General features: G+C 29.8%; 12 protein-coding genes across 21 annotated transcripts; 8 read left to right on the forward strand and 4 right to left on the reverse strand.

The window, feature by feature from the left end:
- Positions 1 to 3,990: 3,990 nt before the first annotated feature.
- On the reverse strand, positions 3,991 to 107,597 carry LOC135958706 (uncharacterized). Its single transcript, XM_065509601.1, has 6 exons — positions 106,187 to 107,597; positions 57,493 to 57,708; positions 21,872 to 21,975; positions 18,982 to 19,119; positions 4,376 to 4,516; positions 3,991 to 4,221 (listed from the first exon to the last, which is right to left on the reverse strand). The coding sequence occupies exons 1-6, from the start codon at positions 107,511 to 107,513 to the stop codon at positions 4,114 to 4,116; spliced, it is 2,034 nt and encodes a 677-aa protein (XP_065365673.1). The 5' UTR covers positions 107,514 to 107,597; the 3' UTR covers positions 3,991 to 4,113.
- LOC135958695 (membrane metallo-endopeptidase-like 1) lies at positions 27,468 to 29,510 on the reverse strand. The gene has a single exon (XM_065509589.1). It carries the CDS (start codon positions 29,465 to 29,467, stop codon positions 27,575 to 27,577), a length of 1,893 nt encoding a protein of 630 aa, XP_065365661.1. The 5' UTR covers positions 29,468 to 29,510; the 3' UTR covers positions 27,468 to 27,574.
- LOC135964027 (neprilysin-4-like) lies at positions 34,294 to 36,682 on the forward strand. The gene has a single exon (XM_065516074.1). The coding sequence runs from the start codon at positions 34,308 to 34,310 to the stop codon at positions 36,360 to 36,362; it is 2,055 nt and encodes a 684-aa protein (XP_065372146.1). The 5' UTR covers positions 34,294 to 34,307; the 3' UTR covers positions 36,363 to 36,682.
- Positions 40,993 to 43,413, forward strand: LOC135964028 (neprilysin-4-like). The gene has a single exon (XM_065516075.1). The coding sequence runs from the start codon at positions 41,041 to 41,043 to the stop codon at positions 43,102 to 43,104; it is 2,064 nt and encodes a 687-aa protein (XP_065372147.1). The 5' UTR covers positions 40,993 to 41,040; the 3' UTR covers positions 43,105 to 43,413.
- Positions 65,773 to 68,111, forward strand: Nepl18 (Neprilysin-like 18). Its single transcript, XM_065516076.1, has one exon. The coding sequence runs from the start codon at positions 65,840 to 65,842 to the stop codon at positions 67,904 to 67,906; it is 2,067 nt and encodes a 688-aa protein (XP_065372148.1). The 5' UTR covers positions 65,773 to 65,839; the 3' UTR covers positions 67,907 to 68,111.
- On the reverse strand, positions 89,091 to 91,546 carry LOC135964031 (neprilysin-1-like). The gene has a single exon (XM_065516077.1). It carries the CDS (start codon positions 91,402 to 91,404, stop codon positions 89,206 to 89,208), a length of 2,199 nt encoding a protein of 732 aa, XP_065372149.1. The 5' UTR covers positions 91,405 to 91,546; the 3' UTR covers positions 89,091 to 89,205.
- On the forward strand, positions 98,175 to 100,438 carry Nepl21 (Neprilysin-like 21). Its single transcript, XM_065516078.1, has one exon. The coding sequence runs from the start codon at positions 98,250 to 98,252 to the stop codon at positions 100,335 to 100,337; it is 2,088 nt and encodes a 695-aa protein (XP_065372150.1). The 5' UTR covers positions 98,175 to 98,249; the 3' UTR covers positions 100,338 to 100,438.
- A 57,646-nt stretch (positions 107,598 to 165,243) lies between the features above and the next one.
- On the forward strand, positions 165,244 to 302,327 carry LOC135964035 (uncharacterized). 3 transcript variants are annotated; one of them, XM_065516088.1, is made up of 5 exons: positions 165,251 to 165,662; positions 171,871 to 171,989; positions 172,230 to 172,313; positions 199,710 to 199,757; positions 266,525 to 266,580. In XM_065516088.1, exons 1-5 carry the CDS (start codon positions 165,432 to 165,434, stop codon positions 266,526 to 266,528), a joined length of 486 nt encoding a protein of 161 aa, XP_065372160.1. In that variant the 5' UTR covers positions 165,251 to 165,431; the 3' UTR covers positions 266,529 to 266,580. The 3 variants fall into 3 exon arrangements, with proteins under 3 accessions (XP_065372161.1, XP_065372160.1, XP_065372159.1); XM_065516087.1 differs by lacking the exon at positions 266,525 to 266,580 and adding an exon at positions 302,060 to 302,327 and having other exon boundaries at positions 165,255 to 165,662; XM_065516089.1 differs by lacking the exons at positions 199,710 to 199,757; positions 266,525 to 266,580 and adding an exon at positions 302,060 to 302,327 and having other exon boundaries at positions 165,244 to 165,662.
- Positions 225,770 to 391,206, forward strand: Doa (Darkener of apricot). 7 transcript variants are annotated; one of them, XM_065516081.1, is made up of 12 exons: positions 225,770 to 225,967; positions 251,568 to 254,205; positions 332,471 to 332,663; positions 381,803 to 381,878; positions 382,762 to 382,828; positions 382,916 to 383,029; positions 383,912 to 384,002; positions 384,215 to 384,385; positions 384,455 to 384,624; positions 384,774 to 384,887; positions 384,961 to 385,169; positions 387,482 to 391,206. In XM_065516081.1, exons 2-12 carry the CDS (start codon positions 251,951 to 251,953, stop codon positions 387,613 to 387,615), a joined length of 3,594 nt encoding a protein of 1,197 aa, XP_065372153.1. In that variant the 5' UTR covers positions 225,770 to 225,967; positions 251,568 to 251,950; the 3' UTR covers positions 387,616 to 391,206. The 7 variants fall into 7 exon arrangements, with proteins under 7 accessions (XP_065372153.1, XP_065372155.1, XP_065372154.1 ...); XM_065516083.1 differs by having other exon boundaries at positions 225,771 to 225,967; positions 384,979 to 385,169; XM_065516082.1 differs by having other exon boundaries at positions 225,772 to 225,915.
- LOC135964034 (transcription factor SPT20 homolog) lies at positions 364,471 to 365,284 on the forward strand. The gene has a single exon (XM_065516086.1). The coding sequence runs from the start codon at positions 364,525 to 364,527 to the stop codon at positions 365,197 to 365,199; it is 675 nt and encodes a 224-aa protein (XP_065372158.1). The 5' UTR covers positions 364,471 to 364,524; the 3' UTR covers positions 365,200 to 365,284.
- Positions 391,207 to 396,416: 5,210 nt separating the features above from the next.
- Positions 396,417 to 875,569, reverse strand: sba (six-banded). 2 transcript variants are annotated; one of them, XM_065516094.1, is made up of 9 exons: positions 873,923 to 875,569; positions 862,133 to 863,354; positions 733,033 to 733,156; positions 546,128 to 546,518; positions 408,762 to 412,354; positions 408,597 to 408,687; positions 404,894 to 405,139; positions 398,374 to 398,899; positions 396,417 to 397,088 (listed from the first exon to the last, which is right to left on the reverse strand). In XM_065516094.1, the coding sequence occupies exons 2-9, from the start codon at positions 863,290 to 863,292 to the stop codon at positions 396,689 to 396,691; spliced, it is 6,531 nt and encodes a 2,176-aa protein (XP_065372166.1). In that variant the 5' UTR covers positions 863,293 to 863,354; positions 873,923 to 875,569; the 3' UTR covers positions 396,417 to 396,688. The 2 variants fall into 2 exon arrangements, with proteins under 2 accessions (XP_065372166.1, XP_065372165.1); XM_065516093.1 differs by having other exon boundaries at positions 408,597 to 408,693.
- On the forward strand, positions 462,507 to 463,540 carry LOC135958746 (uncharacterized). Its single transcript, XM_065509644.1, has one exon. The coding sequence runs from the start codon at positions 462,602 to 462,604 to the stop codon at positions 463,304 to 463,306; it is 705 nt and encodes a 234-aa protein (XP_065365716.1). The 5' UTR covers positions 462,507 to 462,601; the 3' UTR covers positions 463,307 to 463,540.
- Positions 875,570 to 880,683: the final 5,114 nt, after the last annotated feature.

Here is an 880,683-nt window from a genome sequence, read left to right on the forward strand (position 1 = left end):
TGCGAAGTTTTTAGATGGAATTTTGTAAACAATAAACCGTTGTTACGAACAAAATCCACTATTGTGAATGAAAAGTTCATGGGAATATCACAATAGCAGTTTTCACTTCGAGGGAAATGAAAATAAATTTCACATGTTAATGCCGATAGGGGTGAATAAGTATGATAAGGGGGACAATACAAAAATTATTATTTATTATTAGAAAACTATGTTTTTTTTTAAAGTAGAAATATATAGAAAAATATAATGAAATATTTTAAAATTTAAAAATTTAAATAATCCTAGCATGGAACTATCAAAAGCATTTATTAAGTTCAAGTTAAATAATAACAATAGCAGCTATCTTTGTAAGAAACATACGAATAACTTATTTTAATTTATTAATATTTTAGCATTATAAAGTCCCCAAATACTGAAATGATTTAATGATAATAAGTAAATTTAAAATTAAATAAATATATTACACAGACAGAAAGAAATGCGGAATCTTGCAAAGTATTTTGGATTATGTACAGAAGCAATTACTTGTAATAAAATAAATACTTTTTATTGTAATTTCCACAATATAATTTTCCGACCCTATAAAGTATATAAATTCTGGATCCTTATAGATAGCGGAGTCGATTAAGCCCTGTCCGTCTGGCTGTTGAAATCAATTTTCTGAAGACCCCAGATATCTTCGGGATCCAAATCTTCAATAATTCAGTCAGATAAGCTTTCGAGAAGTTTCCTATTTAAAATCTGCAAAATCGGTCCACAAATGGCTGAGATATGAGGAAAAAACCAGGACAACCCCGATTTTTGACCTATTTAAGATCTATATCTGGATTACTAAGTCATTAATATAGGCAATCTAATAATAGATATATCAAAGTCCTTTGCAACGATGTATATAAGACTATAGTAAGTTGGACCTACAATGGGTAAAAATCGGAAAAAATTTTTTTTAACCCGATATTTTTTTTCACCAAATTTTTTTTTTTAAATTATAAAAAAAAAATTAAATAACAATTCGAATTTTTTTTTCCAAAAATTTAAAAAAAAACACCTTTGGAAAAAAAATTTTTGTTTACCTAAAAATATTTAAAATTTTTATTTTGAAGTATAATTTGGTTGAAGGGTATATAAGATTCGGCACAGTCGAATACAGTTCTCTTACTTGTCGTTTTTTACCATGATCTTCGGTAATGGATAACCAAATATTTGTTTACAAACATTCTCTTATTTCTAAGTATATATGTATACATGTAGGATGACCAAGTCAATATGGCCTTCTTTTAAAGAAAATCGAACTATGCAACTGAGAACCCGTTATAGAATAGATATATCGAGGTAGCTGGCAGTATTAACGGCGCACTGGATGCTAGGCAAGCATGCAAGTCGCATTGGACTCACCTTTAACGACCATTGTCGTAGCTGCAAGGACAGGGAAAAGGAGGAAACGATTTTCCAACTAACCCACCTTGATGAGGTATCTGAGTCTGGTACCAGCAGTTAAGCAAGTAGTCAATGTATCCCTTAAAGACTGTAATTGTCACAAATGTCTTATCACTTGGCTGACACCATTTTATATATTTTGGTCATTTGACACGTGTGTGCACTTTGTAGTGCAGAGAGAAGACAATTGGTTTCTTTATGCATCCCAAGTAATCTAGCGTGAAGACAATTGTCACTTAAGTGTCTCTAAGTAATCTAGAGTGTAGTCACTTTAAACTTTTTGTGAGTAATTCGTACAAACTGTTTTTTACAAATTGTGTTAATATAATTCTCATACAGGTTATTTTTATTTTTGCTTAAGTATACTGATATCCCATGTAACATAGCATGAAGTCAATAGTCACTTTAGTGCCTCTTAGTAACCTATGGTGAAGTCACTTCAAACTTTTTTTTGTACTGCACTTTATTTTACCCACCAGAAGCGTTGACTACTTTCGATCAGCTATCCGATAGTCACATTGTAATCAAAAGGGTCAATTGACCCCCTGCTTAGGACATACACGTGTTAAAATAACTAGTCAAGTAGCTGATCAAGTAACCAGTTACAAAGCTAGCAAGGTAACTGACGCTATGTAACCAATTTGTGAATCCAATGCGTTGCCTACTTTGGACCAGCTATTAGACAGTCCCATTGTAATCAAAAAGAGACAATTGACCCTGTGCCTAGGACATGCCCGTGTTAAAATGACTAGTCATGTTAAAATGACTAGCTATTGAAGTAACTAGCTCCCACCCTAAATGATGGGTAAAATCACTAGTTCGGTACTGTCTCCTAGAACTGCTGGGGTACTTAATGACCTATTGTGATGTCTCACGAATACATATTGGGTCTACATCCGACGAGTCTACATCTACATATTGCGTCTACATCTGACGAGTACTTGACTGTTTGCGTACAGGAAACTATTTACTTACCACGAATATAAAAAGTCTATCAAAGTCATTTACAAGGTTTACTATCATGTCATATTGTCATAATGTCCTAATATTTCACAATGTTTTGAAAATGTTGTTATTGCCTTTCAAGCAAAAAATGTCCTAAAACTACTACAGAGCAGAGACCTGCACTCAAAGCCTAAGAGTTGGTTAAGCCGAGCCGCCGAGTCTTAAAATTTTAGGACATTATGACAATATGACATGATAACAGACCTTGTGAATTGACCAATAGAAACCTTGAAAGCTTGTCTTTGAAATGTGATTTCTAGTGAAAATAGTACAAATACATTTCTAACTGATTGTGTAATTTATTTAGGATAACAGATTTTAATACTTAATGTTTCAATAATTGAGAGTTTTTCTTTTAGCATGGAGAAATTTTATTTTAAAATTTCATACATTTTTCAATGAATTTATATTCGTTATGCTTTAGTTTACTATATAAATTTACTAAACTTTTGTTGTTGTTTATCATTATTATAATTAATTTAATATTGTTCTAAGGTTTCTTTATTATCGTTAAATTGATAAACTATTTATTTATTTAATTTTTTTTTTATTATTTTTTGACTAAAATGTTTCATTGTTATTGCAACTACTAGAACTAAATTAATTAATTAATTATTTTTATAATTTGTATTTATGTTTTTGTTGTTGTTGTTGTTTAAATCTATAAGACTAGTATTGATTTTCATTTGCTTTATAATTTGTTCATTGTTAAATTTTAATTTTTATATAATTTTTCTTTGCTTTGTTAAACTTTGTATCTTTTTAATTAATTAATTATTCATTTATTTATTTATTTATATAATTATTAGCTTAATATTTAGTACCACAGTCGTAGAGAATTTTATTTGTTTCTTGAAGTACTTTTGTTAAAATTTAATCGTTTATTTAATTAAGTGTGTGTTTTTTTTTGCTTTTGTTTTTTTGGAAATTTTATAACTGAAAGTGTAGTTTAGGAGAAACTATGTAGTATTTTTAAAGAGTTTACAATTTCATGTATGACAGTAATAAAATAATCATAAAAATGTTATTTTTAGATTTGAAAAGGGTTTCTAATTACTTTTTCAGGCAGCACATAAAGCTGTGTATAGCGCCCTAAAGTATGCCATTATTTCTTAAGTTACATACATATTGTACATTCCGTGTAGCATATTTATTTTATGACCATTAATTTAGTCATAAATGTAACTGTAAAATCTGTAATTTATTATTTAAAATGGTGCTTAATTAACTTAAATTATTTAAGAACTTTTCATTATTGTAATTCTTACTGTTGTTGATTACTTAAATAAATTGTTTAATTTTGTTTTATTTTTTTCATCTTTTTATTATTTTTTTTTCTTCGAAAAAAGTTGCTAAAATTTTTTAATTTCAAAAGACCAAAATAAAAGAAGGAAAATTATGCTGTTTAAGTTTTTAGAAGAAGAAAATAATTTTTGTTTGTATTTATTAGTTTTAGATAAAAACATTTGTTTTTTTTTTTATTGATGTTTTGGAATTTTTGCAATTTTTTTTGGTTGTTTTTTGTTTTAAATATTATTTGAAACAGAATTTTAGTTCTTAAGTTTTAAGTAGATTTATTTTATTTAGTGTCTAGAAATATTTTCAACTATTAAAACTTAATAGAAATAAAAAACGATTATAATAATTTAATAAGGTATTGAATTCAAATGGTCATAGTTCTATTTTCGTATTTAAGGTAGTTTCAAGTACTTTACTAGTGACATTTACAAAGGCATCACAATTTGTTGACTCCATCCATTCGAAATCTTTAACAGTTGCCTATAAAAATAGCGTTGTGTTTTAAATTTAATTTATTAGTGATAGATAATAAGATTTTATTTTGTAAAACAAAAGAACAAATTTTTATGAAAAATTTTCTGTTTTGTTTCATTAAATGAGACCTTAAAAATTGTTGTGTGTTTTTAAAACTTACCTTATGCATTGAATAGACAGCAACGACAACTAAGACATGCATTATATTGTGGGAATTTAAATAGAAATCAACCAAACCTGGAAACCATTTTTCTGGAATACGCATAGCGCCAATTGCACCGCCTAATATGGAAACAACATCCTAGAAAAATAAAGAAATTGAAGAATTTTTTTTTTTTTTTTTAAATAATGTTTTAAATGACTTAAACAAAACAAGTAGTATAAAAATTCAAAAATAACAAATATAGAACAAAATAGACCAAATAACTTAAACGAAAAAGTAATACAATTTTCAGTACAATTGGTAATAACTAGGGGGCGGATTTATATGCAAATGCGTGTTTTTTCTCGAACGTCCAAATACAATGTAGACTAATTATCTATCCGAATCGCACATTTTGCTGCAAAATTGCATCGATTTGTTAGTGCATATTTTTGCATATTTTATTGATAACGCATATTTTGTTATATTTTACTTCAAAATGCATATTATGCCAATTTTTAATAAAAATATAATTTTTTGTCGTTAATGGGCAATACATTGTTTCGACAAAAATTTTTTTGTCGAAACAATGTATCGAGAAACTGGCATTAAGTTTTTCATTTCTCTATCAGTAATTGAAAATTATCATTTCAGAACACTTTTATTCAAAAAAGTTTAGTTTTTTTAAGTATCAAAAATTCATTAAATGTGTCGAAAACATTCATATTTGTTTTCATTGCACATTCGATTTATAAGAGATTTCGTTATCGAAAGATTTTGTAACTTCACATATACAGTAACCGCTCCTGACAGTCATTTCCAAGCAGTTCTACGAGACTGTCGTAAACTAGTGATTTTGGATAACTTAGAGACAAATACATTACACAATTAACGTTTAAAGTCCTTACACTATAGATTACATAGGGACACTTAAGTGACAATTGTCTTTATGCTAGATTACATGGGATGTATAAATTAACCAATTGACGAGATAAATATTAAGGTTGGATGCTACTTTACAGCACGATCAAAATATTGATGATTCTAAAGGGAAAGTCACAATATAGAAGCTCTTGGCTTTAAAGTTTAAACAAGTATTTATACCAAGATATTACAATTAATATAAATATCCATCGTTTTTTAGAAGAAAAGTAATGTTAAAAATAGTTTTAGAACTTTAATTGTTTAATACCTGGTATAATTTAAAGAGTTCTAACTGCTGGCAACAGTGTTGTGTATTTTTAAGACATTTCGAAATCCATACTTAATTATTTTATGTTTCTGCACAAAAATATAAGTGCATATTTTTTAAATTTTTAGGTCATATTTTGATTTTTTTGAAGCATATTTTAGGCGCATATTTTCCAATAATAAATGCATGAAAATCCGCCCCCTAGTAATAACAAATTTGTTAACGGCCTAGGGGAAAGGAACACACATATAAATAGCCACATGTTTGGTTTCTTGAAAGGGACCTGTCACTTTAACACGATGTGGTGGGTCAATTATGGACCGATCCTCATAAAAGTTCGTAAAAGATTTAGGTTCAGTTGTTAGCCACGACCTTTTCCCAACTATCTGGCAGCATATGGAATCCGATCCAAAAGAACAGCTCATCCATTGGTGCCAAGAACGAATCAATCCAATTTCGGATATTCGGTTCTGAAGTGAAGCGTATCCCAGAGAGAGCGTTCTGCATCGATCGAAACATATAGTAGTCGGACGTGGCAAGGTCTGCATCTTAAGCTTCTGTTTATCGTAATGGGTCCATTTTTCATCGCAAGCAATGATTCGGTGCAAAAATGATTTCCTTTTATAGCGTTCAAACATAATTTTGGACATGCTATATCGTCTATCAAGGTTTCTCTGTTTCAATTCGTATGGTACCCAATTTACCAGCTTTTGGATGAAACCTGCTGCTCGCAAACGTTTGCAATTGTTACTTGAGTAGATTTTGCAAGCTCTTGTTGATTTTTACAACAATCTTCATTATTTGTCTTCAGTGTTAAAATCACCACTTCTGAACCGAACAAACCATGTCTCGCACGTTAAAACCGACGGAATATATTCACCATAAGCTTTGGTGAGCAATCGGTGTGCTTCAGGGGCTCTTTTTTATCATTTGCCCTTTTTTGTAAATTTTCTTAATCTTCTTTATATATAATTCTTCTGTGTGTGTGTGTTAGTAACTGAACTCCTCCTTAACGGCAGGGCCGATTTCGATGATATTTTTTGTGTGTGTTTGAGTGGGTCCCTGGATGGTTTAGATTCACAATTGACCTATATAGTGGGCGTGGCTCCTCCCATACGAAATAAATATTTATTATTGCATATCTGGAGTACTATTATAGTGGGAGTCTGCAAACTTTGTGTGAGCTATGGCAGAACAACGTTTGCCGGGTGAGCTAGTATTTTTATAAAGTTCTTTATCACTAGTCACAAATTGTTCTAAGGGAACAAAACTAGTAAATGCTCTAGCAAATAATGTAATCGAAAATTATTTTTATATCATTTATTTTGAAGGATTTATTTTTTATTACCAAAAAATAAGTGGTAATTTGGTGAACTTAAATATGGGCATTTCCTACGATTAGTCAACCAGAATCGAAAAATAAAATGTTGATAATCATCGTGTTTTATTGAAGATATTTCGATATAATTTGGTACACACAATGACGAAGCCTACTGAAACGGCCGAAATCGGTCCATTATTTCACCTAGCCCCCATACAAATGTCCTTCGAAATTGGACTTTATCGGTCATTAATGTTTAATTTATGTAGGTATCTAACCAAGTTTCGCTCCAAATAAGTTCTATATTTGCCGAATTCATGTCACCAAATTTTATTATGATCGGTCCATAATTAGTCATTAGTCACTCTTCCGTAAATCACTTTAACGATCATAAATCTCATAAAAATTTTGGTATATACATAAAATTCAACATAAATAATTTTCATATAGACATAAATAAACACGACCTAATTTCATGGTGATCGGTAAATAATTGGTCATAGCTCCCATAGAAGGCCCAATTCGAAAATCACTCTCGAATATAAATTATTAAATTTTTAAAAGAAAAATGTTACTTAGTGTAGGGTATTATATTGTCGGGCTTGATCGACGAAACTTTCTAACATATTTACTAAGGAAATTTGAATATATTTATGGGAAAATGCATGGTGATACTAATAAAAAAAAATGGAAAAATGTACGTTCGCGACCGGTACTTAAACAAAGTACCAATAGAGATATTTTGTTGCGTAAATACCGGATAGATACCTACATTAATACACTTTTAAAATAAATTAATCGCTTTTAAATATTCCGTTCCATTTCGCAGATTTTTACATTTCACTACTGCCAGCCAAAGTTTCTATTTTGCATACGTTCGTTACCAAATGTTTATAACTACATATCATTATGAAAACTTAAACTCGATGAAATCCATCTTTTGCACTAAACACAGAGCTACCAAAATTCTATCGAAACGCAAAAAAATGCTAGGACAATTTTTATTTTCTATATTCTTTGGACATCAAAGCTTACGAACGTACGTTCGATACCCCAAGAAATACCCATATGTGGACGAGTTTGTAATCAATCTCTGCTTTAAATATTATATAGACGTATTTTCTTCTATAAATTAAAAAAAATTGTTTAAATCAATTTTTAAGTACAATTTAAGTACTCATTTAAGATTAGTTCATTAATTTTAATACCATGCTCTAAAATATAACTATTTTCAAAAATGTATTACATTCTTCTTTATCTAAACTTGTGCCATAATCGTTGTTGGCCTTTTTGTTAAGTAAATGAATATAATTTTAAAAATGTTCGAAATAAATTCTCCCAGTTATTCTACATTTAAAATATGCTTGTTCATATATAGTTATACTAAAATATTAAGCAAATATTTTGGAAATAAATCATAGAAATGTAAATACATGCATGTACATTAGGATGTTACTATTTGTATGGATACAAATGGAATCGATGTTTCCAACTAAATAATAGCTAGACTTCCTTAAAAATAAAATTAAAAAAATCGGTTCAAGCCTTTGCGGCAGATTTTGCTGTAATTTTTTAATATAATTTAAAATCTTTTTAAAGACAGCATTTAAATTAATATAAAGACGTTGTATTTGCACCTTCCTAATGTATGTATGAATAATCCGAATGTATGCAGTTTGCAAATATATTTACAACGAAAAATAAAACAGCATTATTTTCTAAATAAGTGAGAATCCATTCCAAAACTGATATAAATTAGCTATTTTCGGATTTGTCATTTCCGATTTCAATCAAAATTTACAACATATTTATATTGGGGCTCAGGGTCAATTATGGACCGATCCTCACAAGAGTTGGCAGAAAGATTTATGTTTATATACAACTTGTTTATGTCCTAGTTTATTACGATATTAATTATAACTTATCAAATCAAATCTCAATTTTAATTGAGCTTCTCAGAATTTAAAGTAAAATTTAAAAAATAAGAATTTAATCCAACTGCTGTCTGCTTTCATATGGATCATCCTGTAACTAAAATTTTGCTCATACGGTTATTATACGTGCAATTATAATTGTATGCAGCGTTGGCAATCTAAAAAATCCTTTGAAAATCTAAGAAATTAACCTTTGAGATTCTAAATAAATGAACAACTAGTCCACATACTGCCCTCTTTTCAAGTTTTCAACAAGAAATTTTAAAAGAATTTTTCTTCTTTGCCTCGTATTTTTTAAGTATTTTCGTATATCCGTAACGTAATAAATCAGCCATAACACATACATCATTAGAGACCATATTGTGTTAACAACATACATATACTCAAAAATAAGTGCGCACCCCAGCGGGAAATATTGTTAGGGCTTCGATTTGCAGGCCTTCTAAAAGTCATATTTACACATTCTAAAATATGCGATTCTCATTCCACTGTGTCTTCTCGCAGTAGATGTTCAAGAAGGATTTTGCTTCTCCGAGTCAAAAAAATTAATAAATAAAACGTTGCATGACCCTTCCTTAAGTTATTATGCTGATTTCATTAAGAATATTTTCCATAATAGAACTCTTAAAATGCTTGCTTCAGCAGAGTTTAAATTTTTCCCAAATTAAAGAAGTAAAGCAACAACCATTTTCGAAGCAAAAAAAAAATTTTGTTATTGAGAATAAATGACACAGATATGTATCCTTTAAAATGATATATAAGTTATTAAAAACAAAATACACGTTCAAAAGATACGCCATCTATTGTAAATACACCCAATAGTTTAAATGATATTTTAGTTGAAATTTTGAATGGCTCTCAATGACATGGGTAGCCTTGTGTCTGCAAATATGGCCTTAATTAAGGCCTTACAATACCGCTGGCGCAATATTGCAAAAACCCCTTCACAAGCACACTCGAACGAACGTAAAACGAACTTTTGAAATAAGGTCATAAGGTTTTTATGCTCTTTCTCATTTTGTGTAGTTTCATGTCATTAACGGTTGCTTACAATCCACACAAAAAGGTAGAAAGCATGTTTGAACATGCTTCGTTTTTGCTCATTTGCATTTTTCAAAATCAAAAATATTCAAATTATATTTACCACTAGAGATGCTTTCAGTAAGGAAAAAATTAATTATTCTTTATGGTAATCGAATACATAATGTACAGTTATTTTGTTGTACACATTTGTCAAGTTTTATTTTCAGTTTTTTTTTTCTATTTCAAGGATAAATATTTATTTAGGAAAGTAAAGAAAATTAAAAACAAAACATGGATTATTAACTACTTTGGGCAGTGAAAGGGGTTAGAAAAATGTGTAAATTCTAGAAAATGTCAGATAATAATTTTTGTCATTAAATTTACAACTTTTCATGGGAATTGATGATGTGATTTAAAATAGTGCTGTTGGTTGACTTTGTATGAAAACAAAACAACATGATGGCGTATAATGTATATTTGAACACTAAACAAAAATATTGATATAAATCATACGTCCAAGTGTTTTTGTTTATTAAATAAATTCTACTAAACTGTATTTTGGAGAATTTTTTACTTATTCAAATAAAAACATTATTTTTATTATTGCAATTTATGTTTACTATCCAGTCTGCTACTATTAAAATACCATTTTCGTATTATTTTTTGTTTTTTTGCTCATTGTTTGTAAAGGGATTTTTTGTTATATATTTGGTGGCTAGACCTTGAATAAATCGTTAAACATGAACTCATCATTTATTTTCTAAAGTAAATGTACTTAAATACTTTGCCAGTCTATAGATTTTAATAGCCGGATTAAACATGATCTGTCTGTAGGCTCGCAATTTTGTCGCCAAATTTATTTGACTGATTAGAAAGGAATGCAAAAATTGTACTATTCAAATTTGCTAGTTAAAGTTGTTGATTAAATTAAAAACCTTATGTGATTGATTATAATTATGTTGATTGATATTTCATAATTGAGCAAAATTTTGATTATGCTTAATGTACAATAGGAGGTTCTCATTTGTTTGGAGTATAAAAGGTAGACTTAACGAAAATGAAAATATGAGTTTTTCAAAATAACGTATCTAATAATTATTGTTCTAGACAAAAATCATCGTAAGGCCGAAACTCTAAAGGAAAAACCAAGATTATAGTATATTAAAGGAGAAACATGTTTTGAATATAATGAATACTCGCAGCATAGAGAAAACTCATATTTCATTGTAAAATGCCTAATCATCCTGTAAAAACTGTTTCCTCAAAAAAACTTTTCAGTTCAACATATAAAAACAAGATTAAGGGAGTCCTCAATGTAAAGTGGGTGTTTCAGGGCACCTAAAATGCTTTAAAATTACAATAACTATTTTTTTCTAGGAAATTAATAGCATATTTGAAAAGTTTTGGTTTGTTTTGGCCGAATATTAGGACTCTTATAATTTAAAAATGCGGGATTTACAATAGATGGTGTATCATCATCATCATAATATTAATAGGCAAGTCGATTTCTTTAGACCCCTTTTACGCTCACATGTGAACCTTAAGCTAAAATGTAAACAAAGAAATGCGTGTTTGCCCAATTTCTTGTTGTAAATAAATAAGAGAAACAATTAAACAGTATTGATTTCGCTCTGTTTTAAGTGAGAGTTGTTATAGAAAACAAAGAAGAAGACTTTAGTAATTCAAAGTCAATTAATAAACTATATTTTGAAGGTGTTTATTTTTTTTTTCTAACTCCCATATGCATAAACAATTTATTTTTAAATTTATCAAAGGTTTATAAAACAAAATTTCGATTCAAAATTTGTTTTATAAACCTTTGACAAATTTAAAAACTGTTTATGAATATGGGGGTAAATACTTCATACGAATCAATTTCTTATCACGACATGAAGTTTAATAAAAAAATGGGACGGGTTGGAACAAATGGTAAGTCACCTCCCATACAAATTAAATAGTTATTTATAAATATTTTGTGAACTATAATTGCAAGATTCTCCAAACTTAGTCTAAATGGCTCATTTAAATTTTGCATAGTTTCGCTGAAATTGTTCGGGATTGGAATAGTGGGCGTGGCCTTATACAAAGTAAATAATTAATTTCGAATATCTTTAGAACTATAATTGTAAAAGTGTTTAAACTTTTTACGAATTAATTTCTTATTACTGTGCGGAGTTTATCTGAATATAGACGGAATTAGATTAGAGGGCGTAGCACCTCCCATACAGAGTAAATATTGATTTCGAATATCTGGGGTACCAAAATGGGAGGGGTCGGAAAAGGAGGTGCGTCACCTTCCATACAAAGTAATACTTGCAAGTTTATTGCAGTAGTTGTCGTGGCACAATGTAAATAATTAATTTTGAATATCTCGAGAACTATTATTCTAAAAATATTTAAACTCTGTATCAATCAATTTATTACCATTCTACGGAGGTTAGCTAAAAACGAATTTATTCCTGATCCCTGTACGAAGTTTAGCTAAGCGTGATCAGCGTAGTAAGAATGACCCCTCCCTTATAGAGGAAAGTTAAAGTAAAGCTTGATATGAGTTATTTTTTTACACAAAAGATTTAAAAATGGGTGGGATCAGTTAGTTATATTTTGCATGTGTTATTTTCGCACCATTGTACGTAGTTAGTTTGTATCAGAAATCATTCATATTTTTTTAATTTTACTTGGGTAGGGGAAGGGGTAGCAAAGTGCACCGGGTTATGCTAGTCTTTTGAACGCGGCTTTTGGTTTTAATAATTTATATGACATTTTGAGGGGTACATATTTGTCATCTGCTCTCACTTAGTTATTGGACATTATAGTGTCAACTACAAAGTTTTGTTATGCTTCGATGCCAACAAAGCGTCATATTTGTTTCTTTTGCATCTTTAATTTGGAATATAGTGACGCTAAAGTACAACTATTGCTTACCAAAGCTTATGGTGACTGTGTTCCATCGGTTTCAACTTGCGAGAAATGGTTTGTGCAGTTCAGAAGTAGTGATTTTGACACGAAAGACAAAGATCGCTATGATTGCTGTTGTCAAACTCAACAAGAGCTTGCAAAATCATTCAAAACGAGAGACCTTGAAAAACGATTTTGCATGTCCGAAATTATATTTGAACGCTATAAAAGAAAATCATTTTTACACCGAATCATTACATGCGATGAAAAATGGATCCATGACGATAATCCGAAACGTAAGAAACCCGGCCAACCAGCCGAATCAACACCAAAGCCAAATATCCAGGGCGCTAAGGTAATGCTCTGTATTTGGATGCAAAAGGATCTTCTCCATTATGAGCTGCTGAAAACTGACCAGACCATCACAGAGAACCTGTACCGAACGCAACTGATTCCTTTGAAGCGAGCATTGGCTGAAAAAGGCCCAAATTATGCGGACAGACATAAAACCGTAATATTCCATCAAGACAACGCCAGGCCTCATATTGCAATACCTGTTAAAAAGTATTTAGAATGAATTAGTTGGGAAATTTTTCTCACCCTTTTGTTTTGATCGATGCAGAACGCTCTCTCTTATTGGCTTGATTCGTTTTTGGCCTCAAAATATGTGCAGTTTTTTTTTTGGATCGGAATCCATATGTTGCCAGAAAGATGGTAAAATGTCACAGCTAACAATGGCCAAGACTTTGAATAAATTTATATTATAGAAATGCTTCAAAATAAAAGCTACAAATTTGAAAAAAAATCCCGCATTTCTAAGATGTATACCCAATAAAAACTGAGTGATTTTCATACAAAAATTGTTTTCCTATCGTGTTTCTGAATCAGGCCCTTTGTTTTTATATAAAAAAAATTCAAAAAATCTGAAATTATCAAAAGAGCCTCAATATATTGTTACGAAATTGTACTTGAATTCAAATATAACGATTTTAACGAGGTTGCCGTAGTTAGTGAGTGAGAGAGACGCTATTCGAATAAACATCAACTGAGTGCCTTAAAGTGTGCTGTATTTTTCAAGTGAATTCGTGTACATTTTAAAGTGTCTGTATTTCTGAGAATTTACAAACGTGTATAACAAAAACATTGAGTGACTATTTAATTCTGTTGTTGTTGTACATTTGAATAAATAATGAGTTGTTACCATTTTCAAACTACTAAACGGCTTTTATTTGCAATTAAAAGTATCCGGTTTATTTAAAGGAAATAAACTAACGTTTTGAAAAGGTTAAAACGTAACAATATGATCTCTAATCTTTTTGTCAAAAAATAAATATCGGTCCATATCCAACCATAGCGGTCCATAGCCTTTTGTGCTTGAATTTGCTTTAAACTGAGTTCTTGGATAGATGAGAAAAATATTTTCGATGAAGGTTTTGAAAAGTAGTTCCATTCTTGCTCATTGCTCTATCGAAATTTTTCATGAGCCCTTGTCCCTTCAACATGAGTAGTATGGGTATATATTAGTTTGTCATTCTCTTTGTAATTTCTACATTTTTCTTTTGCAATCGCATAAAGTATATATATAAATTCCGGATCGTTATAGAAAGCGGAGTCGATAGAGCGATGCCCGTCTGTATGCTGAAATCAACTTTCCGAAGCCCTTAAATAACGTATACACAATATTGATACATCAATACATCCGTTAGAAAATCTGCGACTACCTCGATTTTTCATCATTTTTTTTTCTACCAAAATTTGTTTCACCAAATTTTTTTTTTCACCAAAAATGTTGATAATTTGAAAGTAAATTTATTTTGGCTCAAGTTCATTATTAAAATTATTCTATAATAATTCAAAGAATTCCATTCTAAAGTAATTTAGACAATTGACAAGTTGGGATGCATTTTCTACCCTATCAATTTAAACATTTTATTGGATAGAAACTTTATGTTTTATCAGTGAAAATCTTTATAACATTTACCACTTATTTTTGCTACATAAACTGAAAATTTCCAGGGATTTCCACAAACAGAAATGGTAAAACCATTTGGATTCTCAGCACGTATGATGTAGAGAGATGGAAATGCCTTACGGTCATTAAAATGTAAAATAACGCACTTTTTTATTACAATTTAATCCACAGGTTGGCAGTAACAATGGAATGAATGGATGGATGGATAGAATGCTGAAGCATCTATCGAAACCATAAATAGGCACAAGGTTACGTTCAATAGACAGTAAATTTTGTGTTTTATACATATATTTTATTGTATTTTATTTTATATACTAGGTATAAAAGTATATATTGCAGAAACAATAAACCTACATTGTTTAATTTTTGTGTTTTATTTCTCTGTCGGAAAACCTTGTATTGTTAAGGAAAAGAAAATGAAATGAAAAGACCCTCACTCAGTAAATAACAAAAGAAAACAATTGCACACAAACATCAAGCCAAACAGCAAGCCACTTTAAATTATAACAATGAAAAGAATGAATAAAATGTATGAAATACTAAATAAAAAACAAGTCTGTGTTAATCTTTTATTAAATTAAAAAATCTACAAAATATAACTGAAATATATAGAAATAATTCCTAAATACAGTAGATTATTTTCTAACCGAAATAACAATTCTTAAAAACCCATTTATATTTGCTTTAAATCTCTACATTATTAAAGCATTAGTTTAATTAATAATTTAGTAAAGCTGTAGAGCAATTTAAATAATATTTAGTAAAAAAAATATTGCAGTTATTTTAATTTGTATTCACGTTTGCCAGATTAGACTAAATTCTTTACTAATTTGCAATTTCGGTTTTTTCTGAACCGGTTAATTTAAAATGTTGATTTTCGGTTAACATGTTTTAATCACTCGGTCAACCGGTTTCTAAAATTTTGCACTAAAACAATAAATTTCCTGTTTTGGGGCATATTTTTGGTTGTATTAATTTTTAAACACATTTGGGGGATTGAAACGGTCTGCTATTAGGTCGTATTGTCATAATGTCGTAAAATATTTTTTTAGTTTAAGCAAATTCTTGTTGTGCTGCAAACAAAAAAGTGTTATTTTATGACAAACCAATAAACATATGGTCAATTCATAAGGTCTCTTATCATGTCATATTGTCATAATGTCCTAATATTTCACAATGGTTTTTATTGTTTTTCAAGTAAAAAGTGTCCTAAAATAATAGTACTCTGTATGCTATGTTTATTGTGTTCTCGTAACCAACCAGTAGAGTCCTGCGCCGAATGCCTAAGTGTCGGTTAAGCCGAGCTGTCGAGTCGAGATATATTAAGACATTATGACAATATGACTGATAAGAGACCTTGTGAATTGACCAATAGTTAGAAAAGTCTTATTAGTTTATAACTTTTTTGTTTGAAACCCAACAAAAAATTATTTAAACTAAAAAAATATTTTATGACATTATGACAATACGACCTAATAGGAGACCGTTTGAATCCCCCAATTATATCAAACATTAAGTCTGCTTTAAAATCTAAACTGCTGTTATAGAATGATTTTTCGATAAAAATGTTCAGGCATTAGAATAATTGAAGGGTCTGCTGTAGTAATTCAATTTAAAAATTTATGAGTTTTAGGAAAGTACGCTTTACATTTTTAAGTCACGAAAATAAATATATTGGGTGTATGACATAAAAATGCAGGATTTACAATAGATGTCAATCTTTTGAACGATGTTTTTGTTTTTTTTTTAGCTTCGAAAATGTCGAATTGTTGTTACTATGTGAAAGTATTTAGATCATATTACAACATTTTAAAGACAAAAATAATAGTTTTTTTTTTTAATGTTTTAGGCTAAAATTGTGGCGAAAACTAGGCTCCAATTAGCTTGTATTATGAAATGAATTTGACTCTGATTGTTTTTTGCTATTGTCAAATTGTTTATTGAAAACGAATATATACAGCCCAATTATGAATAAAAAATTCCGCTGGAGTTTTTTTCCCATTGAATTTGAATAGGAAAAATGGGAAAAGGGAAAAAAACTTCCGGGGAATTTTTATTCATAATTGTGCTAATACATATTTTCTATTTATTTTTTTTTTAGTTTTTGTATACATATATTTACAGAATATATGTATATTGTTTTATTATAAAAGAAAAATCTGTCACGTACGGTATGTCACGTATATGACGGATTGTAAAGGCAAAATATTTGGTTTAGTATAATATATTAAAAGAAAACATAACACCTCTCACGTTTTGCAAATTTTCGCATATTTTTACATGTACTTCAAAATATTTTTTCTATAACTTTTTGTTTAATATTGTTACATTTTAACATTTTCAAAACGTTTGTTTATTTCCTTTAATAAACCGGGTACTTTTGATTGCAAATAAAAGCCGTTTAGTAGTTTGAAAATTGTAACAACTCTTTATTTATTTAAAATGTACAACAACCACAGAATTAAATAGTCACTCAATGTATTTTTATACACGTTTATAAATTCTCAGAAATACAGACACTTTATAATGTACACGAATTCACTTGAAAAATACAGCACACTTTAAGGCAATCAGTTGATGTTTATACGAATAGCGTCTCTGATAAACTCACTAACGACTGCAACATCTGCCACTATTTATAACATTGCCATCTGCACTCTAGATTTCTAGAAGTTTCTAATACATACGCTATCTGTGGTGTACTTTTTACAATGTTCTTTAACTGAATATTCGAATTCGAATATACGGTCGCAGCAAACAGCGTTGCCAACTTACGATCAATGGTCAACTGAAAGCTTTTATTCAATGTTAATAATGCCCACAGATATGTTACAGTTTTCTATTACAGCACTGCTATTTGAAAGCATTCTGCTACTTTTAAATCAGCCCTTAAAATCGTTACATTTGAATTCAAGTACAATTTCGTAACAATATTGTATTATTAGACGCTATCTTAAATAAATTAAGTTATATATATAAATCAAAATAATTCATATTTATTAAAGTGCAAAACCCTCTATCTCATTACATACATACACATTGAATATTTTTGAAAAGCAAAACCGTCTATCTATCATAAAGTCCACAATAATGCAACATTTTAAAAACCAATTATATGTGAGATTCAGTAGTTGTTTTAAAAAATATTGTAGAATACCGAATTTTAATAACTCAAGTAATACGCGAAAAAAAAACAGTTTTTTGGCTCTCCTGAAAAGTTGTGCTTTTCAAGATAGAGGGTTTTGAATATAGGCCCTCGATATGGACCAAATTATTTTTCAGGTACTCTTATATAGGCGTACAAATGTCACGTACATAACATGCAATTGCCTATATGTGTCTTATATATGGCAAATATTTACTAACTTTTTTTTGCACAAATTTGTTTGACGTTGTTTACTCTTACAAGTGTTTTGTAAGTTAAAACAGCATCAAATAAAATAAAACTAAATATTTGTTTTAAATTGTCCTAAGCAAAATACGTGTTTTAAATATGTAAATAAATGAATTCAAATATATTTTATTTTGGTGGTAACGATTTTTTCATGAGTTTAAATAAAATCGGACAACTAATTACAATATCTTTGAAGGTTTTTGATTATTCTTCGAAATATTAGAAAAAGTTTACTAAATGTATATTATCTCGAGATCTACTCATGGTACCACGCTGGATTTTGTATGTGTTGTTAACCACACAATGCCCTATAATTGAGGAAAACCTTTGGAAGATGTAATTTTTGAGATTTATTGGTACAATATCATTTTTGCAAAAGAAAAGGAATATATTGAAACTAGTCTATATTACCATTACTATGAGACCAATATTTTAAAAATTGGTTACATACAATTGAAATCGAAAGATGTTAAACCATTCTTATATAAGATTTGAACCTTGAACCTCGTTAAAAGACAGATCAAAGCGAATTTAAAACTTTTGAGCAACTTCAAATTTAGTATGACCTGGAAAGGGTAATTTTCGTTTCCTCCCCTAAAAAAAATCTGTGAAAAATTTAAATTTTAACATTTTAAATGATAAAATTTTTACTAAAAATATTGCAGCTATCATAAATTGTATGGCAACAAAAAAATAGAGAAGAGGAAATAAAACGAAAAATAAACTTTTAACTTGGCAACTTGCATGAATGTGTGAACTATATAGTGATATATAGTTGCAACTTATTGTTAACTGTCGCTTATGCCACATTAAAGTTTATTTATTTATAAATAAAAAAGGGGTGTTAATAAATTCAGTGAATATAAAGTTTTTTTTTTAGTTTTACATACCTGCAGGTAAACATGTTCCAATGCAACTCTATTGCCACCCACTAGACCCATGGTGCGGAAAAATGTTAAAATCGATCGCATGGTAAAGGGCAAGGCGAAACACAAACGTCGCTGCCAAGGTGAACTGGCTGTTAAGGCCTAAAGAAATGAAAAAAAAATAAAACAAAACAAACATTGTATAAATATTGCACAAATAATACACATGAATAAAGAGACATAGACGGAAATAAATGTAAATAAATAAAATTTTAAATGACAATTGTTGTAAATACTTTGTTTACATTTTATTTAGTACATGGTTAAAGGAAATCATTTGAAAACAAATTAAGTGCCTTAACGAAATTGTTATTTCAATATATCGTGCATATTACTTTTTTAAAGGTTAGAAAAATTCTATGTCAATCAATCAATCTGTTATAATTTTTGTAGCCACTATCAAAAAATATGTGGGTCATATTGATTTTGTTATTCCATTTGTAATACATCAGAATATTTTTCTCAGATCCAGAGTCAGATAAGAGTCTAAGACAATCTAGTCTGTCTGTCTCTCTGTCTGTTGCAAACACGATAGGTCCCAAACGAAAGGAACCAGCTGGCTAAATGTAGGGTATAAATATGTTTTGCACTAGGAGCCCTTTTTGACTGCCGAGTAGTGTAATAAATGCTTTTTAGTTTATTTTATATTTTCATATCCTACAAAAAATATATGAACAATTTGTCCTAAGCTCATATTTAAGGCAACCCAATTGTAAAGAACCCTGCAGTTAAGCAAGTACTCAATGTATCCCTAACAGACAGTAATTAATATCTGATCATTTGTCTGACTACAATTTATATATTTTGGGTCAGTTGGCATGTATGTCCTCCTTGTAGTGCAGAGATAAGTCAATTGGTAACTTTATAGATCCCATGTAACCTAGTGTGAAATCAATAGTCACTTAAGTGTCTCTAAGTAATCTAGGGTGTAGCCACTTTAAACATTTATTTTGTACACTACTTTTTGTTTTGATATAATTCTCATACAGCTTATTTTATTTTTGCTTAACTGACATCCCATTTAATCTAGTGTGAAGATAATTTTCACTTAAGTGTCTCTAAGTAATCTAGAGTATAGTCACTTTAAACGTTTCCACTAGAAGTAATATATAAGAGAGTTCTAGGAGTAAGGTTTGTTTACAAGCAGTCGGTTATTGGACTGTCTTTGAAATGAGTTTTTAACTGACTATTTGAGGTCAATTAGCAAGGCATATTTAACCAGGTGGGGCAGCGCACAGTGGTTGAATTGGGCGTAGCCAAGGAGTATTCGAGTTTATGTTATTAAAATGGGCCCTACAAATGCTCCAGGGGCGGCGCTATGGGGGCTCAAAGTAAGGTACCTTCAACATGTAAAATTTTTAAACACGTGCCATTTTTTTTGTTTCCCAGCCGATTACAAAGAATTTTATATTTTTGGAAAGCGCTCGGCTAGGTCTTGAAAAAATATGCTTACGTGTGCTAGTTAGACAACTAAATTACCAATAACATACAAAAGACTTCAGAGCAATATCGATTACTTATCCAAAAATAACCGATTTTCAATTCAAAAATTCAAAAAATTTTATATTTTTGCTATTTTTTGGACAAAAAGGTGACTTAACCCTTTTTTTTTATTAAAAAACAACTTTCTTTAAGCAAATATAACAATTTTATGATTTTCTATAATGTTTCTTTACGGAGAACATTTTGGTGTAAAAAACATGTCCTATTTTTCGAACATGTCGGCCCTACGCATTTTGGAAATTGACCTATTTTTTTTATCAAAATTTCAACTTTGGGCCACATGTTCTAAAATCCCAAAGCTGGGATCAGAAAACGGAAAGCAGTTTTGGAAACCCTGATGTGTTCCCTATTTATCCCTAAAGTATTTTCCCAGCCCCGAAGGAAATGTGGACCCTATAGGCAAAATTGTAAAAATACCATTTTTGGTATTTTCGCTCCAATTTTTAGGAATTGCGGGATTGCCTTTGACCTTTTGACAAGTTTTTTTTTCCACCATGTTATTTAGAATGAGAAACTTAAAAAACGCTGAAAATTTCATTGAGTTTCGCTAATAAATAAGGATTTTATTACTTATTACATATTCATTGAGTTTCTAAAACTAAAATTTATATCAAAATTTTAATAGGATTGCAAATATTAGGAACAATTTGATCCACATTTATTCCGAGCTATATTGTTGGGTTTAGATAAGTTAATTTTTGGTTTTACAAAAAAAATTTCAAGTCAATATCTCAATTAGATTCAAAAATATGCCACTTTAAAACTCTGTCCTTCAAAAATATTGCACTTTTTCATACTAAAGAATTTGTATAAATTTTCTTAATGTGACTGAGTCAGAACAAGTGACTTGTGTTGAATAAAATACTATTGTTCTTGTATTGTTGTAATTGTTGTAGTTACGCTGCTACCTTGTTAATACATCTTGTCAATTAGCACTTGTTCATATTAAAATAACTAATTACGTTGCTGATCAAGTAACCAGTTAGGAAGCTAGTAAGGTAACTGACTCTATGTAACCGGTATATGAATCTAAGGCGTTGACTACTTTGGACCAGCTATCAGACAATCTCATTATTATCAAAAAGGGTCAGTAAGTAGTTACGTAACTACTAATGTAACTAGTTGTCTCCCTAAGTGATATGTAAAATCACTAGTTGGAGACAGTCACTAAGAACTGCTGGGAACTTACTAAATATCACATGTGAATTTAAAATTACCAAAATATCTCATTGAAAAAATTAAATAAAAATTAATCATACGCCACATATGTTGTGTAATAAACACAGATAATGTTTATGTAATCGTGTGTAATTTTAAGTGAAATTTAATTAAATTAGCTATACATACGTACCTTATATAAGCCCCATAATGATAAAACACAATATGACATTATAATCAACCATTTCCATTTATTCGTAAAACAAAACGTGGTGGCCGTTACCAAAGGAAGAGCACCTAAAATATAGAAAGCAAAAATAATAACATTAACAAAACAAGCAACAGTATTTGAGATAAAAATATTATTATTATTTTTGTAAGTTCAGTACTATTTGTGTGTTTTGTGTATAAAACCTCGTAGTAAAGAAATTTGTAGAAAAATATTAACAATAAAAACAGTTTAAAAAAACACTACACGTTTAAACTTTGAAAATGGCATTTTCAAAGCCTTAACTTCCGCTCTAATTATTATATAAAATACATCCTTATATACGTACATAACTATATACATACATATAGTAAATATCGTCACCTAAAATGCAAAACAACGTATCATCAAAAAATTCGAAATTGATTTTATTATTGATTACGATTCACTACATCATCTATATATATAAAAGAGTAACGTTACTGACTGACTGACTGACTGAATGACTGACTGACTGATTCATCATCCCACAGCCCAAACGACTAAAGCTAGAATCATAAAATTTTAACTGTGGGTTCCTCCCTCCCTAAAACGATCCACTAAGAAGTGATTTTTGGAAATTCGAACGTTTAGGGGGTAAAAAGGGTAAAAACGGGTAAATCCGGTAATCTTATATCTTCAAAACTAATAAAGATACAAAAAAACTTGAAATTGCATGTTACTCCATTTAAAAAATAAGCTGACAGGTGTTTCATACTTTTTCGAAATTCGAACCTTTTAGGGGAGAAAACGGGTAAAAACTGTATTTTGGTACTTTTTTGGCACCCTATGTATCTTTTAAACCAATAAACATATAAATAAAATTTAAATTATCAAAAAATAAAAAATATAAGTTTGGTACTTTTTGGAAATTCGAACCCTTAAGGGATAAAAATTGTGTTTATTTTTGGTACTTTTTCATAAAATATGATTTTCTATAATTTGACATAGACATTCGAATATTTTACTATGAGCTCCCACCACGATACAGAAAATTATTTTAATTAATAAAAGGTACCAAAAAGGGGATAAAATCTGGAAAATACATTTTATTGCAAATTATTAAGCCGATTTTGATAATCTGTTTAACATTGGTTCCTGGTTTCATACAAAAATTAACTAACAGGTTGTTATTTGGAACTCGAGTGCCATGGTGTATTTCAGGCCAAATCGGGGTGAACAGTTTGGTACTTTTTTTAAAACATATTTATTATTGGGCACATAACTTGTTTATGTCTGTAGCATAAACAAGTTTTGCAAAATGGAATATTTTTAAATTTCAAACTTGAGGGGTGTTCAAGGAGGAAAAGGGAAATTGGTACTTTTAATGGTACCTTTTTAATATTTTAAATTATTTCACTTATCGACATTAAAGTTAGCTGATATGTATCTGAGTAAAGTTAGTGTTAGAAATAAGGGATTATATTTAGGTACCAAAATGTGAAAACTGAACTATAGGTACTTTTTCATTCTTCTAATGGTACTTTTTGAATTTTCTATTACAATGGGAATGTTAGAAAAGATAAACTCACTGTTTATTGTTGGAGTTTTGTTTAAGCTTTAATATTTTTACAAATAAAGCTTGAGTGTCTGTAATTCTCATTCACTCTATGGCTTGATTTGTATATCTTTAGTTTTTCTAAAGCTCATAGGAACTAGCTTATCCCCCAACAATAAATGTCAGTGAATTTATCAATAATTGGGAAATTTACAACAATTCTTACTATGATATTTTTATTTAAGTTTTTATTTTTTCATAAAAATTTATATTGATGATACGTTTTTTTGTTTCAGAAAATAAGAATTCAAAAAAACGTAAGCCACATATCTCAAAGTGTGCTTTGAAAAATATATTTTTTTTTTCATAAAATATATTTCTAGAGTCATTGTAATTCAAATTTGAAAATTTTGTTTCAATATCTCAAGTAGTTTTCATTTTATATCGTTTTTTGCTTCTCTTATAAACTTATGAAAGTGATGTTACGTTATTTTGCATTTTAGGTGACGATATGTAGATACAAAACCTACACACTCTCTAATACAAATTTGCACACTCACATACATATTTATGTATACTAGGGTGGTACATATTTTGCACTTTTTTAGGTCAAAATATCGAAATTTTAAAAAAATTTAAAAATAAAATTATGACAAAAAAAATCCAATAAACACAAGTAACAAAGTATAATCGGTCGAGTCCGACCATAAGATACCCTACACTAAGTAAATGAGCAAAAAAATGTTTCTCTTAAAATTGTGATTTCGGAAATGGCTCTTATATGGGTGCTACATTACGTACCGATCGTCAGCAAATTAGGTCGTGTAATTTATTTCATTAGGAAACATCTTTCTGTAAAATTTAATTTGCATGCACAAATTTTGAAGAGATTTCTGCTCTTTAAAGTGCTTTTCGGATGTGGGATCGCTTATTTGTGTTGTATTTTTAAGATTTTTATGCTCGTTAAAGTGATTTTCGGAAGTGGGCCTTACTTGGCGAATGACCTAGTAGATGTTGTAGGTCTAGCAGAATGTATTACAAAACCTGTTTTAAAAGTTCCAATACACCCCAAATTTTCGAGAAATAGGCAAAAGTATATTTTTTTGGACCCGCAAATTTAAACATTCTTAACTCAGTCATTATTTAATCGATTTTAAATTTTTAAACGACATTGAAAAGGTACGAACGAACGAAAGGTCTTTCCAACTATATGTACTTTCTATATTCTATTAATATAAATATGTGGAGATATTTCAAATAACATCACAATTTTTAACTTTTTTTCATTTAAAAATTGACAAAGTTATAATAAGATATGTTACTTAAGAAACTTATTAAAAAAAATTAATACTATTATATTGTGCAAACAAGATATAAAAAGGAGTAGTACTACTAATTATTTTAAAAAAGGAGTTGAAATACTACTTTTTTTAAAAGAGGAGTAGAAATACTACTTTTTTTCTTCAAAAAAAAGGGTTGAAATACTACATTTTTTAAAAAAGGAGTAGAAATACTACTTTTTTTTAAAAAAGGAGTAGAAATACTCCTTTCTTAAAAAAAGGAGTAGAAATACTACTTTTTTAAAAAAAAGTAGTAGAAATACTACTTTTTTAAAAAAAGGAGTAAAAATACTACTTTTTTTTAAAAAAGGAGTAGAAATACTACTTTCTTTTTAAAAAAAGTAGTAGAAATACAACATTTTTAAAAAAAGGAGTAGAAATACTACTTTTTTTTAAAAAACGAGTAGAAGTAGTATTTCTGCATTTTTAAAAATAATACTTTTCTTAAAAAAAGGAGTAGAAATACTTCTTTTTTTTAAAAAAAGTAGTAGAAATACTACTTTTTTAAAAAAGGAGTTGAAATACTTCATTTTTAAAAAAGGAGTAGAAATACTACTTTTTTAAAAGAGGAGTAGAAATACTACTTTTTTTAAAAGAGGAGTAGAAATACTACTTTTTTTCTTCCAAAAAATGGAGTTAAAATACTACATTTTTTAAAAAAAGGAGTAGAAATACTACTTTTTTAAAAAAAGGATTAGAAGTACTACTTTTTTAATAAAAGGAGTAGAAATACTACTTTTTTAAAACAGGAGTAGAAATACTTCATTTTTAAAAAAGGAGTAGAAATACTACTTTTTTAAAAGAGGAGTAGAAATACTCCTTTTTTTCTTCAAAAAAAAGGAGTTAAAATACTAATTTTTTAAAAAAAGGAGTAGAAATACTACTTTTTTAAAAAAAGGATTAGAAGTACTACTTTTTTAATAAAAGGAGTAGAAATACTACTTTTTTAAAACAGGAGTAGAAATACTACATTTTTTAAAAAAGGAGTAGAAATACTCCATTTTTTAAAAAAAAAACAGGAGTAGAAATACTACTTTTTTTAAAAAACAGGAGTAGAAATACTACATTTTTTTAAAAAGGAGTAGAAATATTACATTTTTTAAAAAAGGAGTAGAAATACTACTTATGAAAAAGAAGTAGAAGTATTACTTTTTTAAACATTTGCAGAAATACTATTTTTTAAAAAAGTAGTAGAAATACTACATCTTAAAAATATTTTTTATGTAGTACATTAAAAAGTCACATACTTTTTAGCGTAATAGCTAGTATTTTATATATGTAATTAGACTACTATTGGTAAATGAATTATAAAAACTATTTTTTTATTGGATTTTTTTTTTAATTTGTTTGCAAATAATGCAATATGTCATAAAACAAATAAAATGTGCAAACCTCTAAATGTTATCCAATTTTGCTAAAAATGTTCATCATATAATTTTAAGATGACGAAGAACAATTTTAGACGTTGGGAGCATTGAAAATCGCAAATTTCCAAAATAAGAGTCATCCTTATGTATACGAGTTTATGTATAAGTAGTTGTTAACGAATTATTTATATAAAAAAGTTTACGATGTCAAAGTTTATATTTGTTTGTTTTTTTTTGGAATATTTATTTTTTATTTATTTATATATTTTTTTTATTTTTTTGTATTTTATAGTTTTCTAGTCCTTTATGACCTTCATGAAAATACATACATACAGATAATATACTTACACACTCATTAATACAAATGTAATACTGAATATTTTATAAAGGTTAACACTGTGATGTAGAATTGTATAAAATTATTATAAATTTATGTATAATTTATTAGTTAATTTTATCTACATTGCTACATATATAAAGGCAGGCTGCAAATAGCTTAGGATCATTTGATTATAAATAAATTCGGTTATCACAACCTAAACTGTTTTCTCAGTATGACAAACATTTAAAATATAAATACTTTTGTAGTCGACTTCAAATCGCGATATTTTTGAAATGGAAAGGTTTTCCGATAAAAAAGTCATTGATTTGAGGAACAGTAATATGTGTGGAAAATTTCATTAAAATCGAAGATGTCAAATCCGAAAATAGCAGTTTTCTGTCCGTTTTGTTATGGATTCCCCCAATGTGAAAAATATAACTGCGATTATTCGATATTTTATTAAATGCAATCCCTACTAACCACCCCAAAGCTTTGTGAAAAATTAACCAAACGACAATGTAACCATTCCCTTATTTATTTAGGTAATTTTTCAAAATATAGAACTACTCAGATCTGTTGTGATTAAGGTTCCTAATAGGGACAATTTTCCAGGGAATATTTTTTTGGAATTTCCTGGAAAATGTATGTCGGGAAATTTCGGGAATTTCTTTATAAGTTTTTTTCTTAAAGTTACAGTATTATTTCTGGACAGTAATAAACATTGACGTCTAGCAAAGCTTTTTTGTATAGCCAACCTTCGGTCGAACAGGTTTACCTATTAAAGATTCCAGGGTTCCAAGGTTTAGTATGGTATAATTCGTCATCCGATTTTAACAAATGTGTTATTGTATGAAAGGATTAGTTAATTTTCTCTTTACAAGTATTTCATAATAATTAAACACGAATGTGATATCAATATTCATGGCTCATGATTCAGCCGAATTCAGCCCTCTTTGTTGAATTTTACTATATAAATATTAATTTATGGTGGGATTCTTTTAAAAACAAACAAGCATTTTTATTACCAAATAACCATTGATAAAGTTTTTTCAATATGCAATACATTTTATTACTGTACAGCTAATTTCTTTAGACTTAATTAAGCTAAAAAAAACGATTGTCTCAATAAATTTTACATTTCTTTGGTGGATTCATGTTACAGTTTTTCTTATTACACTTAAATATCCACGAAAACTCTCTGGAGTTTGATAATGGACCAATAACTCTGTACTTTCCGGGAGCATGTATGTCATCGTTGGCAAAGGAGCTACGGAACATTGGGTGTATGTCTTCACACCACAGCTGGGCAAAACTAATGAAAAACAATTCACGATTATTGTAAGGTAAGCGAGGCAGGGTATCATTTGTCTCCACATCGGTTTCAGTCAGTTTTCTCTTTTTCAACCAGCGAACATAGGCGTCGTAAGCAATATTTATGCCACCATTATCGGCAATATTTTCCGACTGCAGATCACTTTTGGGCAAACGTTTGCCATCATAGGTATAGTTGTGATACTGATCTACGAAACATTTGCGTCTCGATTCGAATTCATAGGTGGATTTCTCATCCCACCAGTTGAAGGCTTTGTCATTAACATCATAGTGGCTACTCTCATCATCGAAACCATGAATCATTTCGTGGGCTATGATATAACCCAAAGTGCCGTACTGTATGGCTTTGGGATAGAGAGGATCCCAGATGAAACGTGGCTGTAGCAGAGCAACTGGGATTTCAATTTGATTATCCAAAATATTATAGAAGGGGATATCGGTATTCTTCTCCAATTTGTTTTCTCTTAAAGACTCGGCATGTTCAAGTATATTTTGCACATTCAGCACATAATCGGAGAGATCTATGTCGATGTTTTTAAAGAGCTCAATAAAGTTTTCATTATCATAGGAGTTGATGGTTAAATGCATGTTGTTCAATTTCTTGATGGCTCCTTGACGTGTCGCATTTGACATCCAAGGATAGTAATTGGTCTGCAAGTTATCCCTAAATGTGCTTTTAATATCATCCCACAGTTCATATATCTCAGTCTCAGATTCATTGCTGCGGTACTGGTTGTACAGGGCATGATCAATAAATTTTCCAAAATATTTTTTCGTTATGCCTATGCACTCTTGTTTCATATCGCCGAAGGTGATGTCGATCAGAAATTCATCCAAAAATATCCATAGAATGTAGTCCTCCACAAATTCGATATCAGTGGTATTGAAAACATCATATAAACCCTGCAGATATGACTCGTCGTAGATATATATTTGGTCTGGCAGATCTTTTGAGCCCAATACGATTTCTAAATATTTTTTAACATCAAACAAATGCTGATATTTTTCAAACAAATCGGTGGTATTGTATAGGGTCAGAAGCTCTTCCACACTTTTGCCCTCACGCACATCTGTGGCGCCCTGTGATAAATTATTTTCGATTATCATCACATTTTGGGCCGTTATTGCGGCATCTTCTGGAGTCATTTTCAAGTACAATTGCAGAAATTTACTTATTCCATCTTGTTGTAGGATGTTCACCATATTTACTGCTCCCTGGGTCAGTTCAAATTCCGGGGGTCGAATATAGGCCATGGTTTTGGACTTATTTTTTGAATCGTCTAAAAAGTAAACCGAAAGTATAATAGACTTTCCATATTTATTTTGAATTTTAGCCACCGTCGACCACCATTCGAAAACGGTTTCTTTTAATTGCTCCTCTGTTTTGAAAGCCGAGAAATCACCAAATTCTTTATAGATTTTAGTCAATGATTCGCGATATTTTGCACTGTCCACTTTGGCATTCAGACAAGAGGTATAGAAATCTTTGACCTTATCGGCCACACCACCAGTACCACTTTTTTCCTTCAGTATAAACTCATTCAGTTTTTTTTCAATGCCCTTGGTGAACATCTGAAATTTGTCGGTGTTTATGTTGCCACTATATTGAGCTGGATTAATTGAATGCCAGGTGCCACAGGAATACGTATAGAAATCATCACAGGGATCTATCGTATTATTCATATATAATTTAATGTTGGCACTTGTTGATAACTTTAATATTTTGTTGGACCTTTCATTTTTCAAATCATATTCCGCATTACTGCCTCTTAAAGACCAACATATTAGAACAATGACACTACATATGCAGTGATTTGTTAATTTAAAATTCATTTTATGAATTAATAAATTTCAATTATTTTCAATTGTTCTTAAACCCCCACCACCGATTCAAGAGAGTATTTAGTTCAGACTAAAGTATTTTAGCTTTGCTTTTCTTAAAACTTATTTATTCAAGCAGAGTCTGTCTTATCGTTTATACTTATATATATGTAAGTGTGGTTTATTTGATATTATTTTATAGAAACAATTGGTGTCTTATCAGCGGTCTTTCGCTAAAACATAATTATTAACCATAACCTTCTATTATTTGCATGGCACATCATAAGTTTTTGAATTTGAATGAATGTCATATTTCAAACCTGAAACTTAGATTGCAGTAAATTTTTTTTTTATGAAACCAAAAACTCTGTGATTTTGTATAGGCAGTATTTTATATATTGTTACGTTTTAACCTTTTCAAAACGCTGGTTTATTTCCTTTAAATAAACCGGATACTTTTGATTGCAAATAAAAGCCGTTTAGTAGTTTAAAAATTGTAACAACTCTTTATTTATTTGAATGTACAACAACAACAACAGAATAAAATAGTAGGTAGAACCTTGGTTTCCTCGTGAAGGTGGTGTTCGGAGGTTATTTGAAGGCAGCTTGTGACGGTCCTTAAGGCTGCGTTTTGACAGCTTTGAATATTTCTCCACTGGGTATCACTCAACGAAGGCGACCACACTGGAGCAGCATAGTTAACCACTGACCGACCAATCGTCTTGTAGGTAGCAAGCAAGGTTTCTTTGTCCATACCCCAAGTACTGCCGGCTAGTGCTTTGAGGACCTTGTTCCTATTTCGCAGTTTATGCGTGATTGCAGTGGCGTGTGCTGAGGAGGTAAAAAGGCTATCAAAAGTGACACCCAAGATTTTCGGGTGGTTCACTGTACGCCGTCGACCATGATGCCTAAGTTCAATTTTACCTTCTTCGTCCAGGTGGTGAAAAGTGTTGGCGATGACTTCGTTGGTGATAACTGCAGGTTACGTGCAGTGAAGAAATTGTGGATTTCATTGAGATAACCATTTACCATACCGCAAAGCTCATCAACGTTGTGACCTGTTTCCAATATAGTGTAGTCGTCCGCATACGAGATTATCTCTACGCCCTGTGGGGGCACTGAAAGTTTAGAGAGGTAGAAGTTAAACAGGAGTGGCGACCGGACCCCGCCCTGAGGAACTCCTTGTTTGACTCTACGGGGTTTTGAGCGTTTGTCTCTAAACTCCACGAACGACTGCCTGCCACTCAGATAGTTCACTATCCATCTCTTTGTTGTTGGGCATTGTGGACTGCAGGATGTCCTGGAAGAGTGTGGCGTGACTGACAGTGTCGAAGGCTTTCGACAGGTCAAGTGCCACTAGGATAATCCGTTCACAAGGCCTCTGCTGGTTTAAGCCTTGTGAGATCTGAGTGACTATGGCGGATAATGCTGTGGTGGTACTGTGCATTTTACGGAATCCATGCTGGTGACGAGCAACTGGTAGTTGACGGGTCAGCTGGGGGAGGAGAAGAGCTTCGAGTGTCTTCGCTACAACCTACAACCTTAGCGTCATGAATCCGGCTGGTTGGCCGGGCCTCACGTACGATTGAATTATCGCAATGTATCCATTTTTCATCGCAAGTAATGATTCGGTGCAAAAATTATTTTCTTTTATAGCGTTCAAACATCATTACAGACATGCGAAATCGTCTTTCAAGGCATCTCGGCTTCAATTCGTACGCTACTAAAATTCCCTGATTTTGTATGAATACTGCTGCTTGTGTAGCTCCCAATGATTTTGCAAGTTCTTGTTGAGTTTAACAACAATCTTCATGGAGTAATGCCTCCAATTCGTCAGTGTCAAAATCACCACTTCTGAATCGCACAAACCATCTCTCTCACATAGAAACCGATGGAATACATTCCCCATATGTTTTCGTGATCAAGAAAACAAATAAATTAGTATTTTTGTATGGTATTCAATATAAAATAAGAAAGAAAATGTGCGTTCGCATTTAGTGGACCAGGCCCTTAATAAACCTAAAAACATGAATTTACACACGTGTTCATCAGAGTAATAGGAATTCATAATGGTGAAATACATGTTACTTTATTTCTTCTTATAATACTTTTTAATTGTTTATATTAATAAACATAATAAAAGCTTAATGACTTAATGATGCATTTTTTATTTCATCTGATGATACATTTTAATCAATAAGATTAATAGATCGGTGGTAGACACTCATAGCTGCCAGGAACCGTACATAATCGGTTATTTTACGTGTAAACAACACGACTGTCAACTATGCTTACCAATACTATTAAATAAGAAACCAAAGTCATAATTACAAAAGAGAATAAAGTGCACAACATGTTATTATTATCTACATATATTCCATGAACTCCGAATGCCGACCACTGACATAGATACATAAACTTAAGCACATTTCTATATTCCTGACTGAAGTAAAATAAGTATATACATTTCATATTTTATAGAGTGCGTGAAATAAGCTAAATCACATCTTTTGATGTAATCTGCTGCTATATTTAAATATAAAATTTTAATTTAAATATTAAACAGTTACATAAACCATGTAAATATACAGTTCTCGTACGTATAAATGTACGTTAAAAAATGTATATGTTAATTTGCGGTTTATTTATTACTCATATTACAAACTATGATCAAAGGTATTGGCATTTTACATCAACATACATATTGCTAATGTACTTGTATTTATAGATTAAAAAGAAAAAAAAAACGGAAATATTATTTAAGTTTTTCTTGTAACAACGTCAATTTGTTTACAATATTTTGCACATGTACATATTGATTTTATTTAATCAAATTATTTATGCAAATCCCCAAGCAAATATTGTTTCACTTTGCAAGAAACAAAAAAAAAAAACAAATAATATAAACTTTTACCAAAATACTTTTAAGAATTTTGCAAACAAGCCAATACTATTTGAAATTGCGTAAATTATTAATTGTTTTATATTTAAGTTTAAAGTTTAGGTTTTGATTATTATTTTTTTTAACAAACTCAAACTGCAGATACACCCAGAGTCTCTGACGGGAATCGAACCCGCAACCCTCAGAATAATAGTGCAGCACACTATCTTCTATCGAAAAAACTGCACTTTTCGGATTTCTCACGAAATTTTCCACAGTTATTTGTCCAATTCACAAGCAGTGTCGTAGAGTTGTATCGTTGTTTTTGCCATACAACTTACAATGCTACGACACCGATTGTGAATTGGACAATTATGTATTACAAATGTTTATCCAATCATAGACTTTTAGTCTCGAGACCTTTTCGGGTCCAAAAATATAACGTCTTGAAAATTAAGAAAATTTTAAATAATAAAGATGACAAATCCGAATGCTGCCCGCTTTGAAATGGATCATCCCTATTGAATATAATTTATTCTTTAAAATTGAAAATACGAAAATAAATGAATGTATCATTAACAAAGTAAATTTATACAGGTCTTTAACTTTTTATACCCTACACCACCATAGTGGGGAATATTAGTCTAACACCCACCTTAAAGTATACCGATCGACTTAGAATCACTTTCTGAGTCGATTAAACGATGTCCGTCCGTCCGTCTGGTCGGCTGTCTGGCTGGCTTGGCTGTCCATGTAAACCTTGTGCGCAGAGTACAGGTCGCAATTTTGAAGATATTTCGATCAAATTTGGTACATATTATTTTTTCGGCCCAAGGACCAAGCCTATTGAAAATGGCTGAAATCGGTCCATTATTTCACCTAGCCCCCATACAAATGTCCTTCCGAAATTGGACTTTATCGGTCATAAATGTTTAATTTATAAATGTATCTCCACAAATTCCGCTCCAAATAAGTTTTGTATATACAAAATTCATGTCACCAAATTTTGTTACGATCGGTCCATAATTAGTCATAGCTCCCATATAGACCCGCTTCCGAAAATCACTTTAACGTGCATAAATCGCTTAAAAATGTTTGTATACACACAAAATTCAACATAGTTAACTTTAATATATACATAAATCTCACGACCTAATTTCATGGTGATCGGTCCATAATTGGCCGTAGCCCCCATATAAGGCCCACTTCCGAAAATCACTTTAACGTGCTTAAATCATTTAAAAATGTTGGTATACTCACATAGTAAACTTTCATAGAGACATAAAGCACACGACCTAATTTCATGGTGATCGGTCCATAATTGGTCATAGCCCCCATATAAGGCCCACTTCCGAATATCACTCAAAAATATAAATTATTGAAATTTTAAAAGAAAAATGTTTTTGCTCTTTTACATAGTGTAGGATATTATATGGTCGGGCTTGACCCACCATACTTTCTTACTTGTTTTTATCTAAAGTTAGTCATCCTAACCTATATAAAAAATCATCTGCGTTGTTGTAGTCACCTGCAATAAATTGGACTTGGTCATTCACATTGACAATGACGTAATGAATTTTCGATCAACAACATTAATAAAACGTGTCTGTATTTGCATTTTCGAATAGCGAGAGAAGAACTCTCAAGTGATCTCCTCAATAACAAAAACAATAACGATAACCTTTAAAATGATCTAGACAAAATAAACAAACATACTTTTAGGAAGATAAAACAAATAATCTTTTGTAAACAAATACACAACAGTTTAGTTCAAATTTTAAAACAGACGCGTAAGGATCATTTGATCGCAGTGTTAACAAAATGAACAGTTCTTTAAATAAGCCAACAATTTGTATGTGTGCAATACTCTTTGTCTTAATTACATTACCAGCCATGGTGGTTAGTTATAATGGCACGAAATTCGATACAGCAGCAGGCCGTCAAATATTGCGTTTGTCCAAATCGGCAGAAATGCGGCTTTATATGAAACCAGAAGTGGATGCTTGCAAAAATTTTTATCAATATGCTTGCGGCAATTGGGCCAAAATTAATCCAGCCATTCGTGAACCCAAAACGGGTACATTTAATGTTCTATCCAAGGCCTACGATCGTAAAATATTAAAAATTTTAGATGGAGCTGAAATGTTCGGAGACACAGAAACTGCTTTAAAAGTAAAGTCTTTTTATGAGTCTTGTTTGCTGCACAGTAAATTGAAAGATAACAATCTTGAGCATATATTGAGCATAATGGAAGAATTTGGTGGTATGCCCGCTTTAAAAGGTGATGACTGGAAGGAGAGTGAATTTGATTGGCTGGAAACTATAGCCCTGATTTTGCGTAAATATGGTCAACAAATAATATTAGGTGTGGATATAAATGCAGATTTAAACAATAATGAAATAAATAGCTTGTATATTGGGCAATCGGATGAATTAATAACTGCTAAATCTAAAGAATATTACTTCAGTTTATATCTGGTGTGGCAAATGAAAATGGTGTCAGTTTTGGGTTTGTCTCATGAACAAGCCTATAATTTATCACGGGAAGTTAGCGACTTTGCACAGAATTTAGCTTCGGGTATGATAGATCCCATGGAGGGTTTAGATATAGAAAATAAAACCCGTTTAATGTCGCTGGAGGAAATGACGGAGAATTATGGTCCTGCCATTAATTTCACACAATTTGTTAAAACCTGGTTGGGTTATGACTATCAGCTGCCTGTCTATGAGTATGTGGAAAACTATATACGAAATTTACACAGTCTGGTGTTGAAAACACCACGCAAGGTCTTGGCCAACTATATAATGTGGGAGTTGATACAAGATTTTATATTAGAGGCTCAACAGACTAGGGACAAACAAAAGGAAAAATGTGTTGAAATTACCAAGAAACACTTTATTAAATATTTCGATCATCTCATCTATAAACAACTGCTTACTCAACAGCCAGATATTACTGAAGAGGTGGAGACTATGTGGCAGCAATTGAAATTATCCTTTGAGGACATATTACAGTCTTCCTGGATGCTTGAAACTACTAAACTCAAAGCTTTGGAGAAACTGTCAGCCATCACATATGAAATAAATGGTTATGTTAGTGAGGACTTTCAAAAGGACTATAGTTCTTTGAACATTTCTTCAGATGAGTTTTTTAAAAATCTCCAAAATGTTTTACTGCTGAGAGGACATAATTTCAGAATGAAATTGCAAGAGCCTCCCAAATTAGAGGATCACAAAAAGCTTAGTTTTACACCAACCTATGCGCCGGAATATAATCGAGTGACATTACCGGTGGCCTTTTTACAGCCACGTTATCTGTGGGATGATGTCTATCCCAAGGCTTTGAAATACGGCACCATGGGCTACATTATGGCCCATGAAATCGTTCATGGCTTTGATGACACCTTACGTAAATACGATGCCAAGGGAAATCTTAATAATTGGTGGGATCCTAATGCCAGTGCAGTGTTCGATACACGCAAAGAGTGTCTACGACAACAATATGGCCAGTACAGATTTGGTGGCATACTACTGCCAAAATCGCAGGCTCAGGCAGAAAATATTGCCGACAATGTTGGCATACGTATTGCCTATGACGCCTACGAGATGTGGCTAAGCAAACACCATCACACGCCAGAACATCTGCCACACATGGACTCAATTAATGCTCGCCAATTATTTTTCATTAGCTCGGCCCAAGTATGGTGCTCCGACCTCAATAGCTATTTTCATAATATTGTTATCAACACCGATGTTCATGCACCCGAAGAGGTTCGTGTACGTGCCATGTTTGCCAATTTCGATGCATTCGCCGAGGCATTTGAATGTCAGCTGGGCTCACAGATGAATCCGCATAAGAAATGTATTATTTATTGATCAAATAAATCATATATTTACAAATTTATTTATTGTATTTGCGGTATTTGTTAACTTTTATTTTACATATCCATAAATACTTGAATTTTTTAACCTTCATCTACATACATACATATGTAAATATAGGGATTTTTTTTGGATGAATAATATACATGGGTATTATTTAGGTTTGTCTTGTAACAACGTCAATTTGTTTACAAAATATTTTTGCACATGTACATATTGATTTTATTTAATCAAATTATTTATGTAAATCACTAAACAAATATTGTTCAGCTTCTTTGTAAACTTAAGCAAATAAAATACATATTTCCACAAAATACATTTGAACAAATTTGTAAATTTTAAGCATATTTGGCAATGAGTAAACAAATATTATATCTAATTGGCTAAATAATTAAATTCGTTATAATTTTGTTCGATGTTTATAGCAATTGATAAATTTACAGAAAAGTTAATGAACACTCACCAAACAACTTAAAGTCTGATGAAGATGATTATAAATATTTTGCTTATACATATGTTCGTTTTAAGTTGAAATTTACAGGTTTTTTATCAAAAACGTAATAATAATCGGTTCAATGGAATTGTCTAAAATTTAAAAGTATGACACCATCTATCAACCAAAAAACAAAAAATCTTACAGAAATACAAAACCTATAAAACTACAATAATGTATAAAAATGTGTGTCTAGGTTGGTGCAAAAGCTAATCAAATTGAAGATTGTGCATCAAAAGCACAATCAGAAAATTCGTTTTATGTGGTATTTTTTGTTTGTGCCGACCACTGATATAGAAAGATATTAAGACTAGAATTGAAGGGATTAGTGAAAAAACAAGATAAGCCACAAAATAATCAAATAAATCTACTTAAAATAAAATACCACAAAAATAAATTAATACACATATCGAGCCCTTAGCAACAAATTATTGTAAGCGACATTTTCAAAAAAAATTTTTTATTGCAAAAATTAAAATTTTATGGACCGACTGATGTTTTAGCGTTCTCAGAATATCAAAATTGTTAATAACTTCAAAATTATAGGGGGTAAGATTTTATCGTAAGTCAATGTTTACATTTCACAGTAAACGAATTTTATCTTAAAATCTGTAACTTCTAAATGGTTAGATTGGTTTGAATGAAATTTCACATGCGCAAAGAAGAAGTGTTGTGGAGTAAGTACTGAACGTGGACCTCATGGGACCACCAGGGGCGCGACCAAAGGTCCTCAATGTAGGACACCTCGGGTATGTTACATTTTTAAAAAGATCCTATTTCTTCGTTTGTGTTCCGATTTCAAAAAAATACACATATAAAATCTTTTCATCGAGCGCTATAAAAGACCGTAGCTATCAATTATCTCTTTTAGCTTAGGATCAAAAAAGTCCAGTTTTTTGATAACAGCGTATCCAAATATTTTACAATTTTCTCCAGTTTTCCTTCATTAGACTAACAACATATGTATGTGTCAAATAGAAAAAGAAGTGTTTAAAAATAATGACTAAGTCCAAAGTTATATGCATTTTAATTTAAAAAATTTAAAAAGCCTATTTTTCGCTAATTTTTTTGGGAAAAAATAAGTTTTTTTCTTTTTAAGTTATCGCAAAAAAATTCGAAAAGTATGTATAAGGAATTTATACTTTCTGAAAGCTAAGTTTTCATAAAAAATTTTAATTGAAAAAAACATTAAAAAATTTTCTTACCGATGGGACCAGGTCCATTCAAAAAACACCTATTTTTTATGTAAAATTAAAATTTAGGGCAAACATTCTCAAATCGCATATTCGATATCAAAATATAGTAACCGATTTTAGATGGCTCAATATGCTTTTAATTATTTTGAGAGTTCCGATAACTCAGACCCTAGTATGGATATTATAGCCAAAAAACTAAAAATTTCCATTTTTGGGATTTTTCAAAAATTTTTTGGGAATTGCGGGATTGCTGATAATAAATTTCAAAATTCGTTTTTATTTTTCCATTTTAAATAGAAAATTTTACATAACTGTGAAATTTCATTAAAAACTATTCATAAATAACAATTTTATTTCAATTCGAAAAATTTGTATCTATGCAAAAATTCAATAAAAAACATTTTTTGTCATATTTTTCAATAAAGTATTCCATGAATTTTTAATTGTCAAAAGTTATAAATATTTTTGAAAAATAGACAAATAGCTTGAACGAAATTATATTATATCGCTTCATAACATTTTTAATTTTATGTATAAATTTCAAAATAATCGAAAACTAAAATTTGTGTTTTGTCGCTTACGATAATTTGGCGCTAAGGGCTCGATATGATGCCTGTAAAAATGATATGGTCACTGGTACATTTCATACTGTTTAGATTAGAGGATTTTCGAACATCAATTCGAGAAATTGCACAAACATGATGTCGTTCTTTTTGTGTGGTGCAAAATTATGTAAAATATCGTGAAAATTACGATAAAAGTAAAATTTGTGGTCGGCCAAAGTTAGTGTTGAATGGCTCAAACACTGTACTGAGTCATTTAAAGCCCAGCATATAACAAATTACTACCATCAATTTCAGTATTTTTTCTTAAAAAAAGTAAAATTTTTATACCCACCATCAAACAAGATGGGGGGATTTCGTCATTCCGTTTGTTGCACATGAAAATATTTGTCTTAGATCGACATTAGTATATATATTCAGGGCCCTTATAAGATTCTAAACGATCTAGCTATGTCCGTCCGTCTGTCTGTCCATCAATCTGTCTGTTGATAGGCCCCAACCGATAGCAGCTAGCTTCCACAGATACTCTCTGTTGATATGGTTTGTTTGGTATTGAAAATGAGCAATATCGGTCCATGAATTCGCCTGGCTTCTATACAAATGTTTCCCCAAAAGACTATTTATGTAGTCATAAATATGTTGATTATGCGGCAATCCTCATAAAATTTTGCACAAATTAGTTCTAATGCCCGTAATTTCAACAAATAGATATCTACGGTGTAAATTACCCAGCAGATACTTGACATTAATTTTAAATCAATATCTACGGCTAAAAATTACCAAATATTTTTACTCCATAAGTAACTAAGCAATAATAGATATCTATTTATTGAAATTACGGGCATAAGTACTCTGAAATTATAGTTTAAAGTATGGCGAAAATCGGGCAACATTTGTCCCTAGTCTCCATACGAGGTCCACCTCAGAAAATGACTTGAACATTGAAATTGGACAGAAACAAGTTTTATATGAACCTAAATCTTTCTACTTTTGTGAGGATCGGTCCAAAATTTATCCTACCACCCATATAACCCCAGATCTCTCGAAAAGTCAATGTCAATGAGTCTTGTAAAAAAAAGTGTAGGCGTCATGATCACCCGAAAAAATTTCCTCCATCTCTATGTTCGACAAATCTGATAGATGTTAAGGGGTGGTACTTCGTCTGAGTACAGTAGAGGCCTTTTAGCAGACGATAAATAATTAAGGCCTTAATTGAGCTCAATTTATCATACAAGAACTTAATTAATAAATTACGCAATTAATATTTAATTGTATCACTAATTGCGTAAAATTCGAAATGCGACCCTTGTCGCAAGTATGTTTACTGAGAAGTATGTTCAGTGAGAAGAAAAAATACTGTACAATGGCAAGCCGAATGTAAAAGAGGTAAACAAACAAATGAAAAAGTAAAAAAATGTCTGGCGAAGCTGTTTTTAAGTTTTTTTAAGTTTATTTAATTTTCTAAACAAATTTAATAAATAGTTAAATAAAGTGAATTATATCTTTCTCAAATTGAAGAGGAAGATACTGGCGTAGAGTGAGGCCAGTGAATAATGTTTGCTTGACTTGTGGCTAAATGCTAATTGAGTACCTATGTGTGAACACTAAATTCAATTAAATTGAGACAATTAAGAATGCATGTCTGAACATAGTATTAGGCTGTTATAGGTTTTCTAAATTTTTTGAAACATTTAAGTCATTGCGAGAATTTTTCGCGATGAGGACATAATGTTATAAATCAATTTATTTATAGAAATGTTCATATGACATTATGATTTATGAATCGAACCAACAATAATAAAATAAGATCAAATGATTTTTATCTGAACAACGTTTGGGCGACAAAAAACTTTATATTTTTGCTTAAACGGAATAAAAACTATTTGTGACCTTATTATTTTGACAAGCATATTAAACAACAACAAAAAACTCAATGTTTTTACATGATAAGCCACTGCAAACTCTCGAATCTGTATTTCATTCTCTTCATTGCCTATTCAATCCGTTCTAGTCAATTTAAAACGATTAATCATGATCGTTCTGGATCCACTATCACTATTTTCTAATTTATTTCCTAAACTTCAAAATAAACAAATGAATGTAAAACGTCATTGGCATTGACAATGACGTATTCATTCGAATTGAAAGATTAAATTTCGAAAATATGTAGTAAAATACTACAATTGTATTTGAAATGACAGAAACAAACACATACACATAATTTTGTGTGTCTATTCCCCTGTTCCTAAGTAAGAAACCGATGATAACCTTAAAATGACCTGATATTTTGTGAACATAATACAAAAATACTCTTAGAAAGATGAAAACTTTCTTTCGAAAACAATACACAATAGTTTAGTTTGAATTTTAAAACAGGCGGGTTTGGTTGGATCAGTGCAAGCGAAGTGGCTAACAAAAAAATGAAAGGCTTTTTAAATAAACTTAGACTTGGTGTTTGTTCAATACTCTTTAGTTTATTAACAATACAAGCCTCCGCGGTCAACTTTAATGGCACGAAATTCGATACGGCAGCAGGTCGTCAAATAATGCGTTTGTCGAAATCGGCGGAAATGCGTAACTATATGAAACCAGAAGTGGATGCTTGTAAAGACTTCTATCAATATGCCTGCGGCAATTGGGCCAAAATTAATCCCGCCATTAATGAACCCAAAACGGGTATATTCAGTGTTTTGACCAAGGCCTACGATCGTAAATTATTTAAAATTTTGGATGGCGCTAAAACATCGGGGGACATAGAAACCGATACCAAAGTCAAGTACTTTTATGAGTCTTGTTTGCAGCGCCGTCAATCGAAACACAACTATCGTCAGAATTTATTGAGCATAATGGAAGAGTTTGGTGGTATGCCGGCTCTGAAAGGTTCTGCTTGGAAGGAGAGTGAATTTGATTGGCTAGAAACTATAGCCCAGATATTGCGTAAATATGGCCGCAAGATAATAATAGGTGTGGATATTAGTGCAGATTTAACCAATAATGAAATAAATCGTGTATATATAGGACAACTGGACGATTTAGTAACGGGTAAATCTAAGGAATATTACTTGCGTTTAGCCATGATGTGGCAAATTGAAATGGAGTCAGTTTTGGGTTTGACTGCTCCACAAGCTTTAATTGTATCACAAGAAGTTACTGATTTTGCTCATAAATTAGCTTCCGGTATGGTTGATCCCATGGAGGGTCTTGGCATGGAAGATAAAACGCGTTTAAGATTGCTGGATGAAATGACAGAGAACTATGGTCCCGCCATTAATTTCACACAATTTGTTAAGACCTGGCTGGGTTATGACTACCGTTTGCCTGTCTACGAGTATGTGGAAAACTATATAAGAAATTTACGCATTCTAATATTGGAAACACCACCTAATGTCTTGGCCAATTATATAATGTGGGAATTGATACAAGATTTTCGTCTGGATGCACAAAAAAACTTAGACAAACAAAAGGAAAAATGTGTTGAGATTACCAAAAAACACTTTATTAAATATTTGGATCATCTGATCTATAAACAACTGCTGACCCAACAGCCCGATGTAATTGAAGAGGTAAAATCCATGTGGCAACAATTAAAATTATCTTTTGAGGATATACTGCAGTCTTCCTCTTCCGGCTGGATGCTTGAAACCACTAGAGACAAGGCTTTGGAAAAACTTTCAGCCATGTCTTTCGAAATAAATGGTTATGTAGGTGTGGATTTTCAAAAGGAATTCAGTTCTTTGACCATTTCCTCAGGAGACTTTTTTCAAAATCTGCAAAATGTTTTGCTATTGAAGGGACAAAATTTCAGAATGAAAGTACAAGAGCCTCCCAAATTGGAGGAACATGAAATGCTTAGTTTTACACCAGCCTATGCAGCGGAATACAATCGAGTGATATTGCCAGTGGCTTTCTTACAACCTCGCTATATGTGGGATGACGTGTATCCCAAGGCTTTGAAATATGGTACTGTGGGCTATATCATAGCCCATGAAATGGCTCATGGCTTTGATGACACCATACGTAAATACGATGCCAAGGGAAATCTTAACAATTGGTGGGATCGTAATGCCAGTGCTGTGTTTGCCACACGCAAAGAATGTCTACGCCAACAGTATGGCCAGCACAGATTTGGTGGCAAATTGCTACCAAAATCCCAGGCTCAGGGAGAAAATATTGCCGACAATGTTGGCATACGTATTGCCTATGCCGCCTACGAGATGTGGCTAAGCAAACACCATCACACGCCAGAACATCTGCCCCACATGGACACAATAAATGCTCGCCAATTATTTTTCATTAGTTCGGCCCAAATATGGTGCACAGATATCAATAGAATTTGGCATCATATTGTTGCCACCACCGATGTGCATCCACCCGAAGAAGTTCGTGTACGTGCCATGTTTGCCAATTTCGATGCATTCGCCGAGGCATTCGAATGTCAGCTGGGCTCACAAATGCATCCGCATAGAAAATGTATTATTTATTGATCAAACCAAACAGATGATAATATACTATGATTGGTTGGGGGCAGATATTTTAAGTGGAGGCAGGAAGCAAGTCGATTTTTTCTAGTTCAACTGGATGGAATTGATGGTGATTGTTCTGCAATTTCAAGGTTGAGTGTTTTACTTTGTTGAGTGTCGTTAAGTAGTTAGTTCCTATTGTTGTTATTTAAGTGTAAAATTTTATGCATGAAATAAATACAAACTCATAGAAAACTGTATTGTTATTGTTGTAAAAAAAAACACAAAAAAAGGAAGAAAATAATTAAAGTATTTTATTAAGTGAAACGAAAATTTAAAGTGTTTGATTTGTGCAGAAAAGGAAAGGAGCCAATGTTTAGTTTATTATTCTTAGTTTTCGTAATCTGTATTAAAAACTAACTTTCTAAGTAATTTAAAGAAAATTGTTGCTTTAAAAACCTTTATATAAATAATACTTTAACAAAACATTTCTTCAACACATTTATATTTTAATCTCCTAATAATCCCCTAAGAGTATTTTTATGTGAAAAATCTTAAATCAAGTATAGTCTTATATATTACATATTTACAATTTCACATGTAATCTAAAATGCTTGAGACTAATAAACAAGAATTCTATTTAAGGTGTTCAACCCTAAAGCCAAAATTTCTAAATCTTTGTACTTATAAGTAGCTTCAGTTTGGGGCAATTCATGCAGTGTTTTTTTTTTTTTTAGTTGTTTTGTTGAAAAAAGGGTTTGATGTTAAAATTTATGTTTGATGTTAAAATAATATTCATGATATTCTATAGAAAATAATGTTATACACAAGATTTGCTATAGAAAATACTGTTGTCAACAAGTTTTACTATGAAAAATATTGTAATACACACGTTTTTCTATAGAAAATACTGTTATGCACACGATTTTATATGAAAAATACTGTTATACATAAGAAAGTACTGTTATACACAACACTTTCTCTAAAATATACTTTTATACAAAATATATTCTATAGAACATACTGGTGTATAGCACTGTATGCACTAGGGTGGCCCTTAATAAACGAAAGTTGGATTTTGGCCATTCTCACCCCCCAGTTTGGTGAACATTAGTAAAAAAATCATCCTGAAAAAATTTTAGGTAAATCGGTTGGGGTTAAGACGTGCCGCAAGCCCTCTGAAGTTTTGAGATGCATTTACAAGGGGAAAAAATTCATTTTTTTCAGTTTTTGTAAAAATTTTGCCATTAAAAAATTACTTTTGTAATTCAATTTAAAAGAATCGAAATGTGTACGTAATTGTCGTTCTAATGAGACATAAAAAACAGAAATCGGTTAAAAAATTTTAAAGTTATTAAAAATTCGCCAGGCCATTAACGTGTCTCAGGCCACTAGAACAAGAAATGTTGGAACAAAATTAACATATTTTGAGAAATATTAAAATAAAAGCTCATTTTTACTTAAAATATGTCCATATTTACTTGTATATGAGTTTTTGTCTTCGTAGGATACCGTTAACCTATTCTTAGGTATGAACAAAAAAAATTAATTTTTTTAACGGCAGTTTCAAAACTCCATTTTCAAATTTTTAAAAATTTTGTTAAACAAATTTCAGAATTTTTTGATCATCTCATTGGGATTTATTAAGAGTATAATAGGGAATAAAAATGTGAAAAAATTATGAAAATATCTCTTATAGTTTTTCCGTACCTGCGATTTAAATTTTGAAATTTTCGAGAAAAACCAATTATTTGGCAATTTTTAGGCCAATGAGCTCTATTTCCTTACTCTTATGAATTTTAATTTTTTAATGGCAAAATTTTTACAAAAACTGAAAAAAATTAATTTTTTCCCCTTGTAAATGCATCTCAAAACTTCAGAGGGCTTGCGGCACGTCTTAACCCCAACCGATTTACCTAAAATTGTTTCAGGATGATTTTTTTACTAATGTTCACCAAACTGGGGGGTGAGAATGGCCAAAATCCAACTTTCGTTTATTAAGGGCCACCCTAGTATGCACAGTATAGAAAATACTGTTGGACAAAATAAAAATCTGTTATACATAAGATTTTATATTAAAAATACAGTTATATACAAGAAAATACTGTTGTACACAAGTTTTTCCATACAACATAATGTTATACACAACATTTTCTGTCGAAAATACTGTTATACCCAAGATTTTCTATAGAAAATACTGTTGTACACAATACTTTCTAAAGAGTATAATCAATAAAAATACTGTATATTCTATAGCAAATACAGTTATACACAAGATTTTATATGAAAACAGGTAAGAAAGTATGGTGGGTCAAGCCCGACCATATAATACCCTACACTAAGTAAAAGAGCAAAAACATTTTTCTTTAAAAATTTCAATAATTTATATTTTTGAGTGATTTTCGGAAGTGGGCCTTATATGGGGGCTATGACCAATTATGGACCGAGTACCATGAAATTACGTCGCGTGATTTATGTCTATATGAAAGTTTACTATGTTGAATTTTGTGAGTATACCAACATTTTTAAGCGATTTATGCACGTTAAAGTGATTTTCGGAAGCGGGTCTATATGGGAGCTATGACTAATTATGGACCGATCGTAACACAATTTGGTGACATGAATTTTGTGTATATAAAACTTATTTGGAGCGCAATCTGTGGAGATACATTTATAAATTAAACATTTATGACCGATAAAGTCCAATTTCGGAAGGACATTTGTATGGGGGCTAGGTGAAATAATAGACTGATTTCAGCCAGTTTCAATAGGCTTGGTCCTTGGGCTGAAAAAATAATATGTACCAAATTTGATCGAAATATCTTCAAAATTGCGACCTGTACTCTGCGCACAAGGTTTACATGGACAGCCAGCCAGCCAGACGGACGGACGGACATCGTTTAATCGACTCAGAAAGTGATTCTAAGTCGATCGATATACTTTAACCCTTTAATACATAGTGTTGCCAATTGTCTACATTCCAGTTCCACTTAATTTTAAACGAATATAAGCTTGATATTAATTCAGATTCTAAATCAAACTAAAGCTAAAGGAAATATAATAAATAAAAATCAACTAAATATTTGATACTTTATAGTAAAATAAAAGTAAAAATCATGCATTTAAGGGTTAAGGTGGGTGTTAGACTAATATTTTTGGGCGTTACAAACATCTGCACAAACGCATAATACCCTCCCCACTATGGTGGTGTAGGGTATAAATACTGTTATACACAAAACTTTTTCTAGAAAATACTGTTATACACAATAAAAATACTGATATACAGTAGATTTTCTATAGAAAATACTGTTATACAGAAGATTTTCAATAGAAAATACAATATTCTCTATAAAAACTACTGTCATAGAGAGGACTCTACCCGTTCCAAATTTGTTTATACTTGGTAAGCAGTTTCTTTATGGTCATACTAAATATTAAGTTGTTCAAAAATGTTAAAATCTACTTTTTAAAAAACCAAAAAAAACAGTGCAAGCGATTTACGTTCGTAAATTATTTAAAATTTTGGATGGCTCTAAAACTTCCGTGGACATAGAAACCAATACCAAAGTCAAGAACTTTTATGAGTCCTCGCACGAATTTCTTGAGTATAATGGAAGGGTTTGGTGGTATACCGGCTCTGAAAGGTTCTTGTTGGAAGGAGAGTGAATTTGATTGGCTGGAAACTATCAGCCTAACCACACAAGCCTTAAAGTCTATTTTAAATTCATATAGTTGACCATTATTTTCATACCATAAAACAAATTTCAAATATAATTTAAATTGTGGTTTTATTATTTTAAAAAAAAGCTTTTTATTTGAACTTACATTTATTTTTTTTAATTTTTTTAATTTTCTTTTTTTATTTACATTCATTGAAAAATATTATCATTTATTTGAATGTATGAGTTGGAAAAAGTTTTGAAAGCTTTCTTTTAAAATATTTCTTATGGTACGAAAAAGCAATAGTTCTATTTTAAAATAAAGACTTTAACAAAAAATAACTTTAACATTTCTTTTTTAGTTAGGCTGTATAATAATAATGGTTGTGGATATTAGTGCAATAATCAATAACCAATAATTAAATACATAAATCGTATATATGTATGTACATATATAGGAAAATTGAATAATTTAGTAACGGGTAAATCTAAGGAATATTACATGCGTTTAGCCATCTTGTGGCAAATTGAAATGAAGTTGTGGGTTTGACTCCTTCACAAGCTTTAATTGTATCACAAGAAGTTGCTGATTTTGATCATAAATTTTTAAGCTATATAAAATCAAACTAATTCGAATTACAAAATTCTGTAGAACTTTAAATTTTGTATGTCCAAATATTATCGAATTCAGAAGACTAAATATTCAAAAATATTTTTTTTCCAACATTTTTCGTATAGTCCCTATATATTCTCTGTAAGGAATAGAGAAATTTGTCTTCACAATTGATTGAAAGTATCAAATAAGTCGCGGGCGTTTTACGTTTTGCAAATATTACAATCATATCAACATTTCCATCCCAGCTTGAAATGAATATTGAGAGAAAGTATTCTTTGACAAAACAAAAGATATTTTCTAGGGTGTATTTATTTGTTTTCATATTTGTTGCTTTATTCTAAATCAAAGGATATTTAAGTTGACTAATTCAAGTCACTTGAAATATTTATTAGCCATTTTGTATGCAACTGAATGAGATAATTTGACATTAAACAAAAAAAAAACAATTTGACAGTTGCAAGTTGACATTATACTCGTACATTATAAATAATGTTATTTTGTCAGATTCACGTAGTAAATGGTGCAAAAGTAATTTATTTGTAAACAAATTATCAGCATAAGTGTAAATAACGCATTATAATCTGACAAGAATGTGACAGTAAATGTCAAAAATGAAAAAAAACAATGTTCAAAATAATGTATGATATTTGCATAAATTTATGCAAGTAAAATGTTTCTTGTATGATAATGTGCGTTTATTTATACATATTAACATCAAAAACGTATATGTTAGCTTAGTGTATAAACATGCTAAGTCCTATTTTATAAAACATAAATGATTTATTGCGTACTTTGTTTAAAGTTAAATGAAACAAGTGGAAGTGTTATGTTCGTCTGTGCCGAATTTTATATACCCACCATGATATGACTTAAAAATGCGGGATTTACAATAGATCTTTTGAATGCAGTTTTTGTTTTTAATAACTTATATGTCGTTTTGAAGTTTTTTTATCTGTCATTTATTCTCACTTGGTTATTAAGCATTATAGTGTAAATAACAAAGTTGTTTGCTTTGAAAATGCCGAATTTTGTGTCAACTAAGCGTCATATGCGGGAAGTTTTGCTTTACTTCCTTAATTAAAAAAAGTGCTCAGCAAAGCTTATGGTGAATGTATTTCATTGCTTTCAACGTGCGAGAGACAGTTTGTGCTGTTCAGAAGTAGTGATTTTGATACGGAAAACAAAAATCGCCCTGGCAAGTCAAAAATGTTTAAAGACCAAGAATTGGAGGCATTATTCCATAAATATTGTTGTAAAACTCAACAAGAGCTTGCAAAATCACTGAGAGCTACACAATCAGCTATTTCAATACTTTTAAGAGCTACAGTATTCATCCAAAAGTAGGTAACTTGGGTACCATACAAATTGAAGCAGAGAGACCTTGAAAGACGATTTTGCACGTCCGAAATTATGCTTGAACGATATAAAATAAAATCATTTTTGCACCGAATCATTACTTGCAATAACCCGAAGCTCAACATATTCACTCTTATCGTGGTTGGCATAGACGTCTTACGACTACGACTGTTTTGTACTAGATTAAAGATAAAATGCAAACTGTTTCTTTAATCTAGTACGAAATTGTCGTAGGCGTATTACGTTTATGCCAACCACGATAAGGGTGATTGTATGTGAAGCCCGACCAACCAGCCGAATAGACACCAAAGCCAAATATTAATGGCGCTAATACCTGTTATAAAGTATTTAGAATGAAGTGATTCGGAAGTTTTGCATCAACCGCCTTATAGTCCAGACCATGCCCCGTCGAACTACTATTTGTTTCGATCGATGCAGAACGATGAGCAGTTCTTTTGGCTGGGAATATATATATTGCCAGAAAGATATGAAAAGGTCATAGCTAACAACCCCGAATCAAAATTTTTTTTGGAAATAAATCTGGCATTTCTAAACTACTGGTCCGATCGGAGTAAAATTTGACTTGAGCTGACATGTGTTATTCATCTCTTACATTTTTTACAGTGGGTACATATGACCACTGCCTATCGATTTCTTGCAAAAAGTGAAAATCGAAAAATTTTGAGTTGACGCTCTTTAGAGGAACCAGTGCGATATGTATAACATTGAACAAAAGCTTTGAGTTTAGCATTGTTTGTAAGTATGGCAACACTAAATGATTAATGATTAACATCAAAAGCTCTAGAATTCGAATATTCTAGTTTCAAGATCATTGTAGATCTGTAAATAGAGCTTTCTAGATGGTAATGCAGCGTATATAAATTGGCCGTGAGAACACTAAACGAATGAGTCTAATTTGAAGCATCGTTAAGTAAAGACATGAACTGCATTAGCAGTATATACTTGTAAAGTGTGTGTATTCTGTGTATTTCTGCGAATTTATAAACGTGTATAAAAACACTGAGTGACTATTTAAAACTGTTGTTGTATAAATTTAAATAAATAAAGAGTTGTTAAGGTAAATAAAATATATAGATTAATAAAATATAAATTATTAAATTATTTTAATTATAATCAGAAAAATTGTTCTTAGACTCATAGTTTAAAATCATGTGGCTTTTGTTTTAAATCAACATCATTTTGTTTATCTACCAACTCTGAAACTGTTCCCTTCAGAGTAAATAAATAAAAGCAAACATATGTATATAAAATACATACTAGTAATCTAAAATGTAACACATGCTGGCAATTGCCAAATGCAAACAATTTTACCTAGTTAATTATACATATAAAATAAGGATACTAAACAAAACTTAATTACCTGCAGGAATTATACTCAAAGGAAATACAACATTTTTTAGATGGTAGTATTTATAAAATAAACTTTATTACTATACAAATTTATAATTCGTTAAATTTGTTTTACAAAACTAAGTAGCAAAGCATAATTAACATTTTAATATTTATCATGTTTTTCATTATTTACAATTCTACACTTTTACTTTTACATTTCCTTTCATTTTGCATCCACTCTCACTATAACAGCTTTTTGTATCTAAATAAAATTGTTTCTAATTAATTTTTATTTTATTTTATTTTTTTGTTCATAATAATAAGTATTGCACTGCTGTGTCAAACATCAGCCATCATAGAAATAACAAATTATACCAGAGATTAAATATCGCAATGTTAAAGAGGAGAAAAAAAAATAAATTAAGAACTAGAGGCCACTAAATAATACTACTTTACGGCTGCCGTTTTGCAGTATTAAAAAAAATGTACTTAAGGTATTCATTAATTTATATAATCCTGGCATTTATCGATTTATGTCTGTCATTTTAATAAATGCCCCATCCAGCCAAAGTGTTGTTGTATGTACTAACAATAGATGGTATTTTGTTATACGAGTAAGAATATCTACTGTATTAAGGTTATAATGATTACAAGATACGTTGGCCAGCAGATAAATTGTGGGCTGTTTTGAGTTGTAATTTTAAGTAAAACCTATTGAGAATATTCTAGTCCAGATAATTCTAAATATACTCTGAAACTTTTACTAAAATCGGAAAACGATAACCCTTAAATCGTGAAGGTCAAAAGTAAAATTTTTCAATATTTGGAATTTCTTTTGGAAAGATTTCGAAATGTTCGAAATGTTGTTTATTTTTGGGCCGATTTTAATGAAATTTAACAAAAATATAACACAAAGCCTAGTATTTACAAAAACAGCAGAAATACAATACAATATTTCGAACATTTCGAAATCTTTCCAAGAGATATTCCAAATATTGAAAAATATGACCTTTGACCTTCACGATTTAAGGATTAACGTCTTCCGATTTTAGTAGAAGCTTCAGAGTATATTTAGAATTATCTGTTCTATAATATTCTGAATAAGTTTGGCCTAAAATTCATAAGAGTAAGGAAATAGAGCTCATTGGCCTAAAAATTGCCAAATAATTGGTTTTTCTCGAAAATTTCAAAATTTAAATCGCAGGTACGGAAAAACTATAAGAGATATTTTCATAATTTTTTCAAATTTTTATTCCCTATTATATTCTTAATAAATCCCAATGAGATGATCAAAAAATTCTGAAATTTGTTTAACAAAATTTGAAAATGGAGTTTTGAAACTGCCGTTAAAAAAATTTTATTTTTTTGTTCATACCTAAGAATAGGTTAACGGTATCCTACGAAGACAAAAACTCATATACAAGTAAATATGGACATATTTTAAGTAAAAATGAGCTTTTATTTCAATATTTCTCAAAATATGTTAATTTTGTTCCTACATTTCTTGTTCTAGTGGCCTGAGACATGTTAATGGCCTGGCGAATTTTTAATAACTTTAAAATTTTTTGACCAATTTCTGTTTTTTATGTCTCATTAGAACGACAATTACGTACACATTTCGATTCTTTTAAATTAAATTACAAAAGTAATTTTTTAATGGCAAAATTTTTACAAAAACTGAAAAAAATGCATTTTTTCCCCTTGTAAATGCATCTCAAAACTTCAGAGGGCTTGCGGCACCCCAACCTTAACCCCAACCGATTTACCTAAAATTTTTTCAGGATGATTTTTTTTACTAATGTTCACCAAACTGGGGGGTGAGAATGGCCAAAATCCAACTTTCGTTTATTAAGGGCCACCCTAATGGTGGATAGTTTAATACTTTTTATTTTGGAAGCTATATTTTTCCAGTTTACTGGAGAGGCAGGACCAGACAGACTCACCCAGACTCAAGTATTTAGCGTATATGGAGCAAATGTTGTATAGAAACTACGTTTTCTTTATAAAATACTGGTATAAACAAAATTTTCTATAGAAATTACAGTTATGCACAATATCTTCTATAGAAAATGATGTTATACACAACACTTTCTATAGGAAATACTGCTATACCGAAAATTTTCTATAAAAAATACTGTTATACACAAAATGTTCAATAGAAAATTATGTTATACACAACATTTTCTATAGAAAATACAGCTATACTACAAATTTTCTAAAAAGTCTGTTATAAACAACATTTTCTATAAAAAACACTGTGATACATAATATTTCTATAGAAAATACTGTTATACACAACATTTTCTATAGAAAATTATCTTGTATACAACATTTTCCATAGAAAAACAGTATTTTCTACACAAAATATTCTATAGAAAATACTGTTATAAACAACATTTTCTATAGAAAATGATGAGAACATTTGCTATAGTAAAAATTTTCTATAGAAAATTATGTTATACACATTACATTTTCTATAGAAAGTACTATTGTACACAAATGGAGAATATTCTTCACATTAAAGCTCAAAATAGACAGTATTAATATCATTTGCAACGCTCAAATGACTGTCTTTTATCAATATGGTGAAATTAAAAGAAAATAAGTTTAACATGACATGAAAGGACATGCTTACACCAAACATTATATCATTCGCATACCGGTTACATAGAGTTAGTTGCCGTACTTACTACGGATCTGGTTATTTGACTAGCTATTTAACTATGTAGTTATTTTAACTTGTATGTGTCATAGGTGAATGCTAATTCATCCCTAAAAGTCAGTGTAAAAAACTGTTCTTAGAACACAACTCAATCAGATGCAAGGCTACAAAGAGACCGTCTAATAGTCGGTTCTTAGTAGTATACCAGTTCACTGCCAGTGCCGTAAAGAGTTTTAAATCTCGGATTGAATTATCAGTTCTCAAACTAGACAAGAGAATGGTGGTCCCTAGTTCGAGAAATGTAAAATATTGCAAAACGTAATTTAAAATACTCTAGCAGAACATCTTAATATTGCGATCTGTTGTCTGATTACAAGAAAATGTTCACTAACTGCCAATTGACTCTCCAATACTACCTTCTAATGTATAGTCCAAAATAGAGATTAATATGACTACACTTTAGATTACTTTGATACAGTATAGTGACAATTAACTTCATGCTAGATTACCTGGTATATGTAAAGTAACCAATTGTCGTGACTTGCATTACAAAAAACACATACTAGTTAAATTATTCCAAAAATACATTAATTTGAGTCAAAACTTGCCAAATTACCAAGAAATTAGTGACAATTACTGTCCAAAACGAATACTTTTACTATCAGAAAAACTGCTGGAAAACTAAGATATGGTTACATTTCCTTTAAATAAACCGTATTATTTTATTTGCAAATAAAAGCCATTAGTAGTTTAAAAATTGTAACAACTTTTTATTTATTTAAATTAACACAACAATTTAAATAGTCACTTTCTTTTAATTTACCAGAGACCGAAAATAACGGGTTCGCTTTCATTTCAATGGTAAATTCTCATTCGCAGCCATTTAAAAGTAATTTTTTGTGATATATCACTGAGAGAGTGATTTATTCGAGAACATTTTAGGTTTGGGGTTGAGAGAAACAGAAAAGAAACAAACACAAATAATCTGGATGAGTGATTTAGAATTTATTTTTTCGTAAAGGACAGCTTGTGAACATGAAAAATAAATGGCAAAATGCATTTGATGCAAATCAACGCTTAAATATATAAAATTTATCAAAAGATTAATAACAAATTAAAAAAAATTCTCATTTCTGTTACTCAGACTTCATTGTATGTAAATAAAAGAGAAATTAACAGTTATTAAGAACAAGAATAATAGAATTGTTTATCTCACATCAAACCATTAAAAAACAAATAAAAGTCATACCAAACCATTTAAATAAAAATCATTTTATAACTGTTATTTTCAGTGATTTATTTTTATCACAAAAATATAAATCACTATTTGGGTTTTTTGGTATATGGACGAGTTATTTTCGATCTCTGTAATATACACACTTTAAACACTCACTTAATATTGTACAAGGATACACTGGTAATGCAGTGATAAACTACATCAACTCTGCAATTCGTTGTTACTATTTATATACACAGTGCCATCTTCTAGTAGTTTCATGCATTATCAAAGGGACACAACTAGAATGTTTTATTTCTTTAATGTTAACGTTAGCTGCTTTAACAGTTATTTTTGTCATACTTATAAACAATGTTAATAACAGCATGTTATCAACATTGTTGATAAGTAGAAGTTTCTACTCATGGAAATTTTTATAAACATGATGAATGTTGCAAACAGCCGTACTATTCATAGCTTAGAATTAAATTGATACTAAAGTAAAGCGGTAAAAGTTCAAAGGTCACAAACTCCATTATTATTACTATTCATTAGCTTTTCATGTATCCTCTATGTTTAGTAAAACCTTTGTCAACATGTCCTTTAATTTCCGGCACCACTTACGCTATCCTCATTATACAATACTTATGACAATGGGTGGCAAATAAATTGTAATGTAAGTGTTGGTCCGGCCACTTGTTTTCGCAAGGATGTCTCGTCACTGTGACAAATTCTAAGAACTGCAATAAATTTTCAATGTGAATCGTATTTTCTTTCACAAGTATCAAAGTGGTGTCCCGCTGAGTCTTCTAAATTAAATGTTGTTAACAATCCATAAAATATTCAAATAACTTAAATAGATGGTTGAGTCTAAGGATGTGCCTTGATTAGCATCACATACACTCGCACACACATAAATAATTTATTCTATTCTTATCATCCTGCTTAAATGACATTGAAAGACTTTGTGGTTTAACTACAAAATACTGGCATTTGATGAATATTTAAATCCCAACCATGATGGTCTTTTTTTGTTTTCGTTTTACTTTGAAGTTTCTTTTCTGTTTTTGTTCATTTTGAAATTTTCTTTTTATTGAATTATTTTCCATTTAATATTTATAGAAAAAAGAGAGCATCAATTGACCATAATCTATTTAAATGGCAGCAGTAAATCGTGTGGACACATGTGTTTCATGCTGCAGTATTTCAAGTTGAAAGATAAATTTGGTTTGAGGATTAAAGTATAACAGGAACAAAAAGTAAAGAAGATTTATGTATCTACTCTTACATAAATATAAATTTATGGTACTTGAATTATTAAATAAATTTTAATGTTGCACAAAAAAACAAAATATGAAGAAAACTTTTGGAGGTATTAAAAATTTTCTTTGAAGAGTTGTACAATTAAAAGTTGCAAGGAATTTTAAAACTTAAAGAATTCTGTTGAAATATTGAGTAGCTGGTAATGAGTATCTTAATGAGGATTTGAATTTTACTTAAAACCACGTGTCTGTCATTTGAGTTAATGAAGGTCAAAGGTTATAAACTTAAATAAAATATTTGTTGAGATTGAGGTCAAGTTTCAAAACTTTTGTAGTTATTTTTTCATATAATAATTGGAGTTTTATTAAGCTAAGTGCAACATTCTATTAACCCCAGTTGTCGCAGCAATAATTACATGCGTAGCAAGGATTAAGAATAATTTGTTCCAGTTTTACTGATAATGACACAATTTTATTATAAACCAACATTTTTCTTTGGATAATACTGTTCTTATACACAAACATTTCTTTGTAGAATATTCTTGACATTTTTTGAAATCATTTATAACGATCTAATGGATTCAGCTTTATTGCAACGAACGTTGAGTTAGCAATATGATGAAATTAAAAGAAAATAAGTTTAATACAGCATGTACGGACTTGCTTACACCGAACAGCAAATCATTCTCAAATTGTTTTCAATTTAGAGGTAACGGTATTGACGATTATATATGCGACGTTATTTTAGCGTAATTGCTGTTATTTCGGTAACAGTAGCTTAGCGTTATTGGCATTTGAGGTGAAAGGTTATTTTAGAGGTAACGGCTTTTAACAAAAGTTTCTGAAACTCTAAAAACAACAGAATTTTTACTTAAACATGATATATATGTGAAAATTTTGTGTAAATTCGTAAATTTTTGTTAGAGGTGAGTTTTAAAAAGAAACTCACCACGAGCGCATTTTACTAAATTGAACTATTTTAATGAAAACAATAAAACAAATAATCTTTGAATTTTCTTTAAATTCGTAATTTTGTTTAGTGGTGAATTTTTGTATTTAACTCACCACGATTTTAATTTGCTAAATATAACAATAAATTTTGAAAATCAAAATAATTCCAATGTTATTACTTAAAAATGCTAAAAAACATGAAAATTTGCATAAAATTAAAATTTTTTTTTAGTTGTGAGTTTTTAAATGAGGTGAATTTTCTAAATATAAAAATGTTTGTATAAAAATATGGAATACCAACAAATAACGCAACAATTCTTACTTATAAATGCTGAAATCTTGAAAAAGTTTGTGTAAATTCGTAAATTTTTAAACACAAACAAACTCACCACGAGCTTTTAAGGTCAGATTAAACTATTTTGAAGGAGAAAAATAATATTTACCACTTAATAAAATCCAAAGATTTCTTCATAAAACTCAATGATTTTTACATAAACATGCTAGCAACATAAATATTAATAGAAATCCATAATTTTGTGTTAGTGGTGAGTTTTTATATCAAACACAATTTCATTAAAATATTCTAAACGTTCAACAGCTATCGAATTATTTCCAAAATAAAATGTTTCTAATGCCGTAATGCTTATTGTTGGTGTTTGTCTAATCTATTCTAGTTTTACAAGTAAAGTTTGAGTGTAATTCTCATTCGTTTTATAGTTTTATTTGTATAATCAGCCCAATTATGAATAAAAAATTCCGCGGGAGTTTGTTCACCGGGAGTTTTTTCCCATTGAATTTGAATAGGAAAAATGAGAAAAGCGAGAAAACACCCGGGAAATTTTTATTCATAATTGGGCTGTATATCTTTTAAAACATATCACCCCTATCGGCAATAATATGTGAAATTTATATTCCCATGAAATATCCATTTCCCTCTAAGGGAAAATTGATATCGTGATATTCCCATGCACTTTTCATTCACAATAGTTAAATTTTGTTCGTAACAGCTGTTATTGTTTATAAAATTCCATCTAAAAATATCACAACATGGGGAATTTTTTCACGTGAACAAATTTGTTGAACGAGAAATGGGAAAATGGAACATATTTCATGTGAAATATTCATTCGCGATAGGTGTGATTTAAATAAAATTGTATATTCCCAAAAGTAACTTTTAATGATAATTAAGGTATTTATTTTGAATCATAATATTATTACTTTGGGTAATATTATGATTGACTAACTTGTTTTCAATAAGAATTCCAGCAGAAATGCTTATTGGTATGCAGATATTTATAAAACAGCATAAAATTCACAAAATTTTCAATTAAACTTACCAAAACTCTGACTGACCCATATTCCCACCATGTCCAATTTCAGCAATCTATAATACACATTTTCGCCACGTTCAATATTCATGAAGAGATGATAAACAAAGCTGCCACACCAGGGTGCCACCGAACCGAAAACATGGCAAAATGAAAGAAAACGATAACCACTATGCCAGGGCATAAGACCAGGTACAATGGCCAGTATATAAACTATAGGTATAGCTGCAAAGAGAAAGACAAATAAATCATGTACTTGTGATTATTAACAACATAAAAAGCTAAAAACTCAAATTTACCAAGGGCCATAAAATGATTAATATTTAATATTTTAATTTTAATATTCAACATACGCCCTGGTAGACACATCGTCAAGCTCATAAAACAAATAATTTCATGAATTTAAACTTTTTTGCTGTTGACTTTTGTTGTTTTTTTTTATTTTTTTTTTGACGTTTGTCGTTTATGTTGTATAATTTTAATGTTTTCTTTGTTCACATTCTTGTAAATATTCCAAGTAGACCTTTCTAAATGTTTATCTAAAGGTTAAGGTTATTTTCATATTTTACTCGTGCCACCCACCACATTTATTCCCTTTCATTATTTCTTTAATCCACTTCAGTGGTGCATATTTTTGTTTGTAAGTGTTTATATCTTTTTGTCTGCTTTTATTTTTTTTTATTTTGTTTGCAACATAAAGGAAGTGTAAATTGCCTAAATTTTCCATTTAAATACCTTTTTCTATTGACATTGTAAGTGTCTTATAAAATGACACTGAGTGTTGTTTCCATTTCCATTTGAATTTTTTTTTATTTTTTTTATTTTTTTATATATGACCACGTATTGTGGGGCCATATCAAAATAAAAATGCCAAAAGCTAAATAAATGTTTGCATAATATTGGTAACAAACAAACATATTTATGAACAAAAGAGAAGTAAGCCCTAAAGAATAAAACTGTGAACAATTATTTCTGTTGCAAAATTAAACATTTTTATGATTTTTATAATAAATTTTTTAGGTTAAACCTAAAGATACAGAAACAAATTTATATTTTAGAGTAAGACATACCAAGCACAAGTTCATTTCCAAGTAATGTGTAAAAATTATTCGAATAATCGAATAAAAATTATTCGAATAATCGAAGAAAAATTATTCGAATAATCGATAATTTTTTTCAGTTTAGATTAAAAACAGAAATCAATTATATAATCGAATACTCGAATAAATTAATTTTCAAGCTAAAATTTTTAAAAATTGTTTATATAAATAGAAATATTGATGGAAAAAATTTCAAATAAACAAAATCATTAATTTATAATGTTTAACAGAGATGCTCATCATCGGAAATTTCTACATTTATTAAGATCTCAAAATCACAACATTATCAAACTTAACTAAAACATGAAAGCTTTGAAAGCCTATTGAAATCGGTTCATTATTTCACCTCCACACATATTTACTTCCTATTAGAATTGCGCTTGAATTTGCCACAAATTTGTTGACTATATCTCATGATTATATTGTCAAATAGGGTTAGAGATGAGCAGTGCCGTGACTTTTTTGAACAAAATCGTTCTCAATGAACAGTGAATTGGTATGTAAGTTGGCTATTCGACACTGTCACCAAGTGGAAGATGCTATACGAGAAGGTTTTAAAGAGAATGACAATCCTGATAACAGGAGCCATAAGAACGACTGCAACCATACGGACACGCCAGTATAATCGGAAATATATAGAATATTCCAGATAACATTGATTATTGCATCTCCAGGCCCTTCTTATCGAGGAACTTCAGTTTCTCAATTGCGCACAACACGAAACTAATGGATCGACCTTTACATAACACCACGAGTCTCTCAGTCTATACGGACAGTTCTAGGAAGAGAAATCGAATTTGCGCAGGTGTCTATATTCAGGTATTCGGAATTAGGGAATCTTTTAGAATTCCAAATTAATGTGGCGTTATTCAAGCTGAAATATCGTCAATTAAAAAATATCAGGCGGGGACTGATAGTCAAGACGCAGTAAAATCTCTGACAGGTGTGTACACAACATCGAAGTTAGTCCAGGAATGCCGGGTATCCTTAAATGGGATGGCGAGAAGGTTCAACAGTCGTACTCATGTGGTTATGTGGACACGGAGATATTAGCGAAAAGAGGCTCCATGATGCCGGACGCGGACATATACTTCCTATGCGTGATTCTGTTATAATAATTGCAAGCTACAAATTAGTAACTTTTACAATGAGCTCGCTCAGACAAGGATGTGAACCCCGGAATGTAATGATATTGTCCGACTAAACAGAGGACGGAAAACATATATTTTTGGCCTGACACGATCACAATTAAGTATGTAGATAACCGGACACTGCATATTTGGTAACCATGCGAGGAGACTTAGACTGCCCTATAACGACTTCTGTAGAAGCTGTCAAAATGAAGAGGAGGATGAGACCATTTTTCATCTTCTTTGTCATTGTCCGGCATTAGGATTTCTACGCAACAGGTTTCTGAGACATCACTCCTTAAATAGTATTTCTGAGCTTCCGAACATGAAGTTAGTCTTTATTAGGAATAGCAATTGGCTAATCAAGTCGAACACGGGAATCTCCAAGGAGTGATCTAGTATCCTTCAATTGACTCGTGCATAATATTCTCCTCATCTCTCTTCTTCTGACCTCCTTCCTCTTTACTTTTTCTACTCCTTTATTCTATCTTTTCATTTCTACCTGGAATCTCTATTTTCAAGTAACACAAAGGGGCCTATTTTTTGGACCCAAGTAAGCTGCTATCTTTCCAGACTCTACCATGCAGCTGCCTGTTAACCCAAGCTAACCTAACTGTCTTCCCAGTTTGTCTATGTGAAGCAAAATAAAATAAATGTTAAGAAGAATAAGAAACGTATTGAAATAACAGAATTAGACAAAGACAAACCCATTTTAACTCTTTTTTTGTGTATAAGTTTAAAATCAAAACAATTGCATTTTTACTTTAATCAAGGTTAGTTTATTATAAAAAGTAAGAAAAAAAATTAATCGAAACATAAAAAATCAGCCCCATTCCAAGGTTTTTTTGTGGAGTGAAGTGGTTAGTTTACTAACCACCGTGGCGGTTGGGATTAAAAATAACTATGATATATGATCGAATATTTTTGACTAATTTTCTGACCAAACAACCGAACACTGAATTCGATGAACAAAACACACTCTGTGCTTTTTTTAATGAATGCGTGAAAGTCTCTTAAAAAAACTGATTTTTACAATATTGTTACGAAATTGTACTTGAATTCAAATATAACGATTTTAAGGGCTGATTTAAAAGTAGCATAATGCTTTCAAATAACAGTGCTGTAATAGCAAACTGTAACATATCTGTGGGCATTATTAAATAAAAGCTTTCAGTTGACCATTGATCGTAAGTTGGCAACGCTGTTTGAATTCGAATATTCAGTTAAAGAACATTGTAGAAAGTACACCACAGTTGGCGTATGATCTAGAATATTCGAACTTTGACAGTTAAAGAGCAATCTAGAGTGCAGATGGCAGTGTTATAAATAGTGGCAGAGGTTGCAGTCGTTAGTGAGTTTATCAGAGACGCTTTTCGAATAAACATCAACTGAGTGCCTTAAAGTGTTTGTGTTTTTTTCAAGTAAATTCGTGTACATTATAAATTGTGTCTGTATTTCTGAGAATTTATAAACGTGTATAAATAAAAACATTGAGTGACTATTTAATTCTGCTGTTGTACATTTTAAAATAAATAAAGAGTTGTTATAATTTTCAAACTACTGAACGGCTGTCATCTAAGACTATAGAAAATGTGGTTAGTAAACTGACCACCCAACCGCAAAAAATTAAGAGAACTCATATGTTACTTAACATTTCATTTTATACGCTGTGTAGGAGAGACAATCACATAACTATGTATTAACAGTATGTTCATAAATATGTGACATTAAAAGAACCTGCTACTTTCTCTAGTTGTTACCAGTGTTTTTTTGGAAACGTTACCAGTAAAACGGTGGTTTATTTCCTTAAAATAAAGCGTTAGTTTTAAAACTGTAACAACTCTTTATTCAATATTACACACAAATTAAATATAACAGCGCCTACGATACACTATTTACATACAAATCGCCAAATTCTAGAAGTCTCATGAATAATCTAACTGAAAAACAAGAATGTTCTATTTCAATAAATTGTTTTGTCAATACCATAACAATGAATACTCTTTAGTTTGTTTTGATTTTGGCGTATTTGTTAAACTTTTGAAAATATTACACTGTATATTATATATTATTCGAATAGTTCTAAGTAATGTACACAATATGTAGTAGTCATTGAAATGTATGTTATTATGGCATTGCAAGTAATTGCTCAGTTTTTACTGGATATATCTTTATACTTTCTTAGCAAGGATTTAAAATTCCCCCCAAAAAATGTGTTCAAAATCATTTTGTATATCTTAATCCATAAGAGCACAAATGTGCTCACAAAAATAATCTCATCTTCTTTTCTCATATTTTCAAGTTTTTTTTTTTTAAATATATCCTGAATTATAAATTTTGTGTGCATACTTCCCTTTTAAATGCTATAAAGCCGCCATAAAACAAATAAGTAATTTCATATTTAAATATAAGGTTATGCAGACAGTTTTATAGTTTTAAGTTTATATTTTTTTATTTGTTTCCTTCTGTCAAAACAAAATGAAATGTTTTCAAACACATGCCAAATTTATGTCAATTTATGAAGCAAATAAACTTGTATAGCGATTTACGTATGTAAATTGTTACAACAAATATGGGATAACAGAGGGAACAAGAATTGCAATTCAAATGCAAATAAACAAATTTGTATATATTTTTCAATGGTTCTTGAGAAAAACCTTTATTTCAAAAATGCCATCACTTGCAAAATTTTTTATGAAACACTTAGAAATGTTTGATCCTTATGATTAAAGAAACGGTTACACAAGTTAAGTCATCATATTTTATTCTTATCTATCGCTCAATGTTCCAACATAATTTTAGTACAATATTAATTTTTCGAATTCGATTTTATGGACGTCAGTTTTATGCCACCAAATTATTGGATAAATATGTATATCTTTCTAATCCCCATTAACATTAAAAACTATCAGCCCAATTATGAATAAAAATTCCCCGGGAGTTTTCTCCCTTTTCCCATTTTTCCTATGTAAATTCAATGGGAAAAAACTCCCGGGGAATTTTTTATTCATAATTGGGCTGTATAGGTCATAATTTAAAATTTTGTAATTTCTACATTTTTCATTTGCAACCCCAAAAAGTATATATATTCTGGATCGTTATAGATAGCGATGTCGATATAGTCATGTCAGTATTTCCTTCTGTATGTTGAAATCAACTTTCCGTAGATCCCAAATAACTTACAAACATGATTGATACATCAATATATCTGGAATTCTCCCGGCTACAAATGGCTGTGTTATCGGGACAACCTTGGTCTATATCTATATCTGGATTACAAAAAAAAAATGCGATTTTCTCATCAATAAATCTAGCAACCAAATATTATTTACATTAAAATAAGATACAAATTCTAGATCGTCTTAGAATCTCATGAGGACCGAGAATATATGTATATACTAATGTGGGTCTGTGTCAAATATTATGATGTGTTACAAACGGAAATACAAAATCAATATAAGCCCCATCTTTTTTGATGCTGGGTGTAAAAATTAATGTCGATTTAAAGAATTATTTTCCTTAAATTGAAACTGAACAAAACGTAAACTTTTTGCTTTAAAATATTCTGATTCAAAACTAAATTTAGATTTATTACTAAAAAAAAATTACATACTACCACAATAAAAACAAGTAATAGAGCTATATTCGGCTGTGTCGAATCTTATATACCCTTCACCAAATTATTCTTCAAAATACAAATTTTAAATATTTTTAGGTAAAAATTTTTTTTTTTTTCCAAAATTTTTTTTTTTTTACAAAATTTTTTTTCGAATTGTTATTTAAAATTTTTTTAAAATTAAATTTTTTTTTTAAATTTTAAATAGATTTTTTTTGTTTTTTAATTTTTTTTTTGGTGAAAAAAAAAAATTCGGGTAAAAAAATATATTTTTTCGATTTTGACCCATTGTAGGTCCAACTTAATATGGTCTTATATACGTCGTTGTAAAGGTCTTTGAAATATCTATCATTAGATATCCATATTGTCTATATTAATGACTTAGTAATCCAGATATAGGTCAAAAATAGGTAAAAAATTGAGGTTTTTTCCTCATATATCAGCCATTTGTGGACCGATTTTGCTGATTTTGCTTCTCGAAAGCATGTCTGACAGAATTATTGAAGATTTGGATGCCGGAGATATCTGTGGTCTTCAGAAAATTGATTTCAACAGACGGACAGACATGGCTTAATCGACTCCGCTATCTATAAGGATCCAGAATATTTTTTGTTTCTTCCTGGATCAGCACTCAGGGGATGACCCCTACTCATGTAAAGCATTGTGTTGGAACTAGGAAAATAGGTTATGGGAGGGAGGAAAAAGGGAGTAGTGTCTGTGAACATTAGATTAGAACTTTCCTATATTGAAAATGACAGGAAACACTAAAGAACACTAAAGAACGAATTCTATGTGTTCTTGATGAAAAACGTGTATTACGTAAAAATCTGCGGGTATCAGGAACAAGTTCCCTAATTTCATCAGAACACATTCCATTGTAGTATCGATAGAACAGTGAAACACATTGCGACGGTGCTCCAGCGAATCAGTAGAGTTGGATACCCTTCCGTCACCGATAATCACCTTCGCCCTCTCCTGTACGCGGTCGAGAAGCTCCAAAATAGACTTTGAAGTACCGGCCCATACATGGGAGTTGTATTCCATTTTCGGTCGGATATAGGTGGTGTAAATAGTGAGGAGATCAGATGGAGTGAAGTATTTCCTACACCGTTTCAGGAATCCGAGACACTTGAATGCTTCTTTCGACACTTGAAAAATGTGTTTAACCAGCGGACATCACATTGTATTCTCATGCCCAGAACATCAAGAGTGACTGATTCAAGAATATTTACATCACCCATAAATGCAGATGAAGCGACATGGTCTGTCGTTCGTTTGTGTGTCAACATGCAACACTGAGTCTTGCGAGCGTTGAAAGCGAACCTATTCGCACGACCCCATTCAGAGATTGTCAGAAGGTCCCGATAAAGGGAATCATTCATATTTTGCCTCATTGCCCCAATCTCCGACAGGCTTGGTCTGTAACTGAATGAATATGAATGGTAAATGTTGCTGTCATCTGCAAAAGAATAGATAAGGTTGGAAGTTTGACGTAGAAGGTCATTTAGAAAAATAAGAAATAGAGTAGGAGAAAGATCTGAGCCTTGCGGTACCCCTGAATTTATCTTGAACTCGTTTGATGAGATCCCATCTATAACAACTCGTATACTTTTACTTTTGCCAAAACGGTGTATGGAACGACACCATTTTTCCGATAGGAAGGCTAGCAAGCCTCCCGTAGAGCGTCCTCTACGAAAGCCATACTGCCGGTCGCTGAGTAAATTGTTGGACTCTAAATAATTCACAAGATGGTAGTTAATCATACTCTCCATAACTTTGGAAAGTGCAGAACAAATTGCTATTGGGCGATAATTTTTATTGTGGAAATTACAAAAGGTATGACAAACTTATATATACCCTTCTCACGAAGATGAAGGGTATAAAATCTAACCCATAATAGAACAGTTTATATTTGGAATGTGACGAAAGCTGAACGTCGCATTAGTACAGTGTTACCACTGGATATTCACAGAAGATTACGAGAAAAAAACGCATTGTATTAAATATTAGAAATATATATATATGATACTATACAAAATAGCAAACGGAGTTTTTGGTTTCATTTAAAAAAAACTACATTTTGAATGAAATCTGTTTCAGGCTTAAAATATGACATTCAATCACTTTAAATAAATCCATTTTTTTCAAGGGCTTATATAAAAACTCCAAAAACTATAATGTGCATTGTAAATAAGGAAAAATTCTAGCTAGCCCTTACAAGGTTAATGGTTAATAATTATTTCTAGTGAAAACATAATTAAAATACATGTTTGAGCGAAAGACCGCTGATAAGAAAGCATTTGTTTTTATAAAAATAAAATCATATAAACAGCACTCACATATAAGTATAAACGATAAGACAGATTCAGCTTGAAGAAATAATTATTAAAATAATAAAAAAAAAAAATAAAACAAAACTAAAATACTTTAGTCTGAACTAAATACTCTCTTGAAACGGTTGTGCTGGATTAAAAACGATTGAAAATAATTGAAATTTATTAATTCATAAAATGAATTTTAAATTAACAAATCACTGCATATGTAGTGTCATTGTTCTAATATGTTGGTCTTTAAGCGGGAGTGGTGCGGTAGATGATTTTAAAAGTGAAAGGGGCCAAAAACTAGTAAGGCTTTCAAAAACTGCTGACATTAAATCATTTATGAAAAACACAACAGATCCCTGTGATGATTTCTATACGTATTCCTGTGGCACCTGGCATTCAATTAATCCAGCTCAATATAGTGGCAACATAAACACCGACAAATTTCAGATGTTCACCAAGGGCATTGAAAAAAAATTGAATGAGTTGATACTGACGGAAAAAAGTGGAACTGGTGGTGTGGCCGATAAGGTCAAAGATTTCTATACCTCTTGTCTGAATGCCAAAGTGGACAGTGCAAAGTATCGCGAATCATTGACTAAAATCTATAAAGAATTTGGTGATTTCTCGGCTTTCAAAACAGAGGAGCAATTAAAAGAAACCGATTTCGAATGGTGGTCGACGGTGGCTAAAATTCAAAATAAATATGGAAAGCCTATTATACTTTCGCTTTACATTTTAGACGATTTAAAAGATAAGTCCAAAACCATGGCCTATATTGGACCGCCGGAATTTGAACTGACCCAGGGAGCGGTAAATATGGTGCATACCCTACAACAAGATAGAATACGTAAATTTCTGCAATTGTATTTGAAAATGGCACCAGAAGATGCCTCAATAACGGCCCAAAATGAGATGATATTCGAAAATAATTTATCACAGGGCGCCACAGATGTGCGTGAGGGCAAAAGTGTGGAAGAGCTTCTGACCCTGTACAATACCACCGATTTGTTTGATAAATATCAGCATTTATTTGATGTTAAAGAATATTTAGAAATCGTATTGGGCTCTAAAGATCTGCCAGACCAAGTTTATGTCTACGACGAGTCATATCTGGAGGGTTTATATGAAGTTTTCAATACCACCGAAATGGAACTTGTGGAGGACTACATTCTATGGATATTTTTGGATGAATTTCTGATCGACATCACCTTCGGCGATATGAAACAAGAGTGCATAGACAAAACGAAAAAATATTTTGGAAAATTTATTGATCATGCCATGTACAACCAGTACCGCAGCAATGAATCTGAGGCTGATATATATGAACTGTGGGATGATATTAAGAGCACATTTAGGTATAACTTGCAGACCAATTACTATCCTTGGATGTCAAATGCTACACGTCAAGAAGCCATCAAGAAATTGAATAACATGAATTTAACCATAAACTCCTATGACAATGACAACTTTATTGAGCTCTTTAAAAACCTCGACATAGATCTCTCCGACTATGTGCTGAATGTACAAAATATACTTGAACATGCCGAGTCTTTAAGAGAAAACAAATTGGAGAAGAAAACTGAAGAAGATGCTCAGGTTTTGTCCTTCACCCCCGTCTATAATATTTTGGATAATCAAATCAAAATACCAGTTGCACTGCTACAGCCACGTTTCATTTGGGATCCTATATATCCCAAAGCCATACAGTACGGCACTTTGGGTTATCTCATAGCCCACGAAATGATTCATGGTTTCGATGATGAGGGTCGCAACTATGATGCCAATGGCAAAGCCTTCAACTGGTGGGATGAAAAATCCGCTTACGAATTCGAATCGAGACGCAAATGTTTCGTGGATCAGTATCACAACTATACCTACGATGGCAAACTTTTGCCCAAAAGTGATCTGCAGTCGGAAAATATTGCCGATAATGGTGGCATAAATATTGCTTACGACGCCTATCTTCGCTGGTTGGAAAAGAGAAAACTGACTGAAACCGATGTGGAGAAAAATGATACACTGCCTCGCTTACCTTACAATAACCGTGAATTGTTTTTCATTAGTTTTGCCCAGCTGTGGTGTGAAGACATTCTCTCAATGTTCCGTAGCTCATTTGCCAACGGTGACATTCATGCTCCCGGAAAGTTTAGAGTTATTGGTCCATTATCAAACTCCAGAGAGTTTTCGTGGATATTCAAGTGTAATAAGACAAAATGTAACATGGATCCACCAAAGAAATGTAAAATTTATTGAGACAGTCGTTTTTTTATCTTAATTAAGTCTAAAGGAATTAGCTGTTGAGGAATAAAGTGTATAGCGTATTTGAAAAATGTTTAACAAATTGTAATAATTAGTTATTAGTAGTTATTTGTAACTGAAAGCGTATAAAATAATGTGTATATTTATGAATAAAAATGTATGTAAATAAATCTTTATATACAAAAATTCAACAAATCAATATCTATGTTGTATATTGGTAACACATGCGTGTTTCTAGGATATCTGAGGACTTTAGAAAGCCTTTTCCCTTTTTACAGATCATCGTACTAGAAAAATGAGTAAATATTAAAAATATTTGTAAAGAGAAACCTAACTAATTCTTAAAATGTGATGAAGAGTTTTTAAAGTTATTCCATACTAAACCTTGGTTATTTAAACAGGAAACGACATCTTCAACTTTAGTGGGCTATTAAACGTGAACCGTAGAAATTAAAACTGGAATGTTCTTTAAAAATAACACTTTTCTGTTGAAGATAAAGTTATAAGATGGAAGGATTCCACCACGAACATGATAATCTGGTAGGTTGTTCATTTCGTTAAGGACAAAATTAATTAATATGTTCATATATTACAGATACATATTTTACAGATTACATATATTTTATCGAGTGGATGAAATGTTTCCTCTATTTATGTCTGAAATCGTTAATAGGCAAAGCTGTTCGGTTGAAGGCTGGCTATACATAAAAGCCTCTTGTCATAAAATATCTTTGGGAAGTTTATACTCAACGCAACCAGCATCCGATAAACTTCGCAGTGCCTCTATTTTCGTGTAACCACACGGATCCTCCTTTTAACATAAACTTCGCACATCTGACAATAAGATGTATCTGACAATTATCTTACAATAATATGATAATGATAACATGTTCACACGATTGTCACATGTCTGACAATATTATTGTCTTACAATGTACTGACAATGCAAAATTGTAAATTCAAACACTTCACAGCAGGGGAACTGTCAAAAAAGTGGAAATAAATCTTTAACTTCAAAACGAATTTTAATAAAATTTCCCATGTCTATAGAAATGGTGTTGATAAGTTTAAGTTTTGTTGATATGTTTTTTGTAGATCTCATCTAGTAGATTCCATATACATATATAAAAATCTTTCAAATCGGATCGCAAACAAAAATTTGGCATCATTTTTAATTTTTGATATACTCGAGGCCCCTTAATGTTATATATGCTCAAATTCAAAACTTAAACTTATCAACGCCTTTCTATAGCCGTGGGAAATTTTATTAAAATCGGGCTATTCGTTTGGAAGTTAACGATTTTTTGCCAGTTCTCCCACAGAACAGTGGGACAAAATCAAAATTGTTTGGAAATAAATCTGACATTTCTAAACGGCTGGTCCAATCGGGATAAAATTTGACGTAGGCGTAGCCAAGGAGTATTCGAGTTTAAGATATTTAAATGGGCCATACAAATAATCCAGGGGCGGCGCTTTGGGAGCTCAATTTTTAAACACGTGCAATTTTTTTTTGCTTCTTATCAGATTTCAAAGATTTTATATTTTTGGAAAGCGCTCGGCTAGGTCTTGAAAAAACATGCTTGCGTGTACTATTTATGTTTATATTTTCCGAGTTATAGGCATTTTGCCATCCTTGGTCCGCTTTTTTAAAAATATGGGTCGTACTTTTGGACCAAATGGAATCGAATTTTTTTATTAGTGAGACAACTAAATTACGAATAACATACAAAATATTTCATAGCAATATCAATTATGGATCCAAAAATAAACGATTTTTAATTTAAATATTCAAAAAAATAGTTGATTTTTGCTGTTTTTTGGGCGAAAAGGTGACTTAACACTTTTTTAATTAAAAAAAAACTTTCTTTAAGAACATACAACAATTTTATGTTTTTCTGTAAGGTATCTCTACGGAGAACATTTTGATATAAAAAACATGTACTATTCTTCGAATTTGTCGCCCCTACGCCTTTCGGAATTTGAAAAATTCAACTTTGGGCCACATGTTCTAAAATCCCAAAGCTGGGATCAGAAAACAAACAGCAGCTTTGGAAACCTTGATATGTTCCCTATTTATGGCCAAAGTATTTTCAAAGCCCCGAAGGAAATGTGGACCCTATAGGCAAAATTGTAAAATATACCATTTTTGGGATTTTAGCTCCAGTTTTTAGGAATTGCGGTATTGCCTTTGACCTTTTGACAAGTTTTTTTCCACCATGTTATTTAGAATGACAAACTTAAAAAACGTTGAAGATTTCATTGAGGTTTGTTAATAAATAAAGATTTTATTACATATTCATTGAGTTTCTAAAACTAAAATTTATATAAAAATTTTAATAGGATTGCATACATATATTAGGAACAAATTGATCCACATTTATTCCGAGCTATATTTTTATACCCTACACCACCATAGTGGGGATATCTATGTATCTACACAAATTTCGCTCCAAATAAGTTTTATATATACAAAATTCATGTCACCAAATTTTGTTACGATCGGTCCATAATTAGTCATAGCTCCCATATAGACCCGCTTCCGAAAATCACTTTAACGTGCATAAATCGCATAAAAATGTTGATATACACACAAAATTCAAGATTGTTAACTTTAATATAGACATAAATCACACGACCTAATTTTATGGTGATCGGTCCATAATTGGTCATAGCTCCCATATAAGGCCCACTTCCGAAAATCACTCGAAAATATAAATTATTGATATTTTAAAAGAAAAATATTTTTACTCATTTACTTGGTGTAGGGTATTATATGGTCGGGCTTGACCGACCATACTTTCTTACTTGTTTTGTTTAGATAAGTTAATTTTTTGTCTTACAAAAAAAATTTCAAGTCAATATCTCAATTATATTCAAAATTCACTTTAAAACTCCGTCCTTCCAAAATATAGCACTTTTTCATACTAAAAAATTTGTATAAATTTTCTTAATATTTTATTCAACACAAGTCATTGGTTCTGACTTAGTCACACTAAGAAAATTTATAAAAAATTTTTAATATGAAAAAGTCCAAAATTTTGGTACTCCCAAAAGTATTAGTCTAACACCCATCTTACAGTATACCGATCGACAGAGAATCACTTTCTGAGTCGATTTAATGATGCCCGTCCGTCAGTCTAGCTTGTTGACTGGCTTTCCATGTAAACTGTTATGCAAAGTACAGGTCGCAATTTCGAAGATACATATTTCTATAGAATTTAGCTAATGTATTATCTTCTGCCCAAAGATGAAGTCTATAGAAACTGGTTCAAATCTATCCATTATTTCACTTTGCCACCACACAAATGTTCAGCCGAAATAGGTATAAGTATCTACACATATTTCGCTACAAATAAGTTTTATACGTACGGAAGTCATGTCACCTAATTTTATGATGATCGGTTCATAATTAATCATAGCTCTCATATAAGGTTCACTTCCGAAAATCAATTAAACTTTTTACTATCCACTTAGCATTCAACAGAAATATATTTCATATAGACATATGTAAATCACACGACCTAATGTCATGACGATCAGTCCATAATTGATCATAGCTTCATATAAGGCGCACTTCCAAATATAAATAATTGAAATTTTCAACGAAAAATGTTTTTGCTCATTTACTCAATGTAAGTATGGTCGTTCAAGTCCGACTTGTTATAAAATTTAATTTCATATGTATAGGAACATATTTTAACTTAAATTTATAATCAAAACTTGTGGCCTTCACAAGTTGTGAAAGACCCACTAAATTAGGTGTTTATTCATTAAGCATTTTAAGCTTTTTAACTGCATGAATTTTCTCTATCAATAAAGATGAATAATTTATAAACTAAATATAATCTGTGATCACTGCTGTTTTGAAAATAAATCATTCGAATACCCTGATGAATTTTGTAATAACCGTTTGAACATTATTACAATTGAATTTACATGAAACCAATTTTGGTTGTATTTACTTTCTCTTAGTTGTAGCAGATACTATGAAACACACAAATTTGTATTCACACACTTGTACAAATCTAATAAATAATGGACAAGCAACAACCTTGAACTTTATTTGTACACGATGAAACTGCAGTTTCGAGTTAAAATGTGCCATAAAATGTTGCTTGACTATCAAAAGACAAAAGGACAACAACAAAAAACAACAGCAGGAGCAACAACAAATAGAAATTAACTTTAAATCTGTGTCATCACAAACCATTTAGGGAAATGTATACAGTTACTCATACATATAAACACACTTACTCACACACTCATTCTTCATTCACTCTCTTTCTCTCTCACTCATACACATTAAATATGTAAAAGGAAACGGAAAGTAAAAGTAAAGTAAATGTTACATATTCTCGTATCCTCACATTTAAAACTGCTAAAGTTAAGGGCCACACGGAAATGACACAAACCCATACATATACACACACTTTTATATACTACATATATATATTTATATTTATATGTATTTATATGTACATTGTATGCAAACAAAATAAGCTGACGATGCACAGTGGGGGATCTGAAAAAAAGTGGAAATAAATCTGTAACTTCTAACGAATATCCCGATTTTAATAAAATTTTCCATGGCTATAGAGGAGGTGTTGTTTTATCATATTTTTGAAAAAAGTATTTTATAATTTTTTTAATTCTTAAAAATTTTGTACATTTTTGAAAAGAGATCAAAATTATGTAATATGTTTGTCTTTTCTTTTCCGCTAGTCAAATTAATGGCTTCCAAATACATAACTCGCAGTAATTAGCTTCATCTTGTAGTTGTCTCGCATGTGTGGTAATGCAGGTTATCGGCAATGCAGTGGACAAAAATATATTATAATATACAGCAAATCTCTATAAATTTTCAGTTTGTTTTTGATTTTAAATCTATAAATTTGACTAGCAGAACAGAAAAGATATACATATTATATATCAACGTGTAGGAAATTATGTTCTCTTTTAAAAAATGTACAAAATTTTTAAGAATTAAAAAAATTATAAAAGACTTTTTTCAAAAATATGCACCCAGAGAAAAAACAACTTAAAATCAATAAAAACCATATTGAATCAATAAGAAACATTAACGAAAGTCTAGTAATGTTGAAATTTTTTATTTCAATATGGAAAAATATTAATTTAAAGTTGAAAATTATTGATTTATCGTATTTCAACTTAATTTTTCTATTGAAATCTATTATAATGAACATTATTGAATTAATATGACGAGTTCTTATTTTTAAGTTGCCGGTTTTCCCTCAGTATGGGAATAAAAAATTATAGCTGATTTTTTTTTTGGAAAATTTTAATTTTTAAACTACAATAAACGTTTTGTTTATGAATCGTTTTTAATGAAATTTTACACTTATATAAAAACTTTCGATCCAAATACAAAAGTAAAAAAGATATTTGTGAATTGTTAATGACAATCCCACAATTCCCAAAAAAAAACTTTCCAAAAATCCCAAAATTGGGATTTTTTAGATTTTTTGATTTATTGAAGGCATCAAGCTCGGGGCTATGAAATCCCTTTGCACAATATTGAATAACGTATTGGGACATACAAAACAGGTCTTAACTTTTTGAAAGCAGCTATGCGATTTGATAAAATGTTGTCTAAATTTGAAATTTATATAAAAAAATTGGTCTAATTCGGAAGGCTCTGGACCACGCAATAATACGAATTTTGATATTATTTTGCTTTTATAATATTTCCCGAAATGTTGTCATTCAGAAAAATATAAATACACTATTTATCTTTTTCTTATTTTCTGTATAATTTTAAATTAATTTAAGTACTTCTTTCGAAAAAAACGACTTCTTTTTTTAAGTTTGAGTACATAACTTTTGACTCAGTAGAGGTTCAAAAATTCTTTCTTACATGTCTTGTTAATTCAAAAAATTACATTTCAAGAAAATCGGGAAAGAATTAGATCCATTATTAGCAAAAAACCAGACCAAGGTGGGTAAATAAAATAAAATTTTACTTTTCAAATGCGAATAACTCGTAAACTATAAGAGACAATATATAGCTAAAGCAATGGTTTTTGTAGATCTCGTCTAGTAGATTCTATATATATAAAAATCTTATAAATCGGATCGCAAACAAAAAAATTGGCATCATTTTTAATTTTTGATATACCCTAGGTTCCCCACTTTGGCATTGTGGCTTGGCGCCTCCTAGGTGTTATGAGCACAAAACTTAAACTTATCTACACCTCCTCTATAGCCGTGGGAATTTTTTATTAAAATCGGTCTATTCGTTTAGAAGTTCCAGATTGTGCTATTTTCCGAAAAAAACTGAAAGTTTAGTTTGTTTGAGGAGACAATTTCGCAAAAAGTTTGTGCTGGCTTGTGTAGGACATGAGTATCAAAGTTCTCGTGCAAGTTCAAAAATATTCAAATTTCTGTAATTTTTCGCAAAATTTTCAAGATTTTTTTTAATTTTGACATAGAATTATTTAAAGTAGTTAATTTATAACTAAATATAGTTCGAATTTTCTTTGTATTTTTTTAAACCTATTTTCTCTCCTATCTGATGTAAGATATATGTTAAAGACACTCACAATCATATATGTACACAATTTTAAACATCGACTTTTAACCAAGTTATAACCAAAATTCGAGTTAACGTAGATAACGCAGAACAATTTTATATCTTGTGGTCATGAAAACACCAAAAAGTGACAAATAAAGACCACCCTAATGTTGGTAAATATAAACAAAAAATAAAACAATTTTAGGTATTAAATTTTGAGGCCTAATCGTTACTTCAGGCATGAATTGCTTAAAAAATATTTTAAAATTCTCTTTTAGTTTTTATGAAGAAAAAAATAAAAAATAAGAAAACCAACAAAACAAACAAAAAAAAAAACAAAAAACTGAAACTCAGCAGTTTAAGATTTATAGCATGTTGCAATAGAAATATTAGAATAAATGTTTGAATTGTAAAACTGTAGGTGAACTAATATTTTGATAAATATCTATAAGCTGCAGCGAAAAAAATACGTGTTAAGCGATTTGTTTTTTATTTGTTAGTTAGACGTAGCTTAACACGCTGTGAAATTAAACATGAGCCATATTTAACCAAGCATTGCATTCCTCAAACATTTTCATATAAATAAATATGACAATACTTTAAATGGTACTATCGGTATTTAAAACCATTGATCCAATTTTGATTACATTTTAAACATTGTTTTCTCTAGTCATACAATAAATTAACAACTAACAGGATGTAATTTGAAACTCAATAGCACATGTGTAAACAGTTTGGTACTTTTTTAAACTAAACTTTCTTTAGCAAATGAATTCAATGTTGAAGGATATTCAAGGGGGGGAAGTTGCGGTTTTCTAATTCTTTAAAAACTGAATTTACAAAAATTAGCAGTTATTGCTCTAATAGCCTTATACCCTACACCACCATAGTGGGGAGGGTATTATGCGTTTGTGCAGATGTTTGTAACGCACAAAAATATTAGTCTAATACCCACTTTAAACTATACCGATCGACTTAGAATCACTTCCTGAGTCGACTAAACGATGTCCGTCCGTCCGTCCGTCTGGTTGGATGGCTGTCCATGTAAACCTTGTGCGCAAATTACAGATACAATTTTGAAGATATTTCGATCAAATTTGGTACATATTATTTTTTTGGCCCAAGGACCAAGCCCATTGAAACTGGCTGAAATTGGTCCATTATTTCACCTAGCCCCCATACAAATGTCCTTCCGAAATTGGACTTTATCGGTCATAAATGTTTAATTTATAAATGTATCTCCACAAGTTGCGCTCTAAATAAGTTTTACATATACAAAATTCATGTCACCAAATTTTGTTACGATCGGTCCATAATTAGTCATAGCTCCCATATAAACCCGCTTCCGAAAATCACTTTAACGTGCATAAATCGCTTAAAAATGTTGGTATACTCACAAAATTCAACATAGTAAACATATAGACATAAATCAAGCGACGTAATTTCATGGTACTCGGTCCATAATTGGTCATAGCCCCCATATAAGGCCCACTTCCGAAAATCACTCAAAAATATAAATTATTGAAATTTTAAAAGAAAAATGTTTTTGCTCTTTTACTTAGTGTAGGGTTTTATATGGTCGGGCTTGACCCACCATACTTTCTTACTTGTTTTTCATTCCGTTTGTAATTTCTACATTTTTCATTAGCGTCGCCATAAAGTATTCCGAATCGTTATATCTAGATAGTTGAGTCGATATAGAATATAAATAACTTACGATATAGAATGAAATAAATAACTTACAAACATGACTGAAACATTAGTATATCAGACGTGGTCCTTGTACGTTTGCTATTTAAAGAGATATAAGCCATTTGTGGACATAATATTTGTTCAACAAAAAAAATAAAATATTTTTTATAAGAACCGGTTCTTGTTTAAATATTTTCTATAATAACCCATTCTTGTTTAAATATTTGCTATAAGAACCAGTTCTTGTTTAAATATTTTCTATTATAACCGGTTCTTATTTCAATATTTATATAAGAACCGGTTCTTATTTCAATATTTTCTATAAGAACCGATTCTTGTTTAAATATTTTCTATAAGAACCAGTTCTTATTTCAACATTTTCATAAGAACCGGTTATTATTTCAATATTTTCTATAAGAACCAGTTCTTATTTCAATATTTTCTATAAGAACCAGTTCTTATTTCAATATTTTTATAAGAACCGGTTCTTATTTCAATATTTTTATAAGAACCGATTATTATTTTAATATTTTCTATAAGAACCGGTTCTTATTTCAATATTTTCTATCAAACCGGTTATTATTTCAATATTTTCTATAAGAATCGGTTCTTATTTAAATATTTTCTATCAAACCGGTTCTTATTTCAATATTTTCTATTATAACCGGTTCCTGTTTAAATATTTTCTATTAGAACCGGTTCTTATTTCTTGTTTAAATATTTGCTGTAAGAACCGGTCCTTATTTAAATATTTTCTATTAGAACCGGTTCTTGTTTCAATATTTTTATAAGAACCAGTTTTTAATTCAATATTTTTATAAGAAACGGTTCTTATTTCAATATTTTCTATAAGAAGAGATACTTGTTAAAATATTTTCTGCTAGAACCGGTTCTTGTTTAAATATTCTCTGTAAGAACCGGTTCTTTTTTAAATATTTTCTATAAGAACCAGTTCTTGTTTCAATATTTTCTATTAGAATCGATTCTTGTTTCAATATTTTTATAAGAACCGGTGCTTATTTCAATATTTTCTGTAAGAATCGGTTCTTGTTTAAATATTTTTTATAAGAACCGGATAATTTACCGGTACTTTTTCTTCTTATAAAAACCTATTCTTGTTTAAATATTTTCTATTAGAATCGGATCTTGTTTTAATATTTTTTTAAAGAACCGGTTCTTATTTCAGTATTTTCTATATTTTAATGTTTTATATATGAACCTGTTGGTATTTCATTGTGTTCTATAAGAATAACAGGTTCTTAGAGAAAAAAATATTTCAATATTTGCTATAAACAATTCTTATATCCATATTATCGGAAATAATTAGTACTAATTTCAATATTTTTTTAACAACCGGTTTTTATTTCGATATTTTCTGTAAGAATTGGTTATTATTTCAATATTTTCAATAAAATGGAATGAAATGTTGCTAATTTCAATATTTCCTATAAGATTTACTACTTGTTTCAATATTTGTTATGAGAAAAAATAAGACTCATATGATCCTGAATCAAGTGGGAACACACAAATAGGGATGCTAAGACGTATTAGTACTTTTACTCTCTTTTAATGATACTTTTAGAATTATCTATAATGAAACAAAAAACATATATGCTCTTGAATGAATAATGAATTACAAAAGGGGAATTAATGTTTTTTTTAGTTTTTAATGGTACATTTATTTACTTATTTTTTTTTTAAATAAGAACCTGTAAATATGAAAGTATCTACATGTGATGCTGAATGCGTGAAAATCCTCAAATGGGAATTCGATGGTACTTTTTCTTTATTCGAATGGTACTTTTTGATAAGCCACAAACAATTCGTTTAACAAATCTAGATACACAAAACGACAAAAGGGGACTTTTTGGTGTTTTTATTGTGGAATCCTTTAATTTTTTTTTTTTAAATATGAATCTTGAGACATGATGGATGAATATCATCTTCATAGTACTACTAGAAAATTGCTAAAATCGTGCTTTAGGAAAAATTATTTTAAATATTGACAGTTACGTAGATATTTTAACTATGCCGCTGATAAAGTAGCATATTAAAAGCTATAAAATCCACCATAAAATATTTTTAATTAAATATTCTATACAAAATTCAAAACTGCTACAATAAACACAAATGTATCAAACATTAATAATCGAGACGTAATTTTTTTTTGTTTGTATCGCAAAATGAATCATAAATGAGCTACTTAAAGCTTATTTTGGAAATTCCCACATAAAACCAGCTACATACAAACTCTTATTTGGTTGATACTTTTTTAAAAATTATAAAATAATAATAAAAAAAACATTGTTGTATGTTTTTTGGTTTAATGAATCCGGTAATAATAACCGCAATAACAATTCTGCCTCAGAATGCAGAAATATTTTGTTATTATATGAACGAGCTGTATTTTACTTACAAATTTATTATTAGTTTCTGGTTGGTTTCCTTTATGAGGATTCTTATTTTTAAAAGTTTTGTTTTTTCTAGCATAAAAGTTTTCTATTTGTTCTTTTATTTTCTCTTCAAAGTTGTTGAAATAGAGATGTAAATTATGAAATTAACACTTTAGGGGTGGTGCTTAGCATCTACATAGTAAATAGTAGCAATTACTGTATAACATAATTTTCCATGACTACTATATACCGACCACATTACTTAGAAGTAGTCGAATAATGTATTATTTACAACTGCTGCATTTACAAGTCGTTCGCTATATAGTTGTGTAATGTTTATTACTTTTTTATTATTTATTATATTATAATTTTTTGTTTTTCTTTTAGATGTCTTCACAAGATTACGCCAATTTCTTTTAAATTACACAAAGGTAAGTCAAATATATATATTTCCACAAATCAAATCAAACCTAATTTTTACCCCCCCCCCATGGGTTAATTTTCAAACGTGGCAAACATATAAAAACAGCACACAAATTATGAAAACAATTTTTATCTCAAAACGAACCAAAAAAAAAAACTTTTCAAACAATTCTTGAAAATAACAGATGCACATGCTTGAAGAAATATTTGCGCAGAAAAAAAACAAAACTTTTTGACAATTTCTTCCGAAATTTCTTAAAGTATGAAAAATAAAAAAAACACTCATAATATTTAAGTATGCAAATTATAATAAATGCAAATATGGATGTATGTATGTATGTATGTATGTATGTTTGTATTTTGTCTACTTTGTTAAACAAATAAATAATTTGTTTATTTGTTTTTGTTCTTGTCATATTTTGTAAATACTTTTCTAACATAAATTGTAATAACAATCAGAATTGTAAAAAAAACAAACGTTTAATAAAGAAAAAAGGTGGCCCAAAATATGAAAAAGGAAAACTCAACACACATTTCATTTCAGTAAAGGAGTCAACAATAAATTTTAGTTCAAGTCCTTGAAGGAATTATATTATGTATGACAGTGGCAAAACATATTTGTGTAGCTAATCTGATTAGAAAATTGGCAAAAAGAAATTTGAAACTGTGCCAAATGTTAGAAGGAAAATTGAAAAAAAGTAAAGCAATAAATAACATATTAAATAAAAAACAAACAAAAAAAATGTTGTTAATATTTATTATACTGACCAGACTACTACTCCAAAATTGTAAGGACAAAAACAACTTTAGCTACTGGCCATAACGATTTCAATACATGTTTCCTATACTAACTTTTTCTTCGTATTGCAAAAGCAGCTTTATTTCCGGATACTTTTTTGACATTATTTTAAATAGACGTCACGTTGGGCCAATACTGGTTGTTACTTTAACATTTCCTATGAAAACCAGTTAGTTAATTTTATTGTTTTTAAACGGTTGATATATAAAAATATTTTCTATAAAATTGATTCTTATTTCAATATTTTATTACACAATACTCCATAAAGATTGTTGTAAAACTCAACAAGAGCTTGCACAATCATTGGAAGCTACACAAACAGCAATTTCAAAACGTTTGCGAGCAGCAGGGAAATTGGCTACCATATGAATTGAAGCCGAGAGACCTTGAAAGACGATTTTGAATGTCCGAAATGATGCTAGAACGCTATAAAAGAAAATCATTTTTGCAGCGAATCATTACTTGCGATGAAAAATGGATCCATTACAATAACCCGAAGCGTAAGAAATCGTATGTGAAGACCGGCCAACCAGCCGAATCGACACCAAAGCTAAATATCCATGACGCTAAGGCAATTATCTGCATTTGGTGGTAGCAAAAGGGATCTATCTAATATGAGCTGCTGAAATCTGACCAGACTATCATAGGGAACCTGTGATAGAACGCAACTAATTCGTTTGAAGGGTGCATTGGCCGAAAAACGGCCAGATATGAAACCGTAATATTCCATCGTGACATTAATCGGCCACATGTTGCAATACCTATTAAAAAGTATTTAGAATGAAGTGGTTGAGAAGTTTTGCCTCACCCACTTTATAGTCCAGACCGTGCCGCGTCCGACCACTATTTATTTCGATCGATGCAGAACGATCCCTCTCTGGGATACTCTTCACTTTGGAACTGAGTATCCGATGTTGGCTTGATTCGTTCTTGGCCTCAAAAGATAAGCAGTTCTTTTGGCTCCGAAGCAATATGTTGCCAGAAAGATGGGAAAAGGTCATAGCTATCAATGTCCATTTATAATAAATTTATATTGTACAAATGTTCCAAAATAAAAGCTAAAAATTTAAAAACAATTTTGCATTTTTAAGTCATACACACTGCATTGTTTTCGATAAGAATCGTTTCTTATTTCAACATTTTCTATAAGAAGCTTTAAGAAATCGTTCTTATTACAAAATTAACTCTTTCCTTCTTTTCCAACAAGAACCGGTTCATAATATTTTCTGTAAGAAAATAGCAATATTTTATAAAGTAACCGATTTTTTTTTTATATTTCATATAAACCGGTTCTTATTTCAATATTTTCTATAATAACTGGTTCTTATTTTAACATTTTCTATAAGAACCGATTATATTAGCTATAAGAGCCGTTTTTTATTTATATTTTTTAACCAGTTATTTAAATATTTTCTATAAAAATCTTATTTTAATTTTTATACCCTTCACCATGAGTGGCAAGGGTATATATAAGTTTGTCATTCCGTTTGTAATTTCTACCTTTTTCATTTGCGACCCCACAAAGTATATATATTCTGAATCGTTATAGATAGCGGACTCGATATAGCCATGTCCGTCTGTGTGTTGAAATCAACTTTCTGAAGCCCCCAAATAACTTACATACACGAATGATACATCAATATCTCCGAAATTCTTCCGGCTCGGTTGCTGAGATATAAGGAAAAAACCAGGGCAATCACGATTTTTGACCTATTTTTGACCCATATCTGAATTACTAAATCATTATTATAAACAATATGGATATCTAATGATAGATATTTCAAAGACCTCTGCAAAGATGTATATAAGACCATAGTAAGTTGGACCTACAATGGGCCAAAATCGGAAAAAAAATTTTTAACCCAAATTTTTTTTTTCACCAAAATTTTTTTTCACTAAATATTAAAAAAAAAATTTAAAAACTAACAAAAGAAAATTTTTAAAATTAAAAAAAAACAACTGGAAAAAAAATTTAAATTTTGTTTACCTAAAAATATTTAAAATTTTTATTTTAAAGTATAATTTGGTGAAGGGTATATAAGATTCGGCACAGCCGAATATAGAGCTCTCTTACTTGTTTCTATTAAAACATATCACATATTCAAAACACCCCCAGTTTGGTGAACATTAGTATAAAAATCATCCTAAAAAAATTTTAGGTAAATCGGTTGGGGTTAAGACGTGCCGCAAGCCTTCTGAAGTTTTGAGATGCATTTACAAGGGGAAAAAATTAATTTTTTTCAGTTTTTGTAAAAATGTTGCCATTAAAAAATTGCTTTTGTAATTTAATTTAAAAGAATCGAAATGTGTACGTAATTGTCGTTCTAATGAGACATAAAAAACAGAAATTGGTCAAAAAATGTTAATGTTATTAAAAATTCGCCAGGCCATTAACGTGTCTCAGACCACTACAACAAGAAATGTAGGAACAAAAATAACATATTTTGAGAAATATTAAAATAAAAGCTCATTTTTACTTAAAATATGTCCATATTTACTTGTATATGAGTTTTTGTCTTCGTAGGATACCGTTAACCTATTCAAAACTCCATTTTCAAATTTTTAAAAATTTTGTTAAACAAATTTCAGAATTTTTTGGGATTTATTAAGAATATAATAGGAAATAAAAATGTGAAAAAATTATGAAAATATCTCTTATAGTTTTTCCGTTCCTGCGATTTAAATTTTGAAATTTTCGAGAAAAACTAATTATTTGGCAATTTTTAGGCCAATGAGCTCTATTTCCTTACTCTTATGAATTTTAAGTAAATCCTATTGAGAATATTATAGTCCAGATAATTCTAAATATACTCTGAAACTTTTACTAAAATCGGAAAACGTTGACCCTAAAATCGTGAAGGTCAAAGGTCAAATTTTTCAATATTTGGAATTTCTCTTGGAAAGATTTCGAAATGTTCGAAATGTTGTATATTTTTGGGCCGATTTTGATGAAACTTATCAAATTTCAAACTTATCTTATTTTAATATTTTCTATAAGAACCAATCCTTATTTCAATATTTTCTATAAGAACCGATAATATTTGCAATATTTTATTTTTTTAAACGGTTAAATTTCTTATATAATAACCGATTGTAGTTTCAATATTTTCTATAATAACCGGTTCTTATTGTAACATTTTCAATAAGAACCGATTATATGTTCTATATGAGCCGTTTTTTATTTAAATTTTTTAGCCAGTTATTTAATTTTTTTATAAAATAACCGATTCTTATTTCAATATTGTTTATAAGAACCGATTCTATTTTCTATAAGAGCCGTTATTTATTTATATTTTTTAACCAATTATTTTATTATAAAATAAGCGATTCTATTTTCAAAATTTTTTATAAGAACCGATTCTTATTTCAATATTATAATTTATTTTTAACGGTTGATATATTATTTTTGTCTATAGAACCGATTCTAATTTCAATATTTTCTACAAGAACCGTTCTTATTTCAATATTTTTTGTAAAAATAAATTTTTGCAATATTTTGTTTCTCAATAATTTCTATAATACCTGTTAATTTTTCAATATTTTCTATAAGAACCGATTATGATTTAAATTATTTCTATAAGAATCCTAATTTTTGGCTAATTTGTGGTATATAGCTTCATTGTGTTTTAAAAAGAAACACAATGCAATACATATTATTTTCCTACATTAAGTAAAAATATAAAACCAAATGTTTTATACGTATTTTAATAGATAATTTATTGGTTTTTGTACCTTCTACTAACTAATAATTAATAAATGATTTATATATTTGTTTCAATATGTAGTTCCTAAAACAAATAAAAGCTTAGGTTTCGTTAAAACAAATAAATAATATACAAAAATACATCTCATTTTAGCATAAAGTTGTATACATCTTTTGAACTTTTCAAGGACAAATAGAAAATATTTATTTATTGTAATTATCATCCTGTTTGATTTATAACCAACCACATGATCTGGGGTTTGATGTTCATGTAACAAATCATTTGTATTATTTTCATGATAAATTTTTTCAAAACATAAATTGACAGTTCAATTTTCTCATACTTTTTGCACGTTTGTGTGTATATGTGCTTTGGTTAACCACTTGTATAATATTGGTAGAAAGAACTAAAAAAGGAAAAAAAGATAATGATTGATAAAGAAGAGACAACTCAAGTATTGAAAATTATACATTTGCAAGAATGGGTAGATTGTATATCTACTCTTATTTCAAAAATTAAATGACGCACACTTCATCATAGGCATGATTTTTTTTTGTAAACATTTTAGTTTAGATTTCAATTTTAGACTAACATCTATATCCATATTTTTGTAAATTACTTGTAAGTTCCCACCACAATATTTAAAGAAAAGCAAAACAAACCAATTTGTGTGAAAGACTTTCACTTTTACAAATTCTGTCGCATGATTTTTATTGAAAATTATTTGACTCACTTTTCGTTCCACAGCGATGTATCGTAAAGTGAATTTTCATGAACACTTTTAATTATTAATTTCATTTTCCTTTTAAATATCCTTTTCCCAACAAAAAACATGTAAATTAAAAATTCCCTCTTTATAATTAATTATAATACGTGGTAACAGTTTTACTTTATATCCCAGCAAAAACAAATGAAAGTACTTTATCAAAAGTTTTCATTACTAAGTAATGAGTTAAAATGCTGAATAAATTAATTTTGATAAAATTATTAGGATTATAAAATTTTTACCGCGCCCTACTTTCAAAATTTGCCACAGTGGGCGTGGCTAAAATTAAAAATATCTTATTTGAGGTTATAAGCCTTTTTTCATATTGATCACAGGCTGAGATTTGCATAGTTTGTAAAAAAGTTATACAATTTAAAACAAAATTCAGCCCATCCATAATTATCAGCAAAATTTTCATTTCCCTACTCAAAGAATGTACCACAACTTTGGTAATTTTCAATCGATTTCAATGAATGATATCTAGTTCCTTCCGAATTAAGGCTTTTAAAATATTTATTCAAATAGTGGTAATTGTAAACATAACTTACAAATGCATAAGCCAAACAGAATTCTTTTTTTTTTTTTTTTGCTTAAATCTAAAAGTTTTAGGAATATTTGAAAAATGTCAAAAACAAAATGATGAAGTCCTTCACTCCTGCATACAAAGACTCATTACTTTGAAGTCACTTAAATAACTAGTTACATATAAGGAATGATGATAACGTTATTTGCGAACGACAAAATCGCAAATGCGCAAAATATTCTAAATTAAATGAGTTTTTTGTTTATTAAACCAAGCCTTACTAAACTACTTCTAAGTAAGTCATTCTTCACTTGCATTATTTATATGCACAACTAATTCTGATGTAATGAAAAGTAAGCAAAACAAGTAAGAGAGCTATATTCGGCTGTGCCGAATCTTATATACCCTTCACCAAATTATACTTCAAAATAAAATTTTTAAATATTTTTAGGTAAACAAAATTTATTTTTTTTTCAAAGTTGTTTTTTAATTTTTTGGAAAAAAATTTTTCGAATTGTTTTTTTAAATTTAAAATTTTGTTTTTTTGTTTTTTCAATTTTTTTTTTAATATTTTGCGGAAAAAACTTTTTGTTAAGAAAAATATTGTTAAAATATATTTTTTCCGATTTTGACCCATTGAAGTTCCAACTTACTATAGTTTTATAAACGACATTGCAAAGGTCTTTGAAATATCTATCATTAGATATCGATTGTCTATATTAATGACTTATTAATCCAGATATATGTAGGTCAAAAATCCAGGTTGTCCTGGTTTTTTCCTTATATCTCAGCCATTTGTGGCTGTATGAATCGTATATGTAAGTTATTTGGGAGCTTCGGAAAGTTGATTTCAACAGACGGACATGGCGTAATCGCCTCCGCTATCTATAAGGATCCAGAATATATATACTTTATAGGGTCGGAAATGAAAAATGTAGAAATTACAAACGGAATGACAAACTTATATACATATACCCTTCTCACGAAGGTGAAGGGTATAAAAAGAACAACATTGAATTCAGCATGGATTCACTAATGTTTACGCTATTTTTCATCACTTTCAAATTACAAATACAGCTTTTTTCGCTTCTTTGGAAATAACATTTTTTTTGCTGGGTTTTAACCGCATTTTATATTTGTTGCCAACCAAAGAGATGACAAAAATCTTTCTTTCTTTCATCATTAAGCGCAAAATGTTGCAAAATAAATACCAAACAGCAAAAGGCAATGACATTGATTGACATTTATTAAAAAAAAAACCGTACATACATATATTATTTCATATTTATTATAATTAAAAATTAAGAATTTTTTGATGGAATTTAAAAAGGCTGAAAATTAATTAAAACACAAAGGAGTTTTTTTCTCTCATTTTCAATATAGCAAGTGATTTTCTTATAAAGAGAATTAAGGGTTAAAAGAATTAACTGAAAGGAAATTTTGTCATTATAAAATTACTACTGTAATAGCAGTTTAATAAGATTATCATAAATTTGGCAACCGATTCAAAATTTTTAAAAGGTAACGATAAAACGTTAGTTTGGATTATTTCCATAACGGCACTTCGACTTATTGCAGTCATGGAATTTTAATTATAAAGACGAATTTAAATTATTAATAAAATGTTCAAAAATCAAAAATAAGAATTAATTTTGACTTTAGTAGATTGTTCGACTTTTTTCCGAACAAAAAGTCGAATTCCATTTTTTTTGTAAACTCAAATATGTGGATATCTTCATGAAATTTTACACAGTCAAAACAAGTAAGAAAGTATGGTCGGTCATATAATATCCTACACTAAGTAAAAGAGCAAAAACATTTTTCTTTCTTTTTAACATTTCAATAATTTATATTTTTGAGTGATTTTCGGAAGTGGGCCTTATATGGGGGCTATGACCAATTATGTACCGATCACAATGAAATTAGGTCGTGTGATTTATGTCTCTATGAAAGTTTACTATGTTGAATTTTGTGAGTATACAAACATTTTTAAGCGATTTGTGTACGTTAAAGTGATTTTCGGAAGCGGGTCTATATGGGAGCTATGACTAATTATGGACCGATCGTAACAAAATTTGGTGACATGAATTTTTTATATATAAAACTTATTTGGAGCGGAATTTGTGGAGATACATTTATAAATTAAACATTTTTGACCGATAAAGTCAAGTTTAGGAAGGACATTTGTATGGGGGCTAGGTGAAATAATAGACCGATTTCAGCCAGTTTCAATAGGCTTGGTCCTTGGGCCGAAAAAATAACATGTACCAAATGTGATCGAAATATCTTCAAAATTGCGACCTGTACTCTGCACACAAGGTTTACATGGACAGCCAGACGGACGGACGGACGGACATCGTTTAATCGACTCAGAAAGTGATTCTAAGTCGATCGGTATACTTTAAGATGAGTGTTAGACCAATATTTTTAGGCGTTACAAACATCTGCACAAACGCATAATACCCTCCCCACTATGGTGGTGTAGGGTATAATGAGATGTCAAGTGAGATGTTTCCAAGTATTTACGTGGGTTCGTATTTGGAATATGAAGTATTGTGTGGTCCGCTAAAGTTAGTCTACTCTGGTCTACAAAATTTTAAAGAAATTATTATTTATTTATTAAGTTATTTTATGTTTAACTAGAGCTTGAAAATATTTTTCCAAATCTCTCTTAGTTCAAGAGATATTTAGTTGAAAATTATTTTTTTATCTGATTTTTTTTTTTTTTTTATTTGACAGACATTTCTAGGGAAAATTTTTACAAATATTAGTTATGTTTTTGATAAGGTTTTAAATAAAAAGGGTCTTCATATCGTTATCATAGTTTGTACGAGGGTGGTCTTAACTGAAAGATCAACACTGCTCCTGCCAACAGGCATCTGTCAGTTGACTTCTGTCAAAATTTGAACAAGCTACGTCATTTAGTTTGTGTTTGGCATCCATTGCTAGCTGAGTACCGAGTGACTAGAGGAGACAATGGTTTAAAAAGTGAATTTCGTATGCTCATTATGCATTAGTTTTTGAGGAAACAAACGTTCTGGACGCTCAGTTGAAGTCTCTACACCCGATATCACGATATGGTGTTGGCCTATCTGAGATTGTGGAAGCCATAGGTATCTTATCATGGATCTATTTGCGTCAAATCTCCTTCCACGGAGACATTTCTTCAGATTTGGAATAAATAAATAGTCACTCGGTGCTAATTCCGTAGAAAAGGGGGAAGAGAGAGCATAATTAATAGTCACTCGGTGCTAAATCCGGAGAATAGGGAGTAAGAGGGAGCATTTCGTAGTATAATTCATTGATTTTTGCCAAATATTCCATGGCAAAATTTTTGCAAAAATCAATGAATTATACTACGAAATGCTCCCTTTTCGAGTGACTATTTATTTTTTCCAAATCAAAAAAAATACTTATTTTGTTGACCTCGACAAATCTCATTTTTTGGAAGGGATAAACAATTTGGAGAAACGTTGGACATTCGCCCTATTCAAACTTGAAAAATTTTCAAGAATAATTTTAGATTTATCTAAAAATTTCTGAAAAGGCAAATCTCCGATTTTAAAGGATATTAACCAAAAGTTAATAAAATATCACATTGTAAATAACTAAAAAATGGTATTTTTTTAGAAAAATTTAAATCTTTTAAACTGATTTTCCCCATTTTAGGAATTTCGGTATTTAAATAAAGACAATAGCAAATATTATCAACAAATTTATTAAAAGAACTATCCATACAAGTTCCAAATTTTATTAAGACATCTTCAGTTATTCTTCACAAAAAATCACTACATCATGAAAGTTAAATTTAAAGATTTTTTTTTAAAGTTATTGTGATAATTTACTAAAAACATTTTTTTAGAAATGTTAATCATCGACTTCTACAATTTTCAATAATACCAAATGCTTGTACAAAATGCTTATATCTATACTTCACGAGACTCACAAATCTTGTCCTCTTTTATAACTATAAGCATTTGTTAGTTTGAAGGAACTCTGAAGAAATTGTCCACAAAACTTTATTAAGTAAATATATTTTATTGTCATTAGATGTAGAGATATAAGAAGCCTATACAAATCATATATATTTTTTTAATTATTGAAGTACAATAGTTTTAAAGTTAACTAAGATTAAACATGGTTAGATTAATATTTCCAATAGTATTTTTTCCACAATGTCTGATCACCCATATTCTTAATGTTTATAGACGATAACTGTTCAATATCTGTTAATTTTTTCTTGATTCTTCTTATTTCGGTAATATCCCAAAAGATTTCTAACACATATTTTATCAAGTTTTTGAATATAAAACCTCGCATTAATAAATTTCACAAACACATAAATATTTCATTGTAAAAATTTTGATATATTTAATTTTATATTTAGTTAATATTATTATGCATAAAACTAACAATTAACCATTTACGAGTACATACAACTAATAAAATCTATTATAAAAATTAATAAATTTCACACTTCTTTCTGGGATTCAATGCAGAACCCGCAGGGCATTTGAAAATTTTCGAAAATTCCGGATAATTTGCCAAAGGACCTATCACTCTATACATGGCGGGTGCATGAACATCCAACAACGACACTTTATCCTTCAGCATGCTATCCATGTCCACACAGAAGAATTGAGCATAGCCCAGGAAAAACAGTTTTTTATTGTTGAGCTTAATGTGAGGCAATAGTTCTTCTAGATTTTCCAAAGCCTGCAGATTTAACCAGTGTATGTAGGATTTAAAGGCCAATTGTACGGCACCATTGTCAGCTATATTTTCGCTTTGCAAATCAGTGGCTGGTAAATATTTACTATTATAGCGATAGTGTGAGTATTGTGATTTGAAGCATGATTTTTTATGCTTAAAAGCTTTAGTGGATTGTTCATCCCACCAGCTCTCCAATTCAGTGCCATGCGAATCGTATTGTTTGCCCAAATCATCGAAACCGTGTATGAGTTCGTGAGCTAATAGGAAACCTAGAGTACCAAATTTCAAAGCTTCCGGATAGTAGTCGGACCATAAATAATTGGGTTGTAATAGTGATACGGGTATCAAGATAAGATTTTCCGAGTTTATAAAGGCTGGTGAATAGGACAGCATATGAGCAGGCAGTTCCAATTTACCGGGACTAAGAAGAATTTCCAAAAATTTCACCACTCTGCGATGATTGATTTTCTTGAGATTTTCTATATAATCAAAGCTAATGATTGTCAAATCCTGATACTCTTGTGTAAAGTTGCGATTATCATAGGAATTGATTTGTAATTGTATGCGTTCCAATTTCTCCAAAGCCAATTTCCGGGTCATGGGTGTTAACCACTCCATTTTGGGTGATTCCATTTGTAATTTAAAGGTATTCTTAATTTCCTGCCAGATTACTATAATATCATTTTGCATGGCTTGTGTATTAAAGGTTCTATAAATCATATTATCCAGTATATGGCTAAAGAATTTCTTGGTATGTTCCAAACACATGTCATCCATTTTTCCCAAGGCTACATCATAGCCTATAAAGAAAGGCTCCACCAATTGGTAGTATATATAATTGGCCAATTGATGTTTATTGGTGGTATTTATAACTTCCATTAAGTTTTCCTGATATTCGGGCGTGTATTCATAGTAAGTGGAATTCCATTCGAAACCTAGGGCCGTATTGACAAATTTAGCTAAATCCATGTCTTCGCCATAGACTTCTACAAAATCTTCTGGATTTCTTTTTATGGACTTTGATTTCAAAGTCTTATCTGATTTAAAGTCCAGCAAACCTTTGGCTAATTCAATTTCGAAATTCAAAATATCATTGGCTACAAGTTTGGCTTTTTCCTCTTGTAGGCCCAGAAAATCTTCTAGATTTTCTTGTATATGTCTTCGATAATCCTGACGATGATTCTCGGTAGCCTCACCCAAATACATGCTTTTGTTTTTTAGTTTTAAACTAGGCTGGCCCACGAACAAAGTATTAACCGTGGTATTTTCAAAATCAGCTCGCACACCTAATTGTAGTATAATATCAAAACCATATTTACTCTGTATTAAACCAATAGTTTTAAGCCAATCGAATGTTTGCTCCTCTTCTAACCAGTCCTCATTGGCTTGCACAAGTGCTGGCATTTTTCCAAATTCTTTAATGATTTCCCTTAATTCTTTCACCACATAGGAGCGCTTTTTCAAACCCATATTGCGGCAGGATTTAAAGAAATCTTTGACCTTTTTAACCGCTCCCAATTTAGGATCATTCAACAACTCTTCCTCACTTATGGCATCATCCTCGTTCTCATTCAGCATTTCCTCTTTTAATAAACGCAATTGCTTTTGTTTATAGGAATTATCTAGTAAAGTAAAAATAGAAGTTTTCCTTTTGCTAGAGCCCTCAGCTGGATGCAATTTTGGCCAGCTGCCACAGGCATATTCATAGAAATTATCACACGCATTTGCCTCCGGGTTCATATAGTTGCGCATTTCCGCTGACTTAGCTAAGCGCATTATCTGTGCCACATATTTCGAATCATTGTGCGATGATATGCGATTCTCAAAGACGTTCACTTGCACGCCAGCCGGTGAAGTGTAAACAAATTGTAGAGCATGAATCAACAACTGCAAACTAATTAAATTCATTACGATTGTTCTCTTCTCTTCACTTAAGCGCCAACGCATTTTTGCAAAATTAATTTTGTTGTTGTTGTGTTTCAATTTAATTTGTTTTGAGTTTTTTTTTTTAAATTTTGTTTTATTCGGTTTTGTTTCGTTCCATTCAATTCAGCCGCTAATTTACTTTACTTGTCCACTTGTTGTACGCACAAAGTTTAAACTAGAACTGTCTGCTTACACTCAATTTAAATTGAAATGATCATTATTATAGTATTGTATCATAGTGCTTGGTTTGGTTTAGTGTAATGTGTCTTAAATTTTTAGAATCTCGCTCTCTTATGAAATGTGATCACTGCTAAATACTAAATAATTGTAATTGTAAACAGCTGTAGATTGTGTATGCGAGTTCAAAATGTTATCAACTGTTTTTTTTTCTATATGAATTTGAGTTGTAAATACATAGTTTTAAATATTCCATCTAGTGTTCAATTGTTTGTATTGTTTTAGTTCGCCAGTACTGTGCTGTAAAAAAGTGGATGATCGAATTCTATAATTTGAATAAAGTTTTTATTTAAGTTCATCACTGGTTACAGAATTAGCTTTAGAATTAACTAGTCACATAGTTATGTCCAGGCGTAAGTAAATTGACCCTACATAGTTTACAAAGTGACTGTCTGATAGCTGGATTGCTGGACACTAAACTGACACCCAGCAATAAATACCACCCTACCTTAAGAGTGCTTCATTTGGCTGTGCCGAATAAATTTGGGTGAAAAAATCGAGGTTATCGCGTGGTTTTTTGTATATCAATAAGTCTGCTACTTTTTGAATTTTCCGGTTCTTATCTGAAAGGGCAACACTGTTCCTGTCAATAGGTATCTGTCAGTTGACACCTGTCAAAATTTTAACAAGCAGCTTCATTTCGTTTCTGTTTGACAGTCATTTTTAATCAGACTACCTCGTGACTTGTGGAGAAATTGGAAAAAAGTGAATTTCGTCTGCTCATTGAATGGAAAAAAAACTATCACTCAAATAAAGGCTAAGCTTGATAAAGACTATGCACCATCAATTTCAATGGTAAATAAATGGTTTACTGAATTTCGTTGTGGCTCAGTGGTTTCAATTTTGAAAGATCACTTGGGTATGAGAAAGCTTTCCGCAATATGGCATCCGCGTTTGCTCACAATCGGGTGACCTCGACAAATCTTGATTGTTTGGAAGGGATACATAAAATGGAGAAACTTTTGACAAAGTGCATAGCACTCAAAGGAGACTATGTAGAGAAATAAAAAAATTTTGTAGCGAAAAACCAACCAGATTTTTTTATAACCTACACCACCATAGTGGGGAGGGTATTATGCGTTTGTGCAGATGTTTGTAACGCCCAAAAATATTAGTCTAACACCCACCTTAAAGTATACCGATCGACTTAGAATCACTTTCTGAGTCGATTAAGCGATGTCCGTCCGTCCGTCCGGATATTTCGATGAAATTTGATACATATTATTTTTTCGGCTCAAGGACCAAGCCTATTGAAACTGGCTGAAATCGGTCCATTATTTCACCTAGCCCCCATACAAATGTCCTCCCGAAATTGGACTTTATTGGTCATAAATGTTTAATTTATATATGTATCTTCACAAATTCCGCTCCAAATAAGTTTTATATACACAAAATTCATGTCACCAAATTTTGTTACGATCGGTCCATAATTAGTCATAGCTCCCATATAGACCCGCTTCCGAAAATCACTTTAACGTGCATAAATCGCTTAAAAATGTTGGTAAACACACAAAATTCAACATAGTTAACTTTAATATACACATAAATCACACGACCTAATTTCATGGTGATCGTTCCATAATTGGTCATAGCCCCCATATAAGGCCCACTTCCGAAAATCACTCAAAAATATAAATTATTTAAATTTTAAAAGAAATTTTTTTTGCTCTTTTACTTAGTGTAGGTTATTATATGGTCGGGCTTGACCGACCATACTTTCTTACTTGTTTTAAACTTCTGTCAGACAGAGTCTACTGTTTAGGTTGTAATATCCGAACAATTTTCGAATCAATCGATTGGCAACAATTAACATTGAATCCTTTTTATTTGTGATGAAATAATACAGCAACTTAAAAAAAAATTAAAAGAAATTCTCGAAATTTTTCGACAAAAAATTCAAGGGAAATTCTTTAAAAAAAATATTCCCGAGAATTCCCCATAAAGTTTTTCCTTATAGGAATCCTAAATAAGACATTACTGAAAATGCCTGTCTAAAAAGGTTACACTGACTACTAGGGTGACCAGATCTCATATGGGGGAAACAAATTTCGGAATCTTGTTCGTCTGGACCCACAAAACGATTCCCTATTCCAGATATTTAGTTTTCAGATTTTAGTAAAAATTTCAGACCATATTTAGAATTACCTGGACTATAATAATCTGAATTGCTTTTACTAAAAAATCATAACAGTAAGAAAATTCGACTCATTCGCCAAAATATGGCCAAAAAATTAGTTTTTCTCGAAAATCGCAAAATTTAAATCGAAGGTATGGAACAACTATAGGAGGTTTTGTCATACTATTTTCATATTTTTATTCCCTATTATATTCTCAATAAATCCCAATGTTATGATAAAAAATTTCTGAAATTTGTTTAACAAAATTTTTAAAAATTTGAAATTGGAGTTTTGGAACTGCCGTTAAAAAATTTTATTTTTTTGGTCATATCTGCGAATAGGTTAACGGTATCCTACGAAGACAAAAACTCATATACAACTAAATATGGATATATTTTAAATAAAAATGAGCTTTTATTTTAATATTTATCAAAATATGTTAATTTTGTTCCTACATTTCTTGTTCTAGTTGCTGAGACACGGTAATGGCCTGGCGAATTTTTTAATAACTTTAACATTTTTTGACCAATTTATGTTTTTTTATGTCTCATTAGAATGACAATTACGTACACATTTCTATTCTTTTAAATTATATTGCACCAGTGGATTCAGCGTACTCAAATTAGTTTCACGCACCGGGTGCCACGATTGACAAAAAAAAAAAGTGTCAAATTCGAGCACAGTGTTATTAAAAATACAGATTTGTATTCAATATGGATTAGATTTCTAACAATTCAAAGGTTTTTAATTAATTTCAACAATGAATGGATTCTATTCAAAGAAAAGCTTTTGAGTGAAGCTAAAGCATTTTTTTGTTGTGGGAAATAGTTTTATAGAATCAATTACTGACACGATTTATTTCTGAATTAATAAATAAATTCGTACCTTTGCTTCCAACTAATGACAAAATGTAACAAGTGTTGAAAAACTTTTTAAGCTCACTGTATATGAAATATGCTTCTATCTACATGGAGGAGAGCAATTGAAGTAAAGAGTACAAGTATTAATAAGTACATACAAACGAGTAATTGACAACTAAGTATCTAACTGCTCTGTATGAGTACATAGAGACAGACTTATGAATGAAAGAACTTATTTGTATGATTTGTCGGTCGGTCGACCGACCGATTATTTATTTGTTTTTATTGTTCATTAGCAGGTTTATTTTTGGAACATGTTTGCTTTATCTATGTATGTATGCTTTATTAGTGATCTATAGTGTATGATGATGATCTTGTCTTAGGTTTAACAAGTTAATTTGTGTTCGTTTATCTATCTGTCGCTCAATTTGTTTGCAATTATTATTAGACTCTTAGCATGCAAACATTTAAAGTGTTATTCAAATATTTAGTTTTAATAATTTCTCGGCATTGATTTAAATTGCAACTAAGAAAGTTTTTGTGAGAATTTCATAAGCTTTTGCTTAAATCCTATTAATCATAAACTATTTAAGTAGAAAGAGATTTAAAAAAAAAGATTTTTTTTTAGCAAGAACTATTTACTACTTTATTATATGTATTTGTGTACAATTGTTGTGTACTTAGTCATCATACATTTTGTTTTTTTTTTGTTGTTATAATGTAAAAAAAATTACAATCATTTTCCATTGTATTTTTCTCTTTTCTTTATTGTACATATTTATTTTTATCCCATAAAAACTTTTGGTTTATGAATTCGCACGTGCTTAAAGTTTTTTGTTTGTTGCTGCTGCTTGTTGTCGTTTGTGTGTAAAAGTTTGAACAATAGTTGCATATTAAATGCATAAATATTCACTTAATTTTAAATTAAATGTGTGTGTGAATTTAAACGAAAATTTACAAGTAATTTTACAGTAATTTAAACGTATGTAACTATAATTAAAAACTAAAAAAAAAAATATTTTAAATGTGAAAATGTTTGCTAATTCAGTTACCAACTGAATATAACATTAAAATATATATTTTTACTTGTAGTCTTTGAATTTTCATAATATTTTTTCCTCGCACACTCTATGGAGCTTTCTGTTGATTTCAGTTTTCAATTCCACAAAATTACAAAAACTTGAGATTTTATTTCGCTTTTGAAAACTCTAAAAAAAACCAAACAATGTAACTTTAAATGACTATATCTCTAGAAATTCCTTAGGGATATAAATGATTTAAACAATAAAAAATGTGAATATATCCTAAGCTATGAGAGATAATTGATAACTACGATGTTTTTTATAGTGTTTCGAAAATGTTGAATTTTGTACCAACAAAGCGTCATATGCGGGAAGTTTTGCTTTATTTCTTTAATTTGAAAAAAGTGTCACTGAAGCACACCGATTGCTCTACAAAGCTTATGGTGAATCGGTTTCAACGTGCAAGAGGTTTGTGCGGTTCAGAAGTGGTGATTTTGACACGGAAGACAAAGATTGCCCAGGCCAGCCAAAAAAGTTTGAAGACCATGAACTGGAGGCATTACTCCCTGAAGAATATTGTAAAACTCAACAAGAGCTTGTAAAATAATTGAGAGCTAGTCAAGCTGCAATTTCAAAACGTTTGCAAGCAGCAGTATTCATCCAAAAGGAACTTAGTCCGACCAGTACATCCATTTTGATAAAATAATTTTTTTCATTTGAAAAATGACAGCCAATTCAACAGATGTAGCATCAACAATATGACTGGTATCAATGAACTGTCAAAGTTCGGAAATCCCTATTGGAAATTTTGTATATTTCAATAAACTCAATCATAGAGAAACATAGAGCGGAACTTGAAAAAAACTCAAACAAAAAAATTACTCAAAAATTACTTGTTTTTGTTATAACATAGTTTTTTCCACTAATACATTCTCACCACCTAGGTTTCTGACAACTGAGTTAGGTCTTTGACAGGAGAGTTTCCGCTCTATGTCTATTCTCTATGAACTCAATTATTGAAATCAAAAATTAGTATTTTTATAATTTAAACAAGTATGAAAGTAGGGTCGGTCAAGCCCGAACATGTAATACCCTACACTAAAAAATGAGCAAAAATATTTTTCTTTTAAAATTTCAATAATTTATTTTCGTGAATGATTTTCGGAGGAGGGCCTTATATGGTAGCTCTGACTAATTATGGACAAATCGCCATGAATTTGGGTGGTGTGATTTATGTCTATATGAAAGTTATTTGTGTTGGATTTCATGTGTATACAAACATTTTTAAGAAATTTAGAGAGCTATGACTAATTGTGGACCGATCATCATAAAATTAGGTGACATGAATTCCCTGTATGTATATAGAACTTATTTGGAGTGAAATTTGTGTAGCTACCTATATAAATTTAACATTTATGATCGATAAAGTCCAATTTCGTGAGGACATTTGCATGGGGGCTAGGTGAGAAAAACGTCCATGGGCTGAATCAAATGTATGTACCAAAATTTATCGAAATATCTTCAAAATTGCTACCTGTATTTTGCGCACAAGGACGAACATCGTAATTCTGAGTCGATCGGTGGGATTAAGGTGAGTGTTGGGACAATATTTTTGCACGTTACAAACATCTGCTCAAATCCCCACTATGGTATAGAGCCAAGTATAAATTGAAAGACTGGGATAACCGCAGTATTTATGTCGTGGGATCGATTCGAGTCTAGTCATTCGGTTCTGCCAATAGCTTCAACAAGTTTGAAGAAAACTGCTAGTCTTTGAAGAGCATGGACGGAAACATAAACTGTATTAACAAAACTAACAATATACCGAAAAAACACTTTAACACAACTGTTCCGATTTAGGAATAAACTTAAACTTGAGCTGCAGTCATTGCACTATTGTGAAGTTATGTACAAATTTGACCCATATGTGAATCAACCGGAGTTCCTAAATTAGTTCCCATACAAATTGAAATCGTTAATTTTGTCAATGGCTAAATATCTTCAATCACAACACGCTCAGTGCTCTTCAAATCTCAGCTACAAATGACTAAATGAAACATTCAATGGTCAACACCTACGGCTACAACTCTCTCAAGTAACTAAACAATTTTCTTCAAAATTTCTTTCAAAACAAGTACAATAATAAAAGTATTGTGTATTTGGAGAGTAAATACCACTTTCACTATTCAACATTACAAAATTGTAACCAGCATTGCCAACTTTACAGCTACATTAATTAGCAACAACAACCAAATGCTATTTATTCATCGATTACTAAATACTGTTGAGCACTTAAAGTCTAAGTAATTTTTTTGAATTTCTCTTCCACAGTATTTAACGACTCTTTCAGTTAAATTTGAAATCTTTGAGAGTTTTTGCGATAACCTCTATAACCCAGTTTTGGAGGTTTATGAACAACAGCAACAACAATACAAAAAAAAAAGAAAATAATATACAATATAAAATAATAAGAAAAAAACAAACAAAACAATTTATAAACAATAGCTAACAATGCAAAATTTCCAACATTTATACAAAACAGTTTGTAATTAAATCTCAAATAGAACAGTTGCGTTTTGTTTTCTTAAATAAATTAAGTTTAATTAACAGTGAATTAAGCTAAAGTGAAAATGACAATTTTCAAAATATTTCAAATAATAATCTTATCTTTTGTTGGCGCGTCATTGATAAATGGAACGCCCGTCCCTATTAACCAGACTAATCCAATGCATATTGAGCAAATTCGCTACGCCAAGGTAGCAGAAATGCACAATTATATAAATACGTCTGCAGATCCATGTGAGAATTTCTATGATTTCGCCTGTGGCAATTGGCAAAAAATTAATCCAGCCAACTCTCAAGAGCACATAACGACGGGTTTCTTTGAAACCATGATAAAGGCGTTGGATCGTAAAATCGCGATAATGCTTAGAAAAGCAGAGGAGTGGGACAATGACATTGATAAGAAAGTGAAGAATTTTTATGAGTCATGCACTCGCCTGGGAGTATTAAAAAATATGTACAAATCGAAAATTGAAGAAATTGCATCAGAATTTGGTCAAGTGCCCGCTTTGACTGGAGATCAGTGGCAAGAAGATGAATTTGATTGGATAGAGGTTATAGGTAAAATAGCCTACAAATACGGCAGTTCCATCATATTGGGCTATGACATTATGGGCGATTTTCGTAACAATTCAGTGAATAGAATATATGTGGGTCATCCCGATTTTCCTTTGGAATCAAAGTCCATGTATGTTAATGATGAGAATGCTGTTTATCGCCGTAGCTATCAGAATCATATATCGGGTGATTTGCAGCTATTTTGGGGCTTGAACAAGGAAAAGTCTGATGTGGTGGCCAAGCAAATTTTAGAAGTAGAAGTTGCTTTAGCCAGTGGCATAGCAGATGAAAAAATGGGTCTACAACTGGACGAATTGACCAGCTTAACCACTTTATCTGAGCTACAAACGAAATATAAATCCCAATTGGATTTTGTTAAATTATTAAATATCTCCCTGGGAACCCTACCATCTCTAACAGATCCTCTATACGAAATGTTCTCCGAGTATCAGTTGAATCTCATACAAATAATAGAAGACACCCCCAAAGAACATCTGGCCAATTATATTTACTACACCCTGCTCAAAGAGTTCATGTTGCGCATGCCCAAAAGGAAGGACGAATTGGAGTCAAAATGTATTTCAACCACCAAGAAATATTTTGCCAAAAATCTCGATAACATGGTCTATCGCAAATACAATACAAATCAAACTGAACAGGATGTCAAACTTATGTGGGATGAGATAAAGTTTAACTTTAAAAATTTACTGCAGTCCCAACAACTGGACTGGATTAGTGAGAAGACACGTAAATATGCCGAAGAAAAATTGGAGGCCATGAAACTGGAAATCAATTCTTATGCAAATGAGAATTTCACCGAAGAATTTGGTGAATTGGTAATGAATAAACATGACTATATAGAAAATCTTAAGAATATTTTAATGTTAAATGCTAAAAATGGACGAAAAGCCTTATATGAACCTCCTAAACCTTTGGAAGCAGGTGAATTACTGTCCTATACCCCGGCCAATATTATAGTCGAAAATCGCATTAAAGTTCCCGTGTCACTGCTGCAACCCTATTATCTATGGTCTACATTCTATCCACATGCTCTGAAATTCGGCACCTTGGGCACCCTGATATCACATGAACTAATCCATGGTTTCGATGACACCGGTCGAACATTCGATAAGGCAGGCAACAACATTGAATGGTGGGATGACAAATCAACGGAAGCCTTTAATGAGCGCAGCAAATGTTTTGTCAATCAATATAAACAATACATCTACGGTGGTAAACCTTTGCCCGAAATGGCCTCACAATCGGAAAATATTGCCGACAATGGTGGTTTGCACTTGGCCTACGAAGCCTATTTGTATTGGCACGAACATGCCGTGCGCAACAATCAACCCATGTTGTACGAAACTCTGCCACGCCTCAATTACACCAGCAAACAATTATTTTTCATTAGTTACGCTCAGCTTTGGTGCAGTGATGCTCATCCCGCTGTCCGCAGTCTACAGACAGCCATCGATTCCCATGTACCTGGTAAATTTAGAGTTATAGGACCGTTATCGAATTTCAAAGAATTCTCAAAAGAATTCAATTGTCCAAGTGGCAGTGGCATGAATCCCGTTGATAAATGTTTTATATATTAGGAAAAATTATTAATGTATATTTGTATTGTTGATCGATTTTAAAAGTGTTAATTGATTTATTTTTATAATTAATTTTTTATAAATAAATTTATTTAAAAATATTGCCAGTCTTTTTTTAATATTTAAATTTTTTAAATTTTTATTTATGCTATGCTGCACCAAAAATATTCGGGGGTTCTCATATAGCAATTATGTTTTATTGGAGTCCATAGAGTTCGGAAATACTTATAGTTGTTCTTGATCGCTTCTTTTAGTACTTTTTTATTAGTATATTTCGTAATATTTTGTTTTTTATTAAGTTGTAACCATATTCTTAAAGTTACAACTTCAAAAAATCATAAGTATGATGTTTTGAAATTGATTTCTAAATTGTTTCTATTATTTATAATATATGTATGTACAAGTTTTAACTTTCAAACAGAAGAGACTTTTTCAAAATCGGTTGGAAAATGGCTGTGTTATGAGTTTAGTTAAAAAAAACACACATTTTTTTAAAAAATAATGTTCATATTCTTCTTTTTTCCAAAAAAAAAATAAATTCTTTGTGCTTTAATTCTCAAAGCACGTAAGTAAATAAAAAATCAATTAAAAAATTATTGAACTACGTTAATTTTTGTTATAACATGTTTTGCGACTTTTTCGGTTTTTTTATACAAATAATTGCGTGTTCTTTTCTTTAAAAAAAAACAAATAAGAATGTTATATTCGGCTGTGCCGAATTTTGTATACCCACCATTAATATATTTTTCTGATATAGGGTTATATGTGTAATAGGGTCAATTATGGACCAACCCTCACAAAAGTTTGTAGAAAGATTTGTGTTCATATAAAACCTGTTTATGTCCAATTTCATCACAATATTAATTATTACGAAACAATTATGAATGTTCAAGTAAGTTTCTGATGGGGACCTTATATAAGGACTAGGGACAAATGTTGCCCAATTTTCGACATACAGTGCACTCGCGATAATATAAACTAATTAAAACCAGGTCAGTTCACTTTTGCAAGATTGTTCATATTTGTGAATGGCATCTAATTCCTAAAATGATTAAGCAGAATTAGAATATAGCCACTACCCCATTGATTTAGATTTAAACTCTGTGTAGATAGATAAAATATGTTAAAAAAACAAAAATAAGCTGTTCATATTTTAAAAGGCTTTAAATTAGTTCACTAAGTTCATATTTTAGAGTACCCTATGGAAGTATAAAGTGTTCATATTTTGGGGCGTTCATATTATCGCAAGTGCACTGTACTTTGAGAGTACAGTAAAATTTCAGAGTACTTAGAACTAATTTGTGCAATATTTTATCAGGATTGCCGCATAACCAACATATTTATGGCCGCTCAAACAGTATTCCGTGAGGACATTTGTATGGGGGCTAAGTGAAATCATGAACTGAAATTGCCCATTTTCAATATCAAACAAACCTTACCAACAAAGAGTTTTGAGTGTATCGTGTTTTCAACAGACGGACGGACATAGCTAGATCATCTCAGAATATTATGAGGACCCAGAATATACATATCGGACATGATCAACAAGAGGGTATTAAATCAAAATTTTAAAATTTTCAGTAGGGGATAAAAACTGTTTGTGGTTATATTTTAAGAGAATTTGATAATCTGAATACATCATTGTATATAAATTCCATTTAAAAAAATAATTACTTTGTTTTTCTTTTAAATTCTTCCAATTATTGCAAAAGAAATCTATTTTTGAGTTAATACCATTTTTCTGACAAAATGTAAAAAAATTTATTATTAAAAGGGTCACATTTCGAATTAAAATCATAAAATAAAACCAATTTTATCAACAAAACAGTATCAACTGAAAATACAACCAAATATAAATAAAAAACTTTGATTATTTTTAACTTGAATAAACCCTCAACTCAAAATAATATCTTTTTTATGAAAATATATGATGCATTTCTATTTCAACTTTTGTATTAACTTGAAATAATACCCTTTTGTTGTATAAAAGTAGTCACTATATTATCATGAAAATGGTCTCAAGTGTTGTTTTCGAGATGAAAGAGTAATCGGAATACGTTGAAATTTTTACAGTAGATAGATATCGATGTTGTTAGTTGATTTCTTGAAAAAAGTGAAATTTAAAAAATTTTGAGTTAATACCCTCTTGTTGATCAAGTGCGATATATACTTTTGTGGGTATGTGATGAATATTTCGATGTGTTACAAACAGAATGACATGATCCCCATCTCTTTGATGGTGGGTATAAAAATCAATTAATGAATTACGCTAATTTTTGTGATAACATGTTTTGCGTTTAAAAAAAAACAACAAAAAATAAGAGTATTATTAGGTTCTGCCGAATATTGTATATCCACCATCAATAAAATATTTTTCTGATAAAACTTATTTATGTCCAATTTCATCACGATATTAATTAAACTGTTATACACTCAATGCAAACATATATTTTTTGGACCCTCAAATTTAAACATTCTTAACTCAGTCATTATTTAACCTTCTTCTTTGTAAACAACAATAGTCTTTGCATATATCTCGGAAATTTGAGGGTGTATTGGAACTTTTGAAACCGGTTTTGTAATACACTCAGCTAGACCTACAACCTGCACTAGGTCATTCGCCAAGTTTTTGAAAAAATATTTTTTTTGTACCACAATTTTCCTTGTACTTTCAGAGTACTTAGAACTAAAGTGTGCAAAATTTTATCAGTAGAAGACTTCGGTGTTAAAAATGAATAAAGAACACGGTATGAGGACACCTAAACTCTCTACTATATTCGTACAAAAAAAAAATTCGGTAGAGACTCGATTAGTTCAGGAGTCATAAGGAAAAACGTTATTACAAGTGCGCTTTTTCATATAAAAATTTAAGCAAATAGAAAACAGAACACATTCGAACCAATTTAAATTTATATAGTAAAACACAGATGCTTAAATTTTTATATGAAAAAAACGTACTTTTAATAACGTTTTTCCTTATAACTCCTGAACTAATCGAGGAGTATTTTGGAAGTCGACATATCACTTTCGTAACTAGATAATTTTTCATATGTTTCTTGTTCGATAGTTCATAAATTGGAGTTCGTAGATAAATTGGAAATATAATTTGTAATTAAAATTTGTGTTTATTTTTTGTTTAAGGCCTTACAAACCTCCTTAAAGTTCTTATAAATAGCCCTGTGAAATATATTTCTGGAATTCGAAGACTTTTTAATAATTGGATAATTTAAAAATATGATTTCTCAATTTTCAGCCTAATACGAGCCCTTCACTAATAACACTGTGCTAGTAGAAAAAACTGTCAAGCGGGTGGTGCTAACCTTTTTTTTAGGTTTGCTCGTATTTTCGAGATATACCTTTATTTCGAAAATGGAGGAGGTTGCATTACATATATTCGCGTAACTCAGAAACGGTTTAGTTTATTGTAAAAAATTTAAAAAACGAAATTCCGTTTAACATGTTTTTAACCATCGCAGGTGTTTTAGAAATATAATTTTTTTTTTGTCAAAAAAAATAATTTTTTAGAAAAATTTCGAAATTTTTGGTTTTCAAAACGTCGTTAAAAATGGGAAAATTCATATACATACATACATATGCTCGTAATTTTTTTCACACATATAGAAAACGAAGTTCCAAACAAAACAAGCTCTAAATGATTAAAATCTGTTTACAACTTTACAATTTTATATACAAAAGATCAAGCAAATATCGCCTAATAAAATTTTAAAATTTTTTCCCACATTTTTACAAAACGTCTTCTATAAATTTTTTAATTCTTAAAAATTATATACATTTTTGAAACGAAGACAGTGTTTAAAAAGCTACGATATCTAACAAATATTTAACTGTTGCTACAACTACTGCTTCAAAAAAGTGTATGTAGCGGTAGCGGTAGCAGTAGCATTTGTCTTTTTTCGTTATCTTGTTTTTTTAAAACTACTGCTACCTTCAGAATATAAAACTCTTAACAGAGCAGTAGCAATAAAACATGAATTGTAAATGGAGTAGTAGCATAAAAATACAAATCATTGCTACTGCTCTATATCGAGTTTTAATTTTTAAGGTAGCAGTAAAGTAGCAGTTGATGCAGCAGTTAAGGTAGCAATAAAAGTAGTCAATAATGAAAATCTTCAGTCATAACACCAAAATTGACAGAATTAAACACTGTGTGTTGTTTTTGTTTTGAGAGAGTTTGAAAGAATTCGTCTCAGATGTTCGTGTTGCTAACAGAAAGATCGTGTTTTCTGTGTGTATAACAAAAAAGCCGAACTTTTGTTTACAACACGACCAACATACACAAATATACATTCACAACAACAACACATATAATTTTTTCGCTGAAGATTTTTATTTTTGACTTATTTTATTGCTACCTCATCTGCTACTTAGCTGCTACTTCAACTGCTACTTAACTGCTACTTCTTCTACTACCTCAACTACTACTTCTATTACTACTAAATTTTAAAAGTAGCAGAATTAATAAAAAACTAATGACTGCTACATCAAAACTTTTTCTTTTTTAAGGTAGCAATAGAAAATAAATTACTCTGCTACTTTTAAATTTTTCTTTTATTAGTACTACTACAACTACTGCTACCAAAGGTAGCAGTAGTAGTAGTAATTATTGACTCCGAGTTTTTATTAATTTTTTAACTAGACTACTTGTGTTTTTTCGTTGCTACTGCTACTTGTAGTCTAGTTTTTTAAACACTGAACGAAGACACAATTTCTTATACGGTGATATATAACATATATATGTATCTTATCTTTTCCACTAGTCAAATTTATGGATTCAAAATCAACAACAAACAGAAAATTTACAGAATCTTGCCCAAGGCGAATTCATACAAGGTGGTGTCAATTCTACAAAAACTTAATATATTGTAGATAATTCAATAGTGAGGGCTTTACTTATTTATGTAAACAATAAATATAGATATTTAGATATTTAAATATAAAAACAAGCTATGACAGTTGTTAGAACCAAAAAGCGAAACAAAAAATTATCAGCTGTTTGACTGACTCCACCTTGTATAAATTCGCCTTGATCTTGCCGTTTTGTAAAAAAGGCACTGCATTGCAAACTAATGCAGTATTAAACATAGAAAACAGTGTATCTTATCTTTTGTGAATAAAATTAAAAGTTGTGGACAGATTTTAATCATTTATTGCTTGTTTTATTTGGAACTTCGTTTTCTATATGTGTGAAATTTTTCTAAAAAAAGATTTTTTTTTGCCAAAAAAAAATTATATTTCTAAAACGACTGCGAAGATTAAAAAGGTGTTAACGTTACTTAAAGTTCATTTTATTGCGGAATTTCAGGTTTTTCAGTCTATTCAAGAAAGTAAACGGTTTTTGAATTACGCGAATATATGTTGTGCAACCTCATCCATTTTCGAAATAACGGTTTATCTCGAAAATACGAGCTAACCTAAAAAAACGGTTAGCACCATTGAATTCAGCGTACCGGAATTAGTTTAACCCATTGGGTGTCCTTCTTGACAGAAAAAAAGTGTCAATTTCGAGAACAGTGTAATTTTTGTAGTCAGTGCGTTACTCCTGCGTCGAAATTGTTGTAATTTATTTCGGTCATTATCTTCAACATCTAATTCTTTACTTATCATCAATTCTTCAATATCACCTGCACAAAAGTCATATAATTTAAGACATGGTAATCCGACTGCTGTCCGCTTGGATCCTCCCATGTTTTTCCTTTATACAAGTTTCGGTATTCGGTCAAAAATATTGTTATTAATCCGATTTTTGGCCTAATCCGAAATCGAATATAAATCCTAGAGATTTATATGCAATACAGGTTAGCTAAAATATATGTATATTCTTCACTTACCATGTGTTAAAATGTTAATAGTTTCGTTGTGCCAATAAAACAAACTTAACAGGCAGCCCTTGAATGTTTGCAATGGACGGTAACCCTTAAGAACATATGGATTGAATTGCAAATATTGTGGCATATCTTGCCACTGCAACAGTTCGGCTTCGACTAAACCGGAAATTGACATATCTTTAATTTTTGACTCCGGTGACGTTGGTGAAGGCGATGCGGACGAAGAGGAGCACGATGCCGATGAGGATGGCGGCGACGATGAGGATGATGACGAAGATGGTGTAGATAATAAGGCAGGTGTTGTTGTAGCAGATGCAGGTGTAGCAGATGTTGTAGATGCGGAAGATGAAGAGTTGGAGGATGACGACGATGGTGATGGTGTGGTTGTGGATGAAGATGCCGCAGCAGCGGGTGTAGTAATTGACAACGAGGTAGTGGATGAAGACATTGGTAATGAACTAGAAGACAATTCCTTTTTAATTATTGTTGTTATTGTTGAGGAAGTGTTTTCGAATGGAAGCATTTGATTTGTTAATAATTGCTTATTATTACATTCCCTAAATTGTTTGCACTCTTCGGCAGCTGCAACATCAATTTTAGCTACAGGTTTCTTAGCATTTTCCTCTCTGCCCCCACTATCTTCAGTTGCAATTGTGGCTGCCTGAATAACATGCTTTCGATTTGGTATATTGTCTTCATGTGTGTCTTCATCTCCGGCTCGATCCTCAGGTTCCTGGCCTTTGAAGATATTGCCATTACGCTTGAGTACTGGCGTAGCGATCACAGACGATGTCGTTGATGTAGAATTCGATGCAGTTTTTGATGACGATGATTCCGATGAGGTATTTGTTTTGTACGTATCCTGAAGGGGCGTGGGAATGAAGATCGTGGGCATAATACTGCCGTCAGCAGTAGCTACCAATTTTAATGGTTCGCCTTTAAGTTTTCTGCCCTTGGAGGGCGATGCATGGGTTGAGGATGATGGCGTTACGGACATACATTCCACATTACTGCCCGTGTATTCGGCTGCATCTATAAGATGTGATAAACCATTTTTGGTAGCAGTGATGGCACTGCTTGGAGTGCCATTATTGGTGTTTGTTGTATTAACACGGTGTCTTAAAATATTTGTGTTTTCCGTTTCCGGTGTTGGATGCATTAGAGAGTGCGGTTGGTGGTGAGGGTGGTGTTGCTGCTGCGGCTGCTGTTGGTGGTGTTGTGTCATCGTACCATTTGGGTTATTATCATGTTCGGTTGTTGTGGTAGTGATGGTGGTGCTGATTGTTGTTGTATTGCTGCTGCTGCCATTGCAATCGACAGCAGTTTGCATGTTTTATCACGTTTCTTTGTGTTCTTTTTCACTCTAAATATTCGTAGTGCAAAACAAGGCAACAATTGGGATTAATTTTTAAATTTGTTTATAGATAACGGAAGCTTCGTCAGTTTATAGCTGAAATAAAATGAAATTAAATTTATGTTGTTGTTAGTTAGATAATATTTTAAAAATATACATAGGTACACAAATAAATGTGTTTGATTTCGATATCCGTATTTTTTATTTGCCAATATATATATATATTTAAATGTTTTAGTTGTTATATAATGTGTCTATGCTGAGGTTTTAGCAATGTCACGTTTTAAATATTTAAACATCTAATTACCTATTTGCTGTATTTATTTAATGTGTTTGATTGTAAATAAGGAGTGAGATCGAAAAATTCTTAACATACATATATGTTTATAAAAAAGAAACCACTAAACTTACAGCTTTAATTTTTTTTTTATTTGATTGAAATTATTATTACAATTTACAAAAAAAATTATTTTTATAGTTTTAATCACTAGTGATGAAATTTTGAACCTTTTTCGGAAACCCTTCCATTAACGTTTTTATAGTGCTTTCTGTCACTTTGCTCGAACATGTAGTCCATCTCCGTTTAAAATCTACCACACTTTTGGACACCTTTTTTGTACTCTTCAATTCTCTTTTAACAAGAGCCCAATATCTCTCCACTGGCCTTAGCTCCGGGCAGTTTGGAGGATTTGCCTCTCTTGGTACAAATACCACATTATTGTTCTTGTACCACTCAAGGGCTTGTTTGCCATAGTGACAGGATGCCAAGTCAGGCCAAAAATAAGTGGACACATTATGAAGTCTTATGAATGGAAGCAGCCTTTTTTGTAAACATTCCTTGATGTAAATTTCGGTATTTATAGAGCCCGTTGTAACAAATGAGTGGCTTCTTTTGCCGCAACTGCATATTGCTTGCCATACCAAGAACTTTCTGGGAAATTTTGTCTGCTTTTGGGTCCTAAACTTTTCTTCAACATTCCCTCGAGCATCAGCAACATAAAATTTTTGACCTGGAAGTTGCGAAAAATCTGCCAGAACATACGTTTCGTCATCCATTATGCAGCAAGAATATTTTTTTATAAAACTTGACTTCAATTTCCGTGCTCTGGTTTTGGCCTCTAAATTTTTAGTAGCGTTCCTGTCAGGAACTTTTTGAGCCTTGTATGTTTTTAAACCTGCATTAGCTTTAACTTTTCGTACCAAATAGTCCGAGCACTGAGCTAACCGGGCTGCTTTCCTACCGGATGTGTTGGGAGCTCTTTTGAAAATGCGTTCTATTTTTTTGGCTTTAGAAACATCATGTGGACCATTCCTTCTACCTGAACCAGGTTTTCTATCAACTGACAAGTTCTCCCGGTACTGTTTAATAACATTGGAAACAGTTTGACGGCAGACCTTTGTATGCTTGGCCAACTTTTTGTAAGACCAAGTTGGGTTTTGTTGAAAATATTTAATAATTTCAGTACGCACTTTTTTCTGGTCACTCATTTTAATCAGATTAACAAAAAAATTAATATAATTGACATTACACATAATAACTGACATGTTTTTCAAAGGTAACTTGATCAAAAAAAAATTCAAATAATACTTGGGTTAAAAAATGTAATGAAAAACGTGTGTTAAGAATTTTTCGATCTCACTCCTTATTTGCTGTGTTTACTTAATTGGCAACATTTAATTTGATTATTTTTTATTATTTCACTCAGTATTTAACAATATTAAATTGTTCAGAAATACTGTCAAAAACGTGATCTACAACGAATTCTAAGAAGGTTTGCCGAAGGAACCTGAGATAGAGTTCTGCATCGATCGAAACCAATAATAGACCAGACATTAAACCGTAATATTCCTGTTAAATATTTTTTAACAGGCATATTCTGGGCGTTTTTCGACCAATGCTCATTTCAAACGAATCAGTTATGTTAGGTACAGGTTCGTTGTGATCGTCTGACCAGTTTTCAGCACGTCATAGGTCTCTTTTGGTCCCACCAAATACATAGCATTACCTTAGATATTTGGCTTTGCTGTCGATTCGGCTGATTGGGTGGGCTTCTGTGATAAAAACTACTGAGAATTAATTGTATAATCCCGCAAACATCCCTAAATATTAAATTAAAAAATCGTCTTTAATTAGCAGCCCAACCACCGTAAACAGTTTTTAACATATTCAATTAAATTCAATGTTCGTGAGATAAAACTTCTCAAAAATACTGTCGAACTCCTAGCACGTGAGGAGTAAAATAACTACTTCCTAAAGTAAAATAAGTTTATACTATTTACTATTTAGATTACTAAGAGACATTAAAGTGACAATTGCCACCACTACAGATTACCTGGGATGTGTAAAAAAATACATTAAATTCAGCTAAGTAACTAAACCATTTTTTATTGAAATTGAGAACATTATACATGATATTGAGAATATTCCAAATGAAATTGAGAATTTCCATTTGAAATTGAGAAAATACCAAATGAAATTGAGAAATTCCATTTCAAATTGAGAAAATTCCAAATGAAATTGGGAAAATTCTAATTGAAATTAAGAAAATTCCAAATGAAATTGAGAAAATTTTATTTTACTCTACATAAATATATAATTTAAAATAAATTAAACAAAAAACTTATGTACACAGTCTTATTGACCAACAGGCATATCTTGCAATTCCAAAGCGCTTTAGTGGAAAAATTTTGTATGTTGTATAGCTTTACTTCAATCTCCAGTACATAGTTATATAGGACTTGGAATCGTTAATTAATTCTTGAAGATATAAAATCCTCTGCTCTCCTACATTTGGAGGATTTACACCGTATACAATATTTTGTTGGAAAATTATTTACAAATTTTTACTATGAAATAAGAAATTAATATTTGAATACACTTTTGCAGAAGATTGAATGTTAATTTACGATTTATATACATTAGGGTGGCCCCAAAATTAAAGTTGCGGATGTTCCCACCTAAAATGAAAATTTGATTCATTCTAAGACTACGTTTTGAATTTTTTTCGTCCTGCGGTCAATATTTGGCGAGGATAAAAAGGTCCTTTTTTGACCTTTCTTCCAAAGGAAGTATATGTAAATTTGGTATCATATGAAAGGTCTTTGAGAGACGCATTCAATTGGTTAAAAGAAATTTAAAAAAAAAAAATTTTAATTAAAAAATTTTAAAAATGTTCGACAAAATTTTAGTTTTTTTTAAATTTTTTCATAGAATTTATTCAAATACATAGATGAAATTTCTTGATCATAAACATCATGTAATTTCACCGAAATGGTTTTTCTCGTTTTTTAAAATTAAGTCCAGTTCAATGTTTATTCAAATTTGTTTAAACCCAATTTCATCCCTATCTGACAATCTCTGTATACTCAATTCATAGTATATGTAATGGGCATCAAAATAACTCAAATTTTATAAGCTTTCCATCGATGTATAATTTCGTATACTTTTTTTTTGTTACACTACGAATATTTAAATTTAAGCTAAAACATTTACTATATATACATCGCGCTATAATGATTATTTTAATGTTATTCCTTTGGAATGTTGTTGTTAATTTTAAGTAACATGTGAAAAACTGCTTACTACATATATTTTTACATTGTTTAGTATATTGTTTGCTAAATGAGAAATTAATAAACAGTTAAAACTTAAAAATATAAATTCATAGAAAATATTCTATTAGCAATATAAGAAGGTCGATTTTTTTCGATTACTGATAGCATGGATTGACTGACAAAATGTACAAATCGTTCTGTATTTTGTGAATGATATAGAAAATCTGAAATTAGTAATATATTATTAAAATATCCCGATTTTATACATAATAGCCTGATATGCCCTTTGAATTTTTCTTTAATAAAATTAAAATAAATAAAATTGGTATTGTTGACAACAGTGTTCTAAAATGTGTTATGTTGCAATGTATTATTTCCAATCAAAATGTAAAATTTTATTTTTTTGGTTGTTATGCCCTTTTGATTTTAAGGTGACCATATATAAGATTTTTTGTAAAAATTAAAAAAAAAGAGAAAAAATTTTCTCTTAAAATTTTACTAGTTGTCAATGATTTTATACAAATTCTTCATTACTTTAAAAATAAACGACAAAAAACAACAACATTCAAAAGCAAATTATTATTATTATTATTATTATTATTATGGAATAATGTTTTAGCTTAAATTTAAATATTCGTAGTGTAACAAAAGAAAAGTATACGAATTTATACATCGATGGAAAGCTAATAAAATTTGAGTTATTTTGATGCCCATTACATATACTATGAATTGAGTACAGAGATTGTCAGATAGGGATGAAATTAGATTTAAACAAATTTGAATAAACATTGAACTGGATTGAATTTTAAAAAACGCGAAAAACCATTTCGGTGAAATTACATGATGTTTATGATCAAGAAATTTCATCTATGTATTTGAATAAATTCTATGAAAAAATTAAAAAAAAAACTAAAATTTTGTCGAAAATTTTTAAAATTTTTTAATTAAAATTTTTTTTTTTTAAATTTCTTTTAACCAATTGAATGCGTCTCTCAAAGACCTTTCATATGATACCAAATTTACATATACTTCCTTTGGAAGAAATATGGAAAAAATTTAAAAAACCTCAAAAAAGGACCTTTTTATCCTTTGATCCAGCTCGCCAAATATTGACCCCAGGACGAACAAATTTCAAAACGTAGTCTTAGAATGAATCAAATTTTCATTTTAGGCGGGAACATCGATACCTTATTTTTTCTCCATACAAACGGGGCCACCCTAATATACATACATCTTCTAAATAGAATTATGTTTTGGAAATTTAAGTAAGGCTGCTTTTTGATTGTTAAGAAGATTATTTGCTAATGTCCTTAAGGCAATTTTAGTTTGTATAAACTTTTGCAACTTTAAACAACTTAATAAACATGAATCGTTTAAGCTTCACAATATTTTTAATTATTTCAATAGGGTTAAGCATTGGTGAATAGGGACTCAATGGCAAAAGTGTTGCTGGAGTGTTGTCGAAAATTTCATATAAACGGCTGTGGCAAGGGGCATTGTCACATACCAAAACGAGTTCAGATAACTGATTACCCAACTCTTGCTATCAACACTTTTGACACATTCGTTTGCGCTTTCGGCAGTGAACGAACCTCTGCCACTATCCATTTGAATAATGCCTGCGGTACCAATTGCACCTATCAGGTGGATGTCGGGGCCACGGGAAGTGGTATCAAAAGAACTGTTCGGGATCCCACACAAGACCAACCATGTTTTCTACGACAATATAAGGTGAAATTGGTCGCTCTACCCAGACCACCACATCTTTAATTTTGTTCTTTTAGTTTAAAATAATTTATATAATGTTTCTCAATTTCATTTGGAATTTTCTAATTTTCTAAATTTCAATTTGAATTTCTCAATTTCATTTGGAATTTTCTCAATTTCAAATGGAAATTCTCAATTTCATTTGGAATTTTCTCAATCTGAAATGGAAATTCTCAATTTCATTTGGAATTTTCTCAATTTAAAATGGAAATTCTCAATTTCATTTGAAATTTTCTCAATTTCAATGAAAAATGGTGTAACATTACTGAAAAATAGTGTCTAAAATATACCCGTTTATATTTCAAGTCTTAATAACAAATAAATTAATCGAATAAAAGATAAGGTAAGTGTTACAACTTTATGTTATCTACGCAATAAAATAAAAATACATTAAGCCTGTGCTTAACTATGGCATAAATTAATAATTATGCAAAAGTTTTCGAGAAAAAAACCGAAACCTGTTAACACGAAAGTGATTGTTAAAATTATGTAAATTTTCAATAAACAAAAAAAGAAAAAACTTTAACAGAAATTCCTTTTTAATTAACGAACTAAAGCAAAAATAACTTACACCTACAAAAATTGATTTAGTAAATTCGCTATTATATTTCATAGAATCCTTCATTAAGACTAACACAACGGTTGTAGTTAAAATTTTGTAAAATAAATTAGTTGTTAAAATGGTAACCAGAATTGCGGAGGCCAGTGAAGAGGCCTTCCGAAAGGCCTTATTGTGCAGATACAATTTTATATGCGTCGTCATAGAATGTCAACATAGGTCCTTTTATTAAAAGGCCCGAAAATGAAAGCCTAATAGAAGGACTGCTGAAGCAAGCGTTGAAATTGAAACATATGACTTTGTTTGGCAGGGTCTATCAATAATTTTTATTTTCTTTGAGGCCTACATGAATGAGTTTAAACTACCAGGAATAGCCGGCATGAAATCTGGCAATCCGGTTGACCACATGTTAATCATGGAATATTTGATAGCGACAGGAATTTTGAGTAGGTGAGTGGGAGATTTAGAATTGTTTGTGACATCAGATAGTCTCGCTGTCAGACCGGGAGTCATGGAACGACTCTTAATGATTTCAGTATAAAACCTAAAGAATCGACTTTAAATAATCAAGTGTGTAGTTTTATATATGGGGGATTTCACGTCAAGTGAACCAACTTTTAAAATCGATGTCTTCCGATCGGTCAAGAACTCTCGGAGTTAGACATTTTGGCCAAACATGTGATTTTTCTCATCCATGTAACTTATTACCTATTGTTCTTAGCAAAATGTGTGCCAAATAGTTTACATAGCTACATATTTCTTCAATCTTTCGAAAAAAAATATTTAAAAAAAAATATAAAATTTTTAATATTTTTTTTAAGAAATCAAAAACTTTTTTGATTTTTTTTTTCAAAATGGGCACTTTTTTTATTAAAATAAAGCTTAGATATTTTCCTTGAGGACCTATTTGGTCGCTTAGTGGGATGCGAGTTCGATATCTATAAAAAAAATGTTTTGTAACTCAAAACATAAAATTTTTGACTTTTTTTTGCAAAATCAAAAACTTTGCTGACTTTTTTTTTCAAAATGGGCCCTCTTTTTATTTTTTTCTTTTTGCTGAACAGAAAGCTCAGATATTTTCCTTGAAGACCTATTTAGTCGCTTAGTGGGATGCGATCCCGATCGGAAGACATCGATTTTAAAAGTTGGTTCACTTGACGTGAAATCCCTCGTATATAAAAAAACTACTTCACGGGAACTTCACAAGACTACAGTTTTTAAAAGATGTTTTACCATCTTTTGGTTTCATTCAACGGTTTAAAATAAATATATAGGAATTATTGCTAAACTAATCTTGTTTGAATTTTGAATAATGGGGTATTGGACCTTATTTAGCAATGCAATTTTGAATGTGTATGAAGGAGATGCAGTTCTTCTAGAACATCTTCTATGAGAAGGCACTGTGTGTGCCTAAAAAGTGTGTAAACAATAGTAAATTTTTTTGAGAACCGAATCTATTATTCAGAAAGATTTTAGGATTTTCATTACCTTAAAAAAATCAAATAATTTGTGGGGTTTACTCACTTTTGAGGCTCTCTATATGACTTTTATAAGGCCTACAAAATGAAGCCCTAACATTTTTTCCCGCTGGATGATGATGATACACTTCTCGATACAATGTTGGAACACAATCTCTACGCAATGTGAGTGTTTGTATATTTATTTGCTTTGGTTAAATTTATGATTTGAGTGCCATAAGAAAGGAGCTGTTTAATCTTAACATCAACTTTTTAACTCATTAAAATATCCTGTAATATTTATACATCCTATAATATACATACATTAATATAAACTATCTAAGATCCGCTTACTCATTTATTCCCTCCATTCTAGTTTGATTTTGTTGATTTATGTTCAATAACGAGTTTCGTTGTATGTCTAATGTCTTCATCATAAATATAATTGCAATTAGAAAACATACTGACTACTGCTCATTAGAAATTTTGACGTAATTTAATACTAAAGCAATGGATGACTTACAATTTCCATTGAATGGTAATAGAAAATATTTTGTTGGAAAATTATTTACAAATGTTTACTATGAAATAAGAAATTAATATTTGAATACACTTTTGCAGAAGATTGAATGTTAATTTGGGATTTATATACATCTTCTAAATATAATTATGATTTGGAAATTTAAGTAAGGCTGCTTTTTGATTGTTAAGAAGATTATTTGCTAATGTCCTTAAAGCAATTTTAGTTTGTATAAACTTTTGTAACTTTAAACAACTTAATAAATATGAAACGTTTAAGCTAATAGTTTGATCTGTATGGTTCTGACTGAGACCTCAATAGACAAGAAGTTAAGCATTAATTATAAACACTACTTCGGCAATGAAATATATTTCGAAGCTTGTTGCTTTTATCAATTTAAAATACTTATAAAATGAGATGAAGGAAAAACATTTTGACAAAAAATATATTTTTAAGCAGAACTAGTCTGTTGGCTGGTGCAAGGTAGTCAATGTGTGATAATGCATTTACTGTTAACCTCGGAGCTATTAAAACACAGCTGAGCCGTTTCTTCCTGCAATTGAGCAACATTTGCCAAAACATATTGGTGGTATCTAGGGTCACCGGTACAGAGTCCCATAGATACTATAAGATAGCTCGAGCGATACAAATTTCTGAACCTGTATTACATTACTTACCTCTTTGGCAAAGGCATTCCAATTCGGTCCATGACATCCGACGTTATCTCATGTGAGAATAACGTATTAAGTACAGCCAGACTGTCTGACATCACACAAAATTTGCAATCTCCTCATATGGTATGAGGTTTTTAAAATCCCTGTCGTTATCAAAAATTCAATGAATTCGCGTGTGCCCAATCTGATCGCCATATTTCATGCCGGCTATACTCGTTATTATAAAAGCATTCTTGTAGGTCTCCTTTAGAGTACAAGTGAGGCCAGTTCTCATAGAAACAAATGCAGTAGTTATATAACAGATTATATGTAAGTCATTACCAAACAAATTGCTAACTAATGCGGATGGTCTTTAAAAATCAGGTTGTACAGTAATTGCAAGTCAATGCAAAATATTTAAATTACTTCAAATTACTCTAGAGTCTTTACATTAGATTATTGGGAAGTGTAAAGTATACAATTGAGTTTCTGATTTATTAAAATTGTTACAATACAATGTAATATTTCCCTGATTTTTAACATTTATAAATTTTTTATTTAATATTTCAATAAAATAAAATTTCTATTTCCTTAAGTGTTAATCCATAATCAAAGGTCACTGCACAAATTTCCAAAGTGTTGAACTAACAACTCCTATTTCCTTTAGGTAAATTTTAAACAAATTTGTTTTCCAACTATAGATTTCCCTCTTAAACAAACATTTCTTGGAATTATGCCTCCAATAGCAATTATGACTATTTCTCGTCGCTACAACTTGGCATTTCATTTAAAATAGTAAATACTTTTATATTGACATACATTTAGTTAAGAGAAAATCAAATGACACATGAAATACTTACTTTCCCCACTCTTGTATATGTAACTATTTGTAATAGACTGAGAGGAATATACATAAATAAAACAAACAGCAAAAAAAAAAGTCACCATTTTTTATTGCAAGCTATGTTTCCGGCGGAAAACATCAAAATGTAACTGTATTTTTTGACTTTATCAGTATTTATGGGAAATATTCAGAGCAACAACAAAAATGGAAAGAAAAATAATAATAAAATGAAATAAAAAAAAACATGCAAAATACACACATACAAAAATATAGAAAATATTTACAGAATATTTCATGTTTCTAGTTGTTGCTTTTCCTAGATTTATATTCGCATTGTGTTGTATGAATGAAGCAAGATTTGTATGAATAGATGGATGGATGGATGTAAGTGACTTTATAGTAGGGTGGTCCTATTTTCAATGAGCAAAATAAAGTTAACGATATCTATCTATATAAATAAAAAATAAATGTAATGTCATCACGTGAGAACGGCTGGAGCGATTTCGGCTAAAACCGGCTTTTTTGAGTCCAGTCAACTGTAATAAAAAAGCCCCCTAAAATATGCAGTACAAATTTAGATATTTTATTTGCAAATAAATAAGAACAGGCAGGTGTATGTGGGTTGGAGAAACTTGAAGAACTAACATTAGTAAGACCCCTTTCACACTAGGCAATTTGCAAAATGTTCCTCTCCTTAACCCGAAATTACCTCTGGCATCTACAAACACAAGAGACTTGCGCAACTAAAGTCTAGATAGCTATCAAGCGAAGCCGGGCGGTCAACTAGTTTGTACAAAATTTCAGGCCAAAAATCCAAATTGATTCCATATTAGTCGTATAAAATATCAAAGAACTTTTTTTAGAAGTTCTAGAACTATTATAACCAAAACCACTTCAAATTCTTTGATAACAACCATGGAACTAGTGATATCGCAACAATTTCTTGAACCCGTTCTGAATAACAATGTGGTGATTCTTAAGAAGTTCTATAATGTTTAATAGTAATGGAAGTCAAACTAGTTCCCAAAAGAACTTTATGGAACCATTAAATATAACTTTGAATTTAGTTTTGGAAAAAATTATTGAAGAAAAATTAAATATAAAATGTAATTTTTTAATAACGATCAATAGAAATGAAACATATCGAGGGCCTATATTCAAAACCGTCTATCTTGAAAAACCCAACTTTTCAGGAGAGCGAAAAAACTGTTTTACTTCATTTATTAAAATTCGGTATTCTACAGTATTTTTTTAAAGCAACTACTGAATTTCACATATAATTGGTTTTTTAAAATTTTGCATTATTGTGGACTTTATGATAGATAGAGGGTTTGGCTTTTCAAAAATATTCAATGTGTATGTATGAAATGATCAGATAGAGGGTTTTCCACTATAATAAAAATTAATTATTTAGATTTCATTTATGCCATCTGTAACTTTGTTTATTTAAGATAGAAAAAATGTTTTTAGTTTGCTTTTGTAAATTTTTGAAGTTTGATTCAAGAAATTATTTAAAAAAAATATATGAAAATATTTTTTTTTGAATTCAGAAAAATTATTTGTGTAAGATAGTGAAATAACAAAAATGCAAATAGAACAGCAAAAAAAAAAACTTGTTTGTTATAAAATTTTTCACCATATATGAACATTTTACCATCAAAAAGTCATTTTCGTGAAAATCAAAGATAGAGGGTTTTGAACATAGAGAATTATACATAGAGACGAGACACTCTGATTTGTCAAACAAAAATACAACAAATAATATTTCTGATACAACAACAAAATACATTGACTAGCATGTATTTTGTTGTTGCAAGAGATAGGTTTTTGACAACAGACTTAGGTTTTTGACAATTCCGTCTCGTCTCTATGTTACCCTATGGTTTTGAATATAGACACTCGATATGATGGATTCGGACAGATCTATTAATCTAATTGAATTATGTACGTTGAATAAAATTGACATCGATTGTTTTTCAAAATATTTTTTTAAAAGGATTATCGCGGTTGCCCCGATAAACTACACTATATTGTGCTGGACTATCAATGCAAGGGTTGCCGGTTCGATTCCTGCCAGAGACTCTGGGTGTTTCTGCAGACAGGCAAAATGCTTCGCAGTTTGTGTTTGTTTTAAAAAAAAAAATTATAAAAATGAATGCAACAAACGTTAAATAGCTGCAAATGTAATGAAAGAAAAATTTCCTTAACTAATTTCCAGTTTGACAAACAGTGGTCGAAGAACTAGTTCTATCGCTTTATTAGAACTAGTTCCGAGGCTGACAATTTCAAACAAAAATCACTGATTAGAGAACTGGTTCTGGAACCGTTCCAAGGGAGAGGTACTGGGTTCGTAACGATTCCATAGAACTAGATCATTGGTCTCAACGTTAAACTAGAATGAGTACTGGCCATATGCATGCGTTCTAGAACTAGTTCTGGAACTAAATCAGTTTTTCCCGGGAATTGCAATTTATTAAATGTTAAGCAAGATTTCTGAAAAATTTGGTTATTTGTGGTATGGTTCATTCATCCGATTGCATGCTCCTTTCAAACCCCAAACTAAATCAGTTTTTCCCGGGAATTGCAATTTATTAAATGTTAAGCAAGATTTCTGAAAAATTTGGTTATTTGTGGTATGGTTCATTCATCCGATTGCATGCTCCTTTCAAACCCCAAAATTATATATATGTAGTTCCTTTGAAATAATCAGAAATATTTACTTGGTTATCTAAAAGTTTTATGGATCCACCTAATGCACAGTGTTTTATTTAAAATTTGCATATTCATATTCAGAAACACACCCACACATCTGACAATACGTGCAAACATCCATACTTATTGTGATTTTAAAAAGCACTCAATGAATTTTGAATATGTCATAGTCAGAGGATGTGGGGCGAGGTGCTTAAAACAAACAAAACACAGAAACCAAGGGAGTGAGAATACAATATGTAACACATTCCAAAGATGTTGAAAAGGTCTAGAGTTGCCATTGTTACAACTATAAGCAACGTTGAAGCGCTTGGAAAGTTTGGAATAGAATTAAATAAAACAAGGCTATTTTAATGAGCTTCCTTTAGCACTATTTGTTTGATACCACTTAACGTATTTTGTATATAAATGACAGATATTTGATTGAGTATTCAGTTTCCATGATAATTTAGAGTCCAGTATAATATCTAGATATTTTTCATTATTTGAAAGTAGGATTTCGCAGATTTTCAACCGCGAAATCTTGGTCTTTGTCGTGAAAAGTACATGTTTTATTTTGCTTAGATTCACCCTAAGACCACTTACCGTGGTTCAGTTGTCGAGCAATCCTAAAGCAGTGGACATAATCTCACTGATCACATCCGGAAATAATCCCGATACGAGTATCACCACATCGTTTGCTGCACAAAAGATCCTTTGGGTCGCAGTGCGTAGAGCCTCACTAATAATAAATACCACATCGTCCGCATAAGCGACAACTTTTATCCCTTTTTTGTCTAGATCAATGAGAATCGAGTTAATAACGATAAGCCATAGTAGTAAAGAGATTACCTCGCCCTGAGGTGTGCCCCTTCCAACTTGCTTGGACTTAACACTATTACCAAGATTTGCTGTAATTATTCTTGATTTCAGCATTGTTACTAACCAGTCGTTGATAGAGCAGTTACAAGAGTAACCTCTATATCCAGGAAGGCTGCCATTGTATATTGTTTAAATTCGAGAGAACTCTCTATAACTCTTACTCTTACCTCATGCAGAGCTGTCTCTGTATAGCGACCTTTAATGTAGGCGTGCTGACTAATAGAGAGCCGTGTTGTGTACTCTAGTTGATGCCTTATGTGAGCGTCAATGAGTATTTCCAACGTTTTAAGCTGGAAAGATGAATGACTAAAAACAAACACAAACTGCGAAGCGTTTTGCTTGTCTGCAGATACACCCCGAATTTCTGGCGGGAATCGAACCCGCAACCCCCAGATTAATAGTCCAGCACACTATCGTGTAGTTTATCGGGGCAACCTTTGTCAGTCTTGGGAACAAAAACTACCTTAATACTCCTCCAGTTAAGAGGAACATGGTTGAGGGAGAGACAGGTCGTTAATATTATATAAAGACAGGGAAAGATATGCCTTTTTGCACGAGAGATGATGTTACTGCCGATATTGGATAGAATCCTACCTTCACTCTCATTATCCGTAGCAACATCCTTGCAGTCTGGGAAGTGAGTATTCAGTAGGTTGTCAAGTGACTCTGCTGCTGTTTCGGACCAGGAGTCATCCTTCATTTTAATATAAGTAGGATTGGATTATCCCTTGTCTAGAATTCTGCTAAGTCTTTGCAGAGCAGGTCCGTTTCATCCCAGAATTACTACCACTTCCTTCCTTACTGGCAACTCTGTCTAACTCTCCTTCAGTCTAACATGTTTAACAGACAAATGCATGCATTCATGTTTTCTAAATGAAACATGATTTTTAAATTTGCAACAAACAAAGTTTTCGAATTAAAATGAAATAAAACATTTAGATAAAATACGAAACAACATATGTATGTAAAAATACATTTAAAATATTCTGTACAAAACACCAAAAAAATAAATAAATGAATGTTGTTGACATTTAAGAGAATAGTTTATTATATTTACTGAAATTTTTGAATTTTCCAAAAGATTTCCAAACAAACATTGGCATAAAGCCAAGATCTTTTAACAATTGACCATATGGCTGTAAAAGACAAGCAATTATTGCAAATGAAAAACTACCTTTAATTGTGTTTATTCGGCATTTTCTAACGTAACATTAACAATAGTAATTAAATATTGCACATTGATTAATTTTTTGTGTTTGATTTAGTATATTAATTGTTACGAGTGCTTTTTTTATATCTCTCCTCGATATGGTTTCTTTTGTCTTGCAAATGTCGGCATTTATGTGTGAAACTTAAGTCACTGCTTTGTGCGTCTTGTCTTGGCTTTATTTCTATTTTTATTTTCAAAACGTAATTTTACATTCTTTTCTGTGTGTTATTTTTAATTTCATTCCAACATCAACATTTTTCTTTTCAACAACAATATTATTTTTAAAAATCTTATGTTGGTTGTGATTATACAACAGCTTTAAAAGTACTTAAAAGTACGAGTATTAAATATGCACAATGTTTTTTTCCTTAAATAATACTGTCTCTCTGTACGTTGTTTTAAATGTGGTCGCTGGCCTGGCCTACATTTCTTGACGTTATTAAATCTCAATCTTTAATAATAATATGAACGTTTAATACGAAAGAAAAACAAGCTTTTAAATACTGCATACTTTTGACCTTTACTCGAGCTTTAAATACTTAACACACATTGTTGTGTTAATCCTTTATCATGTTGTGTAATTTCTTTAAATATTAAACGTATTCAAATAGTGATAGCAGTGCACAGTGGGATTGTGAATTATTTTGACATTTTCATCAAAATTATTGTCACAAACATATACTTATTTACTACAATCATATATATGAATCGTAAATTTAACATATTATGATTACTTTAATCATATAGATAATTTCAGTGACCATAATATTGTTAAAAAACTTAAAAACATTTTGAAATAGTTACAGTAAAGATGTATAGAAAAACAGCACACAAAATTGATTTGATAATTTTTTATGTATATGATTTTTGTATGTATTTTTATACCCTACACCACCATAGTGGGAGGGTATTATGCGTTTGTGCAGATGTTTGTAACGCCCAAAAATATTAGTCTAACACCCACCTTAAAGTATACCGATCGACTTAGAATCACTTTCTGAGTCGATTAAGCGATGTCCGTCCGTCTGGTTGGCTGGCTGGCTGTCCATGTAAACCTTGTGCGCAGAGTACAGGTCGCAATTTTGAAGATATTTCGATCAAATTTGGTGCATATTATTTTTTCGGCTCAAGGACCAAGCCTATTGAAACTGGCTGAAATCGGTCCACTATTTCACCTAGCCCCCATAATTGGACTTTATCGGTCATAAATGTTTAATATATATATGTATCTCCACAAATTCCGCTCCAAATAAGTTTTATATACACACAATTCATGTCACCAAATTTTGTTACGATCGGTCCATAATTAGTCATAGCTCCCATATAGACCCGCTACCGAAAATCACTTTAACGTGCATAAATCGCTTAAAAATGTTGGTAAACACACAAAATTCAACATAGTTAACTTTAATATAGACATAAATCACACGACCTAATTTCATGGTGATCGGTCCATAATTGGTCGTAGCCCCCATATAACCCCACTTCCGAAAATCACTCAAAAATATAAAATATTGAAATTTTAAAAGAAACATTTTTTTTGCTCTTTTACTTAGTGTAGGGTATTATATGGTCGTGCTTGACCGACCATACTTTCTTACTTGTTTTTAAATAACTCTGGTATAAATTGTGTCTAGAGTTTTTTAATTTCCCGACCTTTTTTGATTCCCGGGAATCGGGAAAATTTTTCTCTACATTCCCGGGTACCCGGCAATTCCCGAAATATATAATAATACTCTAAATTATGAATATTATAGCAAAATTTCATATAAAAACTTAATGTTATAATCATTATATATAGAGCTTCCTATTAGTTAATTCCATTTGAGCTTAATTCACTAAAATCTTAATCCGTAATTAAAAAATGCAAGCCTTTCATTTCATAAATCCATTCCCAATATCTAATTCTTTAGCTTCCTTCAAAAGCTTCATTTAAATTGAATTAATTTTGAAGTTAATTAATAACAGAATTTATTCAAACTTTGCATGATTAAATTCTTGTTGACTACAAATTGAGTTAAAATTTGTTTTCTTCATTCAGTATTATTTAGCTTTTAATTATTTAAAAAATGAATTGAAAAAAATTTTCTTAAGTCTTTTAGTAAAAGGAATGAATACAATACATTTAACTGAATCGTTAAGATTAAAACTTATTTTGATCTCAAGAATGGAATTAAGAATAAATTCCTTCGATCCTTTGTTATATATTTTATATATACATTAGGGATATAACTATTAACAATTTTTGCAAATATGCAAATTGAAATATTTTCAATTATTTTGAAACACAATATATTTTATTTTAATAGTAACTGCGGACATACTTTAAAATATAATTTTTAAATAAGGGATGTATCCCTCACACTTGCAAAAAAAATATGAAATAATTTATAAAATTTTTCAGAGAAAAATTGCGTGATGTTTTTGATTCCAAATGATCTAAAAAAATGATTTTCATACTTATACAACATTGGCCATCATGTGGTGGTATGCCAAAAATTTCGCCAAAATTAGTTATATGCCTAATGTAAAGTCTTCATTTAATGCTTTGTTATTTACAAAATATAAAAGTTTATAAAAATAAATTTTTTAAAAAATAAAATGACGGAAAGCTTAGAGATGAAAATTTCCAAATTATTGGATTCAAAGGTTTTCATTCACAAAATCAAGACGAACATTTGCAAAACACGCTCATTACAAAGCTGTCATTGTTACCAAGAGCTATTGCTGTGTTTAATTTCAAGGCCAAAATCAATTCTATATGTACCAAATGGTGTGCAGTCATCAAAAGTAGGGGCCTTTGTTCTATTAGAATTTTGTGGAATAATTCGCACCGGTCCATCTTGGCATTGACGATTATTCACCTTTATTTCTAGATCGTGCAGTTTTCCATATGTCTTTTTAAATGTTTAAATGTTCATTCGAAAAACCCAAATAAATAATATTAATAAGCAGTCTATTATTGCCGAGATATAAACGAAAAACTTTTCACTTTCTAACTTGTTTTCTTTGTAGTTTTTAATTCCCGGGAATCCCGACTAAAAATCCCGGGAATCGGGTAGTGAAAAATTGGCAAAATTCCCGGGAAATTTGTCCCGGGAATTCCCGGGATAAAAACCTTAATTGTGTCTGAAAATTTTAAAAAATTCTTCTTAGAAAAAAAGTTTCTTAAGAAACTTATTTATAATGTTTGTGTTTTTTTAAAGGAATCTCAACAGGGATATCTTTAAAGTAAAAAACACCTAAAATATACCAACAAATGTTTCCTTAGGCCCTTCCAAATTAAACATTTTTTTATATCGAAATTTTGAATTTAGACTAAGGCCCATTTTTTAAATCACGTCACCAAAGTGATATTTATGTGAAAAGCAAAAACAAAATTTAAAAAATGTTAAAAAGTTGTTTTTGTTTTATATACAAATTCTGAACAGAACAAAAGCTCCAAAAAATTTTTATATAAGTCTGCTTTTACACAGGGCAAGTTTTCAAGTATACACTTGCTTGTACTGGCAAGTCTCTTCAATTGTCTTTTGTTTTCTCATTTTCATTATGGCGTCTATTAGGTTTTGACATACAAAATTTAACAAAGACTTGCTGTGTGTAAACAGTCGAGCAAGTTTAAAAGGGAATCGAAGAGACTTGCTTCAAGTAAACTTGGGCAAGTTTTCTTGCGCAAGTCTAGAGTTTATAGGAGAGAGAGGCAAGAAGAGGGGTACACAGTTGCTTGTACTGGCAAGTCTCTTCAATTCTCTTTTGTTTTCTCATTTTCATTATGGCGTCTATTAGGTTTTGACATACAAAATTTAACACAGACTTGCTGTGTGTAAACGGTCGAGCAAGTTTAAAAGGGAATCGAAGAAACTTGCTTCAAGTAAACTTGCTGTGTGTAAAAGCAGACTAAAACAAATTTTTGAAATTTTGTTTTCAACATAAATATAACTTTGGTGACGTGATTTACAAAGTTATGGTCTACGTGTTTTAAAATTTCAAAGCTGGGTTTTCGAAACGGGTATAAGTTTTTGATACAATGATGTATGCCAAATTAATCATATCATTATTTTACCTGCCCCCGTTTATATGTTTTTTCTAAATTGTATCAGCATAACCACAAAAGCCTTAAAGTCGATTTTAAGTGCATAAAGTTGATTATTTAAATTTCGTACGATAAAACAAATTTCAAATATAATTAAAAATGTTGTTTTATTATTTTAAAATAAGCTTTATCTTTTATTTGCTTTTATTTACATTCATTTGAAAAATAAAGTTGACATTAACAAAAATTAACTTTAAAATTTATTTTATGGTTAGGGTGTAATATATTTATGCAATCTCCAATTTAAAAATTTTTACCTAAATATGCAGTATATTTTTAAATATCAGAGACAATTTTACTTCCACTTAAGTTAACTATTTTGTTTAGAAAATGTTATTTCTGATTACACGAAAAAAAATCCATTTTTTGCACAAGTCCAAAAATATAAGACTTTAAAGTTCAAAAACTCGATTGCAAATCTTAACCACTGGAAAGAAATGTTTACAAAGTGTTAATATTTTTACAAAGATTATTCCAACATAAAAAAAATTTAGAAATTTTCAAAATCCCAAAGCAGGGAATACCCAACGGATTAGAGTTTTATATACCAAGTATCTGGTTCCAACATCATGTTTGAGATGTCTCAACATAGCAGAGCACGAACTATTTGTGTATAGCAATTTGTGAAGACATTTAGTCGAATTTTGGATAACAAGCTCAAATATAAACAAAATACCGTTTCGGTTTCTGCATTCCAAAATTTGTTTGCAAAAATGTATTGAAATTTAAAAATTTGTTTAATTGTGGTATAGAACTTTATGTTCAGTATTAAAGAAATGTAAAAGTCTTATTTTAAGTTGTAATTAATTAGCCAGTTACGAGTTATTGTCAACATATGACCACTAGAGTCATAAATTTGACAAATTCAATGTGTCTTTTTTTGAATATTCCCGGATTAATTTATGATAACAAAATTTTCGCTTTAATAAAATATACAAGTTGGGAATTTCTTGACATCAACGAATAAAAAAAACCAAACAGAAAATGACTTCAACATGAAAATTGATATTAAGGATATGAATATATTTGAATTTTGAAAACTTGTTCGCATTTATTGTAGGTATGTAAAGCGTGCTTTATGTAAATTTTCTTTTTTGTTTAAACAAATCGTTGTATGTATATTTACATATACTTTTTTATCTTCCATTTTTATTACATTTACAACTCACATAAAAACTAAACAAACTAAAAGAAGTAACGAAAAGAAAGGGCTGTATATAAATGGCAACAAAAAAAATAACAAGAAAAAAAAACACAAAAAGAAAATTGAATTTTTCTACAAGAATGGTTGGTTGTTCTTAACAAAATAACAAATTTATTGACATTTGTCTTCAAGCTACAAAATACCAAAAAAAACTTACATATTGTTATCACACGAGTTTTCAGCTGAGAGCAAAGAAGAACGGATCCCATAAGGCCAGCATAAATATCCATACATATACATATATGTATGTATTTATATATGAATAAAATCAAAAATTTTGGACAATCATTGAAACTGAAATCAGACGGCATGGAAAATAGAAAATCTTGGCATACTAATATTTCACCTCTTAAAGGTATGATCAGTTAAAACTGATCATAACCTCAATTATTAAAAAAAATGTCTGAGAGTTTTTTTTCCCTTTTCTTATTTTTAACATTGAATTTGGTTCAGGTTCAGGCAAATACGATTGGTTACAATTTGAAATTGAAAATACTCTCTGCTGATGTTTGTTTGGTACAGAAAATGGGCAATATTGGTCCATGATTTCATCTAGTCCCCTTACAAATGTCCTCCCGGAATACTGTTTGAGCAGTCATAAATGTATTGATTATGCGGTAATCCTGATAAAATTTTGCACAAATTAGTTCTAAGTACTCTGAAATTATACTGTAAAGTATAGCGAAAATCGGGCAACATTTGTCCCTAGTCCCCATACAAGGCCCCCCTGAGAATATGACTTGAATATTCATAATTGTCTTATAATAAATATAGTGATAAAATTGGACATAAACAAGTTTTATATGAACCTAAATCTTTCTGACCCTATCGAATGACCATCTTATAATGAGAGCAAAACAATAGTATCTATCTTCATTGAACGTTGCTATCTTAGTTTTAATCGGCAATGTTTGATCATTTATTAATATATATCTGAAAATGTTTAACATTTTAAGCAGTTTTTGAAAATTTAATGAAAATTTTAAAAAGGTTTTCCCACTTTTTTTAATAACTGTCTGTAAAAAAAGACTTAATTTTTCCAAAATTGTAGCCTTTGTTTTGAAGCATTTGTACAATATTAATTTATTCAAAGTATTGGCCATTGTTAGCTATGAATTTTTCCCATCTTTCTGGCAACATATGGATGCTGAGCCAAAAGAACAGCTCATCTTTTGAGGCCATGAACGAAACAAGGCAGAGAGAGCATGCTGCATCGATAGAAACAAATAGTAGTCTTACGGTGCACGGTCTAGACTATTGGACAAAACTTCAGAATCACTTCATTCTAAATACTTTTAAACATGTGGCCGAGCGTTGTCATGATGGAGTATTACAGTTTCATGTCTGGCCGCATACTCTGGGCGTTTTTCGTCCAATGTTCGCTTCAAACTAATCAGATGTTTTCGGTACAGTTTCCCTTTACCAGATTTCAGCAGCTCATAATAGATGTAGGACCCTTTTGGTCCCACCAAATACAGAGCATTGCCTTAGCGCCATGAATATTTGGCTTTGGCTGGTTGGATGGGCTTCACGTACGATCTCTTACGCTTAGGGCACTGCTACACGTTCAATATATATTGTGATATTTGGATCGCGATCCATTGTAATGGATCACGCAAAATTAGGTTATTCTGCGATTTGGATCGCGATCCATCAATACTGCATGCTACACGTTCAATAAATATCGCGATATTGGATTGCGGTCTATATATTGAACGTGTAGCAGTGCCCCTAAGGATATTGTAATGGATTCATTTTTTATCGCAAGTAATGATTCGGTGCAAAAACTGCAGCTGTATTTCAGACATACAAAATGGACTATCAAGGTATCTCAGCTTCAATTCGTATGGTACCCTGCTTTTGGATGAATCCTGCTGCTTGCAAGCGTTTTGAAATTGCTGATTGAACAGCTCCCAATGATTTTGAAAGCTCTTGTTAGTTTGACAAGAATCTTAATGGCGTAATGCCTTCAAACTATTTTGGCTGGCCTAGGCGATCTTTGTCTTCGTTGTCAAAATCCGCACAAACGGATTTTCGGTGTGCTTCAGCCGCATTTTTTTTTGTTCACATAAAATTCGACATTTTCCAATCAAAACAAAAAAAACTTTGTTGTTTTCACTAAGCGCGAATAAATGACAGATATGTACCCTTCAAAATGACATATGTATAAGTTATTAAGAATTTATGTTAATTTTTCAACATTAAACCAAGTTTAATCATGCTAAAGTATCAGCGTATTCAACAAGAAATTTTGTTTAATATTTTTATACAAATTCTCGCAACATTTTTGATTTTTCTCATATAGTTTCGTTATTTTAATTTCATATAATTTATAATACTCATATTTTGGAATTTTTCGTTTATAGCCATTGCGAATTAATCGTTTTTCATTCAATAGCATTTCACAAACAGAAGTTGTAAGCAAGAAAAAGAAAAAAAAAATCATTAAACATCATTTTATTAATTAATAATACTCATACGCCTTAGTGCTAGTATTACGCTCAACGAAATAAAGTATACGCCTGGGTTTGATTTGTTCTATTTTTTTTTGTTATGCAACAAAAAGTGAAGGAAATTTACTTGGAGGCACTTAGAAATTACGAATAGTTTAAGGAAAGAAAAGAAAATGTTTGTCAAATAAAAATCAAGTGCCTTTATATTTATTTCCTGCACTTTATTGTGTTAAATAATACTGACCAAACTTATTGGTTTCTTTATCACAAATAAAAATCAATCATGCGTCTCGGTTGACCAGTTGATTAATGTCTTTTTGACATAAAAAGGCAGTACGAAACGAAAAAAAATAAATATGCTTAAATAACCTTGATGTCTTAAGCGAATTTTTGTCATACACACATCCCATAATACAAATATTAAACATGGAAGGAATTTTTGTTTAATTTTTACTCAATAACATTATAAAAATGATTTTGTGGATTGAAATGTTATAAAATTTGAGGAGAATTTTGTCCATTTTTGCTTATGATTATTATAAAAATGATTTTGTGGCATAAAATATTATAAATAATTGTATATAAAAATTACATATTATATAATATATAATTTTTTTATTGCAGACATACATATGTATTTCATTATTTAATAATAATTGTAATGAAAAAATATATGATTTTGTTAATCTTTAGCTTTGCTGTGGGTTTAAGACAGGAAGAATAAATACAATTTCAGGCACCGTATTTGTTTTAAAGGAATGGATGTGTCCCAAAAAAAAACTATAGTTAAATATGAAATTTTGTCTTTCTATCATGATTGTAACCCGTGCCGACTTGCGATTTAGTTTTGTGATGTATTTACAAGGGGAAAAAATGCTATTTTTTTTTGTAAAAATTTTGGCATTAAATAATTATTTTTGCAATTTAATTTAAAAGAATCGATATGCGTACGTAATTGTCGTTCTAATAAGACATAAAACACAAAAATTGGTTAAAAAATGTTAAAGTTATTAAAAAATCGCCAGGCCATTAACGTGTCTCAGGCCACTAGAACAAGAAACGTAGGAACAAAAGTAATATATTTTGAGAAATATTAAAATAAGAGCTTATTTTTACTTAAAATATATACATATTTACTTGTATATGAGTTTTTGTCTTCGTAGGATACCCTTAACCTATTCGCAGGTATGACCAAAAAAAAATATTTTTTTTTAACGGCAGTTTCAAAACTCCAATTTCAAATTTTTAAGATTCAGAATTTGTTGATCATCACTTGGGGATTTATTGTCAACATAAAAATGTGAAAAAATTATGTCAATACCTCCTATAGTTTTTCCGTACCTGCGATTTAAATTTAGCGATTTTCGAGAAAAACTAATTTTTTGGCCATATTTTGGCGAATGAGCCGAATTTCCTTACTGTTATGATTTTAAAGTAAAAGCTATTCAGAATATTATAGGTCATGTAATTTTAAATATAGTCTGAAAGTTTTACTAAAATCGGAAAACGTCAACCCTTAAATCGAGAATGTCAAAGGTCAAATTTTTCAATATTTGGAATTTCTCATGGAAAAATAGCGAAATGTTATATCTTTTTGGTCCGATTTTGATGAAACTCAAGAAAAGTATAACATGAAGTCTAGTATTTATAATAACAGCACAAAAATTAAAATTAACCCTTAATAGCACGGGATACACATCGGGGAAATAGAATCAATTGCTTTGCTGGCACATAACATTTTTGCATAAATGGGTTGAATTTCCTCCTTTAGATCTTTGACTAAAAATAACAGAGTAAATACTCGACTAGGAAATCTGTCATGCAGTAATTGAATTGTTTCAAGGGCCGCACAAGTACCGGAATAAATATTTTGGAAATAAATCTGCCATTTCTAACTGGCGTATTCAATTGATATGAGAGTTTTTTTTTTTTTTTTGACGAATGTCCACACCGTTCCCTCAGAAGCGGCACTGTGGGTTCTAAAATATTGGAAAACACTTGTACATTTTTTGTAGTTCTTCTAATTTTATATATTTTAACTCTTAAAGTCCTCAATAAGTCATATAAAAACATGCTTGCTACGTGTGCTATTTACCAAAGAAAATTCATTTGAAAATTCAATTTTCAAATTGCATTCAAAATATCGGACACAATTCGTGACAGATTGCATTCAAATTCCTGTTAGTTAACAATAAATAAAAACACATACATATACAGTGACCGACAAAAGTCTATATACGACCATTATTTTCGTAACTCGCAGACTTCTAAAGCATAATAAGTAAAAGTAATGATGCAGTTTTATTTCAAATCCATTTTTATTAATATAACAAAAAAATATCGCTAAATTTATAATTAATTTAACTTTTATTCACAAAAAATTAAAAAAAATATGTTGACAAAAGTCTACATACGATATGTACACTAAATAAAATTTTTTCAGCGAATACAAATTTTCATTAAATTCAATATTTCGTTGGGCCACCACGGGTATATACAAGCGTCTGGGCATCGAAGTAACTAAATTTTCCAGTTCTGCGGACGTTATATTTCGCCATTCTTCTGGAAGGTTCTCCTTTAACATTGGTGCACAAGTAATAAGATGTTTTTGGATCCTCCGTTGTAGAATTTCCCACACGTGCTCAATAACATTTAAGTCCGGGCTTTGAGGTGGTGTGTACAATTGTCATGGGGCATGGTAGAGTAGCAAATCTTTGACAATTTGAGACCAATTTTTCTGATCGTTATCTTGCTGAAAAATCCAACTTTAACCAAGAGTTAAAATATCAACTTGTGCTCTCAAATTTTGTTCCAAAATGGATATGTACTGATAACGATCCATATTACCCTCAATAATCACTAACTTTCATACTCCAGAAGCAGCGACAGTACCCCAAACCATCACACTGCCACCACCATGCTTAACTGTAGCAAGTAAGTTTTTCGGATCCATTGCTGTATTTGTTTCGCGCCATACTTTCTCTCTCCAACACTTCCAAATATGTTATACTTCAACTCGTCAGTGAACAAAACTCGCTTCCAGAATTCCATGTCCTTTTCAAAGTGCTTTTGGGCGAATTCCAAACGAAGTTTGCGATCCGTTCGCTAATTTACGAGGATTTCTGCTTTAATTACCATTATTATTTAAGGTTCTTTGAATTGTTCGTGAATAAACAATATCTTTTGATCTTGTTGCGAGTTCTTCGGCCAATTTTGTGGTATTTACTTTTGGGTTTTTGTTGACTTCTTTTAAAATGAAGATTACATCTCTACGATGTAGTTTCTTTGGGCGACCACTTCGCGGCTTGTTTTTAACTGTACCAGTGTTTTCAAAGTAACTGAATATTTATTGATCTGTAGACTTAATAAATTGCATTGTTTATCTGTTAGTATTCAAAAAAAAAAACAGGACATGCTGTGGTCGTATGTAGACTTTTGTCAATGTTTTTTTTATTGTTTTTTATGAATAATTTTGCAAGTTTACATTGCAACAACATTTTTTTTTGGTGCATAGCAATAAAAATATTGTTACGAAATTGTACTTGAATTCAAATATAACGATTTTAAGGGCTGATTTAAAAGTAGCATAATGCTTTCAAATAACAGTGCTGTAATTGCAAACTGTAACATATCTGTGGGCATTATTAAATAAAAGCTTTCAGTTGACCATTGATCGTATGTTGGCAACGCTGTTTGAATTCGAATATTCAGTTAAAGAACATTGTAGAAAGTACACCACAGATGGCGTATGATCTAGAATATTCGAACTTTGACAGTTAAAGAGCAATCTAGAGTGCAGATGGCAGTGTTATAAATAGTGGCAGAGGTTGCAGTCGTGAGTGAGTTTATCAGAGACGCTTTTCGAATAAACATCAACTAAGTGCCTTAAAGTGTGTTGTGTTTTTCAAGTAAATTCGTGTACATTATAAATTGTGTCTGTATTTCTGAGAATTTATAAACGTGTATAAAAAACATTGAGTGGCTATTTAATTCTGTTGTTGTACATTTTAAAGAAATAAAGAGTTGTTACAATTTTCAAACTAATAAACGGCTTTTATTTGCAATCAAAAGTATCCGGTTTATTTAAAGGAAATAAACCAAACGTTTTGAAAAGGTTAAAACGTAACAATAGATTTCAAACAAAACTGCATTATTTTTTTATTTACTGGGTTTTCTCTAATAAAGTGGCTAAAATTGTGGTCGTACGTAGACTTATGTCGACCACTGTATATGGAATTTATGAGCAAAATTTCAAATATAATTTAAAATGTTGTTTTTTTATTAAAAAAAAGCTTTTTGTTTTGAACTTTTGTGTAAATTTTTTTTTTAATTTTTTGAAATTTCTTTTTCTTATTTACATTCATTGAAAAATATTTTCAATTATTTGAATTTGGTGGCATTTATTACACTTTGATTTAAAATCATGCCGTTTTTTTTGGTTTTCTTTTAAAACCCCTACGAAAATCCCCTTGCATTTATACGATGCCTTTTTTTGTCAACCACGTTTGCCTTTTTTGGCATATAATCGTATCAACAACCAATCAGAAAAGAGCTCAAAGCAGAATATCAAAAAAAGTCTTGAAAAACAGAAAACTTGCCTTATGTTTAGACGTCACAATTTGTTAGTACAAAAAATAAAACATGATTTTTAGTCATGGCTTAAAGTCATAATGTAAATGCCCCCTTTGTATGTTGGAAAAAGTTTTGAAGCTTTTTTGAAATAAAAACAAAAGTTCTATTTTAAAATAAAGTCAAACTTAACAAAAATTGAATGAATATTTTCTATGAATCCAAAAATATGTAAGTGAAAGTTGAATATTGCAGAAATTTTGAATTTCATAGATTCTTAGTCAAAAACCGGCATACAAATCTGAGACCTCTGTATTAAAATGCATTAATGCTGTAAAGACAATATTCAACTGAATGATCTTTATTATGTTTGTGCTGGCATCTCATAGACAATACAAATAACATGAAATCTTCATAGAGTACATGTGTCACACGTGTCAATTAGCTAGATTATTAAGAACTATGAAACGTAAGTGTTTTGTTATTGTTAATGTCATTGTACAAAAAAGCTTAAATTTATTTGAGTTCTGTTTTGGCATTTTACCTCTAAATGTTATGACGAGCATGTTTGAATAAAACGACATGACTTGACAATGTTTGGCGTCACAATTGTTGCAGTGTTATACAACATTTGTATGCCCTTCAGTAATTTTTTGACTTACCAATTGCGTGCTTTTGCTTTAACTTCGTGTCTTTGAAAATCAGTTACTTCTTCTGTGATAGAGTAAACTGTAGAGCTGGGTTGTTCATGAACGAGCAAGTTCAATTGAACAATTCAGTCAAGTGAAGAGTTATTTTTTATTGACTTTATTCTATATATCAAACGAATATTACTGTATATGTTTGAAACATATATTTAAGAAACATACATATCGTCAACTTAAGTGCAAACTGACGTAACTATACTTTTAATTTTTTTTCACAAGAAGCAAAAAACCATAGAATAAACGCATAACGGAAGGAGAGAGTATAAAATTACTCTGAACAGTTATGTTTTATTGACTTTATTCTATATATCAAACGAATATTACTGTATATGTTTGAAACATATATTTAAGAAACATACATATCGTCACCTTAAGTGCAAACGGACGTAACTATACTTTTAATTTTTTTTCACAAGAAGCAAAAAACCATAGAATAAACGCATAACGGAAGGAGAGTATAAAATTACTCTGAAAAAAATTAAAATTACTTAGGTTTTTGGCTCTCAGTTAACTATCTAGTTGTTGTCTATACAAAAAACGTTATACAATCAATAATAATAAAGTCAAACAACCGTTTGAACTTCTTTGTCATTTTGATTGAACCATAATCAATCAATAACTCGATTTTGAATTTTTGTGTAGTTACGTCCGTTTGCATTTAAGGTGACGATATTTAAATGGCATTTAAGTTTTTTGAATTTTAATAATTTAGTTTTCTGCATTATTAAAAATCCAGACAAATTTGTTTCCTAAAACAGCTGTCACCTGTTCCTTTTGTACACGATCATTTATTTGATCTGAATAAAAAATTAACAATGAGTTAAAATGAGTTAACAGATTGTTATGGAGAGTATTTGAAATCAATAAAACCATGTTAAAAACATCTTTTAAAATTTCAATAATTTATTTTCGTGAGTGATTTATGGAATTGGATCTTATATGGGACCAATTATGTACCGATCGTCATCAAAGTAGGTTGTGTGATGAAACTTATTTATGAAAAAAATGTTGTGGATATCTATTAGGGTATTCGAATTATTCGATTTCTCTCTTGTTCGAATAAAACGAATAATTCGAATAAGAGATTTTAACTTGTTCGAATAATTCGATCACACGTTTATAATTAATCGAATTATTCGAATAATTTAATTTTTTTTTTAAAAAAAAGTAAAGAATAAAGTTTTGATGTCGGTTTTTAATATTTTATTGTTAAAGAAAAATAAAAAATAACGTTAAAGTTAACAATTCAAGTATTGATAATGTTAAAAAACATTCGAAAACAAAGTCCATCATTAAATTTTCATCAGAAATATTCTGATCAGATTAACTCCCGAACAATATACAAAACAATTGACTAGCAAACCCTATAGTTTCCGTTTTGGAGCTTAAACATGTTGAGCTAGTTGGACATGAACCTGAATTCAAGTACAATATAAACGTATTAAGAATATTTTATGTCGTTCATTAATTCGGATTTTAAAATGAGTAACTAATTCTTTAGTAAATGAATTATTCACTTTATCAAATTATTTATAACAAATTGTATTATATCCTCAAGTTCTATCAGGGTTCCGAATATTTGCTTAATAAAGTTGTCTTAGGGAATTACACAAATCTGTCCAAAGTTTGATATCATTGTCAGTGAACGTGGCTAATTTGAAGTCAGGCAGTGCATGATTGACGCATTTACAAATACGCAAAAAGTTTATTACCATGTTAGACAAAGAAGTTCAACGATGTTCAAAATCATGTATAAGACGAACCCACGAATATTTGTGTTTAACATTCGATTTATTAAATATTTTGCAACACTAACGTACGCGGTTAATAACATCACTTAAATATATTTTAAGATCATGGCCTTTGTCATCCTCAATATCACTTTCGACGACCGTTTAAAATTACATTCTCCATCACATTCAACTCCACATTAATCTAAGTTAATATTTTGATTATTAATTGCGATTCTTCTAATATTACGCCAGCTAAATAACATATATTTTATTCCGTACCTTTTATTTTCATTGGTTCAAGTCCTAAGTTAAAAATTTTTAAAGATTTGTTTTTAGAATTGTAACTTCTTGCAGTAATATTTATATATTTATAGAAGAAGCTATCGGAACACTCATCTACAGTGGTCGAAAGTCCCTTTGTCTTTAGTTATTTGTCGAATTTCAGAAACAATACAATTTTTGTGAGTCATTATTACTTATTTAAATTTGTAATTATGAAAAATTTTAAGCAATTTAATAAATTTAAATGTATGTCTATGAACATTTATTCGTTTTATTCGATTATTCTACATGAAATTGTTCGAATTATTCGTTATTCGAAAATGGTCATTTTTAAATTGTTCGAATAATTATTCGTAAGAAATTATTCGATTAATCGAACGATCATTAGTCGAATGAATACCCTAATATCTATATAAATCAAGCATTTATTTCGGATAAAGTCCTATATCGGAAGGACATTTGTATGGGGGATGGCTGAAATAATGGACCGAATTTTAACAGTTTCAACATTCAAAATTTTGTTGAATTAATACAAAATTTTATAATAATTGGAAGTTTTGTTAGTTAGGGCGTTTTGCGTTTTAGGTAACGATATATTTCCACATATCGCAAATCTTAACCATTGTTTACATATGATTAAGTAGCTAAAGTTGTTAAAATAGCAATTAAACCTTGGAAATTTCCATATCAACTTCTTGCTTATTCTCTATACTCCTCTCGTAATGCAAAGAAACTTGCAAAATGTTTCCCTTTTTCTAAATTTCGCTTTAATTAGTTACGAGCACAACATTAATTGTTATAAAATCACTATAACAGCCATAAACTTTAATTTATATACACTTTTAGTAATCCAAAACCAAAATAACATTTAAAAGTAGTTTTTATGATCCATTCAGCCATAAAGTTTACTTGCGTAAAACATTCCTTAGGGTAAATCTATTAATAGTTTTGTATGTTAAAATGGAATATCAAGTGATACGTTACGAAATATCATATTCGTAAGTTATAGTTTTTCATTACTTGCAATTTTCACCACCCTGTCTCTCGTTCAATCTTACATCCATCCATCCATCCATCTTAATACCTTTACAAATTAAATTAATAATCAATTACCCAAGACGATTTTTGTAGTCACGCATGTTACTCTAGCATAAAATTATTGTTTTTGCTTGCTTTTCATAAAATTCCCTACTTTTTGTTTTACTTAAATAAATATTTTGTTCTTGCGTCATATACCATCTAGTATATAAAATGTTATCGAATAGCTTACAATATACATGCTACTTATAGTTTTGGGTTTTTGTTTTGCCAATAATGGCAAATAATATGAAATTAGCTAGCCAAAAAGCAACAAAATATACCAGTAAAATTAAATGGCTCAGACGATATTTGTTATACATACTCCTAGCTAATAAAGTTGCAGATAAATATTATGCGAACATGTCTACAACAAGGTCAATGATAAACAAGTAATAAATAGCTAGCAGTAAATATTTTGTAATCATATACAGCTAAGCCGAATCCTGCATCCCCTTTTCTTGAAACTATAGATAGATAAATAAATAATAAATGTTTAGTATGCACGCACACAAAATCTGTTTCTAGTTCACAACAAGAAAACCAAATCCTGACATTTCTATTCTTTCTTTAAATTCTTAGTAAATAAGTCAAGTTCATGAACATGTACCACATTATACAAATAGAATTTAGCTGTCACAGTTGTTTATATAAAAAGAGATTTTCATTTCAAATTAAATATTCTCCTTAAGAGAAGATAACTAAAGAGAGAAATCCTACAAAGGAAAAATTGTATTGAATTTGATAATAAGCAATCACAACAGGCTAAGGCTGCGACATGTTGTTAGTAGTTATATTACTATAGAAATAAACGTGATCCGATGTTAATGGAATTAAATGTGGGTTTCTTAAATCTTAAAGTTAATTTTAGTACACAGAGAAAACAGATGTAGTAGCAACCGAATTTGTTGCCAATCGAATGATTTTGCCTAAGTGAAGGAATTTTCCTGTTGTAAGGAGTGAGTTCGAAAAAACTTAACACACGTTTTTCCTTAAAGCTTTTGATTTTTGATTTTTTTTTATCAAGTTACCTTTGAAAAGTATGTCAGTTATTATGTTTTATGTCAATTATGTTCATTTGTTGTTAATCTGATTAAAATGAGTGACGAGAAAAAAGTGCATATTAAAATTATTTAATATTTTCAACAAAAACCAACTTGCTCCTACAAAAAGTTGGCCACACAATCAAAGGTCTGCCGTCAAACCGATTCCAATGTTATTAAACAGTAACTGATTCAGTTAGAAGGAATGGTCCACATAATGTCTCTAAAGCAGTACAGGACTCAGTACTTGGACTATTTGGTACGAAAATTTAAATTTAAAGGGGCCGAATTACCGTACTCGTGATCGAATGAACTATCGTATCGAAAAATGATTTCGATATCGTAATTATAACAAAATGTACTAAATTTCATGCTCGATATCGAATGCCGTAATCTCAAATCAGAAAATTACGATTGAGTTTACTCGATATCGAATGTGATAATTCGGCCCCAGGTTTAAAAACATACAAGGCTCAAAAAGTTCCTGACAGAGCACGGAAATTGAAGTAGATTTTATAAACAAATATATACCTTCTGCATAATGGATGACGAAACGTATGTTCTGGACAATTGCTGATGCTCGAGGGAATGTTGTAGGAAAGTTTAGGACCCAAAAGCAGACAATTTTCCCAAAAAGTTCTTGGTATGGCAAGCAATATGCAGTTGCGACAAAAGAAGCCAAACATTACAAAGGGCTCCACAAATACCGAAATTTACATCAAGGAATATTTATAAAAGAAGATGTTTTCATTCTTAAGTGTCCACTTATTTTTGGCCTGACAATAATATGATATTTGTACCAAGAGAGGCAAATCCTCCAAATGTTCGGTTGCTATTACGAATCTGTTTCTGTGTATATATGAATATTTTCAGAATTCTGCTGAGAGCAGCAAACAAATTCTAGTGCTATTTTTCTAGTTGTTACATTACCACATTACAATAATGAAATATGATCCTAAATGTTACAAAACTAAAGACCCAACTATAATGTGCATACACTAGCTTACGTCAGCTTAACCAACTGTGCGAATACATATAAAACGTATGTGACAAACTATAACATTCTTAAGAAAGTTTCGTCAGGAGCGACGCCGGTCGCACATTCCGTACGGAATCAGCGGTTTGTTTATTTTATACAAAGAAAATAAAGAATAAAATGAAAAGGAAAAAGAAAATTAATTTATTTTGATAAAATAATAAGAAATACGTATTTTTTTAATTATGTTGTCGGTCGGTCAAGCCCAACCATTTAATACCCTACACTAAGTAAATGAGCAAAATAATTTTTCTTTTAAAATTTAAAAAAGTTATTTTCGGAAGAGGGTCTTATTTGGGAGCTATGACTAATTATGGACCGATCGCCATCAAAGTTATTTGTTATGTATACCAACATTTTTAAGAGATTTATGCTCGTTCAAGTGATTTTGGGAAACGGGTACATAGCCTTATATACATCGTTGCAATGGACTTTGAAATTTCTATCATTAGATACCCATATTGTCTATATTAATGACTTAGTAATCCAGATATAAAAACAAGTTAGAACGGTATATTCGGCTTTGCCGAATCTTAAATACCCTCCTCCTGCATACATATTTTTTAGGTTGATATATATGGCAGCTATAACCAATTATAGGCCGATCATCATAGAATTAGGTATAGCGATTTTGGTATACATATATGGGGATTATTTATGACTAAGCTCCCAATTAGCATATAGTGAGAAATGAATCTGACTCTGATTGTTTATTTGCTATTATAAAATTGTTTATTGAAACCGAATGTATATTTTCTATTAATTTTTTTAGTTTTTGTATACATACATATATTTATTATAAGAGAAAAATCTGGCACGTACGATATTAAATTTTATTTATTATAAAATCATCCAAAGTTTAGTTTTATTTCGTTTAGGGTAAGAAATTAAAAGAAAACATGAAGACTCTGACGATTCGAAAATGTTCGCATATTTCTACATGTACCTCAAAATGACTTCCGATTTATGTCACGTACGATATATCCTTATTTCGCTCGATATTTTGGACAAAATATTTTCTTTGGGACTATATAAAAAAAATTTTTACTATCACATGGTAAATAACGTCACAGTAAGAACTTTTCTAAAAAAAACTCAGTTTTTGGAACACATTATTTATCCTGATTTTATAAAAACGATGCAAATTGATCCATAAAGAGAAGAGCTAGAGGGTTAAGATCTTCCACAAAAATGATCCCCATAAAATTCCACAATAAGAATTCTCCCCAGACATAACATTTTTTTCATTTAGTATAAATCTTCCTTCGATCAAAAAATTAAAACTTTGACCCACTGTAAAAAAATTCAGACCAGCTGGACTATAAGTTTATTCTACAAAAATGATCTACTCAACATGCCCTTTTAGAATTATTGGGTCGTTACTCTGTTCTGACAAAAACAAGATTTATATAAATCTAAATCTTTCTACCAACTTGTGTGAGGATCGGTCCATAATTGACCATACCCCGCATATAACTCCACTATCAGAAAAATATTTTATTGTCACATATTGAGTTATTGCTAAACTACTTTTTTACATTTTACGAGTATTTTGGAGTTTATTAGAAATAAAGAATTTTTAACAATATTTGCGAAAAGCAAATTAAAGTTTAATATTTATTTGTTGATTTATTTATGTATGGTCGTGCTTGACCGACTATACATTCTTACTTTTTAATAAAAATTCTTTATAAAAATCTTACCACAAGAGGAAAATGTATAAAACTAAAATTTCCAACTTAAAAAATATGTGGTATGTATTTCATTTCATTTCATTTCAAAGAATTCAATTCAACTTTTTATTGACATAAAAATATATTGTAATTTCACAAATCATTAGTATTCTGGCCTAAAAAAAACATTCTTGTCTAGAAAAAAAATCAAGGTTGTCTAGATTTCCAGACTTTACACACAAAACTGTAACTATTTGCCTTTAATTAATATTTAATTGTGTTACAAACTTAATGACGTAAGTAGTCTTCATAAACTAAACGATAACATACAGGGGCTGGAACACACATAAAATCCAAAAAGAAAAAAATTGAAGAAATTGTGCAACGTTTAAGAAAATTACTTGGTTTTTGTAATTTCGTTCAAATGTAATTACTTACTCTACATGTTGTAAGTGGCAGTACATGTGTTTTAGTTTCTATTGTTGCTGTAATAGTTATTGTTGTTGTTGTTATTTCTTTGGCTAATTGTTAAGGTCTTTTCTTCATTTTTTTTTATTTGCGATTATTTGTGGCTATTGTCATAAATGTTAATGAAATTTGCTTGCACAATTAAAAATAATTTGTCGGTAATTATGTACAATTAAATAATTTTCAGCAAATTAAGTTGTGATTACTTTTTTTGGCTAATAAACTAAGATTTAGGTACCAAAGAGTAATTTAAATTTAATGTAATGGATATGGGCATTTCCACGGTTCTGAACGCGATATTCGTGCGCCTTTGAAGTGAGCAAAAATAAAGAAATCTGAAAAGATTTTTTCTTATTGCATTTACATTTGTAGCACTATATATCATGAGAACTGCTTGATAATTTGTTTGTTCACTTTGGTATCATTGTACAATTGAATCGTTTATTTCAAAAACCAACCAAGCAACAAAAAATCCAAAATTGAGTTATTGGGCGATTACTGTTTTGTAAAGGTAAATGCATCGTTTAATGCAAAAAAAAATAAATACCGCCTCCCTAAAAGCCGAAAAATCCGTGTTTATTGCAGGAAGAAGTCAAGTGATTTATTTTATACTATGTATAGTTTATACTATTTCTGTTTGTTTTTTTAAAGATTTACAAACTCTAAAACTGTACTTGGTTGGATATGAAGAGTCCTATGGGAATATTTTTCAATGGTCTACAATTGAAGCAGAATGCACTTTAGAACGAGAGTATGATGACGAATAGTTATTTCAGAACAAATACATATGGGCAATTCCACGAGAATGACAACCACGACTGCAAAAAACAAAATCAAAAAATTGCGGCGAAAACTAAGCTCCCAATTAGCATGTAGTATGAAATGAATTTGACTCTGATTGTTTTTTTGTTATTATCAAATTGTTTATTGAAACCGAATATATATTTTCTACTTATTTTTTTACTAAATATAAGAGAAAAATCTGTCACGTACGGTATGTCACGTACGATATTAAATTTTATTTATTATAAAATCATCCAAAGATTGTTTTTATTTAAATATGACGGTTTGTAAAGTAAAAATTACTTCCGTTTTAAGTCGCTCGATATTTTGACAACAATGATTCGAAAGAACTTCTTATTATACCCTTCAGCTTCGTGAGAAGGGTATACATATATAAGTTTGTCATTCCGTTTGTAATTTCTACATTTTTCATTTCCGACCCTATAAAGTATGTCCGTCTGTCTGTCTGTCTGTCTGTCTGTCTGTCTGTCTGTCTGTCTGTCTGTCTGTCTGTCTGTCTGTCTGTCTGTCTGTCTGTCTGTCTGTCTGTCTGTCTGTCTGTCTGTCTGTCTGTCTGTCTGTCTGTCTGTCTGTCTGTCTGTCTGTCTGTCTGTCTGTCTGTCTGTCTGTCTGTCTGTCTGTCTGTCTGTCTGTCTGTCTGTCTGTAAAAAAATTAAGTCAATCGGGCAGTGCCACGCCCATTTCCAGTAGGTGGATTAAAGTACTACTGCGGTTGATGATCACCGGGAAATAAAAAGTTTCTGAGTTTCAAATAGGTCACTTAAATGCTCACCTAAGACTTTAGTAATCATTTCAAGTCAATCTGCCTACTGCCACACCCACCTCTAGTGTCAGGAAATATATGCATGTCTATAGGCGGATCTTGAAATTAAGCGATAATTTCATCAGTCTGTTCAAGATACATTTATTTAGAAACTTACTTTAAATAAACAAAATAATTCATATTAATACATTTAAGAAAATTACTTATTTTATTTTTTTTTAAATGGTTGACTTTAAAAAAGTACTTTTTGCCTCAAAAACCTGTCATTGGCCCCATCGTGGATCGTTATAAAAGTGATTTTTGGAAGTGGGCCTTATATGGGAGCTATGTCTAATTAAAGACCGATCGACAAACATTTGGTGGTGCGATTTCGGCTAATATAAAACTTATTTGTGCTGAATTTGGTTTGGATATCTATATAAATAAGATTTTTATGAGAGCTTAACTATTTTCAGATAGGGCAATCATATGGGGGCTAGGAGAAATAATGGACCGATTCTAACCAAATTCAACAGGCTTTGTCCCTGGGACAAGAGAAAAGCTTGTACCAAATTTTGTCGAATTTTCTTTAAAATTGGAACCTGTAGTTTGATTAAAAGGTTTACATTGACAGAAGAACAGACGGACGGACGGACATCGCTTAATCGACTCAGAAAGTGATCCTGAACAGATTGGTACACCATAAGGTGGGTGTTGGAACAATATTTTTGCGCGTTATAAACATCAGCACTAACCCAATATACCCTCCCCACTATGGAGCTTTAAGTATAAATATCCAAATTTTTAAGTTATACGCTATCTGGAAATAAATTTTTATAAACAGCGGCAAATGGCGGCAGATGGTTTTTCCAAAAAATTAAAGTACACATTATTACCTTTCCCTACACATATATTTTTTCACGGATACGCTCGGATAAACAAAGTTCTATTCCAAAGAATATATGGACGACAGCAAAAACTTCACAAAAAAGACAACACAAGTTGACACAAAAAATTATTTACTACATCTAACTTTTTTTTGGAAATTTTTAATAACATTTTAATTTACACACCTTTACAAGTGTTTTCCATTTTACAAAATTTTTATAATCTTAAAAGTTTTTGTTTGACGACTAAAATTCCTTTGTTGTTTCATTATGATTGAATGTCGGAAAATGTAGCAAAGCAAAACTTGGCAACTTTGGCAGCTCGGCATGTCGCCATGAGTTGCCACCTGACTTTAATTTTTTAATATTTGAGTGTTTCAAAGTGTTAAATATAAAATTCCGTTATTATTTTTTTTAAATGGTTGACTTGAAAAAAGGACTTTTTGCCTCAAAACCTGTCATTGGCCCCATCGTGGTATGGTTGGATGTGCAAGCTTTGCGTATTTTGTTTTTTTTTTGTGTTTTGTTTCTTTTGGCGTTGTTGTTGTTTTTTATACAACTAAACTTTTGTTTGGTTGTGTGTTGGTTTTTTTGACAAAAAATCAGCAAATCGTATGTTTGAATGTGCATGCTTTGCGTATTTTGTTTTTCTTTTGTGTTTTGTTTCTTTTGGCGTTGTTGTTGTTTTTTATACAATTCTTTTAAAAAATATAAATTTTTTAAAAGAAATTTTTAGGTTGCTAGGAAGTTTTCTTTGATTTACTCAAAATCAATAATTTGTTGCTTGGCTGGTTTTTGAAATAAACAATTCAATTAAGAAAATATGTGACTCATTAAAATGATTATTTAAAATTTGCAGAAATATTAGCGAGGAAAAAGTAATATTTGAATATTATGCTAAAGCAATTATTTAAGGATTTCAAAATAATTTTAAATGTAGGAAAGTTAAAGATAAGTTGTACATATCCTACCATCTAAATTATTTATTTTTAAAATCTGTTATGAATCCTTACATATTTGCTTTCGCTTACGGATTCCAATGTTTTATTTTTATACAAATACTTTCATCTAAAGCTTCCAAATAAAATCTATTTAAATATATTCAGTTTAGTTTGTATTCAGACCATTTAAATAATATTTCTAGAACAACAAACAAAATCATTTCTACCACTATATTATGTCTTAAAAATTAAATTAAATCTTTTGTTTAAATGCATAATCTGTCAATTATGTTCTTACCTTCATAAGAATTTTTTAAGTTCATTTATACTAATTACTTATTGAAATTCAAATACCCAGAAAAATTCTTTAAATTTTAGCACTACGTAATTATATAACGAGTTCGCACGTACGTTAGGAGGGCTCTATTTGTATGGAAGTAAATTTAAATTCAGTTTATTTTAAGCATATTTAATGCCATAAATTAAATATCTGAACGAAATATATTTCTGATTTTCAATTATCAACCATTTGAATTTAACCGAATTTAAACCTAGCTTAAAGCAAACTAAACTTTCATTCTAAGTAACTACTTAATAACGTTGACCTCATTTTTTATTTTGCTAGCCATCCTATTGTACATCTGGAGCATTTTGTACCAAATTGACATATTTGTACACATTTCTCCTAAAATTGCCTTCAAACAAAACCAACAGTAAAGATTTAAATAATGCAATCCCATCTTAAAAACACTGAAAAACAATAAAATTGATACTGAAATCAAATTGCCAAATGTATCCTTCCATCTATATGCTACCAATAAACCAACCACCACCCACTTTTACCACTGCCAGCAAAAATATAAAAAAAACACAACAATAAAATATAAGAAAACGTACAAATACAGAAATGATGTTAAGTATCCACTTGGAAAACGGTAACGATATCCAAGAGTCCTACTGAGTTCTTTCTCACTGATATGGCCATTGAGATTCAAAATATTTGCTACGAATAACGATTAAAATCAGTTGATACCAACAAAAAAAGGAACTCAAACTATAAGCAACCAGAAAAAGGATGAACAATTTAAAAAGGAAAATCAACAAAAACGCTAACATTTCAAATAATATAAAAATTACAACAGCCACGTTCAACAAAACCAACAACAAAAAGGTTGGCAATTGAAAAGTGTGTATTTTGAATATTGAAACACTTAAAGTAGGCTGGTAATAAACTCAATAGATTATTAGGAAATTTAATTTCTAGCAAATTGTAATGGCACTAACCAAAAGACCAAAAAGGGTTTCTATTTCTACTTAAGTTATATTTAATAAACAAACGATTAAATGTTAAATATTTATTTATGAAAGGGTATAACTACATATTTAAATAAAAATACGCTCATTATAAAATACCTACTCCACTTTTCACACACAAATTTTAAACATTTTCCACAGTGTTGTGTAAATATTAATTTAAATTAGATTCTCTCCTCTCTCTCTAGCTGTATGTGTGTGTGTGTAGGTAGTATAGCTTAAGGCTTTTAGTTATATCAGTATTTATAGTTGACTTTATGGCGGGAAATGTGCAAAAATTTACCAAAGCATATTTATAGGATTAAGAGGGTAATTAAAGATGGTTGGTTGGCGATAAAATGTCAGAGTTTAAATTGAAAATATTATTGGTAATTGGTAAAATTGTATATAATTTATTAAGTAATATATACAAGAATAAAAAATTAATAAGGTAAACTATAAATTTTGCAGCTGCTGATTTTTTAAATTAATTTTTGGAAACAGATTTGTAGTAAAATAAAATGTTGTCTGAATTTCTTATTAATATCAATATTAAATTAATTTAATGTATTTGCCAAAGTTTAAAGGTCATTATTTGCATAAACTCAAAAAAAAACAGTAATTTTAAAACTTGCTTCCATTTATTTTGACACATGGAAAAGAAATAATAAACATACATATTTCATATCAAATTTAGGAAATTTTCATTCAAACATTCAAATATTTTAAATTATATATGTATGTAGTAAATAGAAAAAATTATCATTCGAATCATTATCTTTTAAACTTCACTTCATATATTTTCGTATCAACTACAGATATCAATATAAAAGGGATTCAGAAATGGTATTCCTATTGAAATTGATCTAATAAAAATTTGAGTATTTTCAGTAAATCTCTCCTTGGATTAAAATATAATAAAACATGTGAAAATTAAAAAAATATTATTATTTATTTGAATACCAACATTTTTAAGAGATTTTTGCTAATTAAAGTGATTTTGAAGCGATCGTCACAAAATTTGGTGGTGCGAGTTCAGCTTATATAAAACTTATTTGTGCTGAATTTGGTTCGGATATCTATGTAACTAAGATATTTATGAGAGTTTTCAGATAGACCAATCGTATGGGGGCTAGGAGAAATCATAGACCGATTCTAACCAAATTCAATAGGCTTTGTCAATAGAAAAAATTATAACAAATTTTGTTGAATTATCTTTGAAATTGCTACCAGCGGACATCGCTTAATCGACTCAGAAAGTGATCATGAGCAGATTGGTATACTTTAAGTTGGATGTTGGGACAATATTTTTGCTCGTTACAAATATCAGCACTAATCCTCACAATGGTGTTGTAGGGTATAAACACAGTTTGACAGCTCATAGTTTATTAAAACTCATAGTTTATTATACGAGAGAAAAACGCGATTTCATTGTTCCTAAGCAACGCAGCACATTTTCAGCTTGCGGGCTTTCTTACACAGAAAAAATTATATTTCAATTCAAACATCTATCACATATTGAACTGGTTTCAATTATTTCATAATTGAATCAAGTATTCATTTGCTCAAAAACTAAATTTTCTGATATTTTCTATTGAATTTTGAGTTTTGAAACAGTGACACATTGTGGTTGCATTTGTATTTCGACAATCACATGTTCTCTGAATTACACGGAAAAAATTATTTCTTAAACCGTTTCAATTCAAATATATATTACATATTGAACTGGTTTCAATTATCTTATAATTGAATCAAGTATTCATGTGCTTAAAAACAAAATTTTCTGATATTTGCTATTGAATTTTGAGTTTTGAATTTGATAATTTTAACAATTGAATATACAATTTTCGTTATTGGTTGAACTTTAAATACAAAAATTATCTATGTATTTAATAATTTTTGTATTTAAATTTCAACCAATAACGAAAATTGTGTATTCAATTGACAAAATTATCAAATTCAAAACTCAAAATTCAATAGCAAATATCAGAAAATTTTGTTTTTAAGCACATGAATACTTGATTCAATTATAAGATAATTGAAACCAGTTCAATATGTAATATATATTTGAATTGAAACGGTTTAAGAAATAATTTTTTCCGTGTAATTCAGAGAACATGTGATTGTCGAAATGCAAATGCAACCACAATGTGTCACTGTTTGGTAATAATTATTGGACCATATTTATTCGAAAATTATGCTGATTGTTACTGGTGCTCAATATATTCACATGATTGCAGAGTTATTTCTGTATACATTGGATGATATTATGGATTTATCTAAGTCAGCTGTCTATGCTATCAAGCCCACAACCCACAAAATAGTCAAAAATTGTATGTGTTGAATTACAAAACATTTATTTTGATATATATCACACTCGCATCCCACTAAGCGACCAAATAGGTGTTAAAGGAAAACAACTAAGCTTTCTTTTGAGCAAAAAAAAAATTAAAAAAGGCCCCATTTTGGAAAAAAGTTCGATTTTGCAAAAAATAGCCAAAATTGTATGTCTTGAGTTACAAAATATTTATTTTGATAGATATCCCACTCACATCCCACTAAGCGACCAAAAGGGTCTTGAAGGAAAATATCTAAGCTTTCTTTTGAGCAAAAAACAAAATTAAAAAATGGTCCATTTTGAAAAAAAGTCAACAAAGTTTTTGATTTTGCAAAAAAAGTAAAAAAAATTTGAGTTACAAAACATTTATTTTGATAGATATGCAACTCGCCTCCCACTAAGCGACCAAATAGGTCTTCAAGGAAAATATCTAAGCTTTCTTTTGAGAAACAAAAGCGCCCATTTTGAAAAATCAAAAAAGTTTTTGTTTTTTTTTAAATTTTTTTCCGAAAGATTGAAGAAATAGCTATCTAAACTAACACAAAGGGACCATTGCTTGGACCCATGTGAGCTGCTCTTCTTTTTCTTAATTTCGTGGCTGCCTGGAAACCTAACCTAACTATTTTGGACACATTTTGCTAAGAACAATAGGTAATAAGTTACATAGATGAGAAAAAACACATGCTTGGCCAAAATGTTAAATTTTGAACCCCTCTAACTGTATCTAATAGAACTAACCTTGGAGCAAATTTCATGCCGATCGGAAGACATCGATTTCAAAAGTTGGTTCAATTGACATGAAATCCCCATATACATATAACAAATTGAATGAGCAATATCTCGAAAACGCATTAGTCAATTTAAAACATTTGGTCAGATTCGAGATCAGTATATGCAAATTTGTAAGTAACATATTTTGCAATTAGGAATTATCTGAATTAAAACGCTACTTTATTATTTCATGGTCTGATATGCTGTGAACTCAAAAACATTAGCGGAATTCAGTATTAAATGCGAATGGTATTGCAACATTGCAAATTTTGTTATTGTAATTGTATGTCATTGCAACGTAAATAAATTATTCTGCTCTGACATGAAGAACACTAATGGCTGTTCCTGGTACTTGTTACAGTGTTAAATAATTTCACATTTATGTAACTTTAGTTTGAACGTGTGTTTTTAATACTTAAATAATATATTTTTTTCACACATATTCTAAAAATTAGTAAATGTTTTATTTCCTCGCGATGTGAATATCAAGAATACCGCATGTTATGATTAGTGCTATTTACATTTTAAAATACCACTTTTTTACATTTAACCTTTTTAATGCACATAACAATTAAATTCCATCTAGTTTCATTTAAATTTCAGCTAGTCTTACTCTTACATTCATATGCATAATAAATTTAAAAACAAAATAATAATTGGCAATTTTTAATACGGATATAATTAAATGTGTCCTTGTTATAGACGTTCATTATTTCATTCTTCTTATTCTTTCATACATCCATTTTGCAAGTTCATCTAAATTAAGTTTAAATGCACATTTATGCCAAGATTTTTCTTACTTTTATTACTCGTATCTATGTATATATATTTTTTTTTTTGCAATCCAAAACCAAACAAATATAATGTTATAAAAGCTCTGCTGCCATCCATTCATTTACACTAAGTATTAAACGAAAACCTCAATACTCTTTTGGTAAACCTTCCTGGTTTCTCTTTTTCTCTCTCTATCTCTCTTACTTTCTTGCTTTATGTGGCTGTAATGCTTTGTTTGCCAAGATTTTTAAGAAAATAACGGAAGCAAACAAAATATGGTAACCACTCATACACATGCACATACACTTAAAGAATTTATAGAGTGTATTGTTATGACAGTGTTGGTTAATGATTGGCTCCATTACAGTATTCATACGAATGAAGTACTTATACGTGCAGGTGAACATTTGTTAGTTATTTTTTTTTCTAAATATGAAGCATTTATTTAGCTAGTTTCTATGGTAATATTTATTAGATTTTTTTTTGGCGAACTTATAGCATATTGATCATCGATATAACAAACATTTAATTATAGATTGAGCTGAAGTTTTAACTTTTTATTGTTTTGAATTAGACACAAAAGTTGGCATCGTAAAATTATTATTATATGAAGGTTATGTCTAAAAATACTCACAACAAATCAATTGGGGTATTCACACGGTCTACTATTTAGTCATATTGTAATAATGTCCTAATATATTATGACGTTTAATAAAATTTTTGTTGTGTTTCCAACAAAAAAGTTCTAAACTAATAAGACTTTTTGAACTATGTTTATTCTTTTATCATAAAATAATTCTTTTTTTGTTTAAAACTCAACAACGACTATTAAAATGTAATAGGACATTATGACAATATGACTAATAGCAGACCGTGTGAATACCGCAATACATATTTAAATTTTTATATGAAACTTTAAAAACTATTTGTTTATAGCTTCAGTTGCCGTAATAAAGTTTATACTTAATTTATAATTTTAACATAATTTTATTGAGAAAATAGAAAACAAACTGAAACTTAGGTTTAATTTTTAAAATATTTTGCTATTCCCTTATAACCGCATCTGATAAAGGCTTCCTTCGTGATATAATTTTGAGTCAGTATTGATGTCTGGAAATTGGGCAGACCACATAAAAACACGTACCTTATTGGATTGTAACCACTTAGTTACAACCCAAGGCAAGAACTGGCTTCAGAAATGACTAATAAGCTAATCTAAATCGATATTGACAAACACCCTACTTCAGGCGATGGTCGAAAAAAGTTATTTTTTAAATTCTAGGTTTATCATTAACATCAAAAAATTTCACATCAAGTTTTTTTTTTTTTTACATATTATGTATTTATTAGAATTAATATGAGTTTTAAATATTAAAAGTCCGCTAAAAAACTTCGACAGGGGAGCAGATTTTTCAAAACTAGTAAAATTTTTAAAGTATTTTATTCAATTGCATAAAATTAAACTAAATTTTATTTGTTTTGAATATTTTTACTAACACATAACAATCAGTTTGAGTTTCAAAAATCATTACGATACCTTAAACGGAAATAGATATCTAAACTACACATTTTGCTAAGAACAATAGGTAATAAGTTACATGGATGAGAAAAAACACATGTTTGACCAAAATGTCAAATTTTGACCCTCTCTAACTCAGAGAGTTCTAGACCGATCTTGGATTGGGGGATTTCATGTCAAGTGAAATTTGCACCAAAGTTAGTTCTACTGGTGCAGAACTCTCTGAGTTATAGGGGGTAAAAATTTTACATTTTGGCCCCCATTTCTAACGAAAAAAGAAATTTAAAAAAAAAATAAAAAAATTTATACATTTTTTTTTCCGAAATCAAAAACTTTTTTGACGTTTTTCAAAATGGACCCTTTTCTTTAAAAAAAAATAAAGCTTTGATATTTTCCTTGAGGACCTATTTGGTCGCTTAGTGGGATGCGAGTTGGATATCTATCAAAATAAATGTTTTGTAACTCAAAACATACAATTTTTGTTTTTTTGCAAAATCAAAAAATTGGCTGGCTGGCTGACTGACTGTCCATGTAAACCTTGAGCGCAGAGTACAGGTCGCAATTTTGAAGATATTTCGATCAAATTTGGTACATATTATTTTTTCGGCCCAATGACCAAGCCTATTGAAACTGGCTGAAATCGGTCCATTATTTCACCTAGCCCACATACAAATGTTCTTCCGAAATTGGACTTTATCGGTCATAAATGTTTAATTTATAAATGTATCTCCACTAATTGCGCTCCAAATAAGTTTTATATATACAAAATTCATGTCACCAAATTTTGTTACGATCGGTCCATAATTAGTCATAGCTCCCATATAGACCCGCTTCCGAAAATCACTTTAACGTGCATAAATCGCTTAAAAATGTTGATATACTCACAAAATTCAATATAGTAAACTTTCATATAGACATAAATCACACGACCTAATTTCATGGTGATCGGTCCATAATTGGTCATAGCCCCCATATAAGTCCCACTTCCGAAAATCACTCAAAAATATAAATTATTGAAATTTTAAAAGAAAAATGTTTTTGCTCTTTTACTTAGTGTAGGGTATTATATGGTTGGGTTTGACCGACCATACTTTCTTACTTGTTTAAAAAAAAAAATCCGTTTAACCCCCATTAACACGAAGTCTGGTTATGCCTTAACTAATAGTTATACAGTCGGTTAAAATTGTTTTGTATGAAAACTGTCAGTTTAACTATTAGTTAAAACATAACCAGACTTCGTGTTACTGGGGGTAAGACATGTTAATAAACAAAGTATATCAAGTAGTCCAACTCTTTGACAACAGTACCTAACTCTATACATGTGTTAGTAAAAAAGTACCTAACTCTAAACATGTGTGAGTAACAAAATTACACATGTGTTGGTAACTTTTAAATTTTCTACAGGCAACAGAGTTTTATAAATATGTTCTAAATTTGAATTTGTATGAATTTTTAATACCAAAAATTGTGTTTAAATTCTACAATAACAAAAAATTACATGTCAGAATTTCCAAAAATATTTTTTTCTTGATTTGTGCAAAATAGAAACTTTTTATCAATGAATGTGTGCTAAAAGTGTTTAAAAAAAATATAAAATTATATGTGTTAAAGTAATAATGTGTAATAGAACGTTATTTTATCAAAAATTAAAAGTTAAAATTTCAAGACATTTCATTTGTTTACATTTCTCTGAGCTCACACGGTACCCGTATATCTGAGAGAGTAATTTGAAAAAAATGAGAGTTGGACTACTTGGTATACTTTGTTAATAAATTTGAATAGATTATTAATTTTTAAAAATTTAATTTTAGTCTAATTGTTATACAGTTGAATAAAATGCTATTGAAAATTTTTACTATTTGACAACAACGTCGACGTTTTTAAATTAAAGATTAATTCAAATAAATTTGTTTATTATAATTTAAAAAATGAAAAACTGATGTGAAATTTGTTTAGTTCAATAATTTTCGACAATTGAAATATGGAGCATATCATAATCGTTTTAAAAATATCTTATGAGACATTTTTGCAGTCAGTTCTTATCAAATATGTAAAAATATTAAAAATTTTTGAAAACAATATTTTATGCATAGAGAAACATAGAGCAGAAACTAGAAAAAAACTCAAACAAAAAAATTACTCAAAATAATCACACATACGAGTGTTGTTTTTGTTCTCACATAGTTTTTTCTACTAATACATTCTCACCTCTTAGGTTTTTGACAACTGAGTTAGGTCTTTGACAGGAAAGTTTCCGCTCTATGTCTATTCTCTATGCTTTTATGTATAAATATTATGTTTATCTAAATTTAGACATTTTTCAAACTCATTTAAAAATTTTGAATTTGATTATTTTTTACGACTAGGTCAAAAATCTTTTTGCGTGTTATTTTGGAATTTAATAAAAACAGAGGGGAATATATGCAAAAAAAAAACGAAAACGGTAAGAGCTAACTTAGTGAAATAAACAGGATTTCTTGACTATGCTTTATAACAATTTTTCATTCATTGAAATTAATCCATACTTTTAAAAGTTACAAACTGTACAAAGTTTTCCTAAGCAGAAGTGGTCGACTTTTACACCCTGTATCATCTCACCTTATATCCCAACGGGTTGGTTACAAATTTCAATTTCTTAACCCTTTAATGCATATTGTTGCCATTTGTCTACATTCCAGTTCCACTTCATTTTAGACGAATATAAGCTTAATACTAATTCAGAAAAATCAAATGGACTACGAAAAGTTTCAGCTATAGAAATTCTAAATCAAACTAAAGCTAAAGGAAATATAATAAATAAAAAATCAAATCAAATATTATTTGATACTTTATAGAAAAATAAAAGTAAAAATCATGCATTTAAGGGTAAAGCCTACAGTGCCGGTCAAAATAATAGCACCACAGAACCTTAAAGCCATCAACATGGAAAATATTTTTATTTTCATAGTAATTTTAATTAAATATTTATAGTATATCGTTAATTAATCGCTATTTCTTCTATGAGTAAAGTTTTCTTTAAGAAAAATTAACCTTTCAATCAATTATATGGTATTTTTGAAAAATTCCCAGATTTTGTGCAGTCAAAATAACAGCACCATCGTAAGAAATTGTCGAAAAAATATAGAATATTTATGTTTTCGATTTAAAAAATCGCCATAATATTATAATTTGAATTAATTTATATCGAAATGAATCAAATTTAAAACAAAAAAATTAATTTTACTTTTCAAATTTTTTTAGTAACAAAAAAAGTGGTGTATGGGAGCTCTAGTTTCAAAAATTATGATTTCTGAACATACAATTAACTTAATTCAGAAAAAAAACTATTTATAGATATTTAGAAATGGTTTTAAAAAACATTGCGTTGAAATCAAGATATAAATTTCAGGTTGCGAAACCGCTTATCGCTTTTAATCATAACACTCTTGGCCCACCGTTTCGAAAATCAGTCATTTATGTTCTGCACGGTGGTCAAAAGTGGCTACTAGTGTTGCAGTTATTCGCTGACCATTACAAGAACAAAATTTAAATTATTTAAATCCTAGAAAAGTTTTATCAATAACAATATAACATCCTCTATTAAAGGTAAAATTTCCAAAGTCACATTACCATTTTTCAACATTCAAGTACCAAAAAACTTCTTGGTCAAATAATTAAACAAATTATATTGTTTGATATCAGACTTCTATAGAATGTCCTCCGAATCCAATTTCAATTAAAGTTTAAGATAATATATTCATATTTTCTTAAAAACACACAGATTTTAAAATTATAATTTAATCCTGGTTTTTCTACTATAACATTCGAAGAATATATGGAATAAATAATTCAATATTATATGATCAAATGCTTGATAAAATCATACTCAGATATAAATCAAAGAAATTATGACCCTAGGAATGATCTATGGAATGATAAATTGATATAAATTTGGGTTTCAAGCTAAAAGTCAATGTCGTGGCACAGGATGCGATATCCCCAAACATAGTTTTATTAAAACTAGATGGCCAAGAGTCACAAAAAGGGTAAAAGGAAACCAAAAATATTTAAGAATTAATTGGATACAAAATTTTAGAATCTTTATGGGTGGTCGGTCTCTTTTTTGCCAAAAAAATACGAAAACAAAAGGCAGCAATATTTTACTTTTAATAATAACGTGTTAAGAACGTTACAAACCATAATACTTGTTACTAAATTAAATTTTGTCCTGGTTAATTTGTGTTTATTTTAATCGATTTCTATCTTGGTGCTATTTTTTTGACTGATGAATTTCGTAGGTAGTTATATATTATGTTGTTTTTCTTTAAAATTTGCTTCTAATTTTCAAAATTATTTTTAATGTTTGAAAGTTTATTGAATTAAGCATAAATTAATACAAAAACAACAAAAATTAATTTAACAGTTTTTACGTAATATTTTAATATAACAATATGAATGTCGTGGTGCTATTATTTTGACCGCAGCTGTATGTCCTCCTCTACATAATTCATACATAATTTTGCAATAGCAGCAATAGTTTAGAAGATTCAGATTTATTACTACTTTTTCCTGATCTAACCCACTGTGCAGACTTTCGCTAAACGTTTTTTTTTTGTTTGCCATTACACGCGTGTTTTGTTCACATACATACATTTCGGTACTTACAGGACAATCTCTTCTCTTGAGTTGTAAGAGTGAGTAAGTGGTGAACGAAGCTAAACTATTTGTACGAGAGTTTGTGTTTCATGTTCGTCTTCTTCAAAAATCGACTGTGTTTATGTAACAAATGTGTTGTAAAGTAGCACGTGCTTGCTCTTGCTGCTGTATAGCAGAAACGAAAACCAAATATAAAATGTTACTATTAAGCAGGGTTTACAATTGCTACTATATTAGCCGTCAATTGCAGTAAATATACATTTTTATCAATCTGCATACTAAAAATATAGTTACTATTATAATTTTGTATAACTCTGCTAATATAAATTGCTGTTACTATTCATATATTACTATACAAATTGCAAAGTTAGTTTGCAATTTCTAGTAGCAGATACAACCAGTTGTCAACTCGTTATTGTAGCACAACAACCAAAATATATGTTCGTGCTATAGCAGCATACACACTTTTTTGCCGAACTAATATTGCGCGTCAGCATTCGTTTTTGTTTTGTTGTGCTATCAATTTTCTCTGGCAGCAATTTACATTTCTTTGGTTGCTTTGCTATGGTTGCATTGATATTTCTTGTTTTTTGGCTATTTGGATGCTGCTAGTTATTTTATTGTCAAGTATGTAATACGAAATAACGATTATTCATTAGTGTAAATATTTTTGAATCTAACTGAGATATTGACTTGCATTTTTTTTGTAAGACCAAAAATTAAAATATCTAAACAAGAAAAAAAAATGTTCGGAATAAATGTGGATCAAATTGTTCCTAATATGTATTTGCAATCCTATTAAAATTTTGATAAAAATTTTAGTTTTAGAAACTCAATAAATATGTAATCTGTAATAAAATCTTTATTTATTAGCAAAACTCAATGAAATTTTCAACGTTTTTTAAATTTGTCATTCCAAATTACAAAGTGTAAAAAAACTTTTCAAAAGGTTAAAAGGAATCCCACAATTCCTAAAAATTTAAGCGAAAATCCCGAAAATGGTATTTTTTACAATTTTAACCATATGGTCTACATTTCCTTCGGGGCTGGGAAAATACTTTGGGGATAAATAGGGAACAAATCAAGGTTTCTAAAGCTGCTTTCCGTTTTTTGATCCCAACTTTGGGATTTTAGAACATGTGGCCCAAAGTTGAAATTTTTATCAAAAAATAGGTCAAATTCCGAAGGACGAAAGGGCAACATGTTCAAAAAATAGGACATGTTTTTTATATCAAAATGTTCTCTGTAAAGCTACCTTACAGAAAAACATAAAATTGTTATATGTTCTTAAAGAAAGTTTTTTTTTAATAAAAAAATTTAAGTCACCTTTTCATCCAAAAAACAGCAAAAATCTACTATTTTTTGAATTCTTAAATTGAAAATCGTTTATTTTTGGATCTATAATCGATATTACTCTGAAATATTTTGTATATTACTGATAATTTAGTTGTCTAACTAACAAAAAAAAATCGAGCCCGTTCGGTACAAAAGTACGACCTATATTTTTAAAAAAGCGGACCAAGGTATGGCAAAATTTTAAAATTTCAATTTTGAAATGCCTATAACTCGAAAAGTATAAGAGATAAATAGCACACACAAGCATATTTTTTCAAGACATAGGCGAGCGCTTTCTAAACATATAAAATTCTTTGAAATCGAATGGGAAACAAAAAAATGGCACGTGTTTAAAAATTTTGCATGACGAAGGTACCCTATTCTGAGCCCCCATAGCGCCGCCCCTGAGGCATTTGTAGGTCCCATTTCAATAATTTAAACTCGAATACTCCTTGGCTATGCCCGCGTCAAATTTTATCCTGATCAGATCAGCCGTTTAGAAATGCCAGATATATTTCAAAAAAATTTTGATTCTGCCCAACTGTACATTGGGTGTGTTTACTGATATGTTGTTATGCACTTATCAAGAACAGCAACTGATAGCATCAATTGCAGAAATGTCAATTGTGCTATAGCACAACTACAGAAGTGTGTATTTTTGCTAGAAAAGTTTGCCAGCACAACAAAATAAAACGAATGGAGTGCAATATTAGCACGACAGAAAAACTGTGTGTGGTATTAAAGCACGAACATATATTTTGGTGGATATGCAATGGATTGTGTTTGCTACTAAAAATTGCAGACTAGCATTGCAATTTTAATAGTAATACGAACGAACAGTATGAATATTTATATTAGCTGATTGTGATGAAATGAGATAATTTCATATTTATTGCATAGTCAAATGTAAGAAATAGTTGCTAGAGCTGAATATCGAAACCCTGCTATTAAGTATATTTCGTGCCACATTTTGTTGTACGTTGGCGCTAACATGTATGTACTACAACAAATAAAACAACGACGACGACAAATCTGTGTTTGTGTATAAAATGTATTGAGGGCAATGTCGTATGTGTATGTATGCAAAAAAAAAAAAAAAGATAACACAGAAAATAACAACGAATGCTGTAGAATGAAAGAATGGATGTATATAAATAAGGGGCAAAATACGTAACAGAAATGAGAAAATCTTTGCAACGACACACGGCTTAGACGAATTTTAAAATACCCTTAACAAATAACATTTGAGTTTTTTTAGTGCCCCCTAAAATATGCTGTGAATTATAAAATATAAACAAATATTAGAGGTAAACATAACTATTTATGTAGTATAACAGTTTTGAAGGTTACATTAGAGAGTGACTTGTTTATTTAAAAGGGTTTAGTAGGTAATCCTTAATGTTTTTTTCTCCTCATTTGTAGTACTATCTACGACAATGTTACAAACGTTTCATTAAGCTAGGCTGTTTTATGTACCGCCTTGCTGAAGGGTATAAAAAGAACAATTTAATGGATTTTTTTTCCGTATATGAACGTTGAAAGCTGCTGTTTGGTTGTTATATTTTCGTATATGAATCAAGATGAATCACGCGATTTTTTACTTACTTAATAGTATAAGTAATAATAAAAAAGGATAACGTAAGCAAAATTTTACCAAAAAAAAAGTTATTACAAAAAGTAAGAAAATTCTAAATACTTACATATAATTTTGTTAATATTTTTTTTGCGTTTAGAATTTAATTTGGTTTAATGATTATTTATACCAAAAACTTAACTTTTTTTCTTAACTTTTAAATCAATATTTTTTGCTTAAATAATATATTTGAGTATTATGTGTATTTAATTTTATTTTTTATTTTAAAACAAACTCATAAATTTTGTATTTATTTTTTACACTTTAAACCATAAAATTTTAGTTGATTTATTTTGTATTTTTCGCTCGTTTTAAGGATTTTATTGAATTTTTTGCACTTTTTTCCAGCCTGATTTTATTTCCTTCTTGGATTTTTTTCTATTGCCTACATATTATTCATTAACACTGTTCAAATTCATGCCAAGTTGCCAAATACCGTTTTTGTTTTTAGATTTTCCGTTGGTGTGTAACATCTACGTTGAGTATTAAAATCCGACTGAGTTTTTCCCCAAATCAACGTTTGGCTAAAAGCACCATAAGTTTCTCATTTCAGTGGAGGAGGACTGTTTGGTGCTGTGTATCATTATTTGTATAAACATAAAAATTTGCGGTAAAAATGCTGACTCTCACTTGGACAAAGTGTGCACATGGTATGTTTGGCTTTAGGGCGCATGTGTCGATTACATGTGATAAGTAAACGTTACTTTTTTTTCTTATTTGGTTTATTTTTTTACGGTTGTTTATGAAATAAAAAGCAATGTATGAAACAAAATTATACAGGGTGTACATGTTTAGGTTTTATTGTTTTTCAACAGAAAATTAGGTCATCAGGATGCGGTCGGTATGGGTGGATATTAAGAAGTTAGGGTTTGCCATTCTGGTTTTGAAAAGAGGTGAAATAAGTGTTGAATTTTTAAAGTGGTATAAATAAACTATTGAAGTAAGCAAATACAAATTATTAGGGTGGCCCAATTTACATATGTATATGAAGTTGAACATGTGGTTGATGTTCCTAAATAAAACACTAATTTAGATAGTTTAAATATTATATTTCTACATCGGGTTTACATCAGTATTCGGGGAAAATTTGGCCAAAAAAAATTGGCTACATACATCACCGAATTAACTGCAATTACCATTATTCTATAAGCAATTGTAAATTATGAAAATAAAATTGTTCGTTTCTCATAATAAAATTTATTCAAATCTACTACTTAAATTTCAAATGTTTGCCAACTTATTTTTATTTCGACAAATTATATTGGGTGTATGACTTAAAAATGCGGAATTTACAATAGATGACGTATCTTTTGAACGCGGTTTTTTGTTTTTAATAACTTATACATATGTAATTTTAAAGGGTATTTATCTGTTATTTATTCTCACTTATTGTGTAAACAACAAAGTTTTCTTTGCTTCGAAAATGTCTAATTTTGTGCCGGAAGTTTTACTTTACTTCTTTAATGTTCACAGCGATGCTTATAGAGAGATGGATTGTGCGGTTTAGAATTGGTAATTTTGATACGGAAGACAAAGATCGCTTAGGCTAGCCAAAAAAGTATGAAGACCAAGAATTGGAGGCATTACTCCATGAAGATTGTTGTCAAACTCAACAAGAGCTTGCAAAATCATTGGAAGCTACTCAACAGCAATGTTTGCGAGCAGTAGGATTCATCCAAAAGCAGGTAAATTGGAATACCTTGAAAGACGATTTTGTTTGAATTTCTTCATGACAACGCTCGGCCACAGCGTTCTCTGCGATACGCTTCACTTTGGCCTCAAAAGATGAAGGTCTTAGCTATGACCAATGGTCTTTAAATAAATGTATATTGTACAATATTTCTCGGTTGGACTAGCCGGCTGCCTGGCTGGATTTAAAAGCGATGGATATTCTGCGAAACACTTCAGGGAGGATTTTAAAGCAGCATGAGTATTCATAAAAATACGTATTGTCGTTGCGCAAATGAGAAGTCCGAAGTCCGACTTTTTAGGAGAGCAAGAATTCAGTTTATTTTTAATTAGAAGAAATGCACATTAATCTCTTTTATATTTGAGAATAGCTTAACAAGTACATGTACCATCAACATGGTTTTCGGATGAAGCACGTGTAATTTATTAAATTGTTAGTACTAATAATGATAATGACCTAATAAATTCAAAGCCAAAGAGCATGATAAGCTTTTAAAGACTGAAGCCAACCCTAAATATCCTTGTCACGTAAGCTGTATTTGCTGCGGCAAATGGGGTCAATTGTATAGAACTCAATAAACTCACATTTTTACACTACATATTGACTTGAAAAATATATTTTTTTTTTTTTAAGTCAGTACAATGTATGAGAACTTTGCTAGTTATATTCGGAATTATGCAATAAAAGTATTGAAATAGCACAGTAGAATGGAAAATAAATAATTTAAAAATAGTTCAACGATCCAAACTGTACTGAATTACAACCAATTTCAAGATATCGCATAAATCGTGATAAGCAAGCTACAAAAAACCGAATCGGTGTTCAAATCCACAAACAAATTAAATATAAATGTACAAGAAATTTTACCGAAAACTTGCAGAATTGTTTTTTTTTTAAGATGCCAATAATTTCAAAATGATTCAGGTTTCAGAAATTTTTTGACTATAATTAACTTTCTCCGGTTTAACAATATAGTAGACAATTTTTTTACAAATATAAATCATATACAAATATCCATAACCGATACAAAAATATATTTGAAGCTAAGTTCCAATTGTTTTCAAAATCATATTTCATACCTCAAGGACTTCCATCAATCATACAATACATAGTTCATTTATTTTCTAATTTATTATGTCTATTTATGCACTCAATTAATATTTTCTATACACATATCTACATTCATAATTTTAATTTGATTACGTAGTTTTATTCTAAATTTATAACAAAAACACTTTGCCATTTAAATCAAACATAAATTTGATTTAATTTGTTTGTTCTTGCATTTCTTCTTCCTCTTTCTGTTGTTGGCTTATTATAATTAGATAATATTATTAATAAGCAGACATGCAATGTGACGTCATTACTTATTGTTTATTGCCAAAAAACATTTGTTGTTATATTTATTAATATTACACCAACAAAACAACACACACACGCTAAAGAAAAACACGAAATTGCATTAAATACTATTTATATTACCTTAAAAAAAAGAACAAAAACTAACAATTACACAAGCAGAAACGAAATTTGTTTGTTGTTTTTAGAAATTCATTATAAACAAGTATATGGTTTTTTATAAAACTCTTTACAACTAAAACTTTTATGTTAAAAACTTTATTTTGAATTTACTAAATTCAAAACAATTAAAGTAAAATGCATTGAAACGTAGACGCAATAATAAAAACAAACTGTAGACTGTTTGGCTGACAAAAATAAAACTGTTAAATTTGTGCTAAGAAAGAAATAGAAACAACTGGCAACATTGGGTTTGTGTATATAAGAGAAACTTGGCAGCATTCTTTTATAGATTTAGTATGGCAATGACGCAGCGGTGTGATTTTATTTTTTACCGTTATTTTTAAATGAGAAGAGATGGGGATACTGTAAATAAAAACTGATGCACTCAGTACCTAGTTTTAATTTGTGAATTTTGATAAATTAAAACAAATATATATTTTTGAAGCAATAATTCATATTTATTTAAGCATTATTCTGAATGTCAATTAATACATTTTTATATATTGCTCGGTCTTGACCGACCATACTTTCTTACTTGTTTTATCTCTATAATTTTTTATATTGACTACTATTTTGAGGTTTATCATGACAGAAATTTATGGTTAAGTATTGCTATGTTCAGACTTGAGATTTTAAACGCGTTTATGCAAAATGTTGATTAAGTTAAAAGTTAATCAAAGCCGTTCAGATTACATTTGAGATGATTCAGTTAACAAATAAAAAACAACAAACAAATGTATATTTCTTTACATTACAAATTGAATGAAATGCTTTAAGTTATCAGCAGATTAGTTTAAACTTATTAATGATTGAATTGTGAACATAGATGGATTAATTTTATATGTTTATTAAATGTTGTTTATAAAAAACCCTTTTAAAATGTATGTATGGCAGTACATCAGAAAGGTACGTTTATTGTTTCCTGAATAGCAGCTCTTCTTCCGGGCAGAATTGTTTTTACCTCCACGAAAAGAGGCAACGCTTTAATAATTTGTCTCTCAATAGCTGGTTTGCTATCCGATCTTTGTAAATAATTTGATAAGAATTAAGCTTCAGTTTTGCCAAATTCCTTTGATCTTAATAAGTTCCTTCGGTCGAACAGAACAAATTACTAAATACATACATAAATATGTGCCGTTATATCGTTATGGCAATGCCATCAGAAACCCCCTATTTATAACATTACTTTTAGGGCATCACTTTTAAAGTGAATCTGATTTAATGTTTCTATGTTCATTATTAAAGAAAATTAATATACTACTGTTAGAATAAAGAAAAAGTTATATTGTGCCTCTCTTTTGGAATTCTCACTCAATAATATTATTGATTAATATTATGTTTCTAGGTTCATCGTTAAAAAAATTACCATTAGAAGGAGGAAAAAGGTTTCTTATTTATTCAGGACTATATTTGTTTAACCTCAATTGCTTAATTGTTCCATTACTATAAATGTATTATAAAAGTACTATTAGAAAAAATAAAAAGTATCATAAAGCACCAACTTGTCGATTAATTCAAGTTCTTATGTTAATTTGTAAAAAAATACAGAAAGTACCATAATAATAAAGAAAGAGTACCTTAAAGTCTCCACCAATATTATAGAAACTTTAAAAACTACCATTAAAGAAAAGACACCATAAAGTCCCCACTTCTAGATTCCTATTTAATTTTATAGGTCGTTTATTATACAAAAACCATTAAAATAAAGAATAAGTACCATAAACTCCCACTTGTGGATTCCTACTCGATCAGGTCCAGATAAGCTTTATTTCAAGTTTTTATATTCATTGGTGAAAAGAATACCAAAAGTACCTTTCGAATAAAGTAAAAGTAGTACTGTCTCCCCCTTGACAACTTTTAGGGCATCACTTTTAACACAATGAAGTTAGTTGCAGTTTGTTTCTTTACTCGCTATTATTTTTTTTGAATTAAAACAACAAGAATTTTGTATACAAATCAGAAAAAATACTTGGCAAAACCGCGCAAAACGAAAAAGGTTGCAACAAACGCTGTGTGCTGAAATTAAGAAAATTGGTGTTGAATTAAATAAATTTTCAAAGAATTTTGTGTGTCAACAAAGTCATCTCCTCTGTAATAAAACATATCGATTGAAATTTGTATAACTAATGAATAGCAGCGAATTTTCTTTAATTTCTTTGCTTAATTTCACTTGCGGCTTGTGTTGTTTTTTGTTTTCCTACAGCAAGTGTTTAATATAGTTGACTCTGTCTAGCCAATGTGAAATGTGAATTTTGACATATTCAGCTTTTTATTTTATCGTACTCATTAATTTTGTTGTTGTGTATTCTGGTTTTGCCGATTTGACGTTTTGCAAGCAAAACATAAAAACAACATAACGTAAAATCAAATTAAAAAGAAGTGTTAAAAAATTGTGTTTGTGCCAGTGAGAAAAGAAAAAAATCAAATGTAAGCAAAAGCTTGTATGATTTGAATAAAATAAAAAAAGTGTTTACTAGCAATACAAACTTATAAATACATTTCAAAAAGGATTATTTATCATTGTGGATTATCTCCATGTACATAAGCCTGCAAAAACCTGCCTCAACCACTTGGAAACGTGTATCGAATTTGGTGAATTTGCTTTGGAATAGATTATATTTTCCAGCTGTAACATCACCCTCATTATTGGCTCTTACCTATTCACCAAGTTCTTTAACAACTGCTTCAAGTAACAACACTGCCACTGCATCAACTCCTGCAACCTCGAAGGCCAATTTTACTAGACCAGTCGAGAAACCTCAAAAGGTATGTACCAGGAAAACTCAACTGTCGTATTTAAGCTTCTCATTATATTTCTATTATCTACAACATTTTCATTATCAGCTATTAGTGTTTATTATAATTTCCACTGACGTCTGTTTTTGTGTGCTCAGTCAGGTGCATGCATGATTTGTTTTTATGGGGTATATTGGGTTAGTGCTGCTGTTTGCAACGTGCAAAAATATTGTTCCAAAACCAACCTGATTGTTCTATTATCTCACGGACAAAGCTTATGGAATTTGTTTAGAATCAGTCCATTATTTTTCCTAACTCTCATATAACTGCCCTATCTGAAAATAGTTAAGCTCTGATAAAACCAAATCCAAACGAAAATTAACACAAAAAAGTTTTATATAAACTGAACTCGCACTACCAAATTTAGTACCTCCGATCGGTCCATAATTTACCAATGATCCATTATAAGACCCACTCTCGAAACTTTATTTATGAGCATAAATCTTGAAATATCTTAGGCCCTAATTTTATAAATCACGTCACCAATACAAATACAATACAAATAAATTTCATATATAAGAAAATAATGCTACTCAATTTTGTGACGATCGGTCCATAATTAGCCCTAGCTACCATATAAGGGCCACTTCCGAAAATCACTCTAACGAGCATAAATATCTTAAGAATGAAATTCAATACAAATAAGTTATATATCTACAAAAGTCATGTCACGATCGGTCCATAATCACAAAGCAAATAGCTCCCATGAAAATTTTAAGTGTTTTTAATGATGAACTCGGTGTAGCGTATCAGAAGGTCGGGCTTGACCCAGTATATTTTATTATTTGTTATTCTTGTATCGATTGTATTTGTTTGTATTCTTTTTTCGGGTCATTGTTTTGTTTATGATTTGTTTTGCTTTGTGACGAAATACTATTAGTTTTTTTTGTTAATTATTTTCTTACTTTAATTGTTGTTCAGATTGATACATATTTATTTATGGACGCTTGTTTTTGTATTTGCATTTTCGCGCTTTTTTCTTGAATGAATAACTTATCATGTGCGTAAAAGAAAAAGTGATCAATAGACAAAAGCAACACAGAGTTTTAAAATAGAATTGCAAATTACTCGAGTGGAACATTTTGGGAAATTATAACTGCTTTTGAAGTACATACATGTGAACTACTGATAAAAACGTTTAATAATTTGTAGGTATACATTATATTGCTTTCTTGATTTTGTTTATGCTACTTTGCAAAATATTAGCTTATTAATTAAAAAATTCTTTATTTTCTTAAAGCTTTTAAGAAAAGCTTTATTTAAAGTTCCGAATTGATATTGCCAGATGCGAAATTTTGAAGTCTATAAGATTGTAATACCTATTTTATGACAAACTTTTGGGTCATTTTGTAGGTTACGCTTAAAATTCTCCACTTTTTAACATAAAAGTTATTTTTTTTTTCTACATTTAAATTCAGTGGTTTATTTTTATCGAAATGCAAACTTTTTTTTTCGTTTTTGCACACAATATCTGAGCTAATTCTTAATTATTTCAGTGAAATCACTGGAATGCTACTTAGGCTCATATTCTCAAACCCTATTTCCTAAATTTTCGACTGACTGTTCAATATTTGATATTTGTTATTGGATTTTATTTGAAATACTTATAAAATCAGATATTAAGCATCACAATTTAATGACATATTTGGACCAAATTCAGGATTTTCGAATTTTGATCCGAATTGTATTTTATTAGGTGTATGACTTAAAAATTAGGGATATTGTACACAATTTTTGTTTTTAATAACTTATATGTATTTGAATTTTGTACCAACCAATCGTCATATGCGTGAAGTTTAGCTTGACTTCTTTAATTTGAAAAGAAGACCAAAAATTGGAAATTGTTGTAAAACTCAACAAAAACATTGGGAGCTACTCAAACAGCAATTTAAAATGTTTGCGAGCATCACAATTCATCCAAAAGCAGATAAATTATGTGCCATACGAACTGAAGCCAAGAGACCTTGAAAGACGATTTTGCATGTCATATTTCCAACGAATCATTACTTGCGATGAAAAAAAAATACAACATAAATAATATTTGAACTTTGGAGTCCCATATCTGTCGAACTATGGACCGGCGACCAAAAAAACTATACTGTCATATTCATGAAACATACCACTGGTAAAAATTTGGTATCGGTCCGGAGTGGCACCCATAAACTAGAGTTTAGCCATATTTTACCACAATCTAGTAAATTTGTCTAAAACTTCTTATTGAACAACTCTGTAAATATCAAGCTTTTTTCTCAAAGGACTATATATTAAAACAATTGTATGCCATTCCATTGTAAATTAATAAAAAATTATACAACTGAAATGGACAATAAAATTGTTATAAAACTGTGAGTTGGTAAGAATTTGGCTTTAATATGAATTAACTTGGATTAAAGCAAAAACGATTCAAGAAACATTTATTGAATACTTGTAAACAGGGCAATCAAAAGTATGCAATATCATATTTTTTGCTGTGCGTCGTATAAACATATGAGTTAGTTATTTATTCCTTTCGGACAATTTTACGATTTTTGCCATAGATTTGTTTGTGCATATTTTTGCATATTTTTCTCTTTACAGCATATCTTATCATATTTTGCTTTTTATAGCATATTTTGGTATATTTAGCTAATAAATGCATATTTTTGTTGCATATTTTCTTTTTTTTTTAATTATTTGGTTTTCTTAATATAATTGTAGTGTTTGCATTGAAATTTTTCATTTCTATATTTTACTATTTATGCATAATATCCTCTCCCTACTGATCCTATACAAATTGCGGCACATGAATTCTGAAAGTCAAATATTATCCTAATAATTACTAAAAAAATTTAAGTATTAGACAGTTTAAAATTGAATTAATCAATTGATTAAGATTGTCTAAGAAACTCTACGGAAATCTAAAACAAAGATTTAATTTGAAAATTTGAAAACTTAAGTAATTTATTGCAATAATAAAATGAATTGAATCAGACTATTTTCATGTATAATAACCAAATTTAATTTATGAGCTCAATATTTTTTTTTTACTTTCTATTTATTTGTTTAATAAAACTTTGAAATTCAACAAAAACCAACCAACCAAATTTTAAAGTGCATATTTTTTATATTTTAAGAGCATAAGTGCATATTTTATGCGCATAAAACACTTTTTTAGAGCATATTTTTGGTTGCCCTGCTTATAACTATCGTTTTGTATATCTGTGAGCTCTATTAAAAAAGTTGGTAAGAAATTGATAAAAATTTCGTTGACCTAAAATTTTGAACAATTTTCAAAATACTGATAAATCGACAAATAATTTTTAAATTGATTTTTTTATATTAAAATATTTTGTATATTAAAGAATAAAGGATTTCTATGTACCTTTACTAACGACCCATTTTCAGTCTTTGAAATAAATGCCTTTCATATGATATCCATCCATATTGTCTATGTACATTAGGGGGATAACTAATTTTGGCGAAAATACTGCGAAAAAATAATACCGTGGTTTTTCATATTTTTTAATGCTCTATTCAACTATGCTATGCCAATTTGCATATTTGCAAAAATGTCAATAGTTATCTCCCTAATGTACATACCTTATTCGTAAAAAAACAGATAGTTGTATTGTGTTAAATAAAACATAAATCGTTCAACATAAAAATAATCCAACATTAAAATATTGGCATATTATTATTCGGTATTTATTAGGGTATTCAATTAATCGGGTTTCTGGTTTAATCGGTTAACCGAGCATATAATTAATCGGGGTTTAGATTTATTCGGTTAATAATCGGTTAATTTAAAATTATTCGATTAACCGAATAATATCTATTTTAAATTGAAAATATAACCACAAATTTTGTGTACAAAAGCAAAAAAACAAACAAAACATAACAATTCAACCAAAAAATAATAGCAAATATGGTATTTGAGATCCTTTTTGTATACACATTTTAGTTATTTTAGGATTTTAGTGAGATCTTCTGAATATAAGAATATAATTTTTACTTTTAAAAAATTTTTTTCTTTAGATTTAATAAAACTTGACTTGGAAAAAACTTTTTGCTGATTGTAGATCAAGCCCGACCATATAATACTCTACACTAAGTAAAAGAGCAAAAACATTTTTCTTTTAAAATTTCAATAATATATATTTTTGAATGATTTTCGGAAGTAAGCCTTATATGGGAGCTATAACCAATTATGGACCGATCACCATGAAATTAGGTCGTGTGATTTACGTCTATATTAAAGTTAACTATGTTGAATTTTGTGGGTATACCAACATTTTTAAGCGATTTATGCACGTTAAAGTGATTTTCGGAAGCGGGTCTATATGGGAGCTATGACTAATTATGGACCGATCGTAACAAAATTTGGTTACATGAATTTTGTATATATAAACTTATTTGGAGCGGAATTTGTGGAGATACATACATAAATTAAACATTTATGACAGATAAAGTCCAATTTCGGAAGGACATTTGTATGGGGGCTAGGTGAAATAATGGACCGATTTCAGCCAGTTTCAATAGGCTTCGTCCTTGGGCCGAAAAAATAATATGTACCAAATTTGATCGAAATATCTCTGCGCACAAGGTTTACATGGACAGCGGGCCGACCAGCCAGCCAGACGGATGGACATCGTTTAATCTACGCAGTGGGCGTTACAAACATCTGCACAAACGCTTTATACCCTCCCCACTATGGTGGTGTAAGGTATAAATATGTCAGTTGTTATTCTCACTACACATTTGTCTTGGATGTTCGAAAAAATATATAATTTTAATTTGAAATTTCTAATTGAATTGAAATGGAAAAATAATTACAAAAAAAATATGTTAAAGTGCAAAAAAAAGGAATTTCGGTTAATCGGTTAATCGAAACAAATTAATCGGTTTATTTGTTATTTGAAAATCGGCAATTTTAAATTATTCGAACAGTTAATCGACAAAAATTAATCGGTTAACCGATTAACGGTTAATCGATTGAATACCCTAGTATTTATATATTTATCCACTTTTTCGGGAAATCTTCCCATTGGATTGGGTGTTGTACAAAATTGACATTATGGTTTGAATTCCACTCAACGGCCTTTTTTCATATTGACCTGGAAGTACACAACAGGTGTACTTTTACTTTTTTGCTTCAAAGTTCTTTACCGAATTGCTGTCTGGCAAAATGTCTACTAAAAATTAGCTATTTTTGTTTTTCCCGATTTTTTGACGATTTAAAAAAAATTTGATTATTTTGACGATTTTATACCAAAAATATCTGGCAACAGTGGTTGCAAAGTGTATTTTGACAAGCACGACACCTTGTTGAGTACTGACTACTCAAATAGTGAATACTTTTACAGCACTAATTCCAACAAGGAAAATTTGTGTGAAGAAAATTTACAGAAAGACGTTTTTCTAAACAGCTTTATTAAAATTTAACAAAACTATTGGCAAGCCAAAACTAAATGCTACCATTAAAATAAAAAGTTAAAAACCTAAAAGTAAAATTTGTTTAATTTTGCCTGAAACATTTTGCAAAATCGAGAAAAACACCAAGTGTAGAATAAAATAAAAATCAATTTTTTTTGCTCACACTATTTCATTTTTGGCTTGTCGTTGTCGTCGTCCGTCTGCTAAAAAAGTGTTTTTGCAAAAACGAGTTTTGATTTTTGCTTTTAAATTTTCAATACAAAAAAAAAACTGAATATTAGTTTCTATTGCTGGTTATTGTTTGTTTTGTTGGTGTTGACCTTTTTCATTCCAAACACATAAATTGCACAAATTGTTTTAAACTAAAAAAGGTAATTAATGCGTATTAAATTTATATATTAAATTTAGTTGTTTAGTTCAATATCACTGCATGTGAAGAAGAAGAAGAGGAATTGTTAATGGAACTAGAGGAGGGTACAGGAGTGGTGAACTCTTTTGTGTAGTTGTATTTATTTCTTACACACATGCCACATGCGATTATTAATTAAAATATTTAACATATTTTATTTCTATTTACCTTTATATTTGTATTATTCTTTTATTTTTATTAATTAATTAATCATGTAATTATGATTGTTCATAATACCTGATCATGAGGTTCAAATTTAGTTGTAGCCCCAAAAATTAAGTGATTAATGTTTTGTACATGCCACATACAATACATAAATAAATATTTATATGCAACATGTTTATGGTATGATTTTAGATGCCCCGCACAAGAAGACGTCATCATTCTAGGGACCGCTCATCTGGTGGAGTGCGTGATAAACGTAGGCGTGTGGATTCAGAGGAAAATTCTCCCGTAGCTACTGAAGTAACTTCACCGTAAGTTTCGAGATCTAAAAGTACGGTCATGCATCTTTCAAATATTTCCCCAGCAAAAAAAGCGTAACCCCTTTAAAACAAAATTACATACCCGACTATTCTAAGTAAAATAGCTTTTATAATTCATTATTGGTTACGTTTTTTTCATCATAAATTTGCATTGTGTGACCTTACCCTAAGATCTTTGTTATTAGTTTTATATAATTTTATTAATGCTGATATTGGCTTTTTTACTTTTAGGCCACGTTATAAAAATACTCGTTCGGTTGCCAAACGTCGTCGTCATGAATCGGATGCCAGTTCCAGAGTTTCGAAGGAATCAACGTGAGTAAAAAAGAAGTTAAATATCATATTTAGCTTTAAGTAGTTGTATTTGTAGTTCTTATGTTTTATGTATGTGTCTATCTATATGTTAGGGTGGAAAGTATATCAAGATATCGACAAAACTTTTTTTTTGAAATAATTACTTTTAAGCAAGTTGGCTAAATCTTGAATACCTAACCTTCAAAAATTTGTTTTTAAAAATTGATTGATTTACTGCAAAAATTAAGTTTAAATAACAAAATGATGGTTACCCAGCAAAAAAATAATGGAGTTCATATTTTACAAACGTCACCTTAATTGATTTTGGGACAAAAATACAAAAATTATAGAGGTCTTTTCTTTACCTAAAAATAACATCAAAATATCGAAATTTTACAGTATTAAGAAACATATGTGCAATGTCACGTTAACTTAAAATTTATTGGCTTTTCACTAAGTTTTGGAAATTAGATGGTTGTGGAAAATTTTGAACTTTTTTACCTCATGATATAAATAAGTGGACCACATAATAGGTATAATTTTGCCAATTTATTTGAAAAATAAAGCATTAAAAAGAAATCGAGCCAGAATAATAAATTTACTCTAATAATTTAGTTTTGCATATATGCGAGAAAAAAGTTCCATACCTTTTTTAAATGCTTTTATTATTAAATAATTTAATATGAAAACGTGCTTTTTTTTGCTTATAATGTTAATATTTTCTCACCAAGAATAGCGAACTTAAAAAATTAAAAAATAACTTAAATGCGCTAGTAATTATGGCAGTATAGAATTCTCGCAATTCCCACATATACCTATGTACATATTTAGAGTTAAATGCGCGAATTTCTTTAAATTTTCAAACCTATTTATGGGAGGGAGGGTGTTGATTGGAGTTTTGGAAATTAGGATACTTATCACTAACTATCGAGGAAACTTATGTTGAAATGTTTAGAAATATGAGATATTAGTCGTTGTATATAAAAGATGTAGTGTAGTTAGAGTTTTGTATGAACAAAAATAAGTACTTCAACGCTAAAAATCCGTTGGAGTAAATTACTATGGTAAGGTTATCACGGTTTAAAAAAATGTTTAATCTGAAGATATGAAGTAACTTGGCTTGAAAACACAGATTTCTAAATTTATACTAATGTAAAGTATAAATATGGGAATTAATTAATGGAATATGATGTCCAGCAGACGTTCGTTCTTTAGAAATTTTGAAAATTTTATGAAAACGCTTCGCTTGTATGGCTTATTTCTTAAGCAACAACTGAATTATTTGGCCGGCTCGCAGGGACTTCTTGCTGAAACCAAATACATGTCAAAGGATGACAGCTCAATTCTTGACATTTCATTATTTGACAGCCAATTTACTTCATAACCTCAAATATGCCTACTCTTTACAAATAAAAAAGGTGTTATATAATGTCATGCTAATCGCTTTATTGTCGAGGAATAATGTTTAAAATATTAAATAACAATCTTACACATAAAATAATACGTTAAATAGGTTATAACTTTTCTTTTGTAAAATTTCAATTGCAATAGAAGAGGTTATACATGTACATTAGGTGTCCCAAAGAAAATATTGTGGATGTTCCTGACTAAAACAAAAATTTAAGTCTTTCTAAGATACTATTTCTCAAATTGTTTCCCTGGTTTCTTCAGTATTTAGCCGGATTTAAGGTTTTTATGATTTGTTTCATATTTCTCGCAAAGAAAACATGAAATATTGGTGTCATGTGAAAGGTCTTAAAAACCCAATTTTAATTCCGTGCCATAAATTTTCGTATAAATTCAAACATATTCGAAAATTCCTGCTCACCAAATAGTAAACCTGAAACAAAAATTATGAGATACGGTATCTTAGCATGAATTAAACATTTATTTTAATTCAGAATATCCACAACTATTTTGGGACTACCCTAATGAAATTAATATAAATTACCTAATTTAATGAAGAAATATACTAGGGGATACTTATCACTATACTATCGAGGAAAAATGTGATATAAACAAATTAAAATAATAACAAAATTAAAATTAATGCAATTATCCTTAATTAATATTTAAATATATTTCAACTATTAAAAAATAATTTATTAAAACAGTACAAATTAATGAATTGTAAAAATATGCACTAAATAATTTATAACATTTCCTATGCTATAGGAATACCATATGATACTAAGATACAAATAAACCATTGGACGAATTTATATGCAAATGCTTGTCTAATAACTATATCTACTAATTATCTATCCGAATCACACATTTTGCTGTAAAATTGTTGCTAAATTTTTTTGCATAATTTTTTATATACATATTTTTTAATAAAAATATTATTTTTTGTCGTCAATGGGCAATACATATGTATATTGGTTCGACAAAAAGTTTTTTTTGTAGAATTTGTTGTTGTAAATAGTATCAAATGTTGTCGACTAACTTCTTTCGACATCGTGAAACTGACAATAAATCTCTTCATTTCTATATCAATTAAATATTATCATTTCAAAACATTTTGCTTTAATAAATATTCGATATTTATTTTAAAGTATCAAAAATATTCATAACATTTTGTATTGAAATTTTGATTTAAAAAAGATTTCGGTAACGAAAGGTTTTGTAAGATCATTTACACAGTTAAAGATTTTCATAGTCATTTAATACGAGATGAAAATTAAGGTTCGAAGCTGTTGTGTAATTTTTAATCATTGATCGAGTCATATTTAATTACACTCAGGTCTCGTTTTATGTGATAGATGCGTTCCAAAAAAAAAAACGCATAAATAGAATTCGCATAAAACGATATTCTAGCTTCATATAAAAACTAATTTCGTTCCAAAATTCTGAACAGCCGCATAAATTCAAATTTTAGAAAAAACTTACGAATGTTAGGTTAATGGACCATTTGGTCCATATAAACTGCTAATGTAAAAAACAAGTATAGGATTCCACTTTTTTATTTTTTTTAATCAACATAGATTAAATGTGTAATAGATAATTGTGGGATTCCCCGTTTTTGATTTTTGTTGTAAAGAAGCACAAATATTTGCAAATGCTTGGTACACTTTGTGTGCAGTTTTTTTAATAAAAAAAGATGAAGTGCAAGAACTGCTCAATGCAGAAAGTGACTCCGATATTTCAGATTCGGAAGTTAATTATATTTCAGAAAACATATGAAACAAACTAATAAATACTTATTTCTTTTTAAATAAATGTAAAAAAATCAAAGAAAATCGACGAAAATATACTATGTTCCCTTAAGCTAAGATTCGTATTTTTTTTATTTTTCTTAGTCCTGTCTTAAGTCAGATCCTTGAATTTTTGTATATAGCATTGGTTTATAAAAAGGCCACTTGAGCTAAAAAACTAAGTCAGTATATATCACCGTTCAAAAATTACAATGGAAGCAATTAAAAAATTGGACCAAATTGGCTTAACCTAAGACCCCTTTCACACTAGGCAATTTAGTTGCGCAAGTCTCTTATGTTTGTAGATGCCCGAGGTAATGTCGGGTTAAGGAGAAGAAAATTTTACATGCTGTTTTGTTGTTGGGCAAGAGACTTGCGCAACTAAATTGGTAAGTGTGAAAGGGGTCTAACAGCAGGGTTAAAAAAACCAAAACAAAATCGCATAAAAAAATCCACCAAAATTTATTTATTTCATTTATTTAAACAGTAAAAACAAAACCCGTTTAAAAAAATAAACAAAAATATAATATTAATTCATTAATTACAGAAAAAACTGAAAATGATCCAAAAAATAAGCTAAAACATTTTTTAAGGAAATTCTGTAATACAGTGAATGTCACTTAAAATCGTACACCATCGTAGTCAAATTTTATTCATTAGTTTTAGAAAGTTGATGTTTTGGAAATATTTTAAAATGCTATTTTTATATTGTGTGTGCTATTACCTATTAGAAAATTGGGTATAATTTTAATTGCCTTATCCACAAATAAAAAAATTGGGTAAGACTGTCAGTGCCCAGAATATCAACGCTTCATTTAAAATCGTAAAGGCACTAAAAAATAGCAAATGATACCCTACAAAGTATTAGGATTATTTAATATTAACATTTTTTTTAATTTTTAAAGTTTTAATTATAATTTAATATAATTGTACGAATTTAAGTGAAATATGAATTTTGTGATGTTCTTTAATTTTCATTAATATTTTTTTAACGAATTGAGGTTTTGTTAACTTTTTTGTTGAAATACATATTTTTTGTTCCAATTAATAAAATTACTTTTAATTTTTTATATAATCACCTATTATTGCCTGTATAATTTCATAATATTTAAAAAAAAAAAATATGTTGTACGATTTTGAGTGACACTCACTGTATGTATGATTAATCTGAATCACTGAATAACTGTATTATGCATCGTTTTGGAATTGGTACAACTTTCACTTCACTTTCATCACTAGATGATATAATCATATTGTAAAATATACTTTTCATCACTATAATTTAAAAAAACATCTAAAATTTTTAAATCTGTTAAAATTCTAAAAAAAAAATCGCATAAATTTGAATCCGCATAAAACGCACAAAAATATAAGTGCAAATTTTTTTTTATTATTTTTAAATCATATTTTGATTTTTTAAGCATAACATATCAATCACTATCGATGAAAATATTATCCCAGCAAAAAAAGTGAGGAAGAAGATGCAGAATTTTCACAACAAATAGCATGCTTGATGTACTTCCAATTTTGGTGAAAAAGCTATGAATTTTACATTAGCTTGTCATTGGAGGGATGTTGTTCATTTTTGACAACTTTTTACTTAATAAATTCGATGCTTTCGATGCGATTAAATTTCGATTTTAAGGTGTTATTTTAATGTAGGTAGTGGATACCTATATTTTTGGCATCTTGGATGGAAATATAAATAATAGATGAAAAAGTGATGTAATTGAGCATTTATGAATTGATTTTAATGTAGTTATAAAATTTATGAGACAATGGTTGATTAATTTTAATGATTAAAAAATGTAAAAATTATTTGTATACCAATTTTTACAGGTTTTAATAAATTTTATAAAATTCAAAAAATGTAGGAAACAATTACATCAACGAAATATTTATAATTCAGTGTCAAATACCCATATTTAAAATCACATCTTCAGAGGTAGAAAAGATTCATTTGCAACTTTAGATGTGATTAAAATGTCATATGTAAAGATGCACTTCCATTATTTTTTGTTGGGATGTAACAAATAACTTTCACTATCCAGAAGGTTATTTTAAATAAACTTCATTCAAATCTTGAAAAATTGTTTACATTCTAAATTCTGTCACATACTTTTAGGCTTTACTTTTAATCAATAACTTAAAAAAAATCATTTTCATATACAATCATGTTCACTTAAACTAAAGCAATAATTAATTGGCTGTGAACATGTAAATAATAATTACCATAATGCAATAAACAAATATAAATTAAAAATATAAAAAAACATCTACATTTATAAAATTATTTGCTAAACGAATATACAATATTAAAAACCTTTGTTAAAAAAAACACGTTAACATTCAAATATAAAACAAATAAATAATTATATATATTTGCACAGCCTGCAGTTAACAACAATCTTACAAACTCAATTGAACATGGGCTTGACACACATCTGGTGAAAATAAAAAGTTGAACTCTTTTTTTTTTAATTTTTTCACATCATAAGAAATCATTATTATTTGTATGCCTTTTTGGGAGAAAATGATTTAAATTTTAATAATAAACTTCCTTGTTTTCCATATTTGGCCCAACAAAAAAACGGAACGAGAAAAAGTAAGAAGGCTTTTTTTAAAAGCAATATATTAACGGTATTTGACTGTATTTTTTCACTTGTGATTTGCACAGAGTAGGACGTTTCAGTTGAAATGATGATATTCAGGAAAGTTTCACTGCATTGTGGTTTTGCTGTCGCGTGGGTGTTGTTATTTTAAATGTAAAAAAAGTTTCTCTTATCAAAAGTACTTTTTAAAAATATTGTTTATTTTGGCATAAACAAATCGTTAAAATTGATAAGGATAATTATTTCGTTAAATTTAACTAAATAAATGTGGGCTGTAAAGAAATTAAAATAACTTTATTAAAAGTAAATGCAAGCTGTGTACAAAAAATAAAAATATACTAATTGCTGATAATGCTAACATAAGTAAATGTTTTGAATGTCTTTAATAAGAGAAAATTCCTTTATATTTTATGCGGGACATAAGGGCCTAGAAATAGTTCCGAAATTTTTTAAATTTATTACAAAATATGAAAAAGGTTTTTTTTTTTAAATTGATTCAAAAAGAGAGAAAACTGCTTTTAATTTTAAGTTAAAAATTCGCTTGAGTGAAATGACAGTTAAAGGTATGAATTTTATATTAACTTTGAAGTTGCAACTTCAAATTCAAATTCAAATTTGATATATTTATCTTATTTCTTCGGATTTTTGGGTGAAAATCTTTTTGAGATATCCTTTGTTCCAGTACAATTTTTTGAAACAATATGTAGAGTTAAAAAAAAAGATTTTTAGGATAATATATATTCTATTGAAACATAAGCATCACTAGACAAGTGCAAGTTCAAATTTTATATGACAATAAAGAACCTATGTTTTAACAAATTTGGAAGGGCTAATGCCGAGCGAAAATGATTGATTCCTCCCTATAAAGTTTTTTTTTAAAGTACAGTAGTTGCTGGTAATTCAAATTAGTAGTGGGAAGAAAACATGGAATGGAATTAGGCGCTCACAAACTATAAACTATTTCATATGTATTTCAAAATATTTACAACATAAAATTAACAAATGCAAACAAAATTTTGCAAGTCATTAAGAGGAGTAGAAAGAAATTCGTTACGTCTAATGATTTAATGCTTTTTTGATATACAAAATTCCACCATAAATGAGTGGGTGATCATACAATTGTTTAAATAAAGCCATCACAAAATGTTGAATACAATAAGTAGAGAGGAACAAAAAATAATGAAATCTTACAACTTTGAACTTAAACATGACCTTGAGTGCAATTAAAAAATGTTTATGCGTATTTTGGAATAAAACAAAACTAAAGCCTACATAAATTTAAGGTACCTTAAAAAGAAATAAAATAAAAAACACCAGACATTATAAAAAAAGTTATAATAATGCATTTAGGTATTTAAAGTTTTTATTAGTTTCTTTTTATTTTATACAAATAAAAAAATTAAAATAACAGCAAAAAACTTAAAAAAACACGAGTGTGAGACAAGGCGTGACATTAACCTTGTCAAATCTTTATGTTGGAATAGTTTATTTTAAAAAAATGTAGTACATGCTTTGATTTTTGTTATTTCAATTTGTTTAAATTTTTACAAATTACTTACATATTTCTGCGGAAGTTTCATATTGTCCATTATAAATGTATGTAAGTATATGACAAGTAAATTTTCGATTGTCAAGTAATTGAAACAAAGTTGTGAGTGGGTGTTCTTTTTATAATTTTCATATTGATTAATTTTCCTGGAAAATGTGTGAAGTTTTTATTAATACCTTTATTAACCATATTTGTAAACTAAGGAATGGAATTGTTTTAAATTGAAATTAATTTTTTGTATTGCCTTCTGTGAAAACTACATTAATATGTTTTAAATAACGTTAACATTCAAATATAAAATAAATAAATAATTATATATATAATTATACATTAATATGTTTTAAATATCACTGTGTAGCTGTCTTTATTTAAAGATAACAAGAAATTTAATAAATGTTTTGTTTTTATTGAAATTAATCTGACAATTATTTATGGCTTATCCATCCATGTAAGGAGATAAAATGTTTCACGACTTACAATGAAAAAATGCAAAAAAAAAAATATAAAAAATAAATCAAAAACCAGGAATTTGAATGCAACAATTTCATTTTCAAGCTTTAAAATTTATGTATGCATCATTAAAACTGTGTAGAGACATTATGCAGATTAATGTAGTTTTGAATTTTGTGATTTTTGTTATATAAATAATTTGTATATAAATAATAATTTATTTGTTTTATTTCGTGGTGAAAAAAGGAAATTTATGTAAAATTAACTTTTATAAGTTTGTCTAGAGTTAAACAACATGTTAACATGTTAAAGTAAAACAACTTGTTGTCAGAGAACAGCAGCATGTTGCTAGAGTAAATCAACACGTTGCTAGATTAAAGCAACTTAATGCGACAGTATAGCACAAGTTGCTACATCAATAGAACGTGTTACTAGAGTAAAGAAACATGCTGCTGAGTTTAGCAATATGCTGCTGGAGTTTGCAACATGTTGCTGGAGTGTATCAACATGTTGCTGGAGATTTGCAACATGTTTCTTTAGTTTAACATGTTGCTGGAGTTTGGCAACATCTTGCTGGATTTTAGCAACATGTTGCTAATAGTAGAGATAAGCTACATCAATTGAACGTGTTACTAGAGTAAAGCAATATGTTGCTGGGGATTAGCAACATGTTGCTGGGGATTAGCAACATGTTGCCGGGGATTAGCAACATGTTGCTGGGGATTAGTAACATGTTGCTGGGGATTAGCAACATGTTGCTGGGGATTAGAAACATGTTGCTGGGGATTATCAACATGTTGCTGGGGATTATCAACATGTTGCTGGGGATTAGCAACATGTTGCTGGGGATTAGCAACATGTCGCTGGGGATTAGCAACATGTTGCTGGGGATTAGCGACATGTTGCTGGGGATTAGCAACATGTTGCTGGGGGTTAGCAGCATGTTGCTGGAGATTAGCAACATGTTGCTGGAGATTAGCAACATGCTGATGGGGTTGAGCAAAATGTTGCTGGAGGATAGCAACATGATGTTGGAGTTTAGCAACATGTCACTGATGTTTAGCAACATGTTGCTAGATTAAACGCTTATATACAAAGTTATTTACGCTCTAAGATTTTTGTATAAAATAAAATCGAGTTTCGGACAAAAAATATTTCTTTAGTCTGAAGATTGATTGATCCAGTTCTTTTTTATCTACATAACTGATTTTCAATACCAAACTTTTTTTCTTAAGTTTTTCACTTATATAAAAAATTATTTTTTCAAAATTCGGTTTTTGGTCAGAAATATGAGCTTTTGGTCAGATTGAGGGCCCTTTCTTAGTTAAACGCTTCATCACATAGTTATTGATGGTTGAAGTTTTTGGATTTCGATTTTTGTTGAGAAATATGAGTGATTATAGATTGGTGCCTTAAACGCACATTTACAAAGTTATTGGCGTTATAAGATGTTTTTATACAAAATGGATTATTGATCAGAAATATTGGTGATCACAGATTAATTGAATTTGCTTAATTAAACGCTTATTTATAAAGTTATTGGCGTTTTAAGATATTTTTATATTGGCTTTTAGTGAAGAAATTAGTGAACTTTTTTGAGTTTTTCATATAAAATTTTGATAAGAAAAATGTGTGATCACTTTTCCTAATTAATCCCTTATTTACAAAGTTATTGACGATTTAAGATTTTATTAATTTTTCATAAAAAAACAATTTTTGGTAAGAAATATTAATTATTACATATCGAGCCTCTTTTTAAAAACAAATGCTTTAATAATTCAATGTTTTTTTTACAAAGCTGTTGACTTAAACATTCAGCAATAATATATTGAGGGTTTTCTAAATTAATCGTTTATTTACCAAATTAATGTCGATTTAATTTTTTTTTAAGTTATTTCTTTAAAAAGGATATTTTTTGTAATAAATATAAGTGAACATTTTTACAAATTTTTGACGATTTAAGATTTTTGTCGATAACAGCTTCAGATTTTTTTTAAATAAAATGCTTGTTTACAAAGTAATTGACGATTTCATTTATTTTGTATAAAAATGTCCGTCTGTTTTTTGATAAGCTACATCAATTGAACGTGTTACTAGAGTAAAGCAATATGTTGCTGGGGATTAGCAATATGTTGCTGGGGATTAGCAACATGTTGCTGGGGATTAGCAACATGTTGCCGGGGATTAGCAACATGTTGCTGGGGATTAGTAACATGTTGCTGGGGATTAGCAACATGTTGCTGGGGATTAGAAACATGTTGCTGGGGATTATCAACATGTTGCTGGGGATTAGAAACATGTTGCTGGGGATTAGCAACATGTTGCTGGGGATTAGCAACATGTTGCTGGGTATTAGCGACATGTTGCTGGGGATTAGCAACATGTTGCTGGGGATTAGCAACATGTTGCTGGGGATTAGCAACATGTTGCTGGGGATTAGCAACATGTTGCTGGAGATTAGCAACATGTTGCTGGAGATAAGAAACATGTTGCGGGGTTAGCAGCATGTTGCTGGAGATTAGCAACATGTTGCTGGAGATTAGCAACATGCTGATGGGGTTGAGCAAAATGTTGCTGGAGGATAGCAACATGATGTTGGAGTTTAGCAACATGTCACTGATGTTTAGCAACATGTTGCTAGATTAAACGCTTATATACAAAGTTATTTACGCTCTAAGATTTTTGTATAAAATAAAATCGAGTTTCGGACAAAAAATATTTCTTTAGTCTGAAGATTGATTGATCCAGTTCTTTTTTATCTACATAACTGATTTTCAATACCAAACTTTTTTTCTTAAGTTTTTCACTTATATAAAAAATTATTTTTTCAAAATTCGGTTTTTGGTCAGAAATATGAGCTTTTGGTCAGATTGAGGGCCCTTTCTTAGTTAAACGCTTCATCACATAGTTATTGATGGTTGAAGTTTTTGGATTTCGATTTTTGTTGAGAAATATGAGTGATTATAGATTGGTGCCTTAAACGCACATTTACAAAGTTATTGGCGTTATAAGATGTTTTTATACAAAATGGATTATTGATCAGAAATATTGGTGATCACAGATTAATTGAATTTGCTTAATTAAACGCTTATTTATAAAGTTATTGGCGTTTTAAGATATTTTTATATTGGCTTTTAGTGAAGAAATTAGTGAACTTTTTTGAGTTTTTCATATAAAATTTTGATAAGAAAAATGTGTGATCACTTTTCCTAATTAATCCCTTATTTACAAAGTTATTGACGATTTAAGATTTTATTAATTTTTCATAAAAAAACAATTTTTGGTAAGAAATATTAATTATTACATATCGAGCCTCTTTTTTAAAACAAATGCTTTAATAATTCAATGTTTTTTTTACAAAGCTGTTGACTTAAACATTCAGCAATAATATATTGAGGGTTTTCTAAATTAATCGTTTATTTACCAAATTAATGTCGATTTAATTTTTTTTTAAGTTATTTCTTTAAAAAGGATATTTTTTGTAATAAATATAAGTGAACATTTTTACAAATTTTTGACGATTTAAGATTTTTGTCGATAACAGCTTCAGATTTTTTTTAAATAAAATGCTTGTTTACAAAGTAATTGACGATTTCATTTATTTTGTATAAAAATGTCCGTCTGTTTTTTGGCCTATTTTTGATCTATATCTGGATTACTAAGTCATTAATATAGACAATATGGATATCTAATGATAGATATTTCAAAGTCCATTGCAACGATGTACAGTGGTGGCCAGGAATTTAAGACAAAAATTGTTTGCTAAATTCCATGTGATTGTCAATTATTTTTTCAAATATTTCCACAAATATGTATGCATGAGGACTGTTTTAACACACAAGTGTGTTTTATTCGACTGTGTCAATTCATACATATTCACCATGAACACATAAAATTTTTCTACAACTTGACCAAAAAAATTTGTTTTTAAATAAACATATTTTCTCACATTTATATCATTATAATTTTATTATTATAAAATATTCGGACCAAATTTCGTATTTTTAGTTCCATTAGTTTCGGTCATATCATGTTATTAACAGCGGATGTTCGCTGAGGTGGGTCAACGTATTTCCACATATCTTTGTCCATATACACATCTGCTCAAAATAATAGATACACCTAATTGGAAAAAATTTAAATGGCGGTAACATTGAAAATTTCCTCGCAAGCGTTAAGAATACATCATATTATTAAAATTTCTATCTGGCAATGTCATGTCAGTCAAAAATCTGGCAACTATTTGCTTTCATGTTGATTTTTAAAAACGAATTTATTTGAATTACAAAAAATTATTTGCTCATAAAAATAGATACACATCAGTAATTTGTAATTTGTTTATATACAATTTTTTTTTTGTGCAATTTTTTGTTCCTATTTACGTGAAACAGTAAGTATAATTTAAATTTTAGCAACAATTTTATAAAAAATAGGACTCTTTTGAAGAAAATGGGACGAAATCATCATTGTACCGAAGATGAGAAAAAAATTGTTCAAACGATGAGAAATCAAGGAAAATCATTACGGGAAATAGCAAAGAGCATAGGAAGATCTTTACATTTTGTCCAAAATGCTTTATCTAAAAAACAAAAAAGAGAAACTCGCGGTAGACCAAAGAAAACCAGTCCAGAAACAGATAGGCGGATCGTCCTTATGGTTAAAAAAGACCCTTTCATATCATCGAAAGCTATTTCTGCGGAGCTATGTAACGAAATCAGTCCACAAACAGTTCGTCGTCGTCTTTTACAAGCTAAATTGCCGGGAAGAATTGCCAGAAAAGTGCCACTAATGCGCCAAAAAAATATCAAGACAAGATTAGAATTTGCTAAAGAGCACTTACAATGGTCCGGGTGTGAAGGCGAAAAAAAATGGAGAAATATTTTATGGAGCGACGAAACAAAAATAAATTTGTTTGGAAACGACTGCCAAAGAAATGTACGCCGACCAAAAGGAAAAGAATTCCACGTTAAATTTACAAAAAAGACGGTAAAACATGGCGGGGGAAACATAATGGTTTGGTGTTGCTTTTCATGGAATGGTGTTGGTCCGATATTCCGAATAGAAGATACCATGAATGCTAGTGGGTATAGAGACATATTGGAAAACGTAATGCTTCCATATGCATCGGAAAATATGCCATTAATATGGACATTCCAGCAGGACAACGACCCAAAACATAGTTCAAGATTAGTTAAAAACTGGTTCTTGGAGAATAACGTACCTGTTTTAAGCTGGCCCAGCCAATCCCCTGATTTAAACCAGGGTTTACAATTGCTACTATATTAGCCGTCAATTGCAGTAAATATACATTTTTATCAATCTGCATACTAAAAATATAGTTACTATTATAATTTTGTATAACTCTGCTAATATAAATTGCTGTTACTATTCATATATTACTATACAAATTGCAAAGTTAGTTTGCAATTTCTAGTAGCAGATACAACCAGTTGTCAACTCGTTATTGTAGCACAACAACCAAAATATATGTTCGTGCTATAGCAGCATACACACTTTTTTGCCGAACTAATATTGCGCGTCAGCATTCGTTTTTGTTTTGTTGTGCTATCAATTTTCTCTGGCAGCAATTTACATTTCTTTGGTTGCTTTGCTATGGTTGCATTGATATTTCTTGTTTTTTGGCTATTTGGATGCTGCTAGTTATTTTATTGTCAAGTATGTAATACGAAATAACGATTATTCATTAGTGTAAATATTTTTGAATCTAACTGAGATATTGACTTGCATTTTTTTTGTAAGACCAAAAATTAAAATATCTAAACAAGAAAAAAAATGTTCGGAATAAATGTGGATCAAATTGTTCCTAATATGTATTTGCAATCCTATTAAAATTTTGATAAAAATTTTAGTTTTAGAAACTCAATAAATATGTAATCTGTAATAAAATCTTTATTTATTAGCAAAACTCAATGAAATTTTCAACGTTTTTTAAATTTGTCATTCCAAATTACAAAGTGTAAAAAAACTTTTCAAAAGGTTAAAAGGAATCCCACAATTCCTAAAAATTTAAGCGAAAATCCCGAAAATGGTATTTTTTACAATTTTAACCATATGGTCTACATTTCCTTCGGGGCTGGGAAAATACTTTGGGGATAAACAGGGAACAAATCAAGGTTTCTAAAGCTGCTTTCCGTTTTTTGATCCCAACTTTGGGATTTTAGAACATGTGGCCCAAAGTTGAAAATTTTATCAAAAAATAGGTCAAATTCCGAAGGACGAAAGGGCAACATGTTCAAAAAATAGGACATGTTTTTTATATCAAAATGTTCTCTGTAAAGCTACCTTACAGAAAAACATAAAATTGTTACATGTTCTTAAAGAAAGTTTTTTTTTAATAAAAAAGATTTAAGTCACCTTTTCATCCAAAAAACAGCAAAAATCTACTATTTTTTGAATTCTTAAATTGAAAATCGTTTATTTTTGGATCTATAATCGATATTACTCTGAAATATTTTGTATATTACTGATAATTTAGTTGTCTAACTAACAAAAAAAAATCGAGCCCGTTCGGTACAAAAGTACGACCTATATTTTAAAAAAGCGGACCAAGGTATGGCAAAATTTTAAAATTTCAATTTTGAAATGCCTATAACTCGAAAAGTATAAGAGATAAATAGCACACACAAGCATATTTTTTCAAGACATAGGCGAGCGCTTTCTAAACATATAAAACTCTTTGAAATCGAATGGGAAACAAAAAAATGGCACGTGTTTAAAAATTTTGCATGACGAAGGTACCCTATTCTGAGCCCCCATAGCGCCGCCCCTGAGGCATTTGTAGGTCCCATTTCAATAATTTAAACTCGAATACTCCTTGGCTATGCCCGCGTCAAATTTTATCCTGATCAGATCAGCCGTTTAGAAATGCCAGATATATTTCAAAAAAATTTTGATTCTGCCCAACTGTACATTGGGTGTGTTTACTGATATGTTGTTATGCACTTATCAAGAACAGCAACTGATAGCATCAATTGCAGAAATGTCAATTGTGCTATAGCACAACTACAGAAGTGTGTATTTTTGCTAGAAAAGCACGGTACTAAAGCACGAACATATATTTTGGTGGATATGCAATGGATTGTGTTTGCTACTAAAAATTGCAGACTAGCATTGCAATTTTAATAGTAATACGAACGAACAGTATGAATATTTATATTAGCTGATTGTGATGAAATGAGATAATTTCATATTTATTGCATAGTCAAATGTAAGAAATATGTTGCTAGAGCTGAATATCGAAACCCTGATTTAAACCCAATAGAAAACTTGTGGAGTGAATTAAAGATAAGGCTTTCGAAGGAAGTTTTCAAAAATAAAGACGATTTATGGGAGAAAACGCAAAAAATATGGTACGAGATTCCATTGGAGAAGTGTCAGAACTTGATATCCAGTATGCCCAGAAGATACTGGATACTAGCTTTACTTTAATAATAAACTAATTTTTTTAAGATAAAATTTATTAGCTTTTGTTTAATAAGAATTTTTAAAAATGTATCTATTATTATGAGCACCAAATTTTTCGAAATTTAAGAAATTTAATTTACTTTATAATATTTATTATTAATTATGAAATATTTTGTTTTTGTTTTTGTTTTTTACTCTCCTTTTAACTATAAATAAAAATCGACTGAATTTTTTTTATAATTTTACAATATACCATTATTTTTTTTCGTTTTTAAAAAATAAATTTTGGTGTATCTATTATTTTGAGCAGATGTGTATGTTTTACCGATTTTTCCAAACATTTTTCAGAAACTAGAAACATTAATAATAAATTTCATACCCTTAGAGGTCCTTTTATTTTGGCTCTATCGCACTTAAAATTCAGTCGATGAAAAAAATTGAAGTATTTGTCTTAAATTGGTGGCCACCACTGTATATAATAAGCTTAATTTGGAACTACAATGGGTCAAAATCGGTAAAAATATTTTTTAACTCGAATTTATTTGTCATAATTTTTTTTCACTAATAAATTTAAAAAAAAAATGAAAAAAAAATTTGAAAAAATAAAAACAATTTCGAAGAAATTTTTTTTTTTAATTTTGTTTTCCTAAAATTATTTAAAATTTGTATTTTAAAGTACAATTTGGTGAAGGGTATATAAGATTCGGCACAGGCGAATATAGCACTCTTACTTGTTTTATATGATTTTGACGGAATATGTTTACTTTATTGGAAATCAGATGAATATTTCTAGGTGTTACGCTCTGAACAACATATTTATGCACATATAACATTATCCATTATGAGATATGGTGAGGGCATATACTATATTCCTACTTGTCTAGTTGCAAACAATTTCAAGTTTAGTTTCCGACATGTCACATAACAAAAATTCTAGATTACGCCACCATATTTGGCAATTTGTCCTTGGTTATTTATACAAACAAGTCCGTCAAGACAACTAGTAGCCTTGAGTAAATTTCCACTACAATTCACATGAAAAAACAAATCATGAAATTCTAATTTCATCTTATCGAACAGAAATAATGTAAAAGTTAAAAATAGCTTTTACGACAATACACCAACTACCATCATCATCCTCATCCTTTTGTGACTTCAACCAATAAACAAACAGTAAACCCACCATCTAGCAACCAGCCTTTTTCTTTTACCACTCATTGTCATCGTCATCATCGTCATTTTAATCACATCTTAGGATCTTAATTTTAACTTTACTTTTTTATGCCGTTTACCTTTTTTAGAGTTTTATGCCAAAAGAAACGAAAATTAAATAAAAATAATTTATTTTATCTTAAAGATTTATGATGTGTTGGAGCTGCTTTTTAAATTAATTCAGTTTTTAAATTTTAAATTATCCTGAGTTAGAGATTAAAACCTGATCTCTGTCTTCATAATTTTTTAAACAGCTTTTCAGTTTTAATTGCATTTTAATGTGTATTTATGAATCATTAATAATGGTTTATAATTCTTAAATTCACGATGATTTTAACGGTTGTTTGTAAAATTTTGAATTGTATGATTATTTTACATGACTATAAACATTGTGATTCCTTTAGCAAAACATGAAAGGACAACGACTCCTACATAACATCTTTATCTTTTTATTTATATTTAAAATTTATTTTAGGGAATTTCGTTTCTTTATTGTATTTTGTATTTAGTTTATTCCTTTTATAGTTTTTACAAAAATAAACAATTGTTTGTAAATGTCATAAGAATTACCATTGTTTGGGATTTTAAATCTTAAAGGAGTTGGGAGTCATGAAAAAACCTAAGCATACAATATAGTTCAAATATCGATTTTTAATCAGACAATTTTTAAAAATATCGATTTTTGGTCTGAAAATCACAATTTGAAGGCCTTTTATTAATTAATATTTTAACACAGTTGTTGCCGATTTAATTAGTTTGAGATATTTTTAATGAAAAATTTATTTTTGATCAGAAATATAAATGATCACATATATATAATAATTTCGGTTAATCAATTTTAATCCGAATACTGGTATTAAACCGTTTTTTTTTTGGCCTAATCCGAAACAGAAATCAAATATTCCGTCGGACTCTATTGAACTGTTATATAAAACGTTAATGACGATTAGAGATTTCTTTGTATAAACAATTTAATTTCTGGTTAGAAATAGGACTGATTAATCGGTAATAAGGTCCTTTTCTCAATTAAAGAATTATATACAAATTTACTGACGAATTAATGCTTTCTATGCAAATAAATTTTATTTAACATATTGGATTCATTTTTCTAATTAAAGGCCTATTTACAAAGTTATTGATGATTTAAGATTTATTGAGTTTTTCATACAAGCGATCTATTTTTGGCAAGAAATATGACTGATCACAGATCGAGCCTCTCTTTTTCTAATTAAAGGCTTATTAACAAAGTTATTGACGATTGAATTTTGACAATAAATATGAGATCCTGTTTTTAATTAAAAGATTATTTAAGAAGTTATCCACGATTTAAATAAGAAATGCTAGTGATCACAGATCTTGTCTCTTTGATTATTTACAAAGTTATTGGCTTAAGATATTCTGAATTTTGTGAAGAAGTATACAGATCAAGGATCGATCTTCGTTTTTTTAATAAGCAGTTTAAAAGTTATTGACGATTTAAGATATTTTGTGAAATATAATTTTTACATGAAATTTGAGATCACAGATCGAGTTCCTTTTTTTTGGTGATTTAAGATATTTTGAATTTGGCGAAGAAGTATTGCTCTTTAAGGATCGATCTTCTTTTTTTTAATAAGCGGTTTACAAAATTATTGACGATTTAAGATACATATTTTTTTCATGTAAAAATCGATTTTTTTGTAGAAATATTAGTGATCTTCACTGATATGAAATATGAGTGATCACAGTTCGAGGTCCTTTTCTTAATAAAACTATTATTTTACGATTTAATTTTTTTTTTCATTTTAATGATCACAGATTGATCTTCTATTATGAAGTTATCGAGGATATAAGATAGTTTAAGTTTTTTATACAATACAATTTTGACAAGATCGAGGTGCTTTTCTTAATAAAACGCTTATTTTAAAAGTTATTTACGATTAAATGCATTGAATTAACGCATTTTTACTAAGTTATAGACGATTTAAGAATTTTTAAATTTTTCGATCAAATTTTGACAAGAAACATCAGTGATCACAGATCGAACTTACGACGATTTAAGATTTTTTCATACCAGAGATAAATTTTCGGCATGAAATATGAGTGATCACAATTCGGGCTAAGATGTTAAGAGTTTTTTATACAAGAAATTGAATTTTTATATAAAATATGAGATCACAGATCGAGCTCCTTTTCTTAATTAAACGTATGTATATTTATAAATTGTTTACAAAGTTATTAACGTTTTAAGATATTTTTAATTTTTCATAAAAAAATCGATTTTTGTGAAGAAATATTAGTGATCACAGATCGAGCTCCTTTTTTCGAATAAATGCTTATTTTCAAATTATCAACAATTACGATCTTTTTTATAATTTTTCATATAAAAATCCATTTTGAATTGGTTATTTAATAAATTCTTACGATTTAAGATTCAGAATTTGTAAATTCTCATTTTTAAATTTCCAGTCGCCAATTTAGGGTTAAAAATTGGATTCAACCACTGTTTTTAATTGTATGTATAACAAAAGCTGTGTGTAAAATTCCGTTTTATTCCACTACCACGCACTGTTACTTGTTTTCAATGTTGCCCTTTTTAAATGATTCCTTATTGTTCTGTTGACTTTAGCTACTTGCAAACACTTGTAAGCATCCTGAGCGCAATCTTCAATTTGTACATTTACTCTGCTGTATCTCATAATGTATCTTAAGGAAACAAGTACACGTTTATACATAAATATTTATTCAGAACACAATGATTCTTAAATCATTTCAGTGTTTTGTCTTGTCATTTTGTTGCTTATTTTTTATAACACGAGCTTCCTTTTATGGCTTGACTATTCCTGACTTGCAAGAAAAGCTTGTTTTTTTTATAATAAATACGTGCCTGTTGAAAACTTCAGATGATTATTAAAGCGATTGTTTGTTTTAGCGGTTCTTTGGTAGTTTCACTGGACAAAAGGGGCTTGGTGGTTTAAAGAATTATTGTGAATGTTTAGGCCATGATATGAATTATTTAATATTGAATAAAAAAAAATGAGTCAATACTGCTAAATACATTATAATATTTACATTTTTACTAATGATTGCATCGTTCTTTTTTACATCTTGTAATTTGTTAATGATTTCTTTTCTACATTCATGTAAGAGTGTGGTAAAATGACATTGTAAAAGTAAAATTATTACACCAAAGAAAATTTAACATTTTTAATTACACCACATCTTGGCGGGAACAATAACAAAACCAGCTATTGGCAATAATGCAGGCAGGCATTCATTCAATTCAATTCAGTTGGTGTTATTGCGGTTGTTGTTACTTGTTATTTGCTACTTGCGACTTGTTGTTACTGATTTCTATCATGTCACAATCTTTTCCAAACACAACCACCATCACTCAATCATTCATTAATTTTAGTAGCGCTGCTCTAGCAATATTGCTGCTTTATAGAAAAATCATTAAGCGTTAAATTATTGACACAAGACGACAACAACGTACGAGTTTAAACAACTTTAATTACTCAATATTATTAAATAAAAAAATGAAATATTTAAAAAATGTAATGTAAAAAATTAACACAAGTACATACTTACTTACTGAGTGTATAAATTTTAATTCACATTACAGACAAAGAAACATTTAAAATGAATAAAAATAATCAGTGCAAAACAACCGCCCACTACTCTCTAAATAGTGTCTTGATTTACAAATATTTGTTTAAATGTTTATAAACCATTTTAAAAATGTTTACTAAATAATTATTGCAAATAGTTTAATGTCGTTAGTAATTAAAATCTAAATACCCTTAAGGCTGCCAGTCATTTAGAAAAATAATGTCTCTTTAAGCTGTGAACTTTTAAAAGCAAACAGTAGGATCTGTGTTATCTGGGTTAAAATGCCTTAACCCTCTTCTGACCCAGAAAAAAAACTTAAGTTGTTTAGCCTCGTGTGTTGTTTTTCACACATAAGTTATGCCTATACATTTTACATTAATAACATATTTACTTTATATCGAATTAGTTTATCTCTACTCTTGCATAATACACCTTTTTGGCAGAAATAACAAATTTACCCACTCAAAATCCGCAATATACATAGAAATTACATATGTGTGGAAAACCACACAAGAGGTAAACAATGTCACATCTCTACATCAAAAAATATTTTTGAATAAATTAATGCGTTTTCTGTGCTATAAATTCCATGAACATCGTTTATCAAATTTTTATTAAATATATAAAAAAGGAATACAATTTAATTTGCACTTTCTGCACTTTATGTGATTTCAGTCTATGCCTTGCGAACAAAAGACTAAAAATTATTACTGCGTTTTCTTTTCTGGTAAATTTTTTTTTTCCTTTTATGTGTTATTTTATGAAAAATTCAAAACCAAGATCTAGAAACATTCACCCCTACCGCGAATCAATATTTCACATGAAATATGTTCCCTTTTCCCATTTCTCGTTCATCAACTTTGTTCAGGTGAAAAAATTCTCCATGTTGTGAATATTTTAGATGGAATTTTAAAAACAATAAGCAGCTGTTACGAACAAAATCAACTATTGTGAATGAAAAAGTTCATGGGAATATCACGATAGCAATTTTCCTTTCGAGGGAAATGGATATTTCATGGGAACATTTTATTTTATCTTTTCTAAAATTGTCTCACAAAATGGTAATTACTGTTAATATGTTTGCCCTCCTATTGCGACATGGAAATGTTGCCCCTTTATGCAACTATTTTGCAATTAATCTCCCTTGTTATTTAAATCAAGTGAAATCAATTGAATTATTGAAAAATTTATGTTCCCAAAACGAAAGGTGCTTTCGACAAATTCCTCAAATACTTGAAGTGGGTGGTAAAAGTAAAGTCGATATTGTTGCACTATGGTGCAACTTTCAGATCATTATAGTTTTTGAGATATTAAGAGTTGAAAATAATAGCAGGAATCCTACTTTTTGTTAATATTTTGTATATTTTTCAAATATACAGTGACGGACATTACAATAGAATCACTACCAATATTTCATTTAAAACTAGGAGCAATCATAAGGATTGGTGTGGGCCAGAAAATACAAAAAAGTGGCAAAATGTGTTGTGGACGGACGAAACGACCATTAATTTAATTGGTAGTGATGATAAGACATGGGTTAGACGTCCAAAAAATGGCAAAAACCAAAAACGTTTAAACATGGTTGGGGAAATATTATTATATGGGGATGCTTTTCTTGGTATTGCGTTGGTCCAATTTATTGGATTAAAGAAAATATGGATAAGCACTTGTATGTAAATATTTTGGAGAATGTTATAAAGTCACATGCAGAATGGAATATGCCCTTAAAATGGCTCTTCCAGCAAGATAATGACCCAAAGCACACGTCAGGTCTTGCCAAAAAATGGTTTTTATATAACAAAATTCATGTTATGGAATGGCCGTCTCAATAACCAGACTTAAATGCTATGGAAAATAGTAAAAGACAAACTCGGACCTGAAAAATTTGGCAGAAAATTCAGTAAATATGGTATGCAATTTCCCGATCTACATGCGAAAGTTTGTTAAATTCAATCCCCAAAAGATTTGATGCTGTTATTAGAAATAATTGATATGAAACAAAATATTAAGAAAACAACGAATTCTTATGATGATTTTTTATTATACCCTTCACCTTCGTGAGAAGGGTATATATAAGTTTGTCATTCCGTTTGTAATTTCTACATTTTTCATTTCCGACCCTATAAAGTATATATATTCTGGATCCTTATAGATAGCGGAGTCGATTAAGCCATGTCCGTCTGTCTGTCTGTCTGTCTGTTGAAATCAATTTTCTGAAGACCCCAGATATCTTCGGGATACAAATCTTCAATAATTCTGTCAGACATGCTTTCGAGAATTTTGCTATTTAGCAAAATCGGTCCACAAATGGCTGAGATATGAGAAAAAAACCAAGACAACCTCGATTTTTGACCTATATCTGGATTACTATGGCATTAATATAGACAATATGGATATCTAATGATAGATATTTCAAAGACATTTGTAACGTATATAAGACCATAGTAAGTTGGACCTACAATGGGTCAAAATTGGAAACAAAAAAATTTTTAACCCGAATTTTTTTTTTTCAAAAAAAAAAATTTAAAAGACAAAAAAAAATTTTTTTAAAATTTAAAAAAAAAAAAAATTTAAAATTTAAAAAAAAATTTAAAATAACAATTGAAAAAAATTTTTTTCCAATAAATTCAAAAATTAAATTTTGTTTACCTAAAAATATTTAAAATTTTAAGGTATAATTTGGTGAAGGGTATATAAGTTTCGGCACAGCCGAATATAGCACTCTTACTTGTTTTTAATCATTTTAAGACTGATTGATTATACTTGACTGTCGCATATTTTATTTAGTCTTTTATATTTGACATCGTTTTTAACATAAGAATGTGTTATTTTTTTCTATTTATTGTTTCAGCAAAGGTAGAATATTGCAATTTGGAAGGTTAAAAACAATTAAGATGGGATATCGAGCGGTATTTTCAGAAAACTGCTAAGTCTATTAGTTTCCGGAAATTAAAAATTGAAACAGGTTTATTTACACGTTAGTAAATCGTGTGGGTACGATTTACAGAACAACAAAATACGGATTCGGTTTATAGAACCACTGTCGGAAAGGGCCTGTTTATTTTTGTTATATTTTCCAAGTATTATGACAAAATATTATAAAATGACAATATCGATGGCTTAATATAAACAAAGCTTACCTATTTTTTTTATTTCAATTATTTCAATGTAAAAAGAGTATATTAAATAACTTCATTAAAATAAAAGAAAATAAATTGTAAATGAGTAATAAAATGTGATGTCTCTTCTTATTAAAAATAGCATTACAACTTTTTTTGTCTAAAATTTCATGGATTTTATTAAGTTTTTTCCTTCTCCTGTAAAGTAACAAAAAAATCAAGTTACACCTTTTTTATATTAAGCCATCGATATGTAACTAATTATTTGAAAAATTTTCTACCCTTTACCCTTAAGATAGCATGACAATTGAGTGTGACCTGTTTAATTTTTAACTATTTGCTTGTTGTACACATATTTAAGTGTTGAAATAATTAACTATTTATTTAAATTTTGTGCATTTGATTTTCATGCAACGTATCGCACTATTATTTAATTAAATCTGTGTACAATTTTAAAATAGTTTATTTGTATTTAATCCTCTTAATCATGAATTATTTATTCAATTCAAATTCTACTGGCTCGTCGTCGCTGATCGTCTTGTTTGTAACAGCAATAAAATCAGCAACAACGACAACAGCAACTAAAAACATGGAGCAATAGCCCGAGCAAGTGTTATTTAATTAAATATTTAATTAACATCACAATTGATTGAACAATTTGTTGTTATTTTTAAATGCATTGTTAAATGACACTTGTACGGGAATATGCCCTACAGTGGCGGTATAAAATACTGGGTTTGTTTACATAGTAGCATTTGTAGGGCATACATATACAATGAATTATTTTAGATATTATATAATTTGAAATGAAAAGGTGAGAAAGGCCTGACTATTTTCTATTGCTGACATCGGACCAAATGTGTGCTGCACACTGGGGTTATTATCCGATTTTTTTTGGGATGTAAAAATTCCAACTGAAATGTAGTATGCCATTGAAACGCTTTAATCTTACAATTTTATTGTTGCTTGTTTCAATATTGATTTACAAACAAAACATTACAATAATAGCAAACATACCAGACAACACTGTGTACATGCCAAGCCTCACTTCAATCTCAACACCCGGGAATATAAATTAGAATCGAAGAAACAAAAACAAAAACAAAAAAAATGAATAAATAAAATGAATAATAAAATTTGTATTTATTCTATAATAAAGTAATTTACATGCTTTACGCATTTTCTTTAATTAATATACAATTTAAAGCAACCATCAACCAAACATCTTAAAGTTTTTATCAAGTTGATTGGATTATAATTAAAAAAGTAGCAGTTAAAAGCAATAAAAGAAGAAAATCATAAATAAATAATTAAGTCTCATTTGAATGTGGGCAATAATGTCTCAAGAATTATTATTATATGCATGTTCGTTCCATGTAAATTATTTTATTAGTTTTTATTTTTTTTAAATAATTTTTCTTAATATAGACAAGAACAACATTTGATCTGTTTTTATTGTTAAGTAAATTTTATAAAAATATTATTATTGATTTATTTTCAATGTTTTATTTTTTTAGCCCGTTCCTCTTAAGATTATTTTGCGGTTGTCCACAAATTGCGCATATTTCACATTTAACTCTCTCAATTTTCAATTGATTTATGTATGAATTGATTTTATTATTCAATTAATATTTTTTTTTTATTATAAATATGAGATATTTTATTTGTATTTGCCATTTGTTTTCGTCATATAATTTTTCCAAGTTGTCATCTTATTTTTACATTCAGTTTAACAGTTTAATTAACTGTTAATAATATTTAGTGTTTTCGCTTTAGCCGAACAGCCACTCATTTTATTTCCACTAAAATAGTTTTAACAAAATATTTATTTTATATTTTTTTTCTGTTGAACAATAATAAATAAATTTCTGAGGTTTCTTCTCACAGACATTCACTTTTGTCAATTTGCATTGTTTTTGTGGTTTAAATATAATTTTACACCACACACATTCATTACACTCGTTCATAGACTTTTTAGACTCGCTATATATACAATATAAATACAAGTCATAAAATAAATTTATTTTGATTAAAATATTTAAAAATCACCTCACACTTCACAAAATTATAAAAAGTTGATCGCATAGAGTTAAATTGATTTAACACAGACTGTTTGGCTGTGAAATACCAACATTTTATACTCATTCGAGAGGTTAGAGTTGGTATAGTCTAAAGAGCCAGTTAATTAAATTGGGTGATTGTTGAAGGGACATTATATAAATACGGTGCATGAAATAGCCTAAGCATACAACATTTAAAATGGGAAAAAACTCAATTGGTTGATTCACAGGGTATCCTATCATGTCATATTGTCATAATCACCCCTATCGTGATAAACATGTGATATTTCCCTCGAAGGGAAAATTGCTATCGTGATATTCCCATGAATTTTTCATTCACAATAGTTGATTTTGTTCGCAACAGCTAGGGTATTCAAGTAATCGGGTTTCTGGTTTAATCGGTTAATCGAGCAAATAATTAATCGGGGTTTTGGTTTAATCGGTTAATAATCGGTTATTTTTTAATTATTCGATTAACCGAATAATTTCTATTTTAATTTTAAACTGAAAAACAAACAAAACATAACAGTTCAACAATCCTTTTTATATACAAATGTGAGTTATTTTTTAGGATTTTAGTGAGATCTTCTGAAAAAATCTTTAAACAAAAGAAAATAATTTAAATGTTTTCCTTTTAAATGATTTTTTTCTTTAGTTTTAATAAAAGTTGACTTGGAAAAAACTCTATCACTGATTGTCGATGTTGGAGAAATCAAAAGTAAGACATGATAAAGAATATCCAATTTCTCAGTTCTTTTTTTAGTTTTTTTTAATTTGTTTTAGATTTTCAATACACTTAATAGGTTCTTTAAGTTCTGATAAAAGACTCATTTCTGTAATGTCATCCGACTCATTTGGAAAAAGTTATTCATAGAAAATTCTAGAAAAAAGGTAATTTCCAAATTTCTTAGTTTTAGTTTTGGAGCTATACTTCAAAAAACTATTGTTAGAAGGGAATGTTCATGAGTTAAGACATAAAATTTGAGTGTTTAAAACTATATTTCTATATAAAGTGGAAAAAAGAAATTTCGGTTAATCGGTTAATCGACACAAATTAATCGGTTTATTTGTTATTTGGAAATTTTAAATTATTCGAACAGTTAACCGACAAAAATTAATCGGTTAACCGATTAACGGTTAATCGATTGAATACCCTAGTAACAGCTGCTTATTGTTTACAAAATTCCAACTAAAAATTTCACAACATGGGGAATTTTTTCACGTGAACAGAGTTTATGAACGAAAAATGGGAAAAGTGAACATATTTCATGTGAAATATTGATACGCGATTAGTTTTAATATTTCCCGGGAATGGATAGACTGAATAGATTTTGTGGGTTGGAGGTCGAAACCTCCAAGCATGCATTTTGCGATTTCTAAGATTTACAGCTTCATTCCTGAACTCAAACTGTTATGGTGAACTAGAGGGCAACACAAAATATTCTTCGGGTCGCAGTGCTTTAATGTGGACCACTGGTCGTCATAAAGAGAACTTGAAACATGGGTTACAAAAACTTGATAAATTCTTTCTCCATTATGAATTCACCAGCTATTTATTGTTATTTTGTTTCTTATTTGATAATTTTTGAACTTCGTTGAAAGGTAAAAATGAATCATGTTCGGCCTCCGGTGACCATGAGTGCTGATCACTGGTCTAGACTTTTGTTTCAGATATGTTCGACGATCTTATAAAAAATGCTTGTCGATTTTGTCTTAACATTTCATTGATCTGGTATGGTTTTTAAAACCATGAGAGGTTCGTAACCAAATTTGAATTTCACGAACATATTACGGTAAAGTCTTTATGGAAACATTTACTTTTCGTGCAGTTCAAAAGTTTTACCCAAAATTCTAAATATTTGTTTTCTTACTTTACTTATCATGTTATCACTTTCCACTACTTTTGTTCTAATTTAAATAATTGTAGTCTGTGTGTGTGGAATTTGTAATTACTGTTCTTGTAGTGTCATTAAGAAATACACTTAGTAAACAATGTGTATTTAAAAGTGACTCGTTACCACTTGCATTACTTGGCTAATGAGTGGTTCTTATCTACTGCATTACTAACGTTTATTACGTGCTGTGTTTTACTTTAGTGTTGTCACTTGTCTTTGTTTCGTTACGTAAATTTTTTTGTTTTTTTTTTATTTTGTGTTTTTTTAATTCTTTCTTAATTATAACATTATTTTTATTTTCTTTTAGCAAAATTACTAAGCAAGAGCAAACAATTAAAGAAACCTCAGAGCATAGGTAAATATTATGTATATGAACTACTTACTTACTTATTTACTACTAATGTCAATTATAAAAACATATAACTGTTAATGTGTCAAAATGTGTAAAAATAGGGGTATTCACTTGTAACTACTCTGCATAAAGATATATCTTTATGTTTATAATCAAAGACATATTATATATTTGATCAATTCAAAAGGTCTCTTATCATGTCATATTGTCATAATGTCCTAATATTTCGCAATGGTTTTGATTGCTTTTCAAGCAAAAAATGTCCTAAAATAATACTACTCTGTATGCTATGTTTACTGTGTTATCGTAACCAACCAGCAGAGACCTGTGCCGAATGCCTATGAGTCGGTTAAGCCGAGCCGCCGAGTCGTGAAATATGAGGACATTATGACAATATGACATGTTAGGAGACCTTGTGAATTGAAAATACTGAAGCATATCTATATGTATTTTAAACAAAATATAAACAAAACCTTTTTTATACGCTAAACTACCATAGTGCGCAGGGTATTATGAGTTTGTGCTGATATTTTTAACGACTACAAATATTCGCAGTAATATTAAAGTATTATGATCGAATTTCTTTAAACGATGTTAGTCCGTCCGTCTGGCGTGGCTGACTGTCCACGTAAACCTTGTGCGCAAATTAAAGGTCGAAATTTTGATGATATTTCGATCAAATTAGGCACATGAATTTTGTTAAAGCCACAGGACGAAACTGGCTGAAATCGGTCTATTATTTTACTTAGACCCTATGTCCTCCCGAAATAGGACGTCATCGGTCATAAATGTTTAATTTATTTAGGTATCTACACAAATTTCTTTACAAATAAGTATTGGGTATATGACTTAAAAATGCAGGATGTTTTACATTTTTAGCTTTTATTTTGAAACATTTGTACAATATAAATTTATTCAAAGTATTGGCCATTGTAAACTATGAGCTATTCCCATCTTTCTGACAACATATGGATTCCGAGCCATAAGAACTGCTCATCTTTTGAAGCCAAGAACGAATCAAGAAAATTTCGGATACTCTGTTCTGTATCGATCGAAAAAAATAGTAGTCGGACAGAGCAAAACTTCTCAACCACGACTTTCTAAATAGATTTTAACAGGTATTGCAACGTGTGGCCAATCGCTGTCATGATGGAATATTCATGCCAAGTAATGATTCGGTGCAAAAATGATTTTCTTTTATAGCGTTCAAGTATCATTTCGGACATACAAAATCGTATTTCAAAGTCTCTCGCCTTCAGTTCGCATGATACGTACTTTCCCTGCTTTAGGATTAATCCTGTTGTTCACAAACGTTTTCAAATTGCTGCTTGAATATCTCCTAATGATTTTGCAAGCTCTTGTTGAGTTTTACAACAATCCTGATGAAGTAATGCCTCCAATTCTTGGTCTTCAAACTTTTTTGGCTGGCATGGGTGATCTTTGTCTTCCGTGTTAAAATCACCACTTTTGAAACGCACAAACCATCTCTCCATGCGAGTTGAAACCGATGGAACTCATTAAAGATAAGCTTTGGTGAGCAATCGGTGTACTTCAGAGGCACTTTTTTCAAATTAAAGAAGTAAAGCTAAACTTCCCGCATATGACGATTCGTTGGTACAAAATTTGACATTTTCGAGGCAAAATAATGTTCAATAACTAAGTGAGAATAAATGACAGATATGTACCCTTCAAAATGAGATATATGTTATTAAAAACAAAAAAACCGCGTTCAAAAGATACCCTATCTATTGTAAATCCCGCATTTTTAAGTCTTACATCCAATATATACACGGAAGTCATGTCACCTAATTTTATGATGATATAGCCCACTTCCGAAAATCACTTTAACCCGCCAATGGGGACGCAAATTTTACTTTCATAAATGGTGACCCCGGTCTAATGCACTAATAGTTAACTTTTCTTTTAAATTTGAAAATAAAACAAAGATATTAAATCAATTTTAGATCTTTTCCTTCAATTTTAAAATTCATAAAATTTTTTAAAAACAATAACGGAGAATAAATTTATTAGATTTTTTTTAACACACCTGGTCTCACAGACATATACACCCCTATCGTGAACAACATGTGAAATTTATGTTCCCATGAAATATCCATTTCCCTCGAAGGGAAAATTGCTATCGTGATATTCTCCTGAACTTTTCATTCACAATAGTTGATTTTGTTCGTAACAGCTGTTTATTGTTTATAAAATTCCATCTAAAAATTTCACAACATGGGGAATTTTTTCACGTGAACAATGTTTATGAACGAAAAATGGGAAAAGGGAACATATTTCCTGTGAAATATGGATTCGCGATAGGGGTGATAGATTACCATTGGCAGGTTAACGAGCTCATAGCTCCCATAAATAGCCCAATTCCGAAAATCATTCAGGAAAATAAATCATTGACAGTGTAGTTTAGTTAGTTTACGTCTTATTTTTTATTTTACTATAACCACAGACTGCGAATAGCCTTAATAATAAAATTTCTTCAACTTTAAATAGTTTTTTTGTTAGTTAAAACAATTTATTAACAGTTAAAAAAACATTTAAATAAAACTAAGTAAGTACTTTAAAGTGTGTTAAAATAATTTCAAATTTGAACTCCCTTCAGGGTTAAATGTAGCAGAAGCACATTTTTCTTTATCACAAGAGGGGCTCATTGACTCATTTTCGTTATTGTTTTTGTTTTGGTTTCAACTCGACGCCACAAGTATCTTTCAATAGACAATTAGCCAGCTCATAATCAAACGACGCACTCATAATATACTGTATCTAAGTGTATTGCAGATAGTAACTTAGTAATAAAGGCTGTGTGATTGAAGTTGATCTTCTCTAGCGATCGCTTGCTATTTGCAAACACACAAATTATATGAAAATGTATGTCATTTTAAGTGCTTTTAGTTTACAGTTTTGTTGTTATACGATATTTTAACAATTTAACGAGAAATGTTTATTTATTTCTTTAACTTTTTGTAAAATGTATATTTTTATTAGTTGTACTCAGCGAATGACAGATGACAGATTATTTGTTGTATGTATTACTACTATATACATATATATTGTACATACACAAATTTGTTTTTATAGTTGGATTGTTGGCTTCATTTGAGACTATTTCGTTTGATCTGTGTCACATGGCTGAGGTTTTGTATGAGTCGCATTCTTTTTGATTAATTTCTATCAACAATATTAATTTCAACAATTTATATTTTCCGGCTTATTTGTTTGTTTCTCACATCTTTGTGTGTTGGGGTCACTTTTTGCAATATTTAAATTATCTATTTATTTATATATAGTTGTTGCAATTACACATAATATGCTGTGTGAACTTTTATAAACTTTTCGTAATGTAATTTGCTGGCTGGCTGACTGGCTTGGTGCATTTGTTAATGCTTGTCAAGAATCTTTGAGAGCAAAATGGTCAAAGCCATGTCTTAATATTAAATTAATGTTTGCATATTTATGGTTGCGAAATGAATAATTTTGCGCTATTAAGTTTGACATCGGGGGTAACTAACCTGTGATGGTGATTAGCAATGTATAGATTTTTGGTGGTTTTTTGAATTATTGTTTGAATATAAGTTGTACAAATTTGAAAATCTGGGTATGATGAAGAGTGAAATTGAAATTAGCTAAGAATTTTGACTTGAGAATGTGTTTTATGTGCTGTTTTTCTATAGCGAAGGAGTACTTTGAGTAGAAATTTAACATGTATTTTGTTATTGTAACAAAAACAAAATACATGTAAAACGTCCACTCAAAGCACTCGTTCGCTATAGAAAAACAGCACATAAGTCTCACAAAATTATTTACACATTATTGGAAATATTGAAATTTTTAGGTGTCACAACAAACGTTAAAATGTCCTGCTGTATCCTTTGAACAATGTCGGCAATGCCGAACTCAACTCAACTTTGAAGCAAAGCACAGTGGAGTAGATTTAAAATATTTCGATAAACGTCTGTGGGCTAGAATCAAAATATTTGGAATCAGCTGATCAGATTGACATAAAATTTGACTTAGGCTTGGCAGACCAGTATTCCAGTTTCATTTTTGACGACGGCCGATACAGGAGCGTTACTATGTGATCCCAAAAAGGGGCATCTAAAAACATGCAACATTTTTTTTTCAACTATAAAATTATAAGGACCTTATATTTTTGTATAGTTTTCAACATACCCTAAAATATACTAAATTCGGGTCCTTCCGAATTTAACATAGAAAAGATCATTTTTTGAGGCCAACAACGAATCAAGCCAATATCGGAGACTCTGTTTCAAAGTGAAGTTTATCCCAGATAGAGATTTAGGCATCTATCGAAACAAATAGTAGTCGGACAGGACACGGTCATAACTATAAGGCAGGAGAAGCAAAACCTCCCAACCACATTCTAAATTGTTTTTAACAGGTATTGCAACATGTGTCCGAGTGTTGTCATGATGAAATATTACGGTTTCATGTCTGGTCGCATATTATGGACCTTATTTGGCCAATACACGCTTCAAATGAATCAGTTGCGTTCGTTACAGGTTCCCTGTGATGATCTGGTCTGATTTCAGCAGCTCATAATAAATAGGACCATTTCGCTCCCACCAAATACAGAGAATTACCTTAGCGCCATGTGTATTTTGCTTTGGTGTCGTTTCGGCTGGTTGGCCGGGCTTCACATTCGATCTCTTAGGCTGAAGCCACGAAATGAGCGGCAAATGAAATACTACTAAGCGATGCCGTTTAGCCGCTCCGAAATTCCGCTCATTGCGTGACCACTTCGGTAGTATTTCATATGGTTTAGTTTTTTGACGCTCACCGTTCTGACGCTTAGCCAGCCACTCATTGTGTGGTCTCGGCCTTACGCTTCGGGTTATCCATTTTTCATCGCAAGTAATTATTCTGTGCAAAATCGTATTTCAATTCGAATGGTACCCAATTTCTCTGCTTTTGAATGATTCCTGCTGCTCGCAAACGTTTTGAAATTGCAACTTTCAAATATTTTGCAAATTCTTGTTGATTTTGACCACAATCTTTATGGTGTAATGTCTCCAATTATTGGCCTTCAAACTTTATTGACCGGCCTGGGCGATCTTCGTCCGTGTCAAAATCACTCCTTCTGAACCGAACAAACCATCTCTCGCACGTTGAAACCGATGAAACACATTCACCATAAGCGTTGGTGAACAATCGGTGTGCTTCAGTGGAACTTTTTTTCAAATTACAGAAGTAAAGCAAACCTTCCCGCATATGATTATTCTTTGGTATAAAATTCGACATTTTCGAAGCATAAAATAATATTCAATCACTGAGAATTGAAGACAGATCCATTTTTCGTCGAAAGTAATGATTCGGTGCAAGAATTATTTTCTTTTATAGCGTTCAAACATAATTTCGGACATGCAAAATCGTCTTTGAAGGTATCTCTGCTTCAATGATACCCAATTTCCCTGAATGAATCCTGCTTCTCGAAAAGTTTTGAAATTACTGCTTGAGCAGCTTCGAATGATTATACAAGCTTTTGTTGAGTTTGACAACAAAAATGTGGAATTTTTTCACGTGAAGTTGATGAACGAAAAAAGGAAAAGGGAACATATTTCATGTGAAATATTGATTCGCGATAGGGGTGTATATATATTCTGGATCGTTATAGATAGCGGAATCGATATAGCCATGTCCGTCTGTCTGTGTGTTGAAATCAACTTTCCGAAGCCCCCAAATAACTTACACACACGATTCATACATCAATATCTCCGAAATTCTTCCGGCTCGGTCGCTATTTAAAATCGAGAAAATCGGTCCACAAATGGCTGAGATATAAGGAAAAAACTAGGGCAACCTCGATTTTTCACCTATTTTTGACCTATATCTGGATTACTAACTAATTAATATAGACAATATGGATATCTTATGATAGATATTTCAAAGACCTTTGCAACGACGTATATAAGACCATAGTAAGTTGGACATACAATGGGTCAAAATCGGAAAAAAATATTTTTTAACTCGAATTTTTTTTTCATCAAAAATTTTTTTTGTCATAAATTCTTTTTCCAAAAAAATTAATTAAAGAAATTTAAAAAAAACTTTTTTTTAAAAAAAATTAAAAAACAATTTGGAAAAAAAAATATTTTTAAAAAAATTTTGATTTTGTTTAAATAAATATTTTTAAGTATAATTTGGTGAAGGGTATATAAGATTCGGCACAGCCGAATATAGCTCTCTTACTTGTTTTAAATTAAAGAAGTAAAGCTAAACTTACATAATTTGTTAAAACTAAGAAAAAATATATTGGCAGATAACCTCAGATTACCTTTCGTGTATTCTTCCATATTCATGATTCCCCTTTCTCTCCATATATTTATCCAGAATATTAAATTCCAAAGATAAGGTATTTCCAAACTCTTTTTGAAATATGTATGCTTAGATTATTTCGTTCTAATGTATGAATATAATGTTCTTGTTTTTCAATACTTTTAATTAGTGTGTTTTTTGTATGATTAGGTTTTTTCCAACATTATTTGTTATGACATTAAGAAAATTGAATATTCTTAAGGAGTTTAAAAACGCATAAGCAGTTTTTGTGCCGTATTCATTAACCAAATGGAGGTCATTCCAATTCATTTTGTGTCATTATTCTTTTGATCATCTTTGTCTTCTTAATTTAATTGTATGTGGTCATGTCATTCTTGTCATTCCATTAAGAGCTGAATCAGTGAGTGAGTCCGCAGGCAGACAGCGAGAAAGTGTAACTAACCTTAAGCTGTTTATGGATTTTTTTTATTTCTTTATCATTTTCCATTAAGACCAAGTGTATGCAAACACTCTGCCAGTCGAAAGTCCAGTTTAGTCAAGAGCATTTGTAAATAAAGTTTTTCTTCATCGGCTTCGTTTCATTTATGGCCGGCCGGGCATGTATTGACCTGTGACAACTATTTTTCATATTGCATTGTTGGTTTGTTTGTTTGTTGTTAATATTCAGTGTGAAAATAAACACATTTTACTTTATTTTATTTTACATCTCTCTTTATTTTTCAATTTATGAATTTCACTTTAATTTCTGTTGCAATCAGCTACACAGTAAATGTGTTAAACTTTCATTTTACTTCATATATATCTCTGTTTTTATATTATTTTTATGATTTTTCTTAAAAATAATGTAATTGATATAGTTACGATTTGTTGTGCAAGTATGTCATAAATTGTGTCATAATTTTGTTTCAGACTTTTTATTTCTATTTCTTTGATATCAGCAATTATAACTTTGTTTATTAGGGTCTTGAACTTGCAGTGATTTATTGTTAATGATTTAAATTCTTAATATGTGCTTTTATTTCCAACTCATAAATTTTATTGATTATTATTGTTTTCGTTTTGTATTTGTATACCAAATTACTAGTCACAAATCACGCCTTAACCGGCCAACAAATTGTCACCATATAAGAAAATTTTATTAAATCAGGAAAAGTTTTCATTATGCATTTTTGATGATGTGATGAAGATTATGCAAATTTTATTAGAAAAAATAAAAAAAAAAAACTAAAGCAAAGAGTTATGAATCTAAACACCATTTCCAATTTGGAATTGAGGAAAAATTTCCCAACTACTTCATTCTAATTAGTTTTTAACAGGTATTGCAACATGTGACCGAGCGTTTTCATGATGAAATATTAATATTTCGGCCAATGATCGCTTCAAAAGAATCAGTTGTGATCGGTACAGGTTCCCTGTGTTGATCTGATCAGATTTCAGCAGCTCATAATAGATAGGACCCTTTTGCTATCACCAAATTCTGAGTATTACCTTAGCTTCATGGATATTTCGCTTCGGTATCGATTCGGCTGGTTGGCCCGGCTTAACATACGATCTCTTACGCTTCGGTTTATCGTGATGGATCATTTCGGAGTACGTATGGTACCCAATTTCCTTGCTTTTGGATGAATCCTGCTGCATGAGTAGCTTCCAATGCTTTTGCAAGCTCTTGTTGAGTTTGACAATAATCTTCATGGAGTAATGCCTCCAATTATTGGTTTTCAAACTTTTTTGTCTGCCTTGAGCGATCTTTGTCTTCCGTTTCAAAATCACCACTTACTTCTAAACCGCAAAAACCATCTCTCGCACGTTGAAACCGATGAAACACATTCGCCAGAAGCTTCGGTGAGCAATTGGTGTACTTCAGCTGCACTTTTTTTCAAATTAAAGAAGTAAAGCCAAACTATCTTTACTTCTTTAAGTTATAAGTTATAATGTTCAATAACTTACTCAGAATAAATGACAGATATGTAAACTTCGAAGTGGCATATAAATTATTAAAAACAAAAACCGCATTCAGAAGAAACGCCATCTATTGTAAATCCCGCATTTTAAAGTCATACACCCAATATTAAATCGGTATTGGTTGCCTTCTTTACAACGGTTTTAGGGCTATTTTCTCACTTTTTGCAATCAACTTTAAAACAAATATTTTTAACTTTCAAGAATAGACAGAGATTTTTTTTTATAAAAAAAAGAGTTTTCTGATTGGGAACCCTACATGTGATCTATCTTATAGACTTTCCCAGCTTGAAGCGCGTAGCAACTGAACCACTAGAATTCTATTACGGAATTTAAAGTGACTCCCCTGATTACACTAGTTCCAGAACTTAAGCACCTGGAACACATTCCAAAATATTTTCAGGTGTAAACAAGCTTAGAAATGGTGTATTCAAATGTCTAATAAAGAGGAAAAACACATCCACAACTTGATTCGTAGTGAGTGCAAAGAGAAGTAGTCATTTTGCGTTTTTTTTTTTAAACATGTTACATTACCCGACGTCCAACGTATGTATGTATATGTATGTGCGATTATAAAGTTCGTAATGAAAACTGAAAAGATTTTGTGAATAAAATAAAATGTATAAACTGCTTACGATTTAAATTAAAATGCACAAAAGCGTAATAGCTGTCACTGTGACAGCTATCGAGAAGACGTCATTAATCAACTAGTACCGCCATAATAGACAAAAACACCAACAACTAACAACAACAAACAACTCGCAACAGGCAAATAAACAAAATACAACAAAGCCATACATACAGACAGACAGGCGAACGGACGGAGCAGTATCTATGTACGACATGGAAACATACAGTGACATTTTATTTACAATTTGAATATAAACCTGTGTGTGCCTTTTCGGACTGGATACGAAGAAACAGGAGATGGATGCATTTAGATGCAAAATTAAATAATAATAAAGTGGGGAAAAAAAGTACAAAGTTTGTCAGTTGCAGTAAATAAACTGCAATTTAGTGGCATGAATTGTTAATAAATAAAATTGAAATGTTGATTTTATTAAAGAAACATTTTTGTTTCGTATCTTTTAAAATATTGTTCACTTATAAATAAGTATTGACATTTGTATTTTATATAAATGAAAGTGTGTGTTTTTATCCGTTTACATGTCCGTCCGTCCGTCTGTCTGTCTGTCAGTTCATGTGTAAAAAGTGTGTTGATTAAACGAATAAGGAGTGAGATCGAAAAATTCTTAACATACATATATGTTTATAAAAAAGAAACCACTAAACTTACAGCTTTAATTTTTTTTTTATTTGATTGAAATTATTATTACAATTTACAAAAAAAATTATTTTTTTAGTTTTAATCACTAGTGATGAAATTTTGAACCTTTTTCGGAAACCCTTCCATTAACGTTTTTATAGTGCTTTCTGTCACTTTGCTCGAACATGTAGTCCATCTCCGTTTAAAATCTACCACACTTTTGGACACCTTTTTTGTACTCTTCAATTCTCTTTTAACAAGAGCCCAATATCTCTCCACTGGCCTTAGCTCCGGGCAGTTTGGAGGATTTGCCTCTCTTGGTACAAATACCACATTATTGTTCTTGTACCACTCAAGGGCTTGTTTGCCATAGTGACAGGATGCCAAGTCAGGCCAAAAATAAGTGGACACATTATGAAGTCTTATGAATGGAAGCAGCCTTTTTTGTAAACATTCCTTGATGTAAATTTCGGTATTTATAGAGCCCGTTGTAACAAATGAGTGGCTTCTTTTGCCGCAACTGCATATTGCTTGCCATACCAAGAACTTTCTGGGAAATTTTGTCTGCTTTTGGGTCCTAAACTTTTCTTCAACATTCCCTCGAGCATCAGCAACATAAAATTTTTGACCTGGAAGTTGCGAAAAATCTGCCAGAACATACGTTTCGTCATCCATTATGCAGCAAGAATATTTTTTTATAAAACTTGACTTCAATTTCCGTGCTCTGTTTTTGGCCTCTAAATTTTTAGTAGCGTTCCTGTCAGGAACTTTTTGAGCCTTGTATGTTTTTAAACCTGCATTAGCTTTAACTTTTCGTACCAAATAGTCCGAGCACTGAGCTCGGACTACATCCGGGCTGCTTTCCTACCGGATGTGTTGGGAGCTCTTTTGAAAATGCGTTCTATTTTTTTGGCTTTAGAAACATCATGTGGACCATTCCTTCTACCTGAACCAGGTTTTCTATCAACTGACAAGTTCTCCCGGTACTGTTTAATAACATTGGAAACAGTTTGACGGCAGACCTTTGTATGCTTGGCCAACTTTTTGTAAGACCAAGTTGGGTTTTGTTGAAAATATTTAATAATTTCAGTACGCACTTTTTTCTGGTCACTCATTTTAATCAGATTAACAAAAAAATTAATATAATTGACATTACACATAATAACTGACATGTTTTTCAAAGGTAACTTGATCAAAAAAAAATTCAAATAATACTTGGGTTAAAAAATGTAATGAAAAACGTGTGTTAAGAATTTTTCGATCTCACTCCTTACATCTACTCTAGTACGTAACAGACAGATATGGAAAATTAAATATCATTATTGTTGTTGTTGTTGTTTTAATAAATTTATATCTTGAATATTAAAACTATCGAAATGTATTGCGGACTAGAGTGGACTGGATTGAGAGCGACCAATCCATTGTCGTTGTCGACAATATCAACATCATCATTATTACACTCGATGTCCCATGCAGAAATAATCACAAGTGTTTTTTTATTTTAAAAACTACTGCAGCAACTATATGTGGCACTGTTTGGACTTGTAGAGAGATCTAAAAGTATTGATTGATATGATTAAAACAGTGGTCGGCACTTATAGCCAACACATAAACAACACGACTACCATTAAAGTTAATATAAATTATTAAATTAACAGATTATATCGAGCCCTTAGCGCCAAATTATCGTAAGCGACATTTTCTAAATTTTTTTTATTGCAAAAATTAATATTTTATGAACCGACTGATGTTTTAGCGTTCTCAGAATATCAAATTTGTTAATAACTTCAAAATTATAGGGGGTAAGATTTTATCGTAAGTCAATGTTTACATTTTACAGTAAACGAATTTTATCGTAAGCGACACATAGTGGTATAGAAAAAAAGAAGGAAATAAATCTGTAGCTTCTAAATGGTTAAATTGGTTTGAATGAAATTTCACATGCGCAAAAAAGAAGAAGTGCTGTCGAGTTTAAGTTCTGATTGTGTACCTCATGGGCCCACCAGGGGCGCGACCAAGGGTCTTCAAAGCAGGACCTCGGATATGTTACATTTTTAAAACAATCCTATTTCTTCGTTTGTGTTCCGATTTCATTTGTGTTGCGAGAGCTACAAAAGACCTAGTCGTAGCTATCAATTATCTCTTATAGCTTAGGAGATATTCGCATTTGAAAATTAAATGTTCAATATACTACCCAACCTACTCCAGTTTTTTGATAACAGCGTATCCAAATATTTTCCGATTTTCTTCATTGGACTAACAACATATGTATGTGTCAAACAGAAAAAGAACTGTTTAAAAATAATGACTAAGTCCAACGTTATATGCATTTGAATTTAAAAAATTTTAAAAAGCCGATTTTTCGCTAGTTTTTCGGGAAAAAAGAACTGTTTTTCTTTTTAAGTTATCACAAAAAATTTCTAAGAGGATGTATAAGGAATTTACACTTTCTGAAAGTTTTCATAAAATATTTTAAATGAAAAAAAAGGGACCAGGTCCATTAAAAAAACATCTATTTTTTATGTAAAATTAAATTCTCAAATTGCATATTCGATATCAAAATATAATAACCGATTTTTAATTATTTGTAAAGGGTTCCGATAACTCCGACGCTGGTATGGATATTATAGCCAAAAAACAAATAATTTCCATTTTTGGGATTATTCAACACTTTTTTGAGAATTGCGGGATTGCTGATAATAAATTTCAAAATTCGTTTTTATTTTTCCATTTTGAATAGAAAATTTTACATAACTGTGAAATTTCATTAAAAACTATTCATAAATAACAATTTCATTTCAATTCGAAAAATTTGTATCTATGCAAAAATTCAATAAAAAACATTTTTTGTCATATTTTTCAATAAAGTATTCCATGAATTTTTAATTGTCAAAGGTTATAAATATTTTTGAAAAATAGACAAATAGCTTGAACGAAATTATATTATATCGCATCATAACATTTTTAATTCTATGTATAAATTTCAAAATAATCGAAAAAACCTTCTCCTGTAAAATTTGCGTTTTGTCGCTTACGATAATTTGGCGCTAAGGGCTCGATATGTCGACTAAAGGAACTAATTTTAGTTTGAGAACATTTAGCTTGTATTCTCTTTATGGTACCATATGAATATCGTACTTGTCCGGAAGATTGCGTTCAGTTGGGCTTAATGCCCAACATACTAATATGTCCAGTGCCATGTAATCATCCCTTTGAATTATCACAATTTCTTAGATTTCATGTAAGGAATCCAGTTTAAAAATTATAGTTTCAGCTGTTACAACAACTACCCATCAGAATTCTTCAGTAAATCTAAACTAAGAGGTTTTTCTAACCGAAACGAGAGTTTATAATGCCACATTTTAATTCATTTCAAGGTTAATGTTTGAGAATAAATATTGATCATTAATTTTTTTGATTCTGAAATCTAAAATGAAATGTGAATTCAAGAAACGTTTAAAAATAAATAAATTCTAAAGTCAAGCATGACTTTTAAGAATTATATTTAGTAACTATTTAAAAATGAATCAACTTTTAAACATAAAGTCAAACTCATCTGTTTTTAGAGAATTAGAAAAAGCTATTATTTTCAAAGCTCAAACTTTTCAAAAATACACGATACGCAAAGATTTGATTTGCAAAAGGAAAAAATGGTATTTTCTCAATTTGATATCAAATCTAAAATTAAATTTGAAAAAAAAAGCTATGGAAATATTGCGTTAGTTAAGCAATAACAAATAATTTTCGGCATAAGTGTTTTATTTCTCAACAAATCTCATTTTAGCTTTTCTATAGTTTGTTTTTCCCTTCCAAATGTTAGGTTTTCCCATAGTCCTCAAAATAGACGTTTATTTTGTGCATTTTACCCAAATCTCTTATCGACGAACCACTTCTTCAGGTTTGGAATTAGGTGGGGGCGAAATGAGCCGAATATAGACCAATTTATGGTATTTTGCCATGACACTTATGCACCGATGTGTTGCCGTGCTGGATAACCACTTTATTCTTTGCCGAATGCGGTGGGTTTTGCTTTAAATAAATATAGAATCTATCCAACAAATTTCTTCGTCTAGAAAAGTCTGTATACTATTTTTGTTAAATGTTAATATATTTAATTTAGTAGCTTTTATTAGCCATTAATGGCCCTAAGGCTTGGTTATATAAATTGAAGATAAATAAATAAAATATTTATTACAAAAAAAAAAGAAAACAAAATGTCGATTGATTTGAGGGATCTTGGCCTCTAGTTGTCATGTATCCAGATTTCTTTGGATTTCGCCAAACATTGCTAAGCACTTCTTTGAATTGGTTATACGGTTGCTCTTATGGTCAAATGTGTGTAATCGCATTACCTGCTAAGTTTTGATGCCTACTGCCTCATACACTTCAGTCTCTGATCGGCCTTCATTCTCCAATCCTCCAATATCATTCTTTTAGAGCGATATCCACAGTGGCCAAATTAATTGTATATGACGATCATTTGAAGATCTTGATATTTCAGTTCTAGCATAAACATCATATTTTCTGGCATTACAACAGATTTTGAGGTTTTCTTCTAGACCTTAGAACAAAGAGCGAACGACAACCAGGGGTATAATACTCGCATTCGTTATTGAAATAAATGTCTTTTTCTTATTCGATATTGAATCCCCAAAAATAAAAGGAAAACTCAAACGTTCGAATATTCGTATTCTCTCGTGTAAAAATGCTTCAGAAAATCCAGAATGGTCCGTCATAAATAGATGTAAATAGTTGAATATTCGACAGAATTATTCATGGTTGAAATTGAAATCATCATTAAAAGACTAAAGGCCATAGAATAAAATATACATAGAAGCGTTACTGAGAGACTAAAATCCTCCTAAGTCTGTTGTCAAAAACCTCAATATTAGACATGGCAAATATTTCACGAAGAAGATGTAACCGCTATATAAAATATATGTTAATGTTGATGATGTTTGATCATACAAAACCCTTGTAAGAGTAAATAACGTTAAACAAATTTCTGTTAAGAAAAGTAGTTACGCTTTTTTGAGTAAATATTTCCACATTTTTCATTTGCGACCCCATAAAGTATATATATTCTGGATCGTTATAGATAGCGGAATCGATATAGCAATGTCCGATTCGGCACAGTCGAATATAGCTCTCTTACTTGTTTTACCTCAATTTACTTCTGTGAACATTTCTTTCAGATTTAAAATGATTTTAATCAAAACAAAGTAATAAAATATAATATTTTAAAAATGTATAAATTTGTCGAAAATGATTAATATCGAACTCTCCATTAATGATCTATGATAATATGTCGCCGACAATTTGATTAAGATTGATGACTTGATTATTATTAACAAATAAAGCCTTAAAAATAAAGCCTAAAAAATACAGTTTTAGCTTTGGATATCTCTGATGTAAATCAATGTATTTTGTTGTTATGTCAGTCATAAAATGTAGAGAGTAAATATTTTTAGTATATTCTACTCTCAGATGCGCCTCTAAGTCACTAGCCTCTAAGTCATTATAGACAATATGGATATCCAATGATAGATATTTCAAAGACCTTTCTAACGATGTATATAACGCCATAGTATTTCGGACCTACAATGGATCAAAATCAGGAAAAATATTTTTTAAACAGAAAAATGTAACCAAAAAAGTTTTTGTACCTTAAAATTTAAAGTATAATTTGGTGAAGGGTATATAATTTTGTCTGGAAATTTTGTGTTATAAACCTTTTATAATTATAAAAATTGTTTATGAATATTTTCATCAATTCATTCTTTTAACACTTTGCAACACATTTATCCCCAACTTGTGTGCAAATTAAATTGACATTGTGGTTAATGTAGCCGTTATTGTTGCAGTTGTTATTGCTGTCACTATTGTTGTTGTTATTATTATTATTATTATTTTTTGTGTATTTTTAATTTTACACACAAAGAAAACACTATGAAACAAATTAGTTTAATGTTTAAATAAAATAAGGAAGATCTCATCACATTTTACAGCTGAACAAAAAAAAATGCAGCAGCAGCCACTACTAGTGCCTGTTATGAATTTCTGATGTTTCATACGTTTGTTTCATTATTTATATGTGGCATTAATTAATGGCATCAACGGAAGTTTTACATAAGTCCCGCAGACAAGAGCTCAGAGATCAAGTTTAAAATAATAATTGGCTGGTTGGTCGGTCGGTTAGATGGATGATTTTTTTTATTTTATTTTTTTTTGTCTTTAATGCTACGATAAATGTTGGTGACACATAATAAAGCGATGTTTGATATTTTATATTCAATAGATGTTTGTAAAACGATACTACATATTTATATTAATTTGGAATGAATGAATGGGAGAAACAAACAAAATTGCCATAAATAATTAAGATATCGTATGTCCAAAACAACCAAATGTACAACACACAAGAGTCCATAAATGAAAGATTGAATGAATGAATGGTACTTGTCAAACATTTAGACAATTTCCTTATGTCAAATAATTATTTCAAATTTGCTTTGAAATGTAACAACTTTATTTGGTAGCTAAATAAGAAAATTATGAGTGTTTTAGCTGTTGAAATTTACATCCTACATTTATTTTATATGTATGTTTGTTATCTTTTGATTCAATTTTATTTATTAACTATTTTTATTTTCTATTTATTTCTCGTTTTAGGTAAGTGTCTTAAACTTTTTATCTGATATTTTAAGGATTTCAGTTGTAAGTAATATTTTTTATATAAATTTGTAAACAATTTCAAAAGTGTGACATTTTTAGATATTTTTCATTTTCATTTTCATTTCCTGTTACAATCAAACTTTAAATTAGTTATTAAACCTTAGAGGTAAATAGAATTTGCATAATAATCAATAGTTTTAACCCATTATATATTTAACAAACATCTATACTTACGGAATACAGTATAGTTGGGATTATTAAGACTTGGTATAAAAACGATCCAAGAAAATGGAGAAATAATAACAAGTAAAATCGAATGTTTGTATTGAAATTGTTTCCAAACATATTTCCATAGAGATACACTTGTCCAGGAACCAATATTCAAAGTACTTTTACCGACAAAAACTATGTTTATACAATACACACTACTTGAGTCATCGAAAAATGTTAACAGAAACAGTCTTAATGAAATTAAAAAATCCATGTACTGCCAAATGGATGACCCATTAATTATATTATATGTATTGCTAAGCAATAAGTCTCATTCTTGATCTGACCTGTTTGAGCAAACATTTTGCTGTTGGAGAATGAATCGTCTTCCACGACTTCCGCTTTCATTTCTCCAAAACCTTTTGGCAAGGAAATGATGATGTACCTACAAAATTGTTCATTATACGTTGCTGTAATACAGCACAATGAAAACATGAATGGCTTTTCCGAAGAGATGGGAGATTGTTCGTCCGGAAACAACTGTTATTGATTTTGCCTAGTTTGAAATACCCATACCCTTATGCTTCTTACTTTCAGAAATCCTCAGGTCAGGATGTTGTTCCCACAATTGTTTTAGGTTCCTTAAGTTTGAAAATGTTTCGCATAAACTTTCATGTCGTGCTGGCATATATTTCTCATTGTTAGAAGGTTTAATTTATGCTGCACTCTCTGAACAAAGTTCATGACTTGTCAATTATGTATTGCATTCAATTGACAGGAAATACATTTCTTGTCGGAGAGCGATATAGTCTCATTGGACATTTCTATGGCAATTGGCCGAGAATGATGCGATGGACGGTTTTCAAATCTGATATCGTTTTTATTTCTGTCTGCAGACACATCCAGAGTGTTTGGCGGGAATCGAACCAACAATCCTCAGATTGATAAGTCGGTTTCCAAGTTTTATTTCCTTCACGAGTTCCCTAAGGCTCAGTTCATTCAGCTTTGTTTTTTATTTATCCTGAAGGAATAGTAAACGACATGATCTTCCAATCCAAACTTCCATATCTTTTGCGGAAGCCAGTAACATTCGTCAATAGTTTTCATTTGACTATATTCTTCTGAGATTAGACTCTGGAGATTGCGTATGGAAGCCGAGAATTATCGTTTTCTCACAGCGATATCCAAATGAATTTAACTGGATTGGATGGACTTCAAACCATGTCTTTGTGTGGGTGATGTGGATCTTGGAAGTTCAGATATCCATTCGATTATTGTTACGAAAATAGAATGCTACTTTGGAAACGCCATATTTTCGATTTTGAGAAGAAAACATTTAAGAGCTTGGGTTTCTTAAGACATTTTTAGACGAACTTATTTCCATTCGTATGTGGAACGGACTTTCAGAATATGTCTTCCCGGCGGAAGACGTCCACAAACCCTACTCCCTCTAGCCTCACTTGATTTCCAGGAAAAAATTTCCAAATACGAATAAAATACTATAATAATAATAATGAAAAAGTAAGTGAAATAATGTGATCCAGGGTGCTGATCTACCACCTTTTCAGATACTATTGTGAATCATTACACTATAATATTGAAATGAAAATTGTAGTATATTTAACAGTTTTCAGTTAGTTTTGGATAAGACCGAGTATTGATTTTTTTTAGGTACGGTTAGGTCTGGAAAAAAACAGTTTTGGTCAGACTCTAGCTTCCGCACATCACCGACTTTAGATGAACTTCACGAAATTCGTTGTAAATGGAAACATGACATCAAGGTTGGCAACCGTAGGGGCCGCTAAGATACCCCTAAAATACCCTATCAACTCGACTACTTTTACTGTTAAGCTACCGTTACCGAAGTAACTGCAATCACCGTTACCGATATAATCGTAATTACCGTTACCGCCATTTTGTAAATAATTTAAATTTTAAAATTTACAGAATTTAAAATGCAAAATAATACCACTTATAGCAGCTTGCTTTTAATGTTCGTTCACTTTATTAATAACTTAAGTCAGATCGCAATTATCGATATCATTAAAATACCTAAACTGTTAAGCTTTCGTTACCGAAATAATCTAAATTAGCGTTACCGTTACCTTTTAACCGTTTCGAATCGGTAGCCAACCTTGTATGACTTGATTGAATTCCGAGAAACATAGATATTCAGGATGGCTCTCTACCACCAAACCAGTGTATTGATCCATGGACTATTGTGAATAATCACATGAAATGAACTTGTTTATTAAAAATGTTTGGGTTAGTTTCGAATTTTTTGTGCGCTTATTAGCATCTGTTTGGTTTTGGCATGAAAAAAAAAACAATTTTTGAATTCAATTCCTTAACGATCTCTAATGGGTTAATTTATATTAAATTTATTAAAATAATACAAGGTGTGGGCATCTGTGTATTATTTTTTTTTGTTGGACATTTTTTTTTTATATAATTCCTATATTCCTTTTAGTTTTAGTATGACGATAATGATTATTATTTATTTTTTTTATTAACAAATTTATTTTTCCATTATTGACTGTTTAATGCACCATTTCCTCAAAAATACCTAAAGACCACTATTATTTTGGTTGGTTGGTTCATGCAGCCTAAATGACTGTCAAGCTGATAGTTAATTTTCGCTGCAATAAATAAAGTTTTGCCTTTAAATTTCTTACTCTCCTCTATTATTGTCTCCACCTCTTTTCATTCAGGCAATAGATCACTTGCCACTAAAGTGTTTTGGTGTATTTGTCTTTGCGGTTTGGTGTGGCAAAAGGCAAAGTTGGTTGAATCTTTGGGTTGTCTAATGATGCTGTGCAGGGGGTGCGACGATGATGATGGTTCAATTACCTATAAATTGAATTGATTTTGTATTTTAAAGTTTTTTTGTTTGCGATTTTTTGATAGTCTTACTAGGTAATAAGGAAATGTTTGGCTGTTTCTATAAGGAGAGTTAAATAACAATAGAGTGTCTTTGTTAATATTAGATTGGTCTTTTAGCTAAACAATTGTAGCCTTAATCTATACTAATTTTAAGACCTAATACAGGTAAATCATTAGTAGACACGCGCTAAATTAACCAAAATTTCAACGAATACAATATAAGTTTATTTTTGTGTAGCCTTCAATGACTTTTTCAGACTTTTCTAATCAATTGTGTTGAATTCAAATCAATTAATTCTGGAACATGTTTCCTCTCTCAATTAACACTTTATTCAAAGCAAAGCTGCCAGAATTATACATTATCAGTTTTCAACAAAAGTGCACACATACTTAGAGTTATAGCTCTTTAATTTTATACTGTACCAGATCTATAAATTTACACCTTTTTATCTTTTTAAGTGTTTGGTGCTCACAGTAAGAAATATGTTTTTATATATTTATTTTTGTTTTTTTTTTTTTGTTAAAAAAAAAATCTTCTCAAGTGCATTGACTGCACGTTTTCACAGCATTTGTGTTTGGAGAATTATTTGTTTTTAATTCTTATAAGGTTTTTTAACCTTATTGAGCTCTAAGATGTAGTTTATGGTATTGCACTCATATTACATTTTCTTAAACATTTCAAATTTTCTTTGTTTATTTAATTGCCATCAAGATTTACAAACAAAATTCGAGTACTTTTAGAGTGTTTGATAAAGTAAATATTTAAATTGAAACAATTGCTGTTTATTTGTTGAAATGCTCCAATTTCATTTTAATAATTAATATTATTTAAAAGTAAATATTGATTTTTCGTATTAGAAGTAGGAGTCAAATTGACCAAACAAGTACAAACAAAGAAACATTTTAATAATTTAGATTTTAGAAGAAACTTACAAATATGTACGTAAATTTTCTTAAGAAAAAAGTTTCAGTTTCAAAAATAAATGGAATTAAGCTTAACGAAATGTCTAATAAACTTCAAGATTCCTCGCTTAGAGACTTTGCCTTAGTTTCTAAGTTATTCGCCTTTTTAGTTTTAGCACAGCTTACTAGGGTGCATTTGGTTACTCCCATTGTATTACCCGAAAAGAAAAGGAATAAATAGAAAGGTAACGAAAATTGATAGTCCAGCATAGAAGTAGTGTTTAAAAGATTGCAGAAATAATCGAGATTTGGAAATACCATGTCGGTAGTCGTCCAATTTGCAAATCTCACTTGGGGTCCATTAGGTTGCTCTCTTTGCGTTACACGAAAAGGGAAGGAATAAAGTGAGAGGTAAAGACAAAGAGAGATGCGGGTAAATTGATAGAAGTAGTGTTTGAATGGTTGCAGAACAAATCGAAGAGAAGATTTAGAAATACCAGTACTTTAACGGATTCAAAGACACCATGACATTCGATTTTCATATTTGGTCTCAGTAACCATTTGTTGGACGTGTTTGTGGAGATATCATTATTTAATCCCGTGTTGTCTGGAATCTAAAACCCGAAGTGCCTCGAGAAGAAGGATCTTGGAGTGCAGTAGTCAATGTGATCAAGAAGGTTCTGTATACTTTCAATAATGCTGGTGTATGATGCGATGTAAGTCTCCATGCGTCAAACGCTTTAAGCCTAAAGGTCATGTACAATGCCAGATTTCTGGTCATTAGATCTACCGGTATTCAGGTGAGCAGCGTTGAGTTGAAGTCGTACGCAGAGCTCCTGTTATCAGTGGTGTTCTCCTTAATACCCTCTCAAAGAGTATGTAGTTTGAGACCTTCAATTGCCCCCACCAGACAGACACTGTGTCTCATACACCATCTCGTGCCTCTTGCCTTCCTGCAGACATACATAGCTGGCATAGCGAATGATGTTCTTGCAAGAGCGTTGGGTTTCCAAGACAGTTTCCTGCCTTGAATGATACCCAAATATTTTGCACTGTTCGAAAGTGATGTTTAATACCGTTCAATCGAGTTTGCGTAACGATTGGAATCTTGCATTTCGTTGAAAATAAGTTCAGTCTTATTCACATTTAGTCCACTATCGATTCTTCATCCACTTACTGCATGTTTCAAGATGTCGAAAGAAAAAATTAGTCGAACAAATTTTTATGAAAACCACTCTGTTTTTAAAATTCTTTCGAATAGTTGTCATACAAATTTGTTACTCATTTTTCTTTCGACATCGTGAAACAGGCGGTTAGTATTCTGAGTGCAGTGAATTCGATATGAAACTGACACATGGTCCGCAAACGCGACAGTTTTATAGTTCATGGAATACAACTTTTGCAGTTCGCCAAACTATACTGCATTTAGGTAAGTTAAATATTATGAAACGCTATATTGGAGGCTGTAAGGAAGCATAGTACCAATTCTTACTGCCTGAAAATCGGTGAAATTTTTTGTTGTGATATTTCAACATTAACATTAATTAAGTTCTATCTGGCAATTAGAAACTTATCTTCATTATTTTTTGATCTGAAATTTTTAATTTGACTTCCTCATTTATAAATTTTTTCACTTTTTGCAATTCGATATAACAATTTTGAAATTCAATTTGTTTTCTTTTCGATTTCAAATAAATTTTTGAAATAATTTTATTTTTGGAAACTTGTAATTCAATAATTATGTCAAGTTTATGCTAACCCTGTAAAATATTGAAAATTGTTTACAAACAGCAGCAACAAAAATACTTGAAAATTTCCATTATAATTTGTTATGGTTAAACGCATAATTAATATTATTTATTCCATCATCTTTTATATAGTCAGCCAAAATAAAAAATATTGTTTATTTTAATTTATGTACACAAATAAATAAAGAAAAATCCTCTTGCATGTAGCATTTTAAATGTCAAATGGAAACACTTTAATGCACTTCACTTCAAAACTTATTAAGCATTTTTGCAGACATTTTGAATGATCGGTTTTTCGATGGTCACAAAACCACAGAATGGCGAAATAAATAGATGAGAGGTGGTAACCTCTGTAAGTGAAAAATTTGTTTAAATTTTTTATTTTTCCATTTATTTATTTAATAATGAGTTTAAAAATAAATTATTAGAAATAAACATCAATAAAGCATATTTATGATATGAAGAGCGTGGTGCTGTTGCTGCTATAATACCTGAGTTTATAATAAATTAGAATGACTAATGCGAACGAAATATATGTAGATAGATATTTTTGGAAATACACCGAACGAAAAAATCTAGGCATATAAAATGAAAAGTTGGGAAATAAAATCAAAATACAAGCAACAGAAAATAAATAGTCCATAATAGAAATATATAAACAGGAGTATAATTTTATTCACTATTTCTAGAATCCGTCCGAAACAAGTCTTTCTAGTCCGAAACCGAACTAAACTTAATATTCGACCTAATCAGAAACAAACAAAAACTTTTCAAATGTAGCATGTTTTAGCTAATGTTTAGGTGATCTGCAGCACCTACTTTACTTTGTGGATTTTATATTTTTATTATTAGTGAGGCTCTATTGGTGATATTTTAAACCACAGTGTCCGGTGAATAATCCAGTAAGTATCCTCAAGTCACCCTTTCCTAGCGAAAGCAACGACTGGGATCTACGTCTGGATAGGGTTATGAATCGTTTGGACTGTCTTAGTCCTGGTAAATTATACCAAAATTGGGCAAATTCCGATTCAACCCAAGAACGAATACGTTCCATAGTGTATGGGAGGCCAAAGAACAGTTCAGGACCGAGAACGAGCGTCGAGCGCCCCTATTGGCAAGACAATCAGCGCGTTCATTGCCAGCGTGACCTTCATGGCCAGGTACCCAGCACAATGTAAGTTCATTGTGTGCGCCGAGTTCATTCAAGGATGTCCAGCAGTCCATAACAACACCAGACCTCACTTCATATGATGATAATGCTCTAAGAGCAGCCTGACTATCAGACATGACAAATAATCTATTATTCCTTAATCTCCTTCTTAAGCATTCATTGGAGCATACAAGGATGGCGTAAATCTCCGACTGAAATATTGATGGGCATGTACCCATTGGAATACCCCTTTGAAAATTGGGACCATAGATACCAGCCCCAGTGTCACCATTAGCCTGTTTGGAGCCATCAGTAAACTGTACTTGATCGGCGTTATTTTGCCACCATGTCTGATTTAACGAGTCGTCCCTTTCAGGTATAAGGACCCTAAAATTCCTATTTAACACCAGATTTGGTGGCATATAGTCCGATATTGCAATACTAGGATCATTTTCAAAGATTCCTAGAATGCGCATGTGCCCAACCAGATCTCCCGGCATTACACGGGATATTCCCGGTAGTCTGGATGCACTCCTATAGGCCTCCTCCATTACCAATGAGTGTTAGGATGGGATATGTAGGATTGCACCCAGAGCATGAGTGGAACAGGTCCTCATGGACCCAGTAATGGAGACACAGATGAGGCGACATACCTTGTCAAGTAATGCTCTTGCGGTCACCTGTTCTATCTTCTTCCTTCTACCTTTGTGGATATGATCTTCCATATTTAAACAAAATTAATAAAATCTTCATTAATAGCAAGCTAACAGGAAAAGTTTCCCTACATTTTATTAAAACCGAAACTTTGAAGTGAAGTGTATCCCAGAGAGAGCGTTCTACATCGATCGAAACAAATATGCAAATTGGCGGAGCACAGTCTAGACTATAAAGCGGGTGAGGCAAAACTTGACAACCACTTCATTCTTAAAAATTTTTCAAACGAATCAGTTGCGTTCGGTACATAATAAATATGACCCTTTTGCTCCCACTAAATACAGAGCATTACCTTAACGCCATTAATATTTGGCTTTTGTCGATTCGACTGGTTGGTCAGGTTCCACATAAGAACTATTATGCTTCGGGTTATGTAATGGATTCATTTTTCATCGCAAGTAATGATTCGGTGCAAAAATGATTTTCTTTCAAGCATCATTTCGGACATGCAAAATCGTCTTTCAAGGTCTCTAGGCTTCAATTCGTATGGTACCCAATTTCCCTGCTTTTTGATGAATTCTGCTCCTCGCAAATGTTTTGAAATTGCTGTTTGCAATGATTTTGCAAGCTCTTGTTGAGTTTTCCAACAATCTTCATGGAGTAATGCCTCCAATACTTAATATTTTTTGGCTGGCCTGGGCTATCTTTGTCTTCCGTGACAAACTTACTTACCACTTCTGAACCACACAAACCATTACTCGCAAGTTGAAACCGATGGAACACATTCACCAACCGATTTCATGCGGCTTTGTTTTGTTTATGTTAAATCAATTTACACTGTCAAAACTTCTATTAACATTATTTAAGGGAACTGCTGCTGCTACACGTTCAATATAAATTGACCGAGATCCAGTATCGAGATATTTATTGAACGTGTAGCATGCTGTATTAATGGATCGTGTAGCAGTGCCCAAAGAGTTTTGGAATCTTTACTTTACTAGTTTATCGCCTGTAGCCTCCATTGCATTCCAACAACTTTCAACATAAATTGAATTTTTGTTTAATTGTCTGCAATTATTTTGGCATCTTTAAAACGTAGTGATTTGTAACAGATATAGAAAGTTTTTTTTTTAAATTAGGTGAAAGTGTTCTTTTTGTTAAATTTTTCCTTATTCGCCTTAATTTTATTATAATTGTTGTGTTCGTGATCCAGATATTAATCAACAATTATTTCTTTCATATAAATACAAATATACATTTTCTATTCTATAATTTTATGCGGGTGCATGTCATTGATTATGGGCATGATCATGATCAATTTAATTGCGTTCATAATACGATCTAAACACTTGTTGTTTTGACCAAATTTGCGCATTCAAACAAAGAAAAAAAATGTGTTGCCCCGGCTCCCCCAAGCTAATAAATAACACAGTAACAGCTAAATGCAAACGTTACATTTAATTAAGAAATTAAAAACCAATCAAGTCAACATAAATATTAAATCTTATAAAATCAAATTGATCGAAATTGAACAATGTGTTTGTTTTGTTTTGTTCTCTTCTTGAGTTGTGCTCTTGCTCTTTCTTGGTGGCTTAGAAACAATCGAGAATGAAAACGAAATAAATAAAAACCGTTTTAACAAATTCGCGTATAGTTTATTTTTTTTTTGTTTTAACAAAAAACAAAGACAATTTTGAATGATTAATCGTTATAAATTTAATATGAATTATTCATACACACCAAATATTTAATATAAACAAAGAGGAAGAGAGAGATAGAAAAACCAATTGCATGACTGATTCTCTGCATATGAAAATTCAACTCTTGAAAGAATTATAAAATAAAAACAAAACGCACAATAATTCATATAAAGCTCCCCACATGTTTTGAATGTTGGAGACCAAAAACGTCAAAAGAATATGGGTATTCTCACTAAGTTTTTACGGCGAATTTCTTTAAAACATTGGATCATATTGTGTGCTCTTTTTTCGCTCTCTTTCTCTTTGTGGATACCAGAAAACCCCCATGTGTAGTTAAAATTTTGTTTGTGTATTTTTAATTCCAATTCGCTCTATATATTTTTGTGTAGTTGTTATTTGTGTGGTACGTAATTAAGTAAGTACATAAGTACATTGTGAGTTTAGTCAACTTATTTTTGTTGTTGTTGTTATTGTTTGGTTTAATCACAAATGTTGTTTTGTCTGGGGGCTCTCTGGAAGACAACACAGACAGACAGACCAACCAAACAACCAACCAACTGATCAATCGATCTAATGGCGTTGCCACCAGTCCGCCGACACTTGTTTGCAACTTTTAAAACATTTCTAAAGTCAGTCGATGCGATTACTTTAAAGCGAATGGAGGTGTTTTCGTTTAATATTGCGGAGAAAAAATACAAAAAACGTGTGTGAAATATTTAATAAACAAATAAAGTTTTTCTTTAATATAAAATAAAGTATTTATTTATTATGATTATTATGAATCAAAAAATATAAAATATAATTATTAAAAAAATTATAAAGTTGTTAAAAAAAATTAAGAATTAAAAACATATGTTTAATAATAATTAAAATATAAACAAATTTAAAACAAAACTACAAAGGAAATTTCCAAGCAACAACAAAATATTAATTTTAACCCGGCAATTCCCATACCCTCGCCAAAGGGAGAAATAATTTGTTTTTATTAAAAATAGTAAAAATACGTCTAGTTTACACTATAAATAAGTTTAAAATAAAACAAGTAAGAGTGCTATATTCGGCTATGCCGAATCTTATATACCCTTCACCTTTGTTGTGGATGCATTATTATTTTTTATAATTAGTATATATGTATGTACATTGCCCACTTTCAGCGTACAGCATCCTAAATTTATCAAGAACACAAAAAACAACAACAACGCCAAACGAAACAAAACACCAAAAGAAAAAACAAAATACGCAAGTCAATGAAACCAACACACGTCCAAACATACGTTTAATTGTATAAAAAACAACAACGCCAAAAGAAACAAAACACACATACGATTTGTTGCTTTTTTGTCCAAACATACGATTTGTTGCTTTTTTGTCAAAAAAACCAACACACAACCAAACAAACGTTTAGTTGTATAAAAAACAACAACAACGCCAAAAGAAACAAAACACACAAAAAAACAAAATACGCAAAGCATGCACAACCAAGCATACGTTTTGTTGCTTTTTTGTAAAAAAAACCAACACACAACCAAACAAACGTTTAGTTGTATAAAAAACAACAACAATGCCAAAAGAAACAAAACACAAAAACAAAACAAAATACACAAAACTTGCACATCCAAACATACGTTTTGTTGTTTTTTTGTCAAAGCATGCAATACATTGTGTTTTTTGATGAAATTTTCAGAGGTTGTCTCGGATTTTTGCTCATATCTCCGTTATTTATGGACGGATTTTGCTGATTTTAAATAGCAAAATTCTCGAAAGTATGTCTGACAGAATTGTTGAAGATTTGGATCCCGGAGATATCTGGGGCCTTCAGAAAATTGATTTCAACAGACAGACAGACGGACAGACAGACAGACAGACGGACATGGCTTAATCGACTCCGCTATCTATAAGGATCCAGAATATATATACTTTATAGGGTCGGAAATGAAAAATGTAGAAATTACAAACGGAATGACAAACTTATATATACCCTTCTCACGAAGCTGAAGGGTATAAAAAAATATAGCTAGTTTCGATTTTATAGCTGGGTCACCTATAGGTGACACTGGGCAGAAAAAAAATAATTTTCTAAAAATACTTGCTCACATTGTTAGCCGGAATATCTAGCAGTATTTATTAAAAAAAATTATTGTGATACTTACCCGTTTGGCATTTTTATAAGAACTTATTTATCATAAGACACACACCAGTATGTTAAAATCAAAACCACTGCTTAAAGATTTTTAAAAATCCCCTAGTTAATAAAATTCTAGCGTTGCCAAAATAAAATCAGATATAAAACAGGATCTTGTCTGTATATTAATAATACCAATATTTATCGGCGATATCTGTTTCTATGTTTAAAACTACCTTTAATCTTTGTCACCTGTAGGTGACACTGGGAATTGCCGGGTTAAAAGCAACATATACAAATGATTTGAAAAACATAAACCTTTTTAACATAATTTAAAAGAAAAACCTGAAACCAGTGCGAAATATATCAATATTTTTAAACAATTTATAACATAATTAATAAAATATCTGAATAGATTTTAATAAACATTTTAAATTTTGTGGCCATCAAACTATTTTTATATGAAATTTAGTTTTTGTAAACGATCTATAGTAATTTTTACACTAATTATAATATACAATGTGACAATTATTCAAGTATACAAATGTTTGCTAAAACTTAAAAAAATGTATAAAATCTATTACATTTCGAACAAACAAAATCTTTGATTTGGTCGAAATTTTAAAAGTCTGTATATTCTTTCTTGACTTGCAACGGATTTGTCATTATGAGCTTCATAATGATATTTAGCTGAATTGTCTAAAAGTTAAGAAGAGACAGTTTAAAGTATTAACATTTTAAAATAAAATTGAACCTCTGCAATAAGACCTCAAACATGAATAATCAAAGTTATTGCATTCAATCACATTTGTGAAACATTTTATTTCGGGATTCTTGAAATATATAAGTATCTGTATTGTTAATATTTTTATCTATCGATATAAAACTAATGTTTTCATATTCAACAAAATTCTTAATTTGTTTTTGTTATTTTGTATGAAAATATATTTAGACAATATTAAAAAAAAATGCACAAAAAGTTTTTCAAAATGAGTGAGGTGGTTTTAAAAAAGAGGTTATTAAAAATTTTAGTTGAACAGAACCAAATTCCGAGAAAAATCCCAAAAAAAAATATGTAAAAATCTTCCAATGAAGATCAATAGATTTCGGAGCACACATTGCCTTCTTTTCTTCAAAGACTTCTGCATAAACAGATGGTGGTTTTACTCTGATCTTGCGGTTCTTCATCGATTTAACAGTGCTGGGAGACATGTTCGGCTTTTCCGAAGAAACTGATGGGGAATAGTTCTGTGCGAATAAGTTTTGAAGGACGCATACAGGCGACAGAATAAATTCATGATTCCCCGACTGTAGTGTTACTCTCTTCAGGTACCACAGTAAAATATTTTCAATATTTCTTTGGAAAACGTGAAATGATCTTTCTGAGATCCAAATGTTCATACAACCTTAACTGTCTGCAAATGAAACTAAAGGCCACACATGTAATAACCGAATTCTCTCCAACTTAAACGAGATCAGACACAAAAGCAAGATCGTACAAATGAGAAAATCAGTCAGACTTGTCAAAACTCTCTGGTTTTGGTCGCATATAGGCGACCAAAGAAATTCATGTTTTCCCGACAGTAGCGTTACTCTCTTCAGTAAAATATTTTTAATATTTCTTTGGAAAACGTGATATGATCTTTCTGAGATCCAAATTAACTGTCTGCAAATGAAACTAATGAGCAGACATGTCTTAATTACACGATAAATCAGTCACATGACGATTCTGCAATAACTGGGCGATTCATTTTTAAAAATACAATTTAAATGTGAACGATTTTATTTTCGCAACGAATAAACAAAATAACCCCCCCCCCATTATGGACATTTACGAAATAAATCATGACTGAAATCTAGCAAAAACTAGCGGCTTGGAATTCAACCGAATTCTCTCCCACACAAACGAGATCAGACACAAAAGCAAGATCGGACAAATCAAAAAATCAGTCAGACTTGTCAAAACTCTCTCTTTCATACTTGTTGAAATTTAATCTACGAAGCGAGTTAATCCCATCATTTGAGCTAATCGTTGATAATCTCAAAACGAGATAAATTTTTCAGAAAGTATTTGCTTGATAATTCGTCAATGTTTACGATGTTGATTTTTCAAAAGCAAGATATTCCTTTTCTTTAGTGACCCTAAAAACATACGAAATTAATAATGAATTAAGTCCCTCTAACTCTCTAGAGATCAGATAAAAATGTGAGAAACATTTTATCGACATTATGTTAAAAGAATCGGCATCAAATATAGTTATCAGCTTTTCCATAGTAGACCAGCAACAACTTTCATTAACAATTAGTGGATAAAAATGCTAAAACGACTCTTTATTATTTATACATAATAGTAGTAGTGAAGATGTCATTGGAGGCAACTACTTACCACTTAGAGACTTAAGTCATTAGTTAACTCATTGATCGTATAAACTTATAGAATTCGATAGATTATGGTTTCATAAGTGGTCTGGTCTCATACTTTAGAAACATTATAGTAAAGTACTGGGTAACTCCTAAACTGCTCCTCCACCTTATGAATATAATTTTCTTAACTAAAAGAGAAATGTATTGATTGCTTATGAAGGCACATAATAATTTTTCGTATGTGGTTTTGCATTACCGATATATAAACCAATCATTACTAAATTATTCCCAAGTAATGCAGATGGTATGTAGTAGTCATTACAAATCATGTAATGTAAGTAATGGCATGTCTAGTTTGGCCATGAAATTGTGTTTTTATCAATTATGTATGAAGAATAAGGCTTTTATAAGTCATTACAATGTATGATAATTGGTTGTCAGTACTAAATTTTAGCAGAAAAGTTAAATTTTTTTTTTTAGCTTTGAACATAAAATCATGTTTCTTTTTTCTAAGGAATATTAACCTTAAACTGGTATTATTTAATAATTGTCACACTGTATGATGAGTTTTTCCTCTTTTTTTTCTAATAAAAACTCATTATGTTTCAAAATTCGCAAATTTGTGTTGAAATTAGCAAAGTTTTGTAGAATTTATTTTTATTGAGTTTAAACTGTTTAAATAAAATTTATCGTTGAATAGATCTTAACTTAAATTATGTTGTGTACGTGATAAGCAAACTGATTTCGAAAAATCGAATGAAAAAATAAAACAAAGAATTATAAATAATTTCCTTATAATTGAATAAGTAAAATAAAAGAATAAAACAAAAAACTATAAAAAAAAACAAAAATTAATAAAAAAGTGATAAAAATAAATTAAAATGAAATAAAATTTAAAAAAAAATAAAATTAGTTTTTAAAATAAAAAAATAACTAAAAAAAATATAAAAATTAAGAAAAAAAAACAATAAAAATGCTTTTTTAAAAATTATGTGTTTAAAAATTGTGATATGTGGAAGTTTTTGTTCACCACTGTGCTTGTTTAAAGTGTTTTTGTATTCAAGCTAAACAATGTGTTTAATTAAAATGACCCAGTTTTATTAAGCTTTTATCAAACCTAAAATAATTAAGAACAATTTTTTTTATATAAAAATCTTCAACACTTTCATAATTTATTTAAATATGTATATAAAACTCCCTAATGATTTGATTGAAGTAAAACGAACAACTTACATATTTTCTTTAAAACTTAGAAATTCTCATTTAATATGAAACGAACTGTTGTCAAAGAACGTATTGTGTTAGTTTCATGATTTTATCAACAAAATCATATTTAGTTTTTAGACTGCTTTTATTTTTAGATAAGATTTGAATGAAAAAACATATTCTTATCTTGAATATTTTTTGTTGTTTTACAAACCTACGAAAAAAGTGCATTTTTTGACATAACAATTGTTTGACTTTGTTTCCCCACACACAGCTAATTTTGAGTTTATGTTATCTATAGATTTTGTATTTTATTTTAGTTTTTTTTTGTTTGTACTTTGTTTTTCTTTCAAATATTTTTATATCAATTACTTTTATTTTTTATTTTAATTTCTAATATCGTTCCAAATGACATGTGGTATTTGTAGTTTATTGTTTTATTTTCAAGTGCTTTAGTTTAGCTTTTCTTTTTTTTTTCAATTCTAATCTAGTGGTGTCTACACTTACCTTTGTATTACTTTAAATATTTCATTTATTGGTTTTTAAAAGATAAGACAAAATATTGCTTATAAATTGTTTGCGATTGTTTCAATACCGCATAGATAGATTAGAGCTTTAAGTGGTGAATTTTGTTTGTTTTAATCGGTAACAAAAATCAATGACTTTTCAAAGAATTATGGAAAAATGTTAATTTGGCTGGACATTTTTATATAACTTTCGTTACAAAGAAATATTTATGAAATAATATTGAAATAATTACGTTAACCAGATGATGTCAAATAGAGAGATAACATTCAAATAACTCGTTACATGTAAGGACTATTAAACACATTGATCGTAAGGACTTATATAAGTCATTATATGAAGCAACTGAGTCAGGTTGTTATTGTGATACGAAACAGTTGACAAGCTGGTTTCATACTTCGGGAAAGCAATTGCGAAGCACAGGACGACAGACAACAATTTATTCGTTAAATATTCTTAACTAAATGAGAATTATTTGCCATTAAAAATCGAACATAGTCACGAAGATAGCTAAGATTATAAGCCAGCCATTACAAAACTGCAATGGCTGGCTTATAATCAGTAATGGCATCTCATTGACAAATTGTTGCTGGATGATCTTTAAAATTTATATGAAATTGTGCTTTTCAGTAAGGATCAATCATGCTGTCCAATTTGCTGACAGATTTGTCATCTGCTTATATAATTTGGAAGGCATACAGTGCACGAAATAACCCAAGCATACACATAGAAAAGTTAACCTCTTGAGATCTGAACAAGAACCGATTGAGATAGTAGACTTTATATTAAAATACTCGTCATTAAAAATTATGCTGAAGCTACCTATTTTCTATTTATAGCGGCATTAGTAAGCCGCTCAATGGTTCACTCATTATGAATGTACTTTTGTCTGTCTAACTGACTACCTAACATTAAAGAATTTTTTTCAAATAACTCATATCGAAAACGTTGGCTATTTTCAAGCCGATGTAAGCTGAAAATATACGACGCAGGTCTCTGACTAACATCAAATAATGTTTCACATGTCCTTAGTAGGATTGTAGTCTGAATAAAGGGACCATGTCATAATTTAAAGCATTTTTCAATAATTAAAACTTGTTTCCTATTTTTCCTTATGAGTCTCAACATTATCATGAAATATACACTGACGGACATTACAATAGAATCACTACCAATATTTCATTTAAAACCAGGAGCAATCATAAGGATTGGTGTGGGCCAGAAAATATAAAAAATGGCAAAATGTGTAGTGGACGGACGAAACGACCATTAATTTAATTGGTAATGATGATAAGACATGGATTAGACGTCCAAAAAATGGCAAAAACCAAAAACGTTTAAACATGGTTGGGGAAATATTATTATATGGGGATGCTTTTCTTGGTATTGCGTTGGTCCAATTTATTGGATTAAAGAAAATATGGATAAGCACTTGTATGTAAATATTTGGAGAATGTTATAAAGCCACATGCAGAATGGAATATGCCCTTAAAATGGCTCTTCCAGCAAGATAATGACCCAAAGCACACGTCAGGTCTTGCCAAAAAATGGTTTTTATATAACAACATTTTTATGGAATGGCCGTCTCAATAACCAGACTTAAATCCTATGGAAAATAGTAAAAGACAAACTCGGACCTGAAAAATTGAAAAACAAGGAAGAACTTTGGCAGAAAATTCAGGAAATATGGTATGCAATTTCCCGATCTACATGCGTAAGTTTGTTAAATTCAATCCCCAAAAGATTTGATGCTGTTATTAGAAATAATTGATATGCAACAAAATATTAAGAAAACAACGAATTCTTATGATGATTCTTTATTTTTAATCATTTTAAGACTGATTGATTCTATTTGAATGTCGCATATTTTATTTAGTCTTTTAGATTTGACATCGTTTTTAACATAATAATGTGTTATTTTTTTCTATTTATTGTTTACGTTATGAGCATTAATATATAATGAACAAATTTTAAATTTTGAAATCAAATTTTGTAGTTTTACCGCTTTAATCGAATTCATATGTAGTGATTCTATTGTATTGTCCGTCACTGTGTCATGCCTGATATTCTTCTTGGTCTGATCTTGACTCTTTGTCTAGATCAGGACAAGACTCACACATACAACAGAATTTTTTACAATAAACAAGCAAATAAACGTATTCCAATTCTTCTTTAATCATTTCGTTCGATACAAATTTAAGCAAAATTCAATGGTTTTGCTAAACACCTTAGCGTAGGTATGAAAGCAAGCGCTGGTCTTGAGTTCCACAAAGCTTATATTCACAGAGGTCTTAATATTGTAATCAGTTAAACGCCACATAATTAGATAATCGTATTGAAAATTTCGGGAATGGATTATGGTAACTGTAGTCTTATGAAAGTTTGTATGCTTAAGTTATTTCGTTTTGAACATATCAACTGGCTTCAAATGGAAATTCTGAAGTAGCAGTGATCATTAATGCCTATCTACTAGGGTATTCAATCGGTTAACCGATTAATTTTGGTCGGTTAACTGTTCGAATAATTCAAAATTGCCGATTTTCAAATAACGAATAAACCGATTAATTTGTGTCGGTTAACCGACTAACCGAAATTTCTTTTTTTTTTTGCCTTTAACATATTTTTTTGTTTTTAATTTTCCATTGTAATTCAAATACAAATGTCAAAGTAAAATTACATATTTTTTCATATTGTCGGATGAGAATATGATAATAGACGAAACTGGAGACACTACTGAAACGAGTTTTTATCAGAACTTATCGAAATTATTAAAAGTATTTAAAATCTAAAGGACTCCAATGGTATAATGGAGGATTTTATATGCTTAGAAAAAACTACAAAAATAACTGACAAATTGAATATTCTTTCACGTCTTACTTTCGATTTCTCCAACATCTACAATCAGCGAGAGAGTTTTTTCCAAGTCGTGTTTTATTAAAACTAAAGAAAATTATTTTTTTTGGTTGATTTGTTATGTTTTGTTTATTTTTTATGTTTTTGTTCTTTTTATTAATAAAATACTTCAATAAGTACACAAAATTCGTGATTTAGTTTCAGTTTAACATTTGAATAGAAATTATTCGGTTAATTGAATAATTTAAAATTAACCGATTATTAACCGATTAAATCTAAACCCCGATTAATTATTTGCTCGATTAACCGATTAAACCAGAAACCCGATTAATTGAATACCCTACTATCTACTTGATTAAAATCTGTATGCTCGTTCTAAATGTTTTGACTGGCTTTAAATAAAGTATCTTTCGGACCACTAACTTTCTACGGGTTATATTTAGGGAGGTCAATTATTCGAGTTTAAATTTAATCAAAAACAGGTTTACATTTATATTATTATTCAAGTGATCGATACATTTTTGAAATTTTCTGGATTATTCGTACGAATAAAAAATATTATTCGAATAATTTTACTAAAATATGTTTAAAACCAATGATTTGTTGGTTAACAATGAAGAAAAATACAAAAATTAATACAATAAAATAATCTCCCCTGTTTAGTAAATCCGGACATTTCAAAAACGAGAGATTTTCAAAAACGAGAATGTAACATATTGATGTTCCGCAAATCGTACGGTTTTGAGGTCTTGTTTCGAAAAAAGTAGAAATTAATTTTTACTAAATGTTCCAATGATCTTTGTTTACAAATTGTTGAATTTTTGATGTTATTTGATATTTATTTCAATATTTCGTTCAATATAAATTATTTTTAAAATTTTAGCTTGAACAAAAATTTATTCGATTATTCGACAATTACTAATCGAATAACTGTTTATTCTAAATAGAAAAATTGTATTCATTCCATCGTTTATTGGAATTATCTATATGTGAATGACAATCCTAGTTATATTGTATGCTTAGGTCGCCTAATTCTAATTTGTATGCTTCGTTCTAAATATGTTTACTATCTACAAATGGAATTATTATTTGTATGCTTAGTTTATTTCATGCAGTGTAAATCTAAATACTTTATAGTTTTGCATAAATACCGATTTACAATCACTTAAACATGTTCATAATTGATTAAGTTATAAACAAAAGATTTAAATTTTTAAAATAATAAATACCTATCTGCAACTTTTATTATTTTTTTTCCATGTATAAATCACTCAAAAATTCCTCAACCATATTTGAACAAGTCACTCAGTTCAAGCACACCCAACTTCCTTTTAAAGGAAATAAGAAAATGAAATAAAATCAAAACAAAACAAAAAATATTAATACAAATTAAAAAAAAAGAAAATTGTACAAGTTTTATGACACCACTTTATTTTATTACATTTTGATCAACAACAACAAATAGCATCATCTAGTTTTTGTTTTGTGAAAAGTTCATTAACTTTTACCTGCAAACAAACAATTTAGCAACAATTAAAATGGTTTTATTTTTCCTTATTTTTACACAACGAATCATCATCATGATGGCAATAAAATTAAAAATCCTGTTTTCTTTAACATTTATGGCAAAAATGCACAATTTAAAGGTTTTTCCCCATAAAAACCAAGACAAGATAGACAGACGGACGGACGGACAACCAGCCAGCCACAGTAATCAAAACCACACATCTACGCAATTTTTTCTTTAATTGTACATATTATGATGATCATTTAGAGGCTGATGATGATAACAGCAAAATTATGATGACTAAAAAAACAACTCCTCTTAAAGTCCAAACATTAAAATGCGTAGTTGGTAATTTTACTTTTTTTTTTAACTTTACAACTAACTCTCTTTCTCTCTCTCCCCCTTTTAAAGCTTGTAACAGCTGCGCAGAAGTAACTTTACAAAGAAATATAACAACTCCACGTCTCGTCGCGTACTCGTTTGATTTTGTTTTACGCTTAAAATGAGTGCAAGTTTATGAAAAATAATACAATACTTGCAATATTTTGTGGTAAAGTGGTTGGTTGTTTGGTTTTGTTGTTGTTGTTGATTACTGGAGGTAAAAAGCAGCTCCTACCATCATCAAGCCAAAACAATTTTTCAGCCACAAATAAAACTGCAGTAAAAAAGTGCATTGATTTTAGTTTGTTTTTATTTTTAGTTTATTTAAAATTTTACAAGAAGACACGTTTTACAAGTTGTTTTTTTTAAGCTAAAATGTGGTTTTTGGTTTTTGATTTAATTTTTTGTTGTATATATAGCAAGCTTTTGACTATCGTTTACAATAATCTGGGAGTAGAAACAGGCAATGCAGTATTTGTTGGTAAAGGGAAAATGTAATAGCGAAGAGGTTTTAAAATCTATGCTTTAATTTGGTTTTCTGTAATGCATTCAGAACGAAATAACCTAAACATACAAATTAATTTGGGGTTAATTGTCAAAAGCCGGCTTGCGTTTGCAAACAATTTAAATACAAAATTCTTGTGATGCTAAAATTTTCCGATGATACGTGCAGAAGGAAATAACCTAAGCATACAAATGAATTTGGGGTTAATTGTTAATAGCCAGCCCGCCCGCTTTTACAAACCAATTAAATGTACTTTAAAATTGATTTTTCGTCATAAGTTACAAATTTCATTTGATACATTCACAATGAAATAACCTAAGCATACAAATAAATGTTGAACTATTTTTTCAGCTCGTGTTTGCAAACAATATTAAACGTACTTTAAAATGTATGCTATAATGCTCATCAGACATTGAAGTCCTAAGCATACAAATTAATTAGGAACTAATTGTTCAAATAAATGTGCTGAAATTTCGTCATTAATAAAATTTTTTATTTGATATAATAACAACGATAAAATCAACATTATTTTGGAACTAATTTTCAAAAGCAAACATTTTAATCGTAGTTTAAAATCTATGCTATAATTCTCGTGAGAACGAAATAACACATACAAATTGATTAGGAACTAATTGTCAAAATCGAGTTTTGACAAGGTTTAGCATCATTTCGACTTTTCTGGTTTAGTGTTCTTCATTTAAGAAGTATTTGCTTTATAAAGGGTGTCCCAAAATTAATGCAATATATTTTTTTAGCGAAGACTAACTGCGAAGCATTTAGCTTGTCTTCAGATACACCCAGAGTCTTTTGCAACACATTACAGTCTAGTAGGCAAAAAGAGGCATTTAATTTGTGTGCTCTTTTGGGTAAAAAATAAAATATCCACAACAACATCAAGAAACTGAATGAATTGTGTGTATTTTTACGCTCTATTACGCTGTTTTGTTCACATTCGGCTTGTTTGACGAAAATCATCGTAACCTGAACAATATGAACGCCTACCATGGGTCTAGTCTATTGCGGCTAAATAGAAAACACAATGTTTTTCTTTAGATCTTTTTTCGAATAATAAACTACACAGGATCTAAACTACACGTAACTTATCGGGTGAATGGCCTTCACGGCATTGATACGTACTCTTATGTCAACATTTTCCATGACCAATTAGCATTACTAAGTCTGAATTTCATTAATGCAGCGTTGAATTTCCTCAGTTAAAGCGCGGGTAGCTGTAGACTTTGACTTCAAATAATCTCATTCTGAATATTCGCCCAATTCAGATCACCGAATCCAGAACTGAAACTGTCTCATAAAGTAATTGAATTGTTGTATGGCATGAGGCACCATATTTTTGAAACCCCATGTCGTCCACAATATCATCCAGTTTAGGCAGAAACTATTCTGTTGCATTGTCGCGATATCAAGCACCAGTAGCAGTTACTGCAAGGTCAGCCTCATTTTCGAAAAATTATAGTATTGGACAGTGACACGTTGTGGATGTATTTGTTTGTCGGCAATCGACAATACGAGCGAATTCATGCATTTTTTATATATGGAGTTTGACATTCCAAACAAAGAGAGATTGATTTTGAATATCAAACTCCATATATAAAAAATTAATGAATTCGCTCGAATTTTCCTGAATTCGCCACCGAAACCACCTTGTACATAAATTCGCCTTGATTCTGACGATTAACAAACTATCAAGGTGATAAGCTGCTTCATCGCTTAGGATAATTTTGCTCATACTTTTTGAAATATTGTTCAATAATGTGAATGGCTCAATTTTTACTAACCTTAAACTGTCATCATTAAATTTTTTTGGTTAAGAATACTTTACTGCACCAATGACGGCAAATTCAAAACTTGTATAAATTTTGGGACACCCTTTAGTGCTGGTTCACCCACGTCAAGTTTACTTGGAAGTCTTGAGTTTGTCGTGTGTTTCTTCTATAAACACACGACTTCCCAGCAGTTATATTAATTCCTGTTGTTCCTATAAGGAGCATAGGGCCGTAAAGCAGTAAGTACAAATTGTGTTGATATAATTCTCATAGAGTTTATTTTCTATTTTCTTAAGTATACTGACATCCCATGTAACCTAATGTGAAGTCAATTGTCTCTTTAGTGTATCCAAGTAACCTAGAGTGTAGTTACTTGTAATGCACTTAGGAAAGTAGTTATTAAACCCCTATCGGCAATCCATTTCCCTCGAAGTGAAAATTGCTATCGTGATATTCCCATTAACTTTTCATTCACAATAGTTGATTTTGTTCGTAACATATGTTTATTGTTTCCAAAATTCCAATTAAAAATTGCCCATGTTGGGAAATTTTTTCACGTGAACAAAGTTAATGAACGAAAAATGGGAAAAGGCAATATATTTCATGTGAAATATTATTTCGCGATAGGGGTGAATATATTGTCGAGTTGTTGGAGGAAGGTATGTTTACAAGTAATCGGTTATGAGATGATTTTTTTCGTTTTGGTTCAAAAATTAGTTTTTCGTGGTTATTCAGATTGAATACCGATAACGATACTTTGCCAAAATATGCTCTAACATTTCAGAAATTTGTAGTAAATCGAAAAAAGTAACGGTTACTTTTTGGATTAGGCCGGTTTCAGCCTTAAAATCCGATTTCGAACGGACTCTAATTTGTTCCCTTAATCAGTCTAAATTGAGTTAAATATTTTTTCCTCAAACCAATTTAAAAAAAAAATAACTTCAAACTTAATCATCATTATAAGTAGTTTAGAAAATAAAATGCAATAAAAATAATGACGGGCTGGCTACTGGATTCATTCCTTTTATAAAATTTTGTTGGTTGAGATCTAATTACGGCTGCCTGTTTAGCTCGCAGTAAAATATAAATACAGTAGTAGGCTGGCTGGCAGCCTCAACAAATATTTTCTTAAGTCATTGGCTGCTATATCTCTCTCTGTCTTATTTATAGTCAATATATTAAAGTACATTTTATCACACACAACATACTTCGAATAAATATCAAAAATAGAGAGTGAGTGTAGATCAGAATAGAGCAGTGCAGTGGTGCTACTTGTATTTATTTTTGTAATTTTTATATTCTGACAACTAAATGACCTGTTTTCTACTTGAATGTTGCTGCAGTTTGTCTTCTTCTTAAGTTTTTTTGTAGAAGTTTTGGCTCGTATTCCCAATAATTTCCCAGTTTTATATATTTAAACAAATATATACATATCCAGTTCTTTTTTTTTATTTCTCGTTTGTTTTTGTTGGTAAATATTATGTGTGTTCACTTGAAAGTATTTTACGTTCTGTGTTTTCCTTATTTGTTATATGGGTTCGTTGAGTACATGACGACGACTGCAATGATGTTTGATAACTGAATGACTGACTGACTGAGTACGTGTTGAATCATCATTACAGTGTACAAAACTGAAAAAGAAAAAAAAAAAAAAAACTATAAATTCAATATTGTTTTCCATAAAGTCTGTTATTGTCGTTGGATTTTCTGCTTTCTGAAGCCAAATTGTTGTAAACTGTCAAATATGGTATGTTGGTAAACGTATGTTTTTTTTTAGGTCAATATGTGCATTCAATCGTAGAGGAATTATTGTGTTTTGTTTCTCCATGTATTTTGTGGAAGAGAGTGCGTTTGAGAGTGGAGTTTTGTAGTAAAATTTTTTTATGCCGAACTTTAATACTTTTTATTCCATTCCATTTCATTTTGTGTTGTTTTGCTTTCTTTTTGGTTTTAATTACGTTTTCTAGTTGTTGTGTTAAACTTTATATGGCCACATGTTAGACAGACTTTTTTTGTTTTCATTTCTCTAGGAAAATTCTTTGATTAACCCATCAATCAAGTTTGTAATTCTTTGTAGCAAGCCATATTGTATTACCGCAATTAATATGAAATTGTTACAAACATATTTCTTTTTTCTTCACAATTTGATTATTGTGAGAAATTAAAACTTTTTAAGAAAATACTTAAAAAAACCTTTATAGTTCGTGTACGTTGTACTTTGCAATAATAGTTAAATAGCCCTAAACTAGTGATCAATACCCAAAAAATACGGTAAAACATGACGGGGGAAACATAATGGTTTGGGGTTGCTTTTCATGGAATGGTGTTGGTCCGATATTCCGAATAGAAGATACCATGAATGCTAGTGGGTATAGAGACATATTGGAAAACGTAATGCTTCCATATGCATCAGAAAATATGCCATTAATATGGACATTCCAGCAGGACAACGACCCAAAACATAGTTCAAGATTAGTTAAAAACTGGTTCTTGGAGAATAACGTACCTGTTTTAAGCTGGCCCAGCCAATCCCCTGATTTAAACCCAATAGAAAACTTGTGGAGTGAATTAAAGATAAGGCTTTCGAAGGAAGTTTTCAAAAATAAAGACGATTTATGGGAGAAAACGCAAAAAATATGGTACGAGATTCCATTGGAGAAGTGTCAGAACTTGATATCCAGTATGCCCAGAAGAGTGGAGAAAGTTTTACAAAACAAAGGTGGATATACTGGATACTAGCTTTACTTTAATAATAAACTAATTTTTTTAAGATAAAATTTATTAGCTTTTGTTTAATAAGAATTTTTAAAAATGTATCTATTATTATGAGCACCAAATTTTTCGAAATTTAAGAAATTTAATTTACTTTATAATATTTATTATTAATTATGAAATATTTTGTTTTTGTTTTTTACTCTCCTTTTAACTATAAATAAAAATCGACTGAATTTTTTTTATAATTTTACAATATACCATTATTTTTTTTCGTTTTTAAAAAATAAATTTTGGTGTATCTATTATTTTGAGCAGATGTGTATATAAAAATGAAATGGTCCATGTATGTAATGGCATCACGTGTGAACGGCTGGAGCTATTTTGCTGATTTTATTTTTATTCGATTCGAAATTTTCAGGAGATGGTTTGTAAAGAAAAAATATTCAAAAATTCCGGGTAAAACTCGGTTTTTTTTTAATTTTTTTGAGTCCAGCCAACTGTAATAAAAAAGCTCCCTAAAGTATGCAGTACAAATTTAGATATTTTATTTGCAAATCAATAAGAACAGGCAGGTTTATGTGGGTTGGAGAAACTTGAAGAACTAACATTAGTAAATGCTACCGGGCGAAGCCGGTGCGGTCAATAAAAAAGTGACCTCAAGCTCAATTAATTATAAATAAAAATATTTAATTTTTTAAAAAAAATCGACTATGAACCGAATAAAATATTCGATTAATTTTACTGAACGTAATAATAACATGTTTCGTTCACTAATGATAAAAAAAAATCCGAATAAAAACCGATTACATTAACCGAATATAACAATCGACTATGAACCGAATCGAATAAAATATTCGATTAATTTTACTGAACGGAATAATAACAAGTTTTTTTCACTAATGATAAAAAAAAATTCCGAATAAAAACCGATTACATTAACCGAATATAATAATCGACTATGAACCGAATCGAATAAAATATTCGATTAATTTCATTGAACAGAATAATAATAAAAAAATTTTCTCTAATGATAAACAAAAATTCGAATAACCGAATATAATAATCGAATAAATTTGAATATAACCTAAAATATTTTAAAATTTACAACAAGTGTAAATTGATGTAATTTTCTGCACAAATCAATTAAAGGGTTACATTTGTGGCTTTAAAGAACAATTGAAAGTCAGTATCATATTTTAATGAATTTTTTCGTTACACTTTTGGCCCTGTCTTTAAAAAATATATAAGACTTTAGTCCAACTTTATGCAGATATAGTTTTATTAGTATTTTTGCCATGTTTTAAATAAATCCCTTATCTTTTCATCATCTTCTGAATTGTGTTCAAACTCTAACTCATGTTTATTTTCTTTTTTTTAATTAAAAGACAATAAATTGTTATTATTTTAATAAATAATGATGTTTTTATTATAAGTAATTTCTTCATTTTATTGGCGATGATAGTAATAAGAAAAAAAAAACTTCAATTTATTTTACATTAAAAACATGAGACGATGTGATCGTGATGTGATCTGCTTTGGCCTCTTAAATAGCCCAATTGGAAATTGAGTCTATACGACAAAGTAAAGATTATTTCAATACTTTAACTTCACAGTTAAAACCATTCTAATATTCGGCAATATTTTGAATCTCATCATTATAGTAAGCCACAGATGTCACTAGAAGCTTTTTGTCTTATGTCCTGTATACGATTCCCGACAGTGCATTGACTGACATAAAATTTTAATCGGTTGCTAGATTTTATGATTATAGCTTAAAAAATCAAACAATTCACTAGTGTTTACTCACTTTTGAGGCTGTTTTGGGTGTGTTTTTAGCTAAATCGAAAATAATTTATGGCGACCATTACTAGACTACTTCTAGGTAATACAGGCGGTATGTAGTAGTCATAACAATGTATGTAATGGTATGTCATTATCAAGTTTTTGCTAGGTTGTTAGCTCTACATACATAAAATGAAATATTATTTCAGTGCAAACATAACATGAGTTAATAGACTTTGTGACGATCCCTGATTTAAACAGACGTTTAAGAACCTGAAAGGTTTTTCGAGTTATTGTATTTTTTAAACATAAATGTATGTGTATTACTGTTTTAAAAACATTCCTACTGGGTGTAAACATGAAAGATTTGTCTATTGAATGATGATAATTCTGTAAAAAGATAAAGACATACATTACGCGAGTAGCACAGCTTAAATTACCAGCAACAGAGCTGTAAATGAATCACTCATTTTTGAATTAATTCGCGAATCATTCACACAAAAAAATGAATTGAATGAAATTTGAGTCAATTCAAATGAATTTGGTAAAAATGAATTGCAATTCGTTTCCAATTCAAATGAATTGAATTGATTTTGAATTAATTCAAATGAATTTTGTAAAAATGAATTGCAATTCGTTTAGAATTCAAATGAATTGAATTGATTTTGAATTAATTCAATTCATTTGAATTGAATTGATTTTGAATTAATTCAAACGAATTAAAAAAAAAATTAGCAATTCATTTCCAACTCCGACGCGAAATTCGCAGCATATTTAGCAGATTCTTCAATGTCATTAAGTATGCAGTATAATTAATCGACGGTTAAAAAGTCTTCCTTTAAATATAATGCGCCGTTACCATCGTCACGTGGATTTCTTTCAGATGATAATTTTGAAAAGCTATTGTTGTTTAAGGTGAATGATGCATTCTAATTAAATCGAATTAGCCTTATTTATGAAACTCAATTGTGTTTTGAACTACATACATTGTTATTTTTCCTGATTTTTGATTATTTTTGGAAGATAGTTTTATTTTTTTGAAATAAATATAATATAAATATTAGCAAAAAGTTTGTTGTTGGGTGGTCGTGGGTCACAAAATTTCAAAAATTATTAATTGCTTCTTGAATATTAAATATTTTTTGTCGTTCAGCGTATTTCAAAATAAAAATCAGTTCTTCTTCAGTTTTCATTGATCAGGTGCGTATACAGGACAAGGCTTTTCAATTGTTGTACTGGATATTTTCATTTTGGTAGGAGAATCTGCTCTTGAATTTGATTGATTGCAACTCATTTTTGAATCATTCTTTTGAATTGCTATTCTTTTTTCTAATTCATTTGAATTAATTCAAAATCAATTCAATTCAAATGAATTGTAAATGAATTGCCACTCATTTTTACAAATTCATTTGAATTGGAAATGAATTGAAATTCATTTCTGCCTAATTCGTTCGAATTGATTCAAATTTCATTCAATTCATTTTTTCAATTCAATGAATTAATTCAAAATTTAGCTAATTCATAATGAATTAAAATCAAAAAAGAATGATTCATTTACAGCTCTGACCAGCAATAGCAGTGGTAGTAGGCCAGGCTAGGCCAAGCCATACATTACAGCTTCTCTTTGTGGTTGTTTATTCGTTATTATTATTATTTTTTATTGTTATCTTTTTTCAGTTTGCTGTGTATTTATTGTTTTTTTAATCTACTTAAAGTTTCAAGTTGTTTTTAGCAGCCAACAGCAGCAGCAGCTGTTCATTCATGTTAGCGGAGTTTTTAGTTTTTCTTAAATTTATTTATTTAATTTTTTAGATTTATTAACACATTTTTTAAATAATGTCTATTATATAATATTTATCTTAAAGAAACTAGTTTTGTTGTTAAAAAAAAATATATTTTTTAAGTAATTTTTTGTTGGTGGAAAAAAGTAACAGATTTTTTATGTAAAAAATATATGAAATAAAAATAAATAGAAATTTTTCTAAATTATTTTAAATGCAAAATCAGTTATTAAAGTTTATTTAAGGTGTGTTTTATTTGCTTTTTTGTTAATATTTTATTCATGCTTTTAAGCTTATCTTCTAAATTCAATTTAATACTTTTATTTTGTCTCACTTTTAGTTGGATTTGTTTTTTTTGGGTTTTTAAATTAAACAGCACGTGCTTGAAATTTATTTGTAGCTTATTAGAACAAAAATTTTAGAGTTACAGTTACAAATTTCTTAAAAAATCTACAAATTTAAACTTCAGAATTTTTATTTGAAGAATTTTGAATGTAAAATTCATTGCAATATTTAAAATGTATTAAATTTCAGTTTATTAATTTATTTATAAAACAAATTAAAAAATTTCACACCCTCATTTCACACAACCGCATGTTTTTTTGACTTTACATTAACTACTCAAATTTAACGTTTTTTTCTTTTCAATTTAATATTATTTAATACGATTTTTTGAATAATTTTTATTTTTTTGTATTTATACACTTGATTTCTTAATTTCAAGGGCAAACTATTGAGACTGTCAAGTGTACAAGTATCGAAATACATTTTTGAGATTTCAGAGCAATTCAACAGCAGTAGCTTAAAGTAAAATGAATCAATCTGCTCCATAATAAACTATAAATTGTGACTCGAAGTCTCTCCAAGTCTGTTAGACAAATGTCTAAGCCTAAATCGTAAAAAGCAAAAAACAAAACCTACACTTAACCCAGAAAACACATTAACATGAACATAATAATACTTAAAGTTAATTAGTTTCAAATATTTATTAATATTTAATAAAAGCAACAACCTTATTATCACACATACTGCATTTATTCTTAACCTCAAATGTATTTTTTTTTTATTAAAATTTTTATGAAATATTTGATTTTTTTTATTAATTCCTTTATTGCTGGTAATCAGTTTTATTACATAATCAATATTTTGTTATTTAATTTTTTAAATTTTGTTGTTTTTTTCCTATTGATTTTTTTTTTGTTCTCAAGGTTTTCTTTGTGTAATTTTTTCCTCTTACAATTGTTTTTCGTATTAAGCATCTATTGGTTTTTAATTTAATATAATAATGTTTCTCTGTTTGAAAATTATGTTGGTTAGTAAAGCTAAGAAATATTTATTTAGAAGGCTTAGTAGCAAAAATGATTAACTGCATTTTGTTTAAACATTAAAGTCAAAGCACTAGGTCCACTAATAACAATTTGTATTAAAACTTTTAAATAACTAAATTTTTGTAGATTGTGGATTTTGCGGAATAAACCAAAAATGTAATTCTTCTTAAAATTTTTGCAACACAGAGAAAACTGTTTAGGTTGTGAATTTATTGCTATTCGAATGATTCAGCCTTAATAATCGAATCATTCGATTGGCAACAAAATCACAACGAATCTGTTTTATATATGGAGAAATAATACTGTAACTTTAAAAAGAAATTTCCTGAAATTTCTAAAATAAATATTCCCCGAAATTTTCCCGATTATGACCCTAACTTGAGTGATTAATCGATCAGTTAGAAATTTCTACAATTTTTATTACTGACCTCAATCTGGATCCTTATAGTTAGGGAAGTTGATATAGCGGTGTCCGCATGTCAGTTTAAATCAAATTTCTAAAAGCCCCGGTTATGAGACGAACCCCGCGACCTGATCAATGTAACAGATACAAGTTGGAGAATATTGGTATTGATAATTAGTAAAATCGGTCCATATACACATCTGCTCAAAATAATAGATACACCAAAATTAATTTTTTAAAAACGAAAAAAATAATGGTATATTGTAAAATTATAAAAAAAATTCAGTCGATTTTTATTTATAGTTAAAAGGAGAGTAAAAAACAAAAACAAAATATTTCATAATTAATAATAAATATTATAAAGTAAATTAAATTTCTTAAATTTCGAAAAATTTGGTGCTCATAATAATAGATACATTTTTAAAAATTCTTATTAAACAAAAGCTAATAAATTTTATCTTAAAAAAATTAGTTTATTATTAAAGTAAAACTAGTATCCAGTATATCCACCTTTGTTTTGTAAAACTTTCTCCACTCTTCTGGGCATACTGGATATCAAGTTCTGACACTTCTCCAATGGAATCTCGTACCATATTTTTTGCGTTTTCTCCCATAAATCGTCTTTATTATTGAAAACTTCCTTCGAAAGCCTTATCTTTAATTCACTCCACAAGTTTTCTATTGAGTTTAAATCAGGGGATTGGCTGGGCCAGCTTAAAACAGGTACGTTATTCTCCAAGAACCAGTTTTTAACTAATCTTGAACTATGTTTTGGGTCGTTGTCCTGCTGGAATGTCCATATTAATGGCATATTTTCCGATGCATATGGAAGCATTACGTTTTCCAATATGTCTCTATACCCACTAGCATTCATGGTATCTTCTATTCGGAATATCGGACCAACACCATTCCATGAAAAGCAACCCCAAACCATTATGTTTCCCCCGCCATGTTTTACCGTCTTTTTTGTAAATTTAACGTGGAATTCTTTTCCTTTTGGTCGGCGTACATTTCTTTGGCAGTCGTTTCCAAACAAATTTATTTTTGTTTCGTCGCTCCATAAAATATTTCTCCATTTTTTTTCGCCTTCACACCCGGACCATTGTAAGTGCTCTTTAGCAAATTCTAATCTTGTCTTGATATTTTTTTGGCGCATTAGTGGCACTTTTCTGGCAATTCTTCCCAAACGACGACGAACTGTTTGTGGACTGATTTCGTTACATAGCTCCGCAGAAATAGCTTTCGATGATATGAAAGGGTCTTTTTTAACCATAAGGACGATCCGCCTATCTGTTTCTGGACTGGTTTTCTTTGGTCTACCGCGAGTTTCTCTTTTTTGTTTTTTAGATAAAGCATTTTGGACAAAATGTAAATATCTTCCTATGCTCTTTGCTATTTCCCGTAATGATTTTCCTTGATTTCTCATCGTTTGAACAATTTTTTTCTCATCTTCGGTACAATGATGATTTCGTCCCATTTTCTTCAAAAGAGTCCTATTTTTTATAAAATTGTTGCTAAAATTTAAATTATACTTACTGTTTCACGTAAATAGGAACAAAAAATTGCACAAAAAAAAAATTGTATATAAACAAATTACAAATTACTGATGTGTATCTATTTTTATGAGCAAATAATTTTTTGTAATTCAAATAAATTCGTTTTTAAAAATCAACATGAAAGCAAATAGTTGCCAGATTTTTGACTGACATGACATTGCCAGATAGAAATTTTAATAATATGATGTATTCTTAACGCTTGCGAGGAAATTTTCAATGTTACCGCCATTTAAATTTTTTCCAATTAGGTGTATCTATTATTTTGAGCAGATGTGTATGGCAGAGACATGATCAAAAATCCACTACTATCTCGATTTGGGCTATCTAATCCCTGCCATCATAGTTAGCTAGTCAATCAGCAGGACAATTATCAAAGCAGCAGCATTCGGCCTGTTAATCCAGATTTGATATAGACGATTATAGACCTCTTACTTGTCTTAAACGTTAATATTAAATCTGTGTTCTCCTTAAATAATAAACTTAGTTGGTACTAAATCACAATTTTGATTAAAGGATTAAACTAACAATTTTTAATTAAATTTAATTTTCTTTTCATTATAATTTTGTGAGTTAATCTATTTGCCCAGTAATACCTCCATTTAGTTTGTCTTGTCGGTAGTTGGTTACTAGTTGTGTTTTTTTGTTTAATTATGGCTTTAAAAATTTATTTATACATTAAAAAGTAAATTTTTTATTATTTTATTTATATTGTTCTGTCAATTATTGTTATTTTTTTTTTTGTTAAGAAACATGAATGCTTAGAGTTTTTGTACATTACTTCATATTTTATTAAATGTTTAAATGAATACAGTAATTCACAAAATTATGATTGAATTTGGCTGTAAAAATCTATACAGTTAATATTCTAAATGCAATATAGTTTAATAGTTAATAGACTCTTTGTGGTAACGATACATCGAAATTTAACTCTTAATATATTTGAGATAAAGTGTCCATCATAAACTTTGCATACTTATGATACCAAATTCATAAAAATTTTAGTTTCCCATATATTATATTTAAAAAATCTATAATGAAAAGTTTTACTGTTTCAAAAATTAGGGGTCATTTTGGCGCCCAGTTTAGCGAAGGGTTAATGTAGGGTAAAATATCAACTTAAAAATTACTAATGTGTTGCATTACTTTTATTATCCACTGTATCTTATTAAACCATTCATTCAAACACAGTGTCCATATGTTTGCGCTTTAATCAGGAATTAAAATTGTTTGCTATTTCTTGTTATTGTTGCTATTTTCAACATTATTTTTTGTTTTTTTTTTTGTTGCTATTGCATTCTCCTCATCCTCAATTATCACATATACTTTTGTTCTAAGTCTGTCCATGGCTAGTCCATTCATCCGTCAGTCCGTCTGTCTGTCTCTCTGTCGATACCACTACAAGCCAGCTTAAAATTTGCTACTTATTCGCTTGGTTTCAGTTCACTTGATTTCATCATTATGTTGTCTGTCTGTCTGTACAGATGTTTGTAATTTAAGAAATTTATCTTATTGAATTATAAATATTTTATATACATTTTTATTACACTTTCCTTAAATAATTATGATCTCATACACATAAGTATCTCTTTAAAATTGTTGTTTCTTCCTAATTTTTGTAGCTTTTTTGGGAATGGACGGCTCGTGTTAGAATTATTATATTTTTTTATTAAGTAATCATTAAGAAAAAATTACTTAGTAAAAAAAAAATAATTAAGCCTCTTTTGAGAACATTTTGTTAATTATTTAAAAGGGATAATATAAATTAATTTATAATTGAACAAAATTTTTATTTTCAAAAGCTTTTAATCCAATTTGGGTTCAGCATTACATGTTCTGTAATGACATCTACATGCATTACTTATAAGTAGTTTAGTAATGATTGGCTTATACAATGAATGAATAAATAAATGGACTTCGGAACTTTGACAGTTGGTAGCGGCCATATTGTTTAGGCTACATCTGTCGAATTGGCTGCAATTTTTTCAGTTTGTTTTGCCAAATCATCATGGACGGATATAGCGGTCAACAACTCTTGCAAATGATTTTTTATTTGTTCGGGTAACGTTCCCCGCGCTTCGCCCAATTCAAGTCAACAAACTAAATTTTCGAATTTGAGATCCATGAGCGTCCAGTGGTTTTTGGGCTTGCGTGGTCATCGGTCCATATTTATTTAAGAACGACGTTGGCCAGGCCATTTATAGGACTTATCGATTGCTTTAAGAAACTCAAACTCAATACATCTACGTGAATTTTCATGTAAAACGAAACGCGTGAAAGAAATGAGATCCCTCTGTTGTGCAGTATTGCTAAGTATTTATTGATGTCAAAATTAACCAAAATATGTGATGGGGTCATTTTGGTACCATAGAGTACAAAAAATTAAATTAATGAGTTGAATTGCTTTTAAAAGTATTTTTCTAAAGTTCTTGCATTTTAAGAAACCGCCTCATGGTTTCTTAAAATGTTTAAACTGTTTTTATTAACGAATTAAGTCCACTACCGTTCATATGCCAGGAAAAACGAACAGTAATTCTAGTTCGGCTCAGTTATTTAGTTATGTGTGTCAAATTTTGATTTTAGTCTTAAACTTTGCTATATTTTTCCGAAGTAGAAAGCCTGTTGTCATAAAATTAACCAATATTTGTGTTGGTTTGGGGTCATTTTGGTACCATTTGCATTACAAAGTTAAATCGTTAAAATCTCTTCTTGCCGATAGGAAATGGTTTCTTAATGTTTTCAAACCCTTATTTATTAATGGATTAAGTGTGATTTTATGTTTGAATAAAAACATTAGTCACTTATGTTTGAATAAAAACTTAGTCACTAACCTCAGCGGTTTTCTTTGAAAATTTTTCTCTAGTTTTGATTTATTTGACTGAATTTTCTTTATACAATTTATCTAGTTCACTGTTAAATTTGTTTTATGACATTTTTATGTTATTTCTGTGTTAAGGAAAGGTCTTTTATTATTTCTTTCATTCTTTTTTTTTCAAGAACTCTTAAGTATTTGAGAGAAAAAAAACTACATGATGATTAGTATTGATTTATTTTTTGCCAATTGTAATTTTCTCTCTTTTAACATGATGTTTAAAAACAAAAAGTCACAATTTTTGTTGTCTGTTTAAAAAATAATGCGGGCAGTTTATGTATGTTTCTTGGCTGTAGTACCAAGATTAACAACAGTTTTTCTTTATGGTCTTTCGACACTTTTCAAAATGCGGACAAACTGAAGACTGACAACTGCCTACTACTGGCCACCATTATTTGGTTTGTTTGTTTTCTGCTATTATTCCTTGTTTCTGCATCATGTAGTTTAGGAAACTAATGCTTTCGATCAAACACAATGCTCATATGAAAATAATACTTGGAAGCTTAAAGAACAAAGTTGTTTCAAATGAATTTTGGTTTTGAAAATTTTGTGAATGTGAAAGTAATTAATTAATTTTATTATTTAAAAAAAGGAGTGTTAAAAATTCTTTAAATTATGAAAGTGTTTGAAAATTTTGTTATATTTGTTTATTAAATTTCCTTTATTTTTTTTAGAAATATTTTAAGAAAATGTGAAAATGTGAATGAAAAGAAAGAAAATCTCTTTTTTAATTAATTTTAACTCAAAACAACGAATATATTTCATTATTTAAAACATTCAATTTCATCTTTTAATAAAAACAAAAAAAAAAACTAAAAAGTCTTAAAACAAACAACGAATTTATTAGTTAAATCACCGCAGAATCTAAGGAAACATTTTATTTTTATTAAACAAGTGCCTTAAAGATTTATATCCTTGAAATTCACACATAAAAATTATATAAGCAAAATGTTAAAGTGTGATATTTAAATAAAACAACAAAAGAAACCCCCCCAACTAATTTTAATGTTTCAAATTGAATTTGACTAAAAAATAAATAAATACAAAACTAAACAAAATGCCTGTTAGTGGTTTTCAATACAATACAAGACCCTATAGCTCCTTTAGGGCTACCAGGGCTACTTGTAATGTACAACAACAACATACAACAAGCTGTACAGCAAATTATCAACAGCAAAACACTGTTGCAAACAATTGCAGTAAAACTTCATTAAATACCAGCAGCAGCAGCAGCAACAACAATCATCAACCAACAGCTGGTCATAGTTTACAGACTTCAGCCTCCTCCTCCTCGATAGCTGTTAGATCTAGCATTAATAATAGTAACAACAATTGCCCGGGCGTTAACACAAACTTTCAAAGGCAGCAGCCATTTCGCAGCAGTTATTATGGCACTCGTTATAATTTTAAAACGGCCGACAGCAATACGTCCATGGCCAGTAAAATGAATTCCTCCGGAGGATCTGCATCAGCAAATAATACTGCTAACGCCGTAACGGTGAAACCTTTGACTCCCAAATTAGTCCGGCGCATTGAAACGACTTGTACACATCATACAAAAGCTAAAGCCCCAGCACCGCCTGTAGCGAATGGTGTGTGTCCAACACCGCCCACTGCCCCCAAACAGTATTTGAGAACTAGAAATCAACAGCAGCCACCCACGCCCCCCTTAAGAAAATCATCAAATTTTGATCGTTTCCATCAGGCCAATTTAAGTATTAGACAAAAAACTAATAATGCTTCATCGCTCATCAGCAATCAGCGTTCATCGTTTATCAGTTCCAGTAATGACTCGCAGGAAAAATATCAGCAACGCACTAATGCCCCGTTAGCCACCCAAAAACGATCGTACATTAACACAGTCAGTAAAGTAACCAAGGAAAATCAGCCGAAAACAGCTGAAAAAAATGGATCTCATACAAATGGACCTATAAAGTCCACAAAATCATATCCAGCTCCTCTGCCACCGCAAGGCACACCGAAAGCCTTGCCGCGACGCAAATGCAAAGAAGAGTCTAGACTTAATTCAGTATCGGCCTCGCCCAACCTCAATAATCGTAGATTTATCTCCAGTGTAGGCATAAATTCGTTTAATGCCTCCTGTAATCCCAAGGCCACACCGCTTTACAAAAGAAAAACCTATGTCAGTAATTCGCATAACAGCTCGAATCAGCCCCCAGCAAATGGTGTGGCCAATATACCAGGCAAAACGGGCAGTAATTGCAGTAATTCTAGTTCGGCCCAGTCTAGTGCTTCTCAGGGTTCTCCAAAGTCGAAAAAAGCCTTCTCTACCAAATTTCCTCAAGGTTTGCCATTTGAAGATGAGTTTTATCGACGACATCGTTCCTATTCACAATCATCCTCCAGTAATTACTCATTTTATTCCTCCACTGGTGCTCATACCACCGCGCCTCATACTCCCCACGACTATGATCGCGAAGAAGATGATGAATTCCAAAGAAAACCCTCAACAGATGATGCTTTATATGTGGACTTTTCGAAAGTCATGCATAGGCATGATTATAAATCATCTAATAATACCACCACTAACACACACTATCAAACGACCACCACCACACATTCTACGTGGCTGCGAAGGGACTCTCCCTCACGCACCAGCCACCACAACCACAACAAAACATCGAATTATGATGCTAGTCACGATTCACCTCATTCGCCACGACGCAACTATCATCACCCTCAATATTTACCTCCCACTCCGCCTACTGCCCGCGTGGAAACTAACGCATCCATACGTTCTAGAGCGAAATATTCTCAATCTATAAACGATTATCTCTACACTAGTAATGGTGGGAAACTGTGCATGAACGGTTCCCCTCAAAACACTAGTGATAGTAGAAAATCTCTATTATATACAAATACTAAATTATCTTCATACTTGGATCCTTTACAAAATGCCGATAATGGCTACTACACACATGCTTCACCCGAATCCTCGCCACCATCGATCAACAACACCACAACCACCACCACCACCAACACAGTGTCTTCGTCCAAACAGACGGATTCGTATATGGCTGTTTCATCATCGTGGGCTCCAAAATGTTCACATCCGACTAAAGTTCTAATACCCGCCTCCTCCTCATCCACCACCTGCATGAACGCCTCAGCCTCTACAAAGGCCAGTAATTGTGATGCGAATAACAACAGGGATTATCATCGTCATCAACAACAGTTTTGCCAGAAAGAGGATTATTATGAGAAATTCAAGCGTTACAATAGTGGTTCGAAAGTATCAGTTGTTGCCGATAAGTCGGATGATGTTTTGGAGCCTGCGAACAGTGAGTATAGGTAAGTGTTAGCTAGATAAACATGTATTTCAAGTTTGTAATGGGTTACCAGTTGGAATTTTCCAACATATTTTTAATATCTCTAGCAGTCCAATTACATTTAAAAATATTTTTAATACTTTATCGATTGCATAGATTTGAAGTAATGAATCCATATGTTTCCAATAAACCAGAAAACGATATGATAACAAAACCGATATTAGCTTATGGTGGCAATTGTGATTTTGAAAACGATATTATCATAATAGTTTTCAAATATTTTCCTTCCAATAGAATAAGGAGTGAGATTAAAAAAATCTTAACATATATAAATGTCAATAAAAAAGAAACCCTAGACCTACAGTTTTGATTTTTGTATTTGATTGAAATTATTATTACAACTTACAAAAAATATTTGCCCAATTCACAATTGACGTAGTAGTGTTGTAGCATTGTATGTCATAAATATTTTTCAAAAAAAATTTTCGAAACAAAAACAAAACATTAATAAAAAAAATTACGACATACAACGATACAACGCTACGACACCAATTGTGAATTGGGCAATTATTTTTTTAGTCTAATCAATAGTGATGAATTTATGAACCTTTTCCGGAAACCCTTCTATTAAGGTTTTTATAGTGCTTTCTGTTACTTTGTTGGAACAGGTTGACCATCTCCGTTTAAAATCTACCACACTTTTGGACATCTTTTTTGTGCTCTTCTATTCTCTTTTAACAAGATCCCAATATCTCTCCACTGGCCTTAGCTCCAGACAGTTTGAAGAATTCGTCTCTCTTGGGTCAAGATCTTGCTTACCATAGCGACATGATGCCAAATTAGGCCAAAATTAAGTGGACACATTAAGAAGTCTTATGAGTGGAAGCATCCTCTTTTGTAAACATTCCTTGCTGTAAATTTAGATATTTTTAGAGCCCTTTGTAACAAATGTTTGGCTTCTTATGCCGCAACTGCATATTGTTTGCCATACCAAAAACTTTTTGAGAAAATTTTCTGCTTTCGGGCCCTAAACTTTTCTACAACATTCCCTCCAGCATCAGCAACATAAAAATATTGACCCGGAAGCTGCGAAAAATTTGCCAGAACATACGTTTCGTCATTCATTATACAGCAGGTATATTTTTATACCCTTCACCTTCGTGAGAAGGGTATATATTAGTTTGTCATTCCGTTTGTAATTTGCACAATATAATTTTCCGACCCTACAAAGTATATATATTCTGGATCCTTATATATAGCGGAGTCAATTAAGCCATGTCCGTCTGTCTGTCTGTTGAAATCAATTTTCTAAAGATCCCAGATACCTTCGGGATCCAAATCTTCAATAATTCTGTCAGACATGCTTTCGAGAAGTTTCCTATTTAAAATCAGTAAAATCGGTCCACAAATGGCTGAGATATGAGGAAAAAAACAGGACAACCTCGATTTTTTACCTATATCTGGATTACTAAGTCATTAATATAGACAATATGGATATCTAATGATAGATATTTCAAAGACGTTTGCAACGACGTATATAAGACCATAGTATGTTGGACCTACAATGTCAAAATCGGAAAAAATATTTTTTAACCCGAATTTTTTTTTCACCAAAAAAAAAACAAAAAAAATTTTTTAAAAAAAAAATTTTAAAAATAACAATTCGAAAAATATTTTTTTCCAAAAAAGTGAAAAAAAAACATTGGAAAAAAAATTTTTGTTTTTACTGTCAGGAACTTTTTGAGCCTTGTATGTTTTTAAAACAGCATTGGCTTTAACTTTTCGTACCAATTAGTCCGAGTACTGAGGTAATCGTACTGCTTTCCCACTGGACGTGTTGGGAGCTCTTTTGAAAATGCTTTCTATTTATTTGCTTTAGAAAAATCATGTGGACCATTCTTTCTAAATGAACCAGGTTTTCTATCAACGAACAAGTTCTCCCGATACTGTTTAATAACATTGAAATCAGTTTGACCGCTTTGATTGTTTGTTCAACTTTTTGTAGGACCAAGTTGGGTTTTGTGAAAAAAATATGTAATAATTTTAGTACGCACTTTTTTCTCGTCACTCATTTTAATCAGATTAACAACAGATAAACATAATTGACATTAAACATAATAACTGATATGATTTACAAAAGTAACTTGATAAAAAAAAAATCAAATAATACTTGGGTTAAAAATTTTAATGAAAAACTTGTGTTAAGAAGTTTTTTTCGATCTCAGTCCTTATTATCATAATATAGTTTTCAAACATTTTCCTTCCAATAAAATAAATAAACCACAAACATTTGAAAACAAAACTTAAACACGGTTTTCCCGACAAGCTCCTTGTCATTGAAATTATTTGAAATTGGTTGGTACATTTCTAAATTATCTTTAAAAATAAAATGTTATTTTCATTTAAAACTTTCCGGAAAACTTTCTATAACTCATTAATAAAGTTTTTCCAACTTTAAAATCTCAAACACAAACACGAGAACATAAAATTACAAATATTATTGTATGAAATTTTTCATTAATAAATTAATTAAATTGTATTTGTTGTGTTTTTCTGATTTCTAACAAAATATGGTAAATTCTACTTTTATTTTATGTTTGTATTTTCCTCTCTCGGTCAGACACGTTTTTTGGCTCCAAAGCCGGTTCCTGTTTCAAATTAGAAACAAAAAGCAATTAGCCAAACAAGGCTAAATAAGTAAGTAGTGAGTAGTATACAAACGTTTAGCCAACTGACTGTTACACTGTTGTTTAAACAGACGACGAGTATACAAATAATATTCAATATTTGTTGTTATAAACAGTTGTCATATGCAGCAGTTAGTTTGTCATATTTAAACAAATACATACAACTAAAAAAAATATGTTTTTATGAATGTCAAAATTTAAATCTATTGTAAATTTGTTATAATCGATATTATTTATGGAAATTTATTTAAAATAATTATTATAGAAAAACAACTACATATAACTAACTGCAGATGGCGCTCAATTAAAATTTTGTTCGTTTGATATTAAGTTTTAGACTAGACTTTATTCATGAGTTCAGTATGTATTTTTAGGCTGTAAATCAGTTATTTTTTTACATTTTACCGCTCCAAATATGGTTAATAGAAAAGCGTCCAAATATGGTTAAACCAGTGGTAGCGACAAAACAAATTATGCCATCTAATAGATTTATTAATATGTATCTGCTATTACGTTTTGTTTAAATTTATATTATTTTTAGCATAAGTGTGTTTGGTTTTAAAAAATAAATTTAAATAAAAACTGATTTTTTTGCTATAATAAAAAAACACAATTTATTTACTAAGTATACTTACTGGAGGCTTTGTTGTTCTTTTCTTTTAAACTTTAAAGTTTCATTTAATGTGTAGAAATAATTTAAGCTTTATTTAAAGCCCTTGTAGTTTGACCTAAAAGCCGCTTAGAAGTCTATTTTGGAAGGTGTGTATGGAAGTCGTAGATGTTGACTACTGCTCTGTCAATTGTTGTTTGAATAGTTGTTTGGTAGTAATAATGATGACAGTTTTATTTTTTTAAGTTGTTTCGGTTGTTTTGTTACATTTTTAAATCCTCTTTTTTTCAAACCTGTCATCATATTGTAATAACTTAATAACTGAAATCATTAATCATTATTTCGTTACTGACATTAATAAATTAATTTAACATTTTCGTGAGAGTTTTTTTAATGCACTTAGTTTAGCGGGTACTTTGCTTTAATTAAATAATCATTTAGAATTATTGATTAGTAATTTTTGCTTAAACAAATTTAAACGCTTTTGTGGTTCAAAAATCGAAGATTTTAATAAATTCTTAAAGTCCTCGATAAAAGCATGCTTGTGTTTCGCCTGGTTTCTCTCAATATTATTAAAATTGTTCCCATTAGTATACAAATACAAAAATCCAATGAACAATATTTCAAATCAATGTCTTTTACGAGTCCAAAAGCATTCAATTTGAAAAAAAAGTAAGAAAGCAATTTTATATATCATTCACCAAATTATACTTCAAAATACAAATTTTATATATTTTAAGTAAACAAAATTTATTTTTTTTTTGCAAAGATGTTTTTTCCATTTTTTGGAAATTTTTTTTTTTTCGAATTGTTATTTAATTTTTTTTTTTTAATTTAAAAAAAAAGTTTTTTAAATTTTTTTTTGATGAAAAAAAAATTCGGGTTAAAAAAAATATTTTCCGATTTTGACCCATTGTATTTCCAACTTACTATGGTCTTATATACGTCGTTGCAAAGGTCTTTGAAATATCTATCATTAGATATCCATTGTCTATATTAATGACTTATTAATCCAGATATAGGTCAAAAATCGAGATTCTCATGGTTTTTTCCTCATATCTCAGCCATTTGTGGACCGATTTTGCTGATTTTAAATAGAAAACTTCTCGAAAGCATGTCTGACAGAATTATTGAAGATTTGGATCCCGAAGATATCTGGGGTCTTCAGAAAATTGATTTCAACAGACAGACGGGCATGGCTTAATCGACTCCGCTATCTATAAGGATCCAGAATATATATACTTTATAGGGTCGGAAAATTATATTGTGGAAATTACAAACGGAATGATAAACTTATATATACCCTTCTCACGAAGGTGAAGGGTATAATAAGAATAAAATAAATCAAAAAATAAAAAATACACCCAATTCCAAGGTTTTTATATAATGGTTATAGGTGGTTAGTTTATTAACCACCATGGCGGTTGTCATTAAAAATAAATATGATAAAAATTTTCGTAACATATAAATTAGTTTGAAAGCTAATAATTTTGACTAAATTTATTACCCTTTTAAACAGGCGTTTTACATAACTGCTCGCAACGTTTCAGGCTCTATTACCCTGATCCCAACTGTTAACGATTAATTGTAGTTTGACTAGGTGCATTTCTGGTGTTAAAATAATTTGAAATTATTAACTTCGATATGCTCGATGCATCAGTAAAATTAAATGCAAATTGGAAAAGTAAAATTCTACAACTTCGGTTCATTGCTAGGTCGTTAAAATTGGTAACATGGTTCAATGAATAAAATCTGAAAAATAGCTTATTAATTGAAAAATGTCAATATTAAAATATAACGGCTGTTATTTCGGTAACTGTAGTTGAGCTGGAAGGGTATTTTAGAGATAACGGTAGCTTCTTGTGAATATTCCAACATAAAAACTGTGTCCAATTTTTAATGGGGTTCCTTCACAGGTCCTTTCAAACTATATACATATATGCCGTATGTGTTCATATTTCGGATGTAGCATATTTACAATTGGCGAAAATTCTAAAATACTTATTTTTGAGATTTTTTTAAAATATTTTTTGAGTTATGAGATTATTATACTCTTCACCTTCGTGAGAAGGGTATATATAAGTTTGTCATTCCGTTTGTAATTTCTACATTTTTCATTTCCGACCCTATAAAGTATATATATTCTGGATCCTTATAGATAGCGGAGTCGATTAAGCCATGTCCATCTGTCTGTCTGTCTGTCCGTCTGTCTGTTGAAATCAATTTTCTGAAGACCCCAGATATCTTCGGGATCCAAATCTTCAATAATTCTGTCAGACATGCTTTCGAAAATTTTGCTATTTAAAATCAGCAAAATCGATCCACAAATGGCTGAGATATGAGGAAAAAACCAAGACAACCTCGATTTTTGACCTATTTTTGACCTCTATCTGGATTACTAAGACATTAATATAGACAATATGGATATCTAATGATAGATATTTCAAAGACATTTGCAACGACGTATATAAGACCATAGTAAGATGGACCTACAATGGGTCAAAATCGGAAAAAAAATTTTTAACCCGAATTTTTTTTTTCACAAAAAAAAATGAAAACACAAAAAAAAAAATCTAAAATTTAAAAAAAAATTTTTTTTTAAATTTAAAAAAAAGAAAGAAAAATTGAAAATAACAATCGAAAAATTTTTTTTTCCAAAAAATTAAAAAAAACAACTGGAAAAAAAAATTATATTTTGTTTACCTAAAAAATATTTAAAATTTTGAAGTATAATTTGGTGAAGGGTATATAAGATTCGGCACAGCCGAATATAGCACTCTTACTTGTTTTTCTTCAAATTGTTTTAATTTGTTTATGGACTGTGGGCCAAAATTGCCGTTACATTAAAATGCGGTAAGTTATCATATCGTATATAATTAAGGTCTTTAGTAATTGTGGGGCATGTCTTGACAGGAAAAAGATTTCGTACAAAAATTGTTTTTTTTCTAGCTATGCGTTTCCGACAGTCTTTTAAGATCAAATAAACATTTTCTGAAATTAGTGGTTACTTGTTTGGTCAAATATTTAAACAATATTAACGTAGTCGAACTTTAAATGTTATTGTAGTTTTCTTATTAAGGTTCACATTATCTATAGATTGCTTTATCGTTAACCCTTTTGAAACATTCGATAATTTCCAGTTGACTATAAATCCTTTAAACTATAAACAAGAAACGTGTGATGCAGTTTGCTAATTAATGTCTGGTTTAGATTTGTATGCTTAGCTTATTTCGTTTTAAACTTATGAGTTAAATTGTTTATACTAATGGGACTGTTTTAATTTATGGTCCTTTTTTTCCTACTACTTATTTGCAATACTGTAAAAACATTGTATACAAGTAATTTTGCAACAACTAACATTGTTTTTTGAAGGGGTGTGTTAACGACTTTCAGGGTGTATGATTAGAAAAATACATTTCCGGTTTGTTTAATTCCTATCAAAGCAAAAAGACACAACAACAAAGTCACCTTCTTTGAAAACGTGCTTTAATTGTAATTGAATTTATTTATACAGCATTTGTTTTTCTTTTTTTTTTGTTCTGTAAATAGCTTAAGAGGCTTTAAATCTTAATCCGCTCAGTCTTTGTTGCTTGACAAGAAACTATTCAATGAAGGTTTTGCTTGATATCAATTGTTTTAAGTAGCCAAAGTGGTTCTTCCTATAAAAAGTTTAAATTTTTCTTTCCCAACAGTTATCGATAAAAAAGATCTATTTATGTACTTATATAGAAGGTGTTACTTAATAGAACATAAAATACCAGTTAAAGAATTAAAACTATTTCTAGAAGACCATAAATTCATGCAGTAATTCATGCATGTGCTTGAATTGTAGTTAATTTTTATTTTTTTGAAGTATTTCTAAAACCATAAATAATTTTTTTTATAAAATTAATCTTATTTTTTTTAAGAAGTTCTTTTTGTAGGTGTTTTTCATTGTTGAGCTTTGGTTGTTTTGGTTTATTAGCCACTGTTTTTGCCAAATTTAGTTGTAAAACTTTTTGTTTCGTTTTTAAACCCTCTCCACAACTTTTGTGTGTTTCTTGTTTTCAAATCTCTAGAGTTTTATATATTTTCAAAGCGAACTTTTATGATTCATTATCAACATCATCTTGGTAGATTGTCTGCTGGTTTTTTTTTTTTTTTGTTTATTTTTTGCATTTAGAAAAAAAGTAATACTATTATTAAATAATATTTTTTATTGTTTGGCTTGGTTTCATGCCAATTTTTTTTCTTTGGTGTGAGTTTTGCTGTGCCTTGTGTTGAATTTATAAACAAATTAATAAATACATCACTCAAACAAATAAATAAAATAAGAAACGAAATGTTTAAGGAACAAAAAAATGTAGTAAAATAAACTTGATTGTCTTTAGTTTGTGTGTCTGCCTGTATTTTTTAGTGTGAACATTTTAATTTATAAACGCGCTTTTTGCTGCTCATTGAGGGTGTGTAATAAAATTATTAATTTGTTCTTGTGTGTTTTTGCGTTTTTTTATAATCATTATTAAACAACTAATAACTAAACATATGGTAGACATCTTTTTTATTATTATTAAATTTTGCATATTTTTAGAATTATTATTTGTTTATAGAAATTGTTCTCTTATTATGATGAGCAATCATAATTTTATGTAAATGTGAGAATGTTTTTTAAATTTTAACGGCAAAATCCGGTTAGAGCAGCATGTGTATAGAAAATATTGGGTTGTTTTACAGTCCGGTAAAAAAATTATGATTATTTTCCATGTTCTACATCAATACAATACTGTAATCAATACTGCACATCAGCACACAAAAATCAAAAATATGACCCTAGACCAAAGTTGTCTACCGTTAACCCTAAAATACCCTTTTAGTTTAACTAGTGGTATCTTTGAAACATATTAAATTTAGTCAAATGATGGACAATACCATTGTCAACAAAAGGATACCGCGCCAAAAGAATTGCTCATCTTTTGAGGCCAAGAACGAACCAAGACAATTTTGGATACTCTGGTCTGAAGTGAAGCGTATCCCAGAGAGAGCGTTCTGCATCGAACGAAACAAATAGTAGTCGGTCGTGGTATGGTCTAAATACTTTTTAACAGATATTGCAACATGTGAAATACGTTTTCATATGGATTCCGAACCAATAACGAATCAAGTAAATTTTGGATACTCTGCTCTGATGTGAAGCGTATTCCAGAGAGAGCGTTTTGCATCGATCGAAACAAATAGTTGTCGACGAGGTTTCATGTCTTGCCACATATTCTGGACGTTTTTGCTTCACGTACGATCTAGGGTTCCTACGCGGCAAAAATTTCCCGGGAATTCCCGGGAATATTTTTTTTGTTAATTTTCGGGAATTTCTTCATAAGTTTTCTTATAAAAGTTACAATATTCAGATACGTTTAGATGGCCATATTTGTTGCTAATTGAATAGATAGCTCAGTTAGAAAAGAAGTATTACTATTGAAATAACCGAATTTTTTTGAAAAAATTCTCTAATTACGCATGTTTTATTGATTTAACATGGTCGAAATTCTTAAGTTTTTTAATTAAACAAAGAATTTATTGATTTTATACTGCTTAAAACTACGACTGTGACAATCAATTGCCACTATTAAATTAGAAACCCTTATAAAGGCTGGACCAACAACCAAATAAATTAATTTCCTCCCGGGAAAGAAAAAAGTCCGGGAAATTAGGAACCCTAGTACGATCTCTTAATCTTCGGATCCATTTTTCATCGCAAATAATGATTTGGTATAAAAATTATCTTAATTTATAGCGTTCAAGCATCATTTCGTACATATAAAATCTTTCAAGGTCTCTGGTCTTCAATTCGTATGGTAACCCAATTTTCCTGCTTTTGGAGGAATCCAGCTAATCGCAAACGTTTTAAAATTGCTGATTGAATAGCTCCCAATGATTTTGCAAGCTCTTGTTGAGTTTGACAACAATCTGCATGGTGTAATGCCTACAATTCATGGTCTTCACACTTTTTTGTTGTCGTAGGCGATCTTTGTATTCCATCTCAAAGTCACCACTTCTGAATCTCTCAAACCATCTCTCGCACGTTGAAATGTTGGAACTGCTGGAACACATTCACCATAAGATTCAGCGAGCAATCGGTGTGTTTCAGCGGAATTGATCTGGCATTTAATTGTTGAACGTCGAGAAGGGATCTAAATTTGGAAAAATTTTAAAATTTTCAGTAGCTAAAGTTTTAAGTGCTAAAGTATTAAAAAAAACTAAAATTTCTTTTTTAAAAATTATTTTTTATATTTTAGAGGATTTTTTATGAGATTATTAAAATTAGATCTATTGATATCGCAGCAAATGTTTCAGAAAAACAAATCCATGAATTTTGAAGTTATTTTGCCATATTTGGACAAATATGTATGGTTAAAAAACGGTCAATATCTGATTTATAAGTTCGGAACGAAATATCCTAAGCATACAAATTTTAATTTAAATTCTCAATATTAAAAATTATGCAGATTATGTTTTCAGTTATTTTTCAATGTCCAAGTTTCTGCCTACATCATAAACATCTTGAAATTCAATCTCCCACATGTCGTCGATAATGTTAAGGCCTGGCGGGACATGTCTGGAATCCGAATTCTCCGTTTCCCATATACTGGTGAAATATCCAGATCTTGGCCCTATATCCATCATTAATTGCTTTTTAATCGTTTAAAAGTTTTTTCTCGAGTTGTGTTTTGACATCTAAAGGTACGTTCACACACAGCTAATATTTGACGTTTATCGTCAAATATTTCATTGCCTGAATCTGACCACAAATAAAATTTAGATCAAACAACAAAACAGATGATTTTAGTCAAACAAAATTATTTGTCGGCAAACAAAATATTTTCTTAATGTGAACAAAGTGTGACCACTAGCTACATAAATACCTAAAAAATATATAATTTGATCTTGCAAATATTTTTAAGGTTAAAGCACTTATTTCGAATTGTAAAGTAATCATTTTATTAGAGATTTATTGAATTTTGTTATCATATATTGAATTTAATTTTTCACTTTTTGTTTGACCAAACTGCTGCGAAAAAGAATCAGTAAATATATTTGCCGTGTGGTCACACTATATCAAACACTTTCATAAAATAATTGTTTGATCAAATAGAAAAAAACAGAAAATTATTTGCTCAGCATGGCGGAAAAATAAGAGGAGATTATTTAAATATTTTTCGTATTAAATTAAAGACACAAATTCACTATTTTTTTTTTTAACATAAATACATATTCAATATTTCTTGAATATTTGTTATTTAAATTATTTTCACTAAATAATTGCATCAATAAATGAAGTCTTCTTCTTCACATAAAAGTCATTCAGCCTAGGATGACATACTGGGAGAAAAACTAATTGAAGACATGAAGTCTATGTTGCGATTTTTGCAATTTTATGCGATTTATATTTTTATACGTTTAACATAGTCTGATGTTTGATAATTTTTTATTTATACATGGAGATTGTCTATTTTCAAAATTTAAAATTGCTCATATGTACATATGGAATATTAACTGAAATTTTATACAGATTGAATTTAAAATCAAAGAAAATTTTACATAAATAGTATGAATTGATTGTAATTAAAAAATAATTCTTAAACAGTATGATCTGTTTAATTATTTTTTTTACTACAGAAGAAGAATATGTCTAATAGCATTTTTCAATTTTATGATTTTAGTATCATACAAAAATTTTTATTATAAATTTTTAGATAATGCGATTGAATTGGAATTAATTAAAAATTTATGTAAAAAAGGTAAACATTTCCATAAAATTTAACAATATTTGTGAACATGTTCTTATTCTGAATGAAAAAAGTTTGGAAAAAGTCGTGTTCGATTAATAATATGTATTAAAAAACCAATAAGCATTTTTACTGGAATTCAAGTTGATAGCAAGTGTAATTCAAGCCTTGAGTTATAGTCAAGCAATTGAATTACAGTTGTATTACACTTTATTTCAATAGCATTCTCCAGTAAAAAGGAAACATAAATTCAAGCCATATGTTTTTTGTTTGAAAAATATTTAATATTTCAAATATTTTTCAAGTATAAAACATGATTACATTTCCATTCAATTTCAATTATGAATTGTGATAGAATATAATTTAATAAATAAACATTTAATAATTATATTATTAAATTGTTCAAGCTTGTGTTCTTTTCGCAATTTGTTTTCATTATTTAGCGATTTTTAATTTAAGATATAGCAACACTACTTTTGCGATAACACATGATGCAACAGCTGTTATTTGACACTGTTTGAATTGCAAATGAATTGCAAGATCAAATAAAAAAATACCCAAAATGCAGGAAAATATTTGCTGTTTAGTGGTCACACATTGGTCACATTACAAGAATGTTTTCATATTGGCAAATAAATTTGTTTGACCAAATTCAGCTGTTTTCTTGTTTGCAGTGCAAAAATATATTGTGTTCAAACTAGAAACATAAAATATTTGACGCTTAAATAAAAGTACTGAAATTTCATAATTCTTTCAAATGTAAAGCAAAATCTGGTAATATTTTACTTTCTAGAAATGTCTTTTTTATTGATGAAAGAAATTAAAGTTGTTTTGCAGCTTTATTTGATAATTATTTAGAACAAATATTACCATAAATGTGACCACAAGTCAAATATATTTTCCCCTTTGTGTGTTTGATAGTATTTCGGTGTAGTTTGATTAAACAAATATGGCAAATAAATGTGTACAGTGTGAACACAAAATCAACCCATGAATTATTTGATGTAGTTTTGATCAAACACATGAAACATCTTGTGTCAAATAATTTGCGTAGTCTGACCCTACCTTAAGGCCTATTTATAATGTGTATGCTTTGATTTTTTCGTTCTAAACAAAAATTTATAATATTTTCTATTTAGAAAAAACAAACTACTTTTTTCGCCTTTTATTTTTGTATGCTTTGGATATTTCGCGTAGTAATACAAAATAATTTTGTTTTATTATATTTATTCTTGAAATTACAATTTGAATTAATATTTTATTTATTTTTCTTTTTCTTTCTAGGTAAGTGTCTTGAATTTTTAAACAAACTAAATCTCAGCTATAATTTTAAGTAAGTCTTTGTCTCAAACAATAAATAACTTTATCACGAATTTTATAACTTTATTTCATGCCATTTGGAAGTCAATTTTGTATGTAAATGGCTGCTTAAAAGTAAAACCAAAATGTTAATATTTATTATTAATTATTTTTTTTCCTGTAAAACAAAAGAATTCAAATAAATTTTAAAACACTCAAATACATCTCATTTCAAATGGTTCATGTTCATTCAAAGAACAATAAAGTTCTTTCTTACAAATTTCGTAAGAATTAAAATCGAAAAATACAAAAAAAAAAATATTTGGCATAAATTAATTAAAAATTCTTGAAGCATGATCTGTCTCTAATTTAAAGTTACCACAACAAAATCAAAAATAAATAAAGAAGAAAATGCATTGAAAACGAAATGAAAAAAAAAAATAAATAAAGTTATTGCGAAATTTTAACAGTTGCCATGTTTTGTTGCTGATGGCTGATACTTTTGCTTAAGAACATTATTTTGTTTACAAAATAAACAAGAAGCTGAAATTATAATTTCAGAATTAATTTTAACCTCTCCTTACTTTTCACATAATTCTTCTAAGTTACAATTTTGAAGCCAATGACGATAATATGACGCTCAATGTTGCGATGATGATGATTATGATGTTGATGATCTTTGTTTCAAAGCATATAATTTGGAATATAATTTACATTACTCATAGATAAATGGCGAAACAAGAATAATTTTTAGCAGACATTTTTTTAGGCAGTACACTTGAAAAATGTTTATGTAGCATAATATGAAACTATTAGATGATTCATAAACTTTTCTGAAGTTAAATATACCTTTTTTGGTATGGATTATTTAGATAAAAATGTATAGCCAAAATAGTCCTCTACCTAAATTGGTTTCTCTGCTTTTTTTATACCCTTCACCTTCGTGAGAAGGGTATTATAACTTTGTCATTCCGTTTGTAATTTCTACATTTTTCATTTCCGACCCTATAAAGTATATATATTCTGGATCCTTATAGATAGCGGAGTCGATTAAGCCATGTCCGTCTGTCTGTCTGTTGAAATAAATTTTCTGAAGACCCCAGATATCTTCGGGATCCAAATCTTCAATAATTCTGTCAGACATGCTTTCGAGAAGTTTGCTATTATAAAATCAGCAAAATCGGTCCACAAATCTCTGAAATTAAGTTTGTATGTTTAAATATTTTTTTTAAGCCATTATTTAATAATTATAACTTTTGTTGGCCTCACCAGGTTATATATAAATTATATTGCTATTGAAAATCAGCTAAATCGCTGCTTTCATGAGGGATATATCTCGAAAATAATTTAGAGTATGTTTCATCGTTTAATTTATTTCAGTTAAATGCCGCTTAATATATTTCTCTAAGTGTATTTTCTACTCCATCATACTCCAACTAATTTTTGTTGCTTGTGAAATTGGCAAAATGATGTTTGTTCAAGGCATATCCAACGACTGACTGGCTGACAGGCCATATAACATTAAAACTTCAAGGGTAATTTAAGCTGGAGTTAAGTTATTGTTTGGCTTCTACGCTAAATCCATTCATTTGGAATCTAATACTTATAAGCAAGCCAGTCACTTAAGTTCAAGCTTTTGTTTAATATTTTTTTTTCACCACAGATGGAAAACTGAAAATTATAAACTGGTAAACATTAAAATAACAGACTGACATAAATCCATAAAATTAAATTCGCATTATGCCAAAATTCAGAATAATATTGAGCATAAAAACTTGGTATTTCATGATGTAGTAAATTTCCCGCCTCTTAACTAAAAGGGCAACACTGCACCTGTCAACAGGCATCTGTCAGTTGACTCCTGCCAAAATTTGTACTAGCTGCATGATTGACAGAGTGGTTTCAAGAGAATTTTCTGTCCTCATTAAGCATTATTTTTGCGAAAAAAAATGATAAATACTGTCGGAACTCTGCACCATTACTTGCAATGGTAAAAAAGTGGTGTACTGAATTTCGTTGTGACCGTACAAGCACGGAAGATGCGGAACGTTCGGGACACCCAGTTGAGCTCTACACCCGAAACAATTGAATGAATTCATCACTTGGTGCCCCGTTTGTTCACAATCGACCACAAACGCAGTCGTGTAGTTTACATGGACAAATTCATGAATTATGATACGAATTACTACGAAATCATCTCACAAACAAATACCTATTTTGATAACCTCGAAAAATCGTATTTTTTTTTGGAAGGGATAGAAAAATTGGAGAAACGTTGGACAAAGTGGATAGAGCTCAATGCAGATGTTGTTTAATAATAAAATTATTTTTTTATCCAAAAACTTGTGTTTCAGTCAAAAAGTCACGGGTTTACTGACCGGTCCTCTTATTTGTTATACTAAATACGATCAAAATAAAAAATTTGAAATTCAGATAATAAATTAATTTTTTTTGTGATTTTTTTTTAAAGTTGGTTTTTTGGCCCGAGATGACCATGTTTTGAGGGCCACTCAGTAACCACCATTCGAATTTGAAGCCATGTGAATAAAATTCAGCTCAAAAACAAAATGTTGCAAAGATATCTCCAATCATTAACCAGCTACCAAATTATTTCTAAAATAAAATGCACTTGGAACCAGGGCAGCCAGATAAAATAAAAAAAATCGTCATTTGGAATTTTAAATATCGTAAAAAAAATCGGAAAATTAAAAAGGTCAAGATTTCTATCAGGAATTTTAAATTAGTATTTAAAAAGTGAACGAAAACATAACAAATATCAAAAAACATTTCTTAAAATTGAAGTTTATAAATAACTGATCAATAAAATAACAAAGTAAAGCTCATTTTATTTATAATATATATTTTTTTAATTTTAAATAAAACACTAAAATAGAATTGAATGTCTGAATATTTATTATGATCCGAAAGCTTAAACTCTGACATTACTTTTTAAAGATAATGGTCCATAATCATAGTCAGAAATAAAGAATACTTTAAGAGAATTAAACTCGACTTTACTCAAGAGTGGGCTTTAGGTCTATCATAGACAAGTTAAAGTATACTTCTGACGTTGAAGTCGACTTTAAATATAAAACTAGCTGAAGCTGTTATTAACTCGTTTAACAACAGCATCAGCTGTTCTTCACTAAGTAAAAAAGTTCGCCAGAAAGTAAAAAATGTTTAAGTTACAAGATATTGGTAGAGATTTTGCAATTATTGAACAGTTATCAATAAAATTAGTACCAAAATATTCTAATTATTATATTCATCTTATATATTTCATTTTTCCACAACAAACAACTTTTTTCTTTAGTTGTCCCGGTTACTTTTATTGTTTACCTTTTTTGTTGCCACTTGTCTGTATTTTGTTGTATATTGTATGAAAACATTTTCTACATTTGCGTTGGCACCCAGTTAAAGTCGGTTCAATTTAAAACATACTTTAATTTTGCCTATAGTTGCAAAATAATTAAAAGCAGGTTTTTATTTTAAAGTTGTTTCTAAAAAGAACCGACTTTAGTGTTTGACTATGATTATGGGCCAATTTCATTAAAACGTAGCACCATTTTAAAATGTCATCCATTCGGAAGGTAAATATTCCTGAAATTAAAGCTTGGGTAATGTCATTATATTCTCTATAAATTTAGTCAAAATAGAAAACGAATGCTGTAGAATTTTCCCGTTTTATTTCAGTAATTTATTTACATAAATAAATTTAAAATATAAAAATTCAAGATCTAAATATTGCTTTTCATATTCATCAACAAAATGAGAAAATTCTCTAACTATTTCATAAAATAGTAGCATATTTTCATAATGCAGAAAATCGTTACTTTCGAGAAAGAAATCGTCAAATCGCTAGTTTGCTATTTAATCCTAAAATCATCAAAATGACAATAAATCGTCAAATTTGGATCTATGCTTGCAGAGGAAATATACATAGAGCGGAAGCTAGAAAGAACTGAAATAAAACAAGTAAGAGTGCTATATTCGGCACCAAATTATACTTCAAAATAAAATTTTTTAATATTTTTAGGTTTTTTTTTAATTTTTAAAAAAAAAAATCGAATTGTTTTTTTTTTTTAATTTAAAAATTTTTATTTTGTTTTTTAATTTTTTTTTTAATATTTAGCAAAAGAAAAACTTTTGGTGAAAAAAAAAATTGGGGTTAAAAAATATTTTTTCCGATTTTGACCCATTGTAGGTCCAACGTACTATGGTCTTATATACGTCTTTGAGATATCTATCATTAGATATCCATATTGTCTATATTAATGACTTAGTAATCCAGTATAGACGGACAGACAGACAGACGGACATGGCTTAATCGACTCCGCTATCTATAAGGATCCAGAATATATATACTTTATAGGGTCGGAAAATTATATTGCGGAAATTACAAATGGAATGACAAACTTATATAAAAATTAAAAGGTTACACATACAAGTGTTGTTATTGTTTTCACATATCACTTAGTTTTTGACTGAGTTAGGTCTTTGACAGGTGAGTTTCCGCTCTATTTTTTTTCATGCTTGAAACAGTTGGAATAGGTCCCCCTTGTGATAAGTTATTGTAAATTTTTCCAAAAAATTAATACTTATTGTATACATTCAAATTTCATTAAATCTCAGTACTTTTTACAAAAACATCAAATATCCAACCCTGAATATAACTGACATTCTTGTGTTTGGCCTAAAGTACTTTAAACTTTCTTCTCTACATTCTTTTGTTTGTGTTATAAAGCACAGGTTTTATTGTTGTTATTAGTGGCAAGTAGTTGAGTTAGTAATATTTCTATGTGTTTGTTTTTATTTCAACACTGACTCACTTAAGTTCTTTCGAGACCCAGTGTGACTCAATGGAAGAGTGTGAAATGGGGGATGTAGGGGGGAGTGTGTTTTTGTAGGCGTACGATATTGGCAAGGTTTTGTAAAATGATTATTGTCTTATTTGTTTTGAATATTTTGTTATTATTGTTAATTTCTTAACCTCTCTCTCTGTCTGTCTCATTTGTAAAACTCTTTCATTCATGTTTTTTTGTTGTTGATTATTTGTAATTTGTGAACCCGTATTAAAGTCGTATTTAAAAATGTGTGCGAAACAGCATGACAAAAACGGTTCAATGAACGAACGTTTCCCGACCACAATGATCACTACAACTATAAAGACACAAACTACCACAAACATATACATATGTAATATATTTAGTTTTCTGGGGTTCTTTATAGAAATATTATTAGTTGGTGTTGTGCTGTGTTAATACATTATTATGGGCCGGCTTAGTACGTAGTGTGACTGGTCAAATTGTTAACAAATATTAACAGTTATGAAATTGAAGAACAATATAAACAAATACGTACGTGCCCATTGTAATTACATTAATTGTGTAATTGAAATTGTGATTTTGTTAAAAAAAACTGTAAACGGTTTTTATTTCGAAAATTAGGTACATTTCTCAAATTCAAAACAATTGTTTAGTCATAATTTAAATTATAACATTAAGATGAGTTTCGTAAGATGATCATTCTCTCACCTTTAGTGAACTTCTAAATGATGTGTATATATTTCCTTTTTTTTTGTTTAAAAGTTCATTGCTTTCTCTTTCTTCAAAAAAAAATTCCAAAAAATATAAACAAAAAAACCTTATTTATTAAATTCCCACGTTTGTTGATTTTTATTTTTGTTGTTGTGGTTTTTGGCTTTTGTCTCTCTCGTTGGAACACATTTATTGACCTCCAGAAAAAAAACACATCTTTTCAAAACCATCCATCCAACCAATCCAACCACAAACACGTTCATCACAGAAATGATTATCATCGGTCAATGTGTCGTCATTTTGTCGTAATTAAATGTAATTAGCCAGACTCATTTACTGACGCTAACACTGCTTGTTTTAATTTTTTGGTATTTAAACAATTATTATATGTTTTTATTTTAAGAATTTATCATTGTTTTGAAAGATAACAACAACAGCATCAACAACAGCAATAAGTTTAAATTAAGAATATTCTTCCTTTTAAAATAAATCATTTACAAACGTTATTTTGTAATTATTGTGTGAAACGATACGAAAACTGAACACAAAAAAAAAAGTTCACAAATCAAAGTCAATGACCATAAATTTAAAAAAAATCTTTTTAAATTTGTGTAATATTTATCACTTACAAACAAGTTGTTTTGGTTGGTATTTTTAAAACGAACCCCTTTTATATTTGACACTCTACCCTGGGTGGAAAAGTATGTAATATGAGTTTAAATAAGAGAAATATTGAAAACAATAATACTCACGGCTTTATGGGTCCAAAATTACCCATTGAAGATTTTCTTTCCTACATTTGAAAATTTCTTTAAAGAGAAATTCTGTACTAATTTTCAATAGTTTCTAATATTTCAAAATAAGTCTTTTAACTTACCTGAATTTTCGTCATGGATTTTTGCCATGGAAACTTCACATTAAGTGGGTTTTTTTATAATTTTTTCATAAATTTTTTTATATATAAAATTTAATTAAAATTAGATTTATCTTATTTATAAGGATACTAAAATTATATTTAAATTTGTTATTATGAATTTGTTTAATATATAGTCATATTTATCTCCTAGATGTATTGGCCTTAAAGGCTTGTAATCTATTGAATTATTAAATAAATAAATAAATAAAAAAATAAGTGACAATCAGTTGTACAACGATTTCAGGACGCGCATGGAGGACAAAGTTCAGATTTACTATTTATATGAAATAAATAAGTGAAACTCGTTAACTTTCTGCATTGTTTTCCAGAAGTATGTAGATTTATTTATACTAATGAAAATTACATTAAAAAAAATCTTTTGCAGATTAACCCTGTATCTCCTTTATATTATCGTTAAAATTTGGAAAAACGCAAATTTTTCAGTTTTTGTAAAAATTTTTCTATTAAATACTCTTGCAATTGAATCAAAATGTGTACGTAATTGACGTTGAAATGAGATATAAATGACAAAAAATTGGTAAAAAAAAATGTTAAAGTTATTACAAATTCCCCAGACCATTAACGTGTCTCAGTCCACTTGAACAATAAATTTAGGAAAAGAATTAACATATTTTGAGAAATATTAAAATAAAAGGTAATTTTTATCCGTATTTATTTGTGAATTTATTGTGAACCGCTAACCTATTCGCAGGTAAGACCAAAAAAATGTTATTTTTTTAACCGCAGTTTCAAATCTCCATTTAAAAATTTTGTTAAACAAATTTCTGAATTTGTTGATCATCACATTTATGATATATTGAGATTATAATAGGGACTAAAAGTATGAAAAAATGATGTCAATACCTTTTACAGTTTTTTAGTGACTGCGAATTAAATTTTGCGATTTTCAAGAAAAACTAATTTTTTGGCCATATTTTGGCAAATGAGCCCAATTCCTTACTGTTATAAATTTAAACTAAAATCTATTCATAATATTATAGTCCTGGTAATTTAAAATATGGCCTGAAAGCTTTACTAAAATCGGAAAACTTTAACCTTTAAATCGTGAAGGTCAAAGGTCAATTTTTTTTTGAAAAGGAAAAGTTTTCTTTGTGGCAACCAAATTTGTGTTGAATTGAATGATACAGTTTATTTCACTAAGTTTTTTGGAGGTTACAAATCATGTTCAATTGAGGCAATTTATTTAAAACAACTAAACCTTACAATTTTCAATCAATTTTGTTGTCACAACGAAACTGTTTTCTATATAAAATATTTTTAGACGTACTTTGATCTTAATATTAGATACACAGAGAAAACCGAATTTGTTGCCAATCGAATGATTCGGTTGCACACATAGAATTTTTCAGTTCTAACAACAGAAAGTCAGTTGATAAAGAAGAATTTCAGTTAAGGCAACCAAACTTTAGTTACCACTTCCAAAATATTGTAGCCACAACTGTAAAATTCGATCACTAAGATAGAATCATTCGATTGGCAACAAATTCGGTTGCTATCACGAATCTGTTTTCTCTGTGTATCTTTAAAATAGGCTTAATATGAATCAAATAATTTCAATACTTTCTTCTTAAAATAAATTTTGAACCTTCTGCTATATTCTCCTGAACCTATATATTGTTTTGATTACAAATTTATTTTAATTTCGTTCACTTTTCGCCCAACTTTTCGTACGATTATAGGAAGTACATATTTGAATGTGTCTCAATAACATTTTTTCGGATGTGCGTTTGGGCAAAAAAATTCAAAAAGCAACAACTTGTTTTAATTTGCATTTTCATTTAATTTTTAATTAAATATTTTTTTAAAATACACAAAACTAGTTTAATAATAATAATAAATCGTCAGTGATCGTTATTTATTTGGTGTTTATGCTGTTCAAATAACAATTTCCTTATAAATTTGTTTTAAATGTAAAAATAAAAATTGTCTCTTTAAATTAAAATTAGCCAGATGAGTCTAATTTGAATTTAGTGTAAATGTATTTGTAGGATTTGGCAAATTGTTTTACAGTGAAATGTAGTAATAAAGGGCAAATTTGCTTTACAGGAAATTCAAAATTTTTGACTACCATTTGCACATTTTTGAAAAAATTTAAAATGACAAATATTTATTGTTGTAAATACAATTGTCCTTTATTGAAACATTTTACTGTTTATGCAAATTATGTTTATCTTTCTCACTATGTATTGTGCATGTTTTTATTTTTGTTTCATTGCTTACTTGGCCCATAAAACATTTTACATGCCTCAAACCCATTTTTCAAAATACAATACAACACTTCAACAATTTTAAAGTTTATTTTTACACTTTACATTTTTACATTTTATGTGTTAAATGTTTAGTTTTTTGTTTTGTGTTTGGTTTATGTTAAAGTTATTACAAATTCCCCAGACCATTAACGTGTCTCAGTCCACTTGAACAATAAATTTAGGAAAAGAATTAACATATTTTGAGAAATATTAAAATAAAAGGTAATTTTTATCCGTATTTATTTGTGAATTTATTGTGAACCGCTAACCTATTCGCAGGTAAGACCAAAAAAATGTTATTTTTTTAACCGCAGTTTCAAATCTCCATTTAAAAATTTTGTTAAACAAATTTCTGAATTTGTTGATCATCACATTTATGATATATTGAGATTATAATAGGGACTAAAAGTATGAAAAAATGATGTCAATACCTTTTACAGTTTTTTAGTGACTGCGAATTAAATTTTGCGATTTTCAAGAAAAACTAATTTTTTGGCCATATTTTGGCAAATGAGCCCAATTCCTTACTGTTATAAATTTAAACTAAAATCTATTCATAATATTATAGTCCTGGTAATTTAAAATATGGCCTGAAAGCTTTACTAAAATCGGAAAACTTTAACCTTTAAATCGTGAAGGTCAAAGGTCAATTTTTTTTTTGAAAAGGAAAAGTTTTCTTTGTGGCAACCAAATTTGTGTTGAATTGAATGATACAGTTTATTTCACTAAGTTTTTTGGAGGTTACAAATCATGTTCAATTGAGGCAATTTATTTAAAACAACTAAACCTTACAATTTTCAATCAATTTTGTTGTCACAACGAAACTGTTTTCTATATAAAATATTTTTAGACGTACTTTGATCTTAATATTAGATACACAGAGAAAACCGAATTTGTTGCCAATCGAATGATTCGGTTGCACACATAGAATTTTTCAGTTCTAACAACAGAAAGTCAGTTGATAAAGAAGAATTTCAGTTAAGGCAACCAAACTTTAGTTACCACTTCCAAAATATTGTAGCCACAACTGTAAAATTCGATCACTAAGATAGAATCATTCGATTGGCAACAAATTCGGTTGCTATCACGAATCTGTTTTCTCTGTGTATCTTTAAAATAGGCTTAATATGAATCAAATAATTTCAATACTTTCTTCTTAAAATAAATTTTGAACCTTCTGCTATATTCTCCTGAACCTATATATTGTTTTGATTACAAATTTATTTTAATTTCGTTCACTTTTCGCCCAACTTTTCGTACGATTATAGGAAGTACATATTTGAATGTGTCTCAATAACATTTTTTCGGATGTGCGTTTGGGCAAAAAAATTCAAAAAGCAACAACTTGTTTTAATTTGCATTTTCATTTAATTTTTAATTAAATATTTTTTTAAAATACACAAAACTAGTTTAATAATAATAATAAATCGTCAGTGATCGTTATTTATTTGGTGTTTATGCTGTTCAAATAACAATTTCCTTATAAATTTGTTTTAAATGTAAAAATAAAAATTGTCTCTTTAAATTAAAATTAGCCAGATGAGTCTAATTTGAATTTAGTGTAAATGTATTTGTAGGATTTGGCAAATTGTTTTACAGTGAAATGTAGTAATAAAGGGCAAATTTGCTTTACAGGAAATTCAAAATTTTTGACTACCATTTGCACATTTTTGAAAAAATTTAAAATGACAAATATTTATTGTTGTAAATACAATTGTCCTTTATTGAAACATTTTACTGTTTATGCAAATTATGTTTATCTTTCTCACTATGTATTGTGCATGTTTTTATTTTTGTTTCATTGCTTACTTGGCCCATAAAACATTTTACATGCCTCAAACCCATTTTTCAAAATACAATACAACACTTCAACAATTTTAAAGTTTATTTTTACACTTTACATTTTTACATTTTATGTGTTAAATGTTTAGTTTTTTGTTTTGTGTTTGGTTTCTTTGAAATAAAATTAAATAAAATACAAACTTGAATAGTTTGAAATAGGAAAAGACAGAAAGAAACGTTGTTTGAATTTAAAATAATTGAAAGTGATAAAAATAAATCTTTTTTTTGAGAGTTTTTTTTTGCAGTAATATTTAAATAATATATTCGATTCGTTTCTAATTTAAGTTCTTAACGGTAACGGTATTTAAGCATATATCGTTAATGGTATTTTAACAATAACGTTAATTTCGGTTTTTCTTAAATTAATAATAAAATTTTAAAATTAGTTGACAAAGGTTTACAATAAACTCAATTATGGAAAATAAATCTTAATGTTTTCATAATTTACACTTATTTTTAGAATAAAATTGCAGTTATTTCTGTGACGATAGTTCAGCTGTCACGATAGTAGACAAGGTTGACAGTTACCCCTAAAATACTCTTTCAAATCGACTACCGTTATCTCTAAAATAACGTAACCTCAGAATACCGCTACCGTTATTTTACAGATAATTTACAGTTATGCAAATATATTTTTTTTATATTTCGGATACTAAGATTTTTACATACACAATTGGTCAACTCACAAGGTCTCCGATCATGTCATTTCCATTCAAAATGGTTTGAAAATGTTGTTATTTGTCTTAAAATAATACTACTCTTTATTGTGTTAACGTAAAAAACCAGCAGAAACCTGCGCCGAACGCCTAAGAGTCGGTTAAGCCGAGCCTCCGAGTCGTGAAATATTAGGACATTATGACAATACAACATGATAAGAGAGCTTGTGAATTTGCCAAATATGTATATCAAATAAAAGGTATTTCAAAGGCCTTTCTTTTGCTATTGTCTTTGCACACAAAAAACTGAAACTTTGAGAAATAAATCGTTTTGTCCTTTAAATTATGGTATGATAAAGGGCACATTCGGCATTACCGACTATAACACACTTGTGTTAAAAAAATTAATTTTTAATATAATTTACTGCCAAATTTATTAAAAATTCATAAATTTTCCACTTTTTTTTTTAACAAAATTTAACTGTTTATATATATTCTACTTGTATTACACCAACATGCTGCTTAAATTAAACGGTATCGATATAAAAACATTTTAAAACTTTTTTTACAACCCTCTTAGAATTGTAACCAAGCTCATTTTTAAAATAAAACCACACACCTCTTTGTTCTCTTCGACTCTAGCTGTTTAAAAATCCCTCCCAGTCGCCCATGGCCCCATATTTTATCATTAGAACTGAATAAAATTGTTGTTAAACACTGAAAACATTTTGTAAAACAAATTTTTTTATATGGCATAATAAATATTCATAAATATTTAAATTAAATTATAATAATATTTACTAATAAAATTCTTGAGAACAATTTATGCAAAAAAAATAAAAAATAACTGCTGCCACCAAATGCAAAAAACTAAAACAATATTTACAGTTGTATTTCGTAATAATTTAAAAATGTTGAAAATCGTAAAACATACTTCTTCTATAAATATTAAATTAAAACTATTTTATATTTTCTTAGTAGAAAACCAGTTTCTTTTTGTAGTTTAAACAAAAACGATTTAAATAATTTGAAATAAACCTACAATAGGTTACATTTAACACTTTATTAAAATAAAACAATAACAACAAAAATTCATAGATAATAATACATTTTTGACCCTGAAAATTGTGAGAAATCTTTAGGTTTTTTAGATTTTATTCATAAACTCTCTGTGTGTTGGTTGGTTTGCATTATTAGTTGGTATTATAATGATTGGATTTGGTAGTTTAGTTTTTAAGCTTAAAATTATTTACCAAATATAAAATGAATGAATAATGTTTGAGAGATAATGAACGACTTTTGGCTGCCCTTAAATTAAATTTATAGTAATAATGTGAAATTTAAAGGGAAAAAGAAAAATACTTTAATCATGTAGAGATCTATGTCCCTACAAACATGTTTCCATTAAACCATAAAATCTCTGATGTTAGAACAATAACAGCAGGCTATCTGTAGTGTCATACAAATTGTTATACAGAGATTTAGGCAAAAATGTAAGACAGTAGGAAGTTGATGTTGGTCCTTCGAACCATAATTATGGAGGACCATAAGAGGCTCCAGGCATAATAGTAGTACTGTAATAGCTACGACATTATTATGCGTAGATTTATGAAAAAGTGTTATATAGTCGGAAGTTGTAATCAGTTTTCATGAGATATATTTGAAAAAGTAGATGGTCCTTCGAACCATAGTTGTAGGATGAGATGATCAGTTCTAGGAATGAACAAAGAATACCCATTGTCTTTAGTTTAGCCTGTAGGGTGTTATTAAACACTATTTTAAATTCAAGTGCAAATGGATTGGTTACATTTGCTTTAGTTTACACACTTGAATAGAATCAATTTCAATTTCTTGTAATCTTTGTTGTTTTATTACTTTTATACATTTTATTTATATTTAAATTAAGGTTGTTTATGGTTAAATATTTTTTTTTTTTTTCATAATTAATGAATCATACTTTATTTTCCTCAAGCCAATCAAGTCGTATACAGTTTCAATTAAATATGTATCATTTACATTTTAAATAATTAAATATTTAATACTTGGTTTAATAAATAAAAGCTGTGTTAAACCGTTGCAGATTTGCCTCACTCTAGATTTTAGAAAAAGCTGGGCAATATTTTAAATAACTGTGAGATATAAACATGGTCCTTCGAACCATAGTTAAGGAGTCAATAAGAAAAGACGACGTTTAACACTGCACCAAATACGTAGATACGTTAGATAAAAAAAATATGTTTGAAAAATGCGTTCCAGAAAATGTTATATAAACCATCATTTAGTATACCAAAGCCTAAAAATATTAAGAAGGCATCAATTACTAAAAATTATACCTAAGAATAATGTAAAAACAAACTTTAGGACGCTACCAGGTGGTATAAAATCCTGCGAAAAAGTGAAGCCTTCGACCACAACAAAACAAAATTTATCAGAAAATGGAAACACTAGTTCAAGAACATCAGTACATTAAAGTACTGTCGGAAATCTTATTTGGAACTTAAATCCTTATGGAATAGATAAAGTTCTTACATAGTTCAGACATTTTCTGGACATAATTGGAATCAAAATATTGACAAAGCGATTAAAAATAAATATTGATTCTATTCATAGATGCTTTTAAAAATGTTAAAGGAAAAAACAAAGGACAATGTTGTCCATAAATAGAAAAAATCTAAGCATACTACATGATTTACTAACATTATGTATGTTTGAGGATTAATAATTGTGTTTTAAGACCCCAAACTTTCAGTGTCAAACTCTCTGCCAAATCAAAAAAGCATTTTGTTATAAGATCCTTTACAATTTAGTTTGATCCTTTTGCAGAGTTCCGCCAAGTTGGTCCTTCGAACCAACATGAAATTTATTGGAAATGAAATTTCAAATATTTTTTAAAACCTACAATCTAAAGACCAATGGAAACAAAGCCAACTTTATAAACAGCAATTGTGACACCAATTTTCAATAAATATAAATAAAACTTCAAACAAACAGGAAATGAGCTTCTTATCCTCTTTGCAAGATGATAAGTTTTTTTTTCTTTATTTATGTCGATACAAAGTATTGAAATTGAATATACAAACACTTGCTTAGTAAAAATTTTGTATACATTTATTTTTGTTGCACATATTTTGTATTTTTTTTTTTAAATTTTTTTTTATCAAATATAGGAAGTTATATGCAATTATGTGTGTATGTTGTAAACTAAAGTGCACTGCAATAATTACAAAACAAATACTTGAAAATAATAATTATTTAATTTTCATAAACAATTTTGATTTCTCACTCAATTTAACAAATGATGATGATGAGAAGGCAGTCAGTCAGTCGGTGCTTTTGTTTTATTTTTGCTCAACAATTATAATTATGCTGCTGAAAACTTATAATAAAACCACTTGCAAAAATTGTAGAGCAGTTCATGATCTTTTATTGTACTCTGATCGTATTAAAAAATTTACATAAAAAAAGTTGGTTATTGAAATTGTATTTTCCAATATTTAATTATTTTGAACTCTTGTTAAAATATGGAAGTATGTAAGGAAGGAAAAAACTGCATTTGTATTTGCTTGCAAAGTATGACAAGTATGAAGTAAGGTTTATTAAAAATATGAGAAATTTCAAACAAATAAAATATCACGATTATGCACATATTTTATGTAAAATTTCGATATTGCTTTTCTGAAAAAAAATTCATTCAAAGTTAGCAAATTTCGTGGAAATACTGCATCGTAATAGGAAAGAAGCTAAGCATACAAATCTTTATGTTGTTTAAACATTGCACTATGGCCGAAAGACACCAAGTAGCGGCAAAAACTATTTCCCGATAAACTAGCCTCACCAAATTTGGTGTCAAAATATTCAATTGTAGTAAAAATGGGCGGTTGACGCCCCTTTTTTTAGTGGTCCGCCCATAAGGGGGATTTTTTAAAAAATTAATGCCTACAGAACTATATATACAAGTGTTCCGGAACAAAGTACTCTCAGAAATCTTAAGTAGAAATTTAACAAGTTCTTAATGAATAGACCAAGTTCTTACATAGTTCAGAGATTTTCTGGACACAATTGGGATCAAAATTTTAACAAAGTGTTTAAAAATAAATGTTGGTTCTATTCTTAGATGCTTTATCAAAATGTTAAAGGAATAAACAATGAACAATGTTGTCCATAAATAGAAAAAATCTAAGCATACAACATGTACAAACATAATTTATGACCCCTACCTTTCAATATCAAACTGTCTGCCAAATCAAAAAAAAAAAGGATTTTGTTATAAGATTCTTCACAATTTAGTTTTCTTTGGATTAATAACTTGTTATTTTTTACTTTGTATGCTTTGGTTTTTTCGTGCTATGTACTTTAAATATACGAACTGTTATTAAAGAAACTTCAGTTGTTTTCTAATTTGTATGCTTAGGTTTTTTTTCGTGCTGCATATTTAAAAAGTCTTCTTCATTAATTTTGAAGATCATATTGCTGTCTTTTAAAACATTAAATAATATTTAGCTTTTTTTAAATAATAAAGAAAAATTAACTTCGGTTCATGAAACTTTTTGTTTATATTTTTATAAACTCAGGTGAATTTAAAAGTTATTGATTGTATAATGTGTTAATTTTATTCATTATCAACACATTTTACAATAAAGTAATTAAATGAAAATAAATATTTAATCGTTTATCAATTAATTAAGCAATAATTTGTTTAATTAATATAAAATTATAAAAAAAAACGAAAATTTGCATAAAAATGCATTTTGAAATTCTTATCAATTTGTAAATATTTAAGGTATTTGTGTTGAAAAAAATACAGTCATAAAAAAGGCAGCATTAATTTGCATGCTTTGAAAAGGCATTTCAAAGAAATTTAAATGTAACGTATTTTTTTAACAAATTTCATATGATTATTTTTTGGCTTCCTAATAAAATCAATATTTTTTTGTAAATTCTTGTTTGTTTAATATTTTTTATTATTATTTATACATCCTATCCTATCCCATACCAGCCAACCCAATCAAACCAACATGTTGCTTATAAAAGTAAATAATACAATTTTATTTTTTATAATTTATGGATTTCCTGATATATTTTTATTATTTTTTATTATTTACCACCATTTTATCGTTTCTATTAAAAATTTCAATCACGTTTTGCTGTGTCTCTTGGTTTTTTTTCACCACTTTTCGTTTGTTTTACAAATACATCTTTAAAGTTTATTGTACATATTTATATTTTGTTATTATTTGCTTTTTGTTTGGAGTTTTTATTTTGTCTCGAAATTGTGATTAATTTTAATCTATTTATCTAGCTATTCAGTTTCAAAGCAGGGGTCTTTTTTTGGTCCCTGCAATTGCTATTTTTGGTGTCTATTGTTATTTTTATATGACTTGTTTTATTTTATTACAAATATGGTATTTGGTTTATTTAGCACTTTTTTTTTTCTTAACTTTTGAAACCACAGGGAAGCCTGAGTTTATTTAAGTACATAAATTATAATGAAAATGTTTAAGTTATTGTTGGAAGAGTGAAAAATTAATATTTGTTTGACTTAGATTTAGCTTTTAAATTCAACTTGAAGTTAAAGTGTAACAAAAATATTGAAATTACATAGTATTTTTTTTCATTTAATAGATCACAGAAAAAATAGTCCCTTAATGTAGTTTTCAAATACTATGCATGAACAAATCTAAGCATACAAAGTTGTTTTAGTGATCCACAACAAAATCTAAGGTGTAAACGAAATAATGTAAGCATACAATTGCCAAAAATTATAAAAATTGAAACATATGCAAAAGCTGAATTTAGCACATTCCCAGATGAACAATTCTACTTCACATTTATGGGAGGAACATTCCAAACATTTATTGTGCAAACAAATTTAGTAGCAAATACCTTGTGTGTCACGAATAGGTTTTTTAATTTCCGGACCTTTTTTTATTCCCGGGAATCGGGAATTTTTTGTCTACATTCCCGGGTACCCGGTTATATATAATGATACTGTAAATTAGGAATATTATAGCCAAATTTCATATAAAAATTTTGTGTTATAATTATTAAATATCAGAGCTTCGAATTAATTAATAAAATTTGAGCTTAATTCACTAAAATCTTAATCCGTAATTAAAGAATGTCAGCCTTTCATTCCATAAATCCATTCCTAATATTTAATTTTTTATATTCATTCCAAAGCCTTTTTTTATTTTAAACTGAATTAATCACCCCTATCGCGAATCAATATTTCACATGAAATATGTTCCCTTTTCCCATTTTTCGTTCATAAACTTTGTTCACGTGAAAAAATTCCCCATATTGTGAAATTTTTAGATGGAATTTTGTAAACAATAAACCGCTGTTACGAACAAAATCAACTATTGTGAATGAAAAGTTTAGGGGAATATCACGATAGCTATTTTCCCTTCGAGGGAAATGGATATTTAATGGGAACAAAAATGTAACATGTTTTTCACGATATTTTAAATTTATTCAAACTTTGAATGATTAAATTTTTGTTAAATCAAATCATTTACAAATTTAATTGAAAAAATTGTTTAAGTCTTTTTGTACTAGATTTGAATTGAAGAAAAATTTAATCATTTAATAAACTTTTGAAGCTATTTTGTTATGGATATGAAGAAGAAATTTAAAGAAATTAGAATGATTCAATAAGAAATAAATTATATAAATAAATTTTTTAAATTTTCATACGAAAAACTCCAAATAAATAATAATAAAGCGGTCTATTATTGCCGAGATATAAGCTAAAAACTGTAAAAAACTTTTTTCTGTTCTAACTTGTTTTCTATTTACTAAAAATCCCGGGAATCGGGTAGAGAAAAATTGACAAAATTCCCGGGAAATTTGTACCGGGAATTCCCGGGATAAAAACCCTAGTCACGAAATTAGTCAGTAGGAAAACTAATGAATTGTTCATTGAAGACCACAGGTTCAACCTTAAAAATTTCTAGAGTTGAAAGGTTTGTGAGTCAAGTATTTAGAATTATTAACAACTGTTAAACTAGAGAATTGAAATTATAAAGAAAAAATAAAACCATCGATTTGATTAGATCGAAATATCTTTTAATCAATGTGTTGAGAAATTTTTTAATTGCCTTTATTTAAATACTGAAATTTTAGAAAAGGGGAAAATATGTTCCAATTTTTTTTTTTTTTTTTTCTTAAAAGACTTCGCTCTGTCGTTGTGTACCGTGTGATATCTTTTGGTTTATAGAGAGGGCTTTGTATTTTTAGAAATGTTTAGATAAATATGAAATGTTACTTCAAAATAGGGCTGAGGGCTGTTCTCTTAAATGATTAAATTCTTTTATATATGGGGACATCAGCGCAAAAGTGGTGTAACCCGCAATGGAGCTGAACAAATCGTTTTTGCACAGAGCAGAGCAAGTAAAGTAGCAAATGTGGTGTAAGTTGAATATACCACTAAATAAATAGTTTTGAGTTACACCACCTTTGTACTGATAGCCTCATATTTTACGCATTTACGTTAAGTTTTCTTTCAGAAACATATACAAAATGTATAAGATCCCGAAGAAATTGTTTTTCTGTAAGAGAAATACTCGTATGAATACCTTTTTAGGAAAAAACCAGAGACCAAAAATAACTGTTATTAAATTTTTTGAGACTGAAAAAGTTAGGCATAAATCAATGAATAATTTTTACGTTTTCAAATAAGAGTTATTCAAAATATTTATTTTTTTTCGTTGCTCATAACTTTTATTTTCAATTTATATTTTTTTACGTTGCCTAATAAGAGTTATTCATAATATATATATTTTTTCATTGCTCATAACTTTTATTTTCGATTTATATGTTTTTAAGTTGACTAATAAGAGTTATTCTCAACAATATTCTTTTATTCGTTGCTCATAACACAAAAGAAGTTTTGTTTTTTGTCGCCTCGCTTGCATTTTATTAGTACAAACATTGTATTTTACCTTTAAAGTCACAAAAAAGACGATTGGTTGCACCTTTTATCAGTCAACAAAAGACGCAAAACAGAAAATGATCTTTCCACAGAATCCTGAGTAGCCAGCACTGCATGGACATTATGAACCAATTTACGTAAAAACGGAAAAGTATACTTTTTCTATTCCCAATATTGTAACAAATCGGCTTCTACGTCCAGTCTCACAGGCTTAAAGTTGTCTATTTCAGCTATATCTGCTAATAACTCTCGAGATGTATTATCTTCGTCATCTTCTGAAGATAAATCCACTTCAAGTTCTCTAATTGATGTTCTGAGCAACGATGACGTATGTAGATTCGCCAACCAGAAAATCGGATATTGGTTGAAGGGGAGATACTTCAGGAGAAGTTACCGACATATTTTTCAACTGAAAAAGAAATTTGAAAGTTAACAAAGTTTGTTTACTTTGCACTTTGCTGCTTTGGTCCTTTGAAAAACATATAAATCGAAAATAAATGCTAGCAGTAACGAAAAAAAATATTCTTTAGAATAACTCATATTAAGCAACGTAAAAACATATAAATCGAAAATAAAAATTATGAGCAACGAAAAAAAATATATTTTATGAATAACTCTATTGGCAACGTAAAAAAATATAAATTGAAAATAAAAGTTATGAGCAACGAAAAAAAAAATAAATATTTTGAATAACTCTTATAGAAAATCAAAATTTATTTTGATTGAAAATAACTATTAGTTAAAGAAACAAAATTTTATTTCTACAATATAACAATTATGGATATTTTTTTTTAAATATTTCTTATAACAGTTATGTCTCTTGAAAAAACATGTTTCGAATTTATATTTTTCTTAGGGACCAGATAATTATATGTAGCTTTTATTCAAAATTTTATCAGAAATATACATTTTATATTTTGAAACAAAATTCCAAACCTTCGTAGGTCCGAAACATCAAAAAAAAAACCAACCGAAAATTCGTTCAAAATTTAAAAATTTGTCTATCTTGCACTATCAATTTTAATTTAACATTTTGTAACATTTCCAACAGTATAAACTTCTACTTATCAACAATGTTGATAACACGCTATTATTAACATTGTTTATAAGTATGACAATATTAACTTGTAAAGCGGCTAACATTAACATTAAAACAGTTAAAAGCTCTAGAAATAGAATATTCTAGTTTTGTCCATTAGATAATTCATGAAACTACTAGAAGATGGCACTGTGTATATAAATAGTAACTGCGAGTTGCAGACTTAACTTCAACTGTATTACCAGTGTGTTTTTAAAGTGTGTATATTAAAAGAGAGTGACTAAATTGTTGAGTAAATTAAAATACATAAAGATTTGTTACAAATTTTAAACTACTGATCGCTTTAATTTGCAATTAAAAGATAGTACGATTTATTTAAAGGAAATAAACCACCGTTTTTAAAAGGTAAAAACGTAATAATAATTTCAATTACTATCGAAGTATTTAATTTATTGATATTTGAATAATAAATAAAATTTGTAAGACCGAGGTGATCAGCTTTAGGCGGTCTGTCAGCTCTGACAGTATAAAATTTCATTTAAATATATCCAATCGTTTACGAGCTACATAACTATTTCCAAAATAAAATATATCTAAACCACTATGTGCTGTAATTAGCATAATATTGGTCTTAATTAGTCCAGCACATGAGATTCGACAAATATTCATGAATTACTCTTTCATTTCTTGTTTTTATTGGTGCCAAGGCTACTAGAATTTTTTATAGTGATTTTAATTTGTTAATTTTTAATATTTTTATATGTATGCTTAGATAATTTCGTTCTATAGATAAGTTTTAAATATGTTTTTTATTTATTAGGAAAAATAATGTCCGGTATTTTAATTTAACTAGTTTCTAATTTAATATTATACTTTCTAATCGATTTGTTAGTAAACGCATGCAATTAAGTAAAAAATCAAAATTCAAATGCTGTCAGATTTCATCAATATCAAACTATCTGATTTGCTATCAACTGCGTCATATGTTCATTTATTCCAAACCTTGAATAATTTAAAATTTTCTATACTTGGCTCATTTGAATTTTAGTGGAATTCACACTGAATTAAGTAACACTAAATTTTCTTTATAATTTACTTGTTATTCAGGAAAAATTGTGTATTTCCCAGAACTATTTATGATGCTAAAAAATATCCATATTGTAGATCATTTTCCTGCAAAGTTTCTCTTGAAATCTCATGTATGGCAAAATGAAATGAAATGTAAACGATATTTTGAACTACATTATAGACAAATTTCCATTAGCCATATAATAAATAAATTTCAATGACTAATTAACACTCCATTAATAATTAGCTAAATTGTATAATACATATTTTATTGTTAGTTAAATATTTAAGCCTAATAAATTATGAGTCTTATCAAATGGTTTGGGTATATTTTGGTTTTTGTTTTTTTTTTTAAATTACAATTTCTGTGTAATTATTGTTTTTTTTTACAAACCACTTAATGCGTCATTTGTTTGTATCATTAAATCTGGTGGAAGTAAACAATATTGAAAATTTTGAAAAAAAAATCAAAAAACAACTCAACATGATTGACCACCACTGACCACTAAAAAAGACTAACGACTCTTTAAAAGGTGTAGAAGTTTATTATGAAAATTACTGACGATAATGAAGTTTAAAAGCCAACAGCAGCTAGCCACTCAGCAATTGAATAATCGCAGAGAAATTGTTTTCACTTTCATTGGAAAAAAGTGTTAAAAAACACACAAGATATTGTAAATAACTTTGTTTTTTTTTTCTTTAAAATGTAATCAATTTGTTGTTATTTTTGTTGACCAACAACAACCTCTAGTCGTACATCATGTCATTTATCTTTGATATATAAATTTACACCATTTATGAGGCTATTTTAACAAACCTTTTTATAAACTTCACTATGAGTGATAAGTTTGGGATTTGGGTTTCGATTTCTTTAATATTCATTTGTTTCTGAATAGTATTTTCATTAAGCATTCCACATTCATTGTACCAATAGTTGACAAATAATTTGTTTCCGCACTGAAAAATTACATGCCACGTAAAGTATGCTGTAACACATGTCGCATAATCCTAATAAGCCTTATTGGCCTCGATGGACGCAGGTTCTTATTTGAATCCGTGTTATGCTTATAACATAACACATGTCGCATGTATAATTTTAAGTAATTGAAGCCTTATTCATATTTGTATGCTTGGGTTATTTCGTTTAAACCCTAGACTTTGTTGTGGGTCCTTGAAAAACTTTGTATGCTTTGATTTTTTCTTGCCCAAATAATTCGATTGCCATCAAATTCAGTTACAACTCGAGTTCCTAATTTCTCCGACTATGTCCATGTCAGGGAAATATTGGAAAAAACTGAATTTATATAAACAATTTGAAACCATTATTCACCCCTATCGCGAATCAATATTTCATATGAAATATTTTCGCTTTTCCTTTTTTCTTTCATCAACTTAGTTCACGTGAAAAAATTCCCCTTGTTGTTAAATTTTTAGATGGAATTTTGTAAACAATAAACAGCTGTTACGAACAAAATTAACTATTGTGAATGAAAAAGTGCATGGGAATATCACGATAGCAATTTTCCCTTCGAGGGAAATGGATATTTCATGGGAACATAAATTTCACATGTTATTGCCGATAGGGGTGATTATTGTCATTATTTTCACTAAATATCTTAATAATTCCTTTAAGAACTCAAAATTTCAATTTTCAATTTATTTCATCTTATTGGAAATGGTGTAACTTAGTAAACTTATCTGCCTAACCAAAAGTGTCTGACTAAAATGAAGCGTAAAAAATGTCTGCGATTGATTGAAAATAAATGAAAAAACAACAAACCCTGTAAAGAAAGCTTATGTGAATTACTTAAATTAATTGATAAAGTATTATTTTCTTTTCGTATTTATCGATATTCAATGAAACTTTTTATTTCCAACGTTAATAATTTCAACATAGTGAAAAGGTAAATAAACTTGTGATGTTTATCTTAAAATGTTTTTTTTTGTAGCGGCTTTTAAACATTTTGACAGCTTTGCAAAAGTGTACTGTTTTTCTGCTTTTTTTTCATACGATAATTTAAATAAATATTTGAATTTTTAATTTGAGTAAATTATTATTGTGCTCTTCTCTTGCGTATAAAAACAATTTAAATTATTTGTTTTTAAAAAAGAAAAGAGTATAGCTCCGACAACTACTAAACAGCAGAAGATGAAAAAAAGATACCTGACCTAGACACTAATTTTTGTTGTTTTCTTCATAATTTTTTTTTAAATGACATTTATGAGTGAGTAAATGAGCGAACAGCGCCAGCTAGCAATTTAATTTGTGTTTAGAGAGCGTTTTTTTATCATACGTTTCATTTAGTAAAATGTTAATAAGTGTTTTTAGAAATATGCAAATATTTTGAATAAAACGGAAATAAATAAATAATAAAATACAATTTTTTAATAATAATTTTGTTTACGTCTAAATAAATGTGTATGAGTAATGTTTGATTTGTAGCAGCGGGTATTCCAGTGAAATAAAGTGAAATTTATTGCCCTTAAAATTAATTAATGAATGAATGAATGACTTGTACTGTGATTTTGCGGTGCAATCACTCACATGTTTGACCTTATTTAATATTGACAGTCATGATGAGATTGCCATTGAATCTGAATCATTTTGTTTTGTTTTGATAACCAGCAAATCGGAAGTAAGTTAATGAAATTGTTTTAAATTTATCTGCATATGCGGGAGTTTTGCTTTACTTCTTTAATTTGAAAAAAAGTGCCGCTGAAGCTCAACGATTGCTCACAATAGTTTATGGTGAATGTGTTTCATCGGTTTTAACGAGCGAGAGGTGGTTTGTGCGATTCGGAAGTGGTGATTTTGAAAAGTTTGAAGATCAAGAATTGGAGACCAGCTGAATCGACACCAAAGCCAAATATCCATGTCGCTAAGGTATCTGGTGGTTCCAAAAGGCTTCTTATCTGTTATGAGCAGGTGAAATCTCAACAGACCATCACAGGGAACCTTTACCGAACGCAATTGATTCGTATGTAGCGAGCATTTGCCGAAAGACACCCACAATATGCGGTCAGACATGAAGTCATAGTTGGATTGTTTTCTTCGGGTACAAGATTGACTTAGTTTTTATCGTGCCGCTAGCATTATGAAAACGAAAGGTCACTTCATTTAATTGGTCAATTCACAGGGTCTCCTATCATGTCGTATTGTCTTAATGTCCTAATATTTTAAAAAGTCCTAAAATAATACTACTCTGTATGCTATGTTTACTAAGCAACCAGCAGAGACCTGTGCCGAACCTTAAGAGTCGGTTGAGTCGGTTAAGCCGTGCCGCTGAGTCGTGAAATATTAGGACATTATGACAATATGACATGATAGGAGACCTTGTGAATTGACCAAATGTTAGAACTAGAGTATTCAAAAACCGAAAACAGTTAACCGGTGGCTTTCTGTTTGAAATACCGACCGGTTTCGAATATTTAATGTTTAACTGGTTTTTATACCCTTCACCTTCGTGAGAAGGGTATATACATACATATAAGTCTTTCCGTTTGTAATTTCCACAATATAATTTTCCGACCCTATAAAGTATATACATATATTCTGGATCACTATAGATAGCGGAGTCGATTAAGCCATGTACATCTGTCTGTCTGTCGATCTGACCAGACAGACAGACCCCAGATATCATCGGGATCCAAATCTTCAATAATTCTCAGATGCTTTATATAGACAATATGGATATCTAATGATAGATATTTCAAAGACCTTTGCGACGACGTATATAAGACCATAGTAAGTTGGACATACAATGGGTCAAAATCGGAAAAAATATTTTTTAACCAGAATTTTTTTTTACCAAAAAATTTGTTTTAAATTTAAAATAACAATTGGAAAAAATTTTTTTTTCAAAAAGTTAAAAAAACAACTTGGGAAAAAAAATAAACTTTGTTTACCTAAAAATATTTAAAATTTGTATTTTGAAGTATTATTTGGTGAAGGGTATATAAAATTCGGCACAGCCGAATATAGCTCTCTTATTTGTTATAATAGAGAATTTATTTTTAAATTTTGGTAAAAAATTAAAAATTTTTTTAAATGTTTGTACTTGATTGTTATACAACTTTTTAACAATATTTTCTTATTCTTGAGCTTGTTTAAAAAAAATATAAAAGTTTTCGGTTCCAAGATTGATTCCCATTAATTTTGACAAAGTCGATTAATTTTATTTATGAATGAAGAGTTAAAACCGTCGAAATTGTTTTTTTTTTTAATTAAATTTTTGAATAACCCGAATAACGGTTATCTGAAAAAATAGGCTTTTTAATACTCTAGAACTAGTACGAGTTTCTATCATCCAGGAACTAGTCACTTGACTACTAGTCTTTCTAACAAACTTCCCTCTAGGGTCGCGAAAACATGCCAATACTGCTGCCTAATGCCTAACCAAATGCTTTAATTTAATCGAATAGAAAAATTCCCACCTCCAAACATAAATTATAAGCACCTCAAGTTGGCTGAAACATGTGACCTATTTTCCTCTACATAATCTCTTTACCATAATTTATTACTTATTAAAATTTTTCACTTTCATGAAGAAAGTAAAACCTTTAAAAATACCAAGTTATATATAAATTTTACCAGCACATCAAGAGTATCATATAAAAATATATAATAAACTACGTTTTTATGCAATTAATAGCAGATTTTTTTAATGGAATTTTTTGTTAAAGCTTTTCCTATGGACATGTGAACAGCAGACAGACAACAGAAATAAAAAACATAAATAAATCTTGAAAAAAAAACATTAAAACTTTTACGCAAATGTAACGTTTTAGGTCAGTTAGTCAAACATACACACAGCTACAAGATTTAAACAATTAGCACCATGAAAAATGAAAATAAATAAAATTAAATGGAAAAAACTAAAGTTAAATTTTGTTGAAATGAACAACGCAACCAGGCACGAAATTTGTGTATTTTTGACATAGTTTTTATTTTATTTTCTTTTTGAATGTAAAACAAAATTTACATACATGGAGATACCAGGCTAACAGCAGAGTCATCACAGCTGAGAAGTTTGCCCATACATTTTCATAAAATTTCACTTTTTATTAACAACACATGGTCTTCCATGATATGGCAGACTGTTATTTTCAATATTTTTTACTTTTCTTTATGAAATGGTAATTTTTCATGATTTGTTTGTAGTTTTTTTTTAAAGAAACAGGAGGAGTAAACTTAAACTGTAAAAAAAAATTACTTTCCAGCACCCAGCTTAAAATATGATTCATTTTATGTCCATAACGTCAACCCATTTTCATAAATATTGAGGTTTATAACTCATAATTAACCTACATTTCTGATGATCTGTTTTTGTACATGTTTTGGCGGCGTAATGAAATGAAAATTGAGAACAAGTTTTATTTGGGATGACATAGAATTTAAGCCATAATAAAATAATTTTATAATTATGTAGTGATAATAACAACCAGTTGTCTTGTCTGTCTGTCGGGGGCTATAATTAACCTTTTTATTCATTTCAGTAAAAACTTGTTTAAAACTGTTTTGTTAAGCTTCAATTTTGTGCCATATTTTAAACATTTATTAACCAACAAAAACTTCAAAAATAATTACATATTTGTAATTGTTAACTATGTAAGGCCAAAAATTTACAAACTCATAATTATTGCTGACTGCTTGCTATTTATTTAACTAAATACAATTCAAATAAAATCTTGTTAAATTTAACAAAAAAATATATTCTAATCATTTGTAGGCGTTACAATTTATTTAAGTTTTTTTATATTTGTTCATATTGCTCTCGTTATTAAGAAAACAAAACCGCCGAATCATGTTATTGCTTAATATGAAATGAGTTTGTATGTTTTAAGCCCTGTTTGCTATGCCGACATTAAATAAATCTAAATACTTGAATTTAAATTAATCATAAATTATTTATAGAAAGCAATACATGTTTAAACTAATGTTAAATACTGCTTACCTAGCGGAAACTCTACTTACTCTACAGCTTCCTGTACATTACTTTGTAGTCATAATCAATACTCCCAACATTACCTTGTGTCGATGCTATAACTACTTATTTATAACTTCGCAGCATGCGAACCAATTACATCACTACATGAGGCATTATCGGTTCTGTACTCTGTCGCTTCGGTGATCAAAATTGATCATCGTGTGATTTAACATTATTGGTTTTCGTTTTATGCGGTCAAAGGTCTATCCCAACAGGACCACAACCGTCCGTACATTGAAGAAGGAAATTTAACACTACGAAAGTCAGCTTCATTTATGTGAAATAGTCAAGCCGAGGAGGTCATTTATCTGATGTGCTATAGGTTATGTTAACAGGTAGACGTTCAAAGAATTCCATTTTTTGTTACCTGAAAAATAAGAAAATAAAGAAGCGAAGAGAGTGAAAAGTAAAAGAAGAGGGAGGGCGATAAGTTAAATACGTATTTATAAAAGATATTATGGGTAAAAGTTAGAAGAGAGTAGAATTCAAAAAGCTAAAACCATCACGCGTCGGATACGGGCTACTCTTAAGGTGCTATTTGTATATCTGGTCTTACTAACCACCTGCTTTTCCTAATAAAGACATCCATGTATCTTTAATTATTTCCCAGATAATTCGGAGAGTTTGCTAAAGGAGCGTTTACCTAAAAACGTTTCATGCAGATCAGCCAGTGCCGGACAATTGCAAAAGATGTGTAAAATTGTCCTTCCTCTTTCTCATTTTGACAACTCCTACAGAAATCATAGTGAGGCAGCCCAATTCTTGCAGCATGGATACCAAAAGTGCAATGCCCGGTGATCATCGCCACCATATTGCTAAGTCGTATTCGTTGTATACCAAGTAAATACGACGTGTGTTTACAATACTGTTAATACGAGTACAAAAATACAATGCCATGTTGAAAATTCCGAGTTTCAACAAATAAAAAATCCAACCATTTTTAATCATCAATATTTGTTAACTACAAAACTTCAACTTTCGTAGTTGCTACTAAAATCAAGAAATTGCTAAGAAAACAATACACCTGATTATCCATAATACCCACAAATAGCTGAATGTCATGGGTTTATTATAAAATTAACTTTAATGAACAGAGCTGACATTCTAAATTATAGAAGAGAATTTATCGGACATAAAAGCCAGGTTGGCTACCTTTAACGCTAAGCTACGTATTCAGCTCAACTACCGGATTTGCCGTTACCGATATAATCGTAAATACCGTTGTGACTTTTTGAATGAAACACAGGTTTTTGGATAAAAACATAGTCGCCTATCAATTTCCTTTCCAAAAATTTAGATTTGTCGAGGTCATCAAAATAGGTATTTGTTTGAGAGATGGTTTCATCGTTGGAGTCAAATCTCTTTCCGTTGTGACATTTTTTAAGATTTGGAAATAAGAAATAGTCACTCGGGGCGGATGAAAGATCAATTCGCAGCCTAATTTACAGCGTTTACAGTCCAACGCAGGCCATATAATTCTCGTAATAGCACAAGTGGAATCATCACCCCACCTTATCTGAGCCAGGTTCATAAAATGCATTATTTATCCGTTGTTTACACGTGGACAATGGAATGTCACATAGGAAGTCTATCTCATCAATCGAGCCTTGATCCTCTTCTGGCCATTATTATCCCTGTGTCCACGAACCCAAGTAAGTACAACTGTTGAATGTCTCGCCATAGCATTTAAGGATGCCCGACATTCCTGGACTATACTTGATTTGCTATTACTTTTATAACAAGGTGCTTTGATATTTGATGGTTATGGCAAACTTTAATTATCAACCTATTATATAGCATAATTTTGACGTTGATTGTTGAAACTTGTACGCTTAGGTTATTTCGTTTTAAATGCAATAATTAATTATATTTTGTTTCTATTTTAAGACAACAATGTTCTCTATTTCCCTTTAAATGTTTTTGTATATCAACACGTTTTAAATTCTTTACTTAATTTAATAATTGAATTTTGTATGCTTAGGTTGTTTCGTTTTTTAAGAAATCTTCATAATAGGTTTCTAATCTAATACAAACTAAACTACATTCTTTTTTTTGCTATAAAAACGATGATCATCTCAATTAAAAAACAGTTGCTTAACCATAAATGGTTCGAAATTAAAATAGAATCTAAAAATTTTGACGTCAAACTGTATTTTAAATGAAACGGAAAGTGATTTTTTTTTTTAAATCACAAAAATAACAAACAAATTATTTTAAACAAAAATATACATATACCAACAACAATAAATAATTAAGCACCTACACTACAATTAATTTACCACAACAACACAACTGCTTAAACAAATAAAGTTAATTTAAACGCAGCAAAAAAACAAATCGAATAGAAAAAAAAAGTTCAAAAAACCAAATCAACAAAAAAAAACACACAAATAAAATATTGAGTAGGGGTTCATGTTAAAAAAGATTGCAACATTTCAAAATAAAAACTAAAATACTACTGAGAAATCTAACAAGAAACTGGTTAGTTAGAGCATAAGAAATAAAAATATAAAGAGGCTTGAAAGTGACCTACAGTTTATTTAAATTTTCTAGGTGAATTTTTATATGTTTGTGGGAAAGAAAACTAGTCAAGTGACTGGTGCTTGGTGGTAGGGAGTTCTAATATTTTGCATTAATGATATATAAAGTCCATGTTAAAATGTCTGTCATTTAAATTAACAACTAAATCATCATATATTCAGATGAATAAATCGAAATCCTATGTTTTTTATATGCCTTGTTAATCTTAAAATTAAACTAATTTAAAAAAATTATTGTGATAACCAAAATGGTTATATTTATTTGTGTCTACACAAGTTATGTCAAGTTAACTGAACAATTAATTTTAATCTTGTATTTATAACTTTACTACTTCATGTAGGGTACTTTCAATTAAAAAATAGTCTATAAAATGCAAAGTGGAGAAGTGAAAAAAAACACTACATAAAAGGTGTTCTTAGAAGGTAACTTAATAATGACAATATATTGCCTTTTGTCTACCCCTCCACCCTTTCAAGCGAGGGGAATCAAATTTAAATGACAGCAACAACACAAAAACCAGTTAATAACATTTAAAGTTGATACGATTTATTTTTGAGTATTATTAGTTTTTTTTATTTCAATTTGTTTGCATAAATTGAAACTCAATTTGATTTATTTTCAAGTTGAGCTTAATTAGTAGCAAAATGTTGAATTTAATTTCAATTAACAACTTTAAACAAACTAGAATTTAAGAATTAAATTAATGCAGAATCATTCATGTTCAATACATACATTGTTTATTATGGTCAACAATAAGTTGAGAAATTTAAATAATGAATGGTTATGATTATTATTTTTAAATAGCAAGTAATTTGATTTATGAGTTGTTTAGTTTGAAACTTTGTTATAATGTTGAAATCTAAAGTAAACAAAGAATTTTTTTTTAATATTTTTTTTAAAATAAATAATGCAGCAACTTAGAAAATGCTTACAATTCTGCAAATAATAAATAAATATATTATTGTAAATACAAGATTAAATACTATTATAATAATGTAAATACATAAATACAATCCCATGCTGAAAATTCCTAGTTTCAACAAGTTCAAAATTCAACCACTTTTATTTACAGTCTTTGTTAATTTCAAAAGTTCATATTTCGCAGTTGCTACTAAAATTAAGAAATTGCAAACAAAGCATAGCTGAATGTCATAAAATGAACTTTAAAGAAGACAGAGATGACAGTCTGAATTATACAAGAGTTCAGAACTCAATGGACTTTATCAGCCATAAAAGTAAGGTTGGCTGCCATTAACGGTAAGGCTACCGCTTTAATCGTAAATACCGTTACCGATATTCGTAAATACTACGTCCGTGACTTCCGAAACACAGGGTTTTGGATAAAAAAATAGTTTTAGTTTTCAGCATAGCCTCCTTTGAAATTAATCATTTGTCGAGGTCATCAATGTAGGTATTTATTTGAGAGATAATTTCATCGTTGTAGTCAAATCTCTTTCCGTTGAGCCATTTTTTAAGTTTTGGAAACAAGAAATAGTCACTCGGGGCTAAATCCGGAGAATAGGGCAGATGAAAGAGTAGTTGATTTTTCTCATGGAAACTGCACACGGTTTTTGGATAAAAAAATAGTTTTATTTTTCAGCATTGCCTCCTTTGAAATTAATATACTTTGTCCTATTGAAATCAATTTTCTGAAGACCCCACATATCTTCGGGATCCAAATCTTCTATAATTCGGTCATGCTTTCGAGAAGTTTCCTGTTTAAAATCAGCCAAATCGGTCCACAAATGGCTGAGATATGAGGAAAAAACCAGGACAACCTCAATTTTTGACCTATATCTGGATTACTAAGTCATTAATATAGACAATATGGATATCTAATGATAGATGTTTCAAAGATGGGTTAAAATCGGAAAAAATATTTTTTAACCCGATTTTTTTTTCACCAAAAAAAATTTTTTTAAATTTATTTTTTTTTATTTTTAAAATTTATTTTTTAAATTTAAAAAAATAAATTTTAAAATTAAAAAAAAAAAAATTTTAAAATTAATAAAAAAATAAATTTTAAAATTTAAACAATTTAAAAACTAAAATTTAAACAATTTAAAAACTAAAATTTAAACAATTTAAAAACTAAAATTTTTAAAATAACAATTCGAAAAAAAAATTTTATCAAATTTCTGGTTGCCAATTTGGCAACAGAAAATGATAGCTGCCATTTGTAATACCATTTTGGAAACTGACCACGAGAAACCCACTGTTGCTTGGTCTCTGGTGTGTTGTGGTAGATCAACGTTTCGTCTACGTTGTCACACAATTGGGTTTGTGGTCGATTGTGAGCTTTTTCATACTCAAGTGATCATTCAAAACTGTGACATGCCTACGGCTTCCACATTCTCTCGAACTTTCAATCTCCAATCGGCCAACACCATATCTTGAATTTTTTCGTTTTCTCTATGTACAAGACTACTGCTTAGTCTTCACTCTGCGCTAACTGTTTAAAATGCTGACAAAGTGCTGACATGTCCTGAAGATGACTTGAATCAATTGCTAAATGTTTCACAAATTATAAATGTTCTAAGATTTTAAATATTTTTTGTTTTTATTTATATTTAAATAAAAATGAATGATTTCTCTATAACTTTTGATTTCTTGCCATAAATATTTATTCAAACTGCCTGCCTTCCTTAACAATGTACAACATTTTAAATTTATATTAATTGTCAATAGTTTTCACACATCACACACATGTTGTTATTGTCACTAAGTTACAATAAAATTGTTGTAATTTATATTGTAATTTTTTCCCAATGTCACACTACTATAATAGTAAATTGAAAAGATGTAAGAAAAAAAATAAATATAAATAATTAATATGCAAATATCTCTCCCATCCAAGACATTGACTTTTCATTCCAGACGAGACAAAAACGTCTTTGTTTTTTATTTTTAATATTTTTCTCTCTCTTAAATTGACGCCTTTTTTTCACTTTAATGATTTTTGATTATAATTATTACAACTATTTTGTTGTTGTTTTTGCTATTTTACTTCTGGTTTTACAACACGATGTCGAAGACTTTGTCAGGCCATGATTTCAAACACCATTAAATATGTAAATTTTCATGTGTTTGCGTTTGTGTGTGTTAAATTCGAATTGAGAAAAAAAAAATATGATAATTTTAAAGTGGCCTCAGAGTTGGCAACATTCTGCTTTTCAGCTTTGCTTGCATGTAAAACTCAAATAGATTTTAAAACAATTGCAACAATTAGTTGTAAATTACGGCGATTATTAGTTGTTTTGAATGAGTGACTAGTAATGAATGACTAAACTTATAGTAATAATTAAATAAATAAATACATTTAGGTGAAATAACAAAAACATCAAATATGGGTATGAAAACATGAACTCTCGAGTTAATGGTTGTTCGAATCAGTAATTTCAAATAAGTTATTCTTTCACATAGGGGATAATTCGGTAGCTCGTCATTGATTGCAGATTAATTAATGAAATTTAACACATTCAGAGCTGAGCTTTTTCGGAGTTGATTTTTTATTTACATGGACAAGTTTACCCAAAATTATTTTACTATCAGATTTTTGTGAAATTATTTACCTAGAGAATTCTTTATAAATTAAAATATTTCTAAATCACCTGATGTGATAAAAATTGAAACCATGCCCATACTTTTGTAATTAAAGACGGTAGATACTGGACTCGTTTATCTATAGGATCTAAACTGAACACACATTGTTCTTTGATCTCAATATTTAATTAATTGTGACTTTAAACTAGTTGAAATAAAAACGGATCAGAGACCTCAGCGGGAATATAGCGATTCTCGAATAAAAAGCTAGACCAATAAAACTTGTATAGAAAAGTCAGTTTTGCAAATAATTTTCAATTATTTCCACACAGAGAAAACGGATTCGAATTTGTTGCCAATCGAATGATTTAAAAGGGTTAACAAAAGTTTGGTTGCTTTAACCTTAATTCTTCTTTGTCAACTGACATTCTGTTGATAGAATCATTCGACTGACAACAAATTCGGTTGCTATCACGATTCTTTTTTCTCTGTGCATAAAAAATTATACAGCCCAATTATGAATAAAAATTCCTCGGAAATTTTTTCCCTATTCTCATTTTTTCTATTCAAATTTAATGGGAACAAACTCCCGCGAAATTTTTTTATTCATAATTGGGCTGATAGAGAAACTAGAATTAATTTTTGTTTAAGTATTAATTCCTTTAAATATCATGTTTAATTTTTTGTTTGCCAAAGAACGTAATTAGTCTAGATACGATATTTACTTTATTTTTTTTATATTATTCTCAAACTGGTTTCAATTTTCTTTCTTTCATTTTAATTTAAACAGACAAGCTGTTTATTGTATTCAAATTTATTTATATTTTTTATTTACTGCAAAACTACAAAATATCGATGACATTTGCACTCAAAAACAGCCGCCGCTTTGCTACTGTTTCTATGATTTTTTTTTCCAAAATCAAAAATTGCATTCGTTTATAGATTTCAAAAAAAAGTTTAATAGATTTATGTTCTACTCATAAATAATAAATTGAACATGAATTTAAGACAAACTTAGGCAAACATACAAAAAAGCAACAAACAAAAATCAAACTCGTATTCAAAATTCAAATAGTTATTTATAATAACCTCCAAAAGTCAGCCACCTAGGAAGGAGAGGAGAGAGGGGGCTTGGTGCTCTGTAAATTGACAAAAATGCCGCTTTTGAAGTTAATTGAATAAAAATAGTAATTGGGAATAAATTTCATAGTGGACAAAATACAATTTTAGAACATTTTATAGCAATTGGCAAAGTTTTAGAACTTTTTATTTGATAAATTGAATAATTTCTTTCAGACTTACCCTCATTAACACGAAGTCTGGTTATGTGTTAACTAATAGTTGGTTATAATTATTTTTGGATGAAAACTGTCGTTATAACTATTAGTTTGCTCGAAGGCAGCATTATACTAAATGAAAAAAATGTTGTTAGAGAGAATTTTTATTGTCAGAGTTATATTGTGGAATTTCATGGGGATCATTTTTGTGGAAGATCTTAATCCTCTAGCTCCTCTTTTTAGGGGTCAATTTGACCCCTTTTTCGAGAAAATCAAAAAAAGTCCTTTCAAAAAGGACATTTAAGGATTAAAATATTCTACGAAAATTTTTGGCGGAAAATTTCAGTGAGGGCCATTCAAGATACCAAAGATGTAAATAATGCTCTTTACGTTTAATTTGCAAAATTGCACGCTACCTTGGGTCTCACATTTTTTATAAAAATCACCAAAAATCCATTTATTGTCCGAATAAGCTGAAATTTAAAATGTGAATAGTCCGTATGCCCTACGAAAATTGCTTGGATATTTGGAATTTCTTATGAAAAGATAGCGAAATATATATTTTTGGTGGGATGTTTACCTTTTTCTCGGTCATACAATCTTATAGCACTTTAGTAAGCAGAAATCCTATATAGAATTCACTTTGCACAGCAGCAGCTGTGTCATGTATTTAAACATATACTAGGAAAATATTTTAACTCCGGAAATTCCTATTTACCTGTACATAGTAGCATGTTATTTGTTTTTTTTTCTATGTAAAAAAAAACATTTATCTTGCAATAAAATTATTTTTAATGTTTATTAATTTAATTATTATATAAATTGTGTATTTTTCCCTCTCTATAAATTTTAATTACATACATAGCATTTTTTCAACTGACTAATAAATAATATTTTTTCTTTATTTTTAGGTAAGTAACCTCTCCTCAACATTTTTTATATTTATTCAACACTTGGAGTTGTTTTTCGCATTCAAAGCCCATCTGTTAATAATTTTTAATGGCTCAATATTTACAAAAAAAAAAAATAAAATAAAAAAAAATAAAAAATCACAACACAACAAATGTCCGTAAGTTATTAACACAATATTTGTTTATAAATTAATGTTTTTTTGTTTCCTTCGTTCAGGTAAAATTGTTTTTCAAGATTTATTTCTAAGGTCATTTTGGAGAAAAAAAATTCATTAAGAATTTATTTGGCTATAAATATTTTACATAAAATTTCAGAATTTTTAATTTAAAATTCCAAGTTTAACACTCCTAAATTCTTCTAAATTCATAAATAATTTAATAATGATTAATTAGGGGCACAATGTTTGGGTAAATATAGAATATGTTAGAAGCACTTTGTGCCAAAAAAGTTAATAAATTATAAATTTATTAAATAATATTTTATAGATTTTATATTAAATTGTTATAGCCCAGCAAAATTTTTAGAAATTTTTAATTTTTACTAAGAAGGATTTAAATATTTTATTAAACTCGAGTTAACACTAGCAACATTACTGCCAACTCGCATCCCACTAAGCAACCAAATATGTCTTCAAAGAAAATGTCAAAGCTTTCTTTTGAAAAAAAAGTCAATAAGTTTTTGATTTCGACAAACATTTTTTTGTTTTTTTTATAATTTTAAATTTTTTTTTTAGAAAGATTAAAGAAATAGCTATTTAAACTATTTGGAACACATTTTGTTAAGAACTATAGGTAATAAGGTACATGGATGAGAAAAAACACCTTCTTGGCCAAAATGTAAAATTTTGACCCCCTCTAAAAGGGTTTTCCACCGATCTTGTTGGTTCACTTGACATGAAATCTCCCATATATCTGATTATAGACAAAGATATCTAATGATAGCTTTTTCAAAAACCTTTCCGATAACCTTATATAACGCCATAGTAATTCGGACCTACAATAGGTCAAAATCGGGAAATATAATTTTTCACAAAAAAACAAATTTTTACCATCAAATTTGTTTTCACTAATAAAATATTTCAAGTAAAAAATCTAAAAAAAAATTTAAAAAATTTACCCAAAAATATCAATCCTTATTTTAATGTATACTTTGGTGAAGGCAAATAACTAACATACATAATTCATTCATCAATATATCCGGCCCACACTTGGCTGAGTTATAAGCAAAAAACCGCGACTACCCCAATTTTTGATCTATGTCTGGATTACTAAGTCATATTAATGACAATATGGATATATAATAATAGATACTAGCATAACACGGTGCACTTCGCTACCCCTACCCTAGTAAAATTAAAATTTGAGAATCTCTCAATTACAGTTCACTTGATATTCGAAAATAACTAATTTTGTATCGGAGATACAACTCCACTGCTCTGATCCCACCCATTTTTTTTAAACCTTTTATGTAAATATCAAGCTTTACTTTAACTTTCCTTAATAAGGGAAGGGTCATTGCTACGAAGCCTATCATGCTTAGCTAAACTTTGTTTTTAGCTAACCTCCGTAGAATGGTAATAAATTGATTGATACAGAATTTAAATTCTTTAAGAATTATAGTTCTCCAGATATTCAAAATTAATCATTTACTTTGTGCCACAACCACTAATGTAATCCCTATAATTTTCAGCCAATGTGGTAAAATGGTAAGAGAGCTATGCGGACAAAGTTTGAAGAACCTTGCAATTACTACTTTGTATGGGAGGTGACTCACATCCTTTTCCGACATCTCCCATTTTGGGTGCTATGCCCTCTAATCTAATTCCGTATATATTCAGCTAAACTCCGCACAGTAATAAGAAATTAATTCGCTAAAAGTTTAAACACTTTTACAATTATAGTTCTACAGATATTCGCAATTATTTATATACTTTGTATAGGTTGTGCCACGCCCACTATTCCAATCCCGAACAATTTCAGCGAAACTATGCAAAATTATAAAAGAGGCATTTAGACTAAGTTTGAAGAATCTTGCAATTATAGTTCACAAAATATTGAGAAATAACTATTTACTTTGTATGGGTGGCGACTTACCATATTTTCCGACCCGTCCCACTTTTGATTAAACTTCATGCAGTGATAACTTATAAGTAATTGATTCGTATGAAGTTTGAAAACCGTCACAATTATAGTTCTGCACGAATTATAAAATAACTATTTACTTATGTACAATTAGAAAATAAAAAAACACCTTCAAAATATATTTTTGTGACTTTAAATTACTAAAGTCTTCTTCTATGTTTTTTAAAACAACTCTCACTTAAAACAGAACGAAATCAATACTGTTTAATTGTTTCTCTTATTTACAACAACAAATTGGACAAACATGCACTGCTTTGTTTACTTTTTAGCTTAATGTTCACATGTATGTACACGTTTTTGCATATGTGTTATATCTTTAAACGCTTATAACTCCTAAAAAACTGAACCGATTTCCGAAATCGACTTGCCTGCCTATTAATATTATGATTTCAGGGACATTTCCAACGACGTATTTAAGCCAAAGCAATTCGGAAGAATTAATTTTTTTTTTTTTTTAATTTTTTGTAAAAATGTTTTGTTTTTACATTATAGCCGAATATAGCTCTCTTACTTGTTTAACTCTGAATTTGTTGCTGGGTACAACATTAGAAAACATCTTTAATATAAAATCAAAAAGAAATTCAGTTTATTTAAAAAAACTATGTTTTATTAAGCCTTAGGATATTTTTAATTTTATTTTATAACTGTATATGTATTTAATATTGATTTATGTATGTTGCTGCCAAAAACTGATAACATGCGACGCAAAACAAACCTTGATACATTTTATTTTAAATCGTGTCTCATGCCAATCTTAAAATATAATTTTAGTTTAATATTACATGTTAATAACTAACGGAAATTTCAAATCTCAGATAATCAAAAATAAAACGGAAATAACTGTAAATAACTGAAATATACATTAAATGTCATTGCGTTTTTCACACCTTGTTTTTTGTTGGCAAAAAAAATCTAACTGAAATCAATCAAATTTAATCCCCACCTCTCATCAACTGCCTTTTAAATACATACATGCTTAAATTACTTATTTTAATATTGGCTTAAAGTTATATTATTTTTTTAATGAATCATTTTAATGAGATTTTCTACTTTGCTAGAATTAGAAATTAACGTTTTTTGTTTTATTTTAAATCAGGTATGGAACATTTTGTAAAAAAAATCTGTATTTTTGGCTACATAAGAATATCAATTCTTCATTTAATACTTTTAAAAATACTGTCCGAAATTATAGCAACAAAGAATTCTTATGTAAAGTGATTAAAATTTAATATTTCTCTTCATATGAACAGAACAACCTGCAGCACTCCAGTGTTTAAACGTGCTAAGAGGAGGGGAAAAAATTTTGAAAAATATTTTGATTTCAATAATTTTTTAATGAAATATTTGATAAGGAAAGTTTAAAAGAAGTGGATTTGAAACCTATAATAACTCTTTGTTTGTATTTTATAGTTGATTTAGAATTTTTCATAAATAATTTGTAGCGTTTTAATTCTATGAATCAATTTAAATTTTCAATTGATACAAAAGTTGCTTTCAAAAGGTTATACATAGAAATTCTAATGAATTTAAAAACAAAAGTTTTCTATGGTTTTGTTTTTAAATCAAACTTCATAATAAGCGGACTTACCCCATTTGTGCACTAAGCTAAAGATATAACTTCAGTCAAAGAACAGAGATAGTATTTCAAAACCTCAATTTTCCATACCTGTATTAATTTATTTATTGCCGTGCAATAATTTAGATTTCATATCATTTTAGACACTCATTAAAAAGGGCTTTAAACATTGCAATATTATTCATAAAGGTGTTATAATTATTTTAAATTAATAATTAAACTTAAATAATGCATAATTAAAATACAAAACTAGTACGAGTAAATATAAAAAAACACCACTTTTTTAAGAGAAAAGTAAGAGCTACACGAATCTATTTAATATTTGTAAAATATACATTCTACTCTAAATACTATTTTTTTGACGTATAAACCAAATAAAATCGGTTTATGATTTCAGAATAAATATTTTCTCCCACATACGTTATATATTGTGGGTGTATGATTTAAAAATAAGGGTTTTCTTTTAAAATTTTTAGCTTTTATTTTGCTTACATTTGTGCCATATAAACGATTTTTGCCATTGTTAGCTATGACCTTTTCACATATTTCTGGCAACATATGTATGTAATTCCGCGCCAAAAGAACTGATCATCTTTTGAGACCAAGAACGAATCAAGCAAATTTCGGATACTCTGTTCTGTAGTGAAGCGTATCCCAGATAAAGCGTTCTGCATCGATCGAAACAAATAATACTCGAACGGGTCAAGGTCTGGACTATAAGACGGATGAGGTAAAACTTCCCAACCACTTCTTTCTAAATAGTTTTTAACAGGTATTGCACATGTGGCCTAGTGTTGTCATGTTGGAATATTACGGTTTCATATCTGGCCGAATACTCTTACGCTCCGTATTATCGTAATGGATCCATTTTTCATCGTAAGTAATGATTTTCTGTTATAGCGTTCATGAATGATTTTCTTTTATAGCGTTCAAGCAGTTTCAGACATTCAAAATCGTCTTTTCAAGGTCTCTCAGTTTCATTTCGAATGGTACCCAATTTCTCTGCTGCTTGCAAATTGCTGATTCAGTAGCTTCCAATGATTTTGCAAGCTCTTGTTGAGTTTGGCAACAATCTTCATGGAGTAATGCCTCCAATTCTTGGTCTTCAAAGCAAAAATGCATAAGATGTTATTATAGTCGATATATCTTCATGCCGACCACTGTTTTACAGAAACCTGAAAAGTGGGAGCAAATAGCTAAAATCGTTATTATTTCCTACAACCGTTTTGATATAATTTAATAGGCTGCCCAATTATGAATAAAAATTCCCCGGGAGTTTTTTCCCTTTTCCTATTCAAATTCAATGTTAAAAAAAAGAAAAGGGAAAAAACTCCCGGGGAAGTTTTGTTCTTAATTGGACAGCCTATTTAAATTATATCAAAATGTTTGTAGAAAATAATAACGATTTTAGCTATTTGCTGCCACTTTTCAGGTTTCTGTAAAACAGTGGTCGGCATGAAGATTGTGATTGAAGATTTATATTGATTGTGATTGAAGATTTCTATGAACTTCGTGAACATTCGTATTATTTACCGATAATTAAACGATCATATACCGGACTTTGGTGGCTATGATTGCCGACCACCGTTGTTAAAAACACAAATGGCATTTGCGTGATAAAGTATTCTGAGCAAGTGTATATAAACGATCTCTTATTTGAGTAGTAACAAGTTTTCAAAACAACTGCATCTATGAGAATATTAATTAAATTTTTGAAATTTTTACAATTTGTTATGGTCACCTATATTTCAAAACTTGAGCAAACACTGGTTTTAACAAGCTCGTCAATGTAATGAGTTGTTATCTGATCTTTTAGACACAAAAGTGATTAATTAATTATTCCCCACTCCCAAAGCCATACTATTAACATGTTTAGCAAAATTATTTTTTTTTTATAAAATGCTCAATCTCTTTGTTTATATTTTATATCCAATCTATCATAAGTTTCTATTTCATGGTTTAGATAAATAAAAATTGTAATAGTACACCAATTTCTTTATGAAAACTGAGTTAGTTTATTTAGCTTTATGTTTTATTTTCTGTTTTGTAGAGCCATCACCAAAACTGTTTATTTTACTGTAACTTTAGACACCAAGTGTTTTATCTATAAAAATATAAATTTAACACCCACTACTTCTACATACTCGCAACGCAACAGCCATTGATTCATATAGACTTTCAATCAATGATTGCACCATCATCACAATTTACACACCAGCCATACTCTACATATTGAGCAATTTTTCTATTTATTTTTTTTTTTATTTATTTATTTTTCAAATCATTTTATTTGAAAATAAACCAAATGTCGTTGCTTTTGTTTTCAAAATGATTTTTTTTTAAATGTGCATCTGTTGTTGATATTTTGAAACGTTTCGTTTATATTTATCTAGTAATGATTTTATATTTTTCAAATGTTGCATGTATTTTTTTCGGCATTTTTACTGCTACATTTTCATTTTAGTTGTGTTGTTATTTTTGGTTCGCATTTTATAATTTCAATTGTTCTGTCAAGGCGTTTCAAATCATTGTTCTATTATATTCCTTTCCAACTACATACATACATAACAATTTTAATTCATTTGATATTGACACAGTTTTGTTGTTTTGAATTTCAATTTATAGGGTTTTTTTGTTTCAGTTTGTAAGAAATAAGCTTAAAGAGTTTTAAGTTTTTAATGTTTTGTCCAACAAAGAGTTTTTTTTAACTTTTTTCAAGTTAATTTTGTTTTGTCTTTCAAATAATTTATAATTTGTTATCTCAAGATTTTCATGCCTTAAGTTCTAGTTTAACAATTACTGAAATGATGACGATATTTTGGTTTTTCTTGAAGAGATAACACTACAAATAATTGAATTCATTTAAATACATATGTATACATTTTTAATATGTATTGCATGTGTATGCTTAGATTTTTTCGTGCAGTGTTGTACTGTAAACTTTGAAAACAATTCAGAGTTAATTCATAAACTGCTGATATTTAGCCAAACGAATCAGAGGTTCCCTGTGATGGTCTGGTCAGATATCTGCAGCTCATAATAGATAGGACACTTTTGCTCTGACCATATACAGAGAATTAACTTAGTGCCATAGATATTTGGCTTTGGTGTCGATTCGGCTGGTTGGTATGGCTTCACATACGATCTCTTACTCTTCGGATTATCGTAATGGATTCATTTTTCATCGCAAGTATGCAAAAATTATTTTTTTTAGCGTTCAATCATTATTTCAGACATTCAAATCGTCTTTCAAGGTCTCTCGTATTGTACCGAATTTCACTGCTTTTGAATGAATCCTGATGCTCGCAAAAATTTTGAAATTGCTGCTTGAGTAGCTCCCAATGATTTTGCAAACAATTGATGAGTTTGACAACAATCTTCATGGAATAATGCCTCCAATTCTTGGTATTCAAACTTGTTTGGCTGGTCTGTGCGATCTTTGTCTTTCATGTCAAAATCACCACATCTGAACCGCACAACCCATCTTTCGCACGTTGAAAACGATGGAACACATTCACCATAAGCTTCGGTGAGTATTCTGTGTGCTTCTGCGGCACTTTTTTTTTTCAAATTAAAGAAGTAAAGCAAAACTTTCCGCATATGACGCTTTATTGACACAAAATTCGACATTTTCGAAGCAAATAAAAACTTTGTTGTTTACACCAAAATGTTCAATAAGTGAGAATAAATGACATATAAGTTATTAAAAAGAAAAACTGCGTTCAAAAGATACGCCATCACTTGTAAATCCCGCATTTGTAAGTCATACACCCAATAGATATTTTAAATAATATGGTCATGTGGCTACAACCATAATGTCGTTTAATACCATCAACCATCATGTTTTTACACAACCATATTATGGTTGAGTTGGAATCAAAATATGTTTGGGCTCAACCATAATGTGATTATATCAACTATCATGTTTTTATGTGACTATATTAGGGTTCCTAATTTCCCAAACTATGTGTTGCTAGAACCGAAAAAATCGATGGGTATAATAGAATAATTCAATTGGATCATATTATGATATACTAATCAACCTAAACATCCAATCATAATATGACGTGGTTCGATTATGATCGATTATGTTTTTTATTTGCGTGCACGAGACATTAAATTTTGGTTGAGTACAATCGTATTATGATATTTGATGATGCTACAGATTAGTAATATTGTGGTAATTTACGAACCATATTCTAATTTGATTCATAAAATCTAAGCATAATATGTAGCTGTACGATAATGGTCATTACAACCATGTGTTTTTCTTATAGTGCAGTTATATGTTCCCATTTTTTTTTTCTCAAACAAATTCTATGTATAAAATATTTTTGTAACAATAATAGCAGCACAATATTAATTTCAAACAATTTGTTTAGATTAAAATTTCTTTAAATTAAAATAAATATCAGCAATTTTTATACAATTACTTAGACTTAGGTGTTAAATTCTATTTCTTCCGCCTGCACTTTAAATTACTCGTTTAAAAAATGAAATTCATTCAAGCTGAGTTCATTTCTATTTTTCTTGGCATTTAATTTAAGCAGTAAATGTAAAAGAGCAAAAAAAATACAATGCAATTTATGACAAATAACGATCAATTACTTAAGAAAACAACCGTATTTACATAAATGTTGACAAAAGTAAGAAGAAAAAAAAAACACCCAAGACACATTGTGTCAGACTGTCAATCAAATTTTAAAAAATTAAAAGCAAAAAAGTGGCAAAAAAAATATACACAGTTGGTTGAATGGTCACTTGAAAGAGATATAAGCAAAAAAAACTTATTAAATAAATAAAAAAATGCTTACAAAAATCCTAAGACAAAGCAAGAGAAATCTGTAAAAAATACTGAAAAAGAGCTTAACAAAATAACTTTAATAATTAACAAAATATTTGTATAAGAAAAAGGAAATTATAAACATAAATGCAGAATAAACAAAAACTCAAAATAGCAAATTAGTTGCATTAAGTAAAAAAAATTAAAAGAAATAATATAAAACCTTTAAAATGTTCACGCCTTCAAATAGTCGTTATATTTAAAAAAAAATGTTATCTTGAAAAGTTTTGTTCACTTTTCTTAGTTATAAACTGATTACATATGCTTAGTATGTTGTATGCATTTATTTTTATTTAATTTTTTCTTCTCACTTCTTTAATAGAGTTTATGGCGTAGAAAAAGAAAGTTCAATTAATCGATTTAAATTTACACTTTAATGCTTTGGTGAACAATCACAATGAAACATTTATATATACATATGAGTCTAACGCCACGCCACCACCTCCTTCTTTTATAATCAAACCTCATACTTTAGCAGTTGGCAAGCAAGAAATTAAACAGAAATATATTAAGAAAATTTTTATAAACAACTTTAATGTATAATAATAAGTGTTCCTCCTTCTTACCTTCACTTTCCATTGCACTACTTAGCAAAAACTTAGCATTATGTCTAAAAGATAAATGGGGATAAGAGCAAAAGTAATTTCTTATAAACCTAAAATAAACCAAATGAATACGAGTCCGAAATCGTACATAAAAAAATCGTAAATCATTATGTTTTTTGCGAGATTTGGCATAGTTATGTTGCTGGCAACATGTTGCTGATAACAAACACAACAGATTCAATCTAAATATAATGGACTTTCTTCGGCAACTTGTTGTTTTAGCTAGTGCTGTTGAATTCCAATTAAACTATTATCAAATCTAACTTATATTAAGAAGAAAAAATAAGGTCTGCAAAACGTTGCTTAACAGAAAGTCTTCGGCAACATATTGTTGCTGATAATCTAAATAAATTAATTTCACAAAAATATCATTAACTTGTTGCTTTACATAGAGTTTTAAAAACACTTAAAATTATTAGCAAAATAGACAACTATTAGGATAAAGTCTTCTTGATAAAGACTTGTTGCAAGTTCTTATGGTAAATGTTATTATGAAAACTGTTCGGAAAAATTGCTTTTGGCATTGCCCCTGCCCAACACTTTTCTAACACCCAGCTAATAAATAAAACAAACAAACTACATTAAACTTTCATTTCATTGTATAAAAAATATTTTAACGTGGCCACAAATATTTTGTAATAATAATAAAAAATACTAACTATAATTTCAGTATTTTGCTTTGGAATAAATGCGTGATTTTGCTTACAAAATTGCAGTACAAAATAAATAAAAAGGCGATAAAAAAGTGTGTGTCGACGACGCCTGTTTCCTCTTGCCACCATTAACGATTTTTCGTAATTTAAAATAAAATACAATAAAACAAAAAGCAAACTTTATTAAATAAGTTCAAGGAAATAAAGGTGTTAAAATAAACAAAAGCAAATTGAAATAAAACAAAAAAAATACAATAAATAGTAAATAAAGTGTATGAAACCCACCTCCCTCCCCCACTAAATAAATATTAAATCATTAAAGTTGATTCCTCTTAAAGCCATTAACGATATTTTTCAATTTGAAGCTTCATGTTTATTAAATCAATATTGACTTTGTCAGATACCAACTTAAACTAGTGTTTAAAATAAGTTTTGAAAAAAATAACGTCTCAAAAGTTTAGTGAACTTTGCGTAAACTAAAAAAAAAGCCGTAACTAAAGTTGAACAACTTTATTGAATGACAGTGATTTTTTTGGTTTAATACTTGGGGAAGAAGTAATAATTTAAAAACTTTTGAAAAGTAAGTCTGATAAGTCAGCTTATAAAGTTGGATTTATGAATTGAGAATTGAAGATATTTCCTGCCTATATTTTGCAACTTATTTAAAATTTTTATTAATTCATAGAGTCACTGTTAGAAAAAGGAATTGTATACCTCATTTGATGTTAAAGAAAAGTACTTTGTTCGAATATTTCATCAAAAAAGAGCAGCTGTTGCTGAAAGCAACTCTAGAGAAAATTCGTATAAAACATTAATATCAAAACAATTACTATTTTATCAAACTTATAGTCATTGTTAAAGAGGGATTACTATACATTAGCAACATGTTGCTGAAATCTTTATTTTATGTTAAATTCATATTAAAAATCTATAATTTTGGAATCCTATTTTTATAGTTTAATGCCATAAACTTGATGTCGCAAACCACCAAGTTTTGATTTAAAATTTTGTGTCTTGTCAAACTTATAGTTGTATCTTAAAACGTTTTAAATAATGTTTATAAACATGTGGTCCCCACAAAAAACAGAGTTCTTTGCTTAAAGGAGACAAAAATCAATCTTCAGCAACATGTTGCTAAAATACCGGTCAACCAGTTTTTTCATGTTTGTAAACTCATCCGGTTTCGGTTTTTTTTAACTTTTCGGTTTTTTGACAAACCGGGTTTTGTAAGACGGTTAACCGGTATTAATGAACCAGGTTTTCTAAAGCTCATTCAAACATATTTATGAAAAACTTTCATACCATTTTTAGAAATATTGATTTATTTTATAGAAAATTTTCGAATTTGACAATATTTCGTAAAAGATATAAAAAATTACATAAAGAGCATTTTGAATTCAAAAATGCTAAATTTCCAAAGATTTAGTACACAATTCATAACACATTCGCTATTAACGTTCAAAAATTAAAATAATTTTAAGGAGACATTTTTCATATTAAAAAAAAACGGTTAACCGGTTTTTTTTGAAGACAAAACCCGAAACCATTTAACCGGTTTTTTAAAAGACTAATCAAAATCGGGTTTTTGAAAAACACACTTTTTCGGTTAAACCGGAAACCGGTTTTTTAAGTTTTCCGGTTTTTTGGACACTAGCACAGAGTGAATGTTAAAAATATCGTTATACATTAGCAACATGTTGCTGAAACCTTTATTTAATGTTCTGTTTGATTTATTGAGAAAGTTCGCTGTGCTGAATGTTGTATACCCACCATCAGTATGAGACAATAAAATATTTTTCTGAAAAGTGTTACATGGAGTCAGTTATGGACCGATCCTCACAATAGTTTGTAGAAAGATTTAGATTCAAAACTTGTTTATGTCCAATTTCATCACGATATTAATTATTATAAGACAATTATAAATGTTCAAGATATTTTCTGAGGGGGGCCTAGTATTGGGACTAGGTACAAACGTTGCCCGATTTAATTTCAAGGTACTTAGAACTAATTTGTGCAAAAATTTATCAGGATTGCCGCAAAATCAACGTGTTTATGACTGCTCAAACAGTATCCCGGGGGGGGGGACATTTTTATGATGGCTAAGTGAAATCATGCACCGATATTGCCCGTTTTCATTACTAAACAAACCTTATCAACAATGAGTATTTGTTTCAATCAGCTAGATCCATTCATTTGAGTCCTATAGTTTTTTCAACAGACAGAGGGACATAACTAGATCGTCATAGAATCTTATGAGAACCCAGAATATACATACGAATGTGGGTTATCGAAAATATTTTGTTGTGTTACTAACGGAATGACAAAATCAATATTTTCCCTCTGGTTTTTCAATATGTTTTATTTAATTTTCTACTCATTGTTCGTTCGAATAATATAGAAAATTTTAAAAATTAATTTATCATTCGATTAATAAAAAACTATAAACTTTTATTAGTTTAAAATAAAACTGAAATAATTTACAACCTTAGCTAGCAACATGTTGTTAATAGTACCTTAAACATGTTGCCAGCTACATAAATTTCATTGAAACTGATGTTTTATTTTTGATGTTGAATTCGAATTTTTTCTTGTGTCTTAGAAAACAAAATTAATGTTGCTAGACCTCTTTTCCCTTCACATCACAAAATACTTAAGCTTAAACTTAAAATCAACCAAATACTTTGGTAACATGTTGCTAAAACTTAATGTTTAAGGTTTTAGTACTTATTTTTTTCCATTTTATTCAACGGAAATCATTATTTTAGATGGTTTTGCTTAAACACATAACAACCACCCATTTTTTGTTAAACTTTTTTTTTTTTTTTTTCATAGACTCTACATTATTTTATGTATTTTTTTATGGATGTCTATTCTTTTTTTTTCTTGGTTTTAAGCCATATTATGCAAATTTTGTCGCGTGAGCTGAGTTGGTTACATGACAACTACAAAAACTAAACACATGTTGGTTGGCAGTTTTTGGTAGCCAGTCATAAAGTAAAAAAATCAACTCCACGTTTTTTGTACAATTAATACAAAGTGTGAAAAATTCAATTCAATTGCTTATATCGCCACAACTGTTGGTACTCGCATCACTCTAGCCACATACAATTATACTATGAAAACTATTTTGGTTTGTTGAAGATTTCAAATCGCAACCAGTTTTTTTGCTTCAGTACTTTTTTTTCTTTTAAACTCAATTGAACATTTTAAATCAGTGGTCGGCTTAAAGAGCTCATGGATTATGGTTAACATGTTGAGCATTTTCTTTCTCTGTTGTTTCTTTTTTTAACATTGTAGGATCTTTGTTTACATTGTTATTGTTTGTATTCGATAAAGTTCTTACCCCGTGATCTATGGCTGCCCAGCACTGTTTTAAATGAACCGATTGTTGTATGATCGTATGTTGTGTATGAAAAAGAAGTGAAGTGTATAAATGAATGAATGAGTGGAGTTTTACTTTTTGTTTGACCACACTTGTTCTGTTTGTTCTGGTGTCTTGTTTTTTTCCTATGTTTGGCTATCAAAACATCAAATTTATAGTTTTTTCTTGTTTAAGACACAATTTTGACCAATAACACCAAAAAATATACAACAAAGTTAGCAACAAGAAAATCATAAAGGCGGTAGCTGGAAAGATGTGGTAGTTGTGTGGAGTACAAGTTATAAAAACAAAAAAAAAAGTGTATAAACTTTTAAGTATTTTGGGTGTTAAGACAAGGACATTTAAAAGCTGAGACTAACTGAAGTACGTACGTTTGGCAGCAGACAGTCCAACAATTTGTCGCTATAAATTGTGATTGCTGTCTAGTGATAAGTTTTTTATGTTTTGCAATGCTTAATAAGTTAAAGTTGTTTTAATTTTCTAGATTTATTTAGAAGATTTTTAGTTATTGTCTATTTTTAAAATTTTACTAGGTTTTTATAATTGTTTAATATTAAAATATTATTTTTATATTAACCTTGATTTTTAGTAAAATTTTAATGCATTTTGATTTATAATTTCTTATTAAATTGTTTGTATATATTTCACAATTTTAATGACAACTCATTGAATATTGAAATTGTAATGCGAGCAATTATTTGAAATTATTAAAACTTTAGCAACAACAAAAAAACGGAATTGAAAAACATATCAAATTCTTTGTAAATTACATTTGACTCTTGAAATTGAAACCTTGTTTGTCTCATATTTTAATTGAAATTAATTTTTCTTAAACATTTTTGTAATAAACAAATTATTTTTGTTGGCATTTCAAAAATACTGAAAATGTACTTGTACACTCGCAGAAATATTTTTTGATTGACAGTTATAATTTTCTTTTGTTTTTTTTTTTTTGAATAGCGATTTGAAGTATGAAGGAAATGTATTTCAAATTAAACATTTGTTAATTTCAGTTCAATAAAAATAGTTGCATTAGAATTTCTTTAATGAATGAATTTGGCTGTCAAATTTTTGTTTCACATTTTTTTTTCACATATGTACGAAACTGGTACAATTTGTAACGGGATTCAAAATAATTAAAATTACACTAATTGCATTGAATTGAATTTTAAAACAGCTGCAAAATGAACAAAAATCTTTTGACCGCTTGAAACGGGATTTTTTTCTTGACCGAATCCCAAATGTTTTAATATTCTGATAATTTTTCAGGTGTCCTGTAGCTCCAATGTTAAATTTTTCACCTTACTCTGAAGCTATCGATCTCTAACCGAACGATCGGTACTAAATTTGGAATATAAATTGAAGATTGGCTAAATTTTTAGAATATAGTTTATAGGCATTTAAGATTTATACACATGTTCAGTCACAGTCATTGAAAAGTTTGGAAAAAACACACTCTTATGAAAAATTGGAAATGCTTGCAGTATAAGAAAATTTAAATGATCTCCTTCTTGTTATACCCTACACCACCATGGTGGGGTGGGTTTGTGCTGATGTTTGTAACGTCCAAAAATATTAGTCTAACACCCACCATTAGGTATCGACTCAGAATCACTTTCTGAATATAAGGCTCGCTTCCGGAAATCTCTTTAACGGGCAGTAATCTCTTAAAAATTTTGGTATACACATACAATTTTCATATACACATAAATCACACTACCTAGTTTCATGATGATCGGTCCATATTTAGTCATAGCTCCCCTATAAGGCCCTCTTCCGAAAATCATTCACAAAATTAATTTATTGAAATTTTAAAAGAAAAATGTTTTTACTCATTTACTTAGTGTAGATTATAAGGGCTGGACCGACCTCATTCTTCATCTTCAATCTAGGGAAAATATGCTATACAAAGGCGAAAAATAGCTGCTATACAGGCCTGTCACAGAATTCCATTCCGATCGAAAGTGGAATTAATTCCGTATTTTGCTTCTTCAGAAAAGGAAAACGAAAATTTCTTTCGAAATGAAACCAATTTCAGTTTTCAAAGTGGAATTGATATTTGATTTTAATTGTTTGATTTTCTAAAATTTTTAATCAATTTCTGTACCAAAACCTTCACATTTGATATAATATGAAAAACGCTGTCAAATTAAAATCAGAAATACAGAATTATGAAATATTTTTGGAATTAATAAATTACACGGAATCTGAAGAACTGAATTGAAACCATTCCGAACAAAATGTGTGACAGGCCTGATAAATAGAGAGTGCAAATGCTATGAGGATCAATTCCAGATAGTTTTTAAGCCCCTGTGGCAATACCTCGCATACACTAACCCAGAAAATACTTTTCGCAAATATTTTTTTAACAAATCTATGTCACGCTTCAATGTGATTCTCTGACAGGCGCGGATCCAGAGGGGGTGAAATAGGAAAATTCCCCCCATTTTTCTATATAAAAAAGGAATAAAAAGAATAATGTAGAACAAATTTTAATTTTTCCTCCCCAAATGGTTGACGTGGATCCGCGCCTGTTCTATGAAGTATATTTGTATGTCACGGATCCTTATAGATATCCGAGTCGATTGAAGGATGTCCGTTAGCTGAAAAAGGTTTTCCGAGGTACCCATATAATCAGATATATTAATAAGAATTTCCATGTTGTAAATCAGCTAAATCAGTCAATAGATGGCTGAGATATAACATACCTACGACTACCTAGATTTTTTACCCAAAATTTGTGCACAAAAATTAACCATGGATATCTCCCATTTATTATATAGAACTGAAAACACTAAAATCTGCCAGAAATTGTCTGTGTTGAAATAATCATTCAAATCGCTGCACAAATGTCCGCGATGTAACGAAAACGGGGTGTCAAAAACATCGGTTTTTTTAATCATGAGAAATTGTTCATATCTCACTTAAAATAAAGTCCACAATAAAAGAGGGAGAGAGATAGTGGGCATTGTTTTAAATTTTCAAATAAGTTAGCCATCATCTTGGATACTAAAAAACTGGACTGCCTAGAATTGATATAAAATCAGAGGCCCACTAAAACAGGTTCCTTAAAAAATATTGTAAATCAATATTGCTGTACAAGTCTGCTAGAATAAAATATTTATTGAATTTGGTCAGGTATATCTTAATATAATCCTATTTAAAAGTTGTATGCTTTGATTATTTCTTTCGGAATGTATTGGATAATTACATTTTCTACATTAAGTAGTTTGAAATCGAATACATTTTATTGCATCACTATACTTCTACGTGTTTTTCTACATTATATTTTGTATGCTTTGGTTTTTTCGGTTACTAAGGAGTGAGATCGAAAAATTCTTAACACACGTTTTTCATTACATTTTTTAACCCAAGTATTATTTGAATTTTTTTTTGATCAAGTTACCTTTGAAAAACATGTCAGTTATTATGTGTAATGTCAATTATATTAATTTTTTTGTTAATCTGATTAAAATGAGTGACCAGAAAAAAGTGCGTACTGAAATTATTAAATATTTTCAACAAAACCCAACTTGGTCTTACAAAAAGTTGGCCAAGCATACAAAGGTCTGCCGTCAAACTGTTTCCAATGTTATTAAACAGTACCGGGAGAACTTGTCAGTTGATAGAAAACCTGGTTCAGGTAGAAGGAATGGTCCACATGATGTTTCTAAAGCCAAAAAAATAGAACGCATTTTCAAAAGAGCTCCCAACACATCCGGTAGGAAAGCAGCCCGGTTAGCTCAGTGCTCGGACTATTTGGTACGAAAAGTTAAAGCTAATGCAGGTTTAAAAACATACAAGGCTCAAAAAGTTCCTGACAGGAACGCTACTAAAAATTTAGAGGCCAAAAACAGAGCACGGAAATTGAAGTCAAGTTTTATAAAAAAATATTCTTGCTGCATAATGGATGACGAAACGTATGTTCTGGCAGATTTTTCGCAACTTCCAGGTCAAAAATTTTATGTTGCTGATGCTCGAGGGAATGTTGAAGAAAAGTTTAGGACCCAAAAGCAGACAAAATTTCCCAGAAAGTTCTTGGTATGGCAAGCAATATGCAGTTGCGGCAAAAGAAGCCACTCATTTGTTACAACGGGCTCTATAAATACCGAAATTTACATCAAGGAATGTTTACAAAAAAGGCTGCTTCCATTCATAAGACTTCATAATGTGTCCACTTATTTTTGGCCTGACTTGGCATCCTGTCACTATGGCAAACAAGCCCTTGAGTGGTACAAGAACAATAATGTGGTATTTGTACCAAGAGAGGCAAATCCTCCAAACTGCCCGGAGCTAAGGCCAGTGGAGAGATATTGGGCTCTTGTTAAAAGAGAATTGAAGAGTACAAAAAAGGTGTCCAAAAGTGTGGTAGATTTTAAACGGAGATGGACTACATGTTCGAGCAAAGTGACAGAAAGCACTATAAAAACGTTAATGGAAGGGTTTCCGAAAAAGGTTCAAAATTTCATCACTAGTGATTAAAACTATAAAAATAATTTTTTTTGTAAATTGTAATAATAATTTCAATCAAATAAAAAAAAAATTAAAGCTGTAAGTTTAGTGGTTTCTTTTTTATAAACATATATGTATGTTAAGAATTTTTCGATCTCACTCCTTATATGATATATTTTTGATTTTCTGTTTGTAAACTTATAGAAATTTTTAGAAATTTTGCTACTCTTTTTCTTTAATTAATTGTTTACACACAAGTTTCTTTAAGTGCACTTGCCTTACTTAAAAATCAAAACAGAAGAAAACAAATCTACAGACTCAAGCCCACATTTAAAATTTTGAAATCAAATTGCATTACAACAAATTAATTTTGTAACAACTTTTTTTCACTCTCTTTCAATTTTAATGTTTTGTACAAAAGCAATAGAGGAAAAAAAGCATTTAAATTTATGCAATTGAAACTATTAAAGCAAATAAAATCAAAATTACCATGTTTGTCAAACGTGTTTTTCTTGGTACAAAAAAAATAATGTAAAATTGTTACAAACGTTTGATCTCTTTTTTTTTAAAGCAGCAACATGCTATATAATAAATTGTATTATTATTTCAAATACATAAAATGGTGTAATATAGATATTAAAATAATAAATAAAAAAACATTAAAAACTGCAATCACATCACATGTGTATGACAATGATCAACCACAACCATCATCAGCTGCAGCAGAGACCGTCATCGCCATCATTATTGCAACAACTCATAGAAAAATTAACATCATTTATTATTTGTTTACAAACAGCATCGAACGAACCCCCACCTTGTAGTTGAGCCTCTAGCAGCCAGCAGCAGCATCATCACCACCAGTAACACCAATAAATTTGATCATGATGTCGTCTGCTTAATGTTTGATTCACAGTTGAGTTTATTCGTTTGTGGTTATACCCTACAGCATCAAATGTTGGCACCAAAAATATTGTGTATTAATAAAATATCGATCCAAGAAATGTATGATCAAAAAATGTGGTCCAGTTAAAAAAAAAACAAGCAAATCAAAAATGATTTGCCGACCCAGGCCTAAGTCTGGCATATTGAGTTGGTGCGATAGACAGCTGATTTTTAATTTAGATTTAAATGAAACTCCTCTTAAGAAGCTTTATCGGTGATCTGACAAATTGTATACCAAACGTTGGTTAGTTTAGGGTATTATATGCTCGGCTTGACCTGAATTTCTTCCTCAGTTGTTTATTTCTTCAAATTCGTTGATTTAAAATTTCAATTGTTTTTAAACTTTTTCGTTTTTATTTCAATTTTCCCATGTTTTTTATCTTTAATATTAATTTATTCTGTTTTTTAAAATCATCATGAGAGAGCAGAGCAGCTCTCTGCATTAAAGTTTTGCCTGGTTGTTTTTTTAAACTGCAGTTTAATTGCAATTTGTGTAGGCCTAATTCAGCAGTCAGTGAAAAGAGCATTTGCTTGAAAGCTCCATATGTTTCTGCTGTTGTGATCACCACTAAAAATAACAACAAACATTAGATGACGGAAACACCTCGTTTTTATTTTCCAAATCAGTGCTGCTGTCTCGACGCTTTTGCTTAAAATTCAACATGACATTTTCGCCTTAGTTTTGTGGCTGCTGCTGGTGCTTGCTCTGGTGTGGTGTTTAAACCCAAGATTTATTGTTTCGGAAGTATTTGGTAATTTCTTGAGTTTTAATGTTTTTTATCGTTTTATTTCATTTGTTTTAACAAATCAAACTTTTTTTCTGGGTGTGTGTTTAGACACTATTGTTAAGATTAGGAAATTTGTGTTTTGAGAAAATAAAGGCGAATTTTAAGTGCTTTAACTTGCATTGGGAAAAAGTTTTTAGGCTACAATTGGAGCGATAAGCAATTGTTTTATTTACTCCCAGGCAGAAGTTACACCCAAACATGTTTAAAATTTTGTTTGTATTCAAGTGTCACAAACACGTGTTGGCAACAACTTTTTGTTGCTGCTGTCACTGGGTTGCTAAGCCAAAATGTTTTATTTGTTACTGCAGTTAAAGCCAACAAATACTTATTGTGCACTTTTTTATGTAAGCTATGGGTTAGGCGATTATTTTTTTAACAAGAAATAAATAAATCGATCATCATAAGGTTTTTTTTTTGGTTTTTCACATAATTTCCAACCAACATAAAATGTTTGCAACAAAAATCTATAATTTATTGGGTGTATGATTTAAAAATGCGAGATTCAGCAGCAGGATTCATACAAAAACAGGGAAATTGTGTACCATGCGAATTGAAACCGAGAGACCTTGAAAAGCGATTTTGCATGTCCGAAATAGTGTTTGAACGCTATAAAAGAAAATCATTTTTGCACCGAATCATTACTTGAAAAATTGATCCATTACGATAGCCCGAAGCGTAACAGATCGTATGTGAAGCCCGGCCATCCAGCCGAATCGACACCATAGCCAAATATCCATGGCGCTAAGGTAATGCTCTGTATTTGGTGGGAGTTTATTCGTTTGGGTCTTATCTATTATGAGCTGCTGAAATCTGACCATGAACTGAACGCAACATATTCGTTTGAAGCGAACATTTGCCGAAAAACGCCCAGAATATGCGGCCAGACATGAAATCGTAATATTCCATTATGACAACCGCTCGGCCACATGTTGCAATTCCTGTTAAAAACTATTTAGAAGGAAGTGGTTGGGAAGTTTTACCTCATCCGCCTTATAGTCCAGGCCTAGTCCCGTCCGACTACTATTTGTTTCGATTGTGCTACACTCATAATATGATAATTTCATGGTTGAATTGGAATCATAATATGGTTGTACACAATCATAATATGGTCCACCACAACCATGATTTTTTTGGCGCATACCAATTCTACACACGACCAGGAAATGTCTATGCAGTAAATGAATTGCTTCGCGACCTGCATGGCATGTGGCACGGTCTTGTTGAAATCCCCATCAATATCATTCAATTTAGGCCCAAAGAACTCTGTTGTCATGTTGCAATATCAAGCACCAGTTACAGTCATTGCTTGACCAGGCCCAAAGTACACACCAAAAAATGACACGTTGATAATGCATTTGATATTCTACAATCACATGTGGGTTCTCTGAACCCCAAATACAATGATTTTGAATATTAACAAAACCATCATGGTGAGAATGTGCTTCATGGCTTAAGATAATTTTGCTGGAAACTGTGGCCACCAAAATTTCATAATTTTTGAAATATTGTTCAAGAATGAAAACGCGTCGTTCTCTCGTGTAATGATCCATTTTTATCAACCCTAAACTGTCAGCTGACAAACTTAAATTAGATATTGCGAGAGTTTTTGGACATCCTTTATAATAACAATAAAATTATTTTTGTGAGTAATTCTCGAGATACCAATATCAATGCTAGAAAGGGTGATCGAAAATTGTCTTTAAAATGTAAATGTCTGGGATTCTTCTTTCAGGTCATAATAAATTCCTACATTCAATTATATTTTTAGTGTTTTATTTAAAATTAGAATAACATCTAAATGAATTATAGGGTGATTCACAATTTACAATAGATTATAAAAAAGTCATTATTCAACTACTTCTAAGTAGTTCATTAAAAAGTATGTATTTAGTAATTGCATTTTTTAACATTAAAAAAGTATATACAAATTTATAATAAATGACTGTTAATTTTTAAAAAGCTCATTTAATTTGTTAAAACAGTAGTAATTTTTCAATTACATCCTACTTTTGTCTACTGGTCACTTAATCATTATTTGTTTTTAATTTTAATTTTTTTCGTGATTCTATTGTTTAACAGAAGATTGATTGTCTAGATGGATTAAAATATAATAAAGAATTTATTAAATAACAGTTACAATAACAACTGCAAAGCACTGCAGCAACTGCTAACAACAATATCTGCTTAATATTATTACTAAATATTTATTAGTTTTACACGCTTTTTGCCAATTTTGGCATGACTAACAGAAACTAGTTTTTTTTCTTGTTAAAGCCATAAACTCAACAATAGGTTAAGTTGCCAACAAAATCAACTAAATTGTGTGTGAGTGGAGTGAGTATTGACGACAACATTTGAAATATTTTATTTATTTTTTTTTTCATTATTATTATTGTAAAGTGCATTTTACCAGAATAGACTTGACTTGTCCACTTGTTTTCATAGAAAATATACAGAAAACACCGATTATGTTGCAATTGTTGTTACTTATTTTAACAATTGTTGTTATTGTTAGTGTTTTCTAGCTGCAGCTACTGCTGTTTGTAACTGACTCTCGATTAAGTTTATTACAGCCTCCATTTACTTGATTGTATTACAGTTTTATTTTAAATTCAAAAAATTTTTTTTTGTTTGATTGAATAGATCTGTCATATTGATCATTGATTGACATGTACTTTACGTTAGCAAAAAAAAAAGACTAGAAAAACCCTCGTTATTATTATTATTGCTGTTGTTAGAGATAATAAATCTTTTTCGTTTAAGGAACATATAGAAAATTCTACAGAAACATGATTGTCTTGTTGCTTTAGTTCTTTTTTTCTCTGGTTTATTTTATGATCTGACATTGTTCATAAAAACAACAAAAAAATCGTACAGAAATGGCAAATGTGAAAAAACTGTTTTTTTTTGTATTGTTTTAAAGATCATAATATACTGTAATAATGAGTTTTGGGTTGGGGGATTTGTTACTATGTTTTTACTAATGCTTGATATTATAAAAATAAAAAAAAAACATTCGCACAATTCAAGCGTCAAAGAGTCTGGCAGAAATCACAGATGTTAACCCTTAAAAGGCAAAAAGTAATTAAATTTAATAAATTGTTAAGCTATTTCTTTAGAAACAGACTAGTTTGTTCTTTTAATTTATCTTATCGGGGCATAGTCTGGACTATAAAGCGGGAGAGGCAAAACTTCATAACCGCTTCATTCTTAATACATTTTAACAGGTATTGTAACATGTGGCCGAGCGTTGTCATGATGAAATATTACGGTTTCATGTCCGGCCGAATTAGTTGTGTCGATTCGGCTGGTTGGCCGATCTCTTACGCTTCGGGTTATCGTAATGTATCCGTTTTTCATCGCAAGTAATGATTCGGTGGAATGATGTAGCGTTCAAGCAGCTTACAGACATTCAAAATCGTCTTTCAAGGTCTATAGGCTTCAATTCGTATGGTACCCAGTTTTCTTGCTTTTGGATGAATCCAGCTGCTTGCTAACGTTTTGAAATTGTTGCTTGAGTAGCTCCCAATGATTTTGCAAGCTCTTGTTGAGTCCCGCATATGACGATTCGTTGGTTAAAAATTTGACATTTTCCTGCAGCACCAGTTTTACAAAGCGCACTTTTGTTTAGTTTCATTTTGGTTTTGGTTCGCATAAATCGAAGCCGAGAATGATCAATTCTAATACGTTGCTGTGTTACGAAATTGCATATATCAGTTTAAATTTAAGGGATTTTAACGGCTGGTTTCAATATTCCATGAATCTTAAACCTGTTTGAAAAGAATTGCAAGATCATTCTGGAAGGATTCTATGGTGGCTTTGCTGGAAATTACTCTAAGATCTCCCAAATAAATTAAAAATAGTTACAGCGATGAAGAACCAATTAGTTTATCGCAAAGTACAAGTATATTGGGCAAATCACTTTGCTGGTACATACGCACTCTTTTGTCTAAATTTTCCATGACCATTTTAGATTAATGAGGTTAAATTTCGATGATGTAGCGTATAATTTCTTCCTTCAATGCACTTTTGATTGTGGGCGTGATGGCTTCAAATAACCCCGAAAAAATAAATCCATTGGTGTTAAAAATCACACGATCATGGCGGCCAATTCGGATCATCGAAACGAAAGAGAACACGATCTAGAAAGGATTCATGCATTAATTTAATTTTGTCACGGGTTGTAAGGAATGCTGAACCATCTTATTAAAGCCATATGGCGATCACATCAATGTCATCCTATTTAGGCTGCAATATCTTGGTTACCATGTCACTTTGAACCTCAAATACATCAAGTTTAACGATTAACAAACCCACCAAGTGAGATTCTGCTTAAAAAAATTTTGTTCGAATTGGGGCTGCCAAATTTTCAATATTTTTATAATATTGTTTAACAATGATATCGCGTTGTTCTCACGTGTAATGCTATCAATCTATAACGTTAATTTTTTTTTATTTTATTTATGTGATTTTCCATGCGTGTCTCTTTTGCTCATTTTAAGGTTAATGTCACTTTTGCAAATCAAAATAAATTTTTTTTCGTTTATTGTTTAAAAATTTAGCTCAAAATCAATTAAATGATTTTTTTGTTTTTAACAAAACTTTTAAAATATTTTATGCACATATTTTGTAATAATGTGATTTTTAACAATGTCCGGAATTTGGATACAATTGTGTTTTGCTTTGTTTTGTGTAAAATATCGATCAGTTGCTCAGGCGCATACAAAGTAGTAATGTTAACGATCTGACTGACTTTCTTTCAAATTATAAATACTTTTCACATATACATATATACAGTGATTTATTGGATGTGTATGTATGATGTTTGATGTTTAACAAGGGAATTTTAATTTTATGTTGGGTTTATTAGAAAATCAAAGATCATAAGATACTTATTTGTGAGTATATTGCCTTTTTTATTTGAAAGCTTAACATTTTTTTTCAATATTACTCATTAAAATTTTCATTGTTTCAAATAAATATTTTAAAGGTGTCTTATAAAATCTTTAATTATTTGCTGGTGGCATGAGTTTGAATTTTTTTTTTCAATTTTAATTAATTGTTTTTCTACTCATTTATCTTAGTTTTTCTTGTTGTTAATTATAATCTTTATTATAAGGTATCTTTATTTCAATAAATTGTGTCAATGTTAAACAAATTTGAATTGAAAAAAAAACAACTAAACAATTAACAAAAAGTTGTTAAATAAACCTAATAACAACTGCATATGTACTTCAATTTCAGACTCATAATATCAAGTAGTAAATGGAACTTCTGTAGCAGTGTGAACACTGAGTATTTTGTTTTTATACACTGACTAGCAATTATTGTCGCACATAATTTATTTATGAATTATTTATGATTAAAAATAAATAAATAATTTATGTATAAATGATGTGTTTTTTTTTTTGTTCGTTTATTAACTATAATTATTTGTTAAGGTAATTAATTAAGACAAACAAAACATATAAAAAAACTATATTTATTTAATAAACCATGACTGTCTGTCTGCAGTTATAGCCGTTTGTCTGTCCGTGTAATAACATCGTTTGCTTGCCTCCTTTTTTATTAAAATAGTGTGTAGGTTTTTTTGTATTGCTGCCACATTTGTGACTTTGATTTGTCAACATTTTGTAGCAAAACAAAAAAAAAATATCTAAAAAAAAGGTGTTTCTAGTTTTTATGTTTATTTAATATTTATAATACTTGCATAAAGTTGTATTTGTTTTAAATAAATTATTTTTTTTTTATTGTTGTATCAAATGGGTTTTAAAGGGGGTTTTGTTGTAAAATTTTATATCGGCTTTATTTTTCTAAGTCTTAAAGTTGAAGTTGTTTAACATAGATATGACAGGGCGTTGGTTTGTCTTGGTTTTTTTTTTTTTCAAAATATTTAAATGAAAGTGGGTAACAAAGACGTATTTATAAAACCATTTTAAAGGGATCCTTTAAATAATCAATAACTAATCGTTAATATAAACTCTTTCGCTATTGCTATTTCAAGTTTTGTACAGACCAATAATTTGGAATATTTATGTAAAGGATCTTCTAATAGGAATTTCCGAAGAATAGTAGCCATATTCTTGAAGCTACTTATGTCGAATTGGTTGTCGTTTATTCAGAAATCACCATGGGCGGATATAGCGTTTAACAACATATCGGCAATTCCACGAGAATCGCTACCACGACTAAAAAAACAAAAACCCTTGAAGCTTTTTTTCAATATGATTTGAATAGAAGAAAATAATAAAATATTACTATGTGAAAGTATTTAGATCATATTACAGCATTTTAAAGACAAACATAATAGTTTAAAATTATTATATTTAATTTTTTAATGTTACGCTAAAATTGCGGATAAAATTGACTCTGATTGTTTTTTTGCTATTGTCAAATTGTTTATTGAAACCGAATGTATATTTTCTATTAATTTTTTTAGTTTTTGTATACATATATTTACAGAATATATATTGTTTTATTATAAGGGAAAAATCTGTCACGTACGGTATGTCACGTACGATATTAAATTTTATTTATTATAAAATCATCCAAAGATTGTTTTTATTTAAATATGACGGATTGTAAAGGAATAATATTTCGTTTAGTGTAAGAAATTAAAGGAAAACATAACGCCTCTCACGATTCGAATATTTTTGCATATTTCTACATGTACATCAAAATGAATTCCGTTTTATGTCACGTACGATATACCCTTATTTCGCTGAATATTTTGGACAACAATATTTCTATGGATTTTTTAATAAATTAAAATATAGTATGGAACATAAAGACCAAATCATTTTTCAGATACTCTTATTTTTGCAAAATCTATTCCACTCTATAGTTGTACAAATGTCACGTACGATGATATGGAATTGTCCATATGCAAATGAGTCACTGAAAATTAAACATTTCAATCGCTGTTATATTCCACACAAAATGCCATCGATAGGCCTCTGACACAAAACTTCGTTTTATTTAAATTTAAAGATAAGAAGCGCTTAATGAAAGATCTTTTATATTTCCTGGAAAAATGGAAACATTTTTATATTTGACATTTTTATCTATAGGAATTGACTATATCCTCACTAGCGTCTTTACAAACAGCAACTACTTAATGCCGTTCACTTTTCTAAACAAACATTAAGACCCAAACAAATCTCAAGTGCATATTAAATACAAATTTTTTTTTTATATATATTTCTCTTTCAAAGACTTAATAAAAAAAGTAGCCGCCATAAAATGTTCATTTATGGCGGTATAAAATGCCGCTAAACACTCTGACGTCACCGTCATCATCATTTCTAATTCTAATATATTAAAATATGTATAGACTCCCATCAGCAAAACATAATAAATATTTAATGTGATTTGTGTTCTAATTAAAAATACAAATAAATATTTATATTTCTGGGACAAAAACTATTTCAAATACTGACTACATTTCATTTGATATAAAAATTGTGCTGAGATGTGTTTAGGAAAGCAAAAATTATATTTATATTAAATAATTTTGATTAGGCATACAATTTTGTAAATTTCATGTTCACACCAACGAATAGTTTTGAAAACAGTAGCTGACAGGTGTATGAATATGAAATGTCAAATATAATTTTGAAAATTTGTTAATAATTTAATGTTAAATTAGATGAGAAAATACAAAATAAAATGTTAAATTTATATATAAATATTTGATTCAGCAACATGTTGCTTAAAGAAATTTACATGTCTAAATAATGGTTACGTCTGTTTCCGCCAATTTATGTGAAAAGAAACAAAACATTTAGAACAGAGAGAGAGAACTACTAAGTTTTTTTTTTATTATTAAAGTTGATGAACTTTTGCTTACCACTCTTGAACAGAGTATTTTGCATTAAGAAAATATTTTCCTTTGCAACATGTTGCTGAACTTATAAAATTTAAATCACAAAATACCATAAAACAAAACCTGTTTGCTAAATTAACACCCGCTATATAAATATAACCAAATATAGACACAAATTTATGACTCTGTGTCATAACACAATAAAAATGATTTTAACAAAAAGACTATTTTTAAAAACGTTTCAAAAACACAATAATGACCATAAATGTTTAAAGAAAAACATTAAAAAACAAAACAAAAAACAAATCAAAAGCAGACAATTTTATTTTGGTTTTCTTTAGCTAAAAACAATAAAAAAGTGAAAAAATCATAAAAAAAATACTAAAAATTGATTAACAAAATCAGCTAAGTACTTATAGGTACTTTCTAACAAAACAGAAAATAAAAAAAGAAGCTGTCCGTTATTTGTTTAGATATAACGGTGAATCATAATATTTATTTATTATTTATTAAACAAATAAAACATTTTTTATGATTTACGAGTTTATTGAAAATATATATTTTTTTTTTACTTTTTTTTGGCGCCGGCGTTTAATTTTAATTTCTATTCTATGCATTGGTTTAGAATTAATTTTAGTCTTTTTTATTTTATATATAATTTTTGTTGTTGTCTTTTTAATATTTTGTGTGTATTTGGTTTTGGAAGATTGCCTTGTCTGATACGCCTATTTGGTTTAAATAAATTTTTTTTATTTTTTATTTTGTTTGTTTATTTGCATTAAATGTTTATAGAGACAAATTAATTAAGTTTATTTATGCGTGGTTTAACTTTAATACTGAAGTCGTCTATTTGCTTTGCTATCTTTGGCTTTTTAGCCCGTAAGGTTATTTGGTTGCAGTTAATAAGTGTTCAATGAGATTTATATTTAAAATTGATTTCTATTTCGTATAAATCAGCTGCATTTACAATTGGAAACCTTCGTTTGTAATTTGATAAATTACTTTTTTTTTAACTAGACGCCACCTGTTTTTAATATTTTATTTTTTTTTATTTTTAAAGCTATTTAACACCTAAGGTCTTTTAGGTTTTAATTTGTTTTTTTATAACATGTTTTAACAAACTATTATTTTTAGATATCAAATTTCAAATATTAGCTAAAGGCTTAATTATTTTATTTCGCCTGAAGTTTAAGTGTTGTAAAAAACCATTAATGATATATGGTTTAGATTGTTCAAAATAGCTCCTTATTTATAATGATCAATTTAAAATCATTGACTGAGTTTAATAGTCATTTAAGTAACATTAAAAATATATTTAGCAACATGTTGCTAAACTAATTTCACACAAATTTTATTTAAAACTTGCCAATTTCTTTTGTAAGCATTCCAATAGTTAGTTTTCTTTCAGCAACATGTTGCAATTGTCCTAAAATGTTGCTAATGTTAAGCAACATTTTATTTGCATTACATTTCTAGTACAGTTGCTAAACTAAAAAATGATATTTGCTAATTAAAACATTCTGCTTACATAGTTTTGCTGTCTAATTTCGAAAGTTTTCTGTACATTTCTTTATTAAAGAAACATGTTGCTAGACTAACAAAACTTTTTCTGTGTAGTTTTGAAAGATTTCGCAACTTTTTTGTTTCAGCAACATGTTGCTAAACTAAGAGATAAATTGCCAAAGTTTTTAAACCTATGTTGTCTTTGAAAGATGTTGGTTGATGAAATAGATTCTGCAACATATGACTCTAAGTAATATGTTGCCAATGTAACAACAGTTATCTCAATGATTAGTTAACAATTTCTTACTAGTTTTTATAGAAAAATTTTGACAATTTCATATATTTTCTTCAACTTTTATTATCTAATTTTGAAAGATTTTGATACTTATTTTTGGTTCAGCAACATTTTTTTTTAACTACCAAAAAGTGTTCGTAATGTTGAACAACAATTTCCTTAACCTTTTCATGTTTTTTTTATTTGGTCTCTGCATAGTATAATTCCTATTTGAATGAAAATATATTTCGGGGATTGTGTATTTCTTTATATTTTAGCAACATGTTGCGAAACTAGTCAAGCAATAGTTAGGCTACGTTTCTTTATTCTCTGTATCATGTAAGAAAATTAAAAAAAATTATTGAATCAACATTATTTGTTCTTCTTTATCCCCGTCATTTTTATTCCCATCATAAATTTGTGTATTTATCAATGCAATTTATATACAAAAAAACATATTTTGTGTCTGTATATCTCTAACAACTGGCTGGTGCTGACCTATTGAATGAAAACGTCACTGAGACACATTCAACCAAAGATAGATAATTTAATTGCAGAATTTATTAAATAAATTTAAAATTTTCTTTATGTTTTTGTTTTGCTTTTTAGCTAAAATAATAATTGCAATTGAAAAATTAAAAACAAAAATACAAACAACACAATCTGGGACAGATTGCTGAAGAGGAAGAGAGAGAAGGATGAATATTTGAATGGACAGATAGATAGATTGGTTGGTTGGTTGGGTGGCATAAGCCATCAAAAGAACATAATTTTATTCTTAGTAGTATTTAAGCTTTTAAAAACAATTGAAGGCAAAAATTAAAATATTTGAGAAAATTAAAAAAAAAAAATAATAAAAATTTTCAAAATATCTAATATTCAAGTGGAATTTAGGCTGCAAGGAAAATAAAATGTGTTTTAAATATTCTTTAATGCTGGGCAAAAATTTTAGTGATTTGGCTTTGAAAATTAGACTATTAAAGTATGTTTATTTTATAAATTAATTTAAAGGAGTTTTTTCTCCAAGTGTTTTTTTACTTCGTATTTATTTAATCCAAGAAAGCTTTTTGAATTTGTTTTCAAAAATCTAACGTCAATTTATTCAAAAATAAATATTTTAAATTGTTTTCAAAACAAATACATTTTACGGTGAATAATTTGTCTAAAAAAATATAAATAAATAAACAATTTAAACAAATATTTGAGAGAAATCTTATTAAAGAAAGAGAAAAGAAGAGAAACCAGCAAAACCAAAAAAAAAAAAACATATAAAATCAAAACAAACCAAGTTGTGTTATCTTATCAAAGTGGTGGGCCGGCTACATTTAGGTCTCTGTATATTGAGCCATTTACTCAAAATAAATATAAAATATAATTTTTATTATATGCAGTCACTAACCTTTAAAATTCCCTCTATTTTCAGCTTTGACAGTTCATCACGACGCCGCAAAGAGCGTTCAAAACGTTCACACCGTAAGTCTCCTACATCGGGCCGTCGTGCCCATAAATATCGTTACAGAGATGATGCCTCCCATTCAAGTTCTCGTCGCCGTCATCGTGACCGTCCCAAGGATGAACGTGATAGTGGACGTAATAACAGGAGATCACATTCTAAGGTAAAAACTTTTCATTTTATATACAGGTTCTTGTGTTAGGTTTCTCTTTTCTTTGAAATTCTTTTGAATTTTTGAAAAACTAAAATAACAAAAAATTTAACGTAATTTATTAGTAACAATTATTTTTCTTGAATCAGTTTCAATCTAATTTTAACATAAAGAAAAAACTTTGTAGTTAATTTAATATTCTTTAAAGAGAAAATGCATAATTTTATAAATATTTTATTTTTTTTTTATATAAAAAATAACATAGAGCTGTTTTAAAAACCCATAATAAATTATTATTTAAGGTCAATTTCGTTTTGTACGTTTACAAAAGATTAAAGCTCATTTAAAGAGCTTAAAGCTTTTATTATTTTGTTAAAAAAATTAATACTGGAAAGTTTATTCTTTGATGGCTAAAAGCTGCTTATATATTTTTTAAATTCCTATTTGTTTTAAAGTACCCCCGTTTTTATTTAGGTCCAAAAAAGCTTAATGCTTTTGAGTGATTTGTGCAAAACTTTTAATATTTAGTTTACGAGATATTTTTTTACATTCAAAAAAAGCTTAAAGCTTTCATGATAATTCTGCAACACGTTATATATTTGAGATTCTGGTTTTATAAAATTACTTAAGCAGTTTTAAAATTTTACTAAGAGCTTTAGCCAAAAGTTAACACGAGCTTTTCAACTTGTCTGTGCAACTATAAATTGTTGTTTTTACAAAATTTAAAATAGTTTAATAAAAGCTCTTTATATAATGAATTGCCCTTTATTAAGGTTGATATATAAGCTTTTAAGCTTTTTTTGTAAAACAAGTAAAGCTTGAATTCTCATTCTAAGATGACTAAAAGCATAAAGTTTTTTTTACGGGAGTTACAATATCAAAATACATTCTCATTACTTAAGTTTAGACAATTACGTCTGGTCATTAATTAAGATGTATCAAAAGTTTAAAGCTTTTTTTAAAATTTTGAAAGAAATCTTGACTTTAAAACCAACAACAGCTTAAAACTACTTATACATTTCTGCCATAGCTGTAACTTGTGAATAAAATACTAAATATAAATATTTTTTATATTATTTTAGTTTTTGTTTCCAATTATAAATATTTATTTTCCAAATTATTTATTAGTTAAATAAAGTATTTGTCTAATTTATTAATAATATTTACAGTTAAATTTATCCATATTTATATCTTTTAAAACCAAATAAATTATAAATATAATCATTTTATATTAGTTTAATTAAATTATATTGAATTTTTTTTAGAAAATAGTAAAATTTTATATATTCAAATAAAACAAAGTTGAATAAAATTTAAATTTATTTCATTTAGATACAAAAAAATCAACTAATTTCTTTGGAATATTTATTCAAACAAAACACAAAAAACTTAAATTATTCAAACAAAAAATGATTGAATAGAAATAATTCTAATAAAACTTTAGAAATATTTTTATTTCTCACAAATTTGAAACAAATAAATTTATTTTTCCAAAAATTACTGAATAGAAATAATTCTAATAAATGTTAAAGAATATTTTTATTTCACAATAATGTTGATGTAAAATGTCTTCTGATTGCATTCTGAGTTGAAAAAGTTATTTTCAAAACGAATTACACATTTTTTCAGACCCTAATTCTATGATATCTAATATTCTATTTTTAAAAACTACTACTTAATCATTGATTATCACTAGAATATGAACACAGATTTATGGTTTCAATTGGAGGTTTATTATTAATTTAAATTGTGAAGAACAAAATTCATGAATTATTTTTGAAAACTGTTTTTAAAGGAACTAGTTGTTCAAAATGATCGTCTGACATGGCATTCCTCCTAGGGCTATTTATCGTTGAATTATTTTTGAGCATTGTTTTTGGTTTTTCATAGAAAACGAAGGATCTTTTTCATAATCATCGGATGAAAAATCTTCATCGTCCGAGTTCATTTTCACACACAAAAATTTTTTTTTATAAAACTGTTCAAAAATTAGTTGTTAAAATATTTGACTTTATTTTCACAAATAAAATTATTCAAAGAAAATTTCTATGAATAAAAGTATTCTAAATTTTTTTGTTGAATATTTAAATATTTTTCTTTTTTTTTGGAGAAATAAAATTATTCAAAGAAAATTGCTTTGAATAAAATCGATCAACAAATTTTCGAATAAATAAAATAATATTTCATTTATAACTAGTTGAATAAACTAAATTAATATTTTATTTTTACTATAAAAATATAATTTGAAAATAATTACATGTTTTGATATTGATTAAAATATTTTAAAATCTATTCATTATATATTGAATAAAATACAACTTATTGTTACTAAAATACAAATAATATTAGTATAATTTTATGAATGTTTATTCAAAACTTTTCAGTATAATATATTTAATATCGTATTCTATTTAAATCAAATAATATTTATTGCTTTATATTCTAAATAGATATATATTAATTAGTATCCTATTTTGAATAATATAGAATGATTTCAATATAAATTTATTTTTTCAAATATAACTAAAATTCAAAAATAATTAAGTTTTTGGAAATATTTTGAATAAAAATATTCACAATTTACAGCTATGATTTCTGCAATTTGTTTTTTAATTTATTGAGAACTAAATCCAAATAGGGAAAAGCTTTTTTAAAAATGTTTGGTTTTTAAATTTGAAATAAGTTCAGCATACGAATTATGATTCTTAGCTAAATCATAGTTAGTTATAATCGGAAATAAAGAAGTCCTCACTGAAACAAACTATTTTCTCATAGATTTGTTCAAATGTCCGCAATCATGAAACATTTCTGTAAATTGACATTTCATTTGTACTGCTGACATTTATATGACATGACAGGAGAATGACATATGATTATTTTTTTATGTGAAATTTTCTATTGGTATTCTTTAGGCATATTTTGTGTGCATTAAATTGACATCTTATTTAAAAAGAATTCACTTATTTTAAGATACTTTTTTTTATTTATCTAATAAATTATCGTCCTCACAATAAATCTATTTTAAATTTAGTATTTAATTGAACTATTTTTAACCTCAACACCTTCAATTAAGCAACATTGAACTTGACTATTTGATGGATACGAATTCTCATTCCTCCTCCTTGCTACACAAACACCTCCGCTCCTCAATCACCCTTAACAATTACACTAAATAAAATTACTCATCTCAGCTGCAGTATAAACAAAAACTATGCATGTGATTATAAAATTTGCTGCTGTTTTGTTGTTTAAAATTTTTGTAAAAAATCGTAATAAAATAAACAAATGATAAAATCATTAGTTGTCTAGCATTATTTCCCCCAAAAATTTCAAACAAAATTTTACTACAATTTAGTTGATTTATAGCAAAGAGTGACAGACAACGCATTCTCATCGCATAGAAATTTGTAAAATTTAATTCCCTAAAATGTTATTATTTAAACGTTATTTGGAAAAATCTCAATTGACTTTCGATAATTTCGAAAATAACAAAGTGCCGTGTTACTTTAAAATGCGTGAGTTGCCGCCTCCCAAGAAACTGGATTATATGGATGATTTAGTGTATCAGACCTCGGTGCTGTACAAACAATATATTGATGAAGATTGGCTATTAGAAGAGTATTTTCATGATCATGATGCTGATTATTTAGTGAGTTGAAATAGAACAGACGTTATAATTTAAATTTGAAATTTAATTAAAGAGAGAGAGAGCATGATCATTTGTTTGGGTTTGAGTCTTGACTAATTGTTTTATCATTTTATTATTTAATGGCAACAATTTTGTTTACTGTTAATTGCAGTTACTGTTGTCAAACACTGAGAATATGTGTCTTTATCTGTTTTACTCATTTATTTAAATATCTTTATCTATTAAACATATCAATTTAATTGTATTGTTCCTCTTTAGTTCAATTTAGTTTTTTACCACTTTGTGTTGTTTTTTTTTTTTTGTGTGCGCGTTCTTAGTTTTATTGTACAAAATAGATTTCTTTCATGAATTAGAAGGCATTATTGCCGCCCAGCATAGAGCTATACAATATGCCACCACTTCAAATGTGCCGATTATACACGTGCAAAAAATAGCTCTAACAAAACTACCGCCACCTCAGCCGCATTCTATGGTCATTGAAACGCCTAATTTATCAATTGTTAAAGAAGTAGATGATGACGATGAGGAAGAAGAATATTCGGTTAAGCCCTGGCACAGATACCCCTCCCGTAGACAACGCAATCTGTTGGATTTAGTTTTAGCATGTGAATTGCAATTTGAACGTTATGTGGGCAATTGGCTGCAGGATGAGTATTTTGTTAAACTCGATAATGCCTATTTAGTGAGTTGAATGAAATAAGTGTTATTATAAACTCGAATGTATTTTTTACAGAAATTTTAATGCTGTTTATGTGATTAACTAACTGGATTTTTTTTATTAGAATTGTTAAACATTTAAGTTTTACTAAAATTTAATTAGTAATTATATTTCTTTGTAATTTTCGTTTGTTTTTATTTTTACTAAAATAACAATTTACATAAAACTTTTTATTAAATAAGAACAAAACGGAATTAACAAAATAAATATGTATGTATCATCGAAAGTGTTTTGAAAACTATGGCATCACCATTTTCTGACATTATTCTTTGTTCATCATTTAAGAGGTACTGAGTACTCGATTATCACTATGAGTCAATTGTTGTGGTTTTATCATCACAGTATAAACACAATTTCTGCGGCACGATTAAAAAACTCAAAGTTCAAAGTGTAACTATTTTGTTTCTAAACCAAGGGTAATGATTAATAATTTCGACAAAATTAGAAAAATATCTTTATTTATTTATATAAATTTCATAAAATTTTAATTTTATGTTAAATTAAATTTTACTCAATTTTGTATTAGAAAAACTTGGTGGTTGTAGAGATCTTTTTGCAGAAAGTATTTTCCAAAAAAAGGTTAATCGGTTGAAAACGGGGATCTTCAACTCTTACAGCATAAAGGTAAAATTTTTGAATATTTCAGATTTAAATTAAAAATAAAAAAACATGTAAAAAGTATAGTCGGTCGGTCAGACTTGACCATTCCCTCTTAGTGGGTTAACGTCGGCGACAAACTTTCAAAAACAATGTTCGAAACTGGATTTGGAAGTGAGGTGTTTAACGGTTACTATTTGATAAAATCTATAACCAACTAATCGTCACTCGACACCATCATAGTGGTGAGGGTATATTGGGTTAGTACTGATGTTTGTAACGTGCAAAAATATTGTCCAAATACCCACCTTAAAGTATACCAATCTGCTCAGGATCACTTTCTGAGTCGAAATTTCAAAGATAATTGAACAATATATGGTTCAAGCTCTTCCATTCCCCCAAGGACGAAGCCTATTGAATTTGGCTACAATCGGTCCATTATTTCTCCTAGCCCCCATACGATTGCCCTATCTTAAAATAGTTAAGCTCTCATAAATCTCTATCTTATATAGATATCCAAACCAAATTTAGCAGAAATAAGTTTTATATAAGCCGAACTCGCCTCACCAAATTTTGTGATGATCGGTCCACAATTATTCATAGCTACCATATGGGTCCACTTCCGAAAATCACTTTAACTAGCATAAATCTCTTAAAAATGTGGGTATTCAAATAAAATTCAATACAAATAATTTATTTATATACAAAAGTCATGTCACTAAATTTTATAACGATTGGTCCATAATTCGTCATTTCTCCCATATAAAGCCCACTTCCGAAAATCATTTTAATGAGTATAGATTTCTTAAAAAAATTGGTATTCAAATAAAATTCAACACAAATAGGTTTTATATATACAGAAGTCATGTCACTTAATTTTATAGCGATTGGTGTAGGGTATCATATGGTCGGGCTTGACCGATTATACTTTCCTACTTGTTTAGGATGTAGAATAGTTAACGTAAAAACGTAACCATTTTTTTAGCACAAATTTGTTTGGCGTTGTTTACTCTTACTAGTGTTTTGTAAGATCAAACAGCATCAAATAAAATAAAACTAAATATTTGTTTTGAATAATCATAAGTTTTTGAAATAAATAAAATAATTCAAATATTTATTTTGAGGCTTCTTATTTTTTGTCAAATATTTGCCATGTGTGACTCATAATATCAGAAGTTTTATAATTTCATACAATTTTCAGACCTATTGGCCTATTCCTTTTATTTTCGTAATTTTCTGAAGGATGAATCAAAGTGGATGCTAATGTTCTCCTCCTTGAGGTTTACTTTGTACCCCATTGTTCACAACCTAACCTAGTGTTTGGAGATCTGATTGATTTTATTTCAGATTTTTTTTTATTTTTTTTTGTGAGTGCATTTGTAAGATTTATTTTTCTTTCAACAAAAGAACACTATACCAAAGTTTTTCTATCCCAGACACAGGGTGTTTAATATTTTTTAAATCTTCCAAATCTAAAAAGTTCTAAAAAAACTAAAAAGTTTACAAAGCAAAAGCTTTTATAGCAGACTTTAGCATTTAACATTTATATTATTTCTCAAAATTTTCATTCTCTTAAATATTTAACAATTTCTTTATGCAAAGAGTTTCTATTTCTACTCTTTTTCCTTAATAAATTCATGCTCCGCTTTTTTCAGTGATGTCAAAAGTTTCTGTAAAAATGCTAATGTTTATGAAATTACATTACATTTTTAAAATTATTATGCAGTTGAATCATTTGAAAAGCCGAATTTAATTTAAAATGCATTTAGTCAGAAGTTTAGCAGGAGGTTGATGATGAGAGATGAAGTCTCCATTGAAACTTAATTATTATCTCTGGATGCTGGCGATTCTTCGATTCTAAGGAAAACACATTGAATTTTAATGTATTTTAAGAATATCAATTGGAACATTTTTATTTTTGAAATATTTCAAAGTGACAATTTGGATTCTATGGAGATTTCTTTCCAGAAACCTGCATAAGTTAGCCAAAGCGTTATTAAAAATGTTTAGTTTATTTAGAAATTATACAATATAAAGGGATTTAACTTTGACATTAGCTTAAAATTAGAATCTTATGATTTAAGAATATATAGTGTTTAAAAGCTATACAAGAAATCACTAACTTAGCATCACTATTTTTATTTATGAACTATTTTGAAAATCAAAAAAAAAAAATATGCAAAATTTCAAAACAAACAATACACAATTTGTTCCCTTCGAGTGACAGAGAGAATAGCAGGAAGAACAGAGAACTCTTATTGTGACGTCAGAGTTTTGAAAATGGTTATAAAGCCAGCCAGCCAGCCACACAAACAAACTGTCATGTGTCAAATTGAACTTGTAAATGTGCTATATGTGAATGAATTTAGATGCGCGCGCATGTTTTTAATTTTTATTATTTCTTTTTAAAATTAAATATTTTGAAAATGCTGTCTGTGATGATGTTGGTGGCACCACCACTCACTCTACTCTGTGTGTTTTTGTACAAAATCTCTTGTCGTGTATATAGTTAGTTTTCAATGTTTTGTTTATAAAAAAATACAAAAATTCTATTCGAAATAATTTTGTATTTTTCTTGCAATTTTCTTCATGTTCGTTTTCGATTTTTCCACGATTTTTTCGAAGAGCAGAAACGAAAAGAAAGTTGAGTATTTTAGTTGATGAGGTTGTTTTCAGTTTTGCCTGTGTTCTGTGTGTAGTTTATTTACACCTTTATAAAAATTTTCATTTTCGAAAATCTTAAATCAGACGAAGATTAAAATCTTCATTAGACGGTTGTGTCTGTCGAGCGCGGTGGCCTTTAAACTCAAGTGGTGTGTGTTTTTACAAATTTCAATATTTAGTTTTATTTTACTTTTGGTTCCTTCTATATCTGCTTCCGACGTGTGAAATTTGGAAAAAAAAATATAATGAAAAAAACAGTTTTTTTAATATGGTTTATTTTAAAAATAAACTCAAGCATTCGGTGTTGAAATAATGGCATAATGTTTATAGTTTCTTTTTTCAGACGAATTATTTAATAATTTACAAGTTTATAAAAATAATGTCCGGTTTTTCTAATTAAATGTTTGTTGAAATAAAGTGATACTCGAGTACTAAATAACAATTTTGGACTATTTGTATTTCAAAATTGGGCGGCAGATGTTGCGAAATTGTGTGTTCTTAATTTAAACAACATAAAGAAAATTTTAAGACATAAATCTTGTGCAGGTGTATTTGAAAATTAAAAAAAAAACAAAATAATAAGTGGAAACATGTTTTGTATAAAACAGATTTTTATGTTAAATTTTGTTCATGTTATGGAAAAATTTATTTGAGTTTTATTTTCTTGTTTTATATGATTTTTAAATTTTTTCCGTTCCGTTCGTTCGTGTCGTAGCTATATACAAATTTCGTATATTCATTCTTTGGTTACTTAAATAAGTGGTGATATAACCCAGAAAATTTATTTTAAATACAACAAAAACAACAACAACACACAAAAACAAAACAACTATTTTTGTTGTTGGGATTTTGAAATAAATAAAAAACGAAACGACAAAGTAAATTTTCAAACAATTTCAATCTTTTTTTACGTTATATTAGTTTTTTGCCAACCCCAGAGTGAAATAAAAAATAATATTGTACTAAAGTGTCTTAAGAAATAACTTAATGAAAAGAAAAGAAAAAAAAGAAATTAGAATAAAAAACATATTTTTTCTTGTACTAGATCTCAAGATCTACGTATTTATTTTGTTTCGTTTTCGTTAAAAAAAATAAAACTAAAAGAAAAAAGTGTTGCCAAATAGTCGCCCCCTACCGTACTATAAAAAAAATAAATAATTTATATAAAAAAAACCTAAATAAACCAAACAAAATTGTCTAAACTAAATAAAATTCTCATATGAAAGCAAATTATTTTTGTTTTATTAACTAAAGAAGAGTTCAAAAAAATCAACAAATTTCCCAATCAAATTATTATGAAGATAATGTATTATTGTGTGTGATTTCTGGAATATATTTATATAAATTGTATATAAAAAGAAAAAACTACAACTAAACTTGGTTGGAGAGCAAAAAAGAAAATAAAAAATAATAACATAAACATCTTCCTGAGCATTGGGAAACTCAAATAATAATGTTTGTAGTGCTTAATAATCATCTCAGTGATAATGAAGTTGCTCTTCGCATAAAAATCATCATGGTGATCATGATCCAAAGTTATTTTTAATTTATATACAAAACTATTTTTAAACCCACAACAACGACAACAACAACAAAACTTGAGCAAAATAAACAAGTGAATTTTATAAAAAAAAACAATTGTATTACGACCAAAACAAGTAATTTCGAAAATAATAAAATCGAAAAATAACAATATTTGAATAAATTTTGGAATTAATTTTTATTACAAAATTTTAAATATTAGAAAAACTATTTAAATAAAATCCAAGCAATTAAAAAAAACATACATGCGCTTTCGAACATACAAAACAAAAGGTCATTTGAAAAATTTTCAATAAATCATTCAAATTATTACAAGAAAAAATCAAATACATAATATAAATTCAAATTATAAACTTACTTAATTCGTAAATAAAGAAAATTTTAAAAATATTTTCAAGTGAAGGAAAATCGGTGTCAGTTAAAACTAATTTGAAATTATAGCAGTAATAAACTAAATAAACAGTTCCACAACTAGTTCTTGAGACTGCAACTACAACCAGAGAGAAAATATAGTTGTACATGTTTACCATAAACATTTCAATATTAACTAGATTATGGTGACTGCAATTATGTATATGATTGCGGTAACCATAACAAGTTCACATTTTTCCAAGTTTCATAAAAATATTATGATCACTGTAATTATGTATAGGATTGCGGTAACCACCATTCACAGCAATTTAGCAATCATATATATGATTGTAGTAAATAAATATATGTTTATGGCAATCATGTTCATGATGAATCATTTTAAACTGATGTGAATGGTAACTAAACATATTATACCGCAATCATTTACATAATTACAGTGACCATAATATTGTTAAGAAACTTTTAAAAATGTTGAAATGGTTAATATTGTTAAGAATCTAGTAAAAATTAAGAAATTGTTACATGTAAAACTATATTTTTTCTCTGCGTATGTTATCCAAATTCTAAAGCAAATAACTATTAAAATTGTTTTAAACGCAAAATTATGAAATTGATACAATGATTTAAATGTCTTAAAACCAGTGCCCGACAAAACCTAGTCAAAGGATCTTTCGTTATTCGTGTGCTCACACTTACATATGATCGCATTTTATACGAAAGCGAAGGAACTTATTTACATAGCTGTCAGATTAAATTGTTTAAATTTCTCTTTAAGTTAATAGTTCATTTTTGACATTAAAAATATTTAAAATTACTTTAAATCGAGAAGGTTGTAGCTGATTTTCACAGTTCACCCATACAATCTTACCTTGTATGGTCAAATGGCTTAAATATTTGTCACAAATAAAAGCACTTTAATAAGCCAGAGTATTGTTGTATTGCAGACAAAATATCTTTTAAAAAAGTTTTGCTCCTAAAATAAGATCCTGGAATTATGGCTAGGTCGACATCAAAAATCGTCATCAAGCTCGAAAAAAGCTAACGTTTAAAGAATAAAACATTGCAGTTAGAGACCGACCCAATATTTGATTAAGGGTTTCGCCATTAATCGGACAAAATTTTGCGGAATATCAAAGAAAGAAACCATAGACTATTTAATTTTGAAATTACACAATTCCCAGGTAAATTTTCTAGATAATTGCCATTCGCAAAAGCAGTTTCCTCAAAAAACATTATTCTGGTCAATGTAAAGGTACAAGAAAGATATAAAACTGAAATTCGAAAATTGTTCAGTTTCGGTTTTTTCGGAATTAAATTTTTAAAAGAAACAAAATAAATCGAATCTGAATTCATTAATTTTTATCACATTTGTTGACTAATCTATCGTATTAGTGTAAATGAACAATTTGAGCGATCGAATTCGATCACATATCTGTATATCACAAGTTTTGACAGAAATATAAAAAAATATGTTAGCTTTTTTTTACCATCCTGCGTCCTTGCAATCGCAGAATTTTGATTCCAAATTGAAAATGATTTGTACTCAAAGAATTTCTCAGATGTAAACGTTTCATTAAATTTTCTTAAAGATGAAGATGTTATCATTTTAGGTACATAGATTAATAATGGATCGAATTTTGTGAAGTGATACTTGTTACCTTAGTAACCCTCTTACAAAATAAGGGTTTTCCTACTTTATTTTTGTATGCTTAGGTAACTTCGTTCAGAACGTGCTAGTAAATTGAATGTGGTTCGTTTTTATGGATAACAATGTCCTGTTTTTTATTTAAACCACACACTAACTGCTTTCAAATTGTGTTTTTTATTAAGCTTTTATAACAGCTTACAAAATATTTTCGATAAAATTAAGAATGCATGCATACAATTCCAAACTAGTTGTGGAACTAGTAGTCATTACAAAGTATTCATAATCAGTAAAATCATATCATTAACAAAATTTTGCTTGAGTTTCTTACCAAAAAATTGCTAAAATTTTATTTCCAATTGCATTTATTCAAATATATTAAAATAGTAATATTTGCTCCAATTAAAAAGTTTATAAAAATATGATTTTTCTTGTGCCTAAATGAAATAATTTGAAAATGTTAAAACAAATTTACTAAATTTATAGAAAAAAGATGTGCATTAAAATACCGCATATTTTAAATTTTAAAAATAACACAAAATTTCGCAAAATCTATCACCGCCTGTTGATTTTTTTGTTCGTGTATTTTTCAACAAACATTTTTTTGAATTCAAGAAAAGCGAAAAAATAGAAACATTTTATTTTTTTTTGTGTTTTAAAAGAGTGACGTTCAAAACAAAAAGTTTTTTCCCATCGTGTGTTTATTATTTTTTTTATTTATTATTTATTTTTATGTGCTGTTTTCATTTATATATATTTTGAGGAAAAAATGTTTATGATCTTCATAAAATTATTGATATTTTTGTTCTGCATCTTGGCAAAAAAATTAAATTCCAGCTGTATTTTTCTTGTTCAAAGAAACAGCTGTACAGATTTGATTTAATATGAAAGCAATTGCATTTGTTTTTCTTTAGAAAAAAGTTTATTTTAAAAGAAACTACACAAATTTCAATAAATTGTTAGATTTTAGCCCACTTAATTTGCAACATTGTTTAAAAGGAAATTAGAAGCCAATTTTTTTTGAAGAATGTTTAAGTGATTTTTCAGTTATTTTTAGTTAAATAAGGCCACATTTTTAATATATTTAAACGTTGCAGGCTAAATTCAAGTTTAATAAATTCTTAATCTTAGCAACACAGTATTATCTATGTATACATTCCATTTGCAACATTTGTTTCAGCAACATATTGCAAGTAAACAAGTTGTTTACCCCAATTTCTTTATAAATCAAACTACATTGTTGTCATTAATTTCTTTTTGACTTGCGGCCTTTATCTTTAGAGATTTTTTGAATCGATTTTATTTACATACTAGCATAGACTCTAATTAATAATGGCGCCCTATTTAGTAAAGCCAAAAAGATTTCAACAAATCGCTTAGAAATATGTATTCAAAAGATATAAATCTAGTATTTACATATAACAAATTAATAACATTAACGACAACAACGAAAACTAAACCGATCGAAATGATCTTTTGCCAAGAAAAAAAAAATCGAAAAAGAAATGTTCAAAGCTAAAAAAAAAGTAACAGCGAAAATTTTTAAAAAACATTGACATTGAATTACTTGACAAGCAAAAAAAAAATCTAAAGAAAAAACTTAGCAAACGTCTGTCATGCGTAGATAATTTTTAGATAAATCTTTTTTGCGAAAAAAAAACTTAATCAACAAAAATTATTTTTAAGAAAACTCATTAAGAAACACCTTTAGTTTATCAAAAACTGTAAAGAAAAGCAAACGCATTGCAAGGAAAAAAGAAAATAAATAAATTAACAAATATCATGAACAAAAAATTGCCAAGTGATTGAATAATCAATTGATTTTGAAGAAAAAAAAATTAAATATAAGTTTAAAATAATTATTAATAAATGAAAACAATACTACATGATTTAACTTCAATAATAAACAGCCAACAAACAACCTACAACATTTAAAATTCTTAAATTTTCTAACAAATATAAATCAACTTTATTGATAATTTCAAAAAGAAAACCTTGAACGTACAAAAAAATTTAAAACCAATATAAGATTTTTCTTTTCAACTATTTGCAAGAAAGAAAAACACAGAAAACATAAAGTTTTATTAGTTAACAAAAAAAAAAAAAAAATAAAAATGTCCACCAACGAATTAAGCGAAATGATCGCTATGGGTTGTCCTGACCTTGGGTCGACGCCTAACAGTAACGGCGGCAGCGCTAGTGGCAGCACCACTCAAATACACATTTACGACGAAAAACGTCGTTTGAGTGTTAAACAAATGACGGCTACAGAGTTGGCAGCTGTACGTGCTGCAGCCGCTTTAGAAATTAAAAACGCCCTAACAAAAGTCAGCGAACCAGGCCAAGTTGCCAGTGCACCGGCCACACCTTTGCCTAAAACTAGCGGCAGCAGTTTCAGTTTCAATAATGAAACACCTGCAAACTATACAGCCTCAGCACCAGTAACACCATTAATAACTTCAGCAACAAATAGTAAAATAATGCCAAAGGCTCCTGAAATTGTAATGGAGTATGCTGATAGCAATTCTTCAAGTGCCACGCAATCCTATCAACCCTCTCGTTCTCCCAGTATTGGTGAGGCCCAACTAGATGCCAAGGTGAAACTATTGCCCTCTTCACCAGCGCCCAGGGACCGCATAACATCTTTACCCTCTATACTAGACGAAGGCATGGATGACCATTTCCTCTCCCTTAATAGTGCTGCTACCAAAAACTCCAACATTTCTAATGAAAGCAGACGTTCGAATAATCAATTAACAGCCTCGGCAAATTCTGTTTTGCAGCAACATTCAGATGATTCAATGTCGCCCAAAGACACCACAAACTACTTGCAGCCTTCTTCTTCAAACACCTCAATAAATGAATTAAGTGAAAGGCGTCATATTATTATGGACTCAATTGAGTTGATGAGAAAACAACGCAAAGATCGTGAAAGTACAAGAGAAAGACGTTCGGACTCTTTACTAGATGAGCGGCGTATTTTTCATGAGAGAAGTGCTGCACCCGATCGTTTGCATTCATCCAGCATTAGTAGTGTGAGCTCAGCAGCTGGTGGTGTTTCTTCGGTATCGGTGTCTCTAAATCCCAGTAAAAATACCAGTCGTCGTAATAGTAATTCTAGTGTTATTAGTGAAGTTTCCACATCAGCCACTGTGGTATTGCCTCCCACACCACCACCCTTATATCCATTGACAAAAACAAGTTCGGCACCTAATATGCAAAGACGTAAAAGCAGTTTGTCATCACTATTTCCCGGTCCCTCACCATTGGTGGCCCCTGAACCAGTTCTACATACCGATCCCAAAGTAGATGAAGTGTACACTAAGGAAGAAATTCAAGAAATTGTTAAAGACACAATGAACAGAGAGATTCTTCAAGACAACACTATAAATAGGGAGATACCTACGGGCAAGCAAGTTCATCGCACTAAGACTCCACCGGCGGTAGGTGTGAATTTGGGGGTAAATTTGAAAAAGGTTGAACCGCCCAGAACCCATATAACTGTAAAGAAGAACGAGGGTCCCATGCTGGGCGTAGTACTGCGTAAGGTGGAGAAAAAACAAGTGCCCCAAAAGAGTATACTGGATGATGATAAACCCTTGTATCATCTCTCAATTGTACGCAGTGACGGCAAAGACTACAAACCGTCTGAACATAATACGACCTCAAAACCTAAACCCAAACCCGTACCACTTCAAAAGTCTGCCACCATAGCGGCTAAACCAAATCCAGGTGGCATTTTAACAGGTCCCCAAACCCCCAGGGTACCACATCCTGTTCCTCAAGTGCCCGCTAAGCCGCAACGTCCCATGCCTGGAGTACCCATCACAATACAGAAAATTGAAGGCGATAAAATTATTATAATCAAAAAGTATATTGTGCCCAAAAATAGCAAACTACCGGAGCATCTTATGAAAATTGGGGTTCGTATTCTATGTCTTCTTCGTGGTAGTCGTCTGTCTCAAATGTCAATGTGGTTTCCTTGTCAATTGGTGTCACTGAAAGTGTTTCATTTGTCATTGTCGCCATCATTATTGTTAAAGTTAAAAGAAAATTTATATTGTGTATCATAATTTTTTTGTACGTTCAATCAATATTGTTGTTTTTGTTGTTGTCTATGTTAAAGAAAAATGTTGCATATCAGTAGGAGAAACAATTTTGAAGAAACTGACAAAGTTAAGAGATAGAACAAACAATTTAAATGTGGAGCGTAACTATGGGTCATGTTTTTTCCCAGATGAAAACCACACACGTTAGAATTTTAGTTTGCAAATCATTCAATGAATCTCCACAATTCGAATGCTTGAGATACATTATTTTTAAAATAACCATAGCCGGACAAAACTCGGTTTAGTACCATAACCAATCGCGTATTATAAATTTTAGATTTTAATTATTGAAAACACCACAGCTCAGACTGAAATCTATAATATAAAACCAAAAGGTCAAACCTAAAAACATATAAATCTTAAAGAAAAAGTGTACCAAAACTATAAACTCAAATAATTATCACATATTAAAACGCCAATGAATAAACATGATACTAGTGCCACAGATAACGAAACAAACTCCAACACAACCACCACCAACAGCAGTAGCAGCGGCAACCAAAAAGACCATAACAATAAAACACAAACAATAGAGGCAGAAGAAGCTGCCACTGAAACAGAAATCAACCACAATCAAAGTGAATTACAGCAAAAAGATGCTGAAACTGTAGAAGATCTTGTCACATATAGGAACCAACAACAACCGTTAATGCAAAACATGCAAAAGTCACAGGCCCAACAGCAGCAACAAATGCGGGATGCCAATCAACAGCATCAACAGCAACCCTATCAAATGGTATACCCCCAAATGGCCACGGTAATGTCTTCCAGCAAAGCTGAAACCAAAGCAGGCTTAAGATCACCCATCTCCTCACCCTTGGCTTTGCGCAAGAATAGAGGTTTACCACCGGTAAGTCCAAAATCTACACCACCTTTGCCCAGAAAACATTATCCCTTGGCCTACAATGCCACCTCCGCGGGCAACAATACAACTACGCCTATAACGATACCGGCGGTGCCACCTAGAATGATGGCAGCTGCAGCAGCCTCAAGTCCAGCCTCCAGCTTATCATTGTCTTCCTCAACATCATCACCCTCTTCATCGCCGCCACCACCTCCCTTACCTTCCAGGGCACCGAAACTATCATCGAGCAGCAATATCCATAGATTATTAAATGAAGTCTCTGCCACAAAACCACAAAAAGCTCAAATATCTTCCTCTCCCAAAACAGCTCAGCCGGAGAACCCAAGTCATCAAATAAATAAAATCGATTTGGATAAGTTATTAGCCCAGCAAAAGAAATTGGAGGAGAAAACAGCTGCTGTCCAGGCCTCCTCAAAGATGGATGCCTCGTTTTATGATGCCGAAATTGAAATGATGAATAAATACTTAAAAAGTTTACCCGACTACAGTGAATTGGATCGGAAATTGCACCAGGAATTTCAAGAGTGTGAGGATTTATATGATAAACTCAAAAAGAGGCAGGCTCCTCTAAGTAAATCGAACTCTCAGCAAAGTGTCTTAGGTGAGGGACAAACCAAAAACATATTACAACCTCAGGAACTTATGGCGAATAATAATGGTCTGAGCAAGTCATCTTCTACTAACTTTCAACTTTCTTCCAATGTGGCCAATCAAAATCGCATACAATATCCCTCCATATTCCAACAGAAACCCAAATTGCAAAGGAGCATTTCAAGTTCCAATATGCCATATACAGGCTCATCAATGCAGCAGACCTCACCGGCTTTGCAGCGAAGTCTCTATTACGATAATCATCAGCCCTTGACAGAGGAAAAGAATTCCTCACTCAATGGCTCGAATATGTCTTTAAACAAGCAAATGCTAAATGAATTTTGGACGGACAATCTGGCACAAAATCAAAAGCGACAAACACCCAAACGCACCTTATGGAATTTTGACAAAATTTGTAATCCCACGGTGGGAGCTCCCTTAAAAGTTGATGCTCAAACGGCCAAAAAATTGGCCATATTTGATCCCACTGTGGCAGAAGCGGCTCAAAAAGAATTACACAAACAACCCAATAAGTTGCAGAAAAATGCTTCACTTTCTCATCTGGATATGAAAGTACGGCAGGCAGTAACCAAAGAAGATCTCTATAAACTAATATGTAATGAACCATCCTCACCTAAAGCTACAGAAACCACAAACTCTGCTAATTTTGTTAGTAAAGTACCTCTCAAAGTGGCAGCCGTCCCATTAACACCTCTAAATAAAAGTGTTTCAATGACCCATGTGCCTCAGGCAGTGGCTCAAACTCCCTTTAACAACTCCTCTACAAATGCACCCTTTAACAGTAATCTGCGTAGATCTACCAGTAAAACGCATATACCTTGTTATATGAAACATTTGCCTTCTCTCAGTCGCAGTACCTCAAATAGTGCCATACTATTGCCACCCGATCCCAAACCTTCGAATGAAGGCAATCATGTTATTAATAGATCTTCATTAAAACCAATTAATCAGCCTCTAATAAACAACTCATTGACAATGTCTGCGTCATGTTATGACACAACGACATCGTCGTCGTCGTCACCGAAAACGAATGAGACATCTTCAGTCAATCCACTGAGAGGTCTATTAAAAAGTCTCTCAAGTTCAAATGTCTATGGAACTCCTAAATATAGTCCATTTTATGCCAGTAAACAGCAGCAGCAGACGGCAACGCAATTAGCAGCACACGCCAGTGAATCATCACAGCCCATAAAGCAACCAGTACAAATGACAACTTCTTTGGTGGCAAATGTTGCAGCAACATCAAATGCCAATGAAATGAAGGGTACCACAGCTTTAAATGATGAAATCATGATGCTGAGACAGCAACAACAACAATATCAACAGCAAGAACAGAAACACAAACAAAAACTTAAGCAGTCTCTAAACATAAATGTTGCCAACAACAATGTGGCCAAGACAAATATAATAGACTCGCCATCGTTAGAACGTAAATCGGAAAAAAGTAATAGTACTATAAGTACGAGTAGTGTTACAGTTACAAACTGTTGCACCACCCACTTGCCGCAATTAACCAAACTGACCTCATCTTTTCATATACCAGCCACTCAAGAGAAAACCCATGCTGTAAATGCCCATAATGCACAGGGTGTAAGTTGTATTGGTGGTGATGGTCAAGGAGAACATTTACCAAGAGTGGGTCAACATTACAAGATCTCAAAAACTCAAAGTGCTGCCAATTTAGAATTGTCAAAGCGTCAAAAAGACGCCGATAACAAAATAGAAAAATGTTTCAATGATATTATGAAAAAATCTCAACAGAAACCGTTGTCAACAACAACAACGGCCTCAGCCACAACGTCAGCATTAACAACAACGACAAATACAACAAGCAGCACATCTGCAGCGATGTCATCACCAACAATAGCACATAATTTAAATGGCGAAAAAGTGAATACTAAACCAGAGCCAATAAATAATGATAACATCACCTCTTCGTTGTCGAATCTTCAAAGCACAGCAACAACAAACCACAAGGTTAGTGATATTTTAACCTCTCAACCGTTAACATCAACAACAACAGCAACAACATCCGGCAACATTAACAAGAACTCATCGCAAATCCCGGTGGCCACTACGAATTTAACACAAATTCCCACAAAGAAAAGTTATCCTATCGGCAAATCGAATTCGACATCTCAAATACCCATGGCGAGTTTTCAAAGGCCACAGGTCATGCAAACAATACCTCAGCAACATGTTGCCGAAACTAATAATGCGGCCAATGTACAGCCAAATTATCCACAGCAAAAGAAAACGTTTTTAAATTGGACCTCGTTTGCTTGTAATACCAATGATCCCAACTATCAGCAACCACCCAGATTGCAGCAATCGGGATCTGTCAACAATGTGGCCAGGAAAATGCAACATTTTCAACCTTTGCAGCAACAAAGCAATTTGTCTACATTTAAACCGGACTTTTTGCAAAAGAATCCCAATAAAGAGAATAAATTTCAAATGCAGCTGCAACAACAACAACAATTGTTTAATAATCAGCAACAGTGTTTGGTGGGACAACAACAACAGCAGCAGCCTTCAGCTTTTGTTTATCAGCCACGTACGAAAAATTCTTTAACCCATTCGGCCTCATTTTCGGCCGTACAAAAACCCATTGCCTTGCAAATGCATTTGGGCCAACCACCTGCAACAATGGAGCAACAAAACAAACCCCAATACATGGTTAATAACTTTGGCAACATGATGCCGCAACATCATGTCAGACAACATCAACAGGAACGTAAAATTTTGCAAACATTTGATCCCTTCTACACCAACAAATCAATGGAGCAAAAATTCTATCCACACAAACCCAGTCAACAGAATACACAGCAAAATGTTGCAGCTGCTGCTGGTGGTGCAGGGTTTAATCGTTATCAGCAACAATTTATACCTATATTGCAACATCAACAACAACAACAAGCCAAACACAATCCATTAATGCAATCGGCTTCAGCTTCGGCTCTAAATTTCTACCAATCTCAGCAACAACAATCTCAGCAACAAATAAACAGCAACACCACGCAAGTATTTCATCAACCCTTAATGTATCAGCAACATGTGTCGCATCAGCCACAAGTACACCAGCAACAACCACAACAAACACAACATCCTTTGCAACAAAGCAATTCTATGATTTTGAATCATACAAAGACCACCAATCAAATGTCCAAATCCGCCCTAGGACTCCACTTTGTTGAGGTAGATTCTTGAAAATTTTTCAAATACAAAATTGTTCATCTTGTGTGTCAAATGCTTTTTCTCTGTTGTATTCGTTAGATTGAACTTGTGCTCTTTGTGTATGTGTGTGTGCGTGCCTGTTTCTTAGCTGTGGCTGCAACAACTTGCAACTTGTTTTACTACTAAACAAACTATTAAGGTGCATGCATGTTTTTTTCTAACAATTTTTGTATATAAATTTAAACAATTTACTAAAAACATTTCTATTAACAATTATTTTGAAATGCATTCTGAAGTTAATTAAAAGGTTTTTGAACCTTTTGTGCAAAATTTATTTATTCAGCTTTACCTTTTAGTGCTCGACACCTGATGGTGTTGAAATTATATTTCAATTTAATTTTATTATTATTATTATTTTTGTTTAACAACTTCTTGGCTACCGTCTTGGCATATTTAATTATGTGTGATGAGTATTTTGGGGGAGTTTGATTTGAGTGATTTATTTCAATTTGTGTCATGTTTTCATATTAATTTTATAATTGTTATGATTCAATTTATTTGTTTAATAGCAAATCATAATAATTATTAACACCATTTTAGTAAATCAGTTTTTTTTAATAAACGTTTTTTGAATTATTAATTATGTTTTCTTCTTAATTTTTGCCAGGGTTTTTCTAGCTGCGTTAAATGCAAATATTTTAATGTTCATTGAACTGATTGAATATTGTTTTTGTTTCGTTATATTTGCGGCACTTTAGGATTTACTGAGTGAAATTCCAAAATGTATTTGAAATACATAAATTTTAATTCTTTTAATGTCTATTTGTGGAAATAGGTTTTTTTTTGTGGAAAAATATAAAAACAAATTGCGTTGCAATTATTTCATTTAAATTTGTTGGGGAAAAAACTGTTCTGTTATGGTATTGCAGTGAATATTTAACAAGTTCTATTTGGCTGTGCCGAGTATTGTATATCCACCATCAATATGTAGTTTTCGCCTTATATGGGTCCAAACTGTAAAGAATTTCATAGAGTGATTAATTTAAATTGTATATAAATTAATTATTGACAATAAAATATTTTTCTGATATAGTGGTTATATGGGTGTTAGGACCGATCCTCACAAAAGTTGGTAGAAAGAGTTAGGTTCATAAAAAGCTTGTTTATGTCCAATTTCATTGTATGGAGACTTTACAGTATAATTTCAGAGTACTTAGAACTAATTTGTGCAAAATTGTATCAGATTGCCAAATATTCAATATTTATGACTGCTTAAATAGTATTCCTGGGCACATTTGTATTGGAATTAGGTGAAATCATAAACCGATATTGCCCATTTTCAATGCCAAACAAATCTTATTAACAATTTCAGGCAGTTTGCTCCTTTCTTTCGCCGTGTTTTCAACAGACAAACGGACGGACATATGTAGCTAGCCAGATATACCAATTTGTGATGTGTTCCAAACGGAATGACAAAATCAATATACCCCTCACCTTTGTAAAGAGTTTAATTTTGTTTCGCAAATTAAATAGTACTTCTATAAATATCAATTAAAATATTATTCCTCTCTTAAATTAACTAAAAATTACACATAGCTAGTCAGCACATATCAGAGATAAATTAGATGTATATTTCAATAATTTTGTTATGTTATGATTATGGGCCAATGACTTTAATTAATATAATAACTAACATTACTTTACATTCTGATACATCAAAAATAATTTACAAAATAAGCTTCTGCTGAAATTTTTTACAAGTTCACCACCGTGGCGCATGATTAATAATAATTTTAATTATCCACCCCCACGTATGATTGTTATAATTACAAAATGAATATTAAACATACGCCTCGGTTCACATTACTTAAAATATTTCAAAATAAACGAAAGAAAATGTCTCACATGTCTTAAAATTTATAAAAATTTCAAAATTAATATTGAAATTTACCATAAATTTTAGTAAAATTTTATCTGTTGAAACACTTAAACAAACCGTATGATTAATATTGAATTTACAACAACCATGTACAAAAAAAAATGAACAACATGACGTATAATTTAGGTTCATTTTAATTAATTATAAAAATAAATTTCTTTTACAAAATATTGTTTTTTATTTCTATATTTACCTCAATTTTCTTTAATTTTTTTTTGTGTGTGGTTTTCCTCATTTTGAGTCATAATAACCAACCACTTGCTTTAATTTTCGCATCAACAGCACAACAACACAATTTCTGCAACAAAGCTGCAACATACATGATTTTTACAAAAATAACCAAAATAGTATTCCTTGTACATTAAATTAGACACATGTGTCTAATTTAGCCACTATTATGACCAATTTTGTAAAATTGTACTGAAGAAAAACACACTGGCGGCAGGCAATGTTAATGTAAACATTTTATTTTTTTCTTTTAAATTTTTATTTCTGGCTTCAGCTTATTTTCAAAACACTTGATTTTTTTCCTTCTTTTATTTGCTTAATTTTTTACATTTTGTTTTTCCTAAAAGAAAATTGAAAATAATGTAAATAATTGAAACTAAAAGACGCAAAAAGCGAAGTTCATTTTTGGATTCAATTTATAAATCCCCAATCATTTGCTGTTTTTACAAAATTATATTATTTCAATATACATATATGTAGTTGTTTTCATCTTTCTTTTGTATATGTGAGTGTGTTTTTGTGTGAAAATCATGAGATTAGTCATTTAGAAAAACTATAATTGTGGTTATATTTTCTTTAATTTTATAGTTTTTGTAAATGATAATTTTCGTTTAGGAGAAAAATTATGATGATTTTGTTATTTGGCTAAAAATTTTATATTTGTTTTACACATAGTGCTAAAAGTTTGTTTCATCGTTGATGCTGGTAGTAAAAACAAAATTGAGTTGATGATGTTTTCAAAATTTAAATAGAATATTAAGAGATTTTTTTATATTTTCAAAGGTTGGTGATTGACACTTAAAAGTGCTATTCAAATAGGTGCTAAATTAAATAGTGAAATGAATTTTAAAATAAATTTAGTTAGACCAAATGATGTAGATAAAAACATATTATTCCAATGTTCCAATTCGATTTCTTTATATTTGTCAATATTCTTCAAAACATTGGCTTTATATTCATTTAAACTCATCATATTTTACGGCGAAATACTCATCGCAGGCCAATAACATTATTTTCAAAATCAGATTTATCATTTTATAAAAGAAAGTTTTAAGAAGAAGAAAACATCTTGTTTGTTAGACTCCACTGAGAACATGAAATTAGTTTTGTTCATATAACATCTTTATATTTAATTTATAATAAAACATTTATTTATATTATTTAAATTTACACCAACCAACAATAACTAACCTTTACACGCAAATCTCTACAAACAAATAGAAATTGAAACAAAAATTAAAGTCTACTTTTAGGCGGCAATAAAATATATTTAAATTAAATTAAAAGAGAAAGATTAATATAATAATAAACATTTCTACATGTATAAACAAATTAATTGAGTAAATGTTTACTCATATAAATAGGAAATACTTAAGATTATTTATATTTCATTCATTCAATTATTACCTACATTGTAAATTCTCAATTATGTTTGTGTTCAAACAAAATTGAAAAAAAACCAATTGAGGTTAATTACGTTTTGTCTTAAACGATTGCATGTATTTTATTGTTGTTTTGCATTTATTCAAAACAAAATTATTGTAACCATTTTTTGTTTGTTGATGTTCGGCATTGTTGGTATTAAAAGTGTCATTATAATTCATCATAAATTTTGAAATACATAAAAGTTGCACTTTTGCCTCGCAACACAAACTCATCAATCATGTCCAAATGATGATTGCAGTTCTTGTTTCTTAACGAATTTCTAAGAAAATGTTAATGTTTCTTTTTCTGTTTTTTTGGGGGGAATTTTTATCACCAACATGTGTTAAAAATTTGATTTTCTTTTTTCAATTTCCATGTCAATAAAAAAGTAAAATTTTATTTTTAAATTCCTGGAAAACACGTACTTATGACAGCGAAAAACAATAATAATGTTAAATTTGATGAGATTTTCCGGTTAGAAATTTGTTTTGTTAAACGTTTGCTTATTGTACAAACTAGCTAAGTCCATATTTTGTACTGGGGAGACCAACAATGTTCCAAAATGTTTTGAATTAAATATTTTTAAAAACTTTGCGTATTGTATTCAAAACTTTAATATCCTACTAGATACGATGTACCAATCCATCTCTTCTTTGGTAAAATTGAGCTGGATTAGAGATATGTACTTCGAAAAGATTTTTGGATATACTACATACATATGACTAATAAGAACTCCACCTTCTCTTTTCAAAATCATCCGCAATACAATTATTAGTAACGGTTTCATTTGCACAAACCTGTGAATGTTAAATGTCTCGGTTTTTTTAAAAAAAAAGAATTTTATAATTTTGAATACGCCTCTGCTTCTAATTTCTAATTTATTTGTTTAGTTGTGAAAATTATTTAAAAAAACATTTCTAAACAATCGTCTGTTTTATTCGGGGATATTAAGTGTTTTATGCCAAAAGATTTTCTTGTATACATTGAACAGATTTTTTTCAACACACACATAGATATATAGTGTATTTTAAATAAATATTGTATATTAACCCATTATCAACGTCAAATTCTTTTAAAAGCCACACATTTTTCATTCAAAACCAATTATAAGTGTGAGCATTCATATTTCTCAATTTATTGGCCAGGCAACAGGTCAAGGCAGTTCTTTTGTTCAATAAACCGGATGTAAGTTTCATTCAAATACAATGTATTTTTTGCTCCATTAACTGAAAATAGATTTTGTTGCAGCAACACGTGCACTTGTTTACGTTGTATGCTTTGTGTGTTGGGAACTTGTTTGGTTTTGATTGTAATTTGCAATTATATTTTAGTAAATAACAACAAAAAAGGCACACAACTTGTGGCAAATATTTTCTTAATGTTACAATTAATCAGCACGTAATAATGGCTTTAGAATTTTATTTTCTTTTGGAGAGAAGTTCCTGGGAGGTTGAGAGGTCATTGTTTTGTAGTGAATTTAAAAACGTTAACAATTAAATGAGAGAGTTTTTATTTACGAAAACGAATGATTACTGCAAGTGAAAGATTTTCAAATAATTTGAAATGCCTAATAATTTTCCTGAGACTAAATTTTATATTTTTTATGTTTAAATAAAAAGGATGAAAACCTTTATATATTAATCGAAAAATCTGGTATCATTCAAGAATCCTTCAAATGTATAAGAGCTTGATCTGCTACCATTGAAATAGTTTAGTTCCAAGGAGAGAATAAAGCGAAATTGTAGATTATATTGGAGTTTAAAAGTGTGTTGAGTTTATGAATACGTTTTATTAGATCTGTGATCCATATTTTGATGTGTTACAAATAGTATAAAGAAATCATGATACCAACAATATTTTAGCCCAGTACATACTTTTTTTTAATAAGATTAAACAAATACATTATAACATAATATAAAATAAGGAACCCTTAAATATTTGTTTACAAACTTACAATTTGTTGAACTTTAACAGAAAACATTTTTTAAAGAATGTTTAAATTTATTTGCTCTTGTTTCTAAAATTAATTTTCACCTTTAACTTTTGCTGCTGAAACTCTTAAATGAAAATAAATACTCACAGTTTTTGAACAAGCTAACATGACCTTGTTATCGAAAATCTAAAATGAACAAACTCTTAATAAATCAAAAGAATAAATAAATAACAAGGCTCTTAAGAAAATATTGCCTATAAAGAGATTTTTCCCCAAATCAATTTGTTTTAAAATGTTACTGTGATGAAATAAATGAAGCTCATGAGATTTTAAAGAGTTTATTTTCGATAATTTTCGAAGAGCTCACTCATTGTGCTTTTGAATTTTCTTTTTTTGAAAATGAAAACAATTTTGCTCGAATTAAAGAAAAATAAAAACAATGTATTTTCTTGGCTGAGAGTGTAAATTTTGGTTCTTGCTGCTGTATTTTGCCAATTTATAAATTTTGAAAACAGAAACAAATATTTTTGGTTTTATTTTAGTATTGTGTAAAACGTGTCTAACTTCGTAAACGATATAAATTTTTGCGGTTTTATTAAAATTTAAAAAAAAAAAAAATAATTTTTACAAAAAAACTAGCAAAATTTGATATTAAATAAAATCTAGAAAAGAGAATTATTATTCCAAATATTATTATACGAAATACTTGAGTAACAAAAAAATATTAAAAAAATTCTAAAATTTATATTATTATATGCAAGGCGGAAATTATGTCGTGTCAGTTTTGTGTGTAATCAAATGCAAATATAAAATATTTTGACAACCATAATACCAAAAAGTTGAAAAAAACAATGTGAAAAAATGCAATTTAAATTGTTGAAATAGTGAATCATAGCTTTTTTATATAAAGAATTGTAATAACAACAAAACAAACAAAAATTCTGGGTTTCAAAAATGTTTTCTTTAACTGTTTCATATCAATTATCAAATTTTTAAACAAATTGCTAAAGATTTTCTTTATTAAAATATCTTAATCTATATTGTTTTTCCAATATTATTTATTATTAAACATTTTTGATTGTTAAAAGTTAATAAAGTATTTTAGTTTATTTGAAAACAATTGACGCAAAAGATTAGCCAACTACAGCAACAACAACAACAACAAAAATCAAAATAGAAACCAACAAAAATAAATACATTTAACAAAACATGAAATACAAAAAAAAAATAATACGAAGCAGCTATTTTTGTCATTAAGAAATACCCTCTAAATTGAAATAAAATCATAAGAATTATAAAAATTTTTCATTTAAGACATCTTTTTGTTTCGATTTGTTTGGTTTTTATATATTTTTTTTTTTGTTTTAATATTTCAAATGACAAATTTATTTTAATTTTTTTTCTGTTGCTGCCTTCATTTCGTAATATTTATTTATGTTTCTTCTCAAGATATCTGTTTGAATAAAAACACAAAATATTAAAATATTAAAAAAATATAAAAATTTCGTACTACAAATTATTTGAATTTGAAGCCAAAAAAATTAAGGAAATATTTTCTCAAATGTATAGAAAAAAGAATACAGTTGAGGATGGCATTCATTGGACAATTGGAAATTGAAATCGTGTGAAAAATCACTTTATTACACACAATAACCCTTTAAAAGCTTAAAATGCCCGGTAAAACGATATATAGATTCAAAAGAATATCTACTAGAACTAGAATTCTTTTCATACGAAATTATACGACCACATAAATAGTTTAAGGCGAATGTATTCGTCAAAACTTTGCATGAATAATCTCGTTGAAATGCGTTGGCTTGCGAAAATCTGACATTTAAAAGTACAGAATACCTGAAAAAAGTTAATTAATTGCTTAACTCTTCCAGCCACGCTTCTTAGTTTATTATAAAAGTAAGAAAATATACATCAAAACATAAAAAACCACCCCATTCCAAGTTTTTTATGGAGTAGGGTGGTTAGTTTACTAACCAACGTGGCGGTTGGCATTAAAAATAACTATGACATCGAATATTTTTGACAAAATTTTCTTACCAAACAAACGAAATAGCAAAGTAACACTGAATTCGATGAACAATAAACAGTCTGTGCTTTTTTATATTGAATGCTTAAAAAATCTGCGGTTTACAATATTTTCAAATTAATCTAACCAGACGGCAAAGTTTTGCAAAACAACATAAACGATAACTTCAAAAAATATAATTGTTTAGCAAAATGCCAATAAACTATGTTTTAAGGACTATAGAAAAGGTGGTTAGTAAAGTGACCACTAAACCTCAAAGAGTTAAATCTTGAATCACAGAAATTTTATATGACGTATATATTTGTCAATCCCTTGTACTTAAATCTAGCATGTTAAATGTCTTTTCTGGTCTTCGATGATGTACTAAACCTTTGTAAATTCAATAAACGGTTAATCAACAAAATTTCAATCCTGGGGCAACAATTTCACACATTTATTTTAGCACCTATGAAAAAAAATAAAGTATGCTTTCCTAACAGAAGATGTGATTTTCCCACTTGGAAGCAGATTTGATCATTTATTCCCTTACATTACTGCTTCCAAGCGTATTTTTGCTTTTTGTCCTTCTAATTTTTTTTACTGGGAGGAACCATATAGAAAAACACTTCTGTTCAAAATGAAGATACAAGATGGTATCAAACAAATTTTGTCATACTGATCGAAAATTTAGATCATTAAATTATTTCGAAAATACATAGGCCGTACAAATGAAATTTTTTGTTTAAAATCAAAAATGTTTAATGCATTCGATTAAATAAATAACAGAGAATTAATCAGAAAAATAAGAATTTATTTTCGCTGCTATTCTAATAACACTGACCCTTTACTGTATTTCCCTTCAGTGTAGTTAATGTATTATTTCATATATTAAACAAAAGCAAACAAGAAAATGTTTGTGATTTTTTTCATTTGACAATTTTTTGTGTTTTAATTATTTGTTTTACAGAAAATTTTACTTCCTAAAATTATATGTCTGTATATAATATTTATATGGGTAGACATCACACCATTTAATTGGTATTTAATTTTTCACATATTATTTATTGCAGACAGTTTTGTTTATTTATTTATTTAAAATTTTAACCCAATAATTTTCAATGTCAACATTGGTTGTCGTTATAAACCAAATAACCAAAGATTTCGTCATCAATCACTTTTTGCTACGAATTCAGTAAATTTTAGCGTTAAAAACTGTCTTGTTTAATTTTCATTTCATCTTGCTTAATGATGACAAATGATAATCAATTTTAATGATATGTTAGATAAATGGTATAGATTAAGAAAGATTAAACTGAAATTAATGCCAAAAAATAAGTACTTCAGGTTTTTTAAAAAATTAATAAATTTTATTTAAAAAACTTTGGAAAATTTCAAAAGTATCACATGTAAAATATTCTCCTTAGATTTCATTAGTCATATTAATTATTTAATTTATTGATAGTTTCCCCTTTTCGAAGTGTTAATTTCCTAAATATATGTTTGTATTTTTCCTCCAGTCTAGCTGACCTTCAACCGAATAAATCTTTCGTTAAATTGTTTAGGAACTTCCTAATAAGACCGCATAACAAAATAAACATTTACACTTTACATTAGAGATCTGTTAAAGATATTTGTGTTTTCTCTTCATTACAATTTGGCTAAAAATCTAAAAATCAAATTTATGAAATCATGAAAAAATACCCAAAGATTTTTGTTTTTATGAAAAAATATATTCAAAAATCTTTCAATTCATTCATATACCCACAGAAAATAATAAGTAAACCAATAATAATAATCATTAAGCAATTGTTAACAGAAAATTAAAGCAAAATTTATTTATATATTTAGAAAAAATAAAAATAAATAAATAATAAAAAAAAGTACTAACGTACAAGTGCTGCACGTCTTTATGAAACTAAACAAAAAATTATAATAAAGCTATATTGTTAATATAAACAAATATTATAGATTCATCATAATAAGAAATAAACAAATCGTATAAAAAAATATATGTTATTTTTATAACAAAAAAATTTTTCCTTTTTTATAAAATTTTTTATTACGAGTTTACTTGTCATAAACACAATAATAATGTTAAATGAACAACTTTTTAATAGCTTTTCATAAGATTTATTTCTTCCGCAAAGATAAATCTTTTCAAAAATTATGTATTAATATTCTGGACTTTTTCAATACAATCTCTCTTGATTAAAATCGAGCTAAAATATAACTTCCAAAGAAGCGAAAAAGGAAGTAGAATTAACAATAAGGAATCGGCTAAAAGTAGCATCATAAAACCAATTATTATAAGTTTCTCAATGTATGCTTGTTTATATTTTACGATTCTTGTTCATTCAATCAGAAGTTGTTATCTTTATGTAATTAAAGAATATAATAAAATGCTTTTCATGGACTAAATACCTGATTCAATAGCTTAGACGAAAACAGTCAACTATTGTTTTAAAACTGAGTGATTTTCATGTAAATTTGATTGCCAAACTTTTCGTACAAGCTGTGCTACTGTATCAGGCCCTGATTCTTTGTTCGGAATAAAGAATCAGAGTTAAGTTTATTTATTGAAGTCGTGAAAGTTTTTGCTTCCTAATCACTGAAAATTATGCACTTGCACAGTGGTCAGCACAACGAGAACTTGTTGAGTACTTCATGAGCTTGTGAAATTTTTCAAAAACATTGAAAATATTCCTTCCCCGTTGAAAACATACATTTTTACTAAATATTGTCAAATGCGATATGATTTATTTATTTGGTTGTATCGAATTTTAGGTATACACCACCTAAACCTAGAATTACACAAATTAAGATCGTCTCCAATTTGAAGCTTTTTTCTTTAGAAATGTTGCAAAACCAATAACAATTGTACATAGCTACAACATCGGTTAACTATGCACACATTATAACAACAAACTAAGCTACCATGATAATATTTAAAATACTACTTACTTAAAACACATAAATTTTCCAAAGCTGTCTCACTTTATGCAGCATAACTATTTTTCTAATGCAACAATTTTGCTAATTTTTAATACCAAACTGCTTAGAGAAATAACAAACAAAGATAAAAATAATTATTTTCAAAAGGCAGAGAGTTTTATACAAACAGAAATATAGATAGCTAAATCCATAGAGCGGAAACACTCCTGTGACCTAACTCAGTTGTCAGAAACCTAAGTGGTGAAAATGTATTAGTAGAAAAAACTATGTGAATTTTGGAATATATATACGTTATGGGTAATAAGGAAAGAAACTCATAATTGAATCAAAACAAGATCCAAGATGTCTCTTAAAATCTTATCAAATTGCAAAAAATCTATTCGGAAATATATTCATTTAATTCCGGTATATTGTAATAGAAAGTTGAGCTCAACTTAAAAGTCAACTCAAAAGTAAATTTTTGTATTTTTCCGAAGTTTTTTTTTTAAAAAAAATATTGTTCCAAATTACTTCTCTTTGTGTTGGGAATAGTTTTATATGGACTATTTTGGAAATTGTTTAAAATATAAAGACTAGAGGCCAAAAAAATATGTCGCTTTTTGAGCGATAAAACTTGATTTGAAAAGTTATTCTAAATATTTAAAGGAAAATCAAAACATATTTGAGAATATAAATTTCAATCATCTCTTGCGCTTTACATTTACTATAAAACGAATAAAGACATTCTAAATGTCTAAAAATTCGGGGAAATTGTTTTACAAGAAATCAGCTGTATGACGTCTATATACATCTTAAGAGCTAAATATAATGATGCTTTTTATGACGGATATATAGTAAACGTCAAAGAAATGTTATGATGTTAAATGGTTAAGAATTTAAATGTTTTAGTCATATTAAAAGAATCGAATTTGAAAAAATAAAAACATTTTTGAAATCAGTGATATATAATTAGTATACGTTAAAAATGTCTAAAAAGGCCAAGAAATTTTTTCTGAACTAAGTATCAAAAGAAATATTTTGTATGTAAGAGCTAAATATAGTGAAACTTTTCACCACAAATATATACTCATAGAAATAATACTAGTAAATTGTTAGATTTTGTTAGTTTTTATTATATTCTACAATACATTAAAATATGAAACAGTTAAAACATTTTTGAAAATCCTTTAACATTTTCTAAAAACACCTAATTATTTAAAATGTTTAAAAAATATGTCATATCAATTTATTTCACATTTCATTAAAAAGAACCTGCAGTTTAGTTTTAAATATAATTTTAAAAAAATAATAAATATGTGAATAAAATGCAAATTTTGAGTTGAATTTCAATTACAAACAAAAAAGACAGAAACGGGAGAGAGAGAAGAGAGTTTTCTGTTTATAAATATAGAAACAAACAAATAAACAAAATCAAACAAATAACAATATGGCTACAACATTTTTGAATCGTTTTCAACGGGATAAAAGTGAAAAACATCCTCTCTTAAATAAAGATCAACAGCCACAACCAAAGCGTACCACGGATTTAGTAGCGGATACCGGAAATCAACAAGCCCAACAAAATGAAGAGAATCGCAATGGCGAAGAAGAGAACAACACAAATCCAAAACAAAGAAGGCGCAGATCATATGTTTTTGCCACTCTCAAAGATGTTATAGCTTTGGCAAATAATGAAGATGCTGCAGCCCCAGCAGCACCCACCAACAGTAGCGGCACTAGCAGCAGCTGTAGTAATAATAAAAATAAAAATAATGAGGCAAAACAAAATGAAGAAAATGATCTACAGAAAAAAGAAATAAAGAAGGATAAAACAGAAACAGGGGAGGAAACTAACAAACAAACGGAGCAAACGTCGCCGACGCAGCAGCCACAACAGAATCAACAACCTAGACAACAGAGACGTTATATGCGTAGTGCTACGGCGGCTAGTGTAACACAGTTGTTGTCGGATGGTTGTAATAATCTGTTGCAAAGATTTCGTCGTAATCCGAGCGAACGACCTGAACAAAAATCTCATATACAGCCACAACAACAACAGCAACAACTACGCGAACGGGAACGTGAACGCGAAAAACAGCAACAACAGAAATCAATTCGGTAAATGTTGCTTAAACAAATCAAACGGAAATTTATATTTGAACACAATTTAATAATAAAAGAAAAACTCGGTCAATTTATAAAAAAAATATTGAAAAAAATAACTAAATTAAATAAAAATATTCCTAAATAATACAATCACTATTATTGAATTAAAATATCAAGTGTTTCTTATAATATTAAAAATTAAGTGCGTCATTAGTTGCAAGTAATTTGTGGTTAATTATGTAAAAAACTCAATCTAAAATGTAAAGTTTATATACAAATTTTAACAACAAATATTCAAAGAAAATAATGAAAATTCTAGTAAATTTATATAAAATTAAAAAAAAGAAAAACTGTTTGAAAACTATTCATCTTTCGAAACATGTGTTTTTGCATCGTAAAATTTATTTATGATGTTTATATTGTTTTATATATTGTATACACGATATTATTGTTATTGTGGTTATTGTCTCAGCTAAAAATAATTCTGTTCTTTTGGTTTTATTTTTATACAAATAATTAAATTTTTAAAGAATTTTTTTTTTGTTAAGGTGTTTCTTTATATTAAACATTTAATAAATAATAAATGTAGCATATGTGGTGTATGTTTTTATACTATATTTTTGCATCGCTAATTTAAAATTCAAGAAAAAAAAAACAAAGAAAATTTAAACAGTTCAAACAAATTATATAAAAACAAATCGGTCAGTTTGTTGTGTGTGTAGCGTAAATGCCGCTAATTTCAATACTTTAACAACAACAACAAAAGGAAAACAAAAATTTCTATTTTTAAATCAAACATTTAATTTTATTCTTCCCTCTAGAAATGAATACCAGAAACATAATTACATATATTTGGCCTACCAATAATACCAAATGTGTTTTTTTTTTTTACTTTGAAAGTGTCCTAATTAAAATAAGTGAAATCCCCAAAAATTCCCTTTTGTGTTAAATTTGCAAAGAATATTGAAAATTGTGTGTAAAATTAAATAAATCAAATTCGGTGCCAAGTCTTTAGATTTTAGAAAACATTTTATGCTTCAATTCCTTAATATTAGATAATTTTAAAGTATATCGGAACGTTTCCATAACCAATATTGTCTGATAAAATCAGTGATATGCTATATAATAAGCCTCATTATAAATTATTTTTGTTATTTTCAAAAACAGGAATTTTCTTTTTGAAATTTTTCCATTTCATTCAAGTTCTTGTTGTGTGTACGTAAATCTGTGGTTAGCATGACGTTATAGCCTGATCAGCTATTGATTGGCATCGTGTTGATTACGTGTAAACAATAGCATTAAAAAATATTAGAGTCGGACCTAGACTAGATATTTCATGCTAAAACCGAAATCGGAAATTTGTTCAAGAAATTATCAATTTCCGATCCATTCATATTCCAAACTTACTTCTTCTTTAAAATTTCATAATCTGGTGACGTTTTCTTTTCTGTCATAAATGATGCATTTATTCTGCTTTTTACCATTTTCTGTATTCTTTTCTAAAAAAATGTAGTTTGGTAAAGATATAACGTGTTCTTTTCAAATAATGTTGCCCTAAAACCCCGAAGATATGCTACACGTTTCACCCTCAATTTTATCAAAGGTTTAGAAATGCAACACGTTTTAAACAGCAAAATGTATAGTTTTACAACATTTAGAAGTGCAGAAAAGAAAATTGCATAAATGATTCTATTGTGATCGTTAAAAATGTAAAACATTATGAGAGTACAAATTATGTTGGCAACATTTTGTGTCAGAAAAGAAAACGCCATTAGTTTTTTCGGTATTCCGCTAAATTTTTTGCAAATACATACGCATATTTGGCCATGTTTGCATAATTCAGATCAATCTATCGATATCCATTTAATCTATATATTTCAGCAATATAATGCATTATTACGATTTTTCACTTAATTTGTTTTAAAATTATGCGGATATGAAATATTTTCGTTTGTAAACCGAATTGTTTACATTCTACAATCTATATCAATCCCGTATTTCCTTGTTTCATTGATTGATTGAATTTTGTTTCCTACACATCTGGTAACTTACACAGGTGGCATCATATTTAAAATATCTTCTCCCTCTCTCAGTAACATTTTCAAATTGGCTAGAGAACTTTAGTGAAATTCTTGAGTAAATTTTGCGTACATCGAAGAGATTTTTGCAATGCGCCATTCCAATTTAATATTGTCAGTAATTCGATTAAGAACTGATAACGAACTAATTAGTGCACATATAGTTTTAACCAATTTAAAGAAAAATTATTTTATTAATAACATTTTATATAGATTTATGTTTTATGAGAACAACATTTTACATCTTTAATATAGAAAAAATCACGGTAGAAGGTAATTTTTTATCGCAAAATATTCAATCAATATAAATGACAATTTAGTTTATTTTCAAAGTTTTTAGTTTATTAGCCACTTGTTTCCGCATTTCAATACAGCCCATTATTTTTCAACTGTCTACATCTGGACAGTTAAGTCAAAATTAGTTACATGTCTTATGAATGTAAGAAGCCACTTCTCCAATCATTATTTTAAATGTGTGTTTATTTGACTTCATGTAACGCCCAAATTACAGGTAGCCCTCCATTTACGCGGTTTGTTGGGCCCAAACAAATAGCGTGTAAATCAAATTCGCGTAAAACGAGGTTCTAATTTAGAACGAAATGCTTTTGTGGGGGTAATAATTTTTTATTTCGCGTAAAACAATACATCAGTCGCATAACAAAAAAGAAATTGGGACCTAAAAATCGCGTTAAATAGAAAACACAAATGTACATACATACATATCGTCACCTTAAATGAAAGCGGACGTAACTACACAAAAATTTTAAATCGAATTTTTGATTGATTGAACAATTGCCAAGAATACTCTATTATTATTGATTTTATGACGTATCCTGTAAAAACAATAAAAATGTAGTTACGTTCGTTTGCATTTAAGGCGACGATATATACTTTAAGTAAACTTATTTTATTTGTACATCTAAAAACTTACATAAAATAAAAGTAAAGTAAAAAAACTCAACTAAAAAAATTATTTCTTATCGAAAATTAAGGAAAAAATTTCAATTAAAAAATACATAAAAGAGATCAAAACATAACATAAAATTCATAAAAAAATAACGAAGTTTTCAAAAAAGAAATCGGTTATTCGCTTGTGTTTTTTTCATTTCCTGTTGTTTGTTGCCGCGTCATATAAAATCGTGTAAAAAAAGTCGCGTATTTGAAAAAATGGTTGCTAATTTGAGTTCGCGTTATATCGAATTCGCGTAAATAAAGTACCGCGTAAATGGAGGCTTACCTGTACATATTTAGCTGAATGCGAATTCTAGTGACCAAATTTAAAATATTTATTTTATGTTTTGTTATATTTAGTGGATTATATATTACTTTTCTTCCATGGATGCTTTTCTTCCATTATGCAGCAATCGTATAGCCATAAGTGACATTCCTTTCATTTGCGAGCCCATAAAGTATATTGGTATTTAAAATCGAGTAAATTGGCTCACAATTGGCTGAGATATAAGCAAACAACTACGACTGTCAGGATTTTTTTATCTATTTTGTATATCAGGATAACTAAGTCATTAATATAGACAATATTGATATAAACGCCATAGTAATTCGGACCTACAATGGGTCTAAATCGGAAAAAATATTTTTCAACAACAAAAATTGTCAATCATTACTCTCTTACAGAACGGACCAAGCATTGACTACTAGAGATTGATTACTTGGCTGACTCAAATTTATATATTTTTCATTCATTTGACAAGTGTGTGTTATATAGAGAGAAGTCAATAGAGAACTTTACAAATCACAAATAATCTAGCATGGAGTTAATTGTTACTTTAGTGTCTCTAAGTAACCAAGAGTGTAGTCACTTTAGAAAGTAGCTATTTTATCCACCAGAATTTGTTTATTGGAGTGTCAATTGTTACTAAGTGTTCTTTTGTTATACAGAGTTTAGTATTTGTAATTAATGTAACTTTTTCAATTTTTTTGAAGAGAGATACATGCTTAATTTTCTCACTCACTGTATAAACAAAATATATCGAATATTCGATCACTCTTTGAGATAAATATTTAAAAATCTCTATTATTTGCAACTCAGTAGCTTTTTATGAGCATTTTAATTTGAAAAGCTCACTTTATACAAAAGCTCTAAGGCAAAAAGCTTTCCTATCTCTCTGATTTCCAACATAATGACTAGGAAAATATAATTTCACATTTCTCCCCATTCAATAAAGACTGATACAAATGTATACAAATTATACATAATAACAAAAAGCATTACAATAATAATAATACAACTTTTACTGCTGCGTATGTACTAAGGAGTGAGATCGAAAAATTCTTAACATACATATATGTTTATAAAAAAGAAACCACTAAACTTACAGCTTTAATTTTTTTTTTATTTGATTGAAATTATTATTACAATTTACAAAAAAAATTATTTTTATAGTTTTAATCACTAGTGATGAAATTTTGAACCTTTTTCGGAAACCCTTCCATTAACGTTTTTATAGTGCTTTCTGTCACTTTGCTCGAACATGTAGTCCATCTCCGTTTAAAATCTACCACACTTTTGGACACCTTTTTTGTACTCTTCAATTCTCTTTTAACAAGAGCCCAATATCTCTCCACTGGCCTTAGCTCCGGGCAGTTTGGAGGATTTGCCTCTCTTGGTACAAATACCACATTATTGTTCTTGTACCACTCAAGGGCTTGTTTGCCATAGTGACAGGATGCCAAGTCAGGCCAAAAATAAGTGGACACATTATGAAGTCTTATGAATGGAAGCAGCCTTTTTTGTAAACATTCCTTGATGTAAATTTCGGTATTTATAGAGCCCGTTGTAACAAATGAGTGGCTTCTTTTGCCGCAACTGCATATTGCTTGCCATACCAAGAACTTTCTGGGAAATTTTGTCTGCTTTTGGGTCCTAAACTTTTCTTCAACATTCCCTCGAGCATCAGCAACATAAAATTTTTGACCTGGAAGTTGCGAAAAATCTGCCAGAACATACGTTTCGTCATCCATTATGCAGCAAGAATATTTTTTTATAAAACTTGACTTCAATTTCCGTGCTCTGTTTTTGGCCTCTAAATTTTTAGTAGCGTTCCTGTCAGGAACTTTTTGAGCCTTGTATGTTTTTAAACCTGCATTAGCTTTAACTTTTCGTACCAAATAGTCCGAGCACTGAGCTAACCGGGCTGCTTTCCTACCGGATGTGTTGGGAGCTCTTTTGAAAATGCGTTCTATTTTTTTGGCTTTAGAAACATCATGTGGACCATTCCTTCTACCTGAACCAGGTTTTCTATCAACTGACAAGTTCTCCCGGTACTGTTTAATAACATTGGAAACAGTTTGACGGCAGACCTTTGTATGCTTGGCCAACTTTTTGTAAGACCAAGTTGGGTTTTGTTGAAAATATTTAATAATTTCAGTACGCACTTTTTTCTGGTCACTCATTTTAATCAGATTAACAAAAAAATTAATATAATTGACATTACACATAATAACTGACATGTTTTTCAAAGGTAACTTGATCAAAAAAAAATTCAAATAATACTTGGGTTAAAAAATGTAATGAAAAACGTGTGTTAAGAATTTTTCGATCTCACTCCTTATTTGTATAAATATTGTGTACTGAAATTAACTTCTTCAATAGAGCTTTTCATTATTTATATTTTTTCTGCTTTCATCATACTGTAATGTAAATACACAACAATAGCTGTAGAGTTCAAGGTTCTGTGATTTTATGCTTGATGTTTTTCTTTTTTTGTCTACTTCTTTTTACTTTTTTTTAATGCAGAAAATTATTCTTTTTTCTTATTACATATTTATTTTTTGTAGTCGTAATTTACTTTTACACTCGACTGCAAGTTAAATTAATAAGATGCAACTGTAATGCTCGATGCCATCCATTCTGATATATACATATGTATGTTAATACTAGATCCATACATACATATATATGCATCAACTAGTGCAAATAGTATATAGACAACACTCTGCCAGCAAACTTTCAACACTTTGTGTTGGCGTTTTTTATTGTTGTGTGTCAGAATTGTTTTATTATTGTTGAATTAAATTTATTCTAAAATGTTTTACTTGTACTAAATGCAATAAAATGTACAGATTTAAAACACTAAACGTCTAGAGTGAGAGAGAGATGTATTTAACATAATTTTTTTTTTTTCAAATACATTAATTTATTTTCTTTTTTGCGTGTGGGTTATTTATTATAGCCAAATTGTATGTATTTAGGAAGTTATTTTACCTTTAATTCCGTTATTTTATTTTTTTTAAGTAAAATTAGCTATAGTATTTTTGTGACAGTTTGTCGTTTTGTTTTAAATATTTAACAAATGCGGAAATTGCTGCTGCGTATTGAAAGTGTCATTTAATTGTCTTTATTTTTTTTTCTCAATACATTTTCTTTCTATACTTAATTCCTTTATACTCTGACCATTTGGTTGTTTCTTTTTTTTTTTTTTTAAAAAAAAGCTCGTAAATACTTTGGTCTATACCTATTATATTAATTTAATTAAATATTTTTCTTTCTTCATTAAACATAAGTTGATTGTATTCTTTGTTTTTTTTATGATGTCTTTTGTGGTTTAAATTTTTTTTCTTTGAAACCATATTCTTTGTCGGTAGATTTTTATAAATTTGTACATATTAAAAATTGGAAAATTGTATATTGTTTCTTTTGTATCTTAAATAGTATACAAGTTTTACTAAACAAAATTTCAAAACAAAACATTATCATCTGCTTTTGGTCCAGCAAAGACTAAATATTATATTAATAAAACATTCCTTTTTTAAAACCCATTTATAATTACAAATTGTCTCATAATTCCATTTTGGACATTCCTGCGGAATTTTTATCCTGGATGAATTTCATATATTTAACATGACTAAACCACGATTTTATTGTGCTGACAATCAGCCTCGAGATAAAAGCTCTTGACTAAGTATGATCTTCATAAATAGTGCACGATTAAAACATAAATTTTAACTTGTCAATAAATTTAAGTGTAATTATACGTTTTATGAGAAATTTAAAAAAGTTATTTTCTTTTGATGAAATAAGTAATAAGGAATTCTGATTTTTTTCTATAAATATAAATTTTCCACTTTATTAGGAATTCCTGACAAATATGCAGATTTACTTCTCTTGGCATAAAAATGTTGGAAAAGTTGTGTTTATTGAGCCAAATAATGTACGACGAACGACTTGGACAATGTTCGAATTGTTTACCAAATTAAAATTTTTTTTGGGGAATTTTGTTTTCATTCCTGGAAGCTGGGAAAAAGTCAGCAAGGACTTACGTTTCGCTATTCATTGTACAGAATTCTATTCCGATTGAAAGTCGAATTAATTCAGCAAAAAACCTTTTCGGAATGAAATAAATAAGCAGCTTTATTAGTTTTCTAAAAATCGTTCAATTACAACGGAATAGGAATATGTTAAAATCAAAATCTAACAGAATCGAAACCATTTTGAACTTACGTGACTTGGGGTCATTAAGAAGTTTGATTCGAAAGGCAACATTTTCGAAATACAACGTGTAAAGCTACCATACAACTTTGAATGAAATCGAATTACGAATTCACCACGAGTTTTTTCATTTGTAAGTTTTTTCATTTGGCTCTTTTTGTAGACTTTGCTTTAAATTAACGGATAAAAAAACATCTGATTTTTAGGTCAGAAATATCTGTTTGATGGTCAATACTGGCACTTGAAGGTTTTAATACTATGAAATTACTTTTAAGCAATCCGAGAAACTGAATTTCATTCCACTTTAAAATTAATTTTCTTTTACTCTGCTCAAATCTTCATGATAAATATTTGCAACGATCTTCGACAACACCCACCAAAAATAATTCTGCCACCCAGTCGATGAGTGATCGATATCGTTATCACCGTTATTATGGCGGTGATAACGATTACTCACCATCTTTGAAACTTGGTTTTGTTTTCTAATTTTCCATTTTTTTTGACAAATTAATTGCAATATTGAAAACACAATAATCCAAGAAATATTTATTTTAGAATTTTATCAAATTTTCGTGTAAAAATTCGTGTACTATTTAAGGCGATCACAATACTAGTGTATTCCACCATTTGTATTGTATTGAACTAAAATGTATCGCTCATTACTAAGTACTAGATGAAATAATTAGTTACCAAAACTATGAAAGAAAGCTTTTACAGGATGTTTTTCAAATGAGTTATGAATTATATGTATCATTTTTATTTATTTTTGTTCTTTGTGAAAAAAGTATATGTGCCTAAAAGTAAATTCGTAATATTGCTTTTATTACAATGTAATACATAAAATAATGACTCCCCATTACCTATGTTAAAAAATCTTGACATGCTTTTTTGGAAAGAAACGTATTTCTACAGCGTTCACATCTTATTTTGTACTCGTTCGTCCTAACCGGAAATATAACATGTTTATTAATATTTTAAACATTTTCTCAACAACATGTTTAAGAAACGTGTGAAACATTAACAAGAATACAATTTATAGCTGTCCTCTTACGTTGTATAAACAACTACAAATGTGAATTACTTTTTAATTTATTAAATTATTAAACATTTTAAAGATTTAGCTAGAGATGATGGCCATAATAAAACAGATTATAAACTATTAAATTTACAAATATGTAGCTGTCATAATGTTATTTATAATAGGCCTAAATTTATAAATGACTAGTTTCAAAATTTTGCCAAAAAAAAATATAAAAATAAACAAAAAGTATAAAGAATATGCATTAAAAAGAAGACAAACGTACATATTTCCATCTTAAAATATAATGAGTCATATTGAGATTCACACTTAGGTATTTTTAGTTTCAGTTTTAAAAAAATTTTCTTTTAATTAATTAAGACATTTTTCTTATGTTTCTTTCTTTTTCTTATGTTCTCATGTAATATTTATGAAAATTAAATTAAATGTGATAACAAAATTTTAGGCCGCTAAATAATAGTGAATTTTTTAAAACTACATTATTTATACTTAGACAAATATTAAAATTTAGTAAAACTAGTTCAATGTTAATTTTATTTTTTATACATATTTATGTATGTATGTAGTATGTGCGAATTCAAATTCCCAGGTGTTTAAAGGAATTGAAATATTATTTTGACTTTGTTTTCAATTCTCGTGCTTTGTTTATTTTTTGACATTTCCTTAATAATATTCACCTTTATAAATGTGTTGGTGTGTCTGTATGTGCACACTTTTCGGCTAGGAAATTTTTTTTTTTTATTTTGGAAAATTGTCTTACTTATTATTTTGCTGTTAATATACTAATGACTTTTTTTAAACGCCCCCTTAAATTTCAATTTTCTCAGTTTTTAAAAAAAAAAATAAATAAAATAAAGATAAGAAATCACCATGTTCGTGAAATTCTCTCTGTGTTTTTTTTTTCAGTTAATTTCTTTGTATGAAAAACGTTTTTCTTATAAACATTTTATTATTTATTTTATTATATAGAATTTTCACACATTTTCACAATATTTTTCTTTTTATACGTATTTGTTCGGTTTTGTGAAAACAAGACAGAGAGCAAAAAAACACAAATTATTGCCGTGAGATTCAGTTAATTTTTGATTTTTCGACAATACGTTCGTTCGATGATGTTAATCAGCGGTGCGCGGCTGTAGTTTATTTTTTTAAGTGATTGCGAAAATAGAAAAATTCAATTTTATATAGAAGTAAAAAAATGTTTAAAAATAAAAAATGAAATGATAATAAAATTAAATTTATATTTATATAAAATATAAAAAAAATTAAAATATATTATTTTGAAAAAGAAAAAGGAAATTATTTTAAAATAAAAGTGAAAAATCAAAGCATCTAAAGTGATTGTATTATTTAGCAATATTTATTTATTTATATAAATTAAAATTAATGTGATAGAAGAAAAATCTAAAAATAAAATTTCATTTAATTTTCGTAACACAGTGATTTGAAATCTGTTATTTTACGTGAAAAACGCAGTAAAAGCAAAACTCCGTCCAATAAAAAACATCGCAACTCTAAACTATTTTCTAAGGATAAAGACGATCATAGAGATACAAATTTTCAACGATCTTCGAAAACACCCACCAACAATAATTCAGCCACCGACCCGATGAGTGATCGCTATCGTTATCACCGTTATTATGGCGGTGCTGGCACCTCAGCGGCCTACGATCCCCTTACAACGGGTCGTTATCAAAAGAGTTCCACCACCGCCAATGTATCGGCCTTAGATCGTTTACGCTCAAATCTAAGTCCGGTTTCAACGTATTACAAACCTTTAATGCGTACATTTGGTGTTAGTATTTCATTTACAGAGAGTTACAACGATTGGAATTTTCTTGCTTTGCTGGTATATATTTATTTAAAATAAAGAAAAGGTGGTTTAGTTTACAATTAAATTAAAAAATTGTTAGTGAAGGGTGCATAAAAATTTGTTTTATTTAAACAAAATTATACCTATTTGATTCCATGGCATGATTCATGAAATATTTTTTCTTTAATATATTTTTGTTTTCGGCAAAATATTTCATTCAAATTTATTTATTAGTTAGATTTTTTTTTTGCTTTTTATATAGATAGATATAGATGTGTATATATGATACATATGTTTTGTATTGTTAAACAAGCTGAATCAGTTGTTTATTTTTCTTTTATAGACAGTGTGTTTTAAAGTGATTTTTAAATTTAACTTTTCTCAATGCATTTTTGCACATTAGCCATGGATTCTCAAATAGTACTATTGAAAACGATTTAAAACAAAATTTTACTGCAATATTTATTCATTAAACATAAAATTCAAATTAGACCCTGTTTTCGATATACTTTCCTAAAATCAAAATAAAATCTATCAAAAATACAAAATATTTCTTTATATTTTTATGAAAAATAATTCTTAAAAATTACCTTTGACCTTCATGAATAAACCTTAAAATATTCCAAAAATATTGGTTATAATCTGTTGAAGAATATTCCAACCAAATTTCATTAAACATTGCAAAATCTTACTTTTAATAATCAGTAAAACAAATCAAGTTTTCAAAATCATATTTTTTTTTGTATAATATTTGTTTAGCCATTAAAATGTTTACGTATTTCTTAATTGCCAATTAAATATAATTATTTTTGATATTAATTCAAATTATGTCATTTATTAAAAATAAATACATACAATAATTGAAGCAAACATTTTGTTTTTATATATTAACACTCAAAACTCAAGTTCATTCATGAATATTTAGCTCAATCTCACAAATTCTATCCCTATATTATTGCATTTAATTAATTTGATTTTCACTTTAGAAAACAACCAACAAAAATATTGAAATGCAACTGTGTAAATTCATTGCCGTTAGATATGAGAAATTCAAAAAAAAAAAAAAGAAATTAATCTTTATTTTTATTCAAATACACCCCAGCACACAAAGTCAGCCAATAATACACCCAAATGGCCAAAAGTAGTTTACAAAAACAAAAAAAATTAGTGCACATTTTTTTAATTTTTGTCTTTAGCTCATTTTGGTTTCTTCAATTTTCATTTGTTTTCGTTTTCTAGTAAATCTAAGAAAATGTGTATATTTTTCTTTCCTTTCATTTTGAAGGTCGAATATGATTTGAAAATTTTGAAAATGTGTAGAAACCGACAAAATACAAGAGAATCTTTTCAATTTTGTTTATATTTTCATAATTGCGTTGCGTTAAAGTATAAAAGACAAAAAATCTGTAGGAGTTCTTTTTTTAGTTTAATATAATATTAATTATACAAGTAAAACGAAAACGAAAAAATCTTATGGAATATAATTAAAAAACCAGCAAATTTCCAATACCTGGAGCAAGAAAATCCCAAAAATCTGTCTTTCAACATCCAAATTTCTACAAGTCTAATTTATTTCTTTTACCTTTTTTTGCTTGCTCCAAAACCAAATACACTGTAGCGCAAAGACAATGATAAAGACAAAACACCAGTAGCTTCAACCTCCACCAGTGCAGTGTCACGGTTAGAAAATAAATATTCTGATATTTTAGGTCGTCGCAAACACGATGATCGTGATAAAACCTTAGAACCCGATGAAAATCTCAATCCTTTGGGGCGCTCAGCAACTGCACATCATTTGCTGGCTGCAAAACCCAAACTTTCCTCCTCATCCTTTAATGCCGCCGATCGTAAAGAACGCACCCCATATAGATTGCATAAAAATAAGTCAAGATATTTGGGTGATTCAAATGACAGTGGTTATTTGACCACAGCCAGTTCAACGAATGGTCGGACGGCTGGGGCAGACTTAGCGCTGGTAGATGACAAGTACCCGTTAGATTATGGCGGCAGTAGATATAGAACGGGAGCCCGAAATTATGGTACTCATTATGATCATCGATATCATGATGAGTATAATCCGAATACGTCGCGCTATGGACGTGATGGTGAATATGCTTCTAGTTATAAACCGCGTAGTGGTTTGGATTACAGTAATTATTATGATGGTTCACGACTAGGTCCCAGTAGCTCAAATTATGATACAAATGATGTATCTGCCTCCACCACAGCCGCCAGCACCTCCACTGCTGTGGGGGATAGAAGACAAAAAACCTATGGCCGTAACAAGACCTGTGATAGTCTTGTGTCAGCAGCCGGCGAGGCCTCAGCTGGCGGACGACCTCGCTATGAACCGCCACCGGATGAATTTGTAGACCGCAACAGTCACGCCTTGAATTCTCGCAATCGTTTTGCCCATAAGCGAGCGGAGGTAACTTCTGTGGGATCTTCTACCCATCGCCCAGCCACAAGTAATAAGATGACAGAAGAAGAGTTAGAAATATTAAAAGATGATCGTTCATCTGCTGATAATGCTGCCATTCTTATAGCTTTACGTGATGACGGTCAATATCTAGAAGCGAAAAAGTTTGAAGAACGCATGCGCAAACGTACAGAACTCAGAGAACGCATGACCCGTTATGCCCAAGAAGCTGAGAGAGAGAAGGAAATACAAAAGGCTCTCGAAGAAAAGGAAAAGGAATTAGAGAAGGAAAAAGAAAAGGAGCGTGAAAAGGAAAATGCTAAAAAGGAAGATGCCAACAACAACAATGCCGAAATAGCCAACAAGGAAGCGGTTAAGGATACCGTTAATGCAAACACTGAATGTAATGGCTTAAAGGAGGAGGATATGCAGCCGCAGAAGAAAATACGCTCTAAAAAAGTAACTAACGAAACTGATACTACTGATAGTTCCACCTCTTCAGAAGAAGAGGATGAGGAAGAATCAGAAACAAGTTCTGATGACAATGCTGAGTCGAGTACTAAAGCAACAAAACCTACTACCACCAACACCACCACAACTACACAGAATAGCACAGCCACCACTAACACCTCCTCCATCTCCAAACCCACTTTAGATGCCACTAAAGACAAAGATCTTACTGTTGCTAAATTAACAACAAATCTTCCCTCTTCCTCCACTACCTCCTCTACATCAAACACTAGTCGTTTCCTAAATAACGACAGATTTAACAATGATCTTTCTAAATATAGACCACCACCCTTAACCAAACCCTCTACCACTAGCACATCATCTTCTACGGGTCTTATGCACTCATCTAGTTCAGGTGCTTTGGCATTTGGGGGCATTAGTGAGCGTTTAGGTCTAAGTGGGACATCTTCTAGGCAGCAAAAACCCTACTCGGGTGCTGCCACTTCACGTACTGCCGCGGTTCTAAGTGAGTTTGAAAATTCTGGACCAGCATCACGTTATCCCGCCACACGAGAACATTATCTAGATTCTTATAAATCCCCATATCTCTATGATCCATACACATCTGCCTATGGACCAAGTAGTAGTAGTAGACGTCCTACGGCTACTGGTGCAGGGGGTGCATCTTCAACGTTAACCGCATATCAACGACAACAAATGCAAGCTTATCAGCAGCAACAACAACAACACTATCAACAACAGCAACATCAACTATCAAAAAGTGCCACATCTTCGTCTCTCTTTCATAGGTCACGCATTCCAAAAACTTTTTCGTCTTTTGTAAGATCACTATTTTCAAATTTTCTACTTACTCAATTTAATTAATAATAATAATACAAAAAAAAAACAATATCGCTTTCTTATGCTTTACGCTTTAAATGCACGCTCGTCTTGTCATTTTCTTCGAGAAAATAACTGAAATAAAATGCATTTTATGTTGAAGCTTTATTTTCCGTGCTGTATAGAGTGTCTATTGTCTTTTGACATGATTATTGCAAACGTCAATTATACTTCAAGTGTTTTACTATATTCCCATTCAAAAACCTCTTTATTCCCTTTTAGTTCCCCACATCCTTTTCTAACTTCAAATAAAAACATCTTGCTGTTACACTTTTTTACACGCAGTTTATATGATCGATTGTTTGTTTTCAAATATAGAATGTATTTTTTTGTGTCTAATACAAGAGTTTTCTTGCGTTGCATGATGTTTATGAGGTTTAAAATGTAATAATTAACAGGTTTATTAACAAAATGAAAATATATTTTTTATACCCTTCACCCTTGTAATTTCTCTGCATAAAGTATGCATGTACATATTGATCGTTATATATAGCGGAGTCAATATAGCCATATCCGTCTGTATGTTGAAATCAACTTTGTTAAGTCCCCAAATAACTTACATACATGATCGATACATCAATATATCCGTCATAGTTCCGCTTACGTTGCTATTTAAATTCGGTAAAATCGGTCCATAAATGTCTGAGATATAAATAACGACTACCTCGATTTTGTTTTACCAAAAAAATTTTTTTTTTTACCAAAAACATTTATCATAAAGTTTACTTTGATGAAGGGTATATAAGATTCGGCACAGCCGAATGTAGCTCTCTTATAATTTTTACTTGATGATATCAAACAAATTTTAAATAATAAATACATTTTCTTTAAATTATCTATTATTCGATATTTTAATTTAAAATTTCAAAATCTGAAGAGAACTATAGGTGTTTAGACTAAAACTCAGTTTTCTCTCAGAGGAACTGAAATCTTCTAAAACGCCTTCTGATTTCTAATTTATTTGGAAAAAAAATCATCTGGAATATTATTAGCATATTGTCAATATTATTGGCCACCTGCTGATATGTCGGATGATTTTTGTTTTCAGGTTTTTTATATTGACATAGGTGAAAAAATCAGTTACAACGTGACATTTGCAATTGAGATTCATATTTTTAAAAACTTGCTTGATCTTTTTTTAATTTAATCCTTATATGATTATAAATATATAATTGAATAGATGAAATAAAGGATCTTAGATAGCACTATGTTCCGTAACCGATCACATTTTTTTCAACATAAAATAATAATGCCAAACAATTTTCCAATCATAAAAATGTAGTTTAGCATCATTATTTCGTGTTCAATAAAAATTTTAAGTTACGAGATATCAAAAAGTGGTCCTCATATTTAAAATAAGATGTTATTGTTTACAAGATATTATACTCAAATGATTTAATAAATTAATTGTTTAGTTTTATTAAAACAGCTCTATGTTAACAACAAAAATTATGCATTTTTATAACAAGTTGAATTTTTTTTTTGGTTAATTTTTTAAAATTTAAATCTAATAAACAAATTTTCTTTTTTAATTTTTAAATCTTTTATATATTTTTTCGTTTTTTTTTTTAAATACTAATAAATCTTATTTAAATGTTAACACTATGTATATATAATTAATTGTAATTTGTAATATTAATTTAAAAAAAAAAACATAATATTATATTAAATATTTAAAATAAACAATTGCTAGTTTTTGTAATAACAAATACAAAAACAACAATTTGTCCGAACTAATTTTCTTATCGAAAAAACGAACGTATTTTTTTCGTGTTTTTCTTGATTATGTATGATGATGATGATTATCACAATGATGTTTATGATGATGATGATGACTTTGATTTTGAACGATGATGATGATGATGATGGAATATTATGGCTTTGCTTTTGGGGAAATATTTCAAAATATTGGTATTTATAAAAAAATGTGGTGTCAACGTGGGATTTGATGACAATGATGATTTGAATGACTTTGCTGCTGTTTCTCAATGATGTTGACAACGAAAAATTGATGCTGATGTTTTATTTTGGACTTCTTTTGCGGTTGCTGTAATGATGACGTTACTAATGATGATGTTGCTGATATTGACGTTGTTTGTTGATGCCATTCCATCGATTCCATGGATATTTTTTTCTTTTTTTTCTCTGTTTTTTCTTTTTTCTTTTTTTTCTCTCTTTCTTATATGTTTTTTTGTGAACGATGACAAATTCAACCAATATCAACCTACCAAATCGACCCAATAACACAAACTCTCTAATCCACAACACCCCTTCTCAATCATGAAAAATCCACGTCGTGCAAAAACTGCAAATCAACTATTGTCTCCCTGTTGCTGATTTCTTCTTCTCAAACCTGCTGTTGCTGCTTTCTGCATCGTACCAAAAACTTTTAAATCAAACCAAATATACAAACAAAAAACACCACCAACGTTTCGCTTTATACCTTTGGTCAAATCTTGAAAAAATCACAGACAGCAAAGCCCGTCATACAAGATGATCCTGATGGCCACTTGATTTATCACTCTGGCGATATACTTCATCACAGATGTTCGTGACATTTTTTTGTTTTTTTAATTTTTTTCCTATTCCTATTTTTTACTATATTTCCATTTACTGAAACATATTTAGGACAAAAAAAGAGAGGGTATACCATCTTGTTAGGATAATGATCCCTACATAATCTAAACAAAGGAAGATAAACAAAAATTTGAACATATTTGTTCTAATCAACACAATATTATTTAATTTCAGTATTTGTTTGCTTCTCTTTTTTTTAATTTTTTCTTAAAATTTTAAATATTTTATTTTTGGTAAAAAGCGCGTTTAGAGTTCTTAAAAATTTCAATTTGAAAAATGTTTTTGTTATCAATTAATTTTGCCCAAACAGAAACATTTATTCTATTTTTTATCAATTCCAATTTTTTTTATAAAAAATCTAACGATAATTATTAAATTATTAAAATTTAATAATTATTTTAATGAATATGTTTTACTCATATTGTTTATAATTTTGTTTTATTTTCCATGAACATTTAAATGTTTATCATTTTCTTTTTAAGTTTCACTTATTGAGGCTTTCAAGTTTTTCAAAAACCAAATCTTTTAAATGTTTAATAAATATTAAAGAATAAATTTAATTCTTATGATTTTCCCTTTAAAAAACGCGCTTAGTTTTCATAATTAGTTTATTTTTTTAAAAAAAAAAAAACTATTTAAACTATTTTCCCTCCTTTTATTTCCAAACATTATCTCAAGTATTAAAAAATTATATATATCCGTAGATTTCTTATTTCTCACAATATTTTATAGTCCAGTGTCCTATATATAAATCAGGTTTTATTAATGTTTAAATTACATAATATTAATTAACTTTTATTAAGGGTTCAAGATCATTTCTTTACTCAATAAGCTTTTTTCTATGAATTTTCAGATAAAATCATGGCCACCTTGGGTGAAGGTACATTTGGACGTGTTGTTAAGGTCAAAGATATGGAAAGGTTGGTTGGCTTTGTTTGCGAGTATTTTAGTTTGAATATTTATATATAATCATATTTATGTTTTATTTCTTTTTTTTATCAAAAAAGGGACTTTTGTATGGCCTTGAAAATCATTAAGAATGTGGAAAAATATCGTGAAGCTGCCAAATTGGAAATTAATGCTTTAGAAAAGATAGCACAAAAGGATCCAAATTGTGAACAGTAAGTAGAATATTTAGATTTTATAAGAAATAATTTATATAATTCAATGATATAAATAATTAATGTTTTTACTCTAAGAGCTTATGAAATTCTAAGTCGATCTAGCTGTGTTGGATTGTTTGTGGAAAACTCGTTCTAGTCCAAAAAACGAAACCGATATAAATTTGTACCCAGAATAGTTTGCTATCACACAAAATGCTTCAGTAAAAAAACATTCCGGTGGATAAGGAATACAGAATTGTAAAAAAATGTCCTTTAAAATTGTATGCTTTCATTTCGTTGAGAATTTAAAAATTAAATTGTTCCTAGTTTTTCTTTAATTGAGTTTAAATGGTTCTGTTTATCTAAAATTAATATTGAAAGGTCATCCGCTGGTATCTTTATTCCGAGTGTGCGACACAAAACTTTCGGTATTCAAATTATAGACATCACTTTCCACAATGCGCGGTCTGTTTTTCAACTCAGATCTGCTCTACGATTCTTTAATTTTTCTTATTCCTCTGAATTAATATTAAATATTAATATAATCTGAGAATTTTGTTTATGAAATACTTCACTGAGAGCAATATTCTTTATTTTTTTCTATTTCAACACATTGAATTTTTTTTTGAAAAAGCCATAACCGATAATAAATCAATCCTTTCAAATCATTAAATTTGTGCTTAATTCAGAAATATCTTAATTGTGAATTAAAAAGTTAAATTAAAGAAACATTTAATAATTGAGTAAGGAAAATTAATTTTATGAAGAATTCCCAAAATTTCACATATATTTTCATTTCAAATACAAACATTTTCTTCGAATTATTTGTATAAATAAATATTTTAAAATTGTAATTATATTTTTATGATTTCTAATTTAATTCTTTACTTTTGTTTCCAGTTTGTGCGTAAAAATGATAGATTGGTTCGATTATCACGGACACATGTGCATTGCTTTTGAAATGTTAGGTTTGAGTGTTTTCGATTTCTTGGTAAGTTATTACAAATAAATCTAAATAAATTTCCTAATATTATCTTCAATTTGCAATCACCTATTCATATTTTATAACTGAACCCAATTATGGCACATTTTCAAGTTTAAAACCTGCAAATATGTCTAACACGGAAACAGTCTATATATATATTTGTGTAATAATTAATATTTGTATAATAATTAAAACATCTGTTTACTCTATTACCTTAGCGTGAGAACAACTACGAACCATATCCATTGGAACAAGTGAGACACATGGCCTATCAGCTGTGCTATTCTGTGAAATTTTTACATGACAATCGTTTAACGCACACAGATTTAAAGCCTGAAAATATACTTTTTGTTGATTCAGAATACAACACACATTATAATCATAAGATTGTAAGTTTTTCTTAAGAAAATGTTTAATAATTCCTAATTTTATTAATATCTTAACGTATTTTATTGTAGAATCGTGAAGTAAGACGTGTTAAAAATACCGATGTTCGTCTAATTGATTTTGGTTCGGCCACTTTCGATCATGAGCATCATAGTACCATAGTATCGACACGTCATTATCGTGCACCAGAAGTTATACTCGAACTGGGTTGGTCCCAACCATGTGATGTTTGGTCTATAGGGTAAGTGGTCTAAAAATTATAGTAAAATATAAAAACTAACTTCGAAAAATCCATAAAATATTTGATAATTCGACAAAATGTTTCTCAAAATATACAATTTTGTTTTTAATTATAAATTTTTAACCCATTTCTTTTCTTCTTTTTTTTAGCTGTATTCTCTTTGAACTTTATTTGGGCATTACTCTATTCCAAACCCATGACAATCGTGAACATCTTGCCATGATGGAACGCATACTTGGACAGATACCATATCGTATGGCACGGTAATGTATAAACTTAACATGCTTTCACTATTTAAAGGCGCAGTTTACTTCATGAAATTCGATTAACCTATAGCAATCATGTTCTTTACAGCAAAACTAAAACAAAATATTTCTATCATGGTAAGTTGGATTGGGATGAAAAGTCATCGGCCGGTCGTTATGTGCGTGATCATTGTAAGCCACTATTTAGATATCAAATGAGTGACAGTGAAGATCATTGTGAATTATTTGATTTAATTAAGAAAATGTTGGATTATGAACCATCACAACGTGTTACGTTAGGTGAGTGCGTCTTTGTTTGTTATATTTTTTATGTTTTTTCTTTTAATGACTAAAAAAAATGGTTTGTTGTTCTTCAAATATCTTTGGTTTTATTGTAAATTGTGTGTTTTGTAAAGTATTAACACAAACATGTTTTAAGTAATTGTTTAATGGAAACAATTTTGGTTTAAAATCATGACAAATGTGTCGCAGAAGGAAATTTCAAAGATTGTTAGAGATTTGTAAATCTGGAAGAAATGTTTTTTAGATTAAGTAGATTCCAATATTTTCCATTCATGTGTAAAATTATTAAGATCTTATATATAAATAGGCCACACTTTTTTTTTGTAATAGACTTTTGAGTATGTTATTGTCCACCAATATTAATGACACATATATGGTTTAAAATGTTTTTTCTCTAGATTTGCACCGGATTTTAGTATTTATATAATCATAAATTTTGAAGGAAAATGCTTACAATTTTCCTCGCCACAGTTTTATCAATAAAAACTGCTTATTATATGGATAAAACAACTTGAAATTAATTTTGTTCATTCTTTGCATTAAATAAATAAATTCATTTCAAAAAAAGTGAAAATTACACTCTGATTTTTTACACTTTTACACAACAAAAACATGAAAAAAAAATACAACTTTTTTTTGGAATTTTTCATTTCTTGTGTTTGTTTCTTAAAATGTAAAAAAATCAGAGTGTAATTTTCTATTTATTGAAATGAATACCCTCAATATATAAAAATAGAGTATCCAGTGTTAAATTCATTATCATCAAGTTCATATTTTAAACAATTTTCTAAATACTAATTCTACTCTTTCATTTCATTGAGAGTTCAGTTTTTACTGTAATCAAATAACATTTAAAGTCTATTTGCTTAAAACGTTGTAAATGGATAAATTTCCAAAAATTAGGATCAGGGAGGAAAATGTCTGTATAGTTAACTAAATGTGTGATTAAGTCCAATAATAAGGTGTGAGTGTATTTTGTCATATTAATATGTAGAGTTATCCTATTTGCCAAATTTCTCGTTTTAAAAACACAGGTAGGTTTGCTCCGCTATCTTTCAAAAGAGTAAGTTTTCTTTATTATTTGTATTTCTGTAATCAGAAAAAATGAGAATATTTGGCAAATTTTGTATATATGTTTTACAGTCACAAACCTTTTGAAAATTTTCGAATTTTTGGTTTCATGATAATAAAACTAAAATAAGTTTTGTACATTATATTATAATGTATAATTAAAATAGGTACAAGAAAAAAAACTGTTTTTGAAAGATTAAATAAACATTGTTGCTGATTATCGAAATAGTTTTCGAGTAACAAATTTGTGCAAATACGGCTTTTAAACAAATCAGAGAATCCTTCGTCCGATTTATAAGAAGTGGAACCATTTAAAAGAAATCTATAGCAAATTATCGTTGAAAATAACTTGCTAAAAGATGCAATTTAAATTTTTATTTAGGTAGGCATTGCTTGATAAATATACGTCCATTCGAGAGAGAGATGTCCGCCGGGCAAAAAAAAATATCAAAGGAACAAATTACAGTCCTAGAGTGTGTATGATAAATATCTTGATGATGCTCAAAATTTGATGTGAATCAAATATAGATTCCTCAAAGTCATTATTTCCAAGGAAACTGACTTTGATCAATTTCATAAATTTTGGCTTTTTCGAAGGAATTGTCACGTTTGTATTTTGTATGGATTGTTTCTATTTTTGTTATATTTTTATGAAATAAGAATTAATTTGTATCAAATACAATTAATTGACAAAATTTATGTTTTCAAATCGTTCGATTTTGTTAAGGTTTTTAAATTTAGTTTTTATAGACTACGAACAAAAATACAAACAAATAGAAAATATATATAGAATAATTCATTATTTCCTTTCTAATGATATATTTTCATAAGGGTATATAATAAGATTGCGCTGTCTTGTTTAAAAGAAAACGGCACAGTTGGAAATTTAAGGTCCACACCTACGGACGTATAAAAACCTACTGGTATCCTCTTAATTTCCCATACATGTCAAATGTCAGTATGAAAAATCTATTACATATTCGTGCTACAAAATTTAAGTTGCTGATTTTGTATTGTTGGTATTAAAAATTAAAAATATTTCATTATTACTTCAATGTTTTCATTTAAATTTGAAAACATAGTTTGTTAAACCAAAAATTCGAAAATTTACATTTACAATAAAATTAAGGTATGAGAAGAACACCAGCAGTACACCAAGTCTATTCACAAAAAATCATAAATTTCTAATTAATATAAATTTTATTCCTTTCAATATTTTCCACATACAACAACTATAGGTGAAGCTTTACGTCATCCATTCTTTGATAAACTCCCACCACATCAGCGTGTAGGTGATCCAGCCTCGAAAGTAATGCAACCCGCCTCATCTGGCAGCAGCAGCCGTGAACGTTCACACAGTTTATCGAGATGAGAATTGGCACGATTTGGTTATTATTAATTAATAACAAACACACTTTTTATTTTCTATATTATAACAACAACAACAATAACATACAAAAACCAATTTTCTTTCTTAATTTTAAACAAATTTCACAAAACAAAAATACAATAATGTTAAAAATTTACAACAAAAGTAAAGAAACCAACAACTACTACTACAAAACTCAACACTGCTACAAACTACAACAACAACACACAGCAAAATACAAAGCAGACGTCATACAAAAACAAAAAGCGCAGCAAATTTTTTAACCAAAAAAAAAATAAGGAAAATTTGAAAACTTAATTTTTGTAAGTTTTTTTTTGCTTATTTAAACTAATAATAATAGTTTTAAAATTTGCAAATTGATTTCAAACTTTTTACAGTAGAAACAAACTACAAATAATACATAATAACAATTTTATGTTAAATTAAAAAATAATAATCATTGTAATTGTTGTAACATATTTACAATTGTTAGAAATTTCATTTTATTATAATAATACTTTATAATTAAGAAATAGGAGCTCTTTTATAAGCCATCTCAAACTAATTTTCTTATCCTTTTTTAAAATACAATTATTTTTGTATGGTTTTAATTTTCCTTTCTTTCACTTCAAAACTTCTTTTGTTGTACTTAAAATTTAAAAAAGAAAATAAATTTTTTAGCTACTTAAAAATTTGTTTTTTAGACAAATTTCTTTTTATGTATGGCAAAAGAAATGTTCTAAGTTTTTCCATGCGGGAAAAATAGAATCTATTTTATTAAAAAAAATGTAATAAATAATTTTTATTATTTTTGTGTATTTTATTTACACCCACCTACAAAATTCATTTCATTGATTTATAATTTTTAATATCATTCATTATTAATTTTAGTTTTATATTCCTTTATTTTTCATTTATCTTCTATTCTACAATTAGAAAATTAAGTTTTATTTTACGTTTCCTTTTTTTTCTAAACTACTTTTTTTTGTATGTAAAATTGCTTTAATATCTTTAATGATGGATTAAGTAGTTTAATATTGTTAACAATATCATTATTTCTCTCTCTCTCATTACTTTTATATTTTGTAATTTTTCCCCTTTAAGAATTACCTCATTTAAATGTATCTTGTGCAAGGTAATTAAGAATTATTTTATTTGTCTTAAATATTTTTATTTTACATATTGTATGTAGTAATGATATAAAAAAAGAGTTGAATGTTAGAAATATTAGATACAGAAATTAATTGAAGTTTCATTTTAAGCAATTTATTTAGACTTTTTTTCAAAATTTTATAATAAATTTGAGAGTAAAACATACAATATAAAATATTGTAAATACATGTTTGACTTTATTTGGATTTTAGTTTAAAAAAAAGAATATCGTTTAAATTTTAATAGATAAAAACGCTATAAAATCTAATGGGAGTTAAACCTCAGGTTTATCAAGTTATCGTCTTGGTTTTAGAAGTAACAAATTTACGAAAAAGAAAAAATGCTTAAATATGAATAGTCCTAGATCAGGAGTGTCAGATACAAATGGTCAAATATTGTTATGACATAAACTTAACTTTATCTCAAAAATGTTATTTTTAAAATATATAAGTTGTTGGCGACACTTTATTTACCATCATCTATTTTTGTTTTATATTAACAGAATTTTTTTTAGAGATCAAGGTGTTTGCAATTCAAAAAAATTACCAACATTTTTATATAAATTTTACTTCATTTTGATTTCATAGAAAGTTAACCGTTTTGAAAAGTTAATTTCTCATATATATTCTAAAAGCTTATCAATCGTATTCAAGGAAATTGTTTCTTACAATCAAATAAATGATTCTTTTAACGTATGGGTATGAAATAAATAATGGTTCGAAGGACCAGTTTGTCAACAATTTTAAATCTAGTATTTTAATTAAGTCAGGTTAGACAGTCATCCGTTTTTTTTTTAATTAAATTAAAAATTGGTTTGAGAAATCGAGAATTTACTATTGAATTATTGAAAATCATTTCTAATTTCTTGAAAACTAATTTAAATAACTTTAAAATACTCACACCTATCGCGAATCAATATTTCACATGAAATATGTTCCCATTTCTCGTTCATCAACTTTCTGCACGTGAAAAAATTCCTCAACATGGGAAATTTTTAGATGGACTTTTGTAAACAATAAACATATGTTACCATAAAAAATCATGGGAATATCACGATAGCAATTTTCCCTTCGAGAGAAATGGATATTTCATGGAAACATAAATTTCACATGTTTTGCCGATAGGGGTGAATATAAAATTTTTACCCCACAAGTTGAATATATAGTAACAATTTAAGAGCTCCTACATAATATTTAAAAAATACAATACAACCAAATGTTGTAAATTTTAATGTAACAATTTTAAACATTTAAACCATTTTCCCATACAAATTCAAAATATAAAATGTCCTTGTTAAACATATTTAAATCATTTATAGTTTTACAAAAAATTTCAGGAAAATTTCTTCATTATTTTAGTGCTGTGTGTATGTGTTCTTTTTTATATGTACTCGTATACTATATTGAAAGTCATTTTTTAAGTACTTTTTTTTTTGTCTTACATTGTAATATTAATTATGTTAATTAAAAATAACCAAATCGTTTGTAAAGAAGATGTTGCAAAACACACAAAACAATTACATTATATTTTGATGTGTAAAATGTATTTTTAAGTTATATTTATATATACAATATAAAATTTTAGTTATAACTACATAATTGCAACAAAAATAACATTTAGTAATTAAAAACATGACAATATTTAGCTAGTTATTTAAAAAAAATCACAATTTCTCTAGACATATTGTTAATAACTAAGATTTTATATTGTATAATAACAAAAAATGCAGAACCATAATTAAAATACTTTTTGTTAAATTAAATTAATTATGGTTTTGCTTATTAATAGTCCTTTATGTATTTTATGTTCATACAATCATACAATCAAGCATAAAACAAAACCTCAAAATAATAAATATACCAAGTTTTACTGTAAAATGTAAACAGTTTTGTAAAAAGTTTATATAAATTAGAGCTGCTGGGACTGATTGTCTGTTTAAAAATCTTAATAAAAAAAGCAGCATTTTGAGTTTATATGATTCTTAATATAGAAATATTAAAATTGAAAATATAACAAAAAAATATATATATACGTATAAGTTTAGTAAATTGTTTTAAAACACAAAACTGTAAATTAAATAGTTGAAAAACTTACAAAAAGAAAAACAAACTCAAATTAAATTTTGATTATTTATCTATAAACATTATAAAATTAAGTCATAACTTCAATTAGTTAACACAATCATTTTTATATATTTAAAATAGTAAAAAACAAACCATCAATTTCATTAAGCAACCTGAAAAGAAAGAATAATGTTTTGATGCAAATTTTGAAATACATAAGTTACTTTTATCATGAAAAGAGAACTGCAAAAGCAAAAGAAAACACCTTAATTTTGAACTTTATTGTTTAAGTTTGAGTACTTTTAATTTTATTATATAGTTTTTTTGTTTTATTAAAAAGAAAATAAATAAAAAACCACAAAATAAGTTTGTAATATAATTATCATTAATTTATCTTCATTTATAAAGAAAAAAATCATAGAAATTTCAAAAAATTAAAAAAAACTACCATTTAAGCTCAAAAATAGTAAAATATGTACTATTATTAGTTTAAATTCTTTGTTTATTACCACAACTATTATTATTTTAAATACATATAGAATTTTCTCTCAATTTTGTTATAAACATATGTATGTATTGCTTCCATTCATAAAGATGACCAGCCCGATGGAGAAAAAAGCTGCAGTAAACAAAATACCAGAAAAACATATTTTAAAACTTAACAATTAGACCATTAATTATTAATTAACCTACTCACTTTTTGTCTTGATAAAAATAGTTTTAATTCAAAAAAAAAACATGAAAATAAAATTATATATGAATATTTAAGAAAGTAAATGATCTAATCGTTTTATTTATCAAAATCCATCTCTAGTGGTTTCAACTTAATTTTCAATTTTCTTCACATACTTTAGGGCGTTTTTATTGACCTAAATTTAGCGCCATCTACAGTTTGCCCATAGTTGAAAATAAATTACGAAAAATCGGGTTTTTCAGTCTGGCACCACCAGGGGCAAATTTTGTACATGTTTAACAAAAACGATCTGGCAGCACTGGTAATATGGTAGAAAATTATCAGAAGAGTTGCCAGACTGCCGCGACTGATTTTTGTTCATTTATTTTTGGCCTACATGCTATCAATAGATGGCGCTAAATTCATGTTATTAAAAACGCCTTAAGGTATGTGATGTTTTTTGAAATTTATCAATATAATGTAATAATGGTAGTATAACAGAACTTACCTTTTTTTAAGTGATCTTTTAAATAAAACAAGTGTTTCTATGTTTATATATTGATTTTTTTTTTAAATTTATTGAATTGATCATGAATATTTAACTTTCATGTTCGTGTTTCTTTACATAATTTCATATTTTCCTTTAAATATATATAGACTTTACATAAGTATTTAGGTTGTTTATAAATTTGAGAAATTTAAAAAAAAAAACTAACTAAAACAAATGTAAATTGTATAACGAAAAAACAAGGTTCTTGTAAAATAATATTTAAGGAATAATGTACTTGAAATAAAATGTTTTGCTGAAAGATTTTATGTTCTAGAAAAACTGTTCGAAGTATTGTACTTAGATTCATACTGTAGCTTTCTTGCAAAGGGAATCCATCTTAAAATCAAACGAATTTAATTAATGAATGTATGAAAACGATATTACTTTTTGTATAGAGAATAAGCTGGAAGAGTTATTTTTAGAACGATATTATGCCGTAAAAAGAAACAAATACTCGGAAAACTCAGCTGTCTAGAACACTATACAAATTTTAGAACAAATGTACAGCATCTCCAAAATATTAACTCAAAAATATTTGTTTATAACCTTGAAAAAGTTCCAAAAAAAGCTCCCTACAAAACAGAAATAATTTTGTATGAATAGAAACACTATTGCCATAGTAATTATAACAACAGCAATTCCTTTAGTGTTGATTGAAAAACTAGACTACAGAAAATTGAAAATATTTTTTTCTAGCAAAATTTTTTACAAAATAAAATTAATAAATAAATAATAACAACAAATATTTTTTTAAAAAAAACTACTACATAAAAACCAATGATAAAATATTAGTAGTATTAATTAATTAATAATAAATTAAAAAACATAAGTAAACAAATTGATTATTGAAAACAAAATAAATATTATAAAAAATTAAAAAGTTAAAAAGTGATAACAATTATTTTTGTCCTTAAAACTACAAAATTCACTTAAATTTAAATATTTGTTTTTAAACATTTTTCCAAATGTTTTTTAAACGATTTTGTTTGTCAAACAAATCTTTTTTTTAACAATTTTTGTTTTGACTTAAATTCTAATAAGTTTTAATGATTAAACGCAGTTTTTCAATAATTTTGATTATTTTTGTTTTGTTCTTGTTCTTTATGTGGCAAATGTTTTTAACATTGAATATTTATATTTGTGAAATTCTTAAATTAAAGATTTTCTTTGTTTTTTTTTACAGGAAACAATAATATAGATATTAATTCTTAGTTTTAAAGAGATTTTTGTTTTGTTTTTGGTTAGATAATATCTATAATAAGTTTTTTTTATTTAAATAATAAATGTTACTTAAGGTCTATGAAAAATGTTTTTAAACTTAAAATAAACAAAATATGCAACAAAAAAAAAAACAATATTTACATTAAGATTTTTTTTTAAATTTTGCTGAGCAAAATTTTTAAGCGATTTATAATTTATTTTTTAAATATATTTTAATTATGTTTTACATGGAAAATATTTTTTAAACATCCATTTATGTATGTGGTTCTATTTGGTGTAAATACATTGTTTAGATTTTCTTTCTATTTGAAAAAATATAATTTTTATTTATCTTTTTATTGTCTATTTCCGGTTGTTGTATTTGGGGTCAGGGGGTGTTTAAAACGAAAAGATTTGAGTTCAAAATTTTATATTTAAATTTCATACATATTTTGGTTGGGTACATTGTTTTAAAATATCTTAAATAAATGTTAACAAGCTTGATTTTGTAAAAATTAAGTTTGGTATGATTTAAACAAATTAAATATTTAAATAAATTATTTGCATTTCGAAAAAGTTTTTTCCCTTTATTATAGAGAAATGTTTCATTGTGATAACTGAATTTAGCGTCGTATCACAAAGTATACAGAGTCGACACGGCAAAAAAAATATATTTGTCTCTTTCGCTTGAAACAATTTCAACTGGTTTGGTTTTGTGCTTATTTATATAGTTGTTTGTATAAACCGCAAATTTCTTTTCTCTTTCTATCGAAACAATTTCAAAAAAAGCTGATTTTAGTGTTTTTGAACTGTCAAATTTGACGCCAATGTATACTTTGTGGTCGTATGTCTTAATTTTATTAATAAATTGAAACATCACTATCTCACTAGTGTGAATTCACAATAAATTCGGTTGTCACAATGCATCAAATCTCCCAGTTTCTCAAACGTTTTACAAACAAAGAAATTAGTTTCTTATAAAAAATATCTTATTTATTTTTCTCTCTGAAGGGAGCACTATATTTGTTGATCACCTTTCGTATTATTTGTATTTTACAGTTCCGATAGTGTCAGATTTATTTACAAGTATGTTAATTGTTGTCATTAATACATTTATTTTATCTTCTACTGTAAATTTTTACAGAATTTTAAACATTTTCATTTAAATTTTTACCGCTTACAGAAAAGACCAAAATTTCTTAGTACTTTTATGTATATTTGCTACTTTCCAGAGCTATATGAAGATACCTGATGACAAACAAGATTTCTTGTTATTCGCTAGACTTTTAATAATAATCACGTTTTAAAAACTAACGGAATCAAACTCATTAATTTCGATATGGGAAATTGTAACAGTTAAACTGTCTATATTTTTTTAAATATTTTTCAAGAATGAAAACGCATTGTTCAATCGTGCAACCCCATGTTTTGTCAAGCCATCATGTTTGCGGACTTTTTGTGAGAAAATTACATTTGATTGTAGGCATTGTTGTGTAAACAATTGTTCTATTAGAAAAAGAACATAACATCGACAAGAGTTGTCCACACCAGACAAATTGTTCGCTAAGATAAATTGATGGTTCGTTTAGACGGGGATAATGCTCCATCTTCTTTTTTTAGTCCAGTCAACTGTAATAAAAAATGCCCCCAAAAGTATGCAGTACAAATTTAGACAATTTATTTGGAAATAAATAAGAACAGGCAGGTGTATGTGGATTGGAGAAACTTGAAGAACTAACGTTGGTAAATAGCTACTGATCGAAACCGGGGCGGTCAACTAGTTTTTTCTAAAGGTAAGGTTACACATGGCAAATATTTAACGAAAAAGACGTAACCACTACATAAAACATATTTGAATTCATTTATTTATTTCTAAAAACGTATTTTACTTAGGATGATGCTAAACGAAACATTTAGTTTTATTTTTTTTGACGCTGTTTGATCTTACAAAAAATTTGTAAGAGTAAACACTTCAAACAAATTTATGCTAAAAAGTGGTTACGCTTTTTTGTGTAAATATTTGCCTCGTGTGACCCTACCTTAACCCAGATATGCCGAAGGCGATCACATAATCTCCCATGAGGTATTGGTGAGTATTAAGTATGTGAACAAAAAAAATGGTATTTTGATAAACGTGACGTATCCTGTAAACAAGAACTACATGTAGTACAGTCGGCATATCTGGGTTAACTTCAAACTGTCAGCTATCAAATGATTTTTTTCCCTGCACTTTTTGAGTCTAGGGTAGTTCATGAACGAACTGTTAAATGCAACGATTCAATTGTTTCAATTAAGTTAAATAGTACAAATCTTTTGCTCAATTAGTTCAGTTTTGAACTATGAACTACTATTATTGTAATTAATTGGAATTTTTAACATCACACAAAATGAAAATAATGCATCCAACGTAATCTTTTTCGGTTTCAAATCTAATCGATTTTCATTACATATGTACATGATTATACATATTCCAAAGCAAATTGAGTTTTCTTAATGTTATTTAAGGGTTTTAATTCTGAAGTTAATTTAAAATTCGTACTTGATTCTGTGTGTAAATTCTGCAAATTGTAGAAATGATTTCTGTAGAAAATGTTAAATGAAAATATCCAGCATTAAATATTAACACTGATATTCATAATCAATTTTTAAATTTAGAAACCGAAATTTCTCTACAAAACTTGTGTTATAAGCCTTGATACTCGTAAATTTAAATATTTATTATGAATAAGCCGAAACACAATATTGACAACAATTTAGGACAACGGATTATTTCTGTGACAACATCTTAAAACAACATAAGTAGAAAATCAAGGTTTAGAGTTACTTAACAATTTTTTTATAGAGCGTAATTTGTAAATTAAGTTAAACTTGAAATATTTCTTAAATTAAATGTAGACTTAAGTAATTTATTATATAAATGATATAACATTAATTTGAAAAATTAAATTTATAAGCTCTGATTAGACAATTATATTAGGCCGCATTTAAATCAACTTAATTCCACTCAAGATGTTATGCAATGTTGCCACTGACTTATTGATTAATTTTAGATGCTATTTCCTAAAATAAATCGTTATCATCTACAATATACATATATTTACTTAGTTAGTTTATAAGCTTGTAAATATTTTGTATAAAGACATATTAATTTATTTATGCATTAGCCTGTTAAAAGTTTAGTTGTAAAAAGTTATACATACAAAACATTTACGAATTACTTGCTATTAGCTACAAAATAATTCTAATAACAACATCATCAACTTCATTTATGGTTTTAAATAAGACAATTTAATTCCTTTGTATTACCAAAGTATAGCCCTGCATGGACCACGAAAACTGTGGATTGCCATTATTAACAGTTGTTGTAGTTGATGTTGTTGTATTCGTTACAGAACTTGAACTTACCACTGGTTTATTCAAATCCTTGGGAGCAGTATGTCATTTGGACACTGATGCCGGCGACGACGAGTTGATCATTTGGCTAACGCTTGTAGATGATGAAGATTTTGTGGGTGAGTTGCCAGCGCCGCCTGGTGGTGCCGGTGCTATACGAATGGGTTTGTGTCTGGACTGTGATGAACCTGTTGTTGTTGAAATAACATTCGATGAGGTATTGTTATTTAAGCCGGCAATCAAATCGTAACCACCAGTACGTGGTATGGGGCGTTTATTGGCGCGGTTGGGACTGTTCTGATGTTGTGTGGATGATGTGGGTTGTTGAATTTGCTTGGCCGAACCGGATGTGGTGGTGGCTGTTGTTGATGTAGCTGAAATACGATCCAATTCGGTCATTGCTTCTTGTATAGCTTTTTCAAGTTGAGAATTTAATTTTCGGCTCCTTTGGAATTGGTTTTTGTTTTGATTTTAATTTGTGGGTGTTAAAAGTGTGTTGAATTTTTTTGGGTTTTGGTGTTAGATTCATGAGAAAAGGAAAGTAGGTGTTGGAGGTGAGAAAATAAACAAATTAAAAGAAATAAAACAAATTAAATAAATTAAATGCTCACATATAAGAAAATTAACTGAAATATGAAAAATTATAATAAGATCAAATTAGAAAAACTAAAATCTTTAATAAAACATTAACTAAACAAAATTCTTATACAACTCATATTATTACACATTTACTAAATAAAATATCTAAAAAAATGTTAAACAAGAAGAAATAAGTAAAAATAATACTTTTTAAGTGCTATCTATCTACTTTTAAATCGCAACATTTTTACAGATTTCTTGAATTCCTTTATGGAATTTAAATATTTGAGTTGGACTAATTCTAAATCAACATAAACATTTAATATCACTGGATTTTTTGAATAGATCTAACTTTGAAACCACAAAATTCTTCATTGATATTAATTAAAAATATAATTAAATTTATGAAAACCCCTTTAAATATTGTAAACTCCTAAGAATGTGAGTTATAATATCCTATTAATTATAATTTAATAAGAACCATTTAGATTGACCCAATAACATATGCGAAAAAAAATGCAACAAAAACGAAAATGGGACATTTTTCACATTAGAAATACATGAAATTTGAAGGGTGTTGAAAAACACAAAAATCGTCTGGGAGTGACATTTAAGAACTGTCTTCTATTTAAAAAGTACAAAAACTTTTTTTATCACTTTATTAAGGGTGCTTGAACAGTTAAGATAAACTTTCTTATTTAAAAATTAATCTTTGATGTTTATTCAAGACTTAAACTCGACAATACTTCCTCTTTCAGCATGTGAAATTTCATTTAAACCAGACTAACCGTTTAGAAGTTACAGAATTATTTTTCTTTTTTTTCTATACCACTGTGCGTAGTTCAAAAAGAGGCCTGAAAAGTAGCTCATTTTTTCTTTGGCCAGCGTGAAAATTTTTGATGCAATTTTTCTCCGCATACGTTAAAAAATCAATATAATGATTAATAGATTAATCAGGAGGTTCGCTAAATCGCACATCGTCAATTAAAACACTTTATTTTGAACAGACATGTATTTTTCCAAAATCTGAATAAGAAATTGCTTGTGATCTTGTTGAATAAATTACTTGTGGTGTAATGTAATGTTCCCCCCAACCTCTTAGTAAACTTACACTAAAACAAATCTTAATTGTATCAAAAACAAATGCTCACTTTCTTGTATCCTTTTGCGCCTTGTGATGAGCCTCCAGACCTTCGGAAAGACTTTGTAATAAATGTATGGCCATAATTTCTGTATTTGAACGTCCACCACCGCCAAACCATTGAACCCAAACCGATTCTGGCTGATTATCGAGAATCTTTACAACTTTGCCCGGCCAGGCAGGAAAACCACGGGCTGGCCCCCATATTAATTCACCCACAGCGAAAGTACGTTGTAAACTGGCCGCCAATGGTGGTGAAGATGATGAGGGCGACAGTGGTGTATTATCAACCATGTCTAAAGATTTATTAGAACTACGTGGTGAAGTTTTATAAGAACGATTACGATTTCTTATGTTAATAATTTTCGAAGGTGTTTGCAATTGCAGCTGCTGCTGTTGTTGTAGTTGTAGTTGCTGCTGTTGATATTCCATCAGAGATATAGATGAATTTTGTAGCATTTGTTGCTGTGGGGTGGGTGTGCGAGGCGGTGGTGGTGTTATCATGAGCGTTGTAGTGGGAGAATTTTGTGGTGAATCTATAGTAGAAATACTTTTGAATAAAAAATCACAAAATCTAATATTTTGGAAAGAAGTTTTGTTTTTTTTGTAGTTTGCTCTAGAAATTGTATTATATGCAGTTAGCTGTTGGGAAAGCTTTTTTAATTTGAGGTAAGAGGAGAAGGGTTAAAATGCCATTACCAAATCAGTTTTAACCCCTTAGTTAATAAACGAAGTTAATAAATGAAAGTGAAAATTAGCTTAAAATTTTTTACCAATTTAATGTTAATATATTTGTAAAATGTTATTTTATGGTTTATTCATACGTGTATTGTCAATAAATAATCTTCTATTCAATAAATCAATAGTAATTTCAAATAAATATTTGAAACGGAAAAAACAAAAGTGAAATTGATCGCTTCCGCAGGCATATGAACATCGTAAATCATTGACAGCTTTTTACACATTTATTGACAGAAAAACTTGATAAAAATATTAAGTAGATTAGGGTGGCCTTGCAAAAAAAAATGTGGATGTTCCCAACTAAAATAAATGATAATCATGGGTATTCCTGTTCTCACTTTCACCATTCACCGTATTTGTAATATGCTTCCAAAAATACGGTGAATGGTGAAAGTGAGAACAGGAATAGCCATGAATATAATAATAAGATCTAAGATACAATTTATCAAAATATTTGTCCTGCGGTTTGTTGAGCTGTATGAAAGGATAAAAATATAATTTTTTGGTTGTTCTTTACTATCTTTATCGATGGCTTAATATAGAAAGGTCGTATCTCAACTTTTAATTACTTTACAGGAGAAGAAAAAAAGACTCAATAATATCAGAAAGTGAAATTGAAAAGAAAACAACTAAAAATTTGTTTTATATCAAAAAATATTTTTAGAAAATATTTTATTCTTTAATATAAACCAAAAAATATGCATTCCATTTTAAATGAGTTAGAGGTTTTTCTTTCAAACGATTTTTTAAATGAGTTAGGACTTTTTTATAATTACTGTAAATCTGTTATTCGTCAACATAGGAAACTGAATTTTTTAAGGGAGTTCTATTTGAGTTTTGTCTACCAAAATATGTAAAAAACCCGATTTTGAAAAAAACGAGATACGACCTTTCTATATTAAGTCATCGATATGTAATTTTTATCTGAATTGTTTATGTAGGTCTAAAAATATTCAAAATTTTGAATTTAGTCTGCAAAAATTGTTTAAAACGTTATAACCCTTATATAATTTCGCAGAAGTTCAGTTTTCCGTTGTTTTTGCGAAATTTGATCTGAATTTCTGGCAACCTATTTTCTTCCTGATATTAAAGGATGACAAATAAATAAAAAAAATGGCGTGAAATGGGGAAAGTATTTCAGTTAAACTTAAATTTGTTTTATAACCCAATAAAATTATAAAGTGTCATAAACTAATAGAAAGATTATGGAAATTTCTGAAATACAATTGAAAACTCTGAAATGAAATTGGAAATGGTGTAGATTGAATTTCGAAATTTTTATGATTTTTAAATTCTTGTAACGTAAACTAATTACTTTTAATAGCTCCATGTCAAAATAAAAAAAAAAAATTTTTGCCAAAAATTTAAAAAGAGCTGACACCAGGGCAAACATTTTGAGAAATGGTCTCTCAATTTTACCGACACCTTATTTTTCTTCCAAACAAACGGGACCACCCTAATATACATATGTATGTGGAAAATACATACATATATATTGTATATGCACATATGTATTTATTAGACTCCTTTTAGGCGTTTCGCCTTTTTTAATATGCTTGTATAAATATGTATCGTAATTTGATGAGGTTCATGAACACGACAGTCAGTAAATAACAAATTATATTTCATGTGTAACTAATGATTGTTAGACACACATTTCTTTGGAAAATTCCAGAAGCCATTTTTTTTAAATAACGACACTTAATGGCATTCAGGAAATTTTTAGTTGGTAAAATTTTAATAAATATTTTTTTGCTTTAAAAAATTCGGTATGAATTTCAGCATAAGAACAGGATATCTCCATTTTGTGTTCTTGAGAAACCAATTTTAAAACTATAAGTTCTGAAATTTCCAAATTCAAGACACACTTTATTTTTTTAAAAGAATCACAAAGATATATGGAATCATAGTATATAATGATACAAAAAAAGATATTAAATAGTTCCATCGTTATCTATATAGTTGACCTTTTGAACATTTTTGCAATATTTTGTAATCCTTGACTTTGTTTTATTGCCCAAGAGTAGGTAAACATTAAAACCTCAAATGAACATCATTAAAACCACCCATAAATTCAAAGATATACCCAAAGGAAAATTTTATTGTAGATGAATAAAAAATCAATCAACAACGCAAAAAAAAAACATAATAATAACACCAAACAAAAGTGGAAAAACCGAGTCACTCAAGTGTAAATAATAAATGTGGAAAATAAACATGACATTGACAAAGAGGACAAATATGTTGATGATAAAATGGACATTAATAAATAAAATACCAAATAAATAAATAAATTTATGTGCATGTATATTAAGTTAACGTGTGTATAGGAGTAGCTGATTGTTAAAATAAAATATGCAAAAAAGTTCTGCTATGTAAGTAATAATAAAATTATTGAGGCAATCAAGAAAGAATAAAAAGCAACAGTAACCAAAAAAATAAAAAAAACACAAAATACAAAAGCTTAATAAGCAAAAGAAAAAAAAATATGGCACCAACAGACATTTATCCTTGCACAAAGGATACAAAGATAATGAAACATACACACGCTCATATTTGGCTCATGTATGTCAGAAGTTGTGTAAATGTAAAGAAATGATAAAAGAGTAATGAAATGTTACAATAAATAATTCAAAAGAATAGCATATTTGAAGGATGTGAAATAACAAATGTTATAAAATTAAAGAGAGCAAGTATAAGGGAAAGAGTGAAGGGAGTTATAACGGCTTACGGAATTAGGTTATAAATATTTACTTACACTTTAAAGTTTTTATTAAGAAATGTATTAGACAGTAATATGCATGTGGAAGGATTATATAAAGGATCAATAATTGTGTTCAAAGTGTTCAAAGTATGTATGTGAGTATAGGCAAACTACTCACTAACAAAGAAAGTCTCTCAGGTAATATACATAAGTGCCTGTGTTTTCGATAAAGCTTGAAGAATTAAAAAATTCAATTTTCAATTACATGTTGTATCTATAATACATAAATAAATTATAATACGAGGTTTACTACTTCTGTTTCGAGGTATGGCATTTCACTTTAAAAGTTCATCTCTGCTATGATCATTAGAATATGATTTTGGGAAGCGGATTAGTTCCATAGCAACGGCCGATCAACTTAAAATATTGATCGTATTTCGCTGACGAATTTTACGAAGTTTAAATTAGGTTGTTGTGTTCATTACAGCACCCGTCAAGCCTAACACTTATTCTGATCAATTTTGCCTTTTACAGTTTCTATTTCTGATTATGTTTTTTCACTCACGAAAGGTGGTAACACGTTTAGGAATGATTCATACAAATAAATTTATTATAATCCAAATATTTTTTGGAATATTTCTAGATATTTGACCGATTTGGACAATAATCAAATTTTAAAGCATTAAAAACAGTTTGGCAATTTTAACTCATGAGTCATGACAAGACATTTGAGTCTTCTGAAGGGTACTTACGTACTTTTTTTAGCTAGGTATAGTAGTAAATCCGAAAAGTTTTTCATATTGTGCTTTTCGTAAAATGTCTAAATATCATTATTATTTTACAAATGTTTATGTATATTACTAAGGACTTTTTCTTCATTTATAAATATATTTATATAAGTATGTAGTGTTGGTGTATTAGTAGTGTATATTAGTTATTAATACTAGTATTCCAAAGGATTCGAAATTTGTGGTTACATGTAGGTAAATGAAATCGTGTGTGAGCCTTCAACTTTCAACTTATTTTCTAATGTAACATTATGTTAGTATTATTTTAAATATTTTAAACTTTTGTAGTGTATGAGTATTTATATTATATGGCAAGGATACAAATATGTTTTGTTATTAAAATAGAAAAATATATCTATATACAACTATAAATATAAATGTAACACAACTCAATTCAACTTCGTAATTCTTAACATTCTATGCATTCAACCTTAAAACTACACATACACATAAATAGTCATATAAAATACCCAGCAGTTTTACAAGTGGTCAGTGTATCCCTTACCCCCATTATCACAACCCAGCAGTTCTAGGAGACAGTACCGAACTAGTGATTTTACCCATCATTTAGGGTGGGAGCTAGTTACTTCAATAGCCACGTGATTAGTCATTTTAACACGGGCATGTCCTAGGCAGGGGGTCAATTGTCTCTTTTTGATTACAATGGGACTGTCTAATAGCTGTTCCAAAGTAGGCAACGCATTGGATTCACAAACTGGTTACATAGCGTCAGTTACCTTGCTAGCTTTGTATCTGGTTACTTGATCAGCTACTTGACTAGTTATTTTAACACGTGCATGTCCTAAGCAGGGGGTCAATTGACCCTTTTGATTACAATGTGACTATCGGATAGCTGATCGAAGGTAGTCAACGCTTCTGGTGGATAAAATAAACTGCAGTACAAAAAAAAGTTTGAAGTGACTTCACCATAGGTTACTAAGAGACACTAAAGTGACTATTGACTTCATGCTATGTTACATGCGATATCAGTATACTTAAGCAAAAATAAAAATAAACTGTATGAGAATTATATTAACACAATTTGTAAAAAACCAGTTTGTACGAATTACTCACAAAACGTTTAAAGTGACTACACTCTCGATTACTTAGAGACACTTAAGTGACAATTGTCTTCACGCTAGATTACTTGGGATGCATAAAGTAACCAATTGTCTTCTCTCTGCACTACAAAGTGCACACACGTGTCAAATGACCAAAATATATAAAATGGAGTCAGCCAAGTGATAAGACATTTGTGACAATTACTGTCTTTAAGGAATACATTGACTACTTGCTTATCTGCTGGGAATGTATAGTTATGTTTTAACCTAAAGTTATACTGACAGATTTCATACAAACATTATTTTATCCGACAGTACAACCAACTATCCGTTGACATATAACCAGACTTCCTGTAAATTAAGGTTGGAGACAGTAATTGTAGCTAAATGGCCGACTCCAATTTATATATTTTTGGAAATTCAACACGTATGTGCTCTTTGTAGTGCAGATATAAGTCAATTGGTTTCATTATACATCCAAGGTAATCTAGCGTGATGCCAATTGTCACTTAAGTGTCTCTTAGTAATCTAGAGTGTAGTCATTTTGGGCGTTTATTTTGTATTGCTTTATTTTGGAAGTGTTACGTACAAACTGTTTTTTTACATATTGTGTTAATATAATTCTCATACAGTTTATTTTATTTTTGCTCAATTATATTTACATCCCAGGTAGTCTTGCGTGAAGTCAATTGTAGCTTAAGTGTTTCTAAGTAAGCTAGAGTATAGTTACTTTATACGTGTATTTGTACTGCATTTTAGAAAGTAGTTATTTTACCCACTAGAGTAAACAGCGGAAGGTTTGTTTACAAGCAATCGATTATTGGACTGTCTTTTTAACTAACTATTTGAGGTCAATTATCTTTCGCTTAGCACCCCTACATGTTTAGACAACTAACTATATAGCTATTAAGGTAACTGGATCTATATAAACGGTATGTGAATCCAATGCGTTGACTACTTCGGACCAGCTACAATATAGTCCATTTGTAATCTATGTAGGGTCAATTGACCACCAGCTTAGGATACCCACATAGCTATTTATATAACTAGTGGTCACCCTAAATGATATGTAAAATCATTTAATCACCCAGAACTGTTGGGTACATATTTTATTTATAAGTATGTGTGTGTATGTGTGACTAAATGTGTCGAATGTTGCAAGTTATAGGAATTAGAGTTAGTAAAGTAGTTGTAAGATATGGCAGTAACTCATGGTAGAGCATTAACAAAACTTACCATGAGTATCAGGTTTGTTGCTGCCACCATTATCCGCATGATGATGCTGTGGATTATTTGCTGTATTGTGTTGTTGCTGATGCTGCTGCTGTAAAGTCAAGTTTGTTAAGCCAGTAATATGGGTGGCAGTTGTTGAACCTCCACCACCCACAACCTGATATTGAGGTGGTGTTTGTACACGACGTATTTTCGCTTCCGTTGGTTTATAAATATTTGTGTTTTGATATGCGGTTGACATAACGATGCCTGCAAAATGTAAGAACAACAAAAGGGAGAGTTAGCATAAGAGCAAAGACTACAAAACAAAAATATGTATTTAGAAAAGGCAACATATTTTAGCAGCAGGATTAAATCAAAGTTAAGCAAAAATATAAGCCGATATTGCTCGATATAATAAAATAACAAACACTTATATGACAAATACTTAATATTCTATAAGTAGATGCTGCTGCTATAGGCTACAAAAAATATACTAAGTAAAGCTGACATCAACATTATTTTATTCTTCTTTTTTTTTTGTAAGTAGTTTTTCTATATTCATAAGTCGATTCTTAGCAACAAATAAAAGGTACTAGGAAAAGCGTTATCGATTGTTGGTAGATACTCATAGATGTCTATTTATATAAAAATATGGTTTGGTTAGATTTGTTGTTACACTAACAAGACGAGAAGATGCTCATATGTTTGAGTCAGAGTAAGTATGTTATTAAGGAATGAAATGAAATCGTATTAAAAAGATGACTTCCTTAAGTAATAAAAACTTATGTACATATGTGCTAAAATAAACAGTTGGTGGTAAATAAAAAATAACAGTTTTTGATATAAAATCATAAATTCAATAGAAGAGACATGGTCCAGCAAATGAATTTTGAAATGTATTTAGTTTGGTAAAGTTAAATTAGTGCTAAAACTTGGAATGAAAATTAAATTTACACCTTAGTTAAGATGTTTCATGCTATAGTGATTTTATAAATAAGCATTTAAGATAAATCGGAATATATGTATATAAATGAATATATCTAAAAATCACATTGCTCCTTATCCAAACTGTTTTAAAATACATTTTAAGCTACATTTATAGTTATTAAAAACAAACATAATCTACTAGACATATCCTTAATATTCTCTGTCATTGAGTAGCATAATTTAATGTTATGCTTCATTGAAGTCTATTCATTTTGTGTAACAAAACAAACAAAAAAATACACAGGATCGACAGTTTCCTTATTTCATTGTTGGTTTTATGGTGTATGAATTGTAAAAATTGTTACTATGCGTGTGCCTGGCCAGCCTGCCTCCCTGACTAATAGTGCATGCAATTTATGACACCCACTCAGAATCAGAAAAGAGAAATACAAACAAAATACACTGCAAACAAATTTCTTTATTCAAATATAAGGAGGAAACGTGTAGCAAACGGTATTTGTAGCAGTAACAAAATAACATTATATATTATTTTCATTACTGTAAAATTTAGCAATTTAATTTTATCATGTCTATCATTTTCTTTATTTAATGTTGCGTTTTAATGTCTACTTTTATTATTTGCACGCTACATTTTAAAGTTATATCCTTAAGGACATTCAAAAAGCTTACTGGTCTGAAATGATTTTTGTTTTAAGATTTTTAGTAACCACATTGAGTCTCGCAAAACTGACACTTTTAGATTTAATACATTTCCCCAATACTGTTTCCCCAAGTCTAACATAACCTTTAAATCTTTATATAGTATTTACTTAGATGCTTCTTATTATATTTATTTGGTTTTTATTACAAGGTCTTCTGCTTTCTTTTATTATACTTTATCTTTATTTTATTGTTGTGGATTTTGTGTGGCCTTTTACTTCTTATGAAAGACGTTTAAGCTCACATACCTTAAGGATTTGGTTTAGTATTTGTTCCTTTTTGGTTTTTATCGTTGTAAAATTTTTAGAAAAACATAAACTGGCAAATTTTATGTTGTTAAGAAGGCATATTTTGTTACAGTTATTTGTTTTTGTTTTCGTAATAGAATATTAATGGATGTTATAGATGATTTTCATGAGATTTTATTAGAATTAGTTGTATACAAAATCTTAAAGTAGAGTATGGTTATTACGACTTATGGCATTTTAAAGACTCGAGTTCATATATAAAAAAATGCGGGATTTACAATAGATGGCGTATCTTTTGAATGCAGTTTTTGTTTTTAATAACTTATATGTCATTTTGAAGGGTACATATATGTCATTTATTCTCACTTAGTTATTGGACATCGACAAGAAATTTCTTTTTTTGCTTTGAAAATGTCGAATTTTGTACCAACAAAGTGTCATATGCGTGAAGTTTTTCTTTATTTCTTTAATTTGAAAAAAAGTCCAGCTGAAGTATACCGAAGCTCACCAACGCTTATAGTGAATGTGTTCCATCGGTTTCAACTTGCGAGAAATGGTTTGTTCGGTTCAGAAGTGGAGATTTTGACACCGAAGACAAAGATCGCCCAGGCCAGCTGAAAAAGTTTGAAGACCATGGGCCGAATTACCGTTCGATATCGAGTAAAATCTATTGTAATTTTCTTATTTGGGATTACGGCATTCGATATCGAGCATGAAATTTAGTACATTTTGTTATAATTACGATATCGAAATTATTTTTCGATACGATAGTTCATTCGATCACGAATGCGGTAATTCGGCCCCAGGCATTGGAGGCATTACTCTATGGAGAATGTTGTCAAACTAACAAAAGCTTGCAAAATCATTGGGAGCTACTCAAGCAGCAATTTCAAAATGTTTGCGAGCAGCAGGATTCATCCAAAAGCAGGGGCATTTGGTATCATACGAATTGAAGCCGAGAGACTTTGAATGACCTTGCATGTCCAAAATTATTGTTGAATGCTATAAAAGAAAATCATTTTTGCAACGAGTCATTACTTGCGATGAAAAATGCATCCATTTCGATAACCCGAGGCGTAAGAGATAGTATGAGAAGCCCCGTCAACCAGCCGAATCGACATGAAAGCCAAATATTCATGGCGCGAAGGTAATCTATATCTATTATGAGCTACTGAAATTTGACCAGACCATCATCACAGGGAAGCTGTACCGAACGCCGAACCGAAAAAACAACGCAGTCTACAACCAATAAAATGTTATTTTTTTCTAAATATAAAGGAAATGGTATATAAAACCTTATTTTTCTCGATTTTTGAATTCAAAATAATCTAAAAGCTCCCTTCTATTTGAAAAAGTCCAAAAACCCCTAATTTTGTTTAATTTAATTGGCACATTTGCACTTTGGGATACATGGAATTTGAAGGATGTTGAAAAACACCCAAATCGTCTGTGCGTGACAGTTGGATGCTCGAACAGTTAAGAAGAAATTTATTCTTTTTTAGAAAATTATAGTCTTTGATGTTTATTTTTTTTCTTAATATATTGATAAGAATTGACTGTCAAATAAAATTCCAAGAAAGGCAAAATTTTCAATTTACAGAAGATTGATTGAGAGTCATATAATTATTTTTGAAAAACTCAATAATAGTTTTACTTCCTTCCAAAAAAATTCACTTTTCTGCTTAGCACAGTATTATAACCTCAGTATTCTGAACATTATGACAACACTATAATCTTTTTTAATAACTAGTTTATACGTAAATTTAAAAATAAATCTTAATTCAACAAAGTACAAAAAAATAACTATATACATTTAAAAAAAAACTCACCTTTCTCACAAACTGTAGTCGAGGGTGACTGGCGACTGTCGGTGCTTAAGGGTGAGACAGTGCCACCATCAGGTTCGGAACTGGAAACACACTGAACCTTAAAAAAATTAACAATTTAGCAAATACGAATCACGTTTAGAAATAAGCTAACAAAATATAACTTACCATATCACTGCCACCACTGCGATGACTGGGAGGTCGCTCAGGACTTCTGGGACTATGTGTAGTCGTATCCGGAGGACTAGCGGCTGCTGAGCGTGAATTGGCCAACTGTGTATTGGGCGATGTGGTGGAGGAGGTAGCTGTTTCCAAAACAATACCCACTTGATTGTTAACCACATGATGTTGTTGCTGCTGATGATGATGTTGATGTTGTTGTTGCTGTTGCTGATTAAGTTGATTTTGCTGATGTTGCTGCAGAGCCTGCAGTGTTATATGCTGTGGCGTGGATACTTGCTGATGATGCGGCTGTTGCACTTGTATGGTGGCATTTTGTTGTACAAATGTTGCCGTAGCTGTAGGATTATGCTGTGTACTGGCGGGCATTACCAAACCCATGGGTGTAGAATAGATCTGACCAATTGGACTTAACTGGCCATTACTGCCGACAATAAATTGTTGACCTGTGGTGGTGGATTGTATGAATTGTTTATTGGTTTGTGGTGAGGTTGCTCTCAACATCATGGTACCTTGCGGAGTGGTGGTGAGTATGTTGGTGGTAGGTCCACATGACCCAACGTTTTGTATTTGCAACAATGTAGTGTCGGGAGCCATCACTAAGCCGGATGGCAAAATCAATTGTTGCCCGATTAAATTCATGGGCTGTATTATTTGACCATTTTGCAGTAATATCTGTTGAGGTTGTGTATTTGTGGCTGTTGAGGCCGGTTTATTCACCACTATACCTTGTATGCCATTGCCCAGTTGGAATTGCTGTGGATATGTGGCTGTTGTAGCTGTATTAACAGCTGGTGCTGTGGTCAATTGAACCACTTGTGGCTGATTTGTTGCTTGAGTAGCCGTTGATGCAGCTTGCAGATTTGCTACATGCTGCTGTAGTAAAGATGCAGTTTGATTTGGTATTGTTGGTGATATTTGTGCAGTAATATTCGTTGGATTATTGGCTGTGGGTCCGGGCGATGTTTTGCGCTTTTTAGGTCTTCTTTTAGGATCCCCCTGTGTTATAATAATACGACCATCCGGTTGTTGCACCAAATGTTGTACTACTTGACTGTCCAAGGTGGTAAATTGCTGCTGCTGCTGATGTGGTTGATGAGCTGCTGTTTGTGTTGCTTGCGGTTGTTGTTGTTGTATAACATAGCCGCCATTAGGTAGAGCATTCAAGACCATCGTCTGTTGGCCCAGCACATTTGTGGTGTTGCCTGTATTTGATGGTGTGGTAAGCAATTGATTTGCTGTTGTAATTATGGGTTGTGTGCCAGCTGTGTGTATGATGTTGCCGGTATTTGTTAGGACTTTGGTACCATTGTTGGTAATTAGATTTTGTCCCGAATTCAATATGACAGTAGTGGGTTGTAGTTGTGTAGCAGTACCTTGCGTGTTTGTAGCTTGTGAGACGATGTAGCCGCCGTTGGACTGCTGCTGCAGTGTGGCTGTCGTCAATTGTCCCGTATTGTTTAAGACATCCATTTGTTGAGTGCCCTGTTGTTGTATAATTACATTTGTTGTTGCATGTGATTGTGTCGTTGTTGTCGCATTGCCACTAGCAATTATCACTTGCTGTTGTTGTTGTATGTGTGGTTTATTATTCGAGGACGGCATTACTATAAGTTGACCAGTGGAAGTCATGATAATTTGAGAATTTCCTGTATTATCGTTAGACCTTAGCAACGGTTGTAGCTGCAGCTGACTGATGGGTATGTTGGTGGTGCCATTGGCTGTAACTTTTTGCACGGTTGCCTGTATTTTCTGATTTACCAGGGTTGGTGCTGTGGGATTAATGCGCTGGCCTGATGAGGAGGTGGTAGTAGTTGTGGTGGCTCCTCTACTACCAGCGATAGTGGTGACAGTAGCTCGTGAAGTATTAGTTGCCACTATTCTATGAGGCTGCTGCTGTGAAAATTGTTGTATTTGACCGGCATTTTTAATGTGCCTCAGAATACGCAACTGCTGGGGCTGAGGTTTCTGAAGAGACCCCTGCTGTTGGGGTTTCAAATGAAGCGTTGTAATTTGTGTGGGTAGGGGGGAAGGTGCTGCCTTAGAGTTCGAAGCTTTGGAGCTTGTCGACTCTATTGATCCTGCCGGTGAGGGAGGACAAGGTTTTGGACTTTCATTGCTGGTGGATATAGCTCCTACTTGTTCGGGTTTTTTGGTATTATCTGGTGTCTTGCGTTGTAGATCGGGTGTGGAACGTGGTCCTCCCACTGTACTAGAGGAAACAGGTGATTCTTGAGCAGTGGGTATTAGTTTAATAGGGGTTCTAACTGATGACTGCTGTTGCTGTTTAAAGAGATTTTGTTGAGGGTGCTGCTGAGTAAGGGTAACTTGTGTTGGATTCTTTAAGGTATTAAAGGAAAACTTATTTGAAATAGCGGTTTGACTAGGTGACACAATATTTTGAATATTGGTGAAATGATGTTGTTTTATAGCTTGATTTTGGGAATTTGGCATTTGATAATAATTAATGGTATTGCTAGTATTCAAGAGGCTGTTACTATTATTATTATTATTTGAAACATCTAAAGAAGTTTTATCAATCACAGTCTGGTCTATAGAGACAGTTTGGGTTTCACAGTCATTATCTTCTTCCTCCTCTTCATCGTCCTCCTCATCGCCTTCCGCCTCAGGTTCCTCGCCATCGTCTTCTTCAGCCTCATCTTCATTAAAATCTTCTTCAGGATTTTCTTCCTCCAGTTCATCCTCAAGCTCTTCGTTGGAAATACAATCAGCCAAAGTGTTGTTAGATTTTAATATCTCACCCTCTTCAAGTTGTTCATCTGAATCCACTTTATCTTCGTCTTCCTCTTCATCTCCCTCCACTTCTTCCTCGCCTTCTTCTTCCTCTTCTTGTCCTTCCTCTTCGTCATCTTCTTCTGCTTCACCTTCTTCGTCAGCCTCTGCCACTGATTGCTCTTGACCAGTTTCTAAATTCAACATAGAATTGTGTACCAATGACGTTTGTTGCCGTAAATAACCATTGAGGTCATCTTTATACAAGGATGTGTGATCCATTTGTTGTCGTTGATGCTGTTGTTGCTGGTGTTCTTTATTGTTGGTATCAGCTGCTGCTGTCGTTGTTGGTGGCTGTAGTTGTTGTTGTTGTTGATGCTGCTGCTTTGTCTGACATATACCTTGTGGTTTATTACACAAATTCGATGACCATTGTACATTTTCACTTGCAGCATTCGTCATGTGCGATGAAGCTGATTCATGTTGTGTTAATGCTGCTGATGGTGCCGTTGGTAACATTCTATCATCTTTGGGCCATGTTTTATTAGCACTTTCCATCATGCCATTGTTATTGTAAGTGGGATTTGTTAGCATATATTGTTGTTGTTGTTGCTGATGATGATTTGACAACTGCTGTTGTTGTTGTTGCTGCTGTAGGGGTGGTGGCAGCATTTTAAATGTTGAATTATGACTAGTTTGTTGCTGTCCACCTGTACCACTGCCATCCGAAGTAAATATTGATTTTGACTCTGCTGTTGCCGATGCTTCTGTTGTTGTGGCGGGGGAAAATGATGTATTATTGTTATCAAGTATAGACTCTGAGTTGGCAATTTTTCGACGTTTAGCATCTGTAATGAAAAAGAAAAGAAGTGTTTAAAATAATGATTTTAGAGCTTATCATTAAACAGATGGTAAAATCTTTCAATTTTAAAAGCTAGTAGTCCATCCAAACCCACAATTTCTGCTTAATTTTAACATGTTTTCAATAAATATTTTTTGCTAAACATTACTTCCCCTATATTATCGGCAAATAAATCGCCACCTTCCTTACTTGTTAGTTAGTAACACCTAAACATATTTAGCAGTTTGAATAAATTATTACCTTTGTTGATTTGAATTGAAAAATTACCCACTGACAATTATGAAAATACCACCTCTCTTTGCAATTTTACATACAAATAAAACCTGTGATAAAAACTTCAACTCACACGCATAGTTTTTAAAACTAAATTGAAATTTATTTGCTTAAGTTTGTATGTATCTTTGTATAAGCTGTAACATGTTGTGAGGCTTGCATTTCAGGTACGAGCACTCACTTACTTAAAATGCTGTTTTGAAAAACTATGTAGAAAAAACACATCATTAAACTTGTATATTTTGAAATATCAACACGCAACATGTAACAAGTTCACATAAATTGCTTTCAATCCAGCAAATGCCTTTGTTTTGCTTAATATTTATAGAGTTTTATACAGAACTCCCCTTATATCCTTGGAACAGTCTGTAGAGTTCTATATTACCGGAGGGTTGCTGTAGGATCTACTGTTTAATAGATTTTTATGTTTTATTTCGAAGCATGTTAGCAGGCAGACAAATTATAGTTATAGTTGATTCAATATGTCGTTAGTAACAACATACTACACACTGGTATTTAAAGTGTGTTGTTACAGCACGCACTTCACTACTAAATACCATTCCCCTCACACGAAAAACATTTGCCTGAGTGCAATTTATAAAAGCTGAAACATGCAATCAGTTGCACGGTTTTAGTGCAACATATCATAAATGTTTTTAGTCATATTTAAATTGTACATTACATATTTCTACAATAACTACTAGCACTTACTATGCATTTGGTTTAATAACAGTAAAAGCTTTATGCATTTGACTTGTACTTAAATATAAAATAATTTCTGTTGGTCACAATTCTACTCTGCAAAAAAAAATACTTCCAAAGAAGAGAAATTAATATTGAATTTCGTTGTCATGCCTGCAAAAAGGACTATATCGTCATCTAAAATGTAAATATCATATTTTGTGATGTTCGGTCCACAATTAGTCATAGCTACCATATAGGCCCACTTCCGAAAATCACTTTAACCATGAATTCAACACAAATAATTTATATATATACAAAAGTCATGTCAGTAAATTTTATAACGATCGGTCCATAATTAGTCATAGCTCCCATATAATGCCTACTTCCGAAAATCATTTTTACCGATAATAAAAATTTTAAATTTCGTACACATATGTATGTATGTAATATGATGCAATGAATCGTAATCAATAATAAAATCAATTTCGAATTTTTTGGTGATACGTTGTTTTGGTGATGATATGTAATTTTTAGAAAATTCTGTTATTTATAAATTTGAGGGCCTTATTATTCATTGTCTATTTTTTTTACATATATATCCGTTTCCGATTCCAAAGTTCTTGTACAAATTTATATGGTTGTTATAGACCTTTTTGCAGGGAAGGCGAAAAATAAAAAAAGTAAGATAGCTATATAGTGTCGAATCTTATATACCCTTCACCAAATTATACTTCAAAATAAAAATTTTAAATATTTTTGGGTAAAAAAATTTTATTTTTTTCAGTTTTTTTTCATTTTTTGAAAAAAAAATTTTCGAATTGTTTTTTTAATTTTTTAAATTAAATTTTATTTTTTTTAAATTTAAAATATTTTTTTTATTGTTTTTTTAATATTTAGCGAAAATAGAAATCGGATTAAAAAATATTTTTTCGGATATTGACCAATTGTAGGTCATATTATATACGTCGTTGCAAAGGTCTTTGAAATATCTATCATCAGTTGCAGTTGTCTATATTAATGACTTAGTAATCCAGATATAGGTCAAAAATCGAGGTTGTCCTGGTTTTTTTCTTATATCTCAGCCATTTGTGTACCGAATTTCTCGATTTTAAATCCGAACCGGTAGAAATCAGGAGATATTGATGTATGAATCGTGCATGTAAGTTATTTGGGGGCTTCAGAAAGTTGATTTCAACTTTCTCACGAAGGTGAAGGGTATACAAACTTGAAAAAATTACCTTTCAAGCTTTTTTTTTGAAAAACTTGCTCTGATGATAATTGTATAATTGAAAGGAAGAAACAAACGTGACAATTTAAAATCACAATCAGTGGTGAAAGAACTAGTTGTCGAACCAAGAATGCGTTCTAGAATTAGTTGCGGAACCTGGGGTTCCGGATTTTCAAATATCAACTTTTGAATTTTAGTTTAATTAACTTGATAATAGAACATTTAATTTTGCTTGACTTAAAAAATGTTTATTTTTCCACAAAGCTAAATATTTTTTAATCTTTTTAGCATATTGCTGTTTCATTATAAAGAACTTCTACTGTCTTATTGAAATAAAGTAGCATTTTTATACGATTGCATAGTAGTTACTAAAACTCCCAGCTAATATTTTGTCATCATGTTTTTACATAAAAAATATATATTTTTTTTTTGCAAAATTATCTTTTCTAGGTATGAAAACTATATAAATAAACAGAAATATTTATTAGTGTTTATTTAGGCTTAAATAATTACATGTAACTCATACCAAAACGAGTGCAATTCATTCATGCACATGGTGCTTGGGCAAGTACAAACTATTCATATTATTCAATAATTTTAGAGCGCAAAAACAAGTGACCAACCATAAGAAAGAAGTGTGTGTTGTAAAGCACAAATGTAAATGTTTATTTTAATTACAACACAAAGATTTTTTTAAATTGATAAGGTTTGTTTCAATACAAACATACTGTACAATGCAAATACATAATTTTACCTTTGATCACAATCGTTTTTATTTATATGTTTTTTCACGTTCTTTTCACATTTATTTAATTTAAAATGATTTTTATTTGCATGGAAAAGTTTGCATAGTATGAGTTGTTAAGTTCATTGGCGCTAGCGCGTGTGTAAGAAGGTATTTACAAAAAGACCCACCTTTGACAAGAAATTCATAATATGTCAGCTGCTGTCGTTTGGTGTTGTCATTGGCGGCACGTTATAATACAATAAAATATAAATGCAATTTGTGTAGTTTTTTATATAAAATTTGGTAGTCAATTTGTATAAAGATTTTGTTTTGCTTGATTCCTTATATCACGCTAAGAACAATGAAATTTGCAAAAGTTTTTTTAAACTAAAAATAAACTAATATCACTAAAAATATGGTTCCAAATCTTCACCTAAAATTCAAAACAACGTATTATCAAAAAATTCCAAACTGATTTTATTACATCATATTACATATGGGCAATTCCATATCATCGTACGTGACATTTGTACGCCTATAGAGTTGAATAGATTTTTCAAAAATAAGAGTATTTGAAAAATAATTTGGTCTTTATGTTCCATTCAGAAGGTACTATAATTTAAAATAATAAAAAGTTCTTTCGAAAAATTGTTGTCCAAAATATTGAGCGAAATAAATATGCGAAAATATTCGAATCGTGAGAGGCGTTATGTTTACTTTTAATTTCTTACACTAAACGAAATATATTTCCTTTACAATCCGTCATATTTAAATAAAAACTATCTTTGGATGATTTTATAATAAATAAAATTTAATATCGTACGTGACATACCGTACGTGACAGATTTTTCTCTTATAATAAAACAATATACATATATTCTGTAAATATATGTACAAAAACTAAAAAAATTAATAGAAAATATGCATTCGGTTTCAATAAACAATTTATAATAGCAAAAAAACAATCACAGTCAAATTCATTTCCTACTACAAGCTAATTGGGAGCCTAGTTTTCGCCGCAATTTTAGCTATTTTTATTATTTTCTTCTATTCAAATCATATTGAAAAAAAGTTTCAAGGGTTTTCATTCATGGTAGCGATTCTCGTGGAATTGCCCATATGTGTAAAAATGTTAAACTTCTAATATAAAAGTTACTATCAAAATTTAAAACAACGTATCATCAAGTTCAAGATTTTCTTAAACAAAATAACGTATACGTTGTGTGTAATTAATTAATAAATAGAATTTTACCTTATTTTAGGTAGTTTAATAATATTTTTTAATAAATTGAAATATTTTGACTTTTTTTGCAGTTTTCATTAAAATTTAATGATGTATTTTTTTTTTGGTTTAAATAAATAGTTGTTAGTAATTAAAATAAAAACTGCTTTAATTTAAAATAAAAAATATATTTTTATTTCAGTTTTTTTTTCCTACAAATTTAAATTGATGATACGTTATGGTTTTAAAAAATAACAATTCAAAATAACACATATAACTCAAAATGTACTTTGGAAAAAATTTGTTTATTTTTTATTAAATATATCTCTTGTTTCATTGTAATTCAGTTTTGAATGTTTCATTATTGCACGTAGTTTTAATTTTATATCGTTTTTTGCTACTCATATAAACTTAGGAAAAGTGATGTTATGTTATTTAGCATTTTAGGTGACGATATATAATCACCCTTATCGTGGTTGGCGTAAACGTCTTACGCCTACGACTGTTTCGTACTAGATTAAAGATAAAATGCAAACTGCTTCTTTAATCTAATACGAAACTGTCGTAGGCGTATGACGTTTACGCCAACCATGATAAGGGTGAATATAAATTCGGTTATCATAAAGAATTCTCATTCTCTGTTGTGTCATATTCCAATTGAAAAATTTCATAAAATATTACATTTTCTCAAAATTTATATTTTAAAAATTTTATTATTTACGAAAAAAAACTTTAAAATTACTTTTTCCATCAAACCCAAAAATAGATGAGCAAAAAATAACAATAAACATGATACTGCATCCTTTTGTTCACGTTTTGTCAATATTGCATCTATCTTTCATGGATGTTTTTTTGTTACATTTAATGTAGTTGATGGTGGAGGTGGTCGTAGCTGGTAGATTTTATATCGATCTAAAGTTTAATTGATTGCTTTTATGGAAACTTTTCACAATTTTGCGATTTTATGTTTTATTTGCACGTATAAAGGCGAAAAGGCAGTTGTGAATTAATTTACTGCACATAAAACGTACGATGATAAACTCAAATATCATGTATACACGGGCAAAAATTAAAACGGAATTCCAGAGATGAAATGAAGGTACATACTTAAAAATAAAAGTGTCGAAGATCGATCAGTCGTTTATTTAATAATACTTCGGGGAATATTTATTATAATTATGTTTCTTACTTATCAAATAATTATATAATTTTGCCCTAAATCAATATGTAAATACAGTTTGGCATATCCTTTGAATCTTTATATTTAAAGAAAGAGTTTTAAATTATGTTAAACTTTGACAATTACTGTCAAGTTCGGAGATGAAAATGATTAACATAAGACGCTTATTTAATATTACACCTGTAGGTTTATTCGTATTATTATTTTTTTGCGTGTAAATTTACATCAACATATCCTTAGGTTTCTACATACCAATGTGAGTGAGTGTGAATGTGTATCCATTCAATGCATACTGTTCGTTTGTATGTTTTATTTGTATTCAGTCAAAACAACAAACAAACTTTTACCTTTTACTCGTACATTACACATGACTGCATTGTAAATACATATTGAACTCTTACCCCATTCAAAATCCACATACCACCACTGGCGTTAACAGACATCTGAAATGTTGTACGAGTATGTTCATTTAAACATAAAACTTTTTGTACATATATACATAAGTATTATGTATGCAAGGACTGAGATTAGTAGAACTTGAATTACATTTTTATGAGTTTTTAATTATGTTTACAAAGTTAAAGTATTAATTCATTTCCAAATAAAATGCACAACTTCAAATCAATATATTATTTATTTGCATATATCCTTCTGGCACCAAATTAGATCATGCCTGGTCAAACTTGGCCTCTTCTGATCTTTGCAAGACTTGAAATATCAAGAGAGGAAATGCAAATTCTAAACGACACCTACTGAACTTTGTACCAAATAGCGTTTCACTTTAAATGATCTCAGTCCTTTCAGCTTTTTATTGTATTTGGCAAAAATGTGATTAATAGCCAGGTAGCATAAACATCGTGTTTGTATGTACTTTTTTCCTCTGTTTGGCATTTTATTTTGTCAATATTATTGTGGTAGAAAAAAAATCATGGTCCATAAAACATCTTTGAAATGTTTGGTGGTAAATAATAAATCATTATTTGTTGTAAAACGTACAGAGTTTTTTTTTTTTTTTTTTTTTGGTATTTTTAAATTCGAGTAAAAGGAAATTCAAAATTCGTGTTTCCGTTTTAATGATGTAAAGGTAAGTCAGTGGAGAATATATATTCCAATGTATTGAATATGAAAAATTAATAGACTAATTTTTCATATTCAATCGTGCGTTAGTAAGTGATTTAACTTTTAAATAATTATAAGAAGGTAATAGCCATCAATCTCAATAATCTTTCAAGATTAGAGAAAAAACGTTTAGGCTAATTATACTAAGGTATACTTTCCCAAAATTGTTTAATTTATTTAAAAAAAATAATCTCCGAAAAGTTGGGATAGTTGTACAGTAAAAAATTACTCACTAAGTGACAAAGTTTAGGTGGTAGGCCTGGTTGAGTAATTCATTTTTGAAATAAAAATGGCAAAAATGGTGACTGATTCTATGTAACTGAATCTATCAGATAGTCTCTTTATAATCTATGTAGGGTCATCAATTAACATCCGCCTAGGGCACATGAAAATTGACACATATGGGGTTCTGAGATGTGATGCATCTGTTTTTTCTGGTCTTCTACTCACACTCGTTTCTGTGATCAGAATTGGGCCCCTAGAGCGAATGATTTAACATCATAACATTGCATTTTATGAGGTTCTTTGAAGTCAATGTTCTCAAAAGTCCTGCATCAATGAAATTTTGACAAAAGATTTCTTATTTGCTAGTAGTACTTTTGCCCGATGTGTTCTTCCATACATAACCATATCCTATTTACTTTGTGATTCAATAAAAATAATAATGTAAAGAAAAAAATGATCAATTCGGAAATAGCTGGGTTGCTATTTAAAATCGGGGAAATCGGCCTACAAACGCCTGTGATATAAGCAGAAAACCATTACTACCTCGATTTTTTACCTTAATACCTCTAGATTACTAAGCCATTAATATAGATAATATGAATACGCTATGAAAGACATATCAAAGACCTTTCCAATGGCGTATACAGAAATTCCTGATAGAAATAGCAACCTAAGTTGGACTAAAACTTAGCTTTCTTTTTAAAATAGAAAAAATCGGCGCATAAATGGATGAGATATAAGAGAAAAAGGCGACTACCTCGATGTTTTCACCAATTTAGCACCAATTTTTTCACAAAATTTTAAGTTGAAATTTATAACCGGTTATGGCCAATAAGGCTGTTGAAAATAAAATAAATAAAAAAAAAATAGTTTGACACATTATTTTACACCGAATTTTATTTTACCAAAAATTCTTTTTCATACTTATCTTAAAGTATAAGTGAAGCTTATATAAGATTCGGCACAGCCTAAGCTTCCTGTAAAAACTTTTAAGTTTAAGGAGAAAAATCAATTCAGATCTCCTAAAAATGAGCTGAAACATGCTCTTAAAATAAAATATTTTTTCGGAAATGGTACTATTGGAAATTTCGGTTTTGGCCTGAAAACCCGGATTCTTTTTATGCATGTTTTTTATTCATAATTGGGTTATTTGGTGCAAAAGATTTATAAGAGTTTTATATGTAATTTTCACATTGTAAAATGTAATCTTCACATTATTACAATAATTGAAAATTTTTAAAAATTCCATAAAATAGTGCCAAAATGACTGCTTTTAGGCAATATATTTAAATAACGAAAAAGTAGAAAATCTCACCATACAATGTCGATTATATAATATTCAATCATGCGATATTCATTTATGTCGTAAAATACTTTCCAAAAATACTAAATATTTTATTTAACAAGTAAACTGTTAAATACCAATATATTTCGTGTCCCGTTAATAAAAACACATTTCTGAACAAATCCAGTTAAGAGTGTGAGTAGAAAATATAACGCCATCAGACATTTTAAACACCAACAAGCCATTAATCACTAAATGACAATACTACAACAAGGTCATAAACAAAAACACCAAAAAAAAATAAAAAGAATTAAGTGAAATAAATAAAAACACGTACAAATACATAAACTATAATAAATATAAAGTTATTTATTAACCACAAAAGTAACAACTACATAAACTTATTTCAAAAAAGCAGAAATAAATAAATAACAGGGAAAGAGAAAAAGCCACAACAAAAGCAGTTTGGCACCTTTTAATAATAATAATTGCCACTGCAATACATTCATAGTTACAAAGGAAAAAAGGGTCCTATATACGTACATGTGCGTGGCACGTAAAAACTCGTACCATTTAGTATTGTTTGGGCCTTACTATAACTAAATCAGCAAAATAAGGGAACTGAAGTGAACAATAAACGTGCCAATATTGCCACATATTATTTCATATTAAACCATTATAAAAAAGAGGGAGTAGTAAGAGGGAAATTTTCTATTGTGTTATGAGACCATATTTTTATATTTTATTTATGAACAATAAGAGTATTGTAGTATATGAGTTAAACACACCTTCCTTATTTTGTTTCTTTTTTCATTTATAACGTATATATGAAAACCACAAAACTGCTCATAGAGGGTGTCTAAATATGTTTTGGTCAATTTAAACCTAAATTGCCTCCGGTAATCAGCAGTTATTATATGATTGTTACCAAAAAATAATGAAACACCACGACAATTTTAGTTGAAGTACGAGTATGTTGCTAACAATGCATTTTTTTGTTGTATATTATGACTGTTTTGATTAACATGCAGGTGCAGTTAGGATCAGAATTTTAGATATACTTATATACTTATCAACAAACAAGCAACTGACATTTTATACATTTTTGTAGAGACAACTTACAAATTCCCATTTGAAATTTTTATTTACCGTATTTTTATTTGCAAATTATGCTTATTGGTTCTTAATTTATCAAAGACATTAACATGCAATTTTAGTTGGCTTTTATATCAAAAATCAACCGTGACTATTTATGGCATTTTCAAACATTCTGGGTAGAACTTCGGCGATAAGTCTTATATTGTATTTAAGAGCGACCAGCTTGTTCATATATACACAGAAAGATCACAAATCACCAAAATAAAACATCAAGTGATCCGGATGCTCAGAGTTCCAAAAATACAAATTTGATAAGTTTAACCATAAGCAGTGTTTAAAAAACTAGACTACAAGTAGCAGTAGCAACGACAAGTAGTCTAGTTAAACAAGTAGTCTAGTTAAACTAGACAAGTAGTCTAGTTAAACAATTAATAAAAACTCGGAGTCAATAATTACTACTACTACTGCTACCTTCACATTTTGGTAGCAGTAGTTGTAGTAGTACTAATAAAAGCAAAAATTAAAAGTAGCAGAGTAATTTATTTTCTATTGCTACCTTAAAAAAGAAAAAGTTTTGATGTAGCAGTCATTAGTTTTTTACTAATTCTGCTACTTTTAAAATTTAGTAGTAATAGAAGTAGCAGTTGATTTAGTAGAAGAAGTAGCAGTTAAGTAGCAGATGAAGTAGCAGCTAAGTAACAGTTGAGGTAGCAATAAAATAAGTCAAAAATAAAAATCTTCAGCCAAAAAAGTATATTATGTGTTGTTGTTGTGAATTTATATTTGTGTAAGTTGGTCGTGTTGTAAACAAAAGTTTTGTTATACACACAGAAAACACGATCTTTCTGTTAGCAACACGAACATCTGAGACAAATAAAAACGAATAATTCTTTCAAACTCTCTCAAAACAAAAACAACACACAGTGTTTAATTCTGTCAATTTTGGTGTTATGACTGAAGATTTTCTTTTTTGACTACTTTTATTGCTACCTTAACTGCTGCATCAACTGCTACTTTACTGCTACCTTAAAAATTAAAACTCGATATAGAGCAGTAGCAATGATTTGTATTTTTATGCTACTACTCCATTTACAATTCATGTTTTATTACTACTGCTCTGTTAAGAGTTTTATATTTTGAAGGTAGCAGTAGTTTTAAAAAAACAAGAAAACGAAAAAAGACAAATGCTACTGCTACCGCTACATACACTTTTTTGAAGCAGTAGTTGTAGCAACAGTTAAAAATTTGTTAGTTATCGTAGCTTTTTAAACACTGACCATAAGTAACCATAAATTTGAAACGAAAATAGTTACTAGCATTACGCGATCATCGGTCCATGTCATTACAAATATCAAAATATAACTGACAGTGCCAGCCCTTTGTCAGAGTTATACCAACATCCGATATGGTGCTACATTTCCGATGTTCATTGGAGATAATTGATCTATCTTTATCTTCCAACGATTTAAAACAGTGATATGCAGAGAGAGAATATCCCATTTGTAAAAGAAATTCAGTGTTTGCACTTAAACAAAATTATTATCGAAAAAAATTTAAATTTAACGTATTATAATGCCAAATACAGAAATTATATATTAATAATATTTTAATTTGCAATCTAATTGAGGGGTTCAATACACACTCGTATTTTGATATCTCGAAGGAGATTTGAATGGGATTTGGTTGCAAATATGAAACTATTTCTTTTTATTATCATTTGAATCGAAATAATACTAAAGGGTGGACCAAAATTAATGCAATATTTTAAGAAAGAAGGTTTTTACCATTTTTTTATTGATCACCAGAGACCAACTCTTTTTCATAGCTGAACTATATGTCTAATATAATGAAAGTTTGTCGGCTAGTTTCGAGCACAATCATGCTATGCGAAAAAACGTACTCTCATCTTGAAGGCTTTGCCACATTTGAGGTTCAGATAACGCAATTTGATTATCGGAAAAAATAGAATCTACAATGTATTAGTGTGGCGGATTTTGGGCTGGAGGCATAATTCTTCTATACTTATATCTGTTTAAATTGGATAATATTGATAAGGATGACATGTGTTATCAGCATGTCAAATAGATCTTAGTCTTTCATTTTGGAAGATCAAAGTTGGTCTAACAGATAGTGAGATCTAACATCAATGGATTTCATTTTATGGGGGTATCTGAAGTTAGGGATCCAAACTCCGGGCATTAAAGGATGTTTCAACGAAATTCAGCCATATTAATGCAAAATCGTTGTGCAAAATTCCGACAAAAAGGTGTGTATGTACCAGCAAAGACGTTTGATCATAATGCTATTGTATACAGAACCCTACCCTGTGTACTTCATCATTCAAAAAGCAATCGTATGAATAAAAAAATGGTTTCTATGTACTATGTAATAATGAAGTGGGTCCAATATCGGAGTATAACAATTTTGTTCATTTTATTTAGCACATTATACAGCATGCTATTTTAGTGCTCACAACTGTCAATACACTAAATATGTGCATTTTGTTGTCGAAATGAGTAAAGTAGAAATTTAATAACAATACAATTATTATGGAATAGTAGGAACTTAAGTCGTTATAAAACATTTTTTTTTAAATTTTCATTTATGAACTTTAAGATTTCTGTTGTATTCAAAAGGTGTTCATACGTATTGACCTATTCGATTTATTAAACACATACATCCATATGTACATACCCAGCGGGAAAAATATGCAGTAAAGTGGCCTTCTTAAAGGCCTTATTTGAGGAGCCGCAGAACAAAAGGTACTTTTTTTTTTAAAAAATTTCAAAATTTTGGGAAATTGATTTCAACCCAAATATTATAAAATTAGCAAAAAATCAATTTGTAAAAAAAATTCGAAAAGGTATTTTTTGTTCTGCGGCTCCTCATTTAGCTTTATTTTGTTTATATTTTGCATTTTTATATATAAAGGCAAGCCTTTAAAGACGGTTATTAGGGAAAATATTCTTAATGAATTCAGCATAGAAGCTGAAGAATGGACTTTAAAGAATTACGGGAGCATTTTTATATATAAAAATGTTTAAAGAGAGCAAAACAAATTTTATAATAGAGAGACAACAAATAGAAGTTATTAGAAAACCAATCATGTTCGAATTATAAAACCTATTTTGCAATGCAATTATGTATGTCACGTTTTTTAGAAGCACAATCAAAGTCCTTCTAGAACATCTTCTGTGCACAGAAAAAACTATTTCTTAAACCGTTTCAATTCAAATATATATCACATATTGAACTGGTTTCAATTATTTTATAATTGAATCAAGTATTCATGTGCTCAAAAACAAAATTTTCTGATATTTTCTATTGAATTTTGAGTTTTGATATTGATAATTTTGACAATTATATATACAATTTTCGTTATTGGTTGAACTTTAAATACAAAAATTATTGAATAGATAATTTTCGTAAACACATTTTTGTTAGTTTTTGTGTTTTCAATTACGAAACTTATCTATTCTATAATTTTTGTATTTAAAGTTCAACCCATAGAGAATATAGATCGGAAACTCGAAAAAAACTCAAACAAAAAAATTACTCAAAAAAGTACGAGTGTTGTTTTTGTTTTCACATAGTTTTTTTTACAAATACATTCTCACCACTTAGGTTTTTGACAACTGAGTTAGGTATTTGATAGGAGAGTTTCCGCTCTATGTGTTTTCTCTATGGTTCAACCAATAATGAAAATTGTATATTCAATTGTCAAAATTATCAAATTCAAAACTAAAAATTCAATAGAAAATATCAGAAAATTTTGTTTTTGGGCACATGAATACTTGATTCAATTATGAAATAATTGAAACCAGTTCAATATGTCATAAATGTTTGAATTGAAATATAATTTTTTCTGTGTGTGAAGGCAGAGTGGAATGAGTATCGCATATTTTAGAATATGTTAATATGTATTTTAGAAGGCCCACAAAGTGCAGACCTAACATGTTTTCCCGCTGTGAATAGTTACACACGTACACAAGAACAATATTATTTTTTATATGAACTCGTATCAAAAATGTTCCAAAAGCTTTTCCAACTGTAAAAGTCTTACGTGTCTAAGTGAGAGTGTAAAATGTGTGTGGTTGAATTTTAAGTACCACATTGTAATGTTGGTCTTGTTGTTGGTCGACCACAATTTGTTGTTATATGTACAACATATTTTTTTTCCATTGCTGTTGTTGTTCATACATATTATAGACTTATGAAAACCTCTACAAATATTAAGAATTTTTGTGCTTATTTAGCAAATGCTTACACGACATTAACAATAATAACGACCTCAATACACAACAGATCCTTTAACAATAAACACACATACTTGGGCACATATAGAGTAAATTCTTGCTGACATGGGTTAATTATTGTACATGCAACTAACATTTTTTTTGTTCTGTATCTTTCTCTCTCTCTTATGTTCGTTTATACACCTCTGTCAGTGTTCATTTCATTGTTTGTTGTATGTTGCGTGATTTTTTCATTATTTTTGTTGATTTTCCACAAGAGTCTAATATTGTTGTTATTGTTGCTACTGTTAGCTTTTATGCAAATTTATGTTAATTTTGTATATTGTTTGTTAAATAAGTCCTTATTTTAGAATGTTGTGTGTGTGTTTTTTTTTTTACTGTCGTATCCATTAACATCATACGGTGGTTTGATTTTTGATGAATCATGTCTTTTTTACACATTTTTTACAAAATTTTTAAATTTAAACTTGATTATATGTATATTTTAAGGTCTGTATAAATTTGTAAAGGATGCATGCTAGAGTATAGAATATATACAGGTATGACACTGATGTAATCTTTAAAAATATATTATAATTATTCGAACATTTCTAAAAAAATATATATAGGTGGAGATAATAGTTAAATAAGTAAAAGCTAGTTTCTTACTTGTAAGTTAAACATAGCTTAACACGCTGTTATATTAAACCAGAAACATATTTTGTCGGAATTTAACCAATGATTGTATTTCTCACTACTGAATTAATTTTGTTAGCATTGCCATACTTTTCAGTCAAATCACATGCTTATTCCTCAAAATTTTTCATATAAATATGGCAATACTTTAAATTTTATAAGAAAAAGCAACCGCGTACATAACTTTTTTGTAAATTTTAGCTTTGTAAAAGATGTAAAAGTGACATTAAAGTATATAAAATGTATATTAAAAATTATACTGATGTTAATAAAGCAAATCAAAACAAAGAGCTGATGTGCTGAATTGTTTATTTTATTTTTCATCTTTTTGTGCTTTGGTATTTTATACTTAGGTTTAACTCACCAATGATCCTAAGTTAAACCTAGATTATATAGCATATAAACAATAAGTGAGAAACACAATTTTTAGTTTAATTTAGGTTTAAACGAAGAATGTAGATTATCTTTATCCCAGAAACTAGCTCTAAGAGTGCTATATTCGGCTGTGATGAATTTTTATCTACAACGATATCAACGAAGTTTGAATAATACATATTTAATTACACAATTTTTCGCTAATTTGTTGATTTTTTAATTGTCGCAAGATTTTAAATTAAATAGAAAACTCGGTTTTTTTCTTTAGTTTGTTTTGATTGAAAAATTCGGCCAAATGGCATACGCACATTTTTGTCGATATTTGAATTTCGTTGATGCAGCATTGCATTTCCTTTCTTAACACTCGGTGTTTGTGGGCTTGTTGGCATAAGCCAAATAACCTCATTAAAAGAAATCCAAAAGTGTTTAACAACATGATATGAGGGACCAGTTCTGATCAGCGAAATGAGAAGACTACCAAATTTCAAAAGCAGTAAGTAGTTCTACAGGCAAGCTTCTTGAAACCACATGTCGTTCACATCAATATCGTTAATTTTATACAGAAAGAACTTTGTTATCATGTAGCGATATTGAGCACTTGTAACATTCATCAGCCTCATTTTCGAAGAAATATGTTCCAATGACGCTGCCAGCCCAAAATGTGCTTCACACAGTGACATGTTGTGGATGTATTTGTTATTTGTAAATCACGTGTAGGTTCTCTAAATCCGAAATACGGCATGTTTGACAGTTAATTAAGCCGACAACATGAAATTGCATTTTTACAATTACAATTTTTTTACTCGAAATAGTGGCCCCCAAACTTTCATTATTTTTTAAATATTGTTCATGAATGAAAACATGTTGTTCTCTCGTGTAATGCTCCATTTTTACTAACCCAAAACTGTTGTCTGTGGTTATTTTGGTTGACAATTTACTGCACAAACCTTGAGTCAATTTTGGGATACCCTTTAAAACAAGTTCTTAAACCATGATAAATAATATCTGCTAATGTACAGTTAATAAAATTGAATTATCACAATAAAATAAAATCAACAAAACAGTTAATTAGTACATCCGCATTTTCATTAAAACGCAATTACAATTGCAAACAAACAAACCGAAAAAAAAACACAATAAAGTCTACTTTGCAGACTACAATTCAATTTATTTATAATTATTGTTGATTTAAAAATGTAATTTCATTAAAACTCCTATAAATTGCGTATTTAAACATAAACATGATAAAATATTAAAAAAAAGGAAAATTCGAAAAATAATGAAATTATGCTGAAAACAATTAAACAAACAAACAAATACAGCAATGGATGAAAAGTAAATGAAACAGAAAAAAAAACATAAATTCAATTTTAACATGCTTAATAAAACAAAATATGGATGGAAAAAATATTACCTTTTGTACTCATACTGTCTGTGTATTTGTACAATGTAAAATCGGTTAACATAAATTTTCTAACACTTTAACAACATTCAGCCAGACGGCGAGAATTATGTCGAACTCCCCTTTGGCATTTATTCACACTCCATAAATTTTGTTTTTATATGTATATGTAAGTGTGTTTGTGTGGGAAAGTGAGATAGAGAGAGGGAAAAAAACGAATAAAATTTGTAAATTTAATTTGTTCAACAATATTTTTTTATTGTAGAAAACATATACATAGTTGTTGTATTTATTTTTTTTTTTTGTAAAAATAAAAAATATGTTTGTTTTCTATAGTTATTTAAATATGTATATGAGAACAGGATTACTAACTAGTCTGAGTACAAACATATTTATTAATATTTTACGAAAGTACTCGAAAAAGTACTTTTCAAAATTTTGCAAAACAAATTTCAACGGATTATTTAGCAAGTTAAATTTTAATTTTTTTAATTTTCCAGATTTTGTTACGGAAAATATTAAGCAAACAATTTTGATAATTTTTCTTTGGCCACAGCTTAAAATATTGAGTCCTAACAGCGACAAAAATCTTAAGTGCATAAAAGCAAAAGCATTTTTGTTGTTGTTTGCACTTAAGCTATACATATAGTTGTTGCTATATGAAAACGATATTGTTAGTTAAGATATGTACTATAATTACCCTCACTAATATTATAAATAAATTTAGCTTAATATCATCGTATGTATATTTTATTTAACATTTTCTATCTACTTTGGCAATTTAATTAAACATTTTCACTTTTTAGTTGATTTATGTAAAATATTTTAATTCTTTTATTTTTTTTTCATATTTTTCATATACGTGCATTGTTTTTTTTTGCAATTTATTCAAATATTTATTTATATATGGGATTTTGTGGTGTAAAATAAAAATACAATTTTCATAGATTAAAACTGTGTTGTGTTATTTTTTTTGCACACAATTTTTGAAGTAATTTAATATGTAAATCCCTTAGAGTTTAAATTGTGTATGATACTTTTCATGTGATTTACAAAAAGTTCTTTTTTTTGATTTGTGGGAATTTGTGGGTTTGCCAAAGTTAAAATTTATATTGTTGTTTTATTTTTGTTATTTAGATTTGAAAATCAATTTGTTATAAATTTTCGCTAATGAAATCCCTTGGGGATTAACAATTGCAGACAGTAAATTTTATATATTAGATTTCATTTATAACTTTTTTTCGTTGTTTGCTAAGCAGGAAATTAATATGGAAAAAATATGTGTATTTAAATAAAGAGGAATTTTGAAAATTAAATGTTAACATAGAGTATGCACATAAATATTGTCTATAATATATATTTTTTTAAAAACAACTAAGAGTAATTTATTCGGCTGTGAAGAATCTTGTATACCCTTCACCAATGTACATTTTTAAGATATGGATTGAACAATTTTGTGTGAAAATAAAAATAAGCGATGAGGTCGAAAAAATCTTAACACATGTTTTTGCTTAAAACTTTTAACCCAAGTATTATTTGGTTTCTTTTTAATCAAGCTACATTTGAAAATATGTTAGTTATTATGTTTAATGTCAATTATGTTCATTGGTTGTTAATCTGATTAAAATGAGTGACGAGAAGAAATTGCGAACTAAAATTATTAAATATTTTCAACCAAACCCAACTTGGTCCTACAAAAAGTTGGCCAAACAATCAAAGGTCTGCCGTCAAACTGATTCCAATGTTATTAAACAGTATTGGGGATCTTGTCCGTTGATAGAAAACCTGGATTAGGTGGAAGTAATGGTCCACATGATGTTTCTAAAGCTAATAAATAGATAGCATTTTCAAAAGAGCTCCCAACACATCCGGTAGGAAAGCGCTCCGGTTAGCTCCGTACTCGGACATTTTGGTACGAAAAGTTAAAGCCAATGCAGGTTTAAAAACATACAAGGCTCAAGGTTATATCTATCTTATATATGTCGTTGAAAAGGTCTTTGAAATATCTATCATTAGATATCCATATTGTCTATATTATTGACTTAGTAATCCAGATATAGGTTTGTCCTGGTTTTTTCCTCATATCTCAGCCATTTGTAGACCGATGTTGCTGATTTTAAATAGGAAACTTCTCAAAAGCATGCCTGATAGAATTATTGAATCTTTAGATCCCGAAGATATCTGTGGTCATCAGAAAATTGATTTCAACAGACAGACATAGCAAGCAATATGCAGTTGCGTCAAAAGAAGCCAAACATTTGTTACAAAGGGCTCTATAAACATCCGAATTTACATCAAGGAATGTTTAGAAAAGAGGATGCTTTTTGTCTGATTTGGCATCCTGTCACTATGCTAATAATGTGGTATTTGTACCAAGAGAGGCAAATCCTCCAAACTGCCTGAAGCTAAGGCCAGTGCACTGTAGTGGAGAGATATTGGGATTTTATTAAAAGAGAATTAAAGAGCACAAAAAAGCTGTCCAAAAGTGTGGTAGATTAAGAACGGAGATGGACGAAAAAAGTGACAGAAAGTATTACAAAAACCTAAATGGAAGGGTTTAAGGAAAATTCATCACTATTGATTAGAAATATAAAAATAATATTATTTGTAAGTTGTAGTAATAATTTCAATCAAATAAAAAAAAAATCAAAACTGTAGGTTTAGTGGTTTCTTTTTTATTAACATTTATGTACGTTAAGATTTTTCGATCTCACTCCTTATGTTGGAGGAAACAAATTGTTGCTGAAAAAAATTGGATTAAAAATATTTTTCTGATTTTGATATATACGAATCTATACAGCCGAATAAAGTTGGTTGGGCATGGATATATCAACTCCGGTATCTATAACGATACAAACATTTTCAGCAAAATTTGATTCCACCAACATTTTTCCAAGTGCTGTTGCTGACTCAATAGGGCCATTAAAAGTAGAAAATAGCAATTGGTTCGTGCTTAGAAAATGTATCGGATTGGTGTTCGTGACATAATGGTCGTTGGGCTTGGTTGACACACTTTGACTTTTTTCGGCTGAGAGCTAGCTTTTGAAGTCATCCCCTAGCATTTTTACCCCATCGTTGGGTCAATTTCAGTTAAATTTGAATATTTACAATAACTCCAAAGTTTATCCAAAACCTTTATTCTCATTGTTTTCGATTTACAAAATGTTTTTCTTGTTTTTCATAGCTCAAATGCCAAATATTTTTTTTATAAATAATTACTTTTGTTTTATTTACTAAGTTGTATTTTTTTTCCTAAACATACTTTACGGCTAACATATTTTCACATAAATCAAAGCATACCTTTAGGTGTTAGAAAAAATGTTGTTCAAAATATTTTCAGGTGTTGACTGTTGTTGTATTTTATTATTCCCCTCCATGGATTTGTGTTTATTTTTTTATTTTTTGTGTGTTGGTTTATTTGTTATATATTTTCAATACCTTTGAGGTTTTTTTTCTATACATTTCAATTAGCAATTGCTTTGTGTATAAAGCTTAATTAAAATGCAAAAACTGTGTGGCAAAAATAAAACAAATAAGTAAAAAGCTTTCGTTTTACAAATTTATATAAACAATCGCTACAATCTTTGGTTGCAAGAAAAATAAAATAAAAAATGTCCCTAAATGTAAAATGTTTACCCTTAAGTTAAATAAATAAAATGGGAAGAATATTATTGTAGCTTAAGGCAAGTTATGGTAATGTGTTAGAGAGTTTAGACTATATTTATGCATTTATATTTATATGTATTTATTACTTTGTTACGGCTTAGGATTTAAGGATTTAGAATTGAGTAAATGCTCTTAAATTATATCAATTTGCTGGTTTAGAATGAACAAGAGTTTTAAACTTATTACCAAAAAATCATATGGTCAATTCACAAGGTCTCTTATCATGTCATATTGTCATAATGTCCTAATATTTCACCATAGTTTTTATTACTTATCAAGCCAAAAATGTCCTAATATTATACTACTCTGTATGCTATGTTTATTGTGTTATCGTAACCAACCAGCAGAGACCTGCGCCGTATGCCTAAGAATCGGTTAAGCCGAGTCGACAAGTCGTGATATATTAGGACATTATGACTGATAAGAGACATTGTGAATTGTCCAATTATATATCATTTTATAGTAATGCACAGTATAATAACAACTTTTTCCATTAAATGCTTTTAGAAATTATTAGTATATACAAGTTTTGGTGTTAAATTTTTTAATAAATAGGAATATTTAAACATTTAAAAAAATATCTTTCTACTTCATTTGCTTCAAAAAATTATAAATTTTATTGTTTCTGCAAACAGTGAGTAGTGTGGGTTTTTTTTGTAATTCTTCTAAAAATAACACGCGATTCAGTAATTTTCTGGTTTATTGTTTTGAAAATTATATCGCACATTTTTTCATCTAAATATGTTGGCATGTATTTAAATCCTTCTTTGACGCATAACATTTTTTTAGTCTTTCGCTCACTCTTGCATTTTATCTGTGTCTCCATGTAAGTCCTTTTTTCATCCTGTTTTGTGTTTCGTGTATTTTGTATTTGTCTGCCAAAGTCCTTGGTGCTAATGACTTGTGTATTTATTTTCATGTTTCTATTCTGGTTTTTATCCGCACCGCAAACACTTATTTTTGCATTTGTTGCTGTTGCATGTTGTTTGTAGTTGTTATTGTTATTTCGTTTCAACAAAAGTTTCTAGCAAATGTGTTTGTGCAGTTAAGTTGAGTGCACTTTACTTCCGTTTCCGGTTTATGTTTGATTCTAAAGAAATAAATTGCTTTTGACACGTTTTATTTTGTAACAGTAAAATGTTTGTTTTACGAGTATAATTCTTTCTCTTTGCCACGAATCCAAAAAAAGAAACAAAACGAACGCTGTGCTTTTTAATTTAAAAACACCTTAAATTATGCTTTAATTTTTTAACCACACAATAATTAAAGTATACTTTACTAATATGTATGATGTACATACTAAATTTAAAATAACTTTAACTAATGTATTGAAATATGTAACTAAATAGCTGTTTATTAAAAAGTTTGCATATCTCTATCAAAAATGCAAAATTTACTTACAAAAAATGTAATCTAAACATTATACTTATTTACTCCAAACATAATTAATAGCTACATGAATATTCTACCCTTAAAATCATAAATATTTTACCTTAAAATCATGTCTTGTAAATAATATATTTTAAAACCTTCAAGGCAAAACTTTTCAATATAATTTACTTTGATCCTTTTCTTTAGAGTTTACGGCATAAAGGATGTAGATTTTATTTGTTGGCCACTAACTAATCATCAATTTTCATAAATCAAAATTGTGTACGTGTGCTTGAAAATCTATCTATTTAAGCAAGAACTTTTGAAACTTTAGCTAAATAAAGATTGTGTGATTTTGATTGTTGGAATATATAGCTATATTCACTTGAATTGTTAGCAAATTTCCAAATGTTAATCTACAGAAGCAGCTCCAAACCAATAGAGTTTATTAACCGACAAAACTTTTCTGACCTTCTCTCATTGCCTGTATAGGAAAAAAGAGAATTTGAATGCCAGTCAAGTATGTACTTGAACAAAATAATAAAATAAAAATCAAAAATTCAAGTGCCTACACGTTTTAAAGCTTGTGTTATCGGTATGTGCGTGTAAGTATTTTGGTTCATTTTAAGGGTGATTGTGTATTATCAAATCCCAGTCACCATTAACTTTCCTTCTTTCATCCTTATTTACCTTTAACATCACTTCCAAACACATAAAATATTTTATTGAATATTTGTGTTTGAAAAGTGAGAAGGTAGGGATTTATCTACACCAGTTATTTACGAAGTTTATAAATGTGTAAGTATTGTGTGTGAGGTAGAGTCTTTTTGGTTTTGAGAGGACTTTCAGTAAATTTAAGAATATATTAATGAATGTTATGAGTTCTTGAATTTCTCCAAATAAAACTTGACACAATAATAAGGGAAGGGGTTTAGACTTCGGAATATTATTTGTGAAATTTAAATATTGGGTCAAAGCTTTTAGAATTTGACTAAATAAAACTTCTTAAGGATTATGATATCTTATATATGTATATTAATTCCAATATCTCATATATATTAATCTTCTTCTTTTCTTCGATTATGTTGTTCAATTTTAGCTCCAATCGTAGGTTGTTATGTTGCTCTATTTAAGGTACAATTGTTGTTCAATTTTTACTCCAATTCCAGATTCAATTCAATTCAAGGTTTTCATGATGTTCAGACTTGTGTTATACTGCTAATTTCGATTTCCCGACCAGTCAAACGTCTCCAAAGATCGTGTGATATCACGTCGCTACATTTTTATACCCTGCACCACCATAGTGTGGAGGGTATAATGCGTTTGTGCAGATGTTTGTAACACCCACCTTAAAGTATACCGATCTGAGTCGATTAAACGATGTCCGTCCATCCGTCCGTCTGGCTGGCTGTCCATGTAAACCTTGTGCGCACGGTACAGGTCGCAATTTTGAAGATGTTTCGATAAAATTTGGTACATATTACAAGTACAATGACCAAGCCTATTGAAACTGGCTGAAATCGGTCCATTATTTCACCTAGCCCCCATACAAATGTCCTTCCGAAAATGGACTTTATCGGTTATAAATGTTTAATTTATATATATATATATATATCCACAAATTCCGCTCCAAATAAGTTTTATATATACAAAATTCATGTCACCTAATTTTGTTACGATCGGTCCATAATTAGTCATAGCTCCCACATAGACCCTCTTCCGAAAATCACTTTAACGTGCATAAATCGCTTAAAAATGTTGGTATACACACAAAATTCAACATAGTTAACTTTCATATAGACATAAATCACACTCCCCAATTTCATGGTGATTGATCCATAATTGGTAACAGCTCCCATATAAGGCCCACTTTCGAAAATCACTCAAAAATATAAATTATTGAAATTTTAAAAGAAAAATGTTTTTGCTCTTTTACTTATTGTAGGGTATTATATGGTCGGGCTTGACCGATCATACTTTCTCACTTGTTTTTCTTTGGGGTTATGTGTAGTCAAAATTCAAGATAAAGTAAAGACTCGGAAGCCAATAACGAAATGCTGGAAATAAGTTATCATTTCCTTGTAATTGTGGACGAGTTACATTCGTTCTTTGGTGAAATATGAAATAATTTTCCGACACATAATAATAGTAACTTTTAGAAAGCGTATTGAAAACCTTTACTTGATATTTATGAAAAATCTAAAGATTTTGATTATACAATTTATTATAAAAGTATCACAAATGCAAAATTTCTTTCAGAACTCAATTTTTCCTTGAACTAATAAACCCACTAACAAAAAAATGGAGGAATAAGTATATATTTTATGATTTGTTGTTTTTGTTTCTTTTACTCCATTTCTGTAGCCGTTTGTGATGTTGAATTTATTGCTGACTTGATTTCCAACTCTATTAAATTCAAATTGAAAATTGAATTTCAATGTGAAGTTTATCGTTTTGGAAAGCGCGGTGCTGCTAATAAACTCAAATATTTTGTTATATTTTAATTTTTATTGTTTTATAGAAAACAAAACGAGCAAATACCAAAAATGAAATTGCATTTAATGGATGAAAAAAAATGTATGAACGTGTAGTCCTTTGCCTAGAAACGAAAATGTAATTTTAAACTTTTAAGCAAAAAAAAAGTAACAAAAACGAAAGTTTAATCAAATATGCTGTCAAAAGGTTTTTGCCATGGAGTTCAATTTTTATGCAGACAGAGTTTTCTTAATAAAAAAATGAGAAAAAAAAACAAACTAAAATTGAAAGTTTGTGCCTGCCTCAATGCGTTAAAACACAAAAAAAAGCCTTAAACGAATCGAATGAGTACAACAACAAAATGAAATCAATTTCCACCTACTGTTCTTATATATGACATACGCCCTGCTCTGCTGTAATATGTTGAAACGAATATGTGCTGCTTGTCGTTATGATTTGATGAGTGCCACCTCTTGGTGAACTCCTATTTTTTTATTTTTCTCTCTGGGCCTTTTCAATTATAAATTTTTAGCGTATAGTGATTTTTATTTCCAAACACGTGATTTTCAATTCCTTTTAAAACTCTTATGTAGACACAAATATATACACATATGTAAAATGTATATGTACATAACCCAGCAGTTCTGCATTGACTTTTTAAGAACTCAATGAATCCTTTATAGAATAAAATGTTCATTAATTTCTGACTCCAATTTATAAATTTTTGGGACTTTTGTAATGTAGAGAAACCAATTTCTTACTTTATATAACCCAGGTAATCTAGAGTGAGGTCAATCGCCACCTTAGTGGCTCTAAGTAATCTGGGATGTAGTCATTTTAAACATTTATTGTACTGCTCTTTAGAATGTAGTTATTTTATCCACCAGTAATATTATATTGGAGAGTCAAATGTCACTAAGTGTCGCTTTGAAATTTATGTAGCATCAATTGACATCCGCCTAGGACATGCACATGCTTACATCACTAGTCACATAGCTAATTCTCTAACCTGTGCTGATTCCAATGTTATTTAAAATCACTAGTTCGGTACACTTAGCCAGAACCTCTGGGCAGTATGTTTAGTTCTGTGTGCATATCGTGTGTGTTTGCATATCGATGTTGAAAATCATACGTGGAATAAGTAAGTATTGATTGATTTGAAGAGTGTTTACATACGATGCACATGGGACGCCATTGTTTTTACAAATCCTATTTGTATTTCGTGTGGATGTGTGTGTGATAGAAGTACTTTTATTCATTATTAAGCTGAGAGTATATGGTTCCATATGTTCAGCAAGGAAGTCAAATTGCAGGATGTGAATGAGGTTTAGTTTTGTTTTTATAGTTTTAGAAACGACATTAAACAAAATTAACGCTTGACTGCTTTATTAAGAAGCTCAAAACTAAATGTTTGCTTAATGAATGATCCTGATACTCGTATTTACTAACAATAGCATATTGTTTGTTTCGGATGTGAAGAGTGAATAAAAATTTAAATAGTTTTGTATGTTTTGTATGCTATTGTCAGTTAAAATAATATTAATGTATTTAGTGGAAATCTGAAGGAATAAACTTGGTTCATAATTTACAGCAATGCATAGTAACTAGAGTTGTTATTCAAATAAAAATTATTTATGTGGACTACACAGATAAAACATTAGTGACCGAGTTGGAGCTACAAAATTTTAGAAGGGGTAACAAAAGTTTAGTTGCTTCAATCGAAATTCTTCTTTATCAACTGATTTTCTGTTGATAGAACCGAAAAATTTAGAGTGTACAACAGAATCATTCGATATACTCATAACTTATTTATATGAATTTTTTGTAAATTCTTCGATTTAAATGGATTTTTAATATTTAAGTTTCGGTACAGCCGAAAATAGCATTTTAAATTGTTTGTAACTAAAAATAGGTGATAATTTCGAATACCTGGTTTTGTGGGCTCTGGTTCTTATAAATCGCCAGATATGCACACAGATGTCAGATACTTTTTACATATAAACAATGTGAACACTAACAATGCTAATAAACAGGCTAACTATTTAATGAATATAGTAAATAAAGCTCCAGTATAATAAAAATTGTTCAAAAAGTGTTTTTCATGAACCAAAAAAAACTTTAATTCCCACTGTGCAGCGTTGTAACAACTATACTTCTTAATTAATATTTTCCCAACAAGCATGCTTCACAATTAAATTCCATTCCTTCATACAACTACATTATTACTAAATTTTTTCGCTATGTATGTCTAATTATTTGACATGTAATTTACCCATTTGCATAGTTTTCATTTTTGCTACCAACAAAAATCTAAGCCTATTAGTAACTAATAGTATGTTACCCTTAAGGATTATTACACTTTAAAACATATGGCTGTAGTGACGTATGGGGAGTTTTTTGTGTGTTCGTTTTCTGCTAAAAGTATAAATGACGTCTAGACATCTTTGGACACACATGCACATGACGGTTTACTGTCGCCTGCCGGTAGGTGAAAGGTGAAAATGTTTCTTGAAGGTGATTAAAGAAAACGAAATCACTAAAAACATACTCAAACTCCATAGTGTAATTTATGTGTGGGAAACATAAAAATAAATGAGTAATAAAAATAAGTAAAATTTTACAACACGAAAGGTAACATTTTATAGGGGCCGGCAGGATTTTAATATTTTCGAAAGATTTGAAACTTTTATAGCGGTTTGGAAAATATAAAAAAATCGTAATGCCTTCAGTAAATATAAATTTTTATGTTTAAGGACATTTCAAGGATTTTACGTTTTATGTAGATCCAACCAAAATAAAACATTACTTAAATTAAGTAAGGCATACTTTAAGTGCAAAAATGTGTATTACTAAATTAAAACCAATTTTAAATTTATTGTTTAGACTTTCATTTAAAAGAAACAAACAAATTATTTATGTTCTTGACATTAAACCATCAATTTTCATTTCAATTTTGCTTATTTTTTTGAAATGTCTTTATTTGTTGTAGATTTTATTTCAATAAAAATCTATTAAGCTGCCAGACAAAACATACACATTATGCTTTTGTAAAAGCATTCACAGAAAAAAAAACTCTATAAAAGTAAACATTGCAAATAACGAATAAGTTTACAAACAGACAAATTAAAATAAATTGTGGTTTCTTAAAAATCGTAAAAAACAAATATAATACCAAGTAAATTGAAAAAAATGGAAAACAATTCTCTCAACTCCTTAAAGTATGCAGCCAGTAAATGTCAGTATTTAACCAACACACACACATCCACACAAGCAAATGTAAACAATTTCAATATAAATATCGAACAATTTAAATTCAATTTACTGACATTTAAGTAAAAAATATAAAACAAAAGTTGAAAAAAACCTGATGCAATTTGTTTTATTTTTGGGTTGGAAAATTTAATCCTTAGAGTATTATAAAATTGTATACAAGTGACCATTTGCTGTAAACCTTTATTTTTGCTATTTATTTTTAGGAATTATATCAAATTGTATTTTTTTTTTTGGGAATAGAAATGAATAGAATGGAATATGTAGACCCTTTTTTAGAAATACAATCATCAATATTATAAGTAGATGTGTGGATTGAAAATAGCCCATAAATAATCCTGTTGTGTAGGTTTGTTGATTTTTTTCAATTTATTTTGGATTTAAAAATTTTAGCATTCAATTGCTGATATTAACCTTTAATGGCGTAATATATTTTCCTTTTTGAATAAATCTGGCATATAATGTGTGGGATTGGAAACATTTTTCAACATTCAGCTAATAGCCAGATTACAAATAAATCCACATCCGCTAATGATAGTGTGGTATGCTTAAGATCATAATGCGATCATAATTAAGGCCAAGTTTGACTAGAACAAAATTGATCAGCTTTTCCCTTCCGTAAAGCAAACAGTATGTTACAGTAGATTAACCCAGCCAAGGTGTATTTAATAAGGTGTCGACAGTATATTATAGAATTTGTACGCTAAAAATGTCAAACTACACAAAACAATATTCGCCCGAATGCTGTTATATCAAACTCCATATATAGAATTTTTATCAAATTTCCAGTATTTACATGAATTCGCCACTGTTATCACCTTGTTAAATTCGTCTTGAACTCAGCATTTACTTCTGCTTTATTTTTGCCGCTCTATCACTGTGCTCACAGTTTTGTCACATATTTATTTTAAAAATATTTACAGTTACCGATCAAATTTTTTACTAAAAATTATAACTATTGCTAAGTTAAAATACAATGTTTAGTTATCGATAAATTTTCTATAAGTTGTCGATACATTTTCTATCGAAATATATAGTCATCGATCATTTTTCTTTAGAAATTTATAGTTATTGATATATTTTCTGTGGAAATTTATAGTTATCGGCCAATTTACTATAGAAACTTAAAGTTATCGATATGTTTTCTTTAAACATTTAGCGATAAATTTTCTTTAAACATTTTTAGTTATTATTAAATTTTCTCTAAAGGGTTTCGATAAATTCTTAGAAATTTATAGTAACCGATATTTTCTGTTGAAATAGCGATAAATTTTCTTGCAAAATTCAAAATTATCGATAAATCTAACTTAACAATTTAAATGTATCGATATATTTTCCTTAAAAATGTATGGTTATCGATAAATTTTCTATATAAACTTAAAGATATCATTTAATTTTCTATAGAAATGTATAGTTATCGTTAAATTTTCTATAAAAATCTATAGAAATTTTTATCCATACAATTTCTTTAGAAATTTATAGCGTTGAATTTTTTTATTGGAAGTTGTTGTTAAATTTTGTTTAAAAATATATATTCATCGATAAATTTTCATTGAAAATTTAAAGTAATCGATAAATTTGCTATAGAAATTTATAGTTATCGATACATTTTCTTTTAACATTTAAACAGTTATCGATTAAATTATTTTAGTTATCGATATATTTTCTATAGAAATTTAAGGTAATCAATACATTTTATATAGAAATATGTAATTATCGATAAGTTTTCTATTAAAATGAAAAGTTATCAATAATTTTTTTTTTTAAATTTCTTTGGAAATTTATAATTATCGATAAATTTTGATAATTATTGTTACCAAAAACTTGTTATAAAAATGTACAGTTATCGATAACTTTTATTTAAGAATTTATAGTTATCAATAAATTTTCCATAGAAAATTACAGTTATCGATAAATTTTCTATAGAAAGATATAGTTATCGATTATTTTTCTTTGGAAATTTATTGTTATCGATCAAGTATTCATAGACAATTATATTTATAGAGTACCCTTCTATCGAAAATTATAGTTATTGATAATCTTTCTGTAGATTTCTAAAAAATTATATATTTATGTAATGTGTAAATGCACAGAGTAATCAATATTCGACCTTACTGTAATATTTTTTAAACTAAAAAAATGTTTCTAATAGTAAGTACTATATGTCTTCTACCATTTTTGCTTAAATTGCAACATCATCATCATAAAATTGCCAAAAGGTAGACAACATAAAATAAAAATAAAACGTAGCATAACAAGGATAAACATAAGGGAAATATATATATTGAATACACATTATTAGTATCTTTTGTTTACTTTACTTTTGTTTTCTATATATTTTTTTTGTATTGCCAATCCAACTCTTACAATATTTTATAGCGTGTGGCTTTTAAAGGATATTGTTTTTTCATTCTTCTTTATTTTGTTTGCCAGAGTACAACTTTATCTCTCATGTGTTGCTATATATGTTTAGAGATTGGTGTTGGTTTATCATTTGGTAGGAATTCCAAGCATTAAAGAGATGGTAAGGGGTGTAGGAATTGCTTACATGACCATAACATAACTTGTACGAGACCCAACACACTGAAACACACTCACCAATAAAAATGCGAAAAATTGCCCCAGGGGATCTAATGTAAAAACACTAAACAACATTGTTTTTATGACATAAAATACTACCAGGCAATAAAAAAAAAAACATAAAAACTTTATTAGTGTTGTTGCCGTTTTGTGTTTTTTGTTTGTTATACTTTTGTGTTCGATTGAATGTCTTTTTGATTTATTGATTTTAACGGAGGAGTTTAAGAAATGAGAAATAATGTTTGTATGAAATATAATCCTTAATATAGGCTTTATAATATAATGCTTTGAAAATAGCCTAAAAGTATGATGTAATATATTTTCAATTATTTGCTAATATATATGAGGGTGAAAGATAGTATATTAAGTGCTTTAAAGGATTAAATTCTAAAAAAAACATTCGTGTAATATTGAACAAATTGACAATTTTGACCCCAGTTATAAAAGAGTTAATGTCCTAGAAATTTTACAAAATCATAAATTAGTAATACAAGCAAACAATCTGAAATTAAATATTAGAAAATGGACTACGAAATGTATTGTTAAGATATAATTTTAACAAAATTGTGACCAAAAACCAAAAATCTGATAAATTCAAATTTAATAATAATTTTATTTGAAACGAAAACAATATTTTCATAATTTTAATATTTCATTAAAATTTTTTTTCAAAATGCAAAATTTGCGATGGATTGATTTTAATCTAATTTTTACGAGTGCAATAAAGCTTTCTTGTTGGAAATCATTTAATCAAACCAAAACGTCATTCTTACATAGCGTGACTATATTATTGGACATTGAAAATATCAAGGGAAACGCCTGAGTTATGAATAGTATTAGACAGAATCATTCTAAAAATCTCAACAACCCTATAAATTATAATTTTTCACCACAACAAAACAAATTTAACACTCAATTGCATTTAACATATTTTGTTGGGCTTAGTTTAAATATGCGTTAAATTTAATTTTAAAGTCAAAACCTCTTTTATTATTCTAAAACAACGCCAGCAACAATTTATGCTTTTATATTCCCTTACAAAGTTAATACGCAAATGCATTTATTTAGTCATTCAACCCAGAAATTTATCTAAAGTTTCAACAATTTTTTTTTTTTATTATTTTGTTGAATAATGTTTATTTAACTTTTATGCTTAAACATATACACATACAACCAAAAAATAAGAACAAGAAAAAAGCGCTTTACACTGTCATACTGAAAATACTATAAAATTCAAATAAAATCTGTTGAAATGAGCGTGTGCTGGTTGCTTTGCTTATTCATACATTAACAACGAAAAATATGCACTCAGTTAGTACGTTTGTCAGAGAGCGTGTAGAGATGTTCATAGAAGTGTAGTAGATGTTGTTGCTTTCTTTTTTGTGTGCTATATCCGGCTTTAATACACTTCCGCTTCCGTTTTAATACCGTATGGTCTTAAAACCTCATACAATCTAACTCACACTAACTCGCTGACTCTCTTGCCTTCTAACACAAAACACGCAGAGAAATTTTCTAACTGCAGAGTTACTTTTTGCGTGTTTGTGTTGTTGTTGGTTTTGTAAATAAAACAAACTTTTTAACACTCTCATAATACATACTCATTAGGATGGTGCTTATTTTGTTTGGATTTTCTTTGCTCCCAAGGCTTAAAATGGTTCTACGTCATTTGTAAACCAAATACTGAAAATTTGAAGTTTCGAGATTTGGGACAAATTAACACAATTTTCCAAAAATTTTATTTGTGTTTGATTTATCCATAAATGTTTAAATAGAAAATATAAACAATTTCTGAAATCCAAACGAAATCATAAAATTCATGCATATTTAATCCAAAATTCTTAACCCTCTAACCGGCCAATTTTATTTCGAGCTAAAATAATAAACCAGGTTATTGTTTGAAAAAAAAGAAATACGTTGGAATAAAAACAAACAAAAGACGAGTGCACGTTCTTGTTTATCACAATAAGTAAATTGTTTGTATCTTTACACATATTTACCGTTATAACCGGAAAAATAACCAAATAAAGCAGCATTACATACATTTAACATACCCGCCTAAAGGCAGGCTTGCTTTACAGGCTTGTTTAAAAGAAATTTTATTAAATTAAATTTAAAAAAACCATCTCTAGTGCGAGAAATATGTTTGAAGACCAAGAATTGGTGGCATTACTCCATGAAGATTGTTGTAAAACTTAAGTAGCAATTTCAAAACGTTTGAGAGTTGCAGAATTCATCCAAAAGCAGAGAATTGCATGTCCGAAGTGATGCTTCAACGTTGTAAAAGAATGTCATTACTTGAAAAATGGATCCATTACAATAACCAGAAGCTTAAGAAATCGTATGTGAAGCCCGGGAAACTAGCCGAAACGACACCAAATATCCATGGCGCTAAGGTAATTCTCTGTATTTGGTGGGAGCAAAACAGCCCTATCTATTATGAGCTGCTGAAATCTGACCCGACCATTACAGGGAACCTGTACTGAATGAAACTGATTCGTTTGAATTGAGCATTGGCTGGAAACGCCCAAAGTATGCTGACATACATGAAACTGTAATATTCCACCATGACAACACTCAGCCACATGCTGCAATACCTGTCAAAAACTAACTAATATTTGTTTCGATAGATGCAGAACGCTCTTTATTAGCTTGATTCCTTCTTGTCCTCAAAAATTGAGCAGTTCTTTTGGCTCGGAATCCATATGTTGCCAGAAAGATGAGAAAAGGTCATAACTAATAATGGACAATACTTTGAATAAATTTATATTGTACAAATGATTTTAAATATAAACTAAAAATTTTAAAATGAGAATTCAAAATTTTTAAATTTAGGATTTCAAATATTATAATGGGTTATCGATGTCGGAAAATGAAATACAAAAACTATTTTTAATTTTGAACATTTAATTTTTGACATTTTTTTAAGGAAAATTTAGCTAGAATTTTAAACCTTGGGAGCATCCAAAATCTCAACAGTGCAAAACAAGGGCCATCCTAATCCTCATTCATAAGGCAGCCATTGTTAGACGATCATGTTTTATAAAATTTTTAAGTGTATGTCTGTTACAGTGTGTAAATGTGTGTTTAGAAAATGCCTGGAAAAATTTTGTAACAAACTTGGCTTATGGTTATTGTTAGAAACCAATTGTTATTTTTTTTCTTTTCTATTTTATTCCTCTATTCTATTTACAACGCTTGGTTTTATTTTTAAGGAATTAAATATTTTGTTGTTATTGTTTGAGATTGTTTTGTGTGTTTATTTAGAAAAACGTAGAAAAACTTTTCTAACATAAATTTTTTCTGTTCTGCTTTTAAAACACAATTTGGTATTCTGCAAAAATTACTATTCTTTTGTAGTAGTCATCAATCATAATCTATTTTAATTTTCTTCTATTATTTGCTTTTAGCAAATGTATCTGTCTAAGTATATTCCGAATATATGTATATTTACAAAAGCTCATGTATTATTTTTACACTACAAAAATCTGGTAATTGTTGAAAATTAACTTAACTTCCTGTTTTGGGGGTGGGTAAAAAATACCTAAAAATTATGTTCAAAAGGCACGTAATATTCTTGGCTAAAATTCCTAAATTTGCCAACACACACAACATTATTTGTGTGTTCATTTATATATAAGTATTTTCCTTTTTACAAGTTAGTTGTGGATTTTGTGTGAGTCTTTTTAAGGAATCAAGTGCAGGCAAATTGATTTTTGAGTGTAAATTTTTTTTTGGATTTTAAGTATTTTTTGTGTTTGTTATAAAGTTGCTGTTGCTCGTATTAAGAACACGTAATTTAGTGGTTTAAATAACTTTTTAAACAATTTCCGTTCTTATCAAGTTAACAAAATTTACACTAACTATAGAGAAAATAGACAGTAAAAATTATGGTGGTAAATGTAGAGAAATGTGTAAAACTAAAATGTTGTGTAAACATTTGTTTACATCGACAAGGAAAATTGGTTGATGTGAATTATGTGATTAAATTAAAAAACAAATTAAAGAATTGAGTTTTGAATTTTAAATAGAATTTAGGCATTCCTGTTGATATATAAAGTTTAATGTGACTCTTATATCAATTAAAATCAATCATAATTAAGATTTGAGCAAAATCGGATAACGTTTAGAGCATTGTTAACCAAACTCTCACAACAATAGATTTCTTCGTGTACACTGAACCAAATTTCTTATGAAAATATACTTCACTGGCAACACTTGTAAAATAACTCATGTACGTTTTTTAATTTCGGTTTCACATGTATAAGAAACTCACACATAGACGGTGCCCGCGGGTGTACTGCTGAAGACCAATGGTTTAGAGGAAGTGCCAAAGTAGAAATATTTTTATTTATCCATAGATTATTAAATGTAAAATATAAAGATTTTCAGACATATTTAATTTATTATAACATGATACCGGAAAAAAATTTAAAATTTTCAATTTTCAAAAATTTTTTAAACGAAATTTCCAAAAATTAAATCTTTTTTTTCGATTCCAACGATTCCAACGATTAAATGATTAAAATAAAATGTATAAACTCTAAACGTTATCTGATTTTGTCTAAATTTCCAATATTTGGATTTTAAATGAATTAAATTAATTCAAAAGTATCGAAATTCGAAAATGTGTGCCAACTCAAGTTTTAATAAAAAATTAAAAATAAATATCTTTGGTTTGCGAAACTTAATTGAAAGACTTGTTGTGAAAATACTACCCGAATCCCTACTCTTGGGTTAATCTGAAACGGATTGGACTTAATTTTTTTTATTATTCTGGATCAGAAATATAAATCAGGAACCTGACAATCGGGCACATTCCATTAAAAGAATTAAAAAATTATGCCAACTATCTAATATGTACTGCAAATTCCAAGATCAATATCTTTAAGTCATTATTCATTCTTCCACCCCAAAGAAAAAACCCAACATATCAAAACAAAATTCTAAAAAATAACATTTTCCAACAAATGTTTGGCCAATTAATAACATGTTACCATTATAACCAAATAAACCCAGCCTGATAATTTAAATCAATCAAAAATCATAAAAACGAGACTTGTAATAAAAACTAAAAAAAAGCGCGCACAGCACACAAAAACATTATTTGGCAATAAAAATATTAACAAATCATAGACATTCACTCATGTCTATTAAGTAACTGCAAAAATTATATTGAAAAATTACCTTTGCAATATTATGGCAATAAAAATAATTTAATAATAACTTGTTTCTCCTTTGTGGACATGAGAGACATGGTTAGACTAATATGTAGCCAACTGAAATCTACTATATAGACATGTGAATGAAATAGTTTTGTAACTGTAACCTGCATTGCAGAGCTATGGATACAAGAGTGGTAGATATGAACATATAACTAAAATACACAAAAACATTCATTTGTTCGTTCGTTCATATGAAACATGACATTTTGCTGACATTCACTTTGCTCTACATAACTGCAACAACGACTAATTTATCTGAAACTAAAACTGCTAAAGAAAACTAATCTAATAAATATGTTGTAGTGCTAGTTGCCTGAGTGCTAGCTAGGTAGTAGCTGTACAATTTAACGGCCAACCGAAGTCTCAAACATTTAACCAGGCTACATAATAAAGCCAGCCAGCCGACCAAATCCTCCGGCAGTTGTAATATAAACAGCAGCAGCAACAAAAAAACATTTAACTAATAATTGCCAACATAGAAAATTTGGTTATATTTGGTAGCCAACCAACCAACCACTCAGTCACTCACTCATTCATTTAGTTAGTCAGCCAGTGAGTCATTTAGCCCGTTAGACAGAAATTGAGGAAACCAATTTTGTTAAAGTTAAACTGTCATTATTATGTAGTTTTTTTTATATTTTAGGATATTAAACTCAATTCAATTAAGTATCTTAATATGATGACTATACACTGTAAATATATGTAATTTGTATTTAGAGGTGTGTGGAAAGTCATATATTTAATAGCAACAAGTATGAAATTTTAGTGGGACATGTTTGTGCAGTGCTAACATTAAAAAGTTATTTTCATATATGAAAACTTTTGAATTTTAGCAGAATTTTACAGATTTTGTTACTAAAAAGGTATTTTGGACGCAAATTTGTTTATATAATGTTGTAAATTTACATTTACAATATTGTATTAATGTTGAAAGCGTAAGGGCGTAATCATTGCAACATTCTGTATACATCGCAGACTTGGTGTAATGTGGTGATGTTGTTTACCATCGCAACTAGTTGTCTGAGGCTGATTGCATTTTTTTTTAAAACTTTTTCATCTAAATTTGTATTTATTTATTATAAACGGAATTAAGCTAATTTAAAAAAAAAAATATTGACTCCAAATAGCTTTGCCTTTCGATATTAATTCGTAATTCAGTTATTGATTTCTGTTTTCCGTTTATGTTCAGTGTTGCTCACTTTCAGCATAAATTTGAATTTTCTGTAATTCAAATAGTTAATTGTCACTTTGACGAAGTTGTTAAAACTGTCTGAAATATTATTTTGAAATTGTTGTACTTTTTTTGATACGAGGTAAGAATGGTACTTTTTGATTTCACTTAGTTATAATTTCAGTGTAGTAAAAACCACAAAGGAAAATGAATGGTTCTTTTTCTTTCTACTAATGCTACTTATTGATTTATAATAATTAGTGAAAACATCAATATTAATTTTAGCAAATAAGTTCCCTGGTACTTTTCAAGGGTTTAAAGTACTAAGTGAAAGTTTTAGTTATTGTGCTGAAGACTTCAATTTATAATAATAAAAATAAATTAATTTTATAAAAAGCACTTTTTTGGTACATATGTGAAAAGTAATGTGATCAAAATTTTGAGATTTGAATTAAGAGAAAGTTATTTTTTGGTACTTTTGTAAAAATAGGAAAGTGGGATATAATTGTTGGAACTTTTTCACTTCAAGGGATGCCATACTAAGTAAATAGAATTTGAGTTAACAAACAGAAATTTGATAAAATTTCAAAAAAGGTATTTTTTTAAGAAAAATTATTTTTTAAATTTATGTTGAAATATGTGTCAAAAATAGTAAATTAACTTTAAATTTGATTAAAGAGATACATATTTGTAAAAAGTACTTTCTTGGTAAATACATTTCCAAGAAGCATTTTTATTTCTCTATAACATTTTGCATAATAGCAACCACTTAGATAAAGTACTTTTTTGATACATTTATAAAAAGCGCAAGATACATTTATATACAAGTAATGGTTTGGTACTTTTGAGCAAAAAAAAAGATCTAAGAAAAAAAAATTCCAAATATTGTTTTTTACATTTTTTCGAAAGATTGAAGAAATAGATATCTAAAATCTATTTGGGACACATTTTGCTAAGAACATTAGGCAATAAGTTACATGGATGAGAAAAAATACCTGTTTGACTAAAATGTAAAATTTTGACCCCCTCTAACTCAGACAGTTCTTGACCGCTCTAGTTGAACAATTGTGTCTGAATTATTATCCAATAGAAATAATTTTGGTGCAAATTTGAAGAGTTGGATCACTTGACATGAAATCCTCCATATATGAAAGAATTAGGTTTTGGTACTTTTGCAAAAACTAATTTTATTTCTGTTTTGCTCATAATGGTTGTTTAAAATGTTAAACCTGTTTGAAAATGTTTGATAATTAGTTCAAAATTAGACAAATTATTTTTTTGGTACTCTTGTAAATGCACTTCCTTCTATAGTTCTTAAATTGAGAAGTGTTTTTTTGAAAACTATTTTTTTTCGGGTTCATCCGAATGTCTATATAAAGTCCCAGATTATCATCAATCGTAGAGTATTATTGATAACCCAAATAAATTAAGTAAACTGCTCTCATTTTCATTGTGTCTTCGCTTACATGCTTTTATGTCTTAGCTAAATATCTTCGAAAATAAAATGATGTACAAATCTAAATGTCTATGAATTTGCTTTTGACAATACATATTTAAAGTACGTCATATTGATTTCCAAATCATTTTGAGGAGAACAAAACTTGAAACTACTTTACTTAATGATTTGAAATCGTTTTGGCACCGCTGTATTGTGTCTTCACTTATTGTGTCTTAGCTAAATATCATCGAAAATAAAATGTCAGTTGCTTTGCTTTTGGCAATTAATTTATTTTAAGGACGCCAAATTGATTTCGAAAATCCATTTAACTAGACACTTAGGAAATAGAGGATTTGATTTGCACAATCAAGATGAAAAACTATTAACATGTTAATTTGCCTAGATTTCTATCAATTGATCAGTTTCTTTCAATGTAACTACATATATGTTGTTAGTTAACACAAATACTTTATAATTTTTATGGCCATTTTCACTAGGTATTTATTTTTTACTTAAAATTTATTAGTTTTGGGTACTAAATTTTCATATTTGACATGTTTTATTTGCTAGATTTCAGTCATACAAATAATAGTAACAGCAACATCAACAATAGCAGTGACGTTAATTGCATAAATAAACTTTTTATGATCTTACAGCGCTGAGATTCGAATCTTTAACTGACAAAACAACATATGCCGCTCAAGCAGACATAACTGCGGTTTATCTCTATTTTATTTATTTTTCATTTTTCTTTAAGTGAAAGAAAACTCCACTTTTTTTAAAATTTAATGTGGCAATTGCAAATGTTGCAACTGAAAAGTTTTTATTTGTTTGTATTTAGAAAGTTTTGCAGATTTTTTATTTTTTTTTGGTCTGAGTCATAATAAAACAAATTGTTTATTTATTTCTTAGCAAATAAGCACAATGTAGTTTTTGACTGTAAATGTTAAAGGTTTAGAAAGTTTCGTTTAGGAATAAAGATTTGTAAAGAAAGGTTTGTTATTTATAAATAATTTTAGAAAGTTTTGATTGGTTTTAGTGGGTTATGGAAAATCATGTGAAAATAAGTCACAGGCAGATCATGTTCAAATTCAAAGAAAATTATTTTATTAATTTGAAATTAAATTTATTAAATTGTAGTTAAGCTTGTTAGTGTATCTTAGTATTTACGTTTGAAGTTTATAATTAAATTGTAGTATCTAAGTATGTTTCTGTTAAATGTTTTATTTATATGTGGTGGGTTTTTATCTCTCAAAGCAATCATTGAACACGTTTTTATGCCAAGAAATATGTCGTATTTTTTTTAATAAGAAATAAAAATAGTGATAATTAACACATCAACTGCCTGTGGCTCATTTCATGCAGTGCATTTGCATGTTTTCAAAATCAATAACTGCAATTATATTCACATAAAAAAGACAGTTTCTATACGTGTTAGAAATATTAAGACTTTGTAAGTGTTGCATGTAAATGTTACGAGTAGCTAGACAAACCTTAAACAAATTGCAAGGTAAATTATGAACAAAGAACGTAAAATTCTCATAAAAAATAATATTAAGCTATTAAAAAATTATTGATTACTTTGTTAATAAATATAGTTAATAGTTTGTGAAATAATTTAACACGTAATTATTTGCAACTAAGTAGAATTCATTGAACTATTTGCTTAAAATTTAAAAGGAATTATTTGAATTTAAAGTGTGAAATATTTTACATAAACATGTTTTGGCATTACGTGATGAAAATATATTAAATATTATGAAAGACTTTAGTAAAATGTGCTAACGCTACCATATTTATTTTCATATAGCTTAATAAATAGTGCGTTTTCATATGCGTGTTTTAAAAGCCAAAATACTTGATTTGCTTAAATCAAGTGATTTATAACTTGTATTCCCATAAATTTTATACATGAGCAAAACTCTTAAAACTTCTTGATTTCATCTAAATCATGTCGAAATATGTATGTGTATACAACATTGTCTGAATGTCTAGCCAAATGTCTTCCAGCATAAAATGAGTTTGTCAAGGTAATATCACTAGCACAACTCATATTTTTTATTGGATGTATGACTTAAAAATGCGGGTTTTGCAACAGATGACGCATCTTTTAAACGCAGTATTTCTTTTCCATCGGTTTCAACTTGCGAGAGATGGCCAGCCAAAAAAGTTTGATGACGAATAATTGGAGGCATTACTCAATGAAAATTGTTGTAAAACTCAACAAAGCAGCAGGCTTCATCCACTAGCTGGGAAATTGGTTACTATACGAAAAGAAGCCAAGAATCGACACATGGCGCTAAGGTATTATGTATTATGACCTGCTGAATTCTAACCAGACCATCACAGGAATCTGTACCGAACGAAACTGATTCGTTTGAAACGATCATTTATTTATAATGAAGTGAATATTGCCCCGTCCGACTACTATTTGTTTCGATCGAAGCAAAACGCTATCTCTGGTATACGCTTCACTTTGGAACAGAGTATCAGATATTGGCTTGATTCGTTTTTAGCCTCAAAAGATGCGCATCAACTTTAAATAAATTTTTATTGTACAAATATTTCAAAATAAAGCAGAATAATTTGAACTAAATATCGTTAGCTTAGTACGCAAACGTAACAAGTCCACTTTTGATTGAAATTAAGATTTTGATGCAGAAAGATAGTAAAACATAAGATACATATTTTGCAATAAAAAATTTCGTTATTTTGTTTCTAACTGATGATTTTTCGGGGATACGCAAAAGTGCTAACTCCATAAAAAAATAATAATAATAATAAGAAAACATGCTAAGTCCAAAGTATTTGCTATACTACTTTGAAGATTAACATTTTTCGATGTAATCACTATTGTCCAAAGTTACACAATTCACTGTAAAATAAAAAAAATAAATTTTGAAGAAATAATAATAAAAAACTAATTTATTTAAGATTTTGAGTTATTTTCCTTTACAGCAATGAAATAAGACTGTTTTTTGTTATGTATTTAAATAATATAATATAATAAAACCAATTTGTAAAATAATAAAACGAGAAATTAAAATTCAGTTTCTAAAGTCATTTCAATTATTTCCTTTTTTTAACTGATACTTAAAGCCAACATATCATAGGAGAGAATTGCGTTTACAGACCTAAATAATATTGAAAGCAAAAAAAGATAGAACGTTTTTTGTCTCTCCTATAAAATTAAAAAAATGGGACTTGGCACGTTTGCGTACTATTTTTTTTATTCTTCCAAATAATGTCGAACATTTTCTTAAGCCACACTTTATTGTGTCTTCGCTAACTGGCTTATTGTGTCTTTGATGAATATCCTCCAACTTAAAATGGAGTTTGTCATTGAATATACAACTTGCACACGTGAGTTCATGTATAGCAAATACAACAAACAAAAAATTAATATCAATTGCATTCAATACGGAAATTTCCTTTGCATTCACAAGAAATTGGACATAATTCGCTTAAAATTAATTGATTTTATGAGTGGAAAAGTACTACATATTAAACTTTGGACAATGATATGATTTACTTCATAATTTCTCAATCCTCTCTGCAAGATGTGTTCTTTAAGAAATAATCAAAGTGAAATAGCAATAATTATCTCAAGAATTGAGGAACTTGAAAACGAAGTGGAAATGAAACCATTCGCTTATATACTCAACCTTTAATCGGAGAGTACATGTCCAGGGTTTTCTGTGAAGAGCATGTTATTTATTGACTATTTCTAAATAGAACACATGAGTCGAAAGTACTTTAATATGGACAAATAATTCAATTCAATGCATTAAATGTAAAAATTAAAAATAACCTGTTACATTTGAGTGATATTTATTGCATTAAGTTTTAAAAATTCGCAATATTTTTGTCAATGTCAAAACGCCAGTCAGGATTTAAATTTGTATCAACGTGCTGTTTACGAATAATATTCCTTTGGAAATTATTACAAATTTCTAACTACAACCAGCGAAAAAAATATTTGAACATGTTTACCATAACCATTTCAATATCACTGTAATTAGATATGTGATTGTGGTAATCATAATATGTTTAAGTTACCGTTCACATAATTATAGAAATCAAATATATATTACTAGCTTGACCCGGTGCGCTTCGCTACCCCTGTCGAAGTAAAATAAAAAAAATGTGAAAAGATTTTATAAGCAAATAAATGAATATAATTAATACCGGAATTTCTTGTTTGTGATTAATTGCATACTATGCCGTTGAAGGTATAAAAAATATCCTGTGATTTTATAAAATCTTGAAGCTTTTTTTAAGACATTCGCCTATTTTTAGTCAGACTCCTTATAATGATATGAAAGCTATTTATTATAATAGTTAAAGTAATGCTTCAAATGAGTTATATCAAGTGAATCTAATTGTAAGAGTCTTTAAATTTTGTGTAAATTACGTTGATGCCAGTGTCCTGTTATGCCAGAAATTAAGAAGGGGTGCCACACCCCTTGTTCCCATCCGTCCACTTTTTGGATAAACTTAATGTACTGATAAAAAATTGATTCGTAAAAAGTTTGAACGCTGTCGCAATAATAGTTCTGCAGATATTCGAAAATACTATATACTTTGTATGGGAAGTTCCACGCCCACTTATCCACTCCCGCCCATTTTCAGCTATTATATGTAAAATGATAAGAGAGCTATTCGGACAAAGTTGGAAGAATCTAGTAATTATAGATCTCAAGATATTTAGAAATAACTAATTACTTTGTATGGGAGGTGACTCATCCAGAGTTCTAATCCTTCCCATTTTTTTTACTAACTTCTTGCACTGATAAGAAATTAACTCATATGAAGTTTGAAGCCTTTCCCATTTACAGTTCTCCAGATATTCGAAAATAACTATTTACTTTGTATGGTAGGTGCCACGCCAACTAATTTAATACCGCCCATTTTCAGCCAAACCATGTAGAATGATAAGGGTGCTATTCGGACAAAATTTCAAGACTTCCACAATTATAGTTCACCATATATTTGAAAATAACTATTTACTTTGTATGGGAGGTGTCACACCCCTTTTTCCGATCCGTCTCATTTTTAGTTAAACTTCAAACAGTGATACGAAATTGATTCGTATAAAGTTTGAAGATAGTCACAATTTTAGTTCTGCAGATATTCGAAAATAACTATGTACTTTGTATGGGTGGTACAAATTTTGCCCTCTTTTGTCCCTTTGTGGTCCAAGTTAAGAAAAACTATATAGTCTATTATTGTGTAGCCGTTTACTCTTGATTGTTTAAGAACTAAAGGTATCAATTTTACCGGTTTTCCCCCTTTAAATATCTTTCTGGTCCAAGTATTAAAGATATAGCCTATTGACGCTTCCAAATAAGGATCTATCTATGTTCAAAATTTAAATAAAATCGGTTCAGCCGTTTAGGCGTGATGATCAAACAAACCAACAAACTTACAAAGACATTTATATATTTATATGGAATATGGATGGATATGGATATATGGATTGTAGTAATTAAGTAGATATTTGGTAATTTTTACCCTTAGATATCAATTTGATTTAGGTAAACAAAAAAATATAAACAGTGTTATAACATTCTTATAACCATAATATTTTCCTATATTAATAAAAAATTAACAACAAATACTTATTCAAATACAAAATAGGTATAATTGCTTTTTTTTGAAAATCTCCTCTATCTTTTTCGTTTTTATGTAAGTACAAGCACTAGCATTTGTAGGTATAAATTGTCAATGATTTTTAAATGATTTACAACGTATGAGTTTAAACAGCAAATGCCAAATAAATCATTTTCGTTTTTGTCGTACATATTCTGATATTGTTTATTTTTAGACCATAATTGGCCTTAACTGCACACAAAACAACATAGCTATAATGTAGACAAGAAAATCATTAAATATAGAAACTACGAAAAAAATCAAACAAAAAAAAACTTCAAGGTATTTAGTGCAACGATTTTTCTTTTTGTGGGCATATAAAATAGCAAAACGTCAAAGCTTATCGTTTAAATGCAGACATTATTATTTTAAATCCACATAGAAAATCATACAACAGCAACAAAAAAAAAACCGAATATGAAAAAAAGAAGTATAAATGTGACTACAAAACGAATTTGCATAAATGCGATTCAAATGATATAGATGTCGACTAAATACAAATAGAAATATATATACAGGCATCTAGTTAACTAAACAGATGTGGAAAAGGCTGTAATGTTTTAAAATACTATCAATAAAATCATAGTTTGATTAAGGGAAATCATGATATAAGTTATTTAAACCCAAAAATAATTTTATTTTAATTTCTTCTTTCAGAATTAATTATGTTTAAGTATGAGCAATGACATTAATTGGACTACGAGTGGTATGAGTAATATTAATTTAAGTTTTTCACTATAAAACTAATGTTTCTTATAAAATATATATGTTTTTATATTTATATTAAAGCACTTCGAACTGTGTATTATCTAAATAGTAGTTTATTCTATTTTAAAGCTCTGTGTCAGCTCATAGTGAGTATTCATGTTTTGCATTATGTAGTTGCTAGTACGAGTACTAAGGAGTGAGATCGAAAAATTCTTAACATACATATATGTTTATAAAAAAGAAACCACTAAACTTACAGCTTTAATTTTTTTTTTATTTGATTGAAATTATTATTACAATTTACAAAAAAAATTATTTTTATAGTTTTAATCACTAGTGATGAAATTTTGAACCTTTTTCGGAAACCCTTCCATTAACGTTTTTATAGTGCTTTCTGTCACTTTGCTCGAACATGTAGTCCATCTCCGTTTAAAATCTACCACACTTTTGGACACCTTTTTTGTACTCTTCAATTCTCTTTTAACAAGAGCCCAATATCTCTCCACTGGCCTTAGCCAGTCCCCTTTGGAGGATTTGCCTCTCTTGGTACAAATACCACATTATTGTTCTTGTACCACTCAAGGGCTTGTTTGCCATAGTGACAGGATGCCAAGTCAGGCCAAAAATAAGTGGACACATTATGAAGTCTTATGAATGGAAGCAGCCTTTTTTGTAAACATTCCTTGATGTAAATTTCGGTATTTATAGAGCCCGTTGTAACAAATGAGTGGCTTCTTTTGCCGCAACTGCATATTGCTTGCCATACCAAGAACTTTCTGGGAAATTTTGTCTGCTTTTGGGTCCTAAACTTTTCTTCAACATTCCCTCGAGCATCAGCAACATAAAATTTTTGACCTGGAAGTTGCGAAAAATCTGCCAGAACATACGTTTCGTCATCCATTATGCAGCAAGAATATTTTTTTATAAAACTTGACTTCAATTTCCGTGCTCTGTTTTTGGCCTCTAAATTTTTAGTAGCGTTCCTGTCAGGAACTTTTTGAGCCTTGTATGTTTTTAAACCTGCATTAGCTTTAACTTTTCGTACCAAATAGTCCGAGCACTGAGCTAACCGGGCTGCTTTCCTACCGGATGTGTTGGGAGCTCTTTTGAAAATGCGTTCTATTTTTTTGGCTTTAGAAACATCATGTGGACCATTCCTTCTACCTGAACCAGGTTTTCTATCAACTGACAAGTTCTCCCGGTACTGTTTAATAACATTGGAAACAGTTTGACGGCAGACCTTTGTATGCTTGGCCAACTTTTTGTAAGACCAAGTTGGGTTTTGTTGAAAATATTTAATAATTTCAGTACGCACTTTTTTCTGGTCACTCATTTTAATCAGATTAACAAAAAAATTAATATAATTGACATTACACATAATAACTGACATGTTTTTCAAAGGTAACTTGATCAAAAAAAAATTCAAATAATACTTGGGTTAAAAAATGTAATGAAAAACGTGTGTTAAGAATTTTTCGATCTCACTCCTTAAGTAGTGCGAGTAGGTACTTTTGGAAACTACAAACAAGGTAAATGTATGCAAATGCCTTTAAAGCTTATGTAAAATAGTGTGAGTACATCTATGTACAAGTAATTGTGTTGATGTGTGCAAAAAACATAACAAGCTCTCAAAATACCTGATACATTTTTCAGTGTTGCACAGTTACTGCTGTTGCGCACACTTTTAATATGCCTACAGTATGTATATGAGTTACAACAAGTAGTTACGCATTTAGTAAAACAAAAAAAAAATGTGTTACACTTGCATGGTTTGGCAGCAACAATGACAACATATAACTTTAACTTCTTATGTAAAGTAAGGGTTTTCATGGTTAGAGGTAAATTGGTTTGTTACATCGAAAATAAATTTGTAATTTGGCAACGAAGTATACGTTAGAAATTTGTAGCGCATAGAGAATTTTTGGTTTGCTAATTATGATTCTAAAGCAAAATTTTAAGTATTCAAAAAAGGCGATTTAATAATCTGGTTATGATTTTTTATTTATCAATAAACACAAGGACTACAAATGTTGATTTGCATATGTGTCACACTACACATTATCACGTCATGCCATGCTCTTCAAACACGCATGACATGACATACGAGTTATGTATGTATATTAGGGTGGGTCGATTTTTTTCACGAAAAATCGTATAGCAGAAACGCATTCTACGGAAAATTCTAAGAAATTTCCCCTCAAGAAACCAGAGGTCTAAAATCAAATCCTATCTTCAGCATTTCGTCTCGTTATAGGTTATAATAGGACCCTTGTGCTCCCACCAAATACAGCACCAGGAATATTTGGCTTTGGTTTCGATTCGTCTGGTTGCCGGGGCTTCACATACGATCTCTGACGCTTCGGGTTATTGTAATGGATCCATTTTTCATCGCAAGTTATGATTCGGCACAAAAATGATTTTCTTTTATAGCGTTCAAATATCATTTCAGACATGCAAAATCGACCTTCAAGGTATGTCGGCTTCAGTTCGTATGGTACCCAATTTTTATACCCTTCACCTTCCTGAGAAGGGTATAAGTTTGTAATTACGTTTGTAATTTCTACATTTTTTATTAGTATATATATTCTGGATCCTTATAGATAGCGGAGTCGATTAAGCCATGTCCGTCTGTCTGTCTGTCTGTTGAAATCAATTTTCTGAAGACCCCTGATATCTTCGGGATCCAAATCTTTAATAATTCTGTCAGACATGTTCACAAATGGCTGAGATATGAGAAAAAAAACCAGGACAATCTCGTTTTATGACCTTTATCTGGATTACTAAGTCATTAATATAGACAATATGGATATCTAATGATAGATATAAGACCACATAGTAAGTTGGACCAACAATGGGTCAAAATCGTAAAAAATATTTTTTAACCCGAATTTTTTTTCACCAAAAAAAAAAAATTTTTTTTTAAATTTAAAAAAAAAATTTCCAAAAAATTAAAAAACTTATTTAAAATGTTTACCTAAATAAAATTTGTATCTCCGAAAATCGAAAAATTCCTATCGCGCATCATTCCCATTTTTCGTTCATCAACTTTGTTCACCTGAAAAAATTACCCATGCTGAACAATTTTTAGATGGAATTTTGTAAACAGTAAACAGCTGTTACGAACAACATCATCAACGACAACATCATCGCGACAACATCATCGCGACAACATCATCGCGACAGCAATTTTCCATTCGAGAGAAATGGATATTACATGGGAACATAAATTTCAAATGTTATTGGCGATAGACTATCTTTAAGAAGATTAGATTCAATTTCCACTTTCTCGTTTTATGCACATTCTTGAATGTTTCAATAAAACATATTTTACATAATCTTTTAAATACCCCTGCTATTGAGAAACTATTCTATCAAACTTAAGTTATTCGCTATTGTTTAATGAAGACAACAAATCGCATTTACAAATGCATTTAATAATACTTTTCTTTTGTATTGTTTTATTATTTTTTGCTGAATTTGAAAACAATGTAGTCATAGTCATCGGCTCATATGTGTGCGTTTTGAACATTTCGAACATAAAACAATTTAAAAATTTGTTGCTCTAAATATTTCATTTTTATGCATTTTGTTAAACATAAAAACACGCACATACTCGTACATACAATCAGCCAGCCAGCTTTATTTAAAACAATTATTTTTACTAAATTTCTTATAACAACAATACTTTGCTGTACTCGTCGTGGCAGCAGTTGTAGTTGTAGGTTGCTATTGCGATTGCTGTTGTTCGCATGTGTTAAAATAATTTGTTTTGCTATTGCCAGTATTTTTTTTGCTGTTGATGTTTTTATGTTCTACATACTATACAACAAATATGCATAAATAAACTAACAACAAGCTACAAATAAATAGTGCAATAGTTTTCAAACATTTTGCAGTCAATTAAATTCAATTTGTTTTATTACTACAAGCGGATGCTCTTTTTTTCCATGTTGTATGAATGCTTTTTATATTTTTCTGTTGATTTTGCTGCATGTTGTTTCAATACAGAGTCATAAAAATTACAACAAACAAAGCCGACTTTATCTATTTTATGTTGAACGAGTGTGTCTCACTAACCGACTGTCTAACAAGGGGGAGGATTTGGAAATAAATCGTTAAATGTGGTGATGTTGTGTTTTGGCTATAATGGACATAAATATATATCGCTGGCTTAACATGCAAAGGCTCTAAGTCCATATTTTAATATTTTACAGGAGAAACAAAAAACTTTCAAACTTTTTTTTTGCGTAAATATTTTTGAATTCTGTAAACGCAATTTTCTTGGTATTTTTCTTTGTTTTCGATGTGCGTAAAAGCAAAATGATAAAATAAGTATTTGCCGATATAAAAGGTTTTTTGGACTTAGAGCTTTTTCTATTACTGAGTTTGTATTTTTTTTATAGACTTAGGTATTTTTCTTAGAACTTGTCTTTCATTTTTTATTTACTAGTTTTTATATCTGGATTACTAAGTCCTTTATATAGACAATATGGGTATCTAATGATAGAAATTTCAAAGTCCATTGAAACGATGTATATTAGGCCATCGTAAGTTGAACGTACAATGGGTCAAAATCGGGAAAAAAATTTTTAAAACGAATTTTTTTTTCATCAAACATTTTTTTTCGCATAAATTATTTTTTTTTAGTTTTTAAAAATTTAAAAAAAATTTTAAATAATTAAAAAAAAAATTAAAAAATTTAAAAAAAATTTTTAAAAATTAAAAAAAAATTGGAAAAAAAATTAAAAAAAAAAAAATTGGAAAAAACTTTTTCAGATTTGGCACATCCAAATATATCTCTCCTACTTGTTTTTCACTAATAATTTTAAAAATTTGGAAAAAATATTTTAGAAAAAAAAAATTTGGAAATTTCTTTTTTAAAATACAATTTTGAAAATTTTTTTTTAAATTTTGTATACCTAAAAATATTTAAAATTTGTAGTTTAAAGTACAATTTGGTGAAGGATATACATATATAAGATTCAGCGCAGCCGAATATACATAGCTATAATAAGTTTGTGTAGATGTTTGTAACGCCCAAAAATATTAGTCTAACTCCCACCTTATAGACTCAGAATCACTTTATGAGTCGATTAATTTTGAAGACATTTCGATAAAATGTGGTATATACACTTTTTTAGGCCCGAAGGACGAAGCCTATTGAAACTAGCTGAAATCGGTCCATTATTTCCCCTAGTTCCCATACAAATGTCCTCCCGAAATACTTTATACTATGGAAATCATGTCACCTAATTTCATTCCGATGGGTCTATAATTAGTCATAGCTCCCATGTAGGGCCCGCTTCCAATAATCACTTTAACGAGCATAAATCTCTTAAAAACGTTGGTATACACATAAAATTCAACGCAAATAACTTTGATGGCGATCAGTCCATAATTAGTCATAGCTCCAAAATAACTTTTTTATGTTTTAAAAGAAAAATAATTTTACTCATTTACTTAGTGTAGGGTATTAAATGGTTGGGCTTGACAAAACAGCAACAAAAAGCGAGATAACTCCATTTTTTTTTTCTTTGTAATCAATTTATTTTTACTTATTGTACATTATTGCATTAAAATCTCAATTTCTAAAAAAAGTGGACTTACAGCCTTTGCATGTTAAGCCAGCGATATTTTTAAAAACTAATTTATTTGTCATGTAATTTGTAAAGGGCACTTACAATTCGTCTCAACCGTGTATTTATTATATATTTTTTTTTTGCAAAATTTGCAAGATCTTGCGTGCTTGTTAAAATCATTATCATGATTTAACTCAGTAAATACAAAAATTATAATCTCTACTTGGTTGGCAAAACTAAAGAATTGAGTTGTTTTAAGGTTTCACTTACCATTATTGTTAAATATTTACTAATTTGTTACAATACAAAAAATTGTGTAATAAATATATTTTAAATTGTTTTGTTGAATGCACTTTTGCACCATACAGGAAGTTGTTTAAACAATAATTACCTGCAAATAGAAGAAATAGAGAGAAAAAATTAATAAAAAATAAATAAATGAATTTATTAAAAATATGTCTAAAATATAAAAGAAGACAAAATAATTTATTCTACGAGAAATTAAAAACCTGATATAAATATCAATACTGTATTGAAATATTGTATGATATGTTATAATGTGATGACTCAAACGAAGTACTGTGCACTGCTATGCCAACTCAAACACAATAATATTGGCTTTCAAGCTCAGTAGCAGGTTGTTCTAGAGTTCTAGAGTTCTAAATATTTCAATTATTCTGGAAAATAAGCGACAATTCCATAAAGTCTTAATAAATTCTAGATATCAGCTACATATATAAAAATAAAATGTTGGTATAGGTCATTACTATGCTAACAGTCTTATTTTGACAGTTTTTCTGCACTGCTATAAATTCACATGAACAATGTGTGAATAAAAACCACAAACGCATTCTGGTCTATCCAAGATTCTTTTATTTTTATCTTGTCAAGATAATGAAATGATCGAAGTGTTTTTATTTCTGTTATTCTGCCACAAGTTGACAATTTCATAAATATATATAGTCTGCGTCAAACCTGTGTTTATCACGCATTCCAACTATTTCACTTAAAGGCAACAAGATAAAATTATCTAATGATGAATCATAAGAGATGAATACAAAAGAAGTAAATAAACGAGTGCAATAAAATATGATCTTCACTTTTAAGATTTACAGCAAATTTACTTAAGGATTGAGAGAGACACATTAAAGATTTAGGAGTTGAACACAATCATATGGAAAGATATCATAATGAAGAACTTTTTTAGATAATAATATGTTAGATAAGATTTCCAACATCAGGCTGATAGAGTATATAAGACAATAGTCAGCCAGTAAAATTATAAACATTCTTTAAAGTAAATTTAATACGAACAACTTCAATTCGCTTAAAATAACGCTAAAAGAAATATGAAATTTATTGTGGTCTTGGGTTTAATTGGCATCTGTGCCTTAAGTGCCAGTAAGGCCTTGGTAACACCACACAACAATCCTGTTGTTATAGCCTCCCCACCGCCTCTGCCAACATTGGCTCAGGATTTAGAGGAAATAGAACGTTTGATACCCTCAAAACCCTTAAAACAATTGGCCATACGTTATCTACTTAATGATGCCCAATTCCAGACTTTTGTACGTATTATCAACTCCAATGATGGCTATATGACACAGATGCGTTTCCGTACTCAACCCGAAGTGTTAGGTTTGATAACCTGGGTACGTAGCCAAATTATGTTGTCCGGTGGCGATCTATCAGATGAATCTAATGAATCTTTGAGAATTATCAATCGCACTCCTTTCTGGTCTCAAACAGTTTACGGTTGGCAAGGTTTTGTCAATGAATTTCTGCTGTATTATCCTGAAGATATGATTCGTGCCCATATTCAAGCTAAAGTTGCTCAAAACGGAATTTTTGCTCAATTAGTTCAACGAGTGAGAGCCTTAAAACCAGTTTATGATCGCGTTATTGCATTGCCGGAAGCTCAACGTTTAATTAGTACTTTGCAAGCTAAGGGCATTGATACTGCTGCCATTGATACATTCATTCGCAATCAGTTTGGTTGGCAAGAGACTTCTTCTGCTGCTGCTCCAGCACCACAGCAGCTGCTCCAGGGTTAAATTATACTGCGACCGGAATTTCATATAATTATACATATACATTTGAAATATAATACCAACATGATTTAAGTGCATTTAATATTTTGTAATAGTCTTTAGAACATTATATATCTCCCTTAGTTGCGAATAAATAATAATATAAATATCTTTAAATTTTATTCAATATAAAATAAAAAAATGTGTAAAAAATTACATTCCAAGTATCTACTTGGCATATTCGGAATGCATAACTGACATCATCTGTGTATTTCTTTTTTGGGGAAATTTGTACTTTTATTATACGTTATGTGGAATATTTTTGTCTACTTTCATCTTTAAAAAAGTACCATCAGAAGAAAAAGTACCATTAACTTCCTGTTCGGTTGATTCATATCTCGACCAGGAACATACGTGTTAATATTTTAAATAATCAAGAATTACTATTATAAGATAAATTAAAGTACAATTCCATTTTGATTCTGTCTCAGGAATATAACCAACTAGCAGAAAAAAAAAATTACCATTATCCCAATCGCCTTGCTAACTTTTTTTCAGGGATATAAGTGCAAACTTAAGCGTAGCTATGTTTATGAATATTGACGAATTGAAAAGTACCATGACTTCCCTGTTCGAGTCATAAATAATTATTTCATATAAATCAAAAAGTACTATTAATAGAAAAAAGTACCAATTCCCGTGTTTGCTTGAATTTTCAAAAATTAATTTGTTGAGAGTTAATGACACATTACTATGTCTCAAACTGTTATAATCTATTTCCATTTGCTTAAGAAGTTTGGTCTTTTTTTAAAATTCGTAGTCGAGTCGCAAACTGCATTAAGCAAAAAGTACCAATTCTTGCTTTTGAGTTTTTATATAAAAAATCTATTTTTGGTCAGAAATATGAGTGATCACAGATCGAGCTCCGTTTCTTGATTAATCGCTTATTGGCCAAGTTATTATCGAATTTAGATATTTTTTTTAGTTTTTATATAAAAAATAGATTTTTGTTCTGAAATATGAGTGATCACTGATCGAGCTCCTTTTCTTGATTAAACGCTTATTGGCCAAGTTATTAACGCATTTAGATAATTGGAGTTTTTATAAAAAAAGATAGATTTTTTTCAGAAATATGAGTGATCACTGATCGAGCTCCTTTTCTTAATTAAACGCTTATTGGCCAAGTTATTAACGAATTTAGATATTTTGAGTTTTTATATAAAAAATCGATTTTTGTTCTGAAATATGAGTGATCACTGATCGAGCTCCTTTTCTTGATTAATCGCTTATTGGCCAAGTTATTAACGAATTTAGATATTTTGAGTTTTTATATAAAAAATCGATTTTTGTTCTGAAATATGAGTGATCACTGATCGAGATCCTTTTCTTAATTAAACGCTTATTGGCCAAGTATTAACGAATTTAGATATTTTGAGTTTTTATATAAAAAATCGATTTTTGTTCTGAAATATGAGTGATCACTGATCGAGCTCCTTTTCTTGATTAAACGCTTATTGGCCAAGTTATTAACGAATTTAGATATTTTGAGTTTTTATATAAAAAGATCGATTTTTTTCAGAAATATGAGTGATCACTGATCGAGCTCCTTTTCTTAATTAAACGCTTATTGGCAAAGTTATTAACGAATTTAGATATTTTGAGTTTTTATATAAAAAATAGATTTTTGTTCTGAAATATGAGTGATCACTGATCGAGCTCCTTTTCTTAATTAAACGCTTATTGGCCAAGTTATTAACGAATTTAGATATTTTGAGTTTTTATATAAAAAATCGATTTTTGTTCTGAAATATGAGTGATCACTGATCGAGCTCCTTTTCTTGATTAATCGCTTATTGGCCAAGTTATTAACGAATTTAGATATTTTGAGTTTTTATATAAAAAATCGATTTTTGTTCTGAAATATGAGTGATCACTGATCGAGATCCTTTTCTTAATTAAACGCTTATTGGCCAAGTTATTAACGAATTTAGATATTTTGAGTTTTTATATAAAAAATCGATTTTTGTTCTGAAATATGAGTGATCACTGATCGAGCTCCTTTTCTTGATTAAACGCTTATTGGACAAGTTATTAACGAATTTAGATATTTTGAGTTTTTATATAAAAAGATCAATTTTTTTCAGAAATATGAGTGATCACTGATCGAGCTCCTTTTCTTAATTAAACGCTTATTGGCCAAGTTATTAACGAATTTAGATATTTTGAGTTTTTATATAAAAAATCGATTTTTGTTCTGAAATATGAGTGATCACTGATCGAGCTCCTTTTCTTGATTAATCGCTTATTGGCCAAGTTATTAACGAATTTAGATATTTTGAGTTTTTATATAAAAAATCGATATTTAGATATTTTGAGTTTTTATATAAAAAATCGATATTTAGATATTTTGAGTTTTTATATAAAAAATCGATTTTTGTTCTGAAATATGAGTGATCACTGATCGAGATCCTTTTCTTAATTAAACGCTTATTGGCCAAGTTATTAACGAATTTAGATATTTTGAGTTTTTATATAAAAAATCGATTTTTGTTCTGAAATATGAGTGATCACTGATCGAGCTCCTTTTCTTGATTAAACGCTTATTGGCCAAGTTATTAACGAATTTAGATATTTTGAGTTTTTATATAAAAAGATCGATTTTTTTCAGAAATATGAGTGATCACTGATCGAGCTCCTTTTCTTAATTAAACGCTTATTGGCCAAGTTATTAACGAATTTAGATATTTTGAGTTTTTATATAAAAAATCGATTTTTGTTCTGAAATATGAGTGATCACTGATCGAGCTCCTTTTCTTAATTAAACGCTTATTGGCCAAGTTATTAACGAATTTAGATATTTTGAGTTTTTATATAAAAAATCGATTTTTGTTCTGAAATATGAGTGATCACTGATCGAGCTCCTTTTCTTGATTAATCGCTTATTGGCCAAGTTATTAACGAATTTAGATATTTTGAGTTTTTATATAAAAAATCGATTTTTGTTCTGAAATATGAGTGATCACTGATCGAGATCCTTTTCTTAATTAAACGCTTATTGGCCAAGTTATTAACGAATTTAGATATTTTGAGTTTTTATATAAAAAATCGATTTTTGTTCTGAAATATGAGTGATCACTGATCGAGCTCCTTTTCTTGATTAATCGCTTATTGGCCAAGTTATTAACGAATTTAGATCTTTTGAGTTTTTATATAAAAAATCGATTTTTGTTCTGAAATATGAGTGATCACTGATCGAGCTCCTTTTCTTGATTAATCGCTTATTGGCCAAGTTATTAACGAATTTAGATATTTTGAGTTTTTATATAAAAAATCGATTTTTGTTCTGAAATATGAGTGATCACTGATCGAGATCCTTTTCTTAATTAAACGCTTATTGGCCAAGTTATTAACGAATTTAGATATTTTGAGTTTTTATATAAAAAATCGATTTTTTTTCTGAAATATGAGTGATCACTGATCGAGCTCCTTTTCTTGATTAAACGCTTATTGGCCAAGTTATTAACGAATTTAGATATTTTGAGTTTTTATATAAAAAGATCGATTTTTTTCAGAAATATGAGTGATCACTGATCGAGCTCCTTTTCTTAATTAAACGCTTATTGGCCAAGTTATTAACGAATTTAGATATTTTGAGTTTTTATATAAAAAATCGATTTTTGTTCTGAAATATGAGTGATCACTGATCGAGCTCCTTTTCTTGATTAATCGCTTATTGGCCAAGTTATTAACGAATTTAGATATTTTGAGTTTTTATATAAAAAATCGATTTTTGTTCTGAAATATGAGTGATCACTGATCGAGCTCCTTTTCTTGATTAATCGCTTATTGGCCAAGTTATTAACGAATTTAGATATTTTGAGTTTTTATATAAAAAATCGATTTTTGTTCTGAAATATGAGTGATCACTGATCGAGCTCCTTTTCTTAATTAAACGCATATTGGCCAAGTTATTAACGAATTTAGATATTTTGAGTTTTTATATAAAAAATCGATTTTTGTTCTGAAATATGAGTGATCACTGATCGAGCTCCTTTTCTTGATTAATCGCTTATTGGCCAAGTTATTAACGAATTTAGATATTTTGAGTTTTTATATAAAAAATCGATTTTTGTTCTGAAATATGAGTGATCACTGATCGAGATCCTTTTCTTAATTAAACGCTTATTGGCCAAGTTATTAACGAATTTAGATATTTTGAGTTTTTATATAAAAAATCGATTTTTGTTCTGAAATATGAGTGATCACTGATCGAGATCCTTTTCTTAATTAAACGCTTATTGGCCAAGTTATTAACGAATTTAGATATTTTGAGTTTTTATATAAAAAATCGATTTTTGTTCTGAAATATGAGTGATCACTGATCGAGCTCCTTTTCTTGATTAAACGCTTATTGGCCAAGTTATTAACGAATTTAGATATTTTGAGTTTTTATATAAAAAGATCGATTTTTTTCAGAAATATGAGTGATCACTTATCGAGCTCCTTTTCTTAATTAAACGCTTATTGGCCAAGTTATTAACGAATTTAGATATTTTGAATTTTTATATAAAAAATCGATTTTTGTTCTGAAATATGAGTGATCACTGATCGAGCTCCTTTTCTTGATTAATCGCTTATTGGCCAAGTTATTAACGAATTTAGATATTTTGAGTTTTTATATAAAAAATCGATTTTTGTTCTGAAATATGAGTGATCACTGATCGAGCTCCTTTTCTTGATTAATCGCTTATTGGCCAAGTTATTAACGAATTTAGATATTTTGAGTTTTTATATAAAAAATCGATTTTTGTTCTGAAATATGAGTGATCACTGATCGAGCTCCTTTTCTTAATTAAACGCTTATTGGCCAAGTTATTAACGAATTTAGATATTTTGAGTTTTTATATAAAAAATCGATTTTTGTTCTGAAATATTAGTGATCACTGATCGAGCTCCTTTTCTTGATTAAACGCTTATTGGCCAAGTTATTATCGAATTTAGATATTTTGAGTTTTTATATAAAAAATCGATTTTTGTTCTGAAATATTAGTGATCACTGATCGAGCTGCTTTTCTTGATTAAACGCTTATTGGCCAAGTTATTATCGAATTCAGATATTTTTTTTAGTTTTTATATAAAAAATCGATTTTTGTTCTGAAATATGAGTGATCACAGATCGAGCTCCGTTTCTTGATTAAACGCTTATTGGCCAAGTTATTAGCGAATTTAGATATTTTGAGTTTTTATATAAAAAATCTATTTTTGGTCAGAAATATGAGTGATCACTGATCGAGCTCCTTTTCTTAATTAAACGCTTATTGGCCAAGTTATTAACGAATTTAAATATTTTGAGTTTTTATATAAAAAATCGATTTTTGTTCTGAAATATGAGTGATCACTGATCTAGCTGCTTTTCTTGATTAAACTCTTATTGGCCAAGTTATTAGCGAATTTAAATATTTTGAGTTTTTATATAAAAAACCGATTTTTGTTCTGAAATATGAGTGATCACTGATCGAGCTCCTTTTCTTGATTAAACGCTTATTGGCCAAGTTATTAGCGAATTTAGATATTTTGAGTTTTTATATAAAAAATCTATTTTTGGTCAGAAATATGAGTGATCACTGATCGAGCTCCTTTTCTTAATTAAACGCTTATTGGCCAAGTTATTAACGAATTTAAATATTTTGAGTTTTTATATAAAAAATCGATTTTTGTTCTGAAATATGAGTGATCACTGATCTAGCTGCTTTTCTTGATTAAACGCTTATTGGCCAAGTTATTAACGAATTTAGATAATTTGAGTTTTTATAAAAAAAGATTGATTTTTTTCAGAAATATGAGTGATCACTGATCGAGCTCCATTTCTTGATTAAACGCTTATTGGCCAAGTTATTAGCGAATTTAAATATTTTGAGTTTTTATAGAAAAAATCTATTTTTGGTCAGAAATATGAGTGATCACTGATCGAGTTCCTTTTCTTGATTAAACGCTTATTGGCCAAGTTATTAGCGAATTTAGATATTTTGAGTTTTTATATAAAAAATCTATTTTTGGTCAGAAATATGAGTGATCACTGATCGAGCTCCTTTTCTTGATTAAACGCTTATCCAAATCCATTTTACTCGAATATTTTTTTTTTTGATTTACGACTTTCTTGTAGCAAATGAGCAGTATGTTTATAAGTAGATTAACATTGTAGTGTAGCAACTGAATATATTCAAAAACTTACACTTATGGTAAAGGATATAAAAAGAAATATGCTTATAAGTTTAATGAACTACATAATTATATTTCGTCCCTTGTCAAATGATTAACAAAGGATCCTACAAACAGATGTGGTTATTTTTTGTAATTATAAGTATAGATTTAATTATTAACATTTATAAGAGATAAAAACTAACTTGGGGAATAACTACTGGCATGTTAGACTTATTTGATTTTTTTTTAAATCTTTCTTTTTTTATTATAATTTGTAGACTTTAGTCTTGTTGTGGCAGAACTCTGGTCTCACTGGAGTAATACATTCAACTCATATCATTTAATTTTCTTTAGCTTTTTCAACAGACATTAGTATAGGTTTTATTAATGATATAAACACTAAGGTAAGAATGAAGAACAAAAATAAAATAAATAAATATAATTGCTTATATCATATCCTTTACTCGCATATGGGACATTCAATATAATAAAAAATATTAAAATTTTTTCCTAAGATTTTGTATATAATTTTAAAATTAATGTTTAAGCAACAAAAATTCAGTTTTCTAAGGAATATTAAATTAAACATTTTGTTTTAAATAAAATGTTAATTTTAGTATGCAAATACCCATATGTTCTATCACATACAGACATTAAAGCAGCCCATATCAAGATTTTTTAGTCTTTGTTTAGAAGCTGTTTACACACTCAAAATCCTACAAGGATATGTATATATGTGTTTAACCACATCATATACAGTAATATGTTTAGTAAATCAAATTTATTTTATTATAAATACACGTTAATACTTAAGGGATGTTTATCTTTATCTTTATATTTGCTGTTTTATTTTGTGGCTTTAAATACTATTCGCCTGAGTTTTGGCATTATGCTCGCATACATTAATGTCGGTTTTTAAATTTTTTTTTTAAAAAAAATATTATAATCATAAAAATATTAATAACAAAAAAGGTCATGAATTATGACTAAACAAACGTAAACGAGAAGGTATTTCAATGTCTGCAAGACAAACGGGTTTTAATTTAAATGAAAAGGATGTTTTGTAATTTAATAACACAAAGATTTCATTTTAATTAGTATTTTTGTAGATGCATAAGTAGCAAAAAATAAACTAATGTTGGAGATATTTAAGTGTTTTAGATTTAAGAAATTTTTTAAATAAATTTTAAAATATGAACTCTAGAGTGGATTATTAAGATTTTTAAATTAAAAATTATTGGTCTGCTTTGCTCATTAATTTAGCACATCCTAATACAGTTCTGATTATGTTTCCAAAGTTTGTTTCTCTTGCAGAAATAGTTCAAAAGGTCTTTATGATAAAATAGAAAAAGTTCTGGTTCTATCTTGAAATTTACATAATGCAACAGTTTCAATGAGTTACATCAAGTAATATGAGGTATACTATTAAAATTTTAATATTGAGTGTATATCTTAAATATTGGTATTGTTAGGTAATGGCCCGTTCCCATCTTTTTAGCAACATATGGATTCCGAGCTAAAAAACTTGCTCATTTTTTGAGGCCAAGAACGAATCAAGCCAATATCGGATATTCTGTTCTGAAGTGAAGTGTATACCGGGGATAGCGTTCTGCATTGATCTAAACAAATAGCCGGCGGAAGGGGCAATGTATGGACTAATAGGTGAGGGTGAGCCAAAACTTCCCAACCACATCATTATAAAAGCTATTGCAATATGTGGACGAGCGTTGTCAAGATGAAATAATAAGGTTTAATGTCTGACCATGGGATGATCTGGACAGATTTCAGCTGCTCATAATACATAGGATACTTTAGGTACCACCAAATACAGAGCCTTATACTTGAGGATACTTGACTTTGGTGTCGATTCAGCTGGTTGGCCGGGCTTCATACGATATCTTATGCTTGAGGTTATCGTAATGGATTATATTTAGCGTTCGAGCAGAATTTCAGCAAAATCGTCTGTCATAGTACCCTGCTTTTGGATGAATCCTGCCGCTTGCAAAAGTTTAGAAATTGCTGCTTGAGTAGTTCCCAATGATTTTGCAGAGTCTTTCATAGTTTTACAACAATCTTCGTGGTGAAATGCCTCCAATTCATGGTCTTCAAAATTTTTGACGATCTTTGTCTTTCGTGCTAAAATCACTTCTGAACCGCAGAAACCATCTCTCGCACGTTGAAATTGATGGAACACATTTACCATAAGTTTTGGCCTGCAATCGGTGTGCTTTAGCTGTACTTCTTTTCCAATTAAAGAAGTAAAGTAAAACTTCCTGCATATGACGATTTCGAAGCAAAAAAACTTTAAATAAAAAAACCGCGTTCAAAAGATACGTCTGCTATTGTAAATACCGAATATTTTTGTGACAAAAAAAGTTAAAAAAAATTGGGAAAAAAAATTTTTGGTGGACAAATTTATTTAGACGCTGTTTTTATCTCATATCTGAGCCGTTTGTGGTTCGATTTTATCGATTTCATATTCTGATTTAAGTAATTTGGGGCTTCGGAAAGTTGTTTTCAACATACGGACTGACGAATAGCCATGGTTATATCGACTCCTTTATCTATAACGACCCTGAATATATACTTTATGAGATGAAAAATGTGGAAATTGCAAAAGGAATGACAAACTTATACATATATGTCCTTTAGGGTGGGTTGATTTTTTCTCGAAAAATCGTATTGCAGAAACGCATTCTATGGAAGGTTCTAAGAAATTTTCCCTTTCGTCTTTTATCCAATGATATTTCAATATAAATTTTTTTTAATAGTTTTTTTATTGGATAAAAGACCAAATGCGCAAGATAGGATTTGATGGTTTCTTGAGGAAACTTTCTTAAAATTTTCCGTAGATTGCTTTTCTGCTATACAATTTTTTACTTTTTGATCCTTCATACAAATCGACCCGGCCTAATGTCCTTAGCACTAATGGCGAAGGATACAAAAATACAACTATATAATAAAACATCCAGCTGGGCGGGATGTTTTATTTTGGATTTATTTTTAAAATCATAATAACTGGTCAAATGTAAGCATAAAGTTAACAATAAAAAATATTATCAATTCATACAAATAATTCTTTTTTTATTGATTTTATCCTTCAAAAATATTTCAAAATGTATACTTTAATTAAACTTTATTTAATTTCTATTATTTAGATGATTGTTTTCCTTTTGTTTATTTAACTATGAAATGCATTTGAAACACTTGAAATGGATTTTTCTTTTCAATTGTTATTGTGTTTATTTTTTTTGCCCATTCTGTATCTGTTAAATAAACAGAATTTATACATAATAGGTAGACAATGCTGTAAATAATATAAAACGTATAAAAAAAAACACTTCACCCTTAAGCGTTACAGCCAGAGTAAGAGGGAAAAAGGCAGAAAATAAATATAAATACAGAAAAAAAGAAAAGAAATTATAAAAAACACAAAGCATTAACAAAGGTCATGGTAACAAAAAAAAAAATTCATCATCATAGTCCTCATCAGCACCAAACCGGCAAGTAACAAAACGGGAGGAGGAAAGGGAAGTAGTTAAAGCAATGAATTGCTGGCTGGCTGAATTTTAACTAAACTGGCATGAGAAGCATATGACAATGAAGGACAACAATTCATTTTAATATAAAATTATGGGTAAAAAGAAATTTTTGTTAGGCATTAACGACTTTAACAAAAGCTAACTAAGAGAAAATACTGAAATCTCTTCGGCAATCTTTTTCAGTTGCTGTTATAAGCGACAAAAGCCAATATCTCTAAATGTATTAATTTTTATTATATTGTTTTGTTACTCAGTATAACAGAATGATATGATGATAAGAATCAAGTTTGAAACCTATTCACATAGAGGTTTGAGGACAATTATGAAAAAAAATTTGACATTGGTTATTTATACGTTTGGAAAAGTTTGATTTGCTCTAAAATTTCAACATGAATAAGTAGTTAAAAATATTTTAGTTTGGCTTTTGTCAATTTGAAATTTAAAGCAGAACGGTTTTTAGAACCTTTAAAAAACAATAAGCAAAACATTGTTTGCAATAAATTCAAATTCGAGAGCAAACAGTTATAAATTTTTGGAAAAATATTGAAAAATTGTTGACAGAATGAGCAAATTAAATCTCATAACGTGAGCATAGCAAAAGCTGCAGTCTATAATGTAAATTGCAGTTTTTGCTTCAATCTGTAGTTTTTGACCATTGATTTATATTGGTATCGGCATATTGAATGATCACAAGCATTCATTAAATGTAAATAGATAATACAACTTTATGATAAAAATGGAGATGGCTGACTTTGCTTATAAACCCCTCATATATGTGAATTATATTTTCAAATTTATAAATTCTTTTAATATACAGTAGGGCTTAATGTAGGGTATTTTCCCAATGAAAATAACTACTGCTACTGCAAATAAACAATGAGCAGACAATACAACAAGTACTTGATGTTAAGTACTTGACAAAGACAGATAACAGTGGATAAATTTCTTAGAAAAGTAAAAAAAAAGAAAAAAGTGACTAAATACAAATACCAGCTAGAATAATAATAACAATGAAATGAAAAATTTACGAAATAAAAAAAATTACAAACAATTTAAAAAAGAAATCATTTAGAAAAACGCACAAAACTGGATAAAACAGGGAGTTGGCTTAAGAAAAAAAAAATGAGTAAAAAAAATTCATTTAATTTTGTTTATTGTATATTCAAGAAAACAATATCATTAACAAACTCAAGCATAAATAATAAATAAAGTTAAATTTCTTTAAAATTTAGACAAATTTAAGAAAAGTTGAAACACTAGGCGTATGATTATAATAATTCCAAATATTAATCATACGTATAGGGGGTATTTGAAAATATTTTTTTTGGAAATCAACTAACTAAAATGGAAATAATAAAATGTTAAGTTAATTAAATATATATTTAGGAAAAATGTTTAGAAATTATCTTAGCTAAATTGTGTGTAAAATTCCATTAAATATTTATGACGTAAATAAGTTTTACATAAAACCAAATTCACAACGCACGCACTACTTCCTTTATTTTCTGACCAGTTAATTTAGTTACACATTTTAACGCTTAACAATGTCAATAATAATTTCCCTTCATTATAATAATGACATAAATATAATGACACTATACAATAGAAGGTATTTTGCTTAGTTAACCATAAGTTTAGGCATATATAAAAAAATTTGTAGTTGTATCAGCAAACTGTGGTTTGTATATTACACTTGGAATGGCAAAATTTATAATTCAAGAAAGTTTTGTAATACATATTATGAGGGTATTCACACGGTCTGCTATTAGTCATATTGTCATAATGTCCTAATATATTATAATAGTTGTTGTTGAGTTTTAAACAAAAAAAAATATTATTTTATGGAAAAACAATAAACATAGTTCAAATGTTTTATTAGTTTAGAACTTTTTTGTTTGAAAAACAACAAAAATTTATTTAAATTATCGTAATATATTAGGACATTATGACAATATGACTAAATAGTACACCGTGTGAATACCCCATATATGTTTTTGTTGAAAAGAGATAATAAAAATCAAATATTTGGATTAGAAAGTAATATTTTTGTAAATATTCGCGTTTTATCGAATACATTTTGAACTTTTTTGTGCAAAAGGGCAGTTAAAAAATCAGTTATTTTTAAGAATTACGAACTGATTTTTAAATTTGTTTTGTTTAAAAGCTGTTATAAAAAAGCTATTTTTCAAAATTAGGTTTTGCTAATTTTTTAAAGAAAAATCTTTATTTATTGGGTGTATGACTTAAAAATGAAGGATTTACAATAGATGGCGTATCATTTGAACGCGGTTTTTGTTTTTAATAACTTATATGTCACTTAGCTACTGACCATTGTAGCTATTATTTTTTTTTGCTTCGAAAATATCGAATTTTGTGCCAACAAGGCGTTTTCAAACTCAACAAGAGCTTGCAAAATTATTGGGAGCACCTCAAACAGCAATTTCCAAACGTTTGCGAATAGCAGGATTCATCCAAAAGAAGCCGATAGACCTTGAATGACGATCTTGCATGTTCGAAATGATGTTTGAACGCTTTAAAAGAAAATTCTTTCCCGAATTTTTAAGTCATACACCCAAAAAGTTTTCTTTTGAATATATATCAATAATTTATCTATGTACGATGAGCCTACTTAATTTTTTTTTTGGACAGTTAAAACGGGTTTTTTACAAAAATAAAATCTGTTTTTGGTTGAAAGCTTTTTTTCAAAAGAGTTTTTTTTTACAAAATATACAATATTTGTTGTGTGATATGGGCTCTTTTCAAAACAAAAGAATTTTTGGTTGAAAGATTTGGTAAATAACACAGTGCAACAGTGAAAAAAACACACGATCATGACTATATAGGTTCGACTCTACTACCAAAGGGTAGTAAAACCCTATACTCAGTTTGTCCATTTTGGTGACCGATTTTTTTTTATGGGCCCCCAAAGTTTCTGAAAATCAGTGGGGCCTCTAAAAAAGGTGTCATCAGTTTTTGGTTAACAGCTAATTCAGACTTTGTGATACGGCTTAACTTTATATGGCAATAATATACCTAAGAGTCCGCCAAATAAATTTTGTTAAAATTTGTTTCCAAAAAATAGCTTTTTCGTGCACTTTTGTTGAAAAAATATAGTAAGAAAATTTTTTTTTTTACTTTTTTTAGAATAACTTCCAGGGTCTCCTAATTTTTCACTAACAATATTTAGTAAAGTTGTAGCTACGGTAAAGCTGAACAACTCTTGAGAACATATCAATGCATTCTGAACGTATCTAGTCACTCTAAATAGCACATAAAAATCACTTTGTACCTTAACAATTTTCGTTTTTACTATTTTTTGACGCTAAAACAAAGATTTTTTGTTAAAATAGTATGATCAAGTCCACACTTCTATGTTGTGCTGTATTATTTACTCGGCTGATGTGTTCGGAATGGGGATCAGTGAGTGGAACCTCAATGTCACACATTTAAAAAAAAATCGCCAAAAAGCGATTTATGATCCGAATGAGCTGAAATTTAAAAAATAGATATTCCTTGAGAAGGTCTACAAAAATATGCTTTTATCTGTAGGTTATCTCTTTTAGTTCAAGAGATATTTAGGATTAATTTTTTTTTTAAATTTTGATCGATCTTTATTTTGTATTTTATATATGATGGGCCTACGAAAGGTCGAAATTTGTTTTTTATATATGACGTATATTTGCGATAAAATTCTAAAGAAAATAAAACAAATCTGATAACAATTATTTCGTCCCTGTAAAAAGTTACACGCATCCAAAGTTGAAGCATCTTTTTATATATTTCAGCTTTGTATGCATGTGTTTTTTAAGTCTTTTCCCAAAAAAGTGCCCATATTTTTACTTTTATAAAAAACTAATTTTCTTCGTGGCTATATACACTTTTCTATGATTTGGAAAGATAACTTAATGCAAAAACGTATAAAGTAATACTTGACTAACTTAAGCGGACATTGTAGCCCCCAGCCCAATCCAAACTTGGCCAATTTTGAAACAAAATTTTAGGTTTGAGTAAAAAATTCTAAAAACGCAATGCACCGATCCTCAAAAACTCATCATATTTGTATAGCCCTATATATTGTTTATACACATACGAAACGTTTTTACTATCATACTGTAAATAACGTCAAGTGGGCTGTTTTCTAAAAAAACTCAGTTTTTGGAACACATTTTCCCCGTTTTAGGAATTTTGCTGTTTGAAAACAAAGAATGGCAACATTAGTGATGCTATTGACTTAAGAACATTTAGATCTATATTATTTCCAAATTTTATTGTGATGTCTGTAACTGTTCAAATTTTACATTAATTCAAAGTTTTTATTTTTCTTGATGGAAAATCACCATTTTATAATATTGTTAGTTTTTATGGTAAAATACGTCCGAAAAAACACAAAATTAATCCATTTCACTAAAATGTCAATCTCCAAGTCATAAGGTCTCCACCGATATCAAAAACTTATATAAAAAGCTTATATTTACTCTTCAGAAGCTCCACAAACCTTGCCCACTTTCAAAAATTTTAAAGTTTTTTCATATCTTGCATCAAGCCGGTCTTGCATGATCAAGATTGGATAAAGTGATGCGCCCGGATCATACCGATAATGATTTGCCCATTCTTCGTTATTCCAGCACAATAGAGAAGTATACACTCTAACATACATTTTTAACAAAAAATTATTGTTTTAGAATCAAAAAATAGTAAAAAAATAAAAATTTTAAGCTATAAAGTGATTTCTGACAGCTATTTAGAATGTCTAGGTATGTTCGGATTGCATTGATATGTTCACAAGAGTTATTCAAATTTACCGTAGCTACAACTTTGCAAGATATTGTTATTGAAAAATTAGGAGTCCCTGGAAGTTATTCTAAAAAAAGTAAAAAAAAAAATGTTCTTCCTATATTTTTTCAACAAAAGTGCTCGTAAAAGCTATTTTTTGGAAACAAATTTTAACAAATTATTGCCATATAAAGTTAAGCCGTATCACAAAGTCTGAATTAGCTGCTAACCAAAAACTGATGACACCTTTTTTAGAGGCCCCACTGATTTTCAGAAACTTTGGGGGCCCATAAAAAAAAATCGGTCACCAAAATGGGAAAACTGAGTATAGGGTTTTACTACCCTTTGGTAGTAGAGTCGAACCTATACTGTCATGTTCTTGTGTTTTTCCAAAAGTCTCCATTTGTTGCATAGTGTAATTCTTTGTGAAAAAGCATTTTTGAAAAATTTTAAATGGCTTTTTTGCAAAAACAAAACTTGCTTTTTTTGTTGAAAGCTATTTGAAAAATATTTAAAAATCTTTTTTTTTTGGTAAATAGAAATATTTTCTTTTTCTGAAAAAACTTTCATTAAAATAAAGCATACTTTGGTGTAAAAAAATCCCTAATTTAGAATAAAGGTTTTATTTGTAAAAAAAAGTTTATTTTTTTATTTCTTATGAAATTTTGAACCGTTAACTGGTGCTATCTGTGGTGCTACAAGTTTTTAATTAGTAATTTTATTAATTTCCCCCCGTGATTTTACTTTTTTCTTGACCAATCGTACCTATTATCCATTTAATTTCATTCGTTTATTTCAAAACTACTGTGTCATGCTAAAACCATTAACAACTACTTTTTATGGTAATTGGAAAAATATAATTCAGAATAAAACACAGATATATTTATAAACATGTCATTATTATGTTTTATGTTGTCAGAATATTTAGCATTATTTGTATGAACACTGTCATTTCCGCTTTTATGAACATAATTTGTTTATAACCACCTACTTCCCCACTCTCATCCACAACTACCAAACACTCATAAATACCTAAAAGTACATATCAAAAGAACTCTCTACAGAGTTAACCACCGTTATTAATAAATTGGTTGTAAGTAAAAGTTATTCTCTTTTGATTTCAGGTTTTTCCTAATTTATAAACGTGTAGGTATTAAATTTATGCCAGAAAACATACGTGTCTGCTTCTTTTTATTATTTTTGTTTACAGCAAACAATTTATTGACATTTTAGGCTAAGAAAATAACAACGAACGAAATGAAAACATGTCTTGTCATGTTAACCTTGTAATACTTGTACAGACTACATCAAATACACGCATATGTATGTACTTGGGAAGACTTGTAGGGAGGATTAAAACTAACTAACAAACACACACACTTATTCACATTCTCACACATACTTAAGTATGTGTCAACACACATACATAATCGAATTTGTCTACATTTGAGTCAATTTACAAAATGTGTGTAGTTAAGTCCTTGGCACAATATAAAGGGTCTTTTATTGAGCGCTTAAATAAAATAAAGATTGTGTGAGATATTATTGTTAGAAAGGCCTAGACCTGCGACTTAAGCAAATCCAACAAGAAAAAATGGTCCAGATCACATAACCTCCACGTGATATGACCATGCCCTCAAATCGCTCGTGCAGAATGTCTAATGTGGCGCAGTACTGTTGAAACCACATGTCCTTAGTATATAAATCAACCAATTCAGGCCAAAGAAGTTGGTAATAATTCACACATAGCGCTCGCCCTTGATAGTGATGGCCAGGCCAACGTCTTTGTCATAGTTACCCAAAATCCTCACCAAACAGTGGATGCTGTTGGATCTCATGTGAATTATAATCGTCCCAAATTCGACAATTTTGTTTGCTGACGTACCTATTCATTCAGAAATGGGCGATACGCGCTTAACGTTGCCCGAACAGAACATCCATTTTGATAAAACAATATGACCGCTATCAACTGTTAAAGTACTGAAGTCAATATTGGAAGACCCTTTACTATACATGTGTAACTAAAATTGTGTGCCTGTGTTGCTTATTAGACCTGCCCTTAAAAAATATATTTGCTAAATGGGTATTATTTTGTTCATTAGTAGTTAAAACTAACTGTTTTAAGTTTTAATTTTATATAAATTTATAAATTCCCATTATTTACCCAATTTCACAACATTCAATAGATTTTCGGTACCGATTCTCATTATCTGATTGGCCTCAACTGTCGTATCAGTTAGTTTTAACTACTAATGAGCAAAATATGAGCCATCCAAAGAAAATCATTTTTTTAAGGTCGGGTTTAGTGCTCTTGTACTTTTCATTTATGTAGATGTGTGTGCTTAAGTACTTACGTGATTTGTATTGAATATTTAATGATTTTTTATTTAAAAGTCCTCACAAATGTCTGTAGGCCATTAAATATAGATTTTATTTTATAAATAATAAATTAAGTCATATGAGTATACGATTTTTGTAGCTGTTTACTTGTTGTGCAAATTAACAATGTATTGTAAGGAAATGTAAGTAACACTACATTTATAATGTATAACTATGACATTCTTGAAAAAGAATACAAGATATGTTATTTAATCTATAATCAATTGTTAAGAATTTTTAATGGTTCTTTTAGTTAATATGTAGAGAACAGTAATTAAGAATGAAGAAAATGTAGCATTTTACCAAAACATACAGTCGTAAATTTCCACAAACTATTACGTTTACTGTAATTAGAAAAATGGGTTTTCATTTGAATCTTCTACGTATCCTACATATGTTACTATAACTAATGAAAAAACTTTAAAGGCTGTTCGATCCACCTACTTAATGCAGAATACACACTTGTAGAAATGAAATCCTACAATAGATTGAACATAGATTTTAATTGGGAACAATGCCATTTTTAGTCATGCTTATACGTGTTAAACGACTTGAATATTAATCATACGTTGTTGGCTTAACAATACAAGTTTAACAAAATTGTCAAATATATGATTTGGCTCATTCTTATTCATTGGTTTGAGATAAATAAAAAATACACTTAGATTAATATTAGTTACTTCATTTAGTTCAAAATATACATAATTTTGAATTATTTCTGATTTTTGTCAATAACTTTCGTAGTTATAAAAGAAAACATTTTGTATACCCTGCACCAGCATAGTGGGGAGGGTATAATGCGTTCGTGCAGATGATTGTAACGCCCAAAAATATTAGTCTAGCACCCACCTTTAAGTATACTGATCGACTCAGAATCACTTTCTGAGTCGATTAAACGATGTCCGTCTGGCTGGATGGCCGTCCATGTAAACCTTGTGCGCAGAGTACATGTCGCAATTTTGAAGTTATTTCGATAAAATTTGGTACTTATAATAATTCGGCTTAAGGACGGAGCCAATTGAAAGTGGCTATATTCGGTTTATTATTTCACCTAGCACCCATACAAATATCCTCCCGAAATTGAAATTTATCACTCATAAATGTTTAATTTATATAGGTATCTACACATATATACCTTCTTACTTGTTAAATTTTATTTTTAAATATTGAAGCCGTTTTTAAAACATCTCCTTTTCCAAATTTTGGAAAAATACTTAAGATTGTGTTTTAATGATGTTTTATCTTTAAGTCTTTTAAGGGTAATACAATAGCATATTGGTTGCATATTCATATATTTTGACTAATTTTGGAGTCTGGGATTTTCGAGGCATTTCGTTATTAAAAAGCTTTTTTATTGTTTTTTTTTTGCGAAGGTTGTAACTCATTCGGCTACAGTTTGTGTTTCAAATGCAGGGGTTTCTTTTTTTTCCATGCGTGTTATGACATCATTCAGGTCGGACTTTATCTCTTTTCTTGAGGTAACTACTTTCTTTCGGTATTCTTGTATCTAATAAGCACCACATAATAATTAATATTATTATCGCCTCAGTTTCTCTGCTATTTGTGGTTTAAGATTTATAAAACAATTCATGAACAAAAAATATATTCACTGATTTTCATCCTGTTTGCTGTACCGTCTCTGTTTACAATTTTAACTATAATTTTGGTTATGACAAACTAGTTTTTTTTCTATTAACATTTGATGAATTTTTTGTATTTGGTGTATTTTTTTTCTCTAAAAAATTTAAAATTTTCCAACGGTTTTCCATATTTCATAAGTATAATTGTATGAGATAAGCTATTTTGTTAAAATTTACAAAGATTTTTAGTTAAGCAAAAGTCTATAAAAAGTTGCAAATATTTTGTGTACAAAAAAGGAAAAAAATCATCATTATTTTATTATTCATTAATAAAAAAAAACTATTATTGTTAAAAGGCAATAATAATTTTTTACTTTATATGTGTATTTTTCTATAATTTGTTTCACCTACTCATACCCAACATAAAACAATATGGAAAAATAGTACTAAATAACGAATGTATATTAAAGTAAACAAATTAATTGTGACAACCAAATGTAATTACATCGATTTTTTCTTCATACCTTCCTCCTTAAACACTTTTGCTTCGTCAACTTACAGTTGGTAACTAAATGTAGCTATCTACAGAATAATTCAAAACCATTACTGTATATCAACTAAAAGTGGTTTTCTTCTGATAAATATCACTGTGACTTGTTATTTATTATTTCATCGCATGATTTTGCCAAATTTCATTGTTTAATATTAGCTTAAGTTTTTCTATTATTGTTGTTGTTTTTCAGTAAGAAAATTTCCTGTTTCCGTTTTATTGTATAAATTTGCCAGTGTATGTGAGAGTATATGCCCAATTACGTACATGTCTAAATATAAATGTATTTGTGTGTTTTAGTACATATATATATGTTTGTATTTATGTATTAATCTTTTAACAATGGAAATTGACGATGATTACTTTAGTACTTATTTCAATTTCAGTTCCTGCCATTATTATAAACATGTGCTGAACATTTGCTGTAAATATACATATATTTTGTTATACATGCCTGTATTTAAGTATAAGGTGCCCGTCTAGTGGATAAGGTTACATACTTTTAGTTGTGTTTATTTAAAAATTCAAATACGAATAGTATTGACGTTAAGAATCCTCATAACTGCGCTCATTGGATTACTGCACATTTTTGATTCTTCGATAAGAAGAAAAGATTATCATCTGAACAAAGTTTGAACAAGAAATAGTTAATCTAAGAGTACCAATGAATACTATATATTTGTATTTTTGGATAAACAGAAAGAAAAGTATGTGACCTTATCCATTTGACGGGCGCCTTATGTGAGTGTGAGTGAGTGGATTTCTTTATTTTATTTGAATTTTTACAATCATTGGTTCGTTGAAATCATTAAGATTTTATGGGATTTTTGAAGAGATATTTTAGTTATGTATTGGATCATAGAATAACGTTTCTATGAGTATTTTCTTATTACACTATGCAACAAATGAAGACTTTTGGAAAAACACAAGATCATGACAGTATAGGTTCGACTCTACTACCAAAGGGTAGTAAAACCCTATACTCAGTTTGTCCATTTTGGTGACCGATTTTTTTTATGGGCCCCCAAAGTTTCTGAAAATCAGTGGGGCCTCTAAAAAAGGTGTCATCAGTTTTTGGTTAACTTTATATGGCAATAATATGCTAAGAGTCCGCCAAATAAATTTTGTTAAAATTTGTTTCCAAAAAGTAGCTTTAACGTGCACTTTTGTTAAAAAAATATAGGAAGAAATTTTTTTTTTTACTTTTTTTTAGAATAACTTCCAGGGACTCCTAATTTTTCAATAATAATATTTTGCAAAGTTGTAGCTACGGTAAATCTGAATAACTCTTGTGAACATATTAATGCAATCCGAACATATCTAGGCATTCTAAATAGCTGTCAAAAATCACTTTGTAACTTAAAAGTTTTAGTTTTTTACTATTTTTTGACTCTAAAACAAACAATTTTTGTTAAAAATGTATGTTCGAGTGTATACTTCTCTATTGTGCTGGAATAACGAAGAATGGGCAAATCATTATCGGTATGATCCGGGCGCATCAATTTATCCAATCTTAATCACGCAAGACCGGCTTGATGCAAGATATGAAAAAAAAAATAAAATTTTTGAAAGTGGGCAAAGTTTGTGGAGCTTCTGAAGAGTAAATATAAGCTTTCTATGAGTTGGAGATTGACATTTTAGTGAAATGAATTAATTTTGTGTTTTTTCGGACGTATTTTACCTTAAAAACTAACAATATTATAAAATGGTGATTTTCCATCAAGAAAAATAAAAACTTTGAATTAATGTAAAATTTTAACAGTTACAGACATCACAATAAAATTTGGAAGTAATATAGATCTAAATGTTCTTAAGTCAATGGCATCACTAATGTTGCCATTCTTTGTTCTCAAACATCGAAATTCCTAAAACGGGGAAAATGTGTTCCAAAAACTGAGTTTTTTGAGTGATTCTAAGTCGATCGGTTTACTTTAAGGTGGGTGTTACACTAATATTTTTGGGCGTTACAAACATCTGCACAAACGCATTATACCCTCCCCACTATGGTGGTGTAGGGTATAAAAATATGAATTTTCATACAAATTAACCCCCTAATCTTGTCTACAAAAAAAAAAATATTTCCATGTGTTACAAACACTACAAACAAACTTAAAATAGCTTAGATACTAATAGAGGTTGTCATAACAAGAAAAACATACGTATTTCATACTCATATAAGCTGCAGGTGGCAAAGTAGCTTTTCATAATTCTCTGTTAAATAGACAGTCTAAAGAAGTTTTTCTATTTATTTATTTTATTTTGTTTTGTCTTTTTTTGCTGCTGCTTTATGAAGTCGTAACTAAATGTCTGGCTGTCTGTAAAGGTATCTATATATTCGTATCAGTATGTGTATATAAGAGTGCGTTTCTCAAAGTAAAATTACAAAAAAAATAAACCAATGCTATTAACTTTAGAGCCGCTTATGGCTGGCTAATGTTTTAATATTTGAGGTTTTTCTTTGACATATAAGAAAAAAAAGAGCTGAACTTCCTACAAAAGATGGCAGAACTTTAAAAAATGTTTTCCAACGTAGTATAGCATCAGTAAGAGGATAATGGCTACAATTACAAAAGTATCTACTTATAACAAACAGTAGGATGATCCCCAAACAAATATTTAAAGATGTTTCCAACTAAGAATAAAGCTGAATTTAAGAATAAATTATATTTAATGACATGTTTTTAAGTTTGGTAAAATGTTATTTAAATTCGGTTATATTCTAATATTTTGAGTTCCATTTATGGCAAAATCTAAAAAGTCTTAATAGAAGCAATAAAAGGTATTATTCAAGAATCATGAATTTCATTTAAGAGCTTACCACTTGTATTTACGTGCTCTTTGACTCTTTGTAGAAATTTGATTAGACGATACGATTGACGATTCTTTATCAACGTAACAAGTATTGTAGAAATTGTCTGGAACAGGAAGAGGAACAATAGATACTACTAGATACTAGAAAACGATCTATGTGATTACCCTGCTATCATTAGATCTCACTCATGATCTGGTCTGTCAGATGTGTCACTGATGAACCTAGTAAAATTTGTCAGAAAAAATACTGAATAAACAAATTTTACAGGAAATTATCCAACGATTTCAAATTGCTACTATTATTAAATCAGATTTTGTTCAGAGTTCAAATAAACAGACCATTTTTAGGTATTTTGATCAGTTTTCAGATACATTATCTGAAAGACTATGTAATGGATCGTCATTATATTTGATGCTGTTGATAGATTGTACTGTTTGCTTTGTATTTGTCCCGGTAAATCGATATTTCCCAACTATAAATTTCCTCAATATTTCTCAACTTTGATGGAAAATAAAAAAAAAACTATAAATTTCTATATTTGCCATATTTTTAAAATAAGTTCTTTGATTATTTCATTACTAATGCAAAATTTTCCAGCCCCGTCCTTCCCCCATTTTTGGCTAGAAGTAAAATTTTGAAAAAAGACATGGTTCCAAAAATGTGTTGCATGGATTTTTGGGCAATTTATGACATATAATCGTGAAAACCCATTAGTTTCTTTTACAGATTATGAGCAATATTTTACAAAAAAAATTAAAAATAAATTTAAAAAACTATTTTTTTTTAATTTTCTGTAATATTTTACAAAAAAAATTAAAAATAAATTAAAAAAAAAACAATTTCTTTAAATCTTTTCTGGAATAATTTTAAATCATAGAAGCGTAGAACTAGGGTATTCATTCGACTAATGATCGTTCGATTAATAGAATAATTTCTTACGAATAATTATTCAAACAATTTAAAAATGGCAATTTTCGAATAACAAATAATTCAAACAATTTTATGTAGAATAATCGAATAAAACGAATAAATTTTCATATATATTTAAAGTTATTAAATTGCTTATAGATTTTTGGTAATTATTCGAAATTTATATATATATAATTTGAAATTAAATTTTTAATTAGGCTTAAGTTCATTTTATTATAATTTATTTGTAATAATCAGGGAAACCGAAAATATGCTCTAAAAAAAGCGTTTTAAGCGCTTTAAATATGCAGTAAAAACTTTAAAATATGCTCTTAAAATTTAAAAAATATGCTCTTAAAAAAACAAACTTTTACATAATTTTTAACCAAAAAAAATTTACTTAAATTTTCAAATAAAAATCGTTGTCTATTGGATCTGAAAACATTTTTATACATAGAAAATGTTCTTTCGACATCAACTAATGTTACAGGAGCAAATTTAAAAGACAATATTTCTTTAACACTTAGAACGGTTAAGTTTGAATTAGAATTAAAATTTGATATTTAGATGGCGCTATTATTAAAATAGTGCTTATTTTTTATTAAAACAAGTAAGAGAGCTATATTCGGCTGTGCCGAATCTTATATACCCTTCACCAAATTATACTTCAAAATAAAAAATTTAAATATTTTTAGGTGAACAAAATTTGTTTTCAGTTTTTTCAATTTTTGGAAAAAAAAAATTTCGAATTGTTTTTTTAAATTTTAATTTTTTTTAAAATTTAAAAAAAAAAATTTTGTTTTTTAAATTTTTTTTGGTGAAAAGCCATCTATTTTTCAATTTTGAATTTTAAACAGAGGAGGTAAAAACCTGTAACACAACAGCGAAAAATAAGTAAGACCAAACTTGTTTTTGATAAAGTCAAAATATGCTATTAAACAGTAAAATATGCTCTAAAAACGCAAAAATATGACATAAATATGCTCTTAAAACAAATATATGCAAAAATATGAATTTAAGGGTAAAATATGCAAAAATATGCACTAACAAATCGATGCCAAAATTTTTAAATAGTTCTGAAACGTGTAAATATCTTATCCATGTGCTCATTCGACTCACCAGAAAAAACATGCATTTGCATATTTTGGTTTCCCTGGTAATAATTCAAAGAATATCACTGAATACTAAAATTTAAACAATTGGCAAATTGGAATGCATTTTCTACACCGCCAAGGGCGTCATCAACAATAAAAATTCATATTTATATTATTTGTAAATTAGACGAAATTTCAAATATTTTTTATTATATATATGGGGGATTTCACGTCAAGTGAACCAAATTTTAAAATCGATGTCTTCCGATTGGGATGAAATTTACACCATGGTTAGACCTATTGGATAGTAATTCAGACACAATTTTTCAACAAGATCGGTCCAGAACTCTCTGAGTTAGAGGGGGGTCACATGACATTTTCGCCAAACATGTGATTTTTCTCATCCATGTAACTTATTTTAGATAGCTATTTCTTCAATCTTTCGAAAAAAAATATTTAAAAAAAAAATAAAAAATCTATATAAATATATAAATGTCTTTGTAAGTTTGTTTGTTGGTTTGTTTATTTGTTTGAGAATCACGCCTAAACGGCTGAACCGATTTTATTGAAATTTGGAACGTAGATAGATCCTTACTGGGAAGCGTCAATAGGCTATATATTTGTTATTTTACTACGACAGGGGTAGCGAAGCGAACCGGGAAGCTAGTTTTTAATATTTTTTTTCCGAAATCAAAAACTTTTTTAACTTTCTTTTCAAAATGGGCTCTTTTTTTTCTTAAAATAAAGGTTAGATATTTTCCTTGAAGACCTATTTGGTCGCTTAGTGGGATGCGAGTTCGATATCTATCAAAAAAAATGTTTTGTAACTCAAAACATGCAATTTTTTTTTGACCTATAACTAAACAAAGGGACTTTCGATCACTGTAGATGAGTGTTCCGATAGCTCCTTCTATAAATATATAAATATTACTGCAAGAAGTTACAATTCTAAAAACAAATCTTTCAAAGTTTTTAACTTAGGACTTGACCAATGAAAATAAAAGGTACGGAATAAAATATTTGTTATTTAGCTGGTGAAATATTAGAAGAATCGCAATTAATAATCAAAATATTAACCTAGATTAAAGTGGAGTTGAATGTGATTTTGAATCGGTCGTCGAAAGTGATATTGAGGATGACATTTATAATGATTACATTATCTGATCTTAAAATATATGTATGTATATAATTGATGTTATTAACCGCGTACGTAAATGTTGCAAAATATTTAATAAATCGAATGATAAACACAAATATTGCAAACTTACGTTTTGTTGCAAGAAAAGCAAGGAGTTCGTCTTATACATGATGTTAAACATTGTTGGACATCTTTGTCTAACATGGTAATAAACTTTTTGCGTATTTGTAAATACGTCAATCATGTACTGCCTGACTTCAAATTAGCCAGTTCACTGAAAATGATATCAAACTTTGGACCCTTTTCCCTTAATTGAGTAATTCGCTTTATTGTGTAATTTCCTTTATTGTGTAATTCTCCAAGCCCACTTTATTAAGTAAAGATTCGGCAACGTTGATGTATAATACAATTTGTTATAAATAATTTAGAAATAGTGAATAATTAATTTACTAAAGAATTAGTTACTGAATTTAAAACACGAATTAATGAACGACATAAAAAAGTTCCTAATACGTTTATATTGAGTTGAATTCAGGATCATGTCCAACTATCTCAAATTTTTTAAAGCATAGGTCCAAAAAGGAAACTAAAGTATTTGCTACTCAATTGTTTTGTAGATTGTTCGGGAGTTATTCTGATCAGAATATTTCTTTAATGATGTACTTTGTTTTCGAATGTTTTTTTAACACTATCAATACTTGAATTGTTAACTTTAACGTTATTTTTCGTTTTTCTTTAACAATAAAATATTAAAAAAACGACATCAAAAATTCATTCTTTAACTTTTTAAAAAAATTTAAATTATTCGAATAATTCGATTAATTTTAAACGTGTGATAGAATTATTCGAACAAGTTAAAATCGCTTACTCGAATTATTCGTTTTATTCGAACAAGAGAAAAATCGAATAATTCGAATACCCTACGTAGAACCCTTTTCAAACACTCATCTCATAAGTTGATCAAAAGTTACATCAGACAAATGAAACTATATAAACAAATGTATGTAAAGAACGTCCGTTTAATTCGGGTATGGTTGGACATTGAAGTTATGTTGAATTGTTGAAATCTTGTCTATCTGTCTGTCTGTCTATCTATTGAGCACATAATATGGCCCATTTATTGATTCGGCACAGGCTCTCTTAGTTGTTATATAACATATATTTTGGATATACATATTTCGTTAATACTGTTTCATTAAGTTTTCAAATACTTTTCAAAATATTTTTGAAACAAATACGACAAGTTCAGTAATAAAGGAGGCTTATTATTAGGATGTAAAAAGTTTTCTTTTTTTTTTTTGTGTCCATCCTAATGTTGCTGGTTTGGTATTCCATTTGTACATTTATATGCTGTTAATGATATAAAATGTTTAAAGATTTATTTGCAACATTATACTCAAACACAAATGAATGCTACATAATAATATCTCGGTAGCTGTGTGTAGCAGCGTAGGAGTGTATTTAAAATTGTCTGGGTCTGTAGAAAGAAGTATTACGATGGAATGAATGAATGAATGCTTATGAAATGCCATGTTCCGCTAGAACAGTAAACCATTCATGGTTGTAAAATGCGTGTAATTGAATTATGTAACATTAACTTTTTTCCCCGTTTTTCTTTTTGTATTTTATTTAAATGATGATGTTGTTGCTGCTGTTACTGTTATTGTTGGTGCTCTTGATTTTGTTGTTTTAACAATATTTGCATATTAAAACAAGGTATTTATTACATCGTGTGTACGTACAAGTGGAAAAATGTTTTTGTTAAAAGTTTTTATTTCAAAGACAACGAGAAATTATTTATTTTGTTCTTAATGAATTTAAAAAGGTAATTAAGGAAGTAGTCATTTTTAATAAAGTGATAGAAAGTATTGCTTGTGGGGTGGCTATTATTTAGAGAGATTTTAGTAAGAAAGTTAATAAATTTATATAATATTTAGAAATTTGTTAAGAAACAATATGGCAATAAGTAAATATTTAAGATGACTTTAGGGAATATTCCATTGTTTACTATGATTTTGGTTTTATTCAATCCTTTGTATAATTTTCTTTTTTTTGCCTAAAAAGCTAAATCGTAAACTTCATAAACTTATGTCTTGGAACTGTTTCAACTTTTAAGAGTCCATAAGAAGCCAGAGCAATTAAATCCCATTCCCCTAGTCTGTTGCATAAACAAACAAACAAATATGTGTCTGTGCTCATTGTAAACACATTTAAATGTAACTCCTCTTCTGAATACAAACAAAAAAATAAAAAATCGCTATAAAAAGTGTATAATTTTATAATTATCCTTTTTCTTTCTGTTGTTCCTGTAAATGCAATATTTTCTCTACTAAATACATACAATATAAAAATGTTTATTTTTCTTTTCATTATCCACTAGAAATGTTTTCAAATACGAGTAAAAAAATGGAAGTAAAAACCTTATGGTTGTATGGATATTGTGGTATTTGCTTTTTTGTTGTTATTTTGTTTTAAACTTGCAACATATATTATGGTTGTTGACTTTTTTTGTTTGTGTGTTGTAAACTCAAGTTGAAAAATACTTATACCACCACCATCGCCATTATTAAAACACCACAAGCTGCAAGTTACATTTATGTATATGCATGTGTATTTGCAACAGTGTTTTGGCTTGTGGTAATAGTATATGTATGTGTGGCAACAGTGAGAGTTCAATTTATTTGTGGTTGACTCAACCTTTTGCTAAATGACTGACTTTTTTCCTTTTCCTATTTCTTTTGTTTTTTTTTATAAAAACAGGAAAAACTTTTTGTTTTATAAAATTTTGTTTAAACAATTTTAATGATGTTTTTTTTCATATTCTGTTTTTTTAGAAAGACACAACTTTTTGTTGTTGTTTTATGTAAATTTAGAAAACAAAAAAAAAGCTTTGAACTTGAAATATGAAAATGATTGTTGAAAACTTGTGTGTAATAATTCAAGTAGAGTTTAGAGTTTTAGTTTGGTTGTTATTAATTTTAATGACGTTATTGTATAATTAACAATCATATTTGTAGACCACAATTGGCTAGGCGTAGGTTTAATTGACATAGCTTTGATATAAAAAGTTTGCTACAAATCACTCATACGCACCGTTGAATTGAAGTTAATTAAAATATTAAGCATTTTATAAAGAACTTTTATTCATGGAATTTCCTGTGTATAATGTGTATAATACAATAATTTTATAATACGAAAGTTAACACAAGTGAAATATGTACAGAAGAACATCGTCACAGCCACTAGAAAGTATGGGAATTATATCAGAAAACGTCGTCCATTAATAAGAATGTACGTGGTCAGTTTTGCATTAATCAAAGTTCTCAATTCCAACGAAATAAGTTCGAAATGTCTTTTAGATTACATTTATTCACTGGCCCAACCAAAACCATAACTTGTCGAGTTAATATGGTTTCCATGAGGACGCTTTCATGTCGTCCTTGGACTTAACTGTAGTGCAAAAGAACATTCATATTCCCTTGTTTACCCTATCGAATTTGATAATTGAATGGGTTTTTCAAAAGAAGGGACTTGTTAATCGTTATCTACGATTACCACGCGTCGAATCGAATACCTACCAAAAGTGAAGATAAAATGCTTTGGATATTCTTCACAGAGACTCTCTTCACGTTTATTAGAATATCGATTAATGATATTGTGCCAAATAATTACTTTTTGCTTCGGCATATTGTTAGTTTAGTGTGTAAACGAGCCAAGTAAATTTTCACAAATTTTACAGGAATCACAAAAGCATTCTGAAATCCCTTGCTTTGGAATCTGTTTACCTTTTAAAGCTTCAGTGTCTGCAATTCTCATTCGCTCTATAGATTTATTTGTAAAATAGTTTTAGCTCACCAAAAGCCTTTGAATAAGTTTATGAATAATTAAATTGGGATTTTAGCACATTAAAACTAAATCTAACTATTGCAGAATAGCGGGAACTGCAGCTTGTGGCCACAATTTGCTGGCATTGCAATATCATAACATTGTTGTTAGCATAGCAATGTATAATACCTGGTTTGAGTCGAAACAATAAAACATAACGGAGTATGAAATGATGCCAAATATTTATGACCAAAATATGCTGGAAAGCACTAAAAATTATTGATATTTTTTCAACAAACTGAATAAATGACAGCAAATTTGACAGATAAAGTTTCAACAATATGGCAGCTTTCAACTGTCAAAGTTCGGAAGTCCTTATTAGAAGACGCTTTAAATGTATTAACAAAAATAAATTGATTTTCTCTGATCTGTCAGAATTTTGAAAAAAAATACTCTTAAGCGCGCACAATTGTGAATCAGCCCATTTCATTAAAGTAAAATATTCCTATCTAGCGCGGTTTTCCAAAAAAGGACTGACTGATAAAAGCGCTAAATTGGCACTTCTGCACAGTGGGGACGATCGGAAAAAAGTGGTAAATAAAATAATCTATATCTTCTAAACTACTGATCCGAGTACAAAATAATGTGCAAATGAATCGTAGAGGAGTACACAATCGGTCAGAAAATTAAATGTGAGATCACTCTGTTAGAAAGCAAGTTGAGATACAGGATGTCAAAGACGTTACCTCTGGTTTGTTATCAGGCAAATTGGAAACTAAAGAAAATATTGTTCATTTCTCAAAGTTAATGTACGTTCAAATTTTGAAATTTTTCTCTTTTACCTTTTTTTGATTTGTGAAAGAGTTATTGTTTTTAATAATTTTTTCTCTCACCTTCAACTCTGGAAAGGAAGGACTTTCCATTTCGGTCTCGGCGGACTTCTTAATTCGAGTTTTTCAGAGTGTGCTTGAATCACGAGCATTTTCTTGTCGTTACTTGAATGTTAAGATAGTTTAAGAAATACAGTGTAGTTTCTACTTTTACGTTCGATGTTTCCACAAATCAGTTAGGTTTCGCAACAGTAAAAATATTATTCTAACTCAGCAACATTGTTATTTATCTAAATAATTACACTCTGCTACAAAAAGACACTTTTTGTCAGAACTTGAAAAGCCTAGGTTGTAGGCCTAGGTGAGGACATACTAAAACCATTTCATATTTTGAAAAAAATGTTTTAGGGTAATTCACACATTTTTAAACCGATTTCAAAATGTTAAACAATTATGGATAGACAAAGAATTCAGCTTTCATAAAATGTATATCGAAAATATTCCGTGAGTTTTTATAAAAAGTTTGGATCTATTTTTTTTTCATAACTTTTCAAATTCAACAATAGTTAATTTAATTTTTTTCTATAAAAACCTATTCTTTTTTGTACAGTGTTTTAAATGAGATATTACTTGTTAAAATCGGTTTATATTTGCAAAAGTTCGAAAAAATTTACCTTGTAAATTCAAAATTTTACAAATATTTATTTTCTACAGTTTTTTGTTTTTTTGTATTCATATGCGCTGGGGGAGAAAATACAAAAAAAGGGGGTTAATTAAAAGTTGAATAACTTTTACAATTTTAAACCGATTTGAATAATTAAAACCATGTTTTATTAAGAACTATATTTCCTAATTATGTTGGTATAAAGTTTTATAAACTTTCATATCAAAATAAGCAATGAAAAGCGACTAAAATCAAAAAAGTTGATAAATTTTGTTTTTCTTGTAGATATTCTTAAGAAAAACAATACTTGTAACTTACAAATGTATCAAAAAATCAGTTTTCTTTCCAAACCCCTTAAAAAATTTAAAGTCGGACAAAAACTGACTGAGTTACAGATCGATAAGTTATCGAACATCACTGAAAACGGTTTTTTCAGAATAACTTCTGAATTTGAGGGAGTTTTTGAAATTTTTTGACCCAATTTGTTATGTACTCAGCAAGCCTTATAACCATTTTTTACCTTTTTTTGAAAGAGTGAAAGAGTTATTATTTTTTAATAATTTTTTCTCTCGCCATTTTCTTGTCGTTACTTGAATGTTGAAGACCTGTTTATCAGATAGTTTAAGAAATATAGTGTTGATTCTCCTTTTACGTTCGATGTTTCCACAAATGAGTTAGGTTTGGCAACAGTAAACATATTATTCTAACTTAGCAACATTGTTATTTATCTAAATAATTATTATTAAATAAAATTTCCTTATCACTTACAAATTTCTAAAAATTTAATTAAACATAAATTTCCTGTCAATTTCGGTACAAAAACCGCACTAATTCGCAGATACGCAACAAATTTCAAAAAAATAGACAGGTAAGAGAATCTACTTAAAACTAATTCAATTATAGTTAGATGTCATTTCAAAAAGCCACTTAATTTATACTATAATATTTAGAATTTTTTCCAACGCAAAACTGTTGGCAAAATCGCATTAATAAGCATGTAATGGGTCATATGTAAAAGTTTGTTAATGTGTGTAAGTCCAATTGACTACCAAATGAATGTAGTTGTATGTTTGTTGCTGCAATATCCCAGCAGTTATTGTCACTAATTAAATTAAATCACTTGGCTTATTCCACTTTATATAGTGGTTACTTTATAAATCCCAGGTAATCTACCGTGAAGTCAATCATCACTTAGTGTGTCTAAGAATTCGTAATTCGTACAAACTGTATTGATATAATTCTCATACAGTTTATTTTATTTTTGCTTAAGTATACTGAAATAATAGAGTAAAGTCAATAGTCACTTTAGTGTCGCTAAGTAACCTAGATTGTAGTCACTTTGAAATATTATGCTGTGTTACATGTTAGAAAGTAGTTATTTGACCAACCAGAAGTAATATATTGTAAAGTTGTTGGAGGAAGGTTTGTTTACAAAACTTGTTTCTCTATGAGATATCTTTGTAACTGATAACTAGTTATTTAGCTGATGAATTAAGCAGTTGGGTAGCTAGTAGGGTATTCGAATTATTCGATTTTTCTCTTGTTCGAATAAAACGAATAATTCGAATAAGAGATTTTAACTTGTTCGAATAATTCGGTCACACGTTTAAAATTAATCGAATTATTCGAATAATTTAATTTTTTAAAAAAAGTAAAGAATGAAGTTTTGATGTCTGTTTTTTAATATTTTATTGTTAAAGAAAAACAAAAAATAACGTTAAAGTTAACAATTCAAGTATTGATAATGTTAAAAAACATTCGAAAACAAAGTCCATCATTAAATTTTCAACAGAAATATTCTGATCAGATTAACTCCCGAACAATCTACAAAACAATTGACTAGCAAACCCTTTAGTTTCTGTTTTGGAGCTATGCTTTAAACAATTTCAGCTAGTTCGACATGATCTGAATTCAAATACAATATAAACGTAATAAGAACTTTTTTATGTCGTTCATTAATTCGTGTTTTAAATTAAGTAACTAATTCTTTAGTAACTTTAATAACAAATTATAATATACATTAAGCTCTATCAACGTTGCAGAATCTTTGTTTAATAAAGTGGTCTTGGGGAATTGCACAATAAAGGGAATCTGTCCAAAGTTTGATATCATTGTCAATGAACTTGGCTAATTTGAAGTCAGGCAGTGTATGATTGACTCATTTACAAATACGCAATAAGTTTATTACCATGTTAGACAAGATGTTCAACGATGTTCAAAAACATGCATAAAACGAACTCCATGCTTTTCTTGCAACTAAACGTTAGTTTGCAATATTTGTGTTTATCATTCGATTTGTTAAATATTTTGCAAGACTTACTTACGTACGCGGTTAATAATAACACTTATATACATATATTTTAAGATCAATGGCCTTCATATATTTCAATTTAATCATTATAAATGCCATCCTCAATATCACTTTCGACGACCGTTTCAAAATCACATTCAACTCCACTTTAATCTAAGTTAAAATGTTGATTATTAATTGCGATTCTTCTAATATTTCGCCAGCTAAATAACAAATATTTTATTCTGTACCTTTTAATTTCATTGGTTCAAGTCCTAAGTTAAAAATTTTGAAAGATTTGTTTTTAGAATAGTAACTTCTTGCAGTAATATTTATATATTTATAGAAGGAGCTATCGGAACACTCATCTACAGTGATCGAAAGTCCCTTTGTCTTTAGTTAATTGTCGAATTTCAGAAACAATACAATTTTTGTGATTCATTATTACTTATTTATATTTGAAGTTATAAAAATTTCAAGCAATTTAATAAATTTAAATATATATAAACATTTATTTGTTTTATTCGATTATTCTACATAAAATTGTTCGAATTATTCGTTATTCGAAAATGGCTATTTTTAAATTGTTCGAATAATTATTCGTAAAAAATTATTCGATTAATCGAACGATCATTAGTCGAATGAATACCCTAGTAGCTAGTAAGGTAACTAACTTTATATAATCGGTATGTGAATCTAATGCGTTAACCAGCTATTAGACAGTCTCATTGTAATCCAAGGAGGTCCCTGTTTAGGACATGCAAGTGTTAAAATAACTAGTCAAGTAGTTATGTCACTATTTGTCACCCATAATGATGGGTAAAATCACTAGTTCGGGACAGTCTCCCAGAATTGCTGGGGTTTTGTGCAATTTAATTAAATTAAAATCACTGCAAACGCACATACGGTCTGCAGCCGCACAAAAACCATAGTAAATTGTGTGTATTACAAATGAAAGCAATTTTTGTTTTGAAATAAATGAAAACAACAGAGAGTTATAAAAAAAGATACATAATTTCAAAAATATTCACAAACTTATAGACTTATGTACACACATATGTATGTAGGTACTAAATGTAGGTATTTATGTGTATAAATAATGGATATGGTCAGCATTTATTCAGAGTATTGTGCATAAAACCCTTTGCAACACAATGCCGCACCAAATTTGCAACATAAAATACGATGCACAATATTACATTCATAACTAATAATTAAATTTAATCGCCTTTCTGTCGTTTGGCAATTTTATCCAATTAAATATCGTGGTTTTAATGCCATTTCACTCTTCATTTATTTATTTCGGTTTTTTGTGCGTTTTTCTTTTTTTTTAAACTGTGTTGAAAGTTGTGCTGAAATCCATTTGCATTGTCTGTGTTGTGTTAAATTGCAGATGAAAAAAAAAAAAATCTCACAAAAACACCAGACAATGTTTTTTTTTTAAATCATTTCTGTGAAAATATCCCCAAAAATGGCTGTTTGAATAGTATTTGTTTAAATTTTATTTAAAATTTTCTTTTATTTTCTTACAAAAAAAGAAATCTAAAACTTTAAACCTTATTTTAATTCAAATTTCTACTGTTGTTTTAATTGGACAGCATGTAAAAATTGTTATCGATAATCTTGGTTAAACAATTGTACATTGAATTTCAATTTCAATTTCCACTTCAATTTAAGTGAATATTTAAAACATGAAAAAGGTGTTTGTCTATATTGAGTCCATTCATTCAGGTCTGCGGTTTCTATTGACATGATAAAAAATAATAGAAAAAATGTGGAAAAGGTGTTCATTGTATTGTCTATTGTCTAGGGAAACATAAATCTACATTCATAAATAAATGTATGATGGGTGTAAATATTGAAAGTTATAAGTCACAAAAGACTTTATTTGTTTTCACAATGACAAAAAAAAATATAGCCAATAAAAGCGATCAGGTATATTAGGATGGCTGTCATTTCAGGTTTTTAAAATTTTGTAAATTCTAAAGTGAAAGATTTCATTCGCTTCTTCAATTGTCTCTAAGCTACTTATAAGAATTTACTAAGGAATTCTATTAAAATAAAATAATTTCATTTTAGGGACGAAACGAAAAATTTTAATAAAAACAAGTAAGAAAGTATGGTCGGTCAAGCCCGACCATATAATACCCTACACTAAGTAAAACAGCAAACAAATTTTTCATTTAAAATTTCAATAATTTATATTTTTGAGTGATTTTCGGTGGGCCTTATATGGGAGCTATGACCAATTATGGACCGATCACCATGAAATTTGGTCGTGTGATTTATGTCTATATTAAAGTTAACTATGTTGAATTTTGTGTGTATACCAACATTTTTAAGAGATTTATGCACGTTAAAGTGATTTTCGGATGCGGGTCTATATGGGAGCAATGACTAATTGTGGACCGATCGTTACAAAATTTGGTGACATGAATATTGTATATATAAAACTTATTTGGAGCGGAATTTGTGGAGATACATATATAAATTAAACATTTATGATCGATAAAGTCCAATTTCGGAAAGACATTTGCATGGGGACTAGGTTCAGCCAGTTGCAATAGGTTTGGTCCTTGGGCCGAAAAAATAATATGTAAAAAATTTGATCGAAATATCTTCAAAATTGCGACCTGTACTCTGCACACAAGGTTTACATGGACAGCCAGCCGACCAGCCAGCAAGCCAGACGGACGGACATCCGTCAGAAAGTGATTCTAAGTCGATCGGTATACTTTAAATCTGCATCATGGTGGGAGGGTATAAAGTTGTCTATTATTTTAAATTTCGTACCATAAAATAAATCTAAGATATTTCTTATGCGAAAAAACAAAAGTTCTATTTTAAAATAATATCGACTTTAACAAAAATTAACTTTAAAATTTCTTTTATAGTTAGGCTGATAATTTGTTGAACCTTTACTCTTCTGAATTCGATAATTCGCTTAAGTTTGATTTTTAGATAAAGTTTCAGTTTCAAAGAAATCCCATTATTTCATTGTTAATTTTACAAAATGTGTGTAGGTATTTTTAGTTAGAGTTCTGACAATTCAACCGAAATTTTTAGAAATTTAAAACTATGTCCCATGATGGTCAACTTCTACTCTCAGTAGTTCATTTTGTGTTCCCTTAAGTTAGTTACAAGTTTAATTTTATTAAAGCGTAGCTCATGCTGTATAATTTTTATATATATTATTTTGCAATTAGAGCAGTAGTTTTGGCAATATTTTCAGTTTTTTTAAATACTAAATTTGTAATTAATATTACTCATACGTCCACACAATTATATATTTTTTTATTTAATTAAAATTTCTTTATAATGCACACATACATATTTAGATTTCCACAATTTCTAAAAACTCAATCATTTGTTTAATAATATATTTCAGCACCACAAAAAAATATATAAATAATTAAATATTTAGACAACACCTACACATGAATAAATGTCCAAATAAAAAAAAAACACATTTTAAAATTTTAATTTTAATACCTAAAAGTCTATAAATAATCAAATTAAATAAAGATAAGGTTTTAATTATGCATTTAAAATAATCTCTCTTTCAAATTATAGGTTTTATTATGATAATGTTTTTTTTTCCATACTATTTTTTCATAAATCTACAACAGTATCAATTTAAATAGTCATTAAAATCCATACAAAATACAACAACAAAAACAATTCATTTATGTAGAACTGTACATATGGATGAATGATAAACATATGTAAACATACATACTAATAATGTATGCATGTATGTATTTATGTACAAGTATTAACACCATTACTATGTGAAGATATATTTATTAGGGGTGACATTCAAATAAAAATTATTCGAATAAAAATGTTTGACCAATAATTATCGACTAATCGATTAGTCGAATAAATTTTATTTCAAGTTAAAATTAAAAAAAAAAAAATTGGACTAGACTAGCTTCTTACTACAAGTTGGTTACATTAAAAATTGTCTGTTAATAAAAAAATTATAAACTTTTATTCGATTGAAATAAAACTCGAATAATTGACCACCCTTTAGACATTTATACCCGAGTGTACTTTTAGAGTATTTATATTTAAAATGAAACTGTTCAAATTCATATCAATATGGCAATATGGCTATTATTCGAATAAAAATGTTTGACCTATAATTATCGACTTATCGATTAGTCGAATAAATTTATTTTCATGTTAAAATTAAAAAAAAAAAAAATAAATTGGACTAGACTAGCTTCTTACTACAAGTTGGTTACATTAAAAATTGTCTTTTAATAAAAAAATTATAAACTTTTATTCGATTAAAATAAAACTCGAATAATTGACCACCCTAATATTTAGACATTTATACACAAGTGTACTTTTAGAAGATTTATATTTAAAATGAAACTGTTCAAATTCATATCAATATGGCTACAAATGAAATGAGATTTTGTATAACATTAATTTGTTACACTGTGTCCCCAATACATTGTACATGTCCTGTTGAAATTTAACAATTGCATTATTATTCGTTTGTATAAGTATAAAAGCATGAGTATGTGTTGTATTGCGTTGCATATATATGCATGTGTTGCAAACAAGGATTTGTTTGAAAGTTGTTGTTTGTGTTTCAAAATGAATGCAATTTATGCAATCGAGTGTGAGAATTAATACACATGTTTACAAACATGTAGGGGTATGAAGGGCCGTGTATGCCTATTATTATGTGGGTGTGGATGTGTGTATGTGTGCTATTAAACCAAGACCAAATGTGTCAAAAGTGTAATTAAATTTACAATTGAAAATTCCATTATTATTTCAAAAGTATTGATGATGGTGTTTTCTAAAGCTTGTTTTAGATTTTTTCATTCCCCCCTTTTTTTTTTTGTTTCGGCATGTCTGAAGGGAAGTATAAATGATATCGATTTTTTCATACTGAAATTTTCTTTAATTTCTGTGACAGCGGCATGAAGACATAGGAGTTTAATGAGTGTTTAAATTGTGAAATTCTCTCTCTTCCTTTTTTTTACAAAAACCAAGTAAAATTGAGATCAAGTATTGAAATTATTAAAATTTAATTAGGTTTATTATTTTTTGTAGTTAGGGAATTTTGATAAATGCATAATAAGCTTTTTGAAGAATGAGTATAAAAATGCAAAAAATTAAATAAAAATTTAAACATAAACTTAATTAAACAAGCTAAGATTTGTTTAAAATAATAATTTTCTTGCTTTTCATATAAAAAACTTTTTTTTGGTAAAAAATTATTTTTTTTTAAAAAAAAGGTATATTTTTATTTAAAAGATTTTTGGGGAAATAAAAATATGTAGCCCAAAATTTAAAATATTTTTTTAAAATAAAAATTTTTTTTTTAGTATTTTACTTGTATAGAGTTATTTATATAAATTAATTGAAAACAAACAACAAATATTCACTATTTCGCTACTGACAAAATAATGGAAACTTTTAAACTTCAGCAAGAAAGAAGTGTAAAACGTTAATAATATTTAAAAGAACGATGTAAAAAGCATCCTGATTACAGTTATTTTATTTTATTTTTAAATTCTGGTAATTTCTTACAATTTCTTTTTCTAAGTTTTTCGCATAATTGCTTTTTTTCAAAGTTAACGAAAATGGCTAAAGTTAAGATTTGTGGAGACATAAAAAATAAAATAATTAACGATTTTAAAGCTGGTTTAAAACAAAAAAGTATCTGTGACAAATATTCAATAAATAAATCAGCAGTTTCAAAAATTATAAAGAAATTTCGTAAGACCGGTTCTGTAAAAAACTCAACATTTAGGTGGAAGACCTCGTAAGACTACTCCTAGACAAGATAATTTAATAGCGAGAGAGTTCAAGTAATTCCCAAAAATAACTCCTCGAGAGGTTGTTAATAGCCTAAAATTAGAAAAAAGTACCCGAACAGTTAGTCGCAGGGCAAATGAGGCTGGTCTTGGTTGCTATCGTCCTGTGAAAAAACCACTCATTTCTAAAATGAACCGTTCTGCTCGTCTACATTTTGCCAGGGATCATTTAAACTGGTCGATACAGAAATGTTAAATTAAGTTAATAACAAATAAAATACTACAAAAATTTTAAAATTTTTTAAAAAATTATTTCAGATTTTAGGCCACTAATGAAATATTTAGAAAAGTTTCCATTGTTTTGTCAACCACTGTATATGTTTTTTTTAACAAATCCTAAAAACACTTTAACCCTAGGTGTTTTTGGGACAAATTCATTTTTTTCTAAAACATTTTTTAAAGATTTTTATTCTAAAGCTTCTTTATTTTAACAATTTAAAAAAAAATAAACGCTGTTTCTTAATAAAACACCATATTTGACAAATATTCAAAAATTTCACACTTGGGCTTTTAAACGCGTTTAAGCAAAATTTTGATTAAGTTAATCAAAGCCTTTCACATTACATTTGAGATGATTAAGTTGACACTAAAATTATTAAGTTGACAAATAAAAAACAACAAAACAAATTTATATTTCTTTAAGGCATTAAATATGGAAATAAATACTTTATTAAAGATATCAGCAGATTATTTTAAACTTTTTAATTATGAAATTGTGAACATTGATGAATTATAATTACTCAAAATAATCACACATACGAGTGTTGTTTTAGTTTTCACATAGTTTTTTCTACTAATACATTCTCACCACTTAGGTTTCTGACAAGTGAGATAGGTCTTAGACAGGAGAGTTTCGGCTCTATATCTATTCTCTATGTAAGTATCTATCTAAACTATTTGGGACACATTTTGGTAAGAACAATAGGTAATAAGTTACATGGATTAGGGTTCTATAGCTGAAACAAAAAGTCGACTTTTCGACCTTTCGACTTTTTTCGTTTTTTAAAAAGTCGACTTTTCGAACTTTCGACTTTTTAGTTAAATCGACTTTCCGACTATTTTCAACTTTTTACCATTTCTTGTAAAAAATATATAGTTTCTACATTTATTGAAGCGCCTTTTGTAATGTTTAGCAATAAAAATAAAATGTATCAAGGCGATAATAGTTAGAAGAATGTTGGAAGAATTCTGTGTAGAAAAAAGCTTTATTTTATAAACATTTATTATTTGAGGGGCTTAGAGCACAAGGGATTCAAGTGACTTATGTTTAATAATGAGAAAAATGAGAATAAAGTTAATTTACAATAAAAAATGTTAGATGCTAACTGGAATATTGCTTTTTAATTAATAGAGATCCTGAGATATATTTTATTCTAACACGATAAAAAAATACCATATTTTACATATACAAATACCCAAAAATTACCTTTGAAGTGAGGAAAGTCGCACTTATACCCCTTGTGCTTTAATTTTTTTCAAAGTTCTGAATTACCTGATAAGAAAACCACATAGACTCAATTTTTTTTATTAACATTTTATTAAGAAAAGCTTTTATGGTTCTTTGTTACATTTTTTAGTCGTCATAATCAGATTCCATGACATCATCGGGGTCATCCTCACTTTGATTTTCGATTCTTTCCGGAATTTATTCCATTCTATCGTGAGGAAGTGCTTTAAACCATTCATGGTAAATTGGTGGTATATATCAAAGAAGATTTTGTAGGTTCTTGAATTTCTGGAATATTATTGTTTTGACGATGTTATTTGGAGGAAGTTGTGGTAGTAACTACATGACTCGGTCAACATTTCGAGCTTTCAGATTTAGTTTGGTGAAGTTTTCTTGCACATTCATAAGATCACCTTTGTTCGATGAGAAAAAAAACCTGATTAGCCAAAATGTCAACTCAGAGAGTACTCCAACGATCTTGTTGAAAAATTGTGTCTGAATTACTATCCAATAGAACTAACCTTGATGCATCCCGATCGGAAGACATCGCTTTCAAAATCAAAAGTTGTTCACTTGACATGAAATCCCCCATATACATGTTTTTTTCAATTTGACATTTTGGATAAAAAGGAGATAGTCCTGACATTTGTTTATAGATAATAGACAATTTTTTTTTTTAAATAACAGGAGTTACACGAAAGCATCATATAATTCTCTAAATTATTTGAGTGGTTTTGGATGATCACTGACGGAATAACGTTAAAAATAAATTTACATATTTTACTTTTAACTCATGATGCAGTCATGTCACTATAAATTAATATTCAAATTCCATATTCTAATTTTTGTTTAGAAAATCACTAAAATTGTACAAAAAAACATCCGTTTACAAAAAGCTTGCACGTACATGCTAAAAAAAGCACTCACTGACAAAGACTTTGTAAAGCACAACAACATAATAAAATTATGTAAAAATAGACCTTTATTTATTTAATGTTGTTTTCATTTTTGATTTGTAGCAGGCGAAAAATCAGTCGTGCCATTATTGTTTTACATACTTGAACACTTAATAAATTTCTACTACAAATTTGTGCTTCTTTGATTTTTGTATTCAGATTTAATATTTAAATTTAATAGGAAAAAAACTGAAACAAAGGCTTTTAACCCCTGCCAACAATGTCTACAATGGTTAATTTAAATCCTTTTTTTTTTGATATTCTAACCGCCTCTTTTTTTGTTTTGTAAAGCTGTGCTGTTTATGTATTAGAAAAATCCTTTTAAACATTTTATTTTATGTTTTTGGCAACAAACAAACAAACAGCATTGAAATACAATTTATCCCCAATGTAGAAATAAAGAAACATTAGCAACAAAAACACAAAAAGGAAAAGTGTGTAGAAATTTATATTTCCGCTTTGATGGTTAAAAATTAGCTGACATTGTATAATTTTATACTAGAAATTGCTTGTTTTTCATGATGATGATGATGATGTAGCTTCTATTGCTGAATATAAAGAGTTTTAAATATTTGTTAAAGGTAGTGATGTTGTTTGTTAAAAGGGGTTAAAAGAAAAACCAAAAAATAATAAACAGAATTGATAGTGATGATAATGCCTTTTAAGACTAAAAGGTTTGACAGTTTTCCTTATTAGTTAAACAACCCAGCAACAACATGAACTTTGTTGGGTTGTTAACTTAATTTCATTAATGTTTACCTAATACATACGTACATATTGTTGTAATAATGTCCTCCTTTTGATGTTGTTAGCGCTATTTGGAATTTTATTTAATTTTTTTTTTTGTTGCCGTAGTTGCGTTAATGTTGTGTAAAGTAATTAATGTCGCACAAGAAGTAAATTAGGTTTAATAAATACGATTATGGAATGATTTAAGGATTTTATAATTAACTATCATTATCAAAAGGAATTTTTTAACAGCTTTTAAATATGCGAAAATAAAATTTGTTATAGGTTTTTTTGTGGTTTTCTTAGGTATGTGGGAGAGATTAATGTGACCAACTTTACATTTATGTAATAATATATCCAATAAGCTCTGAAGCTCCAGAAATTCAAGCACTTGAACATTTTGTTGGAATTTGGCTTGAATACAATTTAGGGTATTCAATTAATCGGTTAATCGAGCAAATAATTAATCGGGGTTTAGACTTAATCGGTTAATTTTAAATTATTCGATTAACCGAATAATTTCTATTTTAATTTTAAATTGAAAAGAAAAACACGAATTTTGTGTAATAAAAAGAAAAAACATAAAAAACTAACAAAAAATAACAAATCAACAAAACAATAAATAAATATATCGTCACATGAAATGAAAACGGACGTAACTACACAAAAATTTAAAATCGAGTTTTTGATTGATTGTGCTGCTTTTTATCAAACTACCTGCTCACGCAAAATTTGTATATCCCTGCGATAAAACTGACAACTTTATTAAAGAAATTCAAACGGATGTTTGATTTTATTATTATTGATTGTATAACGTTCTTTGCTTCTCCTGTAAAAAAAAAATAAAAGTGTCCGTTACGTCCGTTTGCATTTAAGGAGACGATATGTGTTTTTTAGGATATTGGGGAGATGTTCTGAAATAATCTTTTAAAAAAAGATTATAATTTAAATGCTTTCCTTTTAAACGATTTTTTTTAGTTTTAATAAAACTTGACTTGAAAAAACTCTACCTCTGATTGTAGATGTTAGAGAAATCGAAAGTAAGGCATGATAAAGAATATGCGATTTCTAAGTTGTTTTTCTAAGCATATAAAATCCTCCATTATACCATTGGAGTCTTTTTGGAATGTTTAGATGTTGATTACTTTAATAGTTTCGTTATGTTCTGATAAAAGACTCGTTTCAGTAATGTCTTCAATTTCGTCTATTACCATGTCGTCATCCGATTAATTAGGACAAAGTTCATCATAGAACATTCTAGAAAACAGGTAATTTCCTAATTCCTTAGTTTCAGTTTTCGTACACGCAGAGAAAAAATATAATTGGGCATGGTTACTGTAACCATTTAAATAGTGTTACAAGATTTTTAACAATATTATAGCCACAGTAACCATTTACATGATTGTGGTCCTTCATCATATAAATGGTTGCCACAAACATATATTTGTTTACTGTAACCATATATATGGTTGATACAATCATGTGAATCGTAAATTAACCATATTATGGTAACCACAATCATGTAAATGGTTACTGTGACTGTAATATTGTTAAAAATCTTGTAACACTATGTAAATGGTTACAGTAACCATGCCCAATTATATTTTTTCTCTGCGTGTGGAGAATGCTATTGAAATAAATTGTAATATAACTGTAATTCAATTGCATTACTATAATTCAAGGCTTGAATTACACTTGCTTTCAACTTGAATTCCAGTCAAAATTCTTATTAGGTAAGTTATGGTAAAAAAAGGGGCAAAACTTAATTTGTGATCAACCAAAAATTGGGCAAACAATTTTCTATTTGAAAAACTTTTTTGCTCATTACACAGTGGAAAAACACACGGTCAAGGAAGTATAAGTTCGATTCTACTACCAAAGGGTAATAAAACCCTATACTCAGTTTGGCGATTTTGAGGACCAATTTTATTTAATGGGCCTCCAAATATTCTGAAAATCAGTGGTCCCTCAAAAGGTGTCAGTTACTGTCAGTTAGCCAACAGCTAATTTTGACTTGCTGATACCGTTTAACTATATATGGCAATCATATAGCTAAGAGTCTACTAAACAGATTTTTTTAAATTTTTTGACAAAACAGTAGTTTTTTCGTGTCCTTTTATTGAAAAAATTTTGGAAGAACACTTTTATTTACTTTTTTAGAATAACTTTCAGAGACTCCTAATTTTTCACTAACAATATTTAGCAAAGTTGTAGCTACGGTAAAGTTGAACAACTCTTGTGAACATATCAATGCATTCTGAACGTGTCTAGGCACTCTAAATAGCTCACAATGATAAATTTGAACCTTAAAAATTTTCGTTTTTACTATTTTATGATGCTAAAACAAAGATTTTTTTGTTAAAATAGTAAAAAATGTTAACAAATTTTGTTTGGCGGACTCTCAGCTATATGATTGCCATATATCACTGAATTAGCTGTTGGCCAAAAACTGACACCTAATTTTAAGAATCTTTGGGGGCCCATAAAAAAAATTTTTCACCAAAATGTACAAACTGAGTATAGGGTTTTACTACCCTTTGATGGTAGAGTCGAAATTACACTCTCATGATCGTGTGTCATTGTTTTGGAAAAAAGTATTTGTTTTTATTAAAATCTATTTTTTTACTTATTGATTTGAAAAGAGTTTCTTGTAATATAAAGGGTCTTCCAATAGAAACTGCTGAACTTTAACAGTTTATAGCGGCTATATTGCTATAACTGTCGAATTGGCTACAATTTACTCAGTTTGTCTTGTCAAATCTCCACATTTTCTGTTTTTAAAAACGGAAATTTTGGAATATAGTTTTCAAAAATGTTTCCACTGTACTCTCATTCATCTGAAAATATTTAGTTTCAGTCCATATTAAAATGGTTTTCCCTGTTGAGCAAAATTTCCTATTAGGCAATTAAATCACTAAACTAATAATTTTTATTTTATTACATTTTTAATTTAATAATCTAACAGCTATTATTTAAAATAAAATTCAAATGAATGTCTGCCCTGTTTTCATTATTTATTTCTGTAAATGCATAAAAAAACTTAACTTTGTTAGAAGCTTTACCAAAACAAAAAAAACCATTAAATTTAATTTTATAAAGTGACAGTCTGCAAAATAAATTTTATTTAAAAAAAGAAAATTAAATAAAACCAACGTCCACTGTGTCGCAGATTGATAAGATTTCCGGCTTAACTTTTGACGTTTTGCCACAGCAAAAAATACAAAAAAAACAAATAATATTAACAGACGTTTTCGCTAAAGTTTTTCCAAACTTCATTTGTAAAAAAAAATAAATTTTACTTTTTTATAACTTTTAATTTGGCGAGTACAAGAACATCCAGGACTACATGTTTAACAAGCAGGTGTAATTTGTTTTGTTTACTCAAGGACTAAAAAGTAAAAGTTGAAAAACAAATAAAAATGTATACGAAAAAAATACTGTGTTTTTTTAACTTTCAAATAATACAAAGTCTTTGGATGACCATTGTCGTGGTTAAACTTGGTATTAGAAAAAACAAATACGAAAATAAACACAACAAAAAATATTTTAATACAACAAATTTTAATTAACAAAAGTTTTCTCTTTTTTGTTGCTATTAATAAAGTTTCAGGTGAGCAAAGTATGAGTTGGGAAAGTCAAGGTACGAAATTGGTGTTATTTTTTTGTCCTTAATTTATTAAAGAATTTAATACTTACACTTAGTTAGAATAAGCTTGCTTAATAGAGACTTACCTGTAAAGAGAAACAAATAAATAATAATATTTAAAAGATTGTTACAAAAGTTAGTGAAAGTCATTTATTTATAGAGACATGTAATTTGGACTATAAGTTCCCCTCTCCCTATAAGAGGTATTGACATACTTTTTTCACATTTTTATTCCATATTATGTTGTCAATAAATCCCCATGTGATGGTCAAAAAATTCTGAAATTTGTTCAACAAAATTTTTAAAAATTTGAAATTCGAGTTTTGAAACTGCAGTTAAAAAAATATGTTAATGTTAATTTTGTTCCTACATTTCTTGTTCTAGTAGCCTGAGATACGTTAATGGCCTGGCGATTTTTTAATAACTTTAACTTTTTTTAACCAATTTTTGTCTTCTATATCTTATTAGAACGACAATTAGGTACACATTACGATTCCTTTAAATTAAATTGCAAAAGTAATTACTTAATAGCAACATTTTTAAAAAAACTGAAAAAACCTCAAAACTAAATCGAAAGTCGGCACAGGTTGCCCTTCTTAGAATAAGCTAAAAATTTTAAGTGGTATTTTAGGTCATTACGAAAGTTTTCAGCGGGTACCGTTTCAACATTTCAAAATATTTAATTCTAATACAGGTGTTTGGGAGAAAAGGGTAAAAAATGTGTTTCAGTACTTTTTTGTTACCCCATGTATATTTTAAACCAATAAACTTAGACATACATTTCCAATCGTTAAAAAATTTGTTAAAAAAAAACAAATTTATGTTTGGTACTTTTTTTGAAATTCGAACAATTTTTTTTTTTTGGTACTTTTTTTTCATAAAATTGGTTTTTCTATAAATTGACATAGACACATGAATATTTTATAATACCTCCCACTACGATACTTAAATTTATTTAAATACAATTGCACAATTCACAATTGGTGTCGTAGCGTCGTATCGTTATATGTCGTAATTTTTTATTAATGTTTTGTTTTTGTTTTGAAAAATATTTATGACATACAATGCTACAACACTACGACATCAATTGTGAATTGGGCAAATTTGTATTATTTCAATTGTGACAATAAAGTACCAAAGAGAGTTAAAAATTGGAAAACACATTTTATTCGAAAATATCAGGACAATTTCGATACAATTTTAAACATTAGTCAAACAAATAATAGAACATATATTACTCTGAGTGAATGAGAATACAAAGGGGTAACTTATTATTTCATTTTCTTTATTCTTCTTTAATATTTTTCAAAAATATTTTGAAACTAAATGATTTTCATGTAAAAATTTTAAAAATTGTTTTCTGATTCTGAATCACATCGTAATTTTAACCTGCACCCAGAGAAAAAATATAGTTGTAAATAATTACCGTAAGCGTTTCAAAATTATGGTCACTGTAATTATGTATATGATTGCGGCAACCATAATATGAGTGTCGCAATCATGTATATGATGTTATCATATATATGATTGTTACAAACATGTCAATCTTAACTTAAACATATTATAGGTTTCCGCAATCATATAAATAAAAAAACAAAACGTATACTAATTTTTAAATACTTTATCTCTGCGTATGGATTTTGCAGCATTATGGCTATGACCAGCTTATCCATTATGTATCAATTAAAAATTATTTAATTGCTATAAAGATTTAGAATGAATTAGCATATGAATGTTTTATTAAAATGATGCTTATATACATTTCTGTTTCAAAATATCTAAATCATTCCCTTAAGGTCATTTATATACCTACTTATGTTAAATATTAAAATAATACTTATTTGTAAAATATAATGTTAATTTTATTTGCTTAAATATTACTTACTATCACATTTCTTTTCCAAAAAATGCTTAATTGTTAATGTGCTGCTATATGATCCATAATTTGTGCTAACCAGAAAATGAAATACTTATATCCACCATTTTATTATATTTAAACTGCTCTACCTTCACCCCCCATTAAGTGTGCTAATATTATTATCCTTTTTGTTCCTATTTACTTAACGGCTTTTATGGTGGTTTCCACAAACATGCATATTTGTTTGTTCATTTTAGGACAAAAAAAAAACTGAATCCTTTTACAAAAGGGTGGTTATTCGATTTTCCACTTCGTTGTTTGTAGACATTTTTTTCCCCAAGTTAATGGAATTTATATTTGTGGCCTTGAGTTTTAAGCCCTGGCATTTATTTATATAAAATTGGACTTAATATTTTATTTTTGCTTAAAAGCAGAGTATAAATTTACTTATATGATTTGCTTTTTTGGAATTACATGCATGTGGTGTCTGCAAAGTTACAGAGATTCAATTAATTTTTGTTTTGTTAGGGTTTTGTGAACAAAAAAAATATATATGTATGACCTTTTCAAGTATTTGATTTTTTGTGTGGTAGCTTTTGTATTTATATTTCACTTGAATATTTTATAAATATTCTAGGCATTTTTTAATTTTTAAGAAATATTTTTTAATACAAAATGAATGGATCTTTTAATTAAAAAAGTCCTTAAGAAACCAATGGAAATTGCATATAAACTTGTAGATAAACCCTTACTTGCTTATAGATTTGAACCAGCACTCGGGAAATGACTCCTACTAAAGCAGTACATTTTGTTGGCACAAGGAAAATAGGTTGTGGTAAGGATGATAGATGGAGAAGTGTTTGTGGACATTCGATTTGAATTCCCCCACATTGAAGTTTATTCCATATACATATGTACGGTAAGGCTAAAGAACGAATTTTGCCTATGGAGTTTTGCACGATCCACTGCTTAACCGATCACAAATAGTTAAGCTCTTGTTGAAGAATTTGTAAAAAACTAAAGGGTATCGAGAACAATCCTAATCTCAACAGAACACTTTACATATTCGTATCGATAGAATATTAAACTATAACTCTAAAATACCTTCGCCTTTCGAAAAACCATTTACGTTAGGATATTGATGGTGTAAATAGTAAGGTAATCAGATGGAGTGAAATATTATATGATTTATGCTAATTTTTATAAATTAATAAGTAGTAAATAGTATCGCAAATTACTAATCAAAACTAAAATATTCACTTAGTTTACAATTTCATTAATATGGTTTTAAAATCTAATTTAAATATACGCATTCAACAATATGTTGTGCATAAGATGCATCAGCATAGTATGTATTTGCAATTGTAAACTCTATAGTCAACCAAAACAATTCAAAAAGAGATGAATGTCTACTTATAGCAATGACCAGTCAAACCAAACACATTGTGAAAATTGTCCTCAACAACAAAAAGCACAAGACTGGTTAAGTGATAGGAAAACCAAAAGATATTTAGAAGCAGTAACACTGACCATTTTGCCTTGTCTGATATGCCATTCATACATAGATTCATTCATTCTTTTATACAACATGCAGCCAGACAGACGTTCATTCATTCATTCAGTATGAGAATAAAGTGTTTGTATTATGTTTTGAATGCAATTGCAATATAGATACATAGATAGATTGTTTGAAATCATTAACTGTACATGGTTACCAAAAACAATAGAGGGAGCAACAGCAAATCGTCAGCAAGTATGTTTATTACGGTAGCTAGAAACAAATGCAACATTGAATTATAATATAAAGTGAAGTGCAAGAAAATAGCAAGCAAATCATAACATTAATATACTAATAAATATTACCAAGGGACTGCGAAGAACTCTGGAAAACATTAAGCTGAAACACCAAATTTAATTCGACAAAAAATTATTTCCTTATTGGTTTTTGATATCTTCTTCTTTACATTAACATTTGACAGTACACATCCAGAAAAAAAATATAGTTGTACATGTTTACTGTAACCCTTCCAACATTTTTACAAGCTTTTTAACAATATTATAGTCACCGCAATTATTTATATGATTGTGGTAACCATAATATGGTAAAATTAATATTCACATGATTGTAGTAAATCATGTTCGTGAATTTGATAAATTTGATTTTGAATTAGTTGAAATAGAAAGCTTTGGTTGATATAAAGTGTGTTTTTTTCAGTCCAATAGAACTTGAAATTGTAAGAGATCTATATTCGGCTGTGCCGAATCTTATATACCCTTCACCAAATTATACTTTAAAATAATTTTTTTTAAATATTTTTAGGTAAACAAAATTTAATTTTTTTTTTAATTGTTTTTCCAAATTTTTTTTTCGAAATTGTTTTTTAATTTTTTTTAAAAAAAAGTTTTCTCCAAATTTTTTTAAAAAAAAGATTTAAAATTTTTTTTTTTCAAAAAAATTTATGATGAAAAAAAATTCGGGTTAAAAATATTTTTTCCGATTTTGACCCATTGTAGGTCCAACTTACTATAGCCTTATCTACATTGTTGCAATGGACTTTGAAATATCTAGGGTCTAAAAACGATTATTTCATGATCGATTATATACTCCGATTTTTATGCTGAAATCGATTATTGATAACGATTAATCGAAATAGAAATAAAATTCCGGAATTTTTAGTACTGTCTACATTTTTAGCTTTCATTAGAATTTGCAATATATTAATCTTCAGGTGACATCGGAAAATATTCACGGAGGACCTCATTTTGTAATGCGAAGTATTTTTCAAACATAAGAAATTTTTATAAAAAGTGCTACGAAATTGTTTCCATAAAATTGTTGTCAAATGTTTACGGTTTATAAAATGAGCACCTCAACATAAGGGAGTTATAATACTCTTCCAAAATATGATTTTAATCCGTAATATGGGTCATTTGCTATAGTTCCAAAAAATGCAGGTCGATTATTAAAAAATCGATTATTGGGTTCGATTAACCTTTATATCAACGGCAACATACTTGGGTATGTTTTGCATTTTCCAAATGCTGTATATCTGAATTAGATTGAAATTTCTTGATATCCTAGCCAAAACTGTTTTCCGCAATTGTCCCAAGTTTGGTTAGGATCACCCCTTTGGAAGATAAAGCCCATTTACAAAGTTGCACCCTTACGTCAACAGCATACATACCTGGGTATCCATAGTAAAACGCATGCAAATATAATGATAAAATTGAAAAGTATAGTATTTTTTCGACGTTTTTACCCACCCTACTCCACATTTTTGATAACAGCGGGACCAAATATATCCCGATTTTCTCCATTTTTTTTTTATTGGACTAACAACAAATGTATATGTCAAACAAAAAAAGATTTATTTAAAAATCGTGACTGACTCCAAAGTTATATGTATTTGAATTTAAAAAAAATCGATTTTTTGCTAGTTTTTGGGAAAAAATAACTTTTTTTATATTTAAGTTATCTAAAAAATTTCAAAGAAAATGTATTAGGAATTTATACTTTTTGAAAAGCTAACTTTACACTAAAGATTTTAAATGAAAATAAATTTAAAAATTATTGATACAGAGGGGATTCAAATGCCGCATATTTTTTATGTAAAATTCATCTTTAGGGCAAAAATTCTCAAATCGCGTAGTCGATATCAAAATAAAGTAACCTATTTTAGATGGCCAAATATGTTCTTAATTATTTTTTAAAGGGTTCCGATAACCTCGCTTTTGACGTGGATATTATAGCAAAAAAACTAAAAAATCCAATTTTTGGGATTTTTCAAAACTTTTTTGGGAATTAAGGGATTCCTGATTATAAATTTAAGAATTTGTTTTTATTTTTCTATATCTAATATCTAAAAAATTTCATTAAAAATATTAATTAATAAAAAATTTATTTTAATTTAAAAAATTTGTATCTTTGCAAAAACTCAATAAAAAGCTTTTTTTTTGCATACCTACACAACCACTTTTTTCAAAAAACAATGACTAAATGTAAGGGTAAAACTGGTTATCATAAAATGTTTGAACCTTTTTTCTATTTCTAAGAAAATAAAAAAAATAATACAGATATTCCAACGACATGCCATTCACCATACAAATCGTATGAACATACCCAGGTATGTTGCTGTTGACGTGCGTAAAGCAGTTCTGCTGTTGACATAAAGGTTAATCGACTGTTAAAATCGAAATGAAAATGGTTGATCGAAAATCGATTACTAGCTTTTCATACCATTCACTACTCTATATGCGGTCTCACTCCGATACGCCAAAAATTAGCCTCATTGCTGAACACAATTTTGCGATAAAACACTGTTTTATAAGTTGCGTGATGACTGATTTTCAAAGTAAATTTGTATAGTTTGGTAGTATTCATGATGATTTGCCAGAGTATACTGATTATTAGGAGGCGGATTTATATGCAAATGTATGTATTTTCTTGATCGTCCAAATACAATGTAGGCTAATTTTAATATCTATCAGAATCACACATTTTGTTATAAAATGGCATCGATTTGTTACAGCATATTTTAGCATATTTTATTATTTTGTTATATTTAACTTCAAAATGCATATTTTTATGCATATTATCCAAGTTTTTAATAAAAACTAAATTTTTTGTCGTCAATGGAAAACATGTTGTCTGGACAAACTTTTTTTTCGAATTTGTTATAGAAATAGCATTAAATGTTATCGACTAACTTCTTTCGACAATCGAGAAACTGGCATTAAATCTTCTTCATTTCTCTATCAATTAAAAATTATCATTTCAAAACATTTTGCTTCAAACTTGGTGAATGTTTTAATATTTATTTTTATTTTCAAAACCCAGTTTGTTTTCTATGCTATTTACACTACCATATCTGTTTGACATCATTAAAGCTATTTTCGCACAAAAAGAAAAATAGAATTAATGTCTATTTCGCACATGTAAATCTGTTACATCTACCACAGTATTTTTAAGGGGAGGTAAACTAAATACAAAAGCATAATGTCCATATAAACCAAACTCGAACAATAAATTACTCAAAAATCAATTCGACAAAAGCTTGATGGTCTAAACAAAAACCTAAAACATTAATACACGTATTTGGGCATGACTTTAATTATGGCCACAGCATTATACAAGAGACCAAAGAGTTGGAGTATTTAGTGACCATATATACAAACTTACATGCAAGTATTGCTGTGTATTCCCTCCCCGCTTATATCAGTATCTATGTCTATGCAATTGTTATGGATGGTTACATAAAATCATTTTGAAATGTAGTAAATATGAAACATATTCAAACAAACAAACATTCACTTACTTACAATAGGTGGATAGTAGATAGACAGACTGATAAATAGATAGATAGATGGATGAACAGATATCTACGTACGTTGAGTAGATAGATACTTGCAACAAAACAATATTTAGCTTCATTTGTAATGTGTCTGTAAATTTGTTCATGGTTTCTAAAAAATTGGTTTATATGTTGTACAATATTTGCAAAATTCTATGTGGATTTTACTCGTATGTAAATATTGTGTGTATATTTATACATTTCAACTGGTGCCATTGACTGGTATTTTTATAATACTTATGTATGGCTGTGTATATTATTGACCATTTTTAGGGTTTTTGTGGGGATAACAATATTTTTGCTGTGGTTGTTGGTCGTAACTTTTTAAACACCAGACGAAATACATTTTGTTAATTGTACACTTGTATCATATTTTATATACTTTATAGTAAATTGTTTATTTTTTTTGTTGTGGCAAACATCAAAAGAATTTGTGTTTCTATTTACATTTATTTTAAACACATGATGTTAATGATTTCAAACAAATCATTATTATAGATTACACAGACAAAACAACCAAAATTTTCAAATAGACAGATTTATATTTATTTGCTGATTTGGTGGTTAAATTTAAAAATTAGTTAAAGAGGGAAAATTAAAATCATTTTGAAACTTCAAATAAGCAATGTATTTATTTCATCATACCCTATAACAGTTTTTATATTTTATCCATATACATGGAAAAATTCATAGATATATACTTGGAAATAGTAGACCATATATTATTAGTAACACTGTGTACTCAGTTTTTCTTGATCGGGTCAGATGTATTTTCAAACGGACTGTAAAATTAAAAAAACAATACTTTACTGCCTCATAATCAACTTGAGTGTGGAGAAAATTAAAATTTGTTGAAAAAATTGAGTTTTTTAAAACTTAAACCAACGAAAATATGTCATTTCTCAACCGAATTTCAAATCTAAAGGTGAAACAAATTTGTTTTGTACAAAATAAACTATTTTAAAATCGATTTCAAAACAATATTCTTATAATTATTTGAAGTTGTAACTTAAAGAATAACGTTATTTCCATACATTTGCTAATAAAAAAAGTAAATAATGTTTTTTTAAACCCGATAGAACTTGAATGAAAAGCTAATTTTAATTTTATTTTTTTTCATTCGAATGATCAATTGGATTAAGACTTTTTCGAATATTGCTGGCCGTATAACACAAACAATGTTGGCCTCTAAGACGGCGAGTGTTGCTGGTTTATCAGCATTGACCAATAAGTTCACGTGGCCCCACAGGAAATAACCGGTATGGTGTCAAATTGCACGACCTTGGAGGCCAATTGTCAGGTCCATTTCCCGAAATAAATCGTTGGTTGCGGTCACCGTAGCACCAACCCTTTGAAACCATATCTCGCCCGGTTCAATTTAATTAATGTTTTCATTCAAAAATTCATTGATCATGATGATGGTAACGATCTCCATTGACAATTTTTGAATAAATAAGGTCCGTTGAAGGCAACTGCACCAAACGGTGAATTTTTCTGGATGCAAATGAATCTGTAGAGCCTGTTGTGGATTGGTTTCACTCCATATGCGGAGTCTTGTTTATTAACAAACTCGTTAAGCCAAAAAGGAGCCACATTGCTGAACACAATTATGGAGGGACCGTAAATCCCGTTATCCAGAAAATTTGAACTCAAAAACTCTACATGTTGGAGTCAACGAAGATCTATACTGTCAAATACCAATAGATTCGTATTGAAGTGCTCTTTCAGAATATATGGTGATTTTTCAAAAATAAAAGTTCGTTAAAACAAGAGTTTTAAATAGCTGTCATAAAAAAATCGTTTGTGGAGTTTTATTTATTTTGCTCGCCCGAAAATAAAACTCTAACTACCTGCAAGCTTTAAGTGTCGATTTAAATGAGTTTTATTTTCTGACGGGAAAAATAAATAAAACTTCTCAAATGAGTTTTATTTTCGGGACGGGAAAAAATATAACTCCTCAAATGAGGTTTATTTCATGACGCCAAAATTAAAACTCTTTTTTAGAGTTTCTTCCCAACTTTCATTTTTACGTTGATGGATTTATTTTTTTTTAAAGTCACAAAATAACTGTTACAAAATAACTTTTTTGATATCACTTATAATCGTTACGGTCCCTGCAATTATGCGATAAATAAAATGCGCGAATTGATGACTGATTTTAAAAGTAAATTTGTATAATTTGGTAGCGTTGTTCAAGCGCTAATCTATTCATGATGATTTGCCAAAGTATATTGATCATAAATGTTAAAAACTGAGCGCAATATGACAGTTAATGTGATATTCAACACTTTAATAAGTTCTATCGGTCTTAAAAACATACCCTTTACTATAAATCAGAGCAATTCTGTGTCTTTTTGATGTAGCATAGTGTAATCGAATTTTAATTTTTTTTTTTAACAATTTTCTCTTTAATTCTATTCGAAAATAAATTACTTTCTTCCACACCATTACATTTATCTGCCGCAATTAACCATTATTATTTACTTCCAGTAAAATCAATCTACAAAATTCATCTAACTAAATTACATGGCCAAAAGGCTTAATTCTGTACGCAAAAGAAATATTTGTTAAGGTAAACCATAATTACTTTTAAATGTTACTGAGAGAAAAACAAGACAAGAAGAACCTAAATTATCTGTCTGCCCACTGCTGTTTCTAGCCTAAAAAGCCTAATTTTTACCTCAGTTGAGGCATACAAATCAAATAAAATGTTTAAAATCTATAAATACCAACAAGAAGGGGAATTATTTAAATGACACATGTAAGACATGTGTAACTCCTGCCACTTGTGCCACCATCATCTCTGTTTAGGTTTTGAAATTTTGCAAATGCTCTACAAGCATTCTTGTCATTTGAAATTGAGCAACTCAAAAAAAATGTAGAAAATACAAGACACAGGGGGCAAACAGTGTAAATAGTATGTTGTAACTACGTAAATAAGCAAATAGTTGAACACACTTGCAAAAATAGAGACAATGTCATAGCAATTGGCTGTAAAAGTTAAATGAACAAGAAGAAGATGGTATGAAAAGTTTAAACTTTGATTTAAATCTAGGCCTACAGGAAATGCCCCCCAAAAAAATAGCAGCAACAACGTCAGAAAAACAATTTGAGATAAAATAATATACCGACAAAATACATTCATTTATACTACACAGCTACACACAATGCGTAAAATAAACACATTTGTTTGTATTATATATCTGTCTTAGATGGACTTACTACAAAGCTATTTAGTTACAAATCAATTGAATAAGGTTTTTAACTTATCTATAACAACTTTTTGAGCACACATTTTCTTATATTTCGGCTGACAAAACTTAAATTCAATTCATTTCATTTACGTATTCATTTAACCAGGACTGTGACAGTGTTTTAAGTCTTAAATGTCTGAGTGTGTATGATGTTTGGATTTTTGTTTTGCATCTGGCTAAATAAAGCCTGTCAGTTGTTCTTAAATGTCAACATGCCCATATAATACTATTAACATTGAGAGAAAATGCTACCAACGTACTTCATATTAATACCGAGATACATGTGCCTACAGTTGGCGTTGAATATTATCGGGCACTTGGTAGCGGTGACAAAATGTACTGAAATGTATATGAAATTTACCAATCATTAAAAATTTAAAGAATCTTTCACAAGAAAATGTGTGTATAACTTAAAAATGAACGCTATTTTTATTTTTAATAACTTATATGTCATTTTGAAGGGTATACTGATTGATCACTAAAGCTAATGGTGAATGTGTTCATCGGTTTCAAAGTGCGATAGATAGTTTCTACGGTTCACAAGTAGTGATTTTGACACGGAATACAAAAGATCGCCCAGGCCAATTGGAGGTATTACTCAAAGAAACTTATTGTTAAACTCAACATGAGTTTGCAAAATTATCATGCAGGAATTTCAAAACGTTTGCGAGCAACGGGATTCATCCAAAAGGGAAATTGGATACCATACGAATTGAAGCTGAGAGACCTTGAAAGACATTTTTGTATGTCTGAATCATTTCTGAACCGAATCATTAGGTAATGTTCTAAAATCTGTCCAGACCATCACAGGGAATCTGTACCGAACGCAACTGATTCGAAAAAAGTGGTTGGGAAGCACTGCACCGTCCGACTACTGGTTGTTTCGATCGATGCAGAACACCCTCTCTGGGATACGCTTCACTTCAAAACTGAATATCCGAAATTGGCTTGATTCGTTCTCGGCCTCAAAAGATGAGCAGTTATTTTGGTGCGGAATCATATATTGATTTATATTTGTCTTGATAATGATGTCTTACAAAATAATGTATTAAGGAATTAGTTGCATTTAAAATTTAATGTGCAGTTTTTGCTGGGTATTAAATAAAATTTAAATTTTCCTCAATAGTAAAGCAAGGTAACGTGGCATATTTGGACAAATTTTAATAAATATGTAGTTTCAAAATAGCTAAACTATTCTAATTCTACTTCCAAAATGTTGTTTGGTAAATCATGTATAGTATTTTAATTTTCAAAGTGTTCTCAAGAACTTGTGTGTTCTTGTTTATAATTGTTAACAAAATGCCAATAAACAATGTTTTAAAGACTATAGAAAAGGTGGTTAGTAAAGTGACCACTAAACCGCAAAGAGTTAAGCAAGTAGTAAATGTATCTCTTATAGACAGTAATTGTCACCAATGTCTGATCACTTGGACGACTTCAATTTATCAGCCCAATTACGAATAAAAATTCCCAGGGAGTTTTCTCCCTTTTCTCATTTTTCCTATTCGAATTCAATGGGAAAAAACTACCGGGGAACAAACTCACGCGGAATTTTTTATTCATAATTGGGCTGTATATATTTGGGTCATTTGTAACGCAGAGAGAAGTCCGACCTACTATGGCGTTATATAAGTCTTTGCAAAGTTCTATTATTAAGTAGGTACCCATATTGTCTATATTAGAGAGCTAGGTCGCTAAGTTGCTTATACTCATGGTTGGTCGATTTTCCCGAATTTAAATAGCAACCGAACCGAGCGGATGTATTGATGAAAACAAATCGGGTTAAAACCTATTTTTCGATTTTAACTCTCATTAAAAGTCAGAATTGCTTTGAAAAGTCTATCATACACAGAAAAAAATGACAACAGTTCTTAAATAATTAAAAAAAAATTGTAAACACTTGGTTAACATTTGTAACAATTTTTTTAATTAAATTATTTGTAAAATGTTATATCAACAATTTTTATTATTTTCTTATCAAGTATTTTTTTGTTAAATAATTAATTTTAATAAATTAAAAATGTCAAAAAGAAAAATTAAATTGTAAACTTTAAAATAAAAATCTATAAATAAAATATTAATTGTTTGAATTGGAAATTTTCGCGAATTGTTAAAGAAAAATATACAAGGTATGTTTATTAAATAAGTTGTTGTAACTTTTAAGCGAAAAATCGTTTAAAGAGATATTTTTTCAACAGGGTTCACGTACAAATCTGAAAGAGCGTACAATGGTCCTTCACAAGAAATATAGCAAATACGATTGATCATCTTTGAATAAATCTGTATAAAATGCAAGATTCCATCCAACATAATAAAAAATTATACAGCCATCACATGTGTCGTTGCTCCAATGCATTCTCCTCTATAACCGAATCCAAAGTCAATACCTGAATTACAACCATTAGATCCACGTTCTATTATATCCACGATTGCCCGACTTAAATAATATAACTTAGCCAATAAAATTGGGATGAAATGGCTTAGCGTAGAACCAAGAAAAACTCCATTTTCAATGTCATTTTCAAGAAAAACTTGTAATTATTAATAAAGAACCACTTAAGTAAACCCTTTATTGTTTTTCTTAGTATAGAAAGGTCAATAAAATAGTAGTTAAAAAATATTGTTGAGTGTTAACAACTTTAAGTAACAAATTTTTTTTATATTTACAAAATCCATTGTTGGTGCATTTTTAATTAAAAAATTAATTGTATTGACGAATTTGGTCATTACTATGACAATTGATTTGTCGTAATTTTTTTCTGTGTATTGTCTATATTAATGAACTAGTAGTCCAGATATACATAGAAAAAAATATGTCGAAAATCGAGGTAGTCGTTGTTTTTTGCTTATATCACATTTTTTGAACGATTTTCTCGAATTTAAATAGCAACTAAACCGGGACTATAGCGGATATATATGAATAATTTATGTAAATTATGTGGCGGCTTTGGAAAGTTGATTTCAATATACAGGAGGATAGACGGACAGACAGAAATGTCTATTTCGACTCTTCTATAACGATCCAGAATATAGAAATTACAAACGCAGTGACAAATTTATTTATATTCTTGCACAATGTGGCTATAATAACTAGCACCAGTATTGTAGTAATTAACACTGAACAAGATCAGTTAGATCTGAGACGTGTCAAAAATTACAAATGTCTTCAATGACAATGCCATGCTGAAGAGTCTGGTCCCTCTAGGTCAACTGCAAACCAAATTTATTTCAAAAATCTGAGCTGAGCGAAGACAAATCAGCAATTCGCTAAAGTTACCTTCAATATAAATAAAAGTTGTATATTATGATGTTTCTTAAGAATACAAATATGTAAAAATCTTTTGAAATTGCTTCTACATTATTACCACCCTAAAAATATCAAGTATATGAATATTTTTCTCGCGCACTATTCCTGCTTACTTAGTCCAGTAACTAACATACAACAAGAAAATAAATGTTTATCAAAATAGAAAACATTTTACTAGTGAATGTAGGTAGTAAGTAAAACAACAACAATATGTATGCACATACCTTTAGTTACGGTGTCCTGTTTATTTTTGTATTATTATTGTTGTAGTTGTTGTAACAATTATTGTTGTAATGTTGCAACTAGAAAATAAACTAATACAACCGTCCTACATGTTTATACTCAAACATTACAACATAGACAGCAACTACGGCCAGTATGAGTAAAAATCTCTTGACCCTTTAGTTTGCAAAAACAATTCTAGCAATTTCTGTTTTGTTTACATACAATTGTTGTTGATGTTTTGTTGTTCTTAAACTACTGGTTTTTCGTTGTTGTTTTTGTAGTTATAGCATATTTCCATCCCATAGGTAGAACGAAGCAAATATGTACAGATGTATGGAAAAAAGTGTGAGTTTGTGTGCCTAAAACTTAAAAACTAAATCGGATTTACTTTAGTCTGATCGTCAAACGGCCGACACAGCACATACTCTAGATGCTTGACAGTTGTTACTGAGTTTCTCTTTTTTTGTTCTAAAACTCAAATGAATTTCAAGCTTAAATAATTGCATTTTGTTTTTAGTATGACATAAACATGCATTTTAAGGATGTTGTTGTTATAATAAAGTTTTTTAGGTATTTCAAATGGAAGTAGAAAATATGTATGTAAAAAAATGTAATAAATAAATTAAACAATTTGTGTGTAGGTTTGAGTTCTACTTGATTGTTTTTTTCTCTTCATGATTTCATGTGAAATGAAAATTACAATATTTATTTTTTTTTTTGGTTTGTTTAACATAAATATTCATTTGTTTGTTATGAAAACATGTTGTAATAAATTATTTTTTATAACACGAGTTTCTTTTTGCTCATGTTGGTCGTGTGGCAACATGTGGTAGCATACGAATTGTTGTGTTTATGAAAAACAAAAATCAAGGCTAACAAATAAATTCAATTTGATTAAAATTGTTTTCTTTTTTTTTGCAAATATTTACAAATTTGGTTTTTTTTTTCATTCAAAATTATAATTGACATTTTCGTTTATTTAATATTTAGAAAATAATTGATTTGTTGTGAAATATTAATAGGAAAATTTTGGCAATATTTTTAGATCACTGTTACTTTATAAATAATATTTATAAAGTTATTACTTTAAAGTTATTGTTTTATTTTTGTTCATTGATTGAAATATAATGGGAGTATGACTTAAAAATGCGGGATTTTTTTTAAATATTTTTAGCTTTTATTTTGACACATGACATATTTCTGGCAACATATGGATTCCGAGCCAAAATAACTACTCATCTTTTGAGGCCAAGAACGAATCAAGCCAATTTCGATAGGACAAGGAAAGTTGTGACAAGAGGCACACCACAAGGTGGTGTCATCTCTCCACTTCTGTGGAATCTCGTCGTAAATAAAATCCTTTTAGGCTCAGCAGGTTAGGTACCAAAGTAGTCGCATATGCTGACGAAGTTGTGCTTCTTATTCAAGGGAAGTTTCTTCCCACAATAAGTGTACTCATGGAATCAGCTCTCAGCATTCTGCTATCATGGGCCAAGGAAAACGGTCTAGGTGTTAACCCTGCCAAGACCAAGCTGGTTCTTTTCACCAGGAGATATAAAACTCCAGATTTCAGACCTCCACGACTGGATGGTACTTCTCTGAAGTTTTCAAGCGAAGCCAAATAACTTGGCGTAATTTTGGACTCTAAGCTCTCGTGGAAACGTAATGCTGAGAGTCGAATGAAGAAGGCTTTAAGTGCCTTCTATATATGCAAGAAAACCTTTGGGAAGAGATGGGGTCTTAAACCATACATTGTACACTGAATGTACACCGCGGTCATAAAACCTATTTTGACCTATGGGGCTCTTGTTTGGTGGAGATTGGTAGACACTAAGACTCACCTTTCTATTCTAAACAAGGTGCAAAGATTAGCATGTCTTGCAATTACTGGCTATATGAATTCCACCCCTCAGACCAGTCTAGAGACGATGCTAAATATAACTCGCCTTGATATATATAGCAAATGCATTTCTGCTAAGTCTGCTCTACGACTTAAACAGTCGAGCGGACTGAAGCATGATCGTATTGGTCATGGCACCATCCTAAAAAAGATAGGCAGGCCAATCATAGTGCGGGAAACGGACTACATAATACCTACACCGAATTTTGATAGAACATTTAAGATCAGAATACCGACAAGGGATGATTGGGCCGCGAACTGTGTCCTAAGGGATGACGTGATATCAATCTACCTACACTGATGGTTCAAAGACAGAAAGAGGCACGGGCTCGGGAATCTTCTCAGATGAGCTGGACCTTTTGATGTCTATTCGATTACCCGATACCTGCAGATTTATGCCATCGATACAGCCGCAAGAAGAATCCGGGAACTGAATCTCGAAAATTCAACTATACATATCTACTTGGACAGCCTTGCATCAATCAAGGCTCTTAACTCCAACGTGATCAGGTCGAAATGTCTTCTCAATTGTATCAAATCACTGGCACAACTGACACAACATCACGTCGAGTTGATTTGGGTTCTAGGACACGAGGGCATCCGGGGAAATGAAGTATCTGAACCAACGGTTCGTCCCTGGACGTATCTCTAGCGCAAAGGGATATTCACACTCCCCTGATGACAGAAATTGATAGATGAATGGGCTTTGAGCGAGATGAAACTCAAGTGGTCAAATATCATCACTTGTAGAATATCCAGAATGCTCTGGCCCAAACTGACAGAGGATAGAACTAGGACTCTTTTGTCTCTTAGCAGGAATTCGATTAGGCTTCTTACGGGTATAATTACTGGGCACTATATGATTGGACATATGTCGGAACGTATGGGCTACCCACGTTATAGCTATTGTAGAAATTGTTTAGATGAAGAGGAGGAGGAATCGGTACAGCACCTTCTATGTCAATGCCCAGCCTTACAAGACTGCTACATCTTGGTAGAGCTCTTTTCCATGATCTGGACTGTCTCAGAGATGTGTCACTAGTAAATATGATCAGATTTATTAGAAGTACCGGTTAGTTCCCTCGGGTACCACAGGAATCACTAAATCAACGAAATTAGGGAGGGAAACTATTCTCACTTTATTTACGAATTTTCAGCATAAGGGAATAGTATTTCTATGGGTATCACAAACGCTTTATTGGCACAAAATTCGGGGTAGGGTCAATTGCAAATTGTTAAGTCCAATTTCATCAGGATATTAATTATTATAAGCCAATTAAGAATGTTCAAGTAATTTCCTGAGGGGACCTTGTATAGGGCCGTCCTGGACGTCCTAAAAAAGAAACCCATATATGTCTCACATCATGAACAAAAATCGTGTAAACTTGAGTTATTATTTACTAGTTTAAATGAGTAGTTTTTATGAAGTTTAAGTAAAATTAATATAAATCATACGCAACCAGTTGCGTTATTTTGCTACAAATTTTAATGTGTGTTTTAGAACACAAAATAAAATAGAACACGATTTAAATATGTGCTATATTATTTCAGTATTTCGTTTCTGGTATAAATTTTCACAATTTCTTAATTTTGTTCAACTGCTGTTGAAAACTATAAATTTGTTTACTCAAAAACTATGTCTAATTGAATATTTATTATTCCCTTTTCGAAGCACACAATTATTTTGGGTCTTTATAAAACAAATAAATGTAAAATTATTTATTTGTAGACAGTTTGATAAACATTTGGGGTTTTTGTAAGCAACAAAACAAAAACAATTAGTCTCCGGATGAAATCTTCTATTACAGTTGTTATAGCTTTTGTCTTAGACAATTCTTTTAGGGAAAATTAAGAAAACTTTCTTAGAATTTTTGGGTCTTTATTTGCTTGAGATAATGGACACACAATACATAAAGGAAACCCAGAAATAATAGAAGAAAAAAAACAAAGAATAAAATTGAGCAAATGGAAAACTGAAAAAAATGGAAAGTTAAAATAATAAAATTGAGCAAATGGAAAACTGAAAAAAATGGAAAGTTCTTGAGAGTCTCTAAACAATCAACTAGCATTTAATTTAAATTTGATTGTTTACACTTCAGTGATTGGTCTGGTTGATTAAAAAAGGGTTGTATATGTCAGCAGTAAATACAAATAAACTGCCAAAGGAAAATCGAATTTTTAATAATTTATTAAAACAAAAAGTGAAGTAAAGAAGTGGCAATAATATATTTTTTTTTGCTTTATAAATATATAATTATTTCATTTATTTTGCCATATGAGGTTGTTCTTTATTATGTCTACAATCATCTTGGGTTATAGAAAATTCCATTAAAATTATTTTCCATTATTATTAAAAAGTCATCTCCATTTTGTTCATGTTTTCTTTAGGTGGGACCCTACCGGAGCGGAATTGTAATATGAGTTCATTAAAGTGTAGGTAACAAATACAATTTTAATTAGCTATTTAGGTCAAACAACCTTTTCACAATATTCAGTTATCTGTCAAAGATGACATTCTCGGATAAATAAACCAGTTTAGTGTATAATTATTTTTGTATTATTGCGTTAATTTGATATTTTTTAAACGATTGCGGGGGAAATAATAATACAAGTCGGTCAAAAAAGTGAAAAATAAATTTACCTAAACCTACAAAGCAATACCTTTCAATAATTTTTCGTTAATGGAATGATATTTGTAGAGATTTCTTTGAGTCTGTCAGAATCAACTTCCTTTTTTTAATTTTACTTTTCACATCCTTCTGTTTATTTAAACTAATGTTGTTTTTGTCATTTGTTTATTTATTTTTTCTATCTTCTCTTTTCCTTGCTCCATGCAGCAGGATTAAAGTGTCTTTGGCAAACATTTAATCATGTGGTCAGTTATCTTTAGTGTTCAATATAAAAATAACAGGGTCCTTTTACTTTTTTTGCTCTTGCTATTTTTCCTCTTATTCTTAAGACCCTGTCAACATTCTTATTTTATATTCTTCTAACAGTCGTTCTTATAACCAATCCATCCCCATTGTGCCATTAGAGCAAAATATTTCTTCCTTTTTTTCTCTTTCTTTATTATTTGTTTGTTTAAATTGCTTTTCAAATTGTCAACTCAATATAAGTAAGTAAAAGTATTGAATGGTTGTATTTGTTTTTCATCTCCACTTTTCAGTTTTATTTTTTCATTGTTATTGCTTTTGTTGTTAAGTTTTCCTTTGACACTTTTCGATATTTATTTTAAAATGTTGTTTCATCCTGTTGTTCTAATGGCAAGGTATGAGATTTTTTTTTATAAATTATTTGACCAACCGTATGGATCTTTTTGCCATTTTTGTTCTGCTCTTGTTATAGTCTGTTTGCTTCGATAACAGTAAACCAACGTTTGTTTCTTTGCAATTTTATCGACAATTTAAGTTTGTTTTTTTAAATGCTTAAGATTTTAAGGGGCTTTTTTGCCATATGGTAGGAGGATTTTGTTAAAAGGCTGCGTAAAAAAAAGTATAAGAATGAGTTAATGTATGTGTTGACATTTTACAGGTATTAGTGCGTTTATGTAGAAAATTGTTTTTGTCGGTTGTCGGTTTTTTTTTATTTATTTATACACAGCTTATTTATCTAAGTGTTTGTTTTTTCCGTATTGACCACATTAGTATGCCTGAGATGAGTTATAATGTGGTTGATTTTGAAGTAATTGTTGGCAAAGGTAACCAGGCATATTTAAAGTAAAGACGTTTATCAAAATGGATCTGAAAATTTACGGTTACTATATAAATTTCTCTAAGTTGAGCCGGTAGTAAAGAAATGTATGGTAAATAGTTAGCTTAATGAGCAAACGAGCTAAGTCCACTTTTTATGAAAATTAAGATTTAAATACAAAACGCTCAAATAAGTAAAAATACAATGTTGACTTAAGAAACTTTTGAATTAATTTGATTTTTATCGTTGTTGTAATGTAGTTTGCAAAAATGCTAAGTCCATTTTTTTCAAAATTGCAGATATTTCAATCAAATTGATTTGATAATTACGCTATCAAATGTATAGAAGTCCCAAACTTGTATTAATTTTGAGTTTCTTCAATGAATAATTTAACCAAAAAACCTAAATCATCAATTTAATAAGGAAATAATGGATTATGTTTAAATTTATTATCTTCTTGACTATGGAAATTAAAAACGTTGTTATATTGACTTTTGAGGACAAAAATTTAAACTGTAAATCAAAGTACAGAGTTGAAAAATAAATTTTATAAGAAAATGCGTAAAGGCCACTTATGAATTCAAAATAGGAATAAGAAAAGTCCGATAAAAGAGTTATATTGTTGTGTTATTTATCATACCAAATAAGTAAATAAACTGCATTAACAAATTTTTAAAATATTTAAAACAAAAGTCTTTAAAAATCTTTTAGGTGTAAAATTTGTTAAAAGTGACTAATCATATTTGCAAACTAAACTAACGACATGTATTTTCTAAATATATTTAATGATGCAATGCTAATTTTTACACTTAAACAATGACAAATATTCATAAAATTAGAGATCGAATTGTACATATTTTCTCCTTTTAAGGTGTCTTCGAAGTTTTAAGGTTTTGAAATTATATTTATACAAGTTATTTTGTTATAATATGGCCTGCAAGCAACAAAGGGAACAACCAATGGACCCAAGTGAGCTGTGCAAGACGAAGGTTTTGGACGGCTGCCTGAAGTCCTAAGGTCAGCAAATTAAAGAATATAATTTCTACAAATGAAAAATTAAAAAAAAAATAAAAAATTTTCGTTTAATTCAGAAACTGTTCTTTTGGATACTTTTGTACAGTGGTCGGCATTCATAGCCACTGAAAAACTATCAACTATTTAGAAGTACACATCGGTGAAATGGGATCCAAGTCTTTGCTGGTGAAAATTTTCCTTGACGAGGGTGGGTCAATAAATTCGCCAGCTCTTAACTGAAAAGGAAACACTGTTCCTATCAATAGGCATCTGTCAGTTGAATTCTGTTAAAATTTGAACAACCTGTGTTTGACGGCCACTGATATCAGACTACCTCGATACTTGAAGAGAAATTGGAAAAACGTGAATTTCGAATACTCATTACCCAGGTGCGGATCCAGAGGGGGTGAAATAGGAAATTTGACCCCCCCAAAACCGAAAAGATTTCATATAAAAAAAGGAATACAAAGAAAAATGTAGACCAAATTTGAATTAAACCCCCCCCAAATGGTTGACCTGGATCCGCGCCTGCATTACCTAAGCATTATTTTTCTCAGCAAAAAACCATCACTAAAATATAGGCTAATCTTGATAAATACTATGGGACCTCTGCACAATTAATTTCAATGGTAAAAAGTGGATAACTGAATTTCATTGTAGCCGTACAAACACAGAAGATTCCAAACGTTCTGGACGCTCAGTTGAAAGTGCGAGAGATTGTGGCATCTCACATGGTTGAGTGGTTTCAATATTGAATGATCACTTGGGTATCAGACAGCTTTCAGCAAGATGGCTGCCATATTTGCTCACAATCGGGTGCACAAAAAAATACACAAATACGCAGCAAAAATGAATTAGGTCACGAAAAACTCCCTCATCCGCCATATTCTCCGAATTTAGAATGGAATGACTATTTCTTGTTTCCAATTCTGATGAAATGTTTCGGCAGAAAGAGACTTAAATTCAAGGATGAAATCATCTCTAAAAAATACCTATTTTGAGGACCTCGATAAATCTTATTTTTTGGAAGGGATAAAAAAAAATTGGAGAAATGTTGGTCAAAGTGAATAGAGCTCAATGGAGACTATGTTGAAAAATAAAATAAGTTTTTATCCAAAACCTGTATTTTATTCAAAAAGTAATGGACGTATTAATCATAAATATGAATTACGTAGATATAGCGTTTAAATTCCTACTTCAATGGAGGAAGAATGGGTTGGAGTTCTGGTATAAAAATTTTACTTCAAATAATCCCATAAAAATCTAGTATGAACAATTCTGATCAGCCAAATGAGAGAGTGCAATTACAGGAAATGTATCATGTAGTAATTGAATTGTTTCTCCGGCTTTAAGAAGTGTGGTACCGTCTTGTTGAAACCACATGTCGTGCGCTCCAATTTCATCCACTAACAGTTGACCAACATCATTGTCGAAGATGAATGATTCAATGAGCCCAAAAAAGTGACACGTTGTGGCGGCATTTGTTTTTCGACAATCACATGCGACCCCATAAAGTATGAATATTCTGGATTGTAGCGAAGTACGTGAAAGCCGAATTCAACAAACATGATTATATCGGGTATAGTCCTGTTGAAGTTTGTATTTAAAATGGGCCCAGAAATGGCTGAGATATAAGCTAAAACTCACGACTAACTCGATTTTGTTTACCAAAATTCAGACATAAAATTTAAAAATTTTTACAAAAAAATATTTTTTCAAATAATATTTTAATCTTTATCTTAAAGTACACCATGAAGATATATATAGATTTGGCATAGCAGAATATAGCACTCATTCATCACGTGTATTGGTGGATCAAATGGTATCAAAAATTCTTTCACTTTTCCTGCATTTGTGTTTGCACACATTTAAATATCATTTATATTACTTGATATTTGCATAGTATTTGTGTATTTTTCTTCCCCCTGTGATTTTTAAACAACTATTATTATATATTTCCATTTAGTTTGGTGTACAATATTTGGGGGGATATTCTAAATTGATATCCTGCTAGCTTTTACTGCAATTGAACGTGACTTTTGTTGGGAACTGAAAAAAAATTTACACTTTTAAATTTGTTTTTTTTTTTACGCCCTATACCAACACTGCAGTCTGGTTTTTTTGCCACCACTTTCATCTGGCTTTTATAGAGCAATTGTACAACAACACGATTTCAATTTTAGATAGTTGTTGTTCATTTCATTTCTTTTTCATCCTTTATATAAATATATACGTTTCTATTTGTTTTCTTTTATTTTTATTTTGGGGGCAACTGGAAAAAGGGAAGGATTTTTTTTTAGTGAATGGACTCTAAAAAACATTTACACTTGCCATTTTCTTTTATATTTGCATATAAAAGAATTAGCTGGGTTTTTTTCAGTTTTCATTTGCCTGCTTTTTGTGTGTGTGAATAAAATACTGTGTTGTGTTTTATAAAAGATTTGGAGAGGAAACTAAAGTTTCCTGGTATTTCTTTTCATTTTGTATAAACTTTATCTTTTTTGTCGTAGAATATAAAGAAACTAAGTAGCAAAGTACAAGAGTGTTTGTTATGATTTTGTTGCTAAATTCCATTTTGTAAGAATGTCCTGCTTATATACATACAGTATATTTTTCTTAAATTTTTCTTCCTTTGACTTTATTTATTTTTAAGCTTTGGTCAATTTGTTCTGTATTTGCTGTAAATATGATACATTTTATCTTGCCGGCAAAGGCACGATGACTTCATACTTATTTACCATTTTATTATTTACCTAAAAGTATGCTTCAATAACTTTTAGTTAAGGAAACTGTAACTTGTATGTATCTGTTTCTAATTTGTTGATACTTCTCTTGCAAGTAGTTGACTTTTTGTTTTGTCCTTCTTTTTGTTGTTGTTGTTGCTGTTGTATATCTTATTATGCTCGTGTTGTTTTTCCAGTCAGGATAACAATAGAAAAAGGTCTTTTACAGTCTCTTAGGACTAGTTTAAATTATTTGCTAAAGAAGTTATTTTCAGTAAATAACTAAGATATATTGACTGTATACTTATTTATTTCATTGCTAAAGCAGGGGTAAATAGTGTGATTTATTTTATAGTTGTAGTTCTTTTCTTTATATTTTGTTATAATTTATGACAGAGTTTTTTGGAGTAGAAAGATTTTAAAGGAAAAGGAAATTGTAATTGATATGGTTAGATCAAGGGCTTAACATGGTAAGAATTATACTTAGGGAAAAAGTTGTTTCCTTACACTTAAGGAGAGACCAAGAAAAACCACGCAGTTAAGAATATTCAGCACATTCTGGGCCTGAATTTATTAATCAAATTAAAGGTTTATAACATATAGTGAATTCAACGTTTAGCTTTTTAATATGAGTTCAGAAACTCAAACAATAGTTTATTTAATTTTACCAAGTCCTTTTGGTCTACTAATAGTCCGCGTTCATTTTCCACTGATCTCATTTGGAATACACTTACAGAGCCCAACTTATAGCAAAATGTTATTTACAGGATGATTTATTTGTCTCTTTTAAAATATATTCATAAACATTAAACATCATATTTCCGTACCCCTTAATATTATGCTATAACATTTAATACCTTGCTACCCTTAAAATTATGCAGCACAAAATATGTTCAATAATATACACCTTACTCCTACATTAAGGTTTCAATTTAATTTACAGCTTTATTTTTTGTTCGCAAAATATCATCTCCTTATAACAACTTCACGCTTTTTTCCTATTTTGATCCTCATTATAAATTTCCGCTTGATTAGCAAAACAAGTGGCCTGTTTGTATCGCAGCAATGTGGGTTTTTCTACCTAAACATTGACTGACACAATCTACATGATGATTTGGAAGGAAGGTAGTTTGTTTGGTTTTGTTGTCTTTCTGTATGACTGGCTGTTTGGCTTCTGTAACTTGTGTTATTGAGTTCGTTAATTTTAAAGTCTACTAAACTTGTTAAGGATAATTTTCTTTTGAACTTTGATATTATTATTTAAATGAGAATCTTTATTGAGGTGTTGATGTTTAACAACTTCAAAAAGGATGATAGTCAAACAAATACATTCACTCATTCTCACACAAAAAAAAAAAATAAAAATAAAAAGATGATGAGCTCAAGCAAAAAATTCAAATGAAAGAAGATGTGAAAATAAATGTAGCATACTTAAGGGGGATTAATTCAAGTTGAAAGGGAAATACGAGAAAAAAATTAAAATTGAAAGACACACAAAATTACAATGAGAAATAGTTTTGTTAAAAGAAAAACTTTTGAAGAAAGTTGATGCTTTGTAAAATAAATAAATTTGATTGATTTTTTAAAGTATACTTTTGGGGAATGACAATAAAACTATTTAGTGAAGCATAAAATCAGATATATTACAAAGATTAAAGAAATTGCAAAGATACAATTTTAATAGGAATGTAATAAGATTTGATTTGAAAAACAAAGATAAATGAATATGAAAAATAGTCTTATATAAATAAGAAATTCTCTAAACTGCATTTATTGAAATTAAAACCTTAATAATTCACTATCCCTCAATTCATTGTAGAACTTCTATGAATAATACTGCAACCATTTCTGATTAAATTTATTTTTTACCTAAAGATAGGCTATAAAAAATACCTATGCAATGGTAGGTTAACCCTCTAATGCTTAAGCATGCCTCAAGGCACTCATCGCAAAATGCCAATAAATGCAAATATAACTGATATTTAATTTCAAAAGATTTGAAAGCTTTTTAAAATAATTTAAGTGCATTTTTAGCAACTATGTAATAGTAGAGCTTTTGAAATGCGGAATCAGTTATATTTGCATTTATTGGAATTTTTGCGATGAGTGTCTTGGGTATGCTTGGGCATTAGAGGGTTAAAGTTAGGGGTGCCTCAATAAAAAATGTACCTTTTAAATAGTTGAATGAAGTAAAGATTAAATACTTCAGAAAATAGATGAAAAACCAAAATGAAGTAAAATTGGATTTTGGAAATTGGATTAGAATATTGTTTATAACGAACTACTTTTACTATTCCCAACCACTTTCAAAAACACCTAGAAGCATTATATCTACATATATATTTTCAGCAGTAAAAATAGATAGCTTTATTGGCAAAATATATTACTAATCAATGTGTGTGTGTTACCATTTTTATACACGCACTTTATATCATTGAATTTTTATATTTTTCATGGCATATCTTAAGGTATCAACAATGTTACTTTTCCAAAGAGAAATAATAACAATAATAATGAACCTCTTTATATGCATTTTCACATAATATTGTTATTATCATTGTTATAGAACTGTCTTAAATGTCAAATTGTCAACAGTTTAACATACATGTATGAACAATAAAATGACATGACAAACAAGAAATAAGCCAGTTATTTTGAGTTGAATTCTAGTTAAAAATAAAATGTCTTTTAAAAATAACTGCTAAGAAAGTCTTAAATTTACATATTTATTTTGTCTTTATTTTGTTATAAAAGGACACTTGAAAATAATATAAAATGTTTTATTAAACGAGTACTTATGTATATATCTATAGTAATTAAAACAACATATTTTTTCCGTGCTTCGAAAATGTCGAATTTTGTACTAATAATGCTTCATATGCGGGAAGTTTTGCTTCAATTCTTTAATTTAAAAAAAAGTGACGCTGAAGCACACCAAACCTTATGGTGGAGAAGTGGAGATTTTGACACGGAAGACAAAGATCGCACAGGTCAGCCAAAAAAAGTTTAAAGACCAAGAATTGGAGGCATTACTCCATGAAGATTGTTGTAAAGCACAACAAAAGCTTTCAAGATTATTGGGATCAGGATTCATCCAAAAGCAGGGAGATTTGATACTCTACGAATTGACAGAGATCTTGAAAGATGATTTAGCATGGGTGAATTCCAAAACATCTGTATGCAATGCAGTCATATCTTTATCAAAACAAAGCAAGCAAACGCGTAGTTAAAATTTAAAAAAAAAACTTAGCATACTGCCTGTTTTTACTTTTTCATACATTTTGCTATATGAAACATTATCAAAGTTTACACGGTTGCATTAAGAAACGCTCCAATTTTTAAGGTTGCATTGCATACAAACGTTTTGGAATTCTCCCCATGTCCGACCCATTACTTGCGATAAAAAATGAATCCATTACAATATCCCGAAGCGTAAGAGAACGTATGTGAAGCCCAGAAAACCATAATCGACACCAAAGCCAAATATCCATGGCGCTAAGGTAATTGTCTGTATTTAGTGGGATCAAAAGGGTCCTTTCTATCATGAGCTGCTGAAATCTGACCTGACCATCATAGGGAAACTGTACAGAATGCAAGTAACTGATTGGTTTGAAGCAAGCATTGGCCGAAAAACGCCCAGAATATTCGGCCAGATAAACCGTAATATTTCATCATTCACTCCATCCGACCACTACTTGTTTCGATCGATGCAGAATGCTCTCTCTGGGAGAATCCGATATTGGCGTGCTACGTTTTTGGCCTCAACCAATAAGCAGTGTTTGAAAATTAAAGCTAAAAACTTGAAAAGGTAATAGATTTAAAGTGCGGTACACTGTAGATTACTAAAGCCATGGATTACTAAAGACTCCAGACACTAAAGTGGCAATTAACTTCAGACTAGATTACCAGTAAAATAAAGCCAAATTTAAAAAGTAGCCGAATAACTTCTCTTTGCACTACAAAAATTACTAGCAGAAATGGAAAACTTAAAAGAATATTTAAAATTCTGTACAGCTAAATAATTTAACTTTTATTTTGTCCATATTACCCAACTTAAAGCGCTGAAGTGGATATATGTTGCATACAAACTAATGAACACTTAGTTAAATCTAATTCTATTATTTTTATTTTATTCCATCTAGATGATAATATCTACCAAAAAACAAAAGCAAATCATAGCATGGCGTAAAGCTTAACTAATAGGTATGAAATAAATGTAAGTATTTAGGAGATACAAGACAAAAACAACAGAAATAACAAATAAAAAAGCGGAAATTTCATGAAAATTCATTCAAGTGGAAGATATAAAAACAAAAATAGCAGTTGGCACGTTACGTGATGAGTTTTTGGACGAGGGAGAAATTCCTCTTTTTTTTAAAAAAAAAACTGAAAACCATATAATTTTTTTTTATTTTTTGGATTCAAAGGTAAACTCTGTTAGCAGTATAACTGTCTGAATGTATTCTTTAGTGAGTGGTTTTTTAAAAAAAAATATTTTTATTTTTATTAAAACAGACAATTGAATAAAAGTTTGAAGGATTTTTTATTTAGATAAAAACGTGAGCTAAAATAATAATTTATTAAAGTTCATTAAATAATGTTTTTAGCTAAAACCTTAAAGTTGTTTAAATGTTTTGTTGGTTTTATAAACGCATTTGTTTTATTATGTTTGTTTAAAGTTTAGTATTTTTGGTATTTTTTCTTGTGCCTGCCTGCCAAGTTTAGATTTAGAAGTGTTGGCCAAATATAAACGGAAATACATTTAAAATACAATCAAGTGTTTTTCTGTAAAAGTTTTGTTTTTATTCTTCATTTCCTTTGTGCCTTAGTATGAGTGAGTGTCTGTGTGTTGTGTGTTTGTTTTTATATTTGTTTAGTTGTGTGTGAATGGGTAATGGAGTATGTGTAAGTGTAAGTGTTTGTATATAGTTGTTTGGTATTGGTGTCCAACAAAAACATTTTGCTGTTGTTCTGTTGTCAAGAATTTTGTTATGCTCAATTTATTGTCTAAATAAAGTTATTTCTGGCAATGGAAAGTAAATTAAATTTGACAGAAAAAAAAAACAAAACTACATTTACTTTTATATAAATTTAAGTAGAAAAGAAAACAATGATACAGGGACAATTTTAGTTTTAGTATAAAACAAATGTTTAGTTGCCTTTCTTAACCCATCACCACCAATCCTGTATGGCTTAAAAATGTGGGATTTTTTTCAAAATTTTAGCCATTTGTACAATATAAATTTATTCATTAGCGATGGACTTTTCCCAACTTTCTGGCAACATATGGATTCCGGACAAAAAAACTGCTCATCTTTTGAGGCCAAGAACGAATCAAGTCAAAATATGATACTCTATTCTGAAGTAAAGTGTATCCCAGAGAGAGCGTTCTGCATCGATCGAAACAAATAGTAACCGGACGGGTCACGTACCGGACTACAAATTGGGTGAGGCTAAACCTCCCAACCACTTTACTCTAAATACTTTTTAAAAGGTATTGCAACATGTAGCCTAGCGTCGTCATGATGAAATATTACTGTTTCATGTTTGGCCGAATGCTTTTTTTTTGGCAAATGCTCAAACGAATCATTTGCAGTTTCCCTCTGATGGTCTGGCCAGATTTCAGCAGCTCATAATATAATGAGGAGCTCCCATCAAATGAGGAGCATTAACTTAGCGCTATAAATATTTGGCTTTGAAAAATCATCTTTCAAGGTCTCCCGGCTTCAATGGGTATGGTACCCAATTTCCCTGCTGCTGCTCCCAAATATTTTCAAATTGATGCTTGAGTAGCTCGTAAAGATTTAACAAGCTCCTGTTGAATTTTAAAACAACTCTCATGGGGTAATGCCTCCAATTCTTGGTCTTCAAAATTGTTTGGCTGGTCTGGGCGATCTTTGTCTTCCGTGTCAAAATCACCACTTCTGAACCGCACAAACCATCTCTCGCACGTTGAAACCGATGAAACAGACCATAAGCTATGGTGAGCAAACGGTGTGTTTCATCTGCATTAAAGGAGTAAAGCTAAACTTCCTGCATATGACGCTTTGTTGGTACATTTTGGAAACAAAAAAATCTTAGTTGTTTACACTATAGTGTTCAATAACAAAGTGAGAATAAATGACAGATAGCTATGATTGCTGTTGTTTGTTTTTACATTGTTCAAGACCACTTCCTCGTAGTTAAATCGTATTTTTGGCGTTATTATGGACATATGTATATTGCAGACAATTTCGGTAAAGAATCTAAAATACATGTTTTTTGTTCGTCCAAAATTAAACAATGAATTGCTTTCGAATGAAATTATATTTTGGTGATTTTGTGCTATAAGGCAGAGAAGTCAGTCAAGAGGTTACTTTATACTTATATATCCAAGGTAATCTGGTGAGAAGTCAATAGTCACTTTAGTGACTCTATGCAACATAGAGTGTAGTTATTTTAAACTTTTACAGTTTAGCACTTCACAAACTAGTTATTTAACCCATCAGAAGTAAGCTATTGGAGAGTTAATTGTCACTAAGTGTCCCTTTATCGTCTAAAATGTTATAATTTTTTCACTTTATTTTAGTAATATACAATTTTACTTATTATAAAATGACAATCATATTATAGTTCAGCCAGCAATATAGAACTATAATTTGACTGTCACTAGTTTAATTACACAGTACAACATTTTTCAGTTCATTGCTTTGTGACTCAATTCTGACAATTGAACTTCTGCATCATTAGTTTTGTCAAGTTGGCTGAAGTAATAATTTAATGGCCATACGAATTTTTTTCCTCGAGGTGGATTTTTATCACTTTTTCTATATTTAAGCATGGTAATATCTCGTATACCGACGGAATATCTATTTTGTGGCTGAAGCAAAGTTGATTTTGAATAGTAGAAAAAATGTACGGAACATACCTACCCGAAAAAGGTGCATCCAGTGCCTTAAAAATCGCAAAAATTACATTTTTTAAAATTTTTTATAAATTTTTCACCTTTTTTGCTCAATAACTGGACTACAAATCCAATTATGGACCGATCACCATGAAATTAGGTCGTGTGATTTGTGTCTATATGAAAGTTATTTATCATAAATTTTGTATGTATACCATAATTTTTAACAGATTTATTCGCTTTAAAGTGATTTTCGGAAGCGTGTCTTATATGGGAGCTATGACTAATTATGGCTTAATTATGTGCAATTGTCAGAATTGAGTCCCAAAATCATGTGTTGTACTGTGTTATATTCCCATTTAAGGACTAGCAATCTTACACACTACTTTACAATGATTATACTTTAGTTATTAATTTATTACACAAAAGTTTAGTAAACTATAGCATATTTTAAGGCGAATTAAATAAAACCTAAATGCAGCATACCTTTCAGTTTACACAACTTACGGCCATTTTCACAATGTACGATTATTTCATTTTAACCGGGAAATTAACTAACTGTCGGTTTGTTTAACGGGGACCATTTAACCAACGGTTACCGATTTACGTTTCACCATCATTTGATTACTTAACCAAAGCATTCAGTAGAAAGTATGGCAATAATGCATACATTTGTTTACGAAAAATAGTGTAATGAAAGATTGAAATATAAAAAATTGTCTAAAAGACGGCATAAAAAATAATAGTTTGTGTTTTCTTAGTGATATAATAAAAAAAAACGTATAAAACTCAAAAATATTAAGGTACCTAACTGTAAAATTTACAGAACAAACTTAACAACAATTACTGAAAACCAACAAGCAAAAGTGCATATTTGTTGTTTGTGCAATATCCGGGTGGTATATGGATCACCCCATGCAAAATTTACTTTTCTTCGCTTTACACTTTTAAAAATTATAAATATTACAAAAATATAAATGTTTTTCCATGTTCTTTTATTATATTTCTTACAATTAAGATGCTAACCGGCGAAATTTGTTCGGTTATATTTAACAGCAACTTTGTTGTTAAATAGTGTCAATTTTAGAATTAATCGTACATTGTGAAATTCAAATTAGCCTAACTTGCGGTTAATGTTCACGTTAACTTTTAATCGTACATTGTGAGAATGGCCGTTAAACAACTATTAACTAAACCATTAGGCACAATTTAAAAAATAAAATTGCATAAAAGTTTAACAAAATTATAGTATACCTTACAGCTATGTATAGTATATAATTCAACAATTATATACTTAAACAAAATATATATTCATATACACCAGTATTTACAACAACCAACAACACATAAATCAAATACACATAAACTAAGGTATAGAGTAAAAATGGGAAGAGGGAAGAAATTAAAAAAAAAAATAATAACTGTATGTATACAGTCACTGGAAAAGAAACGTGTACAACAACTAAAACAATAAAGGTAAAATTGCAATAATGCAACTCTACAGAATTTTCTTGGAATACTGCGCAAATGCAAGTCAAGTGAAAAACAAAAATATGAAAGAAATAAATCGCTTAAAATTGAGAAGAGTATGATAAGGGAAGTATAAAAATAAGAAAAATACTTAAAAGACTAAAAGAAATAAATCATATAAACAATATTTTTTTACCAGCAATACTAAAGGAAACTTGTACCTAAAAGTATGCTATAAAATAGAAACCTAAAAATATGCTGCAGTAAAAATATAAATCTATAAAGATATCACAAAAAAATATGTGTATGTAAAATGTTAGTGTGTTTTATACATGTGTTAAAATATTTTACTTTTTTATATAAAATGCATGAACATGTTCAAACATGTTTATGATGTATAGAAAGCATAAAAAAGAAATTTTTAGAAGCATAGAATAAAAAGAACAATATGCTTTATTTTGTATTGTTGCTGGCTATAATAAGGAAGTCTATCTTTTAGGGATTTGCTTATGCAACAGTGTGTGTGTCAGTATTAAAAGATTTTTTTGTGGAACAGATTTTCATTTCTTTTTAGACTTTTGTTTTGTTTGATGTTGTAAGTTATCTGCAAGATTCATGCACACGCAAAAAATAAAAACAAAATCCCCTGTGTTTAGTGGAATGGAAAATCTAAAAACAACTGCAAAATGATAAAAAAAATAATAGAAACACAAAAGAATTCACATGAAGATTTGAACAATTTTTTTTTATTTAAAAAGAAGTAAAATAATTTTAGGAATTAAAAAAAATCCTAAATAAAGATTTTAAATAAATTAAATTAAAAATCTAAATACTTTTAAATGAAATTCAATATGTATTTAAAATTAATTGTTGCATACTTAAGGGCTCTTAAGTATTATAAAGAAAAGATAACTGTAAACATTAATTGTATTTCCATTTAAACATATTTTAAGTAACTTTTAAGTGTATTATAAATATTTTATAGAAATTAAAGCATAACTTAAGATACTTGGGCATTTTTAATGACAATTATGCTATGCTAGGCAAATTAACTACTTCAATTATTTATCAACTTTACCTTTTTAGCCACTAATAACGGCTTTTAATTAAACTTCTTATTTAAATTTTGTTTCTTCAAAAATGGTATAGCATAATTTTGATTAAGTTTCGTTTACATATTTCTTTATTTTGTGAAAATAATACAAACTTTGTTGCCTTAATGTTGTTGAAGACAATTAATAAAAAGCACTTTAAAGTTTCTACTCAGACTAGTGCTTAAGTTATTTTATGCTATTAAGACTTTTATTTTATTAACAAATTTTACTTGAAAAACCACTCAAAATATGCAACATTTGTTAGCCAGTAATGGGGGGAAAAAAGAATATTAATATTTATGCCGCTGAAATAATGACGCAGCCAAATAAAGTGTAATAATAAATTTCTGAAATTACTTGAAATATTTTGATGAAGGAAAGGGGTAAAGGAACGCCAGTTAAAGTTTAATTTAGATGAGCCGTCAGTATAAAATATTCAGTCATATCATAGTTTCAATTCGTATTTTCAAAATGGACTGTATTTAAGTGCATATTTAGGCAACAGAATGAATTCTTAAATGCACCCGCGAGTTATTGTAGACGTTCGATGTAAATAATTCTCATGTAAAATGTTGCACATAAGCATTTATGTTCTTCTTCTTCTTTTTAATGACGGTATAGAAGATTACGTTTTTCTAGTCGTCCTAAACTTTAGTAAATATATATTTTTGAAATAAAAACCAGCCATTACAGTACGATCCATGAGTTGTTATAGTCCTTACCAATAAGTAATTGTTTTGTAGATTACTTCCTTCTTACTTTTCAAGTACAAAACCTGACGTGCTTGATTAATAGAATTTGATATTTCTATACAAATCCATTCAGTAGTTAAAAATATAAATAAGATCTAAACAAAGGAAGTAAATACAGTTTTTGAATAAAAAAAATTGTATTATTTTCATACTCCAGGCACTTTTATTTGTTTTCAAACTTGAAAAAATGCCGTCAGTAAAAAAATTTAGCAGGGACGAGCAAATCATATATTCTGATATTAATTTGAAATTCTAGATATCGATTGAATTCCTTTGGATATATTTTTAAGGCAAAAATATATATATCTCAATATAAAATTCTATTCTTCAACATCTAAAAATCAGATGATGAAAGTTTTAGCAAAATCGGATAATCTTTAGATGTCGCACATTTGATTGGAGTTTCTAATTTTGGGTCGAAGTAGCATTATGACTTTATGTAAGAATTCAAAATGCGAGATTTACAATAGATGCCGAATCTTTTGTGCGCTATTTTTAATAACTTGTGTCATTTTGAAGGGTACCTATCTGTCATTTATTCTCACTTAGTTATTGAACATTATAGTGTAAACAACAAAGTTTTTCTGCTTCAAAAATTTTGAATTTTGTACCAAAGAACCATCTTTAAGTTGAAAAAAGTGCCTCTGAAGTACACAGATTGCTCACCGAAGCTAATGGTGAATGTGACCCATCGGCTTCAATCATGCGGTTCAAGAATGGTGATTTTGACATGGAAGACAAAGATCGTCCAGACTAGCCAAAAAAGTTTGAAGAGCAATAATTGGAGGCATTTCACCCTGATGATTATTGTAAAACTCAACAAGATCTGGCTAAATCATTGACATCTACTTTCAAAACCTTTTGGGAAATTGGGTACCTTCTGAATTGAAGTCGAGAGACCTTGAAAGACGATTTTACATGCCCGAAATGATGCTTCATCATTACTTGCGATGAAAAATGGATCCATTCCGATAACATAAAGCGTAAGAGATCGTATGTAAAGCCCGACCATCAGCCGATAGCACACCAAAGCCAAATAACCATGTCGCTAAGGTAATTCTCTGTATTTGGTGGGAGCAAAAGGGTAACATCTATTTTGAGCTGCTGAAATCTGACCAGACAGGAAATTTGTACCGAACGCATCTAATTCGTTTGAAGCGAGCATTGACAGAAAAATGCCCAGAATATATGCCCAGGCATGAAACCGTAATATTCCATGACAACGCTTGGCCACATGTTGCAATATCTGTTAAAAATAATTTAGAATGAAGTGGTTGGGAAAATTTTGCTCACCCGCTTTATAGTCCAGATCTTGTCAGTCCGACTACTATTTGTTTCTATCGGCGCAGAACGCTCTCTCTGGGATACGCTTCACTACAGAACATAGTATCTGAAATTGGATTTATTCTTTCTTGTCCTCAAAAGATGAGCAGTTCTTTTGGTTCGGAATCCATATGTCAGAAAGATGGGAAGAGATTATAGCTAACAATGGCTAATACTTTGAATAAATTTATATTTTCCAAATGTTTCAAAATAAAAGCTAAACATTTTAAAAAATTCCGCATTTTTAAGTCATACACCCAATATAAATCCTTTTTCTGGAGTCAAAATTGCCCAAGACATGTCAAAAACATAATATAACAAAAATATTTTTTTTGGAAGTACAGTGCACTCGCGATAATATGAACTCCACAATATACTATAAACACCCCAAAATCTGAACACTTTTTACTTCCATAGGGTACTCTAAAATATGAACAGCTTATTTTTGTTTTTTTAACGTATTTTATTTATCTACAAAGAGTTGAAATCTAAATCAACAGGGTAGTGGCTAAATTCTAAATCAACTGCTTAATAATTTTTGGACTTCCCTAGCTGTAGATGGGAATTAGATGCCCATCAAATATGAACAATCTTGAAAAAGTGAACTGGCCTGGTTTTAATTAGTTCATATTATCGCGAGTGCACTGTATTAAGTAAATGTGAAACACTTATTATTTAACTTAAATAAATTTCTAAAAATAGTAAAATAATTTTATTAAGAAATAACTTAATTCTAAACAGTAGATATTTTTAAGAAATTAAAAGCATACTTATTTATTAAATCAAAATTTGCAGCATATTTTAAGGGTGATAAATATTTTCTGCTCATCATAACTTAACAATATTAATTTCTTTACAACCATTTTTTTAGCAAAAAATAAAACATTACAATAATAAATTCATCCATTGACAGTTCCGAGCAAATAAAGAAAGAGCAAATGAAGAATAAAGAAAAACACAGCTAACTGTACAAAAATTATGTATCTATTGTTATAAATTGCAGTGAGAAATGAGTAAAAATAAAGGCTAAAGAAAGAGAAAAGGAGTTGGAAAAAATAACGACAAAAAAACCAAGACAAAAAGGATAATGGCAACAGACTAAAAAGTAGTTGGTTGGGGGAATGAAGAAATGGGCAAATGAGTAGTAAGGGTAAAAAAAAGTGGTGGTATGAAGTGATAATATGTCAATGCCTTTTTAGCCAAAGTAATCGCTTGAATGCTGCGTTAAAAGGAGTTTAAAAAAATGCAATTTGAAGATACTTTTTTCAGTTTTTCTTGTTTTCCAGTTTTTTTTTCTACTTCAATGAATAATGTGTTCCATTTCTTTGGATTTTTTTTCTGGTTTTTTCGAAAAAAGCGAATGAAAAAAAAAAACACAATTTCATGTTAGTCATTTCTTAAGAAAATCAATTTTTCTTCTTTTGTTCACAAGCGACAAACAGTGAAAGCGACAAATAAGTGAACATCAACTATAGAGTACAACCACGCAACGCGATGCTTTTAAAGCAAACAAAAGGTTTTGTTTGTATTTTTTGTTTGAGTTTCTTACTAAAAACAACGTAAGTAACTGGCGGGAGAATGGAAAAAGTCAAGTGCAAATGAAATGTAACGATATGAAGTAAACGACAACATACATCAACATTGTTTGTGGTTGTAAGTAAATGCACACTAGCATGGTCCTTATTTTGCACGTTGAGTAAAATCGGATTCATATTTTATTTGTAGTTGCGTGTTTTTGGTCTGTTCAAAAAATAATTAAAAATTAAAAGCAAAAAAAAAATAATAATTAAAACTAGCTTTTGTATTTAATTTACCATTATATGTTTAAATATGAAATATAAAAATTTTCTGACAATTTTAGAGCATCGAAAATCGCCAAAGTACAAAATAATGGCCACCCTAGTACACACACACTTGTATTGTATGAGTATTAAAATATCAAATCCCTAAGGTATGCAACATATATTGTTTTTTGTATTGTATTTATACTAAAATCACTGGCAAATATTTTTATTTTCCAAAACATTCAAATACAAACAAAAAACCTTAACCACACTTACTCTACCATCATATATATTATATACATATATCTAAAATATGTATTTTTTTATTTATTTAAGATTTCAACCATCAAATTAGTTGATTTGTTGCTCTTTGTATGAATTTTGTTTTTATATATTTGTATATTTTAGCTGTTGTTGTTGTATCATTTGTAAACATTAGTGCCAAAAGCTTTTAGTGAAATTGAGTAAAATTTGTTTTGGTTTTTGTTGTTGTTAAAGTCTTTGTTTGTTGGTGGTGGTGAAATTTTTGGTTGAATAAATTATTGCAATAATTTATGCGTTATTGACACATGTCAAGGTATTGACTTTCGTAAAATATTCATTAGAAAAAGATTAACTTTTTTGCATTTGCTGTGAGTTGGCAAGAGTGACATGATATTTTAATAAAAATTTAATTTAACACCCCCTTAAGGTATGCATTTGTATAGATATTTTTAAAGCGCCCTAAATGTATACTATATTTTTTCCACTAATATGAAATCTCTAAAGGACACAAACATTTTAATTACTTAAAAAGATGCCAAGCATTAATTTCAAAACGTTTAGAGAATTCGTGATTAAGATTCCTTGTTAAAATTATGAAAATTTTTCTCCTCCTAAAAGTATGCAATAATTAATGTTGAAGTTAACACAAGGACCCCCAAATTTAATATTTGTTCTTGCAAAAATAGAAAACAAAGAGCTAATGAATAACAAAAAAAAAAGAAATAGAAAATGAACTGAAACTTACCTTTATTAAACGACTCCATGGGATGTGCATGTAATTGTTGACAATCGTGAAAACGTTTTAGATGCAAACATGTTAAAGATGACGGTGAAGTAGCTGAAGGTATTGTAGTTGCTGTTGCTGAACATAATGACGTGGAGGATAATGAGGACGTTGACGACGACGATGATGACGTGGATGATGATGATGTATCCATGGGTGGTACAACAAATGCACCAGATGGCGCTGTAGACGTCGTTAGCGGAGATTGTTGCAGAGAACAAGAGGCGTGTAATGACGACGACGACATCGTTGTCGATGTCGTAGACTGTGATGTTAACGAGGAGTTTGATGTTGAGGAATCAAATTCATTATTATTTTGGTTTGTTGGCATTGTTAGTGGCGTATTAGGAACCTGTGGAAAAATTAAAAAAAAAAAACAAAAAAAAATCTAATTTTATTAATGAATATAACTCGGAGAACAAATGAAAAGACAATTAGTTATTAAGCTAAAAAGAAAGAGTTGGAAAACAGCTGCAGGTATAATGGCTAGTCTCTGTCTGTATTTTATATATTGGCAGACAGGTAAGTAGTTAAAAGAATAATTAATTATGATGCTTTGGGTGAATTGAAACTCAAAAAACTCTTTAGTGCTTTAATTAAACCATAATGGAATAATAAATTTGTGACACTAAAATTTCTGTAGAATTTAATATAGAAATTCTAATTCCAATCTGTTATTTATAAAACAAACTTAGGGAAAATGTCTTAATGCAAATTATTTCTATTTCTTAAGGTCGTTGTCATGTTCTTAACACGTTGACATTTTTCCCTTTACCACAAAAACTTCATCAGCCATGCAACACAAGATTAAATTTTGTTACTGTGACTTTCTTTCGTTCTTGCCACAAAAAGGTCGTCACGCTAGGTTGACACCAATACAAGCAACCATGGTTTCCTTGGCTGTTGTTGAAGTTGTGCATCAATGGAGTTTAATGCATTTCCTTTTTCTTTTTTCTTTTTTTGACAGCTAAACTAAAAGTTTTTCTTAGAAGGTTTAACTGAGAAATATGTAGAAAATGTTAGACATGAAATTTTTATTTTTAGATATTCCCAGGATACATTTAATTCGAAATTTAAAGTGGGCGTGGCACTTCCCTTAAAAAACAAATAGTTATTATGGAATATCTGGTGAATCTGAAGAACTATAATTGTGAATGCCTCAAAACTTGTGCGCTTCTTGATTGAAAATGGGAGTGGCATCACATTTTCGAATATCTGCAGAACTATACTTGTGACAGTCTTCAATCATGAAGTTTAAACAAAAATGGGACGGATCGGAACAAGGGCTGTGAACCCTCACATATAAAGAATAACTGGAGAACTATAGTTGTGGAAGTCTTAAAACTTTGCCCTTATTATTGTACATATATTCGCTGAAAATGGGCGGTATTATATTAGTGGGCGTGGCACTCCCTATACAATGTATTTCAAATATCTGAAGAACTATAATCGTAAAAGTATTTAAACTTTGTATGAATTAATTTCTTATCACTATACGGAGTTTTGCTGAAAATGGGCGGGATTGTATTAGTGGGCGTGGCACCTATCATAAAAATTAAATATTTATTTTCCACTATCTCGAGAATTATAATTATGAAAGTCTTCAAACGTTATATGAATCAATTTCGTATCAGTGCATGAAGTTTAACCAAAAAATGGGAGTGATCGGTACAGGAGATGAGTCATCTCCCATACAAACTAAACAGTTATTTCTTAATATCTTGAGAATAATAATTACGAGATTATTTAAACCTTGTCCAAATAGCTTTCTAATTTTACATATATTTTTTCACTCTAAACCTTTTATTTCATTACGATAATGGTAGGGAAGCACACCAAGCACATTAAGTATACTAACATCCCAAGTAGCCTAGAAGGGAATCAATTGCCACTTTCGTGTCTGCAAGCAACCTAAAGCACAAGTAGTTATTTTACCCACCAAAAGTAATCTATTGGAGAGTAGTCAAAGGAAGGAATCGGTTATTGGACTGTCTATGAGATTGATTTTTAACTGACTTTTTGAGGTCAACAAGCATTAGTTCATGTTAAAATAAATAGTTATATAGCTGAGCAAGTAACCAGTATGGTAACTTAACCTATGTAATCGGTATGTGAATCCTATGCGTTGACTACTTCGGACCAGCTATTAGACAGTCTTTTTGTAATTATTAGTCAATTGACCCCTTGCTAGAAAAAAAAACTACAATTTAAACTGAACAAGTAATTTTGTAACATCTATATAAAAATGAAATGGTCCATGTATGTAATGTCATCGCGTGAGAACGGCAGGATCGATTTGGCTGATTTTTTTTTATTCGATTCTAAATTTTCAGATGGTTTGTAAAGAAAAAAAATTCAAAAATTCCGGGTAAAAATTTTGTATTTTTTTTTTTAATCCAGTCATCTGTAACAAAAAAGCTCCCTAAAGTATGCAGTACAAATGTAGATATGAAATTTATATAAAAACAGGTAGGTATGCGGGTTGGAGAAACTTGAAGAGCTAACATTAGTAAATGCTACCGGGCGAAGCCGGGGCGGTCAACTAGTTTTATATAAAAAACATTTATTTTTTATCGATTTAGTCCATTTTAAATACCAAATTTTCTATGGACTACAAATTTATGTATCATAGAGCCATATCCCGGTAACAAATTTGTATGGATGCTGTGAGAATTCATGGAACGATACTTAATATTTTAAGCAGATTTTTTTCATTTATAATAGGAATAACGTATGAAAAATTCAATATATTTGCATTAGCGATTTGAATTTAACAGTATGTAACGGCTGCTAGCAACATTCATTATGTTTATGTACATTTCCACCAGTAGCAACATCTGCTTATCAATAATGTTTATAACACGCAGTTATTAACATTGTTTTAAAGAAACCACTGTTTTTAAAAGGTAGAAACGTAACAATATTATCTGCACTATATTTAAAGAACAGGTTGTCTAACTTTTTGGTCAATAAATCTTGTTCTGTTTAACTCAATTCAAACATTTTTGATCAACAAAGAATATTTGAGAAAAATTTAATCCCCCTTAGGTCTTTCCTGTAGGCCCCATTGTGCTTTCAACACACAGGCGGACAGACGTAGCTAGATTTTATAAAGACCCCGAATATATATTCGTCGTGGGATTACGATGAATATTTCAAACGGCAAGACAAAGTCAATGTAGCCCCCATATTTTTGGTAGTTGTTATAAAAATATACAAAATAGTTAAAAGAACTTTTTTTCGTTTTTCTGCAAAACTCGTTTAGTTTGGTTGAAATGTATATTTTGCTTTTTAAATGAAATTTAAACATATTTAATCCAAAAATAAAAAAACAAAATGAAGAAGTGGTTTTTATAAAACAGCAGCAGACGTCAAGATACACAGTAACTCAAACATTTGGACTAGCAAAATGTAGTTGAGTGGTGTTGCTGTAGAAGAAAACAAAACTGAAATGTTAAATTGCATTTAGGTCGTTTGCAGTTGCTGAAACCACTGACTGCTGCTGTTGCCATTTGTAAAATGTTTTCCAAATTTCCAAATGGTATGCGGTTTAAAATCGTGACGTGTTTCATTTCTTTCTTCTATTTCTCACTCACATTTTCCACCTTTCTTTCATTGAGTTTTATTGTTTAGAAAAACTTAAATTTGCTATTTGTATTATTTGTTGATGATGGTTGATGGTTTTGTATTTAAAAAAAGAAAGTAGGTGTCGGTTGATTGCTAGTGATTTTGTTTTATTTCAATTTCTTCCTAAACTGCAAAAGTATTTCATTCTTCTTTTTTGTGTAGTTTTAATGGCGCTGGGTGTGGAAAATGAATTGAAATTTGTTGTAGTCATTTGGTTTTTATTTTCAGCTGTGAACGAACGCTCATTTCAAGTCGTTGGTGCTTATAAACTTTTCTTTATCTTTAGAGTGAAAATCAGTAAATTTGTTTGGGTATTTATGAAAAATGTGCTGAAAAATATCAACACTTTAAACAAAACACAATGGTTTTGTTTAAATTTGACCTTTCAATGACACTTGATATACAATACAATTTTGTGGTGTTAGGGATAAATAAATGTACGTATGTTTGGTTTTGTATTAGAGTTTTAAATAAAAATGTGGAAAATGTTTAGAGGGAAAGTAGTTTTGCATAAGCAAGACCTTAAAGTGAACTTTTAGAGGGGAATATTTCATTTGGTTGCTGTTATATTTCAAATATTATTCCATACAAATGGATTAGACATCGTAAATTGTAGTAGTATTAAAATTGTTTTTTATTTATGTGAAAATAAAAATAAATGAAATAATTGCCGCTCCACATGACATTATATTTCCATAAGTTATATTAAAATATTTTTTGCAAAATTTTATCTTTAGCTAATTTATCTAAAATAAAACGTCGTAATTACATTTAAGTGCTTTGAAGTACAGAAATTTCAATAAAATTACTCGTACAATTCATTGAATTTATCCATTAATTACAAACACGTAAAACACGTTCATAAAATTTGCTAACAAATGCAACACCTTGATGACATTTTTCGCTTTACAAACAAAAAAAAAAACTAAAAAAAAGAAGGAGCTGTGTAGAGATAACATACAAGTACAACACAAAATTTTTAAGAAAATAAATTAATTTTGGCGCCAGTTATTGATAAATTTTATTGAAAACAAATTGCAATTACGTGCCAAGTTAACGCAATTATTTACAAAAGTACTTGAACTACTTGCATTGCTAAATACTATACTACAACTGTTTACAGCTCTTAAATCGGCAGATTGAAAGCAAAGATTGCTTAAACGAATTAAAACGGAAAATAAAATGTAGAAACTAAATAAATAAATAAGTTAACATAATGGAATTTAAATGAAGGAAGACAAATTTGTGTGTGTGTGTATATGCATTTTAGAAAAGTTAAGGTGACCAGTTTTTAATACTATTGGTTGCAACAATCTTGTGATAAGAACAAAGTTAAGATATTGTCGATATAAAAGGCCTGCATAAGATAGCATATTGAGCAATAATGCTACTTTATGATATGCAATGTTGTAAAGACTCAGACATAGTGTTGTGCACTGCTATGCCAACTCAAATAAAATGTCAGTTTTACTCTCAGTCTTGCAACAAAATACATGTAAATAAATGAATTTTGTTGTGCCAGCTATAAAATTTGAGAGAGAGTACATATCTTGAATATATTTTACTCTCAGTTGCGCCGCTAGTTCTACCCTATGCTAACGACCTTGATCAGAAAAGAGAGTACGTTGAATGGATTATTGAACATCAACAAGTGGTTGAAGATTTTTCGAGAAAAATCATCCTAATCGATGGCTTGACGGCTTTGTTAATCGCAAAATTTTTGAATTTGGCGTTCTGAGAATACATCCATAACGAGTCACTTTTAAATCTGGATCGGGTGCTGGAGGAATTGAATTATAATCTGTCGTTTCAGTGATCAGATTTAGCCCTATAGATCGTATGATTTAATACAATTGGATTTCTTTTTATGAGATTATTTAAATGCAAAGGTCTATGCCAACAAGCACATAACCACCCTCGAATCTATGAAATTCAGCAAAATCGTCATACAAAATTTCAACAAAGTGTGCCTTTAACTATGCCAAGTTCCATTTTACATTATTCCTTCTGCTTATAAATGATGCATTTGTAAATAATATTATTACTTAAATCTGCTATTATTTCTATTAAAAAATTCTATGGTCACCTTATTTTTATTTTATTTATCTCTTCAAATATGCAACACTCCCATTTTCGCTATAAATATTTAATGAGGAGAATCTAGCAAATATATGCATGCATATATTTGCATTTACAAAAATGTTAACATTAATTGATCAATAAAAATATAGCAAATGTTATAAATTAATTAATGATTAATGAAAATAGCAAAAACAATACAATAACAGATAGTAAACTGCTAAAACAATAATAATAATAAAATTAAATGTTTTTTAATAAATTATTTATTATTTATCAAAACAAAGTAACACATGCTAAAAATGTGTTAAAATAAATTTAATTAAAACTAACAAAATTATTGTATTAAACAAATAAACAAACAAACAGTTTGTTTATTCGTTTTCAAAAAATAATTAAATTATGATCTTAATAATAAAGCTAAAACCACATTCCATTCATTGAATATTTATTAAAGATTTTTGAGGCAGTTAAATATACTATTTCGTTCAATCTCATTTTAATGTGTGATTTTGTGTTTAATATTTGGAGTATGATTTTGGTGTCTGTATCGTGTTTAGATTAGAATCATGATGACGTGTTTTTGTGTGTTTGTACCAAAAAGATGGGAGGTATATTGAGTTTGTAATTCCGTTTGTAACATATCGAAATATTGGTAGCAGAACTAAAAAGTATATACATTAGGCCGGGTCGATTTGTCGATTAGGATCAAAAAGTAAAAAATCGTATAGTTTCTGCAATCTACGGAAAATTCTAAGAAAGTTTCCTCAAGAAACCATAGGTCTAAAATCAAATCCTATCTTGCGCATTTCGTCTTTTTTCCAATAAAATATAAAAATATAAAAATTATATTGAAATATCATTGGATAAAAGACGAAATGCGCAAGATTGGATTTGATTTTAGACCTATGGTTTCTTGGGGAAATTTTCTGAGAATTTTCCATAGAATGCGATTCTGCTATACGATTTTTCGTGAAAAAAATCGACCCACCCTAATATACATACATATATGATGTTTCCTAGTACAATTCTAAGACTATCTAGCTATCTAAACGGACGCCCATCTGTCTGTTGTTGACACATTATGGCATCGAGGAAAAGACGTATGGGGTTAAATATTTGGGGTTGATCTGAAATATTTGGACTTGAAAATGGATAAAATCGGCGAAGTAGAACCGGAGTTTTGAACCAAAATGTGAGACAACCTCCAAAAAGTTGATAATTTAAAATTTTTTTGCCATTTTCTTTAAATATATTGCAGATAATATCATGAATTTTAGCACATATTGTTCTTTTAGAACAAAAAGACAAGAACTGGTTCATAATTTCACCCAGTCCCTATACTAATGTCTTCCCCAAATATGGCTCCATGGTACAAAAATGCCTATAAAATAGCAGTAGCAATATAAAGAAAACACAAAACGACAATATGTTTCGATCGATCCATATTTGACTATAGCCCCCATATATAGTGCACTTCCTAAAATCACTTAAAAACTAAATCTCTTTAAAAAATCTTATAAAAAGTTTAAAATGGTTCTATTAAATTCTATAGAACTCTAGAATTTGTTCAGTGAGTACAAATTTCATTTAAATCGAAACAAAATTAAAAAAAATATTAAACCAATAAAATCGATGTGGTCACCCGGGTGGGTATTGGTAAAGCGAAGGTTAATAAAGATCGGTCCATAGGTGGTCATCGCTTCCATCATCGTCTACATAAATATTTTACAAATATCGATGTCGAACCACAATCTACACAGATCAGTTGTATTCAAAAATCATATTCAGCCCAATTATGAAAAAACATTCCCTCGGGAGCTTTTTCCCTTTTCGTTTTTTTAACATTTTACAATTTGAATAGGAAAAATTAGAAAAGGGAAAAAATTCCTGGGGAATTATTTTTTCATAATTGAGCCGATTCTTACGAAATAGTATTTGAATTCAAATATAATGGTTTTAATGCATGATTTAAAGTTGCATCATGTTTCTCAACCTTTCTATTTCTGGAGGCTTCTAATTGTGGACAATGCTGTTTACCAGCCGATTAACAGCAGTTAACATAACTGTGGACATTATTAACATAGCTGTGGAACATACAACATTGAATAAAAGCTTTTAGTTAATCATGGTAGAAGTATAACTTTCAGGATGCTACTAGAAGGAAGATGACGCTGTGTATAAATAGTGGCAGCGGTTGCAGCGCTATTAGAAGTAACATCAACTGTATTACCAGTGTATACTTGTACATTATAAAGTGTGGTTTTAAAGTGTGTAATAAAAGTATGTACATTAAAAGGAAGTAACTGTTTAAATTGTTGCGTAAATTTGAATAAAGAGTTGTTACAATTTTTAACCTACTAAACTACTTTTATTTGTAACCAAAAGTATCCGGTTTATTTAAAGGAAATATACCACCGTTTTTAAAAGGTAAAAATGTAACAATATAATTGAATTTTGTGAAGATTAGACTATAACTTTCCATAGCCCTCATAAAATACACATACGCAGATACCAGCTCACAAAAATTTTAAGACATTCGCCATTTATATATAAAACTTACAACAATTAGTGCCCATATTATATTGGTGTTGGGTATATAAGATTCGGCACAGCCGAATTTTTTGCTAAGTATATTTTGGACACATTTGTTATAGTAATTTTAATACAAGGTCATTCCTATAGAGCCATGATACATTAATACATATTGGTATTTTTAGTTGTCAATAAAAACTACATATAGACACACATAAATACATAAATATTTATTTATTAACTAATGAATGTGTATTCGAACGTGACCAAAATGTACATTAGGTCAATAAAAGCAAAAGCTAAACAAAATATCAAATAATAATACAAGTAAAAAGTTGTCTTATTAGATTGTTGACCATATGTGTTGTCCGTGTTTTTGGAATTTAATTATGTTTGTTTGTTTTATTTAGATTTTGTGTAAATTTATTATCTTAATTTGATCAATATATGCATGTTTATGTAAATTTTTATAGAAATGAGAGATAAAACAAATAGTTTATTTATAATTAAGTAGTTTAAAATATATAAAGCGGTACCTTAGATATACAAAATTAGTTAATTAAAGTATATCAACAAAAATGTTATTATATAGTGAAGCAAAATTAAGCATCCCCTGAATATCCTTACTAATATCTTTCAATATTTATCTTTAAAATCATCAACAGCAACTACTGCTCAGACACACCATCACATCACATTTGCAGCTATTGCATTTGCTGTTGCTGTTGCTACTTTAGCAGTTTTTAAGGATCTCTTTTACATTTATATCTCCACAGCCGTTAGGTTTCCCATATACTAGTAATTTTAGTCTTATGATTTATTACATTTTGACGTCACTTTAACTACACTTTACATACTTCCAACATACGCAATTACAACACAACTTCGCCTTAGAAGTTTCCAAAGAAAGGGTTTCTTTTATCACTATCTTGCACACAATGCCTTCTCTTTGTTTCTTTCAGCTGTTGTTGTTTGTTTTTTTTTGTGTTATCGGTGGGGAAGTGGTGCCTTTAACTACTTAAAACACACACACAGTAAATTTTGCGGTCTTTATTGTAATTTAGCATTTTTAAAAGAGTTACTACTAAAAGATTTATGGCTTGAGTTTCTGTGGAAATAATGCCGTAAAGTAGCAAGCAGCCTTGTTCTAGTGTCATTGTAAAATTGTTTTAAAAACTAATGAATTTAATTAATGTACTAATAAAATGTTGCGGAACGTTAAGAGTGAACGTAAGCGGAGATAGCTTTCTTGATACATGTTAATGTCGTTATAGGCGTTTCATTGAAATGAGCTGGGAAAGTTTAATTTTTTTTGGGGGTTAAAGTTAGAACAAAGTAAATTTGGTTTCTTGTATATTAAGATTTTTCTTACTTCAATATTGTGTTATATCTTTAGTGAAATTTGAAGTAAAACTTCTGTAACTTTAGAATGAACAATAATGAAAATAATTGAGTTACACCCTGCCTAAAGAAGATGCTAAAAGTCATATAAAATCGTTTGACCGAAACTGCAGATATTTCAAGACAAAATTAATGTTTATGCCAATTTTATTTCACTATCTTCTATTCGGATTGTAACCGGATTGTCATTTATGTAAATACTTATTGCTGCCACTTATTGCTCAGCAATTTTGGCTGAAGGTCCCGAAATATCATGCGATTTTTTTGTTCCAATGAAGTCAATGCATGGGAATACACACAAAGATTACCTGGAGTCCAAACCTAACTAGTAGTTGTTTTAACGTGTACTTACTTGGCGGGAGCCTAGATAATGTTTACAACAACCATGTTTTTTTTGGTGTGTAAAGATACTAAAGTGGCAACTGACTTCATACTAGATAAGGCACGGATCCAGGTCAACCTTTGCGGTGGAAAAATAAAGAAAATTTATTTTACATTTCTCTTTCTACCGTTTTATACCATTCAACATGAGTGGCAAGGGTATATATTAGGCTATTCGAATTATTCGATTTTTCTCTTGTTTGAATAAAACGAATAATTAGCCTAAGAGATTTTAACTTGTTCGAATAAATCGATCACACGTTTAAAATTAATCGAATTATTCGAATAATTTAAATTTTTTTAAAAAAGTAAAGAATTAATTTTTGATGTCGGTTTTTTAATATTTTATTGTTAAAGAAAAACAAAAAAATAAAGTTAAAGTTAACAATTCAAGTATTCATAAAGTTAAAAAACATTCAAAAACAAAGTCCATCATTAAATTTTAAGAAATATTAAGAACTTGTTATGTCGTTCATTAATTCGGGTTTTAAATTGAGTAACTAATTCTTTAGTAAATTAATTATTCACTATTTCTAAATTATTTATAACAAATTGTATTATACATCAAGCTCTATCAACGTTGCCGAATCTTTGCTTAATAAAGTGGTCATGGGGAATTACACAATAAAGGCAATCAGCCCAAAGTTTGATATCATTGTCAGTGAACGTGGCTAATTTGAAGTCAGGCAGTGCATAATTGACGCATTTACAAATATGTAAAAAGTTTATTACCATGGTAGACAAAGATGTTCAACGATGTTCAAAATCATGTATAAGACGAACTCCATGCTTTTCTTGCAACAAAACGTTAGTTTGCAATATTTGTGTTTATCATTCGATTTATTAAATATTTTGCAACACTTACGTACGCGGTTAATAACATCATTTGTATACATATATTTTAAGATCATGGTCTTCATCTATATCAATGTAATCATTATAAATATCATCCTCAATATCACTTTCGACGACCGTTTCAAAATCACATTCAACTCCACTTTAATCTAAGTTTATATTTTGATTATTAATTGCGATTCTTCTAATATTTCGCCAGCTAAATAACAAATATTTTAGTCCGTACCTTTTATTTTCACTGGTTCAAGTCCTAAGTTAAACAATTTGAAAGATTTGTTTTTAGAATTGTAACTTCTTATAGTAATATTTATATATTTATAGAAGGAGCTATCGGAACACTCATCTACAGTGATCGAAAGTCCCTTTGTCTTTAATTATTTCTCGATTTTCAGAAACAATACAATTTTTGTGAGTCATTATTACTTTTTTAAATTTGAAATTATGAAAACTTTTAAGCAATTTAATAAATTTAAAAGTATATGAACATTTATTCGTTTTATTCGATTATTCTACATAAAATTGTTCGAATTATTCGTTATTCGAAAATGGCCGTTTTTAAATTGTTCGAATAATTATTCGTAAGAAATTATTCGATTAAGCGAATGATCATTAGTCGAATGGATACCCTAGTACATATGCTTGTCTTTCCGTTTGTAATTTTGTAAATTTTTTCGTATGCGACCCCATAAAGTATATTCTGGATCTTTATAGATAGCGAAGTCGATATAGCCATGCCCGTCTGATTGTGTGTTGAAATCAACTTTCCGTAGCCCCCAAAATAACTTACATACATGATTCATACATCAATATATCCGCTATTGACCCGGTTCATAAATGGCTGAAATATAAGGACGTCCTTGATTTTTTACCTATTTTGAATTACTAAGTCATTAATATGGACAATATGGATATCTCATGATAGATATTTCAAAGAGCTTTGCAACGACTTATATAAGCCATAGTAAGTCGACATACAATGGGTCAAAATCGGGAAAAATATTTTTTAACCCCAATTTGTTTTTACAAAAAAAAAAAAATGTTTTGTTTTATAAATTTAAAAAACAAAATTTGTTTAAATATTGGAAAAAAATATTTTTCGGCATAAATTTTTTTTCACTAAAAAATTAAAAAAAAAATTAATCAAAAATTTGTTTACCTAAAAGTAAAGTATAATTTGGTGAAGGGTATATAAGATTCGGCATAGCTCCCTTACTTTTCGGTTTTTTTGGGGAAATTTCCATTTTTTCCACCTTCACAGATAAAGTAAACAATTGACTCCTCTTTGCACTACAAGGAAAGAACTATGTTATCATGTAACGCTATCAAGCGCCAGTAATAGTCACTGCTTGACTAGCCTCATTTTCAAAAAAGTAGGTTCTGGTGATGCTTGCAAACAAAAATCCACACAAAAAAACCGACACGTTTTGAATGCATTTGTTATTCGACAATCACATATGGGATCTCTGCAACCCAAATGTGGAAATTTTAACTATTAACAAAGATATCAAGGAACATCAGGATTGTGACCGTCAAATTATCATTATTTTTGAAATATTGTTTAAAAAAGAAAACTCATTGTTCTCTAACCCTAAAGTTTCCGCAAAAATGGCAACAAATTCAAGTCTGGTATGAATTTTTAGGACATCAAATAAAATCAATATTTTTAAAATTTCTCCAAAATCATTATATTTTTGAATACTAACTGAAATAACCCTTAAAGATATGCACCAAAATTCATAAACAGTAAACCCTACGTGTATGCTTTATTTTTTAAAGCATACACAATTAAATTTACAACAAATAAATTATAAAAAAAAATATGAATCCTCTGTAAAATAATAAAATAATACAGCGTAAAAATTGTAGATTTATGTTGGGTAACAATAAAAAATTATGAGGCTAATATTTTTTAAGCAGACATTTTGCCAATTTCCTATTTTATAACAGCAGCTTAAGTTTTGTCAATGATTTGCTAAAATCATCTAATAAAGAACATTAAATAAAGTGTCATAATATTTTAAAAAAATCTTGATACGAAGGAACAGTTCCACATAACTGAAAAATCTAGCATAATTTTCTTGCTTTATCAGGGATTTGTAGATTCTGTTTTATAAACACAGTATTTGTCTATATGGATTTATCTAATTTTTCTTTAAATAAATGTTCATAATTATTATTTATCATTTCTTGTCCTAAATCTTTCAACTAAATTTTAGGTGAAGTGGATTTCAAATTCGTTGCTAATTGTTCACCATTGTTTGCAAGTACTTGTTGTAGTAATTACCTCAAATTTTACACTCGTCTGGGCTGATGCTAGAGGATTTTTTTATTATATATTTTAAGCTAAACCAGGTGTTTTATTGTGCTCCGTATTGTATTGTTATATTTCAGCTCCAACATATAACAATAAATAAAAAAAATATTTAAAAAAAATATATGTTTTATGTACTAAATTTTTCATATTTATGTGTTCTTGTATGTATTTTTATATAAAATTCATGCAACACACATATTACCACCCATTAACAAGTAACATAAGTGCTGAAACTCGCAGCTTATGCATGGCAGCATAATAAATACGAGTACCCATGTACAGAGCAGGAGTGACATTAACAATTATAGCAAGATTTCAAAAAAATTTTAAATAAAATTAAAACTAGCTAATAACTAATCAATTACGTATTATATAGAATTAACTTTTTCTATTTAAAGAAAAAATTATCTTCCACAAACTTTGTATATTAGTTTATTTAATAATTTGCTATTATTTTACTCACAACTATGTGCTCTGCACAATACAGTCGGAGTACTTTACATTGTTTTTATACCAGCACTTATTTCTTGTTTTTCTTTTTATTTTTATAAATATATGAATTATATCTAGGATTTAATTAGATTTATATATATCCCAAATAAAAGTAAAAAACCATTCTTTAATATTTAATTGTTAGAAAGTTAAAAAGCGTTTAATTGGGTTGCAAAAAGCTAAAACGCAGAGATTTGTTTAAAGTTAATATGTATACATCATATGCATGACATACTAGTATGTATTTAAATCATTCCAGGCAAAAAGTTTTAAAGAAAAATGGAGAATATAAGTGATGGAGTCAGAAAACGTTGATTATTATTATAAATTTTTCATTCATCCTGACAGTGTATGAATTCCTAGCCAAAAGACCTGCTCATCCTTTGAGGCCAAAAACTTATCAAGCCAATATCGGATACTCTGTTCCAAAGTGAAACGTATCCCAGAGAAAGCGATTTAAACAAATAGTATACGACGGGCCAAGGTCTGGACTATAAAGCGGGTGAGTCAAAACTCCCAAACCACTTAATAAATCCATATTTCATCGCAAGTAAGGATTAGGTGCAAAAATTATTTCCTTTTATAGCGTTCATGCATCAATCGTCTTTCAAGGTCTCTCAGCTTCAATTCTTATGGTACCCAATTTCTCAGCTTTTGGATGAATCGTGAAGAGTTTAACGCATCTTTCGATATTTTTAAAAAAATTTCACTTAAGTCTTATCTGTTGCACTTAAAAATATTCATCTAAGACCCCACAATCTTGAAGAAACTGTAGGTTATGTGCTCTTTGTAATGCTAAAAGTCCCTTGCTAGACAAAGCTGTAGTAATTTCGGGAGTTTAATTATATTTATAGGACGGACTAGCTTCTTTATTCACCACTTCTTTGTACAACAAGTTATATAGCTAGTTAAGTAACTAATCTAAGCGCAACATATTATGATAAGATTTATGATTCATAAATGATCATATTATGATCATTGTTGGTACCATAAAATATCATGTTATGGCCAAATATAGTCGTAATATCATAGTCATATATAATCATAGCATGTTCTGAAGTAATCATATTATGATCAAAGCAATCATAGTATGACCCAAAGTAACCAAATTATAATCCTAAGTAATCATATCACTAAAAGTTATTTTTGGGAATACAAAATAATATGCAAATTTCTCAATTAAAATGTTATTGATAAATTCACAGAATTTTATTGTTATTCGCTTTAGGAAAGCTAAAGATATCATACAAATAAAACTATAGAGCGATTGATTGATAGATCATTGCTTACACAATCACCAATAACTCAGGACAACAAAATCGAAAAAATTTTAGAGTCTTTTTAAACCACTACACAATTTTGATGTATTGCGGTTCCAGTAGTACAAATATGTTCCAAATTTTAAAAAATAATTGAGAAGGTTTTTCTTTTAAAATTTTGTTTTGTAAAATTGTGAATCTTTTTAGACGTTTCACCACATAATTTATGATAACTCAAAAAGGGTTAGTCTGACATTATTAAAATAAACTTAAAAAAGTTTAAATTTATATAACCTTTAATCCGTTTATATATTGCGTTTTAATCGACTCAGTAGTTTCGAAATTATATTAACAAATTGAAGCAAAAAATATAATTTTTACGTGAATATAGCAAATTTTTGTGTTTTAAAAAACTCATGAAAAATCGAAAATGGCAAATCCATATATAATGGCAATTAAATGCTATATCGGTCATAAAAAGCGATTGATTCTTTTCGAATTTATTCACAATTAAGTGAATTCACTAATTTTCACAAAATTTTACTTTTTTTCTTGATATACACAAAGTTGAGTAGTTAATGTTCTTCTTTGATTGAATGATTTTTGAAAATATTTTCCCCATGCTATGTACAAATTTTCACATATATTGCGTTTCAATCGGCTCAGTATTTTCGGAATAATAATAACAAATTGAAGGAAAAAATATATTTTTTACGTGAAAATAGCAAATTTTTTTGTTTTAAAAAAATCATGAAAAATCGAAAACGGCAGAAATTGTTCAGAATTATTAAAATAAAAATCGATGGATTATTTACGAATTTATTCACAATTAAGTGAGTGTAAATTTTACATGTGTTTTGTTATTGTAAACTTAGCATTTAATGGTAATTTGTAAGTTCAAATGCTAGTAAATAATATAATATGTTTGCGAATTTATCATTCTTTAGTTGTTTTACAAATAATTATGTTTCAGTGAACCATACTCAAATAGCTATATAATTGCAATGAGCATAAAAATGTTTACAGTAACTAAAATATTTAAATTCGAGTGTGCCGAATCTTATATAGCCTTCACCAAATTACACTCTAAAACAAAAATTTTAAATATTTTTAGGCAACCAAAAATTTTTTTTTTTTAATTTTTTTTCAAAATTGTTTTTTTTTAATTTTTTTCAATTTTGTTTTTTTTTAAATTTACTGGTGAAAAAAATTTATGACAAACAATTTTTTTTTTTTTTGGGAAAAAAAAATTCGAGTTGAAAAATATTTTTCCCGATTTTTACCCATTGTAGGATACTACTATGTCGTTATATACGTCATTGCAAAAGTCTTCAATCATTAGATATCCACATTGTCTATATTAATGACTTTAATATAGATAATATGGATTTTCTCGATTTTAAATAGCAACCGAACCGGGACTAATGCGGATATATTGATATATAAATGTAAGTTATTTGGGAGCTAAGGAAAATTGATTTCAACATACAGACAGACAGACGAACATGGCTATATCGTATCCGCTATTACAAACGGAATGACTTATATATACCCTTGCCGGTCATGGTGAAGGGTATACAAACTTTTATATTTGTTTTTTTTTCTCTGCGTGTGTTAGGTAGCTAATAGTATAACTGACTCCAAGTAACTGGTACGTAAATTCCCATATTTTCACTACTTTGTAACATCTACTAGGCAGTCTCTTTGTAATCGTTGTAAGGTTAATAAATAGTCATGCTGCTAATTCTGTAACACGATGATCCTAAATGATAGATAAAATTATACAAATATATATTTAACACGACGCGCCCTTTGTGGCTGTTGAGATATATTAAATATAGTGAATTGCAAAGTTTCAACTGTTTACTCTATAGATTACCTGCTGGAATAAAAGTGGTAATCAACTCTATACTACATCTTTTGGGATGCGTAAAGCAGGTAATTGACTTATATTGCCGAAAAACAAACAATTAACCATTGTGAATGTTTTTCTATTTATATTTTTATTTAAATAGCAGTAAATATTTTGCAATCTTCCAATTATTAAAACTGTTTTTTGTTAAACAAGAGTAAACTCACTTTACCACTCAAAAATTTTAAACTATTTCAATCAATAAATCAAATTGAAATTAAAATATTTCGCCATCAGTAGAAGACAATTTAATAAATAAAAAATCCATTAATCTTGATCGAAATCAATATTTCTACAAGAATTAAATAAAATAATTTTATTAAAAAAATCAATAAATTTTTGCTGCAAAAAATTGCTGTTAAAGCCGTTATTATATTTTGGAATTAGTAACAAGATTTTTTGTCTGTTAGATACCCCACTGTTATGATTTTATGCACTCTACAGCGGTGAAGGTTGTAATATCAATTTTGTTATAAAATTTGCAACAAACAATAATGAAATAATATTCCTAGAAAGATATATTTTCTAAAATAGCCAAATCAAAGCATATAAATGATTGCGATGTGCAGTGTATATCACCATGATTCAATTGTATACACCCAGAGTAAAAACATAGTTGTACATGTTTACTGTAACCATTTCAATATTTTTACAGGTCTTCTAACAATAATATTGCAAAGCTAAGATTCACATGATTGTCGCAATCATATACATATATGATTGTAGTAATAACATAAATGACGAATCATTATATCATAATCTGTTTTTCTCAGTTTATTTTATCCATAAACCGCGAACAAAATAATATGGTAAATCCTTCATCATAAAAATGGTTACCACAAACATATAATTATCTACTGCAATCATATATATGATTACTTCAATCATGTGAATCGTAATTTTACCATATTATGGTTAACATAATCATATAAATAATTACAGTGATTACAGGATAATATTGTTAAAAAATTTGTAGAAATTCTCTGTGAGTACCTACAATGTTTTCTATGTATTAATATGTCATACATATCAATTTAAAGCAGTTCTAGTTAGTCTTTACCCATTTACATGTCTTATGCTGAAATTACAAAGAGAAAACTCCGCATTAGAAAAGGAAACGTAGTGACAATTGAGTCTCCAATAGACATTAAAGTGCCTACACCTTAGATTACTTGGAGACACAACAACGCAATTGACACGAAATTACTTTCAATATCAGTTTAAATGGAGAAACTTTAACATAACCTCAATTTAAGGTCGGTCTTGGCCAATAGTAGCAAATAAAAAAAAAAAAATTCTCTGCATGCTAACATAACATTCTGCCTGATTTTTATACGAATAAAAAACCAACTTGTGTTGTAAACCACTTGATGACCCCTCAAACAAATGTGGTTAGAAACAAGAACAAAAATTGTAATAAAATAGAATTAACTTTATGCGTTCTTAACCAAGTTAAACAAAACCTAAACATGGTTTTGGCATGGCAAAATGCCATGCCAGAGCAAAAAGATAAAAATAAAACAACATTTAAACACTTTAACAGGATAAGTAAATGCATTTTAAATAAAAACGGCTGCAAATATGCTACAGAAATCTATATATATATAAATGAAATGGTCCATGTATGTAATGTCATCACGTGAGAACGGCTGGAGCGATTTGGCTGATTTTTTTTTATTCGATTCGAAATTTTCAGGAGATGGATTGTAAAGCATAAAAATTAAAAAATTCCGGGTAAAAGTCGGAATTAATTTTTTTGAGTCCAGTCAACAGTAATAAAAAAGCTCCCTAAATTATGCAGTTCAAATTTAGATATTTTATTTGCAAATAAATAAGAACAGGCTGGTGTGCGTGGGTTGGAGAAACTTGAAGAACTAACATTAGTAATTGCTACCGGGCGGTCAACTAGTATATAAATAAAAAAGTTTAACTTTAGCCCTACTCCCATAACGTGCAGTATTTGTGTTAGTAATTTTAACTTCTGCTATATTTCTTTACATTTTTTTTTTGTAGCAAACATATTTTTATATGACTTTGGCGTTTTATTCAGTTTTGTTTAACAAACTTAAAATGCGATTCAATAATAAAGTTGAAAAGTTTAAAGCCATGTCCTTATAAAACTACATACAACAAAAACAAACAATAAGGTGCACGCGTTTGTGGCAGGAAAATATGGAAAGCAATAAAACGCAGTAAAATATTCAGCCAAATTGCAGCATTAAACAACAGACTTCTGTTGCTGGTACTTTTACTACTGCTATAACTTCGACTAGAATCTACAAAATAGTTGTTGTATTGTTTGCTACCAAACTTGCCACATAACTTTTTTTTATAGGTGTTTGTATATGGTGTGTTCATGTATGTATGTCTGCTATCTAAGAGTTTTTAGGGAGTCAGTTAAATGTACAAATAAACGATGTTGCTACTTGTTGTTGAACAACCAAAAAACAATACAACATGTACGAATATGTTTTTTATGGTGTTGAGCTGCTTTGTATTGTGCTGTTGCTACAGATCATACGTTTAGTGTTCTTTTTGAACAGTGTATTTTCTCTTTAGCAAATTATTCAAATTTTTGTAGTTTTAAAACTAAAAATATGTAAAAATAAGAACAAAACAAGAGTACCAGGCGCAACATATGCATTTGTAGAATTAAAGTAGTAAGAGATTATGAAGTAGATGTAGAAAAACTTTTTTTTTATTGTATTTGTTGTAATTTAAGTGCTACTGGGGATTCTTTATTTAAATATACTTAGTATGTACACGCAGAGAAAAAATATAGTTGGGCATGGTTACTGTAACCATTTCAATATTGTTACAAGTTTTTTAACTATATTATAGTCACAGTAACCATTTACATGATTGTGGTATCCATAATATGGTTAACTTACGATTCACATGATTGTCTCAACCATATATATGGTTACAGTAAACATATATATGTTTGTGACAACCATTTATATGATGAAGGACTTATCATATTATGGTGCTCTCGGCTTAAGGCTTATCATAATCTGAGAACAACATATTATGATAAAATGATTCATCATAAATATGGTTGCCACAAACATATATATGTTTACTGTAACCATATATATGGTTGATACAATCATGTGAATCGTAAATTAACCATATTATGGTTACCACAATCATGTAAATGGTTACTGTGACTATAATATAGTTAAAAAACTTGTAACAATATTGAAATGGTTACAGTAACCATGCCCAACTATATTTTTTCTCTGCGTGTAGTGCTGCTATATTTTTCGTAAACTTTCAAAATATTGAAAGTGTCTCTAAAACGTGAACAAGTGAAAGTTTAAATACAATTAGTAATTATTAATTATATAGTTGCAGAATGTCTGACTAGATACTTTTAATGCTCAGGTGGATTCGTTTTTATTGAATAATTCTTAAATTTTCAGATGGTCCTTCGGAAGTAAACTCTGTCAGACATTTTAAACGTTCAGAGTTTTTGAGTTTGCACAAATACAAAACGACTGATATGTATATTCGGTAAATTGACGCCCGAAATTGTAATTTGATAGGATTAGTATTAGTATTCGGTAAAATATTGTTTGAAATTTGAGTTTAAATTATGTTTACTGAAAACCGTAGTGTTTATCAAGTGTATACAAAAGCTTAAGGGAACTCCATACAACATACGAATTACAACATCAGCTGTGAATTACCATACCACGTTACACTGCCCAAACAGTTCTGTGTCCGATAAGTCAGACAGTTAAACACATCCGATTTTATGAATATCATAAATTTCTAGCACAAGAAGTGATCAATACTCTCCTTCTGATATCACCGCAGCTCTCATAAATTTACAAATATAAGTTGATTAACAATTCTTTATCCTTTGTATATCCGCTGGTCTCATAAACGGGAGACAATTTCCAATTATAACGGAAAGAAGTACATAAACCAGTGCTTCCATGTCACCAAAAATAATGAACTCTGTTCATATGTGGACGCTATATCCTCTAAATATTTCAGTTCATCGTCTAAGTCTACAAGAGAGTATATCCCGTAAACCAAATTTTTAGAATCTGATGCCTGATAGCTTGTCAGCCCTGGCATTCCCTTTATGTCTTAGATCCCTGGGTCGCAAAATTTGCTCAGTAATCTTGTTGAGAGAGGGCGACATTCAAACCCAGCCCATCGGCAATTTCTTTAATATCTGGATGTATACTGCAATAATCCGATTCAAATTGACATACAAGTCTCTAGTATGCTGAACTGCAACATGTAGGAAATACTTTTTAATACAACAGCTCTATACTGTAACAGAATTACTTGTATATTGATTACATTTCGAAGCTCAATATTGTTCTATAAACTTTCATTTAATGGCTGCAGTATAACAAGAATAACTGGAAATCTAGGACGAAAGCACACATTTTAAGTTTGCAGTTTTTTTCCTCAAAACAAACAAGAATATCTGCATCTGGGTACAGATGTCGGACGTATAGATAAACAAGGCTTATGAACTTTCTGTCCCCATTCTTGAACGAAGCAAGGAGGCGCAAAAATCTTAATCATCCTGAACTAAACCTCTAAAGAACTTAGATGAGATGTTCAAACTTTGAATTGCGCATCGAAGGGAATGGAGTAAATTACTTGGTAAAGGTATATTTCTCCACAATACTCACAGAAGTTAAAAAAATAACATTGCCTCTGGGATCTTTTATGTGGAAATCGGAACAAAATCATAATTCCGTCTATCAGCAAAAGCTTGTCTGAGATCAAAACCATAATTGAAATGCGTGGTGCTCTTCTTTCAAGTTGCTATACTCTACATGACAAGGACATTGGTGAGGTATCTGTCGACAGTTAGTCAGCACGGCTATTACTCGAATCTTACACTACTTCGTCTAATTTGGTCAGTCAGTGTAAGAAAGATCAGTCCAGGCTAGATCGTCCATCAATTTTGGTTACAACATATAGAGATTTATATTGTAATTAGCAGACGGAAAAACTAGTCAGAATTAGATTTCATCTTCTCTGCGAATTTTTACCTCTTTATGTAACAAAACTTACATTAATAGACGAAAATATATTCGACAAACTATCTGAAGTATACGGAAATATGCTATGTTGTCGTATTATACATATCGCACACCCAGTTCAAAAGTGACACAACTCAAAATACATTTTTCGGGTTTATACCCTTCATCTATGCACAATACACTTGTTTATCTATATAAAAAATATCAGTGTATTCTTTTGGTGTTAACTGTTTCAATTGGTATATAATTTTTTGAGATTTCTGAATTTAAATTTTGAGTTGTGTCACTTTTGAACTGGGTGTGCGATATATACATCAATGGGTATTTTTGTATTGATCTAGCACTACGAATATGGTATTTTCAAAACGAAATCATACATATTCTAATAATAGTTTGCGTAAACCAACAAGCCTTGATCGACTAAACATTCATAATATTCAATATTGGGATTCTTAGTATAGTGCGAAGGAATCTACTGAATCTACTAATCAAGGTCATTATCTGTACCGATAAACCTATGAGTAAATAATGTATTGCGAAACAGTTTTTGGCGAAAACATAACCCGATATACATAATACTGGATACTAATAATATAAGTAATTCATAGAATGTATAAGTAATTCATATAAGTAGTTATAGTTAGATACGTTCAGTGAATGTAAGTTTAGGGTATCTCTGATAAATATACCACAGGTCTAGATTATTATTAGATCTAGATTTTTTCAGAATATATACAATTTGTCCATAACTTTCGTCATATGACCATCTTTTAAGGTAACAATTATAGAATTTCCGTTTTTTATTTAAGTGTGTACAAAATGAAACCATAAATCCCCATGAAATAATCGTTACATACTACATGTCAGTTATTCTTAGTTTTTTGGCGGTGTCATATGCCAGTATTGTTGTCGGTTTAAGTTGCATATTGAAAGAATATGTATGAATATTTGTAGTTTAGCTGGCACTTTGCAACAATACAATATTCTATGGTTGGCTGCATTTTAGAGTTGTAAATATTTCTGTTGATGTTGCAAGTCGGGAAATGACTTTATAACTTTTTTTAAAACAATTTTACTACTTATTTTTACTTACATCTGCCACAGTTTTCATTTGAAATCATTTAAATAAGAGATTTTCATTTACTATGCCAATTTTATTGTTGCTAAGCTGCTGATGTTCCAAATGCAATGATTATATTTAAACAAGTAAGTAGTATGCAGTATAAATTTTATGATTTCTGTAGTAATTTGTTTTAGTTTTTTTTTTTTTATTTTGCGTTATCCATGGTTTTTTAAACTTTCAACTTTTTGATGTTTGTTATTGCAACAAAAGTGTAAGTTTTATGTTTTGGCTGTTACTTTTACTATTGTTAGAGTTGTGGTTATTGCTGTTGTTGCATGAGAATTAACATTTATGTACATATTAAGTTGATTCGTATTCATGTATACAAATAATTCAATTTGTTGCTAAAATTTATTTAGACTATAGTTTGCAAAAAAAACTGTGTAGTTTAGTTTCCAACCAAAAATGTAGGGGGATCAAATAGCCTTATAAAAAAGTTAGTTAGTTGTATAAGTTATGGGTTTTTATGATTTCGTTTTAATTACATTTCCAAGAAAATTTAATTAATGCCAGATATTAAGTGTAATTTATTTTTCTGAGAAATTTGTTAAAATAAATATGTGTAGGATTAATAGTGTTTATGGAAATTTATAGTGAAAATTATTTCTAAATGCTTTAATAACTTAAAAACTTAAACTAGTTAACTAGTTTATTGGTCTTAAATGTAGTCATATATAAAATTTAAATAAAATTACAATCTTAAGCTACTTTAGAATAAAGCAGATTTAAAATTGTGGAAATAAAAGTAGGAAAAAATTTATTGATGAAAATCATATTTTGAAAGAAACTGTTAAAAGCTCAATATAATGAGAATAAAGAGATCATTGGAAACATGAACCGTGTTTATTGTATAATTGGGAAATTTTCCCAGCACTTGAATTCAAAAAATATTATCGTTTGAAAACAGACTGCTTTGGCATCCAGATTAATCGAGGTTGTCATAGAATCCAATCATTGTCGGAATCGGTTTTGAAAACGACAAAAAAGGTACATTTGTCTTATGAAATCCAATGTAATTTTTTCTTTAATCGATAAAGAATTTAATTCTAAATCGAATATAAAACCGATAACTTTCGATTTCACGAGACCAATGTACTTTGTCTGTCATTTTCAAAACCGATTCCGACAATGGAATCCAATCACCGATTCCGACAATGGAATCCAATCTTTATCGATTAACAACCCCGAATATTAATGTTACCAATTTTTTTGTTGAGATTTTTTGGAAGTAAATACAGTTTATATTAGGTCATCTATTACAATGAGCGTGATGGATTCAGGATATACAAATCTTCTGGGTAACGAGAAAGCTAACTAACTTGCGAGGAAAGATGAAAGTCTTCCACTAGATAATGCAGAAACCGACGCTCCTTAATTTTGTAAAATGTATAAGGCAGGAGTCCAAGTTGAAATGGATAAAAGAGTCTGAGTGCATTTATTTACAAACAAAATACTTATGGGATGAAACAAATGTCAAAGACAGTACGAAACTGTATGAAATGGATAAAAGGCTACTAAGGATGATTATTAATTTTAGTACAGGTAATATGAGATTAGGAATAATTGAGGATAATACCTGTAGATGGATTTAAAGATAGAATCAATACATAGAATGGTAGGAGAGAGAAATATCAATGAAAAAAATTAAACAAATTTAAACTCTTTGGTGTATGACTTAAAGTGGGGGATTTTTTTCCCCAATTTTTAGATTTTATTTTGAAACATTTGTATTGGCCATTGTTAGCTATGACCATTTCCCATCTATCTGCCAACATATGGATTCCGAGCCAAAACAACTTCTCATCTTTTGAGGCCAATAACGAATCAAGCCAATATCGGATATTCTGTTCCAAAGAAAGACGTATTCCGGTCAATTCTAGCTTAAAACGAATCAGTTGCATTCAGTACAGGTTCCCTGTGGTGGTTTGGTCAGATTTCAGTAGCTCATAAGAGATAGTACCCTTTTGCTCCCACCAAATACGGAGAATTACCTTAGCGCCATGGATATTTGACTTTGGTTTCGATTTGGCTGGTTGGCCAGGCTCCATATACGATCTCTTACGTTTCGGGTTATCGTAATGGATCCATTTTTCACGCATGTAATGATTCGGTCAAAAAATTATTTTCTTTTATAGCGTTCAGGCATCATTTCGGCCATTCAAAATCCTCTTTCAATTCGTATGGTACCCAATTTCCCTGCTCTTGGATAAATCCTGCTGCTTGCAAAAGTTTTGAAATTGTTGATTGAGTAGTTCCTAATGATTTGCAAGCTCTTGTTGAGTTCAACAAAAATGTTCATGGATTTTCATTTTCTTGATCTTCAAACTTTTTTGGGTGTCCTGGGCGATCTCTTGCAGTTTGAAACCGATGAAATTTGAAACCGGCACTTGTTTTCATATTAAAGAAGTGAAGCAAAACTTCCCGCATATTTTTCCGGATTTAAAATAGACAAGAATCAGATCAAGTACCACTATTAAACCCGTAAAAAACGTTGGATCGACATTGGGAAACGTAATATATTGTATAGACCTTTTAAAACTGCTTATACGAAGTAATTTACTAGTTTTTGGCTTAAGTTAGTATTAAAAAATGATTCCGGAAATTCCCGGGAATGATAAAATTTTTATTATTTCCCTTGAACGAAAAAAGTTCTGCAAATAGTGTCACCCTTGCATCTTAACCTAATGATTTATATTATTCTTAATTTTAAAGTCTTACCAATTATCTAAAAACCATTATCTATAGAAGAATCTGATAACTAGTTGCGATCACTAGTTGTTTGATCAATAAAAACATAACTACTGTACAACGTTTATGTTCCTTACACATGTATTCTGCTATATAATGTGTTTCTTAGTTTTATTACATCAAACCAAATCTAGTATTGAGACTTGTGTTTGAACGATTTAACATAGTGTTTAGACAAACTGAGCCATCTCTTTTTTGCCCATTATAGGCTGGGGGCTAATAAACACATGTGGTTGCTTCGTATAAACTTTCATAACATTGAAATAAGAAAACAAGGAGGAGAAATATGTGGTTAAGTTACTTTTAGAGGAGGTAAATGTCTTAACATTAACTAAAGAGAAATACCAACTGATAAGTTTTAATAAATATAGGAGAAGTATGCCGCACAAAAGCAATAGAAATATATGGATAAATGAAAAAATACTGCAAGCAGTTTTTATGAAATTTAAATATTCAAAACCTTTTTCTTAGTTTTATTTTGTTTAATTAAATCTGTTCTTTTGTTGGCTATCTTTCCCTTTCACTTTGCTTAACTGCAGTGTAAGATTCTTTCAAAATTATTCCCAATGAAAAAAGTTATTTTTGAAGTTGTGTTGCCGTTGTTAGTTTTTTTTATTAAGTAGTTGTATCTTCAGTTCCTCACGAAAGTACTGCTACCAAAAGACTCATTAAAATTGTTGTAACATGTTTGCAGAAAATATTTGAAGCTTTTTACTTGCGACTTCATGTTGCGAAATTGTTTTTGGTATGTTTTTAATTTATTTTACACCTTTTGACACTTTTAGTACTTGCTACATATTTTGTGGATATTTAACCTTTTTAAATTGTTTTGTAAACATTTTAACATTTCCAAACATGTTCATGTTTAAGTAAGACAGAGAGAGTACAATAATTTTTGACGGTATTTACTTAAAACGATAATAATGTTAATAACTATTTATGTATAAGGAGAAAATAACTTTAAAGCGAACAACAACAAAGAAATGTTGCAGCAACATGCAATAAGAAAAGCAATGAGTACATAGGAAATATTTAAACCTAATTTATTTGAAATATATAATATGGAAGAAGTTGTTAGTGATTTCTTGTCTCATTGCACAGTATTTAAAATACTCTCATAGAAACTGTTTTCAACAATTAATTGATATTATATATTTTCTACAGAAAATTACTGCTATTAATAGATTCTTAAAAAGATCATTGCTATCGCTCAAATTTCTATACAAAATTACTGCATTCAGTAATTTTTATACCCCTCACCATCGTGACAAGCGTATATATAAGTTTGTCATTCCGTTTGTAATTTCCACAATATAATTTACCGACATATATTATGGATCCTTATAGATAGCGGAGTCGATTAAGTCATGTCTGTCTGTCTGTTGCAATCAATTTTCTGAAGACCCCAGTTATCCTCGGTATCCAAATCTTCAATAATTCTGTCAGACATGCTTTCGAGAAGTTTCCTATTTAAAATCAGCAAAATCGGTCCACAAATGGCAGAGATATGAGGAAAAAACCAGGACAACCTCAATTTTTGACCTATTTTTGATCTGTATCTGGATTACTAAGTCATTAATATAGACTATATGGATATCTAATGATAGATATTTCAAAGGCCTTTGCAACGACATAAACCTACAATGGGTAAAAATCGGAAAAAAAATTTTCACAAAAAAAAAATTATTTTTAAAATTTAAAAAAAAATTTATAATTTAAAATAACAATTCGAAAAAAAAAATTAAAAAACTAAAAAATTATTTTTAAAATTAAGAAAGAAAAAATTTTAAATAACAATTTGAAAAAAAAATTAAAAAAAAGTGTTTATTTACCTAAAAATTTTAAAAATTTGTATTTTGAAATATAATTTGGTGAAGGACAAGGGTTTTTAGAAAATTTTAGCTATCAATTAATAGAAAACTATTGAATTGAAAAATTGCTATCGATACATTTTCAAAATATCGATAAATTATTTATAGAAAATTATTGCTATCGATAACTTTTTAATACAAAATTATTGCTACCAAAATTTCTATAGAAAATTATTGCTACCGATATTTGTTTTTTAAAATCATTGCTATGGATTTGAATATTTTAAACGTTTATTGCTATCAATAACCTTCCTTTAAAAAATTATTGATATCGAAACATTTTCATTATAAATTTGTTGCTGTCTGTCAATTTTGTATTGCTATCAATCAATTTACATTAAAAAGATTATTGCTATCTATAAAATATCTATACATCACTATTTCTATCGATACATTTTCTTTAAATCATTATTTCCATCGGTAAGTTTTCATTAAAAACTTTTAATTGTTTAAATTTTCTATACAAAATTATTGCTATCGATACGTTTTTTTTTAATTTATTGGGGTTATGACTTAAAAACGCGAGACTTTTTGAAATTGTTTGCTTTTATTTTCAAACATTTGTACAATATAAATTTATTCTAAGTATTGGCCATTGTTAGCTATGACATATTCCCATCTTTCTGGCAACACATGGTTTCCCAGCCAAAAGAATTGGTCATCTTTTGAGGCCAAGAACGAATTAAGCCAATATCTGGTACTCTGTTCTGCAGTAAAGGGTATCCGAAAGAGAGATCATTCTGCATCGATCGAAACAAATAGTATTTGAAAGCTGGTGAGGCAAAAATTCCCAACCACTTCATTATAAATAATTTTTAACAGGTATTGCATAATTACGGTTTCATGTCTGGGCGTTTTTTGGCCAATAATCACGCCCAATGAATCAGTTGCGTTCGGTACAGTTTCCCTGTGATGGTCTGGTCAGATTTCAGCAGCTCATAATAAATTGGACCCTTTTTCTCACACCAAATACAGAGAATTACCTCTGTATTTGGTGTCGATTTGGCAGATTGTTCGTGCTTCACATACTTTCACTTACGCTTCGGGTTATCGTAATGGATACACTTTTCATCGAAAGTAATGATTCGATGCAAAAATATCTTTCATACAAAATCCACCCAATTTCGCTGCTTTTGGATGAATTCAGCTGCTCGCAAACGTTTTGAAATTGCTGATTGAGAGCTTCCAATAATTTAGAAAGAACTTATTGAGTTTTACAACAATTTTCATGGAGTAATGCCTCCAATTATTCATCAAACTTTGTTCGGCTGGGCTGAAAGAATTTTGTATTTCGTATCAAAATTACCACTTCTCTCCCCAAAAAACTATCACTCTCACATTAACCATAATCTTCGGTGAACAATGGCTGTGCTTCAGCGGCACATTCTTTTTTCAATTAAAGAAGTTGGTACAAAATTTTACATTTTCGAATCAAAAAACAAATTTGCTGTTTACACTATAATGCTCTATAACAAAGTGAGAATAAATGACAGATATGTATCCTTCAAAATGAGTTATTAAAACCAAAATCCGAGTTCAAAAGATACGCCATCCATCGTAAATCTCGCATTATTAAGTTATGCACGCTATAGTTTTCTGTAGAATATGGATACAAAATTATCTGCCAGCTATCGAAAATTTTTTTACAAATACTGTTTGCTATCGATTTTTTTCAAAAATTATTGCTTTTGAGAATATTATATAGAAAATTATGGCTAACGATAAATTTTTTCTATGAAATTCTTTTCATCGATAATTTTACTGTTCAAAATTAAAGTTATCCATAGAATTTCCTTGTAAGTAAATTGTAGCTGGCTCTTGTGAGTTATTTGTTTGGACACTTTTGAGTCTGGACATTTTCAACTTCTTTCTATTTATTTCAAGGTAATTATTGTCGGTGATTTTAAGTACAACCTATTTGACACCTCGAAATCAGTTACTTTTTCATTCTTATGTACTACATCAATTATTGTATCTCTCTTATTATACCCTTCACCTTCGTGAGAAGGGTATATATAAGTTTGTAATTTCTACATTTTTCATTTCCGACCCTATAAAGTATATATATTCTGGATCCTTATAGATATCGGAGACGATTAAGCCATGTCCGTCTGTCTGTCTGTTGAAATCAATTTTCTGAAGACCCCAGATATCTTCGGGATCCAAATCTTCAATAATTCTGTCAGAAAAGCTTTCGAGATGTTTGCTATTTAAAATCAGCAAAATAGGTCCACAAATGGCTGAGATATGAGTAAAAAACCAGGACAACCTCGATTTTTGACCTATTTTTTTACCTACATATATCTGGATTACTAAGACATTAACATAGACAATATGGATATCTAATGATAGATATTTCGAAGACATTTGCTACGACGTATATAAGACCTACAATGGGTCAAAATCGGAGAAAAAAATTTTGAACCCGATTTTTTTTTCACCAAAAAAAAAATTTAAAAAACAAAAAAAAAATTTAAATTTAAAAAAAAAAATTTAAATTTGAAAAAAAAAATTTTAAAAAAATTTAAAATAACAATTGGAAAATTTTTTTTTCCAAACAATGAAAAAAACAACTTTGGAAAAAAAATTAATTTTGTTTACCTAAAAATATTTAAGATTCGGCAGAGCCGAATATAGCACTCTCTTACTTGTTCATAATCAATTTGTAATTTTGTAAAAAGTTTATAAAACAATATTTCCATACTTTGTTTTATAAACCAGTAATAAATTTAAAAATTGAATCCTGAATACATCCATAATTTTGCAATAAAAATTTGAAAATACTTGTATCAAACAACATATTTGTGTTGCTCTACCTTTAAACAAATTCATAAAAATTCAAATATTTTCAATTTTTTCACAAAAAAAAAATCAACAACATTGTTGCCAGTAACAATGTTGCTAAACCAGATTTGGCTTTAGTGCGATATAGCAATTCCCTTGGAGATTTTAAGTTACACAAAAAAGGACATACATTTTTTTTCTGATTTTCAAACAGTTTCCTCTCAGTTTTCTTTTATTCCCTATGCGACAAAGCAACAACTTGTTTTTTTTTCTATGATTTTGTCAGTTATTTTATTGACGTTTCTTGAAATCCAGGTAAGTTGATTACATGGCAGTTGCAGCATTTTCATTTGCAATTTTCTCGCGCATATTAAAAAGTTTGATCACAGCTTTAGATTTATATCTTGACTTTCATGTTGAGAACTATGTAAAAGCAATTGAATTGCCAACGCCATAAAAGGTTTCGCAAACGTTTTGCGCTAATGTCAGCTACAGCAGGCATTAATACATATTTTTTCCATTTCCTTTTTTTAGCACTCGCTCTTAATGGTAGCAATGCATGATGGTGATGCTGCATTTACAGCATGCAGCTGAATGGTGTATTAAAACCCTTAATGGTCATATAATAAGTGTATGCTCAATTATTTTATCATAGCACGATCGTTATTTCTTACGTTTTTTTAACATGATTTTTTAGGTTGCGAAGATACTTTTAAAGAAACAACAACAAAAAACATGTTTGTGGTTGATTATGGACCAACAACATAAGAAATGCTACATGCTGAACTTAACAAACCTTTGGAACTTTGAAAGCAGCATTTAAAAGAGTTTATTGCATTTAGTGGATAATTACGTTAGTAACTTTTAGCATGAAGTTAATCCTTTAAACAGCTGCTGATAGAGTTGTTTATAGTTGTAGTGTTTGTTGACTTTATGGTTTACCTACCAACTCGTAAATATTTTGTTTGTGGTTAAACATAAAGTAAACACGCATTTTAAATTTTACTTGTTTAGTTTTTTCTTCTTTTTCCTTTTGTATCCTAAGTATGTTGCCTTCTTGTGTTTTTAAAGATGTTATTGAGGTTAAAAACATTTCATAAATGTTAGGTATTTTAAAAAGGAATTTATCTTCAAATTAATTGTTGATCAACTACGAAATTAAGTTATAATTGAAAACACTAGGAAAGGAAACTTAAGGTTTCCTTTGAAATGGTTATATCATTTGATACTTACAAGATGAGCTAGTATATATTGAAATATTTCAAAGAAATATGGGAAATTACCTGTAAATAAACGAAATAAAAAATTATAATTAATAAATTATGTTGTTTAAAGTATATTGTATAAGAATACATTTTTATTGTACTTAAAATATGATTTATCTTTTATCTCTTGTTTTTTTTCTTTCCAACTATAATTAATATTTTTATATTTTTAAAACGCCCACTCTATGCTGACTTATGTCAGTTTATATAAAGTGTTTAAAAGCCAAATAAAACATAAATTAATGTTTACTACAAACATCAATTCTCATAAATCTTATTCAAAATTTTCATTTTTTCTTTAAATGTTTGTTTTCATATTTTTATTTTATTACGTTTTATTATCTAAATTATTGCAAATATATGTTGATTTTTATCTCATTTAGTTCTCTTTACACATCTGTCTTGGCTTAATTTATTATTGAAACAATGCTAGCCAAGTTAATACTCTTAAAGTAATATGACTTTTTTTGTGCTAGCTGTCTCTAATTCAATTAATTAAAAGCAAAACATTAACAATATAAATTTATTTTGACAGGCAACATTATGTTTAGCGTTTCTGTTTTCTACTTAAAGTTGCTGAGATTAAAATCCTACAATAATATGAGTTGTAATAATTTTTATGGTGTTTTGATAAAAGAATTTAATTTACGATGGCAGTTTTGAATGTTAAAATTAATTGAGGGAAAAATGAAGAGTGATTATGTTATAATTTGTGGGTGAAGTTTTAATGTTGTGTGATGTTGGTGAATCAAATATTTTAAAGCATAAAGAAAGAAGGCAGACATTCTTAAAGATTGAGGAGGTAGTAAATAATAAAATATCGATATGAAATTAAAGTAATCGATAAATTGAGGCTACCAGAGCAAAAGTGGTGTAACCCCAAACATTTTGTTAAATGGTATATTCAACTTACACCAATTTTGCTACAAAACGTTGTTATATTATGCTCTGTGCAAAAACGAATTTTTCAGCTCCACCTGTTTTGGAATACCAAAAGCTAGCTTAAACAACTTTCATATTGATATTGATAATGTAAGGACTGCATGTAACACCAGAGCAGCAACCAAACAATTGTAGGTTACACCACTTTTGCGCTGATGGCCTCAATTGTCCATAGAATTGTTTATATATAGTAATATTAGATGTATGACTTAAAAATGTGGGATCTACAATAGATGGCGTATCTTTTGTTTTTACAGTTAGTTAGTTATTGAACATTATAGTGTAAAAAACAAAGTTTTATTTTTGCTTTGAAAATGTCGAATTTTGAGCCAACAAAACTTCTCTGCTTAACTTCTTTAATTTGAAAACAAGTAAAAAAGTATGGTCGGTCAAGCCCGACCATATAATACCCTACACTAAGTAAAAGAGCAAAAACATTTTTCTTTTAAAATTTCAAAAGTTTATATTTTTGTGTGATTTTCGGAAGTGGGCCTTATATGGGGGCTATGACCAATTATGAACCGATCACCATGAAATTAGGTCGTGTGATTTATGTCTATATCAAAGTTAGCTATGTTGAATTTTGTGAATATACCAACATTTTTAAGCGATTTATGCACGTTAAAGTGATTTTCGGAAGCGGGTCTATATGAGAGCTATGACTAATTATGGACCGATCATAACAAAATTTGGTGACATGAATTTTGTATATATAAAACTTATTTGGAGCGCAATTTGTGGAGATACATTTATAAATTAAACATTTATGACCGATAAAGTCCAATTTCGGAAGGACATTTGCATGGGGGCTAGGTTAAATAATGGACCGATTTCAGCCAGTTTCAATAGGCTTGGTCCTTGGGCCGAAAAAATAATATGTACCAAATTTAATCGAAATATCTTCAAAATTGCGACCTGTACTCTGCGCACAAGGTTTACATGGACAGCCAGTCAGCCAGCCAAACAGACGGACGGACGGACTTCGTTTAATCAACTCAGAAAGTGATTCTAAGTCGATCGGTATACTTTAAGGTGGGTGTTAGACTAATATTTTTGGGCGTTACAAACATCTGCACAAACGCATAATACCTTCCCCACTATGGTGGTGTAGGTATGCCTCTAAGCATACCAATTGCTCAGCGAAGCTTATGATAAATGTGTTCCATCGGTTTTAACGTGCGAGAGATGGTTTTTGCGGTTAAGAAGTGGTGATTTTGACACGGAAAACAAAGATCGTTCAGGCCAGCCAAAACAGGTTTGAATATCCAAAATTGGAGGCACTACTCCATGAAGATTGTTGTAAAACTCAACAAGAGCTTGCAAAATCATTAAGAGCTACTCAATCAGCAATTTCAAAACTTTTGCAAGCAGTATAATTCATCCAAAAGCAGGGAAATTGGATACCATAGGAATTGAAGCTGAACGCTATAAAAGAAAATAATTCCTGCACCGAATCATTTCTTGCCATGAAAAATAGATCCATTACGATAACCCGAAGAGTAAGAGATCGTATGTGAAGCTCGGCCAACCAACCGAATCGACGCCAACTATCCATGGCGCTAAGGTAATTATCTGTATTAGGTGGGAGCAAAAGGGTACTATATTAGGTTGGCCCTTAATAAACGAAAGTTGGATTTTTGCCAGTATCACCCACCAAGTTTTGCCAGTATCACCCCCCAAAAAGAAATTGGGCTCATTCGCCAAAATATGGGCAAAAAATTTGTTTTCTCGAAAATCGCAAAATTTATATCACAGGTACGGAAAAACTAAAGGAGGTATTGTCATATTTTTTTATATTTTTATTCCCTATTGTATTCCCAATAAATCCCAATGAGATGACCAAAAAATTCTGAAATTTGTTTAACAAAATTTTTAAAAATTTGCAAATGGAGTTTAGATACTGCCGTTAAAAAATTTTATTTTTTTGGTCATACCTGCGAATAGGTTAACGGTATCCTACGAAGATAAAAACTCATATACAAGTAAATATGGATATATTTTAAGTAAAAATGAGCTTTTATTTTAATATTTATCAAAATATATTAATTTTGTTCCTACATTTATTATTCTATTTGCTTGAGACACGTTAATGGCCTGGCGAATTTTTAATAACTTTAACAATTTTTGACCAATTTCTGTTCTATTCTTTTAAATTAAATTGCAAAAGTAACATTTTAATGGCAAAATTTTTACAAAAACTGTAAAAATTGCATTTTTTCCCCTTGTAAATGCATCTCAAAATTTCAGAGGGCTTGTGCACGCCTTAACCCCAACCGATTTACCTAAAATTTTTTCAGGATGATTTTTTTTACCAATGTTCACCAAACTTACTTGCAAAAATCCAACTTTCGTTTATTATTGTGCTGCTGTGTTGTGCTAAAAATAATGTGGTTTATGTCTGTGCTAGTTAAATTTGTATTCTGCTGACTTTTGACAAAACAACTTAATTAGAATTTTAAATTTTTTTCTCATTAAAGAATTTTGAAAGCTCTCAAAGAATTATACAAAACTTTCGAAATTTAATTCAACAGTTTTTACGCTCTCCAGAAAAATTTGAAAATTCCTATTAAGTTGTTTTGTCAAAAATCCACAGACTTTCACATTTCACATTTTTATAGAAAATTAATGTTATTAATAAATTTTGTTTAGAAAATTATAAGCTCTATCGATAAATGGTCTTTAAAAACTAAGGGTCATATTTATTTTTTTGATTTGAAAATAATAAATTAAATTTAGCGGTTATTATTAGTACAATTAAATCAAATAAGACATTAATCATTATGCTTCATTATCTTCATAAAAAACTGAAATGAACACCTTTTTAAATACAAATGTATGGCTTTTTAAACAGTGGGTACATATTAGATTAATTTGAGCATACAAATTTAATAAATTTAGCCATAAATCCATTATTATACCCTACTCAAAAATTCAACTCAAATTTATGGTCATTCTTTAGTATGCATGCAAATTCTGCTCTTTATTTAGCATATTTGTTAACACCTCATTAATTTTAATTAAAATTTATTGAAATTAAACATTTTACACACTTCCACTCACACAAACCTTAACGTAAATAACTAACACATAATTAAGCTCATTTTACACTACGCGAGTGTATGTTTCAATAAATTCAAATTCAAACGCCTACTTTTCACACATTAATAAAAATGTTAAATTTATAAACATTTTTTTTTTCATCTCTCCTTTTATTTCTTGTTAGTTTGTTTTTTTTTCTATTTCAAAAAAAAACCTTTAAGCAACGAAGCATAAACATTTATTTTATTTTGTTGGTGTTGTACTTTTTAAATACAAGAAACACCCACTCTTTAATAATAAATATTTTAAAATAAAATTGGTTTAGCAAATTTTATCAAGACAACAGACACAACATACCCAACCAAACTGCCAGCCAAAAGAAATAAACAACAAAATTATGATAAATTAATAATTTGTTAAGGCCAACATGGTTGTGGCAATTTAAAATAAACCAAAAACCAGTACTTTTTTCAAGCTACGCTAAAAAAAAACAACAAATTATGCCAACCGCACAAGATAAAAAGTGTTTAAAATGTTTTAGATCCAAACATTGCGGTTAAGTAGATGAAAATTAAATTAATTTTGTAATTTTATTTGACGTGAGTTGCTATTTTAAGCTTATTAATTTTGCGCTACAGCAATGTATTGTATGGTTTTTTTTCTGCAGAAAATTCCTAGAATTTTTAAAATGATTTCATTTATATGTAATGCTATGGGACAAGTGTTTGCGGTTTTACAGAAATCGAGGTTTTAATCAGATCATCAGTGGTTGCTTTTTAATAATACTTAAGTTAATTCCTTTATTTTTATTAAATTTTTTATTAATAACTTTTGTTTTCTATGAAACCTTTATTTAAAACTTAATGTAATAAATACAATTTATCGAGAACTTCCACAACAAACATGTTCCAATGTGATATATTATGGCAAAGTAATTTTATTTCTCCCCAACTTTTGTTCATGGCAGCAGCGTCGAAAAAATATTGAATAAACCTATTTTATAGTAAACGATTTCAAATATGCTGCTCTTATTATAATCAGATTCAGGTTCAGAAGATATAGACCTTCAGTTTTCATAAAACAGGCCATTTTTAGGTAATTTGGTCCGCTTTCAGATACATACACAGAGAAAACAGATTTGTGATCACAACCGAATTTGTCGCCAATCGAATTTATGAGGTTGTGTGTACTATCGCAAAATTCGATTGTAATTACTGAATTTTTTTTTATGATATTGGTGCACCCAACTGTTTTCAGTATAAAATATATTTTACTATTGTGAATTATTTGACACTTTCTTTCAATTGTTTTTATTTAAAATACAACAAAAAAAATATATACATAATCAAATAAAAAACAAGCAATATAATTAAATTTAAAAAATAAACTAAACATAAACAATTTTCAGATATGCTGCACACCTCTGCAGCTAAATTTTTTCAGTGGTCAGGTCTATTTTCAGATAAATTGTACGGATGGATCAGCAATTAAAGTCGTACAGAAACTGATGATAGCCGAAAGATTACATGGATTTAGGATATTTACCCAACGCGTAGTGGACAAAAACGTATAGAAGATGATAAAAATGGATTTGTAGTGTTGGCACCAGTCATTACAAAATCTCAACTGATTTGTGACAAGATTCCTATGAAGAATAGAATATTATATTTTTATAAAATTTACATACATACATGTATTCATATGTATGTATGTAGGCACATAAAAATGCAGACGCGTATTGGTTATTGGCCACATGCTAATGTACATACAATACATATTTGTCAAGATATTATTCTTACCAAGAATTTCTAAATTAACCTTTTCTTTCTTGTTTTTCGTAATTTATTTGATTCTTTAATAAAATTTTTTTGTTTTATTATTTACAAACTTCAAATAATAATTTACCAATTGAAAATTTCATTCGGTTGTGATCATCGAATTGAACTTTTTATATCACAGCCGAAAAATATGGTTATAGTCACCAATATTCCGAAATTAACATAATTTAAGTAAGTTGTGTGTATCGAATTAATAGAAACAAATTTATAAATAGACAATTCGGTTAAAGCAACTTATATAAGAATAGTCTGAATCATAATTCAATTGCAATAATGTTTTTACCATCCTTAACACAGAAAATATATTAAGTTGATCGTTTTTTAATGGATACAATAAAATGTTAGTTTAGCTTATTAAATTTTGATAATTGGAACCGTTTCCCAACCAATCTGTTTTCTGTGTGTATAGAGAAAACAGTTTCGTGATAGCAACCGAATTTGATGCCAATCGAATGATTCGGTTGCACACATAGAATTTTTCAGTTCTAACAACAGAAAATCAGTTGATAAAGAAGAATTTCAGTTGAGGGAACCAAACTTTAGTTGCCCCTTCCAAAATATTGTAGCCACAACTGTAAAATTCGGTCACTAAGACAGAATCATTCGATTGGCAACAAATTCGGTTGCTATCACGAATCTGTTTTCTCTGTGCAATATATCGAAAACTATATAACGGATCGTCATTCTATTTGATTGTGTTGATAGATTTATTTATTAAGAAAAGAATAAAAAAAATTGCACGGTTTTCTTTGCACTTGTCCAGGTAAATAGATATTTACCAACTATCCATTTTGTAAAAACAATAATAAAAAATCCAGAATTTTAAAAAATAATTTATTTTACTTCCCATAAAATTGATTTTTCCACAAATTTTCCTCAACCCATAAGTAGGCACCTGAAAGGCGTAAAACGATTTTCAAACACTTATTTCATAGGCTGATCAATTGTATATCATTTTTTGATTACCTTATTTGGTTCAAAAGTTATGAGTTTTGCAACAAATGGCGCCACTGTGCAAAAATGTGAGATATTATCTTTGCAAAATCATTAATTTTCAACTTTTATTTCGCACAAACTGGTCACAAAAACAAGTAAGAAAGTATGGTCGGTCAAGCCCGACCATATAATACCCTACACTAAGTAAAAGAGTAAAAACATTTTTCTTTTAAAATTTCAATAATTTGTATTTTTGAGTGATTTTCGGAAGTGGGCCTTATATGGGGGCTATGACCAATTATGGACCGATCACCATGAAATTAGGTCGTGTGATTTTTGTCTATATGAAAGTTTACTATGTTGAATTTTGTGAGTATACCAAAATTTTTAAGCGATTTATGCACGTTAAAGTGATTTTCGGAAGCGGGTCTATATGGGAGCTATGACTAATCATGGACCGATCGTAACAAAATTTGGTGACATGAATTTTGTATATATAAAACTTATTTGGAGCGCAATTTGTGGAGATACATTTATATATTAAACATTTATGACCGATAAAGTCCAATTTCGGAAGGACATTTGTATGGGGGCTAGGTGAAATAATGGACCGATTTCAGCCAGTTTCAATAGGCTTGGTCCCTGGGCCGAAAAAATAATATGTACCAAATTTGATGGAAATATCTTCAAAATTGCGACCTGTACTCTGCGCACAAGGTTTACATGGACAGCCAGCCGACCAGACGGACGGACGGACATCGTTTAATCGACTCAGGAAGTGATTCTAAGTCGATCGGTATACTTTAAGGTGGGTCTTAGACTAATATTTTTGGGCGTTTTTGATTTTGATTTGGAACCACAGTGAAACGTGGATAATTTTAAAAATTTGTACAATATTTCAATAAACTTACGTATTTTTGAGAATTTCTATATTGTACAATTTAAGTTTCATTTAACTTAATACATATATAAGTTTTTCTGGCTCACTTATGAATTTACATAGAAAATTTATCGATAGCAATAATTTGTTATTAAAAATTAATCGATAACAATAATTTCCACAAAATATCTAATTTTCTATAGCAAATGTATCGATAAAATTTATAAATAGCATTAATTTCCTATACAAAATTGATCGATAGTAAAAATATTTTATAAAAAATTATGATAGTAATAATTTTATATAGAAAATTTATGGATAGCAAGAATTTCAACTAAATTTTCTATTCAAAATTTATCGATAGTAATAATTTTCATAGAAAACTGATCGATAGCAATAACAATAATCTACATTAAAAATTTATCGATAGCAATATTGTTTTAATGAAAGTTTATAGATAGCAATCATTTCGATAGACAATTTACCGATAGAAAATAGATAGCAGTCATTTTCTACAGAAATTTTATCGTAATTTTGTAAAGACAATTTATGAATAGTAATAATTTCCATAGAATAAAAAAAAATCAACCAAATCACGTGATGCCATTACATAATGGATCATTTAATTTTTATATATATAGATTTAAATATTTAATTCCATATCCCAAATATGCTGCTTTACATTATTTAGTTTCTTGTTTAAGCAATTAAAAGAAAAACTTTCAAATGCCTAGTGGCACTAACTATTGATGGTTTGCAACTATCAAAGATTTTCAAAGTCTGTTAAATGAATGAATGCATAGTAGTGGTGATAGTATTGGTTACAGTTGTAAAAACTTTTTACACAAAAAATAAATAGATAAACAAAAACAGCCAGACAAAGAAAAGAGTCAGATAGATGGGGCAAAAGCAAAAACTAATAAACTGATATGTATGTCTCGATTAGTTAAAAGATTAATTAAAAGTTTTATATTTCAGATGGTTTTTGTCGTTCATTCGCATCAGTCTTGAATTTTGTCTTGGTCATTGTCGTCGTCGTCCACATCATCCTCAAACTTCTCTTGGATATCCACATCATCAACGACTGAACGGTTGTCTGACTGAGAGTGTGTGTGTCAGAATTGATGCCTTTGAGCTGTAATAAAATAAATAAATAGTGTTTGTTTTCCACAAAAAAAAAAGAAAAGTAAAGGAGGGAAGTAGCCATCTCTTTGTATTGATTAAGTGATTTATAAAATGCATTGAAAAACATTAATCATGAGGTCTAAAGAAAATATAAAAATTAAAAGAAAATATTGGAGTTTTCTTATCTTTCAAATCTGAAAATTTTTTATTCCACTTATCGCAGCAGTAGTTTTTGTGGCAACAGTTGCTGTGTAGTGGTAATAGTTGCAAGATTAATATTAAAGGCAACGAAATAATGGTTGCAGTAGTTTGTTGCATCGTTAGTTACACTAGTTTTCTCTTCCTTGTGTAATAAATTGCATTTATTTATACATTTGCCACAAGAAACCACAACAACACAACAGAAATAAACCTGGCAACAACAAACATACAACAAAACTAATGCAACGCTGAACATGCTTGTTAAAGATCATGTTGATCTTTTCGATTAAACTTTTTTAACATTTTTTTGAGTTTTTTTTTTTGTATTTCGTGTATGGTTTGGTTTCATTACAATCGTAAATTTGTCTCAAATAATGTTTAGACTGGACTGTGTGTTTTGCTGGTGTTGTTGCATCATGTATAAATGAGTGTAAAGCTGTTTGTGCCAGTAGTGGCAACATTAATAAAGGTGAATGGAAGAGAAAGCAGGAAATAATTGCAACTACTACACTAACTAGTAGACATTCAAAATTATATATTTATTTATTTTTTAACAAAACTTGGGAGATTTTATGCAGATATTTACTCGTAGATTTGGTTTACAATTGTAACGAAAAGCATTAACGTATTATTAGTAGATTATTTTGGGTAATTGAGAAATTGAGATAAAAAGTTTTTTAAATACTTGATTAAAATACTACCAAATTTAAACTAAAATTGTTAAAAATAATGATCAGTAGGTTGTTATACTAATTAGCATTGGCAGCAATTGAGTTCATGTTGGCTTATTTTTAAGTCCATATAATATTGTTCAGTCCCTGTTAAAACTTAAGAAAAAAACAACGGCAATAAATTCAAACTAATAATTGGTTAATAGTGTTAAATTGAAGGTATATAAATTATAAGAAATAAAGCATGTTTGTTTTACCATTTAACCCCTTTGATTTTTCAGATAAAATGTTTCACTTTGTTGCTGGTTTCCTGACTTTGTTGTATCCTCGGGTAAATAAATGGAATAAAAAAATATAAACACTTATAGTCGCACCTTGTGCACAAAAGGCTCTCTTTAAAATGAACCAAAAGAAAATAAAAAGCAGCACCACTTGATTGTTCTGCTTTTGTTTGTAAGCCATTTGAGCCATTTGTTTAACCAAAAAATAAAGAAGATTTTTTCGTTTTCATTCACAGAACAAGAAAGTGTTACCATTTCATTTTTGGACAGGTTTATCAAAAAAAAATCCTGCAACTAAAAAGAAATAAAATCAAAGGGGTTTCTGCTGGGGGCAGTTGAAGTAGTGCCTTTTATTTATTGTATTTATATTTGGCTTTGAGTAATTGAAGCTTTTTTGTTTCTTGACTTGTTTTTTATTAACTAGCGATTTAATCCTGTTTTTTTGAATACATTTTTAAAAGTTGTTGTTTCTACTAAAAGGTTTAACATTTTGTTTCAACGAAGGAAATCTGAAAATTTGTACATGTTCAGGTGAAGGGGTGTGATTTGTTATTTTAGTTCAATTTGCTAAGATTAAAAACAGGTGAAATTTGTTTTTTTTGAAAAAATTTGTTCTTGAAATGATTAAATTTTCAATAGAAAATTTAAATGTTACCAACAAATTTCTTATACAAATCCTAATTTATCGATAAACTTGTGAAATTAAGGTTACCGATTCATTTTCTATGGAAATTTAAAGTTATCATTTAATTTTCTATAGTAATTTTAAAGTTATCGATAAATTTTCGAAAGAAATTTAAAGTTATCGAAAATTTTCGAAAGAAAATAAAAGTTATCGAAAATTTTTTCTAAAACAATTAAGTTATCGAAAAATTTTGTACAGAAAATTAAAGTTATCGATTCATTTTCTATGGAAATTTAAAGTTATCGATAAATTTTCGAAAAAATTTAAAGTTATCGAAAATTTTCTAAGGAAATAAAAGTTATCGAAAAAGTTTTCTAAAGAAAATTAAGTTATCTAAAATTGTTGTACAGAAAATAAAAGTTATCGTTTAATTTTCCATAGTAATTTTAAAGTTATCGATAAATATTCGAAAGAAATTTAAAGTTATCGAAAATTTTCTAAAGAAAATTAAAGTTATCGAAAATTTTTTCTAAAGAAAATTAAGTTATCGAAAAATGTTGTACAGAAAATTAAAGTTATCGATTAATTTTCTATAGAAATTATAAGTTATCGATAAATTTTCTAACGAAAATTAAAGCTATCGATAAATTTTTCACAGAAAAAGTTATTGATAGTTTTTCTACAGAAAACTGAAGTTATCGATAAATTTTCTATAGAAAATAAAAGTTATCGATACATTTTCTATAGAAAAATAAAGTTATCGATAAATTTTCGAAAGAAATTTAAAGTTATCGAAAAAGTTTACTAAAGAAAATTAAGTTATCGAAAATTTTGCACAGAAAATTAATGTTATCGATTAATTTTCTATAGAAATTATAAGTTAGCGATAAATTTTCTAATGAAAATTAAAGCTATCGATAAATTTTTCACAGAAAAAGTTATTGATAGTTTTTCTACAGAAAACTAAAGTTATCGATAAATTTTCTATAAAAAATAAAAGTTATCGATAAATTTTCTAAAGAAATTAAAGCTATCGATAAATTTTCTACAGAAAATTAAAATTATTTAAACACTTTTTCTAGCAAATTAATGTTATCGAAAAAATGTCTAAGAATATTAAGTTATCGAAATATTTTGTACAGAAAATTAAATTATCGATAAATTTTCTACAGTCAATTAAAGTTATCGACAAAAGACAAAGCTTACCCTAGGGATTGGGAGCTACTCAAGCAGCAATTTCAAAACGTTTGCAAGCAGCAGGATTCACCCAAAAGGCAGAGAAATTGGGAACCATACGAATTGAAGCCGAGAGACCTTGAAAACCAAATATTGTAAAGTTTATTAAAATTAATGCTAAATTCCATTCCATACAAAATTATAAATACCGCTATTTTTTCATTGAACAATAAGTTTTATATTAAATTATCTTTAGAAATAGGTTTTTGTTAATTACCCCCCAAAGTATACTTTATTTCTTATAAATTGGCCGGCCCCTGTACTGTATGCTTTGTATAGGTAAGCAGGTGCATTTATGCTTTTTATATTTATTATTGTTAACGTTTATTTCTTGTACGTTATTTTTTTTTTTTTCAGTTTTGTTTTTATAAAACTAATGTGTATTTATTTGTTAAATGATTGTGTATGTTTTGTTGTTTAATTCAGAAACAACAACAGCAACAAAAACATTAAGTGTGCATGTAGCCATAGTGTTTGTTATATTTAGCATGTTCATTTAATTATACTTAAGGGTAAAGATAAGTAGTGTTAAGCTTCTTGTTGTCTGTTTGTCTGGTCAGTTTTGTTGTTGCAAGCAAATATTTATACATTGGTCTGACTGCTTATAAGACTTAATACTACTTGGTTGCTTGAATAGCTGCTCAACTGACCAAACAGTTGCTCCATGACTGTATCTACATGACTGGGCTTTGGTCTGGTTCTTTTTGTATTTTTTTATTAGTATATTTGGGTGTTTTATTTTATTCTTGTTATATATAATATATTTATATTTGAAATGATTAACAAGTGTTGTTAAATGATTATGTCAAATAAATATGTTGGGGCAAAAGTAACTGCTGTTGCTCTTGTAGTAGTTCATTTCAAAAGAATGATTTTTGTAGACGAAAAAAGCAACAAAGTTGTTTTAATACCAAATTAAATTAAATATCAAGTCAAGGTTTTTTAATACGTCAAGCAAATAACACTCGTTACTACAACAACAGCAAAAAAGCTGCTACAAAAACAATATTCAAGTGTCAAAACAAATGTTATACGGCTAAAGAAATCAAGTGGAAGTTTTACAAGGATCTTTTTATTGAGTGTAATCGCATGTGCAAAAAAATGTAACCAAAAAATATACAAAAAAAATGTTGTATACCTTGAGGCAAAATAAAAAAGGTTATAAGATTATAAAAGTAGAGAGTTTGAAAGACTGGTTGGTTTCAGTGGAGTATTGGCAATCAACAGACATTTTTTTATTCCATTTAACTTTATTTGTTTTTTTCTGAAGGGTAATTCGTTCCACTTAGCACCAAATATTCAACAATTTGCATAATTTTGTAAGTTAGTTTTAACTTAAATGGTAGTTATTACAGAAAACTATTATGGCTAATAATGTTGTTCTAGAAACTTCAAAATAAATTTTAAAACATGAGGAATAATCTGATTAGCCTCCAATAAAACAATAAAATTATCAATCGATTTTTCTAAATATCTATAAAATTTTTCTAAATAATAAAAATTTTCGAAACATAGATAATCCAAAGTTATGATCTCGGTGACACGTTCACATTACCTCCAATAAAGATGACCTTGCCCTAAAAACGCTAAAGTAGAATGTCCAATGTGGCATGAGCTGTATGGCACCTACCGCAGTCCTGTTGCAACCACATGTTATTGGTATCCATATCATTAATTTCAGGACAAAAGAAGTTGGTATTCAGCAACCTATAGCCCTCACCGTTGAAGGTGATGGTGTGGCCAATGTCGTTCTCAAAGAAATATGGACCATTGATGCCCCCAACCTAAAACAGTGACTTGTTTGGGATACTTTGGACGTTCTGGGATCTCATATGATTTGGTATTGCCCCAAATTCAACAATTTTGTTAGTTAACATCCAGAAATGCCCATCACCGTAAAATGGGTGAAGAGCTTGGAACGTTGCCCGAACAGAACATAAAATAAAACGATTTCATCATTTGCACGAGTTTTTGAACGCTATATCCTTCCATAGTGATTTGGAAAAACAAACTCAATAAATGACAACCAATTCGACAGATGTAAATTCAATAATATGGCCATAATCAACTGCAAAAGTTTAAAAGTCCATTTGAATTAAAGAGTCCAACATTTTTTGCTTCGAAAATGTCGAATTTTGTACCAACGAATGCGGGACGTTTTGCGTTATTTCTTTAATTTGCTAAAAGTACCGCTAAACCACACCTATTGCTCAGCAAAGCTTATGATAAATGTGTTTCATCGGTTTTAACATGCGAGAAATGGTTTGTGCGGTTCAGAGGTGCTGATTTTGATACGGAATACTATGATCGCCCAGGCATGGCAAAAAAGTTTGAAGACCAAGAATTGGATGATGGTTGTTATAAAACTCCACAACTACTCAAACAGCAATTTCAGGAGCTGCAGCATTCATCCAAAAGCAGGGAAATTGGGTACCATACGAATTGAATGCTTGAACGCTATAAAAGATCCATTACGATAACCCAAAGCGTACACGCAGAGAAAAAATATAATTGGGCATGGTTACTGTAACCATTTATATAGTGTTACAAGTTTTTTAACTATATTATAGTCACAGTAACCATTTACATGATTGTGGTAACCATAATATGGTTAACTTAATAAATGGTTGTCACAAACATATATATGTTTACTGTAACCATATATATGGTTGAGACAATCATGTGAATCGTATGTTAACCATATTATGGTTACCACAATCATGTAAATGGTTACTGTGACTATAATATAGTTAAAAAACTTGTAACAATATTGAAATGGTTACAGTAACCATGCCCAACTATATTTTTTCTCTGCGTGTAAGTAAGAGATCGTATGTGAAGCCAAAGCCAAATATTCATGACGATTTGGTGGGACCCAAAGGGTTCTATCTATTATGAGCTGGTGAAATCTGGCCAGACCATAACAAGAAACTTGTATTGAACGCAACTGGTTCGTTTGATGCGAGCATTGGCCGAGAAACGCCCAGAATATGCGGCCAGACATGAAACTGTGATATGGCTCGGCCACGTGCAATGCCCGTTAAAAAGTATTTAGAATAAAAGCTAAAAATTTAAAAAAAATTCCGTATTTTTAAGTCAATTATTTTAGAAAATTCAAGTTTCTGATTGAAATTTTTAAAGAAAATAAAGTCATACAGTATTTGTTTTTGAAAATTTAAGTTAATTATAAATTTTTTACTAGGGCACAGGAAAACTTAATTTTCAACATTTCAATTTATCCACAAAATTTATTTCGATTTAATTTTTAAGTCAATATTTTCAAAATGAACGCCTGTACTTATTGCTAACATCAAGTTTAGTTTGTATTGTGAGTGGAATTAAGCGAATTAACAAGTTTAGTAAATCTGTTTTATAATTTAAGGAAACAATTTCTAAGAACACAAACAAATTGTACAAAATTTCTATTTTTGTTTTTCAAAGTCATTAATAATCCATCAAGCATTTGATTTTGAAAACTTTTTTTTCTGCTTCCTATAAAGGGCAAACAGGAAAAGCAATAACAATAGAACAAATTTCTAGCGAAAACCTTTTTCAATTGTTTGTAAAATAAATAGAAAAAAAGCAAAAAAAAGGTCAATACATCAAAAGAAGTTAAGGTCATTAAGAAAACTTTACAAAAATAAAAAAAAAAATTAAAAGAATGAGAAACGTGAAAAAAACTTAACAAAACAAACAAAAGAACAAATTATTTTTGAAACGAAATCGCCCCAAAAAAAAATATAAAAATACAAAAGAAAGATACACAATTTTTAAGAATGTAAATTTTATTGAGCAAATTTGAAACAACAAAGAACCCAAAAACATAGAAGAAAGAGCATAAATCTCAACTGCGAAACATAGCAGCAAAGTACAGCAGCATCAAAGACCATTGATTGTATTTAAGCTTAATTACTTCATTAAGCTCTTTATTTCTGATTTTTATAAAGGCATTTTGTACAAAAAAAAACAGGTGAACCTGGATATCACATCATGAAAATTTTTTTATTTTTTAAGCAGAAATGGTGGTAATAATAATAAAGCTAAGCATTTTTGTTTAAGTATTAATTTTATTAAAAAATTTTCCAAATTCCTATTTAACGAGGTTCACCTGTTGTTGTTCGTTTTTCATGTACTTACATTTTTAGTTATTAAAAACAAATCTAAGGGTCATTAGTTACATAACAAAGCTGGTGTTGCTATTGTTTATTTTCTGTCTTTTATTTTCACAAATCATTTATTATTTTATTTAGCTGGAAATTAACAAACTTTTTTGCGTTTTAAAAAGATTTGAAAATGTATAACTTCATTCAGTTCTGTAGCGTCTATGGGAAGGAAAGAAAATACATACTTTGTTTTAAAATAAAAAAAATACTACTAGTAATTACTTTCTGGGTGGTATTATGTTAATGATGGAAACCTAGTAAGAATGCTGGATTTGGTATAACAAATGTTATGTTACATTTATGAACAACATTCCATTTTTCCATTGATTACTTTTTGTAGAGACACATTATTACTGATATTGAATACATTATTGTGAATTATATTTTAATCAGTCAATTGTTTGTTTGAACTAAAAATTGCCTATTATTTCACTAAACAAATAAAATACAATTCAGAGAAATTTTAAAAATTATTTTTTTTTAAATTCAACTTTACAAGACAAATCAAATACAAGAAGTTTAAGATGGTGTTTTTAAGCTTCTTTAATTTTTTAGCTTTTATAGAGATTTAATATTAAATATATCTTCAATAGCTCATACCATTTTGTTCATAAGTATTCTTTTATAGTTAGAAACCATAATTCTCTTAAACGAAAATTATGGCCTGCTTTTAGGCGAATTAAATAAATCAAAAATCCTGCCTACCTTAAGCTATATTTGTTATTATTACTTATTTGTTTATCTTAACTTCTTTCATTAAAAAATCTACTACATACAGATTTTGTTTTGACTTTTTAAAACAATTGTAAGTTGTTATCACAATATCTTATTATATTTTCATAATAATGAAAAAAAGAGATAGACATTTTATGTAAAACTTTTTTACAAAACTTTTTGGCATTTATTTACCAGCCAGACACAACAATCTACATAATAAAAGTAAATTGCGAGTATAAATAAATATGAAAATTGTTAAAAAAAAAAACATTATAAACTTGTGCCATGTTAAAACCCACAAAACAACAACGTGTTGTTTCAACAACAATTTCAATTAAAGTATATTTTCAAAATGACTTCTTCATTTGCCTTGCGGTCACACTCTGGGTATCAATTATACGAAGAAGAAAAAAAATGTCTGCATGAAACCATAGAGACTGGCAGGCAGACAGACTAAAATGGGGAAGAGAGTTTTGTTGCTTTATTTGATTTTATTGTTTAAGAATTTAGCAAACAATAAAAGTATAAATACACTTTAGAAACATAATTAATTAACTTAAATTGTGTTGCAAAAAATAAGCCGTAAAACATCAATTAGATGTTTCTGTTTGACTTTTAGAAGCAATGGAATTTATAACATACATACGTCTTATAGATATGGTCCAACTATGTACATGATTGACAACTGAATCTGTATTGTTAAAAAACAAACAATATTGGACTAGAAAAAAACTCAGATATACAAATTACTTAAGATAATCACACATACGATTTTTGTTTTTGTTTTCACATTCCTGAAAAATCAGGAATAAATTCTCACCACTTAGGTTTTGGACAACTGAGTTAGATCTTTGACAGGAGAGCTTCCGATCTATGTGTATTTATCAATGCTCAAAACATTAAAATTTAAATTGAGAAAATGAAAATTGTAATTCAGAAAAGTTGGATATAATGTTAAAGCTGCATGTGACATTGGCTGTAATTTATTCAGTTTGATTTGTTAAATCACCAAACGCTCAAACGATGAACTTGTTTTATCAGAATGGGTGTTCTGTTTGTTCAAAGTACCATGCGCTTCGTCCATTTTCCAGTCTCCACAATCTTCCTACTGAGAGGACTATTCGCAGTATGGAGGATAAATAATGAACCAATGTCAACAAAATGCAAGATCTGCTGAGAACATGCAGGAGAATCCGAGGCAGTCGATTTCGCTATGCTCACATGAACTCGGCCTTTCGCACACTATGACTTGGCGTATTTACTGTCGTGACTTGAGCAAAAATTAAACTGTCCCAGCAGCTGAAGGTACACGTCCATATACAACGACCTGTGTTCACTGAATGGGCCCAGGAGCAATTGGAAACTGACCCTAATTTTCATCAAAAAATAATCTTCAGCGATGAGGGCCATTTCTGGATGAATGGCTACGTCAACAATCAAAATTGTCGAATTTGGGACGATACCAATCCACATGAGATCCAAGAGCGTCCAATGCATTCCGAAAAAATCACTGTTCGGTGCGGATTTTGGGCTGGTCCATATTACTTTGGCGAGCGCTATAGGTCGATGATTACCATCATCTTTTGGTCTGAATTGGATGATATAAAAACCATCAATAGGTGGCGCTACGTACACACTGTTTAGCCATATTGGACATTCTGTATGAGTGATTTGAGGGCATGGTCATCTCACGTGGAGGTGATGTGAACTGCTCACCGAGATCATGCGATTTGATTCCGTTAGACTTTTTGTTGTGGGGTTTTCTTAAGTTATATATACGAATAAGCCACAAACCACAGCGAAAATCAAAGCCAAAATAACCCATGCTATCGGACATTTGGATGGGAAATAACCACTGAATCCGCGGCGGAAAGTTGACGTCGCATTTATTTAATTGTAAAAATAGGAAGCGCTTAATGAAAGATGAGCTAGATGAGCAATTTAAATCTGGAAAATCGATCCAGAAATGTATTATATAAAAAAACGTGGTTACGCTTTTTTGAGCAAATATAAAATTGCCATAAGTGACCCTACCTTTAGAAATACGGACAGAACATGAGTTAATTTCGTAAAATATACTTTTTAACCAGAAGTTTTTTATAAGTCACATAGACAATCTATATATATAAAAATGAAATGGTCCATGTATGTAATGTCATCACGTGAAAACGGCTGGATCGATTTGGCTGATTTTTATACCCTTCACCTTCGTGAGAAGGGTATATACATATAAGTTTGTCATTCCGTTTGTAATTTCTACATTTTTTATTTCCGACCCTATAAAGTATATATATTCTGGATCCTTATAGATAGCGGAGTCGATTAAGCCATGTCCGTCTGTCTGTCTGTTGAAATCAATTTTCTGAAGACCTCAGATATCTTCGGGATCCAAATCTTCAATAATTCTGTCAGACATGCTTTCGAGAAGTTTGCTATTTAAAATCAGCGAGATTGATCAAAAAACAGGGACAACCACGATTTTTGACCTATTTTTGATCTATATCTGGATTACTAAGTCATTAATATAGACAATATGGATATCTAATGATAGATATTTCAAAGTCCATTGCAACGATGTAGATAAGGCTATAGTAAGTTGGACCTGCAATGGGTCAAAATCGGGAAAAATATCCGAATTTTTTAATCCGAATTTTTTTTCATCAAAAAATTTTTTTGTCATACATTTTTTTTTCAAAAAAAAAAAATTTAAAAAAAAATTTTTTAAAAAAAATTGGAAACAACTTTTTTTAAAAAAAATTTTGAAAAACAATAAAAAAAAAAAAAATTGTTTACCTAAAAATATTTAAAAAAAATTATTTTAAAGTATAATTTGGTGAAGGGTATTAGTGTTTATAAAAAACCGACTTTTTAAAAAACCGGTTTGTCGGTTAACCGAAAATTGGGCTTTTTTAGAAAACCGGTTTTTCGGTTAACCGACATCGAAAAAACCGGTTAACCGTCATATATATGTAGAAAACATAAAATGTCCAATAAAGTATATACAGCTTTAAAATTTTTAGTTTTTAGTAGTCAAGAATGGTTAATATTAAATACCTATGAATATACAAAAGTGCTAAGTCCATTTTATTTTGTAAAAATTTCAAAATTATTATCTCAGTCAAATGGAATTGAGTATAAATATGTTACTAAATATATAATATACTTGTTTTAATTATTGGTTTATTCATTAAATTTTACTGATATGGAACAGAAAATGTAGCAAGTCCCAAAAAAGGACCTATAAGATGCAAACGCACTTCTTCTTAGCTGTGATTATTTGGCATTATAAATCATACCAAATAATTAATAAAACTCCATTATCAGATTTCAAAATATTTCAAATTATGGATTTTGGAACGTTTGGAACTAAGCTAACGAAATGAATAATAAAATAAAATTTTAAGAACAAAACACAATAATGAAGTCAAATTGATTGAAAGAAGGTATGCACATCAAATTCAACTTGACGTTTGGTAAAATCATCACTAAGTTTATAATGAATCATTATTAAGATTTTGCTTAACTTCTAGAATTCTGCGGAATTTATTTTTTATAGTTTGATTATGTGCAATTTATTCTGAAAACGTTTTTAAGTAAACTCATCGTCCGCTACTATTTAGAATCATTGTAATTCTTAAAAATATCAATCTAAATAGGTTTATATTGTAAATCAGCAGTTTAGGTTTCAAATCATGAGATTTCTTAATTTTAAACATAAATTTTAAAAACCGGTTAACCGAGTGATAAAAACATTTTAAATTAACCGAGATTTCGAAGAAAAGCCGGTTTTTCGGTTAACCGTTAACCGGTTTATAAACACTAAAGGGTATATAAGATTCGGCACAGCCGAATATAGCTCTCTTACTTGTTTTTTTATTAAATTCGAAATTTTCAAGAGATGGTTTGTATGGAAAAAAAATTTAAAAATTACGGCTAAAACCGGCTTTTTTGAGTCCAGTCAACTGTAATAAAAAAGCCCCTAAAGTATGCAGTACAAATTTAGATATTTTATTTGCAAATAAATAAGAACAGGCAGGGTTGGAGAAACTTGACGAACTAACATTTGTAAATGCTACCGGGCGAAGCCGGCCCGGTAAATTAGTAGATAATAAATGAAATTTGTTCTTTCAGATGTTTTTGTCCTTTGACATGACTCAGCAACGATGAAAAAAAAATGAAGTTTTATGTCTTTCTACATAATGTACTACATAAATCTTAAAAATCTCTGTCTAGCCTTAAAAAGTTGTGGCATTTATTTAGTTTTGTTTTGAATTAAAAACAACTCAAACACTAAAATGTTTGCTTAACTAATTTATGTAAATTTTAAAACAACTCAACAAAATTTATGTGGTAAATTTCCCAAACAAAACATTATTTAAACATCAACAATTAACACTTCATAAATTTTGTAATTCTACTCTAAACACAACTTGAAAACTCAAATAAAACTTAGAATAGCAGGCAAATAATAACATTTTCAACAATTTATTTCAATTAAAAATGTTTCAGCCATTAAGAAGCTCGCTCTTAAGATTGACCATAAAATGGGCAAATAAATAAAGAAATAAACTTTTTAAATAAATTATAAATAAAACTAAAGTAAAATTAAGGTATGTATTTGCACATAAATAAAATATTTGTGGTAATAAATTAGAGCAGAAAACACTTTTTAAACAAATGTTCATACATAAACTAGATCTCAATATAAAATTTATGGAGATTTTTAAAGTCTTGTTAGCATCAATAATTATTTGATAGAATTAGTGTTTACGACTATTTCGCCAAATATTTGTATAATATGGCCATCAGTTTAGCAGTAGATGTAGGTTGTGTGTGGATAATTTATGTAGTATTCATAGAAGTGGTAAGTAGTTGCTGTTGTTGTTAGAAACCTTTTAACACCTCGTTTAATTATACTATTTAGCCTTAAACTAACCTCAATTACAATTTAAGTTAATTATTTATTAATGAAACATTCTATATAAATATTTACCAACTTAAAACACACACAGAGAGAGTATAAAACTACAAAATACTTGTAAAATTCATACATATTTATACATAAAGACCAGCAGCAGAATTAGAAAAGAGTTTTATTTAATGAATAGAGAGTAAAATAGAGTAGGGGATTAAAAGGATATAGTGCATTAGTCCCTATTAAACACAGAGAGAATGAGAGTAAGTTACAGTAAAAAGAGAGAGAGAGTAAGGGAAAATATTTAAAAGGTAAAGGAACTTAATAGTAAAATAAGAAGAAGACGAAGAGGCAAAATATTATGTATCTATTGTAATATCCTTACTTGCAATGGTATGTGTAAAATAGAAAATATCCTTCGAGAAACACAAACACATTTACCACTTAAAGAAAATTACATTAATCAACTTAACAAAGAAGTACTTTATACTGTACACCAATACAATAAGTTTCCATTACGTTGTATCTATGTATGAGAATGTATTAGAAAGTACCCAGCAGTTCATTGAACTAGTTCATCCATGTCGAATTAGTTAGCTACTAACAACTACTACTAGTGAATATTCAAACCACGAGCAACGTTTCCCAGCAATTCTAGGAGACTGTCCCGAACTAGTGATTTTACCTATCATTTATGGTGACAACTAGCTACGTGACTAGTTATTTTAACACAAGTATGTCCTAAGGGAGTCAATTGACACTTTCGGATTACAATGAGTCTGCCTGATAGCTGATACAAAGTAGTCAACGCTTTGGATTCACATACCGGTTACTTAGAGCCAGTTACATTACTAGCTATCGAACTGGTTACTTGATCAGCAACATAATTTGTTATTTTTACATGTACGGGTGCTAATTGACGTCAAATAGACAGTTAAAAAGACATACCAATATATTACTTCTGGTGATAAATATAACTACATTCTAAAGTTCTGTACAAAATAAACGTTTAAAGTGACTACACTTTAGGTTACGTAGAGACACTAAAGTGACAATTGCCTTCACGATAGGTTACATGAAACGTCAGTATACTTAAGTAAAAAGCTAATATTCTTATTGACACAATTTGTATAAAAACAGTTTGTACGAATTACTCACAAAAAAATACAGTATAAGATAAACGTTTAATGCCCGTAATTTCAACAATCAGATATGTATAAATACTTAGTTACTTATTGAATAAAAATATTTGGTAATTTTTACCCGTAGAGATGGATTTGGAATTAATGTCAAGTTACCTTTTAGGTAAATTTATTGTTGAAGTTACGGGCATAAAGTGACTACACTCTAGATTACCTAGAGACACTTAAGTGACAATTGTTTTCATACTAGATTACCTTGGATGAGTAAAACATCCAACTGACTTCTCTCTGCACTACAAATAGCTTATATGAGTCGAATGACCCAAAATATAGAAATTGGAATCAGCTAAGTGGTTAGACATAGTGAAAATTACTGTCTATAAGGGATAGACTGACAACATGCTTAACTGCTGGTTAATATGGATTTGTCATTACAATTGGCAGATTGGCATACCCTGCTTAAAACTTCACTATTAAATTCAATAGTAATTTATACTACTAATGAAATATGTTTAAACCAAGGGCCAATTCTTAGAAATATTTTCTTTAATCTGATTCAGGACACAGAGAATACCTTTTCAAAAGAACTGGAAACTTATTCTAAACCCAAAAGTAATAAAATGCACTTTGTTTTTATACCCTTCACCTTCTTGAGAATAAGTTTGTCATTCCGTTTGTAATTTCCACAATATAATTTTCCGACCCTATGAAGTATATATATTCTGGATCCTTATAGATAGCGGAGTCGATTAAGCCATGTCTGTCTGTCTGTTGAAATTAATTTTCTGAAGACCCCAGATATCTTCGGGATCCAAATCTTAAATAATTCTGTCAGATATGCTTTCGAGAAGTTACCTATTTAAAATCAGCAAAATCGATGTACAAATGGCTAAGATATGAGGAAAAAACCAGACAACCTAGATTTTTTATCTATTTTTGACCTATATCTGGATTAATATAGACAATATGGATATCTAATATTTCAAAGACTTTTGCAACGACGTATATAAGACCATAGTAAGTTGGACCTACAATGGGTCAAAATCGGAAAAAAATATTTTTTAACCCGAATAAATTTAAATAAAAATTTTAAATTTAAAACTAAAAAAAAATTTAATAATTCGAAAATTTTTTTTTCCAAAAAATTAAAAAAAATAAATTTTGTTTACCTAAAAATATTTAAAATTTGTATTTTGATGTATAATTTGGTGAAGGGTATATAACATTCGGCACAGCCGATAGCTTTCTTACTTGTTTTTAATAAAACGTCAAATGTTAAAAAAAATATTCAGTTTCATAATAGAAAAGTTCTAAAAGTGTATACTAGAATTACTAAAATGTACTAGTAAGTCTCAAGTGTCAATGTCTACATGTGGTCCCAAAAGAAGTAACTTGTCAATAGTACAATTGGCAGTAGTAGATTTTCAATAGTATAAGTCACTAATACAGGTGACTGTAAGTCAGTACAGTTTCACTATTGACATTTTCTGCGGGCTTATTAGTAAATATCCTGGGGAAATGTGGAACATATGATAACCAGCCACAGCGAACTAGTTTGTTGTACAAGTACAACAAGCAGTAATATATCTAGGGTAAGGTATCCAATTTTCAGTTTTCAAACTGCTGGGTATCCAATAAGGTGTTTTTTCTATTAAACTAACACGTACATTAGAGTGCTTCTCATTTTTTACTTTTTGATAATCCCAAGGTATAAATTTCTCTGTGTCATATAAAAACCAAATGATCAATATTTATATTTTCCAAAAAAAATTAAAAATTCATGCATATCCCAACGCCCAAATATTGTATTTTCAAAATGTAAAATGTGTAAAATAAGAATACCCCTAATATACACACACATATACATATATTTATAAAATAACGTTTGTTAGATAAGCATGCAAGACAAAATGCAATTAAAGGATAAATTAAAGAAAATTAGTATAATTAGATTAATGGTCTTACAAAAGAATACAAACAAAATAAAAATATAAAGTACTAAAAGCTAGAAAGGAGGATGTATAATGACTAAGAAAGAGGAATTTCTTTCAAAAGAAATACACAATTACAAATACTAAATGAAAGGAAGTTAGGAAAAAAAATCTCTATGATTTCTTTTTATATTTATATTATTTTTTTTTATAAAATAAAAGAAATGCAAAAAAACAAACAAATGAATAATTATATGTATTTGAAAATTAAACATAAAAGTAAAAGGTTGCAAGAAGAAACAATTTTTTGAAGCATGTGCTAAATGGAGACATGTTGATTATTTTCAATGATTTGCAACATTTGGTAGAAATTAAAAAGCGTTAAACTCATAATTGTGGGTAGTTCATGAACTAGAGATGTACAAATTAATGGAACTAACATAGCTGCTTTTACTGTGCGTCAACTCCTGCAATCCGAATCATTCAAAGATTTTAGAAAGATTTTTTGGAGAACGCTTTTTTGGCATTTCTTTTATTTAATGTAAACAATTAAGTAAAGGTTAGGTCATTGGTCTACTTTCTTTTCACGTTGGAATGTTGAGGCTGAAATGTCATCAAAACTCATTAATAAATCTTATGATTCAATTAATATTCATTAAAAAAATAAAATCTTGGCTTTTACATTTCTTCTGTAAACTATTTTTTAATCATAAAAACTTAGCTGCAACATTGTTTCTGTAAAAATATATGATGTTGCTGCACCATTTCTTCTGTAAATTCGTTGCTTCAACTTATTTTCTGCAAACACCTTGCTGGAAAATGTTATCTGTCAACATGTTGCTGAAAAATATTTTCTGTAAATAAGCTGTGCAACAACTTTTCTAATAAACATGTTGTTGCAACGTTTCTTCTTTCTTTGCTTCAACGCTTTGCCTTGCTTTTTTGCAAACTTGTAGCTGTAAAATGTTTTCTGTAGACATGTTGCTGCAAGACAGTTTCTGTAAACTCGTTTCTCCAACGTCTTATCTATAAATAGGTTGCTGCAACATCTTTTTTAAAACATAAAACATTATCCTTTGCTATCCTTTTTTCTCTATGCTGCAGAATAAGTTTTATTTAAACTCTGAAAAATGTTGCTGCAACATTTTTTGTAAAGTCGTCAATGCTAAATTTTTTTTGTAAACATGTTGCAGCAACATTTTTTTGATTTTGGCAACAATATGTCAGTTGATAAATATAAATTGTGATTGCGAGAATAAAAGTTGGAGTCATAAACAGATCACTGGCTCAATTCGGTTGTGACATCGAAACTATTTCTCTGTTTAGTTTTTCAATATTCTTAGGAATAATCAACACAAGACTTATTGTATTGATATCTAAGTAATAGCTAAAACTCATTTTGATCAATGTGTATATTCAATATTAAATATATGCGAGTGGAACCAAGTATGTCTCTCGAATCGTATTTTATATTTTGAATCTGCGATCGGCCTCCATATTATGCAACCAACCAGCTGAATTGATAAGGGTGTACATTACAAGACTAATGATGTCACTGAAAACCAGTCTTGGGAAGAGGAAATTTTCAGCCGTCTCTCCCTGGTCTTCATTATTGCATATGAGAGTCGTAATCTGCGAGTGTATGAACCTAGAAACCAATCCCCCATTAGCACTGTTACTAAACTGCAAATATGTGTTATCGGCTGTTTAAGAGCTTTTCTAGTTTGCTGTATATTTTTCAGGTCAACATTTACAGGTTTACGTACTATTGGTCTTATTCTCATGTCTTTATTGTTTGTTATTCGAACCTGTGCTGTTAGTAAAGAGATAGGTCTTATCGGTGAGATACCAGTAGCGAAAGAATCTCATGTTTATCCCATTATCAGAGAGTGACATTGCCAAATGAGATGCTGATTGGTTCCCCTGTTCATTATTACAGTTCATATCATATAATAAATATTGGCCCGAAAATTTGAGAGAATCTATCTTTTACTACCACCTAACATGTTTTTTTAAGCCGTAAGAAAATTATTCTTTCTGATAGAAATGGCCATGCCACTGCTTGATTTTTTATAACCCCTTGTTTATACTTAAAAAATATTTATCATAACTATTAATGACATTTGTTGGCAATATAAAGTTGTCTGAGCTGAAGTGCTAACAATTTTGTCATAGCACTAATAGATGGAGACTAGACTTGATAATGGAGACTATCATGAAAAACATTTATCAAGTAAGTTATTTTCTATATACTCATGTCCAGAGATCAATTTGATGATATCTCGCTATCTCCTCAATACACTTTAGGAGAAATACTTGTGAAGTGATCAATATATTTTCTAGGGTTCTAATGATCATCTTAATATCAGATAATACATTTTTATTTCGGTTTGATTTCTGATGCAATAGTATCGCAGTCTAAAGGAAATTCTCTAAATGCAATCCATGTGATGTTGACTCGTCCCTTAATATATGGATCGTAATATTTGATTGCAATACGATAGTACAATTACGATAAGTCACATTAAGATGTTGCAAGAGCATCGATATCATCATTAAATTATGAAATACGTTGAATGGCTAAGTATTGTTGAATCAATCAGCATCGAATATCATAAAAATGTTGTAGACCAGTACTCAGCAGCCAAACACTACGGAAGTGGAGAATACTACAGAAGAATAGAATAATAAAAATATAGTTGAACATGTTTACCGTAACCATTTCAAAATGTTTACAAGTGTTTGGATCATATTATGGTCACTGTAATGTTTTATATGATTGCGGTAACCATAATATGATAAAGTTACTATTAACATGATTGTAGAAATCATATATATATATATATATGATTACATTAAATAAGTATATGTTTGTGACATTTTTATAATGAAGGATTTACAATAGTATGTTGTTCTCGACATATGGATATCAGAATCTGAGAACAACATATTACGATATAATGATTAATCATGTACATGATTGCCATTAACATATATTTATTTACTACAATCATATATTTGATTCCGACAATTATGTAAATCTTAACTTTACCATATTATGTTTACCACAATCATATAAATAATTACTGTGACTATAATATTGTTAAAAAACTTGTAAATATGTTGAAATGGTTACAGTAAAAATGTATACAACTAAATCTTTCATCTGAGTGAATGAATCTCAAAAAATTGAGCCTATGAACAGCAAACATTTCAATAAGTATTGTGTAGGGTTTTCCACAAAACACCAATGACCTTCTCTTATGGATTTATTATTATGATTTTTTTTTTCAATTTGCACTTTTTTGGTATTATTTTTCTTTCGGTGCGGTACGTGTAATATGCACATTATATAATAATAACAAAATGCAACACATTTCAAGTGTGGTATTCACACTTTTAAAGTAGTGTTATGAGTGCATGGCACAATGTGGTTGGTTGACTTGGCTGGGTTTGTGTGACTCGGTAGAGGTACAAGCCATATGCAACCAACACTTGTACGCATTATACATAATGCAAATTATTACAGTCTATAGATTTTTGCTGTTGCAATGCAGCCAACCATGCAGCATAAAGCATAGCTTAACAATGTACTATAGTGAGTGTATGATGGCAGCAGCAAATTTGCGAAACGTATGCACTGCATCATTGTACGAATGAATAAATGAATGTATGTATGTAGGATTTTTTTTTTCATGGATCCTCTTAATGAAATTATGTATGAATTATATTTAAAGTATAATGTCAAACGTACAAAAATACTTAACTCATACCATTTTATGTGTTGATTCCTACATTTTTTTTGTTTTATTTTGAAGTTTTACGTTGTGTGCTGTACAGAGAGACTCTTGTAATGATTATAATTTAACAATTTCCGTAGGAAAGAAAAACACAAAAACACTTACTGTTGTACATTTATTATACACACTCAGTTTACCATCATTTACCTTTATTATTTGACTACTACTACATACTACTGCTGCTGCTGCTCCTGCTCCTGCTACCACTATACCCTGGGGTGTTGCCTTAGTGACATTGGTGCTCGACACTCCACTCCAGACCACATTCCTCACACACCAAAACCGGCAACGTACATGTTTGTGTGTGTATGTTTCCTTTATGGCATGGGAATTTTAAATCATTATTAAATGCATAAGTATTGATATTATTATGTGTTGAAGAGAGATTTTATGGGGTTATTACTTTGTAACATAAAAGGCTTAAAATTAATTAATTTTGTGTAAAATGTACAAACAATTTGCCATTACATGCATTACACGGCCATGCTATAGTTTTACTCCAATGCTGGCAATGTCAGTAAGTTGCTGAGTGAGTGAATGAAATGAGTTTTGGTGTGGAATTTATAATGTCTGACAATTCATTGATAATTGTAAATTCTTGTTTGTCTATGACAATCAAACATTTGTAAAAGTATCGGGAAAATAAGTTATCTGTTTTGCTATGATTATGGATGAGTTGAGCAAAGTTTTTGACATTGATTAATTATCAGGCAATAAAACAAAAATTAAAAAAGTATTTATTACAAAAGTTGAGAACACATAGAAATCATAAAAGTAGACTTTGAAGAGGAGATATTGCTGGAAACTGCAGAGTATTTAAGTAGATTAGATTATGATTTGTTGAGAAAATAGATCTGAAAGGAGATTTCTGTATTTTATTTTTTGTAATTGTGTCTCCAGTTTTAGGACTTCCCTGTCTTTGCAGCTTCTACAAACGGCATTGTAAGGGAATCGCAGCCTTTGAGTGCAGCCACTTAGAGACCAGTGATCGCTATAAGGTTCCCGAAGTGCAAATTTATTGCAAGTATTTAACTGGCCGGTATATAGGTATAAATAAAGTACTTTTGTCCTTTTTTATTGAGTTATATCGAGGTTTATCAGCTTTTTTCAGTGTTGTATTAAATGAATCAAATATTATTGTTTTGTATGCTTTGTTTTCTTCTTTATAAATTCAGTTTTTCTTAGTCATAAATCGAGAGTAGTGCATGAAATAATTCTCACTTCTATGATTGATAATTATATAATATAACAAGTAAGAAATTATGGTCAGTCAAGCCCGACCATATAATACCCTACACTAAGTAAAACAGCAAAAAAATTTTCTTTTAAAATTTCAATAATTTATATTTTTGAGTGATTTTCGGAAGTTGGCCTTATATGGGAGCTATAACCAATTATGGACCGATCACCATGAAATTAGGTCGTGTGATTTATGTCTATATTTTCGGAAGTGGGTCTATATGGGAGCTATGACCGATCGTAACAAAATTTTGTGACATGAATTTTGTATACATAAAACTTATTTGGAGCGGAATTTGTGGAGATACATATATAAATTAAACATTAATGACCGATAAAGTCCAATTTTGGAAGGACATTTGTATGGGGGCTAGGTGAAATAATGGACCGATTTCAGCCTATTTCAATAGGATTGGTCCTTGGGCCGAAAAAATAATATGTACCAAATTTTATCGAAATATCTTCAAAATTGCGACATGTACTCTGCGCACAAGGTTTACATGGACATCCAGCCTGCCAGACGGACGGACGGACGGACGGACGGACGGACGGACGGACGGGCATCATTTAATCTAAGATTCTAAGTCGATCGGTATACTTTAAGGTGGGTGTTAGACTAATATTTTTGGGCGTTACAAACATCTGCACAAACGCATTATACCCTCCTCACACCACGTAGGGTATAATTATGCCAAACAGCCATAGACATACGTAAAAATTTAATTAAAGAAAAAAACAGAAAACTAAGTTCTGAAAGTATTTGAATATAAAAACTGTTAAAAGTTTAAAATGGTATTTTTATTTTTTAGAGGCGGAGAACTTTAACTTTTCTCTGACTGCTGGTTTGACATTTCTGTGTTGTTTTGAGGATAGTTTGGTAGACTCACGCCAGAGCAACGTTTGCAAATTGTTTAAATTTATTTTGACAACCATGATGCTATTCGACAGACTCATCGGGCATTTTATGGTGCTTCTAATCATCCATCAGAGCGATTACTTCGAGAAACTATGGATCGTTTTCAATACGTTTACTCGTAACGATAATATGCATCCCGAAAGTGCACGCATAACAAGCGATTGATGGTGATCGAAATGTGTCAATTCGTCACTGTGCTCAAAAATTAAATTGCGAAGGGTGTGTAAAAATTGAACCTCCAAGTTATGTCATGTATGCGCTAGTGAGGTGGCCACATTCCCGAAATTTATATTCCTGCTTTAAATCCCTGTCCCTTATTTCCACTTCCATCTAATAAAGTATTAAAATACTTATCACAACTCTGTGTGACAATAATCATAATTTTGTTTAAATAAAATTTTAATTTAAAATTAAATGTTATACACAAATGTATTGTCTTGTCATCATAATGATGTGAAGTCATATTCACTTAAATATATACAACAATTTACATTTATACGTATTCACATCACACATGTACAACACGACTGTCATTTTCATCATGTTCTAAAACATGCATAAATTTCGACAAAATGAAAATTTAAATGACATCAAACAGCACAGAATTTTTTTATTTAAATTATGAAAAATTCTTTGTTTTATTTGACGATGCTACACAAATAGAAACGCTCTAAAAGGAAAATAAATTAAAATAATAATGTGCTTTTTTTAGTGTTATTTGTTGGAGGGTACTTTAAGGCGCTTTGGCATGCATGCTCATGCTTTAAACAACAAATACTTTTAAACATTTCACTTATGCATAATAGGGTGGCGCTTATTTTGCACTGTATAAATTTCCAATGATCAAAAAATCTAATTCTTCTCCGTCTAAGTGCTGAAAATTTGCTCAAAGTAGCAACTTCAAATAAAATGATAACCTTATCCAATTTAGCTCAAATTTTCAACATTTGATTATTAAATGATGGAGTACAAAAATTTCAAAATAAGGGCCAACATAATGTACATGTACTTTTTTGTATTTACATACATGTGTACATTAAAAGTAGGCCATAAGGCTTTTAAAATATGTTTATCATGTAACGCATACTAAAACATAGAATAAATATAACAACACGGACACTTTGCATGTTGAAAAAACTAAATACTCATGCATACTGAACAATAAATATACAGTAATGGTATACAAATTAGCACTAAATTGGAAATGGACTCTAAAATTCTATAATTTATATCTTTCATTAGGAAAAGGAAAATAATTTCAACATGTTGCTAACAAAAAAACTTCAATATTGCTAGCAACATGTTTCTGAATAGTTTACCAGTATCGTGTTGCTGACTAATTGTTTTTTTAACATATTACTTAGAAGCTTGTTAGCAACATGTTGCTCATTAGTTTGATGTTTGTTGCTAACAAACTAATCAGCAACATGCTTATTTAATAATTTCCTAGCAACATGTTACAGATTATATTGAAAGAAACATGTTGCTGAATAATTTTCTAGCAATATGTTGATGTTTTTTTAGCCAGCAGCATGTTGAATATAATATATTCAGCAATATGTCGATAAGAATTTAAAAACTTGTTTATGGCAAAATAATCATTAATTAAACTATTTAGCAACATGTTACTTACTATTAGCTTTCTAGCAACAAGTTGCAGATTCTTTTTCAAACTACTGTTTCGTTTTCTAGCAATATGTAGCATAGTATTCATGCAATGTTGCTGGGTTTTTTTTCTTGCAACATGTTGCTGATTAGCTTTTTTAAACAGAAGTGTTTTGCTAAAAATATATTTCTTGCAAAAGTATCACTCATTTACATGCTAAATTGTTTAGTTGCAACATGTTGCTGGCAAACAAACTAGCAATATGTTGCTTTCAACACAATCAGCAGCAAATTGCTGACAAAATAATCCAGAGATCGAAAATAACTCGTCCATATACCAAAAAACCCAATTTGTGATTTATATTTTTGTGATAAAAATAAATCACTAAAAATAACAGTTAAAAAATCATTTTTATTTAAATGGCCTTCATTCGTTTTTGTTGTTATACCTTACACCACCATAGTGGGGAGGGTATTATGCGTTTGTGCAGATGTTTGTAACGCCCAAAAATATTAGTCTAACACCCACCTTAAAGTATACCGATCGACTTAGAATTCTGAGTCGATTAAACTATGTCCGTCCGTCCTTCCGTCTGGTTGGCTGGCTGGCTGGCTGTCCATGTAAACCTTGTGCGCAGAGTACAGGTCGCAATTTTTAAGATATTTCGATCAAATTTGGTAAATATTACTTTTTCGGCCCAAGCCTATTGAAACTGGCTGAAATCGGTCCATTATTTCACCATACAAATGTCCCCTCGAAATTGGACTTTATCGGTCATAAATGTTTAATTTATCTATGTATCTACACAAATTTCGCTCCAAATAAGTTTTATATATACAAAATTCATGTCACCAAATTTTGTTACTATCGGTCCATAATTAGTCATAGCTCCCATATAGATCCGCTTCCGAAAATCACTTTAACGTGCATAAATCGCTTAAAAATGTTGGTATACACACAAAATTCAACATAGTTAACTTTAATATAGACATAAATCACACGACCTAATTTTATGGTGATCGGTCCATAATTGGTCATAGCCCCCATATAAGGCATCTTCGAAAAATCACTCAAAAATATAAATTATTGATATTTTAAAAGAAAAATGTTTTTACTCATTTACTTGGTGTAGGGTATTATATGGTCGGGCTTGACCGACCATACTTTCTTACTTGTTTTTTAATGGTTTGGTGTGAGATAAATAATTCATTTGTTCTTGTTCTTAATAACTGTTACTTTCTCTTTTATTTACATACAATAACATATTATTAGTAATTTTTTAACAAATTATGGAAATAATATGATAAGTATGAAGTAATGAAGTCTAAGTAACAGAAATGAGAATTTTTTTTAAATTGTTATTAATCTTTTGATATATTTAAGCGTTGATCACATGCATTTTTGCAATTTATTTTTCATGATCGCAAATAAAAGTCACAAGCTGACCTTTACGAAAAAAAATAAATTATAAATCACTCATCCAGATTATTTGTGTTTGTTTCTTTTCTGTTTCTCTCAACCCCAATCCTAAAATGTTCTTGAATAAATCACTCTCTCAGTGATATATCACAAAAAATAATTTTTAAATGGCTGCGAATGAGAATTTACCATTGAAATGATAGTGAACCCGTTATTTTCGGTCTCTGAAATAATCTGATAATTTTGTGATGTTGTTAGAAAAATAATTTGCAAAATGTTGTTATAAAACTAAACAGCAACATGTTGGTTACAATATATTTAGCAAAATGTTAATAATTCCTTTTCTAGCAACATATTGATTTTTAGTATGCTAGCAACAGAATGCGGATTTCGTTGCTAGGAACATGTTGAACAAAACAGAGACACTTAGAATTGCTATATTTTTATTCATCTAATGAAATAATGAAAAAGAGCACCTGAAATTTGCTATTAATTTACGCCTAACTATAAATATCTAAATAAGTTTTTTAAGTACAAACGACTACACATACATTTCAAATGTTTATGTTGTATAAAACTTAAGATTGCAGGTATTTTGTTTATTATCCTTTGAAACAAATTCAAAAACATAGTCATTTTTTAAGTATATTCGAGTAACATTTCATTTAAATGCGCATAACTATATTTTTATTATAATGGCATTTGAATTTAACATGAATATTAAATTTATCTCTATTTATTTAACGAAAAAAAAGTTTGTGATTTTTTTTCACAAATTTAATTTATTTTTCATGATGATATTAATATAACACTATTATGTGCAACAACGAAAAATCAACATTTTAATTTGAATATTAAATGGCTATATATTTATATTGAATATTTACACTTCGAACTTTTTTTGTTGGGTAGCATTTGTTGTATTTGTTTATTGTACAGAAGACTCGTATGACACATTTTATATAAACATACAGGCCGGGAGTGTAAAAGAACGAACATCAATGTTATTAATTTTATTTAATTTATGGTTTTGGTAGCAAAATCCCAACAACATCAACAACAAAATGTAATAACATCATAAGCGGCAACAAAAAATCATTCAATTGGAATGGAAATTTATTGCATTTCAATAAACAAACAAACTTTAAACATTGAAAATATGTTTTATTGGCTTCACTAAAGCGGAAATTCAGGGAAAAAAAGACAAAACTATATGTAGGCATTATCATACAGTTCAGGTTTTTAGAATAAAAGCACACAATGTTCTAGGGTTTTCTTTAGCCTTGTCAAAATAAAGTTAAATAAGTAGGGATTTCTCATTATTAATGTAAATTTTTTACTTGCAACATGTTGCTAGCTATAAAAATACCAGCAAGCTTCTTGCAAACTAATCAATAATCAAAGTATCTAGGAAACTAATCAGCAGCATGTTTCAAAAAAACAATTTAGCAACATGGCCAGAAAATTAATCAGATACATGTAGCTTGGAAACTATTGAGCAACATGTTGATACAATGTAAAGAGCAACATGAAACTAACTTGGTTCTGGCAACTTAATAAGAAACACCTTTCTACCAAACTAGCCAGCAACATGTTGCTAACAATTTAAGAAAGCATGTATGATCTCTCAACATTAAAGTAATATGTATATTCTAAAAAAATTTTATATTTTAAGAACATTTCACAATTTGAGGGATATTTTCCAAAAATGAGAAGAATATATATATGGAAAAAATCTCAAATAAGAATTATTTTGAAAAAATTAAAAAATTCTAGCAACATGTTGCTAGACATTATTATGTGTATATGCAACTACAACAGTAAGGGCATATTAACCAACTAGCATGGATTTATTCTAGATTTCAAAAAATTTTAAATTATTATTGGCAACATGTTGCTAGGCATAAATTTATTGAAATACATGCTTCGTATACACATATTTTTATTTCCCAGTGCCTTCAATTAAATATCCTTTAGTATTACTGTGCAAAGCGTATTAAAATTGTTATTTATTAATAAAAATGTAATTATGTCATGATTAATAAACAGTTTCATGATTTATATTCATAATGATTGTGAATGACAATAATGTCATTGGATAAACATACATACATTGTTTTCATGTTTCATAAAAAGTATTTTTTTTAATTCCAATAAAGTCTATTGAATTTAATCATAATTATGACTACAGACAGTTCAAAATTACCACATATGTGAGGGAAAAGCCCTTCATGTGTATGAAATTTAATATGAAAAATCCTTATAAATCATTTAAAAATGTAAAAACATAAATATTGCATGTGGTTTTGAAATCGTTCAGAGACAGTGAAATATAATACTCAGTTTACTAATGCCTCTAGTTAGAAAAAAAAATGATAATAGAAAATTGGTTTAATATCGAATAGAAAATATTACAATATGTTGCAAGATAAACAACATTTTTATTTGAAATCTATGTGAAAACAAATTACCATAAAAAAAGTATTAAGTAGAGATGCTTTAAAAATATGTTGCTAGCAAGATGATTAAAAATTTTGAGACTAATTTAATTTTTATTTTTTTAAAATATTAATGACTAATACCTAATACTTACTAACTTAAACTTTAAATTGTTAGCAACATATTGCTGCAGAAAATTAATGGGATTAAACATTTAACCATAACATAAAATTGTTAGCAACATGTTGCCTGTCTACAGCAATATGTTGCCAGAACTAAACATTGTCAATCTCTGAGCCTTCAGTAAAACATTATTACTGATTAAGCATACTTAGGAAACGAACAAAGTGCATTTGAACCTGAAAATTCATGTAGCAATTCACAAAATCAATGCAATATTTATAAAAATACTTGGATACGTTTTATGGAAATTAGTATTCCGTTTTTTATTGTAAAATGCAATGAAAATGTTTCAGCAACATTGTTTTCAGGAGGAAACAGCGCTTATTTGTAGCAATATGATTAAGTTAATGAATTTCTAACTGATTAAAATAGAAAGTTTCACTAAACTCCAACATGAAATATAATGTAACATAGGTAATGATGCTAGCAACATGTTGCAGAACTCATTTTTATATGCCTACATTATTATTAAAAGTATTTACTAGCAACATATTTTAGAAAACTGTTATGCATACATTTTGAAATATTTTTGTAGCAACATGTTGCAAGAGAAACAAATCATATATTCATATTTTTATGCTATGATATTTAATATTAAGCTAAAATATTATTAAAACAATTTTACACACATAGTATTTATAACAACATGTTGCAGATACAAATGTTTTAATTTTATGCGAAACAAGTGGAAATTTGAAAATATAAAAATGTCAAAAACCAATCAAGATATATATTTTTGTTTATCAAAATGTTTCTTAATTTTATTTATTTGTTAAATTTCATCACCAATTTAAATGGTTTGTACAATTTAAATTTGTAAAAAAAAATCTTTCTATCAACATTTTGCGAGTATTAAATAGAATGAAAATTTTTTAATAAATACAAAGGTACTCTAGCTACACAAAATTTGTGAGGAAATTTGATAAATAAATTGAACAATTAGAGATTTGTACAAATACAAAAGCCTTTTCTTGTTTTATTTTAAACACATATTTTTTCTAGCAACATGTTGTAGAACAACATTTAATAGCTTTTTATTTATCAAAATGTTTCTTTATTTTATTTATTTGTTAAATTTCATCACCATTTTAAATGGTTTGTACACTTTAAATTTGTTAGAAAAAAATCTTTCTATCAACATTTTACGAGTATTAAATTGAATGAAATTTTTTTAATAAATTTCACAGCAATTTCATTAATAAATACGAAGGTACTCTAGCTACACAAAAAAAATTAAATTTGTGAGGAAATTTTACAAATAAATGGAACAATTACAGATTTGTAAAAATATAAAGGTTTTTCTTGTTTTATTTTAAACACATGTTATTTCTAGCAACATGTTGCAGAACTACATTTTATAGCTTTTATTGAAATAAACGTAAATAGAAAATCTCTAACAAAAACCAAAAACAATGTACTAGTATATACAAATAGTAAAAGCAACATGTTGATAGATATAACAGCGTTTCTAGCAACATGTGGACAGAAACAATAGTGTTGCTAGTAACATGTACCTAAACAAATTGTAAGCATGTGTGAGAAAACTGTGGCCAGAAGCATGTGACAACAAAATATTTTTGAAATTATATATACATACATATATGTTCATTATGAGTCTTTAGCAATGCGGTACATTACCCCACATATTTTCTTATTTATTTTTCCCACATTTAAGAGAAAAAAATTCCAACAAAAACTCAATTGCACAAATTGTATGATCATTGAATTGGGTCAACAATAATAATAACAATTGATTTTTATACCGAATGCAAACTGCAAACAAATAAAAATACAAATCTATTGTTTTGCTAACAAATTGTGTTGCTGTCGATTAATGTTGTTGAAAATGAACAACTATTGATATTTTCGACACACACACATGCTGTATTGATTTCAATTTCTAAGTACATATTGAGGTTTTTTAAATTAATTTTTTGTGCAAAAACATTTAATTAAAATGTTTTCAATTTGTTTTAGGAAAACAACAACAAATGTGTTAAACAATTAAAATTCACTTTTGTATTTAATTTTCTTGTTTTCAAATCAATTAACTACAAAAACAAAAAAAAAACAAAAAAAGATTCTATTTATGTTTAGTTTTTTGTTTGCTTTGAAAACACAAAAAGTAAACAATTAAAAGTGTTTTATTGAAATAAAAATAAATTTAGAAAATATAATAGGGGGTCTAAACAAAAATAAGTTTTAAGTAAATTTCAATTCAATGTTTCAAATTCGTTTAAAATTGTTCAAGAATTTGCTTAATTTTCGAGTTCTAACAGTTTTATAGCAAATATTTATTTCATTTATGATTACCCCTACTAATTGCCCACAAAATAATAAATAAATCTATTATACCTGTCTCTAAAATGAAGGCATGTTTTAGATTTTTTTATTATTTATTTAATTTTTTATTTATGTTTAAACACATTCTCACTTGTTATGCGAAATACAAGTAATTGACTGGCCCTGACATCTTTTTGTCGTGTGTTTTTCAGTTTAATGTTTTTTTTTGTTTGTGTGTATATTTTTTCTAACATAAAAATAGTAATATAATCTTTTAACATTTTTTTTGTTTGCAATTTAATAATAAACACGCAATTTTATTACTCAAATACATACATTGTGTCTTTATGACATTTTGTCATAGGAAAGGTGACAGACAGAATGACGGACGATTTTAGTAGACAGCATAAGTAGAACTTTTTGAGGTACAATAGATGAAAATGTAGTTATCAACATGTTGTCCAATTAGTAGCGGTAATATAAAAACAAATTCATTCTAACTTTGTATGAAACTACAACCCTAAGTGTGAAAGAACTTTAGAAAAAGCCAGCAACATGTTGCTAAACGATTTTTAATAATATAAACATTTATCATAATATAAATACAAATCTTAATAAACAATGCTAAGTAATTCGGTATAATATAAAACTTCAACATGTTACAAAACTTTGTTTAGCAACATGTTGCTTAATAATAAACTAGCATACATAATTAACATGTTGTTAAATTCATTTTAAATTAATACAAATTTCTTTTAAGATTTTATATACAAAAGAAAAATAAGACTATAGCATTAAAAGTCCTTTATTGTTTGGCAACATGTTGCTAAGAATGTGAATCCATTGTGCCTTATACCAGCAAGTTGCTAGCAACAAGTTTTCTATTTGAAATTAAATGTTGCACGGCATTCAAAATTCGATGCCAACACACTGCATTCATTATTCGCTACAAATCAGTGTTTGAGTTGAAAAATAAAAATTAAATAAGCAGCCAGCAAAGTTTTCAAACATTAACTCTTCGTCATACTTAGTCGTACACAAACATATAATTAATTTATTTATAAATAACAAAATGTTTTATAAAGTTGTTGCCGTTTTTCTAGCTGCTGCTGTTGTTTGCTGCCTCTAATTTATTGACATTGGTTTAATGCATTCACTTGTAATAAATATCAATTATAATTACAGTAGTACGAGTACTGTGCACTGCAGTAGTAAGTAGTTTGCTATAAATTTAATAAATTGTTAAGCATTTTTTCATATCATTTCAAATAAATAAATTGTTTAGCCTACATAATATGTTTCCACTTAGCTTTAGATTTGAGTGTGGTTGGATTTGAGTTAAAGACAAAAAAAGGCTAGAAATATTTTTTCAAAATCAAAATAAAGCTGTCAACGGCATAAAAACAATTTATATGTAATATAATTTGTGATGATTTCATTCAATTGAGTAAAAAAACAAATGACTTTGTAGAGCAAATATTTTAAATACCATATTAAAATGGGGAAAAAACGAACTGTAAAAACCCTGAATGTAAGGGGAGCTTAAAAATTTGTTGCTGAGTTTTTCAATACTAAAACAAAAGCTACAGCTTTCTAAATATTGTTTATAATATTACCTAGCAACATTTGTCACAATATAAACATGTTGCTAAACATGTTCTGTAATAGCAACACGTTGCTAAACATTGTTTATAACACGAAATAGCAAAATGTTGATTTATGTTTTGTAAAAACTAATAAAAACGTTTTATTCAAAATATAAAAATGGGTAAAAATTGTTTGTAGTATTTACTAGCAACATGTTTATAAGCATTTTTATAAGTTAGCAGCATGTTGCTAAATTATTATTATTTTATGAACTAGCAACATTTAGCAGCATGTTTCTAGTTCATAAAATAAACAATGTTTAGCAAGATTTCTTATAATTTAACTTAGCAACATGTTGCTTAAAAATGTTTAAAATATGTGCTACCAACATGTTGCTGAATGTTGTATAACATAAATAAGTAAAACATTGATTATAATAGTGACTAGCAACATGTTGCTAAATGGTTTTATAATACAAAGTAGCAACATGTTTAATTAATTTTAATATGAATAAGCAAACATGTTGCTAACAGTTTTTTTATGTTTTCTATAATATAATCAAGCAACATGATGATAAATACTAGCAGCATGATTCTACATATTATTAATAATATGAAGGAACTACATGGTGCTAAATAATATAAACTAGCAACATGTCGCTAAACATTATATATAATATAAACAAGCACCATGTTGCTTAATAATGTTTTGTAGTATTTACTGGTAACATGTTGCTTAAAAAAGTGTATAATGCAACATGTTGCTAAACATTAGGTATAGTATTTACTAGCAACATGTTGCTAAACATTATTTATAATATAAACAAGCAACATATTGCTGAATTCTGTTTATAGCATTTATAGGCAACTTTTTGCTTAACATTTTTTATAATTCCCACAAGTAACACGATACTAAATAAGTATTTTGTATAAAATTGTAAAAATTGTATTAATATTTTATAAATTTCCAACTGGTAATTCAAATTCCTACTACATACTTTACAATAAAATACAGTACAAACTCCACTACCAATGGGGTTTTCCAAACATTTATTCCTCATTCTGTGATTTCTTTCTAATTTCTTTTTTTTCAGTTTTGTTTGAATTTCTCATTAATTGCCTACCATCTAAAAACAATTAAATAATTAAAAACCAAAATCCAACACATGAATTTACAATTGAATGCCAAATGAGGCAACAGCAACAAACAATGGAAAAATGTGTGCTGCATAGAAAAATGCATTCGCCAAGTGTTGCAAATACAAAATGCACAGAATGAAAGCACAAGTGTTGTATGTTGTGTGTTGAGCTGAGCGAGAAAACTAAACATTTTATGAATAACTAATGAATATTGATTAGAAAATAATTAAAAAAAAAATAAAACATTACAAATAACAACTAAATTCAAACATACAGGCATGAAAAGCCATGGATGAGTGAAATAAACATAGAAAATAAATACAGCAATTTAATAGGAATTAAGCATAAATACATAATGAGCTGTGGAATAAATGCTTTAGAGACTATGTGCCACAATATTTCCTTATATATTTACAATTGCAACGTGCTGCAGTGTAAAGTTTATTTGCACTTCAAACAGCCAAAGACCGCCACAATTGTTTTGTAAGAGCAAAATAATTAAGAAATAATTATAAAGAATTGCTGGTTGAAGTACTCGCATATAAATTTAAGGAGCTAGTAATTATGATTTGATATGACAAATACTTATGGTAGAAATTATATATTTCATAACCAGAATGTCACTTGGGGTGAATTGAATTGAATTTTTCTAAATTTCAGCAGGAAAAAAATCAACTGGAATCGATATATATCTATTTAATAAAGAAAATATTCAGCAATTTTATAAAATACAGTGTGCTGTAAATACGAAATTAACTTGAGTTTAATAATTAAATAATTTTTTACAACAATTAATCAATAAAATTTACTATAATTAAACTGATAATTTAGTGTTATAATACTATAGAATATGTTCATAGATTTTAATATTTTTTCCATTAACATTCCATTGTATGTCATTCAACTTTATTACTGTGTATTTATTTTTACAGCAATAAGTCAAAATCCATATCCATAGATTTATGGGGCTTTGTTATAAACTTCATACAAATACAACTGCAATTACTACCACACTCTGTACAATAGGAAGGCCCCTTTTGTATTGGATTATAGTATGCAACATTGTAAAATTTAAACATTTTGTATATTATGAATAAGCAACATGATGCCAAACATTGTTTATAATATGATCTAGCGACATGTTGCTAAATACGGATTATGATATAAACCAGCAACATGAGTTAATGTAACATTAACTAGCAACATATTGATAAATATTGTTTAGCAACATGATGCTAAACACTGTCTTTGTTATAAACTACATGTTGCTAGCTTTTTGCTTGAAACTGTTTATAATAAGAACTTGCAACATATTGCTAAACAAATTTATAATATAAAATAGCAATATGTTGCTAAAATTTGTTTATAATGATGATGCTAAACATTGTTTTTAATATTTACTAGAAACATGTAGTTAAATATTGTGTATAGTAGTTGCCAGCAAAATGATGGTAAACATTGTTTAAAATACAATATTAACTAGCAACATGTAACTAAACATTGTTTCTAATATAAACTAGCAATATGTTGTTAAACTTTGTTTATATTGGATGTATAACTTAAAAATGCGGGATTTACAGTAGATGGCGTATCGTTTTAAAGCGGTTTTTGTTTCGAAAAACTTATATGTCATTTTTAAGGGAACATATTTATTCTCACTAAGTTATTGAACATTATAGAATTTTGTACCAACAAAGAGTCAAATGCGGAAAGTTTTGTTTAACTTCATTATTTTAAAAAAATTTGCCACCCATTGCTCCCCAAAGCTTATGGTGAATGTGTTGCATCAGTATCTGCGGTTCGAAAGTGATGATTTTGACACGGAAGACAAAAATCGATCAAGTCAGCCAAAAAATTTTGAAGACCATGAATTGGAGGCTTTACGCCATGAAGATTGTTGTCAAACTAAACAAGAGCTTGTAAAATCATTGGGAGCTACCCAATCAGCATTTTAAAAACAGGATTCATCCAATAGCAGGGAAATTGAAGCCGAGAGACCTCGAAGTACGATTCTGCATGTCCGAAATGATGCTTGGACGCTATTAAAGAAAATCACTTTTGGACCAAATCATCACATGCGATGGAAAATGGATCCATTACAATAACTCGAAGCGTAAGATATCATAAGTGAAGCCGGCCAACCAGCCGAATCGACACCAAAGTCAAATATCCATGGCGCTAAGATAATTCTCTGTATTTGATGGGAGCAAAAGAGTCCTATCTATTACGAACATAGGGAACCTGCACCGAACGCAAATGATTCGTAAAACTGTAATATTCCATCATGACAGCGCTCGGCCACATCTTTCAATACCTGTTTAAAATTATGAAGTGGTTGGGAAGTCCCGCTTTATAGTCTAGACCTTGCCCCGTCCGACTACTACATGTTTCGATTGATGCAGAATGCTCTCCCTGGGATACGTTTCACTTTGTAACAGAGTATCCGATATTGGCTTGATTCGTCCTTGGCCTCAAAAGATGAGAAGTTATTTTGGCTCGGAATCCATATGTTGCCAGAAAGATGGGAAATGGCCATAGCTAGCAATGGCCAATACTTTGAATAAACTTAAATTGTACAAATGTTTCAAAATAAAAGCTAAAAATTTGAAAAAAAAGTCATAAGTACACTCAATAGTATATACAAGCAACATAATGTTAAACACTATTTATATACACTCGATAACTGTTGCTAATCATGATGATAATATATTTATTTATATTGCGAATATCACCACCATTTTTTCGGCGGGCCATCCTATTATTTACTACTACATTTACTACAGTTTTTACAATAATGTTAATATATATATGAATATAATGCTGCTGGCATTAAAACCAAACCGCATTCTAAGTCAGCTTAGACTGCAATGACTGTAGTTTTATACATTTCAAATAATTCGTTTGTAATAATTTTTTGTATGGGAATAAATAATAAAAAAAACTATAGATTTGATGACTAAATTTAATTAAATGATTCCATTGTTAAATGTGGCCTATATAGAAACTCGTACATAGTTTTTACACTGCACGAAATAATCAAAACATGCAAAAACAAAACATGTTAGAGTTTCCTAAGCAAACTTAAGAATAAGTAAAAATCAAAAATCAATGAACTTTTATGGGTTTTCGTTTTAATCTCAGCCATTTAGAGAGCGATTAGTTGATTTTGAAACAAAGTATTTCTGTTGGTTTTTATCCTACATCAGTCAATTATGGAACGACTTTCAATAGCAACCATACCACCATAACCATCAAAGCAATTACAAACCACTCATGGGAAAATGTATAAAACAAAGTAATTAAGTAATGATCGATTCAATCTAAAAATTTAAAGCATTTAAATTACTGTCTACAATTTTCAAAATATTTCTGTAAGTATATTGAATAATAAACTTACAAAGTTATTTAAAAATAAAATATTTCTCTTCCCATCAAAACTACAACATTTAGACGTGTATTGCATTTTCATATGAATATCGATATTAAATTTTATGTCATTTATCGTGATGTCGGAATAAAGCAATTATAATGACGTGACAATGCCAAACAACAACTTTTTTTTAAAATATATTTCTTGCAATATATTCATATAAACATGCATAAAAACTCAAACCTAAAAGCAAACCCAATGAAAGAAACTATCAACATAAGGGGGGTATTTCATATTGAAAAGTAAAACTATTTAATTGATTTGAAAAAGTTTTATAAGAAACGAATTAAATTATTCTCTTTTTTTAAAAACAGTCTTAAGTTTTAATGTTTAAAATGCGGAATTAAAAATATGGATAGGTAAATAGTTTTGAAGAGGTGTGTACTATAAGAAGTACACTTCCACTGGGGGACCCATATGATCCATTGATATACCCTTTAGAAATATAAATAGATGTGAAAAAAATAAAATTGTAAGGAAAATAAAAGTCAGGTGATATAAAGAGAAATAAACTGAAAACCCAGTCCAAAAAGTACAGGAAATAAGTATAGACTGGATTTCTTAGAGTCCTGTTGCTTAAAATAGCCAGCCTATTCCCTTGATAAAGCCTAAAAGATTATCTGGATCAGTTCATCATGGAATCTTTCACATAGCCATTTTTGCCCAAGAGCCTGTAATCTAGATCAATTACACATAATATGTTCCACTGCCTCTAGTTCATCAATACACTCGCACATCCTATAGAAGTCCTGTGCGCCCATCCAATTTACCAATGAAGGCTCCAATTGAGCAGTGGCCGGTTATCACTGCTACTAAAGACCTGAGACTTTTCCTATCCAACTCTATTACTATTCGGGTTGCCTTTGCATCCAACTTTGGCCGGATAACCCTGAATACCCTGCAATCAGTCCTACTACACCAGGCTTGGTTCGTATAGTCCCGGAATCTTTCGAAGATCATCCTATATGAGGTTGAACCTCCCAGTCCCTATTAATATAATCCAGATCCGAAACCTGTCTGGCCTATTCACCTGCTCATTTCTTTGTATGTTACAGTGACCTTTTACCCAACAGAATCTGATTGCGTATAGTTCCAATTACGCTCCCAGAGCCGTCTTACAGTCCAACACTATGCTCGAGTGTACCATATGGGCAATTCCATATCATCGTACGTGAAATTTGTACGCCTATAGAGTGGAATAGATTTTTCAAAAATAAGAGTATCTGAAAAATAATTTGGTCTTTATGTTCCATTCAGAGGGTACTATATTTTAAAATAATAAAAAGTTCTTTCGAAATATTGTTGTCCAAAATATTGAGCGAAATAAAACGGAACTCATTTTGAGGAACATGTAGAAATATGCGAAAATATTCGAATCGCGAGAGGTGTTATGTTTTCTTTTAATTTCTCACACTAAACGAAATAGTTTTCCTTTACAATCCGTCATATTTAAATAAAAACAATCTTTGGATGATTTTATGATAAATAAAATTTAATATCGTACGTGACATACCGTATGTGACAGATTTTTCTGTTATAATAAAACAATATATATTCTGTAAATATATGTATACAAAAACTAAAAAAGTGAATAGAAAATATACATTCGGTTTCAATAAACAATTTGACAATAGCAAAAAAACAATAAGAGTTAAATTCATTTCATACTACAAGCTAATTGGGAGGCTAGTTTTTGCCGCAATTTTAGTCTGAAACATACCTAAAACATTAAAAAACAAGTAAGAAAGTATGGTCGGTCAAGCCCGACCATATAATACCCTACACTAAGTAAAAGAGCAAAAACATTTTTCTTTTAAAATTTCAATAATTTATATTTTTGAGTGATTTTCGGAAGTGGGCCTTATATGGGGGCTATGAGCAATTATGGACCGATCACCATGAAATTAGGTAGTGTGATTTATGTCTATATGAAAGTTTACTATGTTGAATTGTGTGAGTATACCAACATTTTTAAGCGATTTATGCACGTTAAAGTGATTTTCGGAAGCGGGTCTATATGGGAGCTATGACTAATTATGGACCGATCGTATAAAAATTTGGTGACATGAATTCTGTATATATAAAACTTATTTGGAGCGTAATTTGTGGATATACAATTATAAATTAAACATTTATTACTGATAAAGTCCAATTTCGGAAGGACATTTGTATGGGGGCTAGGTGAAATAAGGGACCGATTTCAGCCACTTTCAATAGGCTTGGTCCTTGGACCAAAAAAATAGTATGTACCAAATTTGATCGAAATATCTTCAAAAATGCGACCTGTACTCTGCGCACAAGGTTTACATGGACAGCCAGCCAGCCAACCAGACGGACGGACGGACGGACGGACAGACATCGTTTAATCGACTCAGAAAGTGATTCTAAGTCGATCGGTATAATTTAAGGTGGGTGTTAGACTAATATTTTTGGGCGTTACAAACATCTGCACAAACGCATAATACCCTCCCCACTATGGTGGTGTAGGGTATAATTAAATATAATCAGTTTAAACTATTATTTTTGTCTTTAAAATTTTGTAATAATAAAATATATAAATTTCTTCTATTCAAATCATCTTGAAAAAAAGTTTCAAGGGTTTTTGTGTTTTCAGTCGTGGTAGCGATTCTCGTGGAATTGCCCAATGATATGTCAAAGCCCTCAATGCCGTCTGACTATCTTCATAAAATATGGAAAAATCCCATACTTTCACATAGCGATATCAGGATTTTTACATATAGGTAGTGAAAAAGTCGGCAGAGTCCTTGATTTGTCATTAAATAGTCATGTATGATGTATATAATCATCACATGCTCCCAATAAGGTGATACAAACTAACATTCTCGATACTTTGTATACTGAAGGTTAAAGGTCACAATAGTTGTTTGCATATATCTCGGCTACTATGCTCAGTGTGACTTTAGGAGTTATTAAACAATTTTTAGTCAATAAAATTCCCCTACATTTTGTTTACAGCTAATTTTTATGTACAAGCAACGGTTTTCAAGTTAAAGCGCTTTTATTTCTTTGACCTTTTGACCTTCAACCTACTGAATAACAGACAAGTGAAGTATGATGACTTATATCTTCGTTAGAAATGCTTTTTTGAATAGTTATTATATCAATCTAAACCCTTTCACTAATATTTCACATTTAAAAGGAAAAATATATAAAGGAAACATGTAAAACTCCCCATATGAAAAAAATCATTGTCATCATCATCATGTTAGTTACGTTATGTTACATAGGGCGGCAATTCAAAAATATATAAATTAAGAAAAACGCTTCATACAATTGATGTAAAAAAACAAACCAGCAACGAAGTGAATGGTTTAAAACAAAACTTGTCAGGAAGATATTTTTTTTGTACACTTCAACTTGCAACAACAGCAACATAGAGCTTAAAAAAAAGTCATACTGTCATGACTGTGGGTTGACTGTTTTGTTTGGCTGGTTGAATGGCTGAATGGTTGTGTTGTCAACTTCTCGGCTTGTTGATTATTGTTTTATAAATATCTCAAGGCAAATGCAGCCAGCAACAATTCAACACACAACAATAACAGTTAATTCTCTATTTACATACATCTTTATGTTCAAATATTCAAAGTATGAGGAGGTACGAGTAGATGAGGTACAATATAGAAAGTAACCTCAACCTCGCCGACTGACTGTCTCAGCAAACTTAAACTTGAAACGTAACAGCGACTGCAATGTTAATGATAAAAGCTCATGATGCAGCATGCCACAAACGGGGAATTAAATAAGGAAAAATAAGGAGAGAATAATGTAAAAGGATTAACCCAGTAAACATTTCTCCTTGCAATCAAGTTGCAAATAAGTGTTATTCATTTTATTTCTATAACATTAATAATAATTTTACAGGTATTTTTGAAATACTAAAACTCAAATTAAATTTAAAAAAATTTTGGAAGTTTTGAATTTTCTATTTCTAATGTTCATTGGGTTATTTGTTCGGTGAGGAACGAACATCAACGCGACATCAATTTATTTGAGGTGAAATGCAGTCACAACATTATAATGTCACATCACATTTTGTGGTTGGCTTTTAGTTGCCCCATTATTGTGTTTGCCGTTGCCATTGCTGTTCCTGATGCTGTTTTCATACTCACGACCTTTAAATTTCGCTTTGAGATAAATGACTTTGAAGATGCAAATTTTCAGTTCTTCTTTTTTTTTTTTCTTAAATTTTTTTGCATTTTCGTTAAAGGAATGAATAATGAAAGTCTTTTAGAATGGTAATTTTGTTTAGAGGTGGCCAAAAGGTATGTACATGTCAAAGAATAATGGCAATGACTTTAAATATAAAATATGTAGTTAAAATTAAATTAGAAAGAGAATTACTTTGCAAGGGAACTAACTTAAAGTGGTGGGTGTGTTAAGGTTCAACATAAAGTGTCTCGATTTTCTTTATTAGTTACGTTTAGGAATTTTGGAGAAATAAAATGGTAAGTTTGAATTACTGGTGAAATAAAAGAACTTCCTAAGAAGCGATAGAGTAAAGTAGTAAAAGTATAATATAAACTTTAATAAATTCAATAGTTTATAAGGATGACACTGTTTCAATTAAGAGCCAGTGTCCATAGAGGCCAAAGCGGTTCATTGTGATTCCTTTTATCATGCTCTTCTCTCTCAAAATACTGTAATATTTGTTATTATTATTCTCCTGTATATTCTAGGTATTCCAATTCGATGTCTAGATTTATTGGGTCTATGACTTAAAAATGCGGGATTTATAATAGATGACGTATGCTTTGAAAATGGTTTTAGTTTTTACCTGTTATTTATTCTCACTTAGTTATGAACAAAGTTTTTTTGCTTCGAAAATATAGAATTTTGTGCTAACAAGGCGTCATGTGTGGGAAATTTTGCTTTACTTCCATAGGAATTGAATCATTACGATAAACCGAAGCGTAAGACACCAAAGTCAAATATCCATAACACCCAATACAAAATAATTTAATTAAAAAATAATTATTTAAAATGATAGAGGACTTTGCATTTAAAAATAAATATTTTTTAAAACCGTCAATAAAATTCAAAAAAATATTTTTTGCTTTGAAGTTTATACCATAGACTTTGCAGAATATTTTGCGATCAAAAATTCAATGTCAAGAAAATCTAAGATAGTGGGTATTGAATATTTTCCCTCGATATATTTGTTTTTGTTTGTCCTGCTTTTACCATTTCTGATGAATTGGGAATCTATTGAAAGAATGCATTTAGTCGATTTTTTCGAATACACCACCAAAATTACAATTTAAAAACGTGCTCAGAAAAAGCCCAACATTTTCTTGCAGAAAAGAAACTGGTAAAATATCCTCTCATTTTCATATTGTGTATCAATTTATAAGGACTTCTTTTTAAATCTGCTAAAATTAACTTATTTATAAAGCCTTTGTCAGACTTTGTATAATTATTTAAAAAATTCCAATTTTACTCACACGAAGCCAAGTTTAAACAAAATTAAAGATTTACCTGCAATAGAAGAAAAAAAAAATAAATACTTTATTAATAAGGATGTACATAAGAAATATTAGATATAAACAATTCAATTAAGATAATTTCGCGTTTAGTAAAATGTCCGCTTGCTGAAGAATTTTACATTTTTGTAGTACAACATTTCAGTGATATTTAACACTTTATATTGAAGGGATCTGTCTCTGCATTAACATGGCAATGTCCTAGTAGGGATTAAATTTACACTCTAGTTACGGAAATATCCCAAAATCACTTTTTCTGTTTTAGATATTATAATACTGGTCATTAGGGTATTCAATCGATTAATCGTTAATCGGTTAACCGATTAATTTTGAACGGTTAACTGTTCGAATAATTTAAAATTGCCGATTTTCAAATAATAAATAAACCGATTAATTTGTTTCGATTAACCGATTAACCGAAATTCTTTTTTTTTGCACTTTAACATATTTTTTTGTATTTATTATTCCAATTCAATTACAAATTTCAAATTAAAATTTTATATTTTCCCGAACATCCAAGAAAAATGTTTAGTGAGAATAACAACTGACATATTTAATTTAAATGTATTTGAAGATTTGTTTGCATTTGTTGAACTTAATGAAACTATCAAAAGTATTCAATATCTAAAACAATCCAAAACGGACACCAATGATATGCTTAGAATAAACTAAAAAAAACTGAGATATTGAATATTCTTCATCATGCTTTCGATTTCTCCAACATCTACAATCAGAGAGAGTTTTTTCCAAGTCAAGTTTTATTAAATCTAAAGAAAAAAATCGTTTAAAAGGAAAAAAAATAAATTATATTCTTTTTTTAAAAGATTATTTCAGAAGATCTCACTAAAATCCTAAAAAAACTCAAATGTGTATACAAAAAGGATCTCAAATGCTATATTTGCTATTATTTTTTGGTTGAACTGTTATGTTTTGTTTTTTTTTTTATGTTTTTGTACACAAAATTCGTATTTGTATTTTCAATTTAAAATTAAAATAGACATTATTCGGTTAATCGAATAATTTTAAATTAACCGATTATTAACCGAATAAATTTAAACCCCGATTAATTATTTGCTCGGTTAACCGATTAAACCAGAATACCCTACTGGTCATACACAAAAAATGTGATAAGAATAAATTTTCAATTATTTTTTTTAATTTAATTTACATAACAATTTCAGTTGTTCAAATTCAATGGGATTCAATTAATTGTATTGACGAATTTGATAATTAATCTGACACTTTATTTGTCATACTAATTGTTGTCTTTGTATAATTTGATAATCATTATTTGATTTAAACAATTGACACAAATTTCCGGCAGGACTCTCATTAAAAACTTAAAAATCAACCAAACTGACCTTAATTAATTTGTGAAAGTTATTATCTCTAAAAGGGTTTTAAGATTTGAGTTAGACAATATTTTGACCCACCCAAAAGCAATGTGTTCAGTACATCCCAAAGTTATAATTCTTACACTAATATCTGGTTAAGTAGCAAATTACTAAACAATCGTCAATATGTATGGCTTTCGTAGAAAAGCGGTAACGAAAAATGGTAATTGTGTTTGTGATTAATTTAAGACTCTAGCAATGCCACATTATTTCTTCTACCATAGGGTAACATAGAGACGAGACGGAATTGTCAAAAACCTAAGTCTGTTGTCAAAAACCTATCTCTTGCAACAACAAAATACATGCTAGTCAATGTATTTTGTTGTTGTATCAGAAATATTATTTGTTGTATTTTTGTTTGACAAATCAGAGTGTCTCGTCTCTATGTATAATTCTCTATGTCTTCTACTATAACCCTTCCTAATCCCTAGATAAAAGGGTTGCATTCCACATAAAGAGGACTTGTAATTTTATCATGGAGTTGCATTAGGAAAGAGAAGTTACCAGCTTTTAGACACCCTGTGACAGGCCGTTAAAGTTACGTTTCATTTCCAATTCAACAAAAACAATTTACACAAATTTCGTTAACCCTTTCCCGCACGCAGGTATCTTATTACAGATAAAACATGTGGCCATGAAACATATAACATACCCTTAACAAAGATCTTGTTTCGACCTACGAATGGAGACGAATGACCGGACATATTGTTATGGATCATTTGGAATACATATTAAGGAAACAAAAAATATTCATGTTATGGCCTTTAGACCCATTAGATGAAGAACAGTGAGATGTTCACTGAAAAATTATTTTAACTCCATCTGATCTTCTTACTACTACATTGAATACAACACTCATGAGTCTGTGTGTCAGAATGTATTTTTTTTCGAGTAGAGAAGAGGTCGAAGGTACTTATCCGTGACATTAGGGTATCAATCTCTATTAACTAATTGCACTCAGATAAAAGTTTTTAACTATATTATAGTCACAGTAACCATTTACATGATTGTGGTAACCATAATATGGTTAATTTACGATTCACATGATTGTATCAACCATATATATGGTTACAGTAAACAAATATATGTTTGTGACAACCATTCATATGATGAAGGACTTATCATATTATGTTGCTCTCGGCTTAAGGCTTATCATAATCTGAGAACAACATATTATGATAAAATTATTCATCATAAATATGGTTGCCACAAACATATATTTGTTTACTGTAACCATATATATGGTTGATACAATCATGTGAATTATAAATTAACCATATCATGGTTACCACAATCATGTAAATAGTTACTGTGACTATAATATTGTTAAAAATCTTGTAACACTATTTAAATGGTTACAGTAACCATGCCCAATTATATTTTTACTCTGCGTGTGGATTAGTTTGAAAATGCTATAAAAATTTAAATAAAAAACACCGTTTTTTTTCTCTATAGCTTCGAAATATCCATGACCTTTTTGCATAAATGACGCTCAATTTCGTTGACGCAGCGTTAAATTTCTTCCTTTAATGCACGAGTGGTTGTGAACCTTCGACAATAATCCAATTAATCTAAGAAATTCCATGGTGTTAAATCAAACGATCTGCAGGTTCAGTTCTGATCACTGTAACGTGAGACTACATGACCAGGAAATGTATCATGCAGTAATTGAAATGTTACGCAGCTGTATGGCAAGTGGCAACGGTAACAGTTACTCCTTGACCAGCATTATTTTCGAAAAAGTATGGTCCAATGATGCCTCTAAAATCAGCACCAAACTTGATACGATGTCATTTGTTTTTAAACATTCCTTCTTTGAATTCAAAATGCGGCAATTTTGGCAATTAACAAAGCCATCAGGCAAAATTCTTCTTCATTTCTTTGCGTGATAATCTTTCATAATTTTAGCTCAACAATAAAAATGCATACTTTGGAATAATGGTCAATTTGAACTAGGAAAATGTAAATCAACTTATTTTAGGTACTCTGTGACATGTCTCTGAACTTATGTAAACGAAATGTTTTGGATACTATTCCAAAGATCACAAATTTGGTAACATTTCTTTATCAAATTTGCCTAAAATTCAGTGATAAATTGTCAAATTCTTATGATATTTGGACAGTTATGTGATATGTATCATTTCAACAAGTCACGGGAATAGTAAGTTTTAAAAATTAACACAAATTTCTCACGGGGAAGGCCAACATATATCAACATTTTGAAATATTCTTTTATAAACGCCGAATAAATATTTATAATGTTTAGCTTACCTCTATATTTGTGTAATTTTTTTTAAAGCCTTAAATTATTTATAATCCTAACCAACCATCTATTTAACTCGCATATTTAATTGGATCGTTTTCTATGCATCATTAAGCAAAATCAACAAATGAGTGAGTGGCAGGAGTTCAAAGCCGCTGCAGCTGTTGTAAAACCTTTTCAATGGTAAACAGCAAATGCATCAAAACCACATCATCTGCTACATCAACAACATGCCCCCATTTGTGTATAATGTTGGCAACTTTGTCGCAAGTTTGCTAAAAGTTTTGCAACGAAACATTATGCAACTTGATATCAATCAACGTCTCCATTGTCTACACAAAATTAATCTCAATGTCAATGACGGACAATTTGTCATTTTCTTCTTAAGACGCATCAATTGTATTTTTTTTTTGTGTTTTCTCTTTTCAAAAGAAAACAAGACTAACAAACAATTTTAACAATTTCAAAGACATGTTTTATACACATATTTCGAGGATTTTAAATTCACATGTTGAAATAATATATTTACTTGGTTTGGTTTTTGTTGCTTTACAGACAATTTCAAATTTGACTGACATATTTGGCGGGAAAAAACCGAGTGTGGGGCAGGGAATAAAATTAAAATTTTTCAACTGTCAAAGTTTGTTTTTTAACAAAAGATTGGGGCAACAAAATGCACTTCATGATCAAGCACACATGTTGTTGTTTTGTATTGTATAAAATTTAGGCTTCGCTTTGAGAAACAGCTGCCATATGTCAACACAATCCTTTAAACATCATTTCGGCAGACCATCAAAATATAAAAATGGCAATAACAAAACAACTGACAAAAAAAATTGTTGATGGTTTGTTTACACCAATAGACAGTAAAATAACAGAAGGCCTCTTTATGCTAAAAAAAATATACATACGTTCGTTTTTGCAAAAAAAAAAAAAATGTATTTTAACAAGTTGCAAGTTATAAAACGAAACAACGCATGTGATTATGTTAATTTTTTGCCTCTTTCGATATACTTGGCCACATATGAAAATGATCTTCCAAATTTTAAATACTAAAGTGTTGTGAGAGTTTGTTTTTTTTGTTTGTTTACATTTAATGTAGTCCTCTACGGACCAGTGAATCCTTCTTTAGTTTTTTTTATTATTTTTGTGGTTTAACAAAAATAAAACACCTTTTTAGAGTTTAAACACCCGCTGTGAGTCAGTTTCGTTTATAAAGACATGAATATGTTGAACAAATTCTTGTGGGTTTTTATTTTATTTTTGTAAATATTTTTTTATTTTTTACGATTATACACCTTATATTGCTGCCTCCTCTTCTGGGCATTACAAATTCGTGGAGTTTTTTTTCAATATTTTAATTTTAGTGTTTTTTGGAGGGTTTCAGAAACAAAAACAATGACTAATTGGACAATGGTTGTATGAAGAAAAAAAATGGAATATTTTATTATGGTAGGCTTTCACCCTTGTTGTTAAGTTGCATATTCGATTCTATACAGTAGTAGGATACACTGAAAAAAAACTAAAGAATGAATTATAGTCCGGTTGAGTTGCAACATACAGTGACATCGATGGCAAAAGAAATGAACTACTGATCATATTTGTTTGAAAATTTAAGCAAATAATTTTTATTTCAAAGTACATGTTTTCACATCATCAGTTGGTTCCAATTTGTTTACGTGGTAGCTCGATGCCTGCCAGCAATCAAGTAGAATCGATATGACTCCGTTGGCACAAGGCCTCACCACTAAATAAGATCGATGAACTGGATCATGAGTAAAAGCTATTGAAACGAGTACTAGATCCAAACTGTCTCATGCTGGCAACCAATAATGTAATGAATTCTGGTTTCCTATACCTCAGATAGATCGTTTAAATCACATATGTTCGATCAGAAATATATACCTTGATAAATAATGAGCCAAAATTTCCCAAAGAAGCTCTAACAACTAACGGTAACAGTTGTAAGGAATTTCAAATCTCAAAGGATTCTCAACGAATCTCTTGCAACTAACTGTAACTATTTAAAGGAATTTAAACTCAGCTCAGTACCTAACGATCAACCAGTGAACCGTTAACACTACCAGTAGCCTCGAAATGTCATTGCGGTACATTTTCTAGAGCTGCATAGTCTAGATTTCGCTTTTAATAGTCCCAATCGGATGATCGATAGATAATGCATCTGATACATATAGCAGATCCTGATATGGCAAGCTCGTCGTCAGCCTGCTTATAAACATAGTAGTATATTCTTAATCTGCCGACTAAGAAAGAAAATGAGGTATAACATAATTCTTGCCAGACTGTCGACAAAGATGCCAGAGATCGCACGAATGTTATTTTCAGGTAGAATCCTGATATAAGCCAATCTTTACTGTTGATCAAAAACATATTTAATTTCTGTTCCTTTAATTTTCTTTAATTCCACGAACCATTTGTAGCACGAGAATTGTTAACACAGCAGAGAAGAACTCACCAGGTAATTGGTGTTCCACGTTCAACTTGTTTTGACTTTTCGATGTTTCTTGCAGAGATAACTCTCGATTTCAACATGATCACTATCCACCTGCTAGAAAGGCTTTCATTTATCTCAAGTTTATGGTTCAAGTGAAGCCTTACAGCTTCAGCAATATCCATTGATCGACTCTTTAGCTATGCACGTTGGCAGTTCATGGATCGTTAGGAGATTTCCAGCTTTTGCTTTATCTATGATGACAGATCCATATCATCAAGCGATATGAAATAAAAAGGGTTCTCCAGCTTTGGCCTTATAAGTACAAGGTTTTCAACAATAAATTTATTGGATGGAAGTCTTTCGCATTCTCGTGGCTTATTTTGTTATTCTTTTACATGGATAAAATCTGTATCAATTTCCAACCAAACGAAACAATGTCGAGAGAAGAGCAGGGAATGATGGATTTATTTGCGCTCTGCAACACCAGTGCCCGAATGTTATCAGGTTCAGTTAGTTTAAAAAGAGAAAACGAAATTCTATCGTGGGAGATTTTGTTTTCATTGATTCGTAATATTATTCACTGTGATGTTATCCACCATCAGCCACGTTTCCGCAGCCTGCAAAATGGGTATTGAGTAGAATGACCAGAGATTTAATTGATGATTATAAACAGGAGTCATCAATCCTTATAACATAGTTTGAATTGGAGTGCAAGATCGGCAAGATCGGACGGTGGCTTACGGAGTGTGTATCCAATCCAGTTCCATTTTCTTCTCTGTATATCTACACACAACGGTATTTGATGTGTTTCAGCCCAGAGATTGTTGTTTGAAATGGTTCGTGGCCAGAAGATTCGTAGAACTCTTCGGAGACATTGATTTATGAAACCTTGCAAAGTTTTAACCTTCCCATTATATGCAATATATTATAGTGAATATATGTTTCTTTACATAGTTTGGAAAGTTTCATGTTCCAACATGAAGACAGGATATTTATACAGCTTTGACAATACCAAGATTACCCGATATTATAAAGCAACTGTTAGTTGGTCTTGGATTGCTTAAGCATACACTTTCATTATGATTTGGTTCTTACTAGAAGAGTATCCTATTATGGAACAAGAACTCTTATCCGATACTCTGCATTTATCGATTTATAATTCAGATTTATCATTTAGAATTACAATGTCTAGCACCTTCTTCCACCCATCAACATATTCAGTAAATATCCGTCTAGTACCAGAGTTACATATGGTCAGATTGTAAAGGTTAATGAAGTCAAAGAAATTATCATCTCTATAGTTGAAGTCACTGCTTCCCCAGATGTAAATCCTTTACAGATCTAATGGGAGCCATGAGAGCAATCACTTCATCAAGAATTTAAGGTATAAAATTGGAGGCCATGATACAATTTTTTGAGAGTGAAGTTAGATTTCTCGAGACTCGCGGTTAAATTGATAACGTTTTATAAACTAAAAAATTTTCCTTTCTGTGTATTTGTTTGGTATAATTTCATACTCTAAACGAATTTCCAATTGACCTGGTTTAACCTTCCTCTTTTTGTTTCTCTTTCTAAAAAAAAAACAGCCAAATAAAACCTAAAACACACAAAAAACTGTCGTGCATATAACGCCTTAAAAATTGATCCAAATGTGTTTATGCATTCGAAAACAGCCAGCATTTTTTGCGTGTTTTTATTGTTTCTTAAGTTTAGAGTTCTTGGCAAAACAAAATGAAATGTGAGCAAAAAATAAAATCCTATTAAATATTGGAGTGCAGTAGGTCGCGCATGCTTTGTTCACAAACAAATAAAACCAAATACTGGGACTGTTTTTTACCTCTTTGAAAATTATTTAAAACAAAACAATTGTACAGATACAACAAAGAAAAAAATACACGTTTAGGACACAGAGACAGACAGATTTTGTCGATGTACAATAAAACAACAGCAACATCAGCAACAAAATAATCGTAAAGATCGTGTACAACATACGCGCACGCAATCATTATTTGTCTCTATCAAACCGTGCAAAAATAAATTCATTAAAATGTTTTTTGTTTTTGTTTTTCTCTTAATTTTATATGGGAGTTGTTTGGAACTCATACTTGTATTTTATTTGGTGGGTCTTTGCCACCATTCATGTGGAAAAAAGTTTGTTTTGGATTTCCTTAAAGTCATGTCTTGCAGTTTTTGTTCATTTTGTATTTGTGTTGCTCATTGAGTTGTATTGTTAACTTTAACAATTTTATATGTTTTTTAGTTTTAAACAAATTAATAAATATTCATTTGTTTATTTAACATTTTTATGCAAATATGTAATTGTTTGTGTTTTTATTTTTTTCTGCAGAATAATTTTTAATTCAACATTTTTGGTTTTATATTTATAGTCCATATAATTGAAAATTGCTTGTTATTACTGTGTAAATTGTCTGCTGTCGTAGGTAAATATGAAAATGTTTTAAGAAATTTTGTTTGAATTTTGTTGTCGTTATAGTTTATATTTGACATTTATTGACAATTGTCATGCATATCGAAATAAAACAGAAAATTGGAATTAACAAACAAAATATTATTGGAATAAAAATACTTTGTAGATTGAAATCTTTATTGATTTGGGAGTCTATTGTATGTAAATAAAAATCAAATGTCGTTCGTTGGTAATTGCATCAGTTGAGAACGGCTGGACAGATATGGAAAACTTTTTAATGGTCGTCATAGTCCAACTTAAGTTTTTAAGGAAAGAACATTTGACGACGCCCACTTTTTTTCGATATAACTAAAATCGCAGAACGCCTGGACCGATTTGGCTATTTTTTTGTTTAAATGCCCACAATAGTCCATAAAAGATTTTGCACCAATACGCAGTGACATGGCTGTGATTGGAGCTATTGCGGAAAGATCCAACGATGAAGTCATTCAATTTCGAAAGAGCCTATGTTAGCAGTAACTTAGCAATTTGGCCCTTTTTTTAATTTGCCATTAGGGTTTTTATACCGGGAATTTCCGGAACAAATTTCCCGGAAAATTTGCCGATTTTTCACTACCCGATTCCCGGGATTTTTAGTCGGGATTCCCGGGAATTAAAAGCTGACGAAACTACAAAGAAAACAAGTTAGAACTCTAATTTTTTTTTTTAAAAGTGAAAAGTTTTTTTTACAGTTTTTCGTTTATATCTCGGCAAGACCGCTTATTATTATTATTTATTTGGGGTTTTTCGAATGAACATTTAAAAAGACATGGAAAATAAAGAAATAAAGGTAAATAATCTTCAATGTGGACCGATGGGAATTATGCCACAAAACTCTATTTTCAAGTATAGAATTGATTTTGACCTTGAAATGAAACACAGCAATAGTTCTTGGTAACAATGACAACAATTCATTTTGTAAACGATTAAAAGCTAAGTAAAACTGAATGAAGAAAAAATATTTTTTAACTCAATTTGTAATAGATTTGAATCAACAAAAACTTAATCCTTCAAAGTTTGAATAAATTCTGTTATTAATTAACTTCAAAATTAATTCAATTTAAATGAAGCTTTTGAAGGAAGCTAAAGAAATAGATATTGGGGATGGATTTATGAAATGAAAGGCTGACATATTTTAATAACGGATTAAGATTTTAGTGAATTAAGCTCAAATTGAATTAATTAATACGAAGCTCTATATATAATAATTATAACACTAAGTTTTTAAATGAAATTTTGCCCGGGTACCCAGGAATGTAGAGAAAAATTTTCCCGATTTCCGGGAATCAAAAAAGGTCAAGAAATTAAAAACCCTATATGCCATTCATAAATGAAATCCAACTGGTGTCAAAGTAAAAGAGTGTACTTTACTGAGGAGAATATATTACAATGAGTTGATCGATTCATCTATTGACCAGATTTTTTGAAATGTGATGGAATGATGAATTTTCCCAAACGCTACTATACTCAAGGTCAAGATTTACTTGGAAAAAAATTCAACGGCGGAAACAAGGAAATCCAGTTCCAGGTTTCCCGCATTAGGTCGCATCCAAGAAACGAAGAGTGTTTCAATTTGTGTTTGCTATTAAGCAAAGTTCGTGGACCAACATCATTCCAAGATTTGCGAACGATAAATGGTGAACTGAGTGACACGTATAGAGAAGCGTGTCTACACTTCCGATTGTTAGAGAATGACGCTCATTGGCAATACACCCTCGGTCAAATGCTCAAATACGAAATCAAATACGAAGATTGCTTTCGATAATTATCTCAACATGCTTCCCATTCAAACCGACTGATTTGTGGAGCAAATACAAATATGACATGTATGATGGAACAAACGTTCCACTGTTAAATCGACTACAAAACAAGTAAGAAAGTATGGTCGGTCAAGCCCGACCATATAATAGTAAAATAGCAAAAAAAAATTTCTTTAAAAATTTAAATAATTTATATTTTTCAGTGATTTTCGGAAGTGGGCCTTATATGGGAGCTATGACCAATTATGGACCGATCACCATGAAATTAGGTCGTGTGATTTATGTCTATATTAAAGTTAACTATGTTGAATTTTGTGTGTATACCAACATTTTTAAGCGATTTATGCACGTTAAACTGATTTTCGGAAGCGGGTCTATATGTGAGCTATGACTAATTATGGACCGATCACCATGAAATTAGGTGACATGAATTTTGTATATATAAAACTTATTTGGAGCGCAATTTGTGGAGATACATATATAAATTAAACATTTATGACCGATAAAGTCCAATTTCGGAAGGACATTTGTATGGGGGCTAGGTGAAATAATGAACCGATTTCAGCCAGTTTCAATAGGCTTGGTCCTTGAGCCGAAGAAATAATATGTACTAAATTTGATCGAAATATCTTCAAAATTGCGACCTGTACTCTGCGCACAAGGTTTACATGGACAGCCAGCCGACCAGCCAGTCAGACGGACGGACATCGTTTAATCGACTCAGAAAGTGATTCTAAGTCGATCGGTATACTTGAAGGTGGGTACTAATATTTTTGGGCGTTACAAACATCTGCACAAACGCATTATGGTGGTGTAGGGTATAAATATGCTTACGACACTCTTATCAAAGTTGTGAAAGGTGGAAGATTACAAAGTAATTAATGCTTTTGTAAATCTTTTCTACGATCCATCACATTATGGACCATTTTATTACACGAATTACAAGTCAATATTCATTATAGTGAAATAGTACGAGTTCGGTTTAATGGATAACACAATAAAAAGGAATCCTTTTCATATTTATTTCTTTAAAGGCCCCCTAATAAATTGCAATTATTTATTATCTCTACCATCACAACAATAAATTACCAACATAAGTATGTAAATATTCATATTTATTGATTGCAAATGATGACAAGTACTTATCTATGCATAATTTAATAGTTTAACAAATTGTCTTTATATTTCCCTTGATATTGCTTATACATCTTTAAGTCAATTTCCCTGACCGGCTGGTTGCTTGCTGCAGCAAAGCAAACTTTAAATCTTATAAAGTATCAAATAACTTTTTTTTTTGCAATCCTAGAAAAATCTTACTCATGTGTTTGAGTTAGCAGTAAAAGGTAGAAAAACATCGATATAAAAAAAGAAAAAATAGTACAAATAGTTTAAGATACAACATCGTGTTAAAATAAATCAAAATGCAGGAAAACTTAGCAGTAACTCAAAGTTTATGCGAGAAAAAAAAACTTTAAGGAAAACATATTTAGCATACTTTTGCAAAAAAAATCCAGATACTGGTATCTATAGCTGCTCTCTACAATGCTGCAAGAGACATATATACAACTTTAAACTATTTACTGCTTAACTTTTTTCTAAGAAAAATCATCTTCAATACTTGGTAAAGTATATAAAGCTATTATAGTGCAATTGGTGCACTTAAATAGTTCTTTGGAAATTATATTGAAATGTTTTGATGGGAAGAACTTTTATACTCGTAGTTCTTTTTTTAATATTGTATTAGTTGAAGGTTTTATGTTATTAAATAAATTCAGAAATTTAATATTACATATTAGCTTAAAGCAGTGATCGGTAATCATAGCTACCAGGGGCCGAACATGATCAGAAGTTTAGCTGTAAATAGCACTAATGTTAACGGGTCAATTCCCGTTTTTTATAGGATAGGATTCCTATTACATTGGCTAAAGGGGTGGAATTAAAATTACCAGAAATAAAATATTGTTACGAAATTGCACTTGAATTCAAATATAATGATTTTAAGGGTAGCATAATGCTTTCAAATAACAGTGCTGTTATTGTGCTGTAACATATCTGTGGACATTATTACATAAAAGCTTTCAGTTGATTTAATCGTAAGTTGGCAACGCTGTATTCGAATTCGAATATTCAGTTAAAGAACATTGTAGAAAGTACACCACAGATGGCGTATGTATTAGTAAGATCTAGAATATTCGAATTTTGACAGTTAAAGAACAATCTAGAGTGCAGATGGCAGTGTTATAATTAGTGGCAGAGGTTGCAGTCGTGAGTCAGTTTATCAGAGACGCTTTTCGAATGAACATCAACTGAGTGCCTTAAAGTGTGTTGTTTTTTTGGAAAAATTCATTAAAAAAATAATAAAATTTTGATGCCTTAATAACACCAATAATGTTTTTAATTTTTTTTCCTACGTGTAGCTTTTGATCTGTCTTCAATTTTTAATATTGGCTGTCATAAGTAAATTCTTGTGCCCGTTACGTAATCTAACATGTACATTTATATAAATAAATTGATTTTAACATTATGGCCTCATCGCGCAAAAGTTCCCGCAAATGTCTTTTGTTACATTTGTGGTGAACACCAGTCAAGATGAAAATTAAGGACCTGAATTAGACGTGAACATTTAAGATAGTGGGAAAGCGATACACGCAGTGATTTGATGTTGTTTGGTGTATCTGAGATTTGGGCAGAAGCCAAAAAAAATGTATGAAATTTTTGTGTTGCTAAATTACATGATATGAATAAAAGGAAAATGAAATATCCTGATTTACTGCCTGCTAAAGTCCTCTACTGTATTCAAAAATGGCGGTTGAAAAACAAATTATTTCAAAACCACCTTTGCTTTCCATTGATAAGATCATCTTGCCTCCATTACACATCAAATTGGGACTAATGAAGCAGTATGAGAAGACACTAGATAAAACTCGTCCATGTTCTGCCTTTATTGCAAGACAGTTTCCAGGTTTGAGTACAGAATAACTAAAAGCTGGTATTTTCATACAATCAATTAATGATTTAGAAGCAGTGGCTTAGAAATCTTTTGTTGAAGTTGTGAAAATTTTTTTTGGAAAGCAGAATGCTGAAAATTTTTAGAAACTATTTTAAAAAGTCTTGCATTTTATTACTCAAAAATGCAGGATTTACATATCTGTATATATCTGTTTTTTATTCTCACTTAGTTATTGAATATTATACTATGAAGTTTTTTTTCTACGAATCAAACAATGAATTTTGTTTCAACGAATCATCATATGCGGGAAGTTTTGCTTTACTTCTTTAATTTGAAAACAAGTAAGAAAGTATGGTCGGTCAGGCCCGACCATATAATACCCTACACTAAGTAAAAGAGCAAAAACATTTTTCTTTTAAAATTTCAATAATTTATATTTTTGAGTGATTTTCGGAAGTAGGCCTTATATGGGGGCAATGACCAATTATGGACCGATCACCGTGAAATTAGGTCGTGTGATTTATGTCTATATTAAAGTTAACTATGTTGAATTTTGTGTGTATACCAACATTTTTAAGCGATTTATGCACGTTAAAGTGATTTTCGGAAGCAGGCATATATGGGAGCTATAACTAATTATGGACCGATCGTAACAAAATTTGGTGACATGAATTTGGTGTATATAAAACTTATTTGGAGCGGAATTTGTTTAGATACATATATAAATTAAACATTTATGACCGATAAAGTCCAATTTCGGAAGGACATTTGTATGGGGGCTAGGTGAAATAATGGACCGATTTCAGCCAGTTTCAATAGGCTTGGTCCTTGAGCCGAAAAAATAATATGTCCCAAATTTCATTGAAATATCTTCAAAACTGCGACCTGTACCCTGCGCATAAGGTTTACATGGACAGCCAGCCAGCTAGCCGACCAGACGGACAGACGGACATCGTTTAGTCGACTCAGAAAGTGATTTAAGCCGAGAGACCTTGAAATACGATTTGGTATGTCTGAAAAGCTGCTTCAATGCTATAAAAGAAAATTATTTTTGCACCGAATCATTAGTTATGATGAAAAGTGAATCCATTACGATAACCCGAAGCGTAAGTGATCGTACGTGAAGCCCGGCCAACCAGCCGAATCGGCACATAAGCCAAATATCTATGGCGATAAGGTAAATATCTATATTTGGTGGGAGTAAAAGGGTCCTATCTATTATGAGCTGCTGACCAGACCATCATAGAGAACCTGTATTCGTTTGAAGCGAGAATTGGCCAAAAACAAGAATATTCAATCAACACTGCCACATGTACCAATACCTGTTAATAAGTATTTAGAATGAAGTGGTTGGGAAGTTCATGGCCTCGTTCATGGCCTCAAATGATGAGCAGTTCTTTGGCTCGGAATCCATATATTGCCAGAAAGATGGTAAAATACTTTGAATAAGTTTATATTGTACAAATGTTTCAAAATAAAAGCTAAAAATTTAAAAAATTCCACTTGTTTAAGGCTTTTCTAAATTACTGCGCAGTGTCTTAAACAGTAATTTAGACAAGTTTCCTGAAAATCTCGGAGAATAAAAAGGAGATGGTTTCCATCAAGATTTAGAAGTGTTGGAAGATAGATATCATGATCGCTGCGATGAACAATGCTGGCAGTTTCAAAAAAAAATAAATATATCGTTAAAATCAGGGTAGCGACTTGTAGACCTGTGTAGTCAGTCAAAATACCATAGATATGAAGAGTGTCGAATGTGTCCCTGGAAAAATTACATACAGTCAATATTTTTTAAAATTTTCTAAAAGCAAACTCTTTAAAATTTGGTTTAATGGCTGTAGTTGGTTCAGGTGCCCCTAAAGGCAAATGATCCCCTATATACAATTCTATAATGTGAAATTAATGTTGTACATTTTTTTTTTACTAATTTTCTTAATAGTCGCAAATTACAATAACATTTTTTAACATAATTATTAAATTCTTTCCAACATTATATAAAATTAAAACAAAATATAAAACCCCTCTTCAAATATTACATTTTGTAATTATTTACTCGTATGTTGCTTTAATGCTCTTGGTTGGTTGCCTTAATGAAGTCTTAATATCTCAATTAATAAATCTACTTTAGATTTGCAATGCAAATTTTTGAAAATAATTGCTACCGCTCCTTAAATACACTTAAAATTAAACAATTGTTTTTTTTATTAAAAAAATATATATTCATAAAACAATTTAAATAGCAATGATGGCAAAAGTAGGAACACACACTGTAATGTCTCCTCGTATTTTTCAAAACAGTGGCAACTAAAATTTGCATACACTGAGTGCGGAGAGTCGTTTTCAAACAATAACAAAAACTAAATAAAAGCAATTAAGTTTTGAACTGAAATTTAAAGAAACATGTTGCTGGTTATTAAACCCTTCCACTGTTGTTTCACATTTTCATAAAATTTTCTAGTTTTTTTTACATTTAGAAAAATTACTGAAGCTGAACATTTACAAAACATCTACGAGTACATTTCCAAATAGTGAATGACATTTTAAGTATTCGTACATTTGGTTTTGAATTTATTTCACAATACTTTTGTAAAATTTTTTTGTGAAATAAAATCCAAAATATAAAGGGTCAGTTACAATTGAGCCAGGTGTATGCTACAGTTAAATCTTGTTGGTATCAGGTTAAGAGGATTTTTTGTGATCAAAATTAAGTAAAGATCTCATATTTCTAATAAATGAGAATCTCAAAACATGTTGAGTATTAAAAATTATATCATTAATCAAAATCATCACCTCAGAGGTGACGATTATGGACAATTTAAATTTGAATTAATACAAATTTGAACATAATTTTTTACTCATTTGTACAGCTTTTCGAAAGTCGTTTTTGTCTGGCTAAAACAAGAGGATGTTGCCAACATTCCTTTGGTTGTTCGTTCTAGTTGTTGCTGTTGTTGTCGTTGTATCTGTTTGCATTTGTTATTGTTGGTTTTCATAGATAATTTAGCAAACGAAAAATAATTACATCTAAACTACTGTGTCACATACAATAATCTACAACAAAATAGTACAAATTGTTTTGTCAAAGTTAAGCATAGAAAACGAACAGAAATAAAAAGCCAAGCAGAAAATAAACAGGGTACAAGTAAATGGGAGCATCCATGGGAAAATTTTATTTCTAAACAAAACTAGAAAAGGTGATTTTCCAAAAAAAAAAAAAAATGCAATCTATTGGGTGTAAAAATGCTGGGTTTTTTAAAATTTGTAGCTTTTATTTTGAAACATTTGTATAATAAGAATTTATTTAAAGTATTGACCACTGCACAGTGGGGCAGAATGAATTTTTTTTTTGGAAATAAATCAGGCACTTCTAAACGCCTGGTCTTATCGCGATAAAATTTTAACCCGGGCGTAGCCAAGCAGTATTTAAGTTCAAGTTATTAAAACAGGGCCTACAAATGTTTCAGGGGCGGCGCTATGGTTGCTCAATTTAGGATACCTTCGACATGTACAATTTTTAAACACATACCATTTTTTTCCATCCGATTTTGAGCAGCCATAGCGCCGCAGCTGCAGCATTTGTAAGTCCCGTTTTAATAACTTAAATTCGAATAATCCTTGTCTACGACCACGTCATATTTTATCCCGATAGGACCAGCCGTTTAGAAATGTCAGATATATTTCCAAAAAATTTTGATTCCGCCCCACTGTGCATTATCAGATAAGTATGACCTTTCCCCATTTTTCTGTCAACATATGGTTTCCGAGCCAAAAGAAGTGTTTATCTTTTGAGAATGAATCAAGCCAATATCGGATACTCTGTTCCAAAGTGAAGCGTATCCCAGAAAGACCGTTCTGATTCGATCGGAACAAATAGTAGTCGGACGGGGCATGGCCTTAACTATAAAGCGGGTGAGGCACAACATCCCAACCGCTTCATTCTAAATAGTTTATAACAGGTATTGCAACATGAGACCGAGCGTTGTCATGATGGAATATTACAGTTTCTTGTCTGACCGCATATTCAGGGCATTTTTCGGCCAATGGTAGCTTCAAACGAAACAGTTGTGTTCGGTACAGCTTCCCTGTGATGGTCTGGTTGAATTTCAGCAACTCGTAATAGATTTGAGCCTTTTGCTCTCACCAAATACAGATCATTACCTTAGCGCCATGGATATGTGGCATTGGTGTTGATTCGGCTGGTTGGCTGGGCTTCACATACGATCTCTTACGCTTCGGGTTATCGGAATTGATAAATTTTTGATCGCAAGTAATGATTCGGTGTAAAACAGAATTTCTTTTATAGCGTTCAAGCTTAATTTCGGACATGGAAAATCGTTGTTCAATGTCTCTCGGCTTCAAATCGTATAGTACCCAATTTCCTTGCTTTTGGATGAATCCTGCTGCTCCCCAACGTTTTGAATTTGCTGCTTCATGTTTCGAAATTGCTTCCAATAATTTTGCAGAAGAGTAATGCCTCTAATTCGTGGCACAGAATATACAGAAGTGTCAAATTTGACGTTTAAAAAACGCCAAATCAGATGTTAGGGCAGTTCTCATAAAAAGAGATAGCAATATATTTTGTACTACAATATCAGTGATGTGTTAAAGCAAAACGCTATATACAACACGAATTTGCATCAAACTAAATCGGAAAGAAATTGAATTATTGCGGCAGAAAATTAAGACTAAAACAAAATGAAAAGGGCAGTTACTAAAAATTAAACAAATATGGAACTATATTATTTTCTGTCTCGTGACGCCTCTGTATACTTTGTGTTCGTGGTCTTCAAACATTTTTGGCTGGCCTGGGCGATATTTGTCTTCCGTGTCAAAACCACCACTTCTGTACGGCACAAAGCAACTCTCGCAAGTTGAACCGATGGAACACATTCACCATAAGCTTTGGTGAACAATCGGTGTGCTTTAGCGGCACTGTTTTTAACTTTAAAGGAGTAAAGCAAAACTTCCCGCATATGACGCTTTGTTGGTACAAAATTCGAGATTTTGGAAGCAAAGAGAGAATAAATGACTGATATGTGCCCTTGAAAATGACATATAAAATATTAAAAACAAAAGCCGCATTCAAAAGATACGCTATTTTTAAGTCATACACCCAATATATGGAATGACCCATATTTTCTAAACAAATAGGAAAAAAATCTTTTCGTTTTTTTTTGCGTACAACAGAAAAGGAAATGTTTATACAGTATATTTTCGCAACAGCATTTCGCTCACATCACCACACCTTCCCTCTTAGTCATTCAAACCCATTAGTATTGTATGTATGACCAAATTCATACATGCTTTAGCCTAGAATTGGACTCAATGATACTTTGTACGAGTGAATACATTTCTGTTTTTCTTTCATTCTAGTCTTTCCAATTTAGATTTCTACTTCTTCTTTTTTTTTGTTCTACTCTTTGCAACAAACAACTATTTGGGGTACAATTAACGCTTGGTTGCATTTAAGTTTTCTTTTTCAGTTTTTTTTTTTTTGTAGGTTTTATTTTCTAAATGATGCAAAACACGCAGCATATACAAGTATGTTGGTGTATGATGTGCTGGCTGGCTTTTGATTGTGGAGTTTATATATTTAAGCAAAAAAAAAATAAAAAAGAATCTGTTAATGTTTAGGTTTTGTTTTGTGTAGACTTGGAGAATAAAATGATACTTAACGTTATTAAGAAGTTGTCATTCTGTTATGTCAAACTGACAAAGTAAATATAAACATTAAATTGTTATTGTTAAAGTGTCTGTTGTATTGTCAATGATACGTGTATGTCTGCTTAAATCTTTATAGAAAACTGAATATTATTTACATTGGCACATAAGGAGATGTGATTTTTTAATGGCTCTGCTAAGTTGCAATAATTGTGAGTTGTGAACACGAACGCATGAGAAAATTTCTGCACAATTATCTTTTGTGATATAGAAAGAAGTGTTTAGACGAGGACTAGAAATGGTATTTTAAAGATAATAACTTGTTTAAGTTTCCTAAAATAGTTGGCTATAGAGTTGTGTATATATAAGAAATTGAAAACTTTAGTAATGATTTTTGTATACCCTACTCAGCCTATAAGTGTGTAGAAAACATACTCACTTCTAAAGTAAACCACCGAATTAAATGATTGTTTTCCAGAAGACTTTTCATTCTATTAAGTAGTTTGTTAATGAAAATCAACTAAATCGGTTTACCATAAACAAAGTTATAAGGCAAGATGTGCAACAACCCCGAAATATTATATTTTACACAATAAATTCAATTCTTAAATAGTGTTTCCTACTTTACCAATTGTTGTAGTGGGGGCATAATGTTTATAAGCAAAACTGTTTATGACTCAAAAGAGCTGACTGTCTTTTTCTAAAAAGAAGCAGATTGAAAAGCGCTAAATCTGGAGCGAAAAAAACTAAATATAATTTAATTAAGATATCTACACAGGCAAAAAGGATTCGTGATAGCAACCGAATTTGTTTCCAATCGAATGATTCGGTTGCACACATAGAATTTTTCAGTTCAAACAACAAAAAGTCAGTTGATAAAGATGAATTTCAGTTGAGGCAACCAAACTTTAGTTACCCCTTCCAAAATATGGTAGTTACAACTGTAAAATTCGGTCACTAATATAGTATCATTCGATTGGCAACAAATTCGGTTGCTATCACGAATCTGTTTTCTCTGTGTATCATGTTTATTCACAATTAAAATTTACGAATAAAATTTAAAATCAAACTTCCACAAAGCAATTCCAATTATAATTTGTCAATATATTTTTTGTTAATCTCTCTCATAATCAAATATCATGCATTTCATCATTTAAATGAAAAATATGCAGACAACTAAAATTTATTTCAAAGTTTTGCAAGCAAAACAAAAGTTTTGACATTCAAAAAATAAATGAAATCTAGCTGGCTGCATCCTACTATCTTTCAACATACACTCTTAACTCATGTTAAAATGTTGTAACGACAATCAGGGAAAACTCATCATACAAAAATGTTTAAAATCTAACATTTAATCTAAATCTGTTTTATTTTCTTTACCCTCCACAATTTCTGTAAATGTCTTTTATGGCACAACAATAAATATCAAAACTATACGATCGAAATCTTTAGTTTAGTTATAGTAGTCTTGAGAGAAAGGAAAGGAATGGCTGAAAAAAAAAACGAAACGAAATAAACTTAACAAATGCAATTTGTTCCCATCAAAAGAAAGGAATGACAATATAAAGTTAGATGGAATATACTCAGCTTAGCAATCATTTAAAAAAAGTTTTTCTTTTCCATGCTAAACTACTACGAGTAACTATGATAGTTATAGAGATAGATACATAGATACTTTTACAAGTAAAAATTTCATAATAAAACAACTTCAATGCTTAACTCCTTCACACAAGCAACATCATAACATACATAGGTACTCGTATTTCGAAGGCAACCCAGTAGGAAAATTGTTAATAAAAATTTCTTAAACAAAATCGTAAATTAAGGGAGCCCTTAATAAGAAGTAGTTAAGTAATGGCTGGTTTATAATGTGACTTATATAAGTAGTTATTTATTAGCAAAATTTTATCAAATTCCTTTCTTACTGATAAAGGTTTCTGAAAGTACTTATAAGCATTGAGTCATTATAGTCCTTACATTTAACTAGTTATTTAGGTAATATGAAAGAGATGACTTATTTAACAACCCATTTGAAATAATTCGTACTAAAGTAATCTGATAAAGTGTTAATATATCATATTATTAGCATTTTAACCCATTACTTGGTAATCAAAATTGTTCCCTGTTAAAAGTTTATAATTCCTCTAAATTTCCTCTCAGACTCCGCTAACCAAATTCATACTTCCTTGAAAGTTTTGTCTGGAAAACACGTTACATGCATGTATGAACATGTTAAACAAACTAATAGGTAAAAAAGCATACGAGACAAATGACAACAACAACTACTACAACAATGACAACAAATATTTACAATTTTCTACAATCAAACAAACATTAAGCATCTATCACCTTTAAATACTAAGAGTTAGATACAAATTCGAGCAGGAGTTACACAAACTGACACTCAATAAGTTAATGTCAGTAAAAGTTTGTAAAATAAATTTAATTAAAAACAAGTAAGAGAACATATTCGGCTGTGCCGAATCTTATATACCCTTCACCAAATTATACTTTAAAATAAATTTTTTTAAATTTTATTAAGGTAAACAAAATTTAGTTTTTTTTTAAATTGTTTTTAAAATTTTTTTTTTAAATTGTTTATTTTTTAAAAAAAAAAAATTTTAAAAATTTTTTTTTTAAATTTTTTTTTTTTGGAAAAAAAAAGTATGACAAAAAAAATTTTTGATGAAAAAAAATTCGGGTTAAAAAATATTTTTCCCGATTTTGACCAATTGTAGGTCCAACTTACTATAGCCTTATCTACATCGTTGCAATGGACCATATTGTCTATATTAATGACTTAGTAATCCAGATATAGATCAAAAATAGGTCAAGAATCGAGGTTGTCCCGGTTTGTTGCTCATATCTCCGTTATTTATGGACCGATTTTGCTGATTTTAAATAGCAAACTTCTTGAAAGCATGTCTGACAGAATTATTAAAGATTTGGATCCCGAAGATATCTGGGGTCTTAAGAAAATTGATTTCAACAGACAGACAGACGGACATGGCTTAATCGACTCCGCTATCTATAAGGATCCAGAATATACATATATACTTTATAGGGTCGGAAATGAAAAATGTAGAAATTACAAACGGAATGACAAACTTATATATACTCTTCTCACGAAGGTGAAGGAAGGGTATAACAAGTAAAGAATTTTCAGTGACTAAATTTTTTAAAAAAAAAAATATGTTTTTTAGTGAAATGACATTTTGCAAAACCTTTTAATAGATAGAACATCTGAAGTAAAAAATTTTGAAAATGTGATAAAAAGTTTTTGTTTTTTGTTGAGAAATACGTTTTTGTTCCAAAAACGTTTTTGGATATTCTTGAAAATACGTGTTTGTTCAAAAGTCGTTCTCAGTAAAAACAAGTAAGAGAGCTATATTCGGCTGTGCCGAATCTTATATACCCTTCACCAAATCATACTTCAAAATAAAAATTTTAAATATTTTTAGGTAAACAAAAATTGTTTTTTTCCAAAGTTGTTTTTTTAATATTTTGGAAAAAAAATTTTTTCGAATTGTCTTTTTTTTAATTTTTAAATTTTTCTTTGTTTTTTAAATTTTTTTTTAATATATAGCGAAAAAAAACTTTTGGTGAAAAAAAATTCGGGTTAAAAAATATTTTTTCCGATTTTGACCCATTGTAGGTCCAACTTTCTATGGTCTTATATAGGTCGTTGCAAAGGTCTTTGAAATATCTATCATTAGATATCCATATTGTCTATATTAATAACTTAATAATCAAGATATAGGTCAAAGACAGGTCAAAAATCGAGGTTGTCATTGTTTTTTCCTTATATCTCAACCATTTGTGGACCGATTTTAAATAGCAACCGATCCGGAAGAATTCCGGAAATATTGATGTATGAATCGTGTATGTAAGTTATTTGGGGGCTTCGGTAAGTTGATTTCAACAGACAGACATACGGACTCCGCTATTTATAAGGATCCAGAATATATATACTTCATAAGGTCGGAAAATTATATTGTAGAAATTACAAAGGGAATGACAAACTTATATATACCCTTCTAAAGAAGTGTTTTTTCGATGCAAAAACAGTGAAAAATTAAAAAAAAAATGTTTCGTAAAAAAACCATTTTGGAGAAAAATTTATTTATGACTTAAAAAATGCGGTATTTTTTAAAATGTTTAGCTTTTATTTTGAAACATTTGTACAATATAAATTTATTCAAATTAATGGCCATTGTTAGCTATGACCTTTTCCCATCTTTCTCGCAACATATGGATTCCGAGCCAAAAGAACTGTTCATCTTTTGAGGCAAATAACGAATCAAGCCAATATCGGATACTCTGTTCTAAAGTGAAACGTATCACAGTTCTGCATCGATCGAAACACATAGCTGTCAGACGGCCACTATGAAGCTGGTATAAGCTATATAAACTATAAGCATTGCCTTAGCGTCAGGGACATTTGACTTTGGTGTAGATTCAGCTGGTTGGTCGGGCTTCACATTTGATATCTTACGCTTCGGGTTATTGTAATGGATCCATTTGTTATCGGTGCAAAAATAATTTTCTTTTATAGCATTCAAGCAGCATTTCGGACATGCAAAATCGTCTTTCAAGGTCCCTCAGCTTCAATTTGAAAGGTACCTAATTTCCCTGCTTTTGGATGAAATCTGCAGCTTGCAAACATTTTGAAATTGCTCCTTGAGTAGCTTCCAATGATTTTGAAAGCTCTTGTTGAGTTCGACAACAACTTTCATTGAGTAATGGCTCCGATTATTGGTCTTCATACTTTTTTTGTCTGGCCTGGGCGATCTTTGTCTTTCGTGTCAAAATCACCACTTCTGAACCGCACAAACCGATCGTACACATTCACCGTCACGTTTTTTTAAATTAAAGAAGTAAAGCAAAACATCCCGATAGTGGTGAAAAAAAGTTTATGGTTTTTACTAAAAAACAGTTTTTCGTGAAAAACATGAAAAACGTTTTTAAATACAAAAAAGGTTTTAGTGAAAAAATGTTTTTAGTGAAAAAAATGTTTGTGAAAAAATCTTCTTCACGTCTTTGAAACATTTTTTTAGTGAAAATTTGAAAAATATCAAATTTATTTAACTGATTTTCGATCACTTTAGCGATAATGAATTATTTAAAAGGTTAGCATTTACCGTTACCGTTTTATTTTTATTTTATATGTTCACAATTTTTGTTTTTTATGACAAGGGCTACAACTTTGCCTCAGAGAATAAATCAAAATTCCGAATTGTTTGCAAGATATGAGCCTGAGAAAATTATCACTTTTTTGCAAAAATAACACCGAGGCACCAAATCATTGGGGGCCTATAAAAAAGTACATGACTTTGGGCAAAACTGGGAAACACGGGTCTTTTTTTGTTGGTCTTTTATCACGTAGTGGTGTCCGTATATGGTTATATTTCCATGACTCATAAACTTACACACAGTGTAATTTAACTTGGGATGGAATTAGCGGCATCATTAAAATAGCCGTTACCGAAATAATCCACCTTAGCGTTACCGTTACGATTAATCCGTCTTGAGTTCGGCTTCAAAAATTCTGAAAAAAAATCGAATTTTACCAACATTTCCCCAACTAGTGTAAAGATTTGTTTTAAACGATGCCAAGTTGCAAATAACATTTAAGTTGCAACAACTATAAACCAAAAAACGAATAGATAAATTCATTTAACTTATACACAATTTTATTTATCGATTTTTTTCCGTTTCTTTCTATTTTGTTGCCATAACTGCTGTTGTTGCTGAAACTGTTTGCTGCCTGCTGTTGCTGCTGCTGCAATCAAACAATCCAGATGCATGTTTAATGATTTTTCTTACTCGGTCGTTGTTAGTTTTGTGCAACAAAGATGTAAAATTCATAAACTCAACAAGAAGAGGGAGCAACAAAAAAATAGCATAGACAGACAGTCATGGTAATAGAGAAAGTTCATCCGCTTAAAAGAAAAGCTTTTAACTGAGTCTGAGTCTATGTATGCACATTTGTGATTGTGTTAAAGGAAGACAGTCTAAACAGAAACAATAACAAAAAAAAAACTTAATCCACCTACACATACAACGAAAAAGGAAAATATTTTAAGATTTTCATATATGAATACCACAATTACACTGTTTCCAAATAAAAATTACGTTTTTTAGGTGAATGTTGCATCATCACCTTTGTTAAGATATGGACATAGTTTTGCTTTTGTTTCAAAACTAACTTATTTTATAGAACAAATTGGAACTGGTGTAAAATAGTAATTTTTGTACAAATTATTTTGTAACATGTTGGATTTATAACTCAGTACATTAAAGTACATAAACTAAAATTAGGTACACTAGCAGAGCGGAAAGGAATGAAGAGCAAATTTCAATAAGATTTAGATATTTTCAAAATTGTGACCAATGATTTGATTACAAGTTTCGGATGGATTTACTAGAAGTAAGACAGATGTAAGGACATCGTTGAATCGACTCTGGAACGGATAAAGAGGATCATTATTTCTAAGCGTTAAAAATTAGTAGTTAGTAATATTCTATTATGAAATCCACCTGCAACTATTTCCTTCACTTTAGCAAGTAATGTGCAACATTAGGAAAACTTGTATGAAATTTGTTCGTTGTAATGCTGTTGTGTTTGTTACCCATAAGCAAACACAATGGCATTCAAATGCCACATGTTATCCTCCTTGCTCGACTCCTTTTATTTAAACACATACGAGTAGCAACTAACTACAACATGCAGTTATGCTAATACTTTTGCAAAACAAAAACAGAAACACACGCAGAGTTGCAACAATAAGTACATAAAGTAGAGTAAAGCAAAGTAACATTTGGCTTAAGGAGTTTAACTCAAGCATCATACATTTGTAAGTCTTTTATTTCGTCTATTCATATTACAACAAATATTTGTGTTGCAAGCAAAGCCAAGGCAAGGTAGGTGGTGGCAGTTCTATAATGCTTAGCTTACTTAGTTAACAGTAGAAAAAATTGCTTTAGCTGCCAAGTTCAGTGGAGTTTTTATATTTCCTTGCTGCATTTGGAAAGAGTAAAGTACTAAATACTTAGACGTAAACTGTAGTTTAGAATATAAGATGAACATGTTGCAGTTACAGAAATGTGTCGTGTCTGCAGCAAGATTTAGTTGAAAGAGCTGAGCATTAACTCATTTTGTGTATTATGTTGTTATAAGACAATTTTATAACTATGTACTTTTTTTTTAATTTGCTTGAGGATTTTTATAAAGAGTTTTAATCACAAAAGTTTAGGAAACAAATTTAATTAAAATTGGGATTAGAAAGATGAAATCAGATTTAGTTTAGAATAAAATGTGAAATTTTTAAGGTTTTTGTTAGACAGTAAGTGATATTGTAGGAATATGGACAGAAAACAGAGCTAATTTACCTACTACTAGTCCAACGATATGTTAAAGTCACATGTACCTTTTAGTACTAGAAGTGGTTCTTATCACCCAATCACGGGACCAGCTAGATCGGATCGCTTGCCTTCCATTTAAAGATGAATATGGTTATATAATTTTATTTGTCAATAAATCATATATGAAATTCAAGTGAGAGAGAACAACCATAGATAAAACAGGTATGAAATCTATTCGAATTCCTTTATATTCCCTTCACTTTTAGTAAAAGACTGAGTGCAATTTTTTTGGATAAAAAAAGGTTGGTGAAAATGTTTTTTTTGATTTCACTCGGGTTAAAAAATATTCCACATTTTGAAAATCTTTGGCGTTCATTGTTTCATTCATTGAAAATGTCTTTGAAATGTTTAGCTTCTTAGTAATCCAAAGATAGATCAAAAATATACTTATAAGTATCTATAGATGGCGAATCTTTTTAATGCGGTTTTTGTCTTTAATATCTGTCATTTATTCTCACTTAGTTATTGAACATTATGTGTAAAAACAGTTATTTTTTTTCAGCGAATTTTGAAGAACAAATCGTCATATGCTGGAAGTTTTGCCTTACTTCTTTAATTTGGAAAAAGGTGCCGCAGAAGCACATCGATTGCTCACCAAAGCTTATGATGAATGTGTTCCATCGGTTACAACGTGCGAGAGATGGTTTGTGCGGTTCAGATGTCAGATGTCAGATTTTGACACGGTAGACAAACATCGCCCAGGCCATCCAAACACTAAGCGTAAGAATATCGACAACAAAGCCAACTATCTGAGTGGAAGGCAGTCGTTCGTGGAGTTTAGAGCCAAATGCTAAAAACCCCATAGAGTTCAACAAGGAGTCCCTCAGGGTAAGGTCCTGTCACCGCTCCTGTTTAATTTTTACCTCTCTAAACTCCCAGTGGCCCCACAGGATGTGTAGGTAATCAGCTATCCGAACGACTGCACCATCTTGACAACAGGTCACAACGTTGATGAGCTTTGCGTTTTGGTAAATGGTTATTTCAACGAAATCCACAGCTATCACCAACGAAGTCATCGGCAACACTCTTCGCCTCCTGAACGAAGGAGGTAAAACTCAACATAGGCATCATGGTCGACAAATTCCGAAAGTGAACTACTTGAAAATCTTGAGTGTCACTTTTGATAGCCTTTTTACATCCTCAGCACACGTCACTGCATTCACTCATAAACTGCGAAATAGGAACAAGGTCCTCAAGGCACTAGCCGGCAGCACATGGGGTATGGACAAAGTAACCTTTCTAGTAACCTAAAAGACGATTGGCCGGTCAGTGGTTAACTATGCTGCTCCAGTGTGATCGCCTTCGTTAAGTGATACTCAGTGGAGAAATATTCCAAGCTGTTAAAATGCAGCCATAAGGACCGTCACAGGCTGCCCCCAAATTACCACCAAACACCACCTTCAAGAGGAAACTAAGGTTCTACCGGTCAGGTAACATAACGTCATGCAATAGTTCCTTCGGAGGAGTCATCTAAACTTCAACATCACACAGTTGGAGTCTCATCGCATATCGCAGCTATATTTTTATATATATATATTTTTTTAAACAAACTGAAGTGTTTTGCTTGTCTGCAGAAACACCCAGAGTCTATGGCAGGAATCGAACCCGCAACCCTTCGATTGATAGTCCAACACACTATCGTCTAGTCTATCAGGACATCGATGAACGACATTCATAGAGACGCCATCAATTCCGGCGTATTCTGCCGATTCTGCCGCGTAAAACAAGAGTCGTTCTGTCTTAATTCCTTCTGCTCCCGCATAGACCATTCCATCCTCAACTTATGCCCAGCATGTGGTCAGGGTCCCCATGACACCCTCTACATATTCAACTATGGACCCAAGTAGCACAATTTCTTGGATTTGATCTACTTGCACAACCCCCATATTAAATATTGTAAAATTCACTCTACTACAATAAAAACAAGAAAGCCAAATATCCATGGCGCTAAGGTAAAGCTCTGTACCGAACGCAACTGATTCGTTTGAACCGAGCATTTGCCGAAAAACGTTCAGAATATGCGGCCATATATAAAACCCTTGCAATACCTGTCAACAACTATTTAGAAAGAAGTGGTTGGGAAGTTTCGCCTCACCCACTTTATAGCCCAGACCTTGCCCCGTCCAACTACTATTTACTTCGATCCATGCAGAACGCTCTCTCTCTGGGATACGCTTCACTTTGGATCAGAGTATCCGATATTGGCTTGATTCGTTCTTGGCCTCAAAAGATGAGCAGTGTTTTTTGGCTCGGAACCAAAAATTTTCACTTTCTCTTAATGACATGACATTTCCAACCTAATGCCTGGTTAAATATCTAAAAACTTCAATTAATTTCTAAATGCGTAACATGAATTGAATATAAAATTTACAGAAACCAAATATTGTTAAAAAAATACATTTCAAGAATACAAAATATTCAAATTAAAAATGCATGTATCTAAATGTTTCCTTTAAATAATTAATTTTTATTAATACAATTTACAATAACCAAAAGAAAATATTTGAGAAAATTAAAAATTTCATTAAAATCTTGTTAAACAAATTTCTCTGCCAATAAATCTCCCTCTACAATCAAATGTAATTACGCCATACACAATTCAAATTAAAATGATGTTAAGAAAAAACAAAACGGAATTTTCAAATTAAAATTAAAAATTGAATTTAAGGCAAAAGAAAATGCTTCATTAAATTTAAATAAATATTGAAAATGAAAGATTTTTTTTTTGCTGCTACTTGTTAAATTTTTGAAAATTTTTTGGCAACAAACTGATTTATGGCTGCGCTAATGTTAAAATTACTAAGAAAATTTATAATTTTGTATATAAGAAAAATTGTAAACAAAATAATGTTTGAAAAAATCTTGTCGATTAAAATTTTTTTAATTTTGTTTGATACAATTAAGTATCAAATGACGTTTATTTTCTGATTGCCTCAGTTTAAATGGGTCAAAGAATAAAAATAAACTGAAATTTTTGAAAATAAATAACATCTGTTATATATAAATGAACACAAAATATTGCCAAAACTAAAGTTGAAAAAGACAACAAAATGATCATTCACCTCGAGTGTCTTTAAATACTCAAGTACTTATTCTCGCCTCACAGCTCTAAATGAAAATAAACTGTAACGTCAACATGTCATTGGCACAAGAGCCAAACAGCCAGCGACATTTGTTAAAAGTTTATTGAAGCTAAAGAAAAATGAGAGAATAAAAATCGATGACATCAAACACTATTGTAGGGAATGTGCAAAAATCTGTTATACAGTGAGAAAAATAAGAGTATAACTAAATAACTTAGAGTGTTATATTCGGCTGTGTCGAATTTTGCTCAAACTGTATTCCGGGAGGACATTTGTATGGGGGCTAGGTGAAATCATGGACCGATATTGGCCATTTTCAACACCATACTAACCTTATCAACAGCCAGATAGCTCCATTTGTGTGGGAACTGTCCAGTTTTCAATTAGCTAGATCGTCTTAGAATTGCATAAGGAGCCAAAATATATATACTTTTGAATATTTTGATGTGTTACAAACGGCATGAAAAATTCAAAACCCATCGTTTTTGGATGGTGGGTATAATAATTTAATGTATAAGCATTTAAACGACTCCAAAAAGAAATAATTACAATTATTGGAAGCTTTAAATAAATTTTATTTAATTATCTTTTAAATTAAATAGATTATTTCATTAAATTAAGTAGAATTTCCAGTGTATTTAATCACTTATTTCCATTGTTTTTATAATTTGTTTCTTTTTTAAATGTCTGTAAATTTATTTAATTGTGTGCGTTTCGCTTCAGTTTTCATTAAACTCTTTCACCCATAAATTATTCGATTTGTATTTAACCCCTGAGCATGATCTCATTTATTTGTAGTGAATTATCTTCATTGAATTCAACAGATCATGTTGAGCAAGCATAAGGTTAGCAACATGTGCTGCAACAATGAATTGTAAGTCGATGTAGTTGTGGTATGAAATGTTTTCATCAGTGCTTTATGTGAAAAGAGGGCAGAGAAGTATGAACATTTAACATAAATTACAAAGTAATAGACTTCAAGCAATTGAATTCATTATTATACCCTTCACTTTCGTGAGAAGGGTATATATAAGTTTGTCATTCCGTTTGTAATTTCTACATTTTTCATTTCCGACCCTATAAGGTATATATATTCTGGATCCTTATAGATAGCGGACTCGATTAAGCCATGTCCGTCTGTCTGTTGAAATCAATTTTCTGAAGACCCCAGATATCTTCGGGATCCAAATCTTCAATAATTCTGTCAGACATGCTTTCAAGAAGTTTGTAATTTAAAATCAGCAAAATCGGTCCATAAATAACGGAGATATGAGCAAAAAACCGGGACAACCTCTATTTTTGATCTATATATGGATTACTAAGTCATTAATATAGACAATATGGATATCTAATGATAGATATTTCAAAGTCCATTGCAACGATGTAGATAAGGCTATAGTAAGTTGGACCTACAATGGGTCAAAATCGGGAAAAATATTTTTTAGCCCGAATTTTTTTTTCATAAAAAATTTTTTTTTTCCATAATGTTTTTTCCAAAAAAAAATTTGAAAACTAAAAAAAAAAAAATTTAAAAAAAATTTGGAAAAAACTTTTTAAAAAAAATTAAAAAACAATTTCAAAAAAAAAATTTTTGAAAAACAATTTAAAAAAAATTAAATTTTTTTTTTTAGTTTTTAAGATTCCAATCTTACGGGCTATTTATGGTCAATCATTTGTAGTGTTTATAAAAAACCGACTTTTTAAAAAACCGGTTTGTCGGTTAACCGAAAATTGGCCTTTTTTAAAAAACCGGTTTTTCGGTTAACCGACATTGAAAAAACCGGTTAAACCGGTTAACCGTCATATATGTGTAAAGATCATAAAATGTCCAATAAAGTATATAAAGCTTTAAAATTTGTAGTTTTTAGTAGTCAGGAATGGTTAATAATATACAAAAGTGCTAAGTGCATTTTATTTTGTAAAAATTTCAAAATTATTATCTCAGTCAAATGGAATTGAGTATAATTATGTTACTAAATATATAATACTTGTTTTAATTATTGGTTTATTCATTAAATTTCAACCAAAAAATGTAAATCAATTTTTTAATTAAATATTTGATAATTTTTAAATTTATTATCACCTCTACTTTCTGATATGAAACAGAAAATGTTACAAGTCCCAAAAAAGGACCTATAAAATGCAAACGCACTTCTTCTTAGCTGTAATTATTTGTCATTATAAATCATACCAAATAATTAATAAAACTCCATTATCAGATTTCAAAAATATTTCAAATCAAATTAAATTTTGTCTCACCTGTAATATTTCTGAAAAGCTAACGAAATGATTAATACATTTTAAGAACAAAACACACTAATGAAGTCAAAATTATTGAAAGAATCTATGTACATCGAATTCAATTTAACATTTGGTAAAATCATCACTAAGTTTTTCATGAATCATTAGTAAGTTTTTGCCTAAACATATACAGTCTTATGCAAGAAAACTTACAACAGGCTTACTAACCGTTGTTAGAAATTCATAAAATTTTGTTAAAATTTAGAAAGCAACACTAACAACGAAAAAGGGGAAATAAATGGGAAGCATTGCCAGCTTAGACAAAAATCAATACATTAGTTATTATGCCTTTAACAAACGCTTTTGCATACAATACTTTTATAAATGGGTTTTAAAACTAAAGTGTTCGTTAACAAAATTGTGTTTTAAATCTACAATAAGGTTTTTTTTGCATAAGACTGATAGAATTATGCGAAATTTAATTTAAATTTTTAATAGTTCCACTATTATTTATTATTTATTCTGAAATAGATTTTAAGTAAACTCATCGTGTTCTCTTATGTAGATTCATTGTAATTCTTAAAAATATTAATCTAAAGAGGTTTGTATTATAAATCAGCAGTTTAGGTTTCAAATCAGACCAATAATGTGTATACAATGAATATTAAAAATGCACAAAAAAAATGAGATTTATTAATTTTAGTCACAAATTTTAAAAACCGGTTAACCGAGTGATAAAAACCGGATAAACCGGTTAACCGAAAAAACCGAGATTTCGAAGAAAAACCGGTTTTTCGGTTAACCGGTTAACCGGTTTATAAACACTAATCATTTGTTACCAAATGTGTAAATAAAAATCAAAGTATTTTCATTTTTATTATTATTTACCCAACGTTTCGTTTGTTTGTTTCAAACTTCTTCAGGGGTTTTCTTATATTGTTGAATTGAAATTCTATTGTTTACATTGTCAATTAACTTATTATTTAAAAAACTGGACTTCACGACACAGAATTAATAAATAAATAAATAATCATTACAACACAAACATATACTATAAGTCAAACTTAATACTAATATCACAGAACTTCAACTCAAATTTTGTTTACCTAAAAATATTTAAAAAATTTATATTAAAGTATAATTTGGTGAAGGGTATATAAGATTCGGCACAGCCCAATATAGCTCTCTTACTTGCTTTTAACTTTCTGCTGTTCGAAACATTCGGAAAATCAGTACTTAAGTTGGAAGATATGTATGTATTACTCTTCTAAAAAGATTGTCATTCTGTTTGTAACACTTCGAAATGTTCATCACAGAACCACAAAAGTATATATTGGGTTTATGACTTAAAAATGCGGAACTTTTTAGGTTTTTTCAACAGTTGTACAATGTAAATTTATTCAAAGTATTGGCCATTGGTCATCGCTAAGACCTTTTCCAATCTTTCTGGCATCAATGGATTCCGAGGCAAAAGAACTGTTCATCTTTTGAGGTTCCGTTTCAAAGTAAAGCATATCCCAGAGAGAGCATTCAGCATCGATCGAAAGAAATAGTATTCGGACAGTACATTGTCTGGACTATAACGCGGATGAGGCAAAACTTCCCAACCACTTTATTCTAAAACCTTTTTACAGGTTTTTAACATGTAGCTGAATGTTATCATGTCTTGCTGTATATTTTGGCCGTTTTTCGGCCAATGATCGCTTCTAACGAATCAGTTGCGTTCGATACAGGTTCCCTGTGATGGTCTGACCAAATTTCAGCATCTCATAATAGATTGGAGCCTTTGATCCCACTAAATACAGAGCATTAAAATAGCGTCATGGATATTTGACTTTGGAGTTGATTGGACATGCTACAATCACATACGAACTTTTACTCTTCGTGCTATCGTAATGATACGGTTCATAATAGATTTTCTTTTATAGTGTTTAAGCTGCATTTCAGACATACAAAAATCGTCTTTCAAGGTCACCCAGCTTCAATTCGCATGGAACCCAATTACCCTTTTTTTTGATGAATCTTGCTGCTTGCAAACGTTTTGAAATTGCTGCATGAGTAGCTCGCTTGTTGAGTTTGATAACAATCATCATGTAGTAATGCATCCAATTCTTGGTTTTTAAACTTCTGTCTGAATCGTACAAATAAGTTATTAAAAACAAAAACCATGTTCAAAAGATACGCCATATATTGTGAATCCTGAATTTTTAAGTCCAGCATGTCTGGTGCAAGACGTTCTTGGTCCAAGCATAATTTTTTTTAGACTGTTACTAATTCTGGATCATAACTTTGTTTCTATTGAATAGAGTTTTATAATCTTGAATACCAAGCAGCTGGGATTAATTTTGAAAATTCTGGAAAAATATTTTTTTCGTTTTGACCGTGTTTTCCACATACAAAAAACGGAACAGATGACATAGATAGGACGACCTAGAATTCAATAAGAACTGTTTTAAGTGTATGCAAATACAGTGAGCCTCACAAGTGAGTATACACCAACAATTATTTGATTTTTTTAAGATAATGAAAATCCTGTGAAAAAAATATTTAAGGCGGACTATAATGATTTTCATGATCTTAAAAAAATCAAAAAATTCGATGGTGTTTACTCACTTTTGAGGCTGTGTGTACAACCATAGTCTGTAGCGGAAATCAAACCCGTAACCACCATATTGATAGTCCAGCACACTACTGTCTAGTAGAGATGAGCTATATTTCCATACCTGTGATTGAAAAATCACTGGTAACAACAGTTACTGATTATAGCAAGTAACAGGTACATTAAAGTCGTTCTTTCATATTTTTCAACATTCACTGGTAACGTTTTTGAAAAATCACTGAAACAACTGGAGTAACAGGTACTTTTAATATAGTTCTTTCACATTTTTCGTTGTTTTATATTTTTCAACAGTCACTGGTAACGTTTTTAAAAAATCACTGGTAACAAATGGAGAAAGTAACTGGTACTTTTAATGTCGTTCTTTTACGTATTTCAACAAACTGTTAAATGTTGTTCTTTTATATTTTTCAACATTCACTGATAACAACAGTTACTGCATATTTTAGTTACTGCATAATTTTATATATCTGTTATTTTCCTGTTTTTTAACAGACGTTTTTAAAACAGCAAATATTAGTTTTTCGTTAACATAAGATCAGATTTAAGAATGAAAATAATACATAATCACCCCTATCGCGAATCAATATTTCACATGAAATATTTTCCCTTTTTCCTTTTTTCGTTCATCAACTTTGTTCACGTGAAAAAATTCCCCTTGTTGTGAAATTTTTAGATGGAATTTTGTAAACAATAAACAGCTGTTACGAACAAAATCAACTATTGTGAATGTAAAGTTCATCGTGATATTGCCGATAGCAATTTTCCCTTCGAGGGAAATGAATATTTCATGGGAACAAAATTTCACATGTTATTGCCGATAGGGGTGAATATATTCTTAACATAATTGTTATTTTGCTTAACATAGACAAAACGTGATCACAGTCACTGTTTAAAAGAACAGTGATTTATAAATCACGTTCAATAAAAACGACGTTCTTCAAAAATCACGGGATCGCTCATCTCTTCTGTCTTGTCTAGAGATTTTGGGTTAGCAATATGAGCTATATATGAATCTCCTCTTGCTCTCTTTGTTTGGAAAGCTACTAACGATGAATTATTTTGTTTTGGGATTTTTTATGTTAAATTCGATTTTTTTTGGATTTTTGAAGTAAAATATCGATATATTTTTAGAAATATAGTGATCTGAAATTGATCTCCTTTTCTTGCTTTAACATATTCGAGTGTGTACAAGGTTGTTAACGATTGGATTTTCTTTTAATTTTACATGTAAAATTTACATTTTTGTAGCTGATTGAGAGCTTTTATTAAGAGCATATTTACAAATTTATTGATTGTTAAAGATATTTTGGTATTTTTATTAAATATATGGAGATTGTCTTTTTCTAGATTTAACAAAATTTCAAAGTTATTGACGATTGATAGTGTTCCATTTTAAAGCCAGAAATATGATTGAGCACTGATCATTGTACTTTTATTTATAAAAGTATAGGTTTTAAAAAAATATTACTGTACAAAGGTTGAGCCGCTTTTCTCAATACAACGCTTCTATAAACTAATTAACTATAAAACCTTATTTCAGCATTTCCTACCAAGACATAGATTTATCTTTCACAAAAGTATGATAACTCTATATTAAAATCCCTTTCATTTACATAAATATAATCAGCCACACGCAGAGAAAAAATATAGTTGGCCATGGTTATTTGAATATTGTTACAAGTTTTTTAACTATATTATGGTCACAGTAACCATTTACATGATTGTGGTAACCATAATATGGTTAATTTACGATTAACATGATTGTAGCAACCATATATATGGTTACAGCAAACAAATATATGTTTGTGACAACCATTCATATTATGAAGGACTTATCATATTATGGTGCTCTCGGATTAAGGCTTATCATAATCTGAGAACAACATATTATGATAAAATTATTCATCATAAGTATGGTTGCCACAAACATATATTTGTTTACTGTAACCATATATATGGTTGATACAATCATGTGAATCGTAAATTAACCATATTATGGTTACCGCAATCATGTAAATGGTTACTGCGACAATAATATTGTTAAAAATCTTGTAACACAATTTAAATGGTTACAGTAACCATGCCCAATTATATTTTTTCTCTGCGTGCAGTACAATTCAATTCATAACCCCATTTCTCAACTGGTTTCCTGTATAGACAACCATATTTAAATATCCTTTCTCATTCACAAAAACTTATGTTAAAGGGAAAGAAACAAAAAATAAATATTTTTTCTTAATTAATATCACTCATACGTATGTATGTACAGTGCAGTGTAAAGGTACTTAAATTTCTATTATACATACAATATTGTACGTTTAAATTATCACAAAAGTGTCATGTGTCGAGTATGACATGTTTACAGATTGTTAACGATGATAATTTTGTAGAATTCTTATTGTAACAATGTCTACCAGAGCTAAATGTAGGCAATATGTTGAAAGTAGCTGGAAAGGCCATAGAATTAAACAGAAGCAAAAAATATATAATAATAAGAAGTAGAATACATTGTACTTGTATAAAATGTACTTAACATTTTTTTCTTTTCATACATTTTCTACTACTCTTACATTCGTTAATAAAGAGATGTGTACACATTTCCATACAAAAAAAATACTTATAAACACGTACGAAACGAGAAAGTATATAGAAAGAATCCTTTAATGAAAAAGTATATTTATGTTTTACTTAAAACAAAAGAAATAATCTCGTCTAAACACACAATGTATTATATATGAATGTGTATGAATTTGTAGGTTAAAAATGAACTTAATTTACGTGTTTTTGCCATCATCATCTTTTTGTTTTCGATTTTTACCCCAACCACTTTTCCTTCTCACATGTCTTTGTTATAGAGAAAATTATTTATTGTCCCCCCATTTTTATCCCCCTGAAATCTTGTTTTCATGAAGAGTTTCTTTATTGGGGGTCTATGAAACACCATAAGAGTTCTTTAACATTTTGTTTGGTTTTTTTGCATTTAGTTAATTTATGTTTTATTCCTTTCTTTCTTGTCTTTGCCAGCAACATTTAGTTAAAAGTATGAGTTCAGGAGTGTAGATGATTGAAATTCTAAACAGTTCTATATGTCATCGCCACAAACATCATCATGATTAACTTTATAAGGCACAAATTATACCGGTATTGTAATTTGGCTATATTTAAACATGTACTCAATTCAAGGTGTTATATAGAAAAGGGCTTATTAAGAAAATAAAACAAAAGATCTTTTATTTAAAACTTGTTTTATTAAAATAGATTTTTGGCTAGAAATTAGGGTGATCGCAGATTAACGATCAATGAATTTAACAAATATTTTACATTATGTGAGAATTTATGAAAGAGAGATGACATTTTCTAGATTTTATGCTGATTTACAAGATTTTTATATAATACCGATTTTTGTAAGATACACAAGTGATCGCGTTTCAGATTAATTTTTTCGATTGAACGTCTTTTTACAAATCTATTGACAATATAAGATTTTTGAGTTTGCCATATGCAAATCGATTTTTGGTCAGAAATATGAGTGATCACGCATTAACCTCTTTTGATCGAGCAAACACTTATTTAAAAAGTTATTGATGTTTCAGGATTTTTTTAAGTTTTTCATATAGAATTAGATTTTTGGTCTGATATGTCAGTGATCATTAGTAGATCAGTAGTCTTCTCCTTTTTGGGTTATTTACAACGTTTTTTGGCAGAAATATAAATGATCACAGGTTGAACTCCTTTTCACGATCAAACGCAAAGTTTACAACATTACTGAAGATTTTGTGAATTTGCTTATTTACAAAATTGTTGACGTTCCAAGATTTTCATGTTTTTCGCTGAGCTTTACGTTAAGAAATTTGAGTTTTTGTCAGATATAAAAGTGATCACATGTTGAACTCCTTTTCACGATCAAATGCAAAGTTTACAACATTATGGACTACTTACAATATCGATATAGTGTTCCATATGATCAAAGAGCGCTCATTTGCTCAATTAGAAGCCTGTTCACAAAATTGGTAACGTTTTAAGAAATTTATGTTTTTAGTAAAGGGGGTTTTTTAATCCCGACAGAACTTATGAAAAGATTAACTGTCACACTGCGCTCACTTTTTGACAGTTATAATAAGTACACTTCGACAAATCATCATGAATAGATTGACGTTTGCACAGTGCTACCAAATTTACTTTGAAAATCAATCTTCGATTCATGCAAATTATAGACGATTTTTTTATAGCAAAATTGTGCTCAGCGATGAGGCTCGTTTTTGGCTTCTTTGGTCAAACTCCATTACATCCAGAAAAAAGCACAGTTTGGAGCAGTTTACACGCAGTGGCATCCTCTTCAATAATGAAGCTGGAGCTCATGTTAGTATCAATGAAGATCGTTACCGCACCTTGACGAATGATTTTTTGCTTGAAGATATGCTTGAAATTGCCCTGGGCGAGATATGGTTTCACCAGGATAGCGCTACGTGCCATACTGCGATCGCAATCATCGATTTATTGAAACAAAATTTGCCGATAACTTTATTTCGTGAAATACACCTGTCAATTGGCCTCCAAGGTCGTGTGATTTAAAACATCTCGATTATTTCCTGTGGGGCCAAATGAAATCATTAGTTTGTGCTGATAACAGCAACAAGTTGTGACATACGGCCAACAATTGGACGTCCGGAATGCGATTCGTCAAGAACAGGGGCCACATGCCCTAAATTATTTTCAAATGTTAATGCCATGTATTGATATTTAGAATAAAAAAATTGTTTCGTTTTTACTTTTTTGTGTTGCTTTTTTACAATTTTAAGTTATAACGGGGTTAAATAAAAAAAAATATTTTGGCCAGCAAAATTTGTGATCAAGCTTTTCTCGATCCGTGATCCTTTTATCAATCAAACGCTTATTTACAAAGTTATCGATTTATGATGTATGTAATCACTGATCGTATTTATCTCCTGAATTAAACGTTTATTTATGTGATAAATATTTTGGTAGATTTATCCAAAATTCGGTTTCTTTTCTTAATTAAACGCAAAATTTACAAAATTATTGAAGATTAAAGATTTTTAGAGATTTTCACAAGGAAATTGATTTATGATCTTGTGATCACATTTATGATCTTGTGATCACATTTTAAATAAGTTTCTTTAATTAAACACTTATTACAGATCTTATGGTGATATAATAGTTTCTTGATTTTTGCTCAGAAATATAAGTGATCACTAGAATGTTCCAAATACACCCTTTATGCGCAACATATTACGATGGAAGAGGACATCATCCGTAATATCTATACCAAACTTCCACATTAGAGTTGGGTTTATTAGCTCAGTGAAGTGACCGCTCTTTTCAGCTCAGCTCACTGAAATGAACTAGGTCGCTCTTTTAGCTCAGTATGTTGTATAATGACCATTTCATTTTGAGAATTGCTTGTAGTGAATTAAATCATAAACTGTCATTCCAAAAAACAGCGAAAAACCCACGATAGGTCGCTCATGGCAGCTGACAAATGTTCTGTTGATGTAGCAGTGTAGTAAAAAAGTGCATAAGATATACATATGTTTTCTAAAAAAAAGTGATTGAAATAATATTGCTAATTTAATTAAGAATATCAGTACTTTGTATTTTTTTAATTATGTTTTTTGGTAGATATAATCCCACTAATGTATTTTTGAAATAGCATTTTTTACTAATTACATACTTTCAATTACAATTATTATTTTAACAATAACAATTATGTATTTGCCTTTTTCATTATTTTTTTATGAAATTTACTTACAAACTGTAGCAATATTCTTTCTTTATTTCATTCTACATCACCATACCATAAATAAATTCACATTCATTCAATAGCACACATATAAAAATTCCTTCATGAAAACAAAAACAATTTGAATAACTCTAATAATTCTTGAAACAAAAATATATACATTCGAATGATCGTTTTATTTTTGTAGGACAGAATACTCACTCACTTTTCAATGTCAGTGAGCGAAAGAATGTAAGAGCATTGACGAGTAAAGTGAAACATGTGAAACATCTGAAACATTGAAGACGACAAATGAATGTGCTTCTGCAGCTCTTTCATGAGCACTGAACTGAAACCGCTCAGCGCTCAGTTGAAAACGCTCAGTGCTGAGCTGAAATCGCTCAGTATGATTAATGATTCACTTCACTCAGTTGAGTGAATAGCTCAATTGAACTAGGTCATTCATGAGCTACACAACTCTATTCCACATCCTACATTAAAAGAAGCGTTGTACCACATACTCTCAAAAATCGTTGAATCAAATTATTTTAAGATTTATTACGAGATCATCCTTAACACCGTAATTGATCGTTGGATGTTGAAATTTTTTCAATATATTACAGATGCTTTTGTTTTTTGCTTTATGTTTCTCTAGTGATCACAATACTTAAGTCATTCGATTTTAATTTAGATAGGAGTGATAACAGATCGCGTTCTTTTTCATTATTTAAATCATATTTACAAATCATAAAAAATATAGATTTTTAATCAGAAATATAGTGATCACAGGCGATCGTCCTTTCTTAATAACATACTCAATGTTAGTAAGCTGGGCAAAAAATATCTCAATTTAATAATTGATTTTGGGGTTTTTATATAGAAAGCTATTTTATGATCGTTCGATTCACGATTATGTATACGAACTCACATTTAAAAAGCTATTGACAAATTTCTCAATTCAATTCAATGTATTTTTTCTAATTCAATCAGTTTTTATTTTTTCCAAAAGTAGGAATTCTAAGATTAGAAGATTGCAAATCCAAAGTATAAATTTAATTTTCTACTAATTACCCTGTATTAATTAATAAGCAACATTTGTCGCACATTCTTTGCCACCTTTTCTTTGTTTCATCTTTTCCTTTTTACACACATCATGATGATGTTGCTCACAATATTGTTTGTCTTTTTGAAATTAGTGAAAGAAAAAAACCCTAGCAGTATGTTGACACAACATAAAAAGAGGTTGTCAATATGTCTGGAAATACTGCATTGGCCATAATAGTCATTAACCTTATTTTTTTTTTTGACTTCTTCTCTTTTCAGTTTTTTTCTTGTTAGAAAAAAAAAACGGAAGATAATTATGATGAAGAGGTAGAAAAGAGAAAAATGTATTTATAATTTAGCAAAGACAGTAGAACAGATGGGGGTAAAAATTAACTTTGATTCAAGGTGAAAATGCCAACTAAGATCCAGTGGGAAATTTGAATGTCTAAACTGAAATTTTCTCCAGTGCTCAGAGATCATATCGGTTTTAGTTATAAAAACAGTGCGATATGAACTAACAAGCTACAGAATGTCGACAATTGTTTCGGAATGGTCAACGAGAGCTTTACAACTTGAAAGGTAACAACTCATATGTAGCATGACAAATGTCTCATGTTAAACTTCATAGCTGATCATTTCTGAAAGGTTTGACATCATTATCTCCTATTGAAATATTAACAGTTACAAAACATCGTGCTGTGTAGATATGAATATAATTGGTTAACATTAGCCAACATTTCAATACTAATTGTAAATCTTTGATATTTAAATAAATGTTTAAAAAATTTCAGGATAGATGTATTCGTATAAAACTCTTTATTAAACTTAACACTTTCTACGAAACTCGTTCCACTGTACATAATGTTGCCACAATGTCTAGTAGCTGTGTTTAGGTTTCTTTTTTTTCTTGTTTCATTGTCTTATACTGTATGAAATATAAAAGAAAAGTTTAGCTTTTTATAAATAGTCATATATCGGCATTATTATAGGAAGGAGTTGTAGATATAAATACATGTTTATTTATTTTATGTTATTTGTACAAATGTATAAATTTCTTAAGGTTTTTTTGTTTGTTTTGTTTTTCATCTCTTTTAATTCTAAGCTGTCATTGTGTCAATAGAAATCTTTCATAAAACATGACATTGATTAATGTTTTCTACAATAGGTTGTTTTTTTTTCTTAAGTTTTTCTGTTTTAGCATCTTTTAAACAAATGTGACTTGTTATTTCCCCCCACAGCCCGCTCAGTTAACTGTCTTTATATATTTACATTTATGTATTTGGTTTTTGTGGCGTGTTGAAAAGATTGTGTGTACTGTTAAACACCTTTAAGCAGCTTAAGTTAGCTTTTTTATGTTCAAATCTTTAGCGATTTGTTTACAAACAATGTTGCTGAGTAATGCAGCCAGCCACCTTTTTTTCCCAGCATTTACAAATTTTCTTTTTTTTTATATTTTATGCTAATGATTGATGATATAAGCCTTTTTTTGAAGAAAAAAATATTTGTTTCAAGAAATATTGTAAAAAATTAAGTTAACGCTTCTTAGTTACTTTAACAAGCAATAAATTCATTAATTATTTTTATTTGTTGAACCATAGTCTCTAAACATGTGTTGACATTTTGATCATTAGCATATTTTTTCTGAAAATTTCCTACTGCATCTGATGTCTGTAAAAAAAAAAATAAGGATTCTTAGCCAAATTTTGTCTTAAGTTCAAGCAAAAGAAAACAATTAGCACAACATCAATCATTTCTGGGATTTGGTAGTTGTTTCTCAGACATCTAGGAAAAAGTGGGGTATCTTACAAAACTGTACAGTGAATAATTTTAGAATGAAATTATTTGGCCAAATAAATATAATTTCAAATGGCCTGACTGCAGCATATGAAATGTGCAATAATAACGGCGAGTTTTCAATCTGTCTTATGTCCATTATAAAGCAGAATATTCCCAGTAGTTAAGGAAGTAGTCAAAGACAGTAATTGTCATTAATATTTGTTTGCTGATTCCAATTTATATAATTTGGGTTCATTGGTTACTTGATATATCCCATGGAATTTAGTGTGAAGACAATTGTCACTTAAGTGTCCCTAAGTAATCTAGGATTTAGTCACTTTAAAAATTTAATTTGTACTGGACTTTTTTGGTAGTAGTTCGTACAAACTGCTTGGTACAAGCTGATCAATTAACCAGTTAGGTAGCTAGTAAGGCAACTGACGCTACGTAACCAGTATGTGAATCCAATGCGTTGACTACTTTGGACCAGCTATCAGACAGTATCGATGTAATCACTTAAATGATACGTAAAATATCTAGTTCGGGACAATCTCCTAGAACTGCTAAGATAGTAAATCTCACTGTCCCCTACAAATTTGTCGCTAATCTATTTCTGAAGCCAGAAAATCTTTTTGAAGGAAGAAAATTTTCCATGGCAAACACAAATCTTATTTATTACACACAAACATAAATAATGTTGACTCTAGGAAATGGAAAATAGCTGTCTTCCACCTCATCGCTTCAAAATACATTCAAAGCATTATAACCTCATAGGATATCTTGATGTCATTTTGAATATCATATGAAGATGCGACAGTCATTGTTGATTACTAAAAGGGCCATTGAAAAGACCTTAGAATCGGACTCGAAGATCGTTCATTCGGTTTACACTGCGGTTTATCACACAATTCTTGTCAATGCTGTTGGCACTACACCGCAGAGTGCGTTGACACTGACTTTGTTCGAGAAGGTTCTACTCGTTGAAATAACTGCGGTCATTTTCTGTACTGAAGGTTCAGAATATATGCAAGAACGTCTCTATACGACGCTGATAACGTTGCGGGACTCAGTATTCGAAATGGAATTACTTTAAGAGTTAACTTTTACAACTTGCACTATCCTGATCGGATAGTCTTTTTGAAGGAAGACAATTTTTCATGGCGAACACGATTCTTACTGATTACACAAAAAATCAATAATTTTGACTCAAGGAAGTGCAAAATACCTGTCTTCCGACTCTTCCCTCCATAGAAAGTTCAAATCATTATAACCTCATAGTATATCTTGATGTCATTTTGAATATCATAGAATGGATGAAGATGGCGACAATCATTGTTGATTGCTGCAATAGGGCCTTTGAAGGGACCTTAGGATTGGCCCCGAAGATCGTTCATTAGGTTTACACTGCTATTTACTACCCGATTCTTCTGTGCGGGGTTATTGTTTCCTGGAGAACTCTGAAAAAATAGAGAAAGAGGTGGAGCTGAGTTCGAGGCAATTATTCTAGGTTCTACTTCGAATTGGAGTTGAAATAACTGCGGGCATTCTATGAACTGAAGGTTCAGAATATATGCAAGAATGTCTCCATACGATGCCGATAATGTTGCAGGACTCGGTATTCGAAATGGTATTCTTTTGTTAGAGAAAGAGATGTTGCTGAGTTCCTTAATTTTAGTCAAGGTTCTACTTCACATTAGAGTTGAAATAACTGCGCTCATTCTGTGTACTGAAGGTTTAGAATGGATGCAAGAACGTCTATATAACGTTGCGGGACTCCTTATTCGAAATGGCATTCATGAACTATGCTGATCGGTTTAAGAGGTACACAAGACATTTCAATCCCTCTATGTCAAGAAATTTTCGGTATCAATGAAATGTATTTCTAGCAGACATTCATTTAAAGTATGTTCTTACAAAAATTGCAGCTCAGAAATCCTTGTCACTGTGGACGTTAACAATTCTTGACTGTCATTCATCTGTTAACATATTTAAAATTTGCTAGTGTTTGGTGTAGGATGTTATAGTTTTGTGGTCTGTCTCCTGATGTTCGAAATGGTATTCCTGAATAATGGAAGATCGTTAACTGTTGCTCAGGTTGCACTACATCTTGCAACATCGTGTGGTTTGTGGAGTACTCTCCTGTTATCTCAGTCCTCCTATATAGAAAAAGGCTCTACAATCAATGTGGTGTATTTTAGATAGAGATTCTAGCAATTAAGGCTGGTCTATTCTTACAATTTAACCTCCGATGTTGCCATGAAATCCAACAGCGTTCCTCTCCGCTAACTTGATGAATTCATACTGCTGTTTACTTGTTGAACTCACACTAAGCATCTAATCTATGTGTAACTAAAATCGTTAATAATATTTTTATTTAATTACACTTTAAAAATGTTCAAGAACTTCCTTTAAGCATCATAATTAATTTAAATTATTTATGTATTTGGCCAGTGAATTCAAGACGTTTGTTTAGTATACTAAATAAATACATAGAGTGAAGTACATAAATGAATGAATGAATGGAATGAATGAGTGTTTATTACCATGACATATTGAATTTCATGTTTATCCTGTCTTGTGCTTCTGTAAGCAGCTACTGACTGCAACACACCATGCCACACTACTCTAAGTTCTCTAAGCAAGTCAAAGGAACTGCTTAAAAGTTTTATTTATGGTGATTTTTGTTTAAGGTCTTTGGAATTTTGTTGCTTTTTTTCTTTTTTTTTTGTTGGCTTAGTTCATTTTAAGCTAAATATTCTTAATGACATAGCTGGTGTTTGGTTGGGTATTTATTATTGGTCAGGCATCCGACAAAGTTAAAACTCAAGACAAACAAACTTTTGGTTGGTTTTTTGTTCGTGTGGTTTTGTGTTGCTGCTTGAGATTTGTATCTTTATTTAAACTTGTGTTCTTTCTACTCCTGTTATCTTTTACCATTTTGCCTGTAGTTTTTGGTGTTTTTGTTTGTCACTGACTGTAATGTACACCGCAGGCATTATCATTATTCAGTGATTATCATTTAGCTAATGTTGAGGATTTTTACACTCTTTGTCTTTTTAACAGGGTGTTAGACAAAAATTATTTAAATTTGTTGTTTAAAGTGCAGATAATCAGTTATGGGTCAATAACGCAAATGGTGGCAAGTAATTTTTGCACTTCAAAAGATTTTCAGATTACAAACAAAATCCCTATTTAAAGGTTTTTTTCATTTTTGATTTAAACTTTAAAGAGTTGTTAGCTATTTATGTGCATTTAATATATTCTTGTTATAACCCTAAGGCTACAAACGTTATCATTCCTGGCATTTTCTTTCAATTTCAAAATGTCAAACCCCAAAACCTTACAAACTTTAATCATCCATAATAAATTTTACTTTGTTTTACTCATACGACCTTGTATATATTATTATGAATAAATAAATGCTGAAATAAAATTCTATTATTATTCAAACAACAACTAAAAAGTCTGTTAATCCTTTGAAACACCCATAAGAAAACCTCATACCCTTTAGCAAGTACATATTTGCAAAGAACACATAAATCATAATCAAAAATAAGAAAATTTAAATTCATTCATACCAATGACAATGACACAACAATATAAAATTTACAAAATATTACATGTTTCGAACATAAGAATTACAAGAAGCACTTGAATTTTATGGTTCTTGTTCAAATTATGGTTTCGACAATGAGAACAATGAACAAAACAAAAAACTATAACTTCTTTTTCTTAAGAACTTTTGCAAAAACCTCTTTCCTTTTATGCGAAATCTTTTCCACATAAATTTACCACAATTGCTGAAAAATGAGGACAGAATTGTGGAACCAACTACAAAAAAAACTAAAGATGAGGAGAATATTTTGAATATAAATAAAATCATGTTCATAAACAAACATATATGAAAAACTATTGAAACAACCCTTTTCAAAAACCAAAAATAAAAAGAAAGCGCTCTTTATAGTGAAGAATTAAGAAGGGTTCAGAACATCCCTGTAAGAAAAATTGTTTCTTTAATTTATTGGGGAAAAAGTTGTTTAGTGAAAGAATCTTTTATGTCAACTAAAGATTTTTTGGTGAAAATGGTTGTTTTTGAGAAAGGAGCTTTTTTTAAAAAAAAAAAATATTGTGGTGGATAGTTTCTTTGTTAAAACTATTTTTTTGGGGACAAACGTTCTTTTCGTGAAAATTATAATTTTTTGGATGAAAAAGCTTTTTTGGTGTAAACTCTCTTCTGCATGAAAACAAAATGTAAAATCTTTGTTAAATCAAAATCTTTTTCGAAAAAGCTTTTACCCTTCAAGAGAAGGGTATACATAAGTTTTTCATTCAGTTTGTAATTTCTACATTTTTCATTTCCGAGCCTATAAAGGATATATATTCTGGATCCTTATAGATAGCGGAGTCGATTAAGCAGTGTCCGTCTGTCTGTTGAAATCAATTTTCTGAAGACCCCAGATATCTTCGGGATCCAAATCTTCAATAATTCTGTCATACATGCTTTCGAGAAGTTTGCTATTTAAAATTAAGAAAATCGGTCCACAAATGGCTGAGATATGAGAAAAAAAACCAGGACAACCTCGATTTTTTCCCTATATCTGGATTACTAGTCATTAATATAGACAATATAGATATCTAATGATATATATTTCAAAGACCTTTGCAATGACGTATATAAGACCTTTGGACCTTCAATGGGTCAAAATCGGAAAAAATATTTTTTAACCCGATTTTTTTTTTCACCAAAAGTTTTTTTCGCTAAATATTAAAAAAAAATAAAAAATTTTAAAATTTAAAAAAAAAATTTTTTTTTCCAAAACATAAAAAAACTGCAAAAAAAAAAATAAAAAGCCGAATATAGCTCTCTTACTTGTTTTTTTATGAAAAAAGCTTCTAAACAAAAGAAGTTGAAACATATTTTTGGTGTAAAACTTTTTTTTGTGAAAATGCTCCACCGAAACGATCTAAGTTTTTTGTCTAAAACAAGCTTTTTTGGTTGAAAAAAAGAAGAAAAGAAATGGCTTTTTTAGTGAAAATTCTATTTTGTGTGAATATTGTTTATATTTCGTTAAAAATACTATCTTGAAGAAACTAAGCTTTTCTTTCTTGAAACGATCTAAGCTTTTTTGTCAACAGAAAAGGCTTTTTATTGAAAATTCTCTGTTGCATGAAAACAGTTTTTGTTTTTGTTAAAAATACTATTTTGAATAAACAAAGCTTTGATGAACAAAACCTTTTTTGATAAAAAAAATTCTTCGGTGGTATAAGTTGACCAAATATTTTTTGGAAAAAGAAAATATTTTTGTGAAAAATATAAAAGCATTTTTGAAAAAAGCTTTTTGTTAATTTTTTTTAAAAAAAATACTCGTTTTGGTAAAATAAGCTTTTTTTTTAGAAGCTTTTTAGGTGAAACATATTTTAGGTGTTAAAGCTTTTTATGTGAAAACGCTTGTTTGGGTGGAATAAGCTTTTTGTCTAAAACAATCTTGGATGAAACGTAATTTGGTGGAAAAACTCGTTCAAATGCTCAATTGCTCTGGCTGTAGAGATCGCTTCTCAATGGCAGTCAATGAATGGCTTCTCAATGGCAGTCAAACGCGCAAAATCCAAATGAACCGGAGTGAGAGGAGCGTTTTACATTTCTCCTGTACTGTTCAGGTTCTCCGGAGAGAGCGCTTGTAGATCCACTTCTTATGTTCTTCCTGTTCTGTTCTTTAGTCCAGGCACGGATGCTGGTCAACCATTTGACCAGCATTAAAACCTTTTTGCACTCCCCTGGATCAGCGACTGGCTCTAAGATAATTCTCTATATTTTGTGGGAGCAAAAAGGTCCTATATATTATGAGCTGCTGAAATCTGGCCAGACCAGCACAACTGATTCGTTTGAAGCGATAACTGGCCGAAAAATACCCTGAATGTGCGGCTTGAAACCGTAATATTCCATAATGACAATGCTCGGCCACATTATGCAATACCTGTTAAAATCTAGGAATTTTTGCTTAACCTGTCTTATAGTCCAGACCTTATACGATATAGAATGCCCTCTGTGGCATATGCTTCAGTTTGGAACAGAGTATCCGATATTGACTTGATTCGTTCTTGGTCTCAAAAGATTTGCTGTTTGGCTCGGAACCCATATGTTGCCAGAAAGATGGGAAAAGGTCATAGCTAACAAATACCAATACTTTCAATAAATTTATATTGTACAAATTTTTGAAAATAAAATCTCAAAATTTAAAAAAAAAAATCGCATTTTTAAATCATTCACCCAATAATACCATGACTCTACCCTCTATTCTTGCCTACCTAGACCAAAACCTATCAAATCTTACTAAGAACTTATGCCATTTAGGATTTGAATATAAATTAAATAAATTAATCAGTAAAAATACTAAAAGAAATTTACTTTATACACTATTACGATTCGATATATTGAAGATTCGAAAAAATAATTTTGGAAATTTCTACCCTAAACTGTTTAGTTTATGCTTGAGTGGCATAAAGTTTCACCAAATTGTCGCTGGGGAAAAACAGGAAAATGGTACATTTTGTATCTTCAAAAGGTACTTCTGCATTTCTTGCCACACTTTTTTAAACTATTAAATATAGAAAAATAAAATTACATTTAAAATTCTCCTCACTGTAGTAAGAACCTACAAACGGGAAATAAATGGTACTTTTTTTTAAAGTACTTTTAATTTTTTTAAAATAATTAAACCACGAAATATGAAAATGCAAATTATTCCCTTTGTTTTAAGTACCCTAAATTAACAATTAGTGGTACTTTTTGCTTATTAAAATGGTACTTTATAACTGTTTTAAATTAATGAATGAAGCAATAAAAATTATGTGTGAATAAAGCCAGACAAACACGGACTAACTGGCACAAATTTATTATTTAAGTGGTACTTTTTAATTCTTCCAAATCAATGAACTCAGTAGCATTCAAAGGGAAACATAATGGTACTTTTTCTTTTGTAATGGTAACTGGGTATTCATGAAAAATCTCAAGGCAATTTTTCACACTAGATTGATGATGTCTAATGTAGGGTATGCAAAAAAAAGGATTATTTTCTTCCCTTAAAAATAAACAATTTTCATGCCTATTAAAATTGACAAGTCTATGCATATAACCCTTAAACATAAATAAATATTAAGCATCATATATCATTTGAAAATATTATGAACTTTACGTCACAGTAAATATAACAAAAACCTTAACAAAAACTATACATCATGTCAAAATAATGATAATAAATATAAAAATTGAGTTACTGCAAAAATAAAAAAACAGCATAAAAATATAAATAATTTGTTTTATTTTCATTTTTATTACGTTACTCCACTTAAGTGTGCTTTTGTCTATGAAAATTATTCAACTGGATCCATTTGTAAGATGTTCAAAAAGTTTCGTTTGGTTTTTGATATTTACTACTTTTGTTTTTTTGGTTATTTGTTGGAAGATTAAGGATGCATAAAAAAGGTCAATGATACTTGATGGAAAGAAAGATTGTTTTTATATTTCTTTTAAATAAAATGTTTTGATTATACTTCAGACAATTAGCTTTTATTTGGCTGTTGTACATAATCATTTTAACGATTTTATTTTGTAGTCATTAAATTAGGGGGAAATATGCTATGCTGATTTTCTTTAACTTTTGCCAAGTGGTTTGTTATTTTGACACTTGAAGAAAACTTGGGGTTAAGTTGTTTGGAAATGATTTAAATTTAGATTTGAAAAGATATTAAAGCTAGAAACAAAAATTAAAACACCAATAATCTGCTTAAAAGCTGAATTTTGTTTTAAAAATCTGTTAAAATAATAATAAGATAATTTCTAAAAGAATTTCTTAAAGTGTAGGCAAAACTCCAACAAAAATTATGGTTAATAGAATTATAAAAAAACGTCTACCCCAGTGTTTCTTTTTTACATGCGTGTCTGTATATGAGTTGTTACAAATTGTTCCTTTGTTACAATTTGTTACGCCTCATTGAATCTTCTTTTGGCAGTTATTTTTTAAAAAACATAAAGAATGTTTCTCTTTTTTATAGCTAAATCAAATAAGATTCAACATACAATACAAAACGAAAATTTTTCTACGTCCACCCCCAAAACTTCTGCAATTGAAAATTTATAAAAAAAAAATATCTTATTTTTAAATTTAATTTAAACAATGAAAAAAAAACATTTCCATATGAAAACCATTTTCATATTTTTATAACCTTTTGAGAAAAAAACCATACACGTCTACTCCCACCACTACAAAGTTGGAAATGAAAACCACACAGCAGATCCTTTGTCATAAAAAGAACGGTTGTAGTAGTGGTGGTACAACTACAACTACATTTATAGGATACTTGTTTGTATCCTTTGCGAAAAAGTAACATTTTTTATGGTGTTTTTTTTTTGGTATGAAAATAAATTGTGTTACGCTTTAACACATTCACAAAGTTGGTGAGTGTATAGGTTTGGGTTTAGTTATTGGAGAAACCATTTGTAGTCCTGCATGTCCTGTTATATGTGTGTATTTGTATCTTCATGTTGCTGTTATTTCTTTTATATAAACCACTAATTGCTCTGTAAGCACTTTTTGGATGCCTGAATCAAAATCAGTGAAGAATGTTTGAGATATTGTTAAGGTACATAAAAACAAAGGAAAAAGTACCTAATTGCAGTATAAAAGTACTATTTTTTTATGTATTTTTTTTCTCCATTACTCCTCTTGGGAGACTTTTTCTTCTACAAAGCATCTTCCATTTATACGATTTATTTTGCAGTTGTTTTTCGCATATTTCCCATGTTATTGGAGTATCGTGAGTCTTCATGTACTTCAGACTGGTGTTATTTTTGTATCAGTTTCGTTAAACGGTTGTTGTTCCTGCTAAGTAGGTGATTGGTCTACTGTAGCGGGTCCAAGGATACATGTATGATGTTGCCATAAGATCCAGCCTATTGTTGTTTTTGCCTTGTGTCAGTTTCGTTAATCGGTTGTTGTTCCAACTAAGTATATGATTGGCCTGTTGTAGCTGGTCTAGGATAATGGTGCTGCCATCTATTGTTGCCTAGAAACAACGCCCTCTGTGTATTCGGTGTATTGGTGGGGAATCTTGCTAATTTAATTCTTTGATTCCTACCTTTTTCCCAGGGGGTAGCGGGTTGCCTGACCTTCATCATGATGTTATCCTCTTTTACAGGGGGAGGGGTGGTCAGGGGTCTTCTTGGGTGGATTGTTTTAGAAGGGGGTTAATTTTAAAAAATCGAAAATCATGATGAAAAATTGTTCGTCCTCTGCCAGGGATCGAACCTGGGGTGCTTGGTTTTGTAGACAAGCACTTTAACCACTACACCATGCCGCCACATTTTTTATGTATTTAAATTTGCAATTTAATTCGAGAAGTCAAAATTTCGGTTAAAAATATGTTGAAAATGTAAAATTTCAACATATCTGTCTGTCAGTTGAAAACAACCTTCCGAAGCCGCCCACAAAATTTACATACATGATACATCATGCGCTGATCCAGAAGGGGTGAAATAGGAATAGGAACGAATCAAGCCAATATCGGATACTCTCTTTCAAAGTGAAGAGTATCCCAGAGAGAGTGCGTTCTGCATCGATCGATACAAATACTAGTCGAACGGGGCACGTTCAAAACTTTCAAAACTCCTCTTCTGAATAGGTTTTAACGGGCATTGCTACACGTGGCCGAGCGTTTCATGTCTGGCCGCACACTCTGGACAATTTTCGGCCAGTTTTAGCTACAAACAAATCAGTTGTGTTTGGTACAGTTTCTTTTGATGGTCTGGCCAGATTTCAGCAGCTCCTAATAGATAAGAACCTTTTGGTTCCACCAAATACAGGTTTGGTGTCGATTCGACTGTTTGGCCGATCTCTTACGCTTCGGGATATCGTAATGGATGCATTTTCAATCGCAAGTAATGATTTGAAGTAAAAATTATTTTCTTTTATAGCGTTCAAGCATCATTTCTGACATGCAAAACGTCTTTCAAAGTCTCTCGGCTTCATTTCGAATGGTACCCAATTTCCCAGCTTTTGGATGAATCGCGCTGCTAGAAAACGTTTTGAAATTACTGCTTCAGTAGCTCCCAATGATTTTGCAAGCTCTTGTTGAGTTTGACAGCAATCTTAATCCAATTCTTGGTCAGGATATTTCATTGTCTTTCGTGTCAAAATCACCACTTCTGAACCGAACAAACCATCTCTCGCACATTGAAACCGATGGAACACATTCACCGTAAGCTGTGGTGAGCAATCGTTGTGCGCAAAAACACAGCGAAATGTTTTGCATATCTGCATATACACCCAGAGTCTCTGATGGAATTCGAACACGCAACACTCAGATTGATAGTCCACATCGGTGGTGGGCTAGAAATGTAATCTGAATTCAATCACAACGACCAGACATTTCACTTGGAAGGATCTTTCATTTTATATACATATTATCTACATGGAATCCGAGATATATCCAAGAATCAATGTAGTGGTGGTTTTTTTTATCAAATATCTGCCATTTCTAGATTGATTTTTCTGATTTTAAATACCAGAATATATCTGTTATTTTGAACTGACTCCACGGTGTGTAAAATACCTGGAACCTTCGATAAAAAAATTATTTTTGACAAAATTCTTGAATTCTTTAAAAGTGAAAGAACAAGTCTTAAAAACTTTTATTAGTTAAATTTTGGAAAGCCCTGGAAGTACGCCCTACAATAAGCATTGCTCGAAAATCATCAGTTTTTGAACAAAATACAATAACTATCAAACAAAAGATGGTTTTAATTACGAGTATTATGTAATAATGTGGTTTCGGAGATTTGATGAGAACATGACAACCTTATCATATTTTGTGCGACGACTTTGATGCGGCATTCCAGAAGTGTCCAAGGGTATTAAAACTTTTCAAATCCATATTTCCTAAAGTAATAACTTCAATCAAAGGTATAAAGTATTTTGCAGAGATAATGCAGCATCTTCAAAACTTAAAAGTACTAAATAAGCTACAAAGGTACTTAGTCCCTAGTATACTTGTTGAAATGTTTCCAACTCTCCCTCTTTCTCTTTCTTCACAAAGAAACACTTTTCGTTATGGTGACGCTTTTCACCATCATTAATTTTAATTTATGGTAATTTTGGTTTTTGGTTCTCACAATATAAGAATTTCTTTATTTAGTTTCTATCACGTTTCTTTGTTTACATTACTTTTTGACAAAAACTAAAAGTCATCGATTGACATTTTCTAGCCAGAGAAAATCTCATTATACATATAGAAAGTCAATTGCGTGTTTTAATTGAATTTAGGTGGTTTAAAGAAAAGTTTTAAGTTTATACAATGAATGTTAAATTTTAACAGTTGATGATGGTGATAATGAAATTTGCTTAAAAACTAAATTATATTAAAAATTTAAATATTGAAATTTAAGAAATTTAGGAGAGCATGAGGAATATGTTTAAGTAATTTTACTGTTTTATTAAAAAAAAGTAGTCGATTGAATTTATTGTTAACTAGTTGACCGCCACGGCTTCGCCCGGTAGCATCTACTAATGTTAGTTCTTCAAGTTTCTCCAACCCACATACGCCAGAATGTTCTTATTTATTTGCAAATAAAATATCTAAATTTGTACTGCATACTTTAGGGAGCTTTTTTATTACAGTTGACTGGACTCAAAAAAAATATTCCGAGTTTTATCTGGAATTTTAATTTTTTTTTTACAATCCATCTCCTGAAAATTTCGAATCGAATCAAAAAAAATCAGCCAAATCGCTCCAGCCGTTCTCACGTGATGGCATTACATACATGGACCATTTCATTTTTATATATATAGATTGTTTATTGCGTGTAAAAAGCCGATCAAATCCGTCTCCCGCTAGATATAAGATGGTTTAGAGGTTTTTTAAGATGTTTACATTTGCATAGTCGAGTTTTAGGTGCAACGATGTCATTATATGATCAGACTTTACGAAATCTTTAAATCTTCTAACAGGCATCACTGGTTAGTTGGAAATGTGCCATATACTTTTGTCGTGTTGTAAGGAAGACGAAACTGGTACATTTTATATACTTATTAAGAACTTCCAATTTTGATATCGGTCAGAGTGGTATCAATTGGATCATGTAAAATGTGTTATGAAATACTTCTGTACCGCTGAGTAATATTAAAATGTTCCTATTTTTAATTAAGCTCATGGTTCATTGCTCTCATTAATCTACCTTAACGTAAGTAAACTTACCAATAACCTTTGCAGCACTTCAACAAAGTAAATTTTAATTAAACACGTACCTAAAATAAACAAAAAATAATTTTCAAATTAATTTTCCATTAAAAAATATGTTTACAAAAACTTAACAGACAATTATCTTTTAAATAAAATTAACAGCAATACAATTATCTAACATGATAAACATGAAAATGAAAAACTAAAAACTTTACAAGTCAGTAAACTATGACCCCAATCTCGACTAGACTAAAAGAAAGAAAAAAAATACAATAGATTTTACCCAAGAAGAACCCGACAGCAATAAATATGATGAACAATTTACAAAAGAAAAAAAATACATAAGTAAATACCTCAAACTAACTTTTACGAATGCGAGTGAGTAACTGAATGCCACCACCATACGCATGCATTTAATTGAATTTGCAGCAAAGTGGCAGGCATTGGAGTCTTAGACTTAGCAATGCTGACTGCAGTTTTAGTGTTGCACACATAAATGATTTTACAACTTTTAAGTTGCTATAAACGTATGTACGTAACTTAGGAAATCATAATGGAAGTAAAAAATGCCATCCATATAAGAATTTTGTTCAGCCAAACCCATACTACAGCCATTTACTAAATAACTGAGTAACAACTGCTATATTAACAGCAGCGTCAGCTACAATATACCTATGAATACTATACAATTGCCGTGAAACTGCAGTCAGCCATAAACTACCATTTATGTTTCATTTGTTTAGTGCAGCCATTCCGTCTGTCTGTCCGTCAGTCAGTTATGCACTCTGTCAGTCATTCATTCAGTTAGTAACCTAAATTGAGGTTAACTGTTAATTTTACGGCTTCTTTTACATTACAACATCGACAAGCTATGAAAGAAATCTTAAACAAAAAAGAAAAACTTTGATTTTTTTTTTCTTTATTTGTGTCTTAAAAATGTGATTTATTGTAAACCACACATTAAATTTAAACAAACAATAGTTTGATCATTTTCCCAGATACTCCTCGTCGTTGTCGTCGACATCATTGTATGCAGCTCAAATTCAGTTTGAGTTAAACAAGACTCGTCAAACAAATTAAATCAACCATAAAATTCAACAGCCACCAAAAATTTCAAAAGAAATAAACAAAAATTTTTAAAAAATCGGAAAAAATGACAAAAATCACTATTGAATTAATTGCACTGCAAGAAAAGTTGGTAGAATATTAAAGAGAGAAAGAGATAATGAGGCGCCACTCATTAAAATCTCTTAATATTATTTCCTCTCTTTTAGAGCACTGCTACACATTCAATATATATTGACCGGGATCCAATATCGCGATATTTATTGAACGTGTAGCATGTAGTATTGATGGATCGCGATCCAAAATGCAGAATAATCTAATTTTGGGTGATCCCTTATAGTGGATCGCGATCCAAATATCACAAGATTCTCAAAATGAAGTGAGACTTAATTTAACTCTAATGAATGCTGATCACCACATTATCATTGCAGATTGGCCGATTTCTAATGACAACTCTTTTTCTGATCATCATGCTGATGATTGATTGATTTTACTGTTGGTATCGTTTTATTAGATCTAAATGGAAGGAAGTCGACTTGGGAGATACATGCCGATGGCTTGTAGGCTTATTATCTACAAAGTTAAGACTAAATCCCCTTGATGGTGTTCTAATATAGCACATGCCAGACAAAAAAGGACTGGTCAACTACAGTAAATAATTTTAATAAAATTTGGAAGAGAAAAGCTTTGAAGAACTTGTCTAAAGACGTGGAGGGTTCCTCTGATTACATAAAATGTTAGCAACATCTCCAGTTGTACCAATCTATATTCAGATACCCTGTGGTAACTGAACCTGAGTAATGGGGAGACCCTTACTTGACACTGCCGCAAAACATAGTCGACTAATATAATGTAGAGCGTGATGAACTTCCATACCGACATGATGGACAAGATGCGCTGTTGTCTTTATCCCTAAAGAGCGTAAGGCAATGTACACTAAAACAAAGGACTACGAACCAGAGAGCAGTCTAGCATTCTTTTTCTAAAAGACCTTGGAAACGGCAATTGCAAGCTATTTGTTTACTGATGGAATCGCTAAAAAATATGGGCTATTCTTTTGTTGCTTTCTTGGGCATAGAAGGTACTTTAAAGACCATACTGTGTATAATGGAGACGCTGGGAGTTGACCTTTGTATACGACAGGTCGTCGACATGATACTTGGAAATAGGGTAATTTTTCTAGTTTGTGAGGGGCAAATCGTGAAACTGGCAAATCGTGGTACTCTGCAAAAAGGAGTATTAATTATCTCTTCTTATGTGAAAATTGGGTTTAAATGGAAAGCAGAAAGATTCAAACTATCGCGTAGGACGCTGGATACAGAGCAATGTTGTATGGAGTCAGCTTTGAGTGTATACCATCTGAAGACGAAACTGCTGCTCTTTGCAAAGACGAATAGGATTGACAACTTTTATTCCCTGAAAACTGAAAATTATCTTGGTATCTCCTATAGGGAATATGAGCCAAATATTACTAAAAAATTGCAATTGGGGTAGCGGTCAGAGGGGAATAAATTGGATCTTGTTTTATGGAGAGTGATGATATGGTGGCATGTTTCCCACTTGAAGTTCGTTGAATGTGTTCTTTGAACTGTAGAGATTCTGAAAACGGGGCGGTAAAGTTGCCGGTAGCTTTGATGGCGATACAATTAACACTCAACTCTGCCGTGAAGTTGGGATTCTGGGTACAGCAGAATCTTGAATTACAATAGGACTATATGTGGAAATGTTGGCTACTAAACACCGCGACGTTTATATGTAATCCGATTTAAATGGTCAGTTGGAGTACGATGATGGACGATGAATCGGTTGGAATTCCTCATGCAAACTGTAAAATGCTTGTTCACCAAAACATTTTTGGGATTGCTCAGACTACCACTTATTCTACACCGAGGTTGATCTGGTCCAGGACGAATTGTCATACTTGATTTCGTATCGAGTAGATAACTGCATCTTATGAACACAATGTGTGAGACTGGGTCTTTGATTCAAAAACTACTACAGAAGCTCACAGAAGTCTCACCATTCTGTTAATCTTATTTCTAGGGCAAATTGAGGGAGTATGGAGTTGTTGTCAAGGATGAATCTTGGTTTGTTATGGAAAAACCGGGTCCATTTATACCTTGAGTATCTCAATGAGATCAGTTTGGGATGGACCCACTAACCTTACTTTTTGGTTAGAAACGAAATTTATTTTTCAAAACCTCAGTCAGAAATAATTTATAATGTTTAAACTTCAATTGAAAAATTAACTTTTCTTTAGGTGCACTAAAAAATCTTAACGAAACTCATTACGCTGAATCAAAAAAAAGAAAAACTTTACATCAATAGTCGATGTAAAATCCGAAACAATGGAAATTTAATGCAATAGCCATGTGTACTCGGTTAAACAACCATAAAAACCAATAAGGAATTATGAAAAACTAAAGACCGTTTAAAGACTTTACTGCACTACAAACATATTGATTTCATTACCTAAATCACCCTCCCCTCCCTCCCCTAAAACTCTATAAACCTACCTTAAGATGCGGTGTCACTTTGCCAAACAACTTGGCATGTGAGTGTTTTAGTAGTGTACATTCAGTGTACACGTAGTGTACAGTAAGTACTCTTATTGTGTTTTGTTGTATTGTTTGATGGCAAAATGTCTTTGTTTATAATAAGAAAATGTTGTTGAAAATTCTCGCTAATAATGTTTTCTGCCAATGTTGCTTGCTATTGTTGCTCTTGCCTTTTATGTTGCAGAGGTGTATTATGGTAACGATTGACTGACTGACTCCTCTACTTGATACGTGAATAGCTCATATATGTGTTGTATGTATTTATGTATAGATGGCTGTTATTGTTTCTTGTTTGGATGTTTGTTATTTTAACAAAAACTGTCAATCAATTTGTTAAACGGCTGTCATCGTAAATATTTGTTAATGACAGCAAAATACTATTTATTTTTGCACAGCAATCTTAAGAGACGAACGAAGCCTCTGCACTAAATTGTGTGTTCATGGCTGTATATATGAGAATCAAAGAAGAGAAGAAAAAAACTAGGTGAGCATTGTCACACATTCTTATAAACTTTTTTTTAAACTGCAGCTCGTAAATTTGCTAATTTATGACAAACTAATTGTTTGTTAAATTCAATTTGCATTGAAATGAAAATAAAACAAATCTACAAATAATAAAAAATAAATAAAATAATAAATATAATCAATATACGAGTATTACAACAGTGGATTGTCTGGGGAATTACAGCAACTCAACACTCGTTGCCATAATTTTCGCATACGAACGAATGATGTCAGTTTGATGAAAATTTATAATTGAATTGAAGGCATTCTATTATTATTGTTGACATTTGAATGATTTATTTTGTTGTGTTAGAGAAATCATGTTCCTTTGATTGATTTGAAATTGATTGATTTGTTAAGATCGTTTGTGGAAATTTTTGCTATTTAAGGGATTTTCTGAAAATAAAATTTATTCAAAACATGTGTATTGAATTCATTTTTCAATATTTTTGTATTACTTACACATACATATATATATCAAATATTCCAAATGTTGAAAAATGTTTTCCAGTTTAAAGCAAATTACTCTCTTTCAAGGGTAATTTATGTACTAATGAGACAAAGGCGATAAATTTATATGAATTGTTCTAAACCAGCGATTGGCACATATAGCCACCTGAGGCCGAACATGAATGTGAGCGAAATTCTTTAAAATTAACAAATTGGAGATTGTGCATCAAAAACTTTACCATACTGTTACGAAATTGTACTTGAATTCAAATGGTACGATTTTAACGGCTGATTTAAAAGTAGCAGAATGCTTTCAAATAGCAGTGCTGTAATAGCAAACTGTAACATATCTGTGGGCATTATTAACATTGAATAAAAGCTTTCAGTTGACCATTGATCGTAAGCAACACTGTTTGCTGCGACCGTATATTCGAATTCGAATATTCAGTTGAAGAACATTGTAGAAAGTACACCACAGATGACGTATGTATTAGTATGATCTAGAATATTCGAACTTTGACAGTTAAAGAGCAATATAGAGTGCAGATGGCAGTGTTATAAATAGTGGCAGAGGTTGCAGTCGTTAGTGAGTTTATCAGAGCCGCTTTTCGAATAAACATCAACTGAGTGCTGTGTTTTACAAGTGAATTGTTGTACATTATAAAGTGTGTCTGTATTTCTGCGAATTTATAAACGTGTATAAAAAACATTGAGTGACTATTTAATTCTGTTGTTGTACATTTTAAATAAATAAAGAGTTGTTACAACTTTGAAACTACTAAACGGCTTTTATTTGCAATCAAAAGTATCCGGTTTATTTAAAGGAAATAAACCAACGTTTTGAAATTTATCAATTTATCCATCATGTTTTGAAACCGAAGGTATTCAAATTCGTTTAGGTTTAGGTTTGGAGCAGAAGTCTGCATAAGCTTGGAATATGGATTATACTAACATATTGTGGAGTTTATAACTATGATGTAATTTGACCAGCTATTGGTTGTGATGTTTGTTTCTTTATTAATAATTTGTATGAACTTCATTGATATTTGTGTTGATTACAGCTAAATAACCGATTGAATTCTCCCCCTGGGACTATAAGAACCGACGATTGGTGAGCGCAAACCATTTCCCTTACAGAAGAGGGTGAATCAATAAGTCCGCGACTTTTTGAATTTCCCGGATCTTAACTGAAAGGGCAACACTACTCCTGTCAACAGGCATCTTTCAGTTGACTCCTATCAAAATTTGAACAATCTGCTTCATTTAGCTTGTGTTTGACAGCCATTGATAGCAGGCTTGAGGATAAATTGGAAAAACGTGAATGGGAACTCTGCACCATCTATTTCAATGGTAAAAAAGGGTTTACTGAATTTCGATGTAGCAGTACAAGCACGGAAGATGTCGAACGTTCTAGAGGACCCAAAATAACTGAACAAAACCTCGATATGATGTTGACCAATCGGAGATTGAAAGAGCGAGAGATTGTGGAAGCCCTAGACATTTCAATTTGGTTCACTTGTTTATGAGATGGCTGCCGCGTTTGCTCATAATCGTGTTCACAAAAAAAATCGGGTACACACATGTGCAGTTTCCATGACAAATATCCATGAATTAGGCTATGTAATGCTCCTTATTCTTCAGATTTAGCACCGAGTGACAATTTTTTGTTTCCAAACTTGATGATTTGAAAGAGATTTGACTTCAACAATGAAATCTTTTTGCAACAAATTCCTATTTGAATGACCTCAACAAATTTTTAATTTTTGGGTGGGATACAAAAATTGGATAAACGTTGGACAAAGTGCATAGAGCTCAAAGGAGACTATGTTGAAAAAGAAAATAATCTTTTTATCCAAAAACCTGTGTTTCATTTAAAAAGGCACGGACTTATTGACACACCCTCGTAAAAGAAGAGTGTCCAATGACGGATATTGATTGAATATGTGAGACACCATCTCTTACTTATTATGGCAGGTTCAGACTCATAGCATAGAATCCAGTAATAGTTTATACAATTAGCCTTATCTATGAGCGGCGAAATCAGGCAAATAAATTTGTCCAGCCATCATTATATACGATCAAGATTGATCCGCTTGACCTTCAGAACTAGTTCTAGAGAAGCTGTACGCAGTTGGAACCACATTATTTGGAATGGTTCTGGAACCAGTTCCTTCATCAGTGATTTTTGTTCGACATTATCATCCTCGGTACTAGTTCTACTGAAGCTAATCAGATTTTAGGATTCGGTCTGGGATTAGCTATTCTATCAGTGATTTTTCAGCTACACTATGGAATAGCGAAATATTGGAAATAAATCCGACCTGAAGCTCAATAAATTATAATTAAAATCAGTGATTTTTGTGGCAATTTCAATCTTGGAAAAGGCAGTCAAATAATTGACCTGACAATCAAAATAAATTTAGTTCTATAAAGTTGTTTCAGATCTAATTAGTGGTATATAGAAACCAAATTCAAAAGAACTGGTTCCTAGAAGACTCTATAGAAGTGCTCACATTGGTGTTTAGCAGAACTGGTTCTAGAAGTAATTGAGACAAGACTTATTCCATGGCAGCCCTTAAAGAATCAGATTTAGATCTGATTACACTAGTTCCAGAACTAGTTCCCGGGGAATATATATTTTCTTAAATATTTCATTAAACATTGTTAGTTTTAAATTTATTTCATTTGATTGGTAATTCTTTTTTATTAGAATTTGTTTGTTTATTTCAAATCGAAACATATTAAAAATGTTTATGGTTACCAAAGATTTTATTCGAACATCTTAATTAGAGTTGTAATAAATCGTAGATTATAAACTCTTTTAACAATTTAATTGCCGTCATAAAAATTTTCAATGTATCAACTTACAAAGAAATACTTTTAATAGTTTTATTTTTGTTTACAAATTTTACTGGTTTTTATTATTTAAAACAAACCACAAAAAAAAAGAAACAAATAAATAAAATCAATAAAAAAATAAAATTTACTTATTCAAATAAATGGCGGCCATTAAAAGAAACGTATGCAGACACAAACAAACATTTGCATAAAAATCGAATAAAACTTTGTCAATAAATATTTTAATTATTTTTTATGAGTTTTTTTTCTGTTTTACTCCCGAAAACAATGGGAAGTCGTTTCAGTTTTGCCACCTTTTTTTGTATTATTTTTACGAGTATATGTATTCATTGAGAATTAAAATAAAACCAAGAAAACAAAAGTAAATAAAATAATCATGCCACTAAAAGTGACTTGACTGTCAGAGCAACGGCAACAGCAGCAGTAGTAAATTATAATAATTATTTTATTGATTCGTCATTTTGTTTGTTGCTTCTTAACGAATACGAAGCTGCTAACAAAAAAGTTTTGTTGAGAGTCATGCCAACAAAAAAGGGGGGCCATTAAATATTATTACGGGCAACATCATTTCCATATTATTGTATGATGAGGAGGATGGCATTGATCATTCATTCATTCAGTTATATAGTGTGTTGAAAGCTAAAAGAAATCGTTACCAAGACTGACTGGAGTTTTGGAGGAAACTTTCAACAAAACATGTCTGGCATTTTAATATTTGAATATTTTGTGTTCAATATTAATAATGTTGTAGTTATGTATATTTTGTTGTCATTATAAGGATTTAACTCATATTTATAAACATGCTTGGTGGTGTCAGAAACAATTTAGTTAATAATGAAAAATGATGGAAAACAATTTGGCATAAAATTTTCAAAATACCCAACAAGCGGTAACACTGGGAACAGTGGTTGGTGGCAGCAACAAATTTGTTAACTGAAACGTCGTATTCAAAAAAGCTTAAGGAACTAACAATAACAACATTTAACAAACAACAGCAATAAATTAATGAGGTGTGTGTTTTTTGCATTATAATTCTGAATTAAAAAAACGAGTGAAGCTCAAACAAAACAGAAAATAAGGTGTGATTTGAAATTGATAATGTGAAATAATGAAAAATTAGCTACTACCTGCCCGATTGCCTGCAATGTGATATGAGTCACTTATACAATTGGTGGTGATGATGGACAGTTTCATCACGTTTTTGTTATGAGCTTTGGAAGATTATTGTAAACAAAAATTGTTTTATAAATGAAACTAATAGTTGATTTAATAAGTATTTGATACCAATGGCATGATTGTTTTTAATCGGATCTCGAGGTCATTGAATATTTTATGGGCTGTCAGCAGCAGTTTTGTGTTATTTCACAGCACCTATACATCTAGACAAGTAGTCGGCCATATAGAGAACATAGATTTTATTAGCATACCAGCAATTCTTGGAGACTGTCCCGAATTAGTCATTTTACCTATCATTAAGGGAGACAATTAGTTACATACCTAGCTATGTGATTAGTTGCTTTAACTCGTGAATGTCTTACGCTGACCCTTTTTGATTAAAATGAAACTATCTGATTGCTAGTCCTAAGTATTCAATGCATTGGATACACATACCGGTTACAAAGAGACAGTTGTCTTACAGGTTACTTGATCAGCTACATATATAACAAGTTATTTTAACATGTAATTAATGGTGCTAATTGACCACAAATAGTCAGTTAAAAAACCATCTCATAGACTGTCCAATAAGCGATTGCTTGTAAACAAACCTTCCTTTGACAACTCTCCAGTTCAAAATGACTACACTCTGGGTTACTTAGAGATACTAAAGTGACAATTGACTTCAGGCTAGGTTACATGGAATGCCAGCAAAAAGAAAATAAACTGTATGAGAATTATATCAACACAATTTGTATATAACCAGTTTCTACGAATTAAATATTTACATGTACTAAACTCTAGATTACTCAGTGACAATTAAGTGACAAATGTCTTCACGCTAGATTACATAGGATGTATTAAATTAATTAATACAAATATTCCTTCCAAAAAATAAGATTTGTGTGGTGATTTCTTCGTTGAAGTCAAATCTATTTCTGCCTATTTCTTTAGATTTGGAAACAAGAAATAGTCACTCGGTGCTAAATCCGGAATAGGGCTGATGTGGATTTCATTGATTTTTGCCATGGAAACTGCAAATGTGTGTGCCTTTTTGTGCACCCGATTGTTAGCATACATGGCAGCCATCTTGCGGAAAGCTGTCTCATACCCAAGTGATCATTAAAAATTTAAACCAGTGAGAGTAGTGAGATGCCTATGGCTACCATCTCTCGCACTTTCAATCTCCGATCGGCGATATCGTTAATTTTTTCAATTGTTTTGGGAGTAGAAACCTCAACTGCCATCCAGAACGTTCGGTATGTTCCGTGCTTGTACGGCCACAATGAAATTCAGTAAAACATTTTTTTTACCATTGAAATTGATGGTGCATAGTTCCCATAGTATTTACTAAGCTTAGAAATTCACCATTTTCTCCTCAAGTCACGACGTAGTCTGCTATTAATCGCTGTCAAACACAAACTAAATGACGCAGCTTCTTCAAATTTTGACAGGAGTCAACTGACAGATGCCTGCTGACAGGAGCAGTGTTGATCATTTAGTTAAGAACCGGGAAATTCAAAAAGTCGCTGACTTATTGAATAACCCTCGTACTGAAACACTAAAGTAATTAACAACTTACTTTGTCTTAAACAATTATTATACAAATCTATGAAAATTATTTACAAAATAGTTCAATTAATATCTCCTCTTATTATTTCTAGAGTTTAATCAAGGACCAATTCTTTAAAATATTTTCTTTAATCTGTTTCAGGACACAGAAAGAACTGAAAACTCATTCTAAGCCCAAAAGTAATAAAATGCATTCCGTTTGTAATTTCCACAATATAATTTTCCGACCCTATAAAGTATATATATTTTGGATCCTTTTACTAGATAGCGAAGTCGATTAAGCCATGTCCGTCTGTCTGTATGTTGAAATCAACTGTCCCCAAATAACTTACATACCCGAATCATACATCAATATCTCATACATCAAATTCTTCCGGCTCGGTTCCTATTTAAAATCGAGAAAATCGGTCCACAAATGGCTGATATATAAGGAAAAAACCATCGATTTTTGACCTATATATGGATTACTAAGTCATTAATTTAGAGAATATGGATATCTCATGATAGATATTTCAAAGACCTTTGCAACGACGTATATAAGTTGGACCTACAATGGGTCAAAATCCGAAAAAATATTTTTTTAATCTGAATTTTTTTTTCCCTAAATATTAAAAAAATAATTGAAAAAACAAAAAAAAAAATTTAAATTTAAAAAAAAAAAAAAAAATTGTTAAAATTTAAAAAACAATTCGAACAACATTTTTTTCCAAAAAGTTAAAAAAACAACTTTGGAAAAAAAAATAAATATTGTTTACCTAAAAATATTTAAATTTTTTATTTTGAAGTATAATTTGGTGAAGGGTATTTAAGATTCGGCACAGCCGAATATAGCTCTCTTACTTGTTATATTGTTAAGTTATATGCAAAACAAGTATACATTTAAAGTTAAAATTTCAAAACCTTAATTTTGTATGCCTATAATGGAATATTAACAGACTCTGGTACAATGTACAGTATTTTAATAATATTTAGGTTATTTTAATAAAACTGCTAATGTACTTCACTATATTTGGATAAAAAAAAAGAAAGGAATTAAATTTTGAATTTTATTAAAAATTGTTCGAGAAAACTTCAAACTTTTAGAAAAATAGTACCCTAAAAATGGTTTTCTAGAACTTTCTTGGTTGACTAACTAAGAAATATTTATTCTATTAAAAACAAATTTATGTAAAATAACATTTAAATAAGAACTTAGTTAATTAGCAAGCTGCTAACGAAATAACCAAAGCATACAAATACTAATAAGGTTCTAATTCTCTAAAATACTTAGCCAGCTTACATGTAAACAGATAATGTGGCTTGATTTGTTACTGAATATGTCTTGAAGATGAATGTAATTTGTATGCTTAGGTTATTTCGTTAGGAAGGTATTATGTTTTACTCATGTTAACGAGCAACATTATACTACTTTTACAATTAAAAGTTAATGTTGACAAACTTTTAATGTTCGAACTATACAACATTTTTATTTAAAATGTATTCACTAGGGAAATTAAATTTTTAAAATTAAAAATATCTTTTTAGGATGTAGAATCCAAGGACGGCTGCAAAAATGATTACTGCTTAATTTAATGCAGTTGGTCATAAATAAATATATAAAGTATTTCTTACTTGTGTTGTTTATTTTAATTTTATAAAACAATTGAAAAAATTCACACACCCAAACATTGACACTGTTCGTATATATTATCATACATTTATAGCATGCCACCACTAGCCATGCAACATTCAACATAAGACCCGACAACATTTATTAAAAATTCATACAAACCATATTAATGGTAGCTTAACAAACGTGTTCGTCGCTTAAACTCTTTACATAATTGCCTAATTATAATTTTAAAATTATACAAAATACATTCAATCTGTGGCGCTTTATGAACTGGACTGAACTGACCACCACCATTATGGAATAAAAACCACTTACAAAATGCTAAAAAATTTATGCAGACACAGTTTTAGTAAACTGCTAATATCCGTGATACCTACATACAGTCAATTTTATGGCATTTATCTCTTCAATGTCTATTTTATATCTTTCATATAAATATCAATAAATAACTCACTGTAAATATTTTGTACAGATAAAATTTATTACGCAATTTTTCCCAAAAAAAAAAAAAAAAAACACAAAATAAAATTAAAATTGCAATTTTTGTTTGGCACGACTTGATTGAAGTTCGCGTCTGTTTGAATACAGCGACAAGATTGGCGTTAAACATGCAAAAACAAATAAATAAGCAAATGCAACATAACACAACAACAAACAGTTAAATTTAATCCCCTCAGAAATTTGGTTCGAGATTAGTTAAACATCATTTAAACATTTTGTACGGTTTAATAGAACTCAAGAGCGAATGAATGCAGGTGTCTGTCAGTCAGCCAGTTGAAGTAAAATTACAATTTCTTAAAACTGCTATAAAAGTCATATTATGGTTTTTGTACAAAAAAAATTATACTTAATTTGTTTTGTTTGTTTGGTGTCCAGACCATAAATGGCCAAAAAATTTTACAAGCTTTATGAAATGTTTCTTTAAACCATCGAATTTACCAAAACATTAAAGTCATTAAATTACGTGCATTAAAGTTATGTGTTGGATTATAGTGGAAAGATTAAAAATTATGAATATTAAAAGATAATAGTCCATTGAAGAATTCAAAGCATGTAAAAAATCTTAAGTTACTCTAAAAAATTTAAGTTTTAATTATAACAAGTAAGAGAGCTATATTCGGCTGTGCCGAATTTTATATACCCTTCACCAAAATATACTATAAAATAAAAATTTTAAATATTTTTAGGTAAACAAAATTAATTTTATTTTTTCCAGTTGTTTTTTCGAAATTGTTTTTTTAATTTTTTTTTAAATTTAATAATTTTTTTTTTTTTTAGTTTTTAAATTTTTTTTTTTTATTATTTAGTCAAAAAAAAAATGTTGGTGAAAAAAAAATTAGGGTTAAAAAATATTTTTTCCGATTTTGACCCATTGTAGGTCCAACTTACTATGATCGTAAATACGTCGTTGCACAGGTCTTTGAAATATCTATCATTAGATATCCATATTGTCTATATTAATGATTTAGTAATCCAGATATGGGTCAAAAATCGAGGTTGTCCTGGTTTTTTCCTTATATCTCAGCCATTTGTGGACCGATTTTCTCGATTTTAAATAGCAACCGAGCCGGAGATATTCATGGATCATTCGTGTATGTAAGTTATTTGGGGGCTGCAGTAAGTTGATTTCAACTCACAGACGGACAGACGGACATGGCTATATCGACTCCGCTATCTATAACGATTCAGAATATATATACTTTGTGGGGTCGCAAATGAAAAATCTAGAAATTACAAACGGAATGACAAACTTATATATACCCTTGCCACTCATGGTGAAGGGTATAAAAACAGAGTAATGTTGATCTACACTATACCTTCCTAACGAAATAACCTAAGCATACAAATTATAATGCTCTTAATAGCATATTCAGATATAATCAATCCACATTCTATGCTTACACTTATGCTGACTAACCCCCATTAACACGAAGCCTGGTTATGGCCTAACTAATAGTTATACTGTTGGTTAAAAATATTTTTGTATGAAAACTGTCAGTTTAACTATTAGTTAATACATAACCAGACTTCGTGTTACTGGGGGTAACTATTTTGGAGAATTATAGCCTAATCAGAAATTGTATGCTTTGGATATTTCGTTAATTAAATTATGTTCTCATTTAAGCGTTATTTTACACAAACTACACAATTTTTCATTAGAATTGAGAAAATTCCATTTGAAATTGAGAATTTTAAATTCAAATTCCAAAAATTTCAAAAAAATTTTAGCATTTCGAATTGAAATTGAGAAAATTCCAAATAAAATTGAGAATTCCAAATGAAATTGGGGAAATTCGGTCAAGCCCGACCATATAATACCCTACACTTAGTAAAAGAGCAAAAACACTTTTCTTTTAAAATTTCAATAATTTATATTTTTGAGTGATTTTCGGAAGTGGGCCTTATATGGGGGCTATGACCAATTATGGACCGATCACCATGAAATTAGGTCGTGTAATTTATGTCTATATTAAAGTTAACTATGTTGAATTTTGTGTGTATACCAACATTTTTAAGAGATTTATGCACGTTAAAGTGATTTTCGGAAGCGGGTCTATATGGGAGCTATGACTAATTATGCAGGGCAAGGCTTCACAAACCTAAATTTGTCGTGCCGTTTCTATCTTTTCCTATAATATATTTTTTTCTGATTCCAACAATGAATTCAACGAATTCATCCTTCCATCAGTCTGTTTAAATCGAATTATGATATATCAATCAGTCGGTTATACTTTCTTAAATCTTCTTATTAACTTTCAGCAACATCGATCCAAAAAGGTTAAAAATAACTTTTATGTGCACTTCGAAGAAGGTACTTCTTAGATGCTGTTGTGTAAGGGAATACACGATAGCTCTCCGGCTTTCGCAGCTGTTACACTCTACCATACAGAAGACATGATTTATGTATGGTAATTTCCCACTTGGAAGTTGGTTTGCGAGCATTTAGTTCTGTTTTAATCACTGCTTTTGTTTTCAGCATTACAATTGATTGTTTATTACATTACACTTCTGCATTTACTTCCCCTAAAAGGCGCTTTTTTCGAGGAACCTCAATTTTTAATGGTAGCTCCCTTTCTCTCTCTCTTTCAATTGATCATTTAATTCTTTACACAATTAATTCCAAGAAGGGCTCCTTCCGAAGTTCATGCAAAACCCTGCTTTTTTCCTTTCAATGACATACTCTGTAGGTTGAATAAACTTTTTTTTACAAACTAATTTTGTATTGTATTGTTGTACAAAATAGTACAGACAAAATATACTAGAGTAATATCTATTAAAGTAGAAGAAAAATGTAAAAAAGAACAGCAAATACAAAAGCATAAAAGAAATGCAAACAAACATTGCAAAGTCTAGAAGTCTGCAAACAAAAGCAGACTACATGCCTAAACAAACTCAAACAAAAAACGATGACCCAGATTTAGGAAAATTGTGGTAAAATAGAACATAAAAAACCATAAACATCAGAGAGAAGAACATAAATAACATATGAAAAACAGATTCTTTTAATCAAATGTAATTACACTGTGTTACCACACCTACAAACCAGAGTAAAAAATTTTACACATTTTAGGAATAAATTGAAAGTATTTTTTTCGCTACGTCTGCTATGCAGGATCCGCAGCGCTCACCTTTACAGAAGACATGAATTTTGTTTGGAGAGTTCCCACTTGGAAGCAGGTTTTGTGTTTGTTTTGTTCTGTTAAAATCATTGCTTTTGTTTTCTCGTTTATTGCATTACACTACTGCATCTAAGAAGCGCTTCTTTCCTTAGTGATTCAAACAGAAGCATAACTTTAAATAAATTAAATAATTGGGCGACTGTTTTCTTTCACTACATCACTATCTGTTGCAAAATATAGTAAACCGTTTTGTTAATAACAAAATAATTTTTTTAAATAAAATGACCACACAATTAATGAGTCTGTCAATTTTATTTATTTAACAAACAAAACAACAAAAATACTAATTAATTATAAATAAACTTCAATTTTTCTCACATTATTTGTTTATCTGAACATTAATTATAGGCTTGGCATTTTACAAATATTTACAGCATCTTTACCACAGTCTACAGATACTTACACCTCAAATATTTTAATTGCCGCGCCATCAATGACCAACCATGACAACAACATTTCCAACAAAAGAAACAAGCAAAGCAAGCAGTCAATAACATTTTAAGCTTTTAACCTTTTTTTTCTCTCTCTCTCCACGTTATTTTATCTTGTAAAACTTTCACAATTATTTCTTAATAAAAACTTTTTAACACACACCCACTGTTATGAGCAGTTGTGAATAAAAAAGATCTTCAGACGATCTGTTGCAGCGAGTGCTATGTAAAAAAAAGTCATTGATTTCTATCACTGTAAAGTATATAGACAGACAGACAGTCAGATAGATAGACTAGCAGTATTGTGCACAACGATTTTTCAAGTATTTGGTTGGTGTTAAAAGTGTTTTGTGTACGACTTGAAAAACGTAGACAATACAATATGTATATTTATGCATAAATTGAGGCACAGTGACTAGAAAAGGTTAATCGATTTTGAAATTGAAAACCATTAAGACAAAACTAACAAAAACGAAGACATTTTTATTATGTGCCCTAATAAACTAAAGAAAAACTTTTGTCGCAAAATAAATCATTTCAGATTCTACTTAGCACTAACTATATAGAAGTGTTAATTTTAAAGTTTACAACATAGTTCATCATTTGTTATTATATCTTTCTTGAATTGAAAAAGAAATAAACATTTTGTAACCCAATTTATTATGAGTTTACCCTTATCGTCACCTTGTGTGGGAATCCACACAATATTAATATTTGATATTCATGAAATTTTTTGGCATTTACTGTCGCTTCAATTTTGCCCAGAAACCCCATTAATTAATCTAATAACGTGATATTTCAAAAGTTACATTGCTTATCCTGTAGCGTGGTTTACCACACATATGTAACTTCTACGTATTTTGCACTATGAATACCATTTTTGTTTTGTCAAATGTGCTGTCTCTCCAAAAGACATATTTACTAAAGACGTATTTTCATGTAGTGAAACAAGTAATGGTAAATTTGATACAGATCATATAAAATATGTAAGAGATCTATATTCGGCTGTGCCAAATCTTATATACCCTTCACCAAATTATACTTCAAAATGCAAATTTTAAATATTTTTAGTTAAACAATTTTTTTTCCAAAGTTGTTTATTTAATTTTTTGAAAATTTTTTTTCCCAATTATTTTAAATTTTTTAAATTTAAAATTTTTTTTTTACTTTTAAAAAAAAATTTTTGAACTTTTTTTTGGTGAAAAAAAATTCGGGTAAAAAATATTTTTTCCGATTTTGACCAATTGTAGGTCCAACTTACTATGGTCTTATATACGCCGTTGCAAAGGTCTTTGAAATATCTATCATTAGATATCCATATTGTCTATATTATCAGAGACGCATTTCGAATAAACATCAACTGAGTGCTGTGTTTTTCAAGTGAATTCGTGTACATTATAAAGTGTGTCTGTATTTCTGCGAATTTATAAACGTGTATAAAAAACATTGAGTGACTATTTAATTCTGTTGTTGTACATTTTAAATAAATAAAGAGTTGTTACAATTTTCAAACTACTAAACGGCTTTAATTTGCAATCAAAAGTATCCGGTTTATTTAAAGGAAATAAACAAACGTTTTAAAAAGGTTAAAACGTAACAATATCTATAGTGTAAAATACCCAGCAGATAAAATTATCTGAAAGGTAACTTGACATTAATTTCATATCAATATCTACGGGTAAAAATTATCAAATATTTTTACTCCATAAGTAACTAAGCACTGCTAGATATCTATTTGTTGAAATTACGGGCATTAGTAATCCAGATATAGGTAAAAAATCGTGGTTGTCCTTGTTTCTTCCTCATATCTCAGCCATTTGTGGACCGATTTTGCTGATTTTAAATAGGAAACTTCTCGAAAGCATGTCTCGCAGAATTATTGAAGATTTGGACCCCGTAGATATCTGGGGTCTTCAGAAAATTGATTTCAACAGACAGACAGATGGACATGGCTTAATCGACTCCGCTATCTATAAGGATCCAGAATATATATATTTTATAGGGTCGAAAAATTATATTGTGGAAATTACAAACGGAATGACAAACTTATATATACCCTTCTCACGAAGGTGAAGGGTATAAAAAGGGGAAGAAATAGCTTTTCATAATATAATATGTGTTTGTTTCTCAGTAATAGCTTCTAATGAAGCATTTAGTGTGCGAGGCAAGAATCTTTTTAAACCATATTTGGAAAACATCCAATAAAGAATGTTAGCAATTCATTTAAATGATTTGGATTATGACTGCCGGTGTGTGGAAAACAACACACGAGGGTAAACAACGTAAGTTTTTTTGAAGTTAAGATTAGAAGAGTTGATTAAAGTAAAACACTGTATATTGCATGCATGAAGAATGTAAATAACAGACAATTCTAAGAGATACCTTTGAATATTTTGTAATACTACAGAATATTAAAGTGACAGAGTAAATTAATGAAAGTCTAGTTCACATTTTTCTGCCTCCAAGCCACTGTTAACTACATTTAATGTATAGATGTGGAGTCTATTCAATTTTCCTTGATTATTGATTTTGGTGTGTGGTGTGAGAGATTGTTATGGAAGTAATGTTGCATAGAAAACCTTTTAAAATGTTTGCTGTTTCTTAAATTATGGAAATCAAGATATTGCTTGCGTCTTTTAAGCAAACATAAGCATATGAGTATTTGTTAAATAACTGAAAATAATCATAAACTTAAAAAACCAAGTACACACAGAGAAAAAACATGGTTGTTGGAAACATAATCTAACAGCAACCAATAATTATTTATCTATTTCTTTAATATTCTAACACTTCTTCTCACACCATCTTGCTGTTACAGACAATTTCACTTAATTTGTTTTAATTTATATAAATTCCACTTATTGTTCCATATTTCTTAAACAAAAATCTGTAAACTTGATATTTTTTTGCAACAAAATTTAAATATTTCTTTCATTAAATATAAATTTCATGTTAATTAAAAAATAAAATAATGCCGTTTTGTTAAACAAAATATAATTAATGGTTAACTTTAAGTTTTAAATTATACACCAAATTAAATGTAAATTTATTTTGATGTGCAATTTTCAACATTTTAAAACAATAAACGTGATAATAATTTATTTTAAAAATGTATTTTATTGTATTTTTGCATGCACTCGTGAAATTTAAAAAAAAAAAAAACAAGAAATAATAACAAAATTATTCTATAGACAAAATTATATTAAATAAATAATGAAAATAAAAGATAATTTAAATAATATTATGAAAAATACAAATTAATTTTGACATTTAATGTGAAGAGCGTTTAGAATCGAATAAATAAATAGAGAATTAATTTACAGTGGAATAGGTGTGCAAAATTGATATTTCATATTTTTCCAAGCCAAAGTAACCAAATATTTTGTATATTTAGCAAAGTTAGGTCAGACCAATCAGGTGGATTAGTTGTTTGTTTTAAGGCCTTTTTCTACAAATCATTAAAATTCAATATGTTAAACAAAATAAAACTAATTAATGCTCAAACAATGATTATTTATGTATTTATATATGGTTGGCCCTTTAAAAAATTATTCTCTATCATCTACACAGAAAAAACTATTTCTTAAACCGTTTCAATTCAAATATTTGTCACATATTGCACTGGTTTCAATTATTTCATAATTAAATCAAGTATTATTCATTTGCTCAAAAACAAAATTTCTTGATATTTTCTATTGAATACAAAAAAAAATCACATTTTTGTTATTTTTTGTGTTTCAATTACGAAAATTATTGATTTAATTATGAAATAATTGAAACCAGTTAAATATGGGATAAATGTTTGAATTGAAATATAATTTTTTCTGTGTAATAACCAAATGCAGAAATAATTTGTGAAACATTTTATCAGGATTGCCGTATAATTAATATGTTTATGGCTGCACAAAAAATATTCCTGGGGGACATTTGTATGGGGGCTAATTCAAATCATGGACCGATATTACCTTTTTTCAATACAAAAAAACCTTATCAACAGAGAGTATTTGTGGAAAATTTCAGCCAGCTAGATCCATGGGTTGGGCCCTATCACGTTTTTAACACACAAATATTTACTTTGTGATACTACGACCAATATTTCGATATGTTACAAATGAAATGAAAAAATTCGTATTAATCATAGTTTTAGTTAATCAGTGTTGATTAATCGATTGAGTGATAAATCAGTATATTTGATTATTCGATTAATCGCACATCCCTAGTAAAGATGTTTAGCTCAAATTTCATGCGCTTAGTTCTGGATAGTAGTTCCCGAGTTTGGGGATCTCGGTAACTATTGGAGTTATTGTTACCAAATTTCACATGGTTTTCGAGTTGATTTACAGTTGTTCAGCTTCATAGCGCTAATGGAGACCAGTGAATCCCCCTCAAAGTTGGTCACATCGGGTCAAACTTTCTTTTAAATCAATATATGTTTAAATTCATAAGTTTTTGCATGCAATATATGAAAAAAAGGTTACAATTTTTTAAAGGTATCAAGGTTTGTGGAGCTTCTGAAGAGTACATATAGGCTTTTAATATAAGTATTTGATATTGGTGAAAACTTTAGGACTTTATGATTGATATTTTAGTAAAATTAAATAGTTTTAAAAATTTTTCAGACGTCATTTACTTTAAAACTAAAAAAAATATAATATGGCGTTTTCCATTAAGAAAAATATAAATTTTGAATTAATGTAAAATTTTAACGGTACCAGATATCATAAAAAAAACTTAAAACAAATATAGATCTAAAAGTGCTTAAATAAGTGACATTATAACTGTTGCCATTCTTTGTTTTTAAATACCGAAATTCCTAGAACGGGGAAATGTGTTCCACAAACCGAGTTTTTTTATAAAAATGCCCACTGTGACGTTATTTACCGAGTGATAGTAAAAACAGCTTTGTATGTATTTAAATAACATATAGGGTTTTACAAATGTGGAGTGTTTTTGCATATCGATGCTTTGAGTTTTTAGAATTTTTTACTTAAACCAAAAAAAATGTTTTTATACCCTACACCACCATAGTGGGGAGGGTATTATGCGTTTGTGCAGATGTTTGTAACGCCCAAAAATATTAGTCTAACACCCACCTTAAAGTATACCGATCGACTTAGAATCACTTTCTGAGTCGATTAAACGATGTCCGGCATTCCGTCTGGTTGGCTGGCTGGCTGTCCATGTAAACCTTGTGAGCAGATTTTGAAGATATTTCGATCAAATTTGGTACATACTATTTCTTCGGCCCAAGGACCAAGCCTATTGAAACTGGCTGAAAACGGTCCATTATTTCACATAGCCCTCATACAAATGTCCTTCCGAAATTGGACTTTATCGGTCATAAATGCTTAATTTATAAATGTATCTCCACAAATTGCGCTCCAAATAAGTTTTATATATACAAAATTCATGTCACCAAATTTTGTTACGATCGGTCCATAATTAGCCATAGCTCCCATATAGACCCGCTTCCGAAAATCACTTTAACGTGCATAAATCGCTTATAAATGTGGTATACTCACAAAATTCAACATAGTAAACTTTCATATAGACATAAATCACACGACCTAATTTCATAGTGATCGGTCCATAATTGGTCATAGCCCCCATATAAGACTCACTTCCGAAAATCAATCAAAAATATAAATTATTGAAAAATTAAAAGAAAAATGTTTTGCTCTTCAAAATCATGACCGACATGATTTTGCATTAGGTTATCTTTTGGAATCAGATACAAATTTTTTATAGTCACGAAGAAAATTTTTGTTTACAAAAGAAAAAATATAGGGACTTTTTTGGGAAAAAATTTAAAAAACAAGGCCATTTTTATATGCTCCAACTTTTGATGTAACTTTTTATACATACGAAATAACTGTTAGCAAGTTTGTTTTTATTTCATTCAGAATTTTATAGCAAATATAGCTGATATTTTGTAAAAAATTTACGAGCCTCCATAGGACCTCCATATCTAAAAAATCAAAAAAAGATCGAGCAAAATTAAAAAAAATAAATAAATAAACCTAAATATCCCTTGATCTAAAAGTGATAACATACATATTTATATTTTAAATTTCAGCTCAGTCGGATCATAATTCGATTTTTTGCGATTTTTTTTAAAAATGTGAGACCCTAGGTTGGAATATAATTTTGCCAATTAAGTGAAAAGAGCTTTATTTATAACCCCAACGAAATTTTCCGGCAAAAATTTTCGTAGAATATTTTAATCTATAAATGCCTTTTTTTAAAGGACTTTTTTGAATTTCTCGAAAAAAGGGTGAAATTGACCCCTAAAGAGAGGAGCTAGAGGATTAAGATCTTCCACAAAAATGATCCCCATAAAATTCCACAATATAGCTCTGACAATAAGAATACTCTCAGATTTTAACTTACATTACATTACATTAACATTTTTTTTCAGTTGGTATAATGCTCCGTTCGTTCAAAAAATTAAAAATTTGACCCACTGTAAAAAAAAAACAAGTAAGAGAGTATGATCGGTCAAGCCCGACCATATAATACCCTACACTAAGTAAAAGAGCAAAAACATTATTCTTTTAAAATTTCAATAATTTATATTTTTTTGTGATTTTTGGAAGTGGGCCTTATATGGGGGTTATGACCAATTATGGACCGATCACCATGAAATTAGGTCGTGTGATTTATGTCTATATTAAAGTTAACTATGTTGAATTTTGTATGTATACCAACATTTTTAAGCGATTTATGCACGTTAAAGTGATTTTCGGAAGTCGGTCTATATGGGAGCTATGACTAATTATGGACCGATCGTAACAAAATTAAGTGACATGAATTTCGTGTATATAAAACTTATTTGGAGCGGAATTTGTGGAGATACATTTATAAAATAAACATTAATGACCGATAAAGTCCAATTTCGGGAGGACATTTGTATGGGGGCTAGGTGAAATAATGCACCGATGGCAGCCAGTTTCAATAGGATTGGTCCTTGAGCCGAAAAAAGAATATGTACCAAATTTCATCGAAATATCTTCAAAATTGCGACCTACTCTGCGCAGAAGGTTTACATGGACAGCCAGCCAGCCAGCCGACCAGACGGACGGACATCGTTTAATCGACTCAGAAAGTGATTCTAAGTCGATCGGTATACTTTAAGGTGGGTGTTAGACTAATATTTTTGGGCGTTACAAACATCTGCACAAACGCATTATACCCTCCCCACTATGGTGGTGTAGGGTATAAAAATTCAGACCAGCTGGACTGAAAGTTTATTCTACAACAATGATCTACTCAACATGCTCTTTCAGAATTATAGGGTCGCTATTCTGTTCCAATCAAAAGGTCTCAATTTGTTGGACAGTGTAATTAGTATCGTGATAAAATTGGACATAAACAAGTTTTATATAAACTAAATCTTTCTATCAACTTTTGTGAGGATCGGTGCGGACCCTATACCCCGTATAAATATTTGATTGTCAATAAATACATAAACACACAATTCGACACAGCCAAATATAAAACTCTTACTTGTTTTTTTTATTTTTTTAAAATATTGAAACTTGTTTTGCACAAATTTTCTGCAGGATGACAGAGATAATTTGTTGAGTTTTTTAGCCCAATAAAGCGCCTCCCTAATGTATATGGGGCATTTCATGTCAAGTGAACCAACTTTTGAAATCGATGTCTTCCGATCGGGATGACTCAAGACTTACAATTTTTGACTTTTTTTTTTGCAAATACGATTTTTTTCCAAATGGGCCCTTTTTTTAAAATTTTTTTTGTAGTCAAAAGAAAGCTTAGGTCCATTCCTTTGAGATATTTTTAGTCCCTTAGTGGGATGCGAGTGGGATATCTATCAAAATAAATATTTTGTAACGCAAGACATACAATTTTTTAATTTTTTTTTGCAAAATCAAAATTTTTTTCCAATATGGGCCCTTTTTTAATTTTTTTTTTTGCTCAAAAGAAAGCCTAGGTCCATTCCTTTAAGATATTTTTAGTCCCTTAGTGGGATGCGAGTGGGATATCTATCAAAATAAATATTTTGTAACAATTTTTTAATTTTTTTTTGGATAATTTTAAAAAAAGGGCCCATTTGGAAAAAAAATCGTATTTGCAAAAAAAAAAGTCAAAAATTGTAAGTCTTGAGTTAAAAAATATTTATTTTGATAGATATCCCACTCTCATCCCACTAAGCGACCAAAAAGGTCGGAAAAAAAATATTAAAAATTTTTTATTTTTTTTTTTAAATATTTTTTTTCGAAAGATCGAAGAAATAGCTATCTATACTATTTGGGACACATTTTGCTAAGAACAATAGGTAATAAGTTACATGGATAAGAAAAAACCCCTGTTTGACCAAATTGTCAAAATTTTACCCCCTATAACTCAGAGTTCTCGACCGATGTTGTTGAAAAATTGTGTCTGAGTTACTATCCAATAGAGCTAACCTTGGTGCAAATTTCATCCCGATCGGAAGACATCGATTTCAAAAGTTGGTTCACTTGACATGAAATGCCCCATATATAAAAACCTGAGGAAATTTCCAAAATGAAAAATCAGTGTGTGGAAAATTTTTCTTCTAACATCTAACAAAAATAAATACGACAAATTTGTTTAAACAAACTTAAGAACATTATTTTGTGTGTGTATAACAGTTAAAGTTTTCGGTTTATTTTATCTTATGTTAACTAATTCGTGATTACTTTTATACTATTTACGGCTTATTTGACTTATTTTTATTTATTTAAGGAGACACTACCAAAAAGCCATAATAAATGACTTGAATATGTGTATATTCAAGTTGAAAATTTATGTAAATTAGTTTATTATTGTCGTGGCTGTTGCTGGCTGTTTTGTTGCAAGAACCATATTGGGAATTTACGGTTTTTAGATAGTTCTTTTAAAAACCAAAAAAAAAAAATAATAAAAAAAAGGTGTTTGGGTTAACAAGTTCGCTTTGTTTAGATTGTTATATTACATGTATACATAACACAAGTCTAAGCAAGTACAAACAAAGAACAAACACTTCCATCCAAACGAAATAATAGATACTTTACAACTATACATATGAATGAATACTATATATCGTCACCTGAAATGTAAAAGATCGTAACAACCAAAAAAATCAAAATTGAGCTTTTAATGGATATTGGTACAGCGCATCTAGGCAGCTTTGCAATTTTAATAATACCGACTTTATTGAAGAAAGAAAATCATATTTGTAACCACAACACTTTAAATTTTTTTTATGTTTTTTTTTTTGTCTCTCCTGTATTGATAAGGCCTTTTGCATTTTAGGTGACGATATGTCTGTATGTATGAGTATTTAGTATTTATGTAAGAATACATATGTAATGTGTCATGAAAAGAAGGTGTTTACTTTTACATGCAATTTAAAAACCCCAAAATATGTATTTGTTAACAAATTATACCAGTACCAACAAAGAAGCACATACATCTACGTATGTATCTATTTATATTTGTATGAGCTGTATGTTTAATTCTAGCCGGGTTTTGCGTTCCAACTTGTCTTGGCTTGGGTGCATAATATGTATTAAATCGTTTTGGTTACTGGTGTATTTTGGCTGTATGGATGGGATAAGTATTCGTAGCTTAGTGTCTGTAGTTGTTTGTTATCCGAAATATAAAAAGAGACAAAGTTGACATTTTTACAAATTGCTACGATTAGTTATTGTAAATGTTGCACTTTGTTGTTATTCAATGTTTAAATACAAGTACCTTTGAAGAAAAGTAGTATAATACACTCAAGAAAAAAATATAAATTGAAATCCTTTACTTAGCCAAATTGCAGCAGCTATTCTTTTTTTTATTTTTTATTTTTAGTAATCATAATTTTTGTAAAAGTAGTTGTCACAATTTTTTAGTAAATGTTTGCTATGCCTTCCGTTACCTTAATTATACCCTACACCACCATAGTGGGGAGGGTATAATGCGTTTGTGCAGATGTTTGTAACGCCCAAAAATATTAGTCTAACACCCACCTTAAAATATAACGATCGACTTAGAATCACTTTCTGAGTCGATTAAACGATGTCCGTCCGTCCGTCTGGTTGGCTGGCTGGCTGTCCATGTAAACCTTGTGCGCAGAGTACAGGTCGCAATTTTGAAGATATTTCAATCAAATTTGGTACATATTATTTTTTCGGCCCAAGGACCAAGCCAATTGAAACTGGCTGAAATCGGTCCATTATTTCACCTAGCCCCCATACAAATGTCCTTCCGAAATTGGACTTTATCGGTCATAAATGTTTAATTTATAAATGTATCTCCACAAATTGCGCTCCAAATAAGTTTTATATATACAAAATTCATGTCACCAAATTTAATTTGGTTATAATTTAATTAGTCATAGCTCCCATATAGACCCGCTTCCGAAAATCACTTTAACGTGCATAAATCGCTTAAAAATGTTGGTATACACACAAAATTCAACATAGTTAACTTTAATATAGACATAAATCACACGACCTAATTTCATGGTGATCGGTCCATAATTGGTCATAGCTCCCATATAAGGCCCACTTCCGAAAATCACTCAAAAATATAAATTGTTGAAATTTTAAAAGAAAAATGTTTTTGCTCTTTTACTTATTAGCAGGGAAACCGCAAATATGCTCTAAAAAAAGCGTTTTAGGCGCTTTAAATATGCAGTAAAAACTTTAAAATATGCTCTTAAAATTTAAAAAATATGCTCTTAAAAAAACAAACTTTTACAAAATTTTTAACCAAAAAAAATTTACTTAAATTTTCAAATAAAAATCGTTGTCTATTGGATCTGAAAACATTTTTAAACATAGAAAATGTTCTTTCGACATCAACTGATGTTACAGGAGCAAATTTAAAAGACAATATTTCTTTAACACTTAGAACGGTTAAGTTTGAATTAGAACTAAAATTTGATATTTAGATGAAGCTCTTATTAAAATAGTGCTTATTTTATATAAAAACAAGTAAGAGAGCTTTATTCGGCTGTGCCGAATCTTATATACCCTTCACCTAATTATACTTCAAAATAAAAAATTTAAATATTTTTAGGTGAACAAACATTTTTTTTTTCAGTTTTTTTCATTTTTTGGATAAAAAAATTTTTCGAATTGTTATTTAAAATTTTAAAAAAATGTCTGTTTTTTAAATTTTTTTTTTGGTGAAAAGCCATCTATTTTTCAATTTTGAATTTTAAACAAAGGAAGTAAAAACCTGTAACACAACAGCGAAAAATAAGTAAGACAATATTTGTTTTTGATAAACTCAAAATATGCTATTAAACAGTAAAATATGCTCTAAAAACGCAAAATATGACATAAATATGCTCTTAAAACAAATATATGCAAAAATATGTATTTATGGGTAAAATATGCAAAAATATGCACTAACAAATCGATGCCAAAATTCTTAAATAGTTCTGAAACGTGTAAATATCTTATCCATGTGCTCATTAGACTCACCAGAAAAAACATGCATTTGCATATTTTGGTTTCCCTGCTTATTAGTATTATATGGTCGGGCTTGACCGAAATCAACTTTCTAAAACCCCATGTATCTTACGAACATGGTTGGTATATAAATAAATCAGGAGCGTTATTGTGTAGTTGATTGGAAAGAAAACATTTTTGAATTTCCAATTCTTGTATACCCACTTGACTCAGTTATGGTCCGAATTTGATAAGTGGAATTAATTTCTTAAAACTTTAAATGACTTATGTCGAAGTTTATGCGACAATATTGACAATAGAATATTTTTCTGATATATGGGTTATATGGAGGATCAATTAGGTACTGATCCTCGCAATATTTGGTAGAAAGATTTAGGTTCATGTAAAATTTGTTTATGGCCAATTTTCTCACAATTGGGGGATTCAAACGGTCTGCTATTAGGTCGTATTGTCATAATGTCGTAAAATATTTTTTTAGTTTAAACAAATTCTTGTTGGGCTGCAAACAAAAAAAGTGTTATTTTATGACAAACCAATAAACATAGTTCAAAAAGTCTTATTAGTTTATGAATTTTTTGTTTGAAACCCAACAAAAATTTGTTTAACTAAAAAAATATTTTACGACCTAATAGGAGACCGTTTGAATCCCCTAAATATTAATTTTTGTAAGACAACTATAAATGTTCAAGTCATTTTCTGAAGGTGACCTTGTATGGGGACTTTACAATATAATTTCAAAGTACTAAGACTAATTTATGCAAAATTTTATAAGGATTGTCGCATAATCAACATATTTATGAGTGCTCTACCAGTATTCCGGGCGATATTTATATGGGGGCTAGTTGAAATCATGGACCGATATTGCCCATTTCCAGAATACTAAACAAACCTTATCAACAAAGAGTATTTAAGGAGCCAGCTAGCTCCTTTTATTTTGGACCTATCGTGTCTTCAACAGACAGTCAGACGGACATAGCTAGATCATCTTAGAATCATATGAGGATCAAGAGTATATATGCTGATATGGGTCTGCTACAAATATTTTGATATGCTACAAATGGAATGACAAACTCAATATAACCCCCATCTTTTTTGGTAGCTAGATCGTCGTTAAGTTTCATTAGAACCCAAAATAATTATAAGTTCTGGGGTCTACAACAAATAATTACAGTCTTGGCAGGTTCTTAATGGTTTTTTTTTCAAATTTGTAGCTTTTATTTTGAAACATTTCTATAATAGAAACAAAATGTGTTTTCAATTACGAAAATTATCTATTCAATAATTTTTGTATTTGAAATTCAACCAATAACGAAGATTGTATATTCAATTGTCAAAATAATCAAATTCAAAACTCAAAATTCAATAGAAAATATCAAGAAATTTTGCTTTTGAGCAAATGAATACTTGATTTAATTATGAAATAATTGAAACCAGTTCAATATGTGACAAATATTTGAATTGAAAGGTTTAAGAAATAGTTTTTTTTTGTGTGGAAGACGTTTTTTTGCAAACGAATCCGTTGCGTTCGGTACAGGTTCAATGTTGTGGTCTTGCCAGATTTTTGGCCAATTCTCGCTTCAAACGAATCAGTTGCATTCGGTACAGGTTCCCTCTGATGATCTGGTCAGATTACAGCAGCTCAAAATAGATAGCACACTTTTGGTCCCACAAAATACAGATCATTACTTTAACGCCATGGATATTCGGCTTGTTGGCCATGTTTCACGTACGATATCTTACGCTTCGGGTTATCGTAATGGATCCATTTTTCATCATGAAATTGCTACTTGAATATTTCCCAAGGATTTTGCAAGCTATTGTTGAGTTTTACAACAATCTTCATGGAGTAATGCTTCCAATTCATGGTATTTATTTGACTGGCTTGGGAGATATTTGTCTTCCGTGTCAAAATCACCACTTCTGAACCGAAAAAAACATCTCTTGCAAGTTGAAACCGAGAAACATTCACCATAAGCTTTGGTGAGTAATTCACCATAAGCTTTGGTGAGTAAGTAAATTTGAAATTTTCGATGCTAAAAACAACTTTGTTGTTTACACTATAATAGACTAACATGTAGACCACTATTTGTATCAGCCTAATTATCAATTAGGATTATTATTACCTAACATATTTCTATGAGTGTCTTAACCATTCACAAGGTAATTCCTGACTACAAAAGTGTGAGTTGAGCTACTAGAGCCAGTTCGTTTTAAACTAATAAATAAACGGTGTTTAGTTACGCAATGGCGCATGTGCATTTTTTAAAACCGTTTTCAACGGCAAGAAAATTTTCACATTGCAAACCAATGTGTCAGTTGCCGCATTTAAGTAGTATATTTTCCAACAAATATTTTTCCCCAGTATTTTTTGTTTTGTTTTTGTGAGACGATTATTTTAATTAAAACGGCAGCTAACACGTGGATTGTGATTGTAATTAATGACAGTATTGTTTGTGGTGGCTGCTGCTGCTGCTGTTCTTGCTATTACATATATTAACGTATGTTCCAAACAGTAAAAAAGGGGTGGGTGTTTAATTTTGTTTTGCCTTTTCCTTGTTGTGTCATTTGTTAGTTAAAAACACAAAGAGTAAAAAGAGTAACATTCATGTCAAAGACTGGCAGTTAGTTAGATAGTGTTAAATAAAATATATTGTTTTTGCTATACGGTTAGTTAGGTTGTTAATCGTTAACTATTAACAACAATAGCAGCAAAAATATAATCAAAAGGCTTTAATTTCTTCTGCTGTTGTAGATGAATTAAAATAGACTGTGTTTTTAGTTCCTTTAATACTCTAATGTTTTAATTAGTAGAACAAATTTTAATTTATCATTATATTATTTAGACTAATCATTTTTCATGATTAGTTAGTTTTTTTTTCTATTGCCGCTATTTAATGTAGCGTGTTTTGTGGTAATTGAAGTATGAAATAATTTGTTAACGTTATTAAATTAATTTAAAATTATTTGCTACTTTTTTTTATTAACCATGGAGCTATTGTTATTTAAATGGTTTAACAAATTCAATTTGTTTGAAAGGAAAATTTGTTTTTTAATGAATTTTTAAACTAAAATGCTTAGTTCATTATTTCCGGTAAATAAATACATACATTATAGGGTGATTCGAAATTTAAACCAGACTTTAATTTAAAAGATTACACAAGTTTTCCTCTAGATTGTTCTTTTGTTTATTGCATCACATACACCCCTATCGGCAATAACATGTGAAATTTTGTTCCCATGAAATATTCATTTCCCTCGAAGGGAAAATTGCTATCGTGAAATTCCCCATGAACTTTTTATTCACAATAGTTGATTTTGTTCGTAACAGCTGTTTATTGTTTACAAAATTCCATCTAAAAATTTCACAACATGGGGAATTTTTTCACGTGAACAAAGTTGATGAACGACAAATGGGAAAAGGGAACATATTTCATGTGAAATGTTGATTCGCGATAGGGGTGATAGAGTTGGTCAAAAGTCTTATAAAATAATAATAAAAAACATCAATGCATCTCGAAAAAAGTCAGTGTTTGATGTAGATTTTGGGCTGGCGGCATCATCGGTTCATATTTCTTTGAGAACGACGTTGACATGCCATCACAGCCAGGGGTGATCTTTTAACCAGAATTGGATGATATGGACACCAATGATAGGACGGCGCTACGTGTCACACAGCCCATGCCGCATTGGACATTCTGCAAGAGCGATTTGAGGGCATGGTCATCTCATGTGCAGGTGACGGGGCACCTAGATCGTGAGTCTTTGACCCCGTTAGACGTTTGCCTGTGGGGTTTTCTTAAGTCGCAGTCTTTGTTAATAAACCACAAACTACTGGGTCCTCAAAGTCAACATAAGCCATGACACACAAAGGGGTAGAATCAAAATTTTTTTGGAAATAGATCGGCAAAAAATTTGACATGGGCGTAGACAAGGAGTATTCGAATTTAAGTTATTTAAATTGACTCTACAATGCTACAGGGGAAATTTATACAAAATTTTTAGTATGAAAAAGTGCAAAGATTTAAAGTGGCATATTTTAGAATTTAATTGAGATATTCTTGTAAGACTAAAAATTAACTAATCTAAACAAAAAAATTTGTTCGGATAAATGTAAATAAAATTGTTCCTAATATTTGCAATCCTATTAAAATGTTGATACAAATTTTACTTTTAGAAACTCAATAAATATGTAATAGGTAATAAAATCTTTATTTATTAACAAAACTCAATGAAATGTTCAACAGTTTTTAATTTTTGTCATTCTAAATAACAAAGTGTAAAAAAACTCGTCAAAAGATCAAAGGGAATACCGCAATTCCTAAAAATTTTAGAGAAATCCCAAAAATTTAATTTTTTACAATTTTGCCCATAGGGTCCACATTTCCTTCGGGGCTGGAAAAATACTTTCGGAATAAATAGGGATCACATCATGGTTTCCTAAGCTGCTTTCCGTTTTCTGATCCCTGCTTTAAGATTTTAGAACATGAGGCCCAAATTTGAAATTTTAATAAAAAAAATAGGTCAAATTCCAAAGTTCGTAGGGGCTACATATTCGAAAAATAGGACATGTTTTTTATACCAAAATCTTCTCCGTAAAGATAACTTACGGAAAAACATAAGATTGTTATACATTCCTAAAGAAAGTTATTTTTTTAATAAAAAAGAGTTAAGTCACCTTTTCGGCCGAAAAACACCAAAAATCTACAACTTTTTTAATTTTTAAATTGAAAATTTTTGGATCCATAACTGATATTGCTCTCAAATCTTTTGTATATTATTAGTAATTTAGTTGTCTTATTAACAAAAAAATCGAAGCAAAAGTAAGTCCTATATTTTTAAAAAATCGGATGAAAGTATGGCAAAATTTTGCAATTTCAATTTTAAAATGTGTATAACTACGAAATTACAACAGATAAATAGCATTCGCAAGCAAGTTATTTCAAGACTTAGACGAGCCGAAAATATAAAAATCTTTGAAATCGGATGGGAACCAAAAACTTACACCTGTTTAAAAATGTAACATTTCGAAGGTACCTTAATTTGAGCCAATATAGCACCACACCTGGAGCATTTGTAGGACCCATTTTAATAACTTAAAGTCGAATACTCCTTGACTAAGCCCACGTCAAATTATATCCCGATCGAACCAGCCGTTTAGGAATGCCAGATTTATTTCCAAAAAAAATTGATTTTGACCCACTGTGCAGTTCAGGATGGGAATATGGTCATGGATTAATTTGGTAAAATAGTTTTATCTACAAGGGTATTCTGTTCGGGCAACATTAAGCGCGTTTCACACATTTAACCAAATGAGATCCATTTCTGGATGAAAGGGTAAATATTTCTTTGAGAACGGTATTGGCCATGACATCACCACCAACGATGAGCGCTATAGGTCGATTGCTACCAATTTCTTTTGATCTGAATTGGATGATACGGATATCAATGACGTGTGGTTTCAACAGGACGAGCCACACAGCTCATGCCACATTGGATATTTTGAACGAGTTATATTTCAAATGGAAGTGATATGAACTGGCCACCTAGATTGTGCGATTTGACCCCATTAGGCTTTTGCTTGTAGGGTTTTCTTAAGTCGATGTCCTATGCGAACAAGCCACAAACCATAGCGGCGCTCAAAACCAACATAACCCATGCCATCGGACAAATTCAGCCTGATTTATGCGCTAGAGTCATGGAAAATTGGGGATTTTGGATGGTTTCGATAGGCTTTTTAAACAAATAAAAAGTGTCGATGATATCTCACTCGCACTCTGTTTTATTTATTTTTAAAGATATATTTAAAGCTTAATGAGAGACCCTTTATATTTTCCACTTCTCTACAAAATTATTAAGTTCCTTGTAATGTTTACAATATGTAACAGAACTTACTAGTAAACTTCACAGGCCACAATGCTTAATTTATAGACACTTTTAAAACAACATAAATATTATAAGATAAATATATAGTCCACACATAAAAAGTGTTAATATATTAAACCACATGACAAGAAGGTACTCACTCGTAACATCATTAAACAAAAAACTTCAACCAAAAAAAAAAAAAAATACAGAACATCGAATGAATGACAAAAAACAACTTTTAAAATAACATGATTTCTTTTGTGTTTTGCAATTTTTAATTATCTTAACACCCATATATGCAACCAAAAGAAGCACAAACAAACTACTTACACAGAAAACAAAACTTTACTAAATTTCAATCAAAATCTCCAAAACAACAAATAAAAACCCCAGATATAAAAAAGGTATGGATTACAAAGGAAAACCAAACAAACGAACGAACAAACAAAAAATAAAGAAAATTTTAAAATTTATTTATGTTTTGTCAACGCTTAAAACAAGTCATTATAAAGGCAGTAGTCCTTGTAAATAAAAAAAGAAACGCAGCAACAACAGAAGGCACGCAACCTGGTTAACAGGCTGACTGCCTCTGCCTGCCTGCCAGTCACTCAAAAGCACAAAAAAAGACCAAAGACTTCTTGTTCATATTGCTCCTCTTCATTCCAATGCAATTTATGTTAAACTAACAAATTGTCAATGAAATGAAAGAACGCGTTTGTAGCATCAACCAACCACACAAACAAACAAACAAACAAGCAACTATCCCAATCCTCCTCAGCAACACAAGACAAAATGAATATCCCAAATGAAGCTTGGAAAAAAAAGAGGAGTATGAAAGCAAAACAAGCTTTTTAAAAGACAATAAAGACACACATAAAACTAAATCAGGGTACTCATACCGGGTTAGGGACAGGCACAGCCGCAGCCACAGCAGAGAGCGCAAAAAACTGAAACATTAAAGCAGCAGATACTAAAACATAAAGAGTGTGTGTTGCACGATGTTGAAAAATACAAATTGTATATTTGTATCGATCGTTGAAACTACAAGCAAAACGCGCTTTTTTCACTCTAAATAGAGCCAACAACACAGTACACACATCATGTTGCAAGTTGTTATTGAAAAGAAAAGAAAAAAAAAACAGCTACAACTGAAAATTATGCGTAGTTCGTTTACTTCGTACAACAGCACAGAATGTTTTATACATGTTTTGTAGCATGAATTGAAGCGAAAAAATAAACTTTTTTTCAACTTCAACTGGTTGACAAACTGGTTTAACTGATTTTTATGTGTAAAATCGGTTTTTTATTATTTTTTGTTGCTGTTTTTGCTGTCGTTATTATCTTATTGTAGCAAAGGTTTAATAAAACTAAAGGGCCGTGACTATACTGTAGGTTATTCGAATATGGAATGAGAGAAGAAAATTTGGGACAAAATTCATAGAATCTGCCTTGGCATGGTGGAATAAAGTGGAATAGGTGACTGCGAGATCGCTCATCTGTATTTCTATTACTGGGTCCATGAGTACCTGTCTCACTCATGCTCTGGGTGCAATCCTACACATCCAGCACTTAAATTTATTGGTAATGGAGGAGGCCTATAGGAGTGCATCCAGATTACCGGAGATATCCCTATTAATGCCGGGTGATCTGATTGGGCTCATGCGCATTCTAGTCATCTTTGAGAATGATCATAGTATTGCAGTGTCAGCCTATATGTTAACGACTCTGGTGTTACATAGGAAGTTTAAGGTCCTTATACCTGAAAGGGATGAGTGGTTAAATCTGACATGCTGCCAGAGTATTGCCAAGTGTGGTTTACTAGGGCTGGTATTTATGGGCCCAATTTTCAAAGCGGCATCCCAATGGGTACATTCGTATCTATATTTCAGGCGGAAATTTAGGCCATCCCTATATGCTCTAACGAATGTATAAGGATAGTAAGGAATAATAGGATATTTGTTATGTCGGATAGCCAAGCTGTTCTTAGAGCCTTATCTTCATATAAAGTAAGATCTGGCGTTTTTATGGATTGCTGGACATCATTGAATGAACTCGGCACATACAACGAACTCACATTGTGCGGAGTAGCTGGTCATGAAGGCCACGCTGGTAATGAACGTGCTGATTGTTTGGCTAATATTCATAGGCCCTGACCCATTTTTTGGCATCCCACGTGGATACACTATGGAACGAATTTGATCTGGTTGCTATCGCTCGGAAAGATTACTTAGTGGAGTATTCACAGGACACTGTGGCTTTAGGTATCACCAATTTATTTTAGGTAATTTTGCGAATGAGAAGTGAAGGTTTTGTGAACTCCAATCTGAAACATCTGAACATATTCTATGCGACTGCCCAACGCTATATGGCTCGGAAGGCCCTTGAAGGCCTCAGGGAATGTAATTGATCTCTCGTCGAATCGAATTATGAAACTATAAGGCTGTAAAAAAGATCCTATGGGACGTAGTGCATTAGGCCTCGCTAATAATAGCAACACAGAATTCCTTACTAATCTTATTCCTAACTTTCTGCAGTACCTTGAATATATAACAACTTCATCGTAATGTTTAACTGTGGTAAACCTAGTTACGATAATATCCACGAAACTATATAAAAAGTATGACCAAACTCCAATTGGATGGTTGACATTGTTTGCAAATTTGAATTCTTCTCCAACTCCAAAACGGTGCGAGGAAATATGGTTGACAATTAACTCGTCCAATACTATCATTGTGCATTTCGGAAGACGCTGATTTTGAATGGATTGATCACTCAAATCTCTTAAGATTTTTTTCTCTTGATTGGGCCAGCAGTGACACCTACCCATGCAATGCATTGTCTTCCAACTATGAAAATAGGTTAATAAGAGGGAGAATAGGGAGTGTAGTTTTTGTGGACATTAGATTAGAATTTTCCTACATTTAAAGTGACAGGAAATACTTCTCTAGGATGTTTATTCCACATACGGACGGTACGACCAAAGAACGAATTTTTCCTGTAATGTGTTGGGCGATCCACTCTCAAATCGACAACGAATGATTGAGCCCTTGGTGAAGAACGAGTACTGCGCAGAAACCTACGAGTATCTGGAACTAGTTCCCTAGTTTCAGCTGTAGAAATTCCATTGTACTACAGATAAACAGTGAAACACAACTCACATAGCGACGATGTTCCAGTAAGTCAATATAGTTGGATACCCTCTCTTGTAGGCGGTCGAGTAACTTCAAAATAGACTCGAAGAACCGTCATAGGTGGAGTAAATAGTAAGGAGAGCAGATCAGATGAACTGATGAATTTTTTACACAGTTTTAAAAAATCAAAGCACTTGAAATGTCATCGCAACTCTGAGGAAGCTCGAGAGAAACGAAATAAGTAATTTGCTATACTTTCCATAACTTTAGAAAGAGCAGAGCAAATTACTATTTGGATTATAAAAATCTTGTGTTTTAGAAATTGACGTTTCATTAGCAATCTTCCAACACATAGGAAAGACGATATAAAGAGCAGGAGAGGTTAACTACTAGACGAGCTAGTTCCGAAGAGTACTGCTTCAAAAACCATCCGCCCCAGGAGACTTATTTATGTTGAGATCCGCTAGAAGCATCTGCCAACGGCTCTTTGGTAAGACATGCAGTGTAAAACCTAGAATCGTATACTGATCATTCAATATCATTACTGATCAACGCCGCCTTGGAGTGGTGGCAAAAGTAGCTATCCGACTATTCTTAACGAGGATAGTCGGCATTAAAGTCAATGACTTGAATGAACATATGAGTATTCCAAAAATATTTGCCAGGCTGTAGGCTACTGGTTTTAATATGATACAGGACCTTTGAAGTACTTATACCGAACAGGAAGCAGTAGAATAACCAGACTTGGTGGCATCAAATACTTGATAAAGTATGGTTCGCAAATTCTAAGCAGGTGTTGACCATTCCCATCGGAAAGCATTCCCTTATATTTTAGGCGGAAATTTAAGTCATCTTAAAATATTCTGCAGAGTGCTTGAGAAGATGATAAGGGCGTGCTCAAATTATTGTGAAATCTTATAGTCTGGCTTCTCTCAGGTCCTTATTATCATATAAAGGATACTCGGAAAATGAACATATATTATGGGATAAAACAAGGGAAGGAAATTGAAACCAATGTGACTCCACTAAAAAACTCACGGTATATAACAATAACAATTACAGAGCAATTACAATCACAGTTCTGTGAAATTGTCATAAAACTCCCGAAAACTAATATAAAACAACAAACTTCGACTCAACCCTGAAATAGTTTTCCTCTCTAGCATAGCCATTACAGATACCAAAGAAAGTTTCCAGTGGCATAAAAATGCGTAGATCCCTCTACAATCAGCCCTTGGGATTCAACAGTGATATGACCAGGTATGTAGTGCAAAAACTGGTACATCTAACCTCCTTGAAATTAACCCTAAATCCGGATGAAAAGGGAATACAATGCTCATGTATGGAAAAGTTGTTAAAAGTAAATTGCTAAACTTACAGGAGATCACAAAGATGACAGCAGGGAATCCAAAACTATTGACTCGTATCATAGAGAGACGATGCGATTTGTTGCGTTATCAGGTGCAAAGGAAACATAAGATCCTTCAGATCATTGATCTCATTAATTTAATCTATTTGGTAACTAACTAAACGAATTCTATAATCCTCCATTAACATTTCAACCCAAAACCTCTCTTACCCTAATCAATTAACGCAGCAATGTGTATTTATGCATCCGTAATGCTTTTAAATGATGCTCGATTATAAAAAAGAATTTTATTACCTTTTAATGCGTAATTCCCTTAGCCATCATAACTTGAACACAACACTTGGATTTTTAATGATTATAAGACCCATCATAAGATAAAATTTATGTAGACACTCACTCACACAGATACATAACTCCTATAAACCAACCAAACCCATTGCACTGCATTCCCAGATCCTCATACATGAATTCCCATAAATTCATACTTGTAGTTATTGAACAAACAAAAATGTAAAACGCGTATATCCTGTCCTTCAACGGGTTTGATTCTCTGTCATTTTTTTCTCTACTTATTTTTGGATTCTATATCAACATTAAATTATTCATTTGTAGGTTTTATTTTTTGCTTTTTTTGATTTTGTTCATTAAACTTTTTTTTAATTGACAAGTTTTAGCATAAAGAAGGTAATTATAATTATGATGATACTGAGGAGAGTATTATTTTGTTGAGGAGATAAATTATAGGAGTAGGATATTTGTTTGTGCTTCTTTAAATAATAGTAATCAGAATGTGTTGTACAAATTTACATGCTTTAAGAAGTCGTACACTTAAAGAAATTAAAAGAAACTTGAAAAAATTGGGAGACTTAATTTGCCAGTTTAAAAACAAAAACTTTCAAAGAATCAAACAATTATAGAAATTTCAATTAAGAAGTGTTAAATAGAGAAGTATGCTCAATGAATTTAGAACAAATTATGTCAGTAATCAAGTTCTTCTGAAGAGGCTAAAAAAGTTTGGAATATTCTTGCCAAATCCCTCAACTGAAATCTTTACATGTCCAGCATAATCAGGAAGGATATCAAGGTTTTTTATACCTGCCGATAGATATTTGAGGAGTAAAACCTATAATGCTTTATTAGTCATTGATATACTCTCTAAAGATGTAGTTGAAACACTGCTAGGTCTTTTTCGTTTATCACCTCATTTGCATATCGATCGCGGAAGCTAGAGAACCTGCCCTAAATTTTCTATGAGATCTAGTTCCTCTTTTCTGATAACTAGTCACTGAATCAGTCTTTATTTTTTGTATTTTCTAAATCATGATTCCGGTTTTACCTACAATCATATTACAAGTACTGGCAATATCTAAAATATAGACGTCCTTTCAACGACTCTAAGACCTAAGGATCAAATTGTTTCATCTGCATTTATTGTTGCCACAAATATAAAGGAATCCGAAACATTTGATATTCTGGGATTGGTTAACGTCCAGCGGACTAATCGCATTTATCATGAGTGAGATGAGTGGAATTGTGTGCATTTGAATTGTGTGAAGACCCAACTGATCTTTTGTGCCCCCGTTTAGTTTACCATAACAATTTGTGTTCAAGACATCTCTATTTATAGAAGAACAAATTTCCACTAAGGCCAGAAACTGGTTTCCTCTCTAACAAAGCCATTATAGATACCAAAGAATGGTTCCGATCACACACCATTGCTCTCCGAAGCTTATGCTGAATGTGTTCCATCGGTTTCAACGTGCGAGAGATGGTTTGTGGGGTTCACAAATGGAGATTTTTTCCAGATCAGTCAAAAAAGTTTGAAGACCAAAAATTGCAGGCAGTACTCCATGAAAATTGTTGTAAAACTCAACAAGAGCTTGCAAAATCATTGGGAGCTACTCAAGCAGCAATTTCAAAACGTTTGCGAGCAGCAGGATTCATCCAAAAATCAGGGAAATTGGTTACCATACGAATTGTAGCCGAGATTTCTTGATAGACGATTTTGCTTGTCCGAAATGATGCTTGAACGCTATAAAAGAAAATCATTTTTCCACTGAACGAGGAAAAGTAGATCCATTTCTATAACCAGAAGCGTAAGAGATCATATGTGAAGCCCGGCCAACCAGCCGAATCGACACCAAAGCCAAATATACATGGCTCTAAGGTAATGCTCTGTATTTGGTGGGAGCAAAAGGGTCCTATCTACGTAGCGCCATCCCTTTGAAACCGCGAGCCGCGGCTTCATTTTTGAAAAATAAAGTCCGATTATGCCACCAGCGTGTAAATCGCATCAAACGGTGCATTTTTCTTGATATAATGGAGTCTGTTGTGGATTGGCCTCACTACATATTGGATAAATTGGTATCGTTTTCATAATGATTTGCCAGTTAGCGCAGTATGGCAGTTCGTTTGACAGCTAACCCTTTCGTAAGTTCTGTGGGGGTTAAAGAAAAGCTACAGTTAACTTGAGTTATGTTCGTCATTGCCTTCATATGTCATGTCGAACATGTTTGTAGAGCATGACATGGCTTGAGAGTGTTTGATGCGACCCTTGTCGCCATGTTAAACAATTCAACATTTGTACAACTTGAATGTAAATATAGATATACTGAGTTATATTATCCTGGGTAGCAATGGAGGAAAAAGCTAAAGAAGAACGTATTATTAAACGAATATAAGTCTTCAGAAGGACCAAATTCTGATTATGATTTGTTGATACATAGACTTGATCTCCTGTTGGAAACTCAAAACTATCATCAGAACTTTTGCACACAAATAGATAATACCGAAACATAAATTCCTAACAAATATCTGTAAAACTAATTTAATGTGTTACACTGATAACAGGGGGTGTCTCTACTCTTTTCTCATTTAAACACTTTTATACCAGTTTAATTAATACTTTAACTATTAAATTATTCCTTATTAGTACTACAAAGAAGTAAAGAAATAATAATTGTTAAATTATAAGGCCGTTCTTTGTCATTCCATTAAAATCATTAACTCTTTTTAAAAACACATTTATTATTTTGCTACACTCTCTACTAGAAAATGCAGCCATATAAAACTACAGTGCTGGTTAATTATACAAAAAACAACAACATAAAGAATTGTCAGAAACTACTGTATTTAATATATAATGTTTTCAACTACGACAAGAACAAAGAGGAGCTCGCTGTTTGTTACATCAAATGGTTAGAGTTAGTACTTCCAAAGAAGGTAAACTCCAATTATAACAATAAATAATCCTCCCAGGTGCAATTATAATTATTTAGTTGCTACTTTTTTTCTTCTTCTTTCATTATTAAGTATTATTGTTATTTTTCACCGCCAGTAAAGCTAAAAGCTTGTCTTTACTTTGACCGACAATCAAACATGCAAAAGAGTAAAAAATTATTTAATTTTTTTTTTGCAACAAAATATGTCTACTTAAAAAAAATTACCAGGAATTTTTAAAGTTAAAAAAAATACATGAAGTAAATGAAAGATGAAAGAACAACAAATAAAAAAAAGAGTGAAAGAAAACAAACAAATCCCTCATCAATTAAAATAAACACGCTTCAAAAAGCACCTGCTCCATGGATCATGATCATATTTAAACCACACACTCTCATACTTACTCACATACAACATATATTTAGTACACATGTTGCAAGTATTAAGACAATGTTCAAATAAATCATTGACAGTAAAAGAAGAAGTTGGTTTAAAACAAAAAAAAAACACTCTGCTGCTCTCATACCTTTAAGATATGACTAGAAAAAGTACCTACAAAAGTTTTAATAACAAATGGCATTCATTGGTTAGTAGTCGTCCGTTGTTGGTTGGAGTTGCAGCAAAAATTGTTACATTCCCTATGTTACAAAAAAAAGATACAAAGATTTTTAGTAGTCATATAAGGATAGATACAGTCGTCAGTTCTTTTTTTAGTGTCTCTTTTAACTTTTCCAATTCAATACATATCAAATCATATATGGATTTTTTCTATATACGTCTATGATGTTAATACTAAAGGGTGATTTTTATGGAGGCGAAGAAAAAAATTTGAGAAAATTGGACCTCTAGATTTCGGCATATACACGATAACCGCGGCTGACACATGACCGAAATCATATTTAAATATTAATGTCATAACATTATCTAATTAATAATGCTAATTGGATGGATATTCAAAACGTTTTACTCTGTTACAATTTAAAGTTCTCCGCCTATATAAAAACCCCCTTTTACATACAGCTCAATGATCATGTGTATGTACGAATATAACAAGTAAAATACAGGCAAATTAAAACAAAAAAATACCCCAGTATAGTATAGAAATCTATAGCAAAAATAATAGTTATATATAATGACATTAATTCTTTTTTATTGCAATTATTCTCCCTTCCACAATAATTGCAAAAGTGTTTACGTTTTAGAAAAAACAAGAGGTGCAATACACTGAGAAAAATTATACATGTTTTTCTAATCACAGAGCTGAAGTTTGGTAATGGTTGATATAAAACTATATTAATTACTAGCTGACCCGACAGACGTTGTCCTGTCCAAGCAACAACAGCATACATGTAAATCAATGAACATATTTTGAGTTTTTATATAAGTAATAGAATTTTGGTCTGAAATATGAGTGATCACAGATCTAGCACTTTTTCTTGATAAACGCTTATTGGCCAAGCTATTAGCGAATTTAGATATTTTGAGTTTTTATATAAAAATTTGACTTTTGTTCAGATGTATGAGTGATCACAGATCGAGCTGATATTTTGAGTTTTTATATAAAAAATCGATCAACCATTTTCCAGATGCCATGTCACTACCTTTGGTCACATATTTAAAACATTTGATAAGTGGTCGTATTAGTGAACGTATTATTGGGCGTAAAAAACTTTTGTGGATTATTGCGAACATTTTAAAAAAATAGCCAAGTCGGTCCAGGCGTTCTTCAATTTTAGAGTGTCGTGGTAAATTTTTCTTACGAATTTTATTACGAATATTTAAAAAAAAAATTAGGCGATTTTAGATAAATCGAAAACAGTGGGCGTAAAAGTGGGCGTGGTCAATTTTTCCTTCAGTAAAAACATAAATTGGATAACTACGAACATTTAAGCAAAAAATTATCCAAATCGGTGTAGCCGTTTTCAGATTTTAGATAAATCGAAAAAAGTGGGTGTAAAAGTGGGCGTGGTCAATTTTTCGTTCCGTAAAAACCTAAGCTGGACTATGACCAACATTTAGATAGATTAAGGTAATTTTCATATGAGATCATGTCCTATTATCGCAGTATAAAATAGAGCTTCTTTTCGAAGCACTTAAACAATATGTTTTAGGTCCTACACTCTCTCTCTTAGAGAAGACAAAGGCCCTAATTTTGTAAATCATATGATATTTATTTGCATTTCACACATTTTAAAAATTTGTTTTTGTTTTACAAAATTTTAAAATATTGGAGATCCTTTCAAAAACTCTCACTGACGGTTGAAAAATTATGTTGTTGTTGTAGCAGCATAAACAATTACAATATTCAATCTGGGGTTTCTGCATGTTGTTCAAGTCCAAGAAATTGTGATACTTCAACAGGATGAGTCCATAAATCCATAATGCGTAGTGAAGTAGGATTGGCTGAACAGTTGAATATGTGTAGGGAGGGTGTCATGAAGACCCTTACCAGATGCTGGGCATAAGTTAAGGACGGAACGGTCTATATGGGACCAAAAGGCATTAAGCCTCTTGCTCCATCCTGATATTAGTTGTGCCAGAACGACACTTGTGTTACACGGCAGAATCTTCTCGGCATTTGATATCGGTACGACATTCATACGGTCGTACTGCGGAATTGATAGTGTCTCTGTGAATGTCGTTCGTGAATGAAAAATGATGTGGAGCCCCCTTGTGAGAATATTAGCTGATGTATTCAAGTTCAGTAACATGTGTTGAATTTTGTTTCTCTCGTTCCCATTTTCGATTAAATATGCAAAGCTTTTAATGGCCGCACAAAGAAAACAGATTCGTAATAGAATCCAATGATTCTGCCTTAGTCGCCAAATTTTATACAAATGTTTGTTTTCTTCAACCGAAATTCTTTTTTATCCACTGATTTTCTGTTGCTAGAACCGAACAATTCTATGTGTACAACCGAATCATTAGATTGGCAACAAATTCGGTTGCTATTACGAACTGTTTTCTCTGTGAGTGTAAATTCCGGCCATTAAAAGCTTTGAATTTCTACCTCAAGTTACTCATATGATTCATCGAAATCTGAACAGCTATTGTGTAATTCGAACGGAAAATCATTCGAATTTGTGTGCTTCATACATGGAAATTCACATATCAGTTTGCATTATGTATCTGGCTGAAAGCAGTTTTGTAATACAATCATTTATACGTGCTTGGAGAAATTATTAAGATCCTTTAATATTTCTTGAGATCAACCAGACTTAGTACTATTGGCAAATGGAATATTTGAACGAAGGGACATACAATGATACCTGGGGTCCTTCCTATTTCCTGTAATAATATTGATTATTGTATTCCGAATTACACCCTTATTATTAATCTCTGAGGGATATTAAGTGCAAACTCCGTAAAAGTGGCCAGTATCTCTGATAGTTTCCCAAATAGTAGGGAAAAAAATCCTCTTAAGCTGGGTTTCCGCATACACCGTAATCGGCGCCGATAACGAAAACTGAAACTGAAAAACGTTGTTGTTCGTCACCGTCTCGTTTCTGAATTGTTTTCGTTTCAGTTGGGAGCGTTGCGGCCATAGAGAATTATACATAGAGACGAGACACTCCAATTTGTCAAACAAAAATACAACAATGATACAACAACAAAATACATTGACTAGCATGTATTTTGTTGTTGCCAGAGATAGGTTTTTGACAACAGACTTAGGTTTTTGACAATTACGTCTCGTCTCTATGTTACCCTATGGTTGCGGCATAAAACAGAAACGAAATTATTTTTTAAGTTGTCATTTGAAAATTAAATAGAATTTCATTATTTTTGACAAAATCTATTATTTTTTCCTCTTCTAATAAAGACAATTTATTTTTTTATTCATTTTGATTTTCTTCAAATCTTAAATAAAAAAATAATTAAAATAATTTCGTTGCTACAGCACCGAAAACAACCTACTTGAAGTTGTTTTCGTTCCGGCACCAAATGACAGGTTTTTCGTTACTGATCGGTGCCGTTTCGTTCCCAATTTTCGTTGCCGATTGCTGAAATGTACTTTTTTCGGTGCAAATGTATGGAATTTCGTTTTCGGAGCCGATTACGGTGTATGCGGAAACGTAGCTTTAGACTCAATGAAGAATGTATTATTCTTCAGACGACAAACTGACTAAGGCACTAACGTAGTACATCTGACAGTGATATTCGAATTTACACCAGGGTTTAGATATTCAGCTCTAGCAACATATTGCTTACATTTGACTATGCAATAAATATGAAATTATCTCATTTCATCACAATCAACTAATATAAATATTCATACTGTTCGTTCGTATTACTATTAAAATTGCAATGCTAGTCTGCAATTTTTAGTAGCAAACACAATTAATTGCACATCCATCAAAATATATGTTCGTGCTTTAGTAGCACACACAGTTTTTTTGTCGTGCTAATATTGCACTCCATTCGTTTTATTTTGTTGTGCTGTCAAACTTTTCTAGCAAAAATACACACTTCTGTGGTTGTGCTATAGCACAATTGACATTTCTGCAATTGATGCTATCAGTTGCTGTTCTTGATAAGTGCATAACAACATATCAGTAAACACACCCAATGTACAGTTGGGCAGAATCAAATTTTTTTTGAAATAAATCTGGCATTTCTAAACTGCTGATCTGATCAGGATAAAATTTGACGCGGGCGTAGCCAATGAGTATTCGAGTTTAAATTATTAAAATGGGCCCAACAAATGCCCCAGGGGCGGCGCTATGGGGGCTCAAAATAAGGTACCTTCGACATGCAAAATTTTTAAACACGTGCCATTTTTTTTGTTTCCCACTCGATTTCAAAGAGTTTTATATGTTTAGAAAGCGCTCGCCTATGTCTTGAAAAAATATGCTTGCGTGTGCTATTTATCTCTTATACTTTTCGAGTTATAAGCATTTCAAAATTGAAATTTTAAAATTTTGCCATACCTTGGTCCGCTTTTTTAAAAATATATGTCGTACTTTTGTACCGAACAGGCTCGATTTTTTTTGTTAGTTAGACAACTAAATTATCAGTAATATACAAAATATTTCAGAGTAATATCGATTATAGATCCAAAAATAAACGATTTTCAATTTAAGAATTCAAAAAATAGTAGATTTTTGCTGTTTTTTGGATGAAAAGGTGACTGAACTCTTTTTTATTAAAAAAAAAATTTCTTTAAGAACATATAACAATTTTATGTTTTTCTGTAAGGTAGCTTTACAGAGAACATTTTGGTATAAAAAACATGTCCTATTTTTTGAACATGTTGCCCTTTCGTCCTTCGGAATTTGACCTATTTTTTTATCAAAATTTCAACTTTGGGCCACATGTTCTAAAATCCCAAAGTTGGGATCAAAAAACGGAAAGCAGCTTTAGAAACCTTGATGTGTTTCCTATTTATCCCCAAAGTATTTTCCCAGCCCCGGAGGAAATGTAGACCCTATGGTTAAAATTGTAAAAAATACCATTTTCGGGATTTTCGCATACATTTTTAGGAATTGTGGGATTCCTTTTGACCTTTTGAAAAGGTTTTTTACACTTTGTAATTTGGAATGACAAATTTAAAAAACGTTGAAAATTTCATTGAGTTTTGCTAATAAATAAAGATTTTATTACATATTACATATTTATTGAGTTTCTAAAACTAAAATTTTTATCAAAATTTTAATAGGATTGCAAATACATATTAGGAACAATTTGATCCACATTTATTCCGAAGATTTTTTTTCTTGTTTAGATATTTTAATTTTTGGTCTTACAAAAAAATGCAAGTCAATATCTCAGTTAGATTCAAAAATATTTACACTAATGAATAATCGTTATTTCGTATTACATACTTGACAATAAAATAACTAGCAGCATCCAAATAGCCAAAAAACAAGAAATATCAATGCAACCATAGCAGAGCAACCAAAGAAATGTAAATTGCTGCCAGAGAAAATTGCTAGCACAACAAAACAAAAACGAATGCTGACGCGCAATATTAGTTCGGCAAAAAAGTGTGTATGCTGCTATAGCACGAACATATATTTTGGTTGTTGTGCTACAATAACGAGTTGACAACTGTTTGTATCTGCTACTAGAAATTGCAAACTAACATTGCAATTTGTATAGTAATATATGAATAGTAACAGCAATTTATATTAGCAGAGTTATACAAAATTATAATAGTAACTATATTTTTAGTATGCAGATTGATAAAAATGTATATTTACTGCAATTGACGGCTAATATAGTAGCAATTGTAAACCCTGATTTACACTGATAATCAAGCTGCTATTAAATACATGAGTAGTGTGTATATCACACCAATACAGGTCCGGGAATGTTGGGCGTCTCTAAATAAAATGGCAAGATATTCAACAATATTTCTGAGAGGATACGGGAATATTGAGGACAATCTGATACTGATAACATCTGTGCCATCCTACTCTTTTCTTGCGAATCGCTTAAGCGTTTGTTATGACTTGGATCAGGATAAGTCAAGGCTCAGGATGGTCAAATAAGTCAATATACACTATTACAAGGGTCATATGACCTCGACTAAATTCGGTGTGAACTGTACACCTTTAGTGATTACGGAATATTGGAGGTTTGGGGTACATGCCAGATGCTTGGAACTTTCTTATAATGATCACTGTATAACACATCTTCCATGAACTTTTCATGGTCTGGAAGTAAAGTGAGACCATACCTTAACTGGGATGTTCGTTTTTTTAATTATCTTTCTGTTAATGATAGACCCCGATTGATTGAACGGATTTATAGGTCCTTCGGAATGTCTCAGATCACGCTCGAATTCCTAACCATCCTTCCAACCCACTTCGCTCTGCAAGAGTTAAAGTCGCAAAATACGTACTTAGAGATTTTATCGAGCATCTTCTGCACAGAAATACTGGACATTTCAAGTAAGTATGCTATAGATCTCCGAGCTATAGGATATTTTAGATTCTTTGTTTAAACAGAGTAATGAATCGTTTAACTCGTTTCAGCTCATTGTAGGGCTATTGCGGATTAAAATAGATTGTTACCCCTCGCAACGACAACGAAAAGTCAAGGTCCTATAGATACTGGTTTGATACATGAACATACTTTTTACAGATAGTTTAAGATTTACTTGTACTTCGTTTACAATATTCTTGTAACTTGTAAAATTCTTAATCATTTTATTCTCTAAGTGCAGTTCCTGTAGTCATTATCTATTTCCAATTGCAATAAATAGGTTCATGTTGTTTTCTTATTTCTAGTTTCTGCTATTGCATGTTGCATAAACATTGTATTGACGACACAATTAACCAACATTAATCTGATTGAATTCTCTATGTATTTTAGCGACGAAAAAACGTGTACATCTGCGATTTGCGGTCACGTATTATTTTTAATAATGTTAAAGCAAAATTAAATTAAAAAGGGGGTTTTACAAGGACAAGTTCTTTCATTTCACATGGCATACAATTTTCAGTTGTGACCCCATAATGTGTATATTAGGGTATATTAGGGTGGGTCGATAGCAGAGACTCATTCTACGAAAAATTCTAAGAAATTTTCTACAAGAAACCATAGGTCTAAAATGATATCCTATCTGCAATATTTATTTTTTTAATAGTTTTTTTTTTATTTGATAATATACGAAATGCGCAAGATAGGATTTGATTTTAGACCTATGGTTTCTTGAGGATACTTTCTTAGAATTTTCCGTAGATTACGTTTCTGCTATACGATTTTTTACTTTTTTAACGGCCATACAATTCCAGGCTAGTGTATATATAATGGCTCATTATAGATAACTTACATACATGATTCGTACATCAATATATCCGCTATAGTTCCGGTTCTTGGATATAAGCAAAAAATCACGACTACTTAAGTTCTTGACCTATTTTTATACCCTTCACCATGAGTGGCAAGGGTATATATAAGTTTGTCATTCCGTTTGTAATTTCCAAATTTTTCATTTGCGACCCCATAAAGTATATATATTCTGGATCGTTTTAGATAGCGGAATCGATATAGCCATGTCCGTCTGTCCGTCTGTCCGTCTGTCCGTCTGTGTGTTGAAATCAACTTTCCGAAGCCCCCAAATAACTTACATACACGATTCATACATCAATATCTCCGAAATTCTTCCGGCTCGGTCGAGAAAATCGGTCCACAAATGGCTGAGATATAAGGAAAAAACTAGGACAACCTCGATTTTTGACCTATTTTTGACCTATATCTGGATTACTAAGTCATTAATATAGATAATATGGATATCTAATGATAGATATTTCAAAGACCTTTGCAACGACGTATATAAGACCATAGTAAGTTGGACATACATTGGGTCAAAATCGGAAAAAAATATTTTTTAACCCGAATTTTTTTTTATCCAAAATTTTTTTTGTCATAAATTCTTTTTCCAAAAAAATTAATTAAAGAAATTTAAAAAAAAATATTTGAAAAAACTTTTTTTAAAAAACAATTTGGAAAAAAAAATTTTTTTTAAAAAATTTTAAAACTTTAAAAAAAATTTTGATTTTGTTTAAATAAAAATATTTTTAAGTATAATTTGGTAAAGGATATATAAGATTCGGCACAGCCGAATATAGCTCTCTTATTTGTTTATCTATATCTGGATTACTAAGTCATATAAAGTCAATATGGATATCTAATGATATATATTTCAATGACCTTTCCAACGATGTATATAAGGCCATAATAATTCGGACCGACCTGAGTTTTTTTTCACCAACATTTTTTTATAAAATTGTTTTTATCTTAAAGTATACTTTGATGAAGGGTATTTAAGAACAACCCTTCTCCAATTTCTAGCTTTCCACATACCACAACAATAAATATTTTCAGGCTTTCATTACATAATAAAACCTAAAGGATTTAATAAAAAATTCAATTAAAATTTAATTTCCAATATTCAGCCAACAACATGCAAAAAATACCAATCATAAAAAATTAAATTAAACTAGATTGAAAAAGAGAAAATAGTAAAAAAAAAATAAAGCCTCCACTCACCTGAACATTGAAATCGAAGAAATATTCTGGTTGCAATGGACATGGTAGACCACATTTACAGGTACCCGGTGACAATAAGTAATCCTTTATTTGAAATGGTGAACGCAAAGTAGAACCAGTTGGACTGAAATGAAAAAAGATAGAAAAAACATAAAGAAACTATGACAATAAAAAGGGTCAAGTTAAAATTCAATAACAATTATGGCAAAAAAAAACTGCTCATGTTTTGCTAGTTGTAACGGCCAAACAAGGGGGAAAATAGAACTTGTGGATAAAAAATGTAAAATTAATTAATTTGTTTTGCCTTGTTTTATCATTCTTCCTGTGCGTTACACTCAGTATTTTTTTCATTCATTCATGAAGTTTTAAATTTGTACATACATCGATTTAAGTTTAATGATAAAGTCAGCAAAAACAAACTCCACCCTTTACTTTTTCTTCTATAAACAATCCTTAACATACAATATCCGACTACCGCTTAAGGAGTGTAAGCATGTTAAGCATATTGTTGTTACCTATTATTTGTATCATGTTGTTTAGGAAAATGTTTTTTTTTTAAACAATTTACATGAAACAAAAAACGAAAAACATTGAAACAATATTGTTTAGCTTACGTTTATGCTAAATTTTAATACAATTTAAATTAATTACTTGTATGAAGGTTAATTAAGTCAAGTAAAAACGACAATGACAACGACAACAACACCATGACGTCAGACCAAAAATCCACAAACAAACTCAAACAACCAGGAACCCAAAGTTAAACGAACAGAGTTGGTATTTGCTTAAGCCAATGACGATTATTAGGATTTCCACTTTAAGCAGGTGTATTTAATGTTGAACACAACAACATTTCAGATACATTTCATGTTTTGTTTTTGTAGGCGTTAATAATGTTATTTATTTAATCAATTTGCTTTAGGAGCAGCTTTTGAGTTTAATACAATTATGAAGAATTTCGTTAAGTTAGAAAGAGAAGAACTCGTAAAACGGAAATGTTTAATGAAATTGTCTGAAAATACACTAATGAATTGAATAAATGTTTAGTTATTTATGTAGACATTAAGGTTTTGAAGATTAAATATTGGAAAAGATTAAAAATAAGAGATTTTTTTTCAAATTTTTAGCTTTTATTTTGAAACATTTGTACAATATAAATTTGTTCAAAGTATTGGCCATAATTTGAATGAGCCAAAAGAGCTGCTCATCTTTTGACGCCTCGAACGAATCAAGCCAATTTCGGATACTCTGTTCTAAAGAGAAGTGTATCCCAGAGTGTGCGTTCTGCATCTATTAGTATAAGGCGGGTGAGGCAAAACATCCCGACCACATCTTGCTAAATAGTTTTTAACAGGTATTGCAACATGTGTCCTAGCGTTGTCATGAAATGATCGCTTCAAACGAATCAGTTGCGTTTGGTACAGGTGGCCTGTGATGGTCTGGCCTGATTTCAGCAGCTCATAATAGATAGAACCCCTTTGATCCCACTAAATACAGAACATTACCTTAGCGTCATGGATATTTGGTATTTTCAGCTAGTTGGCTGGGCTTCACATACGATCTCTCAAGCTTCGGGTTATTTTAATGGATCCATTTTTCATCGAAAGTAATGATTCTTTGCAAAAATGATTTTCATTTATAGCGATCAACCATCATTTCGGACATGCAAAATCGTCTTTCAAGGTCTCTCGGCTTTATATGGAACCCAACTACCCAAAAGGTTTTGAAATTGTTGGTGAATAGCTTTTAATGATTTTCCAAGCTCTTGTTGATTTTGACAACAATCTTCATGGAAGAATGCCTTCAATTCTTGGTCTTCAAATGGTTGACTGCCCTGGGCAATCTTTGTCTTCCGTCACCACTTCTGAACCGCACAAACCATTTCTCTCGTTAAAACCGATGGAACACAGTCACCATAAGCTTTGGTGAGTAATTGTTGTGAAGAAGTAAAGCAAAACTATGACGATTTGTTGGTACATAATTCGACATTTTCGAAGCAAAAATAATTTTGTTGTTTACACTATAATGTTCAATAACTAAGTGAAAATTAATGACAGATATGTACCCATAAAAATGACATATGAGTTATTAAAAACAAAAACCGCAAACACCCAATACTGTTTGGAATTGCAGTCTACGTAAGTAGAAAATTTCTTTGCTAAATAACAACCATCATATTATATATAACGAATATTTAAAGTTTCTTGAAAGAGCCCAAAGCTAACTTTCGGATCAACCAAATTTCTTTCAGGGCACAAAAATTGTTTTGTTGAGCTGTGTCATGAAGAATACTAACTACTGATGCAGTTTTAATGTTCCACCACATCAGTAGCTATTATTCTTCATGACACAGCACAACAATGCAATGCAATGGCATGACATGACAATGTCTTTGGACTGACGACATAGCAATGCATAACACCACATTCGAGACATCACAACATAGCAGAGTATAAAGTATTTGAGTACATCACTCGGTAGAACGATACCTGAAACTATTAACTTTCTGCAAAAAGGTTTGTTCTTTTTTTTAACTAACAACTCGTTGCTTTAATATAACAATTTGTCCTCAAACGTTTTCCCAAGATTAAAAACACCTTAAAAAAAAACTAAACAAAAACTTTTAGAAAACTAAAACAAACCAAACAACAGAAAAATCATGTAAGATGATTAAATCAAAGAGAAATTAACTTTATCAAGTAAACACACCCTTTTTACCCCCCTATAAACACATAAATACCAAAACTGAGAAAATAAACCAAATAACTGAAAGATTAAGAGATAAACAAATGCCTAAAGCGGCATTTTAGTATGAATTTTGTAACTGAAAAGAGAAAAGGAAGCAGCCGTTTTAGTGGTTTATTTTACTCCGGAAACACCATAAATAAACAATAATAAACCTCAAAATTAAGTAAATTAAATGAAATTTAAATTTTATTAAGAAAACATTAACAATTGTTTGGCATAGATTAAAAAAGGTATTGTTAGGAAGTTTTCTAAAGTAGCTTAAAAGTTTCAATAATAAGAAAACATTCTTATAGCAGAAGTTAATTGTATTGAAACGGAAAGTTTTAAAATGGGAATTCAATTTTAAGGAGCAGGAAACTGAGTTCCGAAGACAGTTCAATTATTATTTGCTTTTAGGATATCAAATAAGCATAGATACCTTTGGGGGATATCTTTTCTTGTCGGAAAGGTTGGCAACTAAAATATCTCATCAAAATGTTTGTATTACCACTCAATAAAAAGTATATTTTTGGAATATCCTATAACAATTTTACTCACAAATAGACACAATGCAATCTCCACTTAAAGTTATTTTATTGGGTAAATTTTGAGGTCCTTTCTTTTGAAATATACCAAACAAAGATACAATTTTATCAACAAAATATTAAACAAATTATAAAGCCTTAATGTCAGCTGCGAAACAAGAACTAATATATTCCCTTATGCAAATGATATTTGATAATTTTTTGTTCCATTATAAGAAGTTTGTTTTCGCATTAAGTAATTACAAGTAGTTTGTTTAACTCTAGTATTAAAATTTATTTGTTTTCACACTTTAAATGTTGATTTTATACCCGCCAATAAAACTTGTGATAAAATAAGGAGCTAATAAGTTTGTCGTTCTGTATGTAACACTTAGAAATTTCATCTAAGCTTTCATAAAGAAGCCAGATCGATTCATCTAAGATCCCATAAAGAACCCAAATTCGTAATCTTGAAATTCTAAATCGATTTAGCTAAGTCCATTTCGGTGTGTGTGTAAAACACTCTTATGTCGTAATTATAAAACCTAAAGCAAAGATATTTATCTAGAATATATATCATTATCCTAAGCAGTTTACTAATGGAAATCATAAAAATCGGTTGAATACATAAAAAGATATGCATCAAAATGTGGGTCGACCAAGAAAATATGTGAATGATTTGAAGTTTGTTGTTGTTATGTGTATACCAGGGTAAAAACCAGAATGTTGTTGTAATTTTTATGTTGTTGTACTTGTTGAAATATCAAATATAACTAACACTAACTGGTCATCAATTATTTTTTTATTTTTTAGTATCCTTCATCATGAATGGCAAGGGTATAAAAGTGTGTCCTTACGTTTGTAATTTCCACAACAAATTTCCGGGACAAATTTCCCGGAAATTAGTATTATTATTATTTATTTGGGGTTTTTCGAATGAACATTTAAATAAGCATATGGAAAACTGCACGATCTAGAATTAAAGGCGAATAATCATCAATGCCAAGATTGGCCGGTGCGAATGGGTGCCCCGATAGACTAGACGATAATGTGCTGGACTATCAATCCAGAGGTTGCGGGTTCGATTCCTTATTCCAGAAAGCACTAGTAGAACAAAGGTCCCTACTTTTGATCGCGGCACACCATTAGTTATTTTCAAGTATAGAATTGATTTTGGTCTTGAAAGGAAACACAGCAATAGTCCTTGGTAACAATGTCAGCTTTATAATGAGTGTCTTTTGCAGATGTATTATAAAAATTCACCTTTGAATCCAATAATTTTAAAATTTTCGAGATCAACATAAATTTTATCTCTTAACTATTCAGTTAAAGGTATTGAATTGATTCCTTTTACTTAAAAGGATTTGAAGTAGATCTGAATCAACAAAAATTTAAACATTCAAAGTATGAATAAATTCTGTTATTATTTAACTTCAAAATTAATTCAATTTAAATTAGGCTTTGGAAGGAAGCTAAAGAATTAGATTTGGGAATGGATTTATGAAATGAAAGGCTGACATTTTTTAATTACTGATTAAGATTTTAGTGAATTAAGCTCAAATTGAATTAATTACTACGAAGTTCTATATATAATGATTATAACACTAAGTTTGTATATGAAATTTTGCTATAATATTCATAGTTTACAGTATTATTATATATTTCGGGAATAGTCGGGTACCCGGGGAAGTAGAGAAAAAGATTCCCGGGAATCAAAAAAGGTCGGGAAATTAAAAACCCTATACATGATTGATACATCAATATATCCGCAATAGTCCAACTTAGGTTACTAATTAAAATCAAGAAAATCGGCCCATAATAGGCTGAGATATAAGCTAAATTGGTGAAGGGTATATAAGATTCGGTGTAGCCGAATATAGCACTCTTACTTGTTTTTTTTTCTTGAGTTTCTTATCGCGTGGTGTAAAATTACAAAAACAAAAGGCTGCAAAAAAAACTATAGTGTAAAACGTACTTATTTATAATAAATTTAGTAGTAAATTAAACACAATTTAATGTTTTTTTTTCTTATTTTGTTTTTGTAACTGTCTTATCTTAATTCCTGTTTCAATAAATTACTTAATGAAAAAAAAACAAGAAAATAAATGTAAATTAAGAAACTAAAGTAAATGGGAATTAAGTGGAGCGCAGTGGAGTGAAGCGGAACGTCTGTCATTTGTTTGTTTTGCGTACTTTCTTAATGGAAACTCAAGTGACTCATTGATTGAAAAAATAATATTTATTTTAAATAAATGACTACAAACAATGACAGCAACTTATAAAAACAGCAACAAAAAAACTGAAATAATTATCATTAAATTATGAGTGGAAAAAAATGAATGAAAATACACCCACATTTGTGAATAAAATGTTCCAACTAAAACTTGTGTTAAAATGTCAATATAATGATATCTCTTTTTTAAACAAAATCGAGATATTCGTGGTTTTTTGCTTATATTTCAGGAATTTGTGAAACGATTTTTTCGAATTTAAATAGCCAGCGAACCAGGACTTTATTTGTAAGTTATATAGAGATATTGGAAAGTTGATTTCAACGGACAGACGGACATCGCAATATCGACTCTTCTATCCATAACGATCCCATATATACTTTATGGGGAAGCAAACGAAATATGTGGAAATTGTAAAATGAAGGGTAATTATGCAGCCTTACCACTTATGGTGAATGGTATGATAATATGATACTGTGCAAACTTTCATTAGCGACATTCCTTACAAATCAACATCTTTAGTTTCGTTAAATATCATCAAATATGTATCTTTTAAAACTAAAGACATCATAAATAATAATAATAAAAAAAAACCAGCAACATTGACAGCTACAACAAAATCATGTTGCATGTTTATAATCAACCAAAAAGAAGACAAAAACATGGTAGACAAAAAATAACCAAAACTAAACATTCAAATTTAACTTCTGACATGGGCCCTCAAGGTGTAAAAGGCAACATAAACAAAATACCAAAAATGTCAAAATAAAATGATGAAGACATCATTCATGTCATAACATGTTCAACAACAACTACACAATAATACGATGTTAAAATAAGAAGAAAATAAGTTAAAAGTTTTTGTCAAAAGGTTAAGGAGGATAAATAAATAAAAGTACACTTTAAGAACTAATCGTAGCTTGATTTCAAAGTGATGTATTAAAGTATTGCAAAAATAAAAGCTATTAGAAAGAAGTTCTTGCTAATAAAAACATATTTGGGGTATTCACACGGTCTGCTCTTAGTCATATTGTCATCTTTATTTGAAACACAACAAAAATTTTAATAAACTATCATAATATATTAGGACATACCGTGTGCATAAACCAATTGTTAGTAAACGTTTTATTAAAGACTGGGTAAACTTTAAAAAAAGTCTGCTTAAAAAGTAATAATTTGAGACCTAAACAAACTTGATTAAAAACAATGGTAGCAGCATAATTATAATGATAAGCATACGAGGGAATGCAAAGAATACCCAGCAAACTAAAACAACATGGATCGAAAACTGTACTTGATAATAATGGCCCATAATCATAGTCAAACACTAAAGTCGGTTCTTTTTAAAAACAACTTTAAAATAAAAACCAGCTTTTTATTAATTTGCAACCATAGTCAAAATTAAACCATGTTTTAAATTGAACCGACTTCAACTGGGTGCCACCGCAAATGTAGAAAATGTTTTCATACAATATACAACAAAAAACAGACAAGTGGCAACGCTGAACAGCTGACATACAAAATTAAAAACAAAATCCAAAAAACGTAATAAAAGTACTCGGGACATCTAAAGAAAGAAAGTTGTTTGTTGTGGAAAAATGGAAAAGATAAGATTAATATCATAATTACGACATTTTGGTACTAATTTTATTGATAACTGTTCAATAATTGCAAAATCTCTACCAATATCTTGTACCTTAAACATTTTTTACTTTGTGACGAACTTTTTTACTCGGCGAAGAACAGCTGATGATGTTGTCAAACGAGTTAAAACCAACTTCAGCTAGTTTTATATTTAGAGTCGACTTCAGCGTCAGAAGTATACTTTAACTTGTCTATGATAGACCTAAAGTCCACTCTTAAGTAAAGTCGAGTTTAATTCTCTTAAAATGTACTTTATTTTTGACTATGATTATGGGCCAATCTGTTTAAATGCTTGGGTTTCTTAAAATCTTCCAAACAATTTTAAAAAAGCTATAGAAAACATTCTCAAACGTTTGAGATTTGCAGTCATGGTAATTTTTATCGCTTAATTTTATGAACTGGCTCTGATTTTGAAGCACGACGATTTATGTATATTATTTAAGAAGTTGATTTAAGAATTGGGCTTATCAATCGTGTAAAAAACTTGAATTTTGTAATCGTAAGAAACATGAACATAGACACTGGAAAGTTTTAATTTTTATGATATAGAAGGAGATGTAAATTCAACGAGAAACACAGTTAAGTGTTACCACATGCGTTACAGGTTGCGGATAGTGGTACTTTCCGCTGATATGTGGAGTAGCGGCGATTAGAAGTGGTGTGTCTCGCAGGGTCTCTCGAGTTCCCACTTAATGCCTAGCATTTGACGTCAAACAACAAATCCAATATCACAACCGACCATGGGCGGTATAAGCCTATTAAATCATCAAAGTGCATTAAATCAAAGCTCAACAAACAAAATACACCTGCAACTGACGTCTCAAATTCATTATATCAGGAGCAAAATGGGTTGGCTGAAAATCTCAATACCGAAGGAATTGCGGTTTATACAGATGTTTGAAACAATAAACTGGCACCAGTTTTAGTTTTTTTTACTCCTTGTAAAAAACACATGGATAACCCAGCCACTATTATGACAAATCTCTTTCTGTCGAGCCATTTCTTCAGGAATAGAAACAAGAAATAGTCACACGAGGCTAAATCCGGAGCATATGACGGACGAGGAGTCATCATTCAAAATTGAAACCACTGAGCCAAGTGAGATCCCTATGGGTTACATAATATCTCACACTTTCAATCTCTGATCGGCCAACACCATAACGTGAACTTTTTCAATAGTTTCGGGTTTAGAGACCTCAATAAATATTTGATGGTTTCTTTCTGCAAAAACTAATGTTTAATGAGCACACGAAATTCACGCGGTATTCTGCTGTCAATAGCTAAATGTCGCAGCTTGTTTAAATTTTGATAAGAGTCAACTGACAGATGCCTGTTGGTAGGAGCATTGACAAATTTTCAGTAAAGAGGAGGGAAATTCAAAAAGTCACGCACTTATTAACCCGCCCTCGTATACATCAATAACCCGATTTGCATGGCTTCGTTTGAAAATGTTTGTACAAAGCTAAAACAGAAAAAGGGCATTTCCCGTTTAAGTCTAATGAAGGTCGTTAGTACACGCAGAGAAAAAATATAATTGGACATGGTTACTGTAACCATTTAAATAGTGTTACAAGATTTTTAACAATATTATAGTCACAGTAACTATTTACATGATTGTGGTAACCATAATATGGTTAATTTATGATTCACATGATTGTATCAACCATATATATGGTTACAGTAAACAAATATATGTTTGTGGCAACCATATTTATGATGAATAATTTTGTCATAATATGTTGTTCTCAGATTATGATAAGCCTTAAGCCGAGAGCACCATAATATGATAAGTCCTTCATCATATGAATGGTTGTCACAAACATATATTTGTTTACTGTAACCATATATATGGTTGATACAATCATGTGAATCGTAAATTAACCATATTACGGTTACCACAATCATGTAAATGGTTACTGTGACTATAATATAGTTAAAAAACTTGTAACAATATTGAAATGGTTACAGTAACCATGCCCAACTATATTTTTTCTCTGCGTGTAGTTATAAATTACATTTGTTGAAGTGAAGTTTAATTTAAATATTTTGCATATTTTTGATATGTTTTTTTTCGTTTTTCTCATGAATTGTTAAATTTTTATTTCGATAAAAACCTTTTTAAAAAAAAAAAATGGTATATTTTTATAAATCCAATTAACTGAAAATCAAAACAAATGTATGGAAAATCGTGCTTCGGTTTGCGCCGCGTTTCTCTGGTCCCAATTAGCGACGAAAACCGCGGTATTGGTGTATTGCGACTTTGTGCTGATGATATATTTGATAAGAGATGGCCAAAGAAGACCATGGAAGGCAAGATACGGTGAAGTCTAATAATACTCTTATGAATTACTATGGATCAGCTAGGAAACCCTTGTCAAGTCACTTGCCAGGTATAATAAGACTACGCTGAAAAACTTTAAAATATTGGCATTGTATTGTTTTAAAAGGACTTTTCCTACTAACCTCGTATGAATTATGTATGTATATGACCATAGTATGAGTATTATTTTTTTACACCATTACAAACAACATCTCTACCAGCAATACTTTATAAGTATGTTGCTGTAGACAACAGCAATAATGACAAGTTGTTTATGTAGAAGGTGGTGGTGTTGTTAGTGTCATTATAGCTGATGTTGTTGTTATTATTGTTATAGTTTATATTTTCAACAATAAACTCCATTCTTTTTTTGCCTTCCTTCAAAAAAAAAAATACAACCATAAACATGAACAAGTACTACACCATTTCTAAAGTGATTTAAAATAAGCTTTCTTAAAAATCAATTGTATACTAATAAACAAAGTTGATAATCGTATTGCTTGCCTTTTATAAAGAGCAATTTTTTATATAAAATCCATATACATTTTCACATGATCCTTTGTCAGAACTTATTTGGCAAATTTCGGAATTAGTAGTGATACATTCGAAAACATGACTGTATTGGTAATTGATTAGATGGCGAATAAGGTTTTAAAATATTCAAATAAGAAGATTAAAAAAATTGCACATAAGCCTTTTTGCAGGCAAAATATGAGACCATCAGCGCAAAAGTGGTGTAACCCACAGTCCTTACATTCAAAACATCCAATACAAAGGGGTAAGCTACCTTTCGGTATTCAAAAGCAGAAAAAATAGTTTTTGCACAAAGCATATTATAACGAACGAATGTAGCAAAAGTGATGTAAGTTTAATATACCACTTAATAAATGGTTTGGGTTTACACCACTTTTGCGCTGATAGCCTCATATGTATATTGTATACAAATTATTTGACATAAAAGTATTTCTGGAATTGGTGTATTATTATAATTATTTACATGGATTTTTCTGTATATGCCAACTTATTTATGCTTATACATATATTGTTCATAAGTATACGGGCAATTATTATTGGAATGTTGTCAAAAAAAATGTCTACTAACAATAACGACAAAATGTTGTTTCATATAAATAATAACGAGCGACATCTCATCATCAGCTGATGACAGACACAATTATCATTTCATTATTATTTTTGCCATTGTAAGAGTTTGAGTATTGTTTTGGAATCGTATTCTATTGAGTTTTGTTTGTCTGTTTTAACACCCACTCAGTCTTTAACTGTTTAAACATTTAAGCAAAATTATAAATGTTGGCAGTACGGAAGGAAGGCAGCTACTGTGTTTATTAAGATAAAGATATTTTTAACTTCAACTTCTTTCTGCCTTTGTCTTTGTTATTTTAATTAATAAAATAAGATATAAACAAAGAAATCTTTGGCAAACAAGACAAATTGCTTAATGAAATGTTTAGTTAATTAAGTTTTTTTTTTATTAATTTTAAACAGCTTGCAGCTGTATTAACATAAATGGTTATCATTCAAAAAAAACGGCTGTTAACCTTTAATAGCTTAAATTTATTTGTAAGTAAAGATTGTCTAATAAATATTCACTTATATATGAGATTATAAGCCAGTCATTACTAAAATAATTCTAAGTAATGTATATGGTAAGTAGCAGCCAAAATTTTTTAAATGTTGTTATTAAATTTAAACACCCCTTTCTGAACAGTAATAATTTCCTTTTAAAGGGCCTTTTAAATGTAATTTAACGTTTATATGTGATGACAATAGTAAAAACAAAACGTTAAATAAATAAATTTCAGTGTCTGCTCTTGAAAACATGACAACAGACTTCTTTTTTTATTATTTTACCCGAATAATGCCAATAAAAATTATAAAGAACCAACAATAGCAGCATTCATTTCTATCGCCCACAATTGTTTTAGTTGTTACACAGTAATTTTATGTTGCAAACAGCACATAAATGAAAATGAATAAAAAAGTACAATATAAAATTATACAAAAACATATGGAAAGATTGTGAAAATTTTTATATATAAATGAAAGCCTTATTTAACAACACGGCTAACTGCCTAGAAAAATATAATCCAGAAAAACTAGTCGTAAGTTAAAATGATAATATTTGATACGTCATTAGTTATAAGTACTCGTAAAATAGCATTTTGACTTATTATTTTAATATGGTAAGTACTTACCACAAACGCTTATAAATACGTCATTACTTTGATATCCCTAAATCTAGTTACTAGTAAATGACTAGAAAATAAGCAGTTATATAACAGATAATAAATAAGTCATTACTAAACTACTTCAAAGTAATGCAGATGGCCTGCAGTAATCATTGAAAACAACGTTATTCAATAATTACTTGTCATTACATTAGCAGGTTTTTGTTGGTAAGCTAAAAGAATTTAATTATTTTTTGTCAAAACAAATTAAACAAATGTTTTGGAATTAAATTAAAAAAAATACTGAAAGTATAGTTAATCACTTTGTCGTATTAGGCATCCAAATGTAAATATAATGGTTGTCAACATTTATACCTGCTGCTGAAATGTATTCAATTCATGGTTTGTGTAATAAAAGTTTAATTGTCTGATGGTTGTCATCTTTGAAAAACTCTACCATAATTCAGTGTTGCAAAACGTGGGGGAAAAGTTTCGTTTTGTTAGGGATTTTTTATAAAATTTCATCCAAATGTTTTCTTTTGAGACAGACACACATTTGTTTTAGTTTTATAAATGTTTTTAAATAAAAACTGGCTAGTGTTATTGCTAAGTTATCGTTATCTCTAAGATACCCTTTCAGTTCAACTACCGTTACAGAAATAACTCCAGTTACCGTTTCCTCGAAAATGCCGTTACCGTTAATCTATAAATGATCCTAACTTGTGAAAAGCGTGTTTATTGAAATTTAAATCAGACGGATATTACCATTATCATCCACTAAAATGATAATGGTAATTTCTGATCCCGCCTTTGGGATTTTAGAACATGTGGCCCAAAGTTGAATTTTTGATAAAAAAAAATAGGACAAATTCTGGGGGGCGTAGGGGCGACATATTTTAAGAATAGGACATGTTATTTATATCAAAATATTCTCCGTAAAGATATCTTTCAGAAAAACATAAAATTCTTATATGTTCTTAAAGAAGGTTTTTTTTTAAATAAAAAAAGAGTTAAGTCACCTTTTCGCCCAAAAAACATCAAAACTCAACTATTTTTTGAATATTTAAATTGAAAATCGTTTATTTTTGGATCCATAATTGATGACAAAATTATGAGTTTGTTAAAGCATTTTTTGAATAACATTATCAATTGTCCTTCAGCAAAGTATTTTAAACACAATTTTTTTCCTGGGAAATTTTTTTTTTATTTTATATCGTTGGAAAGGTCTTTGAAATGTCTTTCGGGGCCGATTTTACCGAAATAGCTACCGAACCTGGACTTATATGGGGGCTTCCTTAAGTTGATTTCAACATACAGACGGCTACATGAACATGGCTATATCGAGTCCACTATCTAAATCGATCCAGACTATATATACTTTATGGAGTCGCAGGTGAAAAATGTAGAAACCACAAGCGGAATGACTAAGGCAATAACATCCCCTACCAGTCACTGTGAAAGGTATAATAAAAATAAGTTGACAAAGATGATATTTTATTATATTTTAATTAATTTTGTAGATTTTAAGAAACTCAATAATTGAAATCAAAACTCTGTATTTTTATAATTCAAATTATTTATAAAATATCGGTAATGGTAACTTGTAAAAAGGAGTGGTCTGCACGAACGTAACATGCCACATTAGTAAATGTATTGTAATCTATATATATAAAAATGAAATGGTCCATGTACATATGTAATGTCATAACGTGAGAACGGCTGGAGCGATTTTGCTGATTTTTTTTTATTCGATTCGAAATTTTCAGGAGATGGTTTGTAGAGAAAAAAAATTCCGGGTAAAACTCGGAATTTTTTTTTTTTTTGAGTCCATATAATACTATAATAAAAAAGCTCCCTAAAGTATGAAGTATAAATTTAGATATTTTATTTGCAAATAAATAAGAACAGGCAGCTTAATGTGGGTTGGAGAAACTTGAAGAATTAACATTAGTAAATGCTACCGGGCGAAGCCGGGGCGGTCAACTAGTATTGAATAATTTTGATTGTGCTTTTCATACACAATATCCAATTTAGTTATCTTTTGATAATTTGAACGAGTTCCATGTTTCGTACATCTGTCACGTTCTGCCCCTTTTAAAAATGGTAACCTTTTTACCTTTTAAAAACGGTAACTTATTGCCTCTAAACAAACCGGATTCTTTTAAATAGCAAAGAAAAGCGCCATGTAGTTTTAAAATTGTAACAACTCTTTATTTATTAAAATGTATACAACATTTTAAATATTCACTCCCTTTTACTTGCTGTTACTAATTATATACACAGCGCCATCTTCTAGTAAATTCCAGTATTATCTATTTCCACAGTGATCAGCTTTTAAAGCGGTGTCACAGATAATGTTGTCATAATTATAAATATTGTATAAGAACATGTTACCAACATTGTCGAATTTTTATGTTAAATAAAGTTAATTAAAACAAGAAAGTATAATCGGTCAAGCCCGACCGTTATTATATGTTATTATACACTAAGTAAAATAGCAAAAACATTTTTCTTTTAAAATTTCAATAATTTATATTTTTGAGTGATTTTCGGTAGTGGGCCTTATATGGGGTCTATGACCAATTATGGACCGATCACCATGAAATTAGGTCGTGTGATTTGTGTCTATATGAAAGTTTACTATGTTGAATTTTGTGAGTATACCCACATTTTTAAGCGATTTATGCACGTTAAAGTGATTTTCGGAAGCAAGTCTATATGGGAACTATGACTAATTATGGACCGATCGTAACAAAAGTTGGTGATATGAATTTTGTGTATATAAAACTTATTTGGAGCGGAATTTGTGGAGCAACATATATAAATTAAACATTTATGACCGATAAAGTCCAATTTCGGGAGGACATTTGTATGGGGGCTAGGTGAAATAATGAATTAGTGGGATGAATTATCAAGATCTAAAATCAATTACCTCATTTTTAGTTTTCTTTTTATACCCTTCACCTTCGTTAAGTTTGTCATTCCGTTTGTAATTTCTACATTTTTCATTTCCCACCCTATAAAGTATATATATTCTGGATCCTTATAGATAGCGGAGTCGATTACGCCATGTCCGTCTGTCTGTTGAAATCAACTTTTCGAAGCCCCCAAATAACTTACATACACGATTCATAAATCAATATCTCGGGAACAACAAATGGCTGAGATATAATGTAAAAACCAGTACAACCTCGATTTTTGACCTATTTTTTTGCCTATATCTGGATTACTAAGTCATTAATATAGACAATATGGATATCTAGCTAGATATTTCAAAGACCTTTCCAATGACGTATATAAGACCATAGTATGTTGGACCTAGAATGGGTCAAAATCGGAAAAAATATTTTTTAACCCGATTTTTTTTTTTGTTTTTTCACCAGAAGTTTTTTTTGCTAAATATTAAAAAAAAATAAAAAACAAAAAAAAAGATTTTAAAAACAAACAAAAAACATTTTTTAAAATTTAAAAAAAAATTCCAAAAAATTAAAAAACAACTTTGGAAAAAAAACAAATTTGGTTTATCTAAAAATATTTAAAATTTTTATTTTGAAGTATAACTAGGTGAAGGGTATATAAGATTCGGTATAGCCGAATATAGCTCTCTTACTTGTTTAAATACTTTATATTATTATAAAAGCTATATAAAGTTGTAAATTTCAAATTATTTCACTGAAAATAGTTGTAAAAGAAAAAACCAATGCAATGAAATACCGCGGCTTCGATTAAAACCGAACAGGAAACTCAAATTTGTATGCATACATTTTTTGTTCTCAAAATATTAGTTTTAAAGAATGAAATTTCAGCTCTTCACTTTTCGAAAATCCTTTCCTGATTCTGTGGCATTTATTTTATTGAATTTCTGAATTTAATAGTCGTCAGTTGCACTAGAACTAATTACTGGAAGATCAACAAAAACATTTCTCGTCATTTGATATTGTAATCGTTAAATTTCCCATTTTCCCATCGATCCTGATCCTATGGCAATGCTAGCTTACAATGGCAGAATGTTTGTAGGTCGGCATAGCACCTCATTTGAGTCGAAACAACAAAGCAGAGCCTGAGTATATGAAGCATTTTTGTTAATTTTGGAAATCTCACTTTATTTAAAATTACTTATGACTTCTGCTGCACTTTGTGTCTTCTAAAGCGCAATTTAAAAAGGTTTGAACGTTCACTTACAGGTTGGGTAGAGAACAGAAAAAACTAAAAACAAATATAAATATTGTGATGATAATGAAACAGTAAAATAAGTGTGTATTACAAAAAATTTAACTAAAAAACGTTGTGTATTCTGTAGATCAGCGAAATGCAATGAGCTCTCAAATGAGCTCTCTTGTTTTTATTTTCACATGTACGCAAGCACACACATTGTATAAAAACAGTCAGTCTCGCATGAGCATTGATAGAAGCAGGTTGTGTTACGCTTTTATGCTTGTTTATTTCATTATTTCAGCTATTTGTTTTTGTTTTTGCCAGAGAATAATTCTCAACTCATACAACTACAATATCTAAAAACTGTAGTGGTGTGAGTTTGCATTTCGCTGCTGTAGATACTCCGTGCACAGTGCTCGCTCTCTCACAATTATGCTGTATTTGCTACACGTTAATGTTTTTTTTTTAATTTTATTTTAACAAATTTGTAACTTAAGTTATATTGTGTTGCAAGTTAATAGCAACAACAACAATAATAAACATTATTTGTTGTAAATTTCTGTGTATCTCTGTGGAATAACTTTGAACATAGTAGCTGAAGTAGTAGTCTACTACTTACATCTGTTTCAAGCTTTTTTATTTTTGCATTTTATATAATTTTGTTGTTGTTTTTTTTGTGTCAGAGTTTTTTAAATGTTTTTTTTTTATTTTGCTATTGTCAACATGTCATCAACGTATACAAATATTTGTTTCATTTTAAAATAACCCGGTGAAAATGTTTGTTTTGTTTTTATTTAAACTGTTTTCGTTTTATTATATCCAGTTTTATTATTATTATTGTAACAGCGCTTTTATTCTATGAATTGAGGAATATTTAATTAGAAAAGTATTTAAAATTGTGGGGATTGTATTTACGTGTATGTACACATTTACTGTGTTTCATATACATCCCAGCAGTTGTGGCTTATTGACCCGAACAAGGGATTTTACTTATCCAAATGATAGATAAAACAAAATAACTTTCTAAAAAATGCTTTAAGTGAACACCCTTTAGATTACCTAGAGACACTTAAGTGACAATTGTCTTCACGATATATTACCTGGTTTGTATACAGTAACCAATTGACTTATATTTGTAATACAATGAGCACGTGTTAAATTATCCAAAAATATATAAATTGGAGTCTTTCAAATAACTAGACATTAGGGAAAATTGCTGTTTAAAAGGGATGCATTGACTTTTTCAGTAGTCAATATAAATCTGCTGGGATTTATAGAGATGCAGTTAATACACATGAGTGTGTATATATTACGAGAAAATTTTTTATTTTATTATTAAAATGTCAGAAAAATTTTAATAAAATCTACAAATAAAAGTATAAAAATAGAAAAATAAATAAACGTTGAGTTAATTTATACAAACGGTAACTGAAAACAGCAGTTATATGCAGAATGAGGGATAAAAATAAATGAATTCTTAAGAGCCTTTGTGCAGCTATAATAAGTTATAACCTAAGAAACGCTTTTTCTTTAAAACTAAGATTTTTGCGGTTCAGAAACGGTGATTTTAACACGGAAGACAAATATCGCCCAGGCCTCCCACGAATTTGAGGATCTTGCTAAATTATTGCAGCAATTTCAAAACGTTTGCAAACAGCAAGATTCATCCAAAAGCAGGGGAATTGGGTGCCATACGAATTGAAGCCAAAAGACCTTGAAAGACGATTTTTCATGTCCGAAATGATTCTTGAATAATTACAACAACCCGAATATAGATCGTATGTGAAGCCCGGCCAACCATCCGAATCGACAGCCAAATATATATTTGGTGGAACCAAAAGCATCATATCTATCAAAAGACCAAGTACCGAACGCAACTGATTCATTTGAAGCGAGCATTGTCCAAGAAATGCACAGAATATACGGCCAGATATGAAAATATAATATTCCATCATGACAACGGTCGGTCACATGTTGCCATACCTGTTAAAACGTATTAAGAATGAAGTGGTTGGGAAGTCCATACCGTGCCACGTTCGACTACTCGGAATCCATATGTTGCCAGAAAGGTCATAGCGAACAATAGCCAATACTTTGAATAAATGACATTTGCCTACTATCACACACGATCAACTACATGTCTCAAAAATTAAGACTCCTAGAAGCAGCGACAACGAAAGCACGTTTAAAGATAAACTTAGACAAGACTAAGTCCATGCGTGTAAACACCGACAACAGGCGGCCCCTTCAGTTGAGCGGCACCATGGTTGAAGATTTTAACAGCTTCTGCTATCTCGGCAGTATTATCAACAACAATGGAGGATCTAGTGCTGATATCGAAAACCGCATCAAGCGTGCCCGACGGTCATTTGGTCTTCTAAGTCCTGTATGGAAGGCTACACATATCTCCAGAAAGACGAAAATCAGCATATTTAATTCCAACGTGAAGTTAACATTATTGTATGGTTGCGAGACTTGGAATGCAGCTGCACGCGATATAAACGTACTCCAAGTATTTGACAACAGATGCCAGAGGAGAATTTTAAAAATATTTTGGACAAATGTCATATCCAACTGCGACCTGTGGACAACCACAAACCATGTCCCTTTGCGTATCGAAATTTTGAGACGCAAGTGGAACTGGATAGGTCACACACTACGTAAACCCGTAGATGACTTAACACGGGCAGCCATTGAGTGAAACCCACAGGGTAACAGAAGAAGAGGAAGACCCGCCCACACATGGAGAAGACAGCTGGATTCTGAACTTTGATGGTTGAGATATGCCATATTGTTAAATCTACATCTGTTAAATTGGATGTCATTTATTTAGTTTGTTCAACAGCAAGTGAAAAACGATAAAATAGTTTTATCAAAATGGCTGTTCTGTTCGGGAAACCTTTCTCGCGATAAAGATAGCGGAGCCGATACAGCCATGTCCGTCTGTATGTTGAAATAAATTTTCCGTAACCCCCAAATAACTTATATGTGAATAGGGCCGGAATTCTCCCGGCCCTATTTTTTTTCTATATCTGGAATAATATTAAGTCAATTATATAGATAATATGGATGTTCAAGAACAGATATCGCAAAGACCTTTGCAATGGCGTATATAAGGTCAAAGTAAATCGGACCTACAATGGGTCAAAAACGGGAAAAATATTTTTTACCCCGAATTTTTTTCCCCCAAATTATTTTTTTTATAAAATTTTTTGCAATAATAAATTAAATTTTTTTAAAAAAAAAATTAAAAAAAATTTGTTGCAATAAAATTTTTTTCGCTAACAAATTTAAAAAAAATGTTAAATATTTTTTTGCCCATTTGTGTTGCAAACTTTATTGCCCAAATGGCGTTGTGAATTTTGGGACAGGCAGTTTGACACAAAAAACTGGACGGGATTGTAATATATTATTATTTTATTTTCACATTTCTAGAGATTTACAACTGTAAAGGCATTTAAACTTATTATGACTAAAAATGGGCGTGGCACCTCCCACACAAACTAATTTGTTATTTTTGAATATCTGGAGAACTATGCGAGAATCCTTTAACTTTGTAAGTAATACTTTCCTCTCAGTGTATGTAGTGTATTTAACTGAAAATAGGCGGGATCAAATTAGTGGGCATGGCATAAATAGACAATGGATAAAGTAAATAGTTATTCCCTATGTTATTTTTTTGAATTTCAAATTAATCTAAATAGTATGTATGAAATTACCTTACTTTGTGCCCAATTTTTGCCGTTAACGGTTCAATTAGATGATTTTAATTATTTGTGTTTATATTGTAATTATAAAATATTGTACATATTCATATTAAGCACTCAAAGTTTTGTTTAATAATTTTTTTTTTTCAAACAAAAGACAGTCATTATTTATTGTATTGTCATTACTTCAATTAGAAATACTCGTAATTGTTTTGTGCCTCTATAGAACACAAGTACTTAAACTTAATTAAAATAAATAATAAAATTCCATTAATAATTCTAGATAACTTTACAATAATATTGTTACGTGTTTAGTGACAGACTTTTTATTGTATTCAAATTCATAATATTAATATTCAAAAAAATGTTAAGAACAAATAGTTTAAAGTGGAGCAATTGAGGTGAAATATCGAACTTTGAATAGTTAAGTATTTTTGATGTTTTATTTGAAAAAGATAAATTTCAATGACTTAAAATATATGAATAGCTTTTATTTTGATCCCAAATACCATTAATCGGCACAAAGTGAACATTAACTCAAACAGTCGGCCAAACAAATGTCCAATTTTTCATTACTGAACTTGACCAATGGCCGCTGTGATTTGTGGCTTATTCGCATAAAAACCTACAAGAAAAAGACAGTGATGGCCTGGCCAACGTCGTTCTCAAAGAAATATGGACCGATGATGTCGCCAGCCCAAAATCCACAGCAAACAGTGACTTTTTCGGGATGCATTGGACGCTCTTGAATCTCATGTGGATTGGTATCGTCCCGAATTCTACAATTCGACTGATGTAGCTTCAACCATATGACCGTTATCAACTGTCGAAGTTGCGAAGACCCTATTGGAAGACCCTTTATAAAGCTTATAGTAAATATTTAACTTAAATAGTTGGTTCTATCAAGTTCTGTTTTTCTTTGCCCAGATTAAGATTAAAGTTTTTTGTAACAAATTACATGTAACAATGGCTAGGTCGTTGCAACACAACTCCAGTGTTTTCTAAGAACTTGCTTTGCTATATATTTATTTGAAATACGAGTACCAACAACAACAAACTAGTCCATTAAATACAAAACAATTGTTTAATATAATTTGAAATTTCCTTAAAAAAGATAACAAAATTAAAAATACAAAAAAAACTATATAAAATTACAATAATTACTTATGACTACAATCTTTATTTTGTTACAAACAAATCATGGTGTCATTGTTGTTTTATAATACCCATTTTTTGTGAAAATTTAAAATTTTCTGTAGCTTTTTTTTTTTTGTTATATTAAATTTTATTGTTTAACTCATTATAATTATTATTATTTTGCTGTCATGTGTCACTCACGAATTTATTTCAGTTGTTGTTCATATATTTTTTTTTCAATTTGTTTTTTTTTTTTCTACAGAGTTTGCATAATTGAATTTAATTTGTTGTTATTTATTTTGTTTTGTTTTCTAAAGTAATTTTTTAGTTTGTAGTTTCCGTCTGTAAAATTGTTTTATCATGAAACAGTTGTAGTCTCGCTAGATACATATACTCAGACTGTTATTTTTTTTTTTTAGTTTATGAGGTCTATTATTCAATTGTTGTATTGATAGTAATGAATGTATCACAACGTTTATAAAGTCATTAGTTGGGTAATTTGTTGCAATTAATGTTTGACATAAACACACAGTTCAAATAATGACCGTCCAACCGATGTGAATTTGAAAAAAAAATATCTTTGCAAACCCACAAATGTCAATTTTAGTAATTTTTCAATATTTTTTTTAATTTAGTTTTGGTATAGGTTTTGTTATATGAGTTACAAATCATTTAAATGGCATTTAAATTAATTATAACTAAAGTTCATTTAACAAATTACTTTAAAGTTTTTGTAACAAAAACCAAAGTTACTTTGCAATATAAGTACCCAGCAGTTTTAAGAGACTGTCCCAAACTAGTGATTTTACCTATCATTTACAGTGACAACTAGTTATGTAGCTATAGCTACGTGAATAGTTACTTTAACACGTGCATGACCTAAGCAAAGACTACTTAGAGACTCTTAAATGGCAATTGTATCCAAGCTAGATTACCTTGGATGTATAAAGAAACCAATCGACTTCTCTCTGCACTACACATAGCACATACGTTTCAAATGACTAAAAATATATAAATTGAAGTCAGACAAGTGTTCAGACATTAGTGAAATTTACAATGACTGTAATTCCTGGGTATCGTAGCCAGAATGATTGAATGAATTTTAGACCACAAAACATTGATTGATTCCTATGAAATTCCAAGTTCTTCTGTTAGTATAAAACACAATCATACAAAAAAAAAACAGCAAACTAAATGAGTTTCATTTAGAAGGTATAGCAATGGACTAAGCACCTTTGTTTTGAAAATCATCGAAATCGACTCAGTAGAAAACAAGTAAGAAAGTATGGTCGGTCAAGCCCGACCATATTATACCCTACACTAAGTAAATTAGCAAACACATTTTTCTTTTAAAATATAAATAATTTATATTCGTGAGTGCTTTTTGGAAGTGGGCCTTATGACCAATTATGGACCGATCACCATGAAATTAGATCGTGTGATTTATGTCTATATCAGCGTTGCCACTCATAAAATATTTTTCCTACCAAATTTCTAATTAAAAACTACCAAAGCCTACCAAAACCTACCAAATTTAAAATATTTGAGAAATGCTATATGGATTCGTTTCAAAATTAATAGTTAACTATATAATTATATTATTGCTGCTATAAAATTACCCAGAGGACGAAAGTAAATAACACTACAATCATAAATATGTTAAAATCGTTCAGTTTTCGAGATTTTATTTTTGAGTCGATTTAACGATGTCCTTCCGTACGTCTGTCTGGCTGGTTGTCCATGTATTTCACATAGCCCCCATATAAATGTCCTCCAGAAATAAGACATTATCCGTCATAAATGCTTGATATATATAGATATTAAATAACATTTTTACAAATAAATTACACCAAAAAATTATATTCATAATTGATCATAGCTTTCATATAAGGCCCTCTTCCGAAAATTACTTAAACGAGCATAAAACTCCTAAAAGTGTTGGTATCCCGAAAAAATTCAATACAAATAAGTTTCATAAAGAAATAAATTACGTGTCCTAATTTCCATAATTGGACATTTAAAGTGTCAGATGAAACAGAAATATTGAAGCAGAGTTTAACACATATTATTAGAAAATAGAAGTTTTGAGACTACTAAATAAATACACATTTTCCTGACTAAACTAAATATTTAAGAAAATGCTATCTTCATATTTTGCAAATATGTAGTTTTATTATTTTGACATAACATAAGCAGTTTTTTCGTTATTATTTTAATTATTTTGTTCTTAAAAATACTTATGTATTCAGAAATATCGTAGCCTACCAAAATACGACAAATATCGGAACAAACCAACCAAACTACCAAAAGTCAATTTGTTAACTTCAAACTACCAATTTTGGTCCAATTAGACCAAAGCGGCAACGCTGGTCTATATGATAAAACTTATTTGGAGCGCAATTTGAGGAGATACGTTTATAAATTAAACATTTATGACCGATAAAGTCCAATTTCGGAAGGACATTTGTATGGGGGCTAGGTGAAATAATGGACCGATTTCAGCCAGTTTCAATAGGCTTGGTCCTTGGGCCGAAAACATAATATGTACCAAATTTGATCGAAATATCTTCAAAATTGCGACCTGTACTCTGTGCACAAGGTTTACATGGACAGCCAGCCAGCCAACCAGACGGACGGACGGACATCGTTTAATCGACTCAGAAAGTGATTCTAAGTCTATCGGTATACCCTAAGGTGGCAATTATATACTTTTCAACGATGACTTAGAAGTAGCCTTATCAATTAATGACTTATTTAATTAACGATGTTAATTGATGTTCGTAAGTTCGAGTCGTGTCTCAGCCAAAAAAAAAATCACATAAATCGCTTACAAAATACTTTATTGCAGACAAGTTAAAATCGCTTACTTTCGGGACACCGCGAACAAAAATTAGTACTTTCTCTAGTAAATAGAGTTTTTTCTGGGTTGTGATTTCCAGAATTTAGCAAAGCACTTCAACTCATTACCTGGCAAAACAGTTTTTTTTTTCCTTAAATCTTTTAGGAGATCCGGCTAGTTTAAATTTGGATTATTTTTAAATTTTCAGATTTTATTTTGAAAGATTTGTACAATATTATTTCAAAGTATTACCCATTGCTAGCATTGACCTTTTCCTATCTTTCTGGAAATATATGGATTCCGAGCCAAAAGAAATTCTCATCTTTTGAGGCCAAGAACGAATCAAGCCAATTTCGAATACTCTGTTCTAAAGTGAAGCTTATCCCAGAGAGAGATCGTTCTGCATCGATTGAAACAAATAGTAGTCGGGCTGGAAACGGTCTGGACTTTAAAGCGGATGAGGCAAAACATCCCATCCTCTTCATTCTAAATACTTTTTAACAGGTAATTGCAACATGGCCAAGTGTTGTGAAAATATAATATTATGGTTTCATGTCTGACCGCATATTTTGGGTATTTTTCGGTCAATGATCGCTTCAAACGGATCAGTTGCTTTAGGTACAGATTCCCTGTGATAGTCAGGCAGTCAACAGCTCATAATAAATATGACCCTTTTAATCACACCAAATACAGAGAATCACGTTAGCGTCATGGATATTTGGCTTTGGTGTCGATTGGGCTGGTTAGGCGGGCTTCACTTACGATCTCTTACGCTTCGGTTTATCGTAATGGATCCATTGTTTATCGCATGTAATGATTCGGTGAAAAAAAGATTTTCTTTCATAGCGTTCAAGCAGCATTTCGAACATGCAAAATCGTTTTTAAAGTTCTCTAGACTTCAATTCGTATGGTACCAATTTGTCGCTTTTGGATGAATACAAACGTTTTAAAATTGCTGTCTGAGTAGCTCCCAAGCTCTTGTTGAGTTTGACAACAATCTTCTTTGACAACAATCTACATATCTCCAAGTCTTGGTCTTCAAACCTTTTTGGCTGGCCTGGGGGATCTTTGTCTTAATATCAAAATCACCACTTCTGAATCGCACGTTGAAACCTGCACTTCAGCATCACTTTTTTTAAGTTAGAGAAGTAAAGCAAAACTTCCCGAATATGATGATTTGTTGATACAAAATTCTACATTTTCGGAGCAAAAATACATTGTTGTTTACACTATAATATCAAAATGACATATAAGTTATTAACAACAAAAAACGAATTCAAAATGTACGCCATATATTGTAAGTCCGGCATTCTTAAGTCATACACCCAATAAATTTTTGAATTTTGTCGAATTTTTTTTTTTGAAAAACTGCCATTTCGTATTAAAAAAAAATGTCCAGGAATGAACAGATTTGTCTAATATTTCCAGAAAATAAGTCCGGGAAAATAAAAACACTAACACTTTATAACAAAGGGAACTATTATTGGACTCAAGTGAGCTGTACGAGACGAATGTATTGGACGGCTGCCTGATTATGAAAAGAAGTCATATGGTTCAATATTTTGATGTGTGAGCGAGTTATTTGCGGCCTGTTTAAGACACACAAAATTATACGAAAATTTGTAATAACTTTAATTTTTGCCATCAGATATTTTGTAAATTTATATTCTTGTACAAATTGAAACTGCAAGTCCAATGTGCTGAATATATGTTTTCCTCTAAACCGTATAAATCTATTTAACATCTACTATAATTTTATTTTTCATGCAATCAGCAAATGAAAAACACACATGTAACTCCGGCCGACCTCTAACAATCCACTTAATTTCAAGTTATTCTTTTGTTTCTATTTCATTTTATTTTTTCAATATTTTCCAAAGTTAACAGACATTCAATTAATTAACATTCAGTTCAATTTATTATAGCCTGCCTGGTCTATTGATTGAATTGCTGGTACTCTTACTCTCTCTCTCTCTCTCGTTTTATCTCTATATTTACTCTATCACTTTTTATTGCTATGTTTTGTATACCTTTGGAATGAGTGAGACATGTGTTCATTATCATTTGATTTAATTGATTCTTCATTCAGTTTTTTTTTTTGTTCTCCATATTTTTTCTCTTTCTCAATTATATTTACTTTTTATTTATTTATAGGTTCTGTTCGGTTCGGTTCGGTTCGATTCTGTCTGTTACAGTACGGCCTTCATTAATGCATCAGGTTCATTATTGTTGTATTGTTTACAATGAGTTTATTTTTGTTGCCGTTAATAGCAATTCATTATTAATCTTTCATATAACTCTTCTTATTTTACCTTATGGCCGGTCGTTTTTTTTTTCAAAAAATACAATTTTATTTCTTGTTGCCAATGATTTTTCCCAGAAATTCTTTTCAAATTTTGTTTCGGCAAACAAGTAGCAAAATAATTGAATTATTTTCAGTTTCTTTTTTTTATTTAATGTTCCTCATATTTTAAGTATGATTAACAGATAAATGATAAAAAACACATGTTGAAATTTGTATTTTTTATTATAAATCACTTTATTTAAAATTACTCATACGTCATGTAGTATGTGTGTTAATTAATTATGTAAAATGAAAGGAAAGCAATTTTGAATATTGATGAATTATACACACAGACAATCATTTCAAGGGTCTGTTGTCATAAGTATTCATGGTAATTAGTTAATTAAAATTGTAGCATTTTAATGGAAATTTTAATTTTAATTAAGTTGCGTAATTAATTGAAAATATATGGCGATATAGTAAATGGTTTATTAAGGTATTAAATATAACATTATTAATTGGTTTAGAGTTTAAATGGAAATAAAACAAGTATTTATAGCAAATACAACAGTAGTAAATACAAGTTATAATGGGTTTAACTCCTACACAAATTGTTTCAACATTTATGGCAATTTGCACACATCCATTTATACAAATTCTATCTAAGTAATTGCTATGTTCAACCAAAGCTTCTTTTCATGCTTGCTGTATTTTCTGATTCAGGTCCAGAAAGTTTGTATTGAATTGTATTTTTATTTATATTTTTTTCATTAGAACTCAAGTTAAATCTTTTAATTTGTAAATATTTTTTTCAATTTCATTTCCACAGAATAAAATAAATATATTTTTCCGTTTAAAAATACTGAAATTATGATGCATGTTTTATTGTTGAAAACGTAACACAAAATACACGTGTCTCCCAACAGTTCTTGCATGTCGTTGCGGAAAATTACTTCAGCAGAAAACTGTTGTATGGAGTCATTTGTTGTTGTCGTCATACCTTTTGTTCAACAATATTTCCGAATACCTTTTTCGAAAACGTAACAACAAAATAAACTTTTTTAACATCATATGTGTAGCAATAATGTTCAGGTTGTTTTTTTCTTTCTTTATACATGAAAACATAATGTTTAACAATTAAATATGTATATTTATTAGAGTTATCCCGTTTATATGGAGAAAAAATAAGGTCTCGATGTTCCCAACTAAACTGAAAGTTAGTTTAAAATCAAAACAATTGCATTTTTACTTTGATGAAGATTAATTTATTATAAAAAGTAAGAAAAAATAAATCAAAACATATAAAAAATCACACTATTCCAGGGTTTTTTGTGGAGATAGGTGGTTAGTTTAGTAACCACCGTGGCGGTTGGCATTAAAAATAATTATGATACAAATTTTCGTTTCGTATATTTTTTTGGAAATCGAATATTTTGACAAATTTTACCAAACAAACGAAATTGTAAAGTAACACTGAATTTGATGAATAAATAAAATTCTTAATAAATGCGAAATTAACCCTAAGCTCTCTTTTGTTGTGTCTTATTTCTGACTTTCTGGTTGAACTTTCCGTTTTGGTGTATTCAGGGACTTATAGTAAAATTTCACGGATAATATTTTTGCGGAACATTTTAACCCCTTAAATCCCTGTTCTAATGGAGTTTGTTGCTCTTTTTTAAAAGAAGGACAAAAAAGGCCCATGCCTTGAGGATTTAGAGGGTTAACATATTCTACAAAAATGTTCTCCGTAACATTTTGCATAAATTTGCTGAATACATTTTATACCTAAAATGTTCTTTAAAATAAAATTCTTAATAAATGCGAAATTAACCCTATGCTCTCTTTTGTTATGTCTTATTTCTGACTTTCTGGTTGAATTTTCCGTTTTGGTGTATTTAGGGACTAATAGTAAAATTTTACGGATAATATTTTTGCGGAACATTTTAACCCATTAAATCCCTGTTGTAATGGTGTTTTTTGCTCATTTTTAAAAGAAGGACATTAAAGACCCATGCCTTGAAGATTTAGAGGGTTAACATATTCTACAAAAATATTCTCAATAACATTTTACATAACTTTGCTGAACACATTTTATACCTAAAATGTAAGGATGAAATGGTTTCTTATGACGATTAACAATAAGAATGTGCCAGAATTGGGAAACTTTAACCCCCCTCAAATGAAATTCAGATGTAAACTTTCAAAACGCCGATACACGTGTCTTTTTTTTGTGTCCTCTGTCAAAATTTATTGGTCAGACCTCGTAATTTTTTTTGGTGTTGTACAGTCTAATAAATACTCTGTAGTTTTTTTATTGAATGCGTGAAAGTCGCGGTTTACAATATTTTCAAATTAATATATTTATCTAACCAGAGCACCCTGATGGCAAAGTTTTGCAAACAAAATACCAATAAACTATGTTTTAAAGACTATAGAAAAAGAAAAGGTGGTTAGTAAAGTGACCACTAAACCGTAAAGAGTTAAGGTTAAAAAGTGCCGCTGAAACACACCGATTGCTCACCGAACTTATGGTGAATGTGTTTCATCGGTTTCTACGTGCCAGAGATGGTTTTTGCAGTTCAGAAGTGAAAAAAAAGTTTAAAGACCAAGAATTGGAGGCTTTAATCCATGAATATTGTTGTCAAACCCAACAAGAGCTTGCAAAATTATTGGCTGCTAATCCAGCGGCAATTTCGAAACGTTTACAAGCAGCAGAATTTATCCCAATTATACCTTGAAAGACGATGCTGTATGTCTGAAATGATGCTTGAAAAGAAAATCATTTTTGCACTGAATCATTACTGGCGATGAAAAATGAATTCATTACGATAATCCGAAGCATAAGAGATCGTATGTGAAACCCGGCCAACCAGCCGAATCGACACCAAAGCCAAATATCCTTGGCGCTAAGTTAGTGCTCTGTATTCTATTATGATCTGCTGAAATATGGCCAGACCATCACATGAATCCTGTACCAAACGAAACTGATCCGTTTGAAGCGATCATTGGCCGAAAAACGCCCCAAATATGCGGCCAGACATGAAACCGTAATATTCCATCTGGACAACACTAGGCCACATATTGCTATACCTGTTAAAAAGTATTTAGAATGAAGTAGTTGGGAAGTTTTGCCTTATAGTCCCCGTTCGTACTATTTTTTGTTTCGATCGATGCAGAACGCTCTCTCTGGGATATGCTTCACTTCAGAACAAAGTATCCTATATTTGCCTTAAAAGTTACCAGAAAGATGGTAAAGGGGTCATAGCTAACAATGGCCCTTACTTTGAATAAATTTATATTGTACAAATGTTTCAAAATAAATGCTAAACATTTGAAAAAATCTCGCATTTTTATGTAATACGCTAATAATTTTTGGCAAAAATTTTGTTTCTTTCAAAATTAGAAATAGAATTATTAAAATTATTTAGTTAAAATTAAAATATTACAAACCTCATGTAAATTCAACAAAACTGTATTTTTAGTTTTTTGAAATTCAATCTGAATTCAATTTGAATTTTTCGAAACCTATTTTCTTCTAGTTTTAATATTAGCTATATGTTCGAGACAATCACAATACAAAATCAATAAATAAGCATAATTTCACTAACTTAAAACTGATATATAACACTTTATAATGAATTGGATTATAAAGCTTAACTAAAATGCTTGCAACATTTCACGCAAAACAAACGTGGATAATTTGTCAGGCTTTATCTGTTTATTTTATGCAATAAAAGAAGAAATTTGGTTTTCACATAATAGCAAATTTATTGTTTTACGACTTTAAATATAATTTAAAGAAAAAGTTTGTGTCTTGAAGAAGAAAATAGGTAGACAGAATTTCGGTAAAATTATATAAGATTCATAACGTATTTATTTAAATACTTGTATCAAACATTTTTAAAAACTTAAAATTGTTAGCAATATATACAAAAGTTCGAATATTTTTTTTATTTACATGATAATTTCTGATACCTTTCCCATGATATTTCATATTTACTTTGGGAGTAATATGAAACAAAAACATGAAATTAAATTACGATTTTATCCTTTGATCCAGCTCACCAATTGCTGATGCCAGAATAAACTTTGTGAGTAATGATATCTGAGAATGAATACAAATTTTATTTTATTTGGAAACATCCATTATTTAGGGACCACCCTAATGTATACATACATATGTATATGATCACACAACAATTTTACAATCATTTTTTCTAGGATGTAGGGAGTTGTTTGCAGTTGTAACTGGTGTTTTTTAACGGATACAATTCATACATTAGGGAATTGCTATGCAATTTATATTGTTTGTATTTACGTTTTCCATCAATTTTATTAAACAATATTTAATATGGATTTTTTAAAATTGCTTTAAAAGTAATACCATTAAAACAGATTTAATAAAAGAAGTTTATGTATTAAAAATAAATAACATTTGTTTATGTAAAACAAAGTCACTGAGGCGTATGATAAATATTTTAAAAATATTCCATATTACGTATACGCAGTGAGGTAACGTATTTTTAATATTTATCTTGTCTAAAATAAATATTACGTATACGTTATGTATTACTTACGATTTGTTGAGCAGAGATTTTATCAGTATTTTAATTGATTTTATCGATTAATTGCTCACCTAAAACGAAAGAAAAAACAAGAATTTGTTAATCATTACATACAATTATTTTGAAATTTAAAAACGTAAATTTTACATAAAAATAATCGTTAAAAATATATATTTAAAAATTTCTTGATAGGTACTATTAAGAAAAAACCTCTTTTTGTTAAAAAAAAAACTCGAAGCCCTTAAAAAAGCCTTATTTATTAATGAGTAAAAATGTTCAGTTTTTTATAACTTTCTTGTATTGTAAGAAAAAGCGCTAACAGGATTTATTATTTCAGTTTTTTATTATATTTTAATTAATAAATAACATTTAACGACTATGGTCGTTTAGCAGTTTCGATAACCCTCGAGCGTTAAACCGTTTACCAATTGTTGTAGTTTACATCTCCAGTAGAAGAAAATCTCTCTAATAAATAGATATGATCTTCCTACATATCAAACGCATTTAACACTTATAAGCATTAACATAAAAAATACATTTCATTTGCATATTTGATTCATAATTTACATAAATTGAAAATTTTAAACAAATTTCCAATGCCACATACGTTGTTTTAAGCAAAAACTAAACAGCAAATAAATTAACACATATTTACATCTATGTAAAGGTAAATTAAAACACATTCATATAAAATAAATACAAATGTTTACTCTTTATTTTCAATCATATAAAACATAGATTTGTATCTGTATATCCACATTAGCATATGGTTTTTGTATCTTATTTTTGTAAATTTACATCTAAAACCATAAACGCAACCACCGACAGCAATAGTAACAGTATTTATTATCAAAACCAATGAACTGTAAAAATAACTGAAAATTACTGTCAATTTAGCAAAATAAAAGAAAATTTAACACACTTCAATACAGATATTCAAATGTATAAAAATACATTTAGGTTTTATACAAGTCTAAAAAATGGAAAGGAAAAAAGTATCTTCTTTCTTTTTGTATAAAGTGTTTTGGAACATAAAAACAATCACTGTAATAGAAATAAAGTTATAAGTTGTAAGTTGTAAAGAAGACTTGAACTAAATTATGCAAATTTATTGTAGCAACACAAGTCATTGTCTACAATTTAATAGATGTATTTGTTGTTGAAAGATTATTGTGAGAGACAGTGTAACGAAAAATGTATTCAGCGTTATTTAAAAAAAAAAATGTAAAAGACTTTTTTTATGAAAAAAATCTTTTTAATGTTTCCAAAACGGGTTTTTATAAATTTTTTGTAATAAAAAGTCTTATAAAAACAGTTTTCTTCAAAACTTTTTTTTTCAGTAATTTCATTACAAATAATATCTTTCCCAAAAAAAATTATTGGGTGTATGACTTAAAAATGCGAAATATTTTAAAATGTTTAGCTTTTATTTTGAAACATTTGTAAAATATATATTTATTCAATGCCATTGCAGCTATGATCTTTATCCATATTTCAGGCAACATATGGATTCCAAGTCAAAAGAACTGATCTTCACTTAGGCCAAAAACTAATCAAGCCAATATCGCAAACTCTGATCCAAATTGAAGTGTATTCCAGAGTGATCGTTCTGCATCCATCGAAATAAATAGTAGTCGGACGGGGCAAGGACTGGACTATAAGGCGTGTTCGGTAAAATGTCCCAACCATTTCATTCTAAATAGTTTTTAACAGGTAATGCAACATGTGGTCGAGTTTTGTCATGATAGAATATTACGGTTTCATGTCTGGGAGTTTTTCGGCTAATGCTCGCTTCAAACGAATCAGATGTGATCGGTAAAGGTTCCCTGTGATGGTCTGATCAGATTTCAGCAGTTCATAATAGATAGGACCATTTCGCTCTCATCAAACACTGAGAATTACCTTAACGCAGGCGCGAATCCAGAGGATCCCCTCAAAACCTGAAAGCTTTTCGAAATGGAAAAAAGAAAAATGTAGAACAAATTTTAATTTGTTTGCTAATGCGCCTGCCTTAGCTTTGGTGTCGATACGGTTGGTTGGTCGGGCTTCACGTACGATCTCTACACATCAGGTTATCATAATGGATATCATCACAAGTAATGATTCGAAGCAAAAATTATTTTCCTTTATAGTGTCCAAGCATCATTTCGGACATGCAAATCGCCTTTCAGGGATGTTGGTACAAAATTCGCCATTTTCGAAGCAATAAAATACTTTGCTGTTTTTTTTTTTTTTTGGAAAAAGCTTGCTGTAGTGGGTAAGAGCTTTTTAAACAAAATTTAAAAATTTTATTAAGTAGATTATGGCCAATGTGCTAGGTTGTTGAAAATAATAAATAAAAAAAATAAAAAATTGATTTGTGAAAACTTCTTTTAACAAAAAATATTTTTTCCAAAAATTTCCACACAAAAATTAGTTTTATTATGAATAAGATCGATTAAACATTAAAGGAAATTTTTGGAAAAAAATATTTTTGGATAAAAAGTTTTTTTCACTAAAACGGGTGTTTTCCCAATTAATTTCCAAATTTTCCAACGCTTTTCATAGGAAAGCATTTTATACAAAAAAGCTTTTGTGTACAACAGCAAGCTTTTTCAAAAAAGCGATTTTGAAAAACTATTTTTTATAAAAAAAATTGGCATCAAAATATTTTTTTCATAAAAAAGAGCTTTTATAATATTTTCATAAAATCTCTTATGTTTTGTCAAACTTTTTTTAATTTAATAAAATAAGTTTCTATTAAATATGAACTTGTATCCAGCTAGAATTAAATTAAATCTTAAAATTCAAATTATACTTTAAAATCATGATACAACCATTAGAAGATAGAATCACTAGGGAGAGAGTTTAAAATGCTATGCCTTGTTACGTCAAATAAAAATAAAAAAGCAGAAATCCAAAAATACGAATAATAACAAATTAAAATTGAGAAAAAAATCATTTACGCCTTTTACTGGCTCAAGATAAAGTGTCGCATTTGGCATTAGACGTGCACGTTTTGTGGCTTGATGCAGTTCCAAATAATCGGAGTCATTGAAATGATGCATGCAAATCCGGGAGTGTTTCTTCAGCTCAACACCGCAGGCTGCACTCCATTCTTTAATTTTATTTGCAGGACATTTTATAAATCTTACGAGATTTTGTTCAAATGAACATTTAAATTGAATTTAAATTATTTTACAATTTAGTTAATTTTTGATGTTTTATTTCAATTGTACTTTTATTTTTTATTTTATATTAGTCTGACAATTCAAGGCATGTATAATTGAGAACATATTTTGTAGTGATTCTACCTTTTATTGTTATATTATGCTTTAAAATAAAATTTTTAAATATTTTTAGGGAAACAACCCAATAAACAAATTTACTGGAATTCAAGTTGAATGTCCCCATTTACACTGTAAGATTTTTCGCAAATAAGATTTTATTATTCTTCTTTAAACTTGCATTCGCGTTTACACACAAAGATTTTTATTGCAGACAGTTTGCACATTAATGTGCATGTTTGTGTGTATGTAGGTATTACGAACGAAAACACAAAACGAATTTCAAGTACATCAGAGTGTGTACCCCTTTCTATTCCTCTTGCCTCTCTTGCCTATAAAGTAAAGGAAAATCGAGGAAAATCTGCATGTGTAAACGACGACAAAGCAAGAATAATTCAAGCCTTGAATTATAGTTATGCAATTAAATTACAGTTGTATTACACTTTATTTCAATAGCATTTGCCAGTAAAAAGGCAGCATAAATTCAAGCCATATGTTTTTTGTTTGAAAAATATTTAATTTTTTCAAACATTTTTCAAGTTTAAAACATAATTACATTTGCATTCAAGTCATATTCCAACAAAAATGTTCAAGTGCTTGAATTTTTGGGGCTTTGGTGCTTATAGGGAATTTTTTTTTTTTTGCAAAATTTATTTTAAAAAATTTTGATGGTGAAAAAAATGTTGTTGGTGAAAAAAATTCGGGTTAAAAAATATTTTTCCCGATTTTCACCCATTGGCCAGGTAATTAAGACAAAAATTGCTAAATTCCATGTAATTGTCAATTATTTTTTCCAATACTTCCACAAATATGTATGCATGAGGACTGTTTTAACACACAAGTGTGTTTTATTCGACTGTAACAATTCATACATATTCACCACGAACTCATAAGATTTTTCTATTATTATAAAATATTCGGACCAAATTTCGTATTTTTAGTTCCATTAGTTTCGGTCATATCCTGTTATTAACAGCGGATATTATTTTGGCTCTAACGCACTTAAAATTCAGTTGATGAAAAAAATTCAAGTATTTGTCTTAAATTGGTGGCCACCACTGTATGTATTAATGACTTAGTAATCCTGATATAGATAAAAAATTGGCCAAGAATAAAGGACATCCCGGTTTTTTCCTTATATCTCAGCCATTTATGGACCGATTTTGTCGATTTTAAATAGCAAATGAGCCGGAAGAATTCCCGATATATTGATGTAAGAATCATGTATGTAAGATATCGTTATAGACTTCGCTATCTATAACGATCCAGAATTTATATACTTTGTGGGGTCGCAAATGAAAAATGTAGAAATTATAAACGGAATGACAAACTTATATATACCGTTGCCACTCATGGTGAAGGTTATTATAATAGAAGCTCAAGATTAGTATTTTATAACTTTAATTTCATTTTAAAATGTTTCTCTAGGTGCATAAACTAACTTTCAATAAAGTTATTATAACGAAATTGGTATAAATTGTACTTGGATATATACAAGTCTAAACAACAAGATTTTAAATAATCCAATCCCTTTACATCATATACCGCACTTCTATCAATATTACTCGGTACAGTGTAATTTAAATTGCACATATTGTTTAGATTTTACAATGGCCACAAACAACAAAATAAACATTTTTTTGTGGAAATTTTAAAATTGCATTATAGAAAATCGTTAGTGTTACACACTGGCTGACAAACAGTTGTATTTATAAATGGTTTTATGTACTTCTAGGCAACAGGGGTGGTAGCTGTCATTCATCAATGTTGGCTAGATGAATGTTTGCATTGGTTGGCTTGGTTTGCTGGTTGGTTGGCTGGTAGACTCACTGACTGTGGCAGACATTAAAACTTGTCGACAGGTAATCAATAATAATGTATATAATGTCCAAGCCATGCAATGTAGTTTTTTTTTCTTATTTTTCTTTTTTTTGTCTCTCTTTTACAATGAGATTTCACTGACAATAATGATGAGTATGATGCTGATGGAGGCAGTCGTGGTGGAAATGGTGCTGATGATTATAACGATGGTGTTGAGGATTGTTAGCATAAACAAGTTTTCAAGTTGGCAAGGAGTGTTTTAATGTGTTACTGGATGGTGTTAATGCAGCTGCTACTGCACTCTTCCACTACCAGCAGTAATAATATATTGATATTTATACGTTGTTTAACTCAGCCGGCCAGGCAACAACTCCACCACCATTCATTATTTCTATACAAATAACTAATAATCAGTTTCGTTTGTTTGTGTAAATTCATATTTATGGTCATTTTAGCCACCCGAGAGTGGGTACTTGGGTAGCAATGACCATTACAACACCCACTGTGTTTCTATTCGACTTCATTCCATTTGTGGTGATGTGAATGAAAAACAATGAAATTCTACTTAGATTAATGATTTTGCATGAGTTTGTTTATAAAAAACATTTATTTATAAAAAGAACAAAACTTTTGAAGACGTCTGCCAATTCTTATTATTAATAACTTTGAGGATGGGAAATAGCTACAAAATTAACTCGATATTTTTGCACTATTTTTATAAAATCGATACTTTCATATGGATTTTGAATAATTTTAATAAACTAATAGAAATACAAAATATTAAAGCATTAATTTACTGTTTTATATAACAATGCTGTATAATCGCTAAATTCCCTTGACAAACAAATAAAGAATTTGTTACATTCCTACAATTAAGTAGCAACTAAAATTAAGCCAAATTTACTAAAACTATAAATCAAATAAAAGGAAAAAAACGAAAGCTAGAAACACACCCACAAATTCTAGCTAACTAAACTTAATTAAAAGGTTGAAAATAGTAACAATTCCAAGTTAGTATTTAAACAAATTTCCAACATAAACTTTGCATGTTCCATTATTTATTTTCAGACAAAACAAATGTATGTTTTTCCACTCAAAACCCCTTATTAATAAATATAAACGTTCATTTAGAAAAGAAAAAGTTTTACTAGAACCAAATGCCAACCAAGTGAAGTATTTGAAGGAAACGAAAAACCCACTAACAAGCAATTAAAGTTCAAGGAAATAAAACAAACAAATAGCTGCAGAAAGGCATGAGCGACCATCTAACAAAATGAAGAAAGAAACAAACAAAAGACAATAAAAGAAGTAATATTTTATTAAGGATTTAGGTCTGTGGTATAATTTGTTATAAAAGCTAAGGTAAAAGTTAAATGGACATAGCAACACTGCCATCGCCTTCAGTTCCATTAGTCATTTAGAAGGAATACCAATGTTTATTGTTTGGAATTTTATTAAATAAATTATATGTGATTTGTTAAATATAAATACCAGCAGTGTTTTTTATAGTCCAACATATGTTGGCATTCATACTTAATAATATAATAATAGGGGTTATAAAAAAATCTTAATAAAATGCTGGCACTTAAAACTATGGTAAAGTTCAGTAATAATTTACTAATAACTTCGCTAGTTTAAAATAAGATATAAGTGGAATTTACAATTCATAGCAAATATGCAAAGGTAGCAAAAAGCCAACAGTTTTCAAAACCCTCTCAACAATATACATAAATCTACAATTACACTTGTGTAAATTTGTAATACTAAAAACCATTGGATTAACCATGTCTTGTAAATATGCCAGAGCTAAAGTGTTTCGATATTCACATAACTATTGGTACATCCAGAGAAAAAATATAGTTGTGCATGTTTACTGTAACCATTTCAACATTGTTACAAGTCTTTTTAACAATATTATAGTCACAGTAACTATTTACATGATTGTAGTAACCATAATATGGTTTATTTACGATTCACATGATTATATCAATCATATATATGGTTACAGTAAACAAGTATATGTTTGTGATAACCATTTTTGTGTTGAATCATAATATGTTGTTCTCAGATTATGATATCAATATGCCGAGAAACAAAATGGGGGTTTTTACAAAAGGATGGTTTTCGTGTTATTCGACAAACCGGTTTTTTTGTCGCGAATTATTCGATAAAATCGAATATTTTTTAAAATTTATTTTACGATTTTATGCGACAATTTTTAATAATTTTAATACAAGTAATCGAGCTATATTCGGCTGTGCCGAATCTTATATGCCCTTCACCAAATTATACATAAAAATAATTTTTTATTTTTTTTAAAAAAAAGTTTTTTCCAAATTTTTTTTAATTTTTTATTTTTAAAAAATCTTTTTTGGGGAAAAATAATTTATGACAAAAAATTCAAAAGGCTAAAAACCGGTTATTCGAACCGGTTTTTGATAGAAAAAACCGAAAACCGGTTTTTAAAAATTATGCTTTTTCGAATTATTCGAAAACCGGTTTTTAGAATATGTCGAATATTTGACAACTCTAGCTACAGTCGACTAAATTTGGTTAAGATAACGTTTTACAGCTTGTAACTTGTAGATCTTGCAATCTACGAAAAATTCTAAGAACTAAGTTTTAATTTTAGACCCATACTTTCTTTTGGTAATTTTCTTATAATTCCGATTCCGAATTTGCTATACGCCTGTCATGCTTTTTCTCACCCGAACAAATTGATGGACATATTTCAATGAATGAAACTTTGTAATAAAATGGTTAGATAAAATAAAGAAGATTCCTGTTTATTTCTCTTACAGTTTTTACCTTGACTTTATTTTTTTTTGCCAATATCTTTCATAATGGATGTCCAAATATGTTTTTAACATCTTCCTCTTATTTCTAATAAATTCATAAAAAAATCAAAGTCCAAATTAAGAAATGAGTTTGAAAAATGGCTAAATTTTTACCGAATTGGACAAAAAATAATGGATTATTCGGGAAAGTTGTCTGTCTTAAGAATTTTAGAGAGTCCAAAATCTATTATTAAAGAAAAAAAAATTCGAATAATTTTCAAAGAAGCTATTAAATTATTCGAATATTTGTTAAATCTGATTTTGTATAAATCTTTAAATTTGTATTCAATTATTATATTGAAAAATTAAAACAAAAAATATGTTTATACGATTATTCGTTAAACCGACTAAAAAAAAATTATAGATTCATAAGAAAACTTGTAGTTTATTAAATTCACCAATAAAATCAATTTAAAATTTATTTTTATCGAAAATTTTAAAATTTGGTCCAAAATTAATTTTTTCCAAAAACGATTAAAATTACTCGTCTTATAAAAATTACCAAAAATTGTTAAAAGTCTTAAATTTATTCTGTTATAAGAAATTTGGAATAATTTTCAAATAAGCGATTAAATTATTCGAATAATAGTTAAATATGAAAATTTATATATCCTTTAATTTGTATGCAAATTAATAATTATATTGAAAAATTAAAAGCAATCAGATTATTCAATATAATTTATTGAAAATTCAAAAAATTGGTCCAAAAATTGAGTTTTCGGAAAAACGAGTAAAAATTAATCGTATTAAAAAAATTATCAAAAATTTTTAAAAGTCTGAAATTTATTCTATTATAAGAAATTTGGAACTATTTTAAAATAGGCGATCAAATTATTCGAATAATTTTAAATCTGAAAATTTATATATCTTCAAATTTGTATGCATATCAATAATGATATTGAAAAATTAAAAGAAATCACGATTATTCAATATAATTTACTAAAAATTAAAAATTTTGGCCCAAAATCAAGTTTTCCCAAAAACGATTAAAATTACCCGATTACTCATCCTAAAAAATTACCAACAAATTAAGAGTCTTAAATTTATTATATTATAAGAAATTTAGAATAATTTTCAAATAACCGATTAAATTATTCGAATAATAGTTAAATCTGAAAATTTGTATATCTTCAAATTTGTATGCAAATCAATAATTATATTGGAAAATTAAAAGAAATCACGATTATTCAATATAATTTACTGAAAATTAAAAAATTTGGTCCAAAATAATCGTAAAAACGATCAAAATTACTCGAATAAAAATTATTCGTCTTAGAAAACTACCAAGAATTGTTAAGAGTCTTAAATTTATTATATTATAATATATTTCAAATAATTTTCAAATAAGAAATTAAATTATTCGTATAATGTTAAATCTGAAAGTTTATATTTCTTCAAATTTGTATGAAAATCAATAATTATATTGGAAAACTAAGAGAAATCGTGCGTAAAAACGATTATCCAATATGATTTTTTGAAAATTAAAAAAATTGTTAAAAAAAATAGAGTTTTCGTAAAAAAAAATTAAAATTACTCGAGTAAAAATTATTCGTCTTAGAAAATTACCTTGAATTGTTAAGAGTCTTAAATTTATTCTTTTATAAGAAATTTCGAATAATTTTAAAATAACCGATTAAATTATTCGAATAATAGTTAAATATGAAAATTTATATATTCTTAAATTTCTATGCAAATAAATTAATTTCACTGAAAAATTAAAAGAAACGATTATTCAAAATTACTCGAGTAAACGATTATTCGCACTAGTCATTTGAAAGTTTTTAATTTTAGATACATATTAGCAAAAAATCGAATAGAATACTAGAATCATGGGATAAACGAAAGAAATTAATCAACTAAATAATCATAGGCAATTGTAAAATCTAACAAAGACAATAAACATGAACAATTACTGCTTTAGATGTTATTCGATTAACCAATTTTAATAATTTTAAATTCGAATAATCATAAATTCGAATATAGACATTTCATAAAATTTGTTTACAAGTCAATAATGATATAGAAAACCTAAACAAATTTACCAATATAAAAGATTATTAATCGAATAATCGGTTCATGGGAAAATTGGAGACTTAAGTCATTCGTTTAACCCCTTGTGGATCAAGACATTAAATCCTTGAAAAAGTTTTTATTTTTTTATGAAATATTGAAAATAAGGACTTCAGGAAGTCATTTACAAAATTTTAACTTTGTGGAGGAACTGCATGGATCCGAAAGGGACCTGGTACCGTTGGGTCAGCATCAGCCAAAAGATAAAAAAAAACTCATAGATTTTTGTTTACATTTTATTAATATATTGATTAGTTTTGTAACTTTTATAAAATTTTCTATTACAAGTCCATTTTATGGTATTTTACGAAACAGTATTTTTTGTCATTACAACATAAATTATTCTGGGTAAGCAAATTTGCCAATAGGCAAAAAAAATATATTATTCCAAAGATGATAGTGCACTTCAAAGTACTTTTGGGAAAAAAGTGTCAAAATATGTTTTGTTTTTATTTTGTAAGCTTATTATTGTTATGGACCAATAAGTACCGTCGGTCGACAAAGGGTTAAGGTCGGCTTTCGATTCCTAGTAATAGCAATGTACAAATAACGTTAAGACTTAAACAAGGAAATAATTCCATTGAATATTTGTCATTTTATTTAGTTTCTTTTGTGGCACCAATACCAAAATAAATCTCTAACAGTTTTCCTACATTCAAAGTCCTCTTACATGAATGCAGTTTTACTTTTTTTATGATTTTAACCATAAAATTGGTTGGTATGACGTCGTTGTCTATACAAACATAATGTACATACATAAGTTGTTGATTTTATTAACAACAATTGTTTATGATTTTTCCGGCATTTAAGTTTTTTTTAACTTAAGTACCCATAACCAAAAGCAGCTCACACACAAAATTAGCTGCACATTGAGAAAAAAATGCAGGGTAAATGCAACGGCTAACAAACACTTCCTACTATATAAAACTCATTGACAATAATAGGCAAAATGTTTGATTTTATCGTCATCATTATTAGCACCAGCACTGAGACAGTGGGTTGGAATGAAGATAATTTATAAATTTTTAACATTTATTTTTAAAACTAAACAAATGTAGATTCCCAAAAGTCAATGAAGTCTAAACAGATAAATTAAGTTTTTATTTTTTAAATGGCAGTTACATTTCCAAAATATATTTGTATCCACTGTGCAGTTTTAACATCATTATGAGCGTATAAGGAGTATCTGTGTGTTGTAAGTAAATCGTTTATTTTCTTTTCTCTCTCATTAATTCAGTTCACATTTTATTTTAGGTTTTAAGTACTTTATTTGCTTCGATGGCGTTACTGCTGCTATTTACTTGCAAAGCATTTACAAAGTGTGTATGATGTGTGTGAGTGAGTTCGAATGTATTTGAATGAATTTCCAATTTCCTTTTTTGGGTAAAATGTGGCGCACATAAATGCGTACATAAATACTACTCAGTTACTTATGAGGCTCCAATGGCTGTATATTTTACATTTTACATTTAGCTTTTTCTATTTTCAATAAAATAGCAGGCTGGTATGTTTGACTGGCTGTGTGTGCCGGGGCTGGTTGGTTGCCTGCCATTATTTAAAACAATTAGCGCATATTTTACTCATGGCCGCTGAGTGTGTGTGTCACTGGTGCTTGCTGCTGGTTTTATGTTGCTGCTCCTGCATTTGGGAATTGCCAGTTGTATCTGATAAAATAAAAATGTTGATGGCTAAAATCATGATGATGCGATGCCGCTGATCATCATTGATGAGAATGGTGTTGCTTTTATTGCCGGCTAGTTGGTTGGTGATGGTGTTGCCTTTATTTACGCATTTAAATTGTCTCATAATTTAACAATTTACAACACCATTTACATGTCTTTTCTGCCAGTTTATGTTTCGTTATCTATTGGTTTATCTCCAGTTGACGTGGTGGATGGTTATGCCAGTTTTCTACTCTTTGGTTTTTGCCTACACAAAACAAAACTTATTTATGCAGAATATTGCTATAGCGGCGTCATTGTCATTGAATGCGCGTCTATGTGTTGCAGTTGACATTTAATTTGTTCTGTTCGTGCGTTAGTTTTTTTCTGTTTGGTATGTGCTGCTGCTGTTAGTGCCATTGTGTTTTTGTTCCAGCAAATGAAGTGGTTTTTAGAAAACAATAGAGCTTTTATTAGCATGCCACACAAATATTTTTAAGGCGAACATTAAAGTTTGTAAATTAAAAGTGATCACGTTTTTAACACTTTATTAGAAAAATAGTTGACAAAATAAACAATTGATAACTTAATCGAAAAATATTATTAGAATTATAATGTCACACGTTTGAGATAATATATAAGGAGTGAGATCGAAAAATTCTTAACACACGTTTTTCATTACATTTTTTAACCCAAGTATTATTTGAATTTTTTTTTGATCAAGTTACCTTTGAAAAACATGTCAGTTATTATGTGTAATGTCAATTATATTAATTTTTTTGTTAATCTGATTAAAATGAGTGACCAGAAAAAAGTGCGTACTGAAATTATTAAATATTTTCAACAAAACCCAACTTGGTCTTACAAAAAGTTGGCCAAGCATACAAAGGTCTGCCGTCAAACTGTTTCCAATGTTATTAAACAGTACCGGGAGAACTTGTCAGTTGATAGAAAACCTGGTTCAGGTAGAAGGAATGGTCCACATGATGTTTCTAAAGCCAAAAAAATAGAACGCATTTTCAAAAGAGCTCCCAACACATCCGGTAGGAAAGCAGCCCGGTTAGCTCAGTGCTCGGACTATTTGGTACGAAAAGTTAAAGCTAATGCAGGTTTAAAAACATACAAGGCTCAAAAAGTTCCTGACAGGAACGCTACTAAAAATTTAGAGGCCAAAAACAGAGCACGGAAATTGAAGTCAAGTTTTATAAAAAAATATTCTTGCTGCATAATGGATGACGAAACGTATGTTCTGGCAGATTTTTCGCAACTTCCAGGTCAAAAATTTTATGTTGCTGATGCTCGAGGGAATGTTGAAGAAAAGTTTAGGACCCAAAAGCAGACAAAATTTCCCAGAAAGTTCTTGGTATGGCAAGCAATATGCAGTTGCGGCAAAAGAAGCCACTCATTTGTTACAACGGGCTCTATAAATACCGAAATTTACATCAAGGAATGTTTACAAAAAAGGCTGCTTCCATTCATAAGACTTCATAATGTGTCCACTTATTTTTGGCCTGACTTGGCATCCTGTCACTATGGCAAACAAGCCCTTGAGTGGTACAAGAACAATAATGTGGTATTTGTACCAAGAGAGGCAAATCCTCCAAACTGCCCGGAGCTAAGGCCAGTGGAGAGATATTGGGCTCTTGTTAAAAGAGAATTGAAGAGTACAAAAAAGGTGTCCAAAAGTGTGGTAGATTTTAAACGGAGATGGACTACATGTTCGAGCAAAGTGACAGAAAGTACTATAAAAACGTTAATGGAAGGGTTTCCGAAAAAGGTTCAAAATTTCATCACTAGTGATTAAAACTATAAAAATAATTTTTTTTGTAAATTGTAATAATAATTTCAATCAAATAAAAAAAAAATTAAAGCTGTAAGTTTAGTGGTTTCTTTTTTATAAACATATATGTATGTTAAGAATTTTTCGATCTCACTCCTTACTCCTTCAGTGTCAATGCATTCCTTTTAGTAATAATTTTTCACTAGTAAGTAGTTACTTCTTTGATTTCAATTTATACATTTAGAGCTCATTATTTACTTCTGTATCCTTTGTAACGTACAGAGTTGTCAATAGGTTACTTTACACATCCCTGTTAGCCTAGTTCAGAATCAGTTCTCTATTTAGTAGAACTAATCTTGATAATAAACAATTAAATAAAATCATACTCCACGCAAGAACGTGTAAAATATTGTGAATTTTGCTTGCGAGAGAAAATGCTTTGAACAATATAATTATGAGCGACGAAACCAATTTTCATTTAAACTTTATGTCTACAGAGAATCTACTTTACACACGTCAACAGCAACATACCTGGGTATGTTCATACGTTTTGTATGGTGAATGGCTGCGGTTAGCATAAAAATATCTAACTCGTTTGTTGGAATTTCTGTATTATTTTTTTTATTTTGTTAGAAATGGACAAAAGGTTCAAAAATTTTATGATAACCAGTTTTACCATTACATTTAATCATTGTTTTTTTAAAAAAGGGGTTGTATAGGTATGATAAAAAATGCTTTTTATTGAGTTTTTGCAAAGATACAAATTTTTCAAATTAAAATAATTTTTTTATTTATTGAAATTTTACTTTTTTAATAAAATTTTACAGTTATATAGACTTCTCTATTAGGTATAGAAAAATAAAAACAATTTTTTAAATTTATAAAAAATTTTGAAAAATCCCAAAAATGGGATTTTTTAGTTTTTTTGCTATAATATCCACACCTGGAGCGGGGTCATCGGAACCCTTTACAAAATAATTAAGAACATATTTGGCTATTTAAAATAGTTTACTTTATTTTGATATCGACTTTGCGATTTGAGAACATGAATTTTACATAAAAATAGGCGATTATCCAATTCAGAGCTACAGCATTTTAAAAATTCAAAACATACCCATGTATGTTGCCGTTGACATAGAGATTAAATGGATATATTAATAAACAGAACCATTTAATTTGGGGTACCCAAAATCCTAGAGCAGTGCATCAGCGAATCAGTGAAATTATGACTGTTGGAGTTATAGGTCCCTATTTTTTTAATAAATTATACTGGGGAACCAGAAACCATCACCGGGGCGGCATTACTCCATGAAGATTGTTGTCAAACTCAACAAGAGCTTGCTAAATCATTGGGAGATACTCAAGCAGCAATCTCAAAACGTTTGAGAGCAGAAGGATTCATCCAAAAGTAGGGAAATTGAATACCATACGAATTGATAACCTGAAGCGTTAGAGATCATATGTGAAACGCGGCCAACCAGTCGAATCGATACCAAAACTAAATATCCATGGCGCCATGGTAATTATCTGTATTTGGTGGGAGCAACAGGGTCTTATCTATTAAGAGCTGCTGAAATCTGACCAGGCCATCATAGGGAACCAGTAGCGAATGCAACTGAAGACGTAGTATTCCATCATAACAACGCTTGGCCACATGTTGCAATACCTGTTAAACTGTATTTAGAATGAAGTGGTTGGGAAATTTCTTCTTACCCGCCTTATATTCCATACCGTGCCCCTTCTGACTATTATTTGTTTCGATCGAAGCAGAAAACTCTCTCTGGGATATGCTTAGAGTATCCAAAACCGAAACCGAAAACCGGTTTTTTCATCTTTGTAAACTACACCGGTTTCGGTGTTTTTAACTTTTCGGTTTTTTGACATACCGGTTTTTGTAAGACGGTTAACCGGTTTTAATGAAATATATTTTCTAAAGCTCATTCAAACATATTTATGGAAAACTTTGATACCATTTTTAAAAATATTGATTTATTTTATAGAAAATTATAGCATTTGACAACATTTCGTAAAAGATATAAAATAATTGCATAAAGATAGAGCCTTAAGAATTCAAAAATGCTAAATTTCCGAAGATTTAGTACATAATTCTTAACACATTTCCTATTAGCGTCCATTTTCATATTAAATAAAAATCGAAACCGTTTAACCGGTTTTTTAAAAGACAATAATCAAAAATTAATTAAACCGGTTTTTCAAATTTGTCGGTTTTATGGACACCCTAGATACGCTTCACTTTGGAACAGATTATCTGATATTGCCTTGATTGGTTCTTGGCCTCAAAAGATGAGCAGTTCTTTTGGCTCAGAATGCAGACGTTGCCGCTAAGATCGGCAACCTTATATATTAGTATCTTACAAGTTGAAAACTTTTGACTAGATTTGACAATGTAGTTTTGTAATCTATTCATGGTCCATTGATTTCTTCCTAGTCACGCACATGGCAAATTTGGTAACCAGTTGTTAAAATAACAATTCTGGGAAAGTCCTTAAGGAACTGCTTAGATCTAGCATATATAAAAAGTAGTTAATGCCAACATAAAGCTACCTCCATCGTTTCCTAGATGTGTTACTAGTTCTTTTTGTGTCCACAAATATCATGTAAAGTAGTGCGTTGAGTATTTTTTATTAACAAATAAACTATCATTGTATTCTCTATTTACTTCTTCTATCCATAGTAATGAAGCTGTTCCAAGTAGTTGTCAACATCAAAGATTTGTCAATGTGGGGATATTTGAAGTCGAAAGTCTATCGTCAACAAATCCAGTGCAAGCACCAGTGTATTGAAGGAGAAATTCATCGAAATTCAGCCACTCATTTATGCACAATAATCATGGAATCTTTGGAATTTTGGGGCGCCCTTTATGAAATCTCTGACTTTTTTAAATAAACGAAAAAGTATTTTTATATATTGAATATAGTTTCCAGAATTATTAAATAATTTGTATGCTACTGCTTGAAATCTATTTTTTGTTAATTAAAATTATTCTATTTTATACGTCTGTATTAATAAAGAATATACAGACACTGTACAACAAAATTAAAATAAAACTCAAACATTAATTCAAAATATTACAAACAAGTAAATGACATTGCTGAATATGTAGTTCCATTATTCTATGCAGGCAGGCACGAACATAATGACACAAAATTGTAACTATCTGATCATAATAATGATGATGATGACAATAAAAATTAATAATAACGATGATGATGATGATGAGAACAGTGGTGGGTTGCATAAACGATTTTATTGAATACAGAAATATAAACGTTCTTGAATGGTTTTGATGGTAATGGGGCAAGTGTGTCTATGTGTGTTTTTGTATCTATGAATGTCTGTCATTGTAATGAATGTACTAGACGTATGCAAGAGAGTGTGTTTATATGATTAAACAATATCGATGTCATCGCCATACATTGTGTCAATGAAAATGGCAATAACACAAAAACAAAACAAAATCGCAAACAACAAACGGCAGTCAGCACACAAAATTTATAAAAATGGAAAATATTGCGAAAATGTTAAAACAACACAGCACACACAAATTAAAAAATTTAAAAAAAAAAACGTTATAAATTTTTCTGTTTAATGCATTGCATTCAAATGCAATTAATTTTCAGTTTGTAGACAGATAGAGACACAGACAGACGGACGGACGGACAGACACATGTTCGTCATACTGCGGAGACAAAAAGTATAAAATGTTATTTCGAGTAATGTATGCCATGTCATGCATTATTTGATGCTTGAATGCCGTCTCCATTCTACACCAGGCCACACCACACATTCAGCAACAACACACCACCATCACACAACACATCATCATAATGCAGTAGGTACTCTGAGGCAACACCAGGTACAGTGGCTCAATATGATGGCCATGGAACCCTATTTTTAATTAGATTTCGCTTAAAGATTTAATTAGTCTGCAAGTTTATGACACAGGGAAAGCTTACAGATACAATTTCAGATTTTTTATTTACTTATACATGACTAATTTTATTTTTTTGCCAAAAATCAAGTCGGAGCTTTACTATTCAACCAACCAGCTGTTAAGCAAGTAGTCAATGTATCCCTAATAGACAGTAATTTTCACTAATGTCTGATTACTTGGATGACTCCAATTTAATTGATAATTGATTTCACGAAAAATATTTACTTTTTGTTGTCTTTGTAAAGGAAAGTAAATTGTCCACTTTATACATCCCAGGTAATCTGTCGTGAAATCAATTATCACTTTAGTGTCTCTAAGTCAAGAGTTCTCAGACAGGGGTCTACGGACCTCTAGGGGTCCGTATATAGTAGTCGGAGGAAGGTTTGTTTACAAGAAATGGATTATTGAACTGTATCTTTGTCACTAATACGTGAGTTCCCCGAAAATGAGCAAACTACAAAGAACATACCATTATACTGTCTCTTTGTAGCTGGTATCTGGATGGGTTGAGTATTAGACTGATTATTTGAGGCAATTAGCTTCCTCTTACACGCAGAGAAAAAATATAGTTGGGCATGGTTACTGTAACCATTTCAATATTGTTACAAGTTTTTTAACTATATTATAGTCACAGTAACCATTTACATGATTGTGGTAACCATAATATGGTTAATTTACGATCCACATGATTGTATCAACCATATATATGGTTACAGTAAACAAATATATGTTTGAGGCAACCATGATACCGTCCAATGCGTTGACTACTCTTTTTTTAAACCAAACACAAACTGCGAATCGTTTTGCTTGTCTGCAGATATTCCCAGAGTCTGTGACGGGAATATCTCCGACTAGTCGGAGCACCCAATTGGGACCAGCTATCAGGCAGCTTCTATGTAAACTATGTGGGGTCAATTAACCCATAGGTAGGTAACCAGTGATGACTCTAAATTAATGTCTCTTTGTAGCTGCTTTATGGTTGGGATGCGTATTAGGAGATGTCTTTCATACTGACTATTTTTAGCCAATTAGCTTTACTTTTGGACAAATAACTAGTTATGTTGCTAGTCAAGTAACCAGTTATGTATGAATCCCATGTGTCCAAAGTAGTCAATTTGGAACAGCTATCAGACAATCTCTTTGTGATGTATGTAGTTTCAATTGACCTCCTGCTTAGGACACTCACATGTTAAAATAACTAAAATCATGTAGGTACCCAGTGGTGACTCTAAAAAATCAGTTTAGGCCTGACACCCAGAACTGCTGGTTACTTTCATATAAATACCCCGACTGTAAAATCTCTAACACTAGCAAACCTTTTTTACCACCTTGCCCCCAACACGTACCACAGTGCATTTTGGTGATAAAAGTGATAAATTTTAACAATTTACCACATTTTAATTATGCCGGCAGTAAATATGTAAAATGATAGATACAACAAGCAAAATGAACATTTTTGTTTGTTTTTTTTTCCAACAACGAATAATTTTATTTGGTGGATTTTTTAACATTGTTTTTTTTTGTACTTTTCAGTTGATAAATAATTAATCATTTCAAAATGTTTATGGCCTTAACAGGCCTTTAAGCTGTATTTTGCAACATTTATTTTCAAATTTGTTTGTTGTTGCTGTTATTTTATATTTTTTCCGAAATAAATTATGCAAATGCTTATAAAATTTTCCCCCAAAATGTTCAATTTCATTCATGTAAGTGCAAAAAAAAAAAAAATATTTTTGCTTTTAATTAATATCCGCAGTTATTTGGCATTTATGCAGCAGGGAGCTGCTAGTAAAATGCATTTATACATTATTATGCATGTTTTCATGCATAAATGCATAAAATATGTTTTTTTTGCTATTTTTCTTACTTGCCATTTTTAATATTTTGTCAGTTTAGTTGGGTTTCTCTTTTTTTTTTTGGGTTGTACATTAAATATTGGCATAAAATCTTGCATAATAATCCATAATGATGACATGAACTAACATTTTCTATGAATATGATTTTTTATTCGGCTTCTTTTTTATTTGGTTTGGGCAAATTGCCAAATTTATTAAGTTTGCAGTTTTTGTGCATATTTTGTAATATACAAAAATGTGGCTTAACCTTTTGGGAGGCGATTGTAATGACAATAGTCTAAATGATATATGATTTGTAGTGAAAAAAAATAGTTTGTCCTTAAGGAGGAATCAAAACAAACTTTACTATGAATTACAAACTGACTACATTCTGGATTACTTAGGGACAGTAAAGTGACAATTACTTGTACCTTAGATTAATTCAATAAATTGGATAATTTTTGCATTTCAAATGTCATATAGGTGTCAAATGAGCCACAACTATAAGTATTCATAGGAGTCAGACTGTATTATCAATGCAACTGTTTTGAATATAGAAATTATCAACTATATTACAAATCGCTACTTAGGCAGGTATATCGAACTATCATCTTCTTTCTTTAAAAATAAATGTTTGCATCACACAATCAATACAAACGACATGAAAAAGCATCTGACATAAACTGGGTAGCACGGATCATTTACTTAGATAATGATGATGTATGAAAATCATAAGTTGTTCTCTATATATAAAATGCCACACCAGACAAATGGCATCCACGGGTTTGCTGGAACAAACGCACTCTTTTGTCGAAATTGTTCATGACGATTTTGCATAAATGTGTATGAATTTCGTTAATGAATTTCCTTCTTCAATGGTTGTGGGATTGTTGGCAGAAATCATGGAGTTTAAATAACCCCATAAAAATAAATCGAAAGGTGTTCACATGATCAAAAGAGCGAATTCTGATCACCAAAATGAGAGAGTACATATCTCATGCAGAAACTGACTTGTTTCATGGACTGCATGACCAGGGCTGTCAGATGTGGCGATTTCTCGCCAAACGTGGCTATTTTTCATTGCCTTTGGCGACCAAAATTTCCAATTGGCGACATGGCGATTTTTTGGCGATTTACAGACTAGTTGGCGATTTATTTGGCGATTTTTAACAAATTAATTGTTTTTCTTGAAATAATTTCATTTCTTTGATATTTATTAACCCAATAATTAATAATTAAAATTAATCACGTATTATCTGATCATATGGATGCAGGTAGCATACACGATCAAATAGTTTGAACAATATTAATTTTTTCTTCTAAAATATTTAAGCCGTCTTAATAACTTAATATACTCATTAAAATTGGCTATTGGTTCGCCGGATTCTTTTCTGCCATTATAATCTATCGATTTTTGCACAGAATTTGGAACGGAATTACAAAATATAAAAATGGAGGAATATGATGTAGAAATTTTAAAAGAAAATGGTTTTTTGTACTTAAAAAACTTTTAAAAGAAATGCTTAAACAGTTTCCAGAAAATATAACTCTTTTTAAAGTATATAATGAATTTTCAATATTAAAATGTGGAAATTTTCGGTAGTTCAAAATTCATTCATTAACTTTATCTAAATCCAAAATTATCTGCAGAGGAATATGAATTGTAATGGTCAAAATTAGCATATATCAATTAAACTTAGATCTTTAAAGGTGAAATTTCAACAAATTTGTTAGATTTTTGGCCACAAGTTTACAATTATTGCGATGCAGCTGGAATTGTTAAAAGCAAACTGAAATCTGGGAGTGAATGAATGTTTTTGTGTATTTATTTCATTTAATACTCAAACTCAGACATTTTGGAAATTGTCGGTAGTTCAAAATTCATTAACTTTATTTAAATCCAAAAGTATCTGCAGGGGAATATGAATTGTAATGTTCAAAATTAGCATATATCAATTAAACTTAGATCCGATGCAGCTGGAATTGTTAAAGGCTTAGCATTGGCCGTTCTAAACATGTTAATTTTACCAACCAAATATGTATGTAGAATTCCAAAAAAAATATTTTGGCGACTTTTGGCGATTTTTCGTTTAGCTTTTGGCGATGGAGGTAAAAAAAATCTGACAACCCTGTGCATGACATGTGATACCGTCTTCGTGAAACCACATGATGTCTACTTTTTAGGCATAAAAAACTTTGTTATCATGTTGATCAGCCTCATTTTCGAAGAAGTTTAGTCCAATGCACAGTGGGGCAGAATCAACATATTCTGGATATAAATCTGCTGATCAGTTTAGCATAAAATTTAATGTAGGCCTGGCAGAGGTATTAGAGTTCATTTTTTTAAGAAGGGCCCCAAAAGCAGCTTAGGATCCGTGCTGTTTAGTCTCAAAGTGGGGATACATGCAACATTTTTAAACGATTATTTTTATGGTTCTTCTAAAACCAAAGATTAATGTTGGTTGTATAACTTAAAAATTCTGGATTTTTTCAAATATTTAGCTTTTATTTGCCGTTGTTAGCTATGACCTTTTCCAACCTTTCTGGCAACATATGGATTCCGAGCCAGAAGAACTGTTCATCTCTTGAGTCCAAGAACGAATCAAGCCAGTATCGGGCACTCTGTTCCAAAGTGCAGCGAATCCCAGAGACATCGTTCTGCAGCGATCGAAACAAATAGTAGTCGGACGGGGCACGATCTGGACTATAAAGCAAATGAAGCAAAACTTTCCAACCACTTCATTCTAAATAGTTTTTAACAGGTATTGCAACAAGTTACCAAGCGTTGTCATAATGGAATATTCCGGTTTCATATCTGGCCGCATATTCTGGGTGTTTTTCAGCAAATGCTCGCTTCAAACGAATCAGTTGCGATCGGTACAGGTTCCATGTGATGATCTGGTCAGATTTCAGCTGCTCATAGGACCCGTTTGCTCCCACCAAATACAAAGAATTACCTTACCGCCTTGAATATATGGCTTTGGTGTCGATTGTAATGGAACCATTTATCATCGCAACTAATGATTTTCTTTTATAGTGTTCAAGCATCATTTCAGAAATGCAAAATCGTCTTTCAAGGTCTCTCGGCTTCAATTCGTATGGTACTCAATTTCCGTTTTAAATTGCTGCTTGAGTAGCTCCCAATGATTTTGCAATTTCTTGTTGAGTTTTACAACAATCTTCATGGGGTAATGCTTCCAATTCTTGGTCTTTTAACTTTTTAAATGGCTTGGGTGATCTGTGTCTTCCGTGTCAAATAATAATATTTAGAATTACCCAGTCCACGACTTTTGGGGTTCGTCGCGTAATATTCCTCAGCTGTACCTATGTGAAATTTCTTGCCAATCACATCAGCCAGTTAGAAATGGCAGATTTATTACCAAAATATTTCGATTTTGACCCACCATTGTTGTCTAAATCCCAAAATTCTCAAATCAAATGTGGCTTCTTTAAATCCCAAATGCGGAAATATGACGATTACTAAAGCCATCAATATGAAAGTGTGCTTCATCGCATAGTATAATTTTGTTTATACCATGACTCAACAATATAAGTTACACTCAGTAGAAAATAAATTCTCAATTATACAATTCTTGTAACGTCAAGAATTGGCTAAATATTGAAAACTCTCCCTAGTGATTCTACCTTCTACAATTATTGTATCATGGTTTATACTATGGACGCCCAACTTTCATTATTTTTAAAACATTGTTCGAGAATGAAAGCGAGTTGTAATCGAAATTTACTAACCCTAAACTCTCAGCTGTCAAACTGTTTTTTTTTTTGTAGTTGGCAACACTTTAGCGCTAAAAACTGCTTGAATTTTGGGTCACAGGAGTACTTTTGCACCATTAGATTATTTAGAGCCAATTTTTCACAACTCTTAAACAAATAATGGCAGGAATGTTGACAATTAAGCGTTCGATATTGTTTTTGAACTTTTCTAACGCTATTGGTCATAAACCAATAACTTAATGTCAATGGTAATGAAAGATTTTTCTGCTACGCTCCAAAGGTGTTAATAATTTTAATATTTTGAGTATTATTTATTACACAATAAAATGTGCTTTACTAAAAGGTCATAAACATGTTGAACTACATTTGTAAAGGCAACATTTAAAAGCTGATTAAAATTTCTGTAAAATTGTAATAGAAAGATGAATAAATCAGGTTTGAATTTGGTGTATATAAAATATTCCCATTATTATCTTGTTATATAAATCAAAGTTATTTTGAAAAAAAATCTATATTAACAGAAATCATTATAAAGAGTTTAAAAAAAGCCAAAGTACATGTAATATAAATAAATAAAATAACTTGTATTAACAGCATTTTAACTGCATAAAACATTGTAATAAATATTTTTTACCTACAAAATCTCTATCACTTTTTTTATCTGTTTGGTAAGCAGTGATTTCAGCAACCAACCAACCAACTTTATCATCATTATTATCATCTTTCTTTCATACAGCCAAAGCAAAGAATGTGTTTAAATGAATGAATGCTGTGATTATCTTTAATCATTTTTTAACAAGTTTGTTGTTTAAACGTTTTTCGTTTCTTTTTTTTTAATTTGAAAAATCACTATACTTTTGAGTAAAAGATAATTTATAAAATCACGATTTTAAAATTAACACTTTACTTAACTAGATTTTTTTATACCGCAACTTCAATAGTTTCAAGACTTTATTTTTCTCTACCTCTTTATAAATTTGTTTTAACGTGGCGATACGTTTGTGGTAATTGGCTTTATGTTTATGGCTGTTTATAATAATAATTTTCTCTAATAAGGAAATGTGTTTGAATAATAAACCTATCACTTATTTGCCTTTTTTTCTTAAGATACAATATTTATTTAAATATGTTTATTATGTATAGTTATTATATATATAATTTTTTTTATTATTATTTGCTTAAGTAAGTGTGATAATGGAAATGTTTAATTAGTTTTTATGCTTTATTAAATACACGCAAAGAAATGTTGTGTTATGTTGTTTGCAGCTACAAAATACGTGAGAATTATGTGAAATGTGTTTAATGAGTTAGTGAGTGTTTAATGAGTTAATTGGATGATATTAAATATCACGTAAACATAAAATGTCTTTAAAAGCCAGAGATTTTATTGCTTATTATAGGAAGTTTAAAAAGTTTAGGTTTCTACTTGTTCAAAATATTCTATTTTCATTAGACTATAAATTTTATTTGAATCAATTTTTATACCCTTCACCATGAGTGGCACCAAGTGTCATACCGTTTGTAACTTCTATATTTTTCATTTGCGACCTGAATCGTTATAGATAGCGGAGTCGATATAGCCATGTCCGTCTGTTCTTCTGACCGTCTGAATGTTGAAATCAACTTTCCTTAGCCCCCAAATAATTTACATTCATGATTCGTACATCAATATATCCTCTATAGACCCAGTTCGGTTGCTATTTAAAATCGAGAAAATCGGTCCACAAATGGCTGAGATATAAGAAAAAAACCAGGACAATTTCGATTCCCAATTTTTGATGTATATCTAGATAACTAACTCATTAATATAGACAATATGGATATCTAATGATAGATATTTCAAAGTATATAAGGCCATAGTAAGTTGGACCTACAATGGGTCAAAATCGGGAAAAATATTTTTTTTACACGATTTTTTTTTTCATCAAAAAAATTTAAATTTAAAAAAATAAAAAAACTATTTTGAAAAAAAAAAATTAATTAAAAAAACTATTTTGAAAAATTTATTTTTTTAAATTTTGTTTACCTAAAAATATTTAAAATTTTTAAGTATAATTTGGTGAAGGCTATAAACGATTCGGCACATATGGCTATATTACTTGTTTTTATTTTGTTGACATTTAGCTTAGACATTTAAGCGAAGACACTCTACAGCAGTGGTTGGCATTAAGAGAACATGATTAATAGTAACATGTTATCAACTTTCTTTCTCTGTTGTAGTCTCAAAAAAAAACAAGTGAGAGTGTTATCTTCATCTGTGCTGAATCTTGTATACCCACTGTCAATATTTGACAATAAAATATTTTTCTGATATAGAATTTATGTGGGCGGTGGGTCAATTATAAACCGATACTCTCAAAAGTTGGTAGAAAGATTTAAGTTCATATAAAACTTGTTTATATCCAATTTCTTCTTGGTATTAGTTATTTTAAGAAAATTATGAATGTTCAGGTCATTTTCTGAGGGGAACCTTATATGAGGACTATGGACAAATATTGCCCGATTTTCGCCATACTATAATTTCAAAGTACTTAGAACTAGTTTGTCCAAAGTTTTATCAGAATTGCCGCATAATCCACATATTGTTACGTTTTCACCTTTTAAAAACGGTGGCCGACTGATTGCATCTTGCTGTTACTTCTAGAAGTTTTATCTAACGAACACGACTAGAATGCTCTATCTCTAGAGCTTTCAGCAGCCTTAATGTTAATGTTAACAACTTTAAGAGTTAATGTTGGCAGCACTGTGCTGATAAGTAGAAGTATCCACTTATTACATACAATTGATATACAAAAGATGGTGGATGTGGAAACCCAAAGTTAAAACCTTTAAATTCAAATGGATAGTGCAATTTCGTAACAGTATTTATGACTGCTCCAACAGTATTACTGGGGTCATTTGTATGTGGATATTTGTATGAAATCATGGACGAAAATTCTCCATTTTCAATACCAAACAAACAATCTCAACAGAGAGTATTTGTGGAAAAATTAATCTAGCTACCTCCATACGTTTGGGCCCTATCAACAGCCAGAAAGCCCTATCAACAGCCCTATTTCTACAGCCAGACGGACATAGCTAGATAGTCTTAGAATCTTATGAGGCCCTAGAATATACATACATACTTTTGTGATGAATATTTCAATGTCTTTACTGAACTACAAGTAAATTTTTAAATAAATCTGTCTCTTACATAACTCTTAATCCACTAGCACTGCATTTTTTCTAGTAGCGTACACTGAGCTACAGAAATTACAAAACATTACAGCAATTACGGTAAACTTGTAATCGTGACAATATTAACAGTATTTTATCTAGTTTTTTTTCTTCCATTCCATTTTATTTTCTTTTATATTATAGTATGTTTTTGCAAGCAGTATTATACATAGAAAAAACTTCATGGCTAAATAAATCTGGAAATATTTACTCGTAAATATACTTTGTAAGAGATACAGAGAATCAGAGAGACATACAGACGACTACATACAAATTCCATCAATGTTTTATGAGTTATTTAAGCATAAAAAAAATCTATAGAAAAAATTATAGACGAACAACAAATGGTAGTTGCTGTTACGCTCAAAGAAAAAATATAGTTGTATATGACCGCGGTAATAATTTCAAAATGTTTACAATTTTTTTAATAATATTACGGTCATAGTAATTATTTATATGATTGCGCCATGATATGATTGCAGCGTATGACTCACAAATGGTGGATTTTTTTAAAATTTATTCAAAGTATTGGGCCATGTTACCTATGGCCTTTTCCCATCCTTCTGGAAACATATGGATTCCGAGTCAAAAGCCAATATCGGATACTCTTTTCCAAAGTGAAGTGAATCCCAGAGAGAGAGTTCTGTATCGATCGAAACAAATAGTAGTCGGACGAGGCTACGCCTATAAGTCGGGTGAGGCAAAACATCCCAACTACTTAATTTTAAATAGTTTTTAACAGGTATTGCAATATGTTTCCGAGCGTTGTCACGGTTTCATGTCTGACCGCATATTCTGGGAGTTTTTCGGCCAATGCTCGCTTCAAATGAATCAGTTGTGTTCGGTACAAGTTCCCTGTTATGGTCTGGTCAGATTTCAGCAGTTCATAATAGTTGATAATAGATAGGACCTTTTTGCACTCATCAAATACAGAGAATTTCATTAGCGGCATGGATATTTGACTTTGGTGTCGATTCGGTTGGTTGACCGTGCATCACATTCGATCTCTTATGAATCGGCTTATCGTAATGAACGGCTTCAATTCGAATGGTACCCAATTTCCATGCTTTTGTATGAATCCAGCTTGAGTAGCTCCCAATGATTTTGCAAGCTCTTGTCTTCATGCAGTAATGCCTCGAAGTTTTGATCTTCAAATTTGTTTGGCTGCCTCTATCTTCCGTGTCAAAATGGCCACTTCTGAATCACACAAACCATCTCTCGCAGTATGAAATCGATGGAACAAATTCACCACGAGCTTTGGTGAGCAATCGGTGTGCTTCAGCGGAACTGTTTTAAAGAAGTAAAGCAAAACTTCTCGCATATGACGCTTTGTTGGCACAAAATTCGACATTTTCGAAGCAAAAAACAACGTTGTTGTTTACATATCGTTCAATAACTAAGTGAGAATAAATATGACAGATATGTACCCTTCAAAATGACATATTTGTTATTAAAAACAAGTAAGAAAGTATGGTCGGTCAAGCCCGACCATATAATACCCTACACTAAGTAAAAGAGTAAAAACATTTTTCTTTAAAATTTAATTTGTATTTTTGAGTGATTTTCGGAAGTGGACCGATCACCATGAAATTAGGTCGTGTGATTTGTGTCTATATGAAAGTTTGATATGTTGAATTTTGTGAGTATACCAAAATTTTTAAGCGATTTATGCACGTTAAAGTGATTTTCGGAAGCGGGTCTATATGGGAGCTATGACTAATTATGGACCGATCGTAACAAAATTTGGTGACATAAATTTTGTATATATAAAACTTATTTGGAGCGCAATTTGTGGAGATACATTTATAAATTAAACATTTATGATCGATAAAGTCCAATTTCGAAGGGACATTTGTTTGGGGGCTAGGTGAAATAATGGACCGATTTCAGCCAGTTTCAATAGGCTTGGTCCTTGAAAAAATAATATGTACCAAATTTGAGCGAAATATCTTCAAAATTGCGACCTGTACTCTGCGCACAAGGTTTACATGGACAGCCAGCCATCCAGCCGACCGGAAGGACGGACATCGTTTAATCGACTCAGAAAGTGATTCTAAGTCGATATACTTTAAGGTGGGTGTTAGACTAATATTTTTGGGCGTTACAAACATCTGCACAAACGCATAATACCCTCCCCACTATGGTGGTGCAGGGTATAACAAAAATCGTTTTCAAAAGATACACCGTCTGTTGTGAATCTCGCATTTTTAAATTATACCCATAATAGTAATTAAGTATATTTTTGTGGCAATCATGTTTACGATGAATGATTATACCATATTATTGTTAAAAATCTTTGAAATTATTACGGTGATTATGTACAATTGTATTATTTCTATGAGTGTAGCAAATGCTTTTGTCAGGTTTTATAGTAAAGTTTAGTTTTTTGGTCTTGCTTTTCTCTTAAACGTTTTATTTTGTAATCAATATTGATTAACAATTTCCTGGGTTTTAAAAATAGCATAAAAAACTAAAACGAAATAGTGTGTAGTCATTTTGATGACATGAATAAGACATATTTTGAAAGAACAAGCTATAATATTTATAGATTTTAGGACAGCATTATGAAGGTTTCCAATAAGGAGATAACAATTTGATATATTAATGCAAACGCAGCCTTAAATTTTTATTGTGATCTTGTGTAAAAAGCCGATTAATTTTCGTTCCATTATTGTTATATTCTTATATCTACAAAATATACACCAAGTGTAGCGTATCTTTTAGCAAAAAATATTAATTTAAAAATTTTATTAATTTTCCATACAATGTTTATTTAGCAATAAATTGAGATTTTTTTTTAAATAAAATTGTATTTACCACAACTATTAAAAACCAAAACAAATACTTGTTAATTTAATAAATAAATAATAGAAATTAACAATAAAAAACCAAAATCCATTAAATTTATATTTGTCTCATATTTAAAGGCGGCAACAGTTGTTGTATTAATAACAACAACAACAACAGCAATAAATATTGGCACTCACTTAGCAGCAGCAATAATAATAAATTGTAGTCAGTTGCACATTTTGTTTTTTTTTTGTTATAAATGTTAATTTTTTAAACTTTTTATTATGTTTTGTTAATTTTTTTTTTTATTTTTTTATAAAAAAACAGTATGTATGCATTAAATTGTTTGTTATTGAATGGAATTATTCATAGTAAATTAAATATGTTTTATTGTTATTGCTGTTTTACACTGTTTTATATGCGCCAAAGATTTTTGTATTTAATCATGAACTGAACTTGTCATTTGGTTAGAGCGTGAAATTGAATGATACTTGGAAGAGTCAGTAGAAAAATTTACTTCTACTTAATTGATTTGTTTAACTGTGTTTATATTAAAACAAAACAGAGAATTCCTAATGGGATTGAATGTTTTAGGAAATATTTAGACAAACAAGTATTAAATTTGAATACGATTTAGTGTGTGTAAAACATGCTCATGTACAAAGTACGACACCGAAATACACTATAATGTTCCACAACGTTAACAATACTTCTAAGTTGTATGCTATTGATAATCAGCAAAATCGGTTCAGTAGAAAAAAAGTTATAGAGCAATATGTAAGACCACCTCGAAACAATAATTAATACAGAAAAAGTATTTATGTATATCAGAAGGGTGAAACAACCAAAAAATTTAGTTTTTGATGGGAATTGGTACAGCACGTCGAGGCACACGTCTTCACAAATTTGTAGTTTTCTATTTTTAACAAGTAAGAGAGCTATATTCACCAAATTATACTTCAAAATAAAAATTTCAAATATTTTTAAGTAAACAAAATTTATTTTTTTGTCAGTTTTTTTTGTCAGTCTATATTAATGACTTAGTAATCCAGATATAGGTCAAAAATCGAGGTTGTCCTGGTTTTTTCCTCATATCTCAGCCATTTGTGGACCGATTTTGCTGATTTTAAATAGGAAACTTCTGGAAAGCATGTCTGACAGAATTATTGAAGATTTGGATCCCGAAGATATCTGGGGTATGAAGAGTATAAAAATGACGACTTTATTGAAGAAAGAAGATCATATTTGTACCCACAACACTTTTCATTTTATTAAGTTCTTTGTCTCTCCTGTAAAATTTAGGTGATGATATGATGATACGTGTATGTCTGTGTGAAAGGTGCATAAATGTTGAAACGAGTATAATTTGTGTTACTTTAAGTTAAACTTGTTGGATATTTAAGATTTGGATCAGGAAAATATAGAATTCTAACTTGTTTTATATTTTTTATATCGGACTAGAACTTTTTTGTTCACTAATTCGGTAGTTCATTGATAACACAGGTCAATAGCATTAAAAAACAAGACTGACCACTATATAGATTTCATGCAAAATGGCTACCTAAGCATAAAAATGGTAAAAATGTTCCATTCTATGGATAGATTTTTTTCTAAAATTGTACATTTTTTTAAATGTTTCTCCACATAATTAATGATAACTCAAAAAGGGCTAGTCCGATATTATTAAAATAAACTTAGGAAAGTTGATATTTACATAAACTTTAATTCGTTCCATATATTGGGGTTGAATAGGCTCAGTACTTTTGGAGTTATAAGAACAAATTGAAACCAAAAACCTAGTTTTACGTGAAAATAGCAAATTTTTTTGTTTTAATAAAATCATAAAAAATCGAAAACGTAGAAATTGTTCAGATTTATTGCTTTATCGCAAAGCCACATATAATAGCAACAAAATGAGATATCGATCATAAAAATCGATGGATTCTTTTCGAATTTATTTACAATTGAATTCGCTCATTTTCACAAAATTTTAGTTTTTTGTTTGATATACATAAAATTGAGTAGTTAATATTCTTCTTTCGAATGATTGAGTTTTGAAAACATTTTCCCCATTCTATTTACAAGTTTTCATAAATATATTGCGTTTTAATCGGCTCTGTATTTTCGTAGTTATAATAACAAATTGAAGCCAAAAAGTAAATTTTTTACGTAGAATAGCAAATTTTTTTGTTTTAAAAAACTCATGAAAAATCTAAAACGGTAGAAATTGTTCAGATTTATTGCTTTTTCGCAAAGCCGCATATAATAACAACAAAATGAGATAGCGATCATTAAAATCGATGGATTATTTTCGAATTTATTCACAATTAAGTGAATTCGCTCATTTTCACAAAATTTTAGTTTTTTGTTTGATATACATAAAATTGAGTAGTTAATATTCTTCTTTCGAATGATTGAGTTTTGAAAACATTTTCCCCATGCTATTTACAAGTTTTCACACATATATTGCGTTTTAATCGGCTCAGTAGTTTCGGAGTTATAATAACAAATTGAAGCCAAAAAGTAAATTTTTTACTTGAAAATAGCAAAGTTTTTTTGTTTTAAAAAACTCATGAAAAATCGAAAACGGTAGAATTTGTTCTGGTTTTTTACTTTATCGCAAAGCCACATGTAATAGGAACAAAATGAGATAGCGATCATTAAAATCGATGGATTGTTTTAGAATTAATTCACAATTAAGTGAATTCACTCATTTTCACAAAATTTTAGTTTTTTGTTTGATATACATAAAATAAAATTTCTGAGGGGGACCTTGTATGGGGACCGGGGATAAATGTTGCCCGATTTACGAACTAAATTGTGCTTAAACAGTATTCCGGGGTGACATGAACCGATATTACCCATTTTAAATACCAAACAAACCTTATCAACGAACATAGCTAGATCGTCTTAGATATTCATAACGATCCAAAATATATACCTTTTTGGGTCTGCGATGAATATTTCGATATTGTTTATGGTAGGAATAAAAATTTGGATTTTTTGTAACTAGTTTTTGGCCCAATCAAATCCGTAAAAAGTTAGTATAATTTGTCGTTCGGAAATAGTGCAGTGCAGTGCGTTTAGCCCTGACCTATACAGATATAAGTTTTTATTTTTCCATTACTCTTCTCTTGAATCGGTAGCTGGGCTCTTAATGTAATAAAATCATTATTTCTCCGATGTTCTTTTCTGCTAATATTTGTAATTGTTTTCAAAACCTTATCTGACTAATCACCTGTTTAATTGACTCAATTAAACAATAATTTCCAATTCGTGCCTTGAAATATTGAAAATCTTAACAATTTCCAATAATTATGATTGATTAATCGTTAATAAAATTTAGCAAATTGTATAAAACACAATGAAAATATTAAAAAAGAACATTAAAAATAGATTGTTATCATAACTACGCCTGTGGCATAAATTATTTATAATTTCCTGTTCTCTATCTAGTCTTGCTCAAAAACAATTATTTCTGGTATTAGATAATATTTAGAAAACAAAACCAAACAAAAAAAAAGAAACTTTGAAATAATTTATTCCAGGAGTTTAGTTTGTAACAAGATGCCTGTGTTTAGTTTAGTCATATTGTTACTGTAATGAATTGTTTACACTAATAATTGCACAGTGTTCCAACTAGTTAAAGACTGACAATTAATTGCATGTTCGTTCTACTACTTGGTATCTGTCTGTCTATGTTTAGTTCAAGAGTAATAGTTTAGCTAGACAAAAGTGTTGATGTAAAAAATGCAAATTATACTTTTTCTTGCCTGTCCATATAACTACTAGTTAGTTACATTAACAATTTGTTGTAGAAACATTTCTGTTGTTTAAGTTTTATTTTTTTTTTATTCTTAATAAATTACTATAATTATGATTACTTAGAGTTAGTTTGTTATTTTAATCATTTGTATTTATTAAATGTATTAAATAAACTATCTATCTCCATATTTGTGTGCATATTTTAGATATACAAGTAGTATTTATATCTTTTAGTATCAGATCTATATAATATAAAATCCATAGAAAAAGTTATAAATAATCCGGCTTTTAATAATATTTATTAAAAAGAGATATGGTAATTAATTATTTATATTGCAAAAATTAACATTTCACTGGCAGTATATATTAATTGTAGAATATGACAGTTGGAATTGTTTATAATTACACTGGGAGAAAAAAATTAAATTGAAGGGAAATTGAGATTAGAGTTTTTTTTTTTTGCTTCGAAAATATCGAATTCTATGCCAACAAAGCGTTATATGCGGGAAGTTTTGCTTTACTTCTTTAATTTGAAAAAAAAGTGTCGTTGAAGCGCACCGATTGCTCACCAAAGCTTATGGTGAATGTGTTCCATCGATTTCAACGTGCGAGAGATGGCTTGTGCGGTTCAGAAGTGGTGATTTTGATACGGAAAGCAAAGATCACCCAGGCCAGCCAAAAAAGTTTGAAGAATAAGAATTGGAGGCATTACTCCATGAATATTGTTGCAAATCTCAAGAAAAGAGCTTGCCAAATCATTGCGAGCTACTCAAGCAGCAATTTCAAAATTTTTGCGTGCAGCAGGATTCATCCAAAAGCAGGGAAATTAGGTCCCTATAAAATAACATTATTTTTGTACCAAATCATTACTTACCATGAATATTGGATCCATTGGATCCAGAAGCGTAAGAGATCGTACGTTAAGCCCGATCAACCAACCGAATCGATACAAAAGAAAAATATCCATGGCGCTAAGCTGCTGAAATTAAACCAGACCATCACAGGGAACCTGCACCGAATGATTCGTTTGAAGGGAATATTTGCCGTAAAACTCTCAGAATACGCGGCTAGACATGAAACCGTCATATACCAGAATTGAATGAGGAGTGGAAGGAATTGAATTATGAAATTTGGGTATGTTTTCTTTTTATTTGTCGTTATTTTTACGTTTTTATATTGAATTGTTGAAATTGTTTCTTATTTTCCAATAATTCGTTTTGTTATTGCAAATTTGCTATTGTGTTTCGAATGATGCAGAACGCTCTCTCTGGGATACGCTTCACTTTGAAACAGAGTATCCGATATTGGCTTGATTCTGTATTGGCCCCAAAAGATGATTAGTTCTTTTGGCTCGGAATCCATATGTTGCCAGAAAGATGGGAAAAGGTCATAGCTAACGATGGCTCTTTGCTTCCTACATAAAAAGTTTCTTAAGGAACTTACAACTTTAATATTTTTTTTAAAGGTATCTCAAGTATTAAGAACCTAAAAGATGCAAATAGCAGTTCCCCTAAGTCCTTCCGAATTGAAACTATTTTGTATCGAAATTATGAAGACGTTACCAAATCATTGATAATATTGTTTTATGGACCGCAAAATTAAAGAAAAAAACAAGTAACGGAGCTATATTCGGCTGTGCCGAATCTTATATACCCTCCCCAAATTATACTTCAAAATAAAAATTTTAAATATTTTTAGGTAAACAAATTTTTTTTCAATTTTTTTGAAAAAAAAAAATTTTAATTTTAAAATTTTTTTTGGGTTTTTTAATTTTTTTTTTAATATTTTGCGAAAAAACAACTTTTGGTGAAAAAAAAAAAGTTCGGGTTAAAATTTTGTTTCCGATTTTGACCCATTGTAGGTCAAAAATCGAGATTGTCCTGGTTTTTCCCTTATATCTCAGCCATTTGTGGACCGATTTTCTCAATTTTAAATAGCAATAGTTATTTGGGAGATTCGGGAAGTTGATTTCAAGAGACAGACAGACAGATGGACAGATTAATCGACTCCGCTATCTATAAGGATCCAGAATATATATACTTTATAGGGTCGAAAAATTATATTGTGGAAATTACAAACAGAATGACAAACTTATATATACCCTTCTCACGAAGATGAAGGGTATAAAAACAGAAAATTACGATCGGAATTTACTTTTCCTAAATCATATATTTGTTTCCAACCTTTACATTTACCATCAAAAAGTGAACCGACGTAAATTTCATTGCGATATGAATATTACATGTTTATTAATTCCTCAATTTCATATTTTTTTCTAAACGTGCAGTATTTTTGAAATATCGTGGACAATTTTACTCCGAAATCTACTAAAGTTAAGTTTTTGTGGATTGTAATTATTAAAATTTATATATGGTTTTGGAATTTCCAAAATTTTTGTATGAATTCCCTCCTATATAGAAGAGTATTTGAACAATTTGCAAGTTAATTTTATATCTTTCAAACTTACCAATTTTGCTTAACTATTAAGAATTTAAATAAAGTCTTACCTGCAAAGAAAGAAGAGAGAAAATAGCCATTTATTAGTGAAATGAAGATATTGAAATGATTTAATGTAAAAATTTGTGTCAACATTTTTATAAAAAACAATCAGTGAAATTGTCTTAAAATTTAGTGAAAACAATTTGATTGAAATTAGTACTTTGTTATTAATCGATAAATGACATAAACATGTTGCCAGCAACATTATTTTCTGCATTCTTTGAACTGTACAGACAACTAAATAACTGTTTTTTCTCAGTTTAGTTTTTTAAGTAGTAAATTTTACAAGTTTGTATTACAAAATTGTAATCAATGCTATTAAAAATTTGTTCATCACAATGTTGCTAGCTTTATAACGTGTGTCTGGTACTCAAGTACGTTGTTTCTAGCAACAAATTTGCATGAAAACCAAAATTTTTATAAAAAGCTCAGTACTCTGTTCGATTTCATGTGAAAAAATATGTCAAAATCCATACAAAGATACTATCAATGAAATTCATTCTAGTTAGTACCCTGTTTTTCATCGTGAAATTTTTGTAGCAACATTTGTGTAGAAATTTGACAAATAAATAAAACAATCATACTTTTGCAAAAATAAAAAGAATTTTCTAGTTTTGTTTTGACTTTTTTGTTATTTTTTATATTTAAAATTTTCATATGTTGCTCAAATAAATTAATTTTATTTTTTCAAAACATTTGTTCACCACTTCGAACAGATTTCCTAGCTTAAATTCCCAAACCATCAATTATTTTTTTTTTATTTGTTGATGCAACATGTTGCTAATGGATGAATTTTATATTTTATATAAGGGTAATTATTGCGTTTTAATAGAATATGTTGTCCTAATGAAAAATTGTTTCGTAAGTAAATAATTTTATAATTTATATTTAAGTAACATGTTGCTAAGAAATGCATTATGGCTGTAGACCATTTTATTTTGCAGGAACATGTTGCTAATGAATTCATTATATGAAATGAAATTTCTAACAACGTTCTAACACAAATAAAGGTAAAATTAAAAGTTTCTGCAACATGTTGCTAGAAATTATTATTATTTAATTTTAACAGTATTTTTCTTGGAAATGTTTAAATTTTTATTCAATGAAACACACAAAGGGAAGGATTTCAAAATATTGTTCTGCAACATGTTGCTAGAAATTACTATTTGTTTTAAACTATTAGTACTACAGCAATAATTGCTGATTATTTGATTGGAAACAAATAGTGTTATTTACTGCCCAAAGGGACAAGATGAATTGTATGTAATTAAATCCGCTGACTTGGAATTTATTTTAATAAAAACCTTATTAAAATAGAAACAATAACCGTAAAATAATTAATTTCAAAACAATGCAATTAAGTAACTAATTTTACAAAAAACAAAAAACTCTTACTGTCAGACAGATTTACAATTGTATTGATTAATAAATAAATAAAACAAAATATTTAATAACAGTAATAAAAACCACACTGAGGAGACAAACATACAACAGACCAGCAACCAGCAAATTCAATAAATGCTCAATAAATAATTTATTTAACGAACGACAATCTGCCCCGGAGACTGGTTACGACAAGTAGGTGTTGCCAATTACAAATTAAATATTTAAATTAATTTATTAAATAAAACATAACAACAAAATGAAATAAAACGTAGAATGTAAAACGTAAAATGTAATATAAATCAATTAATTAATTACTAAATCCCAACAAACAGACATTTCAATAATTACCACAGACAGACAGATATTTTGCTCAACTCAAACTCGTTACTACACAAACTGATAGAAATTTTCTTAGGAATAACGAAATTTGAGCCAAAGCTTATAGCAAGACTGTGTAATTGTCTGCTTAAAAAAAATAGAATAACAACACAGAGGAAATAAATAATTTAAAATTTCAAGGTAGTCCCAGTCAAAGTCGTCATTGTCGCAGTCAGGGAGTCACACTGAGACTTTTTACTGACATTTCCAACACAAGAAATATTGTTAATGGCAATAAAATAAAACACTTGTTTTCTTTTCACTCTAGACAAACATATTTGCACATTTTCTACATAAATTTTGTAACAAAATAATAAAAAAAAATATAAAAAAAACTCAAAATAATGAAAAACGAACTTTGCAAGAAGTTGTATTGTAAATGAATGAATGAATAAGAAGTGAAGAATGAATGTTCATGAGTTGTTCATGTACTTGTATGACTGAATGTATGTGAATGCCTGTTTAAGTGAGTGATAAACTTGTAATAGAAGAATTAATTTATTTCATTATTTTGTATTTTATTTATACTCACATGCATTGTGAATGCCATGTTAATACTTATTTAAACTGAAAGACGGGAAGGACAGGCATGACGCCAGAACAGATGGCGGCATAAGGTTTGGAAAATTGTCACAAATATTGGGGTAGAGCAAGAAATTTTAGAGGGAAACAAGATTCAGACTGAAAAATTAACTGTTTTTCTAATCGAAATTGATACCCTAGCAACATGTTGCTAAACAATTTGTTTATATTTCATGGGGAAATAAACAAACAAAGAAATTCTTGTGGAGTTTTGTTTTAAAAAATTTCATGGAAGTACTCTGTTTTTCATCATGTTGCTAGCAACATTATTTTTACTTCAGTTTTAATTTAGTTTGACAGATGTTACTGATTAAAAGACACTAATAAAATATTGAGGAAGCAAGCAACATGCTGAGATAAGTTCTGCAACATGTTGCTAGCCTTTAATTTGTTATCTTTCAAAACATTGCTACCAAATGAAATCTTATGAAAATTGTATTTAAAGATTTTGTTAAATAAAGCACAATAAATAAAGTTGCCAGCAATTTATATACTGAAAAAAGACTTGAACCTTTTTATGAATTTTGATAAAAAAAGCACAATAACTAAATCTATATCTTTCAAGAACCACTGCAACATGTTGCTAACAATTGATATACTAGAAAAATGCTATTGATCCTTTAAATATGTCCCAGACAACATCTTTTCAGATTTTTATTTGGTTTCTTAAAAATCATTGCTAAAAAATTAATTCTTATGAAAAACACAATCAAAGATTTTGTTTAAACCGCAACATGTTGCCAACAATTTATATACTGAAAAAAGATCTTGAACTTTTAATTAGATTTGATCCATTGCAAAATATTTCTACCAAAAGAATTAAAAATATAAAACCTTGTCAATGTTAATATATAGTTTCTTTCGCAACATGTTGCTAGCAATTTTATTTACATCTAAAACTAAAAATCTTGATATTTTTCTTAAAATTTTATAGGGAAATTAAAATTAACATGATGTAAGCTGTTTCAGCAACATGTTGCAAAACTTACACTATTTTTTAAATAAAAATTCAATTGTCGGAAATATTTTTGTAGAAAATCTTGAAACTAAACAGTCAGTTCTACTTTTTTTCCGTTGGTAATAGATAGACAGTATAAAACTAAAATGTCTGATGTTATGACAACATGTTGTCATAAAAATATTTAAACATAAATACATAATTAGTTTATTTTCTGCGCAAATTAATTTTGAGTAAAAATTTTATAATAAGTTTTTGTTTTTTGATAATGTCTATTGTAATTAGAACGATTGATGTTTCGGCAACGTGTTGCTAGTATTATAAATGGTGTCAAATCATTGATTTGTTTGATTTTTCTTTGCAGAAATTTTGTGGTAGTATAAAATGTGTTTCAGCAACATGTTGCTGTTAATAAAACAAAGCACAGCATAAAACTAATGACGATATAATGCATACAATGTCTTTTTCCCTTATCTAACATCTAAAATCAAAAGACCAAAAACAACCCTGTCTACATAAACAACAAAAAAAAATTAAATATAATATAATAAAATCTATAAGAAATTCATGAACCTTACACGTTCATATAAAGGAAATAATCATAAATGTTTTAACAGCAAAACAAAAAAAAGAGAGGGAGTCATAAAAAAGAAAGTCCCATAAAGAAGTTATGGCAGAAATGTGGGTGTTATTTCTAAGGTATGATGATTGATATTGGCCAAACTTTAGCAGTTTGCTGAAAAATTCGTACACAATTAAATGAAACAAAAGTTAACATAAAGATGGGAGAAATTATGTAAATATTCATATATAAAAGGATGTGATTATTATTAAAAACAGGAAATAAATACACAAGGTTAAAATTTTCTTAAATTTCATAATATCCTGTTTAAGCAGAGTGTAAGTTTTTTTATTTTGTGAAAATATGAGGGGTAGTTTTTACAAACAAAAATTACTGTGCCCAACTTCAGCTAAAACATAAGACGTATGTATGCTTGCTTGAACAAAAAAAAAACGTATAATTTAATACAAAAAAATTGTAAAATATAAGAAATGCAATTACTTTTTGATGTTGTAAGCAGAAATATTTATTACCTTGATCAAATCGCTGTTTCTTAAAAGAAAAAGGGAGCAAGAAAACTGTTGTAAATGACAATACCATACTTTTAGCTTGGCTGTCATCTAAGATGTGTTAGAATTTAAAAAAAAATATAAACTTGGTAATTACCTGCCAGTTATTTCAAGAAGAAAATTGTCTGAATTTCTTTTTTAAGTATGAAAACCATTAAGAAGGGAAGGTTGTGGAAGTTTTTCTTTTCTTTCTTGTAATGTTAGACAATTAAGTAAAACGTAATGATTTTTTTTTTGTTTGCTTTTTGGAAAAATACAAATTATGCGCAATATGACAAAATAGTAATAAATAAGCCGTAGAGAATAATGAAACAGAATTAAGATAAATAATGTGATATATACAAAAATTGTAATAGTTAGAAACATTTTGTAATTTTTGTACATAAAATATTTCAAATGTTTTTAAGTGGGAAAGTGATATATAATTTTTCTGCAACATGTTGCTAGCTATCTATATGCTATAAAACAAAGTCGAAAATACCTAAAATGAGAAAATTATATTGATCCTGAAATTTTTCCAACAAATTATATGAAAACCTTAAATTTAGCATAGTTTATTCCGTGAAATACTCTGAAAATAGTAAAATATTTCTCCGCAACATGTTGCTAAGAAATTATCATATATGAAACAAGTATTTGCCTTAAGTTTTTGTTCTAACAAGCACAAAAATAAGTAAATGTCACGTAATACCTTATCGGAAACATGTTGTTTACAAATAAGTTCATAGAAAAAAATTTTTAAGAGTTTGTTTCTGTAACATAATAATGAAATCAATTATTTATAACAAATTATATTATTTAGTAAATTTTGAATCACAAAAAGCATAACCTTATGTCTGTGTCATTAATATAATACCTTTTCTCTCCATAATGTTGCTAGCATAATAATAATAACGAACAATTTATTTATTATGTAATAATGTAATTGTTAGTTAATAATTTCGTTGGCAACATGTTGCTAGCAGTATTAATTATATTAAATAGTCTTTAATTTGAAAAAAAATGTGAAGCTGAAGCACACCGATTGCTCACCAAAGATTATGGTAAATGTGTTTCATAGGTTTCACCATGCGAGAGATGGTTTGTACGGTTCAGAAGTGGTGATTTTGACACGGAAGACAAATATCGCCTGGCTTGCAAAATCATTTTGAGATACAATTTCAAAATGTTCGCGAGCAGCAGGATTCATCCAAAAGCAGGGAAATTGGGTATCATACGAATTGAAGCCGAGATACCTTGATAAACGATGTTGCATGTCCGAAATTATGCTTGAATGTTATAAAAGACAATTATTTGTGTATCGAATAATTACTTGCAATGAAAAATGGATCCATTACGATAACATGAACCCCAGCCTACCAGCTAAGCAAATATCCATGTCTCTAGGGTAATACTCTGTATGTGGTGGGAGCAAAAGGGTCCTATTTATTATGAGCTGCTGAAATCATGGAACCTGTACTGAACGCAACTGATTCGTTTGAAGCGAGCATTTGCCCAGAATATGCGGTCAGATATGAAACCGTAATATTGCATCATGATAACGCTCGACCACATGTTGCAATACCTGTTAAAAAATAACTATTTATAATGAACTGGTTAGGAAGTTTTGCCTCACCCGCCTACACGCAGAAAAAAACTATAATTGGGCATGGTTACTGTAACCATTTAAATAGTGTTACAAGATTTTTTAACAATATTATAGTCACAGTAACTATTTACATGATTGTGGTAACCATAATATGGTTAATTTATGATTCACATGATTGTATCAACCATATATATGGTTACAGTAAACATATATATGTTTGTGACAACCATTCATATGATGAATAATTTTTTTTGTTCTCAGATTATGATAAGCCTTAAGCCGAGTGCAACATATTATGATAAAATTATTCATCATAAATATGGTTGTCACAAACATATATTTGTTTGCTGTAACCATATATATGGTTGATACAATCATGTGAATCGTAAATTAACCATATTATGGTTACCACAATCATGTAAATGGTTACTGTGACTATAATATAGTTAAAAAACTTTTAACAATATTGAAATGGTTACAGTAACCATGTCCAACTATATTTTTTCTCTGCGTGTATAGTCCAGACCTTGTCCGTCCGAATACCTTTTGTTTCGATCGATGCAAGACGTTCTCTCTAGGATACACTTCACTTTGAAACAAAGTATTCCATACTGGGTTGATTCGTACTTGGCTCGGAATCCATATGTTGCCAGAAAGATGGTAATAGGTCATAGCTAACAATGGCTAATACCTTGAATAAATCTATATTGTACAAATGTTTCAAAATAAATGCCAAACATTTGAAAAAATCCCGCATTTTTATGTCCTCTTTTTATTTTCATTTTAGTCAAATAAATGTGGACCTAAACTTATAGTTAGCCTGAAAAAGTTTTAATTTATAGTTAAAACAAAATTTCATTCATATTTCGTTTTCAATTAATCTCAAATAACTTTAATACGCATCTCAAGAAACTCTAAGAATAATAACAATGAACCATTACCACAAAAGAACAAACTGAATTTGCATACACAAACTTGTTTAACAACCTTCTAAATCTTCCTAGCAAAACAAAAGTCCTTGAAAATACGTCTGCAATTATACAAAATAATCTGCCAGAGTATTTGCATTTTAAGCAAAACATCACATCCTTTATCATTATTTCATAGGCGTATTGTTTAATGTATTTCAAATTGTTGTATGGATTTATTTATTTATTTACTTATGTATATTGTTTGTTAAGTATTTAATGCTGTATTTATATGATTTGGCGTTAGAGAGTTTTTCAAAATTTAAATTGAATATCCTGTTGTTGTTATCTTGGCACAGCAAAACTCTACATTGACAATAACAGTAACACTAACAATAACATTATCGCTACAATAACAAATTTGATTTAATTTTGTTTTACAGTTGAATCAACCACCAGCAGCCAACAAATGACACAGGGGTAAGAAAAAAAACTCAAATGTTCTTAAAAACAACTTGATTTCCTTTTAAAATGTTTCCTTTTTTGGTGTTTAAGCTATAAAGACAGCAACATCTAATATAATTTCCTGCAACAAACTACCAACACAATGTGTTTTTGTCCTCCAGGTTTTTAAGCAATCTGAGATTTTCAGCCAGCAAACTTTTGCCATTATTTTCAATAAAGACAAACACAACTTTAAGTGATGTTTGGCCAAAGGATAAAGGTAAAAGAAAGAGTTAAGGGTTGTTTTTTATTTGAAAGTGTATATGTATCCCTGAATCCTTGTCAATATCTATTTTTTTTTTGCTTTTATTTTCTTAAATAAATTGTCGTCTGTTTTATTTTTATTATATTGTTAGAGTTTTTTCTCTTATACTTTTGCGACTTTGTTATATTTTATTAAAATAACATTATGTTCTTTTTTATGAGTGTGTGTGTCGTTTCATTTTAAGCATTTTCAATTCATTGTTATCCTTAAAGGATACGTGTATAGACGCTTCTATAGCTGTTTTTATGCTTGATAAATATATTTTATTGTTATTCAGTTTTTATTCAACATTGATGTTGAAATTGCGTATAATTTTCCATTTGTATTTTCATGATGGGGAGACTGTTATTTAAATATAAATATATTAAGACGAAGAATAGACCTAGACGTTTTTATTATAAATGCAAGATGTTTATTGGCTTTTTCGCCATATGGTTGGGGAATTTTAATGTTACAACGTACAAAAAGTGTAGCTAAACTGTTGAACTCCCGTGTGTCTCTATTCGTTGACATGTCGTAATTACTATTGTGTTTCTATGCTGTCTAAATATTTCTCTAATAGATAATGAATGAATAGCTAAGTAGTCAATAGTGGGTTAGTTTGAAAGTCTAGAGGTTTCGGATTCGATAACTGTCCGAGACTCTGGTCTTGTTCACCACAACTTTCTGTCAGCTTTACACAATGATTGACAGTACAATGGAAACTTGTCTATTAAAATAAAGTCAAGTTCAGCATTTGTTAGCATTAATGTTAAAAAAATACATTTATATTAGTGGAAAAACAATGGAAACTTTTAAACTTCTGCAAGTAAGAATACAAAATCAAGTAAGAATGTTATATTTATTTGGCTGTGCCGAATCTTGTATACCCATCATTAATATGTGACAATAAAAAATGTTTTTGATATAGGGAAATATGGGGGTATGGTCAATTATGGACCGATCCTCACCAAAGTTGTACCGATCTTCATAAAACTTTATTTACAATTTTATCACTATTATACTGCAATTATGAATGGATGCTCAAGTCATTTTCTGATAGGGGCTTGTATGGGAACTAGGGACAAATGTTGCTCGATTTTCGCTATAGTTTACAGTATCATTTCAGATTACTTATAACTAATTTGTACAAAATTCTATTTTCCACATGATCTTCACATTTATTCTATTTTCCACATGATCGTCATATTTATAACTGCTCAAACAGTATTCCGGCGGGAATACTTTCTGTGAAATCATTGCCCATTTTCAATACCAAGCAATCCTTATTAACAGAGAGAATTTTTAGAAAATTTCAACCATCTTGCTCCTTTCGTTTGCGCCCTATCGAGTTTTCAACATACATACAGCAGGACGGACATACCTAGATCGTCTTAGAATTTCATAAGAACCCAGAATATATTTTTATACTTTTGTGGGTCTGCGACGAATATTTCGATGTGTTACAAACGGAATGACAAAATCAATAATAGGTAAGAAAACGATGTAAAGAGCATCATGTTTTATCGATTGTTCAATATTTATTTTATATTGATAATTTCTTTTTGAATTTGTTTTCGCAAAAATGTCTTTCAAATAGTACAATGTGTAGAGTCAAGATTTGCGAAAATTTTAAATCCAAAATAATAAAGGATTTTAATGCTCGATTTAGCAATAAACTATCGGTGATGAATATTAAATTAATAAATCAGCAGTATTTGCATAAACAAAACTTCTGCTAGACAAGATAATTTAATAGTTAGAGATTTTAAGGAATTCCCAAAAATTAAATCAAAAATTTATCAATAATTTAAAATTGGAAATTAGTTCTAGAACGTTGTTGATTGCTATAGTTCGTATACAATTTGCAAAAGAACATTTAAACTCAAGATAGAAACGGAATCATCTCTTTTCGATTAAATCCAAATACAATTTAAGAGGCTGTGATGGAAGAACATTTGTAAGACGGCCAAAGGGAAGGAGACAAGTCAGTCATGTTTGGCGGTGGTAATATTTTGTGGGTCTGTTCTTCAGGGCAAGTTATGACCCAATTCATATCATAAAAGTTACTATGACTGGCATCGGATACTGATCCATTTTTCATGATGTTATGTATCAATACGCTGAGAAAAATATGATAATGATTCCAATGTGAAGTGGTCTCCTCCATCGCCAGATCTCAATACCATAGATTGCATATCTTTTGAATGCAGTTTTTGTTTTTAATAACTTATGTGTAATTTTGATGGATACATATCTGTCATTTATTCTCACTTAGTTACTGAACATTATAGTGTAAACAAGAAAGTTTTCTTGATTTGAAAATGTCGAATTTTGTGCCTTCATATGCGGGAAGTTTTGCTTTACTTCTTTAATTCGAAAATAAAAGCTTATGGTGAATGTATTCCATCGTTTTCAACGTGCGAGAGATGGTTTGTGAGGTTCAAAAGATTTGATCTTAACATGGAAGACAAATATTGCCCTGACCAGCCAAAAATGTTTGAAAACCAAAAATTGGAAGCATTACACCATGAAGATTGCTGTAAAACTGAACAAGAGTTCATTGGAAGGTACACAAGCAGTAATCCACAGCATGGAAATTGGGTACCATACGAACTGAAGCCAAGAGACTTTGAAACACTTGTGCTTAACAGTTCATTTCAATGACTGCAAATTATGTCAGAATTCGTAAAGAGTTTTGTTATTTTTTGTGTGTTTCAATTACGAAAATTATCTATTCAATAATTTTTGTATTTAAAGTTCAACCAATAACGAAAATTGTATATTCAAAACTCAAAATTCAATAGAAAATATCAGAAAATTTTGTTTTTGATTCAATTATGAAATAATTGAAACCAGTTTGAATATTTGAATTGAAATATTCTTTTTTCTGTGTACGTGAAGCCAGACCAACCAGTCGAATCGACACCAAAGCCAAATATCCATGGCGCTAAGGTAATGCTCTGTATTTGGTGGGATCTTAAGGGTCATATCTATTATGAGCTGCTGAAATCTGGCCAGACGCCAAGAATATGCGCCCAGTCAGGATAACGATCGGCCACATTATCCAATACCTGTTAAAAATTAAGTAGTTGGGAAGTTTTGCGTCACCCGCCTTACAGTCCAGACCTTGCCCTATCCGACTACATTTTGTTTCGATCGATGCAGAACGCTCTATCTGGGATTCGCTTCACTTTGGAACAAAGCTCCGTTATTGGCTTGATTTGCTCTTGGCCTTAAAAGATGACCAGATGAGATGACCTTAAAATCAGTCTAAGCGATGAAGAACATTTTCTCCATGATGGCATTGTTAATCGTCGAAATTGCGGCATTTGTGTTTCAGGAAACTCACATGTGTTTTTCGAAAAATAAATGTGTTCTCAAACCTGTCACATTTAGGTGCACAGTTTCTATATTTCTCTGAAAATGAGGCCAAGCAGTGGCTGTTACTACTGTTCGATATTACGACATGATAACAGAGTTCTTTCTTTCTTTCTTAATTGGATGATATTGATGAGGATTACAGGTGATTACACTCAGGTCTCGTTCTGCGATAGATGCGTTCCAAACAAAATCGCATAAATTGAATTCGCATAAAACGATACTCTAGCTTCATATAAAAACTAATGATTCGTTTCAAAATTCTGAAAAACCGCATAAATTCAAATTTTAATTAAAAAACCAAAGCAAAATCGGATAAAAAAATCAACAAAACTATATTTATTTCATTTACTTAAACAGTAAAAACAAAAACCCTTTAAAAATAAACAAAAATGTAATATTAATTCATTAATCACAGAAAAAACAGAATATGATCCAAAAATGAAGATAAAACATTCTTTAAGGAAATTCTGTAAATATGTATGATCAATCTGAATGACTGAATAATTGTCGGCATCGTTTAGTGAACCAATTCCTAACGTCACTTTCATCACTAGATGATATAATCATATTGTCATCATATTGTAAAATATCATTTTCATCACTAGAATTTAAAAAAAACATCTAAAATTTTACAATCTGTTAAAATTCCAAAAAAATCGTTAATTTAAAAACCGCATAAATTTTAATCCGCATAAAACGAGACCTGAGTGTAATTACAGCATGCGACATTTCCTAATCGTGAACTCTCTCGTTTCGGAGATCAGAATTGGCCACTCTATATTATGTTTTTTAACACCATATGATTTCTTTTTATGGGCTTATTTGAAGGATGAAATTCAACACTGCATCAACAAAATTCAGCCATTCAGTTATGCAAAATTATCATGAAAATTTCGACAAGTGACGCTCTTTATTTTAAGACTACATAATCAAACCTTTAACCCTCCACGACACATAACATTTTTATTAAACATAACAATTAAAAAAAATTCCAATTTAATCTTCTGTATCACAAATCATTTTTTATTAAGAAAAATCTCAAGGAAAAATCCATTACAATCATAAAATAATTTATCTTTCTCATCAGAAAAATGTTGCAGGAACAAAAAAAAAATAACAACGTATTACCACGCCCAATCATGTCATAATAAAAACACCAAACATGACAACAAAACACTCAACAAAATCAGCAGCAACAACAGCAATACTTACATATTAACAGCAACGACATTTAGCAACACACTCTACAAGTTGCAACAACAGTTTCATTAAGATGAATATACTGGTACATACGAATATACTCTGAAGTAAAAGTACAGGGATCATGCATAAGTTTCAGTGTACGAGGAGTACAAATTAAAGTACGCATACTTGAACACCAAAGTAACAGTAACAACAAATATCAACAGCAAAAACTACGACAGCTACATACACAATGTACAAAAAAACGTCATTAAGGGACACTTTTAATAAGATGGATTTTTTTCAGATTCTTTTTTTTTCTCCTTTTTATATTAATCAAACTGCAAAAAAAACTGTTCGCTTCACAGCGCAAAATTTTTTATTTAATTTTTCGATTTTTTTTTTGTTCTTCTTTTGTTAAATGCATCTTTTGCGCACTAAATGTCATCTTTATAGTGCAACAATATTCACTTACCATGAACGGAATATTGAGTGTGTGTTAGTTAGTAAGTACTTTTGCCATAATGATGTTGATGTGGTGATGCGTTGTGACAACAGCAACCAAATTCATACGAGTTTTTGCAAAAATAAATTGCAAACAGCAACATGAAAAAAAGTACACAAATAATGTCAACAACATTGTTGTCGATAAAATGGGGAAAAACTGTAAATAATTGAGAAAAAGATCACAGGAGTTTAAACCAGAATTTGAAAGTATTTATTCATTTGGAATCGATACTTAATACCATGACGAAAACGTTTAACGTACTCCTCGCTTCCCTCTTATGAAAAATGGTTTAGTTGATCCGACTGATCATTGATCAATGTTGCAATTTACCACAGATTATGAATTTTTTCAAGCATAGATTTTAGTAGGTTTTAATTCATGTTTATGTATTTCATGAATTCAATGATTCCTTGGTATATCTTTTAAATAATTCCCTGCCATCTAATATTTCCATGCCCTTGCTCTTTTTATATCTTTCACCATGAGTGGCAAGGGTATATATAAGTTTGTCATTCCGTTTGTAATTTCCACATTTTTCATATTCTGGATCGTTATAGATAGCGGAATCGATATAGCCATGTCCGTCTGTCCATCTGTGTGTTGAAATCAACTTCCCGAAGCCCCCAAATAACTTACATACACGATTCATACATCAATATCTCCGAAATTCTTCCGGCTCAGACGCTATTTAAAATCGAGAAAATCGGTCCACAAATGGCTGAGATATAAGGAAAAAACTAGGACAACCTCGATTTTTGACCTATTTTTGACCTATATCTGGATTACTAAGTCATTAATATAGACAATATGGACACCTAATGATAGATATTTCAAAGACCTTTGCAACGACGTATATAAGACCATAGTAAGTTGGACATACAATGGGTCAAAATCGGAAAAAATATTTTTTAACCTGAATTTTTTTTTCATCAATAATTTTTTTTTTTGTTATAAATTCTTTCACCTTCGTGAGAAGGGTATATATAAGTTTGTCATTCCGTTTGTAATTTCCACAATATAATTTTCCGACCCTATAAAGTATATATATTCTGGATCTGTCTGCCTGCCTGTCTGTTCTTATGTCTGTCTGTTGAAATCAACTTTCCGAAGCCCCCAAACAACTTACATACACGATTCATACATGAGTATCTCCGGAATTCTTCCGGCTCGGTTGCTATTTAAAATCGGCTGAGATCTAAGGAAAAAAAACCAGGACAACCTCGATTTTTGACCTATATCTGGATTACTAAGTCATTAATATAGGCAATATGGATATCTAATGATATATATTTCAAAGACCTTTCCAACGACGTATATAAGGCCATAGTAAGTAGGACCTACTATGGGTCAAACTCGGAAATATTTTTTAACCCGAATTTTTTTTTCACCAAAAGTTTTTATTTCCGTTGTATATTAAAAAAAATGAAAAAACACAAAAAAATAATTTTTTAAATTTTAAAAAAATAATTAAAATTTTAAAAAACAATTCGAACAATTATTTTTTCCAAAAAAATAAAAAAAAAAACAACTTTTGAAAAAAAAAAAATTTGTTTACCTAAAAATATTTAAAAAATTTTTTTTAAGTATATTTTGGTGAAGGGTATATAAGATTCGGCACAGTCGAATATAACTCTCTTACTTGTTTGATTTGGAATCGTTAAATCCATTTCCTTTCCAATTCCACCATAATATTTATGGAGATTAAAATAGAACATAAAATACTTCATTTTACATTAATTTTTCCGAGTTTTTGATATTTTAAGTTTTTTATTTGTGTAAAAAGGGTTTTCCTGCAACCATATTTTTAAGATTGAATGTAACAGCACACAGTGTTTAAAAACTTTTTTTTTTTTTTGGAAATAATTCGGTATCTTGGGAACTATTGGAGATATTGTTACGAAATTTCACATGGGAAAAAAATTTTTGGGAAAAAACGTAAAAAATACGGCCCTTTTTTCAAGTTCCAACTTTGGATGCGTATAACTTTTTATAGGGAAGAGATAACTGTTAGCAAGTTGTTTTTATTTTATTTAAAATTTTATCGACAATATAGCTGATATTTTAAAAATAAATTTCGGCCCTCCGTAGGCCCGCCATATCTAAAAAACCATAAAAAGATCGAGCAAAATTAAAAAAAATAAATCAATAAACCTGAATATCTCTTCAACTACTAGAAATAACCTACACTTGTAAGCATAGTTTTTGTAGGTCTTCTCAAGGACCATTTACATTCAAAATTTCAGCTCATTCGGGTCATAAATGGATTTTTGGCGATTTTTTTAATAAATTTGAGACCCGAGGTGACCAAATTTGAGGGGCCTACGTACTGGCCCCCATTGGCCCAAGAAAGCTGAACAAACGTAAATCAACTCGTAAACACCTCAGCTAAAACCATGTGAAATTTCGTAACAATATCTCCAATAGTTCCCAAGATACCGAAATATTTCCAAAAAAAAAAGTTTCTAAACCACTGTGCAGCAGTAGTAGAAAGACATATCTAGAAAATAAGTTTTTGGAAAAGTTATTTGAATGCAAATGCCCCAATTTTCCTAAGGCATTAGCATGAACGATACATATCTCGTCTTAAAACAGAACAAATCTCGAAATTTGTATCCGCTCTAACCGTTGTTAGGGTAGGAAACCAGTCCTTCTTTATAACCTATCACAGCACTCCATTAAGCTTGATATATCCTTGATATTTCAAAAATCGAATAAAAAGTGCCCTATATGGTTTGGTTCCTAATTTAAGAGAATTCTTCTGTGTCTCGTTCGCGAGTAGTTTTTTTTACACAAAAAACAAACACAAACTGTGAAGCGTTTTGCTTGTCTGCAGAAACACCCAGAGTCTGTGGCAGGAATCGAACCCGCAACCCATTATGTTGACACTTCAATTTCTTCATTCTGGAAGAAATGAAAATACTCCTTCCCTCACCTGCCATTTATAAATACACACACTTAATAGAACATCAGCAATTGCAAATCAGTTTTAAACAGAATAAACAACTTACACAAGAACTACAACAGCAGCAGCAAAAGAAAAAAATTAAATCATGAGAATCATAAATTTATACTTCATTTATTTGTTTGTCGTCATCGTCTTCCTCTAAAAAAAAACTGCTTCAAGAAGGCAAAAATTAAATAACAAACCAAAAAAAGAAGAGACTTATAAAGAGGATGTCTGCTCTAGATGATGGGTATAGTTCAAGAAACAACAACGAGTGAAAAAATAAATTTAGTGATACGAAAACTCATCAACACTAAACATATGTATATGTAGTAAGACATGTAGACGGACCCAAAGTCAGGGCACTACACTGACTAAAAGGAATAAGGGACGTATAACCCAAGAGACAATCCACATGTTTGCCAGACTCAAGGACGGACCAACCGACAGACTCTTAGGCAAACATTGATGGTCATGGCAATGGAAATGAATGCAAAATGTTCATTGATATTTCTGTGTTTTTGCATTAAAAACTAGAGGCGTTTATGACGATGACAGTGTTTACAACATTGACATCAATATTGTTGTTTCTCGTACTCGAACACGAATGGAAAAAGAAGGGTTGTTGGTTGGTTCCTTAGTTTTGTTTGCCCCATTGGTGAGATGATAGTGATTTTGTTTTGTTTTTTTTAATTACTCGTCGTCATATCTTGTTGTAATTTTAATACTTGGGCTTCTGTGATGGAGCTGTATGGGGACTGGTGTCTATGTCTGCTTGTAGTTTAATTTTTTCATTACCAGATTCCCATAAATTTTTAATACGCCACTTAAAAGATGAAAAAGCGAATACGAATACACTAAACTGATTTTTAAGTTACATGTGCTTGTATTCAAGAAACTAAATTATAGAAATAAAAAAAGAGACATTAAATTAGTGTCTTTTTATGGCGTTTTGCGAAAAACTATAGAGGAGTTTAGAGTGCTTTTAGAGTAAATAATTACTTTTGAAGTTTTTCAATAAAGAACCTGTTTTCAACTTCATATTAGTTTTGTTTGTCTTTAATAACATCTAATTTTAGTAATTAAGGAGTTTAAGCTAATTAAGGGATCAACCTCATGGTTTTAATGTCTCTAATAGTCTCTAAATGAAGAATAAAGCACCGACCAGCAGATATGAGTGACTCTTAGTCACGGTGTGGCAGTTTCTCATCGTCATGACCCAAAGAATCTTTATAATATTGGGAGCATGAATTAAAAATGTGTGATTTTTTAAAATTTTTATTGTTAGCTATGACCTTTTCCCATTTTTCTGGCAATATATGGATTCCGAGCCAATGGACTGCTCATCTTTTGAGACCAAGAACGAATCAAGCCAATATCGGAGTTCTATTCCAAAGATAATCCTATCCCAGAGAGAACATTTTGCATCGATCGAAACAAATAGTAGTTGAACGGGGAGCGCTCTGTACTATAAAGGGGGTGAGGCAAAGCTTCCCAACCACTTCATTCTAAACAGGTTTAGGAACATGTGGCCTAACGTTGTCATGATGGAATATTACGATTTCATGTCTGGCCGCATATTGTGGGCGTTTTTCGGCAATGCTCGCTTCAAACGAATCAGTTGCATTCGGTAAAGGTTCCCTGTGATGGTCTGGCCAGATACCAGCAGCTCATAATAAGTAGGACCCTTTTGCTCCCACCAAATACAGAAAGTTAATATAGCGCTATGTACATTTGGTAGCGCTCAAGCAGCATTTCGGACATACAAAATCGTCTTTCAAGGTCTATCGGCTTCAATTCGTATGGTACCCAATTTCCCTGCTTTTGGATGAATCCTGCCGCTCGAAAACGACTTGAAATTGCTGCTTGAGTAGCTCCCAATGATTTTGCAAGCTCTTTGAGTTTGACAATAATCTTCATAGAGTAATGCCTCCCATTCTTGGTCTTCAAACATTTTTGGCTGGCCTGGGCGATCTTCCGTCTTCCGTGACAACATCTCCACTTCTGAACCGCACAAACCATCTCTCGCACGTTGAAACCGATTCATCGTAAGCTTCGGTGAGAAATAGGTGTGCTTCAGCGGCACAAATTGAAGAAGTAAAGCAAAACTTCCCGCATATGACGAGTAATATTGGAATTTAAATAAAATTGAGTTTTTTGAAAACAAATGGAGAGGATTAGTGACCATTTTGGGAACTGGGAAAATGGTTCGCATACTACACTATATAGAAATGTTGGTGCAAGGAGCACTTGTTGGAACTGTTATAGTGCGATATCTGAAATAATCTTGGGATTTGAGAAAATTAGATTTTTTTTGAAAAAAAAGCTCGAGAGGATTTGTGACCATTTTGGAAACTGGATGAATGGTTCGCATACTATAGTATATGGAAGTGTTGATGCAAGGAGCACTTGTTGGAATTTGAGAAAATTTGATTTGAAAAATTGTATTTTTTTTTAAATTTTCTGGAGAAGATTTGTGACCATTTTTGGAATTGTGTGAAAGGTTCGCATATTACGCTATATAGATATGGTGGTCCAAGAGGTACTTGTTGGAACTGCGGTAGTGGGGTATCTGAAATAATCTTGGGATTTGAGAAATTTCGACTTGAAAAATTTAATTTTTTTAAAAATTTTCTGGAGAGGATTTTTGTACATTTTTGGAATTGTGTGAAAGGTTCGCATATTACACTATATTGATATGGTGGACCAAGAGGTACTTGTTGGAACTGTGGTAGTGGGATATCTGAAATAATCTTGGGTTTTGAGAAATTTCGACTTGAAAAATTTTATTTTTTTTTTTGAAAAATTTTCTAGAGAGGATTTTTGTACATTTTTGGAATTGTGTGGAAGGTTCGCATATTACACTATATAGATATGGTGGTCCAAGAGGTACTTGTTGGAACTGTGGTGGTGGGATATCTGAAATAATCTTGGGATTTGAGAAATTTCCACTTGAAAAATGTAATATTGCTGGAGAGGATTAGTGTCCATTTTGGGAATTGTGTATCAATGTTAAAAAATGTGATTTTTGTCTGTGCTAGTTAGATTCGAATTTAACTTCACACACATATAATTAAGAGGGATTTCGTCAAATTCCCAAGACTTGCAAAGGGATCAACAAAATAAATCTCTTTAAGAGGCAGACACAAACTGAAATATTTTTCAGAAAAGAAGAAAACTAAATTTATTAGGAAATGTTTTAAATAATCTTTAGGTTTTACTTTTAGGGTTAAAAGTACAACCCTGCCAATTTAATACAACCAACTTGAAACTTTATATTTAGGCTAATTATGAATCAAATACTTTAACACTTCTTTTCTGCTCCTGCATTTATTTATAATTTAATAATCCCTAAATAGGTATTAAATTACATCAAATTAGCATTCTCATGAAAACGAAATGAATAAAAATGTTATTTGTTACTATAACAAAAAGAAAAAAAAAAGAAAAGCAAAACACGAGATAAATAAAATAAACCATAATCAAGCCTTGTGTCAAATCATTTAGGTTTTGAATAAACATTAACAAAACCCTTATGGGCTTAAACCGCAACAATAACAACACAACAACATCATTAACAACATCATTAACAACATGATGATCATCATACACAATGTTGTATGCTACACAGAACCGTGTGGCAAGTTAGGCAGATTGTCTGCGCAACTGCTTGTCTGACTGACTGACTGAATGAATGTTTAATGTAACATTAACGGCCGACAATTTAAACACGATTTAATACAACAACACCATCCTAATCATCACCACAATGAACAAGAACAACAACAACTACAAAAACTCACAAGTTTTAAAGAAAATAACCACAACAACGAATCGAACATCGTCAACAAAATAAACCAGAATCCCTACAAAATAAAGAAGTATCAAAAGCAAATCATTCGTATAAAGAAAAAAACCTAAATCAAGGCTACGAGTCCAAAAAAAAAACATCCAACAAGCAGGGAATAAAAATAACAAAGTGATGATTACACAGTACTTTATTTTCAGCTTATTATTTAAGTAAGAAAAGGGTTGAGCATTTCAACAATCAGTGTAACAAGACCGACGGACCAACCAACCGTTGAAATAAAACAAGTATGTTGTTGCCTCATAATCGATTTTATTCAGATGCTGCTGCAACAACAAATAAAACTAAAAAAAAAAACCTCAAATTGTTCGCACTTACAATTAATTTAGGAAAAATCAAAGAAAACAAAAAATCTTAGCAGAATTGTTTGGATTTAAAGAAGAGAGAACAAAAGCAAGCAAATCAAATATTTGTGGTTTGTTTCGGTTTAAAACTAGTTTAAGCCATCTGTTAAGTTTGTTGCTAATTGTTGAAGGGAGTGAGATCAGTTAAACAAGAATATTGTGGCTACAGTTACACACACCTTTCACAGTAAATGAACGGAGTGTGAACGCTCAGAATATTCTCCTCGATGTGCTCGATTGTTTCTGGTTCATCTGCATAGACCTGGGACTTAACATATCCCCAGAGAAAATAATCTAATGGCGCGAAATCACATGAACGTCATGAACATGAAATTATCGAATTAACACATTCATCAATCACTTGTTCGGTGTCTTTCGGTATACGTATTATCGCTAAGAGCAAATTTCGAATTAGTCGCTCTAATGTACGATTATGAAAAAGCAATTCCCGATGAGCATATCGAAATAAACAAGGATTTTTAAAATAAATTTGCACAATTTGCAAACGTTGCTCTGGCGTGAGTAAATTGTGTGAAAAATTGTCAAGCCAAACTAACCTCAAAACGAAACTATCAAATCATCTGTCACAGAAAACAGTGCTGGCAAAGTTAAAGTTCTAAACCTCTAAAAAAACACCCTTTACTTGTCCAATCCATTGTTGTCGGAGTTGTGAAATTTAATCCCCGATCAAATTGGCCATTTTCAGTGAAAAAACATAAAATATGTTTTACAATTTGGTAAATTTGACTATTTTAGTGGCCTACATACTCAGGTCATTTTGTTATACGATTTTTTTTTACAGTGACAATGAGAAACTGTTCCAGTCCTCCGTGTTTCTTTGTAATATCTGAGTGTATTTAATCGTAATTGTAGAGATTCATGAAAGCCGTTAAAAATTTGATATGTATTTTGAGAGACAATATCGGTGTCATGAGGTCACCGATATTTCAAGATCACTTTGTAATAAATATATAGTGAAATTAAAGTTAGCTTGGCCTCTAGTTTTACTCATTTATATTTCATATTTTGCTGGAATATTTAGAATTAAAAATATTTCCAGATAATATGATATTCCTTCTAAAAGGCTTGTTTCCTTCGATTAGTGCAAAGAAATGTTGCTTCAAATTACATCCATAAGATCATGGTCATGGATATTTTCACACTAGGGCGTAACTAAGTACCAGGACAATGTTCCTCGCGAAAAAACATACATTTCGCGACAGCATACTTTTAAAATGTATATGTTTAAAGGCATTTTATACAGATGATATTTGCAATTGGTGTATCGAGGATGAGTAACTTGCCTTTTGCTCTTTATTCTTCCAGAATCTAGAGGAATTGAAGGAAGTGAATCAACTGAATACTTTAAAATTTACAAAGCTATATAAGACAGTCCAAATATTAGCACGTAGAATGACTGTGGAACTGTGAATTTGATCAATCCTCTGAGGAATTAATATGTATCATCAATTTTAATCTTGTAAATTCAAACTGCTAACTGTGTGATCTTCCCTTTAACCAAACCTAATTATTTTCAATCCTTTGGAGATATAAAGAGCAACCACTAAATACGGATGAACTACTTTTTGATCACTCCAAATTTGTACTGTTTTCGAATCGAATGATGTGTCTTATTTAGGGTTCCTACGCGGGAATATTTTTTGTTAATTTTCGAGAAATGTTTGTCGGGAATTTCTCCATAAGTTTTCTTCTAAAAGTTAAAATTTTCAGTTTCGTTCCGATGGCCAAATTTGTTGCTAATTGAATCATTCTATTATATCAATTGATTTTTTCGGTTCTAGCAACAAATAGTCAGTTGGCAAAGAAATATTACGGTTGAAATAACCGAATTTTTTCACTCAACTCAAGACATAGCAGAAAAATTTGGTTATTAAGAATGAATCTAATTTAAAGTTTATGCTGTTAAAGGAATTATTAAGATGCCTAATATTATAACTTTTAGGGATATTCAATGAATATTATTCATATTTAGAGAATATTATATCAATATTAGTGGTTCAAATTGGTTTATCTACAATCAGATATGAAAAATGTCTCTAATTACGCGCATGTTTTATAGATTGAACATAGTCGAAATTCTTAAGTTTTTTAATTAAACAAATACTGTGATAATACAGATAAAATGCCACTATTAAATTAGAAACCCTTATAAAAGCTGGACCAACATTGCACAACCAAATATAGTTATTTTATACTTCTTTTAAAACTCTGGTACAATTATAAGTCAATTTATTCGAAAAAAATTTCTGGTTTTTGGTTTAATTTAGTGTTAAAAAATTCCCGAGAATGAAACGAATTTTTAATTTCCTCCCGGGAAAGAAAAAAGTCCGGGAAATTAGGAACCCTAGTCTTATTCCAAAAAAAAATAATATAGAGATCACGGTATTTCGGAGTTTCAATAAGAATTGGATGCGTGTTTTGCTGTGTGATGAAATTGATGAGTTTTGAATGTCATGGACAGAATTCTGCTGAACAATAAAGTCACCTTCATTAATTTACAATAAAGCATGGGGTGTGATTTCGATGTTATACATAAGATTCAAATAGCCAGTATGCAGAGTGTAGTTCTGCTCAAATCTGCCCAGAGAACAAAAGACTTAGTGTTCAACCGGGAAATTTATGCAAAATGCTCTTGCCTCTAGCAGTAATCAGAAATAATGTATTGTAATCCGTTGTTTGGTATACTAACATTCTTAACTAGACCAAATTTGCCTAAAATATATCACCGCATACTCCGATGATACATTATAGACTTTTTTGTCAAGTTCTAGGATAGTATAATATTGTCAGTTATCAAGACAACCTTAAGCTCCGTGAGACAACTACAAACTTGGACTTTGGACCAGCTATTACATACTTTAAGTAATGACTGCTTTAAAGCTGTTTGTCAATATATATATTTATTGATGATCAGAAATATATATAAATTATTTTCCCACGGGAAGAATGAAAACATTTCCTAGTTAGTGTTTATGGTCCGTTCCCGAAGATAGACATATCAGTGAATTGAACTTTTAATATGTGCAACAAAATATTCCTTAAAACATTTATACCTTATGATCATTTTTATTTAAAAATTTCAAATAATTTTTTTCTTGAATACTTTTTGGAATAGGACCTTATATGGGAGCTAATACCAATTATGGACCGATCGCCATGAAATTATGTCGCATGATTTCATTCTACATGAAACTTATTTTTGTTAAATTTTATTTGGATTCCAACATTTGTATGAGATTTATGCTCGTTAAAGTGATTTTCGGCAGTGAGTCTTATGTGGGAGCTATGGTCAATTATGAAATGATCCCCAAGAAATTTTTAAATGTGATTATTTGTTTCTCCAAAATAAATAAACAATTATATATTCTAGCATTTCAAAGTGCTGCATGTTAACTTCTTTAACTGTCCTCAGTCCTCAAGCCCATCATCACAAAAATAAATAGAAATATCTTCTCAAAATAAAATTGTTCAAAATTATTAGTTTCGAAATCAATCAATAGCGTTTTTATTGTTTTTTACTTAAACACGAAATTAAATTGTTATTTCTTTTTATGATTATTTTCCCTTTTACATGCCTTTCAACTCAAATCAACGTCATCATCAGCTGGTTGCTGTCGCTGCAAAATTCGCTGTTTAAAATAAATGCCCATACGAGGGAATGACTGACCGAGCAACCGACCTGTTTTCTATAGATCTTTTATGGTATGAGTGTGAGTGTGCATGAATATTTTTATGAATTTTCTTTTAATTCTGGTTTTTATTGATATACATACGTTTTATATATTTTTGTTTTTTATATATTCATCAGATTCTTTTATTATTATTTTTGGTGTGCACTTGGAGTACATAATTTTACGGATGACACAGTGGGGACAAAGTGGGTAATATTTGAAAATACATTAAGAATTTCTTGAGCGATATTCGGAAGTGGGCCTTATATGGGAGCTATCACCAATTATGTACCGATTGTCATCAAATTAGGCCGTGTGACTTATCGGTTTCAATGTGCGAGAGGTGATTTGCGCGATTCAGAAGTGGTGATTTTGGCACGGAAGACAAAGATCGCCCAAAAAAAGTTTGAAGACCAAGAATATTATTGTTAAAATCAACAAGACCTTGCAAAATCATTGGGAGCTTCTTCAAAGCAGCAATTTCAAAACGTTTGCAACCAGCAGGATTCACCCAAAATCAAGGAAATCATCAGGTGCTATACGAATTGAAGCCGAGAAAACTTGAAATACGATTTTGCAAGTCCGAAATGCTTGAACGCTACAGAAGAAAGTCCGAATCATTACTTGCGATGAAAAATGAATCCATTACAATAAACCGAAGCGGTAGAGATCGTATGTAAAACCCAGCCAACCAGCCGAATCCATACCAAAGCCAAATATGCATGGCGCTAAGGAGTGCTCTGTATTTGTTGGTAGCAGAAGAGTCCTATCTTTTATAAGCTGCTGAAATCTGGTCAGACCATCATAGGGAACCTATACCGAAAGCAACTGATTCCTTTGAAGCGCGCATTGCCCAAAAAACGACCAGAATATGCGGCCATACATGAAACCGTAATATTCCACCATGACAAAGCTGGGCCAAATGTTGCAATACCTGTTAAAAAGTATTTAGAATGAAGTGGTTGGGTAGTTTTGTCTCGCCCGCTTTATAGGCGATCCATGCAGAACGCTCTCACCTTGATACGCTTCACTTTGGAACAGAGTATCCGACATTGGCTTTATTCATTTTTGGCCTCAAAAGATGAGCAGTTCTTTTGGCTCGGAATCCATATGTTACCAAAAAGGTCATTGCTAACAACGGCCAATACTTGCTAAAAGCTAAAATTAAAAAAAAATCTGCATTCTGAAGTCATACACCAAATATGTGCCAAATTTGATCGAAATATCTTCAAAATTGCTACACAGAGCGAAAACTGCCTAGTAGAATCAAGAAGATGTTCTCTATGAAACGCTTTTGGGGTGAGGAGTATTCCGGCAGAAAGAAACGAAGATTTTTTTAAAGAGATTCCTTATTATTTTCATGGTATAAATCTTTTTAATTTTTTCAATAAGTAAAACACATAAAATTAAGAAGAAAAGCTTGTTATTTACAATGTTTTTACTCAAATTCCGTAATTTTTGGCAACAAAAACACAATCCATAGAGAACAACTTTTTGATTCTATTAGGTTTTCTTATGAATTGCATGAAAAAAGAATTTCTTATTAATTTCATTAGTCTAAATAATAATTTTTTTCCAATAGGTACTTCTTATAGATTTCATTAGGCTACTTAATAAGCTGTTTTTTATTAGGTATTCTTAGTGATTTTATTAGGTTTCTATTTGATCATGTGCAAATTATCTTATTGAATTTGTTAATAAGAATATCTTCTTGATTATACTAGCTGGCTTGTTATTTCATGAATGCATACAAATCAACACAAAGTTGAAAGTTGACAAGTGACAAGTAAAGAAGTGGAAAGAGATAATAAAACATTTTTTCTAAAAAATGTAATTAAATTTAAATAAAAAATTGAATTATTGACAGTGGATGTGGTTTAAATAATTAAAAATTATTTTTGTTTATTTATTGAAAAGTGTTACATTTGAATGTAATGTCAACAAAAAAAAAATACATAAAAAAACATAAACAATAATAATTTGAATAATGGGAGATCACAAAAGCTTAACGGAAAATATAGACATTTTTCCAATTTATAAATCCTGGGAACTATGTGATGAAACGTGTGACATTCTTTTAAATTTTGGAATTACATCAACAACCATATTAAAAAAAATGGAAATTGAAGACGTTGAAAATTTATTCAAGAAACTGGACAAACAATATACTGGGGAGTTGATTAAATTTAAAGCAGGCCTAAGGGAATGGAGAAGAAATATTGTTCGTGCAAAATAATGTTCATAAAAAAAATATTTTAATTTAGGCATCTTTTCAGAACCTACCGTTCATATGTGAAAAAGAAACTTTATCGGCAAATAGTCGGATATTGGATTGGTTGGAAAAAATTTCAGAGAAACTCAGTAACTCAGGATATTCTGACTGCCCACTCAGTACACAAACGTCAGGAGACAATTCTATATGTGGTACTAGCCTTACAAACCTCCTTAGAAATACCGTGAAAGGACAGCTAGTACTAACTTTTAATTAAAAAAATAATTATCTTGACTCAAAAAATCAGAAGACTTTAGTGCACTGTATTATTGAGAAATATATTGGCACAAGATCCAAATTAACATACGCAGAAATGCAGCAATGGTCTTATGCTATCTGTGATGTATTTCCTAAAGAAAAACCGGTAAGAAATCTGAAAGAAATTTTATTTAATGTACATATATTTTTATTAACAGTTTTGGCTATTCTAGGAAACATACTTTTTGAAACGGAAAGACGGGAAGAAAAATCCAACAGGAAAATTATTTTCTCGATGGACTAATGTTGAAAAAGGAAAATTCGATGACTATAGTGGCAGTACTGTGGAGGAAACTTTTAAAGATTTTGATAGCGGTATGGATATATAAAATTTCTTAAAGTAATATAGATATGTATGTAAATCTTTAAACATCTATCTTTCTCCCTCAAAGATAAATATTTCGAGCAAAAGTGCTGGCTGCAGCACAATTGCAGTCCAAGGGATCAGGTACTTTCATTCTGGAGGGAATGTGACTTCGTCACTTTAGTACCAACTCTTAATGATATTGAACCAAGAATCCTGCAAATTGTTGAAATGTATGCAGAAAGAAAAGAAAGACTTCAGCCAAGAGTAATGGTTGTTGGACCAGATTTTTCCAAAATCTCTGATTTTTTCGTATTTTGTGATGGCCTAAAGTGGAAGTGTCCTTCTTACATGAAATGTATAGACATTATTATAAAGTTATCCTACGTTTTTAATACTGAATATTCCCCGAAAAGCAAGCAAGTATGGTCATTTTTAGAGCAGTATTTTTTTGATTTGAAGTCTGAGGATTTTTCTTCTGTTGCAAATTTATTAAGCAAATTACAGTAATATTACATTCGTTTTTTCAAAAATGACTTTACTTGCTTGCTTTATTTGTACAAAAAGTTATTCAACTTCAAATGATCTTATAAAACATTTAAAATCAATTCATGGGACACCAGCAATATATGAATTTCGATGCGTTCAACAAAACTGCGATCAGATTTTTCTTAATATATATAGATACCAGAACCATTTAAAAAAACATAGTAAACAATTTGTTAACTCATCACTTTCGAGTTGTGAAACTGAAGCAATTTCTGAAAATCAACTACAACTTTTACCAAATGTACCAGCTTTGACGAATTCTGAATCTAATACATTTTCTGACAATCAAATGCAACTTGTACAAAACTTCACTTCTTCCTATCAAGAATCAATAATATCATTTCTATTAAAGCTTCACTCTAACAAAAATTTTTCTCGTAAGGACATAATTGATATTCAAAATTCAGTTACACAGTGTATCACAACACCAGTTTATAATTTCATAACAACATCTCTTAAAATCGATGATGGGAATTCTTCGCTAGTCGAAGCCATCAATGCATTTTCTAAGCCATTCTCTAGTGTAAATAGTGAATACAATTTTTTAAAAAAACTAGAAAATCTTAATCTCTATAAACACCCACAAAAATATATTCTTAGCGAAGAACTTTCTGAAGTCGTTGTAAACAACAATCCCACTTTGACATCAGCAAAAACAGAAATTACGCTTGCAGACATTCCTTTTCAAATAAAAAAATATTTTGAAAGCAAAGGAGTTCTTAAAGCATCGCTTCTAAATATTACACAATATTTAAAAAGTAGTTCTTATTCACATTTTATTAATGGCGATTTCTGGCAAAATTCAAACAAGGGTAAATTCAATGAAACATTTCCATTATTTTTGTATCTTGACGATTTTGAAGTAAATGACCCTTTGGGTTCAAAGTCCGGACAACAAAAAATTTGTGGCATATACTACAGTTTTCCAATCGTACCACACTTTCAAATAAGTAAACTTGCAAATGTATTTGTTGCAGGATTTATAAAAAGTAAAGATTTACGTGATAATGGAATCACTATTTCTCTAACTCCCCTTATAAAAATATTGAAGACATTAGAAGTTGATGGCTTAGAAATCAATGTAGATGGAACTAATTATAGATTGTTTTTTAAGTTGGCACAAATATTAGGTGATAATCTTGGCCTTAATACTGCATTAGGTTATGTCAGTTCGTTTTCAGCAAATTATTTTTGTAGGGTATGCAAGAGGAACAAACATCACACTCGTACTGATTGCTTTCAAGTTCCTTCTTCTTTGCGCAATATAAGTAATTATAATAGCGATGTTTTATTAAATAGTCCAGATATTACTGGTATAAAAAATGTGTCAATTTTCAATTCCTTGCCATGTTTTCATATTACTGATAATATTGCGTGTGATATAATGCACGATATATTTCTTGGAGTTTGTAAATACAATCTCTCGCAAATTTTAAATTATTTTATTTATACCAAAAAAAATTTTTGTATAGATACCTTAAATTATAGAAAGCAGATGTTTCAGTACGGTGAAACTGAAATTGGAAATATAAGTCCACCCATTCAGAAACATCATATAGATAACGCTACTTTTAAAATGAACGCAAAGCAGATGAAAACATTTTTCCATCTCATTCTTTTAATGATAGGGGATCTAGTAGATCCTGAGGATATGGTAAATAAATTCTTAATTTTGTTTGTTAAATTGCTTGATCTTTTGCTATTACCGAATTACAATGATACAACCTTAAATAACTTGGAATTGTTAATTAAACAACATAATGAAATGTATCAAGAGTTATTTAAAGAACATTTGAAACCAAAATACCACAATCTTGTCCATTATCCTACAATAATTAAAAAGTTAGGTCCTCTTAAATATTTATGGTCATTTAGGTTCGAGGCTGAACATCAATTGCACAAGCAATATGTACGTAACATTACTTCTAGAACAAATGTCCCACTAACCTTAGCTATAAAGTCCTCTCTAAGATTTGCAAATTTCATTTTGAATAACGAATTCTTTCAGCATGAATTCTATTTTGAAGAAGTGAAGAATATTAAACCAGTTAAGTATTCAGTAAATTTCACCGATCTTCATTTGTATAAAAGAACGAATAAAATAGTTTTTCGTGGAAAAACGTTTAAAGTTAATTATATAGTCACTGTAACTAAAGACGATACCCTAAATATTTATGAAATTGTCGACTTTTTATGCAAAGAAGACAATATAAAAATGGTTGGTAAGAAATTTATAAACCTGAACTTTTCTCAAAGATTTCAATCTTATTTGATAGGAAATGAAACAGAAACATTTCATGTCATTGACTTGCTCGATTTAGACGGTCCACCTATCCATTTTTACTTACTGAACAATGGACTTAAAGTTATTCGAGTAAAAAAATACTGGTAATAATATTAAATTTTTATTTTTATATTAAATTACTTTCTAAGTAAATATATTTTATTATATTTTTAAAATATACTGTTAATAATACTTAATTTTTATTTCTAAGTAAACATATGAATAAGTAAATATATGAATAAAAATTCAATTATAATATCAAACAAGATCAAGAAGTATTATTTAAATAAACAAAGAGATAGCCTTACAGAATCAAGAAGAAAATCTTTTTGAAAAAAACAATAAGAAAGCCTAGTAAAATCAAGAAGAAAATCTTTTTGAAAAAAACAATAAGAAAGCCTAGTAAAATCAAGAAGAAAACATTTTTGAAAAAAACAATAAGAAAGCCTAGTAAAAATCGTAAGTTTTCTTCTTGATTTTTTAAAAAAGGTTTTCCTTATAAAAATAATAAGAATTTCTTCTTGAAAAAAAACCATAGAGAAATCTTATAAATGTTGTTCTATTTTACTATGCATTTATTAGGTACTGTTTTCTCTGTGTACTTGTACTTTGCGTAGAAGGTGGACTTAGAATGTGATCATGAGTCGATCGGTAAACCTCCCCACTATGTGAGGTGTTGGGTATAGAAACAGCTATACACCAACTTAATTTTTCACCTCATTTCCGACTACTTCAACCCACAGTCCCCTGATTTCAGTTGATTTCTTTCTCTATGCCAAGTGATGTTTGTATACATATTTTACTTTTTCGTTCTTTTATTATTTACTGACTTTCAAGCTTCTGTTTGGAGCATGTTTCTGGCAAGCACAAAAACAACAACAAGACAATGCACAAAAAAACGTACAACATTTTGATGCACACAACATACCAGCCAAACAACCACATGCTTTTGATCATTTTATTATAAATTGTGTTTTGTATTTCAACATTTATTTTCTTATAATATTTTCTTCAACTACTTACAAAAAAAAAAGCTAAAAAAGGGCTACAAAAAAATCATAAAACCGGACTTTTAAATATGAAAAGAATTCAATGTACTTTTCGTACTTCAGAAAACAAAAATATTTATTGTATGTGACTACATACATCATACAAATACGTACAAAATTATAACTTCTTGGAGGTTCTCGAAATATAACGAAGGTTGCCATTAAAAATTATGAACTTTTAAGTTGTTGTATTTTCAATTACCATCTTTTTTTTATTGAGGCAACGAAAAAATTATTATTTTGTTTTTTCTTTCATTGTATGCCACAAAATAACCCTTCTTTGCTTTATGATTCAATAAATAAATTAAACAAAAGTATTTTTCAAGTATTCTTGTTAAATAAACATCAAGAGCAAGTAGCATTTACCACTAAGAAAAAAGACGTGCCTTTTTTTAGTAAAGACTTTGGGTCGATTTCTTTGTTATTTCTTGTTTTAATTCAATTATATTCACAAAATTTCTTAAGAAACAATTGAATTGTCTACAGTTTTTCACCGCCCTCTCTCAAGTTCATGTCATAATTTTGTAGAGTTTTATGTTCATTTGTTTGGCCTTTGGCCATTTAGTTGTTTGTGCTGATATTTCAATTGCTAGCATTTTGTGGTTTCATAAATTCTCTAAATGTTCATAAATCTTGTTTAAAGAAATCATACATTCAATATTTCCCCATCATTTTGTATAGTCTTTTCCTACCACTCGTGGTAAATTAGGGTAAAAAAGAGATTGTCGTTCCATGTGTAGTGTCATGTGTAGTATTATGGACCCGTAGTCGTGGTAAAACACAAGCAGAAAAAAAATTTATTTGTACATGTTTATCATAACCATTCCAACATGTTTACAAGTTATTTAACAATATTATTGTCACAGTAATCATGTATATGATTTCGGTAACCATAATATGTTTTAGCTACCATTCGCTTCATTTCAGCAATCATATATATGATTGTAGTAAATAAATATACTATGTTTATGGCAATCATGTTCATGATGAATGTTGTGAAGTAATACATCATAAAAATGGTTGTCACAAACATACATTTATTTACTACAATCATATATATGATTGCTAGAATGATCTGAATAGCAACTTAAACATATTATAATTACCGCAATCATATATATGATTACAGTGACCATAATATTGTTAAAAAACTCGTAAACATGTTGAAATGGTTATGGTAAACATGTCCAACTACATTTTTTCTTTGGATGCATGATCACTTCCAAAATATAAAACCGAAATTTATGAGTCATTTTTATTTTTTCATATTTTTAAATCAGACAAATCGTTTAAGTAAAATGTTATGATCTAAAATTCCGTAATAAATTTCTATAGACAACCTGATCACATCTTTGACGGGCTGAGAAAATGTGATTATATCGAAGATGATACAAGTTGCATTGAATCTAACCTCTAATTGGTACGGGGAAAGCTCTACTTAAACTCTTCTTGTACTATTTACCAGACGAAGAGTTCGGAGACTCATTGAGAGGTCTCTGAATATCACAACCATTGATTTGATCTTAATAATGTGGAGTACATTGTGGTTATACTTGACAGGTCCAAATACCACTTAAGACTGTTAAGAGGGAAATCTTCAGCATTCTGACAATAGGTGGCACAAAATAGAAACATGCAAGACTGGCTCGCATACAATAATAAACTCAGTACATAGCTCTTCAATAGGAATCGAAAAGACATTTTGAGGTAGATTTCGCTTCAAAAGTTGTTCACCTCTTATGCGAATATCAAGCTGACGAACGATTTATCTGATACATCGTATATCTGGCGGTGTGACCTTATTGCGACAGGTTGTCACCAACATCTTATCCTGATCTAGTTTTCACCAATCTCATTGAGTGGTAGAATTACATCGATTCTACTTCATTAAATGTATAAATGGACCTACAGCTTAAACCAACCAAGCTATTCTTGTAAGGACACTTGTAATGGCACAGTTGGAACGTGAGGCTTCAAACCGAGAATGATCTATGAACTAATACATACATATGCCGGCTTAGTATGGAGCTATAAAGTGGAACGGGGACTGAGAGGAATCTGATTGATAAATTCTATCGATCCTCTGTGTTATGCTCTATTACACATTTAGTACATTAGTTAATAAATAAGAAATCCTGTAGAAGCGCGTTTAGACCAGTGCTCTGCATTTATAACCACCGGGGGTCTAACGCCTATCGACTATTCAAATGTACACAGGACGAATGTGAACGTAACTATTTAAAATAATCAAATCAGAAACAAAATATAGATTGAAAATCAAAGCACTATCAGAATATTCATTCGTTTTACGCAACTTTACAAAATATTTACACTACCGGGAATGGCTGATGCGAAATCAGGCGTCTTGGTTGGGCAAATGTGAATTTTCAAGACCCTTAATTTAGGGCATCTGTAATCTTCATTTGTGTTATTGAGTTTTTGAGGAAGAGATTGAGGAATTTGAGGATGTAGGATAACCAGGCTGCTCTTAGAGCCTTATCTTCTTATGTAATAAGGTCGATTGCCTTCATATAGCGGGTGCCTGGTAATGAGGACCAAAAGATTGTGTGACCAAAAGAGGGGACCGAAGAGCTTCCATATGCTACGGATTTATTACTCTGTCCAGGGGTAAATTCCAGAAGCTGATATCACTCGAAGAGTACCTAAAGTACGTTTTACCGGATTATTTACCGGTGCATCGATAACCTAGATTAAAGTATTATGGACTATCAGTCTGAGTTTGTGGATTTGATTCAAGCCAAGCCTAAATTCTTCGCAGTATGTTTTGGAAAATGTAGAGACTAACCTATTTTGCGAGTACATGTGATTAGCCTATATTAGGATTGTACAAAGGAAAGTGAGTCTGAAATGCTTTCATGATGTTGTTTGAGTCTATTTTAAAACTCTTACCAAACTAGTGGCTTCACTAGAAGCCTGCACCTGTTGTAGTGAAGTTAAGGTCTGCACGAAAGATCCTATGGTCCGCGAAACATGTATACTCATGAACAAAAATGTTAAACCACATTGAATAGTTTTGAAAAATGTACTGATCATACACGACAAGTAACAACTCCCAGAGCGTGCGAACGTCCAGCGCTATTTCAGCTGTGGGGAACCAAGTTCGAAAAAATCTACTCCGGAAGCAGCAGGAAATTAATATATCAAACTTATATATTTCTCTTATCATTAAATATGACCTGAGATTTCCGGCATTCAAAAGACACATCGGACATATACTTGAGGAGGCACTGATGTAGAAACACAAGCAAAAATCTTCAGTACACAATTAACAACCATAGGAGAATTCAATTTACAAACATCGGAAGTGCTTCCTAATGAATTCGCACATGATGGGATAACAAGCTGCATTTCTTCCAAAAATTAGAAAAATTTCAGCAATTGTGTACCTACCTGACATTTTGGAGAGAGAAATAAAGAATTTTTTAAAAATTAATCATGGAACTTTGCATATAAAGCAAAACCAATACAAACCAGGTTAAAAAACTATTTCACCAATTTTATTTGTACTGATGATTAAAAGGCCAGAACTGAATGTTTGGTCTGTTTTACAGAGCATGATATGCATTACTCGTCACCGAATATGGAACAACTAAAATGTATCCTTTTCCAGGCGGTTGATAATTTTCCCATGGATTTGGCGCATACTGAGATAGACAGTTGGCCGATGTCTGGGTCGTGTTGGAAGCCTAACAACAGCCGCTTTGAATAACATTACTTGTCTTATATTCTAAAATTTGCAATTTTTTCCGCATTCGTTATTATATTTACAATTTATGAATGTACTAGTTATATTTAAATATTAAACCTGAAATATGTTACTGTTTTTCTGTGTTATCAATTAAATTAATTCCTTTCTAATGCAAAATAAAAGTTAAACTATCATAAACATCATTAAATATTATTCTAAATTCAATAACTTCAAGACTTTAAAGCCTGCAATAGTAATTTTTTCCCCGTAAACAAAGACTGTTGTCGGCAGACGGTTGCCTAAAAGGATTTGTCAGTTTTTTATTTGAACTAAATTTATGTGTACGTACACTGGTACAAATGGTATTATTTTTATGAACTAAACTTTTATTTCTTAATAACGTCGAAGAGAAATAAATGTTTTTCTTGTCATGTTGCCAATAAACATTTGAACACATGAAATATGTACTTACAAGCATAAATAAATAAATAAAACTCATGCTTATGTATACATATCTATGTATCTCTAAGTATAAGTAGATATGAGTACAAGGAATGTAATATTATTCTAAGTTTTTGACTTGTGGTTATATTAACATAACCTTAAGGATGCAGTTTGTATAGAGATACAATGATATTTGATATACATATGAATATAAAGACATACCTACATATGTACATATATCTATAACAGTAAGGTTATTCACTTAAATTTTTTTAAAAAAGAAAAACCCAAACAAATAAATAAACAACTATTCTTAAACTATTTATTTATATATTTTGAACGATTTGAAAAAATTTTTAACATTTTTAAATATTTCCTCAAGTGCATACCCTTAATATACTTTTAGATGTGTGCTGATTTCACAATGGCAAATAAAGTATTGTCTAACCAGGAAAAAACAACTAGAAAAACTTAAAAGAAAAACACTTAAAGGGGTTAAAACCAGCCAACAAGCAACAACAAGAACTACTTAAGATTTATATTACTTACATAAAACTATGAAATTCTAATGTAAAACAGACAGAAGAAAAAAAAAAACATAAGAAAGCTAGAAACAAAACGGAAAAATAATATATGAACAGACATTAGACCTAAAGACGTTGATGTTCTATGAAATAGAAACTTTATTTTATCTTCAACACACAATACATGACACAGTGTAAAATTACACAAAGAGTTGAAAGCTAAATGAAAAAAAAAACAAAAAACTTAAAAAACATTTTAAAAAGATTGAGATTGAAGCTGACTGTTTGGGAAAACCCCAAATGCGAAAGCAACCATTGAGTGTTGGCATATTTTCTGGTTAAATAGCAAATCAGATACACACTTCTGGCTGCTAGGAAAAGGGGTGGTATATTATTATTTTGCAACATAAAATAGAGTCTTAGACTTTTATCTGGTTGTGTAAAATTTTCATATTTAAATAATTAATACTGTTATGAAAGTCTTCATATCTTTTGCATCTTTAACATTTACAAATCATTAACAAAAGAAAACAGATCATGTATCATTTGTAAGAATTTCAATTCCCCCAGCTTGGTCTTTCATATAAGACTTCAAGTTTTAGACACATTTTAACAAACATATGGAACATTTTAATATAAACCATGTTGGAAGTGAAGAACTCCTTGTCAGTCATTCGGTATGTATGGTGGAGACATTACTAGATTATTTTTTGTTTATTTAATATGTTTTTTCTGTTATACACTCGAATGAACGGGTCAACAAATTGTTACAATTGCATAGGATTCTGAATAGATGTTTTTTTCTTCAATCCAAAATCATACAAGTCAATCTGCCGCCACAAGTTTCAGCCCAGCGAAAGCTGTACAAATATATGTGTTTGTCCTAGAAAATAAGTAGCACTGAGCGTATGTACTTTCTGATTAATCTATATTAGGATTGTTCAAACCAAAGCAAGTCTGCAAGGGTTTAATGCTGCCGAGAATCTTTCTGATCTCTTACCATACTGGAGGCTCCATAAGAAGCCTGCACCTGTTGTAGTGAAGATAAGGTCTGCACGAAAGATCCTATGGGTCATGAAACATGGGGACTAGGGTTCCTAATTTCCCGGACTTTTTCCATTCCCGGGAGAAGAAAAATAAATTAGTTCATTCCCGGGAATTCCCGGGAATTTTAAATAAACTCACATCAACGTTTTTTTTTGTTTATTTATTAAAAAAAATTAACAGAAAATTAAATTTAATATTTATTTAAGAAAAATAACAATTCATTGGTATAAAATAACATATAATGTAAATAAGAGTAAATAATGAGATTCAGTAGTAAAAAATTTGTACATTGTTTAATGGAAAAATATTATTTTTTTTGTAAAAAAATGAATTTTAATACTATTAATGCATTTAATAGATCATCAGACATTCTATTTCTTATTTTTGTAGCTATATTTCCAGCTACAGAAAAGACCCGCTCACTTTCAACAGATGTCGGTTTTATAGTTATTAGGGACTTATATAAATTTTCCAAATTGGCAGATCTATTACCAGTGGCTTCAAATACTTTCAGTTCTTTTTTTAAAACATTAACTGGATTTCTTTTTTTATTTATTCCGATTTTCGAATTAGAAATAGCCTTTTTAAGCTCATCTTCAAATGAAACCAATACGTTTTCTTCGCCAGCTGATGATTCATTGTCCATAAGTGGTTCTTCTGCATATAGCCTTTTAAAAATTCGATCAGCAATTAAAAAAATATTTGATTTTGTAGCATATGTGAAAAAATTAGATTGGTAGTCTTCGGGATTCTTTAAATATTTAACTAAAGAATAAGTGTCTATGTCTCGTCTTTCATGTACTCTTGCTTTTAATGACGTCAAGATTTTAACTGACAATGTGTTTTTTTTGCTTTGGAGCTCTTCAAATAGTTTAGAAAGGATAATTTCGGCAATGACTAAATTACAATCTCTGCAACTAAGTGCCTCTACAGCTAGTTTTATTGGATGTAGAACATCAACCAACATTTTTAATATTGGAACATCATCTTCATTCCACATCTGAGCCAAGTCGAAGTCTATTAGACACTTTTTAATAGCATTCTTTAATTTTAAAAAACTTTCAATCATTACAACCAATGAGTTCCAGCGTGTTCTCACATCGCAGCATAATTTACATTCTGTTCCAAGTTCTTTTTTAGCGTATTGTTGCAGTGAAGCTGTTTTTAAAGGGCTCTTTTTAAATAATTTTATTATTTTCCTTGCTCTGTCTAAAACATCATAATAGTTGGAAACCAAATTATAATTAGAAACAGAGTCTATTTCTTCGTTGTCAGAAAAATCTGATTCATCAAATATTTCTACATTTTCTCTTTTTTGGTAGAGCACATCCATAACGGCCAGGTGTATACCATGGTTCAAACAAAAAATACCCAAAACCGGGCTATTTTTGACAAACGACTTCATAACATTTGGGCCATCAGAAATTGTACATACAATGTGTTTTTCAAAAGAAATGTTAAATTCTTCTAATTGTTGCTCTACCATATTTCTTATTTCTGTGGCACCACATTTTCCGGGTATGTACACTAATCCCAGGTTAAAAACTTTTTCTGATGGTCCAAACAAAAATATATTTAGGTATCGTCTTTGCTTTATGCTAGACCATTCGTCCAATACGACAGAAAATCGTCCATTTTGCTCCAAAATTTCTTGTATTTCAATTATCATTTTTTGTTTTACTGTATCAAAAAAGGACATAATTAAATGTTTTACTGATGTAACATTTTTTGGTAAATTAAAGCCTCTTTGTTGTAATGATTCTCGAATGAAACCGCTTTCAGTAATTGCATTGATTGTTATTCCATCTAAAGCAGCCATTCGAGCCACTATCTCTGCCATTGATTGAGTTGGTTGCAGAAATTTGGAAATGCTTTCATCTGGTTTAGCTTTTTGTGAAGATGTCGGGGTATCAGGTTGTATTTTGACTTTGTGGACTTTTTCCAAATGTCTTGTTAATCCACTTGTGCTTCCACCTTTATAACTTAGAATTTTTGGGCACAGAGAACATTGCGCAGAATTGTTTTTCTTTAAAAAATACTTCCAAGCTGGAGATTGAAGACGGTCCATATTATCAAAATTTATAAATTTTTAAGATAAAATAGAATAAAAGTTAAATTTTTACGCGGAAAAGTTTGTTAATACATTTGTAACAAGAGTTGAAAAAATTATTTGCTATGAAACAGCGTTGATTTTTTCGTACATAAACAATCAACAGAGTTGTAAAAAATAAGTAAAATCCTGAAAGTTGACATAAAATTCCCGAAAATTCCCGAAGAAAATTTCCCGACTTTTGTAATAAAAAATTTCCCGGGATTTCCCGGGAATTTTTTCCCGAATAGGAACCCTAATGGGGACTCATGAACTAAAATGTTAGATAGATTAAATGGTTTTGAAGCCATCCATTTACTTAGTACTTTCATAAGTTCTGGTGCAGTTATTATGGCACTTACTGTATAAAATGTACTGATCATACACGACAAGTGACAACTCCCAGAGCGTGCGAACAGACAGAGCTATTAAAGCTGTGGGGAACCAAGTTCGAAAAAATCTACTCCGGTAGCAGCAAGAAATTAATATATCAAACGTATCCCTTTCTCTCATCATTAAATATGGCTTTAGGTTTGCGGCATTCAAAAGACATATCGGACATATGTATACTTGAGGTGGCATTGAAGTAGAAACACAAGCAAAAATTAAAAGCACGGTTTCGGCAGTACTCAAGTAACAACCATGGGAGAATACAGTTTACAAATAAGACAATTTTGACGTTGGAGAAATACCTGTACAAGCATCGGAAGCGCGTCCTAGAGATATGCTCCAAAAATTTTCTGAAATTCATTATACACTGATTACACCCAGATGACGTGGAGGAAAAACAAGCAGTTCAATGTTTCCGGTTTCCCTGGTTGGTTGGTTTACGTGGTAGTTCCATGCGCGCAAACAGTCAAGTAGAGTCGAAAGGAGCTAGGGTTGACTAGATCACACCACTCGTCACATGTAGTTTCATTAACATCGTAATGTAACCCAACCTGTAGCCGTGAGATATTTCAGTAGGTCATTAAGTTTAGACCCAGACACCTCGCCCAAGAATTTGTGCATTTTGACACTCAGAGCTGGGCATTCGCAGAGAAGGTGAAAAATCATTTCCTCTTTTTCCCTATCCTTACAGTTACGGCAAAGGTCGTTAAAGGGGAGTGAGTCCAAGGCGATTTGCATGCTTGTCTAGTACTTTTATTAGTCCGCAGACGAATTGCTACTGAAATCGAATTAGAAATATCCATAGCAGATCCCTTTCTGGCTAACTCGTCTGCCTGCTCAATGCATAGTAATCTCTATGCGCAGGGACGCAAACTAAAGTAATTTCAGATAGACGATCCTGGCTTTCATTGCCTGGCTAATGAAGATGAAGTTATAAAGGCATTCGCCTGAATGTCGACAAAAGTAGCAATACTACCGCAAATATTATGGTCATGTAGATTTCGCTGGTAATCACTCATATTTCTCACCAAAAATCAAATTTTTATTGCTAAAACTTAATAAAAATCTAGGTTTTTGGACATGAAAATCTTAACTTGGTACATGCGCTAATCCAGGGGCGTGAAGAAAGGAAAATTTCCTCCAAAACCGAAAAGTTTTAATACAAAAATGAAAAATTTGTTTTTAATAAATTTTTCTTTATTTAACAGCCCCACCCCCAAATGGATGACGTGGATCCTTGCCTGACTATGTAAATATGTAGTTATATGAAAAAACAAAGATAATCTGTGATCATTTCCCCTTAAAAATATATTGTTTTATATGTCCATGTAGGCGCAAGTAATTCCCTATTAAATTCTACACAGATCATTTAATGATATGTCAGAGGGTCGGAGGAGTTTGGATATCTAACATGTCGTCTAACACTCTTATGTATTCTCCTCAAGCTAGCACTTCGCGATCTCATTAACCCTTTGACGACCACGGGGACACCGGTGTCCCTTCACAAAAATATTGAATAAATAAATAACGAAAAAAAGAATGGATGCCATTTTAATTTTAATTAGTTCGTAAACGTTTCTCTTATTAATGTGTTTAGAGCATTGGTAGGCAAAAAGAGGCATTTAATTTGTGTGCTCTTTTGTGTAAAAAATTAAATATACACAACAATATCAAGAAACTGAATGAATTGTGTGTATTTTTACGCTCTATTACGCTTTTTTGTTCACATTCGGATTGTTTGACGAAAATCATCGTAACCTGAACAATATGAACGCCTACCATGGGTTTAGAGTAAAGTAAGTTCGGTTACAACATTTATTTTTTATTGGCTTTGAAAATTGAGTTTTATTTTGGTACTGTATTCAAGAATGGTGGAAAAATAATTTTAAGCGTAAAACTGATTTTTTAAATTTTATATTGCGATATATATTAGGCCTGGCAAGTGCATTTTTGTTATAAAAAGTTATAAAATCATTATGCATGTTCCGTTCATTTATATGTAGTCCATAAGTATGTGGAACGAACATTTGCACTTCACGATCAAAATTCCATTAAATCAGTTAAACATTTTTCTGTTTTAATTTAAAAATATGTTTTCTTGGCGCTAACTGATTCATATTAAATAGACAAAATGATTAATTTTATTCAAATAGTCTTATGCTCGTGAAAGGGTTAAACAGATCGCTCTTTTGATCGAGTGTTTCGTCAAAATACTATACGTTTCTCACGCACTCGTAATCAATTTTGTTTCTGGGTCTAGAAGAGCCATATCTCTAAACGAGGAATATGAACAAAGGGCTTTAATCCCACTACTCTCCACTTTAATGTAGTTTCCTCTTAGCCATGTTTATAATGTTGCTTGGAATACTGTATATACATATATAAAGTATATTAAAAATTCTACTATTCCTCTTAACTAATATTTCCCTGTGAGTGTATAATTACATATTTTAGTACGTGTATTATTTGATATGAATGTAACAAAGTTTTCTTTTTCAGTTTCTAACGAAAGACATGAACAAAAAGTTAAAGGTCATAGAGTTTTATATATGTTTCTATGATATGGGCCTTTTTGTTTCGTTTATTTTTCTGCATATCTTACATATAATTTCTTTGTTATACATTTGTACAACAAACATACACACACACATTTTACATTCAAATAGTGAAATGTATTTTTCATCATTCTCGTTTTGTCTGCTTAAAAAAAAGCAGGAAAATGGGAAAAAAGTTTACTGCAGAAATAGACCAAAAAAAAAGAAAAAACATTTCATATGTCTTTTAAAATGCATGACATAATATTTTTCTTACATAAATATGTACGTTTCATTTTCATAATCATCATCATCATAGTCGTCGTCAGCAGCAACATCATCATATTTTTATATGATGATGTATTTCATTCGTATTTATTCCTTTGTATGTCTGGATTTAAGTAAATATTGTATCTAGTTGTGTGCTGTTTCTTTTTTCATTTTACTTGTCCGTTAGTAAGTATGTAAATGTATGTTGGTTGTAGTCCTTTATTTTCTGTCACTGTTGTCATGTTTTATAAAGAGGTTGAGAGATACAAAAATGAAATGTATGCAAAAAAAAACAAAAAATAGTATAAAATAAACCCACAAATCATCATATTCCTTATAATGAATATTGTGATAATGTTTTTTGATAACGATGATGACGTTGACAACATTGGAGGATGACAATGCGCTACACGTGTGTGTTGAAGAGTTGTTCTTTTATTTTTAGAATAAGAAAAAATCCCAGAAAACTTCTTCGTCTTCTTACTTAAAGAGAGGAGTCGACATTATAAATATAACAATATATTATTAATAAGATACAGTCTGTTTGTGGTTGTTTCTGCTGCTGCTGCTGATTACATTAATGATAATAATCCGCTCTTCCATTACAACATGTCATAATGGACATTATGATGGGCATGAGAATTAATGACACCTTTTAAATGAGTCTATAATTATAGATATAAATTTATAGAAAAACTAAATGGTATTTGATTATAAAAGTTTTGCATTTATATTTAAAGGTGACAGACTTGAGTTTATTATTAGGAGAGAGAGATAGGCTTGGGATTGAATTATAGTAAGAAACTAATCAGACATACGAGGATAGCTCAAAAAGTCCAAGCCTTTTTGAATGAAACACAGGCTTTTGGATAAAAAATTATTTTATTTTTCAACACAGTCTCCTTGAGCACTATGCACTTAGTCCAACGGTTCTCCAATTTGTGTAGCCCTTCCCGAAAATAAGATTTGTCGAGGTCATCAAAATAGGTATTTTTGTTGAGATGATTTCATCGTTGAAGTCAAATATCTTTCCGCCGAGACATTTCTACAGGTTTGGAAACAAGGAATATTCACTCAAGGCTAAATCCTGAGAACAGGGCGGAAGAGGAAGCATTTTTTAGCCTAATTCATGGATTACTGCACACGTGTTAACCTGATGGTGAGTAAACGCGGCAGCCATCTTTTTTATAACCATGTGATCATTCAAAATTGAAATCACTAAGCATTCTCCCACTTTCAATCTCCGATCAGCCAACACCATATCGGAATTTTGTTTAATTGTTTCAAGTGTAGAGACCTCAATTGGGGGTCCAAAACGTTTGACATCTTGCGTGCTTGTACGGCCACAACGAATTTCAGTAATCCAATATTTTAACATTGAAATTCATGGTGCAGAGTTCCCATAGTATTTATCAAGCCTTTATTTGAGTGAAGGAAATTCCATTTTTTCCAATTTCTCCTCAAGTCACGAGGTAGTCTACTATCAATGGCAGTCGAAAGCAAACTAAATGACTCATCTTGTTAAAATTTTGACAGGAGTCAACTGACAGATGCCTGTTGACAGGAGCAATGTTACTCTTTCAGTTAAGAGCCAGGAATTGCAAAAAGTCGTGGATTTATTGACGCAATATCGTATGATTACTAAATATAAAACATGGTGATCGGTCATGATAACAAAACTAATTACAAATTCTTATTTGAATTATTACCATCATTAATTAATGATTTCTATAAACTGCTCTCTGGGGGGTTACTCTCTATTGCGATGCGAATATTTTGTGGTACCAGTGTTGCTTATTTTTCAACTTATTTTGCGAAAGTGTTTGCGTACATCTGGAGACGAAAAACGTTGACCTGTCAATTAATTTTTAACGTCCAGGAATAAAAATAATTCATTGGGGTGGCAAAATCCCCATTTCGTACGGCAGATCACTTATGTATTAATTACTCAGAAAATCATTTGTTCCTGCCGCTATTAGTTTGCCCTCATTGTTGTGTTGCAGAATCCATATATCTATAATGACATGTGGAAATAGACCATTCCATGTTATGGTTTTTTAGTTTTGAATTTATATGAAACGATTTATATTTAATCGTTTGCCACGTAGTCCTTTGAAACACCACGATACAATAGTTATATGTATTTCTTGGATCGAGAGCCATTTTTTAAACGACTCTCAAATTATAAAGTTTCTCTAGAATGTCTCAATTTCACTGTGAATCACTTTCCACACATCCGATGTAAATAATTTGCATAGAAGGACTACGATTGTATTCAAAAACTATGAATCAAGAAGGGTGTAGACTCAATGTTGTTTGTTAACACACAAACGCACAACAGATCATGTTGTTCCATCTGTTTTTATGGGTGGTGTAAATATTAAGGAATCACAAGCTCTTGATATTTTAGGCATGATTCCGCTGGACAAAACACATTTTTCAAGTGGTTTTCTAAAACGGTGTAGGAAATAGTGCACTGCATCTGATCTCCTTACTTATATCCGACCCAAAATGGAATACATCTTTCATGGGTGGGCCGGTGCTCGAAGACTATTTTGAAGTTACTCGACCACGTACAGGAAAGGACGAAGTGCTTATCGGTGATAGTAGAATATCCAGATCTATTGACTCACTGGAATGTGGGTTGGGTTTCACTGTTCTACTGATATTATAATAGTAAGTGCTGTGCTAGTGCTAGTTTTTTACAGTGGACTGCACAGCACCTTACAGGGAAAATTCGTTCTTTAGCCGTACTGTCCGTATGTGGAATAAGCTTCCTGCTGAAGTCTTTAATGTCAATTTCAATATAGGAAAATTCAAATTAAATGACAGCAAACACTACTCCCTCTTTCATCCCTCCCATTACATATTTACCTAGTTCCAACACAATACTTTTTTTTGAAACAATTTTGATCCTTTTCAAACTGCATCCTGGAGTTAACAATGAACGATTAAATTCGGAAAACCATATTACGCTGGTAATGGGAGTTGAGCCATACACAGTTGTTGGGCACTGCGAATAACCCATTAATTTGATTTTGTGAACGCTCCAAACGATGCTTGTTTGAATGGTTGATTATTTTCACAGATCCGAAGGAACTGATGATTGAATTCAGGAACTATGAATCACGAAGGATTGAGATTTGAAGCATACACAGCTGTTTAGTCAGTCAACTACTTCTTAAATTGATCAATGATGTGTCGCCTGTCATAATGATATGTGAAGTACTACGATCCCATTTGTTTAAATATTTACTTGCATCAATAGAAACAAAACTTTTTGTAACTTTTACATTCCGGAACTAAAAACGAAAGATTGAACTCGGCAAACCATGTTCTGCTGGTGCTATGAATCGTACAGCTGGAGGTTGAACCATACACTGATGTTCAGCACTGCGAATAACCCATCAATTTGATTTTATGGATGCTCTAAAAGTCATTTGTTTGAATGATTGATTACCTTGTTTCGGATTACGTTGTTCCAATTACATGGTCGGTGGCGACATATCTGACTTTTCCATACAATCAACCACGACTGAAATTGACCCCTAATTGGAGGTCATAATGATATGTGAAGGAATACGATCTTATTTGACAGATTAATAGAAACTAGCATTTTTTTAAAATGCTCTATAGGACTCCTCAGCATATCTCAATTTAACGATAAGTCACCTGATACTACGGATTTTGTACCTTCACAAAACTCATCGCCGAGTTCAGAGGCAATTATAGATTTTATTCGGAAAATACGCAGATCATAATAGTGTTTAATCACCAATACTTCAAATGACTTTATCAATCAACAAGTCTTTCTCAAATCATTGTAAAAGCAAATCGTATTTCCTCAAACTTTACCATTCTGGTGTAAGATTGAATGTAACGTTTACATTGTTAATCCAACTCAAAACATAAATAGAAACCCTCGTTTGAATTCAAGCAAATATACAGGCAATTAAAAATTGTTTTAACTGTCCTAAGGTAGAAATAAAGAAATAAATACCAAACTACTTCAATTACATTCTCACTGCCAATAACTTTCGAATACATTTTCTTTGGAGAAAGATTTACCTCAGCTCTACTTAAAACGACACTCCACTCCGTAAGACAGACAATTTTAAACAAATTATTTCTCCAATTAGCGAGTTCCAATATCCACTACAAACAAACGTAAGAATACGAACAAACAAGGTAGAGAGAGAACAAACAAATGGCATACAAATTTATTGCATTTATCTTTTGAAGCGAACGAAAAATATCGAGAAAAAAAATTGGATTTTAAAAGACTTTCCAGGTCAAGTAACAAACACAATCAGAGTTTAGCAGCAACAACAACAGCAACATTTAAGCGCAAAATAAACATAAATAAGCAGCAGCAACAGAAAAGAAAAAAAGTAGCACAAGTAATAAAAAATGAATTCAAGCAAAAGAACAACATAGAAGAAATCTCAAGAATGCGGAATAGCACAAACTAAACTGCATAACTCACAGCAGCAACATCAAAATCAACAACAATATAAGAGTAGATGACTTCAACTTCAAAAATTTCTACCCAAATAAACTAACGGATGGATGGCAGTACAGACGGACACACAGATTAAAAAAGAATGGAGCAACAGCAGCCGCACACACTACTTTCATATGAGTAGGATGCAGTTTCTTTCCTTTTTTTCAGATTTTTTTTTTTTGGCAAGGTAGTAGGCATGACGAGTAGAGTTAACAGCAACATCACTTGCAACAACTAAAAGATAAACAGCCAACAACAATAATGTAGAATGTATAGAAATAAGGAAACAATGTGAGTGTAAGTGTTGGAGTTGTTGCTTTGTCTTTAGTGTACAGATGTTCAGACATCATGTTTGAAACTTTTTTTAAATTTTTTTTTTCTCTTTTTTTTCGTTATGCTGTTTGCAATGTTGTAGCAACATTTTACAATGCAACTCATCCAATACGTAAATAGAGGAATATTGTTTTTCATTCTGTTTGTTTATTATTTGCGTAGGCTGTTCAAAAGACATGATGTATAGATACTGGAATATTCAAAAAAACCCAGTAAAATTCATGTTTATCAGCTACAACAATGACATTTGTTAATAAATTATATTTAAACAATGCCAGCAACACATTAGTAAATTCATTTTAAACTACTCATGTATGCCCTCATTCACGGTAAACATGTTTAGTTGTTAGAATTCTGTTTGCGCGTTTTATGTTTTTTTTTTTGCTGCATTTAGACACTAATGAGTTTATTTTCACACTTCAACATGGTTGGTTAGTTGTTGGATTGTTGTCCTCCAAACAGTGCGTATCAACTGAATAAGGCATTTTAATTATATATTAAGGAGAAGTCTTATAAGCTAAATATTTTTCATGGAAAACCTTTCCTAACTTTTAGATCATTCTACAGTTTATTAAGTAGAGCGAACATTTTCTTTTTTACTATGTTTTAAAAAGGAAAATATGACAATATGAAATTTTCCTTGTATGATCATTCCTAGTACGGTGATTTTTGAGACTAGAGATACAATTGTTCTCTATATTATATTCCTACTTTCGATTGGTCGACACTTGCCTTTTTTTAATGATACTCAAACTAAAAGCTATCTAACATGGTTAGAAAATCATCTACGAAATTTCTTCCCGTTCCTCGATCATATTCAATAGTTCAAACAAAGGAATGTAAAAGTCGCTCTGTAAATCGAACGGATTCAAATCATATACCAAAGCAATCGGATACGATGCAAACTAACAGAGTGTATGCATATCGATCCTATCACCACGCTAGTATTTAAGGCCTTATTCGTGAGCCCATTACTCCAAATACCCGCCTGTCATCTCTTCATTTAAAATATTAATTAACATGTAAACTAAGTTAATCTTCCATTACTCAGCCTCTCTTCTTGCTCCACTAGAGACAATGGTGGACAATTTTCATAAGTTGAATTTTATTTATCTTCTATGTAGCATATTTGAATTGCATATAGAGAGAATACTTTTACATTCATCAAATTAACAAAGTGAGTATCAAATCAAAAATAGCGCGCTTGTATCAGTCTATAATATTCGGTGTCTGACTTAAATATTTGGATATTTTTTTTAAATTTTTAGCTTTTATTTTGAAACATTGGCCATCGTTAGCTATGACCTTTATCCATCTTTCTGGCAAAATATTAATTCCGAACCAAAGCAATTGCTCATCTTTTGAGGCCATGAACGAATCAAGCGAATATCGGATACTCTGTTCCCATGTGAAGCGTATCCCAGAGAGATCGTTCTGCATCGATCGCAAGAAATAGTAGTCGGACGGGGCAAGGTCTGGACTATAAAGCGGTTGAGGCAAATCTTCCCAACCATTTTATTCTAAATAGTTTTAAACAGGTATAGCAACATGTGGCCTAGCGTTGTAATGATGGAATATTACGGTTTCATGTCTGGCCGCATATTCTGGGTGTTTTTCACCAAATACTCGCTTCAATCGAATCATTTGTGTTCGGTACAGGTTCCATGTGATGGTCTGGTCAGATTTCAGCAGCTCATAATAGATAGAACCCTTTTGGTCCCACCCAATACATAGCATTACCTAAGCGCTTGGTGTAGATTCGACTGGTTGTAATGGATCCATTTTTCATCGCAAGTAATGATTCTTTTATAGCGTTCAAGCATCATTTCAGATATACATGGTCTCACAGCTTCAATTTCCCTGCTTTTGGATGAATTCTGCTGCTTTTTGAAATTGAAGACTGTGTAGCTCCCAATGATTTTGCAAACTCTTGGTGAGTTTGACAAAAATCTTCATGGAGTAATGCCCCCAATTGTTGGTCTTCAAACATGTTTTAATGGCTTGGGCCATCTGTGTCTTCCGTGTCCAAATCACCACTTCTGAACCGCACAAACCATCTTTCGCACAATGTAACCGATGGAAGACATTCACCACAAGCTTTGGTGAGAAATCGGTGCGCTTCAGCGGCATTTTTTTTCAAATTATAGAAGTAAAGCAAAACTTCCCGCATATGACGCTTTGTTGGTACAAAATTCTATATTTTCGAAGCAATAAAAAACTTTGTTGTTTACACTAGCCAAGTGAGAATAAATGACAAATATGTATCCTTCAAAATGACCTATAATTCTATTGTAAATACGGCATTTTTAAGTCATACACCCAATAACTTTCATCGGTGTGATGCCTCTATGGTACTCTCTTAGAAAAGTTGACTTAATGTTGTTTCTTGTGATCAATTTTGAAATGCTTAGTGTTTTTAAGGAGGAACCTATCCTGGATACTTTGTCTCACTTTTTGTTTCACAAATTCACAAGGACTTTTATAGTTGATACCTTCACTTTCCCATTATTCCATATTCTGATTTCTAGTGTTCTTGTTGAAAGCATTTAAGTTGCGACGATATTTATTTGTCACAGTTCAAAAGCTTGTTCTCCCTAGTCAATTTTCCTTTTTGAAAAAAAGTTTTTGATTAATTTTATTTCGAATTTGTTTTACAAATTTCCTTCAATGTCTGTTTTCACTTTTTTATTGATCATTGGTCACTCCTTCACTATCTATTTCCACCAATCTCTTTTGGTAGCCACGATTATCAGTCCGATATGGTTATATTTAAGAATGGATTTACTCTGATTCGAATCTATTTCACCAATTTCCTACAATCTCTGTTTCCAATTTTAAATAAGACATTGTTTATCACGGGTCACGCCTCCACTATTTCTAGGTTCGCTCTTTGTTAAAAAGAAAAATAATTGATTTCCTATTCAAGTCATCCACACTGTAGGTGTAAAGTTTTAGGCATTTGCACTAAACACACACTCTCTAAATGGTTTGTGTAAAACATTTATTACCAACGGTAAAAGTATGAATTAAAGAGGCCTACCTGAAGGCCTTATTATGCAGACACAATGACATTTATTCGCACTGCAAAATCGTTTAAATTTTACACGGCATGTCATTGGGCGACAAGGCCTTAGTTCAGTTGGAGGGCCTATGAAGGTCTTCCATTGCAGGTCTGTAAGGAGACCGGCCGCGTAATGCCTCACAGAATGTCTACATAGGAACTTCTATTAAAAAACCAGAAAATTAAAGCTAATTGAAGTTTGAACTGCATCAAGCTATTAAAGCACAGAGAAAACAGATTCGTGATAGCATCCGAATTTGTTGCTAATCGAATGATTCTATCTTAGTGACCGAATTTTAAAGTTGTGGCTACAATATTTTGGAATGGGTAACTAAAGTTTGATTGCCTCAACTGAAATTCTTCTTTATCAACTGACATTCTGTTGTAAGAACTGAAAAATGCTATGTGTGCAACCGAATCATTCGATTGGCAACAAATTCGGTTGCCATCACGAATCTGTTTTCTCTGTGAGAGTATTATTAGCGAAAATATTCTAAATGGATTCAATTAAAATAAAGAGATCAAAATACATGTTTTTTATAAAAAAAAAACAACATATAGGAATAATTGCAAAACCAATCATGTTTTGAAGATTTGTTGGACTTAATTGTTAAATGCTATTTTGAATGTGTATTACACTTTTTAGCAGGAAAAGCAAATACCTGCTAAAACATCTAAAATGAGTATCGCATCTTTTAAAATGTAAAAATATGTGTTTTAGAAGGCCTACATAGTGAAGCCCTAGAATTTTGTTCCGCTAAGTTGTATGTAAACAAAAATAAACAAAACACATACACACATACATAAATACAAACTCTGAGAGGTTCTGTTTTTCTCTTTGGCTTGAAACAACACATTCCGTTACAACATTCACAGTTACTCAGTCAAGGACGTCGTTTTTACAGTTGTTTGTTTGTTTATCCGCAAGTACGAGCAGTATGAGGTTTTCAAATAAATGTTTAAATTAATGTTGCCAGAAGTTGTTGTTGTTTTTGTTAAATTTATTTTTACTGTTTTAAACATTATTGTTGTTGTTGATTTTGTCGCTGGTTGTTAATGTAAATTACATTGTTTTACATGTTGTTGTTGCCGTTATTGTGTGCGATTGTAATTAATTAGATTTTTATGATTAAAGTTGTTTTTCTTTTGTTTATTTTGCGCTATTCCTAAAAAATATGTTTTATGTTAAATGTCAGACAAATTAAATAATGTCTGAGAGTAAAATAATTATTGTTGTTATTTGTTTTATGGTCTTTTTTATTTGTTAAGATCACATCTGTGTTATTAATATTATTTTAAGTAGCATTAATTTGTTGCTAGCAACTCGTGTTGCTGGAAAATATTTGTAAAATTTTATTATTGTAAAACTAATTAGAAAATATTGTCATGAATATATAACAGCATTTCCTTTATTAAAAAATATACATATGTATGTAAATAACCAATAGGTATATGTTGCTGCAACATTGTTTATAAACATTTGGCAAGTGTTTGCATCCATTTAAACATCTTCAAATTGTATATAATTCTTGTTTAATTTTAAAATTTAGTCTTTACATGTTGCTTCAAAACTAGCAGAGATATTTTCATGCTATTTACATATTAAATACTTGTTTAAAAATCTGTTATAAACATAATTTAGGCTGATTCGTAATCACAGGTCTAAGTTTACAAACAAAACATGTTGCTTTGTATTTGTTTAGCAACATGTTTAGCGAAACATGTTCTTATTTATTCAAAAATCTACAAAAAACTATTGAATTTGCATTTTAGTTGGCAATTTTTATGATAACTAAATACATATTTGTTAAATTCCTTGTAAAATTCTTAAAAAATACTCTTATCTACACATGTAGCTAAATATATTTCTAGGAATTACTTTAAAATTTACATTTAAAATTTATTTCTTTTGTAATAAAAAACTTCAATATTTCAAAGTAACCACAAAATTTAACTACAAATTTATTGACTTTGTAAATTGTTGTTTATCTAAAAGATTTAAATAAATTTAAATGGCCTCAAGATAATAAATACATTTGATTTTATCAACCCCAAAGTTGTTAATTGAAAAAATGTATTTTGCATGTTAGAATTTTTTTCTACTTACAAACAATGTACATATAGCAATAAATTTAATAAAAACTTGGGGTCTACCAAAACTTCATTACAACAAAGAAACATAAATTAAAATTAAATATTAAGTAGCATTAAAAAAAGTTAGCGGCTAGTTGGAAATTTGTAGGACAGAAAACTGATGACAGCCCATTACGGACATCGTTTAATCTACTCAGAAAGTGATTCTAAGTCGATCGGTAATATTTTTGGGCATTACAAACATCTGCACAAACGCATAATACCCTCCCCACTATGGTGGTGTAGGGTATAATAAATCAATAAACCTGAATATCTCTTCAACTAGTTTTTGTAGATCTTCTCAAGGACTATTTATACTCAAAATTTCAGCTCATTCAAATCATAAATGGATTTTTGGCGATTTTTTTAAAAAAATTCAGACCCGAGGTGACCAAATTTGAGGGTCTACGTACTGGCCCCCATTAGCGCTATGAAGCTGAACGTAAATCAACTCGAAAACACCTCAGCTCAAACCATATGAAATTTCGTAACAATATCTCCAATAGTTCCCAAGATACCGAATTATTTCCAAAAAAAAAAATTCTAAACCACTGTGTGTCGTTAAAACTTTTACTGATACACTAAACATGACTCAAACCGAAACGACGCAGAACGAAGCACGATTTTCCATACATTTGTATTGATTTTCATTGAATTGGTTCCTTGATTCATAAAAAATAGATTTTTCAATACAAACATTTTCATATTAACGAGGCAAATCGAAGTACTAACGACGCAACTTCGAAGGCATGCGACGCAAACTGAAACAAAACGATGCAAATCGAAGAACTAACGATGCAATTTCGAAGCTCTGCAACGCAAACTGGAACAAAAACGACGCAACTTCGAAACTACGCAGAACGAAGCGACACAAACCGGGGTATTATTGTATTTCATGAATTGTTTTTCATACTATGAGAAAAAGAGTTCCATCAGATTTTTAAAATGGTTAGGATAGGTGAAATAAACATGCGATTCAGTCGTCCCCTACAAGTTACGGCATATTGTGGATTTGTTGCTTTGGTAGATACAATCGGCAACAATAAACCAAGTAATTTTCTACCAAATGTCACAAAGTACTTCTCAGGCAAAAGGTTAATCCTCATCTAAAGTATCTCCGCTCTTATCATCATCTTAAGTCTTCAAATTTCCATTTGGGTCTCCATTTATGTATTTATACAACAATTGTACGGTAAGTAACTGCTGCATAATGTTAATATTTATTTAAGTGTTGTTTTAGACATTTGATATTTCACTGATATTGACTGTAATTACAAAATGTAGCCGTTGTTGTACTGGCATTATTAAATACATAAAGAGTTACACAAACAGACAACTAGGCAGACCGACCGATAGACAAACACAAGCGGCTTTAACTTGAGGCTCATTACAGCAAAAAAAAAAAAAAAACTCCTCTTTGCAACACTTTGATGTTGTATAAACAGTTATTGTTGCATAAATTTCGTAATACTTCAAACAACATAATGGTAGTCGTTCTAAATGTTTATGTCGTTTTTTTTTCTTTCTTATTTAACAAAATAAATATAAATGAATAAATTGTTGTATTAAATGCTCTGTTTGTTTATTTATTTATTTGTTTGGTTGGTTTTAAATCATTTAATGTCGTCTGACGTTGTCTTTAACATGAATTTAAGAATAGTATTAAATTTTGAGCTGATGTTGATACTCGTACTACTTACTGTTTGCTGCTAAACATCTGCTTAATGTTGACAAAATACAGAAAAAAAGTCTTTGTGCTTCTTACGTAGATGAAGGAAATCTGAAAAGTTCTCTGGAGATGCCGTTTTTAGATAAATTTATTTCTAACAAAAGGCATCTGTTAAAAATTTTTATTCAGTTATGCACCCCTCAAAATAGTCATCCTTTTCTGATATGACTTCATCATCGGCGAAAACTCCCTTTCGTTGGCATAATCCTTTCAGGTTTAGAATCAAATAATAGTATCTGCACGCAGAGATAAAATATAGTTGGGCATGGTTACTGTAACCATTTCAATATTGTTACACGTTTTTTAACTATATTATAGTCACAGTAACTATTTATATGATTGTGGTAACCATAATATGGTTAATTTAGGATTCACATGATTGTATCAACCATATATATGGTTACAGTAAACAAGTATATGTTTGTGACAACCATTTTTATTATGAAGGACTTAACATATTATGTTGCTCTCGGCTTATGGATATCATAATCTGAAACCAACATATTATGACAAAATTATTCATCATAAATATGGTTGTCACAAATATATACTTATTTACTGTAACCATATATATGGTTGATGCAATCATGTGAATCCTAAATTAACCATATTATGGTTACCACAATCATATAAATAGTTACTGTGACTATAATATTGTTAAAAAAAACTTGTAACAATATTGAAATGGTTACAGTAAACATGTACAACTATATTTTTTCTCTGCGTGTAGAGCCATAATCATGCAATTAGGTAAATTTGTTCACCTTTTATTTGAACGTGGTTTGAGGTTAAGGTTTAAAATGAAGAAACAAAGGCCACTTTTGAAGTATTGATTAAAAACGGAGAATTCCATTCTTTAAATTTGAATGCAGATTGACAGCAGCTCTTCACTAAAGTCCATATTAAACAAGTAAGAGTGCCGAATCTTATATACCCTTCACCAAATTATACTTCAAAATAAAAATTTTAAATATTTTTAGGTAAACAAAATTTATTTTTTTCTCAAAGTAATTTTTTAATTTTTTGGAAAAAAAATTCTAATTGTTATTGCAAATTTTTAAAAAAATTTTTTTTTAAATTTTAAATTTAGCTTTTTAAATTTTTAAATTTTATGTTTGTTTTTTAAATTTTTTTTTTTTGGTGAAAAAAAAATCGGGTTCAAAATTTTTTTTCCGATTTTGACCCATTGTAGGTCCAACTTACTATGGTCTTATATACGTCGTTGCAAATGTCTTCGAAATATCTGTCATTAGATATCCATATTGTCTATGTTAATGTCTTAGTAATCCAGATATAGGTAAAAAATAGGTCAAAAATCGAGGTTGTCCTGGTTTTTTCCTCATATCTCAGCCATTTGTGGACCGATTTTGCTGATTTTAAATAGCAAACTTCTCGAAAGCATGTCTGACTGAATTATTGAAGATTTGGATCCCGAAGATATCTGGGGTCTTCAGAAAATTGATTTCAACAGACAGACAGGCAGACGGACAAACCCGCAAGCCCCCGATTGATAGTCCAGCACAATAACGTCTAGTCTATCGGTTACGTCAACAAAAGAAATTGTCGAATTTTGAACGATACCAATCCACATGAGATCTTAAAAAACTCTTTTGTGTGAATTTGGGTCTGGCAGCATCATCGGTCCATATTTATTTTAGAACGACGTTGGCCAGGCCTTCACCGTCAACGGCGTGCGCTATTTAACAACGATGATTAACCACTCATTCTAACCTGAATTGAATGATGTGAACACCAACAACATGTGGTTTCAACAGGAAGGCGCTACGTGCCATGGGTCCCTCTGCACGAGCCATTTGAGGGCATGGTCATCTCAGGTGGAGATGATGTTAACTGGCCACCGATATTGTGCGATTTGACCCCGTTAGGCTGTTTCTTGTGAGGTTTTCTTAAAAGACAATAGCACATTTTGGATACGCGACATACATAATCGATAAGACATTCCGCCACATGGCATCAATAAGCCATTCCAATGAATAAAACATTTCGATTACTTTGTTGTATTTAAATTTAAAGATAGAAAACGCTTAATGAAATACCCTTTACGCCTTGGATTAAATAAACTGAAGGAAGGTTTAAAAAAACATTTGATCAAGAACATTTTAAAACTATAATGCTACTTAACAAAAGGACTTTTCATTCCGCTCTCGTTACATTAGAGTAAATGACAATAATATTTATAAACAGTTGGTTTATTTTATTTACTTGTTACCGCTTTATTGTCTGTCTGTCTGTCTTTCCGTCCGTCCGTCTCTCTGACAGTTTTAAATTCAATGAAGTGTTTTTTTCTTTGCTGCCGTTGTTGCTGTTCAAATAAAGCGCAAGCGCAAAGTCATGTTGTACAAGTTTATTTTTTATATTGTATTATTTGTTTTAGGTTTTTTTTATGTGTTTTTAATCTTTTTTTTTGTATTTCTGTTTATATTTATTTTTACCATTAAATTATTATGCTGTTAGTAATTTATTTTTCCCTCCCGTCTTAGTCGTTTTAAGTTTATTTTAATGCGTCCGTTTTGCTGTTAAGAGCTCATAAAACTGAAAAGAAAATATAATTTATGACTGACTGTTTGTACTTTGTCTAAATGTACTTAGTTAATGTTGGCATTTAATTACACAATTAATTTCAAATTAGGTCATACTCATTCAGAGAGATATGTAGCTGTACAGCCATAAGTAGGGGTGAGTGAGTGCGTGTGTGATCAAATGTTAAAAGTGTTTGATTATCATGTTGTCACCGCAAATTGATTGAAGTCTTGTTGGTTGTGCAGCAAGCATGCTGCCAAGCAGGGTATTTTGAGGAGTTCTTATCTTGGTAAGTGTGCTTTAATTAGTACATATTTTTATGATGACATGTTTATGCCTTCTCTGAATAGATTAGTGTTTAATATGTTATAGTTTGGTTTCAATTGTTTTGAGCTAAACAAAAATTAATTAAACAAAAACTAAAATTTGCTTGTTTTAGACATATTTTATAATTCGACATAAAAATTCATTGATCTCTGCTGTGTCTTAGTTAGTCTGGTATCGTAAGACAAAGTCAATGAGAGACAAACAACACAACCACCGACTTCAAATAGTGGCGAAATTCATTGAAGACTTACAAAGCTTCTGCTAACTGGGAAGCTTAACATGAACAAGTAAAGACATCAATATTTATAACAGAATGTGCAAATCGAACCAAGCAGAACAATCTCAAAACATCACACTCTCTTAATAACAATTAAAAATCTGGACTGGGAAGTGGACCACAACTTCGCCTTCGCCGAATCAATCGAATATTCTGAACGTGAATTTTAGAACATAATCGAGCAGAGCCCATTTGAAACGGTAATTAAACCACATAAATTTAATTGTCTGGGTCAGTCGATGCCTTTTGGGGATTACCGAAACATATAATCGATTGTAATACTCTAGTCTCAAGACGACCTGGCAGACCCGCTGACCTTTAGGTGCCAGATAGAGGAAGCCAGAAACAATATGAAATGGCTTGTCACAGTTCAGGTCTCTGAGGTCCCAAAACAATTGAAAAACTGGCCGATCGGAGATTGAAAGTGCGAGAGATTGTGAATGCCATAGAAATCTCACATAGCTCAGTGGTTTCAATTTTGAATGATCACCTAGAAATGAGAAAGCTTTCCGCAAGGTGCCGCGTTTGCTCACAAACAGAGACCAAACAGTGGGTTTCTCTGGATGAATCGGCGCCAAAGAAGGCAAAGGTGGGTTTGTCAGCCAATAAAGTCGTGGCGATCCACATTGACTACCTTTAAAGGGGTGAAACAATCAATGGCGAATATTATGCCAACTTATTGGCATATTTAATGAGGATTTCAAAGAAAAAAATACTGCATTTGGCCGAGAAAAAAGTTTTCTTTTCAATCCATTCTTTCCGCCGTCGGGAATGGATTGAACAATGCACGAAAATGAGATTTATGGTCTTGTTCAAGCGAGCCACGACCTAAGGAAGCATAGCTAAATGCTACCGGCCGCGTCCACAGGTTGCGGTTAGTGGAAATTTCCATGAAAATGCGGAGCAGCTACCATAGCAGTCGTGGATAATCAGCGGTTCCGAGTGGAGAGTCTCAGTGTGTTTCCGGGTGGCGCCGGACTCCTAACAAGTTCTGAGTACCGACGATACTTGGAACATCAAGGCGAGTGATTGGTGCCTTCAAATAACCAACAGCCAACAACTGTCAGCGACTGTCCCTCATTTTAGAGGCGGATGAAAGCGGTCGTTGGATCTTGTAACAAGCTGCTGGCTATATAAATGTTATGTAAGGCTTTTAACCAGCCAGCCTGGAGGCCATGCTGGCAGCCCCAGTTTCAGGATAAGATGCAGAAGCCCAATCAGTTACTCATCTTAAACCAACTGATTACCGAAACCTCATGAAAAGGAATTAATATATATATTAGGGTATTCGAATTATTCGATTTTTCTCTTGTTCGAATAAAACGAATAATTCGAATAAGAGATATTAACTTGTTCGAATAATTCGATCACACGTTTAAAATTAATCGAATTATTCGAATAATTTAAATTTTTTTAATAAAGTAAAGAATGAAGTTTTGATCTCGGTTTTTTAATATTTTATTGTTAAAGAAAAACAAAAAATAACGTAAAAGTTATCAATTCAAGTATTGATAATGATAAAAAACATTCTAAAACAGAGTCCATCATTAAATTTTCAACAGAAATATTCTGATCAGATTAACTACCGAACAATCTACAAAATAATTGACTAGCAAACCCTTTAGTTTCCGTTTTGGAGCTATGCTTTAAAAAATTTGACCTAATTGGACATGATCCTGAATTCAAATACAATATAAACGTATTAAGAACTTTTTTTTTGTCGTTCATTAATTCGGGTTTTAAATTGTGTAACTAATTCTTTAGTAAATTAATTATTCACTATTTCTAAATTATTAACAATTTGTATTATACCCTCAAGCTCTGTCAACGTTACCGAATCTTTGCTTAATAAAGTGGTCTTGGGGAATTACACAATAAAGGAAATCTGTCCAAAGTTTGATATCATTGTCAGTGAACATCACTAATTTGAAGTCAGAGAGTGTATGATTGACGCATTTATAAATACGCAAAAAGTTTATTACCATATTAGACAAAGCTGTTCAACGATGTTCAAAATTATGTGTAAGACGAACTCCATGTTTTTCTTGCAACAAAACGTTAGTTTGCAATATTTGTGTTTATCATTCGATTTATTAAATATTTTGCAACACTTACGTTCGCGGTTAATAACATCACTTATATACATATATTTTAAGATCATGGCTTTCATCTATTTCAATGAAATCATTATAAATGTCATCCTCAATATCACTTTCGACGACCGTTTCAAAATCACATTCAACTCCTCTTTAATCTAAGTTATAATTTTGATTATTAATTTCAATTCTTCTACTATTTCGCCAGCTAAATTACAAATATTTTATTTCGTACCTTTTATTTTCATTGGTTCAAGTAATAAGTTAACAATTTTGAAAGATTTGTTTTTAGAATTGTAACTTCTTGTAGTAATATATATGTATATATTTATAGAAGGAGCTATCGGAACACTCATCTACAGTGATCGAAAGTCCCTTTGTCTTTAGTTAGTTGTCGAATTTCAGAAACAATACAATTTTTGTGAGTCATTATTACTTATTTAAATTTAAAATTATGAAAAATTTTAAGCAATTTAATAAATTTAAATATATATGAACATTTATTCGTTTTATTCGATTATTCTAAATAAAATTGTTCGAATTATTCGTTATTCGAAAATGGTCATTTTTAAATTGTTCGAATAATTATTCGTAAGAAGTTATTCGATTAATCGAACGATCATTAGTCGAATGAATACCCTAATATATATATCGTAATTATGAATCAATAAAGTAAAAGTCGGCCAATTGAACTTCAATTACAGGTCCATTTGACAGTTGGGAAGTTGCTCAGCATTTAATTGTTATCCAAATTCACATCATATTTGAATTTGTTTGGGAGCTGTCAGTTGATATAGAACGTTACACAAGAATATAACGCCTTGTCATTGTTGAACAATATTTAAAAAAAAATAAAAGTTGGGCGGACTCAGTTTCGAGCAATGAAGCACACTTTCACTTTAATGGATTTTTTAGTTGGCAAAGTTGCCTCATTTGGGGTTCAGGGAACGTGTTACCGTTTGGTGTGGATTTTGGATTGAAGGCATCATTGGATGCCTTCGAAAATGAGACTCGTCAAGAAGTGATTGTTACTGGTGTTCGATATCTCGACATGATAACAGAGCTATGATTGCCTACATTGGATGATATTCGTTGGTGTCACATGCCATACCATGCCTGATCGTGTACTCTGTCCTTACGTTGATCAGAATTGACCGTCATTGGATTTCTTTTTATGGGGTTATTTCAAGGAAAAGGTCTATTCCAACAAGTTCACAACCACTCGTGTATTGAAGGAGGATATTCAGCGATGCATTAATGAAATTCAGCCACATTTATGCAAAATGGTCATGGAAAATTTCGACAAATGAGTGCGTATGTGCCAGCAAAGTTGTTTAGTGGAGATCCTATCCTGTGCACTTTATGATTCAATGTGTGTTTTCCATGTAATTCAAATCTTGAGTAAATCCTTTTCATCCACTCACCCTATTACACATAATCCCAAGTCCTACATTAAGATTCAAAAGAATTATGAAAACGAATTTACAACTTTTTTAAATTTGTTTTTAAACTTGATTGAAAAAGGACAAATACTTCTGCAGATATGCATTAAACATTAATAATAAGGCAAAGGTAAGCAAGTAATCAACCCAAAAATTATGCTAATAAATCAACTAAAAAAAAATTCCCTCCAGCAGCAATTTCTTCAATATACTTTCAACAAGTTGTGTAGCTGAAAGAAAAACTAAAAGTAAAACTCCCAAATATTATGCAAATAAAATAGCTATTGACATTTAAAGTGGCATTATATTAACCATGAAAATTAACCTAATTTTATGTGAATAAAATCAAGGAAATAAATAAATGAAGAAAAACGAGAAAAAAAATATGCAAAAATAATTTGGGAAGAAAAATTTTGCAAATAAACCTAAAGCTTATTAACAAATAAAGAAATAAAAAATAAGGAACTAAAACAACACTTCAGGCCAAGGAAAAAGAATTTGAATTTCAAACCAAAAAATAATAAAAAAAGTGGTATGTATACAAAACAACACTAACCCCAAGGAAAAACAGCCTGAGTAATACCACTTACAAAAAAAAAGCAAAATAACAACAACCCCAAAACAAATTTTGTAACAATGGAAAAAAGCAGTAATAATATCCTTTCAAGGATAAAGGAATATAAAAAAATACTGTATAAACCAGTATGCTACGCATAGTTATACAATTTTTATGGTTTCATCAAATATTATCCTGTTTTTTTTTTTTATTTTGCAGAGCAGGGATTGTGAGTGACGCAGTTTGTATAGAATTTTGTTGAACTTTAAACACCAACTCATACCCGGAAACCTTTCGTTGACTTTCATCGTATTCTTTGTATTTTTATTCGCTTTAAACGGAAATGAAAACCAAAATATGTTTTATTTAGCTTTTCAACAATTTTGTTAACCATAATAAGAAAGTAGTTTTTCATTTTTATTCTTTTTTTTGGGGGGGGGGAGGTGAAGGCATTGTTATGGATAATTCAAAGGAATTATTGTAATTTCTTGTTGTATTGTTATTAATATTAACCATTGTTGTTCATGTTTAATAAACAAATAATTTGAGTTTAGTTAAGTGGATTAATTGATAAGTTCATGTTTTAATAACAAAAAAGAAAATCTATTTACATAAAAATTTAATTCTAATGAATTAAAGCAAATGTTACTGGCATCATTTAAATATGTTTTTGTTTTCTATCCATGATTCCAACAACATTCAGAGGTCGACAAGACAATGGAACATTTTCGAAATATTCAATTAATGGCTGACAATACAAAACAATTCTTAAGAAATTGTTATTTTTTTAGTATTTAATTAATATATACTTTTGTTTACTTATTATTAACATCAACAAATTATGAATATAATTAATTTAATTCTGAAAATAGAAACCAGTCTAAACAATGTTTTTTATTATGATATTGTTAAAGCAATGGAAACTTAGATTCAGTATTTTGTTGGTTATCTCTTGTTTTGTATTACTACTGCACAGCGACAATGCATTGAACAAATTTAATTATCAATCGTATCCTTTGAAAAAAAAATGGCCATTCCCTTATAACCGCATCTAATAGTTTTGAGTCCTTGTGTCGTGATCATTAATTTTCCTTAGGTGCTCTATTGGATTGAGATCTGGCGATTGTACAGGCCACTTCGAAATACGTATTAGGCGTATGACTTAAAAATTAAGTTTTTTCAAGTGTTTAGCTTTTATTTTGAAACATTTGTTCAATATAAATTTATTCAATTTGATAGGTATGGTCTTTTTCCATCTTTCTGGCAACATATGGTTTCCGAGCCAAAAGAACTGCTCATCATTTGAGGCCAAGATCGAATGAAGACAATATCGGATACTCTGTTCCAAAGTGAAGTGTATCCCAGAGAGAGCATTCTGCATCGATCGAAACAAATAGTAGTCGGACGTAGCACGGTCTGGACTATAAAACGGGTGAGGCAAAACTTCCCAACCACTTCATACTAAACACTTTTTAACAGCCAAAAGAACTGTTCTTTTGAGGCGAAGATCGAATCAAGCCAATATCGGATACTCTGTTCTAAAGTGAAGCATAAGGCGAAGGAAGCAAAACCTCCCAACCACTTTATTCTAAACACTTTTTAACTGGTATTGAAACATGTAGCACTGAGCATTGTCATGATGGAATATTACAGTTTCATGTCTGGCCGCATATTCTGGGCCAATGCTCGCTTCAAACGGATCAGTTGCGTTCAGTACAGGTTCCAGATTTCAATAGCTCATAATAAATAGGAACCTTTTGCATGCACCATTGATATTTGGCTTTGGTATCGGCTGGTTGGCCGTGCTTCACATATGATCGATCTCTTACGCTTCAGGTTATCGTAATGAATCCATTCTTCATCGCAATTAATGATTTTCTTTTATAGAGTTCAAGCATCATTTCGGACATGCAAAATCATTTTTCAAGGTCTCTCGGCTTCAATTCGTATACAACCCAATTTTCCTACTTTTTGGATGAATCCTGCTGCTCGCAAATGTTTTGAAATTGCTGGTTTGAAGTAGCTCCCAATGACTTTGCAAGCTCATGTTGAGTTTGACAACAATCTTCTTGGTCTTTAAACTTTTTTTGTCTTCCGTGTCAAAATCACCACTTCTGAACCGCACAAGCCATCTTTCGGACGTTGAAACCGATGGAACACATTCACCATACGCTTTGGTGAGCAATCGGAGTTGTTCAGCATCGTTTTTTTTTAAATTAAAGGAGTAAAGCAAAACTTACAGCATATGGCGATTCGTTTACATTATTATGTTCAATAACTAAGTGAGAATAAATGACAGATATGTACCTACCCTTCAAAATTATTTATCTATTGTAAATCCCGCAATACCTCATTGGATTGTAACCATTATGTTACAGCCCTAGAGGCTTAAATCTCCAATCTAGAGACATATTTTTCTTCCAGGTATGGACTCATAGCATTTTTATAAATGGATTTGTATCCAATTCCAGTCATAATTGCCCTAAAACAGCGCCACATCATAATATTGCCACTGCCAAACTTGACTGTCTTATTCGTTCCCACGACAATTCAATCTCTGTTCCGGAACGACCCGAATTGTATTCAGCCAAAGATAGTCAACTCAGTGACAGCTGTACAAACCGAAAGTTTTTTCCCCAGGAAAGAACAATCGGCCACAGTCGAACTGTTACAACAAAAACAACTGTTTTTTTTCATATATTCAAATAGATAAGCTGGGCTGATTCAGAAACACGAAAGGAAAATTATTTTAAAATGGTTGTGTGAAAATCACTCAGTTTTTAAATAAGTTTTGAGTTTTTAAAAAACGTATCCATTGTATTGTCTCTCACTGTATATATAACATATTTCTAACACTCCTAATTCTCATATTACCTAAATATGTACATTATTTTCCCAAGCATTAAGTCATCCGAATGACTGATCACTTCATCTACTTACAAGCTACTTAGGTTAATACATAAGTTTTCCCTTTTTCACCTTACTTTTCTATCCACCCCCCTCACACCTATATAAACAATCCAATCCTATTATAACTTGAATTGTAGTTAAATAAATAAAATACCTAAGCAGATTTTGAGAGCTTAAATCCTAAGGTAACCAACCAACCATCCAACCATTAATACAAGCAAACAAAATATGTTATTTGTTATACAAAACAAAAAAAAAGGTCAATATAAAACGTTGGAAAATCTATGTATGTATTTAAAATATAAATGAACTTACCTTATATAAACTATTTCATTATTATTGTTGGTAAGACGACGCCAACCTGGTGGTATATTTGCTTTAACTCCCGCTAACATTGTATGATTGTGATTGTTGTTCATGTTGCTGCCATTGCCGTTTAAATTTAATCCATTTCCATTTGAATTTGAATTGGAGTTTGAGTTTAATCCATTTGTATTGAAATGATTACTGGCTGTATTTGTATTGCAATTAGCATTACAATTGGTATTACAATTGTTAATATCGTTGTTATTATTAGCAACATGTTGCTTAGTATTTGCATGCATAGTTTGCAATTGATGTCGAGCATTAATGTGGCTGACATTTTTCAATTCAGATTGGTTATGTTGATGCTGCAACTTTTGAGTTTGTTGCTGCTGATGCGGCTGTTGTTGGGTAAAATGTGTAGAGGATTGGTGTTGTTGGTTTAACATATTATTGTTATTGCTAACATTATGATTATGTTGCTGCATATTTTGATGTGGATATATATTTTGATTTGCCGAGGGAGCTACAACATTGGGTGGTATACAAGTTGCTCGACTATTAATATTATTGCTGCTGCTGTTGTTGCTGCTACTATTACCATTTACCAAGCCAGCTGGTAAATTTCCATTCTGTTGCATAGCTCTTTGAGTGTTGGAAAATTGATTTTGATAATGCTGCGACGGCATTTGTGCATTTGCTGTATTATTGTTATACGACCCGCTGCCAGCAAATTTATTTTGAGTTTGTGGCATGGGTGTCATATAGTTTTGACAAGGCATCATATTTGTAGCAGCATCTTGAGAGGGTTGATTTTGAAACATTTGCTGTTGCTGTTGTTGCATTTTTAAATGCATTTGTTGTTGCTGCTGTATTTGCTGTTGATGCATTTGTTGTTGTTGCTGCTGCTGCATCATTTGCTGTTGATGCATATGCTGTTGCATATTGTAGTTATGCTGTTGTTGCTGTTTTAATGCATATTGCTGCATTAAATGTTGCTGTTGTTGTAAATTATGTATTTGTGGCTGCTGTTGTTGCTGCTGCTGCTGTGGCGAATTTCTAGCCATATTGTTATTCATTGCAGTAGAAGCGTTATTAATTTTTTGTTGCTGCTGTTGTGTAGGCTGATGCTGTTGTTGTGGCTGTAAATGACCAGCACTAGTAGCAGCCATTGTATTTTACTTTTTATATTCAGGTGATGAATTTATTTTGTTAAAATTGTTAACAAGTTAGTCTAAAAAGAAAGTAAAAAACAAACATATTAAGTTAAATTTAGTAAAAATAAGAAAAAAAATCTGAACAGTATTAAATGAATTTCACAAGGGTACTTAGCAACATGTTGCTGACAAAAGTTTTAATATTTACATTGTGTGCTTATATTGAAAAAGGTTAATTCGATATGTAAAATATTAAAATTATTATGAATATTTAAACAAATGTTGCAGCAACATGTTGACGGCAACTATGAAAACAAATGAGAACATTTTAAGACAATGTTGCAGAAACATCTTGTAGAAAATATGCCTAACTAGTTACTAGCAACATAAGGTTGCATTTTCTAAATGTATTTTAAAACTAAAAGTAGGAACAAGTTTTTTAATTGTTTATTTTTAGCGGTGATTTCAAAGTATATTGCAGCAACATGTTGAAAGTATAAAAATCTCCAAAATATATCCTATTTTATGGCAAAACTTTGTGTTGGTTCACAACAATATTTTTGCCAGGAGGCGGAAAATGTTTAGAACAGTTTGGATTTCTTTAAAACATGTTGCAGAAACCTATTGTACGGAACTTAAAAAGACATGAAGCATTAATTGCCATTTTATATAAACAAATTTGTACAAAATGCAACAACTGGTAAATATAGGAAAAAAATTATGCTGAATATAAGCATGTTGCAAAGAAAATGTTGTTAGCAACATGTTTATAGGAAGATTCACATGTTGCTGAAACATGTTGAAAAGATATAATGAAATTAATAATGGCAACATGTTGCAAAATGATTTAATTTATCAATTATGTTAGTGACAACATGTTGCGAACATAATTAATATAGAAAGTCATGTTCTGTCATGTTGTGAGAAAAGATTTGATTACAATTTTTGGTTTATATTTGTTCAATAAAAGAAACATGTTGAAGCAACATGATGAGCATGACCTCCGTAATATTTTATAAATACAACAAAATGTTGCGAACATTATTAGTATAGAAAGTCATGTTCTGGCATGTTGTAGGAAAAAATTTATTAAAATTTTGAGTTTAATATTGATCAATAAAAAAACATGTTGCAGCAACATGTTTAAGCACGTTTAATTTTAAAGCATTAGCTAAAAAAAATAATATTAATATGTATGTTAAAAAATGTTTGCAGCAACATGTTGCAAGATTTCAATATGATTGTTAATAATGAAAACATTTTAATTAAATTAATATTTACATTAAAGCTAATTGTGTGCGGTAAACACACAGACATTTTAAAAATGTTGCAGGCATGATAGCGATATTTCATATGTCAACTTTGAGAAAAATATGAAGAAAATCATAAAAATCTGAAAATTGAACTTATTGCTCACTAAATGCTGACGAAGAAACAGTATCATAGAATGAATTTAACTTCAATTTTAGATGGCAACATCCACCCTCGAAAAATGTTGCTGCAACATGTTGCGAGAAAATCAATTCATAAAGAATTAAATAATATTTAAGCACAGATTTAAGTTACATAAATTAAAAGTAAAAGATTTACTGCACAATAATGTTGCTGACAACATGTTGCGAACATTTTGAGTCAACAACACATTTAAGTAAAAAATGTGCATGAAACAACCAAAAAAAACAAAATTTTAATGAAATAGTTCACTAATCTAATTGAAGATAATAAAAATAGACATCAATAACAATATTTTCCACATAATTAAACTCTAACAAAAGAATCTTCATAATAAACTGATGTGATTAAGAGTCATTAATAAAATTATGAAAGCCTTTGATGTCAAATAAACGATAAACTTTAAATGATTATGAGCCATAAAAAAGGAGCCTTAAAATTAAACTTACGAGAATTTGCAAAAAAAAAGTTATTTCAAAGGAAAGAAAAAAAGCAAGCAGGTAAAGAATACTTGATTTTTGGGAAATACCCAAATATAAGACAACTCAACTATTGAATGACTCAGTCAACAGTCAATCGTAGTTGCTGAAAAGGAATTTTTGTCTAACACATTTGGTGTGGCACACAAATTCTTTTTGTTTTCATCGTAAATGATTTGTTCACTAAGTTGTCTTTATCTACATCAATTTATTGGTTGGTGTCTTTTCTTTTATCCCTCTTTATCTATTTCTATTTTATTTTGGGATTTTTTTTTAAAAAACAATTTTGTTCTGTTGTTAAAGGTGTGACAATTGTGTACGTGGGTTATTGAATTTCAGCTTATTTACACTGAAAGGGACACACAAGTGGAAAGTTTTTTATGTTTGCTTTGCTTCACAAGCTTTTGTGTGTTTCATGCTCCTTAAGTGTTGATTAGATCATCTGAGTACAATTTTGTTTTTATTTCGATTTTTTAGTTTGGCAGCATTAACATTGTTGGTTTTCTAAAGAAATTGTGTGTGAAGAGAGAAAAAAAACAAAACAATCTTTTTGAGTCACTTCAATATTCCTGACATATGAAATCATAATCAATTCTATGTGCCTCCTTTTGATTCACTCTCCTTTTCAGATACACCATATCTCTGTGTGTATTATGGATGTGTTGTTGAGGAGTTACGTGTTGACAATTTCAAGTACTTTGTATTGTGTAGAACGTTTTTTTCTGTTTTTCTGTTTTGTTTAAAGGGTCTGTTGTTGTCGTCTGTATATTATTGATTGTATTTGATTTTAATTTAAAATGAAAACGTCACTGTCAGTGTCATCAAGCCATGATTACCTTTATTAAAACACAATCATTTTAATTAAAAATATGAATTTACACAAATATTTCCCATTTACTTTGATTTATGAGGAATTGTGTGTTTTTCGTTTAACTCCTGGTGTATGTTTGAAATTTTAATTAGAATTTGGTTGCAGTTAATGTGATGGATAATAAATAGAGAGTTATACGAGTACATACAATGATGACCATTGTAATTGGAGGTTGGTAATTGCCATATGGCTACTGTTCACTTTATATTGATGAGAACGGAATTTTGAGTTGTGGTTACCTCATAATTATTCAATTGGTTTGCAATCTGAAATACAAATCAGCCATGCAAAATTATTTTATATTTTTCCCAGAAATCAAGCGCTTATACTTTGTAATCTCCTTTTTGGAGTTTTATAAAGTTTTGTTATTTGAACCATTGTAATTTAAATAAATCAAATGAACAGCTTGAAATCGTATTAGATTCAATACACTTAACCAAAGAAATTTGAATGTGGATCAATACCATCATGCTAGTTCAAATCGTTCTCTAAAAGCCTGTATTTTTAATGGACTTTTTTTCATCTGAAGGAATAACATTTTAGCATATTTTCGTCCATATCGATTTTCTTTTTGAATCCTATTTTTGCTGGGAACAAAGAATGAGCATTTTAACTGGAATTGAAGTTGAAAACAAGCTTAATTCCGGCCTTGAGTCCAGTGTCGGGCAATAAATGTATATCTTTATATCAATTGCACTTTACACTAGGCTTCTAAAAGTCGACTTATTGTTTCAACTATAGAACCCTAATAGACACTCATTATATATTAGGGTTCTAAAAGTCGAATTATCGACTTTTTGCTGAAAATACTCGAAAAGTCGAAATCTCAGATTCTCAAAGGGAATCTGAGAAAAATTCCATCAATACGCTAAAACTGAAGAAGTGCTTGAACCGAGACATTGCCGGTCAGAATTCGTTCTAATGTTGTAACATTAAATTACCTAAAACTAACATATACTGCGAAGATTATTATTCCACCGAGAGGTTTCTTGCAACAAACATTGCGTTAAAAATATCGAATTTGTCTCAAAAAATCGATCTTATTTTCTTGAATAAAAAATAAATAAGCTTCCCGTATTAAAATGAATTATTGCCCTTATTATACCCTTCACCTTCGTGAGAAGGGTATATATAAGTTTGTCATTCCGTTTGTAATTTCTACATTTTTCATTTCCGACCCTATAAAGTATATATATTCTGGATCCCTATAGATAGCGGAGTCGATTAAGCCATGTCCGTCTATCTGTTGAAATCAATTTTCTGAAGACCCCAGATATCTTCGGGATCAAAATCTTTAATAATTCTGTCAGACATGCTTTCGAGAAGTTTGATATTTAAAATCAGCAAAATCGGTCCATAAATAACGGAGATATAAGCGAAAAACCGGGACAACCTCGATTTTTGACCTATTTTTATATATACAATATGGATATCTAATGATAGATATTTCAAAGTCCATGCAACGATGTAGATAAGGCTATATTAAGTTGGACCTACAATGGGTCAAAATCGGGAAAAATATTTTTTAACTCGAATTTTTTTTTCACCAACAAATTTTTTTTGTCATACATTTTTTTTCCAAAAAAAAAAAATTTAAAAACTAATAAAAAAAAATTAAAAAAATTTTTTTTTTAAAAATTTGGAAAAAACTTTTTTTAAAAAAAATTAAAAAAAAATTTGAAAAACAATTAAAAAAAAATTAAATTTTGTTTACCTAAAAATATTTATTTTAAAGTATAATTTGGTGAAGGGTATATAAGATTCGGCACAGTCGAATATAGCTCTCTTACTTGTTTTTACGTCAAATCCATCGAAAATGTTGAAATATCAAGCACTTTTAATTGTGAAAAAAATGTTTGTAAATAATAGGTGAAAAAATCGAGGTAGTCACGATTTTATGCTTATATCTCAGTTATTTGTGGGCCGATTTTCTGGATGTTGGACTATAGCAGATATATTGATGTATCAATCGTGTATGAAAGTTATTTGGGGCTTCGGAAAGTTAAGTTATTTAGGGACTTTAACAGACAGAAGGACATTGCTGTATCGACTCTCCTCTTTATGTGGTCGCAAATGAAAAATTTTTAAATTACAAACGGAATAACAAACTGATATATAGCCTTGCTTGCCACTCATGGTGAAGGGTATAATAAAATCTCAGTTACGATCTTCTAAGGTACAGACCAATCTCCACACCTTAACTCAATTGAGTACCTTTGGAAAATGGTAAATAAGATGATCAATAGAGAAGGTGTAGGAAGAGATAAAAAAAAATTATTTTATGCTTTAAAATCTGTTTGGTTTGCTATAGAAAAACGAAAAGATGTGCAGCCATGCTTAAAAACATCTGGTATTCCACAAAATATTGATCCCAATGTTTTGTGCAATATGTTTTGCCGAGTGAATTTTTGACAAATTTTGTTTTTTATACCCTTCACCAGAGTGACAAGGGTATATGTATATAAGTTTGTAATTTCTACATTTTTCCTTTGCGACCCCACATGGATCGTTATAGATAGCGAACTCGATATAGCCATGTCCGTCTGTCCGTCTGTATGTTGAAATCAACTTTCCGTAGCCCCCAAATAACATAACATATATCAATATATCGGGAAATCATCCGGTTCGGTTGTTATTTAAAATCGGCCCACAAATGGCTGATATATAAGGAAAAAACCTGGACAAACTCGATTTTTGATCTATATCTTTACTAAGTCATTAATATAGACAATATGGATATCTAATGATAGACCATTGCAACGATGTTTATAAGGCTATAGTAAGTTGGACCTACAATGTGTCAAAATAGGAGAAAATATTGATTAACCCGAATTTTTTGTTCATCAAAAAAAATTTTTTGTCATAAAATCTTTTCCCAAATTTTTTAAATTAAAAAAAAAATTTTAAAATTTAACAAAAAAAAATTGGAAAAAACTTTTTAAAAAAAAAATTAAAAAACAATTTGGAAAAAAAATGTTGAAAATAAAATTAAAATTGTTTTCAGTCGAATATGTTTTGTCCGACACTGTATATACAAAATATTTCAATATTAGCCAATTGTGGCTACAATACAAATACAATCGAGCTCCTCGAATTTTACAAAGTTATATTGTTAAGTTTTCAAAATTTAGATAGTAAATTTTCACAATTAAAATTCGTTGATCACGAATGTAGCGTTCCATGGTTAAAATGTCCAAAGTATATACTAAATAAATGTCAAAGGATGACATCTCAATTATTGACATTTCATCGTTTGACCTCAAATTTGCCCACATTTTTATATTCTTAAAATGTGGAATAAATAAAAGAAAGCTCCTCAAAATAATAAACATATTGCTCTTAATTCAATTGAGTTGTTTTATATTCTATAAATAAAATACTTTATCGCCCCTTACAATTCAATCATTTACAAACAAAACACCTATAATAGCCAAATTTTGATAAGTAATTGAAAATTAATTGGGGTGAATAAAAGTCAAGCACTATTTCTTCCCTAACAAATACCCTTGAATTAATACACTAAATAAATCCATTAATTATGCCATTCGAACACCTTCGTTCTACTGTTTCTGCACCAACTGAAATCAACTTATAGTTGTTGTTGCTGTTTTCTTTCATTACAAACATTTTTACCATAAATATTCAATGATTGTTATTTGAAACAACAACCAACCACATGTAGGAACAAAACAAACAACATGAAACTCTCACTATTCCAACCAACATTGTACATATTTTGTAAATGAACTCAAAAAAAGTATGAATGAATCCAAAACGAACAAAAACACCACACGCACAAAATACACACACTCATGCCACAAATACTTTTCTTCTTTTGTAGCATTTTGGTATGATAAATAGAAGATAGATAATCTTATTATAAACACTTGACACAGTTTTCCATTTCTGTGGCTTGACAAAATTCCTATTTGATTTATTGTTGCTATTAATGTTAAAAACTTTTACCTGTATCTTTTACAAGATACAAATTAATACAATTTTTAATATTTACATAAGTTTTCTTGTTGAGTTTTTAACTTATTTTTGATGTTTTCTATATTTATTTACAAAATCAATTGCAATTCGTGTCGGTTTTTTAGTTAATAGCGAGAGCATGGAATGAGAAGAGAATGTTTTTCTTTTTTTTATTTTTCTTATAAGAGAATCTATTTTGTTGTCCAATTTCGTATTTAGTAAATCAAAAGAGAGACGACGAGTTAGAAGAGAGCTAAAGCAAAGAGCGTAACAAAACTTTACATTCAATTTGTATCAGCTATGCAAAGAGGAAAGTACTAATTTTACCAATTAAACATAGAAGAAAATTGTACTTTTGTAAGGTTTACTGTATCCTACCTTTATGGCTGACCTATTTTCCTAGTTCCAACACAATGATTTGCATGAGTAGGGGTCATCCCCTGGTTCAAGAAAAGAAATAAAAAAAAACTTTAGATATCAAATTGTGGAATACCATTTCAAATTGAACGCACTGCTTTGATCTTATAGCATGTTGGAGGCATGTATACATAGTTGTATCGATAAAAATGGAAAAATATTTCCTTAGGTATTGAAATTCTATCATGAACAGTACCAGGGAACACTATACAAAACTGGCAACATCTCAGAGTAATATTTTGGCAATTTTTTTAAGGTGTGCTCTAGCTGGCACCTTTATAGTACCTTAAACAGGACCCTCTATAAGGGCTTTATTCGGAACATATTTTCTTATTATTATATAAAAGTTTGGACAACACAGTATTCTCAGTGTGGTTCGCCGGGCTTCACATACGATCACTTACGCTTCGGATTATCGTAATGGATCCATTTTTTATCGCAAGTAATGATTCGGTTGAAAAATGATTTTCTTTTATAGCGTTCAATCAGCATTTCGTTTGGTTCCCAATTTCCCAGCTTTTGGATGAATCCTGCTGCTTGCAAACATTTGGAAATTACTGATTGAGTAGCTCCCAATGATTTTTCAAGATATTGTTGAGTTTGACTCTTCCGTGTCAAAATCACCACTTCTTAATCGCAAAAACCATCTCTAGCTCGTTGAAACCGATGGAACACATTCACTATAAGTTGTGGTGAACAATAGGTGTGATTCAGCGGCACTATTTTGCAAATTAAAGAAAAAAACGTTCTTGTTTATACTATAATGTTCAATAACTAACTGAGAATAAATGATAGATATGTACCCTTCTCCTACTCTATTCCTTATTTTTCTAAACGACCTTCTACGTCAAACTTCCATTATAGACCAAGTCTGTCGCAGATTGGGATAATGAGGCAAACATGAATAATTCCCTTAATCATGACCTTCTGACAATCTCTGAATGGGGTCGTGCGAATAGGGTCGCTTTTAACGCTTGCAGGACTCAGTGTTGCATGTTGACACAAAAACGAACGACAGACCATGTCGCTTCATCACTATTTATGGGTGGAATCAGACGCACTTGATGTTCTGGACATGATAATACAATGTAATGTCCGCTGGTGTAAACACATTTATCAAGTGTTTCTGAAACGGTGTCTCCTCACTATTTCCACCACCTATATCCGACCGAAATTGAAATACAACTCCCATGTATGGGCCGGTGCTTCAAAGTCTATTTTGTAGCTTCTCTACCACATACAAGAGAGGTCGAAGTTGATTATTGGTGACAGTAGGGTATCCAACTCTATTGATTCGCTGGAGCACCGTCGCACTGTGGGCTGCGTTTCACTGTTCCACGGTACTACAATGGAATGTGTTCTGATGAAATCGTAATACACATTTTTACGATTGGCCAGTGGACCGCACAACGCACTACAGGGAAAATTCTTTCTTTAGCCGTATTGTACGTATGTGGAACAAACTTCCCGCTAAAATGTTTCCGGTCATTTTCAATGTGGAAAAGTTTAAATCGAATGTCCCCAAACACTACTCACTCTTTCCTTCCTTCCATATCCTATTTCCAACACAATGATTTGCATGAAAAGGGTTCATTTTCTATGGGATTGAGATCTGGCGATTATTGGGCAGGCCACTTCAAAACACGTACCTCTTTGGATTGTAACCACTCGGTTACAACCCTAGAGGTGTGTTTCGGGTCGTTGTCGTGTTGGAATCTCCATACTAGGGGCATATTTTCCTCAGCGTATGGATACATAACATCGTTTAATATGGTTCTGTATCCTATACCTGTCATGGTATCTTTTATAATATGAATTGGGACCATACCTTGCCCTGAAAAACATCCCCATACCATAATATTGCCACCGCCAAACTTTACAGTCTTATTTGTGTACTTTGGATCTAATCTTTTTCCCTTTGGTCGTCTTACAAATGTTCTCCCATCACTGCCTCTTAAATTGTATTTGGATTCGTCGAAAAAGAGGACAGTATTCCATTTCTGTATCGACCAGTTTAAATGATCCCTGGCAAATTGTAGACGAGCAGAACGGTTCTTTTTAGAAATGAGTGGTTTTTTCACAGGACGATAGCAACCAAGACCAGCCTCATTTGCCCTGCGACTAACTGTTCGGGTACTTATTTCTAATTTTAGGCTATTAACAACCTCTCGAGGAGTTATTTTTGGGAATTTCTTGAAATCTCTCGCTATTAAATAATCTTGTCTAGGAGAGTCTTACGAGGTCTTCCAGACCGGTTTTTACAGAACCGGTCTCACGAAATTTCTTTATAATTTTTTAAACTGCTTATTTATTTATTCAATATTTGTCACGGATACTTTTTTGTTTTAAACCAGTTTTAAAATCGTTAATTATTTTATTTTTTAAGTCTTCACAAATCTTAACTTTAGCCATTTTCGTTAACTTTGAAAAAAAGAAATTATGCGAAATACTTAGAAAAATAAATTGTGAAAAATTACCAGAATTTAAAAATAAAATAACTGTAAACAGGATGCTTTTTACATCGTTCTTTTAAATATTATTTTCGTTTTACACTTCTTTCTTGCAGAAGTTTAAAAGTTTCCATTGTTTTGTCAGTAGTGAAATAGTGAATATTTTTAATTTTGTTCCCTTTTCTCAGAATATAATTAATTATGTTGTTTGTTTTTCAGTTAATTTATATAAATAAATACAAAAAAAATTATTTTAAATTTTGGGCTACATATGGAATATTTGGAAAAGTTTCCATCGTTTTATCAACCACTGTATTTAAACTAAATTTTATTTAAAAAAATCCTATAGTTTTGCTAATGACTCCGAGTACAGACTTAAGAACTCAATAATCATAAAATAATTAATCGGTCTCAAATATTCTGATATTATTTAAAACATTGAAAAAATTTTAAGAAATAAGGAATTTTACCTTTTGGTTATGTTGAAAAGCCTTAGGCCAAACGAAGTCGTTTTCATGCCCTACATGAATCGGGCATAAACCGACACTAAACTAAGAGACCATTTGTTTTAGTATCGGAAATTAAAAATATCACAGCCATTTAGGTTTGTAAATTTTAAAATTTTTTATGAATTTTATAAAGAATATTTCGAAAAATTAAATACAAATATTTATTAATTGAAATCTCTGTTGCACTCTCAAAATTGTACCAAAAATAGTACAAATGTACCAACTTTTTCATCCCTGCTTTGTATTGTTGCTTTTTTAAGTTTTTATTTTTATTTTATTTTTATTTTTCTGTGCTCGTGTTTTCTTTTCTTTTTTTTCTTCAATGATAAGAAAGCGAATGGGGAGTTTGAAAAATATTAAACACGAAAGTAGGTGAATGGAGTAATAATTATAAAAATATACATTGTACAAAAACAACAACAAGAATATTTATATATAAATTTGTTCGTTAAATAAAATATAAAAAAAAACAACAGAAAAAAATATACACACCTTGAATTTTAGTATATGTAGTCAGTTTATAAGAGATGAAGATACAAATAATATATGTAAAGTAGGTATTTGACACAAAGTTGTTTAATGATTGATTAATTAATTAATTCGTTAGTGTTATTTTCTTTAATAAAACAATTGTTGTATTTTTTTTGTACACATGTGTTTAAAACAATTTTTTTATCTCACTTTATTTTTGTTTACATATTTATTTATTTACTTTGGGGATGGTAGTAATTTTTTTAAATGATATTTAATTTAATTTGCTTTTCTACACCTGTTTTTACGATTCGATTCAATTCGTTTTGTTTTACTCACAAATAAATGTCTATTTTATTTACAGCTTAATTTATCAAAATAACACCTTTCATTTCACATTAAAATTTGATTACGTAGTTTTAGTTGGAGCTCACGTTGTTGTTGCTGCTAATGTTTTTGTTGTTATTTGTTGTTGTGTTTTATTTAAGGGCAAAAGCAGCTGTTTAGTTGTTGTTATTTGCACGCACAATTATTCACACTCGCTCACTCTCTTTTGATTCCGAAACAAAAATTCCACTAAGTATTTTTTTGTTTTCTTCTCTTATGTATTTATTTGGTTTTACATCACCCAACAACAATTGAACTAAACATAACGGAACTCGGCAGAAAAAACGACAACATTACATTACAACATTAGTAAAATTGTATTAGAAATTACACTTGTAAATATGTTTGTTTATACATATGTATGTATATTTGTTTATTGTTGTTGTGGTTGATGTAGAAATTGTTGTTATTATTATTATTCTGCTACTCTGATGATATTTGATGAATGACCTCAATATTACGCACAAAAGCACACACAAAACATTATTGTTGTTTTTGTTTATATTTTTTTTCTTTTCTAATATTCGCAAACTTTGAACAAACACACTTATTACACGTACCTACTATGTAGCTTATTTTTACGTAAATTAGGTTTTTTTTTTAATAAAAACAATATTATTTTTTATTTTATTATTTCATTTACAATTATTTATTGATTGATTTCTCAAATATTTCTTTGCTAGATTTCATTCACATATTTTGTGTATATTCTTCTTCTACTTTTTTTTATTATATTAAATATTTTTTAAATTGATTTTAATTAGTGGAGCTCTCAAACACAAATTACTTGTATTATGATTTTCGCACTTCTCTTGCCACACTTCTTCTTCCTTTACTAGCTCTCAATTATTTAAAATATTATGAACAAAATAACACCAACAAACACACACGTTTAATTAATATTTTTTTGATTTTTATTTGCGAATTTTTCTTTTGACTCTTTTTCTTTCACACCAAAAATACTCTCACATAATGAATTATTATTTCTTTTACATATAGGTATGTATATTTTTATTTTTTAATTAAACACCAATATTTATTACAATATTTTATTCATATTCTTTTGCACTTTCTATTCTGGCTTTCGTATTAGATATTTCATTTCTTAATTTCTTCTTTACATATTCAAAAATTATTTATTTTTTTAAACGTTATTTCTTTTCTTTTTTCAATTTATTAAAATCGGTAAAAACAACTTTTTTTTAACTGAACGTCCGCGTTTAGTCACTTCACGACCGCACTCTAGCAAACTCACAGCGAATATGACTAAAGAGCTAAGAGAGCTTTAGTGCAAGTGTATACAATTGTTTAGTAGCGGCTCAGTGATGGTATTTAGAGTGTGTGTACCAATTATAAACCGAAAAAGTACCAAAATGATATCAAGTGTTTTAAAAGTACTGTATGGCTATTAGTTTTAATTAATTCATTATTTTTTTTATTTAATTATTATTAATAAGCGGAGGATTATTTTATTTTAATAAATAATGTGTAAAGTTTTCGAAAGCAATATATTTCGAATATCAGAGAAAAATTGTTTAGAGTTTAAATCTACTACATTTATCAGGTGGATTATATCATTTGCCGATTCTTTTAACTCAAAAATAACAAAGTGCCGATTTTTGCTTGGACATGACTACTATTTGTCTTTATTTCAAAGTTGGCTACCGTTACGGTTACCGAAATTTGTAATTGTTGTTACCGTTACAGCTAAAATACCGTTACCGATATAATCCATATTCTATATATAATTTGAAATTCTAAATATATAATTTTTTTAGTTTAATAAATGAAACCTACAGAATTTAAAATATTTTTAATTTTTGTAAATCATTAAAATTAAAATACCTTTACCTTTTTACCGCTTTGAATCGACAGGCAATCATGCTTTTTTATAGAGACAGCAGCTAATTGGAATCTGATTGGAAATTTTTATGTTAGTCTCAGTGCCAATAAACAATTTATATTATTTAGTTTTATTAAGTACAGGAGAAAAAGAACCCCAATAGGAAATTCAATTTCTTTACCTCTTTACCGAAAACCGGTCAACCGGTTTTTTTAACTTTTCGGTTTTTCGACAAACCGGTTTATGTAAGACGGTTAACCGGTTTAAATGAAATATATTTTCTAAACCTCAATCAAACTTATTTATAAAAAAATTTGATACCATTTTTAAAAATATTGATTTATTTTATAGAAAATTATAGCATTTGACAATATTTCTTAAAATATTGTTACGAAATTGTACTTGAATTCAAATATAACGATTTTAAGGGCTAATTTAAAAGTAGCATAATGCTTTCAAATAACAGTGCTGTAATAGCAAACTGTAACATATCTGTGGGCATTATTAAATAAAAGCTTCAGTTGACCATTGATCGTAAGTTGGCAACGCTGTTTGAATTCGAATATTCAGTTAAAGAACATTGTAGAAAGTACACCACAGATGGCGTATGTATTAGTAAGATCTAGAATATTCGAACTTTGACAGTTAAAGAGCAATCTAGAGTGCAGATGGCAGTGTTATAAATAGTGGCAGAGGTTGCAGTCGTTAGTGAGTTTATCAGAGACGCTTTTCGAATCAACATCAACTGAGTGCCTTAAAGTGTGCTGTGTTTTTCAAGTGAATTCATTTACATTATAAATTGTGTCTGTATTTCTGCGAATTTACAAACGTGTATAAAAAAAACATTGAGTGACTATTTAATTCTGTTGTTGTACATTTGAATAAATAAAGAGTTGTTACCATTTTCAAACTGCTAAACGGCTTTTATTTGCAATCAAAAATATCCGGTTTATTTAAAGGAAATAAACCAAACGTTTTGAAAAGGTTAAAACGTAACAATATATAAAATAAATTCATAAAGATAGAGCCTTAAGAATTCAAAATTTCCAAAGATTAAGTACACAATTCTTTACACATTTTCTATTAGCGTCCACAAATAAAAATAAATTTAAGGAGACCTTTTTCATATTAAATAAAAGTTTGATATAAAACGGTTAACCGGATTTATGATGATTTATTTGTGATTAACAGTTTGTTGTAGCTTATTTTAAGCAATATATGAAAAACTTTGGTAATTGCATAATAGAAAATTCATTGTTTTACGACATTACAGATATTATAAATAAAAAGTTTGTGGGTTGAACTTATAGCTAACATCAGACATTCAAATATTCGAAAAGCTCCATTAAAATTCTACATAGATTAAATTTTGAAAATTTAAACTAATTACACTGTGCGACATCCCAAATTGGCGGGGGTTCTGAATATTTGAAGTCAGGAAGTATTGTATAGGGGAAATACCCATCTAAATGTCCGAATAACCCAAAGTGATGTCCAGCAATGTTGTTAAGGTCAATGCCGGCTACAACATATTCTATGAAGGAAAGCGGTATTCTTGAGAAGGATCCTTTAAAATCAGTTTTTCATAATTTTGTTCGTAAGTTATCTAACAAAACTCAATTAAAATTATCTAATACAACACCCAGAGAAAAAATATAGTTGTAAATGTACATTATGATTGCGGCAACCATAATATGTTTAAGTTACCATGCACATAATTGTAGCAATCGTGCATATGATTGTAGTAATTAAGTATATGTTTGTGGCAACTATTTAACCAACAACGCAATTGTTGAAAAAACATTCAGCGAAGCTATATTTTAAATATTATTTATTTCTATAAAAATTTTGTTAGAGTTTGATACGAAAAAACTATATCGATTTTTTACCTACATATGTATATCGCAAGTACTAAGTCATGTACATAGACAATATGGATTCATATCATATGAAAGCCATTTCAAATAAATTTCCAACCACGTATTAAATATTATGACCGACAATGACGTAATATATCAGGCTTTGTTAATTTAATAGTATGTATTTATTTTAAAAAAGTTTTTTAGTATAGGTATATATAAATCCTTCAAGTAACAGTTTCTATTTATTTTGGCAAAAATTTGTTTCACAATGGGGGACGAATAAGGCGGAACTAAAAATGTTTAAATGAAAATATATGACAAGTGTTAGAACTACACAATTGTGCCTGAATTCTCATCACTGATTTTCCTTCGCAAGAGAGCATAAGTCAGTTCAAAGAGATGTAAAAATTTATTAAGAGAATGTAAACATATGGAAAAATTAGTACTGCACTACCTTCCTTAGTAACACTGTATTGCAGTTCTTAACTGCCTTATCGCTAATTCATAATAAAGAAACGGATATTGAAAAGACTTTTCAAAAGTAATGCCAAGTTAAGAGGAAATATTTCAGTGTGCTAAAAAATTTTTTAAGAGGAAACAGAATTTTTTTCTAATCAGCCAGAAAATTACAATTGCAACGGAAATTGCTAATCAAAATTTTAAAAACTTTATTTTTACACAAAATTACAAATAATGTAAATTTAATTTCATTTTTTTTTATTTGGTTTTTAATTTAGTTAATAAAATTTTTTCAATTTGTTTAAATAAGTTGGTCTATATGTAACCATTATGTCTTCTACTTAATTATACATACATATGTATTTGGCCAAGCCTGCAGTTTACCCCCTGGTTATACCTGATCAATTTTTATTACGATAAACTTCAAAATGGTTGTCTAAATAAAAAATTATTAGATATAGTCTCCATTTATTAGTATTATTTCTTCGTTATGATAAAATTGTTAGTGCTTTTGCTTAGACAACTTTGTCTTGACAACAAATGTCATTTATTGTTATGATGAATATTTGTCAAGTATAGACAGGGGGTTATAAATTAATAGTAATTGAAATGACATACATACATACATACATACATAAATAAACTGGTAGAAGTTTGCTAGGCCTTATTCATTATACATTTTTAAATTTATCAAAGGTTTTTAAAACAAATTTTATTTTGATATTTTGCATTATGTATGTATAAACCATTAATAAATTTAAAAATTGATTATGAATATGGTGGTAGATAGACTTCATTTTATATAAATTTTAAAATTTAATTACATTCAACTCACCTTTATAACTAACTTCCAGCCAAATATGATATTATTGCTATTTAAATTTGTTTAATAACACTTTTTTACATTTAATTAATTTTTAATCTTAACACACTTTTATTAAATATTTTTATACAAAAAAGGCCATATTAGTAAATACATATGTATGTATTACATTAATATATTTTTATTTCTTAAATTTTTAATTTGCATACATTTTTATTTGAAACATATTCCGTTATATTAAGCTAACACACATATTCACCAACACACACGTATTGAAAAAACAACCGCACGCGTAACCGCACTGATAAGAAAAAATAACATAAAAAACCATTGCATACTTTTTAAAGCACTTAACTTCCTAAACACTTGCATTCTACTTTTACAGCGAAAAACGTACTAACAACAACAAAAACAACAAGCTTAACATCCTTCACTTTAACTTGACAGTCATTATGCTTAAGCCAGGGAAGTCTCAAAAACAACAACGATCACGAAGTCTTAACGAAGATGAAGAAAACTTTTGCAGAAGATACTCAACATTTATTTCACTATTTAACTTAATGTACAACATTTATTTCATTGTTAATAGATTAATTATGTATTTAATCAAATTTTTATTATGTTTTTTAATTTATAACACTATTTTTATTAATATTAAACGAGTCGGACAACGGACTAATAATTTATACGTGTAAAGTAAAACGGAAACTAATAGAAACTTAAAGTGATGCCAAATTATAAAAAGCCATATTTGGTAGAGTTGCACAAGAAACTGGGCAGTACTTTTGTAAGTACTTTTTATGATGTCGTTGAAGGTGGGAAAAATTTAAACTAATGCTTGAATTAATTGAGTTTTTTTTTAAATAAGAATCATATCGAGGGACTATATTCAAAACACTCTATCTTAGAAAACATAAGCAAACAACTGTCTATTTCGGTTATTTATAAGAACGGCAAGTTTTTAAAGCTTTTAGGTTGAAAATTAAGGTATTTCACAAGTTTTTAGAAAACAATAATTTTTGCTGAACCTTGCATAAACAAGATTGTTTCTTAGCTATTATTTCTTTAAAGATGGATTATAACTTTTTTTAATTTTCTTACAATGTTTAAATATTTTTTTTTCGACATTTTCTTCGTTTCTTTAAATAATTTAAAAAAATTTTGTTTATTGATTTCTCTAAAAACATTTTGTTGTATATTTATATTGTTAATTGTTATTTTTCCCTGGAAAATTTATTTTTTATTCTGCGAAATTGTCTATGCATAAAACACAAATTCACACATCTTTTTTTTATTCTTCTCATTTTTTTAAGCTTTTATATCTAATTTTTTTAAAAAAGCTTCGAATAAACCATTTTTTCACGTGTACAACCAATACAACCCTGTAGTTAAGGTTAAAAAAACAGTG

This window comes from Calliphora vicina, chromosome 1, assembly GCF_958450345.1.
Source record: "Calliphora vicina chromosome 1, idCalVici1.1, whole genome shotgun sequence".
Classification (NCBI taxonomy): Eukaryota; Metazoa; Arthropoda; class Insecta; order Diptera; family Calliphoridae; genus Calliphora; species Calliphora vicina.

Excerpts from the sequence above, each read along its gene's own strand:
- LOC135958695 (XM_065509589.1), bottom strand. The coding sequence starts at position 29,467 with ATGAATAATACGATAGATCCCTGTGATGATTTCTATACGTATTCCTGT.
- LOC135964027 (XM_065516074.1), top strand. The coding sequence starts at position 34,308 with ATGAACAGTTCTTTAAATAAGCCAACAATTTGTATGTGTGCAATACTC.
- LOC135964028 (XM_065516075.1), top strand. The coding sequence starts at position 41,041 with ATGAAAGGCTTTTTAAATAAACTTAGACTTGGTGTTTGTTCAATACTC.
- Nepl18 (XM_065516076.1), top strand. The coding sequence starts at position 65,840 with ATGAATTTTAAATTAACAAATCACTGCATATGTAGTGTCATTGTTCTA.
- LOC135964031 (XM_065516077.1), bottom strand. The coding sequence starts at position 91,404 with ATGCGTTGGCGCTTAAGTGAAGAGAAGAGAACAATCGTAATGAATTTA.
- Nepl21 (XM_065516078.1), top strand. The coding sequence starts at position 98,250 with ATGACAATTTTCAAAATATTTCAAATAATAATCTTATCTTTTGTTGGC.
- LOC135958706 (XM_065509601.1), bottom strand. The coding sequence starts at position 107,513 with ATGCAAACTGCTGTCGATTGCAATGGCAGCAGCAGCAATACAACAACA. Across the intron at positions 57,709-106,186 it reads TATTAACATTTTAACACATG|CTATACCTATAGTTTATATA; the intron begins GTAAGTGAAGAA and ends TTCTCTTTGCAG. Across the intron at positions 4,517-18,981 it reads TGGAACATGTTTACCTGCAG|GATGTTGTTTCCATATTAGG; the intron begins GTATGTAAAACT and ends TTATTTTTCTAG.
- LOC135964035 (XM_065516088.1), top strand. The coding sequence starts at position 165,432 with ATGTACATAAGCCTGCAAAAACCTGCCTCAACCACTTGGAAACGTGTA. Across the intron at positions 165,663-171,870 it reads CAGTCGAGAAACCTCAAAAG|ATGCCCCGCACAAGAAGACG; the intron begins GTATGTACCAGG and ends GTATGATTTTAG. Across the intron at positions 172,314-199,709 it reads AGAGTTTCGAAGGAATCAAC|CAAAATTACTAAGCAAGAGC; the intron begins GTGAGTAAAAAA and ends ATTTTCTTTTAG.
- Doa (XM_065516079.1), top strand. The coding sequence starts at position 348,366 with ATGAATAAACATGATACTAGTGCCACAGATAACGAAACAAACTCCAAC. Across the intron at positions 384,003-384,214 it reads TGAGTGTTTTCGATTTCTTG|CGTGAGAACAACTACGAACC; the intron begins GTAAGTTATTAC and ends CTATTACCTTAG. Across the intron at positions 384,888-384,960 it reads ATACCATATCGTATGGCACG|CAATCATGTTCTTTACAGCA; the intron begins GTAATGTATAAA and ends ATTAACCTATAG.
- LOC135964034 (XM_065516086.1), top strand. The coding sequence starts at position 364,525 with ATGGCTACAACATTTTTGAATCGTTTTCAACGGGATAAAAGTGAAAAA.
- LOC135958746 (XM_065509644.1), top strand. The coding sequence starts at position 462,602 with ATGAAATTTATTGTGGTCTTGGGTTTAATTGGCATCTGTGCCTTAAGT.
- sba (XM_065516093.1), bottom strand. The coding sequence starts at position 863,292 with ATGGCTGCTACTAGTGCTGGTCATTTACAGCCACAACAACAGCATCAG. Across the intron at positions 412,355-546,127 it reads CATGGAGTCGTTTAATAAAG|ATGCTAAACGTCGAAAAATT; the intron begins GTAAGTTTCAGT and ends TTTTCATTACAG. Across the intron at positions 405,140-408,596 it reads GACTACAGTTTGTGAGAAAG|GCATCGTTATGTCAACCGCA; the intron begins GTGAGTTTTTTT and ends TACATTTTGCAG.